The 942,999-nt window shown below is 40.1% G+C and overlaps 13 protein-coding genes and 1 long non-coding RNA gene across 21 annotated transcripts; 7 read left to right on the forward strand and 7 right to left on the reverse strand.

The window, feature by feature from the left end:
• Positions 1-8: 8 nt before the first annotated feature.
• On the reverse strand, positions 9-61,218 carry LOC109032639 (uncharacterized). The gene is made up of 3 exons (XR_011900028.1): positions 60,528-61,218; positions 58,957-59,046; positions 9-1,516 (listed from the first exon to the last, which is right to left on the reverse strand). It is a non-coding gene; the product is annotated as an uncharacterized lncRNA (long non-coding RNA).
• LOC109032645 (very long chain fatty acid elongase 4) lies at positions 5,210-42,504 on the forward strand. 2 transcript variants are annotated; one of them, XM_072301167.1, is made up of 8 exons: positions 5,210-5,379; positions 31,662-31,792; positions 32,766-32,956; positions 34,552-34,650; positions 36,600-36,656; positions 38,161-38,266; positions 39,288-39,427; positions 40,281-42,504. In XM_072301167.1, exons 2-8 carry the CDS (start codon positions 31,708-31,710, stop codon positions 40,473-40,475), a joined length of 873 nt encoding a protein of 290 aa, XP_072157268.1. In that variant the 5' UTR covers positions 5,210-5,379; positions 31,662-31,707; the 3' UTR covers positions 40,476-42,504. The 2 variants fall into 2 exon arrangements, with proteins under 2 accessions (XP_072157268.1, XP_072157269.1); XM_072301168.1 differs by lacking the exon at positions 5,210-5,379 and adding an exon at positions 15,248-15,489.
• A 13,505-nt stretch (positions 61,219-74,723) lies between the features above and the next one.
• Positions 74,724-111,851, forward strand: LOC109032648 (folate transporter 1). Of its 2 annotated transcripts, none has more exons than XM_072301184.1 (9): positions 74,724-74,858; positions 78,213-78,383; positions 79,407-79,635; positions 86,504-86,670; positions 89,117-89,287; positions 89,832-89,934; positions 107,530-107,722; positions 108,382-108,523; positions 110,222-111,851. In XM_072301184.1, exons 1-9 carry the CDS (start codon positions 74,733-74,735, stop codon positions 110,315-110,317), a joined length of 1,398 nt encoding a protein of 465 aa, XP_072157285.1. In that variant the 5' UTR covers positions 74,724-74,732; the 3' UTR covers positions 110,318-111,851. The 2 variants fall into 2 exon arrangements, with proteins under 2 accessions (XP_072157285.1, XP_018900437.1); XM_019044892.2 differs by having other exon boundaries at positions 89,120-89,287.
• Positions 111,852-113,512: 1,661 nt separating this feature from the next.
• Positions 113,513-130,104, forward strand: LOC109038432 (thiamine transporter 2). The gene is made up of 10 exons (XM_072301185.1): positions 113,513-113,837; positions 116,092-116,236; positions 121,048-121,218; positions 121,882-122,110; positions 123,398-123,558; positions 124,389-124,550; positions 127,585-127,687; positions 128,639-128,831; positions 129,141-129,282; positions 129,851-130,104. Exons 2-10 carry the CDS (start codon positions 116,111-116,113, stop codon positions 129,947-129,949), a joined length of 1,386 nt encoding a protein of 461 aa, XP_072157286.1. The 5' UTR covers positions 113,513-113,837; positions 116,092-116,110; the 3' UTR covers positions 129,950-130,104.
• Positions 130,105-134,625: 4,521 nt separating this feature from the next.
• On the forward strand, positions 134,626-153,570 carry LOC109032651 (peptidoglycan-recognition protein 2). Its single transcript, XM_072301187.1, has 4 exons — positions 134,626-134,785; positions 141,841-142,054; positions 148,622-148,740; positions 150,992-153,570. The coding sequence occupies exons 1-4, from the start codon at positions 134,722-134,724 to the stop codon at positions 151,300-151,302; spliced, it is 708 nt and encodes a 235-aa protein (XP_072157288.1). The 5' UTR covers positions 134,626-134,721; the 3' UTR covers positions 151,303-153,570.
• A 6,966-nt stretch (positions 153,571-160,536) lies between these two features.
• LOC140224749 (uncharacterized) lies at positions 160,537-172,886 on the reverse strand. The gene is made up of 2 exons (XM_072301235.1): positions 171,987-172,886; positions 160,537-162,104 (listed from the first exon to the last, which is right to left on the reverse strand). Exon 2 carries the CDS (start codon positions 162,041-162,043, stop codon positions 160,565-160,567), a length of 1,479 nt encoding a protein of 492 aa, XP_072157336.1. The 5' UTR covers positions 162,044-162,104; positions 171,987-172,886; the 3' UTR covers positions 160,537-160,564.
• Positions 162,045-168,958, reverse strand: LOC140224803 (uncharacterized). The gene has a single exon (XM_072301491.1). The coding sequence runs from the start codon at positions 168,956-168,958 to the stop codon at positions 162,179-162,181; it is 6,780 nt and encodes a 2,259-aa protein (XP_072157592.1). The 3' UTR covers positions 162,045-162,178.
• Positions 172,887-177,461: 4,575 nt separating the features above from the next.
• LOC109032635 (uncharacterized) lies at positions 177,462-191,403 on the forward strand. The gene is made up of 3 exons (XM_019044870.2): positions 177,462-178,824; positions 185,136-185,437; positions 189,301-191,403. Exons 1-3 carry the CDS (start codon positions 178,467-178,469, stop codon positions 189,631-189,633), a joined length of 993 nt encoding a protein of 330 aa, XP_018900415.2. The 5' UTR covers positions 177,462-178,466; the 3' UTR covers positions 189,634-191,403.
• Positions 191,404-195,198: 3,795 nt separating this feature from the next.
• LOC109032640 (BTB/POZ domain-containing protein 2) lies at positions 195,199-206,390 on the forward strand. Its single transcript, XM_019044872.2, has 6 exons — positions 195,199-195,620; positions 197,855-198,211; positions 203,059-203,215; positions 203,748-203,950; positions 204,441-204,677; positions 205,721-206,390. The coding sequence occupies exons 2-6, from the start codon at positions 198,042-198,044 to the stop codon at positions 206,187-206,189; spliced, it is 1,236 nt and encodes a 411-aa protein (XP_018900417.2). The 5' UTR covers positions 195,199-195,620; positions 197,855-198,041; the 3' UTR covers positions 206,190-206,390.
• A 2,931-nt stretch (positions 206,391-209,321) lies between these two features.
• Positions 209,322-221,945, forward strand: LOC109032641 (BTB/POZ domain-containing protein 3). Of its 4 annotated transcripts, XR_002008946.2 has the most exons (7): positions 209,322-210,035; positions 211,711-212,064; positions 215,249-215,405; positions 217,141-217,343; positions 218,695-218,931; positions 219,166-219,304; positions 220,292-220,430. XR_002008946.2 is itself a non-coding variant. In XM_072302063.1 (6 exons), exons 2-6 carry the CDS (start codon positions 211,982-211,984, stop codon positions 220,782-220,784), a joined length of 1,173 nt encoding a protein of 390 aa, XP_072158164.1. In that variant the 5' UTR covers positions 209,324-210,035; positions 211,794-211,981; the 3' UTR covers positions 220,785-221,945. The 4 variants fall into 4 exon arrangements, 3 of the variants coding, with proteins under 3 accessions (XP_072158164.1, XP_018900423.2, XP_072158162.1); XM_072302063.1 differs by lacking the exon at positions 219,166-219,304 and having other exon boundaries at positions 209,324-210,035; positions 211,794-212,064; positions 220,292-221,945; XM_019044878.2 differs by lacking the exon at positions 219,166-219,304 and having other exon boundaries at positions 209,324-209,561; positions 220,292-221,945.
• A 5,270-nt stretch (positions 221,946-227,215) lies between these two features.
• nAChRalpha6 (nicotinic acetylcholine receptor alpha6) lies at positions 227,216-774,184 on the reverse strand. Its single transcript, XM_072301760.1, has 12 exons — positions 773,948-774,184; positions 569,943-570,082; positions 513,312-513,356; positions 441,592-441,701; positions 376,443-376,623; positions 366,996-367,071; positions 324,384-324,578; positions 318,941-319,027; positions 314,718-314,804; positions 266,742-266,851; positions 255,552-255,800; positions 227,216-246,859 (listed from the first exon to the last, which is right to left on the reverse strand). Exons 1-12 carry the CDS (start codon positions 774,000-774,002, stop codon positions 246,626-246,628), a joined length of 1,569 nt encoding a protein of 522 aa, XP_072157861.1. The 5' UTR covers positions 774,003-774,184; the 3' UTR covers positions 227,216-246,625.
• LOC109030519 (uncharacterized) lies at positions 705,680-708,789 on the reverse strand. The gene has a single exon (XM_072301392.1). It carries the CDS (start codon positions 708,310-708,312, stop codon positions 707,245-707,247), a length of 1,068 nt encoding a protein of 355 aa, XP_072157493.1. The 5' UTR covers positions 708,313-708,789; the 3' UTR covers positions 705,680-707,244.
• A 103,128-nt stretch (positions 774,185-877,312) lies between the features above and the next one.
• Positions 877,313-889,728, reverse strand: LOC140224741 (protein artemis-like). 2 transcript variants are annotated; one of them, XM_072301202.1, is made up of 7 exons: positions 889,088-889,727; positions 887,009-887,291; positions 885,740-886,002; positions 884,720-884,892; positions 883,077-883,172; positions 880,717-880,902; positions 877,313-879,533 (listed from the first exon to the last, which is right to left on the reverse strand). In XM_072301202.1, exons 1-7 carry the CDS (start codon positions 889,203-889,205, stop codon positions 879,384-879,386), a joined length of 1,269 nt encoding a protein of 422 aa, XP_072157303.1. In that variant the 5' UTR covers positions 889,206-889,727; the 3' UTR covers positions 877,313-879,383. The 2 variants fall into 2 exon arrangements, with proteins under 2 accessions (XP_072157303.1, XP_072157304.1); XM_072301203.1 differs by having other exon boundaries at positions 879,396-879,533; positions 880,701-880,902; positions 889,088-889,728.
• Positions 889,729-893,901: 4,173 nt separating this feature from the next.
• On the reverse strand, positions 893,902-924,861 carry LOC140224740 (transitional endoplasmic reticulum ATPase TER94-like). Of its 2 annotated transcripts, none has more exons than XM_072301190.1 (12): positions 924,765-924,861; positions 911,455-911,647; positions 910,190-910,424; positions 909,594-909,703; positions 908,978-909,226; positions 908,164-908,451; positions 898,955-899,167; positions 898,179-898,362; positions 897,737-897,861; positions 896,004-896,168; positions 895,478-895,632; positions 893,902-894,741 (listed from the first exon to the last, which is right to left on the reverse strand). In XM_072301190.1, exons 2-12 carry the CDS (start codon positions 911,557-911,559, stop codon positions 894,648-894,650), a joined length of 1,923 nt encoding a protein of 640 aa, XP_072157291.1. In that variant the 5' UTR covers positions 911,560-911,647; positions 924,765-924,861; the 3' UTR covers positions 893,902-894,647. The 2 variants fall into 2 exon arrangements, with proteins under 2 accessions (XP_072157291.1, XP_072157292.1); XM_072301191.1 differs by lacking the exon at positions 924,765-924,861 and adding an exon at positions 915,888-915,937.
• Between the last annotated feature and the right edge of the window lie 18,138 nt (positions 924,862-942,999).

Here is a 942,999-nt window from a genome sequence, read left to right on the forward strand (position 1 = left end):
TTCCATTTTTCATATGGAAATGATTGCCTTTTTGGCAGTATGAGCATTTTTTTAAGTGTCTCTAGAGAGCAGAGTGAAGGGGGATTGGAGAGGGGAGCCATGCACCCTCGCACTAAAATTCTACGTGAAGAAAAGAAAGTTTCAAAAAATTTAAAAGGGATCAATTTTTATCTTCAATTCCAAAATCAGTCCCCCAAAGCAGAACTACAGTTCCCTATGGAAGGACCATAGAGTACAATGTACTGGAGTGCCGATGCAGTCAATCCATGAACGGGCCTTTCCGAGCCGCTTGTGCTCCGAAAAGTGTGAACCAAGTGTGGACCCAACGGCATTTATTATCATGGTGGCTTATGGAGAAATCAAGAACTGCTTGTGTTTTTTCGACATTTTTTAATTCAATCGATATTAATTTGTGCAAATTTTGCTATGAACAGGTAGTCAAAGCCATAGTGAATCCATTAATGTTTCATACTCTTGAATAATATTCACAAAGGGACGTAAATTGAGACTTAAACCAAGTGTGAACCGACCAGCATTTCTTATCACCGCGGCTTACCGGAAAAACAACGACTGCTTGTGTTTTTTCAACATTTTTTAATTCAATCGATATTAATTTGTGCAAATTTTCCTATAATTAGACAATCAAAGCCATAATGAATCCATTGATGTATGATACTCCTGGATGATTTTCGTTTGTTGCACCCAGAAGTCCACAGGTGCCTCGAGAAAGAACTCACTTAAAAACATTGCCATGGAAAACTGTTTAATCAAAGTTTGAACAATTTAATCAACAGAAAAGGGATAATTGACAATATTACATTTTTTTCATTTTTTTAGAGAAATAAGGAAGAGAGAAGTTCAGTGACTTGCTAGCTATTAATTATTACAGCATTCATCAGATGGCCATTGTGGCAGCATGAACATACCTATTTTTCATTCTAAGATTTTATATTCATTTGATTAAGAATATTAAGGCCTATTCATCAATAATCTACAATTCAGAAAATCTACCAGCGGCTATAGTTAGTTATAATTTGTTTCAAACCATTAGCTTCATTTGAAACACCTTCTATCTGATCAATGATGCCTCAATATAAAATCTTAATTTAAAATCAGAGCCAATAGTTCAACCTAGAGGTGCAGCCAAAAAATTTTGAACTTCATCCCAATCGTATTAAACAATTCCAACAAACTAATGTTGCCACAGCTTGAAAAAGCTCTACAAGGGTTGAAATGTGCTGATGGTTTAGATTAGTCTCATTTAGTTCTGAGTCATTCACCTTTCAATTACATCATTCTGTGTACCAGATAAAAGCCTAATAATTCATGAATTACATCAATTTACCGATTTAATCAACCTTTGACAAGGTGTAGTTGATCACAATTGAAATGACCTGTTTCGATGACAACAGCCTGTGGACTGTGAGATTGAGAGAAAAACTGTCACACTTGAAGATGCACTCAGCTAAAGATTTGTCAAAGTTCAGGTGATAGTAGCTTCTACTTCTCAGAAAATCTAAAACAAAAAGAAAGCACCATCATTTTGAGCTCATCAGGTGTTTTTTGTCCAATTGTACTTACCAGGGTGTCTACTAAAACAGGCTGGCCAAAAATCAGTACTTTTACAGTACTTTTTCAGTACATTCCCAAGAACTTCAGTACCTCTTCAGCGGGGAATTTCAGTACGATTTCGGTACATTCATTTGATAAAAAATTCTAAAGATTTCAAAAATTTGAATTTCTTGCTCAAACATTGACAAAATGACACAAAAATTCTGGACCTTCTTGCGGAATTTCAGCACTTTTTCAGTACTCCCGGATCGCTTTTAAAATATCAGTACTATTTCCGGACTTTCTGGAAATTCCAGATTTGTAGACACCCTGATTTATAGATTTACCACCTAAGCTGATTTTGTGATTCTTTGGCTGACAGCAGGTAAAATTTTGTAAAAAAGCCCACAGTCTTCAAATTTTTATATTATGAACCTAGTTTTTTTCTTCTTTTTTTTCATGAAATGGCTCTTTGAGAGTATGAAGAGTCTGTCAAAGGTTTGGCTTCATACATCATAATGCTTAAATTCGCACTTTTCCTGGTGGTCCATTGTCTGGTTGAAAGGTAGAAAGTTTTTTAGGGGTTGATTTATTTTCTCCTCCGGATCCTGGAAAAACGTGGAAGGAATTACTTTTCTGCACCGCTGACTCTCAACGATTTATGAGTCATTTGTTTCCCTGTTACAGGTTTCCGAGGCGATAAGATGAGATCCCTGCCATACTGGGATGGTCCTGGGCTGTCGTTTCCCGGATTGAATCCTGAGGCATGCTCTCATACTCAATGCCCAGTGTTGCCAAACATCAAGCAAAATTTTACACAGACCCTCAGTTTGGCTTCATATTTTCCTCCAGTAAGAGCAATACATTTTTATTAAAGGGCTCCTGATTTGATCAATTTGACAGAAAGTTAAAGGAATCGACTCTTGGATTTGGCACTAGGGATCTAGTCAAAGTCGTTCCTTGAGCGGCTCCTTCCCTAAAGGGAAAATTGTGAAGGGGGAATTGTGAATTGTGCTAAGAAAAAATGCTCGCTTGAAACGTCAGCCGTGGTCAACTTTCTCTTGGTAAAATACGAATTTATTGGGAAAGTTGTGAAGATTCTTCTTCCGGCTTTTTCAGACAATCTTGTTCGTAATTTACTTGATCTAAAATATCTAAAAATTTCAAGGAAAAATGTTCATAACTTTCCTTAGAAATACACATTTGCCGCGAGGAAATTTGGCAACATCAGAATGCTTAAACGGCGTTTTTCCTAGGACGGTAGCACTAAACAGGCGTAAAACTTTATGAGCCGGCATATTATACTTTAAAAAATTTTCCTCCCGAAGAACTTTAATAATATTGTCATGTCTCTGGCTTCGTTTTCGACTTTCTGGTTTTTTTTTTTTTTTTTTTTTTTTTTTTTTCTTCTTACAAAAATTGCAGCAGCTTTTTTTTAAAAAAAACCTCTATATCCTCCGGTATGTCATTATTCAATTTCGTATTTTTGTGGTCCAATGCGTCTTTCTCTATGCACGGCGAAGGCTTCAATTAAACAAGGATTTTTTCATCTAGAGGGAATAACGTACCTACCAAAAATAAAAATAAAATTGGCAAGCGCAACTACGAGCAAACCGGAAACCAGATTCAACAAATTGATCATCGCGGCTTTTGTTTAAAATTTGGTGATTTGGGTCGGTGTGTCAAAGACGCCCAGTCAAGTTCATTCAACGTTTGGATCTTAATTGACTTGTCGCTGATGTGAAACCAACCGGATTTTGTAAACTTAATTTTAAGACCGTCAACAAGTCTCAATGAATATTTTTCGTTCAATAACGGCGGCTAGTTTTCCGGCTTGTCTTGGATAGCTTAATACCTGAATTCGCCATCAAATGATCCAATGATCGTGAGCAAAATCTCGTTACAAATTTTGGTCAGCGGCAATGTCAAAGTAATCCATGAAATAAATCCGAGGAACATTGTCTTTATATAAAATAGCAATAATAAAAATATTATAATAATAGTGTGCCTTTATTCATATAATTACTCACAATACTTTTACATTTTCGTTTCTAGGGTACCCCATAGTACAGATTTATTGTCCAGGGGAGTTGATATTATATAGATGCATAAACAACTCTTGGATTTTGAAGAGAAACATATTGAAAAAAACTTGAAATAGGTACGCGAATTTGGCCTTCCTAATTTTTATTTTTTATTTTTATTTATTTATTTTTTACATGTAAAATTCCAACCAGCATTTTTAAAACATTTTCGTCATTGTATCTTTAGGCAACTTTTGATCAAGATTTTACATAAAGTTTTATAAAAGTTTAGTACTTTATGTTGCATATTTTGCAGTTTATTAAGTATTCAGCATGAATATGAGTACCTAATTTATAAAATAGAGCAATTTTTACGGTAATTTCTTTTTTAAAGGGCAATTTTTTTGAAGCTTAAATTTCATTTAAACACGTAAAGAATAACACAAACTGTCTGGGCCAGGGCCGGATTTACCTACTTGCCGCTCATGGGCCGCCCCCTTCTAATTCGTTTTGAAACGCTAATAAAAACCATCAAGTGAACGTGCCGGAGGGGGGGGGGTGCATAAGACACGTTTACCTACTCGTGTTGGATACATTTTTTTGCGAAAGCCCTGTCAACACTACTAGCAAAATGTCACGGAACTTGGCGCGAAAGTTAAGCTCCGTAAACCTATCTCTATGTGGACAAGGTCCTCCATTTATAGGAAATGAACCAAAATATTATGAAAGAACAAACATAAATGTGGTTTAATAATTTTAACTTCCGCCGCTGCGCCGCGCTGATCGCAATGTGATTGGCGCAATGCGTGAAGCATTCCTGCAGTCTTGTAGACGCCATACGTTTCATGCCAACCGCTCCTGACCGCATTGTGTTTGGCGCAATGGGTGAAGTATTCATGCAGTCTTGTAGGCGCTAATATGTGTTACATGCCGATCGCCGTGCCGAGGGCTTGTCTTTTTCATCTCAAGTCCTCGTCATCATTCCTCTATGCGTTGAGCTCCAGGCCAACTTGCGTACCTATTTAGTTCCTCTCTTCACTCTACTAATTGAAGATGCTATTTCTTGTATCACCGAAAAACGACAAAATTAGAAATTACTTTACTCTCAGGAAAGAGAGATTTCGTCCCCTTTTCTCATGGATCATTTTTTTCTGAATCCGATTTTTTTATACCTTCATTTGAAAAAATTGCAAAATTTGCCGCCATGGGCCGCGACCCATGTGGCCACCCCCTTAATCCGGCCTTGTTCTGGGAACTCACACGTACTAGAATTTTAACGGTTGTTTAGCGTATTTTTTTTCTTTTTTAATACTTCATCAAGCAACGCTGTACAATGGAATTGTAACTCGACCGTCGATAATTATTGTTATTAAAATTCTTAAAAATTTCACGGAAAAATGTACATAAATGTCAAGAAAGTTCGGCATTTTCCTGCAGTAATTTGGGAACTTTTGGATGTTAGCACGGCGTTTTCCCACAGAACGATGGAGTAGACGAGTAACGCTTCAGCCAGTGTCGAAGGTGCGGTGCGTGTGCAGTACACTATAATTGTTGTTTTTACAAGCTGCTTTTCCGTCAGAGCAAATGAAAACAATACTTGAAGAATGTTATTTATTTTTCCGGGCGCTTACACGCTTGGTCTTTCGGAAAACTTGCGGCCAGTCGATCGAAAACACTAGACACAGCGCGATTTCCTCCAAGGATTCTCTTCTGAGACAGACCTCGGTGTTTAAGTGTTTCCTTCCGGAACAATTTCCATGCTGGATTTTTAAGACTGGGCTGGACTCCAAATCACCTACTTTTGGTAAGTTCTGTGCTTAGTATTTTTTTACGAGGACACATCGAGAAAAAAACGTCGGTCTTGAACCATAAGCGCATAGTGTTCTACCGATCATAAAGGGTTTATTTAACCAACCCCTAATTGAAGGTGGAATAGCGTCTTGTGTCTTGTTCTTGTGTTTTGTTCAAATTTAGCTATGCCAGTCAATTCTGCTTCCTTTAAATATCCCGTCAGAAAACGCCACTTAGTAGATCATCCAAGATTTTGTGACCAAGACTGACTGGATATCTTTTTGGATGAAAACCCAGCAGGATCGTCTTGAAATTCGAAATTCGAAATTTTGACTTGAGATCATATTTAATCGTTTACAAAGGCGTGGTGTACTTGTGCTTTGCGATACATCGATTGATTCGCCATTTAAACCTATGGAAAAGGATCGATAAACATGATGTTCACAACGAACACCTCAAAAATCGATTCCTTACCACAGCTTCAAATGGGAAAATATCGATAATCGATCATTCACGTCTTGCTACTGATCGTTTACATTGAAACTATACGATAGCCATCGAACATCGATAAGTCGAACCGCAAGGATGACGTAGTCACTAAATCAGTCTTCTAAGAATATTCCCATTTGAATAGCATTGTTCTCATTTGCTCCCGAAACATTGCCGACAGTGACTTATATCTCACCCACTGGACGTCCAGCTGAGGTATTCCGTTTTTTCCCCCAAAAATTCATACGAAATCATTCATATTCAATCCGAATCCTTCAAATCGGAGGCAGGACTTATTGTTCTCGACTGAAAGTGAATTTCCGCGAATAAAATACGCCTTCTTGGCCAGTTTTTCACTATCGCCTTCTCTCGCTTTTCCCGAAGTCATCGCCCGATGCCAACAGAAGAGCAGGCGGTATGACCTCACATACTGCCGTGCTAAGGAAACGCGCCGTATGTCTTTCCAACGTGGCCAAACTTACCCCGATAGAATATTAATTTCTAAGAACATCTCTGAATATTTTTTCCTGTCGTTTTCAGATTATCTAGATTTCATGGCGAGTGATATTCTCTGAATATTACGACCGAAAATATTCTCGAGTTATCCGTAAAATTCACATTTGATCGGGCGAAATTTGGCGACGTCGGAGGGTCCTTACGGCGTTTTTCTCGAACGCGGCAGTATGTTTCGGTGCGCGTGCATGTGGGGACTCACTCCTCGCGGGCGATGAAATTGCTGCGTCAGTCCAAAACCGATGTCGATTTAATAAGAATAATGCGGGAGTGCGAATAATGCGGTGTTTCCGCGAAGCTAATTTGGTCTGGTGGCTTACTCGGGCCCCGAGTTCGGGTTGAGAATGAGGTTAGTGTCTCAGGAAGACTCCTCGTTGCCGGATGTTGCCGCAAGGTGGCCGTTCCGAGCTAGCCCGCTTAGTGCAGTTACATAGACAGCTATACAATTTGATGTTACCACAGCTTTCCGTGAAATTTTTAAAATTTTGAAATTTAGAATACTTCTTATGAAGATTTGAGTAATGTGATTACTTAGCAACTGTTTTTTTTCTTTTCTTTTTTCAGAGATGGAAAGTGAAATTTCATGTTTTGAAATTTCATGACATTTCACAAGAAATTATCGAACGTGTGAAATAACTTTAAAAAAATGTAAAGTTGTCAATTTTTTTTTTACTCGGATAATAATTAAACCCTCGGAAGTTTGGGGAGATTTAGAGAATGAACACCATCATTATGATATTTATGAAGTCATACATGACTTAGACTTCCATAGAAAAGGATAGCTAGGCTAGGAGAGAAAAAGGGTCAGATATACGTCAACTACTCGGGATCCACGATAATTCATCAAGCAACAAGCAATGCAGTCGACGAATCTCCGGATATAATATAATTATATAGCCGGGATAATATAACTATTCCAGCACAGCGGATGATTTTTGGCCTACCTTGAAAATTGAAGGAAAAATGGTACAGAATATTGCGCCACCTACATACCACCCAGCGGCTTACGTCGAGTTTGGAAATATTTTAATCATATAACGCCACTGAACGTTAAACTACATTTTTATTTTTGTAACTTTTCAAGTGCATTTAGATCAACCTTATTCTTTTTCTTCATTCTTCAAATCAGAGAAAAATTACAAAATTTTACAAAATTGTATCGTGACCCCCCGATAACGTCCGTTGGACATTTATCGGTACTTGGGTCAACCTATTCCGAATAGCGAATCAAAAACTTAATGAGATCATGAAAATGTTGATCAAAGATTACTGGGAAAAAATCTGATGCAGGTACTTTGGCTGTTGATGTATTGCATCTTCGGCTCTCATAACTTCAGCAGGGGTGTCATTTAAGGAAAGAACGACTAATATAGGGACCGAAAAACTTTCATTTTTTGGCTGAGTTATAACTGAAGATTCCACGAATTTGTACGATAATTTTTTATGTGAAAGTGCTTAACGAGCTGCGTTTGCCATATTTTTCATGATTTTTTTCTGATAAGGGAAATTGTAGAATAATAGAATTTGAAGCAAGATAATCTTCCGCCTTGGAACGTCATGAGGCTGCAGTTCCCAGTTAGACGCATGTATTTTAGCAGATCAGGTCATTTCCCTGGTAAAAATTGGCAGTAGAATCTGTGTTCCAAAATACCATAGACCTACAGCCGGCTGTAAGATTTCCAATAGCTTCTATAGCCGGCTACACAATTTCTTATAGCCTTTTACAGCCGATGGCGATTAAGCAACAGCCAGGCGATAAAGTGTATGCTGAACGTTACTAATTACGGATGCTAGGACTTAGTGAGTTTTTAGACCGATGCTCTCTTTTTGGGCCGTAGTATCTTGATTTATTTTGCGAGGAAAGCTCCGTACTTTTGATGGATGCCTTCATAGAGCGCCTTCAGTTTCGTATGATACTGTGCAATACCTCTGGTGTGAAATAGTTGCTTCAAGCGGCGTGACAGGCGGGTAGCCAGCGTGAAACACGCATTGGCGCCTACAAACCTAACAGGGATACTTCACGCGTTGCACAATGCGTGAAGTATCCCTGTTAGGTTTGTAGGCGCCAGTGCGTCGCCGCTCCGCTTTGTGTTAGGCTCTAATATTTAATCTGGCAGAGTCAGCGTTATTCAACTCATGATTTTGAAATGTTTGCACATCCTGTATGGATTATTCTTATTTTAATTGATGAAAAAAAAATATATTAAAGGAAAATATAATGTGTGTTTTGTAAATATTAAGGTGGTTCCGTATCAAACTTAATGATTTCCAAAGCACACAAATTTCTACACAATTTCTTATAGCCTTTTATAATTCGATAATATTGAAATAAATCGACGTCGATAAAATTGCGGCACATTACCCGATCAAATCGCAACTTATCGCAATCACTGCTACTTGGGTTTTGGGTCAGTGGCGTGGCGTGCTTTCCGATCAATCGATATTTCCGCATTTGAAACAGTGGTAAATAGTCGATTATCAAAGTGTGTGCTGCAAACACCCTGTCTATCAATACTTTTCTGTAGATTTAAATGGCCGATCAATCGATGTATCGCAAGCACGCCACGCCACTGTTTCGGGTCTACAAGGGACTCCTTGAATTCTGGAAAATCGATCCCGAGATGACTCAACGCTCTAAGACTGGAAATTCGTGGAGTTGTGGCAACGCTGTGTTCGGGATGGGTATGATCGAGTTATTCACACTTGCATCACTGATTGTAAATAATGGGCGGCGGCGTTATTGCCCGGTCCATTTTCGCCGTTCCTCTCCCTCCCTCACCCACCTCCCCGCCCCAAGTTCAATGATCCAGAATCACCAATAACCAGCAATTCTGATCGGTCCTCATCGCCAAGATATCGGAGGTATCTACCAGGAAGACCTCAACTCATGAATACCTCGCGCCTATCCTGTCTTCTTGTTGGGTGCAAAGTTTTCATAGCAGGTGTATATTTCATGCAGCGGCGTGGCGTGCGCTTTGCGATATATCGATTGATCTGCCGTTTAAACCGATGGAAAAGGATCGATAAACAGGGTGTTCGCGACGAACACCTTAAAAATCGGTTCTTTACCACAACTTAAGATGGGGAAATTTAGACAATCGATCATTCACGCCTCGCCGATAATGTCATGTAACCTTGCGGGCCGATTATTGGAATTGATAGACAAACCTATGGACAAAGATAACTTTTTGAAAACTTTCTGGGAAAATTTCTGAGTTTCCAGCTGTAAAGTTGGCTCGTTCCTCTTCGAAGAAACGAAAGAGAAGCAGAAATTTTGGAATACCGACGCACAATAGATCGAGTCATTGGGGGAGGTCGGACAAAATTAGGAAACTTTAAAAGCTCATAACTCTTTTATACAAAAATTTGAGATTTCAAAAGTAGTTCCATTAGTTTTCTCGTAAAATGTTCTACCAGAGGCACCTCTTAAAATTTAAAATATGATGAATTAAACATCCAAATTTGCAGTTTTAGCCAAAAATTTCAGGTCCGACTTCTCTCGATCCACTGAGCGCCGTTCGTCGTTTCCCCTACGAAAGAACGTAATTGAATTTCGATGTTTCCAACTTTCCTCTCAGAAACTGAAATTTCAACTGGAGGATCTCGGTCATTTCTGTCTAATAATGTCACTTATTCTTCTTCTGATCTCACGTTAAAATCAAGAAAGTTGTAGACAAAAGTTGAATTAGTATATTCTTATGACAAATCAAGTTGTTTGGGTCAGTTTTGTAAACTTGACATTGATTTGCATTCCTTCGTCCGGGAAAAGACGAATCAAGATACGTGGTTTCGCACTTTGCTATGGCCATCGAATGAAACTGTTCTAATCTTTAGAATTTTCCTCCTACATCTAGCTTCTATTCTATCTTGCTATGTGGATAGAAGAGGTTAAATGTTAAACGCATCGCAGTTTTGATAGTTCTTCATTATAAAATGCACCGCAAAAAAAGAAAAGAAAAAAATGCCGATTCAACATTTTAGATGTAAAAAAGTGTGCGACAACTCACAAAACGCTTAATTACCCGCTGCGCTACAGCAAATACATTAGCAATATCAAGATGTAAAACCAACCGCTGTGGTGGTTAATTCAGCGTTTTGTGAGTTGTCGCACACTTTTTACATCCACACTGAAAAAAAAAGTGAAGTTGATTTAACATTCTGGATGTAAAAAAGTGTGCGAGAACTTACAAAATGCTGAATTAACTTCCACAGCAGTAATTTTAGTAATGTCAAGATGTAAAACTAACTGTCGTAGCGGGTAATTTAGCTTTTTGTGAGTTCTCGCACACTTTTTTTACATACAGAATGTTGTATCAACTTCACTTTTATCTCGGTGCAGAATGTAAAATCAGCATCCTTTTTTTTCCGGTGTAGAATCCAATCTATTGACTACCGAATCCTCCGTGTCACTATCTGCTATAGATTCCTCTAAACTAACTTTTTGAAGATTCATCACTACCGAGAAGATTCGGCCGTGACATTGGCCGCAAGATGAGCGATTGAAGAATTTCATCACCGCACTCGAAATACCCATCCACATCGAGGCCGAAATTCTAAGCATAAACCACAAATCTACGTATGGATTCCATTTCAGTTAAGCGGTTCTTCCTTAGGACACGAGCACTCGCGCTGCAATTCGCGTACCTGAGTGGCTCGTCTGCTCCAAATCGACACTCTGCATACAGATGCTGCCAAGTTTCTATCGATAAAATATTCATTTCTGAAGTAAGTCACGGATATTTCCTCCCGAAATTTTCAGGTACTTTCGATTAAATAGCAAATACAACTACTTTATAATTTGGGTAAAACATTTTCGCACGTTTTCCTGAAAATTAGTTATTTTATCGAAGGAAATTTGGCAACGTTCGGATGTCCATAGGGCGTTCTACCTAAGCACGGTAGGACTGAGCCCGAGGCCCACCAGAAACGATACTCCGCTTCGATTTACCGAAAATATTTACTCTAAATCAAGGCTCCGCCAAGGTGCCCGAAAAGCACAAAAACACCTCATCTCAAACAGAAGTCCTATGCAGGTTCGAGGTTTTTGCCGCGCACTGCACAGTGGAACCGGAAGGAATTATTCGCATTCGAATTCTGGTGTGGAAGAAAGGGAACCAGCCTAGTTTCAGAAACGACGTATTTGGTTTACATTGCCAGAGATGGATAGGCGCTTTTGTTGATGCTCCCGAACATTACTGGCTGTAATTCTGTGTGAGCCATGGATGGTGGGAGAGAGCATCATTAGTATGGTTCACGGTGACGCGTGGATACGTGGCTTTGTTTCACGTGCGGGTAATTACTCTCGATTACTTTTCGTTTTTCGGAAACGAGCGTTCGATCGCAATAATCACGCGCTGAATTGGACGTATTTATGCTAAAAGGAACTATGTCTCGCGCAAATCTTGTGCACATAGTTCTTTTTAGCATAAACACGTCCAATTGAAAAATTATGTATACTTACAATGGTTCGCGTAATGACTGCTCGTGAGCTCGAGAGCTCGTTCTCAACTTCTTTTGACTTAAAAACAATCAAATCCGGGGTTGCCCCGCTGGAAACGGTTGGATTAGGAGCTAGACTTAAAGATCAAAAGAATATGAAGAATCTCTTCAAAGCCGAACCTAGTAAAAAAAAAGCTTTACTGATGGAAATTATATAATAAAACAACTGATTCGTACTGCCGTGCTAAGGAAAAACGCCGTATGAACATTCGGAAGTTCCCATATTTTCCCGGGTAAAACAAGTGTCTTATTCGTATTTTTCCTTGAAAAGTTTAGGTGTTTTAAATCAAATTGCGAACAAAATTGTCTTACAATTTTGAAAAATAATATTCAAAATTTTCCCGGTAAATTCGGCTTTTGTTACAGGTAACATGGCAATGTCTAAAGGCCCATACGGCGTTTTTCCGTAGCACGGCAGTATAGGAAAGAACGCTGAAAATACTCAAGGTACGAAAAATTGTGACCATTCGCAGGAAAAGGATAGCCTTTGTCCACAAGAACTCAAAATTCCGTATTGATACTTTATAATGAAGGAATATTGCACGCAGTTTTTTGGAACAAAAACCGTCGCATTGTCAGACTGCACTAGTTAAAGTGGTTTGAAGTTTACGTTTAAAAAAGTTGGGCTTTTGAGTGTGATGATTTTCAGGCTGTGAAATTGTTCATGATGAAAATTTGCGCCCACTGTTGGCTTGTAAAATGAACTAAACTGTTCACAATTCTTTTTTTTTGTTTTTTTTTGGATCAAGAAAATGTTCCATCAAATTATCAAAATCCAATTTTTCGACCCGACTCGTATAATTTTATTTACTCAAAACTTAACCTGCGTCCGTAGATTAAAGTTCCATAATCCTGGACGGTCACATTTACAGAAAAATTTTTGACTATGCCGCTGATAGTTGAAAAATCATCGAAACCAACCCATTTTTCCAGATGCAGCTATGACAAGAAATAATTCGTTTGATTGATTAGCTCGTAGTGATCAAGATGTCTAAGTAATGTTTTAGCCAAAAAATGCCACTTTTTCATGTCTCACAATACACGTGGTGTAGACACGCAAACGTATAGAGTGTAACCCAGTTTTTCGGCCTCTCCACAACGTGGTTACTCTTGCGAATTGAATTTTCACCCATCGGCGAGCTATAAAATCGCAAACAGAGCGAATATGACTGCGATGACGTCACGACCGGAAACTGACTTTGCACTTGTCCGCGCGCATCTTCATGGATCAAGCGTTCACTTTTATTTGCCCGCGTATTTCGTCCAGCACCCGAAGAATGCCGGAATGTGCAAAATATTCGGCCTCTGACCAATGGAAGAGTCTACTACGAGTCGTGGCAAGAATTTTTGGAGTTGGCACGCATGTCCTATATTTGCAAGCACTTATTGGCTGTTGTGCAATGGTCTAAGAGGACCGTTGCATTTGGTTATTGTTCCTACTGGGTCAGTTGGATCACGGCCGTTGTTAAGCAGACTAGAAAAAAAAAGCTGTATTTAGGCCGAGTAAAATTTGAAAATTAGCAATGGATTCTCGTAAAGTAAGTGTTGCTTGCCTCATGTCATGCCATTACTTTATTTTTGTTGACGGGGTCTATATTTTCGGCTGTCTTTTCGGCATCTATACTTATACTGCTACAATGCTGGAAACGCAGTGAATCTCCGTTCCACTTCATAAAATCAGGGACTGAATCCTTCTAACGGCATTAACGTGACCACTGGGCTGAAAGAGCGGATAAATACAATGAACGAATGAAAAAAAGAACAGTAATATCCAAAAAGTATTGCGCATTTTAATTGATCTAAAATGACTGACTTCGTCAATTTTTGAGCGATTTTAATTTTCACGCGATTGCATCAAAACGAAATAGGGAGTTTTTCCTCCATTATTACGATCACCATCCAATTGTTGCGATTATTTTTTCAATCCATCGTGATTTTACTTTTGATGATTTAGCGTGTTCAATCGGAACTGAGGGGCTAATGAAGCTCTATATTTTTAGCGATTGGTGCAGAAATTTTTGGTTAATTTTTCACTCCGACTTTGAATTCGGCATGTTTTTCACTAAAAATCAAAACGTGGAACACCCTGTTTATCGATACTTCTCTATAGGTTTAAATGACAGATCCATCGATATATCGCAAAGCACGCGCCACGCCACTGAATTTTCTGTACGTCCTTGAGAATTCTTAAAAACATCTTCGGAGGTCCTCGAAAAGTCTTGATTCACCTCGATTTTGCTGTCTAGGTAGAGCTCCTTAAAGTTTGAATTTAATCACAGCTGCCTTGAAACAAGTGGTAAAACAAATGCAAAACTCAAGATTATCATGAGAAATTTACCAAATTTTCGATATAGAATATAGAATTTTTTGTGCGGCGAAAAAAACGCTCTTGTTCTTCAACCCTGTTTGTACTTTGGGTCCACTTATTTGCTAAGTTTGCAAATTACTGAAGGTAGGTAATCTAAACGTAAACGAAACTCTCGGGTGTCAATCATTTGTAAACCACTACCAGGAAACGGAGGTCGATGGAGTTATTTGCAAAATCTTTGTCAAGTTATTGAAAATTCCGTATTTTCCAGTAGTCATACAGAAAGAAGTACTTCTTGGCGTATAGAAATGAAAAATCAAGCCATGAGCGTACCTGCGATTGCGGCGATGAAAATCTCCGTTATATGTGAATGTTTAATGTATATAAAAAATTATCTGGAGGGTTTTTTTTAAAAGTTTCTGTGATTTTCCTCGTTCACTTAAAAATTTTAAAGAAAAATTATGAGGATGTATTTTAAGATAACTTTAACAACCAGAAACTACAATTTCTGGTTCAGTTTAGAAACACCGCATGTAACATTAGTTTTGAAAAGTTGTTGAGCCGCATGTTGCATCTTATAATTATGAATGAGAAAAACGTGTGCCAAAGATGCATAAGTTTCACAATTATTTTATTTTTGAAGTGATAATGCATTTCAGGACTCAGTCCCATCATCAGAGCTGCAAGATCATTGCCAAGGTACAATCAGTTACATGTTAAAAAAAATATAATAGACTTACAAAACAAGAGACAAACTGGATGTACAGTAAAACACGATATTAATGAAAATTGCAGCATAAAATTGTAAAAATTATGCATCTTTGGCACACGTTATTCTTATTCAACATTAGTTTTCCTTCTTACATGAGTTTTTTTACCGAAGAGACTCATAAGCGCATTCTGGGATGAGCCTCGAGAGTTATTAGAGCATATGCTAACCGTGGCTCATGCAGAAATAAACTTACGGCTGTCCTCCGTAGTAAGATGGAAAATATGAGGATTTTGGGGCCTGGTTGCTGTTGCTCCTGATCATACTGACAACCAGCTTGGCGCAGTGCTCCGGAGTCCGGCCGCATCTCGCGATCAGTCGCCCAACGCTACTCGGCGCGCTTACGTCCGACTCCGAATTTCTGATTTTTTTTTTTGGCCCATCCGTCGTTCCATCCACTCAAATCGCGCGCGGTTACTCATCTCTTTGTGGACCTCCTCCTGTGTATTTTCATCTGTGCATCGGTCTGTTCAGTGTCCCTGGCTCTCAGAAAGTGGATTCCATCCATGTGCTCTGCGAAAGTTTTGGATAAAAGTTGACGACAGGTATTGAAATTTTTCCACCGCTAGACTCAAATGACATTTACTGGAATGGAAAATTTGCATGCACATTTTTAATTTCTTCATCTGAAAGTGCTAAAAAAGCTGATTCCACAGTATTTTTTAGAATTTTTTTCTGATATGGGAAATAGTATAAAAGTAGATTCAAAAGTGAGAAAATGCACCGCTTAGTGACGTCAACTGGCGGCATTTCCCATTTAAACACATGTATTTTAGCAGATTAGATCATTTTGTCATATCTCCTCTAATAATTGTTCAATTTATGAACCAAGGGTATCCTCGTGCTCAGTTTACTCAGTAGTTTCCACTTAAACACGAAATTCATCAAATTTCAGACACCTGCAAATTCTCTATTGGTCTAACTGTGTTATGTGTTACCTAGTTTCTTCTCAGTTTCAATTGTTCTAGGAGAAGACTGAAAAGGAACTTTTTTCACTGAAACTTCGTGACTTTCGACTGGCGCATGTACGTCCAATTTCCTAAAGCAGAAAAAAATGTGGAAAAATCGTGAAAAATGTAGTGAAGTAGATACAAAAGAAAATACAGTCCATTTTTTACAAAGAAAATGCGCAAATATACAGTTGTTTCTACTTTTTTACGGACGAACTTGTTACGAATTCTTGAGCTTCAGTAATTTTCTTACTTACGGCCGCTAAGCTCATAAAAATGATCAGTTTTAAATTTGTTTACGGTTTATTTTACAATCTATGCAGAGTCTCAGCATCCCATGATATTGAATTTGGAAGTCCCTTTGACCAAGGAAATTAGACCAGTAACTTATTTATTTGAACGCATCAATAAATTTACCTTCAAATAGATAATTTTCATATTTTTCCGGCCTTCCTTTCATGTCTCCTCGATAAACTCTTAAAAAACCATCGCGCTTGCTGAACCTATCAATGATTTGTCATTGTCATATATACTTACTAATATGTCTTTCATATATAGTTACTAAGGCGGGGTCTTAACTTAATTTTGCTTCTCTCTAAGATCCATGGTATGGCTAGGAAAATAATTTGAGAAGAAATTCAATACAGTAGACAAATGGATGGTGGTGCTGGGTCTAGAGTTCATAGCATTTTTTTCCTTATCGAACCAGTCGTTAAGCACATTTTATTTAAGAATTGAGTATGAAGATTAACTACCTGACTTTCCATGCAGTGGGCACCAGTGACGCATGAAAACCGTAGCTCTGTTTTGCCGCCTTCCTCACACTAACGACGACCATTTAAAAACATAGTGCGTTTTTTCACGGTCTTAGGTTTGGAAACGCAGTTCCCTAAACCAATTTTTGCGTAAAAAGCATAAACCATTAAATGCTTCGTGCTTAAATTATCACCTAAAGTTGTAATTGCAGAAGCAAGCTTTGAAAGTACCTGTGTCTGAGGTTGCCTTTAAACGATCAAAGTAAGATCTTTGAATCGGAACTCGAGTCTCTAGTACATTAAAAATCAAGTGCATAGTGCATATTTTTAAATAAATATTGACCCAGATGATAAAATTAATTTAATTTCCGGCAAGATGGACGCCGTTTTCTCGATGAATCGAACTATCCGCTTTTCTATTTTCTTTCGAATTTCGTTGATTCGTTCATCCTTAACTCTGCTTGGTTTGCAAATCCACCGATAGTAGCAATCCTGGAAAGTTTGCCACCCCCTCCCCCATTTGAATTCATTACGCATTCATCCCCCGAGTTTCAGAAAAAAATTTGAAAGAGGAAAAAAATTGAAGATGAAGCATTTTACAGTAGGTAGAAGAACTTGAATCGTGAGTAGGTCTACTTCAGCAGCGACAAATTGGACTACATTTTGCAATTTGGAACTATAAATTCTATCCCGGTTTAAAAACGACGTATGTGCCATTAGTCTCCTTATGCACATACGTGTTTTTCCGGAAGAGCCAGAATTTATAGTTCCAAATTGCAAAATGCAGTCCAATTGCAATTCGGTTTATATTTGTGCGTTGTTCAGTGGGCAATTTCGAGCATGAGAGGACCTGTTACACGGTTTACGGTCCGCGGCCCGGTTTGGACTAAGGCCTCTCTTTGCTGAGTTTGAGTCCGGTGATAGTGCGGTAGGTGGTTTTTATTTGTCAATCATTTGCCTGGATTACCGCTCTTTTATTTTCAGCGCTGACGGTGCCAGCGGGAGCGAGGTAATTAATTCGCACTCAACAACCAATTCACGCTGAGATAAAGCCCATGAGCTCACGTTCGCTCAGCTCGGAATCATTCATTTTCGTGGGTATTCATTTTTGGACGTATTCACGCTAAAACGGACCATGTGCAAATGTGTTCGGTAATCAAAATTCACTACAGTGGAATCTCGATTATTCGCGATAATTGGGACCGGAGGTACCGCGCGCGGATAATCAGAAATCGCGGATAATCCGAATCAACGCAAGACGGCCGGAAAAAGTAATCTGAAAGACTGTATTTTAAAGGAATCAGCAGAGACACTTACCATGCAATAGAAAAGAATATAATTATTAACTAAGAATCAATAAACGTTACCTCGTTAAACAAATTAAACTTTATTTCTTGAAGAATTTCTTGATGGAAGATTGAGTCATGGTCCCGTTTCTCCGTTCGGTCCCTGTCGCTTTCAAAAGAAATAGAAAAAGTAAAAAAAAGTCCGCTCCACAGACCGCGGATAATTCGGATCGCGGATAACCGAGGCGCGGATAATCGAGACTCTACTACATTTGCGTAGGATTTGCACCCTATACAGTTTTTACTATCTCGCTCCTCTCATGGGTAGAGGAAGTATTGGGGGGTTTGGATTCGATCGACCAATTTGGGAATCAATTAACAAACCCGTGGATCGATCGATAAACCTGTAAATAGATCGACAAACTCGTGAATCGATCGAGTCATGCTGATCGGTTTACGTTTTTATTTTTCGATCGATTCATGTCAATCGAATCGACACCGGGTTTTTGATAGTTTGTCGATCGGCTTACGTCAATCGATCCATGTCGATTGAATCCACACCCTCTGGAAGTATTGAAAAAAAAAAATTGAAATTCCGTAATTTCTAGACTTATTAAGGTGCCCGAGTCAAATAACCTTGACATTGAAAAAAAAAAAAAATACTCTTGATTCAATTGGACTTTTGCGTGAATCAAAAGGAAATCCGCTTGAATTAGGAGGCTTGGCTCTCGATCTAAGCAAAAATCCGTTTGGATCAAGATTTTTTTTTTCTTTTCGATTTTTTCAAGAGTCTGGACTCTAGATCCAACCGACTTTTTTTTCCAATGATAGACCGAGGAAAATCATCGAAATAATTCCACCCAGCTTCGAAACGCGTAATTAGGTTAGTCGTTCGTGTTGGCCTAAATATCCCAGAACAAATATGTCACCTATTCAGACAACATTACACAATCATTTCTTTTTCTTTTTCTTTCGAATTCGAAATCTTGTCAAAACTGACCACTTCCGATCCTTCGAGGACACTTAACAACCAGTGGTGAGGCGTGAATGATCGCTTATCGATTTATGTCTATTTGAAGCTATGGTAAAGAATCGATTATTTAGGTGTTCGTTGCGAACACCTTGTCTATCGACCCTTTTTCATAGGTTTAAATGGCAGATCAATCGATTTATCGCAAAGCACACCACGCCACTGCTTAAGAACATTGCCCGGGGATCTTAACCCGCACAGCCCAAACAAAGCCGAAGTTCAATACGGTGAATTAATAAGCGCATGCGTTCGGGTGAGTCCGCCGCGCTTGTGAGTAAAAACAACGTATCCACGCGGAACTTTGCGTTGAAGATGAGTAGTTTTGTAGAAGTAAGGTCAAACAGCCGGCGCGGCGCGGCGCGCGAACGGAAGAAAGTGAGAGTATTAAATCGAGACAGAATTTCGTAATTGGTAATTAGTAGTGCGTCAATACCTCGCAAACGAGCGAAAAGACGCATAACAGGTAGAGATGAACCTTGTCGTGTGTATAACTTTACACTCTTCGGGGCTCAAAGAGGCACTGATTAACGTCCTATTCCACGTCAGGAGTGATGAAATATAGAGCTACTAAGCTCATTGGAGCAAAAATAGAGGTTTTTTTTGCACATTTCAGTGAGCCGAAATAAGTCGATTTTTGTAGGTACTTTTTATATAATTTGGCGCCGTATGGGTTTTCTGATAGTGAGGTAGCTTACATGATACATGACTGCCGTCGTAAGGGAAAACGACGTGTAAACACAGAGACGCCGTCAACTTTTTACTGCTAAAAACCAAATTTTGTTGATAATAATTTAAGGCTCTATTTTCATTTAAAACTTTTCTCTGAATCTCATTTACTAATAAACCATGTCAGAAAAATATTCTGTAATTTTTTTTTCTAAAAAAAAATTCATCACCAAAAAAAGGCAACGTCCAAATGTTCCCGCAGTTTTCTCTTAGCTTAGGAAATGATTCGTTGCATATTCAAACATTTTGAATGGGATATAAGATCAAAAATATCGGAGGAGGGGATCAGTTGGACGTATTTATGCTAAAAGGAACTATGTTACACGCAAACCATGTGCACATAGTTCCTTCTAGCATAAAAACGTCTAATTGTAAAAAAAAATCTTGAAAATTTAAAAATTATCCAGAGCAAATATCGTTCACTCTTGGCATCAAGGGCAATGATATCAATTAAACGTGATGAGACTACAATCTCAGGTGAGTGAGTCTGAATATTTGCATGAAGATATCAGCTCTACCTTGTTAAGGAAAAACACCGTATGTTCATTTGAATGTTACCAAATTTCCTCCGAGAAAATATGTGTTATTGAACAAAGTTATGAACATTTCTCCTTGAAGCATTCAGAGTCTCTGGACTAAACTGTGGATGAAGTTTTCTTAAAGGAGAATTCAAGATAAAAATAACAATTTTTTGTTAAATAAACTATGATTTATTGAATAAATTTAGCAATGGCAGAATACTCATACGACGTTTATATTTACAGCTGCTAAATGACCTCAACAAGAGCAACGGTCCCCGTATACGTGCTCGATTTAATCAAGCAGTGGCGTGGCGTGCTTTGCGATATATCGATTGATCGGTCATTTAAACCTATGGAGAAGTATCGATAAATAGGGTGTTCGCAGCGGACACCTTAATAATCGATTATTTACCACACCTTCAAATGGGGAAATATCGATGGATCGCAAAGCATGCCACGCCACTGGAATTTATGCGACCCTGGATTCCTTATTTTTCCTACCTTATCAGATTCACATATTACAAAAAATTTCAAAAAATTTCAAAAAAAAAAAAAAAAAAAAAAAAAAAAAAAAAAAAAAAAAAAAAAAAAAAAAAAAAATACACATCGATGATGATAGTCGGAAACTTTTATCTCGTTGTGTGTAGTGTTGTAGAGTTTTTGTCGTACATTTTATTTTTTGAGGAATACTGACGAACATTATTTTTTTGAAATTTTAACTGATTTCCCTCACCCTGTACAACACTTTTGATGAATAATAACGCTCTTTGGTTCTTCCCCAAAAAAATAAAACAACAGCGAATATTTCCACGCTGAATTCGTCGTAAGCTGGCCAAACGCGCGCCTGAGCCGTGATCGGTCATAGGAAAAACGGAAATATTTATATTGACTCGAAATCCAATCCAAATTTTTCACATCATTTGGGTCGTAAATGCCGATTCCAAACGATCATAAAATGAGCTTCACATATCAGAAAGATTGGCAACTGGCAATGCAAAGAGATTTTGCGACTTACTGAAATCCATTGCAATTAACGCCTATAGGAGGAGCCCCTTCAAAGGTAGATACATGCAACATACACCACACAACACTTCATTGCAGTAAAAATCTTGATTGTCGCGCGAATCGTGCGTTTTACGTGAAATTCTAGTTCAGAGACAAATATCACAATGCTTAAACTCGTGCTTCGCCCACTAGTTCAATTTGCCGTTTAATCGCGATTTATTGTGACCTGTAGGTGCAATTTGGGGGCATTTATTTTTGTCACGGACATTAAATTTTGATACTTTAAAGTGTCGTACGGGGCTAATTATCGGGAGTGAAAACTTTAGAAAAATCCTTAAACCTTTGCAAGAGGAGTTCTCTTCCTCAAAGCCCTGGTAAAAATTGGCAGTAGAATCTGTGTTTTAAAATACCATAGACCTACAGCCGGTTGTAAGATTTCCAATAGCTTCTATAGCCGGCTACACAATTTCTTATAGCCTTTTATAGCTGATGGCGACTAAGCAACAGCCAGGCGATAAAGTGTATGCTAAACGTTACTAATTACGTTACTAGGACTTAGTGAGTTTTCGGAATACTGCTCCCTTTTTAGGTCGTAGTATCGTGATTTATTTTGCGAGGAAAGCTCCGTACTTTTGATGGACGCCTGCCATTACAAATATATTAGAGCGCCTTCAGTTTCGTATGCTACTGTGCAATACCTCTGGTGTGAAATAGTTGCTTCAGACGCCGTGACACGCTGCGGCGCGGCGCGGCGGGTGGGCAGAGAGCACGAAACGCGCATTGGCGCCTACAAACCTAACAGGGATACTTCACGCGTTGCGCAATGCGTGAAGTATCCCTGTTAGGTTTGTAGGCGCCAGTGCGTCGCCGCTCCGCTTTGTGTTAGGCTCTAATATTTAAACTCGCGGAGTCAGCGTTTTTTCAATTTTGAAATGTTTGCACATCCTATATGGATTATTCTCATTTTAATTGATGTAAAAAAATATGTATTTAAGGAAAATATAATGTGTGTTTTGTAAATATTAAGGTGGTTCCGTATTAAACTTAATGATTTCCAAAGCACACGAATTTCTACACAATTGATTATAGCCTTTTATAATCGATGGCGAAAAAGCAACAGCCAGGCGATAAAGTGTAAAGCCCGGCGATAGGAACTATATCCCGGCTGCATAATTTTTTATCGCTTCGTATAGCCCGGCGGTATGATTTTCTTCAAATTCTACAGCCAGCTACATGATTTTCTGTAGCCTTCTTTAGCCGGCTATTAGAATTCCTATGGTATTTTGGAACGCAGCTCTTATCGCCAATTTTTACCAGGGATTTTCGTTACAAGAATGGAAAGAGACACATCGGAAAATAGAGCGTCACGGACATTACAAAGAACTATATTTGTAAAGTCCGTAACGATCTTTTTTAAGCAAATCTACTTCTGAGGTTTGATTCTTTTAATGAGACTGAGAGAATCTCAGGGCTTAAAGATTTTTTTTTTACTTTTTTATTCCACATAATTAGCTCTTTAAGACATTTCCAAGTGTCAAAATGGAATGTCCGCGACAAAGAAAAATGCCCAGGTACTGTTTTCAGGAGGATGCGCCTTAAGTGAGGAGGTGCCTTATGATGTATTCAGCTTATTTATTCATCAGGCCACATGGAAATGGAATTTAGGACTGAGACCATTTTACTATTTTGCAGATTTCATGTACGATCTTTGCAAATTCTGTCCCTCTCTTGACCTCTTTCTACGAGATGACAAGACTCACAATCAGTAATATTGCCGTGCTAGATAAAAACGCCGTATGAGCATTCAAATGTTGCCAAATGTCCTCTCAGAAAATATTTATTTTGAAGAAAAGTAATGAATATTCGTACTTGAAATTTTCGGACCATTCAGATCAAATCGCGAACGAAATTCTGTATGAAATCGGAATAAAATATGTATATAAATGCCCCCCAAAATGCGTGATTTGTCAAAGGAACTTTGACAACGCCTGAAGGCTCATACGGCGTTTTTCCTTAGCATGGCAGAATAATGACCATACTTACTACTGTCGGCACGCTTGTCAGATTGAGTATTTTAACTATACGCTTGGTACTTTCGTTACGGGTGGATTTTTGGAAAAATCAGCAACAATGCTACTTTAAAGAAATAAAAAGGAGTGGGCCGAACAGTTACGTCAGACAATGTCATCGCGCTTATCTCTGCGGTTTGCTTTAAAACACGCGCCATCTCAGCGTTCGCGGTTGCGGTGCACCAGATGACAACCGCTGACGACACTGTTTCAGCTCACCGTAAAAACGCAGTTTGAGCATCTGGATGGTGCCAAATTTATTCGAATAAACCACGGAGACACGGGGAAACTATACTTGTAGATATTCTTCACACGAATTTTTTGAAGAATTTTGATCGCATCTCAACCTAAAGTTGCGTAAATTTTCAATGAAAAATACTTGTGATTTCTCTTAGTGATAAATATTTTATTGGAGGAACTTTGGCAACGTTTTGATGAATGAACATTTTTTTGACCGTCCGCGCAGAGAGGTTAAATTTCCAGTGCAGATATTCTTGTCGATTTGAGAAGAAAAATCGGATTTTTATGTTTTGAGCTCTCTTCAGAGTCCAGAAAAAAAATTTAAAATTTTAATTCCATTCCTTACCGGAAGAGGATGTCATTTGCAGCACAATACAATTACATCCTCTTATCATATCGGATATCGTTATATATTGTATTTTTCCAAAACTCCGGTTTTTTACCTGAGACTTCAAACCGCCATAGCTCCAATTTTTGTTTAAAAGTTTTGGGAAACACTAATTTTCTATGGTCTGGTATCAGTAGCTCAATTTTGAATTTTTGGGCTGATAGGTACCCTTAATCTGCGAACGGCCACATTTCTTAATAAATTCGGTCGCCATTGGAATACTTCTGGTCAAATTTTTCGGATAAACTGTAATTTTCTTCAATACATTTTCCAGAGAATTCCATTTGCAATTAATCCTAGTGTGCATAAATATTTCTAGTAAAACTTTTTGAAATTATTTTCGAAAATAAATATTTTAACGAGAAAATCTGGCAACATTTGAATGTTCAGATCGAGTGTTCTGACTTGACACAGCATCGCGTGTATTGAGTTTTCGTTCGATTTAGAGCTGAAAGCTCCCAGCAAGACCCCAATAATATGCTGTATATATTCTTTTTGTACGATTGAATATTTACCGTTCTTTATTGCCCGTATTAATACGCATCTGACATAAACCGTCATGTGAACTTTTATTTTTGAAGCGTAAAGAATGGCCCGAGGAAAATTTTGTGGATTTTTTATCTGATTCAGATTCGATGTTTGGTTTTTCCAGATGAAATTTATCTCTGCGACCAACACATCAGCAATTCAAAGGAAATATTTTAAAGATGTGTGCTTCATATGGGGCGAAAATAATCCGCCAGGATTTTTACTTAGATACATACCTACACGCTTCAAAGCAGGAAATTTCCTCCAAATCTCTCGAGTTCATTCATAAACATTTTACGCACTCCTTTGCTTCTTGTAGTCAAAACAAAATTTTGTCGAATTTTAAGTACGCATATTTTAAAAGGTCACAACGTGTGCATGCATTTATTCCAATCAAGTGTACTTAATTCGTATCAGCTATCAGCACTCTAGCCGGCGTTGGGAAAACAGATTTATTTTAGCACTTTTGCACCCTCAGAATAAGTTCATACGTATGAAGTCGGTTATAGTGAGCAGTATACAGTGCATTATTACTAATTCAGTTTTCCGTGTACCATAGAATCAGAAAGTATCCGTGACGATTCTTGTAAAGTTGGTAACACTATTTTTCCTCCATTTAAATAAATGCAAAACAATCGATTCCTCACTTAAAATCAATATTTTCAATGGATTTAAATGGAGTTAAAACAGCGTTGCAGTGGTGTGGCGTGCTTTGCGATATATCGATTGTTATAACATTTAAACCTAAGGAAAAGGATCGATTTACGGGGTGATCGCAGCGAACACTTTAATAATCGATTCTTTACCATAGGTTTAATTACTAAATAGGTTCTAAACAGGTACTAAATAGGTTAACTAATTAGGTTCTCAGCTTAACAATCAATATATCGCAATTCACGCCACGCCACTGCAACATTGCTAACTTTAAAGTAACGCCACTGGAAAATATGCTTTCTCATGTTAGTACTATGGATTATTTCGTAATTTCTTTAAAACATCCCCTATAATCAACCCTAATCATACTCTCTAGTATGAAACCATACGAGTAACGCATGGCTCCTGAACTGCTGTGCTAAGGAAGAACGCCGTACGAACATTCAAGAGTTCTCAAATTTTCTTCGATAAAATGTTCATTTTTGATGCAAGCTATAATTCTTTTCCTTGAAATTTTCAGAAACTTTAGGTGCAATTGCGAACAAAATTATATTAAAAAGTAGGGAGAAAATTATTCATATGTTTACCAGGAAATTCGTGTTTTATCAAAGGATATTTGGCAACGCCTGAGGGTTCATACGGCTTTTTTCCTTAGCACCGCAGTGAGGCACGAAGCGCCTCGGATGTTGGACCGCAGAGCGGTTCTGCCGTGCTAAGGAAGAACGCCGTATGAGCATTCGAGAGTTACCACATTTCCCTAGATAAACATGTATTTTTGACAACATTCATGCACATTTTTCTTCGAAATGTTCAGATAGTTTAGATTGAATTGCCTACAAAATTGTCTAAAATTTTTGGAGAAAAATATTCAAACTTTTCCTAGTAAATTCAGTTTATATCGAAGGAAACTTGGCAACGTCTGAAGGCTTATACGGCGTTTTTCCTTAGCACGGCAGGGTTAGGGAGCGTATCCCTGTATCTGGTTTTGCAAGCTAAACAAACCTTTGAAATTTTTTTTAAAAAAATAAATAAGAAGCAACGGAAGAATATTCTGTCTGCGGATTTATCATAAAATCAGCAACTATACCACAGATGTATTTCTATTTGTTAACACATCCATTGACCATCAGCTAATTTAGTACATATTTGAGATCTTTGACCAATAGCATCAATACAATATAATTCAGGCACTCGCAATTTAAGAGGCATCAAAAGCCTAAAGCACCCGAGTGTCAAGGCTCTGTACGCAAAGCGCCTGGATGAAAAGTTAGGAGATGCATGCGATGGCAGTACGGAAGAGCGGTATGAATTCATTAAGAATTGCGTTCACTCGGCGGCAGCGGAGGCCCTGGGGGTTTCTGATCAAAAAAATGATAACAGAAAACCGTACTGGTGGGATGCGGAGGTAGAGGAGGAAATAAATGTGAAAAGGAATAGGTATCATCAGTTTCTCTCTTCCCAAAAGTTGGATGATAAAATCATGTACAGACAGGCTCAAGCAAGAGTCCGTCGGGTAATCACTCGGAAGAAAAATGAGGCTTGGGAAGAAAGCTGCATGAAGATAAATACCTACCTTGGAGGCCGGAAAAGTACGGAAGGCTGGAAAGTGATCAAAGGGTTGCGACGGAATAAAATGCGCGACATCATATCTCCGATACCAATTGACAAGATGGAGGACTATTTTAAAGATTTATTAACGGAGAGGCGACCCGAGTTTCAAGGCGGAGTCATAAGCACTAAAGAAGATTCCAACGTGGAGATCCAGCTCCAAGATGTAGTGAAGGCTGTGAGGGAGTTGAAAACTCGCAGAGCTCCTGGACCTGGGGGTATACCGGCGGAGTTGATAAAATGTGGTACCGGTAAACTATTTGAACATCTGAGGAAACTTATGCAAGACTGTTTGCATGGTTCCGAAATACCAAAGGATTGGAAGGAATCTTGGATTACTCCCAGTCATAAGAAAGGTAGTAAGCAAGATTGCGACAACTACAGAGGTATATCGGTCACAGGAACCTTGAGCAAGGTCTACGGTAAAATTCTCAAGGCAAAGGTCGAAGAGGTTTGGAGCGGCCAGGAAGCCGAAGAACAGGCTGGTTTTAGAGCCGGTAGGTCTACCGTCGACCATTTGTTCACCATTACCCAGGTCATCGAGAAGAAAAGGGCGGTCAGCCAGGAGCTGCACTTGGTGTTTGTGGATCTTCAGAAAGCTTATGACAGCGTGCCGTTAGTGAAGCTTTGGGAAGCCTTGGAAAAAAGGGGTTTTAGCAAAGGACTTGTGGGGGCAATTAAATCATTTTATAACGGGACGATAGCAAAAATTAAATGTCGTGGAGAGTTGTCCGGAGGTTTTTTCGTCACAAAAGGGCTAAAACAAGGCTGTTGTTTGTCACCAACACTATTTAAGGTATACCTAGAGCACGTTTTAGAGGAATGGAAAAAGAAGGTTGCAGGAATGGGCGTTCCACTCCTTGATGGGCAGACCCTTTATACTCTATGCTTTGCCGATGACCAGATCGTTGTAGCTCAAGATGAGGAAGATGCAGATTACATGACGCGGAAGTTGGTCGAAGAATATCGGAAATGGGGCATGGACGTTAGTGTGTCCAAGACAGAGAAGCTGGTCGTGGGAGCAGCGCATCAACGGCAAAGCATAGAGCTTGAGGATGGACGGCGCATCGAAGAGTGTGACGAGTATAAGTATCTCGGTGTTTGGCTCGATCAGGATGGAAGGATGGATAGAGCAATTAAGGACAGGATCATCCAGGGCAGGAGAGCCATCGCGATGCTGAACGGGGTGCTCTGGGATCAGAGCATCTCAAAGGCAAACAAGCACCGGATATATGACGCCATCGTTAAAAGTATCGTGCTCTATGGTAGTGAAGTGTGGCCTTTGACGAAAAGAACGCAAGAAATGTTGAGGGCAACTGAAATGGATTTTTGGCGGCGATCTGCCGGCATTTCGAGACGGGACCGTGTCCGTAATGAGAGAATTCGCCAGGTGATGAAGGTTGAGAAAGATATCGTGCACGACGTCATGTCCAGGCAGTTATGCTGGTATGGACATGTGCAAAGAATGTCGGAGGAGAGGTTGCCCAAACAAGTTTTGGATTGGGTACCACCTGGGAAGAGGCGACGGGGACGTCCCGTAAAGGGTTGGCGGCAGGGCGTTGACAAAGAGATGTTGCGGTGTCAGTTGCCCGATAACCTCTGGGAAGACAGGCATATGTGGCGCTTGGGTGTCGTAGAACGCCAGAGTGCGTTATAAAGCGACTTTATATATATATATCAAACAGGGGCGGAAAAGGTGTATGGGAAAGTGCATACGTAATGTGCAGATTTGCCCGTGAACCTGACACATTGACCATTCAGAAGAATTTAATTCAATCCGTTGAATAATTCATCGCTGATTATCGGTGTGTAAGCCTTACACAGGTGCTACAATATAGCCGCGGCTGGCAGTCGAAATTATTTATTGCTTAAATAATGTTGTTTGTTTTCTTTCCTATCTCGATGAAATGGGTGTGTGAGGGTATTCGATATTTTTGGGAGGTCAAAAGACCGACCCTTTCCCCTTTCTTGAGAATACAGTGATACATAGTGGCTTTAATGTGTTTCTGATAGTTTTATAGTTTTTTTTTTTTTTTGGGACAGGCATGTCAAAATTAAGCTGCAACAATTGACACTTGAACAAATGAGTTTGATTGAGTGTCACAAATGAAAAACGAGGCGTCGAATTCCTTCCTCACACTGATACGGCATCTAACGTTGCGTTCAAATCTCCAGGATGAATGCCAATGCAACCCCCGCATGTTGTGACATTTTTCAGTGTGATTTATGCCAAAATTATCGTGGAACATCACTGGAATCGCTCGGATCTAGAGTACAGACTCTTGAAAACAATGAAAAGAAAAAATACTCTTGATTCAATCGGATTTTTGCTTGAATCAAAAGAAAATCCGCTTAAATTAAGAGGCTTGTTTCTCGATTTAAGCAAAAATCAGATTGAATCAAGAGTATTTTTTCTTGTCATTGTTTTTAAGAGTCTGGACTCTAGATCCAAGCGACTTTTTTTCCAGAGATTCGTCTGAACTCTGGTAGGAATGACTTAATTTTGAGTTATTGAGCACACCATGGACACTTTTCTCGTGCGTTTCTAAAGGAATTGAAAAGAACAAAAATAAAGTTATCTAGGAATGACCCGGTGGAAATTTGAAAGGCTGCAATGAAGATGCGTCTTTTTTACTTTTCTCCTTGATTGATGTGTCAAGCTTCTAAGAATATTCCTCTCTTTGACAACGATGGAACTCACTCAATCTGATTCAAGACGCGGCGAGGACCGCGAAACGAGATGGAAACGTGCGATTACTAAAAACCAGTTGCCGCGATGCCAATTAGCTGGCGAGCTTTCGGGTATCTCTGTGAGATTGAACGTAAATTAGATAAATCTGAATAATAGTCTGGCAACACTGAATTTATGAACCAAAATATGACCGTGGCGTCTCGTCTCGAAGCTTGAGTAATCTGGGGGGCTGTGCTTACCCACACAGATTTTTACGAGCTTTTTCCTCTGTTTTTCGTGTCGCTACCAGTGGATTGGCGTACTTTGCGATAAGTTGATTGATATGCCATTTAAACCTATGATAAAGGATCGATAAACAAGGTGTTCGCAAGGAACAACAAATAATTGATTCTTTACCACAGCTTCTTATGGGGAGATATCGATAATCGATTATTGATCATGACCCATTCCTCTTGGTCTCGAGCCAAAGTTCCGCTACTTTTTTTTCCTTTCTTAAGTTTTGGTGCTTGATTGGACCAATATAAAAGGACGAGTCGCTACTTTGGCAAGTTAGACAGCGAGTTAGAGGTTGAATCTCACCAACCGGTAAAAATCATAATCTGTGTCAAAACATGCATACATAAAGCCGCTTTTATAGCGCAGCCTCGCGCTCTGCGACGCCCAATTGCCATTGCCCCCTATCCTCCCAGAGATCATCAGGCAATTGGCACCTTCTGATCTCCTCCTCCACCCCTTGTCGCCAAACTTTCACAGGACGTCCACGCCTTAGCCTTCCGGGAGGAACCCAATCAAAGACCTGCTTGGGCAACCGATCATCTGCCATCCTTCGCACATGTCCACCAGACCAACTGCTCTGTGTCAAAACACCAAGTTCAATGTCTGAATATCCTAATTCTAACGCCTTGCATACACAAACAATAGGAGGGGGAGATTCAGAAAGTTTGAACCATCTTCGAAAAATTATTTTTCTCGAAAAACGTCATTATCCCCCCCCCCTCCCATGAGAAACACCCATGAGACATTCCTTACCTTATGAAACATTTCTATGGCCACACCACTGATCTGAAACAGATTACGGATTAGTTATTCCCGATCAGGCAGTGCGGTGCCCCGTGACCTTTGACCGTGAGCGGTGTCGAATTTTCTTGGCGGTGCGCGGTGTAGCAAGTGAAATTTCAGGCGGCCCAAGATCTTGATCTTTGTTGACGTCGGCGACGCGGACGCGGGTCGTTTCGAAACCGCACGAATTTACGAGCGTGTCTCCCCCCTGGAGCCGAAATAAGGCCAAGGACTTGCTTCACAACTTTGCGCCGGCTCGCGCCCGCGAAAAAAATGCACCCTCCCCCCCCCCCAACCACCGCCTCCACTCAAAATAACCGGCTACCGAAAATATTCAATGGGTTCTATTACAAAATACCGTTTTAACGTTTGGATTTCCAGCGCACACGATCAATTTTTCATTTGGCGTCGCACGGTGGATCGAGTCAATGGGAGAGGTTGGACATAATTTGGAAACTTTAAAAGCTTAAAACTCCGTTTATACATTGGCGGATCCAGCAAATTGGCAACATTGTTTTTCTCCACTTAAACCTATGGAAATGTATCGATTCTTGGAGGGACCAGATGCTCCAACAAGAATCGATTATTTAACATTGGTTTAAATGGAGGGAATCCGGTGTTGCCAAATTTCTGGATCCGCCTCCGCGTTTATAAATATTTTTGAGGTTCTAAAAGTGGCTCCATTGGTTTCCTCGTAAAATTTTCCTTCCCTGCGCACCCCTTGCAATTTAAAATGTGACGAAATAAGTATCAAAATTTGCAGCTTTAGTAAAGAATTCCATGACCGAGCTCTCCAATTGACTCGATGCACTGTGGGTAGTCGGAAATGCCTCCTGTTTCGCCCACAAATCCTACAAATTTGTGGTGAAATAAGTTTTGGGTGCAACTTAGAGACATTACTATGCAGGTAAGCCTCTCCCCACTAATTTTGAACCCATCACTACAACTGGTGATACAATATTTTTGGGGTTAAACTGGGTGATTTCTGATGATCCATTGCATTTCGTAGTGAGACATGGATTTGGGACTAAAATGCAAGTAGCGCATACCTACGATGACAATCTTCAAGTCAATAGCGCAGCTCTTTCATGTGAATTCTTCTACTTCTTATGTGTTTTTGGGTTCCCTGAAACACTTTCAATGAGAGCTTTCCCCACCCTGAATGTTTGTGGTTTTATTTCAAGGTTCGTTTCGTTTTGTTCTCAGGATCCTAAGTCGTCCGTATAACCACATCTCAGGACGACTGTAGAACATGGATTTCAGCTCGGCGCCCCTCAATGACAGCTCCAGTGGCTGGATTAAACACTGGAAACAGATCACCGATGAGTTCAAACCAGGTTTGAGATTATTTATAGTTTTGCAAAACATATTTTTACGATAAACATGCGTGGAAAAAGCATTTCAGAGAAATAATGTAGGTTCGGGTCCATTAATTTTCTTCAAATTATCGCACGATAACATATTTTTGTGACTAGTTTTGGGAAAAATGAGAATTTTATTTTCCTCATAAATTCGAATATAAAGTTATTGATATCAGTGCACAGCAAGAGGGAATTATGGAAATGTTAACATCGGTGAGTGCCATTTGACGAAAGTATTGAAATCTGCGTATCTTCATTGCGCCGGTTAACAATTTCATATTGGGTATTATTTTTCTGTGAAAAAACTAAGCAAAATATTTCCTCGGAATTCCCTGGGAATATTTTTGAATAAAAGAGAATAACTCATATATAATTTAAAGAGTAAGTAGCAAGTGTTGGTTGGATTTCTCTCTAAAATTAAAAAAATGAACGTAGACTTACAACGACCCTGCAGAGGAAACGTATTTTCCGACTTTAGCCATCGATGGTAAAACTACGATGAACGGCATTCTTGACCACATTTCTCGAAAATGTGGATCTGAATACACTTACTGATAATTTTTCCTACATACCTGTCAAGGTTTTTAACCTATATTTAGACAGAGCTTACAATAAGTATTATGGGGCCACGTAACAATACGTAACATGTTGGGAAAAAGTAAGTTAAGTGCGGTTTCAAGCGCAATTATGCGTACATTTTCTTCTGGAAAATTCAATATTGAGACAGAGCATTCTGATAGAATAGGGGTCAAACTTAAACTTTAACATTGGGCCCTATGTGGGATTACAATTCCACATTTCTTTTTCTCGGTTTCAACTTGACGTGGTTTGGTTAAACTCTGCTGAACTTGGCCCATTTAACTCTTCGTATACCATACTTTTTCACTCCGAACTTCACGTACTTTTGATTTGTTTATATTTATAACCTTAAACGTTAATTTGATTGCAGACAGAGAAGTCGACACCTGGTTCCTTATGGGCTCCCCGTGGCCAATGATGGTCATCCTCCTTCTCTATCTACAGTTTGTCCTCAAGTCCGGCCCGGAGATGATGAAAAACAGGCCGCCCCTAAAATTAAGAGGCCTTATAATATTTTACAATACTTTCCAAATTTGCCTCAATGGAGCACTGTTCTTCTCAGTGAGTTATAGTTCTACATATAGATAAGAATGACACACAAACATAATTCAACGAAACAAAACACAAGAAAATTGGAAACCATGGCTAAAAACGAACAGAATGCCTCGGATGTTACGGCGGTTACGGGGTGGTTTGAACCTCCTGCTCGACCAGGAAATGAAATTATAAAATAAAAAAAAACCCAGACCTCTATAGGTGACAACGGAAAAGATAGGTTATCACAGAGGTATAGAACACATGGATATGTTTATTAAGTTGTGTCACTTTAGTTGACGCAGTGTTTATCTTTCAGTTACGATACGTTACTAGAAACTCCTGAGAGGAAATTCGGTACAGAATTAAATGCATTTCACGCCCTCATTGGTACAAAAATTGAAGAACATCCAACTCAAACAGCAAATAAAGGGACAAGAGACCCTTCATTAGTATCTTGGCAATGGTGGAAGCTTTTACTTCCGGAACTTCTACTTTCAACACTAGGATTGTTAACAACGTGTTAAGAATTTTGTTTGGCAAACAAACCAAAATTTGGGAAACTCGTTTAGCTCATGATGTCAACCGAATCTCGTCATCCACTTAAAGGGTAAGATGATTTTTGCCCGGAAGTAAACATTTTCACCTGTCGCCAAGAGGCCAATGGGAGGTCTTGTGTCTCTGATTCCTCACGAAATTGGAATGAGTTTTTCCCTTGTATTCTCAGCAACCGGTTTATCAACACGACTGGACAAAAATTGTGTCACTGAAAATGTTTCTTTCTCTGGAATCTGGGGTCTATTCGTCGTTTTCCGCACGAAGGAACGTAACTCCACGCTTGCACAATTGACTCAAACAGTCCAGTTTTTTTTACGAGAATAAACCTGCATAAATTTCGTCGAAAATTTGTCTGCTTTTTGCATGAGATCAGAAGAAAAATGAGGGTATGGATTCGATCGACATGAATCGATCGAAAAATGAAAACGTGAATCGATCGACATGAATCGATCGACACCGATTCGATCGACACCGATTCGATCGACAAATTGTTAAAAAACCGGTGTCGATTCGATCGACATGAATCGATCGAAAAATGAAAACGTGAATCGATCGACGTGAATCGATCGACACCGATTCGATCGACTCATGGGCTTGTCGATCGATTCACGGGTTTGTCGATCGAATCACGGGTTTGTCGATTGATTCACGGTTGTCGATCGAATCGGTGTCGATCAATTCACGTCGATCGATTCACATTTTCATTTTTCGATCGATTCATGCGGCGATCGAATCGATACGGGTGTTTTTAAATTAACTGTCGATCGATTCACGTTTTCATTTTTCGATCGATTCATGTCGATCGAATCCATACCCTCCATGAAAAATTAGTGAAATTTGCAGTTAGAAATTCTCAAAATGCAATTTGCGTGGAAAAATCTGGCAACATTGAAATGCAGTTACGTCTTTTCACGAGGAAAATGACGTGGTTTCCCCTGGACAGTCGTCGTCATTAAAATCATATGATTTTCCATTGCAAAGTCGAGTTTTTAAAATTTAAAAGTCAAAACAATTAGTTTATTTTAATTATTTTATACATCTTTTGAACTTTGTTTTCATTTCAGTGTTTTGGAACACCTGGCTTCGTTTCCTATGTTTGGCGAGAATGCTGTCGACCGACCGCTGTGGCAGTTTCACCCCAGGAAGCTGCTCATCTACTCCTTGTAAGGATTCTGTCACCGGCATTGACGGATCCAGCAAATTGGCAACATTGTTTTTGTCCGTTTAAACCTATAGAAATGTATCAACTCTCGGAGAGACCAGTGCTCCGACAAGAATCCATAAGTTAGCATAGGTTTAAATGGAGGGAGTCCGGTGTTGCCGAATTGCTGGATCCGCCTGTGAGTTTGTCTAACGTGTTAATTCTACGTTCGTGGTCAGTAAATGAGGATGATTTTTAAATAGTTTTCAACAAAATAGATGTCAGACCAGCACTTTAGCAGTTCTTTTGGATATTCACGTCTACACCCTTTGCAGTACTGCTGAGATCGTGAATGCTAATCGATGGTGAAACGATCAGACCACGTACCTCGTTTGTGGTGTTGGAAAATCTCCGCTCCCATTTTATTTTTTTGAAGGAAAATATGCACATCAACATATCATTTTATGAAATTTTTTCAGAATTTTCATCGCACGGAGATGAACATCTCGAAGACGAACGTTTCGTCTCCGCAAAGAAAAGTAACGTCTCTGGTGAGGAAACTTTCCTGCGCAGAGAGGAAACTTTCATTTCCAGAAAGGCTACTTTCGTTTCCGGATAGGAAAACATTTCCCTCGAAAACAGCTACTCAGTGCAGAGGAGAGAAATGTTTTCTCTCCCGAGCAACTAATTCGAGGTTGGGAAAGGCATTCCTCTCCTCTGCATTGAGTGGTTCTTTTCGAGAGAAATGTTTTCTCTCCCAAGCAACTGCTTGGTGCTTAAGAGAGGAATGTATCCGTTCCTAAGCATAGACTAGTTGCTCAGGAGTGCTAACATTTCTCTCATTTGCACCGACTAGTTGCTCCGGAGAGAACACATTTCTCTGCTTCGCACTGAGTAGGTGTTTAGGAAAGATATGTTATTTCTTCTAATCATGGACTGGTTGCTTCTTGGCACCCAGGTTCCAATCAGGGCACCGATTCCCTGGTAGGACGCCTTCAGAGAGTCGAGTATGTGATGAGCTATAATCAGCACGCACAACGTATTCGTAACAACAATTTCTGCAGACGCTGCTGAAGGCGAATTTCTTTCGCATAAAACACCTTCAGAGAGTGAAGTATGTGATGAGCTAAAATCAGCACGCACAACATATTCGTAACAACAATTGCTGCAGACGCAGCAGAGAGCGAATTGTTCGGTTTAAAAAAAAGGAGTAAATGATAGGTAGTCTGCATGTAACAAGAGGGCATGTATTCGATCGACATGAATCGAACGAAAAATAAAAACGTGAACCGATCAATAACAATTCAATAGACAAATAAATACAAAAGCGGATCAAAATTAGTAGGAGACTTGCATTTACTATGAAAATTTCAAATTGCGATACCTTGAAATTAGGATCAGCCAAGATTTTGATTTTTCGCAATTTTAAGTCCACGTATACTACAGACTCACCCCATTTCCGAAACCATTTTTAAGTACATTTTTGCCGCACTTTTTTCGCTTCAAGACCAGTGTGTAGGGTAAAGAAGAAAATACCAAAATTTACTCTTGTGAGGTTACGTTGAAGACTCCATGAACCTCGGATGATAAAAAACCGAATTTGTAGGAGTTTTTATCAGAGACAACTGGGATATTTTGCTACAACCTTGTGGCAAGTTTTGCATCTCTTGAGATTGAAGGCACTTATAAAGAGTGGAACACAACACAATACTCGTATACAATAAAGCTGAAGGGCAGATAAGACTAATTCTTACTATCGCCGTTCATTCGTTAAAACCCAAAATTTCTAATACTTTTAAAAAATTTTACTATCCTCATGCAACGTGTATAGAGGGAAGGAGTTATCAGCAGTAAGTCTAATTTTTAATTTCGTTGTGCTGAAATCTATTCGCAACGAATTGCATTCCCTATCATAGGTCTACTTTCAGCCGTACGATAGTTTTTTAATTAAATCATTTTTCAATTTTTCAGTTCAATCGAGGAAGCTGGTGGTTTTTGATGGCCAAAGTTCTTGATCTCTTAGATACTGTAAGTACTATGCGAGAAAAACTTGTTTAATTGGACATACTTTTGCTGAAAGGAACTATGTGCATAGGATTTGCGTGCAACCTAGTTCCTCCTACCATAATACTAAAAGGAACTATGTTGCATGCAAACCCTATGTACATAGTTCCTTTTAGCATCAGGGCCGGATTAAGGGGGTGGCCACATGGGCCGCGGCCCATATGGCGGCAAATCGAGGGGGCGGCAATTTGCAATTTTTTAAAGTGTAGGTATAAAAAAAAAATCGGATTTATAAAAACAAAATTACAAACGAGAAAAGGCGACAAAATCTCTCATTTCCTGAGAGTATAGTAAATTCTAATTTTGTCGTCTCTTGGTGATGCTAGAGACAGCACCTTCAATAAGTCGAGTTAAGGAGAGAGACCAAACACGCAATTTGGCCTGGAACGGCGCGACTTAGAGGGAAATGGTAACGAGGACTTGAGATGAAAAGGAGGAGCCCTCGGCGCGGCAATCGGCATGTAACACATATTAGCGCCTACAAGACTGCACGAATACTTCACTCATTGCATCAAACACAGTGCGGTCATTGCGGTCAGCGTGAAACGCATAGCGCCTACAAGACTGTCGGAATAATTCACGCATTGCGCCAAACACGGTGCGGTCTGCGCGGCGCGGCGGCGGAAGTAAAAATCATTGATCCACCTTTTTGTTTTTTCTTTCATAATTTTCTCGCTCATTTCTTATGAATGGAAGGCCTTGTCCACACAGAGATAGGTTTACGAAACTTAACTTTCGCACAAAGTTCCGTGAATTTTTGCCTGTAGTGTTGACAGGGCTCTCCTAAAAAATTTGTTCTACACGAGTAAATGCGTCTTATGCACCCCTTCCCCGCTGACACGCTCATTTGATGGTTTTTATCGAGTTTCAAAACGAATGAGAAGGGGGCGGCAAAATACAGGCGATGCTTATTTTATGTGAGGTAAGCAATTCAATTTAGAAAAGCCTGGGAAAGCCAGTGATTTATGAAATATCAACAACCGAATTCCGTCATTCTCCGGCCAAACTATTACAAGCGCCGTGCGACGTTTAGAAATTTCCGCCGCCATTTTATTTTTTACAGGAAAATTGTTGGTTGAATCTGTTTGAAAATTTCACTGAATTGTATCGGCAGCACGAAGAAAATTCGGTGAAATTTTCGGACGGCATCTTTGATCAATTTCTCTGTAAAAGAATGAAATAGTGGCGAAAATTTTTAAACGTCGCACGGCGCTTGTAATAGTTTGGCCGGGAGGTGACGATTTATTCTCATGAAGTTTTCATCATTTAATTTCGCAGATGTATACATGTAAATTGTAGGTTTCATAATTTCTGTGACGCATTATCATCTGTAGTAACATTTTTTTTCCATCGGTACCTGGTAGTTATAGGCTTCCTTCTTGGAATTTTTAGAAAGACCCCCCCCCCCCATTTTTTTTAACTTTTTGCGCATTATCCAATAATGTTCTTATTTTGTTCATTTTTTCAGGTATTTTTTGTTCTCAATAAGAAAAACTCTCATATTTCGTTCCTCCACGTTTATCACCATTCAAGCATGATGCTGACCGTATGGTTCGGGTTTAAATACATCAGGCGTAAGTTTTTTACTTAACTCAATTTTTTCCTAGAGAAAGTAAAGAATTCCACTTCTTAGAAAAATTGGTAAACTTATACGTCTACGCAAAGTAGATTAACTGCACGGATAGTGGTAGTGTGATAGTTGAAGACAAAATTCATATTTGCATGAGTTCATCAGAATTTTTAAATAATACCTCAATCTCAATTAATATGCTTTATGTCAGAGAGCAATACATAATCATGGATTAGGTAATGATTAGAAATAAATCCAAGGTTCTATGAACGAACGTAAAAAGAATTACCTCAACTATCTGAAGGTCGGACGCGAAATTCGAAAGTAGCGCCTTTCAATAGTAGATACAACTATTCGTGCTCTGCGGATGTCCTTGTTGCATACACCCTCAGTTGAAGGCGCTTTCGCTCTCCTGGCCCTCACAACAACAACCCAGCGATACGCGAGGCAAGTTAGCTGTTGCAACTATGATATGATACGATGAAAGAGGAGCTTAGGGTGATAGTATTAAGAATACTGCTTTGTGTTTATGTCTGCTTAGGCATTTGATAAAATGCCTGATTTGACTGTTTACCTTCGACATTTCCATGAAATGCGAATGTGCATGAAGGCATTTGCCTCAGTTTCTCAATTTTGAATTTCCTACTCATCGTCATGGGTCGACAGTGAAATTCCAAAACCTTGTACCTCAAAGAGCCATTGGACAAGGTGCGTATTTACACATATTTTCTCATTAAAAGGATTTAAACTGAAATAAGGAATCGACTCACTTTTGGTGTGCTTGATATTAGATTTGAAAGAGTGACATTATGAACTTACTTGCAACAAAGAAAAAACGCAAAGTGAAGTCATTTCTTTAGTACGGAACGAATGAGCAGTAAGAAGCAACGTTTTTTTGAGTAGATCCTGAAGCAGACTACAGTTTAGTTAGTTTTTTAAAGTGAGTTTTAATTTAGTTAGTTACCTACAGTTAGTTTAGTTCTAGATCTATCACGAGTCATTCTAATAGTTCACTTTGTTTGCAGCTCTTCACTCAACATTACCCGGAGTATTGAACGCCTTGATTCATGTCATCATGTACACCTACTACTTAGTCAGTATCTTAAGCCCCGGTATAGGCAAAAAATACATCAGGATGAAAATGATTGTTACCAGACTGCAAATTGTAAGTAAATATTATATTTATAAAAAAATGTACAGATAGAATTATTCATCGTAGGGCCCATGATATATGTAGACGAAGTCGGAAAATGTTGGACTACGCAACGATAGAGTCTAGCGTGGGTACCCGCTTGAACTAAACAGCCTGTTTAGCTGCCCCAGCTACAACCAGGGCCGGATTTAGGGGGTGGCCAAATGGGCCGCGGCCCATGGCGGCAATTTTAGGGGGCGGCAAATTTTGCAATTTTTTAAATGTAAGTATTGAAAAAAAATTGGATTCAGAAAAAAAAATTACACGGAAAAAAAGGCGACAAAATCTCTCATTTCCAGAGAGTACAGTAAATTCTAATTTTGTCGTCTTTCGGTGATACAAGAGACAGAATCTTTAATTAGTCGAGTTCGGAACGACGCGGCGTAGAGAGCAATGATGATGAGGACTTGAGATGAAAAGGAGAGGCCCTCGGCGCAGCTGTCGGCATTTAACACACATCAGCGCCTACAAAACTGCATGAATACTTCACGCAATGCTTCAAACACAATGCGGTGAGCAGCGGTCGACGTAAAACGGATAGCGCCTACAAGACTGCATGAATACTTCACGCATTGCGTCGAACACAATGCGGTGAGCAGCGGTCGATGTGAAACGCATAGCGCCTACAAGACTGCATGAATACTTCACGCATTTCGTCAAACACAGCGTAGTCAGCTCGGCGCGGTGGCAGAAGTCAAAATCATTAAACCACATTGATGTTTGTTCTTCCACAATTCTTTTGCTCATTTTAATTCAATCATATTCTCACTACTAATTACACGTGTCCTCGGCGATTTAGCATTAATGCTGCCTTTTTTATTTACAGGTTCAGTTTGTGGTGATTTTAGCTCACTGCACGGCTGTCTACATGAACTGCCCTGTGCCTCGAAGCATAATCTACCTCCTCTTTTTCCACGTCACTGCATTCCTAATTCTCTTCCTCAATTTCTACATTAAGCAGTACATCATTAAGAAAGGCAATAATCACGAACTCAAGAGCTCAACAAAAAAAGTCTCATAGTTTTTAATACCGAAAAGTGCATTTTATTATTGAATTCCAGTTGTAATCTTGTTTTTTGGCTCTTGATTGGAGCGGAAAAATACGCTCCAGATTATGGACGGGTGATAAAATTTGCAGATACGCTCATAATTTGTTCCTAGAAAGTTGGTTTGGAATTTTCGAAGCTGGGATAGCAAATTTGGGTTAGCTTTTTTCGTGCGATACTACCAACCGTTCGGCTTTAAAAACCTGGCGTAAGAGAGTTAAGCCCCGAAAAAAGCATACCCAATCGAAAATGTATGTAATGGCATCTCATGCCTGCTGATTTATTTTCGGGGGAAAAACGCTAGATTGTACATCATTCGTAGTGCAAATTTCTGTCATTTTATGTGTTAAAAAAGGAAAATCAATCAGTGTCATTTTACGGAATCTTATGTACATTTTTTCCTTAAAAATGTTCCAAACATTTCAGGCAACAAAAGTTATTAAAAAAATGTTGGTGGTTTTTTGGGAGATTGAAAATATGGCAAAATCTCTTGATTACACTCATCAATGTATAACAAATTTCTAATATAACGCCTCATTGTAGGCTCAACTATGCCCTTTTCATTTCCACATAAAACGGTGCGGTAATTGTGCGTCCGTTTAAGTTCTCTGGAAAGTCTCCGGGTTCTACGAATAAAAATTAAATTTCAAGATGGCGAGCATGTGTCAAAATATTTACCTTAAAGCGCCAATTGAACAATGGTGATTTTCGGTGCAACGTAGCATTTTGGCACAAATCGGTTCTTTTACTAAGGCTCAATTAAGATTCGGATCACAATAATATTGTGAGCTTTGTTCAATGATTGTTTTTAGTTTGGTCGGTTATTTATTTTTACGAAGGTAGTTATTTTTTATTTTATTTTATTTTAATAAATTAATTTATTTTTTCAAAGCCCCATTTGTAAACAAATAGTAAAATACAAAAATACTTCAACATGTTTTTAGCAAAACTTGGGCATTTAAAAGTCAAGCACAGCAATCATCCCTTCCAAGTATAATAGTGAGCTTCAATGGTGTGTCAGAAGCGGATTCAGCGATTTAGCACCATTGACTTTTCTCCATTCAAACCTGTGATGAATAATCGATTCTTGTTGGGGCAGCTACCCCCTCCTAGAATCGATACATTTCCATAGGTTAAATTGGAGAAAAAAACAATGTTGCCAATTTGCTGGATTTGGTAATGCGGTGTGTGGAAGTTACCGAAGCATGGAAAAATGTTCCCAAAAATCCGAAAGAAAATATTCAGAACGATTCTTAGTTTCCGGGTGATGGTTTACAACTTTTGTCATCAAAATGATACACGCTTAACTAAAGGGTAATAACTACCGATCCAGAGCGAAACCTTTCCTGCAGGGATTCCTTAAAAATTGAAAGCTGCGACATTGGCATTTAAATAGGGAAAAATTTTAAATGGAAAAAAAGAGAGAAAAGAAAGTTTCATATCATTATACACGGGAAAAACGAGCTTTGTCTGCAAGTATTATCAGGAGAGGGATATTCTTCGAGTAAGCCCCACAGCTTTTTGATTTTATGGTGGTAACTAGTTCGGACAATGGATAAGCTTATCCAAAATTATTGAAAGCTGAACATTGGAAACCATAGGTATTTTGAAAATCTCATCCTCCGGGCAAAGTTTGTTAAATTGTCCTTAAACTTCTAGACTTTGAACTTGAAACTTCAGTTTTGATTAGACTTCACGAAGACCTATTTCCCGCGAGTGATAAAAAATGGAAAATGAAAAAAACCTGATTTGTTTAATATGAGGGGATATATAAATTCTAGTGTATTATTTATGATGAAAATCACTTCAAACTAGAAATTAATAAAAATGTTTGCGAGTATTGACTCAGTGGCGTGTCTATATCTTTTCTATTCTTTTTGTTTTGATGTGAACTATATTTGTAAAATCTCAACCGAGTAAGTAATCTATGAACTGTTGTTTTCATGGATTGCACAAATTCGATACTTTTGTTAATTAATACAATATCATAAAAAATCTCCACAATTGTGTTTTATTATTATTGTAATGATTACATCAGAATGAATGATTTTACACAAACAGCTCCTATAAGCGTGTCATAGGCCTCTTATATATATTGGAAAAACGTCTTTGGTAAAAACTGGGTTCATTAAAACGAAGAAAACTGGTTCTTTGACGGTTTCTCAATGTGTCGGAGGAAACGCACGATGTGCCAAGAAACTGACTTCTTGCGAGTAAAACTTTAATTGTATAGTGGCAAGAGTTTTATAAAGATCTTGATTTTTGAATTTTGAATTTTCCTCTCTTCAGGTGAGTCGCATTGATGTTTTTGACTGTCCCGTCAGCTCTCAGGTCAAAAACATCAACCTGAGTGAAAGGAAATTAAAATTTCAAAAATCAAGATCTTCGGTGTTTTTTGGATTAAGTGGAACTTATTATCATACATCAATAGAAAAGACCTCGAGAGGTCAGTCGTGAACACATTTTTGCCGAAAAATTGACTGAATTAGAAAATAGTATGGTTTTGATTCCCCACGTTATTTTCCATGAGAAATGGAAAAAGGTTCGTCCAGTGTCTGATTTGCTGGTTTCATACAATTTATGGAGCGAGAAAAATGCAATGTATTTCCTTCGTACGATCCAAGAGCATGAAATCAATATTTGATAATGGACCACTAAAGACAAGGTACGAATTTAAGCATTCTGATACATGTTTCTTAACCAGAATTTTACGTAGAGCATTGAGGTAAACTACATTGAGTCAACTTGGAAATCCCGCATGAATTTCCAGATTCTAGGCGGGGGCCAAAAAAGGCCCTTATCGATACCCCTCCTTTATAACAATGGTGACATTAACGCAATGCATTTGATTGTAAAAATATCAACCCGAGGAAATATAATGGGTCGATTGCACGCAAGAAATACAACCAAATAATATACTTGTTACGAGTAAAATCTCTCGAAAATCACGTTAAAAAAATCTGACATCCATTCCTCCGCGCACAATCTGCGTAAATAGCAACACGCTTTTTTCAAGTTTTCCGCGTTTGTGGGCAGCACGGACATGCCGCGTTGCTTCGAGCCACTATTTCGACCTGGAGGTGTTGCGCAGTATCATAGGAGATTGAAGGCACCCTAACGTATCATGCTTGATGGCATTTTTCAGAAGCACGACAAAAAAGAAATGTAGTCGAAAAACTTTCTAGGTCCTAGTATCCGTATTCAATAACGTTTAGCTTGCTGTTTGAATTACATAAGAAGAAAAAGTGACTTGATTCAAGCAAAAATATGCTCAAATTTACCGCCGAGAAGGTTTTCTTATGAACTATTGAAGAAAATAATGCTTTTATAAAGAAGAAAAGATGCTTATACAGGAAGAAAAGTCACTTCCATCACGGAAAAATCCGCTTTCATTCGGCGATTTTATTCTTGATTCAAAATAAATTTTTCACTGACGGCACACTCAAGAGTGTATCTGCCTAAATCAAGTCACTTTTTCCATAATGAAATTCTAAAATGATGCTAAACGTTATTAAATACGGATGCTAGGACTTAATGAGTTTTTGGACTACCGCTCTCTTTTTGTAGAGTAGTATATTGATTTATTTTGCGAGGAAAGCTCCGCTCTCTTGAAGGATGCTCGATATTCTTAGTATGTTGAAACGCCTTCAATTTCGTATGATGCCGTGCAACAACTCTGTCGTGAAATAGTTGCTTGAAGCGCCGTGGCACTTCGCGGAGTGGTGGGCAACCAGCGTGACACGCGCATAGGCGCCTACAAACCTAACAGGGATACTTCGCGCATTGCGCAATGCGTGAAGTATCCCTGTTAAGTTTGTAGGCGCCAGTGCGCGTTCCGCGCTGGCAGCACGCCGCGCGCCGCTGAACGGACCACTAGACAATAAGGTTCGAATTTAAGCATTCTGATACATGTTTCCTATAGTCAGAATTTCACGTAGAGCACGACTCGCGCAACAAAAACTAATGAAACAAACTCCTAACGAAGATATTAATGTTTTTATTTCACATTGGTTACGAGGAATTTGAACTGCCCGCTGATAAGAAACTCAAAGCTCTACGTCAGTCAAATCGCGCACTACAACGGTTTCAATAAGCTTCTCAATCGAGTAATTTTCATTTCCCACCATGTGTTGTCCAAACTATAAGCAATTTGCTACAGCTGAGCCTTAGCGTCAAGATTGAGGCTGCCAGATTTTTATATCGCAGAGACTGTCATGATAACGTTCAGCGCACGATGTGAATCACGCAGAGCATTGAGTTTTCATGAGCGGGTGGTTTGAGTGGACCACTAGACAAGGTACGAATTTAAGCAATCTGATAATGTTTCTTAACCAGAATTTCACGCAGAACACGATTCGTGTAATGAAAATAACTGAAACCATCTCCTAACGAAGATATTAACGTTTTTATTTCACATTGGTTACATAAGGAATTTGAACTACCCGCTCACGAGAAACTCAAAGCTCTACGAGAGTCAAATCGCGCACTACAACGGTTTCAGCAAGCTTCTCAATCGAGCAATGTTCATTTCCCACCATGTGTTGTTCAAACTATGATAACGTTTAGCGCGCGATGTGAATCACCTAGAGTATTGAGTTTTCATGAGCGGGTAGTTTGAATTCACGCACTGAGAATCATTAAATATCTTCAAAAGGAGTTGATTTCGGTAATTTTCGTTGTGCGCATCGTATTTTACGTGAAATTTTGGTGAAGAAACATGTATCAGAATGCTGAAATTCGTACCTTGTCTTGTGGTCCATTCATCAAGAATCATTGAATATCTTTGGAAGGAGTTGATTTTGGCGATTTTCATTGTGAGCTTCGTATTCCACGTGAAATTTTGATCAAGAAACATGTATCAGAATGCTGAAATTCGTACCTTGTCTAGTGGTCCATTATATCATGATCTATAAAAATATATCTATAGAATAATCTATCAATAATTGAGTTTATGCGACTGGTCGAAAAAAAAAAACTGTAGAATCCATGCTTCCTAGCCATTGTACGCGCATGACTATCTGCAGCCTAAAATTATGAGTTTTTTCCTCAACGATATTTTGTCACCTAAGAAAAGCTACGTCCGAATAATGCGTTTTTTAAAGTTTTTGATATTTCCACAGTGGTCATCAAGAAGCTTTGTAAGAAGGTCACGCTGATTTCCCTCCGATTCGATGTATGTAAACTAATGGGTGATAGTATTCAAATGATGGAGTTCACTGGAAGATGTGCGGTGCTATTAACTTTTTGAGAATCACCACTGTGTGCCATTGAACTTTACGCCACTAATTACGTTGCCTCTTTGTGCAGGATCTTCAATGAAGAGAAAAATAGTTTGGTGAGAATCGGCAACGTTGCCAGCAGCACTTGTCACGCGCCTCAAGCAAACCGCCTGAAGACGATGTTGCCAAACATGTCGCTCTAGCTAATTCGCGCGAGCACGAACTGAATATGTCGCAGACAATTGACAATAGCCGGAAAATACGAGCCAGTGGTGAATAAATATAAAAAATCATCAAGTTCAACGATAAAAGAATAAGATTAGAGTGCTGATTATGTTGCCTATAATGTGAATGGACACTTTTCCATCCTTAAAAACATGGCAAGAATATGCACACTCAGAAGCGCGTGTAGTGAACCCCGTGACATTAGTTGGGTTGAGATCGGACAGGCAACTAAACTAACATCGTGGCAAAGCGTAGAGTATCACAAAAAATGAAGGCGCTTCAAGCCGAGCTCATACTTATGACGACCATAACCCTTTAAAATTGCATTATGTCGATGCGCATTATTACGATGTATTGAAACAGCGCGTGAACCGCTTGCAAATTGCCGGCGATTGCTAATTGCCTGTGACCTATACATATGGGTATCTAAGGCCCTGTCCACATGATCGCGGTTCGAGGAACTTGTTCGACGAACTGCTCAGTTCCCGAGACTTGCTCCTTAAAACGAGGGATGCTGTCCACACGAGTTCATTCGAATTGGAACCGGAACTTCCATAAAACTATACAATTATTGCAAAATACTGATTACTGCGGCCGCGAGAGTAACAAAAACAAATGGCAAGACATAAAGGACGTAAAAAACAAGAACAAACAAATCCACAACAAAGGATAAGCTGGGAGTACGGGGGAAGTTCCAGGGTTTGGAGGAATAACTTGTTCCCCGAACTAAGTTCTGCGAACCACGTTCGAGTGGACAAGGCCTTAGAATACAAGGAATCAGAAAAGCCGTTCCCCAGAAAAACAACGTACGGTCATTCGTGCTTATTCGAGAGAAATACGCATGGAATACTGGGCTCATCTTCCGCACCAGCTTTCCTCATACCTATCGATGGACAAAATGCTAAACCGCGTATCTCCATTGCGGTGTTTCAAAATTTACCCTCCTGTTGTATTTTTTTAAAGAGAAACAAAGCAACTTTATAGCTTGAAATTCTTACAGAATATTCTGCTAGTAGAGAAGAATAATCAAGAGAATTTTTAAGAAATTACGTTGACCACTTTTCCAAAGGCACAGCGAAGTATACCAGGAAGTCTAAAACGTCGCGAACGGAGATGCGTGGTTTTGCATTTTGGTCATCGATGTTTATGAATGAGAATTGGAAAAAAAGATAAAACATCTATACATAGTCTTCCAATTTCTTTAAAAAATAAATTCAATTATGCCATTTCTCTCACAAATGTAACTTGTCAACGGATTCAAATAAATCAAACGGATTCAAATAAATCAAACTGTAAACTGAGAAGGAGGGTATGCATTCGATCGACATGAACCGATCGAAGAATGGAACCGTGAATCGATCGACATGAAACAATAGATACCGATTCGACAGACAGTTAATTTAAAAAAAAAAAAAAACTCGTGTCAATTCAATCGGCATGAATCGATGGAAACATGAAAACGTGAATCGATCGACAAACGCGTGAATCGATCGACAAACTCGCGAGTCGATGGACAAATCCGTGATTGGATCGACAAACCCGTGAGTCGATCAATATAAGCCCGTAAATTGATCGAATTTTGTCCATCGAATCTGAGTCGATCGATTCACGTCGATCGACTAAACGTTTTTATTTTCCCACCGATTCATGTCGATTGAATCGACACGGGTTTTTTTTAAAATTAACTATCGATTGAATCGGTGTCGATTAATTCACATCGATCGATTCACGTTTTCGTTTTCCGATTGATTCATGTCGATCGAATCCATCCCCACCGACCGAGAACACCCGTCGATACAGGCATGCAAATTTCTGAGTCGCGATCGCGCGGACAAAGTCGCCTTCAATGCCAAGAATAGGCTACTTGACGTCCCCAGTGTTCGGAACATATGAATGTGCTATATGCATGCATATGCATGCCATGTGCATGCCATGTGCATATGTGTTATATGAATGTGCAGTTCACGCTCTCAAAATGGTCACAGACGGTTCCAAAGGGGGCTCAAGCCCCCCTCGTTGACCCGAAAAACAGGGGAACGAAAGAGGGAAGGAAGGAAGCTCAGATTTGTAAATTACTCATGACGGAATTGACTCAAACTGCATACTAGATGTTTTAAAATTTCATAAATTGTCCAAGGGAGGCCCTTCGAACCTCCCCTCTACCCTTTCTGTTGGAAGTGTCCGGATCCTCCGATTGAAAGGGTTCAAGTAAAATTAAGGGAAACACTTTTCCGGGCTAAGAGAGACCGCCTTATGCGTATTTTTAATTGATGACTTCTCCCGATTAAGTATTTTATTTTTGAGGGAGCGCACATGAAAACATGCACATTTTTCTTTGACATTTTCAGAAGGACTGGACTGAGTGAAAAAATAGTATGCTTTAGCTGAAAGAGTCGTCAGTCGAAGAGAGTGCATTTTCGAGCTTGCGGGTTTGTTTCTTAGGGAATGAAATTTGGTAAAGTTCGAATGCTGCTACAACGCACTTCCGTCGCACGGATGCGTCGGAATGTCCGAGAAAAACTGGGTAAAAATGAGAAATTTTAATTTATGTGGAAACTCGGAGGATCTAATGAGGATTTAAGTCCTTTCTCATACCTTCCTCTGAAACAAGGGCATACCTCCATCTCCACGTGAACCTTAAGAAACATCATAGTTATTTCAGGAAGATAATGTTCGTCTAAAAAGTTAGGTAAGTCCTTACATAATCAGAAACGGGTGGATTTACAAGGAATATTATGCTCGTCAGTTGAGGGCCGTAAGAATGAATGGGAACTACATGTGGACATATTTATGCCAAAAGGAACTATATGCTTTCGATTTGCGAGCAACATAGTTCCTTTGAGCTTAAATTTGTCCATATATAAAGCGCCAGTGACGTCAGCGGCGACGACGGCAACGTTTTCACAGAAAAAAATGATAATTTAGAGTAACCTATAGTAAGAACTGATATTGCCAGCTAATTAAAAGCCAGCAGTTGCGGTTAAGCTTACGGTTATTTAATTTTGTGCAACTAAATTATATTGCGTATCAAAATAAAAATTCATAATAGAATTTAAATAAATGAAATTTTTATATTTTAAAAATCGCGGCAGTGAAAATTTATAAATAGTATTTTTTGAAAACTAGGATTAGACAACCTATTACTAGAATGATTTCTTACTTATTTAAGTAGTAAAAGAAAGATCTCCAAACTTAAAAAAATGATGGTACTTCAAAATTACTAGATTCAGTAATTTTAGCATCTTCTGATACTGGCCAACACATTTCAGCCAATTCACGATCAACGATATGAAAATCAATAGCTCGTTTTTTTTTATTATTTCATTATTCCTTTATTATGGTCAATTTAAATACATTACATTATAAAAGAATACTAAACTGCAAGTGACAAGGGTTAGAAATTTAAAATGGTGTGGCCGTATTAAAGGAGAGAGAGGGGGAGAGAGAGAGGGGGAGAGAGAGGGGGAGAGAGGGAGGGAGGGAGGGGGAGGGAGAGCGAGAGAAGAGAACCGGAAACGCAATGAAAGCATACCATCGTTTAGGCAAACTCGTTACGTGCATCTGTAAATTTCCATTTCTAAGTAAGTTAAAGTATAAATAAGTTGCTTGATTCAGAAAATGAAGTCGCTTAAACGATGCTCAGAAATATTTGGTATCGTCGCACTACTGCACAATCTCTGCACTCAATCATGAAGTCAACGATTTTCAATTTTCCGACTAATTTTGAAAAAATTATGCAAATACGCTTTTGTTGGTTTTACAAATCAATACTCGCTCAAATTTGCTAATTTTCGTTCGTGTGACTATCTGCAAGAGATGGAAAAAATGAAAGGACCGGCGGAGAGAAATGCGCATGTGAAGCTTTTCATTTCATGCGTGAAAATGATCAAAACAGAATAAGTTTTATTCACACATTACAGGTGCTCAGGAGAGGAGCATGAGACATTGATCGAACTATATTTTGCAAAGAAGACCTGCTATCTTTGATAGACACGTTCTTCTATGGCTGAGCCAGAAATGATAGTTCATTCTCGTAAAATTGATACCAACTTCAAGTTCTCAATAAAAAAAGCAATAAAAACAAACCAGAGGACTGTAAAGAACAAGAAATGTCGAGACATTTGAAGTCAAAATAATTGACAGGACATTCTGAGAAGATAAATATTAACCCCTGTGAATTGCTACAAAAACCAGTCCCTATTTTGTCGGCGATTAGCCGAGGGTACTTAAAGTACCCTCGTTTCCACCGTCCACCACGAGGAGGAACCGACATCAGACGGCACGCTTCCACCGTCCAACTTACAACTCCCATGGCATACGTTAATTTAAAATTCAAAATTTTAAAGAAATTTTGAAAACATGGAGAAGAAATTTTGAAAACATGGAAAAGAAATTTTGAAAACATGGAGAAGAAATTTAAAAGACAAAGGCATGGGGCTCATGCCTTTGTTGTTAGTGAGATTTAATAAGGATAACCTAATTTTTAATTTTTTTTTTTAAATTTAATAATTATTAAAGATCTCATGCCATGAAGAGTTGGGTTGGCGTTCTGGGCGCACCCTCACTCACAACAGTGAACAATTCGTCAATGACCGAATGCAGGGAACTCCTCTACCACCATGCGATCCAGCAGTGAGACGACAAACTCGTAGCTGGATACTCTCTACAGAGATAGAGATTGCTGAAACTTTGTCCGGCTTGTTCGGCCCAGGAGAACAGAATACCCTGAGCCACGAGACCCCGGGACTCTCGTGAAGTATTCGGCTCGTCCTGCATCAAAACCTACTTCAATCTGCAACATCGCCCCAACCACCAGCCCGTTTGAGAGGCGTCCGACCCTCCGGTTCCGACTTTGCCTGGTCTAAAGTGTCCCGGGGGGGATGACGGCTTTAGACTTAATGCGCAAGCATCGGCAGATACCGGAGGTTGACCAGAACAGGATTGCCAGGCTTCGATCGGTCACCCCTGCATGTGGTCACTGACGAATCGCGCAAAGTCGGTCACAGATCGGGATTTTCAGACCACTGTGTACCGGTTGATCCTTGCACCTCGCGGTTCAAGGATATGGCCTAACTACTATCAGTGGTCCTCTGAAGATCATCGTTCCCCTCATGTTCCTCAGGTTCCGCTTGATCTCTTCCGTAAGCCAGGGATATGGGCTAACAACCAAGGTAATAACGTACCAAGGTTCCGCTTGATCCAAGGCTGCAATGGATATGGCCTAACATCCAAGGTGTGAACAGCCCTGCTGCGCGCGAAGCAGGGCACCGAGGAAGTGGTTGATCCATGCCCGAGCGTATTAGGGATATGGGCTAACAACCAAGGTAATAACGTACCAAGGATGCGCTTGATCCTAAATTGCTCGTTACGATGTGTGAAGAGATATGGGCTAACAACCAGAGGCGAGGGAGGGTGCAGAATCACAACAGGTTTGCCGGCGTTTGGCACGGGTCAGAGACCCGCTCCAGGTCCACCACGAGGAGGCTCCGGCACCAGACCCTTTTCTCTCTCTTCTCACGTTTCCTCTCGCTTTTCCTCTCGATTTTCTTCTCAATTTTCTTCTCGCTTTTCCTCTTGCTTTCCTTCTCGCTTTCCTTCTCGCTTTCCTCCTCGCTTTCCTTCTCAATTTCCTTCTCAATTTCCTTCTCGCTTTCCCTCTCGCTTTCCCTCTCAATTTCCTTCTCGCACTTTCCTTCTCAATTTCCTTCTCAATTTCCTTCTCAATTTCCCTCTCACTGTTTGACTGTGTGCTTTCACTGTTTTATTCTCTTTTATTATGTTCTCTCTATTCTTCTCTTCTTATTCTCCCGTGTCTCTTCTTTTCTCTCCTCTCTTCTCTCTCTCTCTGTTCTTTCTCTTATCTTCTTCCTCTTATCTTCTTCTTCTTTCTCCTCCTTCTATTCTTCTCCCTCTCCTCAAACTTTGATTTTACCCTATATGAAAAGGTACTTTTAACGAATGAGCCGTAAATAGTAGTTTTTTTATCGTAGAATATAGTCTATTTGATCCCCAGGGAATCTAGTAGCCAGTAATAGACTTCCGACGGTGCTTCAGAAGACAAACGCATACTCCGTCACCGAGACGAAGAATTGACGAAGGAAGTGATTCGGTCACTTCATTCGAAGTTAGGAAAAGTCTCAAAATGGTGAGCAATAGACAAATGTTGAACATCTTATTTATAATCAAGAATCTCATTCCTAGACAAAAGTCCTGAGGACAGAAGAACTCGCGATCCCAGTGGCGTGGCGTGAATTGCGATATGTCGATTGTTATGCCATTTAAATCCATGATATAAAATCGATTATTAAGGTGTTCGCTACGAACACCTTGTTTATCGATCCTTTTCCATAGGTTTAAATGGCCGATAAATCGATATATCGCAAAGCACGCCACGCCACTGCACGAGCCGTCATTTTTCATCATTTATTCCGGTAGAAATAACGTTGAATCAATAAGAAACTCAATGAAACGCAACCACACCGAAACACACTCGTTCATTATATGTATGAACTGATATTAATCAAAATTAATCATTTATTGTCTCAAACTGTGTTTTTTGCTAAGTCCTGACGACGGCTGAGGCCGAAAAGCTTCGACTATTAAGTTCCTGAATTTCAAGTTAACGTGAGTTAACAGTTTATTTTAACCCATAGCACTGGCTACCCATTAAACCAAAAATTACACAAAAACTACCACCATAATGTTGTAAATCAACACTTTGAATACAAATTGTCATTGAAAGAGCAACATTGACCAAGACGGATTATAAATATTAGTCGTAAAACAGTAACCTCAGGCGGAATTTTTTTCGTTTTGCAAAACAACCTCTAGTGTAGCAATAATGAAAGTTTTGGTGGTTCACTTGCCTCGGCACAGTAAAACTAAACTTAAGAGAGCTCATCGTTTCCCGCATGAAAGAACGTAACTTCATTCAATGTTGCCAAACGTCCCCTTGCAAATTGCATATTAAGTAGGAGGATCTTGAACTTTCCTAACTGGAAATTTCATTGATAATTTTCCCCGAGATTTAATGCAAAATTAAAATAAAAATTACACAGGCACATTTTCATTAATTTGTTTTACAAAGTTGTGCCTGAAAATTGCACAGGCATAACTTTGTAAAATAAATTAATTGTTTGAGTCAATTTGGTGACCTTGGAATGGAGTTACATTCCTTCGTACGGGAGACAAGTTTTACATTTAAACGTTGAGGGTTAAATGGACTACATTTTGCAATTAGGAACTAAAATTTCTGGCTCATCCTTAAAAACACTTTTGTGCATCGGGAAACTAATGGTTCATAAGTTATTTCTAAACTGAGTCAGAAATTATAGTTCCCAATTGCAAAATGTGGTCCAAATGAGTCTGGAGGCTATTGGAGCGGAGGAAAACTTATTATTCATGTGGAAGCTACCTTTCATAACAACAAAATTCCTTTACTCAGGAAATTTGATCCTAAATCTCAAAAACTGTCGTGAAGCTTGAAGACAAAAATTCCTAGGTTGTAGAAAAATGTTGTTCATGTGTCCGCAAAAAGTTAAGAACAATTTTCTCCCGGAGGAGAAGCTCTTTTTACACAGATCCACACACAACTGGACTGTATTTTGCAATTGAGCACTAAAATTTGTGTCTCAAGTTTAGAAACAACGTAAGTACCCATAGTATCATATGCACATAAGTGTTTTTATAGATGAGCCAGAAATTGTAGCTCCGAATTGCAAAATTTAGTTCAAATTAAGTAACGTTGACTCAGACCGCTCTCGGCGCTCTCTGCTCAATCTTCACCAGATTGAAGGCAAGAAGGAGGTAAAGCAGTCGATAACCTAACAAGGTTTAACAGTTAATTTCCACCATGACGCTTTTTAGACCCCGGCTTGTCAAAAATTCTTCCAAAGACACGAGGCACTCTGGAAATTCATGAATAATCATCCAAAATTGTTACATATTGTTACTTTGCTCTATGATGACCCATGTCTCCGGTAAAAATATTAGCTTGAGGATACGTCTGGTTTTAGAAATACAGCGTTGACAAGTTTCCATATTTAAGCTTTGAAGATTATCGTATTATCAAGTATCTTACCTTCTGTAAACAACTGTCATTGGATGTTTCATGATATTTAAAGACATTTTATCAACAGTCCGTGTACATTTTTCTAAAAAAGTACGTTAATAATAAATAATTTTTCTACGTTAATGCTGTTAATTCTGCCGATACAACGTTGCAAACTTGACATCACAGACCTATAAAAATGCTCACTTTGTTCCGTTTTTGAATTAAAAAACGAACTTATTGACCGTCTAAAGGTATGATAATGTGGTTTAGCTGAAATTCTATGATAAGATTAGTCTTGTGTAAAAGTTTTACCGCGAGTGTAAGTAAAGATTTAACGATACAGCGTTGCAAAGTTTATGTATATAAGCTTTAAAAATGTTTTTATTTTTAAGTTCAGTGTTTGTTTCTTTGTTTGTTTGTTTTTTGTTTTTTTTTTTTTTATGAAATAAACCATTTACGTTATCTGCAGATGTAAGATTGATTTGTAGTAATACAGCGTTGCCCAGCTTACAATTTTGAACTCAACGAAATATGATTTTTTTTTAAATTTTTTTTTTCCAGTTTAAGATAAAATCAATGGGTATCATCCCTCATATCAATCCAAAATATCAAGGTCTGATGTCTGTTCCAAGTGACAACTGGTTTTTGCAATAATACTTTCGCCAAGTTTATTCACAATTCTCTCCAAGCAATAAATAATAGACGATTTTAAAATAAAGATGCTTCCAGTAGTTATTTGATTTTGCTTATTTTTTATTTACATTGACATTTTTTTCTTTCATTTTTATATGACTTTCTACCGTACATTATTTTTCATTTATTTTTATTTTTGTATTTTTTATAGTTTTATATCTTCTTCTTCCTTCAAAATATTTTATTCATGTGATGCTTCAGTATCAGTCCTGTCTTGCCTTCAAATCTATAGAAAACGCCTCAACATGATGCCAATTTTAAACTTTCACCCTCCAAAAGTCATATTTAAATAATTTTAAAATTCTCTCTTAAGGAGGCGTCTTGGTTTTTTATACATTAACGCAACAGTGATTTAAATATTCTATTTTAGTTTTAAATTATATTTTATTGTTTTGTTGGTGTATTTATTACTTTTCGTTCATTTAATTTACTTTGCATTTTTTTTCCTTTTTTTTTCTCTAATATTTTCAAAATCTTCCATTCTTACGTTCAACATGCTCAGTTTTTTAAGGCATAATGAATGTATCGTCTATATCAAGATTTATTTCTACTTAAAAAAACCCAAACGCCTCCATATTCTATGTTAGTTTCTTCATTACACCTAAAAAAGGTTGAATTTGCAACTAAGTCTAGGCAGAATATGTCAGATCTTGAAAGCAACGCTGATGCTGAATCATCCATTGTATTCCAAAAATCCTCTGGAATTACATTTTAAAGTAAAATAACTATTTGAAGTATCCTTACTTTTAACTAATTTAATACAATCGAATGTTAAAAGAAAAGCAGATAAGATTTGCAACGATGTTATTTTGATGCAATTGTCACCCAGGATCAACATAAAGCCTCCACATTTCGCTTCACACTATTAACCATTAAATCATAATATTGTATCTTGTCTCCAATACAATAACAAGAAAAAGTAGACAGTTTCATAGATGAAAGATGTAAACTTTGCAACGCTGTATTGCCCAAAATTATCGTATACTGATATAAATTTTACTATGAGTCTGCGAATATCTTTAATTGTATATTTTATGTCTCAAATACTGCTACAATATACAAAACTATAAAAAATGGGTATTTTTAAAGGGCAAGAATGTAATTTTTGCAACGTTGTACTGCTATTAACGGCTCATCCACAATTTGAAACTTTTACTACGGATTTTCTTATAATTTTTCAGTTACGCGTCATGTTTACTTGAAACTTACATTACTTGTTACTTACATTACTTTGAAATTGGCTTTTGGAAGAAATTCTTCAAAAAGATGAAGATTTTTAAGACTCAAACATGCAAACTTTGCAACGCTGTAGCTTCAAAACCAATGGCGCGGCGTGCATTGCGATTAATCGATTGTCATGCCATTTAAACCTATGAAAAAGGATAGATAGACAGGGTATTCGCACCGAACACCTTAATAATCGATTCTTTACCATAGCTTTAAATGGCATGAGAATCGATACATCGCAATTCACGCCACGCCACTGTCCAAAACCAAACTTATCCTCAAGCTAAAATTTTTACCGGAGGCTTGTCTCATCAAGGTTTCATTTCGGTCACGTACGAATGAAATCCCTGGGTTTTAAAAAAAGTCGCTCCTCTGACATAAGGACGTATCTCACTTTTCACATGAACCGCAGAAAGCATGGATTTGAATGTGACCCAGGGCTCACGAGGAAATTGAGATTCGCCCTTTCGTCTGCAGAGGAGCGACGAAACGGGGCCACTCATTGGGAGGCTTTTTAATCTACTTTCCTCCCTCAATTGGACTGCATTTTGCAATTTGGAACTATAAATTCTGGCCCGGTTTAAAAAAAATGCATGTGCTATTAGTATCCCTATGCACATAAATGTTTTTTTTCAGATGAGCCAGAATTTATAGTTCCAATTCGTCGTTACCTCCCACGAGAGAACATAACTACATTTGGATTACATTTTGCAATAAAGAACCACTATTTCTGACTCTTCCATAAAACCACCGTTCTGCACAGGGAAACCAATGGCATATACGTTGTTTCTAAAATGAGCCAGAAATAGTGGTTCCTTTTTGCAAAATGTGGTCCATTTCATTGTTGCTAGATTTCGCCTCGTAAATTTGAATTTGTAAAGGAAAATGCCAGGTATTAATCGTACATTTCACTGATGTTTCCGCTGATCTCATGAAAAACGAAAAAAACTTTGGACAAACATTTTGTATTCTCGTGTTTGTGAAAAATTGAATTCTTTGAATGAATTTGACAACCTTGGAATGGAGTTACGTTTCTTCGTCCGGGAAATGACAAAAAATGAAGCTGAATCCTGTCGCAACGAATTTAGTGAATAGTTTATTCTGCAGAATCTTGGAAAAATAAGACAGTTTCAAGGCAGTATGTTCCGTAGTTCTGCAGTATTACAGAAACAGAACATCAGGAAAAACTAGGCACCGTCAAATGCAGTTAAGTTGATTCTACCTAAAATCGCCCGAATGATGACAGCGGCGATGAGCAGCGTTGAGGACAGTGGCGTGGCGTGAATTGCGATGTATCGATTGTTATGCCATTTAAACGTATGGTAGAGAATCGATTATTAAGGTGTTCGCTGCGAACACCCTGTTTATCCATCCTTTTCCATAGGTTTAAAGGGCATAGCGATCGATACATCGCAATTCACGCCACGCCACTGGTTGAGGAAGAATGAGGGGCTTGTGGGACAAAGCACGTAAGTGCAGTTTTTGCTACCTCAAGAAATATGTGTTTAAAGTTTCGAAATTACATGGATCCTTATGGCGGAATGAAAGTTTGAACTGACTTTTTGAAGCTTAAAAATTGAAATTTGGGAGGGTATTTTTCACAGAATATGCAGTAAGCCTGGTTTTACTTGAAATCATCAATATCTCAATTTTTTCAAAAAATGCACTTATGCGCCTTGTCCTCCAAGACCCTCAAATATTTTAGCAGCCCATTTCAAAAATTGAAATTATTGACGGTAATCGATTCATTAGAAGTTAAGGGGATTCGATGGACGCCATATTTTGTGTCAGAACGACATGCGGTTTATCGCGTCAATTAGTTTCATTTTTTCAGCTACTCGTCATTTTTCTCGAATTTTGAGATCTCAATACTGTTGTCAGGAGACTAGAGCACTCGCTTACCAATTTTAACAAAGAAATGCAACGTAATAAAGGCGTGGTTTTTTTTAGAGAGAAAATATCGCATTCGAGTGCACTTTCGATATCAGTATCGAATGCGATGTTTTCTCTCTAAAAAAACCACGCCTTTATTACGTTGAATTTCATTGTTAAAATTGGCAAGCAAGTGCTTTAGTCTCCTGACAACAGAATTGCGATCTCAAAATTGGAGAAAAATGACGAGTAGCTGAAAAAATGGAACCGATTGATGCGATATATCGCATGCCATTCTCACTCAAAATATGGCATCCATCGAATCACCTTAAGTTGATTTTACCTAAAATCGCCTGAATGATGACAGCGGCGATGATCAGCGTTGAGGAAGAATGAGGGGCTCGTAGGACAAAGCGCGTAAGTGCAGTTTTTGCAATCTGGAGAAATATGTGTTTGAAGTCTCAAAATTACACGGATCCTTATGACGGAAAGAAAGTTCAAACTGACTTTTTGAAGCTTACAAATTGAAATTTGAGAGGGAATTTTTCACAAAATATGCACTTAGACTAGTTTTACTTGAAATCATTAAAATCTCAACTTTTTCAAAAACTGCACTTATGCGCCTTGTCCTCCAAGCCCCTCAAATTTTTTAGCAGCCCATTTCAAAAATTGAAATTATTGACCGTAACCGATTCATTAGAAGTTGAGGTGATTCATTGAACGCCATATTTTGTGCCAGAACGACATGCGAAATATCACGTCGATTGGTTTCATTTTTTCAGCTACTATCGTCATTTTTCTCGAATTTTGAGATCGCAATTCTGTTGTCAGGAGACCTAAGAATTCACCTACCAAATTTTGACACACAAATTCATCGTAATGAAGTCGTGGGCTTTTTTTATGAGACAAAATATCCCATTCGAATGCAGTATGTTTCCTCTATTTTCCTCACGCCTTTAATACTTTGAATTTGTTCATCAAAATTGATATGTGAATTATTTAGTCTCCTGACAATAGAATTGCGATCTCAAAATTTGAGAAAAATGACGAGTCGCCGGAAAAATGGAACTAATCGATGCCATATATCGCATGCCGTTCTGTCACAAAATATGGCGTTCATCGAATCACCTTAATTTTCGAAATAGGAGGAAGCTTGAGAGATCTTACAGTGAAGAAGCGATGATCTGCAAGGTCAGGAACAGCTCTGATGCGTAGGGTGAAGATTTCCATCCTCTTCATCGCCTTCTCGAATGTTGGCTGCAAAAAAAAAAAAATTAAACCCTTTTAGAGATAAATTCAACGTAACGCATTGTTGCACATTATGGAACAGCTTAACAAATAAATTGAAATAATGTTGAAAAATAATGGAATAAAACTGCTTTTTTACCACAAAATTACAATATTCTCACATAATGTATTCAATAATAATCAATTTTCAACGATTAAACATTTTCATATCGACTACTTAAGGAGATTTGTTGGACGCCATATTTAGTGTCAGAAAGGCATGCGATATATCGCATCCATTGGTTCCATTTTTTCAGCTACTCGTCATTTTTCTCCAATTTTGAGATCGCAATTCTGTTGTCAGGAGACTAAAGCACTCGCTTACCAATTTTTACAAAGAAATTCAACGTAATAAAGACGTGGTTTTTTTAGAGAGAAATCATCACATTCGATACTGATATCGAAACTGCACTCGAATGCGATATTTTCTCTCTAAAAAAAAACCGCGTCTTTATTACGTTGAATTTCTTTGTAAAAATTGGTAAGTGAGTGCTTTAGTCTCCTGACAACAGAATTGCGATCTCAATATTGGAGAAAAATGACGAGTAGCTGAAATAATGGAACCAATTGATGCGATATATCGCATAAATTGGTTCCATTTTTTCAGCTACTCGTCATTTTCTTCGAATTTTGAGATCGCAATTCTGTTGTCAGGAGACTAAAGCACTCACTTACCAATTTTTACAAAGAAATTCAACGTAAGAAAGACGTGGTTCTTTAGAGAGAAATCATCACATTCGATACTGATATCGAAACTGCACTCGAATGCGATATTTTCTCTCTAAAAAAAAACCACGTCTTTATTACGCTTTAGTCTCCTGACTACAGAATTGCAATCTCAAAATTCAAAAAAAATGACGTGTAGCTGAAAAAATGGAACCAATTGATGCGATATATCGCATGCCGTTCCGACACAAAATATGCCGTCCATGGAATCACCTAAAAGCGAGTGAATTACCTAATCAACACTAAAGAGTATATACGTATGAGCATAATGATATCCTCAGACCAAATATCCTGTAAGTGTTACGGTAAAAAAGGCTCTCATGTAATGACAGCAAACACGAGTGGAAAAATATTAACTCCACCGATTGTGAGGAAAATCTCGAGAAAATTGCCCACAGGGACTCAAATTAGATATCTATAACCAAAGTGCAAAACCACATATCTTAGTCTGCGACGTCGCAGACCTCTCATCATACTTCATTTTTTCTTCGTAAAAGTGGTGAACTTATTCCCTGAAAACTCTTCTCGGTTAGTAGAATATTCTGCATAAATTTCAAGCCATACAGTTGACTTATTTTTCCTCGAAAAACTAAAATAGTAGCAGAAATTTTAATGGTGATACGCGGTTTCGCACTTTAGCCATAAATTTATACGTAACCAAATTTTTCTCGGGGAAAAAAAAAAAAAAAAAAAAAAAATTTTAGTAATGGCATCGAGCAACTTACCGAATCAACGCTGAGGAATATATGATGAGCAAAATTACTTCCAAAACGATATCCACAAACCAGATTTCATGGAAATATTACGGAGACAAGACTGCCGAAAATTCGCACAATAACAACCGACACAAGTGACAGATATATAGTGACTCCACTGATCAAAGCAAACTACTGAACTGAACAGAAAAAATAGAGGCTTGCAGACTAAAACTTTCGGCGGATAGAAATCTAGCAGAAAGTAAGATCGTTTAACTATTCGCACTGCAACTGCTGTACTCACGCGGGAAAATTCACTGAGAAAAATTATTACGAGTACCGAACACGAAACTACACTGCGCTTCAAATACACGAGTATCACACGCGGTCCGGAGAAAAATATAATTTCCGATAATATGTCGAGAGACATTTCACAATGCTCAATTATGGCAACACAAGAATCTAACTATGAATTTTTCCTGTTTGTATATCCTCTACACTCCCGCTCACACCCGACGGCTGGTCAACTTCGAGTAACCGAACTACCAGAAGTTCCGAACCTTCGAGCTCTCCAAAGTTTTCCTTTTCCTTCTCGAAGACAAAAGAGTGGCTTCGATTTCCAAAATATCCCCACATTTTGGGATTCCCAGGTGAAAGTGGCTCAAGCACATAAAAGAAAATGCCGTTATTGACCTGAAAATCAATGATAACAATAATAATCAATGAGGGTACTAGGATTTACCGGTTAATTCTGCCGTGCTAAGGAGGAGCATTCAAGAGTTGCCAAATTTCCTTCGATATGATGTTTATTTTTGAGGAAAGTTATGAATATTTTTCAGATGAATTTTCCAGACCTTCAGATAAATTTGCAAACAAAATTATCTGAAAAACTGGAAGATGAATATTTATAAATTTTCCCAGGAATTTGTGATTTACCGAAGGTAATTTGGTAACGCCTATACGGCGTTTTTCCTTAGGACAGCAGAATTCGTCTCTCACTTTTTACCTCTTTCCTTTTTTGCTGAAAAGTAGTGAGGGTCCGTCCAAAGATTACGTGACCCATTTTTCCCGACTTTTTGACCTCTCCTTCTCCCTTTGTCAAATAGATGTCATTTACTTCCAGGCACCACCCCCCCCCCTCCGAAAAAAAAATTACGTAATTTCAAGAGTGCCTCCTCTTTTGCGTAAATACGGGCCATAGCGCACCCTTGCTATAGGTGTATCACATACTAGGGGGCCCTGCCCCCTGACCGCTACGCGGCCCAACCCCCGGGAGGGCGCCTTGCGCCCTCAGGCCCGCTTCGCGGGCACTATACGCATATGTATAGGCAAAAATGTTCTTCCATTTTAATACACCATTTTGTGTTCGAGCTGCATCGATTTCAAAATTTTTGACGTAACACTCAGATTTGTAAATGATGAGGAATAGCTGGATGTACATAATTTCACAGTTCACTTACTGGAGAAATTTCCATTTATTATGTTATTTTTAAATACTTAATTTAAACAAAAAAAATCGGATTTCGACCGTTAAGAATTAATAATATTTGGTCCGTCCCGACGCGACGCAGCGTCTGCCTTCTCACTTTGTATCTGCTGTTTATCTGCTGTAAATATTGATAGAAATTCAGCAATCTAGTAAATTGACCTATGCCACAAATCGAAGCCGGAAGAATGCAGGAAAAATTGAGTTAAACCTTATACCTTGCACCTTGAACCTTGAACTCTGAGCGATGCACCGTTCCTCAACTCTTCGAATGAGGAGCCCTTCACGAGCTTTTCCATTGTTTTATTGTTTATTCGAGTCACTCAGGTAGAATCCCACACCTTGACGTTTCTAGCGGAAACGACATATCGACGGTGAAACTACCAAACCACGTATCTCGTTTGCGGTGTTTAAAAATCTACGCTCACATTTTATTTTTTTGAAGTAGACCAAATCAATATCATTCTTTGAAATTTTCACAGAATTTTTTCTGTGCGAAGAGGAAATATCACAGAAATTTTCAAGACTGGACGTTAAGTAGTTTTTCATTTAAAAAATAAAGTATGACAGGAAGTCTGCGACGTCGCAAACCGAGATACGTGGTTTGGTAGTTTCACCGTCGATATCTCTCACGCTATTAACATTGGACTTAAGTGACATGAGCTTTAAAAGCTCTACAACATTAAAAGTTCGGGGTTTCATAATTTTTTGCACATCTACATCTACTACAGATGACATACATGTAAAGATCATCCTTATCGGTCCGGCAGTTCGTCAGAAATAGTGCTTCCAAGATTTTGCTCGTAGCTGTATAATATAGAGATTGATTCGAATAATTAAATGGGTTGAATATAAAGTTAAGCGCATAGGAAAAATCTAGAATCCACTCCTTCTCTCACTAGTGCGTTGCCTATATAGAAAAAAAACCCCTGCGTTTTATGATCGAAATATGCCGCTTTCAGGGCTCATTGGTGGTGCCTTCAGGAGAAATTTTGGAAGGGCAACACTCGGAGGCTCGTGACTGGGGCGAGGTGGCGGCCGTTAAAGTCCACCGATTTGGTTTTTTTCAAATCGCTGTCCTTCGGTTACTATTGCAATCCGATCCAAATCAATTCTATGGTTCTGATTTGGATCAATTTTTTTTTAAATGAAAGGTAATTTCCAGGAGAACAATTTTATTCTAAATCAATTTTCTCATTAGACTTATATTTTGTTTATAAATGGAGAATTTGCATGCAAATTATTTATTGCTTCATCTGACAGTGCTTCAAGAGCTGATTTCACAGTATTTTTTATATTTTTTTTCTGATATGGGAAATAGTTTAAAGATACTCGAAAGTGAGAAAATGCACCGTCCAGTGACGTCATCTAGCGGCATTTCTCATCCAAACACGCGTACTTTAGCAGATTAGATAATTTTGTCATATCTTCTCCAATAATTGATCGATTCATGAAACATGGGTATCCTTGTGTTCAGTTCACTCAGTAGTTTCCGCTTGGACACGAAATTTATCAAATTTCAAACACCTGCAAATTCCCTATTGGGTCAGTAATGTTCAAATTTTCGGAAATTTCGAGGTCAAATAACTTTTTGACAGGCGAGAAAATGGATAATTTGCTTCCTCAAGAGGGGACGTAAAATTGTTCGACGTTTAATATGACCATTTCTGTGCGATAATAAATAAACTCGTAAGAGCAATTCTGCCGTGCGAAGGAAAAACGCCGTATGAGCATTCGCACGTTGCCAAGTTTTCTCTCAGAAAATACTAATTTTTCAAGGAAGTGGTGAATATTTTCCTTTAAAATTGTCAGTATTTTTAGATCAAACTAAGATAAAAATCCCCTGCAAACTCGGAAAGAAAAGTTTACGAATTTTTCTGATAATTCTTGATTTGTCAAAGGAAATTTGGCAACATATGATGGCTCATAGGGCGTTCTTCCTTAGCACGGCAAAATTTAAAAGATGTGCGCGGCGCTGGACCCGTTTTGGCGCTCTAGACCAGTGGCGTTGCGTGTTTTGCGATATATCGATCGATCTGCATTTAAACCTATGGAAAAGGATCGATAAAGAGGGTGTTCGCAATGAACACCTAAATAATCGATTCTTTACCATAGCTTCAAAAGGGGAAGTATCGAAAATCGATCATTCACGACTCGCTACTGCTCTACACGGCCGACGCAACCCTTCAATAGCGCCCATGAATGATCTTTTCGTCGCCTTCCTGACATAAGAGCGTAACTACACTTGGGGATGACCCCTGTCGTCCATACTACTCGATGATTTCCCTGACTCATCTCTAAATGTAGATACGCCCTTGTGTCAGCCAAGCGACGTTTTTTTCTTGCGGTTGGCAACCATGTATGAAGGTCGTCCAGTCATTGGTCACGGCACGCATGTCTGGATACTTCATTCACTGCTCAGGCAGACAACTCAATGCTCAGTATCAAAGCGAAATCTGCGGCGAACATGGCCCATAATTGGACGTATTTATGGTAAATGGAACCATGCGCAAGTGGAAAGATGGGGTGTGCTCGTAGTGAACTGGATAAGGAACAATGTAAAAGTGGATACAGTTCCATTTGAGAAAATGGAAAAGCGGAATTTGACATTAAATCAAAAGGAACCGAGCGCTCACTCGTGTGCCTTGGACATGTGACAAGAGCGCTGTGGACAGAGCTCTTGAGTAAAAGCCAAGCAACGCTTGCCGCTGCCGCTGACGTCACTGGCGCTTTTTAATTCCCATTCATTCTTATGGCCCTCAACTAACGAGCACACCCCTTCTTTTCATTCGCACATAGTTCTATTTAACGTAAATACTTCCAATTAACAAAAAATGTTTGGAAATGATCAAAAATTTTAGCGTAGGATTTTTACGGCTCTAGATTTTACTGGAGCTCATTGACCTTGTGTTCATCAGTGAACGTTTACTTTCTGAACAATTTGCCCCTCTCACGTGAGGGTGTATCCCAATTTTCACGCGAGTCCTATTTTACGTAAGATCGAGGCTCCTACGCCAGAGGAGCGACAAAATGTTCGTATACATGGAGTTAAATTTGGTGGGTAGTTAAAAAAGAAGTGTAGCGTACAACTATGGGATAAAGTGAATATCAATAGGTGACCGAAAGATATTCTACTAACAGAAGGCTGATTATTAAATTTGAAAGTCAAAGCGATAGATAAAGAAGCGAAAGGTACGGGATCCTCTTGGTCGAAGCGGATGGTTGTTATAGACTAAGGGAGAAAAAGATGGACTAACTATAGGGTCTCTCGTGGGTTGTCGATACATACTATCTAGATTATAACTTATATTTTTTGCCCATTGGAGCCATTCGCTCCTGCCAATAGGGATTCTCCATTTTCCCGTCGTCTTCTCTGTCTAACGCTTTGCCTATCAATTTCACCAATCAGTCCGAAGTGAATTCACTACGATTTCAATTATTGACAGTCCATGATTTTAAGCACAAGTTTTTTTTTTTTTTTTTTTTTTTTTTTTAAACTTGCAGTGAATGGGACATATCGTTGTTCCCTGGACGGAAGAAAATAACTACATTTCAACGTTGCAAAATTTCCAATCGCAAATTTATTGTCAATCAAGAATCTGTTGGCAATTACACTTAAAATTGCCCCGACTTTTTCTCACCTGGTAAAAATTGGCGATAGGAGCTGCGTTCCAAAATTCCATAGGAGTTCTTATAGCCCACTAAAGAAGGCTATTGAAAATCATACAGCTGGCTGTAGAAAGCGGAGAAAATCATACGGCCGGGCTATACGAAGCGATGAAAAATTATGCAGCCGGGCTATAGTTCCTATCGCCGGGCTTTACACTTTATCGTCATTGGCTATATAAGGCTATAAGAAATTAAGTAGAAATTCGTGTGCTTTGGAAATCATTAAGTTTGATACGGAACTACCTTAATATTTACAAAACACACATTATATTTTCCTTTAAAACATATTTTTTTCATCAACTAAAATGAGAATAATCCATACAGAGTGTGCAAACATTTCAAAATCATGAGTTGAATAACGCTGATTCCGCGATATTAAATATTGGAGCCTAACAGCCTAACACAAAGCGGAGCGGCGACGCACTGGCGCCTACAAACCTAACAGGGATACTTCACGCATTGCGCAATGCGTGAAGTATCCCTGTTAGGTTTGTAGGCGCCAATGCGCGTTTTGCGCTCTCTGCCCGCCCGCTGCGCCGCAGCGTGCCACGGCGTCTGAAGCAACTATTTCACACCAGAGGTATTGCACAGTACCATGAGAAATTGAAGGCGCTCCAACTTATTAAGAATGACAGGCATCCTTCAAAAGTACGGAACTTTCCTCGCAAAATAAATCAAGATACGACGGCACCAACAGAGAGCGGTAGTCCAAGAACTAACTAAGTCCTAGTATTCGTATTTTGTAACGTTTAGCATAAACTTTATCGTCTGGCTGTTGCATAATCGCCATCGGCTATAAAAGGCTATAAGAAATTGTACAGCCGGCTACAGAAGCAATTGAAAATCTTACAGCCGGCTTTGGGTCCATGGTATTTTGGAACACATTCTACTGCCAATTTTTACCAGGGTCAATATATACGAAAAAATCAGCAAAAGTTTAAAAATAGGAATTACACAATACATTTTACTCCTGTAAAAAATTATCTTGCTACAGGAATTGAGGGGCTTGGAGGACAAGGTGCAAAAGTGCAGTTTCTGCCATTTCGAGAAATACATGTTTGAAGTTTTGAAATTACATGGATTCTTAGGTAGGAATGAAAGTTCAAACTGACTTTTTGATGCTTAAAAATTAGAATTTGGGAGCGAATTTTGCAGAGTATTAATGAAGACTAGTTTTATTTAATTTCATTAATATCTCAATTATTTCAAAAGAATACACTTATGCGCCTTGTCCTCCAAGCTCCTCAATTTATGTGTTCTAGGAATTGAACAATGTTCCTTCGACTGAGAAATGAGGGATGATAGTGATAATAAGATTTTGAACAGGGTATGTGACAAAGTTGTAAGTGTGAAATTACTTTAACGGAGACAGAGAATCCTATAACACCGTCGTAAGGGAAAACGCCGTATGACGCCTCAGAAGTTGCCATATTTCTTTCGATAAAAAGCGAATTAAATGGGAAAATTGTATATATTTTTCCTATAAATTTTCAGACTTGTATTCTCGCAATATAATCTAGAATATCAGGAAATTTCAAGAAAAAAAGTTCATAACTTTTCAAAAAAATACATGTTTTCTCTAGAAAAATGTTGCAACTTTCGAATGTTCGTACGGCGTTCTCCCTTAGCACGACAGTTATAAGTCTTGCGATGCTCAGAATGGTTGCCAAGTTTCAACCTGTCCGTACTCTCCTCATTCAGTGGCGAGGCCCGAGGCGTGAATGATCGATTATCGATATACAGTGGATATCGGATATAACGACATCGGTTATAACGACATATCGGGCATAACGACGTAAACTGGTCGGTCCCGGCTGAAATCCCATTCATTCAATGTGTTTATGTATCGGTTATAACGACATCGCATATAACGACATATCGGTCATAGCGACGAAGTTTCCGCGTCCCAACAGATGTGATCATCGGTTATAACGACCTGAGCGACAGCAACAGAAGCCGAAGAGGAGAGGATCTCGTTTCCAGACGCCCTAGAAGCCATCACAACTGTTCAAAAATTCCTAATTTTGAATCCAGAATGGAACGATTCCACTTTATCACACTTTACGCTCGGCCCATAGAGCGTTACAAAAAGGGTACGCGAACACAATTGTGAAGCAAAAAAAAATCACGGACTATTATTCAAATTAGAAGTTTTATACTTCTTCGGTATTGCGCATATGTAGTGCAAACATAATGTAGTATGTAGTGCATGTAATCTCAATATTATAAAATACCTTGTTTTTACAAATTCAAACAAAGTGTTTTAATTAAAATTAGTCCTGGAATAAAAAAATAAAAAAATAAATGAATTAAATAAATACTCAATTCAAATAAAATTAGATAAAGCTAATAAACAAAGGTGTTACTGAAGAGATAATGAATCAGCAGCAAAATTCACCGGGCCCTGGAATCCCACCTACAGCACAGCCTTGTTCTCAGCTCTTTAACATAGGGTACGTGCGTAAAAATTCCACTATCGGTTATAACGACTATCGGCTATAACGACCGAATATGGCTGGTCCCTTCAAGGTCGTTATATCCGATATCCACTGTATTCCTATTTGAAGCTATGGTAAAGAGTCGATTATTAAGGTGTTCGCTGCGAACACCCTGCCTGTCGATCTTTCTCCATAGATTTAAATGACAGATCAATTGATACATCGCAAAGCACGCCACGCCACTTCTGCCGTGTTAAGGAAGAACGCCGTATGAACATACGAGAGTTGCCAAATTTCCCCAGATAAAACATGTATTTTTGACGAAATTTAAGCATATTTTTCCTTGAAATTTTCAGATATTTTGGATCAAATTGCGAACAAAATAGTCTTAAAAATTGGGAGAAAAATATTTACAATGTCACCGATAAATTCGTATTTTATTGGAGGAAATTTTGCAACGCCTGGAGGTTCATACGGCGTTCTTCCTTAGCACGGCGGTGCTTCTCATACAGGTACTTCAGAAGTATCATCAAAATGCGCAGTTTTCATGAAAACTCTCATGTCCAACTTATCCCTAAGGTTGGTCCCACTGTGGGCTACCTCCGAGTGTACTCGACCATAATTATTAGGATGCCGCTTTTCTGCGTCAACGACTTCTATCGCTCGTGTAATCTTGTTGTGACAAGTTGAGTGGCGAAGTGGGGAAGTACTCGAGTGTGAGTGGAGGATAGTAAAAATAGTATGCGTTCTATCGATTGATCTGCCATTTAAACCTATGGAAAAGGATCGATAAAAAGGGTGTTCGCAAGGAACATCTTATTAATCGATTCCTCATCGTGGCTTCAAATGAGGGGAATATCGATTATCGATCACTCACGCCGCGCCACTGGGTAAAAAAATAATTCCTCCTCTGGCGGGAGTTGGACAACTTAACGATCAGTGTTGTTCTAGCGTCACGACCGACGAGTCTTGTCGTGGTTTCGTCTGGTCGAGCTGGATCCGCGTGAATCGCCGGACTGCACCAATCAGTTGATTTTCCCGCGCTAGAGACTCAACGCCCATCTACTGTTTCATGGACTGTTTTTATTCTAGGTTAGTTCTTCTTATGCTAATTGTATTACCTATCGGATGGCATGCTGGTCAACAAACCCTTTTTTTTTTTTTTTTGTTTCGCTTAAAGCTTGATAAACCTACAATAAAGGAAAGTATCACAATCCCAACAATACTTCTGGCTGATTTTGGCGCCAAATACAAGAGGAGTTGCACCAGCCAGGGGTATGGTGGGATCATCCACACTTTCGGCAGACTCAACCGTAATTCTGACTGGTGCAACTGCTCTTATTTCAGGGGTAAAAATCAGCCAAGAGTATGGCTGGGATTGTGATTCTTTTTATCCGTGCATATATCTAAATATTGACATTAAAAAAAAAAGAATATCATGAGTTTTTCGAAGGTTCTTAATGTATTCGCTGGGCAGTCAGTTTTTTCGGGCTACCCTTGAGAAGAAGTCAACATGAAATTTCATGTGAAAAATTTAATGCAATGAAAATTGATTTCTCTAAGTGCGACCGTACAACTTAGAAATCTTGATGACGGTAATGCGCCGCGCCGTCGCGCCTATATGGAAGATATGTTTCCACTGCCAGCAACTATTTTAACTCCCAGGAGATCAAATTGCCTATGCCACGAAATGAAGGAGTTTTGAGGGAATCCTGTGTTACCTGTAACTTAAAATCCATAATCAGGACACTGCGCCGCGCCGTGCCGTCGCGCCTATATTGAAGATATGTTTCCACTGCAAGCAACTATTTTAACTCCCCGGAGATCAAATTGCCTATGCCATGAAATGAAGGAGTTTTGAGGGAATCCGGTGTGACCTGTAACTTAAAATCCATAATAAAGACACTGCGCCGTGCCGTCGCTTCTTGGAACTTGTAATCCATGATAAATATACTAATAAAAAGCCGCGCTGTCGTGCTTTCATTGAAGATATGCTTGGATTTAAAGCAACAGTTTTAATTCTCCAGAGATCAAACTGCTTATGAGCGGTAAATATGTAGCGCTGATTCCAAAAAGTACCTCCGTTTTTTTGGATCAGTTGGAACGAGTTTAACGGAAAGGTAGTAGGCTGCATTTTGATGAAACAAAAATAGAGCTAGGTGAGTTCAACGAGTCGTAATTCTCGTAAATTTTTTCCCAAGAAAAATTCACAGTCGAGAAAACAATATTTTGAACATAATAACAGTTAGTAAACATTGCCTTTAACATTAAGTCTTATAATAAAACCTTAAAATTTCCTTTTCTCGATTTAAACTCGATCTGACTCACTATATGCACTTTTATTCAACTCGGTCCAGTTCGGGTTTGCCATGAAAAATTGGAAGTTTCCCCCGAAGTAGAGCTTTCCGCGGGATATTAATTTTCCTTGAAAATTTGAAAGACGTTGCATAAAAACGATGGTCATTTTCATCTTCAGCGGTCAGAATTTGTTCGATTTAGTCTCACAATCAGTAGGTACCGGAAAATAATCAGTTATTTTGATGTTAGTATACGGACGGATTAAGGCATCTGATCGGAAAAATTTAGTTGGTAGAAACAGCACGAAATATATTTGTGTATATTTCATAATTATTTCTTCGATACATTCTCGTGTTTTTTTGCTAATTTAAAAATGACCATTGTTTTTCTATCTTGCACCAATTTTCCAAACATTGAATCATTATTCTCGGAGAAGTTATCATTTTTTGGGGGTGAATTCCGATTTTTCCGGGCATAACTGAATTGTTGCGGAAAGCTAGAAGTAATTTTTGGAATCAGTGCTAAAAATCTGCTGAAAATCTGACGCGAAAAGAGAGTTGGGCAACGGCAACATCGATGACACGTGAATGAATGACTATCGATATTTCCCCATTTGAAGCCATGGTAAAAAATCGATTATTTAGGTGCTCGTTGCGAACGCCCTCTTTATCGATCCTTTTCCATAGATTTAAATGGCAGATCAATCGATATACAGCAAAGCATGCCACTGCTCCACTCGTATCAGACATTCCGTCCTCATAAATAATTATTTAAGTTCATATCAAGATCCTTGGAGATATCGATGCCACATTTTGTCGATAAATAAATCAATACGATATTTCGTTAAAAAAACTTCAGCACTTTCTTGGTCATAAAAGTCGATATTAATATTTTTAAAATGAAGTAATCAGGCTCTCATTCTGTTAAAGCAATAATTGAGGAGATTTCCGAAAAACGGGCACATAGCAAAAAATGGCGTTTGATAAAAATGCATTTGAAGTTTCCACCGTTATTCTATGGCCACTGACTGTGACTTACGTTCGGAATCGGGAGTCCAAGCTGCGATGTAAAGTTATCATTAGTGACCAGAAAGTAAAGATGGAAACGAAAGATGCATTTTTCTCACGAGCTATTTTTTGCAATGTGCCCTCTTTCCGGAAAGCTCCTCAATTATCATTCAACGTTTATCTTGCGGCTCGAGTCGCTCACGCGGTCTGTACCCATAACTTTTACTCGAAAGCTCTGTCTGCGAGTTGAGCTTTATCCACTGCCTGTTTAGCCCACCGATTAATCCTCACGGTGCGGATCATAAATGAACGTGTTTATGCTAAAAGAAACTATGGGTATAGGGATTTCTCGTGACATAATTCCTTTTAGCGTAAATACGCCCAATTCAGCGATCGACAGAGACGAACGAACCAGCGGCGATCCGAGCAAGTTCGATGCTAATGAAGAAAGTTACACCCGAGGGGGGCATGGACAACCTCCCCCCCCCTCCCGGTAGGCTACACGAGGGCTTGGAGGACGACTTGGCGAACGGTTCATGGAGGAAGTTAAGGTGATTCGATGAACTCAATATTTTGTCTCAGAGAGACAAGCCAAATATCCCATCGATTAGTGCCATGTTTTCAGCTATTTTTCATTTTTATCGAATTTCGAGATTGCATTCCTGTTGCTACAAGATTGAAGAATTCACCAACCAAATTTGACAAATAAATTCAGCGTATAAAGGCAGGGCTAATTTAGAGGGAAGACGTCGCATTCGATACTGATATCGAGACTGCATTCGAATGGGACATTTTTCCTCTGAAAAAACCCTATGCTTTTATTACGTTTTTGTTTGTCAAATTTGTCAAAAGAATCCCTTAGTCTCGTGACAACAAAAATGCGATCTCAAAATCGATAAAAATGACAACTGCAAACTCGCATGTCGTTCTGACACAAAATATGGCGTCCATCGAATCACCTTAAACCTGCCTAGTCCGTCAACCGCGGGTCCTACGATGTCTATTACATACATCCAATGAGCATGGAAAATCAGTGGCGTGACGTGCGTTGCGATACATCGATTGATCTACCATTTAAACCTATGGATATGAATCGATAAATCGGGTGTTCGCAGCAAACACCTTGATAATCGATTCTTTACCATAGCTTCAAATGGAGAAATATCGATAATCAATCATTCACATCACGGCACTGATAGAAATCAGAAGTAACAGAAGCAATAAAGAAGCAGAAAAACTATGAGGAAAAGAGGAAGATAACAACGAATAAGGGGAACTAGCAGAGAAGATAGGAATACAGATGAAAAGAAGAAGGAAAAAACGAGAGGAGGAATAAGAAAGACTTTTCCATCCTTCTCTCCCTATTTGATCACGCTTGGAGGGTCACTTTGATACAGGCGTAAAACCCTGCAGGGATTAGGGACTAAGTGCAAGAACAGCCTATCTGAATGATACTTAAAAATGTATGAGATAAATACGCAAAAATAAAATAAATACCTATGTATCTGAGCTTCCTACTAGTATGTCTGCTCAGTCCATAAGGATGAAAACTGGAACTAAAGTTGGCAACAAACTTGGAACGAAAACAACGGTAATCTTACGGCATCGGCACTCGACCAAGTAATCACCGACACGGTGGCACAAAAGACTTTGGAGAATCAGACACAAAACAACGTTGAAACAAGGAAGAGGCGCAACGGCCCTTCGACCTTGATTTTATTTTTGTTTTTCGGGTTACTCTTGCTTGAAAAATAGAATTTGGGAAATTTTTAAGTGTGCGAGTCTGATTTTGTTCCGTACTTTTCCAAGAGGGAAAAACTATATCTAGCTTCTCGATTTTAGTGTTATTACTGTTATTTTAGTCCTTCAGGTGTACATACACAAATTATATCGTGAGTGGGTTCCTTCCACATCTATTCTTTAAATTTTTCACTCTCAAAACTGATAAGAGCAATCAAAATGTCTTCAGAAATATATTGACAATGGGTTAGGGAGGAGGGGGGAAGGAGACCTCAAAATTAATTTGGTAGATAAAGTGTCATAAAGTGTCTTAAGTGGCCTCTTTGGTGATTAAAGTGTGGTAGTGTCGGTTCTGAATTTTTTTTTCAAAAATTCGATTTTCTGTTTTTCATCCCAATAAATTACATTCTCAGGATCATTTCAAGCTTTAGTTTTTTTAAAGTCCAGTGATTATTGGATGAGTTACAGCTGTTTTTGTCGCGCAAGGTCAGTTCAAAAAAAAAAAATCATTTGAAAAGTTTCTTCTTTTTCATTTTGCGATACTGAAAAGTTTAGTTCTTGAACACTTTTGCCCCTTTTTCTCAGGATCTACTGATTAGATTTGCAAAAACTTTTTTTCTATAGACAGCCCTTCTCCTCTTTAAATTGACAAATGATTGTTCTGATATGTTGTTAAATAGAGTTTTTAGAAGACTTGGAAGTGAAAAAATCATTGAAAATAAAATGAAAATTTCAAACATGTCTCAAAATTTTATTTTAAGAAAAATCGAAATAATTACATGTCAATTAAAAAAACACATTTAGACCTGTCTAACAAAAAAAAAAAAAAAAGTTTTTAAGAATCCATTCATTAGAACCTTACGAAAACGGGGCAGATAGGGACATAAATTTTGATGTGTAGGGATATACAGAACCGACTGGCCTTAAACTTATTTTCAAAACGTTTTAAATGAGGACCTTACGGGGCTTATGTGCATTATTATATCATCATAATAACGTGTGAGATCGACCAGAGAAATATTTAAACTTTCGAAATTCTGCACTGTTGGCACATTAAACTTAATAGACATTAGTGAAGCGTAAAATATGTATTTAAAATATATCAGAAAAAAATGAAACTATAAGAAAAAGCTATGGCGAAGATAATTCACGTGTTCTTAAAATATTTTAAAGTAGTTTTTTATTTTTTTTTAAAAAAACATTGCTATACCGTTGGGAGCTATTAGAAGACATGGTAAGATTAAACGTGACTTTTTTGTATTTTAAATACATTTTTAGAAGATTTTTAAAGTAATTTTTGAAGTTTTCATAAGAAAATTACCCATGCCGTAAATTAGACTATATCACCTCATTCTTTCAAATTACTTACGAGTTACAAAATCAAGCCGTAGACACTCACAAATTATGTGCGTATTTGATAAGGTCAAAAACTTGGAATAACCTCTGCTCAATCATGTTCCTTGATATCTTAGGAACAAAATTTTCCGCACCGACCGAGACGACGTTACAAAGTGCGTCGAGCAAATTATGCTATTGTTCCTCATTCATTCATTTTCTAAACCATTATCTTTTCTAGGTGGATTTTTGAGTCTCAGTCATGGAAATCAACACGAAAATCTGCCTACTTGTGTGCGCGTTCGCGATGGCTCGTGAATTTCGGCCCCTAGAGCCGTTTTTCGCCGAGTTCCTGATTGGACCGGACGTAGGATTTTCTGAAAAACAAGTAAGTTTCAAAATATGAAGTTGATTCACTAGTGCAACAGTTGCATCGTGACACACAAGGATAAGCAGGTATATTGAGACTGGCAAGGATCCAAATTTATTAGATCTGGACACACGGAAAAAACAACTTAGCGCTAAACCCTAGCCCTTAAGCTTTCGGTAAATTAGCGCCAACTACAGACAGTAGAGCTGAGTTCTGCAGTCTGTAGGGCTGGATCCGAAAGCTGTAGGGCTCAGCATTACTGCCTGTAGTTGACATTACTTTGCCTAAAATGTTAGGGCTCAGCGCTAACTTGTTTTTTCTGTGCAGGAAAAGAAACCGTAACATTATTCCAGAAGTCCTCCAACGAACTTGATCGATCAGACATGTATCAATGCCGAGTCTGCATGAGACCACGGAGAATTCCGCATTCCCTCACAGAACTGCTGCAGAATTGAGTCTATAAAATGGTTTTAAAAAAAACTCATAAATTTCAAAGGGGATCGCTTTTAAAAGTTGTTGAGATACCCTGGTAAAAATTGGCAATAAGAGCTGCGTTTCAAAATACCATAGGAATTCTAATAGTCGGCTAAAGAAGGCTACAGAAAATCATATAGCTGGCTGTAGAATGCGGAGAAAATCATACGGCCGGGCTATATGAAGTGATAAAAAATTATGCAGCCGGGCTTTAGTTCCTGTCGCCGGGCTTTACACTTTATCGCCTGGCTGTTCCTTTTCGCCATCAATTATAAAAGGCTATAAGAAATTGTATAGAAATTCGTGTGCTTTGGAAATCATTAAGTTTGATACGGAACCATCTTAATATTTACGAAACACACATTATATTTTCCTTTAATACATATTTTTTTTCATCAATTAAAATGAGAATAATCCATATAGGATGTGCAAACATTTCAAAATCATGAGTTGAATAACGCTGACTCCGCCAAATTAAATATGAGAGCCTTTAACACAAAGCGGAGCGGCGACGCAATGGCGCCTGCAAACCTAACGGGGATACTTCACGCGTTGCGCAACGCGTGAAGTATCCCTGTTAGGTTTGTAGGTGCCAATGCGTGTTCCGCGCTGGCTGCCCGCTTGCCACGGCGCTTGAAGCAACTATTTCACACCAGAGGTATTGCACAGTATCATACGACACTGAAGGCGTTCTAATATATTAGGAATGGCAGGCATCCATCAAAAGTACGAAGCTTTCCTGGCAAAATAAATCAAGCTACTGCGACCCAAAAATAGAGCAGTATTCCAAAAACTCACCAAGTCCTAGCATCCGTTAGTAACGTTTAGCATACACTTTATCGCCTGGCTGTTTCTTAGTCGCCATCGGCTGTAAAAGGCAGCAAGAAATTGTGTAGCCGGCTATAGAAGCTATTGGAAATCTCACAGCCGGCTGGGGTCTATGGTATTTTGGAACACAGATTCTACTGCCAATTTTTACCAGGGTAAACAAATTGAGAACCAACGGTCATTCGGAGCTTGCTTGGTTAGAGACGGAGCACAGTGGATCGAGTCAATAGGAGAGGTCGGACAAAAGTTGTAAACTTTGAACGCTTATAACTCTGTCTACACATAATTTTGAGGTTCTAAAAGTGGTTCCATTGGTTTTCTCGGGAAATTTTCTTCTAGGAGCACCCCTTGAAATTTAAAATGTGACGAAATTAACATCAAACTTTGCAGTTTTAGCCAAAAATTTCATGTCCGACCTCTTCTATTATCTCGTTTTACTGTGCAGAGAGGTGATGGAACTTAAGGGACGATAAAAGTGCGGGATTATCCATCGTGAGATATTTGAAATGGAAATAAAACAACTAAAAAACACAAGAAAATAGGTAACCAAGGCTTTTAAACAAAAAAAAATCCAAAATTATCAAATTAAGAAACCCTAGTTATTTTCATAAAAAGGAACCTTTACGTACTTTTTTTTTTTTTTTTTTTTTTTTTTTTTTTTGTGTGTGTGTGTGCGTAGGTAACAATGTATCTTCACACTTTCATTGGTCTCTTCTAGGTTTTTTCCCAGTAATTTTAATGAAAAATCCGCTTACATTTTTAGGTTTGTATGTTGCATGTTTTGCTCTATACTTCTCATTTTGCATCGACAGAAAAGATTATCTGGTTTTAAAACAATTTTGATGCTATAAAACACAAACACTATAGCCTACACAAATTTTTTTTTTTTTTTTTTTTTTTTCTTGTAAAATTTATCTTGTGTGCTACAAAGGGGATTTAGACATACTAATATTTCTTTTTTTATGGAATTTCCAGTTTACAAGTTTTAGAGTAAAATCATCCGTTTGTCCTGGAGGTAAACGACCGCGATAATGATAGTACAAACAGAATAATGAATTGCTACGTCCTATTTCACTTCAATAATCCGCAGATTATAGGCGATATGATACGTTTAAGATTGATTACTGAACGATCGGCGCAGCTTTGAAGATGAAGCCGGATGAATTACTACATGCACTTTTTCACTTGGCGGAATTCATGACTTTATTGTTCTTCATAAATCATAAGCTACCAATCGAGACGTAAAAAGCGATTAAACTGCTAAAAAACCACGTGCTTTGCACGTTTTAGCCATTCATTTGGATTTGGTAGAATAAATAAAATGTTCGGATCATAGGATCGAACGCTCGGTTCGTGTAATCCAACTTCTTTCATCAGTTTTCTCAGGAACAGGAATTTTGCCTAAATAAACCAAATATTGTCGGTGGAACTACCAGACCCCATATCTCGGTTTGCGATGTTGCAGACCTCACGTCATACTTTAGTGTTTACATGGAAAACCATTCAACGTCAATTTTTGAAAACTTCTGTGATGTTTCTTCTTTGTGCGGAGACTGCTCTGTGGAAACTTAAAGAAATGAAATCGACTTGTTCTCCGGCAAAAAATTAAAATTGGAGCGGAGATTTTTAAACACTGCAAACGATATATGGATTGCATTTAGCAAAAAGGAACCAGGGCGAGTACAGTGTTTTCAAAACGGTGAAACTTCTTCTTTCCTTTTAAAAATACATCACACGTGTACAGTATTAAAATTAACACAATTATTTTCCTTTAAAATTAACAAATTTTTGGTGGAAAGGAAAAACTACTCACTATTCTGGAGATTTTTTTAGATAATTATGAAGAAGCAACATTTTTACAACACTGTAATCACGCTGGGTCCTCTTTGCTAAATGCTATATCCATATGTGGTTTAGTAGTTTCACCGTTGATAGTTCAATCGATTTAAATATCGAACGTTCAGCTCAGACGATGGAACTTTTCTTTTCAGTGTTCACTCTTGGCACCGATTTTGTTCCTTGGAGGTTTATTTCGAGTCAATTTTGAAGAGATATGATTTTGTCCTTTAGGCCGTTCAAGATATCTTCGTCATCTGGGCATACTCGAGTTTTTTCCTTGTTATCCTCGTGTTCCTGATCACAGATTTTGTCCGATACAAGCCAATCATAATCGCCGATGGAGTCGCTGGCATTATGACCTACGTTCTACTTCTCGGAAAACCCTCAGTTCGAATGATGCAGGTAAGAATCACTGCCATAATTGAATCAACTGTGTAGCGATAGGTATGCATGAGTCATAAAAACAGCGTGAAATGATTCAATAGTACCTGACGACAGGGAAAAATTATCATCATTCTTCTTTTATTATATTATACAGTTTCGCAATAAATACTGCTATTTTGAATTTTAAAAACATTTTAACGGTGTTTCATTCTCTTTAATACTATTTCTGCCGTGCTAAGGAAGAACGCCGTATGAACCTTCAGGTGTTGCCAAATTTCCTTTGATAAAACGCTAATTTCCTGGTAAATTTATGAATATTTTCCTTCCATTTTTACAGATAATTTTGTTGGCGATTTAGCCTAAAGATTCTGCAAATCTAAAGGAAACATATTCTTAACTTATCTTAAAAAGTAACATTTTATTGAAGGAACTTTGGCAACTCTAGAATGTTCATACGGCGTTTTTCCCTGGCACAGCAGTATTCAACACTGCTATGTGTTATACACTGTCATGATGACGATGAAGGAAATCTAGGGTAACAATCCCTCTGCATAAAGTTCTGGTCCCTATCTTTTGAGCTAAGTCTTTTTTCAATGTCTTCTTATTAGGTTTTTTTGAAATATTATTTATGTCGTTTTGACTGTATGCCTTTTAACCTGATAGTTTTTCTGCCTTGTAACATTTTGTCACCAACTTCACTTTATTGCTAATCTTATCTTGATATCTGCCCAAGTATTTTTATTGCCGTCATTGATAGCAGGTGGTTTATTTAACTTAACTTCCTTCTCATGTTTGTACCTGTACGTACCTATATGGATTGCATTTTGCAATAAGGAACCACTGTATCTGGCCAACTTTAGAAACAACATACATGCCATTGGTTTCCCTATGCAAATATGTGCTTTTGTGGGAGAGCCAGAGATAGTGGTTAGTGGTACCTCATTGCAAAATGTAATCCATATGATACTTATACTTTTGACGAATACAAATTTTTATATATATAAAATTTCACAAGTATTTTTCATTACATTTCCATGGTAGATCGAGCAGATGTTCTACTCCTTCTTCTTCTCGTCGGATACGGCATATTACACTTACATGTACGCGAAAATCGAGGACAAAATGACGTATAACCGAATCACGGGCTACGTGCGAGCGTGTGTGTTGTTCGGCAAGTTCGTGAGTGGATGTCTGTCACAACTCTACGTCACCATCCAACACGCCGGAATCAATGCCAGCAAACTACCCCTCGTCTACTTGAGCATCGGAGGTATGTAAATATTATCTATCGCCTGAAAATTATCGAAGGGCCCCGCATCTTGTCACGTGGGACCAATATCCCGCACTTGGAGCACCAAAAGGGATGAAATCAGCAAAATAAGGGAGGAAAAATGAAAAACTAGAATGAAGGACCATAAAAACGTGATAAATGTGAAGAGATACAAGTTTGAGGAAAGCCACACCGAAAATAAATTACCAGAAGAACACTGCCGTGTTAAGGAAAACCCCCATATGTACATTCGAGAGTTGCTGAATTTCTTCCGATGAAACGTTTACATCTGAGGAAAGTTACGAATATTTTTCCTTGAAATTTTCAGGAACTTTAGGTGAAATTGCAAACAGTATTATCTGAAAATTTGGAAGAAAAATATCTATAAGTTTACCAGGAAATTCGTGTTGTGTAATTGAAAATTTGGCAACGCCCGAAGGTTCATACGACGTTTTTCCATAGCACGGCAGAACAGAATAGCGATCGCGAAGCTGCACGAGTCAGAGATGGAAAACGACCTAAAGGAAAAGGCAGCTAACGCTTATATAGATTAGTTGACGTCACTTATTAGGATGAGAAAACGAAGCTATGCGTGATTGGCTAGCTATAATCGATGAAGCCATCAGCCCCAAGTCTGGGAATGAGATTACTGTACGATAAACGCTAAGAATTGAAGTTTTGAGACGTAATCTGCCGTGCTAAGGAAGAATGCCGTATGAACATTCGAGAGTTGCCAAATTTCCTCCTATAACACGTTTATTTTTGGGGAAAGCTATGAATATTTTTCCTTGAAATTTTTAGGAACTTTAGGTGAAATAGCGAACAACATTATCTGAAAAATTCGAAGAAAACTACTTATAAGTTTACCAGGAAATTATTTTTTTATCAAAGGCAATTTGGCAACGCTTGAAGGTTAATACGGTGATCTTCCATAGCACGGCAGTAATGCTCAAAGCAGCAATTGTTAGGGATACCGGGAAAAACTCAAAGGAATAAACCAACGAACTACACATCTAGAATGGCTGACCAGTGTTAGAGACCCGGAACGTTTTGAAGTTGATATAGGTTAGGTTTACTTGGGCTCACACAGCAGGCTGCCATCTAAACCCATGTCAGACGCTGCCCACATTTTGCCGAATATTGTTGAATAAAGTGATAGCAATGAAAAGATTGCTGAACAATCGCACCTCGAAAGGTTTTCTTTACTCAAAAAAAAGGAAGTTTGAAAGAAAACCTCAAAAAAATGAAAGTTTACAAAGGTTGAAATTTTCACATGTAATCCTTATGGGCAAGACGCAGCAGAAATTTAGATTGAGGTTAGCTATACTTGGGCTCCCACCCCCCTCCTGCCTTCAAAAACCGGCCCATGCGCGTTACGCAGGTTTGCTATCTCGCGGCCATTCTAGAGGTGTAGTTCGTTGGAATAAACGGCAACGCCATTGCAGCTAGAAGTATGATAATTGGACAACAACTATTTCTTGCTCATTCACAAAATCACCTGTTCGCATAGAGAGACTGATATAACATCCATGCTGTTCCGAAAATAAGCTATAAATAGTGGTTCCTCACTGCAAAATGTAGTCTAATGGATCAGTTGCGCTGGTCATAGAATCGTGTTTTGGTGCCTTATCCTTGCAGATCAACCAAAAATAATAAGATCTGTCTAAACAGCAACTTACTACGTTGAATATTAAGCCAGATATCGCGCCTTGAAAAACTCGATTTATGACGATACACTGCAGTAGTACACACACACACACCCACAGACACACACACACACATACCATGTTATGCACCACCGCGGAGGACGACGCGACGTCAAAACCCGACTTTTCAAAGGACGATGTCTCGCTGGATATTCAGCACAGAAAGTTGCTGTTTATGCAGATCTTCTTCTTTTTAGCAAACCTATAAGAATCAAGCATCAAAACACAACTATGTCACCAGCGCAATGGGCCCATTCTGCCGTGCTGAGGAAGAACGTCGTATGAACCTTCAGACGTTGCCACATTTATTTCAATAAAGTCTTAATTTCCTGGAAAAATCATGAATTTTTTCTTCAATTTTTTCGGACAATTTGTTCGCAATTATGGCTAACAATTTCAAGGATAAATACGCATAATCCTTCTCAAAAATACATGTTTTATCCGGGATAATTTGGCAACTCTCGAATGTTCATACGGCGTTCTTCCTTGTGGAACAATTTTGAATTGCATCCTCTTGAAATGAAGCTATCGATAGGCATTCCAGTACGAGTTTCTGCGAATTCCCCCTCCAATCGTTTTTTCAAAAGGGAGGCAGTGGGCACAGATCATGACAATTTCAAATTATCGACTGCGTATGCCTTATTGCATGTCAAATTTCAAAAGGAAAGACATTTTTGGAATAGAGAATTTGCAGGTGTCTGAAATTTGATGAATTTCGTTTCTGAGTGGAAACTCTTGAGTGAACTGAACACGAGGATACCCTTAGTTCAAGAATTGAACAATTCGTCGCCTACCTGACATAAGGGCGTAACTACACTCCGCAATGAACCCTGTCTTCCGTACAATTCAATGCTTTTCCGGGCTCATCCCAATGTGTAGTTACGCCCTCATGTCAGCCAAGCGACGAATTAATGGATTAGATATGACAAAATGATCTAATCTGCTAAAATACGTGATGTGTTTAAATGGAAAATGCCGTTAGATGACGTCACTAGGCAGTGCATTTTCTCATTTTTAAATCTATTTTAATACTATTTCCCACATCAGAAAAAACACTGTGAAATCAGCTCTTGAAGCACTTTCAGATGAAGCAATAAAAAATTTTCATGCAAATTCTGCATTCGGACGATTTCTAAGTATAGGAAACGGAGGTTTTATTTCGAACATCGATGCATCCGCAGAGTATTTTGATCGTTCTTCGTAATCTGCGCCAAATATAGCACACATCCATGTTCTCCAAGCTCCTTTCCACGTTTGAAGTTTCTCATAACTATTACTCATACATACTCAAGAGGTATTCTTTATATCCTTGTGTAAAATAGAATCATTATCAGCCGACACACTCGACTTTAATTCACTGTTGACTAAAGAAAAGGAAGAAAAAGAAGAGGAAGAACTTCGACAAAATCAACAGACATGCTTATTAAGAGGATCGATTTGGATGTAATAAGTACATCAATATTTGATTTGCGACCTGTAAAAAGAGGCCCAACAAAAATTCTACATGGATATCAGTCTCACGAGCAACCTTGAAACGAGTATGTGAACACTTGAAATATAAAAATTGGGCATGAAGACAACGAAACTCTAAAAAACACGCGTCTAAATGGCAACTTTTTAAACCTGTTTATTTTGTTTTGGAGACAGTGAACATCGATATTAGAAGTTTTTTGATAAGTACGATAAAAAATGGCATCCTCCTCATTGGCAGATCTAGCAAATTGGCAATATTGATTTTTCTCCTTTTAAACCTATGGAAATGTATCAATTGCCGGAGGGGTCAGCTGCTCCGGCAACAATCGATTATTTGACATATAGGTTAAAATGGAAAAAATCCAGTGCTGTCAAATTGCTGGTTCCGTTTCAAATCCTCTCAGAAACTAATCCTTGAGAGATGTCTGTGTGTTATTGGGTCACTCTTCGTCAATGCCGGGGAAAATATAGACTATAGTTTGTGTCGCATTTCTCAAAGATTAGGCTGATCTTGTTACATTTTAGATAGAATTTGCTAAGAGGAAAAAAGGAAATACCCGGAAAACTCAAAATCGACTTTGTGTCCCACTTATTGTATTATCTAAATCTTTGCGCTACTTTTCCCCCAGAGCGAAATATTAATTTCGTCACTTTCCGGCAAAAGTATCACAAGCGCCATGGGACGTTTCAAAATTTCCGCCGCCATTTTATTTTTTTAAGAGGAATCGTTGGTTGAATCTGTTTGACAATTTCACTGGATTTTATCGGCAGCCCAAAGGAAATTCAGTGAAATTTTCGGACAGCTTCGTTGAACAACTTCTCTGTATCAAAATAAAATGGCGGCGAAAATTTTGAAACAATGCATGGCGCTTGTGATACTTTGGCCGGAAGGTGACGATATGTTTCCCACCTAAAAGAATAAAATACGCGCAAAAGATCAGGAACATTGCTGCTGAAAAGCAAGCTTCCGTAGTTTAAAAATCAACGAGATTCTAATTTTGGTTTTTGGGTCAAATTTTGTTTTGAACAGAGGATATCTCTCATTCATTCATTTCTCAAACCAGCTTTTCTGCGTTCCGAATAAATTATCATAAATTAGTTACATTTCGAGACGGTAGTCCGGTTCTTTGATATTGTTGGCGAGCCGTGAATGACCGATTTTCGATATTTCTTCATTTAAAGCTACGGTAAAGAATCGATTATTAAGGTGCTCGTTGCAAACGCCCTGCTTATCGACCCTTTTCCACAGATCAACCGATGCATCGCGAAGCGCGCTACGCCACTGTCAATATTGTGTCGTTCACTGTGCTTGAACTTGAACTTGAGATGAGGACAAGAGAATAGACCCAGACTTTCTGAGCTACAAAACTTAATTTTCTCTCAGTCGATCATCGTCCTCTCAATTATCCTCCAGACTAATTACCAGTAGCGTGGCGTGGCGTGTTTTGCAATACATCGATTTATCTGTCATTTAAACCTACGAAAAAGGATCGATAAATAGGGTGTTTGCAACGAAAACTTTAATGATCGATTCTTTGCTACAGCTTCAAATGGGGAAATATCGATAAATCGATCATTCACGCCTCGCCACTGATAATTGGACTGCATTTTGCAATTTCGACCTATAAATTCTGACTCATCTAAAAAAACACTTATGTGCATAGGGAAACTAATGGCACATACGTTGTTTTTAAGTTGGGCCGGAATTTATAGTTCCAAATTGCAAAATGAAGTCCAATTACTCCTTCCTCGTGCTCTTGAACTGGAAGAGAAAAGAGGGTGGTTGTGCCTCTGCTCTTGGTATACTAAAAAGATTATCGCAAGTTCAGTTAGTTTAATATGAAACTTGGAAAATTAATGTACCGCCTTATGTTACATACTCAGGTTGTGCCATAAGAAAGTTGACTGATGCCAGCACATTGAAACTATTCAGTTCAGAGAGAAGAAATCGGTTTCATTTTGGGCGCTTCTGGGTACCAGATGCGCCCTTTCCAACCGTTCGACTCCCCCGATGTAACATGTACTATACTACATGCCCTTTTGCCTTATGGGTAATGACGCCATTCTGGTACACCCGGGAAAATTTGATTTTTTTCTGCATCTGGTATTCGTAAAAGTTTTCGTGAAATGTTTTGCTTTTAAGCATAACAATCTCGCACGGACGTATTACCTGGTTAAAGTATTTTAGGGCCTCCTTATGTCTTAAATACTTATATCCGAGGCAGTACTTTCAGATCGATTTGAAAATATTACGAACAGTCACGTGATCTCTTCATTTTAGTGACGTATTACTGTGCTACTTTGTGATTGGTTCATTTTCTTGGCGCAGCATCGACACGTCAGCTGTTTGCGGCATTGAGCGGAAGGTTTAAGGTTATGTCATGGACCAAGAGAATGAATAAGGACCCCCAACTCCAGTTAGCGGAGACATTAGCGCTGCCTGCGTTCACGCCGTGAATATGGGTCCAGCCAGCGCCGATGTCACCGCCGGCCGGCCGGTCCCTCTCTTCCCCGCGACCCGCGCTTCCCCGCCCCATTGCTGAACTCCTCTTCACGCGGCCCCGCACCCCCGCGACCTGCGCGCCCTACCTCGCGGCGTCGCGACGCCGCTGTCCGCTAGATCGCGTCGACGCACCAGCTTTAGAGGTTCCGCCGCTCTTTCCCGTCGTCTGATTTACAGTGCATCCTTTATGTTTCCATTCACCACTAACTTAAATTCATCTCAAAGTGCTTGTGGAAAGTTTCAGATCTTCGAGGTCGATTTGAGGTTTTGAAGGGTTTTGCGGTTAAAGAATCCCACTTTAAATTCCAAGGTACACTCTACTACAGGTATGGACAAACGGGGTGCCGAAGTGGCAGCGCTGAGAAAATCGGTGATCGAGTGACGTATGAAGTCGTACCGTCCATTTGCCGCGTATGACTTCGCAGTCGTACTCTCGATGCTGTCAGATCTACGCGTTTTGACGACTTTCTAAAATTCCATTTGTCCATACCTGTAGTAGAGTGTACCTTGTTTAAATTCCAGCTTCGTCAGTCTTCGGGTACATAAGTTGGTAGTAATATGCTTTGTCAAAGAAGCGCCCTTCAACGCTTGGGCGTTGGAACTGCTTGTTATATTTTTCTATGTATAGGAGATTTTCCGAAGTCACACAGAAACATGAAGATCCTCTATACAGTATCTTGGCGTGAATGGTGATGTATCGATTGTTATGCTATTTAAACTTATGGCAAAGAATCGATTATTAAGGTGTTCGCTGCGAACAACCTGTTTATCGATCCTTTTCCATAGGTTTAAATGGCATAACAATCGATATATCGCAATTCACGCCACATCCACTGCCTCTATACTGCCGCGCTTAGGAAAAACGCTGTATGGACCTTCAGACGGTGCCAAAATTCCTTTGATGAAACACGAATTTCCGGGTAAATATGATGCGCTTTTTTTTCGTGTCACTTTTTATGAGAAGCAACTCTTATTTGGACGTATTTCTGTCAAACGGAAATATGTGCATTACGACTTGAGCCCTGTTATACATGTATCCTGATGGGTCTCAGGGCTCATGTCTTAATGCACATAGTTCCGTTTGACAGAAATACGTCCAATTTGTTCTAGCTAAAGTTTGCAACAGGTCCATTTTCTATTTCTCTCTAAAAAAACAAAACAAACTGATTGCTCATTATTAAATTAGGTATGTCGGTTGCCACGTTTATATCGCTGCTCCTTCCACCGGTGAAGCACACTTTTTACTTCCACCGAAAGAAAACGGAGGGTGATTCAGCAATGGAAAATCCAAACGCCATCTCCGTTTCCACCATCCAGATATGGAGCCCTGATGCCTCAGATCAGCCGCAGCCCGTAAGCACTCCGTTACGCATCCGCAAGCAGTCTATTTTCTCATGGAAGCATCCGTAAGCTTTCATACTGCACTTACTCACAATTTTAGATCGATCATCTACATTTCAGTAACTCAAGTCGAAGATTGCGCATCTCCGATTACAAGGTTGAAAAGCTCCTTTTATACTTAACTTTTTAAATAAAGAGCTGGCCAACAGTTTGTATTGAAAATTGCTTTGAATGGTCCTTACCGGTTAAAATATATTTACACGAAATTTTAAAGAAAGAAAGAAAATATGAAAGAAGGAAGAGAAAAAAAGGTTCATTTACAATCCTTAGGTTTCAAAAAATAAAGTACAAACGGAGGTTCTGCAGATTATGGACGGAGTTCCATATGAGCCATCACGTCGTTATTATGTAGCTGCTAATTTTTTTGAGGATGGAATTTTAAGGGGAAAGAAGTTCTGTATAAAATCACAAAAGAGTGTTCTGACAATCCCAGGGTATGGCAGTTTTCGTATACTTAAATCAGTTTTTTTTTCCTCCCCTAAAAAAAGAGCAGGTCTTTTTTTCACGTAAGTCCGGTTTGCATGTATTTTCATTTAATTTAGGGCTCATACGACTATAGACTTAAGCTTTTACGAAAAAAAACATTTAGGCATTTATAATAAAACATCCGCGGGTCATCAAAGCAAGCTATAATACAAGTAATCGGTGACTTCGTCGCGTATTGAATCTCAAATAAAAAGCGCCTTCATTTATGTGTATAGTCAACTATTCGTACACTGATTCATCCCACATCCTCTCAGACGTAATGAGCGCAGATTTATTTTTAAATTCATAGAACAATTTTTAGTCGGCATTAAAACTAGAAATCTCGTCAAAACTTTAAGTAATATGTGTCTTTTACGGCTACAAATATTATACAGGGTGTTCGAAAAGTCCCCTCCCCCCCCTCTAACTTTTGACCTAATTGAGGTAGAGATTTGAAACTTGGAGGGTGTTCCTAGATCAAAGGGAGCTACTTTTTGACCTCCCCAAAATTTTGGGGGGCCCCATTTTGGGGGGGTTACAGACCCTAACTTTTAATTTTCAAATGGGAAGACCCCCTTTGTGATACCTCGTTCGAAAGAGCATAAAAAAAGAAAATTAATCGTGCAAACCGGAAGTCATTATCTCAAACCGTTTCAAAATGGCGGCCGGTCAAAGTTCCAAATGGCCGAAAATTGGCACCTGTGCTATTTGCACATGGATTTGCTTGAAACTCGATATCTGGGGGTATTTTGGCACGAGAAAAACGAATTTGACGTTAGACTTTCAAAAAAACCCTAATTTTTCAAAATGGCGACCGGTTTAGGCTCAAAGTGGCCGAAAATTTGACAAACTCGATTTTATTGCCAATGGATTCACCTGAAATTCGGTATCTAGGGGTATTTTGACCCGAGAATAACGAATTCAACGTTAGATTTTTAAACAAACCCTAATTTTTCAAAATGGCCGCCGATTAAAGTTCAAAATGGTCAACAATTGGCAACCTCGACTTTTTGCCGATAGATTCGCCTGAAACTCGGTGTTTGAGGGTATCTGGGTGGGAGACAAACGAATTCGACGTTATTTCACCGAGTTTCAGGCGAATCTTTCGGCAAAAAGTCGAGGTTGCCAATTGTTGACCATTTTGAACTTTAATCGGCGGCCATTTTGAAAAATTAGGGTTTGTTTAAAAATCTAACGTTGAATTCGTTATTCTCGGGTCAAAATACCCCTAGATACCGAATTTCAGGTGAATCCATTGGCAATAAAATCGAGTTTGTCAAATTTTCGGCCACTTTGAGCCTAAACCGGTCGCCATTTTGAAAAATTAGGGTTTTTTTGAAAATCTAACGTCAAATTCGTTTTTCTCGTGCCAAAATACCCCCAGATATCGAGTTTCAAGCAAATCCATGTGCAAATAGCACAGGTGCCAATTTTCGGCCATTTGGAACTTTGACCGGCCGCCATTTTGAAACGGTTTGAGATAATGACTTCCGGTTTGCACGATTAATTTTCTTTTTTTATGCTCTTTCGAACGAGGTATCACAAAGGGGGTCTTCCCATTTGAAAATTAAAAGTTAGGGTCTGTAACCCCCCCAAAATGGGGCCCCCCAAAATTTTGGGGAGGTCAAAAAGTAGCTCCCTTTGATCTAGGAACACCCTCCAAGTTTCAAATCTCTACCTCAATTAGGTCAAAAGTTAGAGGGGGGGGAGGGGACTTTTCGAACACCCTGTATTTAAAAGAAAGGTAGGAATTATATGAAGATGGGGGTTAGCTAGACTCTAAACCAAAAATATTATGTTTGGAAATATAATGATTTGATCTCAAACATATTGATTGAAACATGGATGATTTGAACGGAAGTTAAGAAACATATTTTTTTTTTTTATTTTTTGAACGTTTAAGGATGTGTTATGTATTTTTAAAATCTCGAAGCAGGTGAAAGCTGTCCTGTCAAATTCAACTCCAGAGATAGTGGAAAAGTCTAATGGAAAATATTCAACCGCTCTAAAGTATTTCTGGTCGGACTTCAAGTGCTCTTTCTCAAACCAGAAAGTAATTGTTTGGGCCTTCTGGTGGAGTGTTGCTGGAGCCGGAAGTAATTTGGTTTGTGGAAATTCCTTTTTACGTTTTTTTAACCAACCGGAGAAGCTTTAAATGTGGGGAAGATAACACAGATCTGTACCTTTAATAACGCGAGGTATTTGATAGTTTATGCAAAATGACGATGCCACTTTTTGTTATAGAAAAATATCATAGTATAAAATGAAAGCAATCAGAACTACAGCTGACTTGGCTGTTTTAGCACGATGTTTTTTGTTTTTTAAAAAAAAGGTTATTCAAACAAAAAATGATCACTTATTTGATGGTCAGATTTTCGAGGTTCATACATAATAATTATATACACACATAATTACACATTATATGTATATACACATAATTTATTATATTACCATGAAAAAAGTAACTCGTTTGATGATAGTGTTTATTAAAATCTGCCACTATGAGAGAAAAAAGAAGATCTCACGATTGCGAAGAACTTGCACTGTTCATAGCTATGTGCAACTTTTTAGAGAGTGAACCACATCCTATCTCTCTATTCCCCAAAAGCTTCAAAGGCCAAACCTGTTGATGATATTCTCTTTCACAGGTACTCTCTTACTGCCAAGTTATTTGGAAACAAGTCATCGAGGAAAACTATCCCGATGTAGAATCGAAGAACGGAATCGTGGATTGCATTTACACAGCTTTGAGTAAGTTCATAGTTGGACCGCGTTAAAACAGAAAGGAACCAAGCCACATCAGCTACTGCCAAATTTACCTCAGCAATTTAATTTTTTACATGTAAACGGTTGTGCGGATTTTTGTGCAAAATTCAGAGGATTTCCTCCACAGTGCGAAGCAAATTCCTGAAAATTTTTAAAGGAATCCGCACTTACGTTCTCTCGTAGAAAATGGAAATTCCCTGCTAAATTTGGCAACAACTGATGTGGCTTGGTTCCTTTCTGTTTAACGCGGTCCAGTTATTCTCATCATAAACACGCGAATGCGCTTGTATTCATTTTACATCATTTCAATCCTCTGCTGAAGGTGCATTGTAAAATTGGAAAGACCAACGATAGATTTGTATGAGAGTTTGAAGTATTTTCAGCGGTATAACGATTTTCAGTTTTCAAGGAGCACTTCAGTTAGATGAAGTATGAATAGAAATCTTACTGCAGATTTTAAAAAATAGGCTCCTCTCCGTGTTCAATTTGCAGGCTAATGAATAAAATTAATAGACAAAGCTATAGATAAAGAAAAAAAGAGGAAATGGAGCAATCGTATTAGTTTAAGGAGGTGGTTGCAAAAATGATAAGTGATAAAGCAACTAGCGGCAACTCACGAGAGATCCTTTAGTTAGTTTATTATTTTCTCTCTTAGGCTATAGCAACCACCCATTTCAACCAACAGGATCGTTGTATTCTCCTTTTATCTTCTTTGTCAATCATTTTGTCCATCAATACCAATAATCAGCCTCCTGAGGGCCTAAAATAGGCATCTAGTTTGAACGTGGAGAAGTGTCTTTTCGTAACTTTTACTCTCGGAGACTCAGCATTTTTCTGTAGGCAGCAACACTCGTCATAGATTTTTGTTGATTGTTAAGTGTGCCTATCAAGCTCACAAAAACCATTGCTTGCTCCTCAATATTCATTCGGCACTTTCAACACCGGTCTGATAGTGAATTAATCGGTTGTTAATTTTCGGCTTTTAAGATATTCTTAGAAAAAATCTAATATTTAAATCACGCTGTAGTGCGTTAGGTGCTAGATTTAATTCAAATATTCTATCCAGGAGCGCTATGAGGAAATGCTTAACGCTTGTGTTAATTGGCACATGCGGTGCGTATCGTTACGTTGTGAGAGCCAGAACAGCCGAAACGCCTTCAACTGAGCATGCATGCAACAATGACATCCGTTAAGTACGAATAGTTGTATCCACGCACGGTTCGTTTCAGAGGGAGGTAAATAAAATAGTGTTGCCCACTCAAACTTCCTTCGGGATCTTGAAGTAGGATGCATACACAGTCATTTAAGCCTAAAATGAAAATATTCTATCGAGCTTTTCGAAAATAAAATCGATTTTTGTGTTTTTGGCGCTAAAATGACCTTCAAAAACGATCAATGATTCAATTCCGATGGGTTGTGCATATGCAAAACGGTCCATGTATGATGAAATCTACGTATTTTTGGACCAGGGATCGATTGAGCAGGGTCCCGAATCGGTTCGAAGCTTCATTGACCGAAAAAATGGGCCTTTTTTGGGATTTTAGGGATGTTTTGGGCCCATTTTTTTCCCAATTTTGACGTGAGAAAACCTGTGCCGTCATGGGTATTGATCATCAGGTAATTTCGGGCGAGAAATCGAATGCGCTTGGTCCCGAGTCACTCCGGGGCTTCTTAGGCCGAAAAATTTTTCTCGGCTTGGTTGGGTTAAGATTATTTGTTTGACCGAAAAAGGAGGGAAAATAGTTATTCTGCATAAAAATATTATAAATCCACAAGAGGAGTTCATTTTTCGAGTCCAAATTTATACCGTCTCTTCATAAAGCGCATACGATTTCTCGTCAGAAGGTCTTTGAAAAAGAGAAATTGATGTGTATGTGTGTGAACCCGTCAATCAGTGCAGATCAGCATGCGTGCGCACTGATATCATTCTTCACAGCGCATGATCAGATCTGAGATATGCATCGTGCTTTCATGCAGGAGCTTACAGAGTGGACTGGCTGAAGGAGGCTAAAGGTCATCAAATTATAGAAAAGTTTCTTGTTACTTATTCAGGAGTCTCATTTTAAAGTCAAAGAAAGGCCAATTTCAGCATCCAGTTTGAACATAAAAGACAAAACATATTTTCAAAGCTCTTCCGGAGCTTTACCTGGGCCTCCAGCATATTCTTGGATTAGGAAGCCCCGGAGTGACTCGGGACCAAGCGCATTCGATTTCTCGCCCGAAATTACCTAATGATCAATACCCATGACGGCACAGGTTTTCTCACGTCAAAATTGGGAAAAAATGGGCCCAAAACATCCCTAAAATCCCAAAAAAGGCCCATTTTTCGATCAATGAAGCTTCGAACCGATTCGGGACCCTGCTCAATCGATCCCTGGTCCAAAAATACGTAGATTTCATCATACATGTACCATTTTGCATATGCACAACCCATCGGAATTGAATCATTGATCGTTTTTGAAGGCCATTTTAGCGCCAAAAACACAAAAATCGATTTTATTTTCAAAGAGCAGTAGTGTATATATAGGGATATACCCCCAAATTTGACCTTTAAGACGGCACCTACGTGACCCCGGTGTGAGATCACTGGCGACTGGTTGCGGGTTGCCTACCTATCGTTTCGGCACTTGACCTTTAAGTCGGGGGCCTATCTCACGTGACCCGGGTGTGACGTCACTAGCGACTGTTGCGGGTTGCCTACCTATCGTTACCAGTGTTGTAAAATTGTGCAGAAAAATGTTGATTATTTTAGGATGATTTTGCAACCATGGTGTGACGACACTAGCGACTGTTGCGGGTTGACTACCTATCGTTACCAGTGTTGTAAAATTGTGTAGAAAAATGTTGATTTTTCAACCATGGTGTGACGTCACTAGCAACTGTTGCGGGTTGCCTAGCCATCACCCACGTTATCAGTCTGATCAGGAAAATCGTGATTAATTGCGGGTATTGTTGAAAAATTTGGGGGAAAAACTGGATTATTTTAGGATGCCTGATTTTACAACCATGGTGTGGCGTCACTAGTGACTGGTTATCTGTTACAGGTTGTATAGCTATCAGGGGTGATGGGTAATCGTTATCAGTCTAGTAAAATCGGGACAGGAGGGGCGTGGGTTACTTGAGAGTTGTGACAACCACTGGTTAATTGATGCGGCTTGCCTACCTATCATGGGCGTCGGGTAAGCTTACTCGTTACCAGTGTTGTAAAATCGTGCAGAAAAATCGGGGTAAATTAACGGTGTTGGCTGGGTGATGGGTGTTTTAGCGGATCATATGTCAACAATGTTTTCATGCTATGACGTCACTAACGTTGTGAAATTGAGCGGGAAAATTTGAATTAGTTACGGGTGATGGGTGTTTTAGTGTATAAAATGACAGCCATCTTTTCATACTGTGACGACACCAACCAACGTTGAGAAATTGAGCGGGAAAATTTGAATTAATGACGGGCATTGCTACGGAACATGGTAACAATGTTGTAAAATTGAGCGGGAAAGTATGATTTAACCCGGAGTCGGGTATGGATTAGTGTACGGTGTATGGCATCCGTGTTTACTGTTGCGGGTTGCCTAAACGTGAAGGGGGCTACCATTAGCTTTTTTAAACCACAACCGTTTAATCCTTATGGGCTACCTACCTACCCACCCGAGCGAAGCATGATATGTTAGAGTCAACAATTTGCCTGCGAATTAGGCGGGAAATTTGAAGGAGCAGACGTTGCAACAAATCTGCAAAAACCTATCTTCACAGGGTTTTTCATGTGCCATGAGTCCTTTACCGTGACGATATCTGCTCTATTAGCAATCATACGCAGTACAACCATTCGGGTAAATACGTTTGACCAATGACCTGCATCATTTTACGCGACGTCATGCGAAGCATCCATTATGTGTCGTCACCCCACCCAGCTAGCGACCTTACCCGCTCTACTAGGAATCATACACAGGATGAGGTCCGAGGTTCTCCCATAAATTCGTAGCGGGTTGCCTATCCATCCGGGGGAATACGATTGAGTGTCATCACTCTAAGCATCCATTCTATGACGTCACCCTGTTGTATACCACAGTATCAACGTTGTATGATCGGAAAAAAGTTATACCATGCTATACGTGAGATGATAGAAAATTCGGGTGTAAGTATCGACAGCGGTGACTAGAGGGGCTAATGAGTCGAACTCTAGATGCGACAAGTACAATGCTCTCATCGCGGAGATGTGCGTATGTCTGCGGTTCGATTGTTGATTCGTTATCGAAAGACCTTGTTCGATAAAAAGCATTGCCGAGATAGGGATTCATCGATCGAGTTCTCTCGATAACGATTCATCAATCGACCCGGTCGCGCGACTGCGCGAGCTCCCACTCAAGGTCGCCCAGTTCTCGCTACTCATTTTCCTGTTAGAGTGTCATTCGGAAACCACACATGTTCCACACAAACTACTCATTCACTTAGCTCCTTTCACCATACATATAACTGATGAAAAATCACGAATGACTCTGGAAAGTATCACTACTTATACGGGGTTTTCGCGGTAACTCACATTCGATAATCTCCAAATATCCGTTCCCGGCGATGCCATCCTTCGACAAGTTTCAACTTGTCTCGATCAACTTCCCTATAATATATTTCTGATTTCCACGGCTTGGCAATAGCCGAGGACCTGCGGTCCCGCTCATTTAAACGCGTGGTGCTGGTGCGGGTGTGAAAGCCATCAATAATTTTCGATTATTTAAACGGTGATGTTTCTAGTCAGTTGTCGACCATCATCCTCATCTAAATCGATATGATCCGTTTTGAATTTGGAAAATGAGTCATTTTTCCTTTCTTTTTGAGACAAGTGAAACACTGATGGGGTATGAACCACGACGGGATGTGCAAATTCTCATTCCTTGATTGCTCACGGGGAACACCGGTATAGACAAATGATGTTTCAGTATCATGAGCCTTGGCTGCATTGGCTAGAGGAATCGATGGAGCTCGGATGAGGGGGAGAAAAAAAAAACAAGAAGAGATTCGTTTATCACATACAGCGGATTTATTGATATAAAAAGGAACATGAGTATTGTATATTTGCCACACACACACACACTTTCATACTGTGTTATGAACCGTCGAGATCATGATGGCTCAAATTGAAACCGTGTTTTATACTCATCACTTTCCTAACGATTAAATGACGACACTGGTTTTTCAATTCGCAAAGAGCATAGGGGAAAACCATCATCGGAAAAGTCTTAACATCAAACGAGCCAGGGTCTAAAGCGCTCACAAAATTTGAAATTGAAGCGTTGTCCAAATACTGACATTTTCTTAATACTAAATCACAAGTTTCGGAAAAAAGTTTTTGAAATTTTTGCTGATTGTCAACAGCTTTGTCCACTACTGCGCTAATCGATGGAGCGAGTTTCTTCAATTCTTTCCACGCCTTCTCTTGAAGCGCTATTTCTCTCGCACACTTACGATGAGATGAATTTTTCTGACCGAGTACAAGACTTTTCCGTCCCAGAATCCTGCCAAACTTCAAAAATCTTGATACGGTCCCGAGATAGCGTGTCTCCCCAAAGTCGCTGTCCCCCTCAAAATACGCATCGATGTCTTTGTCCCAGCGTGTAAGCTCTCTCCACTCGCTCGGCTTAAGGGCGACCATGTTTTGAACTGTAGCGTAATCGTAAAATTTGATGATCGGAGTAAACTGTTCATTACAACTGTAACCGATCACTATCTGCTGTTCACCGTTCGGGGTCAGGAAAAAAGACGAGTTTCCCATCGTTTTCGATACGATAGGGCCTCTGCACACACCACGACCGGGTTTTATCGGAGGCATGCTCGAAATTTGATAACAAATCACTTCGACCGAGCCGAGCTGACAGCAAAAGCGGACCACACCGACGAAAAAACGAACAGAAAATGGTCGCTGGTGTGTAAAAATCCACGGTAAGAAGACATCGTGATCCAGGAGGAGGAGGAAGAGAAGGAGGAGGAGGAGGAGGAGAGGGGTCTGCAACACGCATTTAAAACGTATCAGATCGAGTATCCACTCAAATGAAGGCGCCCTCGTCCCGAGTCGCTGACATTCAAAGCCTCAGTGTCAAGGTATGATAATGGAGTATCCCATTTGAACCTATGATAAAGAATCGATTATGCACATGGTGCTCGTTACGATCGATATTTTTCAAAGGTTTAAACGGCATAGCAATCGATACATCGCAAAGCATGCCACGACACTGGAAACCGTATGTATGTATAACCCGCTTTCACGGTGCACTAAGGCGCTCTGCGACGCCCACTCTCCACAGCAATCTGTCATGGAAGAGATCCTCCGGGAGCTGGCATCTCTCCATCTCATGCCCTCTACCTGTCAATCGATACATCGCAAAGCCCACCACACACACACACACACACACACACACACTACTGCAAAGTCCATAGCCGTCTTCATCCCGCAAACAGTACCATGCAGCAACACCAGATTACCGATTCGTTCAAATCAAGGCGGTATCATCCCGAGGATAGCCCCGGGCAAGGCTTTCACGTTATAAAACCACCATTTTCAGTCCGGGAGAGGGTACCCAACGAGCTAGCTATCACCTCTATTTCGTCCATTCCATACCCTCAAATATGGCGTCACTAGTGAGGTGAGGTGTAATAATCGACTATCGATTATTGCGGTGTTCGATCTCGTGTCATATCAATCGATACATCGCAAAGGGAACCAAGGCAAACGGTATCAGATTGCCTATGAAGCTGTGATAAAGAATCGATTATTGCGGTGTTCGATCTCGTGTCATATCAGTCGATACATCGCAAAGGGAACCAGTCTCATAACGCAAACGGCAACAGATTGCCTATGAAGCTGTGATAAAGAATCGATTATTACGGTGTTCGATCTCGTGTCATTTCCATCGATACATCGCAAAGGGAGCCAACGCAAACGGTATCAGATTGCCTATGAAGCTGTGATAAAGAATCGATTATTCCGGTGTTCGATCTCGTATCATATCAATCGATACATCGCAAAGGGAACCAACGCAAACGATATCAGATTGCCTATGAAGCTGTGATAAAGAATCGATTATTGCGGTGTTCGATCTCGTGTCATATCAATCGATACATCGCAAAGGGAACCAGTCTCATAACGCAATCGCATCAGATTGCCTATGAAGCTGAGATAAAGAATCGATCATTGCAGTGTTCGATCTCGTGACATAGGTTTGAATATCATATCAATCGATATATCGCAAAGGGAACCAGACTTATAACACAATCGGTATCAGATTGCCTATCCACTCAAATGAAGGCTGTCTCGTCTCGAGGATACGCCGTAACAGTTTGGTCCAATCTCCCGTACCACGGGGATTCCCCCTCTTCCTATCCTCTCGGTGGAAGGGTTCGCACATGGTCCACGAAATCATTGGAAATCGAAGCAAAATCGATCGACTTCGAGCGGGTGAGATGTCATATTCTGCGCATTCAAATCGAAGAAACGTGATGGAAATCGTTACTGATCGAACAACCGATTCGTGATGAGACAACACAAACAACGAGAAAAGAGCAGGCGCTCAAGCATATGATGGTGAAAATTGGTCATAGTCGATGCCAATCGAAGCTATATCGATAGGAATCGGTGAAAAATCTATGAGCCTCTCCACTAATCGGAGGCAAGAGAGCGAAGTTCTTCGCTTAAAATGCACAATCAAGGTTGGTTCCCAGCATTCACCATCATCTCATCATCTACCTTCGCGTCGTCAGAACTCAATAAACATTAGTGAAAATCGATACCGCCCACACAAGAAATCGATACCACCCACACAAGCAATCGATTGAATTCGATCCTGGTAAGCTGCTACCAAGAATCGATTCCCATCTTTCTCACCTCTCGCTGCGAGATCCGAGCATGGCGCCCGATCAGTCTTTCCCCTTCGCCTTGAGCGAAGCTCAAACGAAGGGGAAAGACGGGTGATCGGGCGCCATGCTCGGATCTCGCAGCGAGAGGTGAGAAAGATGGGAATCGATTCTTGGTAGCAGCTTACCAGGATCGAATTCAATCGATTGCTTGTGTGGGTGGTATCGATTTCTTGTGTGGGCGGTATCGATTTTCACTAATGTTTATTGAGTTCTGACGACGCGAAGGTAGATGATGAGATGATGGTGAATGCTGGGAACCAACCTTGATTGTGCATTTTAAGCGAAGAACTTCGCTCTCTTGCCTCCGATTAGTGGAGAGGCTCATAGATTTTTCACCGATTCCTATCGATATAGCTTCGATTGGCATCGACTATGACCAATTTTCACCATCATATGCTTGAGCGCCTGCTCTTTTCTCGTTGTTTGTGTTGTCTCATCACGAATCGGTTGTTCGATCAGTAACGATTTCCATCACGTTTCTTCGATTTGAATGCGCAGAATATGACATCTCACCCGCTCGAAGTCGATCGATTTTGCTTCGATTTCCAATGATTTCGTGGACCATGTGCGAACCCTTCCACCGAGAGGATAGGAAGAGGGGGAATCCCCGTGGTACGGGAGATTGGACCAAACTGTTACGGCGTATCCTCGAGACGAGACAGCCTTCATTTGAGTGGATAGGCAATCTGATACCGATTGTGTTATAAGTCTGGTTCCCTTTGCGATATATCGATTGATATGATATTCAAACCTATGTCACGAGATCGAACACTGCAATGATCGATTCTTTATCTCAGCTTCATAGGCAATCTGATGCGATTGCGTTATGAGACTGGTTCCCTTTGCGATGTATCGATTGATATGACACGAGATCGAACACCGCAATAATCGATTCTTTATCACAGCTTCATAGGCAATCTGATATCGTTTGCGTTGGTTCCCTTTGCGATGTATCGATTGATATGATACGAGATCGAACACCGGAATAATCGATTCTTTATCACAGCTTCATAGGCAATCTGATACCGTTTGCGTTGGCTCCCTTTGCGATGTATCGATGGAAATGACACGAGATCGAACACCGTAATAATCGATTCTTTATCACAGCTTCATAGGCAATCTGTTGCCGTTTGCGTTATGAGACTGGTTCCCTTTGCGATGTATCGACTGATATGACACGAGATCGAACACCGCAATAATCGATTCTTTATCACAGCTTCATAGGCAATCTGATACCGTTTGCCTTGGTTCCCTTTGCGATGTATCGATTGATATGACACGAGATCGAACACCGCAATAATCGATAGTCGATTATTACACCTCACCTCACTAGTGACGCCATATTTGAGGGTATGGAATGGACGAAATAGAGGTGATAGCTAGCTCGTTGGGTACCCTCTCCCGGACTGAAAATGGTGGTTTTATAACGTGAAAGCCTTGCCCGGGGCTATCCTCGGGATGATACCGCCTTGATTTGAACGAATCGGTAATCTGGTGTTGCTGCATGGTACTGTTTGCGGGATGAAGACGGCTATGGACTTTGCAGTAGTGTGTGTGTGTGTGTGTGTGTGTGTGTGGTGGGCTTTGCGATGTATCGATTGACAGGTAGAGGGCATGAGATGGAGAGATGCCAGCTCCCGGAGGATCTCTTCCATGACAGATTGCTGTGGAGAGTGGGCGTCGCAGAGCGCCTTAGTGCACCGTGAAAGCGGGTTATACATACATACGGTTTCCAGTGTCGTGGCATGCTTTGCGATGTATCGATTGCTATGCCGTTTAAACCTTTGAAAAATATCGATCGTAACGAGCACCATGTGCATAATCGATTCTTTATCATAGGTTCAAATGGGATACTCCATTATCATACCTTGACACTGAGGCTTTGAATGTCAGCGACTCGGGACGAGGGCGCCTTCATTTGAGTGGATACTCGATCTGATACGTTTTAAATGCGTGTTGCAGACCCCTCTCCTCCTCCTCCTCCTCCTTCTCTTCCTCCTCCTCCTGGATCACGATGTCTTCTTACCGTGGATTTTTACACACCAGCGACCATTTTCTGTTCGTTTTTTCGTCGGTGTGGTCCGCTTTTGCTGTCAGCTCGGCTCGGTCGAAGTGATTTGTTATCAAATTTCGAGCATGCCTCCGATAAAACCCGGTCGTGGTGTGTGCAGAGGCCCTATCGTATCGAAAACGATGGGAAACTCGTCTTTTTTCCTGACCCCGAACGGTGAACAGCAGATAGTGATCGGTTACAGTTGTAATGAACAGTTTACTCCGATCATCAAATTTTACGATTACGCTACAGTTCAAAACATGGTCGCCCTTAAGCCGAGCGAGTGGAGAGAGCTTACACGCTGGGACAAAGACATCGATGCGTATTTTGAGGGGGACAGCGACTTTGGGGAGACACGCTATCTCGGGACCGTATCAAGATTTTTGAAGTTTGGCAGGATTCTGGGACGGAAAAGTCTTGTACTCGGTCAGAAAAATTCATCTCATCGTAAGTGTGCGAGAGAAATAGCGCTTCAAGAGAAGGCGTGGAAAGAATTGAAGAAACTCGCTCCATCGATTAGCGCAGTAGTGGACAAAGCTGTTGACAATCAGCAAAAATTTCAAAAACTTTTTTCCGAAACTTGTGATTTAGTATTAAGAAAATGTCAGTATTTGGACAACGCTTCAATTTCAAATTTTGTGAGCGCTTTAGACCCTGGCTCGTTTGATGTTAAGACTTTTCCGATGATGGTTTTCCCCTATGCTCTTTGCGAATTGAAAAACCAGTGTCGTCATTTAATCGTTAGGAAAGTGATGAGTATAAAACACGGTTTCAATTTGAGCCATCATGATCTCGACGGTTCATAACACAGTATGAAAGTGTGTGTGTGTGGCAAATATACAATACTCATGTTCCTTTTTATATCAATAAATCCGCTGTATGTGATAAACGAATCTCTTCTTGTTTTTTTTTTCTCCCCCTCATCCGAGCTCCATCGATTCCTCTAGCCAATGCAGCCAAGGCTCATGATACTGAAACATCATTTGTCTATACCGGTGTTCCCCGTGAGCAATCAAGGAATGAGAATTTGCACATCCCGTCGTGGTTCATACCCCATCAGTGTTTCACTTGTCTCAAAAAGAAAGGAAAAATGACTCATTTTCCAAATTCAAAACGGATCATATCGATTTAGATGAGGATGATGGTCGACAACTGACTAGAAACATCACCGTTTAAATAATCGAAAATTATTGATGGCTTTCACACCCGCACCAGCACCACGCGTTTAAATGAGCGGGACCGCAGGTCCTCGGCTATTGCCAAGCCGTGGAAATCAGAAATATATTATAGGGAAGTTGATCGAGACAAGTTGAAACTTGTCGAAGGATGGCATCGCCGGGAACGGATATTTGGAGATTATCGAATGTGAGTTACCGCGAAAACCCCGTATAAGTAGTGATACTTTCCAGAGTCATTCGTGATTTTTCATCAGTTATATGTATGGTGAAAGGAGCTAAGTGAATGAGTAGTTTGTGTGGAACATGTGTGGTTTCCGAATGACACTCTAACAGGAAAATGAGTAGCGAGAACTGGGCGACCTTGAGTGGGAGCTCGCGCAGTCGCGCGACCGGGTCGATTGATGAATCGTTATCGAGAGAACTCGATCGATGAATCCCTATCTCGGCAATGCTTTTTATCGAACAAGGTCTTTCGATAACGAATCAACAATCGAACCGCAGACATACGCACATCTCCGCGATGAGAGCATTGTACTTGTCGCATCTAGAGTTCGACTCATTAGCCCCTCTAGTCACCGCTGTCGATACTTACACCCGAATTTTCTATCATCTCACGTATAGCATGGTATAACTTTTTTCCGATCATACAACGTTGATACTGTGGTATACAACAGGGTGACGTCATAGAATGGATGCTTAGAGTGATGACACTCAATCGTATTCCCCCGGATGGATAGGCAACCCGCTACGAATTTATGGGAGAACCTCGGACCTCATCCTGTGTATGATTCCTAGTAGAGCGGGTAAGGTCGCTAGCTGGGTGGGGTGACGACACATAATGGATGCTTCGCATGACGTCGCGTAAAATGATGCAGGTCATTGGTCAAACGTATTTACCCGAATGGTTGTACTGCGTATGATTGCTAATAGAGCAGATATCGTCACGGTAAAGGACTCATGGCACATGAAAAACCCTGTGAAGATAGGTTTTTGCAGATTTGTTGCAACGTCTGCTCCTTCAAATTTCCCGCCTAATTCGCAGGCAAATTGTTGACTCTAACATATCATGCTTCGCTCGGGTGGGTAGGTAGGTAGCCCATAAGGATTAAACGGTTGTGGTTTAAAAAAGCTAATGGTAGCCCCCTTCACGTTTAGGCAACCCGCAACAGTAAACACGGATGCCATACACCGTACACTAATCCATACCCGACTCCGGGTTAAATCATACTTTCCCGCTCAATTTTACAACATTGTTACCATGTTCCGTAGCAATGCCCGTCATTAATTCAAATTTTCCCGCTCAATTTCTCAACGTTGGTTGGTGTCGTCACAGTATGAAAAGATGGCTGTCATTTTATACACTAAAACACCCATCACCCGTAACTAATTCAAATTTTCCCGCTCAATTTCACAACGTTAGTGACGTCATAGCATGAAAACATTGTTGACATATGATCCGCTAAAACACCCATCACCCAGCCAACACCGTTAATTTACCCCGATTTTTCTGCACGATTTTACAACACTGGTAACGAGTAAGCTTACCCGACGCCCATGATAGGTAGGCAAGCCGCATCAATTAACCAGTGGTTGTCACAACTCTCAAGTAACCCACGCCCCTCCTGTCCCGATTTTACTAGACTGATAACGATTACCCATCACCCCTGATAGCTATACAACCTGTAACAGATAACCAGTCACTAGTGACGCCACACCATGGTTGTAAAATCAGGCATCCTAAAATAATCCAGTTTTTCCCCAAATTTTTCAACAATACCCGCAATTAATCACGATTTTCCTGATCAGACTGATAACGTGGGTGATGGCTAGGCAACCCGCAACAGTTGCTAGTGACGTCACACCATGGTTGAAAAATCAACATTTTTCTACACAATTTTACAACACTGGTAACGATAGGTAGTCAACCCGCAACAGTCGCTAGTGTCGTCACACCATGGTTGCAAAATCATCCTAAAATAATCAACATTTTTCTGCACAATTTTACAACACTGGTAACGATAGGTAGGCAACCCGCAACAGTCGCTAGTGACGTCACACCCGGGTCACGTGAGATAGGCCCCCGACTTAAAGGTCAAGTGCCGAAACGATAGGTAGGCAACCCGCAACCAGTCGCCAGTGATCTCACACCGGGGTCACGTAGGTGCCGTCTTAAAGGTCAAATTTGGGGGTATATCCCTATATATACACTACTAAGAGCTCGATAGAATATTTTCATTTTAGGCTTAAATGACTGTGTATGCATCCTACTTCAAGATCCCGAAGGAATTTTGAGTGGGCAACACTATTTTATTTACCTCCCTCTGAAACGAACCGTGCACGGACTGTTACCAAATTCCGAATCTATGAGGGCCAGAACAGCCCGGTAAAATTAAGCGGTTCCTTCCATTCTTTTTAGGGTGGTTCTGCAGAACCGTGGTGGACGATTTGACATTCGATTGGTTCATTGATAATTGTTTAATTCTGGGACGTTATTTTGAAAATTTCCAATATTTACACTATGCTCTGGTACATTGCAAATAAGATTTTACGAAGAAACACTTTGGAATAACTCTAAAAGTAAGTCCCCATAGTGAATATCGTGGATAAAAAGCCAAAGAAAGTTGCCATTTTCAGTTGGGATGTATTTCGGAGTTATTCAGAAGAGTTCCTCCGTCAGCTCTTGCGTACGAATGCCTTGTGGTATCAGTCTGACCTGAATAAAGGCGATTTTTGGAAAATGTGTTTTCAGACTCGGACACTGTCAATACATTGATCGCCTATCAAGGTGTTCCAGAGCGTGCTGTAGGACTACGTTGTTGAATGGCTTTTAACACCCTCGTCCAACACCCAACGATAGAATCCGTCACCCTCTGCCTTTGCTTCTTCTACAGTTGAAAATACGAGTGAAGTTGGAAAAATTTTCTCGGGGAAACATTTTATGGTGATCATGTGTTTAATGGAGGGAAAATATGTATACGTAGAATCCGCCATTAAAGTAAATTTCATCAATACATTTCAGCTTTTTGTATCAATATCAATATCTAAGCGATATATCTGTCGCGGGCAATCGGCAATCGCCGGCAATTTACAAGCCAGCGGTGAATAATATAGAAAATCATAAAATTCCAAAATAAAATAACAATTGATTATGTTGCCTATAATGTGAATAGACACTTTTCCAACCTTAAAAACAAGGCAGGAATATGCACACTTAGAAGAGCGTGTAGTGAAATCCGTGACAATAGTTGGGTTGAGATCGGGCATGCAACTAAACTAACATCGTGACAAAGCGTAGAGTATCACAAAACATGAAGGCACCTCAAGCCAAGCTCATATTTTTGAAGACCATAACCCTTAAAAATTGCACTATGCCGATGCGCACTATAGTGGGGCCGATAAGCATAACAATCGTGCACTTCTGGAAGAAAGCATGAAAATTTCAGGGATTCATCTCTACCCTATAGACATTCGATTCAGACATAGACCCCAAAAATCTGAGCCCCCTGGGGGGGCAGGGGGGCCCCCAAATTTTGAATTTTGAATAACTACGGAACGGCTAATGTTAGCGTAATTTTTTTTAAGCAGGACGATAGGAAATTTTATCAGGAACAAAAATGGTTCTTATGAATTTTTCTGTGGGATCGATATTTAAGGCGTGAAACAGGAAAACCGTCGGGGGACGGGGAGCCGGCCGTTTTGAGGCAGATCCGCGCGCTGCGCTGTTTGCCCGGGACGCGCGCGGCGGCACAGTACGGTGTTACCGACGAAACAGCCGCTTGTCTTGGTTTAATCTCAACGATGCGCAGTTTTAAAAGTATTGTGAATATATCGTACTACCTATAAAGCCTTAAAATAGGGCTTAACTTATGCAGGTAATATATGTATACAAGCGAGCGCACGGCAACAGAAAGAGAAGGGGTTAAGTGCTGGAGTTCCGAATTGTTTTGTTGTATGGGTTTGTCAAGTTTTATTACAGCATCCGAGATAACTGCATCAGACATCAGTTGAACGGAATAAAATCTGAGGAACAGTTGTCTCGGGAAGGGAGGGGTTGGGGCTAAAAGTCACAAATCTTATTTATGTACCACGATGACCTGAAAAATGATTTTAAAGTGTTTTTCTTTCTCTTTCTCTCGGTGCTGCGACATCAGGATGGTATCTAAATATGCTTTCTTAAGACAGGGAGCCTAATTTTGTAAACAATGAGCATACATGGAAACATACTTATTCTCCTCTCTTTCAGGAACATTTTGGTACATCATTGCTACGTATAGGCATTTTTTTAAGAGGACCAAAACCACCTTCAAAACTTGCTCCAAAAAAACGGCAAAAGAATCTTGAGAAAGCTTGATATCGATAAATGACCCCCAAAAACCTTTGTTGGACTGCTTCTTGTACAGTACAAAGAATATTATTAAGTAATAACTAGCCGCCGTATCCGCTAATCTGTCAAAAGGGTCCATTTGAGTGATAGGAAGTCGCGCCTAAGTACTGGGAACCTATCCTGCTCTTATGTCAGCGCATCATAGGTACGATATTCCGCAATCTCGGTAATTTTGCAACTGATTACTGATTTGACTGATTTTTTGATATTTTGACGATAAATTAACCTTTTGATAATCTCCAAAGCCAATTCGATCAGTGTTACAATGTACGACAAAGTTTAAGGTGTACGTTTTGTGCATTACATATTTTGTAAGTCCCGTCTCTTGAAAATTGTCTCCGACGTACTTACCTAGAACTCTTCCATGAGCTCCATACAAATCAAAAATCGGTACGAGATTTGCGGGTTGAAAAGAAGAAATGCAATAAATGTCTTCCTGAGGCCTGGTCCTTCTCAGAGGTTCTTTAAAGAATCAGAACCTGCATGATAAATAAATTTCCTCCTATATTAATATTTTTTTCAATACAAATGTTAACAACTCCACTCTAAATTCCATACAACAAAATGTAAGATAATATACATGGATTTTTTTTACTGCTCATTCCATTTTCTATGTGTCGTGGTAAGTACCAATAATATCTTCAAGGATGACTCGATAAAAAGAGGCGATAGTATTCAGATATCTTCTTTTTTATCATTTATTTAATGTATTGTTCTATTTTTTTTAAATATGCATATTTGTTGAATAACTGAAAAAATGGGGAGTTCATGAAAATGAAAACTTCTATTGACTGGCTGGAGGGAAAAAGAGGAGAAAAGAACATTGTCGGAATGTTCCGTATGAATCAGTACCTATGCAATTGCGAGGAACCAATGAACATGAAGGAAATCTGGTAACCTTGGTGGCGAAGGGAATGTGAAGCCCCCCTACCCTCCCTCCTCACTCCTCAATTAATGTCTCTACCAAGTTTTGCAAAATTCATGGTTATGTAAGCAGCTCATTGTCTCATTCGCCGAAAGTAACATGAAAAATAAGCTAAAAATAAGTTACGAAGGATCCGCCATTTCCAATAGTCATGAAAAAGTGGGTCAAAATCGTATTAAAACTTGTTATTTCGCTCTAATATCTTAAAAAAATGTAATCCTGTCTGTACAAAACTTACATGAGGAAAGGGTAATTTACTCTGTAATGAGGTCGGAAAAGCTCTGCATTCAGAGAAACAAGACGCGTGATGCGCGATGACCGATCCCTCCTATTGACTCGGCGCTCTCACATTGGAGTATTTCGCTTTTGCTTGTTTTTATGTATTACTAATAAAAAGTAGAGCTTAAATTACTGAGGAAAAGTATTTAGGCAGTACGGTAAATTCATTATTATTTTTAAAACTGCGCATCGTTGAGATTAAACCAAGACAAGCGGCTGTTTCGTCGGTAACACCGTACTGTGCCGCCGCGCGCGTCCCGGGCAAACACCGCAGCGCGCAGATCTGCCTCAGAACGGCCGGCTCCCCGTCCCCCGATGATTTTTCCTGTTTCACGCCTTAAATATCGATCCCACAGAAAAATTCATAAGAACCATTTTTGTTCCTGATAAAATTTCCTATCGTCCTGCTTAAAAAAAATTACGCTAACATTAGCCGTTCCGTAGTTATTCAAAATTCAAAATTTGGGGGCCCCCCTGCCCCCCCAGGGGGCACAGATTTTTGGGGTCTATGTCTGAATCGAATGTCTATAGGGTAGAGATGAATCCCTGAAATTTTCATGCTTTCTTCCAGAAGTGCACGATTCTTATGATATTTTCCACTTATCGGCCCCACTACTAGGTATTGCGATTCATTAAAACAGCGCGTGAACCGCTTGCAAATTGCCGGCGATTGCTAATTGCCTGCGACGTATCGATTGATCTGCCATTTAAACAAATGGAAAAAGATCGAGAAACAGGGTGTTCACGACAAACCCCTTGATAGTCGATACTTTTACCGCAGCTTCAAATAGAGAGATATCGATAATCGATCATTTACGCCTGATTATTATTAATCGTGGTTTTAATTTTAAATAAATAGGTGCTGCCGCTTCCTATAAAGTGGGTCAATTGAATGTTGAATGGACTCGTCACAGCAACGCTCTTTTGACCATCGGATCCCTCTGCCTAGGTGTTCTGGTCTTATTCACGAGTCAGCTGAAAAACATTTACCTCCTTTACGGCTGCCACATCCTTTTCGGACTAGCGTACAATACTATGCTGACGGTTGCAGAGTAAGATCAATCTTTTTTATTCATAGATAATTTACAGCTTTTAATAAGTATTGGATAAAGAACTAAAGGATTTGGGTTCGGGAATGCGGAATGCGATAGTTGTTCTGTCTGAAAGGACTGAAGAATTTTATTTTAATTGGTAAATAATTTTTTTCTGAGATTATCGTTTTCTTCACAGATGCTCTCAAAAGTTCGATTCCTTGTGGAGCCTTTGTTCAATTCAGATGATTTCACTGAATGCGGAAGGGATTTTTTCATATTTACTGGCAGAGGCGTATATTATTCTTAAAATATGCCTAATAATTATATTTGAATATGTGCTGCAATCTCTGTGAAAAAGGCTTCATCTTCTGCAAAGAAAAAAAAATCACAAACGGACCAAATCAAGTCACTATAATTGCGAGATTGAGCTTCCCGCGAAAAGCACCTATTTTCATTCTTTACACATCAATCTCCTTATTCCACGTAAAATTGCAAAGAAGAAATCTAGTGCTCCTTTATTTTAAAGGTTATGCAAATCTCAGAGGATGAAACTTTTGTAAGCAGTAAGCAAATATTTTGACATTGTAATTTGTAACCTTAGTATATTCTCTGATTAACTCAAGCTACAATTCAGCAAAACTAAAATGAAGTGCATCTGTCTCTCTGAATTTTTCTAGGTTCGAAATAGCAAAACAGGTGAAAGAATCCTGCTACGGCCTGGTGTTTGGATTCATCCAATTCGTTACGATTGCCTTTACAGCACTTTGGACGATGGTTATTGTCGAAGACACATTTTTCACTTTCAACATTCAAAGACAGGTATGTGTACTCTATTTCTACATTCATACAATTTCCCTGATCTAAAACTCTATGTTAAGGAAGGGTCGTATTTACACTTTACAGGTGCCATTAAACACCTTCTTTCTATGGTATCGAACGCGGAAAAAGTAATGTAAATCATCTACCTAGTTCGACTGCTAATATTGATGAAGATTCATCTTCTAAAACGCCTATTTTGAGGAACCCACTTTTAAACCCTTCTTGGCTACCTGGAATCGGCTATACACAGCACATGCCCATACCCTACCAACTACTTGGTTATTATATCGTGCACATGTGTCTCTTTATCGCCCATGATCTCTCGTTTCTGACACGTTTTCTTCTCTCAACCGATCTTTTCTAGAAAGCCAACCCTGTCGCAATGATAAATTCTTGGATCCACTTCTTTAGTTGCCACATTTTGTCGCTCCTATGACGTAAGAGCGTATCTCATTTCTTACGTGAGCCCTGTTTTACATATAGAGTCATTTTTTCTGAGGCTCATACGGAAATCAAGATACGCCCTTGCACCAGAGGAACGACGATTTCATTGTCGTGGGTGACCTATCTACCTTGGGGATCGATTTTACCGAAATTACTCCATGCTCTTGTAAAAAGCCAGCAATTTTGCGTGTAGGCAATCAGCACTACCCTGGAGCACGAATAGTTGCTTTTTTGAATTTTCCATCTTCGGATGGCGGTTTTTGGTTTGTCCTGGCTCATCTAACAATGGAGCTCTCGCATGTCAGGAAATTGCGATTTTAATACTAATTTTTATGTGAAATCAACTCCAAAGCTAAAAGGAAGGCTATCAAAGTTGAGGCCATAATGGAGTGGATATCCCACGCTACCCTGAGAGCCCACCATTTTATCAAGAGAAACTCTCTATGCAAAGATAGGGAGCAAATACATTAGCAGGGTTGTCGTGTTTTCAGTTTCGGAGTCCCCAAACAGAGTGGCAACACTGTTAATGTATTTGCTCCCTATCTTTGCATAAAGAGTTTGTCTTGATATAGAGGTGCGGACTCTTAGGGTAGCGTGGGCTGCTGGGCTGTCCCCTTCATTGTGGCCTCAATTATGAGAACCCCAAAGGGATGGATTCCTTGGATGCCAGGTGGGGCAGCCCCGGAGGTTTTGCTCCCTAAAAAACACGCATCACATTGCTGAAATTCGTACCCTGTTGCCTGGGTCAATGATTTGCCTTCAATTGACCGGGTATGCAAAATGACTGTCCTGGCGCACGAATAGTGGTATCAGAATTTTGCATTAAGATTACATAGTGGGTTGAAGGCGCTCTTGTTCATCGTATCTGAGTGGCCCTGTACAATGATGTTGATAAGAAATATTCAGAATTTTGGTGTCCTCAATCAAGCCGTATCTTTTAAAAATGCCCGAAGTACATTATTGCACGTTCCACGATTATTTTTCTTTCTGTAAGTCTTATTTCAAAGAGGAGAGTCCAAAAGCTCGGTTGAGATTTTGGTTTTCAAGTCTTCCTGCTTTCGTCATCGTAATTTCATACAAAACTGAGAGAGCCGCCGTCGGCTAGGCCGGCTATGGCTTTCCTTCCCAATTCCCCCCCCCCCCCCCTCGAGAAATTTTGTATCGTTGTGTAGAATTGTTTTCTCCGGCTAACTAAAACTATATAATGATTTCCTAACTTGATAGTGATGAGTAATCACCCTGTTTTTGTTTCAGTTTGAGTTTTGCGCTTTATATTTCTTGGCCATCGGAATATACTACCTACTGAGGACCATTCAGTACTCAATATGGGGCAAAGATGAGCTGAAATAAACCAGACGATAGCAAAAAGACTTCAATTTTGTTTCCTAGCCTTGATGAAGGCCACTATCAACTCTGATAAACAAAAGTATTATGGGTACCAATAGGACGTATTTATGCTAGAAGGGACTATGTTTAACGCGAACCCTATGTACATAGTTCCTTTCAGCATATACGTCTAATAGTGGAGTCCTCTATTTTAAATTCCATAGGTTTTGGACGCAAGAAACTCCCACTCGATGTTTCCAGAACTTTTGAAAACTTTTGAGCTTTTGAACTTTGACTAAACGTCATACATGCGATAACATTTGAATTTGATTGTGGAGAAATGAAAAACACAAATGGACCACTAGACAAGGTACGAATTTAAGCAATCTGGTACATGTTTCTCAATCAGAATTTCACGTAAAACACGATGCACACAACGAAAATTACTGAAAACAACTAATAACGAAGATATTAACGTTTTTATTTCACATTGGTAACGAGGAATTTGAACTGCCCGCTCACAAGAAACTCAAAGCTCTACGTGAGTCAAACCGCGCACTACAACGGTTTCAGCAAGCTTCTCAATCGAGCAATGTCCATCTCCCCCATGTGTTGTTCAAACTGTTAGCAATTTGTTATAGCTGAGCCAAAGCGTCAAGATTGAGGTTGCCAGATTTTTATATCGCAGAGACTGTCATGATAACGTTTAGCGCGCGATGTGATTCACGTAGAGCATTGAGTTTTCATAAGAGGGTGGTTTGAATTCACGCACTAAGAATCATTAAATCTCCTCTTAAGGAGTTGATTTCGGTAATTTTCGTTGTACGCATCGTGTTCTACGTGAAATTTTGGTCAAGAAACATGCATCAGAATGCTGAAATTCGTACCTTGTCTAGTGGTCCATTGTAAGCTGTGTGCGTCTTTGGGAATCCTACGAGATGTGAGAGGCGAACTCTGCTTAAACTCGAGGGTTTACCCTGGATAAATTCACTGCCAAACTTTGATTGTAAAAATCTAGTTGCTGCAAATGAGTCTGTAAAATTACTTAAAAGGTGCCTCGCAATTTAGCAGTACTGTATGATAAACAATAGCGTAAAAGTCGTTGGTTCAGTATTTTCAATCCTCATTTCCACCATTGTGATAATTTAATGCAACTTGGTTTTTTAAAAAAATATTTTAAACCTTTGTGAAAAATATTCGTCTGAATTCTAAGTGCATTCTATAAACGTAATGTATTTACTCTCATTCGATGAACATTCTAATGGCACTTCATTTGTAAGCAAACTCGCGCGTGTGTTATGAGCTGGCTATTAGCTCAAACTCTCTTGTAAGATTTTATGTTGAATAACTTGTGGTTTGTAATGTAGAACAACTTGAAAAAAACTGGACAACCAGAAAGGTGGAAAACATTGTTATCGCTCAATTTTAAATAAGTTTACGAAGTACATTGTACGGGTTCGTATCACAATGTTGTTGCGTAATCATGTGTTTATTTTTTTTGATTTTTTATTACTTTTTTGTTTTTTGTTTGTGCCAAAATTAAACGTTTTATTTTAAATTTCGGTAGAATCTTCTTCCTTTTCAAAAATAATTGTGGTAGAGAAAATATACCATCTCATCTCTTCCTTCAACATAATAGTAAATGAGGCGTGTCAAATTTTTTAAATCGAGTTTCCCTCAAAATTCGTCTAATTTCTTTACGATGAAATCAATGAAATAGCTAAAACAGCAAGATTCATCTTAATTGTATGAAAAAGAGACACACGAGAAAGCCGTTAGTGCGCAAAAAAGGATGTAGTTTTAATCAATACAGCAGTAAGTGATATTATTCCTCCAAAAAACCAATAAAAACAGTGCTTTCAAGTAAAGTGCCGCATTCCTCTGCCAATTTCTGACCTGAAAATGTGTTTGCTGCTTGTTCACAATGTAACCACGAAAGCATGCAGAAGATAGTACTCACGACTGTCTTGCCTATCACTAGCCTGACATGTAAATGAAAAATACTAGTAGTTCTAGAAGTACTACTAAATTCTTTGACCCTGTAAAACGCCTGCAATTTTGCGTTTAGGCAATCAGCACTACCCTGGAGCACGAATAGTTGCTATGTTGAATTTTCCATTTAAGGCCAGTGCAACTAACCCATTTTCATAGAGACAGTTGCTGTTTGGACAGATCCTATTATTTTTAGTTAATCTACAAGAATCCAGCATCAATACACGCTTCTGTGACAGTGCAACTGACCCATCGCACACGTGAAGGGGAAACTTTAGTAAAACGAATGGCAAAGGAATGGGTATCCACTCTGAAAATGGATATTGCCGCAAAGTTGTATTGATATAGCGTCATGCATGTTGCCTACACACAAATTGAAGGAAATCCACTTATTGAAATTTTACAGTAAGAAATTGGATAAAAATGGTGTAGCAAATTGCCTAAGTGGCTCTGAAATGGAACTTTTTTTATTGATCGTTTAAAGTCGTCACTTATTCACCGACGATATTAGAGGTATTTGATACTTAAAATGGAAAAATGATCTCATTCAAATTTTTCACAACCTCTCCAGATTAGTCGTAGTCACACTTCCATTACATTTTCATTGATTCAAAAGGAACAAACTGACTTATCAGTTTGGAGTTCTTACAAGAAAACATTATCTTTTATCTCATTCTTATAAGAGTCATCGTCGTCCGAACATTATCCCAATGATTCGAAGAAAACGTATAGAGAGGGGTTTGCGGGTACGCACTCGAGATCCATAAATATTTGTTTTACGCACAGAAAAATGTAAAAAAAAATGAATACTTAAAATATTAATAGAATCGTGACAGCAAAGAATGTCACCTAAATAGACTCTGCCGATTTTTGAGATATCTTTGTGACCAAATCGATATACGCTCGGAGAAAAAAACCTTGTGCGTGGGACCCGAAGTTTAGGTCATATGGGTCTCTGAAGTTTTCGGATTGAGCATCTGAACATTTTAGGTCTGGCTGTCGAGGTTCGGATCACACATCTGAAACTTCAGTTCTTACATCTGAAGTAAACCAGATGTGAAAACCGAAGTACTTCAGATGTAAGAACTGAAATTTCAGATGTGTGATCCAAACCTCAGCAGCTGGACCTAAAGTGCTCAGATGCTCAATCCGAAAACTTCAGAGATCATATGCCCTAAACTTCGGGTCCCACGCACGAAGTTTTTTTCTCCGTGTACAGAGAAGTCGAGACATGGATCACTAGATTAGTTTTTCCAGTTCTCTCTCGTATGTATCCGTTTTATCATTGTTGGCATTTGAGATTGAGCGGGAGTAATTATTTGATAGGGAACTTGAGGGGCAATTACATCATAAAAATAAACTCCTGTGAGGCTGGAGATGTGGACAATTATTGAACGCTATAACAGATAAAGTAGGGTCAGTTGAATTTATATATCAGTGATCTCGAGACGTGGATAGCTGCAGCAGTTTCCCGATGGATCAACGGACTTCACAGATCCTCAAAGCTAGTTCGATGAAGCTTATACAAATAGAATTTTTTTCCTGTTAGCAAGTAAGTGATAATATTGAAATGTTTCTTTATTTGCCTCTATTGACTGTCGAGGATGGTGCTCAAGCTATGGGCGAATGATTGTATCACTATCATCGAATGGGTCAGTTGCGCTGGTCTCAGAATCGTGTTTTGATACTTGATTCTTGCAGATCAGCCAAAAAAAAAATACTATCTGTCTGAACAACAACTCTCTACATTCATTATTACTCGATGACGTCATCTACCGCTGTAATGATACCCTTGGTTTCTTCCCCCTTACTCTCATCCGAGTTTCACTTTGAGTAACTATTGAAAATGTGTTTCTCACTGATTGATCAAAGCAAGGTGGAAGAAATCATGGGTGTCACTACCGCGGTGGATGACTTTAGAAACCGAATTTTTGAAAACGCGATATTTCGGTTGGTATTGAACGTAGAAAGTTGCTGTTTGGACAGATCCTATTATTTTTAGATAATCTACAAGAATCAAGCATCAAAACACGATCCCATGACTAGCGCAACTAACCCGTCGCCACACTTCGTTGCCATAGGTCATTGCAGCGATCGATTGAACCGAATAAATTCTTTGACCCTGTAAAACGCCTGCACTTCTGCGTTTAGGCAATCAGCACTACCCTGGAGCACGAATAGTTGTTATGTTGAATTTTCCATATAAGACCGGTGCAACTAACCCATTTTCATAGAAACAATTGCTGTTTGGACAGATCCTATTATTTTAGTTCATCTACAAGAATCAAGCATCAAAACATGCTTCTGTGACAGTGACCCATCGCACACGTGAAGGGGAAACTTTAGTAAATCGAATGACAAATGAATGGGTATCCACTCTGAAAATGGATATTGCCTCAAAGTTGATTCAATATCTCCGGTCGAATTGATAGGGGATGTTGCAGCAACGCAACGTTGGGGCAACAATACTCATAAAACATTAAACAGATTTGCCAGAGGTTATGATGTATTGATATAGGTCAGTATTTGTAAATGTAGTGATGGTGCTATTGATCGACCTGAATGTTAATTTCTACTGTGTTTTAATCATTGGCATGACTTTTACCGGTCAACATTATCTAGCGATATTGATATCAATGAGGTATTGAATCTCATGAGTGGCACTGCCCTAAAAGTGTATCAACGTTGATAAACCAACACTGCCTATAGCAATATCCTTGGCAATATTAGGTGGCAATATCTTTCGCAGTGTTGCTCCTATACCCTGCTGCAGGGTGAATTTACTGCAAAGTCAGGTGGCTGAATGGCATCTGTCAATAGCAACGAACAAAAACGAATCTCGTAATGTCTGTGAATATTGTACTCTGTATAGAAAAAACAAATGAGGGGCTTGGAGGACAAGGCGCATAAGTACAATTTTTGCTATTTCGAGAGATACGTGTTTGAAGTTCCAAAATTACATGAATCCTGACGGCAGAAAGAAAATTAAAACTGACTTTTTGATACTTAAAAATTGGAATTTGGGAGCGAATTTTTCACAGAATATGCATTGAGACTAGTTTTCCTTGAAATCATTGATATCTCAATTTTTCAAAATCTGCACTTATGCGCCTTGTCCTCATAGCCCCTCAAATGAACTTCCTTTGTCGCTCCTCTGACGTAAGGGCGTATCTCTATTTCCGTATGAGCCCCAAAAAACATAACTTCATATGTAAAACAGAGCTCACATTATGTCACAGGAGCGACGACTTGTGGCTTGAATTTGCATGGGAGAAACTGGGATGAAAAACAAGAGTCAAAGAAAATTTCAAGCCATAACGTTGGTTTGCGTCCCTATAAGAAATCATGTATGCTCCGACGGTATAAATGACGTGCGTGACATAAAATGGACATATTTATGCTAAAAGGAACTATGTGCATAGGGTTTGTGTGTAACATAGCTCCTTTTAGCATAAATATGTACAAACAGTGCATTTAATCGATCCTGGTAGCCATCAGTTCGGTAGCAGCATACGGTTTTAGAGAGGTGTCAACAAAACGCAATTTGGCGCTCTGCCGAAAAAATCAATTATTTTTAAACGTTTCCTAGTATCGCCCAAATAATTTACGCATACAAAATTTCGTCCAGTATTTTTGTCGCCTATCTCTCGTCTCTATGTTTTCATTCGCCGAAAAGACGTGGTGACCACGTCACGTCAAGCGTGGATTTCTCAATCATTCAAAGCGTGGTTCTCTACATCACCCGTTCTATCAGTTGAAAATTAGAAATTTCTGTCAGTATTTCTACAAGAGTGGGTTTTTTTCAGGTTTCAGGAGAAGTGAGGCATGGATTCGAACGCGAAAATTTGTTTACTTGTGTGTGCGTTTGCGATGGCCCGAGAATTCAGACCGGTCGAGCCGTTTATCGCTGAGTTTTTGATCGGACCCGATGTCGGACTCACCGAAAAACAAGTAAGTGCCACACACTGGATTTCGATGGGGCAAGATGTACGCATCATGAGGGGTAAACGCGCTCTGTTTACGTTAGGAAATCCTAAAAAGGGCCTTTTACCCGCGCTCCCTCGCAAAAAAAGGAAAAAAAGTCGTAAGAGTATTCCCAAAGTTCCCTCGAAACAATAATTTACTCTTTTAGAAAAGTCTTGAATGTATTTTTTTCTTAACATTTTCAGGCATGGAAGATTTAATTGAATTGCATTTTGCAAAAAGTAACCACTACCATTGTAATGTTGCTAAGATTGTGCAACTTCTTTTGTCTTGGAGGAAAAACCCGATTATCCATTGATAGTTTCTATTTTACTCGCTAAAAACTGTAAATTTAAGACAAAAATTACCATCTTAATTTCATAGTTTTTCACTATTTCCGCAATTTTATTGCAAAAGATGAAGTTGTACAATTTTAGCATCATTGCAATGCTAGTGGTTCCTTTTTGCAAAATGCAATCCAATTGCAAAAAAATAGGGTGAAAAATTCAAATTTTATGCGGGAAACACGCAAAATTCTTGGTTCTTTACACGGTCATAAATTTTTCAACTACAATAGAGAATAGTTTCCAATGGGAAAACCATTTCATGCCAATTTGATTTTACTGCCAATATCCATGTGAGTACATGCTCAAAACATGAGAAAAATAAAATTATCAAATGTACCCGGCCAAAACGTTGGAAAATTCTCTATTCAATGCATCGCACCATCACCGACCACAACGAAGGAATGATATTTCCGCGAAAAATCGATAGCGTGTCCGGCTGGTTTGGCAGCTGACATCCACGGAAGTACATCCTAGAAACACACGGGAAAAATAAAATAATAACATTTCACAGCGGAAAATCCCGAAAATTGGGTACATATTTTTTTTTTAAAGAAAATTAATATCTCATTAGCGGAAATTCGACAACGTGTGAAGGATCATACGGCCTTTTACCCCAGCAGACCATTTCTGCTGTCCTGAGGCAAAACGTCATATCGATGGCTATAGTGCGAAACCTTGTAACTCTATTACGGTGTTTCAAAATCTCCGCTCGAATTTTATTTTTTCTGAGAGAAGAAAGTCGAGCATAAAGCTTGAAATTAAAACAGAACAATCAGTGACGAAAAATCGAGGCAGTTGTGGAATGCATTCAGGGGGCTGACCCCCGCGTTCGGCTCCTTAGGGTTCAGGGGGCTGACCCCCGCTTTCGGCTCCTTAGGGTTCAGGGGGCTGACCCCCGAGTTCGGCTCCTTAGGGTTCGGGGGGCTGACCCCCGCGAATGGCTCCTCAGGGTTCAGGGGGCTGACCCCCGAGTTCGGCTCCTTAGGGTTCAGGGGGCTGACCCCCGCGAACGGCTCCTCAGGGTTCAGGGGGCTGACCCCCGCGTTCGGCTCCTTAGGGTTCAGGGGGCTGACCCCCGAGTTCGGCTCCTTAGGGTTCAGGGGGCTGACCCCCGAGTTCGGCTCCTTAGGGTTCAGGGGGCTGACCCCCGCGAACGGCTCCTCAGGGTTCAGGGGGCTGACTCCCGCGTTTGGCTCCTTAGGGTTCAGGGGGCTGACCCCCGCGTTCGGCTCCTTAAGGTTCAGGGGGCTGACCCCCGCGTTCGGCTCCTTAGGGTTCAGGGGGCTGACCCCCGAGTTCGGCTCCTTAGGGTTCAGGGGGCTGACCCCCGAGTTCGGCTCCTTAGGGTTCAGGGGGCTGACCCCCGCGAACGGCTCCTCAGGGTTCAGGGGGCTGACCCCCGCGTTCGGCTCCTTAGGGTTCAGGGGGCTGACCCCCGCGTCCGGCTCCTTAGGGTTCTTGGGGCTGACCCCCGAGTTCGGCTCCTTAGGGTTCAGGGGGCTGACCCCCGCGAACGGCTCCTTAGGGTTCAGGTGGGCGGCCCCGCTGCCCGCAGTTTATCGATTGTCAGTGCTTTTATTCGTACCCCGTTGCCTGAAGTCAATGATTCGCCTTCAAATGGCCGGGTATGCAAGATGACTGCCGTGACGCACGAATTGTGGTATCAGAATTTCGCATTAAGTTTACGCATTGATTTGAAGGCGCTCTTCTGTATCCTTTTTGAGTGGCCTCGTAGAATGATGTTGACCAAAAAGTTCATAATTGTGGGCTTTAAATCGAGCCGCATATTTGAAAAACTCCGAGGAATAATATTTTGAAAATATAATAATATTGTTTTTCGTGTCTACGTCTTAATTCAAAGAAGAAACTGCAGGCGGCTGGATTAGATTGTTTATTTTAAGTCCCTTGGTTCGGTTATCGTATTTTGAAGCGAAACTGAAAGAGTCGCCGTTTACAAGATCGGAACTTTTTCAAAAGCGGTTGTTAATTTAAAAAGTTTCGCACGGATAAAATGAGCTTTCGTTGATTAACTGTGAATAATCGAATTTGAAGAAAAGGTACTTTGTCCACTGGTCCATTAGGCAAGCGTCAAGCATGGATGGATGGACAATCAATGACCAAGTAAATCTTATCTGATAAGGAATTTTAAGTGTGAAACCCTTTTTTGAGTCCTTAAATGATCCAAAACCACCAACAAGTTTTAAACACATATTGCAAAAATGCGTATCTCCTGATGAAGTGTAGAATATTAGTGCCAAAAATGCGAATCTCGGCATTTCTGCCGTATTTTCTAACAGTTCGAGAAATTATTGATTCTGCTGATGGAGTTTGAAAAAACATCTTATTCTTGCTATCAAGAATTTTTACCCTTCTACCGACAATTAAGAGGAATGCAGACAGTTTTTTTACTCTCCTTGAAAATCGTATTTTCCGCGATTCGCATTTCTGCACTTTCACCATCGATAAAGTGCTTTAGTATTGTTTAATTAACATTTGCACAGGCAGTGATTGTGATTGTTCAGTCAGTAATTTTTTTTCTCATTAATTTCCTCACAAACATTCTCAGGTGTATATGTTGCAGGCAATTAGCATATGCCGGCAAATTGCAATCTCTTCGTGTTTAATCAACAAATTAAATTGTTTTAAAGTGAAAAAACGAGATTGGAAGTAGGGATTATTATGCTTTGAATTCAAACATACGTTAGCCCCTTCTTCTTGGATACATGGTGCCAGCTAGCACATTCGCGAGTCCGTGAAATGTCATCAATAATCTGTGTTAGGTTTGGTTAAGCAACTAAACGAACTCCTCGGCAAAGCGGAGAGTATCGCTGGATTTGAAGGCGTAAAGAAATCTTTACTATATCGATGTTATCGTAATTATAATTTGACGAATTGACATGTACGGAGCTTGCAAATTGCCGGCGATTGCTGACTCCCTGCGACTTATACACTGATAAAGATTTCAGAGATATTTATTTCCATATCTAAGTTTACATGCAGTTCCCTCTCTTCTAATCAGCATGTGTGTTCCTCTTTTTGTTTCTGGTGCATTCATCAGAATTCTTGAATTCAAAAATCGATGATCTTCCTGGACAACGCAAATCGTCAATTAAAAAATTGGGATCGTTCAATAAATTAAGTGGGACACTTGATTCACTTAACTGAATCTTTAAATTAACCGGAAACTCAAATTTACTACAAATCCTACTCGACCGAAAACCTGATCTAACAATGCTAACCAAAACTTTACTCAACCGGTGATCTTACCCACCGGAAACTCAAATCAATCGACCTATCGTCCGGCCGAATTTTCCTTAACCGGAAATCAACAACCGTAAACCCTGCCTGACCGGAAATGTGCTCCAATCGAAAACTTGGCCCAACTGGAAATTCGATACAACCAGAAATTTGACCCATCCCAAAATTCCAATTCACTGGGACCGTAATCCATCCGTATCTGACGTGACCGGAAATTAACCCAACTGGAAACTGTTTCCAATCGGTAACGTGTCCCTGTCGAAACTTCGACTCGACCGAAAATTTGATTCGATCGGAAATCTGACCGACCGGAAACCACAATCAACGGGACTCGTTATCCATTCGAAATTTCACTTGACCGGAAATCGAAAATCTATATTTTTACTTTACCGGAAATGTGCCCCAATCGAATACTTGACTGAACTGGAAATCGACTCGACCGGAAAGTCCAAACCCAAAATTTGGTTGTTCCCGGATGGAGATTAACCAATTACAATACTAATATATTATTGATTTTCCTAAAAAAATTGCAAAAATTCGATAGAAGCGATTGATATATCGACTCGTTAAAGTTAAAAATCGATTCTATAAGAAAAAATACGTAGGCTTCGGTGTACTACAGTCATGTTAGATGCATTTAGTCATCCATGAATCAAAAATGAACAATGTCAATCTCAAAAAATCGTCGATTTACTTTAAGGAATCTTAAAAATTCGATTTAACCGATCGATATATCGACTCATCAACATTGAGACTAGATTTTGCTTCTTGAAATACGTAAGAACCGGTGTTTAATACATGCGTAAACAACGATATCAACCCCTTAGACACATCAATTCAACAAGAATACAGCGAAGAATAAGGCCGGAGTTTGACCCCTTTGCCCACCCGTAACTCGAAAACGGTTCCTGTACTCATCTTGAACTTTTTTCCCGAGTTTTCTGTTATTATGAGCTTCCACTTAAACCTTGGTTCGATGGTCGAATCGATTACCGAAAAAGGGGCGAAATTTTGGGAGGCTCTTTCTTCAAAAACCGATCTGAAAACCCGATTTTTTAATTGATTTTTCTACCGACTTTTTCAATGTGTTTAGAAAAAGTGTTTTACCATTGCACAGTGCTCTTCTTCTGAACTTACCAGAAGGCAGCCCAACATTTTTAAAAGTTTTCTAGACTGTGTTCCTCGGTTCTTTAGGTCGTTCAAGACATCCTGGTGATCTCGACTTACGCCAGTTTAGTTCTCGTTATCGTTGTGTTTTTGGTGACGGATTTATTGCGCTACAAGCCCATTGTCATCGCTGATGGAGTTGCGGGAGTCATGACTTACGTTCTTCTGATCGGGAGACCGTCCCTTCAAATGATCCAGGTGATTATCAGCACATTAAATTCCATATTCGAACCCCCCCCCCCCCCCTGTGAAATATTTCCCCTCTCTGACGAGACAATATTACATAGCTTAAGGCGAATCCAGAAATTTACCAGCTATCTCATTTAGCTTGGAGGAATCTTTGTAGTTACCGGCTGTCTCATGTTCTCCCTCCCTAAACAGTAGCACGGTATATCGGCGAATTTTTTTGCTGATTTCCTTTGGTTCTGGGGGTAAATATAAATAATTATAGATTAATATTAATTTAAAATTATGTTTTTAGGAGTGAACTTGACATTTTTTCCTTAATATTTTCTTAGTCTTAGAGGAATGCCTCGTCGATATTCTGATTATCTTGATTGTTATTTATTGTGAGATAAAATTTCTTCTGCTGGAGGGATTTTAAGTCTTATCTTCGTTACTCATTTTTGTTTTCAATTTTTTAGAATATTTGTTACTCATACGTTCAGTAAATTTTAAGTTGTGTGTTTGTAGATATCTAGAATGAAAAATCAACAGGCCAAGAATTAAAGCGTAAGCCGTAAACGCAAGAGTTAAACGTACGCGTATTTTTATTTTAAATAAACTTTAACGATTTTAATACTTCACTTCATGGATTATTTTTAATCATTTAGTTCTTTTTCAAAGTTGTTTGAATTTTAGGTCGAACAAATGTTCTTCGCGTTTTTCTATTCGTCCGACTCCGTTCTCTACACCTACATGTACGCTAAAATTGAGGACAAAACGACTTATAACCAAATAACGGGCTACGTGAGAGCCGCCGTTCTGTCTGGGAAATTCTTGAGCGGCTTTTCGTCTCAGGTTTTCGTAACTCTTCACCAAGCCGGTACCAACTCCAGTAAATTACCCCTCGTCTACATGAGCATAGCAGGTATGTCCTTAAATGAACAATCTGCAACTTTCCAGACTCATAAAGCGTGATTCGGTTTTTGATAGAATTTGCGACCAGCCGATGGTGTATCGAGAAATGTTTCATGGTGCGATCCATGAAAAAAAATGATTGTTCAAAATTTTTGAAAGCAACTTTTTTCGGTGAGAATTTTTTACTTCAGAAGAATAGAACGGTCCAAAATCCCTGGCCCTCTCTCATAGGGATTGCTTTTACAAGTCTGTATTATGATAAAATTTACGAATTTGAAAAAGGGAGACTCAAAACCTGGTGAACGACATCAGTTGTATCCGAGGTTGACTTTTCATCAAGACTCAAAGTTGTAATTGTCTCAATTAAGACTCAAGTTCGGTCTCTTAATTCCGGGAATTTTGCTTATGCTAAAGTTGCCATATAAAGTTTCCCTAAGAATACGGGGTCAGTTGTGCTGGTCACAGAATCGTGTTTTGATGCTAGATTATTGTAGATTGGCTAAAAATAATAAGTTTTATCTAAGCCGCGACTTTCCACGTTCAATATTAACTGAGATATCGGCCTTTGAAAAGTCGGGTTGTTGCCATCATCCACCGTGGTAGTGACACTCTTGGTTTCTTCCACCTTGCTTTCATCTAAGTTTCACGTTAAACAACCAGTACAAATCTGCGTCACACTGATTGATGAAAACGATTGATATCTCGGTTAATATTGAACGTAGAAAGTCGCAGTTAGGACAAATGTTATTATTTTTAGGTAATAAATTTTTCGGCGCTATAGTCTGTCTTTTCGACTGCTCAGTCGATAAGAAGTGATTTTTTTAAAATCAACCTGCCTCTTGAATTCTAGCGTAAGGCGGCTCGATCATTGAAATTTCGTGTTCGCCTGGCGAACATGGTGACGTGATTGGTCGGCTGTGTCTTATCGCTGCTTTTGCCTTTGGCCTTTGCCTTTGGAATAGACGGCATACTGTCGGGAACTCAAGAGGGGCCTTTAGCTTGTCGTGAATTCCACCTGTCAAAGGCACGATTAAGCAGCGATAAGACATAGCCCACAAAAATCGATCGCCGCCGAACCCATGTCCGCCCGAAAAACACAAAATTTCAATAATCGGCCCGCTGGTGGCTGGTGAGCGAGTTCTTGAATCTCAATATTGCTCATCTTCTTCGGGGAGCTTTAAAAAGCGCTTACTTAGAAAACTGCTGAGCACTTTTTGGATACGAACGTATTTCAGATACGCCGGTTCTTTTACCTTGGAAAGTCACAATAAAATATTAATTTTGATTTTCTAAATAGGTATGACAACAGCAACCCTTGTGTCGTTGCTTCTACCATCGGTGAAGCACACGTTTTACTTCCATCGAAAAACTGAAGCTGAAGTTCTACAGCCGAGCCAAGCACAATCATACGGTGCAATCGATGTATTCACCGTTGAGGCAGAAACTTTATCACATCCTGTGAGTGAAGTTTTCGCAGCATGTCTTTTCATGATATATATATGTCGCAAAAAACTGTATGTATAGATTTATTATCATCGTTTTGAAAATGGTGACGAGCAAATTAAAGAATTGTTGTCCTTACAACACTCATATAATGAGCAATAGTTCCTAGTAACTTTTCTAGTTGCAGGTATATTGTATTTTTTTATTTGACTGTCCTTTCGGTTTCAGTAACAATGCTGACAGAGACGACATTTAGTGGCGAGGCGTGAGTGGTCGATTATCGATATTTCCCCATTTGAAGCTGTGGTAAAGAATCGATTATTGAGGTGTTCGTCGCGAACTCCCCGTCCACGATCCTTTTCCATAGGTTTGAACGGCAGATACGTCGATACATGGAAAAGCACGCCACGCCACTGACGACATTGTTACTGAGACCGATAGAAATGTCACGAAAAAAGCTACATTTTAATAACTAGTAGAAAAGTCGGTAGGATCTGCAATTCATAATGATCTTTGTTATAATACAACTGTTCTTTTTCCTTCATGCGTATCTATGTCATTTTTTATATTCAGTTCTATTAAATTGGGAATCTTGTATCCACTCATACTTTGTGCTTTGTCTCATCCGTTTGAAGAATACTCTGTGAGAATTGTAAGGAATAAAGTTGACTCGTTGCCTGGAAAAGTAATAAAGAAGGTCAGAGCGGAATTTTTGTAAACTCCCTAATCGAGACGTGTGATATTTTTTTAGTTTCGTCATTGTACCATGTACCATGCTCATTATTCCAAGATAAACGGCTGCTTCGTTTGATAATTTTGACTTAGTTTTTCGTATTTTGAAACAGATAAAAACCGACCAAGGATCCGAGAGCTCACTCAGCACCAACGATCACATTGCCTCAAAAGTCATCAAATATTTATGGACGGATTTCAAGGAATCGTTCAGCAACGAGAGAGTCGTTGTGTGGGCATTTTGGTGGAGTGTAGGTGGAGCTGGATTTAATTTGGTCAGTGCTCTCCAAAATAATTGATTAAGAATATTATGCTGCCGCCATCTCAACAAACGTTACTTGCTCACGGTGAACTCGTAAAAGAAAAAAAAAGAAAAAAGAAAAAAAGTGTGAATAATTTCATTTGAATGTGTTTCCCGATGAAAGTATTGGTTCTACCGGATTTTTTTTTTTTTTTTTTTTTTTTTTTTTTTTTTTTTTTTTTTTTTTTTTTTTTTTTTTTTTTCAAATATCTTTTGGATTAAAAGAGGAGAGAGGAAAATTGTGATGCCTCACCTTAATGTCTTGCCTGGCGGTTGAGTTTGTTTCAATTTGCCAATTAGTCACATATAAATAATACTATCAGTTTCCTTAAAGGGTTTTCCGACTAAATAAGAGACAATACATATACTTCATGAATATTCAAAGAGTAGAGGATTCTGTCAACATATTTATGATACAAATATTTTAACTCTAGTGTGAGCGGTGACGTATCATGCGCAGTTGAAGGCATTTTCAGCTGGTGACAACAGCTTGACGTAACAATATACTTCATAAATGTTCGTAAAGCGGAGGATTCTGTACAGAAATCTATGATACAAATATTTTAACTCTGGTGTGAGCGGTGAAGTATCTTGCAAGGCTGGAGGCGTTTTTGACTGGTGACAACAATTTGACGTAACAATATACTTCATAAATGTTCGAAAAGCGGAGGATTCTGTACAGAAATCTATGATACAAATATTTTAACTCTGGTGTGAGCGGTGAAGTGTCTTGCGAGATTGAAGGCGTTTTTGACTGATGACAACAATTTGACGTAACAATATACTTCATAAATGTTCGAAAAGTGGAGGATTCTGTACAGAAATCTATGATACAAATATTTTAACTCTAATGTCAGCGGTGAAGTATCATGAGCAGTTGAAGGCATTTTCAGCTGGTGACAACAGCTTGACGTAGCTCGCAACTGTATATTCGTGTCTCTTGAAAGTATCAAATAAACCAGTATCCTCGTTATTTCTTTGAATACGAGTCGTGATCTACCAAGATAGAATACATTTAAAAGAACATTTGAAAAATATCCAATATGAACAGAGATACCGCCCTTCAAAAAACACGCCTTATGTCGCCATACCGTGGTGATGCACACCGTGGTTCACACCGCCTAGAATTCATCCGAGTTAATGATCTCTTAATGATGAGTCTAAGGTGAGAGAAACTGCATTTACACTAACGCGGTGGATAATATCTAAAAAAAAATCTGTGATTTTCGCCAGGCGATTTCTCCTGTAATATTGAACTCAGAATCTCGCCAATTGTAAGGTTGTACGGAAACATCATAGGATGTATAGCTAATTTACAAGCTTAGCCTATCAAAACACGATTTTATGACTAGCGTAACTGACCCACACCTCTTGAATCTAGAAAAAAAATTGCCATCATGCGGAAGAAAGTCGCTTGTGTCGAGTATAAACCTGTCCGAGTCAAGTGAATTTATTCTTGATTTAAAAGGGAAGCTTCTTGACACCAAATTTAATTTTAATTTAATTTCATTTTCCAGACTTAGCTCAGTTTAAATGGTCAGTTTTTGTGTTCCGTTCATTTGTCCGCATGTTAGGCACTCTGAGCGACTTGATAACAACGGCGAGACGTGAATGATCAATTGGACTGCATTTTGCAATTTGGAACTATAAATTCTGGCTCTTCTGGAAAAACACTTATATGCATAGGGAAACTAACGGCACATACGTTGTTTTTAAACCGGGCTAGAATTTATAGTTCCAAATTGCAAAATGTAGTCCAATTATCGATACTTCCCCATTTGAGGCGATGGTAAAGAATTGACAATTAAGGTGTTAATTTCGAGCAGCTTGTTTATCGATCCTTTTCGATGGTAAACAATTGATAATTAAGGTGTTAATTTCGAGCACCTTGTCGATTGATCCTTTTCCGTAGATTTAAATGGCAGGTCAATCGAAGTATCGCAAAGCATACGCCAGGCCACTGCTCATTAATCATGTGATTAATCAATTAGTCCTCTTTCAGAGCTGAGACCATTTGATGGATTCATTTTCCGTGCCGAACTCTGAGGGTGTTCAAGTATGAACTGAAAATTCTCGTTCAGACACAGCTCATTGCGATCAAATTGGAATAATATTAGTTCCAAGCTCAATGCCTAATTTTCTGCCCACTCATTTCATCGAAGGCGATACTTCTTCCATGACCCAAAGATTCGCCTTTATTTTGAGGATTAGGCAAATTATCTCCTACACGTTGAACAAGTCGCATCCTCTAGGACACACCTGTTTGAGATACAACGGTTTACGCGGATCGAGGGCTAAAAGAGTCATATACATAATCGTTCCTTAAACAGTTTTTAACCTTAACTTGGTCCCACAAAGTATACATTGTGGTCGAGGCAACTTTACAGACGCCTTTCATAAGCATCAGGGAAAGACACCGTTTTCAGGAGCTTTGAGTAAAACTAAAAAAAGTTTAGAAATACATTTTTCTAAGGATGACAATGATTTGCCTCGGCAAAAAGTACAAAACACCGGAATGAAACATCGCTGATTTCTCATATTTTAACCGAAATCCGCAGTTCGCACCTACCTTAAACGTCGTTGATATCGTATATTTTTGATTATTTTATTTTTGTCTTTTGTACCTTTTATTTAATGCAGTTGTATGCATTCTATGAAGTTTGAGATTGGGTCTCAATATGCTCTTACACGTTCACTCTCAACTGTTGGGCTTGAAAGGCTAAGAACATAAGTGCAATTTTTTCTATTTCAAGAAATACGTGTTTGGAGTTTCGAAATTTCATGGATCCTTTATGGCGAAAAAAGAGTTCAAATTGACTTTTTGATGCTGAAAAATTAGAATTTTGGAGGGAATTTTTCATATAATTTAGACTAGTTTTACTGGAAAGCATTAATATCTCATTTTTTTTCAAAAACTGCACTTATGCGCCTTGTCCTCCAAGCCCACCAATGTCCAAAAAACTTTGGTCAATTTTTTTAAGTGTTTTAAATTTTCCTCTTTTCGGTAGGTTCTCTACTACAGCCAGCTCATTTGGAAAGAGGCGATCGAGCAAAATTATCCGAATATGGAGTCGATGAACGGAGTGGTGGATTGTGTCTACACTGCACTGAGTAAGTCCTGCAAGGTAGTATATATTTCCTGATTTGTTAGCATTATTACGGCAATTATCTCTCCATCCGCTTGTCGATTCACCTTGTTCAGCAGCACGCTTTAGCAAAAAGTGAATTTTTCGATCGACTCGACCCAGTTTTAGAACGCTTTGAAGGAGTGCGAAAATAAGATAAGAGGACAATCATTTTAATCGAGGAAAGGCTCTGTGTTCTTTTCTAAAGTGATTACCTCTGACCTTAAACTAATTAAATAGCGGTTTAAAAAAGGAGTATAAGTACCTTGCTAGAATCAAGGAGGTGTTCAGCAAAACAGATGGACTCTCAAATATCAGTGTTGGTTTATTCAAATAGAATAAAAAAGCATTTCTGAGTAAGAATTCATCCAGTTTCTTCTAGTTTTCTTCTGATGACATGCACAGTATTTTGTGCCTCTATCATACGTGCTAGCAAAACTTTAATTAGAGAGCGTTTTATCCTCGAATGTATGCATAACGCTAGGTTGCGTTTGGAAATTACTTTGGAAAGTTTTTATAATTTTGAAAATGTGAGCCTAATTCCGTATCTTGGAGTCAAAGCAACTTAATTTTTTTTTCTCTCTCTTTTTTTTTAACACCTATGTGAAACAACTTTTTTTTGCCTTCGCCAACAATGTAACATGCAATTTTTAAAACTTGTTATTTTGTAATGGTGCTGAAGATAGCTTCCAATTTGTCAATCTCTTCATCTTTTCTTCTGAATCTTCTCTGACACAAATTTTCATCAACGATTGATTAATAAAACTGAACCTTCGCTCACCGAACTTAACTTTGGTTCTGTCAACCATGTAGGTCGGTTCGCGGAACCAAAAGTTCAGTCCTCTGAATCGAGAAATACCTATTGTAATTATTTATTTTTATCGTGCAGTTTTTCCGTTTTATTTTTAAGAACTGAAAGCAACTTTTGTATTTTTAGGTGCTGTAGCCTCCTATAAAGTGGGTCAGCTGAATGTTGAATGGACCAACCACAGCAATGCACTCTTGGCTATCGGGTCCATAAGCTTAGGAGCCGTTGTCTTATTGACGAGCCAACTGAAGAACATATACCTTCTCTACGTTTGTCATATTATCCTCACATTGACGTATCACACTATGCTCACAGTTGCAGAGTAAGAACTCTATGATTTCAAATTCTCTTGTTCTAAAAGGAGATTGGACGTATTTATGTTGAAAGGATGTTCAAATGAATGATTAGCAAAGGAAGTAAGAAGCTGAAGCAAGCATATCCTATGCGCATATTTCCTGTCTATTTAATGCACTTTTATACGTTCAGTTGTTGTACATGATGTAAAATTAATCCTCTCCCTCCTCCCACCAAAAGAGTTCCCCTTTTTGTTAAAAATAAATTTATATGCATTGAAACAAATTTCCCCTGCATACCATAACCAATAACATCTCAAAACTTTCTTTCCTCTTAGGTTCGAGATTGCAAAACAAATCAAAGAATCTTGCTATGGTTTAGTTTTTGGATTCATCATGTTCGTTAACTTAGCTGTTACAACATTTTGGACTGTGATCATTGTCGAGGATACTTTCTTTACATTCAACATCAAAAGACAGGTGCGCTTTTTATTTTCATTCATAAAATGCGGTTGAAAAGTGTTTTCTTTTTGACGTTTCAGCACTGCTTGCTTTAAATTCCTGCTAGGTTTTTTATGAAACGAATGTTATTTGCCAGTACACAAGGAAACTGACCAAGATGAACATTTTCTATCTACAAATCTTTTAGCTCAAAATATTTGTATTTTCTGTGACTTCACAGTTCCTGAGCACAACGTTGACTCTTGGTGATTCTCTCTTAAGTTTGTATATTTATTAAAAAATTACAAAGCAAAAGGGCACAGTTTTATGATCGAATATGTCAGCCAAAGTGACGTCATGTCTCTGTGATACGCAGACATTTATTTACTGATGAAATTTTGATAGAATATTTCATAGACAGGTTGGGAATTTCTAGATACATATCACGTCCTTTTTTCTCAACACTACCTATGTTACCGATTGGCATGCCTCAAAATTATGTAGGTAAATACTCTGCGTATGGATTGATGATAATTCGCGGTTGATGATAATTTTGTTAATTTGATGATAATTTGAATAACCGAATGACAAATATATTTTTTTTCAGTTCGAATTTTGCGCTGGATATTTCTTGGTCATCGGCTTGTACTATTTGATGAAGAATATCCAAACCTCTTCACGAAGGAATGTACAATTTAACACATGACTTACAATGATGACTTCCACTTCATACTCTCGATTTTGGAGATCCTTCATGTTTGCAAAAATAGTAGGATCCCTTTCAACCTATTTATTAGTTGTAAATAACAATCTGTTGATATTTGTACATAATATTTTTCATTAAAAATTGTTTTTTACTTGGTGTTAAATCAATTTAATTTTCTGAAACATTTTCAATAATTTCGTATATTTCTTCTTCCTGCCCTGAGGAAAATCACATCATTTAAGTGCAAGTATTTGAAATTTTTGCAGAATAATTGGGGTGTCTGATCCGATTTACCTCATTTAACATTGAGTGACGGAGAATAACACACGTTTGAAAACATTCAATTTTAGACCGCAGTTCAGCGCCACAGAGGCTTTTGTATAAGGAAGGCGCAGTCGCTCTAGCTATAAGACCATTTTCGAACCAATTTTTTAAGTAGCAAACTAAATATAATAATTTAAGGGACCCTGTAACCTTTACTCATAGGAAGTTTACTTGTCTTTATCACTTCCCGATGACTGATAAATACTGTATTAATGAGTCGCTAAGATAGTCATCGCCAAAAAAAGTTGAATTAATCAAATACCCCGATACGTTGTTCGTCAATTACAATGAGGGTGATGATCTTTGTGATTAATTTTGCATTCAAGATAGCTCTCGGCGAGTTTTTTTTCTTTTCTTCAAAAATAGATATTGTGTCTCTGACTAGATGGGACCACGAAAACTGGAGACTGACGTTGTATGTTCTCCCTGCAAATTAGATATTTTACAAAAAACTGAGGCTATGAAAATTAAAAATATTTGGTCTATTAAATAAAAATCATGGTATTCGATCGCAGCTTTTCGACCCTCCTGGTTCATCATCAGGGCAGCTAATTATACAGCGATAAGCGCAATGAAACAGCTTAGCATATTGATGGCCGTAGTGCTGAACCACGTATCTCCATTGCAATGTTTCAAAATCTCCGCTTCTGTTTTATTTTTTCGAAGAAAAACAAAGCAACTTTGAAGCTTAAAGTCATATTAAATATTCCGTTAACAAAGAAGCAAAATCAAGGAAGTTTTCAAAAAATTACATTGTCCAGTTCCGGAGAAAAAATAAAGTATGGCAGAAGGGCTGCTGCGTCGCAAACAGAGATACGTGGTTTCGCAGTTTAGCCATCGATACAATGCACAGGCAAACAAGGGATAAGCGTTAAAAGTTGCATGGTCAGTCAGTGATTTTTTGTTTGTTTTTAAAACAAAAAATTAAAAACTGGTAGTTATTGACCAATCTGGCAACGTGAAGTTCAGACACGTTCCGCGGTCGTGAGACTCAGATCAGCGGCCGGAGTCTTACCGACAAAGGCCCCGCGAAAAAATAAAAAGACCGCCCGATGATGCAATGAGCATGGACATGTAACGGTGGCTCGGGAAAAATTGGGCTGGCTCCCGCTATACGCGATAAGAATTGCGTAAATCCGCTTCTGCGCTATGCCATTCAGATAGAGGGTGCTTCTACGGAGCGAGTTCTACATTTCAAAGTCTACCTGTCCGTAGAAAAAGAAGCCCGAAAGGCTGCTCATGAAACACTCTATTAAAAATCGAGGAGTGAAATTCGGTGCAAGAGTCTACACAGCACCCATAAGCCCCAAGTTTCGAGTGCTATGAATGCGAATTGAAATTGGCACTACAAAAGTGTATGCCACCCCGCAAAAATAGTAGATTCCGCTCTGTAGTAGTGTGCGAGTCACTCCGTACGAAAAGTAGATTTCGCTCCGCATTATCATATCAATCGGGGTTTTTGGGCGCTATGCAGCCGCCGGCATAGAATTTCGCTCCAAATGTTTTAACAATGTACTTGACTCTACAAATCGGATTTTTCTACCCCATGGTGACGCACTCGTAAAGCAGGTCTATACCTCTTAAATATTTTGTAATGCTCTCCCCCCCCCCCCAAGTAGACAAATAATTAATGAACCTCAGTTCTTGCCTTCCTTTTTCATTTTTGAAGTAAATTAATCGAATTATCATGATCTCCCTGTTCTGACGTCACAACGAGTGGCTGCAGCATCAATGCATGTTTTATTATCGATCAGTGATCAGGAGCAGCGGTCAGGTATCGATAATTGCCTCGCTACATCCACTGTAGCATTCACCAACGGAATACCTTACCCAATAATCGACATAAAAGACAACATAGGAGGGATCTGAGGGATTTAACTTCTAAAAAGGCGATTGGTCGATTTCCACCGGCGGCGTAGCTGATTACCAAATAAATGCAAACCTCTGATGGATTGGGAGGGTGCTGAAGCCCCCACCGTTGAGCGTCGGTTATTTTGCGCTTCTTTTGCAAGCACGCAACATCCCATTAGCGAAGAATGACGTATTCCGACTCAGGAAAAATACGTTGAACGCCTTGATTTTCACTGTATATGCAACGCGCGCATCCAGTAAGCTTGAATAGTTGCATCAAGGCGTTACTACGAACACCGAAGGAAATTGCCGTTCGAGAATTTGAAAGTTGCCGAAATTTACTCTCAAGAAAAGGAAAGAATATTTTTCTTTGAAACTTTTAGATTCACTGGATTACATTTTTGGAAAATCTCTGAAAAAAATTCAAAGACAAGATTTTATCAGTCTAAACCAAAACACGTTTTTTCATGAGAAACAATTCGGTGATGCCTGAATGTTGGTGCGAAGTGATCCCTACGTAAGGTAGAATTATTATCATCATCGCTTTTTGCTTTCTGATGAGGTAGAGAAGACCTTTTCCTTACTATTGCCTATTTAATTTAATTTGATTTGGACGTATTTATGCTGAAAAGAACTTTGTGCAAGTGGAAAAATGGGGTGTGCTCGTGAAGCTGCATAAGAAACAATGTAAATTATATTATTATTCTCCGTTGATAAATTGATACATATTTTTACTAATCAATTTAAATGAGAATAATCAACGCAGAGTGTGCAAACATTTCAAAATCATGAGTTAAAAAACGCTGACTATGCGTGTATAAATATTAAAGCCGAACAGAGCGGAGCGGCGTGCTGTCAACGCGAGAGGCCCACTGGCGCCTACAAACCTAAGTGGATACTTCACGCATTGCACAATGCTTGAAGTATCCACTTAGGTTTGTAGGTGCCAATGCGCGTTTCGCGTTGGCCGCCCGCCCGCCGGCGCCGTGCGGCGGCGCCTGAAGCAACTATTTCACAACAGAGACGTTGCACAGTATTATACGAAATTGAACGTATGAAGAATGACAGGCATCCTTTAAAAGTACAGATCTTTCCTGGGAAAATAAATCAAGATACTTATCGTACACAGGAAAAATCTAAGAGCCTTTAGCTGAGGCAAATATAGAGGTTTATCCGGTTAAGGTATAACAAGATGGGAATTTCTTGAAAGATAATTATAGATTTTTCACGCTGAATCTTTTTTTACCAAGAACATTTTTCGATATCTGCAGCCGTTCTCGAGATATTTTGAAAAACCCCAATCTTGGCCGCCATTTTCCAAGATGGCGGCCAAAAGGGGGGGACGGGGGGAGCGCGGGTGGCTCCCGATGGTTTCTGAATCAGGAGGGTCTAACGGTCATTTTAAGACCAAAATCATGTTGGTAGCCGGAAACCGCGTATCATCGTGCATTTTTGAGCTAAGCGACCGCACTATGACGTCACTGGCGCTTTTAAATTCCCATTCATTCTTTAGGCCCGACCACTAACGAGCGCACCCCATCTTTCCACTTACACATAGTTCCATTTAGCATAAATACGTCCATTTAATTTAACCGAAAGCTCAACGTTTTCCACATTTTTTCAGCCGAGGCCAACGAGAAGTGACACGAACAGAACGAAAGGTGCTAACACGCAAGGTTGGGACGCAGCGTGATGAAAATCAGACCAGAGGCGTTGCGTACTTTGCGATATATCGATTGAGCTGTCATTTAAACCTCTGGAACAGAATCGATGAGGAGGGTATTTGCAGCGAACATCTTAATAATCGATGCTTTACCATAGCTTCAAACGGGAAACATCGATATTCGAATCAGACCCCTCTGATTATTCTGAGTTTAGCTAACAGTGAGAAAGTCCCGCATCTCAATCAGTTCCCTCGTCCACTAGAACATCCTGTGAATGGCAACAAACAAGCGATAAAGGCATCTCGCGAAAGTTTCCAACGAGATAGAAAGAGATAGACAGAGAAAGGGGGGAGATGGAGATATAGTCGCATTATCGATACCCCTCAAAAAAGTATAAAGAGAGACAGAGACCACAGCGAGAACGGTCAAGAGTGAGATGATCAAACCCCTTCGCAGTGTTGCCTTAACCGCTAAAATCCTGATATTCAAGCTTTTAGCTTAAGGAAAATCGACGTATGATAATTGGAACGTTGCCACGTTTATTTACATTACACGCAATTTTGTTGGGAGAAAATTATTTTTTTCACTTGCAAATTTTCAGAGGATTTCGTCAAAAATTTACTGTAACGCGTCTGAGAATATCGATGGAACATCTTTTTTATTTTTCTGGAAAATAAATAGCTTATCGGGAGATATTTGTGGATGTTTGAAAGCGTTTACGGCCAACTCGCTCAGCACGGCATTTGAGAGGCGGGAATCCTGGTTTTTCAAAGGCCGTTTGGGATCGCCGGTGTCAAAAGTCGAGAGAGAGACGACATTGAGCCCGATAACGGTTATCGCGATACTGGAACTTTGCGTTTCAGCTTTCCAGTTGGCTTTCAGCGCTTAGCGTGTGTGTTTCCAGTGCGGGTGTTCCAAGTTTGGTGCGCCATCATGAGCCAGGTTTTCGTGGATTTCTTTGCGAAGACGCACCTCATGACCCGGCTGCTAGTCTCAGGTCAGTTCCTCGAAAAGTTTGCCACACCAAATATCACCTCCTTGTTTTTTCATCGCTATATTGACGGCCAAAGTGCTAAACCACGTATCTCCGTTCTCGACATTGCAGACTTTCTGTTATAATTGAACTATATTTTGAAACGGACCAGTTGCGCTGGTCACAGAATCGTGTATCGATGCTTGATTCCTGTAGATCAGCTAAAATAATAAAATATGTCCAAACAGCAACTTTCTACGTTTAATATTATACGAGATATCGCGCTTTAAAAATTCGGTTTATTGCGTCATCCACCGCGGTAGTAACACCTTTGGTTTCCTCCATCTTGCTTTCAACCGAGTTTGATGATGAGTAACCAGTGCAAATGTGTGTCTACCGGGCTGATAAAACAGAGTGGCAGAAACCAAGGGTTTCACCACCGCGGAGGATGACGTAAAAAACCCGACTTTTCAAAGGGCGATAACTCGGTTAATATTGAACTTGGAAAGTTGCTGTTAGGACGGATCTGATTATTTTTAGCTGATCTACAAGAATCAAGCATCAAAAAAAGGTTCTGTGACCAGCGCAACTAGCTTATTGGGCTATATTTTGCAATTAGGAACTGAAATTTTTGGCTCAGTTTAGAAACAACGTACGTAGCATCAGTTTCCCTAAATACCGAAGTGATCTTACGGATGAGCCAGAAACGGTCGTTCCTAATTGCAAAATGTAGTCGAATTATTTTTTCTTTTGCGAAACCAGTCAACTTAATTTTTTGGAAAGTTCCTTGGTTTGTCTCCCCCTTTTATCAGAAGAATTTTCGGTAGAAATGTTTAGCAATATAGCTGAATTGTTTCTCTTCGAAAAAATAGAATAGCAGCAGAAATTTTGAAACACCACAATGGAGATACGTGATTCAGCACTTTGACCATCAATGTATCTTTAGTTGTTGGTGATTTTGGAAACTGATTGGTTGTTGTCGAAATGGATCAGTTGCGCTTCGGTTACAGAATCGCGTTTTGAGGGTTTCAGCTCATAGATCAGCATAAATGATGAGATATGACCGGACGATGACGTCATCCGCCGCGGTGGTGCATGCGATGGTTTTTTCCATCTTGGTCTTATCAATCAGTGATATGTGATGCACACGTGGCATTTGAACTGGTTGATCCACGTAGAGGTTGAAATCACGCGGTGGTAGAAATTACGGTATGCACTACCGGAGTGGATGATGTCATGCGTTATTTTTTTCAATCGCCGTTAATATCGGATGCAGAAACTAGGCATTTGGACAAATGTTGTTAATTTTTGCTTATCTATCAGCTTAGACCATCGAAACACACTTGTGCGCCTTGTGCAGTAGTGCAATAGACCCATTGGTGCCTAACAAGTCCTTCGCATTAACAATTCGAAATTTTACCTTTTCGTTCTATCTCTATCGTCTATATTAGTATTAATATTGATTTGGTTACGAAACAAACTTGCTTACGGCTCACAATGCGACTGAATCAGAGACTGAATTTACAATTCTCTAAAAATGCAAATGGCACCCAGGTTGGCATGATGGTCTGAGCGTCAGACTCAAGGTCAATAGGTCTAATATTCGAATCCCAGTAGTGGTGACAAATTTTCACCAAGCTGAATCTGCAGCAACAGATTCCTTTTAGACTACCAAAGAAATTGAAAAGTCGTGGGCATTGATTACCCCCTGATACCTATAAGGATAATACTAAAAGTCTTCAGTTAGCAATAGGCCATTATATAACCATTAACCCGACAGGGAAAATAATATTAAATAGTTGAAACTTTGTAGCGAGATTTCCTGCTTTTTTTAGTCAAAAATAATTCTTTATCGATGATGAAACTAGCCCCTTGGCTAATTTATTCATCAATCTATTTCATCCCTCAAAATAATAGATCAATTCAGCTCTCATAGACCACTCATTAGTCCTGATTCGTCCTGATTAGTCCAGATTAATCCTGATTACCTATACCGAACTGCCAAGTCCAGTCGCTATGGCAGGAAATTGAAGGTGGGTCCTTTTTAGTGTAGGGCGAGTACAAGGACATCATAACTGGTAGCATTATTGGAAATTTTTCATGATGCTCAACGTAGATGGCGTAGGGGTCTAGAGGTAAAGATTTCCTGAATTATTTTTACGAGAAAAAGGACTATTCCGTGGAAAAATGATTCAGCCAGAGTTTTAATGTTTAGACTTCGAGGATCTCTATTGGCTGCGTCATTAAACATGTTTCATATAATATCAATATGAGGCTTGATTTCCAATTGAGGGGCTTGGAGGACAAGGCACATAAGTGCAGTTTTTGCCATTTCAAGAAATACGCGTTTAAAGCTTCAAGATTACCAAACTGATTGCGGTAGACGCACTCAACGACAGAATGTTGGAGTTTTTTTTGCCAACGTGCGTTAAAAAGCTTTATGTTGAATTTTTTAACGCACGTGGGCAAAAAAAACTCCAACATTCTTCAAGATTACATGGAGTAGTATGGCTGGTAGGAGGTTTCAACTCACGTTTTGATGCTGTAAAGTTGGATTTTAGTTGTGGATTTATCACAGAATATGCTTTCAAACTAGTTTTAGTTGAGTTCATGAATATCTCAATTTTTCAAAAACTGCACTTTTGCGCACCTTGTCCTACAAGTCCCTCAATTCTATGAAAGCCCGTTTAGAATCAACCAAATTCTACCTAGCATGATGAAATATTGACGGTGTTAAGCCCATGCTAACGAGGTCCCTTTTATTCATCAAATAGTTGAGACACCTAAATTTTACGATTGTGGAAACGATGATTAATATTTTGTAATTTTAACGCACACCATACTTCTGTCACCGATGAATCCGTGGAAGAAAACGTGCATTTCAGGCGATATTTCCGTAGACTTTGAAATACACGAGAGCGATTTTTTGCATAATTATTTTTCAGGGATTGGTTAAGTAATATCAGTTAACGATTGCACTTTTCAGTGTTGAAACAAAATCAACCAATCGATACAAAATCAATCACTAACATCCCATAAGAGTATTAGCGGGGGGAGGTTGGGCCTCACGCCCCCCCCCCCCTTCCTTCCAAGAATCCTGGATATTCTTTCTCTGTACGTTCTGCTTTGCATCCGGAGTATAACCATTCAAAGTGCAATTTTCGCAAACGCAACATACCGAAGGCTTTGCATCATCCAGTGCCACGTCATAAATTGTTCCACGTTGTACAAATCTGAGGGCGTATGCAAGATGTTTGATATAGTCATTTTCGCAACATTATTTATTTCATTTCAAAAATAGCGGGTGGGCAAAAGTAAAAAAAAAAAATTATAATACTGAAATTTGTTCTTCCTGCAACTCTTTGAGAATCAAAAAAAGATTTAAAGATTGGATTCATGAGATTCTCCAATCTGATGACTTAGCCCAAATTTAGTATTACTTTCCACATACACCTAATGCTCGACTAAAAACGAAATATTTGTAATATCATGAATAAGAAAGGGATAGCATACTCCAAGGAAATTGCAGACTACCTTCGAATTTTGACTAATGCAGAGACCGAGACCGTGTTAATGCATTATCTTAAGCCAAGATACATCCCGTGCAACATGGTCAGTCGTTTATGATGCAAGCTTAAAGTAATATTTCACATAGATTAGGATAGAAAGAGCTTAGTGTAGCCTCCCCCCTCCCCGTCACGACCCCCATAAAAAAATAAAAAATAAAAATGAGGTAACAATAAGTCACGGTTTGAGGATCAACCAAAGGTAAAAATTGTTGCCCGAGTCTCGCATGACCCATGGAAAAGCCTTTTGGTTGAAAGTTGAAGGTGACCTATTGAAAGAGCATTAAATTCAGGAAATACTTTCAGTCAAACATTGTTGAACTCGTGGAATGTTCTTTTTTTATCAGTCCCCCTTTCTCTGTAAACTTGAAGAGATCAAAATTCACCGGAAAAAATTCAGACAAATCTGATTCTGATCTAAGTGGCGGTCTCTGATCTGTTTGTTCTACGTAACTCAACGAGTTCCAAGTTCATCGAGAACTTTTGGACGGTTATCGTGATGCGATTGAGTCATCGATTCGGCGCACTTTGTATAGTAATTGATACGTTGCTCCCTCTCCTTTCCACCTGCACAAAAAGCCGTTGAATCAAAATTGAAAAAACTGAGGGAAATTCACTCATTATCCACGAAATTTTCCCCAGCCACTGCGAAGCCCAGCCCTTGTAAAACCAGGTTTGCCACAGAATTTAGGAAATGAAATTCCCTGACATTTCTCTTATTTCCCTGACACATTTTGGTGAAATTTCCTGACAATTGAAGATGTGACGGATGGTTAAGAGGGCATAATTGAAAATAGTTTTTAAGCAAAATTTGTTGTTCGAAACCTCAAACCCATTCTAGAAAGCAAATGAAGGTGATTTAACAAATTTTCTCTGACATTTTCGTCATTTTCCCTGACATTTCCCGGTTTTCCCTGACTTTTTAAAATTCCCTGACATTTCCCCGTATTCCCTGACTGTGGCGTCCCACCTTCCTTTCCGACAATCATTTTGCGATAATCAGAATTCGAAGTTTTGGGTACAGCAGGCTCGTTGAGAGGTTATTTTTCTGTATCTCTGGCGAAAAGAAGTGACTACATTTCAAAATTGCAAAATTTGTTCTCGCAAATTATATTTTCGTGGAGAAACTGTTCGACATTTGGACTGCACTTTGCAGTAAGGAACTATACTACTTCCGACTACTCTCAGAAACATCAAATATGCCATCAGTTTTCCCGTATAAATAGGTGTTTTTATGGTTGAGCCAGAAAGAGTAGATCCTAATTGCAAAATGTGATCCATTTCTATGGGAAAATTTCAGTGCTTTTTTTTTTAAGTAAACGCAAGGACCAGTAACATTTTAAACATCAGTAAATACGCTTTTATATATTTTTTTTTTTAAAAAAATTAAATTTTTGAGTCGATTTTACAATCTTAGAATAAATTTACTTTTCTTCGTATTGGCATCGAAGATTTCTCCGCCGACAGCCGAAAATCGCCCCGGAAAATCTCTGGATTTAGCCATGAAAAAGCTTAACTTTAGAGAGTTGGAGAGTTATACCGTCATGCAAAGGAAAAACACCGTATTAGCTTACAGACGTCACTTTTTTCTGCTAAAATACAAATTTTCAAAGAATCTTATGAATTTCTCCCAATTTGTCGGAGAATTTATACCGCAATTTGATGTAAGATATCCGAACATTTCAAGGAAAAGCATGTTTATGATTCTTCAAAAATGAATATTTTATGGAGGGAAATTCGGTAACATTCGGGTGTTGATATGGCGTTCTTACTTAGAGCGGCATTATAATAAGCATGATTTGGATATATTTCGACATAATTATCCTAACTGCATTCGACGTTGCCTAATTTTTTTATGTTTCACTTTTTTAAACAGAGAAACAATACAATACCATGTTGAATAACCTCCTGTGAGATTCTCTTACTATAAGAAGTATGTGAATGACATTTCACGTCAGAATTAATGCGTTATAGTTTCCTTTTTAAGAAGTAATGTGCGGGACATTTAGACAACACCTGATGTAGTTGGGCTGATTCTAGATATAGTCCCTGCATTTGATGATATAGTCCCCCCAAAAAATGTGAGAAGTTCACTGCACTGCTCATAATATTTTTTCACTCGCGCAACTAAACTGTTCTGTTTCAAGTGTTTGCGAAAACAACCTTTAAAAACATTAAGGAGAGTTCGTATCAGTTGTATCGCCGAGTAAACAATACATGGCATACTAGCTTGTCGCCAATAGAAATTTTGTACCCGTGATATGACGCAAATGAACATTTGACAAAGACAACGGATCGATTAGGTTGTGACGAACAACACAACGTATCATCCTCCTGTCCGAGCAAGATGATCTTAGAACCGTGCTGATGTCGATGCACTTGAAAGTCGGAAACTTAGAAGCCGAACTCATATTTTGTTCGAAATAAAAGTTTGTTCTCGATTAAGTAATTTTTTTTGCTTCGATTCCTGTTTATTTAGTGACTTTGGAATCTACAGCCATCTGCAGACATGAGTTTTAACATAGAGATTATTTTATCGTCAGTAGACATCAGGGGGATTTTGGCACATCCATGCTCCGGCCTCCAAAGTTTTAGGGATCAAGGTCGAGTAGAATCTGTTTCTGCAGATCCACTCGTCTTTTGTGAAAATTTGTCGCCACCTCCGGGATTCGAGCCCGAGACCTATTCTGACGTGCTTAAGAAGAACGCCGCGCGCCGTATGAACATTCGAGAGTTGCCAGACTTCTCTTGACAAAACCTTTTTTTTGACGCAATTTAAACACATTTCCCCTTGAAATTTTCAGATATTTTAGATTCAATTGCGCAAAAAATTGCCTGAAAATTTTGGAAAATAATATTCGACATTTTCCCAGTAAATTCGTTTTTTTATCGCAGGAAACATGGCAACGTCTGACGGCTCGTACGGCGTTCTTCCTAAGCACGGCTGTATTGGTCTAGTGTCAGACGCAGTAACCCATAGAGAAAAAAAAGGAGGTGTTTGTATTTCGGGCATCTTGGAATTTTTCATAGAGTATCTATAGCTTTGATGACGTCATTGGGTACAGCGACGTTTTTATCCTGTCGATTTTCTTGGAAATGGTGTAATTTAAGGGAAAAAGTCATTCTATAAAAAGTGCTTGAAATTATATAAAGAGTTGATTTAAGTAAAAAAATCGGACATTATGGTCCGTTTTTACAGCGTCAACATAACCCTCAACGAGCGTCTTGTTTACATTGATGACGTAAGTGGGTACGAATCCTCAAGATGCAAACACCTCCTTTTTTTTCTCTATGGCAGTAACCGTTCGGGCAACCTGCGGGGCGATTATTGAAATGATATCGACTGTATGTCGCCGCTTTGTCGAGTCACGCCATCGACTAAGCAATGGCTTAGTCGATGGCGCGACACGACAAAGCGGCGACATACAATCAGTATCATTTCAATAATCGCCCCGCTGGCCGGCTACGGCGTAAGTTGATAGAAGGCTTATTTTTCGTATGTTCATGTTTCAGTGGCATGTCCGGCGATCATAGCCCGAGATTCGTGGTACGCGAGCCCTGCGACGGGCCCGATCGACAAATACGACCCCGAGCAACCTCCATCCATGGTCATCATCCACCATTCCCGACTTCCACCTTGCAGCACCACCGAAAGTTGTATCGTACGAATGCTAGAATTGCAGAGGCTACACCAGAGAGATCGCCACTGGTTCGACATCGGTTTCAAGTGAGTATAGCTCATGAAGACCAAAGGCGAATTTCCACGAGTGACTTTTGTTAAGTTTTTCAGCTACTCCGCCGTGCTAAGGAAAAACGCCGTATGAACATTCGAGAGCTGCCAAATTTCCTCCAATGGAATGTTTATTTTTGAGGACGGTTACGAATATTTTCTCTTGAAATTTTCAGATAACATAGATGTAATGGACCACTAGACAAGGTACGCATTTAAGCAATCTGATACATGTTTTTTAACCAGAATTTCACGTAGAACACGATTCACACTACGAAAATTACCGAAATCAACTTCTAACGAAGATATTAACGTTTTTATTTCGCACTGATTACGAGGAATTTGAACTGCCCGCTCACAAGAAACTCAAAGCTCTACGTGAGTCAAATCGCGCACTACAACGGTTTCAGCAAGCTTCTCAATCGAGCAATGTTCATTTTCCACCATGTGTTGTTCAAACTATTGGTAATTTGCTATAGCTGAGCCAAAGTGTCAAGATTGAAGTTGAAGATTTTTACATCGCAGAGACTGTCATGATAAACATTTGGACGTATTTATACGAAAGGGAACTAAGCGCCAAATTTCCAAATTTCAGTTTTTAACGGATCTGGATTCTCCATGTAATAGGCTGCTCTCACACGTAAATATGCCCCCAAAATACTAATTTCATCCCCTGGAATCAGCCCCTGAAAAATCGCAAAACAGGGAATCAGCGATTACGAATAAAATCAAAAGGAACTATATGTAATTCCCTTTGATTTAATGCGCTAACCCGGATTCCGAATTAAATCAAAAGGCGCTATCTCCACTTGATTGACGCGCGCGCGGCGAAGCTTGGTGGAAACTTGGTGAAATTCAGTATCGGGGGGTATTTTTGGACGGGAAACTCGAATTTCGGGTCAAATTTTGAAAATTCAGAAATCCAAGATGGCGGACATGGCCTAAAATGCTATCTCGGCCCCTATCCAGCCGATCTTGGTGAAACTTGGTATCAGGGGGTATTTTCGCATGGGAAACTCGAATTTCGGGTCAAATTTTGAAAATTCAGAAATCCAAGATGGCAGACATGGCCTAAAATGCTATCTCGGCCCCTATCCAGCCGATCTTGGTGAAACTTGGCAACAGGGGGTATTTTCGGACGGGAAATTCGAATTTCGGGTCAAATTTTGAAAATTCAGAAATCCAAGATGGCGGACATGGCCTAAAATGCTATCTCGGCTCCTATCCAGCCGATTTTGGTTGAACTTGGTATCAGGGGGTATTTTCGGACGGGAAACTTGAATTTCGGGTCAAATTTTAAAATTTCATAAATTCAAGATGGCGGATGTGGCCTAAAATGTTATCTCCTATTTAAACGCGCATCGCCAAAAAATCCCAGATGTCGTCCCCTGAGTGACGGTCACATATCGACCGTGCGTTCCCTCTGGCTCGATCGATGTCAGTGTGCACTGACATGGACAAGGGGCTTCTAACGAGCGAACAAATTAACGAACCCATCGGAATCACTTAATTTTCATTAAAATCACTGTTAGGTACTTTATTGGAATCGGAACAGTATTTAGAAATTCATGAGTATTAAGAGCGCGCTGGAAGGATTACGTGGTCAAAAGCGTGACCGTCGCCTAGGGGTTCGTCAGGCCCCATCTTGACTTCCTCGGAGACGCGAGTTTAAATGGGAGCTCAGAATACGCAACTTCGAACTTGTTTTCCGTGGGGTTAATAATGTTTCAAAAAATCGGAGAAAATTTCAGCGAACTGTGCGTACTCAATCCTCCAAAAAAATGCAAAAATTAAAAATTACTGAATAACCTTATTGTTAAAATTTTAAACTCCGATATGGCGGATGTGGCCTTCAACAATAGCTCAATGCCTGAATCGTTTGTGTGAAGTTCGGTAGTAGGGGCTCAAAATGACAACAGAAACTGTTTTATTTAGATACGAAAATTTTAACATAGGTAATCAGCACATGAAGGGAATTCACGATCCGATGCTGCTAGGTAAACCACGCACCTCGACGAGGCGGTGTATTGTGAACGTACACGGAGAAAAAAACTTCGTGCGTGGGACCCGAAGTTTAGGTCATATGGATCTGTGAAGTTTTCGGATTGAGCATCTGAACACTTTCGGTCCAGCTGCTGAGGTTTTGATCACACATCTGAGACTTCAGTTCTTACATCTAAAGTACTTCGGTTCTCACATCCGAAAAACTTCGGTTCTCACATCTGAAGACTTCAGACGTAAGAACTGAAGTTTCAGATGTGTGATCCGAACCTCGACAGCTAGACCTAAAGTGTTCAGATGCTCAATCCGAAAACTTCAGAGATCCATATGACCCAAACTTCGGGTCCCACGCACGAGTTTTTTTCTCCGTGTAGAGTGCCATATATTTAAAGTTTACAAACGTGGAAATTTCCACATCTCATCCACATTGGCAAGATGCAGCGGGAAAGCAGATTAAGGTTAGGTAGGTATATTTGGGCTCCCACCACCTCCGGCCTTCACAACCCGGCCCGTGCGCTTTACGCAGGTTCATTGGCGGCCATTCTAGACGTGTAGTGCGTTTGTTTAAGAAATAGATATCATTTTAAGCCACATCCGCCATCTTGGATTTCTGAATTTTCAAAATTTGACCCGAAATTCGAGTTTCCCGTCCGAAAATACTCCCCGATGCCAAGTTTCACCAAGATCGGCTGGACAGGAGCCGAGATAGCATTTTAGGCCATGTCCGCCATCTTGGATTTCTGAATTTTCAAAATTTGACCCGAAATTCGAGTTTCCCGTCCGAAAATACCTCCTGATACCAAGTTTCACCAAAATCGGCTGGATAGGGGCCGAGATAGCATTTTAGGCCATGTCCGCCATCTTGGATTTCTGAATTTTCAAAATTTGACCCGAAATTCGAGTTTCCCATGCGAAAATACCCCCTGATACCAGGTTCCACCAAGATCGGCTGGACAGGGGCCGAGATAGCATTTTAGGCCATGTCCGCCATCTTGGATTTCTGAATTTTCAAAATTTGACCCGAAATTCGAGTTTCCCATGCGAAAGTACCCCCTGATACCAAGTTTCACCAAGATCGGCTGGATAGGGGCCGAGATAGCATTTTAGGCCACGTCCGCCATCTTGGATTTCTGAATTTTCAAAATTTGACCCGAAATTCGAGTTTCCCGTCCAAAAATACCCCCCGGTACTAAATTTCACCAAGTTTCCACCAAGCTTCGCCGCGCGCGCGTCAATCAAGTGATTCAAGTGGAGATAGCGCCTTTTGATTTAATTCGGAATTCGGGTTAGCGCATTAAATCAAATGGACCTACGTGCAAAAATCCCCTATATCTCGCTTAATATGCATTTTTTCCTAATTTTGGCAACGTACGTAATTATAGAGGAACTCTTCAGCTTTCAAACAAGCTAAAGTAAACCAAAATCGGTCCATTAGTACGGAAACGCCAATTGTTTTAGTCAAACTTGCTTTACTGAGAAGTTTGGAAATGGCGTTTAGCGCCTTTTCGCATAAATACGTCCATTTAGCGCGCGATGTGAATCACGTAGAGCATTGAGTTTTCATGAGCGGGTGGTTTGAATTCACGCATCAAGAATCATTAAATATCTTCGTCAGGAGTTGATTTTGGTAATTTTCGTTGTGCGTATCGTGTTCTACGTGAAATTTTGGTTGAGAAACATGTATCAGAATGCTGAAATTCGTACCTTGTCTGGTGGTCCATTACGAGGAAAATTCTCTCAAAAATTGGACGGAGAATATTCACAAGTTTTTCGAAAAATTCGAATATGATCAATGGAAATTTGGCAACTGACAAAGGTTCATACGGCGTTTTTCCTTAGCCCGGCAGGACTGCCAACCTCTACTACAAAAACAAACGGAACCCCTTCCGAGCGACGAACAGTGGATCCAGTCAATAGGAAAGGTAGGACAAAATCTGGAAACTTTAAACGCTTACAACTCTGTTTATACAAAACTTTGAGGTTCTAAAAGTGGTTTCATCGGTTATCTCGTAAAAATCTCCTCCAGGAGCACCCCTTGAAATTGAAAATGTGTCGAAATAAACATCAAAATTTGCAGTCTTGGTTAAAAATGTTATGCCCGCGACCTCTCTAATGGACCACTAGACAAGGTACGAATTTAAGCAATCTGATACTAGTTTCTTAACCAGAATTTCACGCAGAACACGATTCGCGCAACGAAAAGTACTGAAACCAACTCCTAACGAAGATATTAACATTTTTATTTCACATTGGTTACGATGAATTTGAACTGCCCGCTCACAAGAAACTCAAAGCTCTCCGTGAGTCAAATCGCGCACTACAACGGTTTCAGCAAGCTTCTCAATAGAGCAATGTTTTTTTCCAACCATGTGTTTTTCAAACTATAAGCAATTTGCTTTAGCTGAGCCAAATCGTCAAGATCGAGGTTGCCGGATTTTTATATCGCAGAGACTGTCATGATACCGTTTAGCGCGCGATGTGAATCGCGTAGAGCATTGAGTTTTCATGAGCGGGTGGTTTGAATTCACGCATCAAGAATCATTAAATATCTTCGTAAGAAGTTGATTTTGGTAATTTTTGTTGTGCGCATCGTGTTCTACGTGAAATTTTGGTTAAGAAAAATGAATCAGAATGCTGAAATTCGTACCTTGTCTAGTGGTCCATTGACTCGATCCACTGTGTGACGTTGTGCCTTCAACATTCGTTTTTTTAGACAGAGAGCTGGTAGTGCAGCCAACGTGCGAAAAAAAGGAGCTGAAAATGATTTTAAAAATTATTTTTTCTGCAGCGTCCGCGCTGTTGAAAAGTCTCGAGGAGTAATATACATACTAAAGCGGAAAAGTTGGCACACGAAGTAATTCGGAATTGGCATCGAGAGATAACGGATGTTTTTTTATTCAGAATTGCCTGTAATCTTGAATGTATAACCCGGAAAATATTTTACGGCTCAGTATAGCTTTTAATCATTTGATAAACAAGTATTGTGGTTTTCACAAGCTTTCGGATCATTCATTATTTTGATGGTTACGTTATAGGTACGATTGGACAAGTGACTGATTATTGATTTTACATATTAAGTGGCGTGGAATAAATTGTTCAACTGCAGTGGTGATAATTGCAAGTTGCTAATACTCTTGTATTAAAGTCAAAAGAGACTACCTCCATTGTGACCTATAGGCCCCATAATAATACATGCAAAACAGAGACAATATTTAGCCGGAGATACTTTCCTTATGTATAAGTATATCCTTTGAAGATTTTTCAATAGGATTTATAGAGGAAGACTGATAAACGAGACATTCAGAGCGAAATGTCACGAAAAAAAGGCAGATAAAATTTAATTTCGGTCGATTTTGCTTCAAAGTTTTCTTACTTCGATCACCAATAAGTATTCATACGCTTCAGTTTAATCACTTCCTTTATTATCTTAGGCAGGCCCTTGTAAAAATTGGCGATAAGAGCTGCGTTTCAAAATACCATAGGAATTCTTATAACCGGCTAAAGAAGGTTACAGAAAATCATATAGCTGGCTGTAGAATGCGGAGAAAATCATACGGCCGGGCTATACGAAGCGATAACAAATTATACAGCCGGGCTATACTTCCTATCGCCAGGCTTTACACTTTATCGCCTGCCTGTTGCTTTTTCGTCATCGATTATAAAAGGCTATAAGAAATTGTGTAGAAATTCGTGTGCTTTGGAAATCATTAAGTTTGATACGGAACCACCTTAATATTTACAAAACACACAGTATATTTTCCTTTGGTACATATTTTTTTTTTCATCAATTAAAACGAGAATAATAATGGATGTGCAAACATTTCAAAATCATGAGTTGAATAACGCTGACTCCGTCAGATTACATATTAGAGCCTAACACAAAGCGGAGTGGCGGCGCACTGGCACCTACAAACCTAACAGGGATACTCCACGCATTGCGCAACGCGTGAAGTATCCCTGTTAGGTTTGTAGGCGCCAATGCGCGTTTCGCGCTGGTTGCCCGCCTGCCGCGCCGCAGCGTGCCACGGCGCTTGAAGCAACTATTTTACACTAGAGGTATTGCATAGTAGCATACGAAATTGAAGGCGCTCTAATATATTAGGAATGGCAGGCATCCATCAAAAGCACGGAGCTTTCCTTGCAAAATAAATCAAGATACTACGGCCCAAAAAGAGAGCAGTAGTCCAAAAACTCACTAAGTCCTAGCATCCGTAATTAGTAACGTTTAGCATACACTTTTTCGCCTGGCTGTTGCTTAATCGCCATCGGCTATAAAAGGCTATAAGAAATTGTGTAGCCGGCTATAGAAGCTATTGGAAATCTTACAGCCGCCTGTAGGTCTATGGTACTTTGGAAGACAGATTCTACTGCCAATTTTTACCAGGGGACCAAGTGTGAAAACGCAGTGTGTTAAAATAGAAAACTCTGGGCGCATCTCAGAGCTTCAACATTGTTTTCCTTAGTCCACGATATAATTAATTGGATATCCATCAGTAAGACTCCTATATATTTTGCTGATTAGAAAAGTGTTTAAATTTACGGTTGCTTTCTTATCTGTTTCAGTTTTGCGATAGGTGGCGATGGATCTGTTTATGAGGGACGAGGATGGAATCAAAAACCAGCGGCTGTTAAAAATTACAATAACAAAAGCATCAACATAGCATTTCTCGGCGATTTTAGCTGTAAGTTAAAGCATTTTTCCATTTTTTTTTGTAAATTTACCCGCTTTTAGCAAAACAGAAAAAACATTTAGATATCAATTTTTAATCAAGTGCTTGTTTAATTGCTCAATTGTGAAGTCTCAACTTTAAGTTCCGAAAATTTTCCTGCCTCAAAAACACATAATTTAAGCTTAGAAAAGTCTTGAGTTCAAAAGATTTCCGAGGCAGAACCATAAATTTCAAAGCTGGACTATTTACGATAAAGGGAACTTTGCTAAACTACACGCTTAAACCAACAAATCATGATTCTGTCACCAGCGCAACTGAGCCATTTTCACCTTGTTTATTGGTCCATTGCGAGTGGTCCAGTAATCAGTTGCGCTGGTCGCAGATTTGTGATTTAATGCTCAATTCTTGTAAATCAGCCAAAAATAATAAGATCTGTCCAAACACTACGTTCAGTATTAACCGAGATGTAGCGCTTTGAAAAAGTCGGTTTTTGACGTCATCCACCGCGGTAGTGACACGCTCAAATTCTTTGACCTTTCTTTCACCCTAGTTTCACGGTGGTAACCAGTGCAAATGTGTGTCTCACTGATTGATGAAAGCAAGGCTGAAGAAACCAAGGGTGTCACTCACACTCGGATGACGTCGAAAGCCGAATTTTCAAAGCTCGATAGCTCTGTTAACATTGACCTTAGAGAGTTGCTGTTTCTACAGATCTTATTATTTTCAGCTAATCTTCAAGAATCAAGCATCAAAACACGATTATATGACCAGCGCAACGAACTCATCGCCACACTTCGTTGCCATAGGTCATTACATCAATCGATTGAACCGAATAAATTCTGTGACCCTGTAAAACGCCTGCAATTTTGCGTGTAGACAATCAGCACTACCCCGGAGCACGAATAGTTGCTCTACTGAATTTTCCATTTAAGATCAGCGCAACTGACCCATTCTACCGTGCTAAGGTAAGACGCCGTGTGAACATTCGAGAGTTGTCAAATTTCCCTTGATAAAACATGCATTTTTGGGCGACATTCATGCATATTTTCCCCTAAAATTTTCAGATAATTTAAATTAAACTGAGTACAAAACTGTCTGACAATTTTGATAACAAATATTCACAAATTTCCTAGTAAATTCGGTCTTTATCGAAGGAAATTCGGCAACGTTTGAAGGCTCATGCACGGAGACAAAAACTTCGTGCATGGGACCCGAAGTTGAGGTCATATGGATCTCTGAAGTCTTCTGATCACGCATACGAAAACTTGAGGTCGAGCTGCCGAAGTTCGGGTCAGACATGCATCGAGGCACTGCGGTGTGTACCGGAGTACTTCAGATGTGTGACCCGAACCCTTCGGTATACGAGTACATCGAACCACTTCAGATGTCTGACCCGAACTTCGGCAGCTGGACCTCAAGTTTTTAGATACGTGATCCGAAAACGTTAGAGATCAAAATGACCTCAACTTCGGGTCCCATGCACGAAGTTTTTTCTCTGTGCATGAGCCCTCGAACGTTGCCAAATTTCCTTCGATAAAGACCGAATTTACCGGGAAATTTGTGAATATTTGTTATCAAAAATTTCAGGCAGTTTTGTACGCAGTTAAATCTAAATTATCTGAAAATTTTAGGGGAAAATATGCATGAATGTCGCCCAAAAATGCCTAATTTATCAAGGGAAATTCTGACAACTCAGATACGTGATCTGAAAACTTCAGAGATCAATACGACCTCAACTTCGGGTCCCACGCACGAAGTTTTCTTTCCGTCTACGGCGTTCTAGAGTACCTATATTAAGAGAGTATGGCCACTGGGTCCCATGGAGAGGCTTAGGACCCAAAAATGGCGGTGCTTTGTTTTGGTTTTTGAGGATGGGAGGGGGGTCATTGCCAACTTTTGACGGTTATCACCAACCGCACTTGCTGCCAACCTTACTACATCTAAGATCATTTTTCTCAAAAATTGCACACGATTAGCCTTAAAAATATGTAAAGAAGTCGCAATAGTGCATTTGGGTAAAGTTCTCGTTACGATAAGCAAAGACAACTACATTTGGAATCATTTTGCATTACATTAACTTTATGGCGTCCGCCATTTTTGGGTCCTAAGGGCTCCATTCAGCCTAAGATGGCTGAGCCAATCAGAGGTGGTAACTCAAGTGGCCATACTCTCTCTCAAAATAGGTACTCTACGGCGTTCTTCCTTAGCATGGCAGCATTTGCATAGATACAGTTGGATAATCGGATGTTTTCCCTGTTGACAGCGAGCGTGCCCTCGGCGGAGATGCTGAAAACGGCTCGGGACCTGATCGACTGCGGCGTGCGAACCGGGAAAATCTCGCGGGACTACAAGCTCGTGGGCTACTCAGAGCAAGACGTGAGCTCGGGCGTGAGCGGGCCGAGCAGCTCGACGTCATCGCCGACGTCAGACTCGTCCGACTCCTCGTCATCGCCGTCGTCATTCCCGTCCTCCCTGTTCAGCCACCTCCAGAGCTGGCCGCACTGGTCCCCGATGAACCTCACCGACCAGGCCGAGCCGCCCACCGAGCTCAAACTCGCCCTCCTCGTCGAATAGGCCCACGCTCCACCCACCCCGGATGAAAGCGCCCCGACCCAACGTCACACGAACGGATTTATATTGAAAGGAACTATGTCCGTAGGGTTTGCCTAACACAGTAGAAAAACAAGGGGGGAAATGGGAAACAAGGCTAAAATACACACAAAAAACCCCCCGAGACGTCTCGACTCAAAACTGAGTCATTTTCAGTCGGAAATGTTACAATGTAAAAATTTAAAAAAAAAAACTATGAAAAACCTGAGCCCTACATGGTATTGGCCGGGATCTGAGACAAAAAAAAAATTGTCGTTTTTTTGTCTCAGATCCCGGTCACCACCATGTAGGGCTCTTGCTTTTGATAGTTTTTTTTTTAAATTTCCGACTGAAAATGACTCAGTTTTGAGTCGAAATGTCTCGGTTTTTTATTTAATTGTGTATTTTAGCCTTGCTTCCCGTTCCCCCCCCCCCCTTGTTTTTCTTCTGTTACCATTGTCTATGGCTGCTCTATGAAAGTTTGTATCCATGTTTGCCCGAAACATAGTTCCTTTTAGCATAAGTGCATCCGGATGACGCCTCAAAACAATGTCTCAAGACAGTCTTTTTCTTTGGTTTTTGCAGAGAAAAATGACGTCAGTTGATTTGAACATGATGACCAATTCTAGGAGCACGTTACTAACTTTGCAGAACAAGAGAATCAACATGCGAGAAAAAGTGTTAGGGGTTATTCCCTAAAATTGTGGTACTACCCCAATTTTTTTTGGATGATATGGGTATTTCTAATTAATTGGACGTATTTCTATCAAACGGAACTATGTGCATTATGACGTGAGCCCTCTTATGCACATATTCCTTGTGTCTCAGGACTCATGTCTCAATTCACATATGTCCATTTGGCAGAAATTCGTCCAATTGTGGCAGTACCGCAACATTTGAGTTAGTAGCCTAATATGTTAAGGTACTACCACAATTAATTCAGGCACTATCACACAATTAATTGGAAATACCCATATCATCCAACAACCCCGTGCACTATTGAAAAAGCGAACGTTTTTTTCGACTTGGTCATCGGTACAGTGATGCTTTCATCGAGGGTCGGAACAGGAATTTCACTCAAACTTCGTGAGCCCAGGTGACGTCATTCTGGCCGAGCGAAGGATTCTCGGTTGACGAATGTATTGCGGTTTCCAGATTTGAAGGGGCAGGACGGGCGAACCGATAGATGACGTATAGACGGAGGAATTTCAAGAGGAGAGGAGATTATTTTAGCCGGTTTTGTGCACGGAGAAAATGAAGATAATGTCTCTGCGAAAAATACGAGTGACAGAATCTGTGTTGACCAATATGATGTGTGTCGCACTGTGTAGAAATTGAAGTCATATTTCCACGCTGCCTTGATGATATCATTCGGTTCTGAGGATTTGGTGTGCTTCTCCATGTTGTAATGCGTTATGATTTGACCGATGGTTCTGGACACTGGCCCAAGTTCCCTTCTCAACAGTATTAACTTGTTAGTTTTATGATTGTATTTGACTGATTAAGTTGATGAGTCCAAAGTTACAGAATAAAAAAAAATAAACTGAAAGCACTGACTTTTGACTCGCAGAGTCGAGCGGATCACATAATCGCCTTCGTATTGTCAAAATAATTCCCGATATCGTCGAAAGGTCGATTTATGGGAATGTTTGAGGAGAAAAAAATGAGATGAAGAACAATATTATGCAAAATGTGTGTGATTGCTGCAACAATATTTAATGAATTGGACGATTATTTAACAACTTGCTCCTCGCAGTAATAAGAATAAACTATTCTCAAGGAATTTTTTTGTGTATAAAATTCGAAAAATTTGTGTATAACTGGAAAGGAAGATGAAACGGAGAAAGTTTTTCATTTCGTTTCATTTTTATTTCTTTTAAGTAAGATACTAAATTTTTACAATTTCCTTTCCTTTTTATGAGTGTAATATTTTCAAAATAATAATTTTTATTTTTGATTCAAATACCACCCATAAATGTACGTGTATCAATGTGTTGCAAAACTCATTTATTTTTTTTATATTCCGTAGATTGTGAGAGGATTCTTTGATTAAAATGGAATGAATTAAGAAACGACATGAAAACAAGCAAATAAAAACAGTTTTAACATTAAATTATTGTAATCCTTTGCGAGGAGTTAAGATTAATTATTATCAATCCATGACCTGTAAACACTTAGTACACGCTTAAAATGATCAATGATAATGTATGGATATAAAAACTGATTATACTAATAAACAAAATGTTCCTACAACTGTTTGGATATTATAATTTTTTCCTGTATCACCCGCATTGCAGCCAAGAGAAGGTTCTGTGGCAAAATTATTTAATTTGGTGATCATCCTTAGAAATTCCCACACAAGAAGAGTAAACAAGCTGCTTCGACTTGCAATATTCTCCTGTGTGGTAAATAATATGGCAAAGGTTTAATATTGGAACGTGGTTGGGTCAGGGCCCAGAACGACAAAACAGCCTAACACAATTAAAAGGGGGCGGTTCCACCAGGTCGTAATTGGGGAGAAGCTACGACCAGCTCCGTGATCTCTTTGGGGGGGGGGGGGGGTAGTAAGGGGGAGAAACTGAAATTGGGCTTACCCAGCACGGCACGGCAATAGAGGTTGCTTAATCCAAAGGATCACAAGTTCGAAACAAACAGTCACTTTTATCGCGATTTATTAGAGAAGATAAGATTTAAACAGGGAACACTCTACAAAAAAAACACTCAGGAACACACACACAGCAGACTCTCAGACACTACAAATCAACAGAATTTTAAACGCAGCGAAATTAACAAGAAGGGGGGGTTTGAAAGGTTGTCGCGGCGCGGCGGGAATGGGCTCCTGGCCTTGCTCGGAACTTGCGAACTAGAATTTTGGTGATATCGAAAGCGAGTAGCACTTGCGCTGACGGGGGTGGGATTACGATCCAGACCGTGACCGTGGACGAAGAGCGACTGGCGATCTTGATTTTTCCAGAGTTTTCCTGGGCCTAAACCGAGGCTGAAACAAGTCCGTTCCCACGGTTTAGGCAGGGCCAAAAACTCGGACTCAGCATGCATGGCCCTGTCTGTGCATCTCTGAGCGCATCTTCGTTCAAGGAGACGACCACCGTTGTCACATTGCTCCGGGCGCAGCCTGGTGGCCGGCTAAAAGAGATAGGTAGTTGGAAAAGCGCTGGGAGCAATATGACAGTCCTCACTTCCGGCCGCTGATGTCATATTGGCCGGGTCCCGTCAGTGCATGTGCAAACTCGCCTCTTTTTCGCTGAACACGGTCTGCTCCTCTTCGGAGACAAATCCATGTAATCCAGAATCTGCGAGGCTTCCCACGGTATTTTGTCTCGAAGAAAAGCACACCGGATTCAGCGTCCAAGTTCGAAATCCGCTCGTCCCCAGCCATGGCCAGGGGCCCATTCGAGGCACCCAGGGAGATTGAATATTGGGGGGTTGGATATTTTGGGGTTGAGGGCTCGCTAGCGCTTGCCCTCATTGCATCCCTCCTTCTTAACCAGACGGTGTCCCAACCGTCGACACTGAAACTCCACAACAACTAACCAAAGAAACAGGGGGGGATTTTTGAATATGATGTGTGTGTGATTCTGAGTGAGTACTTCAGGGCTCCTGATCGCCTACTTTCTTAATCTAGGTAAAGGTGATTAACTTAATCTAATAACAAAATTTACCCTGATCCACCATCTATAGAGGGTCGAAATGTTTGCCTCTGCGGTCACAATCATACTTTCTCAGATGCAATGCCAGCTAGATTTCCACAGGGTGGCGAAAGCAGAGCTGCGTGAGGCGGGGGAGGAAGGCGCTGAGGCCTATGGTCTCCGCTTGGGCGCCGGCACGAGTAATCCGGTTGGGGCCAGGTGTTGCAAACCAACGGGGTGGTTAAGAACGTCTCCCATCAGGTCCGAATAAACGTGCAAGCGTGGTCATCCAAAAGTCGTCATTGACACGCCAGAATGCGAGGGGTCGTCGTTGCTCGTGGAGCGCCGCGGTCGTGGTTGACTGGGAGTGGCTTGTGGCGACGGCGTGGGAAGTAAGTAGCCGTGACGTAGTGGCTTTACTTACCCAGAGGCGCGTCGGCACGAACGTAAAGCCAGGTGCAGGCAACATTTAAATGAGAGCGGGCGAGGCGCTGGGAAAGCGGCTGGAGTCGCGTGCCCCTTTGATGCTACTATCCACGTGGTTGGGCTCTCGGGTTTCCACTCGTAAGATGTCGAGGGTTCCCAGCCTCAAGGTGGCGTTAACACAACAGTGCCGCCGAAACAGTAGCAGCGGGACGTTTCGCAGTCCAGGATTGATGACGCGGCGCATGCCGGGATAGCGTGGCGGATTTCGCCGCGAGTGCAGGGAGTGTCAGCTTACTCCGGTCCATGTACCTAAGTACGTCTTCCAGCAGCGTGGCAGTCACAGCCGGCCTCGAGATTCTGTTGCTCCGTCGCGCCTGGGCTAGGTCGCCGACACGTTACCTTAAGATAGTGAGATCGTGGCCACAGAGGCTGGAAATTATTTGGGGGAGGGGGGTGGTGGTCATATATTATCTATTTACATTATTCACTATTTCAAATTGATTTTACGCTATCTGCACAATATAAAGTTGAATAAGTAAAAATAAAGATTAAAATTAATTAAAATAAAGATTGTTGAAAGAAAAATTAAAAAGCGCGATTTAAATTTAAATAAAGATGATTGAAAGAAAGGAATTCATGAATCATAGTACATTCAAAACCAATCAACCCGGGGGTCAACATGGGGATTCTCCCTCCCGCCTCCTTATCGACAGCCGCCCTCGGCTGAAGGCGTTCTTTTTCTAATCTTGTCAAAATGGGGGAAAGGAAACCACGGAGCCATATACTTAGGCCGTTCATTTTTGCTCCTCTTATAATTTAAGCTAATCAAAGTTAAATCTAGGTAAAGGAAAATCTAAAATTAAAAAACAATAATTACCATTGGCGCATGTACATTATTTACAAGTTTCGTTTGGGATTAACCCAATTTACTGGTTTTTCATTAAAAGCGTTCACTAATTAAAATCTAAATTTCTGTTAAAAACTGGGGTTAGATATTCTACTATTTATAATATTCGTAAATTAAAGTGGTAAAATATAATCTTCAAGCTTAGTAGATTTGGCGGTAGCGTATGCTAACTAGAGGAATCTAGTGCTAGTTTGATCCGCTAAAATTACGCCTACAATTTAATGAATAATGGTTAATATGTACAGCATTTGTGCTGAAAACAATGAGTGTGTGTGAGGAAACTAAGATATATTTCAACTAAATAATAAAGCGCTTCAGATTACGTATTGGATTACTTTATTTTTGACTTTACCATGATGTTTATCATCATTTCGCACAATATGAATTTCTCCATCAGAAGCAATGCTTCACATTATTTGCTCAAGGAAAAGTTAGAAATAAGCCTGTTACAAACTGAGCTAGCATTACAAGTCCCAGTAAAAACCCAAAATTTCAGAAGTAAGAAATATTAGAGGGGACCAAGATCTGCAATATGTAGTGAGTTGGCATTAATTGATGATTTAAGATGATTAATTGGAAAGATGATTTTCATCATTATTCATCTACTAAATATTACTATAGAGAAGATAAATTTCTGTAACTTAAAGTAATCTGACAAATGATTATTTCTTTGCCCCAGGGGCGCTGGAAAAAGGGTTTGTTAATCTTAAGCATACTTTTTCTTAAAAGTTTAAACATAAAATTATTACTATCCTTATTGATCAGGAGCCGAGAAGCGTGTACTATAACTAAGGTTTTCCAGGTTTTACCGGGCGTCACGCTCCTGGAAAAGCGCATGTCTCTCTCTTAGAACCTTAGCCCATAGCGCTCAGGTTAGAGCACTGAGTGGCACTAATAAGTCCAATGTTTTGGATCGTTCGTGAGGTGGGTTGTTAACCGCTTTTGGTAGTGCAAGCCAACCTTTTTGCTCCTACGAGTGCTCAAAAGATAACACAAAATTAAGTTGTCCCGTATAGGTACACCTTAGAAGGAAGTAGTACTAATGTCAGGGTCCTGTGCTGACCGGTCATCGGACCTTACTCGCAAATTGAGTTGCGTTCATTCAACTGGATCACATTGTGATGAATTATATCGTTAAGCGATGGTAAAATGTAGAATTTCGCTGAGCCGTCATGTCCGCCTTCAGTTTGTCAACAGCTGATTTTCAACATGCTGCCAGACTGAAATGGATCCGGCGAGGCGAATGTGAATCCTCAGATTTCACTGACTTTGATTTAGTGAGGCGAGTGGGTCAATTCATCCGGGAGCCCAGCCGTCTTTCTAAATCTTAGGTTGCCGTGCCGTGGTTTGTGTCCTAACCAATTGGTACCTAACTCATTGTGTGGCCGCTACGTCCCTGTTCTATTGTGGGGGGGGGGGGGGTGTTTGGTGAAATGTACTAAGTAGCGTGCCTTTCATGGTCTTTTTTTTTTTTTGTCTTGACTTTTCGGAGTTAAGCTCCCTTCATTTTGACTTCGAGTAAATTTAAGGATTTACAATGAGAATTGTTCTAAGTTTCTCTTTTTCAGTTGAAGTTTGGCCATGAGATTTAAGTATTATGTAATTTTATCTAAGTGCTTCATAATAGCAAGCATGAGGTTTGAGGCATTTACGTGACTCTAGTCGCGTTAGCATAGGACTTAATTCATCTTCATCTAAAGGAAATCGGATTAATTTTAACAGCGGTGCAATGAGTGGCACGCTAACTTGGAACTAGATAATTAATCATAAATTATTTAATTAAGGATTTAAGAAAAGGAAGAAATCCAGCAATACCGTACTTAAACCGTAGAAAAAAATTCATAATGAGTTATTCATTATGTACGCCTCCCTTCGCTTCTGGATTGTTGAGTGAAATGAATTTATATTCCTCCTTTTTTCTTAAAGAAAAAAAAACAAGTTTTCCAGGGCAATTCAGTGCACCGCTGTTACAATTAGCTCGGTTCCGCTGAGCCCGTAGACTCTGGAGTAAGTTTAAAGGTCCAAATGCTTATTATATTGCCTTTTCATGAGAATGTCAAATGGCACTTGTTCAAACCAAGGTTTATTTTTTTTTTTTTTTAGATTTCTTGTTCCAGAATTGGACTGCATTTTGCATTCCAGAGCTACAAATTTTAAGTCCTGAAAAAAAACACTTATGTGCATAGGGAAACTGGGGCACATACGTTGTTTTTTTTGACCGGTCCGAAATTTATAGTTCCCAATTGCAAAATGTAGTTTAAATTAGATTCTTTTCTGATGCGTTCCGTGCTTATGCACGTGCCTATTTGGAGCTGGTGCGTATTTAATAAGTGCATTTACGTTTCCTTGGTGAGAGGGGTTAAATCGACTCCTCAGAGCCGTAGATTTCATAAAAAAAAATGTTGTTTCTTTTTCACACAAAAATCAAACATGCTGCATAACGCCGCCTTGTCATCCAACAGGAACCATCCATCTTGCGATCCGGGTTCAAACGCGTTATGAGGTTACGCACCTAAATTCAAAACTATTTGCACCAAGTCCTCTGTCAGGCTCTGACCGCCGTTCCGTTAAGGCATTAATTCGGTTCGTCAGAGTCCACCAAACGCAGGCTCCAAATAGTTCTGCGTTTACTCGATTCACGAGTCGTAGGTATCGTAACTTCATAAGGCGCCTGAGCAGGATTTCCGTCTTCTATCTTGAGCAGTGCTGAAAAGAGAATCAATTTTGTGTTTTTTTTTTTTTTTGACTAGGGTGGTATAGGATATTCATGAATCCGCTCTGTGATGACGAGCGAGGAGTTCAAGTTATACCTCGGGCGAGGGTCGGACCATCGCCAAGCGTGCTTAATTACCTTCACTATCGATCAATTACAAAAAGAACAAAAGGCGAATTTGCAGAATCGCTATGCTTGGTACCTTTTTTCGACGTCCCACATCATTCCTCAGCGGTTCTATCCGCGGCAAGTCTGTATTTTAGGGCACAAAATCCTTTTTAATATCTAGGGCGTGCAAAATGGTTTTCTTCAATTCAAATAATCGAAACAACAATCGATAGGTTATATTCCCTGTAAATTTCTCATGGCTCTGGCGCAGCTGCTCGGTGGTTGTCACGCCTGAGATAACCATGAGTTTTTTGATTCCGCGGACCAAGGCCTCAGGGTGATTACCCGTAGTTAAAACCACGTGGACACACATGATTGACACAAAGCATTTCCATGTCTCGCATGCCAATTTAGGCAAGTAATCCCAATTTCCATAATTGGACCGGGTAGGTAACGTAAATTAAGGCTGAAAACTATTGAAGTTAATGGGCTTAGTGCGAGCACTTTTGTGAGCTGGCGGCCAGAATAAACAATGAAACATAACAGAATAACCAACAACGAAAAGTACGTAAAAGTAAACACTTAAGGGTAATTAGGAAAATATGCAAGTTTACTGGACACAAATAAAACACTGCAAAAATTTTTGGAAATTTTTGCCAAGATGATTCGTGCGCCCCTCCCCTCCTCTGGTCTGAGCGGTGCCCTCATCGCCGTTTACGATACGTACCATAACATAGTTTAAACAGTGTTGTCAAATTTCCTCTCCGAAAATGCTGGGTTTCGGAACTTTAAAATTCCGGAAAATTATATTCTCTAGTTTTTAGAGTTATAGTTATTGTGCTCGTTCAAATTATCGGGGATTGTTTCATGGGAAGGAAAGTAGCGATATCAGATCACCAGCTGCGTATTTTGAGGAAACGCATACGCATAGGTTTTTAAAGAAAGTACATACAGGACAACAATACAATACAAGTACAACAATAATTTTTATGTTAGAATTTTAATCAATTTGCGGAAAGGATGCGTAAACATCCTAGTGCTTCAGAGGAAATTTTTTTATTTTTTTTTTTTGACGTGGCAACCGTGTGTGCACAAAAAAGAAAATGAGTGTCACGAGAATTTGCTTGCGAGGAGAACAAAAAAGAAAAACGGAAGGAAAAAAAAAATTGAATACATTGACATTTGCGCTGAAGCTGAGGTGGAGCACTTTCATTTTGGAAAAAAAAAGGGGACTTACGTAGAAGGAAAGAAAAAACAAAAAAAAAGACAAAAAAAACAACGAATGTAGCGAAACGAAGAAGGGAAAGAAAAATAAATAAAAATTAATATTAGGCATTTAACCGTTTCTTGAGAAATTTGTAGTTGAAAGGGAAAAAAAAAAGGATGGCAAAACGGGGGGGGGGGGGGTGGGGGCTAAAAGTGGCATTACTAAATTATTGATCCGATTTACCGTACTTTCACGAACTCTCGTGTTATATCCGTGTCCAGGCTCTTCATGACGAGGACTTCTGAGAGGGGGTTTTCTTCTTTCCTTATCTGCCGTAGTAAGGCCGCATTTCTTCGTAGTTTAAAGCTTATGATGATTATTGCAATTGTGAGGAGGGCATTTAACACAATTGTGGCCAGAAATTGTGTTACATGGTGTGTCAGCATCAGATCTTTCGTTGACACGAGCTTACCCTCCAGCTCTCCGATTTCATTCCTCTGATATTTTAGCGTCACTTTATAAGGGGTGATGTTTAAATTAATGGTTTCCTGATGTATGTGGAATGCCGAGGACTGCGTGTAAAGTAACCTGTTTTTATATATAACCATCGGAGTGTCTAGGTAACTACATATGGCAGGCCCTTTTATTTCGCTCGTCGCTCCGTGTCTGTGAGTTTTGATTACAGCTGTTTGATCTGTGTTCAGCACGAATATTCCATCTTCATATAAGTAATCAGCTGTCAGTTCATGCATCACGGGGCTCTGAAGTTGTGCATCCGTGCAAAAATAGGTGTCTATGTCTCTACGGCAGCTGGTAACGGATAAGTTGTTTCCTTCCGTAACGTATATTGGCGAAAAAAGTGTCAATTTACCCTCTGCGTTGTTCTTAGCAATGGCATGCAGTTCCACTCGCTGGCGTCTGGGAATTATTGGGACGATGAGGACCCCCCTCAGGTAGTCCCTCGTTACTTCCTCCATGTTGAAGGCTATCCTTCCGGTGCTATATAGAAGGTACGGTGTTTTCTGATATACTGTATTAGTTAGCTCCGGGGTGTTTTTTATTAACTCTCTCAGTTGGGTAAGCGGGATTATGGTACTGGTTAATTTTTCACTTCTCAGGCTTTCTATCAGAGCATCAAATTCGTTCATCACCCAGTGACGGAAAACGATTTTTGTGATGTTTCGTTGGGATTCGCAATTTGCTTGTTTTGCGGCAATACTGAGGTGTGTTAGCTCCCTCCGTATTGCTACAAACTGTAGCTCCTGATTAGTAGCTGTTGTTATGATGGCTTTTTTTAGATAATTGCCTTGCCTACTCGCTTCCATCCTGAGTTGGTCTATTTTGTCGTTGAGCATGATGTACTTGTAGCCCATCCAAGCTGCTGTTCCGATCCCTGCTCCCACGGCGATCGCTAGGGGTATCAGCCGCTTTTGCCGGCTAAGCGTCGCCCCCGTGACGTTGGTCTCCTTTTCGTTTACGGATAGGAACATGCCGGCTAGGGCATCATTTCTCTCTATCACGCCGCATATATTTATGTATTGTACGAGGTCGATGACTACTGGGATGAGGGTTTCCCCTTCTAGACTCAAAACCTGCCGGTTGGTTTTAAACGTCACAAGTTTGGAGTCGGACAGCTCATTACAGGGGGTAGCTGGAGACGCAATTTGGGTGAGCACAAATACACTTAAAAACCAGATTTTTGGCAGGGTTGGATACATGTTGACTTACGCTCTTTCATGCACGCTCGAGTTACCTCCGGGACTTTTCTTGGGCTTCTCTCTGCACAGATAGAATTTTTTAAAGGTTAGTCTTGATATAATCACTTCGTTAATTGTGTTGTATGTAATAATGCATTAATAGAATTGGGTTCTGTGTTTTAATTGAGACGGAATCAGGAAGGGGGGTGTAGGTCGTAGCCGAATGAGTGGTGTCATTTCCTTCGTGATGGTCATGCTACACTCTCCCGTTTGTGCGCGCGGCGGGCGGGGGAGGGTGGGAATTGTTCCCCGCTGTTCAGGAGACTTTATTGCGCCAGCTTCCTGACACCTCGTCAATACTGTCCTCCAGTACCTATCTGCGGACAATATTTTCTGATTACCTAGCAGTATCATTAGCGCTCTCGCTCTGCTCAGGAGTACGTTGGTCCTTCGCAGATCATTCAGAAACCCGATGCTTGAGGCGTTGCCAATTTTCCTCTCTTGAGTGGTGCGTACTGTCGATATTATTGCTATTAATTTCTCCGTTCCTTGGAACTCTTCTACTGTTCCTACGCGAATTTGCTCCCAGGAATTCTGTTTCAAGCAATGCAATATTTTTTGACGTTGAGCTCTGTATGGAGTGATGACGCCAATGTCATCTTGGGTTATGACATGGTTGCCAAGTCTCATGTGGATGAGAGTATTCACGTAAGACACTACTGTATTTACTTCAGCTTGATTATAGTAGCTGGCTGAGTGAGTGTCCTTTTGCTGCACGCCTTCCGTTCCTTGGAAGATAATCGGCGTTGATGGGTTTGGCAACAGTGGGCAGTTGAGGGCGACATTGACTACACTCTTTGGCGCCATTGGGCGTAGTTCATTTCCGTAGCATAGTTCATTTGACAGTGCGATTATTTTAGGGTGGCTTCTGAAGTGATTCAGTAGCTTTATGGCGGCTGTGCAATTATACTTGTGTGTTTGCGGATCTGGCAAATATAGGGCCGTGCCCATTAGTCGTTCCATTAGTGATAAGTTTAAATGCAATTTTCGGGCCAAATCTGAGTTAACTACTGGGCGCAGCTGCAGGTGATCTCCCGCTAGTACAACTCGACGGGTGCGATCTTCGGAGTCAATCAGTGTGAGAGGGATTAAGGATTCAGTTTCTGGTGCTAGTCCACACTCATCTAGGAAAATATGCGAAAAATGTGGATTAAGGCCATTGGACACCAGTTTGCCGGCCCCTACATTGGTGGTTAGAACAATCATCGGAGCTCTCAGTTTGCTCTCGGAGAGAGTAATGGTTGAATCCTTGGGTCCCATGTTGCAGCAACCAGAGTTTAAGATCTTTTCGGGTATTTGCGCGCTACTTCGGCCGACTGAGTATAGTCTCAATATTTTCGATGCTGGTATCGTTTTCAGCAGTTCTAACGTGTAATCGTCTACGGCTGAGTTGGATGGTGTGCAAACGAGTATTTTTGTCCCGTCGGCGCCCAAATTTTTACACAGTTGCCGGATCGCTTCCAAAATCGTGCAGGTTTTCCCTGTGCCGGGTGGTCCGAAGAGTATAAAGGGGCATTTTGAATTTACAAATAAAATGCTTTTCACTGCCATCGTTTGTTCCGGGTTTGCGGCAATGTCAGGGTTAATCCACGTGATGCTACTATCAAATTTTTGAGGTTTTGCTGGCGCTACGGTTGGGAAGAGCGTATCGGTAAAAAGCCTGTCTGCGTCTCTTACCGCTCTGTGCGCCGCTTTGAAAGGGTATCTATTTAGCAAAAAGCTAACATTTACTTTTCCTCCCTCCTCATATTCATAAAGAAAGTCGGCAGGCACGGTTATCTCGGCTAAACCGTCGGTTAATGAATGGATTTTTCCGGCATAATTCAGGTCTGGTTTGGTGCTTACAGCGATTCGGAGGAAATCTCCTTTCCTAATCGGTAAGTTTTCGTTTTGGTGCAACTGTAAAGGGATAGCTACGCTAGTTTCAGTTTCCACCAGGTCGATCATTTTCAAATCTAAGGCTTTTAGAGCTTTCGAAGCTTGGATTTCCTCTAGAAACAGTGCCAGTGAGAGGCGAGTTTTGTAATCAATTTGGTTTAATTTTTCCATCGGGGCTTCTCCTTGAGATAATTTTTCGAAGAGATTCACATATGCTTGCAGTTCCTGCGGTGCTAAGTCTGAAGTGCGGGCAGGGGGTGGGGGTTTTCCATTCACTAGGGCCCTTACGGTGGGAGGGACCGAATAATTGTCCAACTTCACCCTTTGTTCGCACGCAATGCAACACACGGGTGTCATCGTCGACTTCATTTGCCGGCGTTTGCTGAGCTGTCTACTCATCTCCTCCCTCCTTCTCTTCATCAGCCGGCCCGGGCGTCCATGTCTCACATTTCGCTTGCTATTTCGTGATGGGATTACTGCATATATGTTTGAGCGTTCCACTCGTGGGTCATGGAAAATCCTCAATCTATCCAGTTGAATTTTTCTCAGCTTTGGATGTTTCTGTGTTCCGAAATTTATCTCATAGATTGAGCAGTTGACTTTGCGATGTACTTTGTATGGTCCTCTGTACTGTATTGCTAGTTTTCTGGCCAGGCCTGTCTTTACGTTCGGGAAAAACACTAGCACATCACTGCCAATCGGTAGTTCTACGTGTTTGTGTTTCGAATCGTATATTCGCTTCTGTACAGCCTGTGCTTTGTAAATTTCGGCTATGGCCGTTTTTCTAATTTCTTCCATCCGCTTAAGTCTTTTATCTATGGGAGCGCCGTCCGGTTGTGAGTCTAGGCTGAAGTCAATTGGGTATGTCGGCTTCACGCCGAACAACAGTTCATATGCCGAGGTTTTTGTGCTGCTGTTGACATGACGGTTCAAGCAGGCAATGGCAATGGGTAGGTAGGTTGGCCAGTCGCGTTGGTTTGGGCTTACGTAACCTCTAATTATCGTTTTTATGTATTTGAACCTTCCTTCTATCATTCCTGTTGTTTTCGGACTGTATGCAGGATTTATTCGCAAAGTGCAGCCCATTTGCCGCAGGAGTACTTGGATTGATTCGGCTATGATTGATGTGCCCTGGTCTGTTTTTAAATATTGTATGGGCCCGAATAGACAATTTACTTTGTGTAGAAACTTTCCGATTGTTTCAGCGTTGTTTTTCGCCACTGCTTCTGCATAAAGAAATTTCGTGAAGTAGTCGACACAGCATACAATAAATTCTTTTCCGCAGCTTGATTTTCTTACGGTGGCTACGTCAATGGCTACCTTCCTGAACGGGTAGGGCTCGATGTTGGTAGAGGTCATTAGCCCTTGCGGGAGGTGGTTTCGGCTCTTTGTCAGCTGGCACGTAGGACAACTTCGCACCCAAGTTTTTGTGTCTTCTCTCAAATCATGCCACCAGAACCTTGTAACTAATTTTTCCGTAGTCTTTGCAAGCCCGGGGTGTCCGGCCGCGAAGTCGTCGTGGAAAGCTCTAAGGATTTTTGGTCTTAATGTTTTGGGTACGCATAGGAGGCGATCTCGCCCCTCAGGTCCGAATTTTTTCTTGAATAATCGGCCGTTTTGTGCTATGAAGAATTGGCGACTCATTCGTAGTTCTGATGACGTTGCGTTTTCGGGCGTTCTGAGGGCCCTGAGAATGGGTTCGAATTCCGAATCATTTTCTTGTTCCTTGGCGATTTCGTCTAATACCGTGGCTACACATGTAGGAGTCCCCGAGCCTGGAATGGCCCTAGATAGCGCATCGACGTTTGAGTGAACTCGTCCAGGTCGGTGCTCGACTTTCAGGTCGTAGTCAACTAATTTCAGGCATAGTCGTGCTAGGCGATGACTGTCGTTTTGGAGTGTCACGTAGTTCAGTAGACTAGCGTGGTCAGTGATAACGCGTGTTGTTTTTCCAAATATATAAGACCTGAATCGCTTTACCGCTTTGCACAGCCCAAGTAATTCGTACTCAGTGGCCGTGTAGTGTTGTTCTGTAGTCGTATAAAGCTGCGAATAGTAGCATACTGGCTTAATGGTCTTGTCGTCAAATACCAAGGATAGCACCGCTCCACAGCCGTACATACATGCATCAACTTCAAGGACGGTCTCCAGTGTAGGGTCGTAGCAACTCAGGATTGGTGGGGAGCTGAGTATCCCTTTTAGCTTTTGGAAAGCCTCCTCTGCTCTGTCATTCCAGGTAAAAGGCGCGTTGGTTTTGGTTAGCTCGTACAGGGGCCTGGCTATGAGGCTCGCATTCTTAATGAACCGCCTGTAATATCCGACCAGCCCTAGGAATCTTCTAACTTTCGTGATTGAGTCGGGTCGCTCGTAATCCAGTACAGCTTGGCATTTCGCAGGGTCGACTTCTAGTCCACGCGGAGTTTTTCGGTATCCTAGGATAGACACTTCCTCTGTAGCTATGGCGCATTTTCCGTAGTGTAGTTTAAGGTTGAACTTGCGTATGCGGTCCAGAACTAAGCGAAGGTTATGTATCATTTCGCTGAAAGTTGATCCAATTACATACAGGTCGTCAAGGAATGGAACTACTCGTATGTATTTTAGTCCTCCCAGCATCGTGTCGATCATTTTACAGAAATGGCTCGGAGAGTTGACCCATCCCTGTGGCAGGGATGAATACGTGTTATGGCTGAACGGGGTGGCAAAAGCAAAGTATTTTTTTGCGGTTTTGTCCAGTGCCATCTGGAAATATCCCATTTTCATGTCTAAGCGAGTTACAAAGGCCGCTGAAGATATTGCGAAGAGTGCTGCTTCCTGGTCTGGGATTGGGAAACGGACCTTCCTTGTGATTGCATTTAGTTGCCTGAAGTCATTCACTAGGCGGAATTCATCGCCTTTTGGAACTAAAATGGCTGGCGAGCCATACTCCGAATCGGAATCCTCCAAAATTTCCTGTTCCTTTAGCCTGTCGATCTCGCGCATGAGCCAATCAATCTCTTTTTGGCTCAGGCGGTACGGAGGTTTATAAATGACGTCATGTGGTGCCAGCTCAATTGTGACCGGGGGCCAGTTTGCTTGGCCACCTTTCATCGGTTGGTGAGGCCATACGAAACAGTCATGATATTCAGCTAACAAGGAATAAACCGTGTGTTTATCTTCTGGGCTCAATTTTTCATTTACGTTTATGAGCATGAGGTCATCCATGAAAGGGAATTTCTTTAAGTCTATGGGGGTGTCTTTTTGCTCCGGTGGAGTTTCCGCTTCCGAGACGGTCCCCACTAGGGCGTCTTGGAACAGGATACCTGCGCGCGCACTGTTATTCCGGATTACAACGGTGTCCATCGTTTCCAAATTGAGTCTGGGGGTGAGGACATCAAAGGGTTTCCCACGGTCGTGGAGGCATGGTTTTACCTGGACCTCGCGGAATTTAGTTCCGCCGACGTAATAAATAGGTACCGACTTAACTTCATGAGCCTTAAAGCTTATAGATTCTTTCACTCTGAGCGGAGACGTCTCGGGTGCAGTGTCCACACTGTCAGCAAGGTCGCACATGCTTGCAAACACTGTTGCCATATCTTCTGGTTCCCGGGTCATGCAGCAGCCCGTCGAACCATTCGTGGCTGCAGAGCTGGGAGCAAAACGGAGTTTGATTGGTTCCTGTACATTGCTTCTCAGTGTTACGGTCTCGGATTTAAAGTCCAAAAGACACTGATGGTGCTGCATAAAGGGTACGCCTATCAGTGCTGATGTGGGCAGCTCAGAGGCCACAAAAGCTGTATGCTGCACTTCCTCATTTCCAAACTTTGCAGTAAAAACAGTTTGGCCCAAGGGTTCGAATTCTTGACTCGACGCTGTAACTAGTTGGACGTCAGTTACAGGGTAAATATCTCCCTTAGGGACTACATCAGGGTGGAGGATGTTCACCCCACTTCCCGTATCGAACAGTAAGTCTGTTTTTACATCGTTTATTTCGCCTGTTACTCGTAAGGGTTTACATAGGTTGAGTTTCCTGGGTTCACTCGGTTTCACGGACAAAACCGGGTCTGGAGTGCTCATTTTTGGGAGGATCGATTTTAGCTCAGCTGAGATCGCCTGAGCAAATATACTTCGCCCCACATCATTCAGTTGAAATCCGTTAGGGTCAAAGGTCTCGCGTGTCAGCTTATCTTCGTCAAGGATGGGTGCTTTGAACTCATAGCGACTCGGTGCCAATGTGAGCTGTCCTCGAACTGAAATATTTATCAGTTTAATTTTGCCATTGAGTCCTTCCTTGTCGTACCGTGGTAATATTGGAGCCAGTACCATCGGCAATTTGTCTGTAAGGGCCTTTATTTCAGCCAGTGGTAAGTTATTTACAAAGGCTGGGAAGTTGTGCTGAACCGGGGAGCATTCCAGGTCCTCGCCTCCGACTATTAACACCGCAATTGTGTTGTCACCTGTAGAGGGCAATAATTCCTGCAACTTGGCGATGGCGCGGTCGAATGTCATATTCGGAGAGCCATGGCATTCTACTTCTGCCAGCTGACTCAGCTGTGATTCAATAAGCGCACAAACACCACGTACATGAAGATCCCCGATGACAAGGACGCGGGGTCGTCTTGCGTGGCCTTGCTCGTTATCCGACACTAGTTGAACATGTGTTGGTGGCACACTAACCTTGGGTGCTGCGTCAGATGTTCTTTGCACAAATCCCAGCTGATTGTGCGCAGCTATTCTCAAGACAGTGTTTGACGTATTACGGGCTGTAACTACAAACCGATTCGGTGAAAAAAATACAATTGGATTTACCGGGGTTACCTGTAACTCCGGTGGAAGGGTTGGATTAAACATATACGCGCCCTGTTCGAGGTCACGACCCCTAGGCACGTCGACCTGCAACACGGCGGATTCCCCGGGTTTAATGACCGTCTCATGGCGGGCGGCCGCCCAAAATATCGTGGGAGGTGACTCTTTATGTGCCTCTATTTTCGCTCTGGTTGAGTCTGAACTGGCGTGAGGCATTACGCGTTTTTTTCCGTCTGCAGGGCCGCAGCCACACTTAATTTTGGGCATGATAAGGCTTGGTGATTTGGGGCCCCACACAGTTGACAAATAGGTTTACCTGCTTTCGTGCGGTCCATAGAGTTTGACCGGCTGTGAGGGTCATAGGGACGCGGTTGGCCCACCCTCGGGTTCTCACGATCGTTCGGTTTCGGGGGTGGCTCAGGGCACTCGCGGACAAAATGAAAGGGCGAGTTGCACCGGTAACAGGCGGCTTCACGCGAGGTGGTTGCTATTTTCGATGCTGGAGTCCTGTCATCAAGGCCCGGAAATGCCTTCCCGATTACCGCGATTAACGTGTCCAACTTTTCTTCTGCGGGGCTGGGCGCGGCGAGTTTTGGCTCGAGTGGTGGTTGCTGAGCGGATGGTAGGCTGAAATTCTGGCTGATGACGGCGATTAGTTTGTCCAATTTGGCTACTGATGGATCAGGGCTCTCAGGTATTTGATCCCGCACTGCTACAGATCCATCGGGGAATTTGGACCTTATGAAGGATTCGACAAGCTCCACTCTAGCTGCGAGGGCTCGCTTCTTTAATTTTGCTCCCTTTCGAGCCGATGAATCCTCGTCAGAGCTATCTTCACTGTCAGAGTCTAGGCATTCCTGAGCGAAGGTGATATTTTCCACTAGTTCAGGGACGGTAGTGATCCGTTGTTCTCTCGCGAGTTTTCTGACTTTCGGCTTCAGTCCCAGCATAACCTGATCGATGAACGTTTCGTCCGAGACGGGATCCTTCAGATTTCTCCTGTAACGAAGCATCACGTCCAGGTAGTCCAAAGGCCGCTCATGTGATTTCTGGGCCCGTGTTTGGAAGGATCGCCGAGTAGTACGCGCCATGGTGGGCTGGAAACGGGTTTTGAAGGAAGTTTTCAGGTCCGCCCATGGCAGCGCATTTAAGGCCTCGAAATTGTTGTCAAACCATAGCCTAGCAGTTTTTCTGAGGAAATACTCAAAAACCTTTCGAACGCTTGCGTCGTTCCAGTTGTAGGTGCGTCGCAGCCGATCTATTGAGTCCACGAAATCTTCAAGGTCATCTTGGGTTTTCCCTGAGAATGGGGCTATGGGTAGTTTGCACAAATTGTTAGGTAGTAGCTCCGCCATGGCTAGATAGTCAGCAGCTGGATCCTCCGAATCCTCCGAATGAACGGAACCTGGGGGTGAGGTATCTGTTTCTGATGAAATCCGACCTAGAGACTCGCGGAATAGAACCCACGCGGCGCTGTCACGAGGGGAAGTGCCAATACCCGAGTCAAGTAGCTGGCCAGAGTTTTGTCTCAAGGACGTCGCATCACTGGGTCCAGCGGTCTCACTCGAAGTCTGATTTAGTTCGGTAGGATGGGACTGTATATAGTCTTGGGGTCCAGCGGACTCACTCGAAGTCTGATTTAGTTCGGTAGGAAGGGACTGTATATAGTCTTGATACGGAACGAAAATACCTGTCTGCGGACTTGGGGTTGCCGCTGGGTCGGTAGACCACCTTTCTCGCCGGACGTCGGCGCGAGTCCTAATGCAATGTGACGGAGGGGAGGGGGTGGCACATCCACTCTCGATTATCCGCGAAAGTGCGGCACGCGCGAGGGCTAACTGCGTATATGTATATACGTAGTCTCGCTTGGCTAATTCAATCTCAAGCTGACGGCTTTTTAACGCGCATAAATTAGTGATGTGACCGTCGTCACTGTAAACAATGTCGATTAGTGAAGGATTTTTGGCACGGGTGTCACGGTCGTAATCTTCCACGCTTTTATACCGTGCGCAAAGGATATTCAACCGACAAGGGATCGAACGGTCAAAGAAACCGGGTTTTCGGTTCTCGATACACTCTACAAGTTTATGCTCGGGAATGGACTTCAGCAAGTCGAGGACTTCAGAGATCTTCACCTCAGTGTCCCTGACTAGAAGGCCCTCTTCCTCTAAGAGTGGTACAACCGTGGAAAATTCGACGTCGATAACCCGACCATGCGCTAAAAGGGTGAAAGTGTGCATTCACATGCAACTCGGCACAGTTCGGTCAGAAAAAGAAAACATGAAGTATCCTGAATTAATTTTAAGAATGTTGTTAGTACAAAAAAGCTGCCCGAAAATTTAGGGCTAGATCCCCGTTACTAAGAGTAAAAAAAATAAATTTTAAATCTACTTTACACAAATAAACCCGCGACAACGCGCGTAGGGCGGCTGGGGGTGCGGGTCCAAGAGGATAATTTTTTTGAGAGCAAAAAAAAAATTTAACAATACAATGAATGAGGAAAATTCAGTGTGAGTTGGTGCGCACACGGTTTAAGCCAACGGTTAATACGGCGTGGAATTGCGCAACGGCGCGAGTATTTCCTTGCGGTATGCGCGGAAGGGGAGGGTTTGCGATAACACGATTTATGGGATGTTCCTGTCTTTTAGGTCCTAAGTAACACATGATGAGAATTTTAGAAGTAATCAATGGGCACTTTCCCGATGGGCAGAAATGAGCAATGAAATTTAAGAGAAAAAAGAAAAAAAACGATCAATTAAATAATTAAATACCCTTCAGATTAAGCAATCAAAAGAGAATACACTCAAAAACTGAAAAGGAAGAAAAATGACAAACAAACAGCGAAATATAAGGCCGGCCAGGGGGTTTGAAACCTGAAAAAAAAAAAAAAAACTTGAAAAAGCGGGAAAAAATTGCAAATAAGAGACTTGAAAATAAATTAATACGACAAAAAAAAAAATTTTTTAGTGGTAGAGCTATGTAATTTAGGGGAAGTTTTGCTTTGGCTGCGAGAATAGGGAAAGTAGTTGGCTCAATGGAGATTCAAAAGGAATGTCCAACTACCCGGCCTAGCCGCCACCATTTGGAACGTGGTTGGGTCAGGGCCCAGAACGACAAAACAGCCTAACACAAATAAAAGGGGGCGGTTCCACCAGGTCGTAATTGGGGAGAAGCTACGACCAGCTCCGTGATCTCTTTGGGGGGGGGGGGGGTAGTAAGGGGGAGAAACTGAAATTGGGCTTACCCAGCACGGCACGGCAATAGAGGTTGCTTAATCCAAAGGATCACAAGTTCGAAACAAACAGTCACTTTTATCGCGATTTATTAGAGAAGATAAGATTTAAACAGGGAACACTCTACAAAAAAAACACTCAGGAACACACACACAGCAGACTCTCAGACACTACAAATCAACAGAATTTTAAACGCAGCGAAATTAACAAGAAGGGGGGGTTTGAAAGGTTGTCGCGGCGCGGCGGGAATGGGCTCCTGGCCTTGCTCGGAACTTGCGAACTAGAATTTTGGTGATATCGAAAGCGAGTAGCACTTGCGCTGACGGGGGTGGGATTACGATCCAGACCGTGACCGTGGACGAAGAGCGACTGGCGATCTTGATTTTTCCAGAGTTTTCCTGGGCCTAAACCGAGGCTGAAACAAGTCCGTTCCCACGGTTTAGGCAGGGCCAAAAACTCGGACTCAGCATGCATGGCCCTGTCTGTGCATCTCTGAGCGCATCTTCGTTCAAGGAGACGACCACCGTTGTCACATTGCTCCGGGCGCAGCCTGGTGGCCGGCTAAAAGAGATAGGTAGTTGGAAAAGCGCTGGGAGCAATATGACAGTCCTCACTTCCGGCCGCTGATGTCATATTGGCCGGGGCCCGTCAGTGCATGTGCAAACTCGCCTCTTTTTCGCTGAACACGGTCTGCTCCTCTTCGGAGACAAATCCATGTAATCCAGAATCTGCGAGGCTTCCCACGGTATTTTGTCTCGAAGAAAAGCACACCGGATTCAGCGTCCAAGTTCGAAATCCGCTCGTCCCCAGCCATGGCCAGGGGCCCATTCGAGGCACCCAGGGAGATTGAATATTGGGGGGTTGGATATTTTGGGGTTGAGGGCTCGCTAGCGCTTGCCCTCATTGCAATATGTTTTGGAAAGAAAATCAGGGAAGGTAGTACACCTCCAGCATTATGATAGGAGCTCTTAAAGAAATAAACCAGCTTAAGAGTTAGCTGAATCTTGTTTCAGTTGAGCAGGTTTTTTCGAAAATTTTATTTCAAAATTTGTAAACTGAAGCTTAAAACAAGGAATATTTATTTTAGGAAGCCTCAGACAGATGCATAAATATTTGTGTTAACTTAACATCTTTACTTGGCGAATCAGTTAGACTGTATACGATTTATTAACGCATATTTTAGCTTCAATTACCGTTGAAGATATCTTATTCTCTATCATTACTTTCAATATTTTATTTCTTTTTTTCCTTAAAAAGATGTTGGAACATTTACGAAAAAAAGGTACGAGAAACGTACCTTTATGCATGAATACGATTCAGAAGAAGGAGAGGTCGGAAATTTGATGTTGCTTCCGAACGCAGTGCGATCATTTTATCATAGCGTCCATTCAGCCCACACAATTGAGTAAAAGTCATTATTCTTATTTAAAATGATACAAAATACCGGTATATTTTGATTCGAGTCTATCGAAGCAAAGCGATATGACCAGTGAAATGTGCGGTCTCTATCCTCGAATAAAATAGCAAATTTTTGTCATATTTTGGTCGATATTGACGCTTCATTCAAAAAGTGTAGTTTTCAACATACCTCACGACTGCGTCACTAAATTGATTAGCTCGATTTCATACAATAATTATCTAATGCGTTCTTTTTCACACTCGAGCGGACAAATGCATGCTGACATGAACGATGAATGGAGAATTTGCAAGGGTCTAAAATTTGATTAATTTCGTGTTTAAGTGGAATCTACTGAGTTAACTGAACAAGAAGACACCCTTGATTCATAAATTGAGCAATTATTAGAGAAGATATGACAAAATAGCCGCTTCTGCTGAAATACATGTATTCAAACGGGAAATGCCGCCAGATGACTTCATAAGGCGGCACATTTTCTCACTTTTAAATCAAGTTTTCTCCTATTTCCTATGTTAGAAAACAATTATTAAAAATACTGCGAACTCGGCTCATTAGGCACTTTCAGATAAAGCAATAAAATTTTTGTGTGCAAATTCTCCATTTGTTAAAAGGAGCAATGAAGGACGTAAATCATAGGTACTAAGTACGTGCGTACCTCTGAACGTATATCTTCCAAGTTACTTTTCTTTCTATTCAACTTACATTCAACTCAGGTAAATACATTTCGTTTTCTAATAAAAACATTCAAATATTGAATGCTAAGAACTGTCTTGTTCGGAAGACGTTGTCAAAATTCCTCCGCAAAATTTCTGAAAAAGTCTCTTTTAATATTTAATAAACATTTTTTCTTAATGTATGGATAAATCGAGGGAAATTTCCTTAGTATCAAATGATCCGTCGCAAAAAATTGGCGAAATCTGAATGCTCCAACGGCGATTTTCCTTTACATGCTATAGCGTATCGTTATCACAGATAACTGATGACGTATGAGCAGAGGAGGGGCACCTCCGTATCATCTTGGGGGAGCTCACGTCACCTCGTCCATGTCCACGTCTACCAAGTTACGAAAAAGAGCCGCAGTTGCTATCAGTATGAGCCAATGGCGAAGTGTGAATGATCGATTATCGATATTTCCCCATTTGAAGCTATGATAAAGAATCGATCATTAGGGTACTCAAGGTGTTCGTTGCGAACACTTTTTCATCGATACTTTTCCATAGGTTTAAACGGCAAATCAATCGATGTATCGTAAAACACGCCACTCCACTGGTGTGAGCCACGGTTGGCACATGCCCTTACGTGTCTCAAGACTCATCCCAGAGTCCACTTACGGCTGTTTTCCGCAACAGTCGACAGTCGACGTGACATCACTGGCTGTGACGTCACGCGTCACGTGATCGCATGCGCCCGTCGCGTAGTCACGGGACTCTCGCGGAGCGCGGAGGACAAGGATCCGACTTTTGTAGCGTGACGGGGGGGGGGGGGGGGGGGGGGGGAGGAGGCCAGGAGCCTGTTTCTTTAGGGCCCGCCGTGGAACCGGCACCCAAGCAGCGATGTCGAATTAACCTGGTTAATCACTGATAAAGCCGATCATATTCCGCAATTAGGATCTACAGTTTCTGGCTCGTCCGTAAAAACACCTATGTGCACGGAGAAACTAATAGAACGTGCGTTGTTTCCACACTCAGACGGAAATTGTAGTTCCTACTTGCAAAATGTAATCCGTACGATGTTGATTCATTTTATTGGTAATGACCCGTTTATTGAAAACGGAACGTCAAAAAATCGAATTTCTGAACGCCCTCCTCCCCGACGTTAGTTTAGTAGCCCTCCCCCTCCCCCTCCCCTCCCCCCTCCCCTCCCCCCAGGAAAATACACGAGACTTCTCTCGACCAATCTTTCAAGAAAAAGCGAGGGAAAAGGACGAAGAAAAAATGAGGAAAGAAGAGGGAAAGACGCTCAAATTTGGACGTATTTATGGCAAAAAGAACTCTGTCTCACGTAAACCCTATGCACATAGTTCCTTTCAGCATAAATATGTCCATTTGTTAATTATTCATGACGAAATTAACTCAAATTGTATATTAGTACATGTTTGAGAATTTTCGAACCCTTCGGACTTTTTTCCTTTTTTTCTAAATTCAAAAAATGTTAATTTGTAATCGATATCAAAGTCACGCTTCTTTCACTCTAAAAGAAATCCTTTCGACGAAAAATTGCCTCCCCCTCCTCCCGACAAACAGTTCGTAAATTTAGAAATTTTTGATCATTCTTCCAAAGCACGTCGTAAAGGAAAAAAAGTCCTCTTTTTCCTACGTGCGATACACATTTCCCAGTTGAACCATCGACCCGAGCTTTCGCAGATCCAGCTCCGCCGCACAAAAAAACCCGACTCATTCCCCTCACCACGGCCATGTCCGAACGCTACGGCGACAATGACGCAACACCCATCCGCACCGAGGCGTGAGCGCCGCACACTAGACCGGTCACAGTAGAAGTCGGACAAAATCTGGAAATTTTGATAGCTTATAAATTTATTTTCGAAAATTTGAAACAAAGAGGGATTTTTAAAACTTTTGAAAAATTTAAAAAACTCACGCTTTCACGTAATGATTATTTATCGATATTGATTTATTCGATAAATAATCATTAAGTGAAAGCGTGAGTTTTCTGAATTTTTCAAAAGTTTTAATACAACAGCTTTTACTGTTTACAAGAATTTCGATTGCTTTATTAAAAAAGAGGTATTAGTATGGTTTTATTGGTTTTTTGTAAAGTTTACTCTAAGCAACACCCTTTGAAATGAAATTCGTGACGAAATTTGAAATCTTAGCTTAAAAAAGTGCAAGTCCGGCCTTTTCTATCAGTAACCCGATGTCTAGAGATTCCCCGGAATTTCTAGGGATCTAGGGATTTTCCAGACATAATCTAGGGATTTTTTTTGACGAGGTAAAAGTAAGCAAATACGATTTTTTAACCTCAATTTTAGCTAAAATATTTTTTCATCTACATTTTGTAGGCCTTATGACAACACTATTTTCCTCGTTTTTAAGCCGGAACAGAGACAATTGCGTCACTCGATATACTTGACATTCAACAATAAAAAAACAATGATGAAAAATCAACGAATATTCTTTCATTTTATCGGTCTGTTTTAGCAATGCTTGGCACCGCTTTTAGAGAGCGGCAAAATTCAAACGAGCCAATCAGATTTCTTTATTGCAAATCGATATATCGAATGACGTCATGGTTCTACGTTAAAAATGGCGGTTTTTTGCAAAATCTAGGGATTTTTTGTGGATATTTGAGCAAATCTGGGGATTAAGAGATCTGTGGCGAAATCTAGGGATTCGTTGGGAAATCTAGGTATTTTTTGTCTTTCACTGTCCCTGCTTTTAGAGAGTGGCAAAATTCAAACGAGCCAATCAGATTTCAATATTGCAAATCGATATATCGAATGATGTCATGATTATACACGATAAATAGCGGTTTTTGACAAAATCTAGGGATTTTTTGGGGATATTTGAGCAAATCTGGGGATTTAGGGGTTTGTAGCGAAATCTAGGGATTTTTTGTCCGTCACTGACACTTCTTTTAAAGAGCGCTAAAATTCAAACGAGCCAATCAGATTTCAATATTGAATATACATCGAATGACGTCATGATTCTACGTTAAAAATGGCGCTTTTTGGCAAAATCTAGGGATTTTTGAGTAAATCTGGGGATTTAGGGATTTTTAGCGAAATCTAGGGATTTATAGCGAAATCCAGGGATTTATAGCGAAATCCAGGGATTTTTCTCTCACCCGCTAGGGATTTAATATCGGATCACTGTCTTCTATGGGCTGGTTCCACTGTGCGGCGATGAGGTGTCGGGGGGGGGGGGGGGGTCCGAAAAGCGCGCACGGTCCGGCAGCGCGGGCCGCGGCTCGGAGCCCGTCACCCGTGGATCGCGACTCCCCCCCCCCCCCCCGGTCCCCCGCACCCTACTCACGTGTGACGTCACGTGACCGGCACACCGACACGCTACCGCACGCTGCCCTGACGCGGCACGTTTCGCCGAGCAGTGCTCTTTCGTGAGTTGAGCAACCCACGACGACTGCGACACCGTCCGCGTGGCACGCCGAGCTTCATCGCGGATTCCCTCTCCATTCCGCGGCCTCCTTCCCCATTTGCACGCGTTTTCCGGACGATTTGGGGTGTTTTTTGGATGTAGCAAGGGTTTTTTTTTTTCGTATTGTGATTTGGCATTATCGCCCCGCGAAAGAGCACCCTTGTGGAGGGAATTCAAGTAAATCTATCCACCTTGACTTCCTCGGATTCTGCTGTTAATTCCGACTGTTTCCCGCCAATTTTCACGCGTTTTCGAGCCAATTTTTAGGTATTTTGGCGACTCTCAAAGGGTTTTTTTCATTGTGTAAATTGGCATTTTCACCCCCCGAGAGAGCATCCTTGTGGAGGGAAATCAAGTACTTGTATCCACCATTTCTTCTTTGGATTCTAGAGTTCGTTCCGAGTGTTTCGCGCCAGTTTTTACGCGTTTTCAAGGCGATTTTTAGAGGATTTTTTTTTGCGAATTTCAGGTGTTTTTTTCGTAGCGTGACTCGGTATTTTCGCTCCACGAGTGAGTACCCTTGTGGAGGAAATTCAAGTGCTTCTATCCACCACAACTTCTACAGAGTTTGCTGTCTATTCCGAGTGTGTCGCGCCAATTTGTATGTGTTTTTGCGACATTTCCAGTGTTTTTTTCGTTGTGTGAATCGGTCGTTTTGCCACGGCGGAGAGCGTCTTGCAGTGTATTCTCTGTCTACCGCGCCTCCCTCTGAATCCGCTGTTATTCCGAGTGTTTCCCGCCAATTTCCACGCGTTTTCGAGCCAATTTTTACGTGCTTTTGCAACCTTGAGTGTTTTTTTTCATTTTGTGAATCGGTCGTTTCTCCACAGAAAAGAGCGCCTTGTTTAAAGTAGGTATGCACCCTCTGTTTACCACGACTCCTTCGGAATCCAATGTTTCTCTAGTGGACTTCAGACCGATTCTTGAGTGTTTATAACTACATTTGAATCGTTTCTTTCTTTATGAGATTCGGTCGTTTCACTCCACGTGGACGTGCTTGGGTGCACCTTGGAATCGCCAATTTTTCGGTCCGAATCAGTGAGAGAGGATCGTTTGCTTCGACGACCGCGGGTGTAGAAGAACTGGTCCTCGCTGGATTCGATTCGCGGCTACCGGAGGAGCTCGAAGGCTCCGGAACCGGTTTAGGAGTTGGCGCCGGTTCTTCATGTGAGGAGCTCGCGAGTGACGTCATGGAGGAGCGACTCATCGGCGCAGTCCGCAAACGGATCTGTTTGTACGATGTCCGAGATCCCGACTACCGAGTCAACGAGAAGAGACTCGCCGCGTGGGAGGAGATCGGCCAGGAACTTGGGGTCGGGGGTAAGTTTCCTCTCAAAACTAAAAATGGATTGGGCTTAGCAGAATGGAACCGAGCTTCTCAGCTATTGCCAAAAACTGGGCAGTTTAATTTTTTCTAAGAGAGCGTTTGTGCGGATTCCTTTGAAAATTTAAAGGAATTTGCCTCGTACTATGCAGAAAATTTACTGAAACTTGCAAAAAACCGCACAACCGTTCTTATGTCAAAAATTAAATTTTTTAGTTAAATTTGGACGTATTTCTACCAAACAGACCTGTGGAGGTGAGAAATATGGGGTGTGCTCGTTAGTTCTCTTTGCGTAAGAGTGAATGAGAATAATAAAGCGCCAGTGACGTCAGCGGTGACAGATTCGGGATCAGGGTCGACATGTGCGGCTCGTGCGGAGTCTTTAACTCATGAGCCCTGTCCACAACGCTCTCTTGCTATGCCCAAGGCTCATGAATCCCGCATTCAGTAGGCACATAGGTCTGTTTGATAGAATGTAATATCCCGCTTTTCCAATTCTTCAAAAGGAATCACGCCCTCTTTTACATTGTTTCTTATGCAGCTTTCTAGAGCACACCCCATATTTCTCACCTGCACAAAGTTCTGTTTGATAGAAATACGTCCATTTGGCAATAGCTGATGTTGCTTGGTATCTTTTTGCTTTACGCGGTCCAAATAATCGAAAGAATTACCAATTTTTCTAAGACAAGTGACAAGCATAGGCGATAATTGGACGTGAGTCTGTCAAACGGAACTATGTGCATTATGACGTGAGCCCTGTCATGCATATATTTTTATGGGTCTCAGGGCTCGTATCTGAGTGCACATAGTTCCGTTTGATAGAAATACGTCCAATTCGTCGTTCAACACGACGAAAGAACGTAACTCCATTCGAGAGTTGCAAAGTTAACCCGAACAGTTCAATTTTTTACATGAATATACCTGTGCAATTTTCCCCTAAAATTTTAATGATTATAGCACGAGATCAGAAGAAAAATCAGAGAAATTTTTAGTTAGAATGACCAAGATTCTCCGAGTGAAAATGCAATTTGAGAGGGAAAATTTTGCAACATTGAAATGCAGTTACAATCTATCGTGAAGAGAACAAAAAATTGACCATCTATTTGTAGCAAAGGTTGATACAAACACCGATTTTAATTGAATCGCATCAAGTCATAGCAGTTTGAACCGAAAAGAAGAAGTTTGAAGTTTTATTCCCTCTTAAGTCTCAATATAAAGCTTAACGACTATTTTAATGTCCGAAATACTTTTTCTCAATTTTTAATTTTTAATCAGAGGAATCTCCAAGAAGGCTTCTAATAATTTTTTTTTCTGAAATGCAACTTGGGACGTTCTTGTTGGATTTAGTCCAAATGCACTCAAAAATTTACGGTATCGCTTTTTTCAAGGCATTCTATGGATAAAATGATTTCAATTACGATTATTGCTGCAGCACTATAAAATCACGAAACATTAAAGAAAAAATTCAAAAACTTTAGAAATCATTGAATTTGACACGGAAGAACCTTAAAATTTAAGAAACACACATCATATTTTCCTTTAATACATATTTGTTTTCATCAATTTAAATTAGAATAATCCATGTAGAGTGTGCAAACATTTCAAAATCATGAGTTGAGAATCGCTGACTTCGCGACTTTAAATATTAGAGCCCAACACAAAGCGGAGCGGCGTGGCGCCGTGGACAAAAATAAAAAATTCACAACTCGACAACTGATTAATTTTTTTTTTTTTTTTGGCGTTTGTTATCTTCATGATATTCCTGACTCACAATAATGGTTCATTGTCAAATTTTTCGCTCAAAACCACTTCAAATGTGGGTAGAAAGTGGGCTGGAAATGGTTCGAGAATCAATGGTCCATAAGAAACACACGGGAAATAGAAGTCAACTTCAAATAAAGATTTCTCGCTTGAAACGCAAAATGTTCTGGGTGCTTGATATTTTCTTAATCCTCAGATATCCAACTTCAATTCTATCAAAGAGATCTTGCGACTTTTTGCGACTATCAGAGATATTTGAAGTTAAATTTCGGGTGTTTCGCGTTGCTTTTACACTGTTAACATAGGGCTAATTCGAGGTTGCCAACTTGAAATGAACTTTTCTCAAAAAATCCCGAGATATAACAAAACCTACATGGATACTTCACGCATTGCGCAATGCTTGCAGTATCTCCTTAGGTTTGTAGGCGCCAATGCGCGTTTACCGCGCCGCAGCGTGCCACGGCGCCGCAAGCAACTATTTCACCACAGAGGTGTTGCACAGTATCATACGAAATTGAAGGCGCTCCAGCATATTAAGAGTGACAGGCATCCTTTAAGAGTACGGAGCTTCCCTCGCAAAATGAATCAAGATACTACGGTACGAGAAGAGAGCGGTAGTCCAAAGATCACTTAGTCCTAGCATCCGTATGTAATAACGTTTAGCATTTCATTAGAGAAAAAGTGATTTGACTCAGGCAGAATCATTCTTGAATGTGCCGTCAGGAAAAATTTATTTTGAATGAAGAATAACATCGCCGAACGAAAGCAGATTTCTGCTTGATGTAAGTGACTTTTCTTCTTGTGTAAGCATCTATTCTTCTTTATACAAGCATTATTTAGCCAGATTTTAACCACCCGAAGAACTTCTCTGACCAGAATATCCCACTTAGTGGGTCATTCAGCGTAGAGTACCTGTAATAATTAAGCGGCACGCCGCGCGCTGGCCCCTACAAACCTAACAGGATACTTCACGCATTGCGCAATGCGTGAAGTATCCTGTTAGGTTTGTAGGCGCCTATGCGAATGTCTCGTTTGTTGCCCGCCACGCCGCGGAGTGAAGCACAGAGGTGTTGCACAACATCATACGAAATTGTAGGCGCTCCAGCATATTAAGAATGACAGGCATCCTATTACAGTACGCAGCTTTCCTCGCAAAATAAATCAATATACTATGGTACAAAAAGAGGGCGGTAATCCAAAAAACTCACTAAGTCCTAGCATCCGTATTTAATAGCGTTCAGCATAATTTTTGAATTTCATTAGAGAAAAAGTGACTTGATTCAGACAGATACATTCTTGATGGTGCCGTCAGGAAGAATTTATTTTGAATCAAGAATAAAATCGCTGAATGAAAGCGGGTTTCTGCTTGATGTAAATGACTTTTTTTCTTGCATAAGCGTCTTTTATTCTTTATACAATCATCATTTTCTTCAATACTTCACAAGAAAACCTTCTCGGCGGTAAAATGCTTGAATTAAAGCACTTTATTCTCTAATGAAGTTCAAAAATCATGTTGAACATTATTTAATAAAGATACTAGGACTTAATACGTTTTTCGACTACCGCTCTCTTTTTGTAGTAGGCACTTGATTTAATTTGCAAGGGAGCTTCGTGCTTTTGAAAGATGCCATCAATCATGATACGTTGGGGTGCCTTCAAGCTCGTATGATACAGTGCAATACCTCGAGTTAGGTCAGGTTAACTCGTTAGGTTAACTCGTTAGGTTAATTCGTCGGCGCCGCGTCGTCGCAAAATTATCGTACACAGGAAAAATCTCAGAGCCTTCAGCTGAGGCAAATCAAAAGGTTTTTTCCGGTTCAGGTATAACAAGATAGGAATTTCTTGAGAGATAATAAAGTTCTGTTGCAACAAAGAGTCGTAGAGAGTTTTAGTGAATTTTCCCTCGTAGAATTGACGCCCCGCGTTCCCCCATTTTTAGCAAGAGCCTCAATTATATATTATTCGTCGTTGGACTTGATAAACAGAAAAAAAAAAAAAAAAACAAACATGCGGACCCTCATTCTTCCGAGACATTACACATTTGTATCTAAGAACTTCGTTAGCAATAGTCGTTTGTATGTACATGTGGACCAATTAGCTTTGGGTCTCAATTGGTACGTGGACCAAAACTCCCTTGCCGAAAAAACGCGTGGGCGTAAACAACTGGAAAAAACAGGCGCGCGCTCGGACAAAGAATCGTTGAAAAAATGTCCTTTAACCGTTTTGACACAATTTTACTAAGGAATCAATTAATTTTGAAGTCCATTTTAAAAAGAAAACTGAGAGCTACAAATTCAGTATACAACACAAGGGAAAGTCTTGTTGCTGTGTGAGGGTATGTGGGGGGGGGGTTGATGGTGTGTTGTCGTAGTTTGCTTAAGATATTAATTAAAAATGGAAAGTATTGCTAAAATGAATTACATAGATAAGTTTCCCTATAGGGAGATTACCATGCAATACAGGTGATCTTTAAAATGTTGGTTGCTTTCAGGCCCTAAATTTCATGAACACGTTTAAGACTTTCAGAGTTAAGTAAAACATTGTGAAGTAATACCAATAATTTCTCTTAATCATGAAAAATCCATGCCATAATAAGACATGTAGAGGAAAGTTTCGAATTCATAGATGGAAATGAAGTTTTGGGATTTCGGTCGGAGCAAAGTCGTTGGAGTCTCTACAGTGCATTTTTCAAGCACTCGGAACGCTAAACGTGCCAGAGATTTGGACCCTGTAAACCGTTTTTGGATGCATTTTCGTCGTATTTTTCTTTTGCTTCAAGAGTATTGTGGTGTTGGCGCTTCGGTCGTGGGAAGTTTAGGCTAAACTTCCCGCCAAGAATAAACATTTGTGGCGCGGGATATTTTATTTTCCATTTACACTTACTTTATTCTTCAATTTATGTTGAAAAGATTTTTTGGGATCACCAATGAAATGACCAATAAATACAGCTCTCCATCAGTAACAAAATTAATTGAAGAGCTAAGAAATTGTTCAACGTTTATTATACGGTTGATTTTAACTCGCCTTCAGCTGCGTCCGCAGCAATTGTTGTTACGAATATGTTGTGCGAGCTGATCTTCGCTCATTACATACTTAACTCTCTGAAGGCGTTTAATGTGCGAAAGTAGAGCACCCTGTTGGAGAACAACACAAGTAAGATTGAATGGACCGCTCAATCCGTGCTTCGTTTGTTCTCCGACATATTGCGCTACTTGTCCACAAAAAACGCCTTCAGAGAGTCTAGTATGTAATGAACTAAAATCAGCACGCACAACATATTCGTAGCAACAATTGCTGTAAACGCAGCTGAAGGCGAATTGATCAGTTAGAAAAAACAAAAAAAAAAGTATGAAAGGAAGTCTGCATGTAACGAGAGGGTGTTTATTCGATCGGGATGAATCGAACGAAATATAAAACCGTGGATCGATCAACACCGATTCAATGGCCAAATAAATTGAAATGCGGATCAAAATCAGTAGAAAACTTTCATTTACTATGAAAATTTCAAATTGCAATATCTAGAAATTAGGATCAGCCCAGATTTTGATTTTCCGCGATTTTAAGTCCACATGTACCATAGACTCATCCCGAGCTAACTGTTTTTGGGTACATTTTTGTCGCATTTTTGTTTGCTTGAAAACCACCGTGTAGGGTGTGGTGAATCCCCGAAACTGAAAGTTCCCACCTGTCACCAATAGGCCCTTTCTTTATCTCTGAGTAGGGAGAGTATAATCCACTGCGCCTTGTGGAGGGCTCAAGGGCCCAAAAATGGCAGCGCTTTAGTTTGAATTTTGAGGATTGGAGAGGGGGAGGGGTCATTGCCAACTTTTGACGGTTGTCACCAACCATATTTGCTGATAACCTTACTTGGTTTTCCTAGAAAATAGCAGACGATCAGTTGTAAAACTATGTAAATATGGCGTAATAATGCATTCAAGTAAAGTCCTCGTTGCGATATGCAAATAAAGCTACACTGAATAAAAATACTGGTAGAATTTACCATTCCTTCACGCTGCATTTCACACAGCGTGAATTCAAATTAAGTCGATTCTGCCAGAGAAATGGTTACTTGTACCAGTATATCGTGACGTTTACCTTTCTTCTGGCAGAATTCACTCTGAATTGACGCTGTGAGAAATACAGCGCGAAGGAATGGTAAATTCTACCAATCCTTTTTTTCAGTGTACATTTTGAGTCATTTTGTACCCACATTTACGTATAGCATCCGCCATTTTCGGGCCGTAGCAGGCTACATCCGGCCTAAGATGGCAGAGTTGAATTTCTAAATCCAGCTGTTGAGTAACGTTCTACTAACCACCACCTAATGTAACAGTTGTAATTTATATTTTTAATTATTGTATAGTGTTTTTTGACCTGTGCCATAGCCCTAATAATGGGGCTCTCATGTACGAAAGTTATAATAAATAAATAAATAAATAAGAGTCAATCAGAGGTGATAACCGCAGTGGGCATACTCACCTAGTAAAAGTACTCGATCTCTGACAATGAGTAAATTTCTAAGTCGTGTTTTCTGGGATGTTGACAGCGGACAAGGCGAAGAAGGAATGGGAGAAACTGCGGCGGTGCTTCACGAACGCCCTCCACCGGCGGAGACAGAAACGAAGCCTGGACGAGTCGCGGGCGATGCCGCCGTGGAAGTACGAGGAGGCCATGTCCTTCCTGATGCCCTCCTACAAAGTCAAGAAGATGCTCAACGCGCAAGGCCAGGAGGAGCCCGGCGAACTTGCCGTCTACGACCCGGAGCCCTACCTCGACCACGTCAGTCTCAAGTCCGAGGAGCATTCCGAGGACAGCGACCTAGAGGATCATTTCGTCGTCCATAATTCGGTAAGCGTCATTTTGACGTATTTCTGTCAAAAGAAACCATGTCGACGGTGTAAGTCGGCAATCACATAACTCGTTTGCGGTGTCTGAAAATCTCCGTCTCTATAATATTTTTTTAAAGGAGAGCAAATTGACATTAGTTCTTGAAGTTTTTGCAGAATTTTCTTCAATTAGAGAAGAAAAAGCACGAAAGTTGTGAAGAATTGTCGTTAAGTAGTTATCCGTTTAAAAAATAAAGTATGATAGGAAGTTGTGAAGAATTGTCGTTAAGTAGTTATCCGTTTAAAAAATAAAGTATGATAGGAAGTCTGCGACGTCGCAAACCGAGTTATGTGATTGCCGACTTACACCGTCGATGTGCATTATGACGTGAGCCCTGTTATGCATATATTTTTATGGGTCTCAGGGCTCAAGTCTCAATGTACGTAATTTCGTTTGGCAAAAGTACGTCCATCTTACAGTCTTCATCGTGGTTTCCTGGTACGGGGACCCTGGTGAAAATAGGTGATAGGAACTGCGTTTCAAAGGACCATAGGAATTCTTATAGCCGGCTATAGGAGACGACAGAAAATCATATATCTGGCTGTAGAAAGCGAAGAATATCATACAACCGGGTTGTGCGAAGTGGAAAAAAAATTATAGCAAGGCTTTACTGCCGTACTGCGGAAGAACGCTGCAACAATCGGGAGTTGCCAAATTTCCTTCGATAAAATGTTTATTTTTGGGGCAAGTCATGAATATTCGTCCTTGAAATTTACAGGAACTTAAGGCGAGATTGCGAACAAAATTACCTGTAAATTTTGAAGAAAAATATTCATCAGTCTACCAGGAGATTCGTGTTTTATCAAAGGGAATTTGGCAACGCCTGAAGGCTCATACGGCGTTTTTCCTTAGCACGGCAGTATAGCTCCTATCGCCGTACTGTACAGAAAATTGCCTGGCTATATAGCTTTACCGCCATCGGCCATAAAGGCTATACGAAATTGTATAGCCGGCTATATAAGCTATAGCAAGTTTTACAGCCGGCTGTAGGTTTATAGTATTTTAGAACACAGATTCTACTCCCAATTTTTACCAGGGAATAACCGGGAACTCGGGAGTAATCAGGAATGAAAAATTTTAAGGAAATTAGGGAATCAGTGCATTGAGCGTTCTCTTTTCAGAATAAAATCTATTTTTTTCACGTGACCGAACTCCTGGTTCATGTAACCGAACTTCATTCATAAGTTCTTTTAACCTCATAAGTTCGGTCACACGAACTGAAAGTTGGGTTTGACGAACGGAAGAGTTGGGATGGTATGGAACACCATGTTCTCCTTCATTTTGTGGATATGCAATTGTACCTATTTGGAAGTCGAAATAGTTGGATCGCGCGTGTTTTGTCCCAATTTTATCTTCTTGGAAGTCGAAATTGTTGTATCACAGGTTTCGCCCTTTAACTATTCTATTTAGTCCTCTCTCGGCTCTTGACCCTCGAAAATTCGACTCGAGATCCAAAATTTGTGCCCTGTTTGGAAATGCGTAGGGCAGCGCGCGTACACCACTTCAGGAAGTGTACACAAAAATGGAGCGGATTTTGATTAAATAGCAATACTTCGATTTTGTATCATCCATAATCCAAGGTAGCAGCCTACACCATTCTCCCAATGTCCACACGGAAAAAAATAACTCAGAGCTGAGCCCTAACGCTTTAGGTAAGATAGCACCGACCAATAGCCTCAGGAGCAAGCTATGAGTTGGTTCCATTCCGTTCAATAATTTATTTCTATTCATAAAAACATAAAACGGTAACGGCCACATTGAATACCTCAAGTAACAAATTTGATTATTTCGTTTGAAAAAAAGAAGAAACAGGAAGAGAGGAGGTTCAATGAAAAATATTTGAAACTGGAATGAGGAATCGACTCACTCTTTATGTGCCTGAATTAGAGTTGAAAGAGTGACACCGTAAACTGACCTGCAGCCACTAGAAAATGCGAATAGGTAATGTAACGATTTATATTGATCTAACACGAACATTTGAAATACTGGTGGCTGCTTACTTATTTGGTTTCTGGAGCCGCCAGCGAGTTTTGTTGTGTAAATCTCATTTCCTCCTGTTAGAATGTAGGATATCAATGTCTTGAAAGCAAAACCATTTATCTTCACTGAGGTGTTCCAGAATTTCCGCTCCTATTTTATTTCTTCGAAATTGTTTGTAGAATTGTTTGTTTCGAGAAAACAAGCCAATTTTATAGTTCAAAATGCATACAAAATATTCTGCTCATAGAGAAGGAAATACGTGGAAGTTTTAGAAAAATCACGTTAATTAGTTTTCCGAAGAAAAAATAAAGTATGACAGGAGGATTGCATTTTACAAAAAGGAACCACTAGCATTGCAATGATGCTAAGATTGTGCAACTTCATCCTTTGCAAAAAAATTGCGGAAATTCTGAAAAACTATCAAATTTAGATGGTAATTTTTGTCTTAAATTTACAGTTTTTAGCAAGTAAAATAGAAACTATTAAGGGATGATCGGGTTTTTCCTCCAATAAGACAAAAGAAGTTGCACAATCTTAGCAACATTGCAATGCTAGTGGTTCCTTTTTACAAAATGCAATCCAGGAAGTCTGCGACGTTTCAAATGGAGATACTTGGTTTCGCACTTTGGTCATCGATATGTAGGAATGGAATGTATTGAATGGGGTGCATTGAATGTTGTTAGAATGTTAGATATGTGTATGAGATATCAATTCTACATTTAATAAGTCCCCAAAATGTATTTCAGTTGATGAAAAGCAAAAAATCTGTTCTGCCAAGCTAAGGAAGACGACCGCACGAACCTTAAGTAGTTGTCACATTCCCTCTAACGAAAAACGAATAAACTGTAAAAATTGTGTAAGATTTTCTTCAATTTGTTCAGGTAATTTTGTCCGCAATTTAATCTGAAATCTCCGGCAGTTTCAAGGAAAAATATACACAACTTTCCTCAGAAATGCTTGTTTTATCCGGGGAAATTTGGCAACTCTCGAATGTCCATGCGGCATTTTTCCCTAGCAGAGCAGAGTTGTTTCAAGGGATTTCTTAAAAGCGCGAGTCCTAAGCAGAGACACGAGACCCTCCACGGGCCTCTTCGCGAAAGGTGGAAGCTTTTACTTTCGGGGATTCAACACTTCCTTATGGACAATTAAAAGGGAGCAACAGTCATCACTCTTTCTTCCGCTGTTGACCTACCTACATGGTGGATGATGAGCTTCGGGTGACGTCATGAGCCGAATAAGTTTCCCAAACCTCGGCTTGTTTTGGCTTGTTTGCAAAACGAAACGGCCAACACCTTGTTAAACATCAACCATGTAGGTAAGTCAACAGTTTAACATTGATGCCCCAAAAGGAAAAGCTTCCACAATAGCCAAGATACGAGTGGAGGGTCTAGTTAGAGTACCTATATAGCGAGAGTATGGACAGATCGCTTCATGGAGGGCTTAGGGCCCAAAAGTGCAGCCACCCTTCTAACCAACTTCTAACGCACAAAATTTCACCGCCAGTCTGCACATTCCAATTCTAACCAAGATGGCTAAGAATGTACATAAATGAGCGTTCTTCCGCAAAAATGAGTAAAATGCAACAAGTAAGTCAAATACGTGCTTTATAAACGATGGTTCGTAACAATTGTATTAGTAAAGCACTCTGGATAATTGAGACTCATAGGTTGGCTGCATTTCTGGGCCCTAACTTTATTCGCGGAAACATCGGTGAAGGCCTGATGGATTTTCGGAGTTTCACATCTGTCTATACTCTCGCTATACACGTACTCTAGGTCTAGTTGTAAGTCTTCCAGCTGGTTTTGAGCAGGGATATTTTTAACGGTGTTGTCGTGTGGTTTCAGCACTGCTCTTCGACGGTTCCGATGGACGCGTCGCTGAAGGAGGGGAGGAAGAGGAGGCGGAGTGAGGAGGACATCCCGGTGGACGAGATCCCGATCCCTGACTGCATCCTGAGGGACAGCTCTCCGCGGAGGACCCTCCCCCTCCGACAGGACGACGTCCGGGACATGGACGAGACGGAGCTCTTCTTCCTGAGTCTGGCGAGGACGACCAAGACCCTGCCCCCGGCGCAGCAGGCCAGGGTCAAGCTCCTGGTCAGCCAGGCCGTCTTCCAGGCCCAGATGTCCTCCGTTGAGCCGGTCAACCTGTCGCTCCACAAGTCCAACAACAGCTGATGTCTTGCCTAGTTGCCCAGGATTTTTAGCGCAAGGTGAATCTAGAGTCCCTTTATACTGAGAGTCAAGACAACACCCCTCATGGAGTCACAAACGGGAATAAAGATTACACAAATTGAACGTTTTTCGTAATCTTTGATCGGCTCATTCTTAAATTCCTTTCTCCGTTCCTTCTCTCATTCCGTTTGTTCCTTGCCGAACCCGAAATTCCTCGGTCCATTCCAGATTATAATCTTTGCAATGGGTGTAAATGTAATCTTTATTCCCGTTTGTGACACTGTGAAGGCCTAAAATACGGTTAACCAATCAGAAATGGATTCGCATTGTCTTGACTCTCAGTATAAAGGGACTCTAGGTGAATCCAGGGTTTGATTAGGGATAATTCAAGATTAGGGATAGCGCCACCAGTCACCATTGAGAATTTCACTTTCCTTCGATGATTACTGAAATAATATTGTTCATATTAAAAAAAAGCAGATCAATAAGATATAGCTTATTTTTTGCTCGATTTTTTGAGTCAAAAATATGTCAATTAGAATTACAAGCGCAGTGAAAGTACGGTTGAAACTTTCAGCTCAGCGGCGGCGGCCAAGCGCGCAACCGAACCCCTAATGCTCTGTCTTTCCCTCTCCCAGTGCCGCAATGGGAATTACTCTCCGCCGTAGTTACGACTTTATTTTTGGGAATTTTGAGAATATTTTTTTACTGAGTGTTCCTCAAGTATGTTGCTATGCAGAAAAGGTGGAAAACGTTTTACCCTTATTCCTTAGTGCCAGCGATCATTTCCCGTCAGTTTTGCACTGATACTCATTTTAGAGTTCAAATTTTTGACTCTATAAAAAAAAAAAAAAATCGAATTTGTTGGCCTTGCTTCCCCCGCAAAATCGTGTGGACTCACCTCTATTTTACCACCTTCTTACATGCTTGTACAGTTCGGGCAACATGTTTTGGTGTTTTTTTTTTTGGTTTTTTTTTTTCTTTTTTTTCCTCATCTCCTGAGCAATTATTCAAAAACGTGTTGTGGGTAATGTGTTTTGAAAAGAAACCGAAGTTTGGCAAACTTGATTGGCTCATGAAGTTGCCCGAAGCTCATAAACCATCTGGTAGGCCAACAGCCGAAAAAAGGGCGATGGCGGATTCTCCATTATAATTGTCCAAAAGGAGGTTTTGAATCCTCGAAAGTAAAATCTTCCACCTTTCACGAAGAGGCCCGTGGAGGGTCTCCCCATCTCCTTTCGTCTCTGCATGGATAGGAAACCAAAAGCCCGAAGATTGCTATGTATAGTGTTTCACGACGAACACAATGATCTAAATGAAAATTGTAAAAAAAAATTGATGAACACCGGGAGTAGCATTTTTGACGATTTCAACGCCGTCAACGGCTCACTCCATAGTTTTGAGTCATGCTGTGATCGCCTTATATATATTTTTGAATTTTCCCAAATCATGTCATTTTCGTATTTTTTCTATGTACTCTTGGAATGAACCAGAACTAGCTCATCTTTGTTTAAGTATCTTGAAGTCTGATGTTTCTTTTTGAAAATTGTATTAGTTCCTGCAAGACCTAGAAAATGTAAATAGTACCGACAAAACGCTCTGTAATTAATTTTTGTACAATACAGTTTATATGTTTTTAAGTTCGAATTTTAAAGTTGTGTTTTAAAGCAGACTGCTTTACTAGTTTTCAGTAACCATCATGAATAGCAAAAGGTATTTATGAGTGACTGATTATTTTCTGTTGTAGTTTTATGACTGATATTTGCAGGGAGATAAAACTAACCGAAGAATAAGGGCAAAGCCCCATTTTTATGGCGCTGAGTAGTCCTCCCCCTCCCCCCCCCCCCAACGATTGAAATGAATTTAAACCTTAGTCTCAAACCTTTTAGTTAACATTTTCTTCATTTTGTCTCCTTTTGGACGACTTTTCCTGCTCAAACCTATCCATAATAAAGACGTGCGATTAAATCTGAAACATATTTGGACGTATTTCTGCCAAACAGAACTATGTGCAGGTGGTAAGATGGCTGGATGGTGGAGTCGCGGTGAGCTGGATAAGAAACAATGTAAAAGTGTGCGTGTGTGCGTGATTCTTTTTAGTAAATGGAAAAGCGGTCTCAAAATTGACGTCGATTCTCCAGAAAAAGACGGTTTCCCATGTAATCGACCCCGAGGACTCTAAATTTCATGTTCCCTGAGCTCTTCGGGGTCGATTACATGGGAAACCGTCTTTTTCTGGAGAATCGACGTCAATGTTGCGACCAAAGAGGAATCCTGAGAAATTTTTGGCGGGGGCGAGGCCCCCTTCCTCAGGGGTTACTTTCTGCCGTTCAGGGGGGTCAATTAGAACTCTTAGAAGTCACTTAAGATGTAAATGTGTTCTGCTCCTCAATTTGGATGCAATCAATTTGCGATTTGGAAAGGAGCCCCGATTTTTAAAATTGGGCCCCCCCGTTTAACCCCCAAGGGGAGCTAGAGGAGCTTCGGGACCATGAAATTTGGATTACTCGAGGTCGATTACCTTGGAAACCGCCTTTTTCTGGAGAATTTACGTCAATTTTGAGACCAAAGAGAAATTATGGAGGGGGGGTACTGTCCCCCTCTTTAGGGGGTCATTTTTGGGCCTTGGATGGTCCGATTTTGGATTTTCAGGGGTCAATGGGCCTGTTGCATGCAAGAGATACAGCCGCGCGAATAGACTTTTTAGAGGTTAAATGACACGAAAATTACGATGATCACATTAAAAAAGTCTGAAATACACTCCTTACTGCGCAATTTGCGTTGTTAGGAACGCGCTTTTTCAAATTTCCCGCGTCTGGGGGCAGTTTTCTAATCACCGGAAACGAGCGAATGTCGGGCTCGGTGATTTCCGGAAGATGCCGAGTCGTTGTTGTTGTTGTTATTTTTTCCTTCAGTTTGTTTACAAACCCAACGTAATCTCATATTGTGGTCCATATACGCTTTATGCGGTAACCAAATCGATCAACTTTTAAATATCCAACGCAATCCTTCTACATTTCATTTCACGATGTCACGAGCTCCGATTTTTAGGTTATGTTGCCAGTTTTAGTTAACCGGAAATAACCGCGAGTTGCCGTTAATTGTTTCCGTTAGAAAACTGCCCCCAGACGCGGGAAATTTGAAAAAGCGCGTTCCTAACAACACAAATTGCGCAGTAAGGAGTGTATTTCAGACTTTTTTAATGTGACCATCGTAATTTTCGTGTCATTTAACCTCTAAAAAGTCTATTCGCACGGCTGTATCTCTTGCATGCAACAGGCCCATTCCATGTGAAATTTTCCGTGCTTTTCAATTCTGATGCGATCTATCCGCAATTCGGTCGGGAACCGTGACTTTTAGCATCGTGACCCCCCCTTTACCCCCAAGGGGAGGTGGGGGGGGGGGGGTTTCGGGACCACGAAATTCGGATTCCTTGGGGTCAATTCCCTATTCAACCCTGCGGTCCCCGACTTCGTACGACCTATACCAACCGAGAAAAAGGCCTGGTACGGGTGGTCTGAAACACCCTGTATGTTGGACCCATGAGCCGTGGGCATAGGACAAAAACGTTGTGAGCGGGGCTCATGAGTTAAAGCAGCTCAAACATGACCGCGGCGGTGGCGGCTTCGTTGCGTCTGACGTCACCGGCGCTTTATAGTCCCCATTCGCACACCCCATATTTCCCATCCGCACATAGTTCTGTTCGGTAGAAATACGTCTTTTTTTTAAATTTGGGTACCAGAAATAATGCAAAATGAGCTCTTCGATTTTGAAGAGCCTTATACGAAAGGAATAAAATAGGACAACAAAATATGAAAATTCAATGTCACCAGAGCGCAGAGCCTTTTGAGCTTACGTTCGACTAGCAGGAGTCCTTGCCTCATCCGCGATATGCATAGATGACCGTCAAAAATTTGCCTTCAAATCAGAGACTAGGCAAAATATCACACTTGCTCGGTCATTGACAATAACACACACCTTCTTGTTGGGCACTCGAAATCTTAGTATGAGCGATACTGAGCTTCATGGCCATGGACATCGGCTTCTCTAAACAAATTTTAAACTTGAGAGGGTAAAGGATCATTCTGTTAGGGCGGTTTTCGAATGACGTGCAGGCGGCTTTTCAACGTTTTCTTAATATTAAATCATTTCCTGGAAGATTATACACTGAAAAAATAAGTTTTATAATCCAAAATAATAAACAAAAAATGAGCCAGCACTAAAATCATCAATTGAATCACATAAGGCATGCGTATTTATTTTGAGTTCACTCTCATTCCATCACTATTCGCATCGAAATGATACCGTGCACAGCCATGAAAACTCATATTGTTTGATAAGCTCTTGAAAATTGGTTATTGCAATAGGCTTGAGTTGGTTCAAATCGATAATACTTCCATATACTACTGAATAGGCTAAGAAACCAAGTATCATGTGTTTCCTCATCAAAATTTCACGTTTAACATGTTGTGAACTTTAATTATTTCAAAATGCTCACAAAATTCCACAAATTAATTACAATACTGTATTTATTTAATTTTTTTTTAATATAAATAGATTCTCAAGGTGAATACCAATCATTCAATGGAGTGAACAATTCAGCGCTCAACTGAATAAATAATTGATCATTTTTCAATTCTGGGACTTGTCTCAAAAATGTCCACGCACCACATCCCGCTGTAGTGCTTCAAGTATTTGTATACACACAAAGTTTGACCGAGATACTCCGAAAGATATCCTAATCAGAAGGTAAAATAATTTGCGATATTTACTCGGGGCGTATTTTCGGAGTTATTGCAAAATGTTTCTCGGTCAAATTTCGAGCAAAAATTCCGGGGGGCTACAAAGTGATGTGATTCTCGGAAATTTTGAAGTAATGTCTTAAAATCCAGAAATTATTAACTGATTCTTTGATTATCAAACTATTCCTCGTAATCCAGAGTGATGAAAAACCACCTAAAATTGTGTGTCTCCGTTTTTCGGAAGTTTTTTTGAGTTGAAGCGTAGACCTTTCAAAATTTATCGAGCCAATTTTTTTTAAGAACGAGGGGGTACGCTCCTCCGTCACAGCTCCACGGTCCAGCCTCCCGAGTGGCGCCGCGCCTTTAGAGGAATACTGCCATATGTTACTCTGATGTTCCCATAGAGTAAGACCAGGACGGATTCAAGGAAGTCGTGGGGGGCGATTGTCCCCCCCCCCCCCCCGTTCACCCAAAAAAAGGAGGAATAACAAGAAAATATAGGAAGAAGGAATGAAAAGAGGAAGGAAGGACTCTCATATTCAGTAATTATTCAAGACAAAACTGCATGTAAGACGCTTTAAATTTTTTTAAAAATACCTGAAAAACTTTTCTGGGGGAAGGCCTGTTTATCGATCCTTTTCCGTAGGTTTGAATGACAGTTCAATAGATATATCGCTAAGCACGCCACGCCATTGGAATTTCTGTGAGCGGAGCCGTATAAAGGAAGCCACACTGGTTTATCTTCTGTTACCAAAAACGCTATCTGGGTATCAGTTGTAATAATCTTATCGTCTGAGGGTCGACATAGCTGGCACAGAAGTCCTGGTTCATTCCAGCTCAAAGTGTGCATTGACCAGTGATGTGTCGTGGTTTCACCGCAACGAGTCCCGGCCAAATATCCTCTACACTGCGAAATATTGCCGTGTTCCTGTGTTTACAAGTTGATTAGTATAGGGAGTGAACCCAAGACAATGGTATTTGGGTTGATTTCAGTCCGATTTGCGTTCAATTCAGCACTGAAATCAATGAAAACCACCAGATACCGAAAGCTTGACTTATCCTGTATTTCACTTCCCATGATCACTGAACTTTTATTTCAGTGTACGAACTCTTAGTTCTTGCGTTTAAAAATATTTAAGTTTTGATTATTTCATTGAAGTTTTGCGTGTTGGATCTGAATCATTATTCATGTTGGCGTTGCCTCAATCACCACTGTTTTCTCAGCTTCACATGCTCATAAGGTCCTAAGTACGTACATATTTACTCCTAATACTTTCTGGAATTGTGTTTCAGGAATACCTATGTTAAGATATCAGCATATCGACGACCAATTTATTTGGAGTGCCTTCCAATTCAATACATTTTGATCATATATTTTTTTCTCTAAATTATTTGAGGTTTTTGATCTATTTAAGTATTTTGCAACCCTTGAATGCGCAACGGGTTAGAGTTAGTACACATCTATCCTCCAGGCTTTCAAATTTTCATAGACCACGGCCGAGTGGAGCCTGTTTCTGTCGTCGCACTCTGGATCGAGTCAATCAGAAAGGTCGGACATGAAATTTTTGACTAAAACTGCAAATTTTGATGTTTATTTCGTCACATTTTAAATTTTAAAGGGCCCCTAAGGAAAAAAATTTCACCATGAAACCAATGAAATCACTTTTAGAACCTCAAAATATTGTAAAAACTGAGTTATAATCGTTTAAAGTTCCCAAATTTTGTCCGTCTTTTCCCATTGGTTCGATCCACTGTGCGTCGATCATATTTGTTTTGCAAGTAGAAACTATTTTATCTAACTTATCCAGTGGCGGATCCAGGAAGGGGGGGGGGCGTAGGAGCATGCCCTCCCCCTCTCCGCGGGCGAAAAAAAGGAAACGAGGAGAGGAAAAAGTGCTCCTAATTTACGGTAATAGTTTTAAGACAGAATTATACAACTAGAGTTTGAATTTTCCTCTTCTTTATTAAGAAGGGGAAGAGTGGAAGTGGATGTTTACAGTTATGTTTGCCAATTTCCAAAGCTTCTGAACTTCACTACAATCTCGTGAGCCTGGTGAAGCTCTTCTCAAAGTATCGGTAGGAGAGGGGTGTAGGAGGGCATTGGCGAGGCAAGAATGATCGATTATCGATATTTCCCCTTTTGAAGCTATAGTAAAGCATCGATTATTAAGGTGTTTGTTGCGAACACCCTGTTTATCGATCCTTTTCCATAGGTTTAAATGGCAGATCAATCGACGTATCGCAAGACACGTCACGCCACTACAGGAGAGTGCACCTAGCCGCAAATCTTACAGGGCCCAACTTGCAAAAATGATGACACACGGCATAACTGCGATGGACGAGTCCATTCCGAACACTTGCGGGGGTGTAATATTTCTGCAATCTCACGTCTAGGGCAGCCAGAGAACTTGCGATTAGTCAGTCCTCTATGGTTTGTCCTTCTAATCGGAGCACGGGATGGAAAAGTGATCTCGCTCTTTAGCTTCTGTAAATTAATGGCACAGTGGTAAGGAAATTTTGAAATTGTTCAGTTTTGTTTGTATAATTTCTGTTCCTTGAATAATGCCAGAGCTTTGGCTAAGCAGAATATTCTCGGAGTAATCAGAGGGAAGGTTGAATGTCGTCACGAGATAACAGCGATTTTACAGCATTTAACTGTTTCTTGACATTTGGTTGCGTGGTTGGTGTTTTTCTATGTGTCCTATGTGGTTGACTTTCTAAAAATGCACGAATTTTCTGCTGAAACTGATTAGAATTCAATCTGAGAGAGGCTATGTCTATAATTTTTTCCGGAGGAGGTCCCTCCGACTCCCCGCTCAGTGGGCCAGAAAGTGTCTCTAGCGGAGCTTAATTAATTAATTGACAGATCAGACATATCGTTCAAAACATGATGATTCCTCAGGTAATTTGATCTGCTCTTTCCAAATTTTGTGTCAAAAACGCCGCCATAAACGTGAATGACGTAGATGTACGTTTTATACGTTGAAAGCCGAAGAAATTGCTCGATATAAAAGTGGATCTCATGATTTTTATGAAATGGGGGGAAAATCATCGAACCAACACATTTAATCTCGGCATCTAACCTTGAAATCTCATCGCAAAGGAAAGATTCTCGCTTCAAGAGATTTCAAGAATATTGATTTTTAGCGGCAGGACAGGAGATCAAAGCGGCCCAAAAAAATGATTCTTAAAAAAAAAAAAAAATTTTAAAAATGTTTCAGACCGGCAGAGTGTCATTCCACTTCGTTGCGGTATCTCTTTGGTATTTTTAGAAAGCATATATATTTCTGGGGGAGGCCCCGTGGACTCCCTTGGCCCCTCGAACCCCCTTGCTAATTTTTCCTCCTGAAACTATCAAGAGGACGGAAAAATTCTTGTTACCTCAGCTTCCTCCTTTGATCCTCTTTGGTCTTATGCTCCTGTTTATATTAGCTTCTACTAACCATCACGTCCTTGATTATTCGTGTTTTTCTGTCCCATAGATTTTCTCCAATTGAGCCTCTAACCACCTGTCATCACTGGGAACTATAAACTAGAGGAATATGTCAAGCACTAATCCCAAAACAGATTGGAAGACTAGGGGTGCGGTTAGTGACAACGACGAAGATTGGCGTGTGACATCTCTTTCAGATAGACAAGAAATTGCTCTGAGAGAAAATCTATTCACGGATGTATGTTTTATCGTCGGGACGGAAAAAAAAAAGAATTCCAGCAATCAGGAGTATCCTGTCACTCGGCAGTTCAGTTTTTGCAGTCATGCTAAGCGAGCGGTGGTCGTCTGATGAAAGTGAAATTGCAGTACCTGATGTAGAGCCGGATGCTTTCTACGAACTCCTAAGGTGTGAGCTAATTTCTTTTTTAATAAGGGATAAACAGAATAATAGACATATGCTGTTAATGCTCATTAAAATGAAAATCACCTTTTTATTGCGTCGAGGCTTTTCGAGCTCACACCCACACGGTCGTCATCAGTGTAAAAATTACAAAATAGTTTAGCACAGAAAACTGCAAAGCAGTTCACAAGCACCGGCAATCATTGGGTACCCAATATCTCGCGGTGCATTGTTTGTTATTAATGCTAATCTTATTTCGTCCGACTAATAAAATAAAGTCGCTTGTTTGCAGAGTTACTTGTTAACTGCTTTGCAGTTTTCTGGGTTACGCTATATGTTGTAATATTTACCCTAATGATGGCCGCGTGTGGGTGTGGGGTCGAAAAGTTTCGACGCAATGAAAGTTGCTGAGCAAATTCTTGAGAAAAAACTAAAAAAACACAAGAAAAAAAAATCCAACTTGAATATGTTGGAAAAGCGTGCCAAGTAACTGAACTATTGGACACATACCTACTATTTTCACGTCTTTGCTATTTGTACCAATTGGTACTTTTTGCTAAATTTATGGGAGAAAATATTGATTCATGAACGTTGAATGTAAATTAACTTTAAAGATTCCGTCCAATTATCTTGATTTTAAGCTGATATGCGGCATTTACGCACGACCGCGATTTGAGCGCACTGCGTCGTGCGACGAAATCGCGTTAAGTTAATCTCTTTGGATTTTGATCTGTAACTTCTCTTTTATTCGGCCGAATTTTTACAAATGAGGTCTCTTTTTATTTGTATATTAACGGAGAGTAAGGAAACACTCGCTGAATAGACGGAAAATAATTTTTGTGAAAATTTGGTGGATCCTGGCGTAACGATAGCGTTAATCGGGCGTGGAAGATAAGGTGCGTTGGCAAGGCGACACTCGCCTTGTCGTCTTTTATTGCCTTGCTCGAAACCTGACACCCAAAGCTATATCGGGAGATAACTGCAGTGGGCCACGGTTAGACATGGTATAATGAGTAACGAGGCTCATTACAGATTACACTTTCAGCGGAAGACGCTCATTGGCTAGAAAGTTTTGGCGGGAAGAAAGCTTCCTGAGTTGAGTTCTTCCGAGCTTAGAAAAGCTTCTATGAGCTTTCTGTCAAATGAAGTCATACGGTTTTGACAGGAAAATGCTCTCAAGGGTTTTTAATTAGCAGTTTATTCGGTTTTTTGGTAAAATACCATCAGGGCTTGACAGTATAACGGTTCAAAGACAAAAAAAATGGGTCCGAGGAAAAAAATATTTGGACGGCCCGTTGAATAGCATTGGTTGATCAGCAGGGTCGGACTGGCTCGCATCTGAGGGCGCAGACCCTTGGCCGGTCAAAGGGGCGTAATGTGATATTTCCTGGTGGGGCATCCCCTACGAAGAGAGGGGTTGAGAAAATTTTGGCAAAGCAGCACAAGTTTACGCTATTTTCAGGTTCAAAGTTCATTAAGTAATCGCAAGGAGTAAAATTTGCAAAATTGAACGTATTGAAGTAACCGATAGACTTCTGAAATTAAAGAAAGCATAAAAAATTAAAGTCACTAGGACGTATCCAAGCACCATTATTTCCAAAAGAACCGAGCCAAAGCTGCGGTTTACACGAGCATAAGATGTGGGTCTGCAAATTCATCCGAAAAAAGAATCAGACAAGAAACTAAAAAAAGAAGGAAGGCCGAGTATTAACACAGCTGAAGACAGGAAAGACGTATTCGGGCCTCTTTTTTGACTTTCCCCCTGAGCGACACCTCATTAACAGCATATAGCAAAGCATTGAGAGCTCACGCTTCGCGTCAACGCGCCTTCAATTTTTCAGATACAGCGAGGACGTCCATCAAGTACGAATAGTTGTATCTTTGCGCCGTCGTTAACGCTCATCCTTTCCCTCACTTTATTTCCATATTGTGTTTGTATGTGTTTGTCTAATTCATAATGGTGCTCTAAACTAGTAGCATATAGCAGAGCTTTGCGAGCTCACAACTCACGCCATCGCGTCTTACATTTTTCATATGCAATGTGGACACCCATCTTGCGCGAATAGTTATATCGCGTTTACACTTCAGACGTCTTCTATTTTTAAATTTCGAGATAAATGAAGGTTAAGTTTGCCCGAGATATGCTATGGTTTGTCCAAATCAAGAGTCATAGAAATATGTTTAAAGGTCTCTCAAGAGGGGTATAAAGGGTGCGTATGTCTAAAAATCGAACCGACCATCGCCTTAAGGGAGTTAACAGGGAGTACACATAGGGATGATATAGCGGCTGTATGTCAACAGAAAGGTGAACATTTCACAGAAAGTGTTTACGCTTCAAAAAGTTGTTCTTGGACCTCTGTTCACCACTATCATGCGTAAAAGCACTTTTTTTTTACTCCTATCTCTCCCTTCTTCGGTTCATTTAAGAAATTTTCCGCACATATTCTCGGTCGTAATTTTTTTTCTCTTCTTATTTTGCTATCTGTCAGAGGGGCGCGTTTTTGGCGCGCCAAGGGGGCGTATCTCCCAATGGTAGATTGGCCTTATGGCCAGTCCGAGCCTGTTGATCGGTGTGCTGTACTATGACTTATCCGAGTGATTTCAAAAATTGAACCCTACTGGCACGCTTAAAAAGTTTCTCATGATGACTAACGAATGTCGCGGTGAGCCCAAGCAGTGAGCCTTTTACAGGGCATGTTTTTTTTCTTTTTTTTCAAATTAGGCTAGGATTGCTGAAAGGTGATTTTTCACGAGTGGACTCGACCCCATCTCGAGAGGTATGTAGGCAGAAAGGTTGGCCGTAAGTTAAAATCTTAACCTGAAAAAAATGGATAAAGGACGAAAAATGAAAGGAAAAATGGGACGTTTTCGCCCAATTCCCCGGAAATTACCGACCGTAAAATAGAGTTCACGCCAAATAAGTTATCGCACTTACAGACTGGGACAGAAGATCCGCCATCTTGCTTTTTGCATTTACTTTACATGTAAAAGTGACGTCAGGCGATCCTCTGTTGCAGTCTAGACGTGCAGAAACTTATTTGGCGTGAGCTCTGAGAGACAAAGAGGAAGGGAGTAATCGCAGCTGAGGAGTAAATCGGCCCAAGGCGACGGATACTATATGAGTACTAGGGGGCTACGCCCCCTGGCCGCTACGCGGCCCAACCCCCCGAAGGCGCTCCGCGCCATCAATGGGCCGCTTCGCGGCCCTATTTTTACCCTCCTATTAGTATTAGTTTTATTTTTCCCCTAAAAAAATTCGATATGAGGTATACTTAATAGAATGAAATAATTTTTGGTTTTGATGAATAAAGAAAAAAAAATTTTTTGAAGTCAAAAGGACGCGTTTGGGAATGACTGCTTGATGAAATATTACAGTAAAATAACGATCTGTTTAAATCGGATAATTATTAAGTATCTCTGGAGGCGGGGATCGAACCCACACCTTGATCAATGTGGACACTTCCGACGTCGTAGACGACTCGGCCACCGCTCGTCTTGAGATAATCGGCGGAAATCTTGTGTAGATAAGTGTAGAGCTGATGCGCAGGCTACACACCTACTGCACAACGTCCTCGACTACTGCGCATCCTCCCGCGCATAGCGGTAGCAGTCCCGGAGCACTCTGTAAATTCACTCACTTTAATAACGTGATTTTAAAAAACCTGGGTCCTTTTTCCAAAATTTGATTAGAGCGGGCTCATCTAGAGCCTATTACCTGTCGATTTACGCAAAAATCATGGAAATCGGCCCAGTAGAATGCTCAAACGAACTATGACAAAACACATAAATTTACATTGTTTATATGGGAGAATTCGCAACTTTACCACGTAATATAAAAAAACCTGGGCCATATTTTCAAAATCTGAAAAGAGTTGGCTTATCTAGAGACAATTGCCCGTCAATAGCCGCAAAAATAATGAAAATCGGCCCGGTAGAACGCTGGAACTAAGCGTCACCAGTTTCGCAAAATTAGGAGGTCTTGGAGCTTATAGTATAGATAGATTTAGAGCGATATAACTCAGAAGTTACACTTTATAGACATGCACACGCGTGATTCCATGGGAAAATAATGGACTTCGTTTACAAAAATGAAAACAACTGAAGAACACGGGAAAAAGAGGTAGCAGGGGTTAAGTCCCAATTGTTGGATGATATGGAAATTTCCAATTAATTTTGGTAGTGCCCTAATTAATTAGGTTACCATGCCAAATGTTGCGGTGCGGCCCCACTTGAGTTGCGGTACTACCACAATTAATTGGAAATTTCCATATCATCCAACAAATTGGGGTAGTACCAAAATTTAAGGGGATAACCCTGAAAAAAATTTTCCGTGAATAGAGGAGTGTTATAGTGCGATCATTTTGGATTAAGAAACGCCCGAAAGTGTGGAGTCAGACTGGATTAATAGCGGTTTATAGTTCCTCGTTCAAAAATGTAGAGTCTTAAAAAAACGCATATTTCTCACGTAGATTGTGAATTAACGAGCGTATTTCAGACTTTTTCTCATCGTGATTTTTGAGTCATTTTCTGTAAGAAACAACTGCTCTATTCTTTTTGCTCTGGCTGAAGTTCGAAACGGTCCCATTGCCGAATAGGACGTATTTATGGTAAAAGAAACTACATGCGTAAAATTCATGTGTAAAATAGTTCCTTATAACATTAATTGGACCAATTATATTGCTTATGAACGTCCTCAAATAATGCACACTATAATTCTCTCGAAAACAAGAGATTTCTCATTGCCGAAAAATCAAAATCCGATTTTTTTTTTTTTTTTATCCGGTCGAGCGCTTATAATATTTGATTTGACATGCACTTTTGTGTTGAGTTATGTTTTTACTGTCATGTTTCAGATTCATATATTGTGAGAAAGTTGCTCTCACGAAACTCATAGTATGGCCACTTTTTTACGCAGCTGACAAGTATGATGTACAGGCACTCAAGCTTAAGTGTATTACGTTTCTGAAGACATCCTTAACGCCCTCAAATCTCTGTTATTACCTATTTAAAGTAAGGGAACCGATTGTACTTTAATTTTAAATGTAGGAAATCGTGTTTTCTCAAACATCTTTTAAGTTAATCTTTCTGGCTCACGCATTTTCACTGATTGCCCATTAACTACCGCGAATTGATAATTTTTCCACGACAAAACGATTGTGGGTCCATCCGGTTTGGCTGCTGACATCCATGTAGTTACATCCTCAAAACATGGAAACAATGAAATAATCACATTCCACCGCGGAAAATCCCGAAAAACTCTCGATTTTTCACACGGTTTTTCTTCTCGGTGTCAAGAATATTCTGCGAAAACTTCAAGGAATCATGTCGATTTGTTCTCCTTTAAAAAAATAAAATAGGAGCGGAGATTTTCAAACACCGCAAACGAGATACGTGGTTGCGGACTTACGCCGCCGGCCGTTATGTCCTTTTTGAATCGATTGAATTTTATCCGAGAACACACTCGTGAATTTCGAGAAACTCTTCAAATTCGCTCTTGAATTCAGTCTCCACTTTATTATTTTTGTTTCTTAATTTTTTGCAGGCAAGATTATTAGGAGCGACAGATGTCATGAACTTATGCTTTGAGAGATTATCCACGGCGGCAACCAATGCAATATTTCACTGCCCGCGTGACGACGAAGTCAATTTCTGTTTTCACGACCTTGACATAGAAACTATCTGCTGCATCCTCGAAAGGAATAAATTGGAAGTCGAAGAAGTTGATTTATTTAAATCAATTCTCGGGTTTGTGGACTAGATACTCTACCGTTAAGGTGAAGTTGGTAGGATCTATTGATGAAAAAGTATTGGATATTTTTTTTTTAGAATTTATTCGTCAAATTCATTGTTTTAAGAGGGCAAATCGGGTGTCTGGTGACGGTGCATCCATTTTGGAGATTACAGTCAGTATAAGAAGACGTATCTCATCCGTCCGGTTAAGCAATAGTGTAGAGCAACGTATTGTCTCCACGGAAAAAATGAATTGCTGATTGATCAATTTTGTAGTTAAAAAATTTGACTGCAGTGTTTCAATGTAGATTTTATAATTGCTAATTTAACCACCCCCGTGGGTAAATTAGCTTTCCCCTAATGTAAAATGTACATTTGAAGCATGAGCACTGGGTACGCCTTTTCGTCATCCAAGCAAAAATATGTTGGTGACTCGCGAGATCTTTGAAAGTATTAACAATTTTCTTTCCAAATTAATCCAACTTTATCTGTAACTTCATTGCAGATGGGCAAAACTTGAATGCCGAAGAAAAAATTTGAGAACGAACGTGAAAAATATGAGGCGACTTCTGGAGCCGGTTCTACCGTTGATCCGGTTCAGACTGATGTCTCTCAGTGAATTTACGGAGGTTGTTAGTAACTCAGGCATCCTTTCAATCGAGGAGGAACTATCAATTCTTACATACTTGATCTCCAGGCCTAGACCTGAAAACCTTAGACCAATCCCTCGTTTCCAGAAATCGTAAGTGTATAATGTACCTACTTATTTACATCAATTTTCTTGCGAGAGAGCCTGTCTTTACGAGTTTGTGATTGCTGCTCCTTAGGCCCCCGAGCTCTCTCACGGCTGTACTCCATACGTGGATCCAGGGTTCATATGTAGAGGGAGCATGCCCACCCCTCCCCCGTTCGCACGAAAAAAGAAAGAAAGATAAAGGGAGATAAAAAGAGGGAAAGAACTGAGGAAATAGTTAAGAAGGAAGGACGCTTATATTTGGACTCTTTTTTCATGACAAAATATACTCAAACTGCACATTAGATGTTTTGAAATTTTAAATATTTTCGGGAGAGCCCCCAAAACCTACCGCACGCACCATCCTTCCCCAGTTCGAAGTGTCTGGGATCTGCCTAAGCTCCACTCTTTTTTACATGAGTTAGTCATTCTCGAGAAACTGGCAGACATTGCAAAGCCACGTCACTTTTACCGTCCTATGGTGGAAACAAACTTCTCACTGGTCAAAATCTTGATTTTGAACCCATAAACTGTTTACTCCGTATAAGCCCTGTCGATGTTTATCGATTTCGGACGGAGGAAATCTCTTTCATTTCATAGCTTCATTACTCTGATTATTTCTTTGAAAAAAGTGTTAAAAAAGGAAGAAGAAAAAAGTTACAATAGATTTCCCTTAAATTTGGCTACCTTTTATTAAAGAAATTCCTGATAGATATACTTTTTTTTGGAGTGCACATTGCTTTGCCTCTTGTTAGTATCCTTCATAATAAACGCCTCTTCATAATAAACGTTAAATTTTAATGGCCTTTACGCAGGATAAAAAGAGGTTACAGATGAATGTGTCACTGTAAGGGCAGGATTATCAAGACAACAAAGGAAAAAATTCAATGTAAAACTTCAGGAAGGAAAGCTCTGCCCTGAAGCGTGTTCCGAACACCCTTATTATTATACTTTGTACGACGCGGTACAGAGTGACTCGTTGTCACTACTCTTGTTGAGTGGTAATCCCCAATAGAGTACCTATTCAGATTGTGTTTTTTTGTGATTTCCAGAATCAAAATTTTAATCTGCGATGAGAAGTCGAGAGGAAATTACAATGTACAGGTAAATTGTTCAGACACGGTTGCAGAGCTGCGAAAGAAATTAAAAGGTCGTGCGGTACCAAGAGATGATGGCGCGCGTCACGGAATGTCTTCTCACGAGCGTCCTGACAGAGATGAACGTCGTTGCGGACGTCAGTACTATGAAGATGACACTCGTCGCAGACGTCGTTACGTTGACCCTGCCCCTATTCGAGTTGTCGCGACGACGGATACCGGAGGCATCGCGGATACTGATATTTTAAAGCATGAAAATGTTCGTCTGGTAAATTCTCGTCCGCTATCAGATTATGGAATCGGGAATGAGTCAATAATTTTACTTCAATCGGCACAATCTCAACAAAGACAAATAATACGAGAAGCTCGCCCAGGGGCTTTACAAAATGAAGCAAATAAGTTGACGCCTTGCGAAAAAATTTAAAATAAGAAGGAAATGGAAAATCATGGGCAATTCTGTAAAATTTGCAACACGTAACTATAGCAGACACCCAATATTGGGGCCTACTGAAATAATAAAAATTAAGGCCACGCGCTTGTAGTAACTGAATGGAAATTCTCAGCAGTCCTTGTTATGCTTGCATTGTCGTTCTTTTTTTTATCGAAATTAAATGTTTTTTTTTTTTTCAGTAAAACGTTTTCAACATTTATTTTAGTGCTCATTTTTTTCCTTTTTTTCAGAGAAACACAGCCCCTCTTTCCAAAATTGTGGGAAATAAATCATTTTTCCTGAATTTTGGCAACGATAATGCACCGCATCTCAAGAAAATCGACGTGCATCCATTATTTGATACGATGAACTCGTTAGTGGTATTAGAAAAATTGAAGTTTCAATTAAAAGTGGTGTTTCGGGGGGCAAGGGTTTTGGACTTGAAAAGGCCCATGACTTAGCATATTGTCGTATAAATGTGGTATTTTGCGGACCGCTCCCCCACCCACCCCACTTTTCATTGATATTTCAATTTTTCCGATACCACCAATGAATAATGTGTATCGAGTTAGAAGTGGGCGCTTTCCATTTCAATGAGTTTCGGTGCATTGCCGTTTCTAAAATGCAAGAGACACGATTTATTTCCAAGAATTTAGAGAGACTGTTGCAGGTTTCCCCTTAGAACGCACATTAGGAAAGAATGTCAAATAGAGAAAAAAGTATTTTGACCCATACTGCCGTGATAGCGGAGAGAGCCGTAAATCTCAAATTTTCGAAATCAAATTTCCTTCAAAATTTGTCTCTTTTAGACGAAATTACTGACTTAGCTAAAGTAGCAAGATTTGACTTACTTTAATGAAATCGAGACAAGTGAGAAAGCCGCAAGAGCGCAGAAAATTACATAGTTTTAGAAAAAACAGTAGTGAGTGACATTATTCCTCTAGAGAGCCAATAAAAATAGTGCTTTCAAGTAAAGTGCCGCACTCCGGAAGCGTAGGCTTTGTTGGGTATTGCTATTGTGAAAGGGTTGAATGGAACGACTCCTTAAGGTTTCAGGATATTTTGTCAACGATTTTTTGTCCGCGCACCTTTTTTGTCCAGTAGTTTACGCCCACACGTAAAATAAGCAACGGTGACTTGGTTCAAGCGTTATATTTTAGTCGGTATGTAAAATTATACTGACAATATGGAAATGAGAAATTGAGAGAGAAGGAGGTATTGTTATGGTTGCTCATGTTCTAAATGAAATGTTATTACTTTCTCCTTTTGAATCATCTTTTTAAATTGTCATTGGTAAATATTTGGTTTTATTTCCATCCTTAAAATATTCGATGTACAATATATCTCATACGTGTATAGGTACTTTTTTTATTTTTTTAATTTTTTCTGTACGAAATTATTACTTCATTTTGAAAAAAAAAATATATTTTTAAAACGTGACAAATATTTGTAAAACCTTTTCCAGGCGACATTAATCTCAATAAGCCGCAGTTGTGCCAACAGAAAGTGCTACAGGGTAATATCAGCGGCAATCATGACCTTCTGTCATCAAGTCGAAGCTATACTCATGAAGGCGCTCTGAGCAACTATTCCACCACAGAAGTATTGCACAGTATCAGACGAAAATGAAGGCGCACTGCCGTATGTAAATTAACTGGTACCGTTTACCACTATGTGAAGTCCTACCAATCATATCATATGCGGCTTCTATTCAATCGATTTTTGTGAGAGATACTAGATGGCATTCTCTCACAGAAAATTTGAATCTCAACTCAAATTTTCAAAATTTGAAAATTCGAGATGCGAATGTGGCCGAAAATGCTATCTCGGCCCCTGTTCGATCGATTTTTGTAAAACTCTTAGTCAGGTTACACAGTGGACCTAAATCTACGCGATTAAAATCAGCGGAGCCTGAATAATAAATTTAATTTTAATTGAAATTTACTTTAAATGTAATTTTGAAACTAATTTTCAAAAATTTCTAAGCTTATTAAGTGAACATTCAAGGTGTGTGAAACTCAATTTGCGAATCTTAGTCTTGCACTTGGAACGCGTGCGATAACTGATACAACTATTTCTTCCAAGTAGGTAAAATTGCAAATCCTCAAAATGAAGGAGAATCCCTTTTCGACTGACTCGGAGACTCTAACGCAAGTCTAGAAAAGTTGGATAGGGCAATACGCGTGACTTCAACTTCCAAATAGGTACAATTGCATACCTGCTAAACGAAGGAGACCGTGAAGTCTTTTGCGACTGACTCTTTTGAAACTGACTCAGCGACTGACAAAAAATCGCAGGTCTCTAGCTCAATTAGGGCCTGAGAAAAGGTTGCCAAGACGTGAAAAACATGCGGAAAACTGATTTTTCAGGAGAGCAATATCAGTAAATGTAAGTGAAAAAACGCAAGGTGCAAGTGCATCATTCTGCAAAGGATCATCATTTTTATCGAATTTTTTCGAGTATTTGGGATCATGATAATTATTTAGTGCATCATCTTCAGTAGACTCTATAAAATTAGTGAAAGAACGGAAAAACTAAAAAAAAAAAAAAAAAAAAAAAAAAAAAAAAAAAAAAAAAATTGTTGGCCATTTTAAGACCGAGTACCCCCTTAATATGTTGGAGCGCCTTCAATTTTGTTTGGTACTGTGCAACACGCCTATCGCGAAATAGTTGCTTGAAGCGCCGTGGCACTCCGAAGCACGGCGGATAACCAGCGTGACAAACGCCCAGGGGCCTACAAACCTAACAGGGATACTTCACGCATTGCGCAATGCGTGAAGTATCCCAGTTAGGTTTGTAGGCGCCTGGGCCTGTGTGTGTTTCGCGCCGGCAACACGCCGCTGAATGATCCACTAAGGGGGATTTTCTGGTCAGAATAGCTCTATGCGCCGGGTTTATTAGTGGCGAAGCGTAAATGATCGATTATCGATATCTCCACTTGAAGCTGCGGCAAAGAGTAGATTATCAAGGAGTTCGTTGCTAACACTCTGTCTGTCGATCTTTTCCCATAGGTTTTTAAATGGCAAATAAATCGATCCATCGCAAAACAAGCCACGCCAGGCTTATCTTATGTTAACAAAAAGCGCGAGATAGGAGTGAGATATAATAATCTTATCATCTGACTGTCAGCATGACTGTCACAGAAGTCATGGTCCCCGCTCAAGTGTGTAGTGAAGTGTCTTAGTTGTACCGCAAAGAGACTAGGCTAAATATCTTCTATACTGCAAAAAATATTTATATTCCTGTGTTACCTTTTGGCTAAAGTAGGAAGTGAAACATTAAACAGTTCAAATTTTGCAGTGATTTCAGTATGGTTGACGGTTAATGTTGCACAGAAATCAATGGAAACCCCCAGAGACCGCAGAGGTGACCGAAAGCTTGAGTTATTTTAACCGCGTTAAGCAAAAAGGAATCAAGCCACATTAGTTATTGAAAAATTTGTTTGGGCAATTTAATTTTTCACATAAAAACGGTTATGCGGATATTTTTGTGCCAATTTCATCAAATGTTCTGCATAGTAGGAAGCGAATTCCGTAAAAGTTTCAAAATATTTCTCACAAACGTTCTCTTTTAAAAAATTATATTTCCCAGTTTTTGGCAACGACGTATGGTTGGCTTCTTCCTGCTAAACACGGTCCATTTTGTATTTCACTTCCCATATCAACTGAACTTTTGTGCTATTTGTCGCAGTGTATGAGCTCCTTTTTGTGTTTAAAAATATTTCAATTTATGTTATTCCATGAAAAGTGTATGTGTTGGATGTGAACAATCATTCACGATGCTACAATCATCTCATCTGTAATTCTTCGCAGCTGCACTTGCATGAGCAGCCAATCGCAAGTACGTATTTGCTCCTAAAACTTTGCTGGACACATGTTTTGAGAATTCCTATGTTTAGAAATTTGTTAAATGAAAACAGCAGCAATACAACATCTATCCGCATAGGGAATCAATAGCGCGTATGCTGTGTTTAGACAGAGACTGAAATACTTATAAATAGTTTCTCTCATTGCAAAATAGAGTTCAATACTCAGAGCGAGGGTGATTTCGTGTAAGAAGTCCCACCCCACACAGGAGAAAACAGCTGGTTTGGCGCCAGAAAAGTCGAAGGACTCGGCGTATCCACTTTGCCATCGGTTATCTCGCTCTAATTGAACTACATTTTGAAATTGGGAACTATTATTCCTGAGTAATTTAAAAGACAGCGAATTTGTCACTAGTTTGCCTTTGCACATAGGTGCTTTTGCAGATGACCCAGAGAAGTCAGCTCATTATTGCAAAATACGAGTACTCCTAACTTCACTTTCTGCGTAAGATATTTGCGTTTATTTAAGATTCCCGCTTCAAAAAGGATACTACAGCACAGGTGAAATTCTCGTTAGAGGAGTCGTTCCATTCAATCCCTGCTCAACATGGCCGACGCTTCCGCGCGCAAGTTGAGGAGAGCACGAGGTCAATCAAGGCGGATATCTAACAACGCGAGAAAAACTTGAACGTAAGGTGGCTAGAATCATCGTCTCATCACATATGCTTTGGCGGATTGGCGTCGGCTATGTTGAATATTGCGTAGTATCCTTGTGAGCAAGGGTTAGATGGAATGACTCCTCTAACGAAATGTTCACCTGCGCCGTGGTATCGTTTTTGAAGCGGGAAGCTCGAAAAAACGAAAATTTCTTAAACAAACTGTGCATTGAGGAGTGCATTTCAGACTTTGCGGATGCGCTCATGGTGATTTTGAGACACTTTCCATGAGTAGTTAACAATTCTTATTTTAGCTCTAGCAAAAGTTTGCAGCAGGCCCATTACCAAGACAGATTCCTATGGGCGACATTTCTTGGAGGCAAAGAGAAAAGAGAAACAAAAGTTATATCAGAATATATGTATATGTTTCATCAGTACACCGAGGGGTTCGCCCTCTGATCACCTTGCGATCCAACCCCCCGAATCGCTTCGCGCCTCAGGCGTTTTGCGTTACATGTTACTCGCGTGATTTTCTAGCACAGAGTATGGATGGTTTTTTTCAGTAACAAGAAAAGGAGGTCAAACGTGCATACACTGAGACGTCATTTTTGACAATTTCCCTGGGGAGGCCCCTCGGACCCCCTTGGTATTTTTTCCTGCTGTAACTATCCAAAAGACGGAAAATTATTGTTGCCCCGGCAGCTTTCTCCTTTTCCCTCTTCAGTCATATTCTCCAATTCTGCCTTGCTAAGGAAAAACGCCGTATGAGCATTCGAGAGTTGCCAAATTTCCCTTGATAAAACATGTATTTTTGACAACATTCATGCATATTTTTCCTAGAAATTTTCAGATATTTTAGGTTAAATTGCGTATAAAATGGTCTGCAAAATGTGGAGAATATAATATTCACAATTTTTCAGTAAATTCGGTTTTTATCGCAGGAAACTTGGCAACGTCTGAAGGCTCATACGGCGTTTTTCCTTGGCACGGCAGCATTTATATTTAGTTCTACCATCCAACACCTGCTGGATTATTCGTGTTTTTCTGTCCTCAGAATTTCTCCGATAAATCCTCATCGCCTGCCATCACTAGTATAGCTATAAAGTAAAGCAATGCCAAACACTGATCCCAAAACAGGTTCGAAGACTGGGGGTGTGGTGGGTAACAATGGCGAAGATTGGCGTAAGAGTGCTCTTTTAGATAGGCTAGAAGTTGCTCTGAGAGATAATCTGTTTACGGATGTATGTTTCATCGTCGGGACGGAAAAAAAAAGAATTCCAGCAATCAGGAGTATCCTGTCACTCGGGAGTTCAGTTTTTGCAACCATGCTAAGCGAGCGGTGGTCGTCTGATGGAAGTGATATTCCAGTGCCTGATGTAGAGCCGGATGCCTTCTACGAACTCCTCAGGTAGGGGATGCTTCTTTTGTCATTTCCTACTGCTCTTCTTCTCAGTTTTTATACATTCAAGAAACGAATCTTGTTAAATGTTCTACGTATTCGACCGTGGGGATCAGCAGGCTGATTGTTAAAATGATTAGACAAAGCTATAGACAAAGAAGACAAAAGGTAAGTGGAGGGATCCTATTGGTGGACACGGGTGGTTGCAATGGACAAAGGAGGTAGAGATAATAGACTATCTAACGGCAACCCATGAGAGACCCTATAGTTAGTCCATGATTTATCCCCTTATTAACTCCACTCCCTATGTCCTCTTTGTCCATTGCTTTGTCTATTTATTTCAACAATCAACTCGCAGACATAATATATTTAGAGACACTGCACGAATAATCTTAGGAATGAAATCGAGTTTATCAAAAAATAAATTCGGATCTCAACGCTGCGCTTCGCCTGATGTAAATTGATGAGCAACTCCCTGAGTTATCATGATTTATAGAGTTAAATAAAGACGTCATTTACTTATCTATCACAGAAAAATTGATTCCACCAATAATAATCTTTATCACAACAGCTACAATACAAGCTAAAGGAGAATCTAAAATAAATAAACCCAATAGAATTATTAAACAAAAATGACCCCTTTCATGAATTTTTGGGTATGGTCGTCGTTGCTGTCAATGTGAAAACTAAAAGTTTTTGGCGCCTCGGCTTAGGAAGAGGGGATTTTCGTTTTTTTTTTTTTTTTTTTTTTTTTTTTTTTTTTTTTTTTTTTTTTTAACGGAAGTTGGCAGTAAGATTTTAAAAACTTAACCGGGAAAACGTGGCTGAAAAGCGATTAAAAACAAACACGGGACGTCTCGCCCACTTTCTTGGACGTTATTAACCGTAAAATAAGACATAGAGAAAATCAGCTAAAATCTCCGGCCCAAAGGCGATGAAAGCTCTACGGAGGAATGAAATTTCAGAGGCAGACTTTTATTATTAGATTGGAATACGTGTATGTGGATTTTGCTGTTGGGAAAAGGGTCTCAATAAAAAAAATAAGAAGGAAGAAATTTTAGGATAAGAAAGCCCAATAAGTATTTCAAATCAGACTAAATTCATTGATCCTTGAAGTTTCTAGATAGTTCAGGTAACGTAGTTTCCAGGTAAAGTATAACATAAACATCTAATTTCGACGGTGAAACTGCGAAAATGCGTACCTCGGTTGCAGTGCTTCAACATCTCCGCTCCTATTCTATCTTATAAGAGACCGAGCCAACATTGTCGCTTGAAAGTTACACAGACTATATTCTTCACATAGAGAAGAAAATTGCTGAAATTTTTAAAAAAATAAGTATAGTAGTTTTCCACGCAGAAAATACGACTCGACAGAAATGAAACTGGTGAGCCCCGCTGCAAACTGAGATGCGTCTTTCTGCAGTTCCATCCTCGATTTGCTACATTCAGGGTTCAAAATTGCCAGATTATTACACAATCCGACTAAATAAGAGACATCATTTCACGAATGTTCGATAAGCGATTGAAAGGTCCCAAAATTGGGACACTTCCCAAGTAGAATGGATTGCAATTTCATTGCAATGGATTGTGAGTTGATTGCAATTTTTGCTTGTTGCCTATACGTTCATTTGAAGGCGCTTAAAAAGTTGCAATTTTATTGCAATAAGTTTGCAAGAAATGTAGATTATGCTTGTTGCCTAACCTTCTTTTTCAAGGCACTATAAAGACTGCAGTTTCGGTGCAATCATGTTGTAACAAATTCACGCCATGTGCCTGGCATCCAATTCTCTAGTTGTTTTAAAGTTTTTTCGACTTAAATGTCTCACCTAACCCATATAGCCCAACATATTTTGAAAATATTGTCACCTTTATCAAAATATTTTCATGGCAATATTGTAATTAAGATATTTTCAAAATATTTTTAAAACATTTTAAAGGAATATTTTGAAAATGTTTACAAAAAATATTTTTAAAATAATTCAAAAATATTGCCTGTAAACATGCATATTAAAAATATTCCTTAAGAAAGTTTTGAAAATATTTTAAAAATATTTTTTGAAAATATTTTTAAGTTCTCAAGTTAGTATGTAGTGTAATTTACACCGGTGTAAATTTAGTGTGAGTACCTATTACGTGATATCGAAAAAAAAAATCAGACAAAAAAAATATGAAAAAAAATAAATAACACGAAAAAAAATAAATAATAGGCAAAAGAAAGAAGCCTGAGAAAAACGGCGTTAATCAAATCTATGATGAATGTTGAGCCACGCACTGACGCAATGCATGCGATAACAGCCTTAACAGGCGTGATTTCAACCCAGATCGTCATTAGCTCCCTGTGGCTCAGTGGAAGAGTGCTCCGCTATGACATTCGCGGGCCGGGTTCAAGCCCACTCAAGGACGTCCGGTATTTTATGCTGCTAAACGTCGTAGGACATTAGGTAAGCATGGGTTCGAATTATTATAATTTCCCCGGAAAATTTAGGGGTTGAAATTTAAAGGTCGTCAATATTGAAATTTCTTTGCAAAAAAAAAATTGCAACTTTTTTACAATGAGGGGGTCAGATGTTGTAAAATAATTGCAATTTTCTTGCAAGAAAGTTGAAATCATCTGGAAATTTTATTTCATTTAAATTGCAATTTTTTCGTTGCAAAATGCTACTTGGGTTAATGAATCCTGTATTATTGATACAAATGTGTTAACTCCGGTGTTGGCGGTGGAGTATCACGCGAAACTGAAGGCGTTTTCAACCGGTGACAACTGTTGCTCGTTGCATTTGCGTATCGCATAAACGGATGAAATAAACCCGTATCCCCTGCCCCCCCCCCCCCCCCCCCTCCGATTCTCTGAAGACTTAAGTTTAGAACTACCAAGACACGAAACTTAATGCATTATATTTGCAAATTACGTCAACAATTTTCATTATGGTTTTTTCCGACGGACATTGTTTAATTACGTCCAACTATACAATAAAAATGAAATATATCAATCGCAAATTTGTCTCTGGGGAACTAAACATTGCTTTCCGTCGAAGTTTCCACAACCCATTTTTCGACCCAGCTTGACAACAACTGTCTCATTGAACATTTCGCATCAAGGGGCTATGGCTTCCTCTCTTAAGGACGTTTGCATATTTATATTATTTTATTTAACATGTACAATTTGTGTTGCATTTTTATTGTCATGTTGCAGATTCATATATTGTGAGAAAGTTAATCGCAGGAAAGATGTAATATGGTCACTTTTATACGCTGCAGACAAATATGATGTAGAGGCACTCAAAAAAATGTGTGTTCATTTTCTGAAGATCTCCTTAACGCCCTCAAATGTTTGTTTTTACTTAATGAAAGTAAGGAAATCGATTGTACTTTAAGTTTAAGTGAAAGAAACCTTTTTTTAGAACACTTTTTAAGTTAATCTTTCTTGCTTATGAATTTATGTATTACGTGAGCATTTAAATGAAAAAAAAAAACCTAGATGCGTAGAGTTTAGGTTTTAGGAGAGCAGATTTTATCTCTTTGGTTTTTTTTTTTTTTTTTTTGGGGGGGGGGGGGAGATTTTATCTATATCGTCCCTAAATTGCATAATGCTCTATGGAGAGAGGGGGTGAGGAGAGCGTTAAACGCCATTTTGTGCTTACGTGTTTAAGAATAGAGGCCTACGTCACAAAAGCGCTGGAGAAGGTAAAAAGGAGGGCGGTCAAAATTCCGAAAAAGTGCTTTACGTAATTTAGGGACGGACCCTATGTGATTTGAAAAATTTAAATCTGAGATTTCAATGGGAAGCACTCCCTGTTACCAACAGTGATGGTTCTTGAAGGTAGACGACGTTTTTTTTTTCTCAATTCACATGCATTGATAATATCGATTTTCGGTGAGGCAGTCTGTTTCACTTAAAGTCGATCGTTTTGCATACATCCAGATGGACCTCAATGGGACCAGATGGAAAACCTAAAATTCCAACTTTCAACTATCACCAATGTTCCAGAAAGTAAATTGCAAGTGGTCGATTTTATTTTATTCCATGAAGAATGCAATAATGCAATTTAATACAACTGTTTTGAGCCCCGGGCGGTAAAAATGGGGGATTAGATTTTGGCCAAAATTACTGGAGTATGACAAAAATTAGTTTATCATATATTCTGCGTTGCAGTGACTAACGTGACGGTGTAAAGGGTTTGAAACAGTTCTTTGGGTTGAACCAACTGTTAAAAATGATTTTCCGACAAGTTGCGAGACATACTAGCCTTCTTAAAATTTGAAAACTTTTTGGATCTTTTGATGGGAAATAGTGTCAAGACACTCTAATTTTGCGTTGCGTGACCGTTCAAAGCTATTGGCGCCATGACACCTTCTTTACTCCTGAGTCAAAAGCATGCTTTTTTTACTTGCAAAGGAACCTTAGGTGCGTTCAATTAAAGATGATCAAGTTTGACGTACCTGACGACATTGATTAGGGAAAAAAATCCCATTTTGAATAGTTGCACATCGCCTACCGTGAAGGCGGACTGATTTTTCCGCGGCAAAACGATTGCGTGTCTGTCTGATTTGGCTGCTTATATCCACATAAGTACATCCTCGAAACATGTGCAAAATAAAGTCATCAGATTTCACCGTGGATTTCCTCGAACAATTCTCTGTCCTTTACACGGTCATAAAATCATCAGCCAAAACATAGGAATGGTTTTTCCGTAGAAAACGATTGCTTATCCATCCGGTTTGGCTACGGATGTCCATTTTAAATTAATACGATCGCAAACGTTAAAAAATTCTTCAAATTGGCAAACATCTTATACGTAACAAGTTTTCCTGGGATGAAACCGATTACCACCCAGGCCTGGTTGATTTCGAACCAAATTAAAATAAGATGCACCCACAGGTAAATAGAACACATTTGCACGCAAACTATATGTAATATATGTGTCTTATCAGCCCCCCCCCCTCCCCACTTTGACTGCGAGCATGACAAGAGCTAACGATTGAAGCGGATAAATCGAAAGATCATCTTCATTTTGTATCTCTTAAGCATTAGCTAACTTATTCGGTGTCAGACTCCGCCTTATCGTTTTTGTTACTTCTTTGCAGGCAAGAGAATTAGGAGCGACAGATCTCGTGAACTTCTGCTTTGAGAAATTATCCACGGCGGCAACCACTGCAATATTTCACTGCCCGCGTAACGACGAATTCAATTTCTGTTTTCACGACCTTGACATACAAACTATCTGCTGCATCCTGGAAAGGGATAAATTGGAAATCGAAGAAGTCGATTTATTTAAATCAATTCTCGGGTTCGTGGACTACATATTCTACCGTTAATGTAAAGTTGTTAAGATATGTTGATGAAAAATTATTAGATTTTTTTAAAAAAAAAAAAGTATTTAGTTGAATTCATTGCTTTTAGAGGGCGAATGGGGTGTCTGGTGATAGTAAATCCATTTTGGAGATCCTAAAAACATTATCATCATCATCCGAAGATACATTTACTCTCAATGGTCCGCACAATCAATTTATCAGAGAAACGGATAATCTTTGCAAAAACTGATGTCATTATCAACCTCTATCTTCATTCTACCCATTTTTCTTGCTTGGTTGGCAAAATTGATGATGTCACTGGTTTTCTCTAAAATCAACTTCAAACCTCAAAAGAATTTCTCAAATTTGAGGCCGTAATGGAGAGGTTATCCCAAGCTACCCTGAAAGTCAAGCGCTATATCAACACCGACTCTCCATGCAAAGATAGGGAGCAAATGCATTGGCAGGGTTGCCGTGTTTTCAGTTTTGGAGTCCCCCAACAAAGTGGCAACCGCAACCCTGCTAATGCATTAGATCCCTATCTTTGCATGGACACTTTGTCTTGATATAGAGGTGGACTCTCAAGGTAGCGAGGGATATCCCTTCTATTACGGCCTCAACTTTGAGCTCCTTTTTTGAGCTTTGGATTTTGTTTCAGAGAGAACGAGTGGCACCATTGTGTTTCTCGCGGAATTTAGCATAAGAATCAGTACTCTGAAATTGCCAATTCCTGACACATGCAAGAGCTTCATTAAGTCCAGGTATTTACAAGCGATAGTAAAATGCTGCGATGTCGATGACCAAAGTGCGAAACCACATATCTTCGTTTGCGACGTTGCTAACTTCCGGTCGTACTTTATTTTTTCCCTGGAAAACTAGTCAACTTCTTGAAAACTTCCTTGACTTTTCCTCCCTTTTAGTAAAATTTTTTGTAGTTTCAAGCCGAATAGTTGTCTTGTTTCTTTTTGTAAGAGTAAAATAGGATCAGGGACTCTGAAACGCCGCAATGGAGAAACGCAGTTTCGCACTTCATAGCCATCAATATGTTGATAACTCACAAAAGCTTCGAATTTATGAACAAACGTTTTTCCGAATTTATTGATTTAGCGCTTTTTGAACACGGAAAAAAATGTTATTGCTGATTTAACAATTTTGTAGTCAGGAAAAGTGTCCGACATGTATCAATGTAGATTTTACAATAAAAGATAGCTAATGCAACCACCCCTGTGGGTTAATTAGCTTAGCACTATTTTAAAATTTTCATTTGAAACATGTTGGACATATTTTCTAACAATTTAATGTTGTAAGATTAGCAATCTATATTTTTTACGTGAAATTTCATTACAGATGGGCAAAACTTGAATGCCGAGGACAAAACTTGGATACGAACATAAAAAATATGAGGCGAGTTCTGGAGCCGGCTCTGCCGTTGATCCGGTTCAGGTTGATGTCTCCTAAAGAGTTTACAGAGATTGTTAGTAACTCAGGCTTCCTTTCCATTGAGGAGGAACTATCAATTCTTACATACTTGACCTCCAAGCCGAGACCTGAAAACCTGAGACCTCTCCCTCGTTTCCAGAAATCGTAAGTATTATTTACCTCAATATTCTTGCAAGGGAGTCTGTCTATAAGGGTTTCAGATTGACGCTCCCACGCTCCTAAGCTAGCTTACTCTAATCCCAAAACTATTAAACAAAGCAAGAAACTCTAGTTTTTTTGAGAAAATTCAAATTCATGGATGTTCGACTATGTAGCCGATCTATTAGGATTAGAAGGTGTTAAGGCATGGCACTGAAGAAGCTTACATTTCCTGCGCAGGTTGGCGATCGTAGGCACCGAGTCAAACTGAGTAGATTCGCAAGAATAAGCTCAAAAAATCCCAAGAATAAACCTAAAAAATGAAAGTACGCTGAACTAGTTCCACCAACTCGTAAAGCTGAGGGATGCCTCTAGGCAGGTTAGTCACCCGCACCAATCCGACTAACCTTAATATTCTTCTTGCACAGAATCTCAAAGACTGTAAAAAAAGCTAATTAAAGAAATCTCGTTTTTGAACCCGTTTTTACCCAATTCTACTCCGTCCTAGCCCTGTTGATGCCCTTCAATTTTGAAAAATATTTTGTAAAATAGCCTCAGTACTCAGGCGATTTCTTTAAAAACTCGGAAACAAAAATTTGTCAATGGCTTTTACTACGACGAATACAGGTTACTGATGATTGTGTCACTATAAGGCCAGGTTTAACTACATCTGGACCACGAGGAAGAGCAAAAGTCAATGTGAAACTCCGGAAAAGTGAGCTACGCCCTTAAACTTGTGCCGAACACTCTTATTATTAACATTTCCACACGCCCCACCAAAAATGACTAGTAGGCTGTTCAGAAATCGCCGACTCACATGAGTAGAACCTTCTACTTATATGAGTAGAAATCCTACTCATATCACTAGAATATTCTACTCATAAGAGTAGAAAAGTTCAACTCATATGAATTCAATTTTTTTCATTTTTCAGAAGTGCTATTTTTGACCAGGAGACACTGAGATGTTGTGTAATTTTGAAAAATAAGAACATTTTGTCCTTATAATTTTTTTGATGTGGTGACTAGTTTCTGAGATATCGGACATGGTAGATTCAACGCTGATAACTGATGTGAGTTGAAATCTCTAGTCATATGAGTCGGCTAAAAGTGAATAGAGAAATTCTGCTCATATGAGTTAGGTTCTATTCACGTAAGCTGAATTTCTATTCATATGAGTTGAAATTATATTCATATGAATTGAAATCCTATTCTTATGACTTTGATTTTCTACTCATTTGTACTCACCATTTTTAGCAGGGCGGTGGTACAGAGCGACTTTTTATTAATTTTTTTTTAAAAGTTTTTATTAAAAGCTACCTACATATATTTGGCTACCTATTAAGATTGTATTTTTGATGCTTTCCAGAATCAAAATTTTGATCCACGATGAAAGGTCGAAAGAAACTTTCTACGTACACATAAACTGCTCAGACACAGTTGCAGAGTTGCGAAAGAATATAAAAGACCGTGCGGGACAATTGTACCCTGCGTATCCCGTTCTTCCCGCTGATGATATTCCTGGCCCGCAATACGCTTCCCCATACGCTTATACAGGTACACCATATCAACCCTCCGCGGCGACAAGAACCGGAGTTACCACGAATTCCGATCTTTTACTTACGAGTACATGCATATTTTGGTTAAAGCATGAAAATGTTTGTCTGGAAAATTCTCGTCCATTATCAGATTATGGGATTGAAAACGAGTCAATAATTTTACTTCAACCAGCACAATCTCATCATCAAATACCATCAGCTCCCCCAGGGACATTACAAAATGAAAAGAAGAAGAGGGAGAAGCCTTGCAATAAAATTTTAAAAAAGATCAGAAAATCGAAAATTTTGGGTGACTATGTATAAAGCAAAGACCCAATATTGGGGCTGACTAAAATAATTTTTAAATAAAGTTCACGTGCTTGTTGTGACTGAATGGCACTTACCAGCAGTCCTTCTTGTGCTTGCATCGTCATTCTTTTCCGGTCGAAATGAAATGTTTATCAGAAAAACTTTAATTAATATTAGCACTCATTTTTTGAGTGTTTTTTTGGCATTAACATTTGTGCCAGATCAGAAGTTCTATTTATCTCATTGCCATGGTTTTTCAATCAGTTAATTTCCGCCTCTGTTTTCAAGATCTTTTTTGTATACAGATCCACGGTTATACCTCCAGATTGCAGGAGCCTGTTCTATGGGTCAACGAGTATGAAATATACTTTTTAAACTCCTATAAAATTTTTTCCAAAAGTGTTTTGTAAGGAGGACACAGCCCTTCCCTCCAAAGTTCTGGGAAATCAATCGTTGTTCCTGCATTTTTCCTGCTGTGAATCTCAAGAACATTAATGTGCGCCCATAATTTGATACGCTGAACTCATTAGAAACTCTTTGGACTTAAATAACTTTTTTTTTTTTTTTTTGGTGTATGAAGGTGGTAACCCCCCCCCCCCCCCCTCAAACCCTACTTTTAACTGAGATTCCGGGTTTTATAATGTCACAAACGAAATGAGCGTATCAAATTATGGATGGTACCAATTGTACATGCCACTTTGATTAGATTGTGTGCATAACCGTTCCCAAAATGCAGGGAAGAAGGTTAATATTCCCAGAACTTCAGCAGAATTGTAGCCCCTTAAACAGCACTTTAGGAAAACACTTTATGGAAGAAAAAAGTTCTTTGACTCCCAGTGCACGCTTCTGCAGTTCGGCGGTTTAGCTTTGAGTCAGTGGTGATCCTTGAAAGTTGACAATACTGTTTTTCATACATTTGAATGCATGTAAAACAATCGATTCTTAGTGAGACAACTTCCTTCACCTAAAATCGATATTTTTAATGGATTTTAATTGAGGAAAAGCAGCGTTGTCTTCCTTCAAAATCGCCACTGCCTTGGATCACCTTGCATACGAGGAATGCATCTTCTAACCGTATTCAGCACCTGCTCCAAATCAGAAATCAAAGTTACCAGATTGCGCAATGAAATGTATTATATTTATACATCGCTGTCAAATATAAATTTAAAAATGTATTTTTTTTAAACTTTTGTATTCATCAAACACATGTTTAGCTACAAAATGCAACAGATGAAAAATGTAGTAAGGTTAAATCAATTTGCCTGCAAAATTTACAAATGATGTATAACTTTCATTTAACTTCAAACAACCAAGTCAATACATGATTATTTTAAAAAAAAAACTGAAGTGGAAGTAGACATTTTTGGTAAGTGCGTTTGAATAGGGGAAATGCTGATTTTTAGTACTATCTGGCAACTGTGTCATAAACGCTTTACGTGGGGCCGCTTTAATCATCCCTCGGTCAAATCAGTGAGAGGCGTATCAGTGGCGATGCGTGGGTGATCTATTATCGATATTTCCCCATTAATGGTGGAAAATTTGCGACGTCAAAAATTCAGGTATGAATTTCCTTTACCTCATATCGTCGGCGTTAACAAAATGTGTAATGGCACACGCGCTACAGGGTAATATCAGCGGCAATCAATACCTTCTGTCATCAAGTCGAAGCGATACTCATGAAGGCGCTCTGAGCAACTATTCCACCACAGAAGTATTGCACAGTATCAGACGAAAATGAAGGCGCACTGCCGTATGTAAATTAACTAATACCGTTTACCACTGCGTAAAGTCCTACCGATCATATCATATGCGGCTTCTATTCAATCGATTTTTGTGAGAGATACTAGATGGCATTCTCTCACAGAAAACTTGAATCTCAACTCAAATTTTCAAAATTTGAAAATCCGAGATGTGATTGTGGCCAAAAATGCTATCTCGGCCCCTGTTCGATCGATTTTCGTGAGACTCTTAGTCAGGCTACACAGTGAAGCTAGTTCTATGCGATTAAAATCGCGGAGCCTGAATAAAAATTTTTATTTTAATTTAAATTTAATTTAAATTTCATTTTAAAACTAATTTTAAAAATTTCTAAGCTTATTGAGTGAACATTCAAGGTGTGCGAAACTCAATTTCCGAATCTCAGTCTTGCACTTGGAACGCGCGATAACTGATACAACTATTTCTTCCAAGCAGGTGAAATTGCAAGTCCTCAAAATGAAGGGGAATCCCTTTTCGACTGACTCGGAGACTTTAACGCAAGTCTAGAAAAGTTGGATAGGGCAATACGCGTGACTTCAACTTCCAAATAGGCACAATTGCATACGTGCTAAATGAAGGCGACCGTGAACTCTTTTGCGACTAACTCAGAAACTTTAACGCATGAGTAGAAAAGTCGCAAGGGGCGAAACATTGTCATAGAAAGGCGTGCCACATCACTACGGATCTATGTTCGCTCTTCTCACGATGCATCCAATGCCTTCAGTGGCGTGGCGTGAATTGCGATGTATCGATTGTCATGCCATTTAAACCTATGGAAAAGGATCGATAAACAGGGTGTTCGCAGAGAATGCCTTAATAATCGATCCTTTTCCATAGGTTTAAATGGCATAACGATCGATACATCGCAATTCACGCCACGCCACTGAATGCCTTGGATGCAGGGCCATGATTTTTGGAAAGCAAGCTCGCGCGTGCATTTTTTGGCGTCTCAGAGGATTTACTTTGGAGCATCCGTCCCTCGCGTCGACATCTCGGACATCGCTCTTCCGGATGCTACCGAGATGTATACCAGTGGCGTGGCGTGAATTGCGATGTATCGATTGTCATGCCATTTAAACCTATGGAAAAGGATCGATAAACAGGGTGTTCGCAGCGAATGCCTTAATAATCGATTCTTTACCAGAGGTTTAAATGGCATAACAATCGATACATCGCAATTCACGCCACGCCACTGATGTATACCTACTCTGAGAGGCCCGCGGCGCAGGGTCGTATCATCGAGGCAGCGAATAATAAGATCACCTTAGCCATGTGTATTCTGTGTCTAACGTGTCATTATCGATTATATTGATCAGTTCTACCATTTGACTACGTGCGTTGGATCTTTTCACCACCCCCCCCCCCACACGGAAAAAAATTGAATGTTGACTAAACATTCAAAAAATTGAATACAACATGTGGTACAAATGTTTCGACCTCCAAGAATATACAATTGCATAAACGCAAAATGAAGGAAAACGTGTAATCTATGTCATCCTAACTATTCAGTTTGTCAAGTGTTACCAAAGTAATGAGATTACAGGAGCTGCTGGAGGTAGCTCGAGTACTTGAACCGAACGTCCGGTTATACGAATGAAAAAAAAAAAATATGTTTTATTCTAATGAGTGAAAAATCAACGCATTGATTTTTACAAAAACTCACGGCAAGTATATTGATTTTTCCAAAACTCGTGCAAAAGCGTTTAATTTTTGAGAAAATTACTGCTGATGCGTTCTTTTTTTTGAAAACGAATTTGTGAAATGTATGTGTTGAATTTTCGCAAAATTACTGCGAAAGCGTCGAAAATTTGAGACATTTAAGAGATGAATTTTTAAAATATTAGTAATGCGATCTCGTTGAATTTTTCGAACATTACTCCGAGCGCGCAATGTCAAAATGGGTAAGCTGAATCCCTGGTTGCTCGAAACTGCGTGTGCCGAAGAACTTTCTGCACCTCTGTCATTGTCTCGAGGAAGTATTAGCTTGAACATGGTGTCAGCGACAACCACGATTGACACCATGCTCAGCCGAAAATTAAAACATACCTCCAATTGGACGTATTTCTATCAAACGGAACTATGTGTATTAAGACATGAGCCCTGAGACCCATAAGAATACACGCATAACAGGGCTCACGACATAATGCACATAGTTCCGTTTGATAGAAATACGTCCAATTGCGCAGCCGCGAGGCTCGGGAGGCTGAACCCTCTAGGACTGAAAAATTTCCCCCCAAAAGCATCATTTTTCCAGGGTTGCCATAATTTCTTCATCTTCAAATCCCTTATGACTTTCCCTTGACTCTTAAAGTTTCTAATTACCTTGTTTTCCCTGACCTTTGAACACAAAGCCCACTTCCCCCTTTCCCTTTTCAATACGAATAAACTGACTTTCGCTTAACTTTGGACAAAATTTCCTTGTTTAGGGATCAAAAGATGAAAGAAAGCATATTTAGGGGCTGGTTAAAAGAGGACAACCCTTTAAAAAGTCCAAAAAGGGTAAACAGTTGGAAGATGAGTGGTATGTTTCAGTGATTAGTAGATGCGTCTGAAATTCCCTGACTTTTCCCAAGAATTCCTTGATTTTCCCCGGTTGACATTTAAATTCCCCAACATTCTCGGTTTTAAAGATCACCGGAAATTGAGATGTTGCATGTGTGAGGAATTTGCGATTTGACTGTTGATTCTTATGTAAAAGTTTGCGAGAAAAACGATGGTGCCACTGGTTTTTTCCGAAATCAACTCTCAAGCTCAAAAAAATCTCTCAAGTTAAGGCCAAAATTTAGGGGATATCCCACGCTATCCTGAGAGTCCACCTCTACATCAAGACAAACTCTCCATGCAAAGATAGGGAGCAAATACATTGACAGGGCTGCCTTATTTGGGGATTCTACAACTGAAAACACGGCAACCTTGCTAATGTAGGTATTTATTGAGCTTGGGAGCTGATTTCAGAGAAAAAACCAGCGACACTATCGTGTTTCTCGCGAACTTTTATATATGAATCAACAGTCAAATCGCAAATTTCACACATGCAACATCTCCATTCCGGCGGAATGGTCAAATAGTTCAATGACTGAAAATTTTCCCGGGAATATTGCGGATTATCTGATAAGACCTGTCATTCCGTGAAAATGCAAAAAACTGAAAATTTTGCGAGATGGCCGATCCCGTAAACGAGGTGTAAATTAATTAAAACGGGGTGTCATTTAATTGGTCCGCTTAAAATTTTCAGTTTTTTGCATTTTCACGGAATGACAGGTCCTATCAGATAATCCGCAATATTCCCGGGAAAATTTTCAGTCATTGAACTATTTGACCAGTTTGCCGGAATGGAGATGTTGCATGTGTGAAATTTGCGATTTGACTGTTGATTCTTATGTAAAAGTTCGCGAGAAACACGATAGTGTCACTGGTTTTTTCTCTGAAATCAGCTCCCAAGCTCAATAAATACATTAGCAGGGTTGCCGTGTTTTCAGTTGTAGAATCCCCAAATAAGGCAGCCCTGTCAATGTAATTGCTCCCTATCTTTGCATGAAGAGTTTGTCTTGATGTCGTGATGGTTCGATGGTCGAATCAAATACCGAAAAAGGGGTGAATGTCAGCTCTTATTTTGGGGAGGCTGTTTAACTGGGCAACTTAATTTTCTCCGAGAGAACGTTTGTGCGGTTCCCTTTGAAACATTCAAGGAATTTGCTTCGGACTATGTAGAAAATTCACTGAAGCACACTAATCCGCAAAACCGTTCTCATGTGAAAAATTAAAGTGCGCAATTAAATTTGGCAAAGGCTGGATGTGGCTTGATTCCTTTCTGTTTAACGCGGTCCAATTACTTCTAACCGCGCTGCGTAACGGTAATTCGGAAAAATTCATGTTCTACTAGTGAAAGCTAACGCTTACAACATTCTGTGCCATTGAATCGGATGTTGTATTTTTAATGGAGGTAAAATTGTTGCCTTTTCATGGGAGCGTAGCGTGTGCTGCCTTTCTACTGATTGAAGGATTACTTCTTATTGAGAATCACAATTAACTTGAAAAGCTACAATGTTTCATTGCATTGCATATTGCCCATCCTTCTAACACATGGAACTCATTCTGCCGATCGGTGAATGATGTAAAAATTTTGGAACTTAATGTTAACAAATTTTCAATTTTATTTCTATGTTTTCATGGCACTGTGCTACTTCGTGACTTAATCTGGTTCATAATTGCTCGTAACTTCTTTTTACAATCCTGATCTCTCTTTTTGGTATTTTTTTTTCTTTAGATGATGCGTATTTATAAAAAAAATCCAGTTTATATCTTCAAAACTATTGGGTACAATGACCAAAGTCATTATTCCCGACCGCCATCGTACAATCAGCCTGATTTTTATAATGTTTGTGGGATTGATAAAAAATCAGTTCCTGTAATGTGTTATCAGTTTTTAGGAATAATTCTCTGTCAATCCAAAAAAGAATATGAAGATCAGGCTGAGGATGGAAATGGCCGATTTTGGATAGGCCTTTTCATTGATAAAGGAGCACAATTTGTGGTGCTTCCATTCTTATCCTACCTGGTGACCTTTTCAACTTTATGTCACCAAATTTCATTGCAATCTACTCAATAATTGTTTCATCTAAAAACAGATACGTCATTTCCAGTTAGCGAATTAGAAATTGAAGACAGGAAAAATAAAACTCCAACACTCAATCGTGTGATTCTTTTATTTTCGATTTTTCTATAACAAAGCATACACTTGTGGACGCCATTTTGTGTGGGTGCCGTTGCTGCTATATTGAATGACGAAACTCAAGACATGGACCCAGGAGGTCTGTGTAGAGCGCACATCAGACCTAAGATAAGTTTCTTTTTTTTCTCTTTGTATTCGCGAGAAAAAATAGTTTAATCGGCGAGGAGGATGACACGCTCAGGAGCAAACAATGCTTTGAATGGTGTGGGTTGTTGAAATGAAAAACAATTAACGGTAATCTTCACACACAGGACATAGGCTTAGGATTGGATTCATAGTCACTCCTCAAATAGCCCCTTTCCTCATAGAGACCCTTAAATTGTTCATACTGTTATTGAAGAGGCTTTTAAAATATAATCAATCAAAATAAAAATTTGTTCCAAAGTGAACATATGTATTGGCCTCCTGTAAAATTCTACGGTATCTCTGAGGAAATGATCTTCTGTGGAATCTTTGGAACGCAAACAATGATTTTACCCTACAAAAACTATCGAAACATATGGACGTATTTATGCCAAAAGGAACTATGCGGATAGGATTCGCGTGCAACATAATTTCTTTTAGCATAAACACGTCCAAACATTCTACACTGTTTTCTCTAATTTTAAGGTGTGTGCGAAGCTGTCTCTTTTCTAAATTTGCGATATTCTAACTTTTGTGTTTTATATTGTTCGCAGTTTCAAATGGACGTATTTCTGCCGAAAGGAACTATGTGCATTAAGACATGAGCCCTGAGACCCATAAGAACACATGTATTACAGGGCTTACGACAATATGCACATGGTTCCGTTTGACAGATTCACGTCCAAATCATTGTAGCTCCTTGCAAGGATCTCTTTCAAACATTATACTGTTGAAGTTTACTGGAAGTTTGTGAGTGTCGCAGAAAATTAGCAATCGCCGGCCAATAGCGCCAGTCTTTGATTGCAAGATGTTGGCCTTGGAGCGCCTTCAATTTTTGTGATACTCTACGCTTTGTCACGGAGTTAGTTTAGTTGCCTATCAGGTCCAAACTCATGGACCTCGTGGACAAGTCCAACTATGGTCATGGCTTTCAATGCAAGTTTTCCTGGTGTGCCTCCTACCACCATGTTCTTATGAAGAAAAGTTTCTATTCACGTTGAAGATAAAATAAGTACTCTAATCTTGTTTTTTCATTTCTGAATGTTATTTATCTGAGTGTTCTATTCACCAGCGGGCTGCAAATGGCTGGCGATTGCCAATTGCCTGTGACATAAACATTGTCTGTTTCATGATCTGTCTTAATCACGATATCATCCATATGGGGCGATCTCTATTAAGAAAAGGGATCGTTAAAGGAACAACTAGGAATGCGATTCTTTCTGACCATAGTGAAAACTGTGGTTTGTTACATTTTTTTTAAAATAAGAAAAAAAGAGCCTGCAATATCATTTTAAAAGACGGAAGCAGGGCAGTCACACCAGCACACACCAGAGTAAACGTTCCAGGAGTAACCGTTTCTCCCAAGACGTGAAAGAATATTCAATACATCCTGCACTGTGCACTGAAAATTTGCGGGTAAACTACAATATTTCCTCTCAAATAATAATTACAAATTGAAAAATATTAATTTTATTTTGGAAAAAAATCTGTTTAGATTACGTTAGAGAACCCGTCATCCAAACAAGCAGCACGGACTCCCGCACAGTATATAGGCTTACAAAATTGCAATAATTCCAGAGTAATACATATAGGTTCATGGTATTATCCTTAAACGTCGAAACGTCATCCATGAGCGTCGTAAATATTACCAGAGAGAGTTACCCATCCCTTTTCAGGGTGCATTAACATCAGTGGCGAGATATCACTCGTCGATATCGATATTTCCCCCTTTGGCACTATGATGAAGAATCGATTATTAGGGCACATCCTGATAATCGATCCTTTTCCAAAGGTTTAAATGGGGACAATGGATTCATCGCAAAGCTCGGTACGTCACTGATTTGCATACATTTTCGGCAGTGATGTGCGATCGAAAATATTACAATACGACACGAATCAGATTCCTTGGAAAATTGTCGTGGAATGAAATAAAAAATGTGTTTTACCATTCAATATACATCAATTACGACCAGCCATCTGAACTTCATCTCACTTTTTCCTGCCAGGTGCTGTGCTACGACCAGTAGATGGTGGTAATGTCTTTTGGGTATTGATCCCCATAAAACTTCTTTACTTTTGAATTTATTTTGTTTACTTTTTTCCCGTGCATAAGAATTTCAGCTTTTCATTTCCACCTGAATTGAGTTCATGGTTAAGTTTGATAGTGAGTTTAAGAACGCAGTAAGGCACTCGTGGACCTAAAATCAGTAGATGATTTGTTAGAGTGGGACTTAGCATGGATGTTACATAGGTGTAATAGTCCCTGATGGAGCCTTTGGAGATTTTGCTAAGCTGCATACAGCTAATTTCTCGAATCTGCAGATATTTGCAAAATCAAGATAATACGTATGAATGTTGGAGTTTTTTTGCCAACGTGCGTTAAAAAATTCAGCATAAAGCTGAATATTTATAATTTATAATACGTATACATGCTAGGCTCCAATCAAAGTTGAGTTGGGCTCTTCAGGAATTCGTCATTAGCAGTGGCGTGGCGTGCTTTGTGATCTATCGATATTTCCCCATTTGAAGCTACGTAAATAATCGATTATTAAGGTGTTCGCTGCGAACACCCTGTTTGCCGATACTTCTCCATAGGTTTAAATGACCGGTCGATCGATATATCGCAAAGGAAACCACGCCACTGGTCATTATATTCAACTCGCCGGGCCGATCATTTAATTTCCCGCTCAAAACTTGAAAATTCAATTTAAGGCTATGTTATCATTTTTGTAGTGCTTTCTGTTTTTCTTTAATTTTTCTCGTAACTCCATTTTAGTAGAGTACCTATATTGAGAGAGTATGGCCACTGGGCCCCATGGAGAGGCTTAGGACCCAAAAATGGCGGTGCTTTGTTTTGGTTTTTGTGGATGGGAGGGGGGTCATTGCCAACTTTTGACGGTTTTCACCAACCGCACTTGCTGCCAACCTTACTACATCTGAGATGATTTTTCTCAAAAATTGCACACGATTAGCCTTAAAAATATGTAAAGATGTCGCAATAGTGCATTTGAGTAAATTTCTCGTTACGATAAGCAAAGAAAACTACATTTTGAGTCATTTTGCATTACATTAATTTATGGCGTCCGCCATTTTTGGGTCCTAAGGGCTCCATTTAGCCTAAGATGGCTTAGCCAATCAGAGGTGGGTACTCTACATTTTAGATACAAATTGTTTTAACATTCGGCACAGTATTGGCGGATTGAGAAAAGGTGTTCCTGGGTAACTGCTGGCGGAAGTGGGTCAAGTTATACATTGACGTGGGTAATATTTTGATTATTTACTCGGATGAATTCTAGTTTTTTTTATGAAATTTTGTATTCACAGATCAAAATGAAAATAAAACAAAAATACACATAAATGACCGATGAAAAGAACACTTAATGTCTCAGGGTTTTCTTTCTAAGCCTCACTTTTATCTGAAACGATTAAAATTTCCTTTGAAATTTTATTTCATCTTATGTTTGAAGGTCGAGGCCTTGAACTCCCCATTTTGTTATGAAAATGTTTTAAATTGTTTGAAAAAAGGGGAAAAAATCTCAGTAAAATATAAATTTGATAAAAATTACATTTAGTTATAAAAAAGAGTAAACGTATAAATTCAATAGTTTCTAACATTTAAAAAACATCAAAACAATATTTCTTGGTTAATGGATACCTTAAATTAATGTTTTGTACATCGTTTAAAGGGTTTAAAATTAATAATAAAAGGGACGTTTGGTATAGGTAACCAAGTGTGTATTTGAGAAAAACGCCGTGGGTGGCTTGGCTATTTTTATTCTTGATTCTTGCAGAACAACAAAAATGTTCCTGCAGGGATTCATTACTGAACCTTGCGACTCGATATTTGTCGACGCATTATTTATTCATCCATTCATTTTTCCACAATTGCTTCGATTATATTTTTACATTATTTATAATTGTTCACTCTTCTGCAGAAAAGGTATATCGATTAACAGTATTTTTGTTTTACTGCCTTAGGCTGTGTGAAAATTATGTGCTCGCTGCAATTTTATCTGGAGCTGGGTAAAATTCATCTTAAAGATAAAATTGCCTTTATAACGATGAAGATTCTAGGACTCGTCTTACAGGTTAACAATTTTGCGAAAATTACTTCCTCATTTACTAAAAAAATGGTGAAAAAATTGGGTAGCACCAATGAGCATGCACTTTAGACGGGATTTTTCCAAAACCTTGTGGAAAAACTTAATGAATATTAAACATTTCCACACACACACATGTCTTGTATGTCGATATTCGTCACGCGATATGTGTCGTGATGGCAAATATTCCACAAACTACATAAGGAAGTTCATAATTTTCCACAAGCATGCCCTGTAGTTTTCTGCTTCGAAATATGCTTTTATACTTTTCGGTAAAGCATTGAGTCCTAAGATGATTGCCCACGTGATTAGAAGAGTACAATAATTATTATCATAAAATCAACAGAAAGGGGAAACAAGAAGATTGATTGGTAACATGATTAAAATCGAAACAAACTTAAATAAATTCATCCAACGAAAAAAAGTAACATTTTTAAGTCCGGGGACATTATGCAAAACAGAGCAAAAAAAAAACAACAAAAAAACAAAATGAACAAAAGTTGGTATAAAACTGATGATCCACAGCAAAGGTAGCACATAAAGACCCAGAGAAGCGCGTTAAGTTCAACAAATTCAGAGCGAGCTAGAACGTATTTCGATGGCCAACCGACGACCCTTGTATTTTTTGTAGCATCAAAATGATTGGTAGTTTTATTCGGAAGTATTAGCCTTTGGGTGGAAAACTTGCTTTAATTGGTTCAATAATTTTGAGGGGATCCGACCAACAATTTTCAAAAAGAATAATTATAACAACTGACAACCACAGAGCAGTGTTGACCATTTTATGTTGAAGGGTTCGAAGAATCGTGCACTTCTACACTTAGAACTCTGGTGATATGACGTTCTTCAAATTTCTGAATCTACAGAATTACTGGGGGAAAATTAAGAAAACAACTGACGGCCGAATATGAGAGATAAAAAAATAAAATTTTCAAAACAGAGGCAAATTACATGAAGTGTTAGTTAAGAACCAACGGAAAAACCTAGGAATTGGAGTAAAACGGAATAAATCCATCATTCAAGCGGATTTCCAATAACATAATTTAATGGAAACAACAGTTGCGATGAACGACATATTTGAAAAAAAAAGGATCACGTAGTTTTTCGGCCTTCTTCATATACGTTATTGCTTAAACTTCCGCGAGTCTTTGGCTCCTCATATACTCGATTGATTATCAGCAGACGGGTTTTCCATAGTTCTCGATAAAAATAACGATTAGATTACATCCAAAGAGAATAATAAAACTCAAACAATTAAATACATGCAAATAACAAATTTATAGTACATTGAAGGGATCTCGAGATTCAAATTCAATTGTAAAAATATTGTGTGTGTGTGAGTTTTTTTTTTCCTTTTTTTGGTTTTTATATAAAAGAATATTTCAATAAAAGTTATTTAAGTTAATAAACTATTATTAATATAAATAAAATACATTTATTTTCTACTTAAAACAATCCATAAAAAATGATATTTTTTATGTACAAATTGTGTAAATGTAATGATTAAAAATTGATTTCCATTTCTAAAACAAACTAAGTTATGAGGATAAAAACAAAGCTCAGACATTTAGCCTGACAAATTTGTTTTGAGCGTTCATTAGCAGTGGTTTGAGCGTCTAATTGGGAACGGAGGAGGTTGTCCTAACAGAATCTGCAAAGGCTAAAAGGAAGACGTAAATTAAAAACTGGGAGATTATTAATGAAATTTGATCCCAAAATTGTGGAATGGCTTCGCTTAAACGACGTTTGGTAGCAGCAAAGAATAACTCGGTTTTTTTTTGAGCATATTGATCTATAAAGAACTTGATAATATTAATCGCTCAATTAGTCAAAGCGTAAAACTACATGGAGCAAATATTAAGTGCGCGCACTACAAATCCAAGAGTGAACTTGTGCTTTTAATTGAGCTGCACGGAGGTAAAAATAACATTTACATGGTTCGTGCGCAACGAGACATGCGAATTCAGAGACTGAAGAATTTTGAAAACACACGAGATAGAGTGACGCAATAAACGCCCGTTCGAAAAATCGCAGAGAGTAGGGACTAAAAATTGACCAACTAGTTATGCGAGGAGCGTAGATAGGAGGCTCTACGTCCAGCGATCTCATGTTCTGGAAGGCCATCTTCATTACGACCAGTCGACTTAAGGCTATTATGACTGGAGAAATAACGGTAAGCCAGCTTACTCTTCTTGAATGAAGGTTGACCTTACATTGGGTTCAACCTGAGCGATGGAAGGAACGTAAAACTAAGGAAATGACTGAAATGCACTGGAAAAATAAACACATTGGATCTAGAGTCCAGACCATTAAAAACATCGACAAGAAAAAATACTCTTGATTCAATCGGATTTAAGCTTAAATTAAGAGGCAAGCCTCTTAATTTGAGCGGATTTCCTTTTGATTTAAGCTTAAATCTGATTGAATCAAGAGTCCTTTTTCTTGTCAATGTTTTCAAGAGTCTGGACTCAAGATCCAAAGTGTTTTTTTTCCAGTGTGAGGTTGCCGCTGAGACAGTAGCGATTCTTGCGGTTTGGCAATCATGAGTTTCGTCCATTTAAAAGTATATAGAATAATCGATGTACATCGAGGCAAGCTGGCTCACTTAGAATCGATTGATTCAAATGCAGTGGCGCGGCGTGCATGATCGATTATCGCTATTTCTCCATTTGAAGCTATGGTACAGAATCGATTACTGAGTTGTTCGTTGCAAACAACCTGTTTATCGATCCTTCTCCATAGGTTTAAATGGCACATCAATCGATACATCGCAAAGTACGCCACGCCTTTGTTCAAATAGATTTAAATGGGAGGAATATAGTGCTGCCAATTTGTGAGAATCGCCACCAAATTTAGGAGAATTAGGTCAATTTTACGCGTCTACGCTTGAATTTTCGCCTGAAATATTAGCATTGTTCCAGATACTACATTTTTAAGGTAAAAATAACACTAGAAGTAAACAAACATCGAGATATCGAGCAAATTTTGCTAAATTACTAGTTTTACATCAAATTTTTGGTAACATGGTTCCATTACGCTAGGATGGACATTTCAGCTTCTCTATATCTCCCCAAAAAACCCGAGTTTGCGGACCCTGAAATAAAAAATCTGGAAAAGAACGAACGCAAAATATTGAATTTGACTTGTCAAAAGGTTACACTTCTCCCGTTCGAATTCAATCAGTTTCAATTTTGGCCTCACAAACAAGATTTACTCGGGGATCAAAAGTTGAAATGTCATTCCTGGCGTGATGGATGTACGTCTCCTGTTGAAAATTCAAGGTGAGATCAGCATTTAAGCACAGTTTGTTCAATATCTTGATTTTTGCTTACTGCCCGTGAGGATTGACCTTAAACTACAAGTTTACGGGGAAATCACTTTAGGAGCAATGGCGATTCTTAAAAATTGGCAACAATGCTAACACTCCATTTAAATTCCTTGAATGTATCGATTCTAAGTTAGACAGGCTGTCCTCGCTGGCATCGATTCTTTATTATACCTCTAAATTAAGAAAAAACACTGTTGCCAACTTCGGAGAATAGCCACTGTTCAGCAGGAAGCACGGCAGATAACACCCATTTCCGGGCCTGTGCGGTCATGGTCTCTCACGATAAATGTAGAACAGGATTCTCGTGGATTTCTCAGTGAAATGAAAATTGACGGACCAGAAAACCCTGATTCATTTATGAGTTATTATCCGCGTGTCTACCAAATTGTAAGTGTGATTTTGACTAGGAATCATATTTGCTTAGCTTAGTTCCTTACCCAGTCTACTTACTTTGTTATGATGTAGAAATCTAGCATCTGTACCAATTATACTATTTATAGCGTAGCTAATCTGCCGTGTTAAGGAAAACGCCGTATGAGCGTTTGGATGATGTTATATTTCTGCAAATAGAGTAAATTATTTGCAGAAAACTTAAGGATATTTTTCTTCGAAAATTTCAAAAGCACTAAAATTGAATCCTGCGAGTAAAATTCTCCACAGAATTCACGAGTTTTTCGCAAAATCCAAATTTTATCGGAAGCAATTTACAACGCCTGAAGCTCCATACAGCTTTTTTACTTAGCACGGCCGGTAGCATATTGAACATCGGCAAGTGATCCTGTGACACGTGAAATTGATCTCTCATCAGTGGCGTGGCGTGCTTTTCAATGTATGGATTCATCTGTCATTTAAATCTATGGAAAAGGATTAAAAAAACAGGGTGTTCGCGACGAACACATAACAGATTCTTTACCATAGCTTCAAATGGGCGAATGTCAATATTTGATCACTCACGCCTCGCCACTGTATCTCATCCATTACCACATCTCATGTGGAGAAATCCAAATTACTTTGAACGACAGCGCTTTTGGAGGACAAGTCCGTTACAAACCACTGCGAGGTTAATCATTATTGACTATCCATTATCATTTAAAAATACATTCATTTAATTGAGCTAATATATAATTCTCATCAAATAACAAAAAAATTGGATACCTAGATGAAAAAAATGAAAAAAAGGAAAAAAAAGAGAAAACCGTGAATGGGGGTACATGCCAGTACGCACCAATCGATTTAAACACACGGGTCTTCAATAATATTGTCCATCGAACGAAAAATTCGGAAGAGTAAAGAAACAAACGATAATTCACACAAATGAGATCCTGACAGAGTTGCGGGCTTATCGGAGCGGCGGCGCCCTCCCGAACGATTGGTCAAACGTTACGTGGTTCGGTAAAAAAAAGAGAGGGGGGGCCCTCCGATAAGTCGACTCCATTAAAATAAATTATCACAGAGAAATAATAAAAACAAAAACATGCTGGCAAATAAACGACGGAATCAATATAATTCAATTGTTTTGAATTCCTTTTGCAAATCCGGTTTTGGGCAAGTCGGTTGGTCGGTTTGGATTTTTCATCGCGCTTACCTCTTAGTCTAATTATTGCTAAAACATCACGAGAATTCCTTACAAACGTAAAAAAAATAACATAAGTACATACTTTTATAAAAAATAATAATAATTTTTAAAAAAAACTGCGACTTCAATAGGGAGTGAAAGCACCAAAAAAATTGCAGAAACGTACAATCTACAAAATTTGGTGGTAAAGGAATAAAAACCAAAACGGTGTGTTCCTCAATTTTCCATCTCATGTGCAATCTTTTAAAAAAAGTTTCCCTGTCAATAGATAAAAATAATTGGTGATCCCCAAAACTTTGCACTCAGAGCTGCGAGATGTGAGACAACCTTACATTTATTAGAGACAACTTGCGTTCTTTGCAGTTGCATTTCTCAGGGAAATTGAGAGGGTTTCTGATTTAGACAATTGGAAAAAGAGATGAGTAATACAATGTACTGAAAATCTCAGCACAGAACTCTTTAAAAAAATTGAAAAAATAAAAGAGCATGGAAGTCATGCAAAAAAGTATGATTAATTTTTAGACGACAAGAGGAGCTATATGTTTTGAAACTGGGCTATTGAGCATTGCTTCGTTTTGAAAAAAAGGAAATGGGAACTAAAAGTCATTTAGAGCAGATTGGAGGCGAAATAATTGAAACATAGATGAACTCGACTCAAATGGAATTAAGATTGCCTTGATACTATCATAAGTATGGGAACAGAATATTTTAATGTTTAACCGTGGGGAGTTATGAATGCGGAGGTGCTGGATCTTTATGACATCATACCTTTACCATAGGATACTCTTCGAAAGGCTCAAAACGGTGCCAATTACTTCCGTAGATTGAGAGCATACGGGTGAATTGCAGTCTGCCTCGATGTACAGAAAATTGGCAATGTAGCCGAAATGCGTTACAATTCAGTCAACTGAATTAACTATTCCATTACCAATAACAGAAAAGAACTGTTACTCAATATGCTCTTCATCTAGCGATTTCTGAGACATTTTCCCACAAAAGCCGACTCTCTTTATCATTGCAGCAAGAATTTTTAGTTGTACTCCATTTGGACGTATTTATGCCAGAAGGAACTAAAGACGTGTGGGAAATATGGAGTGTGCTCTAGAAAGCGGGTTAAGAAGCACTATAAATATGGGCGTGATTCTTTCCGGCAAAATGGAAAAGAGGGAATTCCATGGCGTGGCGGGCAACCAGCGTGACACGCGCATAGGCGCCTACAAACCTAACAGGGATACTTCACGCATTGCGCAATGCGTGAAGCATCCCTGTTAGGTTTGTAGGCGCCAGTGCGCGTTCCGCGCTGGCAGCACGCCGCGCGCTGCTGAATGGACCACTAGACAAGGTACCTTTTTAAGCATTCTGATACATGTTTCCTATGGTCAGAATTTCACGTAGAACACGATTCGCACAACGAAAATTACTGAAACCAACTCCTAACGAAGATATTAACGTTTTTATTTTACATTGGTTACAAGGAATTTGAACTACCCGCTCACAAGAAACTCAGACCTCTGCGTGAGTCAAATCGCGCACTACAACGGTTTCAGCAATCTTCTCAATCGAGCAATGTTCATTTCCCACCATGTGTTGTCCAAACTATAAGCAATTTGCTATAGCTGAGCCAAAGCGTCAAGATTGAGGCTGCTTGATTTTTATATCACAGAGACTGTCATGAAAACGTTTAGGCGCGCGATGTGAATCACGTTGAGCATTGAGTTTTCATGAGCGGGTGGTTTGAATTCACGCATCGTGAATTATTGAATATCTTCATAAGGAGTTAATTTCGGTAATTTTTGTTGAGCGCATCGTGTTCTACGTGAAATTTTGGTTAAGAGGCATATATCAGAATGCTGGCATTCGTACCTTGTCTAGTGGTCCATTGATATGAAATAAAGAGGAACTAAGTGCCAAAATATGCTAACTCATGTGCCCTGGGTATGTGACAAGCGCATTGTGGTCAGGGCTCATGAGTTAAAGAGCGTCCGTACGACGCTGGCACTTTATGGTCCCCATTCATTCTTACGGCCCTCAACTAACGAGCATACTCCTTCTCTCCCACCCGTTTCTGGTTCCTTTTAACATATACACGTCCATTTTTCAATCAGAAACCTCTATTTGTGCACTCGCAAAATCACCTATATGCATAGGGAAACTACTAGCACAAACGTTGGTTGTAAAACCAGCCGGAAATATCAGTTCCTCATTTTAAAATGTAGTCCAATTTCTTCCTCGCAGAAAAGGTGGAGCTTGAAGCCTGCGGGTCGATGTTGAATGTCTATCGAATTATCCTATCTTAGCAATGCTTTCTATAAGTGGCGAGGCGTGAATGATCGATTATCGATATATCCCCGTTTGAAGCTGTGGTAAAGGATCGATTATTAAGGTGTTCGTTAAGACCCCCTGTTTATCGATCCTTTTCCATAGTTTTAGATGGCAGATCAATCGATAAATCGCAAATCCACTGCTGTCTATCGATCGAGGTCATTCGATATCGATTCAAAAATCGAGCCGCAGCTCCGATAGCTCGACAAGGCTCTCGGCGGAACTTACGGACTAATTCAGCGATCGAATTCCTTCAAGTTTACGAAGTCTTGGCTTACACAAAACTAACGAGACTTGTAATTAAACGTTCCGAACTCAATTACTGCTTTCCGGAGCGTTATTGAGCGGTTTCCGGGCGGTCTTTTCTCTGTTGAGCCCCGGCGCGCGCCGTATTCCTGTCTCAAATTCGCGTCGGCGAGGCCGCCTAAGTCCAAAATCCTCATCGAAGCTGGAGAGCTTCCGAAACGACGTCGTTTCTTTGACGTGAGCGCAGCTGCTTTTCAAGTTGAGCTCCACAGTCGATGTAATTCCATGGTTTCCAGGGCTCACCTAGCAATCGTCGATGGCTCTTGTGTTATAGGATCGAGGTCGAGAGCAAAATGACGCTCTAGGCATTGAACAGTAACGATTCTCGTAAATTAGTAGAACTGTTCTTAGTTCGTTTGAATTTATGGTAAATGGGTCACTGAACCGTGTCTTTTTTATTGAACATTCTGAAAGTACCAGGTGAGTAAATGGGCTTGTTACAAACTTTTTCTACAGCAAAAATGTAAGTTGTGACTCATGGAAACTGTCTCAAAAATCATGATGAGCGCATCGGCAAAGTCTAAAATGCACTCTCTACTTATTATGATTACAAATATAATAGAGAATTTGCAGGTCACTGAAATTTGATGAATTTCGTGTTTAAGTGGAAACTACTGAGTGAACTGAACACGAGGATACCCTTGGTTTATGAATTGAACAATTATTGGAAAAGATATGACAAAATGATCTAATCTGCTAAAATACGTGTGATTAAATGGGAAATGCCGCCGGATGACGTCACTAGGCGGTGTATTTTCTCACTTTTAAATCTATTTTCATACCACAAATATTTCCCTCATCAGAAAAAAATTATAAAAAATACCGCGAAATCAGCTCTTTAAGCACTTTCAGATGAAGCAATGAAAAATGTGCATGCAAATTCTCCATTTCATCATAAAATTAACCTTTGGCACCATTAAAAATGAATGAAATTAACCCAAAGTTTGTCGAAAATATTTTTCTTTTAACAAGTGGCACTGCTTTTCATTAATCAAACGGAAAAATTGGTTATCGCGAATGATTAAATTTTCTTTTTGAATTCAAGGGGAAAAAAGCACCTTTCCGGGGTCATTTTTGACGTACACGTGTGAAATTCTCCATCTGATGCTAGAATGCAATGTTGGATAGGCCCAGTTTTCGTGGAATCCAAACCGACCAGCGCGAACCAGTTTCACTAGCAGTCGAAAAGGCTCACAGTAAATCGGACGAGATTGATACTTCTAAAAAAAAAGGCAATACGAGAGCGCTGCTGCAGGCTCGGTCCATCGCATTTCGATCTTTCCAACGCTTTCCTACGACGAAGCGCAAAGTTTATCGAAAGTCGATACGCGATCGAGCGCGCAACAGCAGCACTGACCGGGAACACTAGTGGATTGGCAGTTCGAATAATTGCGCTTGCGATTGTGATGAGGTTACCTGCAGAAAACTAAAAGTTTAATTCGAACGAATATTGGACTTCCATCCGTCAATTTGGAGAGGGGTTCAACACGGTTGAACTTCGGTAGACTTAATGCCGCATGAGCTATCGAACGTTGCCGAGTTTCTTTTGATAAAAAAAAAAAATTTTGAGTAAACTTTCATCGACTTTTCTTCCCATTTCTTGGAGGATTTGCTCAAAATATAACCGAAATTACCTGAAATATGCTGGTTTCCTCTTATCCCAGGTAGCATTTTTCAATGGAAAAATCGCGATATTTTGAAATTAAGATGATATTTTTCACGAATTTTTGGCGATAAAATCGCCAAGATCACCAGCATCCGAGCGATCATCCTCAATCTTGGTGAAATTTCATCGTAAAATTGCGATTTTATTGCAGATTCATGGGATGAAATCCCAATTTATCGCAATGTTTATTCGCTTATATTGCAATGAAGCGACGACGATAAAATCGCGTTATATTTTCCGATCAAATTGCAGCTAATCACGATCTCTGCTACTTAGAAATCGTTTTTTTTTTTTTTCGAGTTTAGTCTCGATTTTTTTCTAATTTTATTTACGAAATTCACGCGATGAAATCGCAATATTTTATCCGATAATGTTGCAATAAATTGATGTTGATAAAATCACAACTCATGGCGATCGTTAGGGAGTCTCCTTGTCGATACGTTGTCTCTGAAATGAGCCAGAAACAATAGTTCCTTATTAAAAATTGAGGCGTTGGGTGCAAAAAGGGCATTTCTTGGTTGCAGTGTCTCAAAATCTCCTTTCCTAATTTATATTTTAGAGAGGATACTAGATATTCAGTTTGAAATTTTCCGTTTTCAGCATTGTAAAATCATAAGGGAAATTCAGAAAAAGTTTCAACGATTTCCATTCCTTTGATTTAATTATAATAGATAAAACGCTAGCGGAGGTTTTGAGACACTCGAGTAGCACAGACTTCAATAGGTAGCAATTACGTTGTAACAATATTGCAATTCCAGTGAGCGTTGTGTATGTTGCCTAGCTCCTATTATTGAAGGGGCCCCGTTTATTGAAACTTATTAGAAAAAGTTGCAATTTTTCAATGCATTGCATATTGCGTATCTTTCTGACACATGGAGCTCATTTTGTTGATTATTGTTTAAAATCTGCATAAATCGACTAGATGATGTAAAAATATTGCAATTTAATGGTAAAAAAATTACAATTGTATTAAAATCAAATTGCGATTTAATTTCAATAGTTTCGTTGCACTGTGCCACTTGGGCACCGCAATCAAGAAATGACGTCTCTGTGCCCAACGCATCGATTGTGTTTTAATTTCGAATCCGTGGAGAGGCGGACTGAAGTCCTTTTTCCCTTGGTCGATAACATACAATACATACAATAATTCTCTTCCTTCACCGGACGTTTTGGAGGGATTGAGAGCTTTCAACTTTAAACTTGTAGTTTTGGATTAGCCGGAGGGAGTTTCGGCATTTGCACTAAAAGGATCAGCGGCGAGGAGTGACTCATTTCGTATTTGAAACTACTGTAAAGAATCGATTATTAAGGAATGCCCTCATACTCGATCCTTTTCCCTAGGTTCAAATGACAGATCGATCGATTCATCGTAGAGCGTGCGACACCTTTGAGAAGCATACGGGGCTAATTGGTGGACGGGTGAAAGGGGGGGGGGGGAGGGCACAGATGGTATCTTGCGCCGTCGAAAAGTGGGGATTGGTCTGGCTATAGAGTTTAGGGTGGTCGATTAGTTTTGCATCCAGCGGAGCCGTTTTCGGCGTGACAGATTCGTCCGACTCACAGTGGAGCAAGCTAATTGAGGAGGTTGGACATGAAATTTTTGGCTAAAATTTCAAAATTTGAATGTTTATTTTGTCACGAATTCTATGTCTCGGGGTGTTTTCGGAAGGAACTTCCACGAAAAAACCAATGGAACCGTACCGAAAAAAAAAGATGTTGTAGTAACATCCCGGATGTTGCGGTTGTTCAAAAATGAGCGGCAACTCTTGGATGTTGCTATTAACACTCTGGCAGTTAACGTAGTATGAAAGGATGTAAAAGTAACACCCTAGGATGTTACTTTAACAGCCAGAGTGGTAATGACAACATCCAAGAGTTGTCGCACATTTTTTTAACAACCGTAACTTCCGGGATGTTACTACAGCATCTTTTTTTTCGGTGCACTCTCAAACATTTTTATTTTATATTTTCGAAAATATAAGCTTTCAAAGTTTCCACATTTTGTCCGATATCTCTCATTGGCTCGACTAATGTGCGACCGGACGAGCGAAGGATTAGCGCGGCTGATGTATGGATTAATGTATTTGGGCGTATTTATGCTAAAAGGAACTATGTGCATAGGATTTACTTGTAACATAGTTCCTTTTAGCATGAATACGTCCATTTAAGCGTATCAACGTCACTTTTGCACAATTCCCGGACCTTAACTCCTCGCCAAGATTGGCAGACGAAAATTTACGGTGCTGCCATTCCCTGGAAGTAATGTCGATATTTGCAGTCATTGCAATTTCTCGGAATTCGCGGAATTGAAGTTGCGATTTGACGGGAGAATGTAGCGGGATTTTATCGACGTTGATTCATATCAACATTATCGGATAAAAAATTGCGATTTCATAGCATAAATTTGCAATAAAATTGCGATTTTATCGACGGCAATTCATCGCAACATTTTTGAGCAAAAATTCGCGATAAATTGAGGATAAATATCGATTTTATGGAACACTATTTTATGCAGATGAAATTACGACAAAATTCAGGATAATCGGCTAGGCGTTGATGATCCTATCGATTTCATCGTCAAAAAAGTGTAAAAACGACATCGCAACATAATGTCAAAGTATCAGAATTTTTCCGTTGAAAAATGCTACTTGAGACGTACAGAAATCTAGCAGCTGTACATTTTACGTCACGAGGTGATTACCATCTTTGAAGAATAACATAAATCCTCTTGAAATACGTTGGAACCACGAGTATAGGCAAAAAACCCGGCACAAAGGCACGAATAGTTGATTTTGTATGGAAATTAAAATGGAAGCTTGAGAATCGCAATTGGCCTCCTCTGTGCATGTACCCTCTCGACGTGAAGTAGAAGAGAATCATTTTTACTTAGGTTACATGAACTGTGGTGTTCTACATTGGCTGTGCTATTCGGTTCATGTAACCGTATTCTTGGTTCTAGGCAGCGGAAGTACGGTTCTTAGAATCGAGAGTAAGTTACATGAATGGCGTAGTACGGCTGATATAAGACACCCTACACAGAAGCAACCGAACTTTATTCTCAGCGGCAGCTTTAATTTTTTAAGGGAAGTTAAATCCATATCTGGAAGAAGACAAAAATCTTAAATTCTGGATAGAAGTCCAATATTGTTGAGTGAGCTTTAAGTATTGCAAGTATCGCAGAAGCGGAGTTCCGGATCTAGGGATGCTATTACGGGGAAAGTAACTAATTAGGCCTGACCGGAGACTACTATGACACCAATAAACAAAATAAATGTAATAATTCAAATTTCTTAGTCTAGGTCATACGGAAAGTGCGACTTGACCCTGTCTATTATCAAATCTAATGCATCGAAAAGTTTAAATTTCAACATTTTACTGCGCACGAAGAATACCTGACCCAATAATCCACCTTCCGAACTTATTGCACAGAACATTCATGGAGTGCATAGAGTCGTAACGTAAATAGGAGAACTTTTAAAAATTTTCCAGGTTCCAAATTCCGTGACTCCTTTGTCACGCTGGGTCACTATTTCGATACATGATTGATTTTTTTCGATACAAAGGTACCCGGCTGGTCGATGTAAACAAAGAGGCTATGACTCATTACTTATTATGCATCGGTATTTTGGATCGAAAATGTATCGAAAATGTATCGAAAAGGTGACCGAATCTCGACGCACACCGCGCTCGGAACTCGCCGACCAGAACATGGACCCAACTCACTTCATTATATTTCGACTCTATGCACTCTATAAGAACATTTTATGGTTCTCAACTATAATCGTGATGTGGAATGCTTTGTGATGGTAAAGACATGACAGAGCGGAAGTGATAAAATGGATGGGTTCGCTTGAGTTACACTTTCATGCAGACCTAGACAGAGATCATAGCAGATCCACCTTGTCTTCGTATAATGTCCTGAGATTTTTAGGGATGAGCCGATCCTGGGGTTGAAAGCACTAAAAATTACATTGGGATCCCAATGACTCGACACGAAGGGGGAACTAACCATCGAGGCACATGAGCAATCTAGTTCATCTTGATAATGATGAGCATAGCCAGTCTTCGCAGTGGAGAAAATTGGGCATTTGTTTTGAAGGAACCGACTCTAGTGAAAGGTGTCAATTTTTCTGGCTCATTTCAGAGCCGAAATAAATGAATAAGTGAGAAGGAAATCATACAAACTCTGTAACTCGGAAATGCTCCATTTTCATTAAAGACTTTCAATTTTCATAGTGATCATTGAAGTTAGCGCATCTGTTCCAGCCTAGACCTTTAAAGTGCCCTTAAGTACTTGTCCATCGGCACCAAAAATATTTTCCTTAGACTAACTTCTTCACCTACTGTGCAGTTTTTTGTGTATCTTGATTATTATCATTTTTTCGAGTCGGTGTGTTTTTGTTCTCACTAATTCAAATAAAATTGAGCTCTCTGCGGATACACGAACTTGTGAATTTTGATTTGACAGGCCTCACATATACTCTTGAAACATACTCCCGCACTTTCAGATAAAATTCATGTAAAATGTAATAAATCTAAGCACATTTAGAGTGTGACAGAAGATTGACCATCTTGATTCTTGATATTTTTCAATCCTAAAGTGAGGACAGATAATATTCTGTCACACTAAAGAGAATTTACTTATTTAGCATGAACACCAGTTGTTAAGTCGCCCCGTTCCCTGCTTTTCCTGGCTTTGCTCATGCTTAAATGGACTAAATTTTGCAATCGGGAACTACGATTTCCGGCTCATCTCACAAACAACGTATAGGTCATAAGTTCCCAATACAGATAGGTTCTTTTATGAGTTAGCACAAATTAGTAGTTCTTAATTGCAAAATGTAGTCCAAATACGTAAAAGACGATTCCCGTACGTTGGTATTACTGAAATTCGCCCATTTAAATGTACGTAAAATAATCGATATTCATCAAGACAGCTACCTCGCCTAGAATAGATTATTGATAACGGATTTAAATGGGGGAAATGCAGTGGTACCAACTATAAAGAGTCGCCGCCGAAAAATACCCTCGGTGAACATTGAACTTACGCGGTGGTTTTAATCTATGTAACAGCGTGGATCCGATTTACTGCGAGCCGCCGCTGAAAAAAATATTGATTTAATTTTCTCACTTATTTACAAGCATTAGTTTCTGCATGATTGCAATCGCGGAGATTGGAACAAGAAAGACCGCCATGACCCGAGGATTCGTTTATATCCCACCCTTAAACTGAAAAAAACAGCGACCTGAAAGAGGATGGAGCCACTGCTGCGTCGACCTCAGCATTGTCAATGTGAAATTCCAGCTGATGGGTGATAATTCCGCAAATGGGCGTGAGGGTTTGTTTTTTGAGCTCGAATCCTGGGGTCGAACTAAATCGAGGTGCCCGCACCACGAGGGCTCTTTCTTGCCCCAAAAACCTTGACACTGGATCGACACACCGCAGAGGACACTCACATTTTGCGACTTGTCAGTTTCGGCGCCGTATTCGTGGTCGTTACTGAACCAACCTTTCCCCTTTTGAGAGAAATGGATACAAGTAAGGGAGGTTTAAGTATCTCCCCATTTAAAGCTGTGAAAAAGAATCGATCGTTAAGGTGTTCGTTGCGATCACCCCGTTTATCGATACCTTTGATAGGTTGAAATGACAGATGAATAGACATATCGCCACAGAGGCGGATCCAGCAATTCGACAACACCGGATTTCCTCCATTTTCACCTGTGTTAAATGATCGATTCTTGTCGGAGCACCTGGCCCCTCCAAGGATCGATACATTTCCGTAGGTTTAAATTGGGGAAAAACAGCGTTGCCAATTTGCTGGATCCACAAATATATCGTGAAGTACGCGAAGCCATCTACGAGTCGGCGATCTACATTCGGCAAAATGGGAGTGTCCGGAGGGTGTGTCGACGTTTAAGCCTAGAGTTGGTGATTCGGGGGATGATTACTGGACGATGATGTGCGGGGCGGAGAGGAGGACGGTGATGGTGGCGATGATGGTGAAGAAGGTGAAGACGAAAAGGCAGAATCGGTCGACGACCATGGCGGCGAACTTCCAGTCGGAGATCACCTCGGCCTCCTCGTCCTTCTTCCGGAGTCGCCCGGTGATGAAGCGGAGCTCCCGCAGGATGTGCTGCATCTCCCGCTGCGCTATCGAGCACATCGCCGTCTCGTCCACCTGCAACAGCCCCCGGAGCATCGTTACAGAGAGAATAAAACATTAAGAAGTGACCCGAGCTCTACGTAACAAGGTGGAGAAATGGTGCTGGGTCCACACCATTTCGCGGGGAAAACAAGGCCAAGAAGTTCCAAAAATTAAAATGGACCACTAGACAAGGCACGAATTTAAGCATTCTGATACATTTTTCTTACCCAGAATTTCACGTAGAACACGATTTGCGCAACAAAAATTACTGAAACCAACTCTTAACGGAGATATTAAAATTTTTATTTCACATTGGTTACGAGGAATTTGAACTGCCCGCTCACAAGAAACTCAAAGCTCTACGCGAGTCAAATCGCCCACTACAACGGTTTCAGCAAGCTTCTCAATCGAGCAATGTTTATTTCCCACCATGTTTTTTTCGAACTATAAGCAATTTGCTATAGCTGAGCCAAAACGTCAAGATTGAGGTTGCCAGATTTTTATATCGCAGAGACTGTCATGATAACGTTTAGCGCGCGATGTGAATCACGCAGAGCATTGAGTTTTCATGAGCGGGTGGTTTAAATTCACGCATCAAGAATCATTAAATATCTTCGTAAGGGTTGATTTCGGTAATTTTCGTTGTGCGTATCGTGTTCTACGTGCAATTTTGGTGAAGAAACATGTATCAGAATGCTGAAATTTGTACCTTGTCTAGTGGTCCATTAGAGTCAAAATTAATTTTTTGAACTCTAATGCGCACCAGTACGAAACTGAGGGGGGAGAGTGTTCAGCTCAGGCAGTTTGCATTGGAATATTAAGTTGGAGTCACGTCGAGAGATCTATACCGGTTTGGGCCTTTTTAGACCTCATCAGTAGATTTGCCGTCTTGGATTTTGCGGCATGTTAAGTTGGGTTCACCGCCGAGTGTGATCTACTGATGAGGTCTAAAAGGGCCCAAACCGGTATAGATCTCTCGACGTGACTCCAACTTAATATTCCAATGCAAACTGCCTGAGCTGAACACTCTCCCCCCTCAGTTTCGTACTGGTGCACATTAGAGTTCAAAAAATTAATTTTGACTCTAATTTTAATTTTTGGAACTTTTTGGCTTTGTTTTCCCCCGAAATGGTGTGGACCCAGCACCATTTCTCCACCTTGTTAGAGAGAGATAAGAATTGAATCGAAGTTGTTCGGTTCACTTTGTATTTTTCGTTCGATTCATGACGATCGATTACATGCCCTCTCGTTACACGCAGAGTTCCTATCATACTTTTTTTTTAACTGAACAATTCGCCTTCAGCTGCGTCTGTAGCAGTTGTTGTTACGAACATGTTGTGCGCATTGATTTTAGCTCATCACATACTAGACTCTCTGAAGGCGTTCGAGCTACTATTTCGCCATGAAGGTGTTGCACAGAGTCATACGAGATTGAAGGCACCTCTACGTCTCATGATTGATGGCATCTTTCAAAATAACGAAGTTCTCTGCAAATTCAATCGAGTGACGACGACAAAAAGAAAGCAGTGGTCGGAAAACGTATTAAGTCCTAGTATCTGTATTCAATAACATTTAGCATGATTTCCGAACTTTATTATAGAAGAAAAAGCCCTTTGATTTAAAAAGACATATGCTCAAATTTACCGCCGAGAAGGTTTCCGTATGCATCAGTAAAGAAAAGAATAATGCTTGTGTAAGGCAGAAAAGATGCTTACATAAAAAGAAAAGTCAGTTACATTATAAGCAGAAACCCCATTCAGCGATTTTATTCTTGACTCAAAACAAAATCTTCTTGACGGCATACTTAAGAATGTTCCTGCCTAAGTCAAGTCACTTTTTCTCAAGTGAAATTCAGAAATTATGCTAGACGTTATTAAATACGGATGCTAGGACTTCGTGAGTTTTTGGACTACCGCTCTCTTTTTTTGGTAGTAGTATATTGATTTATTTTATACTCGATATTTATATTTCTTTTATAACTCGAGGAAAAGTCCATACTATTAAGGGATGTTTGGCACTCTTAATATACTGAAGCGCTTTCAATTCTATATGATACTGTGCTACACCACTGTTGTGAAATAGTTTCTTGAAGCGCCGTGGCACTCCGCGGCGTGGTGGACAACCAGCGTGACACGTGAATGGGCGCCTTCAAACCTAACAGGGATACTTCACGCATTGCGCAATGCGTGAAGTATCCCTGTTAGGTTTGAAGGCGCCTGTGCGCGTTCCGCACTGGCAGCAACCGCTCCGCTCTGTGTTAGGCTGTAATATTTAAACTGACGAAGTCAGCGATTTTCAAGTCATGATTTTGAAATGTTTGCACACTCTGCATGGAATATTCTTATTTAAATTGATGAAAAAAAAAATATGTATTTAAGGAAGATATTATGTGTGTTTTGTAAATCTTAAGGTTGTTCCGTGTCAAACTAAATGATTACCAAAGCTTTTTTATTTTTGTACAGCATGTTGTACGCAACCTAAATTACCGCAATTCTAAAAAATCCATGTACAAATGGGTTAATACAAAAGATTGAGTGCGTTTTGGGTTTTTTCCCTCTTTTATTCATTATTGTATAGTTTCTTTCAACTGCAGCTCGTTGAGATTAGTATCTATGCCATACCTTGGAATAGGTTTTACAAATATTTACCACATTTCAAAACTGTAAATGCTTTCATGAAAAAAGTATATGTATATAAGGTATATTTTATATCGAAAATTTAAAGGATAAAAATGACAATGAGCATTTGGAAAGATACATCAAAAGAAGAAAGTGACATTTCATTTAAAAAATGAGTTACAATAACAACACCTCCTTCTCTCCCAATGTTCAAATTACGGTATTGTCAGTATAATTTTACACGCGGACTAAAATATAACGGTTGGGCTCAGTCACTGTTGCTTAATTTACGGGTGGACGTAAACTACTGGACAAAACAGGTGTGCGGACAAAAATCGTTGACCAAATGCCCTTAAACCACCAAGACTAAAAATTTGTAGTGCGATTCATTGTATTTTACATCTACACTAAGTTTATGTTTTAGTTTATGTCGAAGAGTTTTTCGAGAATCCCCCATTAACGACCATAAAATACAAATTTCTATTGGTAAAAATATTTATTGAAGAGCTAAAATGTTTTTCAACATTTATTATACGGCTGTTTTCTAATCGCCTTCAACCGCGTCCGCAGCAATTGTTGTTACGAATATGTTGTGCGTGCTGACTATGGTTCATTACATACTCAACTCTCTGAAGGCGCTTTTTGTTCACAACCTATTTCGTTCGTTCTCCAACAGATCGCGCTACTCGCGCACATAAAACGCCTTCAGAGAGTCGAGTATGTAATGAGGTAAAATCAGCGCGCACAACATATTCGTAACAACAATTGCTGCAGACGCAGCTGAAGGCGAATTGTTTAGTTAAAAAAAAAATATGATAGGAAGTCTGCATATAACGAGAGGGCATGTATTTGATCGGCCTCGAACCGGACGAAAAATACAAACGTGAACCGATCAACACCGATTCAATTGACAAATAAATAGAAAAGCGGATTAAAACCAGCAGAAAACTTGCATTTACAATGAAAATTTCAAATTTCGATATCTTGAAATTAGAATCAATCAAAATTTCGATTTTTTGCGATTTTTAGTCCACGTGTACCATAGACTCACTCCATTTCAAAATCGTTTTTGGGTACATTTTCGTCTCATTTTTTTCTTGGGTTCCTCGCATTTTCGGTTCCTTGTATGTCAGGTGGGGCAGCCCCTGGGGGGTTGGGCTTGTTTTATGTTGGGGGGTGGCCCATGGGGTTGGGGGCTGCTTGGATGTCAGTGGGGCACCCCAAGGGTTGGGTTCCTTGGATGTCAGGTGGGGCACCCCAGGTAGTTTTGCTCCCTATCAAATACGTATCACATTACAGAAATTCGTACCATGTTGCCTGGGACAATGATTTGCCTACAATTAGCCGGGTATGCAAAATATCTGTCGTGATGCACGAATAGTGGTATCAGAATTTTGCATTACGTTTACGGATTGGGTTGAAGGCGCTCATCTGTATCCACTGTGGGTGGACTTGTACAACGATTTTGACCGAATAGTTCATAATTTTGGGTCTTCAATGGAGCCGTAATTTCGAAAATTGCCGAGGAATATTATTTTGAAAATAAAAAAAAAATAAGATTGTTTTTTGCCCTAAAGTTTCATTTAAAAAAAAGAGAGCCCAAATGTTCGGTTCAGATTGGGGTTTTTATGTCTTCTTGCTTTGGTCATCGTAGTCTCATGCAAAGCTAAGAGAGTCGCCGTTCAGAAGATCGCAACTTACTCAAAAGTTGATGTAGCTTGATTTGGCCCGATGAGATCAAACTAAATATTATCTGATAAGGAATTGTAAGCGTGTTATTCTTTTTCCAGTCTTTAAATGATCCAAATCCGCGAACAACAGTTTTAAAACACCAATTGCAAAAAAGCGTTTTTCGTGATGAAGTGTCAATTGGACTGAGTTAAGCAGAAAGGAACCAACCCACATTTTGGGAAAAATTGAGTTATGAATGGTTTTGAACTCAACCATTGCTCTACTAGCTATCGTCAAAAATTCAAAGTGTTTGTTGGAGCAAATTTTGCAGAATTTGAACTTAAAGCTTATCTTTTACATTGAGTCTTATGCAGGAGCCAAACTTTAAACCTCTTTTTCTCGGTTCGATCCCGATGTGGCTTGGTTCCTTTCTGTTTAACTCCGTCCAATTCTTAGTGCCGGTAACATGAATTTCGGCATTTCCTCCGTATTTTCTAACAATCTTTCGAAAAACTATTCAAAATGCTGATAAAGTCTGAAAAAACATCTTATGCTAGCTATCCTTAAGAATTATTTCCCTTCAACTAACAATAAAGAGGAATGTAGACAGGTTTTTTACTCTCCTGGAAAATCGTGTTTTCCGAGTTACGCACTTCTGCATTTTCACCATCGATATGTAATGATGTGAAATCAGCACGCACGAGAGATTTATAAAAACACTTGCTGCAGACGCTGCTGAAGGCGAATTGTTCAGTTAACAAAGAGTGTGATAGGAAGTTCGCACGCAACGAAAGGATATGCATTCGATTGACACGATTCAAACGGCTAATAAAAACGTGAATTGGTCGACGGGAACCGATCGAAACCGATTCATCGGAAAAATAAGTAAAAACTGGAGCAAGAGCAATAGAAAACTCGCATTTAATATAGAAATATCAAATTGCGATATCTCGAAAATAGAATCAGCCAAGATTTTGACTTTTTTTGCCTTAAAGTTTACACGTGCCATAGATTTACCCCCTGCGAGCCGTTTTAGTTTACACTTATGCTCTTTTTTTATTTTTTTTTTATTTTATGGCCTCCAGACTACTGTCATCAAGAAACCGGCTAAAACGGTTGTAGAGCGCGATATGATTCAAGTATACGAATGCTATCATGTGAGCGGCGATTTCACATTTCCCATGACCAATGTGAACTAAAAACATTAAAATCTCAGTTAGGCATTGACTTTAGCAATTTTTGTTGCGCGAACTGTGTTTTAGGTAAAATTCTGATTAAGAAACATGTATCAAAAGGTTAAATTCGTACCCCGCCTCGTACATTGACTCTGAAATCACATTAATTGGTTCTTAATTGATTAGCTAACCAATAAGTTGGAAGCAGATGTGACTCAATCAAGTCGATCAGTTTTATTCATCTTCGCGATGTTAACAGAATATTATTATTTTTTTAAAGCACCCACATTTAAAATGCATTTGAAAAAATCATGACAAAAGAGTGAATATTCTTACAAAAACCTAGTCAAAAAACTAAGTTACAAAAAGAATGAGAAATTCGGGTAATTAGCAAGATGTGATGGAATCTGACTCACATTTCGATTTGAAACTGGTTTTATGGCACATTGCAAAATAATAGCACTGGGTTCAATTGTGAAAGAAAGGTCGCTTAGCGATGTTTCGACAGACTCCTTCATTTGCACCCGTTCAAAAGCATTGAAACGCGACAAGCAACTATTTTAACTCTCCGGAGAGGAAATTGCATACTTCCCAAACTGAAGGGGTTTTGAGCGGAGGCAAAAGCTCCGTGGAAATCGCGATATTTGTTGTGCATCCAATGTTCATGAAAGTTTCGAACGGCAGTTTGACTCGCCTTGAAGCGAACGCGTAAAAGCATAGTCCTCCGGAAGCTGAGTATTCTGAGTATTCTATTTTTTCGACAAAGCTGTGTACGAAGAGATCAAAGGGAATATAGAGCGATCTTTTTAGTTCAAATGACCTATGGTAAGGTTACTGCATCGAAGTGATGTGTGTTGCCTATCTGCTGATGGAAGGGACGCTTCACGCGGAAATGGATTGCGTTAAAATTGAAATGAGCTGCAATTTTTATTTGCTTTGCAAATTGCCAATCATTCTGAGACATGTGACTCATGACATTGATCATTCAAAATGGGCATTTATTAACCAGATTATTTAAATATATTGCACTTTTGTTGCATTTAATCGCAATTTTACTTCAATATTTTCATTGCAATGTGCCGCTTGGGGTACTGTCCGTTTTTCCGGCAAAATCTTGCCTAATACTCCATTGTAACTGTGCGGTGTCAAAACTTCCATAAACAGTGGATGCTCAACAATTCTTGCGATTGCCACGGTACGCCCTGGGCAACTGCTACTGTAGCAGTGGTACGCTAGCGTTCAAAACTCCTTCAGTTTGGGAAGTATGCAATTCGCTCTCCAGAGAGTTAAGAGTTCAACAAAAATTAATGTTAGCAAAGATGCATGAAATATCTACAAATTTACTCTCTTACACACCGATGCATTCGGCAAATATAGGCATCACCAGTTAATACATTCGTAGATTTTTCGTGCATCTTGGCTAATATATTATTTTTGGTTTAAGTCGATTCAAAAGATACAATAATGGAAAATTGCAGGAAATTAAAAGAGTTGCTCGTCGCGTTACAATGCTACCGAACGATTGTGTATGGAGAGGTCCGTCGGGAAAGTACTGAAAAACCTTATTTCTTTCAAAGTTGGACCGCGTTAAGTAGAAAGGAACCGAGCCACATCCGCTATTGCCGTATTTAATTAGGCAATTACGTTGTGTTTTTTTTTTTTTTTTTTTTTTTTTTTTACATGAAAACGGTTGGGTGGTTTTTTGTGCACACTGTAGTGAATTTTTTGCAAAGTATGAAGCAAATTCCTTAAAATGTTCACAGGGTTCCGCACAGGCGTTCTCTTGGAAAAAATTAAATTGCTCAGTTTTTGGCAAAAGCCGATGTGGCTTGGATCCTTCTTACTAAACGGTGTCCACGAGCATAGAGCTAGCGTGAAATGAGACGTAAAAATAGTTTCTAAGTAAAATGTAAGCAAAAATCAATACATCTCGCTAAAATTGAAACAACCCTGAAAAAAATGGTATGCTGTTTTAGCATCTACGATGTCAAAAATGTGTCTGATGATCCTAAGATGCTGGCTTCATTGCCCACGCACTTGAATTTGCATTCACAGGATGTAAAGCTAATTTTACATCCTGATTGATGGCATCTTTCAAAATAACGAAGTTCCCTGCAAATCCAATCGAAGGACGACTACAAAAAGAAAGCAGTGGTCGGAAAAAATTTTAATTCCTAGTATCTGTATTCAATAACGTTTAGCATGATTTTCGACCTTCATTAGAAAAGAAAGTCCTTTCATTCAAAAAGAAATATGCTCAAAACCGCCGAGAAGGTTTCCGTATGAATCAGTAAAGAAAATAATGCTTGAGTAAGGAAGAAAAGATGCTTACATAAAATGAAAAGTCTGTTACATTCAGCAGAAACCCCATTCAGCGATTTTATTGACGATTATAAATCTTCTTGACGGCATACTTAAGAATGTTCCTGTTTAAATCAAGTCACTTTTTCTCAAGTGAAATTCAAAAATTATGCTAGACGTTATTAAATACGGATGCTAGGACTTCGTGAGTTTTTGGACTACCGCTCTCTTTTTTTGGTAGTAGTATATTGATTTATTTTGCGAGGAAACCTCCATATTATTAAAGGATGTCTGTCACTCTTAATATACTGAAGCGCCTTCAATTCCATATGATATTGTGCTACACCACTGTGGTGAAATAGTTGCTTGAAGCGCCCGTGGCACTCCGCGGCGCGGCGGACAACCAGCGTGACACGTGAATGGGCGCCTACAAACCCAACAGGGATACTTCACGCATTGCGCAATGCGTGAAGTATCCCAGTTAGGTTTGTAGGCGCCCGTGGGCGTTACGCACCGGCAGCAACCGCTTTGCTCTGTGTTAGGCTCTAATATTTAAACTGACTAAGTCAGCGATTTTCAAGTCATGATTTTGAAATGTTTGCTCACTCTGCATGGAATATTCTCATTTAAATTGATGAAAAAAAAATATGTATCAAAGGAAAATATTGTGTGTGTTTTGTAAATCTTAAGGTTATTCCGTGTCAAACTTAATGATTACCAAAGCTTTTTAATTTTTCTGCAGCATGTTGTACGCAACCAAACGCGCAAACTGCGCGGACAGAAAAGGTAGCAACTTGGGAACACCAGACACATTTTTGACATCCCAGGTGCGAAAACAACGCATTATTTTTTTCAGTGTAAAATATTAAAATTCAGAAACATTAAAAAAAAAAAAAAAAACATTGGATGCTCAACAATGCTGGCGACAGGGTTGGTTCTCATCTAGCTGTGGATACTTACACTTTGACTAACGGTGATTCCCTGCCTCTGATGGCAGGTGGTGTTGGTTGAGTTGTTGACGTTGGCCCGGAACCTCTGTAGGTCGTCGTCGAGGTCCAGGATGTTGGCCAGGAGGCTCCGCGACGAGCGCTCCCGGATCTCGAGCTCCCGCATCCGGTGCGAGATGCTTATTGTCTTCAGCGTGATCTTCTTCCCCGGCCGCCCCATCCGCAGCACCCAAGGCAGGTACTCTAGGAACAGTTTCTGCACCTGAAAAACCCAACAACTCGGTCAACGATCAACTTTGAGTAGAGACAGAGGACAATTCTGCCGTGATAGCGAAGAGAGCCGTAAGTGCAAAAATGAAGTTTTGAGAAAACGGGCTCAGAAGCTTCTGACAAGAACATTTTATGGAAAGAAGTCTCCGTTCTTTGTCAAATTTCCACTAATCGTCCGGAAGACTCCTAGAAATCGTATGGATGATTAAAAATCGACGGATTTTATTTCCATTTCATAAAAAGGGTATTTTTAATTTTCATGCTAGGCTATTGTTAGGCAAGACAGCCGTAAGTGCTATCTTCTGCATGCTTTCGTGGTTGCGTTTTGGACGCACAAAAAACACATGTTCAGGTTAGAAATTGGCAGAGGAGGGCCGCACTTTACTGGAAAGCACTGTTTCCATTGGCTCTCATGCACCTACGGCTGTCTTAAAAAAACTATGTCATTTTTTATGCACTTACGGCTTTTTCATACGTCTCGTTTTCATTAGATTAGGATGAATTTTGCTGTTTTAGTTGTCTCAGTAATTTCATCTAAAAGAGTTTAGACGAATTTTGAAGAAAACTTGATTTCGAAAATTTTGCACTAACGGCTCTCTTCGCTATCACGGCAAAATTAGATGCGGTTCTGTCAAACGAAACTATGTGCATTATGACGTGAGCCCTGTAATGCATATATTCTTTCAGTGCTCAGGGCTCATGTCTTGATGTCCATATCTCCGACAGAAATACGTCCAATTGATAGGCTCATATCATATAAACAATATCAACGGTAAAACTACCACTTCTCCATTGAGTAGTTGTTTTCGAGAGAGATGTTTTCTTTCCCGAGCAACTAGTTGGTGCTTAGGAGATGAATGTATCCTTTCCTAGCACAAACTAGTTGCCCAAGAGAGAAAACATTTCTCTCCTCTGCCTACTGGACCCGGTATCTCGGTTTCCGACGTTGCAGACTTCCTATACAGTCCTATTAAGGAATAACGCCGTATGAACCTTTGATTGCCTTTGATAAAACACGAATTTTCAGGTAAACTTATGAATATTTTTCTTCCAACTTTTCAGATAATTTTGCTTGCAATTCCACCAAAAAGTCCTGAAAATTTCAAAAGAAAATATCCATAACTTTGAAAAAAAAATGAAAATTTGATCAAAGGAAAAGCAACTATCGAGTGTTCGTACGGCGTTCTTCCTTAGCACGGCAGTGTCGTAAGTGCTTTTTTTAAATCGAAAACTACTAGACGTCCGCTGAACATCTTTTTACAGATTTCTGGAGATGAAAAATTTCAAAAATCGAGAATCACCGACACTAGGCGTAACTTGGCCTGTTGAATGCATCCCGGAGAGTTCCAAAAAATTATATGAAATTTCTTGAAATCCGCAAATAAATTTTATGATATTTTCGATCTCCGCGAGTGCGGCAAAAGTTAAATTCGGAGGTCAATGCTATTATTCGCATGATTAGTATTTCATGATGTTTGATGAATAATTTGTTGAGCATAAAATTCGCCAAATGATGACAGATAAATGCTGGAGAGGGGACTTTGCTGGGCAATTTTTTGCGAATCAGGTCGGGTTTGCTAAACTATTGCTCAACTCTTTGGACATCAGTCATCATCAGGCGAATCTCAGCGTTGACTTCTGAGAGTAACTTTTACACTCTAAAATATAGTGTCTCTGCTTTTAAAGCAAGCTTTGCGATAAATGTGAACACAGCCACGTTAAATGTGCCTTAAGATGAGGGGTGGGAGAACTGATATTTTCTTTACCACAGCTCATACACTGCGGATTCTGCATTGTTTGAAGTGATGTACACCTAAACATTTCTAAAATTGTCCTTTTTGAAACCATTTATACTATTCAAACTATGAAGACAAAAAAGGAACCTCGAGAAAACTACAACGCTCACAATATCATTTAGCAATGAAAAAAAATGGATTGAAATTTTGACCCTATAGCCCTGTGTCCACTCGTCAAAACGGGGTCAAAATGGAAGCTCAACATGAATCGATAAATACGATCGGTTCGCGATTGATGATCAAAAAAGAGTCGCGCTATTCTACTTTGAGTTGCAACGCTTATCAATCGCATCGAGTCCCGACTTTGAGCCACTTATCGTTGATATCGATTCGCTTTGAGCTTCTACTTTGACGCCATTATGACGACTGGAGAGAGAGTTTATGTTTTTGAAAAATTAGAATGTGATAAGCATCGAAGACTGAAAATCCATTTTTTTCATCCCAAATCGAGCTTTTTCACTGTAAGTTGTAGAACATTTAAAAACTTCAAAACCATCAGGAAACGTTGCACCAACCAAAATAATATTTTCGCATCAAAATTACAAGTAAAACATAGTATACCTATTGAAAATAGCCAGTTTAGACTTATAAAAGAGGAACGAGAATTTTCCGTTTAACCGATTCGAACGATCCATTGAAATCAAATCAGACACCCAACTCATTACAGTGTAGAGAAAATGAGCCTGTGAAGACTCAAAACTTCCTGTCTTTTTATTCATTGCAAGTTTATCCTTGCTAATCCATGTTATTTGTTTTCACTATGTCCTACTTCAAACGTACAACGAAGCTGATTCACGTTCATCCTTTGAAATTATACCTACATTATACCTCATAGAGAGTGACGAGACAACATATGAGTTACCAAAACACCGTATATTTTCACATGAAAAATACAAGTAAAGCATGGTGAACTCATAAATAATAGCCAATTTAGACTTATAAAAGAGAAATAAGCGTTTTCCGTTTTGTCGATGCAAAGCTTTTTAGTTTCATCTGATCAAAGATCTGGAAACATGGATACGGCTTTTGGACGGTATTCTTGATGTTAGGGTGCAGTCAAGAGATATCGAGATGCCCTCTCCCAACTATTAGGCTATCTCTAGTGGCAGGGACTGTAAAACATCTCTTAGAGAACGTGTGAATTTTAATTAAAAAACTCTTAATAAAACTGTTAAGATTTACAAAGAAGGAAACCCTTTTCGGGATTTTTTTAAACGTGAAGTTTATAGGAGATCAAATTTAAGTACAAGAATTGTTTGAAAAACACTCTCATTGTAATTCGCAAAAATAATGCACTGGTTTTTGACACTTTTTTACGTGAATTTTACTTTGAAAATTGTTTTAATAAATCACGTTTCTCAAATGACTTTTTTAACACTTTTTTTTAACTTAAATTGTACGTAAAAATCCCAAAACGGGTCCCCTCCTTCGTGAATTTTGACAGTTTTTTTAAACTGTTTTTTCGAAACAAGTTTAAACAGCCGTTGCTAGAGGGGATGCGATGTTGGACAATCTTCACTCCAATCGGCACCTAAATTGCAACGGTTGACGCCCGGACTGAGAATTTCTCCCGACGTTTCAGTGGCAGGCACTATGTCGGCAGCAGTGGTCGACGGCGAGCTTGTTCCAGTGATCGGCCAACCTGCGCTGGAACCTCTCGGCGGGGGTGCGGACGCCCCTGAGCGGCCTGCTACCCGACGTGAAATCCGCCTCGAAGATGTCGGGCGTTCGCCTGGCCCTCTCCTTCAAGCGCTCTCGGAGCCGGTCCAATCGGGAAGCGATGAAATCCGGTCCGTGGAGGTGCTTCCACGTGCCATCCTTCAGCACCTCCAATCCGGTACGGAAGTTCTTGAGCGAAACCCTCCCCCCGCCCGCGTGGGGGTCGTCGGCGGTGTCCGGGGGGTGGCGGGGGTGCCTCGAGGAGGGCGGGGAGCTCCCGGGACGAGCGGGAGGGGGCGCCGAGGGGGTGGTCGGCTCCGGGTCCTCCATGCTGTTCAGGAACTGCTCGAGCTGGTAGCTCATGGGCTTTCCGCCGAGCAGGGTGTGAGGAGACGGAGCGGGCGTGGGCTCGTCGCAGGGTTGAATCGTTCTGGGGTATAACTGCTCCGTCTCGAGTGCCTCTGCTGGAGGAGTCCGCGCTCGAGGGTGAGATGGACATTGTAGAGGAGACTCTGGAGGTGCTTGGTATGGAGATTCCGGTGGAGACTCTGGAGGTGCTTGGTATGGAGATTCCGGTGGAGACTCTGGAGGTGCTTGGTATGGAGATTGAGGTAGAGACTCTGGAGGCGCTTGGTATTGGGATTCCGGTGGAGTTCGAGGGATGGCTGTCACCCCTTCGCGTGGTTGAGACCCTGCTCTCTCGTGCGGGCGAGATCTGGCTTTCTCTTGCTGCGGAGATGGCACTTCTTCCTGATGTTGAGGTCCCATCTCTTCCAGCTGTAGAAATCTCGCTCCTTCTATCCAAGGAGATCCTATGCTCTCGTGCGGTGGAGATCGCGCTATTTCCCGCGGTGAATATTGCGTCCTCTCCTGCAGTTGAGATCCGACTTTCTCGTGCAGAGGGGATCCCACTACGTCCTGCACTGGAAAGTTTATTCTTCCCTGAGGTGGATGTTCCATCCTTTCCTGGGGTGGAGATCGCAATCTTTCCTGCGATGGATACCCCATGTTTTCCTGTGGTGGGTATCTCATCCTTTCCTGCTGGGGACATCCCGTCATTTCCTGCGGTAGATATCCCATCTTCTCCTGCGGTGGGAATTTGTGTCCCTCCGCCGGTGAACATAGCGTTTCCTCCTGCGGCAGACATATCACTATTTCCTGCGGTGGAGACTCCGTCCTCTCCTGCGGTGGATATTCCGATCTCTCCTGCAATGGAGATCTCCTTCTGTCTTTCTCTGGAGATCCCGCTCTCTTGTCCGGTGGAGATTCCGCCCTTCCGTGCGGCGGAAACCTCGATTGCCGCTCCGCCCACTCGCACAGTGGAGATTGCGGTGACTGTTTCAGAAACTCGCGGGGTGGAGGTGGGGTTTGAGGCCCTGTCCACACGTGCGGTGGATATGGAGTCTGAGGCCCCGTCCACACGAGGGGTGAAGATGGGGTCTGAGGTCCCATCCGGGGGTGGGTTTGAGGCTCCACCCACATGTGCGGTGGAGGTGGGGTTTGGTGTCCTGTCCACACATGTGTCGGCGATGGGATTCGAGATAGAACCCGACCTCGAGGTGGAGGCTCCGCCCACTCCAGCGGCTGGAATCGTGGTTGAGGCTCCACCCACTCGCGCGGTGGAGATCGGGACGGAGATCGGGGCGGCGATCGTGGTAGAGATACGCGACGCGGAGGCGGAGGAGATCGAGGGGGGTTGTAGTAAGCGGGTTGCACGTGGACGCTCGTGATGGATTCGAATCTAGTGGCTGGAGGACAGAGTTGGGTTCTCAGATTTATGATGGACCGAGCGTCTCTCGTAAGTCTGAATTGTAGGGAGCTGAAACTAGTGCCTGAGAGAGCACAGAGCACTAAGGGTGCTCGTTTTGACTTGCCAATCGTAGAAACACTGCTTCAGCCCGAGAAATGCACTTCGGCGGGGATTTGAGGGAGGAATTTCGACTAAAATCCGCTAAAAATACGCTAGGAATTCACTAAATTAGGATCTCAGAATTTCTCAATCGAGAAAGCAAAGTACAAGGTGAATTTTCAAAAATGATGTATTACTTGTTGTTGTTTTGACACGTGAAAATCAGGCATTTACTAAACGCATTTATGGTCAAAATTATAAAAAGAGAAAATGACGAATCAGGATCTGAGAATTTCACAATCAAGATAGCAAAGTTTAAGGTGAATTTTCAAAAATGATGTATCACTGATTATTGGGTCGACACGTGAAAATCAGGCATTTACACGACGCATTTATGGTCAATATTACAAAGAGAGAAAATGACAAAGTTTTTGAAAAACTCAGCGGAAACTAAATTGAAACACTGCACTTGCGGAGCACCGACCACAGCATTCGAGAGGAGGTGTAGAAGTTTCAGGGAGCTGTTTGGAATGTTCAGAAAACGTATAGAGATGAGCGTTGCATCTTGAAGTTCAAGCACGGCTGGATTAGAGGGGGGGAGGCACGAGGGGTTGTTAAATTCAGGAACACAAAGCGCAGAACTTTAAGGACACCCTATAATAAACTCGCCGCACCTTTGAAGACGAAGGGCTAGTTTCAATTGTTGAAGTTGAATTTGATTGTTGCACTATGATAGCTATGATTTGTCTAGTATTTAGGAAAAGGAAATGATAATACCATTGGACTCTGCGTGAGATTTTCACTTCAATTATAATGAAAGCGGGCAATTGTTAGACTAGAATTTTGTGGACTACGGTTTAAAAACAAACAGAGAGGTTAGTTTCGACGAGTTTCAGCTGGAGACTTGATGAGAGAAAGTTGTGGAGAAACGGCGAATTAGGTTATCCGTACCACCAACTTGCATTGACTTTTAATTAGCCCAAAATGAGTTTGCATTCTATATAAGCCAAATTTTATGAAGTCTTGCATAAGTTTTTAGATCTTTCATTTCTTTTTCTATTTGAACGCGGTTACGGAAATAATTCAATTGCCGCATCAATATCTGCAGTTGAAGATTGTGCGTCTCCCTCGCATTGTTCCAAATCTCCTATTTTATTTCATTTTAAAAAAGGAAACTAACGAAAGTGTACAATTTAAATTGAGCTTCAATATTTTTTAACAGGTGAATAAAATGTTAGAAAATTTCATGATAAACGGGTGATTCTCAGTAAAAGAGATGAAAAAGGGGAGATTGGCGACATTGTAGTGAAAGATACATGTTTTTTTGTCTCCAAACGTCGATACATTTACCATGCTAAATTAAAAGATATTACATTACCACTAGCAACTAGCCCGTGCTTTGTACGAGACGCATAATCGCGCGTAATAATAACGCGTTTTGATCCGACGGCGATACAAATAATGTCATTCGGGGGTTGAAAAATTGTATCATACATTTGAATTTAACACGTTCCCGAATTAAACCTGGACGAACTTATTCAGAAATATGATTCGCCTTCAATTCGATTGATATGCAATATTAGCTACTCGGAGGTTAAAATAGTTGCATCTTTCATAATGAAGTTCTTACAGCGTTCAATGGAATACGAAGTGAGTATACCGGTGTGTAAAGATTCTGTATTTGACGGTGAGCTCCCTTTCAGTTTTGAATTTTGTCACCATTCGGACCTCAACGTTACGAGATCTCTTCCCTAGTGTGAGAGCCAATTTTTGACAAAATAGAGTTATCTAAGCGTGTTTCGCGGGATAAATTTCCGGAGTTCATGGAATCGTCTAGTTAGAAAATCCAACTCCAATTATTTCAATTTTTTCCTTTTTTTTTTGTGTGCAAAAAATAGGTCTCTTACATGAAAATGGTGGAGCCAATCAAGGCTAGCGCATCCTTGTCGGAACTCTCTCCATACGGATGGTGCCATTGTGATTCCGCTCAGCTGAGCGAAATGTGCTCTTTTTTGGTTAAATGATGTGAACGTCGCCATGGAAATAACTTAGGAAAGGATCGAAGCACCAAAGAAACAGGAGACACAAAAGACAGGAGACACAAAATACCTCTGGGCAGTGCTGCCATGTCCCGGACCTAATTCCAAATTTCGAAACTTTTCAAATAATATTTTAGTTGTTTTCGACATTTTCGGCATTTACTTGGAATTTTAGGGTTTCTGTCAGTTTGACCAATTATTTTATCAAATTTGATAAACATTTTTTCATTAAATTTTACGATCTTCGGAACTATACCCGAACGTACTTCTGACTTTTCCCCGGAACGTTTGAGAAAATTGGAAAATTTTCTCGGAACTTAGGGACATAGGAATTAATTCCGGAATTTTAGGTAAAATAAAATGGCAGCACTGCTCCGGAGGCTTCCAATAACAGTCAATCATTTATTTACGCTTGTTATCAAGCACAAGAGCTTCACAAGAGATGCCTGTAAGTGGCAGCAGTATTTGCCATGCGCAACGTTCATTCGTTGTTAACCTACCTGAGCGAGGAAACCTATGTAAAGAAACAAACTCGGAAGCTCCTACGGTAGGTAATGTACGATGACTTGCGGGCCGAAGGATTCAATTAACAGCGAACAGTTTACTTTGAAACAACTTAAAGCCCCAACTTCAAAGACATACATAGCAATGTCGTCGCTCCTCTAACGTAATGGCGTATCTCTGTTCCTACATGAGCCACGGAAATCATAGATTTATATGTAAAACAGAGCTCACGTAGACATTGAGATACGCCCTTTCGTCAGAGGAGCGACCATGTGTGTCGTATGAGCCGTCGGCTAATCCCGCAGATGAAGCCTGCCAGATTTGTCTGCACATATTGGGTCAGATCTGGTATTCAGTAAAGGCCGAATATATTTCATTTTGCAATAAGAACTACTATTTTGGGCAAATTAGTAAAATCACTTATCTGCAATGGAAAACTTACGCCAAATTTTTTGTTCCTAAAATGAGCCACACAGGTTTTTCTTTATCACAAAATTTAGTCCATCTGATAATAGACATATATTCGATTTTGGTGAGAAACATTGGACTGCATACTGCAATTTGGAACTATAAATTCTGGCTCATCTGAAAAACCACTTATGTGCATAGAGAAACTAATGGCACATACTTTGTTTTTAAACCGGGTTAGAATTTATAGCTCCAAATGCAAAATGCAGTCCCATTGGTCTCTCAACTTTTTAAGTGATTCTTAAAAATATACGCGAAAATTTTAAACCTCGATGATTGAAAACGATGCTGCTTTACGATAGTAAATGCATTTTTTCTCTCACGCGTATTATCTCGTCTTTGAGACATTGGCCACACAGCAGCGCAACCATGCGGCAGATTTCCTCTCTTGATTACTAAGTCACCTGTCCGTCACTTTTTAAATCCTTCAATCGATATTTAACGTAACCTAACTTTCACTGTTTATTGAATGAGAGTGAAGTAAACATTAAGTGGTATAGGACTAAAAATTTAAGGGCTAGAAACGGATGTTTTTGTAAGATATTATCTTCAGTTTCAAAACTAAGGAATCTATTAACTCCGCAGTGTTTCCACAAAGGTAAATGACGATTTTAAATTAATAGTCTTTCTCTATTCTATTAACAAGCCATTTTCTTCTGTCTCTCGAGGCACTCAGCTCATTTGTAAAACCTTCCATGTCATGCAACCATTTCTTGATGCCAATATCTGTCATATTATTTTCACGTTGTTTATGACTTTGAAATCTAGCATCAAACTCATTTTGCATCATTCAATCACTGTTTTGAATAAGGACTCTGCACTCTGTATTTTTGACGAGTCACATACTATTTGAAGCTATGGTAAAGACTCGATTAAGTGGATCGTTGCGAACACCTTGTCTATCGATCCTTTTCCATAAATATAAATGGGAGATCAATCGATACATCGCAAAACACGCCACCACACTGATTTGATTTAGTTATAATTGACAGGATCAAAGGCGAGGACTCGCTCAACCCGTCAATCGGTGATACGGGAGACTCATCGACATTCTATACGCGCAGCGTTATAAGCTCCTTCAAATTCCCAGTCTGCAATTTTCCATGCACTTATATGACACGCTAATTTACCCACTTCCCGCGCTGCTTCTTGTCGTCTGTTCAGTGGCGAGGCGTGAAGGATCGATTATCGATATTTCCGCATATGAAGCTGTGGTAAAGAATTGATTATTAAGGTGTTCGTTCAGCATATCGATTAACATATCGATCCTGATCCAAAGGTTTTAATAGCATAACAATCGACGTATCGCAATTCACGCCACGCCACTGGCCACTGGTCCATTGCATCGGGTCAACTCTTTCAGTCGCTTCGTCATTAAGGTGGCCCACAAAAAATGAATTTCGGAAATTTATAGCCATAACCCCCTAAATCGGTTAAGGCATGTTCAAAAACACGGAAAATGAAATTTGGAGTCAATCGGACAAAATTAACCCGACGCGCAGTTACCATTTATCCCCGCAAAAATAGCTAATTTTTACTGTTTTTCAGTAATTTTTCGCTCACAAAAAATAAAGTCGGAGGGGTCTGCAAATTAAACAGATGGCAAAATTAATTCATAAACTACACCCTAGTGAAGTTTTGGACCCCCTCCATGCTTTTGACCCGACGCGCGGTTGCCATTTTCACGCATGAAAATAGCGAATTTTTTACTGTTTTTGATGATTTTTCCCTGTCGATAAATTAACGTTACAGATGCCTAAATTGTAATCAGAGTGTGGAATTAGTAGCTACGATGCTCCCAATGCTCCCCTTCTGATAATTTTGACACGCTGCGACGTTGCCATTTTTCTGAGCAAAATCGTGAATTTCGACTTATTTCAATATCATCTCTCTAGACCTAAAAAAAAACTCAGGAGCCATCGAAAAAGTGCGATAAAACACGGTGATTATACCATGAGTATCTTCTTTGAAAATTTGGACCCTGTAAAATATTTTACTGGGCGTGAAGTTACCTTACTGCCTGATCGGTCAGGCAGTCAACCGTCCTAGATTTCAAAAGTCTCAAGATAACATTTTCGGCAATTTCTGCCATTTTGGATTTTTGAATTTTAAAAATTTGAGTTGAGATTTAAGTTCCTTCAAAAAATACCCCCTGACACCATGACGGTAAAAGTCAAGTTTCATACGTTAATGCGCCTTCAATTACATTTGATACCGTGCAATACTTTCGTGGTGGAATATTTGCATTGGCGCCTACAAACCTAACGGGGATACTGCATGCATTGCGCAATGAGTGAAGTATCCCTGTTAGGTTTGTAGGCGTCAATGCAACTAATCCACCACGAAAGTATTGCACAGTATCCAATGTAATTGAAGGCGCATTAACGTATGAAACTTGACTGTTACCGTCAACCACTGTTTGCCAAGTGGTAACTTCACGCCGAGTAAAACATTTTACCATGTGGGCATACACATGTGGGCCACCCTACTTCGTCATCATTGACTACTTAAAATATTCGGATTGGAATTTTATGGCAAAACATTTTTACTTAAGTAAAGTTTCTGGAGAATGAATATGGAGTTCCAAGTGTAAAGTAAGAGTAAAAATGTATACTTACGAAACCGCTCATTTTATGATTTTCAGGAGTTCGATGATGGTAGTTGAGCACCAGTACTGTTAATACGACTGAGGAAGCCACCATGAACATAATACAGTTAAAATATGTACCTGCCAAGAAGAAGAAAAGCCGTGTCGATTACAAACATTTTCAATTTTTTATTTGAATTTGTCTGATTTTGGTAAGAAAATGGCGAAAGATCAGCAATAAACAGAAATTGGGGGGCCCTTTAATTACTACTCCGACCAAGTTTCATTACCTATCAAGATATTTTAGGGTTATAAGGATACAGCATTAGCCGCGAGATAACGGAGCAAACTTTTTGAAGGCACATATTTACAAGCACACTTGGTCAGAAAATTGTTTTGTTTCTTGCTCAGGCCAGCATATTTTTTTGAGGTCGGGACTCAAAATTTACATTAGAAATAAGGTACTTTAAGCGATGGCATTAACGATAATTTTTTTCACATATATTCTCTTCAACTTTTTCCTTTTTTTAATCCATTCTATCCTGTTCATTTACATCATTTTGGAAATTAAATTCTGAAAATATAATATAGTCTGGAAATATGATTTTACATCCCTGTGTATCATCTTACTCTTGATTCCTCATTTAATTCTTACCCACCAACAAACACTGCTTAAGTGCTGGAGAGAGAGATGAGATAACGAGAGTTTACAATTAAGAGGATCTGTAAACTTCATACTTTACGAATTTTCCTCTCCTGCCAACCTTGAAGCTAATGCCGCAGCTGAAAAAAATGTTTTTTTCATCGGAAATCTCTAATCGTGGAAAAATGCCGTGGTCTATGACGTCTAGTCATGCACGATAATAAAGACAGTCACTATAGCTCTCCTGTGCTAAGGAAGAACGTGTCAACATCCGGATCTTGCCAAAATCCTCCTGGTAATACATTTAATTTTAAGGAATTCTATGAATATTTTACTTTGAAATTTTCACATATTGTAGATGAATTGCAAATTAAACGCTCTGAAAAATGAAAGAAAAATCTCCACAAGTTTCCTTGAAAATGCGCGTTTTATCACACTAAATGCAATGACCGAGGGCTCATACAGTATTTTTCCTCAGGAGGGCAGAGCTACCGTGCTAAGGATGAATACCGTATCAATAATCAAACGTTGCCAAATTTCCTTTGACAAATCACGAATGTTCAAAAAAAAATTTAAATATATATTTTCTGGTTTTTCACAGAAATTTAGGTCGTAGAAAAAAAAGAAGTTTGAAAATTTCAAGGAAAAAATCCATAACTCTCTTAAATCAATTATATTTTTCGAGCGGAGACTTAGCAACATCCGAATACTAATACGGCGTTTTTCCTACGATTCGATGATTCAACTCTTCAGTCATAATAGCTAGAGTCATCGAAGCAATTTTATTTTTCCTCGAATGGCGTCATTCATCACGGCATTTTTCCTTCCTTGATGAGCGAATTCCGCGAGAAATGACTCGAGGAAAAGCGTCAAGCAGTGGCGTGGCGTGAATGATCGATTATCGATACATCCCCATTTGAAAGTACGGTGAAGAATCGATTATTAAGGTGTTCGTTGCGAACACCCTGTGAATCGATCTTTTTCCATAGGTTTAAATGGCAGATCCATCGATATATCGCAAAGCACGCCACGCCGCTGGCGTCAAGGTATACCGGGGCGAGCATAAAATCCGTAAAATATGAAGCGATGAAAAGGACCGTAGTCCCGGATGAGGCGAGTTTAGACAAGGGCTAATTACAAACTTGGCCAAACGCAGGTTTGCCGAACGTGAAGTAGCTCCGCCGGGTGTTGGACCCGGATTCTCCGGGTTTTCCGGGCGATCTTGCGCCTGGGAGCCCACCCTACTCAAAACTTTCATTTTGCGCGGGGCAAGGTTTGCCAAGAGCAGAGCCTTGGAGATCAACGCCTGGATTGTTAAATCGATAAATCGATACTTCCATCGATAAATGCCACTGTTGAGATAGGAATTCATCGATGGAGGTTATTCGAGAGAGATCGATCCACCCGCGTGGTGTATTGTTTCCGCGGTAAGATGGGGCTTTGCCGATTTTTAAACTTCAAGTATGTACCTCAGGTTGCTTACATCTTGTTATGAATCAGAATTTGAGTACTTGGCGGTTGTAAACTACTCTGAAAGTTTTCCTGTGAAGTGTAGAAAATCAAAACAACCTGAGGGCAATTGAGTGTTGTTGCAACTCTGCGTGGTTTTTCTTATTGTAAAAGAGCATGAGTGACTTTGCTCCATAAAATACAGGTATACTGCCTTAGTAAGGAAGAACGCCGCATGAGCCTTCAGACGTAGCCATTTTTCCTTCGATAAAAACAAAATTTACCGGGAGAATTGTGAATATTTGTCTTCAAATTTTTCAGAAAATTAAGTTCAAAATTTGATCTAAAATACGTAAAATTTTCAAGGAAAAATATGCATGACTTTCCTCAAAAACTCATGTTATATCTGGGGAAATTCGGTAACTTTCGAATGTTCATACGGCGTTCGTCCTTAGCATAATGGTATACACTTAGGGTTGTATTCATAGTTAAGAATGTATGGTTTTCATTGGGATTGAGGGAGTTTTAAGGAAAGCTTCGTGGAACCATCATTAAAAGGATAACTTTAGCAAAACTTGGGATACAATTTAGGAGCATTTCTTTGAAAAGCGATCCTTGCTGGAAATTACAATGCTTTGCCATTGCAAGAAAAAAAACCCACAGAAGAAAATATAATGTGGATTTTCCAAATTTTGAGGTGGATCAGTATATCTACCTAAAAGTTTATCAAAATTGTAGGATATTATCCTCTGTATTTTGTACTTTTGTTGTCCCTTGCAACGATCAATTTTCTGCTTATCGTTCACGTTCGGCAAGCCTATACCCCGTCTCCATACTTACTTTGTAAACTATTAGGACGGCACTGTAGAGAACTTAATACTAACCATGACAAAACAGGAGAATTTTCAACGAACTTACAGGAAAGGAATAGGGTAAAACGTCAAACAGAAAGCGTTGAACAAACGACGGGCACAATCTCAAAAGCACACAACAAACGACAAACATTTAACTTAATATTCCGACAAAGTTCAGGAAGCCTACAATTTGCGTATTTTTACATCGGTGACAAAGAGGGATCAAAATACAATAATGAGGTTTTTCTCTTTTTAATTCAATAATTGAATCCATGCAGTTATGCGTAACAACTTGCGTTTGGATGCGGGCAATTTTGTGGCCTCAATAGTCAAGCGCAAGAGTAATGGGGCAAAGAGGGATTCAAGCGACAAAACGAAAGGGATTTCAGGGCGGTGAAAACAACACATCATTCATAAAGAAAAGAGATCGGTAAGTGGAAATGAGCAAATATTGACGTTTAAAGGTTTTTACTGGGCAAGAAGATGGAATTTTGATAATTGTTGAAAATAAAATGCACAATGTCATTTAAAAAAGGAGGCTTCAAAACGGGGAAAGTGCTTGATACAAAAAGCTTGATATTCGTCATAGAGTGATTTTTCAGCTTTGAAGCCATATGCATTCTGATTACGATTGATTTATTTCAAATTCGATCAATTAAGTAGATTATTTTGGAAAAATTGAAATTTCAGTCAAAGGATCCATCATTAAGGAATTTCCGTGCCGAAAACTATCTTTCAAAACTTGAAATAAAGTCAAAAACACCATTTCAACTTCGCAGCCGTTTTCAATGTATCCATATCTATGATTGATTGGAAACAGGGCTTTAAATTTTATTTTAAAATTTTAGAGGATAATACTCGACACAAACACTTCTCAATGATTTATCTAGAGACCGAATTTCAATTTCCCCAAAATAAAGCACCTGGTGATTAACATTTTTAAAAATACGATCGCACCGAGAATGCATTGAGCTCCAGCTGAAGATACAGTCCATTTTCGTTGACCAACCCTCCACCTCGTCTCTAACTTCTTAACAGGGGGAGGGGTGGGGGGGGGGTGTCTACGCATTGGAAACCCTACGAAGCCGAGTGAGGGGGGTCCGATTTCCACCCCCCCCCCTCCGGGCATGACTCCAGGGCACCACTAATTGGTTCCTCGCAAACCGCGCGCATTTTCCAATAAAGGCGGCTCGCACAAATATTAAAGTAGGATCCAGAATGTTTTAGTTGGCTCTATCAAACAGAACTTAATTTGACCGCGATTTATTAAAGTTCGGTGCCTCGGTGCATTGCCCCTCCGAGCACAGGAACTCAACTGGGGTGGGGGTGGGGGGGGGGGTGCTGAGCCCCATCCGACCGCATTCCCAGAGCTACGTCCGTCGTGAATGAGTAGAAAAGTGAATGATGAAATCAATTGACTGGATCGGCTACGTTTTGATTGCGTGCTTGAGGGCGGCCGCCCTACAAGCACTGTTGACAGATTTTGCTGAAAAGCCAGAACTTTCATCCATTTAAACCCATTTTAAATATCTAGATTTCAGCGCACAACCTGGCAACCTTGCCACTGAGATTGCCGATTGCGGTCTTAGGTTTTTTCATTTCGTGCTTTCGGCAATCAAAGGAAAGCGAGAAGCCTTCCTCTTGTGTTAATGCCTTTTCTGCAAAACATTTTTCTGCTCATCTTTCTCATTAGTGGTCGTTCTAAAAGCTTGAATATTCACTTTTTCAAGTAAAAACCAAAAGAAAAGAACACTGGCGACCATATACATCGTTTACGTTAGGTCCAACAAGAATACGGTTGAAAACCCCGGATTTCCAATAAGCATATTCTATACGTGGTCGGTCTATTTGTCGTCGCCCAGATACAATGGCGATTCTTAAAAGTTGGCAACTCTGTTTTCCCTCAATTTAAATGTATGTAAAAGAATCGATTATTGGTGTGGCAGTTTGCCTCGGTTAAAATCGATATATTCAATGGGTGTAAATGGAGAAAAATACAGTGATGCCAAGTTGCAAGAATCGCTACTGCTGAGACGAGGATCGAGGGTACATTATCTCCATTCCAAGATGGCAAAATTGACTCAAACGATTCAATTGTTTTACGAGAAGATGACTGAAATTTTTATCAAAATTTTGTTGATTTTCCCCGCTAGTCACAAGAAAAATCGGTGAAATTTTCAAATGGAACTACCTTTCAATTTTAAAATTGAAAAAGAATAGAAATTTTGTTACTTTTTTTATCTGTGCTATAAACTCCGAGCAGAAAAATATGAATTAAGCCTTAATGTTTGGCGATTAAATCAATTAAGGATATGGTAAAACGAACATTCTTTCCCTTCAATGCAAAAACAGCATATACGAAGGAAGGATTAAAGTACAATCATGGGATGTAGAAACACAGGCAAGGAAGTGTATTTCAACCGCGCTTCTATTCTACATTCCAACAGCTTCATCATTCCTATTAACAAATGTTGAAAGTTCTAGTGAATTTCTTCGTTTCAACCTATTATCCAGCATGCTAAAACAGAACAATGAAGAAATGAAGAATGGAATGGAAAGACAGAGTAGCGAAGAAGAATTTTAAGAGGTAATCTATATACGACAAACCTAATCCAATATGATTGTGGCTCATATTTGAATAAAAACTAAAGATAAATACAAATACTTGAGGATACACATAATACAAAGCGGAATTGAGTGAGAAATGAGGGAAGCACAAACATTCAGCGTTTATCAAAATGGAACCAAATGCATGAACATTGAACGTACATTTAAAAGCACCTTCGTGTACAGGGAAAATCAAAAGCGGCCATGTCGTTTCTGACATAGAGCCAGGAAAGTGTGTTCCTTTTTAATGAACGCTGTTCTAAAAGACAATAAAGGAAGATAGTTTCACGACAAGCAACACTGAAAGCAACCAATGAAAATCGGCTGTCGGTAGTCGAAAAATCGAAGAGAAAAATTAGTGAAAATAAAAAAATTACACTGAACTCTGCAATAAAATATTTTAGCATAATGATTCGTAGCCTCCTCTAATTGAGATAAATACGTTATATTATTTTATTAAAACTTAATATCGATCGCGATTTGATAATAAATCTTTGAGATGTAATTAAATTGCTTCAAAAATTATATTTGATTAGAGAATAACTTAGAAAACAGAAAGTATTAAAACAGAAAATAAATTAGGCCCGGGTCGAAGACTTCCAATAATCTTCCCTCCCAAATTGTCATTTCTGTCAATACTGTGTTTTAGTTCAAAAGTATGTAAAATGGGAATTTAAAATGAGTGTATGAGTCCTAAACTGTAGATTAAGAATCGCAGTTCTGTAAAGGTCCTGGAAATTATTTTTGTAAGAATTCCTACCCAAAATCCGAGGTTTTAGATACCTTTCAGCGGGTCGATTCTTGAAAGTTCACAGCAGCCCAGTAAGACATCCAAAAGCTGTATATTTCATGGTTAGGATAGGGCTTTGTTTTATCTTTTCAGACGGACATAGTTTCAATAATCGGACCGCAGTTATTAATAAGCCAAGTAAATATGATTTGCCAAGGTTACTCTGTGCACGCTATACTTTAAATTCTTCCAACATCCTTCCATGACATATTGATGACTAAAGCCAAAACATGTATTTTCAGACATCTGACTGGTCAATTATAGTCATTTTGTCAAAGGTAGTAGGCTGAAAGGTTCGTGAAGTCAATTTTTACGCTGAAATGACTATATCGACCGAACCCCTATCGCATCGTTTAACCGACTATGTTTTATGTGTTTAAAATAAAACTATCAATATATGTCCTTACAGTTCTAAGTGAATGTTATTGAACATGTGAATAAAACCAACAGACAAAAAAAAGAAAAAAAAAGTGCCTAGTATTTTTAATTTAAAAAAAAAATAAATAAATATGATCGGAGCTTTGCAATGTTGTAACCGGATACGCATTTTTCACCCTCCGCCATCAATTTATCAGGATGGAATTGGCGAGCTTAATTCCACTTTATTCAACTTTGTGTGTGATGCAATTTTGCGACGATAAAGTGCCTTCATTTCGAGGTGCATGCAACTTATTCAACTTGAGGCGCGCTGAGGTTTGCATACACAATAATTTGAAGGCGCTCTGCAGAACGAACAATCGCTGGAGAAGCGCTTATTCGAGCCTTTCTTCGCCACGAACAAATCGAAAGTTGGAGAGTTCGCAGAGGAGTCATTCGATAAATGAATTTCTGGGATTTTTGACTCGAATTTTCCTTGAATAATGTAAATCGTCAAACGTAGACTCAGATATCTCAAACCTACAATTGAAAAACTCCGAATATCTCTACATATTTCAGGAAAGATAAATGGGAAAATATCATCTTTCGAGCAATCATTTATTGAATCGCGAATTTTATAAATTTTCGAACAGTGTATAACTATCTTTACTTTTGAAGGTGAATCTTTACTTAATATCAACACAGATCGGAAAACTGAACACATTTTTTAAAATCCCTGATTTCAATTTAAATTTCTGGCAAAACACGGATTTGTTCCGTTCAGAAGCACATTTTTGCTGTTTCTTCTCAAAAAACTATTTTGTAAACCATGAGACAAAGCTTAAATTGTCTGAAAACGAAAAACTGCATTCGATTAGTCAAATAGAATGGTTCATGGATACTTTAATCGTTGATTCACATTCAACTTTGCCCCTTTTAACGTGGGCCCGGTTCGTTCTGCAGGCGAAAAAACGCATTTCCGTTTCAAGGCTGCATGATTGACTTCCGCAATGATTTTTTTTTAAAAGAATACAACAGAGAATACAATATCTGTCTAGAATTCTGCTATTTTCCCTGAGGTCAGAGGAAAATCTGGAAAAATGTTTCGTTAGAAATTCCCAATGGTTTTCAGGTAAAAACACAAGAGAACGAGTGGAGAATTTGCAATATTGAAAGGTAGTTACGTGCTTTCGTTTGGAAAACGACGAATTGCCTGACTTCTCCTAGATCCTCCCCACATTCCAAGGGGTTGTCACCCCCTGTTGTTGGGGGGAAGGGGGTGCGCTGGACCACGCGGCAGACTCCCGAACTCGAAGAGGATTTCCTTCGACGGGGCTCTGAGACAATGTCTTCGGAGGCGGAGGGATCCGAGCGAGTGTGCGGGGTAATTTAATTTAGCTCTGCGGATTGGAAGACGACGGGAGGACAAGATAACACTAAATGAAATGCGAGGGGGAGGGGGAGGATTTAAGTCGAGAGCTAACCCGACCGTCGGTCGCTGCGCCGCGCCACCCCAGAGATGAATGCGAGACGATATAATTTGTAGTTGTCACCTTTCACCGCCTCGCGCCCCCTCCCCGCGGTTGCTAGGACGCCCGGGTGCTTAGGCTACCCGCAAAGGCAGATCTTCAGTCAGGTTCGGGCTATGGGATCCAAATTAGGGTTACTTACTCGGCCGTGTTGAGCGGGAACGCCATATGCGCATACAAATCTCCCCTGTTGAAATTTTTATGTTTGGGAAATGTTATACGAGGTCTGTTAGATTAGAAACCGGATTTTGGTCATAACTAGCCCACAATGCGTCCAAATTACGTTTTCTTGAGCTTCTCTGATAGCTGAAAATATATTTAAGAACGCTACGTTCACAAATTTGATAAATCCTAATTAGCTTCGTTGGTATGTGGCTTGAAGTAAGGCAACCTCAAGGGTGTTTTGCGATTTTTATGTTTGACCGAATTTGTCTCTCTTTTTTCGGTCTTGCACTACGCATTTTTCAACCCACAAGGACGATTGGAGTTTCGTCTCCATATCGTAGCCGTATACTAAAGTATTGTCATCGAAAATTATCCTATCCAAAAATGTAGGATCATTGTTAGAACGTTCAAGCAGCTAAAGGGAAATTGACATTTGGTTGAATTTTCGTTCAACGGACAACAATCAAGGGGCAAGTGTACCTGAAACTCTATGCGTGTCTACATATTCTATCAAAATTGTATGTACAGAGCCTTCAGAAATATTACTCTGTTCAACAAGCTCGAAACGACCATTTTCGAGCACTTTTGCCCGCACTTCTTCCACGTGACAAATGTCAGTTGCCGTTGAGGGTCGATTCCCATGCTCTTCATCTTTGACGAACTCCTGACCAGTTTTGAATCGTTTAACCTATTCAAAACAAGGGGAACATCGATCACGGTAAACTTTACTTGGCATATACAAGAGGTTTCGGTACAAGGTATACCGAGTTTAAAACAAAATTTAATGTTGAATCTTTACTCTATCAGTGATCGCATGATGAAAATCGCAAAACGCACCTGACTTACTCGTATTCAAGATGACACAGAATAAAGCACTGATCAAAATAAACAAAATCTGTGAACGTAGCGTTCTTAAATATATTTCCAGCTATCAGGAAAGCTCAAGAAAACCTAATTCGGACGCATTGTGGGCTAGTTATGACCAAAATCCGGTTTCTAATCTAACAGACCTCGTATATGCGTGTTTCCTTGCATATGAGATCATCCACCAAAGAGAGATTTTAGCTCCGGAGGTAAACTTTTTAGTGGAACGATTTTTTTCCAAGTAAGTCGAAAAATCAGATTCTGGAATTTTAACCAAAAACCATCCCTAATGAGCTTGTTGCGAACTTCGGCTACGGCAAAAAGATGAGTTATTTCTTGGAGAAAGTGGCTCAAAAATCACGATGAGTGCATTCAGAAAGTCTGAGATACACTCCTAACTTTACAATCTCAAGAGATATAGGTTTTTTTTTTCATTTTTCTCGATTCGCATACCTTCAAAAGCTATGCGGAATATTGTGTAGAATCCTACTGCGCCAAGGTTAGATAGAACGACTCCTCTTAAAAAATGTTCGCCTGTGCGTAGTATCATTTTCAAAGCGGGAAACTTTAAAAAAGCATATGTCTTACGCAGATTTTATACTTAAGAATGTATTTCAAACTTTTACGATTCGCTCATCGCGATTTTTGAGACATTTTCTATGAAAGCGACTCCTCTGTTTGTTCTCTGAAGTTTGCAACAGGCCCATTTCTTGAAAACTTCCTTTGTTTTTCTTCTCATCTCTGTTAGCAGAATATTCTGTACACATTCCAAACGATAAAGTTGGTGTCATTCTCCTCGAAAAATTAAATAAGAGCGAAAATGTTGGAACATCGCGATGGAAATATACTTGGTTTCGCACTTTGGCCATCGAAAATCTGCATGAAAAATGTTAAGAACGTAATTTACGAACGGCACGAACCCACCCCCTTCCACGTTGCGAAAAAAGGGGCAACAAAATCTTGACAGGTGTGGCAATTGCAATTAAACATTTTTTATTCTCTCAATAGTCTGTGAGCTTACCTAAAAGAATCTACTCTATTTGCAATATCTCTCGTGGACAACAGAATCATTGAACCGGTGGTTTCAAAAAAATGCGCAACAGTCTTGAGATGTAAAATAAACGGTCAAAACTAAGCTCGAGGCGGAGAGCACTCAAACTTCCTCGGCTATCGGGGTATTTCTCAATTACGCAAAGCACTTATTTCGGGTACTCTGCCGTGCTGAGGAAGAACGCCGTGTGAACATCCCAGAGTTGCCAAATTTCCTAGGATAAAATATTTATTTTTGAGGAAAATTGTGAATACTTTTTCTTGAAATTTTCATAATATTTAGATCAAATTACAAGCAAAATTATCTCAGAAATTGGCAGAAAAATGTTTAAAAATTTTCCTGAAAATTAGTGATTGGTCAGAAGAAATTTAGCAACGCCTGAGGGTTCATACGGCGTTTTTCCTTAGTACGGCAGCACTGAACTCTCTCCCTTCTCTTTGCTCCCTCGCGACGAGCGACTAGCGACATCAAAGCTCTTTCAAAATACGCAACTCCAAAGGATGATTGATTATTAGTATCTTTTCTTATTCTTTTATGTCTTCTCACAATATTCCACTCTTATTAAATCGCAGGCTAGGAAGAGGTTTACGCCTCTCTTTTTATTAAGGTACCTCTGAGCAATGCCCACACTGAAAAAAGTGCCTTGTCCGAGAAACAAGGATTCTAGTCCCCCAGACAAGACCGTCTTGTTATATTTGATCCACAAGGCATTCTTGTTCGTGGGACCCATACAGTCTTGTTCAGGGAACAAGACTTCCTTGTTGCATAAGTCAAAAGTCTAGTCACGGTAACAAAATTGTCTAGTTCTGGGAACAAGACTTGTCTTGTCACAGTATTCGGAAGAAATTAAAATTGCAAAAAAATGTCACAAATTTCTATGAATTGCAATTTTTCTATGAAAATTTAATTAATCTCTACTTCCTTCACTCCTCTTACACCAGAATTGTCCCATTCGATCTTTCAAATTTTACCGACCTGATCGGGATTTGAACGCGGGCCCATCTGGTTATGGACCGAGTGTCTTACTGACCGAGCTATCCGGGCTAGTTGTATAATGGAGCCGAATTATAAGTATAAGTACAGCCCACAGAATTACTTTTTCATTGTGTTGCTATCTCAAGTCTGTGGAATGCGTAGAGCATCAGATTGTTTGGTTTTTTTCTTTTTTACTATTTACCGTTTACGAAAAGGAATTTACACTCTACATCAGATAAAAATGGACAATTTAGGCCGGAAAAATGTGTTTCTTCAAGCAACGATGTTTCCTTTGTTCCGTGTTAATGATTCTAATTTTTATTTTTATTTTATATCATGATAATAATTAATAATATATAAATAAATCAAACGTTAAAAAAATAATTTTATAATTAGATACATTTGATTTTAAAACCTTACGCATGAGCGATTTATTTTTAAAAAAGAATTATAAACTTATTGTATTTACCTTGTCATTAAACATCCAGAAAAATTTTCGGGGAACAATTATTATGCGTAGTTCTTAAAATACTCTTTCAAAATATATAAAATAATACGCTCTCTTTGAATTTGACCGTTACTCGCGGTGAGTAGAGAATCTTGTCACAGTGACAAGACTATCGAGTCCGGTGGCTCAGAAACCTAGCATATAAAACAAGACTGGTCTTGTTGCATTAACAAACGGGTGTTGTTTCCCAAACAAACTGAGTTGTTTGGCAGACTAAAAGTCTTGTTCCTGAGACAAGGCAGGTTTAACAAGTTTATCTTGTCTCTACGGCTCTATTATTTTTTTCAGTGCAAGCTTTACATGGATTGCATTTTGCAAAATGGAACCAAAAGCATTCCAATGTTGCTATGATTGTGCAACTTACATTTTTTGCAAGAAAATTACTGATATCAAGCAAAAAAGCAAATTTACAAACGTAATTTTCGTCTCAATCTTAGCCAAATGATCTTGGTTCCTTTTTGTAAAATGCAATCCATATCAAAGGCTAAATAAAAAAAAAAACTTGTAAATTAATTGCAACGTTGAACATGTTTAATGCGTCTGTTGCACGTAAAAGATACAGCTTGCTGAACAAATTTTCTAGAGGCAAATTCGCTCGAAAATTACATGGGCACATTGGAGGAAACTGAAATCCTATCCTTAGCGTCTAATCTGCGTAGTTTATAGCACGTATTTTCAAATTTACCGCGTATGCGGGTAGTGTTCCTCGGTGGCCAGCAGTCAGATTTGCCTGGAGAGAGACCTAACGTAAATGAACAAACAATCCCTCGAACTTTCATAAACTTTCCTTGTATAAGATTTCAATTGATTCAAAGCTTTTATTTTTGCTGATTAAGAAATAAGAAGGAAACAAACGATTGAAATCATACAATAGAAAAAGGTAGTAAAATTGTTTGTTTACCCGGGTTTGTTTATTTTACTCCTCTGCCTGTACAAATCTGGTCGAAGAGGACGGAGAAAAACTGCCCGGAAATGCGGGAAACTTGAGAGGGCGTGTTGCAAACTCCGCAGATTACGCGCTGAGGAGAGGATTTCGGACTTTTTGTACGTGCCCACCGTGATTTTCGAGTGAATTTACCCATTCATGCAATGGTGCCACTGTCGATTTTTCTTGATCTTCGATAGGAAAACAAATCTTGAAATTAGTATTAAATCATGGGTAGTAGGCTAAGTTGAAACTGTGGTGGACTGGTGTGCGTGGCTCTGAATCGATTCCGCGTGGTCCCGAGGTTCCCCGCGCGATTCACTGGGCTCGAAGAACTTCTCTGACCAGAATATCCCACTTAGTGGATCATTCAGCGTAGAGTACCTGTAATTCAGCGGCACGCCGCGCGCTGCCAGTGCGGAACGCGAGCTGGCCCCTACAAACCTAACAGGATACTTCACGCATTGCGCAATGCGTGAAGTATCCTGTTAGGTTTGTAGGCGCCCATGCGAGTGTCTCATTTGTCGCCCACCACGCCACGGAGTGCCACGGTGCTTCAAGCAACTACCTCGCGACAGAGATGTCGCACAACATCATACGAAATTGAAGGCGCTCCAGCATATTAAGAATGACAGGTATCCTTTAAGAGTACGGAGCTTTCCTCGCAAAATAAATCAAGATACTACGGTACAAAAAGAAGGCGGTAATCCAAAAAACGCACTACGTCCTAGCATCCGTATTTAATAACGTTTAGCATAATTTTTGAATTTCATTAGAGAAAAAGTGACTTGATTCAGGCAGAGACATTCTTGATGGTGCCGTCAGGAAGAATTTATTTTGAATCAAGAATAAAATCGCTGAATGAAAGCGGGTTTCTGCTTGATGTGAATGACTTTTCTTCTTGAATAAGCATCTCTTCTTTTATATAGAAGCATTATTTTATTTAATAATTCATAAGAAAGCCTTCTCGGCGGTAAATTTGAGCATGCTTCTGCTTGGTTCAAGTCACTTTTTCCTCTAATGAAGTTCAAAAATCATGCTAAACGTTATTGAATACGGATGCCAGGACTTAGTAAGTTTTTCGACTACCGCTCTTTTTTTGTCGTACTTTTGAAAGATGCCATCAAGCATGATACGTTAGGGTGCCTTCAATCTCCTATGATACTGCGCAACACCTCCAGGTCGAAAAAGTGGCTCGAAGCAACGCGGCATGTCCGTGCTGCCAGCAAACGCGGGAAACTTAAAAAAAGCGTGTTGCTATTTACGATTTCAGATTTTTTGAACGTGATTTTCGAGCGATTTTACTCGTAAAAAGTGTATTGTTGGGCTGTATTTCTTGCGAGCAACAGACCTATCATGTTCCCTCGAGTTGATATTTTGTATGTACATATGGAACGCCCTGAAGATGACACTCGTGTTGAAAAACTTCGGCAATATAACGCATTTAATCACATGCATTGCGCTAAGGTCATCTTCTTTGTTATACAGAAAATATTCCATTGTTGAAGACTTGGAAAAGTTGCCATTCGCCCATGAACGTAATTAAACTATATTTGTAAGAGTTTTCTGACGAAACTAATGCGGGTAGTGAGAGTGAGGAGCTGAATCTTGACGATATTCTCAAATTGATAATACTGCATTGCGTTTATTTCAATTCATTAGAAATATCGATTCAAGGTGAGGGGACCTAAATTGATAAATATTGATTATTTTACATACATTTAAAATTAAAAAAACGTTGCTAACTGATGAGAATTGTCATTGTCGTTGACAGCTCATAGATTATTTTTCATTCATCACAGCTTTTTCTCCTGTATTTATTGGCTTCCCTGTGCGTGACGTCAGAGCGTTTTCTATTCCTTACACTTATCGTGCTTAATCTCTGGAAGCTGCGTGTGGTGAATACTGAATTTTTCTGGACGGCAATTTCAAAAGCAAGCCGCGTTTATGGATTTTGATGAAATCGCTGATAGTACGTTGCAAGAAATAATTCAACTTTTTGTGTTCTTTGCGCAAAATGTATTAATTTATATTTTCAATCTTAAAAAAATAACACCTGGCTCGAAGTGGAAGTACGGAGCAACAGTAAAAAGGAATCAGTAAAGAGAGAAATGTTGAAGTTTGACGAATTTAATTAAATCAGCCTCACAACATCAAACGTAGTCTAACTTCTTCTCATGTTTCATTTTTTTACCAGAAAACTAACCAAAATTCTGACTTGAAGTTTTGTAAGTATGCCCATCACAATCAGAGAGAAATTCTGACTGAGTTTTGAGGCGTTACTTTTACTTTCTAGATCCCTGTCAACAAAATGAAACATGCGAGGAAATTAAGCTATGTGAAATGCACTTAGGTTGAATCTGGTAAAATTCATCTGGTTATACCTATAGTAAAGTTAAAAAGTAATAAAAAATACGACCAATTCGAAGCAGACTTGTTATCAGCCAGGGAAGACAAAAATTCCTATTTAAACTGAGGCGAACCAAGAAGTATTGGTAAAAAACTTTAGAAAAGGAGGATTCGAAACTTCATCGGTAAGTAACTAGCTACTGAGGTAGGGAGAAATTATGGTACAAAGAGGAACTTAAACTGATAGCTGAAAGAGGGCGAAAGAGGAATTAAAAATGAAGGACAGAAGCGTGTGATAGTCTCGCAATTAAGACGAGTTTTGAAGTGTTGTAATTAAACTCGTAGCTTTAAAATACAATTTGAGATACCTTGTCTATCTTACCTAGTTATTCCGGGGGACTTTAGCCTCCATTTATTCCTTGGATTTTTTTTTTCGAGTCCAAATCGGGTGCCAGCCTGCACCATAAAATTACAATTTAATGAACGATGACTTAATGGGGCTGTTTATTAGAGAGTTGAGCGCATTGATTTATCTCACGCTGAAAAGTTTGTGTTCTTAGATACTCATATTTAATTGTATTCTTTTTATGAGTACCCCAATTTCTTAGCTGAGTATCTCAATTTATCGGACCCATAGGACCCATCTACCAACTCCTTCCTTGAACGACTACGGATTCAAGTGACCGGATATGAATTTTGATTTTTTATTTTTGAATTATTTACTGTAAGTTATTCACGTGAAAAAAAAAACAAAAAAAACGTAATCTTTGACCCAGATTTTAGACGTGTGGTTGTTCATAATTTCCAGTACGATGAAAGCTGAAATGTTTGAACAGGGCTTTTTTAGAGAGGATGGTGATCACAAAATAATGCTTGGGCTTCAAATTACATTTTCCGTTGGGCCAGGCAGGCATTTTTAAAAACATATATGCCGTGGAATTTTGCTCCTACCCTGTGGAATAAATCTGTCAAGACGGATATTGAATCATACTGCATTGCGCAAAAAGAGCCGAAATTTAATTGACACGTTTAAATAGTATCTTACCTAACGGCTATATCCAAAAATCAAAAACAAAAATCCACAATTTGAAAATATTCGATTAATATACCGGTACGTTAAGTATATTTATTGGTGTGATCTTAGGTTGATTAACTTGAAAAATAGTTAATCAAGCACACTTTGAAAGCGACGTGATTTCCGTTTTGCGGATTAATCGAAAAAAAGAGAAAAAAATGACCGCTAAAATTAAAAACACCGAATAACGGGTTTTCGTCGTAGCAATTTCAACCTTAAAAATTCTGAGAGTTGAAAAAGTCATTTTTTGAAATTTGACACATTTGTCAGTGAATTGTGGTTCGAATTCTCTTGAAAGGGTATTTAAAAGTGAGAAGATTAGAAAGTCAAGGTTTATTTATTAGAGTTGTTTGTATTCTATTGAGGAGGGCTACGATTCCTAGTGGGGACGGACTCATAATATAAACATCTACAGCATTTTAGACAAACACATAACACTTAAGAACCAGAAGGAGAAACAGACATAGAGAGTGGAGGAAAGGAAACAGATAGAAAAGGAAAGTACATAGAGCTGAAATATCATCAATAAATAAGACGCTTAACACAAAAATAGTACTAGCAATAAAAGTGAATAGATCTTGAACGGTCAATTTGATACGTGGAGGTCAGTCAGACTTCAAAGAGACAGGAAAAAAATCAAAAAACAAAATGAGAATACTGCAAGCGTTGATTTCACGAGCAGAGATTATCTTTTCGGGGGTTTCATTGGAAGAGAGTGTAGAAAAAAGGTTCGCAAGTATTGTTGAAAAATGACGAGCGTTTAAGTAAAAAAGAAGCGTGTGTGTGGATAAAAATGCTAGTCAAGCAGTGGTGATTTTGCAAGATGGCAACACTGTTTCTCCTGCATTTAAATCCATTTAAAATATCAATGTAAGGTGAAACAAGCTGCCTCACCGAATCGATTATTTTACGCGCGTTTAAATGGAGGAAAAACAACGTTGCCAACTTCAAGAATCGCCACTGCAGTCAAGTTTACTTTTCCGTGCATGTATTTGCTCAAGGAAGAAAAAATTGAAGCAAAGTAGGTAGCGAAAAATGAAAAAGACAGGGGAGATTATAATTTTAAGCGTTTAGGTGTTCAGTGTTTATTATAAGTGGTTCATTATTGCTTGTTTTTAAATCTGTCGATATTGATGTTTCGGTTGACTCGCGCGGCAAAATTTTAGCGAATCGAAATTCTTTCAAGGAATTATAATATTCGAGAGTATCGAGATGGGAAGTTGCCAGCATATTCTTCAAGACGGTAGGGGTGGATTGAAATATTCTAATATGCGATGTGTGACATGATCTTGTGAAAATGGGATGATGGTAATGGTATTTGTTGAGTACCCCGTGAAATTCTGATGGAGGATAAAAGTCACCGTAAAGTAAAAAACTACGCATACTTTATTTGAATTGAAACTAAGTGAAATGTAGACATTGCCTGAGCATTTTATCCTTCCTATACGATACCACTGTCGGTGAAAAAATGAAGAGATACCTACAGGATACGTTCTACTATGGAACATTAATTTCTGTTCTATTATTTTCAAAAATAAAGTGACCACTTGGACACGTTTTTAGGGATCCATCGACGATAAACTATCCGTCGGTAAATGATTATGCAAACACTACATACAATTTTCAATTATCTGCTAATATACGCATCAAGTAGGTATACTGTAGGTAGCTAGATATTTTACCCAATTTTTTAACCCAATACTAATTAAGCCAAAATCTGTCATCCAGAGTACACTTTGGCCAATTACTCTTATCCGCTTATCATAATGTCCACAATTTTTTATATCCACTTTTTCTGTGACCCAAAAACATTGGGAGTAGGACCATGCGTTCCCATCTGTATATCTGGACTAAAAAAAATTTTGGGTAAAAAAAAGATCGGCTCAAAATCTTACTGACCAAACTATACTTAAGGTTAAATAAACTTTTGGTCCAAAAACAATTTGGTAAACTGTCTGGCCACCTATATTTACTCAATTCAATAATTTTATAAGCGAAGAATGTTTTAAAAAAAACCACCTTTGCTGGCTGAAAGTTTTTCTCTTGCTCGTTAAACCTGGGTTTGAGGATTACGGCGCGGCGCACATATTCAGTGTTTCATTATTTGAGATGGCACAGTGGCGTGTTATCGTAATAAATGTTTTTCATGTTTGTTTTGAGGGTTATTCCGGGAAGGAATGTACGCATAGGTGCATATCCAAGACAGTTCTCATATCAAGAGGATTCTCCGCATCCCTGCGATGGGTCTATTACTCCTAATCATCGTTGCCAAATCTCTACGGGATTTCTCTAATTCACCTCAGTCCTTGGTCGGAACGATCAACCCCGTTTGGCAACGCTGCGAGGAGCACACGTCCCGTCTAAATGGAATTTTTTACTGTCTCTGAAATGATGCGCACCTTCGTTATCCCTTTGATCATGGTAGCACGATTTAATATAAATTCACTTTTCTTCTCGTAGTCCTCTTTCTATTGACCATTCCCGGCTGTACATTTGCCATAGGTCGAGACTTGATGCACGGAGAGAATTTTGTCGGATCCCAATCTTTGTCAAATAGGATAGAAAGATCGGTTTCCAAGTTTCTCAAGGGGTAGAACTGACTTATTGAGAGTGAATATCAGTGAAAAACTGCTTCAAAGAGGACTCTTGGATACGTTGCAATATTTACTTAGAAAAACTGAAGAACATAAAAGGAGCAAGTTTCTGGCTCTGATAAATTCTAAAATAGCCGCGGATCTACTTTAAAATTTTTCAAATCCATAAAATTGCTGCTCAATTATTTCCTATTTTTCGTGTGAGTTAAATATTGCAACAATGTTCATCGATGAGTTCGTTCAGTTGCGTCGATACTGTTTTAGGTGGAAAGATGGATTGGATGGAACCCTCTAGATGGAGTCAAACAAATTTCAGGAAGTCTAAAAATTCTTCACATAGTGAAAAAATTCCGTGTTCATGGTCACTTTGAGTTATTTTATTTTCGGTCAGATCATCCTAAAGAACTTGGCTAATCGACCATATTTTTGGTTAAATCGATAGTGACGCTAGGTGACTTTTAGACATCTGGGGATGATAGGAGTCTCCTACCGGAAAAATGTACTCTTTTTACCCTCAATGTATCTCAGAGGTTACAGCTTACGAAAGGGTAGCGCATCTGCAGCTCGCACCTAATTTTGAACGAGGTTGCAAATTCTCAATTCAGATATTTGGTCAATGTAACCCAAAAATTTGATTAGTGTAACCTAAGAGGGAACTAACAAAACAAAATTTAAAAAAAAAAAATAACAAAACCGGGGTTTAGGTTACTTTGTGGTCTATTTCCCACATTATCACTCAATTTTGGTTACTTTTTCACTTGTTCATGATAATACAACCTATAAAAACTGTAATAAATACAGCTGGGAACCACTGTTCGAGCGCCCTCACAGAGCGCTTGATGAATCGTATGCCTGTATTAATACCAGCGCCTGAATGCAACTATTCGTGTTCGATGGATGTCCGAATTGCATACACAAGTAATTGAAGGCGTTTTGAGTGTTTTTACCTCTCCACTTTATCATTCCATCCACAGTCGATGGATTTTGGAAAAGTAAAAAAAACAATATCCTAGTCCCCTTCCTCGACGGAGCCCCACAAATTGAGTACAAAATTCAATTCCCCAATGCACATTTCCTCATCAAAATTGTATGTAGAACACGGTGGGCACTCAGATAATTTCAAATTTGACATTTTCGAGAGGGAAAGTAGCATTTTTCGTGCTCTCATATTAGAACTTTTCGCCCGGCAAAGATATCAAAAACCTACACTGAAAAAAAAATTACGTTAGATTTTATTATGCTCTGACACAGTGATCCCAGTATGGCAATAAAAACCAGTCTCTGTGGTAGCATTTATCAAATTAGGGTATCACTAGAGTTCTAATAAAAACTACTATAATTCTGGTTATTTTCACTGGATAGTATAACTGTGTAAGAAATGAAGTAAACTTATAGCAGACGATACCGTACTTTTTTTACCAGTGTATTCGAGTTAGCTCGAGCACTGAGCTAATTTTAACAATTTAGAACGAAATCATGTTAGCAATGTGCTGAATTATTATCGAGTTGTTTTTGGGAATTTTCGAGGTGCACTCGTGCACTTTTGATGGAGAAACATGGCTTGTGGTCCATTTTGAAGATTCTGAGTGTTTATTCTTTGAGCGTGGCAGCGGCGCTTCGGGTGTGTTTGCTTGAACAGCGGAATAATACTAGCACATTTATTAAAAGGGCTTTAAAGCTGCACTTGAAATATGAGCCTGCTGTGGTGCAAATATTCTGAATTACACGATGCTTAGGACGGGTGAAGCTATCTCTAACAACTGCCGCTCTCGGTTTAGTCTCATGATTTCAGCGTCGGTGCAGCCGCGAAACTGTTTTCTGATTATGGTAGTTTTTCAGCTCCTTGACATTCAGCCAACTTAAGTTAGGACATTAGCGGGAAAAGGTTTATAAACTACGGGGATACGCTAGCGCCTTAATGGTTTAGCCTTCGGAAAAATTCATCAGATTGTCTTTGTTAACGTGTTAGTGGGTTGCAAAGCCCCACTTAATTTAGAAAAAAAAATCTAAATAAAGGTTAATTACTATTCATTGCAGACTTTCAGCACGAACGGGGGAAAATAACATTATGTTCCGGATCCTGGAACTTATCCTTTGGCGCACAAGAATAAGTCTCTGAACACTGGATAGGTGCTGTATTTAGATTTTAGAGTTTTTACGTTATTGTTTATTTATATCGAACTAAGGATGGCTGGCTTTCCAAACAAAACGTTTTTGGTCGTAATTTTGTTCTTATATCCTTGTCATCCGCATCTTTCATATTGTAAAATTGTTTATTGCGCTGGTCACAAAATCTTGTTTCAATGCTCGATGCGTGTGTGTCAGTCAAAAATAATGAGCTCCGTCCGAAACAGCACCTCTCTAAGTTCAGTATTAACCGAGATATCGCGCTTTGAAAAAGTCGGTTCATGACGTCATCCATACCGTGATAATGAAACCCTTGGTTTCTTCCACCTTAGTTTCATCAGTCAGGGGGACAAAAAACACTGGTAATGTGAAATCGAATTTTTCAAAGCGCAATATCTCGGTTGATATTGAACGTAGAAAATTACGTTTTGGAAAGATCTTAATATTTTTAGCTGTTCTAGGAGAATCAAGCGACAAAACAAGATTCTGCTACTGACTCATCGTGTCTTAAAACAGGCTGCTGCGTCGAAACATATCTCTTGGCTCGAAATAATTTGCGCTGCTTTTACAACAATTGTGTACTTGGCTAGACTAAGGAAGCCTTAGGTACAATCGATTTGTCATGAAAGCTTAACGGGCGGTTTCCGATGATGGTGACACTTAATTTTTTGGCACAATCTTTTTTTGGATGCCACGATAAAAATTGTATAAAGTATTGTTTTATGGTGGAAGAACAATAACCGAAATAAACTTGCCCGATAACGTTAGCTTTCTTCTTCTGCCTTTCTCTCTTCCTCTCTACCCTTCCCCATAAAATAAATATATTCTATCGCTACTACTATCTTTCACTTTTCTCATCTCTGTCGCCTCTTCTCTCTTTCACTCATCATGAATAATATCTACGTAGAGATTCGAAATTTCACTGTAGAGTGAATTCTTTTCTTGAAGAAACAGGCTAAGAAAATTATACAAATATACTTGTTCCAGCAAATGAAAATAACCAAACCACTGAAGCCAATTTTATGAAGATTTGGTTTTGCATGCGCTGTTATGCACTTGTTGCGATACATTTTAACGGCGAGCTTTTGAATTTAGAAGGAAAGAATAAATTTTAGAGTAAGGCACAAGTTGCAGAAGTGGTGCTAAGAACGATACTTACTTTTTATAAATATACACCCAAAAAAGGAAAGTAGAAATAACGGCATACACAATTTGAACTGATAAGGAATTCTCAAAATTTTGAATACATCACAAATTCTGGTAAATGAAGGAAATGCAATGTGGGTTCCAAACTCGAATCGATCAAAAACCGTGAGCCAATCTCCAAAGAAAAATTCCACAAGCCATGCTTAAACCATGCAAAACAAGATTCCAAAACGATTCGCAAAAAACTTATAATATGTCGGTGCTGGCATTGTAATTATTTTCTCCTACTCCACTGTCATATGCCTTTATGTCAATGGATGTTCGGAGTGTTTATTTAAATTTTTAAAAGTACAACCAAAAAAAATATTTTTGAATGTATACACCACTTTAACAGTGTGGTTTTTTTTATCACAAACGTCAGTTGAACCCTTCATTAAACTATGAAATGTCAAAAATAGGAATTCTAACTTTTTCGCTCAAACCTACTTAGAAAACGTGCTCTTCTTACAAATTCAGTTTTGTTTATACTGTCGTAAATTGAACCTATCCCTGAAAAAATCTGTGACCATTCAAGTATGAGCTCCAGCAGTTACGCCAAGAGATCAACTCCGCTTATCCCATCAAATAAACCTACGGCAAACCTTCAGTTTGATCACGTGAGATAATATTAGTTATCATCAGTTTTATATTTGATTGAATTGCTTCTTTTAAACGTATGAAAGGAGTTATTAAAGTGAAAAGGTTTAGGAAGGCTGGACCAAAATCATTTCTTGGGTAAGAGAAGGTATCCTAAAAATTATTCTCATAAAACTCACTTAGTTCAATTGGCTTGAGTTGTCGAAGAATAAAATTAAATCTAAGATGATGCTATTATATCGACGCACTCAAAGTCACTATTCCTTGATTTAAAGTTCTTGAGGCGTGGGTCGCAGGCAATTATGGGAATCGCCAGCAAGTTGCGAGCGGATACACGTTCTTCTGGTGAATCACACAGTGGCGTGGCGTGCCTTGCGATATATAGATTGATTTGTCATTTAAACCTATGGAAAAGGATCGATAGACAGGGTGTCCGCAGCGAACACCTTAATAATCGATTCTTTAGCATAGCTACAAATGAGGGATATCGATAATCGATCATTCACGCTACGCCACTGGTATCGCAATAATGCGTATCGGCATCGAGAGGGTTTGATGATGATGACTTTCAAAAGTCAGAACTCGGCCTTGGAGCGCCTTCAATTTTTGTGATACTCCACGCTATGTCACGAAGTTAGTTTAGTTGCCTGTCCGTTCAAAATTCAAATTGGGTCACAAACTGCACCTCACGCTCTACTGAAGTCCTAGGTGTGCCTGTTACTACAACTTTTTACGAAGGAAAAATTGTTTAATCATGTTAAAGGCAAAAAAATAATTGCTCTAATATTGTGCCTTTGTTCATAATTAAATGCTTTTCGTTTCGTTCACTGGTGGCTTGCAAAATGCTGGCGATTCCTAATTGCCTAAGACAGATAAATTCGCCTGATCAATCGGACTTAAAGGTACTTTCTTGAAGAGAGATCTCCAGCAATCACATCTTCTACGGATATCGACCTGTTGCAAATCTTTGCTCGAGAATGTCATCAATCAATTTTCTCCTATGAACTTCCTCTTCAGCAACAGGACTGAAAACCTAAATGAAATTTGCGATCTACTAAATAACAAGTTGATATTCTCTGCGATTATATGATAGATAATCGTAAAATTAAATTCTTCAATTTCCACTTTTTTATAGTATAAAATTGATAGTTCATCAAGTTTTGGTGGTACTTTACACGTCGTCATGAATCGCATTTTGTCAGTCTCCAAACTTTTTCTCATCTGTCATTCGCAGTGTGCATATAGGAAGAAATTTTTCACCCATACGAGTAAAGTCTCGCTGTTTTAGTTTTTTATTTACAATTGGCGCAGGCTTTCTAAAGGGCATACTGTATCCTACGTAGCGATAGAATGTCACTCCTCATAAGTGGAAGAAAAACTTGATGCATCAGAGAGAAAAGTAGCATTCATAAATGTATGTACAAGTGTGAAGATGTGTGAAATATTCGAAGAGGCAAAGTTTTGGGGATGACTCACTGTAGACATCTGCTCATTGACACAATAATATAATTATTATAATAATAGTATCAATATTTTTTCTGCCTCACTGAATCATTTTAAGACTGAGATTAAAAAGGGGTATTTCCCTGGATGGATTATTTCATTATCAAGCACTCCTTGGTTTGTGGTTTCGATTTTAAATCAAATTTTCAATTTTAAACATCTTCTTTTTTTACCATCATTCATCATTGATTTTATTTTGAGGTCACTAAAGGGACATTGAGTGAATCGAAGAAACCATTTCTATACTCACATTCTAATATTATTCTTGAAATTATTTGGGAGGAAAAACTATTTTAACCTTCACCTATCATCCATATTTGTAATATTATTTTCTTTTCATTCAAATATATAATTATTCTTGAATTATCTTACATCAAAAGGATCATTTTAAGCGAATATTCGTTTCTTGTTGATTTCTTTCGAATATAAAAATTCGTTTAGTATTCAGGTCCAAACATCATCAACCGAGAATTGAAAAATCGATCATATTTCAGTCATTTTCAGGAATTTTCTATAAGTTTGTGGTTTTTCCCTGTGCGAAGGGTAAAATTTATTCCGATAAATTATGACGCAGCAAAGCCTTGGAATCATGACGGGATACAGAGTCAAAGATAAAACACTAATAGAGAGGAAGTACTGCAAGCCACTCTCTTTGGCACAGAAAAACTATTGCCCTTTCCGATTGAATTGCAAGCATAAAGCTTCAATAGAGTCTATGAAAAGCAAATAATTGGACGTTGACAGAAATCTAGTCGGTCATGATAAAAAATTACACATTTCCAACTTCCAGAATAAGTTCTACGACAAACTTTGATGGTCATTTGCGAGAAGCATTGAGAAAATGTAAACTTCTTCGGGTCCGTTTCGTTACATTGAGTTCTGATAGGTACCTGACACTGGTGAACCAATCACAGAGGAGCAATGGATCAAAACAGGACTTCATCGTTTTTTTCTGAATTTTGGCAACACTTGACAAATATCTGAGACTGTCCCTATAGTTCTCAGTTTTTAATTATTCTATGGACTCAAAAATATTGAAAATCACGTTAAATGGGGTTATCAGGGAATTTGACGCAAAAAATCAGGTTTTTCAACCTGAAAGATCCGAGACCCTCTTTCAAATCTCTCTTAACTCTGAAATGTTGATAAACAAAAGGCTATGCAATTATGCATGAACTCAGCTTCAAAAATGAGTAGTGGCCACTTTTCATGAATTTTGGGCCATAGGCACCACCCGCCCTCCCAAAAAACCTCAAAATTTTGAAGGAGGCGTGGCTCTGACCGGGGAAACTTTCGGCAAAAAACTTCACAAACGAGAATCGCCTTACTTGTAACTTAACATGGAACACGCTTCAGCAGTCTGGCAGATCAACCCTACCTTCACTGCAAAAAAGTATGGTATATTTTACTAGAAGCATGGTAAACTCTACGATGAGTCTACTTGTTTTTTTATTCACCGATACTATAGGGTGAAAGATAACCAGACATCTGATAGAACATTTGATGATTACGTTTGGAGTTACGGAATTTCCTTACATAAGGTCTGTTCTGCCGTGCTAAGGAAGAATGCCGTACGAGCATTCGAGAGTTGCCAAATTTCTTTCGATAAAATGTTTATTATTGAGGGAGGCTATGAATATTATTCCTTGAAATTTTCAGGAATTTTAGATCAAAATACTAACCAAATTCTCTGAAATATTGGAAGCAAAATATTCATAAGTTTACCAGGGAATTCGTGTTTTATCAAAGGAAATTTGGCAAAGTCTGAAGGTTCATACGGCGTTTTTCCTTAGCACGGCAGTGCTAGTGATCACCATGCATACTGACATCTTTGTGCCTCAAGCAATTGTATACGTACTCATCCCGGAGCAAACTTTCTCCGCTGCGGAGAGTCGAGAAAATTCGAAAAAGCTACGGATCAGGTTCTTGCGCTTTAATCCGCGGAGAAGGCCTTGGGTGGGGGGAGTTAGCGGAGGGGCAGGTGGGGGGGGGCTGTGTTTCAATCGTAACCGGGGATTACTATCCGAGATCCTGGAGCTTAGCCCGCCTAAATTTCATTGCGCAACGCAACGTGACATCTGATGACTCGTCGCACCATGAACGCACTTCATCTCTAGGTGAACCCTGCGTCTCGTCTAGCTCCTTGATTTCCAGGGTTCAAACAGTATTGGAGGTATGCCGATGAGGGGATCGATTTGCCCCGGCACTAGAGGCGCAAAAATCGCTCCGACGCAGTTGTGGGTCCACGCGAAAAACTCTTAACTTTATGCGATTGGTAAATTCCGAGCGCCGAAATTTGGCAGAGATACACTTTGGAGAGTTTGACGAAATTTGACCGGTGCAGGATAATTGTATCGTCGACTTCGATGCAAACTGGGGTGTCTGTTCAGTGTGCACTTCCGTGCTAAAGGAAAACGCCGTATAAACATTCGATACTTGCCAAATTTCTAAAAATGTGTAGTTATTCTCAATGCGTGTGATACCTACACTACTCATTTTTGAAGGCGCAGTGCATACGACTATTTGTGCTTAACGGATGTCCGTGTTGCATAAAGAAAGGATTGAAGGCGCTCTGGCTTAACTCTTAATTCGTGTGATATACTGCGTTCGTTTTTGAAGGCGCAGTGCATACGACTATTTGTGCTCAACGGATGTCCGTGTTGCATAAAGGAAGGATTGAAGGCGATTTGGCTCACCTTGTGCCACACAGCCCACTATAAAACGTGCAACGCCCTGTTTTTAAGATGCCACTAATCGAACGTAATTTTAATGAGCCAGTTCACGTTAATAGCTACGCTAACGCGGCCTTTAAATTGTATATTTCCGCGTTCCAGCGGATTACAACGCCAAAACGTTAATTTTTAAGAAATTCTCAGATTTTTAAGGTCAAATTGCGAAGGGAATTTTCTGATAAATTTGAAAAAGCACATTGACAAGTTCCCCAGAAAATTCGGAATTTCATTTAGGAAATTGGGCAGGGTTTTTCTAAAGGTTCATGTTGTGTTCTTCCCTATAGCATGGAAATATGAAGTATCGTCATATATCTGTCGCCCTCTAGTTGATTCTTCCGGGTTTCATTAAGACCTCTCGAGACCAGATGTCAAAAAAATAAAATAAAATAAAAATCTGGTATAGTAATTTTTATTTTCATACGGGAAAAATGGGTGTTACATCTAGGAAAAAGTCAATTCTCAGCAAAAATATCCATCAACGTTTGTTAAAAACTCATTTTAAAAGTTAAATTTTTTCAGTTTTACTCATCACGTCTTCATCTTCATCGTCGTCGTTTGTTTCACTCCATAAAAAGCTTGAAACTCGCAAATCAATCAGGGAGCGACATAGTTTTTTACATATTCTAACAGGATTGAGATGAAATATTCTTCGTACAGGCCAACTGCATTTGGACAACACACCGAAAAAAAGAAACATTCACACACATTCTGGATTTACATTCTGGATGTAAAAAAGTGTGCGACAACTCATAAAACGCTGAATTAACTGCTACAGAAGTTACTTTAGCAATGTAAAGATGTAAAACTAACTGCTGTAGCGGTTAATTAATTTGACGCCATTCATTTCAGTGTGAATTGCCGCACACTTTTTCACACCCAGAATGTTAAATTAGCATCTCTTTTTTCTCGGTGCATTTTTCAATAAGGAACCGCTATTTCTGGCTCTCTCATATGAGGACCTAACTGCCCTCGGAAATTGTAGACATTCATGTTGTTTCTAAATAGAGCCCCGAACAGTAGTTCCTCAATATAAAATTGTGCCAATTTGTAAAGTTCCTAGGTAATGAAAAAGATTGGCGAATCAACCTTAAAAAGGGGGCTCCATGTGCCTCAGTTGCTAATAATGTAATGCCTGATTGACTACAGTTTAGCAGCACGGCCAATCTGCATACACCTAAAATGAAGAAAATTATCCACTTAAGGCAACGATCGTGGCTATTTTCAATTTTAATTTTCGGTCCTGTATGGGGCTCATTGGGTAGCATAATCATAAACAAAGCCACCATGCTACTATACTAATCTATATTACACTTCATTTCGAAATTAAGAACTGACTCATTTGTGAAAGAGCTTATCTGCATAGGGAAACTAAAAACGCATACATATAGTCCAATTCTTCCTCTGAAAAGATGGCTCCTGTAAAATAGGCCCATGAATGATCATTCTAGGACAAATTCACCTTGCCCCATCCGCAATTTCGTATTCTATCAGGGAAAATTTGGCAACATCCAAAAGCTTACACAGCGTTTTTCTTCGACACGGGAGTGCAGTGGACTTGCGGCGCGGCAAGCCGTCTGAAGTGGTAACACAATGGGACGATCCCCACACTGTTGCCACATTGTGCTGAAAAATTAGCACTTTCCTCCACTTTCAACCATGTAAATTATCTAGATTTTACCCTGCAATCTGGCAAACTTGGATACCCATTCCGCCCCTACACTTAGTGGAAGACCAAAGCGGGAGACGCTAAACAGACTCTATGATCAAAAGTGAGGTTATGCTGGACGACCACGGGGCTGGAACTAATTGTCCGGCCAGACCCCACTGAGAGGCACCAGTCATCGGCGTCGGTGGTTGGTGAATGGTGAATGGTGAATGGTGGCGCGTCTGTGACACCTCGCACGGAACTGTCAACGTTTAATCGGCTAACTTTCGAGTGGTGTCACATTGTCCCGGCAATTTGAGTCCCTGGGGCTGATCTAATTTCCTGCCCCCCTCCCCCTTTCCGCGAGTTCCTTATTGGTTAAAAATGCGCGCGAAAAAGTTCCCCGCTCTTCCATTAAGCCGCGGACAAGTTTGCTTTGCCTCGCCCACTTGAACTCGAGTAATTTATTAGCGCGCAACAATTTCGTGCCCTCTTTTCGGTACTATTCTGCCATGCTAAGGAAGAAAGCCGTATGAACATTCGAGAGTTGCCAGATTTTCTTCGATAAAATGTTTATTTTATAGGAAAGTTGTGAGTATTTTTCCTTGAAATTTTCAAACTATTTGGCTCAAATTACAAGCAAAATTATCTCAGGATTGGCAGGAAAATATGCATAAACTTACCAGGAAATTCGAGTTTTATCAAAGGAAATTTGGCAACGCCTGAAGGTTCATACGGCGTTTTCCCTTTACATGTATGTATTCCCCCTCGAGTTTTTTTCGCGTCGTCGAGCCCATTGCCCAAGGTTTTGAAATTGGCGTTGTCACACTCGTCCGAAATTATTATTTTTTCTTAAATTTTCACTTCCTTGCTTCCAACTTTTAGAGTTTTTTTGAGCTTTAGAGTTAATTTCAAAGACTACCAGTGGCACCATCGTGTTTCTCGCAAAATTTTACGCAAGTATAAGTACTTCTAATCGATCACAAATCCCTCAAGCATGCAAGAGCACCATTATTAAACTTCTTTTTTCAATTAGGAACTAAAATTTCTGGCTTAGTTAAGATTCATGTGCACCATTAGTTTCCGTATACGCACAAGTTCTTTTATGGATGAGCCATAAATTGTAGTTCCAAATTGCAAAATTCAGTCCTATTTATTCGTGGTAAAGCGAGGATTAATCGATTTTTCGACTCGACCGGCAACGAGGCGTAAAATTTTTCCACCATCGCGTCGCCCTGCTCACATTATTTACTTATTTATTGTCTTTACTCTTTGGCGCGAGAGAGGGCACTTAAAGGAGCTTGAGCGGTGCCTAGGGACAATGACTCCCCGGAGACTGTTAATAAAAAGTGCGATTTCCAAGTGCCTATCAATATTTTCGCGAATCATCTGCCGCCGACAGATATCGACGGCCCTTAGACCCCGGCCCTATGGGTCGATAAATCGATCGTTATCGAAAGGAGGTTAATCGATATATAACACTACGAAGTTAGGGTTGACTCGATAAGGGTTGCTTTATTACGACTCAACAATCGACCCGCTTGTTTTTAGACTCCGGATTCCTTGGCTTTCATCCAGTTTTATTGGAAGTTAAAATTCTATATTATTTAACTTATTAGATGCCGACTGTACGAGACCGGATACTACGCTTCACCTGCTAGGCGAAAACAGCTTAACTGCGGTGGATGCTATATGTAGATCCGTGCTTCTTGCGAGGCTTAACAATAAAAAGAAAAACAAGTCGGGGACCAGGTGGTTTGAATCGCTTAGAGTTTTATTCCTATGTTTATGGTGGGGGCTTCGTGACACTTACTTTTTTCTCTTTGAATCTTTCTTGTCCGCCTCTTAAAAAGGACAACACACAATACAATACAGATACTCTATTGTACTTTGCGTAATTTTTGCTTTAAAAATGAACAATCGAAGAATACCCTTCACAAGCTGGCGCTTTACTGACGAGTAGGCGCCGACGCAAATATACGAACACTCCGGGAGTGATGTTGCCTTCCCGGAGTCTGAAGGCGATTTTTCATGTTTCAGTTGTAGTCCGCTGCAATAAGGAAGAACGTCTCATTAGCATTCGGGTGTTGCCAAATTTCTCCTTTTAGAATACCTATCAGTATTTTTCCTGGAAATACGATGCTGATTCCTTCAAATATAAAACACGCGATGTAAAAATAAAACATTTTACGGCTCGGAGAGTTTGGACCTGAATCTATAAAAAAGAATTATGTTGGTTTTTTTTTTTTTTTAGACTTGGTGGAGGAATTAAGAACATACGAAATATTAATCCATGGGGTCGCATTTTCCGAATAGTTTGATACATTGTCTAATTTATTTTAGCTTTAAAAATGTTGTATATATTATTTTGGTTTAAGTTCGAGTATTTTGAAATAAGTTTTTGTGTGAGGAGTTAATTTTTCTCAGAGCCCCAAAACTTTGGTTTGTAGTCGAACGAGCCAGTCGGTGGAGTTTGACCAAAATCATGGGAAATATCTAACCTAGTACCGGGACAGCATCAGAAAGCTGGGGTAAAACCTGGGCCAGTCGCAGGAGAAATACAGTGTGCGACAAGAGAATTGTGATACCTGCAAAACACACACATCATTACTCGAATACAGTCCTCGAATTTTCCAGGTCTCCAGCGTAACTCTAGCTGAAAGATTCGGTTCTCTTAAGTTCGAAATAACGATGCTAAGATTCTTTGCTGCTATTGCAACACATAATTGAAGCGGGATAGTGTTCCAATATTTTTGCTGTTTGTTTTCTACAATATTGTACGACATTGTGCAAAAAAGAACTACTATTTTTTGGCTCGCTAAAAATCATACTTCTCCGCATGAGGATTATAGGGGGGAAATGGCACAAAGGTCGTTTCTTGAACGAGCTAGAAGAAGTAATTTTTCTTGACATGATCTATTACAATTCTAAACAGCGAAGATCACGTTAAGTTTCGGTTCGATTTATAAATTATTGCGAGATTAGTGGTACTAAAAATTACTGATCATTGCGATACACTCGCTGACTGTCGATGCAAATTTTTGGTGATATTATTAATGAAAATTTTGCAAGAAATTGAAATATAACCGCGAACGGCATCGCCAAGGACCGTCGTCAACATCTACTCATCTCCAATTTTATCTGAACTAAATGTTTGGCTTTTTGGCGCTAAAATTGGAAGAAAATCGAATGAAATCTCTGAAAAATGTTGACGATTCTGGCGATTTTACCGGAATAAACCTGAATAAAATTGCAATTTTAGATTTGAAACTTTGTCATCAAGGTAGTTCCAATAATTTTGCAATAAAAAAATCCAGAAAAAGATCTTTGAAACCTTTAGTTAATGAATAGACCTCCTCCCTGAGGAATTTTTGTAAGTGGGAAGTGAATATAGAATTGACAGTAAGTTCTGAGATTGCAAAGGAGCTTGTACTAAAGAGAAACACTTAATCTTGTCACAAGAAACAGGTCTCTACAAATTTTGGCTTTGCTTACGAAAAAAAGAAAAGGATGAGGCTATTCGTCGGTACGGTACCGACGGATAAATGGCTATTCGTCGGTACCGTACCGATGAATAAATGGCTATTCGTCGGTACCGCATCGGCGACATTAATTAATAAAAATGTGTTGTCAAGCCTTGGTCCGTCCGTATACATTCAGTCATATAGCACGTGCGTGCAAATAGACACGTCTTTCAACTTCGATACATCGAAGTGTAAAGTGTGCGCTTTTTTTTACCTTAACCCCACCACTAATAAAAGTGAGCTATGTGCATTAGCTTTCTTAGCAGAAGAAAAGGCTGACACCACCAGCGAATCTTCGGTTTCTGTTGCTGCCCCAACTAACAACGATCATAGTACAGAGAGCTATTCCACCACTAGCGAATCTTCGGTTTCTGTTGCTGCTCCATCTGACGAAAATGTCAGTGCAGAGAGCTTCATGAAGCTAAAATTTAAGAGTTAAGTCATTTCACGAGGGCGACCTAAACTGCCAGCAAGACAACTTTGTTCCTTTAATCGCACCGTTGCCGACTGACAATCTGTGGAAAATCCCCCCGAAAAACGAAAACGAAAGAAAACACCTGCAAATGAAACTACAGGCCCCACCACCCGAAAAAAGAAGCGTTTTTGATGATTCTTTTGACAGAGTAGTACATTTCAGTATTATGATGATTCATTTGACAGTGAAGTACATTTCAGTGTTATGATTATTTATTTGACAGAGTAGTACATTTCAGTATTATGTGAGAGTATTAAATACATAAATTAAATTTGGAGAAAATTTCTTTACAACTCGTGTTGGGTTTTTTTTCCATCTTTCACCCAATTTTCAGCTCTTAACTTCCACCAAAATATTATTAAGAAATCATATCTTTAATATAATTTACGTACTAAAATCAAAGTACGGTACCGACGAATAGCTATTTATTCATCGGTACGGTACCGACGAATAGCCATTTATCCGTCGGTACCGTACCGACGAATAGCCACTTCGAAAAGAAAAAACACTCATAGGTCGTTTGATACTGAAAAGGGTTAACGTTTTCACCACAACTGCGTTATGATGATATGCAAAATATTTTTTGAACATCTTTGGATTCTCATGCCTAAAAAAGCCTCGACTACATCCTGTAATTAGGAACTGCAATTTTGGCGCGTAAATAAAATCGCTCAGCTACTTAAAGAAAGTAAAGGCACATACGAGCGTCCTAAGATTAGCTATGATTTAGTAGTTCCTAATTGCAAAATGAAGTTCCCTTGTGAATAATTGTTACTCGATAGCAAGTTTAAATACTCAGGCTACAAAGAAAATTATCGTGAATGATTGAAAATTCCAGGATGGATTTAGATAATTTTGAGCATTTGTGGAATTCAAAAAATTTCGACGCGTACGTTTCAATAAACTTCTTAATGTAAGCCCCTAATTTTTAGTATTATTTGAAAGATGTGGAAAAATGTGTGAACACATGTGTGAAAAATGTGGGATTCAATTCGGTCAAAAATGTTGATCCTTTAAAATTTCAAAATTCGACTAGGAATAAAAAATTGCCACCATACGCCATCTTCGATCGCTTAACAAAGAAGCTCAAATCTATGACCGGGATCTACGACGAATGCGTATAAAGCGTCCCTAATTTTAAAATATATGGATGTTTGGATTTTCTCCGTACGATCCATCAATGAGATTCACAATAGATTCACATCTATTTGGCATTGCAGAAGTTCAAAAATACATTTTTGAAATTCTGCATGTTTCGTGGAGTCCTTTTGATGCCCAAGCTGTATTACTATTTTTATCGCAAGGCAGATTGGCAAAAGACTCTGAGTGGTCTTTAAGTTATACGTCAAGTGGTCAAATGGTCTGAAAGTTCAATAACAGTCATTAAAAAAATACCTCAACTTTTTAGTCCGTTGATAAGATCAATGTCAATTCATCCTGTAATTTGCTACAGTTAGTCAAAAACTTATCTATCCTCAGTCTAAATAGCTTATGACAGAAAATGTTTAAAAACAAAAACTCCTCATTTCAAAAGCGGGAAATTTGTTTTAAACGATATCAAGTTAACTACATTCTGATAGTTCATAGATATTCAGGGTGACTAGTGAATTTAGGGATCAATGTACGTACATCCACTTATATTACGCAAAATAAAACTGATTAAAAATGCCAAGTAATCTTAGGTAGAGGATGGACGAGTAAACAATTGTTGTGAATTATGTTATTGATGAATCTTCGATCGAATTTTTTGCGAAAATCGATAGGCAAAATTGTTAGATTCAAATGTCATTGACTTAACAAATTCTCAGCGACTCAAATATACAATTGTTTGTATTGTTTTCAACGTGAAAGTAGCTGGAGAATTATTTGTCAGCGGAATTTAAATTAAACTATGTTTTCTGGTCCATCGATCACATTTCAACTGTTATAAGCTAGCATTCAGACAGAGTTATGCAGAGCAAAAATGTTAATCAAGGAGCATGAAACGGGTGTTTTACAGCCAAATAAACTAGCAATATTCAGAGAAAAAACGCTGATCCATAATTGAGTTTCTTGTTTTTCCGTCAAAAGAGCTTTGCAAAAGCTTCTAATTTTCGGTGTAAAATGTTTTGATCTTAGGGGCTTTAGTTAATATATGATTCAATGCAAGTGGTGACAATTTTTGTGTTTGAAAAATACGACATCGATATTTATAAGTAAACTAAACGGCCAGGGACATCAGGCATTTTACATTCCCAAACACATAATCAAACTGACACTGATTAATTGCCTAAAGCTATTTCCAACAGAAACTTAATACCTCTCAATTCTCCATTCAAACCATACCGTAAGATAAGTAAAGTTGAAGTTACTATCTACAGCCCATGAACATTCGGGGTAAAAAGATATACGTGTGTAAAATACACTCGTCTGAATATGTTCCTAAATCTCATCTTCATTACACTTATTCTTCAACCACTCGTTAAATAATACGGTGAGGGGGGGTGTAAAGTGTTTAAATCTTCGTTGGATATCAACTGGGTAAAAAATGAATTTGTATTGGTTATATCATATTATTACAATGGTGTAAATCTTCAAAAAATTCCGCAGATTCTGTATGCAGCAACCTGTCTAATGTTTTTACGAACTTATTAGGTTTGCTAATTTCAGGTGTATTGTATTATTTCAAATTCTCTGAGGTTTTTCGAAATATACTGGATTTTCACGGTAAAGAAAATTCCAAAAGTTAGGAATGAAATTGTTGAAACTTTAAATTTTTGCCTTTCACTACCGTAAAAAACTACACTTGATTCTTCTTTCAAGTATTTCCCCCAAATTTTGTAATTTCTATAATACTTCTCAACAAATTAGGAACCTCCATTTCCCAATGGATCAGTTGCGTTTGTCATAGAATCGTGTTTTGATTCTCAGTTCTTGTAGATCAGCTAAAAATAATAGGTACGATCTGCCCAAACAGCAACTCTCCACGATTAATCTTAACCAATATATCGCCCTCTGAAAAATTCGAGTTATGTCGTCATCCGTCCTCGGTTTCTTCCACCTTCCTTCAACAAACAGTGGGACAAAGTTTCGAGCTGGTTATTCAATGGTTACTCGGATGAAATCAAGGTGGAAGAAACCAAGGGTGTCACTACCGCGGTGGATAACGTCATAGACCAAATTTTTCAAAGCACCATATCTCGGTTGATATTGAATTTAGAAAAGTGCTGTTTGGGCAGATATTATTATTTTTAGCTGATCTGGTAAAATAGAGCACCAAACAGTGGTCTTGAAGCCTCCCAAAAAAATGCGACAAAAATGTACCTAAAAACGGGTTGCAGGGGGTGAGTTTAAGGTGCAAGTGGACTTGAAATCGCGGAAAATCAAAATCTTGGCTGATCCCAATTTCGATATACCGCAATTTTAAATTCTCATAGCGAATGCAAGTTTTCTACTGCTTTTGATCAGCTTTTTTATTTATTTGTCCATTGAACGCGTGTTCATCGGTTCACGTTTTTATTCTTCGTTCGATTTATTTCGATCGAATACTTACCCTTTCGTCACATGCAGACTTCTTATCATACTGTTTTTTTAACTGAACAATTCGCCTTCTGCTGCGTCTGCAGCAATTGTTGTTACGAATATGTTGTGCGTGCTGATTATAGCTAATTACATACTCGGTTCTCTGAAGGCGTTTTTTGTGCACAAGTGGCGCAATCTGTCGGAGAACGAACGAAGTAGGGATTAATCTATTCGTTCCATCTCACTTCTGTTGTTCTCCGACAGGGTGCTTTACTTTCGCACATTAAACGCCTTCGAAGAGTCAAGTATGTAATAAGGTGAGATCAGCACGCACAACATATTCGTAACAAAAATTGCTGCGGACGCAACTGAAGGCGAATTGAAAACAACCTTGAAACAACAAGTAGGATGACTTTTTAGGACTGAAACTTGGTGATGCGATATATTTTATTTTGCATTTAAACTTAGTTTATGTTTTAGTTTATAGGTACAGGAATCAAAAAAATTACACAGCGGGTAACAAGGCTAATTTTCACGTAAATATCACCAAACAGTTTCGGCCGAAAACTCAGCCTTTCTCAGTTGGTTGAAACAGTAAAAAATTGTAAAAATCCAATGACGTAGTACTTGGCTGTACCTTTCAAAGCGAGAGCAATGTTGTTCTGCAATGTGAGAAAAAACTATTCTGTCCGGAGTGACAAGTATTTTCTCCAGAGAGAATATTCTCTCAGGAAGGACAACTATTCCCTCCGGAGTGATGTCTATTCTCTTCGGAGTTATCTCTCCTGAGAAAATAGTTTTCCCACCCAAGAAAATACTTCTCTCTCGAGGAAATAGTTTTCTCTCCAAAAAAAATAGTTTCCTCTCCCATGGGAATAGTTTATCCTCTTCCTCTCCCGAGATTATAGTTGTCCCTCCCAAGAAAATAGTTTTTTTCTCTCCAGGGAATAGAATTCCCTCTCCATGGAATAGTTTTCCCTCCAGAGAAAACAGTTTTCTCTCCCCAGGGAATAAATTTTTTCTCGCCGAGGAATAGTTTTCCGTCCCGAGAGAATAGTTTTCTCTCCGGAGAAGAAAGTTTCCTCTCTCGACAGGATTGTTTTCTCTCCTGAGAGGATACTTTTCTCTCCCGAGAGAAAATCACACAACAGTATTGTTCTCGAATTTTGAAGCTTTGAATGGTACAGCCGTGTACTTCTTTTTTTATTTGTACAATTTTTTACCGTTTTATCTAACTGAGGAACGCTGACTTTTCAGCCTAAAAATTTTGGTATATTTGCGTGAAAATTAGCCTTGTTACCCGCTGTGTAATTTTTTTTATTATTCTAAACCTTGTCACGGGCTGGAAAGCATCAATCGTTTCTCATGTTTTAGTTTATGTTGAACGTTTTCTCCAGATTCCCCCACGATATAACCACAAAATACAACTCTCTATTGGTAACAATATTAATTAAAGAGATCAACCAGAGATCATGGTTTTCAACGTGTTTTATACGGCTGTTTTCAATTCGCCTTCAGCTGCGTCCGCAGCAATTGTTGTTACAAATATGTTGTGCATGCTGATCTCAGCTAATTACATACTCGACTCTCTGAAGGCGTTTTGTGTGCACAAGAAGCGCGACCTGTTGAAGAAATGCAAAAAAGAGATTGAACGAATCGCCCAATCCCTACTTCGATCGTTCTCCGACAGATGGCGCTACTTTTGCAAATAAAACGCCTTCAATGAATCGAGTATGTAATGCTCTCAAATCAGCACGCACAACATATTCGTAACAACAATTGCTGCAGACGTAGCAGAAGGCGATTAACTCAGTTTCAAAAAAATAGTTTGATAGAAAGTCTTCATACAAAGAAAGAGTATGTATTTGATCGACATGAATCGAACTAAACATAAAAACGTGAACCAATCAACACAGATTCCATGGACAAATAAACAAAGAACTGATCAAAATTAATAGAAAACTTACATTCACTATGAAAATTTCAAATTGCGGACTCTCGAAATTAGGATCAACCAAGATTTTAATTGTTCACGATTTTAAGTTCACACGTAACATAGACTCACCCCCAGCAAACCGTTTTTGGGTACATTTGTGTCGCATTTTTTTTTTTTGCTTTAAGACCAACACTATTCTACACTCAGGGCAACAGACACATTAAACGCCAAAAATTCCAAATTTTTCCAAGAATTTTAGTTGAATCGGGAGAAATTTGGCAACGTCAGAATGCTCGTTTCCCTTTCGCACGACTGTGTTGCTCAACTCTCTCCTGGCGTGAAGAAGAAGTACAAAAAGCAGAGCATGGGGGAGGAAGGGGTGCTTGAAGGGAAGGGGGACAGGGTGATTGTGACGAAGTCCTGAAGTTGAGGACTTTGACAGTCAGTTTTAACTATCCCCGTTCGCGCTGTTGCGTTGCCGTATCAAGCGACGCGCTTGTCTATAACCGAAAATATTGCCAAGTCGTGTGAATATATGTGAAAAGTCGTCAGTGATACACGGGATAAAGCGCTGATTTTCAGCGAAATTGCACAACCGTGCCAGAAATTATCACCTCACTAAAGAAGAACCACTTAAACTCTCGTAGAAACATAGCGTGTATTCGGGATTTTCGCACAGCACGGATGGTTGATATTCAGTTTTCTTTCCTTTGAAGCGTGGCATGGGCGTTTCGCAAGGCGGCGAAATGAACTTCCTTAAGACCAGCCGAGTCCCAGTAATTGCATTAAAATAGCCGAGTTGCACTCTTTGAGTTATAGGAATCAGTCGATGTCTATCAAGGAACCTAGTTAATCTCCAGAAAGGAAAAACTCGCACCTTCCTCTTAAATAGATTTTTCTTGCTCATAAATCAAATGAGAAGAGCTGAGAAAGGACCGACTCAGGAAAAAACACGTATTCCAGACGCAATGCTTCGAAATTCCCTCGCGGAATGATTCTGAAGCTTATAACTAAGTTTATTACTCAAAAAATATACACGAAAGTAACTCACATATTTTAACAAAAAATCACGAGAAAAACGGACAATCAAGGCTAAAAAACAACGAAATATAATTTTTGTTTTGTATAACACTAAATGGAGTCTAGGCATTTCAATTTGTATAAATTTGTGTTTCCTGGTCAAGGTGGAGACTGAAATCACCCCAAAACGTTCCAGGTTTCATGTTTTGTTGTTTTTTAGCCTTATGGTTATCCATTTTTATTGCATTTTTTACACCGAGAAAAAAGAGTGGTAGAATTTACCATGCCTTCACGCTGTATTTTACATGGCGTGAATTCAAAGTGGATTTTGCCAGAGAAATGGTTACCTGTACCAGTATTATATAGAAACCTTTACCTTTCTCCTGGCAGAATTGACTCTGAATTGACGCTGTGTGAAATACAGCGTGAAGGAATGGTAAAGTCTACCAATCTTTTTTCTCGGTGTAGTTAATAAACTCAGGAGGAGCTTCAGCATTTTGGAGAAAGAGCCTATAATCGATCGATCAATTCATAATTACTGGATTTTAGGACACATCTTAACCATTAGATTCTCAGGTTGGGTCAAACTGACCCGCTTCTTGCTAAAAACAAGTGCCCTGCGGGTTGTATGGGGCCGGTACATACGAGCTCTAGACATTGGTCCAGAAATACAATTTATAAAAAGAATCAAACATCAAACCGAAAAAAAGAAAAAAATCGGAAGTCATGGAATTTTTATGAAAACTACTGTCTAGAAATCCCAAACTGAGTCAAATTGGCACAATCATCCCTCCTGAAGGAATTAAGGGGCCAAAGCATACGAAATTTAAATAAAGGTCTACGAGAGGAATCAGTCATCAAATTGAATTTGAAGAGAAAAATCGAACGTCAACCGATCCAAACCTCGGCAGAACATAACCGGGCCTCCCTCTCTCATTTTCCTCCCGAATCTGAGCGACACCTCATGCGGCAACAATGATCATTGCGAGTTCACCCTCCCACCATCGCGCCTTCAATTTTGTAGATGCAACAAGGACATCCATCAAGCACGAAAAGTTGTATCTCTGCGCCGTTCTCAATGCTCGTCTTTTTCCTATTTCTCTTTTCATATGTACTGTGTTTATTTTAGTTCGGATTATTTGTAATTCATGGTTCGGCATCTGTAAGGGCTACGTGAGCAACACAGTCGAGACGCACTGTGATGTGATTCTTGGAAATTCAGAAAAAAATCCTAAAATACAGAAGTTATCAATTCATCAATCAGCTATCTATCAAACTGCTCTCCAAATGCTGTAGATCCACCTTCTTTTCAGCGGTAGTGTAGATTTCTCAAAATTTGTACTTAAAATTTTGGTGAGGAAGTTCTTTCATCTCAACAGTACTTACTGCTCATCTCCTTCGGGGGAATTTAAAAACGCACCTACATAGAAAACAGCTGAGCGCTTCTCTAATATAAACCTACTAGAGCTTTCCCGCTTTTTTTTAAATTCAGTCGGTTGAAATTAGGGTTGGTATAAGACCTTTTAGGGTCCCGACCTTTTTAAAATCGAAATTTTTAAGCCCTATCGAGCTCCCATTTTGTGAGTGTTTTCCTCCTTCCGCTTGGATGCGTCCATAGTTTACTGAAAGTTCTGTAGATTGGGCTGCGACCAAAAACCCACGAAACAAAAACATGACTGCTTTCAAAGCCTCCGGGGAAGATACATCGATAGCGCAGCGCCGAGGCGTGAATGATCGATTATCAATAATTCCCCATTTGAGCCTACGGTAAAGAATCGATTATTAAAGTGTTCATTACGAACACTCTGTTAATCGATCCTTTTACGTAGGTTCAAATGGCAGATCAATCGATACATCGTAAATCATGCCACGCGACGGATCGATAGCTGTGGAATAAAAGACGACTCCGTCTCTCAGTGACGTAAGTTTGAAATAGTCCTGGGAGTATCACATAACTCCCCGGTCCACTGACTTTGAACCCGAGCTGAATACAGGAATGCAAGCCCCCCCCCCCCTCCCACGCACTCTTAGAGTTGAGTGAGAATAAGTTGCTAACTCGCTCTCGAAATCCTCCCTAGTTTCGGATGTTTGAGAGGAAGGAAACCTTTAACTCGGCGATCCGACAATTCCAGGGACGGAACTCAATAAGGAACAATACAAGACCAAGTTTTCAAGATAAAAGCCTAATTGGAATTGGCCCTTAATTATTTCCTACGCTATCGGGGAGCGATCAAGATTAGAGCCCTCGCCGCCAGATCGCGCCGGGGGTCTTCGATGAATGCTTTTGTTTCGGAGGTAGAATGGGCCTGTTGCAGACTTCAGCTAGAGCATAAAGAGGAGTCGTTTTTTTAGAGAAAATGGCTCAAATGTAACGATGAGCGCGTTGGGAAAGTCTGGAATACACTCCCGACTTCACGATCTGTGTAAAAATATGCATTTTTTAAAGATTCCTGCTTTAAGATACTAGGGCACAAATGAGGATTTCGTCAGAAGAGTCGTTCCATCCAACCCTTGCGCACTAGAATTCAACATAATAAACAAAATGGCCGACGACAACTCACCAAAATACACGTGACGGAACGAGATTTATTCAATCCCACTGAGAAAAGGAATTCGGAGATTTTACTTTGACTTATTTTTTTAAGTAGAAAAATGCGCAAAACTACGAATAGATTTCCCCAAAAAATTGCCAGTAGAGCTCTCAAATTTTTCAACATTGAACGATGCGTGGAATCGCAAAATTTCAGCAACACTGCAGATTTTGCGCGAATTTCCTGCACAGAGCACCTTCATTTTTCCTGCCTTACGTCCAGAGATGTAAAATTTCACGAAACTTAAAATGAAAATTCATAATTTTTCATGAATATTCGTGAAATTCCATAAAACATTTTAAAACTTTTGCAATGGACTCGATATGCCACGAGACGCGTAGAAACAATAAAATCTAATTTTTGAATTATCGAAAAAGAAAAAAAAAATATGAGTTAAATTTCGAAGTTTCTTCTCAAATTCTCGTATGATCGTTGCGTGTTGCCTAACTGCCGTTCTGCGACACCCAAACGCAACACGTGCCTATCTTTTCGGAGTTTCCCGGGCTTCTGACAACGGGCCATCTCTCGGTCAACGCGCTGCCGCCATGCGTGTTGCATATACAGCCCCTGAAACTGGTTGAAACATTGTGCAACTCTGCTAACGCCGTTGACGAAACATACCGTCTTCGAGCTCGGCAACACTGTTCGGGCCGGCCTTGGACAAATTCCTCCGAGCTGAACCCGCCGCTATTTCAGAAATAAAATCAATTAAAGTGATAATATTGTATTTCCAAGACTGGAGCTAAACTAATTATTATTCATCGGAGACGTCGCCAGGTTCAGCGGGGAGGCGCAGGCGGCCAAGAAAGCTGTCGGCCCGGCCCGGCTGGATCTCCCGTTGAACCGGAGGCTGTCATTCTCATCCCTCCCCGTTCACCCTCGCCATCCCTTCGCCCCTTCAAGCTCCCGGTCCCTGCTTGCGGGATGGCTCGCTCGCTTGTTGACATAATCCCGTAAGCCTCCTTCAATACGTATATGAAACATAAAATGCCCATTATTCGATGGGCTTTACAATATCATCATTATCGTACACTCCGGGGCTCATGAGAAAAATGGATGTGCTAAGTTTTAACATTGACCGATTTACATGCGCTTGAGCGCATCTCCGCACGATTGGCGGTCGGCCTTGATGGGGGAGGGGGGGGAGGTGGTTGAGGGTGGAGGTCGGGGTGGTTTGCAGAAGCGTGCCGCGCTGAAATACGAGTGTAGCGCGAATTGGTGAGGGTTTGAAGTAGGAGCGTTACAGGTTGGTGTGAAGCTTCTTCACCCTGGGTGATAGGACGTCATTTGCCAGGCATCAGAGTGCATTGCGCCTTCATTTTCAAAGGTTATGCAATTATTTCGACGAGATTCATACTTAACCTGTCGGAATGAAGGCCAATGATTGTGCGCTATAGAAGCGCCATTCGAAGTAAGTAAACTTTTGCCTTCATTTTGAAGGTTCGGGCAACTCTTTAGATGGTTTGCCTTCATCTTGAGGATTGAAACAACTTTTGCCACGCGTTGGAGTTGCACGATTTTCGAACCAGTCAGAATGAAGGCAAACTCCATGTAAATGTACTCCATGAGATTATGGAAATTAGAGAGATTACGATGGAATTTCGGTATTCCCGATTCGCTCATCATGAATTTTCGGCCATTTTTTTAAGGTTTAAATTTCTCTCTACGATACAAAAAAGTTTACGACCGATCTGCCATCTTAACTTATGGAAAATGATCGATTATACGGGAATGCATTGATGCTCGATTCTTCGTCATAGCTTCAAATGAGAACATTACGATAGGCAACAATCCTCGCTTTGCTGGTCCGTAAGCGGATCTAAACACTTCGAACAGGGGATTTTTTAGCTCATGAACGAACATTTATCTTGAGCTTTTCAGCATCTCACAAATTTGAGAATTTTTAATATTGTAACATTTAAACACATGAGAAGCAATTGAAGAGGAAGAGACAAAAAGAGTTTGTAGGTTTGATGAGTTATTTTTCCAAAAATATTGAAAACTAGTGAGCTCTTCGCAATAAACTCACACAATTTTGTAGACCGTCAAAATTCAACTACCTGCCTAGGCATTTGACAAAAGGCTTGATTTGACCATTTTCCTGCGACATATTGATAATGATTTAGAAATAGTAGTTCCTAATTGCAAAATGTGGTCCAGTCGGACTCCTCAACTGGAGGGTGCGTGCAGAATCGCGAAAAAGATGGGGGGGAGGGGAAGCGGGGAGGGGATGGGAGGGGTAGGGGGTGTATTTTCGCGATTCCAGTTGTTATCGATTAGCTGTCGGCGACTGAAGGTGTTCGGGGAGCCACTTCCAAGTTCCAGCAGCTCATTGCTTCTCCTCGTAATGAGCATCTTCATCTCGTCCACGTCCAGCGTGTCGTCGCTCCTCTGACTTAACAGCAAATCTGGATTCTCGCATGAGCCCCAGGAAGCATGGGTTTATACGTACAACAGGGTTCACGCGAAAATTGAGATACGCTCTTATGTCGGAGGGGAGATGGTTTGATCGGGGATCGGTTACGCAGCTGCCGAATCTTACGTAAGTGAGCGGGATGTGCGAAAATGGAACTACATTTCGTCACCTTCCAGGCAAAGTATCACAAGCGCCATGCGACGTTTAAAAATTTCCGCCGCCATTTTATTTCTTTACTGAGAAATTGTTGGTTGAATCTGTTTGGAAATTTCACTAAATTTTATCGGCAGCACAAAGAAAATTCAGTGAAATTTTCGGACAGCTTCGTTGAACAATTTCTCTGTAAAAAAATATAATGGCGGCGGAAATTTTTAAACGTCGCATGGCGCTTGTGATACTTTGCCTGGAAGGTGACGATTTCTGGCTCACCTGTAGAAACACTTTTGTACGTAGGGCAACTAATGACGCATACGTGGTTTCTAAACTGAGCCGGAAACTGTGGTTCCTAATCGCGAAATGTAGTACAACGAAGTTTTGAGAAAACGGATCTGGTAAAGCCCGAGCAGAGACAATGTGCGTGTCGCAGGCAATTAGCAATCGTCGGCAGTTTGCAAGCGTTTACATTTTTTCGATACGGATCAGCTTAATGAAGGCCTGATCGGTTAAGGTCTTTAAAAACTTGATCTCGTATTGGAGCCCCTTCATTATTTGTGATACTCAACGCTTTGTCACGGTGTTAGTTTAGTTGCGTAACCCAACTGAACCCAACTAAGGTCATGGCTTCCCCCGCCCGCTCTCATAAGTTTACCTGTTACTACTGTTCTTTTATGGAGGGGAAAATGTCCACTCTCATTAAGGGCAAAATAATCAGTATTTTAATCTTGTTCCTATATTTCTGAAATCTATTCTTTTCTATCTATTCACTGATGGCTTTCAAATATCCGGCGACTGCTATTTGCCTGCTACATACAGACTGAATGGAAGTCTCTTGCGAATATTTTTAGAATCGATTTCTGGGATTAAGATACCTAAGGATTTTTTTGTTCTACATATGAACGTATTTCTGCCAAACGGAACTATGTGCATTATGACGTGAGCCCTGTTATGCACATGTCGCGGAAAATTAGCAATTGCTGGCAATTTGAAAGCCATCAGAGAATAGATAGAAAAGAATAGATTTCAGAAATATGGGACCAAGATTAAAGTACTGATTATTTTGCCTTTAATGAGAGTGGACATTTTCCCCCCATAAAAGAATAGTTGTAACGGGCAAACTCATGAGAGCGTGTGGTGGAATGACCTTAGTTGGGTTCAGTTGGGTCACGCAACTAAACTAACACCGTGACAAAGCGTTGAGTATCACAAAAAATGAAGGTGCTCCAAATCGTGATCATGCATTTGAAGACCTTAAACCATCAGGCTTTCATTAAGCTGATTCGCATCGAAAAAAATTTAAACGCTTGCAAACTGCCCACGATTGCTGATTGCTTGCGACACATACATTCTTATGGGTCTTAGGGTTCATGTCTTAACGTACATAGTTCCGTTTGGCAGAAATACGATGTTGCCCCTAAAAATCCCCCCTTCAGAAATCGTCCTATCCCTGACGAAGGAACGTAACTTCGTTCCAAGGTTGCAAAACTGACTCATAGAATTCAATCTTGTACAACGTTTTACTTGTGCGATTATTGTACAAAATTTCTCTGATTTTGCCATGAGATCAGAACGAAAGTCAGTGAAATTTCAAATTAGAAAAGTTAATGATTCTCCTGGTAAAAATGAAATTTGCGAAGGGAAATTTGGCAGCATTAGAATGTAGTTACGCTCCCTCGTGAGCAGTGGCGAGGCTTGAATGCTCGATTATCGATATTTCCCCGTTAGAAACAATGGTCAAGAATTGATTTTTAAGGTGTTTGCTGCAAACACCCAATCTATCGATCCTATTCAATAGGTTTAAACGACAGATCAATCGATAAATCGCAAAGCACGTCACGCCACTGCTCGTGAGGGAAACGACGAAATGCAGTTCCTCCCCCAAAACATGTGATTTCGATGTTCGGAGGTCAGAGATGTGGACGTATTTATGATGAAAGGAACTATGTGCATAGGGTTTACGTGCAACATAGTTACTTTTGCATAGGGAACTATGTGCATAGGGTTTACGTGCAACATAGTTCCTTTTGGCATAAATACGTCCATGTTTTCTGCGATGAAAAATATGAAAGGAGAATAGAGGAAGTCACGGTCAGTTCTAGCGCACTGTTAGTTGGTTGATGCATTTTCAGGAGCAAAGAGGCAACAGCGCTTTCAAGACTGGGATGCGATTCATCCCTAAGGACCGAGGACCGTTAGACATGATTGCCGAAGGGAGCCGGGAAAGGATTTTCGGAATGTGCATCTAATGAATTACCAACAAATTTTCCGAGGGAAAAATTACTAGCTCAAATTAAAGACAGGAAAAACATGGCTTTAGACGCAGGGTTGTCACCCGGAAATTCATAATTTGGAAATTCAGAGAATCGTAAAATTAAGTATGTCCGATGTCCGGACATGCGGTGCGTCTTATTTAACGTCGCAAATTGTTTTCGAATTTATCTAGTTTTCTTTGCTTGTATTGTGTTAAAATTGTATTCTATTTCTTGGAGCACAATAAAGCAGGGGACCAGCTAGTGCAATACTGCTGTGTAATGATGAAGTATTATTTAAACATTTAGACGTTGCGAAATTTCCTCCAATAATGTTATGAAGACCTTTCAAGACTCCAAGACGTTGACCTATTCTGTATTATTGACGTGAGAGAACTGCAGGCTTTTCAAAAGTTTAGGGTCTTGAATCAAATAACTTAGTTGAAAAATATGCACTTGATTTGTACGGTGATACATATTTATATTTCATATTATTGTATTATTATTATGATGTTAGATATTGTATATTTGATTGGTAAATAATCAATTATTAAAACGGACAATTATGGGGCCACTTTCAATGAAGTTAAAATACGTTATTGAGCGTTTTTTCAATGATTAGATTACTTCATTCTCGAGTACTTTAATCATCCTTTCGTCTCTCTTAAAATATCGAATGACTGAATCTGATCATACCATACTAGGGGCGTAATTTTTTGAAGATTTACACAACTCTAATATTAAATTTGTGGTGGGCTGCAAAATTTTCTTGGACAGAAGTCCTGCCTACTTGACATTTAAACAAACGTTGAGCATGTTACAGATTATCTTCACGACAGACAAAAACAACAATAAGAGCAAAAACAGACAAAAATTAAACAACGAAGACGGAGAAAATCATATTTTTGGTTTTGTTCAATGGAATCAATCAAATATTTGACAACATTTGAAACCAGCACTGAAAACTTTTTCATCATGTCACCTGCGAAGCAGTGGCGAGGCGTGAATGATCGATAATCGATACTTCCCCATTTGAAACTATGGTAAAGAATCGATTGTAAGGTGTTCATTGCAAACACCATGTTTATCGATCCTTTTTTATAGGTTTAAATGACAGATTAATCGATATATCGCAAACTACGCCGCGCCACTGTTGGGAAGGAGAGACAAAAAATATGATATGGATAAAGTGAGTCGTGAGATTGAAAAGAAAATTTTTGAAAACTGCAATGAAGAGACGCATTTTCAGATTCCATGCAGCCGCAGAAATTAAAGATAAAGTTCGTACTACCGGAACTATTCACAAAATTTGGAAGGTATTTTACACCACAGTGGTATTTTTAAACGAACTGCTGTTAGATGTCCCTTCAAATATTTGATTAATACCACTCATATTCATATTTTTGCGTTAGAAGAAAAACGAAAATGAAAAAAAAAATAATAAATCCATTGAACCTCACACAAACCTACTACGTTAGCAATTGCGGAAAAGGGTGCTGCCTAAAATAACGAACGGAAATAAAGTCAAAAATACAGAACTAGCCATTTAAAAATAAAACGCAGAACAATCATTTCCTTCCAACTTGGCGTAATAACTGAAAGAGGTAATAAGTACCTAAAAGAGGTATCGCATCAGACACTTGTGGTAAAGTTTCTGCGACTAGGTTGAGGAAAACCGTCAAAGACAGAAGGATAGTCACTCCTGCAACAAAATTTCATGGTTGCCATTTTTGCGGACACATTGGTTCAAGGGATTCCGTGTACGACTTACAGTGATTAGAATATATTTTCTGATCCAAAGAACCGTTTCTCGAAAATTGTCCGAAACGAGTCGTTGCATTGAAAATTGTAGCTCATTCTGTTTACATGAGTAGATCATCTAGGATTCTTCTCAAAACAAAGGTAATTTGAGTTGAAAATACTTCCGATTCATTGTAAGTCCCTTTTAAATTTTACTGTTAATGGTAAAAATGTATAATAAATATTATATCTAAATAATACACTTCCGTGTAAAGAAAGAGGCGTCCGAAAACGCCACTAACACCCGCATGACAACCTAACAACCTTGTGATCTACAGACAGAAATTAAGATTTGTCTCTTGCCAAAAGGCGAAAACTTTTTTGGGCATAGTTTTTTTAGACACGTTAAAAACTAGGCTAAAATCAGACTATGGTATACCACAAGATTATATCCATGAATGGAGATGTGAATATAAGTTTGACTCCTTCAGACTCACTTTCCGACTGATTAAAAACAGGGAGTACCTAATGAGGTAATCAGGCTACTTAAGATAATCAAGCATTTAATTAAATGAAAAAAGTAGGTAATTAGAAATTAAATGGATAGTTTGAAATCCATTTACAACGTTTTGAATTCTTCAATGCCTAGATGAATGGTTTGATGAGAGAATGAAATGGAGATTTTTGGAAGGAAAAGGTTCCTTTTCCCCTCCTTTTCTTGAACTGTGAATATTTCAATCCTTGGTTTTTCATTTGAAGTCTATAATAATTCGAGAGTAAAAGTCTCTGACTATGTCTTATCAAATATACAATTATTTCCTGACAAAATTATAAATTTTATCATTTCCGTGGAGAGAAAGTTGAAAAAATAATCCTATTCAGCAAAATATCAACCGAAATCCTTTTGTCAGCTGAATGTAAAAATTATGCGTGGCAGAGATGAAACGAAAATTTACAACGACAAACTTAAGTTTTGTCGGGTTCGTGACCCAAAAAAAATGAATAAAATAAGGAGCCTTTTCTGAAAGCAATCAAAATTACTCTAGGACAAGTTTACAATTTAAAGATGATTTAGAAGATATAAATTTTTTCGGGAGATAATTTACTTGGAAAATTAAATTATGAGACTAAACGTAGTCCCCTGTTTTGCTGAAGCATTCTTAGTGTTCCTTTCTCACGAAAAACTAGGTTGATTTTGAGATAAAGTTACTGTGGAAAATTCTGATCATGATCACAGTAGTTTCGTCAAAAAAAAATTATTGCGATATCTTTTCGGGATCAATTGTTTTCTGTGCTTGTTTAAACCATGAATCAATTAATCACTTTACTGACGTCATTGTGAGGGAATAGGTAAACATTTACGATGTACACATGAAAAAACTATTTTGAGTTCAAGTTGGCCTAATATAGACCGTGGTTCACAAAATATGCGCGCAATTTGTTCATTTTTCCTATTCCAAGAAGCGCGTGACCTTATTTTATTGAAGTTTAAGACATTTTAAATTAAAACAAAAATTATGCATCTAAAAAAGTAAACGGTGTGATCGAGGTAGATGTTCTACAATTTCATCAATCTTAGGCACCTTTTTTACACGGTGCTTTGACGAATTTTAGCTTTCGTTTCCTGAAAGTAGTTAAGCTCGTGCTTTATTTTTGTTTATGCATCCATGACTCGAAAGTGAACAAAAAAGCAATTGTCCTAACTAGAATAGCATGGCTATGGCTGAACCCAGGAAGAACGTACCTCAATTTGTATCGTTGTAAACCCTCCGTTTTTATCTTTTCATAGTAAAACTGATCGATACAATTTCTAAAACAATTTCCAAGAACGGCCCTAAGCTTTGAGTGAAAAACGGTTTGTGAAAATGTCGGCAATTATTTCGTCCATTGGCTGGGAAAAAATATAATTAAAACGGAAATTTTGAAACATCGCAATTGAGATACGTAGATTCCGAGTTCATCATCGAATGTGAATTCTTCAGGGGGAATTTATTTAAATTAATATGTCGGTGCCTACAGTACGGGGGACAGGGGTCATATTTGCCGTGCTAAGTGAAAAAGCCATATGAGCATAAGGACGTTGTCATATTTCCGCAGATAAAATACTTATTGCTTTTTTGGATAGTTACTAATGTTTTTAATTGAGAATTTTTAATTATTAAATATAAATTGCGAGTAGAATAAGTCTCTGAGAAATTGGAAAAAAACGTGTTCACAAGTTTCGCAGAAAATTTTAATTTTAGAAATGGAAACTGAAATTAAAAAACAACGTATAAAGGCTCATACGGCGTTTTTCTGGAGCACGGCGGATATCCTCGCGAAAAGCGAATATACCGGAAATAATGATTTATAAAAAAATCATTCTATGCGATTTGAGTGCATAAGAGGTTTTTAAAATGAAATTGGTGAGGTCGAATCTTTCAGATACGTCCTATACCTTCAAATAAAATGGGTTCCACATGTTTTGCCATTTTTTCTTGACGTTTCGCCTTTTCTCTACTACTAAAAACAACGACAATTAACACAGAAATAAATTGAAAATTCAGAAGCATTTTTGCTATATTTTCGCAAGACAAGATCGGGATAAATATTATAAGGACTGTTGTCACTCTAAACAGTGGGAACAAAGAAACGCGGAAACACCAGAACAACACAGAAACTTCACAAATCTTTAAAAAAAAGAGAGAGACAAAGGAAACGCCAAGAAAACGGCTTCGATGACGCCCATTATGATGAATGAACCAGCAGACAGGAAACAAAATTAGATGCAAGTGTTTATATTTCTCAACACAATATTTCCGTAGGATATTGCAAACACATTGAAAATTTATACTTATTACTCATAAGATTGGAAATAGCCTTCCTTGGTCTAATTGATACAATTTTGTCCAACATCATACGGATTTTTTGCCGAATGAAGAGTCTTTTTTCAATAGCCGATTATTTCACTTACGTTGATTTTGATTTTTTCACAGACGATAGGTTTGAATTGATCAATTCTAATTTACAACTTTAAAAATTAATTTTTAACTTAGTTATTAATTTCCAAAATGCTTTACACTTTGAACATTTCATGATTAAAAACGTCTCACGAAAGTCGAATTTGAGGAATGTCACCGTAATCACTCTACACTTAATGTTGCATTGCATGAATTTCCCTCATGTTTAATTTTTTTCACGGAAAACTGAACCACTTAGCCACTTTAAACGTTTTGTGATTTTCCTTTAGATTATGAACAACATACTTTCAAAATTCCAAGTATCAGTGTTGCTTAGTTTCTTGATCGAAAAATAAAACACCAGAGAGAAGCATGCAACGTCTCATGTAGTTAGGCTCGCAGAGGCGTCTTTGCGAGTTGGCAACAATGTTTTTCCCTGCATTTAAATCCATTAAAAATATCGATTGTAGATGAGGCACGCTGCCTCTCCAAGAATCGATTGTTTTCCATACATTTAAATGGAGGTCAAACAGTTTTGCCAACTTTCAAGAATCACCTTTGTTCCGGTTTAAACATCCATTTTGTACCCTGTCCAGAGGTCCATTCTAGAAAACTATTTCGCTTTCGGGTTGTCGTCGGTGGGAGCTTTGGGGGAGTGGCGAAGCGTGAATGATCGATTATCGATATTTCCCCATTCGAACCTATGGTAAATAATCGACAATTGGACCGCGTTAAACAGAAAGGAACCAAGCCACATCAGCTATTGCCAAATTTAATCGGCTAATTTAATTTTTTACATGAAATCGGTTGTGCGGATTTTTGGACAAATTTCAGTGAATTTTCTCCACAGTACGAAGCAAATTCCTTAAAATTTTCCAAGGGATCCGCCACAAACGTTTTCTTGTAAAAAATTAAATTGCCCAGTTAAAATTGGCAATAGCTGATGTGGCTTGGTTCCTTTCTGTTTAACGTGGTCCAATTAAGGAGTACCCTGTTTATCAATCCTTTCCCATAGGTTTGAATGACAGATCAATCTATGTATTGCAAAGCACGCCCCGCCACTGCTTTCGGGTATTGTAACTGTCCCTGATTGGCGGATTTGAAATGAAAACGTCTCCAAGTATCAAATTGACCCGGTTCTAAAAGTAGGGCTTCGTACCTATCAACGGCACGGCGTCTGAGGTCGTAGGCATGGACTCCGCCACGAGATTCAGAAAGACAGTAAGTGAGAGGAGTATAGTTACTCCTGAAAAAATACAGTCGGAATCATTTGCAGTGTCGCAATATTGGCACATCCTTAAACGCTAGCTTAAAAGTAGGTATACTAAAGGTAACGTCGGAAAAAATGGACAATAAACTACATTTTGCAATGAAACACTAAAATTTCTGGCTCTTCCATGAAAAAACTTAAGTGCATAGACGAACTATTGGCACATACGCTGTTTCTAGACTGAGCCGGAAACTTTAGTTCCTGATTGTGCAATGTAGTCCAAATGCTCTTGAGCCCAGTTCAACCGACCCGGGTTTTCTACTCAGAGCTTGCTGTAATAGATGCAATTCAGCAATTAAGTCGTACCTAAATGAAGAGCTTGGAAAAACAAGTACCATTGCAATATATTTGGACTCCTGATACATGCCGAATGGAGCGCATTAGAAATCGGAAAAGAAAATACAGAAAGGAGGGGGAAATAGGAAAAAACTTATGAATAGGAAGAATTCAAAAGAGGAAGGGAAGATGGTAAAAGAGAAAGGGCGGAAAAAGAGGAACCGCAAGAGAAAGAAAGAGACAATCATAAAAGAAATTGATGATGACACTCCTAAACCACCTATCTTGGTTTGTAATGATACACGCAGACCTCATGTCATACTTTACTCTTTAAGCGGAAAACGACTCAACATCAAGTCTTGAAATTCTCCATGATTTTCACCTCTGTGTGAGGAGTATTCCGTGAAAATTTCAAGCAATAATGCAGGGTCGTTCTCCTTTAAATGAGAGCGGGTATTTGAGAAAACTCAAACGAGATACGTAAGATGGGAGTTCCACCGGTCGAAATGCTTTTCTATAATCCTCTTCTTATTCTTCTGATTTTTCCTTCTTCTTCTCTTCTCTTCTCATTCTTCTTTCCATCCTCTTCACTCCTCTCCGTCTAATCTTTCTTCTTCCTTCTCTCTTCCTCTCCTTTCCACTTCTCTTCCTTCTTCATTAATTCTCTGCGTTTCTCCTCTCCTACTCCTACGTATTCTTCTCCCTCGATAGCTTTGTCTTTAGTCTTTATTTTCACTTTTATCTTCTCTTTATTTTCCTTTTGATTTCTAATGCATCCTTATAGACATATGTCAGTAATCCACCTTATTCTGTTGGTATTATTTATTAAATTATTTCTTCATGTATTTTTTCAATGAAGAAGGCAGGGTCCCATTTAACAAATGCTCTCTACATTTGAGAGCCGTGTGCGATGAATATCAGTGCTATCTCGTCACTGATTAAAATCACTCGCCAAAATTTGGAAGTAAAATCTACTAAAATATATTTCCAGATTCTAGGTCCGAACGGAAGATCTCCTCTGCGGTGAAAAAGAGGAGTTCCGATTCAGACGGATTCGGTGAGCAAAAACCAACCAGCGTGTCAGAACAACCGGTGAATAATAGATGCACAATCAAGCGAACAATGCAGGGCCATAAATCTCTCCCCTTCTTTGCCCCGATTTTTTTGAATTTTTTATTTTAATTTTTATTTCACCTCTGTGATCGTGCCCCAACAGGCAACGATGGTTCGCGGCGGAAATAATTGGTTATTTCGAAAGCTTGCTTCGTAGATTAAACATTAATCAATAAGTTTAATTGTTGGTCGGTGAGGACATGTTTTACGATTGAAATCACGTAACCGCAGGGAGCTTTGATTTACTCCGCTAATCTGAATTTTTAAATTGTTACATGACGTATTGTTATTTCTGGTTAGTTTGTAACTTCTGGACTTTTGACATCCAAAGAATTAATGGTGGGTAAAGTAACGGTTCCAGTTTTAAAAACTCCGAGTATTGATAAAACATCGTTTTTAAATAGCCTGTGCGGTTGAGTCATCTAGTCACTAATTTAGCTCTTTCTCGTTTGTGTTCTCTTTCAGTACTAGGTGCGCCATGCATAAAAATTACCCTGAACACACAGAATCAAAAAAATATAACTTCTCTCTTATTTACGTTCTTGCATTTTAGCAATCTAAAGTGGCGCACTTTTTGCGGTGTAGAAAAATTGAAGGCTGAGACGAAACGCGCCTTGTCATGATATACCATATGAGAACTAGCAAAACAGGGCTATTCTGGCTGGTTTTCTATCACTGAGATTTTCATTTTATATCTTCGTATTAGTACGAGGACGCAAAGATCCCAAAATAAAAATCCCTAAAGGAAAAATGAAAATTAGAAATTTATATTCTTGGGGATCTCAGTCCACTGTCTTACGGATATCTTTTTTTATTATATAGTGTTTCCACTTATGAAAAACAATTAACTACTTTTCAAGGAAATTATTGAACTTGTGTGATTCCTCGATTCTTAAGATGCTTTTGGAACAATACCTTAAATTTTGTGAAATAGTCTAAAATTCTTTCGGAGATCATACCTACTGTTGAAATCTTGATAAGGTGTTTCAAGAAGTAATTTGGATGATGTTAAACAATTATTTTACATTAGTATCATTCAATGACTGTAAGATACGATATTTCATTGAGCTGAATACAGCATCTTCTCTTCACCTTAAACTTCTGAATAGACTAAGAGTAACGCATGCATAAATACGTATTTAATTGAGATTAAATTTCACTACGAGGAATGGTTTAGTTCATGAAAAAGACCTCGAATTGTGAGAAATGTCGAGGGTTAATTGTAATTAAATAATTATACCATTGTGAACCGAAAACACCTCTTGTCGGCTCAAGATATAAAATAGCTCCGCAGTTCCATAAATTCTAATTTATGAATTCGGACATGATGCAGTTTTTGCCGTGCTACGAAGACACGCCGTATGAACATTGAAACGAAGCCACAAATTCATCAATAAAATATTATATCCTGAGAAAAACTATGAATAAGTTACCTTGACACTTTCAGATACGCTAATCGAATGAATTCAAAAAAAATAATCGGACTAATTCCAGAAAAATAAATTCAAAGGTTTTTCAGAGGATTTGAATTTTATCAAAATATATTTGACAACGTCCAAATGTTCATACGGCCTTTTCCCACGACGCAGCAGATATAGTGATGATTCAGAGAACGCTTCTCTTGGGGGTAAAAAAAAAACGAGGGAACAACCTGCTTCGGCTATTCAATTCACGGCATAAAAATCTTGCTCATAGATATTTTGAACTATGCTTGGATAGGGTAGCTTTTGTAAATATACAGAGTATTTAGTACAATGAATTTCATCCAACTGGAAACAAGTACACAAACAATTTGTCGAATCGGAAATCGGCTGAGTGTAAACTGCTAGGGATCAAATACAATTTATACATGCCAGTTTCTGGGCATTAATTTACGAAGGCGGATCATATTAAAGATAGCACAAACAATATTTCAATCAATTTTTTTTCATTATCAAATGCTTGCAACACGTCAGTGAAACTGGGAGGAATGAACTGCACTGCGGAAATTCTTCTTGTGCGACTTCAATATTTGGCTTGAAAAAATCTCAAGATTTTGTTGAAACGGTGCTTTTGACATGGTTGATGAACTAAAATCGGTGCCTTTGTCTCACATAATCGATTGAAAAATGACGAATGAGATGTCTTTTATTCATTTTAGGATAATAATCGTTTCTTCGTGCATTGAAAGAAGCACATTTTGGCATACAGTTTACACTTGGCCTGGTAGTATTAATGTAATTGAATGTGCGAAAAGTCTCATATGTGTGAATTATCAGTTTATCTGGTACTAAAATCGAATGAAAAATTTACAAGCAAAAAGTATCTTCGTAATTACTTAATACTGAATTGGCTTCATGTTTTTAGTGTTCCTTAACATTTTTGGATTTCTTGAGCGCAAATTACTGAAAAATACTCAAATATACAGTGCAAACTTAATTGACGCTTCAACTCTCTTTCCTGTGGCATTATAACAAAATTTCTGAATTTGAACTTTCCGTTTCTTCGCTGAACGTGTCCGATGACTCGGAGAATGAAATTCCTGCATTCTCCAGGAATTTTTTGAACCAACTTATAGAATTTTCTGATATTTTACATCGAAACTATTCACGTGTAGAACAGAAAATGAACAATTTTTGGCATTGATTGACCTAAAATCCTCTTTTCACTTTTAGAGTGTAACTCAAAGTTTTGATCCTCGAATAAGGCTGCGACTCAATTACATTTTACAGATAGCGCTGATATTTTTGTAGATTTCAAAATTCAAGATTTTTCAAATCGGGAGTATTTATGCCAAAAGGAACGAGAGAATCTGTCTTACATCGTCGTCGGAAACATGAAAAGAACTCTATAAAGCCACATAAGAAGCAATGTAAAAGTGGGCGTGATTCCTTCAGTGGAAAAGGAAAAGTTGGATTTGACATTAAATCAAAAGGAACTAAACTCCAAAGTATACTAACTCATGGGCCCTGGGCATATGACAAGAGCGTTGTGGACAGGGCTCATGAGTGAAAGACTGCCGAGAGCGATCTTCTCATTCCCGGCGTCGATGCTGACGTCACTGACACTATATCATTCCCATTCATTCTTACGACCCTCAACTAACGAGCCCACTCCTTCTTTTCCACCCGTCTTCCGTTCCTTTTACCATGATTACGTTCAATTTGTAGTCCGAACCTTAAAATTCCCTGACTTTTTCTTGATTTTCTCGACATGATGAAATAGAGAATTGGCAGGTGACTGAAATTTGATGAATTTTGTGTTTGAGTGGAAACTACAGGGTGACCTGAAAACGAGGATACCCTTGGTTCATGAATTGAACAATTATTGGAGAAAATAGGACAAAATTATCTGGTCTGCTAAAATACGTTGTGTTTAAATGGGAAATGCCGCCAGATGACGTTACTAGGCGGTGCATTTTCTCACTTTGAAATCTATTTTTATACGATTTCCCATATGAGAAAGAAATCATTAAAACTACTGTGAAATCAGCTCTTTAAGCCCTTTCAGATGAAGTAATAACAACTTTGTATGCAAATTAATTCTCCATTCCCTGATAATTTTTGATTTTCCAGAATTGTATATGAGGACTTATCTGGAACAACAGCGGATGTGAAAGATTACCTATTCGAAACACGCTTAAAAAACTGTTTTGTTCACACAAAAATTTAATATTTTTGGCTCTGGCATAATGTACAAATCTCGAAGATCACATCTCAAGTATTTTCTCAACATTTTCTCGATGCCAAACAGTTTTTTGAATGTGTTTCGAAAAGGTAATTTTTCCCATCCGCTATTGTTAAAGATAAGTCCTCATAAGTCGTTTCGATGAATTCACGATGAGACGTTTCGAACATCCAGAGCTGAAAACATGATGATGCAGGTGAGAAGAAATGGTGATAAACGTGTGATAAAAAGTGAGTGGATTGTGGAAAAGCGGAAAATAGTGAAAAGAATACAGTACCAAGCGTAAGCTTCTCCCCGGAGTCGGGCGGCAAGGTGAAGCCCAGGAGCGCCATCGAGGAAATTAGAACACAGGGTACAATTAAGTTAAAAAAATAGTATAGGGTCCTCCGTCTGATTTGTATTTGAAAAGTGATATCTACATAGGGTTCCGGACAGCACTGGTAGTACAGCACGTTCCGTTTTCCCGGCATACCTGAAACAGAACCCAATCCACCCTCAGTAAAGACAAATCATTCCAAAAGAAGGGGAATAGGAAAAATAATAGCTAATAAGTAGTTTACGCACTGAAAAAAAAGCATATCGAAAATTTTGAAACGTCGCAACGGATATGTGGTATTCGCAGGACCGGAAATCGGAAACCTTAATTTCCACTTTACCGGAAATCCGCCCCAATCGAAAACTTGACTCAACTGGAAATCGACCCGATCGGAAATGTGTTCAAACCCAAAATTTGGTTGTTTTCAAATGGAGAGTAACCAATTTCAAAACCAATATATCATTAATTTTCCTAAAAATTTGCAAAAATTCGATATAAGCGATTAAAATATCGACTCGTGAACGTTAAAAATCGATTCTACAAGAAAAAGTACGTAGTTGTCGGTGTACTACAGTCATATTAGGTCATCCATGAATCAAAAATGAACAATTTCAATTTAAAAAAATCGTCGATTTTCCGTAAAGAAGCTTTAAAAATCTATATAACCGATCGATATATCGACTCGTCAACATTAAAACTCGATTTTGCGTGTAAAATACGTAGGAATCGGTTTGTATAACATATGTAAACAACGATAACAACTCCGTAGACACATCAATTCAACAAGAAAATAGCGAAAAATAAGGCCGGAGTTTGACCCCTTTGCCCCACCGTAACTCGAAAACGGTTCCTATACTCATCTTGAAATTTTTTCCGAAGTTTTCTGTTATTATAAGCTTCCACTTAAACTTTGGTCCGATGGTCGAATCGAATACCGAAAAAAGGGCTGAAGTCAGCCCTTATTTTGGGTGGCTCTTTAGTTACGTCCTTTTGTGAGAAAAATGACACATTGGAGTGCGCTAAGGAGAGGAGTTGCGAATTTAAGCATTACGATACATGTTTCGGAACCAAAAGATCACTCAAAACAAGGTTCGCGCAAATTAAAACTGAAACTGATTCCTAACCACGATATTTGTGTTTCTTGACACGTAAATTCAAATCTCCCATTTACGAAAAAACAATAGGTCACGTGAGTCAAATCGCATAACGTTACGTATGACAGTATCTCTTTCGACAGGAAGAGACTAGTAGACTAGAAAGACTAGAAGGCACACCTCCTCAGGATAGGTTACAAAACTAATGATAAATTTAGCTAGATGACTTACATTTTATCTAAAAACTATTTTGTAGGCTTATTTTGCGATAACTCTAGGTTCACATAAAGATTGCTCGGAGATCATTGACAGACTCCTTCATTTGCAGCCGTTTAAACTCATTGAAACGCTACAAGCAACTATTTTAACTCTCCGGAGAGCAAATTGCATACTTCCCAAACTGAAGGCGTTTTGAACGGCAACAGTCGCTCAGATCGCGCCGCGGCAATCGCGAGAACTTTTGTGCTTGTAAACCCAATGCATACAAAAGTTTCAAAGGGTATATTGACTCGCCATGAAGCGAAAACGTGCAGTCATTTGCGGACTGATTATATACATTTTCAGATACAGCTTTAGACGAAGAGGACAAAGGGGAAATGGAGCAACACTGGCGACTGAAACGGGTGATGTTCATGGAGTAAGGGGGAAATTATAGACTAATAGTATGATAGGGTCTTTCATGGGTTGCTATTAGTCAGTATGTTACTTAAATTCATTGTCCATTGTTACCACACCCTTTCACCAATAGGATCTTTCCAATTTTCTTTCAGCTCCTTTGTAGATAACTTTGTCTATTAATTCAATGATCAGTTCTCTGAACCGAAGAGCGCTGAATGATCTATTTGGTTCGTAAAATGTATACGTTTTTCTCCGATTGTAAAAAGAAAAACTCCTGTGAACGGTCACTTATTTCAAAAATTTCTATTATCCGAGAAAATTAGTTATACCGAACCGTAAGTAGGATGTTTTACGTTGGAATGGAGAACTCCTTCATTTACACCCGCTTAAAAGCATTGAAACGTGACAAGCAACTATTTTAACTCTCCGGAGAGCAAATTGCATACTTCTCAAACTGAAGGCGTTTTGATCGGCAGCAGTCGCGCAGGTCGCGGCAACCGTGAGAACTGTTGTGCACTCAATGCTTATCGAAGTTTCGAAGGGCAGTTTGACTCGCCATTAAGCAAAAACCTGGAGGTCTCAGTCTTCTGGGGGCTGATTATTGAAATTGATAGACAAAGCTATCGACAAAGAAGACAACCGGAAAATGAAGCGATGTTTTTGTTAAGACTGGTAGTTTTTTAAGGTAAAGGTTGTTATTATTCAGGGTGACTAAGCACAGGATAGGGCGACTTTCTTGGGTTGCCATTAGTTAGTCTTTTACTTAAATCTTCTGTCCTTTCTAACCACCCGCTTTAATCGGTAGGGTCGTTCCGATTTTCTTTTGACTTCTTTGTACATTTATTTGTCTATCAATTTGTTTTTATCATCTCTCTGAACCAGAGAGCGCTGAGTGAACTAATTGGTTCATGAACCCGTGTGTTTTTCTCCGTGTAGCGTATTATTCCCTTTGATCGGATTCGATGCCTTTATTAGAAGAGGAAATAAACTTTTATAAAATCGAACTACAATTACTTTCCTAACGCAAAGCTTATTTTCAGTGGCTATTTGAGCTACGTCGAGTATGTTCTTTTTTCAGCGAGGAATTTGAATTGACTATTTATAATGTAAGCTATCAACGTTGATTTCTCACTTAAGATATAAGACTTAAATTTGGAGATATTCGATATGTTAAATATGTTCCAAGTGAAAATTTGCTGAGGGAACAAGTATACAGTCCAGATTTTAATCCCATCTTATAGTCTGATAAGACGATGAAATAGACAAAAGCTTCTACAAATTAGGCTAGCAATAGGACGTAACAACTTCTAACTATGTATCCCAAAAAGCATTTAGTTACATGGACTGCAAAGTTCATTGCGACGTGTAGTTACGCCCTGAAGTAGGAGGGCGATGCTGCGCTCCATTCCACAATCTCATCGGATAATTTTGTAGAATTTCGCCACCTTGTGAACTAACCCACGTTTGGGGATGGATTTTTCAGATAAAAATAATAAATCTTCACAGAAACTCACGCCGGAAAACATGTCCGAAGATATTGCAGAAGATTCGGAACCCAGGGATTCAACATTGTTACATGCAAAGTGCAGAGCGTGCCCTAAACTCTCCCCCCCCCCTCCCACTACTACCCTCACACAACCCCACGCTTGGGCAGTAGCTCATGAGCATCGAATGGACCGTGGGTTGGGGGGGGGGGGGGGGGCTAGTGGACGACGAAGTTGGGGGAAAAATAGGACGTGCTGAGCACGGTGATTAAGGTGCCCGCAAGATTGCCAAAACTGCCGTGCTAAGGAAGAACGCCGTATGAGCAATCAGACGTTGCCAAAGTTTTCCCGATGAAATGCAAATTTTCAAGAAAACTGGTACACGTTTTCCCGCCAATTTATTCGAGAAGTAGATCATCAATTCGATCTGGAGTATCTGAAAAAGCGAGGAATAGTGCGTCACTGTCCACGGGAAAAGGGACACTATAAGCCCATAAATACTCAAAACTTAATTATCAGGTAATGCCAGTTAATAAAACAGAAGTCTACAGAAGGTTTGGGACAAGAAATGTCGAGCTTATTAGGTTTTCAGGAGATCTAAAGGTAGCCAGTCCAAGAACGTGGTTTCGAGAAAAAATAACTAAAAATTATCATCTGTCATTTTCAAGGTACGGAGTTGCCATATTGCAATTTGGGCCGTCTGTAGACGTGAAAATGATCTGAATTACTTCTATATCGTTCAATTAGACGCATGAAAGAACCGGACTACATTTTAAAATTAGGAACTACAATTTCCGGGTCAGTTCAGACACAACGTATGTGTCGTCAGATTTCCTATGCACGTGAGTTTTTTCACGGAAGATCCAGAAATTGCAGTTCTTAATTGAAAAATAAAATCCAATTGTCAATCTGAATTCCAATATTCGATTGTTCTACCTATCTCGACAAAAACCGATCCGTATAGTGGTCAGCGTATCCGACTCTAAGTGTATAGGTCCCGGGTTCGAATCCCGGTAATGGCGCCACAATTTCAAGAGACGGACGAGTGGATCTACAGGTCGAGATTCTACTCGGCCTTAATCCCGGAAAGTTGGGAAAGCCTGAAGTGGAATTCCTTTAATGTCTACGGAATATAAATAAATTCTAAAGATGGATTCCTAACGGAACATAAGCCAATAGCCAGCAAAAAAAAATCGTTCTACTAGAAATTTTGCCTCTAAGAACTCAGATCCCTTCATCCCCGTAGACAGTCACAAATGCACAACATTTGGACGGAATTTTTTATTACGGAATTATTTCTGCTAAACGGAACCAGAAACAGGTGGGAAAGAAGGCGTGTGCTCATTAGTTGAGGAACGTTAGAATGAAAGGGAATTACAAAGCGCCTGTGACGTCAGCATCGACGATCGGGCTCGACGAGCTCAACGATGCCGCATTAACTCATGAGCCCTGTCCACAACGCTCTTGTCACATGTCCACGGCTCATGAGTCAGCATGCAGTTGGCGCTTAGTTCCGTTTGATTTAGTGTAAAATCCCACTTTTGCATCCCCACGAAGGGAATCACGCCCACTTTCACATCGTTTCTTATGAGGCTCACCAGGAGCACAACCCATCTTCCCTACACGTCTCTAGTTCCTATCAGCAGGAATACATCAATTTGTCAAAAGCAAAGAGGTATGTCGAAGGCAATTCGTAAAATCCGGCATTTTATCAAATACCTAGGCCGGTAGTCAAATTTTGACAATTTACGGATTTCTGTAAATTTATAGCAAGGATTTCACGGGCTTTCAATATTTTGAGAAGAATAAGTCTTCAAATCTGCGAACTCTCCTTGGTTCTTCCTTTTTACATGCTTATAGTACATTTAAATGTTAAAATTTTAAAATTCTATGTTCCATGACGTGCTGAAAATTTCACGAGAAATGTGCGCTTAGGATCTTAAAATCGTTTGAATACTATGGTATGCTGCATAGTTTTACAGAGAATTCTTTCGTATAGGAGCAACGAATTATTTTTTCTGAAATTGGGGTAAAAAATCAAAATTCCAATCTAGATTAGAACATTTCACTATTTGCCGAGGCATTTGACAAAATGCCTGATTTGACTATTAGCCTTCGACAGGTGGGCGTATTTATGCTAAAAAGAACTGTATGCAAGTGGAAAGATGGGGTGTACTCATGGAAGCTGCATAAGAAACAATGTAAAAGTGGATATAGTTTCTTTTGAGGAAATGGAAAAGCGGGATTTTCAATTAAATCAAAATGAACTGAGCGCTAACTCGTGTGCCGTGGGCATGTATCTAGAGCGTTGTGGACAGGGCTCATGAATTAAAGACCGCGTCGTTGATCGTCGTTTCTCTCGTCGTTGCTGCTGACGTTACTGGCGATTTATGTTTCCTCGTCATTCTTACGGCCCGACCACTAACGAGCACACCCCATCTTCCCACTTGCACATAGTTCCATTTAGCATAAATACGTCCAGCGGGCCGATTATTGAAACTGATAGACAAAGCTATAGACAAAGACGATAAAAGGGATTTGAAGGGATCCTATTGGTGGAAGCGGGTGGTGGCAATGGACGTAGGAGGTAGGTAATGGACTAACTAACGGCAACCCACGAGAAACCTGACAGTTAGTCTATCATTTTCTTCCTTAGTCTATAAGAACCAATCATGTCAACCAATAGGATCGCTCTATACTCCCTATGTCTTCTTTGTCTATTGCTTTGTCTATCAGTTTCAATAATCGGCCCGCAGGTATATAATCGGAAGTTTGGCATCATTGGAAAGTCCATGCGTCTTTTTGCCGAAACGCGGGTCGGGAGCTCCGGCCGGACGATGACCATGCGACGTCCGGGATGCATTAAAATCGCGAAATCAGCTGCCCCCTCCCCCGTCCGCCCTTCCGGGTCCGTGCATCGCGTTGACATATTTTGCGGGGGCCCCGCGCCGGGGGCTGGGGACCGAGGGAGGCGGAAATGATGAGTCTTGGCTGGCAAAGCGGCAGGAAATTGAGGGGACCGAGGTGCATGTTTCCTTTGTAGCCCGTCTACTTTCCAGCCGCCCTGCATACTAATCCCCGACCGCCGGGACCCTCGCCGCCTTGCCGGCTTGTCCCTTCTCCCGTTTTCAACTCCATTTAGCTTTTCTTCTTCTTGCAATTTTTACTCTTTCGCTCCCTCCTCGGGTGGAGGAAGTCATGTCATCGTGAAAAAAAAAAAAAAGTTGAAATTTCACAATTTCTAGGCGTTTTAAGGTTCACTGAAAAAAAAAGATTGGTAGAATTTACCATTCCTTCACGCTGTATTTCACACAGCGTTAATTCAGAGTCAACTCTGCCAGGAGAAAGGTAAACTTTAGTATATACTGGTACAGGTAACCATTCATCTGGCAGAATCAACTTGAAGATTGGTAGAAGTTACTATTCCTTCACGTCGTGTGAAATACAGCGTGAAGGAATGGTAAATTCTACCGATCTTTTTTTCAGTGTTCCTGGAGTATTAAAAAAACCATACTTGAAAAAACAGGAGAAAAATAAGTGGGGAAAACGGGGGAAAAGGCTAAAATACAACAGCAAAAAATTCGAGACGTTTTGGCTCAAAACTGAGTCATTGTCTGTCGGAAAATGAATAAAGATTTAAAAATATCGAAATATTTGGTTTTTTTCGGATCTCGGCCAACGACATGCAGGTTTTGAGGTTTTTTCTTCTATATTTTTTAATTTTTAATATATTTTTCTACTGAAAATGACTCAATTTTGAGTCGGAATGACCCGGGTTTTCAATTGTTGTATCTTAGCCTTGTTTCCCGCCCCAACCCCTTGTTTTTCTCCTGTTACCATTGTCTCGAGCTGCTTTGTACAAATTTGTATCCATACTTAAAAAAATGGTTGTCCATCCATGGATTTGCTTTTCAGGGATCTCCCCATTATCACTCGGACCGATTGTGACCCACCCGGTCGCATGATCGAGAAGTTTTTGCAAACTCGCAGTGTAAGTCGGCAATGATGAAATGACCGGTCCATGAATATTTATCGGTCCGTTGAAAATCGTTGAAAACGGACATGTCGACGATGTAAGTCGGCAATCACATAACTCGGTTTGCGCCGTCGCAGACTTCCTGTCATACTCTAATTTTTAAACGGAAAACTACTCAACGGCAATTCTTCAAAACTGCCGTGATTTTTCTTCTCTGTGCGAAGAAAATTCTGCACAAACTTCACGGAATCATGTCACTCGTTCTCCAAAAAATTACATAGAGGCGGAGATTTTCAGACACCACAAACGAGATATGTGACTGCAGACTTACGCTACTGAATTTTGCGATTAGAAACCACAATTTCTGGCTTAGTTTAGAATCAACGTATGTACCATCAGATCTCCTATGCACATGAGTGTTTTTACGAATGAGCCAGAAATTGTAGTCCTTATTTCAAAATGAAGTCTATATGTGACATTTCCAGTCTATACAAACTACGTTACCTCGGGATATTGACAACGGTACCATCGTAAATCTGGCAACGTGGCGATTAAAGAACCGAATCCACGGTGTGCAATGGGACGTCGCGTCGTCCTCCTCGGTTTCATCGCGAGGAGGAAGGCGCATTTGCCTACGTCTTGAGGTTCCTCTCCCGCCGAGGACCGTCCTCGTCAAATCGTGCGCAATCACCAATCGTCTCTCATTTAATCGACCTATATTTACGTGAATTTCGGCAACGCCGCTACACTCTCCTGACTCCAAAATCCGAGGTTATTAAATTCATGGAAATCCGAGGACTTACGTTCAGGAGAGGTGCGCCCGCCGCACAGAGAAACGAGCCACCCAGCGAGGTCGCCCTTGAAATTTTTTACTCAAATTCAAAATTTGTGTCTGTGGTTCTGCATATTGCAAATTTTTAAGGGGTGTTTTGTGGAGGATATTCATAGAGAAATAGAGAGGATATAACGAGAAAAGAAATGAAATCACTTTTGGAGCACTATATTTTGTATTAACAAAGATATCAGTAACAAGATGCAGAAATGGTGCTGGATCCACACCATTTCGCGGGGAAAACAAAGCCAAGAAATTCCAAAAATTAAAATTTGAGTCAAAATTAATATTTGACTCTATTCTGTGTAATTTTGACTCTAATTTTAATTTTTGGAATTTCTTGGCTTTGATTTCCCCGCGAAACGGTGTGGACCCAGCACCATTTCTCCACCTTGTTACACAAAGTTCGGGCCACTTCTTAGTGTTTTTTTTTTCAAAGATATAAGCTTTCAAAGTCGCCACATCATATGCCAGGCGTGTAAATCGATAATCAATACTTTCCCATTTGAAGTAATGGTAAGAAATCGATTATTACGGTGTTAGTTGCGAGCACCCCGTCTATCGATCCTTTACTATAGGTTTAAAGGGCATATCAATCGATACGTCGCAAAGCACGCCACGCTACTGTTCCGCTCCATTTCCGACTTCATCGGCCCCTCTGATGTAAGGACGTACCTTGATTTCCATGTGAGCACTGTTATCCGTAGAATTCCATGTTTTTTGGGGGCTCATGCGGGAAATCGAGATACGAGTGGCGTGGCGTGCTTTGCGATGTATGGATTGATCTGCCTTTTAAACCAACGGAAAAGGATCAATTAACAGGGTGTTCGCAAACAACACTTTAATAATCGATTCTTTACCTTAGCTTTGAATGATAAAATCTGGACAATCGATCATTCAAGCCTCGTCACTGAGAGACACGGCAATGTAGACGTAAAGCCGTACGACATATGGATCGCATTTAGCAAAAAGGAACCAGCGCGTTTACAGTGTTTTCAAAATTATGCAACTTAATGTTTTCTTTTAAAAATACTTAATATACGTACCGTTTTACAATTTACTCGATTATATTCCTTTAAAGTTATCAATTCGTTGGTGGAAAGCAAAAACCATTTGCTATCCTGGTAGATTTTTTAGATAATTATGAATGAGCAACATTTTTACAACACTGTAATCGCACTGGTTCCTTTTTGCTAAATGTGATCCATGTACAGGTAGACGAAGATTTGTCCCATTGAATCGCTCCAATGTGCGCCGAAGCCCGCATTTCGGGTGCATCGGATTCGTATCCAGTGGCGTGGCGTGATTTGCGATATATCGATTGATCTGCCATTTAAACTTATGGAAAAGGATCAGTGAACAGGTTGTTCGCAGCGAACACCTTAATAATCTATTCTTTACCATAGCTTCAAGTAAGGAAATATCGATAATCGATCATTCACGCCTCGCCAGTATTCGTATCTCCGCTGAAAACTGATCACTTTCCTGGAAATCGGAGCTAAGGATTCCGAACTTTCGAAGGATGCGATGTTTGAATGATGCATCCGCGGAATTCTCCGAGTTTTCTTTGATTTTTCCAGCTCGCGGATTGAGGTTAGTGGGGTGGAGGAATATTTTCTCAAGAGCTGCTGAACAACGAGTATATTGCGTTATGTGAGAAAAATACACACTCCAAGTAAGAATTCGGTTCTGTTTTCATATCAGTCGAAAATTTAACGTCATTCAAACTGCACCGAGAAAATAAGTTTAGCCGAAGCCCAAGCACAGTGTTTTACATCAAGCGTAATATTCGGTTCCTGTTACTTGTACCTTGCCTTGAGGAAATATGCATTAGTATCAGAGACTAGGACTGTTGTTAGATCAATGGCATAATGAATGGATTCTATGTCGGATCAATATGACACGACGATACTATCTGACCCGTTAAATTTATTTTTCCTGGAACGTAGCTCTCTTATCCTGTATTTTCTTGAAAAAATTACGTAAGGTGTCAGAGTATTAGTGAAAAACGTCACAGCAGATATACCATCGATTTTCAATATGAGATAATATTTTTGAGTAATGTGCCGCATCGAAAAAGTCTTTGTCTTTTTAAACAGTTTTACCTGTTTTTAAACTGTGACTTTTTAACTTTGTAACTGTGTTTGTAACTGTGTTTGTAACTGTGCGTAGAAACTGTTTTTCATTTCATGATAGCCCTAATGCTCTCGGTCCAAATAATTATGCAGGAAAGATCACTCAGCTCTCTTTCGACCGACTCCTTCAATTACACCCGTTTGAAACCATTGAAACACGACAAGCAACTATTTTAACTCTCCGGAGAGCAAATTGCATACTTCCCAAACTGAAGGAGTTTTGAACGGCAGCAGTCGCAGTCGCTCAGGTCGCGCCGCGGCAATCGCGAGGACCGTTGCGTATCCAATGTTCATGGAGATTTCGAGGTCCAGTTTGTCTTTCTTCTTTAAATTGATAGACAAAGCTATAGACAAAGGAGACAAAATGAAAATGAAGCGATCTTCTTGGTTGAAAACAGTGGTTTTCATAGGTAAAGGGAAAAATAATGGATTATGAATTACTAAAATTATGAATTGGGTCTATCAAGGGTTGCTATTAGTTAGTCTATTACTTAAATCACTCGTCCATCGTAACTGCCATTTTTCACCGATAGGATCGTTTCAGTTTCGCTCTCTGTACATAGTTCTGTCTCTAGATTATTTTAAATATCAGCTCTCCGAATTGAAGAGCACTGAATAAACTATTCGGTTCGTAAAATCTATGCATTTTTCTTGGAAAAATGCATTGAGATGTTTTCCCGCGAACGGCAACATATTTCATAAATTTTGAAAATTTTCGAAGGTGTTAAAATGGACCTTTGAACATGACAAGCGATCGCGCGAGAGCCAAGTGATTTGTTGCAGTTTTACAACAATGCAATTGCAATTTGTGCATACAATGTAACCATTGAAACTTAACAAATTGAACTCATGTGCGAGAAAAAAAGCGTTTTTCGTGTACATTAATCCGCCGTTTCCGGAACGAAAGAACGTAACTCCATTCCAAGGTTGCAAAATTGACTGAGACTATTAAATTTTTGACGAGACTAAACTTACATAATTTTCGTCTAAAATTTGTCCAATTTTTGCATTAGATCAAAGAAAAAGAAGGAAAAAAAATTGTGAGATTTTCAGTCAGTAATTCTCACAATTCTCCCATTATAAAAGTAATCTGCTGGGCAACACTGAAATGTTGTTACGTTCTTTCGTGAGGAAAACGAAGAATTGGAGGTATTTCTGCCAACGAAACCATGTGCATTATGACGTGAGCCCTGTTAGGCATATATTCTTATGGACCTCAGGGCTCATGACTTAACGCACACAGTTCCATTTAGCAAAGATACGTCAAATGTCATAGATTTCCAAGAGTCCCAAAATTTTCTTTATTTTTTTCCGCACTATGTCGATGGTGACGACAACGAGAAGACCCAATCAGCAGGTCGATTGTTGAATAATTTTGTTATCGAATGATCCTAATCGATTAATCCCTATCTTAGCAATGCTTCTTATCGATGAGGATCATTGGGTAAGGATTCAAGAATCGACCCGCTGGATTCCTGTCTTGGCATATTTAACAGGAATTCCTATTGATCCAACGAGAAATTTGTTCCGCGTATCCGAGCAATGCTGTTTATCGATGCGGATCATTGGATAAGGATTCAAGAATCGACCCGCTGGATTCCTGTCTTGGCATATATAACAGGAATTCCTATTGATCCAACGAGAAATTTTTTCCGTGTATCCAAGCAATGCTGTTTATCGATGAGGATCATTGGACAAGGATTCAAGAATCGACCCGCTGGACTCCTGTCTTGGCATATGTAACAGGAATTCCTATTGATCGAACGAGAAATGTTTTCCGTGTATCCAAGCAATGCTGTTTATCGATGAGGATCATTGGACAAGGATTCAAGAATCGACTCGCTGGATTCCTGTTTTGGCATATTTAACAGGAATTCCTATTGATCCAACGAGACGTTTTGTCCGTGTATCCAAGCAATGCTGTTTATCGATGAGGATCATTGGATAAGGATTCAAGAATCGACCCGCTGGACTCCTGTCTTGGCATATTTAACAGGAATTCCTATTGATCCAACGAGAAATGTTTTCCGTGTATCCGAGCAATGCTGTTTATCGACGAGGATCATTGGACAAGGATTCAAGAATCGACCCGGTGGATTGGCATACCTAATCGGTTTGCTCCTCCGGTCCTGGGACGGGCTCGGGATCATGGGGACCGGAAGCCGCGCTGTGGTCCGCCTGGAAGAACAGCGTAAGTGCGCGGGGGCAAGGCGGACGGATCGGCAGTTTTGCGAGGGCGGGCGGCGGACCGGACCGGATCGGTCGCGCTATCTTAATGATATCCCTTAAAAATTGATTAATGGTCGCGCGGCCGCCGCGCCGCCTCGTTCGCTTCTTCCGTGTTATTTATCGCCGGGTATTTTCCCGACGCCCTCCGGTATTTTTACGCCCCTGTTTCAGCGCCCTCGCTTTCGCCCTTATCTCCCGTTGTCAAATTTACCGCCTCCGCGACAATTTGAAAAAGGAAAAAGCCTCGATAGAAAAAATTGATGGTTCCTTTGAGTGTCTTTTACGGTCCACTGGAAAAAAACCATTAGATCTAGAGTCCAGACTCTTGAGGACATTGACAAGAAAACATATTCTTGATTCAATCGGATCTACGCTTAAATCGAGAGCCCAGTCTCTTAATTTGAGCGGATTTTCTTTTGATTTAAGCAAAAATCTGATTGAATCAAGAGTATTTTTTCTTGTCAATGTTTTCAGGAGTCTGGACTCTAGATCCAATGTGTGTTTTTTTTTCTAGTGTCCCAGAATGGACCAGTCTTCCGGGCTGAGAAAAAACGCCGTATGAGTCTTTAGACGTTGCCAGATTTGCTTCATTAAAAACCGGTTTTCTTGGAAAAATGCCAACATTTTCTTTTAAAATTTTCAGACGATTTTGTTAGCAATTTCATCTAAAATATCTGACAATTTCAGGGAGGAATATTCATAACTGTCCGCAAAAATACATGTTTTATCTACAGAAATTTGGCAACTCTCGAATTTTCATACGGCCTTCTTCCTTAGCGCGGCAGTAGTAGACTGGGTACGAATTTATGCATTCTGATATATGTTTCTCGATGGACTACTAGACAAGATACGCGGTTCAGCATTCTGATGTATGTTTCTTTACCAAAATATTGAGTAAGATACGATTTGCACGATGAAAATTACTGAAATCACCTCCTAACCAAGATATTGAATTTTTCCTCACGCGTGAATTCAAACGTCCCGCTCATGAAAACGTAACCATATAGGTGAGTCAAATAGCATACTAAACGTTACCGTGGCAGTCTCTGCAATACGAAAATATAGCAACCTTAATCTTGAGGCTTCGGCTCAGATATAGAAAATTGTTTACACTTTGAACGATAAGAGTGGGGAAGGAACCATGCTCGATTGAGAAGCCTGCCAAACCCGCTATACAGTACGCGATTGGACTCACGCAGAGTATTGCGTTTCTTGTGACCGGGCTTTCCCGTAACCAATGTAAAATAAATACGTTAATATCTTAGTTAGGAGTTGATTTCAAAAATTTTCGGTGCAAGAAATGTGTTTTACGTGAAATTCTGGATAGGAAATGTGCATCAGAATACTTAAATTCGTACTTTTTCTGGCTGTCCATTAAAATTTCTCGTTAAATGTGACTCACGGATCGGAAATTACTTACACCAACTGGATTGCATTTTGCAAAAAGGAACCACTAGCATTGCTAAGATTGTGCAACTTCTTTTGTCTTGGAGGAAAAACCCGATTATCCCTCAATAGTTTCTATTTTACTTGCTAAAAACTGTAAATTTAAGACACAAATTACCATCTAAATTTCATAGTTTTTCACAATTTCCGCAATTTTATTGCAAAGGATGAAGTTGCACAATCTTAGCATCATTGCAATGCTAGTGGTTCCTTTTTGCAAAATGCAATCCAACTCATAATAAAGATATTTAATGATTGTTGACGTGTAAATTTAAACCTCCCGCTCATGAAAAAAGAAAAGTCTACGTGAGTCCGAGTCCATACTAAACGGCGTCGCGACAGTCTCTGCCGACTTTCAGCTGTTAGAAAAACCACAGCGAATGCATCGCAGAATTCGCTATTTCTTTGAATAATCACATCAAGATCCAACATTCGACACCGAATAGAGCTCCAGTGGCGTTGCGTGCCTTGCGATGTTTCGATTGATCTGCCATTTAAACCTACGGAAAATGATCGATAAAAAGGGTGTTCGAAACGGAGACGTCAATAATAGATTCTTACCATAACTTCAAATGGGGAAATATCGATAATCGATTATTCCTGCCTTTCCTCTGTAAAACTCTTAGAGGTGTCGTCAGCTAAGTTGACGGTTGTTTACTTCCGGTTTGCAGGCGTTTTCGCGTCACTACTATCCACATGAAAACATCTGGCTCTCTCAGAGGCAAGAGCACAAGCTTAGATAAGTTTTTTAGTACTTTCAAACCTTGTAACACTTTAATTTTTAGCCACACAGAAATCACAACCACAAAAAAGTCGCAAATCATAACTGATAAGTAGTTTTTTTTACGAAACGATCATGAGACTGGTGTTTTCGATGTGGATAGTAGCAAACGCCGCTTTATTCAGAGGCTCAAATTCGTCGTTGGCGCTTGCAAACCGAAAGTAAACAACCGTCAACTTAGCTGACGACACTCTATTGGTTTTTTGAACCGACGCGACGAAGTCTCATTCAAAAGTGCGACTTCATTACTACAAACGTCACTGTCATGACTCCTGTTTTGGAAGAAATTTTTGGGCCTCAATTGTACCAATATGTTCGTAGAAGACTCCTCCACGCGATGGTGCGATACTTTAATTTAGAGTTTTCTCATTTTTTTATTTGCACAGTTTGGCAGTTTCGCCGTGCATTCTTCGGGCCCGTCTAGTCGCCCCCGCGGTTTTCTCCTTGCGAAGTTGCCAAATCGAATGAAATCCCCGTACTCCACCCCACAAACCACCTTCAAAATGAATGAGTACCCAGCGAAACTCGGCACCTGCGCCTGTCAGCCAGCGCGCTGCGATAGTTCGCCAATCAATCTTTGCCGCGTCGGTCAGTGTGGATATTTGAATGGGGCCATGTACCACCGTGCTCAGGGAAAACAACGAATATACACCGAAAACCTACTGGACTTGTGCGGTTCTTGCCTGCAGCACGGCAGTGTGCTATTCCGGTGGAGGGAGACGGGGTCGCAATATTTTACATACAATACAAGGAAGAAAAGGGTCGGACAAGCGGGTCGGATATTCCAGGGCATGTCAGCCATATTGATGACGTCATAAGCTGTCGGTTAAATAGGTCTCAAGATTGCAGACGAGAATCTTCCTTGATGCAAATCCAATGTAATGACGAGAGAAATGAAAGTGGTAAGTTTTGCTGGAGGATATGGTTGGTGCAGGGATGATTTCCATCCAAATTTACGTCATTTTTAGCGATATGGAGACTTTTGACTGAGAAAATCGACCCTTAGACCCTTTTCAAGTCGGCCCAAAACCGAATTGTGGTTGCTCTTAGAACCAGTGGTGAGGCGTGAATGATCGATTATCGATAGTTCCCCATTTGAAGCTGTGATAAAAAATCGGTTAATAAGGTGTTTGTCGCAAACACCCTGGTTATTGACCCTTTTCCATGGGTTTAAATGAAAGATCAATTGATATATCGCGAGATTTTTCTCTTCAAGAACCCTTTTTGATTGTGGAGGCGGATAAATGAGGCTTCAAAAGCCCTTCAAAAACATTAGGGAGAGCATTAGTTTACACAACTATAAAAAAATTCAATTTGAATCTAAAGAAACTTCCCACACCCGTTGAATATTTCAGATAAAATAATTTCAGTCTGCTCGGAAGTAATTCAAACTGTGATTAGGTAATTCAATTAAAATCATCTAACTGTTCTACAAGGAATCCCTGTGGATTTTAAAATGCATTTTGAACTGGGAGATATTAAATGGGGTATGTCTCTGAGCGTTGCGAGCTTGGAACAAAGTTCAACGGAATAACTTAGGAGACGATTCCATGTAAGGTTTCGAACTGATGAGCCACGATGATAACCAAAAAACACTAGTTTCTAGTTTCAGAAAATATTACGGAAGATCTTGGTCCATAACCACCTTGCATACTTTAAAATCTTACAATACCTCTTATTTTCATTCAATTTCAATTTTTTAGTGTAACATCATTCCAACTTGCCACAGAATCCCATTTTTGAAATTCTGCTTACTTTGACTCGAATTCCTCGCAATTTCGTCAGTTTTGATGCAAGGAAAGGGCCTCTTTATCAATAACTTTTTGTCACGATAGAAACCTCAGAAGACTCAAACTTCTCCAAAAGAGGAAGATTTTTAAGGGACGACTATTAAGATCAACACGGCCCGTGTCCTTAGAAATGTACGAAGCGAAAGTGGATTTGCAATTGAAAAACATTAAATAAAAATCTGAATCTCATCGAATAAAGTGACTAATCTTTTCAAAAGCCTCCAACGTTTGAAACTGTGCGAGAAGCCAGGAGAATAAAGCTCAAAGTGCCACCCGAGCAAATAAAAATCAATAGAGCAACTATTCGTGCTCCAGGGTAGTGCTGATTGTCTACACGCTTAATTGCAGGCGTTTTGCACGGGCACGGATTTTCTTCGGTGAGGAAGATCGGATACTATGATTTTCCGAGAAAGTGAAGATCCGTGAACGGTCATTGGACGGAATGTTCCGAATGGCTTTCCAAAGTAAGTGAGGTACCAGAGAGGGTGTGCACATATATGACCTTCCGGCCAAAGTATCATAAAAGCCACCTTTTCAACTTTTCAGGAGACACAAAAAACTGATTTATGACCACCTCAGATGGAGTTTCGGCTTGAAACTTGAAATACCGATCCAGCACAACTTCTTGCCTCGAATTTTAAAAAAGTGTCAGTAAAAAACATTTTTTTTCTTTGAAATTTGACGCCTGTGATGCCGAATACCAAATTGGCGTTAGTGATACTCATCTCCCAAGTGGCGCGTGTGATGCGAGTACATCAACTTTAATCGATTTTTATTCATATTCCTACATTTTTGTTCTAAAAAAGATTATTATTTTTGTATGTGAATGCATCTCATAATTTCGATACTATTCATAACTCAATTTCGGTAAAAATGGTGCTTGTGATACTTTGACCAGAAGGTGACGATATGCGTTTTTCTGTCAAAGTTTCCGGTGAAGTAAATCGTAACCTAGGATGAAGTTCTTGCATGTGATAGGGGTTTGCATTTTAAGTCTTTATCTCATGGTAAATTTGGTGGAGAACATGATAGTTCCACTGATATTCACTACAAAAAAAAAAATCAAAAGCTAAAAAAAAGGTTTCATAATTCTGGCCGTAATGGAACATCACAAATGAAATGGAATATCACACCCTGCCCTGAGAGTCTACCTATATAATATCTAGTCAAACTCTCCATGCTCAGATAGGGAGAAAATACATTAACAGGGTTGCCATTTTTTAAGGGGCTTCAAGAGTGGAACCACGACAACCCTGCGAATGTATTTGATCCCTATCTGAGCAAGACGAGTTTGACTAGATAAAGAGGTGGATTCTAGGGTAGCGTGGGACATCCCCTCCATTACGGCCTCAACTTTGAGAGTTTTTTCTGAGCTTGGGAGTTTATTTCAGTGAATACAAGTGGCACCATCGTGTTTTCCGTGAAATTTTGCATAAGAAGCGGTACTTAAAACGCAAATCCCAGACACATGGAGGAGCGCCATTCTCGGGAATGGCTCACTTAGATCCCAATTCTAAACTTCCCCATTGGGAACATGAGACACTAATCGATCTTTTTGGACACAAGCAGTAGTACATTTCGTCAATGAAAGTACGATACCGTACGCAGACCACCCTTCACTGAATAAAATATAAAAAATGGAACATCTGACACAAAATCCGTGTACGACCTGTAAATAAAATTCGCTTATTAACAATATTCATCAAAACGTCGAACCACATCAGACCACCATTCAACAAATAACCGGGAAAACAGAGGTGCCGAACTATGATACAGACGAGTGCTGTCCGCTTGAATAATTGAAAAAATCCACTATTTTAGCTACCGATCCGGCAAACAACCCGCCGATCATGTCGTTGATCTTGTCACTTCTTTCATTCCGGGCGGCTTCGCGTTGGGTCGAGATTAATAGTCGCATTCGCCCCTTACGTTGCAACATTTAATGTAAAAATTGCCCAACATCCACATCTTTAAAATTGAATAATCGGAGAATCGGCAACCGTGCACGCCCCCTCGATTCTGGCTCTCAGTGTGTACGCAGCGAATGATATCATTGATACCTCAAACATAACAACTTCTTAACTTGTCAGCCCCCCGCTTTGTGACGGCTGAGCAAAAACCGCATGTGTATGCTCCCCTTTACGTTGGGGATAAGGGGTTTTTGTTTAGGAGAGGGGATTTCTCGAGGGGATTTCCGGGATTCGCGTTTCGGCCGGTAGAGCGCGCGGTTCGCGGAGCCCAGGACACCCGGGTTAAATGAAGCGTGCGGCTACGCAATACACCGGATTATCCGAGTATAGGTTATCAGAGATTTATATTATCCGCCCCCACTTCCCAACTGCCAACGTCGGATTTGTATTTATAACTTCCATTTTATGATCGAGTACAATGGAGAGTGGAATGGACCGCCACAGTTAGTAAGAGCCATAGGTCTGTTGCGTACAATAGATACAGGAAAATGAATATACAACTTAATCGGCCCGAAACGACAATCAAAGTCAACTTAAACGAGGGACTCAGGCTTCAAAATAAAACATGAACTAAAAAACCGAGATGGTTCGCAGAACTCACATCAATTACAACGGGACATACAAAAAGCAGAAATTAAAAAAAAAAAAAAAAAAAAAAAAAAAAAAAAAAAAAACAGACTAATACGGAATCTCACCGCTGTTATTGTGAGACTTGTCTGGTCGAAAACCCCCATGCCCAAAATCCCATGATGTCTAAGGACAATAAATACTGTCTATCGATGGCTGTAGGTTCCAACGGAATATAAGCCACTAAACCAGCAAAAAAAAAAAAAAAAAAACTTTCATAAACATTGGACGCACAACAGTTTGTTCTATCGATTGCCGAGGCGCGCCATGAGTGACTGTTGCCGTCCAAAACGCCTTCAATTTGAAAAGGATGCAATTTGCTCTCCGGAGAGTTAAAATAGTTGCTTGTAACTTTCAATGCTTTCGAACGGGTGTAAATGAAGGAGTCGGTCAATTTACACGATTCAAATTTAAGCACTCAGGTACAAATTATCTCTTCAGAATTTAGCGAAAATCATGATTTAGGCGACGAACTTTGCTGAATTTATCTTGCAACGAAAGCATTTATGTTTTTATTTAGTATTGGAGGCACAACAGCTCTTGCAATCGCCGCCGTGGCGCGATCCGCTCTCAGTGACTGCTGCCGTTCAAAACTCCTTCAGTTTGGGAAGTATGCAATTTGCTCTCCGGAGAGTTAAAATAGTTGCTTGTAACGTTTCAATGCTTTCGAACGGGTGTAAATGAAGGAGTCGGTTAAAACAGTGCTGAGCGACGTTTCTTTCACAATTGAGCCTTGAGTTATCGTGAAATGAGCCATAAAATTAGTATCTAATCGAAACGAATCTCTGATTGTCTGTCTCGTGTCGGTCTTAACGTTCAACGAACCAATGATTTTGCTATTTCTACAACCAGCAATATTTACAAATATTCTTTTTTGTTAAATTTTTGGTAGATGGTTAAATGATATGACAATAGCTTTATTACATTTGGTTCGGTAAAATTTGTATTTTTATTCGTCCGACTGATTTTTATATTTTATATCATTAAAATTTCAAGTTAAATTTAACTAATACTTTTCCAATTTATAATTGAATTTTTTCAATTTAAATTTTAATAAAGATGTTTTGAAACTTAAACATAAATTTAAAATTTAATCCTTTCATCGGGCACCTTATTTATCAAGATTTTAAACCAGCCGCTATCGTGTTTCTTTCCCTAAATACGTTAAACACGATTCGTGCAACAAGAGTATTGAAATTAACTCCTTACTCAGATGTTTAGTGTTCCTTGACGCATAAATTGAAGCTTCCCTCTGATGAAAAAATAAAAGTCTACTTAAGAACACGTTTCACAATAGAATGTTCCAATTCGCGCCTTATCTACTGGTCCATTGCCCGTACATAGCACACAAAAAGCGGTATCCAAAAATGAAACGCCGAGTGTTTATTTTTGAGAAGAAGAGACGTGGAAAAACAAAAGCATCCCGGCGGGTGGCGCTTGCGAACTGAGCGCGAAATGACTATTCGGCGCCGACCTCAATAAAAAGCAACTTTTTTCCCGAATTGAAAACTACCGCCTTATTTGCAGTTTATTACCGAGTTGTCCCGGCATGAAATGTAACTGAATACTTTTAAAGAGCCCGCCCGCCGGGCGGCATCGTTGCCGAACGAAGGCGCAATGTTTTTTTCTCCATCCTCCACTCTCGGAACGGCTCTAAAATCCTCTGGTTGAGTGATGACAAAATGGACAGATTTAACGAGATTCAGCCTAGGTGAATTCACGTCGCCTTTTATGTTTAGCAAAACTTAATAGCAAACCATTTCGAATAAATACCACTTTCTTTGAATTTTTATTATATTATGAAGAATAAATCCATAAAATCGCATACTGAAGGGATTGAAAAACGAAAGGAATGAGTGCAGTTTAAAAAAAAAAAAAAAAAAAAAAAAAAAAAAAAAAAAAAAAAAAATCAAGGTATTAATGATATAAACTAAATCCAGTCTTAAAATATATTCCGTGAAAAATTCACTACTAAAATCAAATTTTTAAATAAATCAAAATGTGAATTGGAACTTCCTTTCTGCCAGAAGGCTCCACTAACTTTTGAAACTTAAAAGGTGTTTTTCTTGAAATAGCTAAAACTGCACTGATCCCTTAAAAGCCAATTGAGTGATCTGCGAAAGCGGGTTTATCGTGATAGATTTTGCATTCTTATGAGTATAAAATGGCGATGAAAAGTTGAATTGCTAGGAATTTTCTCATTTTCAGCTTTCTTGACTTAAATCCTAGAATGTTTGAGGCTATGTGCTACTGTTTTGAACCAAACGATACATCGAACCACTATCAAATACGATCCATTCCTCCGGTTGCTACAATCACAAAAAAAGTATCATAGCAGAGAAAATTTGTTGCCACTACTTCAATGAATTTGGTCTCAATAATCACTGTTTTGACGCAACAAGTGTTTTCCTCGGCATAATTATAAATTGCCCTTATAAAATTATTTGCTAAAATGAATCTGGTTCTCATCAGGAGGGCTACAAATTTTCCCAAGGGTCGGATACCTTTTTCGGTAGTTTTAGGATTTCGACCCAATTATTGACTGAGAAACCGAAAATGAAGAGAACTTGACATAAAGTCCAATAAAATAAAGCAGAAATCCAAAACCACCTAGTGGGACAGACTAAAAAAAAAAAAATAGATAAAGAAAAAAAAACCCTAGGTGGTAACGGATGAGAAGATAAAGATAACCTAAAACACCCGTCGGGCCCTGGTAGTGGCTGGGCCAGATTGCGGGGGGGGGGGGGGGGGGGGGGGTCTGCTAGTTCCAACAAAATAGCGCTTTGTCGGTTGGGGTCAATTGACAAAGAGGCGATGCAGACACGATAATTAACTCCCTGCGAAAAAATGAAAGGCTGTTTGAACAATGTTTTAATTGCTACTTAATTTCCGAATCGGACCCGGAATAAAACTGTCGCAACTCCGACTCTCGATGCTAATGCGGGTTTTCTTGTTTGGTTTCTTTTAATAGAGGTGCACTCAAGTGCAACTGCACTGCGGGGCGACTCAACTTTCACTTAACGAAAGGCTCCTTAATCCTCGACAATCTAGCTATATCATTAGCTGAAAAGCGAGGGCGGTGGAAGATGAGGGAAAATGAGAGATAGGAGGATAGCAAAAGCTATACGAGGTGCAAATTTAAAGGCCCTCCGGGGTGAGATGCCATAACGTCGCTTCTCTAAACGTAAAAGTGAATCACAATTGCCACGCGAGCCCTGTGCTCCCACCACTCTATGCTTTTCGGGGTTCACGTAACGAGAGAGGTACGCCCTTGCGATGGAAAAGCGACGATATCTAACGAAAGAATAGGGGAGGAAGTGTTTGCAAGGATGCAATCCGGCAACCGCGAAAAAGCTGAGTGTTGCTTACGGTCAAATCTCTATTTGTGAGCGCCACTCAACAGCGTTGCCGAGTGGGATCAAAACAACCTCACTTAAATGAGTTTTTTAAGAAGGACGTATAATCGGCAAATGTCAAGTTTCGAATTTGATTCCTTCGACAATGGTGAATTGTCACGTTTCTGATAATAGAGATGTTGCATGTGTTAGGGATTTGCGATTTAACCATTGATTCTTATGTAAAAGTTTGCGAGAAACACGATGTTGCCACTGGTTTTCTCTGAAATCAACTCCCAAGCTCAGAAAAAGCTCTCAAAGTGAGGCCAAAATGGAGGGGATATCCCGCCCTACCCTGAGAGTCCACTTCTACATCAAAACAAACTCTCCATGCAAAGATAGGGAGCAAATACATTAGCAGGGTTGCCCTGTTTTCAGTTTTGGAGTCCTCAAATAAAGTGGCAGCCCTGTCAATGTATTTGCTCCCTATCATTGCATGGGGTATTTGTTTTGATGTAGAGGTGGACTCTCAGGATAGCGTGGGATATCCCTCCATTTTGGCCTCAACTTGAGAGCTTTTTTTGAGCTTGAGAGTTGATTTCAGAGAAAACCAGTCGCACCATCGTGTTTCCCGCGAACTTTTACAAAAGAAACAATAGTCAAATCGCAAATCCCTCACACATGCAACATCTCCATTGTTGAATGCCCGAAAGTAAAAGCTTCCACCTGTCGCCAAGAGGTCAGTGGAGGGTCTCTTGTCTCTTATCTAAGTAAAGGTGAATGTACACTCAAAACATGCCGAATCGACAACAGCGGGACGTAGGAGAGTTCTAATTTCACGCGCAACTTTTTCCCGGGCGCCCGGGCGGAGTTTATGGGTGGTTTTTTTATTAGCGCCCCTTTATCTCGGTAATTAATCGGCGGTTTAAACCCGCTTTGCTCTTGCTCCTCCTCGTGTCTTCGGCAACTAATCTTCCCCAGATTTTTTTTTACGCCGAGCAAAGCCTCAAAACTCCGCAAAGAGGACTTCCCGTAATTTTAATTTAGCCTTTTATTAAAGTTCGGCCCCGTGCGCCAACGCCAGACCCAAAACCGGGCTAACCTACGGGAAAACGCCGTATCAACCCTCAGGCGTTGCCAAATTCCCTTTGATCAAACAAGAATTTCCTCGCCAAATTATGAATATTTTTCTCCTAATTTTTCACATCATTTTGTTCGCAATTTAATTCAAAGTTCCTGAAAATTTCAAGGAAAAATATTCATAACCGTCCCTTAAAATAAACTTTTTTACGAAGGAAATTTGGCAACTCTCGAATGTTCATACGGCGTTCTTCCTTAACACGGCAGTGATGCACCTGCTAAATATTCATGAGCCTCCTTTGATAGACGAGCCCGGAGACGGGTATTTGTCTCATGTCCATGGCGTAGCGTGTTTTGCGATACATCGATTGATCTGCCGCTTAAACCTATAGAAAAGGATCGATGAACAGGGTATTCGCAACGAACACTTGAATAATCGATTCTTTACCATAGCTGCAAATGGGGGAAAATCGATGATCGATCATTCACGCCTCACCACTGCGTGTCACCCGGTGACCGGTCGTTGATTTACTCCTACCGGTGGTTAGCAGCTGAAGACATTATCAGTGTTATAGATAATGAAGGGGGGACCCAAAAAAACCGGGATTCCGCTGTAACCTGGCAAGGTGGAAAATATCCGAGTTCTACCACTAGTAGGTGCAACTATACGCTATGAAAAGTCACTAGGCCAAATTCCGGTGGCCAGACTCTTTACACAATTTTGTTTGGTCCAATGTTTTTATGGTCCATTTTTAAGGTTTTACTATAAGAGATTATCAGCCTCAAGTCGGCAAATCTTAATATTGTCAGACAGCGAAAATATTTGGCAGGTATCATATTTGGATGGTAAGGATCAAATCTAGGGGGCGTTACAGTTTATTGGGCGAAAAAAAAATTGCCCGTGTTCAGTTGAACCAGACTAGTGTAATGCCAACCGGATTAAATGAAGGGGCCAGAACGAAATACGCATTTCTGCACTTAAACCCTAGATACGCAAAAAAAGCTCTACGGTTTTAGATGACTTCCCGATTTTTTCTAGCATGGTCTCTTGCTGGCAGATAGACGACATCTTCAACAATACGTTCATGCAGCTAACCCTAAACTGTCCAAAATAGAGATACACACTTCTGCATTTTCACCATCGTTATGCTAGATAAATGTCCGTGTTTCATATACAAATAATAGAAGGCGTTCTAGATTCTCTTGATGGCATAATCAAACATCTTTTTTCAGTGTAAAAGAATCCGTAACGGTGCGCTAAACTGAAAAAAATTTTCCTCAGACTGGCATCATTTTTGTACTGCTAAGCGTCGGTAAAATACTGTTAAAAACGCAAAAAAATGTAACTTTCACGTGCAACTCGAATCCTCCGTCCGAAAGATTCGAATTTTTCGCAGGGGTACATTAATTTAAGTCTACAGTGCGCCCATGCACATTAGCCTCACACGGACATACTGACAGTGAGTCGGCACACAAATACAGGAGCAAATGAATTAGTCACATGCCGTCACTTTGTTGTTAACGAGGATACCTGGGAAGGAAAGGAGAAAAATAATTTAAAACCGTACGCGGTTAATATTCCGTCGAGCGTCGCTCAAAATGACGGCTTGCATTTATCCTAACTGAAAGGGGCGAATTCTGTTGTCTGCCACGCTGCCCGATTGCTAAGTTAATCGCATTTTTTAACATTCAACTAGGAGACACTGAAAATGTTCAATGTTAAAAACTAAAATATTCTATTCCCCTATTGAAGATACTTCGAGCCCAGTATACTTGAAAAAAAAACAAACACATTGGCTAGAGTCCAGACTCTTGAAAACATTGACAAGAAAAAGGACTCTTGATTCAATCAGATTTAAGATTAAATCAAAAGGAAATCCGCTCAAATTAAGAGGTTTGGTTCTTGATTTAAGCTTAAATCTGATTGAATCAAGGGTATTTTTTCTTGTCGATGTTTTTAAGGCTCTGGACTCTAGATCTAATGTGGTTTTTTTTTTCCATGCAGTGTAACGCGTTTGTAAAGTCTCTTCAGATCTGAAGCAATTCAAGTGCTTTGGAGTTTCTTTGAGGTTTGATTGGATAGAGTTAAGCAAAATAGTTGCATCTACATTACGAAGTTTCAAGATCTTATATCCTTTTTCAATTTTTTGAAAGGAAACCATCCAATATCCCCTCTCGAAAATCGCGCATTTGCAATGTTTCTCACCAATGTGGACGTACTCGGACCTAGGTAAAGGAATTATATCCATTCTGACATGAGCACTGAGATCTATAAGAATGCATGCATAACAGGGGTCAAAGTACCTTTTGAGGTTTTTGAGAGAAAACATTGGTTGGTTTCCTTCCTTTAAATTCTCTGATTTTACCAATAACGGGTCTCTGACGGCACCCTCACTAAAAAAACGTTGGAAAATGTGCATTTTGATGCATGGCGAATCCAGATCCAGATCAAATCCCGCGCTAGGTCTTTCCGAGAAAAATATATTTCGGATCAACAGAAATTCCTCTTCGAATCAATGGAAAGTATCCTTGTTTCAAATGGTATTTATATTACACTGGGAAAAAAACACATTGGATCTAGAGTCTAGACTCTTGAAAACATTGACAAGAAAAAGGACTCTTGATTCAATCAGATTTAAGCTTAAATCAAAAGGAAATCCGCTCAAATTAAGAGGCTTGGTTCTTAATTTAAGCAAAAATCCAATTGAATCAAGAGTATTTTTTCTCGTCAATGTTTTTAAGAGTCTGGACTCTAGATCCAATGTGTTTTTTTGTTCCAGTGTATTTGATTCATATAGAGGCATTTAACATTGTAACATTTATCATTCGTAACACCGATAATCGAAATTTCTCATCGTTTTGCATCCAACGTATGCAGCGCAAGCGGCATTTAAAGTGAACACATCAAGACTCTACTCTTGGAAGGTCGCGGTCGGACCAACATAAAACGCCTTCAAATGCGTGTGATACTGTGCAACACAACCAAGTTGATATAGTTGTATTCTTAGGTTCGAACCTAACTCGAGTGAATCGCTTTACTAAATAAGGCATGTCATGAATTTCTGTGTTTCAAGTTACCTCGCATATTTTATGCCTTTTATATGCTTTTATTTAAATGTTTGGACGCTAGATACAATGTGTTTTTTTTCCAGTGTACTTTAAAAATATGTCTTTTTGAAGCTGACTTTGGCCTGTGGCTCGTCAGTTGCACTAATTAGACCGGAGGTGATCCTTCTTCCGAGATTAAAAAAATTAAATAACTAAATAAATAAAAAAAAAATGCAAAGGATTTCTTGATGCATTTAGAAGATTTTCGCCTGATTAAAAAAAATCTTGTCAATGCATTCTTGAGAGGAGCATTTACCCCATAATACAGAATATACGTTCGTTTCTGTATCTCAGAGATATTCAACTTATCCATATACAAACAAGCCACAAATCATGCGTGTGAGAATATCTTAACTTCAATGAGTCATTCTTAAAATTCTAAAAGTCAATACATATGGTAGAAAACTGCGTATCTAACACAGGAACGTTTTATATCTCAATTCATATTTCATTGACTTAAAGGCCTGCCCAATGGTCTCGATTGACATTTTCTCTAAATTTTCTTCCGTCGTTTAAAAAACGAAATTGCAATGAAACATTTTGATTAGTTTTTCTTGAAAGAAAATAATACATGATCTGAAATTTCTAAACAATGAGAGAACAAAAAGGAGGAAAATATGAGGGTAGTTAATCAGTTAATTAGCTTGTCTTATTAATCAATAAATTTGACGCCTTGTAGGGCTCCTGACAAAGTTCCGATTCAAACTTTCGAAAGGAGGAGGAAGCAAGGAACGACTTCAATGAATGGATGCACGACGAAGTTTATGATCGTGGCGTGACGAAAAACCGCGAAACCCGCAAGTAGCTGCGAAAAACCAAGACTGACAACAAAACCGCGAAACTTCCGCTGGTTATGTACAAATACAATCCGTCCTATTCTGTCGTGTTAAGGAGAAACGCAGTATGAACCTTCAGGCGTTGCCAATTTTTTTGTTGATAAAATACGAATTTCCTGGTAATCTTATGAATATTTGCCTTCCAATTTTGAGATAACTGTGTTCGCAATTTCAACTAAAATCCCTGAAAAACTTACGGTAAAATATCCATAACTTTCGTTTTAAAAAAAAATGTCATCGAAGGAAATTTGGCAACTCTCGAATGTTCATACGGTGTTCTTTCTTAGCAGTAATCTATTCCGTTCTATTTCACTACCGTCTGTTTCGTTCACCCTCGGAAAAGCTACGTCAAGAAATCTTGGACTTTAATTGATCTCTAGCTCCCATTGGAAACCACCCAAGTCACAAGATTGATAGGCTTAATATAATCGGACTACATTTTGCAATTAGAAGCTACAATCAATAGCACATCCATGAAAGCACATATGTCTATAGGGGAGCAAATGACACAAACGCTCTTTTTGAACCGAGCCAGAATTTCAGTTCCTAATTGCAAAATTTTGTTCAATTAGACGTCACCATCGGCCAATTGACACGATTCAAATTTAAGCACTCAGGTACAAATTATCTCTTCAGAATTTAGCGAAGATCATGATTTGGACGACGAAATTTGCTGAATTTATCTTGCAACGAAAGTATATATGTTTTTGTTCCGTGTTGGATGCACAACAGCTCTTGCAATCGCCGCCGTGGCGCGGTCCGCTCTCAGTGACTGCTGCCGTTCAAAACTCCTTCAGTTTGGGAAGGATGCAATTTGCACTCCGGAGAGTTCAAATAGTTGATTGTCGCATTTCAATGTTTTCGAACAGGTGTAATTGAAGGAGTCTGTCAAGACAGTGCTGGCCGACCTTTCTTTCACAATTGCACGTAAAGTTATCGTGAAATGGGGTTACAACCCTTGGATTCTAAAACAAGCAGTTCCAACGCCAAAGCGTTGAAGGGCGCTTCTTTAACACTGCGCATGCGAGGAACGTTTTCATACGGCCAAGCGAGAGTATTGCGGACGGACGATGTATAACAAATTGCCTACGTGAAGGTGGTCCGGCAGCAACATACCCGCCGCTAGTCTCTGGAAAACAATAGAAAATAGTAGTTGCGTACGTTGCCAGCGAGCGCGCTGCGAGCGCATCTGTTTCAATTACCTAGCATCGAGTCGGGCCTCTAACTTTCTATTCTCTCTGACATAACCTTAAACCTTCAACCCAGAGCCGCAAACAGCTGACGCTTGACGATGCTGCGCCGAGAAAATGAACCAATCACAAAATAGCACAGTAATACGTCACTAAAATGAAGAGATCACGTGACTGTTCGTGATTTTTTCGAATCAATCTGAAACTACAACCTCGAATATGAGGCATTTAAGCATGACGAAGCCCCAAAATAGTTTAACCAGGTAATACGTCCGTGCGAGATTGTTATGCTTAAAAGCAAAACATTTCACGAAAACTTTTACGAATACCAGATGCAGAAAAAAATCAAATTTTCCCGGGTGTACCAGAATGGCGTCATTACCCATAAGGCAAAACGGTATGTAGTATAGTACATGTTACATCGGGGGAGTCGAACGGCTGGAAAGGGCGCATCTGGTACCCAGAAGCGCCCAACAATGCTACCCGCCTTTATTATAAAAAAATTGTCAGAATGTGCTGAGCCACATTATTTGGATTGCGACTTTAAAACACCCATTATTAAAGTATCCGTACGAAAGCATACTGACAGACTAGCATTAAATTATTCAGGTATCCAAATTATCCTATTTAGAGTCATGCAGATTTTGCAAAGGAAAACATTCATAGCTTTCCTTAAAAAATAAACATTTTATCGGAGGAAATTTGACAACTCTGGAATGTTCATAGGGCGTTTTTCTACAGCACGGCAGAGTTCACCCAGTATACTTTTTTCTTAACCATGGATTTTATGGCCTGATTACACGATTAAATTCCCGTCAAATTCCGATCAAAATGATGACCAAGATGGCGGTCGAGAGTTATCTATATTGATGAGTAAAATTAATTAAAACAGCGTGTTGATTGAAATAAGCATGAAATAAGCACGGTTGTGTGGAAATCAGATGAAGGATGAGCCCCACAGTTCCATCATCTACCATCAAATTTTTGCAGGCCGCAGAAATTTGATGGTAGATGGTGCGCACCAGTCACCATTTGATCGGAATTTGACGGGAATTTGATCGTGTAACCAGGCCATTACACCATTTCAGACACCTGCAAAGGCTCGTTTTCCGTCGATGCGGCAACGCTGCGCGACAGAAGTCGGCCCACGTTTCGTACGTGCGGAATGTAGTAGCGAGGAAGAGTTCGCTTAATTTAAATGTAATTTTTCCCGCGCTCAAAGCCGGTCGGTTCGCCCGAGATAAAGCGAGGGGGATGTCTAGGGACCGAGGGTGGGGGTGGGGGGTGGAAGCTCGCGCAAGACCGTATTCATGGGAAGTAAATAAAGCGGGCGCGATGTCCTCTTATTTTTATCTTTTCAAAGCCGGCCGCTGTTTGCGGGGATGGCGGGGGAGGGGGGCGGAGCCGTCAAGGCGTCACACGCGCTGTAAATGAGCCATTAGTTAAAGCGGAACGGATCCTTTCAAAGGCCTCGGTGCATTAAGCATTTTTCATTAGCCTCCCCCCCCCCCCCCCCCCTGCTTCTCGGGGAGGACCTGTTGCCTCCGATTGTGGTTCGGTGTTTTACCGCGAATGCGTCTACAGGGGGCTCTTGTTCGGAGGTGAGATTTGCGAGGCAGGGTAACCGATCTTTCATATCGACGAAGCCCAGCTATCTACTATAAGTAGTTATATCAAAGCGCCGATATAAAGGCCTAGATACACACGGCGATTAATGGCCGCGAGTGAAAGACGAAAGCCAATGGAGCGCCTTGATTTCGATAAACGTCGATGTATCGAAATCAAGGCTCTCCATTGGCTTTCGTCTTTCACTCGCGGCCATTAATCGCCGTGTGTATCTAGGATTCTAGGCCTTTAAAAAACGCACAGCGAGCGCCTTAAACTTCTTGTGTATGCAACACGGACATCCATTGAGTACAAATAAGTTGCATATAGAGTACCTATTTGGGAACAGTACGGACAAGTTGGAAATTTTAAGGTTAGGTCATTGAGCTTTTGCGGCCCAAAAGGGCTGCCAATCTCCAAGTTCGAATTATCCAGAGTGATGAATTATTACCGTTGTTACGATTTGCCGTTTGTGAAGCATGCATTCGACTTAGATTTTGCATTAATTATCTCATTTTTGCGGAGGAACGCTTATACATGAACATTCTTAGCCATTTCGGTTTGATTTTGGAATCTAAAAATTGGGAGTGGCATTTTTCTGAAGTATTCAGTGTTAGAGGGTTGACTGCCCTCTTGGGCCTTATCTCCATATTGGATCTCCATATTTCGACGTGTCCGTGTATACTTTCCCCATATAAGAACTCTAGCTCCCTCCCCCCCCCCCAAAAAAAAAAAACACTACGCGTTGAGATAACCTTGCAATATATTCATGCGAAAAATTATGATTTTTACTTTTGAACGATGATGGTGAATGACAAATGAAATTCAGTATGAATCAATACATTGGATTTTTCGAGGAAAAAATACCCTCACTAAAAAAGCGCTATTTCTGTGAGAATTAGTTAATTTCAATGGTATAAAGTTGAAAAGGAATCACCTCGTTAGAAAAGCCTGAGTCAAGAATTTCAACTTATCTAGTCGAGAAATCCTGAAATTTACAGGAACTATCATGAATCGAATAGATAATTTTTTCGTGGGCGCACTAGCAAATAAATCCAAGAAAAAATATAAAAACCTGTTGCAAATGGCTGCGGTCTTCATCGGTGAAACCTTGAGCGTCCCTCTGAGGCTCTTGTAATTTCTTCCCCAAGGGTAGGGAAACTGCGAGCAATAAAAATAATTCACGATTCTCATCACAAGGAATTGATAACATTCTGCCAAAGTAAATAAATCCAGGATCGTGTCATTCTATCGAAGGATTTCTCGCGGAATACTTACAGATCCATCCTCCATGACACTTTTATGGAGCTATTCTGAGATGTTGAGTCTAGACTCGAGCCGAGCGTCTAAATTCAGTGTAAAATTTAGTGATTTGAACTTAGCTTCATGTGCCATAAAAAGAATCCATAAAAGATAAACCCTCAAAAACAATGATGAAGTTTCAACGACTGCTTCGAAGTTTACGAAGAGCTGCTAGTCCCCAGAGCGCTGCACCGTAATCTCTTTCACTATCGGTCTGAAATATGACAACTGAGGATTTGTCCGTTGCCAAATCTTCGAGAGAGAGAAGAAGAGCTGTCTCATGTGCTTCTTACTCAAAACCCATGGTTTCATCGGAAAAGGTCTGAAATTCACAAAGTGCGTAAAAAGCTGAGATTTTTTTAGTTCCCCGCTTCCAAGAACGTACAACGGCAAACAAACTTTACTGAAATCTCTTAGAGCCACTTTTTCATTCACTGTCAAAGTTGATCCAACCATCCTATTGGGCCGATTTTCATGAGATTTGCGGTTATTGACAGGTTACAGACCCCAAATGAACCAGCTTTATTTCAGTCGATTTTCACGGCTTCGGCGAAAATGTTTTACGTGACGATGGCTACTTTGAATTTTACACAAGCACTGAAAAAAAAGGATCTTAAACTTGCCGCCAAGAAATATTTCTTCTTAAATCAAGAATTTTTCTGCTTAATATAAGCTACTTTTTTGCTTAACCCGAAAATTATTTTTTTTGTATCAAGGAAAAGTCAGCTTAAAGCAAGATAAAAGAAATTCTTGGCGGCAAATTAAAGAATCATCACGCATGATCCAAGCTACTTTTTTTGTGTGTGAAGTTATGGAAAACATTGACTCGTCGGTATCTTCATGAGGCACTTAGCTCAAAAAGACACAAATATCTAACGCAAATTGTGAGGTTAGGAGTCAATTTTAAACTTTCCAAATGCGCAAATCGTGATTTCAAAGCCATTTCCGAGGAAAACAACCCTTATTTTTTCTCCAGCAAAAGTTTGCAACACACCCCCATTTGGACAAGAAAGGGACTAGGAAAGAGTTAACCCTGAAATGACAACGCTATGGACGTAGAGTGCGGGGAGGGGAACCCCCCCCCCCCTCGAGGGTCCGGAGAAGAAACGAGAGCAAGAAGAAACGGCAGAAAACTTCGGAAACTTCAACCTCATTTCCTTCGTTAGTTATGCGTCGCTGCTCTGCCCTGCTTTGCAAACGCGCGTAACTGGAACAGGATCCCGTATGTATCTGCGTGGTTTTCGCTTGGGGTGACAGTGCTCCGTTCCATCTGGACGCATTTAAATCGAAAGGAACTATACCCATATTGTGACAAGAGCACCGAATGGCATGTACTCTCATGGTTCTCCGGGCTCATGTTAGACTAGATATAGTTGCTTTTGATTTAAATAGGTCCAACTATCGAGGAGGTGCTCGCTGGAACTGGAGCGAGAGACGTAGATGGGAATGCCTCGTGCCCGACGGATTGAGGGCTTTCCGACTCAACTGTTTATTTCGTCGTTTCTAAAGAACGCAACACCAATCAAAGGTTGCAAAATTTAACGGAAGAATTCGATTTTTTGCGAGAAAATGGCTTGGCAAATTTTGCTTAAAATCAGTGGCGTGGCGTGCTTTACGATGTGCCGATTGATCTGCCATTTAAACTTATGGAAAATGATCGATAAACGAGACGAGGTTCCTCTTGGTTGAAATGGATGTTTGTTATAGGCTATGGGGGAAAATATTGAACTACCTTTAGGATCTATAATTATATATGTTTGCGGTGCATGTCAGGATAACTCCAGGCTCAGTTTTGATAGAAAGTTAGCTCAGCTCTGTTTCGAGGAACTCCTTCATTTACACTCGTTCAAAAGCATTGAAACGCGACAAGCAACTATTTGAACATTCCGGAGAGCAAATTGCATACTTCCCAAATTGAAGGCGTTTTGAACGGCAACACTCGCTCAGGGCGCGCCTCTACAGTCTCGAGTATTGTTGTGCATTCAGTATTTATGGAAATTTCGAAGGGCAGTTCATTTCGTCTTGAAGCGATAACCGCAAGGGCTTCGAGCTCTAAAGGCTGATATTTGACATTAAAAAAAAAAAAAAAAAAAAAAAAAAAAAAAGAGCTGTAAACAAAGAGGACAAACGGGAAATGAAGCGATTTTTTCGTTGAAACTGTTAAAACCGGTGGTTTAGATAGAGTAAGGGGAAAGTTATGAACTAACTAATGGATAGGGTCTTTTGTGGGTTGCTGTTAGTTATTTACTTACATATACCTTCTTTGTCCATGTTAACCACCCACTTTAACCAATAGGTACGCTTCATTTTCTTTTCGTCTTCTTTGCCTATCGTTTTGTCTTTGAATTTACTTAAGCAGCCTGCTGGGCTTCTCTTGTAGAATTACTCCAAACCCAGCTTCGAAACGCTCAAGTTTAATCCGGAGTTTTCTAATAAATGGATATATCCTCCTGGAAAAGGCCCAATGTAAATACAAATTATCTGCTCCACGCTATCACATTCGATTACTCGGACGAGAACCAACCCACAAGGTCAAAAAACTAAACCAAATTAAATTAAATCAAATTGAATTACTTCGTACCAAAACATGAAAGCCGAAATTTGAATCCCTCAAAACTTCATTGAAACCCGGACCCGGCGTTGAAGTCAATGGACGACTTAATTTAATAATAAAAACTTCAAACTTTCCCTCCGCAAAAATGAATCGCGGAAAGGTTGGCTCCTTTCTGCTCGCTGCCATTATTACCTTGCTCATTGAAGCGGGGCCTTTCTTCTCTATTGAATCAGCTCTAGTTGGTTCTCGAGGGGGGGGGGGGGGGTGTTCATTAAAAAAGAGCGTCTCATTAAGATTAAAAATCCAATTTATGAAATGCGACAAACTCTGATAATAAGCAGCGTTTCCTCGGCGGAACTCGGATAAGGAAACGCAGAATGCGGAGCCGCACTCGAACTTTGTCGGCCGATGGTCGAACCTCTATCGAAAAGATCGATATGGATTCCTATCCGAGTAATGATATGTATCGATTGAGGTCGTTCGATAAACGATTCGAGGATGGAGCCGCTGCTGGCGGCCGGCGATTTTCACGGCGAGACGCGACTAGGCACTCTCGATATCACGGTTTCTAAATGGCTCGAATCAAGCGTGATGAAAATTACTGTCGAGACGCTCGCGCACAGTGGGCGGAGCATCGGACAGACGATTTTTAACTAAAATCGCAAACTTTTATGATTATTCGATTGAATTCACGATAAAAAGAACAGTCGTGTCGTCGTGGGTTATAAACGACTTAAGGCAAAACAATTGAAAACCAAGTTGATAAATCAATAGGAATGATGTCTCGAAACTTGTCAATGCTAAAAAGTATGATAAGGTGTGATTGTATTTAATAATATAGGACTTTAAAGGCAAAAATATCCGGTCGGTTACGCGTCGCCAACCCCACTTTTGAAGCAGAACAGCAGTTTGCATTAGTAAATCAGTTCTGGTTATGAATATGTGAAGTATCCCTGTTAGGTTTGTAGGCGCCAGCGCGCGATCGTGCAATGCGTGAAGTATCCCTGTTAGGTTTGTAGGCGCCAGCGCCCGATCGTGCAATGCGTGAAGTATCCCTGTTAGGTTTGTAGGCGCCAGCGCCCGATCGTGCAATGCGTGAAGTATCCCTGTTAGGTTTGTAGGCGCCAGCGCGCGTTTCGCGCTAGCAGCACGCCGCGCGCCGCTGAATTACAGGTGAGAGATTTCACGATAAAAGAAATAGTCGTGTCGCCGTGGGTTATAAACGACTCAGGGCAAAACGATTGGAAGCCAAGTCTACAAATCAACAGGAATGATGTCCCTGAACTTATGCGTGCTAAGAAGTATGGAAAGTTATGATGTATTTAATGGTATGAGACTTTAGAGGCCGAAAATGTTGATTACGCGTCGCCAACCCCGATTTTTTAGCAAAAGAGCAATTTGCGTTACTAAGTCAGTACTGATCATAAATTTTTTGGCAAAATTTGCCGAAAGGAGACTCTAATGTTCATCGAACCAAAATGTTTATTTTTAAGCGAGAAAAGTCATTAGAAAGAAGTGTCGCCACATTCGGCAACATATTTTTGCAGATGTATAAAGTGCAGTGTTTATCTCGCCAGATGAAACCGGGAGTTTCAAAACTGTCATCAAATTGTTCGCTGAAGTCTTCTCGAACAAACCATTACTATTCAGGCGGCTGTTTCTACATTGAAAACTTTAATTTTATATTAAAACCAGTGATTTTTAGGTCTGTAACACTAATTACACACTACACAGAATCCTCAATTTAATATTATCAAACTAACAGGAAGTCCCCAAAGTTTAGAAAACTTTTAAGGCAGCATTAATTCCACCTCATATCTCAAAGAATTGCCAAGTTTCATCTTTTATTTAAGATTTTCGAACGTCGGTTATGTAACCTACACAATAGGGCAGTGCCACCATGTTTGCGTGGACCTCCAGCAGTTCCGCGGGAGGTTTCTGTGATATCACTGATATCTGTGATACAATGGCTTGTTTGTCAATCACTATAACTTTGTACTGAATCAAAGTAGTTCGTGCCAAAGCTGGAAAAAGGAAGTTTAGTTCCTTTAAAATGGAGGACTGAAGCTTGTTTAAATTGGTGCACTTTTACTTTTGAGGTGTTGCACATTTTAGCTATTCCTGCTATCGTGAAATCACCCATTCAGTCAACGGATAATGGACCAGTAGACAAGGATCGAATTTCAGTCTTTTGATACATGTTTCGTCACAAGAATTTTAATCTCAATTTAATCTGAAGTGTCAGAAAATGTCAAAAAATAGTGATCATAACTTTCTTCAAAAATAAATATTTCTGAGAGGGAATTGAGAGACAATCGAATTCTCATACGGCGATTATCCTCAACATGGCACTTGAAATAATGAAAGTTGCCTCATAATCAGTGGCGTGGCATGAAGAATCGATGTTTGATATTTCTCCATTTGAAACTGTAGTAAAGAATCGATTATCAAGGCGTTCGCAACGAACACCTTTACAAAACGTGTTTCCAAAGAACACCTCAAGATCATTAGAATTATGTACAACAAACCATATGGAAGTGACTGTGAAGAAATAATGTCATCAGAGAGACTGTTTACAGTGACCTCTTTATACATCTATGAATGTATTAAATATGCAGTAGAAGGAGAAATAATAAAGCCGGCTGATCTATTTCCCACACACAACTACAACAGCAGACACTTCTTCATCCCCAACAATTCCACCAAGTACAAAATTTCTGAAAACAGTGTTAAGTTTGCTTCTATTCAGCTGTTCAATGCTCTCCCTCTAAATATTAGACTTCACTTTAAGAACTCAGAGATCAGCAAATTTTTTTCACATTTGAAATCGTTTCTTTTGGCTGAATCCTTTCAAGATCTCTCTGAGTTTTTCACCACTGCTTAACTTCCTAACTTAATGTTCTAGTATTGATAACTCACGGTATTCACTCTCTCTGTTTTCCAACTTGCTGTTATTGCAGGTTATAAATTTATTATAAGATAAATTTGTTTTAACGTCTTTTTTGTAACTAAATACCATGTTGACTAGTACAATAGCCCCATATGGTGGCTTTATGTATGTTATGTAAAAAATAAAAAAAAAATAAAATAATCGATCCTTTTCCATAGATTTAAATGGCAGATCAATCGATATACCGGAAAGAACGCCACACCACTGCTCATAATGTCCGACGTCCACCATTGACTCATTCCACTGTGCGGCGGCAAAGGGTAGAGAAATCGTGAGAGTTGTATTGAGACGCACTTGAGGCGTGCTTCATCATCTGAGGCCCGCAGCTTTCTCATGTTGCCATTTCGTGCATAATTAAGAGCATTTACCTAGTTGATATAAACTAGAATGGGAGCTTCAAGCACCTCTGCCGTGCTAAGGAAAAAAGCTATATGAACCTTCAGGTGTTGCCAATTTTCCTTTGATAAAACACAAATTTCCTGGTAAACTTATGAGTATTTTTCTTATAGTTGTTCAGATAACTTTGCGCACAATTCCACTGGAAAGTCCTGAAAATGTCAAGAGAAAATATTCCTAACTTTCCAAAATGAACATTTTATCGAAGGAAATTTAGCAACTCTCGAATGTTCATAGCGTTCATAATGTTCTTCCTTAGCACGGAACACTTGTAGCTCTAACTACGGGCTTATTTAGCCCGTAGTTAGAGCTACTACGGAGAGTTATTAGCTAACTAATTTGAAATATTTGTTTTCGCCGTTATAAATGTGCATTTACAAATAAAATAAAATAAATTATTATTATTATTATATTTGGTACCAATTCGCGTCCTGTTGTTGTGCGAAGAGGCATTCAGTCAATAAGCATCCCATTTGATCCCATTCTCGAAAATATTCATAAAATTACGTCAGTTTGAGACAAATTCGGACTTAAAATGCTCGCGCAGATACACTGAATCAAGGAAACTGAGCTTCGGAGTAATCGCACAAAATGCACCAATACGCGGCTCGCAGGTACATGCACGGCGGATTGCTGGTTGTATAGCGAGTTGGCAACATTGTTTTCCTTCCACTTAAACCTATGAAAATGTATCGATTCTTGGAGGGACCAGGGGCTCCGACAAAATCGATTATTCAGCACAGGTTTAAATGGAGAGAAAACAATGTTACCAATTTTCTGGATCTGCTGATGGTCCAGCAACGTGCCGCGAACCGTCCTCACCGGATTGGTCGAAAAGAGCTGGACAATGAAGAGAAAGGGAAAATGGGGCGATCCTATTGGTGGAAGCAGGTGGTTACAATGGGCAAATGAGAAAAGTAATCAACTAACTGACGGCAAACCATGCGAGAGATCCTAGTCCGTAATTTCCCTTACTTTACTCTATGAAGTTTTCTAGTAAAAAAAAATAATTCATCTTTCGTCCATTCGTCATTCGTAACATCCAATCATTCATTGAATGGGAGATGCAACTATTCCAACTCTCCGGAGCTCAGATTGCATAGCAGACTAATTGAAGGCGTCTAGCTCATCATAAGCACACCGCATAATTCCTACTCGGCTCTACCATTTAGCAGGAAATCAAGGAACGCTCCGAGCAACTATTTTGACTTTCCAGAGCTCAGATTGCATAGCAGGCTAACTATAGGCGTTTATAGCATCACGAGCACACCTCATATTTCCCACACGTCTCTACCATTTAATAGGAATACGTCCATTTTTGCTTGAATCAAGTCGTTTTCCCCAGTTTCTAAAAGACGGATGCAGGATGTGCACTGAAAAAAAAGATTGGTGGAATTTACCATTCCTTCACGCTGTTTTTCACACAGCGTTAATTCAGAGTCAATTCTGCCAGAGGAAAGGTAAACGTTACTACATACTGGTTCAGGTAACCATTCCTCTGGAAGTATCGACTCTGGGACAACTTGGTAGGATTTGCCATTCCTTCACGCTATTTGAAATACAGCGTAAAGGAATGGTAAATTCTACCAATCTTTTTTTCAGGGTAGGAACAGTCAAAGGAACGACAATGAATATGACCTTAGGTCCCTTAAATTTTACCAGATTTAACTTGAGTTTTTATTGAAAAAAAAAAAACCAACGAATGCTTCCTAAAAAATAATTTTTGACATTTTTCTGAGAGTTTTTGAAAAGTATTTCTTAACGATTTTTATTATTAAAGAATATTCACACGGATTTTTCCCTTCACACAAAGCATCTGGCCTCAAATTAGTGAGTTTTTTAAGGCATTTTCCAGTGTACGACATGGAAACAGCGCGCTGGGACGGCGAATCGGCCGTGCCGGGGAGTTCTTAGCTGTTCAAAGGCCCTGAATCACCCATCTTGAAGTCTCTCCACTCGAATTGGAGAGCTCCGGCTCTTGAGCGCATTCGTCGATATATTATTGGCGTAAAAAACTGAGAGGGCTTAAACGCTAACGCCGGCTCCAGCTTCGGCTTGCAACGCAAACACGCCTTTGATCTCGCCGCCAACGGCCTCTCCTTCCGTCCGATCATCCATAAACATTTTAAAGAGCCAAGACGGACAGCTACCAAGAGCTGACCATTCCCCGACAAGATTTCTCGTTTATCTTCCGTCCTCGGCTCACTCCAAATTGGAGATTAATATTGCTATCCTGTTAAAATTGGACGTATTTCTATCAAACGGAACTATGTGCATTAAGACATGGGCCCTGAGACCCATTAGAATATGTGCATAGCAGGGCTCATGTCATAATGCACATAGTTCCGTTTGATTGAAACACGTCCAATTATGAAACATCAAACTGATCTTGCCTCTCAGAGTGCTTTGTACAGTCGTTAATTCACGCTAAAATGATTTTTACATCCGGTTGGATAGACTACACGCTTATAAATCGATTATTTTCCTTTAAAGGAGGAGGCGGTGGCAGCAAAAAATTCAATGTTAAGCGTCTCGTATTTCATGCGTTCTAAATCTTTTCCAAGCTCTACTTCAGCATATTACACTGTTAGAAATATTCGCCTCTGGATTCAAGGATACGCTTTTGGAAATTTTCAAAAAGAAAACCTGTTGGGAGATAATGGGCGTTGAGGGGACGATTGTGCACGATATCATGACCAAGCAATTGGTATGGTATGGGCATGTGCAGAGAATGGCTGATACCAGGTTGCCGAAGAAGGTGTTGGAGTGGGTCACCCCAGGTAGGCGATGGAGAGGGTGTCCAGCCAAACGGTGGGTAGAGGGCATCCGTAAAGAGATGGAGAGATGCCAGCTTCCGGAGGATCTCTACCATGACAGATTCCTGTGGAGAGTAGGCGTCGCAGAGCTCCCTAGCGCGCCGTAAAAGCGGCTTATACATACATACAAAAACCTCTTGGGAAATTGAATTGTTTCCCCAGTCTAGAGATCCGTTTGGTTATAAAAGCACCTTTGATGGGTCAGTTGCGCTGGTCACAGAATCGCATTCTGATGGAAGGTTCTGGTAATTCAGTTAAAAATAATAAGATCTGTGCCAACAACAACTTTCTGCGTTCAAAATTAACCGATATAACACTCTTTGAAAAAGTCGGTCTCTGACGTCATCCACCGCGGCAATGACACCCTTGGTTTCTTCCAACTTGCTTTCATCTATCGGTGTGACGCACATTTCCACTGGTTGTCTCGCTATCATCCGAGTTTCACGTTCAGTAACCAGTGTAAATGTGCGTCACACCGACTGATGAAAGCAGGGTGGAAGAAACCACGGGTGTCACTGCCGCGGTGGATGTCGTCAGAAACCGACTTTTTCAAAGGCTGATATCTCGGTTAATATTGAATTTGCTGTTGGGATAGGTCTTATTATTTTTAGCTAATCTACGAGAACCAAACATCAAAACACGATTCTATGACCAGCGCAACTAACCCATCGCCACACTTCGTTGTCATAGGTCATTGCAGCAATGGATTGAACCGGATAAATTATGTGATCCTCTAAAAAGCCTGCAATTTTGCGTTTAGGCAATCAGCACTGCCCTGGAGCACGAATAGTTGCACGATTCTGTGACCAGTGCAACAGACTCATTGAAGCGCAGGGTGCAAAAAAGACATTTTTTGGTTGTAGTGTCTCAAAATCTCTACTAACGTTTCATCCAATATGATTAAACAAATGTATGTAATTTGTTGTAACTTACATTGAAAATCTTGCATGATTTCACAGTGTAAAAAACGTAATATTCCAGAAAATTCACCTAATAGTTTCCTCTCTAAAATAAAAACTACCAGGGGAGATTTTGAAACTTCGTAACCAAGAAATGGCTTTTCTGAATTCAACGCCTTCATTTGATTATGTACGTCTCCATATCGTGATTTGATTGAAGCATAATTTTTTCAGGGACCGGGATTCAGTCGATGAATTCGAAAATCCTAACTCCTTTTTCTAAGGAAGACTTAAATAAATCTAAAACAGCCGACGTTTTCTCAGTACGAGTAATTCGTGACGAGGGAGCGTATATTGTGGATGCTTCAGTTTTGATACAGTCCGTTTCCGCCGAACGATATTGCGACAAAATTTACTGCTTTACATTCAAAGGCTACCGTCATAGCAGAATGCAATATGCAGTGAGTTATGGCTCGAGGCGAACAGAGAGCAGATACGAAATAGCTTTCAATTTATTGGGGGAAGCAAATTAAAGCCCTGCAGGTCAAATAACAACATTTGCTCGAGTGCATCCATAACAAAACCCTTGAAATTGCAGCAGTTCCGATCGTGTTTAACATGAGATTGAGAGGATGCGTGATCCTGAAATTTCTTGAAACCACAGCAATAAACGGGAAGATTATAGGCAAGACACGTTTATGCATGCGCACTTGAGGAGGAGTGCGCTCAAAGGAGTTTTCTACATTAAAAGTTGAAACTTAAAATTTGCACGTAAGATGAAATATGTCCTTGGCTCAATGGCTTTCTGAAGTCATGTCTTGGGTTGTGCCTATCTCTTCTATTCTAGGTGCGTTTTGTGTAACTATCATAAGACTGATGTGTTCATGAAATACGCCGTATAAATCTTCAGACGTTGAGAAAATTCCTCTAATAAAAAATGCATTTTCCGGTGAATATTTTCCTTCGAATATTTCAGAGCGTTTCATTCGTAATTAGATCTATATTACCTGACAATTTCAAGAGAAAATATTCATACCACTCTTCAAAAATAATATCGGAAAAAAATTTGAGCACCCTCGAATGATCATACGATACTCTTCTTTAGCACGGCAGAATAGAGGATGATATAGTTTTTATGGGACATTTCAATCTTAAACCAACATTATTTCTGTTTAAAAAATGGAAGCTTTTCAGCAACATGTCGCTGAAAAATGCTACGTGTCTGTCGAAAATAAGATTCAGAGTCACTGCACGACATGAAGAGAAATAACACATTGAGAGCGGTCTGGGAAAAGTTACAAGAGAGTAAGGGTTGAGATTTCTTCTGGATCAATGAGTGATGCATTCCACTCCTGTATGCAATTCATTCCAATCCCGAGCCATTGAATAATCGGCGACTGCTGAACGCGACGTACTCGTGCAACCGACTTATGAGCTTTGAGGACGTGAGCTTGCAACACGGTATAAATCAACAGAAAGCACACTGGTAAAGGACTACGAAAAAAAGGGATAAAACTCACCTAATAAGTACCATTCTCCGTTCGGTATGAAGTCTGACAGGTCTCCACCCTCTTCGGATTTCAGCTGAAGGTCGAGCTAAAAATTTAGAGAAAACACATGATTAGTTATGGGTTCCATAAGTATGCCGTCTTAAAATTACCCCCGTAGGAAGTTTAACTTTTACACCTAACGATAAATGATAAGATCCGTATTTAAATAACTTCATTTAAAAAATATTGATATTCAGATCATGGATGAACATGAAAGTATAGATATTAAACAAGTACTGGCAAAATATTGGAAAAATACTAAATAAATGTTAGATGACTGTTATTCTCAGAAAAGATGGCGTTACGATAGCCAAATATTGGGACGGAGGTTGGCAAAAGTTTTTTGGAACGTATACAGACTTTACTTGCGGGAAAGAGGTAGGGGGCGAAATTTCAAAAATATTCTAGGATGATCTTAAATTAATTAAAATTGACTAAAATTGCCACCAAAAAAAGTAAACTTTCAAAAACGGGGAGCGGTGGTAAAAGTACCTCGGGCCCTTATCCATAGTGCCCTCACTTTCGGTTCATTCTCAGCGTGGACACGATTTTAAGTGATCTGCGGTGCTGCTACACAGTTTATGACTTAAAGAATCAATAATTATCGCAAAGTTCAAGTTAATGTAGGGGACTAATCCATAACATAAAGTAGCATTAATACTGAGTATAGTATGACAAGAATATGTGTGGTATCGGTAACTACTATGACGGATGTCGTCTATTGACTTATTGTGTAAGATAGGAAGAGATACCGTTATGACATCTCACTCTTACACGACCAGTCAATGAGCTTATGGAAGTTTTCGATATTACAATCAATCTTCACAAGTTTGATGTAATACCACTTGATGCTCGTACAAGGTATGGGTTACTCTTTTGCATGACTTGTACATTGCGAACTTGGACTTCATTTTGAAATTAGGAACTACAATTTCTAACTCATCCGCGAAAATTCTTAATTGCATAGAAAAAATCGCACAATCTACTTGCAAAATTTGGTGAAATTACTGCTTTTCAAAGACAAAAACCGTGTAGGAGCGAAACGTGGTGGCGGATCTGATCGCTAGATCATTTGGAATCACCTTAGGCCGATGAAAACAAGATCGATGCGCAAATATTGACCTAATATTGCCCAAATCTGTTTTATTTAACCGGGCTTAGTTCACTCTCTGGTGGTTGATATTCAAAGGTTCGCCACCTGGATGAAGAACACTAGCTTAGACCAATCACGATTTTGCTGTCCCGCTGAACCACGAAGGGCGAATTGGCCACGTTCTGGGGTCCCGGGCGCCCCCGAAACAGCACGTCTACGACCCCTTCGAGGAAGCAACCCCCTCCCCCCCAAGACCTCAAGGCCATCCGCGACCACGTGCGACAATCGCACGGGAGAAATCCCTCGAGAGCCGGCTTATAATCCCCCTAATGTTCTGCCGTGCTAAGGAAAAACGCCGTATCAAAGTCCGGACGTTGCCAACTTCTCCTCATGAAAAATACATTTTCTCCACAATGCAGCACATCGATGGTGCAACCACCAGACCACGTATCTCCATATGTTTGAAAATCTCCGCTCTCAATTTTTTTTTCTTTCCTGTTTTTCTTTTTAGGGAGAATATATGGATATCATTCCTCGAGGTTTTCACAGAGTTTTCTTCACTCAGAGAAGAAGAATCATGGAAGTTTTTAAAAATTGACGCTGAGTAGTATTCCAATTACAGACGGAAGTATGACTGGAAGTCTGCAATATTGCAGACGGAGATACGTGGTTTCGCAATCTTGCCATCAATATGTAGTTTCTTTTGCAGGGTTGCCACGTAATTTAAGAGATGGAATTTCCTGACATTTCCCTGATTTCCCTGACGCATTCTAGTGAAATTCCCTGACAATTGAAGATATGTTAGATGGCTAAAAATACATATATAGAAATCGTTTACGGGCAAAATTTGTTGTTCGAAACGTCAAACCCATTCTCGATGGCAAATCAAGGTGACTTGACAATTGAGAGGCTTGGGGAACAAGGCGCACAAGTGCAGTTTTTGACAAAATTAAGATTTTAATGATTTCACTTAGTGCATAATTTGTGATAAAAATCGCTGACAAATTCCAATTTAAAGCATCAAAAAGTCAGTTTGAACTTTCTTTTTGCCATAAGGATCCATGTAATTTCGAAACTTCAAACACATATTTGCGTGCGTTCAGCAAAAACTAAACTTATACGCCTTGGCCTCTTTCAGCCCCTCAATTCGTTTCTAAAATTTTCGTCATTTTCCCTAACATATCCAGGTTTTACCGAATTTTTAGAATTCCCTCACATTTCCTGACTGTGGCAACCCTGCTTTTGGCATGGCTCCGGCCAAATCCAAAACGAACACCATTAGCGGATCCAGCGATTGCCAACATGTTTTACTCCATTCAAACCTAAGGAAATGTATCGATTCTTGGAGGGGCCAGCTGCTCCAACAAGAATCGATTATTTAACATACGTTTAAATAGAGGAAACCCGGTGTTGCCAAATTGCTGGATGCGCCGCTGACGAGCACACCGCTTGTTTCCCCCGCAACTTGGTTCCCCTCCGGGAAAACTGGAAAAACTGTGCGCCTTGGCGAATGAATTCCTAGGGTTGGAAACTTTTTCACGGCGATCAACAAGTGTATCCTGCATCATTTTTATTATCCAGGATCCTCCTCGCTTCGGATTGTCTCTCTCCTTCCCCTCTCCCCTTCTCTCTCGTCTCGCATCGCGCATCGTGCATCGGGCGCGTTAGTCACGCTCCGACGACTCGAGTGCAAAACTTCAACAGCTACTTAATTTCGGATAAATAGACATCACCCCCCCCCCCCTTTGCCCCTCTATCTTGGCCCATGATTTATTGTTATTCATGCCCCGGCCTCACTTCTCAACTTTATCGGCCCCGAACGCCAGGCTCCTTCGATTCTCCCCGAGACCTACCCTCCCATGCTCAGGAGAATCCTCCCGTAGTTAGGAAGAACGCCGTATGAACCTCACTGGAAAAAAAACACATTGGATCTAGAGCTCAGACTCTTGAAAACATTGACAAGAATGAATATTCCTCCCTGAAATTGTCAGATATTTTAGATGAAATTGCTAACAAAATTGTCTGAAAATTTTGAAAGAAAATGTTGGCATTTTTCCAAGAAAACTCGGTTTTTAACGAAGCAAATCTGGCAACATCTAAAGACTCATACGGCGTTTTTCCTCAGCCCGGAAGACTGGTCCATTCTGGGACACTAGAAAAAAAAAACACACATCGGATCTAGAGTCCAGACTCTAGAAAACATTGACAAGAAAAAATACTCTCGATTCAATCGGATTTTTGCTTGAATCAAAACGAAATAAGCTTAAATTAAGAGGCTTGGTTCTTGATTTAAGCTTAAATCTGATTGAATCAAGAGTATTTTTTCTTGTCGGTGTTTTTAAGAGTCTGGATTCTAGATCCAATGTGTTTTTTCCCCAGTGTATTTGATGCACATAGAGGCATTTAATATTGTAACATTTAACATTTGTAACACCGATAATCCGTTTTGCATCCAACGTATGCAGCGCAAGCAGCACTTAAAGTGAACACATCAAGACTCTACTCTTGGAAGGTCGCGGTCGGACCAACATAAAGCGCCTTCAAATGCGTGTGATACTGTGCAATACAACCAAGTTGATATAGTTGTATTCTTAGGTTCGAACCTAACTCAAGTGAATCGCATTCCTAAATAAGGCATGTCATGAATTTCTGTGTTTCAAGTTACCTCGCATATTTTATGCCTTTTATATGCTTTTTTTAAGTGTTAGATACAATGTGTTTTTTTCCAGTGTACTTTAAAAATATGTCTTTTTGAAGCTGACTTTGGCCTGTGGCTCGTCAGTTGTACTAACTAGACCGTTTTTTAGTGCTTCAGGCGTAGCCAAATTTCATTTGATAAAGCGCGAATTTCCTGGTAAATTTATGAATATTTTCCTCCTAATTTTTCAGATATTTTAGTTCGCAATTTTACCGAAAGATTCTGAACATATAAAGGAAAAACATTCAAAACATTCCTAAAAAATAAACATTTTATCGAAGGAAATTTGGCAACTCTCGAATGTTCATACGGCGTTCTTCCTTAGCACGGCAGCATCTACAGTTCGATCCACGAGTGTGTTTGCGCTCTACTTTGCGATGAGGAACGACTACACAGTCAGAGAAGATAACAAATATTTTGTGTCGTGTTAATATGGGAAGTAGAACACAAAGTAATCAAACACTGGAAAAAAAAAACACATGGAATCTGGAGTCCAGACTCTTAAGCACATCGACAAGAAAAAGTACTCTTGATTCAATCAGAATCTAGCTTAAATCAAGAACCAAGCCTCTTAATTTAAGCGGATTTCGTTTTGATCCAAGCAAAAATCCAATTGAATCAAGAGTATTTTTCTTGTCAATGTTTTCAAGAGTCTGGACTCTAGATCCAATGTGTTTTTTTTCCAGTGAAAGGCACGGTTAGTATTTTATGGTTGGGCTTTCTTTGGGTTACAAATTTACAATTTTTTTAACGTCTGACGGGAGCCGCAAGGATGAAATTGGCAGTAGTCCGCCACGCTATTCACTCGCCAATCGCGACATACTGTGATACCTCGATCGCAAGGTTTAAATTTGTATGAATGGTCGAGAGAAGATTACTGAAATCTGCTCGGCAGAAATAAGTCCAGAAGGTTATGATGATCGTCTCCAATATTGGCCCATCGCGATTGGAAAGCTAGTGTTTCTGAATCGAAGTGTTATTCACAAAAAATTGGATTGCGCAAAAAATGCGAGCTCTGCAAATCCATGCAGAATGAAGAGTCCCACTCTAGATACACGCACACAATCCGGTTAAAAAAGATATGGGGGGGGGGGGCAAAAATCAAACGACACTAGGGGCAAAAACACGCCTCACCGGATCTAAATTCGAAAAGCCGGAAAGTCATGCCTAGTAATTTACAAAGGGCAAAGTCCTCGGCGTTAAGCAGATATGGGGACCAAGCAACATCAGATATTGCCAAATTTTAAGGACTTTACTTCGTGCTTTGCAGGCAATCCACTGACATTTGGAGAAAAAACATCCGCACAACCGCTTAAAGGTAGAAATTAAATCGTCCAATTAAATCTGGCAACAGCTGATGTGGCTTGGTCCCTTTTTGCTTAACGTAGTCCCTGTAGGAGTGGATTCCTCTACTTTTCTAGGTTTTCTTTGACAGATTTTAATAGAATTACGTGCTTTTTCAGCAAAAACGAGATGATAAATACAAATTTTAAGATTTTCATTCCGACTCGCACGTATATAAGAGACATGCTGCAAATACAAATATTTAAAAGTGAAACAATCAGACTGCGGAAGCATTTTCTCTGGGTCAAAATAAGACTTTTCCTCGAGTAATTTTTCGACAAAAGAAAGCCCATCAAAATTTTGAGAAAATTGTTTTTCCTAACTCTTGGTTTTGCACAATTATGAACCTAACTCAAGAGAAATGCTTCTACCCGTAATTTTAAGCGCTGTTTTCATCCAAGGTCTCAAAATTATTGTAATCTGAAGATGAGAAGAAATTAGAGGTGATCTTGCAAGATTGAGGATCAACTCTAAAACTCCATTTCAATGAGATCTCCATGTTTTAAGGCCATAAATGAATTTGGCGCCATGAATTATGGGCCCTAAATTTCTAAAATTTTGGTTCTTAAATGTTGCCTACATTCAAATAAAACAACTATTTTCTAAAAAAAATATTGGCGGTCACGGCTGTGATACTCTTCAGAAAACCCTTATAATCGAATAAAGACACCTAATGGGCCGTAAAACAATCTCTTGCAGTCCGACCAGTGGCGATTCTTTAAAAATCGGCAACACTTTTTTCCTCCATTTAAATGTATGAAAAACAATCGAATGCAGCTCGCCTCACCTAAATCGATATTTTTAATGGATTTAATTGGAGGAGAAATAGTGTTGTCAACTTGCAAAACCGCCACTGAGTCCGACGATTTAACTATGACACATTTTGTATCATGTAACATGCTATTCCGCCACTTGTTTACTACATTTTTCCGCGACTTTCCCCGGTTTCTCAGATTTTCTGACAATGGTCATTATTCTCTGGGTAGTGTACTCGGAACAATCAAATCACGAAAAAGCTCCCCCTTTCTCTCACTTGTTGCTTTTTACCGCGATTTGCGCCTGGTGCGCAATTTTGCTCACACAGAGTATCCACCGAACTACGTTGTATAGATTTCAACTTTTAACTTTTCTTGCTGTAGGTATAGCGCTCTATCCTAGGGTACGGCTGCATTTGACAAGGCATCAAGAGGGTACGGCTTTTTGCTTGGAAACCGCGTTTAACGAATTTAGCGTTGGAACTATTACATGAGAACGGAAAAAGGGAACATTTAGCAGGCCGTTTCTTTGAAAATAGTTTGCCGCTTTGATGTAAATGCTTATGAAACGTTTTTAATAAAGCGAAAAACATCAGAGGCTAAAGTCAAGAAACACGCGAAGTGTATTGAAACATTTGTACACATCTTCGGTCATGTCTTATTTTTCTAAAAGAAAACTAACAGGCATATACATCGTTGAATATTTTTATATAAATGAAGGAAATTAACAAACATTTTGGGGAAAACCTATGATTGATTTCCTTTTACCAAATTAAAACAATGAGCTCAGATATGCAAACGTACGGAGGTGCGCATTTTTTACTTTAGCCTTTGATATTATTTTTGGTCCGTAGAGACGTTTTTTGACTCTACAGATCTCTCTTTAATTTGGAATTTGTTTCTTTTTTTATTTTAAAAAAAATGTTTGCCTGAAAGAATAGTTTTTCTTCTCGATGGGGGTTTCTATGAAAAATCGTTATTATATAATTCGTCATTGAGAACGAATATACTTTTTTGTTTGGATTGAGAGAGCTTCGACTGGGTAGTTCGGAAATTCATTCAAGTCAAAAATTTACTTTTTATACCAATGAAAGTTGTTTAAAGCCTAATTTTTTTTTATCGAAATTAGAATGAATACTCTATTAAGTGAGAAAAATCACGTTTTTAAACTATTACTTCAAGTGCGCTTGCTTGATTTTACCGAGATGGGCTAAAAGTGCAACAAGCCGGAAATGTGAACACCGCGAGTTACAGTTGTAAGTGAGGAACTATTTGTGGTAAGAGAATCATTAAAAATAAAAGTAGAGGAAAATGCATGCGGTTATTTTTCCGATGCAGTGACATTATTTGTGGGATTCCGTGTGCGTGCAAAGGAAGTATGCCCGTACGCTGAGTTCGTAAAGCTCGCATTTGCTTAGTGTGGCCTGAAACAAAACTAACCCTACACCGTATTCAAATACCACAATGAACGACAATGGTGACATTAAAGATAAACGTAAAAGTGAACTATTAATACTTTCATCAAACAACAGTAAGAAAAGGAAGGAAGTGAGAAGAAAACACTCGGATAAAGTAACACTTAAATGAGGAGTAAAAATAACACTTAAAAATGAGAAAGACTTGGCATAGACGCAAAGATTGGAAAGTTCTAACATCATAAGAATCCCTTACTTGACACTGTTAATTTTTTTTTTTTTTTTTTTTTTTTTTTTGTAAATTTCTTTACTTTGAAAAAAAATTAAAACAAGAGGGTGCATAACTGTAGAAACTAAGTGATATTTTTATTCCTCGCAAATGAACACACCACAGAATGCCAGCACACATTATAGAATGAGTGATTTTCTTGCGATTATTTCTGAGTTGAGTATAAACCATCGCTGAAAAATCTCATCCTCAACAACATTTAACACTGACCGCCGGAAGGAGTCAGGGTAAAGAGGTAGCTAGCAACCATTTAAAAAATAAACTTCTACTCTTTTAAAACCAGGAATTATTCAAACACACTCTTCTTAAGGCCATGAACATTATTCAACACCTTCACTAAGAGGCCTTGAATTTGAAAAAATAATGAAACGTTGAAAGCTTTACAGTAACGGTGTATTTTACTAAAAAAAGACGACGGATACATCATTGCTTTAGATTAAAGATACCTATTTTGCAACGATGGAAGAAATGTTGCTTCGCTCCACTTTACCCCTGTCCCCTTATTCAAAAACGGAGAAGAAAGAGTGATTAAAACATTAAGATGTGAAGTAGAAGTGTGTAGAAGAAGAAGTAGAAAAACACACCAGACACACAGAGACAGCGCAAATCTAAAAACACAGAGATTCGGTGGAACATGTATTTGAAAAGGAGGATGTGATAAATTAAGGGATTGTGAAAAATTCTTTACTAAAATGATGAGATTCAAAAGGAACTGGTTCTATCTAAAAGGGAAGAAAATACAACCCCTTACTTTATGACACCCTCATAATACGGATATAAAATTTGAGAAGAAATAAAAAATTGTATCGTTAAAAGTAAAAGTGGCTTAGGTCGAATAAAACGTTTCGAAAATTCTTGAGAAAATCATCGCTTGTCACATAGTGCCAATTAAATGAATTGAACATCATGTTTTGAAAACACCTAGGAATCTGTTTAGTGTTAAAAGATGCTTCTAAAACTGTTCTTATGTTCCTAAACGTTAAGTCGCACACTGATTCCCAGAGATCGAACGACTGACGCCACTTTTACTTTTTAAGTCGATTGGATGGCTGAATGCAAGAGTACAGTCGAATGACGTAAGAAGTTAATGAGCTACCTGCAGCGCTTCAAATCACAACTCGTCTGTTGGAATATGGACAAGTAGCGTTTTATTTTTACCAGAGTTGTTATTAATATATGCATTTTTTTTTAACTTTACTTAGTTGACTTGTAACAACAGCTATTCACAAAAAGTTGAAAAAAGACAGCTCTTGAAAAAACGTATGATGTATAATTTAGGAAACCCTTCTCGCGTAATTTTCATAGTGCTTTGCAAGGGATAAGATTTAAGTACCAAAGAACGGTGTTAAAAAACTGTTAAAAATATAAGTAAAAAGAAGTGTAAACAAATAAAATGACTTCAGGACTGAAGCACGATAAAAATTGTGAAACCCCCGGGGTCTTAGGAGCTTATGAGTTTTTGAAAATTTGCTTTTCAAAGGTGTGGTCACTTAGGATTGATAATCACTTGACCATTAAGATCCGACTAAAATACTCTTGCATTAAGCTGTCCGTTATTGATGAGTGCTTAGTTGTGCGTTGCAGTGGCGAGGCGTAAATGATCGATTATCGATACTTCCCCATTTGAAGCTATGGTAAAGAATCGATTATCGAGGTGCCCGTTGCGAACACCCTGCACATCGATCATTTTCCATAGGTTTAAATGACAGATCAATCGATATATCGCAAAGCACAGGACGCCACGCCACTGGTGCGTTGAAGACCATGCCAATCCGAAACACCGAGACACCGAAACACGGAGAATTGTGTGCGGTGATGTGTACCTGAAAACCATCATAGGTCCAACTGCCGAACTTCATATCGCACTTCTGGTCGTCGAACGGGAACCACGTGATGTCTATCTTGCACGTGCTTTTGAATATTCCCGGCGGGATGTACAAGCAGGTACCGTTATTCCTGACCAGAACGTTCGTGTGAAACGTGCCGTCGAATTTCTCGTCAGCACTTCCCGGAATCAAACAAACACATTTTCAAAGTTAATTATGAGGAATTTTACGCATTTAGGTATGGTTTACATTCAAAATACTATAGACACATTTTTCAATACGAATAATTTTTGGTGGATTTAATTATTTGAGGAATTTAGGAGAATGGTTACAGAAACGAAACCAAGTGAAGCAGATAATGGACTATACATTCTGCAATTTGGACCTACAATTTCTGGCTCATTCGTCAAAACACGTGTGTGTATGTGGAAACTAATGATACATGCGTGGTTTCTAAACTGAGCTAAAAAACTATAGTTCAAAATTGCAAAATGTGGTCCAAATACATCTTAGGTATACGAACTGATAAGTTAAGTAGAACATACGTTGTCAGAGCAGACCACTTTGGTTGACAGAACCGATTTCTTGGTTCACCGAGACCACAAAACTTCGGTCAATAAGGACCATGTTCTATACAGACCGAGGATTTTCGGTTAGTAAATTTACATCCTCGGTTTACCGAACTAAGGATCGGTTCCGTCAACCTAAGAAGTTGGTTCACACTACTGAGATTCAGTCTTTTTAATTTCTACTGAGCTCATCAGTCGGTACAAACATATGTTTTCCGCCATGTTGAGGCCAAAAAAGACACAAAATGGATGAGGCATTTTAGAGCAGTAACAATCCCTTTGCCGATGAAGATATATTGAATTTAATCAGCTGAAAATGTCAAAAAAAACGCATTTACATTATTCAGTACCTGCTTTTCTTAAGTACACCTGCAAATCTTACGTCGCTTTAATAAGGCGCAATGATGCAACTATTCAAACTCTCCAGAATGCGTGAAGTATCACGCATCAATTGAAGGCGTTCCGCTAAACGCGGTCCATTTACGAAAACTCTGCCCTTAAGGTGATTCGATGAACGCGATATTTTGTGTCAGAACGGCGTGCGATATGTCGCATCAATTGGTTCCATTTTTTCAGCTACTCGTCATTTTTCTCCAATTTTGAGATCGCAATTCTGTTGTCAGGAAACTAAAGCACTCACTTACCAATTTTAACAAAGAAATTCAACGTAATAAAGGCGTGGTTTTTTAGAGAGAAAATATCGCATTCGAGCGCAGTTTTGATATCAGTATCGAATGTGATGTTTTCTCTCTAAAAAAAACCACGCCTTTATTACGTTGAATTTCTTTGTTAAAATTGGTAAGTGAGTGCTTTAGTCTCCAGACAACAAAATTGCGATCTCAAAATTGGAGAAGAATGACGAGTAGCTAAAAAAATGGAACCAACTGATGCGATATATTGCGTGCCGTTCTGACACAAAATATGGCGTCCATCGAATCACCTTAATGTAATTTAATCTTTTCCTTACGGATCGACATAGGGGTCGCTACTACTTAGAGACCTCTGGAACTTTGTGTCATTTTTTAGACCTTGGTTTGTAGAATTTTTTAATTTTTTCCGTTGAGTTTTCAAACTGCTTGATGTATGATTTTATTTATAAGTGGATGCTTTTAAGTATTTTTTTGTGTATGTATATATTTAAAAGAATCAGACGAAAGATAACCGACAAGTACCGTTTTTTAGATGAAAATGGAAGATTTTGGCGAGTTATGTCGTAGATTAAACAATAATAAAAAAAACTAAAAAGATACATTTTGGGAGGATTTTTTGTGCTTTTCAGTTGCAAAAATATGTATATTTAGCTTTTTGGATTTAAAAATTTTTTGATTAGGATTTCCTGCGTAAATATCAAATTTAATTTGATGAGTTTAATAATGAAGTTAAGATAAGATACACAATCTAACTTGCACTTCTGAGGAACACATCAAGCCACATAGGACGATATCACTAATTTAATTTTTTTTTAACAGTCGTAGAAAGAGTAGTTTTGCGGGAGATTTGCTACCACCTCAAAAATCTACCGCCCCCTTCCTTTGCAGAACAGTGACGGTTCTTGAAAGTTGGGAACACCGCTTTTCCTCCATTGAAATACATGTAAAACTATCGACTTTTGGTGAGGCAGCTTGACACACCTAAAATCGATATTTCTAATGGGTTTAAATGTGCTGGAAGTACTGCCAACTTGCAAAATCGCTACTACCCCAGAACGGTTTTCCCCTCCACCATCCGGTTGCGCACGCATTCAAAAAAACTTCGGTTTGTATACAACACCAAATGCAATATTTTACCTAGATTCATATTTTCTTCCGAGGAATTCGGATATTTAATTTTAAAACTTTGATTTTGAAGAAAACTCAGTTTCCGAGAAACCGAGGTTTTCCGGCCGTGCAGAGAAAATTTTTCCTACGCTCATGATTCTCGGAAAAAAATCAACTGGAGGAGTATTTCTTCAAATTTATTTCTCCGAGGTCGCGTAACGCGGCGATCGAGAAAACTGATACAGCTGCTGCAAATGAGACGATAAGGACGACATTCAAAATATGAAGCGGCGAAAGTCCCGAGCTATATATTTACGAGATGATTGAAACTTTTGCTTCTTGTCTGGAGGCGCGAGTTATTCTTGGAAATACAGGGAACCAATATACACAAATATAACATCAATCTATCATGTTCGGGGAAGGAATAGAAAGGGAAAGGAGGAAAGAAGGAAGCCTTGGAGCAGAGCCTGCCGGAACACAATAACGAAACGCCATGGCAGTGCTGCCAGTCGGGCTCGACTTGAATTCCGCAACTTGTTCGTTCCCTTGTTTTTCTTCAAAAGTACAGAGGTAAAAACCATTGAACACTGAAAAAAAGATGGGTAGAATTTACCACATCTTCACGCTCTATTTCACGCAGCGTGAAGGAGTGGTGAATTCTACCAATCTTCAAGTCGATTCTGCCAGAAGAATGGTTACCTGTACCAGTATATAGTAAAGATTATTTCTTCTGGCAGAATTGACTCTGAATTGACGCTGTGTGAAATACAGCGTGAAGAAATGGTAAATTCTATCAATCTTTTTATTCAGTGTACTTTACTAAACAAGGTGTTTTGGAAATAACAGACAGATTCCTCAAAACATCAAGGGCATGGGGGAAAACAAAACAAAAAAATCAATAAATGAGAAAAATTCCGCAAATCCCAAAGATTCCGGGTTGAACTGGGAAAAATCGAAAAGTTCCGGAGCTGGGAATTGATTCAAGGCGACGGCAGCGGTGCGAAACGGCGTCTCCTGTGCGTCCCATTCTCATGAGTTGTAAACAAACAAGACTATTCAAGTTGCCGTATACATTTCACATGTATCACCCGGCTCGGGCTACAAAAGCCAGGCAAAGGAGTGATATTTCATTGGAACTTGGAAACGAAAGCGACTCGCGCCTCTGGCGGCGGCGGTGGCGGCGGGGAACTTGGCCGGGGCTCAAAAACTTCCAGAAAGAATGTGTTGAATAACTCATAAGACAAATTAGAGGAGAGGAAGCACGGAAGGAAATAAAAGGAAACGGAATGACGACCAGGTGAGAATTAAGCGGAGAGGAGGGAGCGGATCCGCGGGGAGAGGGGGGACTGACATTTTTCGCCGAAACCGAAGAGTAAAACTCTCCAATTATCCCCGACTGAGCGCTGCCGCGTCTCTCGCCGGAATTTTAATAATGCCCTGCATACAGGGTGCTCTACCCGACGAGGAAAAATACAACTTCAAAATTGGCTCTATTCGTCGATGGAACGATGAAAAAATTGCGGGCCCTGTTCAAAATTTTACACTGAAAAATTTTAATAATGCCCTGCATACAGGGTGCTCCAATCTAGTACCTTCTTAGGCACTAGATTGGGTCCCTCCTGGGAGGAAACGTAGGGAACGCCCAGCTAAATGGTGGACAGGTGGCATTCAAGATGAAATTACAAGATGCCTTTTACCAGATGACCTCTAGATCGATAGACAAGAATGGCGATTAGGTGTCGCAGAGCGCCCGGGCGCGCTGTAAAGGCGACTGAAATGTATGTATACAGGGTGCTCCAACCGACGAGGGGAAATGAAATTTCAAAATTGGATCTATTCGTCGATGGGACGATGAAAAAAGTGCGGACCCTGTCCGAAATTCTCGATTCAAAATACGTTGAAAACTAGTCACGCGATGGAGAATTCGGACATCCAATTTTTATGAAAGACTCACTGTCCATCAGGTGCGAAAGAAAAAGTAACCAAAGACATCATTAACATGATTTTTTTCTATTTGAAGAAAGAGAATTTAAGACAGGTTAAGCCCCACCGGATGTTGTTAAGACTGTACGACTGGTCCTATAATTAATGGAAATGGACTAAACAAGGTCTGAGGTAGAAAAAAACGTCAAATGTTTTCTTTTCTAAATGTCAGGTAGGTCACAATTCACACAACGGTAAGTTTTGAAATTAACGCATGAACGAGATATCAACAAGTCTCTTAAACACAGATCAAAGGGAAGTTCTATTATACAAAGACGTCATTTGTAAATTTTTCATTTAACCAATGTTAAAAGAAAACACTTATATCTTGTTCAAGCGTTGATTTTCAGACCTCCCGTTGGGTACTTAGTTTTCCTTGTGGAATTTTGACGGGTGAAAACACGTAGATTTGTGCTTTAATTCGTACTTTGTCTAGAGGCCAGTTCCATGGCTCGTCATGAAAATAGGACTAAAATTTACAGAAAATTTTTTGATAAAAATTCTGTAAAGCAAACGCTTTTAGGTTTTATTAAAAATGAATCACAGTATGCAAAACCCACCGGAAAGAAAAAAAATGGCTTTTTAGCCTTCTGTACTGCCATGCTAAGGAAGAACGCCGTATGAGCCTTCAGGTGTTGCCGAATTTTCATTAATAAATTACGAATTTTTGGAAATATTTGAGAGCATTTTGTTCGTAGTTAGATCCGCATAGTGTAAGAATTTCAAGGAAAAATATTGATAACTTTCCTCAAAAATAAACATTTTACAGGGGAAAATTTGGCAACTCTCGAATGTTCATATGGTGTTCTTCCTTAGCACTTTAAAGTATACGCATGGTTCCATATCAGTAAAAAGAACGAATCCCTCAATATTGGCATTACTTCTTTCTTTGCAATACCCTGTACATTGATGCAACAAATCCAAAGTTTTTTTGCACCGACAGGCAAGAACGCAGACCGGGCAGTTACAATAAATTATTTAACATTCCATTAACGCTTTAAAGTTTGTTTTATTTGAACACCACCGGGGAGATTTACATCTGACGTGCTTTCAGGCCCAAAACATCGTTTAATTTAATCGCCGCGGAGAAGAAAAATACCCCGAAAGCCCCGAAAGTTCAGGTCGACGGGACCAAGACCCCGGCGAAACGGTCGAACTTTTTAAAGTCGCGTCGTAGCCTGTCTCTGATTGTAAGTCCCCCTCGAAATTTATCGGGATGTTGTGCTCCGTAAATAAAGTCTAGGGCGGACGGTCTGGAAAGTGGAAAACTTTTAAAGTGGAACTTTGACCGTTAAGTTCATCCCGGGACAGATATTGATAAAAAATCTCTCGTCACCTCTGTCCCGATAACACATTCATCCGTGAAACGCTTTTACTTTTCTCTTCGGCCTTATCTGACGCCTACTCTTCGATTGCCTCCGTTAACCTTTTCCAATTTAATTAACGCACATGAGCCGTTTCCCGTTGACTTCGTTGTGGTTGCCAAGTGTGCACTTTTAAAAAAAAAATCCCCAAACTCTCCTTATGGGTCCGTTCATGAATGGCTCAGTTGCGCTGGTCTCAACATTGTGTTTTGGTGCTTGATCCTTGTAGACCAACTAAAAATATTAAGATCTGTCAAAACAGCAACTTTCTACGTTCAGTATTAACCGAGATGTCGCGCTTTGAAGAATTCTGTTTATGACGTCATCCACGAAGGTAGTGACACCCTTGGTTTCTTCCACCTTGCTTCCATCCGAGTTTCTCGTTGAGTAACCAGTGTAAATGTGCGTCACACCGACTGATGAAAGCGGGGTGGAAGAAACCAAGGGTGTCACTATCGCGGTGGATGACGTCAAAAGCCCGACTTTTCGAAGGGCGATATCTCGATTAATATTGAACGTAGAAAGTTGCTATTGGGACAGATCTTATTATTTTTGGCTGACCTGCAAGAGTCAAGCATCAAAACACGATTCCATGACCAGCGCAATTAACCCATCGCCACACTTCGTTGCCATAGGTCATTGCAGCAATGGATTTAACCGAATAAATTGACATCCTTTGTACTAGTATTGACACCCTTGATTTCTTCCACTTTGCCTTCATCAGTCAGGGAGACACATTCTTGCAAACCAGTCATTCAATGCGAAACTCGCAAAAGCAAGGTGGAAGAAACCAAGGGTGTCACTACCGCGGTGGATGACGTCATAGACCGGATTTTTCAAAGCGCGATATCCCAGTTAAAACTGAACACAGAGAGTTGCTATTTGGACGGATCTTATGATTTTTGGTTGAGCTACAAGGATCAAGCATCAAAACACGATTCTATGACTAGCCCAACTAACTTAATATGTACCGTTTCAGGGGGCTAGAGTTTCCTTTTTCGGCAGAAAAAAATAGCCCTTTCCGTACCAGACATTTAACTTAATTTTTCCTAAGGCTAGCGTAAAAATAACCCTTTTTAGGATAGAGAGATTAATACAGAGATTTCAGAGGGTTTAAGAGTTCAAATAATGTCAACACAGTGGATATTTTTTGTGCATGCTGATGCTGATACAGAAATAATCGTAGTTACTTATAAAAGGAACCTCCTCTTTTTATGCGAGACCAGACTTGAAATCTTGGCAGATGGAACTTACTGTCACCATGCCCTAGGCATTTTAACCAATAGCCGGTAAAGTATCAAATTTTTTGCGTTACAAATTTCATGATCGGGCCCAATGGTCGGTGAATAAAATGGTTTCCTGGAGAAGGATACATGCGATTTTAGGAACTAGATGCATTTTCCTGAAAGCGTTCTAAAAACACGGTGGAAATGTATCCATGTCTCAAGAATTTTGAGGTTGCAAGAATTTTGCATTGCAAATGTAATTAATTCGAACTTAATTCCGTTCGTATTAAAAACCTTTCATAAATTGAAATTCGTGCACTTCAAGTGCGGTATGGTATTCATGGCTAAAATTCTATCGAAACATGTTACAGCGAAGAGTCAGTTTCGAATCGAGCTTTCTAAGAATTTGAAGTCGGGAACAAGAGAGAACAATCCCTTCTGTGTAGCGTAGCATCGAAGCAGAACTGTAGAGGATTAAAAACCGAGTCCTTTTAATTAGTAAGAATGAAGGCATAGCAAGAGGTAGGGATGAAAAACTGCAAGTTGGCTCTGGCCTCCCGAGCTAGCTCAAAGCTTCGATATCGCGAGTGTTCTAATCCCGGCAATTGGCAAGCATTCCTAGAGTCATTGGATTCAGCTTGTTGATAAAAACAGCACCGTAGCGGCGTTGTAGATTTGGAAAGAAAACACCGATCCAAGTTATTTGCAATCACGTGTCGAGAACCATACAGGCTTCATTTTGTAATAGAAGGCTGATATTCCTAGCTCACCCATTCGAACCCCATTTTCCGGGGGGAAACTAATGGCATATATACTCTTTTATTAGCGCTAGTTTTTGAGAACGTAATGATGTGGTTAGTTGGGAGAAGATCCACTGTAAAAATTTGCATGTTCCAAGGGCTGCTTTACTGGTATCTAGCCCTTGAATGAACATTTATTTAAAAATTTGCATCATTTCATAGGATACAGGAATCAAAATTTTGAAAGTCAAAATAGTGAATACTATCGATTCTTCCGATAAAACATACAATCCTGCGTAAAATTTCAAAATTTGACATGTATGCTCAGGCATTTGATAAAATTCTCAATTGGACGGACTGACTACGATAGATACAAAAAAAAAGTATTAGCCTTCATAAAACGCCTGCTATTTTGCAATCAGCACAGCCACAGAGCACGAATAGATGCTTTCAGAGGCGTGGCGTGCCTGGCGATAAGTCGATTGATTTGCCATTTAAACCTGTGGGAAAGGATCGATAGACAGGGTGTTCAGTGTTCAGGGTGTCACGAAATTCCAGAAAACGAAAGATATTGAAAAATACCGGTTCCTTTTCATGTTTCACAAAATTTTAAAATTGCGACTTTCCTCTAGTTTTGTGTGTTTGAGTGAGGGTTGCATACTCTAGCCCCTGAAACATACATATATGAAATATTTCACAGCCTCGTGAAATTCCCTGAAATATTTCTCTGAAATGTCCTGAAATATTTCTCTGAAATTTCATGAAATAATTCACTAAAATCTCAAATCTTTGCAATCTTCCTCTGTGATGTGACAACGGGGCACAGCCCGTAAACTTGGCGAAGGTAGACGCGAAGCGAGCGCGGGGTGGAGGGAGGGAAAAAAAAACCTGGCTCGAAAACTCCGTCGGATTCCGCTGCCAAACCGGTAGAATATCGGCTCGCGATTATTCCCTGGACAATCGGCCCGTTACCATCTCGACGTGGCAATTAAGCTCGGGCTGGGAATCGTAATGGGAAAACTTACGGCTCAAATCTGAATTCAACGTATTTAAAGAAAGCGGAGCGGGGGGACGGGGGGCCTTTAGCGCGGGGATAAAGAGGGGCCCTAATCGAATGGGCGCCTTCTTCTTCCTCGAAAAAACCTATCGAGGGCGCTTCGGCTCCGACAGACGGTCCGGGTCCACCGCCCGTAAAAGGAGAGATTAAATTGAACCTCTGGGGTATATGCCCCCCCCCCCCCCCGCCCCCGCGACCCCGTCCACAAGTCGGGATAATTGTATCGCATCGCTTTGTTACCCGCTACCATGTACCGAGAACGACTTCCACAGTGCGGCCAAATTCCCCTGTTATCGATAGAGAAAGAAACCAGTGTGTTTTCTGATGTAAATGTACCGAGAACGGCTTCCACAGTGCGGCCAAAATCCCCTGTCATCGATAGAGAAAGAAACTAGTGTGTTTTTTGATGAAAATGTACCGAGAACGGCTTCCACAGTGCGGCCAAATTCCCCTGTTGTCGATACAGAAGGAAACCAGTGTGTTTCCTGATGAAATTAAAATAAACACCGAAAAAAAGTGAAGTTGATCTAAAATTCTGGATGTGAAAAAGTGTGCGAGAACTTAGAAAATGCTGAAATACCCGCTACATAGCAGTTACTTTAGTGATGCCAAGATGTAAACAAACTGCTTTGGTGGGTAATTCAGTAGTTTTTAAGTTCTCGCACACTTTTTTTACATCCAGAATATTAAATCAACTTCACTGTTCTTTCGGTGTAGACTTTCGTAATGATCGGGCTCGAGAATTCTGAAGGGTGAACATTTTTTGATGATGTATGAGGAAAATGTATTTTTATAGCATTGTTTTCTTTTTCTAAATCTGTGAGTGTGTAACTGAAGTTATCCAGTGAAACTGGTATTTTCGAGTTCGATATCTCAATTTTAGCTCACTCCTACTCTGCCCTATACTAGGGAAGCATAGCGTATGAACATTCGGAGCTACCAAATTTCCTTCGATAAAATGTTCATTTTCGAGAGATGTTATGACTATTTTTCCTTGCAATTTTTAGGAGCTTTGTGTGAAATTGCGAAAAATTGTAGGGAAAATACTCAAACGTTTACCGGGAAATTCGTAGAGCTTCTCTGACCAGAAATTCCCACTTGTGGCGCGCGGCGTGCTGCCAGCGCGACACGCACATAGGCGCCTACAAACCTAACAGGATACTTCACGCATTGCGCAATGCGCGAAGTATCCCTGTTAGGTTTGTAGGCGCCTATGTGCGTGTCACGTTGGTTGACCGCCACGCCGCGGAGTGCCACGGCGCCTCAAGCAACTATCTCACGACAGAGGTGTTGCACAGCATCATACGAAATTGAAGGCGCTCCGACGTATCAAGAATGACACGCATCCTTTAATAAGAGTACGGAGCTTTCCTCGCAAAATAAGTCAACATACCACGGTACAAAAGGAGAGCGGTAGTTCAAAAACTCACTAAGACCTAGAATCCGTATTTAATAACGTTTAGCATAATTTTTGAGTTTCATTAGAGAAAAAGTGGTGGAAAAATTCTTGAGTGTGCCGCCAGGAAGAATTTATTGTGAATCGAGAATAAAATCGCTGAGTGAAAGCGGGTTTTTGCTTGATGCAAGTGACTGTTCTTCTTGTGTGAGCATCTATTCTTCTTTGTACAAGCATTATTTAGCCAGATTTTAACCAACTGTTATGCATATCGCGTAAAACGGCCTAAACATTGACCAGTCAAACTGCTGGTGCATCAGCGATCCTCATTCGCAAGTCTTTATTGGTCCCCACAGCGGCTCCGTTAGACTGTGAAAGTCCGACATCCACCTGTTTGATTTTCGAGAACAGTTCGGACCCTCACTCACTCGTTCGGGCCGATATTTGCGCGAAAATTAATTAAACCACTTGCGAATAACCATTGAAGAGGCAGTAAAGCGATCCTTACGAAAACTCTAGAGACTCATGTTGATGTTGGTTTGCCCAGGGGGTCAAACCAACATCAGTAACAAAGTGCTCAGTCTAATGGGTTATTCCTACAAGTGGTTCCCGTTCTTCAATTGAAATCCCAACGAAACTAAAATACTTGAGATTTGCTTTCAATCAGTTACAAGGGTCCTTCTGAATACGAATTCCTTCAAATTTTACTGCGCATCCATTTCCACGCTCTTTTCAACAAAAAATATTGACTAGTTACTTTCTCGTTTTTAATTTTTGCCAAACGTTCCTCGCAACATACACCACACATTTTGAATCAGTTTCACGTATAAATGTAACGGACTTATTCTGCTGTGCTACGGAAGAACGCCTGAATGAGCATTTAGACACTGCCAAATTCCCTTCGATAAAATACCAATTTTCAGTGAAATGTGAGAATACTTTTTCTCCAAATTTTCAAAGAATTTTATTCGCCATCTAATCTAAATTTGTTTAAAATTTAACGAGAAAATATTTACTCCTCAACAACTTATGTTTTATCGGAGACTTTACAAAATTCACTTGGGACGAACTTTTAAAACTATTTAAAAATGTTTTACTGTTCCAACTGTATATAAAAATGCTTGCAAAAGCACCTGAAATAGTTTCGCTCCTGATGGCCATAGAACGAAACTAAACGTATCTCCATTACTGTAGTTCAAAATTCTGGATCCTATTCTACTTTTTCGAAAAGAAACAAGTTAACATCACAGCTTACAGAGAATATTCTGCCAACAGACAAGCATAATCATGGACGTTTCCAATACATGGGCCTGTTGCAAACTTGCTCGAGAGCAAAAATAGTTGTTTCTATCAGTGAATGTCTCAAAAAATCACGATGAGCGCATTGGCCAAGTTGGAAATGCACTCCTAACTTCACAATCTGCTTAAAAAATTTTCGTTTTTTTGAGCTTCCCGCTTCAAAAACAATACTACGGCACTGGGGGACAGAGCAATACCCAACACAGCCGGCGCTTCCGCGCGTAAATCGCTATTGGGAGCACAAGGTCAACCAAAGCGGAACTTTATCAACGCGAAGAAATAACGAATGTAAACAATCTGTGTTGTTAACAAATGGTTAGAATCTCTTCCAGGCACATGTGTTTTGTTGGATTGGTGCTGGCCATGTTGAATAATGTGTAGTATCTTCGTGCACAGGGGTTGGATAGAACGACTCCTCAATCGAAATATTCACCTGTACCGTAGTATCGTTTTTCACTGGAAAAGAGAGTAGCTTGGATCTTGAGTCCAGACTCCTAAAAACATTGACAAGAAAAAACACTCTTGATTAATCGGATTTTTGCTTGCATCAAAAGGATATCCACTTAAATCAAGAGGCTTGGCTCTTCGATTCAACGCAAAATCTGATTGAATCAAAAGTAATTTTTCTTGTCAGTGTTTTTAAGAGTCTAGACTCTAGATCCAAGCGACCTTTTTTCTAGTGTGAAGCGGGAAGCTCAAAGAAACTCAAATTTCTTACGCAGCTTGTGAAGTTCGGAATGTATTTCAAACTTTGCCAAGGCGTTCATCGTGATTTTTGAGACATTTACAAATAGAAACGACTCTTATTTGGACCGCGTTAAACAGAAAGGAACCAAGCCACATCAGCTATTGCCAAATTTAATTGGGCAATTTAATTTTTTACATGAAAACGGTTGTGCGGATTTTCGTGAAAATTTCGGCGAAAATGCTCCATGGTACGAAGCAAATTCCTTAAAATTTTCAAAGAAATCCGAACAAACGTTCTCTCGTAAAAAATTTAACTCCCCAGTTAAACTTGGCAATAGCTGATGTGGCTTGGTTCCTTTCTGTTAAACTCGGTCCATTTTTGCTCTAGCAAAATTTTGCAACAGGCACTGGAAAAAAACACATTGGATCTAGAGTCCAGACTCTTAAAAACATCGACAAGAAAAAAAATCTTGATTCAATCAGATTTAAGCTTAAATCAAGAACCAAACCTCTTAATTTGAGCGGATTTCCTTTTGATTTGAGCGTAAATCTGATTGAATCAAGAGTCCTTTTTCTTGTCAATGTTTTCAAGAGTCTGAACTCTAGATCCAAAGTGTTTTTTCTTTCCAGTGGACTCATTACGTTGACTAGTTTCCCAAGGAGAAACTTAAGTAGGACAGAAAATCTGGCAACTATGAGATGATGAAACGGCGTTTTTCCTTGAGACGGGAGTATTGGATCTTGGTTTGGTTTTGACCGCGACGCGTCGCTCGTAAGAGGACGCAACGGTGGAGCACTTACGTGTCGAATGTGAATCCGGGATTCCGGGACGTCGATGGATTTGGAAGGGCGTCCACGTCACGTCCTGGGGAATCTTGGGCGGACGGACGAGTAATGCAACGGGCATCGGGACGTGAGGAGCGTCGGGTTCACGTCGACGGCGCTCGAGCTCCGGGTATCGCGGCGATAAGTTGGCGAAGGATACCGCGAAACCGACCGGGGCCAGTTACTTATTCATGTTCCGATTTCCATAAAAAGGGCCCAATTTTCCGCTCCCGAGTACGTTTTTATTGTCCGTAACCCGAGGAGCGTGTGCCGCAGCGTTGCCCAATCGGCTATTTTAAACCGCCATATTCTCTCCCGTGAGGGTGAGGGACACCGCTACTGTTGTGCTAGGGAAAAACGTCGTATGAACCTTCAGACGTTGCAAAATTTCCTTTGATAAAACACGTATTTCTTAGAAAATTTATGAATGTTTTTCTTCTGATTTCTCAGATAATTTTGTTCGCAATTTTTTCTAAAGTGTCGAAAAATTTCAAGGCAATAAATAAATAAATTTTTTCAAAAATAAATATTTTCTGGGAGGAAATTTGGCAACATTCAAATCTTCACACGGGGTTCTTCTTTAGCACGGTACAGGTACACTACCACTATGCTGCTATGATAGCGAAGAGAGAAATAAAGGCAAAAATGAAGTTTTGAGAAAACAGGCTCGGAACCGTCTGACCGGAAAATTTTATTGAAAGAAGCCTCAGCTCTTTGTCAAATTGCCACTAATCATCCGAAAGACTCTTCGGAATAGTTTGGATGTTTAAAAATCGACTGATATTATTTCAATGACATAAACATTGTATTTTTCATTTTCTCACTAGGCTATAATGTAAGGCAAGACAGCCGTAAGTGCTATCTTCTGCATGCTTTCTTGGTTGCGTTTTGGACACGTAAAAATTTCATTTTCAGGTTTTAATTTGGAAGAAGAGGAAGACACTTTACTTGAGAGTACTGTTTTCATTGGCTCTTTGGAGGAACGATGTCACTTACGGATGTTTTGCCTGAAACTACGTCATTTTTTGCGAACTTACGACTTGTCTCGTTTTCAAACAATTAGGATGAATTTTGCTGTTTTGCTATTTCGGTGATTTCATCGAAAAGATATTAGATAAATGAAGGAAACTCGATTTCGAAAATTTGACAACAACTGCTCTCTTCGCTATCAAAGCAGTGGGTTTCAACTAAAAACTGTTTTTATGGCTCATTTCAAGATAACTATACGTTCAATTGTGAAAGAAAAGTCACACAGCAGTCTTTCGACAGACGCCTTCATTTACACCCGTTGAAAAGCATTGAAACGAGACAAGCAACTGTTTTAACTCTCCGGAGAGCAAATTGCATACTTCCCAGACTGAAGGCGTTTTGAACGGCTGCAGCCGCTTACGGCGCACGGTTGGCAGCAGCATACCCGAGAACTTTTGTGCATTCAATGTTTATGGAAAAAAGGGGAGTAGAGCTCATCCCTCTTCGGGCTGATTATTGGATTGATAGAAAAAGCTATAGACAAAAAAAAACCAAAAGAAAAATGAAGCTATCCTTAGACAAGCTTCAAGAGATTTTCGTGCAATTCACCACTAAAGTCAATTCGGTTGCCTTGAAGCGCAAAAGACACAATAGCGAATTTCTACTAGATTCGGCAAACGGGGCCAGCGTGGAATTGGAACGGAACGTTGCTTACTTTGCTTGTGGAGATGTTTTGGTTTCAAATCACCCGAGAAGCCCGCGCAGCACCTCGCGCCCGGGGAACCGTTTCACAACGGAGCGGGTCGGGATTTCAAGCTCGGAAGCTAATGATTGCGAACCGGGCCCCGTCAAGAACCGCCTATCTACCCGTGCTCCAAATCGCCCAGTTGCGCGGTTCTCGCAAAGTAGGGTCGCGGAGTCGTCGGCGCGAAAGTTCGCGGCCTCGGGAAAATATTTGTGTCCACTCGGAGGAGAATGGCGGGCCGACGCACACTAGGCCTGGAGTCCCTTTATACTGAGAGTCAAGACAATGTGAATCCATTTCTGATTGGTTCCCGTATTTTAGGCCTTCACAGCGTCACAAACGGGAGTAAAGATTACATTTTCACAGATTGCAAAGATTATAATCTGGAATGGACCAGGGAATTACGGGTTCGGCAAGGAACAAACGGAATGAGAGGAGGAACGGAGAAAGGAATTTAAGAATGGGCTGATCAAAGATTACAAAGAACGCTCAATTTCTGTAATCTTTATTCCCGTTTGTGACATCCATGAGCCGAATTGTCTTGACTCTCAGTATAAAGGGACTCTAACTAGGCCTAGTCAGTAGGAGAAGTCGGACATGAAATTTATAGCTAAAATTTCGACTTTTGATGTACATATCGTCACATATTCGATTTTAAGGGGTGTTTCTGATGGGAAATATCACGACAAAACCAATGGAATCGCATTTGGACTTATTTCTACCAAACAGACCTATGTGGAGGTGAGAAATATGGGGTGTGCTCGTCGAAGCTGCATAAGAAACAATGTAAAAGTGGGCGTGATTCCTTTTGTAGAATTGGAAAAGCGGGATATTAGATTCTATCAAACAGACCTATGTGCCAACTGAATGCGACAGTCATGAGCCGCGGGCATGGCAAGAGAGCCTTGTGCACAGGGCTCATGAATTAAAGACTTCCTCCAACGACCTCCTCGTTGTGCCGGCGCTCGTTCGTTGCCGCTGACGTCACTGGCGCTTTATTATTCTCATTCACTCGCCACGCAAAGAGAACTAACGAGCACACCCCATATTTCTCACTTGCACATAGGTCTCTTTGGTAGAAATACGTCCATTTGAACGTTTTGCTTGCATATTATCGAAAATATAAACTTTTAAAGTTTCCAGAGTTTTCCCGAGTTCTCCTATTGACTTGGTCCAGTGTGCGACGCGGAGAGGGACGCTAAAAGCTCGCCGTTCTAATCTGCAATGCAAATGAGGAATCCCGACATCTTGTACCTTGTTCGGGCTCGCCGCTCACTCGCGTTCCCGGCTAAATTCGGCCCATTTTTTTCCGCTCCGGAGGAAAACAAGGTCAGCGCCGAAACGCTGCTCTGCGTGCCGGAATGATTCGCGGAGGCCTGCCCTCGGATGGACTGTTGCTTCGTTGTTTTTCGCCGAGTGCCAAGTTCGTGCGCTGAAAATGGACCCAGTTTAAACACCGAGAATACGTCGTTCCCCTCACGAAAGAACTTAACTACATTTCAGTGTTGCCAAATTTCCCCACGCAAATTCTAATTTTACCGGAGGAATTTTGGGCATCTCTAACGGAAAATTTCACTGATTTTAGCCCCGGATCTCATGCAAAAATCAGATAAAATTTTGACTGAAATTGTGCAGGCACATTCTTGTAAAAAATTAATTTTTTCGAGTTAATTTTGCAACCTCTGAACGGAGTTACGTTCCTTCGTCCGGAAAACGACGAATACAACTTGTACATGGGTGGTTTCACGATAACTGGAATAGTTTGGTCGCCGTAACAGACAACACATTTTTCGGTCATGTTTTTAGTAGTAATAATAATCAGACAAATTTTTTTGCATTTATCTACACAGGGTTATGTGTTATAACGCTTTTCAACGATGTATTGCCCTAATTTTCAATTTTAATATATTAATGACCGAAATTGTGCTGTCTGTTACGCTGAATTTTGACCGCGTAACAGACAGCACATTTTCGAAATTTCCGTATAATATTACTTGAGAAGTAGAGCAATAAATCATTAGAAAGCGTTATAATACGTAACCCTTTGAAGATTAATGCGGAAAAATTCGAGTGATTATCATTTCTACTAAAAGTATGACCGAAAAATGTGTTGTCTGTTACGGTGACAAAACTATTCCAGTTATCGTGATACCACCCATCCCCTGATTTTTCCCTAATTTTCCTACCACACCAAGTAACTCAAGATAGCTCCAATCTTGGTGGCTAAGAGAGAGAATTTTGAGTATAGCAACTATTCGGGCTCTGCGACTGAACGAATTGCCAACACGCAAATTTGCGGGCGTTTAGCAGAGGCATAGATTTTTGCACATTTGTTGGATTGGTTTTTGTTTTAAATTGGAAGAAGATTAGAGGATTCGCAACAAGGAACTGGATCGAGATCTGTAAATAAGGAACTATCCTCAGTTTCAGAAAATTTTCTACTATTCTAGTACGTCTAGAATTTCACAAATTGGTTTGGTGTTTCGACAATGATATGTTGGAATCGCTCATTCCTGTTGACCAGGAGGAATGAACTCAACAGAGCAACAATGCGCACTCCGTCATGATGCTGATTGCCTATACGCAAAATTGCAGGCGTTTTATGGAGGCTTAGAAATACGTTGTGGTCATCGCATCCTCTTGCCCCTTGGACTATTGAGTATGGAATTCAACAGAGCAACAATTCGCACTCCGTGGTGATGCTGATTGCCTACACGCAAAATTGCAGGCGTTTCATGGAGGCTTAGGAATACGTTTTTCTCATCGCATCCTCTTGCAACTTGGACTATTGAGTATAGATCAGGAGAGAGGAATTCAACAGAGCAACAATTCGCACTCCGTGGTGATGCTGATTGCCTACACGCAAAATTGCAGGCGTTTCATGGAGGCTTAGGAATACGTTTTGCTCATCACATCCTCTTGCAACTTGGACTGTTGACCAAGAGAGAGGCATTCAATAGAGCAACATTCGTACTCCGTGGTGATGCTGATTGCCTATCCGCAAAATTGTAGGCGTTTCATGGAGGCTTAGGAATACGTTTTTCTCATCGCATCCTCTTTCAACTTGGAAAAAATACAAACAAAAATACATGTTGGGGTAACACAGAGCGAACTGAGCTGTCTCCCCCATCTCCGGTTACTGTATTTTCAATAATTAAATTTTCAGATCCAAATAGCCCATTTATAATTAAAAACGGCTAAAATAATGAAAAACGGATCGCCAGACATTTACACTCTCTATACGAATGCTGTCTATATCACCAATATGTTGGTAATAACCATTTGGACTACATTTTGCAATAGGGAACTACGGTTTTTGGTTCATTTGACATATAAAATATAAGTCACCAGTTTCTTGCTATGAAGATATGTGCTTTTAAGGGTGAGCCAAAATTAGCAGTTCCTAATTGCAAAATGTAGTCCAGTTACAAGTGCATAAAAAGCGCAATTGCTGGAGTTGTAGAGTGGCTGAGCTTTAAAAACTGCTTCACTCGCAAGAAGAGGAAAAGGTAGTTATAGGCGTGTCCCATTGTTGCAAGATTGTATCGAAAAATCAGCACTTTTCCCTATCTAAATCCATGTAAAGTATTCATATTTTATCGCACAGTCTGACAAATGAGGGTGGCTCTCAATGCTCCATCGATTCCAGATGAGTGCCATGAATGAATCCAAGAGAAGGCAACGCGAGGCGATGATCTGCCTAATGATCTTTTAATGCAGTCGTCTATCCTACTCCAGGCGCCGATTATCTCTATTTCGCAGCTCTATGACTTCTATGAGGCCTGATTTCAGCTAATAGGTCTCTCTTATCTTATTGATGTCATAGCGCCGTTTCTTTATGTGTTTCCGTCGTCAACGGCTAAAGCTATTTACGTCGTTTCTGCCGCGAGGAGTGAAAGGGTTGTAAAAACCTCATATGTCAGGATCAAAATTCTAGCAACTGGCCGAAAACTTTCCTAACATTTTTTTAAAAGTGCGAATATTGAGCCTTTATATTTTCCAATTATTTTAAATAGACTTTCCGGAAAATTTATTTTTCGTCACGATTTAAACCGACACGATTCTCAAAAAATTCGCTTTGATTAATCGATTTTCTCGAAAAAATCCCAATAGTATCCCAGAGTTTGATTGCGATTTGACACTGTAGTGCGGGGGTGTTCGGTGCGACTTGGAGGGGGGGGGGAGAGAGAAAAGGTAGCAGGAGGCGAAGGGGAGCAGTGGCAAGGTGTTAATGATCGATTATCGATATTTCTCCATTTAGAGCCGTGGCGAAGAATCGATCATTAAGGAGTTCGTTGCGAACACCCTCTTTATCGATATTTTTCCCTAAGTTTAAATGGCAGATCAATCGATGAATCGCAAAGCACGCCACGCTATGGAAAGGAAGAGTGAGAAGAGGGAGAAGAAGGAGATAGGACAGTCATTCCATTCATTGACGGGGGATAGGGGGGGCATCAAGTTTGTTGATTGCGTGGGCGACAATTCAGTCTCGCTACGTCGGAGATTTTTTCCCGAAACGGGACTCGGTAGTTTCCGTTTAATCCAGTGCAATTGATTACGCCGGCTTACATTGGGAGGTAATGAAAATGATCCTCCTTTGCTTCGACGAGTAAGCACTGTTTCCAGACGGTGCTGAAAACACAGCAAATTTTCACATTTGGATTGCATTTTGCAAATAGGAACCAAGAGCATTCCAATTTTTCTGAAATTGTGCAACTTTTTTTACCTTGCAAGTATAAACTGATCATCTAAACAAATCCTTACTCCCAATAAACTATGAATTCAAGACAAAAATTACCTTTGTAAATTGAATTTTTTGCGTGGTTTCAGTAATTTTTTGCCAAAAATGTAAGTTGCACAATCCTAGCAACATTGGAATGCTTTTGGTTCCCTTCTGCAAAATGCAATCCATTTAAACCCATGTAAAATTGATTGAATTTTACAATACGGAACCACTATCTCCAGCTCTTCTACAAAAGCACCTTTCTGCAAAGGGAAACCAATGGCTCATATTGACGGTGGAAGTCGGCAATCACATAACTCGGTTTGCGACGTCGCAGACTTCCTGTCATACTTTATTTTTTAAATGGAAAACTACTCAACGGCAATTCTTTAAAACTGTCATGATTTTTCTTCTCAATGCGAAGAAAATTCTGCAAAAACTTCAAGAAATAATATCAATTTGTTCTCCTTTAAAAAAATGACGTAGAGGCGGAGATTTTCAGACACCGCAAACGACTTATGTGATTGCCGACTTTCACCGTCGATTTGCTCTTTCTAATATGAGCCAGAAATAGTGGTTCCTTATCGCAAAATGTGTCCCAAATATCCTTATTTTAACGCCAAAACTGGCAACGTTGTGAGTGAGGCCGTGTCGGCGCACGGCGCGGGGTGGCGTCGAAGCAAAACAAACGGAAATAAAAGGGGGCGTGAGGCGGCTTGGAAAATGGGGTGGGGGGGGGGGGGGGGGTAATAAGCCGCCCGGGGCCGGGAGACGTTTGAGAGGACCGTTTGAGTGGATAAAGTCGAACGGAAACAGAAGTTGAATTCTGAAATGGATCTCACTCCGGCGTCTCGGCACTAATGAGAGCTCCAAGCATGCAGAACATCCCGACTAATCTGCCCAGTTCCGGAGAAACGACGTATGAACCATCAGGCATTGCCAAATTTCCTTTGATAATGCGCAAATTTCCTGATAAACTTATGAATATTTTCCTTCTAATTTTTCAGATAATTTTGTTCGCGTTGTCACCTGAAGTCCCTGAAAATTTCAAGGAAAAATATTCATACCTTTCTTCAAAAATGAACATTTTATTGAAGGAAATTTGGCAACTCTAGAATGTTCGTAAAGCGTTCTTCCTTAGCATGGCAGTAATCTGTCCAGTTCGAGAGAAACGACGCATGAGCATTCGAATGTTACCGAATTTCCTCTACGATATTATATATATGAGTCGCTTTTATAGCGCTCTTTGGCGCTGTGCGACGCCTAATCGCCACAAAGCTCGGTCTTCCCACAGGTCATCAGGGAGTTGACAATCTCTTATCTCATTTAACACCCCCTGTCGCCAACCTCTCACTGGGCGTCCCCTACGTCTCCTGCCAGGAGGAACCCAATCAAGCATCTTTTTTGGCAGCCTCTCTTCCGTCATCCTATTGACATGACCATACCAAACAAGTTGTTTGGTCATGACGTCGAACACGATGTCATTTTCGACTTCCATTATCTGACGCACTCTATCATTACGGACCCGATCTCTCCTAGAAATTCCTGCTGACCTTCTCCAGAAATCCATCTCCGTTGCTCTTAGCATATCCTGTGTCCGTTTCTTCAGCTGCCAAACTTCACATCCGTATGTTAATATACTTTTGACTACAGCGTTGTATATCCTCCTCTTGTTATCTTTGGAAATCCGCTGATCCCAGAGGATTCCATTTAACATCGCTATAGCCTTCCTTGCTAAGATGTTCCTTTCCCTGATAGCTTGATCCGTCCTTCCATCCTGGGTCAACCGCACTCCCAAGTACTTAAAGTGCTCGCAGCCTTTGATCTGCTGCCCATCCTCCAACTCAATGCTTTGCTGATCACCGCCAAAAGTCATCTTCTCAGATTTGGATATGCTGACTTCCAAACCCCACTTCCGATACTCTTCTACTAGCTTGCGCATCATGTATTCCGCGTCATCTTGATCTTGAGCAACCACCATCTGGTCATCAGCAAAGCACAGAGTAAACAGAGTTTCGAGATCACCCAAGGGGACACCCATGCCAGAGCATTTCTTTTTCCATTCTTTTAGCACGCACTCGAGATAAATTTTAAATAATGTTGGCGACAAACAACATCCCTGTTTTAAACCCTTAGTCACATAAAATCCCGCTGACAACCCCCCATGGCACTTAACTTTGGTAAAACTCCCTTTATAAAATCGCTTAACAGCGTCAATCAACCCCCCGTTAAAATTCGATTTTTCCAAGGCCTCCCAAAGTTTCACCAACGGCACGCTGTCATACGCCTTCTGGAGATCCACAAAAATTAAATGCAGTTCCTGAGCTACGGCCATTTTCTTCTCAATGACCTGGACAATAACAAAGAGGTGATCTATCGTAGACCTGCCAGCTCTAAAACCAGCCTGCTCCTCTGCTTCGTGATCCTGCCATTCGTCCTCGATCTTCGCTTTCAGTATCTTCCCGTACACTTTGCTTATTGTCCCGGTCACTGAGAGCCCCCGGTAGTTGTTACAGTCGTCCTTCCTTCCCTTCTTTTTGTAGATGGCCTTGATCCAAGACTCCTTCCACTCCCTTGGTACCTCGTCACCCCTGATGCATTGTTGCATCAGTTTTCTGAGGCACTCAAAGAGCTTGGCAGTCCCGTACTTGACCAACTCGACAGGAATCCCACCAGGACCCGGTGCTTTGTCATTAATTAGCTCTTTAACCGCTTTAATTATGTCACAAGTGTGGATCTCCAAGTTGTTCATTCTTCCGTTGTCCGTGCTGTTGTCTCGAAACTCTGGGCGCCTTTCCGTCAAAAGATCTTTAAAATGATCCTCCAGTTTTTTAAGTGATATCGGAGAAACGATGTCGCGCTTCATGTCTCTACGTAAACCTTTAATTAACTTCCAGCTCTCAGCACTTTTTCTCCCCCCTAGGTAGGTGTTAATTCTAGAAAAGTTGCTTTCCCAAGCTTCATTCTTCTTCCGTGTTATGAGGCTCCTAACTTTAGACTGAGCTTTCCTGTAAGCAACTTTATCTTCAGTCTTTTTAGACGACAGAAATATAAGGTGTTTTTGCCTCTTAAGATTTATCTCGTCTTCAATTTCTTCATCCCACCAGTAAGGATGCTGGTATTTATTACTGGTTTTGTGAACACCTAGGGCTTCTTTCGCTGCAGAGTGGATACAATCTTTGATGAACTGATACTGCTCTTCCGTGGTACCCGAGAGTCCATCCCCCAGCTTCTCATCTAAGCGTTTCCGATACAGAGCCTTGACACTAGGGTGCTCCAAACTTTCGATGTTATACCATACTTCATGATTTTGCGTTCCCTGACTCTGCTGTTGCTCAGGCATTGGCTCTTTATCTTTAATCCCTTTAACGGGAAACGCTATATCTGCTCGGAGGAAATGATGATCACTGCCGCAAGAGAGTCCCCTGCACACTCTAACTTGCTGCAATTTCAACTTAGTAGTGTGCTTTACAATTACATAATCGATGATGGATTTCAATCCTCGCGTTGGCTGGACCCAGCTATACTTATGGATGTCTTTGTGTTGAAAAAAGCCATTCAAAATTTTCATCTCAGTTTGAGAACAAATTGAGATGAGCCGATCACCGTTATCATTAACAGCATCCTCCCCAAACGGTCCAACAACTTTACAGTTTACTCGTCGTCCCGTTCTGCTGTTCAAATCACCCATAAGAATGGCTTCCCTGCCAGCACCAACGTTCAGTATTTCATCATTCAGATCTTCGAAGAATTGGTCCTTACATGCGACAGTGGCATCATCATTTACACCGTATACTCCGAGCAGCGTGATCTTATGTCCGTACAGGTTAAGGTTCATTTTGATAATGCGCTGGTTGACGGCCTCCCAAGTGCCCACGAACTTACGTAGGCTTCTCCGCAAAAGTATTGCTACTCCTTGCTGAGCACGCTGATCTTTGGCTACGCCGCTGTAGAATAGATCATAGTCACCGTAATTCTCTGACCCGTGCCCTTTTTTCTTGGTCTCAGTAAGAACAGCGACATCCACTCCAAGTTCCTGAATCTCCGATATCACTTCCGGTAACTTATTTGAAATGCCTTGGACATTCCACGTCCCAAATACCATTGTCCGTTTTCTCAATTTTTGTCGACGTGTCCGTTTAGTTCTAGTGGTACCGAGGCTTGTATTGTTAGGTCGTTTAACAGTAAAACTTTTTACAAGTATACCGGGGAGTTAGCCCGATGACTCAACCCCCAACCTGGAGGACCAGGGTTTGATTTCGGAGTTGCCTCTCCTAGACAGGTTGCTTTCACTTCAGCTCAGAGCCCTGTCTGCCCTTCTAGCAGGTGGTTCATACGCCCAGAGGCCGGTGACCATCTCCACTGCCCCCTTTGAGGCAGGGGCTACCAGCTGGGGTCCGCAGGATTGCTAAACCTGTGACAACAGTCCCCCATACGGGCACCTCTACGATATTAAAGTTGAAAAAAGTTGTGAAGTTTTTTCCTTGAAATTTTCAGATAATTAACATCAAATTGTGAACTAAATTCTCTGAAAAATCGGAAGCGAATTATTGACCAGTTTCCTGAAAATTCAAGCTTTGTCGAAGGAAATCTGGCAACGCCTTGTGGCTCATACGGCGTTCTTTCTTAACACTTTAGTAGTCTGCCGAGTTGGAGAAAAACGACACAAGGAACATCCGGATGTTGCCAAAATTCCACTCGGACAGCATCGCGCAAAAAGAAACCAGCGGAATTACAGTGATTTTAAAATCGTGCAACTACTCCTTTTATTTCAAAAATACATAATATATGTAATCTATTCAAATTTACACAATTATTTTCCTACATAATTAACAATTTTTTTTGGTGGGAGGCCAAACCTATTTGCTATTCTGGGAGATTTTTCAGATAATCTTGAAGAAGCAACATTATTACAAAACTGAAAAAATTGCGCTGGTTCCTTTTTGCTATATGCGATCCACTTAGGAAAAATTCATTTTTAAGAGAATGTATGTATATTTGGATCGCAGTTAAAGTTATCCGCCGTGTTTTCAGGGACGCTTACACGCAAATACGAGCAATGGATCCTAAATGAAACTACTAACACGCGTATCTCAATTGCAGCAGTGTCTTGTATCATAACTTCTTTCTGTGCTTGAATGGATCGAGACAAAAGTCTCCCCAAACGAAGAAAAAGGACGTGAGAAGTTACCACATCCTTCATCAGCGGCGATTTTGAAAGCTGGCAACAATGTTTTGCCACTATTTAAATCCATTTAAAATATCCATCCTAGGCGCATCAGGCTACCTCAACTAAAATCAGTTTTGGGTGTAGAAAGAACAGTGTTGCCAACTTGTAAAAATTGCCCCTAACTGTACATGTACCGAGTTTTACAGAATCGCCGCACCACGTCGAAGAATAATGATTGGGGGGGGGGGGGATTTTGAATTATCAGTGGCATGACGTGTTTTACGATATATCGATTGATCTGCGATTTAAATCTACGGAAAAGGATCGATAAACAGGGTGTTGGCAACACACACTTGATTAATCGATTCTTTACCATAGTTCCAAATGGGGAAACACCGATAATCGATCATTCACGCCTCGCCACTGTACTTGAATGCAATTCGTGTATCTGTGTTTGCTGCAGTTTTGTCAAGTATTTTTGTTGAATCTTTTCAGCAAAAAGAGCGCTGAAACTCCCCAACAAATGTCAGTTCCTGGATATCATACTGTTACTTGAATTAAATTTTGTTAGTAATGTTATAATTGATCTTCTAAGTTTTTAACCCTGATATTCTAACAAATCGTCTATTTTAAAATTCAATTTTTTAAATTTTAATTTTGATACCTTACATTTTGATTTTACTAGAATTCTTCTTACTATTATATTGTTAGAGCTGATGATTATTTGAAATTTCGCAACAAGCGTGTATTAAAGTTTTTTTTTTAAAGATTATAGGGAGTGTTTTAGGTTTTTAAGGAATCATTTTTGAGAGTGTTCGGGATCATTGTTTTAAATAATTTAATGGAATTAAATGAACTTGAATGTCGCTCTGAGTGAGACCAGTCGGATCCTTCGTTCGTCCAATTACATTTCTGAAAGGGTAGGGGCAAGTCCCCTCTCCCACCCGTTTAGAATCGCCTTCAGTTGAGCTTGGTTAAAACCGTCTGAAGTGAAAGGTACTTCCCTCAGTATCAAAATCTGATTCTCACTCTGATTACCCCTATCAACTGGAAAGTTTACATCGCAAATTGAAAGCGGTAAAATTCTACTACATTTTGAAATTAGGACTTACAAATTCCAGCCCACTCGTAAAAACACATACGTCTATAGGAAAACTGATGGTGCGTACGTTGTTTCTTAAACTGAGCCAGAAATTTTCGTTCTGAATCGCAAAATGTAGTCCAATTAGCTCGACACTTGGCGAATCGCAATCTCATTGGCGAACTTTTCCCATAACGAGCCAGACCCGAATTGGTGAGCCCATGTCGAGGAACCGCGCTTAGGAAAAACGCCGTATGAGCAGCCGACTGTTGTTAAATTTCCTTCCAGAAAATTTTTATTTTTAAAGAAAATCGTGCATATTTTTCCTTGAAATTTTCAGATATTTTGAATCAAATTAAGCGCAAAATTCACTGAAAAATCGGAAGGAAAATACAAACAAAATTTTTCCAAAAATTCACGATTTGTCTAAGGAAAGTTAGCAACGCCTGATGGTTCATACGGCGTTCTTCCATAACACGGCATCTCACTCGCGTTGGGTGCACTGGATTTTACCTCTGAGATCAAAGACAACTAAAGGACAACCGGAACACAGTGCAGTGGCGTGGCGCGAATGATCGATTATCGATATGTCCTCATTGAATCTACAGTAAAATATCGATTATTAAGGGGTTCGCTGCGAACACTTCGATAATCGATCCTTTTCCATAGATTTAAATGGCAGATCAATCGATATATCGCATAGGACGCCACGCCACTGACACAGTGGTGAGTGCCCTATCGAAGCGCCGAAACTAATCCCGAAATCGTTGAGAAAACCGTTTTGACAAGACTTCAACGTTCGGCGAACTTCTTAATGACTCGTTAATAAACCGTCGGAGCCGTGCAGTCGCGCTGCCGCCGGCGAAAATTGAAAGGCTTCCAGTCTCGGCTTCGAAATTAGTTGGCAACTTTTTCAGCCGCGCTCCTCTTCCCAAGTTTGTTACTTTCGCGTTTTTAAGTGTAGAACAAGCACTTGAAAACATGTCCCTTTTCTCCGGGGGCACTTTTCCGATGAGGGAATCTAAAGTGGCTTTGCATCCGATAACCTTTTAAGACTAAACGCTCTACTTAAATTGGCCTTTATTCTGCACCAAGGAACTACAATATCTGGCTCGAACACAAAAGCACCTATCTCCATAGGGAACTAATGACACAAACCGTTGTTTCTAAAATGAGCCGGAGATTGTAGGTCCTAATTGCGAAATAAAGTTTAGTTTTAAGTCAACGTATCAAAGACAAGAGGCAGCCCACCGTGAATACCCTGAAAATGTTATACCATCCGAACTTCAACATTTTCTCGTGGGCAGCATCATGCCTTCTTGTTGGCTGTTAGAGCATGGTGTCTAGAATTTTTCAACTATCTCTTTCTCAGGTATTTCTCTGATTTCCTAAAGTTGTCCTTGATCATGATTTGTAAGGGGTGAAATCCGGGATTTTCTGTGTATTTCTCTTAGACTTTAACAGAAAAACGGGAAATGTCTTCGGCATTTACAGCAAGAATTGTTTTCCCCTATATCTGTTTCGGTAATGATGTAAGCAAGAAAGACAATCAACTGAATTACATCTTGCAATAAGGAACCACTATTTCTGGCCCATTTTAGAAGCAACATACATGCCATTGGTTTCCCTATGCAGATATGTGCTTTTATGGGAGAGCCAGAGATAGTGGTTCTTCATTGCAAAATATAATCAACTGACAATGACAAAACTTTTAACAAATAGAATCCAGCAATTATCTCGCGATTCTTCCTGGAAAAAGTCTTCTTAATATTAGGCAAGGTTCCTTCCAACAGACCCATTTTTTGGCACCAAATCGATGGAAGGAACCAAACAATAAAATGGGCCCTTAATCGAAATGCATGAAAAAATCATCGGTTCCTGACCCTAATTTAATTAGACGAATCCACTAATTTTCGCCGGAGAATTTTCGTTTCCCAATTGGTCCCAATATTTCTCCGCTTTTTTTAAGCAGAAACGGTTGAAAGTAGGGGGAATATACACCAAGAACTGAAAAGTTATATGTGACATTTACAATTTTTTTCTTAATAATAATTGGACTACTTGAGGGTAGATCAGTCTCAAACAGAGCGACATTTGGCGGATATTACGTTTCGTAGCCGAATACCGGTAGTTTACTGCCGATACAATCCCAATTCACTGGAGCAGAAAGAGTCTTCCACTTGTTTGATATTAAGGAAAACTAGTTCTATCCAGAAAATGATTTTTCGTGTTTCACTACACTGAAGAAAATGAGTCACCATCCACCGCTGGAACAGGTGCGGTCTAACAAGAATATTCACAACCCTGGCAAAGGCAAAGCCCTCCGTCAACGAATTTCTATTATCTATTATTTTGAGGACAATCCTCTAACAAATTTCAAAAAATGTCATATATTTTTAAAAATCCATACATTGAAACAACTGTTCTCTTGTTATAAAATAAATTTGTTCCACAAAATTTATCGAAATTTGATGCCTTTTGGATTTTTGTTGTGTATGATAAATCCGTTGCATGACTATAAATTAAATGTAGATTCACATCCTCAGTATGGTGACTTGCTCAATTTTACGCTGATGATTTCTTAACACATATTTTCAGAGGGTAGAACTAACTTTCCTGACTATTTAACAGTGAAGTCTTTTTACAGTGAACGATAGCGAGAGTCTAAATTTTGAACACTCTTAAGCATTGACATGCATGTCATTAATGATTTAAAATGGACTAACACAATTCTCAACAAGTAAATCAGATATTTAACACATTGACAGAAATTGTTAAGACATGTCATTATCATACAATTTAAAACTATGTATGAACCGTTTGTAGGTTTTGGCGATGGATTATCTCAGACAAAATTTCGGAGAAACTCCATCATTCATAGCTTGAGGATGGAAGTTTGTAAATTTTAAAAATAATCGATTATGAAACTAAAACTTGAGCGCTTCTCCAAGGGTATACGTCTTTCCGTATTCTCGTAGTGTTAAAAACTTAGACTCCCGCAAACTTCCCACACAGTTTAGCTCGTGACCATGATGTTAACGTGAAAAATTGAGGTCAAAATTATATGGTTAGCAAAAGTTTTATCGTTGGTCATTTGAGGGATGAAGTAAAATTGATTAGAGACGTGTGTGTCTTTATTCCTGAAATATAAAGGAAATGTTAATGCACAGTTCAGAATAATAATGAAAATTATTGTTGCCATAATTATTTTCTCAAAACTGTTTTCCACGAGATGATTATGATCAAAATAGGGAATTCGATTCTTTATGGTGCAATGGTCGGGGTGGATCTCGACACGCTTTTATCACTTAATTCTGCACCTACATGAAAGTAGAGTCAAATTATTTTAATTAATGTTCTATAAATGCAAAGACATGAATACAACATTTTTTATTCTTTTCTTGGCATTGCCAATAACATAAACCAGAAAATGGGTTATTACATTTCCTTGTTTTAGGCACATTGTATTGCCTTGTTAGATGTCCAAAAAATGTAAAGCAAAACTTTGTGATCCTTAGATATTTGTTTTCAACTCACATTTTTAAAGTAAAAAGCAAAGCATTATGACAACAATACCTTCAAACGGACGGACACCCAGATTCATCAAGAAACCAAAAACCACGTTTGGAAAATGTGCAATATTTTTCACTCTTAGGCTCTTCTGGTACGTTCACCCATTTTTCTTTATGGATTTCAATCTTTAATAATATACTTTTCAATTTCTTTCGATAAACCTGGGTTAAGTCAACCAAACAATTCAGTGATCAAAGAAATTAATGGACCATGAAACAAAAGATGCATAAACATGCATAAGGATAAACTTGAAAATGAATGAAAAAGAAAATTGTCTGATGGCAAGTGCCTCAGCATAATTTTACAACTTATTTCTCCCTCAATTACGCCACGCTAGAGAAGACAAAGATGAAAAATGTAGAAAGGGGATGAAAGGGGAAAAAAGCCAAGGTCGAAGAAAGAAATTTGCAAATAGCTAGATACTCTGCTGAAAGATATTGTTGGAATCAATTTACCGCTTGAGGTAACACAATTCAAGAATTGAATCATAATTAACGCTAACTTCTCTGAGAATGCGTTGTAATGGTGCGCGGGATTGAAGCAGTATCATCACAATAAATATTACCCTGTTACGGAAAGGGTTGCAATCGAATTATGTAAAGAGTGATGGAGGTAATTAAAAGGGGAAGGAGCGAAAATTGACTTCCTCCTTCGCCGCGTTTACCCAATTGAACCAATGGAGCGGTTGCAAACTTTAGCTCAACCAGGAAGGAATTGGACTTCATTTTGCAATAAGGAGCCACTGTTCCTACCTCATCCACAAAAGCACCTATCTTTCACGATGAGACCAACGTAAAAAATGTTCTTTCTCAAATGAGCCGGGAATAGTCGATCCTTATCGCAACATTAAGTCCAAAACCAGGTTGCAGCACTTGAATTCACTGGATACCACTATTCGTGATCTCCGGATGTCCGCGTTGCATATGCAAAGTTTTGAAGGCGCATAGGCTTTTCAAAATTTCAATAAAACGACAGAACAACCTGCGTGAATACAACGCTTGAATGAACTGCTACCGTGCCAAGGAAAAACGTCGTGTGATCCTTCAAATGCTGCCAAATTTCCTCTGAGAAAAGATTATTAATTTGAAGAAAGTTGTGCATGTTTTCCTTTGAAAATCGTCAGATATTTTAGATCAAATTACGAACAAAATTCTCTGCAAAATTGGAAGAAAAACGTTTATAAATTTTCTCAAAAAATCTTTTTTAAAGGAAATTTGGCAGCATCTGAGGGCTCATACGGCGTTTTTCCTAAGCACGGCAGACTACATACAACTATTCGCGCTCTAAGAATGCTCTTGTTGCATATGCAAAGTTTTCAAGGCGCATAGACATTTCTAAAAGTCAAAAATGGCGATACGCCGAGATTGACGCTCCCTGACGAAGCCAAAATTGCGGACAATGTTGCCAAGCTAAGGTAAAATGCTGTTTGAACCTTTAGGAGTTGCCAAATTTCTTTCAATAAATCACGAATTTACGGGAAAATGTGTGAATATATTTTTCTTCCAATTTTTCAGATAATTTTTTTCCGGAATTCCACCGTAAGTTCCTGAAAATTTCAAGGAAAAACATTCATAGCTTTCCTCAAAAATTAACATTTTTAGCGAAGGAGATTTGGCAACTCTCGAATGTTCATACGGCGTTTTTCCTTCGTAAGACAGAATTGATCTGTGCCCCGATTCGATGGACGTTACTGCTCTCTCTCTCTTGAGAGGGAGGGCTGAGGTGCGGTGGTTGAGAGCTGATTGAATAGTTTTCATTTAACACTTATCACGAATATTTCCACTTGCTTCACCTCAATTTTCATTTCCTCATTTCCGACTAAAAATTGCATTAGCTTTCAAAATGATACTTCATTTGGTGTCAACCGTAGCATGGTCCTTATCTCTTTGCCGCAAAATGGGCTAAATGAAATATTGAAATCTATCCAGGTTGACAGTTGGTCTTTTGACGGTTTCTGAGAAATAGTTTTTTCGGGCGTACATTTTTCCCCCTACGTAAACACTACAGAAACGCTCCCTGAAAACAGTTTGCTTATGAAACAGTACGTTTGAACTAGATATCAAAATATGCACACGGAAAAAATTAAATTGCTGATTTAAAAATTGAATTGTTAAAAAAAGTGACTGCAATGTTTCAACGTAGATTTTACAACACAAAAATGCTACTTTAACCACTATTGTAAGCTAATTTAACCACGGGGGTGGTTAAAGTAGCATTTTTGTACTGAAAAATCTACGTTGAAATATTACAGTCACTTTTTTTAAGCAATTGAATTGTTACATCAGCAATTTAATTTTTTCAGTGCAGCTTTGAACTTAGTGTTTTTCAGGGATTAAATTGTTCAAAAAACCCGGGAAAATACCTATGAGCCGAGTACTCCGTCTACTTTCCAAAAATACAAGAATTTAAAATTACTGATAAAGCTCATTCCGGGCAAGAATGTCGAGAAGACAAAAGATGAGTCAATGGGTCAGTAAACCATTAACGAATTTCGACTTGCAAATACATTACAAGTGCTTGACGTACATGACGCGTAGAACACGATGCGAATATTAAAAACGCGAAAAAGTAACTCAGAAACCGAGAAATACGTAGTTCCTAAACCGCAAGTTTCCCGCAAATTTAAACAGCCCCGGTATCCTGCCGAACCGAATGATGTAATCCGGCACAAATCAGAAGCGAGCACACCTTTCTACAACCTCCGTCAATAACGTCTTTCCACTCCTCGTGTATGTATAAAACAATAGTGAAGTCGAAACTACTACTACTACTAATAATAAGTCGCTCTTATAGCGATTCTGTGCGCTCTGCGACACCCAGCCTCCACTGACAGCGATCTTGCCAGAGCTCTTCGGGCAGATTGCTTCTCCTAATTTCATGCCTTATTCCCTCAATCCACGATTTGGAAAGTCGAAACTACATAATTAAAATCAAAAAATCTAATCTCACTCATTTTATCTGTAGTATAAAAGCAACAATCTCACATTAAAATAGGTTTCATTTTAACAACCATTAGTGGAAAATGACAAGAGATAGCAATTTGACTGGCGCCGCAGTAATTCGCCTTCATCATTTTCCCGCCTTTCCGGCGCGTTTAAAATTCCTTCGAGTCGTCGAACTTTTTAAAAGCCGGCTTGTCCGGGCCTTTAGATCCAAAAATGTGCAATAAATTACATCTGATAATTTCAGAATATTAGCTAAAAATACAAGGTTTTAATGTCCTATTTCAGGTGATATCAAAATCAGCGAACATTGTAATGCAATGTCTAAAGGTAGTAGCACCGAATATATTGGAATTTGGAGTATAGCAGAGTGCTAGAAATAATGTACAATTTCTTTCCATTGACAATGTTTTGATTAGTAAGAGTGATTTGATCTAATAGCTGGATATCAATTGAATCGAGGTATGCGAAAACGTCCGATGTCCAAAAAATCAACTTTTGGTAAACCGCAAAAAACTGTGGAGGCCTTTAGAATCGGCGTTTTGAAGAAAATCAAGGCATGTGTTTCTTAGTAAAGGGTTGTAGAAAAGGCACACAACTGTGTCCCATTCCAACTCCCAATCAGTGCTGAGTAATTTTAAAAAAAGGGCTTTGGACATCGGACGTTTTCGCATACATTGCAAAAATCTGCCCAAAAACCATTATTTTTGACCTCTCCAAAAACCTTTGAACTAGAGTAAAACATAATGTCAGACCTCCAGTAACACAAAAAAAAATATTTCTCTTTTCTTCGAGGCTTCAGTGAAAGTTACGTGACGGCGGAAGAAGAAAATTAATGGACATCGGACGTTTTCGCATACTTTGAGATTGCCCCTCAAGATATGTGTTCAGGATTGCCTAGAATGCATGAAATCGATTAGAATTATATAAAGTAGGGTGAAATTATTCATCTTCAGAGGGTCCTGAACGAGAATTCAAATTTACCCCCTCGACAAATCATGGGAACCCCCCCGAAAACCCCCAACATAAAAAAAACAGTCATAAATTGGTTATTTTCTCTCGTTGTTCTGCTACTAGAGCACGTTTTGAGAGCAGAAATTTTTTTCTCATATAATTTCTCATCTATAGGGAGTTCTTAACGAGAATCCAAATTTGACCTCTCGACCAATCATGGGGACCCCCCCAAAAACCCCTCCATAATCGAAACAACTGTCAAAAATCTGTTATTTTCTCTCGTTTTTCGGCTACCATCGCATGTTTTGGGAGCAGAACTTTTTTTCTCATTTAATTTCTCATCTATAGCGGGACCTTAACGAGAATCCAAAATTGCCCCCTCGAACAATCATGGGGACCCCTCTAAGCCCCCCCCCCCCCCCCCCCCCCGATAAAAAACGGTCAAAAATAGGTTATTCTCTCGTTTTACGGCTATTATCGCCAAAGCCGTTGATTTTAAGACAGAGTTTGTGGATCTCACATGAAAGCAGATAAAAATTCGGTCTTATTTAACCCGGTTTTGAAATTTTTCTGATGAAAATTGCGGTCATTACACGGTTCTCATAGATAGCCCAAAATTTTCAAAATTTCGTTTTTTAATGGTTTTTTGCTTGTAACTGTTGTTCAGCTATTCTTTAAAGTAAGTAGATCCTTTCAAATGAAAGTAGATTCAAAATGCTACAAATTCGTGTATCAAGCTTGTCCTTAGAGCGTAACGAGACGGCACCCCAGCGTTGCAAAAGTTACCGTCTCAAAATGGATTTTCCGGGGCGGTGCAGTCCGCGCAACCACTCCACTCTTTTGCTCTACTCTAGGATTGCCTAGAATGCATAAAATCGAGTGTAATTATATATAGTAGGGTGAATCGATGTTAAACAAAATAAAGTGTGAACTTTTTAACAGGAAAACTCATGCTAAGGAGAAAGAACCAAGACAAATACTGGAGTAATACATTTACCGGACGGAAACTTTAGCATTAATCATGACTTTCCATCTATAAAAAAATTACAGTCAGTAAAATGGTTTTGAAATGCGTCTTAAACAAGTTAAAAATTGAAAAAAGATTGGGAAAGTTTCGATTACTTATACAGGTTGTTAAACAAAAATCATGGGCTATCATGTACCGTTTTCGCAGAATTTAAAGGGTCATCCAATGAGGTTCCCTACCTCTTATCTTCCAAACGGAAAGAGATAAATCAAATCGGTAAAAAAGCTCTTATAAGGCATACTCTAAGCTTTAACAGAAGCTCAAGTTTTTGAAAATTGGTCGAGGGGTTCGCGAGGAAACTTAATTTTACTGCGACAACTTCCTGTCGCCGCGCGCCCACCTTCGGAGTTTGGATGCGCGGAGAGTCGATTATTTCAGACTTGGGTTTTCGCCGCTAAGCATCATATCAAAAAGAAATTTGAAGATTTTTATTAAGTAGACCTTACCTTACTTTTTGACGAAGTCCCTGCCTCTGTTTTGACATTTCTGGTATCAATATTGCAGCTTCATGATGCCCTCCGCGTAGAAGCTGGCTCTTGTCTTGGGACCGAAACCAGTCATTGACAAGCCCTCTACACTTCCGAATCAGTTGCTTTGCATAAGAAAATTTCCCTCCATCTTCCGTACTCTTACGATTCAGCCTCATGTGACTTTCGTCTGTTCACTGAGCTGAAAAACTTCCTCGAAGGAAAGCGGAATCCGAATGATTCGGAAGTACAGAGCGCTGTCAATGACGGATTCCGGTGCCAAGACAAGAGCCAGCCTCTACGCGGAAGGCATCAAGAAGCTGCAATATTGACACCAGAAATGTCAAAACAGAGGCGGAGACTACGTCAAAAAGTAAGGTAAGGTCTACTCAATAAAAACCTTCAAATTTCTTTTTGATATGATGCTCAGCGGCGAAAACCCAAGTCTGAAATAATCAACTCTCCGCGCATCCAGACTCCGAAGGTGGGCGCGCGGCGACAGGAAGTTGTCGCAGTAAAATTAAGTTTCCTCGCGAACCCCTCGACCAATTTTCAAAAACTTGAGCTTCTTTTAAAGCTTAGAGTATGCTTTATAAGAGCTTTTTTACCGATTTGATTTATCTCTTTCCGTTTGGAAGATAAGAGGTAGGGAACCACATTGGATGACCCTCGTAAATGGACATCGGACGTTTTCGCATACTTTTGAGGTTCAACCCCCTAAATGGGGGCGAAAAAACAAAAAACAGGTCAAATCCGTCTACACATAGATGCGCCTACCCTCGAAGATGACGTTAAGCCAAAAAACTCAAAATCCAAAAAAATGGACATCGGACGTTTTCGCATACCTCGATTCAATTGTTACCATCAATGAAATCTGTTACCTTGTTAGAAATTTAAATTATGACCGTTGTGATATCGATTTTGTGACCCTGACGATGAAGCATTCGTTTCGAAAAGCTTCGGTCTAAGTTTGTTAATAAAATGTAAGTTTTTTAAAGAAATTTTACATTATTTCTAGCACTCGGCTACACTTCAAATTCCAATTCAGGAGATAATCATAATCGGTTTTTCTGTATGAAGATAAATTCTGCCGGGAATCCGAGAAATCTTAAGAGTCACATATCGTGGTAAGTGTTTTTCTCGGCCACACTCCATCTTTGCGCACTCGGAAAGGCAGAAAAGGGGAGAAAGCGAATTAGAAATGTGCACTCTTGACCCTTGCCTTGAGCAGCCTATTAGAATTCAGCTCCTGAGTGAACTACGCTAAACACTCGCACTCGCCCTAAGCCAAAATCTTACGCATAAGAGGCCCAACAAGAGCAAGGAGTGAATACCAAAGTAGCTCTTCACTATCAACCCGAGGAAAAACGCCGTATGAACTTTGCGACGTTGTCAATTTTCATTTCATCCAAAGTCTGGAAAACTTCTAAATATTGTTCTTCAAATTTTGGAGAGGATTTAATACGCAATTTGATTCAAAGTATCTGAAAATTTGAAGGAAATAAGTTAGTCGCAGGGAAATATTAAAATCAGGCATTTTGTTCAACGCATAGAAAAGTCAATTTTCATTTCATAAAAAAAAAAATCTGGAAAACTTTTCAATATTGTTCTTCAAATTTTAAAGAGGATTTAATACGCAATTTGATTCAAAGTATCTGAAAATTTGAAGGAAATCAATTCGTCGTAGAGAAAAATTAAAATCAGGCATTTCGTTCAATGCATAGAAAAGTCGATTTTCATTTCATAAAAAAATTCTGGAAAACTTCTCAATATTGTTCTTCAAACTTTAGAGAAGATTCAAGACGCAATTTGATCCAAAGTATTTAAACATTTAAAGGAGATGTATTCGTCGCAGGCAAATATTAAAATCAGGCATTTCGTTCAATGCATAGAAAAGTCGATTTTCATTTCATAAAAAAATTCTGGAATACTTCTCAATATTGTTCTTCAAACTTTAGAGAAGATTCAAGACGCAATTTGATCCAAAGTATTTAAACATTTAAAGGAGATGTATTCGTCGCAGGCAAATATTAAAATCAGGCATTTCGTTCAATGCATAGAAAAGTCAATTTTCATTTCATAAAAAAAAATCTGGAAAACTTCTCAATATTGTTCTTCAAACTTTAGAGAAGATTCAAGACGCAATTTGATCCAAAGTATTTAAACATTTAAAGGAGATATATTCGTCGCAGGCAAATATTAAAATCAGGCATTTTGTTCAAAGCATAGAAAAGTATTCATATATTCTTACGTAGACTGAAATTCTGATTCTTCTCCTAATTTTAAACACAATAATTCATTGTTCTTGTAAAATAGAATTCTCTGTAAAAAAAATGTATCATACGATGTATTCTAAACGATTCTCAGCTCCTGAACAAAGAGTTATCTTGGAAAATTTGGCGTGTTGTAAGATACAGAATTTTTATAATTTCAACATTTAAATGTACGATAAGCATTTGGAGAGGGAGAGACAAAATGAGTTCGTAAGTTTGATGAGTTATTTTCCCCAAAATGTTGAAAAGTCGTAAGCTCTTCACCATAAGTCGTCCCTCCTCTGACGTAAAGGGCGTATTTTCATTTCCACGTAGGCCTTGAAAAGCATGGAGTTCAGTGGCGTGGCGTGCTTTGCGATGTATCGATTGATCTGTCATTTAAACCTATGGAAAAGGATCGATAGACAGGATGTTCGCAACGAACGCCTTAATAATCGATTCTTTACCATAGCCCCAAATGGAGAAATATTGGAAATCGATCATTCGCGTCTCGCCACTGATGGAGTTACATGGAAAGGAGGGCTCACGTTGAAATCGAGATACGCCCTTAGGCCAGAGAAACAACGAAATTTTCAAAATTTCAAAAACTGTCAAAATTCGACTATCTGCCTGGATGCTAGGCATTTGAGAAAAAGATTGATTACTTCCCTGCGACATATTCATGAATTCTTCAAAAATACAAATTTTATTACGACAAATTTGACAATATCTAAATGTTTATACGGCGTTTTTCCTTCGCACGGCGGTACAATAGATCAACAAAGCGGCCTCTGGCTCTGGTTATGACGTCTAACTTCCTACGTTGCACGGAAAAAAATGAAATGTTGATTTAGCATTTATACTGGTAAAAAGATGTCCGACAAGTTTCAAATGCTGATTTTACCATACAAAAATGCTAACAAAACATTTTAATTTGTACGTTTTGCAGTGGGCGTAGTTACGTTGGCATTTGTTAAAATGTAAAATCAGCATTTGAAACTTGTCGGACATCTTTTTAACAGTATAAATCGACATTTAATTTCTTTCCGTGTGCTAAGGAGTAAACCTCGCTTCAACTGATGCAAAAAAGGTGCGTTTCACGGTCAACATGGCAAAGTCGCTGACTCTCGGTCCATCAACGGGTTGAGATGCTCCTTATGCATGCCTTCGGCTAAAACGCTGTGTTAAAACGCGCCGGAAGTTGCTGAGCCTACTCTGGACGCATTAAAGATGCATGCGAGGGCCTAAGACCAACAAAGTGAATTACATCTAACTGCGAGTACGCCGGGGAATTCTGCTTGAGAAAAACCACCTAAGTCAAATGAATTTCCTATGTAGATGCGTGGTTCTTGCTCAGCATAGCAGCAGGTTGATTGTAGGATTGTTATCGAACGACCTTAATCGATAGATAACAATACTAAAACGGGGATTTATCGATCGAGATCATTCGATAGTTGGCAAATTTCCCCGGATAAGAAATGCATTTTTGAAGAAAGTTATGCACAGTTCTCCTTGAAATTTGCAGATATTTTAAATTAGATTGCGCACGAATTTTCTGAAAAATTTGAAACAAAATAGGCATAAATTTCCGAGTACATAAGTTTTTTTAATGAAGGAAATATGGCAACGCCTTGTGGCTCATACGGCGTTCTTCCTTAGCACGGCAGAACTGCTGGCCAATCGACCCGCTGGGCTGAGAAACTACCTTTCTGAGGATGCGTCCATCTTGAAATCTGAGAAAACCGAGTCTCAGTCCGGTGTTTCGGAGTTCAATGGTACGAATTTTGATCTAAGTAGTAGATAGAATAAAAATGTTGAGTGAAGAATTGGAAATATAATTAATTAAATGACAAAATACCCGAAGAAAAAATTCACTAATTCCTGTCTTTTGCAATGAGGTTATTCCCGAACATTGTTCATTTTCAATTCAACGCGTGTAAATTGTCGAAAAGAAAAGTTGGAGAATTTAAATTATTTAAAAAATCTGGAAAAGCCGGAACTTTTTTTTCTATCGGGTCGGTAGCTTCCACGATCCGAAAAATCTCATAAACCCGAATTATTTCACGTGAAAATCGTCCGTTCTTCATATTTCCATTCCGTCCTTCAAAAATCTGCGCTTTTCCAGCTCATCATCCGCACTCTTCCGTACCGTGGACAGCCCGATGTTCACTATATCAGGCACTTGCAATTTTTATCCATCCACTCATTATTTCATATATCTCCTCCGAAACTGCCAGCTGTCACTACAGGTGAGCTACTCACCAGAGCGCGCTGTCAATTGGAAAACGAAGACTATTTTTCCGGCGATTTTCATTTCCTACCTCTTTTCCGGGTCCGGCGGCTCCGCGCCCAACCGACGCACAGTGGCTCGAGTCAACAGGAGAGGTCGGACTAAATTTGGAAACTTTAAACGCTTATAACTCATTCAATACAACCTTTGAGGTTCTAAAAGTCATTTCGTTGGTTTTCTCGTAAAATTTACTCCCAGAAACACCCATTAAAATTTAAAATGTGACGAATAAACATAAAAATTTGCAGTTTATTAGTCAACGATTTTATGTCTGAGCTCTCTTATTGACTTCAACCACTGTGCGACGGACCGACGGACACCAGTTGCAGTGTAAACGGGGTTGCGCCGTTTGTTAAAGCGGGGGTGGGCACCGGGAAGCAGAGGGGGGTTTCCTCAACACGTGCGCGGTTATCGGACAGAGCAAAGTTGCCAGATTGTGCAAATAAATGCAGAAATTTTAAATGTGTTTCGATGGGGGATTATACTGATTTGTCGGCACTATCCGGGAACTGTGGGGCAGAGTGAGGCGGAAAACTGACCCGCTACCTCCCGATCGCAATATTCATCAAAAATTCACACGACACTAAAAACAAAGTTGCCGAATCTCGGGCCAGAAACGAATTCCGCGTCTGTTTCGAAAGGGTGGTTTTCCGGGGATTTGGGGGGTGCGCCCGGGAGCTCCGAACGTGCCGGAAATTCCGTTCGAGATTGGGCTCTTCAACCGAATTCAATTTTTCCTCCCTCGACGATAACCCTTCCGCTCACAATTTGAAGAGATTGGCGCGAGGAGGGCGCGGTTAAACTTTCAAAGCTTGACAAAAGTCCGAGGCCGTAAGATGTTGGACTTGCGGTCTCCCCAGCGAGAGCCGACGGGGATCGTTTTGAGCTTCGCCGGGGGAAACGTGAAATTGGACCGTCGGACAAAGAGCGGCTCGAAATATTACTTCGTTGAAATTTTGTCGAGGATTTTGAGCGTGACCAATTTAGTTTTGGAAAAATTGAACGGTCGGTAGATTGAATATGACGGATGAAAATTTGATTTTCTTGGAGTTGATTGTTGAAATTGCGGTAAGCTAAGCAAGATACAAAGGAGACAAGAGGAAAATCGAGTGATCCTATTGGTGGAAGTGGGTGGTTGCGATGGACAAAGAAGGTGAGTAACGATGAACTAACGTAACTGACGGCAACCCACCAGAGACACTACAGTCGGCCCGTTATTTTCCCCTCGGTCTATAAAAACCACTCGTTTCAACCAATAGCATCCATCCATTTTTCCTAGGGAGCGTTAGCGTATGTCTCCCCCCCCCCCCCCCCCCCCCCTCCACTCCCCATGCGTCGGAGAGCTTTCTAGTATCTAAATCAATCAAACAAGTACGTACACGTACAGAACCGAATCATATCATTTTTTGGTTTTTTTGTCTACCGCTTTGTCTATCAATTTATATAATCAGCCCGCTGAGAACTCAGCTCATAACACTGTCGCTTCATGGCATGTCACGCTGCCCTTCGGAATTTTAATGTGCATTGAATGTATTACAGTTCTCGCAATTGTCGCGGCCGGGCCCGCCGAAAGCGGCTGCAGCCGTTCAAAACGCCTTCAGTTTGGCAAGTATGCAAATTGCTCTCCGGAGAGTTAAAATAGTTGCTTGTCGCGTTTCAATGCTTTTAAACGGGTGTAAATGAAGGAGTCTGCGCAAAGACTGCTGAGTGACTTTTCTTTCACAATTGAACATATAGTTGACACGTAATGAGCCATAAAAACAGTTTCTAGTTCAAATATAAGTCAAATGCCACCACATCTTGTTAATTTACCCTACTTCCTCATTAATTATGTAACCTAGTTTTCCTGATGAGGTTTTGTAAGATTATTTTGCGCTCATTGCTTGCCTAATTTTTGCTCAAGTTGAATTGTTTGACAAAGAACAAAACTACCTATAAAGTTAGCAGGTTTGTAGCGGAGTTTAAAAAGAGCAAACCTTACAGAATTTCAAGTTTCGGTGTTTCATTTTTGTTATTTATTACTAAACTTGTATCATTTCAAAAGATTTACATGACTTCGTTTTAACTTCGATGTTAAGGGAGTTAAGTTGGGCCGCGTTCTACAGAAAGGAACCGAACCACATCAGCTATTGAGAAATTTCACTAGGCGATTTAATTTTTTACAAGAGAAGCTTTGTGCGGATTTTTTAGTGAATTTTGAAGAGTTAGCTTCGTACTGTGCAGAAAATTCGCTGAAATCTGCACAAAAATCCACACGAAAATGTTTGTTAAAAATTAAAATGCCCAATTAAGTTTAACAATACCTGATATGGCTTGGCTCCTTTCTGCTTAACGCGGTCCAGTTAAGCATTGTAGAGGGGGGGGGGGGGGGCTTCAGAATGCGCTAGAGTCCCTTTTATACTGGGAGTTAAGACTATGCGTGAATCCATTTCTGCTTGGTTACCGTGTTTTAAGCCTCCACAGTGTCACAAAAGGGGATAAAGATTACATTCTCGCCAATTGCAAAGATTATAATCTTGGACTCGACTGGACCGAGGAATTACGGGTTCGACAAAGAACATACGGAATGAGAGAAGGAACGGAGAAAGGACTTAGAGAATGAACCGATCACAGATTACGAAAAACGTTCAATTTGTGTAATCTTTATTCCCGTTCATGACTTTATTAGGGGGTGTTGTCTTAACTCTCAGTGGAAAGGGACTCTAGAATGCACGACAAAGAACCGCGCGTTTCATGGGGATCTTTTTCGCCTACTCGGCGCCTCGCAAAGACGTGGCGGAATATAATTTCCTCGACTGGGAAGCGGCGTGCGTGAGTGTGCGAGCTTGGTGCCTCCTCGTCTCGCCAATGGGTTCGGATCCGCGGGCGTCGACGGGGGCGACACCCCGAGGCGGAGGCGGCAACAGCGAGCCGAACGCGATCGGATTTCGGAGGTTAGGGTAAACCGCCGTCTAGTAAGTCGGTTACCGCTTCCCCCGGAAATAGGCATCCCGCAACACACTCAGCCCCGCTGACTCCAGTCCCAGCCCCAGCATCCCGCGTTTCCATAACTGGCCCATGCAAGGGCAACATGTCAAAACAACCGCCGTTGACAGATCTTAGGCCAATGGACCACTAGACAAGGTACGAATTTCAGCATTTTGCTACATGATTCTTCACCATAATTTCACGTAAAACAATCTGCGCGCAACGAAAATTACCGAAATCAACTCCTTCAAAAGATACTTAATGATTCTTGACGCGTGAATTCAAACCACCCGCTCATGAAAACTCAATGCCCTGCGTGATGCACATCGTGCGCTAAACGTTATCATGACAGTCTCTGCGATATAAAAATCTGGCAACTTCAATCTTGACGCTTTGGTTCAGCTATAGCAAATTGCTTATAGTTTGAACAAAATATGGTGAGAAATGGACATTGTTCGATTGAGAGGCTCACCGAAACCGTTGTAGAGCGCGATTTGACTCACGTAGAGCTTTGAGTTTCTTGTGAGCGGGCAGTTCAAAATCCGCGTAACCAGTGTGAAATAAAAAGGTTGATATCTTCGTTAGGAGTAGGTTTCAGTAATTTTCGTTGTGCAAATCGTGTTCTACGTGAAATTCTGGAAGAGAAACATGTATTATAATGCTTGAATTCGTGCCTTTGTCTAGTGGTCCATTGGACCACATTTTCCAATAAATAATCACTATTTCTGGCTCATTTAGGGAACAACATATATGCCGTTGCTTTATCTATGCAGAAAGGCGCTTTTATGGAAGAGAACATCCTTCAATGAAAAATATTTCAATTTTCCATGAGAATGGAAATTGCATGCAATATTCCATGGTGTGAGTCCGAAACGACGTATCTCGTTTTGCGGTGTTGCAAACTCTCCATTCTTATTTTCTTTTTTCGAAGGAGAACAAATCGACATTATTCCTTGAAGTTTTTCGCACGGAGAAGAAAAATCACTGGAGTTTTCAAGGATTGCCATTCGGTAGTTTTCGATCAAAAAATGAAATATCACACGAGATCTGCACCGGTACCAACCGAGATACGTGCTTGCGGACTTGAACACTGTCGAAATGCTTTCGCAACGTTACGCCAAAACCAGCTTTGAGCCCGCGCTAAAAATTCCGCCGGGGGTTTTCCTCATTGCGAGTTTTCATTTCAGCCGCACGTCGATGAAATCCGCGAGTTCCGCGAAAAAAAGCCCACCTTTTGGGCGGCCTTCGGGGAGTCGAGGAGCCGAGGGTAACAACGGAGCGGAGCCCTCATCCCTGAAAACCCGCCTCCTTTTGCGGAGCAGAACTTGAATAAACCCAAGCACGAAACCGAAGCTCGCATTTCCCGAACCCGAAAAAATTACTCCGATAACCGAGGCGCTCTCTTCGTACGTAGCGAATATCTCCTCGCATTTTTCCCGGCATCTATTCTATTTTGATTTTATGGGGAGAGCATCAAAGGCTTCGGAATCAAGAAAGGCGCATCAAACGCTCTCGACACCGGCACCGTGGCGCCGCACGGTGGGTCGAGTCGATCGGAGAGGTCGGACAAAAATTTGAAACTTTAAAACGTTTATAACCCCGTTTATACAAGGCTTTGAGGTTCTAACAATGTTTCCATTGGTTTCATCGTAAAATTTTCCTCAAGAAACACCCCTTAAAATTTCAAATGTGACGAAATGAATATAAAAATTGACAGTTTTAGCCAAAAATGTCTGAAATTTTGTCTAGCATTTTTTAATTTTGAAAAATTCTGATGTTGTCCTGATATTCTATAAAAAATTCCTGATTTTTTCACTTTGAAAATTCCTGATATTTTCCTGATTTTTCTTTGAGAAATTATCGGAAACAAACATGGCGCGACGACTCCTGGCACGGTAGGCAAACAACAGTAAGACTTCTCCGCTGGGGAGATTCGCGTGAGAAAAATTCCTGGTAAAACGTCCGATTTTCCTGATTTTTTCCTGATCGGCCAAAATTCCTGAAATTTTCCGATTTTTCCTGATGCTAGACACCCTGAATTGGACGTATTTCTATCAAACGGAACTATGTGCATTATGACATGAGCCCTAAGACCCATTAGAATACACGCATAACAGGGCTCACGTCATAATGCACATAGTTCCGTTTGATAGAAATACGTCCAATTGTCATGTGCGAGCTCTCTGATTGGCTGGGCCCACTGTGCGGGACGAAGGCGGGAGCGGGAGCGGGGCGCTCTCATTTAGCCGGGAGTCTCGTATCCACTCGGAGCCGAGTCGGGGAGTCGGGCGCGCTCGTATTTTTCAAAACATTTACCCAAAATGAAATTTGAGCATTATCTCTCGCTCTCGGTGTAGTGGGTTTTGTGTAACTGCCGTAATGGGGCCGCCCGCCGCCCCGGCGCGGAAATGAACGCGCCAGGAGTATGCGGAATGTTTCGCCGGCCCGAATCGATAATGAGTTCGCTCCTCGCTTCGCAATGAATAATATTTTCCCGTCCTAAGGAAAAACCCCGTATGAGCCGAGAAACGTCGCCTTGCCTTCGATGAAATACGCACGGAGTAAAATAGATCACTGGCACAGGGAAAATTCAGAATGGAGATGTTGCATATGTGAGGAATTTGCGATTTGACTATTGATTTTTACGTAAAAGTTCGCGAGAAACACGATGGTGCCACTGGTTTTCTCTAAAATCAACTCCCAAGCTCAAAAAAAACCTCTAAAGTTGAGGCCAAAATGGAGGGGATATCCCACGCTATCCTGAGAGTCCACATCTACATCAAAACAAACTCTCCATGCAAAGATAGGGAGCAAATACATTAGCAATGATATACCGTGTTTTCAATTTTGGAGTCCCCAAATAAAGTGGCAGCCCTGTCAATGTATTTGCTACCTATCTTTGCATGGAGAGTTTGTCTTGATGTAGGTGTGGACTCTTAGGATAGCGTGGGATATCCCCTTCATTTTGGCCTCAACTTGAGAGCTTTTTTTGAGCTTGGGAGTTGATTTCAGAGAAAACCAGTGGGACCATCGTGTTTCTCGCGAACTTTTACACAAGAATCAACAGTCAAATTGCAAAATCCTCACACATGCAACATCTCCATTTACAGGTGTCTGAAATTTAGTAAATTGCATGTTTAAATAACACCGGAAAAAAAAGTTGCTGAAGTAACATCCCGGATGTTAAAAATCTGCACGACAACTCTTGAATGTTGTTGTGAATACTCTGGCTATGAAAGTAACATCCTAGCGACGTTGAATTAACAACCGTGGCGTTAATATCAACATTCAAGAGTTGTCGCGCAGATTTTTAACATCCGGGATGTTACTTCAGCAACTTTTTTTTTCGGTGGGAAAATCAAAGAAGATTTCAAAAGATGGACGTTGACTGGACTCTCGTTCAAAAAATAGATTATGACACAAAATACGCGTTCTTTTTCAGTTTCACTGTCAATATGGACTTCACACTGCAATAAGGAGCCACTCATTTCCGCTCATCCATAAAACCACCTATCTGCCTAAGGAGACTAATGGAACATGCGTTATTTCTAAATTGGATCAGCAGTAGTGCGAGGTCCTTACTGCAAAATGCAATCTCTACGATTGCTGCCTAGATCTAAAGTTGGATTGCGTCATTTTTGGAATTTCTCCGTTTCTCCGACGAAACCGCGGGAAGCTTTCACATTCTTAAATAGGAGGAAACAACTATCCATCGCCCGCGAAAAACCGTCGTTCCCTTCACAAAAGAATGTAACTGCATTTCGCTGTAGCCAAATTTCCCCTCGAGAATTGCATTTCACTGGGAGATCTTGGGCACCTCACTGGAAAAAAACACATTGGATCTAGAGGCCAGACTCTTAAAAACATCGACAAGAAAAAATACTCTTGATTCAATGAGATTTAAGCTTAAATCAAGAACCAAACCTCTTAATTTGAGCGGATTTCCTTTTGATTTAAGCTTAAATCTGATTAAATCAAGAGTCCTTTTTCTTGTCAATGTTTCCAAGAGTCTGGATTCTAGATCCAATGTGTTTTTTTTTCCAGTGCTCCTACTGAAAATTTCACCAATTTTTCTTCTGACCTCATGCAAAAGTCAGACAAAATTCGGACAGTAATTGCACAGATACATTCTTGTAAAAAATTGAGTTGTTTGAGTCAATTTGGCAACCTTGTAATGTAGTTACGTTCCTTCGTCCGGGAAACGACGAAATTTGCGCGCTATCGCTAAACATAAGTGAGTCCGCCGCACGGAGGGCGCGTGTTGAATCTGCCGTGAGCATTTCGGAAAAAAGATGAATTAATAGGAGGCTGGAGAGCCATCGAGGGGGGCGGAGGGGGGCGGAAGGGGCACGAGGGCAGGGGAGGGGGTGTTCCATTTCCGAAACGCAGCAACACGCTGTTACCTCTGCCAGCTCATGCTCTGCGATTGATTGTTTTGATTGACGCGAGGGAAAATACTTTTCATCCCCTCTACCGGTCCGCCGCGTTTATTTCCGCAAGCCCACCCCCTCAGCCACGAGCCAACACCTCCCCCTCCACCGACCTGACAGCCCCCGATTTCCCACCCCTACCAGCTGGCGGACTGCTTAACCCCGTTCGGGCCAGACGGAGGTATGCGTTGCTGGGCATTCGGGTCGCGGGGTAACTTTTCCCCTTGTTTTTGAATACGCGGTCTCTACCGCGATAATTGCAATTTGGCAACAACGCTTTTACCTTCCGTTTAAATATTATGTAAAACAATCGATTCTAGGTGAGGCAGACTGCCTCATCCAGAGTCGATATTTTCGACGGATTTCGATGGAGAAAAACTAAAGTTGCCGACTTTCAGGTATCGCTACTACGAGGGTCGTCCATGAAGTTTACCTGTTTGATACCTCTAAAACTAAAATAGATAGAGTAAGTCTGTAACCAGCGGTAAAAAGCCAGTACTCTATTAGCTTTTTAACGCAGTATAGATTTCTGATTGTTAGTTTGGTGAAATAGAACTCAGAAAAAGGTGGCTTCCTGAACCCACCTCCTCTTCACGCGGATCCAAAATTTCACGGAGCGTAGGCAGCAGATGAGCTGATGTGTCTATCGCTTATCGCAAGAAATCGACAAAGAGATGGTCGAAAAGCATGTTTATAATTTTTTGATCTAATTAAATTTTTTGGCCTTGTTTTCCCCGCAAAATAGTGTGGACCCAGCACTATTTTACCACCTTATTACATACGGTTCAGGCCGAACTTTTTAGTTTTTTTTTTCCATGAAAAGAAGTTTGAGGATTTACCCGAGACTCAAACTTAGAGGCACATCTCAATGCACATCTTCACATTCACATGTGTTTTGCTACTCTTAATTTTTACCGAAGAAAATTATGGTAGCTAAAAATCAAGACCAAATACCTCCATTGCATGGTTTCAAGATTTTTGGTCCTATTTTACTTTGTCAACGGAAAACGAACCAACTTTCAACTTTGAACTGTATACGATATAGTCTACTAAGAGAGAAGAAAAATCACGGAGGTTTTTTTTAAAACACGGTTATCAGTTTTTCAAAAAATAAAGTATGATAGGAAGTCACAAACGGAGATACGTAATTTTACATTTTGACCATCGCTTGGTGGCTAACAAAGATCTAAACTGATCATAACTCAAGTGCCCCCGAAATATGATTTCGATCCGCTCTGTTTATATCATCCTGAACGTCAACAGAAAAAGACGTTGACATTTTATCCGACTAATTTTATCACCGACAAAACGCGTCATCAGGGCAGAAACGACCGATTTGCGAAGGTCCGCGAGGGGGCCACAACATTCTGTGATCCGAACCGCGCTTTTCACCGAAGAGTATAGGTTCCGAACGTCTGGCGCTCGCCAATAAAAGTCGCTTTTGATGGTAACGTTGTATTTTATTCCAGACGATAAACAACTGTCCGGAGATTATCGAGATTGCCGGGACCGGGATAAAAAAAAGTCGTAAAGCGAACCGGACGATAAATCACTCAAATTGAAACTCGGGCCCCGCTGCACTCGCTTGTTTATGATCGACGTTTGATGTTGTTGTCTTTTTATTTTGTTTCGGTTTTTTGTCACTCGGAATTCCGCGGAGGGTCCTGCGATACGTAGTGTAAGCAGAAATTAACGCAGTTTCGGACTTTGTTAAACTTGTGTCCCTGTGAAATTGTTGCATAAAAAACCTGATTTAAATCGGACAGCGATGCACTTTTCCGTGCAGTTATTGTTGGCGAGTAATCGAGTGGACTGGATTGAGTAGAGAGAGACCCTGTCACAATTTCGATAAAAATGAGTTAGGAGCGGGTTTCGAGTTCGAATCGTCGCGCATGTTCTTCCGCGGAAAAGTTCAAAGTCGCAAATAAATTATCGAGGGCTTAGCAACAATACCGCTTATCAAACAATTTTGGCAATAATGATTTTGCTACTTTGCCGAATTCTACAGTATAAAATACGCAAGCTGGTGAACTTGATTTTTCCCAATTTTGTAAGGGAGAGTTGTAACGGCGGTATAATGTATGAAAAAATTGCAAATCTAACATAAAACTTACAAAAATGGCGCGGTTTTCTCTTCGTCGCGCGAAATTTGACGAATCTCTGCCAAACGGAACTATGTGCATTATGACCTGAGCCCTTTCATGCATATATTTTTATGGGTCTCAGGGCTCATGCCATTAGATGTCCCTGTACAGATGCGTGTTTTAGGAATGTAACAGGGATAGTAATGCCCTATTGTGAAACGTAGTTCGAATAGTTGCAGTCAGGCGTTTACGCTTCAGAAAACCAAAGCGCCTTCAATCACGTGGCTAGGCAATATGGACATCCTTCAAGCACGAAGTTGCGTCCCGGCGTTGTCATTGAAAAAACCCTACCGCCGTCAATTTTTTCTGCATGTGACAACGAAATAAGTTATAGGTCATCGCAATGCTCGCGGATACGTACATATACAAATGAAAGTTTTTCGAATTCAAGTCTAGTTGAATCCAGTTTTGCATCAAATCGAAAGCTTCGAAACGATAGTTTGTCTGATAAGACCTTATTTTTAAACAGATTTTTCAACGTTTTGGTCTTAAGTCAACTTAAGGGAATTAAAAAGACTTTTAACATTAGAGTGACCACATTACAGCAACTACATTATAGTGAGATAGCAATGCAATATATTGGTCCTATGCTTCGATGCAATTCTTCAACTAGAGCACGCCCTCTTCGTAATCCTAGAAATGTCAGTCAACTCCTTCAACCGGAATACCTTTCAATTATTGATTTAAAGTAAGGAGGAGCATATCGTTACCATACAAACCGTATGCTTAGGAAATCAAGACCAGTAAATACGCTAAACACGTAAGATTGCAGACTACTCTTCTCGAAATTCAGCCGCTGCCAAATTTAGTGGAATTTTATGTATATTTCCCCCGAAAATATTGGCATTTTTTTCCACACTATATACGAAGTCATACATGTGACTGCTCGTAGGTAATGCGACTTCAGTCTACGTAGGTAAAATTTTCTAGAAAACCCATTCGTGGTATTTAAAATAATACAAAGAAAATTTGAGGAGAATTTTAGAACGGAACTTTCAGGTATCCACCAACTAAAGAGTTGAATGCATGCACAATCTTATAGCAACGTTGACATGGGTATAAGCTGTTTGGTCTAAAACGTCCTTACATTCAACACTTTTCTCAGTAAGGATAAAGCACAAAAACATAGCCCGAATATACAAATAAAGCAGGAGATTTAATTAAAATATGGGTAAACAAGGCTAAAAATTATTGAAACACTAAAAGGCAGGACGTTTCGAGCTGCTACCAGCTCATTTTCAGCTGCAAAAACACATAAGAACAAGTAAAAATTGAGTGGCCTGGGGTCAGGTCCCTGAAACGTCCTGCCTTTTAGTGTTTCAATAATTTTTAGCTTTGTTTACCCATATTTTAATTAAATCTCCTTCTTTCTCAGTAAGGAGTTCTCCTTTTATCGAAGAAATTTGGCATGGTTCGAATGCTCATAGGCCGTTTCGCCGGCGCATTCGCGGAGCGCCGAGCGTCAACTCATAATGACTTTTACAGTAAGCCTGCGTTGTTCCTTGTTCCCACTCGAAGCGTGCAAAGCAGAACGAACACGCCAAGAACGGAGTAATCGCGGAGACAAGGATGTACCCCAGCCCTAAATCCTAAAACCACTCAACTGCAACGCGATGCCCCGCTTCGGGGCGCGGTTTTCGCCGGCTCGAGCACGACGGTGTTCTTACCCCATAATCGGATCCGGGCAGACTTAATTTCGGAAGCGAGGATTCGGAACACGTCACGTCGACGCGTCACCGACAACCGCACCGTTGCCAGATCGTGCTATAATAATGAGGATTCGCCTGAAAATATGGGTTTTTATAGTGAGATGTGGCAACGGCGGGCGAGCGTCTTGCGAGCGGGAGTGCCAGCGTCATCCGACCACGTGGGTGAAGATTTAATGGGTTGACGAATGCACAAAATTGCGGTCGGCGCACAGGGTGCAGTAGTCGGTGACGTCAGAGTTGGGTTAGACGACTCGATTGGGGGTGAAGGCCGGAAAATTAAAAATTAAACTAGGGAGGGATGGTGCAATCGCAGTTTCGTTTTCGGGTTGGGCACATGTGGGAAAATAAACCGACCGGATTTACAGAAGAAAACCGATTCACATCAAGATCGAGACCTAGAAATGGAGGCTTCAAGTTGCATTCCTTTGTAAGACGCAATTTTTGAAATTAATTCCAACGTCTGTTTGTACATTAGGAATATCTTTACAAACTAAACTTAAAAAATTGACGGGAGAAAATGCAACTCAAGACTAACTAGACCTGTTTCGTTTTTCCCGAGATTTGACAGGGTTCCTTTCTGTTAATTATGTGCAAATTGTGTGCTGTCTTGAACAATATCTCCTCAAAATATCATTGACTTTTGACTAAACTTGGTGTTTCCCTTACTTTGTTTCCGGGTTTCTGAAGAAAAACCAAAATGAACGAACTCCCTCGTTTTCTACGTGAAGTTTCGAAGAGGACATACTTGGCATTATTTTCTCGTTCGGAACTTGTGAAGTAGCATATTCTCAAACCCTCCCAAAAATATAGCGTTCCCAGATGAACCCCGGCTTCCTTATTTTCAAGGTTTTGACCACGAGGCACAACCAAACTTATTCTACGAGTGTGGATAAGCAAAGGAGCAGTGATGAGGCATGAATGATGGATTATCGACATTATTCCATTTGAAGCTATGGTAAAGAATCGCTTATTAAAATGTTCATTGCAAACACCTTGCGTGTGGGTCTTTTTCCATAGGTTAAAAGGGGAGATCAATGCATCAATGGCACAGCACGTGGGATATACTTTGCTTAGAAAGAACGCTGTATGAGCCTTCAGACGTTGCAAAATTTCGTGCGATAAAAACCGAATTTGCAGGAAAAGTTTTTTCCAAAATTTTCAGAAAATCTCGTACGAAATTGTATCTAATATATCTGAAAATATTAAGGAAAAATAGGCATAAATCGTCACCTTCCCAGCAAAGTATCACAAGCGCCATTTTTACCGAAATTGAGTTATGAATAGTTCCGAAATAACGAGATGCATTTACATACGAAAATAATCATTTTTTTTACAACAAATATGTAGAAATATGAATAAAAGTCGATTAAAGTTGATGTACTTTCGTATCACAAGCGCCATTTGGGAGAAAAGTATCACAAGCGCCAAGTTCGGCAACCGCCTACCTTTCTGATTGTTTTACAATTTTTGTCACGGCAGTCTTCGGAATGACTTGAAACTAAATTATTTTCGCATGTAATTACATCTCGTTATTTCGAATATAATATTTTTTTTAGACTAAATATAAATAAATATTTAAAATACTCCATTGAAGTTGACGAACTTTCGTATCACAAGCGCCATGTAAGAGAAAAGTATCACAAGCGCCAAGTTGGGAATAATCGCTCATCTTTGAGATTGATTTTCGATATTAGTATCAACAACTTTTGGAATGACTTGGAGCGATTCGTCACTTTTCGGCCGAAGTATCACAAGCGCTATTTTTATTAAAGTTGAGTTATGGGTAGTTTTGAATTAATAAGATGCATTTACATACGAAAATAATATTTTTTTTTAGATTAAAAATGAAGAAATATGGAAAAAACTCCGTTAAATTTGATGGGCTTTCGTATCACAAGCGCCAATAGATTCTCAGAGTGCCCCGAGAAGCCGATATCACAAGCGCCAATTTTCAAAGAAAAACACGTTTTTTTAAAGAAATTTTATTAAAATTCGAAGCAGGGAGGTGTGCTGGATCTATATTTCAAGTTTCAAGCCGAACATCCGTCTTTTACGGTCGCAATTCAGTTGTTTGTGTCTCTTGAAAAGTTGGCAAAGTGGCGCTTGTGATACTTTGCCGGGAAGGTGACGAAATGTCGTCAAAATTACATGTTTTATCAAGGAAAATTTGACAATGAAGATGTTGCATGTGTGAGGAATTTGCGATTTGACTGTTGATTTTTATGTAAAAGTTTGCGAGGAACACGATGGTGCCACTGGTTTTCTCTCAAATCCAATCCCGAGTTCAAAAAAAGCTCTCAAGTTGAGGCCAAAATGGAGGGGATATCCCACGCTATCCTGAGAGTCCACCTCTACATCGAGACAAACTCTCCATGCAAAGATATGGAGCAAATACATTGACAGGGATGCACTCTAAAACTGAAATCACGGCAACCCTGTCAATGTATTTGCTCCCTATCTTTGCATGGAGAGTTGGTCTTGATGTAGAGGTGGACTCTCAGGATAGGGTGGGATATCCCCTCCATTTTGGCCACAACTTGAGAGCTTTTTTTGAGCTTGGGAGTTGATTTCAGAGAAAAGCAGTGGCACCATCGTGTTTCTCGCGAACTTTTACATGAGAATCAACAGTCAAATTGCAAATTCCTCTCACATGCAACATCTTCATTCTCGAATGTTCATATGGCGTTCTTCCTCTGCACGGCAGTGTAAATGAGCCGTCTGGCCGCGCGGTGTAATTTGGCCGAGTGTGCGGCGCGTGGCGTGGTGAGGAGCAGCGTTTATTGAAGGAATTAATATATGAGCATTCGGGTTGGGAGAATACGAATGAGCCGGGACACAAGAGGGCCAAGAGCACGCAACGATTGGCTTTGCCATCGGATTGGCTCCCACGCCGACGCCCGCTCGCGTCGCGACGCAACACCAGATCACACGATCCCTGACCAGCGCACCAATATCACACCGAGTTCCTTCCACCTAGCCTACACCACACTCCCGTGCCAACGAAATAAGCCCCTCCAACACTTGAGAGTTCCCAAATTTCTTCCAAGACGATACTCGAAAAAAAGTCTCACTTTTGAAAGAAACCCCGGAAAAATATTCTTAATTCAATCGGATTTTTCCTTGAATCAAAAGGAAATCACCTTAAATGGGTCAGTTGCACTGGTCACAGAATCGTGTTTTGATGCTTGATTCCTGCAGATTAGCTAAAAATAATAAGATCTGTCCAAACCGCAACTTTCTACGTTCACTATTAACCGAAATATCGCCCATTGAAAAGTAGGGTTTTTGACGTCATTCACCGCGGTGGTGACATCCTTGGTTCCTTCCACCTTGTTTTCATCCCAGTTTAAAGTTGAGTAACCAGTGCGTGACTGATGATAGCAAGGTGGAAGAAACCATGGGTGTCACTACCACTGTGGATGACGTCAAAATCCCGACTATTTAAAGGGCGATATCTCAGTTAATATTGAGCGTAGGAAGTTGCGGTTCGGACAGATCTTATTATTTTCAGCTAGTCTGCAAGAATCAAGCATTATAACACAATTCTGTGACCAGTGCAACTGATCTAGTAAGAGGCTTGGCTCTTGATTCAAGCCAGAATCCGATTGAATCAGCAATTTTTTTTCCTTGCCAAATTTTTCAAGAGTCTCCACTCTGGACCCAAGAGACTTTTCTTTCTCATAGTCAATGTTTATTTTTGAGGAGGGTTATGAATATTTTTTATTGAAGGGGGGAAATCGGTAACCTCAGCTGAATTGTCCCAACTTACGATGTTTTGCTAATTGGTGACATATATTTTACGGAAAGTAACATAATTTGCTAATTTTCAGTCTCGTTTCTAGTCAAATACTGGCCTGAACCGGAGTCTAAAGACCGATTTTGAAAAAAAATTGCAGATTTTTTGACACTCAACCGGAAACCCGCAAATCCTGAATTTTTCGCCAAAATTGAGCTAGGTTTAGGACGCATGTTTAGGCCAGTATCAGACCTAAAAAGAGACCGGAAATGACCAAATCATGTTGCATTTATAAAATGCAGATCTTTAATAAGAAAAAATCGCAGAGATTTGGAAATTCAGGGTGGGTCCGAAAACGGCTCTGATCGATAACCTTCCTTCTCGGATAATTTAGATCCAATCGCGCATAAATATCTCTGGGAAGTTCGAAATATTCGCAGATTCCCCATAAACGTCAATGTTTTTTTATCAGAATTGATTGAGCAACGTCTGAAAGCTCATACTGCGTTCTCCCATACTGCCATGCTAAGGAAGAACGCCGTATGAACATTCGAGAGTTGCCAAATTTCCCCGGATTAAACTTGTATTTTTGAGGAGAGTTAAGTATATTTGTCCTTAAAATTTTCAGATGATTTAAACGAAATTGCGGAAAAAATTGTCAGAAAAATTAGAAGAAAAATATTACCAACTTTTCCAATAAATTCGTATTCAATCGAAGCAAATTTTGCAACGCCTGAAGGTTCATACGGCGTTCTTGCTTAGCACGGTAGTACATTACAGTGTCACTCGCAAGTTGGATCCTAGCACATAAGGGGGTTCTCCGTGATTGCTGGGTGAGGCGTAACATACTGCCGGGCTAAGGAAAAACGCCGTATGAACCTTCAGGCGTTGCCAAATTTCTTTTAATAAAACACGAATTTCTCGGTAAACTAATGAATATTTTACTTTAAATGTTTCAGAGAATTCGTGGTTCGTATTTTCGTCTAAAGTTCCTGAAAATTTCAAGGAAAAATAGTCACAATTTTCCTCCAAGATCAACATGTTATCAAAGAAATTTTGGCAACTCTCGAATGTTCATACGGCGTTCTTCCTTAACACGGCAGCATAGATCTTGTATGTATCCGGGATTTGCGTTTTAGGTACCATCACTGAGTAAAATTTTGCAAAAAAAACACGATAGCGCCGGTAGTATTCTCCAAAACCATTTTCAAAGTTCAAGAAAAATTACTGAAAGTAATGATGAAGTTACAGACAAAAAGGGACATTACTCGAAAACCATTTAGTTTAGAAAATAAAATATCTTCGTTTTTCATGCCGCCGGATTTGAGCCAAGAGAAGGACTTGCAAAGTCAACAAGGAGCTCGCTCCATTTGAAACGGGAAAATAACAAGGCAACAGATTTCGTAACATCACGTGGAGAATCGACCGCAGTGTGCACTCCCATACACGAGCATTGCTCGGCCATTTAGGGTTATGTGCTATTCCCATGATACTGTTCTCACGGTTTATGGCTTGTTTTCCGCGCTTGTTCGTTTCGGTGTATTTATGGTTCATCCGAAAATTGCATGTAGCTGCAGGCGGTTCGGGGATGTTTGCCAGCGCTACACAGTGATCAAATGGGTAGAGGAGTTTCGAATGAAGCATTATGTAATAATTTGGGGTATTTTAATCGGATTTTGTGGGATTTTCAGTCAACAGTTTGCATACGTTTTGACGGATCGGTGATTAGGATAAAATATTTCAGAGATTTTATAACGTTTTTTATTTTGTGGACTGGGATACTTTTACTATGCCTTGTCCTAATGCAGCTCCAATTCGATTAATTACGCATTGAAATGCATTTATTTGATAACACAATTTCAATATACATACATTACGTACAAGTCATAAAACATTTAAAATGTATATTAAAAAAGGGACGAAAGCCCCTGTGCATGAGCTTAATGAATCATTCTCAACAACAACAACAACAAACAAATTCTAAATCCAGATAAATGAAGGCAGGATTTTTCTTGAAAAAAAGTTGTACTTGATAGAAAGGTCGGTAATTATTAAAGTTTTTTCCCCAAGAGAATCCGGCTTCCACTTAAAGCAAATGTTTGGGTTGAACATGATTCATCGGGCTTATGTGCAAGCAGGGCTGTAGACCTTTGTGGGTTATGATGCCAACATCCACCAAAGTCTTTTACTTTAAGCTGCACTCGATAAAACGGTCAGTAACAATGTCGATTGCAGAGTGATTTCCCAAAGAGAATTTTGCACTCATTTAAAAGCAATTATATGGATTAACAATTATGATTCACTGGAAAAAAAAAAACAAATTGGATCTAGAGCCCGGACTCTTAAAACATCTACAAGAAAAAATACGCTTGATTCAATCGGATTTTAGCTAAAATCAGGAACCAAGCCTCTTAATTTGAGCGGATTTCCATTTGGTTTAAGCAAAAATCTGATTGAATCAATAAAGAGCATTTTTTCTTATCAATGTTTTCAAGAGTCTGCACTCTAGATCCAATGTGTTTTCTCCAGTGTTCATTAGGTTTATTTGTAGGCAGGGTAATGGTCTTTCTAGCTCTATAATATCAAAATCCGCCAATATGTTTTACTTAATGGATGCGATATATCGTACGCCAGTTCGATTACACTGAGAACTCGGGTGGAATCTTTTTTAAAAAAACGCGCTCAAGTCTCGGAATAGCCGCTTTTCGGAGCCAGCGCGCGTTTTTTCTCCCCGATGGCGACAAGTTCGATAACTTCACCGAGTTGTCACCCAAGATATTTTCAAGTGTTTAGGAAGCGAGCCAATAATTCGAGACACATCGTCGGGCGCAGCCGTGCATCTGGCAGTGTCATAAACCATGGCCGCCCCCCTTCCACCCTGCCCCCCCCGCCCCTCCCGGCGGGTAATTGAATTTGTTTCACCATCCTAATGCAACCGTCAATATCTCAACATTTATTCCGGCCGCCGCCAAGACAGGGTGCGCATTTTCCCGGCGTCGCACAGTCTCGAGAAGTAGAGACTTGGTGGAACGCGCGGCTTTTGTTGAAAAGGAACAGATTCCAGAAACGACCAAGTCCTTATTACTTCATTACCTTATGCTCTTTGAATCTCTCTTGAAAAAAAAATTGTTCATTTGTTGTCTTATTATGACTGGAGGTATGCTCCAAACTTGGAGGGTATGGATTCGATCGAAAAATGGAAACGTGAATCGATCGAAAAATTATTGAAGAAACCGGTATCGAATCGATCGACATGAATCGATCGAAAAGTTAAAACGTGATTCGATCGGCAACCGCGAGTCGATCGACAAACCCATGAGTCAATCGAGAAATCCATAAATCGATCGAAAAACCCGTGAATCGATCGACAAAACCCGTGAGTCGATCGAATCATATTCATCAGTTCACGTTCTTATTTTTCGAACAATTCATGTCCATCGAATCAACGCCAGGTTTTTGCTAATTTGTCGATCGAATCGGTGTCGATCTATTCATGTTAGAGAAAAAATCCTACCCCCTGAAGAGAAAAATCATACTTTTGCAACACCGATTTCTTCAGTCCTAAGAGGTAGACTTCGGTTCACCGGTCGACTGTCCAAAGCCTGGGAGCGAAATTGCATCTTTCAGTCCAAATAAACGACCTATCTCGGGGAAATTGAATATTTCAGGAGACGATATGGATTGCATTTTGCAAAAAAAAAAAAAAAAAAAAAATCATAGTATTATCTAACGTTAACATATAAAATTAATGCAGTTTGTTAAGTTTTAGTTTTAAGCCACGTAGATAGATACAAGAAACACTTGTAGTAGTTACGATATATTTAAATAAAATTTCTTTTTAAAAAAAAAAAAAAAAAAAAATTTTGCAAAAAGGAACCAGGAGCATTGCAATGATGCAAAGATTGTGCAACTTCTTTTGCCTTGGAGGAAATACCTCATTATCCATTAACGATTTCTATTTTGATCGCTAAAAACTATAAATTTAAGACAAAAATTCCCATGTAAATTTCATATTTTACATGATTTAAGTATTTTTGTTGCGAAGAGCTAAGTTGCACAATCTTAGCATCATTGCAATGTTTCTGGTTCCTTTTTGCAAAATGCAATCCATATAAACTGCGTAGCAGCCAGAAAATGAGTGTTACTACTCACAAAAAAATGCACATCATCAAAACCCGAATTAGGTCCTTTCCGAGCTGAGAGATTCAATTGGAGAGGCATTTCCTTCAAGCGCGTATTCCGCACTCAACTAACCAAATAGATATGGATACGAAGTTGCTCGTCGCTATCCACATCGATCCGAGGAAACTCAAATCATCCGGTTTGTTGCATCGATTAATTTTCGGGCGAAACAAAACGTCGGAACCTTGAATGGTGCCCGAGCCCGAACCCCGAATCTACAAGACGATTGGAATGATTCCAGATGGTGCCATTCCAAGATCCAGCGCCGCGACGCCGCGCCAGCGCGAGAGGCGCGTCTCGTCATGACGTCACCGACGCTTCGCGGGGCCAATAATTCTTTTATTCATTCCCCCCCTCCCCGAGTCGGGCTAATTCCCCCGAATCGCGCGCAGAACTTGAGCCGTTTCCAACAGCGCATTAACTCGCTCCGCGATTCCTCCGAACTCTAACGATCAAACTTCGGAGCGTCCGTATTCCGTGGCGGCCATCCCCCGAAAACAAAATGACGTAAGTGCCGGTTATCAGTACATCCGTGCTAAGGAAAAAAGCCGTATGAACATTCGAAAGTTGCCACAATTTCCTTGATAAAACATGTAATTTTGACGCAATTTAAGCATAATTGGATTACATTTTGCAATTAGGAACCACTATTGCTGGCCCATTTTAGAAACAACATACATGACATTGGTTTCCCTATGTAGATATGTGCTTTTATGAAAGAGCCAGAGATAGTGGCTCCTTATTGCAAAATGTAATCCAATTTTCCTTTAAATTTTCAGATGTCATTGATAAAATTGCGTAGAAAATTGTCTGAAAATTTGGGGGGAAAAGATTCACAATTTTCCCAGTAAATTCAGTTTTTATAAAGGAAATTTGGCAACGTCTGAAGGCTCATACGGCGTTTTTCCTAGGCACAGCAGAGTATAGCGTGGCGTGATTTGCAATAAACCGGTTAATCTGCCATTTAAACCTATGGGAAAGGATCGGTAATCAGGGTGTTCGCAAAGAACACCTAAAAATCGATCATTTACTATAGTCTTAAACGGGGAAACATCGATAATCGTATTTTGATGTTCACGCCTCGTCACTGCTGGTTACCAGTCAAAAAATACGAATATTTTGATATAAAAATGTTTGTGGCCCTATTGTTGGCGCGTATACGTAGTATACCGCCTTTGCGATCGTTTCGAACCCTGCTCGATACAATAACCGAGTCCCTTAGTTCCTTACCGAAAAGTGACTACCGCGAACTTCTGAGATTTTCCAAAGCGTGTAAAAAGTTTATTTATCCGTCAATAATTATGATTTAAAGTTGTTTCTCATTCTGGGGCTCTCTAGTTTATGTGCAGTGAATACCAAGAGTCTACGTTACTTGGTTTTCTTAAAAAAAGCCTAAGAGTACGACGCGCTGATTTAAAATATGCATATATAAGCAGAATCAAGCGAAGTGATTCGAGGATGGCTGAGCAGGTCGGCACTCTCGGAATGAGAATTTAACTCCTCCGTTTTGTTCAAAACGTTGCTTTGACAGATCTCCAAACCTCTGTTATACTTTTCAAAAGTTGGTACCCGTGCTCTGATAGTGCTGTTCATCTGGCAACAATGTCAGTGTCAGCTGATAATAATATTTTTATCATATGAGGTTAATAAAAAGTTTTCAGTCAGTCTTTGACATCCTGAATAATTGTCTTGGTATTTATTTACTAATTTTACAGAATTATATTTTATTTTTTATTAAAACTAAGAAATACAGTGCAATCTGTGTAAGTGCAATCTGTGATGAGCCTCGAGACTCATTAGACCATTAGCTAAACGTGGCTCATACAGGAATCCACTTACCCCTCTCTTCCCCACGCTCCTGATCACTGCGTCGGCGTCTCGACGAACAACAGCTAATGACGGTCGCCAAGCTAGGCCGGTATCCTCAGCCCCTCGCCCAATTACTTACGCTTCATTAACCATTTCACCGTCACGCTAGGATTCGCCCAATTTTAAAAAAAATTGTTTCGCGAGTTTTTAGTAATTTTTTCCTTACTCTCCGTTGAAACACGAATTAAAAGAGGTCTCATTCATAAAAATCGGCCAAATAGAAGAGAAGTTACAGTATTCGAAATCCGAAGAAATCAACAAAACTTCTCCAAACAAAAAATAAAATGAAGGGGGGAAAAAAGAAATGTATAAATTACAATTTAATATGATTGACCTCAGAATGTGACAAGCAATTCAATTATAAAAAGGAGAAAAAATTGAGTGAAATTACAAAAAATTAGCCTCTTGCAAGGGGCTTCCTTGTATGAGTTTTGACCTGAAGACAAGTAAATCCCGTTACATTATTAAAACAAAATTGACTCCATAGTTTAATGCCTTAGTTTCTTGAATACGATTATTTTAAGCTCTCGAAAATTTATACCAGCAATTTTACCCATGGGGTGATTTCCTGAGAGCTGATAATATCACGAATTTCTTATAGAGCCCTTCAAAAATGGCTTGCTTTTTGGGCAGCCGATTCGGCCATCAAACCGGGGTTTAAATGGAAGCTGATAATAACACAAAGCTCTGAGAAAAATTTTGAGATGAGCATAGGAACGGTTTGTAAATTACGAGGAGAGGCGGGCATTCTGTTCAGCATATCGATACATAAGTATTTTCACACGTAGAATTTAATTTTCACGTCAGGGAGTCGACATATTTTGATTTTTTCGATTTTATACGGAAAATGTATGGTTTTTCGGGATTGAAATTACTTACAATTGTTTCATGAAAAATGAATGCACCCAAAATGACTATAGCATTTTGACTTTCACATACGTGCACTCACTAAATCGATTGGTAAATTCAAAGAGTGGGTAGGTACGTCGACCTGGTATATCAAGTTTCTGCAATTTTTCACGGCAAATCGGTAGATTTTCGGGATGTGGATTGCTTACTTTCAATTCATGAATGAATAAAGCATGGACATGGTTAAGCTTCTTTGCATGAAAAGACGTTTAAAATAAAAAAATCAAGACATATTTAATACAATTGCATTTATATCGAGTAAATCTCTTTTCAATAATATAACGGGATTTATAATACCGGTGATTTGGGTATTTTAGCCCCAAAATACCTTTAAATCGACTTTATCTTCTAGGCGTTCGACAGAATTTTTCCTTTCTTCGCTTAAATTTTTCCGTAGCACTTTTCTTCAAGAATCTGATAAGATTTTGCTTGAGGCAGATCAAAAAACTTAAATTTGTTCGAATAGCTTTCTAGATTCACAATACACGGTCTCGTCAAGGTGCGTCGTTGACCTTGCACTGTTGGATCGTGAATTCTCTTGTTGTGCTGCTTGCCTTTTTTGAAATCTCTGTAAATGAAAACTAAAGGGGTTGATATGTGCGAGTTAATGACACGCCTTATCAACACATTGTGTTGGAGTTCACTGCTTGTTAATAACTGCGACCGAAACTTTCATGTCCGATCACTCAGAGAGATTTCTTCTAAACTGTACAAATGAATGATCAATTTGGTAACCAGGCTCAAAAGTAACTTCAAAAAGTTTTTGACAAAACATGGGATTTCCGCAAGATTGCCAAACTTCCTTGCTGAAATATTCCTGTGCATTTCTGCGTCGGAGAAAACTGCTAGGCCAAGGAGAAACGCCGTATAAACATTCGAGAATTGCCGAATTTCCTTCGATAAAATTTTCATTTTTGAGGAAAGATATCAATACTTTTCCGTGATATTTTCAAGCATTTTTAGGTAAAATTGCCAACAAAATTATCTAAAAAATTGTAGGGAAAATATTCAAAAGTTTACCGGGAAATTCGTAGAGCTTCTCTGAACAGAAATTCCCACTTAGTGGGTCATTCAGCGTAGAGTACCTGTAATTCAGCGGCGCGCGGCGTGCTGCCAGCGCGACACGCGCGCTGGCGCCTACAAACCTAACAGGATACTTCACGCATTGCGCAATGCGTGAAGTATCCCTGTTAGGTTTGTAGGCGCCAATGTGCGAGTCATGCTGGTTGACCGCCAGTGCCACGGCGCTTCAAGCAACTATTTCACAACAGAGGTGTTGCACAGTATCATACGAAATTGAAGGCGCTCCAACGTATCAAGAATGACAGGCGTCCTTTAGGAGTACGGAGTTTTCCTCGCAAAATGAATCAAGATAATACGGTACAAAAAGAGAGCGGTAGACCAAAAACTCACCAAGTCCTAGCATCCGTTTTTAATAGCGTTAAAAATTGAAAGAAAAATATTTATAATTGTACTTGAGAATTCGTGATTTACCAAACGAGTTTAGACAACGCCTGAAGGCTCATACGGCGTTTTTCCTCAGCACGGCAGAAAAATCCCCGGACGATTTTACAGACGCTATTTATGTCGCCAGTTTTTATGGCGGCTGGACGATTTTTATGATCTGTTAAAACTCGCTCTATCGAGTTCCTGAGTACTGACCGCCACATGTCTGGCTGTAAACGAAAGACGACAAATTTTTCGCCCGGCACCGAAAAATGCCGAATTTCAACAATATTTGGCATTTCTGGAGTGGATTTAACCACCCGTTTTGAATTATAACCGCACGACAGCCGCCATTAACTTAGCGGAAAAATAAATTGGAGATATTTAAAGTCAAAAGGAACTATTCCCATTGGGACTTGGGCATGCCGTTGCCGTTTTACGATTTGTTTTTTCCGGAATGAGCTGACCGGCTGTGAGCTTGAAAGTTGTTTCTGAGATGGAAACTTTTCAAGAACCTCGCACCACCCATTGCCGTAATGGAGGTCTTAAGTGGTTGTTTTTAAAACATCCCTTCTTGATACGACCTTTCATTCAAGCTACCAAAGTGCTACCCCGTTTTATGGCCAATTTGTTTCCCAAACATCTCTATGGGTACGAAATATTATAATTTAAGGACTAAAAGTAAGAAAATAAGTTTATGCAAAGTTTATTTTGAAAGTTTAGCTTTAGCTCGGGTACATTTGCAGGTATTATATCTTTAGATCTCTGGTCGTACCCGATTACTTAATAATAACGTACCGAATAAACTAGCTTTCCTCCAAAGTTTATAGTATGTTAGTTCGAAATGTGGATGGAATCATTGAAAATCAACACATATATGAAAGGAAGATGTCAACATTTTTAATAATTGAATGTGAGTAAAAAGAAAGCGGTGCTACGGCATTGACACGAAGATTATTGCATTTAATAGTATAGATCATCAATAAAGGATGATGAAAGTATTTTTAAATACTTGCGAAACTATTATCGAACATTATTCACTTCACAATGTTCCCGGAATTAGTATACCTAAGTGAAAGAGAAACCACAAATATCGTGATATACTGCTTCAATCCCGATGAATATTCAACTCATTATATGGAAATACTTTTTTTTTCAAGTATCACGTGATAAGATAAATGAATAATAGATCAAATTTAATAAAACTTGGAAAAACGGAACGCGAAAGAGGGTAGTAGAGAATGAAAAACATATGAATCAAATAACACATTGAAAAAAGGAGGAAATGTAGAACGAAAGATGAAGAATAATGATGACTCAGAAAAAAAATCGAGAAGTTTAAGAACAGAAGCCAAAGCAGAAGTTGTTCATTTTTGTCAATGCGTTATTAAAAAGGCTTTGAAAAAACAATTGATTACTGCACCTCACTGTTTTATTTATCCATGCTGAAAAATTAGTTTAGAGCCGTAGAGTGCATGATTTTAATCGGTGAGATTTCATCAATTCGCTAAAAAACAGTCTGCGATGGCTTGGGTATATATTCTGATACTTCAAAATTTAAACGTAAAAATGATACACAGCGCAGTGAAAAGTGACATCAAGGCACATGAATGACCAATCGTAGGCTCCGTGCATTTTACTTCAAATCAGTTCAGCTAATTTTACACATCAAAGCACGGACGGCAAAAGCCAGTATCGGTCGGTCTATCTCCCGGCAGAATTAATTGAACTAGAAAATTTCAGCCTCATCCTCATTCTCTTTATATTTGTGGGTAACGACAATTTTCCGCAGACTCGCTTTGAATACGCTTCGACTGGGCCCATAATGCACATGTTTGAAACATGTAAAGGGGACGAGAAAAAGAGGACAGAAAGGAGAGCATGTCGATTTAAAGGCTTTAAATTTCGCTTAAACCTCTGAAGCGAGTCTGTAAAACAAGAGAGGCATGGATCTCAATTGCGACGTTTCAAATCACCCGCTCTTATTTTGTTTTCAATAAAATCATGTAGCAACGGCTAAAAAAACTTACAAATGGTTTTGAAATCTTGAAAAGACAACTCTTCTATAAATAATTGTTGAAATCCATATTTGAGAAAACGTTCTATCATTAGATACTCTTAATCGCTTAAATTTACAAGAGGGAAAACTTAGGTGAATAAGTATTGAAATTTTCTCAAAAGATCGACTGATGTATGACATGGTTCAAAAAAAATATGAAAAAAAAAATTAAGATAGTAGTATTGTAATAAACGTTTTTGTGATTCTCACTTAAAATGTCAGAGAAGGGTTTCCTAAAACGTTATTTCATACAATTCTTCATGAGTTTTTGGAAATTTCGTCTTAACCGCCTTCATTACGACGGAAGCATAACCTTAGATTTTGACGCTTTTTCTGAGATTATTCTGGACAGGACGACAAAAAACTTCATTACAGCCGTTTAATGTACGTCATTCGTTAAAAACTAAATATATTTGTGTGTGGATAATTTGTAACGCCGCAATGGATGGATTCCTTTTTTCTGAATCCACCATCTGAAAAATGATTGAGCACTACTGAGCCCCTTTTTTCATGATGATCACTTTTCACTGCGAATGTGAACGACACATGAAAAAATACAGTAATTTGAAAACAACAGAATTAAGGTTCGAGCGTTCTACCTGTTGTACATAAGGATGTCTGGTTTCCAAACCCTATTTGGCGTTATCCTTAAATCTTTGACACCGCCGTAATCACTAGAGTTCCAACCTAAACTATAATCTACCCATTCCTGCAACAGAGAGAAGAACAAAATCGTTAAAGGTAGAATAACACAAATAATTCTCAAGACCGACACTATGAAAATGATGCCTATAAGCGTAGCTAGAAAAATCCGAAATTCCATTGAGAATTGAATCAGAGAGAACGAAAACACAGCAACTTGAGAAAATGAGAATAATCAAGACACACACAAAACTGCACAGTAGGTGTAAAATTTAGTCTAAGAAAAAAAGATTTTTGGTTTCAAAAGACAAGTACTTAGGGACAGTTCAAAGGTCTGAGTTTGAACAGATGCTCTAACTTCAATGGCCTTTATTAAAATTGATTGTCTTTAATGAAAACTGAGCATTTTCGAGTTACCGAGTTGGTGTGTTTTCGTTCTCACTGATTCAATTACGGTGAACGACGTATCATATTGGGTTGACATTGATATTTATTTTTAAACCATTGCATTTTATTAATATTTAAATTTATGAGTTTTGTTTTATTAAATTGAAATTCTTGCTGTTCTCGTGTCCTAAATTGAAAGGAGCAGGTCGAGATATTTTCTACACCTATAAATTTTAATTTTTTGCCGGATGATAATTGAATCTACTCCAGTTCGACGGGCTTTAGTCCAAAAAATCATGATCCCTGGCTTTTATTGATCACATGAGAAGCTAGGGCTCATTATTTTTTGAACTTACCCCGATTTTACTTATTGCTACTTGCAATTGCTACTAATTTTAATTTTCCATGTTTTTCCTCACTTCATCGAAATAACAGAATTGAGAGGATGAAAACGGTTATTACAATTTTTCTCGAATCCTCATTATTGGCGCTTGAGCCCTTTTGCAAGTGACCGATACATACACGGAGAAAAAAAACTCGTGCGTGGGACCCGAAGTTTAGGTCATATGGATCTCTGAAGTTTTCAGATTGAGCATCTGAACACTTTAGGTCTAGCTGCCGAAGTTCGGATCATACATCTGAAGTACTTCGGTTCTCACATCCGAAGAGCTTCGGTTCTCACATCTGATGTACTTTGGTTCTCACATCTGAAGTACTTCAGATGTAAGAACTGAAGTTTCAGATGTATGATCCGAACTTCGGCAGCTAGACCTAAAGTGTTCAGATGCTCAATCTGAAAACTTCAGAGATCCATATGACCTAAACTTTGGGTCCCACGCACGAGTTTTTTTTCTCCGTGTATGTACATGATTCGTTGCGAAATACATACCAAGTATGAACATAATGATTAATCCACAAACAAATGGACAGCAAGCAGGGTCGGCGAACTTTTGAAATACAAAAACCCGTTGGCGGCCGGCTGAAATACCATGCCGAGTTCATTACGACACCATGGGTTACAGAGGAAAAGCCACAAAAGAGAGGACAGAGAAAATCTTACACAAAGAACATTCTCTTGGAGCTGTGCGAGTTTTAAAGGTCGGAAATTCAACCGACCTGATACGCGCGCAAAAACAGTTGAGCTTAGAGTTGACCTCGGGCGATAAATCAACTCATTCGCCCACGCTTTTATCGCCGAGTTTTCATTTTCGGTACACACAGAGCGGGGTTAGTGCATTCCTTTCTTTTTTAATTTCTTGACCTCGGTTTGACAGACTTGGGGTCGCATTCATTGTCCTGCGTTAAACAGCTCCTTCCCGTAGGACAATTCGTATGGTATACATTGTGCCCAAGAGAAGTTTAGGGAAACTCTTGACTATAGCATCATAAATACAATGTTTTCGAACTTTGAGTAAAATTTAGTATCATAACTCTGAGAATAGATCCTTAAAAGGGATCACAATAATTTTCCGCTGGAAAAAAAGAGGATAAAAACCGATGAGAATATAATGCGAGTTTTGTAAATTTTATGGTTGGCTTGCACCCACTTTAAAGTTTGTCAAAATCACTGATTTTTTGCAGCGACAGAACATTTTAATCCTTCACAAAAATCCGTTTTTCATATCATCGAATTTTGCTCGAGATTGGAAAAAATTGTCCCTATTATGATTCTTCGATGCTATTTTGAAGGCTCTCTTAAACTATTCTTAGTCAAAATGTAAATAATATGGAATGGAGCCTCCTTAGAATAGGATCTGTTTGAATACGGCGGGACCCTTCGGCTATATAACAATGGTGAAGACCATGCGGTGATAGCGCGGATTGCTCCGAGCAACTATTCTAACTCTCCGGAGTTCGGGTTGCATAGCAGGCTAATTGAAGGCGTTTAGAGAGACCCACTTGCACTCCGCGCGCTTTCAGATCCGTGCCTCTATCATTCCGTTTCCCTTTGTCGCTGACGGGTATTGGTGTAGAGTTCTAGTGATATTCCGTGTCTCATTGCTCTAGATAGTTGGCTGGATTCATAACAATCCAGACAGTGTTGCTCTAGTGTGTGCTCTAGATAGTGTTGCTTTGCGAGGGAAAAACTCAGTGCTAGCATTGAACACGAGCATGAGAAGTTAGCAAAAATAATCGGTTTCATGATGTTACGTCAAGGACCTCATTGAACTCCCCGTCGTATTAAAAGTCGTTCTTTTAACAGCTTCTTTCCCAGGAGGATCCATACAATTTATATTGTGATTTAGGGGGGTGTAATGAGACTTATCACATGGCATTATAAAAATGAACAATTATTGCAAATTTGAGTAAAATTAAGTCGTGTGACTCTGGAAACGGATATCTTTGCGAGGAATTACAATGATTCTCCGTTGCAAACATTACAAAACATCGAAGAAACAATTCTTTGATTTTGACAAACTTTACGGTAATCGCGAACCTACCTTGAAAGTCACAAAACTTGCAATATATTATCTCTCATATTTTTTACTTTTTACGACGGCGAATGATTGTATACCCTCAGAAGGATCCATTTCCCAACTTTTACGACTAAATTTTACTTCAAGTTTGCAAAAATTGTTCTTTTTATGGTGACGGCGTGGACGTCCTGTGAAAGGTTGGCGACAAGGGGTGGAGGAGGAGATCAGGCGGTGCCAATTGCCTGATGATCTCTGGGAGGATAGGGGGCGATGGCGATTGGGCGTCGCAGAGCACGAGGCGGCGCTATAACAGCGACTTTATGTATGTGTATATATGTGCGACGTTATGTATGGTGATGTGATGAACACCCCCCAACCAGCTATATGTCCACCACGAGATATTGTGAAGGTCACCAAATGCCGCGTTACACATGCTTCTGGACATTTTCAGACAACTTAATTGTCAGTTAATCCTAGTCATAATCGTTCCTATCAGCAATTTCGTGGTTTCTGGAAATCTATAGAGGTATTAATAAACCAGTTAAAATAATCTTCGACGTTAAAACACAGTTCTTTTGCTCTTACAACAACTATTTTTACTGTCCACTAAATCATCGAGACTGAGTCAAAATGGATGCAGCTATCTAATTACATTTAATTTCGGTAGATCAGCAACACGAAACAGTGAGAAAATATTGTCAATTTTGCCACCCATGAGTTTCTCCATCGGCGATGGGCTCTTTATCAGCATTTACCATGATAAAGTAACATCTGCCGCATTTATAGTAAATGCCACCTGAGGTCTGCTTACTAAAACACCTAACAACATCTCCACACACACAAAAAAAAAAAAAAAAAAAAAAAAAAAAAAAAAAAAAAAAAATTAAGTTAATTTTACATTCTGGGTGTAAAAAAAGTGTGCGAGAACTCACAAAACGCTGAATTAATAGCTACAGCAGCTACATGAGCAATGTCAAGATGTAAAACTAACGTCTGTGGCGGGTAATTCAGCATTTTGTGAGTTCTCGCACACTTTTTTTACACCTAGAATATTAAATCAACTTCACTTTTTTTTCGGTGCATGTCAAAAATCAAGAAGTTTTAAATCTTTTTAGTCGACCGTCTGTATACTCAGACTTTTGTGGGTGCAATATGTTTCCTTCTCAACAACTTCGTCAGGGTGAATTTTTTTTCAAGTTCACTGTGTGTCCGGTGAGTTTGAACCTCGAGTTGCGGGGTCAAACGTCGAAAAATATCATTTTCCTAGGAAAAAAAACTACGCGCGGTTCGGTTGGCCTCAGGGGATCGGTTCCCCAAACAACTGCGCTCCCCGAATGCATTCTTCCCGAACGTATCACAGCGAACTGCACTCTCCATTCTCTCGGATATACATATTGTTGGACCTTGTTATTTTTGCCCGGGCCGAGAAAACAACGCTCGGAGTATGATGTCCGGGCAGCTGCCCCGTTCCCGGCGACCGAATAAAAATTTAACGTCGCGCCGAGATTCGCAGCGTCGCATCACAATCGGCGACCGCCGTTAAAACTTAAACAGCCCTCCGCAAAAACCCTGAAAAAACACAGGGCGAACAATCGCGGAGGTCTGCCCAGGAGCTTTGGCGACAATACTCAGCGCTGCGCCGACAACACTCAACGGCTAAGGAATTTCAAAGCGACTATTGTGAGCAGAGAAAACACTGGAGCTTAAGGAACTAATTCCGTTAAGGATACAGTATACGGGTTATCAAGAAACCCTTTATTTTAATCTCGCGCTTCCCGGCGGCAATATGTTGCCGTTGCTATTCTTTTACCCTGGTCTGACCGACTCGGTCCTCTAGACTAGAGGCTTGCCGTAATTGGATGGAATGGGCCTCTGGACAATGCTATGAATTAAAGCACAACGCTACGTATTTTCTCTTCCAAATTTAACGAGGAAAATGAATCACACAAAGGGAAGTCTGAAAATCAAGTCCTGAATGAGATATAATGGACCACTAGACAAGGTTCAAATTGAAGCATACTGATACTTGTTTCTTAACTGGAATTTCACGTAGAACACGATTTTTGCGTCAAAAAATACTGGTATTACTTTCTGACTAAGATATCAACGTTTACATTTTACATTAGTTACGGGACATTTGAATTGCCCGGTCACAAGAAAAACTATATACTCAACGTGAGTCAAATCGCGCACTACGACGGTTTTGGCAGGCTTCTCAGTCAAACATTGTTCATTTCCCACCCTTTATCGGTCAAGGTGTTAACAATTTGCTACAGCTGAGCCAGAGCGTCAAGATTGAGATTGCCATATTTTCGCATCGCAGAGACTACAACGGTAACGTTTAGTGTGCGATTTGACTCACGTGGACCATTGAGTTTTCAAGAGCGGGAGGTTTGAATTCACGCGTCAAGAAACATTCAATATCATGGTTCGGAGTCATTTTCAATGATTTTCGTTGCGGCAATCGTGGTCTGCGTTAATTTTTTTTTAAAAAACACGTATCAGAATACTTGTCTAGTGGTCCGTCGTTTCCTATCAACATTGGTCAAATGCCAAGTATACAAACGACGTCATTGTTATAAGCAAACTATCATTTGATCTGTGCTTCAAGGACTTGACAATATCTCGTCCAGGAGTTTATTTCAAAACTCCCCGTTGAATGTATTCATTTCTGAGTAAGGTATTCAGGAGAAAGCATGCGACGTTTTCTTCACTTCAAATCTTGTCTAGTGGCTAATTTAACAGTAAAGTTCTATCTTAATGCAGAGGACATACGGGCGTATTTCTGCCAAACGGAACTATGTACATTGTGACTTGAGCCCTGTTATGAATATATTCTCATGGATCTCAAGGCTCATGTCTTAATGCACATACTTCCGTTTGACATAAATACGTCCATAAATGGGGTTAGTAAGGACGTGGCGGTAATTTTGAATATAGGTCAGGGAGCTTTCAGGACCCAAAAGGGCAGCCAACCTGTGAAATAAAATTATCCAGAATTATGTATTATTAGAATTGTTACGACCCGTCGTTTTGGAAGCACGTATTTGACTTTGATTGTGTTTACGCGGAATTCCTAACTTTTGTAGTTGGATGGTCTGCAGATAAGCACAATCTTGGCCATCCCGGAGTCTGAAGATTGGCGGCGGAATTTTTTAGTGTTAGAGGGTTCGCTGCTCTAGGAGCTCTATTATTCGACGTGTCCGTACTCTCCCCAAGTAAGAACTCTACTTAAATGGACTAATTTCTGCCAAATGGAACTGTGCGCAATATAACGTGAGCCCTGTTATGCATACATTCTTATGAGTCTCAGAACTCATCTGTCTTAATGCACATGGTTCCGTTTGGCAGAAATGTGTCCAAATAGGAATTAAGTGTTGAAAGAACACATCTGTGGAATACCTTACGGGTCGTATTCATATTTTTTCCTTAAACACCTACTCTCTTAAGGATGCCCCATCCTTTAGTAGAGGGTGAAATGACAATAGAATTTAGAATTCATGTCTCCGAGGATTGAACCCGGGAATTCTGGGCTGACAACGAGCTGCCTTGACCACAAGAAATCGATATGTTGGGTTTAAAGACTTAACTTTAACTTAGTATTGATGGAAACTCCTGAAGTACCGGAATTCTTGTAGCTGTTGACGGGCAATAAAGAATCCACGTGCTCTTGCCTTAATTCACTTCCGATTTTCATGTATGTAGGCAAGGCTGTCGCAAGTATGATATATGAAGTATTTGGTGAGTAAAATGGAATGTTGTGGTTGATGATGTGCAAAGTTAATTCGCAAGAATATAGGGCCGTGGCACCATGACGGTGTCAAATAATTTGTCCTTTGAATGATGGACCTCTTTCCGCGGTTACAAAATATTCACATTCACGAATATTTCCCCGTCCTTTTATTTAAGATACCGTTGACACTACAAAAATGTACATATTCTAATCAATATTAGAAATTAACCTGTGTCTACCTGTCAGTTCAAAAATGCCTTACGCGGAAAACGAGGCCAGTCTACTTTGGATAAAATCCACAATACTTAGTTTAGGATGATCTGCATGACCTCCGAGTTTGTGCTAAAATGTAATTCACGTGCCTGTAAGCTTTTATTAAAATACTTAGGGTCGTGACAATAGTCGCTTCTAATACAGGTTCTTCCCGCAGGAAGTCCTTTATAGTTTACACTGTGATTAAGACATCCCTTAAGGAAGCCTTGAACATTGCATAGTATAAAAACCAATTTTTGCAAATTTCGAATGAAATTTAGGATTACAGCTATAGAAGTAAATCCTTCCAAGCAATTGGAAGCTATAAAATACTTCGGAAAATATATTTAGAGTTTGGTGAATTTGAGGGTAGGTTTGCACCTACCTTTGAGTTTGCAAAAATCAAAGAATTTTTTCTTTTGTTTTTTTTGCACTTTTTAGGACGGCAAATCATTGTAATTCCTATTGATGATTCGATTCCAGAGTTCCAAAATTGAATTTCACTCGAGGTTACCAAATATTGTAATTTTGATGATGCTATTTTAAAGATTTCTCTAAACCCTCTCTTATCACAGTGATAATAATATCAGGCCACTTAAAGATACACAGAAAAAAAGATTGGTAGAATTTACCATTTTCACGCTGTACTTCACATAGTCAATTCAGAGTCAATTCTGCCAGAAGAAAGGTAAACGTTACTATATACTGGCAAAGGTAACCATTCCTCTGGCAAAATCGACTTGAAGATCGGTAGACTTTACCATTCCTTCACGCTATGTGAAATACGTACAGCGTGAAGAAATGGTAAATTCTATCAATCTTTTTTTCAGTGTAGGAACAGTCAAAGGAACGACAGTGAATATGACCTTAGGTCCCTTAAATTTTACCGGTTTTAACTTGAGTTTTTATTGAAAAAAAGCCGACAAATGCTTCCTAAAAAATAATTTTTAACATTTTTCTGAGAGTATTTGAAAAGGATTGCTTAACGATTGTTATTATTAAAGAATATTCACACGAATTTTTCCCTTCACACAAAGCATCCGGCCTTAAATTAGTGAGTTTTTTTGTAAGGCTGCGGGAATCGGGGCGCCCTCGACTGAACCTGAGCAGTGGCGTGGCGTGAATTGCGATATATCGATTGTTATGCCATTTAAACCTATGGAAAAAGATCGATTATCAGGGCGTTCGCAGCGAACACCTTAGTGGTCCCACCAATCGATTCTTTACTATAGCTTCAAATGGCGATATATCGATAATCGATCCTTCACGCCACGCCACTAAACCTGAGAATATTTAAATTATACCCTGGAAACAATAACCGACGGCAATAAAAACACCCCGAAAAACACAGCGGAAAGCTTTAAAAAAGGAAACAAATAGGCGGAGAAGGTTTTAGCAAAACACAGCGGGGGAAAAACGAAGGGGACGCAGCTGTTGACGCTGCCTGGATTTTTGGTTTCCACTGAGGAGGGAGCCATTAAAGCCCCTTTCGCCCCCCCACCACCCCTGAACGGAGCTGGGGAAGGGCGAAGTAGCCAACAAGAGACTGAAACGCTGAAATTCCAAATTCTCGTTGACTTCTCGAGGTCAGCGCGAAATATCAAACTGATGCTAATCCTCAAGCTCTGAAATTCGAACGTCTCAGGTCCTACGGGCTGACTGTTAAAATTGATAAACGAAGCTATAGACAAGGAAGACATAGGAAGTATGAAGCGATCCTATTGGTTGAAATGGGTGGTTCTCATAGTCTAAGGGGGTAAATGATACACCAACTATAGGGTCTCTCGTGAGTTGCCGTTGGTCCGTTGGTATATCTATTACCTACCGCCGTTGTCTATTGCAACCATTGGTTCCACCAATAGGATCCCTCGTATCCTTTTGTCTTCTTTGTCTATAGCTTTATCCATCAATTTCATCAGTCAGCCGGCTACCTTTTTCACACAATAAGAAAATGTAACCAATATTTTGCGTTCCATGTAGATACATTACAGGTAGAGGGTGATCGGTGTTCTGAAAATCCCATGCAGGTCATTCAAGGGGGTTTGTTTCTTAATTTACTCGTAGAGAAGTAGCTGGCCGTAAAGAGGCCTAAGAAAGGTTTTCTTGCACTTAACTCCTCGCCTCATAGTTTTCGAAGGAAAGTAACGTAACTTCATTCTCAGACCAGAAAATTGACTGAAACTTTTCAATTTTTCACGAGAATATGAGTGTGGAAATCCTTCTAAAATTTGTCTGATTTTTGCATGGAACCTGAGATACCATTGGTGAAATTTTTAGGTCAAGAACACGCTGCTCTTGGTTTACCTATATGCAGTTATCATTATCACTGCTCGGAAAGCTGTATGTTTCAATTTGTATCTTGTCTTCGTAGCTTGTCTGAATTATGCTGCAATTTGTATTGATATCCTGTTTCACTGTACCTCCAGATGTCTCTTGTCTTTTTAAGTCTATTATATTTTTCTAACATGTAACTTTTTGTGACTTGGCAATGTATCTTTCAGCTCTGATGATCTGATGAACTGAGTCCTAAAATGCATTAGCACTTCAGAAATAAAATTGTAAAAATTATGTATCTTTGGCACACGTTTTTCTCACTCATAATTGGACGTATTTCTGCCAAACTGAATTAAGCGCCAATTTGAGTTCCTTTTGAAGAATTTAGAATACCGGATAGCGTGTTCTGTCAAACGGAACTAAGCGCCATGGAAAAGCATTGCGAGTATAGGAACGAATGAGCCCGACGCCCGGTTCCGCCGCCAATCCAAGCCCCCCTCTACCATCTACCATCTTGCCCCGATGACCCTTAGTTCCGTTTGACAGAAATACGTCCAATTATAATCAGATGCGACATGCGACTAAACAACTTTTAAAATTTTAAAATTTTCAGTTAGTAAAGTCGAACAGTTTTCTATTGAAAATACGATTCGCGGGTGAAGGTTTCGCAACGTCTACTTGCAGTTAAGTTTTTTCGTCTAAAAAAAAAAAACCCCCCGATGCATTCACCTGGGCCGAACCGACGCTGAGTTTTAGCGGTCTCGTCGAGGGAGTGGACCGGGCGTGCGGCGGAACTGCTAATCGGCCGACTTTTCCCCGGGTAATTTGATTTCGGGCGGCGCCCCCGCCCCCCGCCCTCCGCACCCGGCCCGCGCCATTATCCCTCGCAAAAACGCGCGGGGCCCCGACCGGGCCTCGGTCCTGTCAAAGGGCCGCGGCGCTGAAAAAGGGCTCGCGCCCGCCGTCCATCATTTCGTCGCCCCTTCGACGTAACGACTCATCTCAATTTCCTCGTGGACCCTGTTTTGCATATAAATCCATGCTTTCTGCGGCTCAATCGAGATACGCCTTACGGCCGAGGCGCGACGATTTGAGGCACTTTAGCGGGGCGACGCGAAACGACGCGGTGGCGTCAATTTTTCAACCCCCGCCCCGGACGCCATATTGATTCTGGAGCCTGCTTAATGACGCCGCCGCCACGCACCGCTGCCCCCCGCGAGAGGGATTCTTTTGAAAAACGCTACCTTCCGACCATTATTTTTGAGGTCGTCTGGTCCCGGGCCCGGCGAACGCCGTGCTCCGGGGTTACAGGAGAGCGGGTGCCGTTGGAGAATGGCGGCTCCCTGCTTCATTGCCCTCCACGGCGAAAATTCCGCACCTTTCGACATTTCTTGTTTTTCCTCTAGAAATAATGTGGAATAGAGATTTTGCAGGTGTCTGAAATGATGAATTTCGTGTTTAAGTGGAAACTGCTGATTGATCCGAACACGAGGATACCCTTGGTTCATGAATTGAACAATTATTGGAGAAGATATGACAAAATGATGTAATTTGCTAAAATACATGGGTTTTAATGGAAAATGCTGCCAGATGACGTCACTAGGCGGTGCATTTTCTCGCTTTTAAATCAATTTTTATGCTATTTCTGATATCAGAAAAAAAATTAGAAAAAAATAATGTGAAATCAGCTCTTTAAGCACTTTCAGATGAAGCAATAAAACATTTGCATGCAAATTCTTCATTACAAGAAAATCTAGTCTATTTCGAGCTCTTAGGGACCAAGGTGGCAAAATTTCATGAAATTTCACTTAACATTCATCCAGAAATTGCGCAATTTGTCAGATAATGACCAAGAGTCAGCATTGGCGTCAAAGTTGCATTGTGGTCGGGGGGGGGGGGGAGGGGGGGAGGGGGAGGATCCTTATGCTGCCGTCCAACGCAAAAATGCCGTACCTCCATCTCTGATTCGGCACACTTTTCTCAGACAAAATGCTCCGTAGCAAGAAAGGCTGCAAACATCCATCCTTTACAATTTCGTAATGACTTTGTTATACACTGGAAAAAAAAACCACATTGGATCTTGAGTCCAGACTCTTGAAAACATTGAGAAGAAAAAGGACTCTTGATTCAAGCAGATTTAAGCTTAAATCAAAAGTAAATCCGCTCAAATTAAGAGGCTTGGTTCTTGATTTAAGCTTAAATCTGATTGAATCAAGAGTATTTTTTCTTGTCGATGTTTTCAAGAGTCTGGACTCTAGATCCAATGTGTTTTTTTTTTTTTTTTTTTTTTTTTTTTTTTTTTTTTTTTTTTTTTTTTTTTTTTTTTTTCCAGTGTACCATTGGCAAGTTAAAATTAAAATATGGAGCATGGAGGCGGCCAAGTTGTCTTGTAACGTAGCATTTTATATGAAAAAGGATTTTAAAATCTGGAATGGATTTACGGCATTATTGCGCTGGACGGTAGTATGGGGCACCTCTACAAGAATCTCATTTGTCACACCTCAAATGTTTCGCAAGTCGGAATACGTTCATGGTTTTGTGGCCCATTGACCACTAGACAGGGTAAGATTTGGACTAAATTATTCAATCAGGAACTATAATTTCTGGCTCAGTTTAAGAAATAACGTATGTACCATTATTTTACCCTGTACACATTTGTATTATCACGGATAAGCTATGGATATTGTAATTCCTAATTGGAGAGTGTAGTTTACTTAAAGTAACAAAAGTCATAATTTCTTAAAAGAATCTCATGGGTCTTCGGGCGAGCGATTAAACTGGGGAGGTCACAATCATTTTGGTTTCCCGATTCAAAATGGACGATTTTTTTTAAAATCGACGGAAAATTTCATCCTGATTCCAAAAATTGCTGTCAACCGAGTCAGGAGATGGGGCATTCAACAGCTGGTGGGAATTAACTGCAATGCAAATTGGCTTAACTCCGAGCATGTGAGGGGAAACAACTTCAGTTCTGAGAACTAAATCTCCTTGCATTTGGACTAAATTCATTTCATTACTTAGGTTCATTTTTAGACCTCAGCTGAGTGACCTCCGTCCGGTTCACTAAACTTTCAGTTCTCATGACTGAAGTTTGAATAACTAAATAAACCTTTCAGTTTCTTTTTCCGGAGCAATATCAACGGCATGTGATAAAATCAAAAAATTATACAGCTCATACGAATGTCAATCTGAAAAAGATCACATTTTGCGAAACTGGGTTATTGATAGCTGTAACTTTTTAACGTCATCGATAGTAAAAGAAAACAAAGCGGCAAAAAGCTCTCCTCGCCGGATCATCATTCGCGACCGACTTTCCTTTTGTTGCGACCTCCAAAGGCGGAACAAAATTAAAGTCGTATAATCAGATGACACGAGCGCACACAAAAAGATAAATTCCTCTCTTCATTATATCGCAAGAAAAAATTCACACTAGATTGCGCAAAATTCCAGCCCGGGTTTATTATACTACTCATCGTTGCCCGATCGGATGAACGCAACTTCATTCCAAGGTTGCAAAATTGACTTAAAAAATGGAATTTTTTATAAGATTGCACCTATGCAATTTTTGTCGAAGATGCTTGCGATTTATGCATGAGATCGGGAGAGAAATCAGTGACATTTTCAGTTAGAAGCGTCCGAGATTTTCCCGGTAAAAATGCAATTTCCGAGGGGACATTTGGCAAAATTGAGATGAAGTTACGTTCTTTCGTGATGGGAACGACGGATTGTGATTACCAAGCGGATCGCAAGAGTGAATGGAGCGCGGACTCCATATTTCATGTGTAATTTTATAATTTATAGACTCGTGGGATGATAAAGTCTGAAATATGATGCACGATGCGATAACGGTGCCGTAAATGTGTCGGGGAAAGCGAGTGAATTAAACAGAATTCACCATCATGATTGTTAGTCAAAAAGGAGGACAAATCCACGGGATGGCGCACAGTGGATCGAGTCGATCAGAGAGGTCAGACATACATTTTTAATTAAAATCCCAAATTTTAGTGCACTGAAAAAAACAAATCGGTGTATTTACTAAGAAAAGGTAAAATTACCAAGAATTCAGGGTTCTATTTGATCCCAGTGTTTTCTTGGTAAAGTTACCATTTATGGAATTGGTAATTTTACCGAGAAATCTCGGTAAAATTATTGAACTTTCTCGGTAATTTTACTGGACCTTGGAAAAAACGCCAATATTTTTTATCGACTGTGGTAGAATTACCGAGATAAAATGGCAAAGTTACCGGGAATTGATTACCAATAAAAGTGGTATTCTTACCTGAAAAAACAGTAAAAATACCGGTTTTTAAGTAAGCTTGCCAGTCTGTCTTGGTAAAATTACCAATAATTGGTAAAAAAATTGAGATGGTAAAGGTACCAACGGACCGTGGTAAAAACGCCGAGAATTTTTTTTCAGTGTGTTCAATTCGTCAAATTTTACATTTCAAGGGGTGCATGTTGTATAGAATTTCAGGAGAAAACCAATGGAGCCACTTTCAGAACCTCAAAGTTTTGTATACACGGAGTTATAAGCGTTTAAAGTCTCCGAATTTCGTCCGACCTCTCTCATTTGAATCGACCCGTTGTGCGGCGGGAGGAGAGGAGAGGTTATTGTAAACTCGTGACGGGAATGGAATTGTTGTGAATTAATGCAGACTTTTTTAAAGTTTCAGGTTTCCGACACCGCTTGTTTCGCGCGTTTGAGCCTCCGAGAATCCGAGCTGAATGCTAATAAACACAGCGGCTAGAAGTCGATTCCATTAGATGACTCCGGAAGTTTCACTCGCCGAAAGAGTGTTTTTCCTGGAGCTTCGCGGAAAGCAGATGAAACCGCTGGCTTCCTTCTGTGTGAAAGATAAACTAGAAGGGAAAAAAAAACACTGAGAAAAGTGGCCCAAACTGTGTGTAACAAGGAGGTAATTTGTGCTGGATCCACACCATGTTGCAGGGAAAAACGGCCAAAAATAGTCATTACCCTGGTAAAAATTGGCAGTAGAATCTGTGTTCCAAAATACCATAGACCTACAGCCGGCTGTAAGATTTCCAATAGCTTCTAAAGCCGGCTACACAATTTCTTATAGCCTTTTATAGCCGATGGCGATTAAGCAACAGCCAGGCGATAAAGTGTATGCTAAACGTTACTAATTACGGATGCTAGGACTTAGTGAGTTTTTGGAATACTGTTCTCTTTTTGGGCCGTAGTATCTTGATTTATTTTGCCAGGAAAGCTCCGTACTTTTGATGCCAGCTATATGATTTTCTGTAGCCTTCCTTAGCCGGCTACTAGAATTCCTATGGTCTTTTGAAACGCAGCTCTTATCGCCAATTTTTATCAGGGTAATTTCAATTAGAGTCAAAAATTTGAGTTATAATGAGCACGACTACAACACTGCACATTTATTTTTTATTTATTTTTTTTATTTGATACTACATTTATTTTTTTAAAAAAATGTGACTTTTATTCTTATTTCAGAAACCTCGGGAGAAAACGCGGATTGAATTTTGAATGCAAAGCTCAGTCTTCTCCTAAAAAAACCTCAAGTGATGCGAATCAGATGCGAGATCCGCTTCTTAAAACCAGAGTAAAATCCCCTAAAAGAGTTGTCTCTGCTCTGTAGGGGCCAAGTTTACCCTCAAAAAGAGTAAGTAGTTTCCGCTCCGAATATTCGTCGTCTCCCAGACGTAGGAACGTAATTCAATTCCAAGGTTTCAAAACTGACTCAAACGATTGAAATATATTTACAAGAATGTGCTGAGGCAAAACGCCATATGAGCCTTTAGAAGTTGCCAAATATCCTTCAACAAATTACGAGTTTTCAGGAAAATATGAGTATTTTTTTTTTCATTTTTTAAGAGGATTTTGTTCGTAATTTTATCTAAAAAGTCTGAAAATTTTAAGGAGAAATATGCACAACTTTCTTCAAAAATACATGTTTTATTCGGGGAAATCTGGCAACTCTCGAATGTTCATACTGCGATCTTCCTTAACACGCAGTATACCTGTGCAATTTTTGTCCAAAATTTTGCTGATTTTCGCATGAGATCAGGAGAAAAATCGATGAAGTTTCCATTGAAAAGTGTCCAGTAGTATTCTCCTGGTAAAAATGCTATAACCAAGAAGAAATGTGGCAGCATTGAAATCTAAATACGTTCTTTCGTGAAGGGAGCAACGTAATGGTATCCAAATAGTGAAACACTCTCCGGATTTGACACCGAGATTTTAAACAGTGTACGTATTACAGCCCCTCGCTTGTACCCTTTTATTTTCCTGTTTTTCAATTTGTCCTTTTTATTGCAAAGGGAAAAAGCACGATCGCTCCTCACCTACCGCGACGGGTCCAATAAATCGGTTAGTTTCAATCTGTTAAAGGGTCAGGTACACAAATTCAGTCGTTTACCTCTGACCTCTTTTCAGTTCTTCGAACTTTTAACTTATCGCGTCCAAGTTTCCGGCGATCTTTAACTCTTTGCCCTCACTTTGTCGCTTCCGTGTTCACTTTTAACCTCTACTTTTCCAACTCGGGGCGTCTAAACACTGTTGTGGGTCGATGGTTTAATCGTTATCGAATGATCCTGTTCGATAGATCCCTATCTCAGCAATGTTTTTTATCGATCGAAGCCATTCGATATAGAGTCAACAATCGAGTCGCTGGTCGAAGGAATCGAAAGATAGTTTCTTTTTGATAAAAAATAAAAATCAATTTAATGTATCTTTTTCCCTATTTTCATGTTTGAATATATTTTATTATTTTCCTGATCCGTACCTGACCAGTTTCTTCCATTTAACAAGACTCTTTGATTGACGCAGCGATTCCATTCTTGAGTATTACACTGGGAAAGTAACTTGATCATGCAAAAATATTCTTGACTTGCTGTCGAGCAGAAATTCTTCTTCGCATTAGGAGAAGGTTTTCATTTCAAGAAAAAAGCAGCTTATCGTGACCCTAATTGTATTCGCTATAATTATGGTTAACATTTCCAGAAATGTTTAGTTACCGTTACCCTACAGGATCATTGTGTCAAAAATCAAGTCGACTAACAATTCAGCATACTTTTAATGATATTGGCACTACTTTTCTCAGTGTAGTCTTAAAAAATCACCTATGTATCAACCAACACTGCCGTGCTGAGGGAGAACGCTGTATAAAAATTCATACAATTTTTATTTTTAAGGAGCGTAATGCCTATTTTCTCTTTAAATTTTTTTGATCTAATTGCGAATAAAATACTCTGGAAATCGGAGAAAAATATGCTCGAATTCCTCTGAAAAATCATATATATCAAAGGAGACTTGGCAACGTCTAAAGGCTCATACGGCGTTTTTCCTTAGCACGGCAGGATAGGAGTACTCTATTTGGACTACATTTTGCAATCAGGAGCTATAAGTTCTGGCCCGGTTTAAAAACGGCGTATGTGCCATTATTCTCTCTACACACATAAGTGTTTTTTCAGATGAGCCGGAATTTATGGCTCCAAATTGCAAAATGAAGTCCAGTTTATCTTCATCTTCTTTGTCTATGGCTGTGTCTATCGATTCCAATAATCAGCCCCCATTTCTCATATTCTCACGTGATTTCCGTGCGATTTGACCTCTCAATAGCTCTACTCCGCTGCAGTGGCGTGGCGTGAATTGCGATATATCGATTGTTATGCCATTTAAACCTATGGTAAAGAATCGATTATTAAGGTGTTCGCTGCGAACACCCTGTTTATCGATCCTTTTCCATAGGTTTAAATGGCATAACAATCGATAAATCGCAATTGACGCCATGCCACTGCTCCGCTGGCTGCATCTCCTCTGTGCAACAGAACCCGTTTCACACAGGAGTGAACGGCTCAACGGAAAATCCCGGCTGCATGCAACAACTCAAATCCAGGCTCTTATCGCGCCGAGGTTCCCGGGCCGGGGGCAAATCCTCCCACCTCGAACCTAACCTCCAAAACTTGGCGACACCCCTTCCCGAGCGAACTTTGTTAGATTGCCACTCGGAAAGTGCAGCTAGACAAACAGGCCAATAAATGAAAGGACAACACGGCGGAGAGGAACAAGGCTTCCGAGGTTGATTAAAAAGAAGTGGCGGCGAAACGGCGAAAACAAAACTCTCGAGGCGGAGACGTTTTCTCGGATACTTAAGGAGCTATCGGAGATTCTGCTGACGTAGATTGCATACCTCTAAAACTTGCGAAATCATTAATATTGGTGGTGCTCAGCTTGATCGAGTTTCTCAGCAAAAGTAGAATTTACCATTTTTTTTCTCTTTTTTTTTCTTTTTTTTTTAGTGCTTCAAATAATAGTACACGAAAACACTTCAGATATATAAAAATATCCAAATTTACCATCATTTTACTTATTTTTCGACTAAATGGACGTATTTTTGCTGAAAGACACTAGAGTCCCTTTACACTGAGAGATAAGACAATGTGAATCAATTTCTAATCAATTTCAAACGGGAATAAAGATTACATTTTCACCGATTGCGATGATTACAATCTGGAATGGACCAGGGAATTACGGATTCGGCAAGGAACGAACGGAATGAGAGAGGGATTGGTAAAAGGAATTTGAGAATGGACCGATCAAAGATTACGTAAAACTTTCAATTTGTGTAATCTTTATTCCCGTTTGTGACTCCATGAGGGGGGAGGGTGTTTTAACTGTCAGTATAAAGGGACTCTAAAAGGAACTAGAGCTGGGTGAGGGAGGAGGGGTGTGCTTGTTAGTTGACGGTTATAAGAATTAATGGGAATTATAGAGCACCAGTGACATCATTGGCGACGATCGGGACGAAGAAATCGGTATTGGGGTCTTCAACTCATGATGCCTGTTCACAACTCCAATGCCCACGGCTTACGAGTAATGAGCGACGTATACAATTGGTGCTTAGTTCCGTTTGATTCAATGCTAAATCACAATTTTCCATTTTTACAGAGGGAATCACGTCCACTTTTATATTGTTTCTTATGCAGCTTTTTAGAGCACACTCCATATTTCCCAAAAGTCTCTAGTTTCTTTTAGCAAAACCAACACCAAGTGTTACAGGAAGTCGTTTTTCGAATTTCACGTTGACGGAAATAGTAGAGTCGCCAGTCTAGTTTTCGGTGGTCACAGAAACTTAGAATAAATTAATTAAAATAGGGTATATTTCGATTTTATTTCGCAATACACAGTGGTCTTGAAGCAAAAATGTACCCAAAAACGGTTAGCAGAGGGTGACTCTATGGTACGTGCAGACTTAATATCGCGAAAAATCAAAATCTTGGCTGATCCTAATTTCGAGATACCGCCATTTGAAACTGTCATAGTGAATGCAAGTTTTCAACTGATTTTGATCAGCTTTTATTCATTTGTCCTTGGAATCTGTGTTGATCGGTTCATGTTTTTATTCTTCGTTCGATTTACTTCGATCGAATACATACTCTTTCATTACATGCAGACTTCCTATCATACTTTTTTTTAACTGATCGATTCGCCTTCTGCTGCGTCTGCAGCAATTGTTGTTACGAATATGTTGTGCGTGCTGATTATAGCTAATTACATACTCGACTCTCTGAAGGCGTTTTTTGTGCACAAGTAGCGCAATCTATCGGAGAACGAACGAAGTAGGGAATCAAACGCCTTCAAAGAGTCAAGTATGTAATTAGCTGAGATTAGCACGCACAACATATTCGTAACAACAATTGCTGCGGACGCAGCTGAAGGCGAATTAAAAGCATTCTCGAAACAGATTTTTCTATCCGGAGAAAAGTTTTTTCTCCGCATAGAATACTTTTCTATCCCGAGAGGATACTTTTCTCTCTCGAGAGTTAATCACATAACAGTATTGTTCTCGCTTTGAAATGTACAGCCAAGTACTACTTTTAGATTTTTACAATTATATATTGTTTTATCCAGCTGAGGAAAATCCTAGGCATTTTGACTGAAAGTTTCACTGAATTTCCCTCAAATCCCGGGCAAAAACCAGAAAATTTGCAGATAGAAATTGCACTGGTACGATTTTGAGAGAGAAATTGATTGTTGGAGTCAATTTGCACGGAGAGAAAAACCTCGTGCGTGGGACCCAAAGTTTAGGTCATATGGATCTCTGAAGTTTTCAGATTGAGCATCTGAACACTTCAGATCTAGCTGTCGAGATTCGGATCACACATCTGAAACTTCAGTTCTTACATCTGAAGTACTTCAGATGTGAGAAACGAAGTTTTTCGGATGTGAAAACCGAAGCACTTCAGATGTAAGAACTGAAGTTTCAGATGTGTGATCCGAACCTCGACATCTAGATCTAAAGTGTACAGATGCTTAATCCGAAAACTTCAGAGATCCATATGACCTAAACTTCGGGTCCCACGCACGAGGTTTTTCTCTCCGTGCAAATTGACTCAAACAATCAATTTCTCTCTCAAAACTGTACCCGTGCAATTTCTATCTGCAAATTTCTGGTTTTTGCCCGGAATCTGAGGGCTACTCAGTGAAACTTTCAGTCAAAATGCCTAGGATTTTCCTCAGTTGGACACGAAGTTTTTTTTCTCCGTGTGGAAATCTTAGAATGGAGTTACGCTTCTTGGTCCGAGAGACGACGAATTTAGTTACAGTAGTTGAAAAAACGAAGCAGAGAAAATATCGGGAAAAATAGTGAATACTCGAGACTGCTAGCCGGGACGTCTCCCGGGGCGCGCGAAACGGTGTGCTAGCTGCTCGGGCGACGCCTGGCGGTGACAGCGGGAGCGGCACGTGGCGGAAACAGGAAGCATAACTTGGATTTCCGGTCCGGCTCCGGTGGCGGGGGTGAGTGGTGAGTGGCGGTGGTGGTTGTTGAGCGTGTCACTCGGGGGAAACTCATCAAGGACCGGACGGCGGGAGAGAGGCGGCTCATCAGTTACCTGACAACTTAATTCTCCCGCTAAAGATTTATGATTGAGGCCCAGTTAAAAATACCTAACTCAACCTCCGCCACCCGCGACCTGGCAGTTCCTACAGATGCGGACGCTCCGCTCCTTTGACCTCACCGCAGAGCGCAGTTGTCACTTAATAAATAACATTCCCCGGAAGTACCGTGCTCGCAAAGAACGCCGTATGAGACTTCAGACGTTGCCAAATGGACGTATTTCTACCAAACAGACCTATGTGGAGGTGAGAAATGTGGGGTGTGCTCGTTAGTTCTCTGGCCGTAAAAGTGAATGGGAATAATAAAGCGCCAGTGACGTCAGCGGCAATGATAGTGCGCATTCGAGCGAGGGGGAGCTCGTTGGAGGGAGTCTTTAACTCATGAGCCCTGTCCACAACGCTATCTTGCCATGCCCGCAGCTCATGAATCTCGCATCCAGTTGGCACATAGGTCTGTTTGATAGAATGTAATATCTCGCTTTTCCAATTCTTCAAAAGGAACCACGCCCACTTTTACATTGCTTCTTATGCAGCTTCCACGAGCACACCCCATATTTCTCACCTGCACATAGGTCTGTTTGGTAGAAATACGTTCAAATTTCCTTTGACACTGAAAATCGAGATTGGTAGAATTTACCATTCCTTCACGCTGTATTTCACACAGCGTCAATTCAGAGTCAATTCTGCCAGGGGAAAGGTAAACGTTACTATATACCGGTATTTGTAACTTTTCCTCTGTCAGAATCGACTTTGAATTCACGCTGTGTACAATACAGCGTGGAGGAATGGTAAATTTTACCCATCTTTTTTTCCAGTGGGCAAATCACGAAATATTCGGAATGTTCATAGATATTATCCTTCCGATTTTTCAGCGCATTTTGCTCGCAATTCCAGCCGCTGCCCATTCTTCGTCACGATTGCAAAATCTTGTGCGAAAATTTTACTACGGACCTGAAATTCTTTAGTCAGTTCTGCAGCCTTTAAATGGAGTTACATTTCCTCCTCTTTAAAACGACGAAAATGAGGGCTTAGTAATAGCGGAGCTTAACTGGACCATTAAGCAGAAAGGAACCAAGCCACAGCAGATACTGCCAAATTTAATTGAGCAATTTAATATTTTACAACGAAACGGTTGTACCGATTTTTGTGCAAATTCTAGTGAATTTTCTGCATAGTACGAAGAAAATTCTTTAAAATTTTCAAAGGAATCCGCACAAACGTTCTCTTTCAAAAAATTTAAAAGGCCCTGTTAAATTTGACAATAGCTGATGTGGCTTGGTTCCTCTTTGCTGAACGCGGTCCAAATATGCATAACATTCCTCAAAAATGAATATTTTCTGAGACAATCTGGCAACGTTCGAATGATCATACGGCCTTCTTCCTTAGCGTGGCAGAGAAATGGTGATGCTTCCAAGATTTGTTCTGCTGCACTCAATGCGGAAGCTCTTCAGTGGCAGGCCTCGAATGAACCGGTAGACAAGGATGAAATGTAGAGTTCTGATTTATGTTTCCGTTTCAAATTTCACGTGCAGAACACGATTTGCGCGAACCTTACTGAAATTAACTTTAAACATCGATATCAACGTTTATCTTTAGCATTGGTACGAAAAATTGGACTCTTTCGCTCACAAGAAAAACAAGCAGTTTCAACACACCAACTTTGATGATCGCGCCCAAGTCAAAATCTGTGTTAGCTGAGGGTTTATCTTACAAGGGTAGATACTTTTGGAAAAGTTAATTTAGACCACGTAGGTTAGATTTTAAAACTCTAAACATTTACTAAAAATTCTGGTTTCCTGTCAAAAAATACCTCCCAAAACATAACGGGTGCGCTCAAAAAGTATAAAACTATCAAGAATAGGTTTTCCTTCAGGTGAGCGGTAGCCAAATAATGACAAGTCTCTCTCTTTAAATCAATTGCGGCTTGACTTTTTCTCACAGACATTAATGGGCAATGAATACGTGAGTTAATTTGAAATGAATCGATTGACAGTTTGACATGTCTTATTTGGCAGAGCAATTTATTCGAGTTAGGTTCAAACCTAAGAATACAACTATATCAACTTGGGTGTGTTGCACAGTATCACACGCATTTGAAGGCGTTTTATGTTGTTTCGACCGCGACCTACCAAGAGTAGTATTGATGTGTTGACTTTAAGTGCCGTTGATGATGATAATTTTAAATTAATTGAGGCTTCAAGTTTTGTCACGGGCGATAATGGGCATAAAATATGCGAGGTAACTTAAAACACAGAAATTCATAGGCTGACATGCCTTATTTAGTAGAGCAATTCACTTGAGTTAGGTTCGAACCTACAAATACAACTATATAAACTTTGGTGCGTTGCACAGTATCAGCCGCAATTGAAGGCGTTTTATACTGGTCAGACTATGACCTACGGAAAGATGTGTACACGAATTGATGTGTTCACTTTGAGTGCTGATTACGCTACATGCTTAATGATGAAAAATTTTCATACATAGCTCATATGTTGGTCGGAAAATGTGTTCCTCAATCACAACGTTTCAAGATCTCCGATTATATTTTTATTTTATTTTTATTTTTTTTGTGAAACTGACAGATTATATCCTCGAAATTGTTGTGAATATTTTCGCACAAGAGGTAAAAGTTGCAATGAATGGAGATTTCCAGCGTCGCAATCGAAGCTACGCATTTTTTAACTTAACGCATCGACACATTTGCCGCCTCCCTTTGACGAAATTTAAAAAAAAAAAAAATTAATAAATAAATTATTTTCCTCCATAAGAGGTTTCTTTGGCGTTAATGCTTGGATCCTCGCAAGGGATTATAATATTTTGCCGCAGCAAAAAATACAAAATACAGTAGAAACAAATTATGATTTTGACGAACTTTAAGGCAGAACTTTAAGGTTTCCACCTTAAAATGTAGAAAACTTGCAAAACATTTTCTTTCATATGTTGTACTTTTTGTAGTGTTAAATCATTGTAACCCCTTCAAGGTTCCATTTTAAAAGGTAAACTGCAGAATTTTACTTGAGTCTGCCACATATTGTTCTTTTTATGATGTGATTCTGAGGGCTTCTTTAACCCACCCTGAATAATACAAAAGTAAACGACACGGAGCCTCCTAAGGCTAAATTCTGTTTAAAGATCGACTATGAATACGGTCCTTGGCAGTAACGGCACTGCGTTAAGGCCAGAAGAGCTCCTCATGAGGCCAAACATCATATTTGTATTTCATTTGCTGTTGTATTTGACGCCATCTTATAGATCCCCTTGAACCTTCCTTCATCACATTAACAATAATACACAAATCAGCCCGAAAAATTCAAGTAAAAAACGCGAGAAAACTGGTAACGAAAGCAAAAAACCATTAAATACAAAGCTTGGGACGTTTCTGGGTTGTTTCAACCCCCTCCCGACCAGGGAACAAAAATATATCAGAAATTGTAAAAATCAGTTTAGGAATTTTGATTTGTAAAATTTTTCATGTGTTTTTGTTTCCTGATCGAGAAAGGGATTGAGACAACCCCGAAACATCCCAGGCTTCGTGCTTTTTGTTTTTTAGCCTTGATTACTCGTCTTATTGTGATTTTTACTCAATCATAATGTAAAACAATACTGCCGTGCTGAGGAAGAACGCCGTATGAACATTCGAGACTTGCCAAATTATTTCGCACACAACATGTATTTGTGAGGAAAGTTTTGCATAGTTTTCCTTTAAATGTTCAGATATTTTGGACTCAATCACGAACAAAATTTTCTGAAAATTTTGAAAAACAAATATTCACAGTTTCCACGGTAAATTTGATTTCCATCGAGGGAAATGTAGCAACATCTAAATGCTCATGCGGCGGTTTTCCTTAGCGAGGTAGAATTGTTTAAAAAGCGACTGTGAATACTGCCGTGCTAAGGAGGAACGCCGTATGAGCCATCAGGCGCTGCCAAACTTCCTCTCAGAAAATATTCATTTTTGAAGAAAGTTACGCATATTTTTCTTTGAAATTTTCAGAATTTTAAGATCAAATTACGTACACGAAATCCTCTAAAAAATCGGATTAGAAACATTCCCAAATATTCCTGGAAGTGCGTGATTTGCAGAAGGAAATTTGGTAACGCCTGATGGCACTTGCGCCGTTTTTCCTTAGCACGGCAGAATGCGACCCTATGAGTTCACAAGCGGAGGGAGGAATATAAACAGCGATTATTCCACGTCAGCATCCGCGCTGGAAATTCAGGCGAGTGCATGGATTTGCGAGCATGGATTTGCGATTGGGAGCATGGATTTGCGTGCATTTAGGAGGACGGCATCGGGAAACCGCAAGGGAGGTTTTACGCCGGGCCGGGCTATTTAAAGCGGTCGCGGCGACAACGACATCCCCAGATCGGCGCAACAGTTTTGCCATAGTGTTTTGCATAAACTGCTCCCTCGCCTGTCCTTGAGTTGCGTTAAACACCCCGCCATTTTTTCCCAGTCGGCAACAGGTGACATAATCGCTTGCATAAACGCATCGCCTTTTGCCCGGGCGTGCCTTCTCTCTTGAAGACCTTGCGAATCGCTGTAAGTGCTTATTTCTGCGGCCATGTCATAGGCAGATCCTGCAGCCTGATTGTTGAAATTTTGTGTTTGTCGGGTAGACATAGATGACAGAGGTTAAAAGGTGGAGCGTGATTGGTCGGCTATGTCTTATTGCTGCTTTATCGTGCCTTTGTCAGGTGGAATGGACAACATACTGTCGGAAGCTTAAGAGGTGCCTTTAGCTTGTCAAGGGTTTCATCTGACATAGGCACGACAAAGCAGCGATAAGACATAGCCGACCAATCACACTCGGCTGTTTAACATATATCATCTATGTCTACCCGACAAACACAAAATTTCAACAATCAGGCTGCAGACACCTCAGACAGTGGGGGGGGCGGCATATAGGGGGTCCAGAGGCCTCCCTCAGAAAATATTAAAAGTTTTAAAGCATGTCATGAGTAATTACCAAATGTAAGCGTCTTTCCTCCTTCTTTCCTACGTTCCTTAATTTTTTCTACCTTCTCTTTTTTCCCCTCTTTTTTCGGACAAACGGGAGGGGCTTAAGCCCCCCCTGAATCCGCGTATGAGCTATGTAAATTGTGGGGTATCGGAAACAGAGGAGTGTTAGCAGTGGCATGGTGTGCTTTGCGATACATCGATTGATCTTCATTTTAAGCTTATGGAAAAGGATCTATTATTAAGGTGTTTGTTGCGAATCGATTCTTTACTATATCTTCAAATTGGGAAACCTACACTATAAGCTCCGAGACCTCCTAATTTTGTGTAACTGGTAACGCTTAGCTCCAGCGTTCTACCGGGCCGATTTTCACTAAAGCCCCGAACCTTTTTGGGAAGTTCTGGCCCAGTTTGTCTCATCAATCACCAACACACCGTTTTTACCAGATTCGACCAATCAGATCCGTTGATTTTCGATAGGTCGAACCTATTTTAGAACCACCTCGCGAGGTAGTACCAAAATCACGCACCAACGTTGCGATTCGTTAGTCCCCGAGTCGGGGGTTCCGAACTCAAATAAAATGGCAGCTCGGAGGTTCGGACACAAAAGTAAACCGAGCCTCTACATGAAATTTGTCTAAAAGGGTTATGCAGGGATCCTTTGGTGGAAGCGGGTGGTTGTGATGGACAAGGGAGGTAGATAATATGTTAACTAACGGCAACCAAAGACAGACACTACAGTTTGTCTATCATTTTCTCCCTTAGTCCATAGGAACCAACCACTTCAACTTACAGAATCGGTCCAAACCCCCGATGTCTACTTTGGCTGTAGCTTTGTGTATTAATTTCAATAATCAGCCCGCAGGTTTCACCCCTAATATTGTAGATTCCTTCCCCAGAATGCCAAAATTCGTAGAAATTTCTCTTCGACTTGGCAAGCGAGTGCTGCAAGAATTACACAAGAGGCTCCTCAGAGGAGGAATTGTGTTTTAATCCCCTTGTCAGAACGGGAAAATAAGTGTGGGTAATTGATGGTTGCTCTCCTCCCCCTCTTTTGTACTACCGTTCCTTCAAACTCCGCCCCCGCCCCTACCCCCTCGACCTGAGTTCAGGAGGACACGATGCTCGGGGGATTGCCTTCTATTCTGCCTTTTTGAGGAGAAACAACGTATGGACGTACCGATATTGTCAAATTTCTGCCGAAAGTATAGTTATTTTTGAGGAAAATTATGAATTGCTCTCCTTGGAATTTTCAGATTCCACAGATTGAGTTGCGAATGAAAATTACTGAAAAATTGGAAACGAAATATTCATTATTTTCTCTGGAAAATCAGTTTTTATCGAAGGAAATTTGGCAGCGTCGAGAGACTCATACGACGTTCTTTCTTAGCACGGCAGTATTTACACGGGAGTCTTCCCGATAATTTTGATTCTTGCTCGATGAAGGTAGGTGTTGTTTATTTCATGATAAAAATAGCAATATTGGGTTTGGCTGAGAAGATTTATTACTGAAAACTAGGAGGGGCATCCCACTTTGGCGAAGGAATTAATAATGCGTTTTACTAAGTCCGCACATAGAGTTGAGTGTATTTAAAACACCCCTGGTGCGCTCAACGTGATTTCCGTGCAATTTTACATAGTTGGACTGAAATTTGCAATTAGAAACTACTCTTCCTGGCTAATTTTAGAAACAACATAAATATCATTAGTTTCCCCGAGTGGATGGGTGATTTTATGAAGGAAACAGAAATTGCAGTTTCTCATTGTTGCTCGTAAGCAACAGATCCATTTAACGTACATATATATTTTATTTATTCTTCAGAAACTGACAGCCAGAATCAAGATGGATTTTCGTTAAGATTTTCTCGCATCCCTCTCCATAGGCGAATATGATGGTGCATAGGAAAACCTTCACACAAATGCGGTTTCGAAAATGCGTAAGTTTGGATTAACCAAAGAAAGGATTCTACAGTAAATTTTAGACATTCATAATGTGCTCAACCTGATTTCAGTGCGTTTTTACACGTTTGTATGGGCGGCTCAGTGAATAAGACGCATTAGTGTAGTTTTCTCTATTTCGAGAAATGCGCGTTTGCAGCTTCAAAATAACATAAAACATTATGGCAGAAAGAAAGTTTCAACTTACATTTTGATGCTTAAAATTTGGATTTTAGTATTAAACTTTTCACAGAATAAAATTCAAGACTAGATTTAGTAGAAATCATTAAAAACTCAATTCTTCAAAAACTTCACCTATGCGACTTGTCCTCAAAAACCCTCATGTAAACTACGTTTTTCAATAAGGAACTAATATTTCAGGCGTATTTTGGAAACATCATATGGACCGCATTTTGCAAAAAGGAACCACGAGCATTCCAATGTCGCTAAGATTGTGCAACTTTTTCTACCTTGCAATGGGCCTGTTGCAAACTTTTGCTAGAGCAAAACTAAGAGTTGTTTCTTATAGATAATGCCTCAAAAATCACGATGAGCGCATCGGCAAAGTCTGAAATGCACTCATAACTTCACAATCTGCGTAAGAAATTTGCGTTTTTTTAAGCTTCCCGCTTCAAAAACGATACCACGGCATAGGTGAACATTTTGTTAGAGGAGTCGCTCCATCGTCGGCGATATTCATCATGGCCGACGCTTGCACGCAGTTCCGCGCGTAATTCAAGGAGAGTTCAAGGTCAATCAATTCGGGCGTGGAAAATATGAACGTTAACACACCGATTGTTATCTGGTCTAATCCAGTTCAGGTGTTATCTCGTCCCATCAAACGTGTTTTGGCGGATTGGCGTCGGCTATGATGATTATTGCCGACGATGGAACGACTCCTCTTACAAAATGTTCACCTGTGCCGTAGTATCGTTTTTGAAGCGGGAAGCTCAAAAAACCGCCAATTTCTTACGCAGTTTGTGAAGTTATGAGTGCATTTCAGAGTTTGCCGATGCGCTCATCGTGATTTTTGAGGCATTATCAATAAGAAACAACTCTTAGTTTTGCTCTAGCAAAAGTTTGCAACAGGCCCATTATTATAAACTGATCATCTAAACAAATTTTATCTTTACTTCCAGTAACCTGTAAATTCAATACGAAAATTGCCATAGTAAATTTAACTTTTTGCAAGGTTCCAGTAATTTTATTTCAAGGAATGTAAGTTGCACAATCTTAGCAACAATGGAATGCTCTCGGTTCCTTTTTGCAAAATGCAATCCATATTCCCCCATGCAGGTAGGTGATTCTACAGATCAGTCATTAGCAGTATTTTCTCATCGCAAAATGTAATTCATATTTAGTCAATTTTCAGCATCTCCTCTGTGTAGCAGACGCAATTCAAGACAAGTCTAAGTTATGTTTCAGACAAGTCTAGGTTATTTTCCGGATTCGTCAGAAGCAGACGAAAAACATCCACGCGGATCAGTGGCGTGGTGTGCTTTACGATGTATCGAATGATCTGCCATTTAAACCTATGGTAAATAATCGCTTATTAAGGTGTTCCCTGCGAACACCCTGTTTATCGATCCTTTTCCATGGGTTTAAATGGCAGATCATTCGATACATCGCAAAGCACACCACGCCACTGACGCGGATCATTGTAGCGCTGATTAGAGTACCTGTATAGAGAGAGTACCGACAGATCTGAAACTCCGAAAGTCCATCAGGCCTTCACCGATGCCTCCGCGAATAAAGTTAGGGCCCAAAAGGGCAGCCAACCTATGAATTTCAATTATCCAGAGCGATTTACTGATACTATTGTTACGAACCGTCCTTTATTAAGCACGTGTTTGACTCAGTTTTTGCATAAATTTACTCAATTTCGCGAAAGAACGCTCATTTCTGTACATTCTTGGCCATCTTGGTTAGAATTGGAACCTGCAGACTGGCAGTGAAATTGTGTGCGTTAGAAGTTGGTTAGAAGGGTGGCTGCACTTTTGGGCCCTAAGCCCTCCATGAACCGATCTGTCGGTACTCTCCCTATACAGGTACTCTAGCGCTGATCAAAGGGACGCGCAGATTTCCTGCGTGGAAAGGCCACGGGCGACAATACTCTTCCTGCTTAGACACTCCAACCTCAAGAACACAGACGTCTCTCGCGCACCGAGTCCTCATATCCGGGAACACATGTCTGCACTAAAGCTATTTAGCATAGCGGCGACTTACAATGCACAATGCGCTCGCGAGTCTTTGCATTCGAATCGTTGTGCATGCTGCCTTGCTAAGGAAAAACGCCGTATGAGCCTCTAGGCGTTGCCAAATTCCCTATGATAAATCACAAATTTCTGGGAATATATTTATGTACATTTTCCCTCCAATTTTTCAAGGAATTTTGTTCGAAATTTGATCTAAATAGTCTAAAAATTTCAAAGGAAAATATTGATAAATTCCCTAAGAAATAAACATTTTATTGGAGGAAATTTAGCAACTCTCGAATGTTCATACGGCGTTCTTCCTTAGCACGGCAGCGTGAGCGGGGCGCCTCGGAGCAGCAACAAACACCGGGTGTGCATCAAAGGCGATAGCGGTGGATAAGGTGAAACTATGTGGAATTACCCTCGGGGGCAGCCGTGGAAGGGGGGGGCGGGGGTGGCTCCGTTCTCGGGAGATTGTCCCGCCGATGAAACTCTAAAAGCGCATTAAACACTCGCAGCGCTTCTCTAAAGCAAGGTTAATAAACCGGCTTCATTACCGAATTCCGATACACTGCGCTGTTGACGAAGTTACCACCGCTAATAGGGCTCTCTAATTGTTATCGTGAGGTCTCCGACTCCTTGAATCTATGGGAAAAGTGCTAAAACACGTACCTCCGATGCCGTGTTTCCAGGTTTCCGCTCGCACTTCATTTTTTCCGAGAATAAAACAGATGTCTACTAGTTGGATTGCATTTTGCAAAAAGGAACCACTAGCATTGCAATGTTGCTAAGATTGTGCAACTTCTTTTGTCTTGGAGGAAAAACCCGACTATCCATTAATAGTTTCTATTTTACTAGCTAAAAACTGTGAATTTAAGACCAAAATTACCATCTAAATTTCATAGTTTTTCATGATTTCCGTAATTTTATTGCAAAGGATGAAGTTGCGCAATCTTAGCATCATTGTAATGCTAGTGATTCCTTTTTGCAAAATGCAATCCAGTCATGAAAAACCAAATTGGGGACTTTCGGGGACTTTTAGGGGTGTTTTTTTTAAAGAAAATCGGGGACTTTTTTCCCGGGCTGGTGAGAGAAAAGGAGCTAGTTAGAGTGTTAAAAGGCGTATTTTATACGCCTAATTTTACAAGTCGTTTTGAACCGATGAAAACATACGAAAAACCAAGCAACACTTCAGTTTTTTATTCATAATTATACCGCACCGCCGCGGCTAGCGGAAAAATTTGAAAATGCCGGTGTTTCGGAGATTTTCGTCATTTTTTTGGGACCTGAACAAGAAAATTTGGGACTTTCGGGGATATCGGGGACACCCTTCCAAAATCGGGGATAAGCGGGGACATTGGGGACGTTTGGGGACCGGTAGACACCTTGAACAAGCCAACACTTTGATTTGAAATTTATACAAAATATTCTGCTTCCAATGAGGAAAAATCGAAAAAGTTTTCAAGAAAATACGTTGAATAGTTTTCCGAAGGAAAAATAAGTATTACAGGAACGCGCATTTTGCGTGTCATTGATAGAATAATTAAATTGAATTTTCTTTCACAGTGAAGTCTTTTGTGAGTTTCTCTGATTGAAGTGGTGAGGATGGACTCGTATGGTCCGAAGATGAAGAAAAAAACTGCGACACACGATGGTGGCCATTTTGAGTTTCGCCTGAAGTAGTGAGACCGGGATAAGGTGAATGCATCAAACTCTGTCATTGCCGTGGTATATACTTTGAAGCGGGAAACTCAAAATTGCAAACATTTCTTACGCAGATTAGGGAGACGCCTCTAAATGCCTTCAATTTCGCCGGTTATGCAATATGTGCTTTCCGGAACGTTAAAATAGTTGCTTGCAGCGCCTTACAACGTTAGCGCTGCTCGATGATAAACAGAAAGTATGAAACTCTTCTTCTCGATAAAGCATAAGTCTGCGACTGACTCATTGATTTCAGCGCCTCCATTCCTTTCCAATAAGTCAAGTTGAGAGTTTCATTGACCATGGTGAAAACGGAGCTGTTACATGCGTCAGGAATTTGAGATTTAAATCCTGATTTTTCTGTAAAATTTCGCGAAAAACACGATGGTGCCACTAGCTTTCTCTGCAAAAAAACACAAAAAAAGCTCTGAAAATTGAGGCTGTAACGGAGGGAATATTTCACGCTACCCTGAGAGCTCACCTCTATATCAAGCACTGGAAAAAAAAAACACATTGGATCTAGAGTCCAGACTCTTGAAAACATTGACAAGAAAAAGGACTCTTGATTCAATCAGATTTAAGCTTAAATCTAATAGAAATCCGCTCAAATTCAGAGGCCTGATTCTTGATTTAAGCTTTAATCTGATTGAATCAAGAGCATTTTTTCTTGTCGATGTTTTCAAGAGTCTGGACTCTAGATCTAAAGGGTTTTTTTGTCCGGTGAGTCAAACACTCCATGCAAAGATAGGGAGCAAATACATTTACATACGGTTTTCGCTTTTTGTTTGGGGACTCCAAAAATTTAAAACATGGCAGCCCTACTAATATATTTTCCCCATATCTTTGCATGGACAGTTCGAATTGATAAAGAAGTGGGCTCTCAGGGTAGCCGTGGGCTACCGCTTCCATTACGGCCGCAACTTTCAGAGCTATTTTGGAGCTTTGGAGTTCGTTTCAGAGAAAACCAGTGGCAGTATCGTTCTTCTCGCGAGGTTTTACAAAGGAATCGGTACTTAAATCGCTAATCCCTTACATATCCAAGAACTCCATTACTCACCTTAAATACCTGAGCTAAAATTGCACCGCTCGCCAAAATGTCATCCTAATTCAATGAGGGTTGTGTGCGCGGGAGATGTGGCGCTCCTAAGTGCCTTCAATTTCGGTGGTTATGCGATTTGTGTTCCATGATGTTGAAATAGTTACTGAGGCCCCTTACACCGTTAACGCCGCTTAATAATTAACAAAGAGCAACTCTTCTTCTCGATCAAGCAGAAGGTGGCAACAGACTCATTAATTCTAGAGCCCCCCCCCCCCCCTCTGAGGATTCCCCGTCTGAGGATTCAAGTATAAAGTTTAATTACCCTGGTCAAAATTACTCAACTTAAATATATATATGAGTCGCTTTTATAGCGCTCTTTGGCGCTGTGCGACGCCTAATCGCCACAAAGCTCGGTCTTCCCACAGGTCATCAGGGAGTTGACAATCTCTTATCTCATTTAACACCCCCTGTCGCCAACCTCTCACTGGGCGTCCCCTACGTCTCCTGCCAGGAGGAACCCAATCAAGCATCTTTTTTGGCAGCCTCTCTTCCGTCATCCTATTGACATGACCATACCAAACAAGTTGTTTGGTCATGACGTCGAACACGATGTCATTTTCGACTTCCATTATCTGACGCACTCTATCATTACGGACCCGATCTCTCCTAGAAATTCCTGCTGACCTTCTCCAGAAATCCATCTCCGTTGCTCTTAGCATATCCTGTGTCCGTTTCTTCAGCTGCCAAACTTCACATCCGTATGTTAATATACTTAAATACCCGAGCTAAAATGCACCCCTTGCAAAGATTTCATCCTATGTCAAAAGAGAGTTCCGTGGTCGAGAGATGCGACCATGCTGGGCGCCTCTAAGTGCCTTCAATTTCGTCGGTTATGCAATTTGCGTTCCAGTACGTTGAAATAGTTGCTTGCAACACCTTACACCGTTACTACCGCTCCAAAATGACTGTCTGCTTGTTACTTTGGCTTGCGTCCGGTTGCAACAGGTTTTTTTACTTCTTCTATCCAAGTCCAACAGAATAATAAGTTTATGACTGCTTTACTGAGTGCCGAGGGAGAGTGGACGATTGATTGGTAGACATTATCATTGAGAGAGAAAGTGGTTTGGTATTTAGTGAAGCTAGTATTTTTTGTGCTGCTTGAACAAGAATGAACCATACATGCATAAAACGAGGTGATACTCTGTCAAAATATTTGTAAGCATAAGGCAATTCTTCAAAAAAATGAAACATGAGCGGGCATTAAACGACATGATATGCGATACAGTCGATTTTGGTTGAAGCCATCTTTGAGACTTCATAAGTCTTTGGAATTTGCCAGAAGTATCACCAGGAGACATATTATTACATGTGCAAGATTAATTATGTAATGATACTTCAATTATCTGGAGGATTTTGGTAGAATCCTACGTTTTTATGTATCGAAAACCCACAACATTGATAATCCGTAGAAAACAATGGAAAGTACGAAAGAGTTCTAGCAGAAATTTCAGGAATAAAATGCAAGAAGTATAAAAAAAAGTAATAAAAGTAAATGATAAAATGCAAATCGAGTTTAAGAAATCTTGAACATTTTCTTTATTTCTTTTTTTTTTTTTTTGGTGCGTGTGTGTCGCACAAGGTAGTTTTAAAATTTCCAAGGAAACATTCATAATAACGGTCATTTTAATTTCACAATAAGTCACATGAGAGTTCCTCAAATGAGAGATCGTATATCCACCTACTACAAAGAGAGCATGGCATTAGTTTGGAGTTTTTTGGCGCGTATACGTAGTATACCGCCTTTGCGATCGTTTCGAACCCTGCTCGATACAATAACCGAGTCCCTTAGTTCCTTACCGAAAAGTGACTACCGCGAACTTCTGAGATTTTCCAAAGCGTGTAAAAAGTTTATTTATCCGTCAATAATTATGATTTAAAGTTGTTTCTCATTCTGGGGCTCGCTAGTTTATGTGCAGTGAATACCAAGAGTCTACGTTACTTGGTTTTTTTAAAAAAAGCCTAAAAGTACGACGCGCTGATTTAAAATATGCATATATAAGCGGAAGCAAGCGAACTGATTCGAGGATGGCTGACCAGTTCGGCACTCCTTGAATGAGAATTTCACTCACTCCGTTTTGTTCAAAACGTTGCTTTGACATATCTCCACACCACTGTTATCCTTTTCAAAAGTTGGTACTCCTTGCTCTGATAGCCGGGGCCAGCAGGATAGTGGTAAGTGCAATCTGTGATGAGCCTTGAGACTCATTAGACCATTTGCTAAACCTGGCTCATACAGGAGTCCACTCAGCCCTCTCGTCCCCACGCTCCTGATCACTGCGTCGGCGTCACGAAGAACAATGGGCCTTGGGCCGCCTTGGGTCCCAACGCGGCCGATACCCGTACCCCAATTACTCACGCTTCATTAACCATTTCACCGTCACGCTAGGATTCGTTCAATTTTCAAAAAAAATTGTTTCGCGTGTATTTAGCAATTTTTTCCTTACTCTCCGTTAAAAAACAAATAAAAAGAGACCTCATTCATAAAAATCGGCCGAATAGAAGAGAAGTTACAGTAATCGAAATCCGAAGAAATCAACAAAACCTCGACTTCTCGATACGAAAAATAAAATGAAGGGGAAAAAAAGAAAGTATAAATTACAATTAAATATAATTGACCTCAGAATTTGACAAGCAATTCATTTATATACCTAACGCTGAAAAAACTGGGAGAAATTACAAAAAATTCGCCTCTTGCAAGGGGCTTCTTTGTAAGAATTTTGACCTGAAGACAACGGTCGAATAACAGCAGTACTCCATACAATACACCGTACACGGAGTGCCTGAACGAGTTAAACATTTATTATACGTCCAAATCGAAAAATCGTTATATTTTTAACTACAATGTCTCTTGAATCGTTTAAGCCAAAAAAAAAAAAATAAAATAAAATTCCGTCGAGATTCTGGAACGCAAAGCCGCTTTAAAAGTATTCTGGGCACAGCTAGTCTTAACGACTTTAAATTTTTTGACGAGTCACAAGCAAAAACTCTTCAGATTCTTGAAGTAGAGTGTCTACTGAGTCATTTAAGCCAAAAAGAAAAAAATTCTGTCGAGCTCCTGGAAAATAAAGTCGATTTAAAGGTATTTTTGGGCTAAAATAGCCAAATTACCCATAGCAAGGCCCGTCATATTATTTAAAAAATTGTTTTCTTCCTAGGTATAATGCCCAAGTTTCTTAAACATGCATATTTTAAGCCTCCGATTACTTGAACTACCAATTTTAACCATATGGTAAATTTTGGGGGCCTAAAATGAGCCCTCAGAGCCAAAAATTGCAAACATTTTTGAAAACTTCGGATTTTCAGGGGGGTGTTTTTTTTAACGTTGTTTTTTCCACAGTCGTCAATGAGTAATTCTGAAGGGCATTTTCGATTACATAATTGAAATTTTGACTGTTCAGGTGAAGGGGGAAGGGGGCACCAGGCTTTGCTTTGCCATTCTCACAGTTTCTGAAAACGCTTGAAAATTCCCTATTACATTGGAAGTCCAAAATATCCCTTTTTATTCATTGATTACTGTATCTGATATTATAAAATATGCAGCAGGAGTTACTGCCCCCCCCCCCTCCTCCTCACTACGCGATGCATGGAAACCTTGATCTCACTGCGCGCGCTACGAAAACGCTTGAAAGTTCCCTAATACATTGGAAGTCCAAAATATCCCTTTTTAATTCATTAATTACTGCTTCTGATATTATGAAATATGCAGCAGGAGTTACTGCCCCCCCCCCCACCCCTCCTCCTCACTACGAGATGCATGGAAACCTTGATCTTACTGCGCGCGCTTACGGATCCTTGCTTTTGGCGTGATGGCAGTCCGTTGTATAGTAGATCCGGGCATTTGCAATAAAACATTTGGCGGTCCTTAGCATTACATGTAAATGGACATGTTTATGCTACAAGTTTATCCTGCAAATGCCCGGATGCGAAAAGCAAGGATCCGGTAGCGCGCGCAGTGAGATCAAGGTTTCCATGCATCGCGTAGTGAGGAGGGGGGGGGGGGCAGTAACTCCTGCTGCTTATTTTATAATATCAGATACAGTAATCAATGAATAAAAAGGGATATTTTGGACTTCCAATATGTAATAGGGAATTTTCAAGCGTTTTCAGAAACTGTGAGAATGGCAAAGCAAAGCCCGGTGCCCTCTTCCCCCTTCACCTGAACAGTCAAAATTTCAATTATGTAATCGAAAATGCCCTTCAGAATTACTCATTGACGACTGTGGAAAAAACAACGTTAAAAAAAAACACCCCCCTGAAAATCCGAAGTTTTCAAAAATGTTTGCAATTTTTGGCTCTGAGGGCTCATTTTAGGCCCCCAAAATTTACCATATGGTTAAAATTGGTAGTTCAAGTAATCGGAGGCTTAAAATATGCATGTTTAAGAAACTTGGGCATTATACCTAGGAAGAAAACAATTTTTTAAATAATATGACGGGCCTTGCTATGGGTAATTTGGCTATTTTAGCCCAAAAATACCTTTAAATCGACTTTATTTTCCAGGAGCTCGACAGAATTTTTTTCTTTTTGGCTTAAATGACTCAGTAGACACTCTACTTCAAGAATCTGAAGAGTTTTTGCTTGTGACTCGTCAAAAAATTTAAAGTCGTTAAGACCAGCTGTGTGGGGCTATAATAGCTAAATCACCGGTAGTAAATCCCGTTATATTATTAAAAAGAAATTGACTCCATAGTTTAATTCCTTAGTTTCTTGAATACGATTATTTTAAGAACTTAGACATTTATACCACCAATTTTAGACATGGGGTGATTTCCTGAGAGCCGATAATATCACGAATTTCTCATAGAGCCCTTCAACAGTGGCTTGCTTTTTTGGCAGCCGATTCGGCCATCGAACCGGAGTTTAAATGGAAGCTGATAATAACCCAAAGCTCTGAGAAAAATTTTGATATGAGTATAAGAACGGTTTGTTGTAAGTAACGAGGAGAGGCGGGCAAAGCGGCTAAAATCCGATCTAATTTTTACAGTTTTTTTGTTGAATTAATGTTGCCGCGGGCTTCTGACTGTGTCCACACATAGTTTCTGTTCAGCATATCGATACATAAGTATTTACACACGTAGAATCTAATTTTCACGTCGGGGAGTCGACATATTTTGACTTTTTCGATTTTATACGGAAAATTGATGGTTTTTCGGGATTGAAATTATTATTGTTTCATGAAAAATAAATGCACCCAAAATGACTATAGCATATTGATTTTTACACATTTGCACTCACGAAATTGGTTGGTAAATTCAACGAGTGGGTGCATCGACCTGGTATATCAAGTTTCTGCAATTTTTTACGGCAAATCAGTAGATTTTCGGGATGTAGATTGCTTACTTTCAATTCATGAATGAATAAAGCAACGACATGGTTGAACTTCTTTGCATGGAAAGACGTTTAAAATAACAAAATCAAGACGTATTTAATTCAATTGCATTTATATCGAGTCAATTTCTTTTCAATAATATAACGGGATTTTTACTACCGGTGATTTGGGTATTTTAGCCCCAGAATACCTTTAAATCGACTTTATCTTCTAGGAGTTCGACAGAATTTTTCCTTTCTTCGCTTAAATTATTCCGTAGCACTTTTCTTCAAGAATCTGATAAGATTTTGCTTGAGGCAGATCAAAAAACTTAAATTCGATCGAATAGCTTTCTACATTCACAATACACGGTCTCGTCAAGGTGCGTCTTTGACCTCGCAGTGTTGGATCGTGAATTCTCTTGTTGTGCTGTTTGCCTGTTTTGAAATCTCTGTAAATGAAAACTAAAGGGGTTGATATGTGCGAGTTAATGACGCGCCTTATCAACACATTGTGTTGGAGTTCACTGCTTGTTTTTTCATTTGCATTAAATTTGGCACAGGTGGTAGTTCAACTGTAGCATGAGCTCAGAAATTTCCAATTAAAATTCTCAGCGTGCAGAGAAACTGTTCCTCCACGCTGCGACGCGACGCGACGGTGAAGCTTGAAACAGGTGGTTGTTCTTTTCTCTTACGAGTCAGTCTGTGTTTTGCAATGACATTCTACCAAAGGGAAGATACAGAAGCTCCAAAAATTACTGAAGAAGACAAGGACATCAGAAGTATCATCGGTATTTATCATCACTTCGGGGAAAAAAATAAGCGGGAAATCGTATATCTTGGTTGAGTCTTGCGAAAAAAACAGTCATACACAGATCTTGGTATTTAGGTACCTCACCTAACATGAGTTGTATTCCGTCTTTCACGTAACCAAAATGGCTCCTCTCTCTTAAAAAAATAAAAGACTAGCTAGAATTTTGAATTTTCGCGATCAAGATGCAGGTTCTAGATTCATCGATGTCCCAAATGGATAGCATACAGCAAAAAGGAACCAGTGCGATTACAGTGTTATGAAAATGTTGCAACTTCTCATTTTCTTTTAAAAATACTTTACATACGTACGGCATTAAAATTTACACATTTTCCCCCCTTTAAAATTGGCAATTTTTTGGTGGGAAAATGTGTAAATTTTAATGCCGTACGTATGTAAAGTATTTTTAAAAGAAAATGAGAAGTTGCACCATTTTCATAACACTGTAATCGCACTGGTTCCTTTTTGCTGTATGCTATCCATTTGGGACATCGATGAATCTAGAACCTGCATCTTGGTCGCGAAAATTCAAAATTCTAGCCGAAGCTCTTCGCTATTCTATGGGGATTGATGTGGATAATTGTGATGCGTTTGGGATAATTAATAAGAATAAGCAAAATTTTTACAACACTGTAATCACGCTGGTTCTTTTTCCCTAAATGCGATTCAAATATTCCACTACATTCACAGTATTCCTGTCAAAATAGCGGCAACAAAGCATAGAAATGCATTGCAACCGCCCCTCTCGCAGTCCTCCGTGGCGGGGAAAGACTGATAACATCTCATTAGTTGCTAAACGTGCCGTTGCAGCGCTGGCAACAGAGTGAGCGTAACGACCCGCAAGTCAGCAAATGGGCTGCTCCCGGTGACAGAGCATTAAACCCTCCTCCAAGATTATAACTTGGACAATATTGTCTAGTTTAAGCGTCCTCCAACACATGCTCTAAGTGCTCTTTGGCTATGCGCCAAAATTGACACTAAAGAGTAATGAAATATGTAATTGAACTCTCCGCGTAGCCGACGGCGAATTAGGAGGACTCCAGCCCCGATAATTTAGAGGGTTGATGTAGCCGAATCCCTGAATTTTATGGCGTTTATGTGTGTTTATGTGGTCAGAAATCATGTGAGACAGTAATGGGCGAGGATGATAAACCGACGTTGAAGGGACGCTGATCGTAAACCAATTAGACTTGCAGCCGAGGCTATTTCGATAGAGTGGAGACCTCGTACTGGCAATCTAAGCGATTTAATTAGGTGAAGCAAAAGTAAAGTTCGTGGATCGACGCTGTAATTCGCCTAATGATAATTGATGGATGTCGGAGTGAGTGCTCTACTTCGCGAGTTTTTGTGGAAATTTGCTAAACCAATTACTCAAAACTCTGATCGTTGGTCACCAATAGGCGAATCAGAATGATGATTCCAGATATTTCAAAATTAAATTTCCTGATTTTTATCATAATAAACTGACTTTTAATTGTTTTAACGAATCGAAATATTCAATGATTTAAAAAAAAAAAAGATTGAAAAATGCTTGATGCGCTCTGAATGATCCTTTACAGATTTTCCAGATTTTTCTCAAAACCCTAATCGTTGGTCACCAAAAGGCGAATCAGAGTGATAATTTATGCGCATAATTTTATGAGCTATCAGGGGGTAAGCTTCCTGGTCGCTGCGCTGCTCAAACTCCTCGAGGGCAAAGCTCCCTCTGAGGTCCAATGGTGGCGGGAAAATGACGTAATTTGTATCCAGAGTGTCTCATTTTCATTTTCGATTTTCCTGATTTTTCCCGATATTTCAAAATGAAATTGCCTGAATTTTAGCATAATAAACTGACACTTAACTGTTTAAACGAATCGTAATATTCAATGATTTGACTCAAACGATCGAAAAATGCTTGAAGCGCTCTGAATGATTCTTTACAAATTTTCCAGATTGTTCCCGATGACATCGAATTTCCTGATATTTTCCGGTTATTACTGACGGTAGACACAACACCCTGGTCTACTGGTTACTATACAAGTTTTTTGAAAAATTCTGTGATCTTTCGCCGACTGAACCGACAAAAAACTCGAGTAAGAGCCCTTTGCATATCACTTTTCCTCTTTTTCTGTATGCGGAAGATAGGGACCCCCCCCCCTTTACCCCTCTATCCCTACTCTTCACGTACAGCAAAAGAAGGAGGGGAAACTAAAACGAGCTCTATAAGATTGAGAAAAAAATCGCAAGGTTTAATAATGTGACACTGAAGAAATTTTCATTTTTCTCCTAAATAACCCAAAACCCACGAGGATGATTACAATTTGAAATATACCGATCCAGAGTAAGTTGCGCAAATGTGGAAGTACTACCTTAAGATCCGTACCTGTCGGACTGAGGTCAACAAAGAAATCTCACAACATTTGGACGGATTTCACTCAAAAGGAACTACATTCATTCTTACACGAACCCTTACATCCATAACATAAATGCATGACAGGGTTCATGTCACAATGGATATCGAAGGTCAGAAAGAAATAGCGCCTAACCGATAATTTTGGTGAAAATGAGTTAACGATTTTGCCGCATTCTTCAGTATTAAATACGCACGCTGATATGTTTTTTCCAATTCCACATGCGTTGCAAAGACGCTGTAATGTATGAAAAAAAATTGCAAATCTAGACTCAAAATTACAGAAGTGGTGAAATTTTCTCTTCGCCCTGCAAAATTGTAAGTATGCAGATGGGTGGTATTGTTCCTTCGCCATCAACTCCCATTCTTACATGAGCCCTGAGATCCATAAGATACATGCATGACAGGGTTTATATCACAATGGATATAGTCCCTTTCAGTAGCGAGGCGTGAAGGATCGATTGTCGATATATCCCCGTTTGCAGCTACGGTAAAGAATCGATTGTTAAGCTGTCGTTACGAACACCCTGTTCCATAGGTTTAAATGACAGATCAACCTATATGTCGAAGACAAAGAGTCAAATAAGGCATTTTGTCAAATGCCTAGGCAAATAGTCAAATGCTTAGGTAAATAGTCAAATATTCTTACTTTGATTCAAATTTTGATTTTTAACCCTAATTTCAGAGCAAATAATGTTTTTCTCCTGTAAGAAAGAATTCTGTGTAAAAATATGCGCATACAATAGTATTTTGAACGATTTTAAGATCCTGAATGCACATTTCTCATACAATTTTCAGCACGTCATAGAACATATAATTTTTACAATTTTAGCATTTGAATGTACTAAAGGCATGTAAAAAAGAAGGAACATGGATTATCGAGAGTTCGCGGATTTGAAGAGTTAATGCTCCCAAAATATTGAAAACCCGTGAACTCCTCGTCATAAATTTCCAGAGTTCTGTAAAATGTCAAAATTTGACTACCGGCCTACGCATATGATAAAATGCCTGATTTGACTGATCTGACTTTTTTAACTGTACTAAAGGCATGTAAAAAGGAAGGAGCACGGAGAGTTCACGGATTTGAAAAGTTATTCTTCCCAAAATATTGAAAACCCGCCAACTCCTTGCCATTTATTTACAGAATTCCGAGAACGGTCAAAATTTGACTACCGGCCTGGGCATTTGATAAAATGCCTCATTTGACTATAATTGCTTCGACAGATATATCCCCGTCTGAAACTATAGTAAAGATTCGATTATCAAGGTGCCGTTACGAACACCCTATTTATCGATCCTTTCCATAGGTTTAAATGTCAGATCAATCGATACATCGCAAAGTACGTCATGCCACTGATCCCTCCAGATTTAAACGCGTCCATTTCAACGAGGTGCCACGGCGCTTACGATCCCTTTACGATAGAGCGCGATGCGTCGGCGAGTCAGATTCCGTCGTCGGGAGAATGACCCATTCCGGCGGGGGGGGGCGGGGGCGGGGGTGACCCAGTTCCCGGTTGCGCGGGAAAAATCCCCCGGATTCGCGGAGCGTGGGGGAGGGGGAGGGACGTGGCGGCGCGTGAATCGATCGGCTTTATTAGGTTTCGCCGTCGCCTTGTTCTTGTCTCATTACTGGCTCCCGCGCCGGAGTCTCGGTCGCCGATGCCGATGGTCGTTACTCCTGTTGTTATTGCTCCGCGCTCGCCAGACTCCGACACGGACCCCGCTGTAGCGCACTTGTTCGACACTTGTACCGCTCCCGGCTACACCGTTACACCGTAGTTCCCGCGCACCTCTCTATTTCCGACTGGAGTACCTTTAAGGGAGATGGACCGGTCGATTTATGTAGCTCTTAGGGCCCGAAACGGCGACAACGTGTCAAACGAAAATCGCTAGAAAATGGACCTGTTGCAAACTTTTGCTAGAGCAAAAATAAAATGTTTTCCTTATAGATAATGTCTCAAAAATCACGATGAGTACACCGGCAACCTCTGCAATGCACTCCTTACTTTACAATCTGCGTAAGAAATTTGGGTTTTTTTTAAGATTCATGACTGTGAACGATGTGCCTTCTCGAGATATTTAAGTGCCTCCTCTGAGTGGGCGCCTTAAACTGCCTTCAACTTTGCCGGTTATGTAACTTCCGTTCTGGAAAGTTAGAATAGTTGCTTGCACCGCCTTATACCGTTGACAACGCTCAACGATGAACTTTGTCGATATGCTCATCGTGACTTTTGGAGGCAGGTTCTACGAAGTGTAACTTTCCTTCTCGATCAGGCGGCTTCCGTGGAAACATGTATAGGGTTTTATCAATCAAGGACACAATTACTCAGCTTGCAGACCTAAGCTAAAATTATATCGATTAAAAGTATTAAAAGATAAATCGATTAATCTGCAAAGTAAACCTATGGAAAAGGAGCGATTAACAGGATTTTGGCGACGAACATCTTAATAATCGACTCTTCAGCACAGCTTCTAATTGGGAAATATCGATAATTGATCATTCACACTCACCAGCGGTCAACAGGAGGTTTCATGCGTGCGAGAGATGCAACTGTGCTGGGCGCCTCAAAATGCCTTCAATTTCGCCGGATATGCAATTTGCATTCCGGAACGTTAAAATAGTTGCTTGCGACGCCTTACACCGTTAACACTGCTTAAAAATGACTATCTGCTTGTTGTTTTCGCTCGCAGCCGGTTGTGGCAGGGCTTTTTTTTCTTCAACATCTAAGTTCGATAGAGAATGTGTTTTGGACTGCTTCCCCAAGTGGTTCTATTTCTTTTCCTCTCGTTGTCATTTTACTGTTCTTAATTCAGATTTCTGATGCCTCCTCATCTAACATACTTTAGAAGTCCTGAGACCGAAACTAACAAAATGGGGCTGATGTGCTGGTTACAGAATGGTATTTTGACGCTTGATTCTCATAGAGCATCAAAAATAACAAGATCCGTCCAAACAGCAACTCCGTTTAATATTGACCGAGATATCGCGCAGTGAAAAATTCGGTTTATGATGGCATCCACCGCGATAGTGACGTCAGTCAGGAAGACAGACATTTGTACCAGTTACTCAACGTGAAACTCGAATGGAAGCCAGGTGGAAGAAACCGAGGGTGTCACTATCGCGGTGGATGAAATCATAAACCGAATTTTTCACTGCGCGATATCTCGGTTAATATTAAACGTAGAAGGTTGCTGTTAGGACGGATCTTATTATTTTTGATGCTCTATGAAAATCAAGCATCAAAACACGATTCTGTAACCAGCACATCAGACCCATTTTGTTAGTTTCGGTCTTAGGACTTCTGAAGTATGTTAGATGAAGAGGCATCAGAAATCTGATGAGGAACAGTAAAATAACAACGAGAGGAAATAAGAGGGAAAACTCGGTAAAGCTGTCCAAAACGCATGTTTCTTGTAAACTTAAATATAGAAGAAATTAAAGCTCTGCCACAACCGGTCGCAAGCGAAAGCAACAAGCGAATAGTCATTTTTAAGCAGTGTTAACGGTGTAAGGCGTCGCAAGCAACTATTTTAACGTTCCGGAACGCAAATTGCATATCCGGTGAAATTGAAGGCATTTTGAGGCGCCCAGCACAGTTGCATCTCTGGCGCGCATGAAACCTCCTGTTGACCAGTGGTGAGGGTGAACGGTCAATTATCGATGTTTCCCAATTTGAAGCCGTGGTAAAGAATCAATTGGTGTACTTTTCCATAGGTTTAAAATAGTTTAAATTGCATATCAATCGATTTATCTTTTTATAATTTTAATCGATATAATTTTAGCTCAGGTATGCAAGTTGAATAATGTTGTCCTTGATTAATGAAACCCCATACTTTTTTCCACGGAAGTCGTCTGATCGAGAGGGAAAGTTGCACTTTGTAGTGCCTGGCTCCAAAACTCACGATGAGCACATCGACAAAGTTCATCGTTGAGCGTTGTCAACGGTATAAGGCGGTGCAAGCAACTATTCTAACGTTCCGACATGCAAGTTGCATGACCGGAAAAATTGACGGCAGTTTAAGGTGCCCACTCAGAGGCCCCCTGAATATCTTGAGAAAGCACATCTTTCACATTCATGCGTGAGAAATTTTTGCGCTTTTGAGTTTCTGTTCAAGTGGATGTGATTATTTTTAGCTGATCTATAAAAATCAAGGAACAAAATACGATTCTGTGACCAGCGCAACTGAAACATCAATGATGAAGAAAACCTAAAGAAAGCGTATCTCATGCACAGCAAACAATCATCAACGGCAAGCAATCAATTACCTCCCACAACACGCTACGACCGAAAAATTTTCAAGGCGCGTCATTTGGATCTTACGTTACGATACTCCCGGCGGCTTTCGTGCTGAGCTCAAGTTCCTATCGGAGGAGTCTATTCTTCAAAACCGCAAGATAATCCGGCGGCGGGTAAACGACCCGCCAACTTGACTTCACCCCCGAGTCCCGAATCCCTTTGTTCGCACGCAACGGCAATAACCTGTTGCGCGGAAGAAACGAAAGAGGCGAAACGATAAATTACAAATTTGAGGTAGGAATGAGTTGACACATCCAAAATTCACTCACGTCTCTGGAAAGGGTAAACAACGTTACACCACCCGCCGCCGCGCCGGGGGGGGGAGGGGGTGCAAAAGTGGGACTTGTTGCTCCTTTGATGTGATTCATCCGCGATGGTTGCGCTCCGCCTTTGCAAGAGTCCGGAGTGTCTTGGATGTCGACCGGATGGGCTTCGTGCTCCGTGATTATCCTCCGAGTTAAGTAAATCCGTTACGCTGCGACTCTTTTGACACTTAAGCTCGCCAAATGCAATCTGCGTGTGAGCTCGGAATCGGAACTTTGACGTAATTTGGACGTATTTCTGGCGAACGGAACTATGTGCATCAAGACATGGGCCCTGAGACCCATAAAAATATATGCATAACAGGGTTCACGTTATAATGCACATGGTTCCGTTTGGCAGAAATACGTCCATTTGGCCTGGCGCGGCGTAAGCACTGCACTGTTATGCTAAGAAAGAACGCCGTATGAAAATTCCAGAGTTGTCGAAGTCCCTTCACTAAAATTTTAATTTTTAAAGAAAGTTTTTATTATTTTTTCTTGTAATTTTCGGGAACTTTAGGTGAATCTGCCGCGTGAAAATTTTTAGGTCCAATCACGAATAAAATTCAGTGAAGAATATGAGGAGAAATATTCCAAAATTTTCCTGAAAATTCGTGATTTTCCGAGGGAAATTTGGCAACGCTCGATGGCGATGGCTCAAACGGCGTTTTTCTTTGGCATGGCAGCACTGTCGTTTGCTACGCGTTCTTTCCTTTGATAAAATGTATTCGAAAGTCCAAATTCGTGCATGGTTTAGTGATCCATTGATTGATAGACCAAGCGGCAGTGGCGTGGCGTGCTTTGCGATACATCGATTGTTATGCAATTTAAACCTATGAAAAATGATCGATAAACAATAATCGATTCTTTACCATAAGTTTAAATGGCATAACAAGCGATAAATCGCAATTCACGCCACGCCACTGCCAACAGGTATATAATTTCTCAAATTTTCCAGCGCAGGTGAACTTTTCCCGCGCACGAATACAATCATTTTTCAGCGCAGTAGATGCGAAAACCCGAGCCGGAGACTTAAAACTAGGAAACTCGGCAAAGTAAAACACTAATCGAAGTTGGCGTGTTTCTATGTTTTAGTTGTCTGAATTTCGGGGCGGCCCCGAGCTCCAACTAATCCGAAGCCATCTAGGTATTAAGTGCATCTCCAGCCTTGACGACAGTGACTCGAGCTTTCGCGAAATTATAGGTCAGAAAACTTGAAAACTTTAATGCGAACTTCCCCGACGCGTCACTCCCCCCGGGCGTGTGCTGACAGAGCGTCGCTCCTCCCACGAAATAATTTAACTCCGTTTCCTCGTGGACCTCGAAAAACGTGGAGTTCTACGGACGATGGGGTTCATCTCGATCTGTCGCTACGCTCTCGAGTCGGGTGGGATCTGGGAACCCGCTTTCGACGCCCGACGGAGTCAGTTTCAATTCCGCGAAGATCTGGAATAATATTTACTGCTCGGATTGCCGTAAAAACCCAAGTTCCGCTTAAACATTTCCTAACTAGTCAACTTTTCAGTCTCATTGCACAGGAGTTGCTCTGAGGAAACAACGCCCAAAAATTGGGCGCTTTGGGTCGGATTTTGACGTGTCAAAGAGAGTGGTTTGTTGCGAACTGTTGCTAGGGCATGAGAGAGGAAAATGCACTAAACCCGGTATTTTTAATTGATATTCTGAATAAACCAAGAGATTTGATTACGTAGTGATTTATTGTGTATTTTTGGAGCCAAAATTCCGCTTCTAAAAAGTCCAGAGACTCGAAAGAATTTCAAACGCGCCGGAATGAAAGGAAAATGATGGAGGTGATGCAATATTCTGCCATGCTAAACACCGTATGAACCTTCAGGCGTTGCCGAATTTCCTTTGATGAAACGGGAATTTCCGGTAAATGTATGAATATTTTCCTCCCAATTGTTCAGATAATTTAGTTCGCAATTTTACCTACTGTGAATCTTTACCTGTGAAAATTTAAAGAAAAAATATTCATAGCTCTCCCAAAAAATAAACATTTTATCGAAGAAAATGTAGCATCTCTCGAATGTTCATACGTCGTTCTTCCTTAGTGCGGCAGTATAGTAGTCAAATCGCTATCTCCTCTCATGTTCATAACTCATGATTGTTACAGCACAACGTATTTCACTAAGAAATTGTTGCTTGTTTACTACAAATAACACGAATGAGATATATTGGATTCTTTGATTCTACAGATATAGTTTCGACTTTTCCATCGTTTTTACATACGAGGAGTAGGAGAAGTGGAATGACATTAGACGAAAGTTGTATGAACCCGTGCTCGCCTCTGATTGGTACCGGATGACATCATTCGGTTCGGCGCGAGACCGGGGCGTCTTAATTTGGGGCAAAGTTGCGCTTTTTGAACTGCGTATTTTATGGTTCCTGAGTTATTTTTCACGTTTTTAATGTGTGCATCTTGTTCTATCGTATCAAACTATCGATTCTTCGAGAGGCGGCTTGCCCTACCTATAATTGATATTCTAAATGGCTTTAAATGGAGGAAAACCAGGGTATTCAAATTGCAAAATCGCCACTGGTAACATGCACCCTTCCATGCAATGCCGCTACCAGGTTTCGACCCGAGGCATTCTCTACAACATGCAATGCCCAAACTCTCTTCATAGAGCTACTCTACCGTGCTGAAAGGAAGATCGTCGTATGAACATTCGAGAGTTGTCAAATTTCCCTGGATAAAACATGTGTTTTAGACATCGTTCATGCATATTTTTCCTTGAAATTTTCAGATGTTGTAGATTAAGTTGCTTACAAAATTATTCCAACATTTTGGAAAATAATATTCAAAATTTTCCCAGTAGATTCAGTTTTTATCGGCCGAAACTTGGCAACGTCTGAAGGCTCATACGGCGTTCTTTCTTAGCGCGGCAGTATTCTACTTTGTGTGTTTTGATCGTGGACTTGAACTCGACCGCTTCTCTCCCGATAAATGCTCCAATTAAGGGCCTTGGGGACCTCGACGAGGGGCCCCCCGGACAACTTTCAGAATTTGTCCCGGAATTAAATATGCTCCTGCATAATTGTGGCCGCCCTCCTTCGGAAACCCCCTCCGGGCGCGCGCCGGCGGTCCCTGAAGGGGCTGCGCGGCGGAGGGGCTGGAAGGTTCGGGACTCTCAAAGTGTACACGCGAGAGACTCGAATTAGCGAAACTTCGCCGATGCAACATATCAGGTGCGTCTGTCTTCGTGTTAGCGTTAATTTGCCGCCGCTGCGACCCCCCCCCCCCCCCCCGCGGGTGTCTCCCGCCCCGATGTCCCGAGACTGCAAGTTTCGTACCCCCGCGCCATTTCGCGAGCAACTTTGCCTGCGCGACCCCCGAGTGAGGGTCGCTCGAGGTTGCGGGGTTAGGCCGTTTCGTTTGCGTGTTTGAATGGGGAATATGATGATTTTCCGGTGCGGCATGGCAACCGTGGAGCCGCCCCCGTAGAAAGAAGGCTGTAAGCGAGGTTGCCGGATGATGTCGTCGAATGAACGTAGTTTGGTAGAAAAGGGGCGTATACGTGAATCGTTAGCGGTTTAAGGTGGGGAGGGGGATCTGGAGTTTACCTTACGGAGTAATTAGAGGGGCGGGGAGGTGGTTAATTCAGTCTTTACTCAAGCAAGCAACTATTTTTTTTTTTTTTTTTTTTTTTTTTTTTTTTTTTTTTTTTTTTTTTTTTTTTTTTTTTTTAAGGAATCCAATAATAAATAATTTCAGCTATTTTTCAGGTCACTATGCCTTGCCATGGGGAACCGCTATTATGCATTGCCTCTGATAAAATATGAATCTAAATGACGAATTGAGGATACTCATATTTTTCCTTGAAACTTTAGATACTTAATACTGAACTGCACGGAAATTCTATGCAAAATTAGGGGGTCTTTCAGAGGTATTCACGTAAATCATTAGTTGACGAAGGAAATTTGACAACATCGGAAGGCTCGGAGTTTTCCTTTGGAACGACGACAAAGATCTCTATGTGTCGCAATTTTTAAGAAGAAAAGCCTGCGTACCTTCGAAATTTTGCATATATGCAACACGGAGATCCTAAGAACACGGCTTTCAATTATTGGACTAGATTCATGATTGAGAACTATTATTTGGACCTCCTTAAGCAAAAAGGAACCAAGCTACATGAGCTAACGCCAAATTCAATTAGGCAGTTTACTTTCTTGCAACTTCCAGTGAATTTTTGCGTAGTGCGAGGCAAATTCCTTGAAATTTTCAAAGGGATCCGCACGGACGTTCTTTTGTAAATAATTAAATTGCTCGGTTAAATTTGGCAATAGCTGATGTGACTTGGTTCCTTTCTGCTGAACGTGGTCCATTTCTAACTCATATTATACACAACAGTTCTCACGGCGTTCTTCCCTAGCGTAGGATCCAGTGGCGTGTCGGGTTTTGCGATATATCGATTGATCTGTCATTTACACCTATAGAAAAGGGTCGATAAACGGGGTGTTCGCAACGAACACCTTAATAATCGATTCTGCAGCACGGCTTCAAATTGGGAAATATCGATAATCGATCATTCACCCTCACCACTGGTCAACAGGAGGTTTCATGCGCGCGAGAGATGCAACTGTGCTGGGCGCCTCAAAATGCCTTCAATTTCGCCGGATATGCAATTTGCATTCCGGAACGTTAAAATAGTTGCTTGCGACGCCTTACACCGTTAACACTGCTTAATGATGACTGTCTGCTTGTTGCTTTCGCTTGCGATCGGTTGTGGCGGGGCTTCCTTTTCCTCTACATCTAAGTTTAACAGAAACATGTGTTTTGGACTGCTTTCCCGCGTGTTCGCTACTGGTAGAATCAGTTTACGAAAAGCATAACTCGGTTTACTAGTAATACAAACTTTTCGGTATGATTACAAAAGTTCCAAATCCTGCAGACACCTCTCTTTATACGGCAACATGGGCAGAGACAGCGCATAAATCGCGATGCTCAGAATTAGCGCTGTTTGGAGGCTTATGCTCCCTAATTAATTCCCTCGGAATCCCTTACACCCCCCTCCCCCGCCACGCCGCCTCCCGAACGGGGGCTCAGACCCTTCGTCGGCGTCCTCGGAAAAATTTATGAGCACTTTTCTGTCCCACCGAGGGAAAACCGCTCAAGACACATAGGAACCAGGTGTCCGCATACGCGGGTTTTCCTCTGCTTTCAGTTCCAGTCATAAACGGGAAGGGTTGAGTGTTATTGACAGAGGCAGGGGATGACACGCGGGAAGTCCCGTCTGCTTTAGGCGGCGATGAGAAAAAACGACGTATCGACGTGCGTATGTTGTCAGATCTTCCCTGATAAAATTTGTATTTTTGAGGTTCATACTAAATTCACCGAAAAATAAAAAAACCTTGAGATATTATTTTGACTTGAAGCGTCGTTTCTTGTGGAAATATTATTTTTTTAATTGAATAAACGTCGTTTTGTTATGGTCAAGTTTAAGTTACAAAAACGATAGCAAAACAACAATTCTTTCACTAAAGAAACTGACTTTAAGAATCCGCACGGATTCAACTCAAAAAACCAAATTTTGTTGACAAGAAACGAGGCTTTCAGTCAAAATAATACCGTCACAAAAAATTAAAAAAAAAATCAGGGAATAGTTTTCCTAAAATTTGCAGTTACTTTTGATGACATAGCGAATGAAATTCCTTGGGAAACTAGAGGATAAAAATTCAAACGTTGTATATTCAGGTTTGAAGACCGCACCATAGAGGTTCTGCGTCACCTCATTCAGTTTTAGATACATCTGGATATTTTTTATAAACGAAAATTCATGCTCATTCATTATAAAAAAATTCATGAAATATTTCCCAAAAATGTCAAATCTTTCATAATTTTCTTTTGTCTCGAGCTACGCTGCGCTGAACTAAGATCCGTACATCCACACCTCAACAGGGAAATTAAAAAAAAGAACCCGAGTTGGGCATCCACCCAAACAAAAAACGAAGATTCAACCTCCACCCCGCCTGCTCCTCAAAAGCAAGCCGCGATTATATTAGTAGCACAGGCTTGACGGCGCGGCGCGGCGCACAGTGAGGCAAATTAAAGGGAGAGCTCAAAAATTACGAGGAAACTTTAACGGCTTATGTATTCGTAAATATGAAACGTACAGGATTTATTGTGGTTTCATAGGATTCCTCGTCAAATAGTTTTAAAGAGCACTCCTAAAAGTTAATAATGTGTTAAACAATGTTCTTACACATGTTTTACTAAGAGGAATATGTGTTCACCCGCTTGAACCAATAGAATCGCTAGTTTTCCCTTCGCTCTCTTGACCATTGCTTTATTGATTAATAGGCCTGTTTCAAAATTTAGCTAGAGCAAAAAAAGGGTTGTTTCTCACAGAAAATGGCACAACCATTACGATGAGCGCATCTGAAAAGCCTGAAATACACCTCTGACTTCAAAATCTGCGCAAGAATATGCGGTTTTTTATTTATTCTATAACACACAGACGATACTACGTCATAAGAGAACATTTCTCAATAGGAGTCGTTTTATCAAACCCTTGCGCACAAGTCGTGAAAAAGTACCATGGTCTTCACCAACGCAAGAAAAATGCAAATATAAACACGCCGGACCATAAAATATTGTCTCGTCACGTGTGTTTTGGCGGGTTGGCGTCGGAAATGTTGAATATTGTGTAGCATCCTAATACGCAATACTTAGATGGAGATATTCCTCTTGCGGAATGTATTGTAGTATCTTTAATGCATATCTCTTATACGTAGATTGTGAAAGTAAGAGTGTATTTCAAACTTTCCGGATGCACTTATCGTGATTCTTGAGCCATTTTCTATCCTATAAAAAAAAGTAGCACAATCTCAACTATATTTCCAGCTGATTTTGGCGCCAGCCATTAGAGTAGTTGCATTAGACAGAGGTGTAAGGCACCAGTAAGTGGTGTACTTAATCTACCCACATTTATGCTGACTATGAAGGCACAATACGAAACAAATGAAATTGCTGATTTAACAATTTTATTGTTAAAAAAAAAGTGTCCGAAATGTTTCAGTATATATTTTACGATAAAAAATGCCAATTTAACCACCCCTTTGGTTGAATTAGCTCTCCACTATTGTAAAATGTACATTTGAAACATGTCGGATGGATTTTTTCACAATTTAATTGTTAAATCAGCAATCCGTTTTTTCCGTGCAGCTATAGATGAATGGTTGATCCAACCATAAATTCAGCTGACTTAATCATACCTCTGGCTTGTGCAACTACACTAATATCTGGGGCCAAAAACTAGTTAGGAGTATAGTTGGGATTGATATACTTTTTTTCCGTGAAGCGACAACTCTCCTTTTGATTCTAGCTGAAGTTTGCAACAGCCTTATATCAATAATGAGTATCCTGCGGTCCGATTATTGAAATTGATAGACAAAGCCATAGACAAAGAAGACAAAAGAGATATGGAGGGATCCTATTGGTGGAAGCGGGTGGTGGCAATGGACAAAGGAGGTAGGTAATAGACTAACTAACCGCACCCCACGAGAGACCCGATAGTTAGTCCATCATTTTCTCCCTCAGTCTATAGGAACCACTCATTTCAACCAATAGGATCTCTCCATACTCCCAATGTCTTCTTTGTCTATAGCTTTGTCTATCAGTTTCAGTAATCAGTCCGCAGGTCCATTTTGTCTCACCGGTGATTCGTTCCGATGTGCGGCGAGGGGGACCGCGCTGGAGGGGGGGAGGGGTATTTACCAGGAATGCTTTTGTCTCGGTGAATGTTACAGCTTGGCGACCCTGATGATGGCCCTCTTTGATCGATGACCCGCCTCCCGCCGCACTGTGATTGATAATGTTTTAAGAGCCTGCCCTTCAATTTTTCCCGCCACCGCCGCCGCCGCCGTCCGTCGTCCCCGTCGCTGAAAACGCTGAAAAATGGGCGGGCGGCTTCATAATTCGCGCATCGCGCCCCGGCTCCTCCGCCCCGTCATCCGCCCCACCAGACTAATTTGAGCGGAAAATCCTACGCCCCGAAAACCTGGGCGAGTCGAAAGAAGACGTCACACACTGGATCGAGTCGATGGGAAGGGTTGGACAAAATTTGGAAACTTTAAAAGCTCATAACTCCGTTTGTACAAAACTTTGAGGTTCTAAAGGTAGTTTCATCGGTTTCTTCGTGAAATTTTCTTCAAGAGGCACCCCTTAAAATTTGAAGTGTGACGAATTAAACATCAAAATTTACAGTCTTGGTTAAAAATTTCATTTCCGACCTTCCTGATTGACTCGGTTCACTGTGTGACGCCGTGTCGGTGGCGATTCTTGTGCGCTGGCAACACTGTTTTTTCTCAATTTAAATGTATAGTGTGATCTAAAAGTCCCGCAACCCCAGAAGACTCATTATTGATATTAATGCATTTTTCGGTAAAAGGGCCGACCTTTCACACGAACACATCTCTCAACACACATCTCTCATAAATTGGCATTTATGAGAGATGTGTGTTGTGTGAGGAATTTCTTTGGTTGGCTCTGCCTAGGAACCCCAACAGAAGTCAAATCGACCTGACTTTCTCTTCAAGGGGAGTTGCATACAGCAGATGAGGAGGGAGTGAAAAAGCCCCAGTATGTTATCACAAGGGTGAAAATATAAAAAAAGGATATCATTTTTCCTTTGAAAAAAATTGAAATAAAAAAGATGGAAATTCAAAAAATGGTAAAATTAGTGTTTTTAAATACGGGTCAATTTGACTCAACTTGTGACTCAGCATAAAAGAAAGCCCTGGGCATCTAAGGGTTGATGAAAAATGTAGTCAAATTAAAAAAAGTTTGCGTTTCTGCTTTAAATGAGAGCTTACCAAGCTCAGTTCATAGAGGCATTGAGCAACCGCAAGCGGCAACCTTTAACGCGCCTTAAAATGTAAGCGCGAACCCCTCACCGCAACCCAAAATTCCCACTCACACGTGATGGGTATTTTATCGCGAGAAATGCGATATTGAAAAAGGGGTGACGGAACTTTACATTAACGACATAATTGCGGCTGGGCGAGGGCTCAAAGTTCTGAGTGGCGGTCGCCGCGTAGTTTTTGAAGGCGGAGGTCCAAAAGCGGGCGCCTGGATGAAAGCGCCTAATTCATTTTATATCGTCACCCATCTCACATAAACGGCGCACCTAAATTTTCACGTGAACCCTGTGCTTCGTATACCTCTACACTTCCGGGGCTCAGTGGCGTGGCGTGTTTTGCGATACATCGATTGTTATGCCATTTAAACCTATGGAAAAGGATCGATAAACAGGGTGTTCGCAGCGAGCACCTTCATAATCGATTCTTCACCATTGGTTTAAATGACAGAACAATCGATACATCGCAATTCACGCTACGCCACTGCCGGGGCTCATGAGGAAACCGAGATGCACCGTTGCCGTTACGTCAATTACAGGAGCGGTGTGCTTTGCGATATATCGATTGATCTGAAATTTAAACCCCGAAAAAGGATCGATATACAGGGTATACCTTAATAATCGATTATTTACCGTAGCTTCAAATGGGGAAATATCGATGATCGATCGTTCACGCTTCGGCACTGAGACCGACGACATATTGGAATATGGAGTCCTCGGCGACACCTCCGGGGAAGGGGCTGTTGCGAACTTTTGCCGCCGCTAAAATGAGAAATCACCCGAGGGGAATTTCGCTCGAAAATCTCGATGATACAGCCCACCCCCCCTTCCACACCTCGGATTTGCGTGGGAATTTCACGCGTTCCCCGGCCGTCCGCTTCAAAAAGTGTGTCACACTGCCGTGCTAAGGAAGAACGCCGTATGAGCCTTCAGACGTTGCCAAGTTTCCTTCGATAATAGCTGAATATACTGGGAAAATTTTGAATAGTTTTTTCCAAAATTTTCAGACAATAATGTACGCACTTTAATTTTAAAACATCCGAAAATTTCAAAGGAGATTGTGCATGAATGTCTTCAAAAATATATGTTTTATCAAGGGAAATTTGGCAATTCTTGAATGTTCATGCGGCGTTTTTTCTTAGCACGGCAGCACAGCCGGTGGACATTCTTGTGAGTTGGCAACATGGCGTATCCCCATCTTAATTGTACGTAAAACAATCGATTTTTGGGGCAGCAGCTTCCCTCGCCTTAAATCGATATTTTCAATTGGTTTAAATCGAGGGAAAATAGCGTTACCAACTTGGAACGTTGCCACTGGTCGCAGATAATACGCGGGGGGTCCGCTGCGTAAACTGTCGTGCTAAGGAAGTGCTAAGGACGTGTAAGAAAAATTTGGGTGCATGACGCTATATCGAGGACAGTAACGCGTGATATTTGATGAATTAAAAAAAATGCTAGAAACATCGGATTTGTGGTATCATGCGAAAGTGAACGAGAATCTTGGCTTTTCGCCTTTCTGAAATTACTGACGCAGGATTGTATTGCCGCATCTTTATTGAAATCGCGTACTTCCTGCGATAGTGCGCTGAAAATTGTGAGACCTTTTTTGGTCTTAATCAACCGCTGAAAAATTTGCGTACATGGTGCAATATCGAGGTGAATAACGGATAATTTTTAATGAGTTTACAAAATTACTGAAAAAATCAGATAAATGCCGGGACATTGAGGTGATAACTGCGTGATTTCCAATTTTTTTTTCACAAAATCGCTGGAATTTTAGCGCCTGTTCCGTGATACCCAGATTAAAGAGCACAATTTCTGGGATTTTAGGAATCGGAAAAAAATACCGCGCACTTGTCGCGATATTGAGACGAAATTTGCGAAAATTCTCACTTTTCATCGAGTAGAAACGAAGCGAGCAACTCTAGAGAACCAATGAAAACAGTGAATTCAAGTAATGTGCCGCCCTCTTCTGCCAATATCTAACCTGAAAAAGTGTTGTGTGTCCAAATCGCCACCACAAAAGCATGCAGAGGATAGCACTTACCGCTGTCTTGCGTAACACTAGCCTATGACATGTAAATGAATGATACCTTTTATGTAATTGAAAAAAAATTGGACGATATTTGATCATCAAAACGATTTCTATGAGTCTTCCGGATGATTAGTGGCAATTTGACAAAGAACGAAGGCTTCTTCCGATAAAATTTTCCGGTCAGACGCCTCTGAGCTCGTTTTTTCAATGCTTCATTTTTGCCCTCAATGCACTCCACTCACAATGGCTACAGAAGAGCGCCTTCAAATCAATCCGTAACCTTAATGCAACATTCTGATGCCACTATTCGTACGTCACGACTGTCATTTTGTATACCCGGCGATTTGAAGGCGAATCATTCACCCAAGGCAACGGGGTACGAATTACAGCAATGAAAAATTGATGAATGCAGGAAAATTTGCGTACATGGTGCAATATCGAGGTTGATACCGAGATGAAAGAGCATAATTTCTCAGTATTCAAGGAGTTCGCTGGAAATATCGCGTACTTCTCGCGATATTGAGATGAAATTCGCGAAAATTATCACTATTCAACCAGCGGAGATGAAGTTAGCAACTATTCGACCTCCGGGGTAGGTATGTGGTACCTCGCAACTTTCAAGGAGAATCTTAGCGTATCGCCTATACGAAATTACTGACGTTAATGAAGATATTAGCGATTCTTTATCTTCGTCTCTACATGGTTGGCACTTTTCATCTATAGCCATGGGAAGGGAAACGTTAAATATCCAACTTTCGCATTGGCCGGGTAACCATTGCGTGGTCTCTGCAATACTCTGTCTAATCTTATGGGCCCACGCTGCCCTGTTAAGGAAAAACGTCGTAGGAGCCTTTAGACTTTGCCACATTTCCTTCGATAAAACAAGAATTTTCATGGAAACTTATGGATGTTTTTCTAACGACTTTCCAGAGAATTGCATTCGCAATTCAACCTGCCCTTCACTGTCTGAAAATTTCAAAGAATAATATCCATAACTTCCTTTGAAAATGAATCTCTGGTGGGGGAACTTGGCAACATTTGGATGTTCATACCACGTTTTTCCTTGGTATACTGCCGTGCTACGGAAGGACGTCGTATGAACATTCAAGAGTAGTCAAATTTCCTTAAATTAAATGTTTATTTTTGAAGAAGTTTATGATTATTTTTCCTTGAAATTCTCAGGGACCTTAGGTGAAATTGCAAACAGAATTATCTGAAAAATCAGAAGGAAAACGTTCATAAGTTTACCAGGATATTCGTGTTTTATCAAAGGATATTTGGCAACGCCTGAAGGTTCATACGGCGTTTTTCCTTAGTATATGAGCACGGTTCCACGGTCGGGCGCGGCAAGCAGCGTGGCGTTTCATTTGAACGTATCTACGCTAAAACAAAGCATGTGCAACGGATTTGCTTGAAACATAGTTCCTTTCAGCATGAATACGTGCATTTTATCAAGCGAGGCAGACCCGGTCTTTTGTGGCCGACTAGACGCCCATTTTGGACGAGACAATGGGCGCCGCACGGAACGACCCGAATTCGGCTCTGAAACGAGACGATGGAAACACAGGGCCCGCCGAGTGCGAATGAACCCGACAGGGAGATACGTCTCACTGACTCATTCCCACCAGTAAGCAATTTGCATATTTGTCCGAGGATTGAGAATTCAATACTATTAATTTCTGTTCATTTGAGAAATTTTGTAATTAATGCTACCCGACAATCCGAGCGTCAAAAACTCGTTCAGTTCAGAAGTTTTTATTTTTTATATGATCGTTAAAGAAGAAAAAACACTACGAAACGGGTACCGAAAAAGGGAAAGGTGATTTAACATTCTGGGGGTAAAAAAGTGTGCAAAAACCTACAAAATACTGCATTACCCGCTACAACAGTTACTTTAGCAATGCCAAGATGTAAAACTAACTGCTGGAGAAGGTAGTTCAGCATTTTATGAGTTCTCGCACACTTTTTTTACATCCAGAATGTTAAATCAACTTCATTTTTTTTTCGGTGTGACGTGAACTGTAAGTAAAAAAGTGGTATAATAGTGCTGGGTCCCAAAACGTTAAAGAGGATCTCTCAGCTTATGACCTCAGCTTAATATTTCAATGAATTCGTCTCAGCTAAACACCCTTTCCTCCCCCTTCCACACAATCTTATTCTGGTATTCCATAGAACTCTCTATTAACGAGCACCGTAAAAATCGATCATTTACCATCACTTCAAATGGGATTGTATCAATAGTCGACGAACAAGCCTCTTCACTGTCCTTCTCATCCCCTCCCGGGGGAATTATTTAACAACCTCCTCCAGTTTGAATTTAAAAGCTTACTTTGAAACAAGAATAAATATTTTACTTAATTTGGTTTTTTCTAGTTAGAAGAAATAGAAAGACACAAGTTCTTTAAATTAAAAACATTATTTTTTCAAAATTAAAATAATATTGCTTCTGTGAAAGCGAACGTAAAATTTTTGCTCCTGTTGGAACGAAACCTCTCATCTAAAAGGAGCCCCTCTCACCCGTGCATGACACTGGGTGATGCTTGCTACAATGAATATTATCGCTTTAAAATCTATATTTTCCAGCCTATAGACGCCCTTAATTATACGCAAACACAAAAAGGGTGAACAATGCCCTTTTCAACATCAATCAATCAGAAAAATGGTGATCATCGCGCCTCTTGGGTGTTGAATTTTCCCAGCCTATTAAACTAATTTTTGCGTCGCCTTTTTCGGCCCGTATTTGATAACTTTTTACTTTAATTTTTCAATGTAATTTGATATCATCGGTATAACCCACAATGACAACAGCGTACTTGATTTCTATAGTAAAATAGCTTCCTCTCCGTATTTAACGTATCAAACTATTAAAACATTCTTCATGGAGTAGAGTTTACTCTCATTGTCGCGACTAAAATTTCACTTGGCGTAATCAGACACTTCTTTGCACAATAAAAGTACGTTATTCAGCATTTAATCATAATTTATGTAAAAAGTTGGCACTTTCTGGTATAGTTGAAAATGTCCGTTACAATGTTTGTATCTGAGATGATATGAATAATTTTTCTTTTTTTTCGGATAATTTAAATCTGATTGTGAATGAACTTCATCGAATAATTGGACGAAAAATATTCACAAATTCCCCTAGAGATTCAAATTGTATCGAAGCAAAGTCGGGAACGTCTGAAGGCTCGTACGGCGTTCTTCCTTGGCACGGCAGTGTATGCTGCCATGCTAAGGAAGAAATCCGTATGAACCATTTTATGTTACCAAATTTCTTTTAGTGGATCACGAATTTTCAGGGGAACTTACGAATATTTTCCGTCAGATTTCTCAGAGAATTTTCTTGTTAACGTGATCTAATGTATCTGAAAATTTCAAGGAGAAAATTCATAATTTTTCCCAAAAATGAATGTTATAAAATTGGAAATTTGGCAAAACTCTGATGCCCATATGACATTTTTCCTCAGTAGAGTAGTATTGCAATGCTAAGTAAAAACGCCGTAAGAACCTTCAGGCGTTGCCAAATTTCCTCTGATAAAGTACGAATTTAATGGGGAAATCATAAATATTTTTCTTCCAATATCTCAGAATATTTTGCTCGCAATTTCATGCACCTGAAGTTCCTGGCAATTTCAAAGAAATAATCTAACATATCTAAAAACTTTAAAGAAAAATATGCATACATTTTATCAAAAATACAAGTTTTATCTGGGGAAATTTGGCAACTCTCGAATGTTCATACGGCGTTCTTCCTTAGCACGGCGGTATGGCTCCGACCTTTTCGTGAAAGGAAATTCTGGAGTATGCGCACTCCACGTTTTGGAATCGAGAGCGGGCCCCTTCGCCGATATCATCGCTCCAACGTGAGGGCTTATCTCAATGTCCACGTGAGCCCTGTTCCCCGTATAAACCTACGCTTTCCGGGGATCATTCGAAAAGAGAGATACACCCTCACATCAGAGAAGCGACGATGTGACCCATCCGGGTGTATGTATATTATTCATACGCTTAAAGCTGGGCGGGATATCGCCGCCCTCCTGATAAAAGGACGCAACTGATGAACCCTGTCAGCCATATAACTCAATGTTATACGGGGCTCATGTATGAGTATAGTTACGCTCTTACGTCAGCCAAGCGCTGATATGAGGGAAAGCTCTTAGGAGGGGATAATCTCGAGAAACGAGGTACCTATCCGGGCCGTTTGAAGTCGGGGGATTCCGAGATCCGAGCGGGATCGTATTTTTTAAGATCGATTATCGATATTTCCCCATTTTAAGCTATGGTAAAGAATCGATTATTAAGATAGACCCTGCTTATCGATCCTTTTCCAAAGGTTTAAATGGGAGGTCAACCGATGTATCGAAAAGCACGCCAGGCAACGGGTATTTTTCACCCCGAGTGCGAAAAGTTCATTTCTGCAGAGGAACTTAACATAAAAGACGTGCATATAGGTTATGGGAGTCCCGCCGCGAGACGGAGGGTACGAAGGGACCGATAATATACTGGCGCGGAGAGATCAAGGGGATCAATGCATGAACCACTGCTCCCTGCTCCGTGCACTGCTGCCGCTGCACCGCGCGTCGCGGCGCGTCGTAACTTATCATCAGTGCGAGGTGGGACGCGCTCGCGTGGGAGGGGGCTATATCAACATTGACAACTTTACTGCCGAGAACGTCGTACGGCCAACAGGTGAGATAAAATCGCGGTTCAGAGAAAATTCCCTTCCATGGATTCACCTTCGGTTCTTACTCAACATCGGGCTTTTTTCAATTTCAACTTTATATTAGCTACGGTGTTTTCGCTATGGGACGGCAGGATAATCCTCTTTTTAAAATTCTAAAATGCTCTCACGATATATTTTTGCGCAATGGACCACTAGACAACGCACGAATTTCAGCATTCTGATGCATGTTTCTGAACCAATATTTCACGTAGAACTCGATGCGCTCAACCAAAAATTACCGAAATCAATACCTTACGAAGATATGTAATGATTCTTAATGCGTGAATTCAAACCATCCGCTCATGAAAACTCAATGCTCGACGTGATTCACATCGAGCGCTAAACGGTATCATAAGAGTCTCTGCGATTTAAAAATCTGGCAACCTCGATCTTGACGCTGTGGCTCAGCTACAGCAAATTGCTAGCAACCAGCTTGACACGCACATAGACGCCTACAAACCTAACAGGGATACTTCACGCATTGCGCAATGCGTGAAGTATCCTGTTAGGTTTGTAGGCGCCGGCGCGCGTGTCGCGCTAGCAGTACGCCGCGCGCCGCTGAATGGACCAGTAGACAAGGTACGAATTGCCGCATTCTGGTACATGTTTCTGAACCAAAATTTCACGTAAAACACGATGCACACAACGAAATTTACCGAAATTAAGTCCTTACAAAGATATTTGATGATTCTTGATGCGTGAATTCAAACCATTCGCTCATGAAAACTCAATGCTCTACGTGTTTCACGTCGAGCGCTAAACGGTACTACGAGAGTCTCTACGATATAAAAATCTGGCAACCTCAATCTTGACGCTTTGGCTCAGCTATAGCAAATTGCTTATAGTTAAAACAATACATGGTGGGGCATGAACACTGCCCGACTGAGAAGCTTCCTGAAACCGTTGTAGTGCGCGATTTGACTCACGTAGAGCTTTGAGTTTCTTGTGAGCGGGCAGTTCAAATTCCTCGTAACAAATGTGAAATAAAAACGTTAATATCTTCGTTAGGAGTAGGTGTAAGTAATTTTCGTTGTGCGAATCGTGCTCTACGTGAAATTCTGACTAGGTAACATGTATCAGAATGCTTAAATTCGTACCTTGTCTACACTGAAAAAAAATTCTCGGCGTTTTTACGAAGATCACTTGGTACCTTTACCATCTCACTTTTTTTCCCAATTATTGGTAATTTTACCAAGACAGACTGGTAAACTTACCTAAAAACCAGTAATTTTACTGTGTTTTCCAGGTAAGAATACCATTTTTATTGGTAATCGATTCCCGGTAACTTTGCCATTTTATCTCGGTAATTCTACCACAGTCGATAAAAAATATTGGCGTTTTTACCAAGGTTCAGTAAAATTACCGAGAGAGTTCAAAAATTTTACCGAGATTTCTCAGTAAAATTACCAATTACAGAAGTGGTAATTTTACCAAGAAACAACTGGGATCAAATAGAACCCTGAATTCTTGGTAATTTTACCCTTTTCTCAGTAAATACACCGAGATTTTTTTTTCAGTGTAGTGGTTCATTCTAAAATGCTCTCACGCGATATTTTTGTGCAATTTCACTTTTTTGAAGAGAATTCATTTATTTTCGTTTCTAGTGTGCAACAGGCCGATTCGCGGGAACGGATGGATTTGTTTGTGAAAATCCGGATGAAAAGAATTTGAAGAGGGAAAAAGGATATCCGGACGGATGTGAACCAGAGTAGCGTCATCGAGAACTCGGCCAACTCGCGGGCTCATTGAACTCTGGTCCACTCGCCAGGTCGATGAGCTCTTCAAAGTTTCTATGATGACAACGAGACAATCGCGCTCCGCCGATGAAAGCGTAACAACGTGTCGTTGACTCGTTGACTCATCCAAAAGTAAATCGTCGATGACCATTTGAATACCTCCCAACGGGCTCGACTTCACCCCCTTGTTGACACATTTTCCTCGCGAAAACGTCGCTCCTCTGGCGTGAGGGTGTAACTCGATTTTCGCATGAGCCCTAGAAAGCATGGATTCATATGTGAAGCAAGGCTCAAGTTGAAATTGAGATATGATTTTACGTCTGAGGAGCGACGAAAAGTGCAGCGCACAATTTGATACGATAGTGATCATCATGTAGCGTGGGGTTATAATTGGACAACATTTCGCAATTAAGAGCTATTATTTATTAGAGAGTACCTATTCTGCCGTGCTCAGGAAGAACGCCGTATGAACCTTCAGGCGTTGCCAAATTTCCTTTGATAAAAAACGGATTTCCTGGTAAAGTTATGAAAATTTTCCTCAAAATTTTTTAGATGATTTAGTTAGCAATTTTACCTAAGGATTCTGAAAATTTCCAGGAAAAATGTTCATGGCTTTTCTCAAAAATAAACATTTTATCAAAGGAAATTTGACAACTCTCGAATGTTCATACGGCGTTTTTCCTTAGAACGGCAGCATTATACGTAGAGTACGGACGAGTAAAACAGAACAATACGGAAGATTTGCAACAGCGCAACCAGAGCTACGCATTTCCCGACTTGACACGTACAAAAAAGAGATGAGGGTTTGTTGGATTATATGGAAATTTCCAATTAATTGTGGTGGTGCCCCAAAAAATTAGGTTAATAACCCAATGATACGGTACTACCCTAAATTGAGTTGCAGTGTTACCATAATTAATCGGAAATATCCATATCATTCAACAAATCGGGGTAGAGCTACAATTTTAGGAGAATATCCCTAACACTTTTTTTTTCGGTGAAGTCGTGCCGGGCTGGCTTGAAACGTAAGACAGATATGGATTGCATTTTGCAAAAAGGAACCAGAGCATTTCACTTTTACTAAGATTGTGCAACTTTTTTTTACCTCTCAAACATAGACTGGTAGTCGAAATAATTAATGTTATCTTTACTTCCAATGAAATATAAATTCAAGACGAAAATTACTTTCATAAATTTAATTTGTTGCTTGATTTTAGTAATTTTACTGCAGAGAATGCAAGTTGCACAATCCCAGCAACATTGGAATGCTCTTGACTCCTTTTTGCAAAATGTAATCAATGTGAAAAATTAGAAATTTCCGTGAAGTAATTCCGGAAATTCTGCTGGGCATGTCACTGGCCTGTGAAACTTATGAAATATCCAAAACCTATTTTTTAGAGGTATGCAACGCCAGGGTGTCTACACGATTTTCAAAATGAAATTCCCTGACAATTCCAGGTTTTCCATGACAAAAAATAACAAGATTCCCTGACTTTTTGGGTTTAGCCATACGATGAACTAGTTAGAAAATATTAAAAAAAAACTATCCTTAGGAATGACCCCGTAAAGTCATATTCTGAATTACCATGGCGTTGGGAGGAGTTGAGTAATACTTTTGAAAGGAACGAGATCCTAAATACTCAAAATAAAGCTAATTCCAAAATGGTATACTCAAACTAAAATTCACCTTCAAAATTTAATTTTTAAGCTCTACTACGCTCTCTTTGTGACATATTGCCCCGTATTCTTTGAAAATTCAAACTATAGTTCACCCTGGTGGTTCCATAAATATTGGCATATTACTTAGTGCCCTGAAAATACAAGTTTCTTTTTCTTAAAATATAAAACAAGAGTTGTAAATGTGCCTAACTCAGGTAGATTTTGCTATAATCAAGAGGAAATACGAGTCTCTTCTCGATTTTAGATAAATTTGCTTGATTCGGGATTTTTTTTTTTTTGTCAATTAATTCAGTGGATTCCAGAACCTATTGTTGGTATTGAATTTGTCTTATACTCAACAAGCGTTGGCTTGTTAGAATATAATCCACCAATAATATTCCTACAAGGTGGATGCACCAGTTGTGAACATGTTGATTTAAGAACCAGAAAAATTTCATGCAAAATGCGGTTGACATTAAATATTTCTTTACTCAGTTAAAGAAAAACTAAAATTCTAGCACTTTCATTAAATTTCCTAACTTATTGAAAAAATTGATTAAACATCTGCTCAAAACTGGGGCACTTAGTTTCCTATCATTATTTACTGTAATTTTCTGCTGTTAGCAAGTTAACTTCATTCAAGTCTATTTAGTCTATCTTGCCGTTTGGCATGAATTAAGTAGATAAATTAAATAGGGCAGATCGATTCGATCTTTAAAGTTAGGGAACACACATTAGTGAACCTAGCGGCCGTGTTGCAAACTGGTTGAACAGAGCAGTTTACATTATCAGCCACGCAAGCGAGCTACTCGGCCAATTCGGCAGTGACGAGCAAAAATAGCCGCGAAATGTTCGAATTGCGAAAATTCCCTGACTTTCACCGGTTTTCGATCGAATTCCCTGACTTTTCCCGGTTTTCCAGACAGTGATCAAATTCCCTGATTTTTCCCGGTTTTCCCGGTTTTCCAGACCTGCAGACACCCTGAACGCGCACTTGCATGCGAAAAACCTTGATCTTTGGCACCTCATTCTTAATTATACATTTCTGAAATTTCCAGGAATATTTCAAGAGAAACTTCATGATTTCAAATTCCACGAAATTTTGTCACCCTGGGGCCGTCGCCAAAATGGCAACGCCACCTCGGGGTCCCAGCGAATATTCGTTCCCATTGGATCCCGGCTGAAATGCCGGAATGAATTTCATCTTTAAATTGATTTGTGTTGGCATTTTAATTAAAAGCCGGGTGCCGAGTGCCCGCTTAATGCGTCTGCCCTCCCGTCGCGTCGCGAACGCGTGTCCCCGCCGACCCGGCGCGACCCCCCCCCCCCCCATCCTGGGTCCGGGGGGTGTTTGTTCACGGGAATTGTAAAAGTTGTAAAAGCGGTAAAAGCGCCGCCGTCAACACGGATCCCAGCCCGATTCCCGAGCTTAAAGTGCTTCCGGTACGAGTCACAAGCCCAGATCAGTGGCGTGGCGGGCTTTGCGATGAATCGATTGATCTGCCATTTAAACCTATGGAAATATCAATAAACAGGGTGTACGCAACCAGCACCATAATAATCGATTCTTCACCATAGTTTCAAATGGGGAAATATCGATACTAGATCATTCACGCGTAACCATTGGTCCAAACGTGTCGCATCGGCGCACGATGCAACGAGCCATATACAGAGGGCCTACATTAAAAAACAGTTCATTATTGCAAAACGGACTTCATTTTGCGATTAGGATCTAGGAACTCTAGCTCAGTTTAGAAATAACGTATATTCCATTGATTGCTCTGTAAACATTAGTGCTTTTATAGATGAGCTAGTTATTGTAATTCCTAACTGCAGAATGTGGTCTAAATGTAGTCTATTGCTTTAAAACTGTAGCATTCGTCCTCTAAGGATGCCCATGTTGCATATCAATAGCTATGAACAATACCGCTATCTGAAAATTGAGAACTTTACAGGACGAAGATAAAAGCTCGCCGTTTTTGTAATTTTAAGATTAGATTTTCAATATTTTGTATACATTATAGCGTCATCAAAGTCCTCCCAAGTGGAATTGGAGGAACTAAAAACATCAGATTGTTTACTTTGTACTGTGGAATAGGACTTTTGCTACTAGAATGTTGCTACATCATGTTTAAACCAAAATTGTCCCTTAGGCGGTATTATTCCATACCCCACGATACGCAAAATTTGGAAGGCGCACAGGCATCTTAATATCACCAAACAGCGAAACGATACAGCAACGATCATGATGGTTTTTCTATACTCTAAATTAGTACATTCATTCCACCAAATTATAAGTTTTCAAAATCCAGATTTAATTAGACTGCATTAAACATGCATTAATCTGAACCGAGAGTTTGAACTCTCATTTTTTAAATAAGACTTATACAAAAAAAATCTTAGAACGTGCAAAAATGTTCTTTGGACGATTTTCAAAATAACGGCTCGATTGAAGACTCCAAAATTCCAAACATTTCTGGTCAACATCGTTGTAGAGGGCCACTCAGATACAATGCAGAAGAACGCCTTCAACCTACTATGTGATCTTAGTGCAAAATTGTGATACGACTATTCGTACACCACAACAATCATTTTGCATAACCGGCAAATTGAAGGCGAATCATTGAACCAGGCAACAGGGTACGATTTTCAGCAATGTGATAGTGTTTTTTAGGGAACAAAACCTCCGGGGGTGCCCCACCTGCCATCCGAGAAGCCCAGCCCCTCGGAGTTGACCCACCTGACATCCAAGGAGCCCAACCCCCCGGGGCTGATCCCCCTGACATCTGCACTTAAGCCCGAGATCCGCAAAAAAAGCTCTACAGTTTTATGTGACTTCTCGATTTTTTTTCAATTATAGTCTCTTGCTGGCAAATAGACGACATATTCAATAACACGTTAGTGCAGCTAACTCATAACTGCCAAAAATTGAAATACGCACTTCTGCACTTTCACCATCGAGTAACTACATCCTGGCGTGACCCTTTTAAAGCGCGGAACAGGACATGTTTGCAAGGTCCGAGTCGTATTGGAGTTACTACTCTAGTGTTAATCTATTGGGCGCCAGCGCTGAGGCAATACTGCAACAGGTTGACCGCTGTTGCACCTCTCGACGAGGGCTCATGGTCTTCACGCTGCATTGACTCACTGCACTTCATGAAAGGGAATCAAGGTTTTCGGAACCTCTGTGTCTACTCCTTCATCGTTTGATAGCGCGTTCCGATTGATCGATGCCGAAGAGGCACGATAGCCAGAGTGAGAGTTTAAGCACCACAAGCCATGATATTTCATCAATTTACATTTCGACAATGTAAGTCGGCAATGATCGTCGCAGACTTCCTATCATACTTCATTTTTTAAACGGAAAACTACTATACGGCAATTCTTTAAAACTGCCGTGAGTTTTCTTCTCCGTGCGAAGAAAATTCTGCAAAAACTTCAAGGAATGGTGTCAATTTGTTCTCCTTCAAAAAAAATAACATAGAGGCGGAGATTTTCAGACACAGCAACCGAGTTATGTGATTGCCGACTTACACCGTCGATTATAATATCGATGATTACTACCAAAAACGCACATCGGTTTGCGACGTTGCAGACTTCCTGTCATACTTGATTTTCGAAATGAAGAGCTGCTGAACATCCATTCTTAATAACTTTCGGAATTTTTTTTTCTGTGCGGGGCAAATTCTGAGAAAACTTCTTGATCTGTCCTCTATTAAATAATATAACAGGAGCGGAGATTTTTAAAAACTGCCAATCAGATATGTGGTTTTGGGACTGCATTGTCGATATACAACATTTCGACGGGGAAACTCCAAAATTAGGTATCTCCTTTTCGGTGTTCACAAGTTTCCGATCCTGTCTTATTTTTTCAGAAGAGACCAAATCAACCCATTGCCTGAAGTTCTTAAAGAATTTTCTGCGCACAGAAAAGAAAACTTATGAGAATTTTTTGAGATTTTACGTTAAATGGTCAAAAAACAAAGTATGACGAAAAGTTTGCAATGTTGCAAACCGAGATACGTGGTTTAGAAGATTCACCGTCGATATCCTGGAAACACCTTATAAGGCAACACGAGAACACGTAAGAGAGAGATTGGAATTTAATCCGTGCATTAGAATTCGATAATTCACACGTCATGCTCGCAAAAGAAACGAAAATCAAAATAAGTCAAAACAGCTTATTAATAATACGCTGTAAGTAGGTAAGTAATTTGAATTTCATTCCGCAATTTTTTTTTTTCTTGAAACATCGTATTTAAAACTTTTCAGAGAGGAACCAGCATAATTAAAACATTATTTCATCGCTATACTGACACAAATGAGTTGTGTGTCTAGTTGAATTCAAGAGGACTTTTATTTTCTCGATGTGTCGGATACTCGCATGTACCAAACGGAAAAAAAGTCCACGCAGAATCTTTTCCATGAAAATTCGGCAACGTTCAAAAGCTCATACGGCGTACTTCACTTATAACGGAAGTACAAAACGACGCAAAACGCTCTACCGTCGGTCGCTTCCTTTCGATAAACACAAACAAGATGAAATTAGATACCGCTTGTGCAAAAAGCGACGTATCTTTCCGAGGAAGTTAATGGTTCTTATGCTTTTCCACAAGATAAACCGTTCAATTAAGGATTCGAGAGCGTAAGCATAAACTCAGCAATTTCAATTTCTGGATTTGGAAAATACATAGAGATGGTTGAATGGCGGGAGGGGGTGATGCCGCATGAACCTTCGAACGTTGCCAAATTTTCTTTGATAAGAAATGAGATTCCTGTTACACTTCTGAATATTTTTGTTTCAATTCTTCAAAGAATTTTGCTTGAAATTGGATTTAAATTATGTGAAAATTTTATGGAAAAATAATCATAACTTTTCTGGAAAATGAATGTTTTAGAAAAATAAATTTGGCAACATCCAAAAGTTTATGCGACGTTTTTCCGTAGCACGGCAGAGGGATTCTCGGAATTTCAGTGCACACGGTTCCTGGGAAATTTCCGCGACGTCGAGCCGCTTCTAAGGATAATAAACGGAGGAAAACGAGAGATGAGTTCCGGATTTCAAACGCTCCGGTGAAAATCAAAAGAAAATTAGGTGCCGCCATGAAGAATTTTATTCACATTCCGCGAAACGCTGCCGTGCTCCGTAAGAACGCCGTATGAGCATTCAAGCGTTGCCAAATTCCCTGAAAGAAAAGGATATATTTTCCAAAAGATTAATGAAAATACTGCCGTGCTTAGGCAGAACGCCGTATGAACATTTGAGAGTTAATAAATTTCCCCGGATAAAACATGTATTTTTAACGAAATTTAAGCATATTTTTCCTTGAAATTTTCAGATATTTTAGATTAAATTCCGAACAGAATAGTCTGAAAAATTGGAAGAAATATAATTACAATTTCCCAATAAATTCGTATTTTATAAGAGGAAATTTGGCAACGCCTGGAGGTTTATACGACGTTCTTCCTTAGCACGGTAGAATATTCAATTGAGATTTTCACATTCGGAACGTAAAACTGCGGGTGAAATCCTCTTGATTTTTCATTCAGAAGTATTCACAGATTTTGCTTCGAAAAAAGCGTGTCTATTTCAGCACAACTTGATAACGTCTGAATACTGTGCGATTTTTCCTAGCGCGCCGGAAGTGCAACTTGGTGGATTTTCCGGGGACGGGAACCGCCTCGACACCTTTTCCCTTTCAAGAAGCTTCAGTGCGGATTTCTGTGAATAGCTCGGAACATCAAGGATAGTTTCCGCAAAATTTTATCTCTCCTCTCAATAATCGATTGGTGCGGTTTAGCTAGGAGAGATCACAGGTGATCTGCCATGGTGAGTAAAAACGCCGCATGAGCATAGGAATGTTGCCAAATTTCCATTGAGAAAATGTTTGGTTTTAAAGAAAGTCGCAAATGCTTTTACTTTTAAATCTCTGACTTCATACATCAAATCATGGACGAAATTCTCTAGGAAATTGGAAGAGAGATACGCACAGATTTTCAAAGAATTCGTGATTTGTTGAAGGAAATTTGGCAACGCCTGATGGCTCTTACGACGTTCTTCCTTGGCACGCGGGTGTTCTTTAACTCCGTGTTACGCTGAAAAACCACCCCTGGACTGAGAAAAACAGCTACGGACTGAATGAACATACCATACGCGCTCCAGAGTATCTCAGAGAGAGTATTGCAACCTCAACCCTTTCGGTGCAGAATTGATGTGTCCTTTTCTGATTAGACCAGTTTTACTGGAATCAACCTATCTGCATTTCACCTTCCCTACGTTCCTGAAGATTGGCGGGTGTTGCGGAGCGCAATGCTCGTCCCGTCCTATACTCGCAACGTTTATCCATGGCGCTTAGTTCCGTTTGACAGAACGCGCTATCCGGGATTCTAAAATCCTCAAAAGAATCCGCTAAGTTCCGTTTAACAGATATGCTTCCAATTGAATATAAACTATCTGAAAATTTCAAGACAAAATATGCAAAACTCCCTTCAAAAATACATGTTTTATTTATAACTCGAGGAAATTCGGCGATTCTTGAAAGTTCATTCGGCGTTCTTCCTTAGCGCGGCAGTGTGGTCCGGAGGGGCGACGAAATAAACAAATCCCAACGGTACCAACTTGCGGGGCCAGCGCACACAGCGTCATGCGACCGTTATCTCCCCGGCTGTCGAAAAACCACACAAGTCCTCGGTGAACTATCCGTGTATCCGCGGTTTTCTCAAGGTGGGGCAGGGGTGAGGGGGGGGGGGGGCGAACGGATCCGACGGATAAAAGTATTAATGCTCCAATAAAAGGCGTATTTTTCGCGGGGAAATACGGGACATAAAATAATAACAGCGGCGTGCTCCTGATCCAGTCTCGCTATTCATTACGCGCCGTTATTCAGTGCCCGCGCGATCCCGAGCCCCCCCCCCCCCCCCCCCGCGCGGGCCCCTTACTTTTATTATTTCCCGCTTTTTCAGCGCATCGAAAACAACTTAGCTGGCATTCGTTTTGGATGAGCCCGGGATCAGGGCTCTCCGTTTATTTCCGCGTTTTTCTGGGTTCCGTGGACGTTACGCAACCGTAACGCTGAGAGACTGCTGCCGTGCTAAGGAAGAACGCCGTAAGAACATTCCAGAGTTGCCAAATTGCCCCGGATAAAACATGTGTTTTTGACGACTTTTATGCACATTTGTCTTTGAAATTTTCAGATATTTCAGATTAAATGGCGTACAAAATAGTCTGAAAATTTTGGATAACAATATTCACAATTTTCCCGGTCGATTCGGTTTTTATCGGAGGAAACTTGGCAACGTCTGAAGGCTCATACGGCGTTCTTCCTTAGCACTGCAGAATGGTTTACGTCGATGCCATGCAAATGTACGAAATGTTTATCAGGATTGCCACAGAATTTGGAAAATGAAATTCCCTAACATTTCCCTGATTTAACTGAAAAATTTGAGTAAAATTCCCTGACAATTGAAGATATCCCAGATGGTTAAACAGACGTAATTTAAAGTAGTTTTCAGGCAAAATTTGTTACTTAAAACGTCAAGCCCATTCTATGAAGCAAAAAAAATCGAATTAACAATTTTGCCCTGATGACACCATCATCATTTTCCCTGACATTTCCAGGTTTTCTCTGACTTTTTAAAATTCCCTGACATTTCCCGGTATTCCCTAACCGTGGCAACCCTGGTTTATGATTGAAGTCTTGACTTACCAAATTAAGCCACGCGTTAGTTGTTAAGATTTGATTCTTCTCGTCCTGAAACAAAAAAATGAGCACATAATTAGATAATTATGGTACGGATATGTTTGGGGGTAAAATGCTATTCCATTAGCACGAAGTAACTAGTGATGAAAATGAAAACTAAGATTGACAATGTGCGAAAAGCTCTGTATCTGTATGCGGCTCTGTCTAACATATAGCGGGCACATTATACGATACATTGCGAACGTACATCACCTCAGGGTGAATATGATTGGTTTCCTTAGCGTAATTGGACTACATTCTGCAAAAAGGAACGACTTGTTTTGGCTCATTTCAGAAACGACGTATGAGTCATTATTTTCCCTTTTGCAGTTACGCGCTTTTATGGATAAGCCAGAAATGGTTGTAAATTGTTGCAGGGAGTCGTCTAATTATGTCATGGGAACTCTCCGATGATGCCACTCGCCGCTACATGTAAATAAAAACTTTTTTTTTTTTGGCGCATATACTTAGTATACCGCCTTTGCGATCGTGTCGACCCCCTGATCGATATAATGTGTCGAGTGCCTGAGTTGCTTACCGGAAAGTGACTGCCAGGCTCATTCTGAATCTTCGGAAGCTTAAAGAAAAGTTACTAATTCTTCACACTTTTAGATTGACTGATATTCGTAACCGATTGTATTTTCTTATTGTAAATCCTAGAGATGAACGCGCTCAGTTATTTAGTTTTTTTTAATACTTATTAAACCATGGTGGGCCATTTTAAAAATGGCTGAGCAGTTCAGCAATCCTCGAATGTGAGTATATTGCTCCTCCGTTTTGTTTAAAACCATCGGTGACAAATTGGTGACCCCGACGTAATTTTTAAATTTTAAAAATTATAAAATGCGTGAAATGGCCTTGAAAAAATTTGAAAAAACCTCCCAAAAAAATGTCTTGAGCCATAACATGAAGAATTATACGAAACATGCAGTGAGCGTTGCGCTTCAATGTAATGAATTTAAATGTGTAGTGAGTGTTGCGCCTCCACATTTGAATTTTTAAAATTAATTGCTGATGTAACAATTTAATTGCTAAAAAACAGTGACTGCAAAGTTTCGATGTAAATTATACGACAAAAAAAATCTACTTTAACCACCCCCGAGGTTAAATTAGCTTACAGAGGTGGAAAGCTAATCTAACCACGAGGGTGGTTAGAGTATCATTTTTTTGTTGTAAAATCTACATTGAAATATTGCAGTCACTTTTTTTTGGTTTTTTAATTGTTAAATCAACAATTTAATTTTTTCCGTGTGTGAGCGAATGAGGGTGATATATACGAGTGAATGACGTGCCTTATCAACACATTAAGGTGGAGTTCACTGCTTGTATGCACTGCAATTCATCTGATCTGCTCTGGAAAGTTACGGTTACAGAGTGGGAATCCAAAACCACCCGCAACTTTGTAAACTAAAACCGTAAATACCTTAGTTAGGACTTGATTTTAGTGATTTTCGTAGTAATAATCGTGTTTAACGTAAAATTCTGGTTAGGAAACATGTACCGGAATGCTTAAACTGGTAACTTGTCACTGGTCCATTGCAGGGCGAGAGGCAATGCAAATCTTATTTCGTACGGTATTCTTAGTTATCCGTTCGGCAACTGAGGTGGCCGGGTGAATTTTGGCAAAGATGTGATGATCTTGACTTACGCTTTATTTATATACTATGTTTACGGCTAATTTCGCCATAACTTTAGGTTCGAGTGTGAAAGAAAGTTAGCTCAGCCTCTTTTCGACAGACTCCTTCATATACACACGTTTAAAAGCATTGAAATGCAACAAGCAACTATTTCAACTCTCCGGAGAGCAAATTGCATGATTCCCTAACTGAAGGAGTTTTGAATCGCCGCGACAGTTTGACTGGCAATAAAGCGGAAGCGTGAAGGGCTCAGTCCTATGCGAGATTATTATGGGTGTATTTCGACGGCGTGAGTCCGCAATCACATATCTCGTTTGCAAAGTCTGAAAATCTCCGCTTCTATGTTATTTATTTAAAGGAAACCAAATTGACATCATTCCTTGTAGTTTTTGCAGAATTTTCTTCGCACAAAGAAGAAAAATCACGGCAGTTTTAAAGAATTGCCGTTGAGTACATGTCACAGCTATCGAAATACCTGTAACTTGTTCTTTTCTTCAACTCATAAATTTTCTATTCATATTCAGTTCGATCATTAGGGATGGCTGGATTTCATACACTTTCATCTTTTTCAGTCCTATCTCCCAGCCATCACCTAAAATTACCCATTACTTTTATTACTGAACTTGCAACTGATAGCTCCACTGATTATAGCCAGCCAATAGCGTGTAGACTTGTTGTCTCACCATCTGTGACGTCAGCAAGTCTATAAAAGCTTGAGCTGCCCATTTCTCTTGGTCTATTCCATCTTGACCCGTTAGTCGGTCCTTTACCATCTTGACCCGTAGTACTACGTATGCCATTCTCTCTCCGTAGGCATTATTCTAAGTGTGACTCTGTAATCTTTTTTCCAAATTCTACAATACAATCTTTTCGGTCCTCCAAGTATTTACGTTCAATTCTTGCTCTCCCACAACTCCGTTAAATCTTCCGCCACGTCAAGGGTTCTTAGATGTTTCAGTCCGTCTAAAGTCGCAACTTAACCCATCGACGCGACATAGTGCTTCCACCTTGGCACTATGCAAAACCCTTTGACGCGACAGTACAGTTTTCCGTTCAAAAAATAAAGTATGATAGGAATTCTGCTACGTCGCAAACCGAGTTATGTAATTGCCGACTTACACCGTCGATTTAGGCAAAACTATGGACAAAGAAGACAAAGTAAAAATTAAGCGATCCTATTGGTTGAAACAGGTTGTTTTCATAGACTAAAAAGAACATGATGGACTAATTATGGGTTCCATCGACATTTCAAAGGCAATGCGATACTTTTTGGCGTGTTGATCATCCATGTGGCAACACCGTTGTGGTATCTTTTTATTTAATTTTATTTTATTTATTTTGCGGGTAAGTCGGGGGGAGGGGGGAGGGCTGTTCCACTCGTGGACTGGGGCGTCGGGTCTGGATTGAAGCGGGATTACTATTCAGCCGGACGCAACTAGGAACACTTGATGCCCTCTCGGCTCATTTTCGGATTAATTACATCCGCCTGTCCGACTCCCGTGCTCCCGTCCTAAGGAACAACGCCGTATGCGCATTTAAACGCTGCCAAATTTCCCCCCAACAAATATTTATTTTCAAGGATAATCATGCATATTTTTCCTCAAAATTTTCAGATATTTTCGATCAAACCGCCAACTAAATTGCCTGCAAATTTTGGGAAAAAACTTGCAGAATTTTCCCAGTAATTTTTCGTTTTAACCGGAGGAAATTTGGCAACGTTTGAAGGCTCATACGACTTTTTTCCTCAGCACGACTACGGACTTGGCTCTCGAGACCCTCGACCCGCCACCAACACCAGCGAGCAAGGTCCTCGCCTCTATCAACGGAACGTTTTTATGCTAAAGGGAACTATAAAAAAAAATGAATGGATCTCTTGCACAAAAGAGATACAGCCAACTGAGCAGACGCTCGGTTAGCGAAATCGCACGAATATTACACGGAGAGAGCGGTTGGCATCGGAGACACAAGACGGGTAGGTGCGTGGGTCACTAGACCATGAACGTATTTTGACTTGCGAAAATATTTTTCCGAAACGAAATGACGCGTGCACCGAGAAAAAGATCGGTGGAATTTACCATTCCTTCACGCTGTATTTTACACAGCGTGAATTCAAAGTCGATTCCGCCAGAGAAATGGTTATCTGTACCCGTAACGTTTTCCTTTCTTCTGGCAGAATTGAATCTAAATTGACGCTGTATGAAATACAGCGAGACGGAATGGTAAATTCTACCGAACTTTTTTTTCGGTGTAGAACACTATGAGCACATTAAAAATGCCAACAAGTAAATTTAAAAAAAAAAAGAAAAAAGAAATACGCAGTTCAAAGGGTGCAACTTTTCCGCAAATTTAAAACATCTCGGTTTTGCGCCGAACCGAATGACGCCGCACTCGGCACCAATTAGAAGCGAGCATGGGTTTCTACGGCTTCCGGCAAATGTCTTTTCTACTCCTCATGTGTGAAAACAAGTAGAAAGTCGAAATTATACCTTTAAAGTCAAAGAACCGAATCTCACACATGTTTCCTGTAGTTCAGGATTTTGGCTCCAAAAATACGCAATAAATCACCGCGTACAATCAACTACCTGGTACTTTTAGAATATGAAAAATAAAAAGAAGAAAAAAAGAAATTTAAAAATTCAGCCGGCAGAAGGCTGTGCCCTTCAAGTTTTCGCTTCCTGGCGAGACAAACTCCACTTCGAAACTTCCATGAACATTAGATGCACGACAGTTCTTACGACGCGCCCTGAGCGACTGCTGCCTTTCAAATCTCCTTCAGTCTAGGAAGTATGCAATTTGCTCTCCGGAGAGTTGAAATAGTTGCTTGTCGACTTTCAATGCTTTTAAACGGGTGTTTATGAAGGAGTCTATAACCGAAAATTCCACATTGGAAAATAATTGCAAGAAACACAGTAAACTCAGCACGAAAAGATTTTTCAAAAGAGGCAGAAGTATAGATATTAAGGTATCAAAATGTCTCATGAAAAGGCTCCATCGGCATCACACCAACTTTGCGCCCCTTTTTTGCATAAAAGTGAATTCAACAACTCGTAGACATATTTCTTACACCGGAAAAGAGAGATTTTGTTGTAAATTTTAAAAATCCGATGTTTCAACCTGACTAGAGAACAATTCATGTACTATAAATGGATTGCATTTTGCAAATGGAACCAGAAGAATTGCCATGTTGCTAAGGTTGTGCGACTTCACCATTTGCAATAAAATTACTGTAATCATACAAAAATATGAAATTTACATGGTAATTATTGTCTTCAATTAACAGTTTTTAGGGTGTAAAACATAAAATGTTTATAGATGACCAGGTTTTTCTCCCAAGACAAGAGAAGTTGCACAATCTTAGCAACATTATAATTCTCTTGGTTCCTTTTTGCAAAATACAGTCCAAATTTTATCCTGGTGAACCAAAGTGTCTAATCCCACAGTCACATCTAAAACTACCCCTTCGTACGCTGTAAAAGGGAACTGAAACTCAGACTCTGTGCTTGCAGCTCAACAGTCGTAAATTTACGGGGTATTTTGCTTTTTTTCTTCTTTTCAACTTGATCCGATATATAAAACCACTGGAATAATTAAAACGAGCCGAAGCGTGTGAACAGAACTTTCGCGGAAACTTATTTGCTCGGTTCACCAATTCGCATCAGGGCCGATGTATTCATACAGTCGGTCCTGTCCTCCTATCCTACCGTGTTAGGAGAAAATCCACTATGAACATTCGCAAGTTGCCAAATTTCACCGAATGGGTAATTTTTTGGAAAACAAGTTATGAGCATTTTTCTTCGGAGTTTGTAGAAATTGTAGATTCAATTGTGAAAAAAATTCACTGAAAAAATTGAAAAGAAAACTTCGCAATTTTCGGGAAAATTCCCTCTACCATCATGAGCAAACTGGCACCGTTCAATGGAACTTAGGATGTTTTCATTTAGCACGGCAGTATCGACGAACGACTGTATCCATGCCCGCTACCGTGCTAAGACAGAACGCCGTAAGAGCTTTCAGGCGTTGCCCAAATTCCCTTGATAAGAAAGTAACTTTCAGGTAAATCTTTAAATATATTTCTCTCAATTTATAGAGGATTTTAGTAGCAATGTAATTTAAAGTATCTGAAAATTTCAAGGAAGGATACTTATAAATGTTAGTGGCGACGAGTGACTGATCGATTATCAATTTCTTCCATTTAAAGCTGGTAAAGAATCGATAACTAAGGTGTTCGTCGCAAAAACTCTGTTTAGGTATATTCCTTTATAGATTCAAATAGTAGATCAATCGATTAATTGCGAAGTACGCCTTGTCACTGACACATTTCTTCTAAAATATATATTTTTTCAAATTTGTATTTTTTATATATTTATCATATAAATATCTAATAGTATAGTCACCAAAATTTTAAAACTCTTTAAGCAATTAAATTTAAAAATTTAAGGTTTCCTGGTCCCTGACGTGAATAGCTTGGTTGCTGATCGTCGTAAATAACGTAACTAACTATATTTTATCATCTTATTTTTACATATATTTTATGTTTTTTATATATTTTATCATTTTTGAATCTGGCAGCCTTGGAGTGCTGATACGGCGTTTTCCCTTAGCGCGGGAGCCCGGAGCCTGGAAAAAAATTAGAACCGGTTCGGCGACGAGGAACAAAAGTAACCCGTATTCACGGTCGGGCGGGTAGTCGCTTGGGCTTTGAGGACGTATTTCTATCAAACGGAACTACGCGCATTGAGACATGAGCCCTGAGACCCATAAGAATACACGCATACCAGGGCTCACGTCATAATGCACTTAGTTCCGTTTGATAGAAATACGTCCAAGTTTCAAAGCGCTCGAAATCCGCTGCAGCGGCGGAATCCACTTTGTTTATCGTTTTGAGCGCACTTAATGAATGTCACCGTTGAAAGGCTCTCCGCACACGGCGTAAACGAAACCGATCTTTGATACCGGGGAGGCAAAAGGGGGCCCGTGCCCCGTCCCCCCCCCCCTCCGAAAGCCCCCGTCGCGGTATCTCTCGCTTATCTAAAGTAGGATCCACCCAAGGCACTTCATAAAAGTAATGCATTATACATGGGACTTGTGTCTCTCGCGCGGAGCAAGCGACGCACAGTGGGGTGAGACTTTGACTATACTGCCGTGATAAGGAAGAACGCCGTATGAACATTCAAGAGTTGCCAAATTTCCTTAAATAAAATGTTTATTACTACGGAAAGCTATGAATATTTTTCCTTGACATTTTCAAGAACTTTGGGTGAAATTGCGAACAAAATTATCTGAAAAAATGAAGGAAAAATATTTACAAATTTTGCTGATGATTCGTGATTTACCAAAGGAAATTTGGCAATGCCTGATGGTTCATACGGCGTTTATCCTTAGCACGGCCAGTGGAGTGAGACTTTGACTGTACTGCCGTGCTAAGGAAGAACGCTGTATGAATATTCAAGAGTTGCCAAACCTTCGATGAAAGTTTATTTTTGTTTAGGAAAGTTATGAATATTACTCCTTGAAATTTTCAAGAGCTTTAGGTGAAATTGCGAACAAAATCATCTGATAAATTGGAAGGAAAATATTCATAAGTTTACAAGGAAATTCGACAACGCCTGAAGGTTCAGCTTCATACGGCGTTTTCCCTTAACACGGCAGCATAGTAGCAAATTTTGATGTTTATTTCGTGATATGATACAGGGTGATCCATAAGTGGACCATGATCATTCTCGTATAGTGTGTTGCCTATGCCAAGTATTGAAGGCGCTTAGGTTTTTCTTGGTGTCAAAATTCCATAACGCTTCACAGTGAAGTGAGCCATTGACAGAGGTTCGACGTAAAATCTTTGACTATAACTGCAAATCGTGATATTTATTTCGTCACTTTGTACATTTCGAGGAGTGATTAACGGGAAAATATGACGAGGAAATGAATGACACCATTTTTAAAATTTAACATGGTAATTGATCTAAAAAAATATCTAGCTACGAACCAAAAATGAAATAAAAAAGTAATATTTTAAACTACATGGAGATGAGAAATAATAAAAAACTTACAAGAACTTTACTTACTTGAACTTAACTTACTTCTGTTATTTGGCTTGTGGCTCGATATTTTTTTTGAAATCAATTACCATGTTGTATGCAGCCTAGTCAGCCAAATTTGGCATTAAAATGTGTTTAAAATTAAATTTGTTTATTATTCAGTCCAACTTCTTCCATTAACTGTTTCCACTGCGCGATGGGGCGATGCAAGGCGGTGGATTCACGCTTGGCGAAACGAGAAAAGTGGTTTATAAAAGGGATATTTGGCAACACTGCTGCGAATTGTGCAGTTATTCGTATTAAAATCTTTTGAAATGAGGGAGTGAGTGGTGTGCGAATACATACATTTTTGGCACACCTCAAGGCTCCGTTGTGAAATTTCGCCTCCGAGTGATACAAGTAAATTGGACTGAATGAGGCACGAGATAAGGTCTGAACTGAAAGCTGTCCATTATATCGTAACTACACATCCAGATGAGTCCTGAAAAGCATTGAAATGTATGGACGATAGGGTTCATTGCAGAGTATAGTTACGCCCTTATGTCAGAAGGACGACGATATGACCTCTCTGCAACCATCCCATAATATATTTTTCTTAATTAGAGGTTGATATTAGTAATTTTTGTTGCGTAAATCTGTTCAACATAATATTTGAGGTAGGAAGCATGTATCAAAATGTTCACATATTACGCTACCGTGCTGGGAAAAAATGCCGTACGAACATTCGAAGGTTGCCAGATTTCTCGAGATACAATATTTATTTTTAAGGCAATTTACACGTACCTTTCCTTGAACATTGTAGATACTTTAAATTCAATTTTAAATAAAATCCTCTGAAGAATTGATAGAGGAAAATTCACAAATTTCCCTGAAAATTTGTCTTCTACCGAAGAAAATTTGGAAACGCATGAAAATGCGCACGTCTCCTCAGCACGGCAGGACTGTCGTGCTGAGAAAGCCGTATGAGCCTTCAGACGTTGCCAAGTTTCTTCGAAAAAAAAACGGATTTACTGGGAAAATTGCGAATATTACTTTCCAAAATTTTCAGAAATTTTGTACGCAGTTTAATCTAAAAAATCTGAAAATTTCAAGGAAAAGTATATGCAGGCATGTTGTCAAAAATACATGTTTTATCAAAGGAAATTTGGCAACTCTCGAATGTTCATACGGCGTTATTCCTTAGCGCGGCAGAGTACTGGTCCATTGGAAAAATCAGTCGAATAGACTTAATTTTGCAATTAAGAACTACGATTTCTGAGTCATTTGAAAGTCGCTTATCTGCACATGGACACTTATGGTACATACGTTGTTTCTAAATTGAGCCAGAAATTGTTCAAAATTGCAAAATTTAGTCGCAATATCGTAACGCATTATAGCGACAACCATTCGATGCTCTATGCATCTCATCTCCGGGTCCGTGAAAAACAGGGAGCCCTTCGGGAGGAAACTAGGTTATCGTGAAAAGCGCGCGTCGATGGGGATAGCGACGGGCGACGGCGGGAAACTTGAAAGGGAAATCTGCTGACGCTGCGGGCTGCGGCCGGTCAAGGGAGCGGGGACTTAAGTAATTCAATGTTGTGAAAACGGTGCCGGCATTACGGGATTGAGGCCTCCCCCAAAGGGACCATTACTCTTCCGGGCCCTGCCATGTTGAACCCGGTCCCTGGACGGGATCGTCTTCGTCCCTTCGCAGGACTCGCTTCCTTCGAAATAATTAGCGGCACCGAATCACTCACGCCTCCGGCCCACCGAGGCCTCTCCTGAATTTTTACTATCCACCGTGATTAGAGGCTAAGTGAAAACGTCTCGAGAAGAGTGGCGTGGCGTGCCTTGCGATGCATTGATTGATCTGCCGTTAAACCCTATGGAAAAAGATCGATAAACAGGGGGTCTTAACGAACACCTTAATAATCGATCCTTCACCATAGCTTCAAACGGGGAAATACCGATAATCGATCATTCACGCCTCGCCATTTTACGAGAGGTGACTCTCAGACATGAAGAATATGTAAGCGATGATGGCGAAGCGTGGAACATCTGCTATCGATATTTCCCTTTTTGAAATAATCGTGAAGAATCGATTATCAAATGGATCACTAGCTCATGGACGAATTTTGGCTCGCGAAGACATTTTTTCCTGAATTTTTACTATCCGCGGTGATTAGGGACTGAGTGAAAGCGTTCCGAGAAAAGTGGCGTGGCGTGCTTTTGCGATACATCCATTGATCTGTCATTTAACCCTATGGAAAAGGATCGATAGACACCTTAACAATCGATCCTTTACCATAGCTTCAAATGGAGAAATATCGATAATCGATCATTCACGCCCCGCTATTGCGCCATTCTTCTCAGAATGGCAACTGTCACTCTAAAGCTTGTGTCCCATGATAATTTAATATATCAAGGTCAAGTGTTGTGATTGGTCCAAATCAAAAAATAAGCCGAACACATCACCTTGAAAACGTTTTCATATTAGAAGTAGAGCTCTAAGAGTATATACTCACGTTCAGTCACGTTCGCGTTCTTCGTTGTCAGTTCTCTCCTGTTTAATTTAGTCCATTTGCTCACGCAAGCAACTGATTGCTGATGCGCGCCACGGGGAAAACAAGAAAAAATTGAGGCTCCTTCCATTTTGTGCGTATGCAACATGCACAACTTCAAAGTTCGAATAGTCGCATGCAGGTGCCTTCATCGATAGCGAATTTAATTTAGCTGTCATTTTTCGAGAGATGACTCTCAGACGTGAAGAATAAGTGAGCGATGATGGCGAAGCGTGAAGCATCTGCTATCTATTTTTTTCATTTGAAGTTATTGTCAAAAATCGATTGTCAAATGGATCACTAACTTATGGACGAATTGTATGCATTTTTCCAGAGGTAAATGACGCGCAAAACACGATGCCCACATTAAAAACGTGAAGAAGTAAGTCAGAGACCGAGAAATACGCAAATTTGAAACGCTCTCGTTTCGGTTTTAGCCTTTTTTAACCCATTTTATATGTCTGTTAAAGGCAAATAGTCAGATCAGGCAATTGCCGGCAATTAGTCAAAAAGATTTACTTAGACTGAAATTCTGATTATTTTACTAACTGTAGACAAAATAATGCTCTGATCATTTAGGACGGAATTCTCTGTAGAAATGTGCTTTATTCAATGATAAATAAGGTGTTCCTAGTCCTAGATCGCACATTTTATCTCAACATACACAGCATTTAATAAAGTAAACATAATTCACAATTTGGACAACTGAAGAAATGAGAGGAGCATTTTTGAACGGAAAATGCAATACTTATATATTATGCAGCATATACTTACTTAATATAGTTATATATTGTACTTTTATGGATTTTCACTCTTTGAATATTGGAAATTCGAGAGGTCTCTGTGATAAAATAAGAAACCTTGTAACCTCTGAAAATTTGACTATCTGCCTAGGCATTTGATAAAATGTCTGATTTGACTATATGCCTGCGACATGTCTTTATTCTGATGCTATATAGACGAAGAAAACGAGGAGAGAATGAAAAAAACGTCCAACTGTAGCCAACTATTTGCGAATGTATAGTTAGGTTCCTCTCGACAAAGACACGACGAATTGTCTTTTCCAGCGTTACCAGCCGTATATAGTTTCTTTCCGAGGAGACAGTGGATTAACCATTTTCCGGGTGAAAAAACAAAATGAAATCATATCATGAGCGGGTTCTTACGAAACTACAATCCTTCTGTCAGCGCCATGAAATGTATGCACGAGATGTTCGCGTTTTAATTTAAACTCCAAGTCGGAGCAAAGCCTCGCTTATTGAAACTGCGGGGATTGACAATATAAAACACTTTTTTATGTTATTATTAGAATCTATATTTATGCATAAGTGATGACGCTTTTTTCAAATTTTCCAAGAGGGGCGGGGGGAGGGGGCATCCAGCGTTTGTCGGCACATTTACAAAAAGCGTTACTTTCCCTCGACAAATAAACCCCTTTCGGTCCCGGCTGGAATCCGGGATTATGCCCCCCTCCACCATCGCCGTCCCCATTATTTCCCGATTTTCTGCGGTTAATCCGTTTTGCAATTAAACGCCCCGATCATTTTCAACGGCGCGATAACCACCCCCCCCCCCTTCCAGCTCGCATATACATGTTTGTCGATACATGACACTTTTGTTTTTCACGCGCGGCGCAGCGAGGGCGGGAAAATGACGGGAATTACGGGTGTTGGCGGGACCGACAGCGCCCTCGGGATAGAGTTATGGACAGCGTTGCCGCTTCGTCCCGGGAATCGCGGTTTTTCCGACGCTCGACACCGTTCAGTGGGCGGTTTTTTCGCGCGCTGCGGCAACAATGGTCGCGGAGCGCAAAATATTGAGTAAAATACTCTCGCAGATTCGTTGCTTCGTCATACGAGCAAATCTCTGCACAGGCGTCAAATTGCAGGGTTTATGTGACCTATTCTGCCATGCTAAGGAAAAACTCCGTATGAACCATCAAGCGTTGCCAAATTTCCTCTGGTAAATCACGAATTTTCGGGAAAATTTGCAAATATTTTCCCTCCAATTTTTCAGATAATTTTGCTCGCAATTTCACCGAAATTTCCTGAAAATGTCGAGAACATATATTCATAGCTTTCTTAAAAAATAACTATACTCTGAGAGGAATTTTGGCAACTCTCAAATGCTCGTACGACGTTTTTCTTTAGCACGGCAGTATTGAAAAACATTGCCGTGTTACCGAGGAAACCAGAACGACGGAATTAAAAATCTTAATGATCCCACTAGACTAGCGAAATTCATCTTAATTTTAAAAAGCGAGGGTTGTGAAGGAGCAATAAGTTAGCACTATCTCGTGAGACAGCATTATCAGTGGCGCGTTGTGCTTTGGGATATATCGATTGATAAGTCATTTAAACTTATTGAAAAGGATCGATAAACAGGATGTTCGTGAAGATCACCTAAGTAATTGATTTTTTACCATATATCTATAAGTAGGATGAAAAAAATTAAACACTAAGAAGTGGCCCGAACTGTATGTAACAAGGTGGAGAAATGGTGCTGGGTCCACACCATTTCCCGGGGAAACAAAGCCAAGAAATGCCAAAAATTATATTTAGAGTCAAAATTAAATTTTTTGAACTCTAATGCGCACCAGTAGTATTCCAATGCAAATTGCCTGAGCTAAACACTCTCCCCTCTCAGTTTCGTACTGGTGCGCATATATTAGAGTTCAAAAAATTTAATTTTGATTCTAATTTTAATTTTTGGCATTTCTTGACTTTGTTTCCCCGCGAAATGGTGTGGACTCAGCACCATTTTTCCCCCTCTAAATAGGGAAACATCGATAGTACATCATTCACGTCTCGCCACCGGTTGTTAGGCAGATTTTCGTTTAAATCCTTCCAGACATATGATGTTAGGAAATCGCTACACGGGAAATGAATTTATGAGAAACTTGAAGGCCACATTTAAACTCCAGCAACGCGAGCGGTCGTCGTAAATCCCTGCACAACTTCGAATGTACGGTTTATTTTCTAACCTAGCTTTGCGCACATACGGAGATAAGTATTTGTTTACACCGCAACTCTGAAGTTTCTGCGGTAGAACTTTCACCATCCTCGTGGTTTCAATGATGTCATTCGTCAGATACTCAAAGAAAAACTTGTTCTGATAGGTTTTATTGTTAATATTTACTGTTGCAGTTTTGTTTTGGTGTAATTTATCTCATTCATCTGCTGGTTCGTTAATGTATTGACATATTTTTGTCCAAAGAAAAACAAAGAACCTGAGTTCGACGAGAGAAAAATGTAACGATGGCAAAAATAATAATGAACATTGATGGTATTATTTCCAGATCCTTAGCCATAACATGTTTAACACCGCGGAGCGATGTGTTCAAAATAAATACTATGGAGCCAAAATTGTGAACGGATGCTGCAATTGAACTTAAGATGATCTTAAATAGTGTGATAGCCAAGAGCAGTCAGCGGGTGCAAGAAAAACGTGAGCGCCTTCAAAACTTTGCAACGCAAAATGGCACGAATAGTTGAATTTAATGTAGCATTTAAGTATCAGATAAAATTTTGCGATACAGAGAATGGCACACTAATTTAAACGGCGAATTTATGAATCACCGAATGTGTCAACAGTTTCCCTGTCGGACGAGTGATTATATAGATGAAATAGAAATTTTAGTATAAGTCTCGTCTGCAACATTTAGTTCAAATATGCTAAAATCTTTGAAAATATCCACACCCTTAGAAGGAGACTTTTCTGGCAGCACTGACTCCTACGTGCTTTGTAAGTACTTACTTCCACTCCACACAGCCAAATAATGCATCAATATTTGATTATTTTCAAAGCTTTTACGATAAAAGTATTGAGTTTTATTTTCATCACAATCATAGTTTTGGTTTCCGTGTGATACATTTTTCAATTTTTCCGAAGAATAATATTCCGGGACCTCTATTCAGATGCAGGATTCAGCTCTAACAAAAACACTTCTCTATTGTTGGCGGTCTATTCTCAATTCATTTGTGGCGGCCACCATTCTTACTCCTGGGTAGCTTTTATGCCGGAGAGGTTTTCGTCATTTTCAGTTTCGCCACGATTATTATCTCCAGCGCTTTTCAGGATGCTAAGACGACTTTGCTGAAAAATCAAGTTCAATACCCCAAAATCGATTCTTCAAAGACATGGAAGGGACGAAAATGTTTATCCAAGTGACGGACGAAGATGCCATCTCGAGTTTTCATGTCCAAGAGGAACGCCAACTGTGGCGTGGCGTGCTTTGCGATGTGTCGATTGATCTGCCATTTGAATCTATGGAAAAGGATCGATGAACTAGGGTGTCCGCAATAATAATAATCGATTTCTTATACCATAGCTTCAAATGAGGAAATATCGATAATCGATCATTCACGCTTCACTACTGAACGCTACCATAAAGTATCATCTGAGTGGACAGTTCCTTTCCTTTCGACTATCTTTTGGTACAAAAATGATCGAGGACAGAGAAAATATATTTTAGAGACTTAAAGACTTGGTTATAATGCTATTTACTGTTCTCTGTTAGTAGAAAAAGGTCTTGAACCACTCGCAATTCGTCCTTTAAGGCACTCAAATTTTTCCTTCGAAATATCTAAATTCTATTTGCAAACCCAACCACACATAAATCGATTCCCTAAAAATGTTTGCTTTATGAATTGATGTCTCTCTCTCCGTTGAGGGTCATCAGAGAGCAAGGTTTCTGAAACTTCCAGTTTAATTAGAGCATCGTATCTCAAAAGCTAACATTAAACTTAACGGATCATTTGAAACATCAGGGCCTTAGATAAAGTGAACGCCCTAGGGCTCCCATTGCTTTTTTGCTACCCTTAAACGAGTCATTAAATTTAGTCAGCCCTCTTCCACTAAACGCGAATGAAATAACATGAAGGGCACCACGAAATTAACCCTCGGGTTTGAGCCAATCCACTTTATATTTCGCAAAGCAAACCGAGAGGCCAAGCTTTTAATCTAAATTGCAAGCTTTGAAGGCGTTGGATCTCCAGAAAATCAGCGAGAATTTCGAAGACAAGAGTAAGGATACTTAGAAACAAACCAATAATCGGAGCTATAAATGTCGGTTGCAAATCTTTTACATTTTATGGTGTTGGCCTGTTGGCTCCCCATCAATCTAAGAGCTCATAAACCGGTCGATTATAAATGATTTTAGGTTCTTATACACATCCATCGCAGCTTTCACAACTTTATGCGTTTTTCCTTGACCCTCTCAACAGAGAGAAGCCTCCTAAATGAATATCGAGGGTTAAACTCCCAAAACACGTATCTCATTTACGGTGCATTTAAAAACCTCTGCTGCTGCCTAATTTGTCTTTAATACGGAACGAACAAACATAATTTCTTCTAGTTTTATTTTTCATTTTCTTCGCATAGGGAAGGAAAATCACGGACATTTTTAAAGATTGACGTTGACTTATTCTGACGTAAGTGCTATGGAAAAACGCCGTATGAACATTCGAGAGTCGTCAAATCCTCCGATAAAATGTTTATTTTTGGGGAAAGCAAAAAATACTTTCCCTTGGTGTCTTCAGAAACATGAGGTAAAATTGTGAACAAAATTATCTGAAAAATTGGAAGAAAACTACTCCCAAATTTTCCCAAGAATTCGTGATCTACCAAAGGAAATTTGGCAACGCCTGATGGCTAATATGGCGATCTTCCTTGGCACGGCAGTATTATCTATTTAATAAATACATCATGACAGGGTGTCCGTGACATGGTAAACTGAGATACGTGGTTTCGCACTTAGCCCATCTATATGATATAAATTGTGATTGAGATACGTGGTTTGTGAGTTTCACCATCGATATGAATGAAACAGGATTTGTCACGAGATACTCTTTTATCTAGGTTGATTCTTGAATCGATATCGAATAAACTTGATCGATAAATTCCTATCGTGGCAATGCTATTCATCGATCAAGGTTATTCGATAAGGATTCAATAATCGACCGGCAGCAGGTACTAATAAACGGTTATATCTCCAATGCATGGATGCTCTCTGAATATTTTTCCTATGAGCTGGAAGTAATGCTTGAAAATCAACGCATAGATTTGGCTTATGATGTCTGATGATCAAAGTTTTGATACATTGATTAAGCGAACCTGAACCGATTTGCAAAAAACGCGCCCAGAAATCGTCGCTCCTCTGACGTAAGGGCGCATCTCGATTTCCATGTTAGCCCTAATCTCCGTATAACTCTAGTATTCTCTAGTATACTCTAGTATACTCTAGTATACTCTAGTATCATTAATCATTAATATAAACTTCGAAGGATTCAGACTTTCAGCGATTCTACCTTTTTCTATTTCACTCGAGAGGTTGCCAGATTGTGTGATAAATATGAATATGTTACAAGGATTTGAATTGGGAAAAGTGCTAAAAAAGCAACTTATCTGGCAACAATAGAGTCTGGGAGGGACGAAAGGCTGCCTTCCTGGGAAAACCCATGATTTAGCCAGAAATGTCATTAAAAAAATTGATTCCGTTTGAAGCATCAATTTTATACTAGGGGAAAGCCTATTTTAAAATAATAATTGTAAATGGACACAGATGCTACAGAAAGGGAGAAAGGAAAGGGAAAGGAAATGAAATGAGGATATGATTACTAATATGCAATCAGAGAGAGTAAAAAAAAAAACATCAGAGAAATTTATATGTGATGAAAGTATGAGAGAAAAACACGAGTGGGCTCATTGCAATTCGGAACTCGAACTATACAATCCTTGAGCAGTTTTTAGACCCCTACGCCACCGATAACCTTCTCAAGAGGTAAAGATGAACTTTTGCCCCTTCAGCAAGTCAAATAGCGGAAGGAGATCCATGGATTGTCTTTTTCCGCCACCCGATGGGATGACGTTCGAGTCAAATGCGTTTTTGAAGAAATGATCGATCCTCATCATCGCTTCTTCTCCACACATCTTTTCATGTGCAAATGATGGCACGCTCCGGCAACAAGATCTTGTGACGAAATCATGTTTTCCTCCAGAGTCTCCAAAATGTATACATCTTATTGCTAGTGATCAAATGTCCAATCACTGAGAAAAATGGCTCGCACTCGCGTAGCGAGTGATCGGGGGTCCAGGGGGCGCAGCCTTTTGGCTGGCCGTGATGGACGCGCAAAGCGCGTCCAAAACGGCTAGTACTCTGATACACTCCGTATAACTCTATTCTTTCCGTGGCTCATGTAGAATGAGAGATACGCCTTTACATCAGAGGAGCGACGAAATATGCTCACTCCTAGTGGAAATATATTCTAGAGAGTGCGCGATTTGGACCACGCATTGTCATCTTCTATATGTCGAAGGCAAAGGGTCAAATCAAGCATTTTGTCAAATTCCTCGGCAAATAGTCAAATATTCTTACTTAGACTGAAATTCTGATTATTTTGCTAACTGGAGACAAAATGATTCTTTGATCGTGTAGGAAATAATTCTGCATGAATACTTGCTTCATACTACCACAAATACGTATTTCCTGGTCCTGGAATGCAAACTTCTCTCAAAATAAGCAGCATTTCATAAAGTAAAAAGTTTTTACTATTTGGACGGTTGAAGAAACATGATGAGCATTTTTGAACGGGAAACACAATGAAAGTTTGTACTTTGACGGATTAGTCTCAAAATTTTGAAAATTTGGGAGATCTTTGTGAAATCACAAAAAACCTTGTAAACTCTAAAAATTTGAGTATCTGCCTGGGCAACTGATAAAATGCCTGATTTGACTATTCGCCTGCGACATATACAGAGCAAGAGTTCCTCTCAAAAGTCAACGCTCAGAATCGTACAACTTTATCGAGGATTGAGGCAAATACGTCGTAATTTTGACAGAGTTGTGCAAACAAAACAAAACAATGAACTGTCTCGATAAATTATACATCCTTAAAGTTACGTGCCTTCAACTAAGACACGTCGAATTTAAACCACGTCTCTTTTTTTGAGGAAAGGGGGAGAGGTTCAAATCCCTCAGGGCTCCAATCCTCAAATCAAATCCATCGCTAGAACAGACGGTCCCTTCATAAAAACATCCGATGTAGATGGATCTCCTTCCTGCCCGCCACCCGATGCTGTCCAAATAGAAGATGCAATGAAAAAGCAAAAGAAATGTTTGCCGAACGATGAATTATGCGTCGAAGAGAGTTTTGTCAACCGTGGAGTACAATCAAGTATCCTGAGGCGATGGAGGAGGGAAGGGTGGGAGCGGGAAAGGGAAAACTCTTGAGGGAATTACACGGTAGTTCAGTCCCCGCCGCGGCAATGCGAAAGCTAGTTAGATTCATTTGAATTTTTATACGCGGTTAGATATATAAATATGAAGTTATGTATGAATGTATCTCGTATCTTTTGGCCGAAAACGGCAACAAGGCAGTTGCGATGGGGGCGATGAGTATTAACCACGTATTTACAGAGAGTTTCAATTGGGGTTGAGTGGTTTTATCCTTTGGCACGGCCTCAGTTGCCGCCACCTGACCCTGATCCGTCACTCTTGAAGAATTTCGCTGCAAATCCTACTGTAGGTCTACATTGTTTGCAAAACAAACCGCAACTCTCAGCGTTGTCGCATTATTACGGAAAAATGCAAAAGGCACAGGGAAAAAATATGGTTTGGAAATTCCGCACCGCTGCCTTCGCTGCACTGCCATGCCAACATCCGAATGCTCATACGGCGATTTTCCTTTGCACGGCAGTATGGAGATCAGGGCTCATGTGAAAATCAAGATGCGCCCTTCCGTCATTGAAGCGATGCATATTGCTCATTTTTGACCGAAAAGGCGACTGCAGTGTGATGCTCAACTGAATTACGATATGGAAGAGGTAGTTTACATTTTGGAACACTTGGAAAGTCGGTTTTTTATAAAAAGAGGATAATATGAGAGATGCACTGGGTGGAAAGATGCTTCAATGCTAAGAGAGACGGTTGGCTGCAACTTCTCGGAGCGTGCTCGAGACTGGTCAATTTGACGTATTTCTATCAAACGGAACTATGTGCATGATGAAGTGAGCCCTGTTATGCACGTATTCTTATGAATCTCAGGGCTCATGTCTTGATGCACATAGTTCCGTTTGGTAGAAATACGTCCCATTGTGCATTGCCTTTTTCAATGAGGAACGACTATCTCCAGCTCATCTATAAAATCACCTATTTGCATCGTGTGACTAATGGCACGTATGGTGTTCTTTGAAGTAAGCCGAAAACAGTAGATCTTTCTAGTGAAATGTTGTCCAATTCGAAGTCAATGTACCTAACCGTTCCTTTTTGCGTATACTATTTGTGCAGCTTCAGTGAATATATTATTATGTGTTGTTAGGTCTGTAAAAACTCTAAAAAAGAGAAAATTCCAGCTACAATTGGACAACATTTTGCAATTGGGAACCATATTGCCGGTTGATCCGTAAAAAATACTTATGTGCATAGGGAAACTAATATTTCATGCATTGTTCCTAAACTAAATCAGATACAATAGTTCCTAATTACGACAAAATGCAGTCCAATTTCTAGCTCATAAATTGATGGATTTGAACGGAATCAGTCAAACACTACTTAATTTTGCTATTAGGTACTACGTTTTCTGGCTCAGTTTAGAAACAACGCATGTACCATTTGTTTCCCTATTCCCATTCCTGTTTTTATGGATGAGGCAGGAATTATAGTTTCAAATTGCAAAATGCAGTCAACGTGGTGCTGTCTTTTTCTCTCACAAGTTGTACTTATTGTACAATTGCAGTTTTGTGATAGTTGGTGTGATAGCGTGTTTACAATGAACGAAACGCCATTTTGACCAAACTTTTATGAAGCATATTCCTTACAATTTTGGAAAATTTGCACAGTGTTTTAAGGCATTGTCGCACAGTGCATCGAGTCAATTAGAGAGATCGGACATGAAATTTTTGACAAAAACTGTCAATTTTGATGTTGATTTCGTCTCATTTTAAAGTTCTACGAATGTAACTAGAATAAAATTTCACGATGAAACCAATGGAACCACTTTCAAAGCATCAAAATTTTATATTAATCGAGTTATAAGCGTTTAAAGTTTCCAAATTTTGTCCGACCTCTCCTATTGACTCAATTCACTGTGTGTCGTTTTAAGTTTCCCCCAAAATAATGAAAATATGACAGAAATTTATGCAACGCACGATGCAATTAGGTTGATTCCGTTCGATGCCGTCCAAAACTCCACACACGGATTAGAAAATTTGCGTCAGAGACACAAGCCGGATACGTTAAAAGGGGTCACGGGACCCTCTTTGCATCCCCTACCGCGCCAGTTTGGACAAAAACAAAGACGGAGAAGATCCTCCATCGATATATTAGAAATGGTCGAAGCTTTTACCATTAGTACTCCAACCCAACATTCAACTTTCGACCTATCTGCAAAATGGATGTTGAACAAAGTGTTGAGAATGTCCTTTAGCAAACAAGCCAAAATTTGATCAATTTGTTTGGCCCATTACGTCACTTGAAGCTCATCATTCATCTCGAAGGTATAAAAAAGTAAGAAAAGAAACCGACATGTTGTGTTCGAATGGGAAGTAGATTGTTGCGCGGTGTGAACGGTGTAAGGCGCTGCAAGCAACTATTTTAACCTTCCGGAGCGAAAATTGCATAACCGGCGTGATTGAAGGCACTTCAAGGCGCACATAACGGCTGCGTCTTTCTCACAGTCGCAGGAGGGTATTGTTGACATAGGATGTTGACATCTTGGCCAGAGATGAAATTCCAGTTCAGCTCATTTAATGTGTGGCATTTTGGCTTGGGTTAATGAAACTGTCTTCTTTTTTCCTCACAGGGGAGAAAAACGGGGCTAAAATCGATGGGACTTTTTCAAACTTTTGATAAAAAAAAAGTGTTGCGCTTTGTGTGAAGTGGCTGAAAAATTAAATTGAGTACATCGGGAAAGTTAAGAATTCACGCCTAATTTTACAAGCCGCGTAAGAGATGTTCACATTTTTTGTCTTTCCGCTTCAAAGTTTAAACACAAAGTAAGATAAAGTAACCAAAATCTTGTGTTAATACAGAAACATAGAGTAACACAAGCTGTTGGTTGGTTTTTAGTGTGTCAGTTTGTCTCGTGACAAATCGGCTAAATTAGGTTGAAAATCTGCGACCTCGTAAAATGAATCGTCCGTCTTCAGGATCGAATCTGGATCGAATCGGTGATAATAAAATTGCGCTAGCAACTTGCAAGTCGCTATCTCTGAGTATGCGGAGGAAAACAAGGATACATAAGTTCGGCAGGACACTTTCTTCATGATCTAACGTCTCAGAGTCTACGGTTTTGGTCGATGTAACACAAAATTGTGTTGAGCTGTCCTTCGGGTTGATCCGACACAAAATAAAGTTTTGGTCGATGTAACACAAAATTGTGTCGAGCAGTCCTTTGGGTTGATCCGACACAAAAAAGTAACACAGAGCGACATCCAACACGCAAAGTTTTATCTGTGCTCTGAATCTAATAGCGTAATCATTAAAATCAAAGCGCAGCAAAGGTGGGGGCGCCACCCGCGTGGAAAAATGTCTCGCTGCGTGCCGTTGGGCTTCACCCTCATAAAATGCATCATCTTTGACAGGGCGGCAATTCCGGGGGCAAAATTTGACAGCAGAGCCGTGTAGAGCTCCTAAAACCGCGCGCCCTTGTTTTAATTCACCATTCCCGACGGTTATTGACGGAGAGGAAAGGAGGAACGCTGTAATTTTTTACTCTGGAAATTATGGCCCCCCCCCCCAACCCCGCCACAGTAGTGTATATATGAGGATATGGGGCCAAATTTGACCTTTAAGTCGGGAGCTACGTGACCCCGGTGTGAGATCACTGGTTGCGGGTTGCCTACCTATCGTTTCGGGACTTGACCTTTAAGTCGGGGGCCTATCTCACGTGACCCGGGTGTGACGTCACTAGCGACTGTTGCGGGTTGCCTACCTATCGTTACCAGTGTTGTAAAATTGTGCAGAAAAATGTTGATTATTTTAGGATGATTTTGCAACCATGGTGTGACGACACTAGCGACTGTTGCGGGTTGACTACCTATCGTTACCAGTGTTGTAAAATTGTGCAGAAAAATGTTGATTTTTCAACCATGGTGTGACGTCACTAGCGACTGTTGCGGGTTGTCTACCCATCACCCGCGTTATCAGTCTGATCAGGAAAATCGTGATTAATTGAGGGGTATTGTTGAAAAATTTTACGGGGAAATCTGGATTATTTTAGGATGCCTGATTTTACAACCACGGTGTGAGGACACTAGCGAGTGGTTATCTGCCACGGGTTGTATAGCTATCAGTCTAGTAAAATCGGAGTTAATTTACTGGGCGATATACCATCAATGATGTAAAATTGAGTGTTTTACTGTATAAAATGATAGCCGATTTTACGTGCTGTGACGTCACACCAAACAACATTGAAAAATTGTGCAGCGGGGGGCCAGGATGAATTTTCAAAATTGAAGTCCGGCAATCGATTTCCCCAGATTTTTATTGAAAATTGAGCGGGAGCCTGATCTTACAACCATGGTGTGAGGTCACTAGCGGGTTGTATACCTATCGAGGGGTGATGGATAATCGTTATCAGTCTAGTAAAATCGGAGTTAATTTACTGGGTGATGTAGCATCAATGATGTAAAATTGAGCGGGAAAATTTCGAGAGTGTTTTACTGTATAAAATGATAGCCGTCTTTACGTGCTGTGGCGTCACACCAAACAACATTGAAAAAATTAAGCGGGGGGCCGGGTTGAATTTTCAAAAATGAAGACCGGCAAACGATTTCCTCAGACTTTTGACAAGAGCCGAGTAATTTAATCACCCCGTATGTATGATTACCTTTTCAAAATCATCCCGTGGAATGGATCATGCATTTTTGGAAACAGTGAATCTTACCGAGACGGTTATGACTTTCGAGTCACCCGGTTGGTAATTGGATAATTATCTTCGTATTTAATCCTCGCGGGATTTCATCGCTTGAATTTAGTCCCCAGGTAGGTATTTGATTTATTATTATTTGATTTATTATTATATTTTTTTCGGTGAGCCATGACCGTGAGAATTATATCAATTACTTGAAATGTCAATTACTTGAAAGGTCATGATGTGACATTTTATTTTTTTCCTTTATCAAAATCATCTATAAATACTGAGGATGAACCCGAGGGTAACATCATACCGTCACTCTGCCAGTTTGCGTGCGTGTGCTATCCTCTGCTCCTGGTTCGTGTAATCCTCAAGTGGTGAGTCTACTTACATGTTTTCAAATCGAAAATTTCCAGTGAATTTTATTACCCGAAAGTGACTTGTTTTCATTACAATAATTTTCATTACAATATTTCAAAACGAAAGTGACTTGTTTTAATGATTTTCAGACAAATATATTACCCAAAAATTTCTAGATAAATATATCACCCGAAAATCGAAAATTTCTAGTGAATTATCCCACCCGAAAGTGACTTGATTTAATCGATAATCTCGAAGGAAGCAATATTCCAAACCGAAAGTGGCTTCTTTTAATTCAAATTTAAAATCGAAAATTTCCTATGCATTCAATCGAAAATTTCCAGTTCATTCAATTCGAAAATTTCAAATCGAAAATTTTCAGTTCATTCAAGTTGATAATTTCTAGAAGAAAAATCATCTGTTTTAATCTAAAAAAAAAAAACGTGCTTGATCCTCTTCTGAAAACCAATTTCTCTCTCTCTCTCAATTACAGATTCACCTTGTGTCTGATATTTCCATCCGCCTACCCGAGCGTGTCTCATTTTTTAAAATATTAATTGGTGAGTCTATGTATATGTCTGCGTGTTTTACTGTATTCAAATCGAAAATTTCAAATCGAAAATTTTCAGTACATTCATTTCGATAATTTCAAATCGATAATTTCAAATCGATAATTTCAAATTCAAATCGATAATTCCAATTTCAAATCGATAGTTTCAAATCGATAATTTCAAATTAATAATTTCAAATCGAAAATTTCTAGAGAAGTCATCTGTTTTCATCCACAATTTTTATAAAACATGGTTAATCTTCTTCTGAAAACCGATTTCTCTCTCTCTCTCAATTACAGATTCGCCTATTCTTACCTCCCGTCAGCTTCATACCTGTGCGTGGGATATTCTTAAAATCTTAAATTGGTGAGTTTATGTGTATGTGTTTTACTATTAGAACTATAGCAGTTTTCAATTCGAAAATTTCCACTGCATTCAAATCGATAATTTTAAATCGGGAACAATCGAGTTATTTATTGATCGATATTTAAATAAAAGGAAAAAAAAAAAAAATTAAGTTTCTCTCTCTCCAAGCAGCATGCATCTTTACCATTTTTAATCGGGGAGTTTGCTACAATACTTGTTTTCAAGTTTGATCGATTGATGCTTCATGTCAGGTGAAAATGTATTTCATTTTACCGAAAAAGTGATGTTTTTTTTTTTTTTTTTTTTTTTTTTTTTTATATCAATTCCAGATACTTCATTGTTTTACACTTTCCGCCGTCCGTCCGTCCTCCTCTTCGTTTTTAGCTGTTATTCAAAAGTGAGTTCCTTCTTCAAAATTTACTTCTTCAAAATTTACTTCTTCTTCTACTAAAAATGGCTCCTACTTTCTACTGCAACTACTGTGATGTCTACTATACGGAAAACTACGCCCACGATTCGGGCGTAGATCATATATCTAACCTTTTCCAATCCGATTTAACCGTGGAGGACTTAACGGTTAAATCTTTCTTCTTCAAAAATGAGGACCCTCAACTCACCGATCTCCCCGAATTTTTCGCGATAAAAAAAAATGAAATTGTAGATAAGCTTAGATTTATTTTAGACAATTATACCGAAGTAAAAATTAAAATTAATAGCTACTTGATAAGGACTGATTCGAGTAAAAATGAAAAGAGAGGGCTTAGTATCGTGACGAAATACGTCAATAGCCCTCCGATTTCAGATCTCGAATCAGTGTTCGATCACTTTGTAAGTAAGAATTTAGAAATAAAAGAAGTCTTGTCCCCGACGCCTCTTCCAGCGGAGCCAACGTCAGCATCGTCAACCTCGTTAAACGAGGATGTCGTCATTGGCGATGAGGAGGCACCAGCGGTGGCGGGGCCGGGAGCGCTGCCTCTTCCAGCGGTGCCACCGTCAGCATCATCATCAACCTCGTTAAACGAGGATGACGTCATCGGCGATGAGGAGGCACCATCGGCATCGGGTGCGGGGGCGGTGCTGGAGACACTGCTCGGTGTCGAAGTTCGGTTTTTAGAGGGTAAATTCGCCCGTTTTTGTGAGATTTGTGAGGATTTCTACCTAAAAACCTCTCGGCACAACCGCACGTTCGACCACCTCCGGAATTTGTTCGGATCCGACGAGCAAGTTCGCGAAATGCCTGCCGCCGCGCGGGGACAACTTCGAACTTTTTTCATTAAAAATACCGACCCGAGCGTTTTAGATACGGATCTGCACTTGAAAAAAATCAAATTTCTTATTGTTCAAATTTTAAAAGACACGCTATCTCAACTTCAAACAATAAAATCTAATATAATCGTGCATTCCGAGTACATTTTACCGAGAGAGGGGGAAATTCAGGGGGTCTCGTTCAAAACGAAAAATTACAATATTTATCACGAAGCCGATTGCCAAAACACATACTTGCTATTTGAATCCAGTATCAAAAAAGAGAGTGCAGATTTCTATCTAAAAGGTTCGGGTTGGACCATTAGTAAAATCATAGGCTCCGAGCTGAGAGTGAATAAATTCAATGTCGTAGCATCTAGTGGCTCTAGTTATTTACCTCTACCTATAAGTTCTAGTTACGTAGTAAATTGTAAAAATCGAGATTCTCGCTGCTTCATGTACGCCATGCTGGCTAAATATCTGCCTAAACGTGGGAAAAGAGAAAGACCCGATTCTTACAAACAATATCTGGATAAATATGACTTTAGCTGCGTCAATTTCCCGGTCGAGATCGAGGAAATAGGTAAATTCGAAAAACGGAATAACTGCTCCGTCTCGGTTTTTGGGTTGGGCCGTGTCGGAGATAAGGAAACGATTCGCGTGTTTCCTATTCGTGTGAGTTTGAGAGAAATCGAGAATCGACACACCGATCTCTTGTACATCACCGATGAGAGCGAGAGCAAATTTCACTATTGCTACATTTCCAATTTTGATAGTCTAGTCCGTAAGCAGATAACAAAATCCAAGAGGAGGATTTATATCTGCAAGAAATGTTTCGCTCATAAATATAGTCCCGAAGATCTGACGGCTCATAAAAAACTGTGTTACGCTATATCTAGCGATTTGTTCATCGCCTCCGCCCCTCGGGATTTAGTCAAATGTTTCAAAGACGAGAACAAAATGATTCCAAATAACTTTCTGGTTTTCGCCGATTTTGAAAGTTATTTGGAAAAAATTGATCACGAGCCCGGTTTAAATTCTTTCAATTTCAGACGTCACCAGCCCCTGTCTTACGCATATCTCATCGTTTCTACAGATCCCAATTTCAACACCCCCTCCCCTGTTCTCTATCGAGGTAAAGACCCCCATGTTCATTTCGTGAAAAAGATGATCGAAATTGCGCAGGAGATAAACGAGAGTTACAATGATCGCAATTCCGAAATTATAATGAGCCCGTCGGATCTTCTCGATTTTGAAAATGCTAGCAATTGTAAAATTTGCCATGTCAGTTTTGACGCCCCAGGCGTTGTAAAGTGTCGCGATCACTCGCACGAATATTCGCCAGAGGGGGAGTCTAACTATCGAGGCGCACTTTGCAGTCTATGCAATATCAAGTACCGCCACCCCGCCCATATGACGGTTGTTTATCACAACGGGTCCAAGTACGATTTCAAATACGTGGTTCAAGGGCTTCAGGGGCTTCCGTATCGCGTTGAAATCGTGCCAGCGAGCGAGGAGAATTTCATAAGCATCAAAGTGTACGTATCGCAACGGTTTCATATTCGATTCATCGATTCCTATCGATTCCTCCCGTCATCTTTGGACAAACTCGTCTCGACGCTCGATGAGTCGGCCTTCACGTACACGCGACGGTTCTGCTCCACTCCGGCGCAGTACCGTATCGCTCGACGAAAACCGGTTTTTTGTTACGATTTCGTCGACAGTCCCGACAAGCTGGAGCTCACCGAGCCGCCGGCACCCGAACATTTTTACAATTCTCTCACCGACACGGCGGTGACGCCTGAGGATTATGCAAACTTTCTCGAGGCCTGGAAAGAGTTCGGATGCCGAACGCTCGGCGAATATTATGATTTTTACCTTTGTTGCGATGTGAATTTGCTCGCCGATTTGTGCCTCGATTTTAGAGCTCTGTGTCTCAAGGTTTACGGCCTCGATTGTTTCAATTACATGACGTTGCCGAGTTTCGGGTTCTCGGCCGCGCTCAAAACCACGCAGGCTCGTATCAAGCTGTTCAAAGACTACGAGATGACCTTGATGACCATGTCCGGGATACGGGGCGGTATCGTTCAAGTGGGCAAACGCTACATGAAGCCCAATAACCCGCTTTGCAATGACTACGATCCTTCAGCTCCACATTCTTGGGGACTGTACCTGGACATAAATTCTCTGTACGCGCACACGATGACTCTGAGTTTGCCGTACGATGATTACAGGTGGCTCACCGCGGACGAGCTGTCGCGGCTCGACGTCACCGCGGTGCCCGATGACGCGCCGACCGGCTACGTGCTCGACGTATCGATTGCCTATCCCGAGCACTTGCACGAGCTTCATCAAGGGCTCCCGTTTTTGTGTAACAACGAATTACCTCCTCTGCCGAGCGCGAAACAACCCCGGCTCCTGGCATCGTTCCGTGACCGTGAAAATTACATCATTCACTACGTCACGTTGAAACAAGCCTTGCGCCACGGGCTCCGGCTGGTGAAAATCAACCGGGCTTTCAGTTTCAGCCAAAAACCTTTTTTGAAACCTTTCATTGAGAAGAATATCAAATTGAGGCAGACGCTAACGTCTAAATTTCACCAGGGGGTCGCGAAACTGCTCAGCAACAGCTGTTTCGGCAAATTTTTACAGAACCCCTTGAAACAGCGTAACATTAAATTGGCGGTGAATTCCGAGCAAATTCTGAAACTGGTCGCCCGCGTTGATTTCCTCGATCGCACTCTCTTTGACGAGGAACTGGCCGCAGTGCACATGCGCAAAACCGAGATCGTTTTTGACAGTGCGATCTTGGTGGGTTTTGCGGTGCTTGAACTGTCCAAGGTGCACATGTACCGATTTTATTACGATGTGATGATACAAAGATACGGTCCTACGAGGTGTTTAAATTGTTACCTGGATACAGATGGATTGATACTGGAGGTATTCACGGAAAATTGGTGGGAAGACATGAAGGAAATGTCGGACGAGTGGTTCGATTGCAGTGATCTACCCCCGGAGCACCCCTGTTTCTCGCTAAAAAATCGAAAAAGGATGGGAGTGATGAAGGATGAAACGTGCGGCAAGACGATCATCGAATTCGTGGGATTGATGAGTAAAATGTACGCCTACAGATTGGGAGGGGGAGGGGAGGGTATGCGAGCGAAAGGTGTACCAACCCGCGTTTTACACGCTACCGCCAACTTTGAGGTCTACAAGGATGTTTTGTTCAATAAGGAAAAAACCCACATTACCGAAAGGCGGATTCAAAGTAAGCACATGCAACTTTATTCGCGAGAAAGTAGAAAAGTAGCTCTCTCTTCGGGATCAAAAGCGTTACATTCTCCCCGACGGTGTGCACACACTCCCGTGGGGTCATCGCGACATTGTAGAGCCTCAAATTTGGCGGGAGACGAATAAAATCGCGGCGTTGCGAGCTCACTTTTTACCCGGTGGCAGCGGTAATGCTTCGAATCCCGAACCGTGCTCCGATCACGGGATCAGGTATTGTTTTTGCTCCGGTGAGAATGCCATGCTGGAGAAGTCGGTGACCGCACTGCTCGACGGTATTCCCCCGCGCCCCGCCTTTATCCACCCGAGCTGGCTCGAAAAAAACGGAGCATACCCGCTCGATTCGTTGGAGGAGACTTTTGGTAAATTCGGCCGCTGTATCGTGGCTTGTATAAGACTCACAGGTGAGCCGTACAGGCTTCGTTTGCCCAAGGATTTCGATAGAGCCCTCACGCGTGAAAACATTAGGGAAATTAACGCGGGTCAATTCTTCCTGAATTATCTCGGTCCTTTATCCCAAAGATCCCATAAATATAGTTTAAGCATGCGAGCGAGCTGTCCCCCACCGCCGGGCCCGATACCAGCCTGTCCTTCCCCTCCTCCTCCTCCTCCTCCTCCTCAATCGCCTGAGCGAGACGGGGCCGAAGCTGCTGCGCCGGCGGAGGAGGAGGCGGGGAGAGGAAGGAAAAGACGTGTTTCTGTCTCCGTCAATGAGTCTGGCGCGATGTCTACAAGCACCGCCGCCGCCGCAGGTAGCCGTAGACCCGACCGTGAAGATGCCGATCTAAAACGCTTCCGAAAATTTTGTGAGAGGCAATTGCCTTGCAGCTCGCGCGGTCCCCGGTAATGACCTATCACGGCGAGGATCTCAATTTGTAAATATAGATATGTATATATATATTATGTTAATTCTCAGCTCGAGTCCTGAAGATATTACAATGTTGCCAAGATTGTGCAACTTCTTTTGGAGGAAAAACCCGGTTATCCATTAATAGTTCCTATTTTACTCGTTAAAAAAAATGTAAATTTAAGACAAAAATTAGCATCTAAATTTCTTAGTTTTTCACGATTCACTAATCAATGTAAATACGATTCACTAATCAATGTAAATATGGTTCACTAATCAATGTAAATATGATTCACTAATCAATGGAGGGAGCACACACACTCTCAATTTTCAGGTCTACGATGATGATGATGATGATGTTTTCCAAGAATACCTCGCCCCACACGCTCTAGTTTTTTCTAATTTTCTAGTGGACTCCTTCAACGACGCCCAAGAAGAGAGAATATTGCCGAAGGATCTTACCGTGGGTGGAAGATACCCCCTCATCTCGCTTGCCAACTTCAAGGGAGATTACGGGCTGGGGCTCTACGCTTGGATTCGAGTCGAGGGGAAAGAGCGCATGCTCATACTCCCCTCGATTTTTGCCAAAAAAGTAAGCGAGGAGGATATCGCGAGCATCAACCAAGGCTCGGGGTATGTCCTCGTTTACAAAGGACCGGCAGGACGGACCCATTTGTACAAAATGGAGAAGAGTGATTATTGCAATCCATTTAGGCCCTCCACGTCAAATCAGCGTAATGGAGAAGAGTGAGGTAAAAATTAAAAATAATTTGCATCATCATCATCATGACATCATCATCATCATGATCACCATCCATCCGGCAACCATGTGGGCAACCAGGGAGTTGACAGCGGATCCTTAATGAGGATTAAGGATTATCATTATCATTATCATTAATCATTATTATTATTATTATTAATTCAGCTTTTTTCTCTCACTCGGATTGAAACAGTACAATGAGCCAGATCAAGTCAGAGAAAATTCCTCAAGCTCTCGCCGTTCTCTCTCGTTTCCGTCTCTCGAGGGCGGATAGAATCAAGATCTTCAAAAAATTGGTCAAGGAGATTTTCATAGGGATGCTGCATTGGGAAATGTCGCCATCCCAACAGTTGGATGACCGGGACCCATTTTTCGATGTCTCCTACCTCAATTTCAAAGGCCACTGTTGCAATGAGCGGTGCTTGAAAACAATCGATGAGTGGTGTGAGATTGTAAAGTCTAAAATAGGGTTCAGAGATTATTTAAAATTCCTCTTTGTTTTCGACAAGTTTTACGTGGACGCTTTGAAAATGGAGGCTATGTACGAACCCCGTATTCAAATACTCCGTCAGCTCATGCCCTACATTTTCAACAGCGATGCTAACACGGAGAGATTCGATTGCTTCGCAGAATATCATGCGGTTTTCTTACATCACCCGTGGTATACCGAGATGAATAGGACATACGAGTCGAGTAAAGTTGGTAAATTTAAATGTTTGAAAGCCAAGTGGTGGGTTTGCGAATGTGTTCGAATGTGCCAGCAATGTCGAAAACTTACCGCACGCGGGACAAAAGCGGGAGAGATTTTAGATAATCTCAAATCCTACGACCCTAGAGGAGATTCCGATTTTAGAGATTTATCGAGCAAAATACGAGATTTATCCCATTCTTTCCTTTCCTGAGTTTATTTATCTATTTATTTATCCATTTATTTATTTTCTATTACATTTCTAATATTTTTTTTTTTTTTCCTCCTCACCAGGTCTCACACCACCCATCTTAAACAGCACCCTCTCCACCAGCACCAACAATGTATCTACAGCACGTTTGCCCAATCATCAAGTCTCATTTCTACGTTTGGGCAAGGACCCCGGCACCCAGGCCTCTCATGATCAATGTAATGGGGCCGGGGAGTATGGAGGAGGAAACGCTCCTCCGACTTGGGGATGAGATATCCTCCTGGATTTCGATGAGGTCCTTATCGGTAACGAAGGAGAATGTACCAGGAGGGTATCTCATCACCAAGGAGGGGAGCCTGTTCTCCGTTAAATATTGGGCCACAGTGGGGGAGACGAGTCTTTCCCTGCTATTGATGGGAGGATGATGAATCAATACCAGGGATAGGACTCTCTCCCTCACTCGGTCGGCTATATTATACCCATGTTATATATATATATTATACCCATGTTAAAAAAAAAAAAAATAAAAATAAAAATAAAGGGTGAAGTCAGAGAGTAAATACCCGAGTTTTTTTCTTTCTTCCTTTTTCTCACTTTGAGAATGGGTGGGTGGGTGGGTGGGATACTAAACTAATGAGTGATTTAACATTTACAATGAAAAAATGTAGGGTGAGCAGACACAGGGCTCTATATCTCTGATAATGTTGAGTTAAATTCTAGGATTAACACATGGTAATCCTAGGATTTAGTCTAAACAGGAGATAGGTTCCCTCTGCTATGCAACCCTCACATCTGTTCCATATAAGAAATAGATAAAGAAATATTTTTTCATCTTCTGTTTATTCATGAATTTAAAGTAGGCACTACATGCTTTTCTTCTTACATTCGCTTACTTGCATACCTTTCCTCTTACAGCCAGAATGAACACCGACACGATCAAGCGTTTCGAAGCCTTACGCTCAGCGAACTTTCCATGGTTATTGCTGACGGGGTTCCTGAAACCCCACGAGCTTGTGAACTTATTCCTAGCCATAGGGTGGACTGTCGATGAGGCCCTCCTCGCCCCGGTCGCCCTATACAACAAGCTACCAAGACGAATCCTCCGGGATTACTCCCCAATCGTTAACTGGAAGGCAGCCTCCTTATCATACAGATTCACTTCCCGACAACTGCGCCGGTACGCGGACAGGATCGACTGGTGTCTCCTGTCCCGCCGCCATGAGTTTACCCGGGAAGACCTGCTGACCTTCAGAAACAAAGTCTGCTGGTTCTGGGTGTCATGCCACGACACCCTGGACGCAGCCACAGCGTGGCAATGCCGGAGGTACCTCCATCTGGCGAGATATGTCTTTTTCCATATGGACGCCTTCACCTGGAGGCAGATCGGGTACATCATGGTGTTACAAGGCTTACAGGTGCTAGAACTTGCGCCTCCGGAAGACGACAGCTGTCCATGCCACCCTAACCTGCACAGCGTACCCATGCCGGAGGTCCTGTATGGGCAAATTGTGCCAGACTTTCGCCCGTGGCATTTAGACAACCCACAAGATCTTTTCCCGCCGCCGCCGCCAGTGGAGGCCCTCCATTTAGAGAACCCTGCTCCCGCTGAGGCATAAACCACCACAATTTTCATATGCCAATTTGCCATATAAAAAAAAAAAAATAAAGGAGACGAAGAGGAAATACCCGAGTTTTTTTTCTTTCTTCCTTTTTCTCACTTTGAGAATGGGTGGGTGGGATACTAAACTAATGAGTGATTTAACATTTACAATGAAAAAATGCAGGGTGAGCAGACACAGGGCTCTATCTCTGTCAATGTTGAGCTAAATTCTAGGATTAACTCATGGTAATCCTAGGATTTAGTCTAAACAGGAGATGGCTTCCCTCTGCTGTGTCACCCTCTCACCTGTTCCATATATGAAATAGATAAAGAAATATTTTTTCATCTTCTGTTTATTCATGAATTTTACAAAAAAAATTAATATGAAACCTTAAAGGTTAAAGTTTTCTCCACGCCTTCCTTCGGCTGGTGTTTAAGATGAGAAAATTTCAAAAATGAAAGACAAACTAATGTCTGATGATATTCATAGGAGAGATTATACACGGGGAAATTTCCGAAATTGAGCATTTAGATGACTGTTGACAGATAAATTAAATACATACAAAGATTATACTCGAATTTTTCAATCTTTAATTTCGGAAATTTTCACCGTTGTACGGGGTGATTAAATTGCACGACTCTTGTCAAAAGTCTGGGGAAATCGTTTGCTGGTCTTCATTTTTGAAAATTCAACCCGGTCCCCCGCTCAATTTTTCAATATTGCTTGGTGTGACGACACAGCACGTAAAGACGGCTATCATTTTATACAGTAAAACACTCTCGAAATTTTCCCGCTCAATTGTACATCATTGATGCTACATCACCCAGTAAATTAACCCCGATTTTACTAGACTGATAACGATTATCCATCACCCCTCGATAGGTATACAACCCGCTAGTGACCTCACACCATGGTTGTAAGATCAGGCTCCCGCTCAATTTTCAATAAAAATCTGGGGAAATCGATTGCCGGACTTCAATTTTGAAAATTCATCCTGGCCCCCCGCTGCACAATTTTTCAATGTTGTTTGGTGTGACGTCACAGCACGTAAAATCGGCTATCATTTTATACAGTAAAACACTCAATTTTACATCATTGATGGTATATCGCCCAGTAAATTAACTCCGATTTTACTAGACTGATAGCTATACAACCCGTGGCAGATAACCACTCGCTAGTGTCCTCACACCGTGGTTGTAAAATCAGGCATCCTAAAATAATCCAGATTTCCCCGTAAAATTTTTCAACAATACCCCTCAATTAATCACGATTTTCCTGATCAGACTGATAACGCGGGTGATGGGTAGACAACCCGCAACAGTCGCTAGTGACGTCACACCATGGTTGAAAAATCAACATTTTTCTGCACAATTTTACAACACTGGTAACGATAGGTAGTCAACCCGCAACAGTCGCTAGTGTCGTCACACCATGGTTGCAAAATCATCCTAAAATAATCAACATTTTTCTGCACAATTTTACAACACTGGTAACGATAGGTAGGCAACCCGCAACAGTCGCTAGTGACGTCACACCCGGGTCACGTGAGATAGGCCCCCGACTTAAAGGTCAAGTCCCGAAACGATAGGTAGGCAACCCGCAACCAGTGATCTCACACCGGGGTCACGTAGCTCCCGACTTAAAGGTCAAATTTGGCCCCATATCCTCATATATACACTACTCGCCACGTTCCCTTTCTTTTTACCCCGCCGTTTTTTCGTCGGGAGCCTGGCAGATGTTCCGAGACGACTCGCGCTCCTGCGCACTGCCGCCGAATCGTGCAGTAATTCGATTATTTTATGGTTCATCGTGAATGTTGAGATTCGGATTATTTTCGCACACGCGGCAACACCGCTCGAACTCGAGGATAAGCCCGGAACTAACCTCGAACCGAGGAATCCCGGGACACGCACCTCGATTTGGCAGTGTTGTTCCTTCGGGGGTTTCCTTTTTTTTTTATTTAAAAACCCACCATCTTGCGACGGACGGAAGAGGGGAAAATCGGTGGCGATGATCAACATTTTTATTTTTTTACAGTGGTGCCGCTTGTCGATCAGTTTTTCCCACTTTTTGGCCCCGCGCCTTTCCCTGCGAGGCATCCCTTAAACAATATTCTAACCCTTCTTAGGATACTTCAGATTGGCCTGAACCCCTCTTCCCAATATATCTTGAAAAATAACGGAGAGAACATGAAAAATAGCCTGAGAAAAATGATTTTTCTCGGAAATATTATTTTTTAAAAAGTAGAAAGCTTACTTAAGATTGCACTAAAAAAAGTTTGGTGGAATTTACCATTCCTTCACGCTGTATTTCACACAGCGTGCATTCACAGTCGATTCTGCGAGAGGAATGGTTACTTGTGCCAGTATATAGTAACGTTTACCTTTCTTCCGGCAAAATTGACTCTGAATGGACGCTAAGTGGAAAATACAGCGTGAAAGGAATGGTAAATTCTACTATTCTTTTTTTCAGAATGGTCTGACAGCCGATGGTAATAAAAAATTGAGTTTTTTGGAAAATTGTACTGAATAACTGGTGTAGCTTTGAACTTTCGGCAAAAAATGGCCCCAAAACGCGTAAACCCTAGTAAAAGTGAGTCACCATTACGTCAGGCGGACTCACTTTTAATGGGTGTAATAGTGTAATACAGCTGTTCCTTTCTCAAAAGTCTAACTTATTATGTTAACCCCATCATAAATCTTTAAAAATTTGAACACTGTTGTGGACTGCATTCGATTAGTCAATCTGAAGGTCCAATTTTTGGTTTCGAATACTTACAGTTTTCATTCAGATTTCACGATAGACATTTGATTTTAATAAATAGCTGCATGCTTTCAAGCAAAATGAATTCGTTTGCCCAATCTGACAATATTTTTGGATCCCTCGAAAAACGGCTGAAACTCACCTCTAAAATATGTAAATAAGGGTGGTAATAAAAAAACCAACAGTCCCATCCTTCATCCAAGTGTTCAAACCACAAAAGGAAAGGTATTTAGGAGAAGATGAGTAAAGCGTAAAATTTGCAATCTTAAAACTCTGATTGTCACTAGAAGAGGTTTCTATGAAGAAAAAAGTTTTTTTTTCTTTTACTCGAATGATTTAGTGGAAACCTGGCGGCAATTTGCTGCATTTTTGTTCCGCAAATGCGGTTTTAATTAAAAGAGCTGTCTGGAAATTAGTCACTTGTTTTTTTAACAGGATCAGTGTGATCTCCTCCAGAAAAGTAAATTTCTTCATCGACACAGACTCGGAAAATATCTATATCACAAACATGAGCAGATCGATGTATGCCTGAATTAATATGGAAAGTTTCCTAAATGTGCAGTCAACTTTTACGGTCATTTAATTTTAGTTAGATTTACAAAATCTTTAGGTTATATCGACCAAATTTTTGGGTTGAAAAATGCAGCCACTTTAAAAATCAGACCAGATTTGCTAGGATCAAACCTGGATTGCAATGGCGATAGGCCAATGTGCTAGCCATTCGCAACTTGCAACCTCTGAATGGCATGGAGAGAAACAGAAGTACATTAATCGGAAAAATGCAAATTGGGAATTAGGATCTACAATTTATTTATCGGTTCAGAAACAACGCATGTACGATTAGTTCTCCTATGCACATAAGTGTTTTTACAGATGAGCCAGAAATTTCAGTTTCAAATTGCAAATTGGAGTCCAATTCAACAGGACACTTTCTTCATTTTAGATGGTTCAGAGTGACCTACGGTTTGGGTCGAATTAACCGAAAATTCGGTCGATCAATAAGTCCTTTTGGTTATTCTGACCGAAAAAAAGGAACTCTAGGAAACCCAATGTATCAGCCAATGTATCAAGAATGTCTACTCACATTAAGGACATGATAATCAGTTCTCTAATCTTGCTCCTTAATTTCAGATTTTATGATTTGCTAACTGTTCCCGTGTGGCTTGCAAACATTCAACGATTGCTAATTGCCTGCGAGATATCTATAAATACGAAAATTTCAGCTCATTGAGAAAAAAAGTCCGGTCACATGAACAGAATGTACGGTGCTCAATATCGGCCTTATTGTTCGGTTCATGTAACCACTCTCTCGGTCCTGTAAATCGTATCCTCGGTTCATTCAACCGAGCATTCAAACCGAACAGAACTAATGAAAATACTTGGTTGTATGAACCGAGGGAGCGGTCACATGAACCGAACAATACGGCCGATATTGGACACCGTACATTCGGTTCAAATGACCGAACTTTATCATTTCGATTCATGCAACCGAGCATTCAATTCGAACAAAACCAACGAAAAATCTCGGTTGCTTGAACCGAGGGAGCGGTCGCATGAACCGAACGATACGGCCGATATTGAACACCGTACATTCGGTTCAAATGACCGAACCTTTTTTCTCAGTGTGGCTAGGATCCGTTTTCCCGTAGACTGCCGCATTTTATTTCCGATATCGAAAATTCACTTATCATTTAATTGGCCGGGGAGTGAATTTAACGAGACAGTTGCGAGGTTCGCATACTTTGCGGAAGTGTGGATAAGCACCGGTCTCTGGAGGGTGGAGTACGTGCATCAAATATGCCATTACGGAGCGCTTCATTAAACCTGTTGACCGGGCATCGTCCCGCGGGCATTGCCGACGGCATGTCTTTGTCAGCATGCAACGAGAGTTTTAATTACATTACAGTCGCCAAAGTCCCTTTGCGGTTGCGGAAAATCGCGTGTTTCACCTCGCGCCCGCTCGGGAACACTATCGTTCTTCGCGATTTCCCAAACCGGCGAATAACACTTCTGCATCATGAGTTTCCCGAATTTTAATTGCCAACATTTTTGCCGGCAACTTTCCCGCAAATGGACCACTAGACAATAGGCGAATTTCCGAGACTGGTTTTGGTTCAAGTTTGGGAACAAATTTTTGAATCGGACATTTTTTTTCAACCTAATCCACTAGGCCACTAATAGTCCAGGCGAAAAGGAAAAAGAACCGGCATAAATTCCGGATGGCTATGGTTTCAAGTACGTGTGAGTGTAAATTTTTGAGCCAACATCTCAGGACGAATAAGTATTTAAAAAGAAGAACTAAATGGCCTGAATCTTGCAATTTGGAACTATAAATTCTAGCTCCTTTCGAAAAACACGTATATGCATAGGGAAAATAATGGCACATGCGTTGTTTTTAAATCAGGCTAGAATTTATAGTTCCAAATTGCAAAATGTGGTCCAAATAATCCTCTTTAAATGCCAAACATAAAACATACCTATCCCGGTATCTTTGCGGTTAGTTGATAAAGCTCAGACTATCACATATCGATGATCAAAAGGCGAAACAATGTATCTCCGTTTGCAGCCTTTTTGACTCCCCATCATAAATATACCTGATTTTAGCTTTGGGAAATTAGTTGAACTAATATTAGTGGAAAACTGATATTACAGAATCGAGATATAAGGTTTCCAGATTGGCCATCGATATACTTGAAGGCAATATAAAATCTCGTATTTTTCACCCAATCTGAGACCAGGATTGCGACAGAAAAATTAACTGACGCTCTTTTTTAGGGCAGGTCCGGACACATATATGGGTGGTAATCTCGAAAATCAAATTTTGAAAAATCGCCATGAAGATATGTAGTTTCGCACTTCGACCATTCATAGGAGGTTCTGCCTTGGTTCATTAACGTAGTAAAGAATATTTCTGAAACGTTGCAATGGAGCGACGCAGGTGTGTAAGCTAACCGGGGAGGAATAAAAATAATCCCAACAATTAAAACCTCCGACAATGACGAAATTCGATGCTAATTTCAAGCGAATTGGCGTCGAGTTGCAACTTCACGCCGCTCGCCGCCTGGGGCGCTGCACGTCACAGAGGAAACAATGGGGTACAACGCGGCACACCGACGCGCAGTATTACGAATCAGTGGGAGAGGCTCGATATAAATTGTGGAAACTTTAAAAGCTCACATCTGCCTTAATATGAAAAGTTAAAGTTTAAAAATAGCTTCATTATTTTCCTCGTAAAGTTTTCTTTATAAAACAACCCTTGAAATTTCTAAGATGGGAAAATATACATCAAAATTTACAGATTTAGAGAATGAATTTATGATCGACCTCCCCCAATGGTTCATTCCACTGTGCGCCACGGCGGCTCCAACCGACGGGACAAAACAAAACAATTTCCCGCTACCCTCGACTGTGGTTATTTGCCGCTTCCGTGTAGCGGAACAGGCATTTTTCAAAGCTTCAAACAAGAACCGACGGATACCCAGCTTTGATGAGAACTTGAGGGCTAATATGCATGTTTCTATTCACGAGACTCATAATGGATACATCGATTTCACAAACTCAACTCTACTAAATTAACATCATGATCTGGGTTCAATTTATACTTTGTTCGGGACTCATGTTTTTTCCAGAGACAAAAAATAGATACGAAATAGGAAGAGGAAAAAACACAGTAAAAAGTAGAATTAAGAAAAAAGTGTTCTCTATCGTAAAAATAGTTGTTCTACACCTTCCCTCCTCAATAAAAAATATTTAGCAATATCTTTCATGGGAACAGTAGACAAAAAGCAAACAGATCAAGGATTTAAATAGATTTTTGACATCTAAAAGATCGATAGCCATTTTATGCAGTTTCTTTTCAATAAAAACTACTTACGAGTGACCAGATTTAGATGTTGATCATAGTAAAGCAGGTTAATGCCTGCGTTAAAGTTGGTGAAAATCGTAGAAATTTCTCTTCCGTATTTTTAATTTTTTGTGGAGACAAATTGTTGTAGATATCTTGCAAGAGTCCATTTTCGAAGTTATACCGTTGAATTTCACCCAAGCTTTCTTAAAGTACTTCTTTGAATGATTCTTTGTTAAGGGTTTTCTCAAAACTCTTGATCACAATATAAACCATGCAGAACACCCTAGGGAAAGTAGTTTCAGAGAAGCGACTTGAGCACGGAAAATAGCCGCCCATATTGATTAACAAAATATTAACAATATTTATTTTAAAACCCTACAGACCGCGCTAAGCGGGAAACTTACGCGCTGAAGCATCCCGCCTGTTGTTGCCTCTTTATGTTTCTCAATGCGCATTAAGAGCTCTCGAGTCCATTCTCGCACTGCTAAACGGACTTATTCATGCTAAAAGGAACTATGTCGCACGCAGTTCCCGTGCACTTAGTTCCTTTTATCGTAAATCCATTCAAATACCAATTAAAGAGTTTGCCCCCGGAACAATGGAGCAGATGCTATAATTAGCGCGTTTTTCGACATGCTCGCGGTTTATGAATAATTACTGGAAAAGGAGTGCGAACACGCCCCCCTCCCCCACCCCGCGACCCCCCATCCCCCCCTCGACCCGGGTACATTATTGATCACAAGGGTGAGGGCGAGGGCGGGCGGCGTGACTGGGGGACTCCCGCGTCTCTCCGGGCTACCCTTATCACGAGAACGTTTCATTTCAAAAAAGATGACAGATCGCTATTCTGCTGCGTTTCACGCACATTCCTTCATCCCTTCCGTCGTCCCTTAATCCCCCCCTCACGTCCCCCCCACCAGCCGGCTGTCCCCTGCCTGTGATCATTCACCGATGTCGCATCGGCCGTGACCCAGCCGCCCTGTTGCGGAGCCTCCGGAAAATAGAAAATATTTCTCGAAAAGTAATAAGGGGTTCCCCTTCAGCTTGTAATATGTTTAATTTGATTCGTTTTTTAAATTGGGGCATTTTTTTGGGTAAAAAGACGTATGAGACTTCCAATGCTGCTAAGATTGTGTAACGTAATTTTCTAGCTGTAAGTAGCTTATTCGATAGTTTGATATACAGTTTTCCTTGAATCTGATCCGAGATTTTCCTCACAATTGTAAGTAAGTCGACTGTGAATGAATTTCGTGCCTCATGATCCCTTGTACCGAAAAATTCCTCAATTCTTAAGGAAAAATTGTTGAGTGTATAGTTGCTAATGATCGATTAAATTGAAATCCACAATTTTTATTAAAAAATATTTTTCCGATAAAAGATGTTCAAAATACTATCAAAACTGGGGCGGGAAGTTCACATAGATATTTTTAGAATAAAATACAAGAAGTAGTTTTTTAAGATGCTGGAGTCGACACTTTCGTAAGATTTTTCATAAATTGTTTAAAATTTCTTGGGGTGGTTGAATTGTTGCAAAGCCTCGAAAAAAATTGTTGAGACATCTTAAAACATATGTTTAATGTATTTACATAAAATACATTTTCTGATATTGTCAAGTATAATTTTAAAAGATTTTTGAAAACTATATTTTCAAAAAAGTTGGTACGATATTGTCATGAGAGTGTTGAATTTTTTTTTTGACATATATTTTTGGAGTAACAAAGTGTCATGAAAAATATCTGGAAAATCTCGAGTATATCTTCCTAGTTATACTGAAATATAGCAGATTCCTGGGAACACTGCTCCGTAAGAGAAGAATGCCGTACGTGAATCCTGATATCGCCGAATTTCTTCGGGATAAATGTTTCATATTTTAAAATATTTAGGAGCATTGTTCCTTAAAACCTTACATCAGATCAAATCGCGAGGAAAATTCTCTAAAAAATTCGAGGACGAGTATCACAAAATTCCAGAAAACACTACACTGGAAAAAAAACCACATTGGATCTAGAGTCCAGACTCTTGGAACCATTGACAAGAAAAAAGACTCTTAATTCAAGCAGATTTAAGCTTAAATCAAAAGGAAATCCGCTCAAATTAAGAGGCTTGGTTCTTGGATTAAGCTTAAATCTGATCGAATCAAGAATATTTTTTCTTGCCGATGTTTTTAAGAGTCTGGACCCCAGATCCAATGTGTTTTTTTTCCATTGTATTATATCGGGGAAAGTTCAGCAACGATCAAATGCTCGTACAACATTTTGCCTTGGAATGGTAGAGTATTTCATCATTGTGGGACCACGATCCGAATGCTGGTAATTCCAGACTTGGAAATAATCCGCGTCTGTAAATTATGCCCACGAGTGGACAAACGGCTCAACTTGGCAATCGCGGCGAGTAGCCTTCGCGAGTAATTATAAAAATGCGGGACGTGATTTTGTTGCCAATGCCCCGGTCAAAAGCTCAGCAAGGCTAGCATCCATCGTTGCCAACTTTACGGAATTGCCATAGCAGATGGATCCTCAATTCTCACTGAGAAGGTGAAGCTGACATTTCGCAATAAGGAACCACTCTCTGGCTCTTCTGTAAAAGCACTAATCTGCATTGGGAAACCAATTGTATAAAGGTTGTTTCTGAAATAAGCCGGAAATAGTGGTTCCTTATTACAAAATGTGGTCCATTTGAAAGTCGACGCATGGTATACACGAAATTTTTCTCACGTACTTAACGCAAAAACCGAAAATAAAGCCTACAATTCATTTAGGTGTTCGTTTATTCAATTTATGGACATGCATTATGGAGGAGACTTGTGCATAAATGTTATGAAATATACATTTTCTATTTTTAAAATTTAGAAAATCTTCTAAACCGAGAAAAAAAATTGGTAGAACTTACCAGTCCTTCACGCTGTATTTCACACAGCGTCAATTCAGAGTTAATTCTGACGGAAAAAATTTGAACGTTACTATATGTATACTGGTACAGGTGACCGACCCTCTAGCAGAATCGACTAAAATACTGCGACTAAATACTGTGTAAAATACAGCGTGAAGGAACGGTAAATTCTACCAGTCTTTTTTCTCGATGTGGGAACAGGCAACGCCCCGGAAAAACATTGAAAAAAGAATGATTGGGTGAACATTGCCTTTTAAGGGAGGAACTACGGACCATTTCTTTCGGTTACATTACATTCACCAAATCTTGGGGTTGAACATTTTTCCACCTCTTTGAACATCAAGTGCAAAACACCAGAATTGAGTAATACCATGTAACTAGAGTATAATACTGAGTAATATTATCATGAAATCCATTTCATTGTTGCTAACATCAGTGGAGAATTACTTTCATAATTTTCCCGCCATTCCGGCGCGTTTGATATTCTTTCGAATATTTAGACTTTTCAATGCAGTGGGCTGATTGTTGAGATTGATAGACAAAGCCACAGATAAAGAAGACAAAATGGATACGGAGAGATGGAAGCGGATGGTTGTAATGGACAAAGGAAGTAGATAATAGACTAACTAACGGCAACCTACGAGAGACCCTATCGTAATTCCATTATTTGCCCCCTTGATCTATAAGAAGCATCAGCATTAACCAATAGGATCACGCCATACTCCCTAAATCTTCCTTGTCTATCATTTTATCTATCGATTTCAACAATCAGCCCGCAGGCTTGTCCGAGATTTTGGCGCAAAAACTATGCCATAAATCACCACGTAATCTGTTCACCTGGTACTTTCAGATTGTTAAATACATTTTAAAAGGTTTCGTGACCAATTATACGGAGGAAAAACTTCGTGCGTGGGACCGGAAGTTGAGGTCATATGGATCTCTGAAGTTCACGGATCACGTATCTAAAAACTTGAGGTCCAGCTGCCGAAGTTCGGGTCAGACATCTGAAGTACTTCGATATATACCGAAGGGTTCGGGTCACACATCTGAAGTACTCCGGTATGGACCGAGGTGCCTCGATGTCTGACCCGAACTTCGGCAGCTCGACCTCAAGTTTTCGTTAGCGTGATCAGAACCCTTCAGACATCCATACGACCTCAACTTCAGGTCCCACGCACGAAGTTTTTTTCTCCGTGTAAAGCGGAAATTTTTAACTGTATACAAGTTCAATTGAAGATTTGAGAAACATAATTGAAAAGTTATTAAACTTCATCGAGTACGGTGGATAGGTTGAGTGAGCGGCGGCGTTCTACGCTTCGCGGCTAAATAGCGCCGAAAATCGGAGCCGAGTGCTCGGCTTATTCAAAACATCGGGCCCGCCCCCCTCTTCAGTGGCGAGGCGCGAACAATCGATAATCGATATTTACACATTTAAAGCTATGGTAAAGAATCGATTATTACGGTATACCCTGTTTATCGATCCTTTTCCACAGTTTTGAATGGCAGCAATCGATATATTGCAAAGCACGCCACGAGCCGTTCCCAAGATTCCAAACCCCTCGACCGAATCTCAAAACTCCGCCCGAACCACGAATTAAATTCGAGCGGCTTCTCCCGAGCCCATTCGGCATGCAAATTTATTCCGAATGAGGGACATCAAGATCTCGCGGGATGTCCTCAGACGTTCTGCCACGCCGAGGAAAAACGCCGTATCAACATCCGAGAGTTGCCAAATTTCCTTATAAAAGGTGTTTATTTTAGAGGAAAGCTATGAATATTTTTCCGGTAAATTTTCAAGAACTTCAGGTAAAATTGCGAACAAAATTATCTGAAAATTCGGAAGAGAAATATTTATACATTTTCCCGAAAATTCGCGATTTAGCGAAGGAAATTTGGCAACGCCTGAAGGTTCATACGGCGTTATTCCTTAGCGCGGAAGCGTTCTCCTTCACATCTCCGCGCGTGGGATCGATCCCCTTCGATTTTCGATTTATCGATCGATTTTTTACACGCGGAACCGCGGGCCGGGTCGAGGATCCTCACAGGCGGCGGTTCCGACTCCCGGAGCTCGGTGGGCTGTTGTTAAATCATTACGTTTGACATTAACGCGATTAATTCTACGGGTTTATGGACGCTAAATGAAGCCTTGACTCGCCGCACCGTGGGGGTCGACGAACGGGCCACTAGACAAGCTACGAAGTAAAGTTTGATACATGTTTCTCGACCTAAATTTCACGTAGAGCACGGTTCTCTCATCGAAAATTACTGAAATCTACTCCTTGCTGGACTGCATTTTGCAAAAAGGAGCCAAGAGCATTCTAATGTCACTAAGACTGTGCAACTTTTTTTACCTTGCAAATATGAACTGATCATCCAAATAAGTTTTATCTTCACTCCCAAAAAACCACGTATTTAAGATAAAAATTACTTTTGTAAAATAAGTTTTTGCATGATTTCAGTACTTTTTTTGCAAAGAATGTAAGTTGTACAAGCTTAGCGACATTGGAATGATCTTGGTTCCTTTTTGCAAAATGCAATGCGACTGATATATTAACGTTTTTACTTCACACTGGTTTCGGGTAATTTGAATTGCCCGCTCGCAAGAAACGAAATACACTGTGTGAGTCAGATCGCGCACTACAACGGATTTCGCTGGCTTCGTACTCAAACTATGTTCCCTCCCCGCCTTGTAGGATTCAAAGTGTTAAAAGCAAGCGGTAGCTGAGCCGAAAAACTTAAATTGTGGATGCAATACTTTGATTCCTTAGAAGTGGCAACGGTTACATTTAGTGTGCGATTTGACTCGCGTGGACTATTGCATTTTCATGAGAGGGAGTTTTGAATTCACGCGTTAAGAAACATTAGATATCTAGGTAAGGAGTTAATTCCACTAAAACCTGTAGCGCAAATCGTGCTCTACGCGAACATTTGGTAAGGAAACATGTAGCAGAATGCTCAAATTCCTACTTTGTCTAGTGGTCCATTCAGGCGGATGAAGTAGCAGTGTTGGTGGAAACCTCGAGGAAGGATCCGGAGTGTATTTCACTCCGAAGCCTTTACTCCAAAATTCACCCATATTTTGGAGTGGATTTCACTCTTGCTGAGCGAATTTCACTCATTAGCGGATCCAAGAAGTTGGCAACATTGTTTTATCTCCACTTAAACTTATGGAAATGTATCCATTCTCGGAGGGGCTAGGTGCTCTGATGGGGATCAATTATTGTTGACTTATTGAAGAGTCATAAAATAGGACAATTTTGGCCAGTACCTCGAGTAAAATTCAGTGGTGAAACACTGTAAGTGGATCCTTGAGAGGGAGCACAATGATTTGTCATTACAAAAAGTACAAAACGGAAGAACATTTACAGGTACCGGTAAATTTTACGGTAAGTTTACACCGACTTTAGATTATGTCAAAATCAAATAATTCCCCCTTCTACGCTTTGTACTTTTTTGTGATGGCAAATCATTAAAATACCTAGGTAGGGTCCATTTCCAGAGTTTCACGACTGAATTTCACACGAGGTTTGCAAAAATTGTTCTTTCTAGTGATGCTGTGTTAAGGATCTTTCTAAACCTCCCTTAATCATAATGTAAATCATAAGAGGCCTTCTAAGGGAAGGAGGTGTTTGAGAAACGACTGTGAACACGGCCCTTAACCCTTTGTTGGACATTTTAACTTTTCCATCCAAAGTAAAGATTCTGTACTTTCATTTGAAAATGTTCATCGGTCAATTACCTTAACCTTCTTCTCTTTGAGGCTTACAAATTGCAAAAAAAAGTAGAATTTATAAGGTGTAAAGCCCCGCTGACAGCTACGCGCTTCTATAACACCTACGTATGCAGCTACCCGCTGATTTCCGAGGATCCTTACTACATAGGCTGTCCCAAAACAACTGAGAGTAAGTCTGTATTTCAGAAACAATAATAGATATTGAAACGCGGTTTGTGGGAGGTTGTAGCTCATATCCTTAGCTATCCAACGAGCCCAAGATTTGCTATTTTGGTCAAAATTTTGCTGAGTTACAGCAATTTTTTGGAGCCGTGTAAAATAGAACCCTGCAGGATTTTTGAGTATTTTTTTCCTTGTCTGAACTGTTGTTCCGAGATCGTAACTTTGCGGATCACGTTGGCACTGGTCTAGATGCAAGTTCTAACATGTTTGCATGTGCTTTCATTCCATACCAGAGTTTTCTTCAACTTCCCAGCTCAGGGAAGCCAACATTGTCCAGCGTTAATGACACTTTCTTCCTCCGCCGCAGAAGTTGACGGCCGGCCGCCATGCGGAATCAAAGCTGCCGACTCGCGACCCTCGGAAAAAGCTGCATGCCACCGATAAATGGTGCTCTCCCCAAGTCGATTTTCTCCATAAGCAACTAACATCTCTTTCACGGTATCAGAGACAGTTAAACCTTGGTAAACACAGTAACGGATGGCATAGCGTTGCTCTTGTTTCAGCTCCGCGGGCGAACTCATTGCACCAAACGAGAACACGTGTCATTAACGCTAGACAATGTTGGCTTCACTGAGCTGGGAAGTTGAAGAAAACTCTGATATGGAATGAAAGCACATGCAAACATGTTAGAACTTGCATCTAGACCAGTGCCAACGTGATCCGCAAAGTTACGATCTCGGGACAACAGTTCAGACAAGGAAAAAAATACTCAAAAATCCTGTAGGGTTCTATTTTACACGGCTTAAAAAAATTGCTGTAACTCAGCGAAATTTTGACCAAAATAGCAAATCTTGGGCTCGTTGGATAGCTAAGGATATGAGCTACAACCTCCCACAAACCGCGTTTCAATGTCTATTATTGTTTCTGAAATACAGACTTACTCTCAGTTGTTTTGGGACAGCCTATGTAGAAAGATGTGAATGCTTGGTCTGGGAGGGTCTCTTTTCAGTTCACGGTGCGCCGGGGTATTGCATGCACAGCTACTCACGTTTATGGCCTCGTTTGGCCACCAATTAAGATTTCGTGGGGTGGAATCAGCCCTCCACCCCTATAAACCGTTTAACATCTTGTCGTAATTTCCTACATCGTGGAGCCGCTAACTACTGTCCGCGTGGAGGCTTCTGATCCCACAGGAGTATCGATTCGGCAAAAAATGGATTTTAGAGCGAATACCGAGGGCACCTATTCCATAGGCGGTACTCGTAGTCAATCCCTAGATATCTCTTTTCTGCATGGAGTTCTATATATGAGGACTTATCTGTAACAATAGCGGATGTGAAAAATTACTTTTTCGAAACATGCTTAAAAAACTGTTTTGTTCATACAAAAATTTAATATGTTTGGCTCTGGCATAATGTACAGATCTCGAAGATCGGATCTCGAGTATTCTCTCAAAATTTTCTCGATGCAAAAACAGTTTTTTGAATGTGTTTCGAAAAGGTAATTTTTCACATCCGAAGTCCTCGTATGTGGTTTCAAGGCCGCATTTGTAGTCTTGCCTTAATCCGCTCCTGTCTTAAAGGAGTCACCATAAGCTTAACATTGTCAATAAGACCTGTAGGCCGCCACAATAGTTTCATAAAAAAGAACATTCTTTCGGGGGTTTCCAGTAGCATTCAACAGTATATTTGGACGTATTTCTGTTAAACGGAACTAAGCGCCAAATTGAGTTCCTTTCGAGGATTTTAGAATCCCGGATAGCGTGTTCTGTCAAACGGAAATAAGCGTTAGAAACCAGAGGAATTCAGTGGCAAGGCATGAATGTTCGATTATCGATATCTCTCCATTTGAAGCTGTGGTAAAGAATCGATTATTACGATATTTGTTGCGAACATCCTGTTTATCGATCCTTTTTTATGAGTTTAAATTGCAGATCAATCAATTCATCGCAAAGTACACCACGGCGCTGAATTCAACAGTCGCAATTGCGGGACTGACACACGGCGAAAAATCGAAAGCATTGAATAGGAGCACCTGAAACACTGCCGTGGTAAGGGAAAACGCCGTATGGACCTTCAGGCGTTGCCAAATTTCCTTCCATAAAACACGAATTTCCTGAAAAACTTATGAACATTTTTCTTCCGATTTTCTCAGTTAATTTTGCTCGCAATTTCACCAAAAATTCCTGAAAATTTCAAGGAAAAATATTCATAACGTTGCTCCAAAATAAGCATTTTATCGATGGCAATTTGGCAACGCTCGAATGTTCATACGGCGTTCTACCTTGGCACAGCAGAACAGCTCCGAAAAGACTGAAGAACGGAAAGTTTGAGCTCGTTAAAACATCTCACGTTTTGCACAACGCTGAGTTGGCAGTTTGAGGCTAATCAGATGAGAATGGCTTGCAGTGTCGCGAATTGATTACAAAATGCAACATTCGCTGCTACTAAATATTACTATCGTCAGCGCTGCCACTTCCACGCTAATTGGCTCTCATCGAGGAGCTGATTTCTATGGACCTCTCAACTGCGCGGGAACCAAAACACTTCCAGATATGTTTCCTCATTAAAATTTCACACAGAAAGCTTTAAACTTCGAGGGGCAAAAATAAAAATCAACCGATAGGAGAGGAATAATTGGTGTTTACAATCAATGATGGATTCAATAAATTCGAACTTCTCGCTCACATTAACTCTCGCCGTAGATTAAACAACCATCTGATGGAGGCAAATCGATGACTGACATACGAAACCACGTATCTCCGATCTGCTCTGCTAAGGAAGAACACCGTATGAACATTCGAGAGTTGAGAAATTTCTTTCAATAAAATGTTTATTTTTTAAGAAAGTTATGGCTATTTTTCCTTAAAATTTTCAGGAACTTTAGGTGACATTGCAAGCAACGTTATCTAAAATATTGTAGGGAAAATACTCAAAAGTTTACCGGGAAATATGTAGAGCTTCTCTGAACAGAAATTCCCACTTAGTGGGTAATTCAGCGTACAGTATCTGTAATTCAGCGGCGCGCGGCGTGCTGCCAGCGCGACGCGCGCTGGCGCCTACAAACCTAACAGGATACTTCACGCATTGCGCAATGCGTGAAGTATCCCTGTTAGGTTTGTAGGCGCCTATGTGCGTGTCACGCTGGTTGACCGCCACGCCGCGGAGTGCGCCGTTCATACGGCGTTTTTCCTTAACACGGCAGCGTTTGCGACACGCGCTGCGATGGTAATGCGTGATTTCGCACTTCTGCCATTAAAATGTATTCATCAACAAACAAGTTTTGTTGGACTTTGCAAAAAGTTCGTGAATTTTTAACGAGTGCAACGTGTTTTAAGATGCATTTTGGATACAGTGGCGAGGCGTTAATGATCGATTTATCGAGATTTTCCTGTTCGAAACTATGGTAAAGAATCAATTATTCAGGTGTTTTTTATGCGAATATCTTGTTTATCGATCCTCTACCACGGGTTTAAATGGCAGATCAATCGAAATATCGCAGTGCACGCTGGCGCTACGCCACTATTTTGATGGGCGAACATGTCTTGCGATGGTTTAATTCTTTCTCTGTCTAAACTGCCCGATCTACTTCAGAGAAGAATACTCGAAAACACCTGACTTATGATATTTTAATGTTTAAGCTATTCAAACAAAACAAGCAGGAAGCTCCAACGCATTGGCGTCGGAGAGCGGCTCTGGGGGCAGTAGTTGTAGTCAAGAATGAGGGCCTTGACACATTTTGTCATTGATGTACAATCCGACAACTGTCGATTCATGTTTTGTAACTTAGCAGATTTACGTAGCCGGTGTATAAATGTGTATTGGGCTTTGATATGGCGAATACATGGCATTATCACTTGTTGTATACTTTTAATTTTGAAAGCTCTTTGGAGGTCCGCTTCCTAAAAAATCTCTGGTTGATAAGTCGTTTAGCGAGGCTGCAAAAAATTTGCATTTTTATATCTGAAAGTGTAGGTATTGGTTTTTTGTATAATTGTTTTTTTGGATTGCTGGAAAAGTAACGCATACTTCTATAATTTAGGACTGAGTCAGGGAAATATAAGGTTCGTTAAATAGTAAATATTCCTAGTACCGTGTGACACTATTGTTAACGAAAAGTTTTTGCAACTTGTCAAAGAGGTTGTTGAATGATCTTCGAATAACTTTTGATGAGCTAGAGGTAATGGTTCTATCTGCAGCTCGTGGACTTCTGTACGATATTGTCCAGAATCATCTAAATTTTCAAAAAGTGGCCGCTTGTTCGATACCCAATTTGCTCATTCATGCATACAAGGAGAAGCGCATGAAAGCTTTAGCAGACATTTTGGAGATGAATCAAGAATTAGATGAAGAATTTATGACTTAAATCACGGCACCTTAATCACGGGATGACCTTAATTACGGCAACTATTTATTGTCCATGAGATGCAGATGGTTCCATTTCCCTAGCTCATCAAAAGGTATTCGAAGATCAATTTCATCAGCCACCCGTACGAACCACGTTTCTAGTGACCCGTACTTGCTTCGCACGTATGAAACATACAATCAGAGAAAACAGAATTCATCTTACAATAATCAATAATCAGTAGGACATGAATCGTTGCGATGTATAATACGACATTATAATGCGGCATTACTATTGTAATTCATTTTAATGTTTAGGGGCATTATAAATCATTATTGCCACGTCGGAATGAAATGTTGTAGACTGAATTGAAAAGCATGTTGGCAAAATTTATTATAAAAATAGTATAACATGTAGGTACATAACATAAAGGTAATACAAATTAAATGATTAGAGCGTGTATATTTCATTACATTATAGGTATATTACAATCATTTTTGTCATTGTTGGAAATTTTGATAGTTTGAATTTTGATAGTTGATAGTTGATAGTTTGAGAGTTGAAAATTTGGTTATTTTATTTAGTTAAGGTGATTCGATAGACGCCATATTTTGTGTCAGAATGGCATGCGACATATCCCATCAATTGGTTCCATTTTTTCATTTACTCATCATTTTTCTCCAATTTTAAGTTTCGCAATTCTGTTTTCAGGAGACTAAAGCACTCACTTATCAATTTGTATATTTATATTGAGTTAAGGGTAGAGACGTATTCCTCACCGGAATTGAGGAATGGAGGTGTTACAGTAAGTCCGGCATTAGGTTCCATTTCGACATCAGCGACGATCAACGCTACGATACTGGAAGCCAGTCTTCCGATATTAAATCCCTAGCGGGGAAGAAAAAAAATGCCTAGATTTCGCTAAAAATCCCTAAATCCCCAGATTTGCTCAAATATACTTAAAAAATCCCTAGATTTTGCAAAAAGCGCCATTTTTTTATGAAGAATCATGATGTCATTCGATGTAGCGATTTGCAATATTTAAATCTGATTGGCTCGTTTGAATTTTGGCGCTCTCTGAAAGCAGTGCTAATCCAGACCAATAAAATGAAAGAATATTAGTTGATTTCTTATTATTAACAGGTTGAATGCAGTTGAATGTTAAGTACATCGAAGGACGCAATCGTTTTAATTTCCGGCTTATTTGCGGGGAAAATAGTGTTGCCAAAAAGGCCTACAAAATATAGATGAAAAAATGTTTTCGATTGTCGAAGCTAGAATTGAGGTTAAAAAGTTGATTTTTGGTAACTTTACCTCATCAAAAAAAAATCCGTAGATTTCCTGAAAAATCCCTAAATCCCTGGAAATTCCGGAAAATCCCTAAATCTAGGAATAAACTCTTAGACATCGGATGGCTGTTGGAAGCATTAGAGTCAACATTTGAAACGCTGCTGCAGAATTTGCCGGGAGTATAATCGAGTGTTGAAAGTCAGTAGAATTGAACAATGTAATAATTGCTTTCCGAAATAAGCGTTATAATAAAAAAACAACGAATCTGAACTGTTAATACTGGAACACACCTTCTGTAAATGTACCTTGCGAGAGATAAGTAAAAAAATAGATGTACTGGAGGAGAAGTGCTTCTCCACAGAGTTTGAAGAAGGAAAGAAAATGCCCAAATTTACTTACTTCAGCATTTTCGGCAAAATCACTGCAATTTCCGAACCTTTTTCTGGCCAGGGGCCAAAATTAAATGATTATGAAGGGCCACTTAGATGTTGTAGATAAAAATAGGACTGTTGAAAAATTCGCCGTTTTCAATAAATATGTACCCGGAATGGAAGACATCTAGGAGAAAATTATATATAGGACATCATCGGAACTGTATGAATGAAGTGCTCCTTTTAAAAATCAAAACAATATCGAATTGCGATATATTACACAGTTAAGATAGGGCTATGTCCTGTCGTAAGCGGCGACATAAAGTCGATATCATTTCAATAATCGCCCCAATGGCCACGATAGTTGTTAGACGTTTACGGTTTCCCTGGTAACCTTTGTTTGCTATCAGCTGATATCGAGTAAATGACTAGGAAGCTCCAACCCAGTAGTTAAAGCTTCCTTAACCGCGAAAACTTTAAAATTCAAATTTTCAAATTTTGAACGTAAAGTACATTTTTTCCATCACGAGATAAAAGCACAAACAAGTTTTGAATTGTTGACTGTATCACCATGATTCCAAAAATACAATACACAACATAGCATTGACTAACAATAAAACAGTATGCAATAAAATAAAGTCATGACAAGGAACATAGCCGAAAATGGCGCCGATTCCCATCAACCAACGCGCGGTCTCTACAATGTAACATGCTGCATTGATACTCCCCAGCTGGGACCGTCCGGAATAGCAGCTCTAGTGCAAGCACCAGAGCCGCTAAAAGGGTTAAATTTCATTGATGCTTGAACATTTATTTTATCTCTCACTACTGTGAAAAAAGTTCTGATGCTGGCGACTGTGCGCCCAAAGCTGTGCCCCACCCTCGTTTATGAGTATTTTTTCATTAGGTTATGTGGCCATGAAAACCATAATCACACTATCAAATCCGCATAAAACTAAAGGCGTAGACGGCTGGTAAAATGAACGCGATACACTGACATAGGTCTAAAAGGTGGAAGTTATTTCGGTCTTTAAATATGCCAACATCTCTGTTTTGATTTCCGGATGCTTTTCAGAGGAATCATTTACATATCTAACAAGCATCTGATTACTGATTTCCTGTTGAACAAACAGACTGATTTAGTGGCTGCGTCATTTTCTGCTATATTCCATTTATGACGGTTGCACCATTCGAGGTATCGATTAGTGATGATTTGAACCAAAAACAAAAGCACAAAGCCGCATTTCCAAATCCTGTATAAAATTAATTGTGCTCATTCATCACAATTTTTGTTATCGCAAGATCATAAATTAATTAATAACTCACTAAACTTGAGAAATTTCTGTTGCATTTTGCATGCACGGTAATGCATTTTACCACCATGCCACGACTACGTGTTTGTATGAAATGGCTCTATCGATCAGCGTGATAAAACGATGACACATCCACTAAATCAATCTATCAAACATTACAAGAAATCAGACTATTTTGGGGGGTTTTCTGCCGTGCTAAGGAAAAACGCCGTATGAACCTTCATACGTTGCCAAATTTTCTTTGATAAAACACGAATTTCTGGTTAAACTTATGAATATTGCTCTTCTATTTTTATTGAAAAGTTTTGGTCGCAATTCCAACTGAAGTCCCTGAGTATTTCAAGGAAAAAAATTCATAAATTTTCTCAATAATAAACATTTCATCGAATGAAATTTGGCGACTCTCGAATATTCATGCGGCGTTTTGCCTTAGTTCAACAGTATTGGAATTCAACTATTCACACGAGTTGGGGCTTAAATTGGACACCCAGAGCAAATCGATGGTGAAACTGCAGAAATGTGTATTTCGATTTGCGGCGTTGCAGATTTATTTACTTTTTATACTTTATTTTCTACATGGAAAACTACTGAACGTCATCTTTTGAGAATTTCAGCAATTTTTCTTCTCTTTGAAAAGAATTTTCTGTGAAAATTTCAATCCGTAATGTTGGTTCGGTCTCTTCTAAAAATTAAAAAAATAGCGGAGAAACACCGCAACCGAAATACAACTTTCTGTAGTTTCACCGTCAAAAAGAGGGAACATTGAGTTGCTCTTTCTGGGCATGGCCGGATTTCTACGACAAATTCAATCCTATGCCACTGTGTGACAGGGCAAATACCCAGCCCTCCGCCCTCTCCCATCTAAATGACTCGAATACGGATCAGAATACAAGCAATATTCAGAGCAGAGTGCCTATAAAGGGTGAGTTATGACACGTTACGCCTTTCACGGAACTCCTTGGGCCCAATACCCAAATAATCAAACCCGAGCAGAAAAAAATTTGACCTCCAGAGAGAAATGAATGATGCTGACAAGAAAAGTGTAATTTTTGGAATAATGTGCACGCATCAAAGTTTGTTTATAATTCAAGAGTCTCGAAACAAAGTGAGCAAAGTCCATTTTGCTGATGAGCCCCAAACGCTAGTGATCCAGGGCTCATTAGCGAAATGGACTTTTCTCTTTTTGCTTCAAGATGTCTCAATTATTTTTAAGAGTTGAAAAATGAAAATTACTTGTCAGGTTTGGAACTTTGACACTATTTTGTTGGTTTACATTCAACCCGAAAAGCTTATTGGAAGTATAAAACTTGCATCGAAAACCGTCACAGTTTTCCTGTGCTAAAAAGGTTAAGATACTCTCCGTGTATAGGACCATGGTCCAGTCCATGGGAAAAGAAACGGAGACAAAAGTTACATTAAGATCAACTTTAGTGGAATTGGGTTTAAGACTACTATGCAAATCTCTCACCTAATTCCTGAATAATGAGTTACAGTTAGTTTCGTTCATTTTAGTGTCAATAAAAAGAGTAAAATTGCATACACTGAAAAAAAAGTATGGTAATATCTACTATAAGTCTACTTGATTTTTTACACAGTGATACCATTTAGTGAAAATAACCAGAATTATGGTAGTATTCATCAGAATTCTGTTGATACTTACCATAGAATAGTAAATACTACCATGGAGTCCAGTATTTATTACCATACTGGTTTCACTGTGTACGAGTTTGGTAAAGTCTACTATATTTTTTTTTCAGTGTAATAATCTGGTAAATGGAGAATTTGCACACACAAATGTTGTTGATTCATTTCATTGCTCTATGAGCTGAGTTCGCAGTATTTTTCATGTTTTTTTCTCATCTGAGAAATCATAAAAAAAAGGTTTAAAAATGAGAAAATGTGCTGCCTTGTGATGTCATCTGGCGGCATTTTACATTCAAACACATGTATTTTAGCAGATTAGGTCATTTTCTCATATTTCTCCTAACAAGATCACTTTACAGATCGAGAAAATCCGCGTGCTCTTTTCTTAGTTTCCCTTTGAGCATAAAACATACAAAATCTCAGACACATGCAAATTCTCCATTCATGCCCTGAACATGGTAACTTAGAATTGTTTATCAATTTTTTCAAAACTACGTCTTTTGACATCTCAGTATTCATGCCCTGAACATGGTAACTTAGAAGTGTTTATCAATGTTTTCAAAACTACGTCTTTTGAACTATAAACTTCAAACTCACATATATTAGGTTTGATTTTATATTTTACGGTATTTGTTGTCTCGAAATGCCTGTAAAATACTACTCCGTGATCAAGTATGAAAAGTTAAATTTTCAATTTTGGTGTACTGTGGTTCTTATTTCAAGGAACGTTCGCGCACATGTATTTCAAAGCAGGAAGGGTAAATTTGCATTCTTTGCGATGAAAGTGGACACCCATAAAATGAGACACGGTGAACATGTATTCGGACGTATTTCTAACAAACGGAACTATGTGCATTATGACGTTATGCATTTTGACGTCATTGCACGTCAGATTGCTAAATATTCCACTGATTTCATCCGGTCTTAAAACATTTTCTGACAAATCTGTTCCCAAATTTTTTCAGTCACTGGCATTACTGTCAATTTTATGATTTGAAACAGCGCAAAAAAGTACTTTAAGGGCACATGAAAAAGGGTTTCACCGGTCAATTTGAATAAATGGAGAATTTGCACGCAAATTTTTTATTGCTTCATCCGAAACATCTGAAAATGTATTCAGTGCTTCAGTGCCAATCAGTGCATTGTGACGTGAGCCTTGTTATTCATTTATTTTTATTGGTCTCAGGGCTCGTGTCTTAATGCACATAGTTCCTTTGGCAGTAATACGTGCATTTTAAAGATTAAAACTGAGCACTCACCACGTCAATGATCTGCTGGAGCGTGATGCCGAACCGAACCAGAAGAGCGGCCGATTCGTTCGCTACCGGCCGCTCAAGAACATTGTACGAGTCCAGTAACTTGTCCAGAAGCCGCCTTTCGTGCCGTCCTTGTATTGAATCTGTTAACAGAAAAAGAACAAATTGTTACGAATTATGATGGCGAAAGTATGGCTGCTATATGACAGGCGCAACGCCGAATCACAAAACACCTTCAAAACCGGTAGATACCACCTAGAGTTACCGTCAAGGTCGAATAGTTGCATCCCGCATTTCATTCGCACTCGGCGCGGCGCCACAAATACGTTCTATAAAACGTATTTAATCTATGGAACATTTGAATGGCACTAATGTTACTTAGCCATAGATTTACGAAATTCCTCGCAAATAGAGAATTTTGAGGTTTCTGAAATTTGATGAATTTCGTGTCCAAGTGAAAACTACTGAGTGCAATGAACACGAGGATACCCTTGGTTCATAAATTGAGCAATTATTGGAGAGGGTATAACAAAATGATCTGATCTGCTAAAATGCATGTGTTTAAATTGGAAATGCCGCCAGAGGACGTCACTAGGAGATGCATTTTCTCAATTTTAAATCCATTTTATACCTTTTCCCATATCACAAAAAAATTATGAGAACTACTGTGAAATCAGCTCTTTAAGCACTTTCAGATGAAGCAATGCAACATTTGCATGCAAATTCTCCATTGGTATTTTAACAGAGGAATTTTGACAACACCTCAAGGTTCTTACGGCGTTTGTCCACACTGCCGTGCGATGGAAGAACGTCGTATGAACATTCGAGAGTTGCCAAATTTACTTCGATAAAATGCTTATTTTTGAGCAAAGTTGTGAATGTTTTTCCTTGACATTTTCAAGAGCTTCAGGTAAAATTGCGAACAAAATCATCTGATAAATTGGAAGGAAAATATTCATAAGTTTACCAGGAAATTCGTGTTATATCAAAGGAAAGTTGACAACGCCTGAAGGTTCTTACGGCGTTTTTCCTCGGCACAGCATCACAGCACGGCGATTGTACGTACATGCGTGTGAGCGAATCGGCAACGGTGTTGGCACAGTGAACCGTTGCCCGAGTTTTTGTCACCTTCGGGCGGAGGGCGGCCCTAATGCATTAATACTGTCCTGAGTGCGCTCTTAAAGAATGTTTCCACTTCGGCAGGTTCTGCTTCACATCCGAACGCGCCTCCTCCACATCTCACCCCCCCCCCCTCGCCCCCCGGCCCCCTCGGTTTTTGTTCTTTGCTCAAACACCCCGACCCGGCAGCTCTCGGCTCCATTCAAATTGATTCCCTTCGAGTGGCACTGCCGCCCCCCCCCCCCGCCCGCTCCCGCGGTAATGGAAAGAAATCGGCCGAAACTTCGTAAATCAAGGCGTCGAGAAATTATGGAGATGTACTCGAATCGAATTTATTCTGGACCCAGCGCCACGCTTTTGAGGGGCGCCCGCACCCCCGCACCGCCGGCGAATTTTATTTACGCCCCGCGCGGAGAGTTTCTCTCCGCCATGCTAGGTAAGAACGTCGTACGAGCCTCTAAACGTTGTCGTATTTCCCTCAATTCAAAACGATTCTACCGATAAAATTAAACATAAAATTGTGAATTTATCATTGCATTTTTCAGACGATTTTGTTGGCGATTGAATGTAAAATATCTGGAAAGTTCACGAGAAAATATGCATGACTTCCCTCGGATATACATGTTTTATCGAGGGAGGTTTGGCAACTCTCGGAAGTTTATATGGCGTTCTTCCACAGCGGGGCAGGTTTCTTCCAGGTAGTACTACCGGGCGTTACGGTTTGCTTGAAATAATCTTTCGGTCCTGTTTTTTAGGTCAACAGCGACTGTTAACGTGGATCCAAGAGAGCAGCGTACTGCCAGCGCGCTAGCGCCTACAAACCTTACAGAGATACTTCACGCATTGCGCAATGCGTGAAGTATCCCCGTTAGGTTTGTAGGCGCTGTACTGTTAGATCCAAGAGAGCAACGTGCTGCCAGCGCGCTAGCGCCTGCAAACCTAACAGGATACTTCGCGCATTGCGCAATGCGTGAAGTATCCCTGTTAGGTTTGTAGGCGCCTATGCACGTGTCACGAAATGGCCGATAATTTTCTAATGTTACTCAGATCGTTTAACCTCTGCATTCACAATGAGTGAACCGATATTTCAGACATAAAAAATAGTTTATTTGCTGATGACCTGTAGACTTCGTAGGAAGATATACATCGTAAGTCTCAGCAGAAAATGGGCTTATTGTTCTTTAACGAAAAAATATTGTTTGAAATGGACTGGAAGGAGACAAATAAAAGAAAATACAACGCAACGCAGAGCTCTCGTCTTATGGGAAAAGAGAGCTCGGTTGATTTGATTGAATTTTTGATATGCTGTAAATTTGACCTAAGTGATGAAAGATCCCGTAGGAATTAAAGGCTCTGAAAAACCGAGTAAAGTTTATTTTAACCCTCCAAAGACCGTAATTTGTACACATTTCATGACTCATTGTGATATCAGCTATTAAATGGGTTGAAAGCGGTTGATTTAACTGCATTTTTTACGTTTTTGAAATAGATATTGATAAAATTACGTTGTTAACTTGTGACTGGTTTCATGAGAGAGCCGGAGAATTCTTAGCAAAAATCATTAATCTCAATTACAACGTGAAAAATCTAAACAGGTAGTGCGCCGAACATATGAATTCGCTCTCAATGACCACTTTGAAAAATTCAAAGACGATATGGACGTATTTCTGTCAAACGGAACTATATGCATTATGACGTGAGCCCTGCTATGCATACATTCTTATGGGTCTCAGGGCTCATGTCTTAATGCACATAGTTCCGTTTGGTAGAGATACGTCCACATATTACACGGACCCGTGACTCTCGATCTAAGAAGTGTAATCGGCCAATCGGGTTACGCACAGAGGCAGGAACTGGATTCGGAGATTAACACTATTTTTCTCTTGATAGTTCATCATTCTCTGGACGAAGGATCGTAACTACGTTTCAATGTTGCCAAATTTTCCCTTGCAAATCGCATATTAACCAGGAGAATCTTAGGCATTTCTATCTGAAAATGTCACCGATATTTCCTCAGAGTTCATGCAAAAATCCGAAAAAATTGGGATACTAATTGCACGGGTACATTTTTGCAAAATAAATTAATTATTCAATTCAATTTGGTAACCTTTGGTTGGGGTTACGTTATATCGTCCGAGAGAAGACGAATTAGACTGCATTTTGCGATTCGGAACTACAGTTTCTGCCCTAGTTTAATAACACCGTATATACCATTAGTTTTCCTACAGACGTATGTCTTTTCACGAATGAGCCAGGGATTGTAGTTTCCAAGTGCAAAATGCAGTCCATACGCCTCTAAAATCATATAGGACAACTTTTCTTCCGAGAAAAAACGAATTGGACTACATTTTGCAATTTGAAGCTACTATTTCTACCCTCGTTCAAAAATCACGTATGTGCCATTAGTCTCCCTACTGAAGATTGTGTTTTCACGAAAGAGGCAGAAAACTGCATCGTTTCTCATATCAAAATAGTCCATACGTCCCTTGAATCATGGAACATTTAATAAATGCATTGTACATACAGGGTTATTCAAAAGTCACGCACCACTGGCCATGAGGGGGGTGGCCATTTGAAATTTTTGAGTTGCCCCCCGCCCCCCTCTCTCCGAGGAGATAAAAAACTGGAAAGCACCTAAAAAAGTTTCCCCTCGATATGAGGAAAAACGTTTTAAACCGCAAATCGATATCATAATTAGAACTAAAGTTATGGCCAGTGGTGCGTGACTTTTGAATAACCCTGTATAACTTTTGAGCTCTTTCGGGTCGAGTAGTGAGCTACTTGACGGGTCGTAACAGTCATAAAACGACGTCCGTGAGAAGACGAATTCAACTGCATTTTGCAATTTGGAGCTACCATTTCTGCCCGAGTTTAAAACCACGCATGTACCATTAGTCTCCCTACAGACGAATGTGTTTTTACAAACGCACCAGAAAACTGTAATTTTTAATATTAAAATGGACGTATTTCTGTCAAACGGAAGTATGTGCATTATGACATGAGCCCTGATATGCATATATTCTGATGGGTCTCGGGGTTCATGCCTCAATGCACATAGTTCTGTCTGGCAGAAATACGTCCAAATAGTGGACACGTCCCTTGAATCATGGGACACTTAATACATGGATTGTGCATATAACTTTTGAGCTCTCCGGGGCCGAGTAGTGAGCTACTTGACAGATCGTAACAGTCATTAAACGACGTCCCAGAGAAAACGAATTGAACTGCATTTTGCAATTTGGAACAACTGTTTCTGTCCTAGTTTAAAACCACGTATGTGCAATTATTCTGCCTACAGACGTATGTGATTTCACGAATGAACCAGAAAACTGTAGTTTCTAATACGAAAATAGACCACACGTCCCTTGAATCATGGGACATTTAATACATGCATAAAATGCAGTCTGTACGTCTCTAGAATCATAGGACAATATTTCGTCCGGGAGAAGACAAATTGGACTATATTTTGCGATTTGGAGCTACCATTCCTGCTCTCTTTTAAAAACCACGTATGTGCCATTAGTCTCCCCACAGACGTTCGTGTTTTCACGAATGAACCAGAAAACTGTAGTTTCTAATATCAAAATAGTGGACACGTCCGTTGAATCATGGGACATTTAATACATGGACTATACATATAACTTTTGAGCTCTTTTGGGTCGAGTAGTGAGCTACTTGACAGATCGTAACAGTCATAAAACGACGTCCGGGAGAAGACGAATTCAACTGCATTTTGCAATTTGGAGCTACCATTTCTGCTCTCATTTAAAAACCACGGATGTGGCATTAGTCTCCCCACAGACGTACGTGCTTTCACGAATGAACCAGAAAACTGTAGTTTCTAATATCAAAATAGTGCACATACGTCCGTTGAATCATGGGACATTTAATACACGGATTGTACATATAACTTTTGAGCCCTGGCGGGTCGAGTAGCTCACTACTTGACAGATCGTAACGGTCGTAAAACGACGAGATCAAACGAGCCCGGCGGAGGCCACACAGCTCGTCTCTAATAGCCGACAAAATTGGCTGTGCAAAGCGGGGCCCGGGACCCGGGGCCGGGGTGGGGGCTTCTTCGCTGGCCGAAATTAAAGCGAATCCGGGGCCGGATACGGCGGGTGCATCGGGTTACGGCTCCGTCAAGAGAGAGAAAGAGAGAGAGAGGGGGGGAGGGAGGGAGAGAGAGAGAGAGCGAAATCAACCGGATTCCACGAATCCGTCAAAACGCGGGCCAGCTCTCTCCCGGCTTCGCGCCCGGCTTCCCGAGTCCAAAGCTTTTAACGCCGCCCACTCACATGCAAAGGAAAATTTTCAAATGAAAACCTCCACCTTGCCAAATTTTTCCCGAATAATTCTTCATTATTCGAAGAAATTAGGCACGTTTTTCCTTTAAATTTTTAGATATCTAATGATAAATTGAGAATAAAATTCCACCAGGGTCTACGGGTAACCTGTCATCATTTCATGCTTTTGCCTCACTTTCCCGAAAATTCCTTGTTTGGAAAAACTTGTGACGCTTAGCACTGCCATGCAAAGGAAAATTTTCAAATGAAAACGCCCACGTTGCCAATTTTTTCCGATAAATTATTCATTTTTGAAGGAAATCAGACATATTTTTCCTTTAAATTTTCAGATATCTTATGATAAATTGGTTTGGCGTGTTTGATTTGCTTGATGTGTTTAGTGTATTCCATGTGTTTGGTGTGTTTAATATGTTTGGTGTGTTTGATGTGTTTGGTCTGTTTGATGTGTTTAGTGTGTTTGGTGTGTTAAGTATGAAGCCCCCGAAGTGTTTCGTATGTTTGATGTGTTTGGTATATTTTATGTGTTTCGTGAGTTTTATGTGTTTGATGTGTTATATGCGTTTTTGTATTTGGTCTGTTTGATGTGTTCGGTGTGTTTGATGGGTTTAGTATGTTTGATGTCTTTAATTTGCTTGATGTGTTTTGTGTGTTCCATGTGTTTGGAGTGTTTTTGTGTTTGGTGAGTTTGATATGTTTGGTGAGTTTGATATGTTTGGTGTGTTTGATGTGTATAAAAAGTAAGGATTTATATGTGTAACAGGGCTCACCCAGAAATTGAGATACGCCCTTACGTCAGAGGGGTGACGTATGGGCCGTGCTAAGGAAGAACGCCATATTAACATTCAGACGTTGCCGTATTTACTTCAATAAAAAACGAATTTACTGTGAAAACTCGGAATATTTTTACTCCAATTTTTCAGATAATTTTGTTCGTAATTTAAACTAAGATATCTGAGAATTTGAAGGACAAATATGCATAACTTCTTTCAAAAATACATTTTTTATTCGGGGAAATTTAACAACCCTCGAAGGCTCATACGGCGTTCCTCCTTAGCATGGCACTAATTGTCACCTGTATACACTGGAAAAAAAACACATTGGATCTAGAGTCCAGACTCTTAAAAACATCGACAAGAAAAAGTACTCTTGATTCAATCAGAATCTAGCTTAAATCAAGAACCAAGCCTCTTAATTTAAGCGGATTTCGTTTTGATTCAAGCATAAATCCCATTGAATCGAGAGTATTTTTTCTTGTCAATGTTTCCAAGAGTCTGGACTCTAGATCCAATGTGGTTTTTTTTCCAGTGTAGGTGATATTCACTTGCCGGTGAGTTTCTTGAATGCCGTGATTTTATCACAATGCTCCGAGGCTTCATTTAATAAAGCAACTAAAACAGTAATTGATCGAAACATTTAAGTTTAAACAAGGTGAAATCCTCGATCGATTGTCCAAATTGGAAGCTGAAGAGAGCCGGGGCCGACGCGGATGACTCTGTGTCATCCGAGGGGATTTCGTGCAATCACGGGGCTCCGGTCTCCCCGGTGCGAGGCTCAATTTTGGTTTCGGCCGAGCCCAGGACGAATGCGTGCCGACTATCGAATCGATATCGAAATTATCTCGATCGATACATCCCTATCTCAGCAACTGTATGTATCGATCGGAATCGTTTCTGTATCGATTCGAGGATCGAGGCAGCGTGTTCCATACGGAAAAGCCGCCAGGAGAAGCGCAAGCGGCAGAAGCAATTTCCCGCCACGCAGCGAGCCCGCGCTTAAACTCCTGACTGGATAGTTTGAAAAGAATAACACGGCGCCGTTGCCGGCTCGTGCAAGGCTGGAATTTCCCTCACCTCGAATTGACCGATCGACGAGGGAGTTGAGTACATTAAATGGATTGAGCAGTGGCGTGGCGTGCTTTTCGATAAATCGATTTACCTGCCTTTTAAACCTCCAAAAAAGGATCGATAAACAGGGTCACAGAAAAAAATAATATGTTGTTTTAGCACCTGGGATGTCAAAAATTGTCGCCTACCTGACAAAAGGGCGTAGCTACAATCTGCAATTAACCCTGTCCTCCATACTATTCAATGCTTTTTCAGGCTCATCTCAATGTGTGGTTACGCCCTTATGTCAGCCAAGCGACGAAATGTGTCTGGTGATCCCAAGATGCTGCCTTTACTGCCCCGGAAGTTAATTTTACATCCTGTGAATGCAAATTCAACTGCGGGGGCAATCCAGGCAGGATCACCAGACACAGTTTTGAAATCTTAGGTGCTAAAACAGCATACCATTTTTTTCAGTGTGCCCGCAACGAAAACCTCAATAATCGATTCTTTACCATAGCTTTGGATAGAGAAATATCGATAATACATCATTCACGCCTCGCTACTAAATGAGAGTGGTAGTTACAGTGGTTTGAGTGCGAGAAATCAATGCTCATTGCCGATAGATCTACAAAGGGACCATTCGACAGGATCAGAAATCAAAAATTGCGATAAATTGATGGATAAATTGCAAAGCCACGTATCACCATTGCAGTGCTTCAAAATATCCACTTCTAATTTATTATTTTGAAGAGAGACAAGCCAACTTTATAAATCTTGAAATGTAAACAGAATATAAGATTTGCTACGCACATTGACTAATTTGCCGACAGAAAAAGAAAATAATGGCGGGAAGTCTGAAACGCTGCAAACGGAGAAACGCAATTTCGCACTTTAGTTATAGATTTGATTTTTCTTCATTTGAGTTATACGTGCATCTCAGTACAAACATTGATATTTTCCAATTTTGATTTATACGCAAGAACTCAGCGTATTCCGTTAAATTGAGAGAGGCTATATTTTATCAGAGTAGAAAATCAAAGTGAAGATATCCATAAAAACATAATCGAATAGTTCCTGGCTCAGTCAAAATATTCAGATACTTCTAGTTCCCGGAGCAAAGCACCGCATATGGTGAATCTTAAAACGCTCATAGTAAAATTATTTCCCATTCAGAAGGCGCTTACTTTTGAATGCTTTTAATAGTTACACTTCTGGTTCCTACGGCCTACTTGCATTAATTAATTTGCAGATAAAAAGTTTGACGAGAACTTGGCATTATATAGTTATGAGCATCAAGTTCTCCTTCAAATCGGCGCTGAACGATTTAGAAAAATGTTTTTTTTTCGGCTATGAAGATTGAATACAGCAAAATATAGAACAAAATTATATGACTTTGAGTTGATCAATTACGATCAATCGTTCCCACGAGGTGGAGCCATTTCAGTGGCGTGGTATGCTTTGCGATATATCGATTGATCTACCATTCAAACCTATGGAAAAGGATCGATAGACAGGGTGTTTGCAACGAACACCTGAATTATCGATTCTTTACCTCAGCTTCAAATGGGGAAATATAGGTAATCGATCATTCACGCCTGGCCATTGAGCCATTTTTCTCAGAATGGCATATGTCCTTCTACAGTTTGTGCCCCACGATAATTTAATACATCAATGTCAAGTTTTGTGATTGATCTAAGCCGTAGAATAAACTGATCACAACACCTGACTTTTTTGTGTTGATAGCACAGTTAGGGAAGTCCATCTTTTTTACACAATAAAACTCAGGTATCCATTTCAAGACGTTTCTGGCCACTGAGGCTCCAAATGAAAGCTTGTGGAGATTCTCAAGAAACGAGAACATTGTTTTTTTCTCCGTTTAAATTTATTTTGAACGATCAATTTTAGATGAAGTAGCCTGCTTTGATACATATCGATCGTTTCACACTGTTTAAATGAGCTTGTTCCGCTATTGATGTGCGCTGGTGAGGACGCCGTGGCTATATGATCATTGATCAGTATTGGAAGATGAAATTACGTCGATATACAGGAAGGGCTAATCGTTAAAATGCAGAACACTTAAAATATTATGTAGAAAACGTTTTCATATTAGAAGTAGAGCTCTAAATGTATATATTCACATTCAAAATATGTTTTCTTTTAACTCAGTTCTCTCCGGTTTAATTTAGTCCATTTGCTCACGGAAGCAACTAATCAGTTGATCAGCAATCAGCCCATCAGCAATCGCTGATGGGCGCCGCGGGAAAAACAATGAAAAATTGAGGCTCCTTCCATTAAAGGGCGTATGCAACATGCACAACTTCGAAGTTCGAATAGTCGCATGCAGGCGCCTTCACCGATAGCGAATATAATTCAGCTGAATTAGTCTAAGAGAGAAAATACAGCGTGATCCGCTCGCATTAAAACATGTGGGCAGATATCAATTCCAAGTGTGGAAAGAGTAACAACATTATTTATGGACTACATTTTGCAATAAGATACTATAATTTCTACCTCATCCATGAAAGCACTTATCTGCACAAGGAAAATAAAAACACGGGTCTGTTTCTAAAAGAAGGCAGAGATTGTCGTTCCTACTTGCAAAATGTAGTTCAAATAAGTGAGGCAGTGAATGATATACATAAACATTCTGTAAAATGATATTGTAAAAAGGAACACAATAGAAAATCTTCTTGAATATTAACTGATGGAGGTATAGGTGAGATTCCTATCCATAAAATGAATACATACATTCAGGGTATAGAAGCTTCAACAAGTCGTTACTAGTTGTTGGTTTCGGTTTCGGGGATTGCTCTATTGATTTAAAAAACTTCCGTCTTAGCGGCGGAAAAGAATAACAAGTGCTGGGGACATTTGTACAATAAATGAACATTTTGAGACCATATGGACTGCATGTTGCAATAAGGAACTGCTATTTCTGGCTCATTTATAGAAACACATATCTGCATCAGGAAACTGATGGTTCATATTTTGTTACTAAAATAAGCCAGGAATAGAAATTATTTATTACAAAATGTGGACCAACTGCGATCAGCTGAGCTCCTTGCTTTACAATAAATACACGGTGGAATGGTAAGTTCCATAGGCACCAAAATCATGAAAATCGGCACGGTGGATTTCAAAAACTTGGTATAGAAATACAAATTATTGTGACTTTGGAAAGCTAACAGCAGGAACATAAAGCTACACGGAGACTAACACTTTTGGTTCAAATGAAACTTGAAGACCATTGGATCGGGTAACCGAGGTTTGTTAAGGATACAAACCGAATTACAGATCCAATAATCGAAGTTTATAAGCGACATAAAAATATGTATTCTTCACGGGAGACTTTTACTATCTGAATTAGATTTAAGTTCCTATAGCCGATAAGGGAACGTTCATGAATGGACGTATTTATGCTAAAAGGAACTATGTCTCTCGCAAACCCTATGCACTTAGTTCCTTTTAGCATAAACACGTCCATATTAACGCTCTTGGAAGGGGAGAGGGAGTGAGAGAAACGTTACACCATTTTGTTTTTCCGCGTTAAAAAATAGGTAGTTACGTCACAAAAGCTTTCACGGGGGTAAGAAGGGCGTCAAAAATGCCAAAGAAGTGCAATATGAACTTCCTAACTTCGGTCAGGAAGACCGAAAACTTTGATGTTCTCTACGAACTGCAGTGCGACTGGACTTCTATCTCGGCGTGAGAGTGCGTGCACAGAATTGTAACAATCAATGCACGATCTGGCAACGTCCGCGGCGAAAGGCGAGGAAAAAAAAGAAAAATGAGGAAAACCGAAGGGAGACAGAAAGCCTTTAGTATTCAATCTCAACTTCGATTTAACTCAGCCGCAAGTCTCCCTGCGAGGATGCCGGATTCGCCGTTTCAGCGACGCTCCTCACGTGGAAATCGAAGGATTTCCCAGCGAAACGGCAACGCTGCCCCTCCCTCTCTCACGGTCCCGCTCTCGTAGGCCCGGGATCATTTCGCGAGGCCGTTCGGGAGGGTAAGAAATTGTGGATACTCCCGGGCTACGATACTGCGTGCTGAGGAAAAACGCCGTATCAACATTCCAATGCTGCTAAATTTACCCCAATAAAATATATATTTTCTCAATGAAAGCTATTGATTCATTTTTCTGTCACATTTTCAGGCGCCGCAGAACGGAAGGTATGGATCCGTTCGACATGAATCGATCGAAAAATGAAAACGTGAATCGATCGACAAATAATAAAAAACCGGTGTCGATTCGATCGACAAATTATTTAAAAACCGGTGTCGATTCAATCGAGACAGGATAGGGTTTCCGAACGTATATCAAGTGCAGTCACATCAGAATTGGGAAGAAAAGGAAGCAAAAGAAGAGGAAAAGGGGCGGGGAAAGGAGAACAAAAAAGAAGAGGAATGAGACGAAGAGAGAGAAGCGGAAAAATAACAGTAAAAGGAGGAATTCTTTTCCTTTCTCTTTTCTCATTTTTCGTTCTCTTTCTCCCTTGTCAAAAAAAAAAAAAAAAAAAAAAAAAAAAAAAAAAAACTCAATCAAATCAAAAAATCTCAAAACTCTCAAAAATCAAAAAAAAAAAAAATTCAAAAATCTCAAAAATCTCAAAAAAAAAAAAAAAAAATTCAAAAATCTCGAGTCTTTTTTCGACTGACATGTGTTGACTAAATTAGCACAGCAGCCTGGTTTTCAACCGTGATCGAAAAAATTCTCAGAAAATTTATATTTTACCGACAGAAATTTGACAACGACCGAATGATCATACGATGTTTTGACTAAGTCCTGCAGGATAGGTAAACGATACTGGCCCTCCTCAGCAAGCTATGTTCTGAATTCCCACCCCCTCGTTTCATCCTTTTTTTCTTTCGTCCTTAGATGAGTTTGATGGCTCCATTCTTCGACGGAATCTGAAACCCAAGTGTAGCTATTTGATTTTACTGTCGATTAGACTTGGGCAAGTCCGGTGGCTATCTATTCTACACGACTCTTAAAAACAAAAACAGCCAATGTCAGATCGTTTTGAATTGAAGTTGGGTGGTATTGGATACAGTAGTTTGCCTTCGCCTGAGGTTCTCTCTGAATCGATTGAGGCGTGAAGTTTGCATATTTACGGCTCTTGTTCTGAATCGTGTGCCGCCGTGCTAAGGAAAAACGCCGTACGAACATTCCAAGGTTGCCGAATTCTCCTCCATGAAGCATGTTTTTTTTTATAAACTTATGAGCGTTTTTCCTCACAAATTCGGAGATACTTTAGGCTCAATTGCGAACAATATTTTCTGAAAAATTGTAAAGAAGAAACTCACTAGTTTCCCAAGGAATTTGTATGTTATGAGAGGAAAATTGTTGGCAACGTTGAAAGGATCGTGCGGTGTTCTTTCTTAGCAAGACGGTTTAGGTACGGTTATCTTCATGAAATTCAACTTTTATCTTCCAATTTTCATTCTTCGTAGAGACCGAGTCAAAACTTTAGGCTTAGCAATATCCGTTTCGGTAAAATTGAGGACTTCCGAAAGGAAATAGGGCGTTACAGAACGTTAAAATAGGGCATTGCCCGGAGCGTTTTTAGTCTGCATGATGGGTGTTTTTGGTGATGGATTCTTAGGCGATGTCAGAGACCAGGCATCTTATATACCGAGTATTTTATATCTGAGCTTGGTGTACAGTGCCGAGGACATACTGGCAATTCGTAAATTCAAAACACTAAAAAGAAACAAGTGTTTTTCATACTTATGAAATCAAAGTCTGCATAGCAATCGAAATCGACCGAAGAAACTAATATCAGTTTGCTTATACGACCAAAGAGTATTAAAAGAAAAAAAAATATAAATTAATCATCCTCCCTTCTTGCCGGAAAATGTTCAAGCGTACAATGACGCAATAACTAAATGTTTATAACCCCTTCTGCAAGAATACGTACATCGATGATTGAAGTGCAAAAACAGTGGCGTAGCATGCTTTGCGATACATCACTTGATAGGTCATTTAAACCTATGGAAATGTATCGATAAACAGGGAGTTCGCAGCGAACACCTTAATAATCGATTATTTACCACTTTTTCAAATGGGGAAATATCGATAGATCGCAAAGCACGCCACGCTACTGTGCAAAACCACGCATCAACACCGTTTGCAACGTCGCAGACTCCTTGGTATGCGTAATTTTTACTTCGCGCGGTTTCGCACTTAAGCCTTAAGAAGCCTTTAAAAGCACTTAAGCACTTAAGCTTTCAATGAAAGAAATAAATCTAGGAATCAAAACTGAATTGGTAGAATTCGGTTGGTTTAATTATTGTCACATCTCGTTGCCATATATCGCGCGGGAGTGTGCAATTATGAAATTATGACAGTTTCGGACGACTTTCCTACAATTATATGGCAAGATTGGAGTAAAGGAAAATTTAATGACATCCCTACGATTGCATGGCTTGTGAAAACCCGGAATACAGCGCCTTCCCGCAGCACACCGGTATACGGTCGTCCTAAAGAAAAACGCCACTTCGTGTGAGCATTTGAATGTTGCTAGATTCCCTCCAATTAAATGTTCATTTTAGTTGAACCAATTATGTATGTTTTCCCTCATAATTGCCAACGGATACACACTAAATTGCGCGGAAAATTTTTGAAAAACGATAGGTGCACTGTTAAAAATGTTGAAATTTAGCGAGAGAGTTTGCATAGCGCCCAAAACCTTGAGTGATCTGAATGCAACGTGAAATTGGCACCATAAAAGCGAATGACATTCCGCAAAGAGAGTAGATTTTGTTCCGTAATACTGAAAATCATTCCGTACGGAGAATACATTCCGCTCCGCATTCATATCATTCGGGATTTTTGAGCGCTATGTAGACTCCGGCTTAGATTTCACTCCAAAATGTTTTACAGTGAAAGAAAAATTCAGAGTTTTCGAAAAATTCATGTTATATCCGAATAAATTTAACAACGTTCAAATGCTTATACACAGTTTTTCCTTGACATGACAATATACTGCCGGGTTTAGAAAAAACGCCACAAGCGCCCTTAGACGAAGCCAAATTTCCTTCCGTAAAATTCGAATTATCAGTTATCTTACTCCGCAATATTTAGAGAATCATGTGCGCGGTTAAATGTGAAAATCTGAAACTTATGAGATAAAAATTTATACATTTTCTCAAAAGTTTATATTTTATCAGATGAAATTTGGAAACAGTCAAATGGTCATTAAACATTTCTGAAGCGTTCCTAAAATTCTGAAACTTATAAGAAGAATATCTATACATTTCCTCAAAAATTCACATTTCATCAGGAGATATTTGGCAACAGTCAAATGATCATAATACTTTTCTCCTCAGCTCGACAGCATAGACCACACCATCGAGTAGCATGGCGTGCATTGCGATACATCGATGGATCTGTCATTTAAACCTATGGAAAAGTATCGATAAACAAGGTATTCGCAGAAAACACCTTAATAATCGATTCTTTACCACAGCTTCAAATGGGGAAATATCGATAATAGATCATTCGTGCTCCGCCACTGACACCATCAGAGCCTCCTCCGGTAGCATTCCAACAACTCAATATCGGCCAGCGGGAGAGAGGAATCTCAAACTATCGCGTCTTGTTTCAGTGGCGAGGCGTGTATGATCGATTATCGATATCTCCCCATTTGCAGCTGCGGTAAAGAATCGATTATTAAGATATACTTTCTTTATCGATCCTTTTCCATTGGTTCAAACGGCAAATCAATCGATACATCGCGAAGCACGCCACGCCACTGTTGTGTTTCTATCTCGGGCGCACGTATCTCTGCATAAAATCATGCAAAAATACTTGAATATTCCATGAATAATTTTCCGCCTAGCACTGCACTGGTTTCTCCGGTTTAAATTTCGCTCGCCGCTTTTTTTTTCAACCCCCCCCCCCCCCCCCGGCCAGTGGCGTGGCGTGAATTGTGATGTATCGATTGCTATGTCATTTAAATCTATGGTAAAGAATCGATTATTTAGGTGTTCGCTGCGAACGCCCCGATAATCGATCTTTTTCCATAGGTTTAAACGGCATAACAATCGATACATCGCAATTCACGCCACGCCACTGCCACCCCCCCCCCCCTCCAGCGTCATTGGGGGCGCCGGGGCATGTTTTCGCGTCTTGTCTCCGTTCGCGGGAGAGCGAGCGAAGCAGAAACCGCGTATCTGTACGGGGGTTTCCGTTCCGGTTGCGCGGTTTGGGCGGCGCGGAGGGACGTTGAAATAACTCGGCTACGGAGCTGCATCGACCCGCTGTCACGTTTCGGTCCGTGACACTCGATCGCAACTTTTTATCAGCGTGAATTTAATTCAAACTTAATGAGTTTTTCGATCTTCCATTCAAACTCGCCGAGCGACGCTGCCGCTGCCGCTCGAGACGCCCCGTGAAATGTTTCCGAGACCGCGCGTTGATGGTTTCCTCCGCTGGGAGGATTCCGCCGGCGTAACCGCGTATGTCCCTTCCCACACGAGCCCCGAATAACATAGAGTTATACGTGGAATAGGGCTCAAGTGGTGCTCGAGGGACGCCCTTACGTCACGGGAGAGTCGAATTGGACCAGGGTTAACAGAGGGGAACAGAGTCACATTAAAATCGAACTCAGAGAAGCAGCTTCGAAATTGTATTCCTGCGTTGGACTCGGTGTTGGAAATAAAGTTCTACAGAGAATTCTTTCTTACGGGAGAAATGAATTATTTTGTCTAAAATTATGGTAAATAAATTTGACTTTTGACCTGGGCATCTGACAATATGCCTAATTTTACCATTTACATGTAGAACTTTCTTCCTAACGTCGAGTCTCTCGAAGGAATGCACCGAGAAAAAAGATGATAGAGTTTACCATTCCTTCACGCTGCACTTCACACAGCGTCAATTCAGAGTCAATTCTGCCAGGAAAAAGGTAAATGTTACCATATGTTTACTAGTGCAGGTGACCATCAGTAGCGTGGCATGCTTTGCGATGTATCGATTGTCATGTCATTAAAACCTATGGAAAAGGATCGATAAACAGGGTGTTCGCAGCGAACGCCTTAATAATCGATTAATTACCATAGGTTTAAATGGCATAACAATCGATGTATCGCAATTCACGCCACGCCACTGGTAACCATTCCTCTGGTAGAATCGACTTTGAATTCACGCTGTGTAAAATACAGCGTGAAGGAATGGTAAATTCTACCGATCTTTTTTCTCGGTGTACAATTTCGAACCCGCTTCTCTCGGTTTAATCTTAACGTAACTCCGTACCCCTCTGTTGAACCCGGTCAAATCATTGTATGTTGCACATTTTAACAGGGAAATCTTTCTTAACGGAGCAATCAATTACTTCGTCTAAAATTATGAAAAGAATTAGGATTGCAATCTACGTAAATGTATTTGACGATTGGCATACATTTCTGACAAAATGCCTGATTTTATTATTTCCGTGCGATTTATACATGTAGAATTCGATTTCTAGCATCGCGTCCCTCGAAGGAATACAATAGTAAACTTCCTTTTCTCAGTTCGATCTTACTGTGACTCTGTTCCCCTCTGTTAACCCTGGTCCAATTGAACGCTCCTAAGACGTAAGGGCGTATCTGCATGTCCACATATGCTCCGGATAGCATAGGGTTATATGTAGAATAGGGCTCACGCAGAAATGAATCAGTGAAAACAAAACACACCAACTCGAAAAAATGAAAATAATCAATACACACAAAACTGCATATTAGGTGAAGAACTTAGTCTAAGAAAAAGATTTGTGGTGCCTAAAAGCAAGTACTTAAGGACACTTTAAATGTCTAAGTTGGAACAGCTACGGTAACTTCAATGACCATTATGAAAATTGTCTGTCCTTAATAAAAAGTGAGCATTTTCGAGTTACCGAGTTGGTGTGTTTTCGTTCTCACTGATTCAAATTAAGGTACGCCTTTACGTCAGAGTAGCAGCGAATTGGACCAGGTCTAACACAGGGGTACAGACGAACAGAGTCGCATTGAGATCGAACCAAGAAAGGCGGGTTCGAAATTGTAACCCTGCGCGAGCTCTATTATAGAAATAAATCTCTACGTGTATATGTAAATGGTAAAATCAGGCATTTTGTCAGATGCCGAGGCCAAAAGTCAAATATATTTACGTAGATTGGAATACTGATTCTTTTCATAATTTTAGGCAGAACAATCCATTGAGCGCGCGAGAAAGAATTCTACGTAAAAATGTTCATCATGCAATCATATTTTAAACAATTTTTAGCTCCTTAGCGAACATTTATCTTGAAATATTCAGTATTTCATACGACGCAAAATTTGTTTTCAATTTTAATCACTAAATATGTGGAGCACTTGAAGAGATAGGAACGAGAAGAGTTCGTATATTAGGACGCAGTTATGCTAAAAGCAACTATGTGCATAGGGTTTGCGTGTATGAGAGTTCCTTTTAGCATAAAAACGTCCAATTTTGATGGGTTATATTCCTCAAAATATCGGAAACTCGTGAGCTCTTCGATATAAATTACAAAGTTCTGTACATTGCAGTCAAAACATAATTGTCTGTCTATGGTACTTGACAAAATGCCTGATTTGACTAACTGCTTGCGACATATATTCACATACAAAATATTTTTTTTTCGATCGGGTAATTTTCACAAGAGAAAATAAGCCACTGGTTAAGTTAAACATTGATCGTAACTCTCATTTTTTACGTGATGATACTTGGTTTCACATTGTTTTATTCATTGTTTTTGCTCACGCAAGCAACTGCTTGCTGGCGCGCTTCACAGAGAGCTCCTTCAATTTTGTAGTACGCAATATGCACAACTTTGAAGTTCGAATAGTTGCATGCAGGCGACATTACAGTTAGCACCGATAGTTCAGCTCAGCTTCACTCAGGTCCAAAAGGCCGTTAGACAAAGTGAGCACTGAAAAGAAACATTAACGCACATATTCTTCTTCGTAGGAAACTATTCACACAACGGGGAAATTGAAAATCAACCCTACAACAGGATTTCAACAATTATTTATGAACGAATTGAATGGAAGTTAGATTACAAAAATTAAGCAATTTGTATTTTTTCCATTTGATTGTGAACTCTGATAGTCGATTTCCAGACTGCTTCTCACGCAATGCGATTTTCCGTGAAATTTTGAAGCGCAAATATTTTGCATTATGGTTTGATTCATAGCACTTCCGGATTTTAGCAGCTACACGGTCCAACCCCTAGTGAACGCTTCGTGCCAACAGACAGCCGCTTCTTAAGCCATATTCCAAAAATTTAAAGAAAGCGAGATCACTTTGATATTATTAATTCAAATGGAAAGGAAAGATCATGCACGGGCAGTATCCACTGATGCTAGAAAATGACTCAATCGAGAGTAATCTCTCTACCATCTGGCTCAGTAAAGGTGTACTAAAAGCAGAAACAGAGAGCCTAATTGTAGCGGCACAGGATCAAGCCTTAAACACAAGGTACCGAGAGAGGAAAATCCACAAGAAACATATGAATAGCAAATGCAGAATCTGCCATCAGTTCGAAGAAACCATTGAGCACATAACATCAGGTTGCCCAATTCTAGCCCAAAAGGACTATATCGAGAGACACGACAGAGTATGCACCCAACTTCACTACAGCCTCTGCAAAGAATATGGAATCGAAGTCGACGCAGATAAATGGTATGAACACAAACCGAAAAACACTGCAACAACCAGAGATGGAGAGACAACGATCCTGTGGAACTTCCCTATCAGAACCGATAGAACTGTTGAGGCAAACAGACCGGACATCATCCTACGTAGGAAAGGCCAAACGTGTCTGCTGATTGACGTCTCTATCCCAGCAGACAGGAACATCACAAAAAAGGAAGCTGAGAAGAAACTAAAGTATAAAGACCTAGAGATCGAAATCAGCAGGATGTGGAAGACCAAAACCCGAGTCATACCCTTTGTGATAGGAGCTACCGGAGCAGTCTCTAAAGACTGGACTAAACTGAAGAACGAAATCCCTGGGAAACATTCGCTAGTATTGGCCCAGAAGTCTGCTGTGTTAGGCACTGCCAGAATCCTCCGGAAGGTCTTAAGCTAGGTGGAGCAGCGCGAATACACCTAGAACGTTCCCACACACCAAAAACACCCCTACCGCCTACCACCTCAGGAAAGAAACCTTTAGGCAGGCGTCCTCCAGACACCTACCCTGCCTCGGTTCCTAAAACAGGTATCCTAGTCCGTGACGAGCCACCCCCCAAGGGGGAGTGAAAAAACCACCACCCGGCCACCCAAACCACAAACAGCCCTCATACCTAGGAGCATTGTTTGCCCCTGTGTGAGGGCTTAAAGCAACCCAGCAAAGCTGGTGACAGCAGTGAATATGAAAAATAATAATAATAATAATAATAATAATAATAATAATAATAATAATAATAATAATGGTCACAAAAATAATTAAAATCGGCTCAGCAGATTTAACTAAGAAACTAACGAACTAAGAAAATGAAATGTTACATAGTTCAAGCGATAAAATCAAATCTTTCATCATACAACATTATTAAAATCTGGATCATACTTGAAATATAAAACAAAATGGGCTCATCTAAAGGAATTCCCTGCTGATATCCATAAAAATCATGGAATCCAGGGATCAGGTCCGAGAAATCTTCAAAAAGACTTATGACGAAAAAAAGCGAGTTTGAAAAGTTGGAGACCTCATACATCGATAGCTTATGTCTAAAGTGCGAAAACATTGATCTCCATTGTGGTGTTTCAAAATCTCTGCCCTTATTTTTTTTAAAGGAGGATCAAGTCAACTCGGTATATAGCTTGACAATTCTACGGCGTAAAGAGTGTTCTGCTGGAAAAAAAGAAAAAGAATGGTAGTTTTCAAGAAATTAAGTCGACCAGTTCCCCAATGAAAAATTAAAGTATGACGAGAAATCCGCGACGTCGCAAACGAAGATACGTGGTTCCGCACTTAGGCCCGCGATAAGTAAAGTCAGAGGGCTTAAAAATCTGATATAACTACCTATGATACACCAGCGGGCCGATTATTGAAATTGATAGACAAAGCTATAGACAAAGAAGGCATATGGAGTATGAAGCTATCCTATTGGTTGAAATGGATAGTTCCTACAGAGTAAGGGAGAAAATGATGGACTAACTATCGGGTCCCTCGTAGGTTGCCGTTAAGTCTATTACCTACTCCATTTGTCCATTGAAACCACCCGCATCCACCAATAAGATCTCACCATACACCTTTTGTCTGCTTTGTCTATGGCTTTGTCTATCAATGTTAATAATTGGCCCGCTGAAGAGATGATTTCCTATCTTCCTGTTGCGTGAGTAGTTCTTTACGTCAATTTTTGAAGAGGAACAACAGAACGTAGTATTTCGGTTTATACCTTACCAAGCGATCTACATGTAAATTCGTATTAATGAGGGTTGTCATTGCCGATATCAAAAACCCTATTTTCGACGTTCGATCTGGCATCGTCGCGCCGCGTTGAGTCGGCAAAAGTACTGCGAGGTGAAGGTTATCAATCAAGCAACGACGACGATAAGGGTATCAATGTCTGAAGAAAACACAATTATGTCATCCTCCCGAGGAGGCGCTGCATGTGACAGGGATAGGCGCTCACGATTTCCGGCCGGAAAAGACGCCCCCCCCCCCACGACCCCCACGACCCCCACGACCCCCGACACCGACGCCTCGGATATCGATGCCCGGGCGTCCAAGTCACCCCCTAAGAGCTCCTCCGAAATTTCGAGAGGGGCGGCTTTTTCCCGCTCCCCCGACATTTTCCACCCCGGTGACTCGCAGCCGCCGCGGGCTAACCAAATTTGACGGCGCCGAATTTGCGTCCTCGTCGCCGCGCGGTTTCCAGGGGGTTGATTGTTCGATCCATCGAATAATGTTGATCGATATACCCTTAAAATACTGCCGTGCTAAGGAAAAACGCCGTAGAAACCTTTAGGCGTTGCCAAATTTCCTTGGATAAAACACGATTTTTTTTTTGAAAACTTAGGGATATTTTTGCTCCAATTTGTCAGATAATTTTGTTCGCAATTTCACCTAAAGTTCCGGAAAATTTCAAGGAAAAATATTCATAACTTTCTTCAAAGTTGAACATTTTATTGAGGGAAATTTGGCAACTCTCGAATGTTCATACGGCGTTCTTCCTTAGCACGTCAGAGTAACAATGGTATTTATCGATAAAGACCTTCGATGACGACTTAGAAATCGAGGCGTTTTAGTCGCCGACTCAGCTTCAGGGTTGACAGGGTGTGAAAAGGGAATCCGCAGACTGAGTGGGAACTGAAACACATTACGATATATTTCCTCGTCTTTCACGCGTTAAACTTATTAGAAAGTTCAAAACCATCTGATGAGTGGGACATTAGTTTTCATACGTACAAATTAATTTAGAGGTAAATGTGATTCGAGTAAACTTTGGCCTGAGGCAAGCAAGAGGTTCGAAGTGATAAATGCTGAATCACACTTATGAGTTGAATTCAGAAATTTATAAACTTTGCAGGAGTTCTACGAGAAATTTTGAGGAGGAGACATATGTTGTAGTGCTTTTGCTGTGTCTAATGGGCCGTTGAATCGAGTTAAATCACAGGGATTAGGGGCATACCAAAGGGAGGTTTGAAAACGGGCACAACGTGTAATAGCTATACGGTTTTGTTGCTTTTTCGGGGAGAAAAAATGACGGACTTTTTAATGGTCTTAATTTGTAAAATAAAGGACTTGAAAGTATGTTGGAAAGTTTTCAAGTTTCAGTGTTGCTGAGTTATCTGTTTAAAGAATAAACTATCGGAGAAAATTGATCATTGTCCGAAGTGGTTAGTCTGATTCAGATTCAGAGGCGTTTTTTTGAAAGTTGGCGATACTGTTTTTTTCCATTTAAATGTATGTAAAAAATCGATTCTTGGCGAGGTAGCAAGTCTCACCTGAAATCGGTAAACATGGATTCAAATGGAGGAAAACCGTGTAGCCAACTTGCAAAACCGCCACTGGATACTGCAAGTAGGTTGATTCCGGATAGTGCCGTGTACGTAACCACCAATTATTTAATTAAATATGATTTAAACTATGTCCGCCTTAAAAAATCCGCCTTAAAAGCACAAGAAAACAAATTGAAAATCGAAAGTGGAGCTGAAATGGACGAAAAGACGCTAATAATAAGCGACAACGGTGCGACCATCAAGTTCAGGGAAGCCAGGACCCGCTCGGTAGCGACACACAACTTGGAGTTGTGCGCGACGACTATAAATTACAACTGATACCGCTTCATGACCAACTTGTTACAACAGTTCCCGAATTTTGTCCCATTGTTCTGACCGAGCCTCCCCGCTCGTCCCGCCGACGTTAAACACCCCATACATCCCTCCCTCTCGCCCCGTTTCAACCCTTTCCGGTGTAACCCGAGCCGAGGGGCTCCCGGGCCGCCCTGTCTATCCGCCACTCAGATCATCTCTCGGCCCGGGCCGCTCTCTCTCCAAACAACCGCGCGTGTTTCATTTGTTTTCGTCACGTGGTGCAATTTGTCATGTAATGCACTTTCCCGCCGAACCCGCTTGAACTTTGCGCCTCCGCCTCGGGAGATTATTAGCCGATCCCGTGCTCACCGCCGCCGGGGACGATTAATTTTACAGATCCTTCGCCTCGCCTTTTTCTACGAGCCAATTTTATTCCCAGCTTTTGAGATTATAGTACCTCTATGCGGGAGAGTATTGCCATCTCAATCCTTTTACTAAAGAAAACGTGTGTCGCTCTCTGATTGGTCGGCTATCATGGAGCGCCAAAGTTGGACCAGTGTAGAGTCCCTTTATACTGAGAGTCAAGACAATGTGAATCCATTTCTGATTGGTTCTCGTATTTTTGGCCTTCACAGTGTTACAAACGGGAATAAAGATTACATTTTCACCGATTGCAAAGATTATAATCTGGAGTGGACCAAGGAATTACGGGTTCGGCAAGGAGCAAACGGAATGAGAGAAGGAACGGAGAAAAGAATTTGAGAATGGACCGATCAAAGATTACAAAAAACGTTCACTTTCCGTAATCTTTATTCCCGTTTGTGACTCCATGAGGGGGGGGGGTGTTGTCTTGACTCTCAGTATAAAGGGACTCTAGACCAGTGTAAACAAACCCCAGCCCCTCCGCTCCTAGTTTGCCTCAACGTAAACAGACAAGATGGCGAAAAAGTTCTACAAAGTTCTAGACGTGATTTTGGGAGTGGAAGAAATGTTTTTACATCCAACTACTGAATTGAGTTCGGATCGATTTTTGATGAATTATTTTTGCCGAAAATTAAGCTTTGAGTGTGATTATCATTCATTTCTCAGCCGAGTTGGCTGTGGCCATGTGGAGCACTTTACATACTGCAATGCTAGGGAGAAACGCCGCATGAATATTGGATGGTTGACACATTTTCTGCAGGGAAATGCTTAGTTTGAAAGAGAGTTATGAATAATTTCTCTCGCAATTTCAATTGATTTCGATCTATATACTGGTGAATTTTTTTCAAAAATTGAAGGAAAAAAAATTCAGATTTCTCTTTAAATTCGTCTTTCCTTAAAGAAAATATGACAACGGCTGAGGGTTCATTCCGCGATATTACTTGGCACGGGAGTATAAAGCTCGGTGATGATACTGAGAGGGATCGCGTGAGAACCTGACACATTGCTCAAGAATTTTATCACCGTCCCTACCATACTTATAAGGAAGAAACCCGTATGAACAGTCAAAGGTTGCCAAATTTTCCCGAAAAATATGTATTTTCGAGGAAAGTAAGGGAAAATCTCGCTAAAATATTCAGACATTCTAGATTATATTGCGAAAGAAAATGCTGGACGAATTTGAAGGAAAAAATTCACGATTCGTCTTTTCCCAGACGCACTAGAAAAAAAAAACACATTGAATCTAAAGTCCAGACTCTTGAAAAAATTGACAAGAAAAAATACCCTTGATTAAAGCAGATTTTTGCTTAAATCAAAAGGAAATCCGTTCAAATTAAGAGGCTTGGTTCTTGATTTAAGCAAAAATCCGATTGAATCAAGAGTATTTTTTCGTGTCGATGTTTTTAAGAGTCTGGACTCAAGATCCAAAACGTTTTTTCTTCCAGTGCGAAGGAACGTAACTCCACTTAAAGGTTGCAAAATTGACTTGAAAAATTCGATTTCTTACAAGAATGTACCTGTGCAATTTGTGTCGAAAATTCCAACTATTTCCAAAGTTTGATTTTCATCTAAAATCAGCGGAAAAATCGACGAAATTTTCAGTTGAAAAAGCCCAAGATTCCTTTGTTGAAAATCAAAATTGCGAGGGGAAATTTGACAACATAGAAAAGTAGTTATGTTCTCTCCAATCGATTAACGATATTTCCTCATTTGAAGCTATGGTAAAGAATCGATTATTTGAGGTGTTCGTTATTATCGATTCTTTTCCATTGGTTTAAATGGCAGATCAATCGATACATCGCAAAGCACGCCGCGCCACTGGTTCAATCGTGGAGGTGACGACGAATTTTTCCGACGAATTAGTTTTTTTCTGAAGGAGGCATGCCAACGTCTGGATGCTCATACGACATTCTTCCAAAGCAAAGGAGATCTCGGCTCGGGAAAAACAGGAGCGCGTACTGCCGTGCTAAGGAAAAACGCCGTATAAGCCTTCAGGCGTTGCCAAACTTCATTTGATAAAACACGAATTTCCTGGTAAATTTATGAATATTTTCCTATCGATTTTTCAGATAATTTTGTGCGAAATCTCACCTCACGTCCCTGAAAATTCCAAGGGAAAATATACATAACTTTCCTCAAAAATAAAGATTTTACTAAGGGAAATTTGACAACTCTGGAATGTTGATACGGCGTTCTTCCTTAGGACGGGAGCGTAGGTGACAAAACATTATAGAAACAGGTGTGGTGGTGGTGCCGACCCGCGGAGCGACGGACTGAGAGGTCCATACATCTTCCTAATAGTGCCGCTGCAAAGCACTCCTTTAAATCTTTTTCCCCGCGCGGTGCCCGGCCAGGGCGCGCCCCAGAGAAGTCATAAATCCGGATGAAGTGGTGCAAGTTTTGTTTTTCCATTTCGATTCTCAGTCTTGAGCGACGATGGGGCAAAAAGTTGAGATTTATGGCCCCCGCCGCCCACGGCCTGAAATTGAATTACCCGTTGTCGCTTCGAGCACGAAACCCGTTGGAACGTCTCGGATTTACGTTGATTTTGTGCGGCTATGTTGCAACGCTGGTCGGGTCGGGACGCAAAACAGGGCACTAATACCTTGGCGGGCTCTGGAAATTTGTGTACGTCGCTGCAAAGCTCTGAAAATGCAGAGGTTGATAAAGGCGGAAGGAGAGGTCACTCGCGGCACTGCCTCTTCTGTTTTACTCCCCGTTCATTTGTCCGTTTGAGGCGAGGAATTGAGACCAGAGAGCGCCACTGTTGCCGCTTCTTTCCCTATTCATTCCTATTCCAAATTTCACCGAGAAGACTAATGACGCGATGTAAAATCCTTCCTTCTATACTGCCGTCCTAAGAAAAAACGTAGATGAACATTCGAAAATTGCCCAATTTCCTTCGATAAAATGTTTATTTTTTAGGAATTTTACGAATATTTTTCCTTGAATTTTCAGGAGCTTTAGGTAAAATTGCAAGCAACATTATCTTAAAATTGGAATAAAAATATTAATAAGTTTACCAGGAAATTCGTGTTTTATCAGAGGAAGTTTGGCAACGCCTGAAGGTTCATACGGCGCGGCGTGTTTCCTTAGCACAGCAGTATAGTATCAAGTGCATCATGGAAGTTTAATAATATGCCCAGAAAAATTGCGTTGCACATAGCCATGTACTTACGAAGCCGTCAAATCAAGAGATTTTTTTCCTTTTTTGATAAAATACGTTTGTCTGTGCAGCGACCAATGATACCGGAACTAACTTTTACGTTCTATGAATGTACTTCAAGATAACTCGAATATCAAATTTAAATTTTTAAATTATTTTACTAATATTTCTCGATGTCAAAACTATCAATCCAGTAGTTTCCAACGAAACAACAGTTTTTTCAGATAATCTAAAAAACTATTAAACCAGAGATCATAAAGGAAACCACGTTTTTATTTTCAGGTAATCTACATTGCTCACTGAAAAATACACGCCACTCGCTTCAATAAATATATTCACGAAATCAACATATTTGAACGTTAAAACATTGATGCATGACTCCTAGTGTTTCCGAAAATCAACAAAGTAGAAATGTAGAGAGTGAATATAAATAAAACCATCAATATTACAAAGATTAGATAAACCAAACTGTTTTCACCGTCAACCGTAGTGGATATAAGATTTCTGGGATTGTTTAAACAGCAATAAAACTGGCACTAGTCAAGAATTATTACTGAACATTATTACTGTATCGCACATGATCGTTAAAAAGAAATAAAACTTTCCCCGCACTCAATCTATAACAAGTGCCACGCTTACAAGTAGCAGCAGATAGCGGTTGTTGCGCGGTGAAAACGGTGTAAGGCGCTGCAAGCAACTATTTTAACTCTCCGGAGCGCAAATTGCATACCCGTCGAAATTGAAGGCTTTCGGAGTTGCGCAGAACGACAGCACACGTTCACCGTGTAGTTTTGCGAATTTGAGGCGGAAAAAACAAAACAAAAAACAGAGAGTTGTGCGATTCCCTTGACAGAGAACAGGAAAAAGAGAGGAAACGTTTGTTTAATTCTTCATAAATTCTGAGAGTTCCAGTGCAAAGCGACCCCCAACCGAATTACTTACTTTTACGTCGTCATAAAATATTTTATGTGCGTGCGCGATTTTAATATTTTCCCCTTTGGAAATTATTAAAATTGCCACCAAGAATGGCTATTCGCAGATTGAGAAAGGCACGTTTAGAAATTTGAGCCGACCGAGATTTATTTAAGAACAAAATAAGTGAAAACAGAGGCGTGAATTTTTTAAAAAAAACAAAATGACCTCCCGGGGAAAAATGAAACCGCGCTAGAGAGATGCTGCCGTTTCTTATCCACAGATGGAACCCAGCAATCCACACTCTTATATTCATCTTCCTCTCTTCCTCCAATTCCCTCTTTTTCTGTCCTTTTTTTTCTCAGCTTTATTTTGCTTTGATTATTCTTGGAGATTATTTGGATTTGAGGTCTTCATTTAAGATTGCTGATTTATTCTATTGTCTCGTTTCATTTTCTAGGGAATATTGTCAGTCCAAACGTCCTCAGTTAGAAAAATATGGAATTAGAAAAATGCGAGGATTGAAAAAACGAATAATTGAAGACAGCGGTGGAAGTAAGAGATGCCCTGAACACAGAAAATCGGAATTTCTGACGATTTTCCCTGAGACTGTGCATTTCACACTGGAAACTTCGAACCATCATCACACCGGTTCGAAGAAATGCATCGTTTTTCGGGGTCGTCACAAAATGTCAGTAGAGAAATTGTCTCTGTTTTGCTGACAATGATTCAATTTTGTGTTTTTGTGGGCCACAATCCTTTTCCCGAGGACGTCCATAAATCACTTTATTGGGAGGTGCCACAGTGCTACCCTAACCGATACGTGGCCCGACCCTCACAAGACGCTTCGCGTTTTTAAAAGGCCGCTCCTTGGGTTTAATTTTAATTTGAAGATGAGGAGCGAATCAAGAGATTGTAATATGATGATATTCGAAAAAACACGAACATTTACTTGGTAGATCTACTTGTAGAAAAAAACTGTGACCGAACATGAAACTATGTTGAGTCAAAGAGTTGAATAGTACTATTTCATTCCTGATTTCAATTACATAGATGTTTTAAAAAGAAATAAAACATCTAGAGACCCCGCCAAAATTTTCTTCCTACACCACGGGGTGACACCGCAACTTTCATCAGTCATCGCACTTGATGAATTTTATTTGTTTTGATAGCTCAACAAGTTACTCATCGATCATCAATAGGCTTGAGATAGCGTTGACCTCCAAATTCAACTTTTGCATCACCCGTTCACATTTTGTCGTTTCCCTCACAAAAGAACATAACTACATTTCAATGCTGCCAAATTCACCCACGAAAATTGCGATTGCAACAAGAGCATTATGGCCATTTCCAACCAAAAATTTCTCTGATCTTTTCTCTGATCTTATGCAAAAATCAGACAAGTTTTGGGCAAAAATTTACACGGGATTATTCTGGTAAAAGTTTAAATTGCTTGAGTCTACTTTGCAACGTTTGCATGAACTAATGTTTCCTTCGTACAAAACTGTGAGTTATCACCACGACATTCATCAGTCATCATTCGGTGAATTTTATTCGATTTATTGCTCAAAAAGCTGAACATCAACCATCATTAGGCGAGGAATTGCGTTGACCTCCGAATTTAATTTCTGCCTCACTCGACCACATTGCGTGGATCGTCAGTGCGGGGTTTCTAAAATGGACGTATTTCTGCCAAGCGGAACCATGTGCATTAAGACATTAGCCCTGAGACCCATAAGAATATATGCATAACAGGGCTCACGTCATGATGCATATAGTTCCGTTTGGCAGAATTACGTTCAAATATACTGCGTCTGCTTTGAAATTAGCGAGACAGGATCATTTTTCAGGAATAAAATTTGCTCTGGCTCGGCGGCGGTAGGTGACATCGGGAGTTGACCTCACGAGCGACAAAAACACTGCGGAAGAGAGCGAGAGGGAGACGGGAGTCCACTATTTTGCGTGGATGATGGAAATAAAAGAATAAGAAAGGAGATAAAGTCGAAGGGAAAAAACGATAAGTCACAAACACTGAGACATTACTCATCCAGCGGATGAAAACAACTTTTCAGAAAATAAGCGTGGGGAGGGGGACCGCGCGGAGGGGAGGGAGGGGGGAGAGTGTATGGAACATCACGAGAAGAGTATCTGCGAGGCGATGGGGCACGAACGGGGTGAGTTTCCGCGGAACATTGAGTCATGCGGGGCGGGAGGGGGTAGGGGTTGGCCAGGGAGGGAGGGAGGTTTGAGCCAAACAACACTGTTTACGAACCGGGTGTCCACGGTTTGGTCTCAATCGAAGTGAAATTCAATCCGCCCACCTCTGCCGGATGGTCGGGAAAATTATCGTTATTTTGGTGAACTGAACTACATATCAGTGGCGTGGCCTGCTTTGCGATGTATCCGTCGAAGGCAATTAGTCAAATGAGGCATTTTATCAAATGCCTAGGCCGGTAGTCAAATTTTGACCGTTCACGGAATTCTGTAAATTAATGGCGAGGAGTTGACGGGTTTTCAATACTTCGGAAAAAGTAACTCTTCAAATCCGCGAACTCTCCTTGTTCCTTCCTTTTTACATGGCTTCAGTGCATTTAAATTTTAAAATTTTAAAAATTCTAAGTTTTGTGACGTGCTGACAATTTCATGATTAATGTACATTCAGGATCTTAAAATCGTTTAAAATATTATTGTATGCTGCATATTTTTACAGAGAATTATTTCTTACGGGGGCAACGAATTATTTTGTCTAAAATTAGGGTAAAAAATCAACATTTCAATCGAAGTATACACCTCCTTTTTCTCACACTGAGAAAAAAAAATTCCGGGCTTGTATAGACGTACCGTTCTTCCCGGGCTTAAAGGCCGAAAGTTCCGGGTACTGGAGCTGTAGCTTCGAGTGCTCGGGCTGCTACCCCCGGAACTTTCGGCCCCTGAGCCCGGAACGTGAACGGTATTGTGTATCAGTTTTCCCAAAATGATAGTTGAAATTTTGGTGAGAGAATTCTTTCATCTCAACGGTGCTCCGTTAAAACCGTGCCAACATACAAAACAGCTAAGCATTTCTCTGGTATTATCGTAATAGAGTTTTCCCGCTTGTTTTTCTTTTCAAGACCCTTAGCAGATTAGCTGGAAATTATTCAGTCATTACATTCTTATGAGGTTACTTAAGAAATCTAAAATTACATAAGCATGGAAATAAGCTAGAGATAATCTCAGACTGTTTAATGCGCTGGAAAACACTTAGACATTAAAGGAGAGCTACTGAAGGGTCAAGCTCTTTGAGCGATTTTACTTGAGCGCAACTGGTCGCGGCGATGTTATCTCGGAGCAAACTTTCACCGACTCGGAATCGTCGAGTCTCCTCACGACTTTTCCTCTCATTTCTCTTCCCATTCACGTCGTCACAACATTGCATGCAAAACACCGCCTACTTTGCACCGGTTCAAAATGAAGAGCGTGATAGATGAACGGTTAGGAGCATGGTATCAGAACCGATAGGTCGTTGTAAAAAAAATGCTTGGTTTCGAAATGAGCTCGATTCTGAGGAGCAAAACGGAGAACAGGGAAAGACCCGATCACATCGGTGGATTTTCAATACTTGAAATAAATTTAAAGGGATGCAGAAATTTCTTGACACGGAAAAAAAGGAGGTAGGGGTTGAAATCCAACTTGGGAATTTCTAATGAATAGTGGGACTACACCCCGATGAATTAGATGGCCAACCCGAATGCTGCAGTGCTACCCCAACTTAAGTTGCGGTGCCACAATTGGATTGCATTTTGCAACAAAAAAAAACTCAAGAGCATTCAAGTGCTGCCAGGTTTGTGCAACTTGCATGCTTTGCATCAAATTACTGAAATTTTGCAGAAAATCAAATTTTCGTCTTAAGTTTATAAATTATTGGGAGTGAAAATGCAACTTGTTTAGATGATCAGTGTATAATGGCGAGGAAAAACAATTTGCGAACTCTTAGCGACGTTGGAATGCTCTTGGTTTTTTTTTTTTTTTTTTTTTTTTTTTTTTGCAACACGCAATCCAATTAATTGGGGTGCTAACACACTGAATTGAAAATGCCTATATCAACAACAAATTGGGGTAGTACCAAAATTTTAGGGGATAACCCCTAAAACTTTTTTCGCCGTGGACAACGCATGCAATCGCAGCCCTGTCGCGTGAAATGGAGGAGCCCTCATGAGAACGGTAAAAGTTGGAAAACCCTGTCTGATTTTTCTCGCAAATGTATTTTCCACGAGAAACAGACGAAAAGTCGAATTTTTGGGTGAAACATTTATTTTTTGTAGACTACGGGTGGAACTGATCCTAGTTCTTGGCCTAAAATGGATGAAGATCAATTAAATGAGGGAGAGCTCGGTATGTTCTGCCCTCCATCACCCTGATTGTTGAAATTTATATCAGCACGACAAGAAATTGAAAATCGATACATTATACGGCACAGATAGGGCTACGTCTTGCCTTACCTTGCCGAGAAAGACAGATAAAGTTTCAACAATTAGTCTCCTGTAATTTATGAAGTTACCAGATCAATGGCTAACGAACTAGGCCCCACACCTCCATTTGCGACGTTGTGGGCTTCCAGTTATACTTCATGTTTTTCTTAGAAAACTAGTCTACGTAATTTTTTGAAAACTTCCCTGATTTTTTCACTTGTCGGAAAACTAAACTGAGAACAGAGATTTTGAAATTCCAAAATGGAGAAACATGGTGCCGCAGTCTAGTCATCGATATCAAAGAAAGACAGATTGATGAAAGCATAAGAGTTAAGTCCTTTTTTGCCTCAGAAATTAAATTTAAATTTTCGCCTTGAGGATTACTACCTATGTAATCAGAATTTTTTTGTATGTATATTTTTCTTTAAATTTTCTGCAGAATTTTATTTACAATTTAAATCTACGGCATCTAAAATTATTCAGAAAACACTGGTCTTAAAAACAAGTATTTCATACGATTAAATTTTGCCACATCAAAATCATGAAAAAGTTCGTACGGTGTTTTCTCCAGCACGCTATAGGGGATCCTCCACTTTCATGTCGCTTCGCAACCAAATACAGAATATTTTGGAGACCCTGTATACTAATAACAATACAAACATTGTAATCGGTAGGCGCTGAAATCAAGTTCGAAAATGAAAGTTACTAGCGCCTAATGAAGATTCATGAGCGCAACTTCTTAGGCATCTAATTCGCCTAATAAGGACGGATTTATGTCATGGAAAGTACTATGCGAGGTAATTCCTTACAAATTGGGTGCAGCTCGCTGAACCAATTACTCAAATTACACACACATTACAAAATTAATTTTTCGAATCTTTACGCATATACTTCACGGAACTTTAACGGAACGTAACTTCATTCCGAGGTTGCAAAATTGACTTAAACAATTTCATTTCTTACTATGTTAAAAAAAACAAGTGCCTGCGCAATTTTTCCCGAAGTTTTGTTTGAATTTGCATAAGATCTGAAGAATAATGAAAGAGATTTACTGTTCAAAAGGACTGAGCTTTTCTGGCAATAATAAAATTTGCGAGGGAAAATTTGGCAGCATTGAAATGTAGTTACGTTCTTCCGCAGGGAGATCGACGATATACTGGGTCCACTCCTGCGGGCTGATTATTGAAATTGATAGACAAACCGATAGACAAAGAAGACATAGGGAGTATGGAGCGATCCTATTGATTGAAGCTGGTGGTTCTTATAGACTGAGGGGGGCAATGATGGACTAATTTTAGGGTCTCTTGTCGGTTGCCGTTAGTTAGATCGCATTTAGCAGAGGGGAACCGGTACGATTACAGTGTTGTAAAAATGTTGCCTCTTCATAATTATCCAAAATACCTCCCGGAATAGCAAATAGTTTTGACTTCCCATAAAAAAATTGTTAATTTTAACGGAAAACCATCGTATGCATTTATACAATATATCAAGTATTTTTAAAAGAAAAGCGGTTGTACGATTTTGAAGGCACTGTAACGCGTTGGTTCCTTTTTGCTAAGTATGATCCAGTTAGTCTATAACTTATATCCTCTGTCTATTGCAACCACCCGCTTCCATATATTAAAAGAATCCCCCCATATCCATTTTGTCTTCTTTGTCTATAGCTTTGTCTAATTCAATAATAGACCTGGAACTTTTGGAGGCATCCGCATTGCGAGCTCAAGTTGGATTACACTATGCAATAAGGAACCACTATCTCTGGCTCTCCCATAAAAGCACATATCTCCATAGGGAAACCAAGGGCATGTACGTTGTTTCTATAATGGGCTAGAAATAGTGGTTCCTAATTCTGCCGTGCTAAGGAAGAACGCCGTATGAACGTCCAAGCGTTGCCAAATTTCCTCGGATAAAATACAAATTTTCAAGGAATCTACAAGATATCGTTCTTCAAAAATTTCAGACAATATTTTACACAATTTAATCTAAAGTATCTGACAATTTCACAGAACAATATGCATAAATTACCTCAAAAATACAAGTTATATCCGTTGAAAGTTGGCAACTATCGAATGTTCATACGGCGTTTTACCATAGCTCGGCAGAATAGCGAAGTGTAATCGAGTTATGCGGCAACAGGGAGGTTGGTGTTGCTTTTGGATCGTTAACCCGAATGATGGCGTCTGGCAAACAAACAAACATTTACAAAACGAGCGGTGAATTCGTTCCGAAAATCGGGGCTCGGTCAGTCCGAAATTCCCTGGCTCGGCACCGGGCCGGGGCGGGCGTAATTGATGCACGCTGGGAGGAGGCCTTGTGCCGAAATTCGCCGTCTCGGAAAGGCCAAGCGGCGAAACGATGACGTAGCACTTGAGCCTCCCTCCGAGTGGACCGCTCCATTACCCCTCGCAAATCCAGGCTCTCACGCTTCGTACCACGGTTTCTCCAATCGAGAAGTGTTGAGGATAACTGGACTGAGTTAAGCAGAAAGGAACCAACCCACATTTTTGAAAAAAATTGAGTTATGAGCGGTTTCGAACTCAACCACTGCTCTACTATCTATCGCAAAAAATTCAAAGTTTTTGTTGGAGCATTTTTTGCAGAAATTGAATTTGAGGTTTTTCTTTTACATTGAGTCTCATGCAGGAGCTAAACTTTAAGCCTCTTTTTCTCGGTTCGATCCCGATGTGGCTTGGTTCCTTTCTGTTTAACTCCGTCCAACTTTCATACGGACCGAAACGATCAGTCCTTAAAGGCAATTCGACGCTGCCGTCCTGAGGAAATACGACGTATAAGCCTTCAGATGCACTGAAAAAAATTCTCTGCGTTTTTACCAAGGTCCGTTGGTACCTTCACCATCTCACTTTTTTTTTTACCAATTATTGGTAATTTTACCAAGACAGACTGGTAAGCTTACCTAAAAACCGGTATTTTTACTGTTTCTTTCAGGTAAGAATACCACTTTCAATGGTAATCAATTCCCGGTAACTTTGCCATTTTATCTCGGTGATTCTACCACCGTCGATAAAAAATATTGGCGTTTTTACCAAGGCCCAGTAAAATTACCGAGAAAGTTCAATAATTTTACCGAGATTTCTCGCGGTAAAATTACCGATTCCATAAATGATAATTTTACCAAGAAAAAACTGGGATCAAATAGAACCCTGAATTCTTGGTAATTCTACCCTTTTCTTAGTAAATGCACCGAGATTTTTTTTTTCAGTGTGAGGATAACTTTCACACTGACCAAAACTATCAGTCCTTAAGGCCAATCCGACGCTGCCGTCCTGAGGAAAAACGACGTAAAAACCTTCAGATGTTACCAAATGGAGAATTTGCACACACAAATTTTATTGCTTCATCCGAGAGTTTTGGAGAAAAATATGCTTAGATAATAATTAGGTACATACCCGTAAAAATTGAAATTGTTTGAGTCTATTTTTCATCCCTCTGATAAAGATACATTCATTCGTGTGGAAAACGACGCATTGAAAACACTTTTTTCTGCTACACGCAAAAAAAAAATTTAAAAAATCCATTAAAATGACGCGAGTTGAGTGTTGAGTGGATATACCACGATGAATAAAGATTTCTCGATCACGGAATTTCAAGACGGATAGGTTATGTTACTTGGAAAAACAAGTTCCCAAGCGCGGTGCCCTAAATGGCAATACTTCATCTGGCCAGCTATGAGCAGCACTGCACTGTAAAGTTAAAACAGGAACGAATCACTTCCTTCCAATCAGTTTGCGACTGGGAACTTGGCCCCTCCCCTCCCCCCGCTAACTGATTTATTACTCTGAGAATTGGTCACCCAAGCGTCTTTGTATTATTTTAACTGAAACTTTTTTTCCTCTCCTTATTCCTGCCCGCCTCAAGTGAGAAAAGTTTTGATTGAATCCATCATCACTAAATCGACGTTGTCGTATCCTGTTCCCTCGTAAAATCCTCTCATTTGTTTTTTCTGTTCCGCCATAATTGATTGATTTATTTACTTCCACTTCTTGACATCTAATTTTTATGGATTGAACATCGCGGATACCCGCTGCGTGACTTGCGCGTTTGACGTGCTCAAAAGTCTACGGGTAGATTACCGATTAGAACACTTATTCTGAATTGAAATAAATAAATAAATAAATAAATAATAAATGAATGGACAAATAAGTAAATAAATGGATAGATAAATAAATGAATAAATGTAAAAAAAAGATAAATAAACAAATAAATATGTCACCGAGAAAACAATTGAAGTGCATGGATTCGATCGATTCACGGGTATGACACATCAACTCACGGGTTTGGTCGATCGATTCACGGGTTTGTCGATCGTTCATGGTTGTCGATTGAATCATGCCGATCGGTTCTCGTTTTTATTTTTGGATCGATTCATGTCGATGGAATCCATATACCCTCCAAAACAGTTGATGTAGACCGGAATTTCAAGATGTTCCTTGAAATTTTCAGAGTTTGGACTCTCTTGAATTTCATGGATAAGATTCCTATAAGATAAGATTTCCTATACTTAGAGAAAGCTCGAGCAAACTTCAAGCCGAGAGGGTTTTAATGGGCGTCTCAAAATACTGCCAAGAGTCAATGCGCACAACGGTACCTACCAGTATCAAGGTAGAATTGTTGAAAAGTAACAATGTCTCATAAACGTCTAACATGCGGATTACTGTTATAAATTAATGCCGCTGATATTTGCCTTAATGGAAGACAAACGATGACTATATCTTTACAATTACATTTCTCGCTCAAAGCTCGCTAATAGCTCGCTAATGCTCCACCTCTGCATGTATTTTGGAGAAAATGTACTCACACATATGACTCTTTTGAGGAAACTAACAATGAGTAGAACTTCTTCATCATGACTTCAGTTTGGAAGGTGTTTTTTTATCGCAACTATTCATTTGCCTTGTATTTCGTCAGGAATTTTTAGCCATCACAGGATCTAAAGGATACAAATTAGAGCAGACAGGAAAGATGAAACTGTTCCAGCAGATCCACTGTCAATTCCAGTAAAATGTTTGCAACCACTGGGATTTAAACCGAGACCCTCTAACTTATGGCCGGGCGCGTTAACCACTAGGCCAACCTGGCGACACTCCGAATGAGAAAGATTTATGATACGAGAAATTCTCGTTGTGTGAGCGACCGCTATCCCACTTACCTATAAATTACTGACCCTTCTGTTAATCAAAATTGAAAGGGAAAAAGACCATAAAATAGTTAGATTCAAATATACATAGAGCTAACGAGCTTGAAATTAACACTCCCAGTCTATAAACAACGGCAATAAAACACGGGTGGACTTAGGGGCAAAACTTTTTCATTTCATAATTTTAGTGCTTATTCGATATTTTTGCACGACTTACGATTCGAGGATAATGATTTTGTGATGACGACGCCATTTTTTTCACACGAGAGAAATTAAAAATCTGGCAACGCCTCAGGAAGTGCAAAATAAATCCGGTAGTCGGAGCGAACTCGTTACACAAGCTCGCAACATGATAGAGCGCTCCGTCGAGGGTCGTAATTTCCCCGGAGAAGTGGACGGCGTCCAAGAGAAATCAAAATTAAAGAATATATCCCATGTTCGAAAACAAAACGAAAAAATTACCCGACATTTTAACTTTTTCGCGGTAACTTTCCCTCGCTTTGGACGGAACTTAACTTTCCTCACGCGAGAGGTCGCTGGGGAGGCTGTCTAGTCCGGGCAACTCACTAACTTAATGAATTGAAATTTTATATTCTATACGTGACTTAGAGCTCGGACTTGGAAGGGTATAGAACTTTTCACTTTCACCTCTGAATTGCTGCTACTACTTAGCACCATGAGCATTAAGTACAATAGAGTCGCAATGTACTGGAGCAGAAAAGAAGTCAATCCATGAACGGACCATTCCGAGCCATTTCCATTTCTATTTCCGAAAAGTGTGTACCATGATAGAACCAAAACGCACTTTTTAACACGGCGGCTTGGGAGATTCGCGAGCACTAGGTAGTTTTTGGGATTTATTAATTTATACCGATAGATATTTTTGCAAATTTTGACAAACTTTGTCCCTAATGTCATAGCAAATTCAAAAATTTATGAAACCCCCGGTTTTTATGAAATGAATTGTATACCTGTATTTTCTGAGCAGAGCCTGGAGCTCGGACTCCGCACATACAATATCGCTAGTTGCCGCACACTATTCTCAGAAGAAATGGACATAACAGTCTCAAGACGTGACTTTATCGGTACTCCAGAACATGGCGACTCTATTGTACTCTATGACTAAAAAGTGCCTACACGGAAAAAAATCTATCAGCTGCCCAGCTACAATAGTAATCCAACCAACTATACTGCTTTCCCAATTTGGCGCCTGTTATGCTCTTAACCCGTGTCAGCTATACCGGTATGGTAACCGCTGGCGCTCCCGGCGGATGACGCTGCGCACTAGACGCGAGTGCACCGCCCCTACGTTAGCACGCCTCGGCCGGCTGACGGTATAGTTGAGCCGGCCATCTGACTATCGTCTTCACTTCTCTTTATACCTTGGTTTGTTATTAGAATAATTAACTGGTAGTATGGTCATTCGTCCTTCACATGGCCCAGCTTGCAGTATAGTAAGGTTAGCCAGCAGAATAACCCATGCTCATAATTATAATTGCCAAAACGGACTCCCCTCTAATTAGTGGCTGCAGGGAAATATACTGAAGCTAATTATTGAAAATAAATAGCCTCCGAGTCTTACTCAAATTCGTTCCTTAAACGTTAAGGCTTCCTTAACCAATGAATTTCTTATGGCTTAAGGAGGCCTTAATGTTAAAGGAACGACTATGAATACGACCCTGAGGTTATTTTTTTCAATTAATTAGCTTAAATATAATTCTCTGCAGCCTCTAATTAGAAGGGAGAGTGGTTTTAGCAATTATATTGAGAGCATGGGTTAAAACTTTCATTTAATTTTCTTACAACGAGGATTCGACTTACTTATAACTACAGTGAAATAAAAAATATTTAATTGGTAATAAAAAGAAATACCTACCTAGATAAAAGATAAACTCTCTCCCTAGGCTGATAATTTAAATGTAGTAGGTATAAAGTACTTTCAATTTAAAATGAAAGATTATTTTGAGTGCAATGAGACTGTATTATTTTAAACGAGCTAAAAATTATCTTACATTTTGAGGATAAAACATTTAAAACAAGAATATTCAAAGTGTAAGAAAAACTAAATAAAATAAAAATCTCAGAATCACACTTATGGTTGGTTCCTCTTATTTCGACTATTTCATCTGTTTTCATAGTTGAGTGGAAAGTAAAAATGACCAGTAGGATTCCAGAATTACTGCCCATTTTGATTCCAGTTTTTTTTTCTTTCAAAATATTTTTAGGTTTATTTAAGTTCGAATTTCAATTAAATTTAATTCCAATGATGTGTTTACAAAGGCTTTTGGCAAATGCATAATGCAAGGGGATATTGAATAATATTTATCATCATAAAATTAAAAATTAACAAAAAAAAAGCTCACCAATTTGCTGAGATTTGTGATCCATTATGTCAGATAAAATTCACCAAAAGATAATGAGTCCAAAGTTCTTCTTACAATTTTTAAGTAACTTGGAACACATGAAAACACTAAAGATGCGCACTGTGGAAAGATTTTAAGCACCTTATCACAACAGAAAAGAACTAGCACCAAGATTAAATGGGTGATTAATAGAGAACAAACGTCTCAAAACCGCACTGACACTTCACCCATTTTTTATCACAGTAAAAAATGAGCATTATTTCATCGGACTGATGTGACATCCTTGCTCAATGGAAAAGTAGATGCTTGAATTTCACAACTTGCTCCAATCATTGATGATATTAAGGTAGCCATCAATTCTTTACCAAACAGTCCTCCCACAGACGACAAGGACCATTTTAAGGCAGAGAGCAAACGGCTTTAGAAGTTGGGTGACAGGCGAGTGTCTGGAATTGTTGATCTGAAAAAATACAAAATGGGAGACAGATCATCAAATTTATCCACAGTTAATAACTGTTGTTAAGTAAAGGAAAAATGAAAATAATTTCAATAAATGAACCAGCATTTACAAAATGACAACATGACAAATTTAAAAAAAGAATGTCACCCTTCATTTTGAAGGAAGGGCAAATTGATAAATTAAACTTTACTTCTGAACTGAGCCCCTGAATGTAATTATTCTACCAGCAGAAAAATTCTAAAGTCAAACTTCATGTTTCTAAATTGATAAGTTCCAAAATTTCCTCTTGTATCTCATGTTTTACGTGCCATCCATGGAAAAATTTAGTACACATATTTACGGTGGATATAATTTAGTGAAAATTTTTCACTGAAAATAATCTAAGTACTGGTTCATTCATTCCTCCAAATTAAATGGGAAGGATAAGCAGCTATCACAAGAGCAGGCCTAGTCACACAGTTTGACAGTGTGCGCATGCCCAGAGACTGCGCACTGTTTGCGGTGAGCTAATGTTGACTGACAATTTAGTACGCATACTTACATAATTGACTGTACAGTCAGACTGCTCATGTGATACAGGCATACTTAGGTGTAGATCGTAGAATGAGACTCTTGTGTTTCAACTTAAGTCAGAAATATCATAATTAGCTCGGTAATTCTTTCATATATTAGTTAGCGTAAAAACTTGAAACACTAGAAGTGCATAGGTGCCTCGATAAAGCTCAGCTCCGCATTTCAGAGTCAAGGGGCTATTTCTGACAATGGAATAAAATGAGCAAACACTATGACAAACTGTCAATAGATAATTCCATTTATTACATTCTATGCCATTAGTGTAGTGAATAAGGGATTGACGGCCTGTTCGTCTATGATATGGTTTGTCCTGCCGATCAGATTCTACGCGGTTGTATCCATAGCATACTTACAGAAACTACTGCTGTAAGTATAGCTGGAGATTGAAAGTAAATGTTTACAGAACAACAACCGCACTAGAGGCATCAAGTTTACAAAGACCCATGCTTTTAACAGGGTTGAGTTAAATAATGATGTTATTAATGGGTACCACTATACGTTGCTCAGAGAACCTACTTAAAAATTTAACGGTGGTTGTGATGCATGGTTAGGTACCAAAACAGCACAGTCTGCAAACCATATCTCCAACAACATGCTTTCTTATTATAACTGGCTTTAAAGGAACTAGGGACAATGATAGAACCTGAAGATTTTCAATAATGCATGGACTCAATAATACAGTACCTAGATAGGTTAGACCTGCCCACCGCAGCTCGACTTTAAGATGCACACAAATCTCTCACTAACTTAGCTCCAAAGAGTTATGATTAACTTTACTTTAGTTACGTACAGTTGCATTCCTATTCTACGGCTTGGATACAGTCATTCACTTCCTACATTTCAGCAAAATTTGAGGACTGGCGCATACTTGTGCACCTCAATTGAGGTTCTACGAGTAGGTAGTAAAACAAATGCTTACCTGTACGAGCATGCGTTTTCTCCTGTACTTGTTCTGGAGAATGCTTGGTGCATGTACTTTATCACAGCTCAAGTCTCAACTCACAGCACTGATTCAGATTCACATAAATTAATTAACAATTTTCACTTAGGCCACATTCTTGATACTAATGCTTATTCTGCGGCATGAACGCCAAACTTGCACTTGGCCAAAACCCAAAACAAACAACAAATCGGGGATGCAGGAATTTCAACTCGGCGTGTTAGGTATCTCAACTCAAAAACTCTGCGTCGACCGTGCGCACGTTTAATAATTACTTTTAAATTACATAAATCAAATGAACTGAAGTTACAAATAAACCAAGAGACGCGAGCAAAGCCTATTTGTATTCACATGTCGTTAAAAATGTCACCTATTTAAGTACAATGAGTCTACAGAATCGTCAGTACTGAGAGTGGGTATGGGTATTTTTGGCCTTATTATAATGGCAGCCTCTTCGGAGACAGGAAACATAGGCAACCCAGCTATTGTGGTATAGTTCACATGATAGTTTCGCTGCACTCTAGCGGAGAAATACCCAACTTACGTGCCGTGATAGTGGAAGGAGCTAGATAAACCCGCGCTGATTCAAATATTAAAATTGGCTGCGCCCCTGGTTATACGTAATGACTCACGTAACCATACTTCTGCCGGTCCCGCCTGATCTTCCAATAGCTATTCGGGAATAGTTGATCGAACTATCCGCTTACCTTTTTCAGAGTACCACCCTTGCTCGAGCCCTTATAAATATGTTTATACGCCACATACATTCACCAACTATGGTGGTATAGTTACCAACGTAATACCATTTTTTTCCGTGTATTGACCACCATAAGATAGTCAAGATTCGAAGTGAGATTCGAGCTTATTTTAGGAAAATTATCTATGCCATTAATGTCCCTACGCAGATACATGATTTTGTGGATGAGACACACATAGGTGGTTCTACGGGGATGCCAGTGGGTGCCGGGCACCCCCAAGCAAAAATTAAGTACGGTTACTGGAACCGTGAAAGAGGCTTTTGGGCAAGTAAACACGTCAAGAAAAAATCGTATTATGAAGCGCAAAAAATTGGCAATATTTTTATTTCATGAATTTCTTAAATCTGAAAATTAATCTAAAAAAGACCAAATTACTGCTTTTAAAAATTCTGTATTCGCTCACACTGAAAAAAATCCCAGCAATTAATTGAAAATGTTTCAAACAGAATTAATATTGATAGCCGTGTTTTACAAAGATTCTACCGTTTTTTTTTATGGTAAGAATGTAGTTTTGGTGGAAAGTTTTGCTAAAAATTTTCTACGTTGAATTTATAAGTATTTAAGTAGAAAGAAAGGAGAGAAAAAGGGAAAGGAGGGTAGGAATGGGATAAAACTTGAGGGCCGAAAATTAGGCCTCCCCTGAGCGACCGTCCCCTTTGGGGCCGGTCTCCGACATTTTCCACCTCTGGGCACCCCCAAACATGAAGGTCTAGAACCGCCTATGGAGACACATACTTTCCGTGCTGAGGAAGAAGGCCTTGCGAACATTCAAGGATTGTCAAATTTCCCTCCGTAAAATCTTAATTTTTGAAATAAGATATACATATTTTTCCTTGAAACTTTAAGGAACTTTAGGCGCAATCGCGAAGTAAGTAATCTTAACAATTGGAAGAAACACATTAAAAAGTTTTCCAAGAAATTCAGGTTTCATCAAAGAAAATTCGACATCGCCTAAAAGCTCATATGCGGCGTTTTCCCTTGGAACAGCAGTAGTACCTACCGCCGTGCTAAGGAAAAACGCCGTATGAACCTTCAGGCATTACCAAATTTTCTTTAATAAAACACGAATTTTCTGGTAAACTTATGAATATTTTCTTTCCAATTTTCCACATAATTTTGTTCGCGATTTCTCCTAGATTCCCTACGAATTTCAAGGAAAAATATTCATATCCACCATCAAAAATATACATTTTATTGAGGGAAATTTGGCAACTCTCGAATGTTCATGCGGTGTTTTTCCTTAGCGCGGCAGAATAGTGATTCTTCATTACGGAAGCAAACCCAATATCTCTAATTGTAAGCCCGGGTATTGGAGGCTAAAGAGTCACAGTCCATATGAAACCTAATCAAGTTTCTTTTCTCCTTTTCATACACTCATTGTGATTTTATTTTCCCTGGTTTTATCAGCAGCACCAAATAAATTACAGCGGCTGGAAAAACAAGCGCGTTCAATTAAAAAGGAATTACACGCATAGAGAGAGGAATAAAACGGGGAACCGATGAAATAAACAAAAAATGACGCGACGGTGGAATCGGGCAAAAAATTAAACGTCATAATGAACCGACTTTTGCTATCGCTGGGCGCACCGAGCGTCAAAAAAAATTGAACGTTAATCGATGGCTAGAATTTTGAAACCGTCGAACCCTTTTCCTCTACATTTCGCCCATTATTGGCGGGAAAAATCGGGTCAAAAGACCCGGCGTGTGATTTGCGTATCAGATTCAACCTCGGCGCGCCCGGACCTCGCAGTGAGGCGTTGGCCGAATTCGCAATCATTTCATCGATTTTACAATTAATTGGAGCCCGTAGCAACAATCAAAGTCCCCGGGGACGCCGCACCGCACAGTGGACTTAGTCACTATGAGAGATTCGACAAAATTTGGAAACATTAAAAGCTTACAACTCAGTTTATACACAATTTTGAGGTTCAAAAAGTGGTTTCATTGGTTTGCTCGTGAAATCTACTTCCGAAAGCACCCCTTGAAATTTAAAATGTGACGAAATAAACATCAAAATTTTCAGTTATAGTCAAAAATTTGATCCCTCTGATTGACTCGAACCACTGTGCGCCGGCTTCGATTGAGGTCTCGCCGTTCCGTTTAAATAATGCTTCCGATTCAATTCAGATAGCGTAAAATTAAATTACATGGTGCCTCGGTTTCCGCGGACACTTGACGAGAGACACTTACGAATTTCAAGAATTATCGAGGGGAAACCAACAATTATTATGTCAGATGATGGACCAGACAGAGAAAATATATTCCGGAGACCCCACAATAACAATCTAAGCAATGTGATCGAGAGAGGAAAAAGTTGTGATTGGAGATTAACGTCATTTATCGAATTATGTTCTAGGAATATGAATGATGACTATAGCCCAGCGGGCTGATTGTTGAAATTTATAGATAAAGCTATAGATAAAGCTATAGACAAAGAAGACATGGAGGGATCCTACTGGTGGAAGTGGTTGGTTGGAATGGACAAAGGAGGTAGTTACTAGACTAACCAACGGTAGCCCAAGAGAGATCCTTTAGTATGCCTTTCATTTATCCCCTTAGTCTATGACAACCACCCATTTCAACCGATTAGATCGCTCCGTGCTCCCTATGTCTTCTTTATATTTTGCTTTATCTATAAATTCCAACAATCAGTCCGCTGTCGTCGTTATGACTCAATGCTTTTTCGGGCTCGTCTCGAAAAATAGTTACGCTCTTTTGTCGCAGCCGAGCGACGAACTAGCGGTCAGATCTAGGTTGGCCGATGGAACGATGAAATGAGAACATTTGGAAAAGTGCATATCGACGGTTTAAGTCCGCAGTCACATATTTCGTTTGCAAAGTCTGAAAATCTCCGCCTCTATGTTATTTTTTTGAAGGATAACGAATTGACATCATTTCTTGAAGTTTTTGCTGAATTTTCTTCGCACAGAGAGGAAAAATCACGGCAGTTTTAAATAATTGCCATTGAGTAGTTTTCCTTTTAAAAAATAAAGTATGACAGGAAGTCTGCGACGTCACAAACCGAGTTATGTGATTGCCGACTTGCACCGTCGACATTTTTCAACACTAGCTAACAACGATGGGTCGCGAGTAGTTCAAAGCTATGAAAAAAGAAAAGAGGATGAAGTCGAGCGCTATTGACTCCGTTCCCAACCTCTACGCTGAGGAAAAACAGCGTATGAACTTTGAGATGTTGCCGAATCTCCTCTGACAAAGTACCGATTCGTTATTTCCCTTACGAAAGAACAAACCTTTTTCTCAACATTGCCAAAATTGTTCTGGCAAAATACATTATTTTTCATTTGAAGAATCTTGGTCATTTATAGCTGAAGATGTCACTAATTTTTTTCTGATCCCGGGGAAAAATCGGACAAAATTTAGACACAAATAGAAAATCGACGGTGCAAGTCGGCAATCACATAACTCGTTTGCGGTGTCTGAAAATATCCGCAACTATGTTATTTTTTTAAAGGAGAACAAATGGACATGATTCCTTGAAGTTTTTGCAGAATTTTCCTCGCACATAGAAGAAAAATCACGGCAGTTTTAAATAATTACCGTTGAGTAGTTTTCCGTTTGAAAAATAAAGTATGACAGGAAGTCTGTGACGTCGCAAACCGAGTTATGTGATTACCGACTTTCACCGTCGAAATGTCCATTCTTGTGAAAAAGTGAATTGTTTGGGTCAATTTTGCAACCGTGGAATGAAGTTACGTTCCTTTGTTCCGGAAACGACGAATTATTGAAATATTTGAAATATTTTTGAAATTTTTCAATTGCCTGCATATTTTAAATGAGAAGATTCAAAACTTTCATCAAAAGTAAGTATTTGCTGAAAGTAAATTTAGTAACATTCAAAAGCTCATACGGTTTTTCCTCTAGTACGATAGAAATTATGATTTGAAATATTTTTTGAAATAGTTTCCATTGAACTTTGTGGCGTACTTTTTCCGCACATTAAACTGGGGCTCCTGGTAGTTTCAAGGAAAAATACTTTGTATGCGACTTTGTTTCTAAAGGAGATATTTAACTGAGGAGTTTCGGCAACGTTCGAGAGTTCTTCCTTAGTGCGGCAAGAGGCCGGCGATTCTATGTCAGAGCGATTATTAATTCGGACCTCTCAAACGATTCTTTGAGAAGTGATGTGAGAGGCCAGTCCCAATTAATCTCTCAACGAGGAGATCATTACGAGGCTTAAGAGTCATTTTGCGACTTGCTGTAACTCTTTGTAACAGCTGTTAATGGTGCACTAATTACAAAGTTCGGCCTGTGAGCTTTTGAAATTTTTAATTGGAATTTATGAGCCGGCCGCTGTGAATCTTCCCCTTATTAAGTTATGCTTTTATTCAATTTCAGTTGTAAATCTGGGTCACCGGGGCGCTTTGCCGATTGAGGATTTTTTCCTAGATGTGAATACATTCTGGTGCCCCGTTCCATACTTGCCAGATTTTGCTGAAAAATAGCATTGTTCGCATAAGACTTGATGTAACATACGTGCTGATTTTTCAGCAAAATTTGGCAACCATGGCTCCTTTGACAGGGTGGAATTTTTCTACGATTATCCTACGAACTTGCCACGATTTGAGTGTCATCCTCTTCCGGGAAGAATATCAAAAGCGCCAATATGTCAACTCTACAGGCGACACAAGTACTGATATGCAATGGCTAGAAACGTATCTCCGACTTGAATTTCGGCATGCGTGGAACACGCTACAAATATTTAAATAATAAAAGGCCTGAGGAAAAAAAAACCAATTTTTACACGAAAAATTTGCGTTTGCCATACTACGTTCGCCTAGAGCTCTTAGAGGGAAGATATATTTACAGAAGAAACGTTTTATGTTTACCACACTAGAACACATTCGTGCACATTGAAAACAAAGTTCGATCATGGATAGCTTCGGTTTATACAGGCGCTATTACCACCGTGCTAGAGAAAAAGCCGTATGAACTTTTGAATGTTTAGCAAATACTTACCCTTGAGGAAAGTTTTGAATCTTCTTATTTAACAAATGCAGACAGTTAAGATAAAATTACAAACAAAATTACTTCTCATTTAATTGTTTGGAGGAGAAACTAGTCAACCATACATTTTGAAATGTCTACGGAATTATCTGCTGATGAAGAGGAAAAATCTTGCAAGATTTGAAGAATTGACTGGTTTTCTAGAGGAAAAATAAATGTATATATCAGGAGGTTTGCGACGTCGCAAACGGAGATACGTGGTTTTACCCTTCGGCCATCAGTTTTTTGGACCACGTTTAGCAAAAAGGGACCAAGCAACATCCGCTATTGCAAAATTTAACGGGGCAATTTGATGTTTCCCAAGAGGACGTTTGTGCAGATTCCTTTGAAAATTTCTAGGAATTCGCTTAGCCCTGCGGAGAAAATTCGCCGATAATTGCACAAAAATCCGCTCATCCATTTTAATGTAAAAAATTAAATTGCCCGATTAAAGCTGGCAATAGCCGTTGTGGCTTGGTTCTTTTCTACTTAGCGCGGTCCACTTCTAATATTGCATTTACCGGTCACTTTTATTTCGTTTTATTATTTCTCTTCTCAACGAGTATTAAAGGCTCGAGATAAAGACCCGAGCTTTCGGATCTTGAGCAACATGCGGATTATCAAAACTGCTTCTCGGACGACGGTCCAGCTCTTTCCGCTCGACCGCACGTGGGGAGGGGGGGAAAGGGGGGGGCTAATCAGTGCATCCGAAACCGCGGTCGCCGTGGCAACGGCCGGCATTATGATAACCGGAACGTCCAAAAGTATAAATGGCTCAGAAATAAGTTAACGAGGAGGACCGCGAGAGGTGGAAGAAGCGTTTATTTTTAATTTGACAAGGAGCGGAGGGCGGGGGTGAGGGGGGGGGCGAGGGCGGCCGGGGGTTCCGGAGGAGGGGCCCAAGAATAACAAGTCAACTCGAAACGGGATTTGAACCCGAGGCCGCGGCGGCTGCCAACTACCCCCCTCTCGCATCCCCCACGACCGCCCGGTTGGGACCCCGTTGTTCTAGTTGTTCCGTCGGAACAATACAGGGCGCTCTTGCCACTTTTTATGCAAAAAAGTTCAACCCCGTGAACCGTGAATAAATCGCTGCTTCCAAGAACGCCGAAAAAAACAGCGATATTCTTCGATTACCACACTGGAAAAAAAACACATCGGATCTAGAGTCCAGACTCTTGAAAACATTGACAAGAAAAAGGATTCTTGATTCAATCAGATTCAAGCTTAAATCAAAAAGAAATCCGCTCAAATTAAGAGGCTTGGTTCTTGATTTAAGCTTAAATCTGATTGAATCAAGGGTCCTTTTTCTTGTCAATGTTTTCAAGAGTCTGGACTCTAGATCCAATGTGTTTTTTTTCCAGTGCAAGGTAGTAATGTTACACGGGATTCCTTGAGTATCACCGTTATTTTGGTGGGATTATTGATGAAAATAGTAGACTAAGCATGGTCGCAGTATTGGTGGTATCACGTTGACATTACGGTAGACATGGTAACAACACCGTGCTCATCGTTACCGTTGGAATTACAATAACGTTTAGCATGATTTTTGAACTTAATTGTAGGAGGAAATGACTTGATTCAAGCAGAAATATGCTCTTTACCGCCAAGAAGATTTTCTTAAGAATCAATAAGTAAAATAATGCTTGTTTGAAGAAGAAATGATGCTTATACAAAAAGGAAAGTCACTTACATCATACAGAAACCCGCTTTCATACAGCTCTTTTATTGTTGATTCATAATGAAATCTTATTTACCGCATACTCAAGAATGGTTCTGCCTAAATCGAGCCACTTTTCTCTCTAATGAAATTCAAAAATTATGCTAAACGTTATTAATCACGGATGCTAGGGATTAGTGAGTTTCTGGACTTCTGCTGTCTGTTTGTGCCGTAATATCTTGATTTATTTTGCGAGGATAGCCCCGTACTCAAAAAATATGGGTGTCATTCTTAATATGTTGTAGCGCCTTTAATTTCGTATGATACTGTGCAACACCTCTGTGGTGAAATAGTTGCTTGAGGCGCCGTGGCACGCTGCAGCACGGCGCGCGGCTGGCCAGCACATTGGCACCTACAAACCTAAGGGAATACTTCTAGCATTGCGCGATGCGTGAAGTGTCCCCTTAGGTCTGTAGGCGCCAGTGTGCGATTCGGCCGGCAGTACACGCCACTCCCTTCTGTGTTTGGCTTTAATATTTAAACTCGCAGATTAAAATGTTCGCACTACTCTCATTTAAATTGATGATGAAAAATATTTATTTGGACCCAATTCTACCAAACAGAACTATGTGCAGGTGGGAAAGATGGGATGTGCTGGTGCTCGTTAATCGAGGGCCGTAAGAATGAACGGGAATTATAAAGCGCCAGTGACGTCAGCGGCGACGACGGAGACTTTGATTCACGGTCGAGGTTACTAACTCATGAGCCCTGCCCGCAAAGCTCTTGTACCATGCCCACGGCTCATGAGTGCCGTACAGTTGGCACATAGTTTTGTTATAATTTTTACTTTTATATTTCGTGATTTTCTTGTGCTGCAGCGTGGTGTACGCGCAACTAAACGCTCAAAAGTGGACTCATTTGACATGTGCGCAGACATAAAAATATGACGGAATGTCCTGAAATCAATACTCCTCCTTCCCTAGTAGCAGGGACTATAAAAAATCTCTTAAAAACTTGTCAATTTAATTGAAAAACTCCTGATAAAACTGTTAAAATTTACAAGAAAGGAACCCTTTTCGGGATTTCTTTATGCAAAATTAGGTCAAATTTTAGTTCAATACTTGTTTTAAAAACTCTTTAAAATAACAAACTGGGTTTTCAACCCTTTTTTACGTAAATTTTGCTTTAAAAGAATGTTTTAAAAAATCACGTTTCTTTCAAGAAGTTTTTTAACTTGAAATTTTGCCTTTCATAAATTTCACGTAAAACATCTTAAAAAAGGGCCCCTCCTTCGTAAAATTTAACAGTTTTTTAAAAGTTTTATAAAAACAAATTTTACCGGCCGTAGCTAGTAGGGTTGAATCTGATAAATTTGTGTTTCCAGGAAAAGAACCCGAAGTGACTCGGACATGACTTGGATTGCCATCGATGCTGACATCATTGGTCTCGGTTCGGCTCTACCGTGACGCGGGACCAAAAAAAAAAAAAAAAAAAAAAAGTCCTTTGCGATAGCTTTTCTCGCGGAAAGCGATCGGAATCGGAGGGAGAAGTAATTCATTACACAATCGCACAAGCACAACAAAAGTAGCTTCACAGAGATACTGGGCTCTCATTACAGAGAGGGCTCCGCTTGGACTCTGCTTCCGGGGCCTGACCTTGCGGAGGGGCGGGGAGGATGGGGGGGGGGGGGGGGGCTGTGCGGATGGGTTGTCTTCATAATCACGCTTTTTTGTTTGACTGGGAAATAACGAAGAGGATATACGTAATTGGCTCGGATGTGTAACAGGTCGAACCTTCTCCCTCCGCCACCGTCACAAACGTAAAAGAGAAATAAAACGCATTTTTCATCTCCTCTTTGGACTGTTCCCGGTAATATACATAGACGTGCATTCAAAGAGCATGCATTTCAGAGATACATATTGTTGCATTGCTGGTACATCACTAGTACTACGTCAACATCAGTATTACAACTAATTTTACCGCTACTTACAGCTACCTCTAAGACAAAAACCACCACCTTCACCACTACCACTACTCTGCCGTGTTGAGGAAGAACGTCGTGTGAACATTCGAGAGTTGCCAAATTTCACTTGATAAAATATGTATTTTTGAGAACATTCATGGGTGTTTTTCCTTGAAATTTTCAGATATTTTAGATTAAATTGCGTGCAAAAATGTCTGCAAATTTTGGAAAATAATATTCGCAATTTTTCCGGTAAATTCGGTTTTTATTGGAGGAAACTTGGCAACGTCTAAAGGTTCATACGGCGTCCTTCCTTAACAGGGCCTGCACAGCAGTACCGAGTACTGTTGCCACTGCTGCTACAACTACTACTATATGTAAAACCACTTCATCAACCGCTAGCAATTTAACTATCACTACTAAAACGACTACTAATTCTACTACCACTACTACTACATGTGGAACTACTTGTGTACTGAAGTTAAGTACTTTTCAGTTCAAAGTATGGCAGGAAGTCTGCAACGTCGCAAACCGAGATACGTGGTCTGGTAGTTTCACCGTCAATATGTCATAGAGAGCCCGCAGAGGTATCCTCCCTGTAGGTAATGTAAAAGGGACTTCTAGAAGTCAACGCTCAATTTCTCTTAATAATGACTGCGAAGCCCAAAAAACTGAGCGATGGACCACTAGACAAGGTACGAATTTAAGTATTCTGATACGTGTTTCTCAACCAAAATTCAACGGAGAACACGATTTGTGCGGCAAAAATGATTGAAATTGACTCCTAACCAAGATATTTATAATGTTTCTTGACGCGTGAATTCAAACCTCCCGCTCACGAAAACACAATGATCTACGTGCGTCAGATCGTAAACTTAACATTACCATGGCAGTCTCTGCGATACGAAAATATGACATTCTCAATTTTGACGCTTTGACACAGCTACAGCGAATTGTTTACACTTTCAACAATAGAGGGTGGGAAATGAACAATTTTTGATTGAGAAGCCTGCCAAACCGCTGTACTGCGCGATTTGAAACACGTAGAGTATTGTGTTTCTTATGACCGGACGATTCAAATTTGCCGTAAAGAATGTAAAATTAAAACGATGATATCTTAATTAAGTGTTTATTTCAGTAAAAATTGTGTTTTACGTGTAATTTGGTTTAGAAACAAGTATCAAAATGCTTGAATTCATACCTTGTCTAGTGGTCCTTTGGCTCACCAATCCCAACCTATTTTGCAAAAACTCGCCCAGGAAAGTGCGCACACCGATGATCATCGCTCAAGGCAAATTTTATGCTCAACACGTTTCTCATCGATCATTATCCGGCGAAAAACTGCTCTGAGAACTGGGCTTACATTCCGCCTTGCCCGATAAAATTGCTAAGATGTTTAGTGCGCGGTCTGAAAAATGGACGTATTTATGCTAAATGGAACTACGTGCAAGTGGAAAGATGGGGTGTGCTCGTTAGTTTAGGGCCATAAGAATGAATGGAGATTTTAAAGCGCCAGTGACGTCAGCGGCAACGAAGCCGTCTCCATTGTCGCTCTTACTCGGCTTTAACTCATGAGCCCTGTCCACAACGCTCTTGTCACATGCCCACGGCTCACGAGTTGGCGCTCAGTTCCTTTTGATTTAATGTAAAGTCCCACATTTCCATTTTCTCAAAAGGAGCTATATCCAGTTTTACATTGTTTCTTATCTAGCTCACCACGAGCACACCCCATCTTTCCACTTGCACATAGTTCCTTTTAGCACAAATACGTCCAAATATCATCTCCGCTCCCTCAACGCAACAAGTGTTTTTCGTCGCAATCAGGAACCGCCGCGGAAACGTCTCCTTGCGCCGGTGAATGCGACTCTGCTTAACGCGGGGAATAAAATTGATCTCGCAAGTAGACCCGGTGTTTACTGTTTACGCGCGGAGCGAAAAGATTGTATTATAACGACTCCGTTAAATTATTCATAATGTTTTCTTGCTTAATGAGCGCTCGGCTGAGTACTCTCGTGCGGTGCGGAGAGTTGGGCTTGGCTCCTATCGCGTATATTTTACGCTCTCGCCGATCCTTGCATCTTGGCTGTTGTTCTGTTTACTATGAAAACAAGTCGCGATGACACGCTTATTTAGCGCCTTCGACGCATTTCTGCCCGCAACAGATGAGCTGCCGACGCGACGCGACGCGCGCCGGAACGAATATTATTCAAACAGCAATGAAAACCCCTCAGCGCCGAAATTTATACAGGGTGACTCATCAAGTCATCAGATGGAGTGCGCTAAATGGACCAAAAGAGAATTTGCAGGTGTCTGAAATTTGATGAATTTCGTATTTAAGTGGAAACAATTTAGTTAACTGAACGCGAGGATATCCTTGGTTTATGAATTTAACAATTATTGGAGAAGATATGGCAAAATGATATAATCTGCTGAAATACGTGTGTTTATATGGAAAATGCCGCCAGATGACGTCACAAGGCATTGCATGAATCGATTTTACAAAGAACACATGATTTTTACCACAGTTTTGCAAAAATAATCGTGACTTTGCCGGCTATCTCTTTCCAAAACACAGTTTTCGGGGCCATCCCATTTTCGCACCCGCTGGGTCGCGTGGTCGAGCAATATTTAAACCCTTGCCAACTATCCTTTTAAATGCAAATACTGAATTTGCAGGTTCCAAAAATTTGATAAATTTCCTGTTTAAGTGGAAACTACTGGGTAAACTGAGCACGAAGATACCCTTGGTTCATGAATTGAATAATTATTGGAGAAAATATGATAAAATGATCTAATCTGCTAAAATACGTGTGTTTGTATGGAAAATGCCGCCAGATGACGTAACTAGGCGGTGCATTTGCTGACTTTTAAATCTATTTTTATACTATTTCCCAAATCAGAAATAAAAAATGTATTTCAGTATACAGAGTTTCCCAAATTTTAAAGATTTATAGTCGGAACTAAGAAAACAAATTTGAATCGTGAGTCATGTCATACTAAATTGAGTGACCGATTAGACTCAAGTACACTTCGATTTTTCAACCAGTGAGACATTTGAATTACCGAGAGCGTTTCTCACTCATGAATTGAATTTGAAAATCTTCAACGTGTTCACAGTGTTTTCTGATACATTTTGGCGGAGAAACATGCATTTTGGTGCCTGAACTCTTATTTTCTCTGAAGGCTCATTCCGAAGTTGATTCATATGGTCAAAGTGAAATTTTTGTTTTTAGAAAGTATATTTCCCACAATCCGCTTACCGACAAAGCTTCACTGCTGAAGGCCTCCAGTCTCACAATCAGAAAAAGAAAATGAAAAATAAGAAAAAATCGCATTATTTGGATGAAAAATGGCAAGAGTGTTTGAAATGATCATAAAATAAAGGTTCAAGTGATGTTTACGACGTACGTTGCCTGGATGTGAAAAAAACTTCGGGAAGCTAGAGCTCGGAAAATAGCGGTTCTGGGGGAGAATTTCAAACGACAAAAAAATCTGAATTAGTCCGGAAAAACCGACTCATGAAATCTTGGCGCTGGATCTTGAATCACCCTGTATATCTCGCGCTTTCTGCGCTTCAATTAACGGAGAAAGGCGCCCAAAAGGAACTGTGTCAACATTCTTAGAATCTGCGATCGAGGAAACTTCCGCGAAAACGTGGCCCTAAGGTACGTAACACGGTGTATCCTGACGACTCACCTCGGATTTATAATATCCTGGTAACGCGAAGAGGAAAAACAGAGTACACACTTCAATGTTCCAAGTTTTGTTATAATCTTGGGTGATTCAATCTGTACATACCTGAAACAGAGGAAAAAACAAACAAGATGAGTAAAACGCAAAATTAAAAATGCCAACACGATTTTCAGCTTAAATAATAATGGATTCAGGCGAATAACAATTAAATAAGCAACAATATTATGCAAACCTCGGGTAAATTTCAGCAGTGTACACTGGAAAAAAACACATTGGATCTAGAGTCCAGACTCTTGAAAAAAGTGACAAGAAAAAGAACTCTTGATTCAATCAGATCTAAGCTTAAATCAAAAGGAAATCCGCTCAAATTAAGAAGCTTGGTTCTTGATTTAAGCTTAAATCTGATTGAATCAAGAGTATTTTTCTTGTTGAAGTTTTTAAGAGTCTGGACTCTAGATCCAATGTGTTTTTTTTCCGGAGTGACTTTAAAATTGGGTCCATGATATTCATCGAAAAAAAAAGTTGCTGAAGTAACATTCTGGATGTTAAGAATCTGCGCGAAAACTCTTGAATGTTGATATGAACGCTACGGTTGTTAATTCGACGGTTGTCATGATATAACTTTAACAGCTCCCTATATGAATCCGTAAAAATGGACCAAAAGTGGCAACAATGGACCGTAAAGCCCCTCATAATTCATCGGAGGCCTTTTTAAAAGCCAGAATGGAAAGTATGCAAAAAAATACATTGTATCCATCTGCTGAAAGAGTGAAACAGTCGAAAAAGTCAACGAAAATAACGATTTTTCGATGCCAGGATTTTGGGTTTGAGGCGCTGCTGCACCTTTGCACGTGCTCCGTTCGGTAAAATATTTGGCATAGAGTTTATCTAAGACTACTACTTTGAAAATATGAAACATTCAGCAAAATCCAGGTAGGGCCGGAAAAGGCCCGAAACGATACTCCTCCTTTCCCGTAACCAATGTAAAACAAATACGTTGATATTTCAGTTAGGAGTCGATTTCAGTATAGTTTGTGTCGCACGAATCGTGTTCTACGTGAAATTCTGGCTCAAAAACATGTGGATTGCATTTTGCAAAAAAGGACCATGAGCATTTCAAAGTTGCTAGGATTGTGCAACTTACATTATTTGCAAATAATTACTGAAATCATAAAAAAAATTAAGTTTATAAAAGTAATTTTCGTCTTGTATTCATAGTTTATTCGATATAAAGATAGAACTTGTTCAGATGATCAGTGTATATTCACAAAATGAAAAAAGTTGCACAATCTTAGCGACATTGAAATGCTTCTGGTTCCTTTTTGCAAAATGCAATCCATGTATCGGAATGCTTAAATTTGTGGCTTATCTACTGGTCCAAAAATAAAAACACACTAAAATACAAAAAACAAATGGGTATATAAGGCTAGAGGGGACATAAAACGACCAGGACGTTTCGGGCCGATTACATGACCATTCTCAACTGGAACAGAAGCTAAAAAATATAAAAATTAAAACGAGAAGTGTAATTGGATTGCATTTTGCAAAAAGGAACCAGAAGCATTGCCATGATACTAAAATTGTGCGACTTCACCCTTACCCATAAAATTACTGTAATCCTGCAAAAATATGAAATTTACATGTAATTTTGGTATAAATTTACAGTTTTTAGTGTGTGAAGTAGAAAATGTTTATAGATGACCAAGTTTTTCTTCCAAGGCAAGAGAAGTTGCACAATCTTAGCAACTCTTGGTTCCTTTTTGCAAAATGCAGTCCAATTGGCCCGAAACGTCCTGATTATTTTATGTCTCCTCTAGCCTTGTATACCCATTTGTTTTTTGTATTTTAGTGTGTTTTTAATGTTGTCTGCATTCGGGCTATTGTGTCTCTCTCTCTCTCTTTTATTTACTGGTCCATTATCCAGAATGTTCAAGGACAAACGCATCCCCTGAGAGTTAGGCAAGACTGGCGACATGGCAGCGCTGCGTGAGCCGGATGGGGGATTCCGTCCCGTTGTTCTTCTCAGCGAGCAACTTTTTCGGGGACCTCGGATTCGAGCTCCGCGCTACCAACTTCGCGACTGAGAAAAGGTAATTTCGGCGACTCCGAGTTAGGCTCCTTTTGTAAGATCCTCACTTTTGACTCCTTATTTTAATTTAACACCCGCTGCCCTCCCCCAACCCCCTCCGCTACCCTCGCCACCCTCAACCCTTTTTTCGCGGCATCGTCCTCGCGTGGAGATTTCCTTACTGTTTCTTTCCTTTCTCTTATTCTACTGCGATGAGCAATAACCGCGGATTTACGTGGGATTTTTCAATGGAGATAAGTGGTTTTCGGGTTTGGCACGATTAATTGGATTCCTGTCGACGGATCATACTCAATCTCCTTTTATAAATCCAGACCCTCCGTTGTCGCCTTTTCCCTTTTGCGCCTTTCTTCTTTTCTGTTTTGTTCATTTTGACTTATGTTCGACTGATTAAGTCGTTTCCTTTTCTTCATTAACTCTCCTACGTGGCTTCGAGAAAGTCATCCGACTGCTGGCGTGCTGGAGAGTGAAATTTAGGTTATTCGCGGTGATATTCTCGTGGGTTGGTAATCCTAGATTCTTTCCTTTTAGAAAGCACTCTATATAGCGCGGAAGAGCGTAACTACATTTCAATGTTGCCGAATTTCCCCTTAAAAATTGAATTTTTACCCAGAGAATCTAGAGAATTTTTCATTGGAACGTTGACTGATTTTTCTTCTGATCTCGTTCGGAACTCAGGAAAATTTCTGACGTTTTGAGGTACACTCTTGTGAGAAATAGTTTGAGTCAATTTTGCAATCTTGGAGTGGAGTTGCGTTCCTTCCTCCGGAAAATGGCGATACGTTCCTAGTATTGGGACCATCCAAATGCTCACACAACGCTTTCTTATATTTTCTAAGAGAGCACAGAACTTTTCTTCATAATTAACAGAAGCGATGTCAGCACCTACCCTACTTTTAGCTCTTGTTCAACTTCATCTAGGAAAGCTCGGCGCGATTGCAGAAGGAACGACTTCTTCAACGAAAGCTCGGAACGATCCCAAAGAGGCTGAAAAGGTGAGATTATCAAGAAAATTGGACGTACTTCTGTCAAACGGAACTAAGCGCCATCGGGGGAGGAAGGCAGAGGGGGGCTTGGATTGGTGGCGAAGCCGGGCGTCAGGCTCACTCCGTCCTATACTCGCAATGCTTTTCCATGGCGCTTAGTTCCGTTTGACAGAACGCGCTATCCGGCATTCTAAATTCCTCAACAGGAACTCAAATTGGCGCTTAGTTCCGTTTGACAGAAATACGTCCAATTGGTAATGTAACCGTTTTGGTTTCTCATTGCACCACTGCACTGTCGAGCTGAGTTAGAGTTTGAATATTGCCAGGCTTTCCCCAATGAAAAATATATTTTCAAGAAATTTTAAGAGTACGTTCCGCTGTTTGCGCTTACATTATATTAAAAACAAATCAAAATTCTGATTCTTTCTTTTCCCGGGTAGGGAGGAGTCACAGTTCTTCAGAAACTGTGAGTTTTTTCAGAGACAACTTGTCAGTCTTCGGATGATGTTCATGAAGTAGATTTCCCGTTGTGCGGCGAATTGTTAACCCTCATTCGGACATCCTAATGAAAAACGCCGTTTAAAATCCAAATGCATGCTGCCAACATTCCCTGAATAATACCTTAATTTTTGAAATTTTCAGATTTTTTCGAGGCAGTTGGGAATAGAATCCTCTATCAGCATTCAAGTCAAGTTTTTGCCGATAAAAATAGAATCATCTTCATAGTTTACGTACATTTTTCCATCGAAATTCGTGCAGAATTTCATCTACGATACATCACCTAATTTAAAGGACAATCTTGAGGGAAAAGATTTACAATTTTTTTTTGAGAGTAAATATTTTATCGGCAAAAATTTCGTAACGTTGGTATGTCAATACGGCGTATTCCGTTACGACGGCAGTCGACTCTTAATGGTGGGAGGATCGTTTAACATTCAAATATTGCCAAATTTCCCTCGATAAAACATAGGTTTTTGATATTTTTAGATTCGCTTCATAAAGGTAGGAATAGAATCCTCTATTCGCATCCAAACGCTGACAAATTTTGCCGATAAAAATCGAATTATCTTCATGATTTATGCACATTCTTCCTCGAAATGTTTCCAGAATTCCATTCTTAATGAAACCTACACTGAAAAAAAAAAAAACACATTGGATCTAGAGTCCAGACTCTTGAAAACATTGACAAGAAAAAATACTCTTGATTCAATCGGATTTTTGCTCGAATCTAAACGAAATCCGCTTAAATTAAGAGGCTTGGTTCTTGATTCAAGCTTTATTCTGATCGAATCAAGAGTACTTTTTCTTGTCGATGTTTTTAAGAGTCTGGACTCTAGATCCAATGTGTTTTTTCCAGTGTAGGAAATTTCGAGGGAAAATATTCACAATTTTTCGTGAGAATAAATATCATATCGGCAAAAATTTTACAACGTTGGAATGTCAATACAGCGTGTTCCCTTACGACGGGAGCCAACGCCTCTCGGTGCGAGGATCCCTGTTGAAACCCCCAGATCCGGGTTCTTACGTCGTCGCCCAACGACGTAAGCTCGCATCTCGATTTTCACGTGAACCCTGTCCCCCGTATGAACCTATGCATTCTGGGGCTCATGCGTGGATGGAGATACCGCCCTTACGTCAGTTCAGCGACGACGTCTCCGAGCAGCACACTCGAGTCGCCTCCAACTAAAATATAAAGTTTATGTGCTCAAAAGACATACTCATAGCGCGCCGCGGCGGGGGGGGGGGGGGGGGCGAAGGGGTGGAGATAAATAAAACTCGCTGATGCTGCGGATCTGGAGGCGGAGTCTAATTAAGGAACGGGGTAAAGTGTTTGCCCTCCCCCACTCCCCCTCGCCGCCACTGTCGTGGGCCGCGGATAGTTTTTTCATGTTTATCAACTACTTCATTAGACCCGGATCGGGCACTTTCGAGGGGCTCCCGCGGGGGCGGGGGGGCGGAGGGGGGAAGTGGGTCACCGGGTCGGGCGCGGAGTCATCCGCTCGCAACAAGTCGCCCATCCGCCGCCCTTTGATTGGCGCCCGCCGCCGCCGCCGACCGCGAGCTCCGTCACGCTGTTGCCCGACTGGGCGATAAATCACGGAAAAAATCCAATCGCCACTCTGCCGTACTAGTTACGGGGAGAGTATGGACAGCTAAAAAATATGGAGGTTAGGTTTGATCGGGTCACACGGGGGAAAAAATTAGGTAGCATTCCGACGGTGTAAGTCGACAATCGCATAACTCGTTTGCGGTGTCTGAAAATCTCCGCCTGTATGTTTTTTTCTTAAAGGAGAACAAATTGACATCATTCCTTGAAGTTTTTGCAGAATTTTCTTCGCACGGAGAAGAAAAGTCACGGCAGTTTTAAAGAATTGCCGTTGAGCAGTTTTCCGTTTAAAAAATGAAGTATGATAGGAAGTCTGCGACGTCGCAAACCGAGTTATGTGATTGCCGACTTACACCGTCGATTTACCATATTCTGGTTGATAAACGGCGCCAGACGGACAGTACAGAGAGTATTGTAACTTTCATCAAAATTGTCGTGAGAGTAACAAAATTTTTCCTTATTGTGACAGTATTTTTGGTGGAGGTTACCATACTCTCTGGTTGTGCCGTTTTTTAACCAGAGTATGGTAAATGCTACCAAACTTTCTTTCCGCGCATATAGCTTTTGGGGTCCAAAAAGGCAGCCAACCTATGAACTCGAATTATCCAGTAGTACTAATTTAAACTCCAAGAGTAGGTCCACTGATCAAAAATTATTAAAGCACGAGTAAAACTTTGATTTCGGATAAATTTTCTCAGTTTCAAAGTCTTAATCCCTAAAAGCGTTTTTTTAAATGCACTGTTGGGCATATTGATTACTTTTTCAAATGCAGCGGCACTTTTCTAGTAAATATCGTTGTGGCCTTTTCGGGCCCTAAAAGCTACATTAATCGAGTTGTTCGTACTCTCCCTATGGAGGTACTCTAGCCGCACTGAGGAAAAACGCCGTATGAGCTGAGAACTTGCTGTATTTCTATCAATAAAAAACCGAATTCGCTGAGAATTTTTCAGCGAATTTTGTTCCGGATCGGATCTAAATTATCTGATAACTTCAAGGGAAAGTATTCACAGCTCTCTTCAAAAATTAACATTTTATTGAGGAGATTTGGCAACTCTCCAATGTTCATACTGCGTTTTTCCTTAACACGATAGTTCGGAGTTCCACGTCCGCAAGCCACAACGAGAGCTGCAGCCCAGTGCGGTGAAAAACCAGCGCAGCGCGGCTCCGAATGCGAACGAAGTGCGGGATGCAACTATTCGACCTTGGCGGTAACTCCAGGTGGTATCTACCAAAGTTGAAGGCGTTTTGTACTTCGGCGTTGCGTCTGTCACGCAGCAGCCTAGCTAATGGCTTCGGTAGCTCGGTGTAACCGTGTTATTTCGAGGAAGTATAAAGAGAGAATGGAGATGTGTGAATATTTTACTGAAACTTATTCAGACGATTTCGTTCGCAATATAATCTAAAATATTTGAAAATATCAAGGAAAACATGTGCAGCTTATCACAAAAAAAAAAACACGATTTATCCGGGGAAATTCATCAACTCTCAAAAGTTCATCCGGCATTTTTCCTTACCAAGGTACAGGTGACACCTCTGGTAAGGAAGAACGCCGAGTGAATATTCGAATGTTGCCAAATTTCCATAAATTAAATACGTAACTTAGAGAAAAATGCATATTTTCATTTGAAATTAAAAGGTATTTTAGATTTTCAATTACTCCAAGTTTTCCCTGCGTTTCCGGGCATCCCCGGCTCTCAGAGATTTCCGGCCGCTTTGCTGTAATAAGGAAAAACGTCGTATGAACCACCAGACGTTGCCAAATTTCCTTCAATAAAAACGGAATTTACTAGGCAAATTCAGGATATTTTCCGTCAAATTTTTTAGACGATTTTGTTCGAAATGGAATCTAGAATATGTGAAAATTTCAAGGTAAAATATGCAAAAATCTCCGCAAAAATGATCATTTTATTTAAAAAAAATGTGGCAACTCTCGAATGTTCATACGGCGTTTTCTCTCAGCACGGCAGCACTGTTTAACCATGCTTAATTGATGTGGATGGAAATCAAAGCATATCTGCCGTGCAGTAGCGTGGCGTGCTTTGCGATATATCGATTGATCTGTCATTTAAACCTATGAAAAAGGATCGATTAACAGGGTGTTTCCAGCGAACACCTTTATCGATTTTTTACCACGGATTCGAGTGGGGAAATATCGATAAATCGATCATCTGCACTGCAGATAGCAAAGCGAACCGTAACTCCCAAATTTTCGAAATCGAGTTCCCTTCAAAATGTTTCAAATCTCATTTAGATGAGATCACTGAACGGCTAGTGCTGATCATTCACATGCAAGTTTGCCAAATTGTGCGATAAGACAGGCGCGATTCACGTGCAGCAATAAGGAGGAAAAAGCTGATTATTCGGCAAGACCTGACATCCATGGTTCAGCTTCGTGCTTATCCGCCATCTCAGCGACGAGGAGTCTGGCCCGTCTAGCGCGGTAACTTCAGGGTCGCCGTTTCACGAGAAGAACGCCGTATGCATATTTAGAAGTTGCCGAATTTCTACCGATAAAAAACAATTTCCTCGAGATTCTGTGCATTATTTGCTTTGCATCTTTCACTGCACAAAAATTATGGGAGAGCTTTAGCAACACGGACAAGAAAAAGTCGCTCGCGTTTCAGAATTTACCTAGTCAAAAATAGCATGGCATTTACTTCAGAAGAGAACCCTTCTCTTTGAGGAAAAATCAAATTACATAAATTTTCAACTCGGCGGTACAGCTTAGCATTTATATATTTTTGGATAGGATTTACAGTTTCAAGACTGTGCGACATTTACGACAGCCATATACTATGAGACTGTCTGTAACTGTGAGACACGAGCTAATAAGGACGCCATGCTATTTTTTCCAGCAATGACGTAATTTTTTCACGTTTACTGCTCTTGAAACTCTCTTTACTTGTCGTTAGTATTAGTCCGTGTGGGTATATGAATTTTAACTAGGTAAATGACACCGTTTTGCTGGTAGATTGCAAAAAATCGCTACTTCAAAACATTAGATTTGTATATTTTGTAATTGAGTCGGAAAATGTTGCAAATTTTGCATGGGATATGCAGATAAACCTCATTTCTTTAATGTTAACCCAAATTAAAACATAATAATGATCTTACAAGGAATAAAATAATAAATTACATAATTATATACTGGAGGAGGAGTGATACGGAAGTAAAAAATTCTTCCACTTTCAATTTTTTACTCCCTCCTTCTTTCTCAAATCTTCTTGCTTTCATTATTCTCATAATGGGTGTCAACCGTCAGTTCATGAAACCGGATATTATCAGGCAACTTGATGTCATCAGGCAAAATCGGGAAAACATCAGTAGATCCACTGTTCGAGGATTCAATAGAAGTCTCAGGAAACACAGTTGATCCCCCGCAATTTTTTTATAGTCCAACCTTTCTTGTTGATTCGTTCCACAGTGCGGGGCACTAGAAAAGAGAATTTTCCGCGGAAAGAAGAACAAACACACGGAGCGATAACAGATAAAGATATAATTCAGAGCCGGGGAAACTCTCGAAATTCCCCCGTCCGGAAATCCGAAGGGAGCGGGGCCCAAGGAGGGTGGGAGGGAATTAAACTCGAGTTAGTGATAATTTCAGACGGTCCGATCATAACCGATGAAACTCCGGGGCGAAATTTTCCTGACCTACTCTCGAAGTTGATGAATATTCAACTTTTTGCAATAACGATAAATTGGATCCCGGCGAAGAATTCTTATTATGAAACTCATAAAATTTTCAAGAGCTCTTACGGGAAAGTGAAATTAATGAAGCTGTTTTCCTAACTTTCGAGTCCGCCCCCCCCCTCCTGCCCCCCTCCCACGATCCTTGATTCTGCGATGTGCGAAACAGAGCGGGGGCGGTGGGTATTTGACGATTCGAAACCCGCTCGCAAAAAAAAAGCGGTTTGAATTATTTATTTGAAAAGCCGACGAAACTTTTCTTTTCAGGTGGTGCAGTCCGTTCTTCGGTTGAAAAACAACTTTTCTTATAAAATCGATTCGAGCCGTGGAAAAAAGAAATTACTCCTCTCGATTCGACGAATGCAGGTTTCTTTTATTACCCCCTCCCCTCCCTCTTCGTCGAATCGCAATAATGAGAGATTTGGTATTGTAAATATAATAGACGTAGAACTTATTTGCAGGCTCATGAATTATACTGAGAAGCTGCGACTTTAATGAGAATACGTGAAAATTTGATTGAGAGCCGCAAAGTGCCTTCAATTTCGCCAGTTATGCAATTTGCGCTCCGGAGAGTTAAAATAGTTGCTTCCTGAACTCTAGACCGTTTGCATCGTTCTTAACTGAGAAGCTCGTAAAAATTTGAGAGAGGGCCGCAAAGCGCCTTCAATTTCGCCCGTTATGCAATTTGCGCTCCGGAGAGTTAAAATAGTTGCTTCCTGGATTCTGGACCGTTTGCATCGTTCTTAACTGAGAACACGTAAAAATTTAATTGAGAGCCGTAAAGCGCCTTCAATTTTGCCAGTTATGCAATTTGCGCACCGGAGAGTTAAAATAGTTGCTTCCTGAATTCCAGACGTTTTGCATCTTTTTTAACTGAGAACACGTGAAAATTTGAGTGAGGGCTGCAAAGCGCCTTCAATTTCGCCACTCAGACTTTAGTTCCTTCAACTAAAATGATGTTATTGCTTACAATTCTTATTGGTAATAGTATTAGAGATAAACGTGCCAAATGCAAGACCGATCAACATAAAACGAATGTTTGTTCTTTCTTCATAAAATATGTTTTTAGGATGGGCGCTTTACTTAAATTGGGCGTATCTATGCTAAAAGGAACTAGAAGCACAGTATTTTCGTGCAACATAGTTCCATTCGAAGCGTCCACCATCAAGAGCCCTCTCAGTAACGTGTCAAATTTTCGATAAATCGATTGATTTGCCATTTAAACCTATGGAAAACGATCGATTGATAGGAGGTCCGCCTCGATAATCGATTCTCCGACATAGCTTCAAATAGGAAAATATCGATAACCTATTATTCATGCTTCGCCACTGAGCCTCCTTTGACTGGAATTTCCGTGCCTTTTAGCTGATTGAGCCTTCCCTACCCAAGCCAGACGGCGAGGGACAACAGTGAGACTCTATCGCGGAGATTTTCTTTTTACAAGGAAACCGCTGCTCGGGGTTTCGCAACGACTTCATTGACCTGAGGTAAGAGCGAATCTCACAAATACCTTCACATGAACGTGAGGTGCCTTACTAACGTAACAAATCTCCACGGAGGGATTGAACCGTCTCTCAGATGTTTCGGATGGATTTATACGGCAAAATTTGGCAACCTTGCGATGTTTTGTAATATTCTCGACAAGAGAACATGTAAACCTTCGTGGAGGGTGTGCAAGTTTTCTGCGAATGTTATAGCTCCTGCTTACATGGATAATAATTGGATAAAATTACACGATAGGGACTTAGCTCGACTTCCAAAGGACCTTCGGCGGACTTTGTGCTTTTGAGAGATTGGAAGCTCACGCAGAAATGGATGGAATTCAAAAAAGTCAGCATAGCTACATTTTGCATTCCTTTCGTGTTCTCCGTGTTTCAGAAACTAAAGAATGTAAAGTTTCGGAACTTTATGTGAAATTCTAGGATGAAGAATATAAAATTTTAAGTCATAATGTCCCGTAAGTTTTTGTTGAATAATTAGAACGTGGCAGAATTTTCAGGAATGTCCGATATACTTCGGCTGATTCTAGCTAACCCTTGTCAATGAGTCTGATGCCCAAAATCCGAACACTCGCGAGAACTCTCATCATTTGGAGCTAATATTCGTCGCCTCCATGACGTAATGGCGTATATCAAATTCTACATGACCCCTCTTTTACATATAAATGCATGCTTTCTGGGGCTCATGCGGAAATCGAAATATACACCCTTACGCCATTGGAGCGACGTATTGTGGTTCTGAGGAGAAACGCCGACTGTAAGACTATTAAAAGCCTTCCAAAATCCCAATACAATAATTATTGTTGAGGAAAGTTTAAAAGATTATGCCTTAACATTTTTAGAGAGAAGGGAAATATGTTTCTCCGATAAAATAAAAAGGAAAATAATCGCGAATGGGCCTCTAGACAGGGTGGCAATAAAAGCATCACGCAGCATCTTACCTAATTTCTGCACTTTCTGTTACATCAGGAATAACAGTAGATTAAAGACAATTCCTCAAATCTATGACTAAGTCTTAGCTTGTTAATTTTCTATTTTAGAAATCAACATTCTACAAACACCTAGCTTAGCACTCCTAGCACTTAGAACTTATATATATTATTAGTCAGCGTCTTTCCTTTTCAAAATTTCACGAGGAAGGGTCTTGTCTACAATGTAAATGTTTATGGAAAGATATTCTATACCGGAGTCTATCTAACCCAGAAGCACCAAGCAATATACGGAGCGGAATCCATTCTCCCTATGGAGTGACTTACTTTATTACGGAGCAAAATCGGCTGTTTTTACGGAGTGTCATGCGTTTTCATGGTGTTTATTTCACTTCGCAATCAAATCAGTCGGGGTTTTTGGTCGCTATATAGACTCTTCCTCGATTCTCACCAAATGCCCCATAATCGGCAATGAAGATGTTGCATGTGTGAGGAATTTGCGATTTGACTGTTGAATCTTATGTGAAAGTTCGCGGGAAACACGATGGTGCCACTGGTTTTCTCTGAAATGAACGCCCAAGCTCAAAAACAGCTCTGAAGTTGAGGCCAAAATGGAGGGAATATCCCACGCTATCCTGAGAGTCCACCTCCACATCAAAACAAACTCTCCGTGCAAAGATAGGGAGCAAGTACATTAGCAGGGTTGCCGTGTTTTCAGTTTTGGAGTCTCCAAATAAAATGGCAGCCCTGTCAATGTATTTGCTCCCTATCTTTGAATGGAGAGTTTGTTTTGAGGTAGAGGTGAACTCTCAGGATAGCGAGGGATATCCCCTCCATTTTGGCCTCAACTTGAGAGCTTTTTTTGAGCTTGGGAGTCGATATCAGAGAAAACCAGTGGCACCATCGTGTTTCTCGCGAACTTTTACACAATAATCAACAGTCAAATCGCAAATCCCTCACACATGCAACATCTCCATTCATCGGAAGAAATTTGGCAACGTTAATGTTCAAGCAGCGCTTTCCCTGAGCACAGCGGAATAGACCCCAGCTTTTATTTTGCAAGTGAAAAAAACCAACGAAGAGGCTCCGGGCGATGACTAAGCCGCCCGGATCGACTTTCGATTTCCGGCGGAGCCGCATCCAACATTAGACCCGGGGGGCTCTCTAACTGCATCCGAACGCTCGCAAAGTGATACCCGGAAGCGAGGATGCACTGATGAAAGATACCCAACGTCCGGAGCAAGACGGACGGACCGAGAGGGAATGCATGCCGGCGGGGAGTCCGAGAAATGCGGACGCAGGGGGAGGGGGGGGGCATCGTGTCCGGACGTGTGAAAAAAAAAAGACAGCAAGATTTATTTCCCGCGAAGCGAAACGGCGCCGGGCGGCGTCCAAGAAAATTGAAAGTAGGAGAGCCGACTCCTCGTCCCCTCCCCCGCATTGATGAATAGATAAACTCCCGAAAGGTACGGGCAGACTCGTCAGACTTATCCGCCGATAGATTAGCGCGTAATCCACCACCGGGACTGGGAGGAGCGCGAGAGGGATGCGTGGCGGGGGGGGGGGGGGAGCGCCGTGCATTCCCGCAACCCGCCGCGCACGGCAGCGTTGCCGGCTGCGTGCGTGCCCACGCAGCCGGCCGGGCGGGCGGGAGCGCGAGCGGGGGTGGCGCGGCAACGGGCGGCGCTCTGCCGATCGATTGTGATATCCAAGCGTAACCGGGCTCCCCGGCCCCCGCGCCGCCCGCCCGTCGTCCCCCACGCAGAATCCACCCCTTCGCGCGCAGCATCCCTCGGCTCGGCGGCCGTCTTAACCGAACTGAAAATCAGGTCAAATTTGTAATCAGGTCGATTTCGTCCTTTCAACTCACCTACAGCCGCGCGCCGCCACGCCGCTACCCCCTGCCCCGCCGTTTTGTTTCCAGTTTTTTTTCTCTCGTGCGGTCGCGTTGCATTTTGCCGGTTGCCCGTTCGCTGTCTGCAACTGGTTGAGTTATCACTTCCGCGTTTGCTCGCGGCAGGAGCGAGGGGAGGGGGCGAGTGCTGCTCATTTGTAAACAACCGAGCTTTCCGAAGCCTCACCCATGGGAGTCCCTTCAGCGCCGGGACCTTATCCGTCGATACCGACGCATGACCTTCATATTCATATTCTCAGATCGGGTGTAATTCTCTCCATCTATCGATCACTGAATTCTTCGTATTTGGGTTTGTGACTTTCGGACAGTGGCATGGCGTGCGATGTATCGATTGATATACTATTCAAACTCGCGAAAAAATATCGATTATCAATGCGTTCGCAGAGAACATCTTAATAATCGATTCTTTTACCATAACTTCAAAAGAGATACTATCGATGGGAAATTCACACGCTTCGCCAATGCTTTCGGAACCTGGGAGTCTAATTTTGACTCCTTCATTCTCAATTCAAAAAGGTTTGCACCTACCCGCGTTATGGTGTAGTTTGTCGTTAAATGTGATTGGTTTTTTAGTTGTAACATTGGAATACAATCTGAGAATAAAAAAACCGACATTTATTTCTAAGGTTCAATATTCAGTTGGAACAAGATTAAAATACATACATGTCGATGGCTAAATTGCGACACCATGAATGTCCATTGCGGTGTTTCAAAATCTTCTCTCATAGTTTCATTTTTCGAAGAGGAACAAGTCAACTTTATTGCTTGAAATTTATACAGGACATTCTACTTACAGAGAAGAAAAATCAAGAAAATTTCAGGACATTATTTTGAGTAATTTTCCAATGAAAAAGTAAAGTACGACTGGATGCCGTCGTAAGCGGAGATGCGTGGTATCATTCTTTAGTCATCGATATACATTTTAACACAATACGTTTATACACAATATTAGACGTTTATACACAATATTATACGTTTATACACGACGGCTGGGCCTAAACTCTTTAAGTAATTTTTAGCCCTAAACGTAACCTCTGCCACAAAAACATCACAATCTCGCGTTGAAGGAGATTTTAGGCGGCCAAAGAGAGAGAGGCAAGTTTTTTCAGCGTGAAAAATAGAGGACACCCTAAAATCCCCCGTCAACTTGAGTTTCTTAAATTTTTGTGGGCAACGGAGGAATTCAGCGCTAAAAATTAAGAGGGTTGCTACCATTCATGAGTAGTTTATATTCGAGCCTGTCACAAAAATTCATAAAACGTGATAATTCTCCTTCAAATTTGTTGAGTGACTGTAAATCCAACTTAGTGAATGTTCTGGAGAAACCAATTTGACACGTAGAGCACACTGGAAAAAAAACACAATGGATCTAGAGTCCAGACTCTTAAAAACATCGACAAGAAAAAGTACTCTTGATTCAATCAGAATCTAGCTTCAATCAAGAACCGAGCCTCTTAATTTAAGCGGATTTCATTTTGATTCAAGCTTAAATCCGATTGAATCAAGAGTATTTTTTCTTGTCAATGTTTTCAAGAGTCTGGACTCTAGACCCAGTGTGTTTCCTTTCCAGTGCAGGCCCCTGCAATCTGGTACTTTAATCCTGGAAAGCCCTGTACGGCTATAGCTACAGTCAAAAACTGCGTTTCTTCACTAAATATCACAGAAATTATTGCAACACGGAAATGCATTATCTGCTTCATTTATAAAAATACTTATGTCCGTAGGAAAACTGCTGGTACATACGTTATTTCTAAACTAGGAAAATGCATTACATTTGCAACTTTTCAAATTCTTCAATCTCATTTTCATTTTTTTTAAAAGAAAGCTACGCAAAATATCTCCTTGAAATTTCCAGAGAATATTTTTGGTTGAGTGAAGGACATTCACAAAGAACTGCGAGAACAACAGTTGGATTGTATTTTGCAAAAAGAAACCAGGAGCATAGCATTGTTGCTAAAATTATGCAGCTTATTTTGTCTGGGGAAAAAAACTGATTATCTAAAAACAGTTTCCGTTACATTCGCTAAAAACTGTTCAAGGCAAAAAGTACCATACAAATTTCATATTTTTTCAGGGTATCAATAGTTATGTTGCAATGGATGAAGTTGCACAATCTTAGCAACATTGCAATGCTCCTGGTTCCTTTTGGCATAATGCAATCCACTTAATTAGTTTCTTTAGAAAAAATAAAACACGAGCGAGGACTTGAGACGTCGCGATCGGAGAAACGCTTTTTTTCGACCTTAACCATCGAAAGGCTATGCAGGATGCAAATACATCCCGTCGGCTTAATTCAATGCGTTCCTTTACTAACTTTTCAATTTTGTCATTTGGAGGAGCGCAAAAGCGAAATTATCATATTCAATAATCGGGAAGGGATTAAGTTCCCATTCTCGGGGCGAATCGCGTATCGGGGCGAGGAACTGGCGACAAATGGCGGAAAAACTGCTTCCCCGCTCCATGGATGGAGTCCCCATTGTCTGCGACTCTTATCTGATTGAATTATTCGCGGGAACATTCGCCGCAAACTTGGGGAAATTGAAACTTTGTTTTTCCGGGCGGCGGGGGGCGGGGGTGGAGGGGGGCGGGGGTGGAGGGGGGCGGGGGTGGAGGGGGGCGGGGAGAGCATTAAACAGCAGTTCCCGGGTTCCGGAGCAAAGAAACAAATCTTATCACTTTGTTTCGTTCCAGACACTTGCACACACAATGCACGTCAGCCGCTTATCAGCATGTCTGAATTAAAACGTATTATCTTCCCGGCGCGGCGCGATAGTGCAGCGACGTCCTCCGTCCCGGGTTCTTCCACGAGGTCTTGATTTTCTGCCAAAAAGTAGGTCGCTTGCATGTGAGAGATGGGGCTTTTTACGGTTCAAACTGACCTTCGAACCACATAAAACAATACAATTTAGAATTCTTAACACTGCTCATTCCCTGATGAAAAGCCTTATTTTTTCCCACTTCCCTGGAATTTTCTTGGGGGAAAATAATATGCTCCTCCTGAGTTCCAGTTATGAACGTCTAATTTGTTTCATCTTGAAGCCAATTCTTCGGTGCACATTCAAATGTTCAATTCCAGTAGCGATCCTAATGTTAATATTATCTGGTCATAAATAGCGACTCGGGTGCGATAACATAAACCTTAATAACAATACGTACTTAAAATGTCTACTAAATTTGGAAACGAAATAGTAACCAGGAGGCGAGAGAAGATATTCCCGTTTTTTGGAAGAGATTTCCTGATTTTCCTCTGATTTTCTCTGAAGTATTTTATTCCCTCGTGAATCTTGTTTTTTCTCGGTCCTGGATACCATACAAGTAGACAAGATTCAATTTTAGCGAGCATACCCTAGTTCGTGTTTACTAGCCTAAATTTTACGTCAAACACAATTCATGCAACGAAATTTTTGAAATCAACTCCTTGCCAACATATTGACGTAGTTAATATTCGGCATTGGTTAAGACAAATTTTAATTTCCCGCGCGCAAGAAAAACAAGAGTCTCCTTGATTATAATCGCTTTAAAAAAACAATTCGATTAAAAAAACAATAAGGCTTTGATACATTTCTCAAATAAACAGTGTACTTCTTCCCACCCTGCGTTGTTCATAAGGCACACAACGTGCAACAGCTGAGCCAAAGCGCCGAGATTGAGGTGGTCATACTTCCATATAACATAAAGATTATCACAGTAACGTTCAGCATGCGATACAAGTGGATTATTATTGTATTTTCTATGAGTGAGAAGTTTGAGTTTATGCATGAAAAAACGTTGGTATATTTGTTTGGAGTTACTTTCAATAATTTCTGCTGCGCAAATCGTGTTCTACTTGAAATTTTGAAGAACAATCATACACCAGGATGCTTATGTTTGCACCTTGCCTGGTGGGTCCATACCTATTCTGCCCTCGGGGCTCGAACAGAGACGGTTTACAGGGTGATTCAAGATAAAACCGCCAAACTACAGAGTCGTCTTCTATGGGTCAAAATAAAACTTTCTTATTCTATGAAATTATATCCACAGAGCTTTTTATTAGGGAAAGTTCCTCTCCAAAGTACTGAGAAATAAATCATAATTCATGAATTTTGGCACCGGTACATGCATAATTGTATAGCGATGCAGATAAGAGTTTTTCGAGATGAATCAAGAAAAGGAGTAACCTATAGTACTAGAATATAATACACCTCGACGATTAGACTACCAAACCACGCTTCTCAGTTTGCCACATCACACATCCTGTCATGATTTATTCTCTACACTGGAAAAAAACACATTGGAGCTAGAGTCCAGACTCTTGAAAACATTGACAAGAAAAAGGGCTCTTGATTCAATCAGATTTAAGCTTAATTCAAAAGGAAATCCGCTCAAATTAAGAAGCTTTGTTCTTTTTTCTTGTCAATGTTTTCAAGAGTCTGGACTCTAGATCCAATGTGTTTTTTTTTCCAGTGAGTGGTGCTGATGTGTACTCCCTTTAAAAACTTAGAATGGGAGAGGAGATTGTGGAACACCGCAAACGAGATACGTGGATTGGTAGTCTCACCGTTGATATATCCTTCACTTAAGCCTTATGCCACTCCATACCTCTGTTTCCCGGCAGGAGGTGGAGTCTCCGTGGACCGCGACTCGACGAGTCACCTGCAGCCACGGTTCCACAAGCTTACGACGACGCAAAATTGCGCGCGTCTCCACGCGCGCGGAAAATTTTAAATTTGCACTGAAAAGAAAGATTCGCGTCGCGAAAGTCAAAGACAACAGACATGTTTAAAATCATCTCGGCAGCGCACCTCCGCCACGCGATTGTCTGGGCCAGGCTTGCCATAATGGTGATGTTGCATGTGTGAGGAATTTGCGATTTGACTGTTGATTCTTATGTAAAAGTTTGCGAAAAACACGATGGTGCCACTGGTTTTCTCTGAAATCAACTCCCAAGCTCAAAAAAGCTCTTAAGTTGAGGGAAAAATGGAGGGGATATCCCACGCTATCCTGAGAGTCCACCTCTACATCAAGACAAACTCTCCATGCAAAGATAGGAAGCAAATACATTGACAGGGCTGCCACCTTATTTGGGGACTCTAAAATTGAAATCACGGCAATCCTGTCAATGTATTTGCTCCCTATCTATGCATGGAGAGTTTGTTTTGATGCAGAGGTGGACTCTCAGGATAGCGTGCGATATCCTCTCCATTTTGGCCTCAACCTGAGAGCTTTTTTTGAGCTTGGGAGTTGATTTCAGAAAAAATCAGTGGCACCATCGTGTTTCTCGCGAACTTTTACTTAGGAATCAATTGTCAAATCGCCAATTCCTCACACATGCAACATCTCCATTCCCTGACTTTCTCTGATATTTCCGGAATTCCAAGCTGCCGGCGCGACCAGCTCCACACCGCGGACCCCTGTGGAAGCGCACCTTAACCCATGGATCCGCGAGAGGACGGGAAAACATAATGGGAGTGACGTGACATCGGGACATGGCGACAGCCTCGCGATTTATCACCGTGGCGCCCGAATATGCTGCAACCCGCACGCCCCGCCCACCGGCCCCGGGGGCAGGACATAAAAAGTGCATTATGCGCTGGCTTAATTGTAAAAAACGACTGTGCACGCGCCTTGTTTGTTTCGCACGGAGCGAGTCGGGATGGCATCCTATTTTGCAGCGAAAATATTTGATTTCGAATGGTTTCGGCGCAGCATTGACGCACCGTGAGCTCGCGAACCGAGTGACGCTCAGTGGTGCTAAGGGAGCTTCGAGTCAGTGGCGTGGCTTGCTTTGCGATATATAGATTGATTTGCTATTTAAACCTATGGGAAAGGATCGATGAACAGGATGTTCACAATTAACACCTTATTAATCGATTCTTTACTACATCTACAAATGGGGAAATATCGAAAATTGATTATTCACCCCTCGCCACTAATACAAGCCCTGCAAAGGTGATTGTCCACGGGGAAAGGAACCTCAGTCTAGAGTCCCTTTATACCCAGAGTTAAGACAACTCACTTTTGGTTGGGCTGAAAGTGGCCTAAAAAAAAATCCAATTCTGATTGGTTCTCGCTCATGGAGGCCGAAACGAGTGCACCAAGATGGCGGTACCTCGAATGTGAACAAGAATAATGAAAATATTACCTAATTGTGGTTTATCAAGAGTAAATTGTTATTTCCATCGGTCCAAAATGAAAATAGATTAAGAAATTATTCACAAACCAATCTCATTTTCTTTTTAATTGATCAATTTGTTGTTGTTGTTTTTGTGTGACAGACATCGCAGGATTCCTGATCCTTATCCCTCAATATCGTTCGTTTGGGTGCACTCGTTTCGGCCTCCATGGCCAGACAAGGCCGGCTGCCAGTCAGCTGATGATCGAGTTGTCTTAACTCTGGGTATAAAGGGACTCTACCTCAGTCCACAGAGGTATAATTTCAGCGGTAGAAACTGTTCATTAAATACGGGGTGCTACAAATCGGACTTTCGGATCTTCTTTCCCTCTCATCCCACAAGTACCACAGGTCAGCTAAAGTCTCTTTATGCTGATAGTTCAGACAAGGGGAATCCACTTCGGATTTTGTATTGTAGGTTTCCGCAATGCTACAAACTGTCTCGTAGTTTCACCGTCCAAATGTGAAAATCAGTGGCGTTGCGTGCTTTGCGATTTGTCAACTGATCTGTCATTTAAACCTGTGGTATAGGATCGAGAAACAGGGTGTTCACAACGAACTCCTTATTAATCAATTCTTTACTATAGCTCAAATGGGGAAATATCGATAATCGACAATTCACACCTCGCCACGGGAAAAAATGCGTATATTCCCACCTTGTCTGGTGGTCCATACTCTGCATATGTTTATTTATGTAGAGAGAGTACGGGCGAGTTTAAATGTGGAGCTCTTCGGGCAAAAAAAGGAAGCCATAACCTACCAACACGAAAAACGCTGAAAAAATATCACTGTCAATCTTCGGATTCCATATTGAAACCAAGATGGCTAAGAATGCTAATAAATGAGCGTCTTTCCGCAGAAATGAGTAAATGTATGCAAAATCTAAGTCAAATGCGTGCTTAACAAACAACGGGTGGTAACAATTGAAATAATAAATCACTCCGTAGAATTAAAGTTCATTGGCTGGCTGCCCTTTTAGACACTAAAAGGTCCATAGCCTAACCTTAAAATTACCGACTCATCGTCCGTACTCTCCTCAAGTAGGTGCTCTAGTTATTCACGCTGTAAACAACATGCGATAGCTGTGCCGAAGCACAGCTATCGATTGATTATCAATATGTCCCCGTTTGATGCTATATGGTAAAGGATCTATTATTAAAGTGTCCGTTGTGAACACCCTGCTTATCGATCCTTTTCTTGGGTTCAAATTGCAGATCAATAGATATGTCGAAGGCAAAGAGTCAAATCAGGCATTTTTTGAAATGCCTAGGCAAATAGTCAAATATTGTTTCTTAGATTGAAATTTTGATTTTTTACCCTAATTTCAGACAAAATAATTCCTTTCTCCTGTTAGAAAGAATTCTCTGGAAAAATATGCAGCATCAAATAGTATTTTTAACAATTTTATACATAACGTCATATAACATAGAATTTTTAAAATTGTGACATTGAAAGAAACAGGGCATGTAAAGAGGAAGAAACAAGGAGAGTTCGCGGATTTGAAGAGTTATTCTTCCCAAAATATTGAAAACCCGTCAACTCCTCGCCATAAATTTACAGAATCCCGTAAGCTGTCAAAATTTGACAACCGGCCTAGGCATTTGATAAAATGCTTGATTTGACTATTTGCCTTCGACAGATACATCGCAAAGCACGTCCCGCCACTACGCTCTATGAATCCCTGTCTAGGACAGGAGGGTCCGGCAACAGGGCTCGGTGGCGTGACACGTCAGCTCCCGTTTCGCGGGTTCGACAAACAGGGATTGATGCGGGGCCGGGACAGGGACTGGCGGGATCCCCGACACCCGTGCGCGTCTGGGACGCCGGGATACGCGGGATAATTGAGTGGTTGCGTCAATTAACCGATAACTCCCTTAATAAAGAACAATATTTAAGTTGAACGCAAATAACGAGAAGTCAACGCAACAATTTAATGAGTCCGCCTCGCTACGCCAAGCGCCTGGCCTTCCTGCCTCTGCACTCGGGGCAAACTAAATTAAGTGTTACACAAGCGCAGTGTTAGCTGTTCGGGGTCACCCCCCCCCACCGGTTGCCGCTCATCATTTCTATTCGTAATTATTGAGGGGTACACCCACACTGATAAAAGTATGTTTGTTCTTGTGTTACTTTTGGTTGGTATAGGAGGTGAAACACGAACCAACACGAATTTTGTGTTGATTTCGGTACAGTTAGCGGTGTATTTAGTGCAGATAATCATGGAGAGACTGGAAAAATGCATTCCTATTCACCAGTCGTTTTGAATTAAATTTCCTCAAGAGAACTACCTGGCATTTTCTCTTGAAATTGTCAACCGAAGGCTGACAACACAAATACAAAAGCTGACAAACACAAAATAACCCTTTATTTTGTGTTTTACTTCTCGTATTAACCAAACTTTTGTGTTGAAATTTCTCTCCGTGCAACGGCCGATACGTGGCCCAACCCAGGAGGACCCTTTCCGCCGTCTAAGGACCGCCATTTTATGTCATATGGACGTATTTCTGCCAAACGGAACCGTGTGCATTAAGACATGAGCCCTGAGACCCATACAAATACATTCTTAACAGGACTCACGTCATAACGCAAACAGTTCCGATTGGCAGGAATACGTCCATATATAAAATGAATCATTTTTTGCAACAAGAAACTACCATTTCTGACTAATCCACAAAAACACGTTTCAGAATTGGACGTGTTCATGTTGTAAGGAACCAGAGGCGGGTGAAAAAGAAGGAGTGTGCTCGTTATAGTTGAGGAGTGTGCATGTGCTGTGCTTGTTATATCAATTTCGTATGATACTGTGCAACAGCTCTACAAAATGTGAAATAATGTGTGTGTGTGTGAAATAGTTGCTTGAGGCACCGTCGCACGCTGCGGCGCGGCGCGCGGCCGGTCAGCGCATTAGCGCCTACAAACCTAACAGGGATACTTCAAGCATTGCGCAATGAGTGAAGTATCCCTGTTAGGTTTGTAGGCGCCAGTGTGCGTTCCGGTCGGCAGCACGTGCCACTACTCTCTGTGTTAGGCTCTAATATTTAAACTTGCGGAGTCAGCGTTTTTCAACTTAAAATTTTGAAATGTTTGCGCGATTCTCATTTCAATTGATGAAAAAAAAAGTATTAGGACGCATTTCTACCAAACAGAACTATGTATGCAGGTGGGAAAGATGGGATGTGCTCGTTAATCGAGGGCTGTAAGAATGAATGTGAATCATAAAGCGCCAGTGACGTCAGCCTCGACGTCGGCGACGAGAAAATCGCTGCTGGGAGTCTAACTCACGAGCCCTGTTCACAACGCTCTTGGTACAAGCCCACGGCTCATGAGTTAGCATATTTCAGCACTTGGTTCATTTTGATTTAATGTCAAATCCCACTTCTCTATTTTCCAAAAGGGAGTCACGCCTACTTTTAAATTGTTTCTTATGCAGCTTATACGAACAAGCCCCATCTTTCCAACGCGTCTCTATTTCCTTTTAGCATAAACACGTCTAATTGGAGGACTAATAACACAAACGTTGTATCTAAAACGAGCCCAAAATAGTGGTCCCTTATTGCGAAACGAAGTCCAAATGGACGTATTTCTGCCGAACGGAATTATGTGCATTATGACTTGAGCCCTATTGCGCATATATCCTCATGGTTCTCAGGGCTCATGTCTTAATGCACATAGTTCCGTTTGGTGGTAATATCGTATGTCCAAATCGATTACACTTTGCAAGAAGGAACCACTATTTCTGGCCCATTTTAGAAACAACATACATGCTGTTGCGTACATTTAGCAACAATCAGAGCTATTGAATAACTATTCAACTTCATAATAATAATATTCATAATAATACTGTGGATATGACTTTATTCACACGGGCTTATAGCGTCACAATGCGTATGTATATAGAACTATGTTACCACGGAGACATATCTAGTTGAAGCTTAATTAGCTTTAACACATGCCATAAGTTTTCTTATGCAGATATGTGCTTTTATGGGAGAGCCAGAGATAGTGGTTCCTCATTGCAAAATGTAATCCAAATGTGAAGACGGCTGGTTCAACCATACTTTATTATCTGCCGAAACTTGCAGAGTCGTCGAAATCGGCTAAAAAGATATCTGGAATGAATTGTAACAGTGACTGAAAATTTCCATTATTTGGATAGAGAAACTCGCATTTCATCGCATAATATTTAAAATCTGCGTCATATTCTACAGATTTAAACGAACTGATCTACACTCTCAAATCTCCAAAAAGCACAACTCAAGAAAATATATCTTTTGTAGAATAGACCATGACAAAAAATCAAATTTTATCGGGAGCCAGAGAGCTCATGTAAATGATATGATGATACATCGAATGGATTACAACGCGGAGTGCGTCCATTTGGCGAGCTTTAAAAATCGCCATTCATAAGAAAGTTCGCTTTTTTGCTAATTATTTTGCTATAAAGTTCATCAAGAATCATCATCAGGTTCCATCCATTTATTAAATTAACTTGCGTCTTGATGTGAGGTAGATGCTCTGACTAGCTCACTCTTGCACAGATGGGATGTTCCGAGATGCTCGTAGAAGTGACGGCATGCATACTCATTTGCGAACACGGTGATGGTACACATCGACCATGATCTCATTATGGATGCAAGAGAAGCAACTGGTGCAAATTTGGTTTGCCACTAAATAGTAAGAGCAAGGTGGTAAAACAAAGATTCTTGGAGCGTGTGTCGTGCGCAGAAACTGGCTTTCGTCCTCAAAAGATGAGTGAATGAGAGTTGGACTGCATTAAGCGGAAAGAAACCAAGCAACATCGGCTATCGCCTAATTTAAGTGGGCAATTTAATTTTTTACAAGAGAACATTTGTGCAGATTCCTTTGAAAATTTTATAGAATTTTCGTCGCACTATGTGGAAAATTCACTGAATTTTGCACAAAAGTCGCACAACCGTTTTCATGTAAAAATTAAATTGCTTCGTAAAATTGTGGAATAGCTGATGCGGCTAGGACCGCATTAAGCAGAAGGAAACCAACCCACATCTGCTATCGACAAATTTGAGTGGGCAATTAAATTTTTTACAAGAGAACATTTGTGCAGATTCCTTTGAAAATTTTAAGAAATTTGCTTCGTACTATGCAGAAACTTCACCGGAATTTGCACAAAAATCGGCACAACCGTTATCATGTAAAAAATTAAATTGCCTAGTAAAATTTTTCAATAGCTGATGTGGCTTGGTTCCTTTCTGCTTACCGCGGTCCATTCCTGTTTTAATATTTGACAACTGTCTGCTTGCATGTGCGAAATATTTTATCATTTATACCAAAATTTAATAATGGAGAATTTGCAAGAGTCTGAAATTTGATGAATTTCGCGATTTAGTGGAAACCGCCGATCGAACTGAACACAAGGATACCCTTGGTTCATAAGTTGAACAATTATAAGAAGAGATGTAACAAAATTATCTGATCCACTAAAATACATGTGTTTAAATGGGAAGTGCCGCCAGATGAAGTCACTAGGTGGAGCATTTTTTCATTTTTGAATCTACTTTAATACTATTTCCCCATACCAGAGCAAATTGAAGAACATACTGCGAAATCAGCTCTTTAAGCACTCTTAGATGAAACTATAAAAAATTTGCGTGCAAATCCTCCATTAGCATGGATTTTTATGAAAATTTAATACATTCCTTCAATTTCATTCATTTTTGACGTGCATGGCACGGTAGTAGCTGGAAAAACTGGCTTGTACTTTAGTCAAAGTAAAGGAAGAAGAAAACCGAATTTTACTTCGATAACGATTCCAAAGCACCTCACTAAGGAACAAAAATACGGTGTCCACGCTGGTAGGCCGTTAAAAATATCCGAGCAATACAGCCCTTACCGCTGAATCGCAGTTCCAATTTTCGAACTCGAGCCGAAATCCCCGCACGTTTACGACGCTAATTGGTTCTGCCGGCGGGAAAAACGACTTTTTGCCACCATTTTACCTGGGCCTTTGTAAGCCTTGTGTTCGGCCGTGATAAAGAATAGGCGGGAGGGTCGGCGGCGAAGGGGCAGTGGGAGGAGGGGTGGGGGGAGGTAATAGGTGTTGCAGACTGATACTTTCCTCACCTCGTAGCGCCGTGCGAACAGGTCCAAACTCGATATTTCATCGGCATAAACGACGTTATTGCTGGGGTTTTGCGAGGGGAATTTATGGCGGAAATTATTGGGGCTCTAAGGGTTTGCTTCCCTTGCCTCTTTCTCCGAATCAAATAAAACAGCCATCGCGGAGGGAACAACCGCTTTTACAGACGAAACAAAAAATCATATTGAAAAATTCTAAATTGAAAAAGAGAAGAGACAAAAGTGATAATAATGATTAGCCTATTAATAATGTGTGCTTTGGAAATTGAAAAACTATATTAGCATTAAAATAATAGGTGTGATTATTTCTTCTATTACCATAATTTTAATAGTTCAAATATTGATTTTATAACTCAATGAAACCTTCTTAGGTTTAAAATATCAGTAAAAATATAATTATTTCTAATTTCCAAAATTAGGATTTTATTTTTAATTTAACTTATACACTGATTGAAATTCGTGACTTTCTTAGTTGTCTTTTTAATGTTCGATCCTTTTATCTTAGTTTTATGTGTTATTTTGATTCTTGTTTTTTCAAGAATCTTTCTTGTGTTTATTATTAGTTCTTATTTTTACAGGTACGTACTGTTGATATTATTTTTAAAGGGTGAGAGCCAGTTTGGTAAATTTTAGGAATATTTGTAGCAGTTCTCGTGGCAATTTTTAAACAAATAAACCAATCTGCCCGGAATAGAATAATCCAAAATCGGCCTAACTGAATTTCAAATAGCTAAGTTATTTCTCCTTTTGTATTTTGATAAAAAAAAAGACAAAAAAAAAAAACCAAAAAAAAAAAATCATAAATGACAGAACGTATTGAGTTTTTTCACAGACTCCATTCGATAATGAAAATGTAACTCACAAAAGATCAATTTAGAACGTTACTTATAGTTTTCTGTTTAAAAAATGAGACGAGAGAGGAAAGTGGGCAACGTTTGAATAATATGCTAGATTGATTCTGATTAAATCCATCTGATTCCTAATTCCTGATCGAAAATTAGATATTTTTGATCCGACAGTTTCATGAGAACACAAAAAGCGGAGCACATCGGTCACGAGCAACTATTTTAACGTCCTGGAGCTCAAATTGCATAACCGATCAATTGAAGGAACCTTACAACGGCTCGTGTTCTACGCCGCGCCACCTACTTAAAATATCAATTAAACCCTCGCAACTTATTCTTTAGGCTTGAGAGAGTTTCCCTTGAAAACATCGAAATCGGATTTTTAGACCAAACTAAAGAAAAACAGCTTTACCAAAAGTACTGCCTCCGAAGTGAGGGGTCCTTCTCTCGTTAAACGGCTACACATCAATCATCGGTGCGATCAGAGCCATCTTGAAACTTAATAACGTAAGAGAAATTCAACGTTTAATGGAAAAGTTTTCCAGCTTTTCACAGGTGATTGAAAATCACTGACATTCCAGGTCTTCCCCGCCGGCCGTCCCAAGAACTTCCTGTCACCCTGAGTCTCGGAAACGGGCCGCCTGGCAAAGTGGCAATTATTGCAAGGTGGCAAAACTGGTTTTTCCCCATTTGAATGTATGTACAACTATCGATTCTGCCTCATGGGCACATGTCCAGAAAACCAAATTGTTCAAGAGACACAAAAAACTGTTTTTATGTCGTGTTAAAAATGTATGTTATGTATGCATATGTAATGTATGTATGTTAAAAAGTCGTTATGTTTAAAAAAACCGGAGCTCCACTTCGCTCCGTGCCGGTTTTTTTAAACATAAGGACATTCCAAAAAATATCTACCACGAAATAAACAGTTTTTTGTGTCTCCTGAACAATTTGGTTTTCTGGACATGTGCCCTTTTCGTATTTAGTGATTCATCTGTGATCGATATAGATAAATTATCGGTATAAATGGAAGGAAACCAATGTTGCAAACTTGCAAGTATCACTACTGGTTTCGCAGGTATTCAAATTTTGACTGGGCGAGTTCTAACAACTTCCACTTGAAAAAGATTCGTAAAGATGCTTGATGGAAAAGAACCGATGCTGATGCAAACAGCAAATACGTGGCTCCTCCAACGTAAGAACGTACCTCGATCCCCGCATGAGCCCCAAAAAGCGTAGATTTATATGTAAAACAGGGCTCACGTTAAAATTGAGATGCGGCCTTACATCAGAGGGCGATGATAAGTCGGAACAGTGTACTGAAGAGGTTTGGTTAAAAACAAATCAACGAAAAGGACGTTACTCTGTGGAAGTCAGCGAGGACGCCAATTCGGAATGGGAAGTTTCAAGAGTACACTCCGGGGAACTTGTACACTTGAGAACTAAGTCCGATCATGCCTCGAATGTGCCCGTAAAAAATCGTAGTATTATATTCTCCAGGGTCCGGTCAGGAACTGTTTTGCGCTCCAAGCAAGGATGCAGATTCATTTCAACCAGTGGCGTGGCGTGCTTTGCGATACATCGATTGATCGGCCATTTAAACCTAAGGAAAAGTATCGATAAACAGGGTGTTCGCAGCGAACACCTTTATAATCGATTTTTTACCACAGCTTCAAATGGGGAAATATCGATAGATCGCAAAGCACGCCACGCCACTGATTTCAACCTCGGTAGGTCCAGTTCGGGTAAATTGAGGGAGGGGCTGAAAGGACAAGGCGCAAAAGTGCAGTTTATGCTGTTTCGAGTAATGCGTGTTTGAAGTTCCGAAAGTACATGGATCCTTGTGGTGGAGAGAAAGTTCTAACAGACTTTTTGATGCTCAAGAGTTGGAATATGAATATGGGAGCGAATTTTTCACAGAATATGCATTAAGACTGGTTTTGCTAGAAATCATTAATATCTAAACTTTTTTAAGAACTACACTTATGTGCTTTGTCCTCCAAGTCCCTTTATTAACATCCGTCATTTGCTTTCGCAAATACAGTGACCGTTATTTGGAATACATTCCGCAATTTAGAACTACAATTTCTGGCTCGTGGATGATAACACTTACGTGCATAGGGAAACTAATAGAACATATCGACGGTGAAACTACCAAACCACGTATCTCGTTTGCGGTGTTTAAAAATCTACGCTCGCATTTTATTTTTTTAAAGTCGACCAAATCAATATCATTCCTTGAAATTTTTACAGAATTTTCTCCGCACAAAGAGGAAAAATCACAGACATTTTCAAGACTAGACGTTGAGTAGTTTTTTATTTAAAAAATAAAGTATGACAGGAAGTCTGCGACGTCGCAAACCGAGATATGTGGTTTGGTAGTTTCACCGTCGATATGTTGTTCCTAAACTGGGCCAGAAATAGCAATTCCCGGATTTTGTGTTTTTTTGTGATTTCCCGAACGAAGGTACATAACTCCATTTAAAAGATGGCAAATTGACTCAAGCAATTCAATTTTCTCAAATATTGGACCTGTGCAATATTCCTCCAAAATATTTTTAACTTTTGCAGGAGATCAGAAGAAAAATCAGGGAATTTTGAACTGGAAATGCCAAATATTCTCCTACAGAAAAAATGCTATTTGCGGGAGGAAATTTGGCAACATTGAAGTATAGTTACGGCCTTTCGTGAGGGGAACTACAAGCAAGAGACAATCTAGCATTCTCGACATCCCGCACTAGCAATCTAGGTAATGTAATCGAGTGAGGCAAAAATTAAATTCTGAGGTCAACGCTCAGATTTACCTAATGATGATTGATGAGTGACTTGTTCGGTATAAAATCAAATAAAATTCGCCTGATGATGACGACTGATGAATGTCAGGGTAAGCATTTAAATTCGCCAGCTTTTGAAAACTAGGCTATATAGGATTGCTCATTTCTTTATCATCAGTCATCGCTGGGTAAATTGCCGTTTCCTGGACGATGGAACGTAACTACATTTCAATGTTGCCTAAATTCCCCTGGAAAATTGCATTTTCACTAAGAGAATTTTGGGTTCATCTAACTGAAAATTTCACTGATTTTGCCTTCTGATCTCATGCGAAAATCAGTAAAATTTTTGACAAAAAAATTCACGCGTACATGCTTGTAAAAAAATTAATTGTTTGCGTCAATTTTGCAACCGTGGAATAAGGTTACGTTCCTTCGTCCGGGAAGAGACGAAATGGACTGCATTTTGCAATTTGTAACTATAAATCCTAGCTCATCTGAAAAAACACTTATAAGGAAACTAATGGCACATATGTTGTTTTTAAACCGGGCCAGAATTTATAGTTCGAAACTGCAAAATTTAGTCCAAATCTGAGGAATAACTGCCGAGCGTAAATTTTACAGTATACGGAAGATAGCAGTTACGGAGTCTCTAAAATATATCCTTTCGGTTTGTGCAAGTACATGAAAAAGGCAAAGAGTCTTTTACACACAAATAATACACCTGAGGAAAGGGTTTGTAGGAAAATCGATATTACCTTTTCTTTTAGTAATTTTACCAATTTTTCCTCCTTGTCGGAGCAGTCATCGCTTGAGTGTAGACTATGCACTGAAACAAGTACCTTTTCAACGAGGCACAGATTTAAAAATTTATCGCGCGGGTTGTCGAGAAATCGTGAATTATTTATACGCGTTCATAAAATATGAGTGCTGGGAGTCGAAAAGATTTTCTCCCGCGCAGTTATATACATTCAGATTTTTGAAGGGCTAAGTTTTTAATCTTATGTTCACACGTTCCAAAGATATAAGGATTTCTATATTCGCTTCTTCCAGAAATACCCCCCTTCTTAATACTTCGGAATTCGGTACTTGAAACTTTGAAACTTTTGAACTTGAAACTGGTACTAAAGATGCCGTTAAAATTTGAAGGATTTGAAGGATATTCAGTTAAATTTGGATCTCTTTACGCTCACTTTTATTCCTGTCCAGGGTGAAAATATGAAAGGTGATTCTGAAACACTGAAACTGAAAAGTGTCTTCCGTCCTGAACGAATGTTACTGTATTTCAAAGTAGGTAATAGACTAACTAGCGACAATCCACGAGAGACCATTGGGTTAGTCCACCATTTGCCCCCTTAGTCTATAGGAACCACTCATTTCTACCAATAGGATCGCTACCCACTCCTTATGTATTCTTTGGCCATAGCTTTGTCTATCAATTTCAACAATTAGCCTGCTCCGCCGTGTGAGCCAGCCGTCGTCAAAATCCCTTTAATAAAAAATCAATTTACGGGGGAATTTTGGGAAATTTTCTTCAAATTTTTCAAACAATGTTGCCCGCAATTTGATCTAAAATATTCGAAAATATCAAAGTAAAATATGCAAAACTTTCTGCAAAAAGTCATGTTTTATCTGAGGAAATTTGGCAACTCTCGAATTATCATACGGCGATCTTCCTTAGCACGGCCGTGCTAGGCCCATTCAAGGTCGATAGACGTGATAAGTTTGCCGTCTGGCCGGTGATGGCCCATTTTATATACCAAGCGGCAACGTTGAAAAAATAATGATACCAGTCGGAGGGTCTGAACACGGAGTATATTGAAGCCCTTTGACATCGGGCCATTGTTTCAATGGAGGGAGGCCCGGGGGCGCGGGGGAATATGAGGAGAGAACTTATAGACAATATTGGAAAGGAGGGCAGAGCGGGTCGGGAACGGGTGGTGCACGTCCAAAGGAACCGGACTCGGGGGCCGAGGTTCGGCAACTCCGCCGCAGAGGGCAGCAGTGGCGTCGGGAGAAAGTATTCGAAAACTTTTGTTCTTCTTTTATCACGAGAGGAGTTCTCGTGAAAGTTTCCAGCACACGAAAGCATATGCCCGGCAGATTGAAATCTCCGACTACTCTTCTCGCGCCTTTTCAACGTTGGATGTGAAGTCGACCTCGAACGTTGGAAAATAAAGGGCCGCGCCGGAGAGTTATATTGAAATTTGAGGATGAGCCTTTGATTTGATGAATATGTCGAAGGCAATGGAGATGTTGCATGTGTGAGGGATGTGCGATTTGACTGCTGTATCATATGTAAAAGTTCGCGAGAAACACGGTGGTGCCACTGGTTTTCTCTGAAATCAACTCCCAAGCTCAAAAAAAGCTCTCAAGTTGAGGCCAAAATGGAGGGGACATCCCACCCTACCCTGAGAGTCCACCTCTACATCAGAACGAACTCTCCATGCAAAGATAGGGAGCAAATACATTAGCAGGGTTGCCGTGTTTTCAGTTTTGGAGTCCCCAAATAAAGTGGCAGCCCTGTCAATGTATTTGCTCCCTATCTTTGCATGGAGAGTTTTTTTTAATGTAGAGGTGGACTCTCAGGGTAGGGTGGGATATCCCCTCCATTTTGGCCTCACTTTGAGAGCTTTCTTCTTGAGCTTGGGAGATGATTTCAGAGAAAACCAGAGGCACCATCGTGTCTCTCGCGAACTTTTACATAAGAATCAATGGTCAAATCGCAAATCCCTCACACATGCAACATCTCCATTAGACATTTTATCGAATGCCTAGGCCGGTAGTCAAATTTTGACAGTTTACGGAATTCTGGAAATTTACGGCGAGGAGTTCACGGGTTTTTAATATTTTGGGAAGAATAACTCTTCACATCCGCGAACTCTCCTTGTTCCTTCCGTTTTACATGCCTTTAGTACAAATAAATGTTAAAATTTTGAAAATTCTATGTTTTTTGAAGTTCTGAAAATTTCATGATAATGTGCATTCAGGATCTTAAAATTGTTTAAAGAACTATTGTATGCTGCATATTTTTACAGAGAAGTCTCTCTAACGGGAGAAACGAATAATTTTATCTAAAATTTTGGTGAAAAATCAAAATTTCAATCTAAGTAAGAATATTTGACTCTTTGCCTGGGCATTCGATAATCTGCCTGATTTTGCTATTTGCCTTTGACAAATATACAGGTCTACGGGCAAAATAAGGCGAGGTCCTTCGAACGAGATTCGCATTTTTTGCGCTGAATCTTAAAATTACACAATTTTTTTTCCATCACTTAGGAATTTACCGAAAATTAAAAGTTTTCTAGAAAAAACAGGAATAGCCGATATTCCTGGAAATGATCACATTCCACAAAAACCGATGTTATTTTCGGATTTCTTTTTGACAGCTAAAAAGGCTCCATAGCAGTACGTACCTAATGCATGTCTCAGAGAGTTTATTCGACTGAACGACTGTTAGCTCATTCAGCCAATGTGAGTTTGAATCATTAAGTTTGCGTCTAAGAGGAGGGGTGAACAAGTTTAATTCATAGTGATTGACGCGGCTTATCATAACTGCTGTTGGCGCCGAAAATGCGCCTGATTTCTGAGGAAAATCTGTTTTCCAAAAAATCATTTTCTTAAGCTTCAAAAAATGCTGATTTTTCCCCTGGTTGAAAAAGGGATCGATACATCTCGCAACAATTTCTCGAACATCTAGTTATCTTCTAGGATAATTTGCCAATGTTTGTATTATTTGTTTTGCCTAAACCTGTAAAAAGCATTCATAAATATCCAAAAGTGTAAAATATTTTAAATGTCATATTCTCTACACAATAAAGGCTGATAATATTCACAAAATGTACACTGGAAAAAAAAGTCACTTGGATCTAGAGTCCAGAATCCTCATAACATTGGCAAGAAAAAATACTCTTGATTCAATCCGATTTTTCCTTGAATCGAAGAGCCGAGCCTCTTGATTTAGGCGGATTTCCTTTTGATTCAAGCAAAAAGTCCGATTGGATCAAGAGTATTTTTTCTTGTCAATTTTTTTCAGAGTCTGGACTCTAGATCAAAGCGACCTTTTTCCCCAGTGTACCTCGTATGCACTGAGACAGACCTACAACATTTTAACATGGGGGGCAAAAGGAGGGTTTTAAAATTGGCAATCGCTCATTGGGAAGAAAGAGAAGTTCCATCTTGATCAGATCATTTTGCGGCCTGCTCACCTGCGTTCTGCGTTACGTCAAGAACACGCACACACACCCCAAAAACGCACACACACCCTAAAAGCTGCGCGTGTGTGCCGTACGGGATGAAATTGAACCCAGGTGTTTCGAGGGTGGGAAGCGGGAGATGAGAGGGTAGACTTTCGGGCCTACTCCGCCGTATTACAGAAAAGCTCCGAGCGTGCGTTCGGGGATGAACCTCGAGAAACATCAGAGGTTGCGGTAGCCATGGCTCATCCAAAAGTGCACTTGGGGCTCTCTGGAGTGCTTGCAGAAACTTAGAAACAGCTTCGATCGGCGTTGTCGAATGCACGCGGTCTCGTGAGCTTGTCGATGGGATCGCGGATGGGGTTGGGAACTGCACCGAAAGTTGGCGACTTCGGGGAGGCGAGAGGCTGCTAGGTTGATACGCGGGATAGAGCCGAAATGTAGAGCAGTCTGTCACAATTAACAAAGGTGCCGACATAGGCGGCGCACGGTGGGTCGCTTAGAACACACTCCGGTTCTGCAAGTCGAAAATAGAGGGTTGCTTCTTGAAAGTAACCACTCGGAAAATTTACTGAAAGCCTTTTTTTTCAAAAAATAATAATGAAAAAAACTCATAATTTGAGGAAAAATTGCTCTGCTCTAAAAAAGCTTTTCCAGTTCAGAGAAAAGTGTCTTTGGTAGAAAGGAAATTCCTATTTGTATTCCTTTTCCCTATTTCTTTCATTCGTTTGTCTCCAAATTAGGCGTTTTTTATTTAAAAAAGTCACTTCATCATCGATGACAAATCATTGTTTCTTTTAATGAAAGAAACCGTATTTGAAAGCAATAATTGTTTCTTTTAGGGAAGAACATTATCTTTAAACCGTAGCGATGTCTCTTAAAATTAGAGAGACTTCTTTATAGCTATGAGGGTTTCTTTACACCAAAAATATCAGAGTATTCAAAAAAAAAAAAAAGATTTGTTAAACTTCTTTTTTTTTCGATGTAATTTTGGTACAAAGCTTGAAATGTAGCACGGTAAGAAGAAGGGTGACACCCCAACATGACAGACTTGAACCGTCAGAGATCTACAAAACATATCTCAGGAGAGGATACGTTAAACGATTTGATCGAAAAAGTCAACCAAATCCACTCGCAAAAATTCGTCTTTATTTTGGTATATTTGTATTATCATGTATATGATATTTCACATCGTAGAATAAGTCGTGCACTGAAAAAAGTACTTCTGTTCACAGGGCTCCTGCACTTCTTTTGTAACAGTCACAGAAGCTTCCGTTATGAAGACAGAGTACTCAATTCCCACGACCGAGTTCTGTTCTGACAACAGAAAAATTCTGTAAGTGTAACGAAGAAACTGCAGGAGCCCTGTGAAAGGAAGGTTCTATCGTCAGCACCATCTATTTTTTTCTGTAAGTTGCATTCGACAATTGGCGCGCTTTTTTTTTTTAACTAAATCTGGGTTCGTTTCCTTCAGGATTTGGTTGAAACTTAGATACTCGATTCTGATTGGTCCAAAGTCTGATCAGTCTACAGTCAACCATCCAAATAATTAACCAGATGCAGTTACGAAAATTTGCCTCTAATGGACCTAGTTCCTTTAGATTTAAATGCATCAAATCACAATACGCCTGAAACACCCGAGTCTGTCAGACCAAGGTCAAAACACGATTCTCTGTCATTCGGCGGCCTGCTGGCCCGCTCCGTTTCTCGCCTCCCCCGGGGCCGCCCTCTGGAACCACCGTGCGACGGCGAGGGGTTCGAGTTACTGTTAATTACAATCAAAGTTGATTTGGCGCGTAAAATTTTCACATCCGAGGGGTTGACTCGATTCTGCGGCGGATGAATCTTTCACCGGGCCTCTCCAGGCGCCACTCCTCCCCGTGATTAATGGACGACCGGCTATGAATTTATGAGTAGGCTCACGGCCCCCGTGTACCCTGTACCCCGTTCCGCTCCGTGTAACCCGCGCCAAATTTCCATCCCCCAACCCCGACCGCAATGCAAGATGCTCCCTCACCTCGCCCGAGAAAATCTCACCGCTCACGGCTATAATTTTTCTCATGGACGAATTGCTTCGTCGCGTCAGAGATGTATACCAGTGGCGTGGCGTGAAGGATCGATTATCGATATCTCGCCATTTGAAGCTATGGTAAAGAATCGATTATTAAGGTGTTCGCTGCGAACGCCCTGATAATCGATCTTTTTCCATAGGTTTAAATGGCGAATCAATCGATATATCGCAAATCACGCCACGCCACTGATGTATACTGCCGTGCTGAGGAAGAACGTCGTGCACTGGAGAAAATAACACATTGGATCTGGAGTCCGGACTCTTAAAACATCGACAAGAAAAAATACTCTTGATTCAATCGGATTTTAGTTTAAATCAAGAACCAAGCCTCTTCATTTGAGCGGAGTTCCTTTTGATTTAAACAAAAATCTGATTGAATCAAGAGTATTTTTTCTGAATTTGCGGGCGCCTAAAATTTGATGAATTTCGTGTTCAAGTGGAAAATACTGAGTAAACTGAACACGAAGATACCCTTGGATCATGAATTGAATAATTATTGGAGAAGATATGACAAAATGATCTAATCTGCTAAAATACGTGTGTTTAAATGTGAAATGCTGCCAGATGACGTCACTAGGCGGAGATTTTTCTTACTTTCAAATCTACTTTTGTACTATTTCCCATATCAGAAAAAACTATAAAAGATACAGTGAAATCAGCCATTTAAGCACTTGCAGCACTGGAAAAAAACACATTGGATCCAGAGTCCCCAGACTCTTAAAAACATCGACAAGAAAAAATACTCTTGATTCAATCGGATTTTAGTTTAAATCAAGAACCAAGCCTCTTCATTTGAGCGGATTTCCTTTTGATTTAAGCAAAAATCTGATTGAATCAAGAGTATTTCTTCTTGTCAATGTTTTCAAGAGTCTGGACTCTAGATCCAACGTGGTTTTTTCCAGTGTGTGAACATTCAAGAGTGGCCAAATTCCCCCGAACAAAACATGTATTTTTGAAGAATTAATACGTATTTTTCCTTAAAATTGTTCGATATTTTAGATTTAATTGGGAATAATTGTCCGAAAAACTGAAAGAAAAATATTCAGAATTTTCCCGGTAAATTCGTCTAGTTGTGAAAGGAGATATGGCAACGCATGAAGGCTCATAGGCGTTTTTCCTTAGCACGGCAGTGTAGAATCGTGTTCTGGTGCTTGATCAAGTGCCTCGCCTAGGTGGGAAGAGTGCGGACATGTTCAAATGAGAGGCTCAGAGGACAAGGCGCAAGAGGGCAATTTTTGAAAAATTGAGATATTTATGATTCTAAGTAAAACTATTCTTAATGCATATTCTGGGAGAATTTCGCTTACAAATTCCAATTTTCAAGCATCAAAAAGTCAATTTGAACGTTTCTTTTCGCCACAAGGATCCATGTAATTTCGAAACTTCAAACAGGTACTTTCGACAGAGCAAAAACTGCACTAATGCGCCCTGTCCTCCAACCCCTCTAATATGGAGCTCTTAGGGCCGAAAAGGGCAATGTCAACCTTCCAACACGAAAAACGCTACAAGCAGGTATGAATTTAAGCTTACTGGTGTATGTTTTCTCGGCAAAATAACACGTAAAATACGGTTTGTGGTATAATAGTGCTGGGTCCAGACTGATTTGCGGGGTAAAGAAGCCAGAAATTTCAAAAAAAATTTATTCGAGTCAACAATTTTGAGCGCGAAAGAGTATCAGTGCAAGAGTGAGGGAGGAGAGTGTTCAGCTCAGACAGATGCATGGAACACTAAGCTGGAGTCACGCCTAGAGATCTATGACGTTTTAGGTCTTTTTACACCTCATTAATAGATCACACTCGTCAATGAGCCCAGCTTAGCATCCAGGTGAATCCAATACGGCGTCGAAACACCATTCAAATATGACGCGATATAGATACAGGCAGAGAATAGAGATATACAGATTACATAAAACAGGTTAAATAATACAGATTAGAGCTCAAAATTTTTGGCTCTGATTGAAATTTTTGAACTTTCTGACCTTGCTTTCCCCGCAAAATAGTGTGAACCAAGCACTATTTTACCATCTTGTCGAGAAACACTTGGCACACTGAGAAAATTATTCCAACGTAAAGAACATCAAAAAAGTTCAGGGACCAATTTAATATAAGTAAAATTAGTTTTATGAAGAGTGAAGAGTTAACACTGCCAAACACGGAAAATGCTGATTCCTCATTTACAAGTTTACAGATTAGTTTTAAAAACGATTTTTTTTTTTTAATTGGTTGTTTTATGCGTCCACTTTGTACTACGTCAAATTTTGATGCGGGCACAAAACCCAGTTTGACAACATGGAGAGCTATGGAGATAACTTCATTCCGCCGTGCCATAATTCTTGATATCATTCCTTCATTTTTAGACATGTAAAATTCAACGATATGAAGGCAAGTTCTCGTAAAGTAGCGAGAAAAAAAACCAGTTTCCTGAATTGTATTAACCCCATCATCAACACCTTTGAAAAGGGACGTGTTTTGCATAGTTGGTAGTTGAGAAAAGTTGTAACGAACTTACGTTTGTTTGACGTGTCATTAAAGTATATATGGAAAGTTTCCCCTGGGAAACTTCCGTACGTATGTTACAATGAAAGTAGATTATAATTGGGGCGCATCCGGTGCCAGCCAGACTCACCTTCTCCGACCGACTTCTCGCTGGGGCGGAGTAACCTAATTTGTATCGAAATTGGCACTTCGCATTGTGTGGCGGTTTTAAGTGTTTTCAAAGGGAACGTATCGACAGTTACGTACAGGTTAAGAATATTCTTCATATGATAATTGGACGTACCTCTGCTAAACGGTAAGATCGCTGGCTATTCAGGGCGATTTAAATGAACATAAAAAGATTTGGTTTTATCATTTTACTGGAAATGGATGTTGATTACCTGGATGTTATTTTTTTTCTCGCCCGGTTTTCTTTGATTTCTGAGTGGTGATTTATAGGCTATGTACATTTCGGAATTGCTTCCGTCTTCAGGCCAAAAATTTTGAATGGTTATCCAGCACTTTTTTCAGACCACACGAGATACACATAAAAATATAAAAGCTCGAAAACATAAAAAATGAAAAAAAAAACACACGTAGGTTAAAACAAATTTTCTATGTAACCGCACTGGGTCACGGACCGATATCTTACTCGATATCTATGTAAGATATCGGTCGCGACCCAGTGCGGTTACATATATTTTTTGTTTTAACCTACGTGGTTTTTTTTTTCATTTTTTATGTTTGCGAGATTTTATATTTTAATCTGTATCTCATACGATAACGCGCACTAGGAAAAAGTGTTGGATAACCATCCAAAATTTTTGACCTGAAGACGGAAGCAATTCCGAAATGTACATAGCCTAGAAATCACCACTCAGAAATCAAAGAAAACCGGACGAGAAAAAATAACATCCAGGGAATCGAGCATTAAAAAGGCTTTTAAAGTCCCTTCAATAGACCGGTTGTGCAATTTGAGCTCCGGGAGATGAAAATAGTTGTTCGTGGTCATCCAGATTTTTTGTTCATATCTTGATTCCTAATCATGAGATCGCTAACTATTCAGACTGATTGACATGGATGTGAAATGGGTTTTGAAGTTGCTTCAACTGAATTGTAATCCAAATTGCCGTGATTTTTGCAAATCACGTTATTTGGACGTATTTATGCTAAAAGGACCTATGTGTATAGGGTTTGAGTGAGGCATAGTTCCTTTCGGCATAAATACGTCCATTTATACTGCGATTTTACAAAAAACACATGATTTATGACCGCAGTTTTGCAAAATTGATCGTGACTCAGCCGGATATCTCATTCCAAAACACGATTTTTGGGGCCTTCTCATTTTTGCACCCGCTCGGTCGCGTGGTCGAAGTATCCTTTCAAATGCGAATGGGTCAGTTGCGCTGGTCACAGAATCGTGTTTTCATGCTTTAATTTTGCAAATCAACTAAAAATAATAAAATCCGTCCGAACAACAACTTTCTACGTTGAATCTCAGCCGAGATCGCGCCTTGAAAACCTCAATTTATGACGTCATCCACCACGGTATAATAGCACATACTATGTTATGCACTTCCGCGGTGGATGACGTCAAAAACCGGACTTTTCAAAGGACGATATCTCGGTTGAGATTCAACGTAGAAAGTTGCAGTTTAAACCGATATTCTTATTTTTAGCTAATCTACAAGAATCAAGCATCAAAACACGATTCTATGACCAACGCAACTGGCCCATTCGGTCGACCAAAAAATGGCGAAATCCATAATGGACTTACAGCGTTCTTGCTATGGTAGCAGGAAAGGAAACCACAATTTAACAGGCCATATGGACTGCCATTTGCAATTTGGAACTGTAAATTCTAGCTCTTCTAGAGAAACACTCATGTACATAGGTAAACTAATGGCACATACGTTGTTATTAAACCGGGCTGGAATTTATAGCTCCGAATTGCAAAATGTAGTCCATATGTCCCTGGACGCAAGATGGCCATATCGTCACCTTCCAGGCAAAGTATCACAAGCGCCATGCGACGTTTAAAAATTTCCGCCGCCATTTTATTTTTGTACTGAGAAATTGTTGGTTGAATCTGTTTGGAAATTTCACTAAATTCTATCGGCAGCACAAAGAAAATTCAGTGAAATTTTCGGACAGCTTCGTTGAACAATTTCTCTGTAAAAAAATAAAATGGCGGCGGAAATTTTTAAACGTCGCATGGCGCTTGTGATACTTTGCCTGGAAGGTGACGATATGGCAACGGAATAGGGTCCTCGCCAGGGGTGTCGGGGGCCGGCGGGCGTCAAGTTTGGGGAGGGGGTGGGGTGGGGAGTCGAAAACGGGACGTGATCTTGGGCTGGAGCCGGAGTCGGGGGCTGATTAGGCGCCGTCCCGTTCCCGTTAATAAATGATGCCGCGGTTCGTGCGAATTACTAATTTAATTGGATTGTAACTGTGACTCGCGTTCCCGGCCCCAAACAAAAAACGCACAACTACGTATGGCGAGCGTTGGACTTGGGAGGTTTCTCCCGAGAGAGGTGGTGTTTGTGCCGCCGGTATGTAAACACGTCGGCGGCCTAATTCCACTCCGGGACAAACGCGACGCTGATCAGTCCAATTTTTGCGGTGCGGATTACGCTGCTTCAAGGTGAATCCGGACGTTTCCAGGGGGGAGTAAATGTGTCGCTGACCTTTCATTTTCGTTCAGTTTTTATATTCTCTGCACGTGAAAAGAAAACACATGAGCTATGATCAGGCCAGACTCTTGGAAACATTGACACACAAAGGATTATTGATTCAATCAGATTTAAGCTTAGTTCGGCTGCGGAAGAAATCGCTCAAATTATGTAGCAATTGGAACTATTTTGTCATATTGTCTCCAATAATTGTTCAATTAGAAGCCAAGGTATACTCGGTGCTCGGTTTACATACGATTGTACAACATTCAGACACCTGCAAAATCTCGCATAAAAGGACATTGATTTCGAGCCCATTACAGAAACGGGACATTCACGGTAAAAATGAAAATCATTAAAAGCAAAAACCAAAGGTGTAGAAGTTACCTGGAGGGTCTAAACTTCCAGAATAACGAAGATTTTAACAATTTAATTGAGGAATATTCAAATGACAGGCGTAGAGAAACGCGTGTTTCGGAAAGATGAAAAAAAGAGGTAAAAGCGCACGTATACAAATGTTGCTCCTCTAGCTTCCGAGATGATTTTAAATGCAATTTTTTGTTATAACAATTGAATACAAACATAGACTATTCGTTTACGTCATTGGTGATGATTACTTTTAACTTCCTGGGGGTCAGAGAGTGAATTCAAAATCGACAAGTCAAAAAACTAAAATTCAAACTTCAATTAGAGTTTTAAAAAAATGTCCAGACTTGTCCAAGAAACGGTTTGCATATCGAGATTCTACGTATCCTTAGCTTTCAGAATCATATTAGTTTTCATCCGACTTCTTCCGACTTTGGAAGTTACAAGGGAAAACATGAGCGCGGTTCGCTTAAAATCGAGCGCTTTCTCAGGCCAATTGACGGTTGAGGTTGAGCGCAACGGGCTGCGTTGCTGGCCGCCGAGCCGCGCCGCCGCGTTGCTTATCAGCTTGCTGCAATGCTTATCTGATATCTAGGATACTGATTGCTGTCGTCTTTTTTTGTAGAGCAATTTTTTATTTTGAATATGCAAAGAATCGAATGATGTCGTGATGGAAACGGTCCTTAGAATCGAGGCTGAGATTGAAAATATAATTTCAACCAATGTAGCGACAGTTTGACAGTATCCCATGATTTGTATTCCAGCATATTCGATGGAAAAATTTGCAATATATTGAGTGGCAATAAATCCTCATTCTTATGAACGATATCTCAGAAGTGCAGAAAAGACCCCTAAGAAACTCGGAGTTTCTAAAGTATGGAATTTTGCCTTGACATCTTAAGATTTAGAGCTTTTGAGTGTCTGTTGCATATTCCGTATAATCAGGATTTTAGAAAATGGCGCTCAAAAGGGAAGAAGAAAAGTCCTTGAAAAAAAACGGGAAAAAAGCATCTGTGTCAAAGAATGATAATATTTGGGAGCAACCTATTCGATTATGATTTTCGGATTCACTTTAATGTCTGCCCATTGATGAACTCATTCCCCTATAGTCAAATATCGATGCGGTTTTTGCGATAGGTAAGAAGACGGTAGGGGGGGGGGGGTGTTGTTTCTTAATAAAAGCATTTCTCAATTTCAGGATAAGTGAATTCATTTTCTTTTTCAATGAAAAAAAGCAAAAGACACGCGCGTTAAATCTCTACCATAATCATGCTAATCTGTTTATCAAGTAGATTTAAACAGAGACTTGGCAACATCACTTTTTGGCGGGATTGTCACCATGAACCAAATACTGAACATAATATTGGATTCCTTTTCCCAAAAAGACCGAAAATGTCAAGTTTTGAGAAGATCGGCGAAAAATTATCGTCTAATGGGCGAATGTCCCGTTTTGACACCTTTTCGTCCCACTGTGCGTCGCTCGCTGCATTAGCGCCTACAACCTAACAGGGATACTTCAAGCATTGCGCGATGCGTGAAGTATCCCCCTTGGTTTGTAGACGCCAGTGTGCGATTCGGCCTGCAGCAAGCGCCACTCCTTTCTGTGTTAGGCTCTAATATTAAACTTGCCGGAGTCAGCGTTTCTCGACTTATAATTTTGAAACTGTTTCCACTATTCTCATTTAAATTGATGAAAAAAATATAAGTATTAGGAAACGCATTTTCTACCAACAGAACTATGTGCAGGTGGGAAAGATGGGTATGCTCGTTAGAGCTCGGGCCATAAGAATGAATGGGAAATATGAAGCGCCAGTGACGAATCCGCCGCCCCAGTTGCCGGGCTTCCGCTTTAACTCATGAGCCCTGTGCACAACGCTCTTGTCACATGCCCGCGGCTCATGAGTTTTGCAGTCAGTTGGCACAAAGTTCCGTTTGCTGAATTAGAAAAAGCGGATTTTACATCGCTGTCAAACGGAACTATGTGCACAATCCATGAGCCGTGGGCATGTATCAAGAGCGTTGTGGACAAGCTCATGAGTTAAAGTGGAAGCCCGCAACTGGGCGGCCGATTTGTCACTCGGTGCTTCACATTTCCCATTCATTCTTATGGCCCGAGCACTAACGAGCACACCCCATCTTTTCCACCTGCAGATAGTTCTGTTGGACAGAAATACGTCCGAGTAGAACGGAACTCACTTGGAAATGTGAGATACGTTCTTACGTCAGAGGGGTAACGATTTGACAACAGAGGGTTTGTATTCCGAGTGAATTTATTCCAATCATGAAACGTCATGGAAGAGCCATCATCAACTCCTCGGAGGCCAATTTCAGTTACTGCTACTATCATATTCAAAAGTTGTGCCTTTCTTCTCTTTGAGTGCCGGAAAATATAATTAGTCCGAGACTTACGTTCAAATCGTGCTTTCATCAAAGAACTGCAGTTCTGAAGAGACACAGGTCAAAATTATTGGATATACTTGTTAGTAAGGAACAGACCAATAGAGATAGAGCACTAAATATAATACTTAAATTTTTTTAGAAGAACATGTCAAACAAGTGATAAGTAAAACGGGTACTCTGACTGAGTAACTGTTTTTCCGAAAGGCATCGGGAGGGGGAGGGGGGGCCTCTGTGCCTGCGGCGTTATGCGTTACTCATCATATGATTTACGGTAACTTTGCGTTATGACCTCTTGCAACCATTTGAAAATAGTATTTTCACGATAACGTTACTGATCTAATACTTGACGGTTTCCTAATCTAAATCAAAACCAAAATTCTTCCAACGTCAGTAATCTTTAAGTCATCATCCCTACGCAAGAAAATCCATCGTTATTTGTTAGTTATGTCTGAAAAAGAGACTGTTTTACAAGGAATTGAACGGAAGTTAACTTTACACGTCCGTTATGGCTGGAAAATAAGTCCCTCTACTTCTAAATCTGGACTCAAATATCGCGAGAACACCATCAGCGGTAAACATGTCATTAAATAAGAACATTTAACGACTTTATTACTCTGTTGCTACGTGATCGTTACAGTCAAATATAACTTTTTTCCGTACCCGATCAAGGAAAACTTTTGTTTCAAACTTACAAGTCATAAGTAGACACTTGCAACCGTTCCATTCCGCTGATAAGATCCATTACGGAATGACATTAACGTCGCAAGGCGCTGCAAGCAACTATTTTAACGTTTCGGAGCGCAAATTGCATAACCGACAGAGTTGAAGGCGCTCTGCGGAGCCGGGCACGTTCAATGCACTAGCACTACACTTGCAGGTAATCCGATTTGTTGCTGTCTCAGAAAACACGATGGAATTCTACAAACCACTACAATAGCTGTTGCCACATTTTTTTCGTCTAAAAACTGGAATTTTGAATAAAGTACGTAGAGAAAACTGTTGCAGGCAGTTTAGATGCAGATAAATCCAGCCTGTGATCAATCTACATAAATAATGCGTTCCTATTACTAGTCGCCCTATTACATGATTTAAGTTGAACTCAAGTTAAGTTTAAAGTTTTTATCTACCAAAAATATTGATTCCTACCTATTTCATTCATTTGTATCACTACTCCCTAAAAAACTTAGATGATGGCACGAATCGACCGAGAGGAAAGAATCTAAGAATGCTTTGAGAAAATTCTTCAACTACTCCAAGTTTTCCCTGTGTTTCCGGACCTCCCCGGCTCTTAGAGAATTCCGACCGCTTTACCGTGCCAAAGAAAAACGCCGTATGAACTTTCAGACGTTGCCATATTTCCCCTTATAAAAACCAAATTTAATTGAAATATTGGGAACATTTTCCTTCAAGCTTTTCAAATCATTATGTTACAATTAAATCTACATACGTGACTAAAGAATGAAGAATGCATAACGTCCCCATCCCCCCCCCCAAAAAAACATGTTTCAACCAGGGGATTTTGACAACTCTTAAATGTTCATGCTGGGTTTTTCCTTAGCACGGTAGCAGTAAAACCTTTGGTGAGCTAAAGAAAAACACCGTAAGAACATATATGTTGCGGAATTTCCATGGATTAAACATGTGCTTTAGAGGGGAAGTTACGCGTATTCCCCTTGAAAATTCCAGTTACTTAAGCGATTGAATCGCAAACAAAATCGTCCGAAAATTTGAAAAAAAAAATATTCCCCATTTTCGCAGTATATCCGTTTATTTATCGAAGGGAATTTGGCAACACCTGAAGGGTCATACGTCGTTCTTCCTTACCTGGCGTTGACACCTCACAAACGCGTCGCGGCATTTTAAATCCCTGCCCCCTCGGAAGCGGGCGGAATGCCCTGGGTTTCAGATCAAAACTCACGCCCCCCCCCCCCTCGGAGGGGAGGGGGGGGGCGTCCAAGTTAACACTCGCATCCACTTAGCCTCTGGAATTCCGGGGAGAATAGCTCACTACCACCTGGCACTTGGGGTGCCGGTGCCGGTGCGGGTGGCGTCCCTTTGAACTGCGGAATAACTTCCTGCTGCATATTTGACGCGAGCCGCGGAATCCCTGATTCGCCCTGCGGCCCTGCGGGGTCCCCGAGGAGGGAGGGGGGGGAATCCCGGGGGACGCGAGGGGGGGAACAAGGTCGTCACGTCACCTGCGCTTGCCCTCGCGCCGATACGACGTTTGTTTACGTGGCCGCGCTTACGTGCCCGGAACCGGCAGGATCGGCACGTAAATTCGAGGTTCTCGCCTCGCCCGAAAACCGCATATCCGCCCGCGGGGTGCCCGTTGCAGTTGCGTGGTTTTGCCCCGGCGGGGTAACGCAGGGTGGGGGACCGGGAATTGGGGCCGTGTTCGGTTTCGAATGCAGAATTGCAGTGCGATTCCGCCGTGGTTGGCATATTCATGGTTGCCTCTTCGAGATGGAAAAGCAGCGGTTTTCTCGTACTGCCACGCCGAAGAAAAGGGTCGCCAGGATTTCTTCATCTTAATATTCCCTGACTCCAAAATTTACTAATTCCCTGACTTTCCCTCGCCTTTGAGCATAATTTCCTTGTTTCAAGATCAAAATATGGAAAAAGGCACTCGATAGCTAGTTAAAAGATGACAAGTATTGACAAGCCTTAATAATGACCAGAGAGGCTTTGAACAGTTGGAATATTAGTGATATGTTAGTATGAGTGTTTCAGAAATTTCACAAATACTCCCACGAATACTTTGATTTTTCCCGTTCGTCGCAAATTCTCTGACTTTCTCTGATTTTGTGGAGCTTCCACAAAATTGTGATCGATATTCACAGCGGCGCACGGCTGGAAATTTAAAGGAAAAATGTGTGTAAATTCCCCTAGAAATAATATTTTTTCCTGCGATTTGGCAGCGTTAGACCTTCACGCGGCGTTTTTCCTTAACCCATCGCCGTAAAACCTAATGTAGAATATCGAGGGCCAAGGTGCGGAATTACAAATCTCCGTTTGCGATGTCGCAGACTTTATACTTCACAGTTTTCTTGCAAACTTCATCAAAAACTTCCTTGATTTTCCTTCTCCATTCGCTTGAATATTCCGTGAAAATTTTCAGGCATAAAGTTGACTTTTTTATCCTCGAAAAAATAAAATAGAGGCGGCCATTTTTGAACACCGCAATGGAGATACGTGGTTTCGCGCTTTCTGCATAAATATGTTCAGTGTATCACACGATCCGGCCAGTGGCGTGGTGTGAATTGCGATATATCGATTGTTATGCCATTTAAACCTATGAAAAAGGATCGATAGACAGGGTGTTCGCAGCAAACACCTTAATAATCGATTCTTTACCATAGGTTCAAATGGCATAACAATCGATATATCGCAATTCACGCCACGCCACTGGATCCGGCAACCATCTCTAGCATGTTACGGGAGACGGGAGTAAGTCACTTAACAAGTAAGACACTTCGGCTTGAGCTTTAAGGTGTAAAGACCGCGTTCTGAGATGAGGAACTGCTGTTCTCTGCTCAATGTAAAATTGGCATAAGTGCCAATCAGTTCTCTGGACTAATATGTGCTAGAAAGACTGAATCGAAAATAATAGTTACAAATTGCAAATCCCTTAACTAATAAGGGCTTGTAGGACTGAATCGATAATAGTTGTTCCACAATGCAAAATTCCGTCTATATGTGCTGACTGCAGCTTTCACAAAAATAGACTACATTTTGCCATCAGTAACTACAATTTGGACCACAATTCGCTATTGGAATTACACTTTCTATAGCTCATCCGTATAAACACTTATGAGCGTAAGAAACTAATGGCACATACGTTCTTTCTGAACTGAGACAAAAATTGTAGTTCCTAATTGCCAAATTTACTCCATTTATAACCTCTGCACAGGAAATTAATGACACGAATGTTCTTGCTGAAAAGAGCTAGGAAAAGTAATTCCTTTAATGCATTCAGCCCAATAAAGTCTCCTTTGCGAATAAGTATCTGGCTGCGTGGAATCGTGCTTGGACAACTAAACTTCTTAAGGCTAAAAGGAACTATACGGCACACAGACACTACGTACATAGTTCCTTCTAGCATAAATAAGTTCAACTTGGTTTCTTGCCCGTTTGAAGATGCTTGTCCGATTGAGAAACATGTCATGCTACTTTATGGCTTTCTGGTTTCAACTGAAAACTACGACTGAATCTGATTCAATTGGACATCGCAAACCCGGGGGATGCTATCTACGCGCAAAAAACGAGCCGAGGTCTGGGAATTGGAAGCTCCGATAAAATCTACTATTTGATTATTTTTCGTCGTCCGAAGACAATATGATGCTCTCATTCTGGCCGAGCAAGTCTATTTATTCAGCCAAAAATTACTGCTGAATTTTATTTCGTTTGTCAGCGCGGACTGAAAGAGAAGCTACTTTTAAAGGAAAAACGAGTTGATGTCTGGGATCCGAAGGACCGCGGATAAAACTGGCTACGACGCTATACCCCGGCAGGCTTTTCCTTTCATCACACGGTGTGTACGGAAACTGTTCGGCAAAAATATCAGTGCTTCAACAGTACGTTTTCAATGCTTTCCCAAGAAAATCAGTACCTCCTCCTGAGAAAAAGACAGTTCTTATTCAGTATCTTCAGGTGAAAAAATTCGAAAATTTTCAAAAATCCTATAACGAGCTAATTGCGACTAGCTTGAATGCTCGATTAAATCAAACTTTTCAAACGTACAGGTCATAAGTGGGCTTAAGACCGTTCCGTCCGACAACAAGCTCCGTTACGGAGTAACAATAACATCGCAAGGCGCTGCAAGCAACTATTTTAACGTTCCGGAGTGCAGATTGCATAAACGGCGGACTTGAAGGCGCTCTGTATACACGTTGTAGTGCATTGTAGTGTATTTGCGGATAATCAGATTCGATGATGTTGCAAAGAGCAAGGTGTTATCAGAGGGATGCCTAGCATCATGAAAAAGCTGTCTAATTTAAACAGAAATTTAATATGAACTTATTTTAGAAAAGGGACAAATTACAGTTTTGTGACATCCAGGGACGGTATTTGCCATGCAAACACATGAATTTTTGCAGATTTGATGATTCAATAATAACTCATTGATAAGAAAAATACGTCAAATTTTAAAGGTAGAGTGCCTACACATATAAACAGAGTATGACCATTTTTGTGCCCGTTTTTAATTGGTCATGAAAAGAAGGCTGAGACGGTGCGCATGAGGCCGTAAGTAAGCAAACAACATGGCGACTCCACGCAACCGAGGAACTACCTTCAGAGGAAATGGTTTATTGAATAATCATGGAATCCTTTGTGAGAGCTAAAGGCTTTAAAAAACCCATATTTCTTATGCATATTTTGTAATTAGGAGCGTATATTTCAGACTGATTTCTCGATGCGCTCATCGTGATTTCTGAACCATATTCTATAAGAAACGACAATTCCTTTTGCTCTGGCTGAAGTTTACAACACTGTCGTGCTAATGAAGAACGCCGTATGAACATTCGAGAGTTGCCAAATTTCCTTCGATAAAATGTTTATTTTTGGAAAGTTATGAGCATTTTTCCTTTAAATTTTCAGAATCATTAGGTAAAATTGCAAACTAAAATATCTGAAAAATTGGGAGGAAAATATCCATAAATTTACCAGGATATTCGCATTTCATCAAAGGAAATTTGGCAACACCTGAAGGTTCCTACGGCGTTTTTCTTTAGCACGGCAAAACAGCGGGGCAATTATTGAAATTGGTAGACAAAGCTATAGACAAAGATGACAAAAGGGATATGGAGAGATTCCATTGCAATTGGTGGAAGCTGGTGGTTGCAATGAACAACGGCAGAGGGTAATAGACTAACTAACGAAAACCGTCGAGAAACCCGATGGTTAGTTCATCATTTTCTCCCTTTGTCTATAAAAACCACTTCTAACTACCGATAGGATTGCTCCATAGCCCATATATTTTCTTTTTGTATAGCTTTGAGTATCAATTTCAATAATTAGCCGGCAGGCCCATTCTCCATTTCATTGAGAAAACATGTGAAGACTCCTAGGGACTCCTAGGAATTTTTTGGTGTTTGATCTGGGAGCGGCGTGGCGGCGGCTGTGAGGAAAATGACGGCGAAAGTGTGTTCCAAATTCAATAGCACATCACGGAGCGTCGCGGCGCCGCGCGAGCTAATACCGACGCCCGTCGCCCGTCGTCGCGGTGCCCGGGCCTCGAAACCCCAATCTCGTCCATTTCCAGGTAAGTGAGTTAAACTATTTGCTCGGCACCGATGCTTCGCATCGTGTCCTCGAGCTCTTCTTTATGAGATTTTTCTCCGCTCGTGTTTTATGCTTTTAGCGTCTTCTTTCGGCACCCCCCCCCCTGCCCCCTCCTCACCCCTCCCCCCCGGCATGCCCCGCGCACAGTGCAACGGGCCATTCGCAAAGGTCGCACATGGAATTTATCCACCACAAATGCTAATGTTGAAGTTTATTTTGTCACGATATGAATTTGAATGCATCGACCGTTCTCAAAAATATTTAAGCGGCTGAAAATCAAATACAGTACTCTCTCGCTATAACGAATCGGCAAGGGACCGGGCGATTCCTTCGCAAAAGAGAGATTTTCGATGGAATAAGTATCGTTATAGCGAGAAAATCTTCCAAGGGGACGGGCGAATCCTTGGCAAAAGAGAGATTGTCGTTATAATGAGTGTCGTTATAGCGGGAAAATCGATCAAGGGACGGGGCAATTCCTTTGCAAAAGAGAGATTTTCGTTATAATGAGTGTCGTTAGAGCAGAAGAATACTGAATTGAATTTTTGGTGGTCCGGTGTTGTTTAGACATACTGCCGTGCTAAGAAGAAACGTTGTATGAACCCTCAAGCTCAAGCGTTGCTGAATTTCCTTTGATAAAAAACGAATTTCCTGGTACTCTTATGGATATTTTCCATCCATCATTTCAGAGAATTTCGTTTGCAATTTCATTTTAAAATCCTGAAAATTTCAAGGAAAAATATACGTAACTTTCCTCCAAAAAAAAAAAAAAAAAAAAAAAAAAAAAAAAAAAAAAAAAAAACAAGCAGTGAACTCCAACACAATGTGTTGATAAGGCGCGTCATTAACTCGCACATATCAACCCCTTTAGTTTTCATTTACAGAGATTTCAAAAAAGGCAAGCAGCACAACAAGAGAATTCACGATCCAACACTGCAAGGTCAACGACGCACCTTCACGAGACCGTGTATTGTGAATCTAAAAAGCTATTCGAACAAATTTAAGTTTTTTGATCTGCCTCAAGCAAAATCTTATCAGATTCTTGAAGAAAAGTGCTACGGAAAAATTTAAGCGAAGAAAGGAAAAATTCTGTCGAACTCCTAGAAGATAAAGTCGATTTAAAGGTATTTTGGGGGTAAAATACCCAAATTACCGGTATTATAAATACCGTTATATTATTGAAAAGAAATTGACTCGATATAAATGCAATTGTATTAAATATGTCTTGATTTTGTTATTTTAAACGTCTTTTCATGCAAAGAAGCTCAACCATGTCCATGCTTTATTCATTCATGAATTGAAAGTAAGCAATCCACATCCCGAAAATCTACCGATTTGCCGTAAAAAATCGCAGAAACTTGATATACCAGGTCGATGTACCCACACTTTGAATTAACTTCACACAACAGTATGATTAGTTCTTTTCTAGATTTTGAGAAAAGAATCTCGTCAGGGTCACCACTTTGTTGAGCTCAGAAAAAAGGTCAACAATATTATAGATAAATCAACACATTTTTATTAATAATACCTTTTTAAGGATAAATTATGAATGGAAGAATCATACAAGCAGGACTTCTTTTTTCATATATACTAGGGGCTTATGGGGCTGCTTCGCAGCCCCTTATTTTTCCTGTACACTTTTCACTTTCACATGTTTTTTTTTTTTTTTTTTTTATTTATTTATTTTCATTTAATTTTCTGTTTTGTCTTTGAATCGGGTCTAATTATTTCTTTGAGAGAATAAATATAACAAATGTTTTCAAAAATTGTAATTTTATTTAGTAAACTTTAAACTAAAATTTTGTTTTAATCTTCATACAAAATTATTTTTTAGGTTTTACATTTGTTTTCAAACTAATTTTAAAGAAGATTTTTTTTTATTTTTTAAATACTTTGCTTTTTTTTCGATTAAATTGTTGATTCTTCTTTTGCCATTTCTGTCCTGCTTTTCTTCCTATATTTCCTACAACTTTGCTCTTCTTCTTTCCTCCTTTTGTCTTTTCTTTTTTTGCTTCTTCTTTTTCTTCTTCAGTAGCTGTTCCTTCTGGTTCTTCTTCTTTTTCTGCTCCTGTTTTAACTTCATCTAATTTTTCCGCTTTTTCTTCTTCGTTTTTTCCATGTTTAGTCTGCTTTCTGGTTTCCGTATTTGCTGGTATGTTATCTTTTCATTAAATAAAAAAATTATATTCATTTCGGTGGTAAATTATATTCATTGAACCGACTGAAAATTTGGTAACAAAATTTTCATCAAAGTTCTGATCATCAATTTTATACTTCCGAAATGAAGAAATGAAACTTTGATTTTATATACTAATAACAGAGTTAAGTTCTTGCTTCACTAAACGAACATGCGAAGAATTCTGGAAAACGCGACCACGTTTTGGAGGACGACCGCCTCGGTCATTGAAAATTTCACTCATAACAACTGTTAAATTTAAAATTAAAATTAGTAAAAATTATTATTATTTTAACAAAATCATAACTGAAAAGTTCAATTTTTAAATTAAAAAAAATAAATCAGAAGAAAAATGATGAAATGAAAATGGAAATTAATAATAAACATATTTATACACATTGAAAAGAAACAGCGTGAAAAGTTCTGATCGGAAATGAGAAAAAAAAACTTGGAGGTTATTGCCTTAATGAGGAAAAATTGGCAATAGGAAAAAGATGGAACCAATCATGAAAAACCGTAAAAAAAAAAAACCGCGGGAAAAGAAAAATGTAAGTTGATGGCAGTTGAGTGTTGGAAGTAACCTCACTTAATGATGATTGTTGAATGAAAACAGCTGATAAAAAGACAGCAAACAGTAAAGTAAGATGCGTAGCAACAAAACTTTTCCGAAAAACAAAAAACAAAAAACCCCCACTTCCCCTCATCCAATTTATGAGTTTTTAGGGATTTAAAAATCGGGGACGAACCCCAGAAAATAATTTATAGTTTTCCCGAAGCATTGAGAACAACACCTTTCAAATGAACCAACGCCCCTCGCAATTAGTACGGTGGTTGATTCACAATTTCATTCTATTTTTCAAATTAAATATTAAGATTAGGTTAAGATGAAGAGAAAAAGTGGTCGCCACGGAGACCATTTAGCATAGCATATGCTTCAACAGGTACCAACTTTTGAAAAGTATAACCGAGGTTACAGATCTGTCAAAGCAACGTTTTGAACAAAACGGAGGAGTTAAATTCTCATTCCGAGAGTGCCGACCTGCTCAGCCATCCTCGAATCAGTTCGCTTGATTCTGCTTATATATGCATATTTTAAATCAGCGCGTCGCATTCTTAGGCTTTTTTTAAAAAAACCAAGTAACGTAGACTCTTGGTATTCACTGCACATAAACTAGCGACCCCCAGAATGAGAAACAACTTTAAATCATAATTATTGATGGATAAATAAACTTTTTACACGCTTTGGAAAATCTCAGAAGTTCGCGGTAGTCACTTTTCGGTAAGGAACTAAGGGACTCGGTTATTGTATCGAGCAGGGTTCGAAACGATCGCAAAGGCGGTATACTACGTATACGCGCCAAAAAAAAAAAACTATTTTATCGAAGGAAATATGGCAACTCTCGAATGTTCATACGGCGTTTTTCCTCGGCACGGCAGCACTAATGAATATTGCTGCAAAAAGAGAATTAAAAAAACGTATTTTCAAAGCCTAAAAAATATTTGATGAGTCCAGTAATTCTCAAAAAGACTCAAGTAACACTTACCGTAAACACTTGACTTTACAAGCTCGACAGTCAGCGGCAAGGCGTGAATAATCGATATTCTCCCATTTGAAGCTGTCGAAAAAAATCGATTATTAAGGTGTCCGTTGCGAACACCCTATTTATCGATCCTTTTCTATAGGTCTAAATGGCAGATCAATCTACATCGCAAAGCACGCATGGACAAACTTGACAACTATTTGAGAAGAGCCGATTCAATTTCAAGGAATGCTTCTGATTTTGATTCAACACGAAATTTTACCGGACACGGTTCTTTCGGCCATTTCTTAGACAGATTTATCTTCTGAAGAAATCTTACCTTACCGAAACACACCTATTTTGACTGAGCAAATTTTGAGATTATTGAGAGCAAGCTGGTATCTTACCTGAAACAAACAGAAAATAGAGAAAATTTAGTAGGTATTATGCTAGGAGATAAAAATAATTAGAATGGAATACAGATAACCATAAGGAAGATATTCAAAATTGCACAAAAAATACTGAATTTTAATTCAAGTCGCATATCAAACAGCGAAGTAATGCCACAGGACAGTTCCGGTATGTCATCACCTGATAAGGGTAGTTTAGGTTCAGTTTACTTTTCAAATTCAAGGTATGTAAGTCAGAGAGATCTTCACCCTCTTGGATTCATACAGTATCAAACATATAATTCAGACCCTCGAATCTTTTTCAGCCGCGCCACTGTTCGGAACTGCTCCACCCTGTAATTGATGAATGAACTTTTTGTCAGCAAAAAGAGTGCTTCCTAAAGAAAATTAAACCGAAAAATTTAATAAACCATTTTCAAACATCTGCACTCTGTAGTAATGAAAATGTAAACATTTGAAGTCTTCCCATCGTCTCAGACTCTCTCATTGATTCGCTTCCTTTGTGCGGCAATTTTGTGGGTCAAAACGTGAATAGAACTGCATTTTGCAATATAAAACTATCAACTCAGGCTCGTCCATAAGAGCTGTTTCCTGCATGGTTCGACCAATGATACACGTGGAGTTCCTAATATGAGTCAGAAGTATAGTTCCTAATTGCAAAATGTAGGCCATTACTTCAATACTGGATACAAATATTCGTGCTCTGAAGTAGTCCGTGTTGCAGGTGCAAAGTTTTGAAGGCGCGCAGACTAGTCTTAATGTCAAACAAGCCACACAGTGAAATGAGCCGTAAAAAGAAGTCAGATGTTAACTTTTTTTCTTCTTTTCATTTTTTTTTATTTTTTAAACTGCAAATTTGGAATTTTATCTCAGAAAATTACAACATTTGGACGTGTTTCTGTGAAACGGAACTAAGCGCCAATTTGAGTTCCTCATGAGGATCAGAGTCCCGGATAGCGCGTTCTGTCAAACGGAACTAAGTGCCATTGAAAAGCACAGCGAGTATAGGACGGATCGAGCATCGCGTTCCGCAACACCCGCCAATTCAAGCCCCCAGCCCCCCTCTCCCTTCATCCCATAATGGCGCTTAGTTCCGTTTGATAGAAATACATCCATTTAAAGAAAGATTTATCGAAAAAAAACCCATATTAACCACTTGCAAACTTATACATTGGACACGATCAAAGATAAATTCTGTTAAGAATTCACATCATATCTAGCGTTCCCGATTGACCTAACCCGCTGTGCGGCGCTTGCCCTTGTAAACAGCCCCTCCCCCTCCCCCATTCCGGGTCCAAGTCGCGAAAACGGGTCCGGCGATTGCAGCGGGGAATTCGCTCCGGAGAGGATCTCGCGGGGAAACTTTATTGCTTCGTTTAGAAGTATTTAGTGAGCTGAGCTCGCGGTATTTTTACCATGTGTGCCCGACTGCCCGTTCATCGGAAAAAGGGCCCCGCTGCACAGAGAAAAATTATTAGCCCAGCGAGTTAGGTTGACAGATCAGATTTTGAGATTTCGACGAAAAACACTTTCCGGTGTCCTGAAAAATAAATTGCGAGAATTTCTGTTAGTCTTCTTTCTTTTCTAAATGGAGAGCAAAATTTTGCCTTCCAATCCGGGAGTTTCATACCTTGAACATAGAATATGATAATTTGAAGTAGCTTTTTCTCCGAGCTTCGCTTTTCGAATGATAAACGTCAAACCTTCACAATTGCTGTTCGGTTTGACATTTACAATTGGACGTATTTCTATCAAACGGAACTAGGTGCACTAAGACATGAGCTCTGATCCCCAAAGGTATACATGCATAACAGGGCTCACGCCTTAATGCACATAGTTCTGTTTGATAGAAATACGTCCAATTGATTTTGAATTACAATGATTGAAGGACTAGGAAGACAAGGCGCAAAAAATCAGTATTTTCTTTTAAAAATGAGAAACCTGAGAATCGCGATTCAGCAGACAAATACTGCACAAAGAATTAATGCGTAAGGAATTGCTTACTTTTCAGGTTGTCTTTATACACGCGGGGCATTCGACGGAAAATTTTGGCGCCTCTTGTGGAATTTCCGAAATTTTTCATTACTTCCGGACCGCTCTCCAAAAAGCAGTATTATCCAAACTTTCCGAACTTTCAAGACCAGTTCCGGGCCTTGTTGCGGGATTTGCAAATTTTTTCAAAAACTCAGCACTATATGCGGACTTTCCGGATTTTCAGGAGCAGTTCAGGACCTCCTTGCGGATTTTCCGCACTCCTTCAGTACATTCGAAAAATCAGTAATATATGCGGACTTTCCGGATTTTCAAGACCAGTTCCGGACCTCCTTGCGGAATTTCCGCACTCCTTCATTACTTCCAGACCGTCCTCAACAAATCAGCACTCTCTCCGGACCTTTCGGATTATCAGACCAGTAGACATCCGAAGTCTGCAAAACGTGCCAAAACCTTCAGCCGGACCGGGAAGTAGCCAGGGGCAGGCGCCCCGGCCATCATTGCGGAGGGGGTCCCCGAAAAAAGGGGACTATCAATCGGCCAGGGGAAAAATCCGGAGGAGAGGGGGTCCAAAATAAGTCGTGAGGGAGGGTGGCCATTAATTAATATTTCCGACGCCCGAACTTGACGTGGAACGGACGGTGAGGGCGCGGCGCGAGGACCACGTTGCCAAATTCCATAAAAATCCGGATTTCACAGGAAAACATCTCGGGTGTAATCAGTGTGTTTCCGGGTGGATCCGACAACGCCGCGCTGGGACGAGAGCGAGAAGGCGGGGCCGTGTCGCGCCTCGTAGCGCCGGAGTGATTTTAAAATTGATGCTATTTCGATGAAAGCCCCCCTTCCCCCGTGTTGCCGAATCCCAAAAATGCGAGAGCCCCTCTCCCGTGCTAAGGAAGAACGCCGTATGAGCCTTCAGACGTTGCCAAGTTTCCTCCGATAAAAACCGAATGCACTGAGAAAATTGTGAATAATATTTTCCACAATCTTCAGAGGATTTTGTACGCAATTTCATCTAAAGTATCTGATAATTTCAGAGAAAGATATGCATGAATAGTGTCAAAATTTCATGTTTTATCAAGGGAAATGTGGCAACTCTCGAATGTTCATACGGCGTTCTTCCTTAGCACGGTAGCACTCTACACTGACGTTACAGGTTGCAGAGCGGAGAAAAGTCGGACTGAATTATTAATAAGAAGGGATCCAACTCGGTTACAGCGTTTTTATAATTGGACTGCATTTTGACATTAGAAACTCAGTTTGGAAACAACGTACAGATTTACCTTCAGTTTTCCTATGCAAATGAGCGTTTTTACCGATGGACCAGATTGTGTAGTTCCCCACTGCAAAATGCAATCATTTTGTAGTCCCTCACTGCAAAATTCAGTCAAATTGTGCAACCTCAACTTCTCATTCAAAATACATAATGCCCAAAGTGTAAAACCACGCACCTCCGTTTCCGTCGTTGCAGCCATTCTATATGATACTTCATTTTCTCTTTGGAAAGCGATTAAATTGAATTTCTTGAAACCTCCTTTTTTCCATTTCCGGAATATTTTGTAAAACTGTTGAACTATGAGGTTGGCTTGTTTTCATTCGAAAAAATAAAATAGGAACGGAATTTTTGAAGATACTTGGTATCGCACTATGTATGGCGTGATCATTGAATCTCAACAACTTTGCAATCGTGGCCGAAAACGATTATGACCGTCCGCTGTTAATAAAATGAACAACACAAAAAGCAAAATGATTTTACATTCTCAACGAATTCGCCTGCACAGAAGAAGTTGTTCATTTTTATCGATAGCAAATGTCATCGATAACCATATTTTTTGCGGCTAAGACTGTGAAGTTATTGAGATTCAAATGCGCAAAAGCTCCAGTGGCGGGAACAAAAAGTTGAGTTTTGGCCAAAAAGGTCGGGAAGAGGATACCTACGTCCCGTTTACATTAAATTAGGCTTGCAATGCTGTTGATATAGTCCAACTTAACTGTTTATGAGCTATTGACCTATTCAAAAGCTCTGATATGCATTTCCGAAGAATCAGCTCTTAATTTTTACCTGAAGTCTTCTTTAAAAATAATTTTAGATTCCGCGCCCTCTCTTACACCAAGATTTAACCATCAACATACGATTCCACGACGCATACATAAACTAATGGCACTTGATGTGTTGCTTCCATGATAAGCCGGAATCTGAAGTTAGCCGTCTGTTACTATAGCCACTGTTAAAATAATATGGTCTATTTTTGAACTTATCATGTTTGATTTAAATCGAATTATTAAATAAACTCCTGCTGTAACTAGGGTGGAAGAATGAACAAGAGCTGAAACTGGGGTAGGTGCTGCTTCAGATTTATTGCGAAATGTTGTACACTTAGCCCTTCCTTTCACAAGGATTCCACGGTCAAAATGCGATTCAACGACGCATACAAGTCAACCATCCTCCGCAGAAGTCATCTCGCAATAAGTGCGCACAGTTTTATAACAGTATTTTTCCCTGATAAGTATCTCTCTCTCTCCCCCTCCGACCCCAAATTCAAAAGACGACGACTACTCTTCCTTGTACCTAGGCTTTTACCACTAAAAAGCGATTCCGCGACACGCACAGTCCACCCATCGTCAAAGAACCCAGCCCGCAAGTCACGCTTATTAGGCTTAGAACAGGGTCTCGCACTGACATCTCTCTCTACCTCCTCTCCTCTCTTCCCTCTTTCCACGGTCCAGAGTCAATGGAGAACGAAAGACCCCTCCCCCATCCCAACCCCACCCCCCTCACAACCCCCTCCCTCCCTCGTCTCGCCAAAAATTGCTCACTCGCTAGACCGTCCCGCCCGCGATGGCACCGTTTAACCGGGTGATTCAAAATTGATTGGCGGCCAGCGCCCCCCCCCCCCCACCCCCCGCGGCGGCTTTTCGCCCTAGCCCGGCATTTAAACACTCATTACAGCAAAATGGGAAATTAAAGTAAATAGAAACTCTCATTTATCCGCGCATGTGTGCGTGCTCCCGGCCGTACGTGCGGAAACGCTGATAAAGGAGGGGGGAGAGTAAATAAAGGGATAGAGACATGAATGAAAGAGAAAGTAAATAAGAGGGGGGTGGGGTGGGGGGATTGGGAGGCGGGTGGGGGAGCAATTCAGACCAATTTAGCGAGTTGGGGCGAGCGCGAAGGATGGACGCGCGGCAGGTGTGGGGGGATAGCGGAACGATTTCGGATTGATATGCAGTAGGCTTCAATGGTCCGCGCCGTTGCCCTGAAGTGCTGGAAAACCACAGATTTTCCTTTTCGGACCGTTGGTTTTCTTGAATTACAAACCCCCCCCCCCCCCCCTCGGGTTTTTGCCAAATTCTCTGACTTTCAAATGATTTTTTAGGGCTTTGAAAATCATTTCCGCGAGATTTGGACTAAAATTTTTGAAAAGTTGAACAAACACGGACGTTATGTGTGAAAGAGACAATTTTAAAGATCACTTTCTGAATTTTTAGGGTTTGATCGAAATTCTAGAAATTTCAACTTATTTTCAAATGGATATTCTCATTTTCCCTCGATTGGACTCTCAGATCGAGGTAGACGAAAACGAACCAATACGCAACACTTCGGAAAAACATGAGTTGAAAGTAATTGTGATTTTAAGTAGTCGCAAACCCCTGTCAAAAATTCAAAGCCAAGATAAATTTTTTTTAACTTGAAAATAGTCGTTAAAATTTTTCCCGGACTATTTTTGTTTTTCCCTAACTCCATAACTTTTGTGCAGTTTGGTTAAACGATTCACTGACTTTCCCTCATGTTCCATGGCTTTTCCCGCTCGTCGAAAATTCCCTGAATTTCCCACATCACCGTATACCCTGTAAAAATTCAAAAATCAGCCGAGAGCTTTGACGCCAGTTCGACCGCGCCAGAAACCTAGAGTCCCTCTATACTGAGAGTTAAGACAACACCCCCTCATGGAGTCACAAACGGGAATGAAGGTTACACAAACTGAAAGTTTTTCGTATTCTTTGATCAGCTCATTCTCAAATTCCTTTCTCCGTTCCTTCTCTCATTCCGTTTGTTCCTTGTCGAACCTTTAATTCCTCGGTCCATTACAGATTATAATATTTGCAATTGGTGAGACTGTAATCTTTATTCCCGTTTATGACACTATGGAGGCTTCAAATACGGGAACCAATCAGAAATGGATTTACATTGCCTTTACTCTCAGTATAAAGGGACTCTATATGGAACTAGAGTCCCTTTATACCGAGAGTCAAGACAAAGCGAATCCATTTCTGATTGGTTAACCGGATTTTAGGCCTTCACAGTGTCACAAACGGGAATAAAGATTACATTTTCACCAATTGCAAAGATTATAATCTGGAATGGACCAAGGAATTTCGGGTTCGACAAGGAACAAACGGAATGAGAGAAGGAACGGAGAAAGGAATTTAAGAATGAGCCGATCAAAGATTACGAAAAACGTTCAATTTGTGTAATCTTTATTCCCGTTTGTGACTCCATGAGGGGTGTTGTCTTTACTCTCAGTGTAAAGGGACTCTATATGGAAGCACCTTAAAATCGGTGGATACCGCTCGGAGTGGAGAAGGGGTGTATGAGGGGGCGATTTGGCGGCGGGGCGGGGGTTGCCATGACGACGGGTGAAGCTGATAGATTCAGTTGTCCGAGCTGGGAGCCTGGCGCGAGCACGCGGTTTGGGGATCGACAAGGAACGAGGCAGAGGAACCGCGGATCCCGCAGGAGATGCAACTAGTGCCCACCGCGGCTGTCCCGAGCCGCCCGAGCCCCAATCCCGGGTTATTGATGGTCCCCGGACCAGGGATTCCGAATCCGCCGAATCCGCCGAAACCGGGCCCAACGCCCCGTGCATTTGTCCATTTTTCAAATGGGCTTTTCATTTCCAACGGCTCCAATTGCCCGCAGTTTCGTCGGGGCCAAAGAGTTTTTTCTCTTTTTTTAGGCCTTGTCTCCACGAGCCGTTTCACGAGATTTGTCCCAGGGAAAAATCCCACTTACGAAGTCGGGAAAAATATTGAGTTAATCAATATTTTTCCCAGTACCAAGTATGGTACTTGTACCATTAGGATCCACTGAGAGAAGAAGAAGAAGTGAAAACGAATTGTGCGATATTTTATTCATTACTACATTGTTAATGTTTGTTTAATTAAAATAATGTGTCTAATTGTCAATTGAGTGCAATCAGTATTTTAATCCCGGTTAAATACTCGACTTTAACTAATTTATCTTCCCGCGCAAACTAGTCGCAGGACTGTATGAGCCCCGTCCCGTGGAGACGGTAACTGGGAAAAATCCCAGAAGGTTCATTCCTGCGATTCGAACTTAGGACAAATCCCATGAAAACGTCCCGTGGAGACAAGGCCTTAGAAGCAAAAAGCTTGCTCCTAAGTTAAGGATTTGAACAGCCCTGCCGGCTGATGGTTGAAATTGATAGACAAAGCGATAGACATACGGAGTTTGAAGTGATCTGATTGGTTGAAATGAGTGGTTCTTATGGACTGAGGGGATAAATGCTGGTTGCTGATAGTTTTTATATTACTTCACTCCTTTGTCCATTGCAGCCACCCGCTTCCTTCAATAGGATTCCTCCATATCCTGTTTGTATTCTTTGTCTAAAGCTCTCTCCATCAATTTCTACAATCAGACCTCTACTAAGGAAGAACGCCGTATGAGCCTTCAGATGCAGCCAAATTTCTATAAAAAAAACGATTTTTGGAAAAGTTTTTAATATTTCCTCCCAATTTTTCAGAAAATTGTGTCCCGGATTTGATCTGAAGTGTTTGAAAATATGAAGGCAAATATTCAGTGCTTTCTTCAAATATACATATACATATATTTTCTAAGAGAAAATTTGGAAACATTCGAATACTCTTACGGCGTTCTTCCTTAGCATGGTATACCTACTACACTGAAAAAAGTCCTCGCGGGCCGTTCATAAAATACGTAACGCAGTAGAGGATGGGGATTAAGGAGAGCGTTATACATCATCTTGTTTTTTACGTGAAGCAGTGGCGTGAATTGCGACGTATCGATTGTTATGCCATTTAAACCTATGGCAAAGAATTGATTATTAAGGTGTTTGCTGCGAGGACCATTTTTATCGATCCTTTTTCATAGGTTTAAATGGCATAACAATCGATACATCGCAATTCAAGCCACGCTACTGACGTAAAGGATAAGGACCTGCGTAAAAAAACGTTAGGAGGGAAGAGGGTATGTTTAAAAATGCCTAAGGAGGGGTATTCATAAGGGCCATTTTAGGGCTGACCCTGAATTTCCTCGACTCTAAGATTTTTTTACTAATTGAAGGTCTAAATTTTACGAAAATAATGATGATTTGGATATTTTTGGTCTCTTTTTGGGTCTAAACATGGGTCCAAAGGCCGTTTTGGGGGAAAATTCGGATTTAGCGGGTTTGCGATTAAATGCCGAAAAATCAACACTTTCCGCCAAAATCAATCTTCAGACCCATTTTGAGGCCAGTATTAGACGCGTAAAGAGACCGGAAATGACCAAAACATGATGAATTCCGCGAAATGTAGACAACAAAAAATTGCAAAGTTTCGGAAATTCAGGCAGGGTCCCCAAAAAATCATCATTGATATCCCTCCTAGCCCTAGCGTTACATCAAATATCACATAGAAAAGAGAGGACTTGGAATTGATTGGAATTTTCTAGAACGAATCTAAATATCAACATTTATGTGATCGGCACGTAACTGCTAGAGTAAGCATGTAAACGGCACTTCTGTATTTTCTGTAAAATGCATACGTGAAAAAGTCATATCTGACAGGAAGCGTGAGTCCGAATCTGCTCAACATCATTTCTGAAAAGGGGTGGCTGAAATGAAAGATTTTACCTAGAATAGATTGGAGATTCACGAATTGGAATTTCAATGCTAGCACAGACGTGATCAATATGGCATCCCCCGAAATCCACTTGAACATATCTCTTCCACTTAGAAATATACATAGGTATCAAATATTCCTGAAAGTGTTTGCTTCTATTGAATCATTTGTATCTCTATACCAGGGCTCCTCTTCATGAGTTTTGTGGTTGCTGTCAGCGCAAAAGGCGCATTGGCGCCTACAAACCTACGGGGATACTTCAAGCATTGCGCAATGCGTGAAGTATCCCTTTAGGGTCTGATATAAAAGTGATAGAGGGATACGCCCTCTGGCCGCTTTACGGTCCAAACCCTTGAGCGCTTCGTGCCTAAGACGTTATACGTTACGTGTTACTTTCATAGTTCCTATTCAGACATGGGTGCTTCTTTTTATCTTAACTTTCCTTTCCCACCCCTCCTTTTCTTTTTCCTACTTTCTTCCTTCTGCCTATGATTATATTGTTGTAACTCGTTGAATTCAAAACTACTTCGCTACTCATTTTATTCCAAAGGTGCGATTTGATGCGTTCCTTTTAAAAGCGGTTCACATGATAATCGAAAAAGACGTGACGAATATAATTGAATCGAAGCAAAGTTGATCATTTAACCTCGCGATTAATGATCTTCCACGATGAAGATGCTTTCACGAAGCTCGCATATGAACCGTGCAAACCGCCCGAATGTCAGGTACAAAATTTAGATAACATGCATTAGTTCCATTCAACTCATCGTTTCCTCTCCCGAGTCTGGAGGTGACAAAACTCTTAACGACTCATTATCGGGACTCTTATCATCCCCAAGTTTGAAGGTTGAGCTCCCGAGCCTTTTCACGGAAAGTCCCGCACTAAAACCCGGAATAAAGCGCGCCTACGCTGACTCCGCACATTCATCAAAGTTCACCACGTCTCCCCGCGGAGGTTGACACTGAAAGCTTTTGTCGGGAGGTTGAACCGCGGCAGAAAAGCGGGATTATCACCTCGTTTGGCAACCCTGGCATACACTTAACCCACTTGGCCCGCGTGGCAACATTGTCGCATTTCCACCCACGCGGCTCGACGTATGTTCGCGTGGGAAATGGCGGTTTTGGAATGAAAAATTGGCAACGCCGCGACGCGGTCCTTAATTCTGAGTTTGTGGCCGGGAGTTCTTTCGGAGTCGTAAGACGGGTCCGTCCGCGGCTGCTCTCTTCGTTTCCTGGTATCCCCACCCAACCATAAACGGTGATAAACGAGACGTAATGAAGTCTGCATGGGCATTTTGCATCCTCCGACTCGGCGCAGTGACTGCTCGCAATGGTATTTAAAATTCATAACTTTTCGTCGTAAAATGGAGGTGCCTGCCCGAGTCCGACTCAATGCAGCGTTAAATTAAATAAAGGGGTTGGATGAGCATCATGCCGCCGTCCTAAGGAAGAACGCCGTATGAGCCATCGGACGTTGCCAAATTTCCTTCGATAAATACCGAATTCGCAGGGAAAATTGTGAATATTTTCCCCCGAAATTTTCCGACAATTTCGCACGCAATTTAAAGTGAAATATCTGAAAATTTCAAAGGAAAATGTGCATGAATGTTGTCAAAAATACATGTTTTATCAAGGGAAATTTGGCAACTCTCGAATGTTCATACGCCGTTTTTCCTCAGCACGGCATCATGACAATCAACGTCTCCGAGATCTCGAGGAAAACTATTTTTAAGGCCCGGAATAACATTTCTGTTATTTTATGATGTCTTCGCCTCGTAACAGTCGTAAACCCGCGCTGCGTTAGAGCGAAAATCAATTTTGAATCATCTTCTCGCTTCCTTCGGAAGTAATGAAAATTCGGTTGTTTTGCTTTTAGAATCACACTCGGATGAGCATTCATCATTGCGTTTTGTTTTTACCATTAAGTTCTCGACCGTCGTAAGAAGGTTTTACAACTCATTCATTTATTGGGAATGCAACCTGCGTTGCCGTGGCGTTAATGCAGTCGCTTGCTTTGTTTTTGCTAGAGTACCCAGATGGAAAGAGTGGGGACATGTCAAAATATGAAGTTCTATGGACCTAAAAGGGTAGCCAATCTTGTGACAACAGGGTGTTCGCAGGGAACACCTTCATAATCGATTATTTACCACACACGGAGAATAAAACCTCGTGCGTGGGACCCGAAGTTTAGGTCATATGGATCTCTGAAGTTTTCGGATTGAGCTGTCGAGGTTCGGATCACACATCTGAAACTTCAGATGTTACATCTGATGTACTTCGGTTTCCACATCCAAAAAACTTCGGTTCTGAAGTACTTCACATGTAAGAACTGAAGTTTCAGATGTGTGATCCAAACCTCAGTAGCTGGACCTAAAGTGTTCAGATGCTCAATCTGAAAACTTCAGAGATCCATATGACCTAAAGTTCGGGTCTCACGCACGAGGTTTTTTTCTCCGTGCAGATTTAAATGGGGGAAATATCGATAACCGACCATTCGCCACTGGACGAAATCTGTTCTTATTAAATTACGTGTGCTCTAATGCGTACAGAAAAATCAATGCGGGTTCACGAGAATTTCACACGACAGGCAGGAGAATATGAGAGACCCGGAAGTAGGCCGACGACTTGGATATGCTCTTCCGGCAGTTCAAACAAAAACTAGACCGGCCTGACGTTTACCGAGAGAAAACAAGATGTGTACGAGTCTGTCAATATGTTTGGTAATCTTACACCGAATTCTTAGAGGGAGGGGTTCAAAAGTTTCGCCATCGTCTTCAGATAGGTTCCCTGAGACAAGCTCTCCTTTCGCGAACAGACGTGTTTGTATTTGGGTTAATTTTAGAGGTGATTGTAGGGCCTTTACAATTTGATCTACTTTATCGACCTTAATACGGTGAGGAAGATCAACTTAATAGAATAAAATAACAGGGACCCCGCACACGTACTTGGTTACGATTAATATGTTAAAAACATTACTCGCCTGCTGGTCAACATTTCAATTCACAGCAATAAATGCACGGAAAAAAAATTGCTGATTCAACGATTCAATTAATAAAAACAGTGAGTGCAATGTTTCAACGCAGATTTTACAACAAAAAAATGCTACTTTAACCACATTGTAAACTAATTTAACCACGGGGGTAGTTATAAAGTAGCGTTTTTTTCTTATAAAATCTGCGTTGAAACATTGCACTCACTGTTTTTAGCAATTGAATTGTTGAATCAGCAATTTTATTTTCCGTGTGTGCTGAAACTCCTAATTCTACTCTAATCCTATTTCCCGGAATATCGCCAATATCCTATCGTTAAATATCGTTACTATGCGTTGTTGGATGCTCCGCAGATCGAGACAAGATAAACAATTATACAACCATAAAAATTCAAACAGCGGGTAGTCATTCATATTTTTCCTTGAAGTTGTCAGATATCAACGGTGAAACTACCAAACCACGTAACTCGGTTTGCGACGTCGCAGACTTCCTGTCATACTTTATTTTTTAAATGAAAAACTACTTAACGTCTAGTCTTGAAAATTTCTGTGATTTTTCCTCTTTGCGCGGAGAAAATTCCGTGAAAATTTCAAGGAATGATATTGATTTGGTCGACTTCAAAAAAATAAAATGCGAGCGTAGATTTTTAAACACCGCAAACGAGATACGTGGTTTGGTAGTTTCACCGTCGATATTTTCTATCAAATTGCGAAAAAAATCATCCAACAAATTTGAAGAAATACATTCAAAATTTTCGGAGCAAATTCATTTAAATGAAGACAATCTGGCAACGTCTAAAGGCTCATACGGCGTTCTTCCTTAGCATGGCAGCATGGTGAAGGCTCATTCCTGTGAACCGAAAAGAGTCTACTGAGCGTATCAGTTGAGTAACCGTGATTTTTCGTCAATGCGATCTGTAACCTGAACTTATAAGAAGTTGTCGTACAGCTGTTGAGCTTTCGGGACGTTACACGAGCAGATCACCCCCGCTGTGCTCCCCCCCCCCCCCGGTCTCGTGACACGAAGATGATAAGAGGATCGCTGCGGAGGAGGTATGCCGAACAGTTAGCGGAGTTTCAGCGCCGAACGACCAAGTTACAGCACCGGGCTTATGACATCCTCCCGAACAGTAAGCCGGGGCCTCGCAACGTTGCCATTTCGTCGAGGAATTCTCAGGTTACCCCGTAAGAAGCTAGGAAAACTGAGGTAATCTTGGGTTCTCTCATTGTTCCCATGAGGAACGTTCTGAGGTAGGCGGATTTTCTCCGAGCGGGGGACGTTTCCCGATTTTTCCAGCTCTTGGAAAAAAAGAGCGCTTTCACGATTACTTCAATCAGGGGTTGTCCTGCCAAAGAATTCTCAGATTCCTCTAAAAGGAGCTGTAAAAAATGAGAGAAATCTCATTTGATTGTGAAGATTTGTTCGAGGTTCTTTTGGGGAACAATGAAAATAGGCGGATTTTATCCGAATACAGACTGGAAATCGACTAGAAATCTCTTTCAAATGACAGGACCTGGACCTCTATATGAGATGACAAAAATACCATATGAAATAAAGAGAATTCATGTTGTTTCTGTCGATGTCCTATTAGGCATTTTATCAAATGCCTAGGCCGGTAGCCAAATTTCGACAGTTTACGAATTTGTAAATTTATGGCGAGGAGTTCACGGGTTTTCAATATTTTGCGAAGAATAACTCTTCAAATCCGCGAACTCTCCTTGGTTTCCTTTCCTATTCACATGCCTTTAGTACATTTAAATGTTAAAATTTTAAATATTCTATGTTTCATGTCGTGCTGAAAATTTCATGATAAATGTGCATTCAGGATCTTAAAATCGTTTAAAATACTATGGTATGCGGCATATTTTTACAGAGAATTCTTTTTTACAGGAGCAACGAATTATTTGGTCAAAAATTCAGGTAAAAAATCAAAATTTCAATCTAAGTAAGAATATTTGACTATTTTGCCTAAGCATTTGACTATTTGACAAAATGCATAATCTGACTATTTGCCTTCGACATCTCGACAAAAATGCCCCGTTCGAGAATTATTAATTGAACGTATTTCTATCATACGGAACTATGTGCATTAAGACATGAGCCCTGACACCCGCAAAAATATGTGCATAACAGGGCTCACGTCATAATGCACGTAGTTCCGTTTGATAGAAATACGTCCAATTTGAATTTCTATTGATCCAACAGAGGAATTTTATTCTTGGGCCCCGACGGACACGGAAAGGGTGGTTTTGGGGGCTAAAATCGGCAACGGCGTACTTTAGCGCGTTCACGAGGGCGGGAAACTCGCGACTAAGTATTGCGATTAGAGCGGGGAGCGCGAAGTCGGGCCTTGGGTGATCTGCGGGAGCCGGGACTCGCGACAGGCGGATGACAGCCGAAATTTAAACTCGGCAGAATTGACGCCGTCGTAAATTCTAACGGGGCGAACGGGGAATCGCTGGCGAAATTAGCGCGGCGCCGCCACCGCCGGATACGGTATCTCCATCCTCCCACGCTCCCGATAATCGCTCGGCTGTCCGGTCTAATGGTCCGCTCCAGATTTACGCACCGCCCGTCCCGCCGGCAACTGGATCTTCCCCATTGAAAACCACGCCAGGAATTGCGAATCCGCCATGGGAAACCGGTCGTGGCCCAACATCCTCCAATTCGCTACTTGCATTGCATCGAGTTAGTAGAAAGGAGCGGAGACAATGGAGATGTTGCATGTGTGAGGATTTTGCGATTTGACAATTGATTCCGATGTAAAAGTTTGCGAGGAACACGATGGTGTCACTGGTTTTCTCTGAAATCAACTCCCAAGCTCAAAAAAAGCTCTCAAGTTGAGGACAAAATGGAGGGAATATCCCACGCTATCGTGAGAGTCCACCTCCACATCAAGACAAACTCTCCATGCCAAAGATAGGGAGCAAATACATTAGCAGTGATGCCGTGTTTTCAGTTTTGGAGTCCCCAGATAAAGTGGCAGCCCTGTCAAAAGGCCTGCATAGACGATCAAATTCCCGAACCAATTCCGATCAAAGTAGCATCAAAGTGTCGGGAGTCATCAGTCTGAAATTCATTCATTTGCTTCATTTTAAAATGAAAACTTGGCAGAAATGTTTCCTGTGGCAGGAAATGATGAATGATGGTACTCCGATCTGATCTTACTTTGAACAAAAAAGTGCGGCCCGTCAAAATTTGATGGTAGATGGTGACCACCAGTCATTAGCATGTCTACTTTGATCGGAATTGGTTCAGAATTTGATCGTCTATGAGGGCTATAGTATTAGCTTCCTATCTTTGCATGGAGACGGAGAATTTGTCTTGATGTAGACGTGCACTCTTAGGATAGCGTGGGATATCCCCTCCATTTTGGCCTCAACTTGAGAGCTTTTTTGAGCTTGGGATTTGATTTCAGAGAAAACCAGTGGCGCCATCGTGTTTCTCACGAACTTTTGCTTAGGAATCAACAGTCAAATGACAAATTCCTCACACATGCAACATCTCCATTGGAGACCCCGCGAATTAGCAATGCTACCGTGCTAAGGAAGAACGTCGTATGAACATTCCAGAGTTGCCAAATTTCCTTCGATAGTGCTCGGTTTTGAGAAGGTCATGAATATTTTCCCTTGAAATTGTCAGGACTTATCGGTGGAATTGCGAGCAAAATCGTGTAAAAAATAAATTGGAAGAAAACTATTCATAACTTTACCGAGAAATTCGAGTTTTATCGAAGGAAAGTTGACAACGCCTGAAGATTCAAGAAGCTTTTTTCTAGCTTTATATTTTTGAAGGTCCTGGTGGACAGGCCAGTCTCAGTCTCTGTAGACTAAACATGATGCGTGACGACACTATTCGTGGAGAAAACTGTAGTAAACGCTAAAAACGATATGAAAAAGGACCTGGTGACCACGATACAAATATTACGTCCATTTTGGGTTGGACTCAACATAAAACCCCAGAAAAAGTAGTCTCTTGGATTCAGAGTTCAAACTCTAAAAAAAATTAACAAGAAAAGAACTCTTTGATTCAGTCCGATTTTTGCTTGAATTGAGATCCATACTTCTTAATTTGAGCGGAGTTCCTTCAGATTCAAGCAAACCCCCCGATTGGATTAAGAATTTCTCTTGTCCAATAGACCACTAGACAGGGTACGAATTTCAGCATTCTGATACATATTTATTAACCAAAATTGCACGTAAAATGCGATGCGCACGGCAAAAATTACCGAAATTAACTCCTTACGAAGATATTTAATGATTCTTGATGCGTGAATTCAAACCACCCGCTCATGAAAACGCATTGCTCTGTGTGATTCACATCGCGCGCTAAACGTTTATCATGATAGTCTCTGCGATATAAAAATCTGAAAACCTCAATCTTGACTGTTTGGCTCAGCTATAGCAAATTTCTTGTGGTTTGAGCAACACATGATGGGAAATAAACATTGCTCGATTGAGAAGCTTGCTGAAACTGTTGTAGTGCGCGATTTGAGTGAAGTAGAGCTTTGAGTTTCTTGTGGGCGGGCAGTGCAAATTCCTAGTAACCAATGTGAAATAAAAACGTTGCTATCTTCATTAAGAGTTAGTTTCAGTAATTTTCGTTGCACGAATCGTGTTCTACGTGAAATTCTGGTAAAGAAACATGTATCAGATTGCTTAAATTCGGACCTTATCTAGTGGTCCATTGTTTTAGAGTCTGGACTCAAGATCTAAAACCTTTTTTTTTTCTTTTCAAAAAAGATCCAGGAGAGCTCTTTGATTTGTATAACTCACTAGTGCATCTTAGTGTCATTTACCACACTCCTGTGGTCCATTTGCCGTGTTTATAGGACGCCTCAATGCCTCGTGTCGGTTAGACTTGACACAGAGAATCTGGTTTCTCGACAAAAGCAGACAACCTGAGATTGACAATCAACCTCGTCCACCCCCACAGTAAATCGAATCCAGGACCGTTTTCTACCAACCGCGAAGGAGAAAGAGATTGACCTCATAAAAATTTAAAGCAAACAAGGCAGCCTAGCAACCGGGGCACCCTCCTCATCTGAATATGCGTAACTCGATTTTAAGCCTGGTTGAGATAAGACCGCCCCGCCCCTCCTCCACCCCTCCCCGCGACGGAACAAAAGTCTAACATTTCATCCCTGTATCGGGCAGTTTAAAGTGGGTTCAATTACCCCTTTGTTTCAGCGCAACACAAAGGCAGCCTTCCCGGACGGAGTTAACTCTTTTTCAAACGTTGCCTTTCGCAGCCGCCCGGCCTCATCTGCCGCGCTGGGTAAAAACCCCGCATGAGCATTCCAATGTTGCCGAATTTCCTCCCAGAATATATTTATTTATGAAAGAGATTATGAATATCTCTCCCTGAAATTTTCAGGTTTTTTGTTTTAAAGCGCGGACGAAATCCTGTATAAAGTCGGAGGAGAAATATTCCCAAAATTTCCTGAGTATTCGTGATTCGTCGGAGGAAATTTGGCAACGCCTAATGTCTCATGCGTCGTTTTTACTCGGCGCGGCAGTCATGCTCTTGAAAAAGTAATGGCCTTGGCCTTAGAGGCACTTGAGCCTGGGGCGGGAGGGGTGGGGGCGGAGGGGCGGGGTTGAAGCAGCCGCTCTCGAGGAGAAAAGTAACAGGTTCGACCTGTCTTCAAGAGGGCTTCATTGGGGAACGATTCGATTTGATAAAGCAGTTAAACATTTTATTGGCCCATTTTTAGCAGTTTGCTGTTTACATCGTAAAATCTGACTATAAACTTGAGGAGATGGCACTGGAATGGGCTGCTAAATTTATAAAGTCCCATTAAATATTTGAAGAGGGGCGCGTTTTATTTGACGGACTCGGTCGAGCCGGCCCGACGAAGGGGTTATTTGATGGCTCAATAAATGAAAAAAGGCGCAGTAAATTTAATTCACCGTGAGTTTTGTCGCTACATTTGTAGTGAGGATTGACTTCGCATCGACTCTTGGGTAGTTGATGTCTCGACCTCGTGTTACCACCGGGGGTAAAAAATTAGTTCCCCGCCCCTCTTCCATGGTCTTCCCCCGCCTTTTTTTCTCGAATTTATAACGGCTATTGGTAAATTGAAACTTAATGTGTGACTTTGAGAAGGCAGCTGACGTGACACTTCGTAAAATTCCGTACACAGCCGTGCTAAGGAAAACGCCGTGTAGACCTCCAGGCGTTGCCGAATTTCCTTCGATAGAATTCGAACTATCGAGAAAATTTTAGGATATTTTCAGCCGATTTTTCTGAGACGTTCAATCGCAATTTGATATGAAGTATGTAAAAGTTTAAAAAAAAACATTGTAACATTCTTCAAAAATTGATGTTTTATGAGAATAAATTAGGCAACATTTGAAGGCTCATACGACGCTTTTCCTTAGTAAGGGAAGTATGGACTTATTGTGCTGTGCTGAAAAGAAACACCGCATGAACCTTCAGACGTTGCGAACTCTAAAGAAAAAAAATAGGGAAAATGTTGGTCGATAGTTTCAAGCGGGAAACTTCAACAAGAATTTGCAGTTCTTGGGGACCGAAATGTTGTATTTGACAATTAGCAAGAACGAATTTTTGTCTTAACTTTTTTAGTGCATCAGATTAAACGGCAAGAAGTATTCACTGAGGTATTGGGAGAGAAAAAAACACAGTGAAAAGAAGAGTCGCTTCGATCTAGAGTCCAGACTCTCAATAAAATTGGCGAGAAAAAATAATCTTAAATGAATCCAATTTTTCCTTAAATCGAAGAGCCGAGCGATTATTTAGGCGGATTTACTTTTGATTCAAGCAACAAGTCCGATTGAATCAAGAGTATTTTTTTCTTGTCAATGTTTGTAAGAGTCTGGACGCTGGATCCAAGCGACTTTTTCTTCCAACGCATTTAAGAGTTTCTTTGAAAACTTGTACTGAAACGAAGGCAACTTTACAACGTTCAGAAGCTCATACGACTCTTCCTTAGCCCAACAGAGTAGTCATGAGAGAGCTGGTGAGTCGCTATTTAAATAAAGAATGTTCGTACAGGTTCCCAGGATCAAGGAGGAAAATGGGGAGGAAAAGTTTTAACCAGAACCTATTCCATGGAAGTCACCCTCCGGCGAAAATAAATCCACGAACCGCGCAACTCCTTGATCAAGTGCTAAAAAATCCTGCTTAAATCCTTTTTTCCGTGCTCCGGGAAAAGGGTTTCTACGTTATTACCTTCCGCAAAAATATTTAACGCTCAACTGAATAAGTAAAACTTGTGCTTGGAGGAACCTTGAGGGGTGCACGGAGCACTCTGCCGAAACTGGATTAAAAGAAGCTTCGTTCTGGATTCCGCCTAATTCCGGGCTGAAACCGCGACACGCCGAGTTAATCCTCTAATGCCGTACCACCATTTGAATGCGTTTGCTACGAAGTATTGCCTTAACTGATTAAGCGGGCATTTTTCCGGTGGAATAGTGATAAAGAAAAATATATATTCAAGCGAAAAAGTCGTGTCTCCAGACTGCCACATGAGTTGAATTGATGGCTCTTTTGTAAATCGACCATTACTACAGAGTTACAGTTATCCTTGGTTTATAGATGTATTTAAAAGTTAGACCTTTAATTCTTTCTAAATAGCGTTATAATACTTAAGTCTAAACATACTCGGGGATGAAATTTTTGAGGTCTCCGTTGGTTTAATGGCTGAACTGCAAAGCTTTTTTTGACGTCTACTTAGTAAATAATATTTCAACGGTGAGACTGCAAAAATGCGTAGCTCGATGTGTTTCGAAATTTCTCGCGCATCTATTTTATTTTTTTCAAAAGAGACCGAACCAACATCATGCACTGGAAAAAAAAACACATTGGATCTAGAGTCCAGACTCTTGAAAACATTGACAAGAAAAAATACTCTTGATTCAATCGGATTTAAGCTTAAATCAAAAGGAAATCCGCTCAAATTAAGAGGCTTGGTTCTTGATTTAAGCTAGATTCTGATTGAATCAAGAGTACTTTTTCTTGTCGATGTTTTTTAGAGTTTGGACTCTGGATCCAATGTGTTTTTTTTTCCAGTGATGACTTGAAGTTCCCATAGAAGTTTTAGCATCAAGAGAGAGATAATCACTGACATTTTTAAAATGATGTTCAGTAGTTTTCTACGTAGAGAATTAAGTATGACAGGAAATCTACAACGTCGCAAACCGAGATATGCATCTCTACAGTAGCAGTTTCACCATCGATTTAGAATCTTTAAATAACCAGGGGTTGTAATGGCAACTTAGAAGGCGATCCTTGAAAAGAAGTTGTGTGGTCACGCGTCAGAAACAGTGACGTATCCTCACTTTTTCTGCCATTTTTTCCCTTGAAATTTTTTTAGGACAATAATCAAGAAATGACTCAATCGCCTTTTTTGCACGCTGAAACTATATTCCATATTCCATACAGATATGGTTCCAATGAAAGAAAAAAATCTGCTCCAAACAGATTGCGGTTTGATGCACGAGTCTTTTATATAGAGTTGGTGATTTTACTGACGTTCGTCAAAATTCAGAATGAATGGAAATTCTCTTTTTCCCTTCCTGTATAATGAGAATTTCAGTTTTATACATAATTTTAACCCAAGTTGGCTAAATCACCGATTCTCTATTTTAAAAAATATATGTATATAAAATCTAGATTAAAATGATGATACTTAGTAGAGTCGTATTCTGCCGAGCTAAGGTAAAATAAAACGCCGTATGTGCTCTCAGGCGTCACCAAATTTTCTTTCAAAAATCGCTTGTGCTCAGACAAATTTGTGAATATTTTTCTTCCAATTTTTCAGATAATTTTGTTCGTAATTTGATCGTGAAGTATCTGAAAATTTCAAGGAAAAATATTCATAACTTTCCTCAAAAATATACATTGTATCGGAAGAAATTTGGTAACTCTCGAATGTTCATACGGCGTTTTTACATAGCGCAGCGGTACTTTCATAGTTCATCACCTTATATCACGAAAGCTTCTGATATTTTAGGTGACTCTGGCAACATTTTTCGTGCGTTTAACGACAGGAAACCCGCTAATTAATGCCTTCGATGTTGATTCTAACCATCGCGGTAAGGAGCTGAGCCGCACCCGAGGCCTTGTTGCCTCATTTAGCAGACAAATAAAAAGAATCACGGCGGTTGAAAGATTTTCTGCCTATACGTGAGATCTGCGGGGTATCTAGTTGCCAACAACTTAAAATTCTGCGAAAGTTTTGCTTGGAAACGCCTAGGGAACATTTATAGGAAGAGTATGGACAACTCGATTTATGTAGCCCTTAGGACCCAAAAGGGCGATAACGGGAAAAACGAAAATCACGAGAAAAGTGCCGCTGCCAACCTCTGCATTTGAAACATTAATCAGTAGGGCCGACAGCGCATTCTAATCAAGCGTTTTTAAAGGATTGGGACTTTGAAACTGAGAAAATTTATGCAAAATCAAAGTTTTATACGTATTTTTATAATTTTTGATCAGTGTACCTATACTCTCGGAGTATTTAAATTAGTACCACTGGATAGTTCGAGTTCATAGGTTGGCTGCCTTTTTGGGTCCCAAGAGCTACATGACCTGATCTAACCTATCCTCCAAATTTTTGAGCTGTCCATACTCTCCCTATAAAAGTACTCAAGAAACGCCCAACAGATTATCAGTACACTGGAAAAAAAAACACATTGGATCTAGAGTCCAAACTCTTAAAAACATCGACAAGAAAAAGTACTCTTGATTCAATCGGAATCTAGCTTAAATCAAGAACCAAGCTCTTAATTTAAGCGGATTTCGTTTTGATTCAAGCAAACATCCGATTGGATCAAGAGTATTTTTTCTTGTCAATGTTTTCAAGAATCTGCTCTAGATCCAATATGTTTTTTTCCCAAAGTAAAAATATAATTCGAGAAAATTAGCAACATTGAAACTTAGTTACACTCTTCCGTCCGCAAAACCACCAACTGCGATTCAATCTATATCCTATCTAGCGGTCCGGAGAGCTGCCATTTGTGGTCCGTCAGACAGTCTTGATTAAAAGATAAAATTGGACGGTGCAGGACTTGATCGATAAAGATCATTTAAACAGACTATCAAGAGTCGCGAAGGTAGAACTTGGATTAAAACCGCGCTCAAAGTTTCGACGTATCTCTCGCCGCTAGCAAGGGGATACCCCGAAGGAAAGACTCTTAGAATGTCTATCCTGCTCTTAAACTGAAATTGACTATCGTAATGAAGTGTTTCATAGTTGAATTTAATGCTTTATGGGTTGTTCTCTGAAGAAGCACCACGTCATTGAGGCCATTAAAAGTGAGCGCAGTGCAGAAGTTCAGCTCAGCGTTGCAATTCTTCCACATGTTTATGTATTTCAGACAGCGCTACAGAAACTTAAAAGTCGTCGATACCCGGACGAAAGAACGTATCTCCGTTCAAAAGATGCAAAATCTATACTAACAAAATCTTTTGAGCGTTCACCACGTTAGTAGTGTACGCTCTTTCCCGTCGTTTTGTATCGGGTATATTACTAATGTATCCATTGGTAAAGGCCAACACTGCTCCGTGGGAATCGGCGCCATTTTTCGTGGCGGGAAGCAATACCTATTTTCTCAATTTTTTTTATGTAACATTTATACCTTTTTTCTCCTATTTTGTCCACTTTAGGTAATGCCTGTAGGCTTGTCTTTGAGAAATCAATATCTTCACGTTTTAAAACTCTGCAACGTACTTTTATTTAATGACTCTTTCGAGGATCTTTCAAATTTTTAGTCGTCGGAGATCTAAAAAAATTGTTGGGTACGAAGTACCCCTTCACTAATGACCCCCATATTTTACTCTATGATGACAAGACATTTCTTGTATATATGTATGTTTTCTAGGTTACGCTCCTCGTTTAGTTCAACAGCGTCTTGCAGCGCTCCCTTCCGTCCGCGCAAAACCACTTTTACGTATTGACGAGGTGCTACGGTGAACGCTCTCCAATGTCTTAACATTGGAACGGGAGCCTAAAATGACATATCGAGTTAGTGTAAAAATATGCCCCCCCCCCCCAAAAAAAAAAAAAAAAAAAAAAAAAAAAAAAAAAAAAAAAAAAATATATATAAATAAAATCATATAAAAGGCATAAAATATGCGAGGTAACTTGAAACACAGGAATTCTTAGGCTGACATGCCTTATTGAGTAGAGCAATTCACTTGAGTTAGGTTCGAACCTAAGAATACAACTATATCAACTTGGGTGTGTTGCACAGTATCACACGCATTTGAAGGCGTTTTATGTTGGTCCGACCGCGACCTACCAAGAGTAGTCTTGATGTGTTGACTTTAAGTGCCGTTGATAATGATAATTTTAAATTAATTGAGGCTTCAAGTTTTGTCACGGGTGATAATGGGCATGAAATATGCGAGGTAACTCGAAACACAGAAATTCATGAGCGATTCACTTGAGTTAGGTTCGAACCTAAGAATACAACTGTATCAACTTGGGTGTGTTGCACAGTATCACACGCATATGAAGGCGTTTTATGTTGGTCCGACCGCGACCTACCAAAATTCCTATTTCTTTCAAAGTAATCCATGGAAAACTGTGGAATTTATAGTAAAAAATGACGAATAGTTTCCGAAGAAAAATACGCATTTGAGCAGAAATTTAGCAACATTAAGAAGAATGTGCGTTCTTACGTTAGAACATCGACAATACTGGCGCTAATTGTGTACATTTGACGTTTCTTCCTAATCGCTGCCTTCTTTGGTCCTCAAGAGTTTCATACTTTTTTAAAAAAAATGTTTGAAGAACATTTGTTTCCAGTTTCATTTCGAATCAAAACCGCCACGCTATATAGATTTTAAGCGCATCTTAAGTGCTTACCGTGTTTTTCTGCAATTTTTTCCTGTGCAGAGGCTAAGCACTCAGGAAATCTCGTGCACACCAGAACCATTTCCCGGTTTCGCAGATTCTTGTGGTAACCATCAGGGCCGCCCGAGCCATTGGGTCACGTGACAAAGAATTCTCTGCAAAAATTTGCTTCATTGATAAATAAGTTTTTTCTAGTCCTTAAATGCGCATTCTTCTCTAAATATGTGGCATTTTATAAACTCAGAAGTTTTCACAATTTGGACGGTTGAAGACATTAGACAGTAGTTTGGAACGGGCAATGTAATGGCAGTCTGCACTTTTATGGATTTTAACTCTCAAAATATTCGAAATTCGTGGTGAACACGTAAAAAAACCTTGTCAATTTGAAAATTTGTCTGCCTGCCTAGACATTTAATATAACGTCTTATTTGACTATTTGCCTACTACACATGCATCTCGTACCCTAGGGGCAGGTCCAACCAGTAAAGTAAAAACCCAGTCATAGCTGAACACTGGAAAAAAAACCACATTGGATCTAGAGTCCAGACTCGTAAAAACATCGACAAGAAAAATACTCTTGATTTAATCGGATTTTTGCTTAAATCAAGAACAAAGCCTTTTAATATGAGCGGATTTCCTTTCGATGTAAGCAAAAATCTGATTGAATCAAGAGTATTTTTTCTTGTCAATGTTTTCAAGATTTCGTCACCTTCCAGGCAAAGTATCACAAGCGCCATGCGACGTTTAAAAATTTCCGCCGCCATTATATTTTTTTACAGAGAAATTGTTCAACGAAGCTGTCCGAAAATTACACCGAATTTTCTTTGTGCTGCCGATAAAATTTAGTGAAATTTTCGAACAGATTCAACCAACAATTTCTCAGTAAAAAAATAAAATGGCGGCGGAAATTTTTAAACGTCGCATGGCACTTGTGATACTTTGCCTGGAAGGTGACGATTTGGACTCTAGATCCAATGTGTTTTTTTTCCCAGTAAACCCTCTCACAGCGAAAAACTGTTCTTGAAATAAATCTTTCCTACGGATTTCCTGCGGAAAATTCACGTAGACGGATCCGCTCGTGACGGAAACCCGCTATCAACGAAGAATATGTCCCCGCCTTGGGAGTTTCCATTATTCCCAGGTGTGGCGCTATATCCTCGCGCGAGGAAATTTTTAAACACCGCCGTCACGATGCAGTTTCTCAAGATGCGAGATCGACCCGTATTTTTACGGCGACCCCGTAAAAATACTCACGCCAATCTCGGGGAAAATATTCCCGCGCAAGAAAGATGCAGCGAAAAACCCGCGGAGCTTTATAGCCGCACCTCCTGAGTAACCGCCCATCGATATTTCTCCATTCAAATCCACGGAAAAAAATCGATTATCACAGTCGACTCGGATAATCGATCAATTTCCGTAAGTTTAAACGACGGCGATCGATTCATCGCGATGCACCTGGAGCCGCACCTGCCGACAACTCACCGTGCTGCCCATTAATCTCGGCTCGAGATTAAATATTTAAACGTGCAGTTCCTCATTTTAAACCAAAAGGAAACGCCGTAACAGTTTCATTTTACATCCCCGTCCGCTCCACCCCCCGCCCCGTCACCCCTGCGTCTGCAGCTGCACTTGATGAGCGTCTGATACCATCGATGCAGTCCCACAACACCCCCCTCCCCTGCTCGTCCGGTATTTGCCCTTGCATAATTTGTTCACGGCTCGCCCGTGATATTAATGCGGCCTAATTACTTACGAGCTACGAACACCGTTGAGAAAAAATTGAAAAACGAACATTCGGATAGTGAATAGTGATCCTATAGTAGCGCCCGAACTGTGTTTCATCTTGGCGCCTACCGCTATTGCTAATTTACTTGTTGCCTCCTCTCACCATCCCCGATCGGTTAATCTGCCATTTAAGGTGATTCGCCGGTTGCCATTTTGTGGGTCAGAGCGACGTGCAATATCTCGCATCAATTCGTTCCATAATTTCAGCTGCTTGTCACTTTTTTCGAATTTTGAGATCGCACTTCTGTTGTCATGACAGTAAAGAATTCATGAACCAAACGAGCCACCCCCCCCCCCCCCCCCCAAATAAGGGATGACTTTCGCCTCTTTTTCGGTATTTGATTCGACCATCGAACCAGGGTTTAAGTGGAAACTTATAATATCAGAAAACTCAGGAAAAAATTTCAAGATGAGCATAGGAACCGTTTTCGAGTTACCGGGGGGGGGCAAAGGGGTCAAACTCCGGCCTTATTTTTCGCTATTTTCTTGTCGAATTGATGTGTCTACGAGGTTGTTATCGTTGTTTACACATATTATACACACCGATTCCTGCGTATATTCACACGCAAAATCGAGTTTTAATGTTGACGAGTCAATATATTGATCGGTTATATCGATTTTTTAAAATTATTTACGGAAAATCGACGATTTTTTGGGATTGAAATTGTTTATTTTTGATTCATTGATGACTAAATGCACCTAATCTGACTGTAGTACACCGACACCTACGTATTTTTTCTTGTAGAATCGATTTTTAACGTTAACGAGTCGATGTATCAATCGCTTATGTCGAATTTTTGCGATTTTTTAGGAAAATCAATGATATATTGGTATTGAAATTGGTTATTCTCCATTCGAGAACAACCAAATTTTGGGTTTGAACACATTTCCGGTCGGGTCGATTTCCAATTGAATTCAAGTTTTCGATTGGGGCACATTTCCGGTCGAGTAGAAATTAGGATTTTCGATTTCCGGTCAAGTGAAATTTCGGGTGGATAACGAATTCCGTTGATAGTGGTTTCCGGTCGGTCAGATTTCCGATCGAATCAAATTTTCAGTCGAGTCAAATTTTCGACAGGGACACGTTACCGGTTGGAAACTGTTTCCAGTTGGGTTAATTTTCGGTCACGTCATATACGGATGGATTACGGTACCAGTGAATTGGAATTTTGGGATGGGTCAGATTTCAGGTTGGATCAAATTTCCAGTTAGGTCAAGTTTTCGATTGGAGCACGTTTCCGGTCGAACAGAGTTTACGGTTGTCGATTTCCGGTTAAGTAAAATTCGGCCGGACGATTGGTCGATTGATCTGAGTTTCCGGTGGGTAAGATCACCGGTTGAGTAAAGTTTTGGTTAGCATTGTTAGATCAGGTTTTCGGTCGAGTAGGATTTGTGGTAAATTTGAGTTTCCGGTTAATTTAAAGATTCAGTTAAGTGAATCAAGTGTCCCACTTAATTTATTGAACGATCCCAATTTTTTAATTGACGATTTGCGTTGTCCAGGAAGATCATCGATTTTTGAATCCAAGAATTCTGATGAATGCACCAGAAACAAAAAGAGAAACACACATGCTGATTAGAAGAGAGGGAATTGCATGTAAACTTAGATATGGAAATAAATATCTCTGAATCTTTATCAGTGTATAAGTCGCAGGGAGTCAGCAATCGCCGGCAATTTGCAAGCTCCGTACTTGTCAATTCGTCAAATTGTAATTACGATAACATCGATATAGTAAAGATTTCTTTACGCCTTCAAATTCAGCGATACTCTCCGCTTTGCCGAGGAGTTCGTTTAGTTGCTTAACCGAACCTAACACAGATTATTGATGACATTTCACGGACTCGCGAATGTGCTAGCTGGCACCATGTATCCAAGAAGAAGGGGTGTAGGGAAAAGGGGGGAATGGGAAGGAAATAAGGACAAATCTATCGGGATCAGAAGAGCGTGTATGAACGTGAGAGAGGATCAGAAAGACAAGTGGTGGTGCGTAACCATAGATGCATACAAGAGATATACATGATACAGTCAAAATCGTACAGGGTGCCACCCCCGGGCAGTCTATGCCGGGTCTAGGACAGGGCAAAATTTCTGAGATGCTACGTATCAACGTGCCAGAGCTGGTCTTGATTGATACTACTCTAGGTATGTTGTCATTACCTGGGTGAAGCTTTATAATTCTGCCCATTCTCCAAAGCAGAGGAGGCAAGAACTTATCCTTTAATATCACTAATGTATTGACCCTAATATCGGTTTGTTTTACCCATTTACATCTTTGTTGCTGCTGATGCAAATATTCCATTGACCAACGTTTCCAAAATTTTTCATATAATTTTTTAATTAACTTCCAATTTGTGACCGACGAAGTTGGATGTTCTGCTTTAGTATTTAATATATCGGTCATTGCAGAACCAATCAAGAAGTGGCCAGGAGTTAGTGGAGAGAGGTCATTAGGATCGTTTGACACTGGCCAAAGAGGTCTAGAATTCAGGATTGCTTCGATTTTGTTAAGGATTGTTGAGAATTCTTCGAAATTAAGTACGTTTGTTGTAACTAGGGATGAATTTCCATTCAGCCTGTTTCTCTTGCAAGTAATTTAAAATTTCAGCTGAAAGGTTATTTTCAAACAACAGGGGTTGCCTAAGATTATTTCTAGCACCAATGAACGTTTTTGCTTGATCCGAATATATTGTTAGAGGAATTCCGCGTCTAGATACAAATCTTTGAAGTGCTAATAGGAATGAGTAAGTAGTTAGATTAAATGTTATCTCCAAATGAACAGCTTTTGTAGCGAAGCATATAAAAAAAACAATATACAATAAATTAACAGCTTTTTTGTTAGGTTGCAAGCGCACTTTGAATGGTCCACAATGGTCCAAGCCTATGACTGTAAATGGTCTCGCAGGTGTGACTCTTTCTTGTGGTAAGTTTCCCATCAACTGCGTTATGTGGGATGGTCTTACTCTACGGCATGGCACACATGAATTGACTATTTTCTTGGTCAACTTTAAACCATTAATTGGCCAAAATGTCGCTCTGACCAAAGAAAGTAATAACTGTGGGCCGCAATGTAACCCTTTGATATGCTCTGACGCAACAATCAAAGACGATAAAGGATGATCCTTAGGCAGTAAAATTTGATGTTTTGCATCGTGGGGAATTGATGCATTTTGTAGCCTTCCTCCGACACGAATTAAACCGTTTTTGACGAAAGGGCTTAAACTGATGATTGAATTACTTTTTGGCAACTCTTCATTTTTACTCAATAAGCTATATTCATAAGAAAATCTCTCTTTTTGTGCGATTTTGCACAATCTTAATTTGGTATTATTCAACTCCTCACAAGTTAAGTGCCCAGTTCTTTTATTACTCCTTTGTAAGTTCTGCTTTAAATTTTCAATAAATCTAAGACAGTACGAGGTTACACGTAGTAACTTATTAAAACTTGAATATCTCAAAAATAAAAACATTGGCTCATAATAAACCGCACTCAAACAAACAATATCAACGTTTTGTGGCTCTACGAATATCCTAGGTGAAGCATTGGAAACAGCTTCAGCACTTCTAATGCATGGAGGACCAAACCACCATAAAGGGGATTCTCCCAGTTTTTTAGCATTGACTCCTCTAGTAAGAAGATCAGCAGGGTTCTCAGCTGAGGGTATGTAACCCCAGTTGTCAGTACATAGGTATTTTCTTATCAGTTCAACTCTACGGGATATAAATCCGTCTTTACTCACTTGTGTATTTGTGTTAACACTTTTAATCCAACTTAGCGCAATGTTGCTGTCAGACCACATTAATACATAATTTATATTTACATCTAATATACTTAAAATACGATACACTAGTTCAGCAAGCAACACCGCACTGCATAATTCCAATTTTGGAAGAGTTACTGGCTTTTTTGATGCAACACGAGATTTAGAACATAATATATAACTCTGAAAATTTCCATTCAATAGTTGGGATGATATATATACACATGCGCCATAAGCGCGGGGAGATGCGTCACAAAACCCATGAACACAAATTACTTTATTTGAAGTTGCAATGACTTGCCTTGGCACGCGCAAGTTTTGAGCCAACTGAAGTTCAGTCACAATGTCTGTCCACACCGAAGTGTCCTCCGACGATAAATTATCATCCCATTGCAATTTGAGAGTCCATAATTTTTGATAGAAAAGTTAAGCTCTAATTATAATCGGTTGCAATAACCCAAGTGGGTCATAAATACTATTTATCGATGCTAATACTGCTCTTTTAGTAGAATCCTTTGGTAGTTGGAGCTTACAATTTAAAATGAAAATATCAGCTTTAGGGTTCCAAGTTACCCCTAAAACCTGGTGATCGTCTTCATGTGAGAGAATCATGAATGGTTTTGAGGTATCTAAATTTAAAGCATTTAATACATGGGGCACGTTAGATACCCACTTTCGAAGTTCAAAACCACGTGGTGCTAAAATACTGATAACTCCTTTGATGGATGTTACAGCTAATGGTATTGATTTTTTATTAGTCACGAAGTCGTCAACATAAAACTCTTTTTTGATTGTAAGCGCAGGCTCTGGATAAATATGAGCTTTTTCATGTCCAGCTTGTTGCAGGCATCTTTCAGCTTGGAAAGAAGCTGAACCAGTCCCATACGTCACAGTGTTTAGCTCAAAAATTTGTACCGGCTCATTTTCATTGAAACGCCACAGAATTCTCTGCAACCTTCTATGTTCAGGGTCTATTTTTATCTGACGATACATTTTTGTAACGTCAGCTGTTACTGCAACCGCAAATCTACGAAACCTTATCAGTAAATCAAAAATGTCATGCTGAATTTTAGGACCTACGTGAAGAATTGAATTAAGAGAAATACCATTAGAGCTAGGCGCTGATGCATCGAATACTACACGGCATTTGGTTGTTAAGCTACTTTCATTGAAAACGCAATGGTGAGGAATATAATAAGTCGGTAAGTTTTCTCCTTGATCAGAATGAACTGGAGACATATGCCCCAATTCTAAGTATTCGTGCATGAACTCATTATATTGCTTTCGTAGCTGCGGATGAATTGATAATTTTCTTTCGAGAGAAAATAAACGTCTAAGTGCTGAGCCATACGAATCACCTAAAATTGCTGGAGAATCTTTCAAAGGTAATTTCACCATAAATCTTCCATCTGTGTCGATCTTTAGGGATGACCTAAATAATATCTCAGCTTCATGCGTTTGTTTAGCTGACTGTAATGAGTGGCATTGAAACATGCCTATTTCTGTTTGTTTACTATCATTTTTATACTTATGTTGATAAGAAGATAGAGATAAATTATTAACAGGTGTCAAAATCCATCCTAATTTCGTACTTTGCAAAATTGGGAGTTCAGGGCCTAATGAATATTTTTTGAATTTCAATAAACTCCAAAAAATTGATGCACCGAAAATAACATGTACTTCGCCTCGTTGAAAATAAATAGGGTCGGCCAATTTCGATTCTACCTTGGATGAAGTAATATCGTACTTTGGAAACGTTTTATCTGGAATAATTAGTGGCAGACTTGGCAACACTGCACAAGTTGCTTCAAAAGAAAATTTCGAGTTCAAAGATTTCACTGTGATAACAGTACGAAATTTCGAGATTGATGTTCCTACACCTATAATTTTTATTCCCTGTATCGATTCTACTTTGTTCTTTAAAGTGGCTGCTAAATCCTGTGAAATAAAATTAGCACTGCTGCCACAGTCTAATAGCGAGCGGCAGATTTCTGTTGGGGAAGGATTTCTGTTGCTAAGGAAGTTTGAATTCAAAGGATAATAATCCCTACTTCCAATCTCGTTTTTTCACTTTAAAACAATTTAATTTGCTGATTAAACACGAAGAGATTGCAATTTGCCGGCATATGCTAATTGCCTGCAACATATACACCTGAGAATGTTTGTGAGGAAATTAATGAGAAAAAAAAATACTGACTGAACGATCACAATCACTGCCTGTGCAAATGTTAATTAAACAATACTAAAGCACTTTATCGATGGTGAAAGTGCAGAAGTGCGAATCTCGGAAAATACGATTTTCAAGGAGGGTAAAAAACCTGTCTGCATTCCTCTTAATTGTCGGTAGAAGGGTGAAAATTCTTGAGGATAGCAAGAATAAGATGTTTTTTCAAACTCCATCAGCAGAATCAATAATTTCTCGAGCTGTTAGAAAATGCGGCAGAAATGCTGAGATTCGCATTTTTGGCACTAATATTCTACACTTCATCAGGAGATACGCATTTTTGCAATATGTGTTTAAAACTTGTTGGTGGTTTTGGATCATATAAGGACTCAAAAAAGGGTTGCACACTTAAAATTCCTTAAAGGATAAGATTAAGTTGGTCATCGATGCTCCATCCATCCAAGTTTTACGCTTTCCTAATGGACCAGTGGACAAAGTACCTTTTCTTAAATTCTGATTATTCACAGTTAATCAAAGAAAGCTCATTTTATTCGTGCGAAACATTTCAAATTCACAACCGCATTTGAGAAAGTTCCGATCTTGTAAACGGCGACTCTTTCAGTTCCGCTTCAAAATACGATGACCGAACCAAGGGACTTAAGATACACAATCTGATCCAGCCGCATGCAATTTCTTCTTTGCATTAAGACGTAGAAACGAAATACAATATTATTATTTTTTCAAAATGATATTCCACGGCATTTTTCAAAAATGCGGCTCGATTTAAAACCCAATTTTATGAACTTTTTGGTCAAAATCATTCTACGAGGCCACTCACAAAGGATACACTAGAGCGCCTTCAAATCAATGCGTAAACTTAATGCGAGATTCTGATACCACTATTCGTGCGTCACGGCAGTCATCTTGCATACCCGGCCATTTGAAGGCGAATCATTGGCTTCAGGCAACGGGGTACGAATAACAGCAATGCCATTCGATAAACTCCGGGCGGCGGGGCCGCCCACCTGAACCCTAAGGAGCCGAACGCGGGGGTCAGCCCCCTGACCCCTAAGGAGCCGAACGCGGGGGTCAGCCCCCTGAACCCTAAGGAGCCGTTCGCGGGAGTCCGCCCCCTGACCCCTAAGGAGCCGAACGCAGGGGTCAGCCCCCTGAACCCTAAGGAGCCGTTCGCGGGGGTCGGCCCCCTGACCCCTAAGGAGCCGTTCGCGGGGGTCCGCCCCCTGAACCCTACGGAGCCTTTCGCGGGGGTCCGCCCCCTGACCCCTAAGGAGCCGAACGCGGGGGTCAGCCCCCTGAACCCTAAAGAGCCGTTCGCGGGGGTCCGCCCCCTGAACCCTACGGAGCCGAACGCGGGGGTCAGCCCCCTGAACCCTAAGGAGCCGTTCGCGGGGGTCCGCCCCCTGAACCCTAAGGAGCCGAACGCGGGGGTCAGCCCCCTGAACCCTAAGGTGCCGAACGCGGGGGTCAGCCCCCTGAACCCTAAGGTGCCGTTCGCGGGGGTCCGCCCCCTGACCCCTAAGGAGCCAAACGCGGGGGTCAGCCCCCTGAACCCTAAGGAGCCGTTCGCGGGGGTCCGCCCCCTGAACCCTACGGAGCCGAACGCGGGGGTCAGCCCCCTGAACCCTAAGGAGCCGTTCGCGGGGGTCCGCCCCCTGAACCCTAAGGAGCCGAACGCGGGGGTCCGCCCCCTGAACCCTATGGAGCCGAACTCGGGGGTCCGCCCCCTGAACCCTAAGGAGCCGAACGCGGGGGTCGTCCCCCTGAACCCTAAGGAGCCGAACGCGGGGGTCAGCCCCCTGAACCCTAAGGTGCCGTTCGCGGGGGTCCGCCCCCTGAACCCTACGAAGCCGAACGCGGGGTCAGCCCCCTGAACCCTAAGGAGCCGTTCGCGGGGGTCAGCCCCCTGAACCCTAAGGAGCCGAACGCGGGGGTCAGCCCCCTGAACCCTAAGGTGCCGTTCGCGGGGGTCCACCCCCTGAACCCTAAGGAGCCGAACGCGGGGGTCAGCCCCCTGAACCCTATAGAGCCGTTCGCGGGGGTCCGCCCCCTGAACCCTATAGAGCCGTTCGCGGGGGTCCGCCCCCTGAACCCTAAGGAGCCGTTCGCGCGGGTCCGCCCCCTGAACCCTACGGAGCCGAACGCGGGGGTCAGCCCCCTGAACCCTAAGCAGCCGTTCGCGGGGGTCCGCCCCCTGAACCCTAAGGACCGGTTCGCGGGGGTCCGCCCCCTGACCCCTAAGGAGCCGAACGCGGGGGTCAGCCCCCTGAACCCTAAGGAACCGTTCGCGGGGGTCCGCCCCCTGAACCCTAAGGAGCCGTTCGCGGGGGTCAGCCCCCTGAACCATACGGAGCCGAACGCGGGGGTCAGCCCCCTGAACCCTAAGGAGCCGTTCGCGGGGGTCCGCCCCCTGAACCCTATGGAGCCGTTCGCGGGGGTCCGCCCCCTGACCCCTAAGGAGCCGAACGCGGGGGTCAGCCCCCTGAACCCTAAGGAGCCGTTCGCGGAGGTCCGCCCCCTGAACCCTACGGAGCCAAACGCGGGGGTCAGCCCCCCGAACCCTAAGGAGCCGTTCGCGGGGGTCCGCCCCCTGAACCCTAAGGAGCCGAACGCGGGGTTCAGCCCCCTGAACCCTAAGGAGCCGAACGCGGGGGTCAGCCCCCTGAACCCTAAGGTGCCGTTCGCGGGGGTCCGCCCCCTGAACCCTACGGAGCCGAACGCGGGGTCAACCCCCTGAACCTTAAGAAGCCGTTCGCGGGGGTCAGCCCCCTGAACCCTAAGGAGCCGTTTGCGGGGGTCCGCCCCCTGTACCCTAAGGAGCCGAACTTGGGGGTCAGCCCCCTGAACCCTAAGGAGCCGTTCGCGGGGGTCAGCCCCCTGACCCCTAAGGAGCCGAACTCGGGGGTCAGCCCCCTGAACCCTAAGGAGCCGATCGCAGGGGGTCCGCCCCCTGAACCCTATGGAGCCGTTCGCGGGGGTCCGCCCCCTGAACCCTAAGGAGCCGAACGCGGGGGTCAGCCCCCTGAACCCTAAGGAGCCGAACGCGGGGGTCAGCCCACCTGAACCCTAAGGAGCCGAACGCGGGGGTCCGCCCCCTGACCCTTAAGGAGCCGAACGCGTAGGTCAGCCCCCTGAACCCTAAGGAGCCGTTTGCGGGGGTCCGCCCCCTGACCCCTAAGAAGCCGAACGCGGGGGTCAGCCCCCTGAACCCTAAGGAGCCGTTCGCGGGGGTTAGCCCCCTGACCCCCAAGGAGCCGAACGCGGGGGTCGTCCCCCTGAACCCTAAGGAGCCGAACGCGGGGGTCCGCCCCCTGACCCCTAAAGAGCCGAACGCGGGGGTCAGCCCCCTGAACCCTAAGGAGCCGAACGCATGAGTTGAACAAGAAATCGAAAAATGAGGCCAGAGTTTGATCTTTTTGCCCACCCGTTACTCGAAAACAGTTCCTACATTCATCTTGAAATTTTTTCCCGAGTTTTCTGTTATTGTAAGCTTCCACTTAAACCTTGGTTCGATGGTCGAATCGATGACCGAACAAGGGGCGAAAGTCAGCCTTTATTTTCGGAGTCTCTTCGACAAAGGAATTCAACGTATTCAAGGCAGGGTTTCTTTAGAGGATAAAGATCTCATTTGATACTGATATCGAAACTGCACTCGAATGCGATATTTTTCCTCTGAAAAAACCCTGTCTTTGATACGCTGAATTTCCATGTCAAAGGTGCATGAATTCTTTAGTCTCATGACTTACAGAAGTGCGATCTCAAAATTCGAAAAAAATGACATGTAGGTGAAATTATGGAACGAATTGATGCGATTTATCGCACATCGCTCTGACGCAAACAATGGCAACGAACACCTTAATAATCGATTCTTTACCATACCTTCAAGTAAGGAATCGATTATCAATAATACACGCCTCGCAAGTTGCAACTTGTGCATGTTGCATACACAAGAAGCTGAAGGAGCGTCAATTTTTCTAATCTCGCTGAGACGCGTGTAAAAACACGAAAAAATGGATTGCTGATTATGAATTAAATTGTTAAAAACTATGTCCAAAATATTTCGAATGTACATTTTACAATAGTGGGCAGCTACTTTAAGCACGGGGTGGTTTAATTAGCACTTGTTTATTATAAAACCTACATTAATATATGTCGGACACTTTATTAAACCACATAATTGTGAAATCAGCAATCCATTTTTACCCGTAAAAGCAACACTGGAAAAAAAAAAAACACACACACATTGGATCTAGAGTCCAGACTCTTAAAAACATCGACAAGAAAAAATACTCTTGATCCAATTAGATTTAAGCTTAAATAAAGAACCAAGCCTCTTAATTTGAGCGGATTTCCATTTGATTTAAGCCTGATCCTGATTGAATCAAGATTCCTTTTTCTTGTCAATGTTTTCAAGAGTCTCGACTCTAGATAGGATGTGTGTGTGTGTGTTTTTTTTTTTTCCAGTGAACTACTGCTTCCGTGAGAAAATGAATTGCATCAACATAAAAGAACCAAATCACATTTCGGTTTGCTTTCGCACATGTGTGTATTTTTATGAAAACTAAAGATCTAAAGGACCCGAGTCAGTCAAGCCGGGGCTAATGCAGTCATAATCTTTTTTTCCGATCCTTGAGAAAATTGGTTCACCAGTTTCATACCCACTTGATCTTTCGAGTGCGCGCGGATACATTGATGGAAAATCTCGAATGAGGTCTTAAACCCCGATTTCACTGGCGGCGCCCGACGGGAAGTCTGCCGCCGTAGCGAAGGAAACAGTAAGTGCAAAAATGATGTTTTGAGAAAACGGGCTCAGAAACGTCTGACCGGAAAATTTTATTGAAAAAAGCCTCCGTTCTTTTTCAAATTGCCACTAATCATCCAAAAGACTCCTAGGAATCGTTAGGATGATTAAAAATCGACCGATTTCATTTCTATCACACAGAAAGGATATTTTTCATTTTCATGTTAGGCTAGTGTTAGGCAAGACTGCCATAAGTCCTATCTTCTGCATATATTCGTGAGTGCGTTTCGGACGTACAACACATTTTCAGGTTATTAATTGGCAGAGAAGGGCAGGATAATACTTGGAGTCTGCCGTCATAGCGAAGGAAACAGTAAGTGCAAAAATGATGTTTTGAGAAAACGGGCTCAGAAACGTCTGACCGGAAAATTTTACTGAAAAAAGCCTCCGTTCTTTTTCTAATTGCCACTAATCATCCAAAAGACTCCTAGGAATCGTTAGGATGATTAAAAATCGACCGATTTCATTTCAATTACACAGAAAGGATATATTTCCCTGATATATAATCCCTGAAAATTTGAAAATCCTGAAACATGAATGTGTAGTAACCATGTGTGATGGCTGTTTGTCTAGCGACTAAGGCCAAAGTTAACCCAACCTAGGGAGGGAGGGGGGGGGGGGGGGCGCTCCAGCTCTTGATTAGGAAAAAAAAATCAAGGATCAAAACTCGATTCCGTGACCAGCGCAACTGATCCATTGAGGAAATTCAGAGTGAGCGGAAGAACGCAATGCAGCCATTTTATTTTATCAAAAGATTCCGAAATAATTCCCATTTCCGGAAACACATTCCGATTTGCCAAGGTTTCGAGAAAAATTCCGGGGGAAAATTCCGAAACGCTCGGAATTTGTTCCGAAGATTGTCAAACTTGATCAAAAAGTCCCAAAATTTGATCAAAGTAAATGGTCAAACTGGCGAAAAACCGCAAATTTCGATGAAATTCCGAAAATAGCTGAAAGTTCCGGGGATTCGAAAGATTCCGGGAAAAGTTCCGATTACTTGAAAAGTTTCAAATTTCGAAATTAACTCCGGGAAATGGGAGCACTGGGAAGACGGCTTTTATCGATACCCTCACTGGAAGAAAAACACATTGGATCTAGAGTCCAGATTCTTGAAAACATTGACAAGAAAAAAAACTCTTGATTCAATCAGGTTTAAGCTTAAATCAAAAGGAAATCCGCTCAAATTAAGAGGCTTGCTTCTTGATTTAAGCTGAAATCTGATTGAATCAAGAGTATTTTTTACTGTCGATGTTTTTAAGGGTCTGGACTCTAGATCCAATGAGTTTTTTTCCCAGTGAGAGGTCTACCTGGCGAAAAACCGCAAATTTCGAGGAAATTCCGAAAATCGCTGAAAATTCCGGGGGTTCGAAAGATTCCGGGAAAAGTTCCGATTATTTGTAAAGTTCCAAATTTCGGAATTAACTCCGGGAAATGGAAGCACTGGAAAAACGGCTCTTATCGATACCCTCGTGGAAACTTTGCGCGGGCAACTTTGACCTGTCGGCTACTTTCTATGAGACCGTGGCTCGAATCTGTTTCTCGGAGCCACCCAGTAACACCACTCCGGCGCTCGCGTGCGCCTATAAGCTCATAACAGAGGAGGCCCGGGCCCGTCTCTGAAAAGAAATATGAAGACATATTTGACGTCTTCGCTGTGAATGCACTAAGCCCGGCCGGGCCGTTCGCGTCTTTTAATCTCTTTCTGCGGCGAAAAGGGGCCCGGGCGGCGGCGGGGAGGGGGACCGAGTTTGTAGACATTTCACTGACAATTTTTTATTCCGAAACGCCTCGTGATAAATCTCCTTGCCTCGAATTCGGGGCCCAAGTGATTTTAACAAGTCCGCCGCGAGCGCTTTTTACGAGCTCCGCGCAGAAGACGTCGTAAAAAGACGTCACCGACGTCACATGATTTGAATCGGCTGACGCGACATTGAAAACGCATACACCGGGTATGTGATGAGTCCTGGAATATAAATCTTCTTACGGAGCTCGAGGCTCGACAGAATTTTGAGCAGTTGGGTTTCAACATCGGCAGAATCGTTTTTGGCGACGACGAACCGGGATGCTGCGCGAAAATGGGGACTGCACTGGTGATACTCGCTTTGAACGACTCTTCGAAAAACAGCGGCCCTAAAAAGTGATCATTCTTGGGATGGAGGTACCGCTGAACTGGAAATTTGGTCGAAATTTGTAGAACGTACTTTGTACACGCATTAAAATTTGGCAATATTGGTCACACGCGAGAGGAAGTTATATATGTCGAAGGCAATTAGTCAAATCCGGCATTTTATCAAATGCCTAGGCCTGTAGTCAAATTTTAACACTTTACGGATTTCTGTAAAGTCAGGGCGAGGAGTTCACAGGTTTTCAATATTTTGGGAAGTTTAACTCTTCAAATCCGCGAACTCTCCTTGTTCCTTCCTTTTTGCATGCCTTTAGTACAATTAAATGTTAAGATTTTAAAAAATTCAATGTTTCATGACGTGCGCTGAAAATTTCATGATTAATGTGCATTCAGGATCTTAAAATCGTTTAAAAAATACAATTGTACGCTGCATGTTTTTACACAGAATTCTTTCTAACAGGAGGAACGAATTATTTCGTCTCAAATTAGGGTAAAAAATCAAAATTGCAATCCAAGTAAGAGTATTTGACTATTTGCCTAGGCATTTATAAAATGCCTGATTTGACTATTTGCTTTCGACATGTATATCGATCGATGGCGAAAAAGCGAAACCACGTATCTTCATTTGTGGATTACAGACTTCCTGTCATGCTTCGTTTTTTATTTGGTAAACTAGTCAACTTAATTGCATGAAAACTTTTTTCTTCCTCTATTCGCAGAATATTCTACAAACATTTCAAGCTATTCAATAGGCTTGTTTCTCTTCCAAAAAACACGGGAGCGAAATTTTGAAACGCCTGAATAGAGATACGTGATTCCGCAGTTTGGTCATCGACACGTGACCGTTCGCAGCGAAAGGGACCTAGATTCACTAAAACTAAGAATTGAGTTACTGATTCTGGAACATACATGAGTGTTTTACGAGCATTTTGATAAAGAAATAATATCGACAATGTCACACCAAACTGAAGTTACGGCGATTTGAAGATCGGAGTTCCAAAAACGCAGTATCCAGAGAAAGCTACTTAGACTAAACTTTGCAATTAGGAACTATGATTTTCGGCTCACTTCACAAACAGCATGTCAGTCATGAGTTTCCTAATGCAGTGGGCTCTTTTAGGCGTGAGCTCAAATTAGTAGTTCCTAATTGCAAGATGTAGTCCATCTCGAATTCTGATTTGCCGTGGCCCAATGAGAAATATCCAAATTAAAATTAAGTTTTAAATTCTGTTTTGCCGCAAAAATGAACTGCTCCATCTGCAACTTATCCCATACAACATCAAAGAGCGTTTCCGGTTAAAATCTCAAAATCCAATTTTTTTTGTGCAACTCGACATAGAAGGCTCCGGCTGAACTTGTCTCCGTCAACTAAGATCTTTCACGCGAAAGATCACATTTGGACGTATTTATGCTAAAAGGAACTATGCCACACGCATTCCCTAAGCACATAGCCTCTTATAGCATAAATACGTCAACTTCGTCGTTTCTCTCAAGAAGAACGTAACTACATTTCAATGTTGCCAGATTTTTCTGAGAAAGTTGAATTTTTACCGGGAGAATTTTGAAGATTTTTAACCGAAAATTTCACCAACTTTTCGTCTGATCTCATGCAAAACACGGATTTTTCGGCGAAAATTATGCAAGTTTACTCTCGAAAAAAATTGAATTGTTTGAGTCAATTTTGCAACCTTAGAATGACGTTACGTTCCTTCCTTCCTTCGGGATACGACGATTTAAACAGGGATTGCATTTTGCAAAAAGGAACCACAAGCATTGCAATGATTCTAAGATTGTGCAACTTCATCTTTTGCGATAAAATTGCGGAAATCGTGAAAAACAATGAAATTTAGATGGTAATTTTTGTCTTAAATTTACACTTTTTAGCGAGTAAAATAGGAACTATTGATGGATAATCGGGGTTTTCCTCCAAGACAAAAGAAGTTGCACAATCTTAGCAACATTGCAATGCTAGTGATTCCTTTTTGCAAAATGCAATCCACATGGCCTAATACCCAACTAACATTTTCTTTCTCATCCAAGCAGACATTCAAAAAGGGTACGAAGTTCACACGTTTTTCAGTGACCTTTGATTAATTTACCCTCCTTCATTTCTTTCCTCATTTCATTTATTCCTCGCTGCACCCTCACTCAACCCCCGGGTCGCTTCCACTCGCGCAGTTGATAATACACTCAGCCTCACGGTTCACAACGCGAAGACACTTGAAAACACGAGAGCGGACAAACAAAGGAGTCCACTCGTCCGCGCTTCCTCAAAAGAAACTCTAATTGTCTCCGCGTCGGAGGCAAAAAAAGAGGGGCCTCTATTAAAAATTCAAAATTATAAACGCTTGTTGCGTCTTAACGCAATCAAAGATCCGGAAAGTCTTTCCTCCGTACTGCCGCGCTGAGGAAGAACGCCGTATGAACATTCGAGAGTTGCCAGATTTCCAGTGATAAAACATGTATTTTCGATGACATTCATGCACATTTTCCCTTAATATTTTCAGACATTTTAGATTAAATTGCGTACAAAATTGTCTGTAAATAAATATTGACAAATTTCCCGGTAAATTTGGTTTCTATCGAAGAAAACTTGGCAACTTGTGCAGGCTCATACAGCGTTTGTCCTTCGCATGGCAGCGTAGGCCGGGGTAGATTTCCTGGAGGTACCTTTGTGTTCGTTTACTCTTACTCGGAAAACACCCCCCTCCCCCGCCCCCGGCGACTAATGCAACCGAAACAGCATGGTAAAACAAGGGGTCACGCCGAGGGGGAGATCTCCAAACAACACCGCGAAACTCGGCTGAGTCCAGCGTGAGGAATGGTGCTGGGCAGTTGTGGGGGGGGGGGGGGGGGGTCGGGCACTTCGGACTCGGGGGTGGCGGCCGGGGGAGGGGTGAAACTTCCCGACTCCTTCAAATTAAGTCGTCCTCTTAAAAGCCCGTTGCAGCGCTCTTTAATCGAAACTTTGTACTCAACACAGGTCTCCGGCTCTGGCTTTGAAGCGGTGTTGCCGAGCATCGTCGAATTCTGGTTTCCTCTCCGTGGGAAATGTGGATTTTCGTGCACGGGGCGGCAACGTCCTTTTGAGGCTTCGAGTCGTCTAATTGGAGCCGTCGTTTTCGGATGTTGGACGCGCCGCACTGTCTGGCACACCGCGTGACGCCCCTATCGTGTCTGGCAGTTGCTTGAGTCAGGCTGCCCTCCTAAGGAGGAACGCCGTATCAACCTTCAGACGTTGCCATGTTTCCTTCGATAAAAAACTGATTTACTGGGAAAATTGAGAATATTGGGCCTTGTCCACACGAGCGCAGTTCGCGGAACTTATTCCTCGAACTTGCTCAGTTCGCGGAACTTATTCCTTGAAACGAGGCATGCTGTCCACACGGGTTCGTCCGAACTGGAACCGGAACTTCATTAAAACTATACAATTATTGCAAATTAATAGATTATAATACGGCCGCCAAAGTAACAAAAATAAATGTCAAGACGCATATAGAGGACGTAAAAAACAAAAACAAACAAATTCACATCAAAAGAAACATATGTAGAAGCTCGGAGTACGGGGGAAGTTCCGGGTTTTGGAGGAATAAGTTTTTAGTTCAGCTAAAAACTATTGTTCCAGGAACAAGTTCCTCGAAATAAGTTCCGCGAACCGCGCTCGTGTGGACAAGGCCTTACGTCGTTTCATCCACGAGCGAACAAAACAACGCTTCAGTGTTGGCAAGTTTCAACTCGCTAATTGGATTTTTAACAGGGGAATTTAGGGAATTTCTTATTGAAAATTTCGCTGATTTATCCTCTGATCTCATCGGAATCAGACAAATTTTTAACAAGAATTGAGCAGGCACATTATTGTAAAAAATTGAATTGTCTGAGTCAACTTTGAGATCCTAGAATGGAGGTATACTTCGTTAATTCTTTTTAGGATCTCATACAAAAATTAGACAATTTTCGACAAAAATTGAGCAGCCACATTCTTATCAAAAATTGAATTGTTTGCGTCAATTTTGTGACCCTACAATGGAGTTACTTCGTTAATTCTCTTCAGATCTCATGCAAAAACTCATGCAAACGCTCTCTTTTTCGACAAAAATTGAGCAGCCGCATTCTTGTAAAAAATTGAATTGTTTGTGTCAATTTTGCGACCCTAGAATGGAATTACGTTCCTTCGTCCGGAAAACTACGATTTTCCTTACAGACAAATTTGTTCACAAGTTAATGTAAAATATCCAAACATTTCAAGGAATAGTATGCCCAACTTTCCTCAAGAATTCATGTCATATTTAGAAATTCGGCAACTCTAGAATCATTATACGGCGTACCTCTTTAGCATGGCAGCAGCCCGGTATCACGCGAATGAGCGGCGATTTGTTTCGGAGGTTTGGCAACCGAGCGGGATGTTGCCACGTGTCTCTTTAAAAGTGACTTTTTTTCTATTTAATTTACGCTTTTCATCCCGTCGAGTACTTTTACTGGGAGAGTTTGAACATGTCAACGGTGGAACCCCAAAACCACGTATCTCATTAGCGGAGTTTCAAATCTTCGCTCCCATTTTACTTGCCTAAAGGAGGGCAAGTCAAGATAATTTTTTGAAAATTCGAGGGAATTTACTACAGACAGAGAAGAAAAGTCATACAAGTATTGAAAGATTGACTTTATGTATTTTTCCGTTTAAAAAATAAAGTATATAATGAAGTCTGAAACGTTGCAAAACTAGATAGGTGGTTCGGGGTTTCACCGTCGACACGTAAAACTCGGAAAATCCATCGGGCTACCGTGTTACCTAAAAGCGATGAGAAATGCAGCATGCTCACAATCAATAGAAATCAGGGGTCTCATTGTCCTGCCGTGATAAGGAAGAACGCAGTATGAACCTTTAGACGATGCCAAATTTCCTTTGGTAAATCTCAATTTTCGGGAAAGTTTGTTAATATTTCTCTTCCAATTTTTCAGAAAATTTTGGTCTCAATTTTATCTAGAATACCTAAAAATATCAATGAAAAGTATGCACCAGCTTCCTCAAAAATGCATTTTTTATACGGGGACATTTGGCAACTCTCGAATGCTCATACGGCGTTCTTCCCTCCAGTCCCCAAAAGGGTGCCTTGCGTCATTAAAGGTTTAAGCCTGTGGCTTAATCTAAATAGACCGGGATTATCAATATCCAAGGACTATCTCTTATAAGTTGCCACGAAAATCATGAAAATCGGGCCGGTGCATCTTTCAAACGATCCGTGACAAAAAGAAACATTTACATTGTTTAAATTGGGGAATTAAAAACTTCATCACTTAGGATAACCTGTTTAGATTTAACCGAAAGAAATCTCCAGATTTTCCGCTCTATGAGTCCGGGGCTGACACTTCGGAACATACCTTTTTTTGGCTGCCGGAAATTCGAGAAAAATAGTAGCGAGTTTGTAACATACCTGAAACAAACAAAAAGAAAAGAGAATGTAGAGGACGTCATGTTGGGAAATAAAGATAATTGGAACAGAATGCAAAAAATGAGAGTATATGGACTTTTTCATAGGAATACCTATACTTGCACCGAGAGATGATTCCAAATTGCGCTATTTGCTATAAGCTAGAAAATTTGTCTCCTTTATTAAAGTTATTCATTTAAGCTATGCAAAGAGTGAAACTTCAAAACTTGTCAGGGTTGATTTTTTGGTTGAACGCAATGAATTTTGGTTGCGACTGGTTCATTTCAAATTGTAACCACTAAGCGGATTATTCTACAAAAATAGAAATATCATTCAGAACAACCGGACGTGCTTATGCTGAAAGGAACTATAAGCACAGGATTTGCGGGCAACATAGTTTCTTTTAGCATAATTACGTCCAACTATCATACAACGCTCGCATCAAGAATCTCTTCTCGAAATATTTTTATAAAGTAAAAAGTACAACTTTAAATCAACCATCAATATTAACACTTGGAAGCCAAATTGAAGATTAGCGACATTTCTTTTTGACTTTTTTCACTTTTCAAGATTGCCATTTTGCACGACCATTCCTTGATGATTGATTTGGAGATTCGAAGATCGGGGTTTTCCCGAATAATGCGGATAATAATTTAAATTATTAGCGATAAGTGGAATTAAAAGACTTAGGATCCACTTAACGTGGAGGACTGCAAAATCAAGGGTCACCCTCGGAAAATTCGGGAGGTCTGAGGCTACCGTTTCAAGATACTCCTAGAAACTCCTTGAGTGGACTTGAATGACACTATACTTAAAGCAGTTTAAAGAGGATGTCAAGTCGAGGAGTCTCAAGAGAAACATCTTAAGATCTCGGTCTCACGCTCTTGTTTTTAATAAGCGGCCTTTCTTTCCGGTGCTTTGAGATGCTCTCTAAGTTTCGGTCATTTTTCGCGTTACACACTGGAAAAAAAAAAACGTTGGATCTAGAGTCCAGACTCTTAAAAACATCGACAAGAAAAAATACTCTTGATTCAATCGGATTTTTGCTTAAATCAAGAACCAAGCCTCTTAATTTGAGCGGATTTCCTTTTGATTAGAGCAAAAATCCGATTGAATCATGAGTATTTTTTCTTGTCGATGTTTTTAAGAGTCTGGACTCTAGATCCAATGGGGTTTTTTTCCAGTGCAGGATGGAAAATATTTTCGAGCTTTCTATTATGATATTTTGGTTTTAGGATCAAGAAAATAGGAAAGAGGAAACATTCTACATTTCGTGTAAGCATCATCAGATGCTGCGAAGAGTCCTCGACTTGGCACTGAGTTGATTTACAGCTTCTCTTCTGCCGATGCTTTTAGAAAAAAGACTTCGATTGATTATCAAAATCTTCTTTCTTTTTTAAAGTCTAGTTCCGATCCTTGTGCAGGAGGCGCAATTTGTTGTGTCAAAAATTATCAATAATCCTCGAAATGTTCTGAAGCGCAGTATCATCGCGTCGAAAGCACGAGCCTCCCAAAGTTCCTTCAAATGATCGGTTATGCAATTTTCGCTCCGGGACGTTAAAATAGTTGCTCGTGGAAATCTGAACTGTTATTACGGTGCAAATTCTGAACTGTTATTACGGTGCAAATTCTGAACTGTTATTACGGTGTGTTACGGTGCCTTTTCAAAATGTGAAGCCTCAAAGTTCCTTCAATTGAACGGGTATGCAATTTTCGCTCCGGGTCGTTAAAATAGTTGCTCGTGGTGATCCACACTAATTTTAAACATCATACTTCCTGATGTTAAGCATGAACTTGCGATTTTGTTTTAAAAGTTACATAGTTTCCTAAAACTAATGAACGATTCGTTTGATATAAACCAGTGAACAGTAAAGTTAAATTTCGAACAAAAATATCCTGAGCTAGAAACTTCACGGAGAAACATTTCCCAGAATGTCAACTGAACGTCCTGTTCAAACTTCACTCGTCGTTCTTTGGACAATTGGAATTCCTGTTGTCACAATGAAATCATGGCTGTCGTTGAATGAAATCCGATGAGGGAAAAATGAACAGAAAAGTTCTGTAGGGACGCTGAGAATGGGCCTGTTGCAAACTTTTGCTAGAGCAGAATGAAGAGTTGTTTCCTGTAGATAATGCCTCAAAAATCACGATGAGCGCATCGGCAAAGTCTGAAATGCACTCATAAATTCACAATCTGCGTAAGAAATTTGCGTTATTTTGAGCTTCCCGCTTCAAAAACGATACTACTGCACAGGTGAACATTTTGTTAGAGGAGTCGCTCCATCGTCGGCAATATTCATCATGGCCGACGCTTGCGCAGTTCCTCGCGTAATTCGAGGAGAGTTCAAGGTCAATTAAGGCGGGCGAGGAAAATATGAACGTAAACACGCCGATTTTTATACGGTTTAATCCTGTTCAGGTGTTATCTCGTCCCATCACACGTGTTTTGGCGGACTGGCGTCGGCCATGATGAGTATTGTCGCCAATGGAACGACTCCTCTAACAAAATGTTCACCTGTACCGTAGTATCGTTTTCGAAGCGGGAAGCTCAAAAAACCGCAAATTTCTTCCACAGATTGTGAAGTTATGAGTGCATTTCAGACTTTGCCGATGCGCTCATCGTGATTTTTGAGGCATTATCTGTAGGAAACAACTCTTAGTTTTGCTCTAGCAAAAGTTTGCAACAGGCCCATTATTTCTCCGTGCTATTTGAGCATGCAACGCGGCAACCCTCGGTGGTAGGAGAGTGACGATTAATTGGACGACATTAAATAAGAGGATTGCGCGGGGTTTTTTCCTGTAGTACTGCATATCTCTCCGTAAGATTTTTTCACTGGATACACGGTTTTAAAACTCTCTCTCTGCGGATAGTAATGTATGGCTAAATGGCGTCGTATATCACGATCCGCTTGTTGCGCGATTAAGTGCAAACAAACGGACTCCCATAAAATGAGCGGGTTGAGAAACCAGCGCCTCTTACCCGCTCCCGAGTCCGGTTGCATTGCGCGAGGAGCAACCGTGGGTGAAGGGTTTTCCGTTATCAGTTGCTTCTTTCCCCTTGATGCAGTCTGATTGAATCGTAAGGTTTAGAAACACGCCATCTCATTGCTTATGATTTCTTCTTCTTCTTTCAGTCCTTTATTTCTTTTTCACAATCTTGCGCGACGCCGCATTTGGACTGAATGGACCACTAGACAAGGTGCGAATTTAAGAAATCTGATACATGTTTTTTAGCCAGAATTTCAGGTAGGACACGATTCGTACAACAAAAATTACTGAAACCAACTCCTAACGAAGATATTAACGTTTTTATTTCACATTGGTTACGAGGAATTTGAACAGCCCGCTCACAAGAAACTCAAAGCTCTACGTGAGTCAAATCGCGCACTAGAGTAACGGTTTCAGCAAGCTTCTCGATCGAGCAATCTTCATTTCCCACCATGTGTTGTTCAAACTATAAGCAATTTCCTATAGCTGAGCCAAAGCGTCAAGATTGAGGTTAACAGATTTTTATATCGCAGAGACTGTCATGATAACGTTTAGCGCGCGATGTGAATCACGCAGACCATTGAGCTTTCATGAGCGGGTGGTTTGAATTCACGCATCAGGATTCATAATATATCTTCGTAAGGAGTTAATTTCGGTAATTTTCGTTGTGCACATCGTGTTCTACGTGAAATTTTGGTTACGAAAGAAGTATCAGAATGCTGAAATTCGTACCTTGTTTAGTGGTCCATTGCGCGAACGAGACTACAGGATCGCCAATTGGCCAGTTGCGCTGGTAACGGAATCATGTTTTGATAATTGATTCTTGCAGATTGGCTAAAATTAAGAAGATCTATCCAAACAGCAACTTTCTATGTTGAATATTAACAGAGATATCATCCTTTGAAAAGTCGGGTTTTTGACGTCATCCACCGCGGTAGTGCATAACATGGTATGATTGGTATGTACTACCGCGGTGGAAGACGTCATAAATGGAGTTTTTCGAGACGCGATATCTCGGTTAATTATCAGTTTAGAAAATTGCTGTATGGACAGATCTTACTATTGTCAGTTGATCTGCAAGAATAAAACATCAAAACACGATTCTGTGACCAGCGCAACTGAACCGGTAGCGTGTCTGCTCAGTTTTGCAGCTACGACCGAAATCGCCTTCAATTAGAAATATAGGCAACACGAGCTCCCGAGAGTTTGAATAGTGGTATCCTTAGTCCGATCGCATTTTGTAATCATTCATCAATTGTTTGCACGGAGAAGCTATACGCACATGATTGTGTATTTTCTAGCATGAGCCAGAAATAGCAGTTCTTTCTGAGTCAAGCAGTGTCAAGTATTTGTTACGGCTCATTCATAAAGTCACCTAAATGAAAAGGAAAACTTAAAGGACGTAAGATGTTCCTTACGGGAGCCAGAAATAGAGGTTTCTCATTGCAAAATGTAGTCTGTTTGAAAGTCTAATTTCAACAGAAAAGACGCGCTTGGAATATGAGATTATTGTTAGGTAAAAGAAAAAAGAATACATTTTATTCACGCAAAAAAATATATTCATTTATATATTGCATTTCTTGTGTGCAACAGTCCCATAATTCGTACTTGGCATTTAAAAAATTCTGAAGCGTCAAGTGTTTTTAAACCCAACGATGTCCTCGTGAGGTTACTGTCATACGAAATTCAACAATATTTCTGACAATTTTTTGAGACACTGTTACAATTTGTTTACAGTATTGCTGAAAATAATTAAATTACTTAGCAGTCTTTGAGTCCTGTTATTTATTCAAAAGCATTCATAAAATACTGTAGGAAACTTTGTAAAATATGAACCAAATATGTTTGTAATACTATAGTCATTTAGATGTTTAGATTTAATTTTAAATACTTTCTCGGAATCACATCGTCATCAAAAACACGACAATCTTGATGATATTTGAAAATTATTGCTGATTTACAGCGTGAAAATGGATATAATGGGCATATTTAAATCAAAATTAACTGAATTCATTCTGACATGAGCCCTGTTATGCATGTGTCCTTACGGATCTCAGGGCTCATGCCACAATGCGTTCCTTTTGATTTAAATGCGTCCTCCGTCCTAGTATATTAACGAACTCGGATCCACTATTCTTGGAGGAAACAGTCTTCTTCTGTGATTCAAAAATCCCACCCTATACGGGGATGCGTGCCCATCGGTTGGATGGTGACAAGGCGAAGAAGTCATCGCTAAGAAGTCGATTGATATTCACTTTGACTCGTCAGGTATTCACTTTCCAGTGACAGGTCGAGATTCCGAGAGGAAGCCCCCGGGTTCAATTCCATGCAAATTTGTTCGGAATTCTGTGAGCGTAAGGACGCGATTTCAAATTTTACAGCTCGAGGGAGCTTCGCTCCCGCCAAACACCCGCTCCCGAATCTCGAGGGGTGAAAAATTCAGAAGAAAGGCGCTCCAGCTTTGCCGAATCGAACAAAAAAAGGATTCCTTATCACCTGACAGAACTAGAGTACCTTTATAGACAGAGTATGGCCATTTCTGTTCCGGTTTTTCATTGGTCGCGTGAAAATAGGCTGACACGATGTTCTTACGGCCGTAAATAAACAAACAAGATGGCCGTTATCAGCAAGCAAGATTGAGGTTACGCACATCTTACATCCTCCTGTGATAAAGGTGAAAGGCGATTTAACAATGTTTTCATGTGTTTTTCGTGTGTTATTCGTAGATATGCTAGTTTAAAATGTTACTGCCGTATAATTGACATTTTTGTCTTTAGCTTCTTATCGATGTTACTGTGAGCCGCCATTTTGTTTGTTTATTTACGGCCGTTAGAGCATCATGAAGCCTAAAAACTCGTTGACCAATCAAAAAGCGGAACAGTTTTCCTGTAGTAAAAAGATACGAATGGCCATACTCTGTCTATAAAGGTACTCTAGACAGAACGAGTTTCATTGGATTTTGAAATTTCGTTTTCCTGAGACTTTTTAACCATTTTGGCATGAAATTCAAAGCCCTTCGAGGCTGTCTAGTATGGTATTCTTCACAATATAGATCTCCTTGACTCTCCATTCAACACTAGAAAAAAAGATAGGTTTTGATAACGAAATATAATGTAGGGTGATCATCAACGGACTTGGTGGTAGCATACGACAGCTTTCTAGTAGCTTTTCCATAATACCTCCGACGAATGTTTCATGGAGACTGGTTGTCTTCATCCAATAGTTTCACCGGACTGAATTTTTTCTTGTCTTCCCTTTAAATACCCCCGAAGGGCTAATCCCACGCTAAAAGTTAATGTCCCATCCCCTTCAGTCCCTAATCAAGTCAGCTCCAGGTAACCGTTGTTTGAGACTTGTCGTCTCAAACAACCAGTCAATCCAACTATCAATCCATCAACACGGCACATTTTATTTTTTAAATCACTTGTTCACGCGCAGAACTTGAAATTTTAAATTATTTCTATTTGAAACAACTAATGTTATTATTGAATAAACTGGAATTATTTTTGGAGCAACTGGAATTTTCATGCAGAAATCACTTAATTGGAGCTCTTTTGGATTCAAATAGAGCATTTCCTCGGTGTTTCAAGCAATTCGTCTGTCTTCGACCTCATGTAACTTAACTAACGTAACGAACATAACTGAACGTAGCGAATGTTGCCAAATTCCCTTCGGATTGAAAGCTCCACCAGTTTCGCAAACGATCTTTCGTAAAAATTGGAAAAAATTGCGGCGAAAATTGCACACGTACATTCTTGTAAAAAATTGAATTTTTTGGGGTAAATTTTGCAACTTTGGAATGTAGTTACGAGCTTCGTCTGAGGAACGACGAATTCATAACGAACGTAACTGCATTTAAATGTTGCCGAATTTCTCTTCGAATTGAAAGTTCCACCGATTTCGCATATGATCTTTCGTAAAAATTGGACGAATTTTCGGCGAAAATTGTACTTGTTCATTCTTGTAAACAATCGAATTGTTTTGAGTAAATATTGCAACGTTGGAATGTAGTTACGCTCCTTCGTGCAGGGAACGACGAATTTAAATTTTCAATCAGATCCCAGGGAAATAGTTGCCCAGCGCGGCAACAGCGCTCATCAATAAAAGATAACACCGATTCGGGCCTACATTGCTCAGTCATAAAATACATTACAAAATAAAACGGCGGAGGGTGCGCGGTTCGACGGGGAGCGGGGCCAATAAAATCACGCTGCGACACTTCGTGAAAAGCACATTTTCGGCGCGGTAACACCGGAAACGGCCCATATCGGGGGCTCCCTTTTACGCCGCCCCCGCCCCGTAAAAGATTTTATCGGGGGAGATTTGGTCCGCTCCCCCCGACTTCAACTCCGTCCCGGGCTTCTTTTTCTCGTCTCAAAGCGGGTGGAAGTCACCCCCGCCCCCTCCCCCCCTCACCGTGGAAATGAAAGATGAGTGTCAAACGAAGCGTCGGTTGGCTGGCGAGAAATTGTTTTTGTCAACTCATTAGCGGAGGGATGAGGGGCGAGGGATGAAACGCAAATTCCTCCGAGGGGAGAAACTTGAGTCGGGTCGGAATTCGGGGCTCCCTGCCACGCTGTGTCTTCTCTTCCTCCTTTTTCTTGTTTTGGAAAAACGGGAGGGAAAAAATGGAACGAAAGGAGTGATGCTCCTCCGGGACGCTCCTGTGAGGGGTCGTTAAATGCCCTTTTAAAGGGTTTCCATGTACGCGTCGCTTACTTGCACGTCTCCAGTAGAAATTAGACGACTTTCTGCGATAGGGAACCATTACCTCTGGCTCATCTATAAAATGGACTGCATTTTGCATTGAGGAACTACAATTGGACCACATTTTGCGATAAGGAACCACTATTTGTGGCTCATTTTAGAAACAACATATGAGGACTTATCTGTAACAATAGCGGATGTGAAAAATTACCTTTTCGAGACGGATTCAAAAAACTGTTTTGGCATCGAAAAATTTTTGAGAAAATACTTGAGATGTGATCCTCGAGATCTGTACATTATGCCAGAGCCAAACATATTAAATTTTTGTGTGAACAAAACAGTTTTTCAAGCGTGTTTCAAGAGGGTAATTTTTCACATTCACCATTGTTACATATAAAGCCTCATATATGCCATAGGTCTCCGTCTGCAGGAGGGCGCTTTTATGGAAAAGACAGAAATGGTGGTTCCTAATTGCAAATTGTAATCTAATTGAAGCGCCGCACAGGCGGCATTCTTGTGGACGATGCGAACAAAAATCGATAAAAGACACTTGAATTTAAAAAAATAATGTAGATAGTAGCACCGAGATAACGTTTTAAAAATTTACATTAAACGTTGTCTAATTTTCTCTTATTAAATATAAAACAAAGCGACATAGAACCTTGACGTTAGATGTAGATGTTGGGTTATTCCGCGGAAAGGCTAAAGGCGGTGAGAAGATAGCTTCTCTGTTGAGAAAAACAAAAAAGTTCATCGTCCAATTCTTCGATAAGATTTGGCATCGGTCAAACTTGAAGATCTCTTTTGCAGCAGATGTAAACATTTCACATAAAAATCCTTCTCATAACCGCACGATCCTATCTATAGCCCCCAGAATCGAGAACCTTATTTTTAACGGACAAATATTTCTCACATAAATGAAAAGCGGATGGAATTCTGCTGAAGATTTTCCCGTTCGGGCTGTTTCCCCCTCAGTGCTTTTATACAAGCAGAAATAATTTTATTTGCCGCTTTAACAGGACCAAAAGGTTGTTCTGTAAACTTCCGGGTTCGCTTTCTTCCGAGCGTGGCATTAAAATCGATTACTTAACCTCTGCATCCATCTACCCTCTCTAGTCTATTTCCAGCACCTGTTGTATCTCTCTCTTGCCCCGTCTTTTCGTCGGGTTTCCATGAAAAATTCAACCCTTCAGATCGTGTTTTAAAGCATCCAAAGATTTCATTACGCTACTTCGTCCGCCCCTGTTCTTTGACCGAGGTTAGGCATAGCCAGCCGCGTTTCTAGCTGCTTGGGCACCAGTGGTGGGCGTTAATGATCCATTATCGATAATTTCCATCCCCATTTGAATCTGTGGTAAAGAATCGATTACTGAGGTCTTCGTTGCGAACACTCTATTTATCGATCCTTTTCCATATGTTTAAATGGCACATCAATCGATGTATCGTAAAGTGCGCCACGCCGCACTGTTGACCACGCTCTTAATACTTCATTTAAAACCATTGAATATATTCATTCTAGGTGGGGCAAGCTGCCTCGACTAGACGATTGTTTAACACACATTTAAATTGAATCAGTGAGAACGAAAACACACCAACTCGGTAACTCAAAAATGCTCAATTATCATTTGAACGGTTAATTTTTATAAAGGTCATTGGAGTTAATGCATCTGTTCCAACCTGGACCTTTGAAGTATCCTGAAGTACTTGTCTTTTGGCACCGAACATCTTTTTCTTAGACTAACTTCTTCACCGCACTGTGCAGTTTTGTGTGTATCTTAATTTTTTTCATTTTTTCGAGTTGGTGTGTTTACGTTCTCACCGATTCAATTAAGAAAACACAGCGTTGCCAAATTGCACGAATAGGTCACAAGGCAATAGGCATAGACTGGCTAAGCTCAGATGAAATCCCTTTAAAGTCTATACCTTACACTCTCTGTTTCCTATCCTGAGGAATCGGCGAAGCTATGATGACTATTCTGCCGTGCTAAGGAAAAACGCCGTATGAACATTCGAGAGTTGCCAAATTTCCTTTCTTAAAATGTTTATTTTTGAGGAAATTTATGAATATTTTTCCGAGACATTTTCGAGAACTGTAGGTATAATTGCGAACAAAATTTTCTGAAAAATTGGAGGAAAAATGTTTACACATTTTCTCGAAAAATCATGATTTACCAAGGGAAATTTGGCAACGTCTACAGGTTCATAAGGCGTTTTTCCTTAGCCCGGCAGTATTCGCGCACGATGGTACTGACATGAGTTCCGACTATGAAGGCGTTGCAGGTTGAATATTGAAACGTTCAGCTCTTGTGTTGAACGGTTTTCATCGATATTGCCCAATCATGGCATATTACCAGTCCCTGGAGGTCATTGGATACGCCGTACATTCAGTTTAAATAAGAGGCTCGCAAAGACGGACGGCAGCGCGGGTGATGATAAATATTCACGCATGAAGGTACTGCTTTTTGCCTAGCTTCTAGCTTAAGGCGCCATGAGTTTTCGCATTAAAATAAGGATGCACGAATGGCCGTATCTCCATCTAAAATGGATTGCACTTTGCGAAAGGAACCAAGAGCATTGCAATATTGCTAAGATTGTGCAACTTCATTTGTCTTAAAAGAAAAGCCCGATCATCCATAAACAGTTTCTGTTTCACACCCTAAAAACTGTAAATTTAAGACAATAATTACCATCTAAACTTCAAATTTTTGCATGCTTTCAGTTGCATTAATGCATAGGATAAAGTTGCACAATCTTAGCAATATTGCGATGGATTTGGTTACTTTTTGCAAAATGTGCAAATGATAATATTAACGCGTAGAGCATTACACCTGAGGAGCGTAATACATTGTGGAGGGGATGGTGGTGAAGCGGGCGAAGGGGGCAAAGCGGTCAGGGGGTCTGGCCCTCTGGTCTATTTAAAACACTTAGTTGTGAGGTTGTTGCATCGAATATCCCGTCTGTTTAATCGTTCTTCAGGAATAATATATGATGACTAAACGTTCGTACAAAAGAAGTTATCCAAAGAAAGCTGCGCGTATGGCCCGAAGTTTGTTTGCGGCAATCTGTTATCAAAAGAGGAATAAAGAGACGTTATTCTCCGCGACGAAAAGAGGAAAAGCGGTCGGGGAAAGCGAAGAGGAAAGACATTTTCAACGGCAAATTTTCGGGTGCGACCTGACAACTTTTTGTGTGGCTTGGATTTTTATGAGGGATGAGAAAAAAACACTCATGCTCTTTCTACTTTCAATGATACAGATCAGGTGAATTCAGTATCTGATAGAACCAAAAAAAAACCACGTGAGTTCTCTGCGCAATGAATTTCTTCATTTCCCAAGTCTGTGGGCACCCTTCAACAGTGCGGACACTTAAGATCCAAATGAGGAGTTAGGTGCAAAAACGGCCAGAGTAGCAAATCACAGTTCCGCAATTCATCGATTGAATATTTAATTGTGGTACCAGTTTGTTACATTATCAGGCATTATCATTGGCTGAGGTCAAAAAAAGTTAGTCATATCCCAAAATTTAAGTTAGCACGATTGGAACACAGAACGATATTGTAGAAAGTGAGAAAAAACAGAAATAGAAAAGGTGTACTCGGGCCATTTTTGCGTAGACCGAGTGATGTGAGGCATAAATTTTGTAAATGCCTCGTACTTGGGCCATTTTTGCACAGAATCCCTTGTAACATACATAGGATGCAAAAAGGGGTTTCTAAGAAAAAATTTATAAAAAAAATAGAACATGTATCCACATAAGAATAAAAATATGTCAAATCCGAAAAGTTGGTCTCCGTAAATACAGCCCGAACCCGCTCGAGCCGTTTTTGCCCCTAAATCCTCAAATGGATTACATTTCGCAATAAGGAAACACTAATTTTGGTCAATTTTAGGAACAACATAAATGCCATTGGTTTCCCTTTGCAGACATGTGCTTTTATTGGAGAGCCAGAGAGAGTGGTTCCTTATTGCAAAATGTAATCCGAATATACTGCTGATATGGATTGCATTTTGCAAAAAGGAACTAAGAGCATTCCAATGTCGCTATGATAGTGCAATTTTTTTTTACCTTGAAAATATAAACAATCTCATTTAAACAAGTTTGATTTTTAATTTCAATAATCATAAATTCAAGACAAAAATTACCTTCGTAAATTTAATTTCTTGCATGATTCCAGTAATTTCATTGCAAGGAGTGTAAGTTGCACAATCCTAGCAACATTGGAATGCTATTGGTTTTTGTTTGCGATGTGCAACCCATAAAAATGTCAATATGCCATAGTATGCTTCCAGCCAAGGTATCACAAGCGCCATGCGACGTTTAAAAATTTCCACCGCCATTTGATTTTTTTACTGAGAAATTTTTCAACGAAGCCGTCCGAAAATTTCACTGAATTTTCTCTGAGCTGCCGATAAGATTCAGTAAAATTTTCGAACAGGTTCAACCAACAATTTCTCTGTGAAAAAAACAAAATGGCGGTGGAAATTTGAAAACGTCGCATGGCGCTTGTGATACTTTGGCCGGAAGGCGACGACATATCACTGTGTTAATTTCTTTCATAACGGTGTACTCCCGAAAATTCCAAGGATATTCAAGGACTAAAAATTCAAAAAGCAGAATGTTCAAGGATTTCCACGGAGTGGCGCGCTCTAAGTTCGTCTCGAGCGCCCTCGGCGGCGAAGTTTGTTTCACCGAGTGACACCGGCCAAAGTGCATAAACCCTCGGTCGCTCGTGTGAATATATTCCTCTTCCTCCTCCTCCTCCTCCTCCTCTTCCTCCTCCTCGCCTGAGCCGGGGCCGCGACACGACACCGTGTCTCCGTTAACAGCGTCTTTTTATTCCGTCGCGCCATTTGTCCCAGCATCCGTCAAATCGAATCTCGCCGCATCATCCGCGACGCACAATGGATCCAGTCAATAGGGGAGGTCGGCCAAAATTTGGAAACTTTAAAAGCTCTTAACTCCCATTTATACAAAACTTTGAGGTTTTAAAAGTGGTTCCACTACTTTCCCTGTGAAACTTTCTTCCAGAGGCACCCATTAAAATTTAGAATGTGACGAATTAAACAACAAAATTTGCAGATTTAGTGAAAAATTTCGTGTCCGACCTTTCCGATTGACTCGATCCATTGTGCGGCGGGGCGCATCGAGTCTTCACTCGTCGTTTCTGTTCTCTGTTCTGCCATGCTAAGGAAGAACGCCGTATGAACCCTCAGACGTTGCCAAATTTTCTTCGATAAAACACAAATTTCTTGGTAAACTTATGAATATTTTCCTTTCAAATTTTCAGAGAATTTCGTTCGTATTTTGATCCAAAGTTCCTGACGATTTCGAGGGAAAAAATTCACAATTTTTCTCAAGATTAAAAATTTTATCCAAAAAAATTTGGCAACTCTCGAATGTTCATAGGGCGTTTCAACTTAGCACGACAGTGTTACTTCCCCGCAAATCCTCCCGACTCGACTCGCACGGAGAGATAATTTATTATTCTCCGCGCAGAAGTGTCCAACTGTTGCTAAGAGTGCAGTTCCCGCCCCGCAACAAAAACCGCGCACAGCCCGCGGGATTCGAACGGGAGTCGGGCGGTTTCGGCGCGGGGCTGCGGGGTCACGGAGACGTCTGGTTGTGGAGCGACGGGCGACGGGCCCGCGGCGAGTGACAAAACAACCGGACGAATTAAAATTCATTTTTTCCCCGACCCGGGTCCCGGTCCCGGGGTCTGATCAAAGCCGAGAGGCAGCGAGTAACTTTAGACTCGCCGGAGAAAAAAGCGCCGAGCAGAAAGAGAATTAATTTCAAAGACGTTTCGCTCGCGCCGTGTTTTGACGTCTTCATTTTTCGCGTCGCTTTGTTTCAGACCGCTTCCGGGCGGCTTCGCGTTCGTTTGCCGGGCCCGCGTTGCCACCGCCCCCGCGCGAGGGAGCCAGCTTCCAGCGTCTGTTATTCTGGTTGGCAATGGTCGGCTGAGTTGTATTACGACTACAGGGGGGCTCCAAAGTTGGCATCCGTCTGTAAAAATTCTTCCATTCCGAATCGTCCACAGTACTGGAGAAACCGATATTTGACGTTAAAGGCCTGGACACACGCTCAAATTTCCGTCAATTTCCGATCAAATGGTGACTGGTGCGCACCATCGATCATCGATTTATGGGGCCTGCAAAAATTTGATGGTAGATGATGGGACTGTGGGTCTCATCCGTCACCTAATTTCCACACAATCGTGCTTATTTCAATCAACACGCTGTTCTAATTAATTTTAGATAACAATTTAGATAACTCTCGACCGCAATTTCTGTCATAATTTTTATCAGAAATTGACGGCAATTTGAGCGTGTATCCAGGTCTAAATATGGTATGTAGAACAGGGTGTCTACTAAAACAGGCCGGCCAAAAATCAGTACTTCTACAGCAATTTTTTAGTGCATTCCCAAGAGATTCAGTACCGTCTCCGCAGAAATATTCCGTACTTTTCCAGTGCCTCCAGTTGACGAAATTCGGAAAATTTCAAATATTTTAATTTCTTGCTCAGATTGAGACAAAAATTTAAAAAAAAATGAAAAACATTCCGGACCTCCTCGCGGAATTTCCGTACTTTTTCAGAACTTCCGGACCGCCCTTAAAAATCAGCACTATTTCCGAACTGTGCAGGAATTCCGGATTTGTACACACCCTAGTAGAACACAGAGTAACCTAAGTAGGCGATTAATATTTTTGGTCACCTTTTCTTTTTGGGTGTCTACTAGTCCGGAATTCCTGGAAAATCCAAAAATAGTAATGATTTTTTAAGGGCGGTCCAGAAGTACTGAAAAAGTGCGAAAATTTCACAGGAAGCTCCGGAATTTTTTCCTTCATACCACACGTGTTTTTCAATCAAGCTTGGAAAGTATGTGATCCTCTGCGCGTTGATTCTTAGAGTAGTATTTGTCTGCAAGATCGCGATTGTGCAGTCAATTAATCTTCAAGCCGCCGATGAAATTGTGTGGCTTTGTTATTTTTATCGCAATTTGACCGAGGATTTCAAATTTTCGGATTTCGTCGAACAGATGTGCTGATACAGCACTGAATTTTCTAGTTGAGGAGGCGCTGAATTTCTTGAGAACCTAGTGAGGAAGTACCGTAAAGTAAAAATACTAAATTTTGGCCAGCCTGTTTTAGTAGACACACCCTGTCTTTGGGTTACATTAACTGAATCTTTGGGTTGAACATTTGTGAACCTGTTAGACATCAGAAGCGAGCCACCAAGATAGAACTTGGATTGCAGAATAATATCACATCGGAGAAACTTAAGTACATTAGTTCAGCAGACTTTTTCATCGTCCCCAGATGTTTCGAAGTGACCTGCAGTCTCGACTGATTTAACCAAAAATGTGGTCGATCATCCAAGTCCTTTTGGTAGATCTTACCGAAAAAAGTATAACCGAAAGTAACTAACCCTAAGCCACGATTGGCAGAGAAATTTTTAATTGCAGATTTTCAGAGAATTTGTGTTCCCTTCAGAGCAGCAGAACGGCTCGGAAGAGGTATTTTTCCGGATTAATACGGGACTTTTGAGCATCCCTATGGTCGTAAGTCACCGGGCGAAAGTAGAAAAACAGACGTTGGAAGTTTCCTCTCTCTACGATTGAAGTTCTTTTAATGTATTTTTGTTTTTTTCTATCGTACTTTAAATTTAATTTTTTTTCATTATTTTTTGCTTCAAATTTCATAGAGAATCTAATTTGTAATCAAGTCAGGAGCTTCAGAAATTTTAAAAAAAAGTGGTGATTCCTCTCTTCAAATTAAAACTTTCAGCAGAAAATTCGGAGTCGAAATATGGGTACACGGCAACGACACCAATTAGATTTACTATTATCACGGGAGGGATGCTTCATGGATAAATACGAGGCCCAGCCCCCCCCCCTCCCCTCCCCCGCATCACTGATATTGAGTTTATCATATCATCATCATATCTTTGTGGTCATCAATCATCAGTTTTTGTGAAACTCTTTAAGAACGACTACTTTTTGACGGGAACTGTCCTTGACATGGATGAAGAACTTCTCGGCATAAAAATTCAGACTTTCAACGCTAAACTAAAATTGAATATTTTATTTAAGCCTAGAATGCCATTTTCGGCTCTTCATAAAACTGATAATCAAAATTACTCATCGTTTTAAATCCGACGTATGTAGCGCAAGCAGCACTTTAAGTCAACACATCAAGACTTTACTCGTACTCTTGGTAGGTCGCGGTCGGACCAACATAAAACGCCTTCAAATGCGTTTGATACTGTGCAACACACCCAAGTTGGTATAGTTGTATTCTTAGGTTTGAACCTAACTCGAGTATATTGCTCCACTTAATAAGGCATATGTCAGCCTATGAATCTCTGTGTTTCAAGATACTTCGCAAATTGTATGCCCATCGTCGGTGATAAATAGTCATAATAGTCATCATACTGTTTCCGTGACGTTTAGTGTGCGATTTAACTCAAGTGGATTCCGATTCATCATACGAGCGGGAAGGTTCAAATCAACGTTGATAAAATCCGAGGACTGGCAGTAAAATATTGAGTGTTGGAAGGCTGGCTGTCCATTTGCGCCTCAGCCCTCCCTGAAACTATCCCTCCATTCTCTCGCTATATAGATACTCTAGAGAAATCATGCTTAGATTTGCACCATATTGAGTGATCCATTTACACATTACTTTACTATTTTTACTTTCTCGCTCCCCTAGGGAAGAGAGGAAGTATTGTCATCCTCCAAGAAAAAAAAAAAAAAAAGTTGAAATTTCATCATTTCTAGACGTTTTAAGGTCCCAGGAGTAAAAATAACCATGCTTGAAAAAATGTGTGTCCGTCCGTCCGACGTCCCCCAAATCTGTCTACAGCGACATCTCAGAATCTATCTGTTCGATTTCATTCAAAATTGGCGCAGGACACCATATCTATAGTCTCATTATGCACGTCCAACGATTTTGGGGTACGCTAAAATTTGGGGGGGGGGGGCTAGGCTCAATTGTCCATTTGTAGCAAAATCACACGGAAAGCTCATTTTAAAAGACTGTAAATTTTGAAAAATGTCTTTAATCCTTTAACAATGGGCATCAAGCACATCACCTGGGTCATTAATTTAAGTTCCAAAAAGATCTTTGGACTAAACTCAAAATTCAAGGGATTACGAGGCCCAAAAGTAGGGCACTTTGCTCCGCGAAACAGCTCATTTTTTTATGTTCAGAGATTGGTTCGCCTGCGAACCACCGGAGCCGGACCGTTGCTCCATTACAGCGAGGTGCGAGGCAGCCTGGCAAAGGCTGGCTTCACGAAGCGTGTGAACTGTAAAGCTGTCAAGGCGGGGGTTTGGCACCTCAGCTCGGGGGGACTGGAAGCAGATAAAAACAAGAGCAAACACGCACACAATACAATACTGTATCCTCCGACAATTGCGCCGAGGCAAGGAGCGCGCCTCGCCCTCGCCGCCGCCGCTTGACTTTTATTTTTTCAGAGGGAAATCCGCGATATTATACCCGCTGTTTGCGCCGAGACAATGACGCTCCGCGGAAATAGTTCAACCCCCCGGAGGCGGGGGAGGGGAAACACGATGTTGAGACAACACTTTAAAAGTGTGCAGACGGGGAGCATCTCTTAAACTGGCTGTCCAAATAAATTAGCGTTAACTGTCATCAAATAACGTGATAACCCAGGTTGCTGCTCCTCGGGGAGAGATCCTTACGAAGCGACGAGATCCGAGGATTCGTTTCGGGCGGGATGTTCCTTCGCCGAGCGGAATGGATCGCTCCTCGCCGGGATTTTACTGTTTCGCGTTTGCGCGCCGCGCCCGGCTGGGATTTGAAGCGCGAGCCGTGCTCGGCGAAAGATGGATGGGGGCCGAGGATTCCGACCGGCGCGAATTGGCGCGTTCGTAGTCCTACAGCTCGTAAGCGATGCCGCGGCAACTTCACCTGGTTGAAGTGTATTTCGGGGGTGTTTAGGTGCGCCGTGAAATATGGCTCTGTTGTGCGCGATAGATCAGCATGAATGGATACACTGGGGGAAAAACACATTGGATGTAGAGTTCAGACTTTTAAAAACATCGACAAAAAATACTCTTGATTCAATCGGATTTAAGCTTAAATCAAAAGAAAATCCGCTTAAATTAAGAGGCTTGGTTCTTAATTTAAGCTTAAATCTGATTGAATCAAGAGTATTTTTTCTTGTCGATGTTTTTAAGAATCTGAACTCTAAATCCAATGCGTTTTTTTCCCCCAGTGTGCCGCTAGGGGTACGGGGTGCATGCGAAGTGGGCAAATAGTCAAATAAGGCGTTTTATCAAATATCTAGGCAGGCAGACAAATTTTCAAAATGCTCGTGGTTTCTTTATGTGTTCACCACGAATTTCGAATGATGATTAAAGTGTATTTCAGGGGTGTTTAGGTGCACCGTGAAATATGGCTCTGTTGTGCGCGATAGATCAGCATGAGTGGATACACTTGGGAAAAAACACATTGGATCCGGAGTCCAGACTCTTGAAAACATCGACAAGAAAAAATACTCTCGATTCAATCGGATTTTTGCTTAAATCAAGAACCAAGCCTCTTAATTTGAGCGGATTTCCTTTTGATTTAAGCGAAAATCTGATTGAATCGAGAGTATTTTTTCTTGTCGATGTTTTCAAAAGTCTGGAATCTAGATCCTATGTGTGTTTTTTTCCCCCAATGTAGACTATACTGGGATGTAAAGCAGCATGAAAATCACCATGATCATAAAAGAAGAGCCTGTAATTCACTTTTTATACATACTTTGCGTCGTTGAAATGCGCGTTTTCAAATCTCTCGCGCCTGTGAGCATTTTATTCATCACTACCTCGGCCAGCACTAGCACTTCCGCAAGACAGAGATAAGAGAAAACCCAACTTAACGTTAGAATTATCTTAAGTTTTAAAGTTATCGCGTCAATTTCCCCCTTACCGTTCCTTACTATATTTTCCAGGGATTTCCGGCTACTGGGAACCCTAGCACTATACTCTCCGAGTTCCCAATTCCGAGCTCCAAAACGGGAAAATCCAATTTTACACAAATTGAGCGATTTTAATTCTTAAAAAACCTTTCCCGACCGTCCGCATTTCTCTGGAAAACTCTCTGCGGGATCCCTCCATGTTTTGAATGTTTTTCGAGAATTTCTGAACTTTTCGCAAAATCCAAGGAAGTTTCCCGACTGTCGGCATTTTTGTTGGAAATTTCCTGACTTATCATTAATTATTTGTCATCCTCTATGTCTAAGCAATTTTTGGGTAATTTAGGGATTTTTCCAAGTTTTTACGTTGCCACATTTTCCTCTAACTATTCCAGATTTCCAGCCCGTCAAGAGCGGCGTGTGCGCACGCATGGCGGAGCGCTGGAATTCTAATCGTCCACTCTGGGGCTTCATTACGACGAAAATTAAATTTTTAACGCGAACCAACCAACGACCACGACCGCCCAACGCCGGAGCGCGTCGACCGTGATCGATTCGGCCTCGCCCGAATCCCGCAAAATCACCAACAGCGCCACGCTACGCAAAACCACCGTATGCGCCTCCCATAGTTGCCAAATATCCTTCCATAAGACATCAATTTCCTCAAGAAATTGTCAACATTCGTCTCCCAATTTTCCACACAATTTTCTTTGTAAATTCATCTGAAGTGTGTCAAAATTTTAGGGAAAAATATTCATAACTTCGTTCGAAAACAAACATTTAAAGGCAGGAAATTTGGCAACGTTCGAATGGTCATACGGCGTTCTTCCTCAGCGCGGCGCAGAACAGCGCCCTCGCGTATTTGCTCGCCCGACTCATTTACCCCGGGCAGATTAATTAAATAAACTGATCAGCACGATCGCATTTTCCTTGTTGGCAATGTCGGCCCCCGAACGTAAACACACATGAAATTTTAGCGGGGCCGCCGGGAGGGGGCGGGCGGGAGGAAAGGGGGGGGGGTTCACCACACATCGCAGAATCAACCTCATTCGCGCGGTGTTACCGGCTTGCGCAAACATCCCCGTATATCATCGCTCGCAGCATGCACTGCCGCCCTCGGGCAGAAAGCCCTATGAGCCCTTGGACGTTGTCAAATTTCTCCTGACACCGGTTAAGTATTTATTTTTGGAAACATTTGTGGATAATTCAGCTTGGACTAGTCACATACTTCAGATAAATTTTTAAATGAGTCAAGAAAAAGTTAGAAGGAAATTTGGCGGAGGTCCCAGAGAAATATCTTGTTAAATTGGGGGAAGTTTGGCAACGCTGGACGGCTCATACGGCGGTCTTCCTGTAGTTTGAATTTCCGTTCGGATGTTTTGTCATTAATGTACTTTATTCGGGGATTATTCTGTCGTTTTGAGGACAAACACCCTTAAAACATTCGAGGATTGTCTCTTCCCCAATATTATATTAATTTTTGAGGACAGTTTTAAATTTTTCCTGAAATTATCGAATGGGATAGATCAAATTGCAAAAGAGGCTCCCTAAAAAAGTGAAGAAAACCGTTGGCATATTTTCGAGAAATAATGATTCTCCTTGTAGGTTCATGAATATTTTATCGAAGGAAATTATGCAAGCCTGGAATGCTCTTACAGCGTTTTCCCACAGCAGGAATGAGTAATCCCAAAATCTGGTCCGTTCTGCCGTGCTAAAGAAATACGCCGTAAGCGCGTTCAAATTTGGTCAAATTTTCCTTGAAAAAATACTTATTTTGGATTAAACCGCGAAACAAATTATCTAAAAAATTTGGAGAAGAATATTCATAATTTTCCCAGTAAATATGCTATTAACCTAAGGAAAAAAGGCAACGTTATGTGGCTCATACGACGTTTTTCCAAAGCATGGCATTGTTGATGAAAAATCGAAAAGAAGATTGGAAGAAAAAGAAAAGCAGGCGCAAGAAAGCGCCTTCGTGTATTGCCAAATTTTCTTTCAAAAAGAAACGTTACATTCCTGACTTAAGTCACTCCAGTGTTTCAGAAGACTTCAAACGCACTCAGATTTAAATTATGTAAACATTTCAGAGAAGAACATGCATAATTTTTTTGGAAAATATATATTTAACCTGGGGAAATTTGGCAACATTGGGATGCTCAAACGGCGTTTTTCCATAGCACGTCGGAGCAATCCTGACATCTGGTCCATACATGATGAATCATCGGGACGAGGAGTCAAACCACAGGATGTACGCCTATGAGCATTCAGATGGTGTCAAGTTTCCTCTGGTAAATTGAACATTTTCAGGAAAGCTCATGAATACATATTTTCGAAATTATCAAAATATTTTTCATGTGGTGGCGGACAGCTGACTCCATGAAGGGCTTTGGGAGGACAGGGTGCTCAGCTGAGAAGACTTTGGTTTAGAAACCGATACTGTGGTTCGTATAAAGAACCATTAAGAATGGTAAATGAAATAGTGACTTTCGGTTTTAAAAAAAAAGAAACGTAAAAACATGCAGTTTCAGCATATCAGTTTTAAAGAGCGTGCCCATCTCAAAAGAACTGTTAGAGCTGAGGGAAAATTATTTTGAAAATGAACGGAAAATTGTACATCTTGATTGCAAGGACACATACTTTTGGAAAAGCCAATATAGCACTTTGGGCCACGTCGGCCGGCTTAGATTATCAAATTTTGAATATTTGTCTGAAAATTTGATTTACTTGTCAAATCATACTCTCCTGTACATAACGGGCGCTCTAAAAAAATACAGAGGTTTCAAGAACAGGTTTCTCTTCGGGTGAGCCCCTTTCATTTTGCCACATTGATAATGATAATTTTAAATTAATTGAGGCTTCAAGTTTTGTCACGGGCGATAATGGGCATAAAATATGCGAGGTAACTTGAAGCACAGAAATTCATAGCTTGACATGCCTTATTTAATTGAGCAATTCACTTGAGTTAGGTTCAAACCTAAGAATACAACTATATCAACATGGGTGTGTTGCACAGTATCACACTCATTTGAAGGCGTTTTATGTTGGTCCGACCGCGACCTACCAAGAGTAGTCTAGATGCGTTGACTTAAAGTATTGAGTAAGGTTCGAACCTAAGAATACAACTATATCAACTTGGGTGTGTTGCACAGTATCACACTCATTTGAAGGCGTTTTATTTTGGTCCGACCGCGACCTACCAAGACCAAGAGTAGTCTTGATGTGTTGACTTAAAGTATTGATAGGTTCGAACCTAAGAATACAACTATATCAACTTGGGTGTGTTGCACAGTATCACACGCATTTGAAGGCGTTTTATGTTGGTCCGACCGCGACCTACCAAGAGTAGTCTTGATGTGTTGACTTTAAGTGCGGCTTGCGCTGCATACGTCGAATGCAAAACGATGATTAATTTAAATTATCAGTGTTACGAAGAGCCTGAATTGACATTCTGGGAAAAAATAAAGTATTCACCTTTATTTCAGAGTTGAAAGTCTGAATTTTTATGCCGAGAAGTTCTTTTTCCATGTCAGAGACAGTCTCCGTTAAAAATTAGTCCCGATGAAGAGTTTCACAAAAACCGATCAAACAGGAGCCAAGATGGTACACTTAATGTCACATCTATCGTCATTGAAAACCCCGGATTTTGAATTCGGTACTCAAACCTTGTTTATCGTGCATTTATAATTTTTTGTAAAAATTTGGAAGAGAGAGTACTATTTTTTGTGAGCAGTTTGACTGACGGATCAAAGTCAGCAACAAACTTTTAGATTTATTGAAAGACTTGGTGAAACACTCAATACTCATTTGAAGTACATAGAATTAGTTAATTTAAAAGTTTCCGCAACTTCATCTTCCTCTCACTAAAAGTTAGCTAACCAAAAATCCTGTAGACGACTTGATTGACTTTTGAGGCTATGTTAACACGTTGAACCAATCGATATCGATACAATCTCAGCGATAAAACACCTGTTTGATGTATCGAATACGATCCATAAAAATATTCATAATATACTGATAAATCTCTTTCTTGAAACATTGTTTTAACTTAAAGCGCCATTTCTTGTCGCTTAGGTATTTCCTTGTCGCTTTTTGTAGTAAAATCCGTGCGGATTCAACATAAAGTCAGTATTCTTGAGTAAAAAGAGCGCCGTGTTTTTAATTATTACGTTTAAGTAAAAAACCGATACCAAAAAAAATGCTTCTTTATCTTAAAAAACTGACAATAAGTAAAATCCACACGGATTAAACTCAAAAAAACCAAACTTTTTAGAAAAGGAACGACGTTATACGTCGAAATAATGAGTCAACGAAAATTGTATTCACTGTATTTGCGGGACGTGGTTGCTTCAAAAGAATTTTTTTCGCGAGAATCGGCATCACCCAAGTGGGGATGGTTTCGGAGTGAGCAGTGAATTACAGCGGCTGAAAAGTCCGAGGGCAGCGGCGGTGGCGCGGCGGGGCAGCGGTTTGTGAAAGTTCAAAAAGCTCACGCGCCGCTGATGAGTGTCGATCAGAGTTGGGCGTCATCAAATAAAGTGAAACTTCATTCCACGCGCCGCGCCCGTGCCCTCCGACGTCCACGTCTACAACCACGTCGGCCTTTGAAATTTCATTTTTTATCCTTGACGCTTCATAAACTGCCTCGCAGTATACCGCCGAGCTAAGGAAGAACGCCGCATGAGCCTTCAGACATTGCCAAATTTCCCTGGATAAAATACGAATTTATGAGGAAATTGGTGAAGATTTTCCCACGATTTTTCAGAGAATTTCATTCTCAGCCAGATCTGAATGGGCCTGTTGCATGAAGAGTACAGGCCGTTGCGAATAGACTTTCAGGATGTTAAGTGACTCGATAATTACGATGGCCACATTTAAAAAGTTCTTGGAAATACACCCTTACTGCGCAATTGCGTTGTTAGGAACGCGCTTTTTTCAAATTTCCGCGTCTGGGGGCAGTTTTCTAACGGAAACAATTAAACGGCAACCTCACGGCTATTTCGCGTCAACCTGAAATGACAACATAATCTTAAATCGGAGCTCGTGATATCGTTGAAATGAAATGTAGGAGGGATTGCGTTGGATTTTTAATAGTTGATCGATTTGGTTATACCGCATCTAAAGCGTATTTGGGATCCACTATTAAGAGATCCACGTTGGGGTTTGTAAACAAACCTGAAGGAAAAATAACAACAACAACGACTCGGCATCTTCGGTAAATCACCGAGCCCCGCGTTTGCTCGTTTCCGGAGATTAGAAAAAAACTGCCCCCAGCGCGGGAGGAAATTTGAAAAAGCGCGTTCCACACAACGGCAAATTGCGCCTGTAAGGAGTGTAGTTCAGACTTTTTTAATGTGATAACCATCGTTAATTTTCGTCTGTCATTTAACCTCTAAAAGTCTATTCGCGCGGCTGTATCTCTTGCATGCAACAGGCCCATTATCTGAAAATCTCGAGGGAAAATATTCACAACTCTCCTCAAAAATGAACATTTTACTGGGGGAAATCTGGCAACTCTCGAATGTTTAAACGGCGTTTTTCCTTAGCATGGCAGTATATCGTCGTTCATCTAGTGTAAAGACGTATCTCGATTTCCACATGAGCCCCAGAAAGAATGAATTTATATGTAGAAAAGGGACTACGTGGAAATTGAGATACGTCCATACGTCCGTGAGGCGACGACATGTGTGCCGATCCGAAGTATACAGGATGTTCCAATTATCAGCACCGAATGCTCCGTCAAGGGAACATAAATAATTCGCAACGTAGAGTTCATAGAGTACATAGGAGTCGTAATGTAAATGGGAGAGCTGGCGCCGAATCATGTTCTGCTCGACAGTTCGAGCCGGTATGCGCCCGAGTTCGGGTCACTTTTTCGATACAAGTTCGATCCATAATGGCGGCGGTGCGGTATACGTGATGTTCCCTATTTCTTGTTTACATCGGATGGCCGGGTACCCGTGTCGCTAACAATCGATTATGTATCGAAAAAGTGACCCGGCGTACACAGGACGGTCTCGGGAATTCGGGGTCCTGGAAAGAATGCTTAAAAGTGGCGCCAGCTCTCCACACATTCGAACTCTATGTACTCTATGCGTAGAGTAAGGGACTAATTGGTAATTTTGAGGTTACGTCATGGAGCTTTTAGGGCCCCATAGGGTAGCAAACCTGTGAATGCGGCATAGGAAATCGAAAAGACGAAGCAGGAGAGAAATGGAGAGGAGGAAGAAAAAGAAAAGACAAAAGAAATTAGAAGAAAGAAATAGACGAGGAAATGGAAATTATTTGTGTTCCCCCGTCTCTTCTTTTCCATGTTTCTTTTCTCCTTCTTCTTCTAGCTTTTCTTCTCCCGTTCCTTTCTTGTCTTCATAGTCCTTGCTTCCTCCTTTTTATCTTTTTTCCAACTCCTCTTCATCATTTTCTGCTACTTCTTTTGAATATTGATGCCTCTACATCTGACACACATTAGGAGTTCTACAATCCAAGCCGATCATACTAGAATCCGGACCACTGAACAAAGTACGATTTCAAGCATTCTGATAAATGTTTCTCAACCAGAATTTCACGTAAAATTCGGTTCTTGCATTGAAAGTTACCAAAATCAACTCCTAATTTAAGATATTAAATTTTTCATATTACATTGGTTATACGGGAGATTTGAATTGCCGGTCACAAGAAACGCAATACTCTACGCGAGTCAAATCGCACACTACAACGGTTTTGGCAGGTTTCTCAATCAAAAATTGTTTCTTCCCCACCATGCGTTTTTCAGAGAGCAAACAATGTGTTACATCTGAGCAAAAGCTTCGAGATTGAGGTTGCCATTTTTTCATACCGTGGAGACTTTAGTGCGCGATTTGACTCACGTAGACCATTCCGTTTTCATGAGCGGGAGGTTTGAATCCACGCGTCAAGAAACATTAAATATCTTGGTAAGGTGTTGATTTCAGTAAATCGTGTTTTCCATGGAATTTCGGTAAAGAAACACGTATCAGAATGCTGAACTTGGTACCTTGTCTAGTGGTCCATTGATGTAAGAGAATCGGATTGAGGCCAGGCGCGGCACCGGTTTCCGGGAATCGAGCCCCGGTAAATTTCGCGTCGAATCGCGATATCCGTAATTTTCTGAGCAATTAACGGCTCCTCACCCCGAAACCCGGATTGAATATCATCTACTTTACGGAGCAGTTATTCCGTATCGGAGTTTCGCCGGCACTTTCGCTCCATTTACGCATATCCCGCCAAATCGCTATTCGATAACCGGCGGCTCGTTTTGCGGTAGCGCCAATTCGCCTTTTTCCCGGAAATAACCAGGATTACTTTCAACGTCTTTCCCGCGATCGCCGGCTCCTGCTGCTCCAGATTCCGGGAAACGAAACCGTCGCTCACCTGTTAATGCTCGCACGAAAGTAAAGCTCCGACAAGGTAGTTGACCCGAAAACGGCTTTCAAACTTTGCCATGCCGTAGAAAAACGCTCTATGAAACTGTCAACGTTGCCAGATTTCCTTCCATTAAAAATCAAATCTAAGTAGTAATGGAGATGTTGCATGTGTAAGGAATTTGCGATTTGACTATTGATTCATATGTAAAAGTTTGTGAGAAACACGATGCTGCCACTCTTTTTCTCTAAAATCAACTCTCAAGCTCAAAAAAAGCTCTCAAGTTGAGGCCAAAATGGTGGGGATATCCCATGCTATCCTGAGAGTCCACGACTACATCAAGACAAACTTTCCATGCAAAGATAGGGAGCAAATTCATTGACAGGGTTGCCGTGTTTCCAGTTTTAGAGTCCCCAAATAAGGTGGCAGCCCTGTCAATGTATTTGCTCCCTATTTTTGCATGGAGAGTTTGCCTTGATGTAGTCGTGGACTCTCAGGATAGCATGGGATACACCCACCATTTTGGCCTCAACTTGAGAGCTTTTTATGAGCTTGGGAGTTAATTTCAGAAAAAACCAGTGGCACCATCGTGTTTCTCGCGAACTTTTACATAAGAATCGGTAGTCAAATCGCAAATTCCTCACACATGCAACCTCTCCATTGAGGTGTCGGGTGCAGAACGGGTGTCTCTCGGTTGCGGTGTTTCAGAATCTCCACTGCTAATTTACATTTCACAGAGAAAACTGTCGGGCAAAATTGCTGAAATTTTTAGTTTTTAGCATTGTAAAATCGTAAAGAAAATTCAGTAAATGTTTCAGACGAATTCCACGAGTTTAATTTAATTAGAGTGGATGAAACTTTAACGGAGGTCCTGAGACACCGAAACTGAGGAAGTCCCTTTCTGCACCCAGCGCTGCAATTGGATGTATTTCTATCAAACGGCACTATGTGCATTATGACGTGAGCCCTATTATGCACATATTCTTATGAGCTCCAGGGCTCATGTCTTAATGCGCATAGTTCCGTTTGGCAGAAATGCGTCCAATTCCTGAAGTAATGAATACCTGAACCGAGCTTAACAGAGACACGCCAAGTCGCCTCAAAAAAAAAAAAAAAAGAAAAGAATAGGAAAGAAAGAAAACAAAGTTGGAAATAGTTTTAAATTCAACTAGCCGTAAATTATCTCCTGTCAATGAGTAAAGAAAAATAAGAAGAAAAGAAAAGAAAAAAAAAATCCGTGAAAATAGTTGCCAAACCTGGTCCTTGACATTGAGTCTTAGGAGGGTTTAAACTTTGAACCTTAAAAACTTTTTCAAAAAATATGGATAAAATTACAAGAAAAAAACTCCCACAATAATTTGAAGAAAAAATTTCACAATTTCTCAAGGAAATTAATGTTTTATCAGAAGAAATTTGATAACACTCGACTGTTCATACGGCGTTCTTCTTTAGTATGGCAGAACTGTACCCGCTTGATTGGGCTATTCATTCCGCCACCGACATTATTCCAACAAGAAATAGAGTTTTTCGGGCTAAATTATGACCTCAAAACTTTTGTTCTCCGTAAGCGTAGATCGTGACGAGAAAAATCTACACTTCCTGAGACTTTAAGCGAATTTTCACCGATATTTCCTATCTGTTTCTAGGAATGCGTTAATTAAAACTTGGTTAAACTTTTTCATTCGTCCAAGTGTCACTCATTTAAAACTGGAAAGATTTCGTGGAACGGCTATGAAAAAGGTCACGGATTATTCTAAGTTTGTTTGCTCACGTCCGGATAGCGTTCCACGTAATCGTACATTGGAAAAAGATCATTTTATAGGGTTTCCGGAGTACAGGAACAGAACCACGGTAATTATAATTATTGTACGGTGATGCTAACCACAACTCTATCTGATTTCGGACTTTCGGACTCGGGTAGATTTTTGTGGAGAGATGATCGAAAACCTGAATATATTTCGACGGTGAGAGTGCCAAACCACGTGTCTCGTTCGCGGTGTTTAAAAATCTCCGCTCCCATTTTATTTTTATGAAGGAGAACAAATCAAAATCATTTCTTGAGCTTTTCATCGCGTTTTCTTCGGAGCAGGAAGAAAATCGACGAAGTTTTCAAGAACTAAAAATGAGTGATTTCCCATTTTAAAAATGAAGTGTTGCCGGAAGTCTGCTACGTCCCTGACCGAGATACATGACGTGGCTCAATTGTTGAATCGTTATCGAATGACCTTGATCGATACATGGCACTGTGAAGATAGGGAGTTATTGATCTAGGTCATTCGATAGAGATTCAACAATCGACCCGCTGGTATTTTCACCGTCGATCTGCTACTATGGTAGATATTGCGCAACGGTGGCGTAGCGTGCTTTGTGATACATCGATTGATCTGTCATTTAAACCTACGGAAAACGATCGATAAACAGGATGCTCGTAGAGTCCCTTTATACTGAGAGTCAAGACAATTCTGCTCATGGATGTCACAAACGGGAATAAAGATTACAGAAATTGAACGTTTTTCGTAATCTTTGATCGGCTCATTCTTAAATTCCTTTCTCCGTTCCTTCTCTCATTCCGTTTGTTCCTTGTCGAACCCGAAATTCCTCGGTCCATTCCAGATTATAATCTTTGCAATTGGTGAAAATGTAATCTTTATTCCCGTTTGTGACAATGTGAAGGCCTGAAATCCGGTTAACCAATCAGAAATGGATTCGCATTGTCTTGACTCTCAGTATAAAGGGACTCTAGGTGTTGGCAGCGAACACCTTACTAATCGATTATTTACCAGTGTGTGAATTTCAACGCGAAGTGTTTCGAAGTGTTCAAGACCGAATCGTTTAAAAAAAACCCATTCCATTTGGGCCTTGGGAATCGGTAAACTCTCCGCGCGAGGAATGCGCGCCGCGAAACCGCGAACACACGCGAGCTTCTCGCGAAACTGCGAGCTGTCATTGCGTTATTCGTGTGGTCGGGGGTCGGGGCTCGAAGCGGGAACTTCGAATTCCCTAATTGGGGAGCAAATGCCTCGTGGGTTCTCGAAACTTGCGGCAAGAATTGTCGAGGCGGCTCGAATGCCGTCGTTAGCGGAATTATGACTATTAAGATGCACAAGCGTCTCGTGCCTGATTTCCACCGTAATTAAAGAACTTTCCCGACCTGTGAGTGCTTTGTCGTAATCGCGGGCGGGGCTACCAAATCGTGCCTTCCAGCCCCCGCCGTCTCCTGTTGTTTACTGTTTCCTAAAACGAAAAGACGTAACTTCGTACTTCAAGTAACAACCTTAGCATATAAGCGAATCTTTAAAGGGAAATTACATGGGGCGCACACAGAAACACAATATGTACATAAATTATAAAAAATAGGTTCCAAATTTTAAAATGTATATAAGGCCTTCTGACTATCATCTGTCAAAGATAGTTTCACCAAGTAAAATAATAATAAAGGCTTTGCGCCTTAAAAGTACACCGTAATAACAGTGCAGATCGCCGAGAGCAACTATATTCACGTCCCGGAGCGCAAATTGCATAACCGATTAATTGAGGGAACTAGGAGAATTCATATTTTCAGAAGGCTGCACAACGGCGTGGCGCTTTAACAGTGCAATGCATAGACTATGCAGATCACCGCGAGTAACTATTTTAACGTTACGGACCTAAAATTGCATATAGTATCGATTGAAGGGACTTTGAGGATGCATACTTTAAAAAACGCACCACGGCGGTCTTTTTAAAATAGCGACTGAAACGATTCCGTAATTTTGAGCGGCTGAGGCTCTGAGCAGTTTTAACACAATTAAAATGAGATCAAGAAAATGACTGATCAATTATTGACTTTCACCAAATTACCGGCATTTGCCATTTAGTCAACACAATACACTGAATCGTACCATTGTGAGTCCTGCAAACAGCTGCAACTTACATTTGAATATACCAAAAACATTGTCTGGAACCCTCGTAAAAGCGAGCACATAAACCTATCAAATTGCGGGTTGCGTTACGAGCTTAGAGGGCGTTTTATTAGCCTTTAATGCGACCTTGATGAGGCCATTCCGTTAGAAATTCCTTGAATCACAGCAAAGTTTGAGAAACTGTTTAAGGCATCCCGACGGGAAAGAACTGGAAATCAAAATGCATTTCATGCATATTTCATTTTACAAATAGTATGGTAATTATTAATTTCAACAGCTGACTTAACTTGTCCTACTTTATAAAATGCTGGCCTAAACTTTGCATGCATAACGATAGACGTTTTCACTACTTCCTCATGAAATTTCCTTCTCAGAATCTTCTCACCTAGTTGTCGCAGAAAAATCATAGGTAACACTCTCAATTTTCTGAAAAGTTTAAAAATCATGGCTTTCCAAGCGAGATACCATGTTGCACCATGTTGTACCATGTTGTACCATGTTGGGTTTAATGGTTGCATTTCTACTCAGTGCCCATTGCACAAAATTGCCTAAGGATTTGAAAGTTCCACAACTTCAACCAGAAACGAATGAGGGAAAAAATTGTGTGGGTGCACCGAGCCAATCAATACTGCCAGTTGTGTGAATTGTTTTTAAGGTTGCTGAAAATCATTTATTTAATTCCTTCTTTAACAGGAATGGAACCATTGTTATTCTAATTTTCTCAGACCATTGTAGCTATAAAAAATTCCGTACTCCTTGGTCTTAAGAAAAAACTGGAAAAACGGAAGGATGCGCAAACCTAGATCAACGAGTAAGCGTTAGAAATCTAATGAAATATACCTTTATGTTCATACAAGTAGCATTCCCCAGTTTCATTAGTCCGCTCATACGAGAGTTCATGACAATACTTTTGGGACAACCCTAATGTAATATACGAGATAACTAGAGTGATTCACTATCTACAGCATCCTGCGGGAACTTTTGCCGGTACGTATAGCGGTAAATAATTCAAAAGCTAAGAGATGGTCCACATTAACGAATACAACATTTTGAGAGAGTTCAAATAATGGACTAAAGTTAAATTGACTAGTTAAGAAGGTCTACATTACGGACACTTTATGAAGCGATCCTTCATAAAAATTTCACGTAGAAAATGCGGTGCATGCTACGAAAAGTTCAGACATTAACTGCAAAGTGGGATACATATTTCTATCATCCGTAGATGTGAACATTTAAGTGCATGCACATTTTATTAAAAAAACTAACTACTTTTCCAAAATTTTGACCTTATTGATGCTAAACATCGCACACCATTTCTACAGGGGAGTGGCGTGCTTTGCGAAAAATCGATTGATCTGCCATTTAAACCTGTGGAAAATAAATCGATAAGCAGGGTGTTCGCGAGGAACACCTTAATAATCGATTCTTATATACTTAAATGACAGATCAATCGATATATCGCAAAGCACGCCACACCACTGCATTTCTACCATGCTTAGGGAAAACGCCGTATCAACAGATGGGCGTTGCCGAATTTCCTTTGATAAAATAAGAATTCTTGAGGTAATTTGTAAATATTTTTCATAAAAGCTAAAGGTATTCAAGCGCAATTTCATCTACAGATTCAGATAGTTTCAACGTAAAATGTTAAAAAAAAAATTCTAAAGAATTAGTATTTCATCGGGTAAAATTTGACAGCTTCGGATGGCTCATACGACATTTTTCCTCTGCGCGGCGGAATTTGACTGCAGCCCATTGATGATTCTTAACTGTTCGCAACACTGTGCTCTGCCTATTAAAATGTATGCAATAAGATCGATATTCATCGATCCTGGCTGAGGCAGCTTATCTTGCCAAGAATCGATAAATATTATGGGGCTAACTTGAGTAAAACGAAGGTTGCCAACTTGTAAGAATCACCACCGTTACAACCGGATCCCGAGCGGGGAATCTTCTGACTGGTGGAAATCCTTGCAATTTGGCAACACTGTTATTTCTCCATTTAAATGTATGCTAACAATCGAATATAGGTGAGACTGGCTGCCTCACCTAGAATCGATTGGAGAATCACACACTTTAATCATATACTTTTAAATGGAGAAAAAACAGTGTTGCCAAAGTGCAAGAATCGCCACTGTTCCTCTATGACCCAATTTAATTGCGCGCAATTTAGCAACTCTGTAACTTTAAAATCGTATTACACTAAAATATATCTTTATTTCTCCATTTAAATGTACATGCTAACAATCGAATGTGGGGGAGATAGGCTGCCTCACCTAGAATCGATTGTTTAACATACATGTAAATGGAGAATAAACAGTGTTGCCAAAGTGCAAGAATCGCCACTGCTTCTCGACAACCCGATTTAATTGTGCAATTAGCAACTCTGCAACTTTAAAATCGTAAGTCTCCGGGACACGGTGCAGCGGCTACTTGGGACAAAAACAAGTCTCTTGACTTTGGAGGCGGTCATAAATCATTTTTGAGAGCCGCTCCTAGAAACAAAAACCACGGCTCCCCCCCCCCCCCTTTTTTTTCGCTCCCTTTTGCCGAGGGGGAAAAATATCAATCTTGGAGCCATTCAAAGGCACACGATGTGACAATTATCATTAAAATCTACGACTTGTTGCAGTCACAGTGCGCTCCCCTCCCCTCCCCCGCGCGGAAGGAGGGGAAAACCGCCCCCCACCCCCTTTTCTGGATCCCGTCCCCCGCAATGAACTGAAGCGGCTCTGCGGTGGCATTCACTCGCCTCATCAAAGTGCGCGGGGCCGAAAAGGGGGGAAAAAGAGAGCGCGGTAATTTTGCTCAGAAATGCTCGATTTTTTTTTTATTCTCCTTTTTTTTTATTCCTTGATTACTTCCTCACTCATTCAACCGCCCGAACACAGAGCCGAAAATAAAAAACATAAAAAGCGTTAATTTTGCTCAGACATGCTCGATTTTTTCTCCTTTTTTTTTCGTCCGTGATTACTTTCTCACTCGTTCAACCGTAAGCGCGGCCATTAAGAGCTGTATTCATAGTCGTTTTTTAAACCTCGTCCGGGCTTAAAAGAGCCTCGTATCGTTTACATTGAGCTCAGGAAAGTTTTCAATGAAACACAGATCAGGAATTAACAAATTTTAGTGGCTTAGCATGAAACTTTCGTCGAGATTTCTCTGATGAAAGAGTTTGTGAAGTGAGTTAGTCGTCAGGCTTTAACCACGTATGAGTGAGGGTAAACTGACGAAAAAACTACCGAACCACGTACATCGTTTGCGGTGTTTAAAAATCTCGGCTTCTATTGTATCTTTTGGGAGGAGAACAAATCAATATCATTTCTTGAAGTTCACTCGAAGTATTCTTCGCTTAGAGAAAAATCACGGGAACTTTAAAGAATTAATGTTGAGGTGTTTTTATTTTCAATGTCTGCAACGTCAGAAAATATATGCGGAAAAATTAGGCTCAAGGAATTACAGTTAGACTAATTCTGATTGCAACTTTCAATTTGGCACTGAGAGCTCTACAATAAGCCGAAAGCTGCTAAACCAATCAAAGAGAGGCACATAAAGATTCGAAAACACGCTCTGACAAAGGTCCTCTATCAACGACACTGAGTATTTTCCATTTGAATACATGAGAAACAATCGATGATCGGGTTGCACTCTGCGGTGTGGAACTACAACTCCTTCATGAATTCCATAAAAGAGCCTATCTGCGTAGGGAAAATTGTCGGCAAATACTTCGTTTTTAAAATGATCCAAAAACCTTCATTGCGTGAAATGTAGTCGAATCATCGCGGCAGAGATATAGCTGCCTCGTATACGATCGATTATTTACAATGCAATAGATCGTATTCGATACATCAAACGGGTGAGATTGTATCGATATCGATTGGTTCAAAACATAAACATAGCCTCAAAAGTAAATTCAGAAATCTGAGAGAACGGATCTTTTGAAACAGATTTTTTATTCTTTTGAGTACCAAATGCCAATGCAAAGTGAAATTGTCAGGAAATTTCTCATTTTCAGCTTTTCCAATTGAAATCCTTACAGTTAGGTTTGAGGTTATGTTCTATTGTTTTGAACCAAACGATACATCGAACCGTTATCGAATACGGTCTATAGAGGGTTTGCAGGTGTCGGGCATTTGGTGAATTTCATGTTTAAGATGAAAATACTAAGATCTGAGCACGAGAATATCCTTGGTTTCTAAACCGACGGATTATAGATCGTATTCGATACATCAAACGGGTGAGATTGTATCGATATCGATTGGTTCAAAACATAAACATAGCCTCAAAAATAAATTCAGAAATCTGAGAGAACGGATCTTTTGAAACAGATTTTTTATTCTTTTGAGTACCAAATGCCAATGCAAAGTGAAATTGTCAGGAAATTTCTCATTTTCAGCTTTTCCAATTAAAATCCTTACAGTTTGGTTTGAGGTTATGTTCTATTGTTTTGAACCAAACGATACATCGAACCGTTATCGAATACGGTCTATTGAATAAGATATGACAAAATAACCGAATCTGCTAAAATACACGTGATTAAATGGGAAATGCCGCCAGATGACGTCACAAAGCGGTACATTCTCTTACTTTTAAATCAATTTTTATAGAATCTCCCGTATCAAGAAAAAATTATGAAAAATACTGTGAACGAAGCTCGTTAAGCACTTCAGATGCAGCGATACATGTTTTTCCGTGCAAATGAAGAATTTGGACGCAAATTTTTTATCGCTTCATAAGAGAGTGCTTTAAGTGTTGATTTCGCAGTATTATTTATGATTTTCTTCTGACATGGAAAAAAGCTTTAAAAATTAATTTAAAAGTGAGAAAATGCCGTGCAGTGACGTCACCTGGCGGCAGTTCCCATTCAAACACATGTATTTTGGCAGAATCGGTTATTCTGTCATATCTCCTCTAATAATCGTTTGATTTATAAAATAAGGGTATCTTCGTGTTCAGTTCACTCAGTAGATTCCACTTGAACACGAAATTCAACAAATTTCAGACCCTTGCAAATTCTCCGTTCTCCAATAAACGTCCATTAACGTCCCGGGTTTTTCTATTTTATTTTATGTGGCTTTTTATCATTTGCGGCCTTAGTCCCGTTTCAAGTTGTTTTTTGTTCTCCATTAAACAGACGGAACCCACATTTATCAACCTCCTAGAATCACCGGTGGGAACACAACTTCGGCCGTGCTAAATTAATCATACTCCTCCCGCAGTGTTCACTCCCGCTATTTCTCAGCAAAACTTCGATTTCGAGAACTGCGCTCTTCGCGGAGCACTAATTCCCTCTGCTTAATTTAAAGGGTTTCAGGTTTGACTTTTCGTCGGGGCTGAAAAAAACTACCCCGTGAAACGCGTTGCTCAGGCCCAGGCGAGTGAGTCGAGGAGGATTATCCGATCTTTGAAATTTAAAACTTCCTTGAACTTTAAAGCACGGAAAAGTGAGCTGAACTTTCCTCCTTTTAACGCACCTCCAGGACCCGCCCTCTCTCCGGCCGCCCTCTCGAACCGAGTGTCACTCTCCTCGGTGATAGTCTGTCCATTCGAGGACTTGCTCTCGACGCGACGTTCAACCCCTTGCGTTAATGATATTTGGACGTATTTCTACCGAACAGACCTATGTGGCGATGAGAAATGTGGGGTGTGCTCTAGAAATCTGCATAAGAAGCAATGTAAAAGTGTGCGTGGTTCCTTTTGAAGAATGGTCCACTAGACAAGGTACGAATTTAAGCATTCTAATACATGTTTCTTGACCAGAATTTCACGTAGAACACGATGCGCACAACGAAAATTACCAAAATCAACTCGTTATGAAGATATTTAATGATTCTTGATGCGTGAATTCAAACCACCCGCTCATGAAAACTCAATGCTCTACGTGACTCACATCGCGCGCTGAACGTTATCATGACAGTCTCTGCGATATAAAAATCTGGCAACCTTAATCTTGACGCTTTAGCTCAGCTATTGCAAGTTGTTTATAGTTTGAACAGCACATGGTGGGAAATGAACATCGCTCGATTGAGAAGCTTGCTGAAACCGTTCTAGTGCACGATTTGACTCACGTAGAGCTTTGAGTTTCTTGCGAGCGGGCAGTTCAAATTCCTCGTAACCAATGTGAAATATAAACGTTAATATCTTCGTTAGGAGTTGATTTCGGTAATTTTCGTCGCGCGAATCGTGTTCTACGTGAAATTCTGGTCAAGAAACATATATTAGAATGCTTAAATTCGTACCTTGTCTATTGGTCCATTGGCAAAGCGGGATTTTACATTCTATCAAAGAGACCTATGTGCAGCTGAGTGCGGAACTCATGAGCCGCGGGCATGGCAAGAGAGCCTTGTGCACAGGGCTCATGAGTTACAGCGCCCGACGACCATCTCCCCGTCGTTAGAGTGCGCTCTCATTGCCGCTGACGTCACTGGCGCACAATTATTCTCATTCACTCTTACGGCCAGAGACTAACGAGCACACCCCATATTTCTCACTTCCACATATTCATTTTGCCAGATGCGCGTGAAAGAAGCTTTTATGAATGGATACGAATTAAAAATGGACGTATTTCTGTCAAACGGAACTATGTGCATTAAGACCATGGTGTCTAGTTTTCTTGGTAAAGCTCATTCCCTGATTTTTCCCTGAGTTTCCCTGATTTTCAGGAGCTCATTCCCTGATGAGAAACCGAAGTTTTCTCCCACTTTCCCGGGATTTTCCTGGGGAAAAGGATATTATTTTCCACAGTTTCAGATATGAATATCGATTTTAATTAATATTACAGCCATTTCTTTGGCGCACATTCGCGCGAAATGATCCCTGGGTGGTTATAGAATAGATTCCTGGTTTCTGGAACAGATTCCCTGATTTTCCCGGTAAATTTTCATTCCCTGATGAATCCCGGGTTTTCCCGTTTTTTTAAAAGCTAGACGCAATGATTAAGACATAAGCTTTGAGACCCATAAAAAGTTATGCATAACAGGGCTCACGTCGTATTGCACATAGTTCCGTTTGACAGAAATACGTCCAAACTTAAATCTAATGGGCCTGTTGCAAACTTCAGCTAGAGCAAGAAAAGGAGGTATATTCCTTGAAGGAAATGGCTCAAAATCTCGATGAAAGCATCGAAAAAGTCTGAAATACAATCCCAACTTTACAATATCCTTCAGATTTATGAGTTATATCAAGTTCCCCGCTTCAAAAACGGAACACGGCACAGGTGAACATTTCGCAAGAGGAGTAGTTAAATCTAACCCTTTTCAATTTAGGTAGGATGCTACGCACTATTCAACATGGACGTATTTCTGTCAAACGGAACTATGTGTATTAAGACATGAGCCCTGAAATCCACGAGAATACATGCATAACAGGGCTCACGTCATAATGCACCTTTTCAATTTAGGTAGGATGCTACGCACTATTCAACATGGACGTATTTCTGTCAAACGGAACTATGTGTATTAAGACATGAGCCCTGAAATCCACGAGAATACATGCATAACAGGGCTCACGTCATAATGCACATAGGTCCTTCTTGATAGATTTACGTCCACATGATCGACACCGACCCGTGTGTGGTTCTCTTCACTACTGCCATCCTGTTACCTGCAGTATTCGGGTCACATTTTAGTGTTCAACATAGTGTCGTAGCTGGATTGTGATAACGACATTCCCTAGACGAAAGAACGTTACCTACTCCAGAAAGTATTGCTCGCGAGTTGCATTTTTGCCACAAAAATGAGCGATCCTGGTTGAAAAATTAGCTAACCTTTTTTGCCGATTACGAGCAAAAGTCAACCGAAGTTAGGAAAAAAATTTAGTCATATTTCAGTAAACGAGCGGGGTATTTTGGCATTGCGTTAATTTGTCCAGAAAACGGCGATATACACTGAAAAAAAGATTGATAGAATTCACCATTCTTCAAGCTGTATTTCACACAGTGGCAATTCAGAGTCAATTCTGCCAGAAGAAAGGTAAACTCTACTATACACTGGTACAGGTGACCATTCCTCTGGCAGAAATTTGAATTCACGCTGTGTGAAATACAGCGTGAAGGAATGGTAAATTCTACCACTCTTTTTTTCAGTGTAGTTGGCTGCTCTCTCTTCAACGTAAACAGTAGTTCTTGAACTACATTTTGCACTAAGAAAGTCCTATTTTTGGCTCATCCATATGAGCACCTCTCTGCATGGGGCGTCTACTGGTACACATGCTAATTCTCAAATTAGCCAGATAATAGCTCCTTATCCCAAAACAGTCCATTTGGACTGCGTGGAGAAGAAAGGAACCGAGCCACATCAGCTATTCCCAAATTTAACTGGGCACTTTCATTTTTTAGAAGAGAACATTGGTGCGGATTTTTGTGCTTTCAGTACATTTTCCGCAAAGTGCGAAGCAAATTCCTCAAAATTGTCAAAAGGAATCCTCACAAACGTTCTCTCGTAAAAAATTAAATTGCCGAGTTGAATTTGGCAATGGCTCATGTGGCTTGGTTCCTTTCTGCTAAACGCGATGCACTTATCCTACCTCTCGGGTGCAACAGACCAATTCATTCGGCTCTGAGCTTGTATCGAGAGGGATTTTTCCCTTAGAGCGGGGGGATTTTGGCAAAGGCACGGGGACACATTATACGATTCTCGAGACGATCACGAAAAGACTAAAAGCCGGGGGAGGGGGCGGATAATAAATACAAGGGAGGCACGACGATAATTGGCTAATACCGGGGTCCCGGAGCTAAATAAAATTGCCTCTTTTGGACGTGATTCAAGTTTCCCGGGCTCGGCGGCGGGGGGTAAATTGTCGCGGGAAGGGGGAGAGGAGGGGGAGGGGGGCTGACCCGCGAGCCCAAGCAAGTTGTAGGAGAGCAAGTTGACTGAGAAACGTGCAGCAACAGATATCAGCGCGGCAGGGGCAAATGCTTCCCCGACCGGTTGCCAATTGGACTTCATTCTGCAATTTGGAACTGCGATTCCTGGCTCAGTTTAGAAACAACGTATTTACAATTGGTTTCCATATGATCATAAGGGTTTTTACGGAAAGGCCTGTTGCGATTTGTTTAAAAATTACAAGATGCCAATTGAACTTAATTCGGCAATTGGGAACTAGATTTCCTGGCTCAATTTAGAAACAACGTACGTTCCATTAGTTTCCCTAGGTACATTGGTGTTTTCAAAGATGGGCCTGTTGCGATTTGTTCAAAAATTACAAGGCGCCAATTGGACTTCATTCGGCAATTTGGAACTACGATTCCTGGCTCAGTTTAGAAAGACAGTATGTACCATTTGTTTCCCTTTGTACATACGTGTTTTTAAGGATAGGCCTGTTGAGATTTGTTCAAAAATTACAGGGGTGATATTTGTGGTGCCGGCCTGTTGCTAATTCGACTTCATTCTGCAATTTGGAACTACAATTCCTAGCTCAATTTAGAAACAACGTATGTACCATTAGTTTCCCTATGCACATACGTGTTATTACGGATGGGCCTGTTGCGATATGTACTAAAGTTACAGGTGTGATACCTGTGGTGTTGGCTGGTTACCAATTGGACTTCATTCTGGAATTTGGAACTACAATAACGAACCTAACTCGAGGTTCCGTTTAGAAACAATGTGTGTACCATTAGTTTTCCTGTGTACATATGTGTTTTTTGCGATTTGTTCACGAGTTACATGGATGCTACCTGTAGTGCCGGCCGGTTACTATTTGAACTATATTCCGCAATTTGGAACTAAAATTCCTTGCTTAGTTTAGAAAGGACGTATGTACCATTAGTTTCCCTACGTACATAAGTGTTTTTAAGGATGGGCCTGTTGCGATTCGTTCAAAAGTTACAGGGGTGATACTTGTGGACACCTGTGGTGCTGGTGATGCGGGACCAGTGGCGTGGCGTGAACTCGTGCATTGATTCATTCAGCATGGATTTGCATTGCTTTTCTGCAGTATTTAACTAAAAGCACCTACATTTACTGCCAAAAGAAAGGCAGGCCCCGTCACATATGACCTACAATTCGATTAACTTCAATTTATGAAGAAACTTCAATTTATATGCTAAAAGCGGTTGTCTTACAGTATTTCATTCATACTCTCTTTGACCTAAATAAATTTAAATTTATTATATAATTGTTCCCATCCGAAAATTTCCGGCTAAGAAAATTTGCAAGGATGGAAAAAAACGTTTCCAGGAAGTTGGCTCCATCCATTTCTAATTTTATTTGAATCTTGAAAACTCAAATGGTGAGCGAGAGAAAGAGAAAAGAAAATTGTTTTCCACAGCCCAAGATTTTTATAGAGTAAGTGCTTTCTAGGAATTTCCTGCACTTTCGCTTTCAGACTAATTGAATCACTGGGTGCAGAAAGGACCCTCCTTGATTACGGTGTGTTAGGATCTCCGTTAACGTTCCATCCATTATAAATAAATAAAATGCATGGAATTCGTTTAAACTTTTACTGAATTATCTTCCTGAGTTTATAATGGTGAAAATCGAAAAATTCAGAACATCCCTGAATTAACCTTCTGAGTTTTCAATGCTGAAAATTAAAAATTTCAGAAAATTCACCCAATAGTTTCCTCGCGAAAATGTAAATTAGCAGATGAGTTTCTGAAACACCGCAGCTTGGAAATGTCTTTTCTGCACCCAAGGCATTCACAAAAAAACGTAACTTTATTTCAATATTGTCAAATTTTCCCTCGATAACCGCATGATAACCAGGAGAATCTTGGGAATTTCCGACGAAAAATTTCATTGATTTTTCCTCAGATTTCATGCAAAAATCAGGCAAATTTTTGATAAAAATTGCAGAGTGACATTTCCGTTAAAAAAATTAATTATTTGAGTCAATTAGGCAACCTTCGAATGGAGTTGCGTTCTTTCCTCCGTGAGACGACAAATTATTCAATCAACTCCGTATCAAAAGAACGTATATTAATCAAATAAGTGGAAATTAAAAGTAGAGTCCCTTCATACTGAGAATTAAGACAACCCCCCTCATGGAGTCCTAAACACGAAATGAAGATTACACAAATTGAAAGTTTTTCGTAATCTTGGATCGGCTCATTCTCATATTCTTTTCAGCATTCCTTCTCTCATTCAGTTTGTTCCTTGCCGAAACCTTGATTTCCCGGCCCATTCAAGATTATCATCTTTGCGATTGGTGAAAATGTTATCTTTATTCCCGTTTGTGACACTCTGGAGGCCTAAAATACGGGAACCAATCAGAAATGGATTCACATTGTCTTAACTCTCAGTATAAAGGGACTCTAATTAAAAGCAATCCATGAAGAATAAATGGAAACAAAGAAGAAACAAGCGGGAAAGTTCTAATACTGTCGTATTAGAAAAGCGCTCAGGTGTTAGTCAATGTATTTAGTGAAGAAAGGAAGTATAAACTCCGTCGACTTGGCTGGGTAATGGAAATAAAACATCAGCTGATAGCAAACAAAGGTTACCAAGGAAACCGTAAACGCGTTTTTTCATTTCCCGAAAATGATAGTCACCGATGAGCTCATCAGGCGCGTTTTCTTTATCAGGCTTCATTTGAGTTCAACGATCAATTTCGATAAGAATTACTCTACCGCTAAGAAATTTTCTTACAGACAAACGATCGAAACTACCTGCGCATTACGTTAAAAGCATAAAATACAGTTTTCAAAGCTTTATTTATTTTAAAAATGGACCCCCCCCCCCAAAAAAAAAGCCTACACATCGATGAGCTGGTGCGTCATGTAAACGCATTAGCACTAGTATACCAGTACTCAGAGGCAAGTCGAAATCAAAAAGCGCTGCCATCGGCTGAGCGCTTAAAAGGCGCAGAAACCACACGGAAAAAAAAAATTGCTGATTCAACAATTCAATTGCTAAAAACAGTGAGTGCAATGTTTCAACGCAGATTTTACAACAAAAAAATGCTACTTTAACCAACCCCGTGGTTAAATTAGTTTACAATGTGGTACTTTAACCAACCCCGTGGTTAAATTAGTTTACAATGTGGTTAAAGTAGCATTTTTTGGTTGTAAAATCTGCGTTGAAACATTGCACTCACTGTTTTTAGCAATTGAATTGTTGAATCAGCAATTTTTTTTTCCGTGCACTGTGTAAATTTGGCAAGGAGCGCGGTGGGCCGGCACTCAGTTCTGCAAAATTAGACCCTGCTTACACTTTAATTCCCTTTTAGATTTTAGGGACGCGAAACCACGGCGTCGCCGGGAAAAAGTTGACACACGGCGAAGCACTCGAGAAATTTTCAGTTGTCGGAGTCCTGGAACTCAAAGACGAGCGGCGATTATTCTTCGGCGCGGAAAATTGTGGCTCAAATGGCTCCAACATTAATGGAATCCGCATCATCTGCCAAAGCCCCATATTTCTCCAAGTTTCCGTGGCCGCCGCACAGCGGACCGAGTCAACAGGAGAGGTCCGACAAAATTTGGAAACTATAAACGCTTATAACTCCGTTTATACATAACTTTGAGGCTCTAAAAGTGGTTCCATTGGTTTCCTCTTGAAATTTCCTTCCGAAGACACCCCTTAAACATGGTGCCTACTAAAACGAACTGGGCATTAATCAGTACTTTTACCTATTTAGCCTACTAACTGGCTAACTTCTCAGTACATTCCCTAGAAATTAAGTACCTCTTCAAAAGGGAAATTCAGTACTTTTTCAGTACCTCCATACATTTGAAAAAAATTTGAAAAATTTCACAAATTTTAATTTCTCGCTCGAATTGCGACAAAAATGACAAAAAAAAGGAATAAATTCCGGACCTTCTTGCGGAATTTCCGCACTTTTTCAGTACTTCCGGGCCGCCCTTAAAAAATCAGCACTACATATCCGGACTTTCCGGAAGCTCCAGACTTGTAGACACCCTGGTTTAAGGGGTGTCTTCAGAAGGAAATTTCAAAAGGAAACCAATGGAACCACTTTTAGAACCTCAAAGTTTTGTATAAACGGAGTTATAAGCGTTTAAAGTTTCGAAATTTCAATTCGTTTCGACTTTCGTCACATTTTGAATTTTGATAAAATTTAAAATGTGACGGAATAAACATCAAAATTTTGAGTTTGAGTAAAAAATTTCACATCCGACTTCTCCGATTGACTCGATCCACTGTGCGGGGCGGCGGAGTGGGTTTTCAATTTCCCGGGGACCCGGAGAGCGACCGGCAATAAAAAGCGGGCAACTTTTTCGAGTGAAATCTAACCTCTGATAAAAACTTTGCGTTTACTTTGTGTCAGACACAGTTGAGCGGTTCGGTCGCGGGGCAAATAGAAGCCTCCTGGCGGTGCCGGGTGCCAGGTCGAGCGTCGGCGTCGGCGTCGCGGTGCGTGGCGTCGCGACGCCTGTCCGAATCGGGGGCCGCGCGCGCCGCAGGTAAATCTGGAAACGCTTCCGTCCTCCGCGCCCAACTTCCCGTCCGACCGATGACTTGGCTAACTCGTCAAACTCATGTCCCGGCTGTTCTCCCGCGCTGAGGAAAAACGCCGTACAGGCAATCAGGCGCCGTCCAATGGGCCTGTTGCAAACTTTTGCTAGAGCAAAAATAAGAGTTGTTTCTTGTAGATAATGCCTCAAAAATCACGATGAGCGCATCGGCAAAGTCTGAAATGCACTCATAACTTCACAATCTGCGTAAGAAATTTGCGTTTTTTTAAGCTTCCCGCTTCAAAAACGATACTACGGCATAGGTGAACATTTTGTTAGAGGAGTCGCTCCATCGTCGGCGATATTTATCATGGCCGACGCTTGCACGCAGTTCCGCGCGTAATTCAAGGAGAGTTCAAGGTCAATCAATTCGGGCGTGGAAGATATGAACGTTAACACACCGATTGTTATCTGGTCTAATCCAGTTCAGGTGTTATCTCGTCCCATCAAACGTGTTTTAGCGGATTGGCGTCGGCTATGATGATTATTGCCGACGATGGAACGACTCCTCTAACAAAATGTTCACCTGTGCCGTAGTATCGTTTTTGAAGCGGGAAGCTCAAAAAACCGCAAATTTCTTACGCAGATTGTGAAGTTATGAGTGCATTTCAGAGTTTGCCGATGCGCTCATCGTGATTTTTGAGGCATTATCTATAAGAAACAACTCTTAGTTTTGCTCTAGCAAAAGTTTGCAACAGGCCCATTCCCCTCGATAAAATACGAATATTCAGGCAAGTGGACACTTTTCACTTGATTTTTCATAGAATGGAATGGACCACTAGACAAGGTACGAATTTCAGCATTCTGTTACATGTTTCTTCACCAAAATTTCACGTAGAACACGATGCGCACAACGAAAATTACCGAAATGAACTCCTTCCGAAGATATTTAATGATTCTTGGTGCGTGAATTGAAACCACCCGCTCATGAAAACTCAATGCTCTACGTGATTCACATCGCGCGCTAAACGTTATCATGAACGTCTCTGCGATGAAAAAATCTGGCAACCTCAATCTTGACGCTTTGGCTCAGCTATAGCAAATTATTTATAGTTTGAAAAACACATGGTGAGGAAGGAACATTGCTCCATTAAAAAGCTTACTGAAACCGTTGTAGTGCGCGATTTGACTCGCGTATAGAGCTTTGAGTTTCTTGTGAGCGGGCAGTTCAAATTCCTCGTATCCAATGTGAAATAAAAATGTTAATATCTCAGTTAGGAGTTGCTTTCAGTAATTTTCGTTGCGCGAATCGTGTTCTACGTGAAATTCTGGTTAAGATACATGTATTAGAGTGCTTAAATTCGTATCTTGTCTAGTGGTCCATTCTTGCATTGATCGGGAATTTGTGATTTAAGTGCTGTATCTTATGGATTGCATTTTGCAAAAAGGAACCAGGAGCATTAAAACTGTGCAACTTCTTTTGTCTTGGAAGTAAAACCTGATTAACCATTGACAATTCCTATTCTACTCGCTAAAAACTGTAAGTTTGAGACGAAAAATTATCATGCAAATTTCATATTTTTTCCATGATTTCAGTAATTTTATTGCAAAGAATGAAGTAGCACAATCTTAGCATCATTGCAATGCTTCTGGTTCCTTTTTGCAAAATGCATCCTTGTGTATCACGAATGAGAAACACGATGATTCAACTGGTTTTTCCTGACAGTGATTCCCAAGCTCAAGAAAAGCTCACAAATCTTTTATCGGGAAAAATTTGGCAAAGTAGGAATTTTCATAAGGTCCTTTCCTTTCGCACGGCAATCGGGTGCTGCAAAATTCTCTGTGAATGTGTACCTGGAAAGAAGTCTTTTGTAAACCTACCCACGCGACGTCTCATTATTCCATCGATAACCCGTTGTAAAGACCTTATACTGACCGTGTAAAGGTGAATTCTAAACTTCAAACTTTGGAATTTGTCAGTTTCACATTAAACCATAATGAAACGTTGAGCATAAGGTAGAAACACGAGCAGAGCCTTTGATGTAATAAAAAAACGAATCAAATCCGATCGCAAAATTTTGCGAATTGTTCACGGCGGAAACTGCTGTGCCGAGGAAAACGCCGTAAGAGCATTCGAACTGTCCCAAATTTCCTTCGAACAAAATACTTATTTTTGAGAAAAGTTATCAATACTTTTGCGTGAAATTTGCAAATACTTTAGATTAAATTGCAAGCAAAATTATCTGAAAAATTGGGAGAAAAAAATTCAAAATCCTCCCAGTAAATTCGTTTTTTATCGAGGGTAATATAGCGACACCTGCAGAAGGCTCATACGGCATTTTTCCGTAGCACGGCAAAAGAACACTCTCTTTTCATGAAAATCAGTTCTTCTCCGATCGATAATGGTCCAAACATGTCAACAGATTCGAATTCAGCGCGCTTAATTGTTCTTAATGTCAACCCCTTTAAGTATTTAATTTGAGCAACAGCGCATGGAATTGGGGGTGTGAGCTTGTTCAAATGCAACCACCGATACGTTCAAATCAATGAAATTGAGGTGACACCTAAATCCTATCGCCTTCAAACAGATTGCTATCCATGCGATTTCAACAGGCAGTTGCTCTGAGCAGCATGCATTTGAAAACGAATCTACAACGATTGCACTACATGTTACGCTTGCATATGCGTTTGTGAACGGGAATCATCAAATCTCTCTAAAAATCCAGACTACAACACCTCTTAAGTAAAATTTATTCATGATTCATTTAGAATCCACTGCCTTTTTGTCATTTTTAACGAGAGTTCAAAATGCTCATAATGGAGAATTTGCACGCAAAATTTTTATTGCTTCATCTGAAAATGCCTAAAACGCTGATTCCGCAGTATTTTTCATAATTTTTTTCTTTTTTGCAATGGCAAATATTATAATAAAAATGGATTTAAAAGAGCAAAAATGCACCGCCTAGTGACGTCATCTGGCGGCATTTCCCATTTAAACGCATGTACTTTAGCAGCTTAGATAATTTTGTCATATCTCCTCCAATAATTGTTCATTTATGAACTAAGGGTATCCTCATATTCAGCTCTCTTAGTAGCGTCCACTTGAACACTAAGTTCTTACAATTTCAGACACCTGCAAAGTCTCCATCACTGCGCAGGAAAACAACTGAAATTCAGGGGTAGTCCCTAAATTGGGTAACGCACTTTTTCGGCATTTCTGATCCCCCCTTCCCCTTGCAACGCTTTTGGGACGTAGGTCCTTTTCCTTTACGTAAAAACGAAATTTCGTGAAAACCTCTGCGGCCCCCTCCCACCCTAGAGCGTTACATACTTTAGGGACGGCCCCTCATCCCTCGAGCAGAAATTGTTTTGACTTGGTCGACAAATTCCTCTGAACTTCACGTCCGAAAACATTTGCTCTGAACAAAATCAGTGGTGAGGCACAATAATCAACTATCGATGGTATCCCCTTTGAAGCTATGGGGAAGAATCAATTATTACGGTGTTACTTGCCAGGATGTCTACTAAAACAAGCTGGCCAAAAAACAGTACTTTTACGGTGCTTTTTCAGTACATTCCCAAGAAATTCAGTACCTGCTTTACAGGAAAATTCAGTACTTTCTCAGTACCTACCTCCAATTGACGAAAATCGAAAAATTTCAAAAATGTAAATTTCTCGCCTAAGTTGCGACAAAAATGTAAAAAATTCCGGACCTTCTGCGGAATTTCCGCACTTTTCCAGTACTTCCGGACCGGCCTTAAGAAAATCGGTGCTATTCTCGGACTTTCCGGAAATTCCGGACTTGTAGACACCCTACTTGCGAGCGCCCTGATAATCGATCTTTTTTCAAAGGCTTGAATGGCATATCAATCGATGCATCGGAAAGCACGCCACGCCACCGAACAAAATACGCCACGCAAGAAGCTTTGAAAATAAAAAGGAGGAGAAGTCCACTTGGGAGTCAGTGGCTCGGATAATTCTTTCGGAAAACAGATGTAAATGTCTTGCTCCGGCGAAGGAAAAAGCCGAGTCGGCGCCCATAAATGTTGGGCGCTTCCTGTTGGACGCGAGCCAAAAGGGCACTAGCCACCCGGGTCCAACAGGCAGTTGCTCCTCATTACAACTACTCCAGTATTAAATCGAATTAATTGTAGGGCATGTAATTGTGAACGAGCATTGCACGGTTGCACGCGACTCGCTGTATCAGTCATTCATTGATCAAGTAAGGCCATGCCAGAGCAACCCGTTGGCTAAGGCCCTTGCAAAGGCCCCTGAGAAAGCCACACAGATGGATATTTACGTGTATTCCGTTACTTTTGCCTAGAGTACCTATATTGAGAGAGTACGGCCACTGGGCCCCATGGAGAGGCTTAGGACCCAAAAATGGCGGTGCTTCGTTTTGGTTTTTGTGGATGGGAGGGGGGTCATTGCCAATTTTTGACGGTTATCACCAACCGCACTTGCTGCCAACCTTACTACATCTAAGATAATTTTTCTCAAAAATTGCACACGATTAGCCTTAAAAATATGTAAAGAAGTCGCAATAGTACATTTGGGTAAATTTCTCGTTACGATAAGCAAAGAAAACTACATTTTGAGTCATTTTGCATTTCATTAGTTTATGGCGTCCGCCATTTTTGGGTCCTAAGGGCTCCATTCAGCCTAAGATGGCTAAGCCAATCAGAGGTGGTAACACCAGTGGCCATACTCTCTCAATATAGGTACTCTACTTTTGCCTCGTTTTCTTTCGATGAGATCAACCAAAATTGAAGCACTGGGTGCATTTTTGGGGCGTTGGATGCAAAATTGAAGGGCGTTTCTGTGTTGCAGTGTCTCGGAATCTTTGCTAACGTTTCATCCACTATGAATGAAGCAAATCGACGGCGTGGGTTGGCAATCACATATCTCGTTTGCGGTGTCTGATAATCTCCGCCTCTATGTTATTTTTTTTAAAGGAGAACAAATTGACATAATTCCTTAAAGTTTTTGCAGAACAGTCTTCGCACACAGAAGAAAAATCATGGCAGTTTTAAAGAACTGCCGCTCGGTAGTTTTCCGTTTTAAAAAAGTAAAGTATGACAGGAATTTGCGACGTCGCAAACCGAGTTAAGTGATCGCCGACTGATACCGTCGATACGTAGGGAATATGAAGAAGCTTTCCTGAATTTTCTTTATGATTTAAAAATGCCGAAAACGAAAAATTTCAGAAAATTCACTCAATGGTTTCCTCTCTAAAATATAAATTAGTAGTGAGGATTCTGAAACACCGCAACCAAGAAATGCACTTTTTGAGTCCAACGCCTCAATTGTAATATTCATAGTTTCTCAGAAGAAGGAACGTAACACTAACTATATTTCAATGCTGAAAAATTATCACTGGAAAAATTTATTTGTAACTTGGAAAATTCTGTGCCCTTCTAACTGAAATTTCCCTAATAACACAAGAAAATCATAGGTTTTGCAAGAAATCGCCCAGTCATTTTTTTTGTGTGGAAAAAATGCATTATTTGAGTCAAAAATGCAATTTTGGAATGAAGTTAAGTTCCTTTGACTGAGAAATGGACCGCGTTAAGCAAAAAGGAACCAAGTCACATCAGCTATTGCCAAACGTAACTATGGAATTTAATTTTACACAAGAGAACGATTGTGCGGATTTCTTTAACAATTTTAAGGTATTTGCTTCGTACAATGCAGAAAATTCTCTGAAATTTGCACGAAAATCCGCACAACCGTTTTCATGTAAGAAATTAAATTGCCCTGTCAAATTAGCCAATCGCAAATGCGGCTTGGTTCCTTTCTGCTGAAAGCGGTCCAAATGGCGAACAACCAAATTGTTTGGTTAATTTAACCGGAAACTTAGGTTACTCCGAGACATTTTGGTGAGAATCAGTACTGTTTCCGGACTTGCTGGACTAGTAAACACCCTGCGCTTAAATTCGCACCTTGTCTAGTCTACCGTGCTAAGGAAAAACGCCGTAAGAACATTCGAGAGTTGCCAAATTTTCCTTGATAAAACCTATATTTTTGACATCATTAATGCATTTTTCCTCGAAATTTTCAGATATATTAGATTACATGGCGTGCAAAATTGTCTGAAAATTTTAGAAAATATTCGCAATTTTCTCAGTTAATATGGTTTTTATCGGGGGAAACTTGGCAACGTCTGAAGGCTCATACGGCGTTCTTCCTTAGAACGGCAGTCCTGCCGTCCAACGCAAAATCGTCGTAAAAGCCATTTTAAATTTTTTGGAAACAATGTATCATATCAGAAAAACTTGTGTACTTTGGGACAATGTTTTAAAAGAATTCTCTCTCAATTACTGTTAAGAATTTAACAAGAAAATTTGAGGTGCATAGGTAAAACAGTTGAGATTTTATGAAGTGTTGAGTTCCAAAAAACACGGGAAAATCTTGATGGATTTACGGCGTTCTTGCTTAGCACGGCAGATGTAGTAGTCCGTTGAATCGATTCGGTAGCTCTCGAAGTAATGCCTGAGTGTATCCATCTAAAAAGCATTTTTCACGACACGGATCCAACAGGCAGTTGTTAATAACGACCGCCTCGCAGACAGCTAAGCGAGAAGCAATTTTGTAGACGTGCGAAAATTGAATTGCACGAGGTGGGGGAACTTTCCCACGGAGAGCGAGCTAGGCGGAGGCTTCCCAATTTTAAATTTAAAAAGCTCTTGTTACCGATATCAACTTCAATATCTACTTGTTACACATAAATTGGAAGGATAATTCGCAAATAAAAAATCCAACCACTTAAATTGACTCTCAGCTAGGGAACTTTCATGATTATTTTCATTTCAAAGTTAGTTTTTCCAGGAATTCAACAGATAGCTGTTTGTCGACGGTGAAACTACCGGACCACGTAGCTCTCATTTGCGGTGTTTTAAAATCTCCGCTCCCATTTTATTTTTTTAAAGGTGACAAATCAATATGGTTTCTTGAAATTTTCAAAAAGTTTTCATCGCACAGAGAATTAAAAACACGGGAGTTTTCAAGAAGTAACGTTGAGTGGTTTTGTATTTAAAAACTGGAGCCTGGCAGGAAGTATACAACATCGCAAACCTAGATCGTGGTCTGACAGTTTCACCATCGATTTGTAAACATTAAGTTTGACTGCAGTTTGCAATTTATTATAAAATACATGACGTGGAAAAATAGAACTGCGTTTTGCAACAGGAAGCTACAATTTCTGCCTAACTTGAGAGACAACGTATGTGCCAATAGTCTCCCTCTGCAGATAGGTGCTTTTGTGGAGGAGTCAGAATTAGTAGTTCCTCATTGCAAAATGAAGTCAAATTGAAACTCAACAAGGCGGATAACTTTCTTATAGCAAGTGAGTAATAAAGTTAAATCGTCCAAAAAAAAAAATTCCAACAGGTTTTTTCTTCAACAAGGAACATCCAAAAAAGTAGTCCGAAACCGAACTGTGAGTATATTTCGTAACAGGAAAGCGTAAACGTAAAAAATAACCCTCAATTGTGTATCTCTCACGATGACGAGAATGCCCATTTCAAATGTGAGCTATCTTTCATAAATCCATCAAGCAGTTTTCTGTACCAATCACAAGCTGTTTTTGTGATTACGACTTGCTTAAAACATGAACTATACGGGAAATTTCTTTACACGCAAAATTCATTCAAATTCACATAAAAATTTGAATTATTATCAGGCAGTTCCCACGGTCGCGGTGATGCCTGAAAATTGTTCTTTACGGAGCAGGTTTTATTTATAAAAACTTAGCAGGCTGTTATTTATAACAACCTTAAGGTATTATTTGCGACAAGGACCTGTTAAACCTGAACTGTGTGAATAATGTGTAAACACACAATTTATTCAAATTCACAAGTAAATAGCACTCTCAAATTAGGCAGTTTTAAAGTCTGAGAATTTCCATTTAGAGGGCCAGCTTTTTTTCAAGTTATTAAGCAAATCTAACAGACCGTTGCTTACAACAACTACAGACGGTTATTAGCAAGAAATTTGTCATACTTTAAATGTGTGTGTAATTTGTAGACACAAATTTCATGCAAATCCACTCCCAAAAATAGACTCTCAATATGGTAACTCTCAGGATATTTTTCCTGTATAAAAGGCCAGCTTTTTTTTATAAAATTCTTACAGACTGTTGCTAAAAACCACTGCCAGACAGATCACTTAAGCAACAGATCCCTTAAATCTGAACTAGGTGTGTAACTTTATGAACACGAAGCCTTTTCAAATCCACACACAAAAATGGACCCTCAATAAAGCATCTCTCAGAGTGCATTCCTCATTTCAAGGGCGAGATTTTTCACAAAAATCTGACATGCTGTTGCTTCAAACCACTGCAGACGATTATCAGCAACAAACCTGTTTAACCTGAGCTGTGAGTGTGTGTGTGTGTGTAATTTGTAGACACACAGTTCATCCAAATCCACATACAGAAGTAGACTCTCAATAAGGCCACTCTCGGGGTATATTTTCTATTAATTAAAACAGGAGCGTTTCTGCAAGAAATGTGACAGGCAGTTGCTTAAAACAACTGGAGACTGAACTTTGCGTGTAATTTGTAAACACACAGCTCATCCAAACCCACAAACGAAAACAGACTCTCAATACACACTCTCTATGTTTTCTATTAATTAAAACAGGATCGTTTTTGGAAGAAATATGACAGGCCGTTGCTTAAAACAACTGCAGACTGAACTTTGCGTGTAATTTGTGAACACAAAGCTTGTTCAAATCCACTCACGAAAAAAGACTCTCAATGAGGCAACTCTCGGGGTATTTTTCCTATTTAAAAGGCCAGATTTTTTTAATATAAAAATCTTACAGGCCGTTGCTGAAAACCACTGCAGACGATTATTAGCGACAGATCCCTTGAATATGAACTTGGCGTAAAGTTTAATAAACACAAAGCCTTTTCCAATCCACACACGAAAAAGGATTCTCAATAAGGCCACTGTCTATGTTTTCTATTAATTAAAGTAGGATCATTTTAGCAAGAAATAAGTCAAGCCGTTGCTTAGAACAATTCTGGAGACTGAACTTTGCGTGTAATTCGTAAACACAAAGCTCAGCCACATCCACACACGAAAATGGACTCTGAATGAGGCATCTCTGAGGGCACGTTCCCCGTTTAAAAGTCGTGCTTTCCGCACAAATCCAACAGGCAGTTGTTCGCGACAACAATTGCGTGCACACAGACAGAGAGGCGACGTGCCCGGTTCCCGTGCCCGGATCCGGCGCTGGAGTTGGAAGGGTGCCCGGAACAGGGAGAAGGGGCGGTTGTGTTGTTTTCGACTCGGGAGCCACGACAGAGGTACGACATCGATAGAAAGGTGAGCTACGTACCTCCGAATTGAGTCATCAATACTACTAACACAAAATAGGAGTCGGCCCGAATCATGTTACCGGAAAACACCTCAAACGGAACCCGACGCGCTCATAGGGGGCTGGAACGCCTAGCCGCCTGATTTGGCCATCGCATCGCCTCGCCGACCTGAACCAGCCTGCCGCGGCCTCTCTCCAAGGGAAACTGCTTGCTCCTCCGAGCGGATGCTGAGAGCGGCTCGCCTGCCTTCGCGTCCTGCGCCGCGCATCCGCCAACCCCCCCCCCCCTCAACCCGCCCGCCCCGCGGCCCCCTCCCTGGCCCCCGGAGAGCCCCCGCTGCGCATCGACATACATTGAACCCTCGCCGCACTGTGGCCGGAAAAAAAACCCACCGCGAAAATGTCCTAGCCTTTGACAAATCCCTGCGTCTCGCTCGGGGTTCCTGCCCAAATGATCGGGGGTCCAATTCATGAAGCGAATTTTATTTGGAGGTTCAGTACTACTTTCGTGCCCGAACCTGCCATTTTATTTAGGTTCGGGACCTCCGATACGGTGACAAACGGATCGCAACGTCGTTGCAAGATTTTGGTGCTACCTCGCGAGGTGGCTCTAAAAAGGTTCGACCTATCGCAAACCAACGGATCTGATTGGTAGAATCTAGTAGCTACAGTGTCCACTGGTGTCGGTGATTGATGAAACAAACCGGAAGAGAACTTTCCATCGAGGCTCGGAACTTGAAATAAAATTCGCTTAAAGTCGTTCCTTAAATCACCTCTTTTCCCTTAATAGAGAGAGTATCGCCGTGCGACTATGAGTTGGATCACATTTAGCAAAAAGGAACCAGCGCGGTTACAGTGTTTTCAAAATCGTGCAACTTCTCCTGACCTTTTAAAAATACTCAATATGTACAGTATTAAAATCCACACAATTATTTTTCTTTAAAATTAACAATTTTTTGGTGGGAAACCAAAAGTATTTGCTATTCTGAGAGATTTGTTAGATTATTATGAAAGAGCAACATTTTCATGACACTGCAATCGCGCTGGATCCTTTGTGCTGGATGCAATCCAGTTATATGATTGGCTCCTCCATCACTAGCTTCAAGGAACTTTTAGGACCCAAAAGTAGCGGACTCAGTATGTAAATGTAAAAAGAAAATGACTTAAAATGTAGTTTATTTGCATATCGCAGGGAGAACTTTACTCAATCGTATTATTACGACGTATTTACAGAGTTTTACGACTAACCTGGTGCTATTTTCGAGAAAAATAATTTTGGACGTAGTGCGGATGCCAGCACTTGCGGTTGGTGATAATCGTCAAACGTTGGCAATGACTTCCCTCTCATCCTCAAAAACCAAAACAAAGCGCCGGTATTTTTGAGTCCTGAGCCCCGCCTGCATGAAAAGTGGAGGGGGGAGATTTCCATACTCTCTCTATCAAGGAACTCTTCTCCTTAGGGAGCCCTCTTTGTTTTATAATGTCATTAAGGGAGGTTCAAGAGGATCCTAAATATGATGTCATACAAAGGGCGATTTTTGCAATCCGCGAGTAAAATTTGGACGTATTTCTATCAAACGGAACTATGTGCATTATGACGTGAGCCCTGTTGTGCATATATTATGATGGATCTCAGGGCTCACGTCATAATGCACATAGTTTTTTTTGTCAGGAATACATCCATTTGACAGAAATACTGAAAAAAAAAAAAATAAAATAAAAAAAATACTGAAAACAGGTCTTTAAAAGGGATTACAGTGATTTACCACTACAAAAAATACAAAGTAAGAAAGAAAGTATATTGCGAGTTCGGTACATTTTAAGGTAGGTTCGCACCTGCCTAAAAGTTTGTCAAAATGATGGAATTTTCTCCGTATTTTGCAGGTTTTTCGGTGGTGGATCATCGTAATCTCTTCTGAAAACCTACTTCCAAAGTTATACTGTAGAATCTTATTTAAGGTTTGCAAAAACTGCGCCCTTTTTTTGAAACCATTTTACGCACCTTCTTGAAGCTTCCTTACTGATAAAGTTAACCATATGCGAAACTTTTTCGATGTGATGATCGTAATTTTCATGCCATTTTGCCTTAGAAAAGTCTCATCCTACGGCTATATCTCTTGCTTGTAGCAACCCCATTTTATCGGGTGTCTTGAAGCAAATCACGAGTACCTATTCAAGTTTTTCAGTCTTTGGAGCATGATTCTGACGATCTTAATTTTTACTTCATACTATATTTAATGTTGCTCTTACCTTCAAGGACGAGAAAGAACAGCTAGCAGATCCAGTGGAGCGAAAAGCCTGAAAAAATAGAAAATGCAATTAATGCAAAATAGTTACAAAGAGCAGCTCAATAAAAAAAATATTCACGATTATACATCTAAATAGATAGTCGCGAAGTTAATATCTCAGTGTTTAAAGATATGATTTTTTTTCGTATCTCATCAATACACGCTTAGATGCTCCAATGGTTTAAATCGATCCAGTTCAGCAGAAGAAACCAAGCCACATCAAACTGAGGTAAATTTTGTAGAGAGGAGCCATTATTTCTGGCTCTTTTTAGAAGCAACTTATGTGTCATTAATTTCCATATGCAGATAGGTGTTTTAAAGGATAAGCCGGGAATGGTAGTTCTTGATTGAGAAATAAGTTAAATTAGATCCGAGGAGAGGTCATTTTAAATTGTATTCCTCGATTAGACTTAACATCATTTAGGATATAGCTCGACTCCTATCTTCTTTTTAAAAATAGTTTTTCCTCGATTTTGAGTTTTGACAGGAGAATATCCACACCATAGCTCTACACATAAGCTCTGTAGAACTGCACTTAATTAATTTTTACCCTCAAAATGTGGCGTAGTCAATTTCTGCTGGACAATGCCCACTAAAAGTGTGATACCTAATGGATTCATTCCTGAAAATAATCGTTAATTGAATGTTCCACCTCAACATCAAATTAGCACAGTTGGTGAGACTTGCTGGTTAACGAAATCAGATTTTACGCTGAAGAAAGAAAAAGAAAACCCCCTCAACCACTTCTTTACGAAATAAAAAAACCAGGTGTTCCCACAGGTGCAAGTTGTATTAAAGAGATCATCTAGGGCAAAACAGAGCTGAGTGGCCCGGGAAGAAACAAAGATAGTCGTTGAAAAAACATGAACTAACTAGACTAATGCTCAAAAGTAATATCAAAAGTGAGGGGGACTCAAATTGAATTCTTTTCTCCTCTCAAAGAGAAAGGAAGAAAGGTCTGGCAGCTTGTGGCTTCAACTTAAAAAGAGAGCTGAGCGCCCCGCGTTGCCAACCATGAATCCCCATGATTTTAACTCACGAAATAAACGCGTATCTACTGACGTTTTATAATGCGATGAGGGTTGTTTTAAAAAATTAAGCACTGGAACCATTCAGCGGGCTGATTATTGACATTGATAGAAAAAGCAGTAGACGATACTTAAAAAGAGAACTGCGCGCCCTGCGGCGCCAACAATGATGAATGCCCATTATATTTTTCTAACACAGTAAACAAGAATTTGCTTACGTTTTGTAATGCATTATGGGTTGTTTTAAAAAATTAAGCTCTGAAACCGTTCGCCGGGCTGATTATTAATATTGATATACAAGGTAGTAGGCAAAAGGAAAGTGGACTCAAAGTCACATACCCATGAAGTCAAAGGCACAAAGTCTTTAGTTCATCTGCTAGTTCTACCCGAATTTCCTTGAAAATCTCAAGTTATGATTTTTAAAAGCAATAGTGAAAGATGGCTTCGATGAGCCTCTTTGATGCCTCCAGTTTGTGTACGGAGAGGACTCCTCTGGTAAGAATAAATCGTCTCGGGAGGACGATCATCGATGGAATTGTTGACTGTTGCCTTTAAAATCAGACCATGAGATTTTCGAAGAAATTCGAATGGAACTGGCGGCTAAATTAAAGTCTTTGTGCCGGTTTGGAAATTTGTGAAACAATCAGGGGATATTTTTGGGCGGGAACTTTCCTTGACACGAAAAAGGAACTTCTCAGCATAAAAATTTAGACTTTCAACGTTAAAATAAAATTGAATACTTTATTTTAACTCCAAAAGTCATTTTAGGCTCTTCGTGATCCTGATAAATGAAAATTACTCATCATTTTGTATTCGACGTATGCAGTGCAAACAGCACTGAAAGTCAACACATCAAGACTACTCTTGGTAGGTCGCGGTCGGACCAACATAAAACGCCTTCAAATGCGTGTGATACTGTGCAACACACCCAAGTTGATATAGTTGTATTCTTAGGTTCGAACCTAACTCAAGTGAATTGCTCTACTAAATAAGGCATTTCAGTCTATGGATTTCTGCGTTTCAAGTTAACTCGCATATTTTATGCCCATTATCGCTCGTGACAAGAATAATAAGCAAGTCTTGAGTATTTAATTCAAAGTACGCGGTTTTAAGTTATGGCGGATGTGGTGTTGAATGTCATCTTACACTACACTTACATCTTACACTAAGTCAACGCATCAGGACTACTCTCCATAGGTCGGACCAACTTAAAACGCCTTCAAATGCGTGTGATACTGTGCAACACACCCAAGTTGATATAGTTGTATTCTTAGGTTTGAACCTAATTCATCTGCCGAATAAGCCGTGTCAACCTGTTAACTGCTGCATTTCAAATCCTTCGCGTATTTTATGCCGAGTATCAACCGAATAAATCGTCCGAATAAACCAGAAGACGATCAGCGATGACATTGTTGCCTTTGGAATCAGACCTTGATATTTTCAAAGAAATTCAAATTGAACCGGCAGGTAAAATAAAGTCTTTGTGCCTGTTTCAGGAGCCCAGCTCGTGCATTTCGGACGTGGCAGAATAGCTTAGATACCACTTGAAAAAAAATTGTCAATATTTCCTCTACATTTTAAAATATTCCAGGATTAAATTTATAATACAAGCGACGGAGAAGCGAATAAAAAAGAGAGACAGTCTGATTATAATCTCATCTATTCCACGGAAATTGGCTCCTCTTCAAATCATCTGGCGCTCCGAAGTTTGGCTCGCTCGACCGTGTCGATATATTATACACACACGCATTGGTTTTATTTATTGGAAAGGCCAAAAGCACGTACGACAAGGGTTAAATTGGTTCAATCTCCTCGAATGGGTGTGTTTGCTTTTTACATAAAAGAAATGCGACGCGATTACTTTCGAGTCAAAGTTTTTGTTGGGAAGAAACCTCCTCAAGGAGACTAAGGCCTTACTCTGCTCCATTGATATATCTATGATGCTATACGCAATTTTACTGTCAAAATTTTGTCGAAGAACCGTTAAAATATTGTACAATTCAACATTCGCATCAATTTTATATTTTCTAAATTGAGGAAGTTTTTCCTTTTTTTCTGAATGGATGACAAAAGAAAAGTACAAGTCAAAGCGCCATAATGCATCGATTTTCTTCACATGAAACACCGCAGCCACATCAAATTCAAAACATAAAAAAGAAATTAGTATTTTCTGCATCGAGTTTCAAAATAAACTCGGCATGTACCTTCAAATTTGAATTAAATCGCGTACTTAATAAAGTCACAGCCTATACATTATGAAATATCTCTAGAGATGAAATACTCCTTGAAAGCAGACTTGTTTTTGACGAGCTAAACAGTGCCATCTAGCACTAACGAATGAAAAACATTTTTGAGAAACGTAACTAAAGCTTGGAGGATTTTCAAAAGAACAATAAAACTTAGGAACTAGACCACTTGATGGAGGCCATTTTGGGTTCCGTGTACAGTGGTAAAAGGAGGATGTTCCTTCTTTGTTCGTTTCGCTCTTTCGAAGTTTGTCACATTCCCATTAAGTGAATCTATCGCTAGCGGCCATTAAGTCGGCGAGTCACGAGAGGTAGCCGTATAAACCATGACTTCGGTCCGCCTTCAATTCGGTAATTATGCAACATGCATACAACGTAGCTGCCGTGCTAAGGAAAAACGCCATACGAACCTTCAGGCGTTGCCAAATATCCTTTGATAAAACACGAATTTCCTGGTAAACACATGCATATTTTTCTTCCAATTTTACATGTAATTTTGTTCGCAATTTCACCTGAAGTTTCTGAAAATTTCAAGGCAAAATATTTATAACTCGCCTCAGAAATAAACATTTTATCGAAGGAAATTTCGCAACTCTCGAATGTTTATACGGCGTTATTCCTTAGCACGGCAGAGAAGTTATGGACTTACGCTACCTTGCTAAATGCCGTATGAACATTCGAATGTTACCTTTCTCCTGATAGCACTATAAAAATCAGAATCGTTTTTTTACCTCTTTTTGTCATTTTATTTATTAATCATGGGTTTAATTCCTTGTGTTTTCTTGTTCTGCTCTTCCGTGCTAAGGAAGAACGTTGTATAAGCCTCCAAACGTTGCCAAATTTCCTTCAAGAAAAACCGAATTTACTGAGAAAATGGTAAATATTTTCCCTAAAATTTCTCAGTCAATTTTGCTCAAGATTTAATCGAAAATATCTGAACATTTCAAGAAAAAATATGCATAACTTTCCTCAAAAGTACGTGTTTTATCCTGAGAAATTAGGCAGCTCTTCAATGTAATACGGCGTTTTTCCTTAGTGCGGCAGGAGGGCTCATCTTAGATTTTCTATTAGTTTGGGTTTTACGGTATGGTTATTTCATTTATACTGTTATCCTGATTAAAGATTAGTGGTAGTTCGTTTGCACATTATTTAGTTCCCACAGGAACTCCAACATTTATCTAGAGGTAAGGTATACAATTGTTCTCCCTTGGTATCGCCTGCAGACACACTGAAAAAAATTGCGAACGAAATGCGTAGAAGATTTTAAACAAAATGACTCGAAAATTCTCTAGAAAATGTTTATTTTAATTTACAGCCTCCAATGGAGCATACAACGCAAAGCGCGGAAGTGCTCACATTTTCAGTGGCGTGGCGTGATTTGCGATTTATCGATTGTTATGCCATTTGAACCCATGGTAAAGAATCGATTATTAAGGTGTTCGCTGCGAACACCCTGTTTATCGATCCTTTTCCATAGGTTTAAATGGCCGATCAATCGATAAATCGCAAAACACGCCACGCCACTGCACATTTTCTGGCCTCACGCAAGAGGAACAGGTTCTACTTATTTTATTTGTAGAAAACCAATATCGTTTTCTCAACCTCTCAAAAAGGACTTGGAAAAAAGACAATGGCTTTATATTTTTATCAATGGACCTCTCTGGAAAGCGAATAGTTCTGCCGCCTTTATTTCGGAGTTTTGAGTGGCAATCGACTGCTCAAAAATATTATGACGCGTTTCTTTCCCTTGATTCAATATATTGCTCTCGAGAAGATTCTTAAATCACCATTCTTGCCTCCCCTGACGAGAAGTCCGCTATATTTCAATTACTTAATGCGTATATTTAGCCCTATACGAGAAAACGCGAGACAAAAGGAGAACTTTAATGCGTATGTAATACGAAAACGATCAGCGGTCAACGGGATTTTGAAGTAGATACCGAGTATTGTTTTGCATTCAGTTTCCACTTCAACTTGGAATCTTCATACTTATAGACACCTTCGATGAAAGGGTTTCAGTATTGTGATTTTAATTAATTAGAACTGCATTTTGCGAGGAGGAACTGTACAATTACTGAGTCAATACTGGGTCAAACACAAATCACACATACATCGCGGTTCAACGAAAAAGCTATTGAATGTTTCTTCATGGTACCAGTTTCTTACATTAACTGGTACAGCATCAGTTGAGGTCAAAAATTTTGATCCGGATTTTCTAGATCACGTTGGCACGATTGAAATACAGAAAGATATCGTCGGAAATGAGAAATAACACCAATAGAAAAGGTCTCTTCGGGCCATGTTCGCATAGAGCAACTGATTTGAAAAGTCACTTTGTGTTTAAATGCCTGCCACTCCATCTGTTTTTGCGCGGAATTACATTCAATCTACGCGGGATGCAAATAAGGGTATCAAGAAAAAGGGAGATACATTATTTCAAAAAATAAATTGAAATAATTTTTTAATTTTTTTTAAAAAAGAGATTGAATATTTTTTAATTTTTTTTTAAAAAGAATGAAATTTTCTTTTTTGTTTTAAAAAACATATTGAAAATTTGTGCACGTAGTAATGGCAATATGTTTAATCCGAAAAGTTGATCTCCGAAAAAACGTCCGACCTCGCTCGGGCCATTTTCGCACTTGACTCCACGCAAAAAAGAAGCCCCATAAAATATGTGAGCATAACGAATAAGTCAGCCATTATTAACATCTCGCATAATGTGAATTACTCTATCAAAAGCAACCCTCACATTGGCTGCATAATGAAAAGTTAAAAACAGGCCTGTTATAAACTGGATTAGCATTGAAAGACCTAACAAAGATCCAAAATTTCAAAAATAAGAGATATTAGAAGGAGACCCTAAATCTACAATAAAATTATTAATTTGGTTCAGGTTGAACTTACGAACAAACTTATAATTATGCATTTGCACTTTGGACATACGGTGTTTATCCTTAGCACACCTAAAAAGCTCGTACACTTCCGGCGGGAAAGCGCCCCACCGAGCGTCGCCGCCTCCCCCTTCCCCGCCCCCCGTGCGCCTATCCTTCACCCGTCGACACCCGCTCTTCCCAGAGCTCCGACCCATTGTCTATTTTTGATAGAAAACTCCCGCGTGCCCCCCCCCCCCTCCCGCCGCCCCGGCACCTGATTCGATTTATTTTTTGACAGCGCTTTTTTGAGCAGAAACAATTGCAACGTTGACCGACAGCGAGGCGAGGGAAAATCCTACTCCGGCGCGCGGCGCCTACGGGTCAAAACCACCCAACCGCCCGTAGGATCGCTAGCGGGGTTGCGCGGTTTGGCTGGCGGCGGGGTTGTGTCGTGTCCACGTGCTTGATTCGTTCGCTTTAAGCCGCGCGCGATAGGAAAACTTCCAGGAAACGCGGCCTTTCACTCGTCACCTCCGCCGGGACGGTGGAGGGGGGAGAGGGGACGACGCCCCCCCCCCCCCCCCCGTGCCCCGCCGAGAGTGTCTTTTTTGTGGAAACGAGGGCAGGAAGGATAAGAGTGTGAGCTTTGCATTGTTTGTTTTCTCTCGAAAGTTTCGCGCGCGGAGCCGGAGCCGGGATCGGCCTGTGAGGAATTGGACGACGGCTTTTAGTCGCGTGGACCCAGTTGAGCAAAGAGGGATCGAGTTTTTCCGAAAGCGAGGATTCGTCGTTTCCTAGACGAAGGAACGTAACTACAAATCAATGTTGCCAAATTTCCCTTCGTAAATTGCATTTTAACCAGAAAAATCTTGGGCATTTCTAACTGAAAATTTCACTGATTTTTCTTCAGATTTCATGCAAAAATCAGACAAATTTGGATAAAAATTGCACACTTACATTTTTTTAAAATAAATTAATTGTTGGAGTCAATTTGGCAACCTTGGATTGGAGTTACATTCCTTCGTGCGGGAGACGACGGATTGTGCTCGTTAGTTGCTTGGGAAACTCCGATCGTATCACTGCGATATTGGTTTCTTTTTCTAAACTGAACGACATATCGTCACCTTCCAGGCAAAGTATCACAAGCGCCATGCGACGTTTAAAAATTTCCGCCGCCATTTTATTTCTTTACTGAGAAATTGTTGGTTGAATCTGTTCGGAAATTTTACTAAATTTTATCGGCAGCACAAAGAAAATTCAGTGAAATTTTCGGACAGCTTCGTTGAACAATTTCTCTGTAAAAAAATAAAATGGCGGCGGAAATTTTTAAACGTCGCATGGCGCTTGTGATACTTTGCCTGGAAGGTGACGATTTAGCAATCAGGAACTATAAAATCTGGCTCATCCTAAAAACACTTGTGTGCTGACGGACACAAACATTGTATAGATTGTTTTCAAACTGAGCCAAATATTGTAGTTCCTAATTGCAAAATATAGTCAGATTTATTTCACTAATGGGTCGTATTCAATGCATCAAACACGCCACATCTGGCCACACCATTTGGTCCGTCAGTCAAACTGCGCACGAGTAGTGCTCACTCTTCCAAATTTTTACAAAAAAAGTATAAATTCATAATAAGCAAGACTTGAGTACCGAACTCAAAACCCGGGGTTTTAAATGACTGCAGATGTGGTATCAAGTACCATCTTGGCCCCTGTTTTATCGGTTCTTGTGAAACTCTTTATGAGGGATCACTTTTTGACAGGGATTGGCCTTAACATGGAAAAAGTACTCATCGGCATAAAAATTCAGACTTTCAACTCTAATAAAAAGGTAAATTCTTTACATTGCCCCAGAATGTCATTTTAGGCTCTTCGTAACACTGATAATCAAAATTACTCATCGTTTTGTATACGACGTATGCAGCGCAAGCAGCACTTAAAGTCAACACATCAAGACTACTCTTGGTAGGTCGCGGTCGGACCAACATAAAACGCCTTCAAATGAGCGTGATACTGTGCAACACACCCAAGTTGATATAGTTGTATTCTTAGGTTCGAACCTAACTCGAGTGAATTGCTCTACTAAATAAGGCATGTCAGCCTATGAATTTTTGAGTTTCAAGTTACCTCGCATATTTTATGCCTATTATTGCCCGTGACAAGAATAATAAGCAAGGCTTGAGTACTTAATTCGAAATCCGCGGTTTTAAATTATGGCGGATGTGGCGTTGAATGTGATCTTGGCTCCTATTTGATCGATTTTTGTGAAACTATCAAGGGGTATTTTTGGAAGGGAACTTTCCTCGACACGAAAAAAGAACTTCTCAGCATCAAAATTTAGACTTTCAACGTTAAAATAAAATAAAATTGAATACTTCATTTTAACTCGAAATGTCATTTTAGGCTCTTCGTGACAGTGATATATGAAAATTACTCATCATTTTGCATTCAACGTATGCAGTGCAAGCAGCACTTACAGTCAACTCATCAGGACTACTCTCCATAGGACGGACCAATATAAAACGCCTTCAACTGAGTGTGATACTGTGCAACACACCAAAGTTGAAATAGTTGTATTCTTAGGTTGGAACCTAACTCATCTGCCGAATAAGCCATTTCAGCCTGTTAACTGCTACATTTCAAGTTACTTCGCGTATTTTATGCCGAGAATTGCCCGTGTGAAATATGTAAGCCTCTATCGATTTAAAAAGAAAGAGTTATCATTATTAATGTGTGCGACGAAAAAGGCTTACCTTAGGGAAAACCTGTTCTCGAAACTTTTATAGCTTTTGAGCACGCCCATCACGTGGGTGAGTTCAAATAAGCGTCTAATCTGGTGTCCCCAGCTGTTTTAATCGTCATAATCTGAGAAACATGGGCAGATCAAATTTTTTTCTCATTTTCCACACTATTGTTGACTATTACATGCTATTTCCCACTTTATTTGGACTGAAATAAAAATTTAGGAGAACTTTGAATGTGCAAATTGCCTACATTTGTCCCAAATTTGCGTGTCCCCCGTGCCTGGTTCTTGACTTTAAATCGATGTTGCAGCATAACTAGAGTGATTATTTAAGAAAACTTTATCGGAGATGATAGGTAATGCTTTTGAATTTGAGAAAAAAAATATGTCAATTTATTTTTTGCTCCATCAATAACTTTTTCACGCGCTAGAATCATTGTCCCGAGCAACAGTCAGCAACAGTCAGGAGAGACATGGCAACGATGTAATAAGCTCTAAATGATTGCCGTAACGTTGAGGTTTTTCCAAAAACGACTTTTTTTGTTTTGATTGAATAGTTCACACGTCGTAGATGGCAAAAATTCTGAAATTCGCAAATTTTTGTGCAAGATTAACGCCATTAACGATGCCAAACAGAATGCTATACACGATAACTAACAGGCCGTCAAGCATACACACACACACTAATATCAGCTCGTAAAATACTTTCGAAGTGTGCGTTAGGGAAAATTTTCTCTTATTCCGATCCTCTAGGATGTGCTACTAAATATTCCGTGAAAAAAAACACCAAAATTGTCTTTACTGTTAGAGATAAGCTTAAAAAACAGCTTATTCCATCCTGTCCCGTTCCATCTTGTCCCGTTCCATCCTGTCCCATATGTTTCCATCCTGTCCCATGTCCCAGTTTAGTGGGACAGAGTGGAAAACTGTTACAACTGAGACTGCTTTTAGCCCTGTAGGCGCTCTTTCCTACCGATTTAAGTGAAACTTGGTATCCGGGGGTATTTTTCAATGGGGAACTCGAATTTTTAGTCGAATTTTGAAAATTCGAAAATCCAAGATGGCGGACATTGCCTAAAATGCTATCGCAGCGCCTAATCAACTGAGGCTTGTTTGTTTAAGCCCTGTAGGCGCTCTTTTCGACCGATTTAAGTGAAACTTGGTATCCGGGGGTATTTTTCAATGGGAAACTTGAATTTTTAGTCGAATTTTCGAAATTCGAAAATCCAAGATGGCGGACATGACCTAAAATGCTATCTCAGCGCCTAATCAATCGATTTACGCGAAACTTGGTACCCGGGGGTATTTTTGAATGGGAAACTCGAATTTTTAGTCGAATTTTCAAAATTCGAAAATCCAAGATGGCGGACGTCGCCTAAAATGCTATCTCAGCACCTAATCAGTCGATTAAAGTGAAACTTGGTACCCGGGGTATTTTTCAATGGGAAACTTGAATTTTTAGTCGAATTTTCAAAATTCGAAAATCCAAGATGGCGGACATGGCCTATAATGCTATCTCAGCACCTAATCAATCGATTTACGCGAAACTTGGTACCCGCGGGTATTTTTGAATGAGGAACTCGAATTTTAGTCAAATTTCCAAGATTCGAAAATCTAAGGTGGTGGCCGTGGCTTAAAACACTATCTCGGTAACTAATTAATTGATTTTAATGAAACTGGACCGGAAAACCTTGGCATTAGGAAAAGAAAGGAAATTTTAATAGGGGTGCAATACATGGTTTCTTATGTATCTTAGGCTACGAAATCGAAAAATTCCTAGGTTTTTTTCCATCGTGCACAGATTCTCCCGGAAGATTGACTCTGCTGGAAAAGCTAGATTTTTAAGGAAAATTCCGATTTCTCCGGAAAAATTCCGAACTTTCCCGGGATAAGTCGCACTGATACAGGTAAATGGAGGTGATCTTCGGAATCAGCGCCAAAAATCTACTCCAAAACCGTTGGCAAATCTTCGGAAAATCAAAAAAAAAAAAAAAAAAAAAAAAACGTTGACCAGTGTAATTGATATGTTAATGCAATTCCTCAAACTTTTCCTGGCTTTACCTCCACTTCAGCGGGTACACGCCCACTTGAAGTTTTAAAATTCGATGTTTTTGATCAATTTTGTATTGCAATGTTCCAAGAAATAAAAGCTTCTTCTCGTGTTAAAGGAAGACAGTAGGCATTTTGATAAACAGACGGAACTGTCTAAAAGATAAGCAGAATAAGCTCCAGATATCTTTCATGACGGATGAATTTTTTTGGTTCTGTAAGATATGAAAGGGTTACATGTTTTCAATTATGCTTTAATTTAGTGCTCGACGATGCTTTTATGACAATTGCGTTCAATTTTCAATTAAAAGTATTGTATGTCACCTCTGAGATGAAAATTTGGGAAATCAGGCAAAATTAGAGCAAATTTTGGGAAGTGATACACTTGACGGTGGAAATTCGGGTTTAAGCATAACTATTAAGCTCGACGAGCTATATTTCCTAAGTCTACACCTAATGAGAGTCAAAATAAAGTTTGGTTTGCCCAAAAATTCACAAAAAAATTTTGGGAGGAAATTGAACCTGGAATTTGACCCTTATTTGAATTCACCCACGTATATATAGGAGGGTGTTTTGACAAGTAACTCGAATTTTCCGTCAATTTTTAAAAATTTGATAAAGCAAATTTTTGACTTTTCAAAAAGTATCTATTCTTGCAAACAAGATAGACGATTTAGAAAATTAATTTTCCCTTTAGCTTTAACACAGCAGCATTTCCCTGAATGACTTATTCTATTATGTGCTTTGGCTGATTAAGTTATTCATCATTTCAATAATAAGCTAATTTATTTCTGCGATAGAAGTTTTAGGGGAACCAACTGGATCACATTTTGCAATTAGGAACGACAATCTCTGGCTCAGTGTAAAAACAACGTATGCACCATTAGTTTCCCTATCCACATATGTTTTTTTACGGATGAGCAAAAAATTGTAGTTCCTAATTGCAAATTGTAGTCCAACTGTGCACTTGGCTTCGTCCATTCGAAAAAAGAGACTTGTAGCTTAAATTTACCGTTCATATTTCCTCTCAAACCAAGAATTAAATTGTCAGAATCAAGCAACTCTCTTGTATACTTTGCTTCGAATAATATTGAATATACATTTTTAATTTTTGTAGACCAGGTAGGCTGAGGGTCCTTCTTTCTCTCCCGTTGGCGGTGAAAAATATACATATAGGGATATAATAAAAGATTCCACTAATATTTAGAACTCAGTGGCGTGGCGTGCTTAGGGATTGATCTGCCATTTAAACCTATGGAAAAGGATCGATGAACAGGATGTTCGCAGTGAACCCTTAATAATCATTTCTTTACCATGACTCCAATGGAGACATATCGGTGATCGATCATTCACGCCTCGCCACTGTTAGAACTCCCAATAGAATATCAATAACAGTATTATAACCTGCTGTTCTAAACCCTCATTTGGCATCGCCAAATTGGCCACAAACTTCGCATTCTAAAGAGACCAACTTTAGCGGGAGTTCATGTGCCTTGAGGAGAGCTTTTTGCTGACGGGTATAATCCTACGACTGAATCCCTTCTTACTGCGGTATATCAATAGCAAATACTGGGGATATACTCTATATGCAATTTTCGTCCCTTTCTCATACTTGCAGATGGATCCCGATCGGTGTGCAAACACTACCGTGCTGAGAAAGAACGCCGTAAGAGCCTTCAGACGTTCCTACATTTCCTTCAATGAGATACAAATTTACCGGGGAAGTTGTGAATATTTTTCATCAAATATGTCAGACAGCTTTTTCCGCAATTCAAGCTAAAATATATCTGAAAATTTCAAGGGTAACCATGCATGGCTTTCCTAAAAAATACATGTTGTCCGAGGAAAGTTGATGCCTCTTTAGGATGTTCATACGGCTTTCTTCCTTAGCACGGAAGAACCGACGAAGGAGTTCTCGCAATAAAAGCTCTGGAGCCCCTTTATACTGAGAGTCAAGACAATGTGAATCCATTTCTGATTGGTTCCCGTATTTTAGGACTCCACGGTGGTGTCACAAACGGGAATAAAGATTACATTTTCACCGATTGCAAAGATAATAATCTGGAATGGACCGAAGAATTACGGGTTTGACAAGGAACATACTGAATGAGAGAAGGAACGGAGAAAGGAATTTGAGAATGAACCGATCAAAGATTACGAAAAACGTTCAATTTGTGTGATCTTTATTCCCGTTTGTGACTCCATGAGGGGGTGTTGTCTTGACTCTCAGTATAAAGGGACTCTAAAAAGCTCCGGGAGCTCCATTAGCGTGGCGTGATTTGCGATTTATCAATTGATCTGCCATTTTAACCTATGAAAAAGGGTTGATAAACAGGATGTTCGCAACCAACACCTTAATAATCGATGCTTTATCATAGCTTCAAATAGGGAAATATCGAGGGTGGATCATTCACACCTCGCCAGTGAGGAGCTCGGTGGAGTCTAACACGAAAGAGCCAATAGGAAATGGATCCTCCGATGGCCATCCTCTCACTATAAAGGTACTCTTCTACTTAGCACAGCGAGAATTAAGATTTCTTTACCGCAGTTATGTTATTTTTAAAAAGGGCCGAAGGTCCAAACACTCCCTCTAGTCCCGGTGCACTTATCTTATGACCTAAAGGTTGTCAGGTCGCACGGAAAATATGCATTTAGTCACGTTAAAACCTCAAAGTCGATTGACGGAAGAGCATTTGAATATAGTCGAAGTTCCTTCGTGAAAGTTTTCATTTTTGAGAAAAGTAACGAATGTTTGTGTTATTTCTCCAAATTTTTGGATGCATGAGAGTGAAATGGGAATACTTTTTTACGGTAAAAACAACTTGAGCAATTTTAATAACGTCTAAAGGAAAAACCGAAGATGGCGCTTGTTTTAAAACGAATTGTACTCATCAAATTTCATTATTGAGAGACTTTCCTCTTTTTTTAAACCAAGTCTTTTCTCGAAAAATTGAAGCGACAATTTTCAGCATTGAAGCCTTACAGGCAGATCCAATTTTGACTTTTTGTCATTTATAGTTGTATAAGCTGTAAAATTCCTCTGATTTTTCACGGCTCTGCCAGATTCTAAATCGCATGAATAAAGTTCTATTAAAAAATCAACTAAAAAAATTCAGAAATTTCCAGAAAATTATTCCTCATCAAAAAAAAAAAAGTTGTTATGGACAAAAGGTTAAGGGGAGCTGGTCCTTGAGCGCATAGTGTTTATCATGATCACTTATCCCTCTTTTTCTTCAACTTTACCTACGTTAAACCAGAAACATAAACGATCGAGTTCAATATTAAAATCATTCAGGGAGCTAAAACTTTGACCTTTTGATCATCATTCTTGCAAAATGTTTTCATCCTCTGAGTTTTCAAGAGTTTCTCTTAAATCCTTTATGTTTTCAATCGATTTCCATCCGACAGTAAATCTGCATATTATGTGCGGCAAATGAACCTCAAACTAATTTTAACTCATTATTCTCACAATAAGACTACATGCGTTTCTGTTCAATTCACTCAACTTTTCACGCAAGCAACAGCTTGATGAAGTGCGCTAAAGCAAGCTGGGAAAAATTGTCGCTCCTTCAAATTAAAGTGTATGCAAAATGCACAACTTTAGAGCTCGTATAATCGCATGCAGGCGCCGCGCGCCGTGCGGATTTATTCAGTGCAACAGCCTTTCACGTTGCGTAACTCCCTTCCGTGTTCTACTTTCAACAGGAAAATTGAAGGCGAATAAAAGTTTTAAACTTCTGGGAATGTTCTTGAGGAGCCATTTACCTTCATGCATGTGACGAAATTAGAAAAATATCAACACGCACGCACAAATCACGCAAAAATAACGCAGCCAGGAAATCAAAGCTCATACTGGTAGCCTGAAGAAAAACTAGCAGATAATGCATTGAGGATCAATGCGCAAGGATTTAATACTTTCCAAGCTATTCTAAAAATCACGCGTAGTATGAAGCGAAAAATGTGAGACCTTCTTGCAGAATACCATGGAAAAAACTGAATGCTGCTTTAGCATCTGTAATGTTTAAAAAAAGTGCGGCAAATATAAATGCTGATTTTACAATTTTAAAAAAAATGCTACGTTAACTACATCCACGATTAAATTAACAAATTCGATGTTGAGCCAGCATGGTTTTAATATAAAATCAGCATTTGATGCTTGTTGCACATTTTTTAACAGTATAAATGCTAAATCAACATTTAATTTTTTCCGCGTTCCGTGCTTTTTTGGTACTTCCGGATCGCCTTCAAAAATCAGAGTCTACTCAAACAGGCTGGCTAAAAGTCAGTAATTTGACGGAGCTTTTTCAGTACATACCGGAGAAATTCAGTACTTCTTCACTTCATTCCAGAGAAACTCAGTACCTCCTCAACAGAAAAATTCAGTACTTTTTCAGGACCTCTAATTGACGAAATTCAAAACATTTCAAAAATTTGAATCTCTCGCTCGAATTGAGACAAAAATGCCAACAAATTCCGGACCTTCTCGCAGAATTTCCGCACTTCTTCAGTACTTCCGGACCGCCCTTAAAAAATCCGTACTATTTCCGGACTTTCTGGAAATTCCGGACTTGCAGACACCCTGAAAATCATTGATGTTTCCGGAGTTTCCGAACCAGTAGACACCTTGGTCAAGGGAAAAAACCCACAAATTTCGGCACGAACAGGCAACAGCGGCGCAAAAGCCGCGGAACGGAACGGCATGCAGCCGGAGAGCTAACAAAACACGGCAATTTCGCCCTGACCGGGGGTGGGGCGGCGGGGGGGGGGGAGGGAAAGTATGCGAAGCTCATCTGAGCCGGGATCCGGGAACCATCATATTATTACAGCCCAGTAATGCACGCTTCGCAACGGAACAATTTCGCTTAACACCGGGATTTGTCGCCGGGGTTCCGGCCTCGCGAGTAAGAACCGCGCAACTCCCGCACGGAGGACATGAGCGGATGCGCGGTTTTCGATACGGCGTCCTCAAGCGCGAGTCTCAGGAACGGATAACGCCCGCTAAGGAACCCGAGACGTTACGATCCACACGACGGGACTTTACGGCCGGAGTCGCAAGCGTTGACCTCCGGCCGACCAATCCGAGGGGGTCATCGACGGGGAGGGTCGCGGGGATGCGCAAAACAGGGGGTGGAGCCCCCCCGGAAAATCTGCTCGTCCAGGGTTCCCAGCCAATTTTGGAAAAAAAAATCCCTGACTTTTCCAGGTTTTCCAGGCCAAAATGAAAACTCTTCCAGGCCTTTTTTCCGTGGAAAAAACTCAGATAATTTGCCCTAAAAGAGACAGCGCGCGCATTTTTCGGTTTTTGTAAAAACTCTTCTATTTTCATCAATTTTTGATCTGGTTCAGCTTTTTTTTTTTTTTTTTTTTTTTTTTTTTTTTTTTTTTTTTTTTTTTTTTTTTAAGAACCAGGCTAGGATAGTATCGTAACACGAATGAAATCACAAAAACACTTAAAATGTGTTGGAAGAAAAAAGATTGGCGAAATATAAACGCCTCCTTAAACGATACATGCATTGGTGAAAGCAAATGATTTTTCAATTTGTTTCATTTACTCATTGTAGTATTGGATTTGAAAAATAAATCCCATCATGGTATTGCTGCTATGCTAAGGAAAAGAGCACTGAACAGATTCTTTTAGAAAATAATCCAACCTGCAGTCTTCGTTCTGCAGACTATTAAGAATTACTCTTAAAAAAACTGAGAAATGCATATATATTTTTTTAAATGAGCATATTGTCCAGGGAAAAAAGGCAGAGTTACAAAAAAAATAACGTCTACCTTAGCATGCAGACATAGTTCTCAGCTAAGCGCAAGATATCCTAGTGAGTGTACTTGAAACTTTTACATTGAAGATTGAGGGTTACCCGATCGAAGAGCATAGGCGTAGCTAGGTCATTTTGCTAGGGGGGGCCTGGGTCTCTTGGCCTCCCACCACCGGGGGGTCTGGGGGGTATGGAATACCCCCAGCTCAGGGGGGGACTTCGGGGGGCCTCCCCCGGAAAATTATTGAAATTTTAATTCTACTTGAGCGCATCTCGAGGCACTTGTGGCGCTAATCTTCCTTCAATTTCTGCCTAAAAATCACCCAGTTTTATGCATTTTAAGGTTCCGGAAAATTTTTGAAATTTTAACTCTACTTGAGCGCATCTCGAGGCACTTGTGGCGCTAATCTTCCTTCAATTTCTGCCTAAAAATCACCCAGTTTTTTACAGTTTAAGGTTAAAATACTTTGAAATTGTTGCATTCAACAGGTTTTTCTATTTATAGGCATCCTCTCACGGGCCACGGCGACAGAGACTTACCGTTGAAGAGGGTCTTTTTGCAACATCCAGAATTTCTGGGAGGGGGCAGATGATACTATTTCCAATTCTAGGGGGGGCCAGGCTCCCCCTGGCCCCCCCTTCCTTCGCCTCTGTCGAAGAGGAGTGAAGAGGAGTGGCTAGCTCCTGTGATCTCTTTTTTCATTAGACGCAACCGGTCGCACAAGATGCCCCCATCATTATGGCTGACCTGCAGGGGGAGCCACCGAACACTTCCGAGTAGTTCCGATTCGTTCCGAATGCCGATAAAGAGGATGAGTTGGCGGAAAATTCAAAATACAACGTAGGAATTGCAATTTCAATTTTAATTCTTTTATTTTTATTTGTTTACTTATTAATTTTTTTTTTCTCAGTACTTGAAAAAATTCCAGACTTTTGGAGCAAATTCCCTGACTTTTCCATGTTTTCCAGGCCCTTTATTTTTTCCCTGACTTTTCCAGGTTTTCCAGATCGCTGGGAACCCTGAATTTATGCCGTGAGCCCTGTAATGCGCATACACTTATGGGTCTCAGGACTCATGTCTTAATGCACATAGTTCCGTTCGGTAGAAATACGTTCATTTTGTCATTCCCTGGTGAATCCTACTTTTTCCCTGTCTTAGACAGCGTACCGCAGTCTTCAATAATCGGCCGTTTCAATCAATAGGATCGCTATATTTTTTCTTAGTCTTCTTTATCTTTAACTTCGTCGATCAATTGCAATGATCAGGCCATTGCTGGTCATATTTCTATAAAAAATCGAATTCCTTGATCAATTTTCCAACCTTGAAACGAGCTTACGTCCCTCCGTCAAAGGATCGACGAATCAAGACATTATCACGCATCAAATCGTCGCTCCTCCGACGAAAAGACACATCTCAATTTCCACGTGAGCTTTATTTTCCATACAAATCCATGCTTCAAGACTCATGCGGAAATTGTTATACGCCCATACGTCAAAGGAGCGACGAAATGACGGTCGACGTCTATGACGATCTGGCAAGGCGGGAGCCCAGGATGCTGCGTACGAGATGAGGATGAGATGAATGGCTATAGGTGAAAGCATCTCTTCATCGAGGCGGTCATGGCATCGTGCATTCGAGGATTCGTGTCGGCGCAATTGCCCTTTCGGGGAAATGCATCCTGATCATCTTGATTGAAACGCATCGGATGCTCGGGTCCGAGAGGATTTCACAAAGCACAATCCAGGCAACATGACGATAGGACATTGAATCCAAGTCCTAGTGTCTAATTCTGTCGTGCTAAGGGAGAACGTCGTAAGAGCCTTCAGACGCTGCCAAGTTTCTTCTGATAAAAACCGGATCGGGTCAGTTCTGCCGTAATAAGGAAAAACGCCGTATGAACATTCGATAGTTGTCAAATTTCCTCTCAGAAAATAGTTATTTTTGAAGAAAGGTATGAATCTATCTCCTTGAAATTTTCAGGAACCGCAGGTGGAGTTGAGAACAAAATTATCGGAAAAATCGGAAGGAAAACCTTTACAAATTTTCCAGAAAACTGGTGATTTGCCGTAAGAAATTTGGCAACGCCTGAATGTTCATACGGCGTTCTTCTTAAGCACGGCAGAGTTGCGATGGTCACAGAATCGTGTTTCGATGCTTGATTCTTGTAGATCAGCTAAAAATAATACCATCCAAACTCTAGCCGAGATATCGCCTTTTAAAAAGCCGGATTTTGACGTCATCCACGGTGGTGACACCCTTGGTTTCTTCCACCTCGCTTTTATCAGTCAGTGATACACCGGTTACTCAGCGTGATACTTGGATGAAAGCAAGGTGAAAAAACCAAGGGTGTCACCACCGCGATGGATGACATCAAAAACCTGTCTTTTCAAAGGGCGATATCTCTGTTAATATTTAACGTAGAAAGTTGCTGTTTGGACGGATCTTATTATTTTTAGCTGACCCACAAGAATTCAAGCATAAAACCACGATTTTGTGACCAACGCAACTGAACCATTTACCGGGAAAATTGTGAATATTTTCCCCCGAAATTTTCAGACGATTTTGCACGCAATTTAATGTAAATATCTGAAATTTTAAAGGAAAAATATGCATGAATGTCGTAAAAAATACATGCTTTATCATGGGAAACTTGGCAACTCTCGAATTTTCGTGCAGCGTTCTTCCTTAGCACGGCAGAATTCAAGCCGAGCCGATTACAATCAAGAAATGCCTTGAAGGAGTGGATTCTAGATTTTTCCTATGTGATTTATGTTGTTTCTGAGTCATTTAAACACTTGAATTCATATGTACATACGCCCGTGGCAAGGGTTCGTGACGACCCACACCTACGCAAAAAAAGGAGGCACGATTGAAATGACAAAATTTTTCGGGGGGGGGGGGGGGAGGGGGGTGTCTGGAGGTAAGTGACATTTTGGACAAAGGGATAAGGAGAGGTCAAAGGTCGGTAAAAATGGGTTCTGTAATTCATGGACGAACCCGCCCTCCTTTTCAGCAAAAAAAAGGAAAGTTGTGAAAAGTGAGAGATGAATTATCCGGGAAATCCAGGTACCCTCATTAATTAGTGTAATAATTGGGCGTATTTCTATCAAACGGAACTATGTGCATTATGACGTGAGCCCTGTTATGGACATATTCGTATGGGTCTCAGGGCTAATGTCTCAACGCACATAGTTCCGTTTGATACAAATACATCCAATTAGTTTTCAGTTCAATGAAGACATTTTCTTTTGTGAGCTTGCACTGACCTTTCACCTGGGAAACCCGAAATGTAGGGATATTTTGGAAATTGAAGCCACTCTTTTGTTTTCGAGAAGAACAAGGAAAACGTTGGCGACCTCGAGGGCTCGGAACTTTTGGTACTTTGGTCAGTCGAAGTCGCGCAGCCGTAGGGGTTGAGCTTGAGCGTAGAGGATAATCAATCGGAAGTATATTTTATCGGAAATATATTCATCTCGGGACCGCGTGTGATAGTCGTGTGATTCAAGTGCATTACCATCAGTGTAGTTTCGTGTGTAGTGCTTTATTTTCGTGTTCCGTACTTAATTATTAAAATTTTTCTCCGTGAATTGTTCCGCGAAATTAGAAGGTGCAGTGAATAGTTGAACAAGTTTCGCGTTCGGTACTTTAGTTTCGTGTTCGGTACTTTATTTTCGTGTTCGGTACTTCATTATTAAATGTTTTCTCAGTGATTCATTTCGTGAATATAGAAGGTGCAGTGAATAGTTGAACAGCCTTACTTTCCGCAATTTTTCTACCCGCCGAAAGTTTTCGTCGGCATGCCTCTTCTTTTTCTGTCCAGTGTAATAGTTTGCTGTGTTTTACATTAAGTGGAGTTACTATTCGTCACTTGTGTCGGTTGTCATTGCGCGAATTTTCGGTAGTGATTTTTCAGTGATATTTCTATGAAGTTTGATTTGCGGATATCGTTTCGGAAGTCATTTTTTTTGCTCACGTGTATTCCTCAGCGTTGATTCCGTAAGTCGCTTGATGTAATCAACAAAATGTTTTTTTTCTCTTTTCTTCTTTTTTTTACGAGAGAAGTGTAGTTACATTTAATATCGGTGCCTTAAGTGTGAAACCACGTATTTCCAGTAAATTGTATGCTACCATTTTATTTTTCGAGGAAAATTAAGTCGACTGTTTGGCTTGATATCTTTACAGAACACTGAAAAAAACACATTGGATCTAGAGTCCAGACTCTTAAATACATCGACGAGAAAAAATACTCTTGATTCAATCGGATTTATGCTTGGGTCAAAAGAAATCCGCTTAAATTAATAGGCTTGGTTCTTGATTTAAGCTAGATTCTGATTGAATCAAGAGTACTTTTTCTTGTCGATGTTTTTAAGAGTCTCGACTTTAGATCCAGTGTGTTTTCTTTCCAGTGAATATTTTGCTAAAAGAGAGGAATATTCGAGGTAGTTTTCAATGAATAAGTTGACTAGTTTTACCAAGAAAAAATAAAGTGTAACAGGAGGTTCGGGACGTCGCGGACGGAGATAGGTGATTTCGCACTTCGGCCATCGATATTTAATTTGAGAATCCCTGTGGGCGATAATCTTTTGATTTTCTCGAGATTTTTTTTACAATCAGTCGAGTTATCGAGGTTGTTCTGCGTTTTGAAAAGTGTTGCAATTTTTTGCAGTTGCGAATTACCTAACTTCTTCATAAACCGATGGCTGAAGTGGAAAATCATACATTTCTATTGTGGTGTCATAAAATTTCCACCTTTGTTTAATTTTTTCAGGAGAAATAAGCAAACTCATGGCTTGAAATTAATACAAAGTATTCTGCATACAGAGAAGAAAGATCACGGAAGTTTTAAAGAATTTAGGTAGACCAGTTTCCCCGAGAAAAAATGAAGTATGACAGAAAATCTGTTGAATAGCAGACGGAAACGCGTGGTTCTACACTTAAGGTGATTCGATGGACGCCATATTTTGTGTCAGAACGGCATGCGATATATCGCATCAATTGGTTCCATTTTTTCAGCTACTCGTCATTTTTCTCCAATTTTGAGATCGCAATTCTGTTGTCAGGAGACAAAATCACTCACTTACCAATTTTAACAAAGAAATTCCACGCAATAAAGGCGTGGTTTTTTTAGAGAGAAAATATCACATTCGGGGGCAGTTTCGATATCAGTATCGAATGCGATGTTTTCTCTGAAAAAACCACATCTTCATTACGTTGAACTTCTTTGTTAAAATTGATAAGTGAGTGCTTTAGTCTCCTGACAACAGAATTGCGATCTCAAAATTGGAGAAAAATGACGAGTAGCTGAAAAAGTGGAACCAATTGATGCGATATATCGCATGCCTTTCTGACACAAAATATGACGTCCATCGAATCACCTAAGGTCGTCGATATGAAAATGTTTAATCGTTAAAAATTGATTATTATTAACTGAATTATGTGAGAATATTGTAATTTTGTGGTAAAAATTGCAGTTCTATTCCATTATTTTCAACATTATTTCAATTTATTCGTTAAGAGGTTCCATATAATAGACAATGTGCAACAATGTGATACGTTAAATTTATCTCTAAAAGGTTTTAATTTTTTTCTTTGCAGCCAATATTTTTCTCGTCTCGCCAACATTCGTGGAGGCGATGAACTAGGATGGAAGTCTTCACCCTGCATGAGAGCTGTTCCTGACCTTGCAGATCATCACTTCGTCATGGTAAGATCTTTCAAGCTTCCTTCTATTTCGAAAATTAGGGTGATTCGATGAATGCCATATTTTGTGACAGAACGGCATGCGATATACCGCATCGATTGGTTCCATTTTTCCGGCGACTCGTCATTTTTCTCGAATTTTGAGATCGCAATTCTATTGTCAGGAGACTAAAGAATTCACTTACCAATTTTGATGAACAAATTCAACGTATTAAAGGCGCGAGGAAAATAGAGGAAAAATACTGCAATCGAATGCGATAATTTGTCTAAAAAAAAAAAAAAACACCGACTTTATTACGATGAATTTGTTAATCAAGATTTAATTGGTGAATTCTTTAGTCTCTTAACAACAGAGTTGAGATCTCAAAATTCGATAAAAATGACGAGTAGCTGAAAAAATGAAACTAATCGACGCCATATACCGCATGTCGTTCTGACACAAAATATGCGTCCATTTATGGACGATCAAGAAATTCAACGTATTAAAGGCGTGGTTTTTTCAGAGGAAAAATATCGCAATCGAGTGCAGTTTCGATATCAGTATCGAATGCTATATTTTTCCTCTAAAAAAACTACGTCATCATTACGTTGAATTTCTTTGTCAAATTTGGAACATGAATTCTTCAGTCTCATGACAACAGAAGTGCGATCTCAAAATTCGAAACAAATGACAAAAAGCTCAAATTATCGAACAAATCGATGCGATATATCGCACGTCGCTAAGATAAGTCCATCGAATCACCTCAACTTCTAATGAATCGATTACCATCAATAATTTCAATTTTTGAAATGGGCTGCTAAAATATTTGAGGGGCTTGGAGGACAAGGCGCGTAAGTGCAGTTTTTGAAAAAGTTGAGATTTTAATGATTTCAAGTAAAACTATAAAAAAAGTAGTGAGTCTTATAAAAGTAATGTAGTACTTGTAGTCTTAATGCATATTTTGTGAAAAATCCCCTCTCAAATTTCAATTTTTAAGTTTCAAAAAGTCAGTTTGAACTTTCATTCCGCCATAAGCTTCCATGTAATTTCGAGACTTTAAAAACGTATTTCTCGAGGTAGCAAAAACTGCACTTACGCGCTTTGTCCCACAAGCCCCTCATTCTTCCTAAACGCTGATCATCGCCGCTGTCATCATTAGGCGATTTTAGGTAGAATCAACTTAACTGCATTTGATGGTGCCTAGTTGTACCGCGTTAAACAGAAAGGAACCAAGCACATCAGCTATTCAGCTATTTCAGTTATTGCAACGTCGTATCGGCAGAATTAGCAGCATTAACGTAGAAAAATTATTTATTATTAACGTATTTTTTTAGAAAAATGTACACGGACTGTTGATAAAATGTCTTTAAATATCATAAAACATCCAATGACAGTTGTTTACAGAAGGTAAGATACTTGATAATACGATAATCTTTAAAGCTTAAATATGGAAACTTGTCAACGCTGTATTTCTAAAACCAGACGTATCCTCAAGCTAATATTTTTACTGGAGACATGGGTCATCATAGAGCAAAGTAACAATATGTAACAATTTTGGATGATTATTCATGAATTTCCAGAGTGCCTCGTGTCTTTGGAAGAATTTTTGACAAGCCGGGGTCTAAAAGTGCGTCATGGTGGAAATTAACTGTTAAACCTTGTTAGGTTATCGACTGCTTTACCTCCTTCTTGCCTTCAATCTGGTGAAGATTGAGCAGAGAGCGCCGAGAGCGGTCTGAGTCAACGTTACTTAATTTGAACTTTTTGCAATTCGGAGCTACAATTTCTGGCTCATCTATAAAAACACTTATGTGCATATGATACTTTGGGTACTTACGTTGTTTCTAAACTTGAGACACAAATTTTAGTGCTCAATTGCAAAATGCAGTCCATTTGTGTGTGGATCTGTGTAAAAAGAGCTTCTCCTCCGGGAGAAAATTGTTCTTAACTTTTTGCGGACACATGATCAACATTTTTCTACAACCTAGGAATTTTTGTCTTCAAGCTTCACGACAGTTTTTGAGATTTAGGATCAAATTTCCTGAGTAAAGGAATTTTGTCCCCGGAGAGATAGGTCTCCTCTTACAGATCTGGTCACTAGTAAAAGGGGCCCGACATATTGTTATGAAAGGTAGCTTCCACATGAATAATAAGTTTTCCTCCGCTCCAATAGCCTCCAGACTCATTTATTTGGACCACATTTTGCAATTGGGAACTATAATTTCTGACTCAGTTTAGAAATAACTTATGAACCGTTAGTTTCCCGATGCACAAAAGTGTTTTTAAGGATGAGCCAGAAATTTTAGTTCCTAATTGCAAAATGTAGTCCATTTAACCCTCAACGTTTAAATGTAAAACTTGTCTCCCGTACGAAGGAATGTAACTCCATTCCAAGGTCACCAAATTGACTCAAACAATTAATTTATTTTACAAAGTTATGCCTGTGCAATTTTCAGGCACAACTTTGTAAAACAAATTAATGAAAATGTGCCTGTGTAATTTTTATTTTAAATTTGCATGAAATCTCGGGGAAAATTATCAATGAAATTTCCAGTTAGGTAAGTTCAAGATCCTCCTACTTAATATGGAATTTGCAAGGGGACATTTGGCAACATTGAAATGAAGTTACGTTCTTTCATGCGGGAAACGATGAGCTCTCTTAAGTTTAGTTTTACTGTGCCTAGGCAAGTGAACCACCAAAACTTTCATTATTGCTACACTAGAGGTTGTTTTGCAAAACGAAAAAAATTCCGCCTGAGGTTACTGTTTTACGACTAATATTTATAATCTGTCTTGGTCAATTTTGCTCTTTCAATGACAATTTGTATTCAAAGTGTTGATTTACAACATTATGGTAGTAGTTTTTGTGTAATTTTTGGTTTGTTGGGTAGCCAGTGCTATGGGTTAAAATAAACTGTTAAATCACGTTAACTTGAAATTCAGGAACTTAATAGTCGAAGCTTTTCGGCCTCAGCCGTCGTCAGGACTTAGCAAAAAACACAGTTTGAGACAATAAATGATTAATTTTGATTGATATAATTTTGATTAATATCAGTTCATACATATGATGAACGAGTGTGTTTCGGTGTGGTTGTGTTTCATTGAGTTTCTTATTGATTCAACGTTATTTTTACCGGAATAAATGATGAAAAATGGACGGTTCGTGCAGTGGCGTGGCGTGCTTTGCGATATATCGATTTATCGACCATTTAAACCTATGGAAAAGGATCGATAAACAGGGTGTTCGTAGCGAACACCTTAATAATCGATTTTTTACCATGGATTTAAATGGCATAACAATCGATAAATCGCAATTCACGCCACGCCACTGGGATCGCGAGTTCTTCTGTCCTCAGGACTTTTGTCTAGGAATGAGATTCTTGATTACAAATAAGATGTTCAACATTTTTCTATTGCTCACAATTTTGAGACTATTCCTAACTTTAAATGAAGTGACCGAATCACTTCCTTCGTCAATTCTCTGTCTCGGTGACGGAGTGTGCGTTTGTCTTCTGAAGCACTGTCAGAAGTCTATTACTGGCTACTAGATTCCCTGGGGATCAAATAGACTATATTCTACAATAAAAAAAATACTATTTACGGCTCATTCGTGAAAGTACCTCTTCGTATAGGGTAAAATCAAAGTTTGAGGAGAGGAAGAAGAATAGAAAGAGGAGGAAGAAGATAAGAGAAAGAACAGGAAGAAAAGAGAGAAGAGAGAAGAGAGGAGAGAAAAGAAGAGACATGGGAGAAGAAGAGAAGAATAGAGAGAACATAAAAGAGAATAAAACAGTGAAAGCACACAGTAAAACAGTGAGAGGGAAAGCGAGAAGGAAATTGAAATGGAAAGCTTGAGAAGGAAAGCGAGAAGGAAATTGAGAAGGAAATTGAGAAGGAAAGCTAGAAGGAAATTGAGAAGGAAAGCGAGAAGGAAAGCGAGAAGAAAAGCAAGAGGAAAAGCGAGAAGAAAAGTGAGAAGAAAATCGAGAGGAAAAGCGAGAGGAAAAGCGAGAGGAAAAGCGAGAAGAAAAGTGAGAAGAAAATCGAGAGGAAAAGCGAGAGGAAACGTGAGAAGCGAGAGAAAAGGGTCTGGTGCCGGAGCCTCCTCGTGGTGGACCTGGGACGGGTCTCTGACCCGTGCCAAACGCCGGCAATCTGTTGTGATTCTGCACCCTCCCTCTGGTTGTTAGCCCATATCTCTTCACACATCGTAACGAGCTATTTAGGATCAAGCGCATCCTTGGTACGTTATTACCTTGGTTGTTGCCCATATCCCTAATACGCTCGGGCATGGATCAACCGCTTCCTCGGTGCCCTGCTTCGGCAGGGCTGTTCACACCTTGGATGTTAGGCCATATCCATTGCAGCCTTGGATCAAGCGGAACCTTGGTACGTTATTACCTTGGTTTTTAGCCCATATCCCTGGCTTACGGAAGAGATCAAGCGGAACCTTAGGAACATGAGGGGAAAGATGATCTTCAGAGGACCTGTTGTGATTCAGCACCCTCCCTCGCCTCTGGTTGTTAGCCCATATCTCTTCATATCGTAGAGAAATGGGATCAAGCGCATCCTCGGTACGTTATTACCTTGGTTGTTGCCCATATCCCTAATTCGCTCAGGCATGGATCAAGCGCATCCTCGGTGTCCTGCTTCGGCAGGGCTATCTTGGTCGTTAGCCCATATCCATTGCAGCCTTGGATCAAGCGGAACCTTGGTACGTTATTACCTTGGTTGTTAGTCCATATCCCTGGCTTACGGAAGAGATCAAGCGGAACCTTAGGAACATGAGGGGAACGATGATCTTCAGGGGACCACTGATAGTAGTTAGGCCATATCCTTGAACCGCGAGGTGCAAGGATCAACCGGTACGCAGTGGTCTGAAAATCCCGATCTGTGACCGACTTTGCGCGATTCGTCAGTGACCAATTGCAGGGGTGACCGATCGAAGCCTGGCAATCCTGTACTGGTCAACCTCCGGTATCTGCCGATGCTTGCGCATTAAGTCTAAAGCCGTCATCCCCCCCGGGACACTTTAGACCAGGCAAAGTCGGAACCGGAGGGTCGGACGCCTCTCAAACGGGCTGGTGGTTGGGGCGATGTTGCAGATTGAAGTAGGTTTTGATGCAGGAGAGCCGAATACTTCACGAGAGTTCCGGGGTCTCGTGGCTCAGGGTATTCTGTTCTCCTGGGCCGAACAAGCCGGACAAAGTTTCAGCAATCTCTATCTCTGTAGAGAGTATCCAGCTACGAGTTTGTTGTCTCACTGCTGGATCGCACGGTGGTAGAGGAGTTCCCTGCATTCGGTCATTGCGAATTGTTCACTGTTGTGAGTGAGGGTGCGCGACCTCGAGGCGACCCAACTCTTCATGGCATGAGATCTTGAAGAGGTCACTGGTTATCCTTACTAAATCTCACTCGACTAAACCTCTGATCTCGTAGGAACTGAGTAGATCCGTTGTGCTTCGTTCGCGCGGGAGTCCGTGTGAAAAAAGCAGAACGGAGAAGAGATCTTAAGGAGGAAACTGGTCGGTCCGGACCGGCTATAGGGCATCCGATCTCGAGTGAAACAAAGGCATGAGCCCCATGCCTTTGTCTTTTAAAATTTCTTCTCAATTTCTTCAAAATTTCTTCAAAATTTTGAATTTCAAATTAACGTAATGCCATGGGAGCTGTGAGTTGGCCGATGGAAGCGTTGCCGTCTGATGTCGGTTCCTCCTCGTGGTGGACGGTGGAAACGAGGGTTTTACCCTCGGCTAAACGCCGACAAAATATGTGCTGGTTTGGTAGTAACACACACACAATTCTTTTATTTTTATTTGTTTACTTATTAAATTTTTTTTCTCTGTACTTGAAAAAATTCCAGACTTTTGGAGCAAATTCCCTGACTTTTCCATGTTTTCCAGGCCATTTTTTCCCCTGATTTTTCCAGGTTTTCCAGATCGCTGGGAACCCTGTCGTCTCTCATCCTCTGAAAATAATTTATGACAGTTTATTCAAACCGAAATCGAAGGCAATGGATCAGTTGCGCTAGTCGCAAAATTGTTCATTTATTCAGGGTGTCTAGTATTTTTTAATTTTGAAAAATCCTGATATTTTCCTGATTTTTCCTGATATTTTATAAAAAATTCCTAATATTTTCCTGATTTTTCTCGACTCCTGGCACGGTAGGCAAAAGGCAGTAAGACTTTTTCCGCTGAGTAGATTCGCGTAAGAAAAATTCCTGATAAAACGTCCGATTTTTCCGATTTTCCCCTGATCGACCAGAATAATTCTTGATATTTTCCGGTTTTTCCTGATGCTAGACACCCTGTTTATGATCTCAGAAAACAGATCGGCAAAAAATAGATATCCGTCCAAACACCTAATTTCTACGTCCGATGTCAAGGTTGCCAAAGAATTTAGAAAATGAAATTCCTTGGCAATTGAAGACATGCCGGATGCTTAGTAAGAAATGACTTAAAACAGTTTTTAGACACAATTTGTTGTTCGATACGTCGAACCTATTCTATCACTAGTCAATCGATCAATTCAACTTATCCAGAGTGATTTATTATCACAATCTTTTCCAATCCGTCAGTGATAAAACACGTATTTGACTTACTCTTTATATAAATTTCCTCATTTTTGCGGAAAACACTCATTTATGATTATTCTTGGCCATTTTGTTTCATATTGGAATCTAAAGATTGGCAGTGACATTTTTTGTCTTCGAAGGTTAACTTTCCTTTTGGGCCTTAAGATTTCCATATTTTGGCAAGGCCTGTGCTCACTCAATACAGGTACTTGATACGGGTACAGGTACAGGTACCACCAAGATCGAACTTGTTTCTCATTAGTTATAGTCCAATACGCTAGCCACTCGCAAGTAGTAACCATTTGTTTGTGTGCTTTGTGAGAAACATGAGTACATTAGAGTTAAGCAGGATGCTTTCCTCATCCCCAGCGTGGCGTGAATGATCGATTATCGATATCTCGCCATTTGAAGCTATGGTAAAGAATCGATTATTAAGGTGTTCGCTGCGAACACCCTGTTTATCGATCCTTTCTCATAGGTTTAAATGGTGAAGCAATCGATATATCGCAAAGCACGCCACGCCACTGATCCCCAGATGTCTCAAAGTAGTCCAAAAAAAAAAAGGTTGATTTCACCAAAACTTGTGTTGAGCGGCCAAATCGGCCTGGTTGACTGAACTCAAAGAAAATTATATCGTAGACATGGGGATTTCTGACGGAGCAAGAGACCTCGTTTGGTTAAAATCTCGCCGAGTTTTGGTAATTTTTAAAAACGCTGTAAAACAAATCTTTCAGGATTTTCAAGTTTCTAAATGTTTTACTTCGTGATCTGAGAGACCCCAGAAGGTTTTATATATGAGCACCATGTGCCCTAGAATGTTGAAAATTAGTGACCACTACTGCAACAAGCCAAAAGAGTTGTGCGAACATCTCGCGAACTCGCGAGCAATAAGCCGAACTTTTAACATGGATGCCTCATCAAAACAACGCTCGCCCTCATACGGACAACATTCCCGAAGAATTTCTCCAGCAGTGGTGTGGCGTGCTATACGATATATCGATTGATTTGCCATTTAAACCTATGGAAAAGGATCGATACCTAAGGAGTTCGCAACGAACACCTCAATAATCGATTCTTTACCACAGCTTCAAATGGGGAAATATCGATTATCTATCATTAGTGCCTCGCCACTGCTCCAGCGCAAGGACACTGCAACCGTATCCTCATCCCACGTACGTCATTCATCTGGCGCCATCCAATTTTCGGTTATTACCGGCATTGGAAAGTATTCGCGCGGGTGAAGATTCGACGTTATACGAGAAATAGAGTGGAAATGGACTCGGCGCATTCGATGCAGCACCATCCGAAATGCCCGCTGATTCGAGGAAGATACTGCCGTGATAGCGAAGAGAGTCATAACTCTCAAGTTTTCGAAATCGAGTTTCGCTCAACATTGGTCTTATCTCTTTTAGATGAAATCACTGAAACTGGAGAATGAGCAAATTTTATCGATCGCCTATACTGCCATGCCGAGGAAAAACGCCGTATGAACATTCGAAAGTTGCCAAATTTCCCCGGATAAAACAGGTATTCTCTAGGAAAGTTGTTCATAATTTTCTTTGAAATTTTCCGATATTTTAAATAGTTAAAATTACTAACGAAATCCTCCACAAAATCGGAGAAGAAATATTCATAAATTTTCCTGGAAATTCGTGATTTGTTGAGGGAAATTTGGCAACGCCTCAAAGCTCATACGACGTTTTTCCCTAGTAAGGCAGTGCAACGAAGCCCTCTCACAAAAAGTCGGCCGATAGCGCATCCGTGTCGCTGATAAACACCTTATGTACATTCGAAAGTTGCCAATTTCTTCTGATTGACTCAAATTTTCTTCAAAATTGACATGAATTTCCAATTGATTTATTTTTATAACATTTGATTGATGATGTTGGCTAGTGTGTCAGAAAATGTCAAGAGGAAACGTTCATAACTTTTCGCGTAATTAAATATTTCATCCCGAGAAATTCGGCAACGTCCATTCACTCGAAAGTCGTTTTTCTTTAGCACAGTTGTGCGGTTCTCGCGACTTTTCCCGGAAACGCGACCGAGAGCTCCCCCGCGTCGAAAACGCGAGGATCTCAACCGTGCCGAACAAAAACGACGTAAGAACACGTCGATGTTGCCGAATTCCTGCTGATAAAACACCAACTTCTCGATTAGATTCACGGATTTTTCCCGCGAATTTTCCGCAGAATTCCCTTGGCGATTCAATCTTGAAAGCCTGCAAATTCTACACAAAAATATTCATAACATCTCTCGAAAATAATTATTTTATCGGGAGGAATTTGGCAACGTTCGGATGTCGATACGGCGTTCTTGGTACAGCCGGCGCGGGGGTGGTTAGAGCGGCTTTCCAGGGATGTAATTAAGAGGAGGAGGAAAAACTGAAACTACATCGGAATCCTTCGGGGCATTATCTCGGTTCCACATGAGCCCTAGAGAGCAAGGATTCATATGTAAAACAGGGCTCACGTGAAAATTGAGATAGGCCCTTACGCGAGAGGACCGACGAATTGTGAACACACTCTTTTTGAGTGAGCTCGCCGACCTAATTATATTATCACGTTACCTGCAGCCCGCTATCATTTCCAAGACGGCAGACGACCCCCTCGGCAAGAACCACGCAACTGCCAACGGGAACGCGGGTTGAGATACGCCGTTTTGCCGCGGCGGGGCAGACCTTTCATCCGCCGGGGCCCGCTCTTGTCTCTTTTCGCGGTTCGTTTGCATTCCGCGCTTCGATGCCAGATCTCCGTTCGTAACTTCCGTAATCAGGAACAACACCGTAAGAGTCTTGGGGCGTTGCCAAAGTTCCCCGGGTAAAATACGAATTTTCAGGGAAACTCGTGAATATGCCCCTTCTAATTTTTCAGAGGATTTTAACAGCAATTGAATATAAAGTCTCAGAAAATTTCAAGGAAAGATACTCATAAATTTTCGCTAAAATAAATATTTTAACGCGAGAAATCTGGCAAACTTCGAATATTCATACGGCATTTTTCCTTAGCACGGCAGTTCTGCCGTGATAGCAGCGAAGAGGACCCCAAGTGCAAAAATGAAGTTTTAAGGAAATGGGTTCAGTAGCGTCTAAGCGGAAAATTTCATTGGAAGAAGCCACCGTTCTTTGTCAAATTGCCCCCATCATCCGAGAGACTCTTAGAAATCGTTTGAATGATGATTAATAATCGACGAATTTTATTTTCGATTATATGAAGCGGGAATTTTACACTTTCATGTTAGGTTGGGATTGGACAAGACAAGTGTATGTCTCATCTTCTGCATGCTTTTCTCATTGCGTTCTGGACACACAAAAACCAAATTTTCAGATTAATATTCGACACAAAAGAGCATTATTTGACTTAAAAGTAAAACTGTCGTTGGTTCTCTGGCGAAATAATGATGCGGCTGTTTTGTCTGACACAACGGCAATTTTTGAATACTTGCAGCTTTCTCATATGTCTTGTTTTTCTACAAATAAGACGAATCGTGCTGTTTAACCGTTTCAGTGATTTCATCCAATAGAGATTAGATGGATTTTGAATGAGACTCGATTTCGAAAATTTGAGCCTTCCGGCTATCTTCCCAATCACAACTGTGATGACACTTAAGATTTTGTGCAGTTTTTCGGAAAATTAATCTGAAAGCTGGGAAGCTTTTAATTCTTGATCAATTGACATCAATACTTTTGATAGTGAATAATCGATCCCTATTAAACATTTAATTGATTAAGTAATCAGTTGCGAAGACAATTGATTAATCGATTATTAAATCGTTCATCGTAAAACTCTAAATCGGACGAATAACGAAAAGAATAACGCTTCGAAGTCGGAAGCACGTACTGTCCTTCTGCTGGGAAATGTAACAGTTGTTAAATATTGATTGTGCTGTTATCATTCAGCGGACTACCTTTCGCAAAAGGGAACTATAATTTCTGCAGGACCCTGGCTCACTTTAAAAACAACGTACTTGCCAATAGTCTCGCTAAGCAGACAGGTGATTTTTTGGAAGAGCTTGGAATAGTAGTTCTTTGCTGCGAAATGTAGTCCAATTTAAATTCCGAAAACTGGATTTGGGAAATTAATTTGGTAGTTACTGTTTTTTTTCTGTAGGACGACAGAAATATTAATTTTGCTGTCATCATTGAGTGGACTACATTATTCGCAAAAGGGCTCTATAATTTTGTGCAGGGCCCTGGCTCACTTGGACTAAATTTTGCAATTTGGAACTATAAATTCTAGCCCGGTTTGAAAACAACGTAGGTGCCATTAGTTTCCCTATGCACATAAGTATTTTCCCAGAAGAGCCAGAATTTATAGCTCCAATTTCAAAATACAGTCCGCTTAAGAAACAACGTACTTGCCAAAAGTCTCCCTAATAAGCAGACAGGTGATTTTTTGAGAGAGCTTGGAATAGTATAGTTCTTTGTTGCAAAATTTAGTCCAATTTAAATTCCGGGAACTGGATTACTGTTACTGGTTTACCGGTTACTGTTCTTTTCGGTAGGACGACAGAAAAGCGAGCGGTCGGGACTGAATGGAGAACGATGAGTTATGACCAAGGAGGATTCTACTATGGAGATATGATGCCTTCATTTCCGCGCCGAGAAACTGCACGGAGGAAATAACGTGCAAAAAAAGTTTTCTCTGTCGGCACTGTTGCTTCTTTGCTCCGCTTTCCGCGTTCAAATTGCTCGAGCTTTGCATTGAATTCATTTGCGAGAAGAATCTCGGTCGCGTGGCTTTTATTTTAATTCTGGTGATACGTTTTTGAGCTCGGAAGGAGACCCATTCATTACAAACATCCCTACTGTACAGAACCTCAACATCATGAAGAATTAGTTAATTATGGAACTTCATTCTGAAATTAGATAGTAGATACAAGTTCTGGCTCCTTGTAGAAACATATTACACCGACGGCCACAGCAGGGTGTCTCCTAAAATTTCATTTTGGGTTTTTCTTGTAATCCTGATATTTGAAATTAAATTTCTGCTGTTTTGCGGGAATATGTTGAAGCAAATGTTTCACTTTTGCATGTGCCGACTGCATCTTGTTAAAAATGCTCGACGCACTCGGAATTTTCTGATCCATGATCAATGTTCCTGATAATTTCTGATGACATCAAAATTCCTGATATTTTCCGGTTTTTACAGATAAAAGACACCGGAGACCCTGTAAAGTGCGACACCACGTAGCTTCATCGCAATCTTTAAAAATTTCCACTTGTGTTTTATTTTTCCAAGAGAAACAAGACAACTTCACATCTTGACATTATTATGCAGAATATTTTCTTAGCAGAGACGAAATATCAATCAAGTTTTCAAGAAGTTACACGTTGACTTCTTCCTAAGAAAAAAAAAAGTATGACAGATAGTCTGCAACGTCGCAAACCAAGATGCATGGTTCAAGCTTTGACCATCGACATGCAAATATTTTCCCATTCGAGATAGATGTTTTGATGGTTGAGCTGAAAACAATAAATCTCGATGCAGAATGGGGTCCAATTATCGATGTGGAATACTTCCAATTTTTGTACCTCGATATTTGAGGCTTTTGAGTCAGCTGCATTGTAAAGGTGACACTCTTTCTTGATAGGTCGCGGTCGGACCAACATAAAACGCCTTCAAATGCGTGTGATACTGTGCAACACCCCCAAGTTGATATATTTGTATTCTTAGGTTCGAACCTAACTTTAGTGAATCGCTCTACTGAATAAAGCATGTCATGAAATTCTGTGTTTCAAGTTACCTCGCATATTCTAACCCTATTAAGTGATTTTATTTATATTTTTTGTTACTGCTTTTATGCATATTTTTTTTACTCGAAATGTTATTTTAGGTTCTTCTTAACACTGATAATAAAAATTACTCATCGTTTTGAATCCGGCGTATGCAGCGCAAGCAGCACTTAAAGTCAACACATCAAGACTCTACTCCGGGTAGGTCGCAGTAGGACCAAAATAAAACGCCTTCAAATGCGTGTGATACTGTGCAACACACCCAAGTTGAAATAGTTGTATTCTTAGGTTCGAACCTAACTCAACTTGGTTGTCAAAATTTCCTAACTTTTAAGGGGGTTTTGATAAAAGATTCTCTGACTTGTTCTGGATTTTTTACAAATCTTTTGCAAGATTTCTTTGGTTAATTCGTCACAGCCGAGGCGACAGCGACACGGAAGTATAATAGTTGATGCCGAAGTGGGGGAGGATGAATTCCCCGTTTTTAGCAATAATTCGTCGTTTTTGCCACAAAAGAACGTAACTGAATTTTATGATTGCCAAATTTCTCCTCGAAAGCTGAATTGTTATCAGGAGAATATTGGGCGTTTTGAACTGCAAATCATACTGATTTTTCTTCTGATCATATGCAAAAAGCGGACTTTAGCGTGAAAATTGCACAAGTAAACTTCTGTAAAAAATTGAATAATTTGAGTCAATTTTGGAACTTTGGAATGGAGTTACGTTCCTTCGTCAGGGAAACGATGAATTCCTTGACAGTGGCGTGCTTTGCAATATATCGATTGATCTGCCATTTAAACCCATGGAAAATGATTGATAAACACGGTGGCCGCAAGGAACATCTCAATAATCGATTCCATACCATAGCTTTAAATGTGGAAAAATCGATAATCGATCGATCACGCTCCGCCACTGTTCCTTGATGAATCCCAGTTTTTGCGAGTCGAAGACACGATGTTCGAAATTCAGACGGACAATTCAAACAATTGGAACATGTAATGTATCTAGTGAAACCGCGCAAATCTGTAATAAATATGGGCTCCCGTAAAATAATTTAGTATTTACACATTTTCTTATGATTTGACTCACCATAGCAACATGGTATTTTGAAAAGTGTTGTTTCTTACCTGAAACAAAAAAAGACGAAAACTATCAGTAAAATTGGAAAGATTATTTGGAAAATGAGAGGTGTCAAGTCCAGAGGGCAATCATTTTCAAATACGAAGGTATGAGGTTTCAAAAGGCACCTGCCGACTCTGCCATGCTAAGAAATAAAGCCGTATGAACTTCCAGACGTTACCAAACTTCCCTCGACGAATCACGAATTTTCGGGGAAATTTTTGAGTATTGAGCTTCCATATTTTAACGGAATTTTATTGGTGATTTGATCTAGAGTGTCTACAAATTTCAATGAGAACTATTCGATACTCTGCTCAAAAATTAATATCTTTTAAGAGTGAATTGGGCGACATTTGAATATTCATACGGCGTTGTTTCTTAGTACTCCAGAATAGGGAGCTGCTGTGCATTTCTCATTGACATTTCTCTAATTTTACACGTGAAAGCCAGCAAAATTGGTGAAATGAAACTGCTTACTCGTATTTTTGGGAAAATTCAGTTGTTTTTGTCATGTTTCTTGGTCTAGAAAACGACGAATTCGAAATATCTAGCAATTCGAATGTTGTCTCGTCACAGTAAAACGATGTGGCACGCTACATTGAAAAAAAGTCTGCTGAATATAGAGTGCAGACTGCAGACTGCAGACCCATGATAAATTCGACAAGAAAAAATATCCTTGATTCAGTGGCGTGGCGTCCATAGGTTCGCAGTGTTCGCCGAACACCCTAAAATATTTTGAAACAATTAATAAATTATGGCTAAGAATGTGGGAAGCAATACAGAATACAGAATAGTAGATCGCAAATAAATATCGGGCGCTTGGCTTCCGACAGCGGCATGTGGCGCGGCGGAGAGAGAAAATCCTGTGACGCGTGGTCCGCACCGGCTACCGAACCTGAATCCTGAACGATCTGCGTACGGTGAGAAGAGAGAACCTGGGTGCAATGATGAAGGGGCAAAGGGTACACGAGAGAGGAGAGGCACCGGCGCAGAGCGGAGCGTGAGCATTGGGTTCGGAGACGAGTGCGGACCGCGCTCGCGGAGGGAACACAGCAGAGAGAAAAGGGAGGGGAAAAGAACGAGAGAGGAGAGCCACTCATCAGTCCAGCCGTTTCCTATAGCAGTGGTCCGCAGGGGTTTGCGAACCGCCGATTTTCCTCTATGCCGCGATTCGCCCTCCGCTTCCCCCCGCGCCTGCGAGCCGCATCTCCCAGTTTCACAGTCTCCCTCTCCCACCTCTCTCTGCAGGTGCGTGTTGCGAAAATACGTTATCATTTAACAAAATAAATTACAGGAAAACGATCAGTAAAAAGAACCAAATTTCAATGACAATTTACCGGCACAATTTTCACCAGGAAGGGTTAAAATCGTGTTCTTGCGGCTTCATTTTTTAAAAAGTTTCCGGGGGAGGCCCCCCGAACCCCCCTTTAAGGAAGGGGATTGAACCTTTCTGACCCCCCTCCCCCCTAAAGTTAACACTCCTACCGAACGCCTACCAGATATAGTCACGCCACGCCACTGCCTTGATTCACAGTTGAATTTTTGCTAGAATCTAGAGGAAATCCTCCAAAACCCAATTCAAGCGAAAATCCGATTGAATCAAAAATACTTTTTCTTGTCAAATGTGTCAAGAGTCCGGACTCAAGATCTAAAAGACTTTTTTTCCCCGAATGTAAAAAGAATCTGATAACTCTTCAATAAAATGTTCCAGGAATTTAGTGCTACTTCACGAGAGTGTTTTTCAGCGTACATAATTTTAAAACAATGGCGGGTGCGACGTGCTGCAGAGGAACTTCCTCTCGCACCGATATACTCTCCTGTACTGCGACGGGAAGATCATCAACAAGTTGCCTATAAAGGGCGAATAAAGTGGCAGAGTAATTGAAATTAATGTCCATAAGGTATTAGGGCTGTAAGCATCTATACGCTCTCTTCAACAACGCCAGGGATTTCGTCTATGATAATTTATTATGGCTATACTTCGTCACGACTGTTCATCAAGATGAGATCGAAACTCAATGGAGCTCTTGTAGGGTCAGGAATTTACGATTTAGGTACTGATTCTTACGTAAAATTTCGCGATAAACACAGGGTTGCCACAGACTTTAGAAAATTAAATTCCCTCATATTTCCCTGACACATTTTGGTGAAATTCCCTGACAATTGAAGATGTGGCGGATGGTTAAGAAGGCATAGTTGAAAATAATTTTCAGGCAAAATTTCTGGTTCGAAACCTCAAGTCCATTCTAAAAGCAAATAAAGGTAATTTAACAAATTTTCCCTGACATTTTCGTCATTATCCCTGGCGTTTCCCGATTTTCCCTGACTTTTTAAAATTCCCTGACACTTCCTGATTTTCCCTGACTTTTTAAAATTCCCTGACATTTCCCGGTTTTCCCTGACAGGGGCTACCCTGTAAACACGATTTTTCTACTGGTCTATCTCTGAAATCAACTCAGAAGCTCAAGAAAAAGTCGAACACATTACTGCAATGTAGAATCAATTGATGAGTTTACAGGAGCTTTTCTTGCAGTTTTAACGACTTATGAGTTCGTAGTTTCCCAGAGGTAAAAACGTAACCCCATTTCATGATTGCACCATTGACCAGAGCATTCAATTTTCAACAAGAATTGTGGTTTCTTGAACAAAAGAGCGATGTACGTTTCGACGTTGCGTCAAAGGATTTACATAAAATGTTCGAAAAGCTCAACGTGTGAGTTCTGGTTCCAACTTTTCAGAGGTTTTCTTTCTATTCTGATTCTTTTTTTTGGCATAACAATTAATACACATATCTCGTAAGCCTTTCAAGCCGAGTTGGACGTGGTATTTCTTCTTCGAACCACCCTAGATTACTAGGAAAAGAGAGTTGGGGCCCTTCCTGTCCCTTTCTGCGTAAAACTTCCGACGCAATTCCCTAAACGTTTTATGTAAGAGTTGTTGGATTCTATTTCCACACTGGAAAAAAAAGTCTTTTGGATCTAGAGCCCGGACTCTTGACAAATATGGCAAGAAAAAGTAATTCAATCAAAAGTGATTCAAAAATTCAAAACTGATTCAAGCGGATTTTCGCTTGAATTGAGTTCAGGAGGATTTCCTTCAGATTCGAGCAAAAATTCAATTGTGAATCAAGGGTATTTTTTCTTGTCAAATTTATCAAGAGTCTGCACTCTATATCCAGCAGATTTTTTTCCAACGCAGAGTGCCATTTTGTTTACCTATGACGAGACAACTTTCGAATCGCTAGAAATTTTGCAATTCTTCGTTTTCTAGACCCAGAAACATATGACAAAAATAACTGAATTTTTCCGATCGTACGAGTGAGCAGTTTCTTTTCACAATTTTGCTGGCTTTTACGTGTGAAATTGGAGAAATGTCGATTAAAAATGCACAGCAGTTCCCTCTTCTGCAGCACTAAGGAGGGATCCCGTATGAACATTCGGGAGTTGCCGAATTACCTTCGATAAAATTTTTTTTTTTCGGAGATTTAAGAATATTTTTCCTTGAAATTTTCAGGAACCTTAAGTGAAATTGCGAACAAAATTTCCTGAAAATTTGAAGGATAATATTCATAAGGTTACCGGAAAAGTCGTATTTTATCAAAGGAAATTTGGCAATGCCTGAAGGCTCATACGGTGCTTTTCCTAAGCACGGGAGTACTGCAGACAATAAAAGTTGTGGATGCGAATTCAGTCAGAGGTGTCGTCAGGCAAGTTGGCAGATGTTTAACTGTCACGCGCAGTAGACCGTGCTTCTCAGCGTACGGTGGTGGCGTAACTCGTGGTCAATTATCAATCGCAATTGGGCAACTACCACAGAGTCGCTTGCAAACGGGAAGTTAAGTCGGCTGAATTTTGGCTGAACATATCTCTATGTTCTTTAGTTGAGGGAAAGGGTGAATTTTCGTTCTTCTTACAGAAATTATAGCTCCATGGATGATGGATGAAAAAAAAACAGTTGCTTTCTTTCAAAAGTCGCCACTGTTCAAATTTCACACTATGTATCATTAAATGGGCTGCCTTCAGCAGAAAGGACCCAAGCCGCATCAGCTATTGCCAAATTGAACAGGCCAATTTAATTTTTTACAAGAGAACGTTAAAGCAGATTCCTTCGAAAATTTTAAGGAATTTGCTTGGGCCAATGCAGAAAATTCACTTAAATTTTCAAAGAAATCCGCACTAGCGTTCTCTTGTAAAAAATTAAAGTGGCCTGTTGAATTTGGCAACAGCTGATGCCAAAGTTTTTGGTTGGATTAATGATTTTAATTTCACTTTTACCAGTCTATTTTTATCTGCAGATATTTTTTTTCGTTTTGGTAGTGGTTGGTAGATGAATAAATTGATACAATAGTAATTTAATTTTTGGATTATCAAGATTTGTTCCTTTAATATTTTACTTAATTCTATTTATATTTTATTAAAATTTAAGTTAGGTCAAAGTAATAATTTCCAAATTATGATTAAATTTAGTGATTGAAATTTTATAATAAAGAAGTTTAAACTTGGGAAGTTCACTGGAAAAAAAACACATTGGATCTAGAGTCCAGACTCTTGAACACATTGACAAGAAAAAGGACTCTTGATTCAATCAGATTTAAGCTTAAAGCAAAAGGAAATCCGCTCAAATTAAGAGGCTTGGTTCTTGATTTAAGCTTAAATCTGATTGAATCAAGAGTATTTTTTCTTGTCGATGTTTCTAAGAGTCTGGACTCTAGATCCAATGTGGTTTTTTTTCCAGTGTTGGGTCTTTTCTGCTTAACGAGGTCCCAAATGCGACTGTTTTGCTTGACCCCAGCCAAATTAAAGATAAACAGATCCTTCAGGCAAGGAATTGATATTTCGAATTATCATTTGAGCAAAGATAACTACAATGCCTTTCTGCGCTTTATTTCAATACCGAAGATGTAACATCTCCCGTACCTCGCCCAATTCACGAGGAAAACAATTTTAATGGATGATACGGAGCGGCACATTATTTTTCTCCAACCTCCTGGAGGCAATAGTTCCGGTAATAATTCAATTCAATTCGCCAAGTGAATACTAATGTCCTCCCGCTCGCTCGTAAACCACACCTGATTCAAGTTTTATTACTTGCTCAAAAATATATTCCATGCCAAAACAAACACACCGAGTCGTGTTTTGGGTATGTTGGTGTCAAGGCAATTTTCAATGAAATTAGATACGACGAGTCGGATAATTCACACGTCTGGCCGCTAAGCGTGAGGCTGCCACTGGGAGAAAAGAGACGTATTCATAGTCGTTAATTCGACAGCTTCTTTCTCTCAGAGCCTACTTATGATTTTCGTTAAGATTAAGGAAGGGGAGGGTTAAGGAGGTCCTAAACGTAGCATCAGAGAAAGACGATTACTTTTGCAAACCTCGAGTAAAAATAAGCAAAAATTTGGAAATAAGTCCTTGGAAAGGATTATACACCAGTGATCTTGAAGCCAAAGAAAATGCGACAAAAATGTACTAAAAAACTGTTTGCAGGGGGTGAGTCTATGGTACGTGTGGACTTCGTTAAAAATCAAAATCTTGGCTGATCCTAATTTCGAGATACCACAATTTCAAATTTTCATAGTGAATGCAAGTTTTCTACTAATTTTGATCAGCTTTTTTATTTATTTGTCCATGGAATCGGTGTTGATCGGTCCACGTTTTTATTCTTCGTTCGATTCATTTCGATCTACACTGAGAAAAAACTATGGCTTATAAACCTATTAGAGGTAAATATGGAACACCACTAATAGTAGTACCTCTACATATAATAATAGCACATATACCTTAGTTATGGTACGGGGTACCTTAATTAGGTACAGAGACCTTAGTATGGTTCACAGACCGAGAATCATTAGTTTATTTACGACTATTATAGGTGTTCCATATTTACCTCTAATAGGTTTATAAACCATAGTTTTTTCTCAGTGTAGTACATACCATCTCGCTGCATGCAGATTTCCTATCATACTCTATTTTTTAACTGAGCAATTCGCCTTCTGCTGCGTCTGCAGCAATTGTCGTTACGAATATGTTGTGCGTGCTGATTATCGCTCATTACATACTCGACTCTCTGAAGGCGTTTTATGTTCTCAAGTAGCGCAATCTTTCGGAGAACGAACGAATAGGGATAATCGATTCGTTCAATCTTACTTCTGTTGGTCTCCAACAGGGTGCTCTACTTTCACACATTAAAAACGCCTTCGAAGAGTCAAGTATGTAATAAGCTGAGATTAGCACGCACAACATATTCGTAACATCAATTGCTGCGGACGCAGCTGAAGGCGAATTGAAAACAACCGTATAACACACGTTGAAAACCATGATCTCACATTGATCTCTTTAATTAATATTGTTACCAAAAAAGAGTTGTATTTCATGGTTATTTAGTGGGGGATTCTGGAAAAAATTCGGAGCATAAAATTCTCCACTATCGATATTTTCCCATTTGAAGCCGTGGTGAAGAATTGATTGTCAAGGTGTATTTTTTGTCTTTTCCATAGTTTTGAACGATCGATGAATCGATGAATCGCAAAGTGGCGGAGCATGAATCTTCGACTATCGATATTTTCGCATTTAAAGCTGCGGTAATGGATCGATTAATAAGATATGCCCTGATATTCGATTAATTTCCATAGGTTAAAATGGCAGATCCACCGGTACATCGTTCGATACAACGATACATCACGCCGAACTTCTGTTATTCAGAACAAGCCGGCAACCTTGGATCCGCTCATCCGCTGGCAACGAGGAGACAGAACGAGAATTAGGATCGGCAGAGGAGAATAAGCATCCGAGAGGCGGAGTTAACTTCCTAATACCGGTGCTTTTCGATAGATCGATTGATCAGCCGTATAAACCAATGGAAAAGGATCGACGATCAAGGCTGGCCCTAATAATCGATTCTTTATCACAGCCTCAAGTGGGGAAGTATCGATTATTCACGCTTCGCCACGGCCTAATACCGCCGGAAAATTGGGTGCCCGATACACGAGCCTGAGATTGATTTCGAAATTTACGTGTGCTCATTGGGGGATGGGAGGGGCAGGGGAGAAAGAAAGGGGGGGATCTTCGAAAAGCCTCCTCGGTCGACTGATTCCACTTCTGAACGTAGAATAATCTTCCGCGGTTTATGAAATCGTACTCATAAGCACTTTCCTGGGAACAGGATACGAATCCGTCGTGCTGAGTGTAAACGACATATGAACCTTCGGAACCAGGGTGGCAAAATTTCGTGAAAATTAAAATCTCAAAATTTCACGTGAAATATTTCATGAAATTTCTGACGATGATGAAAGATATTGAAAAACACAGATTCTTGCCTTTCCATGTTTCGCAAAATGTAGAAATTGTGACTTTCTTCCATTTGTGAATGTTTGAGTGCGGGTTGCATACTCTGGCCACTGAAAAATTTGAAATATTTCACAGCCTCGTGAAAGTTGACGAAATATTTCACTTTTCCAATCTTTCATTTCTTTCTTACGTTTCATGCCACCCTGTTCGGAGCTGCCGAATTGCCTTCGGTATAATACAAATTTTCCGGAAAACTTTAATACTTTCCTTCAATTTTTTTGAGAATTTTAATTGCTATTCAATTTGAAGTATCCGAGAGGTTTACGAGAAAATATTAGTAACGTTCAGCGAGGAAAAATCATTTTGTAAAGGAGGATGGCAACGTCTGAATACTGATACGATGTTTTTCCTGAGCGGGACAGAAATCTGAGAGGCGCATTCTCGGGAATCGACAGATTACTCAGAGAAATCTACGGCCGTGTTCAGGAGGAGCGCCGAGCGTGCGTTCGGAGATTATTAAATTAGTTTGGATAAAGTATTTGTTTTAAGGTGATTCGATGGACGCCATATTTTGTGTCAGAACGGCATGCGATATATCGCATCAATTTGTTCCATATTTTCAGCTACTCGTCATTTTTCTCCTATTTTGAGATCGCAATTTTGTTGTCAGGAGTCTAAAGCACTCACTTACCAATTTTAGCAGAGAAATTCAACGTAATAAAGGCGTGGTTTTTTCAGAGAGAAAATATCGCATTCGAGTGCAGTTTCGATATCAGTATCGAATGCGATGTTTTCTCTCTGAAAAAACCACGCCTTTATTACGTTGAATTTCTTTGTTAAAATTGGTAAGTGAGTGCTTTAGACTCCTGACAACAAAATTGCGATCTCAAAATAGGAGAAAAATGACGAGTAGCTGAAAATATGGAACCAATTGATGCGATATATCGCATGCCGTTCTGACACAAAATATGGCGTCCATCGAATCACCTTAAGGAAAGAAGCAATCATTTGGATTGCATTTTGCAAAAAGGAACCGGGAGCATTGCAGTGTTGCCAATATTCAGCAACTTCTTTTATCATGGAAGAAAAACCCGATAATCCATTGACAGTTTCTACTATACTGGCTAAAAACTGAAAAAGACAAAAATTACCATGTAAATTTCATATTTGTTCATGGTTTCAGTAATTTCATTTCAAAAGATGAAAATGCACAATCTTGTCATCATTGCAATTCTGCTGGTTCCTTTTGGCAAAATGCAATCCATTTCTCCTTCTTTTCAGATGCATTGGGTTGTATTAAACTCAGTTTGACAGAAACGCATCAAATCGAATCAAATTCAAGCCGACGAGGAGAAGAAGTTTGGAGTTTAATACTTCCGTTGGACTCGATGTCGAGAACAAAGTTTAACGACTATATTTACGTTCAAAACATTTTATCTTAACTTTGAATTATTGACAGGGAAAATTTGCGACTGGCTCAATTCAAAACTATGTTTTGAATTTATATTTTTTAAGCAATTTATGTTATTTAAGCAATTTATGTTTTTCCAAAATGTTGCTTGGTGCGATTCTGATAAACTCGATCCCAGGGAAAATAAGAGTATGCAACAAAAAATGAGTTCTCCTTCAATTTGGTGCCTATGCAATTTCGGCTACTAGTGTAATAGCTTACTGAGTGAAATCAGGCAACACTTAAATTTCCATGCGGCGTTGATCCTCAGGACGGCAGTATGATGAGCTATAGTGGCCCTTTTGAAAGTTGGCAACACTGATTTTCCGACATTGAAAGCATTTAAAATATCGATTTTAGATGAAACTAGAGTACCTTTATAGACAGAGTATGGCCATTTCTGTTCCGGTTTTTCATTGGTCGCGAGCGAATAGGCTGACACGATGCTCTTAGGGCCGTAAATAAACAAACAAGATGGCTGTTATCAGCAAGCAAGATTGAGGTTATGCACATCTTACATCCTCCTGTGATAAAAGTGAAAGGCGATTTGACAATGTTTTCGTGTTTTTTTCGTGTGTTATTCGTAGATATGCTAGTTTAAATTGTTACTGCCGTATAATTGAAATTTTTGTCAAATTTAGCTTCTTATCGATGTTACGGTGAGTCGCCATCTTGTTTGTTTATATACGGCCCTAAGAGCATCATGAAACCTAAAAACTCGTTGACCAATCAAAAAGCGGAACAGTTTTCCTGTAGTAAAAAGATACGAATGGCCATACTCTGTCTATAAAGGTACTCTGGATGAAACAAGGTGCCTCACCAAGAATCGATTGTTTTACATACATTTAAATGGAGGAAAAACATGGCTGCCAAGTTTCAAGAATTGCCACTGAGATGAGACCAGAAAAAATAATTTCCTCATAGCATGACGTAGTCAGAGCCACAGTAAGGATCAGTGGCGAGGCGTGATGATAGACTATCGATATTATCCAATTTGAAGCTGTGGTAAAAAATCGATTATTAAGGCGTGCATTGCGCACACCCTGTTTATCCATCTTTTTCTATACGTGCTAAGGAAAAACGCCTTATGAGCCTTCACACGTTGCCAAATTCCCTCCAATAGAATATTGATTAACTGGGGAATTTGTGAATAGGTATTTTCTTTCAACTTTTTAGGGAATTTCACTTGTAATCCGATCTAAATTACCTAAAAATTTCAGGCATGAAAATTCATAACACTCCTCTGGAATTTTAAGAATGTATTTTATCTAAAATGGTATAAATCAATATTTAATTGAAAAATCTTAAAGTAAATGAAAGGACAAAAAGATCCTTCAGATTTTACAAACCAAGAAACTCAATTTATTTTCATTTGTTAAATTGGGGAGATTTTTAAAGAAATAAATCTTTTAATATAATCAAATGAATTAATCCACTTTAAATTATCCAGATGTGAAATAAAATAAATTACCTACCTAAGGGGTAAAAGCGTAAAATTTTTGAGGAGATCCTTTTCACAAAATAAACTACGACCTCGAGGTTGGATTAAGTATAACCTATAAAGAAAAATTTATAGGGATTGGTCTGTGCGCCCGCGTAACTCCTACATGCGGTGAAAACCAGGTCAGTTTATATATCTTTGAGTATATACATATGACACTACATACTACGGTACGAAAGGGCCTCGAGAGGTAAATTTTTTATAAAAATAATGAAACTATGTTAACATTTGTAATGTTTTTAGCTTAGAACTTCATATTCTTAAAATTCCATATTCACAAAACTACGCCTTTTAATGGAAGAAATTTAGCAACTCTTGAACGCTCATACGGCGCTCTTCCTTAGCATGGCAGTACTGCCGTGCTAAGGAAAAACGCCGTATGAACCTTCAGACGTTGCCTAATTGTCGGTGATAAAACACGAATTCCCTTGTAAACTTATGAATCTTTTTCTTACAATTTTTCGGAGAATTTTGTTCGTACTTAAATCTGAAGTTCCTGAAAATTTCAAGGAAAATGTGTCATAATTTTCCTCAAGAATGAAAATTGTATCAAAGGAAATTTAGCAACTCTCGAATGTTCATACGGCGTTCTTCGTTAACACGGCAGAGGAATGGTTGGCTCCGGAAACCAACAAATACGAGCCTGCGTATTTCAAAGCACTCGGCTAGTTTTTCGCTAATAAGCGCCCGCTCGAGCTGGAATGAGAGTGAATTCTGAACAAACACGATGGCGAATTGAAGCGACTCGCTCAGTCGCTCGGGCCCGCTCCGACGACACAACTGACACGCCCACTAATAGCGTCTCGGAACCCAAGTCGTCGCTTTTAAACGGAAAAAGTGCAACGGTAAAACTCCGAAACTATGGAAGGTATTCGCTGCATCATAATCAAGTTTGAAACATTTCCAAGCGAGACGCCCCGGCTTGGCGCGCGCGGCGCGGCGAAGGGGTTGCGCGGCGGGGGAGGGTTTCAAACTGAGTTCGCCAGTTTTTAATAATCCTACGTACCTCACGTGCGAAATAAAAAATTCCCCAAGTTGGCTGGCGATACTTTGAAGTAGCGACTAGCGCGCGGCGCAGCTGCTAGTGCATCGAGTCTTATCGAGATCATCTCCCATGTTGTCGGCTCACGCGCCGATCGCTACGCTGGAAAAAAAAGTCCCTTGGACCTAGAGTCCCTTTATACTGAGAGTCAAGACAATTTGAATCCATTTCTGATTGGTTCCCGTATTTTAGGCCTCCACAGTGTCACAAACGGGAATAAAGATTACATTTTCACCAATTGCAAAGATTACAATCTGGAATGGACCAGGGAATTACGGGTTCGGCAAGGAACAAACGGAATGAGAGGAGGAACGGAGAAAGGCATTTGAGAATGGGCCGATCAAAGATTACGAAAAACGTTCAATTTCTGTAATCTTTATTCCCGTTTGTGACATCCATGAGCCGAATTGTCTTGACTCTCAATATAAAGGGACTCTACTTGGACCCAGAGTTCAGATTCTTAGAGAAATTGACAAGAAAAAACACTCATGACTCAATCGGGATTTCAACATGTAGGTCTCAGGTTTCTTCATCGATATTTTTTTTTTTGAATGGAGAATTTGCACACAACAATTTTATTGCTTTATCTGAGAGTGCCTAGTAAGCTGAGTTCGCAGTATTATTCATAATTCTTTTTTGAAATGGGAAATCGTAGAAAAATAGATTTAAAAATGAGGAAATGTGGCGCCTTGTGACGTCATCTGGCGGCATTTTCCATTTAAACACATGTATTTTGGGAAATTAAGTTATTCTGTCATAAATTCCTTCAATAATTGTTCAATTTAGAAACCAAGGATATTTTTGTGCTCAGTTTTCTTAGCAGTTTCATTTTTCAACTCCTGATTTTGCTGACATTGAGAGCCAAGACTCTTGATTCAAGCGGATTTCTTTTTGATTCAAGTAAAAATTCGATTGAATCAAGAGAATTTTTTCTTGTCAATTTTTTTAAGAGTCTGGACTCAGGATCCAAGAGACTACTATTCCAGTGTATTTGCTACTCGAGTCAGCGGTAGAGTACCTATTGCTCTGAGTACGGACATGTGGAAACATGGAGCTCTTAGGGTCCAAAGGAGCAGCCAACCTCCTGACATGAAAACAGCAGAAAAATGCCGCTGCCAGTTTTTCATATTTCAATATCAAACTAAGATGGCCAAGAATGTTCATAATTGAGCATATTCTCGCAAAAACTAGGTCAAATTCGTGTTTTACAAACAACGGATCGAAAAAATCGTAGTAATAAATTATTCTGAAAATTTGAGTTTATAGGTTGGCAGGCCTCTTATGGGCTATGAGAGATTCATGACCTGACCTCCAAAATTACTGGCAAGTCAATAGTCTTCTCTATTGGTGCTCTGGTCTACGGTAGATCTGTCTGTACGAAATTAGTCAGGATTGAAAAAGGAGACGCAGTTCTTCGTCAAAAAAATTTAGGCCGCAGACTCAACATTATAGGTGAAACCACGAATATTTTACAGGGGGCTAAGCCGGCGTATCAATGGAAAGAACGCGCGCTGATGATGTCGCAAGATACACCTACATAAGCTCGATGGATGTTCGTGTTGCATCTGCAAAATTGAAGGCGCAATGAAGCGAGAACCCGCAATGCTCCCCTCTATGCTGCTAATAAGGTGTCGCTCCGATTTAAGAGAAAAGTTAAAAAAGGAACTTGTAGTTCCTAATAGGAAAATTTAGTCCAAATAAAGTCTGCTCATTCTGGTGTGCTAAGGAAATACGCCGAAAACGCATTCAAATTATGCCAAATGGAGATTTTGCATGCAAATTTTTTATTGCTTCGTTAGCTGAAAATGCTAATAGAGCTGATTTCTCAGTATTTTTTATACTTTTTTTCTGATACGGGAAATAGTAAAAAAATAGATTTAAAAGTGAGAAAATGCACCGCTTTGTGACGTAATCTGGCAGCATTTCCCATTCAAACACGTGTATTTTAGCAGATTAGATCATTTCGTCATTTCTTCTCCAATGATTGTTCAACTCATGAACCAGGATTATCCTCGTGTTCTGTTCACTCAGTAGTTTCCACTTTAACACGAAATAAATCAAATTTTAGACACCTGCAAATTCTCTATTTCTTTCAACAAAAAACTTATCTTTAAGGAAAATTATCGATACTTTTCATTGAAATTTTCGAATGCATCAGATAAAATAGAGAGCAAAATGGACCACTAGACAAGGTACGAATTTCAGCATTCTGATACATGTTTCGTAATTAAAATTTCACGCAGAACACGATGCGCACGAAAAAAATTACCGCAGTTAACTCCTTATGGAGATAAATATTGATTCTTGATGCGTGAATTCAAATCACCCGCTCATGAAAACTCAATGCTCTACGTGATTCACATCCCGCGCTAAATGGTATCATGAGAGTCTCTACGATATATAAATCTGGTAACCTCAATATTGACGCTTTGGCTCAGCTATAGCTAATTGCTAATAGTTTGAAGAACACATGGTGGGAAATTAACATTGCTCGATTGAGAAGCTTACTGAAACCGTTGTAGTGCGCGATTTGACTCACGTAGAGCTTTGAGTTTCTTGTGGGCGGGCAGTTCAAATTCCTCGTGATCAATATGAAATAAAAACGTTAATATCTTTGTTAGGAGTTGGTTTCAGTAATTTTCGTTGTGTGAATCGTGTTCTACGTGAAATTCTAGTGAAGAAACATGTATCGGATTGCTTAAATTCGTACCTTGTCTAGTGGTCGATTATCCGAAAAATTGGGAGAGCAAAATTCATAATCCTCGCGGTGGATTCGTTTTTTATCGAGGGAGATGTGGCAGCGCCGCGGAGTAGATAAAAACACAAGCCCGGCACCGGTTCGCTCTTTTTTATCGCGGCCGTCAAACCGGGGGAGAAAATCCGCCCATTTTTCAGTGGAATGTGGATCCTGTGACTTGAACCGAAAAAAGTGCACCTATTGTTGATTAAAATACGGGGTCCCGACCGGTGACGATACCGGAAAAACCGGGGGCCTGCACCGTGCCCCCCCCCCCCTCCCCCCGATCCGGGCGGAAGGAAATGAATGCTCGGAAATCGAAAGCGATGGCGCGCCCGGGAGTAAATTAATTGGTGGCGCCGTGTGTCGACTTGTGGATTGGGCCCGAGGTTAAAGCGCAAACACTAGTTTGAAAACCAAGCGCACGCTTAAGGTTTTCCTTGAGGTTATGCGATTTTTCCTCAGCTGCGGGCTGATTTTTGAAATTGATAAACAAGGAATATGATTATTGAAATTGACAGATAAAGGGACTGACAAGGAAGACCTACGATTATTGAAATTGATAGATAAAAAGACTGACAAGGAAGACCTATGATTATTGAAATTGATAGATAAAAAGACTGACAAGGAAGACCTATGATTATTGAAATTGATAGATAAAAAGACTGACAAGGAAGACCTATGATTATTGAAATTGATAGATGAAAAGACTGACAAGGAAGACCTATGATTATTGAAATTGATGGATAAAAAGACTGACAAGGAAGACCTATGATTATTGAAACTGATAGAAGAGGAAGAGGTGATGGACAAACAATGAAATAACATGTTAAATTATACGTAAATGCACGTTATTTTATTGTATACCTTGTCACGGGCTGCGGAGCGTCTATCATATCTTGTGATAGACAAAGAAGACCTATGAATTTTGAAATTGATATACAAAGTGACAAAAAAGGAAGACGTACGATTATTGAAATTGATAGAAAAAGTGATAGACAAACAATGAAATAACATATGAAATTATATGTAAAAAAATGTTATTTTATTGTATTGTATATCTTGTCACGGGCTGCGGAGTGTCTATCATATCTCGTGATAGACAAAGAAGACCTATGGATTTTGAAATTGATAGACACTGGAGACCTATGCTGCCGTGATAGGGAAGATACGAACATTCGAGGATCGTCAAATTTCCCTCGATGAAACATGTATTTTTGATGACACTCACGCAAATATTTCCTTGAAATTTTCAGATAAACCAGATTAAATTACGTACAAAATTACCTGAAAATTTTGGGGAAAAATATTGACAATTTTCCTGGTAAATTCGGTGTTTATCGATGTAAACTTGGCAACGTCTGAAGGCTCATATACGACGTTCTTCATTATCATGGCGGTAAAGGGAACACGAGACGATCCTATTGGTTGAACCGGGTGGTTGTTCCGGACTAAAGGGGAAAATGATGGACTGTCTACAGGGTCTCTCAAGGGTTGCGGCTGGTAGGCCCATTCCTTGGTTCATTGCAACCAACCGCCTCCACCAATAGGATCAGTGGCGTGGCGTGAATGATCGATTATCGATAATCCTCCAATTGAACGTACGGTAAATGATCGATTATTAAGGGGTTCGCTGCGAACACCCTATTTATCGATCCTTTTCCGTAGGTTTGAATGACACATCAATCGATGTATCGCAAAGCACGCCACGCCACTGAATAGGATCGCTCCATTTCCCCTTCGTGCTCTTTGTGAATCGCTTCGTCTATCAACTTGAATATGCAGCGTGGTGCAGTATTATTCTGCCGTGCTGAAGAAGAACGTGGTATGAGCATTCATGCGTTGCCATATTTCCCTCAATAAAGACCGAATTTCCTGTGAAAATTCTGAATATTTTTCCTCCGATTTTTCAGACATTTTCGTTCGCAATTTAATTTTTTTTTTTTTTTTGGTTTATTTGCCGCATAAAACTTTAGTACAAAAAATTCTGTTCATACAATGAATGAAAACATAATTGATAATAAAAAAAAGTGAAGACATAGGGACTGAGGCCTCAAAAGAAAAAATAGAAAAGAACAAGAGAATAGAGATAAGAGGCTAGTTTTTAAGGGCAGGACTTCCTTGAAGAGGAAGGTTTAAGATCCGTTTGCGGCCCCGGAAACTGCCGTCTGGCATACATCGGAGGGGGTTGGTTGGTCGAGAGTCTTCCTCTTGGCGGTCAAGGATGCCGCAATTTAATATACCATATCTAAAAATTTCAAGGAGAAATAAGCGCAAATTTCTCCGAAAATACATGTTTTATTCGGAGAAATTTGGCAACTCTCGAATGTTCATACGTAATTCTTCCTTGGCACGGCAGTATTGATCTCTCAGATAACACGGAAGTATAGGCAACTATTCGTGTCTTACCGCCGTAAATTGCATACGTTGCTAATTGAAGGCACTTTATGATGTCGAATGACATCATTCGATTCGGCGCGAAACCGGGGCGTTTTAATTAGCGGAAAAGTTGCGCTTTTCCAACTGCGTGTTTCTCGGTTTTTGAGTTACTTATTCGCGTTTTTAAAGTTTCATCTCGAGGTTTACGCGTCTTATACCTTCAGAAATATGTATTCCTAAGTCCGAAATCATTCATAGTTTAGTGACCCAAGTCCCCCCCCCCTTTTTTTAACAATTCAAAACAGAAGTTCATAATTGTTCGAAGTCTCAGCTTCCATTGAAACGCGCATTCTCGAGGAAGCCGAGATTATAATAGGATGATAATGAATCAAAACAACCAACAGTCGAGAAACTGATGATCGGTTACATTAAAATTCGCATTCTGTCAGTTCGATAGCAGGAGAGAATTTTAAAGGGTTATTACTTGGAGATAATTTTTTTCTTTTAAACTTATTCCATTTAAATCCGATAAGGGTCACACTGAAAAAAAATTCTCGACGTTTTTACTAAGGTCCGTTAGTACCTTTACCATCTCACTTTTTTTTACCAATTATTGGTAATTTTACCAAGACAGACTGGTAAGCTTACCTAAAAACCGATATTTTTACTGTTTTTTTCAGGTAAGAATACCACTTTAATTGGTAATCAATTCCCGGTAACTTTGCCATTTTATCTCGGTAATTCTACCACAGTCGATAAAAAATATTGGAGTTTTTACCAAGGTCCAGTAAAATTACCGAGAAAGTTCAATAATTTTACCGAGATTTCTCAGTAAAATTACCAATTCCATGAATGGTAATTTTACCAAGAAAAAACTGGGATCAAATAGAACCCTGAATTCTTGGTAATTTCACCCTTTTCTTGGTAAATACACAGAGATTTTTTTTTCAGTGACTGAATAATCGAAAGATCGTCAGAAATGTGTTAATCCAGAAAATTAAAATGACGTACCTTGGAGGCTCGGAGCTTTGATTCCTGAAAAAGAAAAAGAAAAGATCATGATTACTACAAATTGCAATGAAATGGAGGAGAATACCGTTGAGGTGAATTAAAGGGCACAGAAAAGTTCGCCGTTTGTCCCAACAAAGGGAGGAAGAAAAGAAGCGAGAGAGAAAAAAAGGAACGCGGGTAAAAAGAGGCGAAAACACTTATACTTGGTAAAAACTCCGAATCAAATGTCTCCAAATTCCGAAATTTCTTACAATCTCCTCTGCGGGGTGATTATTTAAAATGATAGACAAAGCAAGAGACAAAGGAGACAAAAGAGATATTAAGGGATCCTATTGGTGGAAGCGGGTGGTTGAATGGACAAAGGACAAGGTAATAGACTAACTAACGGCAACCCACGAGAGACCCGATAGTTAGTCCATAATTTTCTTCCTCAGTCTATAGGAACCACCCATTTCAACCGATAGGATCGCTTTATACTCCTTATGTCTTCTTTGTCTATCGCTTTGTCTATCAATTTCAATAATCGGCCCGCTGATAAATGGAGTTCAGAAAAAAAACCGAGCCTCCCTTTCGAGGTGTCTACATCCGCCTTTTTACTGAGCTCCTTGATCGTATTGCCCGCTTTCAACCCTTGTAAACACCGAAATCCTGCGACACGAGGCAGTGCTTCCAAAACCCTCCAATGGACCACTAGACAAGGTACGAATTTCAGCATTCTGATACATGTTTCTTAACCGAAATTTCACGTAGAACACGATGCGCACAACAAAAACTACCGAAATCAACTCCTTACGAAGAAATTAAATGATTCTTGATGCGTGAATTTAAACCACCCGCTCATGAAAACTCAATGCTATACGTGATTCACATCGCGCGCTAAACGTTTTCACGACAGTCTCTGCGATATAAAAATCTGGCAACCTCAATCTTGACGCTTTGGCTCAGTTATAGCAAACTGCTCATAGTTTGAACAACACATGGTGGGAAATGAACATTACTCGATTGAGAAACTTGTTGAAACCGTCGTAGTGCGCGATTTCACTCACGTAGAGCTTTGAGTTTCTTGTGAGCGGGCCTTTCAAATTCCTCATAACCAATGTGAAATAAAAACGTTAATATCTTCCTTAGGAGTTGATTTCAGTAATTTCCGTTGCGCAAATCGTGTTTCGCGTGAAATTCTCGTTCGGAAACATGTATTAGAATGCTTAAATTCGTACCTTGTCTAGTGGTCCATTATCACGCGTCATTTCACAACAAAAAAGGCAAAAAATCTTCATGATTTCGTTCATGCTTCAGGACAGCGTGTTTTTGTTACGCGGCTACCTAATTGAATCCTTCATTTCCGGATCCGCATAAACAGGGCAATCTGACGAACAGCGGCGCGGAATTGCGGGAGGACTTCCGAGGTTCACCACTTTTCGGGGCTCGAATCCGGACGATTCAATTTAAAGGCCTGCCGAGGCGCCGAGCCCTCTACCGCGTCAAGCCACGCTTCCACAGGCAGTGCGCGACGCCAAGTTTTCCGCGCAACAGGATCCAATGATTTTAAACCTGCCCGTTAGTGACATCGTCTCAGTGGCGTGCCGTACACTGGAAAAAAAACACACTTGATCTAGAGTCCAGACTCTTGAAAACATTGACAAGAAAAAATACTCTTGATTCAATCAGATTTTTTGCTTAAATCAAAAGGAAATCCACTCAAATTAAGAGGCTTGGTTCTTGATTTCGGTAAGCAAAAATCCGATTGAATCGAGAGTATTTTTTCTTGTCGATGTTTTCAAGCGTCTGGACTCTAGATCCAATGTGTTTCTTTTTCCACAGTACTTTGCGATACATCGATTTATCTGCCATTTAAACCAATGGAAAAATATCGTTAAACATTAAACAGGGTGTTCGCAACGAACACCTTAATAATCGATTCTTTACCATAGCTTCAAATGGAGAAATATCCATAAGTCGATTATTCACGCCTCACCACCTCAGCGTCTGTGAAGACGTTGTTAGTGACTCGTATCGCCTTATCAGTGGCAAAAGACATGCTTAAAATTGAACTAGCTGGGTGAAGAAGGGCGTATCCGCCTTCACAGAAATTAAGTTTTCGACAAAGTACTATCTTTTGAGGGTGGGCGCATAACTTAATACCGAGCGAGTCTACAAAAATTTAGCTCATAAAACGTCTTTTTTTGACACTTGAATTTGTGTTTTAGTGAGAGAGGGGCATAAGTTCCAAGCCAGTACTCCTGACGCAGCGGCTTGGCGTGCTTTGCGATATATCGATTGATCTGCCATTTAAACCTATGGAAAAGGATCGATGAATAGGCGTTCGCAACGAACACCTTATTGCTCGACTCTTTACCATCGCTTTAAATAGGGAGTGTCAATAATCGATTGGTTACGCCTCGTTACTACTCCTGGCGCACAATGGAACAAGTCAATGGGAGAAATTGGACATAATTAAAATTCTGATACTACGAAACGTTGAGGTGTTAAAAGTGGTTCCATTGGTGTAAAGTTGTCATATATTTTCGAAAAATGATTGTACAGGGTTGCCATAATTTCTTCATCTTCAAATTCCCTGACTTCCCCTGATTTTTCCCTAACTCGAATACAGTCTTCTTCCCTGATTTTCCCTGACCTCCAAGCGAAATTTCCCCCTTATTTAAAACCGCTAACTTCCGCTATATTTTGGACACAATTTTCTTGCTTTGAAGATCACATTATGAATAAAGGCATCCAGTGGCTGGTTAAAAGATGGCAAGCCTTAAAAATGACCAGAGAAAGTAAGCTCAAGTAAACAGTTGGCGGATCAGTGATTTGTTTTAGTGGTGATAAGATGCGTTAGAGATTCCCTGAGCCCTGACTTTCTCCACAAATTCCTTGACCTTTCCTGACTTTTTCCGGTCGTCCCCAATTCCCTGACTTTTTCCGGTCGTCGCAAAATTCCCTGACTTTTTCCGACCGTCGCAAATTTCCTAACTTTCCCTGATAATCCCGGTTTTTTAGACCGCCGGCAACCTTGATTGTAGTATAAAGATAACCTAGAGAAAATTCAAATGAAATCAAAGGGAGAAATTAGTCTCAAAACGGTAAAAGATGAAATTCCCGGTAACTGAAACACACTCCCTAACTTTTCCCCGATTTTCCCTGACATTTTTCCCTGATAAGTCCCGGATAGTTCCGGTGCAGGCACCCGGCGTTCGATTTAGTTAATTTTTATTTTTTTCCACGTTCGACTTGCGCGGCCAACCTCGCGTCGCACTCAGTTTATGAAGCGGCGGCCTCACAACGGAGGCAGAGTATGAAAACTTGCGCGCGTGTGAGTTGTGACATGATAAATGATGGAATCTTGAGCTCTCTGTCCGTTTCCGTATTATTGCGCCCCGCTACCACCCCTCGCCCCCTCCCCTCCCCGCCACTTAACCCCCCTCGCGGCGTTGAGGTTAAGATTACACTTATTAAGATCGCGAGCCCTGAACTTCCTCCCGCGCCTCGCCAAGAAATCCTCGTCCGAGTTCCACGAATAAACGTCGTATGCGCCTCCCAACGTTGCCAAATTCCCTTCGATAAAAAAACCAAATTCACCCAGAAAATTGTGAATATTTTTCTCCGAATTTTTCAGACGATTTTGTCGGCAATTTAATGTAAAAAATCTGGAAATTCCAAAGAATGAAACGCGTTGCATCCCTCTGATACGCGTGTTTCAATCCAGGGAAATTTGACGACATTCGAATGTTGTTCGGCCGTTTTTACTTTAGCACGGTGGAGTTGTGTTCGAGTCGGAGTCGGAGCTGCGTCGGCGGCGAAATTAATTACTCACCAAAATGGGACTTTTATTCACATTAGTTACGGCTGGTTATTCCTCTGATAAAAGTACTCGTCTTACCCTCCCCCGCCCCCGCCCTTTGCGAGACGTCTCCGTTTTACGTTTTCATCTCGCGGGGCAATCAAGAACAATTAATTGGACGTCGTTAGGCCATCTTTGAGTTTTTTTAATAGCCTTGCGCAGAGATGCGCTCGTCTAGCGGCAAGGAGGGGGGGGGGGGGGTCGTGGTTCGATGGTGGCAGCGGAATGATTCCGATGTGAAGTTACTGGTTTGGAGTATTGCGAATCTGTAGATGGATAGCCGAACTAAAACAAGCGGAAGGAATGGACTGCTTGAGTGACTACGTCACGGAAAAGTAGAGGTAAAGGTTATCGGATGATACGGGCATCTCTAGGAAATTGTGGTATTACTCCAATAAATCAGGTTACTGATCCAAACGTTGCGGTACTGCCCCAACTTGAGCGGTGATGCCACAATAGAGAATTTTCAAATGTCTGGAATTTGATGAATTTCGTGTCAAAGTGGAAACTATACTGCGTGAACTGAACCCGAGGACACCCTCGGTTCATGAATTGAAAAATTATTTGAGAAATTATGACGAAATCATCTAATCTGCTAAAATACGTATTTTTAAATGGGGAATGCCGGCAGATGACGTCACTAGACGGTGCATTACCTCACTTTTAAATCTATTTTTATACATTTCCCATATCAGAAAAAAATTATAAAGAATACTGTGAAAACAGCTCTTGAAGCACTCTCATATGAAGCATTAAACATGTGCATGCAAATTCTCCATTGGGGTAGTGCCGCAATTTTCAGTCAACACTTGATTTTTCGTGGTCATTTGATAGATTGATACATTCGATCTGTTTCGCATTCAGTTCAACATTCTGTATTCGGATAGTAATCATTCTCTCTCGCAACAAATATGAAAAATTTGCATTACATTTAGTGTTTTTCTCGTTTCTCGTTTCTTATTGCCTTTTTCTCACTTCTTAAGATGAGATTTAAAGTCGATAAAATAATAACTGAATAGGAACTCTGACTTTCGCCCCCATCCCCCTCCTAATCTACCGTGCTAGGGAAAAACGCCGCACAGTGGATCGGGTCAATGGGGGAGGTCGGACAAAATTTGGAAACTTTAAGAGCTTATAACTCCGTTGATACAGAATTTTTAGGTTCTAAAAGCGGTTTCATTGGTTTCCTCGTGGAGTTCTCATCTAGAGCCACCCCGTAAAATTTAAAATGTGACGAAATAAACATCAAAATTTGCAGTTTTAGTCGAAAAGTTCATGTCCGACCTTTCCAATTCACTCGATTCACTGTACGCCGTATGAGCATTAGCTAGTTGCCAAATTTCTTGTAGCGTGTACTTTTAAAGAAAGTTACGCAATTTTCTTGAAATTTATAGATATTTTAGATTAGATTAAATTAGGAAGACAATTGTCAGCAAAATTGTCTGAAAAATATCCAGAATTTCCCGAGTAAATTCGTTTGTTATTGAAGGAAATATAGCAACGCCTGGAGGCTCATACGACGTGCTTCCTTAGCACGGCAGCATTACACTATCATTCCTATTTTCCTGCGGAGTCGTTCAGATTTTTTTGAGAAGACCGGAGGCGGATCAAGCAATTTGGCAACACCGCATCCCACCATTTAAACCTACACTAGAAAAAAAAAAAAACACATTCGATCTAGAGTCCAGACTCTTAAAAACATCGACAAGAAAAGATACTCTTGATTCAATCAGAATCTAGCTTACATCAAGAACCAAGCCTCTTAATTTAAGCGGATTTCGTTTTGATCCGATTGAATCAAGAGTATTTTTCCTTGTCAATGTTTTCAAGAGTCTGGACTCTAGATCAAATGTGTTTTTTTTCCCAGTGTATGTTAAATAATTGATTCCTGTCGGAGCACCTGGCCTCTCCAAGAATCGATAGCTTTCCATAGGTTTAAATGAAGAAAAACAATGTTGCCAATTCGCTGGATCCGCCAATGGAGAAGACAGAGGGAAAAATAAACTTGAGGAAGAACCCTTTATACTTCCGCGAGGCGCACACACACGGCAAGGGCCCATCCGATTATTGAAATCAGCTCATCGTTGCGCCAATTGAACCGGATGATTCGATATTGCAACTATTAATATTAAATACACGAGAGCTGCCTTCTTATTACTGCGGGAGCTTTTCCTACCGGGATATTTTTATTTGAACAAGAGTTTAGCTCATTAAACCGTGGTTCCGATACACACGCGACCAGATACGCTCCGATATATCTCCGCTATACTCTCCGAGGCTTAAAATTAATATGGGTTTCAATAACAATAAGTTTGCTGCACATTACTGCTAACTGAGAATACTCTTCAAAAGAGTATTTGCACAAAAACCCCGATGAGATCGCAAGTTGATAACGCCAGAAATTTATTAAATGGGGAGGAGACCCTATAGTTAGTCCATCATTTTCCTCTTTAGTCTACAAGATCAACCCGTTTCAACCAATAGTTCAGCGAACATTGTAATACAATGTATAAAAGGTAGTAGCACTGAATATATTGGTATTTGGAGTGTAGCAAAGTGCTAGAAATAATGTAAAATTTTCTTTTAAAAAAAAACTTACATTTTATTAACAAACTTTGACCGAGGCTCTTTGAAGCAAGCGCTTCATCGTCAGGTTTTCAATCGGAGTTTGATATTAATTGTTACCACTGAGATCTGTTCTCTTGTTTGAAATTAAATTATGGCCTTTGTGATATCTATTTTGTGACTCTGACGATGAAGCGCTTGCTTCGAAAAGCTTCGGTCAAAGTTTGTTAATAAAATGTGAGTTTTTTTGAAAGAAAATTTTACATTATTTCTAGCACTTGGCTACACTCCAGATACCAATGGGAGCTCCCCATAATCCCTATGTCTAGTTGTCTAAAGCTTTGTCTATCAAATCAATGATCAACCTGCAGGCCTCGACTTTACATCCCTTAGTTTCTAACTTGGGACCCAATACAGGCGTTCCCGGGACCAGGGGCGGACTGGCCATGGGGGCGGGGAGGCGATCCCCTCCTAACAATTTGCCACGGATGTCCCGAAGGGGCCCCCGCGGCAAAAATTTTTCAGATCATCGTTTTTTTTCCCCGTAATGTTGAAATTTTTCTATCCTTCTCAGTCACGAAAAGGTCCCGAAATCCTTGAAAATTTGTCTCTAAGAAACATGAAAGGTCGCCTAAAGCTTAGGTGATGAAGGGGCCACCAAAGAATCCTGAGAATGGGTTATTTTGAAGTTCAAGTACTTTAGAATTTAACTCAGATAATGCTTAAAATTGAAAATAAAAAGTGTTAAATTTTCAAAGTTTTCCGGAGAAGGGCCCCCTGATCTTCTTAGAGGGGCCCCCGAAAGACAGGAGGGGCCCCCAGATCTAGGTCGCCTCCTAACTTTTCGACTACCAGTCCGCCCCTGCCCGGGACCAACACCCCATACGACAAAATTCAAATCGAATTAAACCGAAAATTAGACGGCAGGCTTACATGCGAAACTACCATGTAAACAAACCTTTATGGCTAAATAATGCCCTATGGAGTATCTGCGAGAGCGAGAAGCGCGATTTTACTGACTATTCTTATGCAAAATTTTGCAAGGGAGTCGATGCGATGGTGCCACAGGAGGCTTTGTTTGAAATCGCGACCCCTTGAATCATAAAGCGTGTTCGGAATCGAGGCCATGACGTCGGTCCAACTGGCCACGGACTATTAGACGAGCAAAGAGAGAGCAAGAGCCGCAATATGAATTGGACTGCATTTTGCAATTTGGAACTATAAATTCTGGCTCTACTGGAAAAACACTTATGTGCACAGGGAAACTAATGGCACATACGTTGTTTTTAAACCAGAATAACCGTATTTGTTAAAATTTATAGTTCCAAATTGCAAAATGTAGTCCAATTGCGGGCCGAGGGCACCCTCTACTTTTACAAGTCTCATCTGATTGGCTGATTTGCCTAGTGTCCACTTTCTGAGGTCCTTATGGAAAATATCATAGAGTTCATTTGTCATCGAGAATATCTCGAAAACCAGGAATTTGTGCATCAGAGAATTCAGAAATCAATTCTCCAGATTTTTCTGAAGAGATTGATGGGTAATGCATGGCACTTTTTTCTGAAATACACCGAACAGTTCGACCTAGAATTTTGTTTTTTCATGACACCAAAGTGTCAAATTTCAAGTTGAATTACAGATTCAAGACACTGAAATCGAAAGTTGACACTTTGGTGTCATGAAAAAACAAAATTCCAGGGGGTTCGTTGTTTTTGAGAAAAAAGTGTCGTGTATTACCCATCAATCTCTTCAGAAAAATCTGGAGAATTGATTTCTGTAATCTCATGACGTGCACATTTTTCCTTATTTCCGAGATACTTTCGAGAAAAATGAACCCCGATTTATTTTCAATTAAGGCCTCAGAATGAGGGCACTAGGCGAATCAGCCAATCAGAAACGACTCGTTTAAGTCGGGGGTGCCACTTGGCCTGCGATTCATATTCCGGCTTTCATCTTGTCTTTGTAGACGAGACACGAATTTAAGCATTCTGATATATGTTTTCTGACTAAAATTTTACGTATAACACATTTCGTACAAGGAAAATAACTGAAATCGAATTTTAACTAAGATATTGACGCTTTCATCTTAAATTGTTTTCGGAAATTCGGAATTCCGCGCTTACAAGGAACACGTCTATTTGAATCAAATCACGCTTTACGGCGACTTTGGCAGGCTTCTAAATAGAGCAATGTTCCTTCCCCGCCTTGTGATGTCCGAGTGTTTACAAAGAGTAACAGCTAAACCAAAGCACCGAAATCAAGGCTGCCGTATTTTCATGCTGCAGAGACTGTTCCGGTGACGTTTTAGTGCGCGATTTGTCTTGAGACACGAACACACAATAACACAGTAAACTTTACAGTTACAGTAAACTTTTATTTTTTCGTGGCCGGGAGGTTTGAATTTCCGCGTCAAGAAACATTGAATATCTTGATTAGGAGTTGATTCCAGTAACTTTTGATGAGCTAATTGTGCTCAACACGATATTTTGATTAAGAGGCATGTATCAGAATGCTTGAATCCGTACCTTGTCCACTGGTCCAATAAAAACCAGTTGTCCTGACTGCTTTATTGTATTCCTTCATCATGTTCCTTCACTGAATTGGAAACAAAATTTTTCCAAGGATTTGTCGATAGAAATCTCAGATTCTGGAGTTTTGACCAACTTGTCTGAAACTCTACGAAAATAGCTTAACTGCAGGTCGATTGTTGAATCGTTATCGAGTAATCTCGATCGATAAATCCCTATCTTCACAATGCAATATATCGATCAAGGTCATTCGATAACGATTCAACAATCGACCCGCAGGAGATTTTGCCTCGGCCGAGTGAGGTCCCTTAATCCCTTCTCCAGTTGCGAAGCGTAAATAATTGATTATCAATATTTTACCATTTGCAGCTACGGTAAGGAATCGATTTATTAAGGTGTTCATTGCGAACACCCTGATTATCGATCCTTTTCAATGGGTTTAAATGACAAATCAATCTACATATCGCAAAGCATGCCACGCCACTGGTCCCTCAATCCCTTCTCCGGTGGACGGTTACATCTCTCCGCTGACCACTTTTCGTTTTCTCTCGTGTAAAGGAAAAACAACGTATGCACATTCGAACGTTGCCAAATTTCTTCTGATAAAATAAAAAATGTCTGATCAACATTTCGTCACCTTCCAGGCAAAGTATCACAAGCGCTATGCGACGTTTAAAAATTTCCGCCGCCATTTTATTTTTTCACAGAGAAATTGTTCAACAGGGCTATCCGAAAATTTCACTGAATTTTCTTCGTGCTGCCGATAAAATTTAGTGAAATTTCCAAACAGATTCAACCAACAATTTCTCAGTAAAGAAATAAAATGGCGGCGGAAATTTTTAAACGTCGCGTGGCGCTTGTGATACTTTGCCTGGAAGGTGACGATTTGATCATTTTTCTTTCAATTTCAAAGGAGATTTTCCTCGTATTTGAACCAAAAGTAAGAGACAATTTCGAAGAAAAATATTAATTAAAATACTCTTATCAATGACTGCTTTATCAGAGGAGAATTAACAACTTCCGAAAATCCATAAGACGTTTCTCCTCAGCACGGGAGATTTCATCTACGGCAGCGGCGAGGTGTGAACGATCGATTATCGATATTTCCCCATTTGAAGCTACGGTAAAGAATCGATTATTAAGGCGTTCGTTGCGGACACCTCGTTCATCGATCCTTTACCATGGGTTCAAATGGCAGATCAATCGATATATCGCAAAGCACACCACGCCACTGATCTACGGCTGACATCGGCAACGGCGGACGCCGACACGATCCAAACCCGCCGACTGTCCCTTCGAGTAAGAACGCAACATGACCAGCCAGACGTTGCCATGATAGATAAAATACGAATTTCCTAGAAAACTTATTATTTAATTAATGTGAAATTTTATGAGAATCTCAATAACAATTTAGCCTAGCATTTCCGCAAATTCAGAGAGAAAATATGAATAACTCGGTGAAAAATTACAATTTTCCTGCGGGAAAGTTGACGACGACCACTTGCTCGTACGTCGTTCTTGCCTTAGCGAGGCCCCACGTACGACGCTCACAGGGGGGGTGGGGGGAGGCGGAGGGCGTTTGGCAACGCCGCAGAGGATGAATAGACACGCGCGGGCAGGATACAATGTACACCGATGATGCATCATAGGTAGAATTTACGAGTGGTTGATCATTTTCAAAGGACGCTCCCCGCTCCCGCCCCGCGGAACGAATCGTCAATCACAGAAACCCCGATCTGCATTGCACCCCTAATGCAGACGCGGTATGTGCTCCGTGCACACAGCCCCCCCCCCCTTTTACCAGTCCCCCTCACGAGCCCCCCCCCCCCCCCCCCCCGGGAAGCAGCCACTTGATCAACCGATCGCTGGTCGGTGTAATGAGCAGTGCCAACGGAGCGTTTTTGTGTGTGGATTCCGGTTCGTCTACTAGAGATGAAAGAATGGATAAAAGGAAGAGTACCGATAAGTGTCAAAATTGGCCCCATGACATAGAATGGGCCAGTTGCGCTGGTCTCAGAATCGTGCTTTGACGCTTGATTCATGTAGTTCAACTAACAATAATAGGATCTGCCGAAACAGCAACTTTCTACGTTCAATATTAACCGAGATATCGTTCTTTGAAAAGTTGGGGTTTTGGCGTCATCCACCGCGGTAGTGACACCCTTGGTTTCTTCCACCTTACTTCCATCAGTTAGTGTGACAAACATATGCACTGGTTATTCAACGTGAAACTCGGGTGGAAGCAAGATGGAAGAAACCACGGGTGTCACCACCGCGGTGGATGACGTCAAAACTCCGACTTTTCAAAGGACGATATCTCGGTTAATATTTAACGTAGAAAGTTGCTGTTTGGACGGATCTTATTATTTACAGTCGAACTGCAAGAATCTAGCGTCAAAACACGATTCTGAGACCAGCGTAACCGACCCATTCTGAGATTCAACGACATTTTGCAGTCGACAGCGTACATTTTCCAGAAATGTTTGGGTTTTCGTGAGGTGGGACTAACATTTCGACGGTGTAAGTTGGCAATCACACAACTCGCTTTGCGACGTTGCAGACTTCCTGTAATACTTCATTTTTTAAACGGAAAACTACTCAATGGCAATTCTTCAATCCTGTCGTGATTTTTCTTCTCTAGGCCAAGAAAATTCTGCAAAAACTTCAAGGAATGATGTCAATTAGTTCTCCTTCAACAAAATAACACAGAGGTGGTGATTTGCAGACACCGCAAACGAGATATGTAATTGCGGACTTACGCCGTCGATTTGCATCGATAAGGGAACTCAATTATGCAATGATCAGAGTTCCCATAATTTCTTTATCATCAAATTCCCTGACTATTTATGCCTTTACACGACAAATGGTTAAAAATCAGTCGTTATTCACCTCGATATCGCGGCATGCACGCAAATTTTACAGCGGTCGATGAAGAACAGAAGAGATCCACAATTTTCAGCTCAATCGCAGAAAATACGCGATTTTGATATCGATGCGGGCATAATTTTCATGAGCATAGTAAATTCATGTAGGAGAAAAGCCAGTGGCGTGGCGTGCTTTGCGATATATCGAATGATATGCCTTTTAAACCTATGGGTAAAGATCGATAAACAGGGTGTTCGCAGCGAACACCTTAATAATCGATTATTTACTATAAGTTTAAATGGCATAACAATCGATACATCGTAATTCACGCCACGGCACTGAGAAAAGCTATGAGTCTCCTTCAATTTCGAATAGTTGCTCGCTCCGATTCAGACATTGAAAAAGCGAGAGATTAGGCGATTATCATCGCAATATCACGAGTTGCATGCGACATTTCAAACGGATTCGTGAAATTAGGCGCTTTTCATGTCGGTACCGCGGCAAATGCGTTTTTCTTCTCGCAATTTTGCAGGAGAAAATGAGAAATTACGCGAGAATCACAGCAATAACGCGGCAAATGCCCGGTTGTTGTAGAGGTTTTGTAAAATGGTTAAAGGTTACGCGTTATTCACCTCGAAATCGCAGCGTGTACGCAAATATTACAGAGGTCTCACAATTTTCACCTCAATCGAGGAAAATTCGCCAATTTAATAATCGATGCATAATTTTCACGAGTCTAGTAAATTCAGATGAGAGAAAAGCTATGAATCTCCTTCAATTTCGCGTGATACCACATACCTACTCAGGAGTTCGAATAGTTGCTCAGTTCAATTTCGACTTTAAAAAAATGAGAAATTGCGCGATTTTTATCGCAATATCGCGCGCGAGAAGCACGCGATATTTCCCACAAATTTCACTTGAGGTTTTTAAATAAAAATGATGCGTTGTTCGCCTCGATATCGGGTTTGATGAGGAACATTAAAGATTCAGCAATTTTCACATCAATCACGGAAAATACGCGCACTTCATATCGACACGGGCATACTTTTCATGAGTGTAGTAAACCGAGAAAAAGAATTCTGAAGTATTATTCCTCCACGAAAGTTTTTCGACCATTTTCACATTTTAAATATTTCTTCTCGACTTAAAATTTTTTACGGGGAAAAGTTATAACTGCATGGTTGAATTTAGTACTATTCGCAGCCCGTCTTTATCCAAAATGCAACTTGATGCGCTATTGATAAACTCGGACCAATTATCTTTTTCTGGATTCCAAGCCAATTCTTGTTCCACTCATTTCTAAGAATTTCACAATTTGTTTCCTTGCTATGATTCTGAAGACTCATCAGCATTATTTTTTTTTCTTTGGGGGGGGGGGGAGAGAGGGGCTTAAAAATTCAAAAATTGCCTAGATTTCCCACTGAATCGATAAAATATTTTGCTTGTGAGATCGATCTCACTTTGAACAAACCCGGGACCAATCATTTTAAGAGATATGTTAGGAGCAAAGGTTCCGTTGAAGAATTTTTTTCGGCTCAAATACAAACGCCCTCCACACATCACTCTCTTTACCATCTCCTTTCTTCAAAAGCGAACGAGAGGGGCGGTCGCCCCTTCGACAACCCCTCTCACGAATCTGCCAATGAGCTGACACGCTTTCCAATGGCGTGGCGTGAATGATCGATAATTGATAATTCTCTATTTGAAGCTGTAGTAAAGAATCGATTATTAAGGTGTTCGTTGCAAACACCTTGATAATCGATCCTTTTCCATAGATTTAAATGGCAGAGCAATCGATATATCGCAAAGCACGCCACGCCACTAACGCTTTCTGTGTCAGCCGTCGGAGTAATGAATTAATGGATTACACACATCACTTTCTCCCTACGGTATTGATATCCAAGGGTTAATTTAATTTTTCAGAGCACGCATCTAATTCTTACAGCGGGATTTTTGAACTCATTGTCAAAACGAGAATATCATGCCATTTTGATATACTTTTAAAAAAAATAATAATACGTCCGTGAAGGAGAGTCTCAGTTCGTCCACTGAAATGTTTTCTGCGAACGGCTTGTGATGTGAGGTCATTTAAGGGATATAAAACCCCTTCAAACAGGGAAATATGCGATCTCTCATACACGAGCCAAGAGGCTGTCTCGCCTCTCGCATACTGCCGTGCTAAGGAAAAACGCCGTATGAACCTTCAAGCGTTGCCAACTTTCCTCTAGAAAATCACTAATTTCCGGGAATATTTTTGAATATTTTTCTGCCAATTTCTCAGATAATTTTGTTTGTAATTTGATCGCAGTTGTCTGAAAATTTGAAGGAAAAATATTCACCATTTTCCTCCAAAATAAACATTTCATCGCGGGAAATTTGGCAACGCTCAAATGTTCATACGGCGTTCTTCCTTAGCACGGCAGCATAGCTTTCCTCCCAAAAAAATATTTCTCCATTCAAGGTTGCAATAATGGCTCAGTTTTGACTCAGATTATTCAATTTTTCTTTTTTAAGGAATGAAGGTTGTGCAGTGCATATAGATGGTAAAACCCTCACACCATCGTATATAAGCTCCAGACCTCCTAATTTGCGAAACTGGTGACGCTTAGTTCCAGCGTTCTACCGGGCCGATTTTCATGATTTTTGCGGCTATAGACGGGCAACTGTCTCTAGATAAGCCAATTCTTTTCAGATTTTGAAAATATGGCCCAGGTTTTTTTATATTACGTGGTAAAGTTGCGAATTCTCCCATATAAACAATGTAAATTTATGTGTTTTGTCATAGTTCGTTTGAGCATTCTACTGGGCCGATTTCCATGATTTTTGCGTAAATCGACAGGTAATAGGCTCTAGATGAGCCCGCTCTAATCAGATTTTGGAAAAAGGACCCAGGTTTTTTTAAAACCACGTTATTAAAGTGAGTGAATTTACAGAGTGCTCCGGGACTGCTACCGCTATGCGCGGGAGGATGCGCAGTGGTCGAGGAGGTTGCGCAGTAGGTGTGTAGCCTGCGCATCAGCTCTACACTTATCTACACAAGATTTCCGCTGATTACCTCAAGACGAGCGGTGGCCGAGTCGTCTACGACGTCGGAAGTGTCCACATTGATCCAGGTGTGGGTTCGATCCCCGCCTCCAGAGACACTTAACAATTATCCGATTCAAACAGATCGTTGTTTTACTGTAATCTTTCATCAAGCAGCCATTCCAAAACGCGTCCTTTTGACTTCAAAAATTTTTTTTTTCTTTATTCATCAAAACCAAAAATTATTTCATTCTATTAAGTATACCTCATATGAATTTTTAAAAGATAAAGCTAATAAACAAAGGTGTTACTGAAGAGATAATGAATCAGCAGCAAAATTCACCGGGCCCTGGAATCCCACCTACAGCCCACAGCACAGCCTTGTTCTCAGCTCTTTAACATAGGGTACGTGCGTAAAAATTCCACTATCGGTTATAACGACTATCGGCTATAACGACCGAATATGGCTGGTCCCTTCAAGGTCGTTATATCCGATATCCACTGTAGATGGTAAAACCCTCAAACCATTATCTCGTTTGCGGTGTTTAAAAATCTCTGATCCTGTTTTATATCTTTAGAAGAGAAAAAAATCAACATCACTGCTTGAAGATCCTCAGAATTTTCCTCGCAGCGATAAGAAATATCACGAACGTTTTTATGGACGGACGTTGAGTAGTTTTCCATAAAAAAAATAGAGTAAGTATAACAGGACGTCTGCAACGTTCAAACCGAGATACGTGGTTTGGTAGTCCTACCGTAGATGCGTAAAATTTTTCTCAATTCAGAATGAGATCAGAGGGAAATGCGGTCATATTTCACTTAGAAATTGTTGACACTTATTTCAGAAAATTGAATTTGCAAGTAAAAGAATTTTCCGGTGATCAACGGAAGAGAGAAGCGTGATATCAACTATAAAACCCATACAACTGATCTAAGAGGGACGTAAAAGTCCTTTACACTTTCCCCGGGTGACAATCTGGACGCGGAATGTTGAGTTTAACCATATTTGTGAGCTATGGAAATGTTAATAGTTTCGATCTGGGAAACTTACAAACCCGCTATCATTCATGGATGCGAATGCAACTGGTCGATTATGAAGGAACATGTTAGCTCTCCACCTGTTTCAATCACCGACGTTTTTGAACGTAGGCTTTACGGTCATCGATAAATGCGAAAATTAAGCACGGAAATGTTCGAACTCCCCTATTAGGTATGTGAATTGGTATCACGCGATAATGAAGGATAATCTTGGCTCTCCACCAATCTCATTTCCACCGATTTTTTTAAATGCAGGCACAGGCATTACGGTCATCGATAATGCGAAAATCAAGCGCGAAACTGTTCGAACTCCTTAAGTATGTGAATTGGTATCACGTGATTTTGAAGGGAAATCTTAGCACTTCAATCATCTCCGTTTATCGACGTTTTTTAATGTTTCATTATATTACAGTCATCGATAAAGAGAGCCACTGTACGGACTCTGGAGTAGGTATGTAGTGCGGTATCACGCGAAAATGAAGGATAATCACATACCTCCAACAATTTCCATTCTCGTGAAGAGGTTCTTAGATAAAGTAAAAATTTCCAGCTCCAGATTCTTTGCCGGAAAACTGGCATTAGAGCACGGATTTTTCATTATCATCCAACCAATTTTAGTGACTCCATCATTAAGAACGCGTTTTTAACATTCTTCTTCGATCAAGATTGAAAATAATTCAAAATGTTTGGCAGTATCAGTTGAAAAAACTCTAAATTCCGCGCTGTGGATTTTCATCAGATACAAGTGGTAGAAGAACATTGAGTTTTCGTTCCTTTCCGACAAGTTGCACGGCTTTTATTATTTATAGCCCGTTATTAACTTTATTGGATTGAACCTTCAAAAATTTCCGAAGGCGCGAAGACATACTTAGAAAATGACGTCAAAATCCCGCGCATCGGTCGAACATCCGGAAAAATTGGCATGTGAGTAAAGATTTCTCAATCTTTCCCGACCAGTTGCATTGAATCAAATATTTTTAGCACGTATCCAACTTTTTAGGATCGAAACTTGAAAAATTTCAATTGCCGCGAAAATATTCTTGGTAAAGCTAAGTAGATACTGATAATTTAGACGCCTGATTCTCAGCCGGGAAAAACGGCGAGAGAGCAAAGATCCGTGACATTATTTTCCGACTAGTTGCATCAATTTCATTTTTTAGAGCGCATCTTAAAGTTTCTCGGATCGATTTTAAAACATTTCCATAGGCACGAAAATATGCGTGTAAAAGAAAAATTAAGTATTCAAACCTACAGATTCTAAGCCAAGGTATTTGGCTTGGAAGCATGACCGCCTTTTCAAGCATTTCCAACTGGTTGCATTGACTTCATTTTTGTAACGCATTTTCAATTCTAGCGGATTGAGACTTAAATTTTCTTAGGCGCGAAAATAGTATGGGAAATAGACGAATTCTCAGCTCTAGATTTTCAGCCACGGGAACTGGCATGGGAGCATGTATTTCTCGTTCCTATGTGACCAGTTGCGTTGACTCTATTATTTATAGTGTGTTACAGAGGTTTTCTTGCAGAAATATCAAACAATTCAAGAGCCCTCTCAAGATGAAAATTGCCTCTGAAAAATTGGACTTGAAATTTCGCGCATGCAGTTATCATCTGAGAAAATGGCGGGAGAGCATGGATTTAAAATTAGTTTTCGTATGATACCACATCACGTGCCTACTCTAAAGTCCGAATAGTTGCGCGTTTGATTTTTGAATCAAACAATGCGAGCATAAAACTGCCAACACGGGTTAATTTGCAAAAACTGTATCAACTAATTCAGAGTAGATTTTCAGCGCTGATCCTAATAATGACCTGTTTTACTGGGTTAGCTCAATTTTCCCCGCGAAAATCGAAATTTTTCTTAAAATTTGAGCTCTTCAGAGAAAAGCTAATTTTGTGCACGATAGAGAAAAACTACGGTCAATTTCGGATTCAGTAGCTAAAATTACATTGAAAACAATAAATTGCATGTTTCCAAAGTTTCCTTCCTATTCCTAATGTCGAGGTTTTTCCTGGACAAATGCCCCTTTCCACCCATATATTACCATGTGAGGCTTGTTGGATTTTTTTTTTTCGTCGGAAAGGAGGAGAAACAATTTTTTCTCAGGTAACAAGTGAAGTTATGCACACTCAATTTTTGCAGCTGAAGCTGAAAATGGCCTTCGTTTTCTTCCAAAACCTCCGTAAACAAAGTTTATCAATGAATGGATCTCTCTGAGCTGAAAAACGCTATGTTTTTCTTGAAAAATCGATTTTTCTGGTGGATTTCAGAGGGAGACAGGGGAGGGGATATGTTTTTTTTTTTTTTTTTTTGGGGGGGGGGGGGGGTTAATTACGGTTTCAGCGGCAATGATTGAGTGGGAAATTTTCCACCTATTACCTTAAAAAAAAAACACTTCCCCCTCCTTTCCTACATTGGAACAATCGGATGAGCTTCACATGGTTTTAAATCGGCGGAGAGGAGCACTTGTCTCGAAAAACCTCAATATTAGGAACAGAAAGGAAATTTTGATTTGTTAGGCATGCAATGTATTAGGGTTTACCGTGCAATTTTGGCTGCTGGATCCGAAAATGACCCTTGTTTTTCTCTATTGTGCACAAAATTTCCGGTAAATTGACTTTTTTTTTTTGTTGAAAAGCTCGATTTTCAGGGAAAATTCAGAGAAAACCGAACGACTCAGGAAAATAGAGGTCATTTTCGGAATCAGCGCTGGAAATCTACCCGGCATCGCTTGACACATTATAGGCAAAGTACCACATATATAAAATTGCTGACCCGTGTAATTATGCCTACATTCATAGACGTCGGTTGTTCGAGACAAGTAAATAGCTGAGATTTTCCTTCATTTCCGCGTGATACCACATCACATACCTACTCCGGAGTCATCACGAGCATCTTTTTCCAATTTACCGTGACAGATACAAGGCTGTAGCATCTCTTGTGGTATCTCGCACGAATGAAGGCGCCTTTTTAACCCGCAAAATACTCATCACTCCGTTGCGTTGCGTCCGAAGACATCCAATGTCTGTGCTGCCGAGCTAAGGAAAAACGCCGTACGAACATTCGAGAGTTAACAACTTTCCTTTGATAAAATGTTTATTTTTGAGGAAAATTATGAATATTTTTCCTTGAAACTTGCAGACACTTTAGATCAAATTACAAACAAAATTATCTGAGAAATTGGTGGAAAAATATTCAAAAATTTTCCTGAAGATTAGTGATTTGCCAGAAGAAATTAGGCAACGTCTGAAGGCTCACACGGCATTTTTCTTCAGCACGACAGTGTGGTTGCGTCGCTTCGCAAACATTCATTCTTGACATGAATCAAACGATGGCGCTATTCACGTGTTTTTGTACTGATACACCTCACTCACTACATTTTGCAATTAGAAACTACAATTTCTGCCTTATTGTGGAAAAAACATACGTGACATTAGTTTTCCTTGTGTGAACATTATTTCCACAGGAAAACTAATGTCAAAAATTCTGGCCTATTCACAAAATAGGCCAGAATTTGTAGTTATTTATTGCAAAATTCAGTCCAATAACGAATCCGTTTCAGTTGCGCCATAGATTTCATTCAGAAGCAGATAAATTTTTAGGTCATGTTCAAGGGAGGAGAGAAGGAAAAAGTATATTTTTAAGGTACATACCAGCAGAAGATTATCCAATTGCCCGACGCCACGCTGAAAGCACTCACGACACTATCACTGAGACGAAACTTGAAACTTGGCCATAAAAAAAATTGAAATAATGTTAAATATTGGTTAAAAACACAGGTTCGTCTACATTGATGTAAATTCTGCCCATCTGAGGTAATGTTCAAAATGTATAGGTCATACAAAGCAATTCAATAAAATAACAATGATTGAGAGAAAATAATAAACAGTTTTAAAAAGTCAACAGATTCATTCTAGACAAATAATAATGGCAGCATAAAGGGTTTTCTCGGCTCATTGCTATAGTTTCAAAGCATACAAATATAGCTTAGGGCTTAGTATGGTCATTATCAGAAATTATTACTGTAGGTAATTTGAGAAAATATCATTCGTCATATGCTCAATAGTCTCATAGCACATGCTGTGTTGTCCGATTAATGCTACCATAAATAGCATAGTCTTTGAATCTATAATCCTCTCCGATTACTAGAGAGGGTGAACAATATTGTAAAAATTAATTCGGCCATTAATTTGAATGCAGCGATAGAATCGCGTATCAAAGGAAAATGGAATTGCAGGCTATTCCGTCACAACAGGATACATTTTGTGTCATTCTGTCTGAGGTATCATTATTCTTAAATTTCTCTTCATACGAAGTATAACTTAACTAAAGCTTTCGACTCGACTCATAAATCTGCAAGGAGGTTTCAAGTCAACTCATAAATCAGTAAGGAACTTCTGGCTCAATTCATAAAAAGCAGCAAACTGAAATAAATATGAATTCAGAAAAGCGTACAATTCCATCCTGAATATAGTGTTTCCACCCTGTAAGCCCATACTCATCTTAGATTTCTCTCATCAATAAACATTTAACTATTACTTTCGCCTCAAATCATGAGGTAATATAAACGCTCATAAGACACAGCTTTTCTGTGAGTAGCGTATAACTCAGCCACTAGGTTTCTATTTTATGAACTTACATTCTCCTTAGATTCCTCTCATCAGGAAAAAAATATTAAAAATATGAACTTTCTTCAACCTGTGATCTAAATATGGATTTGTTTTGATACAGAATCGCAATTTCCTTTCAAATGCAGCTCCGTTATACGCACCTATAATTTCTTCAAATTTCTCTCTGAACAAAATAAAAATTTCAAAAAAATCACTTTCAACTCGACTGATACATTTGCATGCTCATAATAATTTACAGAGTGCATCATAAATCGTATTCATGCCGAGGCAGTAGATAGGTTCTCTCTGTAATTCAATCCTTGTAATTTAATCATAGGTGAAGAAAGTTGCTTTTAAAAATACACATGACCCATCTCATATATTTGCGAGGAACTTTTCACTCATCTCCTTAATTTGCGAAGAATTTTCGTCTCTGATCATATACCTACATAAAAATGGATACGCCTTTATGCAATTAGTATAAAATACTTGCTCCTGTGATTAGACGGTTGAATTTTTCTTTCAGAAAGATTCTTTCTTCTCTCATTTTCTCATTAGAAAAAAAATCGGAAAATATTTCTAACTCAACTCATAGGTTGTGCTTTGTTCTCATGGGTAGATCTATGCGCTATGAAAGTTCATGATCTGATGAAAGTTGCTAAAATCAGAACTAAAAAGGATTAATTATGAGTAAAAAGTAGATATTATCAGGGAGGAGAAAGAAACGGAGAGAGACGGAGGCAAATATTAGAGGACTGAGTGATTTAGATGCAAGAGAGAAAAATTAAGCAGGTGTAGATATTGGAATACAGAAAAAAGGACAGTCGAATATAGAAAGAATGTAGATGAGAGATTAAGAAAAAAAAGGAGTAAATATATAGAGGAGAGAGGGATTAAGAAAGAAGAGGAGTAAATATATACAGAGGAAAGTTATAATAACAGTACAAGAAGAAAGAGAAGAGAAGAAAAGAGAAGAAAGGGGATGAAGAGAGAAGAAGAGAGAAGAAAAGAGAAGAAAATGGAAGAAGAGAGAAGAAGAGAGAAGATGAAAAAAGAGAGGGAAGAGAAAAGAGAGGGAAGAGAAGAGAGGGAGAGAGGGGAAGAGAAGAAGAGGGGGAGAGAGAGAGAAGAAAAGAGAAGAAAAGGGAGGAGAGAAGAAGAGAGAAGAGAGAAGAAGAAAGAAGAGAGGGAAGAGAGGAGGATAGGAGAGAGAAAGAGAGAGGAAGAGAGAAGAAAAGGAAAGAAGAGAGAGGTGCGGGAAGAGAAGAGGATAGGAGAGAGGAAGAGACATGAAAAGACGAGACTAAAAAAGAGAAGAGAGAAGAAGAGGGAGAGAAGAGGAGAGAGAGAAGAGAGAGAGAAGAGAGAGAGAAGAAGAGAGAAGAGAAGAGCAAAGAAGGAAAAAGATAAACAGTAAACAAAGAAAACATACACTACCGAACCCCATCTAACTAGCACGCTAAGAGAAACATAAAAAAGAAGGAATTAATGAACTAAGGAATAAGGGAAGGGAAGGATGGGAAGGAAGAAAGGGATGGATGGGACGGAAGGGAAGGATGGGAAGGATGGGATGGTTGGGGAGGGAAGGAAGGAAAGGAAGGGAAGGGAAGGAAGAGAAAGAAAAACGAACCTGCCATGGAAAAAAGAAGTTGGCGCCTGAAGCACAAGGTATGGGTAAAACGACGTTACTTAACCTTCCCTGTGTCTCGCAAGCGCCTTTCCAGGGCCGGCCCTAGATGGCAGTCACGGGACACAAGGATGGTGAAGGAACGCCTTTCCACCGTCCTCCCGTGTCGCAGACCCCAACTCCTTTTTTCCGTGGCGGGTGACCATGCTCAGGCGCGGCAGCAACCGGCCGAAGGGTTAACGGCCGGGCACTGTCAAGCGGAGGTCGGCCAGCGGTCGGGGCGCATCTCCAGACGGCTCCTACTCGTGCGTCCAACGGTCCGACGTCCGACAGTCGGGCTCACGGCTCGCCAAACGGTCCATCAAGCATTCCGTCGGACAGCATTCCACCGACCTAACTTAACTTTCATCCTATTGTGGGATATTCAACTATGGAGCGCCGTCCGTGTTAGAGCCTTTTACGGTTTTTTCATCAAGACTCGTGAATTCCTAGGGGCTTGAAGAGGGGCCTTGTGAGTAGTAGGGCGGACTGGCAGGGAAATGATCAAACCTTGTGCTTTCGTTCCAAATGCGCTTCACAACTGCCCTTTTTGGAGAAATTGGGGGGGGGGGGGGCAGTGGCGTAACGGGCGGGCCCGCAGGGCCCGCGACGCGGGGGGCCCCAGCTCAAGGGGGCCTCCAAGTACATCGGACATAGCACATAGCACATGACATTTTCAGGGGGGGAAAAAAAATCTTTGAGCGATTCGCAAGGCGAACAGAGAAAAATATTTTCTTGCCTCTCATTTCCCAGTCTCAGCTATCTTCACCCCAAGCCCAAGCACTCTCCATACTCCACTTCTCTCATTTCTTATCTGCCTCCAGCCGCTTTCGGCCGCACATCCGAGAGGAAGTGGGAGGAGTGGAAGAAGGGGGGGGTACTTAATTGCAATATTGATACGATAAAGCGTAATGTTAATATGGAAGCAAATTGTGATTTTCTGTTTTTGAGGGGGGGGGGGCAAAATAAATTCTGCGGGGGGGCCCCCGATGAGATCGTTACGCCACTGGGGGGGGGGGGGGGGGTCCCATATACACAATTGACCATGTGGGCCCTCCTAACAAGAGGGAAGCAGGAGCGGACTGGCTCAGAGAGGTGGGGGATGATCATTGCTCACCCCCTATAAATTGGTCTGATGTGCCTCACAAGGGCCCCATTTGGTAACAGTTTGGGGACCCAGCAGAAACTTTAACCCCTAGGAGCCCTTCTTTAAGGGGGAGCTATGGGCCCAAACCTTTCATTGGAGGAGCCCGCCACCCGAAAACATTTAGCCAGTCCCTCCTCCGTGAGAATAGAAAAATTGTGGGGGAGGGGGAGGATTTTAGCAAGGCGGAATCAAGTATTTTGTTCGAGGGGCCCCTCAGGGCCTCTACTGAACGAACATGCTCTCCCCTCCCTGGCATGATAAGCCCCCAATGCTCTTGCGATGCCCCCTCTCCCCTCCCGAAAAAATTGGCCAGCGTTTTTTACTGACGACCGGAGCGGCATAAATCCCCTTTGGCCCCCCCCCCCCCGATCTGCCCATCTTTTCCTCCCCGCATCTTAGCCCCTCTTTACACCCCTAGAACAATATCCTTTGACACAGACGGCGTTCCATAGTTGAAGAACTCAGGCTGAAAGTAAAGTTAGATCGATGGAATGCCGTTTGATGACGGAATGCCCGATGGACCGTCTGTCGGGCCGTCCGCCCGACCGTCAGACGGACCGTGTGGAGGCACTTTTACCAGAGCTGACGGCGTCGGTCGTCGTTGTGCGTCGCGACCGTGAGATGCAAGTCGCTCCTGCAGCGGAACCTGCGAGGCCTCCTTTAAAAGGTCTAGTTACACGATCAAATTGAGCCATTAAAGGCCTCTCATTGGTTGCATTCAGAATGCGACCAATGAGAAGCCCAATTTGATGGCTCAATTTGATCGTGTAACTGGACCTAAATAATTCACCTCAGGCTTTTAGTCGCGTTTCCTCTGGAGCGCAGCACTAAGCCGCGCCCCCTAAAACGCGACTTCACTTTTAATTGGACTACATTTTGCAATTTGGAACTATAAATTCTAGCCCGGTTTAAAAACAACGTATGTGCCATTAGTTTCCCTATGCACATAAGTGTTTTTCCAGAGGAGCCAGAATTTATAGTTCCAAATTGCAAAAAGAATTCACCTCAGGCTTTTAGTCGCGTTTCCTCTGGAGCGCAGCACTAAGCCGCGCCCTCTAAAACGCGACTTCACTTTTTTCACCTTTTGTAAGCCTGATTAACACACCAGGCACCCACCGTTGAGATTCTAGTGGAATTGATTATATACTTTTGAAAAATGATAGATACATTGCGATGGAATTTCGGAGGAAAGCATGGAGAAAAATATGTGGTTGTAAAGTGTACAATAAATACGTACAATATTAGTCAAGATTTAAGTTTTGTTCGGTTTTTTTCAATTAAAAATCAATTAGATTTGATTTAATTTAATGTGTTGCTTCATTCTCCGATTTTTAATCATCCTCGAGTACGAGACGACAAAAAAAGTGTGCGAAAAATCAGAAAAAAGCCGTATTGTATTAGGAGCTACTATGGACGATGGGAGATTCAGAGAATACAAGGAGAAACAGAGTTAACTTCTGGATTTAATTTTGCGTACAGACGAGAGAATTGTATGAAATTATTTCTATCAGAATACTCCAGACTATTAATGAAGATTATAAAGAGATTAAAATGTTTTAAATCGTGTAAGGAAGTCGAGATTATAGTGCTGAATGATCATTGCCAAGCTTTTTTTTTTCTCTGAAAAAAGGGACACTATCAAAACCCGATTCATGAATTGTAAGAACATTTACCCGTTTATATGTGTTGGCAGCAGACAGTTCGAAATTGCCGACAAGTAGCAAGCAACATGCGTATTTACTCAATAAATTGCATTGATTTTTATCATCGAAGTAAAGGTTTCAAGGGCAAAAAACTGGAAGAGTGCGACCTCGGCTTGAAGCGCCTTCAAATCCCGGCGTTATTTCCCGCTTTACCAAGCAGGTGGTTTAATTGCCTATCCGAACCAAATTCAATTAAGGTAACTAATTTCACTACAAACACCCACGAGTGTGCTAGTTGGTCCATTCGAAGAGAGGATTTTTTTTTGCCTGAATCACAAGTATAACTATTGGTACTTTTTATCTCGTTTATTTACTTCTGAATACCTAACTCTTGTTACATTCACACCAGTAGGTTGTGATTTGTCGACGATTGCTAAATGCCTGCGACATCTATACATTGAATACTGCTTTCTCTGCTTTGCCGTTTCATAAGTTATTATCATCTCAAACCTATACGCAAAGCTAATTCTAGGACTCGATAGGGATGTTCAAAGAATAATGCGTACAATTAAAGGTTTATCTTGAGCTTCAGAGTATGAAATCAAGATTTAACCTCATCACTTTCGGATGACGATTGGGATTGATGAAACTTCGACTGAAAAGTATATTTCCACTCATCTTTTTATTCCGATGATACATCACACCTAAGAGAAACCCACACGGAAACTGTGAAATAATAAAGTTTCCTGGCTGCCATTGTGAATTACTGCGGGGGAATATGAGAGAGTTGCGTAACTAATGACGCATAGTTTTGTTTTGTTTTTTTGTAAGAGATAAAAATAAAATAAAAAAAGGTCTTTAAAAAGGTATTCAATTTTATGGATTTGATCTAAAGAAGGAAATTAAGTATTATTTGACTTCTTAAAAATTCATTCCTTTAGAATCGCTCTTTAAACAAGAGCCTCAAATATTACTTTAATTGAAAATTCAAAACTGCAAACCTTGAGTTTAAGAGTGAAAATAAATGTAATTATTTCAATTTATAAGTATATAATCTAGTATATAGGTTCAATGTTGACACTTACACACAATAAACGGAAGCATTCAGATCTGCCAGTAAAGTGAGGATGTCCGAGAAACGATAGTCGTTTCCAACGCCATGTTTATTCAGACTAAAATGGCCGATTCGACTTAATCACGGGAAACTACAAGTATTCCTCGCAAGACATTCATTACATTATTCGAAAAAAATGGAGATATTTAAAAACCACACGCCTTCCTTGCAACACGTTTTGTACCATAGACGTGAATTCTAAACTTACATTAGGTTCTTTCAAAAGTCGAGAAAAATCCGAAAATTCAAGCTCATATAACAGTTGAATTTACCGAACACCGCGTTCGGCGACCAAAAAAAAGCGAACAACTTTATTGTAACGTCTCACATTATTGCAGACATTTTGCGTTTTTGAAACGAAGTGGATGGTACCATCCGACGTGTGCGTTGATTTTACGATTCTTTCAATTTCAGTCGCGTTAGAGGTTAGCAAGTACAAAACTTGAAGCAAGATCCCGCAAAGCTAGCAATTTTGTAACAAGACAACTCATTTTTAATTATAGCTGAGAGGGGAAAAATAGGAGAGGGTAGAGAGTTATTATGAAGATGGTCTCTTTGTTTCCCGATTATAAAATTACAACGTAAAATAAATTTTATTAAACTCTTAAGCTCGCAATGCTCGTTAGGATCCAAACTTTTGCAGAAAGCACGTAATAAACTACTAACCCAACTAATATTTTTTGGAAAAAACGTGTCCATTCTTGATTTGATGCTTAGAGATGCAGAGGTAAACAAAGCATTAAAAAATACGACGATAAGGATACGCAAATAAATTTAGAGAAAAATCTAAAGATGACTCATTACTTTGTAAATAAAGGGGTACGGCCCCTGGCCGCTATGCGGCCCAACCCTTGCGGAACGCTTTGCGAGGTTTCATGAGTTATTCTGCATAGATAAGCTGATGTGGGCGGAATATCTCCTAGTGATGGCCACGAAAATCACGAAAACCACATATTTAAAACAAAGCATGACAAATGATGAATATTTCCAATTCTTAGATGGGAGAATTTACAACTTTATCACGTAATAAAAAATGAACATCAAAGGTGTCATATATGTAGAGCCCAAAAGGTAATTATGATGCGAAGAAAAGATGATAATTTTTACTAACGGATACTCGGTTGCTTGTAGGGTCGCAAGTAAAAGGCTGTTGAAAAATATGGGGTGTATTTGTAAGAAACAGATACACAACGCACTCTGTACTTGAATTAAAACGAGAGGATAGAATAGGCATAGTAAGGGGACTCTTAATTGGACTACATTTTGCAATTTGGAACTATAAATTCCGGCCTAGTTTAAAAACAACGTATGCGCCATTAGTATCCCTATGCACATAAGTGTTTTTTCATGACCAGGAGTGCTGCCGTGCTAAGGAAAAACGCCGTATGGACATTCGAGAGTTGCCAAATTTCCTTCGATAAAATGTTTATTTTTGAGGAAAGTAATGAATATTTTTCCTTCAGATTTTCAGAATCCTTAGGCGAAATTGCGAAAAAAATTATCTGAAAAATCGGGAGGCAAATATTCATAAATATACCAGGAAATTCGCGTTTTATCAAAGGAAATTTGGCAAAGCCTGAAGGTTCATACGGCGTTTATGCTTAGGACGGCAGAGCGTCGGCCCATCACTACTTGAACCGGCCTTATTTATCTATTTATTTATTTATTTATTTATTTGTCGTGCCTATGGAGGAACTAACGGCGATCCGAAATACATAACGCTAAATATCAACCAGTCCACCGAGATTTGTCCCGATGTTCCCGCCTGTCTACCATACCCTGGTAATAAAATAGTGTTGTTACTGATGCTGAAATAATTACCGTTATTAAAAAAAGCCAGTGTCCTGGCACTTTAAAGGCTAAGATCTGTTTTGTCCGCGTAAGTTACCATGAGGAAACGTTCAGAAAATGCAGCGAGAAGCTACTATGAGACCTCATAGCAAGATTTTTTACTGGGATACATTGTTTCATTACTCAGAGCCAAAGGGTCGTAACTAGTATCTTTCGTAGGATTAAAATAACGGTATTCGAGGAATGTTGGATAAAACTTGCTAATTGATGAAAAGTTTGAAAAACTTGGTTGACATGTTTAAATAAGGATGATGAATTGAATCACGAGAAAGAGGGAGTGTGGGGAGTATAACCACAGTTTCCAAGAAGCCTTAAAATGGAAGATACGCAAGTATAATCCTTTGGCTCTAAGCTACAGTCTTTCACTTATAAATTAAAATAAATTAATTAAAGCAGATGATATACAATCTTTTTTTCATTTTTTCTTCTTTTTTCTCATTTTACCTTTAATTCATTCGTTTTCATTTTTCCTTTCTTCGTTTTTATTTGTTTTTTTTTTTTTTTTTGTCTTTTTTGTTTTTTTGTTTTTTTGTTTTTTTTGTTTTTTTTTTTTTTTTTGTTTTTTTTTTTTTTTTTTTTTTTTTTTTTTTTTTTTTTTTTTTTTTTTTTTTTTTTTTTTTTTTTTTTTTTTTGTTTTTTTTGTTTTTTTTGTTTTTTGTTTTTTTGTTTTTTTGTTTTTTTTTTGTTTTTTTTGTTTTTTTTTTGCTTTCTTGTTTTTTTTTTTTTTTTTTTTTTTTTTATTTTATTTTTTTTAATAATACTTTTCTAATGCGTACTTAACAATATGTGCAATGAAGTAAACAAGATAAATTTTGCACACTTGTAAATTCGACTTAAAAAGTCATCAGACACTTCAATAAGCCAACGCGGCATCAGCGCATTACATTCCGCGAAAATATACACTACTTAAGCTCTTTAAGGGCCGTTCAGAAAATACATACCGCTCTCGAGGGGCGGGGGGGGGGGGGTCGAGGAGAGCGGTAAGTCATTTTTTTTACATCTTAAGGCTTTACGTGGCGGAAAGGGGAGCGGAAACCCCCAAAATTTTGTGTTACGTATTTTATGAATGGCCCCTTACACAGTCTGATCACAAAATTCTACGATTACATTTTTGAAAAAGAAAATCTGCCATGAAACCCCAGAATCTTTGCCACGATTACGACCTTTCGTCCACAAGTTGTCATAATGTTTTCTATCCACACATTGCTCACGTTGCGCGATCCTTCTTATCGTTGGTATCTTCTTTCTTCATCCGAGGAAACATTTCGGGAACAATCTTGTCCAATGATTGTCTTCTTGTCTTGTCTGCGCGATTTCAGGCAATGTCACTGCTCAGCATTGCGTCATATCCATGACGATCTCTTTCCTGTGCGCCGAATATATTCATCGTTCGCATACATGCATCGTCGAGAGCTGAGCCTTCACGATGCACCCGCAAGAATAGACGACAGTTTTACGATGAAAATTCTCACTTCCAATTCATCCGATTCCGTTGAGTATATATTCTGATTGAAAAGTACAAATGTTTTGTTTCGTCAACGTACACAGAGCTCTGCTGTCTGATCTGACATGATGAGTCTATCTGGTCGTGCCAGCACCTTTTCCGCTGGCACAAAAAATCGTATCTTCATCCATGTTTTCAGAGGCCTCTGGGCAGTGGGCATCAAACCCGGTTTCGAAGCACTGCTAATGCATTGCGAGTGAATTACCACTCCTGGATGATATAGACATATCCTCAATATGCCCCGGGAAACAACAAAAATGCTCTGTTACCCCGATCATGAGAGGCGGTGGGCATCCTTCAACATTGTGAAGTCGATGTATCCGAGGTATGTGTCAATGTGTGTATGTCATGTTGTATTCCGATGTATGTTTTCTTTATTTGTTTGCGTATGTATTCGCATCAATATCGAAACAGAATTTACTGTCCCGGATTATAATAAAAGATGAATTCGGTGTAAAATCGTGGAAGATACTACAGTGATGTGCACAACGGATGAAGCATCTTGCCCGAGAAATCGGCAGAGCGTTCCTCTCGGAAACAACAAGCACATATTACATCCCGTACACCAGAGCAGATGGTCAGAAACAATATGCGAAAGAAAAGCTGTATGACAGATATAAGAATGTCAGAGAGCACGTGAGATCAGATGGAATCATCCAGAGGAAAAGAAAGAAGCAGACAAGTTCCGTTGCAGCTCTTCCTGGACATGGAGGATCCTCACTGAACATGACGTGCGTACGACAATTAAGGCCACTGTCATTAATCGCAACCAAGTTTTCAAAAGAAGTTGAGGCAGCATTAATTCTTACGTCGGGGCATGCCTTGCTTTGAAACAGTCTGAAGCTTCAGAACTGTTGAATGATGACTTTCTAACAAAACATCCGTCAGCACAAATAACCTTCCTCAGTGGTTGGCCCAAAATGGAATCTAAAATAGTTAGTTAGTTAGTTATTATAATTTTGAGACATTCAGCGACTCAGGCTATTAACGTCTTTACAGGTAATTTTGAAAATATATAGGAGTATAAACGAAAATTTAGATTTTTAAATTAAGAGAGGTGAAGAGTTTCAGAATTTTGGTGGCAATATTAGGTTCATCGCATGTAAGAGGGTTAATATTTCCGGCAGAGCAGATGTGTGTACAAAATAAGGAAACATTGGATGTACTGGAATCCTTAGAAACTTATGTAGATAACCAAGAACCGGATGCTGTTTCACTAAGTGCATTTTTCTTCCTGGTCGCTAGTTTTCCATCGGTTCACGTCGAAGACAAGTGGAAACTCTACCGATTAGAACGTAAGGATTTATTCTTGATGCAGATAATGAGATTGACTGCAATGCTAAACTTGATGCGCGGCGATCCCGACTGCCATCTAATGGCGAATGTCTCCCTCCAGCACCGGTGTTCAAGGGCCATAGTCTGCAGGTGGCTTTTTTGTCTATGGACTTTGTCTATAATGTTTGTGTTTATGAACTTTGTCCACAATGTTTTTGTCAATGAACTTTGTCTACAATGTTTGTGTTTATGAGCTTTGTCTACAATGTTCATGTCCATAAACTTTGTCTATAATGTTCATGTCCATTACTTGGTCTATAATGTCTTTCGTCTATACTGGAAAATTTGTTTTCAGACTCTGGACCGGTGAAAAGTTCATACTCAGCAAGTCGATGGTATCTGACGTCATTTTCTTGATAAGGCCCGGGTCTCCGTGCAATGGTAACCTCCGACTGTCAAACATCAAGACAATTTGAAAATGCTGATGCCGCAGTTTGAGTAATCACCAGAGGTCCAGCATACCGAGGCCGGCATGCATTGCTTGATGCGCCTGCGATGTTACAGATATACTTCAAGTCTGACTCCTTTGAGTCTAGCTTCTTTGAATCCGACTTCTCCGAGTCTGACTTCTTCGAGTACAATAATTCATGCATCGTTGCGGCTTCGCTAGAGACTGAGTACACATCATCCGACTGTATATTGAATTCTCCTGCGAGAAGAGAATGCAGCCTTTCTCGTCAATGTTGCAATGTCATGATGGATTCATCATTGTCCTCGAAGCACCGAGTGACGATCAACTCCGCTACTGCATTCGTCGTGCTATCACGTTCTGTAAGAGATCAATCCGTGAACATTCTTGCTGTTATTAAATGGCGTCGTAAGAAGTTCATCTGTACTTCATCCTGAGGTTCTGCGTGATTTCAAGGTAAAACCCGTAAACCCGCTTTGCTCGACGAAGTTAACCATCGGATTCATAGTGAGCACTCATTCAAAATGTTTGCAAAAAAAATGTTGCTCCAAAATCCGGATAATGTTGTCTATTTGGTGCACTAAATGTATCTTCATGTTCTAAATGTTTCAACGATAGCGTTGACATGGAACAGAGAAGTTACTGTCCTTAACATCCTGCAAGACAAGTTGGCATACGTGTCAAAAGAAACGAAGTCTTCAGAACACGAACATTTTTGTAGGTAAACAGCGAGTGACAAAAACCAACACTGCGCTCTGGAAAATTTCTGAGTGACTTCACTTAAACTTTCATTTTTCGATGCATCGTATTTCAGGGAGTCGAGAGAGGAGAGTTGGATACAGCCGATCCTGGACTGGAAACGATGACCTTAACTTATGACCACATCAACTATTTGAATCAAATTCGAACGCTTGGAAGAGCTGAACCCGCGACCGGTTAACAGTACGTTTGGGTGACTTCAGAGTTTCATCCTAAGTTTGGAGAGGAGAGGTCCGTGTGGATCAAACTCGGCGACTTAAGGTCGTAAATCGGAGCATGAGAGAAAATGGGGTATACGGTGGCAGTATTCGAGAAAAAGCAGCAGACAGCCCCTGCTGGCTATAGGCATGTTAAGTACAGGGTGCCTTGAATGGCAAAAAATATTGGAAAGATTTTAAATCCCGTGAAATATCTTATCGAGTTTCACAACGTGAAATATTTCATATTTTGTAGGAGCAAGAGTATGCAACCCGCCCAACCTGGGGTAGCTTTTTAATCAGCGCTAGTTCAAAGTTACATGCTTGCTCTCGTATTAATTAAGAAAAGAAAGCTTTGACTTAACACAAAATGGAGAAACCTAACAAAGATGTTAAAAACACTCGTGCCATTGAAAAATATCCAAAAACGCGTCGCAGATGAAAAAGAATACCTTGATGAAGTGCAACAAAGCTCACAAAGAGATTTGTAACGAGTTTAGCGACTATTTCCTGCTGAGGGAGTGGAAATTAATCTATTGTTATAGGCACTAAGTCAAAACGGATAGACTAGTTAGAGGTATAGCGACTTAATGATAAGAAAATAAAATGACAACATTGAAAAATTGGTGTCCTCAAATACTTTGATTAGGAAAACTGATTATTCAACAACGAACGTAAATTTCGGACATTATTTTCATTGTAATAGAGCACTGAATTAAAGAATCTGTAAATTGGGTACAGCTTGCTTTTCTAAATCTTGCAATTTTTCCGAAATTTCATGAACAATTTTGCACGAAAATTCAAGCTTTCATTTGTCTTGAAAAGTAAACACCCCAGTTAAATACAATGACACGATTAGAGACGCATGAAAACTCTGTGTCGGAACCAGAGATCCATAAAAATCCTCTGATAGTGTTTCCAATAGTATTTAATAGAATTAAAGATGGTGGAAGCTCCCCCCCCCCCCCCATTCCTGATAATGCGAGAAATATTTCTTCAATACATGAGAAACCTTTTGACACGAGAATCAGCAAGTCTATTAATACAAGTAAGTAAAAGATTTCATTTTGTCCCTGCCCCCCCCCCCCCCTATCTTCCATTTCAGTTTACTTTTTTTTTCTTTCTACCTTTTCAAGGACACAGACTTTTGAACTTGCTACGTACGAAGATTGACTTGCAAAAAAAAATATATTTTTAGGAAGTAGATGTATTTATTGTTTTTCTTTCCTTTCACAGTTCATAAAAATTGATCGTCAAAAAAACGCAACATTGACGATCTTGAGAGGACACATGGCTCGATCTTTAACTGAAAGCATAGCTGCATCAATTAAAGAAAACAAATTGTCTTTGATCGGCGGATAACCCAAATAAAATATCGTTCTTTGGCATGACAAGGCCTTACCACGCAAAAAATGATGTCTAAGATAACTCTTAAATGGACGCATTTCTGCCAAACGGAACTACGTGCATCAAGACATGAGCTCTGAGACCCATAAGAATATATGCATAACAAGGCTCACGTCACGATGCACATAGTTCCGTTTGGCAGAAATACGTCCAATTCATCATAGAAATGCGAGGGATGGAACCTGGGGCCCACTACGAAGTTCCGCCGACAGCCCCTGACGGATAGGCAATCCACACATTAGTAATCGCTGAGCGATGTGTAGTAAAAACGAGAAAACTTATGGAATGCTAGAGAAATTACAGCAGTACTAAGAAACAGCGCGGTAGTTCTTCTTCCTTCGGGGGGGGGGGGGGGGGGGGGGGGGCGTCAGCCTTGATGTACTTAATACGTCGTTTGGTTGGCATAAGGGCGTAACTACACTCTGCAATCAACCCTGTCTTACATACAATGTAATACTTTTCCGGGCTCATCTCAATGTGTAGCTACGCCCTTATGTCAGCCAAGCGACGAATAGACTGATACCACAATCCTCCGATAGCGTGTCCGACTGAATCTAATTACAAGATTATGTCCTGTCAGAAGAGATCCTATTCTAATTCGACGGAAAAAGTTGACTGCTGATTGATCAATTGAATTGTTAGAAAAATATGTCTGACATGTTTCAATTGTACATTTTACAATTGCCGAGAGCTAATTTAACCATGAGAGTGATTAAATTGGCATTTTTTTATTGTAAAATCTACATTGAAACATGTCTGACACTTTACATGAACTACAAAATTGTTACATCAGCAATTTCATTTTTTTTCGTGTTTGATTCATTAAAAGACCGATGTCCTACTGACTTTGACTTTGCCGAATTATTGCACTCACTGCCTGTTTCGTCTCCGCCCGCACACAGTGCAGCGATTTCGGCCAGGCCGTGAATGCAATTCCGGAGTTCTTACACACTCGGATAAAAGGGTCTATGGAATGGTGGATATAAGACACTCTGGATATATGTATGTGCGAGTATCTATATTACATGTATGTATTAATGTTCCAAGGAAATCTAGTAGCCAGTACCACATTCCCGATCATTGTAACCATATACAGCTAGTAGATAGTACAACGCACGGTTACTCATAGGAATCTGGTGCTGGTTACTAGATTTCCTGGGAGATAAAAATAGCCATACATTCAAAGACCCATCACCAGCTAATTTTTCGTCGATAATGCGTGGATTGAACGGTTTATTTGAAGAAGGGCGTGACCGCCAAAAGTTAAGATTCGAGAAAACACGAAAACAAATTATTTTCTCGTATGATTGTTCATATTTCTGATTAAAAAATTAGCCGATGTTCTACATGCCATCTGTTTTAAAACCACGGTCTCACGAGAAGCATTGGGAAAATTGGATACGAGTATTAACAAATTTAAAATTTTGATGGATATGCTCTTCTGCCACCAAACCGCTCAGTACTGCCATTTTAGCAGTAGGTACTATGAAAGAATCAAGTATCAAGTAGCGTGAGTGTTCAATAACAAAGTTAAAAATCAAAGTTGGTTCCGTTACTCGTAGTTTTTATCATCAAAAAGTACTCTGCGCTGGGAGAGGTGGAACTGAACATAGGCCCTTTTTCCACTAAAGCAGATTTCAAATGTTAAAAAAAAAAAAAAAAAAAAAAAAAAAAAAAAAAAAAAAAACATCTTACAGATCAATTTGGGTAGAATCGCTCGGAAGTGAGGTAATTCCGCCCTTAAAAAATGGTATTCCATCGATAGCTCAATTGGTGAAAATTTGGTGGTCCTACGCCTTCTTCAAATAACCCGTTCAATTATTGCTCTCACGGTCTGTTTCGTCTCTACCCGCACGCAGTGCAGTGATTTCGGCCAGGCTGTGAGAGCAATCCCTAAGTTCTTATACACAGAAGTTACGGTGGCGTGGCGTAAATTGCGATATATCGACTGATATGTAATTTAAACCTATGGTAAAGAATCGATTATTAAGGTGTTCGCTGCGAACACCCTGTTTATCGATCCTTTTCCATAGGCTTAAATGGCAGATCATTCGATATATCGCAAAGCATGTCACGCCACCGAGAAGTTACGCGGAGAACAAAACAGTTGATTTTTCGTACCCCCCCCCCCCCCCCCTTGATAAAGCAATAGAATTTTCGTAGTTTTTCTTTGTATTTATAAATTTATCGAGTGAAAACAGTAATTTTGATCAAAAACTATTACTGACGACGGGAATAAAAAGGTAGACCGAGAAAAATTCCTATGGACTAGTCAATATAAACGGTAATTTGGGGCCGGTTCAATCCTTTCACCGAAAAACACACCTAATAAGGGCCGGTTCAAGCATTGATGAACCTTAGAGTTGCCTCTGACTAACGAGCAACATACGTTTTGTTACTATCAATAGGTATACGAAATGAAGTACACTCCCGAGTAAAACGATGCTGAATGCAAAAAAAACGCGAAGTCGCGTTTCACTACCACTGCCTACACTTCGTATTTCAACAGCCTCATTACCTGTAACCAGTGACGTGGCGTGCTTTGCCAGTGGCGTAACGGGCGCCCCCGCAGACCCTGCTATGCAGGGGGGCCCAGGCGCCTAGGGGGCCCTCGGCCGCCGGAAATTTTTTTTTTCTCTATCTTTGATGCTTAGCTTGGGTTTCAAACTTTGGGCCTTTACTTACCGAGATGGGGCTTCTTCCTCTGATTTTTATTGTTAGCGCGGGGTTTTTCATACTTCTTTTGAACTGTTCCTAACTTTTTGTTTGCTGGAGGCCCCCTGCCTTCCAATGTCCACTCAAAGATTACTAAAAATTTTCTCTTTTTTTTGTCACTTATCGTACTTGCCCTTTGATTCTTGGGCCTGGGCCCCTCTGTAGATCCTTGGGCCTGGGCTGGGCCCCCGCCACCCTTTAGATCCTTGATCCTTTAGGGGGCCCATATAATCGGGTACGGGATCCGGGACGGTGAGAGGTGAGGCACTCCAAGTCCAAGTATGTGATTTGAAATGTCTCGGACCAAAAAACGGGAAGGGGTGAGGGAGGGAGAGGGGCGGGAGGGGGGATAATTTTGGAATTTTATCGACATGGGGGGGGGGGGCCTAGAAAAAATTTTGCAGGGGGGCCCAGCGGAAGTCCGTTACGCCACTGTGCTTTGCGATCTATCGATATTTTCCCATTTGAAGCTGTGGTAAAGAATCGATTATTAAGGTGTTCGTTGCGGACACCCTGTTTATCGATACTTTTCCATAGGTTTAAATAGCTGATCAATCGATATATCGCAAAGCACGCCACGCCACTGCCTGTAACCGCGAATCCTTCCAATAAAGTTAACAAACAACAACTGATAGACTAACTAACAAAACTGCAAGTCTTTTCGAACGTTGTCGAAATTCTTCAGAACTTGTTTTACTTTTTTTTCTTCTTCCGGAAAAAAATTGATTCACACTTTTTTCATTTAGAGTTTCTGTGAATTTCCTTCGTTCTTTCACATATAGTCACAGATTGTTTCAAAGAGATACTCGAGGTAGCTTCCAAAAAACTGTAAAACATCACCGCAGATTTCGGAAAATTGTTAAGGAAAATTGCACATAATGGGTGCAATAAAGATGCAACTAGGAAAGCCGGGACCTTGCACCCTTCTAGTTCTACTTGGTGCACTTGAGAGGAATTTAAGTACTGAATAAGTGCATGACATCTATGCTATAAGCTCCGAGGCCTCCTAAATTTGCATAGGTATCTGGTAACGCTTAGTTCTAGCGTTCTACCGGGCCAATATTCTTGATTTTTGCGGCTATCGACAGACAAATGTCTCTAAATGAGCCCGCTCTATTCAAATTTTGAAAATATGACCCACGTTTCTTTGTATTACTTGGTAAAGTTGCGAAATTTCCCATTTAGATCATGTAAATGTTTATTTTTTGTCACAGTTCGTTTGAGCCTTCTACTAGGCCGATTTCCACGATTTTGCGGCTATTGACAGGCGATAGTTCCTAGATGAGCTCGCTGTAATCATATTTTAAAAATACGACGCAAGTTTTCTTAAATAAGAGTAGATCAGTGAGCGTAGAAAGGGGGCGAACTTTAATTGAAATGGTGGGAATTTCAAAATTAGTGGAAAATTGAACCAAGCGGGAAATGTTGAATCTTTGTCTGACGCGTTAGTAGGGTAAGATAAGCGAGTTGAAGGTATGCTTCTTTTCTATAGACTATCCAAAAGCGACGAAACGCTCCGTTCCGTTTCAGTCTCGGCGTGAAGTTTGAAATAAATGCCGATTTTGCTTATTCGATTCAATATTGGTCCAATCGCTTCCGACCGAAAGAGATTGGACAAATGAGGGTTGAGTATAAAAATCTTGGAATTTTTTTTGGTCGTTCTTATGTCGAAGCGGTCCTGAGAGACCGCGAAGCGCCCTCTATGAGTTGGGCCGCGTAGCGACCAGGGGGCATAGCCCCTTAGTTCTTGTCATATTTACAACTGTATTTCATTTACTTTTACGATTTAAAATGCCTCTTAAGACATCTCAATTCCAAAAATTTAAAAGGGAGCATCCCTTCATCCCCTTTTACCAACTGGCGGAGACCTTGCAAACCCCCTAAGTGGGATGTTTTCCGGTACACTCCTTGATCCTCCCCCCCCCCCCCCACGAAAAAGTCTTTGTTCCGCCCATGGATACGTATGTTAAGACTTTAGCATCTACTTATTGTTGACTCTAACAGATCTGTGTAAATATGAGTCCTCAACGGATCACTGGGAGAAGTAATCAGTTGCGTCAGTGAAGCTACTACTTAAGGAAAGATCCTAACGAACATCTGAGCTACATAGAACATGTGGCACAAAAAAGAAAATTGCATGACGGAAAAAATACGAGCACTAAAAAAAAATGTTACGGCTCAGAACAGACCTGCATAACCTCTATGATTTTCGGAAAAAAAAGAGCTAGAAAGTAAATGATTACCCCCATTAAAAGTACCTATGCTTACGTCAATCTCTCCTAGGTTCGTTCAAGGTCAGTTTTCATTTGGAAAAATGTTTATACATTCGATCAAATTTAGAGGAAAAAGAGTGTGACATTAATGTTCTTACAATGGGAAATATTCGTCCGCGATCTGAATTGAGAGTAATGACGTGAAAGGAGATGCTATTTTTTATTATAATTATTATTTTTATTTTTAAGTGGCATGCTGCAACTAACGTAATCCGAATGCCTCCATTATATTCTTTCAGTATAAACAGATTAGATAAGTTTTGCACATACTCAACGTGTAAAATCAAATCGCACTAATTTTCATCTCTTCATTTACATACTTATTATTAGTCTTAAAAAGAGAGCATTGAAAGTTAACAAACTAAGATACTTCATTGTTTAAAAGACATAATATGCGCGCGCTTAATTAATTGTGATGGAACATACTGCAATCGCGTTTAATTTTAAAGAAAAATGCTGAGAGCGCTTTCATTATAGGGGGAGGGGGGGGGGGGGGAATTATTTTAAGATTTTGGATTGCAGGACCCGACGTTCACTGAAGAAGAAAATGCAACCCTGTCATTTCCAGTGGACAATCACATATCTTTGTGTACAAATACTGCCACGCTAAGGAAGAACGCCGTATGAACATTCGAGAGTTGCCAAATTGCCTTCGATAAACTATTTATCTTTGCGGAAAGTTATGAATATTTTTCCTTGAAATTTTCAGGAACTTTAGAAATTGGAGGGAAAATATTCAAAAGTTTACCCGGAAATCCGTGTTTTAGCAAAGGAAATTTGGCAACGCCTGGAGGTTCATACGGCGTTTTCACTTAACACGGCAGAATAAGAATAGAAACATACCACTACGAAGCCTGTAACTTTATCTGTGGACTACCTTCCCTTTTCTGATTAAAAAAAATCCCCATTGTCAAAATAGATGATCAGGGGGCGGTTTTACAACTGAATACAGTTTTAATGCATTCGAATCGAGTCATTACCTTTAAGATTTGAGTTCCGATTAGATGTACTTGCATTTATGCAAACTTAAACACAAAATCACTAAATATCCTTCCTGATAAACTAATCGTGAGACCAACTCGACGAAAAATGCTGTCCGGAAATTTTGGGAGTCGTTTTACAAGAATCTAGGATCAGATTTTCCAAATAACTATGGTTTCTTGTGCAGCTGAAAATCAGTCGCTAGCGTCAAAACCTACTTTTCTAATTTTTTTAGTATTCATTCTATCGTGTTTATATTTGTGGGCTGTGCAGTTTGTGCATTTCTCTTGAGGTGATGTAAAAGGGATTTCAAGGAGCATCGGAAAATTATACTGCTCCAGATTTACACTAGACAATGATGAGAGCAACAATAGACGTAGGTTCATTGAGCACGGTAAGCAGGATAGCAGTATTCAACTACGGATCTCTAAAGATCTAAAAATGCAATACTATTCTGCCGTGCTAAGGAAGAACGCCGTATGAACATTCGGAAGTTGCCAAATTTCCTTTGATAAAACCTGTATTTTTGACAAAATTCATGCATATTTTTCCTTGAAATTTTCAGATATTACAGAGTAAATTGTGTACAAAATTGTCTGAAAATTTGAGAAAATAATATTCACAATTTTCCTAGTAATTTCGGTTTTTATCGGAGCAGACATGGCAACGTCTGAAGGCACATACGGCGTTCTTCCTCAGCACGGCAGTACTATGGATACGAGTACCCGAGAATCGTAAAAAATGAGAACAAGCGGCAACGGTATCCAGAACTTCAACGGATCAGTTCCAATAAAATAGTGCTTTTTACCTTCCTCTTGAAAAATGTATCTTTACACTTTAAAAATGTTCAAGGCGAATGGCCACGAAATATAAATTGAAATTCATTCTCAGTTCAAGGCAAAAAATTAATCTCGCGTAAGATAAAGGAATCTAGACAAATATTTCAAAGTGAATACATTAAAATTATGACTAATATGGTGACTTCAACTGCAAGTTTTGGTAGAATTGCATTGTCACATTTCATCTTATCCCACAGCTTAAAACTGAGCGGTTAAAAAAAGCATAGCACTTCATTCCGACTTTCTTACAACGATACGGCTAAAATAGAATTAAGTATGACAAAAATATGCGGTATTTTTACAACGGAGCTCTTACATGCCATGGGTATTTGCGATTTAAGTTTCCTTTAGACTTTTTAAGATTTCGCGAGAAACGCGATTAGGCTCCCAGCTGGTTTTCTTTGAAACGAACTTTTAAATTTTAAAATAAAAGATACTGAAAGTAAGTAAGTAAGGTTGTAATGAAAGGGTGCATCTGCGTTATGAGAGGAGGCCACTTCTATATCCGGTCGCCCTCTACAAACTACATGCACATAATAGTGAGCAAATACACGAACAGGGTTGCGGTACAAATTCAAAATTCCTTCAACGAGGTGACAAGAAGGGCAGTTTTAAGCTCCGAAATTTGTTGTTTTGAACTTAATCCTTTCTCATCACGTCATGACGATTGACATTTAGGCCCATAGAGCCAAAACTCGTAAATTCATATGCGGAGTAGCGTTTAAGAAAAATTTATATTTTAATTTTCATCCCTTAAATTGTCCGCACATTTAAGTTAAGGGTCCGCATCTGTAATTTCGGTCCATCCGCGGTATCGCGGAGGACCGGGGATTTGCTTTACTTCAATCGGAAATGATCGTGGCATGTAAGAGCTTTGTTGTCTGGGAGCCCACCATAAGTCAGAGTTTCGTGATGAGTAAGGTAAGTTTTACTTTTTAATCGTCATAGTGGGTGCCTGGGTGTAAGGCCTTAAGGTGAATTGTAAAAGGCCTTGAGGTGAATTGTATAAGGCCTTGAGGTGAATTGTATACAGCCTTGAGGTGAATCTTCTAAGGCCTCAAAATGGTTCCGCTGAACCCGGGTTCCCGGGAACCCGAGTTATTTTCATCGCGACTTGCTTCTCACGGTCGAGGCGTCCAACGGCGATCGCCGCTCGTGCAGCTCCGGCGAGGATCCCATCCGGAGACCCGCCCGGACCCGCCGGCGCTCACCTCCTGTAGACGGTGCCCCCGATAACCCCTGGGCCTCTGCCAGGGCCACTACACGCATGCTCACCCGAGGCCCTTGTTACACGGACAATCGCAAACGGATTCCCGTCCGAGTGGAGCTCAGCAATGCTCATCGATAAGCATCGATGAACGTTGGTGACCTCCACTTGGATGGGAATCTGCTCGCTGTTTGACCGCGTAACAAGGGCCTTGGAGCCCAAGGTGCGTCTTCACAGTTCGTCCGACTGCCGGATGGAGGGTACGTCAAACAACCCCCCGGGTGCTCCGTCAGGTGACGGAGCGCTCGGCGGATTGCTTGGCGAACCATCTATCCGACAGTTGGATGAACTGTGGAGACGCACCTTCGGCTCGGTTCCCCCATCACCACCACCAACCACCATGCACCACCGCCAACATGCACCATACACCAAGCAGCACCACCACCAGATTAGTGGAAGAAAAAAAAGAGGTTAGTGGAAGAGAAAGAGAGATTGAAGGCAGAGAAAGAGAGATTGAAGGAAGGAAAAGAGAGATTGAAGGAAGGAAAAGAGATTGAAGGAAGAAAAGAGACATTGAAGAGGAAAAAAAGTAAAGATTAGAGGAAGAAAAGTAAAGAGTAGAGGAAGAAAAGGAGAGATTAAAGGAAGAAGAAAAGAGATTAAAGGAAGAAGAAAAGAGATTAAAGGGAGAAAGAGATAGATTAAAGGAGAAGAGAAAAGAGAGATTAAAGGAAGAAGAGAGAGATTAAAGGAAGAAAAGAGAGATTAAAGGGAGAAGAAGAAGAGATTAAAGGGAGAAAAAGAGAGATTAAAGGGAGAAAAAGAAGAGACTAAAGGGAGAAAAAGAGAGATTAAAGGGAGAAAAAGAAGAGACTAAAGGGAGAAAAATAGAGATTAAAGGGAGAAAAAGAAGAGACTAAAGGGAGAAAAAGAGAGATTAAAGGGGAAAAAAGAGATTAAAGGAAGATAAAAAAAGAGATTAAAGAAGTGAGAGAGAAAAAAGAAGTGGAAAAAGTGAGGGAGGTTTTACAGAGACCAACTAAACTTTTGGAGCGGTTGTGAGGCAAGGAATTTCAAGGGCTGAAGAAAAAAGTTCAATGGGAAGAGGGTAGTGAGCAGAGGAGCACAATGAGAAGGAAAAAGAACATGAAAAATCGGCCTACAATCGTGGATTACCTGACCTGATTTGAATCACACTCAAAGAAATTGAAAAAGGTCACTATTTCGCTTCGTAGTGTTGAGTGGGGACATAGCAATTGGATGAAATAGTAATATTAGATTGGTTGTGCTTTCACTAAAAGTTGAGTTCCAAAACCTCCTATCTACCATCCAGTGAGGCAGGGGACGGAGAGGGGTAAACAACTTGCACTCGTCGCAGGAGAATCGTGAATTTCATAACTAACACTGAGAATGCTACCGTGCTACGGAAAAACACCGTACAAGCTTTAATGGGATCTCTTTGGGCCCCTCAGAGCTTTTCATCAGAATGACGAGCTGAGCAACATATCCAAGCGTCATCCCGTTTGACGGGGAGGGGGGGGGGGATTTCCCATAAGGAAGGAGCGGGGTTCTTTCTTCTGATCAAATATAAATTTTCAAGTAGACTTATAGATACGTTTCATTCAATTTTTCAGAGAATTAATTTGCGATTCACTCTACAGAATCTGAAAATTTCAAAAAAATATTCTCAAATTCCCCCAAAAATGAATATTCTATGAGAGGCCGTCCATAAATGGCGTCACCCGAGTAGGGGGGGGGGGGGGAGAGGTCGTCTAGCGGTGGATGGCGTTGTGTGACGAGGAGGGGGGGGGGGTCAAGACGTGAGCTTCCCTGAAGATTAAAAATTGGTTACTCGTATTTTATTCTTAATCAATTTTTGCGATTTGTCAACAAGTAATTCCAATTTTTCTCAAAACAATGAAAATTGCGCTGTTTAATTTTCCAGCTAGAGACATATTGCGGCCTTGATTATTTTCCTTCTTCAAGACCACATCATATAATTGATCCACTATAAAATAAATTAATTATGTTCTTAATTCTGCAGACTGTATCCACTGTTTTTATCGACTTTCTGCATTTCCCCTCAAAAGAGGGGGGCGCTAAGGATGATGTAATTTTCAGGGGGGAGGGAGTCTTCGAAAAATTGAAAATAATGGGTGACGTAATTTTAGGGACAGCCTTGGAAGGGCAAGTTGGCAACATCCGGATGCTCATACAGTGTTTTTCCTTGGCACGGCAGCTGAATGGAAGAAGTGGTGACGGACGAAGAGGGAGAAAGAGCGGGAGAGTTGTGAATATTTCGCCGGCACTTTCCTGGAAAACGTTTGGAGATTGAGGTGGAGGAAGTACGAATTTGATGAACAAGGACGTAATTCGGCAGATTGACAAAGGGCAAAGACAAGTTGTCGAGAGAACGGAGTGAACAAATTCGGCCGGTGAAATCTGCTGAAATCGTTCGGGGCGAGCTAGGATCCCGAGAAGAAGGGGGCTTATCTACCTGCTAGACCACCGCAGCCAGACACAGACATCCGGTCCGGTGCGTTCAGTTACGTGAGCGAAACGCAAAGGATTGCGCCCCGCCCTGTCGTCGCCACCTCGTTTCCCTCACTCACACTTGCTCAAATTGTCAAAACACTCGAGGAACTTCGATCCTACTCATGAGCCTTTCATTCAACTCGAATTAGGCGGGAAACTTCCCTAATCTTACATCGGCTCTCTGCTCTCTCTCTCTCTCTTTCCTCACTATTACTCTGATCCTGATCTAATTGGTCTGGATCTTAAACAAGGTTTCAGAAATTCTGCTGTAGTTTCAACTACTGCAGCCGAAAATGCATGGATATTACCATTTGGGACGTTTAAAAATCTACGATGAAGGTTTATTCTCACTGGGAGAAAACTGACCGAAATGCCTACGTGCTTTCTAGAAATTTTACATGAACAAAGTGCCACAGAATTGCGTACCTCGAGAAAAACGTAATTTTCTGAAAATTCCTCGACAAATTTTGGTGGCATTTCCTAACGATTTCGAATCAGCGGGATGGTTATATGAGAAGACATAATTTGAAATAATTTTCACAGAGTATTGGTTTTTGGAAACGACGAACACATTCGACAAGGGAAATTAAGGAAGAAAAAAAGCACCATTTTTTGCGGCGCTTTCGAAATTATCCACGACATCTGCTGGTATGAAAAGAAAACCTGTAAATTTTCTTGCGAACTTATCCTTAGAAAAAATCTCTCCTGAAACGTGAGGCTCGTAGAAAAAATATACCTATAGAGAGACCTCTCTAGAAGATAATCTCTGCAGAACATCCGACTCGAGACACTGATCAATGTATTTTGCTCAAATATTTTTAATGAGCTTTCCCTCACTGCAAAATGATATATGATCCTGGATAAGAAACAATAAAATACGGATCAGCGAGTACCTGCTACATGGCGACTGCTTTAGCAGCTATTTGACAAAATTTGACGGCTGCGATAGGTACCTACCAGAATTTTCAATTACTTATAGAAACTAGAGGGGGAAAAGAAGGGGAAAAAAGAAAACCAAGGAGGAGGCAGAAACAAGACATGGTTCAATCCTGAAATTAAATATTCGTTGAGACATGTGAGTAATCAATTTTCAACAGATGGGCAGAATTTAAATCAGAAATAAATATTTAAAAAGGTATCTCAAACCTCGATCCCAGAACCACCAAACCAAATCGTCTTAAAGTTGAAAGGCCAAGTTTTCAGACGTGATGAGCACCAAAACTAACACAGAATTCCGTCGCGATTGAAGTCCGACAACATTCGAACGAATCACGATATAATTTTCACGGACGAATCGTTTACGCAACGGCGAGATTACACGCACTTTAAGTTCATTTAACAGCGAGCGAATACAGGCGAACTCTCAAAAGAACACAAATCAAATCCACACGGTCACGAAATCGCGCGCGTTGGTTGGAAGGAGGAAAACCGAAGCCAAAGCCAACCTATTCAATACGATTGCTCAGTCCACGAAACGCGACGAAGTAAGGACACTCGGTAAACGCACTTTGAAAGTTCGTACGCGATACTTCGAATTGAAAGGTGTGCTAGAAATTCAAGCCGAGATGTAATAGCCGAACAGATATTCCGAACTTTGGTACCGGCAAACGTGTGTGGTCCGGCGACTAGACGAAGATTGCGCGTGCACTCAGACAGAACCTCGAAGTTTCAGGAACTGACGCTGCGCAGCGCAGCAGCAAGGGAGGGGGGAGAGAGAGATGCCGCTAAGCGAATGGCAACGCTCATGAGTACGGGAGGGAGAGAGGGGAAGTATTACCTCAATTTTCCTCACGCACGGGCTTTTGAACCCTTTTCTCCCTTTTCTCTCTCCATTGCCCGAAAATCTTATGGTGATTCGACGGTTGCCATTTTTTGTGTCAGAGCGACATGCGATATATCGCATCACTTCGTTCCATAATTTCAGCTACTTGTCATTTTTTTCGAATTTTGAGAATGCAGCTCTGCTGTCATGAGACCAAAGAATTCATTTACCTAACTTTTGACAAAGAGATTCAATGTAAAAAAGGCAGGGTTTTTTAAAGGAAAAATATCGTATTCGATACTGATATTGAAACTGTACTAGAATGCGATATTTTTCCTCTGAAAAAACCCTGCCTTTATTACGTTGAATTTGTCAAATTTGGTACATGAATTTTATAGTCTCATGAGAACAGAAGTGCGATTTCGAAATTCGAAAAAAAATGACAAGTAGCTGAAATTCTAACTTTCCGATTTTAAGGCGCTGTTTATCATATTATCGCATCATATTATATTTTCGCCTTATGCGCATCATATTTTCGATTGAACTTGAATTTCATGTTTGCCCCTTTTTCACAAGCTATACTACATTTTTCCACTATGAATTGATTCAATATTATATTATTACTCTTTTATCCCGTGTATGTTTCACAATGTAAGTATAAGCGGAGGCTTCATCTTTACTAGAAAAGCCTTTACCTACTGACTTTCTGAGGAATAGTTGGAAAAATAACAGTGGATGTTAAATCATTTTAAGCTCATCTTTAAAAATTGAATAAATAATCTCAACAACCCTCCAAATCATGCTGAAGCATATATTCTGAGCTGAGGAAAGTTGCCATGGGTAGGTAAATTTAGTGATAATATAATGTGAAAAATAATTATGACATGCATAGAAATTCATAAAGGTTCTACATCTGCCATTATTATAGTGAAGCAAATAAAGAATCGGATTTATGAAGAAAAAAAGGACAGTTGAGGGGATTGGAGGACAAGGCGCATAAATGCAGTTTTTTAAAAAAATTGACGTTTTAATGATTTGAAGTAAAACTAGTAAAACATATTTTATGAAAAATCAGCTTCCAAATTTCAATTTCTAAGCATCAAACAGTCAGTTTGAACTTTTTTTCCGCCATAAAGATCCATGCAAGTTCGTAACTTCAAATGCGCATATTCCTGGAAATGGCTAAAATTGCACTTATGGTCCTTGTCCTCCGAGCCCCTCAATTAATTTCAGATGCACTGAGAAATGCACTGATGCTCCCACTAGAAGAGGAGACTTCAACACACAGAATAAGGCCCTCGATGTTGGAAACGGGAGGGGGGGGGGGGGGGTTTGCTTCAGAAGAACCGTAAAAACTATGTTAGGCGGTCTCCAGTGCAGTGGTCCTGAAAGACTCAACATATTGATGCATATTAATTATTATTGTTATTCTCGTATAATGACTGAAATTTGCAGTATTTTTCGAGATTTTTAACAGAGTACTCTCGAAGAAAACTCATCATGGGCACGAGAAAAGATGCAAGAAATGCATGCGAAGATGCATTTCTACAGGAAAACAGAGACAAATAAAAATTATTGGCAACTTTGGCTTCACAGGGGTCCATGAAAGCTATTTTCAGGAGTGACTGGTATTAGAGAATGACTGAACAGTTTCCCTGGTTTAATCCTCGTGATATTTTGGTATCCATACAATTTTTTCGATTCGAGAAAGTTAAAGATGTAATATGAACGTTCCGCAGATGTAATTGGTCGGAATAAGAAGAAAGATCCAAGCCTTTTTGCCGTTATATCTGCAGGTGCTCGGATTTTTGCAGAGGTTTTTTTCTCATTACATTTTGGTGCCTTCATAATTTTTTTTTTTCCTTCCAATCCGAGAAAAGTAAAGACGTGCTATCAATGATAGCATGCATTGCAATAAGTAGTTACTATTTCTGGCTCATTTCACAAACAATGTGCGTACCATTGAAAGCTGTAAATACTCTCAGGGATGATGCAGAGATAGTATGTAGCTCTTTAATGCAAAGTATAGTCCATTTCACATTTCTACATGACAAAAACAAAGCATTAGGGTTTAACAATTTACCTTTAATTCACCTATCAAAACAAATTAAGACATTTCATAGGTACTAACTTACACTACTTTGGACAATTCAATTATCTTCCTTGAGCATTTTTTTTTACAGGTATCTGCAAGAAAATTGTTATACGTGCATCTAAAAATTCCCAATTCTAAAATTAGAAAGGATCGGAAAACCAAATTAAAAATTAGGTGGGCAGCTTAAAAAAATTTATGAAACTTTGGTCTAGCAAAATATTGGCTGCATAAAAAGAACATGCACACAAAATTCATACGTTAATTTTGGTAAATTAAGAACAATTCAACAGATAAAAGCGACTAGGTATTCATTCATACATCTCTGTTTAAACATGTAAAACCACACTTTGAACAGTGCTTAAATCAAATGTTCCAATTTAAAATGAAACTGGAGAGGTACTTATATCAAAAATAAGACATGAAAACGAACTGATAAAATGACATTGATAATATGAGAAACTAGATTCAGTTAAAAAGGTTTTAAGAGAACGGTGATGATAGTTCATTTTGTCTCTCTAAAATATTCCTCAAAATGTTTTACCCTCTGATATTATGTAAAATAAGGTCATCCCTTTCACTCTGCGATACGATATAAGGAATTCATAGATTTATCATTTAATACTTGAGATAGATCAACAATCACATTTCTTAGGTCTACTTCCTAAATACTGGTAAAGTGTTTCTGAGCTTGTTTAAAAATGCTGGTTGATCATTGTGTACTTGCTTTAACTTTTATTGATAGATGGGAGGTAACTACAATATTCTAGTCAACTTAAATGAGTTATGAGAGCTCAACTTCCCATGATGGACCACTAGATAAGGTGCGAATTTAAGTATGTATTCTGATAAATATTTCCTCTTCAAAATTTCCTTGAGGAATGCTATTTGCGCAACAAAAATTAATTATTAAAATGGAATGTCTTGCCTTCAATGCTCGTTCATACATGCTGTTCATTTAAATAGCCTATTAATAACACACAAAATGCACTACTTTTCAGACCAAAATTATCAAAATGAACTCCTAATCAGGATATTAACGTTTTCATGTATTTAGCACTGAACACGATTAATTTGAATTTCCTGCTCACAAGAAAAACCAGAGTTTACGAGAATCAAATCCTATACTTCGAGGGTTTTGTCAGGCTTCATAGTGGAATAATGTTCCTTCCCTGTCCATACTTCCATACTGCAGAAGCTGTTACGGTAGCCTTTAGTGTGCAATTGACTCGAGAATATTATGGTTCTTATGGTTTTATGGTTTTTATGGTTTTTATGGTTTATATTATGAAACAGGAAATCCACATTCATACATCGGAAAATGTTAATATCATGATTGCTTGTTACTTTCAATAATTTTCGTTGCACAAATCCTGTTCTAAGTGAAATTTTGATAAGAAAACACGCAACATATTGCTTACATTCATACTTAGTCGTGTTGTCCATTATTCCTGCACATATAGAGGAAAAACGCCATATAAGCCTTCAGACGTTGTCAAATTACCATCGATAAAGTATGAATTCTCAGGAAAATATATGAGTATTCTTCCTCGACTTTATCAGAGCACTTTATTCGGACCAAGTTTAACGGGGAGGTCCTAACCCATATGAAGTTGAAACTGAGAAAAAGAGGTTAGAAGTTTTATTTCCCCATAAGGCTCAATGTACAAAATAAACTTTAACCCCCCTTAGCACAGACTGATTTTTTTTCTCGACTTTGAGTTTTTGGCAGGAAAATATAAACGACTAGTGGAACTCGAAAACATTCTTAACTCAATTTTTTCGAGAGAGAGGGTCGCGTCCATTATAGATGTACTCGGTCCTAGGATATCAGCTCTAAACTATCTGAAAATCTCCAGAGGAAGTTTGGCAACTTCTAAATGTTCATACGGCGTTTCACCTTAGCATGGCAGTGCAAAATGTAGAACGTTTGAAATCAATCAAGAAGAGCATTATGGCATAAAACTGATTTTGAATGGATGACTGATAAATTTACTAGTGACTTTTAACTCTTAACTTTACTTAACTTAAAAAAAGTTACTGCTAGGAGAGAGAGTTTTGAGATAATTCTTGACTGGATGACTCCTCTTTTTCAGAACATGAGGAGAGGTTATCTACACACTCAACAGGCTGAAATAATCGAAGCTTCGTTGGCCCAGAACAGTTTCCTTTGAACTTCTTCGGTGCCAGATCCTGAAAAATACACAAAATCGTAAGCTTCAGTTCACTTAAGACATAAATGTCGGGAATAATAAGAAAAAAGAGTGGTTAACTGCTTAAAGTTTCAAAAGAATAAGGGCGTTTGAATGAATCCTAATCGGTAAGCATTGCAACTGCCTGTTTCAAAATGCTGATGCACTCTGATAAGGCCGCTCTCATTTTTGCCAGCTTTAAAAACTCTAATCACTGAGGTTGCACTGAGTGGTTCTCATTGTCAATACTTGTAAACGAAACTGTTTTGATAGCTTACTGAACGTGATTATGCGCCCTTATTTAAGACACGAGCTTTGAGATTTTTTCACTGGGCTTGCTCAGACAGGAAGAAGGATTCTACAGACAAACTTAATTCAAAGTTTTCAAAACAGTCCACACAATGTGCTCATGACTTGAAGAGGTCGTATAAAACTGATTCAAGCTTGAAAATTCGCCACCTCCCAGGGTAGGAATTAAAGAACTAAGCAAAATGTTTTCTTTTCAAAATTGAAAGAGAAAAACAGATAAAACTACCAGAACTCTGAAAATCAACCCGAAAAGAGATATAAAAGTTTACAATTAACATTGGTTGAGTCGCAAAAATATAAATGGATTGCATTTTGCAATAAGGAACCACTATCTCTGGCTCTCCCATAAAAGCACATATCTGCATAGGGAAACCAATGGCATGTATATTGTTTCTAAAATAGGCCAGAAATAGGGGTTCTATATTGCAAAATGTAACCCAAATGACGTCATTCATATCATCTGACTGCCATTTTTGTTTTCAAACTACTTGATAATATCTCCTTCAGGAGTTGCTTTCCGAACTTCTCGTTGTGCAAATAGTTTGCTATGTATGATTTTGAAGAGGAAACACAAGACCTTTTTTCATGTTCAGACCTTGTTTAATGGCATGTTAAGGCTCCATTCCAACTTCTTTTTGTCTTCTATCAAAAGTAATTGGTACAAAAAAAATTAATTTGTAAACGTTCAGTGCAGCGATTTTGTGATGAATGAATTTCCTATGATATTAAACCTACTTCACTCTGACCTCTCACTAGACAGAACTGATAATATTTTTAATTAGATTGCAAGCATTTCATCAGGTATCTGCCCGAAATTCTAAACACAAAGAATTCAGAAAATAACTAAATGCATTATTACTTTAAATTTCACTCACTGGAGAATTTTCTTCTTCAATATCCGATTCAGAATCATTATACTTGTATTCCTTAGATTGGGTTGATGTGATAAAGTGAACTTTTCTAGGATTCAGATAGTCCAATATGCCTTTGATTTCTGAATAGGAGCTGTGACAAGAGTATACAACTTTAAAAACTCCTCTGTTATCGCGAACTACGTTACCCTGAAAAAAAAGATAGAATTTTCCTTAGCTTTCCAGAGACTTAAAAAATGTCAGCAAATCCAAAACAGAAATAACAAGAACAAAGATCCTCTGCAAATCACAGCAAACTAAGACCAGATAAAACCATTAACTGCACATGGGAATTATTTTTTTTAGACCTAAAAAATGACTCATCAAACTGTTGATGTTGGAGTTGGATTATGAATTCCTGATTTTTTAGAGCATCTTCAATCGAGGCACTGGATGCGAAAAGGGCTCTTCTCGATTGCAGTGTTTCAGAATCTCTGTTGCTAATTAATCCCTTGGAGGAGAATTTAATGGATAATTTTTCCAGAATTCTTTCCACAGGGAATGGACCACTAGACAAGGTACGAATTTCAGCATTCTGATACATGCTTTTAAACCAAAATTTCACGTAGAATACGATGCGCACGACGAAAATTACCGAAATCAACCGCTTACGAAGATATTCAATAATTCTTGATGCGTTAATTCAAACCATCCGCTCATGAAAACTCAATGCTCTACGTGATTCAATCGCGCGCTAAACGTTATCATGGCAGTCTCTGCGATATAAAAATCTGGCAACCTCAATTTTGACGCTATGGCTCAGCTATAGCAAATTGCTTATAGTTTGAACAACACATGGTGGGAAATGAAAATTGCTCGATTGAGAAGCTTGCTGAAACCGTTATAGTGCGCGATTTGACTCACGCAGAGCTTTGAGTTTGTTGTGAGCGGGCAGTTCAAATTCCTCGTGATCAATGTGTAATAAAAACGTTAATATCTTCGTTAAGAGTTGGTTTCAGTAATTTTCGTTGTGTGAATCGTGTTTAACGTGAAATTCTGGTTAAGAAACACGAATCAGATTGCTTAAATTCGTATCTTGTCTAGTGGTCCATTGTAGAATCATAAGGAATATTCAGTACAAATTTTTAGTGAAATGGATGCATTCACTTTCCTTACAATGAATGAAGTATTAGAAGAGACTCTAAAACACTGCAACCGAGAAATGCCCTTTCCGTATCCAGTGCCTCAATTCTTATATGATATAGAAAATACTGTCACTTCAGAAACAGCATGACCTGTGTGCAGTTTAAAAGAAGTAACAAGGGTATAAAAATACTACATCATTTTCGTAACACTGCTCAATGGCAGATGGGTAATAAATATCTGGATTAACATACCAGTCTTTTAATAAAATTTAAAGGGGGGGGGGGAGGATTTGAGAGAGATAATTCAGTTATTTTTTCTAGGCCATAAATGCGATGATATTGCTTTCTTATCTCAGCTGTATCATTCCTGAGCTCATGAAACACTAAGGGGCATATTTATCGTCATTCCTGAGGCAGGTCATTTCCTTAGGTGGCCTCATAGCGATGGCCAAAATGCAAAATCACGTATCTCCATTACAGTAGTTCAAGATCCATGCTTCTAGAGAAAAACAAGTCATCAACTGGCTTGAAATTTGTACAAAGTTTACTGCTGACAAAGAGGGAAAAATGGGGAAGTTTTCGAAACATTAAGTCGACTAGTTTTTGGGATGAAAAAATAAAGCATGACAGAAAGTTTGCGAGGTTGCAAACAGAGATACATAGCTTCGCTGTTTGCCCATCAATATGGTTTACTCAATGATTAAGGGAGGTTGAATGAGATCCTTATCATATTATCATATTATCATAGGAAAGGAAAATTTTAATGATCTTGAAGAAAAAATTCAACAGTGTAACTTTGGAAAAACAACGATTTGCCTCTAAAAAATATTAAAAATGCAGATGGAAAAATATTGCCGGTCTCGGAAATTTTGAAGTAAGTTTTTACCTACAGTGAAGTTCGTTAAAATCATGGGATTCTTTTTCCGTATTTTATATTTTTTGCAGTGGCAAACCACAGTAGTCTCTTGCAATGGTCTACCTCCAAAGTTAGACTGTTGAATTCTGATGGCAATACTGCCTATAATGGTGCTCATTCTGATAAATTTTTTTTATTATAAAGTCAGTTTCTACACTTTGTTTTCATTATTTCTGAAGTTATATGTGGATCTTCAACCATCCAGCATTTTCATTATCCAGTATATATAGGTCTCTGTCACAAAGTGCCAGACAGCTAAGGTTCAACTGAATTTACCATAGTCAAAGTTATTTTATTTTAGGTACAAGCCGTGTAGCACTAACCTGTTTGGCGAGTAGTTCAGCTCTAAAGGACAATGCACAAGGTTTAATTGCCCTTACATTGGCAGAGCCTCTTTTAACTACATCACAACATGAGCTCTGAAAGAAAAGAATTGGACATGGACTAAATTAGTTTAATTTTATGTTGTGCCAGCAAAACAGTGGAGGTAATTTTTTGGGCACATTATCAATTGAAGCCAGATTCTTTCTGATAACTTGAATATTGACTACTATTATGGCCAGAAATTACATACAGTGTCCCCAAAAGATCCGGACTGGTGCTTCTAATTTATTGACCTAGCAACTTATCAAGCTGATTTTGGTCTCATTTGAAAGGAAACATTAAAATAGATAAATGAAGATAAAGACCAGCTTTTTGAAGCAAAAATTGGTCATTTATGCCAGTTTGAATCCAAGATATGTAGCGACCACCTTTAGTGGTTTTTAATTGTTTTTCCAACCATTTACAATACCGTAATGCAGTAATAAAATAGCATGTAATAGTAATATATGTACATAGTGGTGTTACATACGCATACAGTTGCGCTGGCAACAGAATCGTGTTTTGATGCTTTATCCTTGTAGATTAGCTAAAACAAATAAGATCTGTCCAAAAAGCAAATTTCTACATTCAATATTAACTGAGATATCGCCCTTTGAAAAGTCCGGTTTTTGACGTCATCCACCGCAGTTGTGCATAACATGGTATGTACTACTACAGTGGATGCCGTCAAAAACCCGACTTTTCAAAGGGCAATATCTTGGTTGATATTGAACGTAGAAAGTTGCTGTTTGGACAAATCTTATTATTTTTAGCTAATCTACGAGAATCAAGCATCAAAACACAATTTTGTGACCAAGAATTTGCTTCCTGCTGAGCAGAAAATTCACTGGTATTTGCACAAAAAATCTGCACAACCATTTTCATTTAAAAAATTTAATTGCTCCATTTTTGGCAATAGCTGATGTGGCTTGGTTCCTTTCTACTTAGCATGGTCTAAGTAACAATCTAGATGTGAAAAGGGGCTTAATCCACAAAACCATTACATAATTTTATTGGGCAAAAAATATTATTAGGATGCACTTTTGTCGTGAAATAGGTGAAAGACAAGATTGTTTTGATTCATTGATCAATGTTACAGAATGGACAGGGAGGCATTTAGGCTTGTGTTCCTGAGGAAGGCATGGGATAAAAAGAATAAACAATGGAGAGCAAATCCTTTGCTTAGGCTGAGTGCCTCCTTGTGCTCTTAGGACACACTCAGAGTGTCTAGGACTTTGACTGGTAACAATTGTCCGCTTTTCCAAGTTACAGAAAAAAGATTTTTTTTATTTTGTAATAATCTTGTTTTATTTTCCTCCTCACTTGCTAGAGGTAGTTTGCTGTACAGTTAAAATGTGTTTAATCTAACTTAATATTTTATTAACAGCTAAGTATAGCTTTCAAAGATATTGTATATATCTAAAGTTTTTGTACTAATATTTTGTGCAAATATAAAAAAATGTAAAAAAAAAAAAAAAACAATGGAGAAAAGCAAAACGTGTACTTTGATCAGCCTCTAAGCAGTATGGAGGGCAAGAAGCTGGTGGGTCCTCTTATCAAACATATCCTTCAGAAACCATGCTCTGAGCAAAAAATTACTTACAGTAGAGTAACTAAAGCAGGAATGGATAGGTCCAGATTCTTTTTCGTGAGGAGTCACTGTCTCCTTCAGTTGAGGAATGTGTTGATAAAAATTGTAATACTCATCCTTTTCAACGTGTATTTTCCCAAAATGTTTGCTCAGGCTTTCGAAGAGGAATTCTGAACCAAATCTTGCTGGAACACAAAAGAAAATAACAAACAGTTTATTGTAAGTACGAGATGAGGTAGTATTTTTCCTTTGAAAATTTGTGACCAGATCTATGAGAGGGAACCTTGTCTTCCATGAGAAAATTCTCCTTACTTTTTTCAAAAGTTTCTATAACGTTTTCTGCGACCTGAAAATTTTGTCTTGGAATTTCAGGACTCATATCAGCTTAAATTTTTGACTTTCAGGGTCAAATGCGCCAAAAATTTCCAGATTTTCTTCCTCCATATATTTGTAAAAAGTTATATCAATTGTTTTCCCTGAAGATAGGGTTTCTTCTCACAGATCCAGTCAGATTTATTCATGGACGTAAATTAGACTTTCAATAACACATGGCCTCATTTGGAGGCAGTGTCGGCAGGCGCATGGAATTAATTTTACTTTTCCTCTCTTTCATCCATGAGCTCTGATTAATGAGTATGTCTAAAAGCTACTTCTGCTAAAACATATTGATGGCTAGAATTGGAGACCTTGCATCTTGATTCTGATGTTTAAAAATTTTTACTCCTATATTATTTTATTGAAGGCAAACGTATCAACTTTAAAGCTTGGGATTTTTCAAAAATTACTTCATAGGTACGGTAAAAAATCAGAGCGAAAATAAAGGAACTTCATTTGTTAATTGAATATCATAAGAAACTTGCAACCTTGCAAACTGCTGAGTTAAACTACCAAAATGCTGAAAATGTTTAATTACTCTGAAATAAGGTCTCTTTTGCTTGAAGAATTGAAAATTAAGAGCAGTATGCAGGTATGAAAATAAGTCATCCTTTGGAAATTTCACACTTCTACTCTACTAAACTAAAATATACAAACCTGAGGTCGTTAGTTTAATAAGCCTATCTTTCCTGAACTCAATCCAATCTTTGATAAGTTCTTTTAAGGCATCCAAAGACTCTTTGCGTGAAGGGAAAGCTTCATAAATAGGTGAGTAAAAGGTATTATCCAAGTATACAACATCTAGATCTTTGCGTAGATTATCTGAGAAATGCAGAGCTTTCAGTGCTGATATTTGCTTTGCATCTGCACGAAAATCGCCAGTGAAAAGGACTCTTAGATGGGGGAGCTCAAATAAGAACCTGAAACAAATTAAAATGAATGTTGCCTCATGATTTTATATGAATCATCCATAAAAGAAACTACCTGCATAGTGATTCTGATGGCACATCAGAAAATGGACCAGAAATGGACCATCATGTTATTTCGAAAATGGACCAGAGAGAGTAGTTCCTTGTTGCAAAATGTACCTAGTCCTATTCAAACTGAGCTGTCTACATCACAAAGGGCACACATATGACCATTGAAATTTTTCTGAGATTATTCACTTTAGTACGTAATTCATTGTTTCATGCATTTAGTGTCAGATGTTAGTCTCACTGATCTGCGTATTTCATCTTGTAGAGTTTCTGCAATGGACCACTAGACAAAGTACGAATTAAAGAATTCTGATACATGTTTCTTAACCAGAATTTCACGCAAAACACGATTCGCGCGACGAAAATGACTGAAACCGACTCCTAACAAAGCTATTAACGTTTTTATTTCACATTAGTTACGAGGAATTTGAACTGCCTGCTCACAAGAAACTCAAAGCTCTACGTGAGTCAAATCACGCACTACAACGGTTTCAGCAATCTTCTCAATCGAGCACTGTTCATTTCCCACCATGTGTTGTTCAAACTATAAGCAATTTGCTATAGCTGAGCCAAAGCGTCAAGATTGAGGTTGCCAGATTTGTATATCGCAGAGACCGTCATGATAAACGTTTAGCGCGCGATGTGAATCATGTAGAGCATTGAATTTTCATGAGCGGGTGGTTTGAATTCACGCATCAAAAGTGATTAAATATCTTCGTAAGGAATTGATTTTGGTCAAATTCGTTGTGCGCATCGTGTTCTACGTTAAATTTTGGTTAAGAAGTATGTATCAGAATGCTGAAATTCGTACCTTGTCTAGTGGTCCATTTTATTATTTTTCTAATTAATTTTTAAATGAGCTATTATTAGGACTTCGAGCTTAGGACTACCTCCCTCCTTTCAATTTGAAAAAAAAAAAATTTGAGTAACGCGATCAATTGATACATACATGACAGAACCTGGACAGTGACCAGCGGGAAGCAAAGTTACATCCACATGATAAGGCTCAACACTACCTGCATCCTCTTGGTTGGGCCAAACGCAAATTGACTCATGTTTCCCGATTTCCAGTGCCTGAACTCGATCCTCAGGAATTCTAATTTTTGGATTGTTTCGCACAAAAAGAGCTGTGATTGGAGAACAGTACAAAGTTGCTTCTGGCGACTTTTTGAACAAATCATTGATATACTGGTCATTCCAGTATCTTGAGGAATAAAGTCCTTTCATGTGATCTGGAATAAGAAAACATTGAAATTTGAAGAAGTTGTGAGCTTCAGTGCAAAATCATGTTATCATATTATAAATATTATTATTTATTTTGTATTTTGTCGTGGAAGGACAGTGATATGGCTTTACTGATGATTTCATTCAAGCATGTGTTTAATGAAAGCGTTTTAAAAGAAACGTTACTTTCTTCGGAAAATGCAGTAAAATACTGAGTCTGAGTCTCAGTAAACATTCAGACAGTTGATAAATTTTTTCGGAGGAAGACTCCTCTATTAAAGTAAAGGTACCTCGTTGGCTATTGCATTTGCTACGTTTTCTTAGACCAAAAAAATTAAGATAGCCTCAGTCATGAATCTTGAAAATCATTGGAAATCAAAGAGACAAAAGCAGGATTTAATGATAAAAGCAACATGTGATGTGATACATCAGGTAATTTTTACATCAAATTCCATACTTTCATCACCGTCAAATCATATTTGTTATGTCTTCAAATTTTAAACTTATTTCATGGCAAATGATTCTTAAGACTCTAGTGCAAAAGATGTCAAAATTTGCGAGGATTATCTACCTAATATACAAGAGTCATCCAAAAAGTGAGGTTCCCTACCTCGTATCTTCCAAACGAAAAGAGATAAATCAAATTGGTAGAAAAGGTTTTATTAGGCATACTCTAAGCTTTAAAACAAGCTCAAGTTTTTGAAAATTGGTTGAGGAGTTTGTGGAGAAACTCAATTTTACTGTGACAACCTCCTGTCGCCACGTGCCCACCTCTGGAGTACAAGGATAGTCGATTGTTTCAAACTCAAACAGACTGTTGTTATCGCCACTAAGCATCATATCAAAAAGGAATTTCAAAGTTTTTATTGAGTAGACCTTGCCTTACTTTTTGACGTAGTCTCCACCTCTGATTTGACATTTCTGGTATCAGTAATGCAGTTCATGATGGCGTGCAGGCTCTTGCCTTGGCACCGAAACTAGTCATTGACACCACTCTGCACTTCCCTATCAGCTGCTTTGCATAAAAAAATTCCTCTCCATCCTCCATACTCTCTTGATTACGCCTCATGTGACTTTCGTCTGTTCACTGAGCTGAAAAACTTCCTCGGTGGAGAGCAGTTTCCGAATGATTCGAAACGGCAGAGCGCTGTTAATGACTGGTTTCGGTGCCAAGACAAGAGCCTCTACGCGGAAGGCATCAAGAAGCTTCAACATTGATACCAGAAATTTCAAATCAGAGGTGGAGACTATGTCAAAAAGTAAGGTAAGGTCTACTCAATAAAAACTTTGAAATTCTTTTTTGATATGATGCTTAGCGGCGATAACTCGAGTCTGAAACAACTGACTCTCTGCGCATCATTATACTCCGGAGGTAGGCACGCGGCAACAGGAGGTTGTCACAGTAGAGTTGAGTTTTTTCACAAACTCCTTGACCAATTTTCAAGAACTTGAGCTTGTTTTAGAGCTTAGAGTATGCCTAACAAGACCTTTCCTACTGACTTCATTTATCTCTTGTCGTTTAAAAAATACAAGGTAGGGAACCTCACTTTTTGGATGACTCTCGTATGCAACTGTGCACATAAAATCTCAAATGATTCATGACAAAGCATACTGCATTTACTTGTACGGTTCGCCAAAGAGCCAATTCAACCACAGCTAGAGGCCAAGGCAAGTTAACTTATAGGAAGTTGGCAGAGGTACTCTTCATGACACATTACTTTAAGAAGTATTTCTTTGAAACATGTGTATTTCACTCAGATGGTCGGAGAGTGAAAAGTACTATGGAAAATGAGCATAATATTACCTGCATGACAGTGCGATAAAAAAAATGTAGAAGCGTCACGGCTCTTTGGTTTACAAAAATAATCCACACAGATGTACTTCAATTCCGGTTCATGGAGCTCGCCCTTAAAAACAGACATAGTGACGTCACAGCCAACTGTTCAGGGACAATTTGAATAACGTTTGAATATCAAAAGATATTACAGGGACAAGCAGCAGAGCTGGCGGAGGAGCATTGCTTCATGCTCACTTCAAAAGTAATTGAGAACCGCAACGATAAGTCTACAGAAGAAAGATTGGATGTTGAGAATCGCCATTAGAAAAAACATTGTTGGCAAAGGAGAGGCTCTGACACAAGCCCCTGAAAATTTAGGATGATAAAAACTAGGAGACGTAATTGGTAACTTGAAGCTATAACTTAGGCACAAAACTGATCGGATTCATGAGTAGGACAGCACTGGGATAATGGAAAAATGCGAAAACTCATAAATCATGAGCTGATCTGTTAGTCCTTAATGTCATGACGGTAGGATTTTAAAGAAACGAATAATCATGGATAATGGATAGTTGAAAGTCCGAGCAAATACAAATAAATGGTGATAACATTCACGAGAAAAGAATGGAAATTGCGCGAACATCACATCACGAATGAAGTATGGTTATGTTTACATTTTAAGATTTCAGCGATGTTGCCGGATTAGTCTAATGTTTCGTTTTTTTAAATTTTGAGCGCCAAAATACAAATTGACGGATGACGAGCATAGAGAAAAAAAAGGAGGTGTTTGCATCTTGAGGATTTGTACCCACCTACGTCATCAATGTAAACAAGACGCTCGTTGAGGGTTATGTTGACGCTGTAAAAACGGACCATAATGTCCGATTTTTTTACTTAAATCAACTCTTTATATAATTTCAAGCATTTTTTATAGAATGACTTTTTCCCTTAAATTACACCATTTCCAAGAAAATCGACAGGATAAAAACGTCGCTGTACCCAATGACGTCATCAAAGCTATAGATACTCTATGAAAAATTCCAAAATGCCCGAAATACAAACACCTCCTTTTTTTTCTCTATGGATGACGAGGATGCTGATCGACTCCTTCCGCATTTACTTTTGCAGTAGATACCTGTACAACTACCATCGAGTATAAAAGAAAAATATTTTCTATGGTCCGGTCATTTATATACACGGTACCAGGAGGGTCAGAGGGGACTCCCCTCCCTCCTTGCAATATTAATGGCATGCGTGCATGCCTCTGAAAAATTTGATTGATGAAAAGAAGAGGCCTTTTCTCATATGAAGGAGATGTCACACATGGATGGTTGATCTGCTGTCCCTCCTCCTCTCTGACACGAGGGGTTATTTAAAAAAGTTGAATTAAGTTTCGACATACGAAAACTCACACCCATGCTGTGATGTAGGTGTTATTCTCGGATTTTTTTTTTTTTTTTTTTTTATCTTAAAGGTAATCCACACTTGTTTACGCATCGAGCCGGTCGCGTCAGTGAGTCCGAAAAATTTTGTATCTCTGTCAATGGACGGAAGGAGAGAGGAGAAGAACAGATGAATCGTTTAAATTATTAAAATGCGTGAAATTCTGGGGTAATCCCTTTGGGAAATGAACGCGGTATAGGCTCTCACGATCTCCTTAATGAAAGGGTTTCTGCAAACGCAAGAGTCATGCTTGTTGCATCCTGTATAAATGAAGGGAAAAGTAAATGCTCCCGCTCTCCTCACAATCAGTAAGAGAGCAGAAATCCATAGAGAAAAAAAAGGAGGTATTTGTATTTCGGGCATCTTGGAATTTTTCATAGAGTATCTATAGCTTTGATGACGTCATTGGGTACAGCGACGTTTTTATCCTGTCGATTTTCTTGGAATGGTGTAATTTAAGGGAAAAACTCATTCTTTCAAAAGTGCTTGAAATTATATAAAGAGTTGATTTAAGTAAAAAAATCGGACATTATGGTCCGTTTTTACAGCGTCAACATAACCCTCAACGAGCGTCTTGTTTACATTGATGACGTAGGTGGGTACAAATCCTCAAGATGCAAACACCTCCTTTTTTTTCTCTATGGCAGAAATCAGTTTCTTGCGGCTCGTGTATGGAAAGCTTCAAGCGAGTCGTGCTTGTTGCGGAACTCATAATTGAAGGGGAAAATTCATTTAGATATTATCGACCGATTTTGTGATTTCAAGTTCATTCAAGGGATTTACGTACATACCTGTGAACTACAAAATCGGTTTTTGGTTTTTTTTTTTTAATTTTCTTATTGTTAAGTGATTATTTTTAGTTTCTTTTTTTTAAACCATATAGAGTTAGTTTTTGGACATATGTGGCCTTGGTGGACCCTGAGAATTTAAGAGAGGTCGTTTTTGCCTATCTCATAGTTACTTAGTTTTATCAACCTTCTTAGAGGGGTGAAAGGGAATGTTTTTGGTTAATAAGATGTAAGCCGTCAATTTCCTCGACCGGATTTTTTGCCCGAAAATGTTTTTGAGGGTTTTTTTTTTTGGTAGTTTATATCAGCTAGTTTTTGAATGGAAAAAGGTGTGGCCATAAAATATTAAGTAGAAACTATTAGCTATTTGAAAATCCTGAATGAATGGAAAGTAAACAACATCTGCTGAAGCACATACACATTCAGCGGAAATTTTAATGGCACCCACTGACCAGTGATCAGTCTGGAAATAGGTAGTTGAAATTAGCAGAGCTACCTGAGGTAGTCAAATGCATCTGTACCTATTGGAAAGGCTCACAGGAAAAGGGTGACAGGGGAGGGGGAGGGATTGAATAGCTATCGCATTGTCACATTGCACCAATTAGGTAACTTGAATTTACAATTTTCCAACAAAAGTAGGTACATTAGGGCAACCGTTAGTTTCTCAGATTTTTTGTGGTTTCTCATAGAGCAAAAAAAGGAGGTGTTCGCATTTCGGGCATCTTGGAATTTTTTGATGATTTGATGACGTAGGTCGGTACGGCGACATTTAGCATGAAGGGGACGTAGCTGTACCAACCTACGTCATCAAATCATCAAAAAATTCCAAGATGCCCGAAAAGCAAACACCTCCTTTTTTTTCTCTATGGTGGTTTCCTCAAGGGTTATGTGAGTGAACGTTAGATACTTACTGATATTGAAGGATGATGAACTAACTCCCAAGGGGCTGAATATTTCCAAGGGTAAAGGGGAGTGAATCAAGGTTACTGAGTGTTACCCTGGCACATGTATGTGTACACTCCGCGCGCTTCGAAAATAGCGCGCCGAGCCAACTTAGAACGGTCATAACTTTTGAACCATTTGTTTCCCTAAGTTCAACAATAGCTTGTTTTAAAACTTGAATCAAGGGCTTTCATTTAAATTGGTTTTGGTAATGATTCTTGCGTTCCCTTTCATAGAAAAACCCGAAAAACTGAATTTTTTGGGCTTGAAAAATCGAACAATGGTTTTTTCCACATTGAAAAATTACCAAAAACAGACGATATACTATACATAAAATGAAAATTCTCGGTAAGAGCTTTTATTTGAGCCCAAGATCAAGTTGATCCGTCGCTTTGTTCAAAAGTTATGGCAGTCAATGCGTTTGAACTTTGCAGGAGTACGCACTCTGTAGGAGCATTTAAGAAGTACGAACTCCTCACAGATGCCACCCACCTCTCCCGTGCGACCAAATAAGCAATGACGGTGCGTACATGAGGGGGGGGGAGGGGGAGGAGCTGGGAGCAGCCTCCTCTCATCTCACTCCAAAGTTTTCAATTGTCGTATTTTTATTTTTAAATTTCTAAGTAAACAATTGATGCCATTCTCTATCATGGATTGATTTCCGATGTTTTCATACATTCAGAAGATCATTTCACCTATTAAAAAGCTAAATTGACAGTCGAATTTTGTAGAAAGCCAGGAAATAGTAAGATCTGACAATAAATGTAGGAATCACTCTTGGGAAAACAAAGAATGACACCATCTACTTGTTTAATAAAACGGAATTCAAAGTGAGCATTTTGACAGATCGCAAACATCTAAGCATCAGATCACTATCAGTTGTTAAGGTGAATCTACGCAGTTTTAGAACCATGTGAAACCGGTTTTGAATAATGAAATTTATTTGCTTTGACTTATTTCGACGAATTTGATTTGTGCAATGTGCATAGTTGGTCAGGAGTTTAGGTTCAAATTTTAAGGCTCTTTTGAAAACAAAGACAAAGCTACGTCAGAGGTTTTCATTGATCAATATTGTCTATGATAGAAGAAAATTTGTCGTAATTTTGCCGATATTTCCAGATGATAAGTGCTAAGGGCCTACAAATTTGATAGTTACTACAGAGACATCCATCTCATAGTCTGAATCTAATTCTCTGAAAATAATCTGAACATTTTTCATGATTAATCAAATATTCAAGCTATAATAGCTTGCAGGGGTAGCGTGCCTGTATTCACCTTTTCAAACCCTCCAATGATTTTTTTATTTATTTTTTTTATTGTACATTATAAAGGAAAATTTTAGTGACCATTTTTAAAAGGATGAATGAGGAGAGAGATTATAAATTGTGAGCGGTGAAATAGATATTAAAATTTTAGGTAAATAACACCTATTTCAAGGCAGTTGGTTTGACTCCTTTTAGTGTTCATTGTGCATCGGGGCTAACTTTCAACGTCCGCATGCTCGAGAGAACAGTTGAGAAACTTTACAGGCTTCAGGAGGATAAAACTCAGAAAATTTTTACAAATTTAAAAATATATTTATCACAATATTAATATAATTCCAAGGACAAAAGGAAACAAAAGAATGAGGAATAATGAGAACAGTTCAAACATAATAACTAAGATATATAACTTCTAAAAACCATTTAATCTGATTCAAGAACTGTACATCAATACAGAGAACGTAAAGAGAAAATCGAAATCTTGCCAAGGAATAAAAGTAACGGAGAATTCATTGCTGATTTATTGGCATGACAGCTTGAATTTTCTGCAGCTCTCTTACTTTTAGTTAAGTCTCTTACAAAATTAGCTTAAACTTAACGCACATTTCATTAGGAGAAGGGAAATTAAAGAAAAAAAAAAAAAATTACTACGAATAAATCACCGAACGTTCTGGAGTTTCGGCCTAATCTGAGCAGAGGATGGAGTAAGAAACGCAGGCTAAGGTTCCACTCAAGGAACTCCAAAAATTCTAGCCTTGTTAAATTTGCTCAAAAAGTTCCCGTTTCCAAAGTTGCCTCAAAAATTTAGATACAATAAAATAGAGAAATAAAACATAAAACTTTGAGGGATACAGTGGACTAAAAACAAAAGAGAAAAGTACAAACGTTGTAAAAAAAATTCAGGATTCAGTAAAAATTTGACTCCCAAGATTTCTAAATCAAGATTGCGTGTATGGTCAGTAAAAACTCAGGAGGATGCAGAAATTTTACGGGGAGGCATGAGCTTCCTGAATTTAACTTTTCAGCTTGAATAGAAAAAGAAGAAATAAATAAAAAAACCTACAAGTAAATCAATATCCATGTACATACAAAGCACACACAGCTTGAGGGAGTATGTACGCATTCATGTTTGCCGTTTTTCGTTTAATTTAACTAACTATATAAGTCATCATCCCCGTCATCTTGAAACGAGGTTTGGTCCCCGCCTGTGCCTTGAGCAGCTGTCCCTTGTGCTGCTGTCGGGAATCTGCAACAAATATAATCATATCTTTTAGCAATTAAATCAAACTGTGGGAGCTTTTGAAGTTACTGGTCCTGAAACCCAAGAATCAAAAGCTATCAATTCATAGAACTGTTCGTTTTCAACATTTGTTGGATTTTACATTTTTTTTAAAAAAAAAAAAAAAATTCAGGACTACTTTTTAAGCATGCAATAAAATAATTTAGGACCGATTTCAGCACTTGCTCAAGGTCTATCGAGGCAGGTCAAAATTCGAAGAAATTCAAGAAGATGCATTCTTGCTAACGGAAAAATAGTGATATGGAATTGGATGAGCCATATTCCTGGAAATTCGGCATAGAATTTTTCCTGATTTTCACAAGACGTTCAGGAAGTTTCGGATCAAAACAGTTCATTATTCTTTCAGCAGGGCAATTAGTAATTCCTGCTTGAAGAGGCATAAATAAACTTGGAAAGCCTCCATTTCATCTTTAAGACGTCGAGTATCATTCTAGATTTTTCATCATTATCGAGTTTCTCAATAATTTCTTCAATGAATACTGAAAAATTGTCAACCTTTTGTTGATGTAAGAAAAAATTCTTGTTTTAAACTTGTTATTAATGTTTTCAGGATGGGTTTCTAACGTACATAGCCAAAGTTACCCGCGGTTTTTCAGAATCCTTCAGATCCTGGAAACTTTAATGAAAAATGATTTTTCATAGCCTTCTATTGATGCTGATGGAACATAAGTAATGAACATACCTGAAGTTATTTCCAAATCCTCTAATCTGTTGTAGAGTCTGTGCAAACATCTCGTACTTTCTGATATCGTTATCTGTCACCGACCGCCTGGCGAATTTCATCGCCTCTTCGAAATGGGCTCTAGTGATTTCTGGAACTGGGTCATCTTCGTCCATCTAAAAATCAAAAATATAGTAATTTTACCAGACAGACATAAAGTTGCATTGCTACAGAATATTAGAGTTCTCATTCCAGGCCCAAAGTAAAAAAGCTTAGACAGTTGAAAAATAAAACTTTGGCGACTCGCAGCCTGAAATTCATCTTTAGATTACAGAAGTACGGTAACAGATTCAGTGTCAGACACAAATAACGCTCCTGGTGAGAGAAATTCTTGATTATGCAAATCAAAAATTGACACGAGTGCTTTCGCAAACTGTAAATGAAAATATATTTCAGTGATACAAACTAAATGATTCTAGGATTCTTGAAATGTCCGATTAAGGAGTAGGTATCTGATCACATGAAATATTATAAATGAGGTACATACGTCCATTGCTCCTTGCTGTTGATTGGTTGCACGTTCTCGTTCCCTCTTGATTTCTGCTTCAATGCACTGCCTAATGGCAAGTTTGCAAGCCTGCTGACACACCTCCGTCAGATCAGCACCCGAAAAACCGTGGGTAACTTTGGCTATGTACGTTAGATCCACATCCTGAAAACATTAACAACAAGTTTAAAACAAGAATTCTTTCTAATGTGGCGACCAAAAAAAAAGAAAAAAAAGAAAAACAAAGATAATATCCCCCTCTAGAAGACAGCGAGATCTAGGGGAGAAAAAGGGGGTATGAAGAGAAAGATGATGAACAAACGCTGACTGGCCAGACCAGTCAAGATACGGCCAGACCGTACCTCTTGCGTTTGTTTGGAAAAGAATGGAAACTACCCTTAGGGCTGACTGGCCAGACCAGTCAAGATACGGCCAGACCGTACCTCTTGCCCTAAGGAAAAGGTGGATAGTCATGAAGGAGAAACTTTGGAAAGGGGATGATTGGCCAGACCAATCAAGACAACAGCCAGACTGCGCCTCTTTCTCCTTTCAAACAGAGAAAGAATGGAAAAATTCCTTGGGGCTGACTGGCCAGACCAGTCAAGACACGGCCAGACCGTGCCTCTTGCCCTCAGGAAAAGGTGGATAGATGAGAGCAGTAAAGGTAAGGGACTAAAAGCGGATTGGCCAGACCAATCAAGACAACGGCCAGACCGTGCCTCTTGCTCTTAGTCAAAAGAGAGGGAAAGAGAGAAAAAAAAAGAACTATGGGAAGAGTCAGAATGAACAAAGTGAAAGAGACTTGACGTGAGTAAACTAAATAAATATTGTATTCAAAAGATACAGGAGGAGCTACATAAAACTTGACAATGGAGAATAAAAAAAGGAAGAGAAGACTAGTAAAGTTGAGAATAAAAAGATAGGAAACGAAACGACCAATAAAGGAGGGGCGAAACTAACCGTTGAAGGCGATAGTGAAACCAAAAAAATCAACTAAGTCCTACGCAGACGAAACAACCAACGTATCCGACGTAACCGACCAAATCCTACAAAACCAGCTCCGACTCTCACGGACGCTCCTTTCAATCTCACTCGTCAAATCCTACAAAGAAAACCTATCCCGAGGTCGAGCTCCGTGCACCACGGAAGCTCTCGTCCACCTAGATCTGCAGTCGCGACCGGGGATCCTCGTCGCCTCCGGAGCACCGCGGGCCAGCAGTGGGGGATGCTGAATCAGCATACTGTGCCTGCCGCCGGGAAAACAAGTGTTTCTAGCTGTAAAAAAGGACAGATGCAATGTTATCTCTCACTCTGGCCCGAGACGCTACAGAAACTCCCGAGTTGACTTCCCTGGTCATCACACTAACATCAACAAAAGGTTAACAATTTCGAAGGGAAAGGTTTTTAACTTTGACAAGAACAAAACTTGGAGTCTAGGAAAATTAACATGTTGAATGAGAGTAGTTTGTGACACTGCTTGATGTTATTTTAAAAGAGTACAAATTTCTGGCATGAATTGAAGGGCAAGAAGTGAATTTCCGACCTTGCCAGAGTGTTCATCATAATATTTTGGCCAATTCTCATCAAATAAAGCTCTCATTTTGGTTCCAGCTAAAGTTTGCAACAGGCTCATGAAAAAAATCTGAATACATATTTATATTTGTCCGTAAAGGGCGCTTTTGTTCGAACGAAGCAAAAAAAAAAAGGTAACTTGACAGTAAAACATAACTTACACCAGCAACAGGTGACTTTCTTAAGTTGCTCTTGAAAATAGCTTCACGCGATTTCTCATCAGGCAAAGGAATATAAATTAGCTGATCTAATCGTCCCGGTCTGAGGATTGCAGGGTCAATAATGTCTGTAGAAGGAAATAAAAATAGTTAGCAAAAATAAGTAGTAAATATACTTTAACTTCTCCATCAGTGAGCCACTGATAGACATCATTAGAGTAAGAAAGGCAAATCAATTCTTTCCTACACCAATTGAAACATTTGGCTCTCTTTGTCTGATTGGTTTTGATGATGACAACAAGGAGAAAAGTTGACTTTTAAGAGCAGAAAATTAAGGTGGTCAAAAACAGGGTTGGCTGGAATTCCTGTTTTTGTGGTCCCTCGCTTTTTAGGAGTCATTTGGTTTTTATTGAATAATATTGAAAATAAAACTAGCTATGCATACCGGGCCTATTCGTAGCTCCAATGATGAAGACATTCTTCTTAGCGCCCATACCATTCATTTCAGTTAGAATCTGATTGATGACACGATCGGCCGCACCACCTGCATCTCCTACATTACCACCTCTTGATTTGGCAATAGAATCTAACTCATCAAAGAATAATACGCAGGGAGCAGCTGCACGTGCCTGTAAAATAAAATCATGCAGCATTTAGTTTCAAGTTAAAATATTATTACGTAAACTGATTTATATTTACACTTAAGAGAGGTTTTTTGTCCAAATTTGAGAAAAAGCAGAGTCAGAAGACGCTCTATTTTTATATTTTTGAGCATTTTTAAATAATTTGGGCGGACTTACTGATTCTCACTTTTAAATAAAATTTATGAGAGCTGTATTATTTATTCTGGTCGGGCCAGTTTTAACATGAGCTGTCCATCTAAACTGGAAGTTTTGAAAAGTGCATGAACGTGCAGTATTTTATCCATGGCTGAATCCCAAAAATGCGAATCTCAATGAGTTTATCTGCATGAAAATTTGGGGGAAAACCCCTCTATCTATCTCAGGCTAAGAAATGTCGTTTTACCATCCTTTGTTGATAAAGCCTTGGAGTATTTTGTTCCAGACCAGATTGCGAACTATAATCCTATGATGATCCAGTCAATTCAATAGACGAGTGGTACTTTCTTTTATTTTTTCAAATTCACCTAGGTTTCCACTGTAAATTTTTGCATCCAATTGAAAAAGGAGAAGGGTAGATATTGAAGTATCCAAATCTTACCTTATCAAAAATATCTCTGACGTTAACCTCTGATTCACCAAACCACATGGTGAGTAACTCCAGTCCTTTGACTGAGATGAAGTTGGCCTGACATTCGTTGGCTATGGCTTTGGCCAACAAAGTCTTACCACAACCTGGTGGTCCATAGAACAACACACCGCGAGACGGCTGCATACCGAACTTTAAGAACTTGTCAGGATGTTCAACAGGGTACTGAAAATCAGAAACGTTCATGAGTAAAACTAAAGCCCAGCATTAAACTTACAATCACGTGCAAATTTGAAAAACGATATTAATATTGCGATGTAAACGATATTAATGATCATTGATAATATCATTGATATCGATTATATAAGCGAAAGGATCCTAAAAGTTATCATCTGCTTAGGCCAAGATATATTAAATCTGATATCAATTTACGCGCCGGATATGAGTAGAGGAAAGCCAGAGAGAGATGCGTTTTATGAGTCTTTACAAAAAGTCATCGACACAATACCAGCTCGGGAAAAGTTAATCATGATGGGTGACTGGAATGCTCGTGTTGGGAATAATGTTGTACCTGGGATCAAAAATAGATTCAATGAGCCCACCTTGAATGATAGCGGCGAGGAACTCATTGAGTTTTGCTCCATAAATGAATTGAGGATTAATAACACGTTTTTTGATCACCCGTTACAACAGAAAATTACCTGGACCAATTGGAGAGGCCAGATGGCATCGGAAATGAATTCGTTAAATATGGTGGAAAAGCCCTAGCTGTGTGGATGCATCGTCTGTTCCAAAAAATTTTGGAAGAAAAGAAAATGTCGGAAGACTGGAAGGATAGTTTCACAATGAGCCAGTTCGGCTGAATTTTTTTATTACATATTATGAAAGTCCTTGGTGAAATGAATATACAGAATTTTTTTCAGATTTTTTTTGAGCCCTCTGGCCTGAGAAATCTTACTTCAAAAATGCCAAAAATTGAAGGTCTCTGAAACGCTGTTTGAATCGCGCGGGCTGAGAGCTGACGTCACACTATAGGTGACCACCCTTGGTTTATTCCGAGTTAGTCCGAACAATATGGCTGCTGCCCGGTTTGTTTATTAGGGATGTTCGATTAGTCAAATAATCGATTAATCGTAATCGGTAGTAACCTAGTTTTAATAATCGATTACTACGATTAATCGGAATCAAATAATCGATTAATCGATTAATAATCGACTATTAATCGATAAGATCGAAAGCTTTGATAATGCTTTTTGAATCTCTTATTTTTTACCATCTAAGTAAGCTGTTTAGTAGTTTTCTTACTTTGTTTATTTTCTGTTATAATACCTAAAATTTTGGGCAGTTTTGCCTGCATTTGTATCTTAAATCTTACGAAGAAAATTTTAAATAAAGAACTGGTAAAATTTTGAAGCTGCACCATACAAAGAGATGAGGTTGTTGCTTTCAAAATCGGGTTCCTCATACTTACAGTCTATACGGAAATAATTGTTTGTCTACTTAGTTGAAAAATTCATTCAAGAAAAAAAATGTTTTTCGACTGAGTCCAAAATGAGGACTTAAAATTGACGCGCTGGGTGCAAGGGCATTTTGCATAGGCTCACGTGCACATGCACGATAGAATGTAATAACATAACAACACAAGAATAATTTTCATTCAAAAGGCGTTGAAAACTTTCATTTGCTAATGAATAAGATATCGCTGAATTACAGAGTTGATTAAACATTAAAATCAGACTGATGGAATTTCGAGGAATACTTGGTTTGGAAAATTTGATGTGATCGTAGCACAAGAAGAAATGAAATAATGGAGAATTTGCACACAATTTTTTTATTGCTTCATCTGAAAGTGCCTAATGAGCTGAGTTCGCAATATTTTTCATAATTTTTTTCTGACATGGGAAATTGGAGAAAAATTGATTTAAAAGTGAGAAAATGTGCCGCCTTGTGACGTCATCTGGCGGCATTTCCCATTTAAACACATGTATTTTAGCAGAATCGGTTATTTTGTCATATCTCCTCTAATAATTGCTCAATTTATGAATCAAGGGTATCTTCGTGTTCAGTTCACTCAGAGGATTCCACTTAAACAGGAAATTCATCAAATTTCAGACCCTTGCAAATTCTCCATTGAGAAAGAAAGTAAGAAAGAACAAGACCGCAGCTGCAGCTACATCTACAGCCGGGGGGCCAATCAGATTTTAGTGCCAGCCGACGTCATACTTAAAAGTCCAATCACATTTGGTTTGGGTGGTTTTATCTGACGTGACCCATGGCTGGAGGTGGATCAACCTTTTGTTTGAATTAATCGATTATCGTTTGAAGTAATCGATTGTATACGATTATCGATTATTTTTTATTAATCGTTTGAAGTAATCGATTAGACGATTAATCGGGGAAGACGTAATCGAGTACTAATCGTAATCGAAAGGTAACCGATTAATCGATTAATCGGTTAGTAATCGATAATCGGAACATCCCTATTGTTTATTTAGCGAAAGTTCCTAGCTGTATATTGTGATTTAGTGGTAAAATTTGACGAGAAATTTGTTGAAACATTTGGTTTCGTCCGAAATTAACTCTTTCTTGATGAAAAAGGCGTTAAAGTTCGCGAAATTTATTCACCGGGCGACCGCGAGTGAGCATCGGCTATCGGAAACGATGGGCTCGTAAACAAACGAAGATTGATAACAGGAAAGATCCAAACAACTCGGAATCTTTTAATTTTCTTTACCTTTAAACCATTTCTGACTTCTACAAAGCATCTGAAAATCAGTTTTATCGTATTTTACAACCTGGAGCTAGAGTCTATCGGCTCATTGTGATGTGTATTCAGAGCATTCTGAAACAGAAAGTCAGTTCTCATAAGTTCACACCCAGACATTCTTTTCTTGGATCATTCGCTTTTCATTTTCGCCTCAAATCAAGTGTTTTGTAGTTTCCTTATCTGAAGTATGTGGTTTTGAATTCATACAAGAGTTTGAAGTTCATCTTTTTTAGCATTAAAGCCTGTTGAACCCTCAAACTTTACCGATATGATTACAGTTCAAGGTTCCTCTGGTCCGTACCAAGTGATTACACATCAAAGATGTGTCTTATGGTTCTTCAAATTAACAGTTCAGAAGTAAATTAGAGACTACAGTAACTTAATCCACTCCTGCCCTTTCCTTCAGTGTTTGTGCGTGTCTGTTCTTTATGCGTTACCACTCTAGTGCATACACCGGTAAAGTAGGTTAGATAGGTATTATCGCATATTTTCTACTAGCAGTACCTTCTTTTAAGCGTTCTAATTTAGCAAAGAAATTCCACCAGTTGCAGAAAATTGTGTGCGTAATGAATAAGTGAATATGAATACCTCCTTTTGGTGACTCAAAGTTTCTCAGATCCGTCTTAAGGAGGTTTTGCATGTAGGTGCATGCTCAGTTTTGCCAGATGAAATTACTGCTCTAGCAGCTTCAAATTTATACTTTGATCTCTGATTCACTAATAAATGACACTTTATGGTGTCATTTACATTTAATCAGTTCAAAGCTAATTCGACAATGAATCATCAAAGGTCCGATTGAGGAAGAAATTTTCCGGTGAGTGCCACGGCTGAATCAACATTCCAACTAGACTTGCGAAGGTATCAACCAGGAAATGATCATCTGTCTCGAAGTGAAATTTTTTTCATTGCATCATTCAGTTTAACAGGTAAGATAATTATAATTACTGAGGTACTATCAGGTTAAATACACAAGTTTAGTGTAACATTTAGATTAAGTATGTTTAACTTTGTGGATAATGATTAATGAAAAAGTGTGGAAAAGTAGTGGCATGGCTAATCTGAGAAAGTACTTACCTAGATTCACTAAGTTTTAGTCTGATTGCTTCTCTTGATGTCCTAATGGAAAAATTATTCGACAAAATTTCTGAAATGTGTGCGATATTTATATCTTCTACGTGCAGAAAATTTTGTGAATATGTAGGGCGTTAAGTCAACTTGTTTTCCATTTAAAATCTAAACTTAAAGTAGAAGTTTTGAACACCGTAGTCAATACGTAATTGAGGCACTGGATGCAAAAAGGCCCTTTCTCGGTTGCAGTGTTTGAGAGTCACCTCTAATATTTCATTCCTTGAAAGGAAAGTGAACGCATCAAGTGAACTAGTTGACTCTCAATCAGAAATACCATGAATAGTAGGATAATCATCTGATGATTGTCTCTTATCTATGAAAATAAAAACTCTGAAAGTTACCTGAGAAAGCACTTGAGACCGATTTCCATATTCTTAGATGAAGTGTAGCCTGCGTTTAAAATCACAATATTTCAAATTTTCCATAGTGCTTAAGGCCTGCAGCACAACCTTATCTTTCAAGGCAGGAAAAACACCATGGAACCTCCATCATTGGCAACTTTCAGCTTAAGGCTTTCAGATTACTTCATCTGTGTCTCAGTGGAGAGAAGCTGTAGGATTAACTCATTCCCACGATTTCGTTACTTCACCTACATTTCATGTTGTACTCCTCTTCAAGTATATGACTGCAGATGAGCAGATTTAGAAATTTTTAATGCACACCGCACCTAAGAAATGAAAGAGCCTTAATAGAATTATCACTTACCATATAGGTATCACTTCCTCATGAGTTTGTTTGGGTTGATACCTTCGCAAGTCTAGTTGGAATGTTGATTCAGCCGTGGCACTCACCGGAAAATTTCTTCCTCAATCGGACCTTTGATGATTCATTGTCGAATTAGCTTTGAACTGATTAAATGTAAATGACACCATAAAGTGTCATTTATTAGTGAATCAGAGATCAAAGTATAAATTTGAAGCTGCTAGAGCAGTAATTTCATCTGGCAAAACTGAGCATGCACCTACATGCAAAACCTCCTTAAGACGGATCTGAGAAACTTTGAGTCACCAAAAGGAGGTATTCATATTCACTTATTCATTACGCACACAATTTTCTGCAACTGGTGGAATTTCTTTGCTAAATTAGAACGCTTAAAAGAAGGTACTGCTAGTAGAAAATATGCGATAATACCTATCTAACCTACTTTACCGGTGTATGCACTAGAGTGGTAACGCATAAAGAACAGACACGCACAAACACTGAAGGAAAGGGCAGGAGTGGATTAAGTTACTGTAGTCTCTAATTTACTTCTGAACTGTTAATTTGAAGAACCATAAGACACATCTTTGATGTGTAATCACTTGGTACGGACCAGAGGAACCTTGAACTGTAATCATATCGGTAAAGTTTGAGGGTTCAACAGGCTTTAATGCTAAAAAAGATGAACTTCAAACTCTTGTATGAATTCAAAACCACATACTTCAGATAAGGAAACTACAAAACACTTGATTTGAGGCGAAAATGAAAAGCGAATGATCCAAGAAAAGAATGTCTGGGTGTGAACTTATGAGAACTGACTTTCTGTTTCAGAATGCTCTGAATACACATCACAATGAGCCGATAGACTCTAGCTCCAGGTTGTAAAATACGATAAAACTGATTTTCAGATGCTTTGTAGAAGTCAGAAATGGTTTAAAGGTAAAGAAAATTAAAAGATTCCGAGTTGTTTGGATCTTTCCTGTTATCAATCTTCGTTTGTTTACGAGCCCATCGTTTCCGATAGCCGATGCTCACTCGCGGTCGCCCGGTGAATAAATTTCGCGAACTTTAACGCCTTTTTCATCAAGAAAGAGTTAATTTCGGACGAAACCAAATGTTTCAACAAATTTCTCGTCAAATTTTACCACTAAATCACAATATACAGCTAGAAACTTTCGCTAAATAAACAAACCGGGCAGCAGCCATATTGTTCGGACTAACTCGGAATAAACCAAGGGTGGTCACCTATAGTGTGACGTCAAAAATCGGCGTTCGCGCCACGGCCCGGATTCAAATAACGTTTTTGAGGGGCACGATTTTAAAATCGCATTTTCTCCCCTTAGCAATTTTTTTCAAAACTTTTTATTGTGCTCATCGTTTTTCTGGTGAAATTTTACATAGAGTGCAACAGCTTTTAAGCCAATCCCTCACCAGCCGAACTGCCTCATTCCCTTCTTCAAAAAAGGTGACAAATTTGTACCTGAAAATTATTGCGGTATTACGCTCCTAAACACGTGCTCCAAGCTATTTACATCCGTTCTCAAAGATATTTTGGAGCAGATTGAGCATATGGCCGAAGAACAGCAAGGGTTTAGAAAAAACAGAGGCACCAACGCACAGTGGGAAAAACAGCCGATCTAGCGCGGAAAAAGTCTTGACGCTCGGGTCGTTCACTTTCCCATTGGTTTTTCACACTTAATCGGTCTTATATAATTAGCCATTCACTAATAACAACATTATGCGCCGACTTTTTGTGAATTCAAGAGTTATTGAGCCAAATTTAGTCAAGAGATCAGCTGTAATTTACTTCCCTTGAGACTGTGTTTCGGTTTGTGGTCTTTGATCGGCCAACAGAGTTAAAATAAAATATTTCTCGTCGTTTATGCTATTGTCGGTTACTTTCTTCATTATACTATGTACTTAAGTCTCTAATTTTTCACTTTTTTTTGGAAAAGTTTGTGTGGTTGTGTGTGGGTGTTTCAAGGTGAAGTTAGGAGTGAGAATGAATGTAATCCGCAACGTATTACTAAAGATGTTAATTGATGAGATTGACATTTTAATTAGCACGTATTCAATATTAAGAGCAAATGAGAAGGAAAAACACGCTTGGGATTTTAAATTTCCTAATAAAACGTTGCACAATGGAACAGCTCTTACCTACTAATTAATAGATAATCATGTGTCCTACTTTATTTTCTAATTCTTGTTAGGATATAGTTAAGTTCCGAACATTTAATTTATCATGAAGTGTTGTCAAACAGGAAATTTAATAGTATAAATCCATATTATCGTTTTACAAATACATTTTATTTTCAGAAAGGTAAAATGAAGTGTTGTCATTACTTGAAAATTTTAGCAATTAATTCCTTTCGCTCAATGCATCTAATGTTTTTCTTCTCAAGACTTAGTGTGAAATGAAACCATTTTTAAAGGGCAGCAATTGTGAAGTGAAACATTAAAAGTTGCACGGAAGTAATTTAAAATATCGCGACGTCGGTCAGGATTGATCTCACAGCCTTCGTCATAATGGTGAGTAACTCTACCAGCTAGGCTACCACTTCAAGTAAACGTTGGATCTGAAACCGTTGCTCTTAAACACGGGTTGCCTGAGTTGCACGCACAGCGCACTGCGCACGCACTCTCCCCAAGCGGCTCTGTAATCTGACGCCAAAACCCAAAGGTAAACATTCATTCTCAGCACATTTCCACTTTCTTTTCATCAAATATCTCCTACTGGCGCAAGGATGCGCAACCAAACTAAGGATTATCGTATTCTTGATAGTATGACGAGTAACTGGACATAAATATTTCGGTGGTTCCGAGTGGATCTCGAAAGATACAGTCTATGGAAGTTTGAATTTGGCACTATTTTGGAGGCTAACTTAAAAAAATTGCTGTAAGTTAAAAAATTGGATTTAAGAAAAAAAAATGATATCCATACGTTTAGATAGGTCAGCCATTGCAAAAAAAAAAATTAAAAGTAACTACATGACGCTCTTTAATAGATACAGAAGGCCATTGAATGTAAGCATTCAGAGGCGGTCTTCCATCAGCAGCGCGCTACCCGGTGCGTTTCTGATGATTATCGCTGATAAGGTCGCCCTTATGAAGTAAAAAATGACTGATTCTTGATCAGTAGATCCTCAGGAACACATACATACCAATTTTGGCCATTTTCATTGATGCCGATTTTCCGACTTTTTCGGCGCTAGATCGGCTGTTTTTCCCACTGTGCAACGATGCCATATTCATGGTACGACAATTGGCAGAGAAATCCATTGAGTTCAATAAGCCTTTATTTTTATGTTTTGTGGATTTGGAGAAGGCATTTGACCGCATACGGAGAACAGATGTTTTGCGGATACTTAACGAGCGGAATGTCCCCAGGTGTCTTATCGAGATAGTTGCCAACTTGAACTCGAACACCAAGACACGGAAAGTCACCAGGGAGAGAACCTCTGATGTAGTCATTGTAAATAGAGGAGTAAGACAAGGGGACTCGCTCAGCTCTTTTCTATTCAATTTGTTAATGGATAAGCTAATTGATGCAGTTAGATTCAAGAGAGGCTATCGGCTAGGCAATTCGAATATCAATATAATCTGTTATGCAGACGATGCTGTTTCAGTAGCAAGCTCTGAGGATGATCTGCAAAGAATGCTCCATTCCTTCAACCTAACTGCGAAGACATTCAACATGAAAGTGTCGGCTAAAAAAACAAAAAGTATGGTCATCAGCAAGAATCCAATACGATGTAAGCTAGTAGTGGACGGTACCGCTGTTGAACAAGTAATGCAGTTTAAGTACTTGGGCGCTTTAATAACGAGTGTGAAGGATTTAGGGACCGAGGTGCGAAGTCAGACAATCAAGGCAACTAGAATAGCCGGATGCCTAAATGAAATGGTCTGGAGGAATAAGTACATGACTAAAGAGAGCAAAGTTAGAGTTTATAAAACGATTGTAAGACCTGTGCTGACTTACGCTGCGGAAATCCGAGCAGACACGAAGCGCACTAAACAACAGTTTTGGACCGTAGAAATGAAAGTCCTGAGGAAAATAGCAGGCTTTATGCTCCAAGACAGGCAGACCAACGAGTCAATTCGCGAAGAGTACCAAATCCAAGATATTGCCAAGTTGACCAAGATGCGCCGGAAAATGTGGTCAGAACATGTTGAGAGGATGGATGGGGAAAGGCTTGCCAAGATTTGTATGGTAGGACGACCTCATAGCCAAAGGCAACCCGGACGACCGGCCAAGAGATGGGCACAGAGCTGCCATTAATCCCCTCTCATCGCCATCATATTATATTTGTCATATTTATATACTAATTTAGAGGCTAGACAAACAGGGTCATGGCCCTAGTCAGAGGGTGGAAGAAGAAAAAATATTAATTGCTACATTTCCTTGGTCCAGAGTGCGATACAATGAAAGACTTTTTGGAGACAGAGCAAATGCTAGAGCTTAAATTTATGAGAAGTGAATTTAACATCGAAATATCAGTAGAGGTCAAATGTACTTGAACTGATTTTTTTGAGACCTTAAAACCCCCCAAAGTAGGATGTAATTGTACTCGTAAGTAGCATGTTATAAATTTGAGAAACACGCTGACTGCAGAACAAAAGAAATTACCTGCACCAACTCTTGGAGTTCCCGCTTGACATTCTCCAGACCTCCGATGTCTTCCCAAGTGACGTTGGAGACTTCAACCACAGTTTCACACAGAGCTCTCGGCGAGCTCTTCCTCATCGCATACCTTAAGTTTTCCATGGTAACAGCCAAAGAGTTCAAGACTTCAGCGTCGATTTGATTGTCTTCCAAGTCAATAAGATCCATTTTCTCTCTGATCTGTTGAAGAGCTGTCTCTGAGCAGAGGGACGCCAAATCAGCACCCACATGACCATCAGTTTCCACTGCGATCTAAAATAAACAATTAAAACCATTATTACCAATGAGAATAAGTAGTGGATCAATGAGCATTTTAATCAGTAATATTTAGACAAATAATAATTCTTCATTTTAAGAATTTCTTTTTTCTACTTTTTCGGGATCTTTACTGACTTCTAGCAATACACAATCGACAAGTTAGTGACCATCAATAGGAAAAAGGATCTCATTGAATCTAAAGGACAAAATGCATAATCAAGTAGCTGGCAGCATTGCTTAGGACAGTGCTACACAAACAATTGAGCATGATAAATATCCAAAAATTACACCACGCCAAAGAGTTGATTGTTGGAAATTCCTGGTTTAAAAAAGACATTCAGAGAAAAAGTGATTTTTAGTTTAAATCTATCTTAGGCCTTCCTGTTTTTACAGGAGGTTTTTGTGGGATTTGCCTCAGTGAAGTCTCGCTTGCAAAGTTGGGAAAAATACTGTGTTGATGGATATTCATCCCAGTCCCAAAAGCAAGAAAAAGAAACAAACAAAAAAAGAAGAAAATTACCTGTTCTAGGTCAACGTCATCGGCCAATTTCATATTCTTGGTGTGAATTCGCAGGATTTCTAGACGGCCAGTTGCGTCTGGAATACCAATATCGATTTCACGGTCGAATCTGCCGAATCTACGCAACGCAGCATCGATGGAGTTAGGACGATTTGTGGCTGCCATAACAATGATGTGAGAATTTTGCTTTAAGCCATCCATGAGTGTCAGAAGCTGCGAGATGATCCTCCTCTCAACTTCACCATGAGTCTTGTAAAACGAAAAAAAAATTGATTAAAAAGAGAACTAAATTAAGTAATGATGCAGTGCCCAAATAGCCAAACATCAAATGTTCAGGAAAAATGTTGTATTTTTACTGTGCAAGTCTGGTTTTTTCATTTATCATAGTTTATTCTCTTTCAATTCTGTAATTACAAAGTTCAGCACCAGCTGACCATTATTTTAGCAGACATTATTTTCTTTTGTTTACAAACTGACAATTTGAATACAAAATTAAACTCCTGGGATGGTATGGTTTCTTTGATGCTTAATTGAATCATATGAAAGACAACAAGAGAAAATTGGATTTACTCTCCTACATACTTATAAATAATAGTACTTGAAGATGTGAACTTACCTTTTCTCTTTTTGGCGCAATAGCGTCTAATTCATCGATAAAGATGATAGCTGGAGCATGTTTGTCTGCCTCTTCAAAAGCTTTACGCAAATTGCTCTCAGATTCACCAGCTAAAAAAAATAAGAAAATTGTCAAAGCTGCAGTTTCTTGCCGATTACAAATTCAATCTGTAGTCCACAGACAATCCACTTAGATGCAGTAGAATTTTACAGGACAAATTGAAAATCAAATGATGATTGAGATACTGAAAACTATTGCTCTCTTCCATGCGACAAATATCCTCCACTTTTAGGCTTTGCACATTTCTGTTTCACATTTACAGATTTTAATTCTGTAGGCACCACAATATTTACAAAAAATTCAGGGAGTATATGACACATACTAAAAGGAACGGGAAAAAATTTCATTAGATTAATGGGAATAAAAAAATTTTCCAACAGATTAAAAAGGTGCTATCAAACGTTGATATTTCTTACTAAATTTTACAAATAAAATTGATCTTTTTAAAATTTAACTAAATTTTGAAACTAAAGTATTATACGTGATGGAGCAAGGAAAAAGACAATTCGGAATAGAAGAAAAATAGAAATGCTTACCATTGATGAGGAAAAAGAATGCACCGGTTTCATTAGCAACAGCACGGGCGATGAGTGTTTTTCCCGTACCTGGTGGGCCAAACAACAAAATACCTCGCGGTGGCTTCACTCCTATAGCTTTGAAAAGAGAAGGATGACGCAATGGCAACTCAACCATTTCCTTAATTTGAGCTAGTTGCTTCCTGCAGCCTCCAATGTCATCGTAACCTACAGCACTGGACGCTTCTTCCTCTTCCTGCAGAAGGATTTGTATAATTAAAATAAGAGGAGAAAAGATGATTCATTTAAAACATTTCACAATGACTAACGGCGTAATTCATCATCACTCAGCACAGCAGTAGGAACAATGGAGATGTTGCATGTGTGAGGGATTTGCGATTTGACCATTGATTCTTATGTAAGAGTTCGCGAAAAACTTGATGGTGCCACTGGTTTTCTCTGAAATCATCTCCCAAACTCAAAAAAAGCTCTCCAAGTGAGGCCAAAATGGAGGGGATATCCCACCCTACCCTGAGAGTCCACCTCTACATCAAAACAAACTCTCCATGCAAAGATAGGGAGCAAATACATTAGCAGGGTTGCCACTTTATTTGGGGACTCCAAGACTAAAAACACGACAACCTTGCTAATGTATTTGCTCCCTATCTTTGCATGGAGAGTTTGTTTTGATGTAGAGGTGGACTCTCAGGGTAGGGTGGGATATCCCCTCCATTTTGGCCTCACTTTGAGAGCTTTTTTTGAGTTTGGGAGATTGTTTCAGAGAAAACCAGTGGCACCATTGTGTTTTTCGCGAACTTTTACATAAGAATCAATGGTCAAATCGCAAATCCCTCACGCATGCAACATCTCCATTCATCATTATTTTTTTTGAAGATTTTTGACTCCTTCAATGATCTAATTTTTACTGGAATGGAACCTTCCAAAACTCTACAAAGATTATGATTTTCTTAAATTAATTATTGAGAAGGTTGTAAGAAAGAAAATGAAAGCTTTTTTATAACAATTGAGGCTGTCTGTCTTCATTTTTATCCTCATAGAGAATTTTTATAGTACACACACACACATACCAAAAGAAAAAAAAAGAAGAGAAAAATAATAATCTGAGTTTGAAAATGTCAATTGTTAATGAGCAAGTTCCAAAGATTTTAACAGGAGTTCTAAGTTTGAGATTTTTGAAAAATTGATTGCTAAATCAGCGTTGTTAACCATCCATAAATAGGTGCATACATAAAAAAATCTGATCAAATTTTACAAACTTAACATACCTCACGCTTGACAGCATCACCCTCAAAGTGGATCACAGTGTCCGGGGCAACAAGACAGTAGGGTGATGGGTCTGTTTCGACAACCTTCAATTCTACAGCTCGCATACCACCATGGAAAATGAATGAATCATCCTTGTAAATTGGACGATAAGCCTCCAAGAAATATGCTTTAAGATAGACTTCAAACAGGTTGCTGTAAAACAGAAACACAGATTGAGTTGCTGAAAGCAGGTATGTGCATACGTTGGAAATCATTCATCGAAAGAGGACATTCAATTTCCTTAAAGTATTCCACGGCCCAAATTTTCCTCAGAGATTTACTCAATTTTTATGAAGTATTAGAAATGTGTCTTTAAGGATTAAAATAAAATACTACTAAAATATTGTGAATGACTCTCTTTCAAAGTAACTACTGCCAACAGAAAAAACCACAAGCAGAGGTGCTTTAAAATTAAAGTACTACTGGATACCAAAAAGTGCCTCAAGTAAACCCCTGCCCTCAGCCGAATTGCGGATTAATCGCATCAGAATTGAAAAGCACGAAAAATTTCACGTGAAATTGACCCCTAAAAATCCATAATCGGCCCATCCAAGGCCTATAAATGACCCCCTAAAGAGGGGGACAGTGCCCCCTCCATAATTTCTCTATGGTCTCAAAATTGACATAGATTCTCCAGAAAAAGATGGTTACCCAGGTAATCGACCCCGAGAAATCCAAATTTCATGGTCCCGAATCTCCTCTAGCCCCCCTTGGGGGGGGGGGGGTTAAACGGGGGGCCCAATTTTAAAAATCGGGGCTCCTTTCCGAATCTCAAATTGATTGCATCCAAATTGAGGAGCAGAACACTTTTACATCTTTAGTGACCCCCAAGAGTTTTAATTGACCCCCCTGAACGGCAAAAAGTAACCCCTGAGGAGGGGGGGCTTCGCCCCCTCCAAAAGTTTCTCAAGATTCCTCTTTGGTCGCATAATTGACGTCGATTCTCCAGAAAAAGACGGTTTCTGCCCAAAAGGGCGGGTAGCGGAGCTTAGGGACCATGAAATTCAGAGTCCTCAGGGTCGATTACCTGGAAAACCGTCTTTTTCTGGAGAATCGCCGTCAATTTTGTAACCGAAGAGGAATCTTGAGAAACTTTTGGAGGGGGCGAAACCCCCTCCTCAGGGGTTACTTTTTGCCGTTCAGGGGGGTCAATTAAAACTCTTGGGGGTCACTAAAGATGTAAAAGTGTTCTGCTCCTCAATTTGGATGCAATCAATTTGAGATTCGGAAAGGAGCCCCGATTTTTAAAATTGGGCCCCCCGTTTAACCCCCCCCCCCCCCAGAAGGGGGACTAGAGGAGATTCGGGACCATGAAATTTGGATTTCTCGGGGTCGATTACCTGGGAAAACATCTTTTTCTGGAGAATCTATGTCAATTTTGAGACCATAGAGAAATTATGGAGGAGGTACTGTCCCCCTCTTTAGGGGGTCATTTATAGGCCTTGGATGGGCCGATTATGGATTTTTAGGGGTCAATTTCACGTGAAATTTTTCGTGCTTTTCAATTCTGATGCGATTAATCCGCAATTCGGTCGGGAACCGTGACTTTTGGCATCGTGACCCCTCCTTTACCCCCCGAGGGGAGGTGGGGGGGTTTCGGGACTACGAAATTTGGATTCCTTGGGGTCAATTCCCTATTCAACCCCGCAGTCCCCGACTTCGTACGACCTAAAACAACCGAGAAAAAGGCCTGGTACGGGTGGTGTGAAACACCCTGTATTTCTTGGAAGCAGTTCAACCATTTTACGCTGATTTTTATGGTTACAAATGTTATTATAAAGATTTTAGGTGGAATAATAAACTTGAACTATTTTATAAAATAAATACAGTTGCAATGGCTATTTTTGCCATCGCATTTTTGTTTCTGGCTTTCATCGTTGATAAGCTTTTTCTTAACTTGTCAACAATGTAATGAAACCATATGATTTAATTTTAATTTTTTTTTTTTTAAATCAAGTCGCCAACTTGAATTAAGGTTATACTTTGTTAAGCTGGCAGTCTGAAATTCTGAATTTTTATCGGCACAGAGTTCAAAGAAACTATAATTGAGCACGGTTCGGAGGAACGTTTCTGCCATAATTCTTACACAATACTTATGGTATACACTAAGAGCGGAAAAGGAACTCACTTGAATTTTAGCGTGGAGCTCGAAAGACCACTTCAAGTCTTTGTATGCGAGTGGCTCAATGGAGCACATCACGCCTTTGTATGTATGCGGTGGCTCAATGGAGCACCTCGCGCACTATAAATAGCACGGAGCTCGAAAGAGCACTTCATGCATCTGTATTTTAAGGTTAAAACGAACTCTAAAGAAACTCAATGCGAGGCTCAAACGAACTCTCAAGCATTCTTAATGCGAGGCTCAAACGAACTCCCAAGCATTCTTAATGCGAGGGGCTCAAACGAATCCTAAAGCATTCTTAATATGAGGTTTAAACAAACTCTGAAAGGATCCCAATGCGAGTCTCAACCGAGCTCTCAAGCATGCAATTATTTTGAGGTTAATTAACCTTCTATGGTACCAATAACGGCAATCTTAAGGATTATCCATTAATTATGCGCAAATCTCAATCTTAGTCTTAGTAACTTAAAATTAATTGAACAAATTATTAAATCACGTCGAGGTCACCATGTTTTTTATTTTAAGAAATAATAACAATTGCAAGTACAACTGCACACAAAAACTGCATTGAAAAGATAAGAGGATGATAACATACAATTAGGTAATTTGAAAAAGCGGAACTACAATTGCTACTGAGATCTAATATCCGTGCTTGAATTCCTTTCCCCATCAGTCCCTCCCACGCAATCTCCCAGTAATATGGCTTGCGATCATCAAGCGCGAGTTCCCTCGGCGCGGGAGTCAAGCTCGGGATCTCCTAATCATAGGGCTACCACTACAACCATTACACCACAGGAAGGCGAGTTGGTAAATGTGTAAACATGTAAAAGCTCAAGAATGAAAAAATGACCTTCGTTTTATCTAGTTGTCATAATTTCTCTAGAGAAAATATAATTTCGCTTGAAAATGTGTTTTCTCGCCAAAAAATCCAATTTTCCAGAAAACTGGCAACTGCTGGAAGAAAATGGGCATCAATTTTGGATTCAGCAGCCAAAATTACATAAGATTCGCCCTATGTCCAACTTTGAACTTGCCTCATCTCTCGTATCTTGTTTCACAGCGAAATCGGATTACTCAGAAAATCACAAAACCGCTGCACTGAGAGGACCAAAAAAGGCCCCAGACGCAAAAATACGCAAAAATCCTGTGATATCCTGTTAGAGGAACATATGAGCTACATTCTTGCACCGATAAGAGCGTGTTAGCTCCTGTTAGTGATAACTAAAAGTTAAGGTGAAGGCCATTTTTTGCCTAAATTAGGACAAAACTTTGAAGTCCCGCGGTGGTCATAAAATTAATCTTAATACTAAAAACGATTAAACCATCAAAAAGTACTCCCTTTGAGCTTTCTGTTCCATATTTGATCTAGGATCCATGCCGACTTTTAACATATCAGCGCATGGTAATATGCGATGACGTTCACCTCGAATTCTCACATTTCTTCATTTACCTCAGAGTATGTGAAGTTGACCACCATCCACCATATATCCGATCTTAGAAACACTTTAAAAAAACTCGATAGGTCATTTCACATTTGCCAAGGGATGTAGATAAGGGCTGCATGCTAGGTTGCCAGATTTTCGCACTTTCAAAAATCGGATTTTTGGCCACGATTTGGCCCTCTCATACTATAGTGCGGGGTCTCAGTGACCGAATGTGTAGAAATTTATCCCTGGATCTAGGTATTTTCCGGAATTTGTAGAGATCTAGGGATTTTTCAGACAATTTAGGGAGTTTCTTGATGAGGTAAAGTAAGTAAAAATCGACTCTTTTACCTTCGACTCAATATAAAATATTTTTTTTATCTAGGCCTTATTGACAACACTATTTTCCCACGATAATAAGCCGGAACTGATAACGATTTCGTCACTCGATTTACTTGACAGTTCAACAGAAAAAAAAAACACTCAACTAATATTCTTTCATTCCATTGGTCTGTTCACTGCTTTCAGAGGGCGGAAAAATTCAAATCTCCTGGAATCATTCCGTTTTATCTAAAAAAAAAAAAAAAACCCTTTGACCTGTGTGACCCTTTCAAACTCGGTCATACCTTTAGTACGAGGGACCCTTGTGCTAAGGTTACGGGCTACGTATACATTAGCATGACGATTATAGGCAAACACGGAAAACTTGAGTGGAATCATGTGTAAAAAAAAAATTGGTGTAGATGGAAGTTCTCCAAGAGAACGTAAGTGACAGAAACATAAAATTTTTTTGATATAACATACTTGAACACAAGAAAGGAACATGCAACATGAATTTCCTGCTCACCTGATCGTGATCTATTCCAACGTTTTCCCATTCTTCATGCTGACACTCAGAATCGTCCTATAACATGAACGAAAACACATAAAAGTTACGAGGAGGAGGAGGAGGTGGAAGAAGAAGAAGAAGAAGAAGAAGAAGAAGAAGAAGAAGAAGAAGAAGAAGAAGAAGAAGAAGAAGAGGAAGATGATTCAGGAAAAATATCTTGCGAAAAAATCAGAGAAAAAACAAACTATGGTTGAATTTCAGGAACTTATTGCGGGAATTAGTTGCATATGGAAATGGAAAAATGCCAAATGAAGCCTATAGAGAGCCCTCGATATTTTAATGAATAGTTTTGGAGGATGCAAGGGTTTTTTTTGGCGAAGGGTCCTTAATTGCATTGGCTCACTACATACTGGCATGAGCACAACATTTATAGGGGAAAACAAGGAAAACTTGAGTGGAATCATGCAAAATGTCATGCAAATGAAAGTTATTCAAGAGTACATAAGTTGTGGTAACATGAACTTTTTTTCATGTAACATAATTGAACACATGAATTGGACATGCAACATGAATTTCCTTCTCATCCAATAGTATTCTATTGGATAAATTGGTAAAAAAATTTTCAGGAACAAAATAAAACTATTCCGATATATTTTGGGCTGCTGAGTCTAAAAATGACCTTCGTTTTTTCTTATCACCTCTCACTTTTCCGAAGAAGCTACTTTTGCCCGGGAAAATGAGAAAATTTCTGTCATGCTTGCATTCCCGCGGTAAAGTGATTCTTATGTATTTTAAGCTGGTAAATCCGAATACGACCTCGGTTTTTTTTTTTATCACCCTCCCAGTTCTCCGATAATGCCGATTTTTCCGAGTCTTTTGGGAAGAACCTTTCCCGGACTCAAAATAAATGCATGTTAAAAATACATTTTGAAAATATTCTCAAAGTGTATTACAGAGATTCTTGTGTAGTTTGACTTGATAAATCCGAATATGACCCTGGATTTTTCCTATCACCCCTCATTTTCCCGGAAAAGTCGATTTTTCTCTGCCAACGAGCTTCTTTGGTATTTTTGCGACGACTTTCCTTATACTAAGGAAAACGGAGGGTAGTCAGAGGCAAGTTGAGGTCTAACTCGGGTTCAATGGCTCTTAGGACATCGGAACAGACCTAAAGGGGATCGCGGAAAATTTCTAAAACTCCATAGAACAGGGAAATTGTCGCAAAAATACCAAAGAAGCTCGTTTGCCGAGGAAAATCTACTTTTCCGGGAAAATGAGGCGTGATAGGAAAAATCTAAGGTAATATTTGGATTTATCAAGTCAAAATACAAAAGAATCGATGTAACACACATCGAGAACATTTTTAAAATGTATTTTTCACATCTTTTTGAGTCTGGGAAAGGTTCTTCCCAAAAGACTCGGAAAAATCGGCATTATCGGAGAACTGGAGGGTGATTAAAAAAAAAAAAAAAAAAAAACCTAAGTCATATTAGGATTTAGCAGCTTAAAATACATAAGAATCACTCTACCGCAGGTCCAGAATAATTTATCAAACTGAATTGCAAGCACGATAAAAATACGTCAAATTTGCTCATTTTCCCAGGAAAAAGTGGCTTTTTCGGAAAAGAGAGGGGGTAAGAAAAAATGAAGGTCATTTTCAGACTCAGCAGCTCAAAATACATCGGAATAGTTTGATTAGGTACCTGACAAAAATTTTACCTACATGTTGCCGGGGTCAACAATCGCAAGAACACCAAAAATGCATGGAATATTCCACATTTCGTTGTACGGAGGGGCGCTCCAAAAGAAATTAATTTCGACCGTTAGGGGACAAAAGGTGACATTTAAATTGGTATTTCTTCAAACTCAAGGATATAAGGAACAAGAGTTTCAATTTTAAGGAACAATCCGCAAAGCACTAACTAGAATTTGAAAAAAAGTAGAGCATCCTAAAAATTACAAATTTCACTGGTTTCTATCATTTTTTGGCGTATGTCAGGGTTCATGCAGCCTCAGTGCTAAAAATTCAAGCACTTTTCAAGCACATTTTTCTGAATTTTCAAGCACTTTTCAAGCACTTTCAAGAGCCTTTTGGAAGCAGTTTAGCGCGAGATTCAAGAAATTTTTCCACAGGACCTTTGACATGAAAACTCCTAATAGCGAGACAGATATCAACAACCAACTAAAATGAGTATTTTCCTCTAATTAAAAAATACACGGATGTATAAATGAAAGACCATCCCAAGTATCAGTACCAATACTGACAACCCAGTAAGTAAATACCTCTAAATTCTAAGCAAAAAAAAGTAAAATCCTGGCTCACCGCATAAGTTTTCGACCAACTACCCATCCATACTTACACCTGAATGTTTTATTCCAATTTATTCAAAACGTTGGTTTAAAAATAAAAAGAAAAATAAATGATAATAATAAATAAATATCTTACCTTCATATTCATTGAGACAACGTTAATCATTAAGAAGTGATGGATATCGATAGGTATAAGATGGGCTGAAGATGGTGCAACTTATGAAAGAGTTAATAGAAAATCTGCATGCTATCCGATGGGTTAAATCCGATGGATATCGATAGGTATAAGATGGGCTGAAGATGGTGCAACTTATGAAAGAGTTAATAGAAAATCTGCATGCTACCCGATGGATTAAATTCATGAGAATAGTAGGGTACTTGGACAAGAAGCTCAAAATTGAAGATTCATTCTTGATAAAGCTGAAGCAAGATGTTTTCTGATAGTCTTTCACTACTGTAAAAATATTTGAATTTTAAAAGTGGGATTTCTTAATTTGAAGCTACACGTAAGGAGTATGTCTGGAGTATGGAACGGCACATCATTTGAAAAAAGAGTCTTTATGAACACTAAAAAACCGGACGAAAGAAGAAAAAAAAACACTTTCAAGAAGATAATGGACCCACATCATTGAAAAAAAATAAGGTAAAAAAACCAGAAGTAAAAAGAAAAAAATGTTAATGTGAAATTAAATAAATGTAGGTATGAAGAAAAATGTTTTTACAAGCAGTTTAAAAAGTTATAGATTTTAACCGAGACTTATGGTTCTTTTTCACAACTGTTTGGAGAGTTTCGAAATTTCTCCTTCAACGATTGCTAACTCTTCTTTTTTTCTTTTGGCACTTTGGCGGAAACTATTGGACTTAACAATTAATGAGAGATCTTGCTTCTTTTCAGCTTGTTCTGCCAGGTCGTCTGCACCTTTTTCTAAGGTCTTTACATCTTCATATAAGCGTCTTTTTCTCTCTTGTAGAGATTTTGTTTTTTCTGACTTCATTTTTAATAGCTGTGAGAGCCTTGATTTTCTTTTCTTCCTCTAAATAGGTAGCATATCTACTGCGAGCACCTGATACACTTTGTCTTAACTCTTTGGTTATTACCATACTGGATAAGCTCTCCATTTCATCGGTAAACTCATGTACATAACGCTGTGCTATGTGGGACTGCTCCTTAAAATTTTCTACTTCTAGGTTTTTATTTACACTAAAACCTCCGAAAAGTGGATCTGAGAAATTCAAGCACGTTTTCAAGCACTTTCCAAAAAATCAAGCACTTTCAAGGCCTTGAATTTTTTTTTTAAAATCAAGCACTTTTCAAGCTTGCATGAACCCTGTATGTTTGCAGCGTTCAAAATCATAGAAATTTCGGTCCAAAATTAATGAAATTGGGTAAGAAGGAAGTCACTTCCCATCAGGTGGATCCACGTTGCCCAAAAATTTACGTAGATGAGGCGTAATTTGCTACGACGAACACCTTGTAACGCACTACCGAATGCGGCCAACAATAAGCTAATCGAAACTTGTAGCGCGCTCTGTTGTTAGGGTCCGTCACAGTCTAATCATCATCATCATTAATATAAACTTCGAAGGATTTCACATTTAGGCGATTCCAAATTTTTCTATTTCACTCGAGGGGTTGCCAGATTGTGCGAGTAATGTGCATATTTTACATGAGTTTAAACTGGAAAAAGTCATGAAAAAGGAACCTATCTGGCAACGGTAAAGTCTGTGAGGGACGGAGACTGCCTTCTTGGGAAAACCCACGATTTAGCGGGAAGTTTCTTTAAAACAAATAGTTTCGTTTAAAGCTTCAAATGTATACTAGGGAAAACTATTTTAAAATAAAAATTGTAAATGGACACAGATGCTACCAAAAAAGAAAAAATTAAAAGGAAAGGAAATGAAATGAGGACATAATTACTTTTGCAATCAGAGAGAATAAAAAAGAAACATCAGAGAAATGTGATGAAAGTATAAGAAAAAAATACAAGTGGGCTCATAGCGATTCGGAACTCGAACTATACTATCGTTGAGCAGTTTTTTAGACCCCTGCGCCATCGAAAATCTTCTCAAGAAGTAAAGATGAACTTTGGCTACTTTAGCGAGTCAAATCGCGGAAGGAGATCTGCGAATCTCACTTTCTTCCACCCGATGGGACTGACGTTCGTTTCCCCCTCGATGTGAGGAAAAACGTCCTAAACCGCAAGTCCATATCATAATTAAAACTAAAGTTATGGCCAGTGGTGCGCGACTTTTGAATAACCCTGTATTATCAGCGAGTAATTTATTCTATGCTTCGTACTTAAATCTGAGAAAAGGTAAAACAAATTACGATATGCACCTCATCAGATTTTTAAAAAAATACATGTAACATTTTAGTCTTTCTCAACCCTTATTATGGATGATCCAACCTAAGGCCTTAAAATCCTTGCTTACAAGGACCCGAAGACTTTTCTAATGGGTTTTAAAGGGTATGAGACCATTTTTTGGAGCCTCTCAAGGAGGGTTCCGGGTGCCCTAAAAAATTTGGATTTTTCTTTAGGGGGCCTATAAGTTGTCTTATGAGGTGTCTTTAAGGTGTCTTAGAAGCTTCCCTGAAAGATGTCTTAAAGTGCTGATGAAAGTCGAGACACAAGTATACCTTTATAAGGTGACTTTTCAGACATCTTTTGGACACACTTTAAGACAACTTCTAGATATCTTTAAGTCAACTTAACATGTCTTTTAGAGTACCTAAAAGACATCTTTGAGACATGATTTAATTGAGTCTTTTTGCTACCAGGGCAGTCAAATGCGTTTTTGAAGAAATGGCCGATTCCCCTCATTGCTTCATCTTCATATATTTATTAATGCTCAAATGATGGGACGCTTCGATAACAAGGTTCTGTGACAAAATCATTTTTATCTTAAGAGTCTCCACAATGTATACATCATAGTGATCAAAAGTCCAACTAATCAGAAAAATCGCGCGCGGAGCGAGCTGAATGTCATTCGCGTAGCGAGTGATCGGGGGTCCATGGGGCGCAGCCCCTTGGCTAGCCGCGACGGACGCGCAAAGCGCGTCCAGAACGGCTAGTGAATCATTATTAGTCGATGAAAACTCAGGTGACAATCCCTAGGAGTATGTATGATAAAATTGTAGTGCCAAACTTTCATTTTTTGCACCTTAAAAGTATGAATATAGATCCGTTAAGCACGGTCTGTGGACCATAGTGCGTCGTCCGATAAATCTTCGTCCCTGATATTAATGTTACATTCATTCAGCAGAGTATCATTCAATTATGACATTAAATATTGGTCGGGTTTGTCTCCTACCCAGATACCCCCAAACACCGAGTTTCAGGCGAATCCATCGGCAAAAAGTCGAGGTTGCCAATTGTTGACCATTTTGAACTTTAATCGCCGGGCATTTTGAAAAATTAGGGTTTGTTTAAAAATCTAACGTCGAATTTGTTCTTCTCGGGTTGAAATACCCCCAGATACCGAATTTCAGGTGAATCCATTGGCAAAAAATCGAGTTTGTCAAATTTTCGGCCACTTTGAGCCTGAGCCGGCGGCCATTTTGAAAAATTAGGGTTTTTTAAAAAATCTAACGTCAAATTCGTTTTTCCCGTGCCAAAATACCACCAGATACCGAGTTTCAAGCAAATCCATGTGCAAATAGCAGAGGTGCCAATTTTCGGCCATTTTGAACTTTGACCGGCCGCCATTTTGAAACGGTTTGAGATAATGACTTCGGATTTGCGCGAAAAATGTTCTTCTTTTATGCTCTTTCGAACGAGGTATCACAAAGGGGGCCTTCCCATTTGAAAAAAAAAGTTAGGGTCCTTAACCCCCCCAAGGGGGAGCCTCAAAAAGTTTGGGGGGGGGGGGGTCAAAAAGTAGCTCCCTATGATCTAGGAACACCCTCCAAGTTTCAAATCTCTACCTCAATTAGGTCAAAAGTTAGAGGGGGGGGAGGGGACTTTTCGAACACCCTGTAGATCCGTTAAGCACGGTCTGTAGACCATAGTGCGTCGTCCGATAAATCTTCGTCCCTGATATTAATGTTACATTCTAGTCTGTTCGAGATGGGAAGAACCGTGGAAAGTCGGAATAATTAGCACTATTTCGCAGGGTGGGGGTGTCTCGACCCTTGTCAATTGTCACTTTTCGATGTTGCGCGCACGCTGCAGCCACCGCACAGGAGGCTATGGGCCTCGGAGCGGCGGTTTCCCCCGGGATACGAACTTGGAGCCGCAAATTCCTGTGCTAAGCGCCGAGCGGCAAGCGACTCATGAGGAGCCAGCCCTCTGTGCGGTGAGCCACGGTCCAGGGTTGGTTCGGTGCTTCATCGCGGACAATGGCTCGAACGCTACCCTTGCTTCTACATAGTGCAATTAATTCCGACTTTCCACGGTTCTTCCCATCTCGAACAGACTATAATTATGACATTAAATATTTTCGGTGTGAAAATGTGATTTACTAGTCTTTGGAAGTGGTATGTTCGGAGCCGGATTTAGCTTTTTGCCCCCTGGTGCCAAAAACATTTTGCCGCCCCCCCCCCCCCCCCCCCCCCGCGGACTTTCACTTCCAACCATACGGGGTCTCAGTGACCTTAATGTGTAGGGATTTATCCCTGGATCTAGGTATTTTCCGGAATTTGTAGAGATCTAGGGATTTTTCAGACAATTTAGGGAGTTTCTTGATGAGGTAAAGTAAGTAAAAATCGACTCTTTTACCTTCGACTCAATATAAAATATTTTTTTTATCTAGGCCTTATTGACAACACTATTTTCCCACGATAATAAGCCGGAACTGATAACGATTTCGTCACTCGATTTACTTGACAGTTCAACAGAAAAAAAAAACACTCAACTAATATTCTTTCATTCCATTGGTCTGTTCACTGCTTTCAGAGGGCGGAAAAATTCAAATCTCCTGGAATCATTCCGTTTTATCTAAAAAAAAAAAAAACCCTTTGACCTGTGTGACCCTTTCAAACTCGGTCATACCTTTAGTACGAGGGACCCTTGTGCTAAGGTTACGGGCTACGTATACATTAGCATGACGATTATAGGCAAACACGGAAAACTTGAGTGGAATCATGTGTAAAAAAAAAATTGGTGTAGATGGAAGTTCTCCAAGAGAACGTAAGTGACAGAAACATAAAATTTTTTTGATATAACATACTTGAACACAAGAAAGGAACATGCAACATGAATTTCCTGCTCACCTGATCGTGATCTATTCCAACGTTTTCCCTTTCTTCATGCTGACACTCAGAATCGTCCTATAACATGAACGAAAACACATAAAAGTTACGAGGAGGAGGAGGAGGTGGAAGAAGAAGAAGAAGAAGAAGAAGAAGAAGAAGAAGAAGAAGAAGAAGAAGAAGAGGAAGAAGATGATTCAGGAAAAATATCTTGCGAAAAAATCAGAGAAAAAACAAACTATGGTTGAATTTCAGGAACTTATTGCGGGAATTAGTTGCATATGGAAATGGAAAAATGCCAAATGAAGCCTATGGAGAGCCCTCGATATTTTAATGAATAGTTTTGGAGGATGCAAGGGTTTTTTTTGGCGAAGGGTCCTTAATTGCATTGGCTCACAACATACTGGCATGAGCACAACATTTATAGGGGAAATCAAGGAAAACTTGAGTGGAATCATGCAAAATGTCATGCAAATGAAAGTTATTTAAGAGTACATAAGTTGTGGTAACATGAAATTTTTTTTTATGTAACATATTTGAACACATGAATTGGACATCGACGGTGAAACTACCAAACCACGTATCTCGTTTGGGGTTTTTAAAAATCTACGCTCACATTTTATAGTTTAGAAGTAGACCAAATCAATATCATTCCTTGAAATTTTCACGGAATTTTCTCCGCAGAAAGAGGAAAAATCACGGAAATTTTCAAGACTGGATGTTAAGTAGTTTATCATTTAAAAAATAAAGTATGACAGGAAGTCTGCGACGTCGCAAACCGAGATACGTGGTTTGGTAGTTTCACCGTCGACCTGCAACATGAATTTCCTTCTCATCCGATAGTATTCTATTGGAGCGTGCTCAGACTCAGAATCGTCCTGTAACATGAACACAAATTTTGTCTAAATTTTGTCTAAAAACATCAAAATAGCAAAAAGAACTACTCAAAATAACAGTAGGTAGACTTCAAACTTGGTCCAATGAAACTGGTTTCCGGTTTTCTGTACTAAAGACCAAAGTTTCAATCACAGATTTACTCCCCTGCAATCAACAGAAATACAGACCCACTTACAAGCGACGATCCCTATATTACTACCAAAATTCTGAAACTCTTCACCTCTCTTAATTTAAAAATCTAAATTTTCGTATATACTCCCATTTTCAAAATTCTCTGTAAAGACGTTAATAGCCTGTGACGCTGAATGTCTCAAGATATACTGACTAACTAACTGAAAAAAAATATATATGAAAAAAAAATTAAATTCAGTAAATGGACGGACGGCGTTCCAAACAATCGATTCGTCGCAACATACAAGCACGCCACGCCACTGAAAGACAATAGGAAGGTAGCAGTTCGGTAGGAAGTAGAGACGAGTAAGAAAAGTAATACTTACCTTCATACATTGGCTATCCCGAGCTACGTCTATTACTTCTCTAACCAAAGTTCCCATCCCCTGGCAGAGCTCTCGGAGCATAAATAAGATGACGGCTCTGGAAAATTAAGAAGACAAATGTACTAAAATTAGGGTGCAACAGATGAAAATTGAAAATATGATAAGCGCCGTTCCATATAGGTGAAACAAAGGACACAAATCGGCATAAAATCTCAGCTTAGTAGTAGGGCAACGACGATTTTAAAATGAGAGTTTATAGCCAAATTGTGCAATAAAAATACGAATTAAATTACAGTGCGGGGTGGGTATTGGACAATGTAGCAATACTGTAAAAAGGATTGTATGTTGCACCTTCATTTTTCGGGTTATGCATATTGAGTGTTACATATTGCCCCTTCAATCTGCAGGTTATGCAATACTGTTTGTTACCCCTTCAATTTGTTGGTTATGCAATAGTGTGTATTATCCCTTCAACTTGTTTTTGTTTTTTTAAAAAAATATTAAAAAAATATATCTGGTATCTAAATGGTATTTTTATAAAAAAAAAAACGCGTAGCGCTTACATAAGAAACATCGAAGTTCAGACCTGACCGTAATAGATGAAAAATGATAATAGCTAGATAAGAACATTTTTTTTATAGGCAATTTTTTTTATATAACGCATGCATGCGAAAGTTTTAAAAGTGAACATTTTTAAGTACCTATTGTATAAAAAATCATCATTTTCATGAGCTTTTCGCGAATTAGAAGATTTTTAGTGGCCGGGTTGGGGGGGGGGGGGGGGGGGGGGGCGAAATAAAGCATCAATTCCACTGGAAATCACGAACTTGCTGAAATTTTCACGTACCTATAACGCAGAAATATACGAAAGCTGGGTAGTAGAATGTTAATTTGCATTTAGGAAGGGGGAGGAGGGGCAACAGGATCGGTGGCAGACGCGCAGAGGATATGCGAACAGCGCAGGGCGCGCGCGCTCAGCGCGGGGCTAACTTTGACGAGCCATAGCTCGCGATCTAAACGTTTCCCCAAGATGCGGTTTTTTGCATCTAGTAGGAAATTAAGTGTAGAATCTAAAAAACTGGTTTTTGTTTTAGTAGAGTCATTGCGCGGTGCCGAAACACGACAAAATTGAAAATTTTGTCCCCTAAAAAATTGAAAAATTGCTAAAAATTTGCATTAAATTTAACTTTTTTTCAATTTTTCTGGTATCAGCAGATAGATCTTTTTGAGATCTTTCATTTAAAAAAAAGTTCAACTCAATCCGATTTTTCGCTCAAAAGTTATAGGCAGTTGAAGGTTTTGACTTTGACCCCCCGCCCCCCCTCTCTGGGGGGGCCTAAGTCAAAATGACCGCCATATTTGAACGTCTCGCATGCTACTGTATCACTCCTGAAAAGATGGATCATATCTGATAGGGGGCCAAATCTAATGGGGGATGGAACAACCTCTTTGGGGAAAGAAGCGCTCCAGTATCAGTAACTGATAGACGAAGTTTGAATAATTTTTAGTGGGGGGGGGGGGGGCGAAAAATGTCGGTTTGCATACGGCTCTTTGACGTTACAACTCCAGTTTGTCACTTTTCGGCCATTTTAGACCTTAACAGTAGGGTGAATATGAGGACTTGCCCGGAATAAAAATCCAACAGCGTTGCATGATGGTGCAGAAAAATTAGAATTAAATAGCAGTGTTGTATGGTAATTATTATTCAATGTGGTAACGCTGTAAAATGAAAGTATTGCATGTTGCCCCTTCAATATGCGGGTTATGCAATCGTATAATGCAGCCCCTTCAATCTGCGGGTTATGCAATGGTGTATTTTTCAAGATGGCGGTTACAGCGTTGCCGGACGGTGCAAGTAAATAAGTGATTTAATTATTGGTGAAATTTGGCAACATCGACCGAAAGATGACATTACAGTGACAGTTGACATTTCCAGTGTTGAAAGATGGTGCAAGAAATTAGTTAATTTTTCGATGCAATGTTGCCAGATTGTGCAAAAAAATTCGGGTTTTCGGACTTGTAAAAATTTTCGGTCAGAACGAATTTGGCATCAAGCCACGCGATATTCTTATCACAGAGAGCCGTAAAACCAAGAAAAAATAACGATACTAAAATTGGAGGGTGATGGTAAAAAACGAAGGTCATATTCGGATTCAGCGCCTCAAAATGCATAAAGATCACCGAATGTCGTTGAGGAGACATTTTTTTATTTTGGTTTGTTGTACAGTATTATGATGCATATAACGAAAGATGGACATTAGCGGTTTTCGCATGATTCGGACTACGCCCCCCCCCCCCCCCCCCCCTGAAAAGGGCTTCAAACCTAAGGAACAAACATTTTCACAACATTAATGAAAGTGTCTGACCTCCAAGAGTATTTTGACCCAAAAATCTCAAAATTGAAAAAATGGACAATAGCGGTTTTCACACGAGCCGATTCAATTTAAAAGGAGACCAGACGAACATCATGGCTTGGAGTTTTCACAGATTATTCTTTATAAAGAGAGGAAGAAATAGTGAAATTTTCAAAAAATGACTTTCAGTAGTTTTCAACGTAAGAAGAAAGTACGACAGGGAGTCTGCAACGCCGCAAAGCGAGATACCTACGCATTTCTGCAGTTTCACCATCGATGCCTAACTCCGGACTGGATCCAAGGAAGAGGATTGGCGTCTTTGAATACCTAACCCTCTTGGACCAAGGAGATAAGTCAACTTTTTAGGAAACCATTGTGACGATTAGAAAAAGAAGAAAAAAATTTAAAATTGGAATCAACTTACGCGAAAATGGAGATTATAACTTTGTCCTCTCTGTCCATCTGTAATCATAAAATATATACACTGCAGTGAATAAAATACGTCATAAAACAAATGCATTATCGGTGAAAAATTAGGAACACTAAACTACGACTAGCCTCCTTCATTCAGATTCAGATTCAGATTCATTTTATTAATAAAAGAAAAAACATAATACAAATTCATTGAAGAATGGGTCAGATAAGCTCCGGGAGGGGGGGTGAACCCCCCCCCCCCCTCCCGGAGCTTATCTGACCCATTCTTCAATGAAGGAGGCTAGTCGTAGTTTAGTGTTCCTAATTTTTCACCGATAATGCATTTGTTTTATGACGTATTTTATTCACTGCAGTGTATATATTTTATGATTACAGATGGACAGAGAGGACAAAGTTATATTTATCGAAGTGTATTCAAAATTCATTTTAAAAATGTCTCCGATGTGTGATACACCGATACCTTTGAATTTTGATCTGTTGAATCCAGATTAGAAAAAGAAGAAAAAAATTTAAAATTGGAATCAACTTACGCGAAAATGGAGATTATAACTTTGTCCTCTGTGTCCATCTGTAATCATAAAATATATACACTGCAGTGAATAAAATACGTCATAAAACAAATGCATTATCGGTGAAAAATTAGGAACACTAAACTACGACTAGCCTCCTTCATTGAAGAATGGGTTGGGCGCCCGCTGAGCGCTGACAGCTGTGGTGCGGCGCGCGGCAGTGCGCTCCGCCGATGCGGTAAGGTCATTTCGCCGCCCCTCTATCTCCTCCCACAATTGTGATAGATAAGTCATCCAATACATGAAAAGATGCAAAATTGCATCCTCTACAACGTTTATTTCACGTATTTTTAAAATCCGAGCTACCGGAGAACAATTAGAGAGCATTTTTTTTTAAAAAAAAATGAATTCTAAATTTTAAAAGAACCCCGCACAAACATGGGCTCAGCGGCTCTCTATGAAACTTTAATAGATTGATATAAAGTTCATAGCTAAGGGAAAGCCAAAAAATTAGCTCACTTTTGCGATAGAAGCCGAGATATTCGCGATTGAACCCGGACTATTTTCTGTGCGGCGGCGGTAAATTCTCCGTGTCGCCTTACCTTGCTCGAGCACTCCGGCCAGGAAACCCCCTCTCCCCACCAGGTAACTACGATGTCGCATTGTTTACACTCACTTCTTTCATTAGGACGCTCCGTTCGGGCTGTGCGATATGGAGTTCCCTCCTTCTCGCACCTCTCCCGTGCCGGCGCGGCGCGGCGCCGCCGGCCGGTTTAATCTGAAATGTAGTTGCTGAAACCGAATTGACAGATGCGGGGAGAGGGAGGGAGTACGGCATTCGCACCGACCGAGCGCATAAGCACCTATCTTCACGTGAGTGACGTGAGATCTGATCGAGAACGCCGAACAACGAGAGGAGAGGGGACTCGGAATTCTTCCGCCATGCTGCGGCATGATAGAAAATAGCTCGAATTAAATTGCGAATATCTCGGCTTCTACTCGCAAAAGTGAGCTAATTTTTTGGCTTTCCCTTAATTATGAACTTTACATAATCTATTGAAGTTTCATCCACTTTCATAGAGAGCCGCTGAGCCCATGCTCTGTGCGGGGTTCTTACAGTTTTTTCGAAAAAACCTAATTTTAAGTGGTCTTAAGATTCAAAACTGAAGAATATTAAAAATTTTCAACATTTAAGGAGTGATTTAAGACAAACCACGATGGAATATCTCAATTAGGCGAGGAGATAGAGAGGTTTAAAAAAAGGGGTAATTTTTGCACTTTAGGGGGGCTCGGGGGATAAGCAGAGGGGGTAAAAGTGAGGACTTTTTGGAAAACACTACTTTTGAAGTATATAATCGATGGTAAAAAATTAAGTAAGCTTTTTTCTAGTTTATTCCACTAAAATCCCTTCGTTGACTGGACTACTATGTGCATTAAGATATGAGCCCCGAGACCCATAGGAATATAGCATAGCAGGGCTTACTTCCGGGCGAGGGCGACCGCGACCCTCTCAGCTCGTAAACTGTCTCGGGAGAGTTTTATGGATTTTTTCGGACGCTGCCGTCTGTCCCATAAAATATCGAAAACGCTCATTTGTCTTTAATGAGAATCCGTGTTATTTCTGCGCAATCTGACGACTACATTATTTGTCCCAATTTCGCAAATTTGGAAAAAAGACAATGGGCCTGTTGCAAACTTTTGCTAGAGCAGAATGAAGAGTTGTTTCTTATAGATAATGCCTCAAAAATCACGATGAGCGCATCGGGAAAGTCTGAAATGCACTCATAAATTCACAATCTGCGTAAGAAAATTGCGTTATTTTGAGCTTCCCGCTTCAAAAACGATACCACTGCACAGGTGAACATTTTGTTAGAGGAGTCGCTCCATCGTCGGCAATATTCATCATGGCCGACGTTTGCGCAGTTCCTCGCGTAATTCAAGGAGAGTTCAAGGTCAATTAAGGCGAGCGAGGAAAATATGAACGTAAACACGCCGATTGTTATGTGGTTTAATCCTGTTCAGGTGTTATCTCGTCCCATCACACGTGTTTTGGCGGACTGGCGTCGGCCATGATGAGTATTGCCGCCAATGGAACGACTCCTCTAACAAAATGTTCACCTGTACCCACAGATTAGTCCAGATCGCTAACATCGGCGGAGGAGCGTGAGTAGTTTTGTGAGCGCCATTGGCGGGAAAATCCATGGGCATTTAAAACTAGGAACCAAAACTGAAATTTTGGCTATTTTCAGCAGATTTTCGGCGGGAGAATACTTCTCTTTCAGATTTTTGTGGGATGAAACGTTCCGAAGAATTCAAGAATTAGTTTCTCAGTAGAATTTATGTGGTTCAATATTTCCAGATTAAATAATTAAGGTGGAAATAAATAAAGAAGGAGAATTAATTAAAATACGAGTAAACAAGGCTAAAAATTATTGAAACACTAAAAGGTAAGACGTTTCGAGCTGCTTCCAGCTCATTTTCAGCTGCAAAAACACATAAAAACAAGTAAAAAATTGAGTGGCGACCTGACCTCAGCCGTTATCACGTAACCACTCATAATAACGGCTGGGGTCAGGTCGCCACTCAATTTTTTACTTGTTTTTATGTGTTTTTGCAGCTGAAAATGAGCTGGTAGCAGCTCGAAACGTCCTGCCTTTAAGTGTTTCAATAATTTTTAGCCTTGTTTACCCGTATTTTAATTAATTCTCCTTCTTTATTCGTATAATCGGGCTATGTTTTTGTGCTTTATCGGTGGAAATAAACAAATCAGAGTTCATCAGTATACTGAGTAGATAACATTATTGAAAAAATTTGCAGATTATAATATATCATATTTTTGAAGTTTAAAGCCTTAGAAACCGAAAATTAAAGCAAAATCCTGCCAAAATGAGACTTTTGGTTCCTAGTTTTGAATTCCCGCCAGGCCCCCATGAGAGCAGTTAATTGCTACCAACTGTTGTAAGAATATTGAAACAGAATACTTAGCATAACAGTACTTGATAAAATCTTATTTGATCAAAAACCATTATTACACATTACTATTTATACTTTTTTCAAGCTTTATAATCAGATTCAATAGGAAATTTCTCTCGATCCGGTCAAGTTCTTTCACTACTGGTAGTGCCATCAATTTTCTAAAGTTGCCTAACCTGTAAGCAAAATTACTCACGCTCAGTGTTGGGAAAAAATTATTTTAAAATTATTCGTCCAAAAACGAATAATTTGTTCAATCGTGAATGCCGATTGACAAATAATTCGTCTCCTGGTTATTTGGTGAAATAATCGAGACCAAATAAATTGTCTAATTGTGCGTGCCGATTGAAAAATAATTTGTCTACTAATTATTTGGTAAACTAATCGGGACCGAATAATTCGTTAGTTCTCAACTGACAACTGACCAAATTATTCGTAGGTCGTCAATCCGACAACTAATAGGGGCCGAATTATTCGTCAATCGTCGGAAACAACTAACGATTAATTCGTGGTTGTCAAATCTACAATTTAATCGGGCCGAATAATTTGTCAATTCGACAACTAATTGGAACCGAATAATTCGTTAGTTGTCAGCAGCGAGTCGTTGGTTGAAAAAAATAATCGGGACCAAATAATTCGTTAGTTTTAGAGAGCAATTAATGCATTTTTTTTTTTTTTTTTTTTTTTTTTTTTTTTTTTTTTTTTTTTTTTTTTTTTTTTTTTTTTTTTTTTTTTCTTCTTTTCTTTTCTTTCCTGGAAAAAAATTCACAGTTGAAAATTTGAAATAATATCCACTCTCAAATGCATTCCGATTACTGGCGATTGATCCACTCTCGCAGTGATTAGATTACTTGCTTACAGAGGGGGACGTTCCCGAAATATTTTCTCGGGAATTCCCGGCACCTAAATTTTCTGGGGACCTTGGTAGATTCAGAGTCTGGTGATAATAAAATAGATGAATTTAAATTTCCTCGGCTATCGAACCCTCACTGCGCATCTGCTTCGCGGCGGCGCGGCGGCGCCATCAGCCGCCGACCGCGTCTCTTATCTCCCTTTAGCTTCCATGTTTCCCTCCACGGAGTCCGCCAGACGTTCAGTCGTACGCCCGTTTTTAGACCTTTTTGACCGTTTGCATTGAACTGGTTGTGTTTTAAGTGACAGTGGCCTCCTTCTGTCAACCACGACCACATTGGCATCCCTGCGCCTCTATCGCGTCAGGTCTTATCTTTTCGGGCACGGTATTCACTATGCGCTACGACCCGCTCGGCGCTCGCTCACCTGTACCCTTTACCCTGTACCCGGCCGGCCGGCCGGCCGGTCCCGCTCGCCGGATCCGGTCTCTCTTTATTCACCTTGTTTTCCTCATCGTTGCTTTGCCTTCGATCACGGTTGCCTTTTCCTTTTGTCCGAGTGTGATGTGGAGTCAACCGTCTTTTCATCGTCACCTTAGCCCGTCGCATTATGATTCCAGTTCACTTGTCGGTGATCTGGCTTCCCATTTAGATATTAATACACTCAAAACTATCAGCCCTCTCGATTTTGATGCGCTGAATCCGAATTTGACGTCAGATTTTCTCTAAAAAATCATAGGTAAAAGTTGTCACCGTGTTTTCACAAAAATTACAAACTCTCATTCTCATGCAAGTAGGCCTGTCCCCGAAACGATCGATCGATTTTTTTGATCATCGTTCAAATACCTGTTTCGCTTTGAAACATGGTTTCGATCGAAACGCCGCGCCGTTTCGCTCCGAATGCCGCTACGATTAGGATGTTAATTTGTAATGTTGAAACAAGATTTGCCATATTTAGCAAATAATTGCAGATGGATTTTCATATGGATCACAATAATTTTCCCCCGTTTCGATCGAAATAAAAGCACCGGCATTAAGTATCGTACTGTAGCAGCTCTGTCTCTAAATTATATTATTACCATGTGTTTTGTTTACTTACAATTACCGAAAATCATTCCATGTACTCGCCCCCCCCTCCCACAACAAAAAAATAATGTAACCATGCAAACCATGAAAAGACAATGTCTCGATTCTCGTCTATTTATTTCAGTTACTTTATCAGAGCGATCGATCAATTTTGATTCAACATGCGGTTATCGCATTCACTCCATTATTTAGTAACTAATTATTTGTGACGTAAGTATCAGATGTCCACTGCTCTACCTGCATACATACATTCCAGTCGCTTTACAGCGCGCCCGGGCGCTCTGCGACACCTAATCGCCATCCTTGCCTATCGATCCAGAGGTCATCTGGTAAATGGCATCTTGTGATTTCATCTTGAATGCCACCAATCCACGATTTTGCTGGGCGTCCCCTACGTCTTCTCCCAGGAGGAACCCAATCTAGTACCTTCTTAGGCAACCTATCATCCGCCATTCGTTGAACATGACCATACCAGACAAGCTGCTCTACCTTCCAATCTCAATACGGAGTAGGTATGGATTCGATCGACATGAATCGATCAAAAATTAAAAACGTGAATCGATCGACGTGAATCTATCTACATCGATTCGATCGACAAATTATTAAAAAACCAGTGTCGATTCGATCGACAAATTTTTAAAAAACCAGTGTCGATTCGATCGACATAAATTGATCGAAGAATAAAAACGTGAATCGGTCGACAAACCCGTGAATCGATCGCATTTTGTCGATTAATCACGTCGATCGGTTCACGTTTTTATTTTTCTATTGATTCATGTCGATCGAATCCACATCTATGGTCGGCCCCCGTATTGCATGCATTCACGCACACCCTCGCACGTCGAGCCGTCCTTATCTCGCCCCCGTTCAGTTCTCCTCATATCACAGAATTTAGAGTTTTCTTCAGTCCGGTATTTGATTTGACCCCTGCCGTGTTCCAGTGCTCCTTGCCTCGCTATTGTTTCATGAGCCCCTTATCTCAGTGACGGTACTGCTACTGCCGACTATATCTAGTCCCTTCCTCATCCTTGCTGCCTCCATCCCCTTCCTCATTCGAAATCTTCATCCACTCCACCGTTCGACCGAAGCTCTTCTCGGACTCTCGGTGACGGTACTGCCGACTATCTTTAGTTCTTTATTCTCACTCTTGCCGGCCACGTCTCCTTCCTCATTCAAGATCCCACGCCACTGTTCAACTGAAGCTCACTATAAAATTTTCTTTGTAAAAACGAATGGTCTCGGCTGTTGCCGCGCATCGTCCTAGCGCCTCATGAGTTGCGACCATCCCGATCTTTGCCATCTATTACTGCCCCCGTTCCCACCTCCCGTGTCACATAAAAAATAAAAAAAAAAACTGACTGATGCTTCGAATGTATTACTGCCTACACAAGAAGTGGGGGGGGGGGGCGTCTCTTTAAAAATTATAAGATATATCTGTGACTGCGAAACTGCGCAGTTTGACAATCTCTATCCTATCCTGTTTTAAACGCAGAAACATGGTTTTTCAGCAAACTTATACGATTCAAAAAATTCTCAGCGACAGAAATGGGACTGTCCCATTAAAAAATCTGGCGCTGAAATTCTTTGACATTTCCTTGAATTTTTACAGAAAAAAAGGAAAAGGTTACTTTAAAAATAATGATGAAAACTTTGAAGCACTGCAAATGTATGCATGGGGTTGATACTTGCAAATAACCCAAACAGGAAAATTGTCATGCCTAGAAATATTGTAAATGATTCTATGCCTGAATAAGAAAAATTAGAAGAGAGGGTGGATAACAATAATCAAGAGCAGACCATAGCAGATCCAGAGTTATTCGGAAGGGGGGATTTGCTAATGTCGAGTGGAGGAGGGGGGGGGTCCGAGGGGACGTTCCTCAAAGCAAGGGATACCGGGAGGCCTCCCCTGAAAATTTTATCAAAATAAACTCAGCCAGAGTGAATTTCAAGCAGTTTTAACATGTACTTGGTGCATTGTTTGAAAGTTGAAGATTTACGAATAATACCTCTTTTAGCATCATTTTATTGTACCATATTGCTTATTGTGGGGCTTGGACGACAGGGCGTATCAGTGTAGTTTTTACTATCTCGGTAAACGTGTTTGAAATGTCAAAATATTATTGATCCTTATGGCGGAAAGAAAGTTTAAATAGACTTTTTGATGCTTAAAAATTTGAATTTGGGAAGGAATTTTTCACAAAATATGCATGAAAACTAGTATTACTTGACATAATTAACACCTCACATTTTTCAAAAATTGCTCTTATTTGCCTTGTCTTCCAAGCCCCTCATTTCTTTGTTGTCCAGTATTAATAAAACATGGACAAAAATGCATAGGATTATTAGAGTAAACAATGTTTCTTGGAAACAAACCATTTCAGTAAATTTCTAGGAGCAATTTTTCTTCCCCTACCTCCCAAGCAATCCTCTTTCCTCCTTTTTTTTACCTTTTTTGACCGGGGGGGGGGGGGTGCCATTATGCCCCCCCTCCCCCTGAATTCGCCACTAAGAGCAGATAAGGTGTTTATATTTAGATCCCCTCATGTTGAACTAGCGCACAAATCTCGTATTCAGAACCCTAGACACTCGCTTTACGGGAAAAAATTCTGGAAAACTCGGCAAGGCTGACGTGTGGTGCCGGCGTGCAACGGAGGTTTCAGCTGTTAAGCCGCAGCCTTCAGAATTTCGCTGACTCTTCAAATTGTTTTCCAATTCCCTGACTTTTATAGGTGATTCAAGTTTTCCCTGATCTCCACGAGTACTCCCTCTTATAAATATGCATATTTTGGATACTAAATTTCTCTCCAAAGATCATTTTCCTGCATCATTGGAAAGAGCAGAGCTGCGAGTATTCAAAAACTCTTTAATGAATTTGGGGCACCCCTGCTCTGACTAGTAAAAATTCGTTTTTCTGAACTTGGGGGAAAATTTTTTTTCGAGTGAAAATTGATAATGTATGGATCATAAACTACACATAGTATAATTGAAAAAAAAAAAATTTAAGTCACCTTGACAGCGTCGTAAACTGTGTAAGTACTCTAATAGGTATTTTCTGACGTATAAAATGCTGATTTCAATAGCGTTTTGAACCTCTCCTGTATCATAAAATTGGCACTCAGAGTTCTTGCCTGTGCAACTTTTTAGAAAACTCCATGAGCACTGTAGCCCTCAAATTACATTTTTTTTTCCGAGCCATCCTGATTCATTCTACACAAGGTAGCAGCCGGATATCTATTTTTCATAAAAATAGATCGGTTTCTCCTAAAAACCTTCATTTTAAAAAAAATCGCACCAGTTAGCGCACGTGGAGACAACTTTACGTTACCTCTCTACATATTCTAGAGAAGTTACTTAAATATGCCGTGCTTTGGTTCGCGCTTTTCTTCAATAATTAAAACTAATAAAGTCCTAGTAGTTGTTTAAAATGACGGCATTTGACAATTCTAGCGATTCATCAGGCTGCAATCGTCTCAAAATTTTTTGAGGCACCACTGAAAACCTGCTCAAGGAGTTTCTATGGATCTTTAAGAAGGCAACAATAGCAACATGTTTGGTTCTTCCTGCCTTTTAGAATCTTTTTCGTTTGTACGTGGTTTCTTTAAAAATACTATATGTATTTTAGCCGTGGAAAGTCCCTCAAGATGCAGCCAAAAATGTTCTGAGGCATTTGGCACCTCCAGAGACCCTTTTAATTGGCGTGCGGTAGGTTTAGAGATAGGACAAGCTGTATCGTTTGTAATCGAGAAGGGCAGTATTACGCAAATTATCCTCCCCTACTCAAGGAGGCTCCTCGGAGAATAGTTAAGATTACGATCTTATACAACCCTTTTTTTACAGTATTTTACGGATGAAATCTGGTGAAAGGTCTCAATTAAGTGTGGTCTTACTTTAGGTCTCTTCTCTCTACTATTTTTGAGCATTGGATGACGGCTCCTTGCGCTTACCTCCTGATTTTGCAACTCTTCATTAAAACTACAGAGAAAAGTCAGGGAAAGAGGGGGGATTTTGAAATTGATTAAACTTGCAACCATGCGAATGCATTCCGACCGGTTCGGGAGTTGAAATTGTCGTATCCTGCATTTTAGTGTAGCTAGAGTCTGAAAATCAAGTCATTTCAATTTTTAACTTTTAGTTTTTTACTGACCTCCTCAGTGAAACGTTCGGTAACCTTTACTCGATTCTCCCCGGAGAAAAAAATTCTGATATTGGCATTTAGATAAATGCAAAAGAAAGAATGTAGCCCCCTCCCCCTCCCTCATCTTGCCATCAGATCTGATTAATTGACAACGGGAGTGAAGAATTAAGTTCGCCTTCAACTCTGAAGATAAAAGCGGCTCAGAAGTTGAAACAGTGTATCCCGTGTATTCGCACATTCTATATACATTCTCCGCCTCTGTTTAAGTATTGTTGAAAGAAGGGCAAAAGCATACGTTTAAACAAGACCAAAGATTCTGATTGTTCTAGTATAACTGTTGAGAGCGCATGATGCTGGGACATGTGATGGGGGGGGGGGGGGGGGGAGATGATTATATAGATGTATTTTTCGGAGTCTAATAATCTTTCCAAAAATAATTTCCGATATTCGTCAGGAAGTACAGAGCCACATGTATACTGGGTGTTCCAAAAGTCCTGCTCCCCCCTTCTAACTTTTGACTTTAATAATCAGAGCAGAGATGTCCCGAATTTTGTAAGGAGTTTTTAATACATGGTGTTTCAAAAGTCCGGCTCCCCCCCCCCCCCTCTAACTTTTGAATGGTCACAGATAGAAAAACGGAACTTTGGGAATGTCTCTATCTCAAAGAGGACGATATTTTAGGGGGGGGGGGGGTCAACATTTTTGCCTCTCTCTCAGGAAGGGCGGGGGCCCCCAACTTTCTTTTTTTCAAATGGTAACTCCTATCTGGTGATACATCACTGAAAAGCGCATTAAAAATTAAGAATTTTGGCGCAAACCGCAGATCAATATCTTGATTTCTATCCGAGTTGTGATAGGTCAATGGTCAAATTTGATCTATTTTCAAAAAATCAAAACTCCGGCTCAAATTATCGTAAAGAAAAAAATAAAACGGGAAAATTTACCAAATTGTGTTCGCTTTTAAGAAAAAATCACAGAAATCACTTCGAACTAATTTTAAAGGGGGGGGGGAGGTCGGACTCCCAAATACGTCAATTTATAGGTCATTCGATTTTCCCACGGAATGAGCCAATTTCCCCTAACTTTGCCTCAACATTATCTCAGTAAGGTCAAAATCAGTTCAACATTACGTTTGCAAATTACGTTGCCCCAAATTTCAGGATAAGTTCAAATAAACGAAATGTAAACGGTCAAATTTAATCACCTTAATTGCGTTTATTTGAACTCATCCCGAAATTTGGGGACTTGCAAACGTAATGTTGAACTGATTTTGACCTTACTGAGATAATGTTGAGGCAAAGTTAGGGGAAATTGGCTCATTCCGTGGGAAAATCGAATGACCTATAAATTGACGTATTTGGGGGTCCGACCCCCCCCCCCCCCCCCCCTTTAAAATTAGTTCGAAGTGATTTCTGTGATTTTTTCTTAAAAGCGAACACAATTTGGTAAATTTTCCCGTTTTATTTTTTTCGTTACGATAATTTGAGCCGGAGTTTTGATTTTTTGAAAATAGGTCAAATTTGACCATTGACCTATCACAACTCGGATAGAAATCAAGATATTGATCTGAGGTTTGCGCCAAAATTCTTAATTTTTAATGCGCTTTTCAATGATGTATCACAAGATAGGGATTACTTACTTACTTACTAATGGCGCTACAGCCCGGGGTGGGCTTTGGCCTCCAAGGTGACGCGTCTCCATCCTATTCTGTCCATGACAAGATAGGGGTTACCATTTGAAAAAAAGAAGTTGGGGCCCCCCGCCCTTCCTGAGGGAGGGGCAAAAATGTTAGCTCCCATCCTAAAATATCACCCTCTTGGAGATAGAGACATTCCCAAAGTTTCGTTTTTCTATCTGTGACCGTTCAAAAGTTAGAGGGGGGGGGGGGGGGGAGCGGGACTTGTGGAACACCATGTTCCTTAAAAAGTTCGGGGCACGTCTGCTTTAATTATTAGAGTCCTTTCTACAAAAAGATTTATCCAAAGACACCGTAAAATGGGGAGGGGGGGGGGGGTTCGCGGAGCCGAAGATGCCGCGTAAGAAACGGTTACCTCTCCTGTTTTAGAGAAAACAATTTTAAAATTAAAACTGAAGCGGTCGAAAATATTGTAAGGCAAAATCCGGCATTAACAGACAAGATTCTAAAAGTGAGGGTGGCAATCAAGAACGCAAAACTCATGCGTGAGAAGTAACTGCGGCGAGTTCATTAGTATGAGGATGAGGGAGTCAGAGAGAAACGGAATGGGCAGAGAGCGAACGGAAATCTGAGGGGCGCGAGCGATGCGATCGACGGACGAAGGTGACAGAGTTGTCACTCGATCGAAAAGGTATCCGTGATCGAGGGAAAACAAAATCAATTTAAGGAAAACAAAGTGAATGAGGATAAGAGAAGCCGGCAAGCGTGGACCAGGAGGGGGGACCGGGTGTGAGTGAGCCGACTTGCCCGGAACTCCGGATAATAAGGTGCCGTTTCACCTAGGTTTCGGTTCACGCGACGGCACTGTCATCACTCTTCTCACAACAAAACCAGTCCAACGCAATCAGTCAAAAAGGTGTAAAATGTACGCCCGACTGAAAGAGAATGTGAGACAGACCTCAGGAAGGGGAGCTATGAAGGGAGATAACAGACGCGGCAAGGAAGGCCGGCCGGCGCGGGCGGGCGGCGGCGCGGGCGGGCGGCGGCGCGGGCGGGCGGCGGCGCGAAGCAGGTACGCAAGTACGCAACGCAGTATGGCCGATGGCGGTATTGATGTCCGAATCATCTAGCTGACATCCATCGATATTATTTTCACCCGAAGCGGGAGCAATGATTCCCAGATAAGGTTGATAAGCTACGTAATGGAAACGAGGGTTCCCGGGAAAATTTTTCGGGAAAGTCTCTCATCCCGTCCCCGCCGTCATCCGCCTCTTTGGTTTCGTTCCACGCGAGGAGGCACTGTAACTTTTCTCACAACAAAACGATTCCAAACGGTCAAAAAGGTATAAAATGATCCCACGATTGAAGGCTGAATGAGAATGTGAGGCGGACTCCAGGAAAGGACGCTTTGAGGGGAGATAAGAAACGCGGTCGGTCGGTGGCCGGCCGGCGTGCCATGGTGCCCATGGCGCAAGCATGCCATGGAGTATGGCGGTATTGAAATCAGAATCATCTCACATCCATCGATATTATTCTCATGCATCCGATACGAGACGGGATCGAAGCTTCCCGAGTAAGTTACGTAACGGGAACGACGGTTCCCGAGAAAATTTTCCGTTCCCGAAAAATTCCCGAAAACTCCCACGGGAATCCTCATAAGGTTGCTTCAATCGTAGGAGACGATTGACAAATTATTTGAATTCGAATTATTCGTCAATTGTCATGGCACGATTGACGATTAATTTGCTGCTAGGTTAGTTGCCGGTTTAAAAACCCCGATTTATTCGTCAATCGTCATGCGGCGATTGATCAACTTATTTCCTTTCACATTAGTTGCCAAATTTAAGAATTCGAATTATTCGTCAATTGTCTTGGGACAATTGACGATTTATTTTTTTCGAATTAGTTGCCGATTTTCTCACTCGATTGATTCGTCAATTGCCGGGGGGCGATTGATTAAATTATTTGTCTCCGGATTAGTTGCCAACTTTAATACCCAAATTATTCGGTCAATCGAAATGTTAGTCGATTTAATTGCGTCAATTTTTCGCCCAACTCTGCTCACGCTTCTGAAGCATTGGCTAGATTGGATGTTAGCGATCTGGACTAATCTGTGCCTGTACCGTAGTATCGTTTTCGAAGCGGGAAGCTCAAAAAACCGCAAATTTCTTACGCAGATTGTGAAGTTATGAGTGAATTTCAGACTTTGCCGATGCGCTCATCGTGATTTTTAGGGCATTATCTGTAAGAAACAACTCTTAGTTTTGCTCTAGCAAAAGTTTGCAACAGGCCCATTACTCTGGTGTGGGTGAAAATTTCAAAAATCGGGCTTCGAGGTGCACGTGTGCGTATAAAGCTGCATCAGTGGGTAGAAAGGTCTATGTTGAAACTTCAAGTGTATTCTCTGTGCACCTTGACATAGACGCGGTGAATTTTTTAGATTTTTCGCGATAACTCGACCAATTGTAAACATTATATGGGAAAAAAGCTTCAGCATAACCATTTCAGCTCGCCCCTTCATCATGACGAATTTCAAGTTCATATGATCAATATTAGTTACGAAATAGGCAAAAATAGATTTGCAGATTTTTCGCAATAACTCGGCTAAAAATGAAAAATTCAAAAAAAGGAGATCGCGCCGTGCAACTGCACATAAGGTGTCACAACTAAGTAAAATGTCCATACTCTCGCCCTAACGGTAACTGGGTAACTTCAGGACAGCGCGGAACAGATCTCGACAATTTGAGGGCTTCCGATTTTATAATATAGTAAGATATATCGTACTTTTTTTATGACCTACATTTTTCAACTCAGGGCTTCAGGATCGATGCTCTTTGAGCGAAAATTCCCGAAAATTACGAGGTCGTACCGTCTGCAATAGGTAGATATTTCTTCGAAATCTACCTGAAAACGGCCCACTGCGGCCGGTCGGCGCTCAGTGGGCCTCTAAAATAGCGCTACGGAGATATAATTTTAAAAACGTGAATTATTGGGAAGTATCTGTAATTTCTGAACTCCGCTACCCTCAAGAATCCCTAATAATGCATTTTGCTCGGTTTGAACATTCAATCTGATTTAACAACAGTCAAATCCGACTTTTTGCGCGCGAAAATCGGTCGGCGCATGTTGAGCGGAAACTTCAATCGATCATAACTCCGGAACCGTTTGGTTCCCCAGCTTAATGGACCACTCGTTGGATGCGGAAAAAGACAAACAATTTAGAAACTGGTTTCGGTTCAAATAAAAAATTGAGATCTTTGTAAATTTTTCGTTTAAAAGAAATTTTCTAGACCTAAAAACTGGAAAAAAACACATACAGGGTTATTCAAAAGTTACGCACCACTGGCCATAACTTTAGTTCTAATTATGATATCGATTTGCGGTTTGTGGCGTCCTTCCTCATATCGAGGGGGAAACTTTTAGAGGTACTTTTCAGTTCTTCACCCCCCGGGAGGGGGGGGGGGGCAACTCAAAAATTTCAAATGGCAACCCCCATCATGTGATACATCGTTAGAAAGAGCATGAAAAAAGAACATTTTTGGCGCAAACCGGAAGTCGATCTGACCCCCCTGTCAAAAGTTAGGGGGGTCCAAAGGTTATTTAGGGGGTCCGTACCTTCATTTTTTAGAGTAGCTTCGGCGGCTCTTGGACATACCGTTTCTCTTTTCAAAGAGTCCTCGAATACTCCAAGTCTGATACCGAAGTCTTCATATTGCCCCCGGGCCACAACAGCCCCCCCCCCCCCCCCCCTAGTGGGGGATGGGCCTGTTACAATGAAACATTGCATTAAAATGTGAAAAGTCACAGAAGAGCTTCAAACTTAGCATCAAATCCGAGTGGAACTTCTTGCCAATGAACGCAAACGCAGCCTGCGACTTTAAAGTGAGTTTTCAAAACTCTTAGCCCCCTGCCCCGCCCCCCCCCCCCTCATTTTTGGTTGCAGAGCGGGTAAAAACCGGGAAATTCACTACAAATAATGCCCGAAACTAATGTCCAACTTGAGGAGGACCCTTGAAACGTTGCGATCAGTCGGAGCATTGAAATACAAGGACTGCCACCCCCTTAAAGTACGGAAACATCCAAAACACCCCCGCTGCCCTCCTCATTTTTCGTTACGGAGCGGGTAAAAACTGGGAAAATCGCCAGAAATGATGCCCGAAACCACTGTAGAACTTGACGAGAACCCTTGAAACGTTGCGCTCAGTCGGAGAACTGCAACACAGGAACTGCCGCCCACTTTAAGGACGGAAACATCC

Source organism: Bemisia tabaci, chromosome 6 (genome assembly GCF_918797505.1).
Source record: "Bemisia tabaci chromosome 6, PGI_BMITA_v3".
NCBI lineage: Eukaryota > Metazoa > Arthropoda > Insecta > Hemiptera > Aleyrodidae > Bemisia > Bemisia tabaci.

What these genes read in the sequence shown, in the direction of transcription:
- LOC109032651 (XM_072301187.1), top strand. Translation starts at nt 134,722, where the DNA reads ATGAGCCAGGTTTTCGTGGATTTCTTTGCGAAGACGCACCTCATGACC. An exon ending in GACCCGGCTGCTAGTCTCAG is followed by an intron (nt 134,786 to 141,840) that starts GTCAGTTCCTCG and finishes TTCATGTTTCAG; the next exon opens with TGGCATGTCCGGCGATCATA. An exon ending in TGGTTCGACATCGGTTTCAA is followed by an intron (nt 142,055 to 148,621) that starts GTGAGTATAGCT and finishes TATCTGTTTCAG; the next exon opens with TTTTGCGATAGGTGGCGATG.
- LOC109032648 (XM_072301184.1), top strand. Translation starts at nt 74,733, where the DNA reads ATGGAAATCAACACGAAAATCTGCCTACTTGTGTGCGCGTTCGCGATG. An exon ending in CCTCAGTTCGAATGATGCAG is followed by an intron (nt 78,384 to 79,406) that starts GTAAGAATCACT and finishes TTTCCATGGTAG; the next exon opens with ATCGAGCAGATGTTCTACTC. An exon ending in CGTCTACTTGAGCATCGGAG is followed by an intron (nt 79,636 to 86,503) that starts GTATGTAAATAT and finishes TTATTAAATTAG; the next exon opens with GTATGTCGGTTGCCACGTTT.
- LOC109032645 (XM_072301167.1), top strand. Translation starts at nt 31,708, where the DNA reads ATGGATTTCAGCTCGGCGCCCCTCAATGACAGCTCCAGTGGCTGGATT. An exon ending in AAGCTGCTCATCTACTCCTT is followed by an intron (nt 34,651 to 36,599) that starts GTAAGGATTCTG and finishes TCAATTTTTCAG; the next exon opens with TTCAATCGAGGAAGCTGGTG. An exon ending in CGGGTTTAAATACATCAGGC is followed by an intron (nt 38,267 to 39,287) that starts GTAAGTTTTTTA and finishes CTTTGTTTGCAG; the next exon opens with CTCTTCACTCAACATTACCC.
- LOC109030519 (XM_072301392.1), bottom strand. Translation starts at nt 708,312, where the DNA reads ATGTTTCAATGCCACTCATTACAGTCAGCTAAACAAACGCATGAAGCT.
- LOC140224803 (XM_072301491.1), bottom strand. Translation starts at nt 168,958, where the DNA reads ATGCCTCACGCCAGTTCAGACTCAACCAGAGCGAAAATAGAGGCACAT.
- LOC140224741 (XM_072301202.1), bottom strand. Translation starts at nt 889,205, where the DNA reads ATGTCTGTTTTTAAGGGCGAGCTCCATGAACCGGAATTGAAGTACATC. An exon ending in CACTGTCCAGGTTCTGTCAT is followed by an intron (nt 886,003 to 887,008) that starts GTATGTATCAAT and finishes AATTTGTTTCAG; the next exon opens with GTTCTTATTTGAGCTCCCCC. An exon ending in CTGAACTACTCGCCAAACAG is followed by an intron (nt 880,903 to 883,076) that starts GTTAGTGCTACA and finishes CTTTTTTTTCAG; the next exon opens with GGTAACGTAGTTCGCGATAA.
- nAChRalpha6 (XM_072301760.1), bottom strand. Translation starts at nt 774,002, where the DNA reads ATGATTCGGGCCGACTCCTATTTTGTGTTAGTAGTATTGATGACTCAA. An exon ending in ATTGATGACTCAATTCGGAG is followed by an intron (nt 570,083 to 773,947) that starts GTACGTAGCTCA and finishes TTCTGTTAACAG; the next exon opens with ATTCAATACAAGGACGGCAC. An exon ending in ATCATAAAATGAGCGGTTTC is followed by an intron (nt 255,801 to 266,741) that starts GTAAGTATACAT and finishes TGGGTTTTTCAG; the next exon opens with GTGCAGAAACTGTTCCTAGA.
- LOC109032640 (XM_019044872.2), top strand. Translation starts at nt 198,042, where the DNA reads ATGTATGTTTTATCGTCGGGACGGAAAAAAAAAAGAATTCCAGCAATC. An exon ending in TCTGTTATTACCTATTTAAA is followed by an intron (nt 203,216 to 203,747) that starts GTAAGGGAACCG and finishes AATTTTTTGCAG; the next exon opens with GCAAGATTATTAGGAGCGAC. An exon ending in TTATTTAAATCAATTCTCGG is followed by an intron (nt 203,951 to 204,440) that starts GTTTGTGGACTA and finishes ACTTCATTGCAG; the next exon opens with ATGGGCAAAACTTGAATGCC.
- LOC140224749 (XM_072301235.1), bottom strand. Translation starts at nt 162,043, where the DNA reads ATGTATCCAACCCTGCCAAAAATCTGGTTTTTAAGTGTATTTGTGCTC.
- LOC140224740 (XM_072301190.1), bottom strand. Translation starts at nt 911,559, where the DNA reads ATGCGAGCTGTAGAATTGAAGGTTGTCGAAACAGACCCATCACCCTAC. An exon ending in ATTCTTTTTCCTCATCAATG is followed by an intron (nt 909,704 to 910,189) that starts GTAAGCATTTCT and finishes TATTTTTTTTAG; the next exon opens with CTGGTGAATCTGAGAGCAAT. An exon ending in AACAGCAAGGAGCAATGGAC is followed by an intron (nt 895,633 to 896,003) that starts GTATGTACCTCA and finishes TTTGATTTTTAG; the next exon opens with ATGGACGAAGATGACCCAGT.
- LOC109032641 (XM_019044878.2), top strand. Translation starts at nt 211,769, where the DNA reads ATGCCAAACACTGATCCCAAAACAGGTTCGAAGACTGGGGGTGTGGTG. An exon ending in GCCTTCTACGAACTCCTCAG is followed by an intron (nt 212,065 to 215,248) that starts GTAGGGGATGCT and finishes GTCATGTTGCAG; the next exon opens with ATTCATATATTGTGAGAAAG. An exon ending in TTATTTAAATCAATTCTCGG is followed by an intron (nt 217,344 to 218,694) that starts GTTCGTGGACTA and finishes ATTTCATTACAG; the next exon opens with ATGGGCAAAACTTGAATGCC.
- LOC109038432 (XM_072301185.1), top strand. Translation starts at nt 116,111, where the DNA reads ATGGATTCGAACGCGAAAATTTGTTTACTTGTGTGTGCGTTTGCGATG. An exon ending in TCGGACTCACCGAAAAACAA is followed by an intron (nt 116,237 to 121,047) that starts GTAAGTGCCACA and finishes TCGGTTCTTTAG; the next exon opens with GTCGTTCAAGACATCCTGGT. An exon ending in CGTCTACATGAGCATAGCAG is followed by an intron (nt 122,111 to 123,397) that starts GTATGTCCTTAA and finishes TTTTCTAAATAG; the next exon opens with GTATGACAACAGCAACCCTT.
- LOC109032635 (XM_019044870.2), top strand. Translation starts at nt 178,467, where the DNA reads ATGAGATTCGGTCGTTTCACTCCACGTGGACGTGCTTGGGTGCACCTT. An exon ending in CCAGGAACTTGGGGTCGGGG is followed by an intron (nt 178,825 to 185,135) that starts GTAAGTTTCCTC and finishes GGATGTTGACAG; the next exon opens with CGGACAAGGCGAAGAAGGAA. An exon ending in ATTTCGTCGTCCATAATTCG is followed by an intron (nt 185,438 to 189,300) that starts GTAAGCGTCATT and finishes GTGTGGTTTCAG; the next exon opens with CACTGCTCTTCGACGGTTCC.